This window comes from Lithobates pipiens, unplaced genomic scaffold (assembly GCF_037356315.1).
Source record: "Lithobates pipiens isolate NorthernLeopardFrog02 unplaced genomic scaffold, aLitPip1_a1.2 Scaffold_22, whole genome shotgun sequence".
NCBI lineage: Eukaryota > Metazoa > Chordata > Amphibia > Anura > Ranidae > Lithobates > Lithobates pipiens.
Window position 1 is genome coordinate 93,738,230 of NW_027507784.1, and position 1,153,433 is coordinate 94,891,662.

Below are 1,153,433 nucleotides of genomic sequence, written 5' to 3' on the forward strand. Positions count from 1 at the left end.
CAGAAAAAGTTTGTCCGATGGAGCGTACACACAGTCGGATGTTGCTCCAAAACAGCTAATTTGCATGTTTGTTGTCAAAAAGTCCGACCGTGTGTACGGGCCTTTAACCATGGGAGCTCTAAAACAAGTCAGGTGTTTAAAACCCAACTTGAGGTTGAGACCCCCTACCCCAAGCACTGTTCTATGATTAATTCTCCTGTGAGCCCAGGTTAGCTTGATGATGTGCACCAGGTTTGGGTTCATTATGCCCTGGGCTCACGGGAAGTGAGTTAAAATACTGGACCCGACTGCAAGACAGAGTGCAGTGTCTTTGGGCCACATTTATGGAAAGGCAGGAAGTATTGCAGATAAATGTGTCTGGAAAAGTGTCTTTAGAAAAGAAAAGCGCAGTATAATATGTTTATGTTTTTTCTTATCAATGAATTTGTAGTATTTATCATTTTGTTTGACATACAGAAAAAACAGCATTACATATACAGCTGGTTGTATTCACTAGAATTATATTTTATGTTACAATATTGTGCTTTCGAAGAAAAGGGGGTCTTCTCCAACACAGCCTCCGCATCAATGCAATCTGTACACATACCGTAATTATAAACGGGCCTTGGAAGTCACAGCCAATATATTTTCCCCCGGAAATGAAACAATAGTGAAGGACTGTGATGATGGAAATAAGCAATATTCTCAGATGCAGGAGCAATCAAGATACTGAACAACATACTACAGACAACTGCTACCCAAAAAAGAAATGCAAACCTTTAGATATCAATATTTAACATAAAAGACAAGCCATTTGCAGGCCATCTTATGTTCCAGCGCTGCTTGGATGGAAATTGTGCAAGAGACCATCTGTGTCATCTCCCGCTCCTCATACGGGCTCTCTGCGGAAATGTACGAAAAGAGAATAGGATGGAGCTCTCAATCCTTGGGTTTTAGTTTTAAATGAACAATGAGATATACAGTGGTTTTTTTTTTTTCAAATACACATTTAATACGTGCTGCACTGGTGACAAAGGATTCAAAGAGCATTATGGGTTTTCTAAGGAGAGCACAGCAGATGCTATTCACCTGTTTGTCTCTCTGTCTCTCATTGAAACCGCTAACATATTTGTACTGAAGGAGGGGCAATGACCCTCTTCTCTGACTCACCCAGTTAACTATTGAACACAAAACAGACTTATTGCAGCAAAGTAGATAAGGTTAACCACTTGCTTACTGGGCACTTAAACCCCCCTCCTGCCCAGACCAATTTTCAGCTTTCAGCTCTGATGCACTTTGAATGACAATTGCGCGGTCATACAACACTGTACCCAAAATGAAATTTTTATCATTTTTTTCCCACAAATAGAGCTTTCTTTTGGTGGTATTTAATTACAGCTGGGGGTTTTATTTTTTGCTAAACAAACAAAAAAAGATGCAAAAAAAAATAAAAAATCATGTTTCATAGTTTGTTATAAAATTTTGCAAACAGGTCATTTTTCTCTTTCATTGAAAAGCGCTGATGAGGCGGCACTGGTGGGCACTGATAGGCTGCACTGGTGGGCACTGATAGGCACAGTTAAGGCAGCACTAATAGGCACAGATAAGGTGGCACTGATAGGCACAGATAAGGCAGTACTGATGGGCACAGATAAGGCGGCACTGATGGTCAAAGATGGGCACAGATAAGGTGGCACGGATGGGTTGCACGGATGGGTGGCACGGATTGGTGGCACGGATGGATGTACTGATGGGCGGCACTGATGGGCACTGGTAGATGACACTGATGGGCACAGATATGTGTCACTGGGGTGCAGCACTGTTGTTGAGGCAGATTGTGGGCACTGATGGGTGGCACTGTGGGCACTGATGGGTGGCACTGTGGGCACTGATGGGTGGCACTGATGGGGGCACTTTTTTAATATTTAGGTGGCACTGGCGGGGGGCAGGTGGGCACTGATAAGCTGTCCGTGATCGGGACTGAAGTCCCTCTCACGGCTGCCGGTGATCGGCTTTCTTATTTTCTCCTCGCGCTGACAGCGCGAGGAGAAAAAAAAAGGAAAAATAGCTGATTACCAGCTCTGTTGTGTCACATGATCAGCTGTCATTGGCTGACAGCTGATCACGTGGTAAGGGGTCGGGATCGACCCCTTGCTCTGATCCGTGATCAGACGAGTCTCATAGACTCGCTGATCACAGAGTGCGCTGTGTGCGCCCCTCAGGGGGCGCGCAGGCTGCTCGTGCATGGGACGACGTCAATAGACGTAGTCCCAGCAAAGCAGGTCTGTGCTGTAGCCGTCATTCGGCTATAGCGCGGATCTCTAGTGGTTAAGGTAAACATGTGAAAAGAAGTCCTGAGCTCCAGCAGCTGTCCATCCGCTGACTTGTTTTCTTCTATGTAAATTTCAAATTGAGCTATTGGACTCTGTACACAAGACTTTTTTTTATAACAAAGGAGCACAAGAGACAGAGACATGTAACACAACATAAATGCCACTTGCTGGCTTGCTAAAAGATTACAAGATTACATTGTATGCCTCATTTCATATTTACCTGTTATACTAAAAAAGGAAAACCTTGAAACTTCAACTTTTTTGTCCTGATCATAATAAAGAAAACATGCGAAAAAACACATTACATTCCCTCAAAAATGCCGAATGGTTTTATTTGAAAGTGTACCTTTGAAGAGCCAGCCAGGCGGGGAAGGGTTAGAACTTCTACAGTTTTTATATTGGCATTCTTTAGTAATGGCTGGAGTTAAACTTTGAGTTATACAAGAATGAATTTATTCACCATGTCTTCACAGAGGACACATTTTATGGGCACTACTAATGCTTGTCACTTAAATGCCATTATTATGTCTCCAAACTTTCCAAATGCTTTTAGTAAAGGGTATTCTTCACTAAGTCTAATCAAATTCCACCCCATATACATTATCAAGTTTGCCAAAAATCAGACTGTGATTGCTGTTTAGGTAATTTTCTTGCTAATGATCTGCGTCTTTGTGCTTGGTTCCCAGATGTATTGTGATTATCAGCACAGACACAACTCATGCACTTATGATAAAAATCAATTATATGATTATGTCGCTACAGGCAGATAGAAGCTGATTACTCATCTTAGTTTATGAGTCTTGGGAGGAGAATCTCATGAGATCATTCTTACTTTATGCTTCCAAATATTATAGTCTTGATGGTCATAATAAGATAGCACCATATAATACAGCAGACTTATTACAACAATATGCTCTAAAACAATCATTTATACAAGCAAACATTAAGCCACATTCATACTTCACGTGTTTTCAAGCTTCGAGCATTTGTTTTTGCCACTGGAATGTAGCGTCACCTATGACATCATATGTCATCATCCTTGTATCTGTTTCTCTGTTTTTCTGTGTTGTGTTGTGGTATCTCTTGCTATTGGAGTTCTTGAGCTATGTCCACTATGCCAAATTCTTCACGGGCCCTCTGCTAAATGCCACAGTTCTTAAATTGGGTATCACTGGGGTAATAGAGGTTCTTATGGGCTCTCACCAGGTGGATGAAAGTCTTCACATCCAGGATGGACACTATTGAATCATCCCTTTTTATTCACAGGCCTGAGGCTTCTAGAAGGAAGAGACCAGTTGTGGTTAAGTGGTTAGCACTTCCGCCTAGCAGCACTAGGGTTGTGGGTACTCTGGTTTCCTCACACTCCAAAGACATGCTGGTGCCCTAATCCTTCCCAAGCAGCCTGCTGAGTTTCCTCTAACCCTCATGGAACCCTAGGTTCACCTAGCTCCTTTGGGACTGTAGTTTCCTCCCAATGGGTGCAATGCCACTTGTTCTTACGAAAATACATCTCCCACAATCTTTGGCCTTACAACTCCACCTCCCTCCAGTCTGAGACCAGCCAATCCGGAGCAATGAAATTCAATGTAGTATTGCCCCCAAACTTGTTGTTCTACTTTGTTAACTTTGAAAAGCTTATCATTCCTCACAGGGGAATCCTTATGCCAGTAAGTCAAATTTTCCCTGAGATAAAACCATACCATTTTGGTTCCTTTATACCTTAACATCGCATTAACACGTGTTGAGTGACATGGTCCGTGCATTAACCACTTTCAGACCGGACCATTTTGCTGGTAAATGACCAGAGGTCTTTTTACACTTTGGCACTGCGCTGCTTTAACTGGTAATTGCGCGGTCATGCAATGTTGTACCCAAACAAAATTTGCGTCCTTTTCTTCCCACAAATAGAGCTTTCTTTTGATGGTATTTGATTGCCTCTGCGATTTTTATTTTTTGCGATATAAACGTAAAAAGACCGCAAATTTTGAAAAAAAATGATATTTTCTACTTTTTGTTATTAGAAAAATCCAATAAACTCAATTTTAGTCATACATTTAGGCCAAAATGTATTCAGCCACATGTCTTTGGTAAAAAAAAAGTCAATAATTGTATATTTATTGGTTTGCGCAAAAGTTGTCACATCTACAAACTAAGGTACGTTTTCTGGAATTTACGCAGCTTTTAGTTTACGACTGCCTATCTCATTTCTTGAGGTGCTAAAATGGCAGGGCAGTACAAAACCCCCCCAAATGACCCCATTTTGGAAAGTAGACCCCCTAAGGAAATTGATAAGAGGCATGTTGAGCCCATTGAATATTTTATTTTTTTGCCTCAAGCGATTGAATAATGACAAAAAAAAAAATTTTTTTTTTTTTTTACACAAAGTTGTCACTAAATGATATATTGCTCACACATTCTATGGGCGTATGTGAAATGACACCCCAAAATAAATTCTGCTGCTTCTCCTGAGTATGGGGATACCACATATGTGGGACTTTTTGGGAGCCTAGCCGCGTACGGGGCCCCGAAAACCAAGCACCGCCTTCAGGCTTTCTAAGGGCGTAAATTTTTGAGTTCACTTCTCACTACCTATTACAGTTTTGAAGGCCATAAAATGCCAAGATGGCACAAAACCCCCACAAATGACCCCATTTTAGAAAGTAGACACCCCAAGCTATTTGCTGAGAGGCATGTTGAGTTCATGGAATATTTTATATTTTGCCACAAGTTGCGGGAAAATTACAAACTTTTTTTTTTTTTTTTTTTTTTTAACAAAGTTGTCACTAAATGATATATTGCTCATGCATGCCATGGGCATATGTGAAATGACACCCCAAAATAAATTCTGCTGCTTCTCCTGAGTACGGGGATACCACATATGTGGGACTTTTTGGGAGCCTAGCCGCGTACGGGGCCCCGAAAACCAAGCACCGCCTTCAGGCTTTCTAAGGGCGTAATTTTTTGATTTCACTCCTCACTACCTATTACAGTTTTGAAGGCCATAAAATGCCAAGATGGCACAAAACCCCCACAAATGACCCCATTTTAGAAAGTAGACACCCCAAGCTATTTGCTGAGAGGCATGTTGAGTCCATGGAATATTTTATATTTTGCCACAAGTTGCGGGAAAATTACAAACTTTTTTTTTTTTTTTTTCACAAAGTTGTCACTAAATGATATATTGCTCACGCATGCCATGGGCATATGTGAAATGACACCCCAAAATAAATTCTGCTGCTTCTCCTGAGTATGGGGATACCACATATGTGGGACTTTTTGGGAGCCTAGCCGCGTACGGGGCCCCGAAAACCAAGCACCGCCTTCAGGCTTTCTAAGGGCGTTACAGTTTTGAAGGCCATAAAATGCCAAGATGGCACAAACCCCCCCCAAATGACCCCATTTTGGAAAGTAGACACCCCTAAATTTAGGGGTACACTAGTGAGACTAGGTAATAAATGGCGGGTGCCCTGAAACTATAAAAAAATAACTAACCAACCAGCGTCACCTGTAACAGTTATATGGTGATCACTGGTGAAAGGGTTAACTAGGGGGCAATCAGGGGGCTTTATGCGGTAGTATATGGGGGTCCCTGGCGCTATAAAAAGCTGCAGCGAACCTAAATACCTACCTGCCTAACTAGCGTCACCTGTGACACTAATACAGCGATCAGAAAAACGATCGCTTATTAGGCTGGGTTCACACTGGAGCGATGCGGGAACGCCACGAATGCGCGGCGGGTTCCCGCATCGCATGCCTCCCGGCGGCAGTTCACACTGCCCTATGCGAACTGCTGGGAGTGTCAGTGAAATGTTACTGACACCCCCAGATCAGTTCGCATATCGCAGTGCGATCTGCAAACTCGGATCGCATGGTGTGAACACCCATGCGATCCGATTCTGCTGCGGGCCAAAAAAAGGGTCCCGTGCGAATTTGCGGCGGGTGCGGCGGGTGCGGCGAATGGCTGAACTCGAATCGCACAGAGATCGGATGTGATTTGCACTGCAGTGCGGTGCGAATCACATCCGTTCTCATAAACCGCTGCAATGTGAACCCAGCCTTAGTGACACTGGCGACGGGGGGTGATCACGGGGTTAAACCTTTATTGGGGGGGTTAGGGGGGTACCTTAGAACTAAAGGGGGCTAACCCTAACTGCCCTAACAGTTATTAGTCACAAATGACACCCGCCGGGTGATCAGGGGGTTAAACCTTTATTAGGTAATAAATGGCGGGTGCCCTGAAACTATAAAAAAATAACTAACCAACCAGCGTCACCTGTAACAGTTATATGGTGATCACTGGTGAAAGGGTTAACTAGGGGGCAATCAGGGGGCTTTATGCGGTAGTATATGGGGGTCCCTGGCGCTATAAAAAGCTGCGGCGAACCTAAATACCTACCTGCCTAACTAGCGTCACCTGTGACACTAATACGGCGATCAGAAAAATGATCGCTTATTAGGCTGGGTTCACACTGGAGCGATGCGGAAACGCCGCGAATCCGCGGCGGGTTCCCGCATCGCATGCCTCCCGGCGGCAGTTCACACTGCCCTATGCGAACTGCTGGGAGTGTCAGTGAAATGTTACTGACACCCCCAGATCAGTTCGCATATCGCAGTGCGATCTGCAAACTCGGATCGCATGGTGTGAACACCCATGCGATCCGATTCTGCTGCGGGCCAAAAAAAGGGTCCCGTGCGAATTTGCGGCGGGTGCGGCGGGTGTGGCGGGTGCGGCGGGTGCGGCGAATGGCTGAACTCGAATCGCACAGAGATCGGATGTGATTTGCACTGCAGTGCGGTGCGAATCACATTCGTTCTCATAAACCGCTGCAATGTGAACCCAGCCTTAGTGACACTGGCGACGGGGGGTGATCACGGGGTTAAACCTTTATTGGGGGGGTTAGGGGGGTACATTAGAACTAAAGGGGGCTAACTCTAACTGCCCTAACAGTTATTACAGTCACAAATGACACCAATGCAAAAAAAAAATAAAAAAAAATAAAAATGACATTGGTGTCACTGTGACTGGGGGGCAGGGGTAATTGGGGGGGTGATCGGGGGGTAAAGGGGGGGTGTGAGTGTGCCTGGCATGTTCTACTGTGTGTGTGAGTGTTGGTGCAACTTACTGATCCGCTCTCCTCCGTGTCGGAACGAAAAATACCGACACGGAGGAGAGAATACATCACTTCCTCTCCTGTGTTTACATTACAGGAGAGGAAGTGATGTCACCGGGGATTTCTATTCGTCGGGAGCGATCGCGAGGGGGTGGCCATGAATGAATGGCCGTCCCCTCGTCCGGGATCGCTCCCGTACGAATACCGACCGCCGCAGGCACCGGGCGGGGGCCCGATCGGGCCCCCGACCCGCGGGAGGCAAGGGACGTACATGTATGTCCTTATGCCTGCCCGTGCCATTGTACCGACGTACATCGGCGTGCGGCGGTCGGCAACTGGTTAAAGTGCATTGTGCTAAAGCAGCCAATTCCCTTTGAACGTGCCAAAAACTGAACCTGGAGCCCAATTTTAATATACCACAATGCATGGTGTGTAGGGGTCTACAGTGCACTGCAGTAGGGGTCTGTCATCATCTGGTGTACTTAGAGTATCTCACAAAAGTGAGTACACCCCTCACATTTTTGTAAATATTTTATTATTTCTTTTCATCTGACAACACTGAAGAAAATACACTTTGCCACAATGTAAAGTAGTGAGTGTACAGTTTGTATAACAGTGTAAATTTGCTGTCCCCTCAAAATAACTGAACACACAACCATTAATATCTAAACCGCTGGCAACAAAAGTGAGTACACCCCTAAGTGAAAATGTCCAAATTTGGCTGAAAGTGTCAATATTTTGTGTGGCCACCATTATTTTCCAGCACTTCCTTAACCCTCTTGGGCATGGAGTTCACCAGAGCTTAACAAGTTGCCACTGGAGTCCTCTTCCACTCCTCCATGACAACATCACGGAGCTGGTGGATATTAGAGACCTTGTGCTACTCCACCTTCCGTTTGAGGATGCCCCACAGATGCTCAATAGGGTTTAGGTCTGGAGACATGCTTGGCCAGTCCATCACCTTTACCCTCAGCTTCTTTAGAAAGGCAGTGGTTGTCTTGGAGGTGTGTATGGGGTCGTTATCATGTTGGAATACTGCCCTGTCTCTGAAGGGAGGGGATCATGCTCTGCTTCAGTATGTCACAGTACATGTTAGACATGTGCAGAGTAAAATATTTTGTTTCGGAATTTCGTTTTCGTCCGAAAAATTAATTTATTTAGTTACTCCCGAAATTCGTTTTTATTTATTTCGTTTTTCGTTCAAAAATTGCATTAGTCCGAAAATCCACATGAATTACGGTTGAATCTGTCTTTGAAGGCTTATGGTGTCTGTCGAATGTATAAAGAAGATTCGATGGAGCTAGTATATAGCATACTTCGTGTGAACTTTAGAACCCTATTAAAGTCTATGGGACTCCAACGTTCAAAATCTAAAGTGCTAATTTTAAAGGGTAATATGCAAGTAACTGTCCTAAAAAGTGTTTGGGGACCTGTGTCCTGCCCCAGGGGATTCCCCTTGCGTCAGAGGGGGGCGGGGTCAGGTGACAGGTGGCCCCGCCCTCCGCATATAACAAACGTCAGGCCGCCGGGATCCCCGCAGTGTCTCCTCCGTGGAGACAGAAGATGGATGGATTTGCTGCGCTGGATCAGATCAACCATCGCTGGAGAGATATCATCCGTCGCTGGATAGCAAGAGTGGATTACCACCGCTGGAATCTTTTTGTTATTTTTTTATTTTTAATAAAATCATTTTTCAAAAGTGTGTTTGTCTTATTTAACTATTTGTTACACTTTCTTTGTGAATTGGTAGGGGTAAAAACTACCCCCTTACCATTTCAAACAGGGGGGGCTGGGATCTGGGGGTCCCCTTGTTAAAGGGGGCTTCCAGATTCTGATAAGCCCCCCGCCCGCAGACCCCCACAACCACCGGCCAGGGTTGTGGGGATGAGGCCCTTCTCCACATCAACATGGGGACAAGGTGCTTTGAGGGGTCACAGACCCCCAAAGCATCCTCCCAAAGTTGAGGGCATGTGGCCTGGTACGGTTCAGGAGGGAGGGGGGCTGCTCTCTCGTCCCCCCTCTTTTCCTGCGGCCTGCCAGGTTGCGTGCTCAGATAAAGGGTCTGGTATGGATTTTTAGGGGGACCTCCACGTCATTTTTTTTTTTATTTGATGCGGGGTTCCCCTTAATATCCATACCAGACCTTCTCAGGTCTGGTATGGATATTTAGGGGGAACCCCACGTCAATTTTTGTTTTTAAATTTGACGCAGGGTTCCCCTTAATATCCATACCAGACCTGAAGGGCCTGGTAATTGAATTTGGGGGACCCCCACGCTTTTTTATTTATTTATTTTATCAATGACTTTCAATGAGTGTTCTCTGTATTACGGAACCGACAATTCATAATAGCTGCGAGTGATTTTAAAGGACTTTTTTTCCTGCATAAATGACACTTTGTGCAGGGACAGTTCTAAGCACCAGAAACATGCGTCCCTTCACAGGCATACTATAGACACCCCCCAGCTACGAAATTTAAAGGAATATTACACTTTTATTGTTTCATTTTAATCATTATTAAAATCACTGCTCCCGAAAAAATGTCCCCTGGGGCAGGATCCAGGTCCCCAAACACTTTTTAGGACAGTAACTTGCAGAATCTTTTCTCTCTGTCAAATCTTTTTTCTCTGTCGAATATTTTCTCTATATAATCTTGGACTAATAGAGGTAAGGTTAGGCACATTCGACCACAGGTTCTATAGACATAGATTGTTATTGTAAGGCCGCGTACACACGCGCGGACTGTTGGCCCAACTTTGTCCGTCCAACAGTTTGAGCGAACAGTCCGCTCAAACTTAGCATGGACGGACATGGCCACACACGACGGACGAACAGTTTGCTGAAACCGTGCGCGATGACGTGAACGGCACGTACGACGGGACGAAAAATACGACGTCCTATACACTGCAATGCAACCTTCCGACGTGGAAATCCTTTCTGAGCATGCGCGAGACTTAGTTGGCCGAACAAGCCTACACACGAGCGAACAGTCCGCTGAAACCTTGTTTCAGCGGACAGTTTTTCGGAATTTCCGTAAGACCTTGTTCGGCCAACTGTCCGCTGAAACTGTCCGCTGAAGCCCCACACACGAGCGGACTGTCCGCCCAAACACTGTTCAGCGGACAAAGTTGGGCCAACAGTCCGCGCGTGTGTACGCGGCCTCAGAGTCACGTCGAATCTCCTATTCTATATCGAACTGTTGTAACAAGGAAAACGAAAATAAAGCATTTATTTATGTCGGATCTTTTGTTTTTCGGACTCTGTGCTTTTCTTATCGTTTGTCAAAACAAAAACGAAAATACGTGAAATTCGGACGAAAATGCATTGGGACGAAAACGAATGCACATGTCTAGTACATGTTGGCATTCATGGTTCCATCAATGGACAGTAGCTCCCCAGTGCCTGGCAGCACTCATGTTACCAGATAAACATGATCTCACATTAAAGAGATCAAGCACGCTTTTTCAATCCACAGAAACAAATGTTTCCACCATGTAGACTCCAGATGGGTCTGTGACCCCGGCAGTGTATTACATGAAAGGTGTCTCCACACAGGAATCACTTCAGCAGCCCTCATACTCCAACCACCACACAGTTCAGACCAAGTAACATTTAAAACCAGAAGAAAGGAAAAGCTTCATAGTGCAGTATTATTAAAAAAAAAACATTTTTTAAAGGGCTAATGCATTTACACTATAGGAAAAATAACAAGCAGTGTACAGATTCACAAAATCATGGCTATGGGACATCCCGGCATACCAGTGCGTATTGACGTCACCAATCCAGCTCCGCCCAACGCGTTTCCCCGTAGTTGGCTTCTTCTTCAGCCTCCTTTCACAGAAAAAGCCTATTACGGGGGAACCGTGTCCAGTGGAGCGGTATGGTGACATTAATGTGCACTGGTGCATTGGCATTTAAAGGGGCATGCGCACTTTTTTGTACGTTTTTAATTTGGTCCGGTATTCAGGATTTGTTTGGTGTAGCAGTTTTTTTGATGTGGTTTAACTAAGCGCGGTTATTATTTAGATTTTTTTTTAAGATTTACATATTGTCTATAAAAGAAAACAGAAGACTCGTTACAATCTGTTGCCGTGTAATGTATTTTATTAATCTTATTTAACATACAACAATGTTTACCCCTTTTTATTGTATACAGTGAAACAAAGGAGTTTGCTACAGTTCAGCCACATAGACTAATAAAGGGACTTATTGGTCTGCAAGAAGTTTTTAAATCCTACAGTAAGACCAATAGAAAAGTACAAGAGCTACTAAAGTGAAGCAAATGAGATGAATTATACTCTAGAGAGTTTTTATAGTCCGTAACAACAATTTTTTTAGTATAGTATAAACTATACAAATACATATATTTTGCTATTAAATAACATTTCTAATCATATGAAGTTAATAACAAGAGTTCCCCTTTTACATCAGAATCTACAGCGTTACCCTTTTACATCTGAACTTGCAGAGTTATCTTACACTGTAAGGGGGGACTCTGCAGACTCTGATGTAAGCAAGAACTCTGGGGCCTCTAACATAAGGGATGCTCTGGGAACCCTGATTTAACCACTTTCAGACCGGACCAATTTGCTGGTCAAAGACCAGACCACTTTTTGCGATTCGGCACTGCGTCGCTTTAACTGACAATTGCGCGGTCGTGCGACGTGGCTCCCAAACAAAATTGACGTCCTTTTTTTCCCACAAATAGAGCTTTCTTTTGGTGGTATTTGATCACCTCTGCGTTTTTTATTTTTTGCGCTATAAACAAAAATAGAGCGACAACTTTGAAAAAACGCATAATTTTTTACTTTTTGTTATAATAAATATCCCCCAAAAATATATAAAAAAACATTTTTTTTCCCTCAGTTTAGGCCGATACGTATTCTTCTACATATTTTTGGTTAAAAAAATCGCAATAAGCGATTATTGATTGGTTTGCGCAAAAGTTATAGCGTTTACAAAATAGGGATAGTTTTATAGCATTTTTATTAATAATTTTTTATTATTTTTTTTTTTTTACTAGTAATGGCGGCGATCTGCGATTTTTATTGTGACTGCGACATTGTGGGGGACCCATCGGACATTTTTGACACATTTTTGGGACCATTGTCATTTATACAGTAATCACTGCTATATAAATGCAGTGATTCCTGTGTAAATGACACTGGCAGTGAAAGGGTTAACCAGTGGGTGGCAGTTTAGGGGTTAAGTGTTCCTAGCTGTGGGGGGGTTGGGCTTTCATTTAGTGTACACTGATCTCTGCTCCAATCACATGGAGCAGAGATCAGCGTCACTAGTTGCTAGGCAGAATGGAAAAATGTTGTTTACACAGCATTTCCTCCATTCGGCCGCTCCGTGAGACGATCGCGGGGATGCCCGCGGCGATCGAGTCCGCAGGTCCCGCGACCGGACTCACGGGGGTCCCGACCAGCGCGGCATCGAATATTGGACGTACCTGTACGCCAATATGCCTGCCCGTGCCATTCTGTCGACGTACATCGTCGTGCGCTGGTCGGGAAGTAGTTAAGGGGGAACACTGAGAACTCTGATGTATGGAGAAGACTGATGTAAGGGGGGAACACTGTGGCCTCTGGTGTAAAGGGTAACTCTGATGTAAGGGGTGCTCTGAGAACCCTAATTTGCCTTAGTGTACTCACTCAGAGGCAGGAGAGAGAAGGAGGAGACTTCAGTCACAGACAGAGATGGATGATGAGCTCACTCACCCTTTGGCAGTCAGCACCTCTCATCCAGATGTATTTGAGGCTGCTGGACTTGAAATTTCTGGCCGGCCCCAACTATCCTTTTCTGAGGCACAGTGCTGGGGATTGCAGTGTGGGCAGACACAGAGGGATAGGAGTGTTGGGGGGGGGGGGGGGGGGTGTAAGCTGTTGGGAAGCCATACTCCAGCCTAAATAATGTGTTGGTTTCAGGCAGTCTAAAATCTGGATGAATTATTCCAAACCAAAACTGTCCGGGTGAATTCTGGACAGGTGGCAACGCTGGCTTCCTTCCTCTGCTATCACTTCTGACAAGTTTACCTGACACCAAGAAAAGAAAAAAAAGTGACATGGGAGGGAGCTCCAGCACACAGCCTGTGATTGACAGCCTCAACATTGTTCCTGTGTGCTGTGTGAAGGGGGGGGGGGGGGTGTCCCTCCAATCAGCTCTCAGAGCTCTTCTCACTGAGCTGTGCAGTGTGAAAACTTAGGACTTCACCCCCTGTTTTCTGACAGCTTAGACAAGCGTTATAAATGTATGACTTTGAATGACTGTAGAGAAGAGGAGAGTGCAGATAAACAGATAAAACGTATGTAGGAGGATTTGCTTCATCCCTGTATATCACCTGAGACCAGTCACTTCAACAGGTATACAGTGGTGTGAAAAAGTGTTTGCCCCCTTCCTCATTTCCTGTTCCTTTGCATGTTTGTCACACTTAAGTCTTTCGGACAACCACAGTTATAGTATGTTTTAACAAGGGGGGCAATCACTTTTTCACACAGGGCCATGATGGTTTGGATTTTTTTTCACCTTTAATAATAAACACCTTCATTTACAAATTGCATTTTGTGTTTACTTGTGTTGTCCTTGACTATTGTTTAAATTGGTTTGATGTTCCGAAACACTTAAGTGTGACAAACATGCAAAGGAACAGGAAATGAGGGGCAAACACTTTTTCACACCACTGTATGTAATGCCACGTACACATGACCAAACTTTCTGGCAGAAAAGGTCAGTTTGAATCATTCTGTTGGATATTCCGATCGTGTCTGCGGGCTTCATCTGACTTTTTTCTTCAAAAATTCAGACGGACCTAGAAATAGAACATGTTTCAAATCTGTCCGATGGAATCAATTTCTATCGGGAAAACCGTTCGTCTGTATGCTATTCCAACAGACCAAATACGACACAAGGGCAGCTATTGAACTTCCTTTTCTAGTCCCGTTGTACGTCATCACGTTGAAAACGAATAGACTTTGGTGTGATCGTGTGTGGGCAAGTCTGTTCAGTTGTAAGTCCGTCGTAACTCTGTTGGGAAGACCATCGGACCTTTTCTGCCGGAAAGTCCATCGTGTATACACAGCATAAGGGTTTACAAACACTTTAAGGCCTCAGGCACATGGATGGTGAGGGGCATAAAAAATGCCAGGGGAGCTGCAGGTGCTGCGTTCAGCCTGCAATGCAAGTGAACGGCTTTATGTGGCCATTATCTTGTAAACATTTTGCATCAATTTTGCATTTCGGGAAATACATGGTGCATGCATTCATGAATAAATGCTGATTTAAAAACAGAATCACCGTATTGCTGTCATTCACTTATAGGGATGGCTGTATGCAGCACCTGCGACTCCCGGAAAATGCCCTATTTTTACACCCAAAATTTTTTTTTCCTTTCAGTGGTAATAAACCCAAAAACAAACATTATATTGAAGTCCACCAATTCTTAGATGTGATGGCTGCATTTGTTTTCTTTTTTAATCTGGCCAGTGAGTCTGTTTGTTTTTCAACAGAACAAGCTGTCCTGCAGATGCATCAGTTAGAGGGATGAGACAAACCATTTATTACTGACAGAGGTGCTTACAGTGATCAGCTTTTATTTATTCATGTAAACCCTTTATCTGAAAAGGAACAAAAAAAAATGTTGGTGTAACTGCTTATAAAGTGTTAGCTGGAGTTCATCTTCAATGTGTTAGTGTATCTAAATCTGCTAGTCCATCTAACAGTTGTTTACAATGATGCTGCCCAAAGGTGCCTCCTGTTCTCATTCATCCAGAGTGAATGGACTCATTAATAAAGGAGGTGTGTTACTGGCCAGATCACCAGGTGAAAACACAAATAGAGCTTTATTTTGGTGGTATTTGATCACTTCTGTGTTTTTTTATTTTTTGCACTATAAACAAAGAGAGCGACAATTTTGAAAAAAAAAGCAATATTCTTGACTTTTCTGCTATAATAAATATCCCCCAAAAATATATAAAAAAAAGAATTTCTTCCTCAGTTTAGGCCAATATGTATTTTTTTACATATTTTTGGTAAAAAATAAATAAATATTGCAATAAGCCTTTATTGATTGGTGTACGCAAAATGTATAGCTTCTACAAAATAGGGGATAGATGTATGGCATTTATATTATGATTTTTTTTATTAGTAATGGCGGCGATCTGCCATTTTTATCATCACTGCGACATTACGACGGACACATCGGACACTTTTGACACTATTTTGGGACCATTGTCATTTATACAGCGATCAGTGCTATACAAATGCGCTGATTACAGTCTAAATGACACTGGCAGGGAAGGGTTTAAACACTGGGGGTTATCAAGGGTTTAACTGTGTTCCCTCACTGTGTTCTAACTGTAGCGGGGTGATGGGCTCACTAGAACATGACAGAGATCACTATTCCCGATCACTGGGAGCAGTAGATCCCTGTCATGTTGCTAGGCAGAACAAGGAAATGCCTTGATGCATCTCCCCATTCTGCCTCTCAGTGCCACGATCGCAGGGCACCAGTGGACATAGAGTTCGCGGAAGCCACGGGCACACTCACGCGGTACGTGGCTGGCGTGTGCTCCTACTAACCCTACATTTTAAAGGGTACATACAGTAACGCCCATTTGCGCAGCCGTGCGATTGTGCCGACGTACATCGCCGTGCGCTGGTCGGCAAGCGGACAAGAAAATGAATGCAGCCACCACATCTAATGATTGGTAAGCTGCACTATATTATGTTTTTGGTTTTAGGTTTAACATTTTGGCTTTAGGTACTTTTTAACTTTGATTGATGTAGAAGGGAATGCAAAGTGTTTTCAAACTTTAGCTATTTACATAAAGTCATTGGGGGGAGATTTACTAAAACTGGAGAGTGAAAAATCTGGTGCAGTTCTGCATAGAAACCAATCAGCTTCTGGGTTTTATTGTCAAAGCTTTATTGAACAAGCCGAAGTTAGAAGCCGATTGGCTACCATGCAGAGCAGCACCAGAATTTGCACTCTCCAGTTTTAGTAAATCAACCCCATTGCACTGTTTAAAAAACGTTATAAGAGGCAAAATACACGGGGGAAGACAAGGACCAAAAAAAGCTTGCACTCAGGGGCAGATTCTTGCAACTGAAAATGGTGCTGCAAGCTTTGCATGGAGGGATCTGCGAGGATTCAGATATTAGTGTAACCTTCTTACAAATCACTTCATTACAGTGCCCTCTGCTGGTCAGATATGAGAATGAAATCAAAAGACACTTTGTATGTCTGGGCTAAAAAAAAAGAAGAAGCACATACTGTATGTAGAACATCTCTAGAATACATGCAGATTTCACCACATTTTATCCCTTAAAAAAACTGCAATACAGAAAAATATTAGTTGAACTGCCAGAAATGTTATGAAAGCCTTACTCCCTGTGCCCTTTAAGGCCTGGTTCACACCTATGCATTTTTTGGGGATTTTCAGTTTTGTAAAAATACACTGCAGTCCATTTAACATGGTTTCCTATGGGTCACATTCACATCTGTATTTTTTGGGGGGAAAGAGCCAGGGACATTTTTCTGGTTTTTGGTTCCATAGACTTCAATGGATCAAAAACGTGTATTGAAAAATGCAAAATGCACCTGGACTATGCAAACCACAACCTGTATAGGTGTGAACCAGGCCTTGCATTGAACTCCAAAGCAGTGGATCCCATTCTCTTCTCATTGACTACAGATTGCCTCCTTTTGTGTTATGGAGATTTGGAAAGGGAGTGGTGTTCTGTAGTACAGCAGAAGTCCTATCCTACTTGCCCTTATTAATTTGGTTGATCTTCTCTGCAAAAGCTATAAAATACATTACTAACAGATAAAAGTGAACCTGGCACAAGCCTGGGCAATTCAACCTGAGCATAGAAAGGGAAATTACATAATTAGCTGATATCCTCAGTTGAAAAATGCATGTTAGAATGATTGTGATTTTCCCGGATTTCCCCGGATATGCTGACTACCACTTTAAATAAATTGTGAATAAAGTGAATACATCGGACACAAAGTGTTACTAAACACAGGACCCTGCATTCACTATATCTGGTCTCCCACAGTACCCAGAACATGGAAATGCAATTATTTTAGTAAATATAAACTGCTAAATACTTTTTCTCATCAGCAGTTAGAGCAGTCTTGTGACTTCTATCAGTGTCTGGTTAAAGCTTGTAGGAGGAGTTTTCATTCTCCCCTGATTGACCTATGAGGATTCAGGACCCCTGACCCTCTGTCTGGAGAGTACTGATTGGCCCTGTGCTGATCATATGCACTCTCCCAAGAAAAAAAAAAAACTCTAGCAATACACACAAAACTGAGCATATGCAGAGTGCCCCCAAGGCTCTGTACTATCAGGAGATGGATTGGGGACTGTGGAAAAAGGAGGATCAGAGAAGGATTAAACAGTCTTTTTACACAATGCAGGTGATTAACCCCTTAGGTTCCACAGTGAGTACACCATGCATGCTTTACTGTGTCTTCCTGCTGTTTTTCCCGCTGTGCATGCACAAGACGCACTGCACTTGCAGACTGGTCCTGCAGCCTCCTGGGATGTGTGACGTGTCCCAGGAGGTTGTGGGAGGGGGAAAACTTCCGCTATTCTCACCTAGGTAAGAAAAGCAGGCGTGGGAGCAGGTACCTGTCAGAAATAGGTACCCGCTCCCAGAAAAAAAAAAGTATCCAATGATGGCAGTGGAGGAGAATGAGTGGAACTTCCACTTTTAAAGTGGTTGTAAATCCTTACATATATCCAGTAAAGTGACTGGCCTCAGGTGATACACACAGATGAAACCTACATATGTTTTACCTGTTTATCTGCAGTCTACTCTTCTCTACAACCGTTCAAAGTCCAGAATTTATAATGTTCGTCTGAGTTTTCAGAAAACAGGGGGCGGAGAGCTAAAGTTACACTCTGTAGAGCTCAGTGAGAGTAATCTGAGACCTGAGTGGAGGGGAAGAGACACACCCCCTTTTACACAGAGCAAGTATGCGGCATGCGGGCCCAGAGTGCAGATAGAAGGCCTGACATGCTTACTTGTGCCGAGCTTTAAAGAGGAAGTAAACCCTGATGGGTTTACTTCATCTTTGATTCCCTGCAAAGGTAAAGCATAATGGACTACTATGCAGCGCATAGTAGCCCATTATGTGTCACTTACCTGACACAGGAGCCAGCGAAGTCACCGCTGTCCCCTGTAGTTCCAAGCGTCCATCTTCTTGGTGGGTCTCCGTGGGTCTCGCTGCTCCGGCGCTGTGATTCGCCGGACCAGCGATGACGTCACTCCCGCGCATCCGCACGGGAGCCGACACTCGCGGCATATCGCCGCGACCTGCGGCTTACCCAGTGCGCCTGCGTGCCGCTGTCTACGGCTCATGCGCCGTAGACAGCGGTGGCTGTCTTCAGGTAAATATCTCCTAAACCATATAGGTTTAGGAGATATTTCTTGGAGCTACAGGTAAGCCTTAATCTAGGCTTACCTGTTGGTCAAAGTGGTTTGTAAGGGTTTACAACCACTTTAAAGGCAGATTATCAGAATGACATACAGGCAGCTGCCATTTTCAGGAGGAGGTCAGCAATAATAGTCTCTTCATTTATTTTAATGATAAGTGTCCTTTAAATCAAAAGGCAGCCAAAATAAGAGCTGTGCTCTTGCCAATGTAATTTTTGTTTCTCTGGATACAACATACTTCAAGCCACCTCTCCTGTCACTTAGAATACAATGCCGCCTACTCATGTTTACCATAGTGAGAAAATATAATTGCCTGCGACAATGGATCATGAGTCTAATTGTCTTTCCCAGCACTCTACACGGCACGCTGCTGCCAAGGATCTGTATTCTAGTGTGCTTTAGCGCCACCATGTGTATTTAATTCATAATGCAGTCAAGTAGTAATGATCTGTGCTCTATAACCTAACATTGCATGTTTGTTTTGTTAGAGTAAAAAGTTTGATATGCTGTGCGAGTGTTATATTTCTTTATTGAGTTGTACGCAAATGTATTTTGGAAAAGAACCACTCTGTTTTAATTATTTGCTAATATTTCACAGCACATGTTGCCCTGCTGCCAATTTCCTTTGGAGCACAGGCATTGCATTCAGCCCACAGATACACCATGTTCATGCCTGTCACAAAGAGATCTTTATAGAAGCAACCCAGCCACACAGAATGAAGCACTGTCATTCTTCAGCAAGACGAATAACATTGCAAAACACAATAATAATAAGCTTTAGGACTTCTGAAGAATCCTAACGGGTATAATCAAGAAAAAAGGCATGGCTTCACTAGTTCACTAACTAATCCTATCCAGATGGATCTAGCTTTATTAAAATAATAACAGAATGTCTTTAAAATAGCATTATAATTATATGTGAATAATATAGATGTGACATGTTTAGCTCCTCTTTGTGAATTTAAAGTACATCTAAACCCAATCACTAAAATCTCATATAAGGGAAAAGGGTAACTCCACTTTTGTGAAAAGAAAAATAGTAAATAAAAAATAATAATATAGCTAATACAATTGCTACACAAGTTAAAAAAAAAGCTGGATTTGTGACGCAGAGCACTTACTTGTGTGACAATAGTGAATTAATATTTGCTATTGTCTTCCTGATTCTCCTCCCGGCCAATCAGGAAGCAGCTCCCGAGATCCGATTGGCCAGGGAGTCTCAGGACCCACTTCCTGTTTGGCCAGGAGGAGAAGCCCCGGCCACTTCTTGTTTTGCCTGGAAGAGTAAGCCCCGGCTCTTCCCTCGATGCATCTCTTCTCCCGGCTCGGCTCTCTTCTGCCTCCTCACGGTAAGGCCTATCGCAGCCTCCCGACTGTCTCCCGCGGAGTGTGTGGGGATCACAGCTTTCCAACTTTCTCCCACAGGGGGTGGGGGGTTTGCGGCCTTGCGACTGTCTCCCACAGGGGTTGGGTGGCTGCATTGTGGCCTACCGACTGTCTCCCGCTGAAGGGTATGGAGATCGTAGCTTTCCAACTCTCTCCTGCAGGGGGTGGGGGGTTTGCGGCCTCGTGACTGTCTCCCATGGGGGTTGGGTGGCTGTATTGCAGCCTCCCAACTGTCTCCCTTGGGGGGTATTGGTGTTGATGGTGACAGTGCGAGTGGGGGGGAGGTTTGTTTGCCACCCCCCCCCCAAATGTTCAGCACCAGCTGCCATTGGTTACATCTGTTTTCATAAATATAAATAATTTGTTAAAGATGAATTTCAAGTTTGGATATTTTTGCATAGTTACATTGGCCCAGCTTGGACCAATGTAACTATGTATATACTATACCATGCAAAGCATTCCCTGATTGGACAAGGTGGAGAGATGGGACAGTGATGTCGCTCTCCATCTCATCCAATCAGAGACTGGTTTGTATTCATTAAAAAAATACAAAGCATTCTCAAAATGACATCTGTGCGCAGGGACCAATGTCCTGTGTTCACAATACAAAAGGGCAGCCGCTCAGCATCAGACCCAGAAACTAGTGAAGATCTCTATAGTACCAGTGCCTACAACAGTGATTTTCAGCTTCCAGAGGGATCCCACAAGTATAGTATCATTGGCGTAACTGCAGGGGTTGCAGGAGTCTAAATTGCGACCCGGCCCCATTTACATGTACACTGGGATAGGAGGGGCCGCCGGGGTAGCATATAGAGGAACCAGTGCCCTCCATTTCCTGCTGCAGGCGCTGAAAGCCTGCTTCTTCTCCTCTCCCTCCTGCAGGCATTCAGCCGCTGCAAGAGGAAAATGGAGAGGATTGATTTCTCCATATGCCCCTACCTCTCCTATCCAGGTTACTTGCTTTCTGGTGCATTCAGGCCCCTGTGTGCTCCTCTTGCTCCCCGTCATCCCCTGCAGCACTACTGGCTTCCCCCCTCCTTTATCCTATGGGGGATGTGTCAGGATGTGGGGGAGTGGGGAAGGGACCAGTAAATGTAATTTAGTTGAAGGTGTCAGTTAGAAGTCAAATTTCCAACATCTCCAAAACCATCCTCAGGTATGTTGTAAACCCTCCCAACTCATTTTGTTGAAACCCCAATGTCCTGTTGGTCTAGGACATGTCTTACTGCCAGGTGCTGGCATGCCCAAGAGTGATCTCCTGCCCAACAGCAGCTTGAATGTTAAGGGTGCTGACATCGCTTGCCAAAGCCGGGAGCTGGATGGGCAGGACAAGGATCTTCTTTGGATCTCTTTGGAGTTAAGTATGCCACTGAACACCACTTAATATGTCAATGACTGAGCTCCAATTGACACAAGAAAAAGAAAAAGGACCACTGACACCACATTGATGAGGGGCAGCCTGGTTTTCACACTAATGCTGGGGAAATGTTCTATTATCCTGCTAACAGAAATTATAGCGTGATTCTTTCCAGTGACAACAATGATTGGACCAATGCCAGGGAACTCTTCCTCTCACTGTCAGAAACCATGAATCAGAATGAAACAGAAGTACAGTTAAATCAGACTTATTTAATAATAAAAGTAAATGGAACAAACATAGTCAAAACATAGCCAAAGTTCGGTAACCGGAACAGATAGTCAGACAAGCCAGAAGGTCTGGAATTAGCATAGGGGAACAGCAAGCAGGATCTGGAGCCAGAAGGAAAGTCAGCCAAGCAAGTCTTTAACAGGAACGCAGGAAATACTCTCTGTGATGTTGACCAAGGCAAAGGCAGAGATCCTCTGGGCTGGACAGCTTAAGTAGGCAAGGCTGACAAGCAGGATATCAAAAACAGGCGAGTCACTGTAGAGAAATAGGAGCTGGCAATTAGCCAACAGCTGAGCGGCCACCTCAGAGAAGAAAGGGCTGAGCCCAGCCCTGACACTCACTGACAGACAGCAACGTGTTATTCCCTTCATTGATCACCAACGCTAGGGCATTCTTTCTGCCCTCTGTTACTCCTGAAAACTGTGTTCTGTAAGCTGTGGTTTATATTACATACTCCTGACCCCTGTGTATACTCGATATGCAAGGTTGTACGTTACATACTCCTGGACCACTGCAATTTGTAATCTGTGTTGTACATTACATAATCCTTACCAAAGTGTATATTATCTCAAAATCTGGTTGCTAAGTAGTTCCCAACTATTTTAACAAAGTTCTTATAGCTCCATATGTATATTCTGTGTGCAGAGTAGCATATGTATTTGATGAATTTCATAAAACAAATCATTTGTCTTGAGGTTTATTGGTGTCCTTAAGACTCTTGCTTATGGCAAAATAATTTAGGTGTGTTTTGTGGGTAAAAGGAGAGGCAGTGGCAACAGCTACAGAGCCTGGATGATGTCACCCATATGCTTACTTTGGGCAGCCATTGTCGGCTGTCCCTCCTTTACACGAGAGCCAGTGCTGGGACTCAATCAAGTGACCCAACCGGAGTGGCTTCAGAATAGGCAAGTATAGGCATCTTTTCTTTCACAGAGTAGATAGAATAGTCTTACAATGGGGATGGGAGAAGGGTTAGCCTTAGTTAGAATTTGACTGGAATTACACTTACAGCAATTTCCAGAGTTCCTTCATAACCTTAATTGATCAGGATCTTGGACGGTAACCCTGTTCTTGCAAACATGTGAATACAACTCTGTCAGGGCTGGCTTAGCCCTTCCTTCTCTGGGCTGGCTGCTCAGCTGTCGGCTAATTGCCAGCTCTCATCTCTCTCCACAGTTACCAGCTGTTCCTTATCGAGCTCGTCTGACCTGCCTACTTAAAGCTGTCCAGCTCACTTCATATCTGCCTTCACCTTGGTCATATCACAAGAAACCATCTCCTGCGGTTCTGTTTAAAGACTGGATTACTGACATCCCTTCTGGCTCCTTATCTTGCTTGCTGTTGCTCTACTTGGTTCCCTGACTTCTGGCCTGGCTGATTGCCCGATCTGGTTATTGAACTCTGGACTGGCTGACTACTTGATCCGGTTACTGGACTCTGGCTATGCTTTGACTACGCTTACTCTATTTACCTTTTTATTTTTATTAATAAACAAGTGTGATTTAATTGTACTTCTGTCTCAGTCTGATTCATGGTTTCTGACAAACTCCCATGCAATAACAATTAAAACAGGAAGAAGATCTGGACAGCCGCACTCCAAAAAAGTTTTTGCCTTTTATTCAAAAATTATAAACAAAAATACAAGCCACAGTCATAGCTGACTAAGCACTACATTGAAGTGTGAAACACGTTAGCTCCTGCCTGTTGCTGCTGTGGCTTGTATTTTTGTTTATAATTTTTGAATAAAAGGCAAAAACTTTTTTGGAGTGTGGCTGTCCAGATCTCTTTCCTGTTTAAATTGCTATATGCATTGCAGGCACCTGGGCTTCCAAGCTGGATGAGAGGTTTTCCACTTTTGTTTGACCTACCTTGGCCTATTTCTCTCTCCCATGCAATAAACTTGGATGAGGTTATCTGGTGGCATAGTCAAGGACAGCTAAAATGTATTGTTGTCCCCTAGCTGATTTTTTTTTTTTTTTTACAAGTCAGACAGGACTCACAGAAGTCCTTGATTTCCCAGTAAACACTGAGTCAATAAAACGTACAAAACCTGTTCCTGAGTATTAGCGGCCAAAAATGACCCTTAAATACATGAGCGTGAGCCAAATGCAACACTGTGCCTAAAAGGCTGTCATAACACTATTTGTTCAATAACATCATCATTTTCTTCGATTACTCTGTACATCAGTTTATAATTTACAGCAAAATGGGGAAACTGCTCCCTCAGGTTGCAGTGACTCACTGTTTAACACTGATCTGGTTCCCGGTGGGTATTAGAGTTGGGTCCCTGATCTGAGGGCTAAGGAATTTTCTCAGAAGACCTTGTAATGAGGCAGGTCAAACTTACAGGAGGGGGTCAAACACCTCCAGGAACCCAGGCCACATTTACCCTAACACACATCAAACTTGCTTTTTAAGCTGAAGTACAGTAGGTTTACTTCATCTGAGGGTTCCTCCTTTTTAGGGGAAGCTTCTGAACCTTTAACATTTGTTCATATAAGTCCTAGAATATGGAGCAGTCTCACCTGATCAAAAAGTCCATGTTTCCACCCCCAGCATCAACCCAAACTTTAGTGAAGCATTTTCCACTGGGATGGACATGGTCCATGGATAGTCTTTTACATTGCTGTGCACACAGATAACACCCACTTGTTATCCAGGAATCTGCTTTTCCCACAACTTGTCAGATCAGAGAAGGGTAACAAAAAGGAGTGCAACAGCCTATTGTCCATTACCCACACCACACTCTTGCGGATTTACACTTTTTGCAATACAGACCACAAACACAAACATGCAGTGACAACAACTTTTATCACATTTCAATGACCCATCCTCCTTTGGGTAATGGGCCGCCAGATTGTTAGCAGGTCTAGCAATAAACCTCAAGTAGTTCTCCATCAACAAGCCAGTTTATGGAAGGATTAGACGCTGAAGTGATTTGTTGAGAGCATTACACATCCAGGCAGACACATTGAGTCATTTGCTGACATCTTGGCCTGTTTACCCTGAAGCAGCTCTCTTGTTGATGAAGAGCTGCCAAAAAAGCCCTCTGCACCGTTGCGTCATTCCACTGAAGCAGCCATTTCATCCAAGAACCAGGGTTCAAACTTGGCCATAGAACAGTTCAGTTCCTTGGGAAGACCATCCACTCTATGCTGAAAAGATTTGCTTTTCTAACCCCAGATCCAAACATTCTGAAGGCAGCATGGGGACCATCCATTTATTTGAAAACCACATTTGGACTAACTCTATAGGAACTGCCTGGGGGTTACAACACATAGACCAGGTCAGTCTCCTTTCTACCCTCCTTTTTGGATCACATTGAGTGTATTCTTCTTTTGGGGCTCACACTTTTGGGGGCACAGTTCATGTGCCAATGTATTTGGATACACTGTTCTTGAACTCCCCTCTCCTGAAGAAACATTTAGTGAAATGTGTTGAAATACAGACCTTTTCCACAGCCAATATTGTCACTATTGGATCAATGACAATTTCTGTATGCTGCAGTTACAGTTTTAGTATCGGGGGGCAATAAAATTATTGGTGACCCCTGGGTGGAATCTGCTATAAGATGCCGTGGATGGATTTTTGAAGGTGGTGTTCGGGGGGCGGTTAATTGTTATGTATTTTTTTTATATAATTTTTAAGAATTGTGAGGCTACTGTTGCCTTTTAAATATTAGCCGCCTTCTGTCCAGTGGTTAATGTGTTAATAAAACATCGTATTTTAGCAGATGTGTGTGTGTATTGACATTCCTTGATAGATAACCCACCTTAAAAGTCCCTTAGTTATTTGTCTTTCTCCTCGGGTTGCGAGGATATAAAAACTTTCCGCTTGGGAAGACCTCACACATAATGGTCCAGGGTGACCCACTCTCCAATCTTAGTTTGAGTCCGCTCCCCAGGTTGCAGTGAGTATTGGAGCAGGGGCATCAGGCTTTACAGCTGCATACCGACAGCTTTGGTGATGTCAAAGCTCTGGGCATGGACATAATTTGCTCTCAAAGTAATAGTCATCCCCAGCCTAGCTAATATTTAAGCCTTCAACAGCTTGTAGTTCCATGATGATTCCAGTGTCAAGTCAAAACATACCTGCTGGGGTTTTTCAATCAGAAAAGGGGCTTGCACATTTGCCCAGTCTCAGCAGCCCCTCTCTAGTGGCATTCCGTTCTAAAAGCTCCTGTTCTGCTTTAATGCTGTCTGCAGTAGTCCTCTTTTGTAGAGCATGCTGCATTGTCAACCAGTGTAGTAGAGTGATTCAGGAGCCTACCAGCTTGCTCCGTTACCACATACTGTGTAGGGCCCCATTTGTTTTGTTACCAAACGGTTAGCCTCTTGTTGGGCTGTAATTGCCTGCACCAGGGTCCGCTATTGTGTAGCGGTTGCCTGCTCATGGTGAGTTTGTGCTTGCATATTGTGTGCAAACTACTTAATCTGTTCTTTAATTTCTCTTTTTCTGTGTTTTTTAAAGCCTGTGAGGATTTAACATAGAACTGACCTGCAGCCCTCAGACTGACCACATTCTCCACCAGTTGTCAGGATCAGAGTGAAAACAGGCATCCGCAACACCTTTTATAAAATTAAAGTCCACTTTATTGCTCTGCAAAAATACAAAACAAACACATGCTTTTCCTATGTCTCACCAGCCAGAAAAGTCTAAGACAAGCGCGTTTTCATTGAGCCCTGTATCAGCTTTCACTGGGATCCAACTGCAAACAGGTCTCCTCTCTTTGCACACCACCACCAGTGTTTCTCTAAGGTCACCCGTTTAAAAAGCAGGGCTGTTGGGGAAGTATCTGCCCTTCAAAATTAACCCCCTCTATGCCCTGCCCCAGGCCTATGCTTCATAGTAGTCAATGTTAATTTGTGGTCTAAAGTGAAATTGTATAGCTGTTCAAAAAATCATGTAGATATTAATAAAATATATATAAAATGTTTATATATATATATATATATATATATATATATATATAGATAGATAATTGAATAAAATACAAGATGCATTTGATGATTTTCATCCTTCAATATCCTTGGAATTAAATTGGAAAAGTAATCAAAATAATATGTGCCAAATATTTCCTTTTATTAGTTTGTATTACGATGGTCATTGTGAATGTTACACACAATAGTTGTGTCTGTGCTTGTGGTTGCTGCTTAGCATACGGAACAAAAGGCAGATTCACTTGCAAAGTCTCAGCTAAATCACATTGGATTTGAAATACTTAAAAAAAATATATATTGAAGCAATACATACTCAGCAGGGATTTCAGAGCCATAATTAATTGTTTATAGTTTGTTGTACTAGCATGTGATTTAATTTAGTTTAATTAATAATTCATGTTACATTCATGTTGTCATATTAAATTAATTTAGACAACTTAGCTGTTTCAGTTATTTATTTATTATTTAAATAGATGCTAGGAAGATATGCAGGATTTTGTCATGGGAAGGGCCTATTCACATCCATGCAATTGAAAACAAACCCATTTATAGAAGTTTTATAGTAAAAGTATTACATTAAATGCACATGGAGTGGGTAATGTTAAAGTCTGGTGAATGAAAGTCCAAACCCAATAGTGTGTTTTCACATTGAGGTGAAATCTCTGTTGTGTGGCACTTAAAATTACCATATTTTGTGTTTTCCATAGCACATTCTTTGTTACATTATCTAACAATCAAAGTATGAATAAAAGCTGTAATTTTTACTATTTTTATAGTTAACACACAGAATTTCAAGTTATTTTGCTGAAATCACAAAAGGAAAACAAAAACCGCATGTAGTGCTAGCCATAAAAAAAGGAGCACATACAGTATTGTAGAAATAAGTGGGAGGTGGCATGGCATAGAGCAGCCTTTCTCAACCTTTTTAACACAGAGGAACCCTTGAAATAGTTTTCCAGTCTCTGGGGACCTCTGCTAAAAATGAGAAATCTACAACTCATGATACATTAGTGTGATGGTCAGTGGGAAGCATGATCCTTACACCTGTGGTCATTGTGAAGAATTACCTCCTTACAAATAGCTAAAAAGATCAATGGTGTCGGTGGGAACTTATCTGAGAGGCAGAAATGTCCTAATGCTGAAGGAATCCCTAGCAACCTCTGGAGGAACCCTGGTTGAGAATCACTGGCATAGAGTATGACAAGAAGTTACAGTCGTACCTAATAATGCAAAAAGCCTACTAAAACAAAAGGAGTAGCCTTTTATAAAACGAAATGAAAAAACAAACACTGATGGTTTGGAGGGTTCACTTATATTTATATACTAACACACACACGCGCACAGACACACACACACACACACTTTTTAACATATAGTTAAAACCTGAAAGTGTATCCCCTGGAAGTCCTACTACCATGTATTCCTTTATTTCCTCCTACTACACCTCTTTTTTTTTACTTTCTTCCCTACCATTTTTTATTTATATCCTATTTTAGTTCCTTAAGTTTTTTTTTTTACGTTTTTCAAGGTATACACAGTGGCAGAAAATATATATAACACAAATGTACAACCACTTTGTGCTGTGCAAAGTGGATTTGCCTTTAGTAAATAACCCCATTGCAATTTTCTTTCAAAATCAAATCAATATTATTTAGAACTGTTGTCGTGGGTCCCTTTGGGATTAATAAAACATTCTGAAACAGCATGGGGTCTATAGGCTGGTGCCTACTCTGCCTATTTGGTAAACTGCCACTGCTGGAGATTGGCCTATTGGGCACCAAGAGCATCATTGTAGGGAGAAGTTTTCCCTAATAAGCTACAGAAACTGGCATTTTTTTAGGCAGTCTGGTAGTGGTTCAGAGCAAGATGGAAGCACAGGTGAATTTTAACACTGCCTATTATGGGTCATATCATATCATTTATTTTGGAACCCATGCGCAGTGTATGAGGCAAATATATTTTAGGTGGGGGGGGGGTGAGAATTTTGAAAAACTAGAAATTAAAAACCATTAGTGTTAAGTAATGAAAAAAAAGTAATGTTTTTCTGCAGCATTCCTGCATGACAGAAAAATGCAGCGAACATAATTTCAACAACTCTACTAGAAAATGGCCTGAGTGGCAATTACATACTGTATATCTGTTTCTGAGTGACAATTACATATATCTAACAGAGTAGCAATTATCTGCTGTATATCTATTCTATCAAAACTGGAGTTATACATTCAAATGGCCCTATGATGATATTAATAACAATGGTAACCTATCTTTAGCCTTCCCCTGCTGCCCTATTGCCTAAGGCATTAGTAAAAGCTGTTTATTATGTACCTCTCCTGATAAAATTGTTGTCCTGAATTATCTCTATTTGCAGGTAGAGTGACCATGTGGTCTACGTTGAAAGGTTACATACAGTTAGGTCCATATATATTTGGACACAGGCAAAACGGTCATACTTTTGGCTCTGTAAGTCACCAGAATAAAATTAAAACAAAACAATCCAAATGAATTTGAAGTACGGACTTTCTGCTTTAATTCAAGGGGTTGAACATAAATATCAAGTACAAATTTTAGGAACTGCAACCATTTTTATACACAGTGCCCCCATTTTCAGGGGCTCAAATGTAAGTGGACAAATGAATATAATCATAAACAAAATGTTCATTTTTAATATTTTGTTGATAATCCTTTACTGGCAATGACTGCCTGAAGTCTGGAACCCATGGACAATACCAAAGACTGGGTTTCCTCCTTTCTGATGCTGTGCCAGGCTCTAGCTGCAGATGTCTTCAGTTGTTCTTTGTTTGTGGGTCTTTCTGCATTTAGTTTTACCTTCAGCAAGTGGAATGCATGCTCAATTGGGTTGGGATCAGGTTATTGACTCGGTCATTGCAACATATTCCACTTCTTTTGCTTCAGAACTCCTGAGTTGCTTTTGCAGTATGTTTTGGATCACGGTCTATATGTACTGTGAAGCGCCATCCAATCAACTTTGCTGAATCTGGGCTGGCAGTATATCTCTAAACACTGCATAATTCATCCGGGTGCTTCTGTCTTCTGTCATCAATAAACACCAATGACCCAGTGCCACTGGAAGCCTTGCATGCCCATGCCATCGCACTGCCTTCAGTTCACCATGTTTTACAGATGACATTGTGTACTTTGGATCTTGAGCTGTTCCAAGCCTTCTCCACACTTTTTTTCTTCCTGTCATTCTGGTACAGATTAATCTTAGTTTCATTTGTCCAAAGAATGCTTTTCCAGAACTGGTCTGGCTTTTTTAGATGTTTTTTGGCAAAGTCTAATCTGGCTTTTCTTTTCTTCAGGCTTATGAATGGTTTGCACCTTGTGGTGAACCCTCTGTATTTGCTCTTGTGATGTCTTCCCTTGATTGTAGACTTTGACATTGACCGACCTACTAGAGAGTGTCCTTCAGTTGTCTGGATGTTGTGAATGAGTTTTTCTTTACCATAGAGAGGATCCTGTGATCATCCACCACTGTTGTCTTCGGTGGACGTCCAGGCCTTTTTATGTTGCTGAGCTCACCAGTGCGTTTTTCTTTCCTCAGAATGTACCAAATGATTTGCCGACTCCTAATGTTGCTGCTATCTCTCTGATGGATTTGTTTCATTTTTGAAGCCTTACAATGGCCTGTTTCACTTGCATGATTAGCTCCTTTGAACGCATTATGTAGGTTCACAGCAATAGATTCCAAATGCAAATACCACACTTAGAATCAACTCCAGACCTTTTACCCGCTTAACTGATGAAAAAATAAGAGGAGTAGCCCACACCTGGACATGAAACAGCTTTTGAATTAATTGTCCAATTACGTTTGGTCCCTTGAAAAAGGGGGATGGCTATTCTTAAGAGCTGTGATTCCTAAACCCTTCCTCTGATTTGGATGTACATACCTTTAAATTAAACCTGAGCTATATAACTATAGCTTGAACATGTTTTGTAAATACCTAAAAAAAAAAAAAAAAATTATGCCTGTGTCCAAATATATATGAATGTAACTGTACTTTTAGGCTATAGAACAGGGTTGGGAGGGATTGTAAAATATGTTAAGCTTATTATTAGTTGACAGGTCCACTTCTAATCATAAACTATTCAGCTATCACAAAGGTAGTAAGAATGGGATAGATTTTAAGAGCTGTAATAAATAAATAGCTTTTGAGAGCTATTTATTTTATTACAGATTTTTGAGTCCCTGCCCTGCAGGAGCTTACAATGTAAGGTCCTTAACTCACATTCATACATATACATACTAGGGCCAATTAACTGACTCCAGACAGGTTGTGCCATGGCTGGGATTCGATCCAGTGCCCCTTGTGCAGCCACTGTATTGCCCACATCTAGGTTTAGTTTAGGTCTGCTAAAAATGTATTACAAAAGTATCCTTTCCTGCAAATGCTATATAGACGTATAATCTAATATATGTATTTTCTCATATGATATGTCTTTACTCAGATATAATGTATAATCTAAATGACTCTCTCATGTGTAGATCTACTACCGTTAAAATCTTGTACTATGACTTTATCCATAATAAAAACCGTTTGTAAACAACAAAAAAACAAACAAAACAGAAGTATATTACAAACTTTACTTAAAGTGGAGGGCCACCCAAAAAAAAAAAAAATTCATTAATAAAATAAAATACAAAATTAAAAAGAAAATTTAAAAAAAACAAAAACTTTTCACTTACCTGAAACGCTGTTGCTAGGCAGTCTTCCTAATCTGCCTCTTCCTATTCCGCGGCGCTTCCTGCTCTTTGGTGAGCGGCCCCGTTGCCTTCTGGGACATGTGTGTGCCAGAAAACAATGGGGGCCATTCACAAAGCGCTGCGTGACTCGCGCATGCGCAGTAGGAGCCGCAAGGCTCCAATGCCTGTGTCCCTTCGTTAAGATGGAGGCGCCGGCAGCCGATCTGATGGACGACCGTCGGGGCGGCCGACATCGTGGGATCGTTGGACAGGTAAGTGTTTTTATTTAAAAGTCAGCAGCTATAGTGACTTTTTAAAAAAAATTTATTGGCCGGAACGCCCCTTCAATAGAAATAATATAAATATATTTTAAACTGTTAAAATAAGAAGACGTCAATGATATTATTTAGTGCTTTTTTGCCCTACATTGCTGTAAAGCAGCTTGCTGGCTACACAGGAATACTGTATGCGGTTGTGTATAATCTTTAGTGTACACAGAGCATGAATTCGCTATTTTTCTTTACTTTGGACTACAGGTGTTGTTGACCTTTATATATTTTTTTTACCATATCAAGTTCTCTTACCTATTATTTAAACTGCTCCTTGTTTTCTAGAAGTCAAATATTGCATACATCTCACTGTAAATACATGCTTAAAGTGAAACTGTGGAGAAAAGTAACCAAGGCATGTGTGCTATATCTAGGGGTGGACCTGTATGAGTATGAGCCTGAGAGCAAAATATTAGTAGTTGAGTGACCTATTGCACTAGCAGTAGTGGTGCTTATATCCATAGAACAATATATTGGGAGATGGGGGATTCACAAAGTGCAGGTGGCATTGGGCAAAAAGCCTAAGCTATGACTGTTCAGGAACACATTTTGGAATTTCAGAATTTGCAATGTCATCACTTTTTCAGTTGCAACTACACACCAATGAAAAATAAGAATGCACACTGACAAAGCAAGGACAGACCACAGTGGTTTGCCCAATACAAAAAGTAGACATTTTGACCAACCCTGGGAGCAAGCAAAGCAATATTAAAACTCTTTTCTCTACTCCAATTTCTGCTGAATCCTACCCTAATCAGTTCTCCATCAGGTAACATTGTGTCAGGAAGAAGAAGTATGTATCAGAGTCATCCAGCTGAAACCCATGGAGTGCACTATGCTCAGATACTATTACTTCTCTCAAGCCTGGATTACATCACGTTGATGTCATTGCTCTTCTTAATGTACAGTATGCGCAGGTCCATGTCACTGCCAGCAGCCATGGTCAGGTGTAGGTATATTTCATAAAAAACTGGACCAATGTAGGTGTAGCACCCTCTACCAATAGGTAGGTGCTAGTGTAGGATTTTTGTTAGGAAGACAGTCAGCACAGGTAAATTTAGGCAAGCCTATGCTTTGAGCTAGATAGGCCTGTCTGTTTTGATCTGTTTTGGCAGGGAGTGGTTAGTGTAGCAGTAGGTGTGACCACCTGTGCTCTAGTTCTGAGGCGCCTCCCCTGCTTACAGGGAGAAAGTTCTGGAAGAGGGGCAGGGCCTAGAACTGGAGTGGCAGGCAGCTCATGTGGGAGCCCTGACCAATCTCCAACTGGTATTGGCAGGGGGTAGGCCCCCTATACAAGCTGAGGTAACATGCCACTGGGTGGGATCTGTCGGCTGAGTGAAGTGGAGAATGGAATACTAGACAGCAGCAGGAGGGCCCCCCATCTGGGGGAGCTGTGCCAATCACAGGAGGTGGCCCGGGGAGAACTGTGAAGGAACTTTGCCTTTACACGGTCAATGGCAATGTCCTCATCATTACACGGTCACTGATGACGAACTCCTGGAGCAGAGGGACAGGTGAAGCTGCTGGAACATATGGTTCAGTTAAGTTCTCCATCAAGGACTCGGGGCAGAGAAAGGTCGGTGAGTGTACCACAGTGGAGGGCTGGATGTGCCAGGAAGTCTGTGAGGGAACTTCACTTCTACACGGTCAGTAGTGAAGTCCTCATCATTACACGACCAATGATGAGGAGTCCTCGATCAGAGGAGAGACTGTGGGGAGTTGTGTCAAATCGATGTGGCCTGAGGGCACGGGATTTGCAAGCAGGGCTAGCTGGGAACAGTAGTCCACCACTCAGTATGTGCTTTTAAACTTCTAGGCCTCCAGGGAGAGGTACTGCTGGCCTCTGACCTAGTAGTAGTGAGCAACCAGAGTCTGCAGGAGGGACTATTCAGAGTGGGTCCTTTTTGCTTAAAGAAGAAGATGTGACATTTCACTAATAACTACAGTACACGTTGTTGCAGGAGAGGATTTCTGGGAACATCACCCTTAAATGTTTAAGAGTGATGTCCTCATCTTTACATGGTCATGGGTGAGGAAGTTCTAGAAGCAATAGTCTGCAGGAATTACGCAGAGGAGGGGCAATAGTCTGCATGGTGATGCAAGGAAAAGATTGGAGTTGTTAAAACATGGATATCATTTCTTCAGACTCAAATTATGTGCAATCTGTAAAAAATCTCTAAATGTGATGGCAAAGTGAACTATTCTATGGGCATCCCATATACCCCTTTCCCCAACCAAGTTGTACCCCTCAATAAACAAACAAAAAAAAACACAGCAAATTACTTTTCATTGTCTCTGCAAGTGATGTATGGAGTCTGGCAGCGAGGTAATTTGGTGGATGTTTATTACTAGTGTCAACTACACCGCTACATATTCAAACAAGCTAATATAGTACTCCAAAGGGGCATGCGGTAGAAGTTATCACACATTTATGACTGGCCATATAGAGCTGGGTGGGCAGAAATGCATCCTCCATTTTCCCCGATCGTGAGACTCAATTGAAGACTGATACCTAGAAAAAATGGTTTGAAAATACTGTGTTTTACCTGATGAATCGTGGAGGAAAACAGCACCACACCATATAGTCCTGGCCCTGTCTCTAACAGTCAATTGCTCACTGTTCTTGGAAATATTAGATAAGATTGTCCTTACACATGCAATATAGTAATATATTATGAAGGGCTAATATATGTGCATACAAATTAAAGCAAAGAATGCTAGAAGCTATGCACTGCCACAGGACGTCACTGTAAAAGCTTGTATTAACAAGTACTTCTATATGAATAGTCCACAGAGATCAATTATCCCTCCCCCTCCCCCATTAACAGCGCTATCGGGAACATACTGTATATTGAACATGTTATATGTAACAAGTACAGTTTCTACTTGCTAGCATGACACAGAAAGGTCATATTTTACTGTGCAGGCTGTTATTCTGTTGAAAGAGCCTCCGTTTTCAAAGATACCTCTTGAAGTAGATCTAAACCCAATCACTAAAATCACATATTTTAGTATAATTTAGCATAATGTCAAAAGTTTTCTTCCATTGTGTGGTTCTAAAGCTTAAATGTAAACATTTTTTATCTTAATGCATTCCTTGCAATAAGGTAAAAAATGCATAGCTCCCAACTGTCCCTGATTTCGAGGGACTGTCCCTGATTTGGAACAATGTCCCTCTGTCCCTCATTCCTCCTCATTTGTCCCTCATTTTGGTCTGATCTATATAGATGTATATAAAATGCACTTTTTTTCTATCAAAACGTGTTTTCCAGTGCTAAACCTTTCATCTGATTCCTAAATTTCTGCATTTGTAAATTTAAAAAGCCAATATAATGGAATATTAGTGGTAAAAAAAAACACTTTTGGGTTTAACCAATCCTTGTTTTTTTGTACAATTCTCCTTCAAGGGGTCCTGGCAAGGGGTGTGTCCTATACCTGCATACTTTTGCTGATAGGTGTCCCTCATTCCCATCTCAAAAAGTTGGGAGGTATGAAAATGTTTAGGCTTAAGTATCGTCCCCCACCCACTTTTACTTACCAGAGCCCTCATTCGATGTCTCACTGGCTATGCTGGGGCAACGGGAGCCATTGGCTCCCGCTGCTGTCAATCAAAGCCAGGGTGCGGGGGCGGTCAAGTCCCATTGTCTGTGTCAATGGATGACGTGACCGCAGCGTGTGGTCACATTCAACTTCCTGTCCCTTTGGTCCTAGTGCTGAGCTAGGTGGAACGCATGCCAGCACGGGAGGAAACCGAGAGAATAACACACGACCAACTGAAATGCTCACAGCCCCTGTTCCGGGAAAAGGCACTACAGATGTAAGCAAGCCACTTGGCTTTTTTTAATACAATGTTATTATAATAAACGGGATTACACGATATCCGTTTTTTATACTTCTTTATACACGCTCTATGATCCTTGGTGGGAAGAAATGTTTTCTCTGCAAGTCCAAGACCAACCATTGCCAGCAGATACAAGCGATTTATGACCTACTTTTTGGTTAAGGTGGTCCATCTGGTCTGGTAAGTGGTTCATTTATTTCAGCACAATAAGGGTGATTTAAAGTGGTGAAGGCTGACGTTCTTTGAAGAACACTGGATTATCACTGCATGGCATCAAGCTATTGGTTGCTGACTTATAAAGACTTTCTATTTTGTTTATGAATTGTTTTTGCTTTTTTTAGATTCACTATTATTTTTAGGTGGCATGTTTACTTGCAATTGTGGGCATGTATGGGCTCTGTGCACTTGATATAAGATTGATGTGATTTTAGTTGTTATGCACTATGATGAACTATTAATGATTAGCACACTCAGCCCATACTTTATTACAGTGCCTTGCGAAAGTATTCGGCCCCCTTGAACTTTTCAACCTTTTGCCACATTTCAGGCTTCAAACATAAAGATATAACATTTTAATTTTTTTGTGAAGAATCACCAACAAGTGGGACACAATTGTGAAGTGGAACGAAATCTATTGGATTTTTTAAAACTTTTTTAGCAAATAAAAAACTGAAAAGTGGTGCGTGCAAAATTATTTGGCCCCTTTACTTTCAGTGCAGCAAACTCACTCCAGAAGTTCAGCGAGGATCTCTGAATGATCCAATGTTGGCCTAAATGACTGATGGTGATAAATAGAATCCACCTGTGTGTAATCAAGTCTCTGTATAAATCCACCTGCTCTGTGATAGTCTCAGGGTTCTGTTGAAAGCGCAGAGAGCATCATGAAGACCAAGGAACACACCAGGCAGGTCCGTAATACTGTTGTGGAGAAGTTTAAAGCTGGATTTGGATACAAAAAGATTTCCCAAGCTTTAAACATCCCAAGGAGCACTGTGCAAGCAATCATTTTGAAATGGAAGGAGTATCAGACCACTGCAAATCTACCAAGACCTGGCTGTCCCTCTAAACTTTCAGCTCAGACAAGGAGAAGACTGATCAGAGATGCAGCCAAGAGGCCCATGATCACTCTGGATGAACTGCAGAGAACTACAGCTGAGGTGGGAGAGTCTGTCCATAGGACAACAATCAGTCGTACACTGCACAAATCTGGCCTTTATGGAAGAGTGGCAAGAAGAAAGCCATTTCTCAAAGATATCCATAAAAAGTCTAGTCTAAAGTTTGCCACAAGCCACCTGGGAGACACACCAAACATGTGGAAGAAGGTGGTCAGATGAAACCAAAATCGAACTTTTTGCCCACAATGCAAAACGATATGTTTGGCGTAAAAGCAACACAGCTCATCACCCTCAACACACCATCCCCACTGTCAAACATGGTGGTGGCAGCATCATGGTTTGGGCCTGCTTTTCTTCAGCAGGGACAGGGAAGATGGTTAAAATTGAGAGGAAGATGGATGCAGCCAAATACAGGACCATTCTGGATGAAAACCTGTTGGAGTCTGCAAAACACCTGAAACTGGGACGGAGATTTATCTTCCAACAAGACAATGATCCCAAACATACAGCAAAATCTACAAAGGAATGGTTCACAAATAAACGTATCCAGGTGTTAGAATGGCCAAGTCAAAGTCCAGACCTGAATCCAATCGAGAATCGGTGGAAATAGCTGAAAACTGCTGTTCACAAACGCTCTCCATCCAACCTCACTGAGCTTGAGCTGTTTTGCAAGGAAGAATGGGCAAGAATTTCAGTCTCTCGATGTGCAAAACTGATAGAGACATACCCCAAGCGACTTGCAGCTGTAATCGCAGCAAAAGGTGGCTCTACAAAGTATTAACGCAAGGGGGCCGAATAATTTTGCACGCCCCACTTTTCATTTTTTTATTAGTTAAAAAAGTTTCAAAAATCCAATAGATTTCGTTCCACTTCACAATTGTGTCCCACTTGTTGGTGATTCTTCACAAAAAAATTTTTTTTATATCTTTATGTTTGAAGCCTGAAATGTGGCAAAAGGTTGAAAAGTTTAAGGGGGCCGAATACTTTCGCAAGGCACTGTATATGGGTATTTATATGCCAAACTTCCTTTTTACTATGATAACCCAGGAGCCAGGTTCTAAAATAGCCTTTGCCTGACCCAAGATGGCATCCAGAGTCACGTGGGCTGCCAGCATCCAAAACTATCGCTGCCCCAGTGACCCAGGAAACCATAGAGGAAACAAAGTTCCGCTAACTTCCTTCCCCTCTGCACTGCTGTTGCAGTTGAGTGCCACCTGCAGTGGGGAAAATAGACTGCACCTGCCTCTAAGTTAATTTGGAGAACCCATCTATGGGGAGAACCTACATTGAAAATAATGTGTGAGTGAAGATGAAGACTGTGATGTAAAGAACTGTTCATTAGGATTCTGCCAAAGTAAAAAAATTAAATGGCTGAACATGTGGACATTTCTTATTTCTAGGTGAGGGCCCCAGGACAGTAGAATGTGCATGAACTAAAATGGTGGGGTTTCTCTCTGTTACAGGTAGGCGCGTAGTGAACCCTCATTCCTAGCAGGGGGGGTGATTTAAAGGGCCCAGGCCAACATGGTCGTGGGCTGGCAAAGAATCAGGGGCCTGCTTAGAGACACACACAATCAAACAACCAGCGTTTTTTTATAAGGAGGCCAGGAATGGAAGCTCTGACTACAGATTTCTACAATATATCTGTGCTGACAGAAATATGTGTACTGTCTCTGTTAACTTTTCCTTCTGAAAAAAGTATAGACTGGGCGTTCTGATTTCATTGGTTGTATGACTGATCCATCCAGGTCAGATCCAGATTAAGAGCATCATGGGCCTGGTGCTTGGGACTTTGGTGGACTTTTTAAAACTTTATTAAGTTATCCATAAGTTATTCCAAGCCTCGGGGCTGGATAGCCAGAGGCAAAGCAACTGCAGGGACTGGCCTGAATGGACTTGAGGCCCTAATGATCCAAGGGTGGTCTGATGCCGTCTCATCTAAGGAGAGTCCCAGCAACTAGAGAAGCATCCAGGGGAGGACTCTTCGGGAGAAGGCCATGCGTAAGGCTGGTTTCTCTGAAGGAGCCTGGAGGCTCAGTTGAAGGACACTTTATGGATCCACATTCATACGGTATCGCCGGACCGGCTGAGAGATACTGGTACCGTATGATAGTTCTCTAAATTATTGTCTATGTCCCATCCAAGTCTGTGGCAGAGACTTTTCCTCAAGTGTTCTATATCCAAGTCTGTGGCAGAAACTTTGCTTTACTTAACATCCTACCGGCTGCCAGGCCTAGTGAGAGGAGGTTAATCCAGAGGTTGTAAGAATCCAGCTGTGAAACAGTGATTCTCTGGATTTCTTCTATAAGAGACTTTCTATTTTTGTAGTCCAAATGTACCTGAACTTTCCTCTTAACCATCTACCCTCCATATAAGAGATATGCATTTCTTTGGGCCATCTACCGTGGGAACCCCTAGACGGAGGCGAGGTCAAAAAGGTAACGGTAAGCCCAATAAAATCAGCAGCTCCTTCAGGGGTCAGTGGTACATATAAAAAATGGAACCATGCATTTGGTGTGAACTGGCTCTTTGAAAGAAATACAATTCACATTTGCGGAATTTGTATTAAAATGCATGTATAAATATATTTAAAACAAGATAAACAATTGTAAGCATGGCAATTTGTGACTGTAAAATGTCCACGTATACATGGACAGTAGATGAGAAGCCATGACAAAAATGGCAACAAACAGGCAATTATAACAATATGTGAGCAATAATATGCAGGAATGACAGTCAAAATACAGTTTTCCTTTTCTTCTCCTTACCTGTATTTTTGGCATCCAAGTGCATAAAGTAATCCCTTTCTTTATTTGGCCGGAGGTAAAGGAGCAGAGAACACAGCCAAACCTTCCCCTAGCTCTCGTCTCCTCTACAACTGTGACCTGTGGCTCTGTTATGGCAGTAGTAACACTGACATCACTTCTACAGTCAGCATCCAAGAAAAGGGAAACTTCCAGGGGCCCAAAGACACGGTAGTCTCTTTGATTTCCTAAAGTCTCTGAGAAAAGAGTTCTCAAGTATGAACAGAACCCGCTCCAGAAGATGCACCCTGTTACCATAAGTGATAGCACTGGCAAGTGACAGATACTATTAGAACCCCAATGTCTCCCCTGCAGTAGCCAAGGAATGATAGCTGTGACTCTGAAAGTCACAAAATACACATCATTTGTGAGGCCTTCTCAGGAGGAGAAGTGACCATACCAGTTGCCTGTATCCTCATGGTTTCCGCCATCCCTCTCATTCTGCCCAGCACAAATCCTCTGAGCCCCCTCCCAGCACTGTATCCGCAGTTGGCAGGAATGTCATGGTTCACTGCCTCCTCTCACCTTGAGCCTCCTCTTCCCTAGTAATAAAGCAAAGCTGTGGCCACCTCTTAGGATGGACTGAGCTGCTCATGGGGCTCCCTACTGACCCCGGTTGGCGGTGCGTGCGAAATGCAGGGCCAGTCAGAGGAGATCCCTCCCCGTATGCCCATTGCTTTCCATGCATGGCCTGTTATTTTTGGGGGGGCTGGGCCTATTTTAAAGGTAGGGACCTGGAGCTGCAGCTCTAATAGCCCCTACGTTAATCTGGCCCTGATCCAGGTCGTTGACTCTTGGGACATTTGTTAGCTAGGGAGAGAGCCAGGCAATTAGCCTTTTCAGAAGGAGGTCAGCAATAGCAGCCTACACTGTTTTCTTAAATTACTTCTCATTTTTAAAGCTGTATTCTACCTTTCATTATACCAGATTGCTTAATTAACTTGGTCTTGACATCCTTCCTATGCTGTTTACCTGGTTTAATTCCACACGGTCTTGTCTCGCAGACACATCTGTTTTATATGAATAGTCCTATTGCATAATAAACCTTTCTCTTCCTTACTTAGCAGGCTGAATGAACGCACTATTTGAAAGGCGACACAAGAATGGAAGCCTCTGCTGTCCTCAGAGATGAATGTAATGCTGGTAAGAGCCTGATAAGCATATTCACCGAGGCTTATCTCCTGATGAAATGATTTCTAGTTTTGTACTGGTATGAATGTTCTCTGGAAATTTCATTTCTGGCTCAGCAGACTGTCACTGAGGATGAGCTGCAAAGACTTGGAAGAGAAGCAAGAAAAACCAGCCCTGAAATACAACATAATCACTGGCCAGGGTCCAGCTAGTATTGTAGATTGTGCCATACTGAGGAACTGTAAAGCCCCATACATACTATCAGATTTTCTGCAGATTTTTTCCTTCAGATTTACCAAAACCATGTAGTGCAAGGGCCTGCCTGATTGCATACAAACTGAAACTCCTAAGGTTTGACCTCATATTATATGGTTTTGGTAAATCTGAAGGAAAAATTCAGCAGAAAATCTGATAGTGTGTATGGGGTTTTAAGTATGTTCTAAGCCAGGTGTCTCCAAACTTTTCAGGGTGATGATCATATCATACAATTAAAATGTTTGGAGCTAAAATAAAAGACGTTTTTACAAATCAATGAATATTAAATGAAAAAACACATTTTAAATTTTTACCATGATTTTTTTTCAGAATAGAAAGAACTTTAGTAAAACAAAGCAAAGCTTCCCCTTATATCAGGGTCCTCATCAGGCCTCCCCCCCCTACATAAAGATCCTGATCAGAGCCTGCCTTATATCAGGGTGCCCATCAGAGGCCCCCTCACATCAGAGTTCCTTTTAGAGCCCCTTCTATATCAAGGTCCCATCAGAGTACCCCCTTACATCAGGATCCCCATAAGAGCCCCTACTTGAATCAGGGCCCTCATTGGTGCCCCTCTTTGCATCAGGGTCTCTATCAGAGCCCCCCTTACATCAGGGTCCCCATTAAAGCCCCCCTTTCATCACGGTCCTCATCAGAGCCCCTTTTGCATCAGGGTCCCCATCAAAGCCCCTCTTACATTAGTGTCCCCAACAGAGCCCCACCCCCTTACATTAGGATCTCCCTCAGCATCCCCTCCTGCATTCAGTTCTCCTTATATCAGTGCACATCAGCTATGGACCGGACAAATTCTTGTAGTGGCCTTAATGTCGCCCATGGGCTTTAATTTACTGTGTCCCCTGATCTAAGCCAATGGAAAAATTCAGGAGTTGTTAAATGTCTTCAGCAAGGCCCCATTCAGACTTGCAAATGGGGCCATCAGCGATCATATGTGTGAACCCCGGCAGGGGTTCCCGGTGATTAGCTGCAGTAGGAAGCCCCTTTAAAAACAATAGGAGGCTGACAGCTCCTGCAGCTAATCCCAGTTACTCGCATGAAATCACTGATTCAATGAATACCTATGAATGATTGTCCCTGGACACAGACTATCTGCATGTAGACAAGTTGCCTACAGTACTATATGTTTGTAAGGCAGGTCATAAACAGTTCGAATCCCAGCCGGTTCCTGCTGAACTGGCCAAGATTCAAACTGTGTATAGTATAATGTACCAAGTTGATTGATCAATCAATCAACTTGGGGACAACCAGCATGCCGGGTTTTACCTGCAATTGTCATTAGCGGCTGCTATAGCCGCTAGCAATAATCGCTGTCTTCTCTTTAATTATTGCTATGGCATGCATTAGCATGCGTTGCGTTAAGGCAGCCTTTTCATGATGAAGGGGAAGGCAACGCACCATAGCAGATGACAAAATGTGCATGACCCATGTGCAATGTTGTGTGCCCTGCTGCATCATACATTGCAATTTTCAGTGCATTGACGTGCCAATTACAATGAATGACACCACAATGCACTGCACATGCACAACAGGTGTGTTGGCATGTGTTGTGACAACACTAAAGTGTGATTCCACCCTCAGGCCGCGTACACACGCGGGGACTGTTCGCTCAACTTTGTCCGTCAAACAGTTTCAGCGGACAGTCCGCTCAAAATTAGCATGGACGGACTTGCCCACACACGACGAACGAACAGTCCGCTGAAACCGTGCATGATGACGTGAACGGCACGTACGACGGGACTAGAAAACGACGTCCTATACACTGCAATGCAACCTTCGGCGTGTAAATTCTTTCTGAGCATGCGCGAGACTTAGTTTGACGAACAAGCCTACACACGGGCGGACTGTCCGCTCAAACCAAGTTTCAGCGGACAGTCTTTCGGAATTTCCGAAAAACTTTGTTCGTCAGACTGTCCGCTGAAACTGTCCGCTGAAAGCCCACACACGAGCGGACTGTCCGCCGAAACACTGTTCAGCGGACAAAGTTGAGCGAACAGTCCCCGCGTGTGTACGCGGCCTCAGTGTGACATCTTATATGCTTATATGTATTTATATGCTTTATGTAAAGAATTGCAGCCATTCACTGTTTGGTTATTTTAACTATTTAATTTCATGTGTTAAATACAAAAGCAAATGTAGTGCCCCGGGGGTTTAGTCAGGGAGCTCCTCACCAAATTCCTTGTCAGGAGTAGCTACTGTAGATAGTTGTTAGAGATCCATTGATTTCTCCCTAAGTTTGGCCTTGCTGTACTTATCTCTTCTGCCGCTAGGTGGCCGGACACTTGGTGGCATTAGATGTGAGAAGGTCAAGTTATGGGTATATGGGATATCTCAGCCAATTCTTAGATGTGATGGCTACAGTCGTTTTCTTTTTTAGGCCAGTTTTCTTTAATTTTTATCTGGTGATCCAGCCAGCAATTCTGTTGTTTTTTACAAGCTCCCCAGCAGAATGTATCAGTTTACATGGATGAGACAAACCACTTAACACTGGCAGGGATGACGATCATCTTTTATTTATTCATGCAAAATCATTATCCCAAATGGGGGCAAAAAATTAACTATTTGCTGTAAATGATTATAACATGTGAGCTGAAGTTTGGCTCCAATTTAGTATCTAAATCTAGTAATACATTTAACACTCCCCTCCCCACCAGACTACCAATGCTGCTGTCTGTGGTGCATCCTTGCTCATTCCTCCAGAGTTGTGTGTCACTAATACCAGAGATGTGTTATAGGCCAGATCACCAGGGGGGAAAAGCCAAAGACACTAAAGCTAATGCAGCCACCACATCTGATTATTGGTAAGCTGCTATATAGTAAATTTCTGGTTTGGGGTTTAACCACTTCAATACTTTCACCCCCTCCCTTCCTGCCAAGACCAATTTTCATCTTTTAGTGCTTTCACATTTTAAATGACAATTGCAGCACTGCAACCATATGACATTTGTATCATTTTTTTTAGACAGATGGAGCTTTATTTGGTTATATTTATTCACCACTGGGGTTTTTTTTTTATTGTTTTGGTAAACAAACGAAAAAAGACCAAAAAGCTTGAGAAAAAAACGTTTTTCTTCGTTTCTGTTATAAAATGTTGTAAACAAGTAGATTTTCTCCTTCACTGACGTGCGCTGATGAGGGTGTACTGATGGGCACTGATAGGCTGCACTGATAAAGCAGCACTGAAGGGTACTGATGAGGCGGCACTGATGAGGCTGCACTGATATGCGGTACTGATGGGCTCTGATAGGTGCACTGATAGGTGGCACTAATGAGGCAGCACTGATGTGCACTAATAAGCTGCACTGATGAGCAATGATGAGGCTGCACTAAGGTGGCCTAATATGCTGCACCGATGGACACTGATATGCTGCACTGATGGAGCTGTACTGATCATCAGGGGACTGATGATCAGCGCCCTAATTATCAGTGTCAATGTCCCCTGTAACTGGAAAGCTGGTTATCAGCTTTTCTTTCCTCAGACACTGACAGAGCTGAGGAAAGGAAATGGCGATAACTTCCATTTGTTTATATGTGATCTGCTGTGATTGGACAAAGGTCTCCACTGATCGCCGTGCTGCGTCACCCCCGCAATGTGAAGGACATCATTTGACGTCCAGTCAGGTAAGGATGAGCTCAGGCGTGTTCGCAAGCCGCACGTGTCGAGCCCGCCAGTAAGTCAGAACTGCACAGCGCTAATCACAAGCAGTGAGACCTGATGCGCGGCTGCAGAGATCGGGAAATGTCTCACTGCTTGTGATTAGCGCTGTGCAGTGCCGACTTCCTGGCGGGTTTGGCACGTGCCGCATGCGAACACGCCTGAGCCCACCCTTACTGTCAAGTTGGCAAAGCCACCTCCCGACGTCATTCTGCTATAGGCCAGGCGGGAAGGTGTTATTACCGCTTTAACCACTTCCGGACCAGCTTTTACTGGTTATCGTCAGTGTAATGCCCTATACACACGGTCGGAAGTTCAGACGGAAAAGGTCTGATCGGATTATATTGTCGGAAAATCCGATTGTGTGTGGGCTCTATCAGACTTTTTCCGTCGGAAATTCCAACTGAAAAAATTTGAGAGCAGGATCTCCAATTTTCCAACAACTTTGTCCAACCGTGTGCATGCAACACAAGTTTCGGAAAAAATCAGACGGATTTTGTGATCAGAGTGTCCGACCATGTGTACAAGCTATTAGACACTGACAGCGCTGAGGAAGTGAAGTGGAAGCATACATATCGGCCTAAACTGAGGAAAATTTTTTCTTAAAAAAAATGTGGGGTATTTATTATAGTAAAAGATAAAGGGGGTTATTTACGAAAGGCAAATCCACTTTGCACCACAAGTGCAAACTACAATGCATTTGGAAGTTCAGTCGCTGTAGAACTGAGGGGGACATGCAAGGAAAATAAAAAACAGCATTTTAGCTTGTACATGATTGGATGATAAAATCAGCAGAGCTTCCCCTCATTTCAGATCTACCTCTCAGATTTACAGCGACTGCACTTCCAAGTGCACTTTCAGTGCCCTTTTAATGCAAAGTGGATTCGCCTTTCGTAAATAACCTCCATTGTGTTTTTTTCAAAATTGTCGCTCTTCTTTTATTTATAGCGCAAAAAATAAAAACCACAGAGTTGATCAAATACCACCAAAAGAAAGCTCTATTTGTGGGAAACAAAGGACGCCAATTTTATTTGGGTACAGCGTCGCACGACCACGCAATTGTCAGTTAAAGAGACGCAGTGCCATATCGCAAAAAATGGCCCGGTCATTGAGCAGCCAAATCTTCCGAGGGCTGAAGTGGTTAATGAGTTGGTGTGCCTTATAAAGTGTCCACTGAATGCATATACAGTAAATGTGTATATAAGGATGTGTACACTACACACATATGAAAACAAAATGAAACCAGGAATAAAGTGTTTGTGTGAGGAGAGAGTCAGAGCTGCATGTGAGGAGCGATTTCTCTAGCTCTGAATGTCTGTCATCAGCGGGTCAATGATGAATCAGCTCAGCTGGACTACGAAGCTTTTCATTGATTGTAAAATTATTGGCTGAAGAGTGGAACATAATCCACCAGGTCAATGTTTCAAAGAGTGTTCACAAAACTATTTCTGTGTTTGTGCCATTATTGATTGTTCCAGATTTACTTCAAAGGAATCCCGCCATGAGGGAAATACAGAGGCTGCCAATACTGACCTCTCTTCCTGAAAATGAGAGTTGCCTGGATGTCTCTGCCTTCAATAGCTTCTGATTATGGCCTCATGTGTACGGGGGGGGCGGCTTATAACAGTGTAAATTGCAGGCAGATTTCCATGCCTCGGGTACACAGTTGCTACATACAACTGCCCATAAGAATGAATGGCTTTATGCATGTTTACACCACTACTTGCACACACGTGCCATAGCTTCCAACTGTCCCTCTTTTGAGGCCAAATCCCTCATGCAGTCTCAGTTGTCCCTCTTTTTGGTCTGATGTATCTGATTTATATACCAAATGCACTATTTTACTACCAAAAGTGATATGCAGCACATTGCAGTTACATTAGGTGTGCCAGGTGTGCTTGGGCACACCCTAATCACTATGTATGGTGCAGATTCCCCCTGGTGCACAGGCTTCCCCCAACCTCCCAACTTTTTGAGATGAGAATGAGGGACACCTATTAGCAAAAGTATGTAGGCATAGGAAACATCCCCTGCCATGCCCCCATAACCAATTGCTTACTAAGCACTCAACCCCCCCCCCCCCCCCTCCTGTCCAGGCCAATTTTCAGCTTTCAGAGCTGTCACTCAATTGTGTGGTCATACTACACTGTACCCAAATGACATTTTTATATTTTTTTTCACACAAATAGAGCTTTCTTATGGTGGTATTTAAATCGGTGTTCCAGCCTTTTTTTTTTTACGTCAGCAACTACAAACACCGTAGCTGATGACTTTTAATAAGGGCACTTTCCTGTCCAGCAAGCCTGCGATGTCGGGCCCCTGAGGCCGATCAGTCCATCGGATCGGGTGCCGGCGCCGCCATCCTAACTAGGGCAAACAGGCAGTGGAGCCTTGTGGCTTCACTGCCCATTTCCTACTGCACATGCGCGAGTCGTGAGCGCTTTGTGAATTGCCCTGTTGTTTTCTGGCACACACACATGTCCCAGAAGACAACGGGGCAGCTTGCCGAAGGGGAGGAAGTGATTGAACAGCGCTGAGGAATAGGAAGAGGCAGATTAGTAAGACTACCTAGCAACAGGGGTTTCTGATAAGTAAAAAAAAAATTTTTTTACATTTTTTAAATATATTTTTTGTAGAATTTTAATGTCATTTTTTTTTATTTTAGGGTGGACCTCCGCTTTAATCACTACTGGGGTTTTTATTTATTGAAAAAAAAAAGTTTCATAGTTTGTTATAAATTTTAGCAAACAGGTAATTTTTCTCCTTCATTGATATGTGCTGATGAGGCTGCACTGATGGGCACTGATAGGCTGAACTGGTGGGCACCGATAGGCACAGATAAGGCAGCACTGATAGGCACTGATAAGGCGGCCCTGATGGGTGGCACCAATGGGCACTGATAGGTGGCACTGATTGGCACAGATAAGAGCCACTGATGGGCACTGGTAGGTGACACCGATAGGCACTGATAGGTGGCACTGATGGGCAAGCACTGTTGATGAGGCACTGATTGGCGACATTGATAGGTGGCCCTGTGGGCACTGATGTGTGGCCCTGTGGGCACTGATGTGTGGCACTGTGGGCACTGGTAGGTGGCGCTGGTGGGCACTGGTAGGTGGCGCTGTTGTGCACTGGCATGTGGCACATGTGGGCACAGATGAGGCGGAGGCTGCTCTTCTTGATCGTGACCGATGTCCCTCTGACAGCGGACTGTGATCGCCTTTTTTTTTTCTCCTCACACTATCAGCACGAGGAGAAGAAATAGCCGATTATCGTCTCTGTTTACATCACATGATCAGCTGTCATTGGCTGACAGCTGATCACGTGGTAAGGGGTCGGAATCAACCCCATACTGCGATCTGTGACCAGTCGAGTCTCATAGATTGGCTGATCACAGAGCGCGTTGTGCGCGCCCTTCGGGGGGCACTCAGGCGGCTCAAGCGCGGGAGGATGTCTATTGACACCCTTGCAGCAAAGTAGGTCAGCGCTGTAGCCGTCATTTGGCTATAGCACAGATCTGAAGGGGTTAAAGGAGAATTATACAAAAAATGATTAGTTAAGCCCACAAGTGCTTTTTTTAACCACTACCATTCCTTTATACTGGCTTTGGAAATTTATGATAACAATTTAGAAATTGGATGAAAGATTTAGCACTGGGAAACACTTTTTGAAAGAGAAAAAAAGTGCATTTTATATACAACTATATAGATCAGACCAAAATGAGGGACAAATAATGAAGAACGAGGAACAGAGGGACATTGCTCCAAATCAGGGACAGTCCCTTGAAATCAGGGACAGTTGGGAGCTATGGTGTTGCTCACCACCCTGCAGTGCTGCTGGCTTCCCTCCTCTCCTCCCGGCTGCTGCAGGGGATGTCGGAGAGTGGGGAAAGGGGCTAGTAATTATGTCATTTACCGACCCCTTCCTTTTCTAAATGAACAAAGTGAACAAACACACTAAGTAAACTCACTCAGTAAACTGTGCTTACCAGGCTTCAGTTTGTGAATGAACAGGAAGCCACTCAGCACAGAACACTTCCCATTCATTCACTGTCCCATGCAGCTGAGGCTGCAGAGAAAGGCATTTGTGTTTGAGCTTTTGGGGTGCACTCTAATGCAATAATGCACACACCTATGGATATAAACGAAAAGTAAAGGTCAACAAAGCACCTGTGTGGATTAGCCAAGCATTATCTGAACGTTTGATCTCTGTGGCCCCTGTAAGTGGGATTTTGGCAAGAACATGTCTTTGTCTACCTGGTGTGTACAAAGGTGTCCCTCTTTACCATTTCAGGATGTCCATGCACAGGTGAACAGACCTACAACCCTGGATGCAGAAAAGCTGGATATACACTAGTAGGATTTCAAACGAAAATGAGTACAAAATTTTTTTGGAAAATTCTTACGAAAATTCTCACTATGATTAAATGTTGTTTGAAAGTAGTTTCAAGATTTTGTTTGCTTTTAACAATATACAGTGCCTTGAAAAAGTATTCATACCCCTTTCAATTTTCCACATCTTGTCATGTTACAACCAAAAACATAAATGTATTTTATTGGGATTTTATGTGATAGACCAACACAAAGTGGTACATAATTGTGAAGTGGAAGGAAAATGATAAATGGTTTTCAACATTTTTTACAAATAAATATGAGAAAAGTGTGGTGTGCATTTGTATTCAGCATACTTTGTAGAACCACCCTTTGCTGCAATTACAGCTGCAAGGCTTTTTGGATATATCTCTACCAGCTTAGCACATCTAGAGAGAGATATTTTTGCCCATTCTTCTTTGCAAAATAGCTTAAGCTCTGTCAGATTGGATGCAGAGCGTCTGTAAACAGCAAATTTCAAGTCTTGCCACAGATTGTCAATTGGATTTAGGTCTGGACTTTGACTGGGCCATTTTAACACATGAATATGCTTTGATCTAAACCATTCCATTGTAGCTCTGGCTGTACATTTATGGTCACTGTCTTGCTGGAAGGTGAACCTCTACCCCAGTCTCAAGTCTTTTGCAGACTCTAACAGGTTTTCTTCTAAGATTGCCCTGTATTTGGCTCCATCCATCTTCCCATCAACTCTGACCAGCTTCCCTGTCCCTGCCGAAGAAAAGCATCACCACAATATGATGCTGTCACCACCATGTTTCATGGTGGGGATGGTGTGTTTACGGTGATGTGCAGTGTTAATTTTCTGCTACACATAGTGTTTTGCTTTTAGGCCAAAAAGTTCAATTATGGTCTCATCTCACCATAGCACCTTCTTCCACATGTTTGCTGTGCCCCCCACATGGCTACTGGCAAAATGCAAACGAGACTTCTTATGGCTTTCTTTCAACAATGGCTTTCTTCTTGCCACTCTTCCATAAAGGCCAGATTTGTGGAGTGCACGACTAATAGTTGTCTTGTGGACAGATTCTCCCACCTGAGCTGTGGATCTCTGCAGCTCCTCCAGAGTTACCATGGGCCTCTTGGCTGCTTCTCTGATTAATGCTCTCCTGTCAGCCTGTCAGTTTAGGTGGACGGCCATGTCTTAGTAGGTTTGCAGTTGTGTCATACTCTTTCCATTTTTGGATGATGGATTGAACAGTGCTCTGAGATGTTCAAGGCTTGCAATATTTTTTTTATAACCTAACCCTGCTTTAAACTTCTCCACAACTTAATCCCTGACCTGTCTGGTGTGTCCCTTGACCTTCATGATGTTGTTTGTTCACTAAGGTTTTCTAACAATCCTCCAAGGCTTCACATAACAGCTGTATTTATACTGAATTTAAATTATACCCAGGCGGACTCTACTAATTAGGAGATTCCTTAAGGCAATTGGTTCCACTAGATTTTAGTTAAGGGTATCAAAGTAAAGGGGGCTGAATACAAATGCATGCCACACTTTTCAGATATTTATTTGTAAACAACAATCGAAAATAATTTATAATTTTTCTTCCACTTCACAATTATGTACCACTTTGTTTTGGTCTATCACATAAAATCCAAATAAAATACATTTACGTTTTTGGTTGCAACATGAAAAAAAATGTTAAAAGGGTATGAATACTTTTTCAAGGCACTGTATTTTCCAATGAATTGACCTTACCGAATAAAAACCATATACACTGTTAGAAATTCATAGAGACAGAGTTTCCACCCTGTTACTTTGCATTATTTCATCGCTGTGGTCGAAAGCGAACGTTAATTTGACCCCACCAATGATTAGGAAAACAAGCAAACGTTCTTCCAACAAAGAATAACTAAATTCTGCTAATGTTTACGCAGCTAAAGGCTTTGTCCATGGGTGTATGGCTTTGTGGCTGTATGGATTTACGCAAGTAGCAACCTAATCCTGCATGCAGCCATTCATTACTATGGGCGGCTGTTCACACTGTACTCTGGGCATAGAAATATATCCGCAATTTATGTTTTTATGGCCAAAGTGCCCATGTGCATGGGGCCTAGGTGAAGTCGGGGGGGGGGGGGGTACATATTTATTCTGGGTCAGAAATCATGGAATGCAGAAGCTCAACTTGAAAAACAGGGAACTAGCATTTTCAGAAGACGATCAGCAATGGCAGCTCCTGTTAATCTTCTAGCCTCGGTTCACACATATGCGGTGCGGGAAACACAGTGATCCCTGCACGTTTCCCACACTGCATTGCAATTGCATTGTGTTTGTGATCTGTTGCAGGGAACAATACAAAGTTAACGACGCCCCAGAAGGATCTCAAACACAGTGCACCAGACCACATTGTACTAAACAATAGGGATGAGCTCAGGCATGTTCGCATGCTCCACGTGCAGAGCCCACCAGGAAGTCGGCGCAGTGCTGTGCTAATCACAGGCAGTGAGACATTTCCCGATCACTGTAGCCGCGCATTGGGGCAATGTCTCACTGCCTGTGATCAGCGCAACGCTGCGTCGAGTTCCTAGCGAGCTCTGCGCGTTGAGCATGCAAACACGCCAGAACTCATCTTTACTAAACAACCATGCAGTCGTGGTGTGGCTCTAAAAAAAGTGCCTTCACTTTTTTGGTACAATGCGGTGCGATTTGCACCCATTCAAAATGAATGGGCATAAATCGCAAAACACTGAATTGTATGTGAATTGCACAGAAATGCAGTGCGGTTCCTGTGCGATTCACATGTGCAGTATAGTGTCAACAGGGGCTAATGTTGGATTTTTTTTCTTTCAAAGCTGTAGTCAAATTTATATTTCAACTGCAGCCTTAGCTCCACTCCAAAGTTCTTGATCATGCCTATGTTACATCAAATCTCAATACTCCTGCTGTAAGGGGAAGATCCTCACTGCTCTTGATAAATTCTTGACAAGGCAGAATTAATAGCAAGAGTGAGAGAATCAGCTTTGGCACTTGGATGAACCTGAAAATTCAGAAGTAGAGATCTCATCATTAAGTTTTAGAGACATAACACATTTCAGCAACTCCCTGTATGGCTGGAAACCACGTGCAGATGATGAAAGGTTACCTTGACCGGTCACTCCAACCCGTTCCACGCTGAGTTCTATTGTGATGGTTAGACGACTGAACGTGGCAGCAATCATCCCATAATCTTTTGAGCTTGATCATATTTACAACTGTGGCATTTTATGATTGTGCATAACTAACCACTAACTACTGGAGCACACAGGCGATGGTTAGTATCTCAGTCTCAACCTTGCTACTAAAAACGCTATTGATCAATATAGAATAGCAATTGCTACAAATTGCTCCCTTAATCTGAGCTACACAAGCAGCATGTAATTGACCTAAATTCCATCTGTTGGGTAACAAATCGCTAGTTATTTTAGTAGCATGACTGAGCTACTAAAATCTTCTGCACCAATGCAGCATCCCACAGTCAGTACTGATAGGTTGTTGGCAGCTGCAGCTATCCGTGGCTGTCCGCCCAGCCCACAATCACCTGTGGCAATAATATCTGGACACACTTTGTGGCTAAAACAGCTGCAGATTCCTGCTGCTGTCATTCATACAGTGGCTCAGTGGAAACTAATGGGAAAGAGGTAGAGCATTAATCATGGGTCACTTCTTCTCATTTAGCTTGTGCACAAGTAAACTGCATCAGGCTAAGCCATGTAGCTGGGCTTGAAAAGCCAGTGGAGGATTGAATGCTCTAGTACAGGGGTCTCTACACTTTTCAGTACGAGGATCCAATTGTAAAGTTTACAGATACTTGCAGGCTGAAAAAAAATCACCAGCAGAGTCCCCCTTTACATCAGGGTCCCTATCAGAGTTCCTCTTACATCAAAGTCCCCATCAGAGACACCCTTTACATCAATGTAGTCATTAGAGACCCCCCCACATTCCCCCAATCAGAGTCCCCCTTACCACTGTATGCTGTAAGCGTGGCTGCTATTGTAGCAGGATGGGTGCCAGGAGGCAGAGTCTGGATGGCTGCTAAGATGTCAATGGTCCTGGCAACTGACAGGATGATAATAATGGAGCAGGGGGGAACTTCCACGGGAGACTACGAGGGGGTTTCTGCTGACCTTCATCCTCAATCTGTGCACACTACTAACCTTAGCTACAGGTGGATATAAATCCTTGTAGAAGGCTGGATGTGGCCCACAGGCCATAGTTTGAAGAATCCTGCTATGTTTTGAAAATGAAATATTCCTTAAACCACAGTAGTGTTTTAGGGCTAATTTTGCTAAATTATGGTTTCAGTACCAGTCTAGCTGGATTGCAGTGAGTTCTCCTTGGCTGCAGATGTCGCTGTCACCGCCAGCAAGTGGTAGAACGCAGTCTAGTTGGGTGTATTGAGTGTCCCAGCCCAGTGGGAGTGTTCTCCTGCTGTGCACTCTGGGAGGTGGTATTTAACCACTTGCCGACCGCCGCACGACGATGTACGTCGATAGAATGGCACGGGCAGGCATATGGGCGTACATGTACGTCCCTGCCTTCCCACGGGTGGGGGGCCCGATCGGTCCCCCCCCTCCCCCCCGGTGCCAGCAGCGGTCGCATTCCGTGCAGGAGCGATCCGGGATGAGGGGGCAGCCATTCATTCATGGCCACCCCCTCGCGATCGCTCCTGACGAATGAAATCCCTCCTCTACATCACTTCCTCTCCTGTAATGTAAACACAGGCAGAGGAAGTGATGTAATCTCTCCTCCATGTCGGTCTTTTTCGTTCCGGCACCGAGGAGAGAGGATCGGTGAGTTGCACCTAACACTACACTAACAGTAGAACACGCCAGGCACACTTTCACCCCCCCCTTCACCCCCCGATCACCCCCCCAATCACCCCTGCACCCCCAGTCACAGTGACACCAATTGCATATTTTTTTTTTAATTGCATTGGTGTCATTTGTGACTGCAATAACTGTTAGGGCAGTTAGGGTTAGCCCCATTTAGCTCTAGGGTACCCCCCTAACCCCCCAATAAAGGTTTAACCCCGTGATCACCCCCCGTCGCCAGTGTCACTAAGGCTGGGTTCACATTGCAGCGGTTTATGAGAACGGATGTGATTCGCACCGCACTGCAGTGCAAATCACATCCGATCTCTGTGCGATGCGAGTTCAGCCATACAGATAGTATGGCTGAATTCACATCGCACCCGCCGCAAACTCCCACGGGACACTTTTTTTGGTCCGCAGCAGAATCGGATCGCATGGGTGTTCACACCATGCGATCCAATTCCTGTCCGAGTTTGCAGATCGCACTGAGATATGCGAACTGATCTGGGGGTGTCATTAACATTTCACTGACACTCCCAGCAGTTCGCATAGGGCAGTGTGAACTGCCGCCGGGAGGCATGCGATGCGGGAACCCGCCGCGGATTCGCGGCGCTCCCGCATCACTCCAGTGTGAACCCAGCCTAATAAGCGATCGTTTTTCTGATCGCTGTATTAGTGTCACAGGTAACGCTAGTTAGGCAGGTAGGTATTTAGGTTCGCCGCAGCTTTTTATAGCGCCAGGGACCCCCATATACTACCGCATAAAGCCCCCTGATTGCCCCCTAGTTAACCCTTTCACCAGTGCTCACCATATAACTGTTACAGGTGACGCTGGTTGGTTAGTTATTTTTTTATAGTTTTAGGGCACCCGCCATTTATTACCTAATAAAGGTTTAACCCCCCTCATCACCCGGCAGCTGATATAAGTTTGAGGGTCAGATAAGGTCTGCATCGCCCCAGGCAACGTCAGGTTAGTGCCAGTACCGCTGACACCCACGCGCAAAGCATACACCTCCCTTAGTAATATAGTATCTGATCAGATCTATATTAGCGTCGCCAGCAGTTTAGGTTTCCCAAAACGCATTGTTAGCGGGATCAGCCCAGATACCTGCTAGCACCTGCGTTTAGCCCCTCCGCCAAGCCCAGCCCAGCCCACCCAAGTGCAGTATCGATCGATCACTGTCACTTACAAAACACAACACACATAACTGCAGCGTTCGCAGAGTCAGGCCTGATCCCTACGACCGCTAACAGTTTTTTTTTGTAGCGTTTTGATACAGTTGCTGACAGCCTAGGTGCTTTATTACCTGTGAGTCTCACTAGTGTACCCCTAAATTTAGGGGTGTCTACTTTCCAAAATGGGGTAATTTGGGGGGGGTTTGTGCCATCTTGGCATTTTATGGCCTTCAAAACTGCGATAGGTAGTGAGGAGTGAAATCAAAAATTTACACCCTTAGAAATCCTGAAGGCGGTGCTTGGTTTTCGGGGCCCCGTACGCGGCTAGGCTCCCAAAAAGTCCCACACATGTGGTATCCCCGTACTCAGGAGAAGCAGCAAAATTTATTTTGGTGTGTCATTTCACATATGCCCATGGCATGTGTGAGCAATATATCATTTAGTGACAACTTTGTGAAAAAAAAATAAAAAAAATAAGTTTGTAATTTTGCCGCAACTTGTGGCAAAATATAAAATATTCCATGGACTCAACATGCCTCTCAGCAAATAGCTTGGGGTGTCTACTTTCTAAAATGGGGTCATTTGTGGGGGTTTTGTGCCATCTTGGCATTTTATGGCCTTCAAAACTGTAATAGGTAGTGAGGAGTGAAATCAAAAATTTACGCCCTTAGAAAGCCTGAAGGCGGTGCTTGGTTTTCGGGGCCCTGTACGCGGCTAGGCTCCCAAAAAGTCCCACACATGTGGTATCCCCGTACTCAGGAGAAGCAGCAGAATTTATTTTGGGGTGTAATTTTACATATGCCCATAGCATGTGTGAGCAATATGTCATTTAGTGACAACTTTGTGAAAAATAAATAAAGTTTGTAATTTTCCCGCAACTTGTGGCAAAATATAAAATATTCCATGGACTCAACATGCCTCTCAGCAAATAGCTTGGGGTGTCTACTTTCTAAAATTGGGTCATTTGTGGGGGTTTTGTGCCATCTTGGCATTTTATGGCCTTCAAAACTGTGATAGGTAGTGAGGAGTGAAATTACAAATGTATGCCCTTAGAAATCCTGAAGGCGGTGCTTGGCTTTCGGGGCCCCGCACGCGGCTAGGCTTCCAAAAAGTCGACCACATGTGGTATCCCCGTACTCAGGAGAAGCAGCAGAATGTATTTTGGGGTACGATTCCACATATAACCATGGCATGTGTGAGCAATATATCATTTAGTGACAACTTTGTGTAAAAAAAAAAAAAAACAATGTTTCGCTTGAGGCAAAAAAATAAAATATTCAATGGGCTCAACATGCCTCTTATCAATTTCCTTAGGGTGTCTACTTTCCAAAATGGGGTCATTTGGGGGTGTTTTGTACTGCCCTGCCATTTTAGCACCTCAAGAAATGAGATAGGCAGTCATAAACTAAACGCTGCGTAAATTCCAGAAAATGTACCTTAGTTTGTAGATGTGACAACTTTTGCGCAAACCAATAAATATACAGTTATTGACTTTTTTTTTACCAAAGACATGTGGCTGAATACATTTTGGCCTAAATGTATGATTAAAATTGAGTTTATTGGATTTTTCTAATAACAAAAAGTAGAAAATATCATTTTTTTTCAAAATTTGCGCTTTTTTACGTTTATATCGCAAAAAATAAAAATCGCAGAGTCAGTCAAATACCTTTAAAAGAAAGCTCTATTTGTGGGAAAAAAAGGGCGCAAATTTTGTTTGGGTACAACATTTCATGACCGCGCAATTACCAGTTAAAGCAGTGCAGTGCCAAATTGTAAAATTGTAAAAATCTGGATAGCCCTGAGCCCTGAGACGAAGCAACTGCAGGGACTGGCCTGAATGGATTTGAGGCCCTAATGATCCAAGGGTGGTCTGGTGCCGTCTCATCTAAGGAGAGTCCCAGCAACTGGAGAAGCATCTGTTACCGGCCTCAAAATGTGAATTAAGAGAGCCGATGATTGTAGACGCGATGAGATAAGGTGATCAGCTTGGTGTGGACTGCAAAGAATCACACAAACAGCATGAGATATGACCACTGACTTTATGGCTGGAAGTAGTTTAATTTTTACATAACAATACATCTTTTACATTTTTATAGTCACATGTTTATAAACATTAACAATATATATAATACCGATTTTAACTAAAGTATTTTAAAACGTAGTTATAACAATGAACATTACTAAATTTAATAACATATATATCCCTGTTATTCAGTGTTATAGATAATTATCTTTATCTCTCTGGTACATTTTAAGTGTGCAATAATCATACTGGCAATGCATTGCTTTAATACAAATATTTCCATGGTAGTACTCTTTTTTAACCACTAGATGGTGCTCATTGCATGTCTGTATGATGCAATACATAAGCTTTACATACAATAGGTTTTTTTCTATATTAAATAACAGAAAACATGTGCTTCTATAAATCTATGCAATTTCCAATAAATCAGGTTTAAATATACCTATTTAGAATGGTTTAGTGTTTATCATAGACATTTGTTCTGACTAATGCAGTATTTTCATGTTCTTATGCACTTTTCACTTGTTTCTGACACATGCTGTTCTAAACTTCTAATTACAGCAAAACTATAGCATAAAATCTGCTGAGACTTTTTCTGCATCTGCTCAAGATGTTTAGGAATCTTTCTATCACAGGTTAATACAGATTAGGAACAATTTAGAGTACATACCTGCAAAGAATCACACAAACAGCATGAGATATGACCACTGACTTTATGGCTGGAAGTAGTTTAATTTCCAGTCACATGGTGTGTGGCCTTATATAGACTCTGTTTGTGTACCTTCTCTGCCATCTACTGGTTATTAATAGAATAGAAGGGATATGTTTAGAAATATAAAAAAAAAATTAATATGTACTTTGCTTTGGGGTGTCTGTTTTGTGACCATATAAACCCCAGTCCGTCACACTCTCCCCTCCTTCAGTTAATGGCTCCCGACATTAAACTCAATTGATATCTGAACACTATTTAGTGATTTAAGTAACCCAAATAGGTACTTGTTGCCACCAAGGAGCTACGTTAACTACCTGGCATGTCCTGGGAGTAGCTAGCATTGTGTGAGTTTGTATGGTGTGAATCTGACTTGGTATGTATCTTGGCTGACCTAGTGTGTCATATGTAAAGATCTCTTTAGGCTTAGCTTGTCTGGTAGATCTTCTGACAGGAGTTGAGTCTTCTCCATCAACATCATTTTCCATTTGCATATCTTGGTTCACAGGTAAGTCTTGACTTAATGAGGGTAATTCTGCAGTGTCTAGTCCCACCATGTCTGTAGCCCAGATTTGGTCGCCAACTACTGTTCCATCATTTTGTTCTTGTTCAAGATTGGGTGTGGTAGTTGTAGGATAGAACTCTTCAGCAGAAACTCTTAATGGGATTTTCTCTACGTTTTGAGAGTTTTGTTGAGACACAACACGATCATGACTTTCTGTAGTCTCTGGTATATAAGGATAATACCATCTTTCTTCATCTGAACATTCCTCCTCCTGGTCCACATCCATTCTGGTATCCTTTCTGTTACTTGATTGTCTTTGTTTCATCGGTACTCTTGGAATGTGTCCTTCAATTGGTAGTTCATTTACTGGTAGTAAAAGATTTCTGTGCAGTACTCGAATAGTCTTTTTACCACTTTCAGGCTGAATTTTGTACACAGGCCCATCTTTGATTCTTTCTACCACTTTGTGTACTGATTCTTCCCAGTATGAACGAAGTTTACCAGGTCCTCCTCTTTCAGAGAGATTTCGTACTAAGACCCGATCACCCGGTTGAAGAGGTGCTCCTTTTATCTTTTTGTCATAGTACTTCTTCCCTTTAGCAAATGATTTTTTGCTATTCTCGGATGCGATTTTGTAAGCTTCTTGCATTCTAGATGCCCATTTCTGAGTAAATGTTGGTTGACTTTCTGATTCCTTTTCCAAATTTAGGTTGAGCATTAGGTCAATTGGCAAACGAGGAGATCTTCCATACAATAGAAAGAATGGCGAGTATCCTGTGGCTTCATGCCTGGTGCAATTATATGCATGAACCATATGTGGAAGATGTTCTTTCCAATCTGACTTTTTCTCTTCCTCTAAGGTGCGAAGCATCTGTAACAAAGTACGGTTCAGTCTCTCCACTGGGTTACCCTGTGGATGGTATGGAGTAGTTCTTGAATGAGAAATCCCTGCCAATCGTTGCAATGTCTGAAATAAGTTGTTTTCAAATTCTCTTCCTTGGTCATGGTGGAGTTTCTCTGGATAGCCAAAACGTGGTATGAAATCTTGAAAGATCTTTTCTGCCGCCGTTTTTCCAGATTTGTTCTTAGTTGGATACGCTTGTACAAAGCGTGTGAAATGGTCAACTATTACAAGTATATACTCATATCCTCCTTTGCTTTTCTCCAAGTGAAGATAATCAATGGATACTAACTCCAAAGGTGAACTGGTAGTAATCGAACCCATAGGTGCTCTTTCGGTGATATTTGGACGCTTTTGTTTGATGCAGCTGCACTTCTTCAGCACATATTCATCAATGTCTTTTTGCATAAATGGCCAGTAAAATCGTTCACGTGCTAGGTGGGTTACCTTGTCAGTACCAATGTGACCCATGTCATCATGAAGATTTCTTAAGACCAATGGTTTTAACTTTTCTGGTAGAACTAGCTGTTTTCGGGTTCCAGAGTATCGGTAGAGGATTCCTTCATCGACTCTGAGTTTATTCCATTCATGTATCAAACGTCTTGTTTTGCTGGTCATACTCTCCTTTTCTTTGTGGTTTGGAATCCAGTCGTTCTCCTTAAGCCAGACCACTTCTCTAATGTTGGTATCGTCTTGTTGTAATGCTCTGATATTCTCCTGAGTCATTGGGCAGATTGTCTGTCTTTTCAGCAATTCTTCGGCCACATCACTTTCTGAGTGAAGAGTCAATGAAGCCACCCATAATGCCTCTTCTTCATCAACAGCTTTGCTCCCTTGCCACATAGCTGACACAACCTCAGATGGTACAAACTCTGTGTACTCACTCAGATTCTTCGTGAGTTCCACCGGAAATCGTGACAGTGTATCTGCGTCTGCATTCTGTTTACCTGGCCTGTACTTGATATCGAAGTGGAAATCAGCTAACTCGCCAACCCAGCGATGACCCACAGCATTCAGTCTGGCAGTACTCAATACATATGTCAATGGATTGTTGTCTGTGTAAACGGTGAATGTTGGAGCGTAGTACAAGTAATCTCTGAATTTGTCACAGACTGCCCACTTGAGAGCTAAAAACTCAAGTTTACCAGAGTGAAGATGGTAATTGCGCTCTGCTGGAGTCAATGTTCTGGAGCCAAACCCAATAACACGAAGTTTTTCTCCTTGTCGTTGGTATAGTACAGCACCTAGGCCTTCATTGGAAGCATCAGTGTGTAAGACGAAGGGTAAATCAAAATCAGGGTATGCTAGAATTGGTGGATTGGTTAGCATGTCCACCAGTCTGGATACTACAGCTTGATGTTTGGGTGTCCATTGAATCAGTGTTTTAGATGGCACTTGTGCTTTGTTCCTGTTTTTCTTCATAGATTCCATCCGATTGTTTTTGGGGATGGATGTAGCAGATTCTTTCTCAGTGTTCTGCAAAAGTTCATACAGTGGTTTAGCAAGTCGAGAGAAATCTTGAATGAAGGACCTGTAGTAGCTCAGGAATCCTAACAAAGATCTGACTCCGCCCACTGTTTTTGGTTCTTTCCTTTTCAAATGTAATACCGCTTCAAGATCTTTTGGGTCAATTTTTATGCCTTCTTCTGACACCATTCGTCCAAGGTATCGAATCTGTCGTTTAAAGAGTTCACACTTCTTCGGTCTAAGTTTGATACCATGCTCACGCATTCGACTAAGCACTTGCCTAATATCATTGACATGCTCCTGAAAAGTTTTGGAGTAGCAAAGTACGTCATCCAAGTATGGAGAACAACATTTGTCTCTGATGCCCTCTAATACATTCTCCATGCATCTCTGAAAAGCTGCTGGGGCATTCGTTAATCCAAATGGAATACGGTTCCACTCCAGGAGTCCCCAGGGGGTGCTGAAAGCTGTCAGATGTCTGGAGTCTTCATGCACAAAGCCTTGATGATACGCACTACCCTGGTCCAGGATTGAGAACCACGTAAATCCTCCTAAGCTATCCAGCAGATCTTGTATTCTGGGTAGTGGATGTCTATCTGGGATAGTCTTTCGGTTTAACTCCCTAAAGTCAACACATAGTCGTAGGCTACTGTCCTTCTTTCGAACACAAACAACTGGTGATGAGTATGCGGAAGAAGATTTTGTTACCCAACCTCGGTCAAGAAGGTTTTGGATATATTCTTTCACTTCTTTGTATAGGGGTTTCGGTATCGAATTGTAGCGTTTCTGGACAGGAGTTTCATCTTTCAGATTTATCCTCAGTTTCAGGTTAGGGATGCATCCTATGTCTCCCTCATCTCGAGCAAAGACATCTGATTCATCATATAACATTTGTCTCGCTATCTCCTGTTCTTCTTCTGAGAGATCTTCCAAATTGACAGGTGGGTGCCACTTAACAGATTTGTTAGTGGGTAGCTGATTTCCAGTGTCCCCTTGATTCAACTGGTTTACATGAAACACCCTTTTCTTCTGGTCAATTCCCTTTCCATTGTCTATGTTTGGAGACAATGGTAGAATCTCAGCTGCTGGAGAAATGGTACCCAATACTGTTCTGGGTGGAAGGTAGATGTCATGTTGAGCACGGTTCAGTATAGGTATCTTCACCTGTTTAGAGAACCCATCTGGCACATCTACCACTGAAGGAAATAGTTCAAGTCCTTCCTCAACTGGATATTCGGGAAGTGGTTCAAATGACATGATTCCTCCTTTCGGCCACGCTCTAATTCTGCATTTGACTTCACAGAGCTCGCCTCCTTTAATCTGGAGTCCCTTCTTCCCCACTTTGACCATACGACTATCGAATATTTCTCCTGGGTCAGTTGCTTGACTGACAGCATTGACAATGTTATTCGCTACACTCTGTCTTACTTTCATAGCTTCACTCAGCAAGATAGTCAGGTTTTGGGTGCTGTTTGGTCGGTCACGGTTTTCTCTGATCAATTCTTCGATAACATTAAACCCAAGAATTGGATTGTCATTACAGCAGTCACTCACCAGCATTGGCACATAAATGGCTGAGTTTCCATGTCCACTACTTTTGAATTCCAGACAGCCTTCAATCCACCCGATGAATGGAATGATAGAACCATTTGCAGCTGTAATGGATAAGTTGTCATCACAAAGTAAATCTTGTATGTGCCTAATGGAGACGCTGGGTAGAAACTTTTCTAACCATGCCTTCCCGACAATGCTGACCTGAGCTCCTGTATCCATCAACATGTCAACCGGAACACCATTCATCCGACATGACAGTAGGCATTTTCCTCCAATTAATTGTGCTACATGTTGTTTGGAGAATCCATTCTCTTTTGGGAGTGTTCTAGTTGACCGGTGGGTGAATACCCTGTTTACCTTAGCATGGGACAGATCATTTGAGGTGGTCACTGGTTGTCCCTTTCCCAGTGACCGTCTGTCGTTTCCCGACTGCCTTCTTTTCTTCAAGCAATCAACCGCTCTGTGTCCTGTCCAACCACAGTAGAAAAAATGGTAGCAGTTCTGACTCTCTCGTTTAATGCAATCATCACACCTGGGCTTGCAGTGAGTTGTATCTGGAACTTGAACATTGGTTAGTGGCTTAGTCATTTGGTTTCCAACAATAGGAGTTAGCTTCATCATCTTTTCCAGGTTCTTTGTGAGAGCAGAGACCTGTGTTGTTAGTTCCATTAATGCAATGTGATTTGCTTTAACATCTCCCTCAACTCTCTGTTGCAATGTGTCTTTTTCACTATTCCCTGGTGTCTGTGATGAATGAACAGTAATAGGTTTATGTTTAGGTGCACTGTTTAAGCGTCTCTGCCTTTCTGTTTCCTCATCAACTGATCTGGTGACTTGCTCTATGATAAAGTCATCCGTTACTGTCAAATCACACACATAAGGCTTGATATCTCGTCTAACATTAGAATTTTTCTCATTTAGTCCCTGATACAGTGTATGAAGGAATATGCCTTGCACCAGTTTTTTGTCATAGCTAAGCTCTCGCCTATCATGTTGTGATGTAGACAGAACTTTTTGTTTTAACCCCACTAGCCTGTAAACAAATTGTTGTGCTGTTTCTCTTTCTTGCTGGGTAGCATTGCTAAGGTCCTGAAATAACTCATTACCACTTCGTTCTCTCATATGTGACTTCAAAAACCTTTTCAATTCAGCAACAGTAAGATCATCTTTGTCAGTCAACATATCTTTAAAATTACCAGGTTTGATTATTCTCAACACTGTGCGTATAATTTCAGATTCAGGGAATTTTTCGGTTAGACCCTCGTCAATTTGTCTGCACACGCTACTGTAACTCATGTCCGAACCATGATCTGAAATTACACCACCATGCATTTTAAATTCTCTACATGGCAATAAAGCAACAACATCAGTTAATCTCACCACCTCCGATACCTGTTCAGTCCTTGCAGTCCCACTACTTATTTTTTTTGCAGCGGTTGCAATGTCCACAGTTGGTGTACTTTCCTTGTTAAGTTTTAGTTCATTGATCTTGTCTTGGATGATGAGTAGGTAAGACATACCTTGATCTTCCAACTTTTCCAGCTGATCACTTCTCAAGTAGTCTTTAACCACTTTCAGACCGGACCATTTTGCTGGTAAATGACCAGAGGTCTTTTTACACTTTGGCACTGCGCTGCTTTAACTGGTAATTGCGCGGTCATGCAATGTTGTACCCAAACAAAATTTGCGTCCTTTTCTTCCCACAAATAGAGCTTTCTTTTGATGGTATTTGATTGCCTCTGCGATTTTTATTTTTTGCGATATAAACGTAAAAAGACCGCAAATTTTGAAAAAAAATGATATTTTCTACTTTTTGTTATTAGAAAAATCCAATAAACTCAATTTTAGTCATACATTTAGGCCAAAATGTATTCAGCCACATGTCTTTGGTAAAAAAAAAGTCAATAATTGTATATTTATTGGTTTGCGCAAAAGTTGTCACATCTACAAACTAAGGTACGTTTTCTGGAATTTACGCAGCTTTTAGTTTACGACTGCCTATCTCATTTCTTGAGGTGCTAAAATGGCAGGGCAGTACAAAACCCCCCCAAATGACCCCATTTTGGAAAGTAGGCCCCCTAAGGAAATTGATAAGAGGCATGTTGAGCCCATTGAATATTTTATTTTTTTGCCTCAAGCGATTGAATAATGACAAAAAAAAATTTTTTTTTTTTTTTTACACAAAGTTGTCACTAAATGATATATTGCTCACACATGCTATGGGCGTATGTGAAATGACACCCCAAAATAAATTCTGCTGCTTCTCCTGAGTACGGGGATACCACATATGTGGGACTTTTTGGGAGCCTAGCCGCGTACGGGGCCCCGAAAACCAAGCACCGCCTTCAGGCTTTCTAAGGGCGTAAATTTTTGAGTTCACTTCTCACTACCTATTACAGTTTTGAAGGCCATAAAATGCCAAGATGGCACAAAACCCCCACAAATGACCCCATTTTAGAAAGTAGACACCCCAAGCTATTTGCTGAGAGGCATGTTGAGTTCATGGAATATTTTATATTTTGCCACAAGTTGCGGGAAAATTACAAACTTTTTTTTTTTTTTTTTTTTTTTCACAAAGTTGTCACTAAATGATATATTGCTCACACATGCCATGGGCATATGTGAAATGACACCCCAAAATAAATTCTGCTGCTTCTCCTGAGTACGGGGATACCACATATGTGGGACTTTTTGGGAGCCTAGCCGCGTACGGGGCCCCGAAAACCAAGCACCGCCTTCAGGCTTTCTAAGGGCGTAATTTTTTGAGTTCACTTCTCACTACCTATTACAGTTTTGAAGGCCATAAAATGCCAAGATGGCACAAAACCCCCACAAATGACCCCATTTTAGAAAGTAGACACCCCAAGCTATTTGCTGAGAGGCATGTTGAGTCCATGGAATATTTTATATTTTGCCACAAGTTGCGGGAAAATTACAAACTTTTTTTTTTTTTTTTTTTTTTCACAAAGTTGTCACTAAATGATATATTGCTCACGCATGCCATGGGCATATGTGAAATGACACCCCAAAATAAATTCTGCTGCTTCTCCTGAGTACGGGGATACCACATATGTGGGACTTTTTGGGAGCCTAGCCGCGTACGGGGCCCCGAAAACCAAGCACCGCCTTCAGGCTTTCTAAGGGCGTTACAGTTTTGAAGGCCATAAAATGCCAAGATGGCACAAACCCCCCCCAAATGACCCCATTTTGGAAAGTAGACACCCCTAAATTTAGGGGTACACTAGTGAGACTAGGTAATAAATGGCGGGTGCCCTGAAACTATAAAAAAATAACTAACCAACCAGCGTCACCTGTAACAGTTATATGGTGATCACTGGTGAAAGGGTTAACTAGGGGGCAATCAGGGGGCTTTATGCGGTAGTATATGGGGGTCCCTGACGCTATAAAAAGCTGCGGCGAACCTAAATACCTACCTGCCTAACTAGCGTCACCTGTGACACTAATACAGCGATCAGAAAAACGATCGCTTATTAGGCTGGGTTCACACTGGAGCGATGCGGGAACGCCACGAATGCGCGGCGGGTTCCCGCATCGCATGCCTCCCGGCGGCAGTTCACACTGCCCTATGCGAACTGCTGGGAGTGTCAGTGAAATGTTACTGACACCCCCAGATCAGTTCGCATATCGCAGTGCGATCTGCAAACTCGGATCGCATGGTGTGAACACCCATGCGATCCAATTCTGCTGCGGACCAAAAAAAGGGTCCCGTGCGAATTTGCGGCGGGTGCGGCGGGTGTGGCGGGTGTGGCGGGTGCGGCGAATGGCTGAACTCGAATCGCACAGAGATCGGATGTGATTTGCACTGCAGTGCGGTGCGAATCACATCCGTTCTCAAACCGCTGCAATCTGAACCCAGCCTTAGTGACACTGGCGACGGGGGGTGATCACGGGGTTAAACCTTTATTGGGGGGGTTAGGGGGGTACCTTAGAACTAAAGGGGGTTAACCCTAACTGCCCTAACAGTTATTAGTCACAAATGACACCCGCCGGGTGATCAGGGGGTTAAACCTTTATTAGGTAATAAATGGCGGGTGCCCTGAAACTATAAAAAAATAACTAACCAACCAGCGTCACCTGTAACAGTTATATGGTGATCACTGGTGAAAGGGTTAACTAGGGGGCAATCAGGGGGCTTTATGCGGTAGTATATGGGGGTCCCTGGCGCTATAAAAAGCTGCGGCGAACCTAAATACCTACCTGCCTAACTAGCGTCACCTGTGACACTAATACGGCGATCAGAAAAATGATCGCTTATTAGGCTGGGTTCACACTGGAGCGATGCGGAAACGCCGCGAATCCGCGGCGGGTTCCCGCATCGCATGCCTCCCGGCGGCAGTTCACACTGCCCTATGCGAACTGCTGGGAGTGTCAGTGAAATGTTACTGACACCCCCAGATCAGTTCGCATATCGCAGTGCGATCTGCAAACTCGGATCGCATGGTGTGAACACCCATGCGATCCGATTCTGCTGCGGGCCAAAAAAAGGGTCCCGTGCGAATTTGCGGCGGGTGCGGCGGGTGTGGCGGGTGCGGCGGGTGCGGCGAATGGCTGAACTCGAATCGCACAGAGATCGGATGTGATTTGCACTGCAGTGCGGTGCGAATCACATTCGTTCTCATAAACCGCTGCAATGTGAACCCAGCCTTAGTGACACTGGCGACGGGGGGTGATCACGGGGTTAAACCTTTATTGGGGGGGTTAGGGGGGTACATTAGAACTAAAGGGGGCTAACTCTAACTGCCCTAACAGTTATTACAGTCACAAATGACACCAATGCAAAAAAAAAAAAAAAAATGACATTGGTGTCACTGTGACTGGGGGGCAGGGGTAATTGGGGGGGTGATCGGGGGGTAAAGGGGGGGTGTGAGTGTGCCTGGCATGTTCTACTGTGCGTGTAGAGTGTTGGTGCAACTCACCGATCCGCTCTCCTCCGTGTCGGAACGGAAAATACCGACACGGAGGAGAGAATACATCACTTCCTCTCCTGTGTTTACATTACAGGAGAGGAAGTGATGTCACGGGGGATTTCCATTCGTCGAGAGCGATCGCGAGGGGGTGGCCATGAATGAATGGCCGCCCCCTCATCCCGGATCGCTCTCGAAGAAATGCCGACCGCCGCAGGCACCGGGGGGGGGCCCGATCGGGCCCCCCACCCGCGGGCAGGCAGGGACTTATATATACGCCCATATGCCTGCCCGTGCCATTCTGCCGACGTATATCGTCGTGCGGCGGTCGGCAAGTGGTTAATAAATTCAACAAGTTCCATTTCGTTGGTACCAGTCACTGATGGAACGTCCATGTCTCTTTCATCTTCCAGCGTAATAGCGAGGCTATGCAGCTGTTCTTCATTAAGCAGATGAATTTGTTTCTGGATATCCCACATCAGCGCACGACGAGGAGACGCCATCTCTGTTGCAATATGAAGACTTGCACTCACGAGGCAGACGACACTCACGACTCTTCTTGTAGCTCTGTAGCAGGCTCACGCTTGTCTCGCGCTTCCTTCTCACTGGTAACACAACGAATCCCGGCACACGAGCCCCCAAAATGTTACCGGCCTCAAAATGTGAATTAAGAGAGCCGATGATTGTAGACGCGATGAGATAAGGTGATCAGCTTGGTGTGGACTGCAAAGAATCACACAAACAGCATGAGATATGACCACTGACTTTATGGCTGGAAGTAGTTTAATTTTTACATAACAATACATCTTTTACATTTTTATAGTCACATGTTTATAAACATTAACAATATATATAATACCGATTTTAACTAAAGTATTTTAAAACGTAGTTATAACAATGAACATTACTAAATTTAATAACATATATATCCCTGTTATTCAGTGTTATAGATAATTATCTTTATCTCTCTGGTACATTTTAAGTGTGCAATAATCATACTGGCAATGCATTGCTTTAATACAAATATTTCCATGGTAGTACTCTTTTTTAACCACTAGATGGTGCTCATTGCATGTCTGTATGATGCAATACATAAGCTTTAGATACAATAGGTTTTTTTCTATATTAAATAACAGAAAACATGTGCTTCTATAAATCTATGCAATTTCCAATAAATCAGGTTTAAATATACCTATTTAGAATGGTTTAGTGTTTATCATAGACATTTGTTCTGACTAATGCAGTATTTTCATGTTCTTATGCACTTTTCACTTGTTTCTGACACATGCTGTTCTAAACTTCTAATTACAGCAAAACTATAGCATAAAATCTGCTGAGACTTTTTCTGCATCTGCTCAAGATGTTTAGGAATCTTTCTATCACAGGTTAATACAGATTAGGAACAATTTAGAGTACATACCTGCAAAGAATCACACAAACAGCATGAGATATGACCACTGACTTTATGGCTGGAAGTAGTTTAATTTCCAGTCACATGGTGTGTGGCCTTATATAGACTCTGTTTGTGTACCTTCTCTGCCATCTACTGGTTATTAATAGAATAGAAGGGATATGTTTAGAAATATAAAAAAAAAATTAATATGTACTTTGCTTTGGGGTGTCTGTTTTGTGACCATATAAACCCCAGTCCGTCACACATCCAAGGGAGGACTCTTCGGGAGAAGGCCAATGCGTAAGGCTGGTTTCTCTGAAGGAGCCTGGAGGCTCAGTTGAAGGACACTTTATGGATCCACATTCATACGGTTTCGCCGGACCGGCTGAGAGATACTGGTACCGTATGATAGTTCTCTAAATTATTGTCCCATGTCCCATTCAAGTCTGTGGCAGAGACTTTTCCTCAACTGTTCTATATCCAAGTCTGTGGCAGAAACTTTGCTTTACTTAACATCCTACCGGCTGCTAGTGAGAGGAGGTTGTGAGAATCCAGCTGTGAAACAGTGATTCTCTGGATTTCTTCTGTAAGAGACTTTCTATTTTTGTAGTCCAAAAGTACCTGAACTTTCCTCTTAACCATCTACCCTCCATATAAGAGACTGTGTTATCTTCTAAATAAATAACCCATAAGCAGATCCAGTGTCCGTTTCTGCATTTCTTTGGGCCATCTACAGTGGGAACCCCTAGACGGAGGCAAGGTCAAGAAGGTAACGGTAAGCCCAATAAAACCAGCAGCTCCTTCAGGGGTCAGTGCTACATATAAAAAATGGAACCATGCATTTGGTGTGAACTGGCTCTTTGAAAGAAATACAATTCACATTTGCGTAATTTATATTAAAATGCATGTATAAATATATTTAAAACAAGATAAACAATTGTAAGCAATTGTAAGCATGGCAATTTGTGACTGTAAAATGTCCACGTATACATGGACAGTAGATGAGAAGCCATGGCAAAAATGGCAATTACAACAATATGTGAGCAACCAAAGGATAATGGTGGCAATAATATGCAGGAACGACAGTCAAAATACAGTTTTCCTTTTCTTCTCCTTACCTGTATTTTTGGCATCCAAGTGCATAAAGTAATCCCTTTCTTTATTTGGCCAGAGGTAAAGGAGCAGAGAACACAGCCAAACCTTCCCCTAGCTCTCGCCTCCTCTACAACTGTGACCTGTGTCTCTGTTATGGCAGTAGTAACACTGACATCCCTTCTACAGTCAGCACAGTGGCGTACTAAGTGGGGGGGCAGGGGGGCGGGCCGCCCCGGGTGCCACACACTGGGGGGGGGTGTCAGGCCAGCGCCCTCCCCTCCGCAACTAGAGAGGAGACAGCGCCGTGCCTCGGGTTCGCAGCCCACACAGAGAGAGCCCGAGGCACTGGCAGTGGGCGGCATTGCAGGGGGGGGGTGCGAGCAGCACTCGAGTGGAGAGTGACATCTGCCGGCTCAGTGATCCGGGACCCAGCGCAATAATCCCCTTCTCTCTGTGGTCGCGTCGCGCTGCCGTTCTGATCAGTCTCGGGCAGCGGCTGTCACTCACAGCCGAGCAGAGTGAAGCCGCCTCCCCCTCCTGCATGCACAGCACTGTGTAGACAAGGAGGGGGAGGCGGCTTCACGCTGCTCGGCTGTGAGTGACAGCAGCTGCCGAGACTGATCAGAACGGCGTGACGTGAGTCACGCGACCACAGAGAGAAGGGGATTATTGTGCCGGGTCCCGGATCACTGTAACATGTAACATGCAGAGGGTCCAGAGCTGTGAGGGGCTGTGTAATGTAAAGGGGTCCAGAGGTACAAGGGCTGTGTAATGTAAAGGGGTCCAGAGGTACAAGGGCTGTGTAATGTAAAGGGGTCAGAAGGTTCAGGGTGCTATGTTATGTAAAGGGGTACAGAGGTACAAGAGCTGTGTAATGTAAAGGGGTCCAGAGGTGGAGGCTGCTGTGTAATGTAAAGAGGTCCTTAGGTGCAAGGTCCTGTGTAATGTAAAGGGGTCCAGAGGTGCAGGGTGCTGTGTAATTTAAAGGGGTCCAGAGGTGCAGTTGTGGAGAGGGGGGGTACACAGTAGTGACAAAAAGATATTGAAGGATGCAGAGGTATGCAGGGGACACAGTGGGTGTTTTTACATTTTATGGTGGGGGGGGGGGGGTGCCAGATATAGGATCCGCCCCGGGTGCCAAATGCTCTAGGTATGCCCCTGAGTCAGCATCCAAGAAAAAGGAAACTTTCAGGGGCCCAAAGACACGGTAGACTCTTTGATTTCCTAAAGTCTCTGAGCAAATTCAGAGAGTTCCCAAGTATGAACAGAACCCGCTCCAGAAGATGCACCCTGTTACCGATCTGCCCTCAGCTTTTCTGATGGCCTTCCCACTGGAGCATAAGTGTTTTCAGGCAATTTTGAAAGTTTTTTTATTGTCCCCTTTTTGGGCATTTTTTCATGTGTTTTCAAGCTTCGAGGATTTTTGATTTGGCCAACAGAATATCATCTGCTGCATCATATGTCATCCATGTCCCTGTAACTGCTTCCTGGTTTTCTATGTCGTGCGGTGGACACATAGTTCTTAAACCATGCCCGCTATGCTAATTTCATCCCAGTGCCCCCTTCTATTTGTTATGGTTCTTATAATGAACATCACTGGAGGTTCTTGTAGGCCCTCAACAGGAGGATGAATGTCTCCACATTCAGTATGGACACTCTTTTTTAACCAAAGTGAAGTTTATTGAGCATAAAAGAAAAAACATGACATTACAATACTCAAACAAAAATTAGGCGCAACAGGCGCCTCACACCATGAAAAGGGATACACTCCATGTTCGAAGTGACAGGTAGAGAAACACAGCGTAAACAAAAATCATGAATACGGGTAATACATGTATACACATAGTAAAGTGCCCATACAGAGTTGGTAGAGAGGATTGTTGCCACCCCCCAATATACATCATCTACCCAGTGCAGCTAAGGGGAGTATCCAGCCACACATCCCATATTTTATGGAACTTGGCAGGGCACCCTCGGTTGGAATAAATAAGTCTTTTGTAGGGTATAGTCTGATTAACAGCTCTCTTCCACTGCTGGAGCGTCGGGGGGTCTGGTCTGAGCCACAGTCGGGCAATCTGCATTCTAGCCGCGAAAAGAGTCTCTTGTAAAAGTATCCTAAGGTATTTACGTTCGTCCTGAAGGGGGAGAAGGCCGAGGATACACTGTCGTGGGCAAAGTGTGAGGGGGGACCCCATATGGTCGTGCAGGAATTGGATTATTTGAGCCCAATACCTCTGAATGGGGGGACAAGTCCAGATGAGGTGATAGAACGTACTGGCTGGGTCGCCGCAGCGGGGGCATGCAGGATCAAGTCCGGGTTTGTACTTAGCCAACCTTCCCGGGGTGACATAGGAGCGATGGAGTATATACAGGTGAGTCAGCCTATCCGACAGTCTGGGGGAGACCTCCGTCGACACCGACAGCATCTCACCCCAGTGCTCGTCTTCTATCGGTCCAATGTCAGCCTCCCATCTAGGTTTAAGACTATAAGCATGGGCCGTAGCCCGAGGAGTGAGGAGGTGTGCATAAATGGTGGAGGTAAGTTTATACGAATCACTGCCAAGAGCCAGGCTCGCCAGGGGGGTACGCACCAGAATCGGGGGCGCAGTACCAAACTGAGTTTGCAGTGCATGACGGACCTGCAGGTAGCGGAAAAACAGATGGTTCGGGAGGCCAAACTCATCCTTGAGAGCCTGAAAAGTCTTAACACCGTGACTCGCATAAAATTGAGACAGGTATATGACCCCTTTACATATCCATATTTTGTAGTCCGGTATACCCAGCAGCTCCGGGATATCGAGGTTGTCCCAGAGAGGTGTATGTGCATGCAAGGGGGGGGCCCCAGATCTGGACTGCACCACCCGCCACAATCGGCAGTGGTGCGCAATCATAGTGTGCTTATAAGACAGGTAGGGGACAGCTCTATGCCTGCAAAAGAGTATTTGGAAGGGATGCGCAATGACATCTGTAATCACGGCACACACCAGGAGGGAGTACCTTAGTTTGTCATACGTGTTCAAATAATAAAAGTGGGAAAGCTGGGAGGCCAAGTAGTACAGCTCCAGGTCGGGGAGGGCAGCGCCGCCAAGACGAACCGGACACTTGAGGGTCTGCCAGGCCAACTTATGCCTGGAAGAGCCCCATACAAAGGAGTTGAGAATCGATTCCATATCACGGAACAGTCGCGACGGTATATGAAGTGGGGCATGCCAAAAAATGTAAAGGAGTTTAGGGAGTAGAATCATTTTAACGAGACCCAGGCGGCCCATGACCCCGAGGGGGAGCCTGGACCACACCTGGGTCTTCCGTTTCAAAAGGGGGTAAAGGGGCTCAAGGTTGAGGCCAACATAGTCCGCGGGGGAGCGAGAGCAGTGTACACCAAGGTATTTAATGCGGTCCGTACACTCGAGAGGTAATAAGGTCTGCGCCCTAGTGGGGGCTGTGATATCGATGGGGAGAATTTGGGACTTGGACCAATTTATGCGGAGGCCCGAAAAAGCACCAAAGCTGCGAACCACCTCCAAAACCGCCGCCAGGGAGGGGCCAGCGTCCTCCAAATATAGCAACATATCATCCGCATAGAGGCTGATAACCTCCGATAACTGACCCACGCGGAGGCCGCGGATACCCGGGTGCGCTCTGATGGCAATCGCCAGGGGCTCCACCGCCAATGCATACAACATGGGCGAAATGGGGCAGCCCTGTCGCGTGCCCCTCGCCAGGGAAAAAGGGCTGGAGATCTGGCCATTGACAAGAACTCGGGCAGTGGGGGCCTGGTAAAGAAGCTGTATCCAACGCACAAATTTAGGGCCAAAGCCAAAACTGTGCAAGCATTCCCACAAATACCCCCACTCCACCGAGTCGAACGCCTTAGCAGCATCCAAACTAACAACAACCCTAGAGCCAATATTGTCGTGAGAGGCCTGTAGGTTCATAAACAGTCGTCTTAGGTTAAAGGCAGTATTTTTCCTGGGCATGAAGCCTGTCTGATCCGTGTGTATGAGATGGAGTATTACCTTGTTGAGTCTGAGAGCAAGAATTTTGGCCAGAATTTTAACATCCAGCTGTAGGAGCGAGATGGGTCTGTATGATTCGGGGGAGAGGGGGTCCTTACCCGGCTTGGGAATAAGGACAAGCAGCGCTTCGTTCATGGAGCGAGGGAGTACGCCGGTATCAAATATGTGGGTGTATAGCAGATGGAGCTTGGGGATCAGGGCCTCTTGAAACTGGGTGTAAAACTCCCGAGGAAGGCCATCTGAGCCTGGGGCCTTAGAAGGTGGCAAGCAAGCTATCGCTTCTGCTATACACTCCTCTGTGATGGGAGCCTCCAGAATCTCCACCTGGGAGTCCGTGAGAACCGGGAAGTCAACCGTCTGCAGCAGGGCACGCAAGTCGTCCAAGGAGCCATCGGCTTCAGAGGTATATAATTCGGCATAAAAGCGCCGAAACTCCTGAGCCACCTCCTGTGGATCCGACAGCGTGACTCCCGCCGCAGACAGGAGCTGCACCACAACCGGAGGGCTGTGGTCCAGATGTGCCATGTAGGCCAGCAGTTTCCCAGCCCTCTCTCCATATTCATAAACTCTTTGCTTGCTGAAAAAGACCTTCCTCTCCGCCCCAGCCAGGTGCAGCTGATCGGTGAGTCTAGACTGTAGTCTCAGTTTAGAGGAGTTGGAGGGAGTGGGATGCGCAAGAAACGCGCTCTCCAGCTCCCCCAGCAACTCCTCGGCCTGCTGCAACGCCAGTCCCGAGGATTTCTTAAACTGATTAACACGAGTAGACATAAACATGCGGGCGTGCAATTTAAAAGCTTCCCAGACCAGCCCAAACGGTGCAGAGTCCATATTAGTCCGAAAATAATGAATCCACTCCCTCTGAACGGCCTCCAGATCAGGAAGGACCGTCAGCCAGAACGGGTTCAACCTCCACAGGCGGGATACCGAAGCGGAGGGTAGACGAAACCGGGCCCAGCAAGGTGAGTGATCGGACAAGACCCTAGTCCCAATCCCAGCATCCAAAAAGCAGGGAAGCAGGGTAGGGGAACACAGGATCAGGTCTATCCTGGACATTGCATCATGCGCTGGCGTGAAGCAGGAGTACTCCCTACGGGTGGGATAACTATACCTCCACACGTCTGTCAAGGCAAACTCGGCAAGAAAATTGCCGAATCTAGTCCGACCCGAGGGAGAAGAGGGACCAGGGGAGCGGGTAAGTCTATCCAGGACAGGGGACACTACAGAATTAAAATCACCCAGCCATAGAGTCGGCAGAGAGGGATGTTGCAGCATAAAATCAATTCCCTGCTGGAGAGCCTCAAACTGAAAAGGTGGGGGAATGTAGAAGGCTAACAACAAAAATTCAAGACCCCCGATCGTGACATGCAAAAATAGAAAGCGACCCCGTCTATCGGATTGTAAATCATGTAGGCGGAATTGGACAGATTTGGCCACCAGGACAGCAACACCACTAGAATTGTTAGTATAGGGAGCATGATACATCCATCCCACCCACGGTTTTTTAAGGGATAACTGCAGCTGGCCCGTGATATGCGTCTCAGTCAGAACCATTACATCAGCCCGTAACTGTTTAAGGTGGGATAGCACCGCAACCCTCTTTGATCTCTCCCGCAGGCCACGCACATTCCACGTGACTACCTTAAGGGTCGCCATAGCAAATGGAAGGCACAGTGCAGGATAATGAAACAAGTGGTACCCAGAGTGCCCCAGCCACCCGCCCGTGGGAGCCCCCGCGAGGGGCGGCATACAGGGTGAGTACACCACCACCACCCATCACGGGGGCTATCCCCAGAATACAAACACATACCAGAGGTAGCACAGGCAATACATGAGATACATGAACAGGTAGCAGAGTATCTGTCAGACATGGATTGGTAAATTCAAACAGAAAAAAAACATGGTGTGTTAGCAACAAACAAGAACTGAAAAAAACAAAGAATAACAGTACAGTGCCTACACTGGACCGGCAGGGCAAACCAAGTGCACAGTAGCCCGCAAAACATAGGGGAACTGAGGCCGGCCAGGGAAACATTTCTTGAAATGGCAGTGGGGAGTGCGCCCGGCCACCATGGGTAGCAGGAGAGGCGTCCAGGAGCGTAGAGCATATGTGACCGGGCACCTTCCCAGCCGGGATTGGGGGCGAACAGAAGTCAACTGTGCAGTGCGGCCGGGTAGGAGGGTTCGGCATGGAAGGGTCTTCGCCAAACACGGTGTCCATGTCCCCGGCTGCAATTATGTTTGTGGGACGAGGGGACCCAGGGAAAGCAAAGTCAGGGCGACATGCAGCACATGCAAGGGCATGCAAAGTACAAATAGAAGCACGCAGGCTCTGTAAAGTAGCAGGGGAGAGGGGGGGCCCAGCGTGCCAGGGGAGGGTGACAAGGAATCAAAGGTACTCACGGCTAGTGGCATGGTTGACGGTTAACTGTTGCAGAGAAGGAACAACTGCAGGGCCACATAGATGTCACACAGAGACCAGCAGGGTCAGGCAGGGGCATCGTCCGGGCGCTGCTCCAACCAGGAAAGAGCAGCCGAGGGATCTTCAAAAAAGTGTGCCTTGCCATCACGCACCACGCGGAGCCGAGCAGGGAACATCATAGCATACACTAAATGACGGATGCGGAGTTGGCGCTTGACTTCCGTGAACTGGGCCCTCTTCTTCTGAATCTCTGCGGAGAAGTCCGGGAACACCGCGATACGTTTGTCATCATAGGGGATATTACCCTTCTCCCTGGTGAGGCGCAGGACCGCGTCCCGATCGCGGTAATTGAGCATCTTTGCGATGAATGTTCGCGGTGGGGCACCTGGGGGCGGAGGTCTTGAGGCTAGGCGATGGGCGCGCTCAACAGCGAAGGTGGACGAGAAGGCCTCCCGGCCAAAGTTGGCAATTAGCAGGCGTTCAAGGAATGCGGGGGGGTCAGAGCCCTCCGCCTTCTCCGGCAACCCCACAAAGCGAAGGTTACAGCGTCGCATCCTGTTCTCGAGTTCGTCCTGTTTGCACAGGACAGCGGTGAGCTGGTGCTGCAGTCGTTCAGTGGAGATCTGAAGGGGAGGGATGTCATCCTCCAGCTGGCCCAGCCTGCGCTCCGTTTCACCGACCCTCTCCCTCAATTTGTGCATATCCTGGCGGATGAGGGAGATGTCGACCTTCACCTCCTCTATCCTGGAGGTGAGGGAGGTTCGGCAGAGGGTTACGGCCTCAAGAATGCGCGCCGTGTCGCCTGAGGGAGGATTCTCGGCGGCCGGGCCCGGAGCGGCGCCATCTTCCTCCACGAGGTCCGGAGCATCCGCGCGAAACTTTCCCAACTTAGCAAGGGCTCCCTGGGATTTCTTTGGCGGCGACATGAACGCGGGTGGTTCTCCCGAGGGAGGCAGAGTAGTGTAGCGGGTAAAGGAGTCTCTCGGGTCCGCAAGGATGGTAGAAAGGATGATAGGCAGCCGGAGCTCACAGAAAGAGCGTCCTACACCATGCAGCAGCAGGCCACGCCCCCCCCAGTATGGACACTCTTACTACCAGACGACCTACACCAGGTCCCACACTTCATGACTGGATGCAATGTACCTTGCACAAGTCCTTGGTTAGCCATAGCTAACATTTTGTCATGTTACAACCAAAAATGTAAATGCATTTTATTGGGATTTTATGTGATAGACCAACACAAAATGGCATATAATTGTGAAGTGGAAGGCAAATGATAAATGTTTTCAAAATTGTTTACAAATAAATATGTAAGTGTGGAGATCATTTGTATTCAGCTCCCCCCAGTCAATACTCTGTAGAACCACCTTTCGCTGCAAGTCTTTTTGGGTATGTCTTTACCAGCTTTGCACATTTTTTCCCATTCTTCTTTGCAAAATACCGCAAGCTCTGTCAGATTGGACGGAGAGCGTCTGTGAACAGCCATTTTCAAGTCTTGCCACAAACTCTCAGTTGGATTTAGGTCTGGACTTTGGCTGGGCCATTATAACACATGAAGATCTAAACCATTCCAGTGTAGCTCTGGCTATATGTTTAGGGTCATTGTCCTGATGGAAAGTAAACCTCTGCCCCAGTCTCAAGTCTTTTGCAAACCTGACCAGCCTCTCTGTCCCTGCTGAAGAAAAGTTGTGTTCAGGGTAATGTGTCAGTGTTGTTTTTTCGCCACACATAATATTTTGCTTTTAAGCCAAAAAGTTCAATTTTGGCCTCATCTGACCAGAGCACCTTCTTCCACATGTTTGCTGTGTCCCCCACATGGCTTCTCGCAAACTGCAAATGGGACTTTGTATGGCTTTCTTTCAGCAACTTCTTGCCACTCTTCCATAAAGGCCAGATTTGTGGAGAGCACGACTACTAGTTGTCCTGTGGACAGATTCTCCCACCTGAGCTGCAGATCTCTGCAGCTCCTCCGCAGTTACCATGGGTCTCTTGGCTGCTTCTCTGATTAATGCTCTCCTTGCCTGGCCTGTCAATTTAGGTGGACGGCCATGTCTTGGTAGGTTTCCAGTTGTGCCATACTCTTTCCATTTTCGGATGATGGATTGAACAGTGCTACATGAAATGTTCAAAGCTTGGGATATTTTTTATAACCTAACCCTTGTTTAAACTTCTCCACAACTTTATCCCTGACCTGTCTGGTGTGTTCCTTGGCCTTCATGATGCTGTTTGTTTACTAATGTTCTCTAAGAAACCTCTGAAGGCTTCACAGAACAGCTGCATTTATACTGAGATTAAATTACACACAGGTGGACTCTATTTACTAATTAGGTGACTTCTGAAGACAGTTGGTTCCACTAGAATTTAGTTATCAGAGCAAAGGAGCTGAATACAAATGCGTACCACACTTTTCAGATATTTATTTGTAAAAGAATTTGAAAACCATTTATCATGTTCCTTCTACTTTTCAATTATGCCACTTTGTGTTGGTCCACGTAAAATCCCAATAAAATACATTTAAGTTTTTTTGGTTGTGACAAAATGTGGAAAATGTCAAGCGGTATGAATACCTTTTCAAGGCACTCTGTATGTTTGTAGTCTTTGACCATCTCTGCTGTAATATATCTGCAGAGATACTGCAGACATACTACAGAAGATGGTCAGAGACTGCAGGGATACAACAGGAGATTGTCAGAGACAGCAGGGATACTACAGGAGATGGTCAGAACTGCAGACATACTATTAGGAGAGATGGTTAGATACTGCAGATATACTATAGGAGAGATGGTTAGATACTGCAGATATACTATAGGAGAGATGGTCGGAGACTGCATACATACTACAAGAAATGGTCGGAGACCGTAGGCGTACTACAGAAGAGGGTCACAGACTGCATAGGTACTACTGGAGATGGTCAGAGACCACATACATACTACAAGAGATGGTTGGAGACCATAGACGTACTACAGAAGAGGGTCAGAGACTGCATACGTACTACTGGAGATGGTCAGAGACTGCACACGTACTACAGGAGAGATGGTCTGAGACTGCAGGCATACTACAGAAGAGGGTCAGAGACTGCACACATACTACAGGAGAGATGGTCAGAAACTGCAGGCATGCTACAGGAGAGGGTCTGAGACTGCAGGCATACTAAAGGAGAGGGTCAGAGACTGCAGGCATGCTACAGGTCATATTTATGATATGATCAGAGACCGCAAGCATACTACAGGATATGAACAGAGACAAATCCATATTACAGGAGCTGATTAGAGATCACAAGCATACTACAAGAGAATGGAGATGTCAGAGACTGCACCACCCTGTGTACTGCCCTATGCACGGCCCCATGTACTTTCTGATCTCCTATTCCTGTACATTGTCCACTGAACACTCTTACTGGTCCTTCCTGATAAACGAGTTTGGAGGAAGAAAAATGCTGACTATGACCCTAAGAACAACATTCCTACAGTCAAGCAAAGAGGTGGAAACATTAAGCCCTGGCGCTGTTTCTCTGCTAAAGGTACAGGTCAAGTTTGCCGTATTGAGGGGTCAATGGACAGGGGCATGTATTGTAAAATCAAGAACCTTCTTCCCTCCATCAGAATACTGAAGATGGGTCATGACTAAGTCTTCCATGACTATGACTCATGACATACTGCCAAGGCACCAAAGGAATGGCTCAAGAAGAAGCACATTAAGGTCATGGAGTCGCCTAGTCAGTCTCCGGACCTTAATTCTATAGAAAATTTATAGATGGAGCTGATACTTCAAGTTGCCAAGTAACAGCCAAGAAACCTTAAGGATTTAGAGAACATCTGTAAAGAAGAGTGGACCAAAATCCCTCCTGAGATGTGTGCAAACCTGGTCACCAACTACAAGAAACTTCTTATCTCTGTGCTTGGCAACAAGGGTTTCTCCACCAAGTACTAAATCATGTTTTGTTTGGAGATCAAATACTTATTTTACTCACTGAACTGCAACTTAATTTATAGCATTTGTTTTATGTGGGGTTTTTTTCTGCATTTTTGGTCAATATTCTGCCTCTATCATTTAAAATACACATATGATAAAAATGATAGACCCTTAATTTCTTTGTAAATGGGCAAACTTACAAAATCTGCAGGGGATAAAATAATTATTTTCCCCACTGTACATGTTGCAGCAGATCTTCCTCTGTACATCCCATGTGGAAGAAAAAGCTTGCTCGGAGCCCTCTGCTGATATTTATGTGGCTTAAAGCAGAGGGCAGGACTCAGAAAACCCAGGAAAAGAGTCTAGACACAGTTAACCCCTTCTCATCCCAGACAGCCTGTAACTGCAATGCATACACCAGCCAAAATACATTCACAAGCACTTACTTACACATGTCTTACTGATAGAAGTTCACAGTGCAGAACACTCTCCTCTTTCTCATAACTTGCTAGTGGCAGTGCAGTGGTCACACAAGTGCAGAACACTTAAAGGTCTCCCTAACAATAAAGCCATCTTCCCCAGATGTTACAACCACCTTAGTAATAGGTGTTACTCACACAGGGTGTTCCTTCCTCCCACAAAAAGGTGATCCTCCATAGGTCCAGGTGCCACTTAAATCAATCCACGGGACCTGCTAGGTGAGGGTCAAGGGGGGCCAAGTATGTTGGCATATAAAGGGCACTAAAAACTGCCAACACACTAATAGGGGCTAAGTCAGTGGGTATTTGCTTAAATGTCACATGAATGTCATCAGGAGTGTAAATGTGGTCAAGTTGAGGGGTCTGCTTATATAGCCCCACAGTTTTTATGATTCCTAATCCCATCCTGTTAACTAGCAAATGTGTCATTTTATGTGCCATTAAATACATCAAGCATTTAAAAAAAAAATGTTCTTTGCCTTTCAACATTCCCCTTCAGGAGTGTTTGCCGTGACTACTAATAGCTAGAGATGAGCTTGGGCATTCTCTATCCGAACATCAAAATCATGCTATTTTTTAGTCCAATCAGCTGCAGGCTGTCATTTATCATCCCACAGCATATGTAAATAAACTTAAAGGGTTACTAGACCCAGGAGCCTGCATTTACTATATCTGGTCTCCCACAGTACACAAAACATGGAAATGCAATAATTTTTGTAAATATAAACTGCTAAATACCTTCTAATCAGTAGTTAGTGACTTCTATCAATGTCCAGCCAAGCACTGGTTGAAGCTTGTAGGAGGAGTTTTCTGACTGTCCTATCAGACTCCAAGACCCCTGACCCTCTTTCTGGACAGTGCTGATTGGCTCTCTGCTGCTGACATGCACTCTCCCTAGAAAAAAAAAAAAACCTCTAGCAATACACACCAAACTGATCATGTTCAGCTTGACTCCATTAGCTCTGTGTTATCATAAAATTATCAGGGGACAGTGGAAGAAGGGAATGTTCAGATAAGACTTGATCAAACACAGTGGTGGCTGGTCCAGCCTGGCACTTGCCCGCTCGTGTGGTGGGGCTGTGGTGTCCTCTGCTGGAGTGCAGGCAGTGGCCGTGGGAGCTCCAGTGTCCTCTCCTTCAGCTTCCTTCGCAATGTGTCTTCTGCGAAAGCGCTAGGCATCCAATAGAATTGTCTGACGCTTTGGCCAATTCTTATTTTTCTTATTTAATTTACCTTTTATTTTTTATTTTTACACTGTAAAAAAAAAATGGTGTCACTTTTATTCCTATTACAAGGAATGTAAACATCCCTTGTAATAGAAAAAAAGCATGATAGGACCTCTTAAATATGAGATCTGGGGTCAAAAAGACCTCATATCTCATATTTACACTAAAATGCAATAAGAAAAAAGTCCCTTTAAGAGCTATGAGTGTTTTGACATTGCTTCCGCCCTGCAATGATATGGAGAAGGGTGGGGCCATCTTCCCCTCACTCGTCTCCATACCCAGCAAGGACAAGAATCCGATCGCCTCTGCCACTACTGACAGCTCCAGTAAGCGGAGGAGGGCACCACAGCGTGGCAGGAGGGGCCGATAAAAGTGATCTTGCGGCGAATCCGCCACAGAGACCACTATTATCGGAAACCGGACGGCCCGCCGAAGAAGAAGATACCAGGGTTATGGCAGCTAGCTGCTACTATAACAAAGATATCCCTCTTCAAAGATAGGACATATATCGGCATGCGGTGGTCCAGAAGTGGTTAAGGTGCTCAGTCAAGCAACTAAAATCAGAATAGGTAGGCATAAGCATCTTTCTTCTACAGGGTAGTTAGTATAGGGCTTAGAATGAGGGTGGAAGCAGGTTTAAGTTTTTGACTGGACATCTAATTTAAGGCCCCATTCACACTTATCGTCGTTATCGATTACAAGTGAGAAGCCCAGCAGGGGGTTCCTAGCAATAAGGTGTGGATGGCAGCCCCATTAAAACCAAAGGGAGGCTGCCACCTGCAGCTTATTGCTGGGAGCCCACGCTGGCTCTCCCGCATGAACTCACCAATGGCCCCATTTGCAAGTACGAATGGGGTCTAACACTTGCGGTTTGCCTGCGTTGAGGCATGCTGCAATAAAGCAGCCTATCAATTTTGCATTGAATGTCAACGTGCCACACATTTGTTATTTTGTGAACATGAATTGCATTAAGTCAACCTCTTAACTTTTAAAGGGCTGCCAATGCATGGCAACAGATAAAATGCCACATCAATGCACAAGTACAGTAGGTGCCAACTGAGCTGCCCTGCGGTGCACCATAACACAAGAAAAAGAAAAGAAAAGCTGCATGCAAAAGAATGGGCTGCTTTAACACAAGGCATATTAACCACTTCAATACTGGGCACTTTCACCCCATTCATGCCTAGGTCAATTGTCAGCTTTCAGTGCTGTCAAGCTTTGAATAAGAAGTAATCAGTCATGCAACACTGTACCCAAATAATATTTTTTATTATTTTTTTCACACAAATAGAGCTTTCCTTTGGTGGTATTTAATCACCACTGGGTTTTAAATTTTTTGGGCTACAAAAGAATAAAGCAATTTTTCTTCATATATTTTGACCAAAATGTATACTGCTACATTTCTTTCAGAGCTATTTCTTTGGTAAAAATGTGCAATGCAACAGGTAATAAATGCAATACCAGTTTGCAAAAGTGTATTTGCTTTGGAGGAATAAATCCCCTCTAACGTTGGATGTCCTACTTTGTGTGGATGTTGGTGCATTATGTAAAACTATTATGCCGCGTACACACGATCGGACTTTCCAGCAGACTTGGTCCGGCGGACTGGAATCCGTCGGACAATTCGATCGTGTATGGGCTCCAGCTGACTTTTTTCCCCAAAAGTCCGTTGGACCTAGAAATAAAACATGTTTCAAATCTTTCCGACGGACTCAAGTTCGACGGACTAAAAATCGGGAAAACCGTCTGTGTGCTAGTCTGATGGACCAAATACGACGCAAGAGCAGGTATTGGCTACTGGCTATTGAACTTCCTTGTTTAGTCACATTTACATCATCATGTTCAAAACGAACGGACTTTCGAACGGACTTAGTCCAGTCGTGTGTTGCCAAGTCCGTTTGTTCAGAAAGTCCGTCGGGAAGACCGTCGGACCTAGTCCGTCGAAAAGTCCGGTCGTGTGTACACGGCATTAGAATAGTTTTTACATTTTAGAATGGGTGCCTCAAGACTGTCCATAATTTTTAAAGGGTGACTCGAGATTGTCCATAATTTTTAAAAGGGCACGTTGACTGAAAAAAGATTGAGAAACACTGCTCTAAAGTGTAATTAAATCTTCAGAAGAAGATTTGCTTATGTACAGGGCATAATGATATTAAAACATTTAATTTGTTATTGACATTTGCTGCACTTTCTGTGGTTTGCAATTTGCTGGGTTCACACCATCGCCGGGGTCCAGGGCGTCCTGGTTCACCGTTTCAGGTCCGATTTCAGCTGGAATTTTGGGCTGAATTTGGATCTGAAATGGACCAAAAGACACCCAGAATTTTTGTGCAAAACGCACCGGACCTGTTGCAGAGATATGTGAACCGGCTCCTTAGAGAGCCAGTCAAAATCTTCTGCTATTGCGAATTCGCAATGACATCCAATTCGCAATGGTGTGAACCCAGCCTAAAAGTGAGCAGAGTTTTACTTTATTCTTTGCAAAGTGGACATTGTCTACTTGTAAATTAACTCCACTGAGTATTACAGTGGGAAGAGAAAGATGGATTTATGAGACATTAAACAGGTAGGATAAATCCTAGCCATGAGCTCCTAAATTAAGCTGCGTGTTTAATCAATATTGTCCGCTGATGAAAATCGTCTGGTGCCAGGTGCTCTTACAAATACAGGATGTGGATCTCAGAATAACCGCTGAAATAATATTTATATTGGCTAGCATTGTAACCTTGACTTACTCACTTATTAAAAAAAACAATGTGTAGTAACTCAGAAACCAATCAGAAAACGGCAAGCTGAATTTTCGTGGTTTGCTATTAGCACTGTGCTTTGCAAATCGCTTTGCTTCAGTCAAAAAGTTGGTACCGTTGGTCTTTACAGGTACTCGTTGCCAGGCTGAAATGTGAAAGAGCTGCGTATGTTTATGGGTGGAGCTGGGGCAGTCTATATTAGATGCCTCAAACAGGGAAGTCACTAGGGATGAGCCGAACACCCCCCAGTTCGGTTTGCATCAGAACATGCGAACAGGCAATAAATTTGTTCGAACATCCGAACACCGTTAAAGTCTACGGGACTCGAACGTGAAAAATCTAAAGTGCTCATTTTAAAGGCTTATATGCAAGTTATTGTCATAAAAAGTGTTTGGGGACCCGGGTCCTGCCCCAGGGGACATGTATCAATGGAGCAGTGATTTTAATAATGCTTAAAGTGAAACAATAAAAGTGTAATATTCTTTTAAATTTTGTACCTAGGGGGTGTGTATAGTATGCATGTAAAGTAGCGCTTGTTTCCCATGCTTAGAACTGTCCCTGCACAAAGTGTCATTTCTGAAGGAAAAAAAGTAATTTAAAAGCACTCGTGGCTATAACGAATTGTCGGCGCCTGGTAATACAGTGAACAGTCATTGAAAGTCATTGATAAAAAATAAAATTGTGGGGGTATCCTCCCCAAATTCAGTTTCAGGTCTGGTATGGATATAAAGGGGAACCCCGCGTCAATTTTTTTTTTAAATGACGTGGGGTTCCCCCCAAATATCCATACCAGACCTGAATTTTAAGGGGAACTCCACGGCAAATAAAAATAAAAATGAAGTGGAGTTCCCCCCTAAAATCCATACCAGACCCTTTATCCGAGCACGCAACCTGGCAGGCCGCAAGAAAAGAGGGAGGAAGAGAGAGTGCAGCCACCTCCTGAACCGTACCAGGCCACATGCCCTCAACATTGGGAGGGTGCTTTGGGGGTAGTCCCCCAAAGCACCTTGTCCCCATGTTGATGGGGACAAGGGCCTCGTCCCCACAACCTTTAACCTTTGGAAGCCCCCTTTAACAAGGGGACACCTAGATCCTAGCCCCCCCCCATTTGAAATGGTAACGAGTACATTGTACCCCTACCATTTCACAAAGAAAGTGTAAAAAATGTTAAAAAAACACACAGACACTGTTGGGATAAGTCCTTTATTAAAATTTTTAAAAATGTTAAAAAGATTCCAGCGGTGGTAATCCACTCTCGGTATCCTGCGATGGGTGATCATCTCTCCGGGGTCCAGCGATGGATGATTTCTCCTCTCCAGGTCCAGGGTCCAAGGATGATGTCCAGCGCAGTGCATCCTGTCTCCACCGGAGACACCGCGGGAATCCCGGCAACCTGACAGGTCTCTTAGCTGAGGAGGACGGAGCCACCCGTCACGTGACCCCGCCTCCCTCTGAGGCAAGGGGAAACCCGGGCTTCCCCAGTGACGTGCAGGTGATCTGATGTAACGGAAACCTGCGACATTGATGCATGTCCCTGGGGCAGGACCCAGGTCCCCAAACACTTTTTATGACAATAACTTGCATATAAGCCTTTCAAATTAGATTTCTCCCATAGACTTTTACAGGGTGTTTCGCGACTTTTCGAATCTGCCGCGAACACCTCAAATTGTTCGCTGTTCGATGAACGGGCGAACAGGCAATGTTCGAGTTGAACATGATTTAGACTCGAACTCGAAGCTCATCCCTAGAAGTCACTGAAATTTTGGGAGAAAATCTGCTTGAAATTTAAGAATAGGCTTCCAGAAATATCAAATGATAACATGGCTACTGTGTGGTCTTTAAGGAAACCTGTAATGAGTAAGGCCGCGTACACACGGGCGGACTGACTGCCCAACTTAGTCCGCTGAACAGTGTTTCAGCGGACAATCCGCTCGTGTGTGGGCTTCAGCTGACTTTTTCAGCGGACAGTCTGACGAACAAAGTCTTACGGAATTTCCGTAAGACAGTCCGTTCAAACTTGGTTTTGTCCGTCCAAACTTGGTTTCAGCGGACAGTCCGCTCGTGTGTAGGCAAGTTGGACGGACTAAGTATGGCGCATGCTCAGAAAGGGTTTACACGGCCGAAGGTTGCATTGCAGTGTATAGGACATCGTTTTTCTAGTCCCGTCGTACGTGCTGTACACGTCATCACGCACGCTTTCAGCGGACTGTCTGCTCATCGTGTGTGGTCAAGTCCGTTCATGCAAATTTTGAACGGACTGTCTGTCGGATTGTCTGCCGAACTTAGTTGGGCAGACAATCCGCCCGTGTGTACGCGGCCTTAGGCCGCGTACACACGGGCGGACTGTTCGCTCAACTTTGTCCGCTGAACAGTGTTTCAGCGGACAGTCCGCTCGTGTGTGGGCTTCAGCGGACAGTTTCAGCGGACTGTCTGACGAACAAAGTTTTTCGGAATTTCCGTAAAACTGTCCGCTGAAACTTGGTTTGAGCGGACAGTCCGCTCATGTGTAGGCTTGTTCGTCAAACTAAGTCTCGCGCATGCTCAGAAAGAATTTACAGGGCGGACAGGGCGGAAGCGCTCGGTCTTGTAAAACTAGTGTTCGTATTGAAGCTAGCATATTCGTCATGCTGCTAATTTTGTGGTTTTTTAATATAGCCCGTTCTTTTCTTCTTCGTAATGCAAGAGAAGTGAAGTAGCTTTGCTGCTTATATTCACACAGAGTTATACCACATGTTTTTATTCATCCTCATCCTATGATTAATCTTCCAATTATAGAAAAAATATATTCAAAATTTTTAAAAAAACAAAAAAAACCCCTATAAAAAAAAAAAAATATATATATATATATATATATATATATATATATATATTTATTTCTTAAAAAAAAAATAGAATTTATCTATTACTATATAATTTTTGGAACTACTATTGTCATATATTTTATTGTTTTTTTTTGTGTGTGTGGGGGGGGGGTTGAAACAAGATTGACTTGCATTTTTTTTGGCCAAGCAGGACTATGCAAGTAGAGATAGATAGATAGATAGATAGATAGATAGATAGATAGATAGATAGATAGATAGATAGATAGATAGATAGATAGATAGATAGATACCCAAACCAGCATTTTAGCTTACACATGATTGCATGTTCAAAATCAGCAGAGCTTCCCCTCATTTCAAATGTTAAGCCTTACATTTACAGCGACTGCACTTCCAAGTGCACTTGCAGTGCTTTAAAAATTGCACTTGAAGTTAGCATATTTACATGAACGTGTGTTTTGTAAATAACCCCCAGAGTCTTTTGACATGTATCTGCCTACTCACAAATAAACTTTGTTTTTTAAGCCAAAAAAAAAAACAAATAAAAAAAAAAAAAAAAACATACAAGATTTTTTTGAAATAATAATTTTTTATTTTTCCTCAGAACAAAAATAAATCAAGAGGGAGGCAACACTGGAGACAATTTTGACGTTTGTGAAGCCTTTTGTCCCCCAGGCACACATCAAGTGAGTGGCCACCAAAATTCCGAACCTGCGTAGCATGTAAATAGGGAGCACAACATGGTCCTAGAATCCCAAAGACCAGGAACAGCAGCAGATGAGATCTATGTCCCCAGACTGTGGTACTACAACAGCCTGCGTCTTCTTTCAGAGCAGACTGAAGCCAGGCAGTCACTTGCGACTCTTCCGTCTAGCCTTCCCTCCACGCTTCGCTGGAGGCTGTGCCTCTGGTGGTGGAGTTGTGGTAGGAGGAGGAGGAGGAGGAGGAGGAGGAGGAGCAGTAGGGTCTGCGTTGTAAAGCTTAGTGGTGGGTGTGAGCTCACCCTTCAGACCCCGTTGGATGGCATCAAAAAAGATTGCTTCACACAAGTTTCGCTGTGGTTTGTCCATTTCTTGTAGCTTACTAGCCAGATAAGTGGCATAGGCCTCCTCCGGATTGGGGAGTTTTGACAAAACTTGTGTGGCTTGGCGTATAAGCACCAAGGACTCCTCCTCTGTACGGCTCATCCTCCTGGGCCTTTTGCTGGCTAGGCGGAGGGGAGGGACCTGGCTTTCAGTCCGGCTCCTGCTGGGCCCAGCTAGCTCTTGTGTGTGGCTGGTCCCGGCCTCCTCCTCCATACCACTGGTCCCGGCCTCCTCCTCCATACCACTGGTCCCGGCCTCCTCCTGGGTGAGCTCATCCTGTGTAAAAAAAACAAAGAAATCAATAAATAAAATATGTCTATATTTTGAAATCATCAATCACTAACAATTTTACAGTTCTCACTTGCAAATACATTTGTCTTGAAATACAAAAGGCTATCATTTTGACACCATCATTTTTCCATCAGTTCACCAAGATTTGAGCCACATTTGTGTAAACTACTGTATCCTTCTATCTAATTTAATTTGTGATGAAATCCTAGATTTGGAAGCAATTCAAACCTTGAACTTTACATCATTAATATTTGAGCAATCCAAACTTTAGAAAATAAAATATACCTGGCTCCAGCTGGGCGCATCAACTTCGTCCAGCAAGGAAGGGTCTGGATCTTCCAGGGATGGCTCACCTGAGGTGGAGGGAAGGGTGGAGGGACGGGTAGACGGAAGAGTGGAAAGTGACTGCCTGGCTTCTGACGTGTCATCCAGAAAACGCAGCCTGTCGTAATACCACAGCCTAGGTACATAGACCTGACCTGCTGCTGATCCTGATGTTTGGGACTCTAGGATCTTTCTGCGCTCCCGCCTATACCCGCTACGCAGGTTCTTAATTTTGGCGTTCACAAAATCAGTGTCTGCCTGGGGGACTCGGGTTTTCACAAACGCCAAAACTGTCTCCAGTGTCTTCTTCCGGGCAGCACGGCTTGAATATTGGGGGTGTTTTGAATCCCAAAGATTGCTGTGTGACTCAATTAAATCCAGAAATGTTGAGAGGAAGGCCTCCTCCTTAAAGGGGTCTGGAGTATACCTTTGCATTTTCTGAAAAAAAAAAAGTCAGACCAAATGCACACTATATTGTGACAATGTAGGCGACACACACACTACCACACACGCTACCCCCCCACACACACACTACCCCCCACACACACACTACCCCTCCCACACACACACTATCCCTCCCACACACACAAACACTACCCCCCCCCCACACACACACACACACACACTACACACACTACTGCCCCATACACATACACACACACACACTACTGCCCCATACACATACACACACACACACACACACACACACACAACACACACTACTGCCGCATACACATACACACACACACACACTACCCCTCCCACACACACAAACACTACCCCTCCCCCCCCCCCCCCACACACACACACACACACACACACACACACACTACACACACTACTGCCCCATACACATACACACACACACACTACCCCTCCCACACACACAAACACTACCCCTCCCCCCCCCCCACACACACACACACACTACTGCCCCATACACATACACACACACACACACACACACACAACACACACTACTACCCCATACACATACGCACACACACACACTACCCCTCCCACACACACAAACACTACCCCTCCCCCCCCCCCCCACACACACACACACACACACACACACACTACACACACTACTGCCCCATACACATACACACACACACACACTACCCCTCCCACACACACAAACACTACCCCTCCCCCCCCCCCACACACACACACACACACACACACACTACTGCCCCATACACATACACACACACACACACACACTACCCCCACCCCCCCCTATACACCCACCTCCACCCCCACACTACCACACAAAACACCAACCCCACTCAACCACCAACCCACATAAAAATCAAGTAAACATCAATAAGAATAAAATTCAATATGCACATCCCTAACGCAGGCTTTAAATTAAACGAAAATAAACCGATAACTATCTTACCGTCGCGTGTAGCACTCGCTGCTTCCGTTCGGACAAGCGTACGGCCTTGCGGTAATGCTTTATATACAGCGCATGCGCTCAGGCTCCGCCTGCGTCGCCCGCCCCTGACGTTCCTTGTGACCGTGTTTCCCCGCCCCTTTTACCCTCGTTCCGCTGTGGGTGAATAATAGGAGAAAATGGCGGACGCAAATTCTATGAGCAGCGTGAGCAGCGCGGAGGAAAGCCATGGACCCCATGCTTCCGGAGCAAGGAGGAGATATAAGGCCACCAATATGGCCTTTGAAGAGATGGTGGAGATGGTGGCTATATTAAAAAGGGAGGATTATGATGGGGAACATGGCCCGTACCCCAAACCTAATGTCCGGAAAAGTGCCATCTTGGATGAGGTTGTGACATCGTTGGAGAACAAATTTGGGGTACGAAGAGGCAAGGACCAGCTCCGGAAACGATGGTCCGACATCAAGTCCAGGGAGCCGGACCAATATTACCGCATCAAAAAGGCCCTGAAAAAAAGTGAGTAAACTCCGCGTTTCTCGTGACTGTCGGACATAATCGTTCATGTAGGCATTGGAAAATCTGGCGGATTTGTTCGTAATCGTTCGTGTAGGTAGTGTATGTAAATCTGGCGTATTTGATCGTAATCGTTCGTGTAGGTAGTGTCTGTAAATCTGGCGGATTTGTTCGTAATCGTTCGTGTAGGTAGTATATGTAAATCTGGCGGATTTGAACGTAATCGTTCGTGTAGGTAGTGTATGTAAATCTGGCGGATTTGATCGTTCGTGTAGTTGATAGTTCATGTAATGAGCGCATATGGTTGTTCGTATATGTGGGCGTAAATAGCATGAATTTGTATATGGTGTAAATTTATCTGGTGTTGGATTAGATTTTAATTAGTTATTAATTTTTTTGTATTGTTCATGATAAACTGAATTGTCACGCTCAGTTTCTAGGATATTAATTTTTAATAAAGTTTCATAAATTTATTCAGTGCAATGTAGACTCAATCAAAAAAATTAGATAGATAGATAGATAGATAGATAGATAGATAGATAGATAGATAGATAGATAGATAGATAGATAGATAGATAGATAAAATGCTGGTTCAACATCTGGACTGGGAAACATTTAAGTGTAGTTTGGGACATCATAGAACATTTTTGACATAATCACACACAGGTACTCCAGGCGTTGATTCGAGTGTGTCCGTCTGTGAAACTTGGACAAAAGATATAAAGTATCACAGTTTGGTTAAAGGCTAGGTTCACATTGCTGCAATGTACGAGATCAAATGTGATTTGCACCGCACTGCAGTGCAAATCACATGTGATCTCTGTGTGATGCGATTTCAGCCATACATATAGTATGGCTGAATTCGCATCGCATCCGGCCCAAACTTGTACATGGCCCTTTTTTTAGTCCACAGCCGAATCGGATCACATGGGTGTTCACACCATGTGTTCCGATTCCTGTCTGAGTTTAAAGATTGCACTGTGAAATGAGAACTAATTTGGAGGTGTCAATAAAACTTTACACTGATACTCCCAGCAGGTCACATAGGGCAGTGCGAACTGCGCATGCGATGCGTGAAACCACAGTAGATTTGCAGCGTTCGCACATCGCAGCAGTCTGAACACAGCCTAACTAAAAAAAAGTCATTTTAAGGATGTATTAAACTAGGATCTTGTAATAACCAGCTAATAATTGTACACCACTTCAAACCAATGTTTCATATTCAAATTTCTGAACTCAAATATCACTATGCTTAAAAGTATTATTTTTTTTTTTTTTCATTCTCATAGGGGAACAACGACTCAGACAAGAGGCGGAGCAGCCCAGGACCCCCCGACCTCGCCAGCCTGATTGGGCAATTAGCCCCAGCCCCGTGTCGGTGATGGAGCCATCCAGCCCCGTGTCGGTGATGGAGCCATCCAGCCCCGTGTCGGTGATGGAGCCATCCCGCCCCGTGTCCCAGCTGGAGCCATCCAGCCCCGTGTCCCAGCTGGAGCAGCCAAGCCCAGGGCTAGATGTGGAGGAGGAAGAGATGGTGGAGATACGCACCCCACAAAGTGAGTGTCTGACAATCCAGCTTAAGGTAAACAATTAATGGCTGTATATGTTAACCAATTTTTTATCTACACATGTTTTTAGGTGAGGATCTTGTTGTGGAAGGACAACAAGCTGCAGAGCCGTTTTCAAGCGACAGTGCCCAGAGGCTGATAGGGCAGATCATGGCCTGGAATGCCAGGATGGATTTAATGGAGAGCAACATCCAGGCCATGCAACACCAAATACATGCCATACAACAGCAGCTGGTCCCTATGAGGCAGGAAATGAAGAACATGATCGATGTTTTAGGGAGAATCTAAGCCCCTTTTCCCTAAAACACAATCGATCATGTTCTTCATTTCCTTGCCAAAAAGTTTTTAATGTTTTTACAAGATTGTTTTTAGAGGCCAAATTTTGAAGATGCACATGGTGTGTCAACATGTGCTATGTGCCATCAGAGGATCGCAATGGACGCATTTGGTGTTTGCAAACCCTTCCTCATTCTAGTATGTGAGAGGAAGGGATTGCACACACCAAACACGTCCATTGATCACTCATGATGGTACATAGCACATGTTGACATTACCAATTTTTGGTGTGCATCTTCAGAATTTGGCTTTACCCCTTGTTTTATGTAAATAGTTAAAAATCTGATTTTATTTTTTTATTTTTGTGATAATTGTATTTTAGATATATCTATATATTTCTATGTTTACCAAAAAAGAAAAAAAAAAAAAAAAAAGAAAAAAAAGAATTTATAAAAAAAAAAAAAAAAAACTATTTTAAAAAAACAATTTCCCAAAAAAAAAAAAAAAAAAAAACACACAAAAAACAAAAAAAGATCTAAAAAAGAGGCACTGGTTGGAATGTGCACTATTAAAAAATCCAAAAAAAGATGTGTGTGTGTGTGTGTCTACTTCTTTCAATACTCAATACCAGTTTGGGAAGTCATTTTGTGTTTTCTGTCACAAAGGGCCTTATTTCCTATTGTCAAAAACCACTTTGCTATACAAATGCACTAGGACAGGAATATGCAATTAGTGGAAATCCAGCTGTTGCAGAATTACAAGTCCCATGAAGCATAGCAAGACTGACAGCCACAAGCATGAGACCCAGAGGCATGATTGACTTGTAGTTTTGCACCAGCCGGAGGTTGGCCAATTGCATATCCCTGAATTAGGACAATGTAGGAGACAAGCAACGTGAAAAGCAAACAAGAACCAAACTTAAAAATTTGAACAGACAAGACATATTTCCAGAAAAATACATTTTTATTGCTCAGCTGGCATTGGAATAGCCCCCCTACCATTAAAATAGCTGACATAGCGGTCACGCACCTCACGTGCTGTTTGGGGGGCTAAGCCAGGAAGGGCATGATCCAGCCCTGTCAGTTCTGGAAGCCTGAGTCCAGCCTCAGGCCCAATAGGCTGCAGGTACTGGTTACCTGAAAATTTCCTTAGAAAATTGTGCAGAATGCAGCAGCACAGAATAACATAGTTCAGTTTATATTCTGCAAGGTTGATGGCTGTCAGTAACAGACGGAACCGGCTGGCCATAATGCCAAAGGCACTCTCCACAACCCTTCTTGCTCTGGCCAGCCGGTAATTAAAAACCCTCCTCTCAGGGGTGAGGGTCCTTTGGGGGAAGGGTCTCATAAGATGTTCACTCAGACCGAACGCTTCATCAGCCAGAAAAACAAACGGTAGCCCCTCCACATTCTCGGCATCTGGTGGCAAGTCCAGGCCACCAGTGATAAGACGGTGGCAGAACTCGGTCTGCCTAAAGACTCCTCCGTCAGACATCCGTCCGTTCTTCCCCACATCCACATAAAGAAAGTCACATTGTGCCGACACCACCGCCATTAGCACCACACTATGGAACCCCTTATAATTGCAATAGTAGGACCCCGAATGGGGTGGGGCACAATCCTCACATGTTTCCCGTTGATCGCCCCTCCGCAGTTGGGGAAGTCCCAACGGGCAGCGAACTGGGAAGCCACAGTCTGCCATTCCTGTGGCGTGGAAGGACACTGGGGAGTCAAACACATGAAAAAAAAAATTAGTCATTAAATAAAAACAATTCATAACAAATAAAACTCATAAACATTTTGGAACAACAGTTAAACAGAAATATTGCAAATTTGTTTTCTGCCAAAAAAAAAAATAATAAAGTAGGCGGACCAATTCACAGATTAATCAGCCCTCTGATGGACCAGGGGACATAAATTAGGTGGGTAAGTGGGGTGGGGGGACAAATTAATGAGTATCCAACACCTGCAAGCAATTTAAGTGGGGGGACTAATTAATGAGTTGACAATCCATATATCTATATCTATATATCTATATATCTATATCTATCTATCTATCTATCTATCTATCTATCTATCTATCTATCTATCTATCTATCTATCTACACACACACAGGGTGTATACAAAGAGTATACAAAGGGTGGGGGGGGGCAAGTAAAATAGTACAATGGAGCTGTCAATATGAATTATAGCGAAAAACAGTCTCGGCTGTGGGTGTATATGGGGCCCAGGATCGAATGCTGAGGACGTTAATGAAAGCAAATATGCACGTGGGACACAAAAAGGTAAAAAGCTCCAAAAAAATGACACAAAAAAAAATAAAAATTTTAACAAAAAAATCAAAAAAAAAAAAATGGGTGGCCCAATTCACAGATTAATCAGCCCTCTGATGGACCAGGGGATATAAATTAGGTGGGTAAGTGGGGTGGGGGGACTAATTAATGAGTATCCAACACCTGCAAGCAATTTGAGTGGGGTGGGGGGACTAATTAATAAGTATCCAACACCTGCAAGCAATTTGAGTGGGGTGGGGGGACTAATTAATAAGTATCCAACACCTGCAAGCAATTTGAGTGGGGTTGGGGGACTAATTAATAAGTATCCAACACCTGCAAGCAATTTGAGTGGGGTGGGGGACTAATTAATAAGTATCCAACACCTGCAAGCAATTTGAGTGGGGGGAATAATTAATGAGTTGACAATCCATATCTATATATCTATATCTATATCTATATCTCTATATATCTATATATCTATATATCTATATATCTATATCTCTATATATCTATATCTCTATATATCTCTATATATCTCTCTATCTATATCTCTATATCTCTATATCTCTATATATCTATCTCTCTCTCTCTCTCTCTCTCTATCTATCTACACACACAGGGTGTATACAAAGAGTATACAAAGGGTGGGGGGGGCAAGTAAAATAGTACAATGGAGCTGACAATATGAATTATAGATAAAAACAGTCTCGGCTGTGGGTGTATATGGGGCCCAGGATTGAATGCTGAGGACGTTAATGAAAGCAAATATGCATGTGGGACACAAAAAAGGGAAAAAGCTCAAAAAAAATGACACCAAAAAAAAAAAAAAAAATACATTTAAAAAAAAAAAAAAAAAAAAATGCATGCATTCATATAAAAGGGACATTCACATCATATTCCTGTCATGGATATTAAAAGTCATGATGAAATGAATACAAACATACAATGCATATAATGCATATAATGCAATATTAAAAGAACAAACTTACCTTCATATATTCCTTCTGCAGGACCCGAATAATGGCAGAACAGGTCTCTGGAATAATGATCCCCAGAGCCTGGGGGGAGATGCCTGTCGAGAACTTGAGGTCCTGAAGGCTTCTCCCTGTCGCCAAGTAGCGCAACGTGGCGACGAGCCTCTGCTCCGGAGTGATGGCTTGCCGCATGCAGGTATCCTGCCTGCTGATATAAGGGGTCAGCAAAGCCAGCAGACGGTGAAAAACGGGGTCCGTCATCCTGAGATAATTCCTGAAATCATCAGGATTATTCTCACGGATCTCACGGAGTAAAGGCATATGCGAGAATTGGTCACGCTGGCGCAACCAATTCTTTGTCCATGAACTCCTCCTCACCCTGTTCACAGACTGGGCTCGGGTCAAAGTATTAACCCCAACACCAAGCCCCAATATAGCACAAACTCGTTCCCGAGTACGTCCACTCTCCATGGCTTTGAAACGGTCGGCTGGACAGACAAGCTCAACTGAAGAACAGCCAGACCTATGAAGAACGACCTGAAACCCAGAAACGAGCTGACCAGAAGCGCCTAATAACAGGTACAACTGATCCACGCGTACCGAAAGACAGATACAAACCTCACAGGTAGACTGCGCCGCAGTGAACGGACAAATTAAGCTGAAGTCTGAAAAGCGCGAATCGTCTCTAACCAAACTTCTACTAACGCAAAGTCAGCAGAAGGAGCCCAAAGGGTGCTTTGCTGTGTCTTGGACTTCCTATTTCTAGTCCCGTCGTACGTGACGTACGTCATCGCGCACGGTTTCAGCGGACTGTTCGTTCATCGTGTGTAGTCAAGTCCGTTCATGCTAATTTTGAGCGGACTGTTTGTCAAACTGTTTGAGGAACAAAGTTGAGCGAACAGTCCGCCCGTGTGTACGCGGCCTTAGTATGGTTGTTGCCACCACTAACCTAGTTGTCTGGTGTTGTGCTAAACTCATATATTCTTTACTTTTTGAGTCGTTGTAGTATCAGGAGTAAAACCACCGATTGCTGCATGCTTGGTACAGGCATGTGACTTACAATGCACAATTGCATTTTTTTTATTTTAATTTCTTTTTAATTTTGCAGAAATCCACATCCCATCAAGGATAAAAACCCAGTCACACCACCTGTGTATTGCAAGTTGCGTGCATTTGTATGTTGTGATGCCATTTATTGTGAATGGCACCCAAAGCAGCACAGCTCACATTGTTCTCTACATTGTGCTGTGAAAAAAAAAAATCGCAGTGTTTTTTTTGGTTTTGTTTTTTAACCACTTGACCACTGGGCACTTAAACACCCTTAATAACCAGACCAATTTTCAGCTTTCGGTGCTCTCACATTTTGAATGACAATTACTCAGTCATGCAACACTGGACCTATATGAAATTTTTGTCCTTTTTTTAACACAAATGGAGATTTCTTTTGGTGGTATTTAATCACTGCTAGGTTTTTTATTTTTTGTGCTATAAAAGAAAAAATACAGAAAATTCTGTAAAAAAATGAATTTTTCTTTGTTTCTGTTATAAAATTTAGCCGATTAGTAATTTTTTCTTCATAAATTTTGGCCAAAATTTATACTACTACATATCTTTGGTAAAAATAAGTACAAATTGGTGGATATTATTTGGTCTTTGTGAAAGTTATAGAGTCCACAAGCTATGGTGCCAATATCTGAAAATTGATCACACCTGAAGTACTGACGGCCTATTTGAATTCTTGAGACCCTAACATGGCAGAAAAGTACAAATACCCCCCAAATGACCCCTTTTTGGAAAGAAGACATTCCAAGACATTCCAAGGTATTTAGTAAGAGGCATGATGAGTTTTTTGAAGTTGTCATTTTTTCCCACAATTCTTTGCAAAATCAAGATTTTTTTTTACTTTTTTTTTTTTTTCACAAAATTGTCATATTATCAGTTTATTTCTCACACAGCATATGCATACCACAAATTACACCCCAAAACACATTCTGCTATTACTCCCGAGTACGGCGATACCACATGTGTGAGACTTTTACACAGTGTGGCCACATACAGAGGCCCAACATGCAGGGAGCGCCATCAGGCGTTCTGGAGCACCCAGGACAATTCTGACATTTCTCTCCTACATGTAAAAATCATAATTTATTTGCTAGAAAATTACATCGAATCCCAAAACATTATATATGTTTTTTTAGCAAACACCCTGGAGAATACAATGGTGATCGTTGCAACTTTTTATCTTGCACGGTATTTGCGCAGCAATTTTTTGAATGCTTTTTTTGGGAAAAAAAACAGTTTTGTGCTTAAAAAAAAAAAAACACAGTAAAGTTAGCCCAATTTTTGCATAATGTGAAAGATGAAGTTACACCGAGTAAATCGATACCTAACATGTCACTCTTCAAAATTGCACAGGCTCGTGGAATGGCGCTAAACGTCGCTACTTAAAAATCCCCATAGGCGACGATTTAATTTTTTTTTACTGTTTATATGTTTTGAGTTACAGAGGAGGTCTAGGATTAGAATTATTGCTCTCGTTCTAACGTTCGCAGCGATACCTCACATGTGTGGTTTGAACATGTAAACATCCCTTGTAATAGGAATATGGCATGACAGGTCCTCTTTACAGTGAGATATGGGGTCAATAAGACCCCGCATCTCACCTCTAAGCTGGGAAGCCCGAAAGAAAAAAAAAAAAAAAGATTCTGGATTTGATCGTATTGGCGAGTCAGTAGAAGCACCGGAGGGCGGCGGGAGGGGGGGTGTCTATGGCTGGGTATTGCAGGGTATCACCGACTATGGCTGGGTATGGCTGGGTATCTCAGAGTATGGTTGGGTATCTCAGAGTATGGCGTTGCAGAGCATTGCAGGATATTGGAGGGTGTTGCAGAGCATTGCAGAGTGTTGCACGGTATTGGCGGGTGTTGCAGAGCATTGCAGAGTGTTGCAGAGTGTTGCAGGATATTGGCGGGTGTTGCAGAGCGTTGCAGGGTATTGCAGAGTGTTGCAGAGTATTGCAGAGTAATGCAGGGTATTGGAGGGTAATGCAGAGTATTGCAGAGTATTGCAGAGTATTGCAGAGTGTTGCAGAGTGTTGCAGAGTGTTGCAGAGTAATGCAGGGTATTGCAGAGTAATGCAGAGTATTGCAGGGTATTGCAGAGTATTGCAGGGTATTGCAGAGTGTTGCAGAGTGTTGCAGGGTATTGCAGAGTAATGCAGAGTAATGGCAGGGTATTGCAGAGTATTGGCAGGGAATTGAGGGGTTAATTTTCGGTGAGCAGCGATGTGGGCACTGCAGATGCAGCCCACATCGCTGCTGACACCGATCTCTTCCCCCTCTGCTGTTCCGATCGGTACAGAGAGGGGGAGGGAGGAACCGGCGTCATAACATGACGCCGGTTTGTTTACAAGTGATCGCTCCGTCATTTGACGGAGCGATCACGTGGTAAACGGCCGCTATGAGCGGCCGTTTACCGTGATCCGTGATGCGCCGGGTCCTGTGGACCCGGCGGTCACGGATGCTCTCGAGTGCACGCCCCAGGGGGCGCGCGAGAGCGGAATTCTGGGAGGCCGTCATATGACGGCCTCCCAGAGTTAAGAAACCGCCCTGTAGCCGTCATTCGGCTATAGGGCGGATGTTAAGTGGTTAATATGTTGAGGTGTGTGTTACAGTCCATTCATTTTCAATGGGCTGCGTATCGCAGCACTTCAGCTGCACTGAGTTGTGGTATGAGTAGGCCCTAATTTGTTCTCACCAACACTTCAAGTAGAATTATGGGCACAACTTTTTCCTCATTATGGATAGAGCATGGGAGGGTTATGACCCCTGTCAGATTTGTTTTCACCAATTGTATCCCATTGCAGAGAAGTTCCTTTACTTCCTGTCCCATAGCCAAACAGGAAGTGAGAAGAAATCCCTGCAAATTTCCTCTCTATTACTTTTCTGGAGACAACCCAAAATTTGGGATTTTTTTTTTGACTCTCACTTTCAATGATAATGGCAAACAGGACAAATATAGAGGACAAATCTCCTTAACGGGGGTGGGCACAAGCAGAAATAGAAGACCTCACAGGTGTTCTAATCCCTTCTGAAGTGCTGTCTTTAGTTATAATTTCAGTTTCTGAGGGGACTTAGTGAAGAAGTTTCTTGGAATTAACAAGCCCATCTATTTTCTTGCTCACAGTCAAGTGTCATATCTCTGTTATCACCTATGACCTTAAACAGACTGATTTATTATGGCGTGAGCTAAACTTATAGGCCTCGAGGAAATTGCCTTTTCTATGCTTTGAAAGAGAATTCCTAGCACAGCCCAGTTCATTTGGTGTGACTGGGTGCTTACTCTTCCCATTTTTTATCCTGACCTGGAATGCCTGACCCAACTGAGATGGCTTTTCTGGTTTATAGCCAATTCTTGCTGTCTTGGTCTCACCCTCTTCATGATGCTACTGGGCTTGGCCTCTTCTTTTGCATATATGCTGACCTCCTGTTTGCTGTGGTCAATGGCGTTATATCTGACTTATGGCATTATATCTGACTTATGGCATTATATCTGACCCTTTGAGGGGTTTAGGCTTCACTCACATAGGGGTACTGATTCATACATGTGTACAAAGGGGCTTTTTCCACCCACGCGTAGGGTGACCTCGGGTTCCGGATTGCCCGGGACAGTACCGAATTTTGTAGGTCTCGTGTACCTTCATTTCAGGACAATACAGTTTCCTGGAATGAAAATGACACAGCCACCCCGCGGGCCAATCTGATGCCCCCAAAAAAGACCGCCACATGACCGCTGTACTCACTGACAGTACTCGTCCGCACAATCTTTGCCCCCTGCTTGTGATTAGAGAAATTATAAATCCCGCCTCTTGTGTATAATCACTGTGCTGTGATTCGTTACAGCACAAGTGATTTTTTGAAAGTGTGTGTGGGGGGGGGGGGTCCCTGAATGGCAGTTTGGAAATTTGGTTACCCTACCCACACGGGATGCACATATGTTCCGTGCAGGTAACCTGTTCAAATCAATGACAGGACAGCTGTGTGGACCTGCATGGACCTCCGCATGCTCCACATTCCAGAATGCACATCTAGGTGGGTATGGATACACGGATCAGGATGTGGAGAGACTGCATTTTGACCCTTCACGAAGCTGCCAAGTACTCCCCTGCACATCTGTGTATCACGGGTGGCTGAAGACAGCCCTTCACACGTGTGTATGGATTGGCACACCCGTGTGAATGAGGCCTTAAACTCCAACTGCTATCGCTGACTTCAGCCCTGTTCTATCTTGCTGCGAGGCTATCGTTCAGCTATCTTGCTCTTCTCCTGCTTTGATATTGAGACCTAAAGGATTAGCAGGTTCATTTTATCACAGCTGTCTGTGACTCTGAGACTCCGTCTCAGGTTTCTGTTTGTTTACTCTGAAAATTTCCCTGGTTACCACAAGTGAATGCAACATGTACTATCCCATTTTCATTCTCTCTGAATTGTGTTTTTATGCAATGTTGATACTCACAGACAAATTCATGGAGAATGATGAGAACTGTTGCTATAGGCAACAACTGACATAAAATTGAAGTTGTTGCTTTCAGCAATCAGAATTATTTTTGTTAAAGGGATAGTTCGCCTTTACCACAAAACTGCCTATGCAGATAAGGCACATCTGTAGAAAAAAAAAAACTGTGCAGTTCTGACTAAACTGGAATAAAGCCCTTGTATTGGTGTAGGCCATTTACATACCTTATGAAGCCTGACTGGAATACTCCCTGGATGTTGCTAAGTACTCCCAGAATGTTGCTAAGTGAGGACTAGTCGTCACTACTCACCTCCACCATCACTGGAGTGAGCTCTTCAACACTGAGCTCAGAGCTACTACATCAGGGGAGAAAAAGAGTATGTGAGGGGGGTTGAATCAGAGAAAGAGCTAACTCCTGTGATGGTGGAGGTAATTAGTGATGACTAGGCCTCACTTAGCAATGTCCTGGGAGTACTAATGCCGCGTACACACGTAGCCAACTATCCGGCGGACTTAGTCAGCCTGACTTACCACCGGACTGTCCGCCAGACTTTCCGAGCGGGCTACTTGCCCACACACGGCACTTTTTCAGCAGACTAATACGGCGTACTAAGTCCGCCAGACTATCCGCCATACCTTTGAAATGAACGGACTCGCCCACACACGCGGAGGAAAGTCCGCTCATTTTGAGTGCGTTTCCAGGTAGCCAGGGCCAGCGAAGGAGGCGTTGCTGGCCCCGTCACCTGGTATGGACTTAAAGGGGAACCCAACGCCCAAAAAAATTGCCGTGGGGTCCCCCCCAGGTCCACATCAGACCCTTGTCCGAGCACGCTACCCGGCCGGCCAGGAAAGGGGGGGACGAGCGAGCGCCCCCCCTTGAGCCGTGCCCTCAACATGGGGGGGTGCCTTGTGGAAGGGGGGGGACGCGCGGCCCCCCCACCCCAAAGCACCTTGTCCCCATGTTGATGAGGACAAGGGCCTGTTCCCGACAACCCTGGCCGTTGGTTGTCGGGGTCTGCGGGCGGGGGGCTTATCAGAATCTTTAATAAGGGGGCCCCTGGATACCAGCCCCCCACCCTATGTAAATGAGTATGGGGTACAATGTAACCCTACCCATTCACCTGTAAATACAGTGCCTTGCGAAAGTATTCGGCCCCCTTGAACTTTTCAACCTTTTGCAACATTTCAGGCTTCAAACATAAAGATATAAAATTTTAATTTTTTGTGAAGAATCACCAACAAGTGGGACACAATTGTGAAGTGGAACGAAATCTATTGGATATTTTAAACTTTTTTAGCAAATAAAAAACTGAAAAGTGGTGCGTGCAAAATTATTCGGCCCCTTTACTTTCAGTGCAGCAAACTCACTCCAGAAGTTCAGCGAGGATCTCTGAATGATCCAATGTTGTCCTAAATGACTGATGGTGATAAATAGAATCCACCTGTGTGTAATCAAGTCTCTGTATAAATCCACCTGCTCTGTGATAGTCTCAGGGTTTTGTTGAAAGCCAAGGAACACACCAGGCAGGTCCGTAATACTGTTGTGGAGAAGTTTAAAGCCGCATTTGGATACAAAAAGATTTCCCAAGCTTTAAACATCCCAAGGAGCACTGTGCAAGCAATCATTTTGAAATGGAAGGAGTATCAGACCACTGCAAATCTACCAAGACCTGGCCGTCCCTCTAAACCTTCAGCTCAGACAAGGAGAAGACTGATCAGAGATGCAGCCAAGAGGCCCATGATCACTCTGGATGAACTGCCGAGAACTACAGCTGAGGTGGGAGAGTCTGTCCATAGGACAACAATCAGTCGTACACTGCACAAATCTGGCCTTTATGGAAGAGTGGCAAGAAGAAAGCCATTTCTCAAAGATATCCTTAAAAAGTCTTGTCTAAAGTTTGCCACAAGCCACCTGGGAGACACACCAAACATGTGGAAGAAGGTGCTCTGGTCAGATGAAACCAAAATCGAACTTTTTGCCCACAATGCAAAACGATATGTTTGGCGTAAAAGCAACACAGCTCATCACCCTCAACACACCATGCCCACTGTCAAACATGGTGGTGGCAGCATCATGGTTTGGGCCTGCTTTACTTCAGCAGAGACAGGGAAGATGGTTAAAATTAAGGGAAAGATGGATGCAGCCAAATACAGGACCATTCTGGATGAAAACCTGTTGGAGTCTGCAAAAGACCTGAAACTGGGACGGAGATTTATCTTCCAACAAGACAATGATCCCAAACATACAGCAAAATCTACAAAGGATTGGTTCACAAATAAACGTATCCAGGTGTTAGAATGGCCAAGTCAAAGTCCAGACCTGAATCCAATCAAGAATCTGTGGAAAGAGCTGAAAACTGCTGTTCACAAATGCTCTCCATCCAACCTCACTGAGCTGTTTTGCAAGGAAGAATGGGCAAGAATTTCAGTCTCTCGATGTGCAAAACTGATAGAAACATACCCCAAGCAACTTGCAGCTGTAATCGCAGCAAAAGGTGGCTCTACAAAGTATTAATGCAAGGGGGCCGAATAATTTTGCACGCCCCACTTTTCATTTTTTTATTAGTTAAAAAAGTTTCAAAAATCCAATAGATTTCGTTCCACTTTACAATTCTGTCCCACTTGTTGGTGATTCTTCACAAAAAATAAAAATTTTATATCTTTATGTTTGAAGCCTGAAATGTGGCAAAAGGTTGAAAAGTTCAAGGGGGCCGAATACTTTCGCAAGGCACTGTAAAAGTAAAAAAAACACACAAGGGTTAAAATAGTTTATTGCACAGCTCCGGGGGTCTTCTATCCGTCTTCTTCGGGGGTCTTCTCGCCGGACTCCTCTGCTATCTTCTGCTAGCTCTTTTGCTAGCGGAGGAGCCTGACTTTCTTCTTCGCTGCCGCTGCCCTCTTCTTCCGACTTCGGGGGTCTTGTCCCCCTCTTCGGTTATTCTTGCCGGGCCACAGCGCCTTCTTCTAGCTCTTTTACAGGCAGTCTTCTGTCGCCGCCGTCGCCGTTGCCGCCGTCTTCTGTTCTTCTCTTCAGATGTTGCCTCGTCGCTCTCTCTGCTCACAATGACGGGGACACCGCGCGTGGCGACTTATATAGGGACATCACCGTATGATGTCCCCGCCCAGTATGATGTCACAGTCCCAGAGGATGCTCGTCCCCTCCTTTCCTGGCCGGCCGGGGAGCGTGCTCGGACAAGGGTCTGATGTGGACCTGGAGGGGACCCCCACGTCGATTTTTTTCGGCATTGGGGTTCCCCTTTAAGTCCATACCAGGTGACGGGGCCAGTGACGCCTCCTTCGCGGGCCCCGCCTACCTGGAGACGCGCTCAAAATGAGCGGACTTTTTCAAAAGTACGGCGGACTGGCACACACACGGCCGGATAGCCTGCCGAAATACGAGTCCGACGGAAAGATTGGAGTGCAAAACTACTTTCTAAGTCCGCCGTACTTTTGGGTAAAAAAAGTCCGCCAGAGGCTACACACACGGGGATTGTCCGGCAGACTTGAGTCCGCCGGACTTTTCCACCAGATTGTTTGATCATGTGTACGCCGCATTAGCAACATCCTGGGAGTATTCCAGTCAGACTTCATGAGGTATGTAAATGACCTAAACCTATAGCAAGAGTATTATTCATCTTTAGTCAGAGCTGCAGAGTTTGTTTTCATCTACAAACATCCCTTACCTGCACAGGCAGTTTTTTTGTAAAGGTGAAATATCCTTTTAATGTTTACATAAGATTTAGGCCTTATGCACACTAGGAGTCAAAAACATTGCTTTTAAGGGCATTTGTTTTTTTTTCTGCTTCTAAAATCCCTTTCACATTTAAGCAGTTTTCAGGCGTTTTAGCGCTAGACTTAGCGCCTGAAAACTGCCTCCCATTCATTTGCATGAGTGCTTTCCCTCGTGCACTTGTGAGACATTAGAAAAAGTCTTGCAAGCAGCATCTTTGGGGTGGGTTTGGAGTGCTGTAAAAAGCTCTCCAAATATGCCCCTGCCCATTGAAATGAATGGGCAGGGCATCCAAAGTGCCTTAAAAGCACTTCAAAAGAACAGCAAAATGGATGTCTTCTTTGGATTTACGACCAGTTCTTTAGCACAGCTTTAGCGCCGCTTCACTGTGAAAGAGGTCTTAAAGTGGCTCTACAGGCTGAAGTAGAGCTACACGATTCTGGCTAAAATGAGAATCAACAGTTTTTTTGTTTAGAATAAAGATCACAATTCTCTCATGATTCTTGCGGCCTAACATCATCTTTCAAATTTTCCCCAAAAATTCTGCTAACTTTACTGTTTAGTTTTTTTTTTATATTCATTGAAGTATATTTTTTCCCCAAAAAATTGTGTTTGAAAGACCGCTGCACAAATACAGTGTGACATAAAATATTGCAACAACCGCCATTTTATTCTCTAGGGTCTCTACTAAAAAAGTATATATACTATACTAATATATATGTAGCACTAACCCCCGAAGGAGCTGCTGGTTATTTCTGGGCTTACCATTACCTTCCGTTCTCCTTGTGACATGTCTAGGGGATTTCCCGTGGTAGATGACCCAGTAACTTGAGACTGACAATAGATCCACTTGAATGGATTTCTTGTCTTTCAACTTGGGTTTAGAGGGTTGGAAAGGGAAGTTCAGGTACTCTCAATGTCAAAGTCCAAAAACGTTAAAGAACTTGCTTGCTTTGACTGCATCCAGAGAATAGCCATTCGCAGCTGGATGAACTCCTAGGTTGGACAGTCCCTCTCTCACAAGGCCTAGCAGCGGACAAGGTGCTTATTCAGGAACAAAGTCTTTGTCACAGACGTTGTTGCAGAACATGTAGGGAAACTAAGCTTTAGAACACTTGTAGGATACCTGGATCTTTCAGCTTGCTTGGTGATATCCACAATACCGGATTCTTTCGGTAACTTCAGCCCTTCCAAGCTCTTGTTAAGAAAACCAACTCGTACGTGGTGTTCTTCTAAAGAGTCCTCCCCTGGAATGCTCGAAGTACAATGGGTCTCTCCCGAACCGGAGACGGCACTCAACCACCTCAGAATCCTCCTTTAGTTTCCTTCCCCTGAGCTAGCCAGTCCCGAGGCATTACAGTCAGGCGGATCCGCACTCCAGGTCATGGCATTCCTGGGGTTGGTCTCGAGGACCAGGACCATCTAATCAGTACATCAAACTGGACCGGAACCCTGAACCACGTGACGTCCGCATCTTAAATACCCTCTCCCAGAGGGCACAGCGAGAGGGTTACTCCCACTGACCTGACTCCAAGGGAGAGAATAATTTAAACACCTGACCAGACCCTAGTTCAGTGATGGCGAACCTTGGCACCCCAGATGTTTTGGAACTACATTTCCCATGTTGCTCATGCACTCTGCAGTGTAGTTGAGCATCATGGGAAATGTAGTTCCAAAACATCTGGGGTGCCAAGGTTCGCCATCACTGCCCTAGTTCCACACCTGCCAGAAGAATCAGTGCCCCCTGTGGCCAGGCTGAACATTTCATAGTCCAGTCAGACTGATACAGAAGTCATATTTAGACAAATGATACCCAAACCTAACTGCAGCTTAGGTAGAGTTTAATTTTGAAAAACGCATAGTGCGTGCTCTTCAGGAGCCCGCCACTACATATATACAATCCTCTGGGGATTTTATTTTTTGCTCTACAAACAAAACAACAGCGAAAGTTTTGAAAAAAAAAACGCAATATTTTTTACTTTTTGCTATATTATATATTGCCCAAAAATATATAAAAAAAACTATTTTTACCCTCAGTTTAGACCGATATGTATTCTTCTGCATATTTTTGGTAAAAAAAAATCGCAATAAGTGTATACATGGATTGGTTTGTGCAAAAGGTATAGCATCTACAAAATAAGGGATAGTTTTATGGCATTTTTATTATTATTTTTTTTTTACTAGTAATGGCGGTGATTTGCAAATTTTATTTGGACTGCGACATTATGGTGGACACGTTGGACGATTTTGACACAATTTTGTGACCACTGGCATTTTTACAGCGATCAGTGCTATAAAAATGCACTGATTACTGTAAAAATATCACTGGCAGGGAAGGGGTTAACACTAGGGGGCGATCAAAGGGTTAATGTTCTCCACAGAGTGTGTTCTAACTGAAGGGGGGAGTGGACTGGGTAGGGGAAGAGATAGATCACTGTTCATACTCTGTATGAACAGACCATCTGTCACTTCTCCCTTCAGAGAACCGGAAACTGTGTGTTTACACGCACACAGATGCTGGCCCTCCATGTGCCCCAAACCCAACAGTGATCGCGACCGCCGGGCACTTGCATCGGCTCCATGGGCGAGCAGGGGGCCACAGGGCAAAGCGACGTTACATAACGTCGTTTCGCTCAGCCGAGCCATTCTGCCGCAGTACAATGCAGCGGATGGTCGGCAAATGGTTAAATTCATTCTGTAATTGATAACTGTCTGTCACACTTGTTTTTTGCCCTCATCTGAACTGTCAAGCCATCCAGTGGCTGATGTTATAACTGATCGCATTTGCAGCACCATGGCAAGATGGAAGCTTCCTTGGCTGCAAAGTATAGGGAAAGTTTGGTTCCGCTTTAACTTTAGTCAAAGTTGCATTTTGTTTTTTTCAACAGACTGCATGGGCAGTTTTTTTAGTAAAGGTGAACTAACCCTTTAAGGGATAAAAAATACTTCATTTGAAAATACACAATCCCTGTAATCTGAAAATGTATTCAGGCTTGTCATTCTGTTATTGATCTTTCTCGATTTTTCTGTGGAAATATCATAATATCACACAGTAACCACAGTACCATGAGAACAGGCTTGCATGCAATATTTGCACTGTTCTATCTTTACATTGGCCCGTATATAGTCCACGGAAAAAATCCAATACATCTACACAAACTAATCTCCAGGCTGTGTTACTGCACTGAACTGATAATATATTGGAGTAAAGGACACCGTGACATGTTATCCTCATTGTTAACACTTATCTTAAATAGCTTTATTATCCCCGCTAACTTACAGAGTAACATTTTATGAAATTCAGCAATGGATCAGAAGGAGGATTCCGTACATTCTGGTACCATAGGCAATGTCTACCCAAAACAGGTTACAGTATATGCCGTGGATTGATAACTGGATTCTTGTATCTTCTGAGAACTCCCCCCCCCCCACACACACACACACACACACACACACAAACACACACACACACACAGGTGCATAAGGCCACACAACATAACTTGCAGGCATATTTCCATGCCTAGTAGACCCAGCTCCAGCACACAAATGCCCATAATGATAAATGGATGTATGCTTATAGTACCTGGTTATATGCTGTGCTTACATAAACATGCAGGGCAGCCATCAGAAATGTTTGGGCCCCTTACACAGCTTTAGGCTCGCCCCCCCCCCCAACCTGACCCCCAACTTGCTAATGGGCTATCCTACCGAATCCACACACTGGCCACCCCACCTGTACACACTCAGCCCCCCTCAATCCTGTATATGTCAGCCCCCCCACACACACCTGTATATATGCCAGCCCCCCCCCCCACACACACACCTTTATATATGTCAGTCCCCCCCACACACCTATATATATGTCTGCCCTCCCCACCCCTGTATATATGTCAGCCTCCCCCACACACCTATATATATGTCAGTCCCCCCCCCCCCCACACACACACACACACACACTTGTGTTCAGTGGAGGCTGGTGCTCCAAATTCACAGCTTTAGGCTTGCCCCCCCCCCCACACACTTGGCCCCCCTCCCACCCCCCCCCCACCCCCACAGCTTGCCCATTTACAGAACACAGAGTGATTTGCAAATGCTTAGTAATAAACCGGCTGTGAAGCCACAAGGCTTTGCTGCCTGCTTCCATTAGCCGAGATACTTGCGCCAGCACTTGAGAGCTCAGCTCAGGTGAGGACACTGCTGGATACCTGGACTGGACAGGTAAGTGCCCTAATAATAAAAGTATTTGTAGCTGTGACTTTTAATATTGCAGTGGCTGCAGCCAATATTTGGGTATTTGGACAGTGGCGGGTGTTGGTTGTCAGAATACAATAGCTGACAATGGGGGGAGTTGCTTATAGTAGGACTTGCTATTCTCATCAATACTTGCTCCACTGTGTCCTGGCTATGCTGGCCTGACTTTAGGTATGTGGGTGCCCCCCGGGCCTGCCAAGATCTTTGGAGTCTCCTCATTGTGCATGTTTCCATTTAGAACAACAACCTTTTGTGCAGCCAATCCCAGCGCCACAAACATAGGCAGAGTGGACACAGAACCAAAGTCACACATCTTCTCCTCCTTCACAGTAGTGATTGACAGTGGCTTCTGGATCAGCATGGCTTTGGCTCTGTGTCCCTCCTATTGTGTCTGCATGTACGGTGCTGGCATTGGTTGCAGATAAGGTTGTAGTTTAAAATGTGAGAACGCACAAACGAGAGATTCCAGCAAGACTCCATAGGTTCTGGACAGCACAGGAGGCACCCACGTACCTGAAGTCGGCCAGAGAGGCCTGGGATAAAGTTAGTGGAGAATGAAGAGACATTTTTAGAAACAGTAGCAAGTGCAGTTAAGTCATACTATAAGCATCTCATTAAAAAAAATGGCTTTGATGTCACTTTAAGGAAAGCCTGGGCAAGTTGCGGCCTCAGGGGCCCATCCGGCTCTTTGGCTGTCTCCATCCAGCCCATTATGCCTACGCTGTCAGTAAAGAATCTGACAGGCTCATAGAGGCATGCTGACAGATGTCCATGCAGAGAGTTGCAAAAACTGGAAGAAGAGACTCTGGGAAGCTGGTACAGCGGGTAGCTCAGGTCTGGTGGGAGAGCATTGCCTAGGAGATGTCCTGAGGCTCCCCCACCACTCCTCTACCCAGCCAAGTTCTGCCTGCACCTGCACTCTGCAAACCTCAGGAGCCATGTGCCAGTTCTTCACTCTAGGTCATGGGACAGCACAAATGACTCAAAGATATTAAATAAAGATACATAACATAATTTATTTCATGTTGGCTATTATGGCCATGGCGTTTACTAAGGGGTAACCCAAAATTGAACAATAATAATCCATAACCAACAATATATTTAAGGAGTCATGGTACCATCTCCGAAAATACTATGACAGTGAAGGAGAATAACAACTTAAAAGAAGATAAATCCCTCTTCATCTCACAGATCAAATCCCAAGTTTTAATCCTACCTAGGTCATTAGCTCTGGCGTGAATAATAAGTACATCAGGAGAAGGCCATTGTCCTAGTAAAAAAATTAAAGGATCCTTAAGGTTTCTCCATCTCAACCCTTCTTATTCCCCACCATAAGACCTGAAATCGTCCTTCATCCAACCTGAGACTGACTTTGAAATTCCTGATGAAAGCTCTCCTTTTGGCCCAAAAAATAAAGGAATGTCTCACTATCCAAATGACATGCTTGGAACGTCCTAAGAAAAATGAGACAACAAAAAGATCAGGACGGGCATACAATTTAAACCTATCACTATCCTAACGTCCCAATTTTTTGAAACAATCATTCGAGAAACCAAGAAGGCTGGCTTCAGTAGCCGCACCTATCCTGAAAGAATGTGAGGAGAAATGAAAGCCAAAAAGATTAAGTTTTTTAAGACAAGAAGACAGGACAGATGAAAACTGAAATCTTGTTAATGGAGACAGATCAATATGAATAAAAAATGAACCTGGAAAGGGATGTCTAACAGAGAGATATTGAGTAATCCTAAAAACTGGGCAGATAATCTGAAAAGGAACTCTATAAAGTTATCCATCGGCCTTTCCCTAATTGGTCCATCTTGGATCTACGGAGAAAAATCTTAATCAAATCTTCCATAACAGAGATATCTGAAAACACTAAAAAAGAGGAAGAAGCTTTATTTGGTGACGTGAGCTTCCCAATTTTAAAAGCACCAAAAAAGGCAATAACACCGTTCTGAACAGTGAAGTCTTAAATGAGGAGAAGCAAACTGATTCCAGGGCAGCCATCAGTTTTGCCAATAATTCAGAAGAAATTTGACATCTACTGTCAACAGCTGGGGTGGATCTTCTGAAAGCTTTTAGGACTTGTTTGACTGGAAAAAAGGAAGAAAGAGCAGGAAGTCCAGAAGATGTTAAAAAGAATGAGACCCCAGCTAAAATCTTGGTAACTGAAGAATGAGTCTAGCTTGGGTTAGAGAGCCGTATAGGCGTTAACTGAATTGAAAGAAAGATTAGACTCTAGACAAAAATTACACCATTTAAACCATGCTTGTAAGTATTCTACCCAAGTTTTAGGAGTGATGGAAGGCATAAATTTAGCCTTGATTAGTCCCAAATCAGGACCTAGGGAAATACCGGGCATGGAAATCCTTCTTGATCCGCTTCTGGAGCGAGCTTCTCGAAACCTCTGGAACTTCAAAAGAGATAATGAATCTGCGATCTCATAAGTAAAACCAGTGAAATTCTTTGCTTTAAGCCAAATGTTATAAGTCATACTTTGCGGAACCAAAAACCAGAGTTGTTTTATTACTAATTTAGATTTTAATGATAAACAGTTTACAGCAAAAAATACCACTTTATTATCCGTATGAAGGATAACACGTTTATTCTCAAAGAATTGGTGCCAGATAGTACCAGTATAGCTACTACTACATGAAATAATTTTAACAAAACCAAATTATGGTTAATATCAGAAGACCTCCAAGACTCAGGCCATTCATCAGCATACCAATGACCGCCCAGGAAAGCGCAGAAGCCAACCGATCCGGATGAATCAGTAAATAGGCAAATATCAAAGCCTCTAATGAAATAGCTCTGCCACAAAGCACGCCCATTGAAATGGATCAGGAATTGGTCCCAAACTTTCAAATCCTATTTAATGGGATGGGTAATAGAAACATGGGAAAGAGGATTCTTAAGCCCCCTACTGGCTAGAGCAAATCTCTGGGAAAAGATTCTGGTTATCGGGATTACCCTAGACACAAACGCAAAGAGTCCTAACAAGCACTGAACATCACACAAAGGAACCTTTCTTTTTGACAAAAACTGGAAATGAGTAACCTAATTTTTATAATTTTAGACATTGCCAAAGGGAATTCCATTGCGACCAAATCAATTGTGATACCCAGAAATTCAATGACTGTCACTGGACCCACTCTTTTCTCGTGGGCTAGGCGAATGTCAAAAGATTCACAGATATTGAAAAAAACAATTCAACATTTCAGAACAATCTTGAACTTCAGCTGGACCTATAAATAGGAAATCATCAAAATAATGGATAGCTCCACTCTGGGGGGAATTCTGTGACAAAACCCACTGTACAAAAGTCGAAAAGGCCTCAAAATAAAAACAAGAATTGGAAAAAAACATGGGCTTGCACTTATCAAAATAAAGCTGATCCTCAAAATAGAGACCAAGGAAATTAAAAGCCGTGGGAAGAGGGGAAATGCGGATTTTATGTCTGCTTTTGCCATTAAAGATGATTCGCCATATTGTTTTAACAAGTATAAAGCTTTGTCAAAGGAAGCATATGAAACAGCTGACTCAAATTCTGCTATCTCGTCATTTAAGGAATTGTCATGAGGAAAGGATAAATGATGAATCAAACTAAAGGAGCCTGGCTCCTTTTTTGGGACTAGGCCTAAAGGGGATAAATGAAAATGTATAAAGGGGGAGAAGAGGAAGGTCCAGCTATTCTACCTTCTTGCAATTCTTTTAAAATCTTCTTTTTAACCACTTGAGGACCGCCGTATTGCCATTGTACGTCAGCACAATGGCACAGGCAGGCACAATCACGTACATCTACGTGATTGCCTTCCAGCGGGTGGGGGGTCCGATCGGACCCCCTCCCGCTGGTTACGGCGGTCCGATTCGGTCCAGGAGCGCTCCGTGATGAGGGGATGGCCGTTGGTTTTCGGCCACCCCCTCTGGATCGCTCCTGGCCAATGAGAAGCTTCCTCCCCTGTGTATTGTTTACACAGGAAGGAGGAAGTGATGTCATTCTCCTCGGGGCGGTCTTTTTGACCGGACTACGAGGAGAAGAGTAAAAGTAAGTGTGCACCAACACTACACTGACATGTAGGTACACACAGGCACACAAACCCCCCTGATCCCCCCCCGATCGTCCCCCGATCCCCCCCCCGCCCCCCCTCCCCCCCCAGTCACAGTGTCACTGATTGCATTGATCATTTCTTTACTGATCAATGCATTCAGTGTCAGTTGTGACAGTAAAAACTGTCAGGACAGTTAGTGTTAGGTCCAGGGTAGCCCCCTATCACCCCCCAATAAAGATTTAACCCCCTGATTGGCCCTAGAGTTAACCCTTTCACCCCCTTTTGCCAGTGTCACTAAGCGATCATTTTTCTGATCGCTGCATGTGTCGCTAGTGTCGCTAGGTAGCTAGTTATTTTTTTAGGTTCACCGCCAGGTTTTTATATCGCTAGGTACCCCGATATACTACCCAATAATGTTTTTAACCCCCTGATTGCCGCTAGTTAACCCTTTCACCCCCTTTTGCCAGTGTCACTAAGCGATCGTTTTTCTGATCGCTGCATTAGTGTCGCTACAGTCGCTAGGTAGCTAGTTATTTTTTTAGGTTCACCGCCAGGTTTTTATAGCGCTAGGTACCCCGATATATTACCCAATAATGTTTTTAACCCCCTGATTGCCGCTAGTTAACCCTTTCACCCCCTTTTGCCAGTGTCACTAAGCGATCATTTTTCTGATCGCTGCATGTGTCGCTAGGTAGCTAGTTATTTTTTTAGGTTCACCGCCAGGTTTTTATATCGCTAGGTACCCCGATATACTACCCAATAATGTTTTTAACCCCCTGATTGCCGCTAGTTAACCCTTTCACCCCCTTTTGCCAGTGTCACTAAGCGATCGTTTTTCTGATCGCTGCATTAGTGTCGCTACAGTCGCTAGGTAGCTAGTTATTTTTTTAGGTTCACCGCCAGGTTTTTATAGCGCTAGGTACCCCGATATACTACCCAATAATGGTTTTAACCCCCTGATTTCCGCTAGTTAACCCTTTCACCCCCTTTTGCCAGTGTCACTAAGCGATAATTTTTCTGAACGCTGCATCAGTGTCGCTAGTGTCGCTAGGTAGCTAGTTATTTTTTTAGGTTCACCGCCAGGTTTTTATAGCGCTAGGTACCCCGATATACTACCCAATAATGGTTTTAACCCCCTGATTGCTGCTAGTTAACCCTTTCACCCCCTTTCACCAGCGATCACAGTATAAGTGTCACTGGTGACGCTGGTTAGCCAGTTAGTTATTTAGGTTCCCCGTCAGGTTTTTATATAGCGCCAGGGACCCCCATATACTACCTAATAAAATTTGAACCCCCTGATTGCCCCTAGTTAACCCTTTCACCACTGATCACCGTATAAGTGTTACGGGTGACTCTGGTTAGTTTGTTTTTTATAGCATTTTATATTCAAATCCGGAAGGCAGTGCTTGGTTTTCGGGGTCCCGTACGTGGCTAGGCTCCCAAAAAGTCCCCCACATGTGGTATCCCCGTACTCGGGAGAAGCAGCAGAATTTATTTTGGGGTGTAATTTGACTTCTGCCCATAGCATGTGTGAGCAATATATCATTTAGTGACAACTTTGTGCAAAAAAAAAAAAGTTTGTAATATTCCCGCAACTTTTGGCAAAATATAAAATATTCCATGGACTCAACATGCCTCTCAGTAAATAGCTTGGGGTGTCTACTTTCCAAAATGGGGTCATTTGGGGGGGTTTTGTGCTATTTTGGCATTTTATGGCCTTCGAAACTGTGATAGGTAGTGAGGAGTTAAATCAAAAATTTGCACCCTTAGAAATCCTGAAGGTGGTGATTGGTTTTCGGGGTGCCGTGCGCGACTAGACTCCCAAAAAGTCCCACACATGTGGTATCCCCGTACTCGGGAGAAGCAGCAGAATGTATTTTGGGGTGCAATTCCACATATAACCATGGCATGTGTGAGCAATATATCATTTAGTGACAACTTTTTGTAAAAAAAATTTTTTTTTTTTTTTTTGTCATTATTCAATCCCTTAGGACAAAAAAAATAAATATTCAATGGGCTCAACATACCCATCAGCAATTTCCTTGGGGTGTCTACTTTCCAAAATGCGTGTCATTTGGGGGGGATTTGTACTGCCCTGCCATTTTAGCACCTCAAGAAATGAGATTGGCAGTCATAAATTAAAAGCTGTGTAAATTCCAGAAAATGTACTCTAGTTTGTAGACGCTATAACTTTTGCGCAAACCAAAAAATATACGCTTATTGACATTTTTTTTACTAAAGACATGTGGCTGAATAAATTTTGCCCTCAATGTATGACTAAAATTTAGTTTATTCGATTTTTCTTATAACAAAAAGAAGAAAATATCTTTTTTTTTCAAAATTTTCGCTCTTTTTCCATTTATATCGCAAAAAAAAAAAATCGCAGAGGCAATCAAATACCATCAAAAGAAAGCTCTATTTGTGGGAAGAAAAGGACGCAAATTTCGTTTGGGTGCAATATTGCATGACCGCGCAATTACCAGTTAAAGCAGCGCAGTGCGAAATTGCAAAAAGACCTCTGGTCCTTAAGGTGTTTATTGGTCCGGAGCTGAAGTGGTTAACTATGTAAGGGTGTTCCAGAACAGAACGTATTTTTTTTTTTTTTTTTACAGGAAGACAACCCTTACCTACAAAAGAAGGGACTAGAAAACCAAACTTGAATCATTCATACAGTGGATCCGCCATCTTGCCATCTGGGTATTGTTCTAACCAGAACTGCATTTTTGACAATTTTACTGGCGTCCATACCTTTTGCATTACCATCTCTTGACTGAGATGTACTAGAGGATTTTTTAAACAAATTTTTCCTCACGAAATGTAGGCTGGGGATTGGTTGTTTGAGGCCTCTTCGTATATTGAGGTCTTTGTGGCAGCATCAGGTTCAGCCAAAGCCCTACATCTTTAACCCCCCAGAGGAGGGATGGGTGAACCGAGAGCTTTTGTCTAAAGCTCTTGTCGTAGCTGAACCAAGAAATGCCTCCAAAATGGCAGTATGCATTTTCAGGAAAACGCTCACCCATTATAGAAGAGAAAATACAGAAGGCCTGAAGCCAATTCTAAAAGGTCTGGGGAATTGCCCTCTTCCTATCCTCCTCAGACCAATCGATTCTTTTATCAGATTTCAACAAGAATTCCTTTGATGACTGGAGCAAGTATAACATATCTATGAATGTTCCACGCCATATTTTTACTTTAACAGTGGAAGATAAATGGTAGCCTAGAGGAGAAAATTCACAGGGGAGAGCCTCCTTAAGATATGATTCAGAAACTGAAGTTTTAACAGGTAAAGGAAGTGTAGAATTTAAAACAGAAGCAGACATAGTAAAAACAACACTGGTATTATTAGCAGTAACAGGAAACTTATCAAAATTAGAAGCAATGGTATTCAAAGGGTTCAAAGCAGACCCAATCGGCCCACCAGTGTGAAAGGGCCCTTAATCTTCTAGTGAGGTGAGGCTTTGTACGAGCTAAGGGGCCTGTCATAGGCATTCATCGAGGGTTTTAAATATGCCTGTCTTTTCTGCCCCATCCTCCATTCATAGAAGTTGTACTATAGCTTATAATGGAGGAAGTTGACCTTTCATTCGCCCGTTCATGCTCCATTCATAGATCACTGGGGAACGTTGGGGGTTGAGCATCCACCCCTGTACACCTTTCAGATTAGGATGTGTCCATACAGCTGAATGAATCTCAATTCGATAACATAGGCTGCCTGCACGCAGCTCCAGCTACATGCATAGATGGTTAATTCACGCTGTACAGGCTTCAAAGTGAATGAGACTTTATGGTATGGTTTAGAATTTAGAATGTCTTTTATTAAGGCCTAACATGTTTCTTTTTCGTCTTGATATCAGCACTAGCCACCAGTAACATAACAATTAATGATGCTCTTGAGCCAGGACGCACATGTGTTGCTATAGTGATGGCAGGGTCATCTCCAGTCTTCAGGGGAAAATTAAAGTTCTCCTCCTCTAGACCTCCTCCTGATGACCTGTGCTATGCATGCTGATTGCTGAAGCCAAAATATAGGGCTTTGGTGTGTGTGTGTGTGTGTGTGTGTGTGTGTGTGTGTGTGTGTGTGTGTGTGTGTGTGTGTGTGTGTGCGTGTGTGGCTGATGCAATTGGGGGACCTCTGACATGATGGGGATCTCTGACATGATGAGGTGACCCCAATGTGGTGAGGGGATCTCTGATGTGATGAGGGGACCTCTGACACAATGGTGGCCTCTGAATTGATGGGGGGGGGCTCTGATGTGATTAGGGGACCTCTGACATGATGGGGATCTCTGACATGATGGGGGGATTATAATTTAATGAGGGGATCTCTCATGTGATGAGGGGACCTCTGACATGATGGGGGCCTCTGACGTGATGGGGGGATTCTAATTTAGTGAGGGGACCTCTGACATGATGGGGATCTCTGACGTGATGGGGGGATTCTAATTTAGTGAGGGGATCTCTGACATGATGAGGTGACCCCAATGTGGTGAGGGGATCTCTGATGTGATGAGGGGACCTCTGACACAATGGTGGCCTCTGACTTGATGGGGGGGGGGGGCTCTGATGTGATTAGGGGACCTCTGACATGATGGGGATCTCTGACATGATGGGGGGATTCTAATTTAATGAGGGGATCTCTCATGTGATGAGGGGACCTCTGACATGATGGGGGCCTCTGACGTGATGGGGGGATTCTAATTTAGTGAGGGGACCTCTGACATGATGGGGATCTCTGACGTGATGGGGGGATTCTAATTTAGTGAGGGGATCTCTGATGTGATGAGGGGACCTCTGACTTGATGGAGGGGACTTTGATGTGATTAGGGGACCTCAGTTATGATAGGGAACCTCTGATGTGAAAGGGGACTTCTGATGTGAAGTTAATTTCATTAAGGTAGTTGTGTGCATTCTGCCAGGTTCATGATTACTATTAATAAATGACATTTACATTTCTGCCTGGGGTGCCTGGAGATTTTGCATACTTTGAAAGGGTGCAGTAGCTGAAAAAGGTTGAGAAATGCTGCTTCAGAGAACAGGGGTACAGCTCCATGTGCCCTCACTCCTAAGCAGGGATCTATACCCAGAAGCCAGAGGGGTGTCGGGGAGGTGTCTCCCCAGGGTTCCCTGCTTACATCACTGGCTGTTACATCATACTGAGTATATTACCAGATATGAACAGTGATGTCATATACTGTATGATGTAAAGTATCTGTAGTTCCATGTATGCGGTGGCTACACAGCTGTCCAAATTGGAGAGGTTTGGATATGTCACTATCAGCGTGTCAGTTACAGAATTCATGAACTATTAAAATAACAACAAAGATGGGCTCTGAAGTGGAAGTACCAAATACAAATACAATCCATAAAACATAAATACAAATTAGCTTTGAGCCTATTTGTCTAAGAAAAATTGTATCCATTTTTACAAAACACCCTTTCAGCAGACCTAATGGATTTTTTTCCCCAACGCAAGCCAATCTTTTACTACACGTATGGTGAACACTGTCTATGCCTTGGAAAAAGAGAACACTCCAAAGATGTGGGACTATTATGGACAATACAGACTAAAAACCAAAAGGCCACAGTTTAAAAATATATAAATTTTATTAAAGACATGATAAAATCTTGCAAAAAAAAAAGTGTATATGGAGCTTAGATAATGCAAACTAGACACAATTAATGATCCAAAAGGACCTGGCTATAATACACAAGAGGAGTGAGGCATCCAGCCTGCTTCGAGAATTCAGAATTTTTTACACTTCTGTGCCCCAAGGTTTGAATGGGTGTGACAAGATGCCCGTAACACCCATTCAATCCTTGGGGCGCATACAGGCAACCTACCCACTGATTTTATACCTCTTTTTTGGGCTTAGACTCTTGTGACTCTGGTGTTCATGCAGATGCTTATACCACACTTATCTATTGACTATACAATATCTCACAAAAGTGACACCCCTCACATTTTTGTAAATATATTATTATATCTTTTCATGTGACAACACTGAAGAAATTACACTTTGCTACAATGTAAAGTAGTGAGTGTACAGCTTGTATAAATGTAAATTTGCTGTCCCCTCAAAATAACTCAACAACATAACCATTAATGTCTAAACCTCTGGCAACAAAAGTGAGTACACCCCTAAGTGAAAATCTCCAAATTGGGCCCAAAGTGTCAATATTCTGTGTGGCCCCCATTATTTTCCAGCACTGCCTTAACCCTCTTGGGCATGGAGTTCACCAGAGCTTCACAGGTTGCCACTGGAGTCCTCTTCCACTCCTCCATGAGGACATCAGTGAGCTGGTGGATGTTAGAGGCCTTGCGCTCCTCTACCTTCTGTTTGAGGATGGCCCACAGATGCTTGATAGGGTTTAGGTCTGGAGACATGCTTGGCCAGTCCATCACCTTCACCCTCAGCTTCTTTAGCAAGGCAGTGGTCATCTTGGAGGTGTGTTTTGGGTCGTTATCATGTTGGAATACTGCCCTGCGGCCCAGTCTCCAAAGGGAGGGGATAATGCTCTGCTTCAATATGCCACAGTACATACTCTATGGCTATTTGCCGGCATCTACATTGAACTATTTGGGCTTCTGTGCCTATATGGTTTTGTATATACACACCTGCTGACTGTTATCCTTGCACTTAGCCAGGATTTTTTATTTTATTTAATAAACGATCTATTAAGTCTACACTTAGATCACTTTTTCCTTTGTTTATGCTGGTGGTTCCTTGCTGCTGGAGTGAATTCTCTGTACACAATGTGTCTGTATCACCGGATTGGTGCTACAGGATTTACACGTCAGTCTCACCCCATGTGCAGTTTTTTTGACCACCAGAATATACAGTGGTTCATCGGATCTCATGGTTCCATGCTGTTGGTGGGATTTATCTGAATATATCCTACCCTTATTTGTGGATTGGTGCTGCTGGATCCATCCATTACCCCATGTGGGGTAATAAGCCTATCTGACCATTTGCTTACTCAGTGGTCCATCAGATTCGGTAAGAGTACCTTATACTGACAGTGGAAGAATTTGTTACCTTGAATATTGTATATCAGTTGAAGATCTCTTTCATTGCGTGGTGGCTTCACTATTTTTTATATTTCTCGTTATGTTTTGAGGCGTTGTGATTTGCTCCTTTTAGGTGTTCAGCTTGCAATCATTTATTGTTTATGTGTGTGTGCTGATTGTCTTTCTATTTCAATGACACACGACATGTTGGCATTCACGGTTCCCTCAATGAACTGTAGCTCCCCAGCACTCATGCAGCCCCAGACCATGACACTTTCACCATGCTTGACTGTAGGCAAGACACACTTGTCTTTTTACTCCTCACCTGGTTGCCGCCGCACATGCTTGATACCATCTGAACCAAAAAAGTTTATCTTAGTCTCATCAGACCACAGGACATGGTTCCAGTAATCCATGTCCATAGTCTGCTTGTCTTCAGCAAACTGGGGGCTTTCTTGTGCATCATCTTTCGAAAAGGCTTCCTTCTGGGACGACAGCCATGCAGACCAATTTGATGCAGTGTTCGGCGTATGTTCTGAGCACTGACAGGCTGACCCCCCACCCCTTCAACATCTGCCGCAATGCTGGCAGCACTCATATGTATATTTCCCAAAGACAACCTCTGGATATGATGCTGAGCATGTGCACTCAACTTCTTTGGTTGACCATGGAGAGGCCTATTCTGAGTGAAACCTGTCCTGTTAAACCGCTGTATGATCTTCGCCACTGTGAAGATTGCCAAGACCCTGAAACTGAGCTTCAGAACAGTGGCGAAGATCATATTGGTCACTGGAAGTTCAACATGGCACCTCATGGCAAAGAACTCTTTGAGGATCTGAAAAAAAAAAAATTTTTGCTCTACATAAAGATGGACTAGAGCAACAATTTTTTTATCAGATCCTCAGAGAGTTCTTTGCCATGAGGTGCCATGTTGAACTTCCAGTGACCAGTATGAGAGAATGAGAGTGAGAGCGATAACACCAAATTTAACACACCTGCTCCCCATTCACACCTGAGAACTTGTAACACTAACAAGTCACATGACACCGGGGAGGGAAATGGCTAATTGAGCCCAATTTGGACATTTTTACTTAGGGGTGTACTCACTTTTGTAGCCAGCAGTTTAGACATTAATGGGTGTGTGTTGAGTTATTTTGAATGGGCAGAAAATTTACACTGGTATACAAGCTGTACACTCACTACTTACATTGTAGCAAAGTGTCATTTCTTCAGTGTTGTCACATGAAACGATATAATAAAATATTTACAAAAATGTGAGGGGTGTACTCACTTTTGTGAGATACTATATATTTCAATAATATAAAATTAATAAATAAATAATAGTAATGTATATTAAAACAATTCTCATCTAACCAGTTTATCCAGTTCTATGCTGAGGAGGCTGCGGTATAAATCTGGCTCTGGTTTTTATAGTTAAATATGCTGCAGCTCAGTTTCAGGGTCTTGGCAATCTTCTTAGAGCCTAGGGCCTAGGCCATCTTTATGTAGAGCAACAATTCTTTTTTCAGATCCTCAAAGAGTTCTTTGCCATGAGGTGTCAAGTTGAATTTCCAGTGACCAATATGAGAGAGTGAGAGTGATAACACCGAACTTAACACACCTGCTCCCCATTCACACCTGAGACCTTGTAACACTAATGCCGCGTACACATGATCGAATTGTCTGCCGGACCGCATTACGCCACACAATTCGATCGTGTGTGAGCTTGTATCAAATACCACCAAAAGAAAGTTCTTTTTTTGGGAAAAAAAAGACGCAAATTTAGTTTGGGTGCAGCATCGCATGCCTGCGCAATTACCAGTTAAAGTGATGCAGTGCCAAATTATAAAAAGTGCTCTGGTCAGGAAGGGGGTAAAATCTTCCAGGGCTGAAGTGGTTAAAAACTGACCACACTAATCAGGAAAGCACTATCGTGGTCAGTTCTCTAGATATGTTGGGAAATCAGCCTGCTCACCTCCAATGATCAGACCTGTCCGGAAACGCCCATGCTGCATAGCCATTAACTGGGAAGCTCAGTGTGCTGCTGCTTCTCCTTCTCCTCCCCTCCCCAGCACTTATGCAGCTGAGAACAGATGGAAGGTACTCACTTATAAAAAAGGGAAACATTTATTTATAATGTTTTTCTATATGTTTTTTTACAAAAATTGTTTCCCTTTAATTTCTATTTTAAACTGAATAGGTTGTTTTACAAGGTGATCGTTTTTAATCACTTTAGTGCAACTTCATTCTCTGGACCTCGATAACAGATACTGCACATGTGCAGAAATAAATGTATAAGAAGAATGCTTGCAGGAGGGGCAAAATTGACGCTGTTTTTTGTTTATAGCGCAAAAAATAAAAAGGCAGAGGTGATCAAATACCACCAAATGAAAGCTCTATTTTTGGGAAAAAAAGGACACAAATTTAGTTTGGGGGTTTTTTTTTTGGCAGAAGAGACATATAATTCTCCGCTGCCGAAGGACTCGACCAACTAGCTATTTTTTTCCTTTTTTATGCTTGGTTCCTTTTTTACGATAGCTGCAGACTAAAAGCTTAGTTCAGCTTTTGCAAAAAGTAGTTCACACAGGAACGTGGATCTAATAAGTGTGTATTTACTAATTTTTGCGGCCTGCAGATCATCGTACCTGTGATCAGTGCATCTCAGGTGCAATGCCTGGGCTCTTGCAATGTGTTCCCCCAGCCTACAGAAAACGCTAATATCCTGGCTGCCTTCAGCTTGTACATGTTCTAAATTCTTACCCTGGACCTTGTAATTAAAAAGTGAAGACAGAGACAACTGGGCATGTTGTATTTCCAAAGGGAAGTGCAATGGCACTCTATCTACACTTCAGGGATCATATGGAGGGATTGAAGGTCAGAAGAGAGGGATCATACAGAGGGATAAGAGGACAGTAGAGAGGGATCATACAGAGGGATTGGAAGACAGAAAAGAGGGATCAGAGGACAGAAGAGAGGGATTATACAGAGGGATCGAAGGACAGAAGAGAAGGATCATACAGAGGGATCAGAGGACAGATGAGAGGGATAATATGGAGGGATTGAAGGACAGAAAAGAGGGAGCATATGGAGGGATCAGAGGACAGAAGATAGGGATTATACAGAGGGATCAGAGGACAGAAGAGAGGGATAATATGGAGGGATTGAAGGACAGAAGAGAGGGATCATATGGAGCTAACAGAGGACAGAAGAGTGGGATCATAGGACAGATGAGAGAGATAATTTGGAGGGACTGAACGACAGAAGAGAGGGATTATATGGAGGGATTAAAGGACAGAAGAGAGGGATCATACAGAGGGATAAGAGGACAGTAGAGAGCGATCATACAGAGGGATTGGAAGACAGAAAAGAGGGATTGGGGGACAGAAGAGAGGGATCATATTGAGGGATCGAAGGACAGAAGAGAGGGATCATACAGAGGGATCGGGGGACAGAAGAGAGGGATCATATGGAGGGATTGAAGGACAGAAGAGAGGGATCATATAGAGGGATTGGAAGACAGAAAACAGGCATCAGAGGACAGATGAGAGGGATAATATGGAGGGATCAGAGGACAGATGAGAGGGATAATATGGAGGGACTGAAGGACAGAAGAGAGGGATCATATGGAGGGATCAGAGGACAGAAGATAGGGATTATACAGAGGGATCAGGGGACAGAAGAGAGGGATAATAGAGGGATCAGGGGACAGATGAGAAGGATAATATGGGGGGACTGAAGGACAGAAGAGAGGGATCATACAGAGGGATCAGAGGACAGAAGAGAGGGATCATACAGAGGGGTCAGAGGACAGAAGAGAGGGATCATACAGATGGATCAGAGGACAGAAGAGAGGGATCATACAGAGGGATCAGAGGACAGAAGAGAGGGATCATACAGAGGGATCAGAGGACAGAAGAGAGGGATCATACTGAGGGATCGGAGGACAGAAGAGAGGGATCATACAGAGGGATCGGAGGACAGAAGAGAGGGACCATACAGAGGGATCGGAGGACAGAAGAGAGGGATCATAAGAGGGATCGGAGGACAGAAGAGAGGGATCATACTAAGGGATCAGAGGACAGAAGAGAGGGATCATACAGAGGGATCAGAGGACAGAAGAGAGGGATCATACAGAGGGATCAGAGGACAGAAGAGAGGGATCATACTGAGGGATCAGAGAACAGAAGAGAGGGATCATACAGAGGGATCGGAGGACAGAAGAGAGGGATCATACAGAGGGATCGGAGGACAGAAGAGAGGGATCATACAGAGGGATTGGAAGATAGAAAAGAGGGATTGGGGGACAGAAGAGAGGGATCATACAGAGGGATCAGAGGACAGAAGAGAGGGATCATACAGAGGGATCAGAGGACAGAAGAGAGGGATCATACTGAGGGATCAGAGGACAGAAGAGAGGGATCATACAGAGGGATCGGAGGACAGAAGAGAGGGATCATACAGAGGGATAATATGGAGGGATTGAAGGACAGAAGAGAGGGATCATACAGAGGGATAAGAGGACAGATGAGAGGGATAATATGGAGGGATTGAAGGACAGAAGAGAGGGATCATACAGAGGGATTGGGGGACAGAAGAGAGGGATTATATGGAGGGATTGAAGGATAGAAGAGAGGGATCATACAGAGGAATGTTGACAGTAGAGAGGGATCATACAGAGGGATTGGAAGACAGAAAACAGGGATCAGAGGACAGAAGAGAGAGATTATAGAGGGATCAGAGGACAGATGAGAGGGATAATATGGGGGGATTGAAGGACAGAAGAGAGGGATCATACAGAGGGATCAGAGGACAGAAGAGAGGGATCATACCGAGGGATCGGAGGACAGAAGAGAGGGATCATACAGAGGGATTGGAAGATAGAAAAGAGGGATCGGGGGACAGAAGAGAAGGATCATACAGAAGGATTGGGGACAGAGGACAGAAGAGAGGGATCACACGGAGGGATCGGTGGACAGTAGAGAGGGATGATAGGACAGAAATAAGATTGATTTATATAGGTCATAGAGAGGGAAGTGGCCAGCAGGGCAGAGTGCAGTGTGCCCGCACTGCCCAGTGCCCGGTGGGTCGGCTCTGACAGCTCCGCAGCGCACAGGTTGCCAGTCCGGGCAGGCGGCGTATCATCATCAGCTCAGGCCGCCCCGCCCCTTTCCCTGTCCGCTGTCACCCAGGAGGAAGCCCCTCCCCGTGCCCGCCCCCTCCTCTCCCCGGTGCCGCCCGCCTGTCACTGAGCCTGCTGTAAGTGGCAGTCCGCAGCAGAGGTGCCCGGCAGCCGCAGCATCGCCCTCCTCAGCACCATGACAGAGCAGACGGAGTCCCCGGTGCACAGCCAGCAGCAGATCGGGTGGCCAATCTGCAGGGAGAGCTACGAACTCCAGGAGGTGATCGGTCAGTGCCTTTAATCCCCCCCCCCCCCCCCCCATAGCGGCGCCTCGCATGTCAGGTTGTCATAGACTCAGGTAGCAGGACATGGGGCCTACCGGCATCCTCCATCCTCCATCCCCCTCCCCGCCCGGTGCTGCGATCTCTCCCCCGGCACAGCTGTCACTGCAGTGATGGTGCACATTGCAAATCCCCATTTCCTCCGATCACACCGCCAGCGGCCAGGAGAAAGTTCCCCGACCATTGCATCACATTGCAGCAGCGGCGCTACACTTTTCTGCTGTCACTCCCTCCGGGTCCCTTTAAGATCACACCTTCTACACCCCATTGTGTGTCCTGGTCCCGGATCCCGGTCCCTCATACACTGGGACAGGAGGAGAGTGGAGAGGGCATCATCCAAGGACAGAGCCCAGGGATCACCATCCACCCCTCCTGTCTACACATTCTTCCCCAGCTTTGGGGCCTTTACCTGCCATGGCTGGGAGGTCCATCACCTCCTCCTCTCATGGTGGAGAGAGAAAAAAAAGTTTATTTAATTTAATGTAGATTAGAGAAGGGTTAAATCCCATGCCAGGCCACCTTTTGCTGTCTGTGCATCATTGGGGAGATTTCCCTTCACTTCCTGTCCCGGAGACACAACAAGAAGTTGGAGGTGATCCTGGAAATAAAAGGGATTTCCCCTCCTAGAAGCCTGTCCCCATCCCAAGAGCTCTTCTTACCTCTTCCTCTGGGGAGAACTCTAAAATGTTGGCATACAACTCACCTTTTCCCTGCTTACTTGCATTGATGACCAGTGCAAATGTGCCCCCTTATGTTGGTATTCAGTGGAAAAGTGCCCAGTTACACTGGTAATCAATGGGAAAGTGCCTTCTTACCCCAGTGATCAGTGGAAAAGTGCCCCCTCATAATGGTGATTAGTGGAAAAATGCCTTCTTGCATTGGGGATCGATGGAAAAGTTTTTCTTTGAGGGTGTTTGAGGGAAGAGTGCCCCCTTATACTGGAGATGGATGGAAAAGTGCCCCCTTATACTGGAGATGGTTGGCAGACAAGCACCCAGTTTTACTAGTGATTTGTGGAAAGTCCCCACTTATACTTGTGATCCATGGAAAGTGCTCAGTTCCACTAGTGGTTAGTAAAAAGTTCCCCATTACACTGGTGATCAGTGCAGTGCTCCCTTAGTGGACTTAGCAGAAACGCACCCAGTTGTACTTGTGATCGATGGAAAAGTGCCCCCTTGGCAGCCAATAGAAAAATACTCTCTTAGGCCTCATGTCTAACACTGGTCAGTGCAGTGCCCCTTTATATTGCTGGTCTGTGCAGTACTCCCTTAAGGCCCGTACACACGGTCGGACTTTTTGACAACAAACATGCAAATTAGCTGTTTTGGAGCAACATCCGACTGTGTGTACGCTCCATCGGACAAACTTTTTCTGTTTTCATCGGACTTTTGTTGGCTGTGCGAACGGACAAACTTTCTGGCAACAAAAGTCTGATGGAGCAAAGTCCGACCGTGTGTACGCAAAAGCATCGGACTTTTGTACAAGGTACAAACACGCATTCTCAGAACCTATGCAAACGATCAGACTACAATACAGAAGTTGACCAAAGGTGGCGCTGGAGTCATTGAACGTCCTCTTTTGAAGTGGCGTCCGTACGTTGTGACGTCACCACGTTCGTGTTTGTTGTCAAAAAGTCCGACCGTGTGTATGCAATACAAACTTGTGGACCACGCCCTTTGTACAAAAGTCCACGGAAAAGTTTGTACAAGTCCGACCGTGTGTACAGGCCTTAACACTAGTGGTTGGTGCTGTACCCCTTTACACTTGTGACCAGTGCACTTCCCCTTTTCATTTGTGGTCTGTGTAGTGCTCCCTTACACTGGTGTTTGGGATAATTCTTCCTTACACTAGATATCGGTGCAGTACCCATTCACACTTGTGGTTGGTGCAGTACACCTTTACACTTGTGGTCAGTGCAGTTCCCCTTTACACTTGTGGTCTGTGTAGTGCTCCCTTACACTGGAGGTTGGTGCAGTGCTCCCTTACACTAGAAGTCAGTGCAGTACCCCTCACATTTGTGGTCTGTGTAGTGCTCCCTTACACTTGTAGTCAATGCCGTACCCTTCACATTTGTGGTCAGTGCATTACCCTTTACATTTGTGGTCAGTGCAGTGCCCCTTTACACGTGTGGTCAGTGCAGTACCCTTCACATTTGTGGCCAGTGCAGTAGCCCTCACATTTGTGGCCAGTGCAGTACCCCTCACATTTGTGGCCAGTGAAGTACCCTTCACATTTGTGGTCAGTGCAGTGACCCTTTACACGTGTGGTCAGTGCAGTACCCTTCACATTTGTGGCCAGTGCAGTAGCCCTCACATTTGTGGTCAGTGCAGTACCCCTCACATTTGTGGCCAGTGAAGTACCCTTCACATTTGTGGCCAGTGAAGTACCCTTCACATTTGTGGCCAGTGAAGTACCCTTCACATTTGTGGTCAGTGCAGGGCCCCTTTACACTTGTGGTCAGTGCAGTGCTTCTTTACACTTGTGGTCAGTGGAGTGCTCCCTTACCCCTGTGGTTGGTGCAGTTGAAAAATTGTCCCCTTATAGCTACAAAGATAATTTTGTTTTATTTTTTATTTCAAGTACTTATATAGGGCTGTCAATTTACACAGAGCTTTACACATTTATTATATATTCGCACCAGTCCCTGCCCTCAAGAAGCTTACAATCTAAGATCCCTAACTCTCATTCATACATACACATACTAGGGCCAAATTAGACAGGATCCAATTAACCTATCAGCATGTCTTTGGAGTGTGGGAGGAAACCAGAGTACCCGGAGGAAACCCACACAGACACAGCGAGAACATGCAAACTCCAGGCAGGTAGTGCCATGGTTGGGATTCGAACCAACGTCAGTAGTTGCTAAAAGTTAGATCTTGCCCATTGCATATTGAGCTCCTAGTAATCTGTAGAGGAACTCCAGAGTTTCACAGAACTCTGGATGAGAAAGGTTGGTCTAAAACAATAGTCACCAGTACAAATTGAGGGTGAATCCTCCAATGGGGACACTCTGTCCGAAAAAAAAAAATGGTTTTGCCTTAGCAATACACTTTAAATTGTGACTGAAGCTTTACATAACATGGGGGGTGGGGGCTTTTAGTAGATGAGATTTGTCCAGTGGTGGCCCATTCATACAAGGCACAGGGGTGCTGCCCCCCCAATCCATGCGCCTGGCCCCTAATATACATGCAGGGCACCGGACGCATGGATTCCGATGGGGTTTATCTTTTTTAGAAGCATACGATTAGAGCCGGAGGCTTCAAAAAAGGGTGGGCTCGGGGCGTGGAGCACTGCTCCCTGAGCACACCCAGTTGTGTGACAATAGCAAATTAATGTTCACTACTGTCTTCCTGATTCTCCTCCTGGCCAATCAGGAAGTGCGCCCTGAGACATATCACCTGATTGGGCGAGAGGAGAAGCAGACCTATTGGCCGCTGAGTCGGAGGAGGGAGGAGATGCAGGGTGAAGCCGCTGCCCAGAGGAAGCACTGCCCCGGAACCTAGATGGGATAAGTACGGGGCTGGTGACCAACCTGGGTGGGGGGGTATTTGCCTGTGACCCGACCGACCGATGGGGGGGAGTTTGTGGCTGGTTGGATTGTTTGCCGCCCCCTCCCAAAAAATATACTACCAGCCACCGCTGGATTTGCCTTTGAAGGTTCCTATTCCTCGAGGTCATGGTATATCCAGTAGTAGGTGGTCACATTCAGCTGGACTCACAGCTTATCCAAGCCACTTCTTCAGTTGAATAGTTTCTTCAGCTAAATTTGTGTGGCAAAGCAGTAAAATGTCCTCAGCGTTACAGAACAAGTTCAGCTGCTTGTGACCAACTGTGACTAACTGTGTAAGAGACTTTAGGGTTGATTTACTAAAGGCAAATAGACTGTGCACTTTACAAAGTGCAGTTTTATTCTGTGAGAGCAGTTACTCCAGAGCTTATTAAATGAGCAGAAGCTCTGGCGACTTCCATCATCCAATCACATGCAAGCTAAAAAAACTGTTTTGTTTATTTTCCTTGCACATGATTGGGTATTCTTTGCAAAGTGAAGCTTTACCTTATTTACTAAACCTTGGAACAACTGCCCTTGTAGAGTGCAACTGCACTTTGCAAAGTGCACAGTCTATTTGCCTTTAGTAAATCAATCCTTTTGCATGACGATTCTGCCAAAAAAAAGCATTCCCCTTTTACTAATACAAATTTTTAAAACCTTGTGTGCAGAGTAGCTGTGGCGTGTGCATAAGAAACTAAGAGTTGAGTTGAGTGCCAGGATTGTATAGCTGTAGTGTGCACTTGGGAGTTTTATCATCAGTGGCAAAAGAAAGAAGACACTAGTCTGGATGAAAGAATTGGAAAGCGTGGTAGCATCGGTAAAGCATTGTAGCATCGGTGAAGCATGGTAGCATCGGTGATGGGTCATCACTAGAGGAGGGAAAACTAGAAGGTAGAGCTGCCATAATGTGCGGGTATCTTCCTTCTCTTCTCAGGTTCCCGTTGAATCCCTGGTTCACACCTGAGCATTTGAAGCTCCTAGAACAGTGATGGCGAACCTTGGCACCCCAGATGTTTTGGAACTACATTTCCCATGATGCTCAGGCACTCTGCAGTGTAGTGGTGTATCATGGTAAATGTAGTTCCAAAACATCTGGGGTGCCAAGGTTAGCCATCACTGTCCTAGAAGCTCTTTAATGCTTGACATGAGAATTCTAATTGTATCCTATGGTGTCATTCATGGTGCCATTTGCTGCTGAGCAGGTTGTCACTTGGAGCTTGTCACTTGAAACGCAAAAAAGTACCTAAACTTTTTTCGGGCAGAGTTGCACTTTTTTGGTCCTTATAGAATTCAACAGGAGTGCCTGAAAAACGTGCACAACTTGCATTTTTTGCATCTTACTTCTACTTCTCCTAGTGACTAACTTTCTACTGACTAAAACGAATACCGTCAACCATCAAAAATGCTCACGCAGAAGTGTGAATCTATCCTAAAGGGTCAGCCAAGTCAAAAGAGAGGTTTCAGTTCTAGATCAGGCTTGGAACGCTGCCCATGGTTTTTGGATACTACATCATCTTCATCTTTCATAATTCCCAATGCTGTTCCAGCAGCTCGTGTTGTCCATAAGTACAAAGAAAATAAAGCAGGCGGTGTGGAATCCTCCAATGATGCCCACAGCGGGTGAGCTTACCCAAAACGTAACCACTTCCGGACCGCCCACCGTCGTTATACGTCAGTATTTTGAAGGAGGATATCGTTGTTATCGCAGCAGCTAGCTGCCAGAACCTCGGTATCCTCGTTTTCAGCGAGCAGTCCGGTTTAAGATAAAAGTGGTCTCTGTGGTGGATTCGCCGCAATATCACTTTAATCGGCGGCGGGAGAGAGCCCCTCCTCCCGCCGCGATTTGGTGCCCTCCGGCGCTTACCGGAGTCGTCGGCAGCGGCGGAAATGATCGCGTCTGTCTCCTGCCTGAGTATGGAGACGAGTGAGGGGAAGATGGCCCCCATTCGTCTCCATATCACTGCGTCGCTTCCGCCCATAGCTCCTAAAGTGCCATTTTTTTTAAATGACAACATTTTATTTTAATTTTTTTATTGCATTTTAATGTAAATATGAGATCTGATGTCTTTTTGACCCCATAGCTCATATTTAAGCGGTCCTGTCATGTTTTTTTTCTATTACAATGGATGTTTACATATTAACAGTGTAAAAAAAAAAAAAAAAAAGGTAAAATAAATATGAAAAAAATACCTATTTTTAAACGCGCTTCGTCCCGACGAGCTCGTGTGCAGATGCGAATGCATACGTGACTAGCGCCCACATATGAAAACGGTGTTCAAACCACACATGTGACGTATCACCACGATGGGTAGAGCGAGAGCAATAATTCTAGCCCTAGACCTCCTCTGTAACTTAAAACATGTAACCTGTAGAATTTTTTAAACGTCGCCTATGGAGATTTTTAAGGGTAAAAGTTTGTCGCCATTCCATGAGCGGACGCAATTTTGAAGCATGAGATGTTGGGTATCGATTTACTCGCCGTAATATTATCTTTCACAAAATAAAAAAAAAAACGGGTTAACGTTACTGTTGTCTTACTTTATAATTCAAAAATTTTTATTTTTTCCAAAAAAAGTGCGCTTGCAAGACCGGCTGCGCAAATACGGTATGACAGAAAGTATTGTAACAACCGCCATTTTATTCTCTAGGGTGTTAGAAAAAAAATGTATAATGTTTGGGAGTTCTAAGTAATTTTCTAGCGAAAAAACCTGTTTTTAACTTGTAAACAACAAATCTCAGAAAGAGGCTTGGTCCTTAAGTGGTTAAAGTATAAAAGTAAAGGTTTGTTTTTGATAGAGTGGAGAGGGATTAGAACACCTGTCAAGTTTTTATTGCTGTGATATGATAGATATGATAGGGTTATTCTTGCTAGGGGTCCAACAATCTAAGTTACCCCGTGTATTATTTTATTTTTCCTTATAATATATAAGTTTTTATATTGGTAGACACTCCCCAATAGTATTCTAATTAGTTCATACCAATTATTGGTTAAAGATTTTTGTAGGGTGTCTATTAGAGATGCACAGTTCTGGCTAAAATGAGAATCAAATTTTTTTTGCTTACAAGATATATCACGATTCTCTCACGATTCTTGCGGCGTAACATCATCTTTCGCATTAACTACTTAAGCCCCGGACCATTTTGCTGGCCAAAGACCAGAGCACTTTTTGCGATTCAGCACTGCGTCGTTTTAACTGACAATTGTGCGGTCGTGCAATGCGACTCCCAAACAAAATTGACGTTCTTTTTCCCCACAAATAGAGATTTCTTTTGGTGGTATTTGATCACCCCTGCATTTTTTTTTTTTTGCGCTATAAACAAAAAAGAGCGACAATTTTGAAAAAAATAAAACGCATTATTTTTTACATTTTGCTATAATAAATATCCCCCAAAAATATATAAAAAAATTTTTTCCCTCAGTTTAGGCAGATACGTATTCTTCTACATATTTTTGGTAAAGAAAAATCACAATAAGCGTTTATTGATTGGTTTGGTTTGCGCAAAAATTATAGTATTTACAAAAAAGGGGATAGTTTTATGCGTTTTTATTAATAATGCTTTTTTTTACTAGTAATGGCAGCGATCAGCGATTTTTTTTTTATTATCGTGACTGCGACATTATGGCAGACACATCGGACATTTTTGATACATTTTTGGGACCATTGTCATTTATACAGAAATCAGTGCTATACAAATGCACTGATTCCTGTGTAAATGACACTGGCAGTAAAGGGGTTAACCACTAGGTGGCAGTGTGGGGGTTAAGTGTGTCCTGGGGCGTGTTTCTGTGGGGGGGGGGCGTGGCTGTGTGTGACACATCACTGATCAGTGACTGTCACTAGGCAGAACAGGGAGATGCTTGCTTACATTAGCATCTCCCCGTTCTTCCTCTCTGTGAGGTGATCGCGGGTATCCCCGTGGCGATCGAGTCTGCGGGACCCGCGATCCGACTCATGCGCCGGAGGCGCGCACGTGATGGCACGGTGGCAAATTTAAAGGGACATACAGGTACGCCCATTTGCCTGTCTGTGCCATTCAGCCGACGTACATTGACGTGCGCCGGTCGGCAAGTGGTTAAAATAAAAAAAATTGGGCTAACTTTACTGTTTTTTTTTTTTATTCATTGAAGTGTATTTTTTCCCAAAAAAATGCTTTTGAAAGACCGCTGGGCAAATACAGTTTGGCATAAAATATTGCAGCAATTGACATTTTATTCCCTAGGGTTTCTGCTAAAATATATAATGTTTGGGGGTTCCAAGTAATTTTCTAGCAAAAAATATTGATTTTAACTTAAGAAACGAGTGTCAGAAAAAGATTTAGACTTAAGTGGTTAAACTTCCTGCATTATGTCTAAAAACTTGGCAGAATGCCTGGATTTTTTTCTTTACACACAGAAGTTTCCCTTTGATCTATGAAAGGAAGAGTTAGTTACAATGTTTCATTTTAAAAACTTGGCAGACTGCCTGGATGTTTTCTTTTGACAGCTGAGTGAGCAGATAAGTCTCTCCATTTAGAATGGGCAAACTCTGCAATAGAGATAGTCAGAGGGGTTGAATTAAGATCACGGTTTTTTAACAATTAATTGTGCAGCTCTAGTGTCTATATATGTCTATATGTAGCAGTTTTTATGTTGTGTACATTTTTATATCTTTTTTCTAATTGTTTGTGGTATGTGGATAATATGTGGATACAATTTGATTGAAACAGAAAGTGAAAGTAAAAGAAAATCACAAATTTTAGGTTGTCCCCTGAAAAGTAATAGAGGGGAAATCTTACAACAGGGACACTAGTTCTGGCGACCTGGGGACCCCCAAAGAATTCCCTTAACCACTTGTCTACTGGGCACTTTTACCCCCTTCCTGCCCAGGCCAATTTTTAGCTTTCAGGGCTGTCGCACTGTGAATGGCAATTGCGCTATTATGCAACACTGTACCCAAACACATTTTTTTTAATCTTTTCCACACAAGCAGGGCTTTCTTTTGGTAGTATTCAATCACCACTGGGTTTTTATTTTTTGCTAAATAAACGAATAAAGACTGAAAATTTTGAAAAAAAATAAAACGTTTTAATAGTTTGTTATAAAATGTTGGAAACAAGTAATTTTTCTCCTTCACTGATGTGTGCTGATGAGGTGGCACTGATGAGCATTAATAGATGGCACTGATAGGTGGCATTGGTGGGCACTGGTAGGTGGCACTGATAGACACTGGTAGGCGGTACTGATGGGCACTGGTAGGCGGCACTTATATATATTGATTTTAACAAGTATCAGAAAAAGATTTAGACTTTAAGTGGTTAAACTTCCTGCATTTACAGTTGTTAAAAACTTGGCAGACTGCCTGGATTTTTTCTTTACACACAGAAGTGTATTCCTTTGATCTAAAAAGGAAGAGGTAGTTACAAAGTTTCATGTTAAAAACTTGACAGATCTGTTTTCTTTTGACAGCTGAGTGAGCAGATAAGTCTCTCCACTTGTTATATGAAAGAATCGCAAACTCTGCAATAGAGATCATTGGGGGGTTGAATTGAGATCACGATTTTTTAATGATTAATTGTGCAGCTCTATAATGAGGAGGCACTGATGGGCACTGATTGGCAGCACTGATGGGCACTGATTGGCAGCACTGATGGGCACTTATTGGCAGCACTGGTGGGCACACATTGGCAGCACTGGTGTAGAGGTCGACTGATATATCGGCCGATATTTGATGTTTTTTTAATTAATCGGCATCTGCCGATTGTGCTGATAAAAAAGCAGATTAGAACTACAGCGTGACTTGCAAATTACTTCTGTAATAGAAGTCAATGCAAGTTGCCTGAGTCTTCATTGAAGTGACTTTCCTCCTGGGCAGTCTGCCAAGAAAAGAGTAAAGAGATACAATGTTTCTTGAATGAACTCAACTCAGTGTGTAGGAGTTCTCAGTTTAACCATTTAAAGACTAAATCTTTTCTGACACTTGTTGCTTACAAGTAAAAATCCTGTATTTTCTGCCAGAAAATCACTTAGAACACCCAAAAATGATATATATATATATTTTTAGCAGAGATCCTAGGGAATAAAATAGCGGTTGTTGCAATATTTTATGTCACAGGGCATTTACACAGAGGTATTTCAAACGCAATTTGTTTTGGAAAAAAATACACTAATGATTAAAAAAAAAACAGTAAGACCCCTTTCACACCACAGCGCCCATTGCGTCGGCGGTAAAACGCCGCTATTTTTAGCGGCGTTTTACCGCCGGATTTGCGGCACATTTCGGCCACTAGCAGGGCACTTTTACCCCCGCTAGCGGCTGCGAAAGGGTTAAAACCGCCGGCAATACGCCGCAATAGCGGCGTTTTGCCGGCGGTATTACAGCGCTGCCCCATTGATTTCAATGGGGAGCAGCGGTGGAGGAGCGGTAAACACACTGCTCCTTCACCGCTCTAAAGAAGCTGCTGGCAGGACTTTTTTCTGACGTCCTGCCAGCGCACCGCTGTAGTGTGAAAGCCCTCGGGCTTTCACACTACACACAATGGTGCAGCTTCTTTAGCGCGGATTGCAGGCGCTATTTCTAACGCTATAGCGCCTGCAAAACGCCCTGGTGTGAAAGGGGTGTAAAGCCCTTTTTTTTTTCATCCAAAAGTTTTGACTACCTGTTTTTATTTAATATATAGTTTTTCTTTTTTTTTTTTTTTATCTAAATTATACATACAAGTAAACTGATTGGAGGTTTGTTTTGTTTAACCACTTCAGCTCCGGACCAATAAATACCTTAAGGACCAGAGGTCTTTTTGCAATTTCGCACTGCGCTGCTTTAACTGGTAATTGCGCGGTCATGCAATATTGCACCCAAACGAAATTTGCGTCCTTTTCTTCCCACAAATAGAGCTTTCTTTTGATGGTATTTGATTGCCTCTGCGATTTTTTTTTTTTGCGATATAAATGGAAAAAGAGCGAAAATTTTGAAAAAAAAAGATATTTTCTTCTTTTTGTTATAAGAAAAATCGAATAAACTAAATTTTAGTCATACATTGAGGCCAAAATTTATTCAGCCACATGTCTTTAGTAAAAAAAATGTCAATAAGCGAATATTTTTTGGTTTGCGCAAAAGTTATAGCGTCTACAAACTAGAGTACATTTTCTGGAATTTACACAGCTTTTAATTTATGACTGCCGATCTCATTTCTTGAGGTGCTAAAATGGCAGGGCAGTACAAATCCCCCCCAAATGACCCCATTTTGGAAAGTAGACACCCCAAGGAAATTGCTGATGGGTATGTTGAGCCCATTGAATATTTATTTTTTTTGTCCTAAGGGATTGAATAATGACAAAAAAAAAAAAAAAAAAAAATTTTTACAAAAAGTTGTCACTAAATGATATATTGCTCACACATGCCATGGTTATATGTGGAATTGCACCCCAAAATATATTCCGCTACTTCTCCCGAGTATGGGGATACCACATGTGTGGGACTTTTTGGGAGTCTAGTCGCGCACGGCACCCCGAAAACCAATCACCACCTTCAGGATTTCTAAGGGTGCAAATTTTTGATTTAACTCCTCACTACCTATCACAGTTTTGAAGGCCATAAAATGCCAAAATAGCACAAAACCCCCCAAAATGACCCCATTTTGGAAAGTAGACACCCCAAGCTATTTACTGAGAGGCATGTTGAGTCCATGGAATATTTTATATTTTGCCACAAGTTGCGGGAATATTACAAACTTTTTTTTTTTTGCACCAAGTTGTCACTAAATGATATATTGCTCACACATGCTATGGGCATATGTGAAATGACACCCCAAAATACATTCTGCTGCTTCTCCTGAGTACGGGGATACCACATGTGTGGGACTTTTTGGGAGTCTAGTCGCGCACGGCACCCCGAAAACCAATCACCACCTTCAGGATTTCTAAGGGTGCAAATTTTTGATTTAACTCCTCACTACCTATCACAGTTTCGAAGGCCATAAAATGCCAAAATAGCACAAACCCCCCCCAAATGACCCCATTTTGGAAAGTAGACACCCCAAGCTATTTACTGAGAGGCATGTTGAGTCCATGGAATATTTTATATTTTGCCAAAAGTTGCGGGAATATTACAAACTTTTTTTTTTTTTGCACAAAGTTGTCACTAAATGATATATTGCTCACACATGCTATGGGCAGAAGTCAAATTACACCCCAAAATAAATTCTGCTGCTTCTCCCGAGTACGGGGATACCACATATGTGGGACTTTTTGGGAGCCTAGCCACGTACGGGACCCCGAAAACCAAGCACTGCCTTCCGGATTTGAATATAAAATGCTACCAAAAAACCTGTTAGCGATGGCAGGGATCAGGCCTGACTCTGCGATCGCTGCAGTTATGTGTTTAGTGTTTTGTAAGTGACAGTGATCGATCGATACTGCACTTGGGTGGGCTGGGCAGAGGGGCAAAACGCAGGTGCTAGCAGGTATTTGGGCTGATCCCGCTAACAATGCGTTTTTTTGGAACCCTAAACTGCTGGGGACGCTAGTATAGATCTGATCAGATCAGATATTGATCTGTTCAGATTCTATACCACTACGGGAGGTGTATGCTTTGCGTGTGGGTGTTAGCGGTACTGGCACTAACCTAGCGCTGCCTGGGGCGACGCAGACCCTGACCCTAAAACCTAATTGATATCACCCGCCGGGTGATCAGGGGGTTAAACCTTTATTGGGTAATAAATGGTGGGTGCCCTGATGCTATAAAAAACAAATTAACCAGAGTCACCCGTAACACTTATACGGTGATCAGTGGTGAAAGGGTTAACTAGGGGCAATCAGGGGGTTCACATTTTTATTAGGTAGTATATGGGGGTCCCTGGTGCTATATAAAAACCTGACGGGGAACCTAAATAACTAACTGGCTAACCAGCGTCACCAGTGACACTTATACTGTGATCGCTGGTGAAAGGGGGTGAAAGGGTTAACTAGCAGCAATCAGGGGGTTAAAACCATTATTGGGTAGTATATCGGGGTACCTAGCGCTATAAAAACCTGGCGGTGAACCTAAAAAAATAACTAGCTACCTAGCGACACTAGCGACACTGATGCAGCGTTCAGAAAAATTATCGCTTAGTGACACTGGCAAAAGGGGGTGAAAGGGTTAACTAGCGGAAATCAGGGGGTTAAAGCCATTATTGGGTAGTATATCGGGGTACCTAGCGCTATAAAAACCTGGCGGTGAACCTAAAAAAATAACTAGCTACCTAGCGACTGTAGCGACACTAATGCAGCGATCAGAAAAACGATCGCTTAGTGACACTGGCAAAAGGGGGTGAAAGGGTTAACTAGCGGCAATCAGGGGGTTAAAACCATTATTGGGTAGTATATCGGGGTACCTAGCGATATAAAAACCTGGCGGTGAACCTAAAAAAATAACTAGCTACCTAGCGACACATGCAGCGATCAGAAAAATGATCGCTTAGTGACACTGGCAAAAGGGGGTGAAAGGGTTAACTAGCGGCAATCAGGGGGTTAAAACCATTATTGGGTAGTATATCGGGGTACCTAGCGCTATAAAAACCTGGCGGTGAACCTAAAAAAATAACTAGCTACCTAGCGACTGTAGCGACACTAATGCAGCGATCAGAAAAACGATCGCTTAGTGACACTGGCAAAAGGGGGTGAAAGGGTTAACTAGCGGCAATCAGGGGGTTAAAACCATTATTGGGTAGTATATCGGGGTACCTAGCGATATAAAAACCTGGCGGTGAACCTAAAAAAATAACTAGCTACCTAGCGACTGTAGCGACACTAATGCAGCGATCAGAAAAACGATCGCTTAGTGACACTGGCAAAAGGGGGTGAAAGGGTTAACTAGCGGCAATCAGGGGGTTAAAACCATTATTGGGTAGTATATCGGGGTACCTAGCGATATAAAAACCTGGCGGTGAACCTAAAAAAATAACTAGCTACCTAGCGACACATGCAGCGATCAGAAAAATGATCGCTTAGTGACACTGGCAAAAGGTGGTGAAAGGGTTAACTCTAGGGGCAATCAGGGGGTTAAATCTTTATTGGGGGGTGATAGGGGGCTACCCTGGACCTAACACTAACTGTCCTGCCAGTTTTTACTGTCACAACTGACACTGAATGCATTGATCAGTAAAGAAATGATCAATGCAATCAGTGACACTGTGACTGGGGGGGGAGGGGGGGCGGGGGGCGATCGGGGGGCGATCGGGGGGGGATCGGGGGGGGGGGGGGGTTTGTGTGCCTGTGTGTACCTACATGTCAGTGTAGTGTTGGTGCACACTTACTATTAGTCTTCTCCTCGTAGTCCGGTCAAAAAGACCGCCCCCGAGGAGAATGACATCACTTCCTCCTTCCTGTGTAAACAATACACAGTGGGAGGAAGCTTCTCATTGGCCAGGAGCGATCCAGAGGGGGTGGCCGAAAACCAACGGCCATCCCCTCATCACGGAGCGCTCCTGGAGCGAACCGGACCGCCGTAACCAGCGGGAGGGGGTCCGATCGGACCCCCCACCCGCTGGAAGGCAATCACGTAGATCTACGTGATTGTGCCTGCCTGTGCCATTGTGTTGACGTACATTGGCAATACGGCGGTCCTGAAGTGGTTAATAAATGTTTAAATGTACCGTATATACTCGAGTATAGGCCGACCCGAATATAAGCCGAGGCCCCCAATTTACCACAAAAAAACTGGGAAACTTATTGACTCGTGTATAAGCCGAGGGTGAGACATCCCTGTGTCCATCCCTGTCTCCCGTCCATCCCTGTGTCCATCCCTGTGTCCCGTTCGTCCCTGTGTCCCGTCCGTCCCTGTGTCCCGTCCGTCGCTGTGTCCCGTCCGTCGCTGTGTCCCGGCCGTCGCTGTGTCCCATCCATCCCTGCCTACCTGTGCCAATCTGCAGCCTCTGTGTGCCATGCTCTCCTCGTCTGACAGACGGCAGGCATTCCTCTGTTCAAAAGCCGCGCCTCCCTGTCTGTGATAGGCGGAACACTCAATTTCCCAGCAGTCAGTGTTCCGCCTATCACGGACATCCTCTCATCCTCGTCCGTAGTATGAGAATGAGCGGATGTCCGTGATAGGCGGAACACTGACTGCTGGGAAATTGAGTGTTCCGCCTATCACAGACAGGGAGGCGCGGCTTTTGAATAGTAGAATGGCCGCCGTCTGTCTGCTCGACACGCTGATCGGGCAGGCAGACGGCGATGACTCGAGTATAAGCCGAGGGGGGCACTTTCAGCCTCAAAAAAGAGGCTGAAAATCTCGGCTTATACTCGAGTATATACGGTAAGACATTTTCTGTATCACTTATTAAGGCTGCTTTCACACTGGAGCGGGCAGGCGTTGATGGTAAAACGCTGCTAGTTTTAGAAGCACTTTACCGTAATTTTAGCAGTGCTATTCGGCTGCTAGTGGGGCGCATATAACCCAGCTAGCGGAAAAAAAAAAAGGAAAAAAAAAATCGGCCTAACACATCGGGCCAAAAAAATCGGCATCATATATCGGCCATCGGCCACCATGATTTCTAAATATCGGCATCAGCATCGGCCAGAGAAAAACCCATATCGTTCGACCTCTACACTGGTGGACACTGTTTGGGCTGCACTGATAATCAGGACACGCATGCTCGGAAACAATTTGACACATGCTCGGAAGCGTTGAAATTAATTTTCTCAGCTTGTCGTAGTGTTGTACGTCACTGCGTTCTTGACGGTCGAAAGTTCAGAGAACTTTTGTGTGACCGTGTATATGCAAGCCAAGCTTGAGCGGAATTCCGTCGGGAAAACCATCTAAGATTTTTCCGAGGAAAACTCTACTGGTGTGTACGCGGCATAAAGAAGCTCATGTACCAAATTTTGGCACGGAGTCAGGTGCATTTGCCGTTGTGTGATTTGCTGAGATTTTTGCACGTTTTTTCGCATGACATTCATGGCAAAATCGCACTGCGTTTGGGGTGCCATTAAGAAACAAAGGCACCACAAGCGTGTCACATGTTTTGTTGCGATTCTGGACATGCGAGATTCTGCCCATGATTCTAATACTCTCAAATGTGAATGGGGCCTACAAAACACAAGGTGCATTATACCACAGCATTTATTAAAAAATCCACATCAATTATACTCACAGACATGTGAATAAAAACAGCTTATCAAGCTAATCATCCATATCCTAGTAGTCCATATGGCTCAGCAACCTCCAGGGGGACCTCTGGGATCTGAATCGGCAGACTCATTTCGAAGGATTTACCTTCTTCATCAGAGCATAGATTGAGATCTGAAGGTCCCCCTGAGCTCTGGAGGTTGCTGAGCCATATGGACTACTAGGTTATGGATGATTAGCTTGATAAGTTGTTTTTATTCACGTCTGTAGTATAATTTACAAGGTTTTTTAATTAATGCCGTGGGATAATACACTAGGCGCTTTTCTTTGTGTTTTGTAGTTGTTTCAGGACATCCCCAGTCTTGAGAGGACTGAAGCAATATCCTTGAGCCATGGAGTTCATATCGGCACCCGTACTGGGCTATGACACTTATGTGCAGGAGGTGGTCTATTGTTGTGAACAGGCACCATTCAGCTCTTGTTTGTGGTTTGGTAAAGACAGATGACAATGGGTGTGTGCTAGCTGACATTTCAGATGAGCTACTAGCAGGTTTTTAACCACTTCAATACAGGGAATTTTCACCCACTTCCTGCCCAGGCCAATTTTCAGTTTTCAGCGCTGTCGCACTTTGAATGACAATTGCGCGGTCATGCAACACTGTACCCAAATGACATTTTTGTCATTTTCCCCCCATAAATAGAGCTTTCTTTTGGTGGTATATGATAATCTCCGCAGGTTTTATTTTTTTGCGCTATAAACAAAAGAAGAGCGACAAGTTTGAAAAAAACAACAACACAATGGGGGTTATTTACTAAAGGAAAATCCACTTTGCACTGAAAGTGCACTTGGAAGTGTAGTCGCTGTAGATCCGAGGGGGACATGCAAGGAAAATAAAAAAAACAGCATTTTAGCTTGCACATAATTGGATGATAAAATCAGCAGAGCTTCCCCTCATTTCAGATCTACCCCTTAGATTTACAGTGACTGCACTTCCAAGTGCACTTGCAGTGCAAAGTGGATTTGCCTTTTGTAAATAACCCCTAATATTTTTTAAATTTTTGCTATGATAAATATCCCAATTTAAAAAAAAAAAAAACAACAACATTTTTCCTCAGTCTAGGCCGATATGTACCGTATTCTTCTACATATTTTTTGTAAAAAAAAAAAGCGCAATAAGCGTATATTGATCGGTTTGCGCAAAAGTTATACAGTAGTGTCTACAATATTTGGGATAGTTTATGGCAATTAAATTTTTTTAATTTATTTTTTACTAGTAATGACGGCGATCTGAGATTTTTATCGTGACTGTGACACTGCGGCGGACATATCGGACATTTTTTACACCATTTTGGGACCACAGACAATTATACAGCGATCAGAGCTATAAAAATGCACTGATTACTGTATAAATGTCACTGGCAGGAAAGGAGTTAACACTAGGGGGCTATCAAGGGGTTAATGTGTTTCCTAGGGAGTGATTCTAACTGGAGGGGGAGGGTACTCACAAGGGGAGGAGACCGATCGGTGTTCACCTGTACACGGAACAAATGATCGGTCTCCTCTCCCCTGACAAGATGTGGATCTGTGTGTTTACACACACAGATCCACGTCCCGGGTTTGTTACAGGGCAATGGCGGGTCCCAGCGGACATCACGGCCACCGGGCACACACATCGGCTCCCCAGATGGCTGGGAAGCCCGGCACATCATATGACGCCCGCCCAGGATGGGAGATCCCTCCTTCGGATGTCATTTGACTATGGACCTGAAGTGGTTAAAGTAGAACTGAAGGCAAAACCTTTTTTTCATATTAAATAGAGTAAGGGAGGGTTCTAACCCCAGTCATTTTTTTTCCCACCACCTGTGTCCGATTGGGAAGGTTTCCCTTCATTTCCTGTCCAATAGACAAATCAGCAATGGCAAGGAAACCCCACCAAAAAAAGAGGGAAATCCCTCAGTCCTGTTCTGATGGCCACTTAAAACTTAGGATTTTCTTTCACTTTCGGGTGTTAATGGTCACCAAGTGAAGGTGAATCTACCTAACAGGAGTACAGACAGCAATAAAAACCTGACAGGTGTTCTAATACATCTGCACTCTATCCAAAATGAAAAAAAAAAAGTATTGCCTTCAGTTATACTTTAACAGGTTTCAAGTAGTGTTGAGGCTGCTAGCTTCTTGTTTAAAGTATCTCTAAACCCAAAAATATAAAACATTTAGTAAGAATTTTATTTCAAAACACAAAATCAAAAGGCCAACGCATTTTGGCAGCTCCAAACTCCCCCTTCATCAGGGCTTGTGTGCTGGCAGGGAGTATAAAATAATAATAAAAAAATAATCCAGGTCAACGAACTCACAGCCCATGTCAGTTTGAGAAACCAGCCGAGTGACTGACAGGCTGTCAATATGGTGACCCAAATTATTTTGAGCTATCCGTTTCATTTTACAGCTGGTGCCCAGCATACATTTTAACTTACTGCCAGCACACAAGCCTTGATGAAGGGGGAGTTTTGAGCCCCCGAAACATGTTGGCCTTTTGATTTTTTGTTGTGAAATAAAATTCTTACTGAACTAACACTTATCTTGGGGCTTTCATCCTTCCAGCATATTTTATTTTCACCTGGTAATCCTGCAAAAAAAAAAAAAAAAAAAAACACTTGTTTTTTTTCCTTCACTGTATCTATAGGGGAGGCCATGGTTGTCACACAGGCTGGATGCTTTGCATCATGGCATGGCAAAAATTATCCTCCTCGTGACGTTTGAAGTCCACTCAGAACTGAGTCTTAGAATGACGCCAATAACTTTATCAGCCACCAACTTGAGTTTCTTGCATTTCATATTGTGAGGTTCCTTTACTTGAGTTCCCAACTGCTCCATCCATTACAAGCAGGTCTCTCTATTTTGTATTAGATATTGCAGCAAGCAGTGTGAGACTTTTGATGTTTGAGGCAGAGAGATGGCTCAGCTTTGCAGCATTGACACAGAATTTAAATATCAGCGATGCATATACTGGCCTTTTACTCCCACTTACTACTGAAATATTGCTCCGCTGTCCATCATCATTATTTTATTCCTTTATTTCGGGGCCCATGTCCCTTCTGTTTAGCAACCAAGAATTTACATGTGATAAGCCGGTGTGTGTATTCTAGTACTGTCATAGGATCTGTATGGAGTTTGCATGCTCTACCTGTGCAATGCCATCTTAATAGCATCATGGGCCCATGGGCAAAGGAATGCACTGGGGCCCGTACCAGCCATCTCCATTGCAGTGCCTCTTTACATCATGTTCCCCTATCACAGTGCCCATAAACATCAGGTTCCCCCATCACAATGCCCATATACATCAGGTTCCCCCATCACTGTGCCCCCTTAAATCAGGTCGCCATTCATCAGATGTCTCCATTGCAGTGTCCCCGTACATCAGGTTCCCCATCACTTTGCCCCCTTATATCAGGTTCCCCCATCACAGTGCCCCCTGTCCTTCAGGTTTCCACATCACTGTGCCCCCTTAAATCAGGCTCCTCTATGACAGTGTCCCCATACATCAGGTTCTCCCATCAAAGTTCAAAAGGTTCCCCCATCACAGTGTCCATATACATCAGGTTCCCCCATCAAAGTGTCCCCGTTCAAAAGGTTCCCCCATCACAGTGTCCCCATACATCAGATTCCCCCATCACAGTGTCCCCTTACATTAGGTGTCCCAATAACAGTGTGCCCATACATCAGGTGTCATCATACATCAGGTGCCCCATCACAGTGTCCACATACATCAGGTGTCCCCTTTTCCTGGTCCTGGGCAGTGCCTAGGTGTGCCTATACATTAAGATGGCTCTGTCCCTGTGTTCACGTGGGTTTTCCTCTCACACTCCAGAGACATGCGGGTAGTTGGCACCTGTCTAAATTGACCCTAGTATGTGTGTACAAATGAGCTATGCACATGCCGTTGTACCCATACGTTTACATACCCTGGAAGAATTTATGATCTCTTGGCCATTTTTCAGAGAATATGAATGATAACAGAAAAAAAAAATCTTTCACTTATGGTTAGTGTTACTGAAGCCATTTATTATCAATCACCTGTGTTTATTCTTTTTAAATCATAATGACAACAGAAACTACCCAAATGACTACCCTGGTGATTGTGGCCTGATAAGATGCACACAAGTTGACATAAAGGGGTTTGAATGGCTATTAAAGGTAACCATCCTCACCTGTGATCTGTTTTCTTGTAATTATTGTGTGTGTATAAAAGGTCAATGAGTTTCTGGACTCCTGACAGACCCTTGCATCTTTCATTCAGTGCTGCACTGACATTTCTGGATTCTGATTCATGGGGAAAACAAAAGAATTGTCAAAGGATCTGCGGGAAAAGGTAGTTGAACTGTATAAAACAGGAAAGGGATATAAAAACATATCCAAGGAATTGAGAATGCCAATCAGCAGTGTTCAAACTCTAATCAAGAAGTAGAAAATGAGGGGTTCTGTTGAAACCAAACCACGGTCAGGTAGACCAACTAAAATTTCAGCCACAACTGCCAGGAAAATTGTTCGGGATGCAAAGAAAAACCCACAAATAACTTCAGGTGAAATACACGACTCTCTCCGAAAACATGTGGTGTGGCTGTTTCAAGATGCACAATAAGGAGGCACTTGAAGAAAGATGGGCTGCATGGTTGATTCACCAGAAGAAAGCCATTGCTATGCAAATGCCCCAAATTATCCCACTTACAATATGCCAAACAGCACAGAGACAAGCCTCAAACCTTCTGACACAAAGTGATTTGGAGTGATGATACCAAAATTTTGATTTTTGGCCACAACCATACATGCTACATTTGGAGAGGTGTCAACAAGGCCTATGATACACCATTCCAACTGTGAAACACGGAGGTGGATCACTGATGTTGTGGGGATGTGTGAGCTACAAAGGCACAGGAAATTTTGTCAAAATTGAAGGCAAGATAAATGCAGTATGTTATCAAAAAATACTGGAGGAACATTTACATTCATCAACCAGGAAGCTGTGCATGGGACGTACTTGGACATTCAACATGACAATAAACCAAAACACAAGGCCAAGTCGACCTGTCATTGGCTACAGCAGAATAAAGTGAAGTAGCCATCTCAGTCTCCTGACCTCAATATCATTGAGCCACTCTGGGGAGATCTCAGACGTGCCGTACATGGAAGACAGCCCAAGAATTTCCAGGAACTGGAGGCTTTTTGCTAAGAGGAATGGGCAGCTTTACCATCTGAGAAGATAAAGAGCCTCATCCAAAAGACTTCAAGCTGTCATTGATGTTAAAGGGGCCAATACACGGTATTAAGAACTGGGGTATGTAAACATTTGATCAGGGTCATTTGGGTAGTTTCTGTTGTCATTATGATTTAAAAAGAGAAAACACAGTTGATTGATAATAAATGGCTTCAGCCAAACACTAACCATGAGTGATAGAAAAGTTTTTGTGTTATCATTCATATTCTCAGAAAAATGGCCAAGAAATCATAAATTCTGCAGGGTATGTAAACTTATGAGCTCAACTGTATGTTATCACATTCCGCATGCCAGTCTCAAGTCTGTACAAATGAGGAGGGTCGGGGAAAGACCTGGAGACCTACCTCATAAAAAAACGTCCCCAAGAAAATTGTGTGAATAGGCCTTTTAATCTTATGGGATATGGTGCCCAGAGAGCCGGGCCATAGGATCACTGAGAGTCGGATATGACTGAGCGGATAACGCACACATCGTAGGTTATCTAGAGCTTGCAGCAGCAAAGTTATGGCGTTTGAAAACTTTTTTTTTTTTTTTTTGCTGAGTTTAGGACGTGACGTGAACACTGCGATAAGAGAAACCACAGATTTAGAACTGATGTAATGTTTACATGCTGACTTCTTGGTGATAAGCCGCTCTCTACTGATTGGACGCTGACTGTGGTTTTAACTCTTTCAACATTTGAGGCAGGAAGGTTTATTTAAGGAGGTTTTTTCAGTCAGTTCTGCACTAGGAGGCCCCTTTCACACATGCCTTCAGTTTGTATCATCAGTTCAGTCACGTTTTTTCATCAGTTCTTTACATCCACTTAAAGAGGACCTTCAGTCATTTTTTCAGCTTTCCATCTATTAAATCTTCTGCCCTTGTTTTTTTTAACTTCGGATAGTAAAACTTTTTTTTTCAGTAAATACCTTATACAAGCCACTTCCTGTTTCTTGTCTGGTCATTAGCCTAGGGTTATGACATCATGCACTGCTCTCTTTTTCACTCTCCTGAGAGTTTGCCAGGAAGTGAGGGGGGGATGAGTCACAAGGGAGCCAATGAGAGCTGCAGGGCTGCAGAGCTGGAGGTGTGCCTCTGTGTGTCTGTGTAAATCCACTAAGTGAATAGGCAGCAGCTTCAGCTGCCCACAGTTAAAATGGCTGCAGCCAGACTCAGTGGAGGGAGATTTCTGCAGCATATTTGGCAAATACGGAATCACAGTCTATATAAAATAATATGCAAAGTGGTTGGAGGGAAGCTTCAGAATGGCAAAGATGTTTTTATTACAAATTTTGTGAGCAGACTGCAGTTCCTCTTTAACCACTTGAGTCAAATTTTTGGTTTACATTCAGGGGCGGACTGATAACTCATGGGGCCCCCGGGCAATAGGAGATTATGGGGCCCCCAGGCAATCAGAGATTTTGCGGCCACACAGTATACACAAACACACACACAGTATACAATCACACAGTATACACAGACATGTTTCTATTGGCTGAGAAGCTACTGGGACATTTCAGAGACAGATGTAAATAAAACACAGATTTTTACATACTTTCCCTGGTTTTACTGAGGCTGGCAACCCTGATGGGGCCCCCTAGTGGCCTGGGGTCCTCGGGCAGTGCCCGAGGGGCTGAATGGTCAGTCCGCCCCTGTTTACATTAGAGCTGCACGATTCTGGATAAAATGAGAATCACAATTTTTTTGCTGATGCCGCGTACACTCGACCGGTTTTCCCGTTGGAATAAACTCTGAAGGTTTTTCCGACGGAGTTCTGACAGAGTTCCGCTGAAACTGTCTTGCGTACACACGATCACACCAAAGTCCGATCGTCAAGAACGCGGTATAGCCACGCTGCTCATTGATTTCAATTGGCAGGAGCAGTATACACACCGCTCCTTCACCGCTCCAAAGATGCTGCTAGCAGTCCTGCTAGACACAGCAGCGGCTATTTCCGGGCGCTTTACAGGTGCTATTTTTAGCGCTGTAGCGCCTGCAAAGTGCCCCAGTGTGAAAGGGATCTTAGGAATGGTTCACACCACAATTTCTGCATTTCCAGATGCATTTCTGCATGCATGTTTTTCCATCTTTTTTTCTTCATCTCAATTGAAAATAATTAAGGACATGTGCGTTCCGGTGCATTTTTGAGGTTTTTTGCTTCATGCCATACAGAAAAAATGCAACATGTTCCACTTTTGTTGACTGCACTGGAACACACTGCACTGATGTGAATTAGGCCATTGAAGCCCATATTAAAGAGGTAGTAAACTAGGTGAAGAAATAAAAAAATTTCCTCCTTCAAGGCAATGTTATAATCTGCTAGTATGCATCAGATACTAGCACATTATGTTAAATTTACCTTAAAACAAAGCCCTCCAGCAGTGCACTGTCACCGCTGACAGGGCGTCCATCTCCACCCGGTCTTCCTTCCGGGTTGGTGGGCTCCAGTCCTTTGATTGACGTCACGGCACAGGGCTCTGAAGGAACAGCACGGGTATACCGTCCCTTCAGACCGCATGCGTCGGTGACGTCAGCGGCCCATTCACAAGTAAATATCTCCTAAACAGTGCACACTTAGGAGATATTTACTCTACTTATAGGTAAGCTTTATTATAGGCTTATCCAGGGCAGTTCAGGCACCTCCAGCACTGAATGTATGTAATGACAAGGGGTGCTGGGGTGTGCCGCAGGGTCTATTAAAGCGGTAGTAAACCCGCACATTTTTTTTTTTTTAAACCTGCAAAGCAAAAGGCATAATGAGCTAGTATGCACCGCATACTAGCTCATTATGAAATACTTACCTTAGAACGAGGCCCCGACATCTGGCCCGATCCACGCCGAGGGAGCTGACATGCTCCCTCTGCGTTTCTTCCGGGTATCACGGCTCCGGCGCTGTGAGTGGCCGGAGCCGCGATATCGTCACTCCCGCACATGCGTGGGAGATTTCATTCCGGCCGGCCACTGCTGGATTTTCAGGCCGAGAATCCCCTTGTGTGCATGCGTCGCTGCAGTCAGCGGGGCATACCGAGGGGAATATCTCCTAAACCGTACAGGTTTAGGAGATATTTTTTTTACCTACAGTAAGCCTTATTATAGGCTTTCCTGTAGGTAAAAGTTAAAAAATTGAGTATACAACCACTTTAATACTGGCTGCCTGAGGATCTATTGTCACTGGAGGGGATCTGTTTTTGCAGGGGGGTCTATTGTTGCTGGTAAGTTGTATTGTTGCTGGTGGGGAAAATGTTGTTGCTGGGGGTGAGCTTTATGTTGCTGGAGGTTCAGTTGTTGCTAGGAGGCATCTACTGTTGAGGGAGGTGTCTATTGTTGCTAGCTGCTGGAGGGTCTATTGATGCTGGTTGTGAGGAGATTTGTTGTTGCTGCTGGGGGTCTATTGTTGCTGAGGGGGGTTTATTGTTGGAAGGTGTCCATAGTTGTTGAGGGGATTTGTTGTTGCTCCAGGGGGTCTAGTGTTGCTGATGGGGGGTATATTGTTTGGAGGGGTCCATTGCTGCTGAGGGGATCTGTTGTTGCTGCTGGGGTCTATTGTTGTTGGGGGGTATATTGTTGGAAGGGGTCCATTTTTGCTGAGGGGATCTGTTGTTGATGGGGGGTCTGATGCTGCTGAGGGGATCTGTTGTTGATGGGGGGTCTGATGCTGCTGAGGGGATCTGTTGTTGATCGGGGATCTGTTGTTGATCAGGGATCTGATGCTGCTGAGGGGATCTGTTGTTGATGGGGGGATCTGATGCTGCTGAGGGGATCTGTTGTTGATGGGGGGTCTGATGCTGCTGAGGGGATCTGTTGTTGATGGGGGGTCTGATGCTGCTGAGGGGATCTGTTGTTGATCGGGGATCTGTTGTTGATCAGGGATCTGATGCTGCTGAGGGGATCTGTTGTTGATGGGGGGATCTGATGCTGCTGAGGGGATCTGTTGTTGATGGGGGTCTGATGCTGCTGAGGGGATCTGTTGTTGATGGGGGGTCTGATGCTGCTGAGGGGATCTGTTGTTGATCGGGAATCTGTTGTTGATCGGGGATCTGATGCTGCTGAGGGGATCTGTTGTTGATGGGGGGTCTGATGCTGCTGAGGGGATCTGTTGTTGATCGGGAATCTGTTGTTGATCGGGGATCTGATGCTGCTGAGGGGATCTGTTGTTGATGGGGGGTCTGATGCTGCTGAGGGGATCTGTTGTTGATGGGGGGTCTGATGCTGCTGATGGGATCTGTTGTTGATCGGGGATCTGTTGTTGATCAGGGATCTGATGCTGCTGAGGGGATCTGTTGTTGATGGGGGGATCTGATGCTGCTGAGGGGATCTGTTGTTGATGGGGGGTCTGATGCTGCTGAGGGGATCTGTTGTTGATGGGGGGTCTGATGCTGCTGAGGGGATCTGTTGTTGATCGGGGATCTGTTGTTGATCAGGGATCTGATGCTGCTGAGGGGATCTGTTGTTGATGGGGGGATCTGATGCTGCTGAGGGGATCTGTTGTTGATGGGGGGTCTGATGCTGCTGAGGGGATCTGTTGTTGATGGGGGGTCTGATGCTGCTGAGGGGATCTGTTGTTGATCGGGGATCTGTTGTTGATCAGGGATCTGATGCTGCTGAGGGGATCTGTTGTTGATGGGGGGATCTGATGCTGCTGAGGGGATCTGTTGTTGATGGGGGTCTGATGCTGCTGAGGGGATCTGTTGTTGATGGGGGGTCTGATGCTGCTGAGGGGATCTGTTGTTGATCGGGAATCTGTTGTTGATCGGGGATCTGATGCTGCTGAGGGGATCTGTTGTTGATGGGGGGTCTGATGCTGCTGAGGGGATCTGTTGTTGATCGGGAATCTGTTGTTGATCGGGGATCTGATGCTGCTGAGGGGATCTGTTGTTGATGGGGGGTCTGATGCTGCTGAGGGGATCTGTTGTTGATCGGGAATCTGTTGTTGATCGGGGATCTGATGCTGCTGAGGGGATCTGTTGTTGATGGGGGGTCTGATGCTGCTGAAGGCATCTGTTGTTGATGGGGGATCTATTGTTGCTGGCTGCAAGGGATCTATTTTACTGCTTTTCTTGTTATCATAGACAAACTCCAAACAAATTACTTAGTACCACAAATATTACTTGGTTCTGCATTCTCTAAAAGGGGTGGTACTGGGAGGTGGGTAGGGGTTGGAACCAAGGGACGGTGCTTGAAAGTGGGTAGGGGGCGGAGACAAGGGGTGACCCTGAAAAGGGGAGTGCCTGCACCTAGGGTGTACCTATAGGTAAATATCAACCAAGGGAGTTTACTCCTTCTTTAAACACTTTCTATACATTTTTGATGCAGAAAAAAAACACACTTCAATATATCTGGTGTGAACCAACCTTAAACGCAGCTAAACTGCACCTACACACAGGTAAACCACTGAAAATTGTTAAATGCATGTACATGCATTTCAAAATGTCCTCTAAATGCAGGCTTGACAGTGCCAGTGGGAATGAGAACTAAGGGCTTTGCATGCAGGGTCCCAAGCCCCTGTGCGCTCAGTCCCGGTGTTATAGTGTGCCCGGTAGGCACAAGTGACATGCCCAGCCCTGCAGCCTGTCAAAGTCCATAGCTCCCCACTGTCCCTGATTTCAAGGGACTGTCCCTGATTTGGAGCAATGTCCCTCTGTCCCTCATTCCTCCGCATCTGTCCCTCATTTTGGTCTGATCTGTATAGTTGTTTATAAAATGCACTTTTTATCTTTCAAAAAGTGTTTTCCAGCGCTAAACCTTTCATCTGATTTCTAAATAGCTGCATTTGTGAATTTTAAAAGCAAATATAAAGGAATAGTAGTGGTAAAAAAGCCCTTGTAGATTTAATTACCCTTTTTTCTCCTTTAAGGGGGCGTGTCCTATGCCTTCATATATTTGCTAGTAGGTGTCCCTCATTCCCATCTCAAAATGTTGGGAGTTATGGAAGTCTATAGTAAGGTGAAATACACTGCGGCGAATGGTAGACATTTTTAGGGTCCTCTGTGTTCAGGGATGAATGGCCAGAATGTTGGTATTTTTCGTCCTCGCTCTTTACAACGTCTCATTGATGACTATATGGTAAGGCACTTTGGTGAGGCTGATTGTGGAAATTAATTATTTTTCTGTCTTAAAGCAGAACTCCAGGCAAACAGCTAAATACACATATGGAATACATGTTTTGGAGCTATTTTATCTAGCAAAGTGTTTGTAGTTCTGTCCATCCAGTCCTGGGATTTACCCAGCTCTGCCACACAGCACAGCCCTTTCTGGAAGTACAGGGGACCTGATATGCCTCTGCTGCAGTTTAGTAACAATTACAGGTCTTCTCCTTCCTTTAGCCTGTGATTGGATAGAAAACGTAGAAGCAGCAGAATGGAGTTCATCTCTCTGACACTCTGTTCTCTCTTCCTTTGGTTGTTTCTCCCTCTTCCAGTCTGTGCTCTACCGTACAGGGACTGCTGGAGGCTGATAGCTAGTCAAATATAGATACTTACATTGTTAATATTGAAAAAAAAAAAAAATACATGTAATGATGTATCAATGCAAACAGAGCTTAATTAATTAATATTTTTTATAGCCCCTCCCCCCGTTTAGCTTTACCATGTGACCATCTGGAGGTTTTACCCCCTTCATTACCAGGGTATTTATTTCAGCATTGCGCTATTTTAACTGGCAATTGCACGGTCATGCAACACTGTACTCAAATGAAATTTATATGATTTTTTTCACACAAATAGTTTTCTTTTGGTGGTATTCGATCACCACTGGGGTTTTTTTAAATGTATTATTATTATGTAAAAGGAAAAAAATGCAGATTTTTTTCAAAAAACTATATTTTCTACTTTCTTTTATAAAGCATATCCAACAAAATCACATTTCTTCATACATTTAGCCCACAATGTATTCTGCTACATGTCTTTGGTACAAAAAAAATCCCAATAAGTGTATATTAATTGCTTTGTGTAAAAGTAATAGTGTCTACAAATGATGGTATACATACTAGACATTACTGAACTATAGACACTATACTATAATGGCAGTGAAGTGATCAGCGACTTAGGCTCGGTTTACATATATATGTGAATCGGAGGCATCAAGGGGTTAACTGTGTGCCTAACAATATGTGATGTGTGTTGCTTTTACTAACAGATCTGGCTGCTTTTTCACCCTGATCTCAAAGTTGATTTCAGGGAGAAGAAACAGCCAGATGGATCTCTGTGTACAGAGTGCTGTGTGTTTGTCTACACAGAATACTGTGCTGTGATTGGCCACAGCCAGTCAGTGGGTGTACAGCCATAATCATTAAGCAGGGGGTGCCAAACCAGGAAGTACACTGTGCATACATGACAGTGCCTGGCTGTGTCGCCCGCTCTCAGTATATCTGCAGGTGGTTGAAGCTGATCTCCACACAGGAGGCAAAGTTAGGGCTTGTTTACACTAGTGTTACCCTCCTGAAAAATGGTTGCTTGGTGGATTGCATTTGACACGCGGAGACGTTTTTTCCTGCCTGTTTTAACCCCTAAAACCCTGCACCAAGACACTGCATGTGGCTGTGGGGCGGGCATGGCCCTATTTAGTGGGGATCATTTTTGCCACACCGTGATGTAAAGCATTGAGGCTGCGGCATGGGTACACCCCCATCGGGGGCCTTTTCAGCTAAAGGCGGAGTGGTTGGGGGCAATAAAAATGCAGCTCAGTCACATCTTTTTATCATCTGTACCCTCCCCAACCCCAAGTGTAAACCTAGCCTAACTGCTACAGTGGGGCACCTCTGTACTGCAAGGGTTAAACGTTCTATGTAGACAGAGACTTACCCACAGGTTCCTCCACTTCATAAGGCCGGGCCCTGCCAGCCGCACCTCCCCAGTGTCATCAGGTATAATGGAGGGTCGGTGGTCATGGATTGTGCACAAGGACACTAAGGGCACGCTGACATCCCCGGCTCTCTAGAGAGCGTTGGCTGCTGGAGTAGCTGGAGTAATTCACCTTATTCATCATCCCCAGCTCAGGGGTCTATAAACTTTCTAAAGAAATGGCCAGTTTACTGTTCTTCAGATTGTAGGGGGGTAGACTATGCCTAGTGGGAGTAAAAAATGCCAGATCTTTGATATTAGGGGAAGACATAGTTGGTGTCGTTGGCAGGAATAGTACCCCATTTTTTGTGTCAGTGAAAGGAATAGTACCCCATCCTTGGTGACAGTGACAGGAATTATGCCCATTGTTGGTGTCAGTGTGTCAGTAGAATAAATAGTGCCTCATTGTTGGTGTCAGTGAAAGGAATAGTGCCCATTGTTAGTGTCAGTGGAAGGAATAGTGCCCAATCGTTGGTGTCAGTTGAAGGAGTAGTGCCCCATTGTTAGTGTCAGTGGAAGGAGTAGTGCTCAATTGGTGTCAGTGGAAGGAGTAATGTCCCATTCATTGTTAGTGTCAGTGAAAGGAATAGTGCCCAATTGTTGGTGTCAGTGGAAGGAGTAGTGCTCAATTGGTGTCAGTGGAAGGAGTAATGTCCCATTCATTGTTAGTGTCAGTGAAAGGAATAGTGCCCAATTGTTGGTGTCAGTGGAAGGAGTAGTGCACCATTGTTGGTGTCAGTGTTTTGGAATAGTACCCCATCCTTGGTGTCAGTGAAAGGAATAGTGCCCATTGTTATTGTCAGTGGAAGAAATAGTGCCCATTGTTAGTGTCAGTGGAAGGAATAGTGCCCAACCATTGGTGTCAGTTTAAAGAGGGATTCCACCAAAAAAAAAAATATTAAAAGCCAGCAGCTATAAATACTACAGCTGTTGACTTTTAATAAATGGACACTCACCTGTCCCGGGTTCCAGCGATGCCGATCGATCGCTCGGCTCTCGGCTGCTGCCGCCACCATTCTAGGTGAGGGAATCAGGAAGTGAAGCGAATCGGCTTCACTTCCCGGTTCCCTACTGCGCATGCGCGAGCCACGCCGCGCAATAGGAAATCTCCGCGCTGTCACTGGGACCCGTGTGTGTCCCAGCAGACAGCGCGGCAGGGCAGGAAATGGCGTAGACTCCCACGGGAGTCTATGCCCGGAAGTGGGTGAAAATATCTGTCTTTGACAGGTATCTCCACCCCCCTCCCCCCTGAAAGGTGTCAATTGTGACACCGGAGGGGGGGAGGGATCCGATCAGCGGAGGTTCCACTTTAGGGTGGAATCCCGCTTTAAGGAGTAGTGCCCTATTGTTGGTGTCAGTGGAAGGAGTAGTGTCCATTCATTGGTGTCAGTGGAATGGGTAGTGCACCATTGTTGGTGTCAGTGGAAGGAGTAGTGCCCCATTGTTGGTGTCAGTGGAAGGAATAGTGCCCAATCCTTGGTGTCAGTGGAAGGAATTGTGCCCAATCGTTGGTGTCAGTGGAAGGAGTAGTGCCCTATTGTTGGTGTCAGTGGAAGGAGTAGTGCCCTATTGTTGGTGTCAGTGGAAGGAATAGTGCCCAATCATTGGTGTCAGTGGAAGGAGTAGTGTCCCATCATTGGTGTCAGTGGCAGGAATAATGCCTTAAGGGCCATAAAGGCAAGCAAAGGGCTACATCCGGCCCCAGGCTGCAGTTTGGAGACCATTGCTCTAGACAAAAAGAACATTTATCCCGTGCAGTGTGGATTTTTTCTCCTGCTGTACGCGTTTTGCACACGTGCGCACACTGACAGGTTCATTAGCACTTTGTGGAACATTACCAGCATTACTTGCATTTATTTAGAAATATCACTTCTTGTGTTCTGGTTCTATTCCCTGAAGACTGATAGGCCAGATGCGTAGTTTGCTATATTTAGCTGCCTTGTATATACCGTAGTCATATAGTCTTTATGTATTTGAATGCTGCTTATGTAATGTGATATGTGTAGGAAAGGGAGGGTAGAGAACACGGACTGTCATGTCTGTTGTAGTATATGTACCATTCAGCATACCAGTGCAAATATTTAACATTATGCTGGCTTCACTTTCTGTGGATTACATTACCGACTGGTTTGTCACTTTCCTATTGAAGCATAGTAGAGGTACACCCATCCGTCATTCTTTATAAACTATGGTTAAAGGCAAATTCCAGCTAAGAATGAGGCTTTAGAATTCAAAGTATACCTGTCACCAGCTGCTGCCTATTCCAATAACTGCAGCCTTGCACAGCAGGAATAACGATGTACCTGTAATGTGATGTATGTAGTCCTGCGGAGCCCAGGTTTAGGTGCTTCCTGGAAACACCTAAGGGGTTGATTTACTAAAGGCAAATAGACTGTGCACTTTGCAGTTGCTCCAGAGCTTAGTAAATGAGGTAAGGCTTTACTTTGCAAGAGTACCCAATCACATGCAAGGAAAATAAAATAATAAAATGCATTTTTGCTTGCACATGATTGGATGATGGAAGTCAGCAGCGCTTCTGCTCATGTACTAAGCTTTGAAGCAACCACTCTTGCAGAATGCAACTGCACATTGCAAAGTGCACAGTCTATTTATCTTTAGTAAATCAACCCCTTAAAGTCTGCACATATCACCTGAAGATATTTGGGGACATCTTATGCTATCTGCTGGGCAAGGCTCCAGTTTTGTTAAAAAAAAAAAAGGGTGGGTAAACCGTGGTTCAGCCACCTGTTTTACCGTCCCCTGGTCAGCCTTGTGGAAGAGCCCATAGACTTGACAGGCTGCAGGACGTTATGTTGGTTGCACACGGTGATAGGAGTAAATTTAGGAGTAAAAGTACAAAGCCTGTTGGCTAACATTCGATTCGGGGGGTTTACTTTAGCATACCAGTTCTGGTGGGACCAGCGCCGGATGCGTTCAGCCCTCTCAGGGAGACAAAGATCTAATTCTGAGCAGGACTGATCCAAGAGTTTGTGAGTGCTGGGTGTAGGGGATTGCTTAAATGCTGTGGATAGTTCCTCCATATAAATCTCCAGGGCCTGCTGTTTTAGACCCCGCTCCCATTTACGTTTCGATGCCAGTCATATGATATGGCCCCTGAGCACCTTATATGCCTCCCAGAGCATTACAGGTGACGTAACCGAACCTACGTTATTGTGGAAATAGTCCTCAAAAGCTTTCAGGTTTCTTCCTGAACCTCCTTAAAGCGGGAGTAAACCCGCTGACTAATTTTTTTTTTTTTTTTACAAGGCAAAAGACATAATGAGCTATTATGCACCTCATACTAGCTCATTATGAAATACTTACCTTAGAACAAGGCCCCCGACATCTCACCCGATCCACGACGAGGGAGCTGACATGTTCCCTCTGTGTGTCTTCCAGGTATCGCCGCTCCGGCACTGTGAGTGGCCGGAGCCGCGATGTCGTCACTCTCGCACATGCGTGCGGGAGTTTTCTTCCCGGCAAGGTCTGGTGTCTGCCGGACTTTCAGCCGAGAATCCCCTGTGCACATGCGCCGCTGAAGTCAGCAGCTCATTGCGAGGGGAATATCTCCTAAACCATACAGGTTTAGGAGATATTATTTTTACCTATAATTATTATTAATTACCTATTATTACCTATAATAAGGCTTACCTGTAGGTTAAAGTACAAAATATAACTATACAACCGCTTTAAACGGTAAGTATGAATCATTCATCACCCAGGAAGAGTGCTGAGGTTTATCCTGAATAGAGTGGCTACTACCAGAACGGGATCGTGATCACACCACGGGGAAGCTAGGATAGAGGCTGTTACCACTAAGCCCTTGTACACACGGTCGGAGATTCCGACGGAATGTGTCTGATCGGACCGTTTTGTCGGATATTCCGACTGTATGTGGTCTACATCGGACTGTTTCCATCGGAGTATCCGACGGACCAAGTTTTCCAACTTGTTGGTAAAATTTTCCGACAAAATGCTCCGATCGGACATACTCTGATCATGTGTAGAGAATTCCGATCGGACAAAGTGCCACGCATGCTCAGATCAAATTCCTACACCAAAGCTATTGGCTACTCGCCTGAACGTAGTCCCGTCGTAACGAAATAACGTCATCACGTCGGATTTTCCGACAACTTTGTCCGACCGTGTGTATGCAACAGTTTCGGACAAAATCCGACGGATTTGGTTGTCGGAATCTCCGACCGTGTGTACAAGGGCTAAGGGAAGATGTCTCCTCAACATGAGCATGTCTTCTATTCTGGATTGAGAATGAAGAGGGTGGGAATAATACATATAATATTTACCCTGGGGATGAAATTCCCACCAGAGATCGACCAGGTCATCAAATTGTAGAGAATGAGCAATTTTTGTACCTTTGCGGTGGGATGTCAACAAGTTACAGACGTGGGTCAAAAAGGGCCCCGGGTTAGAGTTGGGAGCATAGTAGGTCATGATGGTAATCTCCATGGATAGTACCTTGTAGCAGTAGGTACCTACCTACTATCAGGATCTGCTATCTGTTTAGTGCAACAAAAAGAAACCGATTTGCGGAAGGCTATAAGTACTCCTTTTTATTTGTTAGCAGCATTGGCTAAAAAAACCTGGAGATACTGGGCATCATCAAGTATTTAGGGCAAGAAATAGTTGAAAAATGGGTTTCCTGTAGACAGGCAATATCTGTTGGTTCTTAAAGGTACTTCAAAACTTTCACCCTTTTTAGAGGAGAGTTCATGCCCTGAACATTCAGGGATAACCAGTTTAGCGTCATAGTGAATATGAGAAACATCTAGAATCAGCTCCTCCGAGCTCATAGCCCGCGGACTCAGTAAGGGAGAGAAGGAATGAAGGGAAAAGTGAGTCAAGTAGGTGATTTTATTTTCTTGTAACGAATTGTAATACTATGCTTTATTACAAATGTCCGCTGTCCCTAATGAGCTGGTAATGTGACCTATAGACTAATTAAACTGAGTCCTGTTACGTAAATCAGATGATCTTGTAAAGGCAAAGTAGACCTATTCCCAGGAACTACTGATCAATACAAGGAAGTTGCTGTCAAGGCACAAGGAATATAATGCTGAGTCCGTCAGGCTTACTTAATAAGACAACAGACAGAGCGGATGACTTGCTATTGATGTACCCAGCAGCCAATCAGATTATGTTTAGGGCTTGCACACACAAGGCTGGAGGAGTTTTGCTTGTAGGCCAGATTATGAATACCAATAGAACAGGCATGTCCGCGGGCCAATTGTAGCCCACGTTCCCGTTTAATGCCGCCCCCCTGGTCATTTGTATATATATATATATATATATATATATATATATATATATATATATATATACCGTATTTAGCTGCTCTGCCTCGAATGGGGACAAGGAGGGGGCAGGAGGAGCACCCTCTGATTACATACAGGAGAATCTTCCTGTCTTTATATTAAAGAGGCCGCTGTGTAAACAGGAAATTCTCCTGTATGTAATTTGTTGGTGCTCGTCCCACCCCCCTCCCTGTCCCCTCTGAGGCTGCAGATGGGCATTGATCAGGTTGCACGGATGGCAATGGTGAGGCTGCATTCAGAGGCTGCATTCATGGCAATGGTGAGGCTGCATTCATGGCAATGGTGAGGCGCAACAATACATGGCAATGGTGAGGTCCAATTCATGGCAATGGTGAGGCTTCATTCATGGCAATGGTGAGGCTGTGTTCTTGGCAATGGTGAGACTGCGTTCATGGCAATGGTGAGACTGCGTTCATGGCAATGGTGAGACTGCGTTCATGGCAATGGTGAGACTGCGTTCTTGGCAATGGTGAGACTGCGTTCATGGCAATGGTGAGACTGCGTTCATGGCAATGGTGAGACTGCGTTCATGGCAATGGTGAGACTGCGTTCATGGCAATGGTGAGACTACATTCATGGCAATGGTGAGACTGCGTTCATGGCAATGGTGAGACTGCGTTCATGGCAATGGTGAGACTACGTTCATGGCAATGGTGAGACTACGTTCATGGCAATGGTGAGACTACGTTCATGGCAATGGTGAGACTACGTTCATGGCAATGGTGAGACTACGTTCATGGCAATGGTGAAACTGCGTTCATGGCAATGGTGATGCGCAACAATACATGGCAATGGTGAGGTCCAATTCATGGCAATGGTGAGGCTGCATTCATGGCAATGGGGAGGCTGTATTCATGGCAATGGTGAGGCTGTATTCATGGCAATGGTGAGACTGCATTCATGGCAATGGAGAGGCTGCATCCATGGCAATGGAGAGGCTGCATTCATGGCAATGGCGAGGCTGCAGATGGGCACTGATTAGGCTGCATTGATGGGCACTGCCCCCTTTTTTGCTTCACAGGTCTTTATTTAAAATGTAAGGTTGTAATTCCTGAAACTTCCCTCTTAACCTCCCTGGCGGTACGATTATTTCGGATTTTAGGTGCTAAAAGCGGTACCATTATTTTGCATGAAAATTTGGCGTTTTATATTGTAGTCCTGCAATTCTTAGGAATAACTCTCTTAAATCTGTCCAAACCAGAGTCTAGCAGACATCCCGGGTATGATAAAGTTTGAAAAATGAAATAATAAATTATAATATAATAAATAACTATAAATAATTATACCAAATAATATTATAACAATAATAAAAATTATTCAATAATGTAATCAAATCAAAAACACTGAAATTTGCTCAGTTGCAGAATTGTCACTTTCATTACTTTTCAGTATTTGATGACGGATCTCCCCACAAATCGCTATCGCTCAATTCTGCGAGTGATTCCAATTTATTATCGCTGTTTTCTAGCTGGTCTAAAACCATTTTTGATGTAAAAGGACAGTTTTGGTTGCTATGGACAATCTCCAGTTTCCAGGCATAAAGAACAGTTTTTATTATATAAAACTGCATGCAGGACACTGGGCAGACCACTAGGGACAACGGGGATGTGAAATATTTACATACAGCAATGTAATCTGTAAGATTACATTATACTGTATGTTCACTGTTTGTTTCACTTTTTGAATTTGGCGCCGATCTCCGTCCCCGTGCGTCGCAACGCTCGCAGGGAACGGAGATCGGCGATGTGATGCATCGAGCGAGACACGGCTCGCTCGTACAGCGGGGAGACAACGCTGGATCCGAGGGAGAAGGTAAGTAAACCTCCTCCTGGATCCAGCGATGCGGTCCCGAGTCTGGCTCGAGGATACCGCTTTTGGTATGAAAATTCCACCCCGAGCCAGACTCGGGAATACCGCCAGGGGGGTTAAAGTGAAGGTGCGTGTTATATGCCGATAAATACGGTATATCTAAATAATACGCCCAAGCTCATCCTTAGACCTGAGCGGCACTCAGGGATTCGTTGGGGGCCACAAAAGAGATTTTATATATATATATATATATATATATATATATATATATATATATATATATATATATATATAAATAACACGCCCAAGCTCATCTCTTCACCAAACACAGCCATAATGTTCACTTAATCAAAACTGGCCCTCTTTGAAAAAAGTTTGGACACCCCTGCTCTAGAAGATTATATACTTTATTTTCCAAACTCAGAACCCCAGAAAAGGTGGTTTGGGCCGTTGCACAGAGCAGGTGAATATAACATATTTATTAATGTAATAATAATAAAAAAAGAACCTTTACAATCACTTTAATGGCACTGTAATCTCTTTTTCATTAAATAGTTTCTTACTGTGTCCTTCTGTCCCCTTTCTTTTTTTCTCTCACTCGCATTTGTTTGGAACAAACCATATAGGTCAGTGGAAGTTGTGCACTGCTCAAAGCACACAAATCCAAATAGACTACCCTACTATACTTCAATACAAATTGAGAAAGCCAGAGTGGCTACCGTATATACTCGAGTATAAGCCGAGATTTTCAGCCTCTTTTTTGAGGCTGAAAGGGCCTCCCTCGGCTTATACTCGAGTCATCGCCGTCTGCCTGCCCGATCAGCGTGTCGAGCAGACAGACGGCGGCCATTCTACTATTCAAAAGCCGCGCCTCCCTGTCTGTGATAGGCGGAACACTCAATTTCCCAGCAGTCAGTGGTCCGCCTATCACGGACATCCGCTCATCCTCATACTACGGACGAGGATGAGAGGATGTCCGTGATAGGCGGAACACAGACTGCTGGGAAATTGAGTGTTCCGCCTATCACAGACGGAGGCGCGGCTTTTGAACAGTGGAATGGCCGCCGAGGCGCCGACGCCGTCTGTCAGACGAGAAGAGCGGCGATCCTGGCATGGCAGAAGCACACAGGCTCGGGACGCAGGCTCGGGACGCAGGCTCGGGACACAGGTAGGCTGCACACACAGGGATGGACGGACACACAGGGATGGACGGACACACAGGGATGGACAGGCATATCTCACCCTCGGCTTATACACGAGTCAATAAGTTTCATGGTTTTTTTGTGGTAAATTGGGGGCCTCGGCTTATATTCGGGTCAGCCTATACTCGAGTATATACGGTACATTCCTACATACATGGGACCATTGAAAACGAATGTAGCCACCTTTAACAGGAAGTTGGGTCTCAGCAGAAAAAAATTAAATAAATTTGCAGATTTTTAAAAACAAATGTATTTTTTGGAATGAAAACTGAGTATGCGTGATCTGAATATCGGCCAGTTCAGCAGGAGCTGACCAACATTTGGACCATGAGTACAGCTGTCCGTCGGACAAAAGCTGGTATAAGGCCTGGCTTTTGTTGAAGAGTCCTCCTGAAATACCAGAATCCGATCAGAGCTCACAGGAGTCCTCCTGTCAGTACACAAAGGCACAGTGGGAGAGATCGCTGCACTAATATCATTTGATGATACAATCTGATGTGTGCACTAGGCATAAAAATACTTACTTGAATAGAATTTATTTTTAAACCAGAGTTTAGTGTCACTTTAACCCAATCAAACAGCCAAACACATTTGCTAATACTACTGAAAATTTTTAAAAAGTACTTTTCATTTAATTTTAATATGACTGGGCAGCTCAGATACAACTAAGGCAAACATTCTAAATCAGGCTTCCCCATGGTTTTTCCTGAGGTTGCTAGAGGTTCTTTGAATTGTGGCTGATTGACCTCCTATTTGATGGTGCCTGCATAGTTAAAGGGCCAAGGCCACTTGGCAGCGCCAGCTGCATGGTCCTGCATGATGTTTTTAGCTATCTGTAAAGCCAAGTACACACGGGACGAATACAAGGTGACATCGGTGGGTTCAATAAAAACATTCGGCCCATGTGTATAGCAGCCAGTCCGACAGAAGCCAGCCGCTTTGACCTAAGCTGTCAGTTTGTTTTTTTTGTTCAACCTGAAAAATAACTGATAGTGTGTACTAGGCTTAAAGTGGTTGTAAACCCTTACAAACCACTTTGACCTACAGGTAAGCCTAGATTAAGGCTTACCTGTAGGTCCAAGAAATATCTCCCAAACCTATACGGCTTAGGAGATATTTGCCCGAAGACGGGCACCGCTGTCTACGGCGCATGCGCCGTAGACAGCGGCGCGCAGGCGCACTGAGCGTGGCATCCTCGATGACGAAGATGCCCCGCGTCTCGGCTCCCGTGCGCATGCGCGGGAGTGACGTCATCGCGGCTTCGTCAAATGACAGCGGCGGAGCTGCGAGCCCCCACCGAGAAGATGGATGAGCCGAACTACAGGGGACAGCGGTGACTTCGCTGGCTCCTGTGTCAGGTAAGTGACACATAATGGGCTACTATGCAATGCATAGTAGTCCATTATGCTTTACCTTTGCAGGGAATGAAAGAGGAAGTAAACTCATCAGGGTTTACTTCCTCTTTAAGGGTGGCATTCTTATCACCACTGCATGAGGGGTATTCTTCCCACTCACCATCAATGTATGGGCCATTTTTCCCACTGACCTCCATGAAATTGGTTTTAGCAGGGGTTCCTTGAGAATGGAAAATTATTTTAAGGGTTCCTTTGATGTAAAATGGTTGAGAAAGATTGGTGTAAGGCAACAGCAAGAATATAATAGTGTAGGTATATCTTTGATGCTTTCTATATTCTACAAAGGTGAGTCTTTGTTGTCCGTTATGGAGGAGATACTCATGAACTCTTGGCTTTCCTAGCTCAAAGCCCCGGAGACGGGGAACATTGCTTTGGTTGTACAGAGGCTCAGCAAGCATATAAAATATGCACTTAAAGCAACTCATTTGCATGGTTAAAATAAACACACAACTTACAAAAGAGTCTTTCTTCTCACCTGTCCCATCAACCGTCCTTCTGAGGTTTGCTCTACTTCAGAGCTATGGCTGCCTGAAGACTCTTCACGTTTTGACACCAAATCCGGCTACGCACAGTGGTTCCTTCAGCAACTCCCACATCACAACCATGTCCGTATTAGCATAGGGGCCAGCAGGAGGAACAACAGAGCGCAGCAGGGGACACTACAGGCAGTGTATGGAAGTGAAGAGGTCATAAATGTGTATGTATATTATATATTTTCTCTTTGATACAAGAAGAGAATCATGCACCAGCAAATCAGTATATAAACAGAAACATAACCCACCCCCATCTTGCTGTCCCCGTGTGTTCATTTGGTTTGTAAAGTATAACTAAAGGCAAAACTTTTTTTTTTTTTCTAGTTTTGGACGTAGTGGAGAGGGATTGGAACACCTGTCAGTTTTTATAGCTGTCTGTGTCCCAGATTCACCCCCTCTATTTGTCCTGTTTACCATTATTATATAATGTGAAAGTAAAAGAAAATCCCAAATTTTGGGTTGTCCTCAAAGTAATAGAGGGGACATTTTCCAATGGGGACACTAGTTCTGGTGACTTGGGGGTCCTCAAGAGATTCCTTTAATTGGCAAAGATTTTCCCCTCACTTCCTGTTTGGCTGTGGGACAGGAAGTGAAGGAAAATCTCCCCAATGGGACAAAGATGACAAAAACAAACCCTCCCTTAGGGCTGGGGAAAAAATGAATTTTAATCTTGAATCGAGTTGTGAGTTCAAATTGATTCTGATTTGAAGAAAATCGATTTTTTAGATTTTTTTTCCCTTCAGAGTTTCCGTAGCAGGAGGCGTGTCCGCAGGCCCGTCGCGACAGGACAGGCAAAACAAGCAACTTTGCAAAACGTACAGAGGACACGAGAGGCTGTATTCCCGATCAAGCCAGCAGTGAGGGGGTGGGGCCGGGAGCTCTACTGACGCTCTGACTCTGCCCCATGTAGCCTGTATGCTCAGAAAAGAGCGGCTGTAGCTAGAGCAGTGATCGGAGTGGGCGCGTCAGCGGAGCTCTTGACTAGAAGCTCCACTGACGCGCCCACTCCGATCACTGCTCTAACTACAGCCGCTCTGTTCTGAGTGGAACTCCCAGCCCCTCTCAGCTAGCATGCGAATACAGCCTCCTGTGTCCTCTGTGCAGTGCACTCTGCAAAGCTGTCATAGGGGCCCCAATTCACAGGTAATCTCATGCAGTATATCCACAGTCTCTGATAATCTCATATAGTATGTCCGCAGTCTCTGGTAATCTCATGCAGTATGTTCGCAGTCTCTGATAATCTCATGCAGTATATCCACAGTCTCTGATAATCTCATGCAGTATATCCACAGTCTCTGATAATCTCATGCAGTATATCCACAGTCTCTGATAATCTCATGCAGTATGTCCGCAGTCTCTGATAATCTCATGCAGTATGTTCGCAGTCTCTGATAATCTTGTGCAGTACATCCACAGTTTTTGATAATCTCATGCAGTATGTCCGCAGTCTCTGGTAATCTCGTGCAGTATATCCACAATCTCTGATAATCTCATGCAGTATGTCCGCAGTCTGGTAATCTCATGCAGTATGTCCGCAGTCTGGTAATCTCATGCAGTATGTCCGCAGTCTGGTAATCTCATGCAGTATGTCCGCAGTCTGGTAATCTCATGCAGTATGTCCGCAGTCTGGTAATCTCATGCAGTATGTCCGCAGTCTGGTAATCTCGTGCAGTATGTCCAAGTTTCTGGTAATCTCCTGCAGTATGTCTGCACTCTCTGACCCTCTCCTGTAGTATTAATGTGCCACTTTACGTGCTCAATGACTTTTCAGTTAGAGAAAGGGTTTGCTTTTGCAATTTTGTTTGTTGATGCACTTTATTATAATAATAAAAAAAATTGATTTGAATCGTAAATCGTGAATCGTAAGTTTTTTTATAAAAAAAATTTTTTTGGAGGGAAATTCGCCCAGCCCTACCCTTATTCTATCCAATGAAAAAAAAGTTTTCCCTATAGTTGTACTTTAAGTTTCTTCTTACAATGTATTCTGGATTCACATACTCACCTGCCCAGTGAATCATGTATTTCCCTGCTGTGATCTGCCACTCAGCTGCCACACACCAGGTCCTGTGCCATCATCTTCTTCCCTGACATCATTGGGCACCAGTGTGGAAGCCAATGTCTTCTAGGATATGTGACATGCATATCCCAGGAGGCTCCAAGAACTGGTGCACGTCATTCTTGCCTAGATGAACATGGAGGGGGGGGGGGGGCTGGATAAAAAAAAAGGTCAGCTCTTTTACCCAGGGGAGTGGGTGGAATGCAATGATGGAAAGGTTTTTTTGAGTGAAGCTCAACTTACCACAATCAGACATAGTCAAATGGTTCACTTGTTGTTTGATGAAACAATAAAACCGTATCTCCTGGGATTTTCATGCACTTAAGTTTGACGTTTACAGAAAAAGGCATAAAACTCAAAATCCATCCAGCGAGCAGCAGTTCTATGTCCAGCAGCTAGTTCATGAGAAATCGTGGAGGGGAATGAGTAGACCCGCTAAAGAGAAGGCCACAACTGATCAAAAAAATGTTCTTTACAGCTGCGATTGTAGAAGGACATCTCTGAAAGCACAAGATGCTGAACCTTGAAGAGGATGGACTTCAGCTGCAGTGGCCATCTTAAGTTTCACAAAGTAATTCTGTAGGGAGCAACAGATGGATCATCAAAAAAAGGATGGAAGTTTGGAGAAGTGTTGCTTGATCTGAAGAATCTATTTCTTCTGTAATGACGCGAATAGAAAATCAACCGATTGGTCGGCCAATGACCAACAAACGCCGATTGGTCGAAATTGAGGCCTAGATTAGAAAAAAAAAAAATCTTCCGATGAGCAATTGATTTCTTATGTAGTGTTGACCTCTCACTGTACAACTGGAAGTGATGCAGAGTGTGTGTGACCTTGTAGCCATGCCCTTCCGCCCAGAATGAGCGCTCAACACCCTTCGTTGCAGGGATCGGCATTGGAACCTATTAATCGGGGATATTAGATACTTTGCAGATTTCGAAGTGGAAGCACCTAAATACGTTCGCTGTTTACGTATATATTTTTTGGGTATAATATATTTGATTACATGAACTATATACATAAGTAATGATACATAAACAAATAATATACATAATATTTAGCATTATCATTATAGGCCATTCTACTTTTAACATTTGGATTTAAAATTCGTGTTTACGAATATTTCTTGGACATAAACATCCAGGTCATCTTTAATTTCTGCTCATGTGTGATAGTGCTTGATAGATTTTTTTTTTGGACGACCTTCATTTTGTGTCAGTGGGTTGGTTTGGTGGAGATAAAATGTAATGGGGAAAAGCATGGGGGAATGGGCAGTTGGCATTCACCAAAACCCCAAGTTGAAAAATATGTAGCGCCTTGTTAGATCCAGAATTTAGGCTAATTTGAAAGTGGTATAGATATATAGGGGGTTATTTACTAAAGGTAAATCAACTTTGCACTACAAGTGCACTTGGAAGTGCAGTCGCTGTAGATCCGAGGGGTAATGCAAGGAAAATTAAAAAAAACAGCTTGCACATGATTGGATGATAAAATAAGCAGAGCTTCCCCTCATTTCAGATCTACCCCTCAGATTTAAAGCGACTGCACTTCTAGGTGCACTTGTAGTGCAAAGTGGATTTGCCTTTCGTAAATAACCCCCTCTGTATCATTTACAAAGCTTATATGCTACCCTTGAACACAGGAAACTCATTACTTCATCAAACGGTCCAGTTCAGCACTGATCTAGTGGTGCTACAGTGGCATTGGCAGACAAGATTTTGTTGGCGATGAAAACAAAAAAGACCCACCCAGACATAAAACTGTATGTGACACATCCCCATCAATGGCAGACCAGTACACAACAGGCAGACATGCTGGCATTCCTGACTTAAAGGCCAGGAGGATTTCCACAATGCAGATGCAGGCTACAGGAGCATTGTGCACGTGCATACTATTATATGTATAGTATACACTATATTACCAAAAGTATTGTGACGCCTTGGATGGATACAAAAATGTTGCAAGTAACTTTTCAGGAATGCAGGTGGATAGGTTCCAAATATACACTAATATTGTCAATTTCTTGAAACCGCATCTCTATTTAGAAGTTTAACACTGCCCTGGTATTATAAAGCCACTCCCCCTTATTTCTAGTTACAGGTTATTGTTTTTACAAAGCCGATCGAACTTTCTTATTACATATACACATGGGGGGTTATTTACTAACGGCAAATCCACTTTGCACTGAAAGTGCACTTGGAAGTAAAGTTGCTGGAGATCTGAGGGTGACATGCAAGGAAAAGAAAAAACAGCATTTTAGCTTGCACGTGATTGGATGATAAAATCAGCAGAGCTTCCCCTCATTTCAGATCTACCCCTTAGATTTAGAACGACTGCACTTCCAAGTGCACTTTCAGTGCAACGTGGAGTTGCCTTTAGTAAATAACCCCCTCTGTATCATTTACAAAGCTTATATGCTACCCTTGAACACGGGTAACTCATTACTTCATCAAACGGTCCAGTTCAGCACTGATCTAGTGGTGCTACAGTGGCATTGGCAGACAAGATTTTGCCCAGTTTTACCCTTTCACTATTTAAAAATAACCAAATAGTGTGTGTATACAGTGTATGAGTGCATATACTGTACATGAACTGGCAAAGGATGTGGCATTTTTCGTCATAGTGCTGCCTTGGACCAGAATTTTTTATTTCATTTTTCTATTTTATATCCAGCTTAGAGATCATGTAAACCAGGAAACCAGCCATTGCTGACCTACTTCTGAAAATACTTGTTGCTTGACCATCGTGCTGACCTTCAATTAACAGAGTTACAGTAGTTGTGCTGCATATTTGTTTTGGACTTTTGTGAAGCCAGAGGATCAACGTGATCACCACCCAAACAGCATTAAAGTGGAACCAAAGACCTGTTTTCAAAAACTGCAAGCATGTGGGCTCTTTCACACTGATTCAAATGCAATTATGTGCAGTGCGATTTCAGCCCATGCAGAAATCGCACCAAAAGTAATGCATGTACTACTTTTGAAAACTCATCTCATGGTACTACTGCACTATGCAATCTGGTGTGGGCAAACGCACCATAATTGTGATCTGCCGGGTGTCCTTTAATATTGTTTCCCGCACCGCGTTCCTGTATAAACTGACCCTTACTGCAGAAGAGACATGCAAAGAACTCTACCTTCCTGCTCTCAGTCTGCTTTGGAATGTACATGGAGCTGCGTAAGCACAGCTCAGTTTACATTCTGGCATAGCATTTATGCATTGGGGTGACTGCACTCCGGCGCATGCACAGAGGTGACCTCATCCAATGCCGGCCAATGAGGAAAGCAGGTAGTAGATGTCAGGGGGTTGGAGCTTGTTTATACATGTAGTTGGAGACAGGTAAAAAAACAACACATGGTTCAGTTTTTACCATCCCTCAAACACTCTCCCTTTAAGCGTTTGTTACCACAAAAAATAATATTCCCGATATGTGCCTGCTGTACCATGTACTTGTAGGACAAAGTATCCTGTTCTCTCGGTATTGCTTCATTTGTGTGAAATCCCTGATGTTCCCGCCAGTCCCCCTGCTTTTCTAATAAAAACTGACCACCCTAAGCAGGAGAGCACACAGTGGTCAGTTCTCTAGCTGTGCTGGGAACGCAGCCTGCTCTCCTCCAATGATCAGACTCGTCCTGACACGCCCCCCGCTGCACAGCCATTCACTGGCAAGGTCAGTGTGCTGCTGCTGCTTCTCCTCCCCCCAGCTCTTATGCAGCTGAAAACAGAGGGAATGTGATCACTTATAAAAAAAAAAGGGAAAAAAGGTCTTTATAATGTATTTTTATATCTATACAAAAATGTTTGCCTTTCATTTTTATTTTAAAACTGAATGGAATGTTTTACAAGGTGATCGTTTACAATCACTTTAAGCTTCAAAGGCAGTGGTCAGACGTGTATACATGCTACGACCATGATGTTTAGCATCGCAAAATTTAAACCACCTGTTGCGTTTGGCAAGCAGTACCACCAACTGAACGCGGACCATTCAGCTGGATGGGGCCGTGGCACGACTGCATGTACTCTTAAAACAGTGAGGAGGCAATATAACACAAAATAATGCAAAAACATTAAAGTGCGGTGTAACTTGCTATATGCTTATTCTCCAATATGGGGTGATCCTATGCCTGAACCATAATGCAAACAGATACTTGCGGGACAGACAAAAGACAGTCACTATGAGGCTGCATTCACACTATGAAGCTGATTTGCAACAATTCTGCCTGCGATTTCAAAGCACCAAGGTGTGAATGACTAATTTCAGAATGCACATTTGAGATGCCTTTCATTTGAACGGCACCTCAAATCGCGACGTGGTTCTGCCGCGATAAATCGCGCTGCAGTCGTGGCAAACTGCACCGTGTGAAGCTTGTTGCCCAAAAAAAGCACAGGACTTACTTTTGGGAGGCATGCTTTGTGCAACGCAGTTTGCAGCAATTGCAACGCAATTTATTGCGTGACAATTGCGGCAGAATCACACTGCAATTTTAGGTGCCATTCAGATCTCAAATATGCGTTCTGCAATTTATCATTCACACCTTGGTGCTTTGAAATCACGGGCAGAATGGCGGCAGATCTGCCAGCGATTCAAAACACCTAGGTGTGAATGCAGCCTTAAGGATCAATGAGCTTTTCATATGGTATTTATTTGTACACATTATTCAAATATATAAATCATGAAAAGTTATGAATAAATATGTAAAAATATTCAAATATTGAAAAAATTACACCATCACCTTTCCCCTTGAATTAGAAGGCAATATAATACCTGCTCACCGATTGTCAAACGTCATCTGAAAAGCATTCCACCACGGAGCGCTCTATGCACTTCTGTTACACATGCCAATTGTATTTTCATTGTGCTGCTGATAATACACACAATATATATATATTTATATATTACACTGTATATAACTTTTTAGAGGCTATCTATTATCTATATATTTCTTTTTACCCAGTTATGCCGCATGTGTGAAGGGGAAGCTAATGTGAGTGGGAGGTTTAGGTTGGTGGTATTGAGTATATAGTGAAATATGTTGGTAGTAGGAAGTGGTGGTGTTTTGTGGTATGTTCAGAGTCTGCTCTATCATTTCCTTTTGTCTCCCCTTCTCCCCTTGCTTTCTACCAACTTCTCTTTAGCTGATCGCCATATTAAAGTATACAGTTAGGTCCATATATATTTGAAAACAAAACAATCCAAATGAATTTGAAGTGCAGACTTTAACCACTTGCCTACTGGGCACTGAAACCCCCTCCCTTCCTGCTCAGACCAATTTTCAGCTTTCAGCCCTCTCCCACTTTGAATGACAATAGCGCGGTCATGCATCCTTTTTACCCAAATTACATTTTTATATATTTTTTTCAGACAGATAGAGCTTTCTTTTGGTTGTATTTAATCACTGTTTTGATTTTTTTTTGCTAAAAAAACAAAAAAAGACCGAAAATTTTGAAAAAAACGATTTCATAGTTTGTTATAAAATTTTGAAAACAAGTAATTTTTCTTCTTCATTGATGTACGCTGATGAGGCTGCACTGATGGGCACCGATAAGCTGCACTAATGGGCACTGATAGGTGGCAATGATAAGCACTAAGGTGGCACTGAGAGCTCACACTGATGGGTGGCACTGATAGCTAGCACTCATTGGTGGCACTGATGATGAGGCACTGGTGGGCAAAGGTAGATGGCACTTTGGGCACTGGTAGGTGGCACTGGTGGCTACTGATAGGTGACACTGGTGGGCACTGATGAGGCAGCCGCAGCTCTCTTTGACAGAAGCCGGTGATCGCCTTTTTTCTCCTCACACTGAAAGAGTGAGGGAAAAAAAAATATTGATCACGATCTTCTGCTGTCATTGGCTGATCATGTGGTAAGGGGCCGGTGTTCTATCGATTTGTGCCCTCCATCGAAAAGTGCCCATGCATGCGCAGAAGGGAAGGGCACTCAAGCTGATTTGCTGATCAGCTGGAGTGACGTCACCACAGCGCATGAGTACATCTTAGTGAAAGCTATGCAAAGAGCAAAGGGACACCGTAGGTGTCAGATTGTGCCTCGCTGTAAACCCGCTGCGCAACAGCACAATATGACAAATATGTGCGTATTGTGCGTAAATGTGCGTATGCGCTATGGCGACGTTACTCCAGCTGATTGGGAAATCAGCTGGAGTGCCGTTCCGTCCTGCTCATGCGCAGGCACTTTTCGACAGTGGGCACATATTGGCAGATCACCGGGATCTGCCCCTCACTCTGATCTGTGATCAGCTGAGTCTCATAGACTCAGTGATCACAGAGTGCGCAACGCACAACCCGCAGGTACGTGCAGGCAGCTCATGCACGGAAGGACGCCCTCCTGGCAATTAAGGCCCGCGCTGTAGCCGTCTTTCGGTATAGTGCGGGCGGTAAGTAGTTAATTGAAGAGGTTGAACATAAATATCAAGAACAAATTTTAGGAACTGCCACAAATTTTATACACAGTCCCTGCATTTTCAGGGGCTTAAATGTTATTGGACAAATGAATATAATAAGAAATAAAATGTTAATTTTTAATATTTTGTTGAGAATCCTTTACTAGCACCGACTGCCTGAAGTCTGGAACCCATGGACATTACCAAAGACTGGGTTTCCTCCTTTCTGATGCTTTTCCAGGCTCTAACTACAGCTGTCTTCAGTTGTCCTTTGTTTGTGGGCCTTTCTGCCTTTTAGTTTTGTCTTCAGCAAGTGAAATGCATGCTCAATTGGATTGAGATCAGGTGACTGACTTGGCCATTGCAGAATATTCCACTTATTTTCCTTCAAAAGCTCCTGGGTTGCTTTTGCAGTGTGTTTTGGATAATTGTCCATCTGTACTGTGAAGTGCCGTCCAATCAACTTTGCTGAGTCTGGGCTGACAGTATATCTCTAAACACTGCAGAATTCATCCGGCTGCTTCTGTCTTCTGTCACATCATCAATAAACACCAATGAACCACCAATGACACCCGCCAGCTGATCCGATCCTGTTTGCCAAAAACAGACAGATAGGGGATCCATTCCCGATCCGTCTGGTGAACCGGATCGACTGGATTCCATCTAACTGCCCCATAGAGAACAGCAGGACTTTGTTGGTGTCTGCTCTGCATAGCACACCTGTCATCCGCCTGCTGAGCGGGGATCAGCGGAGAGATCTCCTGCTGAGCAGGCGAATGCCCACACATTTCAGCCTACACAGCTTTAATCAACTATATTTAAGCATGGAACTACAAAACATTTAGTGGCAAAAAACTTTGGCTGGTTTCGCACAGGCTTTGTCCGTAGTCTGCATCTGCCTGCTCAGCAGGGGATGATAGGTCCGTGTATGTTCTGCTATGCAGAGTAGACAGGGACACAGCCCCACTGTTCTCTGTGGGACTCTCAGATAGAAACGGACTACTTGTCCGTTTCCACCCGACGGTAATCCGATCCACTGTTTTTGTTTGTGTCCACCGGTTGGTGTCGGTGGACACATGTCCGCTGACATCCGCCGCTCCATAGAGAGCAATGGATGGTCCGATCAGTTCCACCTGGAAAAGCTGACAGGTGGACCTGATCGGAAAGTCCATTTGAAACCAGCCAAAGGCTCCTCCTATCAATTAACTCAAACGAGAGTAATTGCAAAATAAAAACATCTGGTGTAATTGGTGGAGAAGTTGGATGCAATTCAATTGTTGGTAATGTCTGAATGATATCCGGAAGCTATAGAAGCAAAACTTTTTCAAGGGGATTTTCATTTTCTTCTCCAGGTTCAAGTCTCTTGGAAAGACTTTCTTCCAAAACCAGTAAATGGCTTTTCAATTTTGCAAATGTTCTACTGAATTTTGTGCTTTGCCGGACTTGTGAGGCGGGCGGCAGATATTCTTTTGAATTTGTGATTTGAAGGTATAGTTCCGCTTTAGCTTAGGAAGGATTCCGGCCGTAAAAGATGCTGGAAAATGTGAGCTACAGATGAAGATCTCTATGTATTTAACATCTGCTAGAAGGAGATAATAAAATGTATTGTCTGCTGCTCAGACTCATTATTGTTCTGCATGATAAATATGCCGGAATGGTAATTTAAAATTGCTATGCTTATATTACCCTTGTAAAATGGGTGTTATGCAGTTTCTACAAGGCGCTGATCTGATAATTCGCTACTGGATTCATAATTATGCAAATATGCTGCTCATGTACTGTAGTCAGTCAATTTGTTTATCTCGCTATTAACATCATTTTTTTCTTACTATCTCTCTTTAGCTGTAAAGTTGCCGTATGCTTAAAGGGGTTGTAATCCTAAAAAAAAAAAAAAAAAAAATCCTGTTACTTTAAAGCATGTTAAACCACATAGTGCTTCTATGGTGTCATTTGTCCTTTTCTAAGTTGTAATATACCTGGTTGATCCTGCCTGTTCCTGTGTCCCCCTTATTATGCTGGCCACGGTAATCAATGCTGCTGATCCAAGTTACCGTGGACAGGTTACGTGCCTCCATCATCCCGCTGTTCTCCTCTCTCCCTCTATTTCTCTCCCTGTCAGCTTGGGAGTCTATATAGTGAGCCGTCTCCTCCACCCCCCCCCCCTACTTCTGCCGCTATTTAGTCTATAAAAAGTTATTGATTTTGTGGCTGATGTCAGAGGAGAAACTCAGCCCCTCCCACTGTAGTCCTTACTCCAGGAAGGAGAGCGGTGGGAGGAACTGGAATAATTGACGTAACAGCCACTTTAGGACTCTTTCACACTGAGGTCGGTTTTCATATGCGGCATATCATAGGCGGTGTTCAAATAACGCCTGAAAACCGCCTGAAAACCACGGTTTGGGACAGCGCTCCTAAAACGCCCTGCCCATTGCCACCTAAAAAGTGATTCGGAAGTGCCGCAACACAGGCATTTTTAGCCATTTCTTCAGCCTCTAACTGGGGTTAAAAGCACCCCGATATCACCCAAAAAGCGCCACTTTAATAGCACTAAAGCGTCACTAAAACGAGCAACAATTTAGCGCTAACATGACTGCAGCTCAGTGTGAAAGGGGTCTAAGGTTTACCTGTAAACCACCAGATTGAGTGTCCAAAACCTGGAATGCTGCAGAGTCCAACCTGAGCTGAGAAAGTTGGGGAAAGCCTTCCCTGCTCCTCATTACTGGTTTATGATGGATAAAGTGGTTGTAAACCCTTACATATACTCAGTGAAATGACTGGTCTCAGCTGATACACAAAGAGGATTTAGTTGTATCTTTCTATCTGCAGTCTCCCTCTACATCTGTTCAAAATGCTGAATTTTAAAGCACACAGGAACAGAGCTGAGGTTGTCAATCAACTGGACGTCCCTCCCCTGTCACCTTTCTTCTCTTGGTGTCAGGAAAAACTTATCAGAAGTGATTAATGCTGATAGCAGAGGAAGGAAGCAGCAGATAGAAATGACACCAAAGCCCCATACACACTATCAGTTTTTCTGCTGAGTTTTTCCTTCAGATTTACCGAAACCATATAATATGAGGTCAAACCTTAGGAGTTTCAATGTGTATTCAATCAGGCAGGCCCTTGCACTACATGGTTTTGGTAAACCTGAAGGAAAAAGTCAGCACAAAAAACTGATAGTGTGTATGGGGCTTTAGTGCTCTGCCCCACATCCTTTGGCTGAAAAATTGAAGGAACCAGTCAGAAAATAGTTGGCTGGACAGCACCTGCATCCAGTCAGAGAAGTGATCTGGTTTTCTGACAGCTGGTTGGAACACAAAAGCTGCAGCTGCATGAGGGGCTTAGTAGAGCTGGGCGATTTTCTCCAAAAAAAATCTGCTATTTTCGAATCTAGTTTTTTTCTTTTGATGGACACCGCGCCAGTCCTGAGGAGCTGCGGGCAGGAGTTTTTAGGCGAGGCAGCGGCTTTGGCCTAGTCCGCGTCGTCACGGTGTCAGCGCCAGTCCTGGTGAAAAAAAAAAAAAAAAAAAAATAATCAAATTGATGAAGATTTGAATCGATTTGACCTCTCAACTTCAAATCGATTTGTTCCACAGCCCTAGGGCTTAGAGAGGTGGGGGTATATAAACAACAGCAATACACTGATATTCCCAGTGAATTGCTGTGCACGTTTGGGGGGGGGGGGGGTGTCCTCACCATTGGAAGACAGGCAGGTTGTTCTGCCAGCACAGCCAGAAAACTGGCCACGCTAAGATGGATGTGCTCTTATGCCTAATGTGGTCAGTTTAAAATAGGTACAAAAAAATAAATTCAGTTTGAAATAGGAAAACAGGGTGGCTGGCAGGATGACCAGGGATGGCTTTGGGTTTCTGTTTGGCTTCTATTTTGGGTTATGGGTCTTGTGGGATGCAACATCTGCTATATCATAAATCTGGTGAAGGTTCTGAAACCTAGAGAAAAGGAAATCTGGATGTTAGCGTTACTAAACTAGTAAACCACAAAAAAATAAAAATAAAAAATAAATGGACCCCTGCAGGATAATGGCACATTGTGCATTGTATACTAGCACATTATGACAGACTTGCCTTTAAACAAAGCCCTCCAGCGGCACACTGTTACCGCTGACAGGGCTTCCATCTTCACCCTGTTTTCCTTCTGTTTGTTGTTGTTTGTTGTGAACTCTGACCATTTGAATGGTTGATTTGCGATGACGTCACTCCCGCACTCATGTGGCCGCGGCACATCTCTCTATATGGACAGCATGCCATCCATCGAGATGTCATTGGCTGCTACTAAAATAAATAATAATGGCACACATTTAGGAGATATAAATGTAGACATAAATAAAAAAGCCAAGTTTACTACCACTTTAAGCTAATATAATTTAAAAAAGAAAATCATTTTGATCCAACAAGCATAGTGAATCTTTTGATGAGTGCGTGGCAGCAAATGTTCAAGAACAAATTTTGTCACTTTAATTATGATTAAATTTGGAGAACTCTATCTTTAACTAAGCAGGGGGTATGTTTCAGCTCTGCAGAGAGACCACTGCTTCCACACAGAAAGCAAAGGTCCTTCCCTGCAGCATGCTGCCAGGTGACAGGCTTTTGTACTCTGGCTGTGGCTGCCAGTAAGGGTCGTTTGGTATCATATCAGGTAACATTGCATGTGCTGTGCTGCTGATGTGCATTTTTGGGGGTGCTGCGATGTGTTGCAGTGCATTTTTTATTATTTTTTCTAACATGTAACACAATAGACAGCAAGGCTTTTTGCCCAATGCATGTGATGCAATGCCCTAAGCCTCAGAATAACTTTAACTTTGTTTTGATGAGCTTATATTGTGTTTAGCTTATTTAGCGTAGATTTACAATAGTGTTGCTGCATTATCATGAGTCTTTCAGTGCGTTTATGTGACAAGGTTTTTCATGCGCTTTCATGCGTTAGGTATTTTTTTTTTGGCCAATGACTTGCCATATCTGCTGTGACATCATTGTTGCTAGGAAGTGGAGACTGGATATTGGGCAGAAAACTGCAGCACAAAAGTACCTGAAAGGGGATATACTGTATGCTTTTTCACGCACTCCTATTGAAGTCTAATGCCGCGTACACACGAGCGGCCTTTTCAACATCCAAAGTCCGACGGACCGAGTCCGTCAGACTATCCGATCGTGTGTGGGCTGCAACGGACTTTTGATTCACCAAAGTCTGACGGACTTTAGAATATGGAACATGCTTCAAATTTTCCCGACGGAACTCCGCCGGACCCGGTCCCCTTCGAAAAATCCGCTCGTGTGTATGCTATTCCGACGGACTAAAACCGACGCTAGGGCAGCTATTGGCTACTGGCTATGAACTTCCTTATTCGAATCCAGTCGTACGTCATCACGTTCGAATCCGTCGGAGTTTAGTGTGATTGTGTGTGGCCAAGTCCGCTCCGCCGAAAAGTCCGTCAGAACTCCGACGGAACTCCTTCGGAAGTCTGTCGGACATAAGTCCTCTCGTGTGTACGCGGCATAAGTTGCACCAAATGAAGCAGATGGATCTTTTCAAAAATCACACATTGTCTTGATGTGAATCGGCACCACAATGTGATTTCCCTTGTCATGCATTGCAGCAAGCTGCAGCACTGATCAGTGTATTCTGACAGCGGAGGAGTCCCTACTGGCAGAATACAATAACACAGTGGGGAGGATTCCTCCATCAACCTTGCTTGAGTGGATGGGGGAATCTTTTATTTTTTTGATCAGCACACTGGCTACTCAAAAAATAATAATCTGCGCCCAGCCTTTAAGTTCCATTCACACTGGTACAACTCCAAAGTGGTGGGACTTTTGGAGTACAACTTTGATGCAACTTTGAATGGATGCTACTTGGATGCAATTTTAGCTTTGACCAATGATAATGGACAACTGTTGCCCAACTGTCGCATGTAATGCATCCAGGTGCAACTTTCATGTGACTTTTGAGGATTTACATTGCAGTCTATGGCACTCAGGTTGCATAAAAGTCAGACCAAAATAGTGCAGGAACCTTTTTAATGTTATTTGCGACTTTAAGTTGCACATATTTGAACATTGAAAAACATAGGGCGAAACTTAAGTGTCCAAAGTCAGAACTGAAAAAATGTTCTGTCAGTGCTTAACCCCCCGGACGGTATTCCCGAGTCTGGCTCGGGGTGGAATTTTTATACCAAAAGCGGTATCCTCGAGCCAGACTCGGGACTGCATTGCTGGATCCAGGAGGATGTTTACTTACCTTCTCCCTCGGATCCAGCGTTGTCTCCCCGCTGTACGAGCGAGCTGCGTCTCGCTCGATCTATCACGGACCCGATCTCCGTTCCCTGCGAGCGTTGCGACGCACGGGGACGGAGATCGGCGCCAAATTCAAAAAGTGAAACACACAGTATACATACAGTATAATTTAATCTTACAGATTACATTGCTGTATGTAAATATTTCACATCCCCTTTGTCCCTAGTGGTCTGTCCAGTGCTCTGCATGCAGTTTTATATTACAAAAACTGTTCTTTCTGCCTGGAAACTGGAGATTGTCCATAGCAACCAAACTGTCACTTTACATCAAAAATGGTTTTAGACCAGCTAGAAAACAGTGATAATAAATTAGAATTACTCGCAGAATTGAGCGATAGTGATTTGTGGGGAGATCCGTCATCAAATACTGAAAAGTAATGACAGTGACAATTCTGCAACTGAGCAAATTTCTGTGTTTTTGATTTGATTACATTATTGAATAATTTTTATTATTGTTATATTATTATTTGGTACAATTATTTATAGTTATTTATTATATTATAATTTATGATTTCATTTTTCAAACTTTATCATACCGGGATGTCTGCTAGACTCTGGTTTCGACAGATTTAAGTGAGTTATTCCTAAGAATTACAGGACTACAATATAAAACGCCAAATTTTCATGCAAAATAATGGTACCGCTTTTAGCACCTAAAATCCGAAATAAACGTACCGCCAGGGAGGTTAATGGTGAAGTCAGCTGCATGCAATACGTGCAGACATGCAAAAAGGCACTAAACAAAAATAAAACAAAAAAAATTGTAGCACTCAAAATATTTGAACACCTTAAGTGATCTAAGAAAAGTTCAAAATAAAAAACAAAACAAAAACCACACTTATAAAAGAGTCCAAAGTGAATCTAATGCCGCGTACACACACGACCGGACTTTCTGGCAGACTAGGTCCGACGGAATCAGTCCCTCGGACAATCTGATCGTGTGTGGGCTAATCCGATCATTTTTCATAAAAAACAGCTAATGGACCTAGAAATAGAACATGTTTCAAATCTGTCCATCAGACTCAATTCCTATCGGGAAAATCATTCTCCTGTATGCTGGTCTGGCGGACCAAATACGATGCAAGGGCAGCTATTGGCTACTGGCTATTTAACTTCCTTTTTTAGTCCCGCCTTACGTCATCACGTTCAAAATGAACGGACTTTCAAACAGGCTTAATCCGTTCGCGTGTGGCCAAGTCCGTTCGTTCAGAAGTCCGTCGGAACTCCGTTGAAAAATCAGTCGGGAAGATCGTCGGACCTAGTCTGCCAGAAAGTCTGGTTGTGTGTACTCAGCATTATAGAAAATAAGTTATCCAATGTGGTCCCCACCAATGTGAAAATCACACCCAGTGGCGCCTCCACCGTAAGCAGAAATACGCACTCACCAGATGTAGTTGCTGTCTAGAATATAGAACAGCAAATCACACATATTACAGGGTATAAGTCATAAGATAAAAACCATTGTTCCGTCCACAGGACCGCAGATGACTCAAGTTCCAGAGGACCCTCTCTCTAATAAAAAGTGCTCTGGGCCGTGTACAACAGCACATGTGAAATGTCCCAAGGGCATGCTCAGGGCTCCTCTGCCGCCAGCTACAGAAATGTCTCCTTTCCACTTCCAAAGTTGCATGACAAGTCACACAAGTGTGAATGAAGCCCTGATGAGTTCTTTGCCGGTGGGACAATCTTTTGATGAGCCGCCATACAAAAGGTGTCCATATTTTGATATTTGGATAAAATGCAACAAAAATCTAAATAATATACAGTATAGCATGTACCCTCTAGGGCAGATATTATCAACTAGGATTCCTCTAGAGTTTACTAGAAGCTTGAGGTGTGACTGACTGACCTCCCATTTGATGGTGTCTGCATAATTCTGGGTGATACGCCACTTGGCACAGCCAGCGGCATGACCCCAAGGATCTTTTCAGCTATCTACAAGGGTGCCATTCTAACCACTGTAAGGGGGGCATTCTTTCCACTGGCCAACAATGTAAGGGGCTCCCGCTGCACCCGATTAATTTTAGCAGGTGTTCCCAGAGATCTGAAAATTATTTTAAGGGTTCCTCTGGGATAAAAAGGTTGGGAAAGGCTGCTCTAGTGGATATATGGAAAAGGAACGGGTTGGTGACACATAGTAAGTAGCTCAGATTTCAGCCCAACTCTCATCCTGACTTGACTATGTCATGGTGAGATCTTCCCACCACATTCCAGACAGCAGTAAAGAGATCAGATCCTGCCCTCTACAACCTCAAGTTGGTTTGAGTCATTTTGGATGGTTTGAGTTTCTTTGCACACCATAAAAAGTATTTATTCACCCAGATTGGAAAGTCTTTGTGATCCTTCATTTATCAATAGAATATGTTCCAACACTTTCAGCATACAGGCACAGCATGGACTGTCATCCAAATGGGAGAGAAAAGTCATCAATTTGCTTTGGCATGTATAATGTGTTATGATCTGATTTTGAAATTCTTTGTAGTCGAAATTCACCGATGTCTGCTGTGTTTATGTTGACTGAATTGTGGACAGTATCTGTAAAGCGCCCATTAATATTCTGCCATGTGTAATTTTGTTCTCTGCACCTCGTACATACAACCGTAATCTGCTCATGTTTACCTTCTGATAACTGAGCAAACATCATAAATTGAGAAATCAGTACAGGAATATCTTTATATTTGTAGCCAATATTTATTGGAAGTTTTCCATCTGGAATGAGTTGAAATTGGTAAGTAAATACGAGTTGCTCCGCAAAACTGGATAATGAAGAGAAGAGAGGAAGTGAAGGGCATTCATATCTTTCTCCAGAGATTAACTACTTAACGACTGAGCCTCTTTTTGAGATTTGTAATTTACAAGTTAAAAACAGGTTTTTTGTTTGCTAGAAAATTACTTAGAATCCCCAAACAGTATACAATTTTTTATAACACCATAGAGAATAAAATGGTGGTCGTTGCAATACTTTCTGCCACACCACATTTGTGCAGTGGTCTTTTTGGGGAAAAAAATACACCCTTTTGAATTAAAAAATAAGACAACAGTAAAGTTAGCCAAATTTTTTTTTATATTGTTAAAGATATTGTTACACCGAGTAAATTGATACCCAACATGTCACGCTTCAAAATTGTGCCTGCTCGTGGAATGGAGACAAACTTTTACCCTTAAAAATCTCCATGTTAAAAAAATTCTACAGGTTGCATGTTTTGAGTTACAGAGGACTAAAATTATTGCTCTCGCTCTACTGATAGTGGTGATACCTCACATGTGTTTGAACACCATTTCATATACGGGCGCTACTCACATATGCGTTTAAATGAGATGGGGGTGCGTTTTTTTTTTACTTATTTATTTTACCTTTTATTTTTACACTGTTCTTTTTAAAAAAAAATTGTGTCACTTTTATTTCTATTACAAGAAATGTAAATATCCCATAGAAAAAAAGTAGGGGTGCACCGATTGGGTTTTTTGGTGCCGAAACCGATACTGAAAATGAAAATACACTAGGCCGAAAACCAAAACAGCACCGATGCCGAAACATATTTAAAAAAAAATATTTTTGTACAGGAGATGGTCAGAGACTGGGAACATGGTACAGGAGATGGTCCGAGACTGGGGACATGGTACAGGAGATGGTCCGAGACTGGGGACATGGTACAGGAGATGGTCCGAGACTGGGGACATGGTACAGGAGATGGTCCGAGACTGGGGACACGGTACAGGAGATGGTCCGAGACTGGGGACATGGTACAGGAGATGGTCCGAGACTGGGGACATGGTACAGGAGATGGTCCGAGACTGGGGACATGGTACAGGAGATGGTCCGAGACTGGGGACACGGTACAGGAGATGGTCAGAGACTGGGGACATGGTACAGGAGATGGTCAGAGACTGGGGACATGGTACAGGAGATGGACAGAGACTGGGGACATGGTCCAGCAGATGGACAGAGACTGGGGACATGGTACAGGAGATGGACAGAGACTGGGGACATGGTACAGGAGATGGTCAGAGACAGAGGACATGGTACAGGAAATGGTCAGAGACAGAGGGCGTGGTACAGGAGATGGTCAGAAACTGCACACATGATAAAAGAGATCTATGCAGCCTCACCAGTGCCCGTCAGATGCAGCCAGCCAGTGTCCCCCTATTGCAGCCAGAGTGTCCCCCTATTATTGCAGCCAGAGTGTCCCCCTATTATTGCAGCCAGAGTGCCCCCCTATTATTGCAGCCAGAGTGCCCCCCTATTATTGCAGCCAGAGTGCCCCCCTATTATTGCAGCCAGAGTGCCCCCCTATTATTGCAGCCAGAGTGTCCCCCTATTATTGCAGCCAGAGTGCCCCCCTATTATTGCAGCCAGTGTCCCCCATTGCAGCTAGCCTGTGAAGGGAAAGGGAAAGACAGAATATCCGTCCAATCCTGCAGGTGATCTGTCTATCAAAGTGCCCGGACAAGGGGGAGGGGCTGTGTGTGACCGCGTGTGGCCAGGTACACACAGCTATAGAAATGAAAGCTGTGATGCTCCCGGCCCTGTGATCAAACAGACGGTGGAGGCGGCTCTCCTGCACTATAGCATGATCTAGCTTTTCATGATGGGCAGCACCATGGGTGGGGGGGGGGGGGCGGAGCCCTGCCCCCCACCCAGGCCACGCCCCATTTTCGGCTCCATTATCGGCCGTTTTTCTCTTTAGGCAAATTGCCGAAAAGGGCATTTTCGGCCGATGTTTCGGCGGCCGAAATTTCGGTGCATCCCTAAAAAAAAGCATGGCAGGTCCTCTTAAATATGAGATCTGGGGTCAAAAAGAACTCAGATCTCATATTTACACTATAATGCAATAAAAAAAACCCCAAAAAACTGTCACTTAAAAAAATTAAAAACAAAAAGGCCCTTTAAGAGCTATGGGCAGAAGTGATTTTTAACGTGGCTTCCACCCTGCAATGGTATGGAGATGGGTGGGCCACCTTCCCCTCTCTCGTCTCCATACTCAGCAAGGGAAAACATCTGATCATCTCCGGTAAGCGGCGGAGGGCACCGGAGAGCGGCGGGAGGAGGGTCCCCCTCTCCTGCCGCCAATAAAAGTGATCTCACGGTGAATCCGCTACAGAGACCACTCTTATCGGAAAGTGGATCGCTGACCGAAAGAGAGGATGCCAGGGTTATGGCAGCTAGCTGCTACCATAACAACGATATTCCTCTTCAAACTTAGGACATATATCGGTTAAAGTAGAACTATTGGAAAAACTTTTTCTTTTTTCAGTTTTGGATAGAGTAAAGAACGTCAGTTTATTTTTTATTTTTTTGCCATCTGTGTACCATTGGGACAACTTACCTTCACTTCCTCTCCCATAGCCAAAATGGGCAGTGAGAGGAAATCCCTGCAAATGAAGGGAATCCTTTGGGGCCCCAGGTCACCAGAAATTGGGGCCCCAGGTCATCAGAAATTGGGGCCCCAGGTCATCACCATCCCCTCTACTACTTTTCTGGGAACAACACAAAGTTTGTGTTTTTTTTTCTTTTTTACATTCACTTTCAATGATAGTGGTAAACAGGACACATAGAGAGGGGAATCTCCCTAACGGGGGCACAAACAGCAATAAAATCTAATAATGTTCTAATCTCTCTCCACTCTATCCAAAACTAAAAAAAAAAAGTTTTGCCTTTAGTTATAACTAAACTTGCACTGTTCAGGGGATTTATTTTTATTTTTTTATAAACTCATGTTTAAAAAATTATTTTTTTTAGGCCTCATGCACGAAAACGCTTAAACGCCGCTTTTACAGACGTTTGATGTATTTATTTTTCAGCCTGGAAACAAACTACTATGTTGGCCTATGCTTTATGCACACAGGACATTGGTTTCCCCCCTGGATGCCTTTGCTCCTAGCAGCAAAAAAAAGGAGCGTTTAGTTGTGTCAAGCATTATGGACGCTCATTGATGCCATTGTCCAGAATATTCATTTATTCTGGTTATTGTAATAAATGATATCTCAAGCGCTAACCACACCTACCATTTAGACACACTCAACATTTTTTCTGTCCAAACCGCCCCAGAATGTGCAAATGATGGGATTTGTTAAATAAAATAAATGATAAATAAAAGTGTTTTAAAAAAACACATATGTAAACCACAATTGCGCCATGCAAGTGAGGTGTTGCCGCAAACCTCAGAGCGAGGGAAGTCATTTTAGTGCCTGAACTCCTCTAACTCAAAACTGGTAGCTTGTAAAGACTTTTAAAGCGTTGCCTATGGAAATGTATAGATACCACAGGTAATGCAATTTTAAAGTGTGACACATTTTCTATATTATTTACTCGGTGTTACATCATCTTTTATATTTTACCAAACAAATGGGTATTGTGTTTTTGGCATTAAATTCATTAAAGTGTATTTTTTTCCCCAAAATTTTCATTTGAAAAACAGCTGCGCAAATATTGTGTGACCTAAAAACATGCAACACCCACTATTTTATTCTCTAGGGCCTTTGCTTACAAAATAATAATGTTTGCAGATTTTTACATGTATAAGATAAATGTCAAAATTGGCCTGGGGTTAATGATTCGAAAAATGAACAAATGTACTTACAACATTCTTACAACAAAAAATGTTGAGCAAATTTCTACTAGTGTGTAGCCAGCTTTACCTTGTGTTGTGAGTGTTATTGGACACCCAGTTGGTAATCGGACACTACTCAACTCCACCCAAAACAAAAATCGTTATGTCATTTTCCACGCTATACTACTCTTGTAATAAAAATAGCAGCTTTCCAATAATGGTTCCTGATAGCTCATGGCAGTTTTTTTTTTTTTTTTGTCATCGGCCATTAATAGGTTTCTTATAGAAATATTGCTGTTTTGAATAACTAGGCAAAAGTGACATGGTGTGTGCAAATGCTGCAGGGATTAATGAATTTAATGTTCCTGAATTACATTGCAGTTTGCATCTGTGGAAAATTAATTTTCTTTTCTTTTAGTGTGTTAATGACTTGATTGTCATGTGCTTGTGTGACGATAGCCGGCAGCAAACTTATTGATATAATGGAGCGATGCTTGGCTGAACTAATGCAGACACTATGACCTTGAGAAGCATGTGATAACCAGAGCATTATCACATTATCCCGCAGTTCTGCTCCGTTCTCCGAAAGTGGAGAAATAATGGGGGCATGTGAGAGAAATGTCAGGGTGAGCTTAAAGAAATGGAAGCCTCACATTCTGTGCTTAAAGTGGACCCATCATTAAAATTGACACTTATATTAATATATTGTACTTTATATTGATATACTTTATATATACTGTATGTATCAATCATATATTGACCTTGATGGATAGGGCACATATCAACATTACTAAATGACATTATTTAAAGAGGTTGTAAACTCGGGAACAAATAAAAACATGTAAAACAAAGGCATAATGAGCTAGTATGCATCGCATACTAGCTCATTATGAAATGCTTATCTTAGAACAGAGCTATACCAGCTGCGCCTGCACACTGCTTTCGTTGGCTGAAATTTTCCCTGGAGTTTCTTCTGGGTTTGCAGGCTCTAGCATTGTGATTGGCATGCACGCGGGAGCCGCTGTTCACGGCACGGGGCTCAGAAAAAAAATACACCCGTGGCCGTTCCTTCAGAGCGCATGTGCCAGTGATGTCACTGGCTACATGTAATGTAAATATCTCCTAAACGGTAAACGTTTAGGAAATATTTTCACTACCTATACAGTATGTCACAAAAGTGAGTACGCCCCTCACAATTTTTTTAATTATTTTATTATTATTTTATTTTATTTTATTATTATTTATCTTTTCGTGTGACAACACTAAAGAAATGACACTTTGCTACAATGTAATGTAGTGAGTGTACAGCTTGTATAACAGTGTATATTTGCTGTCCTCTCAAAATAACTCAACACAGCCATTAATGTCTAAACTGCTGGCAACAAAAGTGAGTACACCCCTAAGTGAAAATGGCCAAATTGGGCCATAGATGTGATGGAGCTGTCAGTCAGTGGGGGCCAAGCATTGGTGCAGGCGGGTTTTTTTTTTTTTTCCTTCTGTTCAGATCGGCAGCTGGCGTTCATTGTAATTGGCGATTTTCTGCCTCAGGGGACTTCTTTTTTGGTTTATAGGACTTGTCAATAACGTTACTAGAATCAGAGTTGGCGATCGGACACTACTCAACTCCATCCTAAATATAGAAATTGAACGGCGCATGCCACGTTGATGATTTTGCAAGGGGCGGGTAACTAGGTGATATCATGGGGTGGCCCGCCCCTTAGTTTATTTAGCGACGGGAGGCAGCGGAGCTGTCAGTTGGTGGGAGCCAAGCATCGGCGAAGGTCATGTTTTTTTTTTTTTCCTGTTCAGGTCGGCAGCCAGCGTTCATCATGATTGAAGTTGGATCTACTTCAGGGAACCTTTTTTGGGGTTTATGAATAAAGGACTTGTCAAAAACTGACTGTGTTTTTTTTATTTGCTTTGAACTTTTCTTTGGTGAATTAGTAGGGGTACTATGAACTCCATACTCATTCACATGGGGGGTGGGCAGATCTGGGGGTCCCCTTGTTAAGGTGGGCTTCCAGATTCTGATAAGTCAGCCCGCATCGCCACAACCATCGGGCCAGGGATGTGGGGGAGAGGCCCTTGTCCTCATCAGTACGGGGACAAGCCTCCCTCCCCATGTTGAGGGCATGTGGCCTGGTATGGGGTATGGTTCTGGTGCTTACCCCCCCCCTTTCCTGGCATGCTGGGCTGCATAATTGGATGAGGGTCTGGCATGGATTTTGGGGGGACCCCATACCATTTTTGAAAACATTTTTGGTATCTGGTTCCCCTCAAAATGCACATCAGACCTAAGGATCTGGTATGGATTTTGAAAGGGACCCCACGCTGGTTTACATTTATTTTGGTGGTGTCGAGTTCCCCTTAAAACTCGTACCAGAGCTGAAGGGCCTGGTATGGATTGGAAACAAGGGAGCGGGTGAGGCACCTCTCTAAATGTAGTATTAAAACAGTATAATTTATTGCACAAGATTAAAAACACTTACAAGATATAAATGGGAGTCGTGCTCGTCATAAGTATGTAGTCCTGGCAGTTCTGCTGTGTCCCACAGGCTCCTCGCACGATCTGGGTAGCTGGGAAAGGTTCTGGTGTGATGTTGTGCTGAATAGCTGTACATTCAGGAGAACCAGGAAGTAGTCAGCTCCATGCTGTGAGCTCCGAGTGCGTAGCCTTTCGTTCCACAGAGACAGTCCTCCCTGGTGACATCATTTCCTCTTCCGGTTCAAGCTGGGCAGCATGGAGCTGACTACTTCCTGGTTCTCCTGAATGTACAGCTATTCAGCACAACATCACACCGGAACCTTTCCCAGCTACCCGGATTTTGCGAGGAGCCTGTGGGATGCAGTAGAACTGCCAGGACTACATACTTATGATAAATGCGATTCCCACTTATATCTTGTAAGTGTTTTTAATCTTGTGCAATAAATTATACTGTTTTAATACTACAGTTAGAGAGGCGCCCCCCCTCCTTCCCCTGTTTCTTTTATATGTTTTTCAGAGCTGCTGGAAACACACTGAGAGGATGGCTGCCTCTTTTTAAATCACCCCTTTACCGTGGTTCAACTTTGTTTTTATCTAAAGACTGACTAATCAAATGTACATTATTACAAACTAAGGGCATTACTTTCTGGAGCACCAGATACCCAATTTACCTTCACTTGGTATGGATTGGGGGGGGGGGATCCCCATGCAATTGTTTTCTTTTAATGTCGGCATTCTTTTGTTTACAGGTGAATCCTGCTGACAGCTGATGAGTCATTGGTTGTTAAGGACGCATCAAAAACACATGTTCAAAAACGCACATACAATGGGGGAAATAATTATTTCATTCCCTGCAGATTTTGTAAGTTTGCCCACTAACAAAGAAATGAAGGGTCTATCATTTTTATCATAGGTGTATTTTAAATGATAAAGACAGAATATCAACCAAAAATCCAGAAAAAAAACCCACATAAAACAAATGCTATTAATTAAGTTGCAGTTCAGTGAGTAAAATAAGTATTTGATCCCCAAGCATAACATGACTTAGTACTTAGTGGAGAAACCATTGTTAGCAAGCACAGAGGTCAGACAATTCTTGTAGTTGGTAACCAGGTTTGCACACATCTCAGGAGGGACTCTTCTTTACAGATCTTCTCTAAATCCTTAAGGTTTCTAGGCTATCTTGGCAAATCAAAGTTTTAGTCAAAGCATCATGTTTCCACCTCCCTGCTTCACTGTAGGGATGGTGTTCTTAGGGTCATAGCATTTTTCTTCCTCAAAACACGGCGAGTAGAGTTATTGCCAAAGAGCTCAATTTTGGTCTCCTCTGACCACAGCACTTTCTTCCAATTCTTCTCTGAATCATTTAGCTGTTCATTGGCATGACTGTACATGTGCCTTCTTGAGGAGGAAGACTCTCTGTGTTTGGAAGAAAAATGCTGACTATGACCCTAAGAACACAATCCCTATAATCAAGCACGGAGGTGGAAACATTATCAGCTCTGTGTGTCCATTCACACATAGAGCTGCGGTTTGGCCCTGACCCCTTTTTTCTCCTCATTGGCTAACTGACTTTGACAACAGCGGGAGCCATTGGCACCACTGCTGTGTCTCAGCCAATCAGGAGAGAGAGTCCTGGACGACCGAGGCACTTGTGCACATCACTGGCTCGGGATGGGGCTCAGGTAAATATTAGGGGACTGCTGCATGCAGAAGGTTTTTTTAGCCTAATGCATAGAATGCATTAGGATGAAAAACCTTATGCCTTTAGAATCACTTTAAAAACTAAGAGTATAAAATTTAAAGGGGTTGTAAAGGTAAATGTTTTTCACCTTAATGCATTCTATGCATTAAGGTGAAAAAACATCTGACAGTGCCTGCGCCCCCAGCCCCCCCCCCCCCGTTTTACTTACCTCACCCCTCAAAAGTCCCGCGCTCGTCCTCGACTTCCTCTTCACCACTCGGCCTGGCCGCTGATTGGCTGGAGTGGATGGATGGAAAGCAGCGCAGCCATTGGCTCGCGCTGCTGTCAATCACATCCACTGACGCGGAGCACCGGGGGGCGGGGCCGTGTGATACAGCGAGCGGCTATAGCCGCCGGCTGTATCACGGGAGCGCGCCCGCAGATGCTTCTCACCATGTGAGGGAGCTCGCATGAACGTGAGAAGCACCTGCGGGAGGAAGCAGAGACAGCCGCCGAGGGACCCCAGAAGAGCAGGTTCAGGGCCACTCTGTGCCAAACGAGCTGCACAGTGGAGGTAAGTATAACATGTTTGTTATTTTTAAATAATAAAATATTTATCTTTACAATCCCTTTAATGCTTTTGACATACGGTGTCATATATGTCAGTTTTGATTTTGCCTGTAGTTACATTTGGTTTCTGGAGCTGTAAATTTACTCTCCTCGATGCAGTTCTGCCGCCATCATTACTGGCTGTATGACACTCATTGACCACGTTAGTGCCAACTTAAATTAAACAAATGAAAAGATGATGGTTTTCCAGTAATGATTAAATATTCATCCGATTAGAGAGCTGGAATGGGGAGCGGCGGATGTGTGGGATGTCAGGTGTGTGAGTGTAGGCAGATGTTCTCGTAGCACCTGTGAGTGCCTCTAATGGGCTTCCACTAATTAAAACTGCATTGCTTTGTAGGCTCCAAATGAATGCTTTTTTTTTTTTGTCTTTTTAAAGGGAAACTCCATTTGCAAACAAAAATACAGCTGAGCTGCTCACAGTATGCATTAGTCCTGATTCACATTGAATGCTACTTTGAAATCATGCTACTTCACTTGAAGTAGCATGATTTCAAAGTAGCAGGTCAGTGCGATTTCAGGTGCTACTTGGCTGACATTTGGCCCACTTCATGCACAGATGTCTATGTAAGTTGCAACTGAAATAGCAAAAAAATTGTGCAGGAACCTTTTCTTAAAATCAGTGCGGCACTGCAAAGTCGGAGTCACACTGATTTGATTAATTCCATTACCAACAATAGGGTGTGACTTATTATGCGATTTGGAAATGTCAAATTGCATGACAAGTCGCACCGGTGTGAAGGGGGCTTAGATGCCACAGCTAATTAGAACCTACCTCATTTTATAGCTGAAGGACATCCAACATTATCTAGTGCAGGACTACTCAACAGAGCCCTCTGATGTGGCCCTCAACCTCAAATCAGGGAAGCGCATGCCCATGCTCTGGGATGGTGGGTCAGCAAGCCCAGAGAATAATCAATGTGTTGCCAACCCATCATCCCAGAGCATCAGAGTACATAGAGTTGGCAGCAGAGGAGGCAGGTGGCCATGGAAGGAGCAGGAGCCACATGAGCCGATGCTTCCTCTGTAGCGCCGGCTCCCATGCAGAGTGATACCAGGTGCACTTCATCTGGGAACTTTCTAGCAGTCAGGAGTGAGATGCTAGCAGAAGGTGGAAATGGAAAAGGTCAGTGTATTAAACATCGCATACACTGCGCTTTTGCAATGGGCATATTAGCACAGGTTATTAGGCTGCTTTCACACTGATCCGTGCTTTCCTGCGGGCTAGCTGCACTGAGTCATAGACTTCTATTATATCCTGTGGGTTTGGTGCGCTTTCTGAAAGTGCACCACACATGTAAGATATATTAGAAGTCTATGACAAATCGCAGCTAACCTGCAGAAAAGCTGCTGGTGCACTGTGCTGCACCCGCAGTGCAGGTAAATTGCAGTGCATCATTGTGAAAGCTGCCTTATAGGGGGCTCAGGACAGTAAGGTTGGGTTCACACTATTGTGAATTGAATGCGGGTTTCCCTACATCATGCAAAGGAGCTGTCCATCCAAGTAAAACAGGCCATTGTAAGGCTTCAAAAACGAAAATAATCCATCAGAGAGATAGCAGCAACATTGGGAGTGGCCAAATCAACAGTTTGCTACATTCTGAGGAAAGAAGAACGCACTGGTGAGCTGAGCAACATAAAAGACCTGGACATTCACGAAAGACAACAGTGGTGGATGATCGCAGGACTCTCACTATGATAAAGAAAAGCCCATTCACAACATCCAGACAAGTGAAGGACACTCTCTAGGAGGTGGGCGTATCAATGCCAAAGTCTACAATCAAGAGAAGACTTCACAAGAGCAAATACTGAGGGTTCACCACAAGGTGCAAACCATTCATAAGCCTGAAAAAAAGAAAAGCCGGATTAGACATTGCCAAAAAACATCTAAAAATGCAAGACCAGTTCTGGAAAAGCATTCTTTGGACGGATGAAACTAAGATAAATCTGTACCAGAATGAATGGAAGAAAAAAGTGTGGAGAAGGCTTGGAACAGCTCATGATCCAAAGCACACAACATCATCTGTAAAACATGGTGGAGGCAGTGTGATGGCATAGGCATACATGGCTTCCAGTGGCCCCGGGTCATTGGTGTTTATTGATGATGTGATAGAAGACAGAAGCAGCTGGATGAATTTTGCAGTGTTTAGAGAGTCAGTCCAGATTCAGCAAAGTTGATTGGACGACACCTCACAGTACGGATGGACAATGATCCAAAACAAACTGCAAAAGCAACCCAAGAGCTTTTGAAGGAAAATAAGTGAAATATTCTGCAATGGCCAAGTCAGTCACCTGATCTCAACCCAATTGAGCATGCATTTCACTTGCTGAAGGCAAAACTAAAGGCAGAAAGGCCCACAAACAAAGGACAACTGAAGACAGCTGCAGTTAGAGCCTGGAAAAGCATCAGAAAGGAGGAAACCCAGTCTTTGGTACCATCCATGGATTCCAGACTTCAGGCAGTCATTGCCAGTAAATGATTCTCAACAAAATACTAAAAATGAACATTTTATTTATGATTATATTCATTTGTCCAATTACATTTGAGCCCCTGAAAATGGGGGGACTGTGTATAAAAATGGTTGCAGTTCCTAAAATCTGTACTTGATATTTATGGTCAGTCCCTTGAAGTAAAGCTGAAAGTCTGTACTTCAAATTAATTTTAATTGTTTAATTTAAATTTTATTTTGGTGGCATACAGAGCCAAAAGTATGAAAATTGTCCCTGTGTCCAAATCTATATGGATCTACAGTATCTCACAAGAGTGAGTACACCCCTCACATTTTTGTAAATATTTTATTATATCGTTTCATGTGACAACACTGAAGAAATGACTCTTTGCTACAATATAAAGTAGTGAGTGTACAGCTTGTATAACAGTGTACATTTGTTGTCCTCTCAAAATAACTCAACACACAGCCATTAATGTCTAAACCGCTGGCAACAAAAGTGAGTACACCCCTAAATGAAAATGTCCAAAATTAGCCCAATTAGCCATTTTCCCTCCCTGGTGTCATGTGACTCCTTAGTGTTACATGGTCGCAGGTGTGAATGGGGAGCAGGTGTGTTACATTTGGTGTTATTGCGCTATTAGTAATGGTGAAGATTAGTGACTTATTCTGGGACTGCAATATTTTTGTTGATAATCTGTCACTAACTGATACTTTTGACATATTGTGGGAAACAGTGACTCTAATACAGTGATCAGTACTAAAAATGTGCACTGTCACTGTACTAATGACGCTGGGAAGATGTTAAACCTCTTGGGCGATCAAAGGGTTAAATGTGTGCCTAGCCAGTGTTTTTGTGTGCTGTTTTTACTAAGGAATGTGCTGGAATTTATTCCCTGCTTTGTAGGGAGAGAAAATATATCAAATCCCTGCTGAAAGGACAGAGATTTGCCTTATTTACATAGTATCTCTCCCGCTGATCAGCAGATGTCAGCAGACATCCATTGGCCGACACTTGCTGATCGGCTTGTGCTGTGTCTAATTACAGTACAGCCGCGGCGCTGTCAGCACGTATGCATGTGTCCCCTACTCAGAAGTGTCGGATCACGTACTAGGTATGTAAACCTTTGCGCAGGAGAGATATTCTGCCATCATACTCCTACGTGAGGTGGTTGGAAAGCGATTAAAATAACACACTTCTATTCCTGGGTGGCTACATCACTCCTCCACTGTATATATGAAGGGAGCCATAGATGTCACCCTAGGACAGCCATTTTCAACCAAGGTTCCTCCAGAGGTTACTAGGGGTTCCTTGATATTTGGCTGACTGACCTCCAATCTGACCTGCATAGTTCTGGGGCCAACACCACTTGGTGGAGCCAGCATCAAGACATCACTGAATTTTCTAGCTGTCTGTAAAGGTGGGATTCTCAACACCACTGAAAGGAGAGCACCCTTCCTACGGGCCACCAATGTAAGAGGCATTCTTCCCACTGACCCCCAATGAATTGTGTTATGCAGGGGTTCCCTGAGACCTGAAAATTATTTTAGGGGTTTCTCTGATTTAAAAAGGTAGGGAAAGGCAGCCCCTGGCGGTTCCCCTGATTTGGACAACAAACATGTCCTTATTTCTTCATCTACATTACATGGGAGTGAAGGGGGTGCAAATGGTAGTTTCCAGAAGATACTTAGGAGGAAGATATTTTGTGGTTTGGATCACAGAAAGTGACAAAGACTGCATTTCTGCCAATATATTCTGTATTTATTGAAAATCTTCTTAGCTTAAAAAGAGGAAGCTAATGCAGCAACCACATCTAAGAACTGTAAGCTAAAACATATTTCATTTTTGGTCTTGGATTTAGTTACACTTTAAAGAATAAGTGCACTTATTGTTTTTGCTCCTTTGCCCTAACCTAAACAATCCCATCCTCCGCCTCCACAGATGTATGCTTACCGAGATATGATGGCTGCAGCCTCTGTTGATTGCTTACATCCAACAGTGAAAGGCTCCCTCTTATGGCTGCACCTGCACATTACATTCCCATAGATTTCTAGACACAGGATTGGACTTTCCGACGGGAAATGTGTGATGACAGGCAGTTGGTGGAAAATCCGACTGTTTGTATGCTCCATCAATCAGATAATTGTTGGCCAACTTCCCCTGGACAAATGTTGGCTAGCAGGTTTATAAATTTTCCGCGGACAAATGTCTGTTGTTGGATTTTCCGAGCGTGTGTACACAAGTCTGTCGGACAAAAGTCCAAAGTACAAAGACGCATCCTCGGAAGCAAGGATGAGCCAGAAGTGGTCGGTCTTGTAAACTAGCATTCTTAATGGAGAATTAGCATTTGTGACGCGGCAAATTATGAAATCTCGAAATGCAGCGCACATTCTCTTCTTCTTTAATGGGATAATAACAAAGCTACTTTACTGGTGATACTGATGGAGTTATTGCAAACTAATTTTCAAAAGCTTTTTTTTTCTAGTGATTTCAAGAATAATATTATTATGCTGTTTTTTTTTTTTTTATTTGGGCAAGTTACCACAACACCATTATCCCGTAGTTTATAAGATCAAAGATACAACTATGTTGGTGTACCTTGTTACATTTTAAAAAGCACAATGAAAAGGTAACTGCCTACTCCCAAACTGTCATTTGAAGTAAAACACATAGCCAATTATTATTCTACTGTTTTAACAAAATTAAACATGCTATCTGCCAATAGAACTTAATCAAAAAGTTCATTCTATGCATCAAAAAATATAGAAAATATACCAAATCAAATCATTATTCAACCAAAAAAAAAATGTCAAACCAATAACTCCAAGGCCAATAATAAATAACACGTTATCTCCTCCGATTCCACCATCATGGCTGGTTGACGAACGGCCGTTCACAAACAAACTGAAAAGTGTGAATCAACAGTCACTAAACATCTACTAACACGAAATTAGCAGAAGGAGCCCAAAGGGTGGCGCTAAAGAGCTGAAAAACAACATAGTACATCACTACATTCGTAATTGTTGGCCAACAATTGTGTGGACGTGTGTATGCAAGACAAATTTGGGCCAATGCCCTTTGGACAAAATTCCATGTTTTTTTTGGCCAACAACGTGATTGTGTGTATGAGGCTGTAGACAAGCCTCATAGAAGTCTAGGGTGCTGTACTGCACAGCGCAGCCATAAGAGGGAGCTGTTTATCCCTGCATGTAAACAGTGGAGGCCATGGCTGTCAGATCTTGGTAAGTGTATGTCTGTGGCGGGGGGAGGGGGAGGAAAGTGCACTTATTCTTTAAATGTAGGCCTAAGTGGGAGGCCATTTGATCTATCTTGCACTTCTAAACTGTGGAGAGACTTGGGCAACACACACACATGACATAATGTTGACATACATGTACTGTCCACAAAGGCGGTTTTTGAATGTTGAGTGCAGCAGAATAAAAGCTCATTTACACATGTGGTAGTCTTTTGATGGGCGACCCATGGTGGATCATTTTCCAGAGGGCATTTGACAGGCAGTGAGGAGGTTTTAACCTGTTTGAGGCTGAGTTCACACATATGCGATTCGAGAACCAGCATGATTCCTGTGTGGGTTTCGGCATTGCATGTCTCTCGCAGGCAGTTCACACTGCACAAATCTGTATGGCTGAATTTGCATTGTGGTGCAAATCACATGCCAATTCTGATATCGCAATAGTGTGAACCCAGCCTGAAAGTGTAACTTCACTCTCTCTATCAACATTGACTATATTTAATCCTCATTGCTAGCATTGTAAATAGATAGGAAAGTATATCATATGTATATTAAACTTTTTTTCCTCACATTTCTTCAATTGCTTCCTCTTTTCTTGCCACGCCAAATAATGTCATACATTCCAGGAGTCCTAAGGATGGGAGGAGAGGAGGAAGGGTTTTCTCAGCTAAGCACATCCTCCTGCATCAATGCTTGAGCCAAGGGCAGATGGATTCCTTGAAGTAAATGCTACATGAAACATCTGTTCTCTTCTCACGATGGCCACGGCCAGAAATGCTAGGATGGTGTTTTTAAAAGTTATTTTTCAACAAAATAAAGCATGGGGATATGGATGGATGAGATTACTTGAAGTATGGGAATTATACTTCTAGGTGGATGCTGCATCTGTTCTCATTGGCTCTGAAGCCTCGTACACACGATCGGATTTGCATCAAAAATATAGAAAATATACCAAATCAAATCATTATTCAACCAAAAAAATAATATCAAAGCAATAACTCCAAGGCCAATAATAAAATAACACATTATCTCCTCCGATTCCGCAGCATGTCTGGTTGACGAACGGGCGATCAGAAACAAACTGAAAAACACGAAATGAGAAGCGCAAAATGAAAAGTGCGAATCAACACTCACCAAACTTCTGTTAACATGAAATTAGCAGAAGGAGCCCAAAGGGTGACGCTAAAGAGTTGAAAAAAACATGTAGTACGTCACTACGTTTGTAATTGTTGGCCAACAATTGTGTGCCGTGTGTATGCAAGACAAGTTTGGGCCAAAGCCCTTCAGACAAAAGTCCACGGTTTTGTTGGGCAACAATCCGATCGTGTGTATGAAGCTTAAGGCTGCAAACCGAATGATCACACACACCCAGCTCTGCGGTGTGAGCCAACAGTGGGCTTCAGCCTGCTGTCTGCTGAAAATGGGTTACAATAGTGCAGAACGAGCTGCACTCCTGTGATCCACAGGAGAAGTACCGCCAAACAAGCTTTGGCTGTACTTCTCCTTTAAATAGTGTTTTAGGTTTGTGGTGCTCACATGCAGTGAAGATCCGCTTTAAACTGCTAAAGAACCGCACTGCAAAGTTGCCCCTTTGCCCTATCTTAAACAATCCATTCCATGCAGTTGCTGTGTGGTCCCATTGATTTAAATGGGTTGCATTCAGTAGGCGGTGCTGCCCGCTGAACACAACTGGGGTAATATGTTTTGTAGCATGTGTATATCCTCATAAGGCTGCCTTAGCAGCTTTGGGGAGGGATTGGTTAAAATGTAGCCTAACCACCTGCTTTTACTGCCTTCACCCTGGTTGCAAGTGTAAACTAAAGCTGGGCATAGATGGGTCAGGTTTTTTTTCCTTCAACCGGCCTAGTACACAAAGGCCAAATGTCAGGCAACATCGGCTGGTTCAATAAAAAGCAGCTGACATTCAGCCCGTGTGTTTGCCAGCTGGTCCGGCAGAAGCCAGTCATTTGGTCGGCTTCTGTCGGACGAGCATGCTGGAAAACCAGCATCCGACTGACTCCCCCATCAGCTGGTGTGTACTAGGCTTAAAACTGGGTAGAGGCCTTCAATGAAATAGTGGACATTTCACAAAATTCAAGGTTTGCTTTAACCCAGCTATACCTCCCACTCATGGGTGCAGATATTGCTACCCCCCCCCCCCCTTTTTTTTGTTACTTTGTTACAGAAAAAAAATTGAATTCTTAAATACTAGATATGTAAATTAAATAAAAGAAATTACAGATTAACGCAGTTTGTATCAAATTAGCATAATCATTTTGCTCTTAAATCCCTTTCACTCCAGGGATGATCACACAGCGAATTTTCAGCATGTTGGTTTTTAATTAAAAAGTCTCTTTTCTGTGCGCTATTAAGGTCCATCTGCTTTAACTGGCAAACAGCATCCTGGGGTCCATTTGGCAAGGGCGAGCTCAGTGACGACTGGGTAATTTATCAAACTCATAATCTACTCTGCACACCAAGTTTTCTAAAGTTATTTTTAAAACTTTATTTATGTGTGTAATTTAGTTTGTAATTAGAGTATATAACACTATTAGTCCCAGATTCCATAAGCATTGAAATCAGCAATAGACCACAATGTGAATGTAATGAGCCCACTTCCTTGCCAAAAAGGCCTCAGGCACATTCGTATTTTGGTTCTTCCATTAGAGGTCGTTTACACCCACGGCGGTCTGTGAAAAGCCATCTGCCGTTGATCGGCTTTTACAAAGTGGTGTAGGCATGGCTGACAGGCATTCAGGAGGTGACACTGCTGCTCTCTGAATGTTCTTTTTCAATAGGAATGCCATGTCACAACAGCTAGCCAAGCATTTGTCTTGGGGTTACAGAGTGGCCCCATTCCCTGGAAGAATGGTTTGCGTTCGGATGTGGTACTTATTGATTTGTAATTAGATATGCAAGAGTGTGCAAGTTTATGCTTATTAGGTAGGAGTGGGGAGCACTACTGTACACCTCCAGCTCTGGTTGGTTTTGGTGAAAGGTGGTATTGATTGACTGGAGGATAAAAGGTGGTAATGGTTGATGGAAATTATGAATAAGGTTGTAGGGCTCCAGGGGACCAGTTTCTGGGAGTGTTTGTCCTATGTAGTAGTAATTGTTTGGTACATTCTGGCTGTACAGGAAGAGCACTCATCAAGTACTTGGTTGACCGGCTTCATCAAGTCCCTAAGAAGTTGGGTCTGCCTGGCTTCAGCCTAGGTGGACCAGAGTACCTTGCACCTGTCAGGAGCCTTGCACACTGGATTGTTCAAAGGTTGAGGCCCTTCCTTTTTGGAGATCCGTCTATTACTGTACCCTTTTGAAAGGTCCGTCTGGCTTCGGCCTAGTTGGACCAGAATACATTGCACCTGTCAGGAGCCTTGCACACTGGGGGGGATTCAGAGGTTGAGGCCCTTTTATTGCGGAGATCCGTCCAATACTGTACCCTTTTACAAGGTGTGCCTGACTTCGGACTACATAAACCAGAATACTTTGCACCTGGAATACACTGGGAGGAGTCATGTATCTTTGTGGCCGGACGCTACATGTGAGAGCACCATCAAATATTTCAGAAGCAGTGTTTGGGAAACAATCCCTGAAAGCAAGCTTATCTTAAAGTGGAAGTAAACCCATCAATTTAAACAGTTAAAAAAAAAGGCATGCCAGCAATGCTAAATGCACATTGGCTGTGCTCTCAGCCACACTATCAAACCATCCAATGGCTGGTGTCATAACGAATCACATGTGCAGTACCATAGCAGTTGAAGATGAAACAGAGTCAAAGATGGCAGCTTCCTTGGCTGAAAATGATACGGGAGTTTACTTCCACTTTAAGAGAGGCACACAGATCATTCAAGCCAGATAAGAGTCTTGGTAGTCCCCATCTACATGCTTGTTCCAGGTCACTGACTCAAACTACTAAAACAAAAGGCTCAGTATGACATCCAAGCAACTAGCATTCTCAAAAGGAATGATCAGTAATGTCAGCTTTGTTATGGTTAATCAAATGTGATGAGTAGATTCTTTATAGTTTAACGCTTGCCTGTGTTCCTAGTTAAGCTGGTGCTGTGACTGCTGCCACGGGTTTCCTGTTTCAGGGTGACTCCTTTGTCTTGCAGCATCCTTCAGAGCCACCCTTGCTTTCCAGGACTAGAGCTGTGTCTTCCCTACACTTTGTGCATCAATAGAAACCCACAGCCCCATAGTCTAGGATGACAAGGCACTCACTTGTTTCTTCCGCCTCCTCCCCCATCCCTTCTCCAAGCTAACAGGCTGACTGGAGACTGCACTGTCCCAAGAACAATTTTTCAAATTAATGTTTAGATGTGGTGGCTGCACTAGTTTTCTTTTTTTTTTCAAGCTAAGAACATTTTCAATAACTACAAAAAATATCTGTCGAATCTGCCAGAAATGTAGTGTCCTTGTCACTTCCTGTGACCTGCACCGAAGAATACCTTCCTTCCTAAACTACCAACTGCTCCTGCTCCTCTTTTAATTGAGATGAAGAGATACAGACGTGTTTGTAGTCCCTATCGAGAGAATAGCCTAGGGCAGTGATGGTGAACATTGGCACCCCAGATGTTTAGGAACTACATTTCCCATGATACTCTTGCACTCTTCAGTGTAGTGGAGCATCATGGAAAATGTATTTCTAAAACATCTGGGGTGCCAAGCTTTGTCATCACTGGCCTAGGGTGACAACCATAGCTGCTTCCATAGATACAGTGAAGGAGTGACGTAGACACCCAAAGACAGGAAGTATGTTATTAGCTGGATCAGCAGGTGAAAATGAAGCAAATCCTTGAACAAAGAAAACGAAAGCAGCCACCACATCTAGGACTAGTAAGCTACAATATATTACATTTTTTTTGGGGGGTTTATATAGGCTGGAAGACTGGAAGTTTAAGGAAGCAGCACTGGTAGAGCAGGAACCAGCAGTATTAAACTTTGTAAAAATACTTTTTTATTTTTTGGTTAAATAAAGGTGATTGACTAGCTGGATTTAGGGATTTTGGTCCATCCTTGGCTAATGTCACTGTTGGCCTGCTGCCTTTATTATCGTTTCTCTTTTTTTATAGGCTGAGCAGTGAGCACAACTGAGTAAAAAAAAGAAAATAAGGTAGAATTATTTTAATTTGGTCCTTATTGTGAAAATCCTGCCAGGTCATTTATAAAAGCAAAATCTGAATGGCTACGTCAGCCTCCTTGTGTTTGCGGAGATGCTCACCATCATTCATTGTACTCCTGGCTTAGCCCAGGAAATGTTACTTGTGTATGGTACAAATTGCATGCTCATTGTAATTATAAATAGACAAGCAATTAGACAGTAAGAATGTCTCACATAACTATTAATTATCCATGGTCTCCATAGTGATGTGACATCCAAATAGATTGGGAGCATGTTGTCTCAACAAAGGGCAAACCTGCAACTAGCAGAATCATTTATCTGTGCTTATTATTAGAACATGTGACCTGTTTGTATTGTTTTATGTGAGCGTTCAGTGCGCCTGCTTTAGGAAAAACCCGGGGGTCAGCACATAGAAGTCACCAGTTCTTTAAGGTTTAAATAATAAATTAAGATGTACAACTTTTTAGTCTCAGCTGCACACAAAATGTTGGAATTCACACAAATGAGTTAAGTGATTGTAAACCCATATACACACCTGTATATACCCCTTTCATGACTAAGCCTATTTTTGGCATTTGGTGTTTACAAGTTAAAATCCATATTTTTAGCTAGAAAATTACTTGGAACCCCCAAACATTATATATATTTTTTAGCAGAGACTCTAGAGAATAAAACGGCGAGTGTTGCAATATTTTATGTCACGCGGTATTTGCGCAGCAGTGTTTTAAACGCAACTTTTTGGGAAAAGGGACACTTTCATGATTTAAAAAAAAAAACGAAACAGTAAAATTAGCCCAATTTTTTTGCATAATGTGAAAGATAATGTTACGCCGAGTAAATAGATACCAAACATGTCACACTTTATAATTGCACGCACTCGTGGATTGATGACAAAGTATGGTACCAAAAAATCTCAATAGGCGACGCTTTAAAAAAAATTTCCGGTTACCAGGTTAACGTTACAGAGGAGGTCTAGTGCTAGAATTATTGCTATCGCTCTGACGATCGTGGCGATACCTCACATGTGTGATTTGAACACCGTTTACATATGCGGACGCGACTTCCGTATGCATTTTCTTTTTTTTTTATTTCTTTTATTTATTTTAAAATGAATAAATTGTTTTTAAAAAATAAATAAACATTTGATCACTTTTATTGCTGTCACAAGGAATGTAAACATCCCTTGTGACAGTAATAGGTGGTGACAGTTACTCTTTATGGAGGGATCGGGGGTCTAAAAGACCCCCGATCCCTCCTTTACACTTCAAAGTATTCAGATCGCCGGAAACGGCGATTCTGAATACTGTATATTTTTTTTAAACCGGCGCCATTGGCAGCCGAGTAACGAGAAGTGACGTCATGACGTTGCTTCCATGTTTACTATTAGGATACTGGAACGAAGCCGATTACGGCTTTGTTCCAGTTCCTCCCCAGCAGCCGGAGGCATCGGAGCTTGAATCGGTGCTCCCGATTGAGCAGGAGCACCGCTAACAGCGGCGGGAGGCGGCAGGAGGGGGGACATCCCCTCCCGCTCCTCCGGCATAACAGCTGAGCGGCTTTTAGCCACTTCGGTTGTTATGGCTGGATAGCCAATCGCTCACTGTAAAAAACGGTACCGGGATAATGCCTGCAGGTGTGGGCATCATCCCGGTATAACCCCCGGAAGCCGAGTACGCAGATCTGCGTACGCTCGGCGGGAAGGGGATACACTATATTACCAAAAGTATTGGGACACCCGCCTTTACATGAACTTTAATGGCATCCCAGTCTTAAGCCTCGTACACACGATCGGATTTTCCATCAGGAATTGTGTGATGACAGGCTATTGGCGGAAAATCCGACTGTCTGTACGCTCCATCAGACATTGTTGTCAGATTTTCCGTGGACAAATGTTGGATGGCAGGCTTTAAAATTTTCCACAGACAGATGTCTGTTGTTGGATTTTCCAAGCGTGTGTACACAAGTCAGTCAGACAAAAGTACAAAGTACAAACACGCATGCTCGGAAGTAAGGATGAGCCAGAAGTGGTCGGTCTTGTAAACTAGCGTTCGTAATGGAGTATTAACCTTTGTGACGTGGCAATTTATGAAATCTCCAAATGCAGCGCACATTCTCGTCTTCTTTACATAGTAGGTTGAAAAAAGACACAAGTCCATCAAGTCCAACCTATATGTGTGATTATATGTCGATATTAATTAATGGGATAATAATGAAGCTGATTTGCTGGTGATACTGATTTCAAAGGCTTTTTATTTTTATTTTATTTTTTTTGGTGCAAGTTACCACAACACCATTATCCCGTAGTTTTCAAGATCAAAGATACAACTATGTTGGTGTCCCTTGTTCATTTTACATTGTATTTTTTAAAATGTAACTACCTACTCCCAAACTGTCATTTGAAGTAAAACACAAAGCCAAGTAGTATTCTCCACAATTTGTTTATTGTGCATAAAAAAAAAAAAAAAATTTAATTAGACATGCTATCTACCAATAGAACTTAGCCAAAATGTACATTCTACGCATCCAAAAATATCGAAAATATATCAAATCATTATTATTATTCAATCAAAAAAATTTAATAAAAGCGTCATGTATGTGTCCTGCTTCTTAATATAGGGGATCACCAATGCCAAGAGTTGGTGAAAGCAGGGGTCCATCATCCGGAAATAATTTCGGAAATCATCCGGATTATTCTCCTGGAGCTCCCGCAGCAAAGGCATATGGCATTATTGGTCACGATTTATAAAGCAACCAATTTTTGGTCCAAAAACTCCTACTCCTCCTGTTCCAGGACTGGACTTGGGTCAAAGCAATAACTCCAAGGCCAATTATAAATAACACGTTATCTCCTCCGATACTGCAACATGGCTGGTTGACAAACGGCCGACAGAAACTAACTGAAAATCGTGAATCAACACTCACCAAACTTCTACTAACACAAAATTAGCAGAAGGAGCCCAAAGGGTGGAGCTGAAAAAAACATGTACTACATCACTACGTTTGTGTTTGTTGGTTGACAATTGTGTGCCTTTTGTATGCAAGACAAGTTTGGGCCAATGCCTTTTGGACAAAAAAATTTGGGTTTGTCTGCAGAAAATTGATCGTGTATACGAGGCTTTAGTCCGTATTGTGCAATGTTGAGTTGCTGCACCCTTTGTAGCTATAACAGCTTCAACTCTTCTGGGAAGGCTGTACACAAGACACGAGTGTGTATAGGGGAATGTATGACCATTCTTCCAGAAGTGTCAGGCACTGATGTTGGATGAGAAGGCCAGGCATCCCAAAGATGTTCTGTCGGGTTGAGGTCAGAACTATGTGCCAGTCAGTCAAGGTCCTCCACTCCAAACTCACTCATCCATGCCTTTATGGACCTTGCTTTTGCGCTTTTTTTTATATAAAAAGGTAGGAATTTTTAAATGCCATGCCTGTATGAGGCTGGTACAGAGTTTACGTCCCCTAAAGCTCCTACCTAGGCACACAAAGACCCGACAGTGTACTCCAGCAGAAGACAGGAGTGGGGTCTTTGGTGTGTGAGGGCATAGTGAATAAGGACAAAGGTATACATATGACAGGGGGCTATGGACATACAGTGGTGTGAAAAAGTGTTTGCCCCCTTCCTCATTTCCTGTTCCTTTGCATGTTTGTCACACTTAAGTGTTTCGGAACATCAAACCAATTTAAACAATAGTCAAGGACAACACAAGTAAACACAAAATGCAATTTGTAAATGAAGGTGTTTATTATTAAAGGTGAAAAAAAATCCAAACCATCATGGCCCTGTGTGAAAAAGTGATTGCCCCCCTTGTTAAAACATACTATAACTGTGGTTGTCCACACCTGAGTTCAATTTCTCTAGCCACACCCAGGCCTGATTATTGCCACACCTGTTCACAATCAAGGCATCACTTAAATAGGAGCTGCTTGACACAGCAAGGTCCACCAGAAGATCCTTAAAAGCTACACATCATGCCGAGACCCAAAGAAATTCAGGAACAATTGAGAAAGAAAGTAATTGAGATCTATCAGTCTGGAAAGGGTTATAAAGCCATTTCCAAAGCTTTGGGAATCCAGCGAACCACAGTGAGAGCCATTATCCACAAATGGCGAAGACATGGAACAGTGGTGAACCTTCCCAGGAGTGGCCGGCCGCCCAAAATTACCCCAAGAGCGCAGAGACGACTCATCCAAGAGGTCACAAAAGACCCCACAACAACGTCCAAGGAACTGCAGGCCTCACTTGCCTCAGTTAAGGTCAGCGTTCATGCCTCCACCATCAGGAAAAGACTGGGCAAAAATGGCCTGCATGGCAGAGTTCCAAGGAGAAAACCACTGCTGAGCAAAAAGAACATCAAAGCTCGTCTCAATTTCTCCACAACACATCTTGATGATCCCCAAGACTTTTGGGACAACATTCTGTGGACCGATGAGACAAAAGTGGAACTCTTTGGAAGGTGTGTGTCCAAGTATATCTGGCGTAGAAGGAACACTGCATTTCATAAAAAGAACATTATACCAACAGTAAAATATGGTGGTGGTAGTGTGATGGTCTGGGGCTGTTTTGCTGCTTCAGGACCTGGAAGACTTGCCGTGATAAAAGGAACTATGAATTCTGCTGTCTACCAAGAGATCCTGAAGGAGAATGTCCGACCATCTGTTCGTGTACTCAAGCTGAAACGAACTTGGGTTCTGCAGCAGGACAATGATCCTAAACACACCAGCAAGTCCACCACCGAATGGCTGAAGAAAAACAAAATGAAGACTTTGGAGTGGCCTAGCCAAAGTCCTGACCTGAATCCTATTGATATGTTGTGGTATGACCTTAAAAAGGCCGTTCATGCTCGAAAACCCTCTAATGTAACTGAATTAGGACAATTCTGCAAAGATGAGTGGGCCAAAATTCCTCCAGGACGCTGTAAAAGCCTCATTGCACGTTATCGCAAACGCTTGGTTGCAGTTGTTGCTGCTAAGGGTGGCCCAACCAGTTATTAGGTTTAGGGGGCAATCACTTTTTCACACAGGGCCATGATGGTTTGGATTTTTTTTTCACCTTTAATAATAAACAGCTTCATTTACAAATTGCATTTTGTGTTTACCTGTGTTGTCCTTGACTATTGTTTAAATTGGTTTGATGTTCCGAAACACTTAAGTGTTACAAACATGCAAAGGAACAGGAAATGAGGAAGGGGGCAAACACTTTTTCACACCACTGTATGCATGCTGACATCCTTGGTGCATATATGCTGGCACTCCTTGACAGCTTTAGTGTTTCAGGTTGCTTATGCCTCTATCTCCAATCTTTGCAAACAAAGGGCCAGTTAACTGTCCATCAGGCTTTAGGGAGGCCAGACTTTGTCCAGTGAGAATATAAAATGGACCAGTGTAAGTGGATATAACCAATGCTTCATCATGGTTATCAATGGGAGGAATAGTGCCCCATTGTTGGTGCCAAATTGCTGGTGTCAGTTTGAGGAATAGTGCCTCATATCAGTGGGAGAAGTGGTGCCCAACCATTGGTGTCAGTGGAAGGAATTATGCCCTATCACTGGTGTCAGTGGGTGGAATAGTGACTTGTATCAGTGTTAGAAATAGTGCAAGGACGGGATAATAGCAAGCAAAGGGCCACATTTGGCCCCCAGGCTGCAGTTTTGAGGCCACTGCTTTATCACATTCTTTTCGGCAAAGCGACTGTTCGCTGAAACTGTCCGCTGAAACCAAGTTTCAGCGGACAGTCCGCTCGTGTGTGGGCTTTCAGCGGACAGTTTCAGCGAACAGTCCGCTGAACAAGGTTTTTCGGAAATTCCGAAAAACTGTGCTTCATCATGGTTATCAATGGGAGGAATAGTGCCCCATTGTTGGTGCCAAATTGCTGGTGTCAGTTTGAGGAATAGTGCCTCATATCAGTGGGAGAAGTGGTGCCCAACCATTGGTGTCAGTGGAAGGAATTATGCCCTATCACTGGTGTCAGTGGGTGGAATAGTGACTTGTATCAGTGTTAGAAATAGTGCAAGGACGGGATAATAGCAAGCAAAGGGCCACATTTGGCCCCCAGGCTGCAGTTTTGAGGCCACTGCTTTATCACATTCTTTTCGGCAAAGCGTGTTAGATGTAAGCAGCAAGTACAGCAAATATAGTAGCAATATTTTCATAAATGGAGTTGTCTGGCATGCAGAGGGGAATATGTTTAGGAAATGTAGTGATCTCTTCTCTTTTCCCTGAAGGTAGTTCCATCTAATTATAAAGACGCTCCATTACTTACTGCTGGCAAAAACTGTATTGGCTTTGTGAACAGCTTTTGTTCTTGGCCTGGATGCTGAATTAATATAGTAGAATTGTGTTTAGCTAAGGAGTGTCAGAAAATCTGAAGACTTGTCTTTGGAGGTGATGGCATTTCCCTGTTAGATAATCTCTGTTAATAACACGATTACTTGTGGACTTCTTTTTAAATTTGAAATGTATTGTTTCCTATAATAAGATTGTTATAAATGTTTACACTGAAATAAAACGCCTTTAGGTGTAGAAGAGCAGATGTTAAACTGGAACTGAATTCAAAAAGTCATTTTGCTATGGTATTGGGAATATTTCGTCATACCCTGAGAAATGTACCTTTTTTGTCTCAAATACCTCCTGAAAAAATATCAGTACAAGTCCTGGTATGTAGTTGTGCCTAGTGCCCTACAGCCGCATAGATCTGAATCTGTAAGATCTGAATCACTGCTTTATCCGATTGCTAGTTTTACGAAGGTTGGGGTGGAATGTCACTATTGTACTGCTTCCATCTCCCTTTGTCTGCTTTAGTCATCCTATATCCTGTATATTCTTTATGGATCTTGCTTTGTGCACTGGTTTGCAGTCATGTTGGAAAAGGAAGGGGTCATCCCCAAACTGTTCCCACAAAGTTGGGAGCATGAAATTGTCCAAAATGTCTTGGTATGCTGACACCTTAAGGGCCGGTTCACACAGGGGGCGATGCGAGGCGACACGACTTGCCTCGCCGCGACCTGCCGCGACCTCAGCCGGAACTTGCAAATGACTTCTGTATAGAAGTCAATGCAAGTCGCCCCGAGGTCGCCCAAAAGTAGTACAGGAACCTTTTTTCTGAGTCGGAGCGACTCGAGTCGCTCCTCTTAGAACGGTTCCATTGTACAGAACGGGGGCGACTTGTCAGGTCGCGGCACGGCAAGTTGTGTCGCCTCGTGACGCCCCCTGTGTGAACCGGCCCTAAGGCCGCGTACACACGCGGGGACTGTTCGCTGAAACTGTCCGCTGAAACCAAGTTTCAGCGGACAGTCCGCTCGTGTGTGGGCTTTCAGCGGACAGTTTCAGCGAACAGTCCGCTGAACAAGGTTTTTCGGAAATTCCGAAAAACTGTCCGCTGAAACCTTGTTTCAGCGGACAGTCCCCGCGTGTGTAGGCTTGTTCGTCAAACAAAGTTGCGCGCATGCTCAGAAAGGATTTTCACGCCGAAAGTTATAATGCAGTGTATAGGACGTCGTATTTTTCGTCCCGTCGTACGTGCCGTTCACGTCATCGTGCACGGTTTCAGCAAACTGTTCGTCCGTCGTGTGTGGCCATGTCCGTCCATGCTAATTTTGAGCGGACTGTTTGCCGAAACTGTTTGACGGACAAAGTTGGGCGAACAGTCCCCGCGTGTGTACGCGGCCTAAGAGTTCCCTTCACTGAAACTAAGGGGCCAAGTCCAAACCCTGAGAATCACTATTTTGTTGCTTAGAATAAACATTACAATTCTCTGTGTTACATCATCTTTCACATTATACAAAAAATTTGGGCTAACTTTACTGTTTATTTATTTTTATCCATTGAAGTGTATTTTTTCCTAAACAATTGCATTTGAAAAAGGGTCTCTGCTAAACGATATATATATATATATATATATATATATATATATATATATATATATATATATATATATATATATATATAGATAGATGTATATAAATATAGTGTTTGGGCTTCTAAGATTATTAAAATACATATTTTTAACTTTTGTAAGCAACAAGTGTCAGAAAAAGGCTTAGAGCCCGTTCACACTGAGGCAGCACGACTTGCAGCGCGACTGCCTCAGGCGACCGGGATCCGACTTTAGCGGCGGCTTGTGAAATGACTTCTGTATAGAAGTCAATGCAAGTCGCCCCAAAAGTCGTACAGGAACCTTTTTCTAAGTCGGAGCGACTTGAGTCGCTCCGATTAGAACGGTTCCATTGCATAGAGCGGGACACGACTTGTCATGCGGCTAAGTCGCCTGACGGGTCGCCCCTGTGTGAACCGACCCTTAGTCTTTAAAGTGCATGTAAACCCTCACATATACCCAGTGAAGCCTCAGATGATACTCATGGATGAAACATAAGTTTTACATGTATATCTGCTGTCTTCAGCTTTATATACTGTTTAGAAAGTTCAGATCTTGTTATGAGATTTTCTCTTCCTGATCAACACTGCAGTGAAGCCTGGGCATACAGCCAAGACAGCTGATTGGAGGAAAGGCACACACCCCTTCTCCTCATAGGTAGAGACTTTCAGCTCTGTTGAATAGTTCAGGGCTCTGCTAAACTCTTTACAGCATCCTCTCCAACACAAAACTCAGGCTGCTTTTATCTCAGTTGAGGGAGAACTTGACAGGCGTTATCAAAAAGAAGAATGGAGCAGGAGACAGCTACTAGACATAGTGCTTTGAAGAGAGATAACAAAACACTGTTGATACAGTGGTGTGAAAAAGTGTTTGCCCCCTTCCTCATTTCCTGTTCCTTTGCATGTTTGTCACACTTAAGTGTTTCGGAACATCAAACCAATTTAAACAATAGTCAAGGACAACACAAGTAAACACAAAATGCAATTTGTAAATGAAGGTGTTTATTATTAAAGGTGAAAAAAAATCCAAACCATCATGGCCCTGTGTGAAAAAGTGATTGCCCCCCTTGTTAAAACATACTATAACTGTGGTTGTCCACACCTGAGTTCAATTTCTCTAGCCACACCCAGGCCTGATTATTGCCACACCTGTTCACAATCAAGGCATCACTTAAATAGGAGCTGCTTGACACAGCAAGGTCCACCAGAAGATCCTTAAAAGCTACACATCATGCCGAGACCCAAAGAAATTCAGGAACAATTGAGAAAGAAAGTAATTGAGATCTATCAGTCTGGAAAGGGTTATAAAGCCATTTCCAAAGCTTTGGGAATCCAGCGAACCACAGTGAGAGCCATTATCCACAAATGGCGAAGACATGGAACAGTGGTGAACCTTCCCAGGAGTGGCCGGCCGCCCAAAATTACCCCAAGAGCGCAGCGACGACTCATCCAAGAGGTCACAAAAGACCCCACAACAACGTCCAAGGAACTGCAGGCCTCACTTGCCTCAGTTAAGGTCAGCGTTCATGCCTCCACCATCAGGAAAAGACTGGGCAAAAATGGCCTGCATGGCAGAGTTCCAAGGAGAAAACCACTGCTGAGCAAAAAGAACATCAAAGCTCGTCTCAATTTCTCCACAACACATCTTGATGATCCCCAAGACTTTTGGGACAACATTCTGTGGACCGATGAGACAAAAGTGGAACTCTTTGGAAGGTGTGTGTCCAAGTATATCTGGCGTAGAAGGAACACTACATTTCATAAAAAGAACATTATACCAACAGTAAAATATGGTGGTGGTAGTGTGATGGTCTGGGGCTGTTTTGTTGCTTCAGGACCTGGAAGACTTGCCGTGATAAAAGGAACTATGAATTCTGCTGTCTACCAAGAGATCCTGAAGGAGAATGTCCGACCATCTGTTCGTGTACTCAAGCTGAAACGAACTTGGGTTCTGCAGCAGGACAATGATCCTAAACACACCAGCAAGTCCACCACCGAATGGCTGAAGAAAAACAAAATGAAGACTTTGGAGTGGCCTAGCCAAAGTCCTGACCTGAATCCTATTGAGATGTTGTGGTATGACCTTAAAAAGGCCGTTTATGCTCGAAAACCCTCTAATGTAACTGAATTAGGACAATTCTGCAAAGATGAGTGGGCCAAAATTCCTCCAGGATGCTGTAAAAGCCTCATTGCACGTTATCGCAAACGCTTGGTTGCAGTTGTTGCTGCTAAGGGTGGCCCAACCAGTTATTAGGTTTAGGGGACAATCACTTTTTCACACAGGGCCATGATGGTTTGGATTTTTTTTCACCTTTAATAATAAACACCTTCATTTACAAATTGCATTTTGTGTTTACTTGTGTTGTCCTTGACTATTGTTTAAATTGGTTTGATGTTCCGAAACACTTAAGTGTGACAAACATGCAAAGGAATAGGAAATGAGGAAGGGGGCAAACACTTTTTCACACCACTGTGTATGTGCCCAGCTCAAATTTCATGAATCAGGTTTACATCCACTTTAAATCCACTTTAAAGCGGAGTTCCACCCAAAAATGGAACCTCCGCTTTAAGTGATGCTGACCCCCTGACATGCCACTTTTGGCATGTCATTTTTTAGGGGGGGGAGCGGGTACACCGTTTTTAAAGGCACCAAGCTCCCACTTCCTCCTCTGGCTCCACGGTGCCAGAAGGAAGTTCACCTCTCCCCCCTCCCTCCCTGCAATCTTCTGGGACACAATCCCAGAATATTGCCCTGCCATTCACAGCGCGGCTTGTGATCACAGTTAGAATGCCGGTGCCATGGAGAGGAGGGGGAGAGGAGCGAGGCTTTGTGCACCCATATCTCTGGACCATGTGACACGTGAGTGTCTGATTATTAGAAGTCAGCAGCTAAACTTTTTGTAGCTTCTGAGTTTTAAACGGGTGGAACTCGGCTTTAAGGGGTTAAACTGACCTAATTTGCAGACTGAAGTTCAAATGATACAATGTTTATAGTTATCGCTGAGCAATGTTGATAAACATTTGCAGGAGGCTCTTTTTTTTTTAACACCTATGAGTGAGCAGAGAACCGCTCTGCACTGTTTACATAGAATCCTGGAAATGCCGGATTAGGATCATGAGGGGGGTTGAATCCAGATCTCAATTTTTTAATTATTTAATTAATCGTGGAGCTCTACCTGTCAGTATTTATTCCTGTATGTGCCCTTGTTAGGGAGATTCACCCTCTCTATATTATTCACTTATTGCATATCCCCAGTGGCAACCCTTCCATCCCCTCCCAAGTTTAGCAACTGGTATTTTTTTTTTTTAACAATTACAGACCTGCAGTGGATTTCCCCTTTATGTTCCCATGTTGCATTTGCCAGACTGTTGAAAATCAGCATAATCCTCAGTCCTATTAGGTACCCTTATGACTTATGTCATTGGGGGTTATTTACGAAAGGCAAATCCACTTTGCACTACAGGTGCAAACTACAAGTGCACTTGGAAGTGCAGTCGCTGTAAATCCGAGTGGTAGATCTGAAATGAGGGGAAGCTCTGCTGATTTTATCATTCAATCATGTGAAAGTTAAAATGCTGTTTTTTATGTTCCTTGCATGTCCCCCTTGGATCTATATCGACTGAACTTCCAAGTGCCCTTTCAGTGCAATTTCTTTTAGTTTGCACTTGTAGTGCAAAGTGGATTTGCCTTTTGTAAAAAAAAACCACTATCTGGTTTTACTTAACATATAGATCCACTTTGATTTCAGGTATTTAACACAGAGATTCATATTTCAGTATTTTTTATTATTCACCGATCCAGTTTCATATCCCTATTCCTTCCCAGTTAAGAACCTGTTTTTGGAAATCCACAATGTCTGTCTCCAGATCATTCCCTCCATTTGCTGTGCTTGTATTTTTTGTGACAGGTCCTCTGTCATTTTATTCACTCTTGACTAATTTGTTTCAGGAAGCGGCGCCACAGCAGTGGTCCAGGCAGCGCTATGCAAACCCAGACAAGAGAGAGTGGCCATAAAGAGAATAAACTTAGAGAAATGCCAAACCAGCATGGATGAGTTGCTAGTAAGTACAGTGTGTTGTTTTTGGACTTATCAGCATTATCACAACATCTATCTCTACTTGCTGTCAGCAGAAAATAATTTAATGTCCAAACTTGTTTTTAGCTTTTCTTATTCTCAACAAATACTGATAAATCATTTCTGAGCTTTTTATTCTTCTGATCATTGGTATATGAATCGTTGGGGTTGTTTTACTAAAGGCAAATAGACTGCACTCAGTGCAAGTACAGTAGCTCCAGAGCTTAGTAAACGAGGGAGAGTCTCTGCTGACTTCCATCATCCAATCATTTGCAAGCAAAATTGCAGTTTTTTTTTTACTTTTCTTTGCATGTGATTGGGTATTCTTTGTAAAGTGAAGCTTTACCTCATTTACTAAGCTCTGGAGCAACTGTACTTGCAAAAGTCCACAGTCTAATTGCCTTTAGTAAATGAATCCCATTATGTTGCCTATCATTGGCAGTGCCTTTTCACTGAGTTAAGATTTGGCTTTGTCACTGTACGATTTTTTAATTGATGCAGATTGATTATGTTTTGTGAAAGCTTTGTATTTTTTTATTTTTGCCTTATTAGTGTTTTTTGATCAATCAATCTATCAAAGAGGTAATATCATAATCTGCTAGTATGCACTGCAAAAATAGAATGCTTGAAAGATCCCCCACTATTCCTTTTTTGTCATAACCATTATTGTGTATATATTATCATGTATTAACCACTAGGCGTCCGCTCTATAGCCGAAAGATGGCTGCAGAGCGGACGCCAATTGCCGGGAGGCCGTCCCTGGACGTCGTCCTGTTTACTTCCGCAATGCGCGCTCCCGGGAGCGCGCATCTGGGAAGTTCTGTGCTGGCCGTGTCCCCTGGACACAGCCAGTCACAGATCGCTGTAAACGGCCAATCACAGCGGCCGTTTACAGCGCGATCGGCATGCCCAATGAGAGATTATCTCATATGTAAACATATGAGATCATCTGTCAGCGCCCCTCTCCCTCCTCACACAGACAGCGGGTGAGGAGGGAGAGATGAATGGCTGCAGCAGCCGTAAGTAATGTCCCCAGTGTGCCATCTGTCCCTAATGTGTTATCTGTCCCCAGTGTGCCATCTGTCCCCAGTGTGCCAGTGCCATCTGTCCCCAGTGTGCCACCTGTCATTGCCATCTGTCCCCAGTGTGCCAGTGCCATCTGTCCCCAGTGTGCCACCTGTCATTGCCATCTGTCCCCAGTGTGCCACCTGTCAGTGCCATCTGTCCCCAGTGTGCCACCTGGCAGTGCCATCTGTCCCCACTGCCACCTGTGAGTGCCATTTGTCCCAGCTCCATTTGCCCCAGTGCCACCTGTCAGGGCCATTTGCCACAATGCCACCTGTCAGTGCCATCTGTCCCCACTGCCACGTATCAGTGCCACGTATGCCATCTGTGATCAGTGCCACATCAGTGCCACGTGTCATCAGTGCCACGTGTCATCTTTCATCAGTGCCATATCACTGTCATGTGTCATCAGTGCCACATAATAGTGCCATCTGTCATCAGTGTCACGTGTCAGTGCCACGTATTAGTACCATCTGTCATCAGTGCCATGTATTAGTGCCACGTGTCATCAGTGCCACATATTAGTGCCATCTTTCATCAGTGCCACGTATTAGTGCCACGTGTCATCAGTGCCACATATTAGTGCCATCTGTCATCAGTGCCACGTATTAGTGCCATCTGTCAGTGCCACGTATTAGTGCCACGTGCCATCAGTGCCACATATTAGTGCCATCTGTCATCAGTGTCACGTGTCATCAGTGCCACGTATTAGTGGTATCTGTCATCAGTGCCACGTGTCATCAGTGCCATATCAGTGCCACGTGTCATCAGTGCCACGTGTCATCAGTGCCACGTATCAGTGCCATCTGTCATCAGTGCCACGTCAGTGTCATTGTCCTGGTGCTCCAGGGCCTTCAAAAGTGTAATAGGTAGTCAACAAGTTAGATGTGTCATTTATTCTCCTAGAACACGTGACGGCGCTCCCTGCATGTTGGGCCTCTCTATGTTTCCAGGCTGGGGAAAAGTCCCACACATGTGGTATCATAATACTCAGGAGGAGTAGCAGAATTTATTTTGGGGCATTATTTGTGGTATACACATGCCATGTGAGAGAAATAACCCATTACAATGACAATTTTGTGAAAAAAAATCTTAATTTTGCAAAGAATTGTGGGAAAAAAATGACAACACCAAAAACCTCACCATGCCTCTTACTAAATACCTTGGAATGTCTACTTTCAAAAAAGGGCTCACTTGGGGGGTGTTTGTACTTTCCTGGCTTGTTCGGGTCACAAGAAATGAGATAGGCCACCAGTACATCAGATGTGATCAATTTTGTATGATTCGCACCATAGCTTGTAGACTCTCTAACTTTCACAAAGACCAAATAATATCCACTAATTTGGGTTCTTTTTACCAAAGATATCTAGCAGTATAAATTGTGGCCAAAATTCATGAAAAAAAAAAATAATTTGCAAAATTTTATCACAGAAACAAAGAAAAATGCGTTTTTTCAAAAATGTTGGTCTTTTTTCATTTATAGCGCAAAAAATAAAAAACCCAGAGGTGATCAAATACCACCAAAAGAAAGCTCTATTTGTGGGAAAAAAAGGACAAAAAAATTTGGGTACAGTGTTACATGACTGAGTAATTGTCATTCAAAGTGTGAGAGCACTGAAAGCTGAAAATTGATCCGGTCACGAGGGGTGTTTAAGTGCCCAGTTGTCAAGTGGTTAAGCCACCTATTTTATGCTTTTTGCCTTTCAATAAAACTGATTGTTTTTCTTGAAAGTTTATTATTTTTTTGTAGCATTTTGTATGACTTTGACCCTTTGGGTTACTTGTACTATTTTTCATTCATTAATAAAAATAGTTTGTAAGCAAAAATCGAAGCCCTCCAGTGGCATGCTGACAAAGCTTCCATCTTTACCCAGTCTTCCTTCTAAGTTTGCAGGCTCTGGCTGTTTAAATGGCTGAGCTGTGATGACATCACTCCTGCACAGCAGGAGTCACAGCCACTAAGCAGAGCCCTGAAGTAATGCCATGAGTATGCCGTTCTTTCACACCTACATCGTGTGAGGTTGTGAATAAAAGAGTATTAAGGGTGGTTTGGGAAACCCTACATGTTATAGAGCTGAGAAAGGTAGTGAGTAAAAGAGTAGGGAAAATAGTTTAGAAAACCCTACATGGTATGAGGTTGAGGGAGGTAGAGAGAATAGTTTAGGAAACCCTACATGATATGAGGCTGAGTGAGGTAGTAAGTAAAAGAGTAGAGAAGATGCTTTGGTAAACCCTACATGGTATGAGGTTGAGTGAAGTAGTGAGTAAAAGAGTGGAGAGGATGGTTTGTTGAACCCTACATGGTATGAAGTTGCATGAGGTGGTAAGTAAAAGGGTGGTTTGGGAAACCCTACATGGCATGAGGTTGAGTGAGGTTGTGAGTAAACGAGTAGAGAGGGTGGTTTGGGAAACCCTGCATGGTATAAGGTTGAGTAGGGTAGTGGGTAAAAGAGTGGAGAGGTTGCTGTGGGGAACCCTACATAGTATGAGTGAGTGAGGTAGTAAGTAAAAGAGTGGAGAGGTTGGTTTGGGGAACCCTACATGGTATGAGGTTGAGTGAGGTAGTGAGTAAAAGAGTGGAGAAGTCGGTTTGGGGAACCCTACATAATATGAGGTTGACTGAGGTAGAGAGTTAAAGAGTGGAGAGGTTGGTGTGGAGAACCCTATATGTTATGAGGTTGAGTGAGGTTGTAGGTAAAAGAGTGGAGATGATGGTTTGGTAAACCCTACATGGTATGAGGTTGAGTGAGGTAGTGAGTAAAAGAATTGAGAAGATGATGGAGAGAATCCTACACGGTATAAGGAGGAGTCAGGTAGTGAGTAAAAAAGTGGAGAGGCTTGTTTGGGAAACCCTACATGGTATGAGGCTGAGTCGGGTAGTGAGTAAAAGAGTGAAGAGGATGGTTTTGTAAACCCTACATGGTATGAGGTTGAATGAGGTAGTGGGTATAAGAGTGGAGAGAATGGTTTGGGAAACCCTACATGGTATGAGGTTAAGTGAGGTAGTGAGTAAAAGAGTGGAGAGCGTGGTTTAGGCAACCCTTATTTGGAATCAAATGTGCCTATCCCTCACTCCTCCCCTCTATTAGCTCTGGTTTAGAGATCTGTATATATAAATATACTATTTACTTGCCAAAGTTGTTCAACCCTTTTATGTATCGTTCTTGTTATTGCGTTGTGTTTTTTTTAACACTAATGTAATGGAAAAGTAGCAGTGAAAATAGTGATAATTTGTGCTGTTTCAATCACACATGATTGGAGGTGTGGCAAGGGGGAGACTGGTCCTCTTTTTAATATAGTTTACTCTTAAATAATTAGATTCAGGTAGGGGTGCCACTGCAAGGGTCCAAGCAGTGCTATGTAAACCTGGACAAGAAGATTGTTTCTGGCTTTCTAATCCAATTAATCATTCAAAATACCTGGAAGAATATTTTAATTGGGGCTTTGCCACTCAAAATAGACTCTGCTTCCCAGAACCAGTGAATCAAATAGGTATCCTTCTTAAAACAAAACTCTGAGCAAATTTTTTTTCCTTAAAATCTGCTTGGTAAAAAAAATGTAACTGACAAATGTCATTTTTAAGATAACTGCCTTTTTGGCGATAATGGTTTTTGAGACAGATTGCCCTTTCTGTTCCTCTAATAGTTGAATCCCCTACCACCAGTATCTGCCTAACCTTTCTTGTAACCTTGACCCCATTTTAACTGGGGAGATGTTCCCAAGGTTCCCCTAGCGTTTTTGGTATTCTCAATGTGAAGATCAAATTCTGATGGAGTTTTAACGTTAATTTCACTATCTGGTGAAGTCTAAATGTGAACATCACATTCTGGTGGAGTCTCAATGTAAATGTCACTTTTTGTGGAATCTATATAAGTTTCACATTCTGGTGGCGTCTTCATGTGAAGGTCACATTCTGGTGGAGTCTCTGTGAAGGTCACATTCTGGTGGAGTCTCTGTGAAGGTCATATTCTGGTGGAGTCTCCGTGTGAAGGTCACATTCTGGTGGAGTCTCCATGTGAAGGTCACATTCTGGTGGAGTCTCCATGTGAAGGTCACATTCTGGTGGAGTCTCCATGTGAAGGTCACATTCTGGTGGAGTCTCCATGTGAAGGTCACATTTTGGTGGAATCTCCATGTGAAGGTCACTTTTTGGTGGAGTCTCAATGTGGAGTTCACATTCTGGTGGCGTCTCAATGTGGAGTTCACATTCTGGTGGAGTCTCAATGTGAATGCCACATTCTGGTGGAGTCTCAATGTGAATGCCACATTCTGGTGGAGTCTCAATGTGAATGCCACATTCTGGTGGAGTCTCAATGTGAATGCCACATTCTGGTGGAGTCTCAATGTGAAAGTCCCATTCTGGTGGAGTATCAATGTGAATGTCACATTTTTGTGGAGTCTCTATGTAAGTTTCACATTCTAGTGGAGTTCTACTGTGAAGGTCACTTTTTGGTGGCATCTCAATGTGGATTTCACATTCTGGTGGTGTCTCAATGTTGATTTTGAGTTCTCGATATGAACATCATATTCTGGAATCTCTATGTGAACATCACATTCTGGTGGAGTCCCACTTTGAAGGCCACATTCTGGTGGAGTCCCTATGTGAAGGTAACATTCTGGTGGAGTCCCACTATGAAGGTCACCTTTTGGTGGAGTCTCAATGTGAACATCACATTCTGGTGACGTCTCAATGTAAACATCACATTCTGGTGGAGTCTCCATGTGAATGTCACATGCTGATGGAGTCTCAATGTGAACATTGCATTTTGGTGGACTCTCAACATGCGTCATGGGTATGCAGTAATCTTTCTCTATCAGCTAACCTCTCCTCATGTGTTCAGACTAAGAAACCAGCCACTCACCTGGCTGTTTTTATAACCTCTCCTCTAAGCATGGCTCCACCCCAGGTCCTATCAGGGAACCCAATATTAACCTGTGCACTGCAAGCCAGCGGTGCTGATATACCATTGTGTATTCATTGTGTGTTTGGCTTCCTGTTTCCTGATTGACGTGTGCTCTTCATTTGTCTCTGTTACTGACCTTGGCATGTTCTCGACTATTCCGGTCTGCTTGTGAACCTGAACCTTTGGTGTGCACTCTGTTGTTCCTGTCTGCTAGTCGCTCTGACCTCTGCCTTATCCCTTTTTATTCTAGCCAACTGCTTCCTTCTCCTGTAGTCTACCGTGAGCTGTGAGACCCTAGGGGCTGTGACCTGGAGCCAGACTGCAGTGCAGTTCATCCTCACCACTAGAGGCTCTGGTGAACACCTGCTGGCTCTTAGACTCTGCACCCTGGGGAATCTGTGCTCTAGCTCCCATTGGGATCTGTGTTAGTGATCCAGTAGACCTGCTTCCTGAACCTCCCTGGGTACTATCCGCAGCAGTCAGTCCTAGGGTCCACTATCTTAGCGGTGCACTTCTGACTCTTAGGGCCGGTTCACACAGCGAGGCGAGGCGAGGCGACACGGCTCGCCTCGCCTCGCTCCCGCAAGTCGCCCCCGTTCTGTACAATGGAACCGTTCTGAGAGGAGCGATTCGAGTCGCTCCGACTCAGAAAAAAGGTTCCTGTACTACTTCGGGGCGACTTCGGGGGCGACTTGCATTGACTTCTATACAGAAGTCCTCTGCAAGTCGCCGCTGAGCTCCCCGCAGGTCGCGGCGAGGTAAGTCGGAGACGCCTCGCCGCGCCTCGCTGTGTGAACCGGCCCTTACAGAGTGCATCTGTCACCTGGTCTCAGGTGGCCTGACAACATGGATATTGAATTCGGTCTTGATCACTGAGGCGGGCCTGCCGTGTGTGCTGCGGCTGCAGTAAATCTCAGCTTCATCTGCAATAAAAAAGTGAAATTAGATTTAGCACCTGCACCTACATTTTATATATTTTTTTATACAACATCAATTTATAGAGAGAAAAGTTGAAAACTCCTGTGGCAGGCACAAGAAATAAACCCAACATGACAGGAACGACTATTGTTGGCCTTTGTATAAAAATGATGGTTGCCTGGCAGTTATGATGAGCCACTAAAATTCAGTGACTCAGGAAGCCGGCAGCAAGTATTTTCAGTTAAGGCTCCGTTCACACCTTGGCGTATCAATTTACTAGCATTTTTCAGGTGTTTTGTAAGCTTTTTTTGCTGCTTTTTCCAATATTTTTTTAAAGAGTTTCCAAAGTATTTTACAAGCTTTTTACAGCTTCTAGCCAATATAAAGCACTAGTGGGAGGAGAGGAGGAGGAAATTAGAGGTGGGAAGTTGCTATTTGAGCGTTTTACGACCGCTTTACGAGCGTTTTTCTGTGTGGGCTAAAAATGCTTGTAATCTGCCAAAAAAAGCTCATAGAGCTTCAGGCATTTTGCTTCAGGCAAAAAAACGCTCCTATGTTAAAAGGGGCTATTGAAATCAATGGGATTTTGCTTGTTGGGTGTTTTGGAGCTTCAGAGCTGAGCGTTTTACAAGCTGAAAAACGCTCAGGTGTGAACAGGGCCTAAATGGGTAGGCAGGTCATAAATGAAGTTCCGACAGGAAGTAGTGGTGTCATCTGTGCTGTGCATTGTGGTAGGGGTTTTTAAATTATCAGACCAGCTTAGCAGAGGTTTTAAGTTTTGCCCAGAAAGTGTATCATTTATCAGCCCTGAGATCAAACAGGAGATGGGTCACCCGCTATGGGAGTCATACACCAGCCTGAAGCCAGCTGATATGTTTACGGGGAAAGAAAACAAAAAACAAATGCAGTAGGAATATTTATGTATGGTTCCCTGTGTTGATTTAATTGTTTTATAGATATTCATGCCGTTCCTTTAATTGCTATATGTTAACTATGCTTAACCCCTGCCTTTAACAGGGTCTTTACCTCGGGGGGACAGAAAGAAACAGCCAATCACAGGACTTATTGCCAATCATTGGTAGAGACTGAGAGCTGATTACTGTGCTGGGAGTATGCTATCTGAATATAAAGCTCTGGCACCCATGGATGCATATGTGCAGTATGTGGTTGTTAAAGCCCCCCTTCTTTTCTCTGCACATATGCATACTTGACAACTGTCCCAGATTTGCCTGGACAGTCACACTGTTTTGTATGCAGTCCCACCATGGCTCAGTCCCGGCCTGTGTCCTGGGATCAGGGCTGGGGTGGGGCAGAAGTAAATGGGACTCTCTACTTCTGAAAGAATCTAGAGTAATTATAAAAGAAAAACTGCATGTGCACCTGTGTGAAAGCAGCCTTATAGGGGCTCAGGACAGTAACGCTGTCGCGTACCTGATCCAAAGTCAATATGCAGAGAGGGGGGCTCCCCTTGCAGCTAGGTGCAGTATACCTCTGAAAGTGCCACAGAAGGTATACAGCCCGAAGAAGCATGGGTTACCGGCAGGATCTGGATGGGTCCAGAAGAGTGTCACCTTGTGAGGACTGCCAGGGTGTGGGGGTGCACAGGTGGTCAGGATCTCCTTGCTGTGCTTGGAATAAATAGTGCTTTAGAGGACAGCAGTGGACACCGGCTGAGGGTGAAACACAGGATGGCCAGTGGTCAAACACAGGATGGCCAGTGGACACTAGGTTGAGGGTTAAACACTGGATGGCAATAGGCAAGAGCAAATCCGTGAAGTAAGCTGAGGTCATAAACTGGTAATCAAGCAGGAGCAAAGTCCATATAGCAAGCCAGGGTCAAGCACAGGTAATCAGGCAGAGGCAAAGTCCATATAGCATGCTGGGTCATGCACAGATATTTAGCAGAAGGAAGGTTTAAGGAGCAAGCAAGGGGGTGATCCAGGAGAAGGAGGGCAACAGGTCTGGAATAAGCCAGGTCAAGAACAGGAGATCCAAGGAATGACACAGAGGTTCAGGAATACAGGAAGCCGATGACAATCAAGCAACTTGGGTCAGACAGAGGCCGTCTTTTCTAGGGCAGCAGGGGGATCCAGCTGTCACATGATGTGTCTATGACACCCATTTCTTCTACTGGCAAGATTGCCGATACTTCCACGGCCATTTCCCTGACAAACGGCTCATTTATTTTTGTGGTTTAGGGGGCGGTAAAACCCCATTCATTGTGGCCCACTACTGGTTACCAAATCACTTAAGTGGTCCTCGATCTTCAAAAGGTTGAGCACCCCTGGTTTATGTTATTCATGTTTGCACATTGCAGAACCTTGGGATCAGTGTCCATGCTTCCTACCAGTGTGTTTTGTTGTTTTTCTTTAGCCATGATAGCTACAGCTCTCCTATATCACTTCTATTAAAGTATGGCATTGTTTTAATCATATGCCTCTTGTATAATGACTCCCATTTTAAATGAATGCCCGCCCCTAATTAAAATACATTCTCCGCCTACAATGATTTGATGGATGCACAGCAAAAAAAAAATAAAGTGTCCCTGGAAATGTTTTTGAAATGTTGGCAACTATACATACAATATGTTTTACGTGGGCAGCAAGGGGTTAAACATGTATGTGGGGTTTTCTTTTTTTTTTGCATGTTGTACATTTCTGGCAGCTGGTTGGCGCCACTATCTTGTTGGTTGGCACTGAGTTCATCAGTCCAGCCTGTAATGAGCAAAGCAAGGCTTGTTTAAAAAAAAAAGAAGTCAGTTAGCAGCTGACAGGTGGAGAGAGACAGGTGGGGGTGGTGGGGGTGGTGGAGGGGGAATTGGCTCCCTGTATACAGCTCCAAGAATTACTGTTTGCATTTCTTAATTTAAAAAAATCTGCAGATTGGTGTTTATAAGACAAAAGCCATCAATGTCCATGGCCATCCCTATACATATGTACGTATGGGAATGTGACCCGTCATCAGTGGGGAATTAAAATAAATGAAAGGGTTTCAGCTATCTTGTATCTTTTAATATCCAGAATACCTACCAGCCAAGTCTTCTGACTTCCAGTGAGATCCATTGGCTTTACAGCCAGCACCTAAACATCCAACAACGGCTCTGAAACAGCTGCGCACAAAAGCCCAAGCCCTCTTAATTTTTGTGGGCTTCTTGGTTGGGGTATCTGCAAACTGTTCACTGATGCCTCCTTTCAAAGGTGATCTTCCTTTGGTGGTTTTCTCTTTGGTGTTTTTTTGAGAAACAACCTGTTTAATTTTAATTTGTTTCATTATGAAGAATAATTAAATGCGCCCTAAGCCTGCAAGAATGAAATTGCAATAATTGCTTGCTGTGGAGGCACTCAAAAGGAGGGAGGGGCCAGAAGTGCTGACGAGGGACCTGAGAAAAGGAGGATCTAGGCTGCTGTGCAAAACCCTTACACAGAGGAGGTAAGTACAACATATTTGTTATTTTTAAAGAATAAAAAATTAGACTTTACAATCACTTTAATGATTGCATTCAAACGACTCTTTATAGCTCTCCAGTAGTGAATAGGCGACATTTATTTATTTATATGTCCACCTATTGCCATAAGGTGAAGGTAAAGAACATAGGCATGCACAGGGGTGTGCCGGATGTGCCTGAGCACACCCTAATCACATAGTGCAATGCATATTTCACCAAAGCTCCTAAAAAAATTGTAAAAAAATAATAGAGAAATAAAATAATAAACATAAAAAACGACTGACACCGTCCACTGCCCTACTGACACCAATCTCTGCCCTACTGACATGTCCACTGCTCTACTGACACCATCTACTACCCTAGTATTTAGAGTGTGTGTGTGTGTGTGTATGTATGTATGTATATAATATATACACATGCACATGTGTTTGAGTTTTGGGGCACATACCCTAACCCTAATGCAATAGGCTGCGCACACCTATGATGGGCACTCTCCTGTGGGATGTAATAGCCAATTCATTTAGTCTAGAAAAATTCTCAAATGCAAATAAAACTTTAAAGCGGAGTTCCACCCAGAAATGGAACTTCATCGGATTCCTTCCCCCTCCGGTGCCACATTTGGCACCTTTCAGGGAGGAGGGGGGAGCGGATACCTGTCAAATCCAGGTATCTGCTCCCACTTCCGGGGAAAGAGCGCCACAATCTGTGCGGTGAACTACGCAATATCTGGCCCTCCTCCTTCGCCCCCCACTGCCTTCTGGGAGACACACAGGTCCCGGAAGACAGTAGGGACCATTCAGAAAACACAGAGTGACTCCCGCATGGGCAGTAGGAAAGAGGCTGTGAAGCCGCAAGGCTTTACTTCCTGTTTCCATTGGTAAGGATGTCGGCACCCAGAGCTCAAGGAATTGCGGGCTCCCTGGACAGGTAAGTGTCCTTATATTAATAAGTCAGCAGCTGCAGTATTTGTAGCTGCTGACTTTCCTAGGTGGAACTCCGCTTTAACTAATGTGTTCTTTATAAACATTGCTGTCATTTAATTTTATGTAGTGGATAAGGTAGGCAAGGACACTTCAGCTCCCGAAAATGTAAGAAGATAAACCTTGTTAGCTGTTTTTCCATTACAAAGAAAGTAAAGAACTAATTGTTATATTTGTGCCAGTTCCCCATTTTAAATGTTTCTGCTTTTTATAATTAGTCTGTAGGTCTTTTCTTTTTTAGCAACCTTGCTTTGTAAACTGAACACTCACTTCTCTAATACTTGTTACCTAATATATACTATATATATTAGTTATACTAATTGTAACTTTTCAAATGGAGATGAAAAAATAGAAATCTACAGGTAAGTGTCTGCTGTCATTGCTGTCATTGCTTACACATGCATGTCATCATCACATATGACTCGTACCGCATTGCTGTGCAGATCACATGCAATGTCTGTGCAATGCAAATTCAGCCATACAGATGCATGGTGCAGAACCCTTTTTTTAGTCTGCACTGAAATCGTATTGCATTGGTGTTCACGCCTATGCGATCTGATTCCTGTACCATTTCACAGTTTGCACTGCGATCTGCGAACCCATAATGGGGTGTCATTAACTTTGTACCGACACCCGTAGCAGTACGCATAGAGCAGTGTGAACTGCCTGTGAGAGACATGCCAATGTGGGAACCTGCACAGGAATCGTGCTGGTTCCCACATCAAAATGAAGTTAACCCAACCTAATTAAAGTTTCAGTTTAAGGCCAGGTTCACATATGCTGCAGCCACAGTTCACAGCATGGGGTCTGGTGCGTCCCTGTTTACCTGTTCAGGTGCAAATCAGGTCAGAATGTTTGCCTGATTTCGCACCTGAATCGGAGCCAAAGATGCACAAGACCCTTTTTAAATGTGGACTGCGGCTGCCCCGATGCTGTGCGAACTGGCCATTGAGAGCCAGTTACACTCTCCTGTCATGCGAATTAGATGCAGGGAAACCCACATCCAATTTGCATATGTGTTAACTGGTCATCTTCACTGTGCGTCGCTGCCAAGCACCACACAGACTCTGTTCACATTTGGCGTTTTGAGATCTTGGGCAGAATCGCACTGCAGTCGCAAAACTCATGTTCGGGTGCTATTCATTTTCAATAGCACCTAAAATGCGGTGCGATTTAACTGCATTGCACAAGGCTTGTCACCCAAAAGAAGCTCCTGCTGTTTTCTGGGTGTCAAGCTTTGCATGTTGTGGTTTGCCATGATTGCTGTGAGATAATCGCAGCAAAACCGCGTGTCTTGCGTGCAATTAAAAATGAAAAGCACCCAAACATGCGTTTTGCGTTTGCAGCATGTTTTGAATTGCAGCAATTCTGCCCAAGATCCCAAAATGCTAAATGTGAACGAAGCATAGAAAAAAAAGTCCTCTCTGGCCCATCTTCCCAGCCATGGCCATATGATTCTTATGGGGTGAGCAGTTCTCTAGCCAGTCTGCCAGAAATAGCTCACTTACAGGAATGGGAAGACAAGCCCTGATAACTCTCCAAGATGGCTGCCTGCACATGGACACAATGTGGGACAAGACATGGGGTTAAAGTGATATTAAACACACTTTGTTTAATTTACATTATCCCTTCTATTTCTTTATGTGGATGATGGCACTGTAATCATTTTAATAAAATAAAAAACAGCTAGGTACCTTTTTCCTAATCGATATACAGCTGTCACATGACCCAGCTCTTTCCCAGTCTGTCTGCAGGGAAACATAAGCAGGAGGAGCCTCTAGTCCTCTGCTGCTGATCATGTGAAAAAAACAAAAAAAAACAGTTTTTGGAATATGGAGTAACCAGTGGGTGGCAGTGTAGGGGTTAAGTGTTCCAAGGGGTGTGTTACTAACTGTGGGGGGGTTGGGCTTTCATTTAGTGAACACTGATCTCTGCTCCAATCACATGGAGCAGAGATCAGCGTCACTAGTTGCTAGGCAGAATGGAGAAATGTTGTTTACAACGGCATTTCTTCATTCGGCCGCTCCGTGAGACGATCGCGGGGACGCCCGCGGCGATCGAGTCCGCGGGTCCCGCGACCGGACTCACGGAGGTCCCGACCAGCGCGGGAGCGCGCCGCCGGCAGCGCGCTCCCGATGGCAGGGCGGCAAATTTAAAGGGACGTACATGTACGCCCATTTGCCTGCCCGTGCCATTCTGTCGACGCACATCGTCGTGCGCTGGTCGGCAAGTGGTTAAAGTAAAGCTGAAGGCAAAACTTTTTTTTTTAGTTTTGGATGGAGTGGAGATCAATTTGAATGCCTGTCAGTTTTTATTGCTGTCTGTGCCCCTGTTAGGGAGATTCACCCTCTCTATTTGTCCTGTTTACCATTATCATTAAAATTGAAAGTAAAAAAAAGAAATCACAAATTTTGGGTTGTGTCCAGAAGAGTAACAGAGGGGAATCTTCCAATGGACACTAGTTATGATGACCTGGGGTCCCCAAGGAATTCCTTTAATTTGCACGTATTTCCTCTCACTTCCTGTTTGGATATGGGACAGGAAGTGAGGGGAAATCTCTGCAATGGGACACAGATGATAAATAAAAAAATATGAAAGGGGTTATAACCCTTCCTTACGCTATACAAACTGGAGAAAAAAAATTGCCTATAGCATACCTCTCAACTTTCTGAGATGAGAATGAGGGACGCCTATTAGCAAAAGTATGTAGGCATAGGACACACACCCTGTCATTCCTCCCTTAACCACTTACCGACTGCCGCACGACGATGTACGTCCCTTTTTTGAAGAGGGATGTCTCAGTAACTGCAGCAGCTGCTGCCACAACTGGGGTATCCATCTCTTCAGGCGGCGGTTTGATAAACGATAATGGTGGTTTCTGCAGTGGATTCGCCACGAGATCACCCCCCCTCCTGCACCCTCTGCCGCTTATTGGAGCTGTCGGCATTGGCGGAGGCAATTGGGTCCTATCCGTGGCTGAGTATGGAGACGAGTGAGGCTAAGATGGCCCCCACCTGTCTCCATACCATAGCAGGGCGGAAGCGACGTCAAAACATCACTTCCGCCCATACGTCTTAAAGGCACATTTTTACAATGTGATTTTTTCAAATGACTATTTTTTTTTTTATTTAAGTCCAAATATGAGATCTGAGGTCTTTTTGACCCCAGATCTCATATTTAAGAGGACATGTCATGCTTTTTTCTATTACAAGGGATGTTTAAATTCCTTGTAATAGGAATAAAAGTGACCCAAATTATTTTTTTTATAAAAAAAAAGTTAAAAATAAATAAAATAAAATAAATAAGAAAAAAATGTTTTTAAAGCGCCCTGTCCCGACAAGCTCGCGCACAGAAGCAAGCGCATAGGAAAACGGGGGTCAAACCACACATTTGAGGTATTGCCGTGATTTCTAGAGCAAGAGCAATAATTCTAGCCCTAGACCTCCTCTGTAACTCAAAACATGCAACCTGTAGAATTTTTTAAATGTCGCCTATGGAGATTTTTAAGGATAACATTTTGATGCCATTCCATGAGTGGGCGCAATTTTGAAGCATGACATGTTGGGTATCAATTTACTCGGCGTAACATTATCTTTCACAATATTAAAAAAAATTGGGCTAACTTTACTGATGTCTTATTTTTTTATTCAAAAAAGTGTTTTTTTCCAAAAAAAGTGTGCTTGTAAGACTGCTGCGCAAATACGGTGTGACAAAATGTATTGCAATGAACGCCATTTTATTCTCTAGGGTGTTAGAAAAATTTTTTTATGTTTGGGGGTTCTAAGTAATTTTCTAGCAAAAAAAAACAAACTTGTCCTTAAGTGGTTAAAGAAGAATTGTAAAAAAAAAAAATGATTGGTTAAATCCACAAGCGCTTTTTTACCACTACTATTCCTTTACATTGGCTTTTGGAATTTACAAATGCAGTAGTTTAGAAATCAGATGAAAGGTTTATTTTATATACAACTAAATATATCAGACCAAAATGAGGAAGAAAGAGAGACAGAGGGATTTTTTTCCTAATGAGGTACAGCCCCAACTCAGGGACAGTTGGGAGCTAAGCTATAGTTCTACTTGAATCGACATGTAATATCCCACCCCCCTTATGTTTAGCTGGTTAGTGGGCACGGAGGAGGAGGGCGGGAGGGAGCTGTCATTTACCAAGGTTCATACACCCACATGTGTGACACTGTAGTCACATGGACTGCTCAGATGTGATGGGGAAGGAATTCTCAGCATAGAAACTCACTAAAAACTGATGTAGAGGCCATAACCCATTGCAGGACGGCCTTGACTTATTGGGTTTACCAGTTACCTTCTCTTGGCTGGCTCTTCCACGTCTAGGGGTTCCCAGGGTTGATACCCAATGACTTGAATACTGACACAGATGAAGTCCTCTTTAAAAGGTTTTATTTTGCAGTAAGAACTTTCAAATAACACAGTCTCTTAGGGAACAGAGGGCACGGGTGAAGAACTCAGGCACCTTGAACTGCAGGTCTAGCAAAGTCTCTATTTCCACCCAGAGAGTAGCCACTCGCAGCTGGGTACTTCAAGGCTCTCTAGCCAGAGATCATAGCAGTCAGCACGTTGACTCAAACTTGGACAATTGACTAAGGGTGAACCGGAACCTTTTTCCTCCGTACCTGGAACGTTTCCCGTCTCCTCAATGGTACTGGAAAAGTGTGAATTTGTCAATGTCCTTCCCAACTCAGTAATCAGGCACTTCCCAGCATGCCACTTGCCGGCCCTCCTCTGAAGAGGAAGAGTCCTCTCCCGGTCACTTCCATGAGCTGTGGTGTCCCTCCAAGCCGAGGGCACACTTTGAATCCTCCCTCAGTTACTGCGCCTCGGACCAGCAGGTTCCGAGACTCGGGAACAGACGGATCCCTACCCCAGACCAGGCAGGTCTATCAGGGGCCACTAACAGGAGCATGTTGCGGGATGTCGAACACCCCATGACCGGGACCCCTCACGGGGCTACCACGGTCCTGGAACCAGAACAGATCACACGGGTCTCACGAACATCTCTCTCTGACATGTGACCCACACCCCCTTAAAGCGGAGGTCCACCCTAAAATGGACCTCCGCTCATCGGAATCCCCCCCCCCCTCCGGCGCCACAATCGGCACCTTTCAGGGGGGAGGGGGGTGCAGTTACCTGGCTTCGGGTGCCGACATCGCGGGCGCGCTGGACAGGTAAGTGTCACTATTTAAAAGTCAGCAGCTGCAGTATTTGTAGCTGCTGGCTTTAAAAAAAAAAAAAAAAACGAGCGATCGGCTTCGGGTGCCGACATCGCGGGCGCGCTGGACAGGTAAGTGTCACTATTTAAAAGTCAGCAGCTGCAGTATTTGTAGCTGCTGGCTTTAAAAAAAAAAAAAAAAACGCGGAGTCCCGGTGGACTCCCGCTTTAAGTACCCCTTCCCAGACTCCTCAGCGGGCCCCGGCAATCCCACTGATTGGCTCTGAGGAGGTTGATACCTAAACATCCAACCAGACCTGGTTCTGGCCTGTCATGTACACCTCACCGTTCACATGACCAGGCAGAACTTCCAAACACAGCCTGGCCAGACTGGCGTTAAGGCCTACCTACACAATTACCCCTCAGAACTCCTATTGTTCTGAGGCAAAAACTAAATTTACATGCGTGTGACATTTGCAGAGTTGCCACCACAGCTGCAAAATCCCTAGCTGAATTGGTGACATTAAAAGAAGGTGAAGATAGAGAGCAGCAGGATCTACCAGGTTTTTTGTAGAATACAAAAAATGAATTTCATAGTTTACAAGTGAATATGAACAGCATGTAATACACCATTTATTGATAGTTTTTTATGATGAGGTTATCTTTATGATGAGATTAGCTGTAGGGAACATGGAGGCGGTGCAAGTAAGGACTCCTTTGCCCTCTGCTTGCTTTTTTAAGGCACGGTTCCATACTACAGGCTCTCTTTAATTTCACAGCCACATTTTGTTGATATTTAGTGTTGTGGGGTCAGACAAGTCTGGATATGTTGACAGCAGTGTTTAGTTTACTCAGCTTCCCTCTGCGAAAAGTTGTTAAATAAGTAATAATGCACTTTATAGGTCTTAAAGGCAGGTCCCCCGCTCCTGATTCAATTACACTGTGAGAGGCAATCCGCAGGTGGTAGCGCGAAGCAAAGGACGCTATACCGGAGGAGATTAATCATTTATTACTCCCAATTCATTTCACTTAGACAAGTTTATTCTTGCATGGTTGATTGCAGGTCAACAGTTTTAATACATTGTAAAGAAAATGGTTTTCACTAAACTGAACTGCTAAAGGGGAACTAACAAGTAGGAGAAATAATTAGGTATTAGCCATTAAGAAATTCCTAAGTGACCATTACATTGACCATCAGTAGCCATTTATAAAAGCATTAAAGCAAAACTGTTTGAAGAGCTCCACCAACAATTACAAGACTGAAAAAATATAAGTTATTCGGTGAACTAAACCTGTTTTACATTTCTCCCCCCAAAAAATTGGCATTTTAAAGTAATATTACCCTTAGGCAGAAAAAACATTTCCCATAAGCATCCGCTTGCCAACCACCTCACTTAGAAGTTTGGTGGCAATGTGGCCTCTCTCTGCTGGATCATGAATCTGATATGTGATTCCGGGCTTTTGAGCAGGGGGCACATACAACTACGCCCACCCGCTGCCCCGGATGTGCTGTGATTCGTTTCAACACAAGCCGATCGTTGGGTGTAGGCCAATGATTGACCTTCGGCACAAGCTGATTGGCTTAGGGAAGGTAGCTCTGTGTTGTAAACCAGTGGTCATCAACCCTGTCCTCGGGGCCCACTAACAGGCCAGGTTTGCAAGATAACTGAAATACATCACAGGTGATATAATTTGATGCTCAGTGATTGCAGTATTCTAGTCTGCATCTCCCCAAGGTAATACATAAAACCTGGCCTGTTAGTGGGCCCTGAGGACAGGGTGGATGACCACTGTTGTAAACAACACAGAGCTATGAATAATGCAGAGCAAGGGGGAAAAAAACAGCAGGATTTCTTAGTAAAAAAACATTGTTAGGCACACATTTAACCCCCTCCCAGCCAGTGTTATTAGTACAGTGACAGTGTATAATATTAGCACTGATTGCTGTATTAAAGTCACTATTGATGTCAGTGTCAGTCAGCCAGTGCCAATTAGTGTCAGATTGTCCGCCATACTATCACAGTCCTACTATAAGTCGTTGATCAGCGCCATTACTAGTATATAAAAAAAAATCTATACCAGATGCTATAATTTTCACACAAACCAAATAATATATTAATATTATTCTGATGCCTCCTGTATTGAATTGCATTGTACCAGTACTGTCTGCCCTCTTGTTGTAAAGCACTGTGCAAACTGTTGATGCTATATAAATCCTGTATAATATTAATAATAATATATAACAATGAACATATTATTCAAACTATCACAGTGCTGAAAACTGAAAAATGTCCTGGTAATGAAGGCTGGTACTGAAGTGATCAAAGTAGAACAAAAGTCAAAGTCACAAAATAATGCCTTGCTTTGTAGAACATTGTAATTAAAATAAGATTGCTTTTTTTTTTTTTTTTGTTAAAAGCATACAGCTTTCACCTTAGTTTGTTCATATTTTCTCTCCCTGCACTGTGCACATCCTGTAGATCCTTGGTATGAACTTGTGCATGCTGTAGCAGTAGTGGGGGTGTAAGTTTTACTCTGATGTCTATAGCAGAATTGCTACTAGTCTAAGGCAGGTCATAGATGGTGCGATTTTCTTTCCTGCAAAAAAAATTAAAAAATCGCTCGATTCCACCATCAAGACTGTGTTGATACCTCCTTTGGGGAGATTGTGTTCTCCCACTGGGGAGCGCAAGGAGCCGTCCCTGCTGGGAGGACACAGTGATTATTGAGATACAACACGAAAAAAGCACCACACTGATCAATGGGGAGGAATGATATTCAGAAAAGGTCGGCTGTCCCTTCCCAGGTGCTCAGGCTCAGATGTCCTCCCACACATCCATGTAGCATAGCTCAGGCAAACAAACAAATAGAGAGCCGGCCACTCTGGAATACCTTCTGAAGCTTATTGAAATATGGTTCTGTAAAAAAGCAAATGGCTAACATGTTTTGGCAACTCTAGCCTTGATCACAGCACAGTGATTACTACTAGTGGCAATAATTGCATGCCAAAAATCCAAAATGATGGTTGTACCCAAATCAGTTGACTTGGGTACATTCTGTCTGCTCATAGATGGTTCAAATCTCGGCCAGTCCCTGCTGAGCTGGCAGAGATGCGAACCATCTATAGCCAGCTTAACTCATCGCCCTAGGACAGGAAGTACCTATGGGTATACCTTGCTGGTATGATTTACATAGTTATATAGTTATATAGTTGGGAATGTTGAAAAAAGACACAAGTCTATCTAGTTCAGGGGTCTCCAAACTTTCTAAACAAAGGACTGGTTTACTGCCCTTCAGACTTTAGGAGGGCTGGACTGTGGCAATCGGGGGGGGGGGGGGGTACAAAATTTCCCATTGCCAGTGGGAGTATACAATCCCCCATCATTAGTGTCATTGGTAGGAATTGTGCCCCATCATTGGTTTCACTGTGCCCAATTGTTGGTGTCATTGGTAGGAAATGTGCCCCATCATTGGTAGGAATTGTGCTCCATCATTGGTTTCATTGGGTCCCATTGTTGGTGTCATTGGGAGGAACAGTGCCCCATCATTCATGTCATTGGTATAAAATGTACCCCATCGTTGGTGTTGTTGGGAGGAAATGTGCCGTTCATTGGTGTCAGTGAATAAAATAGCATCCCAAGGGCCAGATAAAAGCAATGCGAAGGGCCGCAGTTTGGAGACCACTGATCTAGTTCAACCAAAAAAAAATCAAAAATACAATCCCATATACACAATCCTGCACCCGCAGTTGATCCCAAGGAAGGTGAAAAACCCCAGCAAAGCATGCTCCAATTTGATACAGCAGGGGAAAAAATTCCTTTCTGATCCCCCCGAGAGGCAATCAGATATTCCCTGGATCAACTTTATGTATACATGTTAGTACCCAGTTATATTATGTACATTTAGGAAATAATCCAGGCCTTTTTTAAAGCAATCTACTGAGCTGACCAGAACCACCTCTGCAGGGAGTCTATTCCACATTTTCACAGCTCTTACTGTGAAGAAACCTTTCCGTTTTTGGAGATGGAATCTTTTTTCCTCCAGATGTAAAGAGTGTCCCCTTGTCCTCTCTGATGACCTTAAAGTGAATAACTCAACACCAAGTTCACTATATGGACCACTTATGTATTTGTCCATGTTGATCATATCCCCCTTATCTCCTATTCTCAAGAGTGAATAGATTACATTCAGCTGTGCTCCTCCATGCCTCTTATCAGTTTGGTTGCCCTTCTCTGCACTTTCTCCAGTTCCCCGATATCCTGTTTGATAATTGGTGCCCAAAACTGAACTGCATATTCCAGATGAGGTCTTACTAATGATTTGTACAGGGGCATCTCTCTCTCTGGAGTCCATTCCTCTCTTAATACAAGAAAGGATTTTGCTCACTCTTGGATGGCTAAGACACTCGTGGACATTGCTGGATAGAGATGGGGGCTCAGGGAAGTAATTAGAGGATGCTGGGGAGGCTCCTACACACAGAAGGTTTTTTTTTTTTATCTTAATGCATAGAATGCATTAAGATAAAAAACCTTCTGCCTGTACAACCCCTTAAGTCGCACATATTTGAACGGTTCTCACTGAAAAACATGGGGTGCCACTTGTCATTTGACCTTTAGTGTCCAAACAAGTCGCACAAGTGAGAATGGAGCCTTATGCCTAGTACACACGATCGGACTTTCCGCCAACAAAACTGTGGAATTTTGTTCAAACAGTTTTGGGTCAAACTTGTCTTGCATTCACCCGGTCAAAAAAATGTTGGTCAAAAATTGCAAGCGTAGTGACATACTACGTGTTTCTACAGCTCTTTAGCGCCACCCTTTGGGCTCCTTCTGATAATTTTGTGTTAGTAGTTTGGTAAGTGTTGATTTGTGCTTTTCTTTTTGCGTTTTTCATTTAGCCTTTTTCATTTCGCGCTTTTCATTTTGTGCTTTTCAGTTTGTTTCTGAATGGCCGTTTGTCAACCAGACATGTTGCAGAATCGGAGGAGATAACGTGTTATTTATTATTGGCCTTGGAGTTATTGCTTTGCCATTATTTTTTTGGTTGAATAATGATTTGATTTGGTATATTTTCTATATTTTGGATGCATACAATGCACTTTTTGGTTAAGTTCTATTGGCAAATAGCATTTTTTTTTAATGCACAATAAAAAGAATGTGGTGAATAATTCTTGGCTATGTGTTTTACTTCAAATTACAGTTTGGGAGTCGGCAGTTACACTTTAAAAAATACAATGTAAAATTGACAAGGTACACCAACATAGTTGTATCTGTTCTTAAAAACTACAGGATAATGGTGTTGTGGTAACTTGCACAAATAAAAAAACAAAAACAAAACATAATATTATTCTTGAAATCACTAGAAAAAAAAGCCTTTGAAAATGTGTTTGCAATAACTCCATCGGTATCACCAGCAAAGCAGCTTCATTATTATCCCATTAAGGCCCCATTCACACCTGAGCGTTTTATAGCTTGAGGCCTGAAGCTACAAAATGCTGGAGGGGAAAAAATCTATTATTCTCAATGGAGATGGTTCACATCTCCACTCCAAGTCGCCTGAAACCGAACGCCTGAAGCTCAAACAAGTTCTGGACCCTTTTTTGTCGCTCAAATTGGGCAGATTTGGGCGTTTTTCTTCTTTTTACATTGGTGACCTTTTGCCCTGCACAAAAGCGCGGCAAAACACGGTAAAGGCCGCTGCAAAAAACTCCGCAAAATTGCGGTAATATCTATGCTCAGGTGTGAATGGGGTCTAAAAAAGAAGAGAATTGTGCGCGGCATTTTGAGATTTCATAATTTGGCACGTCACGAATGTTAATTCTCCGTTACAAATGCTAGTTTACAAGACCGACAGCGTTTGATTCCGAGCATGCGTGTTTGTACTTTGGACTTTTGTCCGATGGACTTTTGTACACACGATCGGAAAATCCGACAACACACATTTGTTGGTGGAAAATTTGAAGATATGCTAGCCAGCATTTGTTGGCGGAACGTCCGACAACAAATGTCCGATGGATCATGCACACGGTCGGACTTACCGCCTGACATCCAACATTCCCCAAACGGAAAATCCGATCATGTGTACGCGACATTAGTGTTTTGCTACTGAAACTTGTTTAGACTTTGTAAAATATCTGTTATAGGAAAAATCAGGATGAGGGACAATGCGGGGGTGTGTGATCGCAGACATGGTTTATCTTTGTCATTCATTTATTGGTAGACTACAGCTGTGTCTGTTTAAACATTATATTGCTGTTATTATTATTATTTTTATTATTGTTTATTATTATTTCACATTCTGTAATATACTCTTTCTTTCCTTATTCTATTTTTTTTTTTTGCTTAGTCAGGCTTTTTGCAGATTGGCATGCTGTGATCTGTCCCCATAACAAGCAGGGAGGATTCTGTGATTGAACACAGTTTACAAATAAAGCGAAGCAGAAAAAAGACATAACAGAGGGGAAAAAAAGAGATGTAAAATTTAAGATTTCAATTTAGGATCTCAAGATTTAAGAGTTTGTGTTAGGGACTCCCTCCCCACCTAGGCAGGGGTCACCATGATGTACCTTTTAGGCTGGATTCACACCTATGCATTTTTTGTGCTTTTTGCATTTTGCAGATATGTACTACAGCCCATTTACTATGGTTTCCTATGGAACACGTTCTGTTGTGCAAATCTGCAAAATGCAAAAAGCACTAAAAATGCATAGGTGTGAATCCAGCCTTAGGGCCAGTTGACATACAGTCCAGTGCATTTTAAGTGTTATATGGTTTCCAATGGCATAGTTCACACCAGTACGGTCAGTTCCAGAAAAAAAGTAGAAAATGCTAAATTTTTTCTGCACTGAACTGTATACTTGAAAGGGGGTAAAACGCATCAAAAACACACTGTAACGCATCAAAAATGCAGCAGGCCTCAGTACAGTAAAAAAAAAAAAAGAAGCATTTGTAATCAATCACACATCACACAATCATACATCACACAATCACACATCAAAAACTCACCGGAATGTGTCAAAAATGCATTACAAATGCGCATGCAGAAATGCGTCCAGAACACATTTGGAGTACGTTTTTGTGGTGTGAACCAGCCCTTAGGGCCAGGTCACACTATATGCGGTGACAGACCGTGGCCTGGTACAGTTCAGAGGGGAGGGGGGCACTCTCTCACCCCCCCCTCTTATCCTGCGGCCTGCCAGGTTGTGTACTCGGATAAAGGGTCTGGTATGGATTTTTAGGGGGAACTCCACACCATTTTTTTTTTAAATTTGGCGTGGAGTTCCCCTTAAAATTCATACCAGAGATATTTGGGGGGAACCCCACGTCATTTTGTTTTTAAATTTGACGCGGGGTTCCCCATAATATCCATACCAGACCTGAAGGGCCTGGTAATTGAATTTGGGGGAACCCCATGCTTTTTTTTTTTTTTATCAATGACTTTCAATGAGTGTTCTCTGTATTACGGAGCCGACAATTCATTATAGCCGCGAGTGATTTTAAATGACTTTTTTTCCTGCAGAAATGACACTTTGTGCAGGGACAGTTCTAAGCACGGGAAACATGCGCCCCTTCACAGGCATACTATAGACACCCCCCAGGTACAAAATTTAAAGGAATATTACATTTTTATTGTTTCACTTTAAGCATTATTAAAATCACTGCTCCCGAAAAAATGCCCGTTTTTAAAACTTTTTTTTCGCATTGATGCATGTCCCCTCGGGCAGGACCCGGGTCCCCAAACACTTTTTATGACAACAACTTGCATATTAGCCTTTAAAATTAGCACTTTAGATTTTGAACGTTCGAGTCCCATAGACTTTAATAGGGTTCTAAAGTTCACACAAAGTTTAGGTCTGTTCGCAGGTTCTGGTGCGAACCGAACCGGGGGGTGTTCAGCTCATCCTTAGTGTGTATTAATTAACATTCTCTTTACTCTGGTCTTATCATCCCCATGTGTGTTTCCTATTAAGATTTTAAATTGTAATTACACCGCCCCTCGATTGTTGGAGGGAATGCTTTTGTTATACAAGTTTGATTCTATTTATTTCATTTTATTTTTTTGATTCTATTAATTTAATTTTAATTTTTTGTATGCTATGAGGAAGGCTCCAGCCGAAACGCGTTAGAATTTCACAATGTTGCAACTGCTGTAGTGATTTAACCGCTTCCCAACCAGCCACCATTATACGATGGCAGGTTGGCTCTCCTGCACAAATCACTGTAGCTGTATGTCGGCTCGCGCAGGCACTTGCTGTCCGCCGGCGACCCGTGATCGTGGTATACAGAGACATAATAGGGATCTGCCCTTGTAAACAAGGTGGAGCCCAATTCTAACAGGAGACGTGACACAGATCTACTGTTTCCAGTGATCTCTGTCATGTCCCTTGAGAGAAAGAGCTGGGAACGCACCGCTGTTGAAGAGACTCGGGTGCCTGCCTGGTGTGCAGCCAGGGATATCTAATGGAAACAAAGAAGAATGTCGGCACATCCGGAAGTAAAATCAAAAGAATGTATTGAAAGTCTATAAAAATCAAGCGAACATAACAAACATCAATCCAAAAAAGGTGCTCAGTGGATGCGTTTCACACAGACATATTTACTCATCACCGAGTCATGTCCCTGCCAGCCCATCCCCCCTACAGTTAGAACACCTTGAGGGAACACATTTGACCCCTTGATCGCCCCCTACTGTTAACCCCTTCCCTGCCAGTGTCATTTTTACATTGATCACTGCATTTTTATAGCACTGATCAATGTAATAATGTCGCTGGTCCCCAAAAAGTGTCATTTGGGGCCAGATTTGTCCGCCCTAACATCACAGGCCTGCTAAAAATCGCACATGGCCACCATTACCAGTAAAAACAAGAAAAAAATAAAAAGTCCTTTAATCTATCCCGTAGTTTGTAGACGCGATAAATTTTGCACAAACCAATCAATATACGTCTATTACAATTTTTTTTTTTTTTTACCAAAAATATGTAGATTATATTTCGACCTAAACTGATGAATAAATTAGCTTTTATATATATATATATATATATATATATATATATATATACATATATATATATATATATATATATACATATATATATATATATATATATATATATATATATATATATATATATATATATATTATAGCAAAACTAAATTTTATTTATTTTTTTCAAAATAGTTGCTTTTTGTTTATAGCGCAAAAAATTTTTAAAACTGCAGAGTAGATCAAACACCACCAAAAGAAAGCTCAATTTGTGGGAAAAAAGGACGTCAATTTTGACCGTGCAATTGTCAGTTAAAGTAACGTATTGCAAAAAATGACTTGGTCATTAACCTCTTGAGATCCGCGCTATAGCCGAATGACGGCTACAGCGCGGACCTCCTTTGCTGGGATGACGTCTATTGACGTCGTCCCGCGCACGAGCGGCCTGCGCGCCCCCTGAGGGGCGTGCGCGGCGCGGTCTGTGATCGGCGAGTCAATGAGACTCGCCTGATCACCGATCCGAGCAAGGGGTCGACCCCGACCCCTTACCACGTGATCAGCTGTCAGCCAATGACAGCTGATCATGTGACAAAACAGAGCCTGTAATCGGCTATTTTTCCTCCTCGCACTGACAGCGCGAGGAGAGAAAAAAAAAGCCGATCACTGGCGGCCGTGATCGGGACATCAGTCCCGATCACGGCCAGTGTATCAGTGCCCACCTGCCCCCTGCCAGTAACCCCCAGAGCATTAATAAAGTGCCACCCAGCAGTGCCACCCATCAGTGCCCACAGTGCCATACATCAGTACCCACAGTGCCACCTATCAGTGCCCACAGTGCCACCTATCAGTGCCCATAATCTGCCTCAACAACATTGCTGCACCTCAGTGCCACATATCCGTGCCCATCAGTGTCATCTACCAGTGCCCATCAGTGCCCATCAGTGCCGCCCATCAGTGCCCAGAAGAGCCACCTATCAGAGCCACCTATCAGTGCCACCTATCAGTGCCCATCAGTCCCATCTATCAGTGGTACCTATCAGTGCCCCTTAGTGCCACCTATCCATGCCACCCATCCGTGCCACCTCTCAGTGCCCATCAGTGCCGCCTTATCTGTGCCCATCAGTACTGCCTTATCTGTGCCTATCGGTGCCACCTTATCTGTGCCTATTAGTGTCGCCTTAACTGTGCCTATTAGTGCCCACCAGTGCCGCCCATCAGTGCCCACCAGTGCCGCCCATCAGTGCCCACCAGTGCCGCCTCATCAGCGCATTTCAATGAAGGAGAAAAATGACCTGTTTGCAAAATTTTATAACAAACTATTAAACATGATTTTTTTTTTTGCATCTTTTTTTGCATCTTTTTTTGTTTGTTTAGCAAAAAATAAAACTCCCAGCTGTAATTAAATACCACCAAAAGAAAGCTCTATTTGTGGGAAAAAAATGATAAAAATTTCATTTGGGTATGGTGTTATTTGGCCGCGCAATTGTCATTCAAAGTGCATCAGCGCTGAAAGCTGAAAATTGGTCTGGGCAGGAGGGGGGTTTAAGTGCCCAGTAAGCAAGTAGTTAAGTGGTTAATAAAGTTGAATAATGAAAAGCATTTGTTGCCGGCTATTTGACTCTATGGATTTGAGCTGCCACAACTGCCCCGGGTTGGCTGGTGCTAGTACATAGTAAAGACCTACGGTAATACTGCCAGCACACTGTGGAGCCCTATTATACCTTGTCCAGTCATTGTAATAAAGCACATAGGACTTCTTCATCAGACAAGTGTCTTGGGAAGAGCTCTTGTTCAGCCTAAAAACATCTCCGACATTGTTATGCCCTATACACACGGTCGGACATTCCGACCACAAAATCCGTTGGATTTCTTCAGACGGATTTTGGCCGAAACTTGTGTCGGAAAATCCGATCATTTGGAACGGGGTGACGTACAAAACCTACGACGGGACTATGTAGAGGCCAGTAGCCAATAGCTTTCGTCTCCAAATTTTTTCTGAGCATGCGTGGCACTTTGTGCGTCGGAAATTCTCTACACACGATCGGAAAAAGTCCGATCGGATTTTGTTGTCGGAAAATTTTAGATCCAGCTCTCAAACTTTTTCAGTCGGAATTTCCGACCGTGTGTACTGGGCATTGGTGTTGTTATCTCTTTATTAAACCTTTGGAGAAGATACTACAGATCCACGGTGTTCTGGAGACATGCGTTCTTTTCTATGTGCTGATCATTCTTCTGTCCCCCAGACCCGTGTCTGACCAGAGCAGGATGGAACGTTAGACCCTCAGATGTGACATGACGCAGTATGTATGACAAGGCAGTCTGTGAATGTTTATTAAACGTATAAACATGTATCCCTGCAGATTTACTCCTACAGAGTTACTATTGTGCTACATTTCATAATATTCATTGGCTTGATGTTAGACAGAACAGTATGACACCATGCCCTTCACAAGTATTCTTAAAGCCTAACGCTAGGAAGAACCTCGGGCAAATACAGTAAATAAAAACATGCTGGGATTAACATATGTGTTCTTTGCGTCAGGAGATTTTCTTTTTTTTGTTAAATCCAACTTATGTCATTACCTGGAATATGACTTGTACTGCATTGTATCTGAACTGTGAGGCTGGATTCACACTTATATGAATTGAATGCGTGTTTTCCCACGTCCTATTCGCATGGTAGCAGACTGTGACCGCCTCTCAATGAAGCCGGTTCACACATCTCTGGAGCGGCTGTGCAGTGGATTGCACAGGGGTCCTGTGCGTCTTTGGCTCAGTTTCAGGTCCAAATTCAGGCAAAAATCTGGGACTAATTTGTCTCTGAAATGGAGAACAGGGCAGACCGGACCCCTTGCTGTGAGCCGCATCCGAATTAAGTGTGAGCCCAGCCTGAAATATGGCTTCTCTGTACGCTGACGGGAGGGTTACTTTGATGGGTTTAGAGGAGGGAGAGACTCTAGAGCCCCCAGTGTGCTGATTCCTCATTGTAGTCCAAGGAGTACACATAGGGTTGCCACCTGTCTAGGATTCGCCCAGACAGTTTGGGTTTGGAATCAGGTGTCTGGGTTTCACACTGCCTGGAACCCGGACACATTATTCAGACTGGACTATGGCTTCTCAGCAGGGATGCTGGCTGCAGCTGTCTAAGCCAAGAGTGTCTGTTATGCCTCGTAGAACAAAAATATTACAGCACACACATGCAAAACTAACATTTACCTCCAGCAAGGAAGGCTTTTTAAAAACACCTAAACATTTTCAAAAAATATTATCAAAAAATATGAGGATTTGGTCACACCATATTGCTATATGGTGCCTAAGCCCACTTACTGCGACAAAGTACCCCATGATGTCTAGGTGTTTTTAAAAAGCCTTCCTCGCTGAAGGTAAATGTTAGTTTTGCATGTGTGCGCTGTAATATTTTTGTTCTGTGGTATGGTCTTATCGCAGCACCATCTTTATGCATTTTTTTAGGGTGAGCCCCCCAAATATCTTGTTTGTTATGCCGCATACACACGATCGGACTTTCCAGCAGACTTGGTCCAGCGGACCGGAATCCGTTGGACAATTTAATTGTGTGTGGGCCCCAGCGGACTTTTTCTCCCCCAAAAGCCAGACGGACCTAGAAATAAAACATGTTTCAAATCTATCTGACGGACTCAAGTCCGACTGACTAAAAATCAGGAATACATTTTGTCTGTATGCTAGTTCGACAGACCAGATACGACGTAAGAGCAGCTATTGGCTACTGGCTATTGAACTTCCTTGTTTAGTCCCGTTTACGTCATCACGTTCAAAACGAACGGAATTTCTAACGGACTTAGTCCGGTCGTGTGTGGCCAAGTACGTTCGTTCAGAAAGTCCGCCAGGAAGACCGTCGGACCTAGTCTGTCGAAAAGTCCGGTCGTGTGTACGCAGCATTACACTCTCTTTCACACTGCCCAAAGCCAGCACTAACAATTCCCCCAACCCCAAACACTAGGGTTGCCACCTGTTCTGGGATTCACCCGGACAGTTCGGGTTTGAAATCATGTGTCCGGGATTCCAACTGCCTGAAACCCAGACACATTATTCAGCCTGGACTATGGCCTCGCAGCTGTCTAACCTGAGAGTGTTTGTTACACTCTCTTTCACACTGCCCAAAGCTAGCACTAACAATTCCCCCACATACAGATGGGAGAGGAGAGAGGGTTCGACCTGCACCTCTTCCTCCCCACCCCTCTGTATCTGCCCAAACTCCAATACTCAGCACGGTGCCTCAGAAAAAGGAACTGTGGGCTGGAAATTTTATGTCCGGTAGTCTCAGATACAACTGGATGAGAGGTGCTGACTGCCAAGGGGTGAGTGAGCTCCCCATCCATCCCTGTCTGTGACTGAGGTCTCCCCCCTTCTCTCTCCTGCCTCTGAGTGAGTACACTAAGGTAAATCAGAGTTCTCAGAGCACCCCTTACATCAAAGTTTCCCTTTACACCAGAAGCCACAGTGTTTCCGCTTACATCAGATTCCTCTCCATACATCAGAGTTCTCAGTGTTCCCCCTTAGATCCGGGTTCCCAGAGCATCCCTTATGTCAGAGTCCCCAAAGTTCTCCCTTACATCAGAGTCTGTAGAGTCCCCCCTTACAGTGTAAGGGTACTCTGCTAGTTCAGATGTAAAAGAGAAAACTCTGTGATGTAAAGGGGGACTTTTGTGATTAACTTCATATGATTAGAAATGTTATTTAATTGCAAAATATATGTATCGTTTATACCATAAAAAGAATTGCTGTGCGCCGCTAAAGTGTTTGGGTTTGACTGGAAGAAAAGGTGGCAACCCTAAGCACACAGAAGGCAGAGCAGGTGATCAGCGTCTGCATAGTGTCAGGTACTGTAAAGATTTGTGCCCTCCTTATGCTGTGCACCCATATAACACAACAGGACTGGAGTTGGGTCTAAAAAGTTCATCATTAGCTAAAAAAGTGCCTCTGCAGGTAAGAAGTGGTGTCTGTTCAAAGCTGTGCAATTTCTTTTTATTTACAAAGATAAATAATACATTTAGGCCTGTATCACACAGGCTTCAGCTTGTATTGGAGCAGTGTGAACAGCAAGCTTGACAAAGCATTTGCAGAGCTTTCAGCAAGCTTCATCTGGGACCTGTCACGTGTCCCAGATGATTGACAAGAGGGAGGGGGCAGAGCTGAGCCCTTCCTGCGCTGAGGGGAAGTGATGTCATGAGCCCAGGCACTGAAGGAGGCAGACTACAAGGGACCTCCTAGAAACAGCCATTTAGGGGTGAGTTAAAAAAAAAACAAATGTACAATTTTTTTTTAGGAACATTAATATTTTTTTTGGGTGCAACTCCACTTTAAAGAGAAGTTCAGACACCCCCACCCCCCAAAAAAAATAAAATTAAAAGTCAGCAGTTACAAATACTGTAGCTGCTGACTTTTACTGTTAGGGCACTTACCTATCCACGTATCCAGCGGTGTCCTCATCTCAGCCAATTCCTGAATCAGCTCTCGGGTGCTGCCATCTTGGCTAAGGGAAACCTTGTGGCTTCACAGCCCTTTTTTCCCTGCACATGCACAATTCTCGCTTTGCTTTGTGGATAGGCTGACTACGGGGGAAGGAGGGGGGATGAACTTCTGGCTCACTATGAACTGAGCTGGAAATTGAGAGTGGGTGTCAAAAACAAGTACCCACAACCTCCTCCCCCCTAAGGCCTGATTCACACCTATGCATTTTCAGTACTTTTTGCATTTTGCAGATTTACACTACAGAACGTGTTGCATAGGAAACCGTGATAAATAGACTGTGGTGCAAATCTGCAAAATGTAAAAAGCACTAAAAATGCATAGGTGGGAATCAGGCCTAAAGGGGCAAAATGTGGCCGCGGAGGGGGGGCAGACAAGTGGAACTTCCCCTTCTGAGTGGAGCTACACTTTAAAAGTACATCCGCACGAGGGTCCTGTTTGACCACCAGATGTTTTGTGCATCCCTGTGCAGGTAGTCCCTTCCAGGTCAGTTGGGACGCAGTGGCTGCACAGACACACACCAACAGGGCCATCAAATGGGGACCAGAGGTTGTGTCCGTTCAGATGTTGTGTCCCAATTGACAGTGGGGCTGCCTGCACACGGATGCATGGAACACCTGTTCATCCCCACAAAGGCAACCACAGCTCTTGCAAGGGTGCAGTGCCGGGACAAGGTTATCCAGCACCCAGGGTAAAGATGCCAAACTGCTCCTCCCTTTCCCTTAGGGTTAGGGTGCCCCCTACCCCTGCAATAAACCATTGTGCCAGGGTCAACCGACCCTCCTGCCCACCCCTTGTCCCAGCTCTGCAAGGGTGTATGGGGCCACTTTTCTTGACCCCAACACTTTATTGTACTACATCCCATAGTAATGACCACCCAAATCTGGAGGCTTTTAATGTCTGATAATATTAAGAATTCCAGTTGCAGAGCAGGTAAGGATCGCTAGCACAATAAAATGCCCTGGATTTTGTGGGATGAGAGGAAATCAGAAAAAAAGTTTTGATAAGCAGAAGCTGCGTGATCTGCAAATGAAATACCTTCCCAAGTTTAAAAGTTGTATAGCACAATGCCATTTGTCCGGATTTTATTATGAAAAGTGTTATATTGAAAGGGAGAGAACAGTGAGCTGAGAGAAGCCGTACAGAATATGCCAGGAGCGAAGGCGAAGAATGGGAGTGTGATCTTTCAGGTTAAAATGACCTTAGGCTGATGTCACATGAGCGACTCCACTGCTAGCAATCCTGCCACAGGCCATTTATTAAATCGCCAGCAGCAGAATTTCTATGAAGCTGCTTGCTTTGTCTCTGTAACTGAGACAGCAAGATTTCGCTCCCATCACTACTTCTCACTGCATCTGGCTACAGAGTGAGGGATTCCATATTCATAGATCTGCTGCTGCTGCTGGTGATCTGTATCTAGTGGCAGAATCGCCCGCATGCCATATGTTGTTGATTAGAAATAATTTGAGAAGCTGACACCCCTGCCAGGTGGCACAGACCCTTGACCTCCAGTTCAGCAGAACAACTTGGTCAAAAACACACCCCCTTATCTGCTGATTGGACAATTAAGGAGCAGCAGCACACTGAGGCTATTCTTTTACTCATTCTACCCTGTTCTTCCATCAGTCCGTATGTACAGCAGCAGATCCAATCTTTTTTAGTTAGTTAGTACTGTTGTGCATGTGATTACAAGAAGTATGCAATGGGGTTGATGTACTAAAATTGGAGAGTGCAAAATCTAGTGCAGCTCTGCATAGTAACCAATCAGCTTCCAAGTTTTTTTTTTCAAAGCTTAAAGCCCCTTTCACACTAATGGACCAAACGGGTCCGCCTGTAAGTTTTTTATGAATGAATGAATGAATGAAATACTTGTATAGCGCACAATGCGAACTGAATCACCTCTAGGCGCTGTGGCGAGCTTTGATCATCTGCTAAAAGAGGATGGACCCGAGATGGACCCGATCAGACCATGCATTGCTTTCTATGGAGCGGTGAATGCCAATAGATGCGTTTGTTAACACCCACCGATATCTGACCCTATCCGCTAAAAACAGACAGATGGGGATTCGTTCCCCACCCGTCTGGCAGATCGGATTGGATGACAGTCAGATGGAAACGGACAGAAAGTCTGTTTCCATTTGGCAGCCTATAGAATACAGCGGGCAGTGTCCATGTTCGCTCTGCATCAGTGGAGAAGACACGGGCCTGTCAGCCACCTGCCCAGTGGGGATCAGTGGGGAGATCCTCTGCTGGGCGTGCAGATCTGCTTGTGGACTTCAGCAGTATGAAAGGGGCCTAATTGAATAAGCTGAAGTTAGAAGCTGATTGGCTACCATACACAGCTGCACCAGATTTTGCACTTTTAGTAAATTAACCCTACTGAGACAAGCTCAGGTACTTAAAGTATTAAACTCCTTAAAGCTGAGTTCCACCTAAAAATGGAACTTCCGCTTTAACCACTTACGGACCGCCTGTCACAGTTTTACGTCGGCTTTTTGAAGGGGGATATCGTTGTTATGGCAGCAGCTAGCTGCCATAACCTCAGTATCCCCTTCTTCAGCAGGCGGTCTGCTACAAGATAAAAGTGGTCTCTGCGGCGAATTCACCACAAGATCATTTTTATTGGTGGCGGGAGAGGGCCCCCCCCTCCTGCCTCGATCCGGTGCTCTCCGCCGCTTACCGGAGTTGTCGGCGGAGGGGATCGCGTCTTGTCTCCTGCTTGGTATAGAGACGAGTGAGGGGAAGATGGCCGCCACCTGTCTCCATACAATTGCTGGGCGGAAGCAATGTCAAAACGTCACTTCCCCCCACAGCTCTTAAAGGGCCAATCTTTTTAAAGGATTTAAAAAAAAAATTATATGTATATGTATATATGTATGTATGTATATATATATATATATATATATATATAATATATATATATATATATATTTTTTATTGCATTTTAGTGTAAATATGAGATCTGAGGACTTTTTGACCCCAGAGGACCTGTCATGCTTTTTTCTATTACAAGGTATGTTTACATTCCTTGTAATCGGAATAAAACTGAATTTTTTTTTTAAACAGTGTAAAAATTTAAAATAAACATCGCCTATGGAGATTTTTAAGGGTAAAAGTTTGTCACCATTCCATGAGCGGGTGCAATTTTGAAGCCTGACATGTTGGGTATCAATTTACTCACCGTAACATTATCTTTCACAATATAAAAAAAAATTAGGCTAACTTTACTGTTATCTTATTTTTTAATTCGAAAAATTTATTTTTTCCCAAAAAAGTGGGCTTGTAAGACCGCTGAACAAATACGATGTGACAGAAAGTATTGCAACGACCACCATTTTATTCTGTAGGGTGTTAGAAAAAAAATGTATAATGTTTGGGGGTTCTAAGTAATTTTCTAGCAAAACAAAAAAAAAACAGTTTTTAACTTGTAAACAACAAAGAGGCTCGGTCCTTAAGTGGTTAAGCAACAAAAACGCTATATGCATATAAACGTACATAAACACGAGATGTGTAAAGCATAAGTGCTTTAATGCATTCCAATGGCTAGAATCACCTAATATTTTAGCTAGTAGAATGCATTTATGCTCAAATTATAAAAGAGCCTAAATGTGTGTGCCATGCGTTGGGACCCCTGTGCATGATGCCTATAGCTTTTAAAGTCCTGCCAGAGTTTTGTTTTAAATAAATATGTTTATGAGGCATAGATGTCTAATTAATACAGAAGTTTAAATATGATTAAAATGTATCTAATTAGCAAAAATAAACAGCAGTAAATATTTGACCTTGTATGTGTGGATCTGTATGGACAGTTTTTAATTATGTGATAAACACTTTGACAATAGTAGTTATAGTGACATCTAGAGGCCATAAAAGGGTACTGCCTGCTCAGTTAAAGAAAAGTTTGCAATAGAGATAAAGCCAGAGTAGGAGTCATGTACAGTAGGAGGATTATTTTTATTTTTAGATTTTTTTTAAATTGCCTTGTATATGCGAATCAACTGTTAAATAAATAAATGGCAGTATAAACTGTATTCATCTAAACTAGGGGCCAGAAATAAATTAGTTTATCTATTTTCGGCTAGGTCCACAAAAGATCATGTTATATAAAAATATGTCCAGCTGCTTTTAATGTGTTTTTTTCCTTCATCCTGTAATATGACACATTTAACAGTACTTTACAGAGGACATTTATTCATTCACCTCAATCAATTCTGATTAAATAATGCAGCCAAAATACGGTTAGATGTAAACACTAAGGAGCATGTTTATAAATCAGTAAATGTGACTTTCACCAAACATTCACCTATCAATGTTATTGAAAACAAATGCACCATGAGTGTTCACCTGCAAAGATTGTGTGTTGAATGTCAAGTTCACTGCTTTACACCTAAAGCTGGGCATTGATGGAGCGATTTTCTTTCCTGCAACATAAAATTAGCTTGATTCCCCTATGAAGACTGACTGTGTAACCTGTGGTTGCAGGAAAGAAACCTTCTCTGTCTGTAGCTGGCAAAAAGCAGTGCTCTTGACATTCAACAAGCATTTGCTGCAGGTGAATACTCATGGTGCATTTGTATTTAATAACATTGATAGGTGAATGTTTGGTAAAAGTCGCATTTACTGCTTTAAAAATATATTCCTTAGTGTTTACATCTGACTGTATCTTTGGCTGCATCACTTAATCCCGTGGAGCCATTTTGTTCTGCTCCCCCCCCCCCCCGCTGGTTACTGCAAGCGGCTACAATAGTCGCTGGCAATAATTGTATGTAAAACACGACAGGCTGGTTGTACCCATGTTGATCAATTGGTCAGCTTGGGTACATTCAGCCTGTCCAGATTTGAATCTCAGCCAATTCCTGCTCAAATGGCTAAGATTCAAAACCCTCTATGACTAATGCCCCATACACATGGTCAGACATTCCAACCACAAAATCCGTCAGATTTTTTCTGACGGATTTTGGCCGAAGCTTGTCTTGCATACACAAAGTCGCACAAAGTTGTCGGAAAATCCGATTGTTCGGAACGAGGTGACGTTATACACGTACGACGGGACTACATAGAGGCCAGTAGTCAATAGCTTTCATCTCCAAATTTTTTTGAGCATGTGTGGCACTTTGTGCTTCAGAAATCTCTACACACGATCGGAAAAAGTTAGATCGGATTTTGTTGTCGGAAAATTTTAGATCCAGCTCTCAAACTTTTTCTGTTGGAAATTCCGAAGGAAAAAGTCAGATAGAGCCCACACACGATCGGATTTTCACGATAACATAATCCGATCGGACTTTTTCCGTCAGAATTTCCGACCGTGTGTATGGGGCATAAGACTAGTTTAGATAAGGGCCTATTACCCATCAGTATGTTTAGGTCGTAGGTGCAAAAGTTCACACAAACATGGAGAGCCCATACAAATTATAGATTGTGCCCCTGTTGGGAAACCAACACACCAGCTTTGCAAGGTCACAGTACTACACAAATACATTATCTCATTACATTCACATTTGCAAATGGCACCATCAGCAGATTTCTGGGGCTGAAATCACAGATGATTGCCAACAGCTGCTTCCGGAAGCCTGTAACAAAGCAATGACAGGCTGAGAAAAGCTGCTGCTGTTCCGAACATCCCTCGGTTTCCTGCAGTTAGGGACAGATGGTCAGTGCTGGCCACAAATTGTCAGCACCTGGGGCCAATCTGTGCCTAACCACAGGTAACTTCTGGATGTGTGAATACAATAGCTGTGACTCCTGTTAACCTGCCATTGTTTTGTACAGGCTTCCAGGCCACAGCTGTCCTCCACCACCTGTGATATCAGCTGCAGAAATCCACTGATGGTTCTATTCACAAGTGTGAATGAGGCCTAACTCTTTACCCATGCAAATATCTTCTCCCCCCACCCTTGTTTTGGTCCTGTTTGCATCTTGGAACTCTCAGTCTCTAGTGTGGGTCGTCATTATCACATTTTATTTTTCAAGCTTTGATTCTTCCGGTGACGATCTTTGTCATATCAATGTATTGGAAGATGTGTTTAGGGAAGAGGGAACTGATCTTACACTATGCATTTTTCATCACATTGTCTGCCGGGTCAGGGAACAGCTTATGACAGGTACTCTCAAAGCTGTGATTTTAGCCTGGGTGAGCACGTTTATTACCACCTGCTGTTACTCTAAGATCTTCTAGCCCATGGCCACCTTTTGATCTTCGAGTCATCAAGGCTTCTCTGCAGTGTAATCATTTGAAGAGGGGCCTTTGATCATCTGGGGATCAAAGAAAATAAGACAAGATTGCTGGAAGAAGGAGACCGGTATGCAACCTGCACAGCTTCCAATAGGTGGACGGTGAAATCGGACAAAAGAGCCAAGTATGAAAATCAGCCCCTTAAGTGATGGCTCAACCAAGAGATTAAAAAACATATTTGGTTACCTAGAAGAGGCACAGCTACTGATGCACACATACAATTTTGAACAAATGAAGGGTTAAATCATTATTTCGATTTTCTTTGTAGTTTTGCATTCGGGAAAACCAGAGCCCAGCAATATTTCTGTTTGGATATAACTGCAATAAATTGACAGTGAGAATTTCCAACCTCTGCATGTTACTGTGATGGGAAATAGGAAGTTGATTGGAGGCCAAAAGATGTTCATTGTTCTGTCACACCATTCACTGGGCTGCCAAAACAAACCCTGAAGGCAGACACAAAGTGGACCTTGATTTGGAGTCTTGTTTGAAGGACCACAATAAAACCTTGAACAGAGTCCAGAAAGCAGGATTTGTGTGTGAAATGATGACTGTACACATTAAAAATAGAGTGAGGCCGTTAGCTGCAGAGTGAGATCAGTGTAACTGTCCAGAAACAATGAAGATATTTACTAAGTCTACCTTCTGATGTATGTTACAACAGTAAGCTGATCTATGTATATTAAATTGTTCTGTCTAATGCAGCTAACCAGATTCTTCTGTGCTGTTTGAGGCATGGTCGCTATGGCCATTAGCCATAATAAGTGATACCTATGCCGCGTACACACGACCGGACTTTCCGGCAGACTAGGTCTGAAGGGATTAGTCCTTCGGACAATCCGATCGTGTGTGGGCTAGCCCGATCGGTTTAAAAAAAAATAAAAATCAGACGGACCTAGAAATAGAACATGTTTCAAATCTATCCAACTGAATCAATTCCGACCGACTAAAATCGTGAAAATTGTTCATCTATGTGCTGGTCCGGCGGACCAAATACGACGCACGGGAAGCTATTGGCTACTGGCTATTGAACTTCCTTGTTTAGTCCCGTTTACGTCATCACGTTCAAAATGAACGGACTTTTAAACAGACTTAAGGCCCGTACACACGGTCGGACTTTTTGACAACAAACATGCAAATTAGCTGTTTTGGAGCAACATCCGACTGTGTGTACGCTCCATCGGACAAACTTTTTCTGTTTTCATCGGACTTTTGTTGGCTGTGCGAACGGACAAACTTTCTGGCAACAAAAGTCCGATGGAGCAAAGTCCGACCGTGTGTACGCAAAAGCATCAGACTTTTGTACAAGGTACAAACACGCATGCTCAGAACCAATGCAAAAGATCAGACTACAATACAGAAGTTGACCAAAGGTGGCGCTGGAGTCATTGAACATACTCTTTTGAAGTGGCGTCAGTTCGTTGTGACGTCACTACGTTCGCGTTCGTTGTCAAAAAGTCCGACCGTGTGTATGCAATACAAACTTGTGGACCACACCCTTTGTACAAAAGTCCACGGAAAAGTTTGTACAAAGTCCGACCGTGTGTATGAGGCTTAAGTCTGTTTTGTGTGTGGCCAAATCCGTTTGTTCGGAAAGTCCGTCGGAACTCCGCCGAAAGTCCTTTGGGAAGACCGTCGGACCTAGTCTGCCGGAAAGTCCAGTTGTGTGTACGCGGCATAAAGGTACAAGTTCTCTTATGTTAAAGTAAAGAAAGATGTTTTACTTACCTGCTCTGTGCAACAATATTGCACAAAGCAGTCCCAGCTCCAGTTGGCAATGTTCGCTTCTTTTTTCTCCGAGTGCCCCCCTTATCAAACCATGTGCTATAGGAGCACCCATACACACGCATTAGCAATCCGGGATCCACACACAGCCATGGCAAAGTATGCCCCCTCCCTCCTCACAGACTTAACTGACAGCAGCAGGAGCCTATGATTCCCATTGCTCTCAGTATCTCCTATGAGCCCAGGAAGAGTGGAGAGCATTGCTGCAGCCAGGACAGTGCAGGATCAGTGAGAGGAGTCAGGTAAGTGTTTGGGGATGTGTGTGTGTGGGGGTCATAGGATAGGCAGTGGGGAGTTTTTTTACCTTTAACCTCCCTGACGGTATGATTATGAGTTTTGTTGCTCAAATCGTGTATTTTGCATGGAAATTTGGCGTTTTATATTGTAGGTCTATAATTCTTAGGAATAACACACTTAAATCTGTCCAAAAAAGAGTCTAGTAGACATACAAGGTATGATAAAGTTTGAAACACAAAATCATAAATTATAATATAATAAATAACTATAAATAATTATCACAAATAATATAATAATAATAAAAATTGTAATCAAATCAAAAACATTGAAATTTGCTAAGTTGCAGAATTGTCGCTGTCATTACTTTCAGTGTCAAATTGCTCAATCGCTCAATTCTGCAAGTGATTCTAATTTATTATTGCTGTTTTCTAGCTGGTCTAAAATCTCTTTTGATGTAAAGGGACACTTTTTGGTTGCTGTGGACAATCTCCAGTTTCCAGGCAAAAAAAACAGTATATATAATATAAAAGTGCATGAAGGACACTGAACAAAGTATTAGGGACAAAGGGGACGTGAAATAATTTGATACAGTAATGTAATCTGTAAGATGTTAAGGACATGTTCACCTTCTTAAAAACATTTTTTTGCAGGTAAAAAAATTTTTTTGCAGGTAAGAAAAAAGGCACATTTACTTTTTTTTTTTTTTGTAGGAGCCTGGAAAGCACTGCACATCACTTTTGCTATGCAGGACTGCAGATTGTCAGTGTAAGATGTCTGCCCGTACATCATATGGGTAGGAAGTTTCACACTGACAGGAAGACTTAATTAACTACCAGAGTGCTCAACAGCGCCGTGGTAGATCATCTACAAGCCGACAGCCACAAAGGATGTTGGTACTTGTAGTTCATTCATTCACAGAACTCTGTGAATAAGTGACGCAACTGTGTGGGCGGAGTTCTGCACGGATGCGTTTTTTTTAAAAAGTGACAGCTGGTACAGGGAACTTCTCCCTGTGCTGCTGTCGCACAGAGGCAGTGGATCCCAGAGCGAGGAGCAAGAACATGTTACATGTTTCACCCTAAATACGAGTGGAACATGTCACTTGTTACCAAAGGTGAACTTATTCTTTAATGCAGAGAATTCTTTAAGACATAAAACTATTTTGACTTTGATTCATTCTTGACACTTTTGTACTCTTTTGTTTCATCAATGAAGCCCACATTTTGAGTATGAAGTTACTATATTTGTTGTGTCCTCATACTGTGCAAATGGTTGGCAGCCTAAGAAAAACTGGATTCTGTGACTGTGAATGCTAGTTGTTTGCTTGGTATGCTGGCTTGTCTGTCTTAAAAGATTATGTTCATCCAAAACCCAAAACTTTTTTGTTCTTAGTTTTGGATTGAGTAGGGAAGGGTTTTTTATTGCTATCCCGCACACAGAGAGAGTTCATCTCGCTTCCTGTCCAGCTGACGTTTTACCAGGCAGAAAGTAAAGGGAACCCTCCAACAGCAACACAGACATAAATAAAAATGCTGTTGTTTAGTAAAGTAAGAGAAAGATAGAACCCCATGCAGGAGCTGTATTTCTTTACCTGTTTGGCAGAGGTCCTCTTAAAGTGGAGGTTCGGCAATTTTTTATTTTTTTTTAAGTCTACAAATACAGCAGTTGCTGACTTTTAAAATAAGGACAATTACCTGTCCAGAGGCACCCACTATGTCGGCCCCCAAAGCCGATCTGTCCCTCGGTTCTTATGGCTTCACTTCCTGGTTCCCTACTGCATATGCGCGACTCGCTCTGCGCTATACCACTGGTCCCTGCTGTCTTCTGGGTATGGGATCTATGTGCCAAATGTGACACCGGAGGGCGGGGGGAGGGCCGAACTGAACACTCCAGTGTACTAACTGGTTGTTTCTCTGGCTGTTTCTCAATCTTAAGCCTTTATATCTGTATATCTGGGCGTGGATTGTGCACCATACTGTTGGATTGCAAAATAAACAGAATTTTAAAAAAGTGTATTTTTTTTCGTATGTGTTCCTGTTGCAGATTTTCCCTTAAGCCAGCCATAGATGGTGCGATTTGCAGCGTTTCTACAGTTTGTAGGAAAGAAATGGGCTTGATTACCCCATCAACACACTGAGTGTGTTGATGAGAGAATGCCTCCCATGCTATTGTGTTCTCCCGTTGGGGGGAGGGTGTGGGGCGCTATCCTTGCCAGGAGAACACAGTGATTATTGCTAATGGCCTAAAGGGTTTGTAAACCTTCTTTAAAAAAATAAAATAAAGATCACAAACCTGCCTATACTTACCTGCTCTGTTCAATCATTTTGCACAAAGCAGCCCCAATCCTCTTCTTCTGGGGTTCCCCCACTGGCACCTGTGCGGGCTCGCCCCCGAGTCCCGCTGCTGTGCCTATTGAAGCAGACAGTGGGACTTGGCCCTGCTCCCTGACTGCTGTGTCACAGGATTTGATTGTCAGCCAGTGGCTCTGTCCAATGAGGAGAGAGACAGCAGCTAGAGCTGCTGCGCTTGTGACTATAGCTAGATCGGATCGGTTTTAGGTGAGAAAAGGGGGGGGGGTTGCAGCTCAGCAGGTTTTTCACGTTAATGGATAGAATGCATTAAGGTGAAAACCTTGAGACTTTACAACCATTTTAAGCCTCTGGCAATAATCGCATGAAAACTCTGACATGCTGGTTCTACCCAAGTTGTTTGATTGATCAACTTGGGTACAATCAGCCTGCACATACATGATTCAAATTTTGTCAGGTCCCTGCTGATCCATCCGATATTTGAACTATGTCCAGCTTTGTATTAAAGGAGCTCTGACAATAAAAAAAGAAATAACAAAGCTGCTAGCAGATGGAAGGGGTAGTCATGCAGGTGGCGGGTTTAAAGCGCAAGCCACCTTTTTTTTTTTTTCAAATGATGGCTTCACCTCGTCACTTACCCAGAGCAAGTATACAAAACAAGGACTTCACTCTGATTTTCTTGTTCTGCAATCCTCTGGGCCAGTAAGGAAGCATTACAGTATACAGAGTGCCATAGCCGGAGAACTAGCACGATCGGGAGTTCAGCAATGGAATTTTCCATATTTGACTAAGGAAAGATTTCCTTTAATGAGAAATTCCAGTATTGGAAACATTGCAGTATTCAGTGGATGAGAGCTTGATGCCCATTGGTTTGTCTAGTCTGATCTCCTAGAGATCCCAGCTCTGACTTTCTGTAGTGGATGGATACATTAGAGGGGAACTCGTTTGACTTGCTGATAGTAGCAGATACTGCTTAGAAAACTGGTAAGATTTGCAAAGAATTGTGCAGGTTACATACCAATAAAATATCTCTGAATTTCTAATTATGAATAGACAATTTTGCAAATATGTTCAGCCTATATTTGCAGATCTGCTTATTATTTTATACGTTTTTTTAACTAAAGGAATCTTCTGCTTTCATTTTATGTTTAAATCACAGATATTTATGAGAGATATTGAGCTGTCACTACTTTACATTCAGTCTGTTACATATGACTAACCCCTAATGGTATGTTTCTTTTACAGAAAGAGATACAAGCCATGAGTCAGTGCAGCCACCCCAATGTTGTAACATATTATACCTCATTTGTGGTGAAGGAGGAGCTGTGGCTGGTTATGAAGTTACTAAGTGGAGGTAATGTATGTGTCATGTATGTCAACTGACAAAGCTTTGTGACAAGATATTCTGATGACTTATGCCACGTACACACGATCGGACTTTCCGACGGGAAATGTTGGATGTGAGCTTGTTGGCTGAAAGTCTGACCGTGTGTATGCTCCATCGAACATTTGTTGTCGGACTTTCCAGAAAGAGATACAAGCCATGAGTCAGTGCAGCCACCCCAATGTTGTAACATATTATACAGTAGGTGCCGCCGATATTGTGTCAATCTCGCTGCTTCTAGCGGTGAGATTGACACCCTACGAGCTCCGTCGCGGGAGCCAGCGCAGAGCTGGCTCGCATCGGGAAAGGAAAATTTTTTCTTTTCCTTTCCCGATAAGCGTCAAGCATTGCTGGCCGGGTTGACACTGGTGCGGGGTTCCGAATTGGATTCCCGCCAATACCAGGCACTGTTTGGTATGAATCCTAAGGGAGAACTCCACGCCAAATGTAAAAAAAAACGACATGGGTTCACCTTGGGAGGCATACCAGGCCCTTAGGGATTTTAAGGGGAATCCCCTTCGCTGAAAAAAACGACGTGGGGTCCCCCCCAAAATCCATACCAGACCCCTATACGAGCACGCAGCCTGGCCGGTCAGGAAAGGGGGTGGGGACGAGCGAGCGTCCCCCCCCTCCTGAGCCGTAACAGGCCGCGTGTCCTCAACATGGGAGGTGCCTTGGGGAAGGGGGGGCCGCGCGGCCCCCCCACTCCAAAGCACCTTCTCCCCATGTTGATGAGGACAAGGGCCTCTTCCCGACAACCCTGGCCGTTGGTTGTCGGGGTCTGCGGGCGGGGGGCTTATCAGAATCCGGGAGCCCCCTTTAATAAGGGGGCCCCCGGATCCCGGCCCCCCACCCTATGTGAATGAGCCTGGTACGGCTAAGGAGGGGGCGCTCGCTCGCCCCCCTTTCCTGGCCGGCCGGGTAGCGTGCTTGGACAAGGGTCTGTTGTGGACTTGGGGGGGACCCCCACGCGGATTTTTTTCGGCGTTGGGGTTCCCCTTTAAGTCCATACCAGGCGGCGGGGCCAGCGACGTCTCCTTCGCGGGCCCCACCTACCTGGAGACCCGCTCGAAATGAGCGGACTTTTCTCCGGGCGGGAAAAGTCCGCTCATTTCAAAAGTACGGCGGACTGGCATACACACGGCCGGATTGTCCGCCGAAATGCGAGTACGGCGGCAAGATTGTTGTGCAAACCAAAATTCTAAGTCCGCCGTACTGTCTGGTCAAAAAAGTATGCCGGAGGCTACACACGGGGGGATTGTTTGGCGGACTTGAGTTTGCCGGACTTTTCCACCGGATTGTTTGATCGTGTGTACGCGGCATTACCCTGACTTCTGGGACTCCACAATAGGAGCATTGTTATGGATAAGTGAGGACAGGTGGCCTGGAAGGAAACCACCCCTCCTTAAAGGTACAGGGGCACACTGAACACCCAGCACATAGCACTATGGCAGCAAAGATGTCAGTGCGTTGCCTGACCAAAATAATCAAAATACAAACAAGTGCCCACTGCCGCCACCTATAACTGTTCTATTGCAGCAAGGAGCACTGGAAGGGCGACATATGACAAACAAATACAAGGAGATACTGTCCTCCAGGCTTCAGGCTGTCCTTCAAGCATCAGTAGGAGTAAACAGTACCCCATCATTGATTTTAACAAGAGGAGTACTGCCCTATTGTTGTTTTTAGCAGGAGGGGTAGTGCCCCATGGTTGGTATCAGCAGGAGGAATAGGACCCCATTGATGTAAGTGGGAGAAATAGTGCCCCATGATTTGTCTTAGCAGTAAGGATAGTGCCCAAGCTATGGTGTCAGCGGTAGGCATAGGGTCCCAGTAATGGTGTCATTGGGAGGAATAGTGTCTCATTATTGGTGTCATTTGGAGGAATTGTGTCCCAAAAGGGCTGGGTAGAGGCAAGCAAAGGGCCGCAGTTTGGAGACCACTGCTCTAAATAATAATAAAAAAACTCCTGCAAGTATAAAGAATGTGCACCTAGAGGTGCATAATCATACAACGGCCTACTTGTCCCTCCTGACATGGCCAAATACTGTCTAGATCTGACAGGCAAAGCTGTGACACTTCCAGGTAGTGTTGGTTTTTGCTGCTATGTTCTATATGCCAATGCATTCTTTTTAGCCAATCACTATGATGAGTATTCTCTTTGGCTAACAGGAATGTGCTGAAGGTAAGAAGGTGTCGGTGAGCTTTAGCAGGAAATCTAAAGCTATGCCTGTAAGAATAGTCTGGGTCTGCAGACAATCTAAGGTACTTATACTAGTAGTATTTTTAAAATAAATGTAAAGGGTATGTCCAGCCAAGAAGAACTAATAAAGTCGTTTTCTGATTTGGCAGCCATAATGTTAATTTGTTATAATAATCCTGAGGACACTCAGTCTCAGGATCAGAAAATAGGAAAAAGAAAAACCTAGGAAATGACATATCCTGGATGGTGGGCCTCTATAGGGGGAAGTAAAGACTGGAGGAAGTGAGGGAAGAAATGACTGGAAAGGGAAAAAAAGGGGCTCTGGAAAACTAATGGGAGAGAAGTGGAAAGAGAAGGGAGTAGGAAAGGGAGCCTAGGAGAAAAGGTAGGTAGGGAAGGGAAAAGAAGGGGCAGCTCACCGAATTTGAGCCTGAATTGCTAAGGTCACGAAACTACTCACATTTTTTTTTATACCTTTGAAAAGTTTGGGGAGAAGTGTTAGAACCTCCATCTGATTTTGCTGCTATCCAGGGCTCTATTAGAGAGATTTCCTCTAAGGTACTGTCTTGATCACAATAGTTTCACCATACAGGAAGTGAGGGAAAAATCTCCCAACAGCAATATTTTTACATGGGGATTTCACATATATATATATATGTGTATATGTGCAAAGAAAAAGTGGGCCAGGTTTATGACAGGTTGTGTTTAAGCCTCTATGATCTAGTTCGAGATAGTTGAAATCAAGGTGATATCAGAAGACCTGATATAGATAGTTGTGTGTCAGCCGAACAACTAGTATTTTCAGAAGGTGGCTGGATAAGATCCATGCTTTGAATGCAATCTTATCAATTAATCAAAGAGCCGAAGGGTGGTCATAGACAGGCAGATCCCTTCTGATAATCTACAATTGGAACAGGCCCTCCCACAATGTATTCTGCCTGATGGATAGAAACAGCACACACCCTTCCTCCTCATTCACTCTAGGACTGGTCTTACCGCACTAAGATTTGAAAGTTGGAAACTGTTTTTGAGATATAAAGAGTATTTTTTGTGGAAGGAAGTGATTATTGCCCCAATTGGAGCCCTAAAAAGCCCAAACCTTGTCTGAGGGTCACACTGGGGTGACAAGGATATCTATGTCCACCTAAAGTCCAGTCACTAGAGGGCGTTTGGACATGTGGGCACAATCCAACCACACTAAGATTACCATCAGACGTTAACAGACTGTCCACCAGATCATTCATTTTCTAACACCAGAGTGTGTCACGGAAGACTTGCAGATATACAGACATTCTCCAGTGTGGTCATAAATAGTATAAAGGGTAAACACTATTGAATATCCATAGGAATTCGATGTTGATCGGATAGGTAAGTATGAAGAGTCTTCTATTGCAGCATGCTTTTAGTAGAATTTATTTTCGAGTGACATTCGATTTAAAAAGATATGTCATTCAGATTAGAATTGCATTTCTTTTCAGGTTCAATGCTGGATATAATAAAGCACGTTGTTGGCAGAGGGGAACACAAGAGTGGAGTGTTAGAAGAACCAATTATTGCAACAATACTAAAAGAAGTTTTGGAAGGCTTAGATTATCTTCATAGAAATGGTCAAATTCACAGGTAAGTTGAAATCTTTCTATTTTGGCAAGTTAAAGTGATTGTAAAGGAAAAAAAAAAAAAAAAAACGTGTGTACCTATTTGTGTAATGGAAATGCACAGAGCAGCCCTGAACCTCCTTTTCTTGGGTCCCCCACCGGGGCTCTTGGCTGCTCCTCTCTGTCCAGTGCCCCCATAGGAAGCTGCTTCTCTGGGGGCACTTATGCATGCTCTCTCCATGCCCCGCTGCTGCATCCATTGACACAGACAGCAGGACTTGGCCTCGCCTCTTGCTGCTTATCACTGGCTGGCTCCTGGTGCCCCAGCAAAGCCAGTGAGACATGAAAGTGAGTGGAGAGGAAAGCTGCAGACATGCACAGCGCTGGATCGAATAAGGTCTCAGGTAAGTTTAAGGGGGGGCGATGGCCAAATTTGATCCATAAACATTTTTTTATCATAATACAAGGAATGCATTTAAGGCAAAAAATGTTTAGGATTTAGAAACACTTTAACACTGTGTTATGTGAAGTAAATTAAGTTAAATAAGCAATGTCTGTAGGAGAGGGTGATGAATAGTGAAGCACACCACTTCAAAATGTGTCATCCATTCCTGAAAAGCACTCTGTGGGCTCTCCTGGCCCTTTCATTCTTCAGACATTAACTCTTGGTCAGGCACTTAAATCACTTCTCATATATATATATATATTTTTTTTTTATTCTAACAATTAAAGGATTGGCTACTGGTCAGGAGCACACATCATGAATTGTGGTGTGCTGCAGTGTGTGCTACTGGGTGCCTCTTAAAATTGATGGCATCACAACACATTAATGGGCATAAGGTGAACTAACATACTTACCATTTTGGTGTCAAGGAGCCCTTGGAGAAGATGTTCCGATACTAGTCTGAACCTAAGGTATACCGCCAGGAAGCGGCCACAAAGCCGATCATACGCAGCTGAGCCATTCCCCACTGTGCAGCCATGCAAATACAAGGGGTGTGTATATGCGTATCTTCAGGACAGGGAATGGCTTGGCCGCTTATGATTGGCTTTGTACAGTGACAGTTTCTTGTAGGGATAGCTCGGGTAGGTTCGGACCAGGATCCAAACACACCTGGGCTCATCTCCATTTACAGGTATAGGTCCCCATTGACTTGAGTGATATAAATGCCCATTTAGCCAGATTGTCAAATCACCACCCCCCTATTTATGTACCAGAATGACTTCATAAGATAACAATAGCTTGGTTTTACTTTATATATGGATAGATGAGGCTAAATCAGCTGAAAGAAAATCATAAGCATTTTATATTTTTTTATTACATAAAGTCAAATCAAAAATACACAATCGTATTCAAATAGGGCGATTTTTGCTGTTGTGTTGTGTTCACTCAGAACAGGTCCATTTACTGACAGTGTTACTTGTATGACATCTGACACATCAGATTTCTCCACTTTGATTTCAGGTTTAATAGTGCAGAGAACTCTGTTTCTTGTTTTTATTATTGAGATATCCAGTCCCATACCCCTACCATTTGGTTCGATACCACCAAGAAGTATGGGTACCTCCAGTTACTAACCTCAGGGGGTATAGTATCTACCTTCAAGGAGAGTCCAGTGGTTTGGTATGTTCTTTAGGATGCTGAGAAGTTAACACTGGCAGGTTTTGGCATAAGGGACGATTAACAAGTTAAAAAGACAAATTATATAACAAATTATTTCTCACACACGGCATATGCATACTTTCAATGTCCTTGTTACCGCGGTTTGTTGACATTCTGTGACCGGCTGTGATTGGACACAGCCGGTCACATGGTAAAGAGCCAACTTCATTGGCTCTTTATCGCCAGGTTGACAAGCCTTGTCCCCGATCGCCGCTCTGCGCTCCCCACGAGGGCAATGCATGTGACCGGCTGTGATTGGACACAGCCAGTCACGTGGTAAAGAGCCGGTTTCTATTGTCTCTTTACTCTGATCTGGGGTGGGCTTCATCCCTGATCACTGGAGTGGTGAGAAGCAGAGGAATCACTACCTGTGCACTTCGCTATTCCTTCTAGAGATATGGTATGGTAAGGTAAGGTATAGTAGTTATAACACACTTTGGGGTGGATTTAATAAAGCCATCATCCTATCATGTGCAAGCAAAAGTGCTGTTTTGTTACATTTTCCTTGCACATGATTGGGTATTCTTTACAAAGTGGAGCTTCACCACATTCATTAAAAGAGAAGTATGTTTTTTTTTTGATTCATACTTACCTATGTGGATGCGACATCAGACCGATGCTGCATCTGTCCCCCACCATCCCTCTGCACTGAGAACCGAGCCACCAAACATCGCCGATGGCTCGATTCTCACAGATCCCCGAGAGGAGAGCTGCTGACCCAATGGGAGAGAACTATAAACCACTGACCGGGCCGGAAATAACATATTTTCAACCTTTAAAGGTTCACTTTAAGTGCACTTAATTAGAACTATAGGTAAAACTTTTTTTTTTTTTCATTTTGGATGGAATAAGGGACAGTTTTTTTTTGCCATCTGTGTCCCACTGGGGAGAATTCTTTGCACTTCCTGTTCCATAGCCATAACAGGAAATGAGAGGAAATCCCTGCAAATCAAGGGAATCCCTTGGGGCTCCCCCAGATCTAGTGTCCCTATTGGACAATTTCCCCCCTATTACTTTTCAGGGAGACAACCCAAAATGTGGGATTTTCTTTTTTTTCCACTCTGATACTGTTAAGCAGGACAAATAGAGAAGGTGAATCAAGGATACTGACAGCAATAGAAACAGACATAGTTTCTAATCTCTCTCCTCTAAAACTAAAAAAAAAAGTTTTGCCTTTAGTTATACTTTAAAGCTCATAGATGTGAGTTGGTTCTTAATGGAAAGGCACCATGTCTTGTGAGCTACATTGCTATTAGGTGCAGAGCATGACATCACTGCAACACCTCTTCACCCTGTCCTATCAGAGAACACTTTTCATCCATTGAGAAAATGCAAAGTGATTTCTGAATGGTGGCCGTGCTGAGCAGGTGACCACCTGTGTTCACAATGCAGACACAGGGTCTGGAAGTTGGTGGAGATCATTGGAGTAATGGTGTCTATTACAGTGATTTCCACCTTCTAGAGGGATCCCACAGGTATTGTATATACATATATACATAGGTCCTAGCTATGTAAAAATATCCATCCCTGGAATTCTTCCTTAAGCACTTGCTGACCGGTGCACGCCGATATACGTCGGCACAATAGCAGCAATGGGCAAATGGGCGTACCTGTACGTCCCCTTTAATGGCGGGGCTAATGGGCGCTCCTTTTTTTTATAGTCCAAAAAATAAAAAACGCAGAGATGATCAAATACCACCAAAAGAAAGCTCTATTTGTGGAAAAAAAAGGATGTCAGTTTTGTTTTGGTGTAGCATTGCGCGGCCGCGCAATTGTCAGTTAAAGCGACGCAGTGCCAAATTGCAAAAAAGTTCTCTGGTCAGGAAGGGGGTAAAGTCTTCCGGGGGCCAAAGCGGTTAAACTACTTCATTTTTTCCCTGAGCATTATATCTTCAGAAAAATAAGAAGGCAGTGGACAAGACTTTTAATCTACATTAATAAAAGCAGTATATTGGGCTTATTTTATTTGGTTATGATTGACCTGATGTGAATCATGGCAGAGTAATATTATGATGCAGATCAAAGCCTGAACACATTTCTTAATCTTATTTCTTCTGTGAGTCACACGCAGAAAACTGGGCTCTAAAGCTATTGAAACAATGAGTTTTTCTGTCAATGCAATTAACTAAGAGCAAACTTCGTCTATAAGAAAGAAGTGTTCTTGTGCAAAATGACAATTCTTTTTATTCTCTCCTCTCAGGGATTTAAAGGCTGGTAATATCCTTTTGGGAGAAGATGGATCGGTACAGATAGCAGGTAATTTAATGCTATCCAATGCTATCTAATGCTATCAAGGAAACACTGAAGTCAGAACATTCACTGTGTTCACTTAAAGCAGTAGTAAAGTCTGCTCTGTGATTTCTGTCTACAGGTAAGCCCATAATAACCTGTAAGTAAAATTAATATTTCCTAAACCTGCACCGTTTAGGAGATATTCACACTGGATACAGCTGGCGACGTCTCCAGAGCATGCGCTTTGAAGGTCAGGCATACTGTGCTGGACCTTCAGAGCTCCGTGCCGGAGCCGAGGGCTTCTCTGCGCATGCGCAGGAGTGATGTATTCGCAGCTCCAGCCACTCATACAGCCTGGAAGGAAGACCAGGTGAAGATGGATCCCTGCCAGCGGTGACAGCGCACTACTGGAGGGCTTTGTTCTAAGGTAAATATTTCATAATGTGCTAGTATGTGATGCATACTAGAACATTATGCAATTGCCTTACAGAAGTTTTTTATTTTTTTTCACTGCCACGTTTAAGGCCGCTTTAAAAGCTGAAATGTGGGCTATGCAAATGTGGTTCAAATACAAGAGACGTGTAGTCTTTCTTGAATTTTGGTGTCCGTTGTGTATATTTCCCAAATCTGTGCAGTAATCCAGAAGGAAACAACTACTGCATGTTGCCTCTGTGCAGGAGTTTCCGATGTTAAAGTAGAATTCCAGCTAAAGCCTAACTAGTCTTAAAAATGCTCCCCCCTCTTAACACCTGTACTAACTAACCTGTGTAAAAAAAGATGTACTGTATATACTTACCTATTTTCAGCCCGCTCCAGTCCAGTCACATGATCCCCTGTGTCAGTCTGCTGCGGCTGCAGGGGAATGGAGAGAGTGCCCGACAATGGAAAAAATGGGAGTAATGGTGTCAGCCTCTCCTCTGCAGCCACCACTGAATGACATAGGGTAGCCAGATGAAAATAGGTAAATATATACACCTTTTATACACAAGTTACTTAGCATAAGAGTTGGGAAAGGAGAGGGACATTTTTAGGACTAGTTAGTCTTTAGCTGGAATTCCAAGACCAATCACTACTACTATCTCTCCGTGTTCAGGGTGAATGGTCTTGTATCTGCCCTCCCGTCGTTTTCTGTAGGCAGCTTGTAGGTGGTGGACCTGCTGGGTGCCTCTAACCGCTCTGGTCTACCAAACCATGCCATATGCAGAACTGAGGTACCTCCAAAGATAAGGAGAAAAAACGACACAAAGGCCGCCCTGGGAGGGTTCCTTATGGCAGCACTCAAAAATTCCACTCGCCTGCTCGCATTTTGCAAGTGGATTTTGAGGGCTGGCAAGGGACTGGGGCGGGGGTGAGCACCGACGGTAGGTTGTATGGGAGTCCTTCTCTGAAAACTCGTGGAGGGGAAGAGAGCAGAGCAGGCGGCCGGATCTTCAGAGCGCAAGGAACATCACTAGTGGCTTTCATATCAGTATCAGAGTGTTTCCCACACTCGCTGTCACAAACAGCTCCATACACTGGTCTCGAGACTTTGATAGACAGATCACATGTGACAATCCCGGGAAAAGGGACATGTATCAAAGTTCCCAGGCCAGGGGGCACACTGCTATTGAAATGAAAGCTGTGATGTTGCTCGGCGCTCTGATCATCCGGCCAGCAATCCTCTTCCTCTCCTCTTGCGCGGTTGTGCAATGCAGTACCCAAACAAAATTTATGTTCTTTTTTTTCCCACAAATAGAGCTTTCTTTTGGTGGTATTTGATCACATCAGCGTTTTTGTTTTGTTTTGTTTTTTTGCCCTATAAACAAAAAAAGCAAAAATTTTGAAAAAAAAAAAGCAATATTTTTTACTTTTTGCTATAATAAATATCCCTCAAAAAATATATAAAAAAACACAAACTTCTTTCCCAGTTTAAGCCAGTATGTATTCTATATATTTTTGGTAAATAAATCGCAATAAGAATATATTATTGGTTTGCGCAAAAGTTATAGCATCTACAAAATAGGGGATAGATTTATGGCATTATTATTATTTTTTATTTTACTAGTAATGTCGGTGATCAGCGTTTTTTTAGCGGGACTATGACAGACAGATCGGACACTTTTGACACTATTTAGGGGACCAGTGACATTTATACAGCGATTTGTGCTATAAAAATGCACTGATTACTGTATAAATGACACTGGCAGGGAAGGGGTTAACACTAGTGGTGATCAAGGGGTTAAATGTGTTCTCTGGGAGGTGTTTATAACTGTGGGGGAAGTGTACTGACTGGAGGAGGAGAGAGATCACTGTTCCTAATATCTAGGAAAAGACGACCTCTCTCTACTTCCCTGTCAGAATGGGGATCTATTTGTTTACATTGACAGATCCTCATTCTTGCTCTCTGTGCAGTGATCGCGGATAACCAGCGAACATCACAGCCACCGGTAACGCGCATCGGCTCCGGCACCGCACCCACTGTATCTATTACATGAACTGACGTACAGTTACGCCAATTCGCATAATAGAGCCAACCTGCAGCAGTATAATGACGGCGGCTGGTCGGCAAGTGGTTAAAATTTCACATGCTCAGACCAAGTACTATTTAGACAATGAGGACACTAGCGATGAGCATTTGGTAAATGAGTAGTCGTCAGGCATTGTCCCCAGTGTCAGTCTTAAATGCAAAATATTCATGTTTGATGGAAGAAAATCTTTAATTTCCTTAGACATTTAATATATTCTTTTTTTTTTTTTATCCAAGATGGTTAGAGCGGAAGAGCACAACCATTAATAACTACCGTATAATAAATATGATTTACAAGAGCTGACAGAAAATAGGAGTAATTGAAGCTAGAATTAGGTTTTGTGCTTTCTCGAATTAAAGTGCAATGGATAGTAGGGGAGGTTGTCTAGAAATGAATTCCTTAGGACTTTATTGAGGAAGACTTATTAGGAGACCCCAAGTAATTTAATTCCTTGGAGAAATTTGAGCTAGAATATACAGGACAGGAGAAAAATGACATAATAAGAATAACGGACAAAAATGTTCTTTCAGTGTATTACTGATTTATATAATTAGGAAATAGGAAACTGAGAAGAGATGTATCATTTATTTCAATTTAAACATGAATTGGCCCCAGGGTTCCACAGGTTCTTAGATTACTGACTGGGCTAAGACAGATCATAGAAAAATATTTCAGAACATGAATGTGCGTCCTATTCCTCTGTAATAATGGTATATTGTTTTTACACTCATCTCTATGTGACCTTGGCTGTCCTGCTCCCGTTGCCCATTGTTTGGCTCAAGGAGTCATGGAAGTTAGATACTATGGTTCATGGTCATCCTACAACAAGAGAATACCCATACACATCCATGGCATTAGTTAACTGCAATGAGAAACAGCCCAGGGAATTGCAGTAATTTCATAAGCAGAAGCCCTTTTCCTACTTGTAAAACTCCCACACTCCCATAGATCAGCATTTTTTTACATTTTGTTCATACATTTTTTAGCTGCTGCATTGCATCATGGGACTTATAGCGTAAGTTCACCCAAAAGGGGAAGTTCTGCTTGTTTGCCTTCTCCCCCCAAACTCCACTTTAGCATTTGGCACTCCTTCTTTTCCAGGGGGGTTTGTGGGTACCTGGTTCTGACAGACAGGTACCTGCTCCCACTTCTGCCCAGATCGCTGCGGTGATCCAAGCGGAAGTTCACCCCCCTTCCTCTTCTCCCACAACCTTCTAGGACCTGTCTGCGGGACCTTTCACAAAGCGTGATGCGGCTCGTGCATGCTCAGTGTGAAGGTGGCTGCTAAGAACCTGCAGCCCAGTGTATGAAAATGCTGGACCCATGGACAGGTAAGTATCCTTATATTAAAAGTCAGCAGCTACAGTACTTGAAATTTTTAGGGGAGGCCGAAGCTCCTCTTTAACGATAGATAGATATTTAAACCATTATTTGCACTTTTATTTACTTCAACATGTTTTTTCCTGGGATTCCCAAATCTGTTTTGGGGACTCGGTTATTATATTCAGTTCCCAGTAAAACATGGCGGAGTAACTAGATTTCAAACTTGGGGAGGTCCAAGGTAAATTATGGGACCATGTTTCAGGGACCCACGCACTGTTGCACACATAAATTAACATTTTGTGTTGGAAAGATAAGTTCCTTTGTTGTAACTGTGCGTGTCAAGTGTACCCAAAGTACCTCTTTAAACTGTCAGTACTGTATACTACTGATATTTGTAAGTGAATTGTTGCGGAGTGGAGACCTCCTAAGGTCTAGGGCAGTGATGGCGAACCTTTGCACCTCAGATGTTTTGGAACTACATTCCCCATGATGCTCACCTATACTGCCGAATGCATGAGGAAATGCCTGGGAAATGTAGTTGGCGAACCTTGGGTGCCAAGGTTCGCCATCACTGGTCTAGGGTTGTGGACAGGTCACCATCAAACCAGACATTGAAATCTTTTATTGGAAATTAAGGATAAATATTGTTGTTGGTAAACATTGATTTATAGATTGTACTCATATATTTAATCACGTATATTTCTTTCTTTTCAGATTTTGGTGTCAGTTCATTTTTAGCAACAGGTGGTGATGTCACCAGGAATAAAGTAAGAAAAACCTTTGTTGGCACCCCCTGCTGGATGGCCCCAGAAGTAATGGAACAGGTAGGCATGGCTTTTGTTATATAGCACTAGTTTGCACATGTGACTGTGTTGCTAGATTGAAAAGAGTAGATGTTAGCCTGTCCAGTGTGTGGAACCACGACATGCTTTACAAGCATACACCACTTTTAAGTACCGTATATACTCGAGCATAGGCCGACCCGAATATAAGCCGAGGCCCCCAATTTACCACAAAAAAACTGGGAAACTTATTGACTCGTGTATAAGCCGAGGGTGAGACATGCCTGTCCATCCCTGTGTGTCCGTCCATCCCTGTGTGTCCGTCCATCCCTGTGTGTCCGTCCATCCCTGTGTGTCCGTCCATCCCTGTGTGTCCGTCCATCCCTGTGTGTCCATCCATCCCTGTGTGTCCATCCCTGTGTGTCCGTCCATCCCTGTGTGTCCGTCCATCCCTGTGTGTGCAGCCTTGTGTGTCCAGCCTACCTGTGTCCCGAGCCTGCGTCCCGAGCCTGCGTCCGGCCTGCGTCCCGAGTCTGTGTGCTTCTGCCATGCCAGGATCGCCGCTCTTCTCGTCTGACAGACGGCGTCGGCGCCTCGGCGGCCATTCCACTGTTCAAAAGCCGCGCCTCCTTCTGTGATAGGCGGAACACTCAATTTCCCAGCAGTCTGTGTTCCGCCTATCACGGACATCCTCGTCCGTAGTATGAGGATGAGCGGATGTCCGTGATAGGCGGACCACTGACTGCTGGGAAATTGAGTGTTCCGCCTATCACAGACAGGGAGGCGCGGCTTTTGAATAGTAGAATGGCCGCCGTCTGTCTGCTCGACACGCTGATCGGGCAGGCAGACGGCGATGACTCGAGTATAAGCCGAGGGGGGCACTTTCAGCCTCAAAAAAGAGGCTGAAAATCTCGGCTTATACTCGAGTATATACGGTACGCAATCGGGTTTATTTACTAAAGCTGGAAAGTGGAAAATCAGGCTCACTTCTGCATAGAAACCAATGAGCTTCTAACCCTAGCTTGTTCAATTAAGCTTTGGTAATAAAACCTTGAAACTCATTGGTTTCTGTGCAGAAGTGAGCCTTATTTTACACTTTCCAGCTTTAGTAAATAAACCCCATTGTGTACTTAAAGAGGAAGTAAACCCTGATGAGTTTACTTCCTCTTTCATTCCCTGCAAAGGTAAAGCATAATGGAATACTATGCATCGCATAGTAGTCCATTATGTGTCACTTACCTGACACAGGAGCCAGCAAAGTCACTGCTGTCCCATGTAGTCTGGCGCATCCATCTTCTTGGTGGGTCTCGCAGCTCCGCCGCTGTCATTTGGCGAAGCCGCAATGACGTCACTCCCAGGCATGCGCATGGGAGCCGCCATGCGTGGCATGCGCCGTAGACAGCGGTGCCTGTCTTTCGGCAAATATCTCCTAAACCGTGTAGGTTTAGGAGATATTTCTTGGACCTACAGGTAAGCCTTAATCTAGGCTTACCTGTAGGTCAAAGTGTGTTGTAAGGGTTTACAACCACTTTAAAAGTGGGGTATGCCTGTATAGGGCTAAGGAATGAAACTGTGACGTGTTGGATGCAGAAGATAATTTGGCAGCAGTAGCTCTTCAAGAGAGCAGAGATAGGTGGGACCGGTGGGATTAAACTATTCTTTACAGGCAACCAGTATTTAAAACTTTTTGTTTAGCAACAGGGTCACTTAAAGGGAATATAGTCATTTGATTTCTTGCAATACATGTTGTTTCTTACTTAATTTTCTTTGATGATATTATGAAACCGTTACGTATTTATCCATGAATCTCCTAAAAAATCTATTTGACATTAATCCGTACATGTAATCAATGACTCTTTAGGTTCGAGGCTATGACTTTAAAGCTGATATATGGAGCTTTGGAATAACGACAATTGAACTAGCTACGGGTGCAGCTCCCTATCACAAGTACCCTCCAATGAAGGTAAGCGCAAACTATGAAGTATCCAGCACATTGATCTTCTGAACCATTATCTTCTGAACCATACTTTCAGTACAATCAGTCCACACACAGATGTCCTAAAACACATTGCACTATCCGCTTCCCTAAACTGGTCTGCAGTAACCAAGGTCTGTATTAGCAGAGCTACATTTACATGACGCATATTTTTTATAAATGTACATCGGTCTTCCCCACTGCGACAAACATATGCGACCTCCTGATGGAAGTATACTTCTGACCCATTAGGACTCAAGATTTCAACTTTAATTGAGAAAAAAAAAAAAAAAGATTTCATAAGTGATTAGCGGTGAAAACACTTAAGCAAAGAGGGAAACCAGCTGGAGGAGAAAATGGCATTCCTTGTTTTGCGTACATATTGCTAATACCTCAATGTCTATTGAGAGCTGGAAATATCATTTTAGAACTAGGCATTGCAGCAAAGTAAAGCTTGAACTGTATTTATAGTAACCACACCGGCTTCAGCATGTACTGTGAAAGTGAAATGTGCAATCTGGTTACTACAGACCGTTTTTGGCATCAAAAATCAGCCCTGCTATATAAGTCTTCATTTATTAAAGTACTGAGGCTGAAATGTTTGTATTACACCACGGCAGATGATGATGATGATCACGTTTTGCTTTCAAACTGTCCTGACAGAAAATGGATTCAAGGTTAACATTTTGATTAACGTTTATAGGACAACAGTTGTCTAAGACATTGTGATAATTTTTTCCCAAACTATGGGGTTGATGTACTAAAACTGGAGAGTGCAAAATTTGATGCAGTTGTGCATGATAGCCAATCAGCTTCTAACTTCAGCTTATTTAATTAAGCTTTGACAAAAAAAAAAAAAATGGAATCTGATTGGTTTATATGCAGAGCTACACCTAATTTTGCAGTCTGCAGGTTTAGTAAATCAACCCCTATACACCTACAGCAAACATAAGGCCTACTAATGGGAGTGGCAAGGGTGATCTTCCTAATGCAAGTCTGACAGTTGTTGAGCGGTTCCCACCACCGGTGTCATTCCGAGAAAGTTCCCCCGGTGGATAAGGACCCCCCTGTACTGCGCATGCGCTGCTCTTGTGCAGTAAATACGACTACGGAGCCGCCGAAAGTCTCTGAAGATGAACAGCTGATCGTCAGCTCTACACGGCGCCTGCGCACAACATTCTGCCCTAAGTCCAGGTTCAAGCCCCACCATACAAGTGAACATAGAGTTAGAATATTAATATGCTGAGCGAAGTGAGGCCGTGCCCAAAGTGTGACGAGCAAAGCAAGCCCGCGAGGGACCCTGTTACAAAGTGTTTTTTTTACAATAGTGTTGGCACCCAGGCGCCGTGTACAGCTGACTCACAGGTGTTCAGCTTCGGCTATTTTCGGTGGCTCCGTTGTAGGTCCTACTGCACAAGTGTTGCGCCTGCGCAGTACACGGGGGTCATTATCCGCTGGGGGGAACTTTTTCTGCAAAACACCTTATCTGAAAAGCTGCACTGAGCCAAATGGATACCCACACCTTCATTGAAACCCGTCATGCAGGGAGGTTTCCCGTGCCGCTCCTATGTGAACTCAGGCTCAAAATCACTATGATAAGCCTGGGTGCACACAGGAGCGGTGGGGGAAACCGAATGCGATTTGGACAGGAATCGCACTGCATTCCTGTTCAAATTGCATGCAATTCTTTGCAGTGCGATTTGTGCCTATTCATTTTGTATAAATGCAAATCCCACTGCAAAGTGACGGTACTCAGTGTTGGCAAGTACTTGACCGAAAGTATTGGTACTCGTACTCGCTGATAAAAAAGGGTATGGGTGCATCCCTAGAATTACATATCACATTAAGGGCAACTAGAAAGCCCTAGAGATTCTGGTAAAAATGATGGTGGCATATAGTCACAACAAGAGAAAGAAAGACCAAAACACACAATAAAGAAAGGCAAAAAACACCCTGGAAAGATGGCCAACAGGCCAACAGGCCAACCACAGCGTTTTATTTTGCTAACCAAGGATCAGGAAGCATGAGCAAGCCCTATAAGGGGTATTGCCATATGAGTAACTTGAGCCGTCCATTTCAACATCCTGCGCTGGATCGGACTCCAAACAGGTGGAGTGCGCCGAAGACTAAGCAACCCTTCACACCTGCAGCAGCTGATCCATAATTAGTTAAGGGGCGCGACGCCGGGATTTTCAAGCCATGCCTGCCATATGGAGAGGAATATGCGATGAGAATTTCTGTGTTGGTAGGTCAGTTTTTCCCGTAACAAAATAGAATTAACATGATCTACCCAGTGTTTTATAGTAGGGATGTGGGAAGACATCAGAAACGGGCAATCTGCTTACAGGCTTACATCTACAAAAGTTTGGATTATGAGTCAATCACTTTTAAGAGCGGCAAGGATATGGAATTCCCTTCCACAGGAGGTGGTCTCAGCGGGGAGCATCGATAGTTTAAAAAAACCATTAGATAAGCACCTGAACGACAGCAACATACGGGGATATACAATGTAAGACTAATCACACACATAGGTTGGACTTGATGGACTTGTCTTTTTTTAACCTCACCTACTATGTAACTATGTAACTATATGACTTCTCACTTGGAGGGTCGTACTGTTTCGGTAAGCCTCTGACCTGGGCACTGGTGTAGGAGCACTGAGTGTGTTGTTTTTGTCACCTGGAGAAGTTTTTTTTATACTATATTGCTTTTACAATTCATGTTGGAGTTCCATTGTTAGCATGGACATTCTTCTATAGAAACACATACTGGACTGATATTTATTTATTTATTTATTTTTTGTTGCACGTAAGTTTGGTTTTATTTGAGTGACTTAAGCCTGGGTTCACACAGGAGCAATGTGGGGAATCCGCATCACTCCTGTGCGAATCGAACCACATTCCCGTTCAAATTGCATGAGATTGTTTGCAGTGTGATTTAAGCCAATGCATTTTGTATGGGTTCAAATCGCACTGCAAAGGTATCGGTGCTCGGTTTCAGTGTGTACTTGACCAAAAGTATCGGTACTCTTACTCACCAGTAAAAAAATGCCATCTGGGCAACCCTATATTGGATATTCCTATTTTTTATCTAATGGTGTGCTAGCTGCTAGTTTATGGATTTTACCCTTTAGCAATTTTTTTTTTTTTAAGTGAATACCTTACTGTTGGCTTTGTTTCCAAATTTCAAATTTTTAGGCTGCAGCTGAAGACATTTCAGTTGTTATATTCAGCAATGAATATACAATGAACTCATGTTCCTGATGATTGCAGCACCGTAAGGCCTCATGAACACAGGGTGTTAGAAAAAAACGAGCTGCAAAGCCACTACCAACGCCAGGAAAAAGCCGCTGCAAAAACGTGCTTTTAGTAGATTTTTGCATGGGAATTAATGCACGTTTAGCTACGCTGGCTTTTAGCAGCATTTCTCTGTCTCTATTCAAAATCAATGGTTCCCTATGAGAGCCAATTGATTTGAATAGAAGTTGCGGGAGAATACATCAGGGGAGAGAGAATAAGAACCAGAGGATGAAGACATCGCCGAGGGGAGAAGATATCGGAAGGAGAAGAGAGCTGCTTTAATAAATGACTTTGTCAAAAACCCGTCTACTGTTTTTATTTTTGATACTGTTTTTATTTTTGATACTGTTTTTTGGATGAATGGGTAGGGGTACAAGGTACCCCGTACTCATTCACATAGGGTGGGGGGGGGGCAGGAATCTGGGGGTCCTCTTGTTAAAAGGGTCTTCCAGATTCCGATAAGCCCTCCACCTGCAGACCCCAACAACCACCAGCCAGGCTTGTCAGGAAGAGGCCCTTTTCTCCATCAACACAAGCTGCTTTGGGGTGGGGGGCGTAGGGCACCCACATCCCCCCTCCCCATGTTGAGGACATATGGCCTGGCATGGTCCAGGTGCTGACCTGCCAGGCTGCGTGCTCGGATAAGGGTCTGGTATGGATTTTGGGGGAGACGCCACGCTTTTTAGGCATGGGGGTTCCCCTTAAAAACCCTTCGCTCTGGTATGTTCTTGAGTGGGAACCCCACGCCATTTTTTTTTTCATTTTGGCGAGGGTTCCCTTCAAGATCCTCAGCGGACAAACCACACCGCAAGTCGGATCTTTATGACCTGACTTGTGGTGCGCCTTCTATTCAAATCACTGGGCTCTCAGAGGGAACATGTAAAAAGAAAAAAACAAACAATTGACGAGGTTTAACGCGGCTGTGTCCATTGTTAAGCCGCATTTAGCAGCTTTTACCAGTGTCAGACATTTTTACAGCTCTAACGCTGGTCCTCAGAACTCTGTTTTTATTTTTTTATTTTTACAGCTTGAAAATGCCTATGCCACTTACAGCTCCTAAAAGTCTGTGTGTGCATGGACACATAGAATAACATGGAGAGGCGTTTTTAAGCTGCAAACAAAAATGTCTACCTCTGCTAAAAGCAGCTGTAAAAACGCCCTGTGTGCATGAGGCCTAGTTATGACAAAGCAGAGGACATGTCCGACCTCTGTACAGAAATGGCTTCTCTCACACAAGTTTGTGGTCTTTTTCTGCAGATTCCAAATGGGAATGTGAGTTTTTCAACTGGGGGGGTGTTAAGAAACAATTCCTATTTTTTTTTTTAAGATGTACAACTGAGCTGTACTTATTATCAGGGCTCTTTTTCAGGGGGAACTTGGTGGAACTCAGTTCCACCACTTCTGGCTCAGACCCTTTGGTGCCTGCTCATCACAATCACTTGTAAACAAAGAAGTCTGGTTTCTGTGTTTACAAGTGACAGCTCTGCACTCTGTGTGTAACCCCCATGAACTCTGCACTCTGTATGTGTAAGTGAAGACCCTTCTACTGTTTGTGAAATATGACCACACCCACTATTTGATGTGATTTGGAGGGTGTGTGTGGGGGGAGGGGTTTTGGGGGGTCGTGGTTAAGTTCCAGCATCTATTGTTTCAATAAAAAATCCCTGCTTATTATGTAGTATGTATATATACTGTATTTGTATGTATTTGTTCTCCTGATTGGTATAGAACACATATAGAATTTTGCTCTTACACTTTATCTTGTATTATCTAGGTGTTAATGCTCACCTTGCAAAACGATCCCCCAACTTTAGAAACTGGAGTAGAAGATAAAGAAATGACAAGAAGATATGGGAAATCCTTTAGGAAGCTAATTTCATTGTGTCTACAGAAAGACCCATCAAAGAGGTAAGTGGCTGATTTATATCCCAGAGATCTGTTGATACCTAATGATTCCTAAAGAGAACCCGTGGAGAGCATACAGCCCTCTGGGAAGGCCCAGCATTCTCTGCCAGACTAATGTAGGGATACTAAGTTGGACACACCGACATTTGATCTTTCCAGCACATAGCAAATTAAATCAAAATTATTAGGAAGATCTATGATTAAAGACCAACTCCTGGAAAACATGTTATAGTAAATCCTACACCAGCTATGCAGGAATACTACTGGATTTCTAGGTGCTGCGGGTATGAGAGCAACGGTTAATGGCAGTGAAGGACTCGGGTCACACCATTCCCCTTCCTTACTCCATGTCCATTCACAAAAAGCCTGTGTCCAATCACAGCACTCAGAAATCCAGTGGAACTGGCTTGTAAAAAGTTTTTACTACTACTGTATACAGTAGCACTGCACACACAACATACCTATAATATTACCCCTGAGCATTAGAGTGGTTATAAACTTTCCCCCACAACTTTGTCCCATGTAAATCAGCATAAAAAACCCTAATGAACACTGCTTGAAGATATCTCCTTACTTGCTTAGTATTGTTGTAATCCTTTTTGTTCTTTAGAATGACATCACTGAGCATGCCCAGACCTCCCATGATTCACGGCACACTCTATGTATTCGTCTATTATCAGGACCACTGAAATCCCAGGAGACGTCATGATCACACCGAGCTTCCTCCTAAACACCATGGGACCATGTGACCATGTGACATCACATGCAGTGTAAACCTGACCATCGGACAGCATTACTGCAAACTTATCAGCTGAAGCTGATAAGACTCACACAGGCAAACACTAGATAATCGGCACAAGTAAATACTATGAAATAAAACAAGTCAGCTATGACAGGGAAGCAGGGTTGCCATAGAAATGTTGGATTGAGAAGGAGGCTTGGTTAACAGCACAGGAATTGCTCAATGTAAGGGTGGAAATACACTTTACTGTGGACTCAGAAAACAATATTTAAGATGGTGCTGTCTTACCCCTGGAAACAAGTTTTTTTAAGTTTCTTTAAACAGTAAGTAATATGCGATTTGAGCTGGATTACAGTGGCTATAGTCTGATAATTACTTATTATAATGGACTAAATGAAAATAAGCATCAGAGTGGGAGAGTTTACTTCCTCTTTAACTCCTATTAGAAGCTGCTCATAGCTGTAAAGTTTTTTTTTTGTATTTTTACTCTCTTTTTATTGCCATGAACCAAACTTTATAACAAAAAAGTCCCTTCAGCCCTGTTTGAATATGAAAAGTCAAATTTCTTACATTACCTAGACAACTGCAGCTGTGCTGAGGATTGCAAAAGTCCAAACAATTTCTTATCGATTGCATTTTGTAAAATTTATTTTTAGGATTGGTTAAAACCCTTTTTTTATTTATCTTTTAACAGGCCAACAGCAGCTGAACTTCTGAAATGTAAATTCTTCCAAAAAGCTAAGGTACGATTCTCTTTTATTTCCCTCTGTCACTTACTGCACAAGTTTTACACCTGGTTGACAATGGTGCAGCTTTGAACAGTTCAGTGCGACTTGCACCTCCTGAATTTATTGCGGCTTGTGACTTCATTTAACAGAAGTCTATGCAAAGTCGCAATGAAATCGGCAAAAAGTAGTGCACAAACCTTTTTCAAAGTCGCTGTGACATCAGTCGCGGCAATTTGAATGGTACCATTGCTGACAATATGATGCAACTTGTCATGCCATTTGGACCTGTCATGACAAATCACACCAGTGTGAACTAGGGTTTGTGGGCCAGCATGTTGCATGGATTGTTGACACATGTTCAGTCTTAAAGCGGTATTAAACCCAAAACGAATGATGTAATATATTGCAGCTTACGAATCATTAGCTGTGGTGGCTGCATTTGTTTTTCTTTAAGAGTTTTCCTTCTGTTTTGACCTGGTGATCTGGTTAGTAACACACCTCCTGAGGTGCTGCAAAATACCCACTGTGTATAATCACTACTGACCTGTGCTGAAGGATTAAAGTCTAGTTCTGCTTTAAAGTGACCCTGTCAGCCTACAAAATAATGAATTCAAGACATCCATTAAAAGAACATGTGTTCTAGTCACCATTCTGGTGGGCGAAGAGCGTGATTTTTGCTCGCCTTGTGAAGCTCCAGATCTGCCTACAACTGGACACTTCTAAGGCTCCTTTCACACTTGTGCGACTCAGGATCCCACTTGTAAGACCCCAAATTGCAGGACATGTGCAATGGCATGTACAATGGATATAAAAAGTCTACACACCCCTGTTAACTGGTACCCGAGCAGCGCACGCCCATGTACGTCGGCAGAATGACACGGCTGGGCAAATGGGTGTACCTGTATGTCCCTTTAAATTTGCCGCCGTGCCATCGCGTGCACCGGCCAGGACCTCCGTGAGTCGGGTCGCGGGTCCTGGGGACTCGATCGATGTGGGGAGGAAGAACAGGGAGATGCTAATGAAAACAAGCATCTCCCGTTCTGCCTAGTGACAGTGTCACTGATCTCTGCTCCCTGTTATCGGGAGCAGAGATCAGTGACGTGTCACACATAGCTACGCCCCCCCCCCCCCACAGTTAGAAACACTCCCCAGGACATACTTAACCCCTACACTGCCACCTAGTGGTTAACCCCTTCACTGCCAGTGTAATTTACACAGGAATCGGTGCATTTGTATAGCACTGATTGCTGTATAAATGACAATGGTCCCAAAAATGTGTCAAAAATGTCCGATGTGTCCGCCATAATGTCGCAGTCATGATAAAAATCGCTGATCGCTGCCAATACTAGTAAAAAAAAAATATTAATAAAAATGCCATAAAACTATCCCCTATTTTGTAAACGCTATAAATTTTGCGCAAAGTAATCAATAAACGATTATTGTGATTTTTTTTCCCCAAAAAATATGTAGAAGAATACGTATCAGCCTAAATTCAGGAAAAAAATGTTTTGTTATATTTTTTTGGGGGATATTTATTATAGCAAAATTTAAAAAATAATGATTTTTTTTCAAAATTGTTGCTATTTTTTGTTTATAGGCTCTGGACTTGGGTCAAAGAAATAACTCCAAGGCCAATAATAAATAACACGTTATCTCCTCTGATTTTGAAACATGGCTGGTTGACAAATGGCTGTTTAGAAACGAACTGAAAAGTGCGAAATGGGAAGCGCAAATCAACACTTACCAAACTTCTACTAACACAAAATTAGCAGAAGGAGCATACAGGGTGGTGCCTGACAATAGAACTTCCTCTTTTTCTGTATAATCGACAAAATCCAGGCACACACCTTTGGACAAAAGTCAGAGGTTTTGCCTGCGGAAAATCCGATCGTGTGTACGAGGCTTAAGTATAAGCTGTCCGTCCATACATCATGCGAGCAGCCAGTTTTACACTGACAGGACAAATCAATGAACTACCACAGTGCTCAACAGGACTGTGTTAGTTCTTTGAGGACTACAAGACAACAACTGTAAAGGCTGTCGTTATGTCAAACAAATATAAAGAGATTTCCAAACTCAAACCAACCAGCCAGCGATCAACCAAATCGACCTGTCTAACAATATGCGTTAAGAACAGGGGTTTAGATGCACACATTTGCTACAGGCAACACCAAGGCACCCTGTTTCCTGCAGTCCCTAACTACTGAAAGTCTCCATCTTAGAACCACATGCATTTATAATTGATAGGTAGGGGACAGGTGAGCCTGGAAGGAGCCACCCCTCCTTAACCACTTGCCGACCGCCTCACGCCGATGTACGTCATCAGAATGGCACGGGCAGGCATAAGCACATATATGTACGTCCTTTGCCTCCCGCGGGTCGGGTCGGTTTTCGGTCGGTTTTCGTTCGGGAGCGATCCCGGACGAGGGGACGGCCATTCATTCATGGCCACCCCCTCGCGATCGCTCCCGACGAATGGAAATCCCCGGTGACATCACTTCCTCTCCTGTAATGTAAACACAGGAGAGGAAGTGATGTATTCTCTCCTCCGTGTCGGTATTTTTCGTTCCGACACGGAGGAGAGCGGATCAGTGAGTTGCACCAACACATCCCACACACAGTAGAACATGCCAGGCACACTCACACCCCCCCTTTACCCCCCGATCACCCCCCCAATTACCCCTGCCCCCCAGTCACAGTGACACCAATGTCATTTTTTTTTTTTTTGCATTGGTGTCATTTGTGACTGTAATAACTGTTAGGGCAGTTAGGGTTAGCCCCCTTTAGTTCTAATGTACCCCCCTAACCCCCCCAATAAAGGTTTAACCCCGTGATCACCCCCCGTCGCCAGTGTCACTAAGGCTGGGTTCACATTGCAGCGGTTTATGAGAACGAATGTGATTCGCACCGCACTGCAGTGCAAATCACATCCGATCTCTGTGCGATTCGAGTTCAGCCATTCGCCGCACCCGCCGCACCCGCCACACCCGCCGCACCCGCCGCAAATTCGCACGGGACCCTTTTTTTGGCCCGCAGCAGAATCGGATCGCATGGGTGTTCACACCATGCGATCCGAGTTTGCAGATCGCACTGCGATATGCGAACTGATCTGGGGGTGTCAGTAACATTTCACTGACACTCCCAGCAGTTCGCATAGGGCAGTGTGAACTGCCGCCGGGAGGCATGCGATGCGGGAACCCGCCGCGGATTCGCGGCGTTTCCGCATCGCTCCAGTGTGAACCCAGCCTAATAAGCGATCATTTTTCTGATCGCCGTATTAGTGTCACAGGTGACGCTAGTTAGGCAGGTAGGTATTTAGGTTCGCCGCAGCTTTTTATAGCGCTAGGGACCCCCATATACTACCGCATAAAGCCCCCTGATTGCCCCCTAGTTAACCCTTTCACCAGTGATCACCATATAACTGTTACAGGTGACGCTGGTTGGTTAGTTATTTTTTTATAGTTTCAGGGCACCCGCCATTTATTACCTAATAAAGGTTTAACCCCCTGATCACCCGGCAGGTGTCATTTGTGACTAATAACTGTTAGGGCAGTTAGGGTTAGCCCCCTTTAGTTCTAAGGTACCCCCCTAACCCCCCCAATAAAGGTTTAACCCCGTGATCACCCCCCGTCGCCAGTGTCACTAAGGCTGGGTTCACATTGCAGCGGTTTATGAGAACGGATGTGATTCGCACCGCACTGCAGTGCAAATCACATCCGATCTCTGTGCGATTCGAGTTCAGCTATACAGATAGTATGGCTGAATTCGTGTCGCACCCGCCGCAAACTCGCACGGGACCCTTTTTTTGGTCCGCAGCAGAATCGGATCGCATGGGTGTTCACACCATGCGATCCAAGTTTGCAGATCGCACTGCGATATGCGAACTGATCTGGGGGTGTCATTAACATTTCACTGACACTCCCAGCAGTTCGCATAGGGCAGTGTGAACTGCCGCCGGGAGGCATGCGATGCGGGAACCCGCCGCGCATTCGTGGCGTTCCCGCATCGCTCCAGTGTGAACCCAGCCTAATAAGCGATCGTTTTTCTGATCGCTGTATTAGTGTCACAGGTGACGCTAGTTAGGCAGGTAGGTATTTAGGTTCGCCGCAGCTTTTTATAGCGCCAGGGACCCCCATATACTACCGCATAAAGCCCCCTGATTGCCCCCTAGTTAACCCTTTCACCAGTGATCACCATATAACTGTTACAGGTGACGCTGGTTGGTTAGTTATTTTTTTATAGTTTCAGGGCACCCGCCATTTATTACCTAGTCTCACTAGTGTACCCCTAAATTTAGGGGTGTCTACTTTCTAAAATGGGGTCATTTGGGGGGGGGGGGGTTTGTGCCATCTTGGCATTTTATGGCCTTCAAAACTGTAACGCCCTTAGAAAGCCTGAAGGCGGTGCTTGGTTTTTGGGGCCCCGTACGCGGCTAGGCTCCCAAAAAGTCCCACATATGTGGTATCCCCGTACTCAGGAGAAGCAGCAGAATTTATTTTGGGGTGTCATTTCACATATGCCCATGGCATGCGTGAGCAATATATCATTTAGTGACAACTTTGTGAAAAAAAAAAAAAGTTTGTAATTTTCCCGCAACTTGTGGCAAAATATAAAATATTCCATGGACTCAACATGCCTCTCAGCAAATAGCTTGGGGTGTCTACTTTCTAAAATGGGGTCATTTGTGGGGGTTTTGTGCCATCTTGGCATTTTATGGCCTTCAAAACTGTAATAGGTAGTGAGAAGTGAACTCAAAAAATTACGCCCTTAGAAAGCCTGAAGGCGGTGCTTGGTTTTCGGGGCCCCGTACGCGGCTAGGCTCCCAAAAAGTCCCACATATGTGGTATCCCCGTACTCAGGAGAAGCAGCAGAATTTATTTTGGGGTGTCATTTCACATATGCCCATGGCATGCATGAGCAATATATCATTTAGTGACAACTTTGTGAAAAAAAAAAAAAAAAAAAAAAAGTTTGTAATTTTCCCGCAACTTGTGGCAAAATATAAAATATTCCATGGACTCAACATGCCTCTCAGCAAATAGCTTGGGGTGTCTACTTTCTAAAATGGGGTCATTTGTGGGGGTTTTGTGCCATCTTGGCATTTTATGGCCTTCAAAACTGTAATAGGTAGTGAGGCGTGAAATCAAAAATTGACGCCCTTAGAAAGCCTGAAGGCGGTGCTTGGTTTTCGGGGCCCTGTACGCGGCTAGGCTCCCAAAAAGTCCCACATATGTGGTATCCCCGTACTCAGGAGAAGCAGCAGAATTTATTTTGGGGTGTCATTTCACATACGCCCATAGCATGTGTGAGCAATATATCATTTAGTGACAACTTTGTGTAAAAAAAAAAAAAAAATTTTTTTTTTGTCATTATTCAATCGCTTGAGGCAAAAAAATAAAATATTCAATGGGCTCAACATGCCTCTTATCAATTTCCTTAGGGGGTCTACTTTCCAAAATGGGGTCATTTGGGGGGGTTTTGTACTGCCCTGTCATTTTAGCACCTCAAGAAATGAGATAGGCAGTCGTAAACTAAAAGCTGCGTAAATTCCAGAAAACGTACCTTAGTTTGTAGATGTGACAACTTTTGCGCAAACCAATAAATATACAATTATTGACTTTTTTTTTACCAAAGACATGTGGCTGAATACATTTTGTCCTAAATGTATGACTAAAATTGAGTTTATTGGATTTTTCTAATAACAAAAAGTAGAAAATATCATTTTTTTTCAAAATTTGCGGTCTTTTTACGTTTATATCGCAAAAAATAAAAATCGCAGAGGCAATCAAATACCATCAAAAGAAAGCTCTATTTGTGGGAAGAAAAGGACGCAAATTTTGTTTGGGTACAACATTGCATGACCGCGCAATTACCAGTTAAAGCAGCGCAGTGCCAAAGTGTAAAAAGACCTCTGGTCATTTACCAGCAAAATGGTCCGGTCTGAAAGTGGTTAAAGGTACAGGGTCACACTGAACACCCAGCACATATCACTATGGCAGCAAGGGCATCAGTGTGTTGCCTGACCAATATATTCAAGGTGCAAAAAAGTGGGCACTGCCCCCACCTATAACTGGTCCTTGTAGCAAGGAGCACTGGAAGGGCATCTATTTGCAAATGTGTGCAACTAAACTGGGGCAGTGCCCACTTTTTTGTATCTTGAATATATTGGTCAGGCTACCCACTGATGCCCTTGCTGCCATATGGCTATGTGCTGGGTTTTCAGTGTGACTCTGTACTTTTAAGGAGGGGTGGCTCCTTCCAGGCTCACCTGTCCCCTATCTATCCATTATAAATGCATGTGCTTCCAAGATGGAGACTTTCAGTAGTTAGGGATTTCAGGCAGGGCCTGTAGGTTACGCATTTATTTGCAAATGTGTGAAACTAAACCCCTGTTCTTAACGCATATTGTTAGACAGGTCAATTCGGTTAGTCGCTGACTGGTTGGTAAGTTTGAGATTGGAAATCTCTTTATATTTGTTTGACATACGTTGGCCCCTTTTTTGTACCTTGAAAGGCTGTCAGTAGTTGTAGTCCATTAATTCACAAAACACTGTGAATAAATGATGCGGCCAGGTAGGCGGAGCCCCGCACGTCCATGTTTTCTTTAGATTGTGACAGTGAGTGGGAAAGAAGATCCACTGGGGGATCGGCGGGTATGGTATGGGGGCCGGTTCATTTGTAATATGTTACATGTTAAACCCTTAATATGGATGTAATGTAACATATTACAAAAGGTGAACTTATCCTTTAAGCTTTGACAATAAAACCTGGAAGGCGATTGGTTTCTATGCAGAGCTGGACCAGATTTTGTGCTCTCCAGTTTCAGTAATTCAGCCCTAAAGTAGTAAATTTAGATGGAGTTTATTTACATTTTCACAATCTACCTATACTTCTGGTTGAAGCTGGGTTGTAAGTGTTTTTGTTGGTGTATTGTATAAATGCTCATGCTTTTTCACTAGTGCTGTATGATTTCTGCATGTAGATGTCAGGTTTGAAATGTAAATACCCCCCCCCCCCTATTGTTTGTAAGCCAAGGCAGCTGCCATCTTTGCCTCTGTTCGTTTAATCTACAACTGCCATGATGCTGCACATGTGATCAGTTATGACACCAGCCATTGGATGTTTGACAGTTTGGTTGAGAGCACAACCAATGGGAGTGTTACATTTCCGGCACATGCTGGAAATTTAAGCGTTTTTTGAAACTGGTAAATGGATGGGTTTACTTCCGCTTTAAGCACGGCTGATGGGAGAGGGTTCTTGCTGGATGGGGCATTAGGTCAGTGCTAGAAAGGTTGAATGTGCATTTATCAGCTATTCAGCTCTACCATAAAGGCCCTCCACAGTTTTGCTTGTAGTCTTTATCATTGAAAAATGTCTGGTTGTTAATATAAATTTGACTTCTTTTTCTTCTTTATTCACTAACAGAATAGAGAATATCTAATAGAAAAACTCCTTACCAGAACACCAAATATTTCTCAGAGAGGGAAGAAGGTAAGGTACTGCATCCTATGAAGGTTTGGTCTTGTGCTCCACAATTCTACTGCACTGTGCATGTCAAGGTTTAACAAGTTGTCCTTTATAGCTTACATATATATATATATATCCACAAATTCAGAGGGTTCTGAAGAGCACCCGTCTTCAAGGAAAAAACAAACAAACCAACAAATAAAGCTGGCCATAGACATAAGTCGGCCAGTTCAAAGGGGGCCGGGCAAATTTAGATCCTAGTGCGGCTGTCCCTGTTTGACAGAATTTGAGCATTAGATAGGTTCTTGGATTAAGGTAGTAGATGGAGAAAAAAAAATTATGTCACTTGAAATATTGGAAATAAAGGGGGTTGTTGGCTAGCCAAGTTGTGCATTAGAAGTTTCATGTCCAGAAGTAAAATTCCAGATTTACTATCTTTTGTTATAGGAGTCTGCAGATTGCTGATGTCATTCATGCAGGTCTCCTGCATACTGTAAGTGTAATCTGTCTGCCCAGAAAAGTTTTTTTTCTGGAGTACTACTTCAGGACAGGCAATGACTATTGGTTGTGACAATGTTATGGGGGCAATATCACTTTAAGAACACATGTTGTTAGTGTGACAAAACGTCCCCCTTGTGATAATGTGATACCTGGTTTAACCTCCTTTCTTACATTTTATATATATATATATATATATTAGAGCCCAGGCTGAGGCTGTCATATAACTTCTTACAGATTTTGCAGTGATGTGCGACTTCCAGGACTCTTCCCTGTTCAATTAGTTGTATTTCTTTAGCTCATATTTGTTTTTCAAACTTTCACTCTTTTCTCTCACTCCTCTTTCTCTTTATTCATGGATTATTTATCAAAACTGAACTCCAGGCAGATATAAGAAACAATGAATGCAGCTCTCTATTCAAGAGCACATTATTAAACATAGTTGTTTTAATGCAAGCAGTGTAAGTACCTGAATTCTACCTGGTACCAGCCTCTGACAGTTTCTGTATAGCCCAGTTCAGAGTAACAGAGTAAGAAGAGTAAGAGGCAGCACAAGGAGCCAATTGGTTGTGCCGCAGTGTTACCAAGGAGCATGTTTAGAGGAGGAGAGAGTACAGTGTCTGAGAGATGAGCTCATCGGCATGCTCCTTCTCTGTTCACTGTCCAGTCACAGGCTGGGGTGGGAAAGAGACCTGTTGGGTATTCTGCCCTGCCATACATAGCTGTGTTGTGTGCCAGGGCTGTGCCAGTCAAACAGACTGGATGGACAGAAATACAAATCCTGTGGCAGGTTAAACAGCTCCCTATATGTATTTCAACTGTGTATGTAGCTGTTTGCTGGAGTTTAGCTTTAGAATCGAAGAGAAGAAAATAACAAAATGTAGTTTTTGCTCATAGTGACCAATCCGAATTTGATTAATTGATTTGATTTATAAATTAGAAGGTCTAACCTCACTGGTTGTTATTGACAGCATCTCCAGTATTGTTCTAATTTTCTCTTAAGTTTTAATCAATGAGCTCCCCTCTCGCTTTCTCTTTTGCTGTGGCTTTTGGTGTGTTGCACATGCTCTCTAACTTAATATTGTTGCGGCAGCACCAAGAATTCTGCCCAGGGCCTCACTTTCTTTAAAAAAAAAAAACTAGCCTTGCTGCCCCCATATGCCTAGCGTTCATTATGGATCATTGCATTCCACTGAACTGTTTTTTTTCCCCCCTTACTTTTTATTAAAGAGCGACCCATTTGCACTAAACCCAGAGAGATGAGATTTCAGAAATGCCCTGGCAGGCTGTTGAGGATACACAGATATTCTTTTCTGCTTAATATCCATTTCTGTTTTGCTCTAGAAAAAAAACGGAAACCAGTTTCCAATCTGCTGTATGTGATGTAGGTTAATGCTTTCCATTGCCCAGAGCCATGTGTCTCCCTTCAAAACTCATTATCGTCATTGTCACCATATTGCTGTGTCTGAGTGCCATCCAATATGTAAATTTCTTTGTGCCTAGAAGAATCAGAGCACCTTTTCCAGACAATGGTGCTGATTGTGTCATTTGTTCTTTTCGAATACCAAATGTTTTTGCCGGGCTTTTTTTATGTTAAAATGCTTGCATTCTTAAATCTCTTGAAGGATCAAGCCAGGGTTCACTTCAGATTAAATTTCTCATATTCACTTTCTTTGGGTCATTAGTCATTTTTAAATGGAAAAAAACTTTAATGAAAATGTGGTCTGGTCTGTATAGAAAATTACATAGTTGACAATGACACAACATTTAAAATGGAAATGAAACCTTGAAATGCATACAGGGATTATAGAACCAGAGATGCTTGCATTTAAACTTGTTCACCCTTTGAGCCCCATAAACCAGGGTGCTGTATGATATAAATCTCATCTATTTGCTGTGGTTGAGCTCTGTCCTTTTGCCCCCCTCGCCAAGCTATTGGCAATGAGGTAGCCTATATTGGTTATGGGCCAGTAGTGAGGCACAGGAGGGCTATGAGTCCAACCTCAACCACAAAAGATTTGCATAATGGAGCACCCTAGGATAGTGTAAGTATACACTAATCACCACTGCAGCCAATTGGCTGCAAGCCACTGGGCAAAGGAGTTTTTCCAGCAGTCTAACGTTCAGCTTTTGTCAAAGCAGGAGGGTTACATATAGATCAGAATTTGGCCAGTCCCATTTTTCAATTTATGTTTACCCAGCTTAAATCTGGTTGGACTGCACAGTCATACTGTAATGTAGACATACTTACTTTCATGTTATATCAGATTTTCAGAATATCTATATAAGACTGTATCATTAGGCACCTGTGTTAGACTGGTTGCTCTCTGTAATCCATTCTAACATACCCCTTCTTTTTTCATAGTCTTATCTCCACTTTCCAGTTACAGCAGTTTTACAGGGTAAAGCCTTCCATAGACGGTACACATCTTGGCTGGTTTAGCAGGGACCTCCTGAGATTCGAACCATGTTTGGGCAGGCTGAATGTAAGATCAACTTGGGTACAACCAGCCTGTTGGATTTTATGCTAGCAGCTATTATAGCCACTAGCAGTAATCACTGTTCTTCTGGCAGGTATGGCTCAACTCTATCCCCCCCCCCCCCCATGCCATGCTAGGAGAACACAATGGCTCAGTGGGAGGGATTCCCACCATCAACATAATCAGGGGAATCAAGCGCTTTTCTTTTCTGTAACCCCTGGTTGCAGGAAAGAAAATTGCTCCATCTATTGCTGGCTTAATCCTATAAAAGCAAGGGAGGTTTGTCAGATCAGCTCTCAGCTCTGTTACTAAGAGCTTATTATAAAGTGCAATGCGTCTAGGGTTAGCCATATACATTTAGATTTCTCTCATTCAGACCGTGAGCCAAACTAAAAAAATTCAAATATCCTTTTATTCCTCCACCCATGCTAAACAGCTTGGATGATGGAATTTCCTCTGCTAGATCTTATATTCTGCAACCACTATACCTGCAGCTGTCTGAGTACCTGAACAGGGACTGCATCTGATATACAGGCACTGTTCAACCAATAATGTTTCATCTAGCTCAGTTGTAGTTTGACTAATTTTACATCTGCCTCAATTGATTTTTAAATTGACTTTTGTTGAATTTGGTGATGCTGACAGGGCCACCCACCCATAGCTCACATTTTAGCTGATTCAGTAAAAATCAGATGAAAGCAAAGCCCTGTATGGCAAACTTTGCTGGTGCCTGTTGTACTGCACAGCCTTATGTAGATACCCTGCACAACATCCATAAATGGGAAGTGGAGGTGAGACTTTGAAAATGGAGGTTCACAGGTTCTCTTAAATATCAATTTTGTGTTATTATTGTTTACAGGCTCTTGGGAGGCTGAATAATGGACCAGTAAGTGTAAATAATAACTTGAACCAGTCCCCCTGTAATACAATATATGGGTTAACTTTGGAGCATCATTAAAGGGTGAATTGACCCAAAATATATATACTTTAGTTAAAGATGAAGTCTGGGGAGCTGAGTTAGCCCCCTTACTTATACTGTATGTCCTGAATATAAGGGGTCCATATAGTGAACTTGTCGTTGAGTTATTCACTTTACGGTCAACACAGAGGACAAGGGGGCACTCTTTATGCACAGTAGATTTCTTTAAGAAAGGCCTGGATTCTTTCCTAAATACACACAATATAAATGAGGACTAACATTTATAGGTAAAGTTGATCCAGGGAAATCCCGATGGCCTCTCAGGTCAGGAAGGAATTTTTCCCCTGCTGTAGCAAATTGGATCATGCTTTGCTGGGGTTTACTGTGGGTATAGGGGATTGTTTGATATTATTTTTTATTTATTTATTCATTTTGTTTGGTTGAACTAGATGGACTTGTGTTTTTTTTCAACCTGACTAACTATGTAACTATGAATACTACCACAATTACATTTTCCTGTCTTAATTCCCAGATTTGTCCCTTCTCAATCATGGGTTTCAGCTGTCTCCAGCCACACTGTATGTTGAAGTCCCTTTTCCTACATTACCTATAAGGCCCCATGCACAGTGGGCATATAGCCCCAGTGCATGGGGCTCCAGTGTTTAGCCTAGGGCAGAGGGTACAGGGGGCTGCTCAGACCATCTGCTGGCAGCCTGTCAAACTCAAGGAGAGGCTGACAGCTGCTGGTGGATGAGACTGGGTGGTGCATCAAGTGGTACTTATGTTTAGGACAACACACAACGGGGGCATGTATCCTTGGGTGCCTATTGCCCTGATTGGGATTACGGCTAGGTGTACCACCCAGCCCCTTCCAGGCACAGCAGCTGTCAGATTCATAATTTCACAGGCTGCTGGCAGCAGGGCTAGATGGAACACCTATGACCTCCACCTGTGGCTAAATATTGTAGCCTCATGAATCGGGGCTAAATGCTCAGTGTGCATGCGGCCTAATATAAAAAAGAAAAAAAATGACAACAAACAAAGGAACCTCTCATAATGGCCAGAGCAGGTGTGCAGCCCCAGGAACTAGAGTGCATAAATCCTACTAATCATCTCCAAGACAAATTTCCAGGAAAACTTAGTATGGACTGCTCTGGATAATGAGCTGAGCCTAATGCCGCGTAAATACGATTGGAATTCTCAGTGGAAAAAGCTCTGATGGCTTTCCCCGTCGGAATTCAGATGGAATTCCACTCAAACTGTCTTGCCTGCAAACGGTCACACCAAATTCCAACTGCCAAGAACGCGATGAAGTACAACGCATACGACGGGAGTAAAAAAAGGAAGTTCAATACCTGTTAGCCAATAGCTTCCATCTCGTAGGTAAATCTGAGCATGTGTGAGTTTTTGTGCGTCAGAATTGCATACACGCAATCGGAATTTTCATCGGGAAAATTGAGAACATGCTATCAAATTTTTGCGGCGGGAATTCGGCCAGATAAATTCCAATGGAGCATACACACGGTCGCATTTTCCAATGAAAAGCTCTCATCGGTCTTTTGCTGGCTGAAATTCCGATCGTGTGTACGCGACATTAGACAATATTCCCAGCCATTTGTGTCTGTCCTTCCATTTCTATATAATGTGGAATGTTTATAAAGATTCTATTATCTGAAACTCATTTGTTTTTTTCTTATTATACAATGTATACATCTGCGATATACCTCTATTATAGTGTCTCAGAGGTATAAGACTAAAGAGATGCATTTTGTAATAATTCTTTATTGAAAACAGAAAAATTCTTGAAACAGTAGATACAAAGTAATTGCAAAGTAGTTTATCTCTCCATTAGCTACCAAAAACTGAAATATCAGATTTGATGGACTGACCATTTAAAACCAATAACAGAGAATAAAGTGATACTAAAGGAAAGTTTAAAAAAAAATGTTTTACTTAGGTGATGACTTACCTAGCATGCTGTCTTTTGTTTTTAAGAAGTTCTTCTTTCCTGCTGCTTTAGCTGGTATCCCCAGAACTGGCTCTGATATCTGGATTCAAGGTCTCCTTTTCCTTGAAGGGTTCTGTGGAGACACCCTTACCTGTGCATTCCTGGACAAGGCTAGTACAGAATGGGCACACAGCCAGTGCAAGACAATCTCTTATGCCGCGTACACATGGCTGGAATTTTCCGATGGGAGCTTTTCGTCAAATTTTCCGACCGTGTGCATGCCCATCGATCTTTTTCTGTCGGCATTTCCAACGGTCTTTAGATTAAGAGCCTGTTCTTAATTTTTCAGATGGAAAACATTTCTATCGGATTTTTCGACGCGCAAAATTCTGACGCATGCTCGGAAACAATTTGACGAATGCTCGGAAGCATTAAACTTCCCTTTTATAGTGCAGTCGAACGTGTTGTATGTTGCGGTGTTATTAACTGTCGGAATTTGGTGTGATCGTGTGTAGGCAAGACAGTTTGAGCGAAATTCTGTCGGAATTCCAATGGGAAAACCATCAGAGCTTTTTCCAACAAGAATTCCGATCGTGTGTATGAGGGAATTTTAAGGAAAAAAACTTTTAGGAGGGAAGTTTAAGGAAAAAAAAAGCTTACATTTAAATGCCCATCAATGCAGCTTTATCAGTGTCTATCTTCAGCCTCGTCCACCATTGCAGCCTTGCCAGTGTCATTTGCAGCCTTGTCCACCATTGCAGCCTTGTCAGTTTTATTTGCCTCTTTTTTTTTTTTTTTTTTTTAAATGCCGCTGCCGAGATACAGAGCTGGATGTAGTTCTCGGCAGCTTTCGGACGCCTTCGGCTCTTCTCAGCAGCTTTCGGCCGCCGAAAACAGCCGAAGGCGGCCGGAAGCCACCCAGAAGAGCCGAAGGCGGCCGAGAATGGCTGAAGGCGTCCGAAAGCCGCAGAGAAGAGCTGAAGGCGGCTGAAAGACACCCAGAGGCTCAGAACTGCGGGGGATCTGCGTATAACACGCACCCGCAATTTCCCCCTGCTTTTAAGGGAAAAAAAGTGCGTGTTATATGCTGATAAATACGGTAACAAAATGGAAAGTAAATGAACAGAAGAGAAATCCAAATGAAATCAATATTTCAGATAATCACCCTTTGCCTTCAAAACAGCCTCAATTCTTCTAGGTACACTTGCACACAGTTTTTGAAGGAACTCGTCCGGTAGGTTGTTCCACACATCTTGGCGTTGTTCCACACATCATTAGAATTAGAATCTAGTTCTTTTGTGGATGTAGGATGCCTCAATTCCTTCTGTATCTTCATGTAATACCAGATGGACTCAATTATGGTAAGATCAGGGCTCTGTGGGGGCCAGACCAGGACTCCTTGTTCTTTTTTTACACTGAAGATAATTCTTAATGACATTGGCTGTATGTATGAGGTCGTTGTCCTGCTTCAGAATAAATTTGGAGCCAATCACATGCCTCCCTGATGGTATGGCACGATGGATAAGCATCTACCTAAAACTTTTGCACAGTACTGTACCAAGCATGTTAAGTAGTGGTGGATGTTTACCACACTGCTTAAAAATAAAAGAACCTTTAGTATAATTTTTATTATTTCTTTGGTCTGCTACGATTTGAGTGTGTATATATTATTTTCCAGTGGTGGGTTGGCTATACTTGTTTCATGAGTGCACCCTTTTGTGTGCACAGGCAGCTTGCTCACCTTTGCTGAACATAGAACATAGAACGATGCTGCAGACTCAAGTAGTCCCTTTCCATGCATTTATATACGAAGCCTTACTGATCTTAGGTGGGGAAAGCCCTCTCTCATATTTAAGATTTTTTTTTTTCTATGTTCATAGTAAGTAATTCAACATACACAATAATGGCTCAGTGTGATAAGGCCCCTAGGGAACTAGCTTGCTCTGCCATGTTGTTATACAGTCATGAATGAGTTTCTTATCCTGTCTCGCATCATTCATGAACGTCCTAAAAAATCAGCACTATAAATAATAACCAGGAGCTGAGCTATATTGTGTACAGAGTTTTCTCTGTTCAGTATATCAGTTCAGTTCTGTATATAGCGTGCTGAAATCCCTAGAGTCTGCTGTTTTTCAACTGGTCAGAGCAGTTTAAACCAGTATGCTGAGAATAAATATGGATGACTTATCACATCCCAGTCTAATCAGCACTTTGACAGATTGCAGCTGAGTCAACAAATTATTGTTTAGAGGGGATGTTCACATAAAATACACTTGTGGCTATAATAAAAAAAAAATGGAGGAGAAGGAGACTCTTAAAGCGATAGAAATATAAAGAGCAGCCATAATCAATTTATGTTTGTTCCTGAAATCAGTCTAATGATGCTATATGGAGGAGCGGCAGTGTAAATGAGGCCTTAGTGCTATTTTTATGCCTACACACAGTCGGATATTCCGACCACAAAATCTGTTGATTTTTTTCAGATGGATTTTGACACGGTCGGACAAAGTTGCTGGAAAATCCGATCGTTTAGAACGGGATGACGTTCATTCGTTATGACGGGACTACGTTGAGGCTAGTAGCCAATAGCTTTGATCTCGTAATTTGATCTTGAGCATGCTTGCCACTTTGTCCGATCGGAAAAAGTCCAATCGGATTTTTTTGTCGGAAAATTTGAGATCCTGCTCAAATATACATTAAATATACAATATAACCCGATCGGACCTTTTCCATCTGAATTTCCGACATTGTGTACAGGGCATTAGTATACACACGACCAAGTCAATAGCATTTGTCTCCAATTTTTTTCTGAGCATGCGTAGCACTTCGTGCGTTGGAATTCTCTACACGCGATCAGAAAAAGTCTGATCAGATTATGTTGTCGGAAAAAAGTTTGATAGCTGGATTTAAAATTTTCTGACAACAAAATCCGATCAGACTTTTTCCGATCGCGTGTAGAGAATTCCGACGCACGAAGAGCTACACATGCTCAGAAAAAAAATTGGAGACGAAAGTTATTGGCTACTGGCCTCTACGTAGTCTCGTCGTACGTTACAAACGTCACCTCGTTCCGAATGATCTAATTTCCGAAAACTTTGTGTGACCGGATTTTGTGTTTGGAATGTCCGACCGTGTGTATGGGGCATAAGCGCCTATACTTCATGTGTAATCATTCCTTCACAGGAGCCTGGATGGTCACTTAGGAAACCTGTAAGTATCCATTATTCTGGTTAATTTTAGCAACAGAGCTACAGTGCCTTGAAAAAGTATTCACATTCCTTTGAAATTTTCCACATTTTGTTACATTCTGTTACAACCAAAAATGTGAATGTATTTTATTGTAATTTCACGTAATAGACCAACACAAAGTGGCACATAATTGTGCAGTAGAAGGAAAATGATAAATGGTTTTCAAATTTTTTTACAAATAAAAATGTGAAAAGTGTAGAGTGCATTTGTATTCAGCCCCCTTTACTCTGATACCTCTAACTAAAATGTAGTGGAACCAATTGCCTTCAGAAATCCCCTAATTAGTAAATAGAGTCCACATGTACAATATAATCTCAGTTTAAATACAGCTGTTCTGTGAAGTTCTCAGAGGTTTTTTAGAGAACCTTTGTGAACAAACCGCATAATGAAGGCCAAGGAACACACCAGACAGGTCAGGGATACAATTGTGGAGAACTTTAAAACAGGGTTAGGTTTTAAAGAATTTTTGAATGGGAATGTTCCCCCACTGGGTTTTTTAGCAGAAAAATATCACAAATTGTTTAATGTATAAAAAGTCTTTATTAAGTGAATTGGAATCACACGTTGAACATTAAAATATGAGCTCTGGTCATAGGGGCATAATACATATACCAAAATGCATCTTACCCTCCCTTGATATATTATCAACAGCTGGGAGAATTGTTGCTGGTGCCGTGCTTTTTCCTTTTGCCTTTGGGGAGGCATAGAACATGGCTTCTTGCAAGCCTTCTGGGCTGAGCTCTTTCCCTCTCCGGGGGGTGGGGGGGGGGGGATAGATGACCGTGAGGTCCGCTGGATCATCCAACTGATTTTAGATTACTGGCTTTGAGGCTATCCATTCCAGCTTTCAGCAGTAAATATAGCAATGTCCATGTACATGTAAATTGGTGCATGTTGAAAGATGTTTTTTGAAAATTTTAAATTGAATGCATTTGTTTTAGAGCAAACTATCCCCCAGAAGAAGACCATGACTGAATAGGTCGACACGTGTCTGGGTTTCTGACATGGCAATTATTGTAATGTAATGCTGTTTAATGTATGTTTGCATTGCTGCATTCCAGTATATGTGCTATGCCCCATGACCAGAGCTCATATTTTAATGTTCAACATGTGATTTCAGTTCACTTAATGGAGATTTTTTCTACATTAAACAATTTGTGAGATTTTGCTGCCAAAAAACCCCATGGAGGAACATTCCCATTCAATTTACAGTTGGGGTGTGCAGCCTTTATCTCTCACCTAGGTGTCTTTCCCATTACAGGTTATAAAAAAAATATCCCAAGCTTTGAACATCTCATGGAGCACTGTTCAATCCATCATCCGAAAATAGAGTATGGCACAACTGCAAACCTATCAAGACATAGCCGTCCACCTAAACTGACTAGCCAGGCAAAAAAGAACATTAATCAGAGAAGCAGCCAAGAGGCCCATGGTAACTCTGGAGAAGCTGCAGAGATCCACAGCTCAGGTGGGAGAATCTGTCTACAGGACAACTATAATGCCACGTACACACAATGAAACTTTCCGCCAACAAAACCATGGATTTTTGTTCGAAGATTGTAGGCTCAAACTTGTCTTGCATACACACGGTCACACAAATGTTGGCCAACAATTCCGAACGTGGCAACGCGGTGACGTACAAGATGTACAACCAGCCGAGAAAAAGGAAGTTCAGTAGCCAGTGTGGCTCCTTCTGCCTGATTACGTGAACTTTTGTGCGACGGACTTGTGTACACACAATCGGACTTTCCGACAACAAAGTTTTGTCGGCGGAAAATTAGAGAACCTGCTAGCAAACATTTGTTTCAGCAAAGTCCAACAGCAAATGTTCGATGGAGCACATCCAAAGTTTCCCGTCGGAAAATCCGACTGTGTGCATTAGTTTTGCACTCCACAAATCTGGCCTTTATGTCTGCCAGGGCAAGAGAAAAGCCATTGTTGGAAAAAAAACCCATAAGAAGTTCTGTTTGCAAGAAGCCATGTGGGGGATCACAGCAAACATGTGAAAGAAGGTGCTCTGGTCAGATGAGACCAAGATTACATTTTTTGGCCTAAAGGCAAATTGCTATGTGTGGTGGAAAATTAACACTGCACATCACCCTGAACTTGAAACTGGGTTGAAGGTTCACCTATCAGCAGGACAACAACCCTAAACAACAACCCTAAACATACAGCCAGAGCTACAATGGATTGGTTTATATCAAAACATATTCATGTGTTAGAATGGCCCAGTCAAAGACCAGACCTAAATCCAATTGAGAATCTGTGGCAAGACTTGAAAATTGCTGTTTACAGATGCTCTCCATCCAATCTGACAGAGCTTCAGCTATGTTACAAAAATAAGAATGGGTAAAAATATGTCACTCTCTAGATGTGCAAAGCTGGTAGAGACATCCCCAAAAAGACTTGCAGCTGTCATTGCAGCGAATGGTGGTTCTACAAATTGACTGTAGAATTTTTTTTTAAAACCATTTATCATTTTCCTTCCATCTCACAATTATGTGCCACTTTGTGTTGGTCTATCACATAAAATCCCAATATATACATTTATGTTTTTGGTTGTAACATGACAAAATGTGGAAAAAGTCAAATGGTATGAATACTCTTTCAAGGCACTTTAGGCCTAGTTTACATTTGCAGCAGCCCCTGCAGCGTCTTAGAAAAACCATGATCCACTGTGAATTGCTTTTCAGAATGTGGTTGACAGGTAGCTGGGAGGCGATATGTTTCCTCTTCAGTATCTGTTTTAACCCCAAAAAGCTTGCACCTCCGCACAGGAACCCCAGCAATGAATAGGTCATGTTCAATGTCAATACTGCCTGCAGAACATGTTAGGGGGTAAAATTTTTGTTTCATGTGTACAACCCCATAATGCTGCCTTTGCAGCTTAAGAAGGGTCAGTCAGAAAGGGCAGTAAAGCTGAAGTTACGAATAAGCATTAATGCAGGAAACATGTCCACCTTGCTCTTAGGGGTTGGAGAAACAGCAGCACACTGAGCTTCCCAGTAAATGGCTGTGCTGGAGGGGCATGTCAGGACAAGTTTTATTATTGGAGGAGAGAAGGTTGAGTGATGTAAAACATTCACAAAAGGTGTATGTGCTGTTTAAAATCCAGTAATACACTGTCTCAACCTGCTCTGCTCTCCATTTTTAGGCACTGCTGAGTTTGTAGAAGCCGATCTGCTGACAGCCTTTTGGGTGCTTTCAAAGTGGTGAGGTGCCAATGTTAGCGGTAAATTGGTGCTAGTTTTAGAAGTGCTTTACCTCTGTTATGGCGGCGCTTTTCAGAAGCTAACAGGGCGCTTTTACCCCCCACTTGTGTGGCTCGTTTTGCACAGAGTGGCCCCGATCATCCATTTCTGGGGTCCCTCGGTGGCTCTTGTTGCTCCTCCCCACATTAGACAACCCCCTTGGAGAAGCGCTTTCCCAAGGGGGGTTACATTGCGGGAGCACTCCTGTGTCCAGCATTTGGCGTCCATAGAGGCGCCCGCTTCATTGGATTTGATTGAGAGCAACGGGAGCCAATGGTTCAGCTGCTACCAATCTATCCAATCAAGAGCCGGGAAACCCGTGGAGAGAGGGACAGCGGGATGCGCCAATGGAAATTCGGGGCTCAGGTAAGTAAAATGGGGGAGTTAGGGGGCCGGTGACTGCAAGGTATTTTTTCACCTTATTCCATAGGATACATTAAGGTGAAAAAACACGAACCTTTACGGCCCCTTTAAGTAAATCTGGAGTAGAATAAATATTGTGTATCAGTTATCTCTACACCTCTGTGTACTTAGGAAAAGTCTGGCACTGTCACAACAGAAAAATAGATAAAGATTGTCATGTCTTCTGCTTTAAATAATTCCTTACCATAAATAGCAAATAAAAAGTAAAAACATACAATATAACAAGAAAGAGTAAAAGGTGATACAAATGGAAAAAAAATTGTTTCAATATTTATTAAGAATTGTTGTAAAGAAGAACTTGTGAAATATCAAATAAAAGCTTCCCTGGTGACATAGTCTTCAACCTTAACAACTTTCAATTACTTGTTATCTTTTGGAAAATAACTCTTGCTAAAGTTGTTAAAAAAAATGCCCCGTAGTCCAGGTAAGGCCCCATGTACACGGGACGCTGCTAAACTTACGTTCAGAAGCAGTTGGACGCCTTTTTCAACTGTCCCTGAACTCATTCAATGTTATCCTATGTGACCATGTACACAATCTTGTTTATTGACGTTTTTAGGCAGTTGCGTTTAACAGCGTTTCTTCGAAAGGAAAAAAATGGGTTCAGACGCCAAAGATTTCCACGTTTCAGATGCTAAACGTGGCTAAACGCGGTACTGGCATTTAGGCGTTTTTTCGTTTATAAGCGTTTTTAAAGGTACTCTATATTTTTGACCTGAAAATACAAAAATATAATGGAAAACGATGCAAACATGTTTTAATTATTTGTGATGATTCATATACCATATATAGCCCTTGATGCAATGCAATACACCACTAGCATTGCTGTATGCACATTTTTATTGAAATTTGACCCATATGTTCAGATTTGACCAAGATGACCCCACCATTGAGCTTGACCCCAAACTTGATATATTATAAAAAAATTAAATGAACTTTTAAATTTGCATAAAATAGACAAAATATACAGCTGAAAAAAAATCCAACAAATATATTAATAAATTAATATTTAATTACTAAACATATTTTAAAAATTTGCCAAAAAAAGTTATGTATTATAATAAAATTGAATTAACTTTTAAAATTGCATAAAATAGACAAATTTTTTTTCCAAAAAATAAAGGAAAAACAAAAATAATGCATCTGTACATCTATCTATATATATATATATATATAGATCACGCACATGCGCAAGTCGCGCTGCGTGATCCCATTGGTCTCTGCTGTCTTCTGGAACCTGTGTGCCTCCCATAAGACAGTGGGGGGGGGGGGGGGGACAGAGAAGGCGCCTGACATGGCGTAGCTATCCGCGGATACTGCAGCTATCTAGGCCTGGAAGTGGGAGCAAATACCTATATTGGACGGGTATCTGCTCTCCCCTCCCCCTAAAAGGTGTCAATTGTGACACCGGAGGATTCTGAAAAGCAGAAATTAAATGATATTCTTATTGTCCAAAAATAATCCAAACATATCCACTAGTTAAAGTATAACTAAATGATAACAAACAATGTAGCGCTATAATGTCAAAAAATTTAAAGAACCTAGATATAAATCACCAAATAATCTGTAGTGAAATCAAACTTAAAAGGCCTGCACACATATCACATGTTGTGCGGTCTAGTAAAAAATAAAAAAAAAATGTGCTAAAGTGAACTAACAACATGAACATAAAAAAGTCCAGCTATGACAAAATAATGTCCATGGGGTTCTCAACTCTCTCTCGAAGGTTCTGGTCAGCTAGGAGCTCGGAGCGGGTTCACCATAAAGCTTGAATGCCCCAGTAGAAGGCGTATTAGTCGAAACGCGTCGGGATAGCATTTCCTGCTCCCCATATTGCTCTTTTTATCGTTCATTTTTATTGGATCACGTGATTTTTTTGGGATATTTTTTATGTCATTTGGAAAAAAAATTTCAAATAAAACCTTTAATGGTGGATTTTCACTATGAGAGGCATTGTGTCCTTACTTTTTGTTTATGGTGAACCTGCTCCAAGCTCCTAGCTGACCGGAACCTTCGAGAGAGAGTTGAGAACCCCTGGAGATCTGAGGTGTATCGATCCTGAAGTGGGCAGCGACTATTCGGATGGTGATCCATGACCTGATGTATACAAATCGTGTGTGACGCACATAAGCCTGCATGACACATTTACTATATAGTAGTTTGTGTCCATCACTTCCGGTAAGGGTATCCACCGTTTTTTATCTATCTATCATTTCTGGCTGTTAACGGAAGGCTATACATAGTTCATACCAACGAAACATCTGGACTCACGTTTCACATTATTTTGTCATAGCTGGACTTTTTTATGTACATGCTGTTAGTTCACTTTAGCACATATTTTTTTGTATTTTTTACTGGACCGCACAACATGTGATATGTGTGCTGGCCTTTTCAGTTTGATTTCACTACCAGATCATTTGGTGATTTATATCTAGGTTCTTTACATTTTTTGACATTATAGCGCTACATTGTTTGTTATCATTTGTTATTTTGACTTAGTTTGTTTTTATGTTAGCTGCTGTTTTGTGTTATATCACAATTTTTGTCACTTATATAGGGAGCGCAGTGTTTTCCCCCTCTTTTTAAAATATAACTAAACTTTTGGATATAGTGGAGAGGGATTAGAACCTTTTTTTTTTCTTTTGCTGTCTGTGCCCCCGTTAGGGAGATCCACCCTCTCTATTTGTTCTGTTTACCGGGATCACCAAGAAATTAAAAGAAAATCCAAAATTTTGGGTTGTCCCCAGAAAAGTAATAGAGGGGCAATCTTCCAATTGGGACACTAGTTCTGGTGAAATGGGGGTCCCTAAAAAATTTCCTTCATTTGCAGGGATTTCCTGTCACTCCCTGTGTGGCTATGGGACAGGAAGTGAAGGTAAATCCCCACAATGGGACACAGATGGTGAAGCATTTTTTTGCCTATAGTTCTGCATTAATGCCCTGTAGTCTATTCTTTAATGGTTCTTTTTCTTAAAATTGTTCCTTACTGTGTCTTTTTGCCCCCTTGTAATGTCCACCGAGAGCTCCTGAGCTGCGCCTTTTCCCCCTCACTTCCCATAGTCCATCTCAGGAGTGAGCAAGAGAGGCTGACTGTGCTCCTACACAGGGTTGTCTTTAATATTGATTGGACCCTGGGCAAAAATCCCCCCCCCCTCCCCCATGCAGTTTCACATTCCACCTGCTCTGAGACATACAATAAATAGCAGATAGACTTAAAGTCAGTTTACTATATCAGATCAGGCAGCAATTGCTATTGGTGGCCAGCGGTTACAGCATATCATTACTGCTCACTGATTGGATTCTAGAGGTTACAACACATCATCTCCTCACTGCAGGGGAACATGATATGCATATGAATGCCACCTTAATTTACATATCAATGACGCCGGACGCAGCTATTTATTTAGTAATGCTGCCGCTATTTACATATGAATGTCGGTTGTTTACATGTAAACACAGGCTCTGCAGGTGAGTCATTTTTACACAACAATAGGGCAGAGCTGGGCAGCATTAGTAGCAGCACTTCACACTGAGATATTGGGGACACAGCACAGGACTAAAACTTCAAGGGACAAGGGAATTTAAACTGGGAAAGTTGGAAAGTATGAGGCAGCTGCTTTGGGCCCCACAACAATGACAGGGCCCAGAGCAGCTGCCCCTTTTGCCCTGCCTTAAAGATGGCCCTGCTCCTAAATACAGTGGGGCCATGGAGAATGAAGTAGCCACCCTCCAACAGGAAGTCAGATCAAGCAGTTAACAAAAAAAAGAATTTGCAGATCTGGAGAAGGCTGGCAGCAATAAAAGGGACTTTTGAGTTCACAATACATTCTTGAATAGCGTTTTCTTTTTAACCCAAGTTTTAAAGGCTAAGTTTACTTTTTATTAAAAAAAAAAATGCACATATTTTTGCAGAAAAAAATGTGCATTTATTATTTCTTTCCACAAGATCCTGTAAAGCAATGCACTCTCAATCAGTTCATCACAAACAACGTCAGACCCTATTAGACTCTTCCTTCATATTTCTATCCATACCTGTATGGGTTTCAATTAGAGAGCTGGAGGAAGTGTCCATGGACTATGAGTGTCCTGATTACCACATTTGATTACCAGATTGAGAATTACAAGCCTGTTTGCACCGGTGGAAATGGAACTTGTAGTTCATTCGTTCACAGATCTCTGTGCACAACCGTGCCGATTTCAAATTTGACAGCTGCTGCAGGGGAAACGTACTCCGCATGTTGTTACAAGGTGATAATGCTTTGAGGGAGGGAGAGTTGCATAGTAACATTTATTCATTCATTCTATATATCCTAAATACAGGTTTAATATCTTGGTGGAGTTAGTGGTGTGCAGAGGCTGTGGACATCTCTCCCCACTGCAGGGCAGAGGAGGGAGATGTCCTCAGAATGGACGGCATAATGAGAGAATCAAGCCGGAAATTCCCACTGCTGAAGCCCCATGAACTAGAAGTAGCCGATATTAACAAAAGAGCAAATTGGATAAATAGAACCTGTAGATTATGCACATTGCGGCCAGCAGAGGGCAGTGTTGGCTTTCATCATACATGATCACTGTTCTGCTTGACGGGGAAATATTGAAAGAAATCCCTTATTTTTTTATTTTATTTTTTTCTATTGACTTTAAGGAAAGCGAAATGCTGGAAGACCAGGATGTGCATTTTGCATGTGCCATAATGTATATTTATTTTACAGACAAGTGGCAATTTATTTTCCTTTGCAGATCTAATAGCTCTCTTAATATAAATGTATATATACAAAGAGAGAGCTAAGAAAAAATTGAGAGTGATGATAAAGTGTTATTCTGACCCGTGTGCTGCTAATGTAAGTGTTTGCAGTAAGGATATAGTCTGTCTCCTGTAGGCGATGTCGTGTTTACACAACACATTATCATTACCTGTTTGCTATATTTACTATATTTATTGCAGTGATTTTCTAACCCGGCTAAGCTGCGTGGGAAACCCATATGGAAGGGTCTCTTCTATCCTGTGGAAGGGAGGAGATAAGGAAGCCTATGGCTTTAGAAGGAATACAGTACATATAGTAAATAGATAGCCGATGAAAACAAGATTATGTGACTATCACACACACTTCAGCACGATTGCATCAAATATATTTTTCAGCTCTGCTATGATAGGATTGAATTATATATCCTAACGTGTTAAGATTATATATTATACAACTGACACTTATATAGCAGTCCGTATTTAGATCACTCTTCAGAAAGTGTTTGACAGGCAGTGCGGAGGCGTTGTATCACCCCATCACCACCTGCCATAACCCTCTAAATGCTACACAACTGCACCGCAACTGTGTGCGTTGTGCGTGTTTGTGTTGGGGGGGGGTCGGTTGTAGCACGTCCCTATTTTCATTAATGGGGCAAGTCTGGTGGGCGGTGGTGCCTGTTGAACATTCACAGCCGCAGAACCAAACCATTACCAACATGGCATATGTGTACCCCTGTGGCGCTGCCTTTCCAGCTAAAAATAAAATGCGGCTCAATCGTATGGTTTTACTGTCCCTCAAACAGCCAGGGTAAACAAGCCTTTCATTGGTTTTGTGAAACTTCAGTCTTCAAGTTTGCACACCAGGCTGGTCAACGGTATCTTGCATAGTTGGTCACCCCTGATTAAACTGTTAAAGCGATAGTAAACTCTCATATATTTTTTCACCACTTCAGCCCCGCAGGATTTGGCTGCTCAATGACCAGGCCATTTTTTGCGAAACGGCAGTGCGTGGCTTTAACTGACAATTGCGCGGTCATGCGACGCTGCACCCAAGCAAAATTGACATTTTTTTCCCACAAATAGAGCTTTCATTTGGTGGGATTTGATCATCAGCAAGCATTAAACATTGCTCGGCTAGACAGTGATAGAAGTCACAAGACTTCTATAAACTGCTGATTAGAAAAGGTTTTTATCAGTTTGTTTACATTTCCATGTTCTGTGTACTGCGGGGGACCAGATATAGTGAATGCGGGGTCCTGGGTTTAGTAACACTTTAAAACAAAGCCCTCCTCCAACAGAGGCTGTCACCTCTGACAGAGCTTCCATCTTCCTTCTGAGTTTGCGGGCTCCAGCCGTTTGAATGGCTGAGCTGCGATGACATCACTCCTGTGCCTACACACGGGAGTCACAGCCGTGGGACAGAGCTCTGAAGAGATGGCTTCGGTTGGGTATGCTGTCCCTTCAGAGTGCATGGGCCACTGGCTGAAGAAACACTGCCTGGTTTAGGTGCACGTTTAGGAGATATTCCTTGTACCTTCAGGTAAGCATTAGTATTAGCTTACCTGCAGGTACCCATGTTTAACCACTTAACCCCCGGACCATTTGGCTGGCCAAAGACCAGAGTACTTTTTGCGATTTGGCACTGTGTCGCTTTAACTGACAATTGCGTTATCGTGCGACATGGCTCCCAAACAAAATTAACTTCCTTTTGTCCCCACAAATAGAGCTTTCTTTTGCTGATATTTGATTACCTCTGCAGTTTTTATTTTTTGCACTATAAACAAAAAAAAAGCGTAGATTTTGAAAAAAAACGTATTATTTTGTTACTTTTTGGTATAATAAATATGCCCAAAAAATATATAAACATTTTTTTCCCGTTTTATGCCGCTACTTATTCTTCTACATATTTTTGTTAAAAAAAATCGCAATAAGCGTTTGGTTTACGCAAAAGTTATAGCGTCTACAAAATAGGGGATAGTTTTATGGCATTTTTATTAATATTTTTTTTTTACTAGTAATGGCGGCGATCAGCGATTTTTATTGTGACTGCGACATTATAACAGACACATCTGACACTTTTGGCACTATTTTGGGACTATTCACATTTATACAGCGATCAGTGTAATTAAAAATGCATTGATTACTGTGTAAATGTGACTGGCAGTGAAGGGGTTAACCAGGAGGGAGCTCTGCAGAGGTTAAGTGTGTCCTAGGGAGGGGCTATGTGTGACACGACACTGATCACCGTTCAGATTTACAGGGAGCGCTGATCAGTGACGCTGTCACTAGGCAGAATGGTGAAATGCTTATTTACATCAGCGTTTCCCCGTTCCTCCTCTCCATGACACGATCGCGGGTATCCCTGTGGACATCGAGTCCGCGGGACCCGCGGTTGGACTCACGGAGCTTGCAGGGGGAATGCGCGCGCCTGCTTTCACGTACAATAACGTGATTTAATGCAGAGGAGCCAACCTGCCACAGTAAAACTGTGGCGGCTGGTCCGCAAGTGGTTAATTGGTGTTTACTACCACTTTAAAGTAGAACTACAACCTTCCTATCCTTTATAGCCAATGAAGCTGCCATCATAGCCTCTGCTTGATCTGCAGTTGCCATGGTGCTGCAGATATGATCAGTTGTGACATCAGCCATTTGGTGGTTTGATGGTTCAGCTAAGAGCACAAGCAACTGTGCCTTGAATGTAACTGTTTTGGGGAACTGTAAAATCAGGGGTCTAGTTTCGCTGTAAAGTGACACTAAACTTGGGTTTAGTGTCACTTTGGGTTGTCTTGTGTGATTTCTAAATGACTGCATTTGTAACCTCCAAAAGCCAATATAAAGGAATAGTAGTGGTAAAAAAATCACTTGTGGGTTTAACCAATCTTGTTTTTTTGTACAATTCTCCTTTAAGGGGGCGTGGCAAGGGGTGTGTCCTATGCCTGAATACTTTTGCTGATATGTGTCCCTCATTCCCATCTAAAAAAGTTGAGAGGTATGTATTAGGTAGCGGATGTGGATGAATATTTTTGGAGAATAAGGTTGCTATAGACAGTTTTTTTTGTTTTTTTGCTCAGCCAGCGGGCTAAATTAGAAAAAAAAAAGAATAGTTTCCTCCATCCATACAAACGAGATGTGGGGAGGAATTCCCCCCTCCGCCTGCACATTGTATTCTGACATTGCTTCCTGCTGCTGATTAAAAAACGTTTTCCAATATTCTTGTTTGATCGACTCGATCTGATCGAAATTCATTCAGTCCCTGTCAAACTGGCCATATTTCCATCTGCCTATGGCAAGCTTTTGAATATTGTATAATGTAAAGTTGGCCATACATTATACAACTATTATTCAATTTCCTTTAGATTTACCATCCACTTCTGTAGTGCAAGGGCTTGCCTGATTGCATACAAATTGAAAGTGCTTAGGTTTGACCTAATATTAAATAGTTTTGCTAAAACTAAAGGAAAATTGTACAAGAAATTGTAATTGTATAATGTATGGCCAGCCTAACTTTAAGTGAAAAGTTACCGCTTGCCAACCAGCCACAGCAATTTTACTGTGGCAGAATGGCACGACTGGGCGAAATGACCCGCAGGCGGGTGCAATGACTGCCGGGCACCCTGGATCGTTCATGACAGAGAAAGAACTGGGATCTGTGTGTGTAAACACACAGATCTTGGTTCTTTCAGGGGAGTAGAGACAGATCATGTGTTCATACTATGTATGAACACCGATCTCTCTCTCTCCTCCTAGACAGTCCCAACCCCCCCACAGTTAGAGCACAGAGGGGGAACACAGTTAACCCCTTGATCGCCCCCTAGTGTTAACCCCTTCCCTGCCAGTGACATTTAAACAGTAATCAGTGCATTTTTATAGCACTCATAACTTTTGCGCAAACCAATCAATATACACTTATTGCATTTTTTTTTACCAGAAATATGTAGAAGAATACATATCAGCCTAAACTGAGGAGAAAATGTGTTTTTTTTTGATAAAAAATGTGGTATTTATTATAGTAAAAAGTAAAAAATATTGGGTTTATTTACGAAAGGCAAATCCACTTTGCACTACAAGTGCACTTGGAAGTGCAGTCGCTGTAAATCTAAGGGGTAGATCTGAAATGAGGGGAAGCTCTGCTGATTTTATCATCCAATCATGTGCAAGCCAAAATGCTGTTTTTTTATTTTCCTTGCATGTCCCCCTCGGATCTACAGCGACTTTACTTCCAAGTGCACTTGCGGTGCAAAGTAAATTTTCCTTTAGTAAACAACCCCATTGTGTTTTTTTTTCAAAATTGTCGCTCTTCTTTTGTTTACAGCACAAAAAATAAAAACCACAGAGGCGATAAAATACCACCAAAAGAAAGCTCTATTTGTGGGAAAAAAAGGACGTCGATTTTGTTTGGGTACAGCATCGCACGACCGCGCAATTGTCAGTCAAAGCGACGCAGTGCAGAATCGCAAAAAATGGCCTGGTCATTGAGCAGCCAAATCTTCCAGGGCTGAATGGGTTAAAGTGGTTGTAAATGTCAGACATTAAATATGAGCAAAGCATATCCCTCTACACTGTGTACTTGTCTCAATTAAGAGCACTATGGGGTCGATTTACTAAAGGCAAATAGACGGTGCACTTTGCGAAGTGCAATTTTATTTTATTGAAATAGCACACATACAAATCCAAGATGGTACAAATATGAAGCTCATTCAAAAATGATATTGAAAAGTAAACCATTCAAAAATAGACATTGCCAAAAAGACGTTTTTCTTTTACAAACAAGAAATGTGCTATGTGCGAAAGTTTGGGTACCCTATCAGTCAGCGCAGCCGTTTTTGGCAGAAACTTTTCTTGTTGCTAGGTAACAGTCTTTCTGTTCTTTTAGGATTTATTTTCAAGCCCTTTTCTGTAAAGGATGCTCCTGCTTCAGGAGTGAGGTTGGGTTGTCTTGTGTGCAGATTTGAAATCTGTCTGCAGATTTTTAATAATTCATTATTACATTTAGAGAAGTAGGGACAGGTAATCCAAATTTCCAGAAACGCTTTCTGGTGCTTTGTATTGATTTCTCAGCTTTGTAATCAATGTACTATGTAGTTTGACAAGCGGTGAGCAAAGGTTTGCATATGTCTTTATGGGCAGATGTTACCGTTACAGGCTTGGATTGGTTTGGTAATGTTCGTTTGTGCCGTATATTTTTCGCTAGCTGTACATATATAACATAGTCAACAGCAAAGAGCTTATGTATGAAAAGTGTGCAAACAACATCCTTTCATTTTCACCTTTGGGGTGCAGAAATTACACCTGGAACCTGGTTGGTTGATACGGATAACTATTAGGGCTGTTACTGATTAAAATTTTCGTTTTTGATTAATCGATTTTTTTTAAATCGATTAATCGACAAATTTTCAATTAATTATAACGCACATACAGATCAAACTACTTTTATCTGATCTCCTTGCATTGCAACTCTGCATTAGTCAGTGGTAAATGTGGTATATACTATATACCACGGATATGCAATTAGCGGACCTCCAGCTGTTGCAAAACTACAAGTCCCATCATCCCTCTGCCTCTGGGTGTCATGCTTGTGGCTGTCAGAGTCTTGCTATGCCTCATGGGACTTGTAGTTTTCCAACAGCTAGAGGTCCGATAACTGCATACCCCTGCTATATACAATCACCCGACACTAGTTTCCACAATCCATGACTTAACTTCACAGTTCACACAAATACATTTTAAATTCAAACTGTAGCACTGACGAAAGTCATTTTTTTTTCCACAGTAGCGTGACAATCCCTCCACCTCCGGTCTATCTAATCACTCTCGCCTTATGGCATCGACCCCTGTTCAAACAGGTGGTCATGCAAGCGGGTATCAAAAGGGTTAAAGTGGTTGTAAACCCTTACAAACCACTTTGACCTACAGGTAAGCCTAGATTAAGGCTTACCTGTAGGTCCAAGTAATATCTCCTAAACCTATATGGTTTAGGAGATATTTGCCCGGAAACGGGCACCGCTGTCTACGGCGCATGCGCCGTAGACAGCGGTGCACAGGCGCACTGAGCGCGGCATTTCCAAGAATGGAGCTGCCGCGCATTTTGACTCCTGTGCGCATGCGCGGGAGTGACGTCATTGCGGACTACAGGGGACAGCGGCGACTTCGCTGGCTCCTGTGTCAGGTAAGTGACACATAATGGGCTACTATGCAATGCATAGTAGTCCATTATGCTTTGCCTTTGCAGGGAATGAAAGAGGAAGTAAACTCATCAGGGTTTACTTCCTCTTTAACACGGACCATAAACTTCTCTCATGTCTCCTTAGATATCAGCAAGGACGCCAGGTCATGGGTAGAAAGAAAAGATCTAAGTGCCCACTGCTTAAGTATAAGATTTCATTTTTGTGTTCAAACACAAACTACTCACATAAAAATGATAAAAACACAGCATGTAAAGCCGACAATCGTGTTAGTTCCATAGGGCAGCAGCGGGTGACGTCATGCGTAGCTCCTCCCTTGTACACGTTACGTTGAAGCAGAACTTCACCGTCTCCAGACTCCTCCCGCCTTCTCTTCATTAGCAGATGGAAGCACTTGGGGAAGGGGAGAGGAGTCTGGTGACGTCGATGTCCGTGATGTCACGGATCTCCGGCGGATCTCCCTGAAGACCCGGAAGCCGGCGGAGAGGTGAGTACCGATCAAAAGAATTTTGATCAATCAAAAAAATGAATTGATTCATCAAGGAATTTCATCTTTAATTTCTACAGCCCTGATAATGATAATTTTTCTTGTCACATGTTTTCTAGTATATAGCTTTTTGAATACCAATAGCACTTTCAGTTAAAATTAGCTAAAAACATTCCAGATGCATATAATTAAAAGGTAAAGGTGTGAAGAGTCTTATGCCAGGTGCACACGAGCGGAATTCTCATCGGAAAAAACTATGATGGTTTTTCCAACGAAATTCTGCTCAAACTTGGCTTGCATACACACGGTCACACAAAAGTTCGCTGAACTTTTGACCGCCAAGAACGCGTGACGTACAACACTACGACAAGCCGAGAAAATTAAATTCAGTGCTTCCGAGCATGCGTCGAATTGTTTCCGAGCATGCGTAGTATTTTGATTGTCGGAATTGCTACAGACGATCGGGATTTCCGATTGAAACTTTTTCCGTTGGAAAAATTGAGAACCTGCTCTCAATCTTTTGCTGGCAGAAATTTGGCTAGCAAAATACTGATAGAGCATACATATACGGTCGCATTTTCCGACGAAAAGCTCTCATCGGTCTTTTGCTGGCCGAACTTTCCAATCGCGTGTACACGGCATAACAGTTTATTTTCTTTAGAAAGAAGCCAAAGTCAGGCCGCGTACACACGCGGGGACTGTTCGCTCGACTTTGTCCGTCAAACAGTTTCAGCGGACAGTCCGCTCAAAATTAGCATGGACGGACTTGGTCACACACGACGAACGAACAGTCCGCTGAAACCGTGCGCGATGACGTGAACGGCACGTACGACGGGACTAGAAAACGACGTCCTATACACCGCAATGCAAACTTCGGCGTGTAAATCCTTTCTGAGCATGCGCGGAACTTAGTTTGACGAACAAGCCTACACACGAGGGGACTGTTCGCTGAAACAAAGTTTCAGCGGACAGTTTTTCGGAATTTCCGAAAAACTTTGTTCAGCAGACTGTCCGCTGAAACTGTCCGCTGAAAGCCCACACATGAGCGGACTGTCCGCCGAAACACTGTTCAGCGGACAAAGTTGAGCGAACAGTCCCCGCGTGTGTACGCGGCCTCAGAGTAGAAAAGTCTGTCCCCTAACAGATGCAAAGGAGGGCCATTGTCCTTCTCTGAAGCATGCTGGTGTTTCATCAGATTAGGCAACACGTCAGAATGTGTAACGGAAGTGACGTTCCGTCACTCGTGGACAACGCTGGATCAAGATGGAGCTCAGGTAAGTTTTGGGGGGGCTGAGGGGGGCTGCTACAGACAGAAGCTTTTTTATCTTAATGCATAGAATGGATACATTAAAATAAAAAACTTTCTGATTTTATAACTCTTTTAACCCTTTAAAACCCATAAAAATCCATCTAACCAATGCATAAAACAACACATAACTAAACACAAAGCCAAAATGATCTTTCAGTATAAATCAACTAAATACTTTCCAGGTGCATTAAAACAAAAGTGTACAGTCTTACAATTAGTTTTAATTAAAAAGCAGCCACATCCTGAGTAGAAAAGCCTCCTCCCTGCCAGTGTTTTGTCAGATTAGGCGACCTGTCAGAATGTGTAACGGAAGTGACGTTTCCTCGCCGCCATCTTGCTACACCCCACACTCCTCCATAGTAAGGATACACTGAGAAGGGGGGAAAGCAGACATCTTGTTACAGTCACCGGAGTTTTGCATTTTACACATATTTTAAACATTTAAAGTGAGTTTATAAAGAGAAATACAGTACTTAGAACTCCGTCTGACTGGTTAGATGTTGAATTTTAAAAGCAGCGGCAAGGGTGCTCATCTCACGGGTTTGCTTATCTGACAGAAGTTCGCTGCTTTTAAAATTCAACATCTGACCAGTCAGATGGAGTTCTAAGTACTGTAATGTAAACTCACTTTACTATTAACAGTTTGTGTAAAATGCAAAACTCCGGTGGGTGTAACAAGATGTCTGTTTTCCCCATTCTCAGTGTATCCTAAATTTAAACCAAATTCCAGCATACACTTTTTTTTTTTGCCTTTTGAGATAAAAGTTTTACATGGATAATTAAAAGCTGATCATTGTAAGCACCCTGCCAGTGTTAAGTGGTTTGTTCCATCCATGTAAACTGATACATTCTGTTGGAGAGCTTGTGCTTTTGAAATACAACAGGCTTGCTGTCTGGATCACCTAATGAAAATAGAAAAAAGAAAGCCTAAAACAAAAAAATGAATGCACACATCTAAGAATTGATATACTGCAATATAATAAATGTTTGCTTTTGGGTTTAATACGGCTTTAATGTACTTTGCAAACAGAATTAAACCTTCCACTCATTGTAATACATTTTTGGTGACGAAGTGACGGCTACACTCTTCTCCAGATTATTTTCTTATAGATTTTATTTATGCAAATAAATTCACAACCACCCTAATCAGGTATAACAACTATTCTAGAGGAAGTTATTGTTACTTCTTATATTGTAGGTTCTGGTCTTCCAAAAACCATTCAGTGATTCAGTAAAATGTTGCTGCTTTTAGCTGCAGTTTAGAGAAATATGCCGTTCAGTAAATATCTGTAATTGTCTATAGAATCGCTGCTGAATGTAAAAGCCTTCGCTGCAAGAAGTTCAGGAAATGCCATATGTGAGCTGGCACATTTATTAGATGGAAGTGCCAGTAAATCAGTTTATAGGAAGTTATTGCCATTTGCAAAACATTAGCAGGTGCTTAACACTGCATTAACTCCTTGCAAATTGTTATTGAATGCATGTTATTTTAGAAGATCAGGCCACCCAAAGATGATTTTTATTTATTGCTAGATGGTGGCAGTCACAAAAAGCCACCTTATATATCATAAGGTGGTCTAAACACAGAAGGTTTTTTACCTTAATGCATTAAAGTAAAAAACCTTCTGTGTGCAGCAGCCCTAATTATACTTACTTGAACCTCTTCTTGATCCAGCAATGTACATCAGAGCAGCGGCTCTACCAGATCTCTCTCCCCATGGGCTCACACAGCAGCTCACACAATCACAGCCAGTAAGCCAATGAGATGTGAGCAGGAGGTGGGGCCGAGCTGCACTCTGTGTGTGTGAAAGGACAGTGTCAGTTCACAGGAGCCTGCTCAAGTTCCCCCATAGCGAGAGGCTTGCAGTTGGAGGCACTCAGCAGGGGGGAGGACCCAGGACTGCTGCCAGCAGATCCAAAATGAAAAGGTTCATGAAAACCATTGCACAGAGCAAGTAAGAATAACATGTTTTTTTTTTTTTTTTTTTAGAATCACTTGTCCTACACTGGTAGATTTTCATATGAATGTTCGGACAAAAAATCTCATCAATACATTCGATAATGCCTGCAGAGAATGCTGTTCAAAAGTTCTTAACCCCCTTTAGAGCCACGATATAGCCGAATGATTTCTACAGCATGGACCTACTTTGCACGATCCCCACACGCCCCCTGCAGGGCGTGCGGTGTGAACACCGAGTAAATGAGACTCGGGTGATCACAGATTGGAGCAAGGGGTCGATCCCGGCCCTTTAGCACATGATCAGCTGCCAGCCAATGACAGCTGATCACGTCATGTAAACAGAAGATCGGTAATTCTCACAGTGTGAGAAGAAAAAAAAGCCTATCACTGGCTTCTGTGCAAGGGACATCGGTCCCGAAGAGGAAGAGGCGAAGCCGCCTCTTCTGTGCCAACCAGTACCGCCTGCCAGTGCCCACAGTGCCACAAATCAGTGCCAAACAGTGGTAGCAATCAGTGCCACATATTAATGCCCACTAGTGCCACCTATCAATGCCCACGGGTGCCACCTATTAATGCCCACCAATGGTGGGCAATCGGTGCTACCTAGCTGCCTATCAGTGTCACCAATCAGTGCCCATCACAATCCCAGTGCCCAGTACATTCACAATGCTGTTTGAAAAGCATATTGTGCTCTCTAATAAGAAAGCCTAGCACTACATTTGAGCATTTTGGTACTACTTAGGGTAAAACTAGAATACTTCAGATTTATTTAATTTTGAAGTGGAACTTGGTAAAAAAAAAAAAAAAAACTTGTGGGGACTCCTACCCCCGGTCCAGTACTGAATACAGTGTAGTGGTGGAAAGGGAGGCAAAAAGGTTCGGTCAGACAATGGCACATGGGATGAGGACATGTCACTACATTTTTGGGTATGGTCAAAGGTTTTCTACATGAATCAGTGATGTGGCCAGAGGTTTTCTACATGCTTTTCTGTAAATAAAAAGTCTTCATTTCTGGTTGCACAATAAGTTACAATGTATAAGAAAATGTGTGCTAAGAAATATTCAGGGGCTGCCATTGTTAAGCTTCTAAAAATGTTAGTCTTGCAGCTGTCTCTTTATATCATTTTAGTCCTAGATTAGACCCAAAACATGTGTGAAACATCCGAAGGTCAGAACTTCTGATACAGTTGTGCTCATAAGTTTACATACCCTGGCAGAATTTATGATTTCTTGGCCATTTTTCAGAGAAAATGAATAACGCAAAAACATTTCTTTCACTGGAGGCTTTTTGCGAAGAGGAATGGGCAGCTTTACCATCTGAGAAGATAAGGAGCCTCATCCACAAATACTACAAAAGACTTCAAGCTGTCATTGATGTTAAAGGGGGCAATACACGTTATTAGGAACTGGGGTATGTCAACTTTAGATCAGGGTCATTTGGGTAGTTTCTGTTGTTATTATGTGAGTAAACACAGTTGAAAGATAATACATGGCTTCAGCCAAACACTAACCACGAGTGAAAGAAATGTTTTTGTGTTATCATTCATATTCTCTGAAAAATGGCCAAGAAACCATAAATTCTGTCAGGGAATGTAAACTTGTGAGCACACCTGTATGTATGCTTGTTCCAGGTCTGTAACTCAGATCAATTTGACAGCAAACTGCAGAGTGCAAAATTTAATGCAGCTGTGCATGGTAACCAGTCCGCTTCTAACTTTAGCTTGTTCAATTAAGCTTCGACAAAAAAAAACTGGAAGCTGATTCCACATTATTCATACATCACCATTTATCAAGCATGCATTTACCACACAGGATTTAATTATATCAAAAAATATATATAAAAGTGTCCCCGTATTTTAAAAGTATAAAAAGTGTCCTCGTATTAAAAACTAAACAAGACCATAAAGGAAGACTATTAGGTTGATTTACTAAAGGCAACTCCATTTTGCTCTACAACTGCACCTGGGAAGTGCAGTCGCTGTAGATCTGAGGGGAAGATCGAAATGAAGGAAAACTCTGCCAATTTCTATCATCCAATCATGTGCAAGCTAAAATGCTGTTTATTTTCCTTGCATGTCCCCCTCAGATCTACAGCGACTTTACTTCCAAGTGCACTTGTAGTGCAAAGTGAATTTGTCTTTAGTAAACAACCTCCCCTGTGACCGCTTTCATTTCATTCCTGCATTGATAACCTTAATAGCCCTGGGAAAGAAGCTCTTTCCAAATCTATTTGTCCTTGTTTTAATGACCCTAAAACGTCTCCCAGATGGCAATAATTCAAAGAACCAGGATGAGTCTGGTCTCTCACTATTTTTCATGCTCTACAAAGGCAACGAGTCTCATATATTTCTTCTAGAGAAACAAGTTCACACCCTACAATTTTCTGCGCTGTTCTAACCACTCTCTTTAGAACATTTTTATCTGCCTGCGTACAACTAGGATACCAAACTAGAATACAATACGTTAATGTGCGCTCAATGGCAGAGCAATAGAAGGTCTCTAGCACCTTCCTTCCCAAGCCATTCTTCCTAAGGAGTCGCAAAAAATATAAACGCTGCTGCGATTTCTTAATAATGGCTTTAATGTTGATTGTCCATGACCACAAAGTTTTCAGAAATACATGTTCCAAAAACTTATAGGTAGAGACCCGCTCCACGCGCACACCTTTAAAGTGGTTGTAAACCACCTAAACATGTTTTGCTAGGTAGATAATACTTTTCTCAGGCAGCTGATCGCTGCCTGGGAAAGTGCACTTACTTGTGTCATTTTCGTATAAACCGCCGTTTTGATGTCCATGACGTCATCCGCGCTTGCGCAGTATTGACTTGCGAGCGCGGCATATATTGTATTGCTGCCTGTGTCCTTCCTGCTTCTCTGCCTTACGTGACATTCTCCTCAGAGCGGCAGAGGAGAAGTCTCGCGATGTACAGATATCCCTGCTCTTCCTGACACTCCCCCTTGTGACTGAACAAGACGTCACGCAGGGAAATGAATCGAAATGCTTTGTTGCCTTAGTAACGGCAACCGAGATTGAGGCTTGGTTAGGATTGTTATGACGCTACGGCGCAGTGTTTAGGATCAGGTTATTCGCTGTACACAATTCCACTATCCTATCAACCTCTCACCTGTATTGCTCCTCATCGTCTCCAGTGATACAACCAATTACAGTAGTGTCATCGGCAAACTTAACTATACTGTTGGTCTCATATTAGGGAGTGCAGTCATATGTGTACAGCGCATAGAGAAAGGGACTTAACACATAACCTTGCAGTGCTCCAGTACTTATTTCTCGGTTGGAAGAAACAAATTTATCCAATTTGACCACCTGTAAGCTGTTGCATAATGTTTAGCCACAGCTGCATATACTGGAGTGCAGCTTATATGCTGAATAGCAGCCTTTTCTTTAAACCAAAGGCTAAAATCTGAAGAAAATACCTGGTACTTGGAGTATGTGACTTAAGCCTCGTATACGCGATCAGATTTTCCACAGTCAAAGCCTCAGACTTTTGTCAGAAGGGCGTTGGCCAAAAACTTTTCTTGCATACAAACGGCACACAATTGTCAGCCAACAAACATGAACGTAGTGACATACTAGACATACTAGACATACAGGCTTACCCCACTTATAAGTACACAATGGGGTTTATTTACTAAAGCTGGAAAGTGCAAAATCAGACTCACTTTTGCATAGAAACCAATGAGCTTCCATGTTTTATTACCAAAGCTTAATTGAAAAAGCCTAGGTTAGAAGCTCATTGGTTTCTGTGCAGAAATGACCTTGATTTTGCACTTTCCAGCTTTAGTAAATAAAACCCATTGTGTACTTAAAAGTGGGGTATGCCTGTACTATGAGCCGATAAAGAGGAAGCCACCCTTTGGGCTCCTTCTGCTAATTTCGTGTTAGTAGAAGTTTGGTGAGTGTTGATTCACGCTGGCTTTGCTTTTACTCCCAGCTGCTGCATAATGTAGAATGGTAGTGAAATAAAAAGTTAATGTTTTAAAATCTGCATTAAAATGAACCTGTTGCTTTGCCCTATATCGCAAATTCGGTGATTTCTCCATTTCTGTGATACCTTGCATAATTACCTTTTCTCATTTTAGGTTTGCTTACTGTTGACTTAAACTCATCCAGCCTTACAATATTTTGACTCCCTTCCTTGAGCTTCTTTTTAGCGGCATTCTGATAATTCTTCCATCACAGCTTCCCCATAATTTATTGCTCACAAACACACAAAGTTCTTTAACTTTGAAATCCATAGAGGGACCCCTCAATTCCATCTATCTCCAATTGCCTCCATCTCCAGGCTATAGTCAAATCACAAATATTTTGCATTTATATTGAACCATAAATCTAAGCTTTGCTAGAGTGATTGATCATGCCCCTGTTCCTTCAGAAATTTAAATGCATCTAACTCAACAAGGAAATTCGACAGTACATAAGTATATTACCAGAGAGTGCTCTGCTTTAATAGCAAGTTGATTAACTGGCCTCCTGCAAAAGCTCTGTTATAGGAATTATATATTGGCCAATGCTTGAGTCATATTAACACTATACATTAACCAAGTGATCAACTGTTCCATTATCCAGCCTTGTGTATCTAATTGATGGCTCTTATATCTTTCCTTTCATTTTTACCATTCAGTAGCATTAATATTGACATGAGTCACAGTGTGAAGGTAGAAGCTGCTATGCCAACCGACTACTGTACCGATGAATGTTAATATGGTTAATATGTGTTTATTATTCATGCGCTGGAGAAAACACGTCATTATTTTAGCGTATTGTTTTATGCAATGAAAGTAATTCTTTAATGTCTGTAAGCACTAACAGGGATCACATTGTAGATGCTGAACACTAGAATGCAGGGGAAAAAACATGTGAAATCCCTATACTTTAGAAAACCTGTTTAACGTGCAACTCTGGGCAACACATTAAGGCAGAAAAGAAAATGCTCATATAGAGCCTTTTTGCCAGAAAGCTCTTCTCAAAAACTCAAACCAGAAGGTTTTTTTTTCTGCCTCTAAACGCTGAGCTTAAATTATGTATGCCTCTAAACTTCCTAATGTGCATGGACACATAGGATAACATTAAACGCCTGTAGAAGCAGCGTTTTTCAAGCCAAATGTGCATGGAACCAGTGTCATTAAGAAACATTATTCTAAAGTTTGAGGGTCTGCTTAAAGCAGAACTGAAGCACTAAAGCCTATTCATTCATGAGTATTTCTATGATGTTTCATTGTAACATTGTTAAGATGGAAATGGTTGCTAACTGCAATGTTTTTAGCTATTATCTACAATGTGTTCATCACCTATAACATGTACGTGTCAGGGCTGGGCTCAGCTGTCAGCATATTGCCAGCTCTTATCTCTCCACAGTGACTTACCTGTTGATGATATCCTGCTCGTCAGTCCTGCCTACTTAAGCCGTCCAGCCCAGATGATCTCTGCTTTCGCCTTGGTCACATCTCTAGAGATGCTCTCCTGTGTTCCTGTTAAAGATTTGCTTAGCTGACATTCCTTCTGGCTCCAGATCCTGCTTGCTGTTATACTACGCTCATGTCTGGCTCCCTGACGTTTTGGCTTGTCTGATTATCTGTTCAGGTTCCTGAACTCTGGCTATGTTTTGATTGTTTTTATTATTAAGTGAGATTTAACTGTACTTCTGTCTCAGTCTGATTCATGGTTTCTGACAGTAGGTGAAGGCCATGAATTCAGAGGATGCAGTCAATCTACTTGTTTGTAAAAAAAAATCCAGATTTGATGAGGCGGATCACCACATGGATCATTTTGCCATGGCGTTACAAACGCTCCTGAGTCGCACTGCTCACCTGAAATATCCCACTGTGGCTGCTCCGGTACAACCTATGTTGCAGGCTGACCTTGCTGCTGCTCCAGTCTCTGTGCAGGCACCTGTCTCGAGTATTACCTGTATAAGAGTTATATCTGGTTCCACTCCGCTTCCCCAGTGATTTGGGGGTGATCGAATCCAATGCAGAGGGTTTATCGACCAGGTTGAGAAATACTTTGAGATGCTGCCCTAGGTGGTTCCCACGGACAGAAGCAAAGTAGGTTTCCTGATATCTTTGCTTTCTGAGAGAGCCTTGGCCTGAGCAAACCATCTATGGGAGACGCAAAAACCTGTTCTCTTGAGTTACCCTGAGTTTGTGGCTTACTTTGAAAGGGTATTGGACGTTCCTGCATGCTCCGCTTCTGCTGTCAAGTGCCTCATGTCCATCAAACAGAGTACGAGAACTGTTGCTGATTACGCCATTGAATTCCATGCTCTGGCATCAGAGGTTGCTTGGAACAATGAGGCCCTCGTGGCTGCTTTTTCTCATGGTCTCTCGGATACCATCAAGGATGAGATAACAGTCCGAGAAATACCCACTGAGCTGGAGAAGTTGATCACATTTGCCATCCTCTTTAACCCTAGACTCATAGGAATACTCTCTTTTAAGGCGCCTCCCGTCTCCGAGCTTTGCAGTTCCACCCTTGCCTCCCTCACCTCCCATGCCTCCTGGTATCAAGTCGGTCAGTGAAGGTGAACCCATGCACTTGGGCTTCACACGTCTCTCTGCGGACGAGAGAGCCCTTAGGAGGAGGGAGACATTGTGCCTTTATTGTGGCCAGGCAGGTCACTTTTTGAAGTCTTGGCTACCCATCCAGGGAACGCCCAAACAGTGTTAGGTGGCGTTGTTTTGTCCCCAGTTATGCATAGGGATAAGCTCCTGGTTTCGGTTACCTTTTCTTGGGCTGAGTCATCTTTTGAGATACAGGCTCTAATCGACTCTGGGGCTACAGGTCTGTTTATTGATGCTGCCTTTGTATTGAAGCACTCAATTCCGCTGCAGCTGCGTGATACTCCACTTGCCATTGAAGCTCTTGACGTTGGACCTCTACAGCCTGCCCATGTGACTTATGAGACTTTTCCATTGTCCATGGTTGTAGGGGCTCTTCACCATGAGCCAATCCAATTCCAAGTTATTTCCACACCTAAGTTTCCGCTGGTTATTGGTTATCGGTTATCCTTGGTTACAGAGGCACAACGCCTTTTTTGATCTGGGCTCTGTGCTTGGGTTCTCTCCTGGTCACCACAATGCAGTAAGACATGCTTACTGCATAGCCAAGGTCCTGTGGACTTCTTTACTAATTTATTAACGATGTCCTCCGAGATTTGTTGCAGTTGTGTACGGTGGTTTATCTCAACGATATCCTCATATTTTTCAAGTTCCTGGTGAGCCACCACACAGATGTCTGTCGTGTGCTTCAGAAACTAAGAGAGAACAATCTCTATTGCAAATTGGAGAAGTGCGAATTCCATCGTGAACAGGTTAAATTCCTGGGTTATATAATTTCCACTGCTGGTTTTTCGATGGACCCAGATAAACTTTCAGCAGTCCTACAGTGGCCCGATCTGTGGATTTACATCCTGTGCAGCGTTTTCTTGGCTTTGCCAACTATTATCGGAAGTTTATTCAAAACTTCACGTCTCTGGTCAAGCCCCTGACTGATGTGATCAGAAAAGATGGTAACCCACTGTGTTGGTCTTTGGAGTCCATTAAGTCCTTTGAAAGTCTCAAGGCTGCCTTTGTTTCTGCTCCTGTGTTGGCACATCCTGATCCTACTTTACCTTTTATCCTGGAGAGACTGGAGTTGGGGCCCTTCTGTCTCAAAGTCCTACCTCTGAAAGCTCCATGCATCCTTGTGGCTACTTTTCCAAGAAATTGTACCTGCAGAGTGCAATTTAGAGATCAGTTAGTGGTGGAAGGAAGGAAGGAAGCTCACTCACGTGTTGGAATTGGAAATCAGATCCGCGGCGTGCACACACAGTGCGTACTCACTGCTGTGCTGTGTTCGTTTCCCGGCCACAGTGTACCGCCCACGCCCTCATGACTTCCATGACTTCATGCTCTCCGATGACTGACATCAGTTCCGGTTGCTGACATCAGGGTTACACGCTGGTTACGTGGAACCGGCGGGAATATCAATATAATAAATTTGCGGGTCATCCAGCCTGGCGATCGCGGGGGGGCGGGGGGTGAATCGAGATTGCGATCTTATTTCGATTAACCATGCAGTGTAGTTGAGCATCATGGGAAATATAGTTCCAAACCATCTGGGGTGCCAAGGTTTGCCATCACTGCTGTAAGCCTTCAAAATGGACACTTTTGATTTTTCTTGCTCGACTACCATACACTTCAATGGGGTTCATCATTAAGGTCAGAACTCTCTTTCCCTGTTTGGAAGTTCTGCTGCGACACGAACAGAGGGGCGTTTGGCCCATCTCTTTTCCTTAAAATAAAATTGCAATGACTTTAAATATATCATCATCTACAGTACATAATACCATTAAAGATTCAGAGAATCTGGAGAAATCTCTGTGCGCAAGGGACAAGGCCAAAACACAATATTGGATGCCTGTGATCTTCAGGCCCTCAGACGGCACTGCATTAAAAATAGGCATGATTCTGTGATGGACATCACACAACTCTGCATGCTGGGCCGGCGTCATACACAGAAGAAGAAACCTGTAGCAGGACAGGAAGAGACATTGAACATTGTTGCTAGGACAACATGTTTCAGAGGTGTTGTCCTCCTTTCTCAAGTCCAACCCACCCTAGACAGAGCTAAACATTATATAGAAACACAGAAGCAGCCCCTTCCACACACGTTATTTGGAACCCAATCCAAACAAGAGAGGCAGGCTAGAGGCAATCTCCTAACAATGCAAATGATGGATACTAAAGGAACCTATACCTCAAATTCATTTACATAATACAAATGTATTAGTCAAAAATCAACCATTTAAACATCTCTTTAAAACCAGGAAAACTAATCATAAGAGTAAAAATTTAAAATGAAAAACACTTCTTGAAGCAGGACTTCTTGAGAAGGTTCTTCTTGAAGTTCCAAAAATTGCATTCAGAAAAGCTACTAAGGTTAAATCCAATACTGCTACTAGCTACCTCATTAATGGACCTGGGAGGGTAAAAGACATACCCACCTTTTTGAACATGGTAGGGTCTTACAAATGTAAACTTTGTTTTAGTTAAGCTTAAAATACTGTATATCTACCCACACAAAAGTCGATTGCCAGTATTCCTTTAATACAACTAAAGTTATTTTCTGTGAAAGACAATCTAATGGTAGCCATGAATGAATGTTTCAGTACTTATAGAAAAACTGAGATTTACAGCTACTCTTCTTCTGAGTGCATGATATGGTTTCTAAGATTTCCGCTGAGTGTGACCTATACTTTCCTCCATTCTGTGTTAGGAGAGACTAAAACAGGCTGTACTAAGTGGACAATATCAATTGTGTGTAATAAAAGGTCTTCCTTCATGCTCATTGGTTCAGGGTATAACTAAAGACAATAGTCTGACAATTGAGGGACATAGCTGGCTTCTACTTGTTGATACAACTGAAGTTGATTTTATCTAGTTGCTCCTATCACTGACTGATGTCAGATGTCTCGAAAATTCCAATATTAATAAAACCAGAGAAGGAATCTTTCATACGGAGAACAAGTATTTTTGTGGTTTAGTGAAGCACCTTTCATAAATATAACTAGATAGTTCTGGTCAGCATAAAATGATAAAGGAGGATCTTTTATAGCCATGAATGTATGTTCTAGCAGTTTTAAAGAACCTGCAATTTACAGTTACTCTTCTTCTGAGTGCATGCTAGGCTTTCTAAGATTAAGACCCATTTCACACTGGGGTGTTTTTCAGGCGCATTTGGGCTCAAACTAGGGCCTGTAAAGTGCCTGAAAAACACCTCCCCTGCAGTCCCAGTGTGAAAGCCCGAATGCTTAAAGGTGTAAAGGTTTAAAAGCTGGGCTTCTTGAATATTTGCATATGTGCATATGAAGATCTACCTGCACAGTGCAGACACAGTTAATTATAGCAGCTGCCCAGCCCACTCATTAACAAAGGAAACTAGTAGGATTTTACAGTTCTGGAGGTTCCAAAAAAGAGCATTTAACCACTTGAGCTCTGGAAGGTTTTGCCCCCTTCATGACAAGGGCATTTTTTGCTATTCAGCACTGCACTATTTTAACTGGCAATTGAGCAGTCATGCAATACTGTACGTAAATGAAATGTTTATAATTTATTCATACAAATAGAGCTTTCCTTACTTATAACCTGCCTGTGTGGGTTACAGTATATTAACCGCAACACAAGAAAGCTAAGGACTAGACTCAATGAACATATAAAAAATATTTAAAAAAGTTTTCTGAAACATAGCCTCGCTAAGCATTTTAGGATCCACCATAATAGAGACTCTAGCTTAATGTCTTTTTGTGGGATTGCTAGATTGAGTCGAGCATCATTGAAGGGGAGGTAATATGACACAAAGAAAATGAAATGAGTGTGCATTTTTGAAGTAAATACTTTAAATCCAGCGGGTATGAACCTGGAGATTGATCCGAACTTTCATATCAAATTATTAATCATAATTTTATGGGAGAATTTTTGTAAGTAGAGTTATGCCATGTAGAGGTGTCTCAAAATAATTAAATCCTATTGTGATTTCAAACATACTTAATTATCTATATAGAATATAAGTATTCTGGATAATGGTGAGCATTGTCCAATCCTGGATGTAATTAATAGTGGTGTATTTTGGGTAGAGTTTGGTTCATATAATAATGTGTAATATGGTAACATCACCACTAGGGGGCTTGGGATCATGTTAAGCCCCGTACACACGAGAGGACTTATGTCCGACAGACTTCCGAAGGAGTTCTGCCGGAGTTCCGACAGAGTTCTGACGGACTTTTCGACTGAGCGGACTTGGCCACACACAATCACAACAAACTCCGACGGATTCGAACGTGATGACGTACGACTGGACTCGAATAAGGAAGTTCATAGCCAGTAGCCAATAGCTGCCCTAGCGTCGGTTTTAGTCCGTCGGAATAGCATACACACGAGCGAATTTTTCGGTAGGAACTGGGTCCGGCGGAGTTCCGTCGGAAAAATTTGAAGCATGTTCCATTTTCTAAAGTCCGTCAGACTTTTGCGAATCAAAAGTCCGTTGCAGCCCACACACAATCGAATAGTCTGACGGAATCATTCCGTCGGACTTTGGATGTTGAAAAGTCCGCTCGTGTGTACGAGGCTTTAGTCACTAGCAATCTAAATTTATACCACTAGATGTCGTATAATGAAAAATGTATTAAAGAGGAGGTCCAGCCCCTCCAAGAAAAATTAAAAGTCAGCAGCTACAAATACTGTAGCTGCTGGCTTTTAATATATGAACACTTACCTGTCCAGAGAGCCTGCAGTGGAGTGCCGCAGTTGGTGGAGTGCCCTGAGATAATATGATCTGAACAGTGGACCAGTGAAAGTGGAGCCAAAACTTACCCAATCCTGTTTTTGACTACCTGTAATAGGGGTCAAATATTTCTGGTGAGTGGGCTGTGTGCTTGCATGCTGGTGAAGAGGAGACACTAACTGATCACTGTTGGTGTGGGATTAATGCAGTGTTGTTGGACTCACTTGGCAGCTTTTTCTCAAAAGGACACTGCATAAATATTTTGTCATTATAATTTGTCTCAAATTCACTGAAATCACGATCACTTCAGTTATTTGTGTAAATGAGAGCGTGGCTAATTCATTTTTGATTTAACACATTTCTTTTGGTATTTGATCACCGCTGTTTTTTTTTTTTTTTTTTGCTATTTAAATAAAGAAATAATATTTTTTACTTTCTGTTATAAAACATACAATAAAATCAAATGTCAGCATAAATTCAGGCCAAAATGAATTCTGCTACATATATCTTTTAGAAAAAAAAATCCAATATATTAATTGGTTTGTGTGAAAGTTATAGTGCATCAAACTGTGTTATATATTGTAAAATTAATTCGTTATGATTTACTGATGACCTGTCTCAATTCTTGAGGCCTTAAAATGTCAGGACAGTACAAATTCCCTCCGAATTACCCCTTTTAGAAAGTAGACAATCTGAGGCATTTACCGTAGTAAGAGGCATGGTGAGTTTTTTGAAGTTATATTTTTTGTCACAATTTTTTTGAAAATGAAGAAATTTTATAAAATTAGTATTTTTCAAATTTTTGTTACATACTGTCACCAGTGCAGTACAGTGTCATCATATGACAGATGTGACTGTGATCAGGGACACTGACTGGTGAAAGTATGTTAGGAAATAAAAAAATGTAAATAATCCCACAAAAACACATTAAGCTAGAGTCTCTATGGTGGATCCTAAAATGCTTAGCGAGGCTATGTTTCAGAAAACTTTTTTTAATATTTTTTATGTTTTCGTTATTTTACCTTTTTTTTACATACTTTTATCAGAGTAGTTCAGTCTTACCATAGTAATACTGTACTACTCTAGGGGGGGGGGTCAGGGTTTTTGTTTTTTACACTTTGCTGTTACAATGAAGATCATCACCAAAGTGTTTGTCAGAAACCATGAAATCAGACAGAAGTACAGTTAAATCACACTTGTTTAATAATAAAAGTAAAAAGAACAAACGTAGTTAAAACATAGCCAAAGTTCAGTAACCGGAACGGATAGTCAGCCAAGCCAAAAGTCAGGGATCAGTGTAGTGCAACAGTAAGCAGGATCTGGAGCCAGAAGGGATGTCAGCAAAGCAAGTCAACGGGATCGCAGGAGATAGTTTCTGTGATTTTGACCAAGGCGAAGGCAGAGATACTCTGAACGGGATGGCTTAAGTAGGCAGGACTAACAAGCAGGATATCGAGATCCACAATCTGCTGTGTCCAGCTGTTATGGGAAAAGGGCACACTCCTAAGCCCAGAGCAAGCACCCGACCGACGTACATGTATGTTATGGTGCCTGCATGTGCCGCCCCACCGCAGTATATGTACTGTGACGGGTCAGCAAGTAATTAAAATAAGGTAAGCTGCAATTTTTATTTTTATGCTATACGTATGAGACCATGTAACAAATACAAAGTAGGTGTTCTCTCAATTTGGCTGCAAAAGTGGAAATACACTTTTAAAAAATCAGCTGTAATTAAATGTTTTTTTTCTCTGTGACAAACTCTATAAACTGCATACAGGCATACCTCACTTTAAGTACATTCCGTTTACGTACACTTGCGAGTATGGACATACCCGCAAGTGCATGTAAAGTGTCTCTCAAGCTAAAGCTGTGGCTAAGTAATCTGAGCATGGATAGTTCAGATTCCTTGCTACTTGGAAACACACTCTCTCACCCCCCCACTACAGTCTCTGACCCCCCCTTTACAGCCCCTGACACCCCCACTACAGCCCCTGACACCCCCACTACAGCCCCTGACGCCCCCCACTACAGTCCCTGACCCCTGCTCTACAGCCCCTGACACCCCCCACTACAGCCCCTGACACCCCCCACTACAGCCCCTGACACCCTCACTACAGCCCCTGACACCCCAGAAGTGAAAAAAGTTATTGCTTCACTTTAAGTACATTTTCGTTTTACATGCATGCTCTGGTCCCATTGGGTATGCCTGTATGTTACTATTTTAATTACCAAAGTTCTACCTTTTTTTTTTCTGGAAGGAATTATCTGTGACCCAATGTAGTTGAATTCAACTGAATTTGGCCCAAGGTTTTATTCTCACCTGGCTTAGACCCACCAACATTTCCTGATCTGATGGAAAAAGTCAGTGTGAAAATATTATGCTCTTAGCTACTTTCCAATGAGCACAGAAGAGAAAATAATACTTGAATTTCATAATCTTAGAATAATGACTACAGACATAATTGAAGAAAAAAATGAATACATTCACCACGTTCACATCTCCCCAACACCCTCCCCCAGATTCACCTGCCTGCTATATTCACTAGTTTCTTTATTATTCATACAATGTACAGTGGGGAGTAAATGATCCCTCAGAACCTCTTATCTTGTTATCACTGTTGCTTTAATAATTACGACTCTCCATGGGGAGCGATGTCTACGTTTTCAAATGTTCCAACCAGTGACTGTGCGCTAATTATACAATCCTTGAGGTTAAATGGTCTTTCCAAGGTCTTTCTATTGTTCTCTAATTTGCATAGAATTTTTTCATATGTTAAATGGTCCTTTATCATCTTAATTGATCTTCAGTCTACTTTCTCCGGTTATGTGAAGTTCGTTTTGAATTAATAAACCTATAATCTTGTTCCTGAAATGTGAATTTTTATCAAATTGCAATTTAATTAGTTTGCCATTCTCTCATTTATTCTGTATTACCATTTTTCCATGCTGGTGGTGCATAACATGACTAAATGACCAAAATATCATGTTGTGTGTGTGTTTTTTTTGTTTTCTTATTAGTAAAACTTTATATTTACAGCCTGAAGCTGGCAAAACTTTTTAGAAATAGTATTATGTTGCTTCTTGCAATGTATTATGTGTAGCTGAAGCAGAGCTAGCAGCACTTAGAGCTGGTTCACACTGTGTTAGGACCTAGGCTTGAACCTGGGACCTCGGGTGTGTCTGGCGGTGACTCTGCTTGCTGAGCCACCTGGAATGCTGGCCAGCTCCTTGGACAATTCCTTGAAGGATCTTGTCTTGAACCTTGAACCCTTTGCTCCTCCTATGAACTTCCTGATTTAAGCCATGTCTCTGCACTTCCTGGTTGCCAGAATATTGTGCCTTCACCAGCCAATATCGTGCTCCTGTCTCTCCTGCTGCCGACCGTATCTTCACTACCATTTGTTACAGACTTTTGGCTTGTTTCTCTACTATGCTTCTGCTTGATCCCTACCTGCTATATCTGCTACCGGACCCGGCTTGCTCACCTCCCGGTGGGGTTATCCTGGGGACTGCGACCTGGCACTAACACGCAGCAAAGCCCATCTCCACCATCAGGAGCTCTGGTGAATACCGGTTAGTGCTTAGACCCCGCACCTCAGGTGAACCCGTGTCATCAGCCAGGGTGACCTGTGTGAATACCTGCTCTGCTGCTATAGCTACTGGCCTCTGAGCCTGACTCCAGACCGTGACACACTGGGACGACCTGTCAGGTGTCAGTCGTGTCTCCTTCTGTACAATGGAACCATTCTAATTGACTTAGAAAAAGGTTCCTGCACGACTTTGGGGGTGACTTGAGGCGACTTGCATTGACTTCTATAGAGAAGTCGTTTTGCAAGTCGCCGCTGCTGTCGTGTCCAGGTTGCCTGAGGCAGTCGCGCTGCAAGACGTGCTGCGTCAGTATGAACCGGCACTTAATGACTCTATTTCTAAACGTCAGCCAGTTTTGAAAAACTGAAACAACAAGAAGCCCCTTGACTAGATGTCCTAAGTGAGGAGTATTAGAAAAAAAAAAAAACCTGCTAATTCTACATTTAGCTGCTTCTTTTTTCCTCCTTTTTTTAATATCATATTAAACTGAGAAATTTTTCCCAGCAGAGTTGTTGGAGGTGACAATAAAAGTGATTCCTAAACCTGTTAAATCGTGTAGAAAATGATAGTCTTATAATTTTATTAAACTATTTTCTCTCACTTCTTGCATTTAAAAATTAAGCTTTAGATCTTATCTAAATTAACCCATTCCGATCAAACAGGTTTGTACTTGTTTGCCAAAAAAGAGAACATTTGAAATTTTGATATAGTTGATGCTAGAATGCTGCAAAAACATTATTACTGCATTCTGAGAATGAAAAAAGCATTTGAAAAAAGTATGGGGTTTGAAAATAAATATAGAAGTAGAGCATTGATGTCACAGAGGACTCCAGGGAAACCCCACTACATAGTTCCACATTCTAAAAACAATCATTAGGGATTAAAGTGCTGAAGGAATGGAAAGGAGTTGCACCATGGAACATTAGTATACACTCTAAACAGAGTAAAAGCTAAATGTAAGCAAACCCGTAAAATCTCATATAAATTTCAACATGTTACTGTAGTCTCAAAAGTCATTTTATCCACGGATTCTGAGAAGGCCTTCAATCGGGTGGACTGGTGCTTTCTACAACACGCTCTGTGTCATATTGGTCTTGGTCCTCATACGATAGCCTGGACCTTGACTTTATATTCTTCTCCTCAAGCTGCAGTCGGGGTCAATAATTCCCGGTTAGACTATTTTCCCTACACTAATGGCACCAGGCAAGGTTGCCCCCTATCCCCATTGATATTTATTTTGACCCTTGAGCCATTCTTGTGCATGATCTGGGCCAGTCCCTCTATTCAGGGCATACAGACATCAATGTTGGAGCATAAAATACCAGCAATTTTAATTCTCATTTCTAACCCTAACTTAGCTACAGTATTCCTACTGTACTTTGTCTATACTTTCCAACCTCAATACAAGGGGTTTACCGGGATTATGGCTGTAGATATCAACCATAACCCCTATATTGTTTTTAACAGACTGCGGCTGGCTTTCTATTGAAAGCATTCCGAGTGGCTCATGAGTCGTCGTCCCCTCCTCTCCCGCCACGTGCTGGTGTAATTTTCGGGCTTACCATTTTCACGGGCTTCACCGAGAAGTGATCCGACAGTGCGGCCGACTGGATCGTCTTTGAACGCCTCTATGGCCTTGGAGGGCCGGAGCGACAATTTTTATTTTTTTTTATTTTTTTGATCTTTTGCTTTTAAAGGTAGAGGAGAGATTTGGGTTTTTTTTTTTTTTACCCCTGATCTCTCTATAAAGAGGACCTGTTATCCTTAAGTTTATATAATAAATAAAGTCCCTTTTATTTTAAAGCATGACATGTTGGGTATCTTTTTACTTGGCGTAACATCATCTGTCATACTATACAAAAATTATTGGGGTATATATTGTGTTATTGTTATCTTTGTTTTTTATTAAATTCATAAAAATGTGTGTTTTCCCAAAAAATTGTGTTTGAAAAACCGCTGTGCAAGTACCGTGTGACATGAAAAAATGCAACAATGCCCATTTTATTCCCTAGGGTCTCTGCTAAATATATTTTTATATATATAATGTTTGGGGATTATAAGTAATTTTCTAGCAAAAAATACTAATTTAACATTGTTAACAAAAAGTGCCAGAAAAGGCTTGGCACCAGGCAGGGTTCAAGTGGTTAAGCAATATGGGAAACTGTACAATTTCCAGATGAATTACAACAAATCCAAAGTGTTAAACATTGAATTTTTACAACAAGAAAAATTATAAAAAATCTGCGCTTAGTAAAAAAATTTAAAAATTAAATTAAAAAACAGCAGCTGAACACAATAACCAGGATACTGGGCACAACAAAATAGAAAAAAATAAAAGTGCAGCGCTTACCACTAAGTGAATTCTCATATGACTAAGTATAAATGAATAAACTTTCGTAAAAAAACAAAAATAAAAAGATCTAAATGTTAGTGAATCCAAATATAGTGAAAATCAATAGTGAAAAGTATTTTCAAAAAATTAGTTGTCAAATAAAAAACAACAATCATCTAAAGCTCAAATGTCCAGTGCATTTAAACATGTGAAAAAAATCTCAAAAGTGTATAATGATGCTACACAGTGTAGGTAGTGTCCTATATAAGTGAACAAAAAATGTAGTTAATCTTGTTTGTTCAGAAAATAGTGCTTGACCACGTGGACCCTTCACAGCTACAAATCAGTAAGGAATGGAGGCTTACCAGATCACCAGTTAGTATACACAAATACGAATACCCAAACGATTCGAAACGGACAGCCGGAAAATGACCCAGTCTCTCGGACGTTCCACAGTCACCGAATCGGCTCGAGTCCTCTCACAGGACGATCTGCACGGCCGCGTAGGATTTTCGATGTAGGAAGCCGAAAGACAGCCCACACCTTCGAGTGTCTCGTAGTTCCCAAGTCCGTTCCGGTCTTTTCAGAAGTCTCGGGATATCGTATCACCATAAAAACAAAAATAAAAAAGTGCGCCCAATCGTGTAATAAAGTTTAAACACGTAAAGTTTATTATTCAACCGAATAATGTTAAGCGCTACAAATGACTCCACCGAGCCATACAAAAGTAGACTTAAATTTTTTTTATTTGACAACAAATACTTTTCACTATTTAATTTTTACAAGCCACAATTTATAGGAATTTCCTCTAACTTCTGTTTTGGCTGTTGGAAAGGAAGTCAAGGGAAATCTCCCCAGTGAGATGCAGATGTGAAAAACCTGACAGGGGTTATATCCCTTCCTTACTCTGTCCAAATTGGAAAGTTTTGCCTTTAGTTTTACTTTGATAGTCTGCATTTCTTCACCATAAAATAAAAGAATATGCATATTTTACAGAGGAAACAGTCCTAAAGTTACTATAGAGTATTACTACTTCCATAATCCTATCCTGTGTAATGAGCACAGTTTAATGCACATGCAGTACACAGAGCTGCAGATGCATTTCTCTGCAGATTACGTCTGTTGATATGCATGGCAGTGCTGTCTTTTAAATATGTATTGTGTTTCTCTCGCACTACCTCTATCTATGGGTTGTGCAAATTATATGAGACAGCTGCACACACTTTATAGCTTATCCATGGCTAATTGGTGAGAAATCTAAAAGATGAGTAGTGTTGCGCTGTCAACCAAACAATAATGTCATCTTTGTATATGCAAAAAGTGACAATTCCTGTGCAATGGTGCAAACAATATTACTGTGTGTCTCAAGGATGGGCTCAAATAAACACTCAAGCTAGAAAACAATATCAATATCAATGAAATAAAAATACAATTCCTTCAATAGTCTGCATCATTATTATAGTCTATAATGAATATTTGTGATGTATCTCTTCACCATTGCTTGTTAATGTCCATAGTAATGGGTGACTTCTTCCCTTTCTTCCAGTGTCACCTCTGTGCTCTCTAGCCTCTCACCCGAGATATGCTTGATATACAGCATGTATTGATATCTCTCAGAAGTGATTTAATGTGATTGGATTGCCTCTGGGGGTCCTCTGTATGTTCTCCCAACACTCTGCTCTTTGAAATGGCAGTGTATATTCTGCAGTGTTCCTATAGGGTCCTTTCCTATATCCTCCAGGTATGAAGGTAAAAAAGGAGAATACTCTCGTAGTGTATGAGCGTTCAAACAAGTTTATTATAAAACAAACAGCGAAAACGTACATTTAAAAGTAGAAAACAAGTGAAAATCCACGGGTGCCTAACTCGTATCCTTTACTAGCGTCACTTCCGGTATTCCTCCGTTCACGCCCTACGTGTTTCGTCACACCCACGTGACTTTCTCAGGGACTGATAGGGAGTATGGGAAGTGTCCTTAAATAGTGTGTATTAGTCAATATCGATGGCCATTTTCCCAAAGTCTTGCATAATTAAAGACAATATATCATGGCGGTCATTTTATAGTGGATCTGAGGATTATTCGTACATGTTCTCTTCCAATTTGCCAATTTAAATAATGTGGCTTGGTTTAGAGGAGGTTATTGATGAGAAAATGCAGCCACATGAATATATCCAATGTTTTGAGTTTATAGATTCCAATCCAAGTTGCAGTCAGTATCGGGCTGTTCCCTGTCGGTATCTCCAGTGCTGTCTTATGATGCCAAATGCACATTTCAGTCTGTGATCACTGTATTGGGGGTCATTACCATCAAGGCATGTTAGCACTTTGAACGTAAAGTAGGCATTAAAGTGTATTGGCCGGGTCTGCTGCTTCACTGTTATGCTAATAAGCATGCTTGTCTGATTTACATGAGGGCTTATATCTGTGAGCACAGCAAGCATTTTCAGTGCTGCTTTCATCTCAGTGGAGTAATGTTCCTTTGACTGAAGAAATGTATCCGATCAACAACCTTTTTTCCTTTGGGCTCACCTAGAAGTACAAATTAGGGCAGGCTGACACTTTACTTGGTTGTATTTGTATATATTATTACTAATTTTGTATAAATCTCTTAAAGTGTTTGAAAACCATCACACACCCAGTGAAGTTACATACCTTAGATGATACACATAGATTAAACCAATCCTCCTACATAAGTTGTATCTGTTTATCTGTGGTCATTTCTTCTGTAGGTCATACATTAAAACATGAAGATCAAAGGATTTTTTCTCAGCTCTTTTTTTTTTTTGTTAACTTTACTACCGCTTTAAGAGGTCTCGCCAGGATATCTATTGAGGTTTTGGGTATCTTGCACCTTTTCTGACCACCACCATTCCCATTTTGGCAATACTGGTTAACAATGGTGTACTTTTAAAGTGGATGTAAACCCATTCTATGGGTCAGGTACTATGAATATCTCCTAAACCTTTGCTGTTTAGAAGATATTCACACTTCATGCAGCTGGTGATGTCACCGGCACATGCGCTCTGAAGGGCAACGGTATACCCGTGCCGTCCCTTCTGAGCCCCGTGCCCCAGTCCGTGACTCTCGTGCGTGTGTGTGAGAGTGACATCATTGCCGCACGCCCAATCAGACGTGGAGGACTTGAACCCAGAAGGAAGACCAGGTGAAGATGGAAGCGTCTGTCAGAGCTCACAGCTCAGTGGTGCAGAGCTTTGTTCTAAGGTAAGTATTTCATAATGTGCCAGTATGCGATGCATACTAGCATATTATGACTATGCAGGGTTTTTACAAAAAAAAGAAAAATTGTCGCGGTTTACGTCTGCTTTAACCTTACTAATAAGATACAATCTCTTTTCATTTGTAAATTGCAAAATAGATTTAACATAACTGTTAGCATATAACCAAATTGATTTTGTTTATAGTAATTGAGGGCTTGGGCTTGTTCTTCAGCTTCAGAGAACAATCTCTGCATAATGACGGTCTTTAAAAACATATTATCTATCTTCATCTTCAAATGATCTCCCGTGATGAGCGTGATTTACTAAACACACATCACAACATCATTAAATGTATTGTTAATGTTTTTAAAAAGGCCGCTATAAGCCTAAAAACTAGAATCTGCCGAAAAAAAGGCTTACTTGGCAGTTTACAGACTGTTAATTGTTTAAATGCAATAGTACTCTAAGGCAAATTCTACCACTAGAAAGTTTAATTAACATTGGCTGGGGATGTTCTGCAGAAACTCATTACGTACTGTACTTCTCCAAAATTAACTTAACGCTTTTTTTTTCCCCCTACTGAATGCGAGAATAACATCTATGGCAATAATTCCTAATGGGCTAGAATTAATACAAACAGTTTTCACATCTATTATATGAATTTTCTGAAAGTGTGAAGCTTTACGCATTTGCAGAAGATTCTGCTTAGAAACAAGGGAGATGTTGTGGGTGGAGTGGGATGAGTTTGTCCAACCCTCCATAACCCATCATCTGGGACCCTCTAGAGGTAAATCTAGGTCACGTTTTGAAGCAGTTTTTCATATACGGTACGTCAGTGAAAAAATCGAATGTATACATCTACCCAAAACCTTTTTGCTTTATTATAGGGTAGGAATGGGTTAGTTCTCTAGTCCTTCTCTGCTAAAAAGTGCTTTTATTGATGTCTGTTACTTTCATCTCACTTCCTATCTCAGGTGGGCCCAATAAACACAGCAGCAAGTGAGGGTTAAAGTGTATCTAAAGCTAAAACATTTTTAGTCATGTTGAAAAGAGTAGGGAACAATAAGAAGATTGGTTAGCATTTTGTTGTTAACCGTATCTCTCGGGGAAGAACACAAAAAATATTTGCACGTGGCATTTTAATTTTTGTTGGCGGAACAGAGAGTGAGGGGAAATCTTAGTGGGGGGCGCCTCTACTGGTAACAACTGTCTTAGCCCTTGTACACATGGTCGGACATTCCGACAACAAAATCCGTCGGATTTTGTCTGACGGATTTTGTCCGAAACTGGTGTTGCATACACAGGGTTGGACAAAGTTGTCTGAAAATCCGACCATTCGTAACGTGATGACGTTATTTAATTACGACGGGACTACGTTCAGGCTAGTAGCCAATGGCTTTGGTCTCGTAATTTTATCTGAGCAAGCATGGCACTTTGTCCGATCAGAATTCTCTAAAACGATCGGACAAAATTTTTATATCCAGCTCTCAAACTTTGGTCGGACATTCCGACGGAAAAATTCCGATGGAGCGCACACACAGTCGGATAATCCGACAACACGGTCCAATCGGACATTTTCCATCGGAATGTCCGAACGTGTGTACAAGGGCTAACTGTCTAAGAAGGGAATTTGTTCTCACTTTCTCTTTTCCCAAGACAAGTGAAGGGAAAACCACCAATGAGCCACACACAGGAAAATAGAATAGAGTTTTAACTCATTCCCTATTGTCTCAAATAGTGGAAAAAAAAGGCTTTGACTATACAGTAAAACCTTGGTTTGAGAGCAAGACAAGCAAACATTTTTAATACATTTTGACTTGATATACAAGCGATGTCTTGATATACAAGTAGCATCACATCACTGCTGAGTATAAAAGAGAAGAGAGGCACCTCTAATTGAAGCAATATGGTTTCATTTAATGAAGGTACAGTTGATGATTAACCAGTTGCCGACCGCCGCACGCCGATGTACGTCGGTACAATGGCACGGGCAGGCATAAGGACATACATGTACGTCCCTTGCCTCCCGCGGGTCGGGGGCCCGATCGGGCCCCCGCCCGGTGCCTGCGGCGGTCGGTATTCGTTCGGGAGTGATCCCGGACGAGGGGACGGCCATTCATTCATGGCCACCCCCTCGCGATCGCTCCCGACGAATAGAAATCCCCGGTGACATCACTTCCTCTCCTGTAATGTAAACACAGGAGAGGAAGTGATGTATTCTCTCCTCCGTGTCGGTATTTTTCGTTCCGACACGGAGGAGAGCGGATCAGTAAGTTGCACCAACACTCTACACACACAGTAGAACATGCCAGGCACACTCACACCCCCCCTTTACCCCCCGATCACCCCCCCAATTACCCCTGCCCCCCAGTCACAGTGACACCAATGTCATTTTTTTTTTTTTTTTTTGCATTGGTGTCATTTGTGACTGTAATAACTGTTAGGGCAGTTAGAGTTAGCCCCCTTTAGTTCTAATGTACCCCCCTAACCCCCCCAATAAAGATTTAACCCCGTGATCACCCCCCGTCGCCAGTGTCACTAAGGCTGGGTTCACATTGCAGCGGTTTATGAGAACGAATGTGATTCGCACCGCACTGCAGTGCAAATCACATCCGATCTCTGTGCGATTCGAGTTCAGCCATTCACCGCACCCGCCGCACCCGCCACACCCGCCGCACCCGCCGCAAATTCGCACGGGACCCTTTTTTTGGCCCGCAGCAGAATCGGATCGCATGGGTGTTCACACCATGCGATCCGAGTTTGCAGATCGCACTGCGATATGCGAACTGATCTGGGGGTGTCAGTAACATTTCACTGACACTCCCATCAGTTCGCATAGGGCAGTGTGAACTGCCGCCGGGAGGCATGCGATGCGGGAACCCGCCGCGGATTCGCGGCGTTTCCGCATCGCTCCAGTGTGAACCCAGCCTAATAAGCAATCATTTTTCTGATCGCCGTATTAGTGTCACAGGTGACGCTAGTTAGGCAGGTAGGTATTTAGGTTCGCCGCAGCTTTTTATAGCACCAGGGACCCCCATATACTACCGCATAAAGCCCCCTGATTGCCCCCTAGTTAACCCTTTCACCAGTGATCACCATATAACTGTTACAGGTGACGCTGGTTGGTTAGTTATTTTTTTATAGTTTCAGGGCACCCGCCATTTATTACCTAATAAAGGTTTAACCCCCTGATCACCCGGCGGGTGTCATTTGTGACTAATAACTGTTAGGGCAGTTAGGGTTAGCCCCCTTTAGTTCTAAGGTACCCCCCTAACCCCCCCAATAAAGGTTTAACCCCGTGATCACCCCCCGTCGCCAGTGTCACTAAGGCTGGGTTCACATTGCAGCGGTTTATGAGAACGGATGTGATTCGCACCGCACTGCAGTGCAAATCACATCCGATCTCTGTGCGATTCGAGTTCAGCCATTCGCCGCACCCGCCGCACCCGCCGCAAATTCGCACGGGACCCTTTTTTTGGCCCGCAGCAGAATCGGATCGCATGGGTGTTCACACCATGCGATCCGAGTTTGCAGATCGCACTGCGATATGCGAACTGATCTGGGGGTGTCAGTAACATTTCACTGACACTCCCAGCAGTTCGCATAGGGCAGTGTGAACTGCCGCCGGGAGGCATGCGATGCGGGAACCCGCCGCGCATTTGTGGCGTTCCCGCATCGCTCCAGTGTGAACCCAGCCTAATAAGCGATCGTTTTTCTGATCGCTGTATTAGTGTCACAGGTGACGCTAGTTAGGCAGGTAGGTATTTAGGTTCGCTGCAGCTTTTTATAGCGCCAGGGACCCCCATATACTACCGCATAAAGCCCCCTAATTGCCCCCTAGTTAACCCTTTCACCAGTGATCACCATATAACTGTTACAGGTGACGCTGGTTGGTTAGTTATTTTTTTATAGTTTCAGGGAACCCGCCATTTATTACCTAGTCTCACTAGTGTACCCCTAAATTTAGGGGTGTCTACTTTCCAAAATGGGGTCATTTGGGGGGGGTTTGTGCCATCTTGGCATTTTATGGCCTTCAAAACTGTGACGCCCTTAGAAAGCCTGAAGGCGGTGCTTGGTTTTCGGGGCCCCGTACGCGGCTAGGCTCCCAAAAAGTCCCACATATGTGGTATCCCCATACTCAGGAGAAGCAGCAGAATTTATTTTGGGGTGTCATTTCACATATGCCCATGGCATGCGTGAGCAATATATCATTTAGTGACAACTTTGTGAAAAAAAAAAAAAAAAAAAAAAAGTTTGTAATTTTCCCGCAACTTGTGGCAAAATATAAAATATTCCATGGACTCAACATGCCTCTCAGCAAATAGCTTGGGGTGTCTACTTTCTAAAATGGGGTCATTTGTGCGGGTTTTGTGCCATCTTGGCATTTTATGGCCTTCAAAACTGTAATAGGTAGTGAGAAGTGAACTCAAAAATTTACGCCCTTAGAAAGCCTGAAGGCGGTGCTTGGCTTTCGGGGCCCCGTACGCGGCTAGGCTCCCAAAAAGTCCCACATATGTGGTATCCCCGTACTCAGGAGAAGCAGCAGAATTTATTTTGGGGTGTCATTTCACATATGCCCATGGCATGCATGAGCAATATATCATTTAGTGACAACTTTGTTAAAAAAAAAAAAAAAAAAAAAAAGTTTGTAATTTTCCCGCAACTTGTGGCAAAATATAAAATATTCCATGAACTCAACATGCCTCTCAGCAAATAGCTTGGGGTGTCTACTTTCTAAAATGGGGTCATTTGTGGGGGTTTTGTGCCATCTTGGCATTTTATGGCCTTCAAAACTGTAATAGGTAGTGAGACGTGAACTCAAAAATTTACGCCCTTAGAAAGCCTGAAGGCGGTGCTTGGTTTTCGGGGCCCCGTACGCGGCTAGGCTCCCAAAAAGTCCCACATATGTGGTATCCCCATACTCAGGAGAAGCAGCAGAATTTATTTTGGGGTGTCATTTCACATACGCCCATAGCATGTGTGAGCAATATATCATTTAGTGACAACTTTGTGTAAAAAAAAAAAAAAATTTTTTTTTTTGTCATTATTCAATCGCTTGAGGCAAAAAAATAAAATATTCAATGGGCTCAACATGCCTCTTATCAATTTCCTTAGGGGGTCTACTTTCCAAAATGGGGTCATTTGGGGGGGTTTTGTACTGCCCTGCCATTTTAGCACCTCAAGAAATGAGATAGGCAGTCGTAAACTAAAAGCTGCGTAAATTCCAGAAAACGTACCTTAGTTTGTAGATGTGACAACTTTTGCGCAAACCAATAAATATACAATTATTGACTTTTTTTTTACCAAAGACATGTGGCTGAATACATTTTGGCCTAAATGTATGACTAAAATTGAGTTTATTGGATTTTTCTAATAACAAAAAGTAGAAAATATCATTTTTTTTCAAAATTTGCAGTCTTTTTACGTTTATATCGCAAAAAATAAAAATCGCAGAGGCAATCAAATACCATCAAAAGAAAGCTCTATTTGTGGGAAGAAAAGGACGCAAATTTTGTTTGGGTACAACATTGCATGACCGCGCAATTACCAGTTAAAGCAGCGCAGTGCCAAAGTGTAAAAAGACCTCTGGTCATTTACCAGCAAAATGGTCCGGTCTGAAAGTGGTTAAAAGAGACAAATCTAAGTATGCGGCCATCCGGGGTAAAGCTGTCCACATAGACCATCCTACAGGCCTATAACCCGAGTTTTTCAGCCCATTTTTTAGGCTGAAAAACACTCCCTTGGCTTATACTTGAGTGAGCCGTACAGCAGCCGTACCTTTTGATTACTAAAACAGCGGGTGTCTCCCTCTGTGTCATGCAGTCTGTGCGGCTATCCATTGTAGCAAAGCCCTGCCTCCTCCTCTTCCAATTGAGAGTAACTGATACAATGCTGGGAAACTGTATCAGTGTTCCCTCTATCACGGATGAGAAGGAGGCGGGGCTTTGTTACAATGGACAGCCGAACAGACTGCATGACACAGTGGGAGACACCCGCTGTTTTAGTAATCAAAGATACAGCTGCAGTCCCGCTGCAGATGGGCACAATGAGGCTTCAAATGGGCACAATGAAGCCTTCTCTTTTTAAAACAGAAATGTGGATCAATGGCAAATGCCATTCTCGTGTCTTATTTTCCTATAACTTGTTGTGCCCTAATATAATAAATTGTCCTGCTTTAATCCCCTTTATGAAAAACTTTCTTATGTTAAAAAAATGCATCCTTAAACTCAGTCTAACCCTTAAAGTGGTTGTTAAGCCACTTTCACGTCTTCATACCATCCCTTCTGTGTTCTAATCCTGTGTGCCTCTGTGTGAGTGATTTATATAAAAAAAACACTTTTCAGAGCTCTTCTCAGCGATCACATGATCCCCCGCTGACATCACTCGTGAAAGGAGGAGGAGGAGGAGAGAGAGAGAGGCCGATTATGTTAATTGCTGAGAAGAGCTCTGAAATTAGGTATAGGCTTTTTTTTTTTATAAATCACTCACACAGAGGCACACAGGATAAGAACACAGATAGGATCGTATGAAGATGTGAAAGCTATTTGAGCAGCAGAAGTTTCGGGGGCGGGCACTGTCACGAGCTGGCAGGCAGGGAGGGAGGGGGGGGTGCTATCACAGAGGAGACAGATAGCAAGGCTGCGGATGACGGAGGCACAAACTGACCACGGTGTCGGGGCTCAGCAGCCATGATACACTGTGGTCAGTTTACAGGGGGGGGGGGGGATAGCCAGGGCCAGGTATTACAGGTGTTACAGAGGGCCAAATGACACAGCACAAGCACCGTGCTGTATAACATGCTTTAAAGGAACAGGATCTTTATTTTATTTTGCTTTAAACCCAACTCTTAACAGAAACACCACTCTTAACCCTTAGGCTTGATTCATGCATGGTTAAATTGTAAACCCTCTTTAAAGAGGGTCTGTGAGGAGCAATCTAAACAACAAGTATTTGAAAAGCTTTCAGCACTTTTCTTGAAGTTCTAAATCAATCTTTAGCGTCACTCTTGGAATGCTAAATATAGATCTTTGAATGCTGCCTGAAGCTTGTTCGCAGTTTATTTAAAGCTTCAGCCCTGTTAGATCTGTAGTCTGCTCTACCTGAAGGTTCGTTTATAGACTTCAAGAAAGCTGCTGGAATCAATCACTATAGTAGTTGCCGCTACTACAGTGATAATCACGATCTTCCGGGTTCTGTAATGAGCATCTTATCTTTTGCGTAGTCAACACAGGGATTTGTTTGCCCAGCACAACCAACATTTACAGAATGCTTTGTATTTTTTAAGCGAATGGCATTCTTTGATTGGGCAAAATGAAGGACCAGGCGACGATGTCACGATTTCTACCTCATCCAATCAGAGAACGCCTTGGACCGTAGACATTACTGATGATGCTTTAGAGAGAATATTGTGCCATGATGTTTTAAACACTAGGTGGTGTCTGACCTCTTTCTTTTTGAGGCCTTTTGATCTGGTAAGTGCATATTATTCACAGATGGTAGAGAAGCACAATGGTGAATTTTAGCAACAACATATTCTATTTTGATGGAGCACTCATATGGTTGCACTGTTCTGATGGAACTTTTTGTGTTTTGAAAGTTTTTTTATCTTTTAAGAGGACTCTGGTTTTCACAATTTATGAATTCTATACCTAATATCCTTAGCACGCGTTTTAAGGGAATAGTTTGTTTTATTCATTCTGTTTGGTGATATGTATTTTAGATGTTTCACTTTTTTTTTTTTTTATTTGCACAAGCACTGTTCAATATGGTAACACAATTCTATACTAGGGTGACCATGCTGATTCACTGTATCTATGGGTGGGCAGTCTTGTCAACCTAATGCCGCGTACATACGACTGGACTTTCCGGCAGACTAGGTCAGATTGTCAACAATCGATCGTGTGTGGGCTAATCCGATCGTTTTTCTTTTTAAAAATCTGACGGACCTAGAAATAGAACTTGTTTCAAATCTGTCCGATGGACTCAATTCCTATCTGGAAAACCGTTCGGCTCTATGCTGGTCCGACGGATCAAATACAACGCAAGGGAAGCTATTGGCTACTGGCTATTGAACTTCCTTTTTTAGTCCTGTCTTACGTCATCACGTTCAAAATTAATGGACTTTTGAACTGACTTAGTCCGTTCGTGTGTGGCCAAGACCATTTGTTCGGAAGTCCATCGGAAAAACTCTGAAAAGTCAGTCGAGAAGACCATTGGACCTAGTCTGCCGGAAAGTCCAGTCCATCCGTGTACGTGGGATTAGACAGGAAGTGTGTTGTGATGACAGAACTTCTTCCCCCACCTGTTCCCTATAACATACAGTGGTGTGAAAAAGTGTTTGCCCCCTTCCTCATTTCCTGTTCCTTTGCATTTTTGTCACACTTAAGTGTTTCGGAACATCAAACCAATTTAAACAATAGTCAAGGACAACACAAGTAAACACAAAATGCAATTTGTAAATGAAGGTGTTTATTATTAAAGGTGAAAAAAAATCCAAACCATCATGGCCCTGTGTGAAAAAGTGATTGCCCCCCTTGTTAAAACATACTATAACTGTGGTTGTCCACACCTGAGTTCAATTTCTCTAGCCACACCCAGGCCTGATTATTGCCACACCTCTTCACAATCAAGGCATCACTTAAATAGGAGCTGCTTGACACAGTAAGGTCCACCAGAAGATCCTTAAAAGCTACACATCATGCCGAGACCCAAAGAAATTCAGGAACAATTGAGAAAGAAAGTAATTGAGATCTATCAGTCTGGAAAGGGTTATAAAGCCATTTCCAAAGCTTTGGGAATCCAGCGAACCACAGTGAGAGCCATTATCCACAAATGGCGAAGACATGGAACAGTGGTGAACCTTCCCAGGAGTGGCCGGCCGCCCAAAATTACCCCAAGAGCGCAGCGACGACTCATCCAAGAGGTCACAAAAGACCCCACAACAACGTCCAAGGAACTGCAGGCCTCACTTGCCTCAGTTAAGGTCAGCGTTCATGCCTCCACCATCAGGAAAAGACTGGGCAAAAAATGGCCTGCATGGCAGAGTTCCAAGGAGAAAACCACTGCTGAGCAAAAAGAACATCAAAGCTCGTCTCAATTTCTCCACAACACATCTTGATGATCCCCAAGACTTTTGGGACAACATTCTGTGGACCGATGAGACAAAAGTGGAACTCTTTGGAAGGTGTGTGTCCAAGTATATCTGGCATAGAAGGAACACTGCATTTCATAAAAAGAACATTATACCAACAGTAAAATATGGTGGTGGTAGTGTGATGGTCTGGGGCTGTTTTGCTGCTTCAGGACCTGGAAGACTTGCCGTGATAAAAGGAACTATGAATTCTGCTGTCTACCAAGAGATCCTGAAGGAGAATGTCCGACCATCTGTTCGTGTACTCAAGCTGAAACAAACTTGGGTTCTGCAGCAGGACAATGATCCTAAACACACCAGCAAGTCTACCACCGAATGGCTGAAGAAAAACAAAATTAAGACTTTGGAGTGGCCTAGCCAAAGTCCTGACCTGAATCCTATTGAGATGTTGTGGTATGACCTTAAAAAGGCCGTTCATGCTCGAAAACCCTCTAATGTAACTGAATTAGGACAATTCTGCAAAGATGAGTGGGCCAAAATTCCTCCAGGACGCTGTAAAAGCCTCATTGCACGTTATCACAAACGCTTGGTTGCAGTTGTTGCTGCTAAGGGTGGCCCAACCAGTTATTAGGTTTAGGGGGCAATCACTTTTTCACACAGGGCCATGATGGTTTGGATATTTTTTCACCTTTAATAATAAACACCTTCATTTACAAATTGCATTTTGTGTTTACTTGTGTTGTCCTTGACTATTGTTTAAATTGGTTTGATGTTCCGAAACACTTAAGTGTGACAAACATGCAAAGAAACAGGAAATGAGGAAGGGGGCAAACACTTTTTCACACCACTGTATGAAGGAAGGTGGTCTATGGAGTAAACCGATAACAATACAAACAGGAAGTTAAAGTGTATATCGATTCAATTGAACTAAATTTCAATATTAAAAAACTGTGAGCAGTCAGTAGGATGAAAACCCAGCACTCAGAAGTTGCTAGGGAGAAGAATGCAGCTGGCAAGAGATGTAATCGCTGCATTGCTGCAAGTTGGAGGTAAGTATTTATGGGGATTTAATCCTGCTGGGTTTTTTACTGTTTTCTGGGGTTTCATTGGAGGGATTTACCCTAACTTCCTGTCCTGGTGACAATGGTTTCAACAGGAATTGTGGGAAACTCTGTAACAGAGACACATACTGAAATAAAAACCTGACAGAGCTCTGTCTTCCCCTCCTCTACTAGGTTAAAAGTATTAATTTCTGGCTTTGTTGCTGTTGAGAGTTGAGAGGTCGCCTCATTTCCTGTCTAATAAAACATTGTCAGCAGGACAGGAAGTGAGGGGAAAGCTTTCTAATGAAGCTCCAAATGGCAGTTAAAACTTGACAGTGGTCTCATCCCTTCCCCATGCTATCTATAGAAAGTAGTTTTGGTTAGGTCTTTGCCAGGAACAACTTTTTTTTTTGCGCACTTCTTAATCACTTCAATAACGGCCACTTATACACCTTCATGCCCAGACCAATTTTCAGCTTTCATCGCTGTCGCAATTTTAATTAATTAATTGTGCGGACATGCTACACTGTACCTAAACTAAATTTTTATCATTTTGTTCCTACAAATAGAGCTTTCTTTTGGTGATATTTGATCACCTCCGGGATTTCTATTTTCTACTAAACAAATAAAAAAAAAAGACCGAAAATTTTGAAAAAAAAAAAAAGTTTTTTTTGTTTCTGTTACAAAACTTTGTATATAAAAAAGTTTGCTCCTTCTCAGATGGGCACTGATGGGGCTGCACTGGCGGGCACTGATAAGGCGGCACTGATGGGCACCGATGAGGTAGCACCAATGAGGTGGCACTGATGAGGGGCACTAATATGCGGCACTGATGAGGCACTCATAGACGGCACTGATGGGCACTGATAGGTGGCACTGATATGCAGCACTGATGGGCACTGAAAGGTGGCACTGATGGGCACTGATAAGTGGCACGGATGGGCATGGGTGGGCACTGATTGGTGGCACTGAATTACATTAATGTATGATACTGATGGATACCAATCAGTGCCAAACAATAATGCCTGCCAATCAGTGATGCCCATTGTGGGCACTGATTGGGATCCATTGTAGGCACTGATTGGCATCCCTGGTGGCCATGTGTGGCATACCTGGTAGTGACTAGTGGTGGGCATCCCTGGTGGTCCTGGTGGCATCCCTGTTGGTCCAGTGTGGGCATCCTCGGGGGGGGGGGGGGGCTACGCTGATATTAAATCAGCACAGATCCCCCCCTGTCAGAAGAGCAGCCGATCTGCTCTCCACTACTCGCGCCTGACAGACGTGAGTGAGGAAAAGCTAATCAACGGCTCTTCCTGTTTACATTGTGATCAGCCATGATTGGATGCGACTTTTCACATCCTCTGTCAGAGACTCTTTACCTAGATCGAAGTCACACCACATCAAACTGACACACCACAACAACGATCACCGTGATGCGCGTCCCCGGGGATATCACAGCCACTCTGCCAACATCATATTGCTATATGGCGGCCGGCAAGTGGTTAAAAAATGTATTAAAAAAGTCTTCCAATGGTATATTTAACAGGCTAAAAGGGAGAAAAATAAAAGTTCATTGTTAGGCCCCTTTCACACTGCCGTGACTTGAAAGTAGCGCAATTTTTGCCGCCGCAATTTCAGGGAATACCTGTTTAAACCTGAGGTCTATGGACCTCAACTTGAATCAAAGTCGGACCAAAGAAGTACATAGTGCTACTTTGAAGTTTATGCAACTTGAAATCACACAGATATGGTTATCATTGGGAATCATAGGGTACAACTTGTCATGCGACTCTGATGTGCAAAGTCACAGGAAAAGTCGCACAAGTGTGAAAGGGGCCTTAGGGTTTACATACGCTTATGAAGATATGTCTAAACTGAAGATATTCCAATAATCCCTTTATTCTGTTATTGAAATACTCTTATGGGGATCATACCAATATATTATTTCTATAAATTCCACAAGATCTCAAAATTTGTGATGAAAATGCCGTGCCAAAATTTCACATCCTCAACTGATGATCCGCCGACGCTGGCGCCTTCACATATCACTTTAACAGAGATAGCCAGTAGGAGACAGCTGGGGTGAACTCTGTCCAGCTCAGAGCCTCCCTGAGGCTGATGCTACCTAGATGATATGACAGCAGTTAGAAGCGGCTATGATATGCATGGCAGAGCTTATGTTGGGAGAGGGCTGCGGGGAGGGAAGAAGACGTGAACTCAGTAGTCAGGGAAGACTCGTCACTCTTTCTGAACTGCAAGGTAGCCAGTTGTTTCAACTGCAGGATAGAACTGTGAGACCTGCTTGATCCCTAACATGTTCTGAATGTACTCTCTCAATAATAACCCAGCAAATTTACCACTGTTTAATTGGAATAATTTAATGTGTAAATAAAATTAAGGTTTCATTAATATTACTATCATTTTTAGTAACCGATCTATACATATTAAAATTGATATTTTCAACATTGAGTTTAATTCATTTTATAAAGTCATTTAATATAAAATATTTAAAGTGGTTCTAAAGCCTAAACATTTTTTTACCTTAATGCATTCCTTGCAAAGTGTTTGTAAACGATCACCTTGTAAAACAACCCATTCAGTTTAAAGTGGTGTTCCGCCCAAAAAAAAATAAAAATAAAAGACAACAGCTACACATACTGCAGCTGCTGGCTTTTGACAATGGGATACTTACCTGTCCTGGAGCCCCGCGATATCGGCACTGCAGCTGATGTTTTCATCAGCTGTCGTGCGCTGCCGCCGCCATTGCGTGTAAGGGTACCCGGCAGTGTAGACTTACGACTTCATGCGCATGCGCGAGGCCCCGCTCCTCTCTCCTTCTGACCCGGTGACAGGGGGAGGAGGAGGGAGCCCTGCGGGGATGTCTCGGGCTGCGGCCCGGACTCCCGGAAGTGGGAACAGGATACTTGTCAAAGACAGGTATCCTGCCCCCCTCTCCCCCCCCTTGAAAGGTGGTAATTGTGGCACCGGAGGGGGAGAGGATACAAATGAGTGGAACTCTGCTTTAAAATAGAAATGAAATGCAATACATGTTTGTATAGATATAATAAAAACACTATAGATACTTTTTTTCCCTTTTTTATAAGGGATCACATTGCATCTGTTCTCAGCTGCGTAAGAGCTGGGGGGAGGAGAAACAGCAGCACATTTAGCTTCCCATTGAACGGCTGTGCAGCGGGGGCATGTCAGGACAAGTGTAATCATTGGAGGAGAGCATACTGAGTTTCCAGCACAGCTAGAGAACTGACCATGCTCTGCTCTCCTGCCTAGTGTGGTCATTTTTTGCTAGGAAAGCAGAGGGCCTGGTAAGAATACCAGGGATTTTCCATAAAGAAAGCAATACAATGAGAACAGGATACTTTCTCATACAAGTACATGGTACAGCAGGCACATATCAGGAATATGAAGTGTTGGGGTTTCAAATACTTTACGTTAAAACATGTTTAGGCATCAGTATTAACCCCCCCCCCCCATTTACTTACATGAGCCTTCAATTGATCCAGCACTGTGCTCATCTGCAGCTCTTCTCTCCCCTTACTTCCTGCTCTCACCATCTTTGCTGAAGCAGCAGAAGCTTTCTAATCATTTTAAAGAACACGTATTGCTGTTTTGTAGTAGAAAATATTACTCCTTACTATTTCAGCACTTTAGTAGCATTTATAGTGGGCAGCAGCTGCTCCACTGTAAGACCTTATGCACACTGGATGTTTCGCCCCAGTGCACCAGGCTTCTGTTTTTAGCTGCTACTGGAGGGCACAGGCGCAACATCTAGCTTTACTGCCAGCAGCCTGTCCAGCTCCTTGAGAGTCTCACAGCTGCTGCAGCTGGACGGGGCTGATCAGTGCACTCAGCTGTACTTTTGTTTAAGGCAATATTTCCCCAGGGACAAATACACAGAATGCAGACTTCTTGTATTCCTGGCATTAGTCCCTGGGCTCATACTGTAGTAAATGTACATACCACCCAGTGTGCCTCCCAGCCCCATACAACCTCAGCTCTTGACAGGCTGCCAGCAGTGGGGCTTGACAGTGCCCCTGTGACCTTTGGCAGGGGCGTCTTTAATATTGATTGGACCCTGGGCAAAACATTTCTTGGGCCGCCCCCCATGCAGTTTCACTCTCCACCTGCTCTGAGACATACAATAAATAGCAGCTAGACTTAAAATCAGGTTACTGTATCAGATCAGGCAGAAATTGCATTTGGTTGCCAGCAGTTACAGCATATCATTGCTTTTTACTGACTGGTTGCTAGAGGTTACAGCACACACTACGGCTCACTGATTAGTTGCTAGAGGTTACAGCACATCATCTCCTCAGTGCAGGGGAGCATGATATACATACGAATGCTACCTTTATTTACATATGAATGCTAGCGGCCGCAGCTATTTACTTAGTAATGCTGCTGCTATTTACATATGAATGCCGGTTATTTACATGTAAACACAGGGTCTGCTGGTGAGCCATCTGTACACAACAATAGGACAGACCTGGGCAGCATTAGTACCAGCACTTCACACTGAGATATTGGGACACAGCACATGACCAAATCATCAAGGGACCAGGGAATATAAACTGGGATAGTTGGCAAGTATGAGGCAGGTGCTATGGGCCCCACAACAATGACGGGGCCCAGGGCAGCTGCCCCTTTTGCCCTGCCTTAAAGATGGCCCTGCCCTTTGACAACAGCTAAATTCTCGCGCCTCATGACCCGAGACTGAATGCCCAGAGTTCCATTGGGGATACATCTGACTTCTTTTAAAGCTGCATCAAGCTACTACTTTTGCATTCCCATTGACTTGTACAAAGAAAGAAGCAGTTCTGATGCAAACAAAAGCATGAGGCAGTTGTGGACTGCTGAGATTCATCGGTCCAAGTATACAGACAGTCCCATTTATGACATCACACCCGGGTGAAGCTTTGAATTTTGGATGTGGTTGGGTGAAATAATCGTGCTGCTTTAAGCCACATCTGTGCACCTTCTGTATTACCGAGGGCCGCTTTACACCAGAACACAGTGTGGGAAAGACACGTTTTGTGCGCGTTTCCTGCACCATGCTCAAAATGCACTGCCTTTGCGGTATGCTGTCGATGTCCATGTAATGTTAATGGCAAATCAAATGCGGTTTGTTTTTAAAAATTAGTGCATTTCAAAATCGCACAACACCAAATCACGCAGGAATCACACAGAAAAACAGTTCATGTCTGTAAATCAGCCCTGAAAGTTGTTTTGATAAATACAAGGGTACACTGAGCTGGGATGAGGACCTTATGATATCTAGTGGCACCTTAATGTTTTATTTATTAAACTAAGAAAACTTTTCACACTTCTTTTGCTCAGGCATTCCCATTAGTAAAGGCCACAATAGATACATGTCCACCCACAGTGTCTATGCTGAATATTGATAGAGAGATCATGCATGGCTGAGCAGCCGTGCTGACACACAAAGCATTAGAAATACAAGCATTATAAAAATGCCCCCGAAACGCATCATATATATGGCAACCCGTCATGCTCCTTCAAGCAACCCCCTGAAGGAGCATGACGGGTTGCCATAGATATGATGCGTTTCGGGGGCACTTTTATAATGCTTGTATTTCTGTCCATTCAGTGCTGAGATTTACACAGCCCTGTCTGGTAAGGTAGGAGACCTCATTTTTCTCTGCAGTTAAGTAACAATCACAGGCCTTGTCCCTCCCCAGCCTGTTTGTGGACAGTGAAAACAGACTATAACTTCGGTTATTTTCATCAATTTTTCTATCTTGCAGCATTTGAGAAATTATATTATTATTATTACTTTTCTTTTATCATTAGGATTATATACTGTTAGGTATATTATTTTTTTCGATAATAAATACAGCACTCTTTAAAATTATGAATCATGCAACTAGTTGACTTGTATGTTTGGTTAGACCTACCCATTAACAGATCATTGTGGATTTTATCAGTAGTATACAGTGCCTTGCAAAAGTATTCAACCCCCCCCCCCCCCCCCCCCTTGGCTTTTTACCTATTTTGTTACATTACAGCCTTTGGTTCAATGTTTTTTTTTTAATCTGAATTATATGCGATGGATTAGGACACAATAGTCTAAGTTGATGAAGTAAAATTAGAAAAATATATACATAAAACTATTTTTCAGAAATAAAAAATGATATTTGGCATATGTGTATGTATTCACCCCCTTTGTTATGAAGCCCAGAAAAAAGCTCTGGTGCAACCAATTACCTTCAGAAGTCACATAATTAGTGAAATGATGTCCACCTGTGTGTAATCTAAGTGTCACATGACCTGTCATTACATATACACACCTTTTTGAAAGGCCCCAGAGGCTGCAACACCTAAGCAAGAGGCACTGCTAACCAAACACTGCCAAAACCGTCCCCTCCGTTCTTCTCAAGACCTCCTACTCTCAAGATCTCTTGTCTCCTCCTCCCACACTCGTCTCCAGGATTTCTCCAGAGCCTCTCCAATCCTCTGGAACTCGCTACCTCCACTGGTCCGGCTATCCCCTACTCTTGCTACCTTCAGGCGATCCCTGAAAACTCATCTATTCAGGGAAGCCTATCACGTCTCAAACTAATCTCCTACCACTTCCATCAGCTCATTCCCGACAGTTATAACCTTTTGTACCACCTACCCCACCCTTTTAGATTGTAAGCTCTTCTGAGCAGGGCCCTCTTAATCCTCTTGTATTTTATTGTATTGTAACTGTATTGTCTCCCTTTTATATTATAAAGCGCTGCGTAAATTGCTGCCGCTATATAAATCCTGAATAATAATAATAATAATAATGAAGACCAAGGAACTCTCCAAACAAGTAAGGGACAATGTTGTTGAGAAGTACAAGTCAGGTTATAAAAAAAATCTAATATTTAATATCTAATATATCTAGGAGCACCATAAAATCTATCATAACCAAATGGAAAGAACATGGCACAACAGCAAACGTGCGAAGAGACAGCCACACACCAAAACTCACAGACCGGGCAAGGAGGGCATTAATCAGAGAGGCAACACAGAGACCTAAGGTAACCCTGGAGGAGCTACAGAGTTCCACAGCAGAGACTGGAGTATCTGTACATAGGACGACAATAAGCCGTATGCTCCATAGAGTTGGGCTTTATGGCAGAGTGGCCAGAAGAAAGCCATTACTTTCAGCAATAAACAAAATGGCATGTTTTGAGTTTGCTAAAAGGCACGTGTGGGAGACTCCCAAAATGTAGGGAGGAAGGTGCTCTGGTCTGATTAGACTAAAATGTAACTTTTTGGCAATCAAAGAAAACGCTATGTCTGGTGCAAACCCATCACATCACCCAAAGAACACCATCCCCACAGTGAAACATGGTGGTGGCAGCATCATGCTGTGGGAATGTTTCTCAGCAGGTGGGACTGGGAAACTGTTCAGAGTTGAGGGAAAGATGGATGGTGCTAAATACAGGGATATTCTTGAGCAAATCCTGTACCACTCTGTGTGTGACTTGAGGTTAGGACGGAGGTTCACCTTCCAGCAGGACAATGACCCCAAACACACTGCTAAAGCAACACTTGAGTGATTTAAGGGGAACAATGTAAATGTGTTGGAATGGCTTAGTCAAAGCCCAGACCTCAATCCAATAGAAAATCTGTGGTCAGACTTAAAGATTGCTGTTCACAAGTGCAAACCATCCAACTTGAAGGAGCTGGAGCAGTTTTTCAAGGAGGAATTGGCAAAAATCCCAGTGGTAAGATGTGGCAAGCTCATAGAGACTTAATCAAAGCGACTTGGAGCTGTGATAGCTGCAAAAGGGGGCTCTACAAAGTATTGACTTTAGGGGGTGAATAGTTATGCACATTGATTTTTTTCTGTTATTTCGTCCTATTTGTTTGCTTCACAATAAAAAAATATATATATTCAAAGTTGTGGGCATGTTCTGTAAATGAAATGATGCAAATCTTCAAGCAATCCATGTTGATTCCAGGTTGTGAGGCAACAGAACACGAAAAATGCCCATGGGGGTGAATACTTTTGCAAGGCACTGTAACAGCATGTGAAGTAATTATGTTGCTTTTTTTTACTCATTAAGCTCTTTGGGATTTATGATCATTATTTTTAACAACTATTTAGTGATTCTTTTTCAAGGGAACAACAGACCGTAATAGTTATAACCACTTAACATGTGACATCCACATTTTATGCCAGATTAAACCCCTGAGTATTTTGAGACAGATGGGGCTATTTACTAATTTAATGGTTTTCAGTCAGCCTTGTTCAGATTTGAAACTGCTGTGAAAACTGCCAAAGGGTTCACACTTAAAATGTCACAATATTTACTGAATAAAAAGCTTTAAAGGACCAGTAAATCTAAAATGAGAAAGTTACTCAATTGGAAAGGGTAAGGGTGAGCATAGACAAGCAAATGTTGGTATCCTCATGCATCAAATTGTAAGTAAGTGAATTACAGTAACATCTTTTGTAAGGGTTCTCATTTATCCAGATTATGTTATAGCTAGCAGTTGTTAGTCACATTTATTTCGACTTCTATAATGTTTAAAGTGGTTGTAAACCCTCCTGCGTCACTTTTACCTAGAATAAGGCTTACCTATAGGTAGTGGAAATATCTCCTAAACGTTCGCCGTTTAGGAGATATTTACCATGTAGTGTGCCGATGATGTAATCGGCGCATGTGCTGTGAAGAAACCGACCTCCGTGCTGATTCTTCACTCGTATGTGCCATGACTGACCGCTCCCATGCCCATGTGCTATAGCGAAGGACACGCAGCTCCAGCTAGTCACAGAGCCAGAGACCGCAGCCCCGGTAGGAAGAGGGCAGAAGATGGTTGCTTCCACCAGTGGAGACAGCGTGGGCATCGATTGCCGGTAAGTGCCACATTTTACTTTGCAGGGAACGACAGAGGAATTAAAACCCATCAGGATTTACTTCCTCTTTAAGACATTTCGCAACTCATACAAGCTGCGTCCAATGAATGTCATCAATATACCCCAGCTTTTATAGCCACACAGATAACTCAGTCTGCCTTAAGCCGCGTACACACGTGGCGGACTGTCTGGCCAACTTAGTCCGTCAGACAATCCGACGGACAGTCCGTCATACTTTCGAATGAACGGACTTGCCCACACACGGCACTTTTTGAGCGGACTAATACGGCAGACTAAGTCCGCCATACTATCCGCCCTACTTTTGAAATGAACGGACCCACACACGCGGAGGAAAGTCCGCTCATTTCGAGCGCGTCTCCAGGTAGGCGGGGCCCGCGAAGGAGACGTCGCTGACCCCGCCGCCTGGTATGGACTTAAAGGGGAACCCCAATGCCGAAAAAAATCGGCGTGGGGGTCCCCCCAAGTTCACAACAGACCCTTGTCCAAGCATGCTACCCGGCCAGCCAGGAAAGGGGGGCGAGCGAGCGCCCCCCCTCCTGAGCCGTACCAGGCCGCGTGCCCTCAACATGGGGGGGTGCCTTGGTGCTTTGGGGCGTGCCCACCCCAAAGCACCTTGTCCCCATGTTGATGAGGACAAGGGCCTCTTCCCGACAACCCTGGCCGTTGGTTGTCGGGGTCTGCGGGCGGGGGGCTTATCGGAATCCGGGAGCCCCCTTTAATAAGGGGGCCCCCGGATACCGGTCCCCCACCCTATGTGAATGAGTATGGGGTACAATGTACCCCTACCCATTCACCTGTGAAAAAAAGTACAAAAAAAAACAACACAGGGTTAAAATATTTTATTGCACAGCTCCGGGGGTCTTCCGTCTTCGGAGGTCTTCTCGTCGGACTCCTCCGCTATCTTCTTGTAGCTCTTTTGCTAGCGGAGGAGTCCGGCTTTCTTCCTCGCCGCCGGCCTCTTCTCCCGACTTCGGGGGTCTTGTCCCCCTCTTCGGTTCTTCTGCCAGGCCACCGCGCCTTCTTATAGCTCTTTTACAGGCGGTGGCCCGGTCTTCTGTCGCCACCGTCACCGCCGCCTTCCGTTCTTCTTCTTCTTCTTCTTCTCCAGGAGATGTTGCCTCGACGATCTCTCTGGCCGGAATGCCAGGGACGCGCTCAAAGCGTTATGATTTATGGAATTCCTGTATTTACCCATTTGCTATAACTTGGTTTCAATCAAGATGATACCATAATATTTAAATCTTACATCTTACATTTTTGTGGTCACAGGATCCCATCTGGAGATGGACTTAATATTTTACTAGCATGTTTGCTCTGTTTGATGATTTTTCCATTGACTTTTTGATACCAATAAATGCTTTTCAATATATAACCAATGCATGGTGAGTGGAGTCATTTAGTTCACAATCGGGTTGGCTGAGCATAATCAGGTTTTTATTTGTGTTTTCAAAGCAAAGACTACATAACCTGTACTGGTGGCTAAGCATGGATGCCCAAGTACTGACTGCTATTTTGTCTTGTTTTACTTACCAGAGTCAGGACAAATCTTCTGTCAATCACACTCCACCACTCCAGACAGTGCCATTTCCTGATTTTGTTTGAAGAAGGATGCTATTGGTATTGTAGTCTCTTTTTACACAGGCAACTGGAATTGTTATCATAAATGGCAAAGAATTGCATTTTTCTTCAGTAGAACATCTGCTACTGTAAATGCATTTCTTTCCACAGTCTTTAACATAAAGACAACCAAAAGGAACAATTGTCTAGCAATGGACCGCAATTTGTTTCATCTTTCCTAAAAGAGAGAGAAATATTGTACATTAAATATCCTCTGTTATTTACCCTAAAGCAAATGAGCAAATGTTAAGAGACTTAAAGCGCTTGTTAACCCAAAAAAAAAAATCAAGATCCTGTTCCTATAAAGCATGTTATACAGCATGGTGCTTGTGCTGTGTAATTTGGTCCCCTGTGTCACCTGTAATATGATCCTGACAGTTTCTTCCCTCCCCTTTGTACGCTGACCACGATATATCAGGATTGCTGAGCCCTGACACCGTTGTCAGTGTACGTACCTCCATCAACCGCAGCCTGCTCTATGTCTCCTTTATCCTCTCTGCCCTCCTCTCCCCCCTCCTCTCCCCCTCTGCCTGTCAGCTCTATGTCCGTGCCGCCCCCTCCCATCCTGCTGCTCAAATTACTGTTTATTTGTAATATGATCTCTGTTTTTTACTGTAATAACCCCCTGTGACTGTGCTGTGCCTTATTTACAGAGCGCTGATCTGTGCTCATTGACCCGCTGCCGATCTCCTCTCTCGGCCCAACAGATGCAGCGAGTGGGTCCTCCTCTCCTCCACCCCTCCTGACTGACGTCAGTGGGGGTTCCCCAGCCCTGCCCACTGCATCTTTCGGGCCTGAGAGAGGAAATAGGCGGCAAGTCAATGAGCGCAAATCAGGATATATACGGCATTACATTTTATAAAGCACAGTCACAGGGGGCCATTACAGTAAAAAACTGAGAGTAAAATGTTACATTGGTGGGTTAACAACCACTTTAACAGAAATCCTAAAGAAGTTCTTCAGACTGCAGACCATAAAGGGAAATCTTGGAAAGCTTTTACTAAAGAGTTTTTACATGTCTACAGAATGACTAGACATACAACTACACAGGCATCACCAGGTGAACTACTATATTGCAGAGAGATGCACACTAAGCTAAGTGTTGCAGAAATACATCTTCCACGGCTTCTCTGAAATCATTAGTTATTTATACTGTTAAAAATCAAGAAGATAAAAGTACTAATCAAAAATTCAGTGCAAGATAAGTACACTTTCAGGCTGGGTGTCTAGTTAGAGTTAGAAAACCTGACTTAAGACAGGAACAATCCAAATTTTCCAATCTGCTTAGAGTGACAAGTCAATGAGGACCTTCCACTTGTGAACTGTCTAATGGATGCGTATGTTATGTCAGTCGTCTTGCGCCTGTTAGACAGGGCTTCCTAAAAGAAAGGAAAATTTTCTTATACTGAATACCAAACTGTAGATTGGGAACCTGAGCCTTATAGACATTTTTAAAAAGTTAGGTTTCCTGTGTGGACCAAAGATTATGTGTTGTAGGTAAAATGCATAGCACTGTTTTGTTATATAATTCTTTACAGTAGGCAAAATAATTATTTAACCCCTTGGAGATTTTGTAATTTTACCCACCTACCCATAGAAATGAAGAATCTATAATTTTTATCATAGCTACCAAAAATCTAGAATAAAACACATGATACAAATATTATAAATTCAGTTGCACTTCAGTGAGTAAAATAAATAGTTGATTACGTACCAACCAGCAATGATTCTGGCTCCCACAGACTGGCTACAGTATGTGCTCATGTGGTGCACAGATTAGTCCTGTCAATTTAAGAAGGTACTCCTACAGACACCTGTCTGCAGAATCTTTCTTCCATTCAACCCTCACAATTATGGGCAAGACCAAAGAGCAGTCAAAGGATGTCAGAGACAAGACTGTACAAGGTCTACAAGACCATCAGCAAGAAGCTTTGCGAGAAGGAGACAACTATTGTAGTGATTTTTCGCAAATGGAAAAAATACAAAATAAGCATCAATCACCCTCAGTGAGGAGCTCCATGCAAGATTTTGCCTCATGGGGTTAAGGATAATCATAAAAAAATATTAGGGCTCAAGGCAGTTGAGACCAGTTACCAAACAAACCATTGGTAACACAATATGCTGCCATGGATTGAAATCCTAAATCGCCCGCAAGGTCTCCCTCCTCAGGAAGGCACATGTACAGTCCTGTCTGAAGTTTGCCAATGAACATCTAAATGATTCAGAGAACGATTGGGAGAAAGTGCTGTGGTCAGATGAGACCAAAATCGAGCTTTTTGGCATTAACTCGTGTTGCCGTGTTTGGAGGAAGAAAAATGCAAACTATGACCCTAAGAACACCATCCCTACAGTCAAGCTCGGAGATTGAAACATTATGCTTTGGCGCTGCTTCTCTGCTATGGGTCTTCCAGGATGACAATGACCTAAAACATACAACAAAGATGGGGCTCAAGAAGAAGCACATTAAGGTCATGGAGTGGCCTAGCCAGTCTCCAAACCTTAATCCTATAGAAAATGTATTGAGGGAGCAGAAACTTCGAGTTGCTAAGCGATAGCCAAGAAACCTTAAGGATTTAGAGAAGATCTGTAAAGAGTGGACCGAAATCCCTTCTGAGATGTGTGCAAACTTGCTAACCAACTACAAGAAACTTCTTACCTCTGTGCTTGCCAACAAGGGTTTTTCCACCAAGTCATCTTTTGCTTGAGGATCAAATACTTATTTTACTCACTGAACTGCAACTCAATTAATAACATTAGAAATATATATAGAACGGCAGTGCTATGCAAATTTGTTGTGCCACATCCGATAAAGAAGCTACAAAAAAGAGAAAACCCCTGGTGGTGGACTTTGGAGACACATACAACTATATAATAGAATGAGAACAACTAAAGTACATAAAAAGTAATTTATGAACAACAAAACAGTTTACACAGTACAGTTTAGCTAATCAGCTTATCACCTATACAAGATATAATTGGCTACAGAGCTTATCACCCTACGTGTTTCGGAGCTCTTGTGGTCTCCTTCCTCAGTGGTGGGAATAAAGCATAGAGTGTAATTCTGATGGAGAATAAGAATTATAGGAAGGAGACCACAAGAGCTCCGAAACGCGTAGGTGATAAGCTCTATAGCCAATTATATCTTGTATAGGTGATAAGCTGATTAGCTAAACTGTACTGTGTAAACAGTTTTGTTCATAAATTACTTTATGACATGATTTTATATCAATTTAATGAATAAATAAAATTGTTCTTATTCTATTCTATTGTTGTACATGCCTCCAAAGTCCACCACCAGGGGTTTTCTCTTTTTTGTAGCTTAATTAATCACATTTTGCATCATGTGTTTTTTCAGGATTTTTGGTTGATATTCTGTCTCTATCATTTAAAATACACCTATGATAAAAATTATAGACCTTTCAATTCTTTGTGAACAAATTTAAAAAATCTGCAGGATATCATATATTTATTTTCCCCACTGTATACACACTGTATATTATTCGCTGCTGTTTTTTCAATATTGAGGAGAAATCCTTTTTTATGCTAGGGTGCTAGGGCAATATGTGATGCTACCCCCTGTCCTGTAGATGTCGCAATTTACAGTTGTAACATGTATAATATTTTCTATACTCTGAACACGTTCTTTCCTGTTTCCAGTTTCTGTTTTATGGATGTCTGAACTTGTTATATAAGTGTTCTGAATCCCAGACTACAGTATAAAACAAAGGGGGCAATTCAGTAAAGCATTTATGACACTTTTCTGGTGGTGTGGTCGGTCCCTTTAATATGTCCTATGCTTGAAGTACAACTATAGGCAACCGTTTTTTTTTCATTTTGGATAGAGTAAGGGAGGGTTATAACCAGTAGCTACTGCTCCATCAGGGTCGCAGGGGCGCTACCCCCCTAATCCATGTGCCCGGCCCCTAATCTACATGCAGGGTGCCGGAGGCATGGATTTCAGTGGGGTTTTTTTTTTTGTAAACACACGATTAGAGCTTGAGGCTATAATTGGCTTAAAAAAAGAGTGGATTCTGGGTGGAGAACACTGCACCCTGAGCCCACCCAGTTGAGTGACAATAGCAAATTTACATTCTTCCTGCTTCTCCTCCCATCCAATCGAGGAGAATCGACCGTATTGCCGATACTGCGGAGGATGTACGGGGAGATCTGCTAGATGACCGTCCTCATTGGAGTGATCTCTCTGCTCTGCATCACTGCCAACACACAAGCCCGACTGCCCAACCAAACTAATAAAAATGACATTAAACATGGAATTCTAGTTTCAGTCAAAAATATAGAAATATTACATACCCTTTGTCTATTCTTTATGCCTGTCAGTGTCTGCATTAGCAAAGGGTTGTCATAGTGAAAGAAAGTAATGGAAAAAGACTTAATTTGCAACAGAGACTGAAAAAAAAGCCTTTTTCTAGAGAAGAGTTAGAACCTCTTTCAGGGTTTATCGGTCTTAGTGTTTTTCTGTCCTGATGACCCCTTTTCTCTTCATTTATTGTTTTGGCATCAAAGTGCAAAGAAGGGAGCAAACTGTTTACAGTCCTTACTTCCTCACCCCACAATTTAAAAAATGTGCTTTAACAAGAATTGCATCCACTACACTAATGAAGGTCAAAATACCCTCAAAGCCATGTGCACAAAGTGGTACTGTAGACATACAAGTGCATTCAATTTGACTCTTGGAACTTGTAGTCCTGTTATAAAATGCATATCATATCCTAGGTATAGGAACCATTGGAATATCAATCTTGTCATAAACAGAAATGGCAGTTGTGTAATGATTTGCATTGGGCTCTTTATGCCACATGCCTCTTGCAGGATGCTCAATAGTCCACTGATATTGTCTTGTTTTGCTCAAGTAGGTTGAGCAGAGTCCTGCAAATTCAAGCTTGGTACCAGGTTCTGAAAAAGAACAAGATGGCAGCAGAAGGGTACTTGATAGTCTGAATTAGGATTTAGTTTCTGGGTTTACTTAGTTTACTAAGCATGTGTTGATAATGCTTGCCTTGCATGTTTTCAAGTTTTAATTTCCTTCTTTAGCTGTAGCATTCAAAGTTGGTATGTAGTTTTGTCACATTGGGGCTTATTTCCGTCATGCAAACTTTTGGTAAATGAATACCTGAAACTAATTCATTGTGAGATTTGATCAGACCATTAAAAGGCAGATATCATTTTTGATAACCTTGTCATTAGTCCTTGTTGTCATCACCAAGTGCGCAAGTTCTCTGTGTCATATTCTCTAGAACATGGGTCTTCAAAATATGGCCCTCCAGTTGTTCAGGGACTACAATTCCCATCATGCCTAGTCATGTCTGTGAATATCAGAGTTTTAAAATGCCTCATGGGATGTGTAGTTTGGCAACAGCTGGAGGGCCGTAGTTTGAGGATCCCTGCTCTAGAAGCTAATAATCCCCAATCCGGGGCATATATTTTCTGTACATTATAAAGCTTCTGCAGCTGATGATTGAATTCAACATAAAACATGAAAGCTGCTTCATTAACTCTTATTTTATCCCAGGTATTGTCTATGGAGCAGGGGTCATTCACACTGCTTAAAATGTGCCTGTATGGATTGGTATTGTCAAAGAATTGGACAGATGACAGAACCAATTAGCCAAAGGCCTTTATTCATGAATCTGTAATAGCACTAAGGCCCCTTTCACACGGGGCGGATCAGTAATGATCCGCCCCGTGATGATCCGCTCGCTCAGCGGGGATCGCTCCGTTGTCCCCGCTGAGCCGGCTGCGGACAGGGCGGTCTCCGCACACTGTGCGGGGACCGCCCTGTCAGCTCTCCGCTCTCCTCTATGGGGATCGGACAAGCACGGACCGTGTGTCCGTGTTCATCCGATCCGCTCTGCAGACGGACAGAAAAATAGGATTTTCCTCCGTCTGCAGAATCGGACATTTGCGGAGGCGGACAATAGCGGGTGTCTGCGGATGCTCATCCGCAGACACCCGCTATCCCATAGGGATGAATGGATGTCCGTATTTCATCCGCAAACGGATGGATGAAATACGGACATACCATCAGCATGTGTGAAAGGGGCCTTAAGGTGATCTTAAATGATCACCTTATAAATCGTTCCATTCAGTTTAAAATAGAAATGAAAGGTAAAACATTTTGGTATAGATATAAATAACATTATAAATACCTCTTTTTCCATTTTTTATAAATAATCACATTCCCTCTGTTCTCAGCTGCATAAGAGCTGGGGGGAAGAGCATCGACAGTACACAGAGTGAAAGGCTGTGCAGGGGAGGCATGTCAGGACAAGCTTGATCATTGGAGAAGAGCAGGCGGAGCTCCCAGCATAGCTAGAAATCTGACCATGCTGTGTTCTCCTGCTTAGTGTGGTAAGTTTATAATAGGAAAGTAGAAGGACTAGCAGGAACACCAGGGATTTCACACAAAGGAAGCAATACATAGAGAACAAGATAACTTTTCCTACAAGTACATGGTACAGCAGGCACATATCAGGAATATGAAATGTTGGGGTAACAAACACTTTAAGATTTTCTAAAGTGGTCTCCCAAATGATATTATCACATTATAAATAATAATGCTTTAATGCTCACTGCTATCACCATTTGACAATTTGATTAAGAGATTAATGTTCAAAGAAAAAAAAAAAATGGGAGTTTTAGCTGTTGTTGATGTTTAAACTGAGAAATAGATTCTAGTAGCATTGTCCTTTCTGAGTGCTAAGTGGAAGGGTCTGTCTGGTAAAATCACATGTTCATCTCTAGTCTCATAATAAGACATAGACTGCCAGGAAAAGCAGTATGCCAATCACCTGAAATTAGATTTGCAATGTGTTCTGTATACACAATGTATATAATGGCACTAATGTTGCCATAGGTTCAGATAAGGAACATTTACATTTTTTGTCAGTTTTAGGAAAAAAAGATTGAAAAAGAGAGAGATTTTTTTTTAATAACATTAAATAACAAAATAGGCTGTGTAGTTATATATGTTATATAGGTTTTTCAATAAAAGTGGTATTTTTCTTTATTTAAAAAAAAAAAAAAACTGCATGTGATCTGTAAATAAGCCTCAGTGTGATTTAGTGAAATTTTGTGTCTGCAGTGATTTTTTTGTGTAGATTGAGCTCTTTATAGATAGACGTGAAGGCCCAAGATTTGCACACTCACCTGTTGACAGCTGTGTATGAAAACCAAAAATTCATACAATTTGACATCTTTACGCTCTTGTAAGGACATCCTAAGGGGAATGTATCACTTTTCAGTGCTTAGATGTATTAAATCATCTGCCAACTCCTCTTCAGTTGAAAGGAGGGAATGGTTTCCTAGTAGTTGTGTACTGTGTCCTGCAGACCAACAAACCTGAAAACAGTACGCTGTGTGGCCAAAGTTTTGTGAACACCTGACCATCGCACTTATATGTGTTTGTTGAACATCCCATTCCAAAACCATTGCTATTAATATGCAGTTGTCATATTTCCCCTCCATTCCTCTTTTTGACTATAACATTCTTCTGGGAAGGCTTTCCTTGAACTTTTGTCATGTGTCTGTGGGTGTTTGTGTCCGTTTAGCTAAATTCATCCCAAAGGTGTTTTAGTAGGGTTGATTTTTATACAGGCCGCTGGAATTCCTTCACACCAAACTTAACACAGCATGTCCCATAGGGAGCTGGCTTTGTGCACAGGGGCACAGTCATGTTGTGGAAACTGTTGCAACAAGATTGCAAATGCACAATTGTCTATAATGTATTGTATGTAAGCTATAGCATTAACCCTTTAAAGTCCACATTTTTCAATGAGTTAGCGTGACTAAAAATGTGCGCTACCAAACGGTGGAGCAGACCATCAAAGGGTTAACAGCACCCTTCACTGGAAACCGCTGAGCTCCATAATATATAGGCAAGTCCACATACTTTTGGCTATATAGTGTAGGTGTGATGTTCAGGTGTTTATACATTTTTGGCCAAATAGTTAGGGGAATTTATCAAAAATTGAGCAGACAGAATCTGGAGCTCTTGTGCAAGCCAACCAATCAGCTTCTAGCTTCTATTTTCAAAGCTTTGACAAGCTGAAAAAAGAAGCTGATGGTCGCCATGCATAACTGCTCAAGTTTTGATAAATTCCTTCCCAGTGTATTTAACAAATGTCTTAGGCTCCTTATAAAATAGTAGGCTGGTATGTTTATTTTTGCAAAAGCCTGCAAAATAGATGAAGGGTTTTACAACTTGGACTTTCCTTTTCGTCGGCAATTAATGGAATTCAATATTTCTGCTGTGCCAGGTTAGAAGAGTTCCCGGCTCAAGTGGACACCTCCATAAAACAGAAGATGGTGACTGGGAGTGGAGTGATGATGAATTAGATGAAAAAAGTCCTGAATACAAAGATGCATTATCCAAAGAAAAGGTATTGTCTCGGGGGAGGTGTCTGAGAAGGGACAGTGGGTTTCTGTAAGACATTGGATGCTTTAAGACTGCAAGGCCAATTGTAGAATTATGCTTTGGTATTGGTTGCATGAACTAAATGTCACCGTATTGGGACCCTTCTCTTTGTCATCACTCTGCCTTGGGAAAGGGGCCATGTGCAGTCCTGGATATTTGTGGTTGATATTGTCTTCACTGATGTCTAGATAAAAGACAATTATTGTTCAAGAAATGTGTGCTGGTGGAAATTCCTATATGCAGACACTAGAATTAGTCTATTAGTACGTACACTCACCAGCCTCTTTATTAGGTACACCTTCAATTGCTTGTGTAGCGGCCATAACCCTTTGCAGGGGGGGCTTAACTTTTGGGCTTACCGATTACCTCCGCTTGGCCTGTTCTTCCACGTCTAGGGGTTCTCAGGGTTGATACCCAACAACTTTGGACGCTGACACCAATAAAGTCCTTTTGAAATGTTTTTATTTGCAGGGGTAATATCCAACAATACAGTCTCGTATGGGAACAGAGGGCAAGAGTGAAGAACTCAGGCACCTTGAACTGCAGATATAACAAAGTCTCTAGTACCACCCAGAGAGTAGCCACTCGCAGCTGGGCACTTCAAGGCTGAACAAATCTCTAGCCAGAGATTATGAAAATCAGCGCTTTGACTCAGAACTTGTGAAATCTCTGACCTTTAACAAGTTGGAACTGAAAGTGAACAGGAACCTTTTTCCTCAGTACCTGGAACGTTCTCTGTCTCCTTAGTAGTACTGGAAAAAGCGTGGATTCGTCAATGTCCTTCACAACTCAATAGTCCTCCGCCGGTCACCTACACGAGCTGCGGTGCCCCTCCAAGCCGAGAGCACACCCGGATGCCTTGAATCCTCCCTCATTTACTGTGCCTCAGACCAGCCAGTCCGACCCCCTCTCTCCAGCCAACCCCTCTGTGTACTATGGATAGATTCATGCATTGCATGCCCATATGATGGGCACAGTGGCTGCATATGATGGGCACAGTGGCTGCATAGGGTGGGAACAGTGGCTGTAATTGATGTTTTTGTTTCAGTACTTTTTAGAATTTTTCAGTTCCCTTGCACCCCCCCCCCCCCCCAAAAAAAAAAATTGAGCACCAGCCACCATTGCTAGCAAGGTGTACCTAATAAAGTGACCAGTGAGCATATATTTTACTTGATCTCTGCTGGATACAAATTAGTATGCCATAAAAGGGTTTACACTTCCATACATATATATATATATATATATATATATATATATACATAAATATCATTCACAGTTCCATCAACACTTTTTTAATCTCAAATGTCTATCAGCATCTAATGTCTTTGTTTTTCTTCCTGCTTAGTCAAGACGAATCAATGATGACAGTGAAGACGCAGAGGTAAGTGTCTTAATATGTTTTCTAGATTAATTCAATTCATGTGAGCTATTAAATGAGACATGTATAGTTTATATAATGGATTAGTTTAAAAAAAAAAGTGGAGATGTTTCTCATAGCAATCAGATTTATAGATTAATGTTTTCCCTTTGCAATCTGATTTGTAAAACGGCTATTCTAATTCTAAAGTCTACAAGTATGGTCACATGTATTTATCAGACTTTTAAAATCTGAATCTTATTGGTACTACAAACGGGGCATGATTTCTGAAAATACAGATAGTACTTTTTAGTAATTGTAGCATTTTAGAGACGTTATGCAATTCCGGTGCTCTTTAGACATCTGGAAGTGGGTTATAAAATGCATTCATCCTTTAGCTTACTAAGAACACTGAAAGTGTTTCTCTGACTGGTTGGCCTCGTTAGTTGGCCTTGGTATATGGGCAATATTCAGAGCAGTATGTACGTTCATTGTGTGTAGAATTTTCTGCAAACGGTTTAGACTTTCATGCTAAAATGTGGAGGTGAAAGGTGGGTATGGACTTTTTCTTTCCTATAATAACTATGGCAACAGTGGCCCATCCAATTACACTGCATATACAGTACATTTAATATGACAAATCTTCATTTAATCCTTGACTTGGTTTTATGGATGTGGATTCACTTCAGCAAAACATATTGACTTTCTAATACCAGGCCAATTTTCTCAATAGTATGCATTCACTACTGTTGCCCGCAGACTCTTGCTGTCACGTTCTTTTGTGATATTGAGCTTGACTTCTTATTGATTTTAGAACATCGGGAGCTGTTACTAGAGTGGAAGCAAGAATATTTCTGCCATACATTAACCTGTTAATAAACCATCGCCCCCTTTGAAGCTCCTTAACTCTTGAAAAATGAAGACCAAGAGCTGTAGTAATAATGATGTTTTCATTATTTTCATTATTTTGGAAAGCCTGTTCTGTTCCCCAACTACATCATAGCTGTAACTTTTCTGTTAAAAAACCATACTGTATATGAAGCCTGATTTAACTAATCATTGGCTCAAAACATAGATCGTTCTTCTATACTATAAACAAGCCTGAATGTTACAAAGGTGCTATATTTTATGTAGTTAAAAAATATTATAGAACATTTCAAACTTTTTGTTGATTGTCTCCAAATTTTTGCAGCATTTTGTAACAAATATATTTGCAGCTGAGGTCAGTTCCCAAAGATCATCACACGGGTTTATGCTTCTGTCTGTCATAAAGTGACTAAAGTATCATGGTCCTGCATATACATCTGCAGCAGCTTTCTGTGTCCTCTGCTTTGCCCAAATACTGAGCCATTCTGATCAGGCAAAGCTTCAACACTTCCTGATAGAGGTATAGGTTGCCTCCCACATTCTGCCACAGTTAGATCATACCAACCTCCTTCTGCTTCTCAGAATTTCCTTTTGGCCAGTGAGGCAACCATCGTAGTGATGGTCCAATGCGTTAAAAACAGCCATCATTTGGTCACAGTGGGGGCTTCTGCATGAAACCTTATACCTCTAAGTAAGTAGCCTGTTTTTTTTTTTTGTTTCGTTTTTTGCTTATAGTGACTTATTTAAACCAACCAAGAGAGAGCATCATGTATTAATTTAACTGAAGTTAATTTTGTTTTCCTTATAACAATACAATATACTTATACAGTGTTTAGGGCAGGGGGGAATAACTTTCAATATCTCATTGATTTACGAGGGTGGGAGGTAAATAAGTAGTTAGAGAGGATGAATGTCCTCTTTAGCCACCTTAAGACCAGATACTTTTGCCCCTTCCTGTCCAGGCCATTTTCAGCTTTCAGTGCTGTCACATTTTGAATGAAAATGGCTCCCCTCAAACTCGCTCATCCATGTCTTTATGGACCTTTCTTTGTGCACTGGTGAGCAGTCATATTGGAACAGGAAGGGGCCATTTCCAAACTGTTCTAACAAAGTTGGGAGCATGAAATTGTCCAAAATGTCTTGATATGCTGATGCCTTAAGAGTTCCCTTAACTAGAAAAAAGTGACCAAGCCCAACCCCTGAAAAACAACCCCACACCATAATCCCCCCTCCACCAGATGATTTGGACCAGTGCACAAAACAAAATTCATAAAGACATGAATGAGCGAGTTTGGGGTGGAGGAACTTGACTGGCCTGGACAGAGTCACCTTGGGGATGAATTAGAGCGGAGACTGCAAGCCAGGCCTTCTCATCCACATCAGTGCCTGACCTCACAAATGCGCTTTTGGAAGAATGGTCAAACATTCCCATAGACACATTCCTAAACCTTGTGTATAGCCTTCTCAGAAGAGTTGAAGCTGTTATAACTGCAAAGGGTGGGCTAACTCAATATTGAACCCTACGGACTAAAACTGGGATGCCATTAAAGTTCATGTGCATGTAAAGGCCGGCGTCCCATTACTTTTGGTAATATGGGGTATGTGACACCCATTTCTGTTCAGAGCCATTTATTATGGGATCAAAGAGATTCCCCGCGTAGACTTGGCCCGATTGGATGCCTAGTGAATGGGGCGTAAAAGTGGATTTGTTAGAAAAACTGCCAGTATCTGTGTCAGTCATACTCCATGGCCCCCTGTTACTGCAGGGACACACGGGGAACAATTGTTTCTTATGTTTCTCACTCACACTGCAATGCAGCCTAGTGTTATGCTGCTATAAAATGCAGACATGCTGCATCTTATCCCTGTGCATGGTGCTGAATCGCACTGCCCTACTTTGCAGTGAATGAAGTGTATGTTTTGTACACTTAGCATAAAGTTTATTTGGAAAAAAAAGGGGAGCCATGTGATGCACTGAATTGCCCACCATACTGCCCCCTACTGCAGCTGGAAATGCAGAGTGGCTGGAGCAGTGAGTCAATCCGACTTCTCTCTGTTGCAGTGTGAATTCACCGGAAGGTTCCTGTTCGGCCTGTCTATTTTCCCCGTACTTTCCTTGAGTACTGAGAAAAATTTAACTGAATGGAAACAGATATACATCTATGTACATTAGCTTCCATTTTGTTTTTTATTAATGAAGTGATGGATTGAGAACATCCATCTGGGGAAACAGATGTCCATGGAGTTATCCTTCAGCATCAGTTTTTCTATAGGGAAGCCTTGTCAGCCATTTTTCATTTGTTATAGTAAAAAACACACAGGTCACACAGACCCTAGACTGCGCCACGGAGGCTCTAACAAGATATTGGCGTAGACCGAATGGGCACAAAGACGGTGTCGCCACCCCTAGACCTCGCAATCCCAAGAAGGAAATGCAAGTAGTAACAGAAAATATATATTTAAACGGGGTCAGGCGCTACCGATATTGGCTAAAGTGGAGTATGTGCATAGAGGTGAGTACACATACAGCACTAACCACCTAAAAAACCACAGTAGTTGTTAGAGGTAGAAAACCACACTTTCCACTGGTAAGGTACAGAAAAAAAGGAGTAAGCAGAGCAAAACCATATGATATCCCCCACTAGTAGATAATACTAATAGGTACTAGTTGTGGTACACTCCAGTGTCTATAATGTGCTAAGGGATATCACAAATTATATAGATATCTCATACCCCACCCAGAGGTGTATGTATAGACCACTAAATAGCACTTATGTAGCCATATACCAGATAGACAGGTTGATCACAGCAACAACAGATGCACATATATAAAAGCAGCAGGGGGTATTAGGTTATATATATGTAAACCTAAAAGGTTAATTAAAAATGTGTATCCATGTGTCTGCACACATGCATATGCACTAAACCCATAAGAAACTCTAAAAGTGCTGGTGAAGTGCAATATATATTTTTCCTTTGTTGCGCAGGTGTGAAAAGGGTCTAAAATGAGCAAATTTGGTGTGGCAGTTGCAACCTACAAAGCCGATTGTTGCTCGCACACTGCTACACTTTACGGCTGTATAGTCTCTCTAAAATGGCCCGGACCTAATTCAGGTAACCCTTGGCACCGTATTGTTATTGGTTCTGATTAGTTGTGATAGATTCAGATATTTCTTGCTCCTGCCACTGTAGGAATCTGAATTACTTCCAGTTCGCAGATATAAAAATGAATGGTAATTAAGGCCAACGGAGTGTGGAGAGTGGGGCATAGAAGGCTGGAACTCTGTCATAAATGTATCAGCTACCTGCACAGGGCTCCTTGATTGCTTTAAAATGGTAGCCGTTGGCGTCTAACAACCAGTGACTCATCTCTGGCCCTATTAAGCTGCCGATTGGGGGAATCTGACAGCTGAATATAAACAAAGAGGATGTTAGCTGATGTCATTACCCAAATGTGTCAATGCCTAAATTCCGACATTGGCAGGAATCTCCTGGTCAGCAACTGAATGGGGTTGGGGATGAGTCTTTAGTAGTGAAGCCAACAATGTCCTAGCAAGGAATGTTGCTGTGCAGCTGGGGGAGAGGGTTGAATCTCAAGTATTGACACTCCGGCCCCAATGCAACCCCTCCACGGTGGCTCCATGCAACAAGTTCATGTACTCTTTGGCAACAAATTTCTTGCAGGATCCGATATTTGCCATGTGGAGGCATGACCGGAATTAATTGTTTTCCTAATAAATATGTGCACCAAAAGACAGTTCTGTAGGGGGAAGTGAAGAACTACGTGTTGTAAAGCGTCCTTTTGGATGCTTCTCAGCAGGACAAATCCTTCTGAGGTTGTAAGTTGTGCCCAAAAAATTGTAAAGTATAGATTTCTTGGTGTTTCAACAAAATAAGGCTTTTGTCACCAAGTCGGACTTGGTGATAAGTCTATAGGACATTTCTCCACGTTTATCATGGTGATAAGAAACTTTAATATCTTTCACCTTTTATTAAACTGATACATTCCTCTTACTTTCTGTTTCTTATCATGGAGAATTCACAGAATAAGAAGGAATAAGATATTCTTTGTTTTTAGTTCCCAGCTATCCCTACCTTATCGCCCTTTATTAAACACATCATTAGGGACTTATCACTGTTTTGAGTAGTAAAAAGTTTTAAAGTGGGAGTAAACTCCCAAGGGACGATTGTTACATACAGTAAGGCTTACCTATTGGTACAGTAAATATGTGCACGTTTAGGACATATCTACTTGTGAAGCCGCCGGTAAGGTGACCGACACATGCGCCATAGACAGTGGCACAGCACACACATCCCACACACACGCACGAGTGATGTCATTGTGGCTCGTCCAATCAAAGGACCGGAGCCCGCCAACCCAGAAGGAAGACAAGTGAAGATTCAAGCCCTGTCAGCGTGCCGCTGGAGTGCTTTGTTTTATGGTAAGTTTCACATAATGTGCTAGCATGCAATGCAAACTAGCACATTATAACAAAGCCTTGCAGGTTTAAAAAGAAAACGGCGGTTTACTACCGCTTCAACACCATTGGGGTATTTATTAAATGTAGACCCTGATGTGCAGTTTAAACCCTGTTTATCCATAAAGTAACTAATCATTGAGCTACGTTGAAATGTCACAAAATGACATCAATGTGAGCTTAGCTGTAGTGTGGTCAGATGTGCTGGCGTGATTTTAAGCCACAACCCACCTCAACACAGGACACATAGAAAACCATTGTTTTTATGCGGTGTTAACAGGGCACATAGAAAACATGTTTTATATGTGCCCTTGTGGTGATTCTATGTTGACCTGATCAACACAGGTATCATCCAATGAGCAGGAAATGGCGACAGGCACCGCCAGCTGGTCGGCGGCTTGTAATCCCCAGCAAAGGCACTGCTGTGGGGGGAGGGGAGGAGCCAGAAGGACGTCATGCACAATCGGTTATGCTGGATCCCGCATCGATGCTGAATCATGAAAGGCAACATTGTGATGCATCGATGCGCTGATCATTTTCAACACCCCTATTTAAACTGTTTATTCACTTTTATTTGTTTATTTATTTGATTTATTCATTCTAGTATTTTGTAATAATATTTTATTTCAGACTGATAGTGCTATGTTTTCCAGTGCATTTTGCACCTGTGAAAAAAAGACGTGACTCAAAATATGCACAAAAAATGTAACCACGGGTTTTGGATGCATTTTTGCCTCTCTTGTGATATGTTTTCATTCATCTCAAAGGGGAGGTGCTTTTTCCTACATTTTTTCCAGCACCAAACATGCACCAAAAATGCAGCATGCAGGACTTTTAAAACACAACTGAATGGTGTGAAGAGTTCCATAGGATTTAATGGTCGTGTATTTTTCTCCCGCTTTAACCACTTAACCCCCGGACCATTTTCCAGCTAAAGGACCAAGCCCCTTTTTGCGTTTCGGCACTGCGTCGCTTTAACTGACAATTGCGCGGTCCTGTGACATGGCTCCCAAACAAAATTGCCATCCTTTTTTCCCCACAAATATTTCTTTTGGTGGTATTTGATCACCTCTGCAGTTTTTATTTTTTGCGCTATAAACAGAAATAGAGGCACAATTTTGAAAAAAAAAATTCTATATTTTTTACTTTTTGCTATAATAAATATCCCCCAAAAATATATAAAAACATTTTTTCCTCAGTTTAGGCCAATACATATTCTTCTACATATTTTTGGTAAAAAAAAAAACACAATAAGTGTTTATTGATTGGTTTGTGCAAAAGTTATAGCGTCTACAAAATAGGGGATAGTTTTATGGCATTTTTATTAATATTTTTTTTACTAGTAATGGCGGCGATCAGCGATTTTTATTGTGACTACGACATTATGGCGGACACGTCGGACAATTTTGACACATTTTTGGGACCATTAGCATTAATACAGTAATCAGTGCGATTAAAAATTTCACTGGGGGCAGTGTAGGGGTTAAGTGTGTGTGTTTTTTTAACTGTAGGGGGCGTGACTTGGTGTCTGATATCACTGATCGTCTTTCCCTATAACAGGGAACAGACGATCAGTGACAGCCTCAGTAGGAAGCATGAGGAGAGGTTTGTTTACACTTACCTCTCCTCGTTTTTCAGCTCTGTGACCCGATCACGGGACACCGGCGGCGATCAAGTACCGCGGCCACGGTCACGGTCACGGAGCTCAGGACCGGGTCGCGAGTGCGCCGGTGGCGGCGAGCTCGCGCGTCCCACGGCTGGGCACTTAAAGGCAACGTACAGGTACGTGATTGTGCCCAGCCGTGCCATTCTGCCAACATATATGGGCGTGAGGCGGTCCTTAAGCAGTTAAGTGAGGCAAAAATTGAAGAAAAAGTGATCAGTGTGAAAGGGCCCTTTTAGCGGAAAGTAGGGTTGGAGCAAAGATACTGGCACAGTTCTGCACTCTTTTCTGTCATCAGCTGCACTACATGGTGTTACATGGTGATAATTGGTAGGTCCAGTTGTGTGGACAGAATATATGAGGATAGACAGAGCTTGTCAGGTTATACAGTCTAATTGAATAGGTGTCACAGACTTCAGAATAAAATAGCAGTATTGCTTGCAGATGATAAAGTGAATGTGACAGCGCTGCATATATAATAAGCTCAAATAATAAATATAAAAATTAACATAGAAAAAATAGTAATCAATGAACGTCCATATATGAATACAGGTGAATAGTGCTCAATGAATAACGTCCAAATGTGTGTGACAATTCTTCTGCTAAAAAGCAAGTAAAACGAAATACAAGAAAGAAAGACTGTTTCCACGTGCTTCACTGCTCTACCAACAACAGTGCTCCCACCACCGTGTGCAATGCTCGCTCACCTCACTGCAAGACCTGGCAGGGGGTCAAATACACTTTTGCACACAGTGCACTTCTCCTATGGGGAATGCTCCACAGTGGTCTTGGGTAGTTCATGAAAAACAGGTTACACAGCCATTAAAGTGATGCTAAAGTCTAACTTTATTTATTTTTGGTTAAAAATAATAAACATGTCATATTTACCTGCTCTGTGCAGGGGTTTCTCTTCTCGGGTCCCTCCCTGGTGCTCCCGGCCCCTCCCTCCTGCTAAGTGCCCCCACAGCAAGCAGCTTGCTATGGGGGCACCCGAGCCAAGCCGATGCTTTGTGTGTCCATTGTCTGCTCCACCCTTTTTCTCTCCTCATTGGCTCACTGACTTTGACAGCAGTGGGAGCCAATGGCACAGCCAATCAGGAGGGAGAGTCCCGGACAACCAAGTTTGTCATGCAACATTGCTGAATCGAGATGGGGCTCAGGTAAATATTGGGGGGAGGGGGCTGCTGAACACAAAAGATTTTTTTATCCTAATGCAAAACCTTCTGCCTTCAGAACAACTTTAAGTAGTGGATGTGTAATGGATTGTTTTACAGAATAATGATGTTGTTTAATGTCACTTTAATTGATGTGCCAGACTATAGGATGAAAAATCAGCTCAAAAAGTTCAAAGGCTGTGCCTGTCCCGGGCAATTAACACATTTTACCCTAATCCAAGGTTAGGAAGTGTTATGGTGTCCTGCTGAGGGGTGTTTGGGTGGGATGATATTGCTTTTATTTATGCTGCACTCATCCTTCAAAATAGACTTTACATCTATAGTAGAATTCTAACAGTATAAATGAAAGCAATATTAAAGCGATACTAAAGTCTCATGCTTTTTTTGTTTCAAAATAACAAACATATACTTACCTACTCTGTGTAATGATTTTGTACAGAGCAGCCAAGATCTTCCTCTTCTCAGGTCCCTCTTTGGTGCTCCAGGCCCTTCTCTCCAGTTGTGAGCCCCCTACAGCAAGCAGCTTGCTATGGGGGCACCCGAGTTGAGTCACAGCTCTGTGTGTCCATTCAGACACAGAGCTGCAGTTCGGCCCGTCCCGCCCCCTCTCTCTCCTCATTTGCTCACTGACTTTGACAGCAGCGGAAGCCAATGGTGCTTTGTTGCTGTCTCAGCCAATGAGGAGGGAGAGTCCAGGACAGCCAAGTCTCTTGCACAACGCTGGATCGGAGGGCTCAGTTGAGTATTAGGGGGCTGCTGCACACAGACATTTTTTTTTTTATCTTAATGCAAAGAATGCATTAAGATTTAAAAAAAAACACTTTAAAGCCAAAACCAAATAATGTAATATATTGCAGCTTACCAATCATTAGATGTGGTGCCTACATCAGTTTCCTTCTCTTTGGCTTTCCCCCTTTTTTCACCTGGTGATCATCCAGTAACATACATCCTGTATTAGTGAGATACAACTCTGGAGAAATAAGCATAGGAGGCACAGCATACAACAGCACTGACAGTCGGGGGGGGGGGGGGGGGGGGAGGGGGGTAGTGTTAAATGTATTAGCAGATTTAGATATACTAACAAATTGAAGCCAAACTCCAGCTCACTCCAGTTACAGCAAACAGATTTTTCTTCTTTGGCTAAAAGTTATACATGAATGAATGAAAAGCTGATCGTTTTCATCACCCCAGCCAGTGTGAAGTGGTTTGCCTCATCCATGTAAACTGATTGGTGTTTAATTTTTCTTTAAGTATCGCCCTTTGCTCTTTTTTTTTTTTTTTCTAAACATACTACACAATAATTGCTGTTAGCATCTTCCAATACCAAACTGATAAGGCAACAACTTCTTGATCATTGACCGAGTCATTAATCTTTGTCCCCGGTCCTTGTTGTGCACTGATGTTAAAGTGTCTGAAGTTTCAGAAGACTCCATAGAGAGTGTGGGGAAGATAAGACTAGAAAGTGTACTTTTGTATGTGGGCCTAACATTAGAAAATAAAGCAGCTTAGGATATTCTTTACACTGTAGACTGCATCGGAGAGCGGCACCGGCAACTTCAGCATGTAATTATATTAACTTGAAATCAGATATTATTAAAGATAGTTTTTCATCATAATGCAGAATATTATTCAAGCTCCATTTTAAAAAGCGGCAGGCTGTTAATTTTTCTAATCAATGCTAGTACTCTGTAGAGTATATTATGTAGCATTAAAACTTTTAATTACTGACAAAAAACTAAAAAGCATATGATTATACTTTAGAAGAGTTTTGTAACACCAGATAAATTGCACAGCCACCGAATCCCGCTGGCAGTGGAATTACTGATGCAATTACAGCAGTAAAAATTGCCGTTATGTTGAACAGAGGCAAAATGGACATGGAAATTGAGTGATTAGGGTATGAAATGGCTCTCTGGCTTTGCCTGAGTATTAAGAGTGGTCAGCGATTAAAATACCATTTACATGGACGTTATCAGTGTATTAAGCAGCAGTGACTGAGTGGAAGAAAAATGTTATGTCAAACAGACTCCTGAATTTTGTCATGACTGAGATCTCTGTTTACTCAAGTTTTACTTTTTAATCTCAAAGGAAAATTATATCGGTTTTTGATTATTGTATTTTGTGTTTAAACTGATTTCATTTTGTTTTTCACCTGTTTGTATTTAATTTAGGGTAAATACTTGACTTTCTGTTTGCAAAGAATGCTGGGCTTTCTATTGAGAAATCCCTCATTAGTAGTCAAAGTATTAACCATATCAGCTCTGGAAGATTTTACCCCCTTCTTGACCAGGCCATTTTATTGCTATTCAGCACTGCGCTTTTTATAACTGCCGACTGCGTGGTCATGCAGTTCTGTACACAAACAAAATTGATATAATTTTTTTTCACACAAATAGAGCTTTCTTTTGGTGGTATTTGATTACCACTGTTTTTTGTGTGTGTGTGTGCTATAAATGAAAATAGAGCATCCATTTTGGAAAAAAAAAAAATATATATTTTTCACATTCTGTTATAAAACATATACAATAAAAACAATTTAAAAATCTAATTTCTTAGAATAGTCTTTGGTAAAAACAAAACAAAAAAACAAATCACAGTGAGTGTATATTGATTGGTTTTCATGAAAGTTATAACGTCTACAAACTATGGGATATATACTTGAATTTTTACATTTTTTATATATACTAGTAATGGTGGTGATCAGCGACTTATAGCGGGACAGCGGGCAATCTGACACTAATACCACGTTTCCACTGAGCTGATCGGTTCAGCATGGTTCGGTATGGTACACTATTTTGAGTGTTTCCATTATGAAAGTGGCCCATACAACCAAACCATACGACACCATTCAGGGTCCTGCTTCAGATGTGGGACCATAGAAAATGGTACGGTATGGTAAGGGCGGAGCTACGATACATTCCACTGATTGGCAGACAGAAAAACGTCTGCCAGTCAGTGTGACGCCATTTTTTCTAAACCCCTGGTGGTCCAACTTGCAGTGGAAACGCTCACCTGAATAGGCTGGACCATTCTAATCCTTCCAAACTGTACCGACCCGAACTGATCCGCTCAGTGGAAACGAGGCATAACTGATACTTTGTGGGAACTGGCTAACTGCCACTGACATCTTCAGTGACACTAATACAGTGATCAGTGCTAATAATATACTCTGTTACTATACTAATGACACTGGCTAGGAAGGAGTTAACATCTGGGGCAATCAGAGGGTTAAATTGTGGCTAAAAATTTGTAATGTGTGCTGGTTTTACTTAGCAATGTGCAAGTTTTTATTCCCTGCTTTTTGAATCTTTTCTCTCTATGTCGAAGAATCTTGGACTAATAATGTTAGGTTAGGAACATTCGACTATAATGTCTAATATTTTCTCTCTATGTTGAATCTTTTGTCTCTATGTAGAATAATCCTCGACTAATAGAGCTAAGGTTAGACACATTCGACACATTCGACCACAGGTTAGATTGACACAGATTGCTATTGTCAGCGTCATGTCGAATCTCCTATTTATATCGAGCTGTTGTCACAACAAAAACAAAAATAAAGCATTTGTTTATGTCGGATCTTTTGGTTTTCAGATTCTGCACGTTCCTTATCGTTTGTTAAAACGATAACGAAAATACCCGAAATTCAGACGAAAACGAATGCACATTCTACTGATTGGCATGTAGCGTGCCCCCTACCCAAATATACATGATTCTTTGCAGTGGTTGGCAAGTGGTTATTGGAACATTCTGGTCTGTACTAGTTGGGGGAGATTTACTAAAATTGGAGCACTCAGAATCTGGTGCAACTGTACATAGTAACCAATCCGCTTTGGCGCTTCCAACTTCAGCTTGTACAATTAAGCTTTGACAATAAAACCTGGAAGCTGATTGGTTACTGTGCACAGCTGTACCAGATTCTGTGTTCGTAAAGCTCCTTTGTGTCTTTCCTTTGAGTCATTCAGGTCAGTTTTAGCAAGCCAGCTGTAAGAAATAGTGCTAGTGGGCAGATTTACCTGACTTTATAAGAAATAAAACTAAAAAACAAGTAAAATAAATAGGGAGCAATACCAATGGAAAAAACTGTTTCAAAGAAATCTGAGGACCATAAACAGAACCATTGAATTACTAGATTCAGAACTATGTCTTGACCTTTGAATTCACCCCATTTTACAGAATTACCATCTTTTCTTCATTTATATCGTGTTACTTTGTATGAATGTGTTCTGTGTAGTGACTGCATCCAAATAACAATTAAAAATAAATGTAATATCTATGCAGTGCAAATCATGCCTAATGAAGGGGTCCTGCCTGGCCCTGAAACGTCAGAATCCTCTTATATGATGTATTCCTTTTAGAAGACTTCTGGAAGCTATTGTGAAGATCCATGGCGTGCTGGTGATGCTGAATATGCTTTGACCAGCACAGATTCATAAAGCATAAAGTGTTTACTTATTATTAGGAATCAGTTAAATGTGTTGGTAAAAGTGTTGGGCTTACCATCAGGCATCAACACTGATAATGAGCATTAGCGGATTGAGTCACATGCTGAAGTACCAGGTATTTTCTTTGTTTTGAAAATCCGCGGTGTGCTGGTGATATATTTTTTGACTTGTGTTGATACCAGTTGCTAGCTGCTAGTTGCTACATCACCCACTTACTACACACCAATTCCAGGAATGTGTATAATGGGAATATTTAACGTGACTTATGGCCTATATATATTTCAGAAGGAAAGGTCACTATTTTTGTAACAATAAAGGATTACTGGGGTCGGATATGGATTTTTTCATATCGGAAAGTGTATATGAGGAATGTAATTCTCTGGTTGAGGAAATTTGCTTGTGACGATAGAGAGAACATCTGCTGTATGCCACCTGCTTTATGGAATTGCGCAGTTCCTTTTTGGACAAATTTCCAACCTTATTGAATTATCTACATGAATCATTACCCAAGGAAATCATCACCAGTCTGGATATTTGGTGTTTTATTAGGACTCAGGATTAAATCATACCAGTTTTTTGTGTCTACAAGTACTTAATGCCGAGTTTGTAGACCTTATAGTGGGGCTTAGTTGGGTGTTTGTATACATCTTAAATTTTCAGAAAAGACAATTTGAATCATTATGAGGAATACTATCTATGCTTATGATGGGATATGTATTGTTTTTTTTATGATTTTAAGAATATTTGTTTAATAGTTTGACTATGCAAATAATCAAGAATATTCTGGGGAATTTAGTAAAGGACTAACAACACTTTTCTGGTGGTATGACCCTAAAAATTAAAAAAATCCCCTCTGCCAGTTTTGTTAGCTTTATCAACATTTGTGGCAGATTTTGGTACAGCGGATCGTAAAGTAGAACTATAGGCAATTGTTTTTCTTCATTTTGGATAGAGCAAGGGAGGGTTATAACCCCTGTCAAATTTTTTTTCACCATCTGTGGCCCATTTCAGAGATTTCCCTTCACTTCCTGTCCCATAGTCAAACAGAAAGTGAAAATAAATCCCTGCAAATTAAGGGAATTCCCAGGTCACCAGAGCTAGTGTTCCTATTGGAAGATTTCCCTCTATTACTTTTCTGGGGACAACCCAAAATTTGTGATTTTCTTTTACTTTCACTTTCAATGATAAAGATAAACATGACCAATAGAGAGGGTGAATCTCCCTAACAAAGGCACAAGGAGCAGTAAAAACAGGCAGTTGTTCTAATCCATATCCATTCTATCCAAAGCAAAAAAAAAAGTTTTCTTTTAGGTATACTTTAATAGTGCCACTTACAAAGTGGTGCTATTACTGTACCAAATATAAAAATAATTACCCTTAGTTTGTAGATAACAAAACTGGAGATAACTAAGACCAACTCTGTACACTGTGTAGCAGGTGGCATATTACCCATTAAGCCTCATACACACGGTCAGACTTTTTACAAACTTTTCCGTGGACTTTTGTACAAAGGGCGTGGTCCACAAGTTTGTATTGCATACACACGGTCGGACTTTTTGACAACAAACACGAACGTAATGACGTCACAACGTACTGACGCCGCTTCAAAAGAGAATGTTCAATGACTCCAGCGCCACCTTTGGTGAACTTCTGTATTGTAGTCTGATCTTTTGCATTGGTTCTGAGCATGCGTGTTTGTACCTTGTACAAAAGTCCGATGCTTTTGCGTGCACACGGTCGGACTTTGCTCCATCGGACTTTTGTTGCCAGAAAGTTTGTCCGTTCGCACAGCCAACAAAAGTCCGATGAAAACAGAAAAAGTTTGTCCGATGGAGCGTACACACAGTCGGATGTTGCTCCAAAACAGCTAATTTGCATGTTTGTTGTCAAAAAGTCCGACCGTGTGTACGGGCCTTAACCCTCCCTACATGTCACTGGTTGTTAAAGAGGACCGTTACCCTACAACCCCTCATTTTTTTCTTTCTAAAGGCCCATACACACGATCAGACTTTTTGACAACAAACATGCAAATTAGCTGTTTTGGAGCAACATCCGACCGTGTGTACGCTCCATCAGACAAACTTTTTTGGTTTTCATTGGACTTTTGTTGGCTGTGCGAATGGATAAACTTTCTGGCAACAAAAGCCCGATGGACCAAAGTCTGATCGTGTGTACAGAAAACCATAGGACTTTTGTAGTACAAACAAAGTACAAGTACAAACAGGCATGCTCAGAACCAATGCAAAAGATCAGACAACAATACAGAAGTTGACCAAAGGTGGCGGTAAAGAGCAGAAAAACCACGTGATTTGGTGATAGTTGGCTGAAAAAGTCCTGCCGTGTGTATGCAATACAAGTTCAGGGCCGACGCCCTTCGTACAAAAATCCAAAGGGAAAGTTTGTACACAGTCCTATCGTGTGTATGAGGCTTTAGCCTCTGCTTACCTAGTTGTGGTTCCTGCACAGAAAACATACTCATCACTAGACATGAGCCGAACACCCCTCTGTTCGGTTCGCACCAGAACCTGCGAACAGACCTAAACTTCGTGTGAACTTTAGAACCCTATTAAAGTCTATGGGACTCGAATGTTCACAATCTAAAGTGCTCATTTTAAAGGGTAATATGCAAGTTACTGTCCTAAAAAGTGTTTGGGGACCTGGGTCCTGCCCCAGGGGACATGGATCAATGCAAAAAAAAGTTTTAAAAACGGCCGTTTTTTCAGGAGCAGTGATTTTAATAATGATTAAAGTGAAACAATAAAAGTGTAATATTCCTTTAAATTTCATAGCTGGGGGGTATCTATAGTATGCCTGTGAAGGGGCGCATGTTTCTGGTGCTTAGAACTGTCCCTGCACAAAGTGTCATTTGTGCAGGAAAAAAAGTCTTTTAAAATCACTTGCGGCTAAATTGTCGGCTCCCCGTAATACAGAGAACACTCAATGAGTGTTCTCTGTATTAGCCGACAATTCATTCATTCATTGATAAAAAAAAAAAAGCGTGGGGGTTCCCCTAAATTCAATTACCAGGCCCTTCAGGTCTGACATGGATATTAAGGGGAACCCCGTGTCAAATTTTTTAAAAAAATTGACGTGGGGGTCCTCCTAAATATCCATACCAGACCCTTCAGGTCTGATATGGATATTAAGGGGAACCCCGCATCAAATTAAAAAAAAAATTGACGTGGGGGTCCCCCTAAAAATCCATACCAGACCCTTTATCCGAGCACGCAACCTGGCAGGCCGCAGGAAAAGAGGGGGGACGAGAGAGCGCCCCCCCCCCCCTTCCTCCTGAACCGTACCAGGCCACATACCCTCAACATTGGGAGGATGCTTTGGGGGTCTGTGACCCCTCAAAGCACCTTGTCCCCATGTTGATGAGGACAAGGGCCTCATCCTCACAACCCTGGCCGGTGGTTGTGAGGGTCTGCGGGCGGGGGGGCTTATCAGAATCTGGAAGCCCCCTTTAACAAGGGGACCCCCAGATCCCGGCCCCCCCTGTTTGAAATGGTAAGGGGGTACAAAAGTACCCCTACCATTTCACAAAGAAAGTGTCAAAATGGTTAAATAAGACAAACACACTTTTGAAAAATTCCTTTATTAAAAATAAAAAAAAATAAAAAAAAGATTCCAGCGGTGCTAATCCACTCTTGCTATCCAGCGACGAATCTCCGGGGTCCAGCGATGGATGATCATATCCAGCGAGGGGGGATCTCTCAGTCCAGCGCTGTCCATACATCCTTCTTCTGTCTCCACTGCGGAGACTGCGGAGATCCCAGCGCTGACGTTTCTTATATTAGGAGGGCGGGGCCACTCGTCACCTGACCCTGCCCCCTCTGACGATGGTGAAGGGAGCCAGGGGTTCCCCAGTGACGTGTGGGTGACCCCGCCCCCTCTGATGTAACGGAAACCTGCGTTACATCAGAGGGGGCGGGGTCACCCACATGTCACTGGGGAACCCCTGGCTTTCCTCTCCAGCGTCAGAGGGGCGGGATCAGGTGACGGGTGGCCCCGCCCTCCTAATATAAGAAACGTCAGCGCTGGGATCTCCACAGTCTCCGCAGTGGAGACAGAAGAAGGATGTATGGACAGCGCTGGACTGAGAGATCCCCCCTCGCTGGATATGATCATCCATCGCTGGACCCCAGAGATCCGTCGCTGGATAGCAAGAGTGGATTAGCACCGCTGGAATCTTTTTTTTATTTTTTTTATTTTTAATAAAGGAATTTTTCAAAAGTGTGTTTGTCTTATTTAACCATTTTGACACTTTCTTTGTGAAATGGTAGGGGTACTTTTGTACCCCCTTACCATTTCAAACAGGGGGGGGCCGGGATCTGGGGGTCCCCTTGTTAAAGGGGGCTTCCAGATTCTGATAAGCCCCCCGCCCGCAGACCCTCACAACCACCGGCCAAGGTTGTGAGGATGAGGCCCTTGTCCTCATCAACATGGGGACAAGGTGCTTTGAGGGGTCACAGAACCCCAAAGCATCCTCCCAATGTTGAGGGTATGTGGCCTGGTATGGTTCAGGAGGGAGGGGGGGCCGCTCTCTCGTCCCCCCCTCTTTTCCTGCGGCCTGCCAGGTTGCGTGCTCGGATAAAGGGTCTGGTATGGATTTTTAGGGGGACCCCCACGTCAATTTTTTTTTTTTTTTGACACGGGGTTCCCCTTAATATCCATGTCAGACCTGAAGGGCCTGGTAATTGAATTTAGGGGAACCCCCACGCTTTTTTTTTTTTTTTTTAATCAATGAATGAATGAATTGTCGGCTAATACAGAGAACACTCATTGAGTGTTCTCTGTATTACGGGGAGCCGACAATTTAGCCGCAAGTGATTTTAAAAGACTTTTTTTCCTGCACAAATGACACTTTGTGCAGGGAAAGTTCTAAGCACAGGAAACATGCGCCCCTTCACAGGCATACTATAGATACCCCCCCGGCTACTAAATTTAAAGGAATATTACACTTTTATTGTTTGACTTTAATCATTATTAAAATCACTGCTCCTGAAAAAACGGCCGTTTTTAAAACTTTTTTTTGCATTGATACATGTCCCCTGGGGCAGGACCCGGGTCCCCAAACACTTTTTAGGACAGTAACCTGCATATTACCCTTTAAAATGAGCACTTTAGATTTCTCCCATAGACTTGTATAGGGTGTTCCGGCTTTTCGAATTTGCTGCGAACAGCCCAAATTGTTCACTGTTCGCTGAACAGGCGAACAGGCAATGTTCGAGTCGAACATGAGTTCGACTCGAACTCGAAGCTCATCCCTACTCACCACCCAGCAGATCCAGCCATGTCCTGCTGAAATCCTCTTCCCATCTGTCCAACACTCAGTCCAATGCCGCCATCTTCATGCGTGACGTCATTGGGAAGCCATCAGCTGAACCTGGGCCTGACTGCTAGGCCACCCCCCCCCCTCCTCTTTTCTCAATTAAAGTGAATGCTTCGCAGGATATGTTATGTGCATAGAAGTATTTTAATTTAAAAAAAATGGTAAATAAAAAAGCCCAATCTGAACAGTGGATGGTGAGAAGGGATGCAGAGAAGGGAAGATGCAAATTAGGGTGAAGATCTGTTTTAAGGATGCGGACGGCTTCACAGCCAACATCCTCCTAACAACAAAGGATGCTGACAGCGGGCTTAGCCTTATGGGGAAGCTGAGGGGCTTGTTTCCCGTCAGGTCCTCTCTCAACTTGTGATTGACAGCAGGCAGTGGGCAAATTCTATAGCCAACACCAAGCTGTCTGTTGGTTATGGATGTATTCACCTCCTGCTGTTAATCCCAAAGGGAACAAACCTGATGGGAAGCTAGAGTCATAAAAAATCCCCATCAGACTCAGCCCACTTAGCTTTTAAACTCTTTGGCATCTGCAACTGCTGGAGAAAGGAGTATCTGTATGAACCCATACAGTGCACCACCACAAACGGTGTGTGCCCTGATTCGTGTACCTCTTTACAACAGCTACATCAATTTGTCTCTTTGAATTCCCCTGATTGTTTTTATGAAAATGTAGCTTACCTTCCTCTGTATATAAAAGTTTGTTTTTCTGAGTATCTAAACTTTTTGTTGCAGTCACACATGGAGGGTTTTTGTGTTCTTATTTATTAATTTGTGTATTCACTCAATGACTCCAGACTTTGATTAGAAGTTTTGAGTCTCCATTTTGTTTTACACACAGGGTAATAAAAGTGAGAAAGTTGACTATTGCGTTTTCCCTAAATACCTATATTATAAACTTTATATTATATTATAAACATTATTATTAGTACATTGTGCACTGAAATTTTGGTTTCCAACTGTATGTAGTTTTTTTTATTTTCTTTTTCAATTCTGGATGTAGCCTGTTTACATCGGAGACACACTGTATAGGATAAATATGGAGACAGTTATGCTCATCAATGATTTGTGTTCATGAGCATATATTCTATAGCAGTGATGGCGAACCTTGGCACCCCAGATGTTTTGGAACTACATTTCCCATGATGCTCCTGCACTCTGCAGTGTAGATGAGCATCATGGGAAGTGTAGTTCCAAAACATCTGGGGTGCCAAGGTTCGCCATCACTGTTCTATAGCCTTGTACACACATGATCGGATTTTCCGACGGGACAGGCTGTTGGTGGAAAATCTGACCGTATTTAAGCTCCATTGGACAATTGTCAGATTTTCCGTGGACAAATGTTGGATGGCGGGTTTTAAAATTTTCCGCGGACAAATGTCTGTTGTTGGATTTTCCGAGTGTGTGTACACAAGTCCGTCAGATAAAAGTCCAAAGTACAAACACGCATGCTCGGAAGCAAGGACGAGCCAGAAGCGGTCAATCTTGTAAACTAGCATTCGTAATGGAGAATTAACATTCGTGACGCGGCAAATTATGAAATCTCGAAATGCAGCGCATCTTCTTTTCTTCTTTAATGGGATAATAATGAAGCTGCTTTGCTGGTGATACTGATGGAGTTATTACAAACACATTTTCAAAGGCTTTTTTTATCTAGTGATATCAAGAATAATATTATCATGCTTTTTTTTCTCTTTTTTTTGGGCAAGTTACCACAACACCATTATCCTGTAGTTTTTATGATCAAAGATATTGGTGTTCCTTGTTAATTTTACATTGTATTTTTTAAAATGTAACTGCCGACTCCCAAACTGTGATTTGAATTATTCTCCACAATTTTTTTATTGTGCATTAAAAAAAGAAAACAAATAAAATTAGACATGCTATCTGGCAACAGGACATAACCAAAATGTGCATTCTATGCATCCAAAAATATAGTAAATATAACAAATCAAACCCTATTATTCAACCAAAAAATAGAATAAAAGCCTCATGCATCTGTCCTGCTTCTTAATATAGGGGGTCAGCAATGCCAAGAGTTGGTGAAAGCAGGGGTCCATCATCCGGAGATAATTCCAAAAATCATCTGGATTATTCTCCTGGAACTCCTGCAGCAAAGGCATATTATATAATTGGTCGCGATTAATAAAGCAACCAATTTTTGGTCCAAGAAATCCTCCTCCTGTTCCTGGACTGGACTTGGGTCAAAGCAATAACTCCAAGTCCAATAATAAATAACACGTTATATGTCTGGTTGACGAACGGCCGTTCAGAAACTAAGTGATTAGCACGAAATGAAAAGCGCAAAATGAAAAGCGCGAATCAACACTCACCAAACTTTTACTAACAAAAAAATAGCAGAAGGAGCCCAAAGGGTGGCGCTAAAGAGCTGAAAAAGCACGTAGTACATCACTACGTTCATTTTTGTTGGCCGACAATTCCTTGCCATTTGAATGCAAGACAAAATCCAGGCACACACGCCTTCGGACAAAAGTCTGAGGTTTTGTCTGCGGAAAATCCGATCATGTGTACGAGGCTTAAGAAATTAAACTTGTTTCTAGAGGCTTCTGATAAACCAGGCTTATGTCAGTGCTGGATAATCACTTAATGAAACCAAGCCAAGGGAAAAAGGAAGCCTCTGCTATCAGCTAGTGTTAGAATTAAGTAGATGTTTATTATACAAGTTGTAATACCTTCTCTCTTTCTCCCTAGACTTCCACAGATAGCAATATGCAAACACGATTGCAGAATATGACTGTACAGGATACTCAGGTAAGCAGCTTTTGTCTCACTTTTCTAAATTACAAAATAAGGCATCCATCTTACATCTTAATGTACTGTATGTCTGTCAGAATTGATAAATGTATTGTAACACAACAGAACCTTCATAGAATAAAAGGTATTCACTTGCCCTATTCCATTACAATTCACGAAAATAAGGGAGTTACTCCTTCCAGGAACATGGTTGCAACCATGCAAGTAATTTCTTCATGACCCTTTGCCATCTGTACATTTAGAATCCCTGGTGTGTCACAGTTACATTATATTAGTATGGAGCCATTTACTCCAGAAGGGATCCAAGTTTATTGGCCATTGCCAGTGCAGTGCATGGAACCACAGTTTCTATAGAGTAGGACTTAGGGAGGTGAAAGGAAATGGGGCAGTATGGTAGAAATATTGGGAAGCGGAACAGTAAAGTGTACCTTCTCATTTGCAGGTGTAGTTACTTACAGACCATGTATAGTGTTTTTCCATACCTTTTATGTATTATGTTCAGAAGTACTGTACATAACAAAGTGCTTTCTTTTTTTTTATCAGGTCTTGTAACTAGTTTAGTTTATATTTTACCTTTTCCAACCAGTATGGGTGAATCTGGTACTCCAGGGTTTCAGTTACCTTTCTCTGCCATATAGTGGGTGAACAAACACACTTGCCAGTGGTGGCTGGTGCTAAACTTTTTGGGGGGCGGCAAACAAACCCCCCCAGGCTGCATTCTGCCCTCACAATCCCCTGCACTCACCCCTCCATGATCCCCCCACACTCAGCCACTCCACAGCTTCCTCAGCTTCTCCTCCCAGCCAACCCAATCGGACCCCTGTCCTGATTGGCTGGGAGGAGAAGCCGGAAGACAATCACGAATATTGGTTCGCTAGTGTCACAAGTGGGTGGGTTTGGGGCGCAGAGAACTGCACCCCAAACCCACCCACTTGTGACACTAGCGAATCAACCTTTTACAAGCCAATTAGGCCTCTGACTCTAATCATGTGACTTGAAAAAAAAAACCTCATAGAAAACTATGAGACCTGCACCCCCCTAGTTTGCCCACATGCAAACTAGGGGGGGCGGCTCCCCTGCGGCCCTTATGGACTGGCCGCTCCTGACACTCACCTTCCTAGGGGAAAAACACAGCTCCATCCTGCTCATCCATAAATACAGTGCTGTCTACATCTTTATTCTGCAGGAGCAGTCAGGGGCAGTGCTAGTGTCACTCTCTCTCTCTTTAAAGTGGATCTAGAAAATATCTTCTTTTTTTTCATGTTAAAGTGGTTCTAAATTTTGTTTACATTATTACATTCTCTGCATCAAGGTAAAAAAGACCCACTTGTGTCAGCTCTCCCTGTCCCTAAGCACTCCATGTCACTGCTCTATTACTGTATGCGGCTCCAGCACTCCCTGCTTTTACAGGAGAAACTGAGGATAGCGGAGCCATAAGCTTCTGCTGCTGTCAGTCAAACTCCTGTGATGAGGGTGTGGGGGTGTGACTTCCCAGGGCTGTAGGTGGCTCAGGAGCACACACTCACGAGTGCCTCCTTAGCACCCTGCTTGCTGCAGGAGGCATCTGGAAGAGGAAGAGGCTGACAGCAACAGTGGAGGACTGCCACAAGAGGAGGAATGAAACCTTTCTGTGCAATATTATTGTACAGAACAGGGAGGTATTACCTCTTTGTTATCTAAAAAAAAAAAAAAGTAAAATAAAGCCTTTAATATCACTTTATGTGCATGCATGCTGTAAGCGTCAGGGTTCATGCACACTGGGCGCTCCCTAGATGTCTTTCTCCTGGCAGCAGAAAAGTGCTGGACACGTGTACCGATTTTAGCTGTGTGCATGGGCATTTAGCAACGTCAAGCACTTGGGTGTTAATTCAAAATGAATTAAAGCTCAAGTACTTGATGTACCTAGCATTTAGACATGTTTATGTACAGCGCTGTAACCAAATGAAATTAGCTTTTTATCCCACAAATAGAGCTTTCTTTTGGTGGTATTTTATCACCTCTGCGGTTTTTATTTTATGCGCTTTAAACAAAAAAAGAGCGACAGTTTTGATAAAATATTCTTTACTTTTTGCTATAATAAATATCTCCAAAAGTTTTTTTTTTATTTATTTCTTCATCAGTTTAGGCCAATATATATTCTTCTACATGTTTTTGGTAAAAAAATCGGAATAAGCGTTTATTGATTTGTTTGCGCAAAAGTTATAGTGTCTGCAAACTATGCATTTTTATGGTATTTTTAATTATTTTTTTTTTAATAGTAATGATTTTTAGTGGTACTGCGACATTACGACGTAAAGATCGAGACTTTTGAAACTTTTTTGGGACCATTGGCATTTACACAGTGATCAGTGCTATAAAAATGCACTGATTACTGTGTAAATGTCATTGGCAGGGAAGGGGTTAACACTAGGGGGGTGATCAAGGGGTTAAATGTGTGTTCCCTCAGCATTTTCTAACTGTGTGAGGATGGGAGTGACTAGGAGAGGAGCTATATCATTTTTCCTACTTAGTAGGAACAAACGATATGGCTCCTCTCCTCTGACAGCACAGCACAAATCACCATGCTGGCTCTCATGCACGCAATTGCGTGTGGCCGGCAGGGATTGTGGCCGCCGGCCTCGCACATCGGGTCCCCCGCCGTGCAGCGGCCGCATGCCCTCTGGTGGCTGAAACAGGGTAGGAAGTACCCTACTGGATTTCACCCAGGAGAGCCATTGTGCTGCAGTATATTTGCATGACATGATCGGCAAGTGGTTTTAAACTCAGCTGCAAGGCTCACTTGCAAGGAAAATAGAAAAACTCTTTGCAAAGTGCACAGTGTTATTTGCCTTTAGTAAATCATCCCACTCGGGTTTTATTTAGCGGTGTTCACTGTCTTTGGAAAAAAACACCAAAAGCTAGGGCCTAACCCTTCTAGTTCTTTATTGCCTCTCACAGAGATGACATTACTCCCCCTGGCGTGTGTCTGCTTTTCTCTTCAGAAAGAGAGAGTCATTTTTTTTTAGGCATTTTACAGGTCCGCATTAACTTCCTGAACTAATATGAGGCACAGTCATGTAAATCCTGGAACAAGGGCAGTTAATGGCTATGTTCACATATGTCTGGCACAGATCTGTACCTGACTTGCTACAATGTTGTAGTCTGATCTGCAGCAGACTAATGTGATCATGTCAGCCTAAGCCCATGTACACACGGTCGGAGATTTTGCCAACCAAATCCGTCGGATTTTGCCCATCGGATTTAGTCCGAAACTGTTGCATACACATGGCCGGACAAAGTTGGCGAAAAATCCGATCTTTCAGAACGTGATGACGTAATTTCGTTGGCACGATGGCACTATATTCAGGCTAGTAGCCAATAGCTTTGATGTAGGAATTTGAATGTGAGCATGCGTGGCACTTGGTCCGATGAAAATGCTATACACATGACCGGATTAGGTCCGTCCGGCCCAGTTGGTCGGGAAATCTTTCCAACATGTTGGAAAATTGGGTCGGACGGAGATTCGGACGGAATTAGTCCGATGCATACCACACACAGTCGGATTATCTGACGACACGGTCCGATAAGACTCATTCCGACAGATTCTCCGACCGTGTGCACGTGGGCTAAGGCCAACATGATCACATGTCATGTGACTTTGGGCCCCAAAGTCACATGACAAGCCACACCCCATGTTTCCCAACGAGTACTGTTCACTGTTCCAGTTCCTGTACTACTTTGGTCCGACTTTCATCTGACTTGAGGGCCATAGACTTCAATGTAAACCCTCATTGCATGAAACTCGCACCTGCATGATATACATGCGACTTTGTAGAGCAAAAACAATCACATTGGTCAAAGACAGAGTTGAAACAAAGTCGTACCCATCCAAAGTTATTTGCACTGTAAATTCGTAGTGGAAATTGAACAATTATTTAGTCGCACAAGTGTGAATGTACTCTAATTTCCTGTACACATGGCTGGTTTTCCCGTCGGAATAAACTCTGAAGGTTTTTCCGACGGAATTCTGCTGAAGCTGTCTTCCGTACACACGTTCACACCAAATTCCGACTGTCAAGAACGTGATGACGTACAACACGTTCGACGGGACTAGAAAAAGGAAGTTCAATAGCCAATAGCTTCAGTCTCGTACTTGCTTCAGAGCATGCGTCGTTTTTGATCCGTCGGAACAGCATACAGACGAGCGGTTTTCCTGATAGAAATTTGTTCCGTCTGAAAAATATAGGTCCTTCAGAATTTTCGACGTAAAACATTCTGATGGGTCATACACACGGTCGGAATATACGATGAAAAGCTCCCGTCTGACTTTTTCTGTCTGAGATTCCGACCGTGTGTATGGGGCATAAGCGAAATCACTGCCTGGAGGCCAGAAACTGCTTTTTTTTTTTTTTAAATAATAGGTACAGTGTTTTTAAAAAATGATGCTGTTGCTGTATATTGTGATTTGTCAGGAATGTATTTCTGCATTTGTGTAGGTACTAAAAGGTCAAATGTAAACAGACCACTGTATTGTTTTCTTTCTTTCTTTCTTTCTAATTAAGGTTTTATAAAAGAAACTGCAGAAACTACAAAAAATCTACATTTATAAACTTGAAAGAAAAGTAATAACATTTACAAAAACTCCTAAAGCTTCCCTTTTACCTTGAATTTTCATTAGGAAGATTTCATGATCTTGAAGTGCAAGTCTGCGGACTTAGATGTAATCTATTCCAAACTTTGGGGGCCCATTCACACCACTTGCATTGTGGCAATGCGCATTAAGTGCGTTGGTGTGCTATGGTGTAATTGGCACCCCAGTACACCTCCAAAACACAAGTGTGCTGTAATGCACCTCATTGCAACACAACAAATGATACCCTTATTTCATGTGCTTATTTTTTGCATTGGGTGGTGTTTTAGCCCATTCAGTTGGAATAGGCTGCCTAGCTGAGTGTGCCACAACACTTGTCAGTGCATGGAAATGCCAGCTTTGCATTGCAGTGCACTCTGCTGTAAATGGGCCCTGAAAGAGCTTGAGACATATTTTAATTTAATCACATTTTTATATGAAATAGTCTGTTGTTTCATGTTATAAAAGCAATGGTTTACATTGGCCTTCAGCTGGACTGCGAGTCAGCCATGCTTAGCAACATTTCATTTCAAGTCTAGCAAGAGAACAGCATTGAGAAACTTATTTTGCTGATAACTTATTTATTTTGCTGAATCTAACAAACTTGATTAGAAAATATAAAAATGTTACTTTGCTCAGCAACCTCAAACTGCAGTTTATTCTCTGTGTCTGAACAGCTCTTATAATCCATTTCCTTTATTGTTAGGCACAAACCAATGAAAGCCATCATGATAATAGAAATCCGTCTGTGATTAACCTTGTCCTGCGGTTAAGGTAAGAAATACCAGACTTTTTTGTAGCTGTTAAACCTAGGTTGAAGATTAATGTGGCTTGCAGCCATGAATTAAAGCTGAACTCTGGGATATAAGTAAACTAATCAATAAGTGCCATTACTTATGGACATAAGAAAACTGCTAATTGCTTAAATTAGAACTTCACTGCCTTGGAGAAAAAGATCTCATCAACCAGGGTGATGTCTTAATGTAACTCTCATTGACTAAATGCATGTACTACTGGGCACCAAAAGGAGGCTTCAGACGGGAATCTCCACATCCATACATTGTGCAGTGCTTAAACCAACTACAATTCCCATGATGCAATGAGAATTATTGTTGCAAATGAGTGTTCATATGGGTGGGATTAGAGAGTGGTTATTGACCAAGCCAAAGGAGACTACCGGTCTGTCAGTTAAACCTTTAGAAAAAACAGAAATAATCACCTATGCTTTGGTGTATGGTCTCTATTGTGTGGTGCGACCAACTCTTTACATTCAAGCAATGCCTATAGTCTTGCAGCCCTCCTCAGAATAATGGGTATTCATGTAACTAGAAAGAAAAGAAAAAAGGGAGGGCGCACTGACCACTGGCAACCCGGACCAGATGTTATGGGGGTCAAAGAATATCCTAAACGGCTGATGTACCCTGGGTGTAGGCTCCGTTTCAAGGGCGTACCCCCTTCTTCAGAGCCTACACCCAGGGTACATAAGCCGTTTAGGATATCGTTTGACCCCTATAACATCTGGTCCGGGTTGCCTGTGGTCGGAGACGCTGTTTTATCATTTGATAAGCCTGAATTGCTGAGGCGCGCCCTCCCTTTTTTCTCTTCTTTCTAGTTACATGAATACCCATTATTCCGAGGTGGGCTGTAAGACTATAGGCATTGCTTGAATGTAAACAGTTGGTCAGGCCTCCAGATGTTATGGGGGTCAAACGATATCCTAAATGGCTGGCGCGTGAAACGCGTCAGGCGTTTAGGATATCGGTTGACCCCCATAACATCTGGTCCGGGTTGCCGGTGGTCAGAGTAGCTGTTTTATCATTTGATAAGCCTGAATTGCTTATTTGTTTGTGAGATAAACATTGTTTTTATGCTTGAAATTAAAAACTTTCCATTGGTAATGCACAAGGTCAGTGGACCCTCCCTTTTTTATTTTCTTTCTAGTAAAACCTTTAGGTCATGGTTGTAGGGACAGACCAGGAATCTCCTGACCTGTCAATTAGTTGATGCATATTAACAATCTGAGACTCATGGCTCCCTCCACTACAGTGAGCAACATAATTATGTCACTGCTCGCTGTTTCTAGGAACTACAGAGTGGATTGTATATGACCAGTGGCTGTGGGGAATAGGGGTCACTATTTATCCTAGTAATGGAGAGTACTTCCTGTTATTTCAATGTGTTCCTTGTGCTGATGGCGATTGCTTTATTTAAAATTTCCCATCTTACAATTCCCCCCCCCCCACCACCCCTGCAATCTACGGGTGCTACTGTGGTTAATTGAGCTGAAGGGACCAGACAGGGTGAGCATAGTCAGCACTCTTGATGAGTGCCTATCACAGGTCCCTCAACTCTATTGACCCCAAACATCACCAGAAGATTGCTGCTGTCCAGATAAAAAGGGGTCAGAGGATGGAAGATTTTCAACTAAAGCCGCAGCCATCTTTACAATGGACACGTCACATTTATAAAAAGTGTTGTCCCTTGTGCTGTTTTTTATTTTTTAATTTTTTTACATTTGACTAAACTTTAATCTTGGGATTGCTCTTTAAATTGCATAATATTCCTGCCTGGAGTTCAGCTTGCAGTTATATATGAAAACTTTGTTTTCTCAGAAAGGAAATATATTATTAGTACCTCCACCAATTGGGAAATCCTATTATATTCTATGATATATTGTTACGTCATTTAACTTAATCGTACATTATAGTGAATATGCTGTTACAGCTGGTGGTGTAAGCAGGGAACCCTAGGGAGTCACCTTCAAAAGTTCCCTGTGCATTAAAGTAGACCTATACTGAAAAGTGAAGATTTGTTGCTGTATATCATGGATATGCAATTAGCGGACCTCCAGCTGTTGCAGAACTATAATTCCCATGAGGCATAGCAAGACTCTGACAGCCACAAGCATGACACCCAGAGTCAGAGGCATGATGGGACTTGTAGTTTTGCAACAGCTGGAGGTCCGCTAATTGCATTTCCCTGCTGTATATGGTATGCATAGAAAGATTAACGTGCATGTATAGTCCATTTTTTTCCAGTTTTGGATAGTGTAGGCAAGGACCTAGTGTAAATGTCTCTATTGAAAGATTTCTCCTCACCTCTTGTTCTGGTGGCGACTCCAAAATGTTGGATTCCCCATTACTTTCTTTCTCTTTTTCAATGATTTTTATTATATTGTTTTCAAAAATAATACATTGTCAATATAAAACAAAGGTCACATATCGCCCATGAGGTGTTAGTACATATTAAATGTGTGGTTACACAAAAAACAAAGATGTTCTGAAGCAGTCTTAGCCCGTAGGGTTCAATAGTGAATTGGCCCACCCTTTGCAGCTATAACAGCTTCAACTCTTCTGGGAAGGCTGTCTGCAAGGTTTAGAAGTGTGCCTATGGGAGTGTTTGACCGTTGTTCAAGAAGCGTTTGTGAGGCACTGATGTTGGATGAGAAGGCCTAGCTCGCAGTCTCTGCTCTAATTCCAAAGGTGTTCTATTGGGTTGAGGTCAGGACTCTTTGCAGGCCAGTCAAGTTCTTTCACCCCTAACTCGCTCATCCATGTCTGTATGGACCTCTGGAGCAGTTGTTCCAAAGCTTAGTAAATAATCATAAGCTCTGCTGACTTTCATCTTCCAATGATGTGCAAGCAAAATTGGCTTTTTAAAAAATTTCCCTTGCAAGTGATTGGGTGCTTTTTGCAAAGTGAAGCTTTAACCCCTTTTAACAGTATATATTCCTCTCCTAAATGCACTCAGGAGAGAAGAGTTTTGGCAGAGAAATGCTAGACAATGGCAAAAAAGTGTGTGAACATGTTTAAATGCTAGGCACGTCTAGCGCTTGAGCATTAATTTCAATGGCAGAATAAACTAAATTAATTAACAAACTTGTTCATCCATGTCTTTACGGACTTTACACACACACTGGTGCACAGTCATGTTGGAACAGGAAGGGGCCATCACCAAACTGTTCCCACAAAGTTGGAAGCATGAAATTCCTGCACTGGAACTAAAGGGCCAAGCCCAACCCCTGAAGAACAACCCCACACCATAATCCCCCCTCCCAACAAATGATTTGGAGGGGTGGCCCAATTGGCAATATAGTGGGGATGAGCGAGTTTGGGGGGTAGAAACTTGACTGGCCTGCACCTCAACCTGAACAATTTTGGGATGAATTAGAGCGGAGACCGCGAGCCAGGCCTTCTCGTCCCAGCATTAGTGCCTGACCTCAAAACTACGCTTCTGGAAGAATGGTGAAACATCCCCATAGACACACTCCTAAACCTTGTGGATAGCCCTCCCAGAAGAGTTGAAGCTGTTATAGATGCAAAGGATGCCACCAACTCAATATTGAACTGTACAGACTAAGGCTAGGATGTGCGTGTAATGACATCCCAATACTTTTGACAATATAGTGTATACACATATATATATATATATATATATATATATATATATATATATATATATATATATATATATATATATACCGGTATATATGCTCTCTAAAGTCTGTGGCTACAATTAATTTGGCGTCTATCCAAACCTAAAAGAAAATTGTCTTTGGCATATTTTTTTAATTTTGCCTAAGCTGTACTGTGAAAAGTCTACCTTGCCTTGAATTCTTTCTGAAAAATAGTGATGTACTTCCTGGCATGCCACTTTTGTGCCTAGGCACTCCTCTTCTTTAGCCAAACAGCTGTATATCTGCAGTGTGAGTTCATGTTCCTCTGGCGGTTAGACTCACCAGATTTGGAGCGAGGTTTGATAATTTTCACTGCTCTGTATGGTGTCATTTTTTTCAAGCGTAGTTGCATCATTATGAAAGTGTAGAATTTATGATCTTGGCTCTAGTTTTTTTTTTTCATACAAAAACCAACCCTATTTACTGCGATATCACAACAGGTGTAAAATGATGTGGGGTCATAGCATGCATATTTAGGAGCTATCATTTGGTCATTGGGAATACCAGTTCATACAGTGCCCCCCACCCTATGTGAATGAGTATGGGGTACAATGTACCCCTACCCATTCACCTGTAAAATAAAGTACAAAAAAAAGCACAACACACAAGATAAAATACTTTATTGCACAGCTCCAGGGGTCTTCCGTCTTCGGGGGTCTTCTCGCCGGACTCCTCCGCTATCTTCTTGTAACTCTTTTGCTAGCGGAGGAGTCCGGCTTTCTTCCTCGCCGCCAGCCTCTTCTCCCTCTTCTCCCGCGCGGCCCCCCCTTCCCCAAGGCACCCCCCCATGTTGAGGGCACGCGGCCTAGTACGGCTCAGGAGGGGGGGGCGCTCGCTCGCCCCCCTTTCCTGGCCGGCCGGGTAGCGTGCTCGGACAAGGGTCTGCTGTGGACTTGGGGGGGGGGACCCCCACGCCGATTTTTTTCGGCGTTGGGGTTCCCCTTTAAGTCCATACCAGGCGGCGGGGCCAGCGACGTCTCCTTCGCGGGCCCCGCCTACCTGGATACCCGCTCGAAATGAGCGGACTTTTCTCCGGGCGGGAAAAGTCCGCTCATTTCAAAAGTACGGCGGACTTGCATACACACGGCCGGATTGTCCGCCGAAATGCGAGTACGACGGACAGAATTTCGAAAAAAAACGAAATTCTTAGTACGCCGGACTGCACGCTGAAAAAGTCAGCTGAAGCCCACACACGAGCGGACTGTCCGGTGAAATGTGTTTCGGCGGACTAAGTAGGCCATACAGTCCGCCCGTGTGTACGCGGCATAATTGTCACATGGTCTGTCATTACATATACACACCTTTTTGAAAGGCCTCAGAGGCTGCAACACCTAAGCAAGAACTAACCAAACACTGCCATGAAGACCAATGAACTCTCCAAACAAGTAAGGGGCAATGTTGTTGAGAATTTAGGGTTAGGTTATACAAAAAAATATCCAAATCTTTGATGACCTCTCAGAGCACCATCAAATCTATCCTAAACAAATGGAAAGAACATGGCACAACAGCAAACCTGCCAAGAGACGGCCGCACAGCAAAATCCACAGACCGGTCAAGGAGGGTATTAATCAGAGAGGCAGCACAGAGACCTAAGGTAACCCTGCAGGAGCTGCAGAGTTCCACAGCAGAGACTGGAGTATCTGTACATAGGACGACAATAAGCTGTATGCTCCATAGAGTTGGGCTTTATGGCAGAGTGGCCAGAAGAAAGCCATTACTTTCAGCAAAAAACAAAATGGCATGTTTTGAGTTTGCGTAAAGGCATGTGGGAGACTCCCAAAATGTATGGAGGAAGGTGCTCTGGTCTGATGAGTCTAAAATTGAACTTTTTGGCCATCAAAGAAAACTCTGTCTGGCGCAAACCCAACACATCACATCACCCAAAGAACACCATCCCCACAGTAAAACATGGTGGTGGCAGCATCATGCTGTGGGGATGTTTTTCAGCAGTCGGGACTGGGAAACTGTTCAGAGTTGAGGGAAAGATGGATGGTGCTAAATACAGGGATATTCTTGTGCAAAACCTGTACCACTCTGTGTCTGATTTGAGGCTAGGACAGAGGTTCACCTTCCAGCAGGACAATGACCCCAAACACACTGCTAAAGCAACACTTGAGTGGTTTAAGGGGAAACATGTAAATGTGTTGGAATGGCCTAATCAAAGCCTAGACCTCAATCCAATAGAAAATCTGTTGTCAGACTTAAATCTTGCTGTTCACAAGTGCAAACCATCCAACTTGAAGGAGCTGGAGCGGTTTTGCAAGGCGGAATGGGAAAAATCCCAGTGGTAAGATGTGGCAAGCTCATAGAGACTCATCCAAAGCTACTTGGAGCTGTGAAAGCTGCAAAAGGTGGCTCTATATAGTGTTGACTTTATGAGGGTGAATAGTTATGCACATTGACTTTTTCTGTTATTTTGTCCTATTTGTTGTTTGCTTCACAATAAAAAAAATAAAATAAATCAAAGTTGTGGGCATGTTCTGTAAATTAAATTATGTAAATCCTCAAACAATCCATGTTAATTCCAGGTTGTAAGGCTACAAAACACAAAAAATGCCAAGGGGGGTGAATACTTTTGCAAGGCACTATATTTCTGCTTCACTTGTCTTATTTGCAAGTCATACTAACAGGACGACACAAATATATTTGATATTAACCTCATTGAACATCTTGGCAGGGGTTAAGTCTCTCCGATGAATCATTGTCAGATTAATTGCTGTCCTACATGAAAGTGGCTGTAGGCTTTTTGAATACTACATTATGTTTTTCTTTTGCTTTGTGAGATCACAGTAAGAGATTTTTAATGAGTTTCTTTCACACTTGGCCAGTTCGTCTCTAGCAGGAATAAAGTATGACTCTTCCAGAAGATGTGTGTTTACATCATTTTTCACTGGGAGATTTGATTGGCAACAGTTGAGAAATGACATACACTTTTTAAAAGAACATTGTGACTGTCTCCTATGAGCCATGCATTAAAGCGATGTCCCCATCAACAAGGCTGCAAAGGCAGACTGCGGGGACATAGCAGGATGGTTATGGAGTGTGGAGGGCATTTCATCTCAGCTCACTGGTTAGAGGCAATATACTCCAGTATGTATTATCAACCGTGACTTTTCCGAGATTTTGAAAAAGTGCAGCCAGGTTCCGGCTTAAAGGGCAACTCCAGCCAAAACCTTAAAGCAGTTGAAATACATGTATAGGCGCTGCTAAAAGGTATGCAATGTATGCCACACATTCTCATGATTCACTCGCCCTTTCTGTGCTTTTTGATGGCAGTTCAAGCTAGTAATAACATTTTTCAGTGCCTGTAGTTTTGGGCATGAGAGCTTGAAGTTCATTTTGTGTTTTGTTTAGTCTCCCTTCCTGCCGGGGATTCTACATGAAATATAATTATAAAATTTTTGTATACTTTTTCCCTGATTTGCTCTTTATGCTTTAAAGTGGAAGTCCACCCTAATGCCCTGTACACACGGTCGGACATTCCGCCTACAAAATCCATCGGATTTTTTCAGTTGAATTTTGGCCCAAACTTGTCTTGCATAGAACACGTACGACGGGACTATAGAGGCCAGTAGCCAATAGCTTTCGTCTCGTAATTTATTTTGAGCATGCGGGGCACTTTGTCCGTTGGAATTGTCTACACACGAAATGTAAACAATCGGATTTTGTTGTCGGAAAATTTTAGATCCTGCCCTCAAACTTTGCGTGTTGGAAATTCCAATGGAAAAAGTTAGATGGAGCCCACACACGATCGGATTTTCCAACAACACGATCCGATTGCACATTTTCCGTCGGAAAGTCTGTCATTATTGTGAGCTGAGTTCAGCCTTATATCTCAAAATGAAAAAATCCCAGTAGTATCCAGTGCTGTCACATGACTTCAGTTCTTTTTTTATAATCAATTCTTTATACAATTTTTTAAATGACAAAAACATAGAATAACAAATTAATAAAACGAATACATATAAAATAAAATTTCCCGGAGTTACCCCCCTTTTATTCCATCTACCAAAACCTCCCTTCGTTAAACAATGAAGCAAATAAAAAAAAAGGGGGTGTAGGGAAGGGTAAGGCCGCGTACACACGCGGGGACTGTTCGCCCAACTTTGTCCGTCAAACAGTTTTGGCAAACAGTCCACTCAAAATTAGCATGGACGGACATGGCCACACACGACGAACGAACAGTTTGCTGAAACCGTGCGCGATGACGTGAACGGCACGTACGACGGGACGAAAAATACGACGTCCTATACACTGCATTATAACTTTCGGCGTGTAAATCCTTTCTGAGCATGCGCGGAACTTAGTTTGACGAACAAGCCTACACACGAGGGGACTGTTCGCTGAAACAAAGTTTCAGCGGACAGTTTTTCGGAATTTCCGAAAAACCTTGTTCAGCGGACTGTTCGCTGAAACTGTCCGCTGAAAGCCCACACACGAGCGGACTGTTTGCCGAAACACTGTTCAGCGGACAAAGTTGGGCGAACAGTCCCCGCGTGTGTACGCGGCCTAAGTAGGGAGTAGAATAAAAAGGGGGTAGAGAGAGATCCTTTTACTTATCTCATGTTCTCATGTTTGTGACTTATGTGTTATATTTATTTCTTCCTATCTATATCTATCAGAGACTAAAATAAGTGAGGTGATTAGCATTTTTATTAACTTACAATCGTCCATTGTTACTACTTTATGTGTTGTTTATTAGTGTTGTTTATTATTTTATAACGTGCACGTGAAACAAAAAAAAAGGGGGGGGGGGGGTAGAAAAAAAAAACATGACTTCAATTGTACTTCCTTCTGAGACCAAGATTAGCCAGTGGGTGTGGTTACTGCAAGCTAGTGACATCACTTCCTGGGAGGGACTTTGGTTCCTGTGTAACCAGTGGGCGTATACAGGAGGGGAGGAGCTGATCATAGGTTCCCACCCAGTGTTCTCTCATCAGTATGGATGCATTGTACATCCTAATTTATGAGAAAATGAAGAAATATAAGGCTTCACACACACCGTGCACCGATACAGTATAGCTATGCTGGGCTTTGAGTGAAGAAAGGAGAAGGGAGCTGGACACAGGGGGAAGGGGACTGTCAGTGCAGCTGGAAGTGCTCTGGGGTCTCAGCTCACAGACTACAATGATCATAGTACAGGCAACCACACTAAGGCTCCATTTGCACTAGTATGAATTGTCATGCGACTTTGGACACATAAAGTTGCATGATAAGTAACAGCACAGCACATACATGGGAATGTTTGCCAATGAAATCAATCGGCTGTGACTTGACATGTGACTTTGTGTCCAAAGTCGCATGACAAGTCACAATAGTGGAAACAAAGCCTTTAACCCATTTCTCACATCTAGCTCCCGCAGCTGGGTGTGTGCCACCCCATGCATTCAGTTCCCATCACAATGCCACACCATGCACCCAGTGCTCATCAAAATGCCACACCATGCACCCAGTGCCCATCACAATGCCACACCATTCACCCAGTGCCATGCAGAAGCAACCACGTGGTTCTACACTGAAAATCTGCAGCATGTTGGATTGGAATCTATCTTACAGTTTATAACACAAATAACATACTTCCAAAGCCTGCCCCCCCCCCCCAGGAGAAACTGCTATCCAATACAAGGCCATGAAGACAGGGGGAGGTCTGAAGGATAGGAGGGATGGGGGCGGGGCTGGCCAGGTCCAGGCATGTCTGCCTAAGAACGACTGACAACCTTTTCAGGAAGTGAAAGACAGCTTAGAAAATTCAGATAAAGGGAGAGAGCGTTGTCAGTGAAGAACAGGAAGAAGCTGATTTTTTACCTTAGATAAGACTTTCTAAGCGACAGAATCAGCTAGCCGGAAAATGAATAGTATAAAAGATAACGACATTTAACATGCTATTAATAGGAAAAAAAAAACATTTTTGACTGGACTTCCCCTTCACACCTAAGGATAAAACAAATCTTAATGCCTAAGCACAATTTTGCAACTTTGACATGTGTTAGTAAAACTGTAAATATTATCACAACTACTTTGTGCATCCAGGTGGATTATACCGCATGTTTTGTTTTCAGAACAAATTGGGCTTTTATTTGGTGGTAAATCGTAACGGTTATGTCCAGATTTATTTATTTTTATTATCAAAGAAAAACTGTCCCAAAATAGTAATAAAAAAATAAATAATTTAAATGTAGCTGTTATTTTTTGTTACTACTATTACCTACAGTAGGTGCTGCCGATATTGTGTTTCCAGCACGATACTGTCGCGCTGGTTCCCAGCGACAGGCTTCTCTAACCAGCGCGATCCCGTTGTGCTGGTTCTCGCGCTGGCTGCAATAGGAAAATGTCATTTTCCTATAGTAGTGAGAGCGAGAGAGTGGCGATAATGTCGCCTCACTCATGAAGCCTGCATGCCTTCTCAGGGGCATACCAGGCCCTTAGGTCCGGTAGGGATTTTAAGGGGAATCGCCAAAAAAACGCAAAGAGGTGAAGAGGGCGGCGATGAAGAAGAAAGGCGGGCTCCTCCACTAGTAAAAGAGCTAGCAAAAGATAGCGGAGGAGTCCGGCGAGAAGACCCCCGAAGACGGAAGACCCCCGGAGCTGTGAAATAAACTATTTTAACCCTTGTGTGTTGTGGGGTTTTTTTTACATTTTTTTTCACAGGTGAATGGGTAGGGGTACATTGTATCCGGGGGCCCCCTTATTAAAGGGGGCTCCCGGATTCCGATAAGCCCCCCGCCCGCAGACCCCGACAACCAACGGCGAGGGTTGTCGGGAAGAGGCCCTTGTCCTCATCAACATGGGGACAAGGTGCCTTGGGGTTGAGGGGCAGCGCGGCCCCCCCTTCCCCAAGGCACCCCCATTTTGAGGGCACACGGCCTGGTACGGCTCAGGAGGGGGGGGGGCACTCGCTCGTCCCCACCCCCTTTCCTGACTGGCCGGGCTGTGTGCTCGGATAGGGGTCTGGTATGGATTTTGGGAATTCCCCTTAAAATCCCTACCAGACCTAAGGGCCTGGTATGCCTCCCAAGGGGGAACCCATGCCGTTTTTTTTTTTTATTTGGCGTGGAGTTCTCCCTTAGGATTCATACCAAACACAGTGCCTGGTATTGGCGGGAATCCAATTCGGATCCCCGCACTAGTGTGAACCCGGCCAGCGATGCTTGTCGCTTATCAGGAAAGGAAAAGAAACATTTTTCCTTTCCCGATGCGAGCCAGCTTGGCGCTGGCTCCCGCGATGGGGCTCGTAGGGTATCAATCTCGCCGATAGAAGCGGCGAGATTGACACAATATCGCGGTCACCTACTGTACCACCAAAGAACTACCCACAATAATTTCTGCTGCAGCACCCTGAATGGGCCTGATCTTGTCTGATCTCAGAGGCTAAGCAAGGTTGGGCCTTGGATGGGAGACATTGGGGGTAAGATATTGGTTATTCATAGGATTGTCTTTCATTACTATTTAATTTTATCATTTTAATTTTAGGTTTGTGAGCGTTGCACTTGTTATATACCTATATCTGTTGTGTTGTGTTGAGTATCAAGGCATAGTGTCAGCAGCTAATACACATAGATTTACCTGAGCGCAGATATTTCACTTTTACTTTTAATTAGGGCTGTGGAAATTAAAGATGAATTCCTTGATTAATCAATAATTTTTTTGGATTGATTAAAGTAGTTTTGATCGGTACTCACCTCTCCGCCGGCTTCTGGGTCTTCAGGGAGTTCTGTCAGAGATCCAGTCACGAACATCGACGTCACTGGACTCCTCCCCCTTCCCCAATTGCCTCCCTCTGCTAGGGAAGGGGGCAGGAGTCCGGTGATGTTGAAGTTCTGATTGAACGTAACGCGTACGGGGAAGGAGCTACATATGACGTCACCTGCTACTGCCCTACGGAACTAACACGATTGTCGGCTTTACATGCTGTGTTTTTATCATCTTTATGTGAGTAGTTTGTGTTTGAATACAAAAATTTAATCTTATACTTAAGCGGTGAGCAGATCTTTTCTTTCTACCCATGACCTAGCGTCCTTGCTGAGATCTGAGACGTGAGAGAAGTTTATGGTCCGTGTTAACCCCTTTGATACCCCCTTGCATGACCACCTGTTTGCACAGGGGTCCATGCCATAAGGTGAGAGTGATTAGTTAGACTGGAGGTGGAAGGATTGTCACGCTACTGTGGAAAAAAAAATTACTTACGTCAGTGCTACAGTTTGAATTGAAAACTTATTTGTGTGAACTGTGAAGTTAAGTCATGGATTGTGGAAACAAACTAGTATCGGGTGATTGTATATAGTGTATACCTCTGACCTCTTACCACTGACTAATGCAGAGTTGCAATGCAAGGAGATCAGCTAAAAGAAGTTGGATCTGTATGTGCGTTATAATTAATCAAAATGAGTCGATTAATCAATTTTAAAAAAACGATTAATCGAACACGAAAATTTTAATCAGTAACAGCCCTACTTTTAATGCCTAGATTTTATTTGATCTGCTAGCTGATACTTGACATTGCATGTTACTGCTGGGCTTCCTATGGGTATCCCTGTGAATTGGGTTACAATGATACAGTGATGGGGCAGGCAAAGACATATTTTTGCATTCATAATATCCCAGAAAAAGACAGAGATATCAAATAATTCTTGACATCTCATTTAGAAAATCAGATAACTTTCAAATTGGAAGACTTGTCTTGCTTTAAAAACTAGGGCAAAATCACTAACGTATTATGATGTTCCTTAGTAGTGGCCTTGTCCTTTTTTTGCCTTCTTCCAGTCCTCTTTGTCTCCTTTCTTCTCATACATCACATTAAAAAATTCCAGAGAGCCCAAATGTTAGGTCACCTTTTTTGTCATTTAATACCACTTGTTTTCATATCTATTCCTTTTATTACTGTTTGCCATAAGAGTTCATCATATTAAAGTTTAATGTAGTACGATATCGTCCTTACAGGTGACATCTGGCTGTTGAACAAGGACTCATAACTACTGATCCTTTCTTTTGTTCAATAGAAGACTTTATTATATATTCTGCATCCTCACTCATAGTTTTCCTTCTGTACCTGGACCTGAAAATATATTAGCCAGATTGGGGGATGACTGACAGATAAGGTGTAATGTGCAAATGAGAAGTGAAAGGCCTTAAACTTTATTTGAATGTTAATATGTACTGAAAGATTGCTTTCACCTTCACAAATCCTATTCACTGAAACAAAACTAACATTTTCTCTATGAGTGTGTAATGGACGCAGAGAAAGTTACTGCAAAATGATTGATTAACTGTTTACCAGTCTTGTACAGTGCGCTGATTGCAACAGAAATGGGAAGGGGATGCACAGCCTGCTGTTCATGCAGTGAAAGGGTGACAGCTGGTACTGTTAAGAGTCAGAACACCCAAGTGCATCCAGTTGGTACTGCTATGTGCCCCAATCTTGGTCTAAGCGCTCCTTGGTAGGGTTGGGGCGAATGTTTCACATCGTCTGTTCAGCGAACACCTGAATTTTCAGGAGACTTGGTGGGATGTTCTCTTACCGAGCACCCCACAATGCACTGTGCAATGCAAAGTGCATTCTAAGCCCTGATTGGGAAAAACGCCGGCGGTGGCATCAGCATCGTGATTGAAGATGGATCTACATTGGGGGACATTGTTTTTTTATTTTTAATAAAAAGAATTGTCAAAAACTGTGTGTTTTTGTTTCTTTTTGACAGAGCCCCACCCCAACGCACCCCTCCATGCTGAGGCCATGTAACCTGGTATGGTTCGGGGGGGATGCTAACCCTCCCTTTCCTGACCTGCCAGGCTACATGCTCGGATAAGGATCTGATGTGGATTTTGGGGGACCCTACGCTTTTTTTTTTTAATGTTGGCATGGGGTTCCCTTTAAAATCCATACCAGACCCAAAGGGCCTGGTATGGATTGGGGGGTGGGACCCCCACGTTGCTTTTTTTTTTTTACATTACATTTTTTCCTCCAATGGTATTATATTGCCTGCAATTTAAATGTCATGTTGTTTTCTTTATAAACGTCAGTTTTGCTGCAGCAGCTTCTATACATGGTACAGATGCGCCACTTTGCAGGCAGACTAAGGGGACCCCCAGGCATATTTAAATTATTTTCATTGTTATTGTTTCTCTTTAATCATCATTAAAATGATATACCGCCACCACCACCCCCTCCCTTTAGAATGTAAGCTCTACGCGTAGGGCCCTCCTATACCTTTTGTATTGTACTGTAATTGTAATTGTTGTCCCCCCCTATACATTGTAAAGCGCTGCGTAAACTGTTGGCGCTATATAAATCGATAATAATAATAATAAAATGACTGCTTCTTTGAAAACTATCCTTTTTAAAAGTTTTGTTTGCATCGATACATGTCCCCCTGGGGCAGTAGCCGGGCCCCCATACTATTTTAATGGCCAATAACTTGCATATAAGCCTTCAAAATGGGGACTTTTTATTTTTCATGTTCGGGTCCTATATACTTCAATGGAGTTTGGAGTTCGGATCCAAACTTTTGTGATGTTTGAGAGTTCTGGCACAAACTTAACCCAGGGAGTCTTCAGCCCATCTCTACTCCTTGGCTGGGCTAGTGGGTAACCACAGTTCAACATTTTTGAGTTAGTTATAGAAGTTAAGGCTGTGGTTTTGAAGTCAAGGCAATGTATTAACACTTGTGAGCCAGTGCCTAGAGCAACCAGAGAAACTGACATCACAGAGGTACAGTTCCTTATCTTTATTTGCCATTTTCATCTGTCCTCTCTACCACCTCTGTCCGCTTTTCAATGAATCCAGCAAAAATACTCAAGAATGAGGCATAACAAGACTCTATATCTTTGCTAAAATTCAGGCATCATCTCTCTTTGCAATCTAGTATTTGATGAACCATATAGTCCAATTGTAGTTCTGCATATAAAACAGAAGGCATGCCATTCCTATCTCTTATAGTGCAGTCTGGTTTTAATTAGAATCATCAAGTAACAAATGGTAAAACACATTGGTGGAGCATTAATGAAAATGCCTTACTGATCACACACACCTAGGGCAGCATAATCTTTTATTACAGCATAAATCGTAGGCCAACCATTGACATTTGCAAAAGCGGATCTTTATGATCAAACAGAGCACATTTCCATTGATATGTGTGTCCCTGAGTCCAATCTTTTTGACAAACCTGTTCAAACATCCCTTGGATACTATTTTACATTTGCAGCTAATTGTTGATCTGTGCCGTTTACCGGTCACAGAGATTTCTCAGCCAGACCTGTTAACAAATACAGTTTTGCTGGTATTTGAATTTGTTTTTAGCAAAACAGTGAACCTCCAAGAACACAGCAATACGATCATTTGCAAGGAAAGCTCTGCAGATGGTGAATTATATAAATTGAGAAAATGCCTGGTAATTAAGAAATTAAATAAACAAATGAGTGTAGCTTGTAGTCACTTTGCAAATGCATTCATTTTAATTACATTTCTGAAGTATGTAAAGCAATTAGCTTAGAAAAGGTGGCTGCTTACCAGGACGTTGGGTAAGTATCGCTCACATTGCTACAATACTTAATACCGTACATTACAAATCATCCAAACAACTTTAGTTTAAAAACAAACTGAATAATATCTAAAGCTAATGATTTATCAAAAGATTCTATCTAGGTACTATGTTACTTAATTAGATGTACTAAAACACAAGACTTCACAGACAATGTGATGATTGATATATAAATACATTGGCACGCTGCTCTGTACATGTCTAGAAACAGAGGTATTCTATAGAAGGGATGTAACACCAGCCATGGATGGTTCAAACCATGTATGGCCAGGCTGAATGTACCCAAGTTTATTGATCGATCAATTTGGGAACAACCAGCCTGCCAGATTTAATGATTATAACCACTAGCAATAATCACTGTGTTCTCCCAGTGGGGATGCCCCCCCCCCCTCACTCGGCTGGGAGAACACAATGGCTCTGTGGAAGGGATTCTCCCGTCAATGCTGTCTGTGTTGATGGGGGAATTGAGCTAAAAAACAGAAGGGAAAGAGTCGCAGGATCTTGCATTGACGAAGCAGGACACAAATGACAAAAAAAGTATGCATTTACTTAGAAGCACCATTCAGGAACATAAGGAAAATGATTTCTGCACACCTGTGGGACAACACTACTCACAACCAGACCACACTATGGAAGACATGGATGTTCAGGTTCTCGACCACTTAACGACCGCCCGCTCGCATTATACTGCAGAGGGGCGGCTGTTGTAGGCACTGGAGAAAGTGCAGACAAGGCCAACCAAACTGATAAGAGGCATGGAGGAGCTCAGCTATGAGGAAATATTAAAGGAACTGAATTTATTCTCTCTTGAAAAGAGGAGATTAAGGGGGGATATGATCAACATAAGTGGTCCATATAGTGAACTTGGTGTTAAGTTATCCACTTTTAGGTCATTACACAGGACAAGGGGGCACTCTTTACGTCTAAAGGAAAAAAAAGATTTAATCTCCAAATTTGGAAAGGTTTCTTCACAGTAAGAGCTGTGAAAATGTGGAATAGACTCCCTCCAGAGGGGGTTCTGGCCAGCTCAGTAGACTGCTTTAAAAATGGCCTGGATTCTTTCCTAAATACACACAATATAACTGGGTACTGACATGTATAGGTAAAGTTGATCCAGGGAAAATCTTATTGCCTCTCAGAGGATCAGGAAGGAATTTTTCCCCCTGCTGTAGCAAATTGGATCATGCTTTTCTGGGGTTTTTCGCCTTCCACTGGACCAACTGTGGGTGAAGGATTGTGTATATGGGATTGTATGTTTTTGTTTTTTGGTTAAAGACATTTTATACGAGGTAGGGACTTTGTGGAAAACAAGGCCTGGTAAGGCCCAATAATTCCATCCCTAGGGACTTTAAATGATAACACGGCCTGGTGAGGTCGTGAATACCCATCCCAATTACTTAACCAACAAGGGGGGGGGGGGGGAATCAATCAGAGGGGGTGGGACTTTAAATGCAGCACATGGAAGCAAAACAATAAAAGGGCGAATGTGAAGGAGTTTTATTGATACATCAATCTAAATATACAAAAATACATAATAATAGTACAAATAAATAAATACAAAATAGTAGTGCAAAATAACATACATATAATGATACATATGATAGTAAATTCACAAAAAATACACTACAATTAAGTGCATTTATAATATAAGGTAAACAAAACAATATAAATATAGATAAAAATAATGAATTCATATGATGTAAACAATAAAACATTTCCTCATTCATCTCTAAAAGACATGGTATATGACAATACTTAAGAGGTAAAATCCGCAGGACCTCTGACCTCACTAAAACTGAAGGGGGAGTAAGAATTCTATAATGACATAGAGGTCTTAATACAATTTGGTAAATACATAGAAACCGGTATCTCTACGCGTTTCGTGGCTTAACCGCCACTCATCAGGAGCAAGCATATATGGGATGTAGGAAAAAAAATTTTTATATGTGAAAATAGAAAAATTAAATAAATATATAAAGAAAATTCTATATATAAATGACAAAAGAAGCAAGGTTGAATGGATAATTACCCCAACCAAAGCTAACTTACTAGAATTCGCTGTGTGGCCGATGCGGTAGTGGGACTGGAAAATTTATTTTTGTATATTTAGATTGATGTATCAATAAAACTCCTTCACATTCGCCCTTTTATTGTTTTGCTTCCATGTGCTGCATTTAAAGTCCCACCCCCTCTGTAAATGATTTCCCCCCCCCTTGTTGGTTTTGTTTTTTGGTTGAATTAGGTGGACTTGTGTCTTTTTTCAACCTAACATTAAGGTTGCACCCCTGCCAGAAGATCTACTCCATGGGTACCTATACCATAACATGTATCTGTAATTTTCTTTATATTGTATATAAAAGAGAAAAACACAAGGTTTACTCGACTGGTATGAATTAAATACCTTCTTAAATTATGATTTTTCAATGCCATATTTAGTAAACTAGATGAGTAATGCTTTAACATAAACTGTTGACAGCAGCTGTACCAGCTCATGAAGATCTAGAGGCATGGGCCTATGTTAGTACAAAGGCATAAAGTAAAAGCTTTTACAAGATGTCCAGGGAGAAAGCTATATGCAACAGTTTGGCCCAACTATCTAGTGCACTTCTTGCCAAGTAAGGGATGTGAGCAGTGCTGCTTGTCACGTTGAGGGATTCTGGGGCCTGGCCATGAGGCGTACCTCACAGTTTGAGAACAGTTGTGCTTCAAGAAAGTGTCTATGAGGCTGCCTTCACACCTTTTTGGTGCATTAATGTACTGTGTGTTGGAGAAGCCCATTTTTTTTCATTGCCCACTAAGGCATCCCAGTGCACAGGACACTACACCTGACTGTTTTTTCAAGAAAATAAATGCAGCATGGTGCCTTACCGTATTATTGTAGTGCAAAAAGCCAGCTTTAATATCGACTGTGCATGACACTCTTGGAAAACCTAAATGGAAGATGTGATGTTCATATTGCTGGTGCATAATCTATGGTTACACCTGCAGTATGCATGAGCATTATGGACATGACCTCTGCCTGGTGTTTACCTATGGGCCACTAACAAGCCTCCACACACCAAAAAACCTGCACAGGACACATGTTTTTTTTTTGACCAATAAACTTCACCACAAACGTCACCACAATGTATGTGTATTCAAATGCATTTTCATTAAAGGGGTAGGAGTGTTGTTTACTACACTGATGCACATTGGGGTCCGAAATGAACATGTATCAATGAGTATTAAAACAGACAGACATAAGTGTAGATCCTGTCCTAACATTACATCTATGCCTACCTGAGGTTCCGCCTCTGAAATGCACTTTGTAAGTTGTATATTTCTGGTAAATAATTGAATGAATGAATGAATGAATGACTTGTATAGCGCTACAACTGCGAACTGAATCACCTCAAGGCGCTTGATCCGTCCTGTGTTGTCCTGCTTCTTGGAAGAGGTGGGTCTTGAGTTTTTTTCTGAAGGCCCGATGCTTTTCTTCCAAATGAATGTTAGTGGGTAGAGCGTTCCATAGCCGTGGTCCTTGGACTGCGAATCTTCGTTCTCCCTTTGATTTGTAGCGGGACTTGGGGATGAGGAGAAGGTTTTGGTTAGTTGATCTAATTAATAGTAATAGTACTTTGTATGCCAAGACCAGACTGCTGGAGTTGTGTTCAATGGCGACTGCTGTAGTTTTGGCTTGTTAACATACTGTAGCTCTAAAGCATGGATTACCACATTATTTTTCTAGTGATTTGGGAAGGATTTAAATGAGTAATGTGTTGTTGTGCTGCTCATTAATTAGGTTGTTTGTTTAGATGTATTGTTTGACTTACAGGGCATTGGATGTGAAAATGTATTAACCATTGAGTCACCGATTCATCTGCAGCTTTAGAATCATTGCAGAAGTATGTCTTGTGCCAAATAAGCAAGTCAGCTAGGGTGTTAGTACAGAGTGACTCCCTCTTGGCAGTCAACTATACTGTAGCCTTCTTCAAGGTGAACAAAATTCTTGAAACTGCCTTGGATGTTTCAGAATGCTACAGTTGTGTCTGAAAAAGCCTTTGAAATTACATCTCCTTGATGGGATATTTCTTTCTTATTAAAGTGAAATCTGGTTCCAAAGAAATGTACAGTGTTTTCTTTTTTTTGTACATGAAAAGTGAGCTTTGTGTAAATAGATGTTATCAGTATAGGCATGCACAGACTATTGCCCCAAAGCTCAAAAACACATATATGTGTATACTGTATATATATATATATATTGTACAGGACGCCGTGGCTGGGTCCTGGAAGGACGCTATATTTCCCCTCTGTTTGGGTTGTGGTCTCTTTAAGGGAATAAAAATTGATTAACCCACCTGTTAAGGAAGTGTCTTTAAAAAACAAGACAGGAAGTGGTAGATGGGTGTGGAGGAGTGGAGAAGACATGGTGGATGGTGGATGGTGTTTATTTTGGACTGCAGCAACTGAAGTGGACAGCAGTGTCCTGTTGGAAGGCTCCTGGCAGGTGAAGCTACCTGCCATCAGGATCAAGCTCTGTTTTGATAAGGACAGCTGTTCTGGACTTTGCAAGTCGGTGAGACTACAAACCTTTTTCCTTTTGTTTTTGGCTGCTGTAAAGCTATTTAAGTTAATAAACCCTTTGTTGTATGAAAAGCCTGTGTCCTGCGATCTACCTGGTCCCCCGAACATTACAAGTGGTGCTCGAATGCGGGCAGGACAAAGTAACAGGCGGTTTTCTTGCTATTTTTTTATTTTTTTTGCATTGGATTTGAACTGACATTTAAAGGGACAGTACAGTGAATTTATGTCCTGGGTTAAAGCTGCACAACTGTTGAAAGCTGAAACAATGGAGGAGCTAATTAAACAGCTGTCCTTGGCTAATATGCAAGCGCAGACTCGCCATGAGGAAGCTATTCAGCGCTTAGCAACCCAGCTGGAGGTACAAAAAACGCACCACAACGAGGCGCTGGCTCTGCAGCAAGAAAATACTCGCCTGTTGGTGGCCCAGTTAGCAGCCCAGCAAGCGACCCAACAAGGAGTTATGCAGGCTCAGATAGCTGCCTTAAAAGAAGCAGTGCAACAGCTTTCTCAGGGCCGTGAACAAGTGGCTGTTACCCCTGGCAACCAGGTGACCGTAAGGGCAAGCCATTTTCTGCAGAAATTGTCCCTGAGTGATGATGTAGAGGCGTTTCTGGCTACATTTGAGAGGACGGCAGAGAGAGAAGGGTGGCCCCAGGACCAGTGGGCCGGCTTAATTGCTCCTTTCCTCACCGGAGATCCTCAAAAAGCCTATTTTGACCTACCACCAGAAGATGCTAAAGATTATCAAAAGCTAAAGGCAGAAATACTGGCTCGTTTGGGGGTGACTACGGCTCTTCGGGCCCAACGAGTGCACCAATGGAAGTATCGTTCAAACCGGCCACCGCGATCTCAAATGCATGACCTGGTGCAACTAGTAAAAAAATGTCTGAAGCCCGAAGTGTTGTCTGGCCCCCAAATTGTGGAGCGGGTCGTGCTGGACCGATACTTAAGGTCACTGCCAGATGACCTTCAACGGTGGGTCAGCCATGGAGACCCCAAAACCGTGAACCGCCTTGTCGAGATGGTGGAACGATATACAGTGGTGGAGGATCTGCTTGGCCCCAACAAGAGTCAAGGGCCCAGTCTGCCACGGCCTTTCCGACCAACTGCCGCCCTTCGAAAGGAGGTCCCCAGGAGCCCTGGAACCAACACCCCGGAAGGCCAAGAGTCACACCCGTTACCCCCTCAGCGACCTGTTCCTGATCGGAGAGGAGGGGATGTACAATGTTGGCAATGTCATGCCTGGGGCCATACCCGGGCCCACTGCCCATTGCAGGAAGAACCCATGGAATGCGGGGTTCTTCGGAGGGGGTCTTTTTATACCCATAAAGCGTGTACAACACATCTTGACCTTGGAGAGGGGAAGTTTGAGTGTGAAGTCCAAGTGAACCACCACCCTGCACAGGCTTTGCTGGACTCTGGAAGCATGGTAACCCTGGTTTACCCTAGAGTAATTGGGAAGATCGGTCCGGTAAGCAAAAGGTTGCGGGTTGTGTGCATTCATGGGGACACTAGAGAGTACCCTCTCATCTCGGTGTCCATCTCCACAGCATGTGGCACTGGTACTCAAGAGGTGGGAGTGGTAAAGAACTTGGTACATGACGTTATCATAGGACGTGACTGTCCGTTATTTGCAAAACTTTGGAGACAAGGAGAACTGTCTGAAAGGTCCAGAGACTGGGAAGAAACTAGTCCCTCTGTTCCTGTTGTTGAGGGTAATAACCCTGAGATGCCACATATTCGTAATATGGACCCAGTTGATAAAAACGCCAAGACTTTGGTTAATAATGATGAAAATAGTGCTGATACTGTTAAGGATGTCAAACTGTGGGGTTCTCAGACCTACCTGAACACTGAGGGGGGGGAACCTTCCCCGCTTCAGGTAATGCTGGGGGAAGAGGATGAGGAAATGGCCTCTATCCCTGACTTGCCAGATTTGGGTGTTCCCCAGGGGGCATTTGGTACTGCCCAGATGCAGGACCCCACTTTGGCCAGGGCACGGGAACAGGTTGTAGTAATAAATGGGGAGCCCCAAGAGCCAGGTGCTAATGAGCGGTGGCCACATTTTTCAATATGTAATGAATTGCTTTATCGGGTTACTAAAGTGAGAGAAAATGTGGTAGAACAATTATTGGTACCCCAACAATATAGACGCAAGGTCCTGGACCTGGCCCATGATGATGTTTTAGGGGGACACCTGGGAGTTGAAAAGACGGAGGCACGGATCGCCGACCGGTTTTACTGGCCAGGCTTGAAAGCAGAGGTAAGGAGATACTGTACCTCTTGTCCCACCTGTCAGTTGACCGCTCCGGCGACCCATTTCCGGAGCCCGTTGGTCCCTCTGCCCATAATTGAGGTCCCATTCGAGAGGATAGCCATGGATATAGTGGGTCCCTTGGTAAAGTCGGCTCAAGGTCATTCTTACATACTGGTGATCCTCGACTATGCCACTCGATATCCTGAGGCGCTACCCCTGCGGAATACCTCCTCTAAGGCTATCGCACGGGAGTTATTCCAGTTGTTTACACGGACAGGTTTTCCCAAGGAAATTCTCACAGACCAGGGCAGCCAAAATTAGGAACTTCCAAGTGGGGGATCGAGTAGCAGTGTTGATTCCCACTGTGGAAAGTAAGTTCTTGGCCAGATGGCAAGGCCCTTTCGAGGTTGTAGAAAAAGTGGGAGAGGTAAATTATAGAGTCCACCAGCCAGGCAAGAGGAAACCCTTCCAGATATATCATGTAAACTTGTTAAAGCCCTGGACAGACAGGGAACCAGTGACCTCCCTGGCTAGTACAAAACTTGAGCCTCGGGTTGGGGTGGAGAGTGTCCAAGTAGCAAATACCCTGTCTAAAACCCAAAGTCAGCAGGCAAAGGAGTTCTTGCAGAGAAATAAAGAAAAATTTTCAGACTTGCCAGGGCTCACTAGTGTCATAGAGCATGATATTGTCACAGAACCAGGAGTCAAAGTTTTTGTCCGGCCCTACCGCATCCCAGAGGCTCAAAGGAAGGCCGTTTCAGAGGAAGTTAAAAAGATGTTAGACCTAGGGATTATTGAGGAATCGCAGAGTGAGTGGTCGAGCCCGATTGTGTTGGTACCGAAGCCCAACGGGACGCTGCGATTTTGCAATGATTTCCGGAAACTTAATGAAGTTTCCCGGTTTGATGCCTACCCCATGCCCCGGGTAGATGAGCTTATCGAGAGACTAGGTCCAGCCAGGTATATCACTACGTTAGACCTTACCAAGGGGTATTGGCAAATACCGTTGACTAAGGCCGCTAGAGAGAAAACTGCTTTTTCTACCCCAGAGGGGAGTTTTCAGTACAAAAGGATGCCTTTTGGATTGCAAACTGCTCCAGCCACGTTCCAGAGAGCAATGGATAGGATTTTACGACCTCACCGGAAGTATGCCTCAGTGTACTTGGACGATATAGTCATTTTTAGCAAAGACTGGGAATCACATTTGCCCAAAGTGCAGGCAGTGCTGGACTCTCTTTGGAAGGAGGGGTTTACAATAAACCCTGAAAAATGTGCTTTGGGAATGGAGGAGGTGAAATACCTGGGTTATATCGTGGGTAGAGGGGTAGTGAAACCTCAGGTCAACAAGATAGAGGCTATACAGAATTGGCCCCGCCCCCTCACAAAAAAGCAGGTACGTGCATTCCTGGGCATGGTGGGATACTACAGGAGGTTTGTACCCAACTTTGCCACCTTGGCGGCTCCGTTGACCGATCTGACTAAGGGTCGGAAATCGGTCATGGTGGAGTGGAATGCAGACGCTGAGAAGGCTTTTTTGGAGCTCAAGTCGGCGCTGTGCCAACACCCTGTCCTGGTAGCACCCAATTTTTCAAAAGAGTTTATTGTCCAGACTGATGCTTCCGATGTAGGATTGGGAGCGGTGTTGTCACAGGTTATTCATGGCGAGGAACACCCAATAGTCTTCCTCAGCAGGAAGTTAACACCAGCGGAGAAAAACTATGCCATAATTGAACGAGAGTGTCTGGCCATTAAGTGGGCTCTGGAATCCCTCAGATATTACCTTTTGGGGAGGAAGTTTAGGTTGATTTCTGACCATGCCCCTTTAACATGGCTGAGACAGGGAAAAGGGACTAATGCCAGGGTTACCCGGTGGTTCCTGGCACTCCAGGAATTTAAATTTGTAGTGGAGCATAGGCCTGGGAGACTGCATCAAAATGCAGATGCCCTCTCCCGAGTCCATTGTTTGAGCTCCACTGTTGCCTCCACCTCCTTGGCGTTGGGGCACAGGGGGGGGATATGTACAGGACGCCGTGGCTGGGTCCTGGAAGGACGCTATATTTCCCCTCTGTTTGGGTTGTGGTCTCTTTAAGGGAATAAAAATTGATTAACCCACCTGTTAAGGAAGTGTCTTTAAAAAACAAGACAGGAAGTGGTAGATGGGTGTGGAGGAGTGGAGAAGACATGGTGGATGGTGGATGGTGTTTATTTTGGACTGCAGCAACTGAAGTGGACAGCAGTGTCCTGTTGGAAGGCTCCTGGCAGGGGAAGCTACCTGCCATCAGGATCAAGCTCTGTTTTGATAAGGACAGCTGTTCTGGACTTTGCAAGTCGGTGAGACTACAAACCTTTTTCCTTTTGTTTTTGGCTGCTGTAAAGCTATTTAAGTTAATAAACCCTTTGTTGTATGAAAAGCCTGTGTCCTGCGATCTACCTGGTGCCCCGAACATTACAATATATATATATATATATATATATATATATATATATATATATATATATATATATATATATATATGGCAGTGGACAGTTTCAGTAGAACACTGGATGTGTTTTCTTGTCTTTTTTTTGACAATTTTTTTTAAATAGTTTTTTACAATATTGTTTTTATTTTTTATTTTATTTTTACATTTTTTTTAGGAACCGAGTTGAGGGGCTTTGGTGAAATATCAGGGGTCTAAACAGACCCCAATGTCTCACTTTTGAGACAGAGAAAAGGACTGAGTACAGAGGTGCTCCAGTCCCTTTCTCTGCAGCCAGGCAGTAGGGGGGAATCTGCATAGTACAGTGTGATTAGGGTGCACACCTGGCATAACATGTGCGCACGCCTATGTCAGTATGCGTTTGTATTGGTATAATTCTGTACCTCAGTTTCTGACAATGCAAGTCTGAGTCAGTTGAGTAACAGCAACGCACTATTGACAGCTGTTTGACAACCTCAGCTCTGTTCCTGTGTGATATGTGAAGGATGGTGGTGGTGGGGGGGGGGGGTGTCCCTTCCCTAACCTTCCCTTCCTAACCTTCCCTTCCCTCCCCTCCAACCAACTCTCAGAGAACTCCTCAGTGATGTATTTCTAGCTGTCCTCCCACTGCTTTTCAGAGCTGAGAGATCATGTGTAAATTCTCCACTTTGAATGGATGTAGGGGAAAGACATGTAGGAGGATTTGCTTAATCTCTGAGTATCACCTGAGGCCAGTCACATCACTGGGTATATGTGAGGGTTTACATCCACTTTATTCTTATAACAAAAATATGAAGCTTGTTGAAATGTGAAAGTCATTAATATATCTTTATGGTGAACATTACAAAAAAACTCTAAATATGAGGTCATTATTTCCCTTTAAAGCTGAACTCCAGTCAAACAAGCAAAAATGTAATGCTAAAATATATCTAATCTTTAAAGCGGAGCTTCCCCCAAAAGGGGAAGCTGGGCTTGTTTGCTTCCCCCCTCCCCGCTATCACATTTGGCATCTTTCAAGGGGGAGCGGTTAAGTTACCGTGGCAAAGTCAGCAGGAAGTTCGGCCCCCTCCTTCTTCCCCTGCCGCCGGGCCATGTACAAAGCACAGTGCGCATCGTACATGTACAGAGAGCTGGTTGAGCTATAAGTTTCCCTTATAAGAAATAGTGGCGGCAGTGCCCAAGAGCCAATTGAAGACAACGCTGTATTCGTGGACAGATAAGTGTCCTAATATTAAAAGTCAGCAGCTACAATATTTGTAATTTAATTTTTAAAATTATTTTTTTTCTGAAGGAGCCTGGAACTTCTCTTTAGATACCAATAATAGACCAACATAGTCTACTGAAAATAAACACACACCAACATATCTGTTTGAACATTTACGCCCGGTTCACACCTATGCATTTCTAGTGCGTTTTCAGTTTTGTAGAAACACACTGGAGTCCATTTAACATGGCTTTCTATGGGTCACGTTCACATCTGTGCATTTTATGGAAAGAGCCATGGACCAGCAGGTTGAATTTTTTTCATTCCATAGACTTCAATGGATCAAAAACATATATTGAAAACCACAAAATCCACCTGGAATATGCATCAACTGCAACCTGCATAGGTGTGAACCTGGCCTTACAGTTCAGTCTGGAAAAAAAATATGTAAACCGTTTTTTTCAGTAATTGGTAGAAACTCCTTTAGCAGCAATACCTTTCTGCAAACATGTTTTCAGATGCAGGTTAGACTTGCTCAGGGCCAGAACGATTGCTAGCACTAAGCAGGTGCCCCACATCCCGTGGAGTGTGCCAGGTTTTAAGAGGGAGGGAGAGATTCATGCTAAATTTTGTACAAGGGTAGGAGAGAGGTCTGGTGGGGGGGGGGGGGGGGGTCTCTATTAGGGAGGGGAGAGGTCTGCAGTGGGGGGAATTTGGGGTGGTTCTGTACAGGTGGAAATTTGAAAGGGGGTCTGTACTGGTGGTACTGGGGGAGATTGGTGAGGTAAAACCTGTACTGGGGGGATTTATATTTGGTGGAAGGTCTACTCCTAACCCCTGCACTGTGGATTATGCACTCCTGAAAGTGGAACTCCAGGCAGAGAGATTTTTGCCATGTCTGGTGCGTAAAAATAAAGTCTAATTGCAGTTATACCATTGCTGCAATTTAGTGTAAATTCATACTTTCATTCATGCTGGATAGTTCAGCTTGCATCAAGCTTTCAGCCTGCTGCAACTCTTTCATGGAAGTATTAGTGCCATTTGTCTTCCTCCTTCTCTCCTTGTTCATTCACAGAATGCTGTGTATTCTTTGAATGGTTCACAAATTACAAGGTGCTCTGCAAATAGACATTGGAAGAGGGGAGCAAATAACTTACATTATTGCTTCTGTGTATTGGAACTGCAGTGTTCTGGAAGTACAACAATGGCTATACTATCTGACATGAATGAAAGCTTGAATTTTAAATTACAGAACATCAAGACAGAAATGGTATATACTTCATTAGTGGTAACTTTTTTTATCCATCAGTAATGACAAAGCAATTTTCTGCTGAGAGTTAAGTGCTTTGTGAAATCCAGACACCTGCATTTCATGCATTATGCACCCCTGACTCTTGCGCTCTGTGCCTTATGCAGGCCTGACCTCTGTACATTACACAAAGCTTGGAACCCTCCACTCTTCTCCTTATGCACTTCTGAGTTCTTCACTATATACAATATGTTGTACATTTCATACTCCTTACCCCTACACATGCATTATACACTGATGCCCCCTGTGCTTTGTTCCCTACAAACTCTTGAACCCTGTCCTCTGTACCTTACACACACCCTTGTGTTCTGTGCATTACACACTGCTAAGCCCTGCACTTTTACCCATACACACCACTGATATACACAATGTTGTACATTACACATATGTAATTATACAGGCAGTCCCCACGTTACAAACATCCGACTTACAAATGACTCGTACTTACAAATGGAGGGAGACAAGAGGAAGTGAGGGGAAATCTACCCCTAGGAAGGGAAATTCACTCCTGTAGGGTTATCATGGGGAACAAATTTCTCCACTGAAGTATTATCACCAATCCTTGTTTCCACAGCAACCTAACATTTTCTAAATCCAATTGTCACAAGGACAGAAAGTAAGGTGAAATCTTCTGAACAGGGGCACAGACAGCAAGACACACATTACAGGGGTGTCAACCCTTTCCTATGCTACCCAAACAAATGTTGGATGTGAGCTTGTTGGCTAAAAAGTCTGACCGTGTGTATGCTCCATTGAACATTTGTTGCTGGACTTTCTGCCAACAAAACTTTGTTGTTGGAATTTAACTTACACTTAAAAAACTTATCTGTTATAACTTACATACAAATTCAACGTAAGAACAAACCTACAGACCCTATTTTATTTGTAACTCGGAGACTGCATGTATACACTATGTTGTAAATTCAAAAGTGTTTATCTCAACATTTGCTGGTTGCTAAGTAGTCAGTGAGTATGTTATTGAAGAACTTTTTCAAAGTACGCTGTGTACAGATAAGCATATGAAAGAGTTTTTTTATTAAATGATTATCTTGGGGTTTGTATATGTCTGTTTCATTTGTTTCAGTGACTTAAGCATACAATCACTGTGGCATATGTGTGCTATGTATAAAGTGAGTAGATTTTTATTTTTTTCTTTAAGGCTGGATTCACGCCTATGCAGTTTTAGTGCTTTTTGCATTTTGCATTTTTGCCCTACAGTCCACTTAACATGGTTTCCTATGGAACACGTTCCGTAGTGCAAATCTGAAAAATGCAAAATGTACTAAAAATGCATAGATGTGAATCCAGCCTTCCCCCTTTTACTGTTAGTGAATTTTGGACACACGTTGGCACAATATGTACTGTCTCATTCTTTTCCTATGAGTTCCCAAGGGTGGCCTAGATCTTTTACAATCCTAGCAAGACCCCTGCTCAGAGTTTGGATGAAATTTAGACTGTTTAATTTTATTGATATTACATGAATTCATCTTGTAGACACTCTTCTTTATATCATGCCACAACACAGTGGCTTAATTCTTCTACTTAGCAGCACTAGGGTCGTGGTTCAAATCTCAGGCACAGCACTACCTGCCTGGAGTTTGCATGTTCTTCTCCCTGTTCCTGCGTGATTTTTCCCTTGGTGCTTTGGTTTCCTCCCACACTCCAAAGACATGCTATTAGGGTATTTGGCACCTGTCCAATTGGCCCTAATATATTGTATGTATGAATATGGGTTGGGGACCTTAGACTGTAAGCTCCTAGAGTGCAGGGACTGATGCCAATGTACATAATATGTGTAAAACGCTGCATAAATTGATAGCGCTATATAGTTACCTGTAATAAATCAATTTCTAAATTGGCCTGGGCTCTGGCTTGCCTGATATAGAATACAAATTATTTTCTGGTGATTTTTTTTTCCATTTGGTCTGGTTACATTTTGTATGTAAAACTAAAAATTCTCCCTTATTTATATATATGTGTATATATATATATATATATATTTATGGTCAAAGCCCTATGGCCGATACGGATATGAACAAATAGACTTTACCATAAGATTAACAACATGAAATGGACCTGAAGTGTGCCCTGGTCTGATGGTCGGTATATCAAAATAAGGGGGCATACCCTAGATTAGAAATTAATATTTGTGAAGAGAAATGAATTTGAGAAATGCCCTGAAAAGGGGATGGGAGGGTGGGTGCCGTGCACCGGAAACCGACAAAGACCACAGGCGAGCGGGCTGGTTAAATACCCTCCGGGCTCCTCCCATAAATTCAGGCCACCACACTGGCCTTCCTACTTATGGTCAAAGCCCTATGGCCGATACGGATATGAACAAATAGACTTTACCATAAGATTAACAACATGAAATGAACCTGAAGTGTGCCCTGGTCTGATGGTCGGTATACCAAAATAAGGGGACAAAAACATTCAGGTAGGGGTGTAGTTTTATTAGTTTTAGCTTAATTAGTTGAGCAAGTTTGGTGAATGCTTGTGCCATTTCCATCCGAGGATTGGGGATGTACCGGGCGAGGTAGGCAGGGTTCCAACTGCTTAGTCTCTCAATGACGTGACTTGGGACCCATGCCAACATGCTGCCAAGGGTGCTCAAATACTAAAGAGTGACCACGGTATGGACCGGGGTCGAGGTGTAGGCTGCGTAGAAGAACCCCATGTGTTTGGGAAACTGGCAGGTACACAAGTGTTAGCATGAAAAGGCAATAGGGAACTAGAGTTTACGCGTTCCGGTAGGAGTGACAGTAGGTAGTCGAGTATGGTTACTCGACACCAAGCACTGCCTTTTCTATAGAAATGGACGTCTATCCTGGAGCCAGATTGCTGGGTTTTAGACACTGCAAGGTGGAGGATGAAATGGTGTTGGTAGCGAGCCAAGTGACGACTATGCAGGACTTGGCCTGCGGGGTTGCTGAAGGCCTGGAATGCCCATACAATGGACTTTAACTGGTGCCACCAAGATAACTGCAGCAGTCTGCGCAGGAAGGACACAACCGAGAGCGGCCAGACCTGGCTTCATCAACAAGGTGAGCCTTGGCCCAGTTGTCAGTGGTGAAAGCCACAGCCTGTCCTGTCCTGACATAACCCCAGAGTCGAGAGGCTGTCATGACCGGGTATAGCTTGAAGAGGGAGGAAGTCCAGGTAAACCCGGGGTTTAGGAGTATCCCTGATGCCATGGTTCTGTAACCAGTGGTGGCCAAAAATTGCAGCGAAGCCTGTGGAGGCTGTGGCATCTGTCACTACCAGGGGTGACAGGGGCATCGTAGATGGTCTAAACATCGCTACACCAATCCATGCAGTAAGGAACCTTCCAACATTGATGGTCTGCTATTGCCACGGCGTCTATATTAAGGATCTGAGAAGGGTCCTGTGTCCGTGAGAGGAGGACCAGGAGGCGTGACATAAAGATCGACCCTGGGGAATGGCCCGTATTGCCGATTTGAACGTTCGTCAGGTAGTGTGAGTGTAGAACCTGGCTGCCAGTGCTACCAACAATAAATTGGCTAGGCCATGGAAAACCACAAAGGGCCAGGTAGATGGCCGCTTGGATGACAAGACTGGGGAATATGCGAGGATTTTATATGTCCTTAAAGATGGCAGTTGTGATGGGCGAGCATTTGCCGTTGGCTATGGGCGATGCCTCTGGATGCCTCGTAGTGGGGATCTTGCTGTATGGGCCGTAAAGACAGATGGCTCTCCGGGCCCTGTAAGGATAAGAAATGCTGAACGCTGGCTAGGTATAGCCTGAGCGTGTTACAGGAAGAAGCCAGTTGCGTATGTCAACACGATCCTGGTGCAGGATGGAAGTTGAACTCAACTGTCCTAAGGGAGAGACAGGCAGACAGGAAATGGTGAGTGGCTTGTAAGAAAAGCCACAGGAGACAAGTGGTCAATTAAGTGCTGCTGAAAACGACGTGTAGCCAGATTGTGTGCCACTGAGAATGTGCTTGCAAAAGAATGATTGCAAGAAGTTATGCTAAGTCGCAAGCCTTGGCATGATTGCAAAAGTAGTGTTTAAACGTGTACTTGCGACAATTGCGCGGGAGTTTGTCACTGGAGATGTGTTGGTAGTGACTGTGAGAAAATCGTGTTACCGCATGTGCTTTGAGAAGACTGCAGGAGTTGTGCTTGAACATGTGTTTGGATGCATGCTTGCAACGATTGCCAGATGTTATGCCAAGATGCGTGCTTGCAACGATTGCAAGATGTTATGCTAGGATGCGTGCTTGCAACGATTGCAAGATGTTATGCCAAGATACGTGCTTGCAACGATTGCAAGATGTTATGCTAGGACGCGTGCTTGCAACGATTGCAAGGAGTCACCAGGATGCGTGCTTGCCATGATTGCAAGATGTTATGCTAGGATGCGTGCCTGCAACGATTGCAAGAAGTTATGCCAGGATGCGTGCCTGCAATGATTGCAAGGAGTTATGCCAGGATGCGTGCCTGCAACGATTGCAAGGAGTTATGGTAAGATACATGGGTAGCCAGGTTGGAAAAGACAGAAGTGCATCCAGTCCTAACCATAAATCAAACAAATAAAATACCGCACAACCCGACACACCCAATTCTACACCCACAGCTGATCCAGAGGAAGGCAAAAACCCCAGCAGAGCATAGCCCAATTTGCTACAACAGGGAAAAAATTCCTTCCTGATCCCTCGAGAGGCAATCGGATTTTCCCTGGATTAACTTTACCTATAAATATAAGTACCCCGTTATAACGTACATTTAGGAAAGTATCCAGGCTTTTCCTAAAGCAATCTATTGAGCCAGCCAGAACTGCCTGCTAGCAATGATTGCAATAAGTTTGTGCCTGGACATCTGCTTGCAATGATTGCAAGAGGTCTTATGCTCAAATGTGTGCTTGCAATGATTGCAAGAGGTCTATGCCCGAATGTGTGCTTGCAACGATTGCAAGAAGTCTATGTTTTGGATGCATGCCTGCAACGATTGCAAGAAGTCTACGCTTGGATGCGTGCTAGAAATGACTGCAAGAAGTCTACGCTTGTGTGCGTACTTGTAACGACTGCCGTGACTGTGACTGATGATGAACCGGACTCTGGAGCATGCACTGAAATGAGGCTAAAGCACTGGGGCACACCGTAACGAATCGGTGCATGTATGCAACTGGATTCGAACCGGAGCGCGGTACGTGGCGGTGAAATAATTTTGATTGCCATGACAGAGGCACGAATCGATCATGCCGCTGTTGCGACTATCCGTTAATCGTGCATGCTCTGAAGCATGTACTGAAATGTGGCTGAAATACCTGGGGCGCGCCGAGACGAATTAGTGCACGATGCGACTGGATTCGTATCGTAGCGTTATACGTGACAGTGAAAATGATTTCCCATGACAGAGTCATGGATCAGAGAACCGAAACCTGCAACCAATAATGAATCCTGACTCTGGAGCATGTACTGAAATGAGGCCGTAACCAACTGGGGCACATCGAAACGAATCGGTGCATCACGGATGCGACTAGATTCGAATCGGAGCGTGGTAAGTGACAATGAAATGAGTGACAAAAGTTTGCCATGACAGAGGCCCGAACCGGTCGTGCCGCGATTGCGACTGACAACGAACGGGACTCTGGAGCATGTACTGAAATGAGGCCGAAGAATACCTGGGGCACGCCGAGACGAATTGGTGCATGGTAGATGCGACTGGATTCGTATCGGAACGTGATACGTGACAGTGAAATGATTTCCCATGACAGAGGCACGAATTGGTGCGCCACAACGTGCGACTGACAACGAACGGGACTCTGGAGCATGTACTGAAATGAGGCCGAAAAATACCTGGGGCACGCCGGGACGAATTGGTGCACGGGGATGCGACCAGATTCGAACTGAACGCACTACGTGACAATGAAATGCTTCCCGTGATAGAGCTACGAATTGGAGAGGACGCAACCTGCGACCGTCAACGAACGGGCTCTAGAGCATGTACCGAAATGAGGCCAACGCAACTGGGACACGTCGATCGAACCTGTGCGTTTTGAGAAAAGCGACTGGTTTCGATTCGAACGTAATAGGTGAGGTGAAATGACTCCCATGACAGAGACCCGGGTCGATTTAGCAACGAGCGGGCTCTGGAGCATGTACCGAAATGAGGCCGAGCAACTAGGTGCACACTGGAACGAATCGGCGCATTTAGCGGATGCGACTGGATTCGAATCGGAGCGCAGTGCGTGACAGAAATTAGTGAAATGATGAAATGACCTACGTGAGCCAGCTATGGCAGAGGTACGAGTCGTTGTGCCGTGAGACACGACTGGCAACGATTTTGACTGTGGAACACGGTAACGAGACTACATAACAAGTTACTAAAACAGTGCAGTTTTTCCTACAAGCAATATCTACCGAAATGACGCCCGTGAAATGAAGGGCGCTGCGAAAATAGTGCGTTTTGAGTGATAACAACCCGGTATCATAACGAACGATTCGATATTTCAGGTTTTAACGACACTCAAAAATAGTACAGGAAGGTCAATCGAGACCCTTACCTGCGGCAGTCGAGCCGGCGACGTACAAAACGAACGGGAAACGAAAACCACGAGATTTCTAGTAGAGAGACGTTTATCCGAATGGCAACGAAACACGAGCAGTCGGCCTAGTGACGTAGTGCCGCGCACCGGAAACCGACAAAGACCACAGGCGTGCGGGCTGGTTAAATACCCTCCGGGCTCCTCCCATAAATTCAGGCCACCACACTGGCCTTCCTACATATATATATATATATATATATATATATATATATCTACAGCCTCCCCAACAAAGACTCCACAAAGGGGTGTCCCAAGTGTAAAAAGTGTATGTAATAAAACCGGGGAAAGTAGCGCTGCTAATATAAAATGTGATTAAATACCCCACCCTGAACCAGTGGGAGTAAAGGACAAAGGGTGAGTAAATAATAAGCCACTGTAAACCAGTAAACCCTTATGGATTAATAATAATGTCATCCAAATTCCAAACAAATATAAAGTGCAACTCACTAGGCAGTGTATTAGATGAAAAAGCTCTCTCAGCACAGAATATGATGCATCATCATAAAGTGAACAATGAAAAAATACAGAAAATGAATTATAAAGTGAATCCTTGATTGCAAGATAAAGTGACAAGTGTAATTAATTGATATTAAAAATCTCTGAATAATTCAGACTGAAAAATATATGTATATATAAAGCACTATGAACAAAGAAAAAAGTCCATATATCAGTATATAGTAGGACATTTTTCCAGTGTCCCATATACTTATTTCCATAAAAGTGTGGCGACTTCATGTCCTCTTCTGTGCATCAAAAAAAGTGACTTTTTGTGCATTAGATAAAGTGACCACGTGCATCCAAATAAGGTGACTTCTTCATACTTCTCCATACTTCTTTATACTTTGACTTCCCAAGTATGTGCACTCACCAGAAGCCCCACCCCTGCAGGGGTAAAGAGTGTACAGTAGACTGTTTCACCAATCCGGATATTCCCAGGAAACAATGAACTCTCCTATTGCGGACTAGAATGTGTGTAAAACGGCATCCACATGTAATCAAAAATGGGCATCCATAGTGTAAGTCCAATAAAAAGTAAATTTATTGGTATAATACCGATTAAAAACGGGGCTACAACACACTGCTCCACTAAAGGGAATGACTGCGAACAACCAGTTCCTGGGTCTGGATGGCGTGCGTTCCACAGACCAATTCAGAGAAACTGGAAGTTGCCGGAAGTGACATTGATGTTGATGTGTACCAAACCCCGCCTTATGCATTTCGTCACTGGACGTCCGCCATCTTGGTACAGCTCACGTCAATAAACCATAAGTGGAGGCACCGATGCAGCTGGGACCATCATTTTGTATGACCCGGCTTCTCCTAAAGCTTACCCTCTTTCTACTGCTTTGGAAGATTTTTTCATACTTTCTGCTTTACGATGCCCCTTTAAGGCCCCTTTCACACAATAAGTCCTCTCGGATCTGCCTGTCTGTTTTTCAGGCGGATCCGAGCAGGCCACCCATTGACTCCTATGGGAAGGCGAATGTCAGCGAGATGTGTCCCGACACCCGTCTCAAGACCGATGTATGGTGATACATTCGTCATCCGTCTGGTGGAATCTGATGAAAACAGATATACTGTCTGTTTTTGTCCGATCTCCCCATAGAAATCAGCAAGGCTCTGACAGGTCCCTCCCTGCTCAGTGATCAGAGACAGACCTGTCATCTGCCGACTCAGAAAGGATCAACGGAGCGATCTCCCGCTGGGCTAGCGTTGTCCGCTGTGTGGATCCGCCCAGTGTGAAAGGGGCCTAAGACATGCTCCTCTTTTACATCCTGCTCACTGGAATATGAATGAGCATAATCAGCAGTGATGGTTGAAATTAAGTAGCTTGCTGGATTATAGGATAAAACCTGCTGTAACGGGCAGATATTTACAATCTGCATGCCATGTAGTGACCCCTTATTGGTTTATGTGCAGAAACTGCCCAAAAGTATAAGCTTCCCATCCACCTTGGTTAACAAATTAGATCTAATGGGGATCTCTGTGTTTTTTTTTTGTTTTTTTGTTTTTTATTATATATTTATATTCACTTAAAGGGTCACAGGGGATTATAGGAAAATTACCATATTGAGGAATACAATTTTAAGGAATTGCTGTACTTTCATTTATAGCCCTATCCTATGGGTATGGGAGGGTGTCTGAGCTTCAAGAGGGGTGAAGTAAAGTAGTGCAAAGTTGGAATTGGGCTTTAAGTGTATTTTTTTTTACCAGCTTGTAATAAGATGATAAAAAATGGTTGAAGTATAACTGCATTTTTATGAGTCATGATACATTTATATAACTCGCTGTTGCCTTTGAAACAATTAAATATTGCTGTTGTAGTTGAAATGTGATGGTTGATGATGATTTTTCTGAAGATAAATCTGCTTCCAGTAGCATGGCCTTACAAACTGTTCCTGGCCACAGCTGGAGGGTGCTGTTTTGAGATGGGATACTTGTACTGGGTTGAGGAGGCAAATTACCTCCTAGGAGCAGATTTTCCAGGGTATATCAGGATCTACAAAAACAAATGCTAATATACAACTTCTTCCTCTGATGATATTTTATAAAATTTTATTTATAGGTAAAAACAGTTAACACTCAATAGGGTTGATTTGCTAAAGGCAAAGCTACTGTGCACTATGTGTGCCCGGTTGCAGTCTACAAGAGAATTTGCTCCAGAGCTTAGTAAATGAGTGGAAGTTCTGCTGACTTCAATCATTCAAACTCGTGCAAGCAAAAATGCTGTGTTCTTTTTTTTTTTCCCTTTGCATGCGATTGGGTTCTCTTTCCAGAGTGAAGCTTCACCTCATTTACTAAACTCTGGAGCAAATTCCCTTGCAGAGTACACAGTCTGTTTGCCTTTGGTTAATCAACCCCTACGACTATAAAAAGTATGAAGGAAAAAATTGTGTGCTGGCATTTTTTGTACAGGAATATGTTCCCTGGAAGAGGGTTGGAGCCATGCACTGTAAGCAGGAGGTGTGGGGCGAAATAGGAGGTTGAGCTTTGTGTAAATACATCAAGATGTCGTCAGAGCCAGGAGGTTGTAGTCAGTGTTGCTGAAAGACAGGACTTCTCTTCAGTAAAGGTAAACCATCATAGAGATTTTAGAGACTGCTGGTGTAAGCACAAATATGTAATGTTTAGTGAAAGTAATGTTCCATTTTAACTTCTGATTGGTTTATTTGCTCTAAAATCTTGAACAGAATTTCAATTTATTTTTCTGTAGAAAATGATATATAAATCAGCGTGAACCCCACAGAAAAAGTAATTGTTTTTGCTCCTTTATTCCATTCTGCTGTGGTAATGCGCAGCAAGGGAAAGACATTTAGCACTCCCTGCCTACAGAACAACCAGCAGTCAACCACAGGGACCTCCAAACATTTGTAGTATCCATATGGCGGCTACTTCTGTTTGCCCTTGAAGAACAAAAAAAAATCCAAGAGACTAGAAGCTTTCAGAATGTAAAGTTAAAACCCATGACATCATTCAAACCGGTTCTTAATCAGGAAGGCCCTCCAGTGACAATGAGATTTTTGACAGTTATCTGTAGACCAGCAATAGCCAATTTAGCTCCTGGGGATCGTGATGTTACCACAGAAACTCTGTTCTATGCAAAATGTAAATACAGAGAATAGTAAAGGTCAGTCTAGGACTTTATATACCGATAGCTGAATATTGCTTTAAAGCAGAACTTTACCCAAAAGGGAAAGTTCTGCTTGTTTGGCTCCTCCCCCCCTCTTTAACATTTGGCACTTGACTTTTTTTGGGTGTGGGGGAGGGGTACCTGGGGAGCGAGTTTCTGACAGGTACCCACTCCCACTTTTGGTAAGATCGCTTGGGCAATCCAAGTGGAAGTTTGATCCCCCCCCTTTCCCCTCAGCCTTCTGGGACACATCACAGGTCCCAGAAGACTGCGGGACCATTCACAAAGAGTAAGGAAGTTTGCACATGCACAGTGGGAAGCCTTCTGTAAAGCTGCAAGGCTTCATTGCCAGTTTCCCTTAGTTAAGGTGCTTACACCTGGACCCGAAGCCCATTAAAGAATTGGCTCGGGTGAGGACAGCACTGGATCCCTGGTCAGTTAAGTGTCCTTATATTTAAAGCTACAGTATTTATAGCTGCTGACTTTTTACATTTTTTGAGGGGAAGACTAGAGCCCCTCTTCAAGTATTTGGCATATACATATTTACATTCTGGCATCACAATGTATTGTTTATACAGTCTTATAGCTACTTCACAATTTTACCTGTGTAATAAGTAGGTATTGCAAACAACTGAAATTAGTCAGGGAACTTTTAATGCAAGAATTGGTAAACCTCGATAAGGCCAGATTGTCTACTTTATGTACCTCAGCTGAGTTCTGTGTAATTAACTCTAATTGTTTTAGAATCCTACTTGTGTGGGAATGCCTCCTGAATTAATGCATTATCTTCTTGCTGTACCAACTCCTTGAAAATCACCTTTTTTTTGTAGGTGAAATACATCACGTAGCCTGCTGTGGGCGTGGCTGGAAATATGTATCTTAAGTTAAAAAATTGGAACAGAAAAGTCGTTTCTAGATTAACAATAAAAACCCAGATGAAAACCTAACTTGAGCAAATAGGCATTTAGAAAATGTGACTGTACTATACCTTTAAAGTAATCCTGTAGCCAGGCTATGGATATTTTAATATTCACATTTTCTTAAGAAGCAGAAAAGCAAGCTCCCACTGACCTCTGTTGCTGCAGTCACTGTGGAGCAAGTCATCCTCAAATTTAACAGCAGAAGTGAAAAAGTCATTAGGGTTGATTTACTAAAACTGCAGAGTGCAAAATCTTGTGAAGCTCTGTATAGAAACCAATCAGCTTCCAGATTTCTTTGTCAATGCTTAATTGAACAAACTGAAGTTAGAAACTGATTGGCTACCATGCACAGCTGCACCAGATTCTGAGTTCTCTAGATTTAGTATATCAACCCCAATGTGCCGTTCCGTGTTTACATTAGAAATTGAAAGGCTGGAAGGCTACCACGTCGCTGCTGGTATGGGGGGATAGGGGGATCTAAACTCCTAAAGGAAACTTGAGTGATTCTCATGTGAACCTTTAGCATGACATGCTCTACAATGCCTGCAGCTACAGAACTTATTAAGAGTATGCAAATATTTCAATGTCTGGCCACAGTTCACTTTAGGTCTGAAGCAGGGTTTCGAATAAACGGATAGAACAGTCTGGGTGATATATTGAGAAAAGATTGGTGAGGAGCTTGGGGCAGAGTTTTAAATGGCTTTGTTTGTTGTTAGTATGTTGAATTTTATTTGCTGGGCAGTAGGCAAGAGATAACAAGGAAGCGAATGAGTTTCTTAGTGGTTTCATTGGTTAAAAAGGGGCATATTTTGGAGATGTTATTGAGGTGACGTCTACAAGGTTTGGAAAGTGATTGGATTTGGGGCTGAAAGGACAAGTCAGAGGCTAGGACTACACCTAGTACCCTGGCATGAGGGAAGGGACTTATCATTGTATTATTGATACTGATGGAGAAGTCAGGGAAGGGGGCATGGATATTAGAGGCTCAGTTTTAGAAAGATTACGTTTGAGGAAGTGGTGTGACATCCATGTTGATATGTCAGTTAATAAGTTAGTAATGCAAGAGAGACTGAAGGGGTGAGATGGGAAATAGAGAATATATTTGGGTGTCATCAGCAGAGATATAGGATTGGAAGCTGTGGGAGTTTATCAAAAGGAGCTGGTGTAGCTGCAGAAGAGAAGGGGTCTGAGGACAGAACCTTGAGGGGCTCCTAAAGAAATGGGGAGTGGAGTGGAGGGGAGGAGATAGAATTGTAACACTGAAGGAACGTTTTGATAGGTAGGATGGGAACCAGGAAGGAGCAGATTCTTGGAGGCCAAGGAAGTTGAATTTATTAAGGAGGTGCGGGTGGTCAACAGTATCAAAGGCAACAGAGAGGTCTAGTAGGAGTATGGAGTAGTGACCATTGGTTATAGCAGTTAGTAAATAGTCAGTTTTAGTAGGGCAATTTTTGTGGTGTGTTGTGAGCAAACACCAAATTGTAAGGAGTCAAGAAGGTTGTTGTCAGTGAGATATAAGCTCAGACAGTTGTAGACTAGGTGTTCTAAAAATGTAGAGGTAAATGGGAGCAAGGAGTGTTGTTTAGTCTGGTGGGGTCCTGTGAGGGCTTTTTAAGTATGGAGATGATCAATGCATGCTTTAGAGGGGAGGGAAAGATGACAGCAGAGAGGGAGAGATTGAAGATGTGAGCAAGGGAACATAGGATAGAGCAAAAGGGTGACCATAGTAGTTGGGAGGTAACAGTGTCTATTCGAAAGGTGGTAAGGCAGGCTTGTGAGGAAAGTCTGGAAACCTCTTCTGTAGTAACAAGATCAAAAGAGGAAAGTATTGAATGTGGATTTGTACAGGGTATGTTAAGTGCCATAGATATCTGTGCAGTGGAGAGGACTCCACGAATTGCATCAATCTTGTTTTTGAAGTGATCGGCAATCTCCTGAGCAGTGAGTGAGTTACTGGATGGTGGTGGTGGACAAAGAAGAAAGTTAAAGGTAGCCAAGAGCTGATGAGGAATGGATGACAAAATATTAATGGGATTAACAAAGTAGGCATGTTTGGCAGCATGGAGAGGGGAATTGTATTTTGGGAAGGCAGACTTATGTAGGATGAAGGCTTGCAAACATTTGCTTTTACATCACACTCGCTCCAATGCACGGCTATGTCTCTTGAGATTTCTGGTGTTATCAGTCTGCTGAGCTTGTTACAGTTGGGGTCCGGGGGTGAGGGGGTGAGATTTTATTATGGAGGAGGTCAGTAGTAAAATAAAGAAGAGACAGTGGAAAATGTCTATGGGTAATTATTTGTTACTTGGAGGGATTGTGATTGAAGACAGTGAGCTTACATCGAGTCCAAAGATGGGAGAGTACATGGTCAAGGGTGTTACAATCAGAGTGAGCAGAGAACTGTGTTCTTTGTGTTAGGTCAAAATATGGGGTAAGTTGAGATGAAGCCAGACTGTTAACCAAGATTTAAAGTGGGTATTTCAGAGGAGAGAAAGTAGGGTAGTCAAGCAGTGAAATCATGAATGTAGTTTGACACCGGTCCAGGAGGCCAGCAGATCACTGCAATCCTTGGAGAAATTAGAGAAAACAGAGGAAAACGGAGAGTCTCAAAGCAAGAGAGTAATAGAGAGCGAGGTGTAGGAAGCACTTGAAATGTGCACAATGGGGATAGAAGCAAACAAACTTTACCTCCTTTCTGTCCACTGGGTCTGGGTGAGTGAGTCCAATGGAGGCCTCCTTGGGGAGGGCAGCAGGAGAGGCAGAGTCTGACTCTTGAAGCCAGGTTTCAGTAATGGCAAATAGGTTAAAGGAATGGGACAAAAAACTCATGGACAGAGGTGAGTTTTCTTATAGACGGAACAGGCATTTCAGAGGGCACATGAGTAAGTAGGGTTGGTTTTTTTAAGCAGGCAGATAGAGATTAAACTGAGTGGATTGCGCCGGCTGCCAGAGGAAGGAGCATGTGGGGGTGGCAGTGAGAAACTGGAGGGCCATGATTCGGGAGATATCCCAAGACATTAGGGGAAGAAGGATGAGGAAAGTAAGATGGGAGCAGGGTATATAAGTGCACATACCTCACTGTTCTAATGTATAGGTCAGTATGTGAATTAAAGTGATTGTAAGGGTTCATTTTTTGTTTTTTTAATAACAAACATATCATACTTACCTCCACTGTGCAGCTCCTTTTGCACAGAGTGGCACTGAACCTGGTCTTCTGGGTTCCCCCGACGGCTTTTGCGGCTCCTCCCCACATAAGATAACCCCCTAGGAGAAACTCTCTCCCAAGGGGTTTCCTTTGCGGGTGTGCTCCCGAGTCTAGCATTCGGCATTCATAGACCCCCCCCGGCACCCGCTTCATTGGATTTGATTAACAGCAGTGGGAGCCAATGGCTTGCACTGCTATCAATCTGGCCAATCAAGAGCCGAGAACCCCCTTCAGAGAGACAGCGTGTCCCCGCCGGGTCAAGTTCCAGGGCTCAGGTGAATAAAATGGGGGGTGAGGGGGGGCTGGTTGGCCGGTCACTGGCAGCTGTTTTTTCACCTTAATGCAAAAACATGAAGGCTTTACATGTTGTTTTGCTTACAGTCTGTCTGAAGTGGCGCATAGCTGTTTCTTGATGTATCTTCTCACTGCTTTAGTTAACTGCTTCCGGACTGCCCCACGTACATTTACTGCAGCAGGGTGGCCCGGGGTGTTCAAAATCATGTGATTTAGGGGGCACGCATGCCGCTCCCACTGTGATTGGACACAGCGGGAGCCAATCAGCGGGTCCGGTGGCCGCGATGGCCGCCACGACCCACTAACCGTTCACAGGAGAGCCAGATAAGCCATCTGCCTGTGTAAATAAGGCAAACGGTGGATCTGTCAGGAGGACAAAGAGAGATCTTGTGATTCAGCTAAGTTGAATTACGGATCTCTCTTTTCCTTCAGTGTGACACTGCCCCACACAGTAAGCACCTCCCTAGGCAACATTTACCCTTTGATCGCCCCTAGTGTTAACCCCTTCCCTGTCAGTGTCGTTTATACAGTAATCAGTGCATTTTTATAGCACTGATCACTGTATTGGTGTCACTGGTCCCCAAAAGGTGTCATTCAGGGTCTGATTTGTCTGCCACAATGTCGCAGTCCAGCTAAAAATCTCAGATTTGCTGCCATTACTAGTAAAAGCAAAGAAGAAAAAAGTCCATAAATCTATACCCTATTTTGTAGATGCTATTACTTTTGCACAAACCAATCAATATACACTTATTGGGATTTCTTTTTTACAAAAAATATGTAGCAGCATACATATTGGCCTAAATTTATAAAGAAATTAGATTTTTGCAGTTTTTTTTATTGGGAATGTTTTATAGCTGAAAGTAAAAAATATTGTTCTTTTATTTAAAATTGTCGGTATATATATATATATATATATATATATATATATATATATTTTTTATAGCACAAAAAATGAAGAGCGCAAAAGCGATCAAATACCACCAAAAGAAAGCTCTATTTGTGGGGAAAAAAGACATACATTTTATTTCTGTACAGAATTGCACAACCGTGCAATTGTCAGTTAAAGCAGCACAGTGCCGTATCGCAAAAAAATTGCCTGGTCAGGAAGTGGGTAAAACCTTCCAGAGCTGAAGTGGTTAAACTGCTATGTTTAGCTGCATAACACTCATGCAAAAAACACTCAGGCAAAAACTGTCTGGCTTTCCCCATAAGCTGATCTAAAGGGAGATAGGGGAGGGAAGTATTCATTAATTGATCAATTAGGAACTGATAAGAGACTCTTGAATGAAAGCGGAAATTGTCAAAACATCATAAACATAATATTCCCCAAGCATACAGTCCTGAAAATGGCTGTAGAAATGCTGGGGGCTGTAATGACCACTGGCTGGATACCATAGGCAATCAAAGGGTAGACATGTCATCAGCACACCAAGGATTCCTCAGAAGGATCCAAAGCTTTATTCACATGGTCACATGGTACACATACGGCTATGTTTTGGAGCTACACAGGGCCCCTTCATCAGGCAAGTGACCTTGCCTGATGAAGAGGCCCTGCGTGGCTCCAAAACATTGGCTTATGTTTACTTTGTGACAATGTGAATAAAGCTTTGGATCCCTATGAGGAATCCTTGGTGTGCTGATTACATTTCTTCCCTTTGGCACATAAAGTTGCATGACAAGTCACAGTCCATTGATTTCAATAGTACCTATTCTGATCTATGCAACTTAAAGTTGCAGCGGCTTTGAAAAGGAATCTGCACTACTTTGATGCAACTTTTATTCCACTTGAGCGCCAGATAGTGTAAAGTTGCATTAAAATCTCACTCCAAAGTCAGAGTTGTACTAGTGTGAACGGAGACTAAGATGCTTTTCACACTGAAACGCTTTTCACACTGAAACGCTTTTCACACTGAGACGCTTTTCACACTGAGGCACTTTACAGGCGCTTCAGCACTGAAGATAGCTCATACATAGTGCCTGTAAAGAGCCGCTCTTGTCTCTCCAGTGTGAAAGCCGGAGGGCTTTCACACTGGAGCGGTGCGCTGGCAGGACATTAAAAAAAGTCCTGCAAGCTGCATCTTTGGAGCAGTGAAGGAGTGGTGTGTACACCGCTCCTTCATTGCTCCTGCCCATTGAAATTAATGGGCACCGCTGCAGAACCGCCGAAAAGCGCCGCAGCTCGTTGTAACCATTTTTCAGTCTTTGGCGGGGGTGAAAACCACGCCGCTAGTAGCCGAAAACCCATGCAAAAACGATGGTAATGTACCGCTATTTTTACAGCCGACGGTGCCCACGCCCCAGTTTGAAAGGGGTCTAATTGATTCTTTGAACACAAAAGGCAAAAGGTGGTGAGAATCAATCACCAAAAATATAGTCAAGTTTAAAAGGATCTTAGATCATTTACCATGATGTTCGGTGATAAGTATCAGTGCATAGCATGGAGATGGTTAAACATGAATTTTCAAGCAGCATTTACTATGATTGCAAAGTGTCAGTACATAGTATAGAGATTGTTAAACATGAATTTTCAAGCAGCATTTACCATAATGATTGCAAAGTGTCAGTACATAGCATGGAGATGGTTAAACATGGGTTTTAAAGCAGCATTTACCTGTGAAAGAGCCGAGAAGACTTGATGAGACAATGGCAGACGCTGTGGTTCAGCTACTTAACACTCGTGCAAAAAACACTTATACAAACCCTAATAAGCATGGGTTATTTACAATATACGCAAATGTTTGTAAGGAGTCATGGTTGGCTTTAACATCGAAATCTATTATATTCCCGTGCTGTTTGAGTATACATGTAATTTACATTTCTTTTTACAGAACCTTATTTTGATCTTCAGCATTTTCAGATGCCTTTTATCAATGTCTTATTATGGACTGCAGTTCTATACTAGCCATTGTTCTCTGTTACCATATAGATGATGCCTTTGAAAGAAAGGCTTGCATGCAGAAAACACTTAACAATCAATACATACCATCTTAGTGTAGAATATTATTGGGAAATTAATTAAATCATCAACTCATGTTGCTCATTGTTAATAACAGAAGTCCCTGAGGATGGTGCTTTTTCACTCAATCAAAGGTAGTCATTAATGGAACAGAGGCAAGCAAATGTCATTTTTCAGTGGTGTTTTAGTGTATGTAATATTTTTTTAAGGGTGCTTTAGAACTGAAAATGTAATGTAGAAAAACCACAGACAACACAGGAAAATACTCACAGGCTGAGCTGTCCCAGAACCATAATGCCCTGTACACACGACCAGTTTTCCCGCCGGAATAAAATCTGAAGGTTTTTCCGCCAGAGTTCTGATGGAATTCCGCTGAAACTGTCTTGTGTACACACGATCACACCAAAGTTCCGACCGTCAAGAACGCGATGACGTACAACACGTACAGCGGGACTAGAAAAAGGAAGTTCAATAGCCAGTAGCCAATAGCTTCCGTCTCATACTTGCTTCAGAGCATGCGCCGTTTTTGGTCCGTCTGGAACAGCATACAGACAAGCAGTTTTCCTGATAGAAATTGATTCCATCGGAAATATTTAGAACATGTTCTATTTCTAGGTCCGTCAGAATTTTAGATGTAAATAGTCCCATGGGGCATACACATGATCGGAATATACGATGAAAAGCTCCCATCTGACTTCTGTCGGACATTTCACTCGTGTGTACGCGGAATAAGACTACATTTTTTTGCAAAAAGTACCCAGTTGTAAAGATCTGTGTAATATTTAGTATTCAGAGCGTATCGAGATGTGGCAGACAGATTGGATGCTCATAGGAATTCTGTTTTATTATCACTCTACTTTACCTTGTGTTATATTGTCTTCATTAAACCTGGTTGTTAATTCTCACATCAATAAATTCACAGTTTGTTTACACCTCAAATCTAAACTGAAATTGTTGAGAGATTAAGACGTCGACATGAAAATGTAATCTACTATAGAACGTATTGCTGTGAATTTATTTATTTTTTTAACTTTGTCAAATAATGTATTCCAAAGCAGTACATGCACATAATTATACTTGTATCAATTATATCATTGCTGAACTGACTTGAAAGAATTTGAAAATACTGAAAGTGAAAAGAACATTTTGTCACTGAAAAGTATCATTTGCAAAGTTTAAACCTACTTTGCATTTTTGTTTCAGTTGAGCGGGAGCTATGCAGATATTTTTTACAAGGGTAACTCTAATATAGTTAAAGAGATATTAACCACTTCAATACCAGGCACTTAGACACCTTCCCGCCCAAGCCAATATTCAGATTTCAGCGCTGTCTCAATTTGAATGTCAATTGCGCGGTCATGCTACACTGTACCAAAACAATTTTTTTTATCATTTTGTTCCCACAAATAGAGCTTTCTTTTGGTGGTATTTGATCACCTCTGCAATTTTTTTATTTTTTGCGCAACAAATAAAAAAAGACCGAAAATTTCGAAAAAAAACACGTTTTTCTTTGTTTCTGGTAAATTTTTTTGTAAATAAGTATGTTTTCTTCTTCAATGACAGGCACTGATATGGCTTCACTGGCACTGGCACTGATGGTGGCATTGATGGGCACTGATGAGGTGGCACTGATGGGCACCGATAGGTGGCACTGATGGGCACTGATAGGTGGCACGGGTATGCAGGGCACTTATAGGTTGCACTGGTGGGCACTCGTAGGCAGCACTGATGGGTACAGATGGGTGGCACTGTTGGGTACTTATGGGTGGCACTGATAAGTGGGCACAGATGGGCACTGATAGGTAAGCACTGATGGGCACTGATAGGTGGCACTGATGACACTGATGGGTGGCATTGCTGGGCATTAGTCATTGTATCTGTTACTTTATGGTGCCAGTCAGTGCCCATTTATGGGCACTGATTGGGCGCATGTGGATGGTGATGGGGTACATACCTGGCCATCCACATGTTGCTCACTTCCCTGGTGTTCCTGACGGCTTCCCTGGTGGTCCAGTGAGGGCATCCGAGGGGGGGCTGTGCAAAACCCCCCGTCAAGAGAGCCGCCGATCGGCTCTCCTCTACTCACATCTGTCAGACGCAAATGAGGAAAAGCCGATCAATGGCTTTTCCTGTTTACATCATGATCTGCCGTGATTGGAGACGGCTGATCACGTGGTAAAGAGTCTTTATCTGAGGCTCTTTACTGAGTTCAGTGTAGCGGTGTGTCAGACTGACACACTGCTCCACCGATCGCTGCGATGTGTGCCCCCATGGACACGCGGTGGCTTGTTATCCTTAAGGACGTCATATGCTCTTCATGCACTCGAGTACCCCCCACTCAGGATGAAGGAGCACAGGGGACACAGCAGACGGCAGCATTATCAGTCTGGGGGAAGGGGAACGTTAAATGTACTAGCAGATTTATATACAGGTTTTACATGTATAAATAAAAGCTGATCATTCTAAGGACCCATGCCAGTGGTATATAGTTTGTCCCATCCCTGTAAACTGATAAAGTACTTTGCTAAAGTTTTAGGCAGGTGTGAAAAAATGGTGTAAAGTACAAATACTTTAAAAAATACATATTTTAATAATTTATTTGTATCAATTTCCAAAATGCAAAATGAGCGTACGGAAAAAAAATCTAAATCATATCAATATTTGGTGTGACTACTCTTTGACTGCAATTATACCAAGCAGGTTGAAACACGGTCATTAACTGAAACAGAAACTGTTGTGTAGGAGGTTTAAAACTGGGTGAGGAATAGCCAAACTCTGCTACTAAGGTGAGGTTGTGAAAGACAGTTTCATCTCACAGGCCATACACCATGGCAAGACTAAGCACAGCAACAAGGCACACAGTAGGTATACTGTATCAAGAAGGTCTCCCCCAGGCAAAGATTTTGAAGCAGAATAGAGTTTCAAGATGTGTGCTGTTCAAACTTTTTTGAAGAAGCACAAAGAAACGGGCAACGTTGAGGACAGCAGACGCAGTGGTCAGCCAAGAAAATGTAATGCAGCAGATGAAAGACATCATGCTCACTTCCCTTTGACATTGGGAGATGTCCGGTGTTTTGTCAGATTGGCGAACCTGTCAAATCAGCAAATGGAAGTAACGTTCCGTCAGCTGACTTACTCACTGTGCATGCGTTCCACCGCTAGCAGGTTTGCTAGTCTGACAGAACACCTGCAGTTAGAAGGCAGCAGCGGACATCTTGTTACACCCAGCCAAGTCTTGAATTTCACACTCCCCTTCCTATCTTCCTAGACTTCCAATCCTACTCTACCTCAGCAGCTTGGTCAACCTTCAGTAACTCTGAGACATAAAGCAACGTGGGCTCATCAGATATTTTGCTAGCCTAAAGATTTGCTGAATATGTCATAACAATGAATATATTGAAAAAACAGGTGTCTTTTTTGATAACTGAAAAGTATAATTAAATTAGTGCTTACCTTGTGTAGTCCTATGTTAATATACATTTATGAGAAAAACACTATACCAAATAAGCTCTGTCTACTTTCCACACCCTCCATCTTTGCAGTGTATGGTTTGCTTTCAAGCTAAGGATTTGGATTGATCTAAATAAATCATTTTGCTTATATCGTCAATACATACTTTCTGTGCAAGAGATTTAACAGCATTCAAGAATAACAATATAGACTTTGCAGGGCAATTAAATACATAACCACACAGGAACATTCTTTGAGATTACTTTTATGTGTGCTTCCTGCTCAAGTTACAAGTTGGTAACATGTAGCAAAATTACTGACAACTCTAAACCCTAAATGCTGTCAGCCCACTTGTAGACTGTTGATTTTAATAGCTGAAAGTGTAACTAAAAGCAAGACCCTTTTTTTTTTCATTTTGGAGTATGGGAGGGTTATAACCTCTGTCATTTTTTTTTTTTTTTTTTTGCCATTTGTGTCTCAGGAAGAATTTTCCTTCACTTCCTGTCCCATAGCCAAAACAGGACATGAGAGGAAATCCCTAATAGTGGGGGAATCAGGGCAAGACACCACGGTAACCAGAACTAGTTTCCCCATTGGAAGATTTCTCCTATATTACTGTTCTTATGTCAACCCAAATTTTATAATTTTATTTTATTTTCACTTTCGATGATAACCGTAAACAGGACAAATAGGGTAGCTAAACCTCCTTAACGAGAGCACAGACAGCGGTAAAAACTGAGAAGTGTTATCATAGGTGTGTGCAGACTTTTGCATTAAGGTTTGCACATCAAAGTTTAAAGCCATGGTGCATTAACCGTGGGAGTAGCCAAATTGCATTTACAGTGGGAGGGGCTTAAAATGAAGTGATTAAGTAAAATAAAAGCCTTCCTGTACCCATAAAATATACATTTGGTCCTTCCTCCCCCCAGTAGGGCACCTTCACACTAATGCGGTGTGATATTTCTTGCACCATCTTAGAGTGCCTGTGGTTTTCGTGTGGGTTAGCTGAGGTTTGCCATAGACTTCTATTATGCCCCATGGTTTTTGGTGTGTTTTCAGAAAGTGCATCGAAGCCATGGGACATAAGTCTATGGTAAACTGGAGCTAACCCACACAAAAACCACAGGTACACTGCGCTGTACCCATGGTGCAGGAAAACTGCACTGCATTGGTGTAAAAGCCAAGCTGACTGTTTATTACTACTGACCTCTGTACACTCCTTTAATTACTGCTGACCCTGGAACTCTGCTTCACTTACTTCTGACCTCTGAGTCATTTCTAAGATCTGCATCACCTATTACAGAGTTCAGGGGTCAGTGCTAAGTGAGGCAGATTTCAGAGGTCAGTACTAAGTGAGGCACAGTTAAGGGGTCAGTGGTAAGTGAGGCAGACTTCAGGGGTCAATACTGAGTGAGGCAGACTTCAGGGGTCAATACTGAGTGAGGCAGACTTCAGGGGTCAATACTGAGTGAGGCAGAGTTCAGGGGTCAATACTGAGTGAGGCAGAGTTCAGGGGTCAATACTGAGAGAGGCAGAGGTCAGTGCTAAGTGAGTCTCACCTCTGCACTGCCTCCCTGCAGCTGTGCTTGCCTCAGGCAGCTACTGAAGAAATGCTGTTTGTTTATACCCAGGGGAGGGGTGGGTACTAAAGGATGGCATTGGTAATAGGGGGTGGGGCTATGATTGGCTTGTAGCCCTGCCCCCACTGCCATGCCATACTTTAATACCCGCTCCCTCCCCGTACAAAGTCAATCACAGCCCTGCCTGTGCTGGCCTTTACTACCCACCCCCTCCCTGCAACAAACAGTGTTTCCTCTGTAGCTGCCTGTGACAAGTCCAGCTGCAGGGGAGAGACAGAGGAACAGCACTTCATGCCTTAGTGGATCCGGATGTTGTTTCGGCACTGGGTTCTGGAATTCAGCCTGGATTGCGAGGACAATCCGGTCAAACACAGGGTAGATGGGAGGTATGCACACAGGGTGATTAGGGTGTGCCTGGGCACACCCAGCACACCCCGTGCGCATGCCTATAGGTGTTATAATCCCTTACGACTCTATCCAAAACTATAAAAAAAGGTTTGCCTTTAGTTACATAGCTTGTAAAACGCTCAGCTCTGAAGCTCCAAAATGCCCAACAAGCAAAATCCCATTCATTTCATTGGCCTCAGATCACATATGAGTATTTTTTCGCCGAAAGCAAAACACTTGAAGCTCAAAAATGTACATTCATGTACAATGCACAGCTTCTTTTTGGCAGATTACAAGCGTTTTGGCCCCATAGACTTCAATAGAAATGCCTGACTTGAGCAGAAAAACACTTGGAAAACACTCAAATAGCAGCTCTCTACCTCTCCCTCTCCTGCTCCTAGTACTTCTATTGGCTAAACAAAAACAACTGAAGCTCTAAAATGCTTGTAATACACTTCTAAAACGCTTTAAAAAAGCTTAAAAAAATACCCGGAAATTGCCAGTAAATCAATACGCTCAGGTGTGAATGGAGCCTAAGTAAACACTTGGGCACCTTCAGACTTCTTCAGTAAATAAATGGAAAAACCAAGAGGGTAACGGTCCCATTTTAGTATGCTTGTGTATTTGGCCCTCTTTAAATCATCCTCTGCAAGCCAGTTCCATTTGAATCAGTCTGTTCTCAGCTCATAGCCACCCAGTTGGCAAGAACACAGTGGGGTTGATTTACTAAAACTGGAGAGTGCAAAATCTTGTGCAGATGTGCATGGTAACCAATCAGCGTCTAACTTCAGCTTGTTCAATTAAACTTTGAAAAAACTCAGAAGCTGATTGGTTTCTATGCAGTGATGTACCTGATTTTGCACTCTCGAATTTTAATAAATCATTTTTTTTTTTTTTTTTTTTACAGATAATGGGATGTTGAAGATCAGTTGAAAGATATTTTACTGTACTGAACACTATTAGGCCATTATACTAGTCCCCCTAGTACATTTATCACAAAACTCAGACCACACATGCCTTGTCACCTAATACTGTACAAGGCAGTAATTCCAAGCACCCCTTGCTATCACTCTTTGTGAGACACAAATATTCTCTTTTACAACTCCTATTGTGGGGTAAAAGGTATAAGACGGGAGCACTGTTTTGAACCTGATCGTCGATTCACAATAAATAGAACTGGGAGAGAGCAGTGGCTTGCAGTTCATTTCTTTTCTACCTATGAGTAATATGACTCTTGACACACCTGGAGTTTCCCTGCACCTAAGAAGCATCCTACTTACACAGCATAATGGATTTGTCATTTATTATTATATGTTGTAATATAGAAGTGGACAGTTAACACTTATGATGTCCATCATGCAAAAATATTTGAAGCACATGCCATTGCAATCAGAGATTACCAAAAAGATTTGCAATCAATCGGAAATGGAATTATCCCTCAAGTGCACCTTAGTTGAAAATTCTTCCATAATGCTTAGAAATTTGTAATAGGGTTAAGCAGTATCCATGATCACCTATCATTCTCCATTAAAGTTTTTTTCAATTATTGGAATGTCATACATGTGTCAAATAGTTTGAAACCAAATCATTTGATCTATGGAGCTTAAAGGGATGTTATGCAAATGAGCTGATTTTGTAAACCAGCTGAGACTGCCCCCACCATCATGAGAGTCACTCAGCACAGGAAGCTTAGAGTGGTCCTTTGTGAGCAGAAGATTAGTTCCTGGTTCACTCCTGCTAAACTATGACATGCTATGGAAAAACTATGTTGAACACAAGTGCATATCACTGGGGGCACCCAGCTAATGGAAAGTGCTGCATTAGGGTTTGTATGTTCAGTGAATTCATAAATAGTATTCAGTAGATTACTTCTTCATATGTATGGAGGAACCGAAAAAACTCTGGATAGCCGCACTCCGGATCAGGTAAAATAAGTTGTGCCTTTATTATTTCCACCAAAAAAACCTTCACATCATACAAGTTACAGCAGCATAGGGAATGTAGAACAGGGAAAGCTGACGCGTTTCACGCTGAAATTAGCGCTTACTCAATCAGTAAGTATGAGTAAGCGCTAATTTCAGTGTAAAACGCATCAGCATTCCCTGTTCTACATTCCCTCTGCTGCTGTAACTTGTATGATGTCAAGGTTTTTTATTTTTTGGTGGAAATAATAAAGGCACAACTTATTTTACCTGATCCGGAGTGCGGCTATCCAGAGTTTTTTCGGTTCCTCCATTTGGCTTGTGCAATCAGCCTGCACCTGGGACCCCTATTTGTTTGGAGTGGCCAGTTTCTTGGTGGATCAGCCTGGAGCGGTGGATTTTTCTTTTCATTCTTCATATGTATGTGGAACAATCTCTGTATTGTATTATCAGATGTCAGTTATGTGTTTTAATTTCTTCTGGTCTGATTAGTACTTTGATGATCATTTAGAGAGGGGCTAAGGAAGTCCTGTGTAAAAATAGACATACTAAACAATATGTATAGAAAGAAAAAAAAAACATGTATTAATCCATACAATTATAATGCACGTCAGATGCCCTAAAACCAGGGCGTTTTTTCAGCAGGAACTAGGGGGAACTCAGTTCCACCACCTCTGGCTCAGGTCTTCTGCTCCCTGCTCACCACTATCACTTGGTAACACATAAGTCCAGCTTCTGGCGTGAAGTGATGGCTTATCTCCCAGTAGCTCCCACAGGTCAGATCTCCTGTGCAGATCCCACTGAGTGCCGGACAGGGACAAGGGAGATACAAAACAGGTGCCCAGGGTTTAGGGCAGTCATGGGGGTGCGTGCTAGGCAGCACCCTCTGTAGTCTCCATTTTTTCCCTGGTGACCACCAGTTGTTGATGCTCCTACTGCATAATCTCCCTTGCAAGTGACTGTAGTATAGTATGCTGGGAGGTACTACAGCCGGATAGGTGTTTCAGCTTAATATTGAAACAAAAGTAAGATATATGACAGATGGTGAAGCTTTTAAGGAGGGGGGAGAAAATGAGGGCAGTGGAGGAAGGGGTTTGTATGCAAAGGGAAGAGCTACTATTTGATGCCATTTGGCAGGTATGTGAGTGTGGCGGGCATGGTTGAGTTCCTTCACCTATTCTCTGAGAAAAAAAGCCCTGCCTAAAACTACAATATATATACCACATATGTAATGGATATATAAAGACTTTCCCCTAGTGCTCAAAAAAACCTTTAATATAACCTCATAAATGTGCGCAAAATTTGCCTTTATAAAAAACAAAAAAAACTCTGTGTATCAGATTGACATTGAAAAGGCTGAAATGCTAAACATCAAAGAGGGATCAAAATGTATTGCAGCCATATTGCTGCTTAGTCAAGAGTCTGATCCCTTTTGACTTTTGTAGTGTAAGAAGCTTACAGTATATGGTGACTGCACTTTTCACTGTGGTGAAAGACACTGATTGCAAAGCACTGTAGTGATTTTTCATTTAAATGTATCACTTATAAAGCATAAATATACTTTGTGTTTTCCTTTTAATGGCACCAGGAAATCTGTGAATTTCTTATTATACATGGCAAGGAAGCCATTGGGACCAGGTTTTTTAATTAATTATAAATCTTTGATGTCATGCAAGACTTCCTCTAGAGCAGGGGTCTCCAAGCTATGGCCCTCTAGTCATTCAGGAACTACAATTCCCATTATGCCTAGTCATGTCTGTGAATATCAGAGCTTTACAATGCCTTATGGGACGTGTAGTTCAGCAACAGGTGGTGGGCCGTAGTTTGGAGATCCCTGCTCTAGAGAGATGGAGCGGTCAAAAAGGTCACTTTTCCTGTTAGATAATGTTGGGAGGGAGATGCCGTCTACTATATGAGACAGTCTGCCTGTTCGGGAGAAAAGGAGACTGTTGCTGCGTAGAGTTCAGAGATATGTATGAAATTCCCACAGTACTTTAATGAGGCTGCATGTGAAGTGGTCTCTGGATTTTTAAACCAACATGTTTATGAGCATGTACAAGGTTGCAGAGTTGAGTTGCTAACACTTAATCAGGTTTATTGGTTTTCATGTAGTACTTTTGAGCATTGTAAGATTTTCTCTGAGGACTCAAAAAAAAGGTCAAGCTCTGTCCGAGTTTACTCCAGTTGGTGTTTATTTTTTACTGTCGGCTGTGATTGAAAGCATTGGTGAAGGGTCTGATACTCTGCTTCTAACTGTTTCACCTGTATGTGCTTGTTCCATTTTAAGCAAGATGCCATTTGAATACACGTGCCCTTAGAACAGGTCTGTGGGTTTCCCACAAAGAGATGGCAGAAATGTCTGAAGTTTGATTCAGGGCAGTGTATTCCCTAAGTGCCATTCCTATATATAGGCAATGAGTAGAATTAGATAAGAAGTCCTCATTCATTGTCCAGGTGGCATAAAGCTTTGGTACAAAAGGTAGCTCATTATGGCTCTCAGTGAACAAAAGAAACAGCCAGAACCCCCCCAGGAAGGAGTAAGAATGAGAGGGGAGAGAGTAGGAAGAGACAAACAAAGCATCCAAACAATAAAGTGCAAGATGTTCAACAAAGTAATACGATAATCAAGCAAGTAAGTTTGAGACAGTATCCCTGTATGTTGGTCCTAAATGTGAGTAACTAGAAGGTAGTCACCCACAAAGGAGAGTCTAGGGGGATTGCAGTGACAGGTAGTAGGCAGCTTTACAACAATGTAAATAAAACATAGTAACACAGGTATTATGGAAATTAAATGTCAACTAACCAGCTGGGGCCCCAGAGGGACTGCCGCAAGACGAGGGCAAAACGATGCGCTTGTTCACAGGGGAAGGAGAATTGATTTAGTATTGTTTGGTAAAGTGTGTTTAGCAGAACAGCGCATAAAAACAAAAGTGATTCATAACAGATAAGCTTTGAGTAGTGACAAGCATTTTCATGGTTCTTGAGACAGCCAGGATGGTAAAGTGCATTAAAGAGAAATCTGACCCTTGGGGCACTATTCCTCCCAATGGATATTGGGCACTATTCCAATCACTGACACCAACAATGGGGCACTATTTATTTCACTGAAACCAATGCTGGGGGGGATTAACCCTCCTACTACTGACCACCAACCCTAAGGCCATGTTTATTTTCACTGATGTTGGACCCAGGACATTTTCTACCCCCACTGGCCACAATCCCCCCCCCCCCCAAACTCTGAAGAACTGCAAACTGGCCCTTTGTTTGAAAAGTTTGGGCACCCTTGCTCTAGAGTATCAAAGGTCTATGTAAAGATCTGAACAACAATGTATAACTGAGATATAGTGGGCTCAGCCTGGTGCACAGGCTTAGAGAGGAGAGAACATTAATGTATAGTGACCTAGTAGATAGATACTAATACCCTGTTAAGAATGATTTTTGTAAGAATGTATTTCTTGCTTTCTTCCAAAATAAAGAATTGAATAAAAAAAAAAAAGAGAGAGAGGAGAGAACGGCTAGACAAGTCTGATTCTCCCAACTAGGGACATAAGCTGTAAGCAATACGTAGGGTCTATCTGAATGGGTCAGAAAAACTGTGCTGGATCTGCTTTGATTATCCAAAGTCATTAATTATCTATAGCTATCCCCGGGGCCAGGGACATGGAGGTAAACAGTATTACAAAAGGACATGGCCCCACACAGCAATGGGGGTAGCATGCTTGGATCCAAAAAACATTGCTTAAGCATGATGGGCATAATATACTTATCTGGACAAATTAGCTTTGTGGGGCAACAGGTGGATGGTCTTTAGTCAGGCGGAGCATGACCTTGTGCTGAGGATAGTGAACGAGACTGAGTTCTTTCTTTCTATGGAAGTGGTGAAGGGGAGCTGGATGCTTTGCGGACTGTGGCTGCAGGGTACAGTGGAGTAGCTCTCCAAGGAGATTTGTGTGAAGGCTGATTGAAAGAAGACACTTCTAGGGATGACGGATAGAGTTCAATGAGTGTTGATTGGAGTTCCTCTGGTGTTCTGCTAGTAAATTACCTTCTTTGGCATGAGAAATGTAGAGCAAAAGGGAAACCCCCCGGTGGTACCAGATCTGATGAGCTGTAAGGTTCTGCAGCTGCAGTTTCACAGCTCGTCACTTCGCAGTGGTAAGTGGTGCAATAAAGAGCTGATAATTGTGGCCTTGGAAGCAGAATTGTTTGTCTTGAGCCGCTTGCATGAGCTGTCCCTTTTGTTCTTTAATAGTGCAGCTTCACAATAATGTCCCTTGGGGGAGCCATCAGGTTGCCGACATACCAATGCCCGTTGTACTCTTATCAGTCTCCAACCATTCAAAAGGTATTGCTGAGGTGAGTTCCGGAAACAGCATTGTGACTGAGGACTGCAGATCCAAGATGATTTTTGACTAACTGCATATGCAGAGATTGAACCTGCATGAACAGTTCTCAAAATTCCTTCAGACGTGTCAGCAGCTCCTTTTTCTCCTCGTGGAGGGATTCAGGATCATAATTGGCTATCCCCTACTCTGGCTGCCTTTAAGTGATCCCTGAAAGCTCATCTCTTAAGGAAAGCCTATCCTGCCTCCAACTATTTTTTTATCACTTCCATCAGCTCATCCCTCACAGTTATAACCTTTTGTACCACTTGCCCCACTCTGTTAGATTGGAAGCCCTTATGAACAGGGCCCTCTTAACCCTCTTGTATTTTATTGTATTGTAATTGTATTGTCTGCCTTTTTATATTGTAAAGCGATGTGTAAACTGTTGGCGCTATATAAATCCTGTATAATAATATCATCCACCATGTTTGCTAAGAAGTCTACTCACAAAGCAGAGGTGAACTCTAGCCAAGCTCTCTGACCTCTTTACAGAGGCATTCTGTGCTATCTCTCTCTCTGTGAACTAAGGTGACTTTAAGGGCTTTGTGAAGCATGACTTCAAATTGCTGCAGCATTGCCGGCTTTGCCTCTGCTGAGCGGAATAGGGCCAGTGCGCTATGCAGGCGGAAATCAATTTACTATGCCCCAGTGTTGACGTGGGTGTCTACATTTGGGGAATGTGTGAGGCTGGTGGATATTGCTGCCTTGGTTGCTATCTTGTCAGCTCAAACCACTGAGTCCCTGATGGTTTTAGCCTTGGGTTTGCCCCTGGAGCCTGTGGTAACCATGCTAAGTGCTGCACTAGTGTGTGGGCATTTGACTCAGAAATGAGCTGCTGCCATGCTGGGATCTGCACATCCCCATGCAGGTAAACATGGCCTTCCATGGGCGTACACTTTAGCACACAGCATTGAATGAGGTCTTAGTAGGAATTTAACAGGAATTTTGTAAGTTATGTTGTGTTTACGTGTGCAAATAAGGATTTTAGTGTATTTTTTGTGAAAATATTGTTTTGATAAACATTTGCACAAATATTACAGGGCCTTAAAAATCAGTAGCACCGTCCTTGTATTTTACTGGTCATGTGCTTTCAGAAAATATGTGGTTTTGGGAGGTCTTTTGCAAACAAAGTGAAAAATGAAAACCTCCTTGTTTTGCGTATGTGTGATTTTTACCATTTTGCAAAAAGACACAATTTAAAATGTATAAATATTTGTTATTTATTAACTCAATACAGGTTTCATACTTAGTAGGAATTTAGCATGAATTGTGTAAAATTTGTTGTGTTTGTTTCTGCTAATAATTTATTTTAGTGTAACTTTAGCGAGCAATATTGTTTTGATAAACATTTGCGCAAATATCGCAGGACTTTAAAAATCAGTAGCAGCTTCTTTTTATTTTTATTCTACAGGTCAAGTGCTTTCAGGCAGTGTATGGTTTGGGGGGGGGGGGGGTCATTTACAAACTCTGAAAGTTGTAAGGGAAAAATAAAAAAGCAATGGAAAAACATGTAAAAAAGGAGCACTGTTTGAAACCTCATCATTGATTCACAAAAAATGTAACTGTTAAGCCCCATACACACTATCAGATTTTCTGCTGATTTTTGTCTTCAGATTTACAAAAACCATGTAGTGCAAGGGCCTGCCTGATTGCATACAAATTGAAACTCCTATGGTTTGACCTCATATTATATGGTTTTGGTAAATCTGAAGGAAAAAATCAGCAGAAAATCTGATAGTGTCTATGAGATCCATTATGCACAAATATCAAAAGTGGTTGTCATTGCGAACAGAGATTATTAAAAAAAAAAAATTGCAATCATTCAGAAATTGAATTATTCCTCAAGTGCATGAGAACCTAAATGAAACATCTCCTATATTACCTGGAAATTTGTGGTAGGGTCAAGCAGTCTCCATAATCACCTATTGTTCTCCATGGGAGATTTTTCTATATATGTAAAGTCATGCATGTGTCGGATAATTTGAAACAAAATAATTTTTATATAAATATCTAAAAGGACTGTTATCAAAATTAGCGCCCAAACCAGCTGAAACTGCCCCCACCACTGCATCTTCATGAGAGTCACCCAGCACAAGAAGCTTATAGTGGTTGTTTGGGAGCAGAGCTTTAATTCCTGGTTCACTTCTGATAAACTATGAGCTGCTATGGAAAAATAGTATCACATACAAATCACATAAATACATATTACTAGGGGGACCCAGCTAACAGCGAAGTGCTGCATTAGGGTTTGTGTTTTCAGTGTATTCATAAATAGCATTCAGTAGATTATTTCTTCAAATGTTTATGGAACAGTTTCTGATTTTATTGCAAGGTGCCAGTTATGTGTGTTCATCTCTTCAGGGTTAATTAGAACTTAAAAAATACTAGGAGAAAGTCCTATGTAAAAGTAAGTAATAACTAATGTCTGTAATCTGTATGTGTTTTTAGCAATCATCATATGATCAGAAAAAAAAACAGAAAAAGCTATCAACCAATTATAAACACTAAAGCAGTAAAGGCCCATATAATTGTGAATGTAGTAGATAAACTATTGATGATACCACAGCATTTATTCATTTTTACACATTCAGTATGTATAGAACAACATGAAAAACTTGTATTATTCCATAAAATTATAATGCACACCAAATGCTCTAAAACTCGTCTCAATAAATACCGCATAAAAAAACAATATAAAGACTTCCCCTAAGGCGCAAAAAATATCCCTCTAATGAAAAAGACCCAAAATACATACAAGAATTAAAAACATCAACCTCCTCTTTAAAATAGCCTCATGAATGTTATCAAAATATACATTCATAAAATAAAATTCAATTTATCCGATTGACATTGCCATTGAAAGGAGTGAAATGCTAGGCATCCGATAATAGTGAGGAGTGAAAAGAAACCCCCAAGCTTATAACTAAAAATATAACATAAAATGGCTTCAAAAGGAGAGCCTTATTAACAAACCTGCAATAAAGAGCGCATCAAACGTATCACAGTTGCTTCATCAAGAGGCAGATCCATTTTGAGCTTTAATGGTGACTGCACCTTTCACTGTGGCAAAAAGACGCTGATTGCCAAGCACTGTAGTGATTTTTCAACATGTTGTAAAGTCTTTGCATGCAGTAATAAGCTGCTCTGATGTCCATACATGGCCCAGTTATTTCCAGAGATGCTGAAATTTGCTACATTGCCTACAAACATCAGACCTTTATTGACATAATTAGACTCCTGTGTTATGTACATACAGTTAGGTCCATATATATTTGGACACAGGCATCATTTTAATTTTTTTCAGGTATTTACCAAAATATATTCAAACTATAGTTATATAATGGATATTATAGTGCACACTCTCAGGTTTAATTTGAGGGTAAGTACATCCATATCGGAGGAAGGGTTTAGGATTTACAGCTCTTAAGAATAGACAATAGACCCCCCCCCCTTTCAAGGAATCAAAAGTAATTGGACAATTGAATCAAAAGCTGTTTTTAATGGCCAGGGGTGGGCTACTCCTTCATTATTTTTTCAACAATTAAGCAGGTAAAAGGTCTGTAGTTTATTTAAAGTGTGGTATTTGCATTTGGAATCTTTTGCTGTGATCCTACATCATGCGTTCAAAGGAGCTGTCCATGCACATGAAACAGGCAATTGTAAGGTTTAAAAAAAATGAAACAAATCCATCAGAGAGATGGCAGCAACATTAGTGGCAAAAATCAACAGTTTGGTACATTTTGAAGCAAGAAGAATGCACTGATGAGCTCAGCAACATAAAAAGGCCTGGATGTCCACGGAAGACAACAGTGGTGGATGATCACAGGATCCTCTCTATGGTAAAGAAAAACCCATTTTCAACATTCAGACACTCCAGTGAAGGACACTTTCCAGGAGGTGGGCGTATCATTGTCAAAGTCTACAGTTAAGAGAAGACTTCAAGAGGGCAAATACAGAGGGTTCATCACAAGGTGCAAACCACTCATAAGCCTGAAAAATAGAAAAGCCAGATTAGACTTTGCCAAAAAACATCTAAAAAAGCCAGACCAGTTCTGGAAAAGCATTCTTTGGACAGATGAAACTAAGATTAATCCATACCAGAATGACGGGAAGAAAAAAGTGTGGCGAAGGTTTGGAATAGCTCATGATCCAAAGCACACATACAAAGCAACACAACAAAATCACAAAATCTGCAAAACATGGTGGAGGCAGTGTGATGGAATGGGCATGCATGCCTTCAAGTGGCACTGGATCATTGGTCTTTATTGATGATGTGACAGAAGCAGCCTGATGAATTCTGCCATGTTTAGAGTTATACTGTCAGCCAAATGCAGCAAAGTTGATTGGACGATGCTTCACAGTACAAAGGAACAATGATTCAAAACACACTGCAAAAGCAACCCAGGAGCTTTTGAAGGAAAAGAAGTGGAATATTCTGCAATGGCTAAATCAATCAGCTGATCTCAACCCAATTGAGCATGCATTTCACTTGCTGAAGGCAAAACTAAAGGCAGAAAGACCCACAAAACAAAAAACAAGCTTCAGTTAGAGCCTGGCAAAGCATTAGAAAGGAGGAAATCCAGTCTTGGGTAATGTCCATCGGTTCCAGACTTCAGGCAGTCATTTCCAGTAAAGGATTCTCAACAAAATATTAAAAAATTATCATTTTATTTATGATTATATTCATTTGTCCAATTACATTTGAGCACCTGAAAATGGGGAGACTGTTTATAAAGTGGTTGCAGTTCCTAAAATCTGTACTTGATATTTATGTTCAACCCCTTGAATTAAAGCTGAAAGTCTGCATTTCAAATTCATTTGGATTGTTTCGCTTTACTTTTTTTCTGATGGCATAAAAAGCCAAAAGTGTGAAAATTGTGCCTGTGTTCAAATATATATGGAGCTAACTGTATATGCTGTTGCATGACGGTGGTGCAATAACCATAACCTGTGTCTCGCAAATATCATCCAGGCCATAGTGCTAGCAAAAAACAAGATGTTGGTCAAGACCTGAACATTGCTGTACATGCAAAATGTAATTATTTTATGTACTTATTTTAAACATACACCAGCTCAATTACCAACTTTTTGGTGTAATTGCTTTCATTTATCTTTTTTCGTTAGTCTCATTATGCCTTTATTTGCTTTGAAACATATTTGTGAAACATATTTTAAGACTCTAGAGAAGGCATGTGGCAGTGTCAGGTCAAAAAATATGAATAATTCCAACTAAATTCAGTCAGCTCCTTGTCATGAACAGTAACCGTTACACAGAAATGCTGACAAATGGAAAATTCAAATCCTTTACGTAACAACGCAAATATCAAGCAGTTTATATTCTCATGTTGATCATTTTTGCTCAGCAATTAAAATGCAGCAATTACAGTTAATCTATGATTAAGTTGAATTATTCAATAACTAGAATGAATTGGATGCACAAAGTATTAAAAATTAAAAAAAAACTTTTCTCAAAGGTGGAATAAAATTAAACTCTATCTTTTGAGCTCTATGTTAAAGGCAGGGAAAGAGTAATCTTTGATGCCCAGTGAATCAGCGCAACCAATTGGCAATCATCTTTTATTGTCCTGACTGCATACAGTTCACTGTTAACGGGCTTTTGATGTTATTTGTAGATTAGTTTGTTCTTTGCTTTTAATGCTCAATGCAAATCAATGTGAACATGAGGTTTATGCATCTCAAATGTCCTTGTACACTAGCCCTTACACGGATGAGTGCTGTTTGTAGAAAGTCTGATGGATATTATTGTAGTTTACAAATAAATTAGTCTATTCCTTCCTTTCTTCACAATTGTTTATTGGTAATTTCTTTTTTGTGGAAATAAATAATCTTCCTATTAACATATTTAATAAAATGACTTGACTGCTGTAAGTAGTTGCACCTGAAAATATGGGCTCATACGTGTTGGCGAGAGGACGCAGCAGGGAAGCCTGAATTCACTGCGGGACACAAAAGGCTGATGATGTTAGTGGAGAGAAGGGGCGGTAACGCATTTCGGAGCATGTGCGGATCCTTCGTCAGACCACTGCTGCCTCCTCTCTCCAACTTGTATGAGAATGCTTTACAGCTGCTGGACGACTCTACACTGCTCTCTACCACCATGCTGAGATTGGACACATGCCACAGATGAGTACTCCTGATTTTATCATGCCTTTTAACACTCAACGATCTTGTAAGTGCTTTTAACCCTTTGTGCACTTTATTCAATTTTGCATACTGCACTTAGAGGCGCCTTTCTTTTCCATTCACTACAATGGCAGGTTGTCGGCAGCCGCGGCTATGATCACTGTAGATTTTACTCTATAAGGCCTTACATCCGGATGTAAGGCCATATGCAAGAGCCCCAAAGAGTCTACAGAAGCAGAAAAGGTCAAGACACACAATAAAGGATGCTTATGACTTTGATTTCCCTGGCCTGTCTTAATCAAATTGTCAAAATTTATTGTTACACTTTCATGTGTCTGTTACCTATGCAACAAATTTTTTATATCGTCAATGTGAAAATGGATGATTTCAGTAGCTATCATTTTCTTAGCCCGAAATAATAATTTGTGTGGTACATGTGGAGCAAGTTTAAGGGAAGATACAACAAATTTTACCCTCGGGCTGCTATTTTTTGTCTGATGAGCTGTATAATTATCATAGAGAACAGATTATCAGAGCAGTGTACATGAACAGAATTATTCAGTGAGCAAAAAGCACAGTTTAGATCAAAAGAACACATTTCCCTCCCAAAAAAGTAAACACAGCGATATGTCTTTTCTGAACTTTTAAGAAGTCTATAGTTGAAAGTGAAGCTCCACCTTTACACCACAGAAAAAATGCTTCATGTGTACTTTTGCGTTTTAATTAGCTAAATGCCTCCTTTTATAATTCCTTATGGGATTCTTCTTTGGGCATCATGTTTTAGGCTGTACAAGTTCCTAGCAGTGCTAAAGCTTAATGAAACCCCACTGAAACCAGATAGCTGCTTATTTAAAGGGACAGGCAACATTTATAATGTGTTTTACATCCCCAATCTAGAGTGTCTTGAACTTGCTGAAATTTTGCAACTGCTTTGCAAGAGCTTGTGATACACACTGCGCTTATAGGAGCAGAAGCCAAGGAGGTGGATTTACTAAAAACAAATAGACTGTTCATTTTGCAAGTACAGTTTCACTCTGCAAGGGAATTATCCCCAGAGTTTAGTGGCTGAGGTGAAGCTCTGCTGACTTCTGTAATTGAATCATGTGCAAGAAATTTTTATATTTTTTTTGTTTTCCCCACACGATTGGGTATTCTTTGCAAAGTGCAGCTTCACCACATCCACTAAGCTGTAGGGTAAAAATTACCTTAGACCATGTTCACATACACGTGGGGGTTTCAGTGTGGTTTGTAAAATTAGTCCAGTGTGATTTCGTTCAGCAGTTCAGGTGTGGTTCAGGTGCAGACTTTTAAAATATAAAGCCTTGTACACACGATCGGATTTTCCGTAGACAAAACCGCAGACTTTTGTCTGAAAGGCATTGGCTCCAAAGGTGTCTTGCATATAAACGGCACACAATTGTTGGCCAACAAACATGAACGTAATGACATACTACGTGTTTTTTCAGCTCTTTAGTGCCACCCTTTGGGCTCCTTCTGCTAATCTTGTGTTAGTAGAAATTTAGTGAGTGTTGATTCGTGCTTTTCATTTTGCGCTTTTCATTTTGTGCTTTTCAGTTAATTTCTGAATGGCTGTTCGTCAACCAGCCATGTTGCGGAATCTGAGGAGATAACGTGTTACTTTTTTTTATTGGCCTTGGAGTTATTGCTTTGACCCAAGTCCAGTCCAGGAACAGGAGGAGGAGGATTTCTTGGACCAAAAATCGGTTGCTTTATTAACCATGACTGATTATGCCATATGCCTTTGCTTATAATCCACATGATTTTCTGTTTTATCTCCGGATGACGGACCCCTGCTTTCACCAACTCTTGGCATTGTTGACCCCCCTATATTAAGAAGCAGGACACATGCATGAGGCATTTGTTTTATTTTTTAGTTGAATAATGATTTGATTTAGTATATTTTCTATATTTGTGGATGCATAGAATGCACTTTTTGGTTAAGTTCTATTGGCAGATAGCATGTCTAATTTTATCTGTTTTCTTTTTTTAATGTACAATAAAAAAAATTGTGGAGAATAATACTTTGCTATGTGTTTTACTTCAAATGATAGTTTGGGAGTAGGCAATTACATTTTAAAAAATACAATGTAAAATTAACAAGGGACAGCAACATAGTTGTATCTTTGATCTTAAAAACTATGGGATAATGGTGTTGTGTTAACTTGCCCAAATAAAAAAAAAAACATAATAATATTATTCTTGATATATCTAGAAAAAAAAGCCTTTGAAAATTTGTTTGCAATAACTCCATCAGTATCACCAGCAAAGCAGCTTCATTATTATCCCATTAAAGAAGAAGAGAATGTGCGCTGCATTTTGAGATTTCAGAATTTGCCACGTCACAAATGTTAATTCTCCATTACGAATGCTAGTTTACAAGACTGACCGCTTCTGGATCGTATTTGCTTCCGAGAATGCGTGTTTTTACTTTGGACTTTTGTCCGACAGACTTGTGTACACACGTTCGGAAAATCCGACAACACTGTCCTCAGAAAATTTTAAAGTCTGCCATCCAACATTTGTCCACGGAAAATCCGACAACAATTGTCTGATGGAGCGTAATAATGGTCGGATTTTCCACCAACAGCCTGTCATCACTCAATTCCCATTGGAAATTCGATCACGTGTATGAGGCTTAACTCAGGCTTAAACATTCCCCTCTGGTTGATCTATGTACATTGCAAAGATTATAACAACCTTTGTTGAAGATTCCTACCTTTTGTTATTCTGAGGAAACCATGTGTATCTGACTTGTATCTTAGGCAGACTTCTGGGAAAATTGGTGAGCCAATCACACAAGCAGGACATTATGTTTCTGGGGGAGGTCAGTACACACTCTGTGTACAGAACAACTCCAGGTAGCCATATTGCAATGCATTCTCAGAAAATTACAGTGACTGCAGATTGAAAAAGAAAGGTCATTTTTAATAACATTCAATTACAGTACGATGAGTGTCACAGTTATATGTGCTGTATTATTTTTTCTTTGCTCATGGAAGTGGAGTTACCCTTTAAGTGCATGAAACTGGAAATCCTACCTGACTCTTTTTAAAAACACACTGCGGCCATCACGCTCATATGTGAACCAGCTCCAAGAAAGCCAGTATGGTTCACGTCATGCAAATTGGATGCGGTTCAAAACTCACAGAGTGAAACTTCACTTGCAAAAAGTATTTTTGCCTTTAGTAAATCAGCCCCAATGTGTGCAAGGCCTAAATAGGGAAGCCTGGATCCTGGTGATTGTTCTTAAACATAAACATGCAAAACAATTGTTGACAGTGGCAGCTGCCGCCATATCTGCACTAAATGTGCATTAACAAGTCTAATCAGCTGATATAACTGTCTAAAGGTGCAGGAGTGTAGAGGTGCCTGCACATACCTTCAGAAGGCTGCAAATATGGTAAAATGCTGAGCCCTTCCAATAGACAAAGCACTCATACTTTCTCGTAGGGCCAAATCTTGCCTATCCCTTTTTAGATTGTAAGCTCTAATGAGCAGGGCCATCTGATTCCTCCTGTATTGAATTGTATTGTAACTGTACTGTCTGCCTTCATGTAAAGCGCTGCATAAGCTTTTGGCGCAAAAAAATCCTGTATAATATTATTACTCCTTCAGTTCTCTAGTACATTTTTATTGGTTATTAAGGCAGCCATTTAAAGTGATAGACCATTAGGAATAGGAGGGGTTGGACTCGGTGACTGGTTTCCAACAGTATCTGGAAGTGTTAGAACTTTGTCTTTCAGAATGGCCTGGCTGTGCCTGTAGAACCTTTTAAAGCTACTGCTGGTATGTGCAGTCTTCCCTAAGTACCTGCACTTTTTGCCTGCAGCAGTTGTTTTTTTCTTTAGTTATATAATAGTGTTTTTAAAGAAAAGGGAGTTTGAATAATTGATTGCATGTGCAGGGCTGTCTCCATACAGCACAACTGGCCACTACTCATATCTCACTATGGAGAACAGTTCCCTTTTGGTAAGTTCACATTAGGGATCAATGACATGCTTACATCATGATTCCTTTAGTGCAGGCATGTCCAAAGTCCGGCCCGCGGGCCAATTGCGGCCCGCGGCCCGGTTTTGAACGGCCCGCCTGGTTATTTGGACATACATATCTTTTGTGGCCCCCGACGATCTCCCAGCGTTGGGGCCACAAAAGATATATATCAGCTGTCACTAAATGGCGGCCCGCGGTCCGAGTCCGGACCAAGCAGCGCTTCTGCCCGGACCGCCATGCCGCCAGTGTAGCAAGCGACAGCAATCACTAGTTTGCTGGGACCGTGGGTTTCCCCAGCAACCAGTGACGCTGCGCGCATGCGCCCGCCCCCTGCTCCTGGCCGCGTCTCTCGGAGCTGAAGAGACACGGGCAGTAGGGGTGTGACGTCACGTGCGTGCCCCGCCCCCCTGCTGCCCGCGGTTCCCGGGTCCTGGATCTCATCGCGAGGCAGCTTCAGTTGTGCCCACACTCCTGCAGTTAAGGTATGTGGGCACATTAGTTATCTATTAGTGATCAGTGTTGTGCACACTGTTGGGCATATTTTAAGGGGCTTTTTTTTGTAAAGGGCACGCTGATGGGAAAATTTTATGTTAAAGGTCACTCTGATGGGCACATTTTATTTTAAGGGGCACGCTGATGGATATATTTTTTATGTGCACACTGATGGGCATGTTTTGTTAAGGTGCCCCTTAACAAAATATGCCCATCGATGTGCACATTAAAAATATACCCATCAGCGTGTCCCTTAAAATAAAATGTGCCCATCAGAGTGCCCTTTAACATAAAATTTTCCCATCAACGTGCCCCTTAACATAAAATAAGGGTCACGCTGATGGGCACCTTTTATGTTAAGGGGTAATCCGATGGACAAATTTTATTTTACGGGGCACGCTGATGGGTATATTTTTAATGTGCACATCGATGGGCATATTTTGTTAAGGGGCACGCTGATGGGTACAACAAAATGTGCCCTACAAAATATGCCCATCGATGTGCACATTAAAAATATACTCATCAGCATGCCCCTTAAAATAAAAATTGTCCATCAGAATGCCTCCTAACATAATAGGTGCCCATCAGTGTGATCCTTATTTCATGTTAAGGGGCACGCTGATGGGCAGATTTTATTTTAAGAGCAACACTGATAGGTACATTTTATATTAAAAGGGGCACTTTGATGGGCAAATTTTAAGTTAAGGGGCATGTTTTGTTGTGTCCATCAGAGTGCCCCTTAATATAAAATGTGCCCATCAGCATGACACTTATTTTATGTTAAGGGAAATCCTGATGTGCACATTTTATGTTAAGGGGCACTGTGATGGGGACACCTGATGTAAAGGGGCACTGTGATGGGGACACCTGATGTAAAGGGGCACTGTGATGGGGACACCTGATGTAAAGGGGCACTGTGATGGGGACACCTGATGTAAAGGGGCACTGTGATGGGGACACCTGATGTAAAGGGGCACTGTGATGGGGACACCTGATGTAAAGGGGCACTGTGATGGGGACACCAGATTTAAAGGGGCACTGTGATGGGGACACCAGATTTAAAGGGGCACTGTGATGGGGACACCTGATGTAAAGGGGCACTGTGATGGGGACACCTGATGTAAAGGGGCACTGTGATGGGGACACCAGATTTAAAGAGGCACTGTGATGGGGACACCTGATTTAAAGGGACACTGTGATGGGGACACCTGATGTAAAGGGGCACTGTGATGGGGACACCTGATGTAAAGGGGCACTGTGATGGGGACACCTGATGTAAAGGGGCACTGTGATGGGGACACCAGATTTAAAGGGGCACTGTGATGGGGACACCAGATTTAAAGGGGCACTGTGATGGGGACACCTGATGTAAAGGGGCACTGTGATGGGGACACCTGATGTAAAGGGGCACTGTGATGGGGACACCAGATTTAAAGAGGCACTGTGATGGGGACACCTGATTTAAAGGGACACTGTGATGGGGACACCTGATGTAAAGGGGCACTGTGATGGGGACACCTGATGTAAAGGGGCACTGTGATGGGGACACCTGATGTAAAGGGGTGTTCCTGGCAATGGTGCTGCGTTCCTGGCAATGGTGCTGCGTTCCTGGCAATGGTGCTGCGTTCCTGGCAATGGTGAGTCATTCCTGGCAATGGTGAGTCATTCCTGGCAATGGTGCTGCATTCCTGGCAATGGTGCTGCATTCCTGGCAATTGTGAGGCATTTGGGGAGGCATTCCTGGCAATGGTGAGGCATTTGGGGAGGCATTCCTGGCAATGGTGCTGCGTCCCAGGCAATGGTGCTGCGTCCCTGGCAATGGTGCTGCGTCCCTGGGAATGGTGAGTCATTCCTGGCAATGGGGAGGCATTTGGGGAGGCATTCCTGGCAATGGTGCTGCGTCCCTGGCAATGGTGCTGCGCCCCTGGCAATGGTGCTGCGTCCCTGGCAATGGTGCTGCGTCCCTGGCAATGGTGAGTCATTCCTGGCAATGGTGCTGCATTCCTGGCAATGGTGCTGCATTCCTGGCAATGGTGAGGCATTTGGGGAGGCATTCCTGGCAATGGTGAGGCATTTGGGGAGGCATTCCTGGCAATGGTGAGGCATTTGGGGAGGCATTCCTGGCAATGGTGCTGCGTTCCTGGCAATGGTGCTGCGTCCCTGGCAATGGTGCTGCGTCCCTGGCAATGGTGCTGCGTTCCTGGCAATGGTGAGGCATTTGGGGAGGCATTCCTGGCAATGGTGCTGTGTCCCAGGCAATGGTGCTGTGTCCCAGGCAATGGTGCTGTGTCCCAGGCAATGGTGCTGTGTCCCTGGCAATGGTTCTGTGTCCCTGGCAATGGTGCTGTGTCCCTGGCAATGGTGCTGTGTCCCTGGCAATGGTGCTGTGTCCCTGGCAATGGTGCTGCATTCCTGGCTATGGTGGGAGAATTCCTGGCTATGGTGGGGGAATTCCTGGCTATGGTGGGGGCATTCCTTGCTATGGGGGGGGGGCATTCCTGGCTATGGGGGGGGACATTCCTGGCTATGGGGGGGCATTCCTGGCTATGGGGGGGGGCATTCCTGGCTATGGTGGGGGCATTCCTGGCTGTGGTGGGTGTGTTCCTGGCAAAGGTGGGTCTGCAGATGTGCACTGATTAGGCTGCATTGGTGGGCACTGACCATTGTTTTGCTTCACAGTTCTTTATTTAAACATTTTTTTTTCCTGAAACTTCCCTCTTAAAGTGAAGGTGTGTGTTATACGCCAATTAATACAGTATGTACAAATACGCCCAAGCTCATTTCTTCCCACACACAGCCACAAAGGCAAGAGAATTCTTGTTGGGCAGTGTATTAGAGCTTGAAAGAACACACTTAGACCGAATTTTAACGATTCAAAGAATGTCAGGCAAAATGGTCGGCCCTCGCGCATGTTCACTTCATCAAATCCGGCCCTCTTTGAAAAAAGTTTGGACACCCCTGCTTTAGTGGGTGGGTATGAGTACCTGGTTGTAAGCTGGGTGTAGAGCACCTGGTTGTTACCTGCCCACAGGCATTTATTGGCTTACACAAAAATGCAGCAATCTCCCACAGACACCATGCACATATACACCCACACCGTTACTACATTCCCAATGATTCATGGGGTTGTAGTTCTACAGATTGGATGTGAAGCATCTATGGATCCTCTACAGTGAGGGAAAAAAGTTTTGATCCCCTGCTGATTTTGTACATTTACCCACTGACAAAGAAATGATCAGTCTATCATTTTAATGGTCGGTTTATTTTACCAGTGAGAGACAGAATAACAACAAAAATATCCAGAAAACAGCAGTTCAACAAAGTTATAAATTGATCTGTATTTTAATGAGTGAAATAAGTATTTGATACCCTATCAATCAGCAAGATTTCTAGCTCCCAGGTGTCTTCTTTACAGGTAACAAGCTGAGATTAGGAGCGCCCTCTTAAAGGGAGTGCTCCTAATCTAAGCTTGTTACCTGTATAAAAGACATCTGTCCACAGAAGCAATCAATTAATCAGATTCCAATCTCCCCACCCTGGCCAAGACCAAAGAGCTATCCAAGGATGTCAAGGACAAGATTATAGACCTGCACAAGGCTGGAATGGACTACAAGACCATCGGCAAGCAGCTTGGTGAGAGGATGACAACAGTTGGCGCGATTCGCAAAGGGAAGAAACACAAAATAACTGTCAATCTCCCTCGGTCTGGGGCTCCATGTAAGATCTCAGCTTGTGGAGTTTCAATGATCTTGAGAATGGTGAGAACTCAGCCCAGAACTACACGAGAGAATCTTGTCAATGATCTCAAGGCAGCTGGGACCATAGTCACCAAGAAAAAAATTCTCACACCATGAAGGACTGAAATCCTGCAGCGCCCGTAAGGTCCCCCTGCTTAAGAAAGAACATGTACAGGCCCATCTGACGTTTGCTAGAACTGGATGAAAGTGTTGTGGTCAGATGAGACCAAAATAGAGCTCTTTGGCATCAACTCGACTCGCCTTGTTTGGAGAAGGAGGAATGATGCCTATGACCCCAAGAACACCATCCTCACCATCAAACATGGAGGTGGAAACATTATGCTTTGGGGGGGTTTTATGCTAAGGGGTCAGGACAACTTCACTGCATCAAAGGGACAAAGGATAGGGCCATGTACCATCAAATCTTGGGTGAGAACCCCCTTCCCTCAGCCAGGGCATTGAAAATGGGTCGTGGATAGGTATTCCAGCATAACAATGACCAAAAACACACGGCCAATGCAACAAGTGGCTTGAGAAGAAACATATTAAGGTCCCGGAGTGGCCTAGCCAGTCTCCAGACCTTAATCCCATAGAAAATATGTGGAGGGAGCTGAAGGTTCGAGTTGGCAAACGTCATACTCAAAACCTTAATGACTTGAAGAGTATCTGCAAAGAGGAGTGGGGGCATAATCCTTCCTGAGATGTGTGCCAACCTGGTGGCCAACTACAAGAAACATCTGACCTCTGTGATTGCCAACCAGGGTTTCTCCAACAAGTCATGTTTTCGAAGGGGTCAAATACTTATTTCACTCATTAAAATACAAATCAATGTATAACTTTTTGAAATGCGTTTTTCTGGATATTTTTTTTTGTTATTCTGTCTCTTGCTGTTAAAATAAACCTACCATTTAAATTATAGACTGATAATTTCTTTATCAGTGGGCAAATGTACAAAATCAGCAGGGGATCAAATACTTTTTTTCCTCATTGTATAGTCCCCTGGCTAGACTAAAATGATCAGATACAAGCAGAGACACCATCGAAAATAAAAGCAAGAAGCTAAAAAAGTAGAGACAAAAAAAAATATGCTGTTTTTCATGTGCATGTGGATAGGAAGCTATAAGTGACTAGTTGGCTAGATCCTGGAGTTCAGCTTACGGAGAAGCATCTCCACCTTTGATTTGAAGTTTCATAACAAACTATTGATTTAAAATCTGGCCACATCTTAGCCTTTTTTGTCTAGCGAGATCTCAAATGTCAGCTCTTGGCAGGACAGGCTACAGAGGTTTTCATATTACAAGCTCTGCACCAAGAGAAGTGCGTACAGGTGATGTGCCATGACGTCTGTTGTGATATTAAAACCTTTCTTTTCATCATCCTTAAAGCACTGTTATCATGAGGAATTTTGATGAAGACGGAAAGCTGCTTCATATTGTTAATCTATGGCTCTGGCAGTCCGGCCTGGCTCATGCTTTATCAAGGTTTCACGTTAGTGGTAAAATTAAGGGCAATCTAGATCATTTATGCTTTAGAGAGAAATTTACTTTCTGACACTAAATCACAGAGTCAAACTGTAAATCATTGGCTGTGGAGACGGGAATCTCATCAAAGTGGCCTTGAGGAGAAAGCACAATACTGCAGAGCACAAGAATTATTTTAGAATTACTTGGTTTCTTTAGTATGGTTTTATACTTTGATATGGACTTCTAACCTTTTGTATTTATATATTCCTGGTATAGGTTAAAAAAAAAAAAAAATCTAATATATGCTAACAGTCAGAAAATCTTTTGTCTGAAAGGACCAAGCTTAAAATTAATTTGGGTGAAGGTATACATTTAATTTCTTTGCTATATTAACTAATGTTCTATGCCCTGATAAGCAATGCCTAGAATGCATCACTGTACTAATAGGCTTACATGTGCAATTTACATATTCATGTATTGTTTAGCATTACCATGCTTGTATGTTAATGCATGGTCACAGTGACAAAGCTAGCAGTTTAGCCAGAATGCTAAACACTGTGTTCACCAACATCCTTATTAGTAAAGGAGAATTTAGGAGAACATAGGTGAATTTCTTGAACACCTCTTACGTAAAGCTTGCTTGTACATTAGGGCTCATATACAAGCTTGCTCTGTTGTCATATGCTACTTTTGCTTTCCAAAATGAAAAGTACTCAACAATGAATGATAAAGGCGGATCTTTCATTCATCTGCCCATCCCACATTCCTGGAGTGATTTTCATTGTGGGAAGAAATAGTACAACTTTTATGAATGGTGCAGAGGGAAAAGAAACAATGGGTATAGTCAGTACATTTGACAATTGCTGTCACTTTTTCAGTAAATATATTGGCCTTACTCTAGGTTTCAATTAAAGTGACATTAAAGGCTCATTTAAAAAAAGAAAGAAAAAAAAAATGTAGCCCCAACCCTCCTCTTTTCAGGTCCCCTGCCTGTGCTCCTTGCTCCTCCTCTTCAGCCAGTGCCCCCAAAACCAAGCCGCATGCTCTGGAGGCACTGGTGCATATGCTCTCTTCTGTGCCCTGCTCTATGTGTTCATAAGACACATAGAGCTGGTGCTCAGCCCCGCCCCTGCTCTCTCCTCATTGGCTCATTGCTGTCTCAGCCAGTGAGAAATGAGAGACCCAGGAGGGGCTCAGCTCTTGTGCACCTCGATGGAACGAGAGGGAGCTAAGATGAGTATTGGGGGGGGGCAGAAGGTTTTTTTACCTTCAAGCATTGAGCCTTCAAAACCACTTTAACTTGAAACAAAAACAATTTCCTTCACTAATACATGTGCCCACTGGGAGTGCTGTATAAACTGTTAGTAGCCTCAACTACATACAGTATACAGCGCTTTGTTCCTGCAGCAGTACAGGGACTTACTGTCCTATTTCCAGACCGAAATAGAGTCATATTCACAGGAAGCTTTGTATACTTTTGACTGTATACAAGACTTCCTCTGAATAACTGGGGTGGAAAGACAAACTCCCCCTTTGCCAATCAGAGGAAGCCTTGTATTCATTCATAAAATTAAGCTTTGTGTGACTGGCCTTGCAGTGCTGAACCCGACTAGATTTTGTTCCAAGAACGGGACAGAAAGTCTCCGTACTGCTGCCAGAGCATAGTGCTGTATACTGTATGTAGTTGATGCTACTCCCAGCTACTACAGCACTCCCAGCGCATGTATTGACAAAGGAAATGGTTAGTTTGGAAACCAAATCTGGAGTTCAGCTTTACACTTTAACTCCTATATATATATATCTGGTCTCAATACCCCAATTAGGAGTTGTTCTCAATCATGTGATCACTCTCAGTTGTGATGTAGTCAAGCCTCATTTTTTAAAGCATGGGTTGAGCCCAAATTCAGCCTTTTTTTTCTGTCTGTGTCCCCGCTGGGCTGATTCACACTGTTTATCTGGGTAGTCATTGTCAATGACACTGAATCTAAGGGAAATCCAAAATTGTCAGTTGTCTCTGGAACGGAAATTGAAAACTTCCAATGGTCCATCCAGTAGGATACATGTTTAGTGACAACTGTTTAGGAGGATAATTCCCACTGTACCTATGATACAGTAAGTAAAACTAATTCTTTTTGGCACACAGATTGCAAAAAAGTAACAATTTAAGCCCTTCAATACTCCGTCAAACAACAAAACAAAACAAAAAGTTTGAGTTTGAGTATACATGGCTGCATAAATCGGGGTCTGTGATGCAGTGGTGCAGTGATGCAGTGTAGATAGCCAAATCCCCCACCAGTTGCACATTCCATCTTTTTGGAATCATTGGCTGCTGTTGTTCCTTTGCTCTGAAGTTTCTTCTGTACTATATTAATCAAAGCCAATTGCTTTCCAGTGAGACACTAAAGTAAGAGAAAACAGCGACATAAGCATTGCAAATTCAGTGTTTTTGGGAAGCATATTTGAGGTTTTCAATTCCTCCAAGTCACACCATTGTGTCACATCTGTTTTGCAGGATTATACAAACATAAACTGTTTCTCAAATAGCTTTTAAAAACTCCAAAGTCTTATTTTATTGCAAAATCCCAACAGTGCCTAATATCTTCCTTCACACATTTACAGATCTGATTTTTTTTTTTTAACGTGCGTGGTGTGCTGTGTACTTTTTATGTCTTTATTTTGTCAGTTGTGTTTGATTCCCTGAGGCTGCATTTTCTGTGCTTCAGTCCATTGGCTTCAGATTAATGCTGGAAATTTTCCTGCAAAGGCCAATGAGCATTTCTACTTTTTTACACTTGCACAAAGTAAAGTAAAAGCACAGCGAGGGGAAAAGTGCCATATGAAGGCTGTGGTGACACTTTCAAAAATGTCTTCTTTAAAAGGGAAATTCATCTCTGGAACTTTAAATGTATTTTTGATAAGCACAGCGATCCCTTTTCCTTTGCGGATTTTACATCCTGAGCCTTTGGAAGGTGAAGGTGGCATTTTTCTATAAATCTGCTTGGTGCTGTGACACATCAAGGAATGAAGATGGCTGTGTGTGTGCAGATAATATATGTCATCCATAACACAGTTTTGACTATGCCTGTTGTTGGCATATTTCGTATATGGATTTGAAAAATGATCTGGAGTTTGGCTGTATGAAAGCAAATTTTAAAATGGTTTAAACTGTTAAAGTGCATTAAAGGACCATGATCCAAGTAAAAATCGGCTTATTGCTTTAGAACAAGGACCTGTCAGTGAGATTACAAAGTATCAGCAGTTAAATTGGAACTGAACTCAAAAACAAATATATTATGAATATATAATTTACAGTATATTATAGGGAGCACATACAGTCAGGCATGATTGTTTTTATTTTCAGGTATTTACCAAAACATATTCTAAGTATAGTATATAATGGATATGGGCTAAACGTGCACACTCCCGGATTTAATTTGAGGATATGTACATCCAAAACAGAGGAAGGGTTTAGGAATTACAGCTCTTAAGACCAACCACCCACCCCAGGGGTCCAAAAGTAATTTGACAATTGAATCAAAAGCTGTTTCATGGCCAGGTGTGCACAACAAGTAGAGGCGCAAAAGATCAGAAAATAATATACTCCAGAGGGCTGTCTGTATAAAGTTATATTGGACGATAATATGAATGAGAACTTTTAGTTCTCAAGTCCCGTGAAAGTGTCTTTCGTTCTTTGAGTGGGACTTTGGAATGCAGGGCTGCCACCACAGGGAGCTGAAACCAGGTTTCTAGACTGTTGCAGGAAAAGAGAAGAAGAAGGGGGCGCCTCTGGGTGTAGATTTTTAAAAGGCAATTTATTCACAGGTAAAACAAACAGATGATGCACTCACATTTTCCAAGGCATAAAAAGGCATGTAGAATACAAGGGGGGCGGTTTTTTCATCTGATTCGTCCGTCACATAGGATCCGGTCCGCGGGTGTCATGTTGTCCTCTCCTGGCGTTACCACGAGTTTGTTGTTAAAAAATGCCAGCTTGGTGGACGCAGAGGATGTGTTTCCAAAGCGAGGCTTGGTTAGGGGTGACACGCGGGTCGCGGGGTTGTGACGTCACGGCGGGCGACGCGTTTCCTGAGCGTTCGGGTGGAGAGACGACCGCGCTTTTTCATCAGGCCAATCCTGATGAAAGGAGCTACTACTTCGTTATTTCTTCATAAATTAAGCAGGTAGATCTGAATTTGATTCTAAGTGTGTTTTTTGCATTTGGAATCTATTGCTGTGAACCTACATCATGCATTCAAAGCAGCTGTCCATGCAAGTGAAACAGGTCTTTGTAAGGCTTCAAAAATGAAACAAATCTGTCAGAGAGATGGCAGCAACATTAGGAGTGGCTAAATCAATAGTTTGGTACATTCTTAGGAAAGAAGAATGCACTGGTTAACTCAGCAACATAAAAATGCCTGAATGTCCACAGAAGACAACAGTGGTGGATGATCGCAGGATCCTCTCTATGGTAAAGAAAAACCCATTCATAACATCCAGAAAAGTGAAGGACACTCTGCAAAGGGTGGGCGTATCATTGTCAAAGTCTACAATCAAGAGAAGACTTCATGTGAGCAAATACAGAGGGTTTAACACAAGGTGCAAACCATTCATAAGCCGGAAGAATAGAAAAGCCAGATTAGACTTTGCCAAAAAACATCTAAGAAAGCCAGACCAGTTCTGGAAAAGCATTCTTTGGACGGATGAAACTAAGATAAATCTGTACCAGAATGACGGGAAGAAAAAAGTGTGGAGAAGGCTTGGAACAGCTCATGATCCAAAGCACATAATGTCATCTGTAAAACATGGTGGAGGCAGTGTGATGGCATGGGCATGCATGGCTTCCAGTGGCACTGGGTCATTGGTGTTTATTGATGATGTGACAGAAGCAATCCAAATAAAATCATATGGTAATCATAATAAATCCTAATATCACCGACTGTAGTTAAATAGTGGTGGTGAGATATTGCATTCCTATGTGAAAAATCTAGTGAACATAATGCAACCTTATGCTATTAAAATTTGCAATCATAAACAAAAAAATTGTAATCCTATGCAATCTTCCCAATGATCTAGGCGGAAGATATTTGGATATGGGGTATATTAGGGATCTTGATTAGTACCAGATATAGAGTCGGCACATATCCATATGTGAAGCCATTCATCATATTTTCACCATTTTGCCTTTCATCATTATACTTTGGAGGATGTTATATGGGGTTAATGAGGGGTAACAAGCTGTGTTGATAGTCTTTTTAATATATGTCTCTATTTTTTCTATTAAATTTGTTATGATGTTCTTACAGCTGTGTAGGGCCTAGTATATATGCATTAGGTACTGGGTTGCTACAGTATGTGCATATAGGTTGATATTAGGCTATTTTTGGCTGTCATACCTGTGCATGTAGGTTGTTTTACAAATGAACACGCAGGTTGGTATTAGGCAGATTCTGGCTTTTAGAGTGGAATTTTATATATATATATATATATATATATATATATATATATATATATATGTGGTTATATTCTCTATACACATTTTTTAGTAGGTCGATCATTCAATAAAATAGATTGGTCTTTGATGGTACATAATTTAGGGGTTGGCTAGTGTGGATGTGCGTGTTTTTGTATACATGCATGCGCGGTGCTACACATGCATTTTCTTGTCATTTATTCTACATGAGTTGTCCTATAGGTAATGATGATGTTTTTTAGAGAATTTTGTTAATTAATGCAGTATGATTTAATGACACTTCGCAGAAAGATGCAGTATGTAGCGGTCAATTTGCATATTGTTAACTGCTATTTACAGGCAGATGAGGTGGTTAGGATGTTGTTGTTTTCAATGATACAGTTTTATATTTTTTATATTTTTTTATATATTTTATGTTAGTGACGCTGTGAAGATGTGTCCTTCTCCTTACATACCGTCTTGAATGTAACCTGTAGAGGGATATATAGGCTAATTTTAGGCTGATGAGCGCCTTATAAGCCATTATAAACTGATGTTATTATGCCGCTGTGTGTTACTGTGCTTGGTCGCAACACACAGCGTGCAGTATGGGTAGTGTGGAGCATTCTGACATATCAGAAAATGGATCAGAAAAAGCTTACAATAAACTATAGAATGTCCGCGGTCTTCAACAAAATGGCCATGATCACACTATAAAATGATTGACATCTCAACCGTCCAATAGATTTACCCCTGAGGAAGATACGTTATTTCCCGGTATTGACACATGTTGGGGAGGGGACAGGATGGTTTGTGAGAAAGTGGAGAGTTCTCAGAACGGCAGAGGACACACCTGTACAGTGTCTTTATATTTGCTTGGCTTGTTACAGAGTGGTGCGCTCATAGCACCTATTAAATGTGAGTAACCTAATATAGGGAATATTGTTGTTTTACATAAAAATGTTAAAATGGTAATACACTATCCAGTTTCCTCTGTTTTCCATATGAATACTGTTGCAATCAACTATCCAAGGATCTGAATACTGACCATAAACCCAGAGATGATTTTTTTTTTCTTTAATAAAGACACCAGTCCATCCAGTTCAACCTGAGTGAGTGTCTACAATTTCCCCCATCCCTGTACATTGCACACTCACATTGGTCCCTACCCTCAAGGAGCCCACAATCCAAGGTCCACATTCATATACTAGGGTCAATTTTGGACAGAAGCCAATTAACCTACCTGCATGTCTTTGGATTGTGGGAGGAAACCGGAGTACCTGGAGAAAACCCACACAGGCACAGGGAGAACATGCAAACTCCAGGCAGGTAGCGTCATGGACCCAGAGATGATTTAAAAGCGTGGTTTGACGGAGCTTAGATGCAAGGTCACACACTCTAAGGTGAGCGCATACACCAAAGGGGGAGCACAAGAGTGGACACAAGCACTTTACTGTTTTATCAGCTGCAATGAGTATCAGAAGACTGGAGTAGTTATGAATGGACTTTATGTTGCGATTCTGTGGACAAGAATTAATACATGAATTAGTTTGGCCCTAGAGCACTTTAAACACGGGTTACTTTATTTCTATATCGATTACTGTATATTGATGCACTTTTATATAGATTGATGTAAATTGCAGATTGTCTCTGTAATTATCGGATTTATCGCAATTATCGCACAGGGTTGCAGATTTCTGTATTGCATATGAATGTAACATGTACATATGGAGGTGTGTATGCTACATAGGTTGTCATTGGAAGGATTACATTTTTTGTTTATGATCGCAACTTTTAATCGCATACGATTGCATTGTTATGTTCACTAGATTTTTCACATAGGAATGCAATATCTCACCACCACTATTTAACTGCAGTCAGTAATATTAGGATTTAGTATGATTACCATATGATTTTATTTGGATAGCGCAGCATTATATTGTTATAATACTTTTATTTGGCATGAGCATATGGGACGTGATCAATGCTAGCAGCTGTCCTTTAATAATCTCAAATTATCATTTGGATTTTCACATGGTAGCTCGCAAGACTTTGTTTGTTTTTTAGAAGACCGAAGCAGCTGGATGAATTTTGCAGTGTTTAGACATACTGTCAGCCCAGATTCAGCCAAATGCAGCAAAGTGGATTGAACGGTCCTTCACAGTACAGGTGGACAGTGATCCAAAACACACTGCAAAAGCAACCCAGGAGCTTTTGCAGGAAAATAAGTAGAATATTCTGAAATGGCCGAGTCAATCACCTGATCTCAATCCAATTGGCCATGCATTTCACTTGCTGAAGGCAAAACTAAAGGCAGAAAGACCCACAAACAAAGGACAACTGAAGACAGCTGTAGTTAGAGTCTGGAAAAGCATCAGAAAGGAGGAAACCCAGTCTTTGGTATTGTCAATGGGTTCCAGACTTCAGGCAGTCATTGCCAGTAAAGGATTCTCAACAAAATATAAAAAATAAAATCGTATTTATGATTACGATTATGATACTCCAAAAGTACACAGAGCGTTCCAGGAACATGATGGAAAGCTCCCATTTAACACTGGTATCTGCATTGCCATAAATAATTAATTCAACTACAGCATATCTTTTAAAACATCTTACTAAGTGTCTTTAGATGGACAAATGAAAACTAAAATGACCTTCTCATGCTTCCTCCAATGCGATGTCTGCTAAAGAGTTCAATCAACGTTCAGACTGGTGGCTCCCCCTACCTGAAAATATTATGTGACTAAATGCCTAGGATTTGATTATGTGAAGAGCAGCCTTTTCTCTGGAAAAGGTATTTTAGCCCTTTTCTTTCTCCAAAATTACTTTACTTTAGCAAGACCAATAATGTAGCTTTGAATTTTTATAAAATGACATGCCTGCTTAAACTAATAATTTACATTTTGTTTGCAACCAAAATTTACTGGAACTCATGGATCAGCATAGTCCATTCTCATTTTCATGATCCTAAATACTGTCAAAAGAATAATTGCTCAGTATTCTAGGTAGATTCACATCAAGCTAGCCAGAAGACTAATATATGAAGTTGGATAAAAGCCAGTGAAATATTCTGTCAATAGACCTCAATAGGAGTTGATATAAAATTCTCTCTTAGCCAACGGTAGTCAAAAGTGGAGCCTCCCAAGGGGGCAGACTTCAATGAACTGCATTTTATTGCCGAGCCTAAGAAGGTTGTTCTAAGGAATAACTGTAAATTATAAATAATAGCGAGACCTAGCTTGAAAATGGTGTCAGTATCTCTTTTCTGAATTCAAATATATCACTGTTGAATGATCGTCAGTGTTTAGCTTGTGGATTCTTTCACAGGCTTAAAGAATAATTTGAGAGCAATCTACTGGATACCTATAATGGTCCATAAAGCATTTTTATGGGATTCCATAATCATGTGACAAGTAGGAAAGATTAATTTTTCTTTGGTGAATGCTATATTATGTCATGTGAAGTCTGGAAGTGACAGCTTTGCATGTAAGTGATGATCAGTGAGGTCAGCAGAAAGTATGCCAGGCTCCTAATGCACAGCTAGTACAGAAGCAGTGATGTCACCATGACTAATGACCTGCTACACCATCCTGTTAATGTACATTATAGTGCTTGCAGAGATAGAGGCTAGTCAAGAGGTAGAAGCTGTAGTAATTACTTGCATTTGTGTTAATCATTTTAATAAGTGCTGATTCAGTCAACCCCTGTGGGTTCAATAGCTAATGATACTGGACTATGTGTAGCCAATACTTCCCTGAATGGTTATTTTCCCACCAATCGTCAGAATGGCAACTCTGACATGAGAAAGTAATGCCCTGCTCCTCTACCAAGATGGCTGCCTGCACACAAACTCACAGTGCAGAACAAGGCATAGTAAAGCAGTAAAGGAGAAAGATAGCACCTTGCGCTCTCTCTCTCTCTCTCTGTTTGCCTTTTTGGGCCCAGCTTCCACAGTTAGGATCCTCTTTAAAGTGGTTGTTAACGCTTGCGTATACCCGCTGAAGTGATTAGCTTCAGGTGATACACAGAGATGAAACAAATTCTCTTACATAAGTTGTGCCTGTTTATCTGCAGCCATATCTCCTCTACATCATTCTCAACCGCACAAATCCAACGCTTTTCTCTCCAGAAGGTAGGGGTGGGGATCTGATATCACACACAGCATAGAGTGGGGAGCTGAGTGTTATCTGAGACCTAAGTTGAGAGGATGGACACCACCCCTCTCTACACAGTCTCATAGAGGGGGGCAGGATAATATCTGGAGGTTGCTTGGTGTCGAGTTAGACTGTTAAAAGTGCCTCATGTAGATACCAGAAAGAGAAGAGATCACAGAGGAACCACACTAGATGCTCTGGACTGAGGCAAGAATACACTATAGAGGGATATACTGTACATAGTTCATTTTTCATTTTAGAGGTTTACAATCACTTTAACTTCCAATTATATATGTATAATTCAGACTTAAAGTGGAGCTCCACCCTAAAGTGGAACTTCTGCTCATCGAAGTCCCCCCCCCTCCAGTGTCACAATTGGCACCACTTCTGAGAGTCCGGTCGCGGCCATGATGCAGGCGTGACGTCACCATGGAGCTCCCTCCTCCTCCTCCCCCGGCCGCCGGGCTAATAGGAGAGAGGTGCGGGGCCTTGCGATTGCGCAGTAGGGTTCCCGGCATGAACGCGAAAGGCTACACTGCCAGGTTCCCGTACCTACAATGGCGATGGTAGCACCCGACAGCTGATGGAAACATCAGCTGCAGTGCCGACATCGAGGGACAGCAGGACAGTTAGGTGTCCATTTATTAAAAGCCAGCAGCTGCAGTATGTGTAGCTGCTGGCTTTTATTTTTATTTTTTTTCCCGGAACACCACTTTAAGATTCCAAATGTGCATATTAGTCATATACAAGAAAAATAAATTAAATATTTCTTTGCATGATTTCTACAAAAGCCGCAGCTCCAATAAGCTAATGGCCAATTCTTGTTTGTTGAAAAAAAAAAAATGAGTGTGTGTCAGCGTATCTTACTTGATTTTGAACAGGTACTGGTGAATCTTGCTTTGTAAATGTGGCAAAATTAACTGCTGTGAATGTATGGAGTCACATCCACCGCCTACACGTTTTACAATCTTCAGCCAGTTCCTGGTTCAATTTGTTTTTATTTTGAGTAAACAACAGTATTGCCCATGCAGGGATACACAAATAGTAAGATGTAAACTAAAAGTACTCAAAATGCTTTATAAAGTTGAAGTGAGTAGCCCAAGCCAAGGGGCTGCATGCAGCCGTCAATGTGAAATTGGAAAGTAATACTCCATACACACGATCAGAATTTTGTCCGGAAAAAGCTCTGATGGTTTTCCCGACGGAATTCGATGGGATTTCGCTCAAGCTGTCTTGCATACACACGGTCACACCAAATTCCAACCGTCAAGAACGCGGTGAAGTACAACACGTACGCCAGGACTAGAAAAAGGAAGTTCAATAGCCAGTAGCCAATAGCTTCCGTCTTGTAGTTGAATCTGAGCATGCAAGAGTTTTTGCACATCAGAATTGCATACACACGATCGGAAAAATTGAAAACCTGCTCTCAATCTTTTACTGGTGGAAATTCGGTCAGCAAAATTCTGATGGAGCATACACACGGTCGCATTTTCCAACAAAAAGCTCTCATCTGTCTTTTGCTGTCCGAAATTCCGACCATGTGTATGCGGCATAAGGGTTGCCAAGGACTGTGGATCAAGTAGGAGAAATGGCACAGAAATGAAAGACACCAAGAGGGCTAAATAATTGGCAAAATAGCAGATAAAAGAGAGGAGAAAGAGAACATGACACTCCCATCCCCCAGGACATGGAATGCAAAGTAGGGGGAATTTATTCAGGTAACAAAAAAAAATTCAGGGAATGGGAGCACATAACTCAGCCAGGTCTCCCAAACCCTGAGAAGTTTTGGTTGTGAGCCTGTAAAGATACTGGGGAGCTTAAACAAGGAAGGAATTAATGTGTGTTTTAACTTACAGTGGGTCAACTGTGCTTTTCTTCCAAGCTTTGACTTTAATTTGTATGGCTGCTATAAAAGAGAAAGCAGCAAGCTAATGTTGGTGAGACCTGGAACTGAATTGTGTAAGCCCTTGTACATACGGTCGGACATTCCGAGGGGAAATGTCTGATCGTACTGTGTTGTCAGATAATCCAACTGTGTGTGGGCTCCATCGGACTGTTTCTGTCGGAATATCCGACGGACAAAGTTTTAGAGCTGTGCTATAAAACTTTCCGACAACATGATCCGATCGGACTTTGTCCGATTGTGTGTAGAGAATTCCGATCGGACCAAGTGCCACGCATGTTCAGATCAAATTCCTAGACCGAAGCTATTGGCTACTAGCCTGAACGTAGTCCCGTCCTAACGAAATAACGTCATCACGTTACGTACGATCGGATTTTCCGACAACTTTGTCCGACTGTGTGTATGCAACACAAGTTTCAGATGTTGTTGTCGGAATGTCCGACCATGTGTACAAGGGCTAAGGCCGCGTACACACGCGGGGACTGTTCGCCCAACTTTGTCCGTCAAACAGTTTCGGCAAACAGTCCGCTCAAAATTAGCATGGACGGACATGGCCACACACGACGAACGAACAGTTTGCTGAAACCGTGCGCGATGACGTGAACGGCACGTACGACGGGACGAAAAATACGACGTCCTATACACTGCATTATAACTTTCGGCGTGTAAATCCTTTCTGAGCATGCGCGGAACTTAGTTTGACGAACAAGCCTACACACGAGGGGACTGTTCGCTGAAACAAAGTTTCAGCGGACAGTTTTTCGGAATTTCCGAAAAACCTTGTTCAGCGGACTGTTCGCTGAAACTGTCCGCTGAAAGCCCACACACGAGCGGACTGTTTGCCGAAACACTGTTCAGCGGACAAAGTTGGACGAACAGTCCCCGCGTGTGTACGCGGCCTTAAGCCCCGTACACACGAGCGGACTTTTCAACATCCAAAGTCCGTCAGACCGAGTCCGTCAGACTATCCGATCGTGTGTGGGCTGCAACGGACTTTAGCTTCGCAAAAGTCTGACGGACTTTAGAAATGAAGCATGCTTCAAATTTTCCCGACGGAACTCTGCCGGACCCGGTCCCCTTCGAAAAATTCGCTCGTGTGTGTGCTACTCCGACGGACTAAAACCGACGCTAGGGCAGCTATTGGCTACTGTCTATGAACTTCCTACGTCGAATCCAGTCGTACGTCATCACGTTCGACTCCGTCGGAGTTTGGTGTGATGGTGTGTGGTCAAGTCCGTTCGGTCGAAAAGTCCGCCAGAACTCCGTTGGAACTCCGGCGGAACTCCTTTGGAGGTCTGTCAGACTTAATCCCTCTCGTGTGTACGGGGCATTAGAGTGTAATCTCTAGGTTCTTTGGAATAATAGTATGAAACAAAGTATAAAGGCAATCAAAACATCTGGACCAAAGTTTTCAACCAGCCTTCAATTGCAGACGAAGAACAGAATAATAAAATTTGTCAAAAAAAGGTTTTATCATCACCATAACATGATCTAAACTGCCAGTAGTAAAATGCTTGATTCTTCTGGCTATTTTTGCATTTGAATACTGATTGAAGGTGTTTGAAATTGCACACTAACTTTCTTGTGCGCTGTATGATATTTACATCTGCTTCTTTTTTTAAAGTTGAACTTCAGAGCAACAGCTAAGTACATCTTTGTAACAATTACAGGAGTCATTTTACCTGCCAAAGGATGTTATATCTATCTGTTCAATCCTGTGCTTTTTTATAGCCCTTCCAGACACAGTTAACATGGTGCCCTGACTTTTTTCCACTGCAGCTATGCAATTCAAATATGTCACTTCCCTGCTCCTGGCCTGTGATTGGACAGTGACAACACAGCAGCATAACTGTTAAGCTCATCCCTGTACTCATTATTTTCTCTCCCCCTGTCAGTATAATGTTTGTCATCACATGTGCATAGGAGCAAAAGAGTACCACTGTGCAGGAGAATGCAAAACACCTATACTAAGTCAAAATCGGACGCAAACATACACTGATTTTTTTTATTTTTTTATTTTTTTACTTTACTTTAGTTGTAACAGAACTGCATTAATCAAATTAAACATCAATTTCAATACTGGGGTTCTTTAACAAAGTATTGCAGTGGCTCGATTTTTGTGTTAATTTGTTTGAAATGAACCCTTCCAGTTGAAATGGTAGCCTGTGGCTTCAGAGCAGGTATGTTGAGTTCAGCACATACTGTACTAATTTATTCTGTACCAGGGGCCTGAAAAGCTTTGTGAGGAACTCAGTGAAAGCCGTTTATTAGATGTATGGGCTAATTGCTAACTGGTAATGTTTTGCAAGCATATTTCAGATGTTTTTAGCTTGGAAATGGGTCGATCCTTTCGACAAAGTCCATTTGTCTTTCCGTTTTGATAGTGATAATGGTTCTTGAGCGGTGACTAAGTACATTTGGCTGTTAGATTTAGATTTCCCAGTGCTAGACTTTCATGCCCCGGTTCACTAAAATATGAGCTTGTTTCTACATCTTTGTCGGGGAAGAGAAGAGTAATGGGCCTATATTACATATCTGCCTGTTATGTGGTTTTCATCTAGATTGAACTGTTCGCCGAAAACAGAAAATGCCATTGCAATTAATTGCGCACCCAAGCTTAGCCTTAATTCAGCCTCAAATAGAAAATGCCATTTAAAACCACAAATAAAGTTTTATTAGGGAAGGAAATGAGAAACTAACTTCATGATTAAAAATAAGAGAGAAGTGGATGGGGCACATGGAATCCAGCCCTGGGTGAGAGAACTTAATATATACATATACATATTTTCAATTTTTTTTAATCAAAAAAGGCTTACATAGTATTGCATAAATCAGTATTTTACATTTTAAGAAAGCGAGGTAATAAAACGGAGGTTAACACTGCTCAAAATTATTACTGCTATGGCAAGCAAAAAAAGTATCATGGTTAATTTACCTTAAGGTGGCAACTTGCACATATTTTAAAGAAAGTTGTGCGTCAGCTAGACACAGTTTTATGTTTCAGTTTATAATCATTGCATTGTTCAGTACAAATTCCTTGATGGGGTGGTGGATTCTGTTCTAAAGGTGTGGTGCCTGGCTAGTTTATGGACTCAAATTACCATCAGCCTCTGTCCGGTTTTTATTGGTGGCTGAGTGGACATTAGGGAGATTTCCCCTCACGCCTCTATTAGTAAAGGAAAGCTCCCATAACAGGGACACTTAAAAAGATTATTTTTTGTAGAGTAGTGAAGCATTTGAACTTGTTTTTATTGCTATCCATGTTTCCCTTGCCTGCTGCCAGACGCTGTCCGGGTTTTTAAAGGGATAGGCAGTGAGAAAATAAATGGTTTCAAAAACGTTTCTAGATCCCAAAATACCAGTTAAATATTGTGCAGCTTTCCAGTCCACTGATGTAGTGGCCTCTTTTAATTTTCTTTCCCAGGTTTTTCCCTTAATTATCACCTGGTAATGATTTCAAACGTCTGCCTTTGTTTACCTCCCATTACATTGTGAGTTGGTGGGTCTAGTACAGGTAGTCCCCGAGGTTAAAACCATCCAAATTACATCCAACTCGTAGGCAGCGTGACCTCACAGTGGTCTTGGAAACCGCCAGGCGTCTATTTTTCTTCTTACCGTATGCTACTACCTGTCAGCAATCCTGCATCACTGCATGGCCATTTAACCCTTCCCTATGCTATTCAAAACCTAAAAATATTTTTTTGGCTGAAGTGACACTTAGAACAATATACTGTTCTAACTTATATACAAATTCAACTTGAGAACAAACTAACAGAATTATATTTTTTATAAAAAACAAAACAAAAACCCAGTGCTAAATAAAAACCTAAAAAAATGTGCTATCTGTCTCAAAAAAAATTCAAAAAAATGTTGTTTGGGTACAGTGTTGCATGACCACACAATTGTCATTCAAAATGCGACAGCGATGAAAGCCGAAAAATGCAAAGCCTAAGAAGAAAGAGGGTAAAAGTGCCCAGTAGGCAAGTAGTTAATGATTGACAAGATATGTTTTAATTATTCAAAATGTGCTTAACACTAAGGCTGCATTCACACCTGAGCGTTTTCAGCTCATAAAATGCCCGAAAAAAACACCTGAATAATGACCATCAAGCAAAATTCCATTCATTTCAATGGCACATGTTCACATCTGAGCGTTTTGTCACCTGAAGCAAAATGGCTGAAAAACGCCTTAGATCCCTTTCACACTTGTACGACTGTGGACCCGACTTTGCCTGCGACTTGAAGTTCGACATGCATCCGACTTCAATGAACAGGAATCCGACAATGTAAAAAAAAACCTGGCATGGGTTCCCCCTCCAAAAGCATACCAAGCCCTTCGGTCTGGTATGGATTTTAAGGGGAACCCCCATGCTGAAAAAACTGCATGGGGTCCCCCCAAAATCCATACCAGACCCTTATCCAAGCACACAACCCAGCATGTCAGGAGAGGGGGTGGGGGCGAGCGTCCCCTCCTGAACCATACCAGGCCGCATGCTCTCAACATGGGGGGTTGATGCTTTGGGGCAGGGGGCTCTGCGCCTCCATCCCAAAGCACCTTGTCCCCATGTTGATGAGGACAAGGGCCTCCTCCCAACAACCCTGGCCGTTGGTTGTCAGGGTCTGCGGGCAGGGAGCTTATCGGAATCTGGAATCCCCCTTTAACAAGGGCCCCCACCCTATATGAAGGAGTATTGGGTACATTGTACCCCTACCCATTCACCTAAAAAAAAGTGTTAAAAATAAAATACAGTATACAGGTTTTTTTTATGACAGCTCCAGCATTTATTCCAACTTCTCCCCTCTCCGGCTCTTCTGCCTCCTCTGCTGATGACTTCTGCCTCTGCCAGTTCTTCTCCCTTCTCTGCGTCTTCTCCGCTCTTCGCTGATGTCTTCTAGCCCTCTTCGGTTCTTCTCCCTCTCTGCTGTTTTCTGCCTCTGCTGGGTCTTCTCCGCTGTCTTCTCGCTCTTTTGCCAGGTCTTCTCTGCTGTCTTCTCCCTCAGTTCTTCTTCCGATGTTGACTCAACAATCTCTCCCACTCTTATGCTGTGTGCGCTGTGTGCTACTACTTATATTGGCATGGAGTGGGGTCACCAGAGGCCCCCCTTATGACATCACCACCCATCATGCCCCTAGCCGTGACATCATACGGGGCAGGCCTCCAGATGATTTTATCCGGTGACCCCGCCCCATGCCAATATAAGCAGGGGCACACTCCGCACCCAGCATTGGAGCAGGAGATAGCGTAGAATCGACAGCAGAAGAAGAACAGAGGGAGAAGATAGCGGAGAAGACTCAGCAAAAGAGCAAGAAGACAGCGGAGAAGACCCAACAGGCAGAAGACAGCAGACAGGGGGAGAAGAACCGGAGAGAGCTAGAAGACATCAGCGAAAAAGACCTGGAGAGGGGCGAAGAACCGTTTGAGGCAGAAGACATCAGCGGAGGAGGCAGAATAGCTGGAGAGGGGAGAAGAAGTCGGATGAGATGCCGGAGCTGCCTAATAAATGACTTTAAAAACCTGTGTACTGCACTTTATTTTTGACACTTTTTATTTAGGTGAATGGGTAGGGGTACAATGTACCCGATACTAATTCACATAGGGTGAGGGGCCGGGATCTAGGGGCCCCATTGTTAAAGGGGGCTTCCAAATCCTGATAAGCTCTCCACCCGCAGACCCCGACAACCAACGACCAGCATTGTGGGGAAGAGGCCCTCGTCCTCATCAACATGGGGACAAGGTGCTTTGGGGTGGCATGTTTAGAGATACTTTAGGCCCCAATTCACACCTGAGCAATTTTCAGCTTGCAAAATGCTCAGCTATGAAGCTCCAAAATGCCCAACAAGCAAAACCCCATTCATTTCAATGACGCCTGTTCACATCTGAGCATTCTTTCACCTTAAGCAAAACGCCGGAAGCTTAAAAAAGTAAACACGCTTCTTTTTGGCAGATTACAAGTGTTTTTGGCCCCATGGACTTCAATAGAACAGCCTGACTTGAGCAGAAAAACAAGCCTCCCAACTTTTTGAGATGGGAACGAGGGACACCTATTAGTAAAAGTATGTAGGCATAGGACATACCCCTGCCAGGCCCCCTTAAGGGGGAATTATAAAAAAAAAAGAAGATTAGTTAAACCCACAAATGCTTTATTTTACCACTACTATTCCTTTATATTAGCTTTTGGAATTTACAAATGTAGGAATTTAGAAATTGGATGAAAGGTTTAGCACTGAGATAAACTTTTTGAAAGATAAAAACTGCATTTTTTATACAACTACCGTAATTATCAGCGTATAACACGCGCCGGCGTATAACACTCACCCCAAGTTTAGGAGGGAATTTTAAGGAAAAAAACTTTTAGGAGGGAAATTTCAAGAAAAAAAAAATTACATTTAAATGCCCATCAAGGCAGCCTTGTCAGTGTCATTTGCAGCCTTGTCATGCAGCCTGTCCATCATTGCAGCCTTGTCATTGCAGCCTTGTCATGCAGCCTGTCCATCATTGCAGCCTTGTCATTGCAGCCTTGTCATGCAGCCTGTCCGTCATTGCAGCCTTGTCATGCAGCCTGTCCATCATTGCAGCCTTGTGCATCGTTATCCCCTCAGTGATGTCAGCTTATATTTTTTATATAAATGGCGCCACCAAGATGTCCTGTGTATCTCGGCGGCGCCCGGTAGTTCTCGGTGCTTTTTCGGCCGCCATCGGTCGTACTCGGCGGCTTTTTGCCAACTTCGGCCGTACTCGGCGGCTTTCGGCCGTACTCGGCGGCTTTTGGCCGCCTTCGGTCGTACTCGGCGGCTTTCGGCCACCTTCGGCCGTACTCGGCGGCTTTTGGCCGCCTTCGGCCGTACTTGGCGGCTTTCGACCGTACTCGGCCCTTCTCGGTGGTTTTCGGCCGGCGAGAAGGGCCGAAAGCCGCCAAGAGGGGCCGAAGGCGGCTGAAAGCCGCCCAGAGCCCAGAAATCGCGGAGGATTGGCGTATAAAACGCACCTGCGATTTTTCCCTGATTTTAAGGGGGGAAAAGTGCATGTTATACGCCGATAAATACGGTATATAGATCAAACCAAAATGAGCGACAAATGAGGAGGAAAGAGGGACAGAGGGACTTTGTTCCAAATCAGCCCCTTTCACCGCTCACACGCCAGCCTATATTCTCTATTCCCTGCAGTCAGCTGGGTTCTAAGGCCCTGGTGTTGATTCTTTCTCCCACCCAGGAAAATTATTAAGCCCTGCCATGATTGAAACACGTTGGCGGCGTGGCTTTGGGTGGGAGTGAGCAGTGTCCTGATTTTGTAAAAACCTAGACTGGAGTTAAACATCTACAGTGTGTGCAGCCCATTATTTGGATGGTTCATTTAGAGGCATTATAAAACATCCTACCTCTACCTTGTGTTTTTCATCTGCATAACGTGCATTGATCATGTAGTTTCATGATGTCCTTTATTGCCCTGTACACAGCCTATAGTAGAGCAAATCTTTGCATTCCTTTGTCAGCAGTTTCTGCTCACACGTTAGGCATGTGACATGGCACTGCACAGGTAATGCATGAATTCAGTCTCAGAACTGACACTTCCTATGAAGAAATTAGCTCTCCCACAATCCCTGGGTCTCTCATACATAGTGAGGCATAAATTGTGTCCCAGAAGCCAGTTCCTTTTAGCGAATATAGACAAACTAGGTGAATGAATACATGGGCATAAAAAAAATCAATGACGTTACAAACTGCGGCAACAACATGTGAGCCCATCGTTACATGGTAAGGTAAACAAATGACTCAGGGAATATAACTACACTAGCGTACAATGCCTTTCACAATTTAAATTTTATATGAGGTTTTAGGGATTGGGCTGGCATATACTTTAACGAACTCCATCTCATTGCTTATTAAGCTGTAAAGTAAAAAGGAGCCACCAATATGCACATCAGCTGCTCCCAGAAAAGTAGGTAAAAGCATTAATGGCTTAAAGCGGACCTTCACCCATTCCATCAACCCATTTTGCAAACCGCTAATTTTTCTCCTTCATTGATGTACGCTGATGAGGCAGCACTGATGGGCACCCATAGGTGTCAGTGATGGGCACTGATGGGTGGCAATAATGCGCACTGATCGGCACTAGTTGGTTACACTGATAGGCAGCACTGCTAGGTGGCAATGATTGGCAAACTGATGGGCATTAATAGGTGGCACTTGTGGTCATTGATAGGTGGCACTGGTGGGTACTGTGGGCAGTGGCAGGTGGCCCTGGCAGGGGGTACTGGTGGCACAGACGAGGCAGAATTGCCTCTTCCTCTTCGGGACCGATGTCCCTTGCACATAAACCCGTGATCGGCTTTTTTTCCTCGGAGAAAAAAAAAAGATTACCGAGCTTTTGTTTACATCATGTGATCAGTTATCATTGGCTGACAGCTGATCACGTGGTAAGGGTCCGGGATCGTCCCTTTACTCGGTTCTGTGATCACCCAAGTCTCAGTGACTCGGTGATCACAGCACGTGCGGGACATGTGCAAAGGGAAGGACGTCAGGAAATTCAGGTCTACGCTGTGGCCATTATTCGGCTATAGCGTGGACGCCAAGAGGTTAAAGATGGTGGCACAGAAGAGGGACAAGGAAGGGAAATGAAGTCCGGGTAAAGTTCCTCTTTAAACAAGGATCATAATTGGATGTGATGAACAAGGATCTTAATGGGAAATATTTAAATGCTAGTTTCAGATTTAAAGCTATTAAAGTGGTTTGGTACCTAAAAATGAAAGTTCATGTTATTAAAATCAACAGATAGCATACTTACCTAAACGAACCCTGAAAAAAAAAAATATTATTTATTTACCTTTTATTTCTGATGTTTCAGCTGACTTCCGGGTTGTCCTCCCGTGGGAGTAGGCGTGGCTATCGTCCTCGCAATGGTCCCTGGGAAATTTCCCAAGAATCCATGGGGGACAATGAAAGTTTTTCTTTCCTTGTCACTGCTCTCACTGAGCATGTGCAAGATGGAGCGGAGCATGCTGGGAGCTAGACGTCATCATATACCAGGAAGTAAATGCCTGTGGGCTTCAGACGCCCACAGTTAAAATGGAAAACGCCAGAGCAGGTTTTTATAAGTCATCCTGAGGAAAAGATTAGTCGCGCCGGGGGTCAAATAAACGCCGGACGTGGATGCCAATCGAAGCTAGCACTCGCCCACCAGTGAGACAGGTAAGAAAAAAATAAAAAAAGAGCGGAATCCCGCTTTAATACAGATCTTCTGTAACCTAATGTAAATATTGAACGTTTACAAACATATTACTTATATAGGTGTCTGGCATTTATTCACACTTACCTTAACTTACCACCTTTGGAATGTTTTACAGGGGGCCATTTAAGGTGTAGTGTTCACAGAACAGTGTAACGGTTTACTGATCACATCCTACCATGATGGATATAGCGTACGTGGTGTACAATCAATACTGACTAAAGCACACAACATCTAATTATGTCCATGGATTGTCTGTTTTTGTGCAGGTGCATTTGCTGCGTGTTCATAATGTACCTTTATTGTGGTAAAAGCATGTTGATTGGGTAACTGTAGAGTAATGTCCAAGTTATCATTACTGTAAGCCTGCAGTGGAACAAGGAGAGAGGCTTTCGTCATGCTATACTTTGAGAAATAGGTCCCTGTGTTCTACATCTACAAAATCTTCTTCTGCATCATTTTTTCTTAGATAGATACAGCTACATTTTCCCTGGATATTATGTATTCCTCTTTCCTGTGCCTTTTTGAAAAATCTGATCTGTAGGCCAACGAGTTACTGGTGGAAATAGTCTCTATCCATGGTTCTGTGATTGTATTTTTATGCAGCCAGAGTAAGAATTGTTTTCTATACGTCTAGATCTCATTTCATTATGATTCAGTACATTTCAGTAGGATGTAGCTGTCCAGTGAAGGAATTTGTCACAGCGCTCATCGATAATAGCCAAGGGCAGAGGCATACATAAGAGCCATCTGTCAGGGATTGTATTGTGGAAAAAGGTGATAGTACTGACCAGAACAGAACCTTAATGAGGGAATCCATAAGTCTGGCTGTGATAATAAAGGATGACTGTTTCTACAAAGAAAACTGGGTGCAGACTGTAGTTCCCTTTATTAACTGATTAGATTTCAATTGATCATAGCCACTTAAAATGGTTTGGTATATTACATAGTTATGTAGTGAGGTTGAAAAAGACACAAGTCCATCAAGCCCAAACTATGTGTGTGATTATAAGTCAGTATTACATCCCTGTGTGTTGTGGTCATTCAGGTGCTTATCTAATAGTTGCTTGAAACTACTGATGCTCTCCGCTGAAACCACCGCCTGTGGAAGGTAATTCCACATCCTTGCCGCTCTTACAGTAAAGAGCCCTCTTAGCAGTTTAAAGGGGGTTGTAAAAGCTTGTGTTTGTTCACCTTAATGCATCCTATGCATTAAAGTGAAAAAACACCTGGCAATGACGCTCCCCCCCCCCCGTTTACTTACCTGAGCCATTCAGCTGCTGTGCGCGTCCCCCCGGCGTCCTCTTCTCCATTGAGTCTGGCTGTTGATTGAATAGAGAGGATAGACTGATAGCAGCGCAGCCATTGGCTCGCGCTTCTGTCAATCACATACAGTGACATGGCCGCCGGGGGGGGCGGGACCGAGTCATACACATTGTGTCTATGGATGCAGCGTGTATGACAGGGAGTGTGCCCGCAAACTAACCCCCTCGGGATAGAGCTGCCCAGAGGGGGGTTAGCTATTGTGGGGAGGAGCCGAGACAGCTGCCGAACGAAAATGAAACTGCACAGTGGAGGTAAGTATAACATGTTTGTTATTTTAAAAAAAAAAACATACAACTCCTTTAAGGTTAAACCTCTTTTCTGCTCATTTCTGCTCATTTTAATAAATGGCCACATGTCTTTTTAAGCTTTCTTCCACAGAAACATTTTATCCCTATTGTGGGGTCACCAGTACGGTATTTGTAAATTGAAAGCATATCCCCTCTCTTCTCCAGAGAGAATAAGTTCAGTGCTCGTAACCTTTCTTCATAACTAATATCCTCCAGTCCCTTTATTAGTTTTGTTGCCCTTCTCTGTACTTGCTCCATTTGCAGCACATCCTTCCCGAGGACTGGTGCCCAGAACTGGACAGCATACTCCAGGTGCGGCCAGGCCAGAGTCTTGTAGCGTGGGAGAGTTACCGCTTTATCTCTTGAGTTAATCCCCTTTTTAATGAATGGCAATATTCTGTTTGCTTTGTTAGCAGTGACTTGGCATTGCTGGCATCTACTAGGACCCCCAGGTCCTTTTCCATCCTTGATTTTCCCAATGCCTACCCCCCTCTCCCCCCCCCCCCCCCCCATGAGTAGATTGCATTAATATTTTTGGCACCCAAATGAATTATTTAAAAATTTTCCACATTAAACCTCACTTACCATGTAGTAGCCCACCCCATTCCTTGTCCAGGTCTACTTGCAAGGTTTCCACATCCTGCAGAGAAGTTATTGCCCTGCTTAGCTTAGTATTGTCCGAAAACACAGAGATTGAGCTGTTCACCCCATCTTCCGGGTCGTTTATGAATGAATTAAATGGGATTGGTCCCAGCACAGAACCCTGGGGGACCCACATTCCACCCTTGACCATTTTGAGTACTCCCCATTTATCACTACCCTCTGAACTCGCCCTTGTAGCCAGTTTCCAATCCATGTACTCACCCTATGGTCCACGGCAACTGACCTTACTTTGTACATTAAACGTTTATGGGGAACTGTGTCAAATACTTTTGCAAAATACAGATACACCCTGTCTTTGGGCCTTTCTTTATCTAGATGGCAGCTCACCTCCTCATAGAAGGTTAATGGATTGGTTTGGCAAGAACAATTCTTCATGAATCCATGCTAATTACTGCTAATGATACCATTTTCATTACTAAAATCTTGTATATAGTCCCTTATCATCCCCTCCAAGAGCTTGCATACTATTGATGTTAGGCTAACTGGTCTGTAATTCCCAGGGATGCATTGTGGCCCTTTTTTAAATATTGGTGCTACATTGGCTTTTCTCCAATCAGCTGGTACCATTCCAGTCAGTAGACTGTAAGTAAAATTTAGGAACAATGTTCTGGCAATTACTTGACTGAGTTCCCTAAGGACCCTCGGGTGCAAGCCATTTGGTCCTGGTGACTTATTAATGTTAAGTATTTCAAGTCTATTTCTAAGTCTGTCCTCTGTTAGCCATGAGGGTGCTTCCTGTGACGTGTCATGAGGATAAACACTGCAGTTTTGTTACTGAAGCCCCCTGATTCCCTTGTGAAGATTGAGGAGAAGAATAAATTCAATACCTTTGCCGTCTCACAAACCTTTTCTAACCAGATTCCCTTCCTCATTCTTTATGGGGCCAATATGGTCTGTCCTACTTCTTTTACTGTTTATATACCTAAAGAATTTCTTGTTTTTGTTTTTTTCTTCTCTTCCACTATGTGTCTTTTGTGTTCTATCTTAGTCTCTCTAATTGCACTCTTACATTTCTTGTATTCTTTGTAAAGTCTGAATGCTTATGATGTTCCCTCAGCCTTGTATTTTTTGAAGGCCTTCTCCTTTGCTTTTATATGCATTTTTACATTGGAGTTAAGCCATCCAGGACTTCTGTTCACTCTTTTAAATTTATTTCCCAATGGGATGCACTGCTTAATGCCCTTATTCAATATGCTCTTAAAGCGGTAGTAAACCCGCTAATGTTTTTTTTTTTTTTTACCACCTGCAAAGCAAAAGGCATAAGGAGCTAGTATGCACCGCATACTAGCTCATTATGAAATAATGACCTTAGAACGAGGCCCCGACATCTGGCCCGATCTACGCCGAGGAAGCTGACATGCTCCCTCTGCGTTTCTTCCGGGTATCGCGGCTGGCCGGAGCCACGATATCGTCACTCCCGCGCATGCGCGCGGGAGATTTCATCCCGGCCGGACGGCCACTGCCGGACTTTCAGCCGAGAATCCCCTTGTGCGTATGCGTCGCTGCAGTCAGCGGCGCATACCGAGGGTAATATCTCCGAAACCGTAAAGGTTTAGGAGATATTTTTTTTACCTACAGGTAAGCCATATTATAGGCTTTCCTGTAGGTAAAAGTAAAAAAAAAGAGTATACAACCACTTTAAAGCAAACCCATCTCTCCTCTGTGTTCTTTGTTCCTAAGATTTTATCCCAATTTATCTCTTCTAGCAAGGTTTGTAGTTTAGGGAAGTTGGCTCTTTTGAAATTCAGTGTCTTTGTATTCCCCTTATGTTTCCTATTTGTGTGATTTATACTGAAGCTAATTGACCTGTGATCGCTGTTTCCTAAATTGCCCCTTATTTCTACATCAGATCTGTATTGTTGGTAATCAGTAGGTAATAACGCTTTGTTTCTACTTGGTTTGTCTACCATCTGACCCATGAAATACGCCTGCAAGACATTTAGAAACTGGCGAGCCCTGCCACTAATCCAATTTGTGATAGGAGGTCCGTCTCCCCCTCCTCCCTCAGGTTAGGGGGCCTATATACAGACATACCCACCCCTTTTTTACCCTCCCTATCCCTGCGATAAGGGGAATACCCTTAAATGGTTGCCAGCCAATTATGAGAGCTGTTAAACCAAGTCTCTGAAATTCCCACAAAATCAAAATCCTCCTCTTACAACAGTATCTCTAGTTCTCCAATCTTATCCGCTCCTGGCATTGGTGAACATGGCAAGTAGTTTAGGCCGGTCACGTACTATCTTCTTATTGGATGTTCCGAGGTTGCAAATGGGACTTGTTACTATACTTTGGGTTTATGTGCTTTAGTCAACCTACCACTAATGCCCTCAATACTACCCTCTGGAATATGTTCTGTTTTGACTATCTCTACCTCTGGACCCTCCCCCCGACCCCTGGTTTAAAAGCCCCTCTAAATTTTCGGCCATCTTCACTCCCAGCAGATCTGCACCCTCCTCATTTAGGTGCAGTCCTTCCCTTCTATAGAACTGGTGACCAACTGAGAAGTTGGCCCAGTTATCCAGCAACCCAAACCATTCCTTACTACACCAGCTCCTGAGCCACTTGTTTACTTCCCTAATCTCCCTCTGCCTTTCTGGTGTGGCTCAAGGTACCAGTAGTATTTCTGAGAACACTACCTTGGAGGTCCTTTTCCTCAATTTAGCTCCTAAGTCCCTAAAATCGTTCTTTAGGACACTCCATCTGCCTCTGACCTTGTCATTGGTGCCAATGTACACCATGACAGCTGGGTCTTCCCCAGCCCTTCCCAGTAATCTGTCCACCAGATCTGTGATGTGCCAATCCCAAACGCCCAGTACACAGCATACAGTTCGGCACTTCAGGTCTTTGTCACAGGTTGCCCTCTCTGTCCTTCTAGTCATTGAGTCCCCTACCACCAGAGTCTGTCTTTCCTTTCCATTGGCTTCCTCTCCACTCTCACTGGGGGAGTTCTTCCCCTGTCAGCTAGGAGAGTCCTTCAGCTCCAGCAGTACTGGTCCCTGACTAGTTTCACAAATGTCACTTAACGGGGCATACTTATTGGGATGTTCCAGCCCAGGATCGGCCTCCCGGGATGGAACATTAATGCCAGAGCTGCAAGATTAATCATTAAAAAATAGCAATCTCAATTCAATCCCCCTCATGATTTAAATCCAGCATTTCCACGATTCATGTAACAAGTGCAGAGCCATTTTCTGCTCAGAGACATCAAAAAAATAAATAAAAAAAAGCAGCCGGCAAAGTTTATCAGAATATTGTTCAGCGCTGATATAAAAAGAAACATTGTATCATTTGGTTCTTTTAGATCAAAGGGATACATTCAGTCTGCAAATAAGGGCAGTTTAGCCACTTAGAGAGGAACTGTAGTCTACTCACATAATATAATAAAAACATCTATGCCATTTTGAAGCTTCCCTCCAACCAATTTGCATATTATTTTATACATACTGTGATTCTGTACTTTGCCAAATATGCTTCAGAAATCTCCATCCACCATCTGGCTGCATTAATTTTAACTGTTGGCAGCTGAAGCTGCTGCCTGTTCACTTCCTGGATTTACACACACATTTAAACACACAGAAGCACACTCACATACACATACATACAGACACACACATACACACACACACACCTATACAGACAGACACACCTTTGCTTGCTTGCACATTTCTCCTCAGTGGATGAATGCACATTGATTTTTGTAGTCTCCTGTCATCTCCTCCCTCATCCAGCTCCCTCCAACTCTGAAGCTCTGCAGCTCTCATTGGTCCTCCTATGACTCATCTCCCCTCCCTTCCTGGCAAGTTCTCACAAGAGTGAGAGAGAGCTGTGCATGATTGTCAGAAGTCTAGGCTAATTACCAGACAAGAAAGAGTACATGGGCTGTATAAGGTATATCTTTGTCCTTGCAGGATTGAGGTGGTCATTCTCTATTCCTTGGGGGTTTACATCCTGGGTTCTCAGTGGGGTTTTCAGGCAAGTGTAAGGAATTGAATAGAGAAAAGGAGTCGCCTGTTTTATATAAATGTAAAATTAATTTCACCCAATAAAACACATTTTGTGGCTTAAATTGTCACTTCCTCAGTTCAAGGTGATAACGATAAAATGTAACATGGCAATGTTATGTCACCTGGTGAGAGTGGTTCTCGGGAAGCCTTGGGAAGAACAATGTGACAATGTTGCAGTCAGTGATCTCAACCTCGGCAAAGTCAGCAGACCAGAGCTCAATAACTTCTGGTGCAACTCTGCCTAGAAACCAATCAACTTCCAGGCTATACTGCCAAAGCTTAATTGAACAAGGTGAAGTTAGAAGCTGATTGGCTACCATGATAGAAAATATGCAACAATTGCATTTGGGAGATGCCCCTTTGGACTTTTTATATGGCAGAATAAGGAGTATATATAAATCAGATAATTAATTAAAAGGCATATTAACTGCCAACTTTATTAACCACTTCCCGACCGGCGTACGACGATGTACGTCGACAGAATGGCACGGGCAGGCATATTGGCGTACAGGTACGTCCAATATTCAATGGCGCCCAGCCACATTTTTTTTATATATTTTTGGGGGATATTTATTATTACAAAAAGTAAAAAATAATGCGTTTTTTTCAAAATTGTCGCTTTATTTTTGTTTATAGCGCAAAAAATAAAAACCGCAGGGGTGATCAAATACCACCAAAAGAAAGCTCTATTTGTTGGAAAAAAAGGACGTCAATTTTGTTTAGGAGCCACGTCGCACGACCGCGCAATTGTCAGTTAAAGCGACGCAGTGCCGAATCGCAAAAAGTGGTCTGGTCTTTGACCAGCAAATTGGTCCGGTCTGAAAGTGGTTAATATACACAATAAAAATAAAAAAGTAAACAGTGCATACAGATATCCAACAATCATAAATTGCAATAATACACCAATGAGTAGACATATATAAAGTATCAAAAATTAACCCAAGCTTGCAATTCCAAAGTGCCATCCACAACAGTAAGGTCAGCAGATTGGATATTCAACCACAAACCCAGCATGTTTCAGAAGTTATTGCATTATTGTGCAGTTTGCTTCTTTGGGGTGGTTTATTATAAAGAAAGGTTAGGATATTGTTTTCTTATATATCAGACTCATTGGAAACAATAAAAACAATACAGATGATACAGTACATGCTGGTCGCACGACTCCTCATAACCGTACACTAAAGGTGGTACCACATGGATCCCCAGCTCAGGTGCCAAATTGCATCTTTAAATTCACAGAGATGTGGACGTCGGGACATTAGCCGGCAAAAAAAAACATTGGCTACCATGCACAGCCACACCAGATTCTGAGGGCTCCAGTTTTAGTAAATCTACCCCATAGTGTTGCTGTATGTTGTGACGTGGGGGTTATTTACGAAAGGAAAATCCACTTTGCACTGAAAGTGCATATGGAAGTAAAGTCGCTGTGGATCCGAGGGGGACATGCAAGGAAATTAAAAAAACATAATTTTAGCTTGCACATGATTGGATGATAAATTCAGCAGAGCTTCCACTCATTTCAGATCTACCCCTTAGATTTAGAGTGACTGCACTTCCAAGTGCATGTGCAGTGCAAAGTGGATTTGCCTTTTGTAAATAACCCCCACGGTTAAGAACATATTCATGTAAAATGGTAAAGTTACTGGTACTCCTACTTTAACCTCCTGGGTTTCACCTTTCAAGTTCATTGTGACATTTCTATATACTTTCCAATTGCTTAGTTTGCTGCCTGACAACAAAGGATGAAAGCATCCTGGTGGAGACCCAGAGTCAGGAGTTTTCATTTGACTCTACTATGGATTGAGCACCAAGCATAGAGAGAACACTGCTGATACTTGAACTGGCTGAGCACCATCATTACCATAAGGGTGGCAGAGTGACTGTGGGAAATGGAAGAGCGCAAGCAAGACAGATTAGTGTTTAACTTTGTAGTGAAACATAAATGCTTCATTTTGGAGAGCGGAAAAGTGCACAGCTCATTGGGAATTACAGTCGTCATAAGAAACACACGCAGGTGTTCTGAAACGGCGAGATAAATGAGCCACTCATCACCTGAACAATGCTGAAGATGAATGGCAAGACAGCAGCTATTTTTCTTCAGTTTCTTCGAAACAAATTGCCTTATGCATTTGCAATTAAGTCGAAAGCAAAACGTGGCAAGAAGCAGTTGAGGTAGATTTATTAATTCTGAGAATCCGACACAATAAATTAGCGATCATATTTGTTTCATGCACAAACTGCACACAGCTATTTGTGAATCATCCATGCAGACTTGCTCTCATCTGTCACTTTTACTCGTATCTGTTATTTGTTGTAGATATGCGTTTGTGGTTTGCCAAGGTAATGATACTTAATCTGTAAGTTACTGTTTTAGTAAACTGGCTTATGCTTCCCCATGTACATTAAATGTGCTGTAACCCGTAACATATCACTCTGAGGAACAAGTAAATCAAGTCATAAACTGCTAATGCTTTTGAGCAAAACCAAAAGCCAATGTACTAAAGTCAAAAAAGACCACTTGGTTGGTAGTTTTATTTCACAAAAATGTTTATTGGGTTTCTGAATTATTAAACAACTGATGCAAACATACATTAACCTCCCTGGCGGTACAATTATTTCGGATTTTAGGTGCTAAAAGCGGTACAATTATTTTGCATGAAAATTTGGCGTTTTATATTGTAGTCCTGTAATTCTTAGGAATAACTCTCTTAAATCTGTCTAAACCAGAGTCTAGTAGACATCCCGGGTATAATAAAGTTTGAAAAATGAAATCATAAATTATAATATAATAAATAACTATAAATAATTGTACCAAATAATAATATAACAATAATAAAAATTATTCAATAAGGTAATCAAATCAAAAACACTGAAATTTGCTCAGTTGCAGAATTGTCACTGTCATTACTTTTCAGTATTTGATGACGGATCTCCCCACAAATGGCTATCGCTCAATTCTGTGAGTGATTCCAATTTATTATCGCTATTTTCTAGCTGGTCTAAAACCATTTTTGATGTAAAGGGACAGTTTTGGTTGCTATGGACAATCTCCAGTTTCCAGGCATAAAGAACAGTTTTTATAATATAAAACTGCATGCAGGGCACTGGGCAGACCACTAAGGACAAAGGGGATGTGAAATATTTACATACAGCAATGTAATCTGTAAGATTACATTATACTGTATGTATATTGTGTGTTTCACTTTTTGAATTTGGCGCCGATCTCCGTCCCCGTGCGTCGCAACGCTCGCAGGGAACGGAGATCGGCTCCGTGATAGATCGAGCGAGACACGGCTCGCTCGTACAGCGGGGAGACAGCGCTGGATCTGAGGGAGAAGGTAAGTAAACCTCCTCCTGGATCCAGCGATGCAGTCCCGAGTCTGGCTCGGGCTTACCACTAATGGTACAAAAATTCCACCCCGAGCCAGACTTGGGAAGACCGTCAGGGGGGTTAAAAGCATACAATTTCACAGGACAAAATAAATGAAGTATGTAAAATAAGAGGCAAAATATAAATCAGATGTCATTACAGCTGTCCATGGCTATTGGTGCTTAGCAGGGTAGTCCAAGGTGGAAAGTGTACACTCATGTGGGAATTCATCTTGCATGGAGCATGCATGGGACAATTGTGTGTAAAGTGGAGGAAAGGAGGGCTGTGTGTGAGAGAGGAGGATAAAAAGAAAAGATGTAGGGAAAGAAGGGGGATGGCAGGGAGAGGGGAGGTATGTGAAAAGAAGTGGATTTTGGTCAGGCATTAAACCAAATATACAGTTGTGCTCATAAGTTTACATACCCTGGCTGGATTTATGATTTCTTGGCTATTTTTCAGAGAATATGAATGATAACACAAAAACTTTTCTTTCACTTGTGGTTAGTGTTTGGCTGAAGCCATTTATTATCAATTAACTGTGTTTACTCTTTTTAAATCATAATGGCAACAGAAACTACTAAAATTACACTGATCAAATGTTTACCTTCCCCAGTTCTTAATACCGTGTATTGCCCCCTTTAATGACAGCTTGAAGTCTTTTGTGGTATTTGTGGATGAGGCTATATATCTTCTCAGATGGTAAAGCTGCCCATTCCTTATGGCAAAAAGCCTCCAGTTCAGTGGTGGCTGGCGCTTTTTTTTTGGGGGGGGGGGGCGCAAACAAACTGAAAAATTCTGACAAAAAAGCCATCGATTGCAGCCTTACTGTGCCCATCGAAAGCAACCACTGTGCCATGAAACGCAGCCACTGTACCCATGAAACGCTGCCATTGTGCCCATCAAATGCTGCCACTGTGTCATCAAGCCCAGCCACTGTGCCATGAAATGCAGCTACTGTGCCCATGAAATGCAGCCACTGTGCCCATGAAATGCAGCCACTGTGCCCATGAAACACTGCCACTGTGCCCATGAAACGCTGCCACTGTGCCTATCAAACGCTGTCACTGTGCCCATCAGATGCAGCCACTGTGCCCATCAAATGCCACTGTGCCATCGAATGCCGCCACTGTGACCCCCCGCCCGTTTGCCATCTGCCCGACACTTACCCTGTCTCGATGGGGCAGCAGGTGACGGTGCCAAGCGGTGTCCTCCATGCATCCCCTCCCGTCCTTCTCTTGATAGGCATCCAATCACAGTGCCTGTCATTTCAGCCAGGTGACGGGTAACAGACCGGAGCATCTGATTGGTGGAGAGGCAGTTCAGTGTTAGGAAAGTGAATATTCATTCGCTGTTCTAACACACCTGGGTGTCACAGATCCCCTTTTTTGATCCCTATTAGAGCCTTTGACTCTAATCAGGTGCTTCAAAAACACCCCGCTCCGCTGTAAATCAGGCAACTGAAAAGGGGCCAGGTGCCTGAATAGGGGGTGGCAGCAGCGGCCATGGATAAATTCATGCTATGCATGGATCTATCCATTGGTCATAGAGGGGGTGGCTGGAAAGAGGGGCAGGCGCCCGTGCACCCTTATGCACTGCTCCAGTTCCTGTAAATTCTTGGGCTTGCGTGAACTGCATGTTTAAGATCTCCCCAGAGTGGCTCAATGATATTGAGGTCAGGAGACTGAGATGGCCACTCCAGAACCTTCACTTTATTCTGCTGTAGCCAATGACAGGTCGACTTGGCCTTGTGTTTTGGATCATTGTCATGTTGGAATGTCCAAGTATGTCTAATGCGTAGACCCTGAAACTGAGCTGCAGCACGGTGCCAAGACCATACAGCAGTTTAATAGAACAGGTTTCACTCAGAACTGGCCTCGCCATGGTCGACCAAAGAAGTTGAGTGCATGTGCTCAGCGTCATATTCGGAGTTTGTCTTTGGAAAATAGACATATGAGTGCTGCCAGCATTGCTGCAGAAGTTGAAGGGATGGTGGGTCAGCCTGGCAGTGCTCAGACCATGCGCCGCACACTGCATCAAATTGGTCTGCATGGCTGTCATCCCAGTAGGAAGCCTCTTCTAAAGCTGATGCACAAGAAAGCCCGCAAACAGATTGCTGAAGACAAGCAGACTAAGGACACGGATTACTGGAACCATGTCCTGTGGTCTTATGAGACCAAGATAAACTTATTTGGTTCAGATGGTGTCATGCATGTGTCGTGGCAACCAGGTGAGGAGTACAAAGACAAGTGTGCCTACAGTCAAGCATAGTGGTGGGAGTGTCATGGTCTGGGGCTACATGAGTGCTGCCAGCACTGGGGAGCTACAGTTCATTGAGGGAACCATGAATGCCAACATGTACTGTGACATATTGAAGCAGAGCATGATCCCCTCCCTTTGGAGACTGGGCCGCAGGGCAGTATTCCAACATAACGACCCCAAACACCCTTTTTTTTTTCAGGCTGAACTCCACTTTAATGTCTACATTTATTTCTACACTGTAATTATAGAGGGAGTCACAGAGGCTGCACCTCCAACATGTCTTTGTTCATCTCTATTACATGATAGATTGATGGGACTAGGAGTTTATACAAGAAAGATAAGAATACTTTTAACCCACCGACAGTGATGATATTGCAAGATCAACAGGTATTTTGTACCTGCTGAAAATTTTGTAAGTCTAAAAAATTAAATGTAATGTAGAGACTACATGTAAGGACTGGGAAGCTGCAATATATTACATTACTTAAATTGAACTGGATGGGCCGTGTGTCTTTGTTCAACCTTATCAACTATGTAACTTTGTAACATTTGTGTTTTTGAGTACAAATAAACTTAAACCTAAGGCACTGAAAGTTTGTCATGGTTTAACCTGCAGTTTCCTGCCTGTGTATTCTTACCTCCTTGCTGCAGTGGTTCTGCTAGACCTCTGATTCTTTTTACATGCGTTGTTTAGCTTCTTTGCTCACCTATGGGTGTCACCTGCTATACTGTGGGTTTTTATTTCCGTCCCTTCTGTCAATTCGGGCCTCCTAGTTTGCTTCCCGATATAAAACATGGTCAGTGCAGCCTGCGTTGCCTGAGCAACTTCCTAGTTCTCTGAGCTCCTGTTTGCCAAGTGGCTCATGTATTCAGTGTTCTACTTCCTGTGCACCGACCCTGACTTCATTTTCCATTTGTGCTTGTCTGCCTGCTCCCAGATCTCCTGCCATCTATCTATCGATCGCATTGTGTACAACCAGCTTGTCTGTTTTTTATCCAAACGATCAGTGCCACTAGCTATAGCCGACAACTCTGATCATTTGGTTCTGACAGTGGGGAAGTCTCCCTCCTGTCAGAATACAATACCACAGCAGCAGGGATTCCCCCATCCACACATTTGATGTCGAGGCATTTTCTAAAAAAATGCATAATGTATAGGCTGCCTAAGAAGAGCATCTTGAGAGAACAGCATAATCAGTTTGCTGCAGGCAGGAGGACACATTTAGAGGGTCATTTCACTCTGTATAGTGCCCTGGTAATTAGGTTGCTAGGTAAGCAGAGACTAATCTGATGTACTTTACACAGAGAGAACACAGGCTGAAAGACTTCAGAGGGACTGCCACCTGCAACTGTTAAAGTGATTGTTAACCCACCTTCACATATTTACATAATCCGTTTTGCCTCCTATTAGAGTGCCCCGCTGTCTCTGTGTTTTCTTAAAAAATTCCTCCTTTACCATATTTCACCGTGGCTCCAGCCATGTATCCTCTCTGCCCATTTGACAGAAGCAGCGGGTGGGGCTGAGATTTCCCCGCTGACGTTATCAGGACGCGAGAAGGAGAGGAGAGAGGAAACAGGCCGGTCATGGGATCAATGGGAGCCGCCGTGAGATACAGTAAAGCAAGAATTTTTTTAATAAAACACAGAGACAACTGGGGAACTGTATTACGAGACAAAATAGATAGTATGCCAATATATTAGTTATTCCTGCAGCAGGAGGGGGATGGGGTGGCACTGTCACTAGGTGACACACAGGGGAGGGAAGCACAGAGGAGACAGACACAGGAGAGCAGTCTGCGAATGACAGTGGCACGTAAACAGACAACGATGTCAGGGCTCAGCATTCATGATTACTGTGGTCTGTTTAAATAGGGAAGAGGAGAAACTGTCTGGATCAGCCAGGTTTTTTAGATGTTACAGGGGGGCAAATTACACAGCACAAGCACTGTGCTGTACAAAATGCTTTAAAGGAGCAGGATCCATTTTATTTTTTATTTTTTTGGGTTAACAAACGCTTTAAATTGATACAATGCTTGCAGTCCATGGAACATGAAACCTAACATATATCTGGTGTTAGATCTGCTGTAACTAAACCTTTGCATCCAAACCTGGAACCTTTTCACACCCCTTCCAAGCAGTAATGCAGGCACTTTTCATATGATTCTGATCTGTGCAACCATCCTCTTTACAAGATGAAACAAAAATGAAAATTAGGAGCTCATTCCAATAAGTCACTGGAACAATTTAAAAAGGAGCCATTGCATTTTGGGGGGGCCCAAGAACACCCCCTCCCCTCCCACCAGGGCTTGGTTGAGAACAATGTGAATAGAGAAGAATGAAACTGGATCTTCTGTGTTATTTTTTTCCAGTGTGATTGAAAGCATTTGTCAGTATCTGGTTTTGGTAAAAATAAACACTAAAATAAAAATAACACTTAAGGTCCAGTTCACTTCTAATCTATTTAAATTTTCGTCAATCAAACCCCGATGAAGGGGGTGTACTTGGACCCCCAAAACACATTAGATACTTTTCTTATTGCCCCCCCTGACTTTACATTAAATAAAGTTGTATCTGGGCCTCTTAGCAGTGGTGTAGCAAATTCTGTGTTTGTTATTTTACAAGCCAAGGAGACTGGAAATCCTCTAGGGTGTAGAAGCTGCCTTCCCAGGAACCAGATAATTTACATCAACATCAATACATTAAGATAGCAATAGCAGTGAGATAACACTATGGGGGTTATTTACAAAAGGTAAATCCACTTTGCACTGCAAGTGCACTTGTAAGTGCGGTCACTCTAAATCTAAGGGGCAGATCTGAAATGAGTGGAAGCTCTGCTGATTTTATCATCCAGTCATGTGCAAGCTAAAGTGCTGTGCAAAGTGGATTTGCCTTTAGTAAATAACCCCCTATGAGTGATGAGCTATTTTTCATCTTTCCTCAACTTTACAAGATGAATACTTGGAATGAACTTGGAGTGTTTCAGACTTATGCCCCGTACAACCTAATCTCATTTCCACCCCCACTCCCCTACATTCTACTCTGTTCTTTGGGCATCATTTAGCTGCTCATACCTGAGCTAAGCCATGGGGGGCAGGTTATGTGGGTTTGATCAAATTTTAGAGTAAGTCTGTCATCAGTTCTGTCTGAACAAAGATCCTACCCTTTGGCAGGGCCTGAATGTCTACCTGCTGTTAGGAGCCCAGAGATTCTGGTATTATGTATTTATCAATTTTACCGATTAGCATTACCTTTAATGTTTATTGTTGCTGTGTACCTTTGCATGTCTTCCTGCCATGCCATGGTGCCACCTAGCCAACGTTTCTGCCCACTCACATGGCATATTTTGTATTTGATGCATTCAAGTGCAGCCTCATTTTTATGTGCCCTGCCTTTGGTCTCACCATTTATTATTCAGCACCCTTACAAGCACTGCATTTGCATTCTCTTCCTGAGACTTTCTCAGTGGGGTTGATTTACTAAAACTGAAGAGTACAGGTCTGCATAGAAACCTTCCAGGTTTTTATGACAAAGCTTAACTAAACAAGCTGATGTTAAAAGCTGATTGGCTACCATGCACAGTTGCACCAGATTTTGTACTCTCCAGTTTAGGTAAATCAGAACCGTGTCTTAGCCAAAACTTCCTTAGGATGGTCTGGTCTATCTGTAGGAGGTCTTAGAATATTGGAAGGGTAAAGGAGGGGCCTTTACGCTCACCATCTCAAATGGCTTTTTCTACACCCTTTTGCTAATATGGCAGGTCCTCATATATCTATTTTTTTTTCTCATTAAAATGTTCTATTAAGTATTTCAGCATTGCATCATACAGTTCAAAAGAAGAATGGCACATGGCTTAGTACAGTAGTTATCAGCAATGGTTAGCACCATTGTAGCCTCACTAGACTAAAACACAACTGGCCAATAAGAATAGCAAACAATGAAAGCTCATCAAGGCTCAATGAGTCAATATCAGCACATCGTTTCAAATGTCCCAGCTTTGAGCCTGTTGCACAACATAACATATTATAATACCTGGACACAGAGCCACGCCATCATACCAATTTGTTAAAGAAATGTAAAAAACAGAAACTAAGAAAGATTAGGATGCTAATATTCAATTCTGCCTGCCTGCTTGCGGACAAGTATGTGCACTCTTGATGCTTTATATACTGTGTATATACAGTAGATGGGTTTGATTTACTAAAGGCAAATAGACTTTTCATTTTGCAAGGGAATTTTCTCCAGAGCTTAGTGAATGTGGTAAGGGTCTGCAGACTTCCATCATCCAATCATGTGTGAGCAAAAATGCAATTTTTTGTTTCTAGAAACCTTATTTGGTATTCTTTGCTAAGTGAAATTGTACCACATTAACTAAGCTCTGAGAAAAATCCCCTTGCATAGTGAACACCCTAGTTGCCTTTAGAAAATCAACACCGGTGTCTTCAAAGCTGTCTAAGGCTTGATTCACACTGCTGCGATGTCCATGATCGGATGTGATTCGCACCGCACTGCAGTGCAAATCACATGCAATCTCTGTGCGATGCGATTCCAGCCATACAGATAGTATGGCTGAATTCGCATCGCATCTGGCCCAAATTCGTACAGGACCCTTTTTTTGGTCCGCAGCAGAATCGGATCGCATGGGTGTTCACACCATGCGATCTGATTCCTGTCCGAGTTTGCAGATCGCACTGCGATATGCGAACTGATCTGGAGGTGTCATTAACTTTTCACTGACACTCCCAGAAGTTCGCATTGGGCAGTGTGAACTGCAGCCGGGAGGCATGCTATGCGGGAACCCGCAGTGGATTTGCAGCGTTCCCGCATCGCAGCAGTGTGAACCCAGCCTAAAACAGATATAGTCTGTACTATGCTTTCAAATCAATTTCATCCAATAAGTTAAATTCTTTAGAGAGCTTTCTTACCTTGCAAGAGAAGTATTATATTGGGAACAATATTTTTTTACAACGTTGTATACAAGTTTGTAGCTCTAAAGTAGTATTGCGCAGTAAAATTATCTTAATTAGAATGGCCTACTCTGCTCTTTCCGAGAAGAGCATTTTGACCGAGTGCACCTCGGTGCTTCTCCAGTGAAATAAAAATGTAACTTGCAAGCAGTCTTTTGCTTTTTGTTAATTAAGAAGATAATAACAACGCAGCTCGAAAAAATGAGCTTTCCGTTTGTTCCATAAACCTTTGGCTGTTAATATCCCTGAACCGTCTCAGAGCTTTATATGGTATTTGACAAATTAAAGGTGCACAAGGCATGCCATAAGGGAGGAAACTGCTTACTTTTCTGACTGCAAATCCTCTAAACTGCTAAGCATTCTGGGTTTTAATATACTTTGCCTCATTAGATTTTAAATGTGTCTCTGATCTGTTTTGCAGAAATTCCAGAAAGGAACTCAATGATATACGATTTGAGTTTACTCCAGGCAGGGGTAAGTTTTAATTAAAACTATTTTCTGTTATCATACATACATATTGCCTTTAAACCTGCGCCTAGGAGACACATTGGGTGTTCTCGTGGTTAATTATTTTGTTTAAGGGCTGCGTACATCCAGACTTTTAAAAAGAAAAGCCAGACAAAAATATCAGTTAGATAAAATTCCAAATGAAAACATTTCTTATCTGTGGCTCCTTTATTTTCTGATGTATTATTCTCATTATTATAGCTCAGAAAAGGAAACAATATGTGCATACAACCTGACATTATGGGGTATATTTATAAATGAAACTGCTGTGCGAATGTCAAAAGCATTTGCAGAGCCATACAAATATTTTGTCTAATATATTTATTTTCCGTAATTGTCAACTCCATCTAGTGACCAAAATGTGGTATTCTCACAATTGAAGTATTTCAGGAAAATACAGAATTATGGGCACTAGATAGAGCTGGTGAAATAAACATATTAGACAAGATACTTGGATTAATCCTGCAGCTGTACACAGGCTTGTGACATTCATATACAGGCATACCCCACTTTTAAGTACACATTGGGGTTTATTTACTAAAGCTGGAAAGTGCAAATCAGGCTCACTTCTGCATAGAAATCAATGAGCTTCTAACCCCAGGTTGTTCAATTAAGCTTTGGTAATAAAACCTGGAAGATCATTGGTTTCTATGTGGAAGTGAGCCTGGTTTTGCACTTTCCAGCTTTAGTAAATAAACCCCATTGTGTACTTAAAAGTGGGGTATGCCTGTAATGGCTTTTGTAAAACTAGACCCTTATGCGTATTTATTTATTGGAGTTCTCCTGTAAAACGTACCTGTTCTGAGAGTAATATGGGTTGTTGCCCTTGCTGACCGCAGACCGCGTGATTTTCAGGGTAGCAATGGGAGCTTTACTGTGACTGTCCTGAAAAGTTTAACTGGAAGGGCATTGATGCATTGATTTTTTGTATTACCCCTTTGAACGCAACTGCATGTTAACCAATATGCACATGCAGGCATTTTAGAGTGCTTTATGTGCAGTGTTCAGTGGATGAAGAAATGTCCCAGACGCATGTTTCCCGCAAAATTTATTTTATTTTTTTCAATGCAAACATTCATAAATGCACATAAATGTGTGATTATGGGAATTAATTTTTTCTCGTGGCTAGAATACATGAATATTCCAGCCAATAGAATGAGTTTATGCTTAAACGCTTCTAAATATTTTACACATAAACGTGCCTAAACACAAGTGAAAAAACGCAAGATTATAGGCACGTAAAGGTATTTTTTACAGCCAGCTCCTGGCAGCATGAATTCATTTTTTAATTTAAAAAGCCTAAGTACAAATAAATACCTGTGACATACTGTGGCTTATAAAGAGACCAGTAATCTGATGGGGAAGCAACTTCCCTTCAAAGCATATGTAGAGGTAAGATTAGAGTGAAAAGGGGTTAGACTCTCTGTCAGCTTTTTTCTTGCTGTCAGTGTCTTTTTTCCTACTTGTGACTATTAACAGAGAGTTGTCCCCAGAACAAAAATAGAGAGGAAGTCTTAAAATGGTGACATGGCAGTTGTCTAAGCCCTTGTACACACGGTTGGACATTCCGACAACAAAATTTGTGTGTTGCATACACACGGGTGGACAAAGTTGTCGGAAAATCTGATTGTTCAGAACGTGGTGACATTATTTCGTTACGAGGGGATTACGTTTAGGCTATTAGCCAATAGCTTTGGTCTAGGAATTTGATCTGAGCATGCGTGGCACTTTGTCCGATCGGAATTCTCTACAAACGATAGGACAAACTCCCATCGGATCACGTTGTCGGAAAATTTTATAGCCCAGCTCTAAAACTTTGTCGATCGGATATTCAGACGGAAACAGTCCGATGGAGCCCACACGCGGTCGGATTATCCAACAACACGGTCCGATCGGACATTTTCTGTCGGAATGTCCGACCGTGTGTACAAGGGCTAAGAGGTGAAATCCCTTCATTTTTGGAGATTTCTTCTAACACCATGTTGTGCCTCTGGTACAGGAAGTTGCATAGTCGGTAAGGCTGAAAAAATAGTCCATACCAACCTTCTCGGTGGTATACAGAGAACATATATATATATATATATATATATATATATATATATATACTTCATATAAATAACCTGAAAGTGTTCAATAGTTCACTAATCCAAAATTAAAACAAAAGATTTTGGCTATGCATAAACTTATTGTTACACATCACATATTGACACAATAATATAAACAAAGTCATCACGGCTCGCCAAAACCTTCATTCTAGATAAAATTATTTAGTACAGTGTAACTTATATAAATGGCAAAAAACAAACAAATAGGCAGCAAACACAAACACAAACACACTGGACAAGAAAAAACAAAATATGTAAATCAAACAAATGAAAACATGAAACAATAGTTTGTACCTTTATGTGCAATGTTAACAGTAAATTCAACAATATGCATTGTCCCCTTTCACACCGATGCGCCTTTCCAAGGATAAAGAAACATATGAAAACGATGCCCCATCCTATGTAACTGTTTATGCTGCAGGTGTGCTGCATCTTTGGTGTAGTTTTTCAAAAGTGCACCAAATCGACAACTTCTATTGAAAGTCAATAGGAACACATCACAAACTCAACAAAAGTCCATCAGTATGAATCAGGTGTCACGCTGTGCTCTGGGTGCAATCTCTCCGCATACTAAACAGGAGCTTACTGCTTCAGAATGACCACAAGTTTAAAGGTATATCAAAAGGCACTTCATAATCTCCTCTGCTAGAGTGTTCCTGCACCAGTCTTATACAGTAAGAGCTCAGGAAAGAGAAAAGAGGCTTCTTATAGTGTTATAGGTTTATTATGAAAAAGCAAGGTTAACAGAGCAAGCAACACTCACATGACATAAGTGCATCTAGTACTAGTTCAATGCTATCTTTTTTTTAATAATAAACCTATTGCACTATGCAAAGCATATTTTCTCTTTCCTGAGCACTGCACACTTATAGGCTGGTACAAAAAGAATGTTGATTTGTTCGTTGGATATCTATCTACACAGAGTTCAAGACCATAGAGCCAAGAAAGTTGGGGAAAAGATTATGAAGTCCTTTTTGTCCTACCTTTAAAGTTGAAGTCTGCTTTTATAACTTGTACCTACAGGTAAGCCTATAATAAGGCTTACTTGCAGGTACAGTGAATATCTCCTAAACTTGCATTGTTAAGGTGATATTCACACAGGGTGCAGCCGGTGACCCCACCGGTGCATGCTTTCTGAAGGGATGGCATACCCAAGCCGTCGAAGCTCCATGCCAGGGCTCCCGCTTGTGCAGGCGTGGCGTCATTGTGGCCCCAGCTGTTCATACAGCCAGAGCCCACAAACCTAGAAGGAATACCAGGGCAAGATAGAAGTGCCAGGGAGCTGTGAGGGCTCTGTGCTGGAGGGCTTTGTGTGCTAGTATTTCTTGCAGTGTTTCAGGGCCTGGATTTGAACCCGAAATCTCTGCTTTGTCAGGCAATGTCTGTTCTTGCTGAGCTACCTGGAATGCTGGACAGTTCCCTGCACAATGTATTGAATAATCCTGTCTTGAACCTTGTTTAGCTTGAACCCTGAACTCTGAAAGTATCAGATCACATATATATATACATCAGTGGCGGCCCGCCCATAGGGGGCGCCCGGGCGCCGCCCCCCCTCTCCCTAGGTGTAAAAAAAAAAAAAAGTAAAAAAAAAAAAAAAAAAGTTAAAAAAAAAGTAAAAAAAAAAAACGGGCCCTTTAAGACATTTAAAAAAAAAAAAAAAAAAATGTCATTTAACATAGTGTACTGTGGCGCCGGTCACAGTGCACTATGAGAAGCGCCACGTCCATGCAATCACAAGATTGCATTCATGGCGCTTCATTTGCGGGTTAAAAACCCGCCTTGCGGCGCACAGCAGAACGCCGACTAGCTTCCGCCCGTAAAATCACTGTGATTCTACGGGCGGGAGCATTGTCACTCTTAGACAGGCAGTCACTTCCGGCTTTCGGCTGCTTCACGAAACCCGGAAGTGACGTAGGCAGCTCCGTTCCTTAGCCCGAGCGGAGCTGCCAGACAGTGAGAGGTGAGTCACCGCATAAAGGCTTTCTAGCCTCTACTTTGTGGAGAATGTTCGTGCATTTAGCTGAATGAATGCAAAAAGCTTTCACAGCCAGAAAGGTTTCCCCAGGCCAGGCGACTTTTGCCGTGGCCAATCAGAGAATGAGCTCTGAAGGGGGAACTCCACGCCAAATTTCTGAAAAAAAATTTGACGTGGGTTCCCCCTCCGAGAGCATACCAGGCCCTTAGGTTTGGTATGGATTCCAAGGGGAACCCCCTACGCCGAAAAAACGGCGTGGGGTTCCCCCCCAGATCCACACCAGACCCTTATCCGAGCACGCTACCCGGCCGGCCAGGAAAGGGGGTGGGGACGAGCGGGCGCCCCCCCCCCTCCTGAGCCGTACCAGGCCGCGTGCCCTCAACATGGGGGGTTGCCTTGGGGGAGGGGGGGCGTGCGGCCCCCCCACCCCAAAGCACCTTGTCCCCATGTTGATGAGGACAAGGGCCTCTTCCCGACAACCCTGGCCGTTGGTTGTCGGGGTCTGCGGGCGGGGGGCTTATCGGAATCCGGGAGCCCCCTTTAATAAGGGGGCCCCCGGATACCGGCCCCCCACCCTATGTGAATGAGTATGGGGTACAATGTACCCCTACCCATTCACCTGTGAAAAAAAGTACAAAAAAAAAACACAACACAGGGTTAAAATATTTTATTGCACAGCTCCGGGGGTCTTCCGTCTTCGGGGGTCTTCTCGCCGGACTCCTCCGCTATCTTCTTGTAGCTCTTTTACTAGCGGAGGAGTCCGGCTGTCTTCCTCGCCGCCGGCCTCTTCTCCCGACTTCGGGGGTCTTGTCCCCCTCTTCGGTTCTTCTGCCGGGCCACCGCGCCTTCTTATAGCTCTTTTACAGGCGGTGGCCCGGTCTTCTGCCGCCGCCGCCCGTTCTTCTTCTTCTTCTTCTTCTTCTTCTTCTTCTTCTTCTTCTTCTCCTTCTTCTCCAGGAGATGTTGCCTCGACGATCTCCCTGGCCGGAATGCCAGGGACGCGCTGTGCTGCCACTTATATAGGGACAATGGGGCGGTGTCACATGGGTTGATGTCACATGGGTTGGTCACATGGGTTGATGACATCAACCCATGTGACCAACCCATGTGACATCAACCCATGTGACACCGCCCCATTGTCCCTATATAAGTGGCAGCACAGCGCGTCCCTGGCATTCCGGCCAGGGAGATCGTCGAGGCAACATCTCCTGGAGAAGAAGGAGAAGAAGAAGAAGAAGAAGAAGAACGGGCGGCGGCGGCGGCAGAAGACCGGGCCACCGCCTGTAAAAGAGCTATAAGAAGGCGCGGTGGCCCGGCAGAAGAACCGAAGAGGGGGACAAGACCCCCGAAGTCGGGAGAAGAGGCCGGCGGCGAGGAAGAAAGCCGGACTCCTCCGCTAGTAAAAGAGCTACAAGAAGATAGCGGAGGAGTCCGGCGAGAAGACCCCCGAAGACGGAAGACCCCCGGAGCTGTGCAATAAAATATTTTAACCCTGTGTTGTGTTTTTTTTTTGTACTTTTTTTCACAGGTGAATGGGTAGGGGTACATTGTACCCCATACTCATTCACATAGGGTGGGGGGCCGGTATCCGGGGGCCCCCTTATTAAAGGGGGCTCCCGGATTCCGATAAGCCCCCCGCCCGCAGACCCCGACAACCAACGGCCAGGGTTGTCGGGAAGAGGCCCTTGTCCTCATCAACATGGGGACAAGGTGCTTTGGGGTGGGGGGGCCGCACGCCCCCCCTCCCCCAAGGCACCCCCCCATGTTGAGGGCACGCGGCCTGGTACGGCTCAGGAGGGGGGGGGGCGCCCGCTCGTCCCCACCCCCTTTCCTGGCCGGCCGGGTAGCGTGCTCGGATAAGGGTCTGGTGTGGATCTGGGGGGGAACCCCACGCCGTTTTTTCGGCGTAGGGGGTTCCCCTTGGAATCCATACCAGACCTAAGGGCCTGGTATGCTCTCGGAGGGGGAACCCACGTCAAATTTTTTTTCCGATTACATAAGGGGCGTGTTTTATGAGAAGTGGGAGGGGTCAAAATGGTGGGCGGGGTCATGGTGGGCGGGGTCTGGCGCCCCCTCATCCAAAAACTTCACCAGCCGCCACTGATATACATGATCCGTCACACAGGTGTCGTCCTGCTATAGGGTGGGCCTGAACTGGTTAATCTTATCTAAAACACACTGATCCTAACCTTTGGCCTAACCCTTTCACCCTAGTTTTTGACCCTGGCAATGACACTGACCTAGCAAACCCTGATCTAGCTATTTTATCCTGATTATCTATTTATTTTTTCAAACGCTTTTTTATTTTACAATTGTCTGCTCTAGCAAGAAGAAAAATATACAGGAGAAACAACAATGTACAATGACTCATGACTGTGATAGCCAATCACTGTCTATAACAGCTGTCATGAGATTGATGGCTAATCCTCCAAACTCCCGATTGTTAATACAAGACCCTGAGCTGTCAGCACAAACACATGTGCGCACATATGGAGGAGGCCGCATATAAGCGTATTCTCAGTGGGAATAGGTTAAAAATAAGTTCACATATGTAACATGTTAAACCCGATTTCAAGGGGCTGTTTACACTGACCCCCACTCTATTACAATCTGCAAAGAACACGGAATTACCAGAATCCGCCCCCGGCTGTGGCCTGGGCGTGTCATTCTTTCACTGAGATCTGTGACTGGAAAATGGCAAGGTCCTTTTCAGCCTTTGCGGCTGTTAGCTTGTAGTTGAGTGCTGTGGTAGGTCATTGATGCTTTCTGTTAGTGTGTGACTGCTTGGCCATACAATGTACGGCCAGATAGCTTACACACAGAGAGGTTTATTTACTAAAGTTGGAGAGTGGAAAATTAGGCTCACTTTTGCATGTAAAGCAATCAGCTTTCAAGTTTTATTACCAAAGCCTAATTGAACAAGCTGAAGTTATAAGTTGATCTCTGTGCAAAAGTGAGCCTGATTTTGCACTCTCCAACTTTAGTAAATAAACCCCAATGTCTGCAAGAGCCCTGCATTTCACCCACAATCTGCTGATCATGGGTGTAATGCTTTCCAGGCTCCCAATAAAAAAAATATAATGAATTCACTTTTTTTTAAAAGGTGAATCTATCCTTTAGGGGGTGCAGCACATATGTAGATGTAGTTTTAATTTACACTAGTTATATTATAGTGGTGTGTTATTGCATACAGTATATTAGCGCTGTAATTATATATCATATTAAGCGCTCATTCACACTAGATTAATTGAACTGAGCTGATCAGCATCAACTCCTTCAGAACCTACCTACTCGCAGACCTGGCTGGTGATACTCTACCATTATCACACCACCCTCAATACACACTACTATGGAGGCAGCCTGGCTATTCTCCACTTTATGTACTACGCACTCCCACCTTCCAATGATATTTATACCCACAGAACAACTGAAATTACATATCCCTCATTTGAAAATGACCCCTTGGATACAACTAGGTGTTTGTGCACTTCAGGATCTCATTAGAAATGGGAAACTGAAGCCCTTTGCTGAATTACAAGAAACCTGCCAACTACTCCTATCGCAATATTATTGCTATGTACAAATTTCTCATCTGCACCAGAACCAACAATTACAAACAACATATCTGACAGATTAGGAGTTGTACCAATGTTATGACTCCTATTTACCCTATAACTAAGGGCATTTCCTTCTGTTACCAAAAATGAACACCTGCTGATAATTTAAGACCCATACTAGTGAGAACTTGACTTGAGCCAATCTTTCCATGACATGACATGGCAAACTGCTATCAGGGTGGCCTATAGCCCTACCCTTTGAGCTGACCACTGGCAATTAATGCTAAAAATAATACATAATGGCATATTATATTCTACAAACGTTCTATATACTCCCACACCAACTCTGCTCAGTGTTGGAGGGGTTGTGGCTCTTTAGTTTCTCTCATTCATATTTTGTGGTATTGTAAGCCTCTAAGCTTGTATTGGAATCAGGTCTTCAAACTCATATCTGAATTTACAACTGTACCGTTGAATTAGCCATTCTCCATCTCAGTATAGCTACTATTCCTCCATCTTCTGGAACTATTATCGCTCATATTCTCCTCTCAGCTAAACTAATGCCGCGTACACACTATCAGACTATCCGGTGGACTTAGTCTGCCGGACAAACCGCCGTAAAGTCCGCTGGACTTTTCCACCGGATTGTTTGATTGTGTGTACGCGGCATAAATATCACAAGAAACTCTAACTCCTCCATCATACTGGGTTGTGTGAAATTATTAACAAATTAAATAAAAATTGCACATATAAGCAAAAATGAAAAATTTACTAAAACTGAAGAGTGCAAAATCTGGTTTAAGTGTTCTAACTTCACCTTGTTCAATTAAGCTTTGACAAAAATACCTGAAACCTGATCGGTTACTATGCAGAGCTGCACCAGATTTTGCACTCTCCAATTTTAGTAAATCAAACCTGCTGTGTTCACTGCTGTGTTCATTCATAACCGAAGCATAATAAACTGTGTTTCTTCAGTTTGTGAATGAACAGGAAGCCACTCAGCACAGAACATTTCCCATGCATTCACTGTACAGAGCTGAGGCTGCAGAGAAAGATACTGGGGAATCTCTGTCCTCCGTCCCTTTCTATCTCTCAAAAGTGAGACATCAGAGGTCTATTTAGACCCCTGATATTTAACCAAAGCCACCCAATGGGGCCCCTTAAAAAAATTGGAAAAAAAATTAAAAGGATAATCTTGTAAAAAATAGAAACAAAAAAACCTGTAAAAAAAAGCAATACTGACACCGTCCTCTTCTTGACAGACTGACATGATCCACTGTCCTACTGACACCAACTTCTGCTCTACTGACACCCTCCACTGCTTTGCTGACACTGTCCATGTCATAATACATTTTAAAATGTTTGTTTACATGTATTTATTAGAGTGTGTGTATATAAATATATGTGTGTGAGCTATGAGGTGCACACCCTAATGCAATAGGCTGCACACACCTATGCTCTGAGATATGCACTTGTTTCATATTGATGTAATGTTACCATATTGTTAAATATTATCTCTTGGTGCACATGTTATATGTTCTCCTCTTACCTGCTCTGCTTATAAGACAAGTTATTTCAGGATCGACATGTGCATACATTTGTCTTCTTTTTAATATTGTATTTCTACATGCTCAATAACGACTTATTGAAACATAAAATCTGATTGGTACTATCTACTTCATGGCAGATTAAAAGAGTATTTATGGGCTACAATAACAAATTCAAAATCCAGGTTCTACTACAGGTCTAAGTAGTTTAATATGAATCTAGACCATCAAAAGCAGTAAGTTCTGGAAGCAGGCAGATCGTGTAGAGCCTACAATTAAATTTGCACAAAAATAGATGATTTTTAGAAAATAATGTTTGTTCTTCATGGCTGGGGTTTGGTAACTTTGCAAATATCTGTTGCTGTATTTTTATTTGTAGCAAGTAGAGTATGGATCCAAAAACAATTATGGTGTTAATGGCTTTTTTTGTAACAAATAGAAGCCCCACCAAGTTCACCGATATGCAAAGTACCAACCTTGTTTTTTTTTTTATTATCAAACATTTTATTCTAATATAGATTATTGCACTCCTTTCCCTTGTACAGGGATTGACCTTAAAGATTTACTGCCAAAATGAAACTGTCACAATAGTTTCCAAGCTTTTATTTAAAAGAATATTGTGAAATAAAGTTAATGGATTTGTCATCCAATGATACAATATATCACAGAGAAGTGTCTACTTATCTGCAGTCTTGACATCACTTTTGGTGTGAATTCAGAAGGGTAGGGCACCTGTTGTACACATTATTTTACATAAAACAAATTCCCCCACCAACGGGATTTTTAGGCAGCAATAAACAATAAGCGTAGCATACTATATAAAAAAGATTACTTTATTGTGTGGTAAAAACATGAGCTTCACCCAGGTATTTAAAATAAAAGAATATAAATAGAACCAAGCTTGTACATACAAAAATGACAATGACTGGTGCGGGCTGGTCCCGCCCAGCCATTGGAGACACGTATTTCCTTGTCGGTGGCGTCCCTGAACACTTCCGGACGTGCCTCACGTTCGTCTGACCCTTCGTACGGACGGACGTGACGCAATCACGTCGTGCATTTGCGTCGGAAGTGACGTCGTTTCGGGGTCGCTTTACGACCTTCCGGGACGCCGGGGCGTTCACACGAGGTCGACCTGTTTAGGCGGCCAAGCAATAATAGGCAGTACCAGCCAATGGGTGGGCGGCCATGCCTGTGATGCAATCCCGGGGCACTATATAACACAGTACACTTGGCAGCAAACATCAGCTCCTGTACACAAACAAGGACTCTCGTATCTTTGAATCCCTGGTTGGTAAGTTTGATTATTTGCTAACCTGGCTGACATGCCCCCATTTTATTTAAATAAACTTCTGAAAAACTAGCTTTTCTAACAGCTAGCTCGCTTTATCATTCTATTCATTTTTAGATGGGGGTGCCCCTATGGACTAGGAGTTATTGACCGTATCTGGCACTCTTCCCGGGATAGTTTCCCAGCTACTGTCTCCCCTTTTCCATTTTGGGAATCTTTTGTTCAGCCCAGCTATCCAGGTAACTGTTATCACTCTCAGTATAAACATGGTTTATCACATCTGAATGGTTTTTTCCTTTTTTTTTTTTTTTTTTGTCACCTCTCACTAGTTTAACATTAGCATTTCCATGCAATTTCATTTTTATCTTTATCCGTCACTAGCACCCCTATGCACTCTTCCCACTGTCACTCTGATTTCCTAATATGTTATCCCTCTGATTCTTTTCATCACACCAACACCCACACTTCTCACCTCACTACTCACTTCACCTGCACATCATTCACTCACTCACTCACTCCAGTCACCCAATATCGGGTTGTCATCACACACACTATTCCTACCATATGTCATCTCACGTTTGTTTTCTTTTGATTTCAACTACGTTTGTTGTTTCTGTTCCTTCTTTTTAATACGTGTTTGGCTTTTGAGTTTTGTTTTTCTTTCCCCCCCTTCCCTCCCCTTTCCCCCCCCTCCCTTTTTTTTTTTTTTTTTTTTTTTTTTTGATGTGAATACAGATATCTGGGGATATTCCCTTTATATGCACACAAATCATATATAAGATATCTCCATACCCCATATGTGGGTCTATATATATATAATATAGAATATAAAAAACAAATATAAAAATATATATGTCTAATTGCGATTATGTTGGGATTTCCATCACAGGCGTGGCTTACCATACAGGCAGGCTGCCTACGTTTGCACCTATTCCCTACAACCTTTGTGGGGCATAGGGTTTTTGTCGTGTGACCGCTCGTGAGCCGCGCCTCTGGGCTTCCGACCCTCACCCCACTGCTGGATCCTGTGGCGAGATGTATGGACCATATATCTTTCTTAACTTGTGAAGGACGTCTAAGCATGAACCTGGGTAAACTCCACCATTAAGCACTATAATTTGTATGAACCTCTCGGCAATACCATACTGGGTAACTACACTAACAAATCTAGAATATGTTTAATACTAATCCTATTCGATAGATTTATTAAGTTGTATCTTGTCTCTCTATCAACAGACTATCTCTGAAGAAGACCCTAGTGGTTGAAACGCGTTAGAACTATAAATTTATTTTTGCTGTTACTAATCTTATACAGTATATTTATAGTTAGGTCTGCTTAGTGTATGCCCAATTGTCATTGTAATTTTTGTATGTACAAGCTTGGTTCTATTTATATTCTTTTATTTTAAATACCTGGGTGAAGCTCATGTTTTTACCACACAATAAAGTAATCTTTTTTATATAGTATGCTACGCTTATTGTTTATTGCTGCCTAAAAATCCCGTTGGTGGGGGAATTTGTTTTATTTTTCTGATTTATAGGGGTGAGCAGCACCCTTCTTGCTCTTGTCAGCAGTGTGTTCTTTCCAATAACATTATTTTTCATTGCCTTACTGCATTTACCAAGGTTTTATTGCTGCCTGAGCTAAAACAGCCCACTTAAAATGATTAAACACAAACAACAACAAAATTATCAATGTTTTTAAGGTCGACAGTAACCAATATCTGGTACTATACTTGTATTCTAGGTCTTTAATGTAGGGAAAATTGATAACTGGCAGGATCATTTAGAACCAGTTCCAGATCAGGATTGGCAGTTCTGGCATGTGCTTAAATAAGCTGGTCTATGTATTAATATTGCCTGGATAATTGGTATAATGTTGGGTACAGTATAATAGCATAGGTAATACACATTCAAATGGAAAACTCACTATTACACAAACATTAAAGCTGAACTATAGCAATTCAGCCACTTTTTTTAAAATGTGCAGGCACACCATGAGTATGCCTTCATTATTTGCAAAGTGGCTGAATTCCTAGTGTTCAGCATTAGGCCTGGTTCTCACTGGTGCGACAATCACTCTTTGAGAACAAAAGCCGCATGACAAAATCAATGTTTCCTAATGAGAGCTGTCTTAACTGGTCCGACTTTTGGAAAGGTTCCTACACTACTTTGGTCTGACTTGGATCTGATGTCAGCCTACTGAATTTAATGGAAGTCGTATCCAAGTTAGATCACCGTATTAACCACTTCACTACAGGGCACTTTCACCCTCTTCCTGCACAGGCCAATTTTCAGCTTTCAGTGCTATCATACTTTGAATGACAATTGACAATTGCACGACATGCAATGCTGTCAGCGTGAGGGGAAAAAAAGCCGCTTACCGGCTTCTGTTTACATCATGTGATCAGCTGTCACTGACTGACTGGCTGATCACGTAGTAAAGGGACTCGTGATCACAGAGCGGGGAGAGGGGGGGCAGTCCGAGCAGGGGAGGACATACATGTACACCCTCCCGGCAATTTAAGAGGGCTGGGAAGTAGAAGTATATGTACTATGTTCTGTGATGTGCACTCTGTAATTGACAACATGGCTTAATTTTTCTATGCTTTGCAATAGGGAGGATGGTGTCCAAGGGGGAATAACAGTGTCTCTGGGGAAAGATTTTAGCAGAGATTCTTTTTATGGATCATGCACTGGTGACTTTTTATAGGCTGAAAAAAAACATTTTTTGGCAGCCATTTCTGTAAATATTGGGAAAAGGAAAAAGGTTGCTTTATAAAATCTTGTCAGGTTTGTTTCTACAATGCAGAAAAATATGTTTATCATTTGCTAATTACTAAATTGAAGGTTCTGCAATGTATATTCAGTTGCACTGTCCTCTATTTTTGGTTTTCCCTAGGATTGTTTTCCATTTTTCTCTATTGAACTTTTTTCTTTCAATACTTCCACTTCCAAATTTTCTTCTGTATTCAGATTTTTTCTTTAAATTGTAATTTTTATTGAGTAAAATTTTACAGAATATAAAGACATACAGAACTGACAATAGACAAGGAATGTCTGGAGCATACCGTATTGGAGAGACTGATAGAACCTCATGGTGACTACAGGTATACAGTAGCAGTCAAAAAATAAAAATAAATGAATAAAAGAAAACAAAGCGAAACAAAGCACATAAAGGAAAAAAACAAAAACAAAAAAAAACAGAAAAGTAGTTTGTAAAACAATATTAAAATAAAAAGAAAGACTGAGAGTCATCGTATATTTCATAATGCAGAGGTTGGGGTCTTGAACTGGTGCTTCAATAACATGACTAAAATCTGACAGAAGAGGGCTTCCTACCACTATAAATTTCCTCAAGAGATAAGGTAAGCTTCGAGTGGCTGTTGGGCCAGTAAAAAAGACTTAAAGTACCGACATGATACCAAACACTGGGGATCGAGAAGGATAGGGAACACTAGGGGATAGCTAATGACTGGGTGGCTAGGGGTACCGAGGGCACCTGCGGGAGCCCAAAGGTCGAGGCATCCCAGGGGGCCCAAATCACGCCAAACCGGTCAGTCCCATCCTCCACCATAGCCTTCAGATGTTCCATTCTGCGTATGTCCTTGATGGTTCATATCAGCTGAGTCTGGGTTGGGGGCTGAGTAGATAACCAATTAGAGGGAATAGCTCTTTTAGCAGCAAGCAGAACATAGGAGGTTAATTTATTAGCTGCCTTCCCCAACCCCGGGAAGGGAAGGCCTAGGAGAAGGTGGACAGGGTCCAATGGAATGGAGGTGTCAAAAATCTGCTGGAGCATGTGAGATACCATGGACCAGAAAGGAGCAATTAGAGCACATTGCCAGAAAATATGATAATGTGTTCCCTTGGCATTTCCACACCTCCAGCACATGGGAGAAAGAGAGGGGTCATATGATGAATAACCTCGGGGGTCCTATACCAGAACAGTAGGACTTTATATGCTGTCTCTCTCTGTGCAACGCATCTGGAAATTTTAGAGGTGGAGGACCAAATTCTGGACCATTGTGAGAGAGTGATTTGTTGATGAAGGAGCTGCGACCCTTTGTCCATGTAGGAGTGGGATAGGGCAGTGAGAGAGGACCTCTGCTGAAGTATACGGTAAATACTAGAGATAAGTTTTGCTTGGTAGGGGCCCTGGGAGCAGAGCAGCTCAAAAGGCATCAGTGTGGTGAGGGAGAGAGAGGGGGAAAGAGAAGAAAAGTAGTGAGTTATCTGGAGGTACGAATACCACATGTGGTTCGGGAGTTGACTGTCAGTTTGGAGGGCCGAAAAGGGCTTAAGTTTACGCGTGACAGGGTGAACGAAGTGGCGGAGTTGGAACAGTCCCTCTTTAGCCCAGGGAAACATACGAACATGCGAAAGACTGTCAGGAACTAAGGCATTAAACAGCACATTAGAGAGGGGGGGGGGGGGGGCAGGGTGATGACAATGCAAATTTGGAAGAGCAGGAACGCCACAGTCTGAGTGTGAACAACATGGGACCCAGGCAGAGATCCAGAAGCCTGGGGTCCCCCATTGTCCCCGGCGACCACGCCAAGGAGCAGGGATGGGTCAGATATAGGGAACCCATCTCAATCTCCGTCCAGCGATTCGGAGGTCTCAGGCAAGACCAAGACACTATCGGGCGCAGATGAGAGGCCAGATAGTATTTGTAGACGTCCGGGGCACCCATGCCCCCCTGATCCTTGGGGGCAAAAACCACCGAACCAGCCACTCTATGGGCCCTGCCATTCCAAATAAATTTCAAGAACCAGTGCTTAAGTAACTTAATCTGTGACATCGGGATGGGTACAGGCAAGGTTTCAAAATAATATAACAGTTTTGGCATGATGGACATTTTTAGCACATTAATTCGGCCTATCCAGGACAGAGGAAGGGAGGTCCATCGAGATAACATACTGTTGATAGACTTAAACAAAGGAATGTAATTGGTCGGGTAAAGGGAGGAGTAGGATGTCGTTAGCTGAACCCCAAGATATTTGAGGGACGATGTGCACCATCGGTAGGGGAATGTATTTTGCAGACGCAGAAGTTCCTCTGGAGGAACATGGAGGGGGAGGGCCTCCGTCTTTGCCGTATTGACCTTGTAGCCTGATAGAGAACTAAATTGAGTGAGTAGGGCGTGCAGGGAAGGGAGGGAAGTGTGAGGACTGGTCAGGGTAAGGAGGACGTCATCCGCAAATAAGGATAATTTATACTCCCTTTGCCGCATGGGTACCCCCTTGATATCAGGGTGAGATCTAATAGCCTCTGCCGGAGGTTCCAGGCAGAGAATAAAGAGGAGCGGGGAGAGAAGGCAACCCTGTCTAGTCCTGTTTGTCATAGGGAATGGATGGGAGGTGAAGGACGCTAATCGGACCTGGGAAGAGGGATTGGAGTATAGGGATTGTAGTGCCGAGAGAAAGGGTCCCCTTAAGCCAAATCTAGTGAGGGTTGCGAACATGTAGGGCCAGCTTAACCTGTCAAATGCCTTTTGGGCATCCAGACTGAGAATCAGGGCGGGGCGACGAACCCTGTTCAGCATGTCAATTAGGTCTATAGTTCGCCGGGTGTTGTCACCCGCATGTCTGGTAGGAACGAAGCCCACCTTCAGATTTTTTCTTAGCTGTGAAGGGGCTGAATTTAATATGTTTTATGTTTGGCTTTACTTTATGTATCCCAAGAATTGCTGTTTCTAGGCACCAGATGTTCTCTTCATCATGGCTTTTTTCCCTCTATGGCTAGTTACAGACCCCATCTTCCAGTATCCCAACTCATGCTAAGAGCAGGCAGGACTCATACAATACAAGGCCTCATACACACTAGAATTAAGTTTGTATATGTTTGGATGGTAGTGTCCTTTCCCTGAAGAAAATCAATTTAGATGCATAAATAAATGCCCTTGTACATTCTTTAAGCATGTCTTAAAGAGGAAGTAAACCCCGATGGGTTTACTTCCTGTTTGATTCCCTGCAAAGGTAAAGCATAATGGTCTACTATGCATCGCATAGTAGTCCATTATGTGTCACTTACCTGACACAGGAGCCAGCGAAGTCACAGCTGTCCCATGTAGTTTAGAGCATCCATCTTCTTGGTGGGTCTCGCTGCTCCGTCGCTGTGATTCGCCGGAGCAGCGATGACGTCACTCCCGTGCATGCGCACGGGAGCCGACACTCGCGGCATATCGCCACGATCTGCGGCTTACCCCGTGCGCCGATGTCTAGGGCGCATGCGCCGGAGACAGTGGTGGCTGTTTTCAGGTAAATATCTCCTAAACCGTATAGGCTTACCTGTAGGTCAAAGTGGTTTGTAAGGGTTTACAACCACTTTAATGTCCGCAAACTCTGCAAAATCAAACGGGCCTTGTATTTAATAATCAAGGCTAAACATTTCTAATGTGAACAGTTTTGAAAATCAAGTGAAAAAAAGTACATCGAAGATCATTGTTTTTATTTAGATTCTTGCAACACTGTTCACTTTTTGGACTTGAATGCTCCTTTTTTGGTGCCCATGATGTTCATGGGGGCCTAAAATGCCATAAGTTAGCTTTGCTGCAGGAGATTTTGTGATACATTTGAATATTAATCTTGTAACTGAATCTTTCAGAGAATTTTGATAAACTATCATCCTTGTAAATTTTGTTAATTTTTTCTGCTTGAAGTGAGGTGCCCCTAAAAAAAAAAAAAAAATTTAAAGTCAGCAGCTACAAATACTGCAGCTGCTGACTTTTAATAATTGGACACTTACCTGTCCCAGGGTCCAGCGATGTGGGAGAACGAAGCCCCCCCTCCTTCCCCGCTCCGCTCGCGGGGGCGTCATTCGTAATGTGGGCACCCGGCTGCGGCTTCACACGCAAACGGCGCAGGGCACCGTGATACGCCGCACAGTCATCTGGGACACATGACAGGTCCCAGATGACTGTGCGGCACGAGGGGAAGCGATGTCACCAGCCCGGGCAAGGAAGAAGGCAGACTACGAGGGACCCCTTGGAAACAGGTATTTAGAGGTGAGTTAAAAAATTATTTTTTTCCAATAATTTTTATTTATTTTTTTTAAGATTTTTAACCACTTTTTTATTTTTTGGTGGCAACACCACTTTAATATCCATGTACAAGGTTTGCAATGATACAACATTTTTTGCAACTGGCTAAGAATTGTTTGCATAAATTCAACAATTTATATATATAAAAAAAGCAATTATGGCAGCTGCTCAAATTAATTTATAACTAACAAAAATAAAGGTGCACATTGGCAGAGCAGTCCACAGATTGTCGGGACAATCCACAGAACAGTACAATTTCCTGCACACTCTCCAGCTAGACAGCTAAAACACTGTTATACTTGTTATACTTTACTACTTATACTTAATTTAATACACTTATTTTCCTTGCAAATTATTGGGTATTCTTTGCAAAGTGAGCTTTCCCCACATTCATTATGTAAGGGAAAATTCCCTTGCAAATTAAAGAATTAACTTGCAAAGTGAGCAGCCTATTTGCCCTTTGTAAATCAACCCCACGGTCTTCATTTTTTTGCCAAACATGGCTACTGTTACTACAACCAAACAACTCTATCTTTGGCTGATTAGTCTTCAGTACATTGTTTTAGAGTAGAGATGAGCTCAGGCGTTTTTGGATCTTAGTCTAAACCCACCTGATCTATCCTGCCTGGAAGCTGTCATTGCACACTACCAACCATCAGTGGCCAGGGCATTTCCTCCCCCACAGCTGCACGCATACAAAACGATTGTATACATGCAGCTATGAGGAATGCCACATCCACTTAGGATTAGTGACAGCTTCCTGGTAGGATATCTTAGGTGGGGTTGGACTAGAATCTGAACATGCCTGAGCTCATCCTTGTTCAGCAGGCCATGTCTTTACCTGTATGTTCAATGTCAAACTGTAATCTTGCTCTAAAGTTCTTTTTGGACAGCAAAGACTATTTCTTAACACACTTCTGATGCAGGTTGAATTTATGCAATCTATTTCTTATTGTAGATGCATGCACTTTGTTCCCAACAGTTACAAGAGTTACTTGAACACCCTGCAATTAGATTTTGGGGTTCTGGGAGACTTATTTAGCATCAGTCAACTCTTAGGCTTAATATGCTGGATCGACCAGTCCTGGATAAATTAGCTGTTTGAAGTCTATGGTGTTTTTTTTTCCTTACAGTAAAACAATTGATTTCTAATCATTGGGAAACCTTTTAAATCCCATTACAAAGTCCTAGGCATCTACAACTATATTTCAGAGAGCTCTATTGATCTTGGCATGCTGACATCACACCTCTTAATAGCAAAGATAAGACCAGACTTAAATAGGAGAGGTTCCACCTGCATACCCCCTAAGGAGGTTCTAATCATCGATACCTAATCAGGAATACCCAATTCTAATTTTCATTAAGTTGTAATGATGATAAATGTAGGGGTTTACTTACTTTTTTTTTCATGTGACGGATCTGCATATTTGTTATGTTAGATAAGAAAAATAAATACACAATGTCAATTTTACGTGCCAATTTCAAGTATATCATCTTTATCTGAGGGCACTATTCAAATCTAGATCTAATGTTTGTCCAAATATGATGAAAAAGTCAACAATTTCTATTGGGTGTACTTACTTTTTCACAGAACTACAGGTTTCCAACCGAATATGTTGAAACAGTTAAAGTAAAAATAGTTTAATTCAAATTACATTTGTTTACCTCCATGGTTTTCTCTGGTCACATGCAAGGTTCGTTTTGGGAGCAATATATCATATTTGTTTGTTTTATGTTGCTTTTTTACAACCCCAGTTTAAAAAAAAAGTTGGGACACTGTGTAAAATCTACATAAAAACAGAATGCAATGATTTGCAAACCTCATAAACCCTAATTTTATTCACAATAGAGCATATCAAATGTCTGAACTGAGGGGGCGTGGCTTGCGCACAAACCGGATGGCAGCTTGTGCATGAAGCTCCCGCAAGCCGACCGGACATCCACCGCTTAACGGGCAAGTTAAACCCCATCGTTACTCTTACCGTCCTCCGAACGATCCACACAACTCGCCGGCATGTCGTCCCGCAAGCGCAAGGACGAACGGAACATGCAAAAGCTTATGGCCCTCTCCTTTCAGAGCGGAGGGCTCAGGCAAGGTGGCGCCGCCGGAGCAACAGCGCGGAATTCGACGGCATACACCGACCTTCCTGACGGAGATCCGGGGGAACTACCCAGAGAATGTCCATCCTCACCCTGGGCGGATTCACCTCCACACACCCCGAACTCCCAGAGCCCAGCCAAAGCGCGGATGCGCCTGGATGCAGCTTACCAGGCCGGAACCACAGTGAGTACTGACCTCCATAATGCTCATGCAATATCCTCACTACAGTCCTCCATAGTGGCCTTTCCCACATCAGGACAACCGGTACTGGACACAACCATGAAAGATATGCTGTTATCCCTCCAATCATCCCTCATGTCCAACCTGTCCTCACTGATTCACAAATTTTCAGCAGATATGAGACATGTGGGAGACAGGGTGCAGTATATGGAGGACAAAATGGAGGAATGTACAGAGACTGTCAATGATCTAGTTGACTCATGTATGGCCCAAAAGGAGGACACGGAATGGATCAAATCCAAATTAGCGGACCTTGAGGACCGCTCTCGCCGCAACAATGTAAAAATACGCGGAATACCGGAAACGGTGCCCCCCGCAGATCTCCACAACTTTGCTAGCACCATGTTCGCTGCCATGCTGCCTGAACTCTCTCCTATAGAACTGACTATTGACCGCATTCACAGGATCCCCAAGCCAAAACACCTAGCGGATTCGGTCCCACGGGATGTGCTCCTAAGGATCCACTTTTTTCAAGCAAAAGAGCAGATCCTTTCAAAGGCTAGGGCACTGGTCACACTCCCGGCACCCTATGCAGACATCCAGTTATTTGCTGACTTATCGCAGTACACGCTGCAACTAAGGAGACAACTGAAACCAATTACAAAAGCCCTCACGAATCATAAAGTGATCTACAAATGGCGACACCCGGCCACTATTATGGTGGCGTACAACGGCATCCCACATACGATATCTACCCTGGAAGGTGGACTGAAATTGCTTCATTCCTGGGGCATAACTCAGGAATCACCTCAGAGCAACCAGCCAGGCCCTAACAGGCTTGCCTCCCCACCCCATGGCCGCCACAGGGGTCATCTTCAATCTAAAGCGAAGTGAGAACCCTTGCCCGTTCTTAATGTGAGCTACATCGCATAATCCGGTCCGGCCTTAGGATTGCTTCAACTCGAGCCTAGACTTTACCCCCAGTTTAGTCAGCTTCCGCCCACGGTGGATATTTGCTGATCTGTTTTTGCCTCGTTACTCAGCCACTGTTAGCTGTGTCTTCAGTTGCTATATCTTTTTGTTTCCAGGTTATACCTTTTGTTTATGTTTCTCAGTTAATTCAGTTCCAGAAGCAACGTGAACTCTCGGTGATCCCTCACCCTTCCAGTACCAAACCTCAGAACCCTGACAATCCCACCGTGACCCCCGCAACTGCAAAATCACCGCAACTTCAAATACGAGTAAGGTACAACGGCATCCAGCGGTCGCTGGCCCAGTCATCTTCCAACTGTAAGTGCAACCAAATCTCCACTCACGTACAAATGCTACCATGTCATTTACAATACTATCCCTGAATGCAAAGGGTTTAAACCACCCAGCTAAACGCTCATCCCTATGGAAAACAGCCCTGTCGCTTAAGAGCGATGTGCTCTGTGTGCAAGAAACGCATTTTACCACAGACTCTCCTCCCATGTGCCAGCATAGGCTATTCCCCCATATCTTTAAATCATCCTTCACGAAGAAACAAAGAGGAGTTTTAATTGCGATACGTGACACTGTTGACTTTCAACTTCAGCAATGCATCACGGACACCGAAGGTCACTACATCGTCCTGATATGCAAGATTAACAACACTGTGTATACCTTAGTGTCCCTATATGCTCCTAACCATCGCCAAATGGCGTTTCTCAAGTCCCTATGGAAGAAAGTTAAGTCCCTCCAACAGGGGCATGTCCTCTGTGGAGATTTTAATCTTGTCCCAAATTTCCACATGGACTCCACAGCAGGTTGTAAGAGACATGCATCGCCACTAAGTGGATTTTTGCTCTCAAATGACTTGTTTGATGTATGGAGGTGTTGCCATGCGAGTGAACGTGATTATACGTATCTCTCACCGCGTCACAACACCTACTCGCGTATAGATTTGTTTCTAACTGATAAATGTTTGCTTCCAAGAATATCAGCCTCGGCGATTCACACTACCACCTGGTCGGACCACGCTCCTATTAGTCTCACTATTGACACTAAATCGCATCATCCTAACTCCAACTTATTGAGGCTTAATAGCTATCTCCTTCATGTTCCGTCCACAGCCACGTATATCCAACAACACTTAGAAGAATTCTTTTCTATCAATTCACAGTCAGTGTCTGACCCGGGGGTAGTGTGGAGCGCCCACAAGGCGGTTATTAGAGGTGTCCTCATTCAGGCAGGGGCCAGAGCAAAGAAAAAGAGATCTCAGCATTTGGATAAACTTACAGCCGACATCGCGGCTGCTGAATCCCGCAACAAACACAACCCTTCCCCTGCTACCCAAACAACGATATTTAAACTCCACCACGAGTTACGGTCTTTGTTACTAGAGACATTCGAAAAATCTTACACTAAATTAAAAGCGACCAATTACTCCACGGGCAACAAGGCGGGTAGACTAATGGCCCTGAGAGTAAAAGGTCACAGAATCAAATCCAAAATACCGTATATATACCACCCTCACACTAAGAAGAAAGTTCTTAAACCTAATGAAATTGCAGATGCATTTAGCGCGTACTATAGTGACCTTTATAATTTAAGGAAGGACAAAGACACCATACAACCTACCCAAGAAGACATACTTGAGTTTCTTACTCAAATAGATCTTCCTGCCCTATCCCCTACTCAACTAGATAGCCTTAACGAGCCCTTCACGGTTCCTGAAATAGAATACACGATAAATAAACTCCCAAGCGCTAAATCCCCAGGCCCAGACGGATTCAATGGGGAATATTACAAAAAATTCCATAAACTGTTAGCCCCTGCACTATGCAATGTTTACAATTCGGCAGCGAAGTCCTCCACATTCTCCCAAGAAATGCTTAGCGCAATTGTAATAACCCTGCCAAAACCCGGTAAAGAGCCAAACTCACCCCAAAACTTCCGCCCCATTTCCTTACTCAATGTTGACATCAAAATTTACGCAAAATTGATCGCCAATAGATTATTAGATATTATCCCAGTCCTGGTTCATACAGACCAATCAGGGTTCACAAAAGGCCGTCAAGCCTCTGATGCCACCAGGCGTATGGTGGACATCATTCACCATGCAACGCGCACGGGTACCCCCTCTGTACTCCTGTCCCTGGATGCTGAAAAAGCATTTGACAGAGTACATTGGGGGTACCTATCAGCAGTACTGGGAAAATTCGGTTTTACGGGGCCCATTTACAGTGCTATCATGGCCCTATATTCCTCCCCCTCCGCCCGAGTGTACTCGGCAGATACGCTCTCATCTCCGTTTGACATCTCCAATGGCACTAGGCAGGGATGTCCCCTGTCCCCCCTAATCTTCAATCTAGTAATGGAGCCTCTCGCACAATCTATCCGAATGAATGATCAAATTACAGGCATACCCATAGGCAAGAATGTTCATAAGATAAGTCTATTTGCGGATGACGTCATTCTTATGTTATCTAATCCCACCACCTCCCTCCCGGCAGTTCAGAGGACCCTTGCGAGATTCAGCAGAGTGTCATTCTACAAAGTAAATGATACAAAGTCTTACATTTTGAACCTGGGCCTTGATGCCCCCACCAGCTCCATGCTACAAAGCCATCTCCCGTATTCGTGGGTAGAGGAGAGCATTACTTACCTAGGGGTTCAACTAACTAAAAACACTGCAGACCTTTTCTGCCACAACTACATTCCCCTTCGCAACAAGCTACAAACTGACCTCCGCAAGCTAGCGTCCTTTGAACTGTGGATGGGCCGCCTTGCAGCCTTCAAAATGCTCCACCTACCCCAGGTACTGTACCTTTTTAGAACTTTACCAATCATCATTCCCCACTCCTATTTCAGATCATTACAAACTATCCTTTCCGCCTTTATATGGCAAGGTAAAAAGCCTAGAAGTGCGCATAAGCATCTTATCAAACTTCTTCTAGCCGGCGGGGCGGGCTATATTGACTTCCAAGATTATTACATGGCCTCCATACTGACACAAATGCGAGAATGGATTGTTCCCGTACAAAACACTTTATGGGGACAGATAGAAACATCACTCCCCCCCCCCCCCGGAGAAGCACCTACTTGTCTGGTTACTCTCCTCTACTCGTCCTTCCACCAATAATCTACAATTCCCCCCTACGATGACAGCCACTTTCCGGGTCTGGAACAGATTCCTACACCTCACCAACAAATGCAACAACAGGGCCACACTTAAAACACCGCTACTCGTTCTTCAAAAGAAAATTGATCTAGTATCCTTTAAAAAATGGCAGGATAAGGGTATATCGCATGTTGACGATCTATTCAAATCAGGTCAATTTAAATCCTTCCCCGACCTACAAGGAGAATATCAATTACCCGACTCAGAGCTCTATCTATATCTTAGGACCAAACATTACCTCCATGCCTCCCCTAATTGGTCATGCAAAATCCCCCACCCTGCTTGGATCTTTCTTACAAACCCGTCATGCAAACATAAAGGCATCTCCCTCTTCTATACACTGCTCCAACAAAAAAACATATTTGTCAAATCTGCTCCTATGCTTAAATGGGAAAAGGATCTTGGCCACACGTACACATCTGAACAATGGGCCAATGCTATCAAAGCCACCTACCAGAACACCAGATGCTCCACGTTATGGGAATTGACCGTTAAACTAATTCAACGGTGGTACTTGACCCCAGACAGGATGTCAAAGTTCTCTGAACAGCATAACGCGAATTGCTGGAGGCAGTGCGGGAACAAAGGAGATATGCTCCACATCTTCTGAAGCTGCCCCAACCTGACATCCTTCTGGGAATCAACTTTTCAGCTGTTATCTGCTATATCCCACACTGTAATAACTCCGCGTCCTGACTTAGCTCTACTATCCCTGAACCTAGACCAATACCCGAAAACAATAAGACACTCCATATCCCATATCCTGATGGCAGCCAGACTGGGCATAACTAGACGGTGGAAAAACCCCTCTCCACCGACCCTGTCAGAAGTAGTGAGCACCACTCATCTACACCATATCTATGAACTAACAATTGCACGTAGCAACACCAAGAGAGCCCATGCTATCCAAATATGGAGCCCATGGGCAACATGGGCCGCAAACACCAATACTCTACCATTGGAGAAATAGCCTCCCTCGCCTTGGTTTGTTTGTTTAAACTGCTGATAGGTATCTTGATAGTTGATATCTTCTCCACTTACAGTATGTTAAGTTGTTGTATTTATGTTACTTCCGTAAAATGGTTTGAAAACATGATGTTTCTCGCAACTGAATTGATCCCGTAAGGGGTGTCTGAGGGGAGAGGAGAACCCTGCCCAAATTAGATGGAGCTATCTAGCTCCATCCCCAGGAGGAGATCACACAAGGTGGTGACATACGGTTGCCTCCACCGACCTACGCTTATTGCTTATTCCGCTGCAATACTGCAGAGATATTTTATATGTCAAGACTGTTGTAAAACTATAAGTCAATGCACTTCATGCGATTTTTGTAATATTTGTAAACTCAATAAAAATCTATCTTTAAAAAAAAAAATGGCTAAACTGAGAAACATTTACAAAAAATACTATATTAAGAAAAAGGTGGACATCACCACATGAGCTCAGAAATATTTCCAAAAATCAATGTCTGTGAACAGTGTTTGCCTTGCAATCCAAAAATGCAAGGAAATGCTATATCATGCAAAGAAGAAGCCATATCTGAACGTGTTCCAGAAACACTGCCGTATTCTCTGGGCCATGACTCATTTAAAATGGTCTGTTACAAAGTGGCAAACTGTCCTGTGGTTAGACATATCTAAATTTGGCAACCATGGGCACCACATCCTCCAAACCAGGGATCTACAAACTATGGCCCTCCAGTTACTGAGGAACTACATGTCCCATGAGGCATTGTAAAACTCTGACATTCAGAGACATGACTAGGCATGATGGGAATTGTAGTTCCTGAACAACTGAGGGGCCATAGTTTGGAGACCCCTGCTCCAAACTAAAGAGGGACCTCCTGAATTTTTATCAGTGCTTAGTTCAAAAGCTTGAATCTCTGATGGTATGGGGGTGCATTAGTGTATACAGAACGGGCAGCTTATAACTGGAAAGGCACCGTCAATGCTGATATATACAGGTTTTAGGGCAGCATCTGCTCCCACCCAGATGATATTATTTACAGGGAAGGCCTTGCATATTTCAGCAGGACAGTGCTAAACCATGTACTGCATCTATGACAACAGCATGGCAAGTAGAAGAGTCCAGGTGCATAACTGGCTTGCCTGCAGTCCAGACCTTTCACCACTTGAAATATCATCTTGAAATCAAAAATGCAACAAAGACGACCAAGGATAGTTGAGCAGTTAGAATCCTATATCAGGTAAAATTGGGACAATATTTCTCTCCCAAGACTCCAGCAACTGGTCTTCTCAGTTCCCTTTAAAAGAAGAATTCCAGGATTCTACGTCATGGTAAACATGGCCCTGTCCCAACTTTTTTGAGACATGTTGCTGCCATCAATTTCAAAGTTACCTTATTTTTTTCTTAACCATTTACGGACCGCTTCACGCCGATATACCTCCTAACTTTGAAGAGGAATATTGTTATGACAGAAACCAGCTGCCATAACCCCCGTATCCTCTTCTCCAGACGGCAGTCCACTTTCCGATAAGAGTGGTCTCTGCAGCGGATTTGCCGCAAGATCACTTTTATCGGTGGCGGGAGAGGGGCACCCTCCCGCCGCACTCTGTGCCCTCTGCCGCTTACCAGGGCTTTCGGCAGCGGAGGTGGGGATCTGATGTTAATCCCTGTTTTGTATGGAGACAAGAGAGGGAAGATGGCCCCCACCCGTCTCCATAACATTGCAGGGCGGAAGCAACGTCAAAACTTTACTTAGCCTTAGCTCTTACAGAGCCATTTTTTTATTTTATTTTTTAAATGACAATTTATTTATTTTTTTCTTTTATTGCATTTTAGTGTAAATATGAGATCTCGGGTCTTTTGACCACAGATCTCACATTTAAGAGGACCTGTCATGCTTTTTTCTATTACAAGGGATGTTTACATTCCTTGTAATAGGAATAAAAGTGACAATTTTTTTTTTAAACACGCCCCATCCCGTCGAGCTCGCGTGCAGAAGCAAATGCATACATGAGTAGCTGTCGCATATGATAAGGGTGTTCAAACCACACGTGAGGTATTGCCATGATCAGTAGAGTGAGGCCTCCTCTGTAACTCAAAACATGCAACCTGTAGAATTGTTTAAACATTGCCTATGGAGATTTTTAACGGTAAAAGTTTGTCGTCATTCCACAAACGGGCGCAATTTTGAAGCGTAACATGTTGGGTATCAATTTACTCGGCGTAACATTATCTTTCACAATATAAAAAAAAATTGGGCTAACTTTTCTGTTGTCTTATTTTTTAATTCAAAAAAGTGTATTTTTTCCAAAAACCGCTGTGCAAATACAGTGTGACAGAAAGTATTGCAGCAACCGCCATTTTATTTTCTATGGTGTTAGAAAATAATGTAAAATGTTTGGGGTTCTAAGTAATTTTCTAGCAAAAAAAACATTTTTTTAACTTGTAATCAACAAATCTCAAAAAGAGGCTTGAGTGGTTAAAATGGTAAATTTTTTTCAGGTTAAACATTTGATATGTTTTCTATTTTCTATTGTGAATAAAATATGGTTTTACAAGATTTGCTAATTATTGCATTCTGTTTTTATGTAGATTTTACACAGCATCCCATTTTTTGGGAGTTGGGATTGTAGATTAATTAAAAGCAAACCTATAACCATATCTTGCAAAGCTACCATTTGCATGCTAGAGCGAGCATTCAGGGTATTGCACATCTATTCGCCATTTATCCAGGAGCAGTGGCATAGCATGGGGGGTGCAAGGGGTGCCGTGGCCCCGGGCGCAACATTTAGGGGGGCGCCAGTATGTGTCACTGGCTGCCGCCTCCTAATTTTAGGTTCCTGTGTCCCCCTTGCTCTGGCCGCCATGTTCAGTGTTCGGTGCCCTGTGATTGGGCGTATGGGGGTCATGTGAGGCATAGGGCTGGCCTGTCCTGCGGTTGCTCCTGAAGTCCCGCCTCCACACATGACCCCCCCATATGCCCAATCACAGTGCGCAGGACACAAAACATGGCAGCAGCCAGAGCGCGGGGGGAGACAAGAAAAATTGTGAGCCGCCGCGGTCGCTGTCTTCTGAGGAGACTCTTCTCCTCCTCCTATAGTCCGGAGCGATGCAGGCCAAGACCGTGGACAAGAAGAAGGGGAGTGAGAGTCGTGTTACTGGCCGGGGGGGGGGGGGGGGAGAGATAGAGAGAGAACAGTGTAGTATAGTGGTCAGCCAGTGTAGTATAGTGGTCAGTCAGTGTAGTATGGTGGACAGTGTAGTGTCACAGATGCCAGCTGACCTACAGCAGTAAAGGTAAAACACAGATCAGCTCCGCCGCTGATCTTTGTCATAGGGGGTAAGGGGTTTTATACTGTACTGGTCAAAGGGACTCATTGAGTGCTAAAAGTCCACGCATTAGGGGGCGCAAATTACTTGCCTTGCACTGGGCGCTGATAACCCACGCTACACCACTGTCCAGGACACAACCGCAGCCATGGAACCTGGGACCTCTCTAATGCCTATAGTAAATTCATCGGAGAAGTTGACACGTTACTCTGACTCCTAAGCATCTCTGTTGCCATGTCCCCTGTTTACGTAATGGGGATGGTGTACAGAAAGCACAAATATTCTGGAAGAAGGCTCTATTTGCATAAAGGAATTTGCAGAGTATCAGAGCTTCCAAAGGTGCTGTAGAAGAAAGAGAAGCTAATGGTCTTGTAGGCACTCGTTCTAACATTTAAGTGGTGGATTACTTTTTTTTAACCAGTTCCCGACCGCTTCATGCAGATATACTGCGGCACAATGACTCTCCTGGGTGAAATCCTGTATGGGTACGTCCTTCCCTTTTTTGGCCACCAGATGGTGCAAGCGCGCCCGCCGCACAGCGGGGGGACCCGATGCGTGTGGCCAGCCAGCACGATTGCCGCCGGCCACGCACGATCACATGCACGAGCGCCAGCACAGGGATTTGTGTGAGTAAACACACAAATCCCTGTGCTGTCAGAGGAGAGGAGACATGCTGTTTGTTCCTAGTAAGTAGGAACAGCGATATGTCTCCTCTCCTACTCAGTCATATCCCCCCACAGTTAGAACACACTGAGGGAACACACATTTAACCCCGTGATCGCCCCCTAGTGTTAACCCCTTCACTACCAGCGACATTTACACAGTAATCAGTGCATTTTTATAGCACTGATTGCTGCATAAATGTCATTGGTCCCAAAAATGTGTCAACAGTGTCCAAACTGTCCGTCACAATATCACAGTCCTGCTAAAAATCGCAGATCACCACTATTACTAGTAAAAGAAAAAAATAATAAAAAAAATTCCATAAAAATGTCATACAGTAAATCTGTCCCATCACTATGGGGGTTATTTACGAAAGGCAAATCCACTTTGAACTACAAGTGCAAAGTGCCCTTGGAAGTGCATTCGCTGTAAATCTAAGGGGTAGATCTGAAACGAGGGGAAGCTCTGCTGATTTTATCATCCAATCATATGCAAGCTAAAATGCAGTTTTTTATTTTCCTTGCATGTCCCCCATCGGATCTACAGCAACTGCACTTCCAAGTGCACTTTCAGTGCAATTTCAAGTGCACTTTCGTAAATAACCCCCTATAACTTTTGCACAAACCAATGAATATAGGCTTATTGCAATTTTTTTTTTTACCAAAAATATGTAGAAAAATATATATTGGCCTAAACTAATGAAGAAATGTGTTTTGTTTTTTTAAATTTGGGGGATATTTATTATAGCAAAAAGTAAAAAATATTGTTTTTTTTTTTTTTTTCAAAATTGTTGATCTTTTTTGTTTATAGCGTAAAAAATGCCACCAAAAGAAAGTTCTATTTATGGGGAAAAAAGGACGCAAATTTTGTTTGTGTACAACGTCGCACGACCGCACAATTGTCAGTTAAAGCGACATAGTCGAGCAAATTGTAAAAAGCTCTGGTCAGGAAGGGGGTAAAATATTCCGGAGCATGATCCAAAGTATTTTTTTAGGAAACAATCTTCATGCAGAGAATCAGATTTATCTGTGCTGCAGGATACAATTTTCAGCTTATAATGCTTATTTTTTTTTAACCTAAGTTTTATGTGATACCCAAGACATGAACACGAACATGGCTGCAAGCCAGTAGCGCTGAGTGATCTACATGGTTAATGTTAGGTGGAAATGAGGGGCTAAGCAGCTGTCAGGCAAAAAGCTTCAATTTGTGCAATGGATGTTTTGAAGCCCTTTTTTCCTGCATCATAAGAAGCAGCATCTGTCCCAGACCTGTATGAGCTTTCTCTAGGGAATAATGTGGCACATAATAACATAATAGTACATATTTTGGAAACAAATTCTCTGTTTCATATAACAGGCATTGCATTTAGGGAAAGGAAAGACAGGGTAATGTTGGCTTTAGTTTAAGTCAATAGTCCAAAAATGTTTTATTTTCTTATCAATATTAAGTGTCAGTGGTGGCTGTAAACTTTCATTTTTTTTAGAGAAGATATACAGTTGGTGATCGGGGGCCAGAATCAGACTTTGAAGGTGAACGCCAGAAGGAGTATGGATAAAAACGCGTAGCCACGTCTGTGTTTACACTTCCAGGCTGGACTGCAGCAGTGTCCCTATACTGCATACATGCATCCACCCATAGTAATAGCCCAGAAGCCTACAGCATTAAACCATTTTTTGATGCTGTGCTTTCACAATAGAGCGGTGCACTTGCAGGATGGTAAAAAAAAGTCCTGCAAGCAGCATCTTTGCAGCGCTTTAGGAGCTCCTAAAACACCCCTGCCCATTGAAATCAATGGGGCAGCGCCACCAAACATTCGACAATGTGCCACTGTGGTTTTAACCCTTTTTCGCCCGCTAGTGGGGGTTAACCCGTTCCCGCTGAGCGTACGCAGATGTGCGTACTCGGCTTTCGGGGGTTATACCGGGATGATGCCTGCAGCTGCAGGCATCATTCCGGTACCGTTGTTTAGAGCCGGCGAACGGCTTTCCGAGGATAACAACCGATGCAGCTAAAAGCCCCCCCACCCCCCGCTGCCTCTCTCAGCTCTTCCTGGGCCTCCCGGTGGCACGGGAGACCCGATCGACAATCCGCCGATTCTGGTAGTTAGGAACAGACTAGAACGAAGCTGGAAACAGCTTCGTTTCAGCCTCCTGATTGTAAACACAGAAAAGACATCACGGCGTGGGTTTTAAAAAAATATACAGTATTCAGAATTGCCGAAAACGGCGATCTGAATACTTTGAAGTGCAAAGGAGGGACCCCTGATCCCTCCATTAAAAGTACCTGTCACCACCTATTACTGTCACAATTGATGTTATCCTTGTGACAGCAATAAAAGTGATCAAAATGTTTTGTTTTTTTTCTAAACACAAAAAATAATTTTTAACCTCCCTGGCGGTATGATTCAGTCTGGAATAAGGTGCTGAAAGCGGTACAATTATTTTGCACGGAAATCTGGCTTTTATTTTGTAGTCCTGTAATTCTTAGGAATAACGCTCTTAAATCTGTTCAAACCAGAGTCTAGCAGACATTCCGGGTATGATAAAGTTTATAATATAATAAAGAATAATAAAAATTATTCAATAATGTAATCAAATCCAAAAACACTGAAAAATTGACACTTTTTGGTTGCTATGGACAATCTCCAAATTCCAGGCAGTAAAAAACAGTATTTATAATATAAAAGTGCATGCAGGACACTGCACAGACCACTAGGGACAAAGGGAGTGTGTATTTTTTAATACAGCACTGTAATCTGTAAGATTACAGTGCTGTGTGTGTTTTGTGTGTTTTTACTTTTTTGAATTTACCGCCATTCTCCGCTCCCGTGCGCCGTAACGTCGCAGGGAACGGAGCTCGGCGGCATTCGGCACTGTGAATCGAGCGGAGGACAGCTCGATCACACAGCACGGAGGACATCGCTGGATCCAGGGGACAAGGTGAGTAACTCTCCCTGTGTCCTCCCCTGCATCGAGCGAAGCCATCCCGAGTCTGGCTCGGGGTTACCGCTCCTATCAGTATATTCCTACCCCGAGCCAGACTCGGGATTACCGCTAGGGGGGTTAAAGAGCCCCCGTCCCTGTGAGCTCGCGCAGCAAAGGAAACACATTTGGAAGTCGCGCCCGCATATGTAAACGGTGTTCAAATCACACATGTAGGTATTGCCGTGATCGTCAGAGCAAGAGCAATAATCCTAGCACTGGACCTCCTCTGTACCTCTAACCTGATAACTGTAAAAAAATGTTAAAGCATCGCCTATGGAGATTTTTAAGTACCGTAGTTTGTCGCCATTCCACGAGTGCGTGCAATTATAAAGCATGACATGTTTGGTATCTATTTACTCAGCGTAACATCATCTTTCATATTATACAAAAAAAATTGGGCTAGCTTTACTGTTTAATTTTTTAAAATTCATGAAAGTGTCCCTTTTCCCAAAAAGTTGCGTTTAAAACATATAACATATATACATGTATAAAACAAATACCGTGTGACATAAAATATTGCAACAATCGTCATTTTATTCTCTAGATTCTCTGCTAATATATATCTATATATATATATATATATATATAATGTTTGGGGGCTCTAAGTAATTTTCTAGCAAAAAATACAGATTTTAACTTGTAAACACCAAATGTCAGAAATGGGCTTAGTCATGAAAGGGTTAAAAGCACCCCACTAGTGGCCGAATAGGGCCACTAAAATGACGGTAAAGTGCTGGTAAAAATAGCGCCGCTATATCGCCGACACCCCCAACACCTCTTTATGAAAGCACCCTAAGTCCAAATATTTGGTCATCCTGTTTTCAATTGCTAAGCTGTCCTATTTGTCAGGAAGGTTGTCCATTACATTATAGAGGGAAAAAAGGAGTCTGTAGGTTTCAGGGCAAAGCCTAACTTTTACAGACAGATTTTGGCCAAAACTTGTGTTGCATACACACGGTCGCACAAAGTCGTCAGAAAATTAAATCGTTCAGAACGAGGTGACATAAATCACGTATGACGGGACTATAAAGAGGCCAGTAGCCAATAACTTTTGTCTCGTAATTTATTCTGAGCATGCGTGGAACTTTGTCCGTCGGAATTCTCTACACACAATCGGAAAAAGTTTGATCTGATTTTTTTGTCTGAACATTTTAGATCCAGCTCTCAAACTTTTTTCGTTGGAAATTCCGACTGAAAAAGTCCGATAGAGCCCACACACGATCGTATTTGCCAACAACATAATCCGATCAGGCTTCTTCCGTCTTAATTTCTGACCATGTGTATGGGGCATAACACACATGAACTTTAATGGCATCCCAGTCTCCAACTGTAGGGTTCAATATTGAGTTGGCCCACCCTTTGCAGCTATAACAGCATCAACTCTTCTGGGAAGCCTATCCACAAGGTTTAGGAGTGTCTATGGGAATGTTTGACCATTCTTCCAGAAGCGCATCTGTGAGGCCAGGCACTGGCACCCATTAATTCACCCCAAAGGTGTTCTATTGGGTTGAGGTCAGGACTATGTGCAGGCCAGTCAAGTTCCTCCACTCCAAACTTGCTCATCCATGTCTTTATGGATCTTGCTCTGTGCAAGCTGCACATGCTCAGTTTGGCGTGTATTGCTAAAGCTTTTTTTTTCTTGGGAGAGTGCATCAGACCAGCACAGGGCCAATCAGCAATATCCAGACAGAGAGTCAGGGGCCCTGCAGCCTCATAGAGCAATCAGGGGAGAATGAAAACTCCTCCTACAAGCTTTAACCGGATAATGATCGAAGTCACAAGACTGCTATATACTGCTGATGAGAAAAGGTATTTAGCAGTTTATATTTACTAAAACTATGGCATTTCCATGTTCTGTGTACTGTGGGAGACCAGATATAATTAATCCAGGGTTTTGGGTTTAGTAATACTTTGCAGCATGTGATTGTGTTAGTAGTGTGTGTTAATTCTGGAAAAAAGGAGGGCATGTGTTTATGCCCTGATGTGGCAATGCACATTATAATACGCTTCTTTTCCTCACCTATCAAGGCATTCATATTATGTGTCTAGGCATAATCTATTTAGTTTTGGAGAGAGTAGAACCCCTATTATTTTGTTTGTTGTCTGCGCCACTGTTGGGGAGATTTACTCTCTCTATTTGTCATGTTTACTGTTATCATTGAAAGAGAAAGTAAAAGAAGATCCCAAATTTTGGATTTTCCCCAGAACAATAATGCAAGGGAAATCTTCCAGTAGGGCACAAGGTCTTTGTTGAGATTTCCACTCACTTTTGTTTTGGCTATTGTACAAAGATGGAAATTAACTTCCCTTACTCTATACAAAGTAATAAAAAAGTTTTGCCTTTACTTCATTCATCTTTAAGGCAAGCCGTTTTCACTTCAGGTTTTGATCCAATTTGAATTATTATTTTCCTTTTAAAAACGGGAAAGAAACTGAAACATTCCTTCACCAAAAGAGCATTGTGAAACGGTTAGACAGTTCTGTATGGTCTATGGCCAGCTTAAATATGAGAGCTGCCACTATCGGGCCTATTCTAGGACTGTTATCTTCACTACCTAGTGAGAAGTGGGCCTAGGAATAACATGGCCCAACATGTGATACACATCTACTTGTTATAGTTCGGGGATTCACTAATTAGCGAAGAAGGGATAGAGATGACAGTGGAGGAGCTTTCCCCTTGAAAAATAAGTCAGCAGTTACAACTTTCATGTTTTTACCTTTGTAGGTTCCTTTTAAAGTGATTGTAAAAAAATATATATATATATACATATAGCTCCCAACTGTCCCTGATTTGGAACAAGGCCCCTCGTTCCTCCTCATTTGTTCCTCCTTTTGGTCTGATCTATAGAGTAGTGGTAAAAAAAAAGCACTTGTGGGTTAAACTTTTTTGTATAATTCTCCTTTAAGGGGGCATTGCAAGGGGTGTGTCCTGTGCCTACATACTTTTGCTAATAGTTGTCTCACATTCCCATCTCAAAAAGTTGTATATATATATATATATATATTAGAGCTGCACGATTCTAGCTGAAATGTCAATCACTATTTTTTTTTGCTATGAATAAAGATCACCATTTTTGCGGCATAACATCATCTTTCATATTATACAAAAAAATTGGCTAATTTTAGTGCTTAGTTTTTTTTTTTTTATTTACTTCCCTGGCGGTATGATTATTTCAGATTTTAGGTGCTGAAAGCGGTGCCATTATTTTGCATGGACATTTGGCGTTTTATATTGTAGTCCTGTAATTCTTAGGAATAACTCATTTAAATTTGTCCAAACCAGAGTCTAGCAGACATCCCGGGTATGATAAAGTTTGAAAAATGAAATCATAAATTATAATATAATAAATAACTATAAATAATTATACCAAATGATAATATAACAATAATAAATAAAAATTCAATAATGTAATCAAATCAAAAACACTGAAATTTGCTCAGTTGCAGAATTGTCACTGTCATTACTTTTCAGTATTTGATGACGGATCTCCCCACAAATCGCTATCGCTCAATTCTGCGAGTGATTCAAATTTATTATCGCTGTTTTCTAGCTGGTCTAAAACCATTTTTGATGTAAAGGGACAGTTTTGGTTGCTATATATCTCCAGTTTCCAAGCAGAAAGAACAGTTTTTATATTATAAAACTGCATGCAGAGCACAGGACAGACCACTAGGGACAAAGGGGATGTGAAATAATTACATACAGCAATGTAATCTGTAAGATTACATTATACTGTATGTAATTTGTGTGTTTTACTTTTGGAATTTGGAGCCGTTCTCAGTCCCCGTCCGTCGCAGCGCTCACAGGGAACGGAGCCCGGCAATGTGATAGATCGAGCGGAGGACTGAGGAGCGGGGGGGCATCACTGGATCCAGGGGACAAGGTAAGTAACCTCTTCCTGCATTCAGCGATGTGGTCCCGAGTCTGGCTCGGGGTTACCGCTAATGGTACAAAATTTTCACCCCAAGCCAGACTCAGGAATTCCACCAGGGGGGTTAAGTAAAGGGTAGTTTTTGCAAAAATATTGCGCTTGAAAGACTGCTGCGCAAATACATTGTGATATTAAATATTGCAACAACCGCCATTTTATTCTCTAGGGTCTCTGCTAAAAAAATATATATATATTTATATATATATATATATATATATATATATATAATGTTTGGGGGTTCTATGTAATTTTCTAGCAAAAAATACTGATTTTAACTTGTAAGCAACAAGTGTCAGAGAAAGGTTTAGTCTTTAAGTGGTTAAACTGCCCTCACCTACAGACAGAAGTTAATTTCTTTGTTCTAATTCTAAAAGAACAAAATGTTACAATGGGGGTTATTTACGGAAGGCAAATCCACTTTGCACTGCAAGTGTACTTGAAAGTCGTTCTAAATCTAAGGGGTAGATCTGAAATGAGTGGAAGCTCTGCTGATTTTATCATCCAATCATGCTGTTTTTTATTTTCCTTGCATGTCCCCCTCGGATCTACAGCGACTTTACTTCCAAGTGCACTTTCAAGTGTTTCTCTTTATCTCGCCTGAGCGATGTTGTGATAAATTTGGCAGACTGCCCGTTATTTTGTTTTTTTTGTTTTACAGCTGTTGGCTTGAGCACAGAACTCTTTGCACTGAATCAAGGAAATGTTGTGTTAAGATCGTGAGGGAGTAGAATCGCGATCTTGTTAACGATTAATCGTGCAGCTCTAAAATATATATATATATATATATATATATATATATATATATATATATATATATATATATATATATATATATATATATATATAAAAATGTATTATTATTTATTAACTTACCCTGATCCTCTCTTCTGAGGTCCTCTGCCAGTGCTCCTTGCTCCTCCTCTTCTTGGTGTGGCACCATAGGAAGCTGCTTCCTATCGTGGCACACCTTTTGTGCTTGATCCTGAGCCGCGCTGCCTGTGTCCATAGATGCACAAACAAGAAGAGCGCACACTAAGTGCAGCAGAGTTACAAGCTTTAATGTTAAAATGAAATGCACATTGGCCACTCAAAAATTAAAATAGAAAAGGCATGTGCTCAACACACCCTTTAGGAGTAACAGGATTTGACTGACAGCAATCAAGAGCCAGTGGCTCCCGCTGCCTCTGCAAAGCCTGTGAGAACATTGAGAGCTGCTGCAGACAGGCACAGCGCTGGATTGAGTGAGGGCTCAGGTAACTGTAAAGGGGGGGGGGGTTGGCGTTTTAGGTACTGGAACATATTTTACCCTAATATAGAGAATCAGTTTTGGGTAAAAATGTTTAGGCTTTAGAACCACATTAATTGGCAGGTAATCTTAAACCACATGACCCACTACATTAATTGCTTGTTAACATCAACCAGCTGCTGGAAACTGGCAGCTAATAATTTCTGTGCACACAAATATCAAAGGTTGCAGACAATGATAGCTTTTGCTACATTCAGTGAAAGATATGTTTGGAAAAGACGGCAGTTAGTATCATGCTACTAGCTTATTTATATCATCATACAAACCACATAATAGCCAAGATTATTGCTGATGATTGTGTTCTGCATAGAGCAGCAATCTATTCAACCACGCTGACTTGTTTTTCTGCACCTGCATTATAAACAACACAGGGGGAATTAACCTTTCTTCCCATACGTAGTTTTATGGTTCAACACAAATGCCATGCCATACTAAAGTGAATCATTTCACTCTCATCCTTTGTCCTGGAGGTGTCATTTATATGTGCTGTTTTTTTCTGTTTCCAAAGATACAGCAGATGGTGTTTCGCAGGAGCTCTTCTCGGCGGGCCTCGTGGATGGTCATGATGTAGTTATAGGTAAATGACATTTCTTTCTTGGAACTGTTACATGATTACTTTAGCATTTCAATGAAATAATTGCATTTAACCTTCCTTGGGTCTCTGAGGACTCTACTGGCAGCTAGAACATCCAGAGACGATCGCAGTTGTTGAGCACAACACAGAACGAGTAACTCTGAACCATGAAAAATATATTTGCAATTATTTTGTAATTACTCATTGCTGTACAGGTGATCTGATTAATCGGCTTAATAATATATTGATAAAAAATGTGTACTTCGCACCAAACTAAACGTATATAATATATAAAAATGAAATAAAGGTGATATAAAATGGCTGCTCCCCTAATTAAAGTAGGTATGCTACTCAAAATATTAGTGAAATTGGATGTAGAGGGCGTGCCAATACCAAATTATAATTGAACTGTCCAAAGATTGCATTAAGATTGTTCCAATACCTGAACCAACTACTTTAAATTGTAAAATAAAGTGCAAAGTGCCATAGGTAAAAATACATAGACAGTGATGAACACAAATAGTGAAACAATAAATGAACCAAAAGGCCATCAATCAATCAAAGTCCCAAGAAGAAAAATATCTCTTCTGTGTTGAAATCTTCTAAGCAATAAAAAATAGTGGATATTCCTTGACCAACTGAGAGAAAAACACCCAAAGTGCTCCATAAGTAGATTCAGCTTACCAGATGATAGTGAGCCCTTTAGTTAAACAGCAGGTCAAATACGCTTTAGCAAGATATTGCTTGCTGCAACGGTGAAGACTATGGATGCGAAAACCCTTCCTTCGCAGAGATCATAAATAGGGTATGTAAAGAAATATAATAGAAGGAACCAATAGCGTAATCCTGTTTATTTAAAATGTGATAAAATACAAATGGCAAATGGCTGCTTACATGAATGTTGCCTTAACCTGGCACTGGGGCTTTGAGCGTGTTGGGTGATAAGATTGTGCTTTGCGGCTCACCCTCATAGCTGGCGTGCATTCCACCGCCCAGCGCGGGACAACCAAAGGCGAGTCTTGGTCACGTTACTTCCGGTCCCTTTGGTTGTTCCGTGCTGGACAGTGGAACGCATGCCAACTATAAGGGTGAGCCGCGAGGCACCATATGATCACCCGACACGCTCACAGTCCCAGTGTCGGGTTAAGGCACCATTTATGAAAGCGGCCATTTGGCATTTGTATTTTATCACATTTTAAATAAACAGGATTACGCTATTGGTTCCTTCTATTATATTTCTTTACATATCCTATCTATGATCTCTGCGAAGGAAGGGTTTTTGCATCCATAGTCTTCCCCATCTTGCTAAAGTGTATTTGACCTGCTTTTTAACTAAAGGAGCCACTATCATCTGGTGAGCAGAATTTACTTATGGAGCACTTTGGGTGTTTTTCTCTCAGTTGGTCAAGGAATATCCACTATTTTGTATTGCTTAGAAGATTTCAACACAGAAGAGATATATTTGTTCTTGGGGCTTTGATTGACGGCCTTTTGGTTAATTTATTGTTTCACTTTGTGTTCATCGCTGTCTATGTATTTTTACCTATGGCACTTTGCACTCTATTTTACAATTTAATGTAGTTGGTTCAGGTATTTGAACAATCTTAGAGCAATCTTTGCAGTTAAATTAATAATATATTAAACTTTTTTTTTTACTCTTCCATTATTACGTTTTTCCTTTTGACATTATGGTAAAGTGGTCATTAGAACACAGGGTAAAGAGATGCAGAAGATACATACACATCTTTTATCTTTATTCATTCATCACCGCTCCTCCCTCCAACTCTGTGCTCTCTAGGACGCTAAAACAATGAACAGTTGTCTGCTACTCTGAAATATAAAACAACACAGGAACCTCAGTCCAAATCAGGAAGCGTTTTGTCATCCTAAAGCCATCATTTACTTGTCATCATTGAGCCATTAAGCAATCCTTTTATTTCTCAAATTTAGATGGGCAATTGCTTCTAAGGTATGCAAGCTTGTAAAGAGGCAAGGCTCAATTGATCAAAGTAACCCAAGCTGATTTATAAGGCATGATAGATGGATTTCATAGAAGTAATTTTTTTACTCCCTGCATTATAAAGGAGAAGCTTATCATAATCTGAAAGTGGACTATTGCCAAGTATGCCAAGGAGTGCCAGTTTGACTTCAAATTCTCTGAAGGATTCTAACAAGTCAGAATTCACCAGTGTGTGTAGAGTTCCTCAGATTCATGCCTTATGTATAGATTCTGCATGCCAACAAAGGCAGGCCTTGGTTCCAACTATTTCTATTCTGTTAAGCTAATCTGGAGTGAAGTAAAGCATTTGGAGGAATTTGATATTGTAGTTTGTCCTCACACTGTTCTAGTATATCCTTCTCTCACAAACAGAGGTTATAGCTTTAGACACTAGTCAACACACAATACAATGCCAAATTAAGGAGAGTGAATTTGAAGTAGCTATTTCAGCAGTGGCGGCTGGAGACTGCGGGAGACAGATGGCAAGGCAGCGATAAATCCCCCTCCCCCTTCGTGGAAGATGGACAATTAGAAGCCTCCGTACCTTAGGAGGCAGATGACAAGGATCAGGGGTAGGGCTGCTGCTACTCCTCGCTTTGGGGCCATTGCTTCTCCTCCTGGCAAAACAGGAAGTGGGCCCTGAAACCCGATTGGCCGGGAGTCCTGGGGATCTGCTTCCTGATTGGGCAGGAGGAGAATCAGGAAGACAATAGCAAATATTAATTTGCTATTGTCACACAACTGGGTGGGCTCAGGGTGCAGTGCTCTGCACCCTGAGCCCACCCTTTTTTTTAAGGCCTCCAGTTCTAATCATGTGCTTCAAAAAAAAAAAAACATTGGAATCCATGCATCCGGTGCCCTGCATGTACATTAGGGGCCAGGCGCATGGATTAGGAGGGCGTCGCCCCTGCACTCCGGATGGATGAGCCCCCACTGTATTTGAGGATAATATATTGTACCTTAAGATTGATATCTGAAAAGATCCTTTGCTTGGCTGAGCTTGATATAGCTGAAAAAAAAATGGTTATTGACCAATTCATTTTAAACAAAGCTAAAACTAAATCAGCAGGAGCGATGTGTCCAATGGTTTTGATCCAATATGTATCCTAAATCTGCAGTCCTGGGTTAGTATCAGAATATGACTACTTGGGACAATGTAAGGGTAAATAACACACCGTTGTTTATATTGAATCATGTGTTTCTCGGTCATCTCTGAATGGGGGAAATTTTGATTAGTCACACGATTCTCTCCCCCATTCAGTAAACATGTTGCATGCAGTGTACACTCTGAAATAATTTTTCCCAATGGAAAGGAGGGAGGGGCTGGTCCCCGGTGGTCCTCGGGCGTATTAACTGTGGCTTCACAGAAGACTTGGTGCTATAAACTATACCAGTGGCCTGAAGTAAAGCAATAAGAAGAGGATGGCCAGCACCGAAGATTTCTACAGGATCCAGCTGCCTGTGCAACATGGGGCATACTTCATTGCAGGGAAGTTCATTTTTTTTGGGGGGGGGGGGGGCTACTTTAGCGATAAATGAAGCCTTGTGTTAAGTACCTTTTGTTGGGTTCTGTTTATGTTCAACAATTGGGTTTTGTCAAGATTTTTGTTTGGAGAATAGTAAGACAGGCTCTGGTCTGTAGATGGAATTCTGAAATATATGCACTATATGGTCTCTATATGCGATCAGAGTTGGGGGGCAACTTTTTGGGTACATGGTTTTGCCTCACAGAAGCTTCTGCACACAGTAGTTCATACTCATTCCCTGCTGCAAAACTGCAAGTTTCCTTGGAGTTCATGTGTAGTAAATATAAATCAAAGCATAACTGGGTATATAAAACATAAATATACCTTTTTCTTTAGGCTACAGATCAGCGTTAAATATGTTGTTCAGGAGGAGGGAGTTCTGCAAGAGCAGTTGCTCCAGAACTTAGTAAATGAGCAGAAGTTCTGCTAACTTCCATCATCCAATCATGCGCAAACAAAAATGCAGTTTTTTTTAATTTTCCTTGCATGTGATTGGATATTCTTTGTAAAGTTAAACCTTACCTCATTTATGAAGCTCTGGAGCAACTGCACTTGCAGAGTGCAACTGCACTTTGCAAAGTGCACAGTCTATTTTCATTTAGTAAATCAACCCCGCTGTGTTTTTTTCTTTGGATTAGGTAATCTTGCTCTCACAGGGAGTCAGACTTTGAAATTCTCTTTGGAATAGCTGATATTGACCAACAGTATAAGAGAATTTAAATCTAGATTGAATGCTTGTTGTAGTAGAAAGGACAGCTCAAGCAGTAGTTGGTAAGATTCATTAGTGGAGTCTTCTGGGGAATTTGTCTAAATGTCATTGAAAGGGTCAGGAAAGATTCTGTTTTTCTCCTCTCCTATGAAGCTAAATTGTTAGCTATCTCACTGGATTTTGGTTTTATCTTCCTCTGAATTAGTGCTATTACATTAGGCTGAACTTGATGGACTTTTGTCTTTTTCTCAGCACATTTACTCCATTCTATACCCTCACAGTAAACATTTAAATTCCTCATATTTGTTGAAATAGTTACCTTCTGATAGAAAAGTTAAAGCAGTTTAAAAACACCCCTTCTTTGCTGGAAATAATTAGTAGAAGTTGGGATAGCAGTGCTGTGCAATCGTAGCCTCCCTGGTGGTATGATTATGTAAATTTTTTGAATCTCAAAGGGATACATTGTTTTGCATAGAAATTTGATGTTTTATATTGTAGGCCTGTAATTATTAGGAATAACTCACTTAAATCTGTCTGAACATGAGTCTAGCAGACATAACAGGTATGATAAAGTTTGAAAGACGAAATCATAAATTGTAATATAATAAATAACAATAAATATTTATAAAAAAATATGAATACCGTATTTTTCGGACGATAAGGCGCACCGGATTATAAGGCGCACTAGCAACGACCGGCTAATATAATGGATATTTCCATATATAAGGCGCATCGGACTATAAGGCGCACTGGATTATAAGGCGCATTTAATGAAACACAACTCGGATGCGGTACTGTAAGTCAAATTTTATTCAACTCTTTAGCAATAACCATAAAATGGTCTATAACAATAACTCTTAACACTGTTCAATTAAATACAAAACCAGACACTCACTTTTTCACTTTATTCTTCAATAACTCTTAACACTGTTCAGTTACCGGTGAATACCGTACAAAACCAGACACTCACTTTTTCACTTTATTCTTCTCCCACAAATCCATCAAATTCTTCATCTTCAGTGTCTGAGTTTAACAATTGGGCGATTTCGGCATCAAGCACGCCCGTATCCCTCTCATCATTCTCATCAGTATCCGAGTCAGGCTCGTTGCTGTCATCGGTACCGGTACTTAGCTGTTCAGTGATAATTCCGGACTTCTTGAAAGCTCGGATTACACTGGTGACTGATACCTTCGCCCAGGCATCCACGATCCACTGGCAGATAGTGGCGTAACTCGCCCGGCGTTGCCTCCCTGTGTTGGTGAATGTGTGTTCGCCTTCTGTCATCCAATGCTCCCACGCAGCTCGCAGTTTAACTTTAAACGACCTGTTGACACCTATATCTAGTGGCTGCAGTTCTTTGGTTAATCCACCCGGAATGATGGCAAGCACCGAATTAGTTTTCTTCACTTGGGCTTTGACAGTATCTGTATGATGGGCGCGCATGGAGTCACAGACCAATAGGGATGGAGATTCGTGGAAAAAGCCACCCGGTCTCTTGACGTAAACCTCTCTCAGCCACTCACTCATCTTCTCCTCGTCCATCCAGCCCTTCGGGTTAGCCTTGATGATGATGCCAACCGGAAACTTTTCTTTTGGCAGAGTCTTCCTCTTGAAAATTACCATGGGTGGTAGTTTCTGGCCATTAGCCTGGCAACCGAGAACTACAGTGAAGGATGACTTTTCGTTTCCTGTAGTGCGTATAGATACCGTACTGGTCCCTGTTCTCTCGACAGTACGGTTTACAGGGATATCAAAGGTAAGGGGGACCTCGTCCATGTTGGTGATGTGCTCTGGTCGGATTTTCTGTTCATTGATCTTGTTCTTGCAGTAGGTATGGAAAATGGCCAGCTTTTCTTCGTAATCCTTTGGCAGTTGCTGTGACATAGTGGTTCTTGTGCGGATAGAGAGATTCCGCCTTTTCATGAAACGGAAGCACCAAGAGGGACCTCCTCGAAAGTCGTTGATCTCCATGTCGCGTGCGATCGCTGTTGCTTTGAGTCGAATAGAGACAGTAGAGACGCTTCTACCTGCGGTTCTCTGTTCAATAACCCACTGTTCAATTTTGTCCTCCAACCGTGGCCATCTTGCTTTGTTTCCTCGGAAACTCAGTTTGGTCTTCTTTACCTGGCGCAGGGCATCTTCTTGCTTCCTCCACTTTCGTACCATTGATTCATTAATGTTGAATTCTCTCGCAGCTACTCTATTTCCATGCTCTACTGCATGACTGATAGCCTTCAGTTTGAAATCCGCTTCGTAAGCATGTCTCTTAACAGGAGCCATTTTTGGGGCAGCGGGTATACCATAGAAAATGAACGAATGAATGCGCACACCTCCTGACTAAGATGGCCGTAATGCCCAATCCAAGCAGTGCAGCTTCGTGAGCATTACGGCCATCTTAGTCAGGAGGTGTGCGCATTCATTCGTTCATTTTCTACGGTATACCCGCTGCCCCAAAAATGGCTCCTGTTAAGAGACATGCTTACGAAGCGGATTTCAAACTCATCGCTATCAGTCACGCAGTAGAACAACCTGAGAGGTTTACGGTACGTCAGTTTACGGTAAGAGACCGGGTGGCTTTTTCCACGAATCTCCATCCCTATTGAGATACTGTTAAAGCCCAAGTGAAGAAAACGAATTCGGTGCTTGCCATCATGTCAACAGGTCATATATAAGGCGCACCGGATTATAAGGCGCACGGTCGATTTTGTGAGAAAATTTAGGCTTTTAGGTGCGCCTTATAGTCCGAAAAATACGGTACAATAATAATAAAATGAATTTTCCCACGATCCACTATCGCTCAATTCTGTAAGCATTCTAATTTACTATCACTGTTTTTTCTAGCTGGTCTAAAACCACGTTTTACGTAAAGGGACACTTTTTGGTTGCCAACTTGATGGACAATCTCAAGTTTCCAGACAGAAAGAGCAGTATATATAATATAAAAGTTCATGCAGGGCACTGGACAAAGCTCTAGGAACAAAAGGGATGTGAAATTATTTTATATAGTAATTTAATCTGTAAGGTATGTGTTAAGTTGTTTGTATTTTTTCAATTTGCCTCCGGGCTCCACCCATATGCGTTGCGACGCTCGCAGGGAACGGAGCTCAGAACACAGGACATTAGGCAGATGATCCAGTGGATGAGACAGCAGGGTGACATCGCAGGATACTGGTGACAAGGTAAGTATATTGTACCAGGATTCTGCAATTCAATCCTGAGTGTGGCTCAGGGGTTACCGCTAATGGTACTGAAATTTAACCCCCGAGCCACACTCGGGATTACCGCCAGGAGGGCTAAATTTTCACTGTTTGTTAAAACCCATGAAACCTAACCTTGAACTGGGAAGTGTGTTAACAGTGGGAGCCAGTGGCATGGTTGCCAGCTCTCATGTGACTGCTTTGATGTCATTGTGAATTATCACATATGCATGGGTCAAAACAGTGGAGGGATGGTTTGATAGCCTCAGCCAGTCATCTGAATGACAGGTGTGGGGAAGAATTTACACAATTGATATCTCCGCAGATGTGACTTGTACCAACATCCCTACAGTTGTATGCACTGTATCTTTCAACAAAAACGTAGAAAAATGGGACACTAAAGTTACAGACATATTTTTAAATTTTTTGGTTGGACCATTTTTCTACTTTTTGGTTGGGTATGTTTCTGTACCTATAAAGTCACATTTTTCTACATTTTGGTAGGTGTGGTGAAAAATAGTGGCACCTTAAGATCCGAGTTCACTTATTCTGTTGCCTCCACTTCACTGAGCTCAATTAACCACCTCCCTCTCTCACAGCTCCATAATTGCATATCTTTTACCACCACAGCCTGCTGCTATGTTTACATCCTGCAGCCAGACTCTTCTTCAGTAGACACTTAAGTGGTTGTCTCTCGAGCCCCTCCTTTGTCAGCATCCACACAAAGCAGAAATACTGTATACGTGGCTGTGTTTTATTTTACAATTGTATTGTTATATATATTTTAGACTACACGGCCACTCTGATCATTCTTTGAAATCTTTTCAGTATTGCTTATATTTTTTAGCATTTGCAAGCAACAAATAGGTTAATTGTCCCTTTAATTTTTTTGGGGCATTTAAATTAGGTTATACTATAATTTTCTGTGTTTTATACTTTATTAACTTAGCAGTCTTCCGCTGCACTGTCTTTTCACACTTGCAGTACAAGACATCAAGCTAATTGCTTGAGCAGCTTGCTTTTAATGTGATATTATAGCATCCCCTTTCCAAACCAAGCTTGTGCTAAAGCATTATAGTGTCAATAAAGGAAAACTTTAAAAAAATGTATAATTTTATTGCTTTTTCAATTTTGTTGCCATGCATTTGTTACACACAAGGAAAATACTGATCATAACTAGACTGCGTTTATTAAATAAAAAGCTACATTATGTGCCATTTGCTTTTAAATAACCACTTAAAGGAGTAGTACAGCCAAAGCTTTGTTTTGCACTCCTGTGACCTGTTTTCAGCAGAGAACAGACTGAAGTCCGCTCTCTGCTGACATCACAGAAATCCGTCCAGGCACGAGTCATCCCGACAATGGGATTCTGGATCCGCCAGGTAACTGGACTGAGACGGACGCTCCCGCCCCTACACAGCTCAGCGCTCTAATGAGGGAGCCGAGCGGGGAGCTGCAAGAACTGAGCCATCGGTGATGTTCGATCGCTCGGTTCTTAGTGTAGAGGCGCCGGGGGACAGATGCAGCATCGGACCTACATCCACCTAGGTAAGTATTATTATGGAAAAAAAAACAAACCCATACTTCTGAGGAAACATACTGAGATAAACTTCTAGGCCGTCATAGCCAACCTTTGCTTCTGCATTTACATATGTGTTAGCCAACATGCTAATGCAACTGCTTTAAATATTTTCAAACCACCTGGTATGTCAGGAGTTGTATTTAATAAAGGTAAATAGGCTGTTTTTTTTGTATGGTGAATTGTACTTTGGAACGGAATTTGCCCCAAAGCTTAGCAAATAAAGTGAAGCTCTGTGGACTTCCATCATTCAATCGTGTGCAAGTAAAAATGCAGTGTTTTTATTTTCCTTGCACAAGATTGGGTAATCTTTGCACATTGAAATGTCACCACATTTACTAATCTGTGGGACAAATTCCATTGCAATGTGCAACTTCCTTCGCTAAGTGAGCGGCCTGTTTGCCTTTAGTAAAGCAACCCTTTGATCCAAAGTATGAAAGACAGAACAGTGAAGCAACAAGCATTTGTAGAAGGAGGCAAGGTCTTTATTTTTGTCACTACATTTTTTTCCTAAAGCAAACCTGTGTTTTGCTAATTTGTTACTTAAATTTCTTCTGATTACCTATCTCTTCATTCAGCTCCAGGAGCAAAGGAAATGTTTGATACTTCTGAGTATGGAGGAACATGTGGCTAAATCCATGTCCTGACACCAGGCCACCACTGTCACACAGATGAGCTGCTGCTTCTAGCTAGTTCATTGATAATCTGAGGTGATATAACCGAGAGGCAGCAGTTTCCATGCCCTGAGAGTTTGTGAAACTGCTGGCTCTGCTTCCCCTGGTGGCTGTTGGGTGTGCCTTCTCTTCAGAGTTGTTTGATCACCTGTACAGGGCAGGAACCGGAGACAAGTGTTCCTGCAGAAATTGAAGCTGTGAGACTGGTATTGACCTCCAACAAAATGTGTGGCTGATGTTGATTATATACAGAATGATGTTGAGTAAATACAAGCTTAAACATTACATTTGTTCTAAATTCAAAATATATATATATTTTTTACCCTAATGCATTTCTGCTTTAAGGTGAAAAACTTCCCACTGCCTATTCTACCCATTCCTATCCCTATACACTTACCTGGCTCCTGTTGCTGCTCCAGCACTGTCCTGGCTTCAGCACTTCTCCTCTCACTTCCTGGTCTCACAGGAGACACCAAGTGCAGCAGGAGCCATAGGCTCATACTGCTGTCAACAAAACTCCTGTGAGGGTAGGGGGGCGTCTATGGATGCATGCCTGAACGGGTGCCTCTATAACACCCAGCTTACTAAGGAGGCATCTGAAGGAAGGTGGAGTGTACAGCGCTGATCGGGGACTGTCATAGGGGAGGAAAGGGATCGCTTTGTGCAATATCGTTGCAAAGAACAGGTAAGTAAAACATCTTTTTTTTATTTATTAAAAAAAAAATAACCTTTAGTATTACTTTAATTACAAGTGTATCACTCTTAAAGAGGAAGTAAACCCTGATGAGTTTACTTCCTCTTTCATTCCCTGCAAAAGCAAAGCATAATGGACTACTATGCATCGCATAGTAGCCCATTATGTGTCACTTACCTGACACAGGAGCCAGCGAAGTCACCGCTGTCCCCTGTAGTCGCATCCATGTTCTCGGTGGGTCTCACAGCTCCGCCGCTGTCATTCGGCGAAGCCGCAATGACGTCACTCCCGCGCATGCGCACGGGAGCCAAGACGCGCGGCATCTTCGTTATCGAGGATGCCACGCTCAGTGCGCCTGCGCGCCGCTGTCTACGGCGCATGCACTGTAGACGGCGGTGCCCGTCTTCGGGCAAATATCTCCTAAACCGTATAGGTTTGGGAGATATTTCTTGGAGTTACAGGTAAGCCTTAATCTAGGCTTACCTGTAGGTCAGAGTGGTTTGTAAGGGTTTACAACCACTTTAAGCACCATGAATCATAACCTGGCCTGGAGAGAACACAAGTTCTCTAGAAGGGGAATAACTTTGGTTGCTGTGATGTGATGAGAATTTAAAATGTGAGGGGAGATCTGAAGAGACAAGTACACCAACAGGGCGATGTGTGAAGCCGTGCGTGACCCATTGTTGAGACTGCCATGAAGGGTGATTGTGGAGAGATGCCTAGGAATATTATCCTACTGTACTGTGAAATATGCAACAGGAGAAGCATCTTCTTTGATGCACTGCTAAATGCTTCTCACTGCAGAACCCCACATGGGTCTCACAAACTATTTTCCCTCTGGTGTAGTGACCATGGTAAGTGAGGTGATGGTGTGTGGTTTGGTGGAGACATGTAGGCTGAAGCCGCTCCTTATTCTTTAACCACCTGGGCTTGTCAGGAGTAGCAGCGATCCTTTCCTATTTACATTTACTAGCCCTCTGGATTGGTAGCAGAACAAGCCTGCACCCCATGCTCTAGAACGAAGGGATATGCTTTCACCTCTACTTTGAATGGCACCAAAAGCAATATAATAGGTCTTGGTGACTTTGCATGCTTAATCCCCCTATGTTTAATCTCTTTCGGACACATACATGGCAAGGCAGTCTACAAATCTCTAAGGTTTTTGGGGCTCATAGACAAGTTAATTTTATTATGTGCCCCCAAAGAGCCAAGACATAAGGAAAAAAAACACACTTTCTTGCTGCCTTCTGAAAGTGTGTATACATTCCAAAACAAAGGAGAAATACAGAGTGAATGGGGCTGTTGCAGTAAAGAGTCTCAAGAATGGTTTCATAATCCTGGTATCTGCAGGCTCTAAGCTGTTGCTTCTCAAAGTCCAAAGTGCTGGCTGTCTCCATGAACACACAAGGGATGGGTGCTCAATACTTTGTCATAAAAAAGGAACTTGTTTTGTTGTCTAGAACAAGCAGATACATGTGATGTGATGAGAATTTAAAATGTGAGGGGAGATCTGAAGAGACAAGTACACCAACAGGGCGATGTGTGAAGCCGCGCGTGACCCATTGTTGAGACTGCCATGAAGGGTGATTGTGGAGAGATGCCTAGGAATATTATCCTACTGTACTGTGAAATATGCAACAGGAGAAGCATCTTCTTTGATGCACTGCTAAATGCTTCTCACTGCAGAACCCCACATGGGTCTCACAAACTATTTTCCCTCTGGTGTAGTGACCATGGTAAGTGAGGTGATGGTGTGTGGTTTGGTGGAGACATGTAGGCTGAAGCCGCTCCTTATTCTTTAACCACCTGGGCTTGTCAGGAGTAGCAGCGATCCTTTCCTATTTACATTTACTAGCCCTCTGGATTGGTAGCAGAACAAGCCTGCACCCCATGCTCTAGAACGAAGGGATATGCTTTCACCTCTACTTTGAATGGCACCAAAAGCAATATAATAGGTCTTGGTGACTTTGCATGCTTAATCCCCCTATGTTTAATCTCTTTCGGACACATACATGGCAAGGCAGTCTACAAATCTCTAAGGTTTTTGGGGCTCATAGACAAGTTAATTTTATTATGTGCCCCCAAAGAGCCAAGACATAAGGAAAAAAAACACACTTTCTTGCTGCCTTCTGAAAGTGTGTATACATTCCAAAACAAAGGAGAAATACAGAGTGAATGGGGCTGTTGCAGTAAAGAGTCTCAAGAATGGTTTCATAATCCTGGTATCTGCAGGCTCTAAGCTGTTGCTTCTCAAAGTCCAAAGTGCTGGCTGTCTCCATGAACACACAAGGGATGGGTGCTCAATACTTTGTCATAAAAAAGGAACTTGTTTTGTTGTCTAGAACAAGCAGATACATTTTACCAAACACCATTTGGTTTTGGAAATCATGCAGGCTAGGGGCCGTAATAAAATCTGCTTGGTAGCTTTATTAAAATTGTCATGTGACATATTCAAAATGTAAGTGGTTGAGTTTGGGCATGAGCTTAAAAACAAATTTACTAAGGCAGAATGAACAGATTAGACAACTTTTTTTTTCTGGAATTGCACAGAGGATTATTAAACTATTTGAAACTCCCTGAAATCTTAGACAGGACAGACAGACAACCTTCACCTCTAGAAACATATCTAGACAGTCATTACAGCTGAAATCAGTCTTGAAAGCCTGAAGTTGAGCCATTTGCATATCATAAAATTGTGGAATCACATTAGGCAGTTATCTGTCAGTGGATATGTATGCAGATAGTTCAGGAAAAAGAAGGTCATGGAAGGCTGAGAGGCATTTAATGGTGGAAAGATGTTCGTAAATATGTAAATTTCGGCCTAAGTATCTGGCTTTTTACTGAGTCAGCGAAAGGATTCAGAGGCCACATTCAAGGTTGCTGTTTTTCCTCAGATATAGGAAGATTTTATAAGGAAAGTACTGCTTCACTGCTTTAAAGTGGTGCAGATTTATTTACTTAAAGTATACTTCTGGTCACTCTAAAGGGGCTAAATAGGTGGCATGCTAAAAAGCAGACACCAGGCTGTATGTTCTTTCAAAGAAACCAGGTTAACTTGACCAGCTTCTATAGTAAAGCTCAGACCTGTATCCTTCTTCTGCCTTTAGTATTGAGCCATAATTATGAAGGGCAATTAGAAGGCAAGACGGGTAAGAGCATAAAACTAAACTAGCGTGGTGGAGAGCACTTGGAGGCTCCCAAGTTATGCTACTAGATATTTAGATATTTAGCTCTTTTTATAGTGCATACAGATATTTCAGGTTCCTGCTACACTGCAAAAGACATGTAAAAATATGTGTGCAGAATCTGGAAATACCTGTTAACCAGGATCGGAGCCAGTGTAACATTATAGAACCATCTTACAGGCCTGCCGGCCTTATTTTCCGGCAAATACTGTAGGCGAAGTTGAGAAAACATGGCCTTTTGTCTTTTTTTTTTCTTTAAACTGTTACCTGGTTCAGCATGGACTTGCTTCATATTCTTTAGCCAGAATGAAAAAAGTAAACACCCCCCTTTTCCCACAGCTGCCCTATAAGTCACTGTTTGCTGTCATCACATGAAAGCTTGATGTACTACAAGTTTCCGGACCTCAAAGGTCCCCGAGGCACAAACTGATGTTTTATTTTGCAGTCCAACTTTAATAATCAATTTCACGCTGCTGTAAGGTTGAGAGTTAGAAGTGGACTCTGTGCTTAGAAATTCACATTTTAAATGGAAACTATAATAGGTTTGTGTTTACTTTATTTTATTTGTTTATGTTTTTAAAGACTTGTTTTTTTTTTGTTTTTTTGTTTTTTTACTATGGGGCTGTTGGGTTACTAGATAATCTCCCAGGGGTTAATGATGTTGTAAAGTCAGAAGTTTTTTATGGACGTTTTCAGGCAGAAAGAATGGTAAAAGTGCATGCAGGGCACTTGACAAAACACTGAGGACTAAACTGAGGTGAAATTATTTGATACAGTAATGTAATCCTAACAGATTACAATGTATTGTGTGTATGTTATGTTTTGAACATTTTGGATTTCCTGCCCGGTTAAGCGCCCTTGCTTCGCGGTGCTCGCAGAGAAGGGAACCCTTAAGACGGATTCCGGAATCTGCCGGAGGACACAGCAGGAGGACATTGGGGGATAGTAGGGACAAGGTAAGTAACAATACATGGATACTACGGTGTAATCCCGAGTGTGGCTCGGGGTTACCGCTTTTGGTACTGAAAATTAACCCAGAGCAACACTTGGGATTACCGCCAGGGAAGTTAACAGTCCATGGGGTGGAAATATGACAGCAGAAGGGAAACAGTCACCGGGGAAACAGTCACCGGGGAATGACAAAGCACAGCAAGAGAAATAAGCTTCAGGGGGGTAATATGGCACAGCAAATGAGACAGTCCACAGGGTAGCAAGAAGGCACAGCAAGGGAGAATGATCATTAGGGGGATAAGACAGCATAGCAACGGGGAAACAGTTCACAGAGCAACAAGTCGGCACTGCAAGGAAGAATGATTCTCAGAGTGAGTAAGATAGCACAGCAAGGGGGAACGATCCCAATGGTGGTAATGGGGAACAGCAAGGATAGAGACAGGAGGGTTCAGGGACTCACGCCTGATGACTATGGGTTGCTGGCAAGGTAGTCTGAGTAAGGTATGGCCAGTTCCGAAGGGTCCTGAGTGAGAGGGAGAGGCGCACCGGGTACCCTGGTTTATGAGTTGGAAGCTTGAGAAAGCAAAGGGCGCAAGTAGAGAGGTTGCAGGGCAAGGAGAGGTAGAGACAACTCCTGGAGGCTTGACCTCACGCTGAGATCTACAGGCACATGGAGCATTGATGGGACTGGCAGAAAGAAAAAACTGGGACTATTGCCCCATCCCAAGTAGATACACCTGACCCGGAGCACAATCCCGTGACCCAGGCAATCTGAGGCTTAGCATTAGATTGCCCAGGTAACAGGCTTCGCCGCCTTCTTGTATGCCCACATCAGGCACACGTTTGGGGGTGAGGCATTTGTCTATTAGCGGGGCACAGTGCGGGAAGAAGTGCATGCTGTGCCCACTAGACCCTGGCGCCAGGGGGAAGGAAAGGAGATCAATACACCAACTGCAGCAGAGGATCTGACAGCCTGGCACCACAGGAGGTATGGGGTGGCAGGAATTGTGTGCAAGGGGCTTGGGTGCATGGCTCCCTGCACATATATGGTGTGGAGAGCTGGGGAACGTGCGGGAAGTAGAGGAGAAGCTGGGGTGCTGTGACAGTTCTCTTTAAAATTGGCAAATTTCTTCTTGTATTTGGCAGATTCCATATTCATTTTCACCATGTAATCCTGCAGCATTCAGTACTTCTACTGTAGCCAAGAGTTCTCAGTAATGTTATGCAAATACAACCTCACACTATGTCAATTTAACTTCCGTTCACTCTGCCTTGGTTCCCTCCAAGCTCACCCTTGCTACATAAAGGTTTTGTAATATTGCCAAGGGTAAGGAACTGCAGGGCCAGCAAACATGCATGCTGACAGTTATATAATCTCCATCATTGATGTTTATAGAACTGTTGCCAACACTGTTGTAGGTTTAATTAAACCAGTGTAGAACAAAAGGTGCAGCTATTTTAATGCTGAAAAATTACCACTGTCAATCTAGATTGATGGAAATCCCTAATAGGCCATAGATTAACATGGCATTCTCCTTCACAGATCCTCTTTAGTTTTTTAGTGACAATGCCAAGTAAGATAAGTCAGTGAATGGCTCTTTTTCTCCAGGATACACTACTATGCTGCTAAAGTTAGGTGGTCCACTTACATTACGTATAATCTAAGGGATATATAATCCATTTATCCAGTGCTTCTGGAAAGGTCTGCTGTCTCTTGTCACATGTTTCTTTGTCTTTTGAGTGCTATTCAAGATAATGCTCATATTTAGGGCCTTTAATAAATAAGGGTTTTGATAGGGTGTTGGCAAGCAGGATATTCAGCTGCATGAAATAAATGCCAGGCTGTAAACTGGAGATTTTCAGCGGGTAAATCATGTCTCCTGAGTGAATTTTACCAGTCCTGTTCCTGTTATGTTCTGCCATCTGTATCATGATGGAAATTTTAGCTCAGCAGCAAGAACGCAGAGTCTGGTCTTATAAGTGAAACAGGAAAATATTTTCCTCTCGGTAAATTACACTTATATGTGATACATAAATAGTACGTTGTTTGTGATGTTTTACTGCCCATATTTATAGCTTTGTATCTGTCGAGTAATTTTAAAATAGATAGAAACCAATTACGTTCAAGGCCATTTGTGGTCAACATCAAGGCTAGTTTATGTTTCTTTTTACTACTTGCAATACAGACAAGTGTAATAAAACATGCAAAGGCCCAAACTTTTACACACAAGAATGTCAAATGTTTGATTTAGGTAAAATCCAGTTTCCTACGCGATTAAAACTATCCAAAAACTATGGGCTGGACATACAGGCAGTATTTACCAATTCTTTCCATTAACCACTTCCCGACCGGCGCACGCCGATGTACGCCAGCAGAATGGCACGGGCAGGCATATTGGCGTACTGGTACGTCCAATTTTAAATGCCACGCTGCCATCGCGATCGCGCCGCCGGTGGCACGCTTGCATGCCGGTCAGGACGCGCATCGCCGTGGACATACCCACGATCATCTCACGGGGCGGCTGAACTGGGAGATGCCATTGTAAACAGCATCTCCCAGTTCTGCCTAGCAACAAGTGACGCTGATCTCTGCTCCATGTGATTGGAGTAGAGATCAGTGCTCACTAAAAGAAAGCCCAGCCCCCCACAGTTAGTAACACACCCCTAGGAGCACTTAACCCCTACACTGCCACTCACTGGTTAACCCCTTCACTGCCAGTGTCATTTACACAGGAATCACTGCATTTGTATAGCGGTGATTGCTGTATAAATGACAATGGTCCCAAAAATGTGTCAAAAATGTCTGATGTGTCCACCATAATGTCGCAGTCACAATAAAAATTGCTGATCGCCGCCATTACTAGTAAAAAAAAAATTATTAATAAAAATGTCATAAAACTATCCCCTATTTTGTAAACGCTATAACTTTTGCGTAAACCAATCAATAATCGCTTATTGCAATTTTTTTACCAAAAATATGTAGAAGAATACGTGCCGGCCTAAACTGAGGGAAAACATTTTTTTTTATATATTTTTGCGGGATATTTATTATAACAAAAAGTAAAAAATAATGTGTTTTTTTCAAAATTGTCGCTCTATTTTTGTTTATAGCGCAAAAAATAAAAACCGCAGGGGTGATCAAATACCACCAAAAGAAAGCTCTATTTGTGGAAAAAAAAGGATGTCAATTTTGTTTGGGAGCCACTTCGCATGACCGCGCAATTATCAGTTAAAGCGACACAGTGCTGAATCGCAAAAAGTGGTCTGGTCTTTGGCCAACAAAATGGTCCGGGGCTGAAGTGGTTAATATGCATGCTTAGATTGCCCAATCATTTATGTTTGAGTGGGAAGGACTAGCCAAATACCATGATCTCCGATAAAGCAAGGTGGCAGAAAAAAATGTACAGTAGTTGATTGGTAGTAAAGCTAGCCACACACATTACAATCAGTTCTTTTTAGATTTGTGTAGTGTGAGGGCTCACATAACTGAGTGAATGTGAATTGAATAGCTTTGTAGGAAGGACATTGATTTTTAACTAATTATAAAGTGTAGCTCTACTTATAAGAGTTACAATCTCTGTCAGGTCTTTATTGTGGTCTGTGCTCCATTAGGGAAATTTCCCTGCATTTCTTATCACAGAAATATAACACAAAGTAAGCGGCAAACTCCCAAAAATGTGAGGAAATACCACCTCTGGAGGACATATGTCTCCAATGGTAGATTGCTCCTGTTTCAGTGACAACTGTAAGCCCTTGTACACACGGTCGGAGAATCCGTCGGAATGTGTCCTATTGGACCCTGTTGTCGGATAATCCGACTGTGTGTGGTATGCATCGGACTGTTTCCGTCGGAATATCCGACGGACCAAATTTTCCAACTTTCTGGAAATATTTTCCGACAAACTGGTCCGATAGGACATACTTCGATCATGTGTAGAGAATTCCGATCGGACAAAGTGCCACGCATGCTCAGATCAAATTCCTACATCAAAGCTATTGGCTACTAGCCTGAACGTAGTCCCATCGTAACGAAATTACGTCATCACGTTCTGAAAGATCGGATTTTTCAACAACTTTGTCCGACCGTGTGTATGCAACAGTTTCGGACAAGATCCGACGGACAAAATCCGACGGATTTGGTTGTCGGAATCTCCGACCGTGTGTACAAGGGCTAAGATGTATTCAAGTTACTCTCTCTTGCAGTAGGGATGGTCACCATTACAAACAGAAAGGGTGAATCTTGCCTTCAGGAATAGATCACAGTTAAATGCTAGCAGAGAATGCAACTCATTTTTGTATTCAAAACTATAAAAAAAAATGTTGGATGGAGTTATGCTTTAAGAATGATCTTCCACCACCTGTACACATGATGTTTGTTGTATGATCCTACTAAGGCCATTGTTATGCCATGTTTATGAGTATCTTAAGGCAAGAAAATGGGGAAGATACTTAGATCAGTAATAGAAACTTTTGTTATGAGAAAAAAACTGGCCAGTCTGGTCTCCACATTTCTTCTGACCAGATAACTCTGAGCTTGTTTCATGCTGACTGAAAGGCCTGTACTGAAAAAGAAATGTGCCCTGTGATTGATAATTAGCACTTCTAATGCTTGCATGTACTCATCAGTATTTGGTTTTTAAAACGTACATAAGTCGATAATACAAAGCCATGCTTGAATTGGCTTAATGTCTTGCAAAAACTGGGATGTTTATCAGGGACTTTACTGGACAAGACAGTCGATGATTGATGGGTATACTGGTCTCCTGCTCATAACCTGATTGTACGCAGTGCTGTGCATTTAACTTTTATGGTCTTGTGGGGATTCCAGATGTCAGAAGTTCATTATACTGAAACCTTTAAAAGACCCCTGATGTCTCCATAAAGAGTAGCTGTCACCTGCCCAATAATGTCAAAAAAATGTTAAAAAATTAAAAATCGCAGCTACCTTTTAATTTTATAGTGTCTATGATTTAAAAATAATATATTATATTTAGGGGTTTTAAGTCATTTCCATGACATGGATGTAGATTTTACGATTTTTGGCAATAAAAAGGTCTGATGGTGAAAGGGTTAAAGCAAACCTTTGGTCTGCCCTTTCCGGATGAAGCAACAGGTGTACTTTGGTTCCATATAAACTCCCAACTAGGGATGAGCCGACCAACCCCCCTGTTCGGTTCGCACCAGAACAAGAGAACAAGCAAAAAATTTGTTTGAGCACGCAAACACCGTTAAAGTCTATAGGACACAAACATGAATAATCAAAAGTACTATTTTTAAAGGCTTATATGCATGGTATAAAAAGTGTTTGGGGACCTGGGTCCTGCCCCAGGCGACATGTATCAATGCAAAAAAAAGTTTTAAAAAGTTTTTTCGGGAGCAGTGATTTTAATAATGCTTAAAGTGAAAAATAAAAGTGTAATATTCCTTTAAATTTCTTGCCTGGGGGTGTCTATAGTATGTCTGTAAAGGGGCACATGTTTCCGTGTTTAGAACAGTCTGACAGCAAAATTACATTTCTAAAGGAACAAAAAAGTCACTTAAAACCACTCAACCACCCAAAATGTAAAAAGAAAATGGCGTGGGGTCCCCCCAAAAATCCATACCAGACCCTTATCCAAGCAGGCAACCTGGCAGGCCACAGGAAAAGAGGGGGGACGAGAGAGTGCCCCCCTCCTGAACCATACCAAGCCACATGCCCTCAACATTGGTATCCCATTGAGGGTATCCCCTCAAAGCACCTTGTCCCCATTTTGATGGGGAGAAGGGCCTCATCCCCACAACCGTTGCTCGGTGGTTGTGGGGTTCTGCGAGCGGGAGGCTTATCAGAATCTGGAAGCACCCTTTAACAAGGGGGCCCCCAGATCCCGCCCCCCATGTGAATTGGTAATACCAGACCTGAAGGGTCTGGTATTGATTTTGAGGGGGACCCCCATGCCTTTTTTTTTTTTTTGGTTCGGGGTTCCCCTGTGGGGAAATCCCCATGCTGTTTTTATCAATGAACTTTTATGTGTATTGCGGACCGACAATTCATTGTAGCCACGAGTAGTTTTAGATTACTTTTTATTTCCTTTAGAAATGTTATTTTCATGTCAGACTGTTCTAAACACGGGAAACATGTGCCCCTTTACAGGCATACTATAGACACCCCCCAGGTACGAAATTTAAAGCAATATTACACTTTTATTGTTTAACTTTAAGCATTATTAAAATCACTGTTCCCAAAAAAAACGCAATTTTTAAAACTTTTTTTTGCATTGATACATGTTCCCTGGGGCAGGACCCAGGTCCCCAAACACTTTTTATGACAATACCAGCATATAAGCCTTTAAAATTAGCACTTTTGATTTCTCCCATAGACTTTTAAAGGGTGTTCCTCTGCTTTTGAATTTGCCGTGAACACCCAAAATTTTTCGCTGTTCGGCGAACTGGCGAACAGCCAATGTTCGAGTCGAACATGAGTTTGACTCGAACACAAAGCTCATCCCTGCTCCCAACATATACTTACCTCTACTTTCCTTTTCGGCTTTACGGACCCCCCGGAAGCTGAAGGAAACACCTTGTAGCCAGTATGGAGGATTCACTCCATGTGTCAGTGTTAGGCCAATCCAGCAACCAATAGCTTACACGGGGTTTCCTTTGCTCCAGGTAACTGAACTGACTGACAGGGTTATAAAGGAATGTATGTTTGTACTGTTGTGGAGGTGAGTATTAAGGTGAACCTATTGTTTTGCTCTGCATGGGCAGATCACAGGGCAGGCCACTTAAAATCTTTGTTTGGGACTATATGAAATGATAAATATTGAAACTACTAAAATAAATCTTTTATCCCTGAGACTATCTCTGGATGCAGGTCACTAAGAGGAAAGGCGTTTAAATGGGAACTGAATATTTAAGGATTACCCAGTCATCAATATTAATGCTTTAAAATATTTTCTCCTGTACTGTTTAGACACTGGCTGGCAGCTTTATCTTGAGAAATAGTATTCCACAGACTAACCTGTGCTGTCAAAATTGCCATGTTTTCAGTAGAGCTTTGCTTCATGTTGACCATTTTGGATTAATGTGTAAGTTCTAAAACCCATGGTTACATAATTGAAAGCTTTAAATGACGGAGGTAAAATTATTTATTTTGGGCTTTAGTGGTGACCTACTCAGTCTTGTAAAACATAATGTACAGTAATATGCAAACATTTTAAGGCATGTTTGAAAACATGCTGTAAATTAAGAATGCTTACAGAAATATAAGTGTTAATAGTTTATTTTTATCAATTAACAAAATGGAAAGTAAATCAACAGGAGAGAAATTGAAACAAAATCGATATTTGATGTGAGCACCTTTTGGCTCCAAACCGGCATCTATTCTTCTAGGTACAAACAGTGCTTGTGCGCACAGTTTTTGAAGGACCTTGGTGGGTAGGTTGTTCCAAATAATTTAGAGATCTAACCACAGATCTTCTGTGGATTTGGTCCTTCTATATCTTCAGACAGATGCTGTGATAATGAAATTAGGGCTCTGTAGGGACCAAACCATCACTTCCAGGGCTCCTTGTTCTTCTGTTCTCTCACTTAGCATTTTGTAAATTGATAAAAATAAACAATTAAAATATATATTTTTGTGAGCATTCTTACTTTACAGCATTTTTTCATATCTGCCTAAAACTTGTAGCCCACTACTGTATATTCATACATTCCAACCAAAGTTAAAAATGACACCTTAATTAAAGTGCTTACAAAAAAGAGGTCTACTTGCCAAGGTCTTCAGGTTTGTATTCATACACTACTGTAGTTCAACAGTCCAGTCCATTCCCTATTAGTAATTTGGGAACATATTTTTTCTTTCCAGTTTGTGATGCTGGAGACATATTCTAAAACACACCCACGTTGGGCACTCCTTGTTACTGTTTTATACAGGAAGCTAGATGTATTGGTGTCAGTACCAAGTTCATCGGGCGCTCTTAATCACAACCAAAATTCAATATAATAGTTTATCATTTTGAATCTAAACAGTTGCACAGAATAGGCTTTAGACTGCACTCACACTGCACATGTAAGGATCTCTGTCTGCAGTGGACTGCTAAGAACTTGGGTTACAATAAAGTGGGTAGACTGTCTGACTTTCATACAATTACGTCCTTTATTTTAGCCATGTGACTGAAATTTCCAAATCTCACTGTACTCACTGTGAAGTTACCCATAAAATTTTTTAAATTAAAAAGAAAGCTTCTTTAACGGAGCCTAACCTGACAGTTTTTTCAGTGTTTTTACAGTATCTGTAAAAGAAATCAGTTGTGTAAATGTGTGTGCTATTAATACCAAAAATATCATTTTTTATGGCTGATTTATAATCCTATATGCACAGGCAACAACCTTTCTAGCTCGTTACATACACAGCCCCTGCATCCTTGCACTGTGTAGCAGTGCTCCACAATGGTTGTGCTTCTCCTCTCTGCAAGTCTTATTCCTCATACACACAATCAGACTTTCCGACAACAAAACCGTGAGATTTTGTCCGAAGGGTGTTGGCTAAAACTTGTTTTGCATACACACGGTCACACAAATGTTGGCCAACAATTACAAACTTAGTGACGTACAAAGTGTTTTTTCAGCTCTTTAGCGCCACCCTTTGGGCTCCTTCTGCTAGTTTCCTGTTAGTAGAAGTTTGGTGAGTGTTTATTCATGTTTTTCATTTCATGCTTTTCAGTTTGTTTCTGAACGGCCGTTCATCAACCAGACATGTTACGGAATCGGAGGAGATAATGTGTTATTTATTATTGGCCTTTGAGTTATTCCTTTGCCATTTTTGGATGCATAGAATGCACTTTTTGGTTAAGTTCTATTGGCAGATAGCATTTGTATTTTTTTGTTAATGCACAATATTAGGGAGAATAATACTTGGCTATGTGTTTTACTTCAAATGACAGTTTGGGAGTAGGCAGTTACAGTTTAAAAAATACAATGTACAATTGACAAGAGACATCAACATAGTTGTATCTTTGATCGTATAAACTAGGGGATAATGGTGTTGTGGGTAACTTGCACAAATAAAAAACAAAACAAAAAAAACATAATAATATTATTCTTGATATCACCAGAAAAAAAGCCTTTGAAAATGTGTTTGCAATAACTACATCAGTATCACCAGCAAAGCAGCTTCATTATTATCCCATTTATTAAAGAAGAAGAGAATTGTGCGCTGCATTTGGAGATTTAATAATTTGCCACGTTACGAATGATAATTCTCCATAATTCTCCATTACGAACGCTATTTTACAAGACCGACCGCTTCTGCTTCCGAGCATGCGTGTTTGTACTTTGGACTTTTGTCCGACGGACTTGTGTACACACGATCTGAAAATCCAACAACACACATTTGTTGACAGAAAATTTGGAAACATGCTACCCAACATTTGTTGATGGAAAGTCCAACAACAATTGTCCGATGGAGCATACACACGGTCGGATTTTCCAACAACAGCCTGATATCCAACATTTCCCGTTGGAAAGTCTGATCGTGTGTACGGGGCTTAAGTTGGCTGACTCATTGAAACCAAAGTACTATCTTTGTGAGTAATATTTCTTCTCAACAGTTGTTTGAGGATGGGTCCACACTGGAGAACGCAGCGGCTCACAGCAGGAGTCCGGTGCGTCTCCATTCACCATTTCAGGTCTGATTTGAGCCCAAGTTTTGGGCTAAATTCAGACCTGAAACAGACCAAAAGACACACAGGGCTCTTGTATGATTCACACCAGAGCCTCTGTGGAGATGTGTGAACCGACTCCATAGAGAGCAAGTCACAATCTCCTGCTATGCATTGGATGCTAAGAAAGCCACATCCAATTTGAAATAGTGTGAACCCAGCTTAAAGTCTAACTCTAGGCAAAAAGCTCAAAAGATTGACACATTATATAAAAGGAGTCTGTTTTACCTCAAAAAACATTTCTATTTCTGTCCATCCAGTCCTGAAGATTTGCACAGCCCTGCCATACAGCACAGTCCTGTCTGGCAGAGCAGGAGAGCTTATTTTTCTTTTCTACAGTTTAATAACACGTATAGGTCTTGTCCTTCCCCTGCCTGTGGCCGGATATTGAATGGGAAAGCAGACTGATGATTTTGTCTCTTTATCACTCTACTTTCTCCTCTTATCAGCACTGCTGCACAACGGATTAAGTTCTTGTTCTGCTTCTCCTTCCCCCACCCTGAGTTCTGCTGTACAGGGACTGCAAGAGGCTGATACCAAGTACATAAAATTGCTTGCATTTAAAATAATAGGATTTTTATAACTACTTACCTATAACATCCTTTTCTTGGAGTACATGATGGGACATAGAGCCTTAAGTAATTACCTTAATGGGTTATAGGCCACCTTCAGGTGATGGACACTGGTATACCCAATCCAGGAAGTTCACCCCCTATATAACCCCTCCTCCTTCCAGGAGTACATCAGTTTCCGTAGCAAAGCAATATACTTAAATCCCAAAAAAGAGGGAAGGGACCTCTGTGTCCCATGATGTACTCCAAGAAAAGGATTTTATAGGTAAGCTGTTATAAAAATCCTATTTTATTTATCGTACATCATGGGACACAGAGCCTTAAGTAATTACTTAATGGGACGTCCCATAGCAATGCTACTTGAGGGGAGGGAGACAACCCGGAGGGTACCCCCAGACTTGAGGACCTATACTGCTGCCTGCAGCACACTGCGCCCAAAGGTGATATCCTCATACCTCCTTACATCCAGCTGATAATATTTTGTGAATGTATGCACTGAAGACCAAGTTGCAGCTTTACAGATCTGAGCCATGGAGGCCTGATGACACACTGCCCAAGAAGCTCTAACCGCCATTGTAGAGTGTGCCTTAACTTGAAAAGGGGGAATCTTACCCCTTAAATCATAAGTTTGAATTATAAGTTGCCGAATCCACTTAGCAACAGTGGATTTCAATGCTGCCTGTCTTTTCTTAGGACCCTCTGGCAGAATAAATAAGACATCCGTCTTACGAATCTGAGCAGTTGCCTTTAAATAGATTTTCACTGATCTCACCACATCAAGACAATGTAGTGAATTTTATTCCCTGGAACATGGTTTTGGAAAAAATGATGGCAGGACAATATCTTGGTTCAGGTGAAAACCTGAAACCACTTTCGGCAAAAAGTCTCGACGAGGGCATAACACCACTCTGTCCTCGTGAAAAATCAAATATGGCTCTTTACAAGAAAGAGCAGCCAATTCCGAAACCCTCCTTGCTGAGGATATAGCAAGCAAAAATACCAACTTCCTTGTCAAAAGGACTAAGGAAATATGTTGTATCGGTTCAAATGGCTGTTTTTGTAACACAGACAAAACTAAGTTCAAGACCCAAGGGTTCAAGGGAGGTTTGCCGGGTGGATTAAGCCACATCACCCCTTGCATAAAACATCGGTCTAAAGAATGTGTAGCAATTGGTCTTTGAAATAAGACTAATAAAACTGAGACTTGGCCTTTAATAGTACTCAAGACTAATTTAATTTCTACCCCTAATTGTAGAAAGGCAAGAATTCTACCTGATATATCTCGAAGGGTGCCAACCCTTGGATTCACACTAGGAAACATAAGCCCTCCAGGCTCTATAATATATGGTTATGGAAGCTGGCTTCCTTGCATTAATCGGGGTAGAGATAACTGACCCGGAGAGACCACGTTTATTCAAAATGTGGGTTTCAATAGCCAAGCCATTAAATTTAGAGAACGTAAGGTAGTATGGAATATCGGCCCCTTTGAGAGCAGATCTGGCCATAGTGGGAGGGACCATGGGTCCTCCACTGCCATTTTTATGATTTCTGCATACCATGACCTTCTGGGTCATGCTGGTGCCACCAGAATTACTGGATTTCTTTCCAGCTTGATCCTGCAAAGAAGTCGAGGCAGCAACTGAATAGGGGGGATGCATAGATCAGTGAGAACTAATCCCTGGGGGGTTACCAACGCATCCGTTCCGCATGAGAGTGGATCCCTTTTTCTAGCCACAAAGTTGACTAACTTCATGTTGAACCTGAACACTAGAAGATCTATGTCCAGAGTCCTCCATATTTGGCAAACAGCCCAAAATATGTTGGGGTGAAGAGAATAATTGCTGGCAACTTAAGTAGTCCGCCTGACAATTCTCTAATCCCGGAATGAAGACTGCCAGTAGGCACGGAACATTCCTTTCTGCCCAAGTTAGAATATGGTTCACCTCTCTCTGCACTAGAGACCCTTTGTGCCCCCTTAGTGATTGATATAGGCAACAGCTGTGGCATTCTCGGATTGGATCCTGACAGGACAATCCCGTAAACGGAAAGTCCAGGCCTTTAGAGCCTGATGCACTGCCCTAATCTCTAGGATATTGATGAACAAGGTTCTTTGGGCTCTTGACCACTGTCCCTGGACAGTTGTCTTTTCTAGTACTGCTCCCCAGCCTAAAAGGCTGGCATCTGTCGTTACCACTTTCCAGATAATTGGTCTGAAGGATTTTCCTTTCAGCAGATTCTGAGTTAGTAACCACCAATTGAGGCTTTGTGACACCCTTGGGGACAGCCGCATTGGCAAGTCTAAAGCTTGAATAGTTTTGACTGTTATGCCCTGTGCACTTAACCTGGCTAGAGGTGGAGCCAGCACCTTTGTGAACACCCGGAGTGCTGGAAATAAACTTGAAATAAATGCTAAAGTGATCTTGTGTGGTCATATAAAATCACCAAAAGCACAATTGTATCAAACAGTTTCTAAAAAGTGCCAATATATAAAGTGCAAATGAGAACAAAAATAAAGTGCACATGTGAAATATGCACTTCAAGTGTATCATCTAAGTGTACCAGAAGGATGTGCACCCTCAAAGTGAAATATTTCCAGAAGGATGTGCACCCTGCATAAATCACTCCATACGTTAAAGTGAACTAAAACAGGATAAATTATATAAACGATGAATAGAACATGATAGTCCTTCCAGGAGAATAAAGTTCAAAAGGTGGATGTATAAAAGGTGACTAAGTGCAAGAATGGAAAAAAAAACTAGAAAAGTCCACAAACAACTCCACAGGTGGGTTCCTAATGGCAGTGGTCTCACAGAACTCTCACCTCATATATATGAAGAAATCATCATCAACAGATATCACCAGGTACAGCATCCAGATGGTACCTAATCAGATTCCCATCCATTAACCATGGCTCTAGCGGCTTCTCCACACATTCTATTTATCTCCATGTAGATGTCATGATATATTCCAGTACAGTGTAGATAGTTAAATTATATAGAGAAGAGAAAAAATGCCTCCAATGGTGTAGTACGTTTAAATAAACTGAGAATATATTAAAGTATTGTAAATTGGACTCTTACATTAAAAACAGTTAAAATAGGCCAATAAACAGAAGTATCTGCGCTCAGAGCGCCTTCTCACATTACTTCTGGTATTCGCCTGCTTAAGGCCACTCCCTATGCGTTACGTCACGTCTCGTGACTTCATCTGGGGAAGGTCTACAGTTCCAGAATTGAAGAGAAAGATCTGTTCTTGGGCAGCCATGGATGATTTTTGCTTTATCTTTCAGAACCTGAAAGACAAAGCAAAGTCATCCGTGGCTGCCCAAGCACAATTGTGCTTTTGGTGATTTTATATGACCGCGCAAGATCACTTTAGCATTTATTTTCACGATTGTGTATTGTGAATACTTTTGGGTCTTGCTGCTGGTTTTACACATTAATATCACCGATTTTTACCCTAAGATACCATTTTTATTTACTCAGAGTAACACAAAGGACATCTTCACTCATTTCTTGTATACAGACTGGAAATGCTGTTCTAACTCGAACCGCAGAAACTTTTGGTGAGCGGGAAATATAGGGACATGCAGATATGCATCCCTGATGTTGATTGACGCCAGAAGTTCTCCTCCTAGAAGGATAGAAACTACTGACCTGATCATCTCCATGCGAAAGGAGCAGATCTTCTGTAACTGATTTCGATTTTTTTAGATCTAGAATGGGCTGACATCTCCATTTGGCTTTGGTACCATAAAAGAGCCTGTTTAAATGAAGGGCGTTTATACTTTCTTTTGACTGGTAAAAGAGTACTTTTCCCACTAGAAATTGTTTGGATATATTTGTCCAAATGTTCTCCAAATAGTCGCTCCCCATGAAAAGGGAACCCAGTTAGGAGGGTTTTACATGGTGCTTCGGCTGACCGATTTTTTAACCACAGGATTCTACACATATGTACAAGCATAAGCCTAAGGCGCGAAGACTGGTGAATAGAATCTTTAATGGCATCTATGGCAAAGCATAATGCTTTTGGTAGTTCAGCCAAATTCCGGGCTTGTTGCGCAGGAACCTTTTTAAGGGCCTGTCTAAATTGGTCCTGACTTAGATAGTTTGTAGATAGGCAACTCCTATCCTCCTATTGATTAGTGGTTCCAAATTAATAATAACTACAGCAGTAAGGAACAGACACAAAAGATACGCTCAGAATCTTTCCAAATAACTTTTCTCTTTTATTATGATGCATTTGAAGGTTTTTATACACATGATTACGTAGGTATCACATTAATATTACAATTGTACGTTTATGGTAACAATGGGCGTTACATAGGCAGGCTAACTCTAATCAGGACTCGAAAGAACGCAAAACATGTACTGAAAACATTATTAGTGCCATGTGCACAGTGAGAGCAGTGTGCAATACATATAAAATGGAATACAATTATATACAGAACTTACAAATTTCTATTACAATCCTTTAGGTATTGACAGACACTTATTGCAGTGACTGCAGGCTGAGTAACGACACTTGCCAAGGAAAAAGATTTTAACAGGGATTCTAACTTGTCTGATCCTTAAGCATTTGTGCATTGTCTACAGGACAAGTTAGGCTTTCATTCACACTGGAATTCACAGCATCAGCTGCTGGTACTTTCAATCTCTTCGTGAATTTCTCCTCCACGGGATAGAGAACTGAAAATCTCTTAGGAGGGAGAAAATGCTTATCCGGGTGATCCCATTCAGCAAAAACAAGCTGTTCTAGTAATGCATGGACACGAAACGCATGCAAAAGCTGAGAAGGTTTTAAGGAACCCAAGGAACAAAACGATCTGTCAGGAGACTCCATTAGGGGCAACATGAAAGTGGAACAAACCATCTCCGTTAGGCCGCGTACACACGGGCGGACTGTCTGCCCAACTAAGTTCGTCAGACAATCCGACAGACAGTCCGTCCAAACTTTTGAATGAACGGACTTGCCCACACACGGCACTTTTTGAGCGGACTAATTACAGCGGACTAAGTCCGTCAAACAATCCGCTCAACTTTTGAAATGAACGGACTCGCCCACACACGTGGAGGAAAGTCCGCTCATTTCGAGCGTGTCTCCAGGTAGGCGGGGCCCGCGACGGAGACGTCGCTGGCCCCGCCGCCTGGTATGGACTTAAAGGGCAACCCCAACGCCGAAAAAAATCAGCGTGGGGGTTCCCCCAAGTCCACAACAGACCCTTGTCCGAGCACGCTACCCGGCCGGCTAGGAAAGGGGGGGCGAGCGAGCGCCCCCCCCCCTCCTGAGCCGTACCAGGCTGCGTGCCCTCAACATGGGGGTGCCTTGGGGAAGGGGGGGCCGCGCGGCCCCCCCACCCCAAAGCACCTTGTCCCCATGTTGATGAGGACAAGGGCCTCTTCCCGACAACCCTGGCCGTTGGTTGTCGGGGTCTGCGGGGGGGGGGGCTTATCGGAATCCGGGAGCCCCCTTTAATAAGGAGGCCCCGGATACCGGCCCCCCACCCTATGTGAATGAGTATGGGGTACAATGTACCCCTACCCATTCACCTGTGAAAAAAAGTAAAAAAAAAACACAACACAGGGTTAAAATATTTTATTGCACAGCTCCGGGGGTCTTCCGCCTTCGGGGGTCTTCTCGCCGGACTCCTCCGCTATCTTCTTGTAGCTCTTTTGCTAGCGGAGGAGTCCGGCTTTCTTCCTCCCCGCCGCCGGCCTCTTCTCCCGACTTCGGGGGTCTTGTCCCCCTCTTCGGTTCTTCTGCCGGGCCACCGCGCCTTCTTATAGCTCTTTTACAGGCGGTGGCCTGGTCTTCTGTCGCCGCTGTCGCCGCCTTCCATTCTTCTTCTTCTTCTTCTTCTTCTTCCTCAGGAGATGTTGCCTCGACGATCTCTCCGGCCGGAATGCCAGAGCCATGCTGCGCGGCCACTTATATAGTGACAATGGGGCGGTGTCACATGGTATATGTCACATGGGTTGGTCACATGGGTTGATGTCACATGGGGACTATGACATCGTAAGGGGGCGGGGTCACCATGTGACACCAACCCATGTGACATATACCATGTGACACCGCCCCATTGTCACTATATAAGTGGCCGCGCAGCGCGGCTCTGGCATTCTGGCCGGAGAGATCGTCGAGGCAACATCGCCTGGGGAAGAAGAAGAAGAAGAACGGAAGGTGGCGACAGCGGCGACAAAAGACCAGGCCACCGCCTGTAAAAGAGCTATAAGAAGGCGCGGTGGCCCGGCAGAAGAACCGAAGAGGGGGACAAGACCCCCGAAGTCGGGAGAAGAGGCCGGTGGTGGGGAGGAAGAAAGCCGGACTCCTCCGCTAGCAAAAGAGCTACAAGAAGATAGCGGAGGAGTCCGGCGAGAAGACCCCCGAAGACGGAAGACCCCCGGAGCTGTGCAATAAAATATTTTAACCCTGTGTTGTGTTTTTTTTTGTACTTTTTTTCACAGGTGAATGGGTAGGGGTACATTGTACCCCATAGTCATTCACATAGGTTGGGGTCCGGTATCCGGGGCCCCCTTATTAAAGGGGGCTCCCGGATTCCGATAAGCCCCCCGCCCGCAGACCCCGACAACCAACGGCCAGGGTTGTCGGGAAGAGGCCCTTGTCCTCATCAACATGGGGACAAGGTGCTTTGGGGTGGGGGGGCCGCGCGGCCCCCCCTTCCCCAAGGCACCCCCCATGTTGAGGGCACGCGGCCTGGTACGGCTCAGAAGGTGGGGCGCTCGCTCGCCCCCCTTTGCTAGCCGGCCGGGTAGCGTGCTCGGACAAGGGTCTGTTGTGGACTTGGGGGAACCCCCACGCCGATTTTTTTTCGGCGTTGGGGTTCCCCTTTAAGTCCATACAAGGCGGCGGGGCCAGCGACGTCTCCGTCGCGGGCCCCGCCTACCTGGAGACGCGCTCGAAATGAGCAGACTTTTCTCCGGGCGGGAAAAGTCCGCTCTTTCGAAAGTACAGCGGACTGGCACATACACGGGCGGACTGTCCGCTCAAACCAAGTTTGGACGGACAGTTTTACGGAAATTCCGTAAGACTTTGTTCGTCAGACAGTCCGCTGAAAAAGTCCGCTGAAGCCCACACACGAGCGGACTGTCCGCTCAAATGTGTTTCGGCGGACTAAGTTGGGCAGACAGTCCGCCCGTGTGTACGCGGCCTAAGAGTTTGTATCAGCAATTTGTCAGATTGTGAGGCTGAAAAAGGTAACGTTGTTTCCTTCACAGAGGAATCATCAGTTTTATTTTCCTCCTGATAGACTGAGGGTAACAACTCATCCTGAGCCCACTGTTCCTCTTGCAAAGGTTCTGAAGTGGGGGTGGGGGATCTAGCATGCTTCCTATCCATTTGAATGGAGGATTCGATTAAAGCCGCTAATCTTCCTTCCAGACCCTGCAGGGTGGAGGAAAGGATATCTTCAGTCACGTATACAGGGGCCGAGATGTGAGAAGCAGTTGCACCATCAATTTGTTCCAATGGCTCACCCTGGCTTGCCATAACTGGTAAGTCAGGCGAGGATGACAGAGTGGAAATTCGACTTGAGATCCTAGCACCTGGAGGTTAAACCTTTAGTACTTTTTTGGTCTTTGTGCTGTCTTTTTTGGAAGGCATAGTCCTAAGCACAAAAACAGAGGCACTATAACAATTGCACTTAATCGCTGAATATAATGAATATAAACAAATAAAGGAGCTATAAAGTTCAGCCTGGTGCTTGGAAAAAAGTGTCCTTTCTGTATTAGGAATGCTAGCTTGCAACCCTCATGTGTCCCACAGCTCCTGTGTCCCTGTGTGCAGGCTGCTTGTTTCCTCCATGTCAGCCGAAGAGAGACTGTCACAGCTGTAGTTTTATCTGTTTTTGCCTGCCGTGCATCCCTGTGGACGTTCACAGGACTGTACTTAGGCCCGCCCCCCTCCAGGGAAAAAATCCACCCCTCTTTTCATTTAAAAATGTTACTGCGCTGGTGCGTGGTGCTTTCGGGTCTACAGATCCAACACGGGAGGGGGAGGCAAAGACTTGTTTAGCAGCAGGCACACAACAACAGTAATAGCAGTCAACAGTAACAATAGCTAACAATATTAGCAGTACCAGAGGGACCTCCGCACCCCCGCGGCGGGGGGTAACATAAGGGGGTACACCGCTGATGTCCCCCTAACCCTCTCGTCCCTTCAGGGTGGAGAAAGAAAACATATAAACACATTTCTTTTACTTAAGAGGAATCCCCCTGCACGCGCGGCTGCTGCCACACACACACAGACTGAGCTTTAAAGTGAAGACAATAGAGTAAGGTATGTGCATAGACTCCCTCTAGTGGAGAATTAAGGCATGGCAAAAAATGTCCCTAATGGAAGAATACAGGTGTTTTTAGTACCTAAGTTTCTTCCCTTACCTTACCCCCACCGCAGGATTTGCTGAATTATCAAACAATCCAACCTTCACCCATCATGGCAGGCTGCGTTTAGCAAACCTTCAAGGACCGGGTCCCTAGATTTCAGGGGTTCCAACTCCCTTGGACCTGTAAAGCACCCCACCAGGAAAGTAATGTACCAAGACCTAAGCCCTGGGTTCCTGGGGTCCAGTCCTACAAAGAGAGGCATTACAGGTGAAACCTCCTGCTTCTGATACGAGGCCCCAGGTACCATCCACTTAGGCCTCATTGGCACTTTGGATGGATCTGGTCTATGGAGGCTATTTAAATCCAGCATGGATCCCTCCTGGAGCTCCTCAGAAAACATCTTCACTCGTGACCAACACCTTAGACACTGGCGAAAAAACTGATGTGCTCTGGAAGGAGGAGGGGATATATAGGGCGTGAACTTTCTCGATTGGGTATACCAGTGTCCATCACCTGTAGGTTGGCTATAACCCATTAAGTAATGACTTAATCCTCTGTGCCCCATGATGTACGATAAATAAACTACATTTAATGGTGTATTGCTGTATACAGAACTGTATTCATTTTTTTCTTTTATATCTGCTTAGAGTTCAGATTTAGGCAAAATCACAAACAGAGCTCTCTAGTAGTTATTATGCAAATCTTTATATTTAAAATAACAAAAATATGGAAGAGCAAGCAACTTTAAAATGTGAAAGTCATACAGAAAATGAGCTTATGGTAATACTTTGAAATATGTGAACACTAGAAATACAACGTACTCGCCCTTTAAGCAGAAACTTTGATAAATGAGCCAGAGAGGGTTGTAAATGGCCTGTTGGTTATCAGATAACTAGTCTTCAAACACACTGGCGTGCTATTGATCGCAATTTCTTATAATCCATTTTCTTTCTAACCCAACTGTACAAGATCATTGTCAGCCATGCGAATCAATCCAGCAAAGCTTACATTGTTCCTTTGTGAAAAGGCTGCAGAAATTGGGTAGCACAGAAGGCAGGTATAATATTCCTATTAAGATTTTCTTCTATGCTTCTAATAGAATTGGGAGTCAGTGTGGCAAATTAGCCACTGGGCTGAACGATTTCAAAAAAGGATAAGATGACATTATCCCGGGGTCCACCAGCACAGAGGTTCTGGTATCAAACTTGTTAGCAGTGAAGAGAGGGAATTGTGTAGACAATTATATAACTATAGCCAATGAAGAAAAAATTATAGGTATAATGGAAACAGCGCAAATCATATGAATAAAATCATTCTTGCATCTCATGATCCTTTTTAAAAACATTTAGGATATTTTTATAGCTCAACCTATGCCGTTATTATAAAATATTTGATATACCTAAAGTGTAACTAAAGGCAAAACTTTTTTTTTTAGTTTTGGATAGAGTGGAGAGGGATTAGAACCCATGTAAGCTTTAACTGCAGTATATACCCCCGTTAGGGAGATTTACTCTCCATTTGTCTTTTTTACCATTATCATCGATAGTAAAGAAAAACACACATTTTTGTTTCACATCAGAACACTATAAAGCCCCATACACACTATTCGATTTTCTGCAGGTTTTTGTCTTTAGATTTACCAAAACCATATAATATGAGTTCAAACCTTTAAGCCTCGTACACACGATTGGATTTTCTGCAGCCAAAGCATCAAACTTTTGTCCCAAGGGCGTGTGCTGTGAACTTGTCTTGCATACAAATGATACACAATTGTCTGCCAACAAATATGAACGTAGTGACATAAAATACGTACTATGAGCTGATAAAAAGGAAGTTCAATTGTCAGGTGCCACCCTTTGGGCTCCTACTAATTTCATGTTAGTAGAAGTTTGGTGAGTGTTGATTCACACTTTTCATTTTGCGCTTTTCAGCTTGTTTCTGAACTGCCATCAACCTGAACTTCATCAACCAGACATGTTGCGGAGTCAGAGGAGATAATGTGTTATTTATTATTGGCCTTGGAGTTATTGCTTTGACCCAAGTCCAGTCCAGGAACAGGAGGAGGAGGATTTCTTAGACCAAAAATTAGTTGCTTTATTAATCGTGACCAATTATGTCATATGCCTTCACTGCGGGAGCTCCATGAGAATAATCCAGACTTATCTCCAGATGATGGACCCCTGCTTTCACCAACTCTTGGCATTGTTGACCCCCTATATTAAGAAACAGGACACATGCATGACGCTTTTATTTTATTTTTTGGTTGAATAATGATTTGATTTGGTATATGTTCTATATTATTGGATGCATAGAATGCACTTTTTGGTTAAGTTCTATTGACAGATAGCATGTCTAATTTTATTTGTTTTCTTTTTTTTAATGCACAAAAAAACAAGCATAATAATATTATTCTTGATATCACTAGAAAATAAAAGCCTTTAAACCACTTGCTTACTGGGCACTTAAACACCCTTCCTGCCCAGACCAATTTTCAGTTTTCGGTGCTCTCACACTTTGAATGACAATTACTCAGTCATGTAACACTGTACCCAAATGAATTTTGTGTGCTTTTTTTCACACAAATAGAGCTTTCTTTTGGTGGTATGTGATCACCTCTGGGGTTTTTATTTTTTGCGCTATAAATGAAAAAAGGCAGAAAATTTTGAAAAAAAACGCATATTTCTTTCTTTCTGTGATAAAATTTTGCAAATTATTATTTTTTTTCATAAAATTTGGCCACAATTTATACTGCTACATATCTTTGGTAAAAATAACCCAAATTAGTGGATATTATTTGGTCTTTGTGAAAGTTAGAGAGTCCACAATCTGTGGTGTGAATCATAAAAAATTGATCACACCTGATGTACTGGTGGCATCTCATTTCTTGCGACCAGAACAAGCCAGGAAAGTACAAATACCCCCCAAATGACCCCTTTTTTGAAAGTAGACATTCCAAGGTATTTACTAAGATGCATGGTGAGGTTTTTGATGTTGTCATCTTTTTCCCACAATTCTTTGCAAAATGAAGATTTTTTTTTCTCACAAAATTTTCAATGTAATAGGTTATTTCTCTCACATGGCATGTGTATACCACAAATGACACCCCAAAATACGTTCTGCTACTCCTTCTGAGTATTACGATACCAAATGTGTGAGACTTTAACACAGCCTGGCCACATACAGAGGCCCAATATTGAAATAGCACCATCAGGCGTTCTAGGAGCATACATTATACATTTCATTTCTCAACCACCTATTACACTTTTGAAGGCCCTGGAGCACCAGGACAATGGAAATGCCCACAAAGTGACCCCAATTTTGGAAAGCTAACACCCCAACATATAATCCATGAGGCATAATGAGTCATTTGAATTGTTCATTTTTTTTCCAGAAGTTTTGGGAAAATGTGGAAAAAAAATGAAAACGCATTTTTTTTACGCAAAGTTGTCCATTTATAAGATATTTCCAACACATAGCATGTACATAGCAAAAATGACACACCAAAATACGTTCTGCTACTCCTCCTGAATATGACAATACCAAATATGTGAGACTTTTACACAGCCTGACCACATACAAAGGCCAATATTGAAATAGCACCATCAGGCATTCTAGGAGCATAAATTACACATCTCATTTCTCAACCACCTATTACATTTTTAAAGGCCCTGGAGCACCAGGACAATGGAAATGCCCACAAAGTGACCCCATTTTGGAAAGCTAACACCCCAATGTATAATCTATGAGGCATATTGAGTCTTTTGAATGGTTTATTTTTTTCCAGAAGTTTCGGGAAAATTTGGAAAAAAACTAAAAAGCATTTTTTTACGCAAAGTTGTCCATTTATAAGATATTTCCAACACATAGCATGTACATAGCAAAAATGACATCCCAAAATACGTTCTGCTACTCCTGAGTATGGCAATACCAAATGTGTGAGACTTTTACACAGCTTGGCCACATACAGAGGCCCAACATGCAAGGAACACCATCAGGTGTTCCAGGGACACATAGCATGCACATACCAAGAATTACACCCCAAAATACATTCTGCTGAGAAAAGAGTAAACAAAAGATTACCTGTGGTTTTAGCAGCGCAGTTGTCCACAGGATGATAGCACTGGTCCAGGCAGCAGGCAGGGACTTGGTCAGCAAAAGTGAACACAATTTTCCAGGCAACAGGCAGGTATACTGTCCATAGTCAATATAGGCAGCAGGCAGGGATACTGTCCATATACAGTCCAAGGTCAGTGCAGGCGGAGATCGTCAGCAGTGCCAAAATATTGGTCCTGGTAGTAGGCAGGAACATGGTCCATCCATGTGGTGTGGTCAGTTCATGCGACAGGCAGAGGCATGATGGTATAGGTCCTACAGGCAGCAGGCAGAAGTAGGGCCTCGTTAAGGACAGAATGGGGATAGGGGTAGAGGCTTCTCCCACCCAAATCTCTTTGAAGCCTCCGAGTCTCCAGACCCTAATCTAGGAATGAGAAAACAAATGAAATTGTCTTCTTCATCCAAAAAAACTATTCTGGAGCCCCTCACATATGTGAGACCCCTGTTATGAATCTCACTAGTCCACTGAGAGGGTACAAGATCAGTCCAAGAGGCAGGCAAGAGGCATGGTCAAACAGTCCAGGGTCAGTTCCAGATCAGGCAGAGGCATAAACAGAATCAGTAGGCAGAAGCGTGGTCGAATAACAAGCCAGGGTCAGTTACAGAGCAAGCAGAGGCATAAGGGGTGTGAAGGTAAATGGCAGGAAGTGAGGGTTATGGTTACCATACTTCACTAATAATTCACTGAAGTATGGTAACGGCGGAAACAGTCACCTATGCAGAGGCCTGGTTGGGAAGGGCATTGGGCACAATGATAAGTGGTGTCTCTTCTCAATCCTCGTTTGCTGCACATCTGACATTTTTTCTAATGTCTTCGGCCTGTTGGTCTGGGAGGGATTTTATCAGGAAAGTGGCGCTCAGAGAGTCTGCTAATTACATCGGATCGAATGTTTTCTGGTGGGCCCTTGGGGTATAGAAGGGCAGTGCCGATTTCCTCGACAACCCCCATGAACATGTTGTACTCATGGATACAAGTGGGTTTTTGTATTGGGCCATCCCTCCTGGTGATCTCAACAAAAGTGTTATTGTGGATCGAAGAAAGCATGTACACATCCCTTCTGTCCCTCCACTTCACAGCCAAAATTTCCTCATTCCGTAAACTCGCGGCTTCGCCTTTTCTTAACCTTTTGTTGACGAGGCATTGAGGAAAGCCCTTCTGGTTCGTCCTTACGGTGCCACATGCTGGAGTTTGCTTTCTATGGAGGTTGCGGAACAGGGGTAAACTTGTGTAAAAATTATCCACATAAAGATGGTAGCCTTTCTCCAGGAGTGGGTTTATGAGTTCCCAAACAGCTTTCCCACTCGATCCGATGTATTCGGGGCAATTAGGGGGATGTAGCTGGGTGTCCTTCCCTTCGTATACCATGAAGGAATATGTCTACCCTGTGGCTCGATCACACAATTTATACTTTTTCACCCCATAGCGGGCCCTTTTGGAGGGAATAAATTGTTTTAGGCCCAGCCTGCCAGAAAATTTGATCAGGGACTCATCCACACATATGTGTTGGTCTGGGGTAAACAACTGGGGGAAGATCTCAGAAAAATAATTTATTAGCGGCCGAATTTTGTAAAGTTTATCAAAATTTGAGTCATTCCGGGGAAGGCACTGGGTATTGTCGTTAAAGTGTAGGAATCTCATTATCATGAGATATCTGGTCCAGGGCATTATTGAGGAAAAGATGGGCATGTGATAGATGGGGCGGGATGACCAATATGAACGTATTTCATTTTTATCGTTTAGTCCCATACAAAATGTGAGGCCCAAAAAATTTTTAAACTCCTCCACTGTTAGGGCTCTCCACTCATAGGGACGGGCATAAGAGGACGTTGGGTTGCTTTCAATAAATTGTTGGGCATATAGGTTGGACTGGACCACAATCGATTCAAGCATGTCCTCTGTAAAAATTAAGTGGAAAAAGTCCATCAGGGAAAAATTGTGTGTGTCCACCTGGACTCCTGGGTTGGCAGTGAAAGGGGGAACGTTAGCTTCTCCTGAGTTAGGAGGAAGCCACAAGGGGTTCTGGAGGGAATAGGGAAGGCTGGCATGGGACCTAACCCTTTGGGGCAGAGTTGACACACTGCTCCTTGGCCTTTGCCGAGGTACTGTGGTGCCGGTGGATGGCACTGGGTTGCCGGTGGATGGCTCTGCGGTGCTGGTGGATGGTACCGCCTCCTCACCAGTACGCCTTCGCCTGAAGGGCGGACTATCATCTTCCTCCTCTGAGGCTGTTATTGTACCACTGCTGAGGACAGGCTCGTAGTCCACGTCAGACTCACAATCTGAATATGAGGAGGAATCTGAAGTGGAGACCTCCCCGTTGTTCTCGTCAGCTGCAAGAATATCATATGCCTCCTCAGCTGAATATAATCTTTGTGACATTTTTATTGATCACAAATGGCACTGACAGGTGACGCTGATCTGGCAGATGACACTGACAGGTGACACTGATGTGGCAGGTGACACTAACAGCACTGATCACAGGTGACACTGACGTGGCAGGTGGCACTGACGACAGGTGGCACTGACAACACGTGGCACTGACAAATGGCACTGGAGGCAGATGGCACTGAAGGCAGATGGCGCTGACAGATGGGGCTGACAGATGGGGCTGACAGATGGTGCTGACAGATGGGGCTGGCAGATGGGGCTGGCAGATGTCGCTGGCAGATGTCGCTGACAGATGGCGCTGACAGATGGCACTGGGGCTGGCACTGACAGATGGCGCTGGCTATTTGCTCTGGCTAATTGCTCTGGCAGATGGGGCTGGCAGATGGCACTGGGGCTGGCACTGGCAGGTGGCACTGGCAGATGGCACTGGGGCTGACTGCACTGGCAGATGGCACTGGGGCTGACAGATGGCACTGGGGCTGACTGTATTTGATACACTGTATCGCTTTCCTACTCACAGATCCTCTCTCTCGTCACACGCTGTCTCTGTGTGAGGAGAGAGAGACAGGGCAGTGGGAGATGATCTCATATGTTTACATTTGAGATCATCTCCCATTGGCAGCTGTGATCGCGCTGTAAACGCCCGCTTTGATTGGCCGTTCACGGCGATCTGTGTTTGCCTGTCTCAGGGAGACACGGCAAACACAAAACTTCCCCGATGCGCGCCCGAGGCGGCGCGTATTGCGGAAGTAAACACAAGGACGTCCAGGGACGGCCACCCGGACGAAATCGCCCGCTCTACGGCCGTCATTCGGCTATAGGGCGGGCGGGAACCGGTTAAAATACGTTTGGCAGAACTCCATCAGTATCACCAGCAAAGCAGCTTCATTATTATCCCAGTAAAGAGGAAGAGAATGTGCGCTGCATTTCGACATTTCATAATTTGCCACATCACAAATGTTAATTCTCCATTAAGAATGCTAGTTTACAAGACCAACTGCTTCTGGCTCGTCCTTGCTTCCGAGCATGCGTTTTGTATACACGATTGGAAAATCTGACAACAGACCGTTGTCCGTGGAAAATTTATAAGCCTGCCATTCAACATTTGTCTGCAGAAAATCTGATAACAATTGTCCATTGGAGCGTACAAATGGTCGGATTTTCGGCCAATAGTCTGTCATCACACAATTCCCGGAATAAAATCTGATCGTGTGTACAAGGCTTAAGCCCTTATACACACGGTCGGAGATTCTGACGGAATGTGTCCGATCGAACCGTTTTGTCGGATATTCCGACTGTGTGTGGTCTACATCGGACTGTTTCCGTCTGAGTATCCGACGAACCAAGTTTTCCAACTTGTTGGTAAAAGTTTCTGACAAAATGCTCTGATCAGACATACTCCGATCATGTGTAGAGAATTCTGATCGGACAAAGTGCCACGCATGCTCAGATCAAATTCCTACACCAAAGCTATTGGCTACTGGCGTGAACGTAGTCCCGTCGTAACGAAATAACGTCATCACATCGGATTTTCCAACAATTTTGTCCGACCGTGTGTATGCAACAGTTTCGGACAAAATCAATATCCAACGGATTTGTTTGTCGGAATCTCCAACCGTGTGTACAAGGGCTAAGAGTTTCAATTCGTATGCAATCATGCGGGCCCTTGCACATGGTTTTGGTAAATCTGAAGACAAAAATCTTATAGTGCGTATGAGGCTTATGAGGGGAAATCTTCCAATGAGGATGCTACTTATGGTGACACAATGGAATTTACTCACTTTGGTGAACGTCATTAACCCAAAAGCTTGTCCTGAAAAAATTGTATGTTAGTGCAAATAAAAAAAGTATCACGGACAGTATTTAATTGTTTCTGTCGCAATTGCATTAATACAGCTACAATCACCTCCCCCAAAGAGAGGTATCCTCTCACTACCTGTTGTGGCTATGGGACAGGAAGTGAAGAGAAATCTCCCCAGTGGGACATAGATGGCAAAATTGGATTGTTTGGGTTTACTCTAAACTTGTACAAATGTACACTCAGAGAACAATGTGACAGGAGCAAAGTGATGACCTTAATAGTCTCCTGCTGCGCTTTTATTGTCCAATCTCAGATTAAAGGGTAAGTATGGCCAAAGCTTTTTTGGCCATACTTCTCTTGTGGGTCGAAGGAGTACATTTACTTTTGTTTTGCTGTGGCCCAGATTCAACTTATAGTGGGCTATTGCCCGCTATTAGTTGATGGGGCAGAGCTCTCCCAGGCTTGTGAAGGATCCCCCCAGTATTGTCAGGATCCACCCCACTGCCTGATTGACAGCTGGTTCTGGTTTTCAGTGCACAGCTGAGAGCTGGAGTCAGCCATACCCGCTCCCTCCCCAGCCTAGCGCTCCAGTGAATGCTGGAGGAGCAGTGTGGAGAGCTCTCCACTTAGACCAGACTGAGAACAGTCATGTGATCGGTCAGGTCTCCGTCAACATCAGACAGATGCTGATGCATGAAGGTGTAAATGAATATTTGTTTTGTTTAGTTTTTTGTTTCAAAAGCCAACACTTATCCTTTAACCACTTCAATGCAGGGCACTTTTACCCTCTTCCTTTACATTTTTTTACATACTGTGACCAGAGCTACCATAGTAACACTGTGCCACTCTGGGGAGCTGATCAGGTTTTTGTTTTACATGCTAGCTTATAGCAATGAATTTCACTGCTATAAGAAAATATTTCACTGAATGACACTGTGTAGACACTGTCTATTGTTGTAATTAGCTGTGATTGGTCAAATCTAATCACATGGTACAAATGGGCTGTGATTGGCCCTGTCTGTACCATGTGATCACTGTGACCAATCACAGCTAGCAACACAATTGTATGCAATGAATGGCATGAAAGGAAGCCATTCATTGTTTACAAGCATCATGGGATCTGCTGTGATTGGTCACGGTGATCACATGACACTGGCAGCGGTCTTATATAGTGATAAGCCATCTGCTGTGTCCGGTAGCAGCCGCATGAAAAAAAACAATACAAAAGAACAATAGGGTTCTCGCGTATCTGTCATTTTACAGTCGCCGTTAAAGCAAGTAGGTGATTAGGCTTCATAACTTAAAGTGATTGTAAAGTCTCATTTTTTTATCTATTAAAATAACAAACATATTATATTTACTTGCTCTAGTTGCTCTACTTGCTCTAATTTACCCAGGGAAGCCTGGATCCTTCTCTTCTCCGGTCCCTGGCTGGAGCTCCTGGCCTCTCCCCTTGTTGAGTGCCCCCACAACAAGCAGCTTGCTATGGGGGCACCGAGCCAAGCTTCAGTTCTGTGTGTCCATTCAGACATGGAGCAGTGGTTCGGCCCCATCCCTCTCTCTCCTGATTGGCTGAGTTTGATTGACAGCAGTGGGAACCAGTGGCGCTGCTGTTGTGTCTCAGCCAATCAGGAGGGAGAGTGTTGGACGGCAGAGGCATGCCTGGACATTGCTGGATAGAGATCAGGCAGCGGCTGGTGGTATATTTTTTGAGGGAGAAAACAGTCCCCATTGGAATCCATTTGTCCGGCGCCCTGCATGTAGATTTGGGGATGGGCGCATGGATTAGGGGGGCATCCCGTATGGATGGGCTGCTACTGGTCTCAGGTAAGTATTAGGGGGCTGACAGGGGCTACTGCACACAGAAGGCTGACTTTACAACCACTTTAAGTATTAAATAGAAAAGCCCAGTCACCTGTTGTGGCAGTGCAGCATGTTAGGGCTGCCTGAACAAAATTACAATCAATTTTGCAAGCACCATTATCATATATGAATTTGCAGCTTTAAAGTATGTTTTACTTACTGCAAAGCAGGGATGAGGAGCTTAAAGATCTAGTAGTAAAAGCAGCACACTTCACACACATTACACAAAGGTAGACACACATTTAACCCCTTGATCTCCTTAGATGTTGACCTCTTCCAAGCCAGTGTCATTAATACAGTGACAGTGTATAATATTATCACTGATTACTGTAACAATGTCACTGGTAATGTCAGTGACAGTTAGTTTCCCCATATATCCCCGTATTAAAAAAAAAATCCAGGGTATACATATATATATAAGTAAAAAACAAAACATGTTACATGTTCCATTTGTAATATTTGTTAGTTTAAAAAAAATGGCTCCTAACTTTTTGCCTGGCTCATAGTTTCAAAGCAAATATGTCAAGCAATGGTACAGACAATCGGAAATATGCCAGCACCACCATGAGCTGGTGAACAATTATAATTGCAGTTCTGCTGATCACAACACCTAAGTATGGAACAAGGATTCTTGATGGTTGCTAAAGGCTACAGAACATTTTCTTTAGCACACTTTTTCTACATCAGTCCTAAAGTCTTGCAATCTCCTGTATTCATTTATTAATAGTAATAGGCAGTTCATCACATTTTCACATGCTTTTGTATTTTTATTTATCCTTAAAGTATGTGTATATCTTTAAAATCTCATATGATCTGTAAAATATTCTCAAAGTAAAGGGGAAAATCAAAATTGTTGAGTTGTCACCGGAAGAGAAATATATGAGAATTATTCCAATGGGAACACTTACTCCAGTGACAACTGCTTAGGAGGGAGTTTTCCCTAGAGAGATTTCCTCTTGCATTCTGTGGAGTCTACAGGACATGAAGTGAAGGGAACTCTCCCCAACAGACTATGGGTTTTATCCACTGCTCACTATGTCCAAAAAAAAAAAAAAGTTTTGACTTTAGATTCAAGCATTGTGATGTGGAGTATGGCAGAGTAGAGCAATGTCTGTTCAGTCTTTCACTGTTATTTTTATTCATTTTACTTTTTTTATAGTGCTAACATATTCCTCAGGGAATGTGGAAGTACAAACATTAGTCTCACACCGAAGGATCTTACTTCTAAAAGGTCCTATGAAATCATACAAGCTCACACTCACAAATTCTACCTGGATCAATTCGTCAATATCAGGCCTCTGCTATCAAAGCAAGCAGAATGCTTTCAGGCATTAGAAGGGATATTTATTGAAGAGATATTCTGATATGCTTACCACTTTAAAATACACTCGTTTGGCCTCACCTTGAATATTCAGTTCAGTTTTGATCAGCAATCAACAGAAGGGTGTCCTAGAACTCAATCCAATGATTGGCAACTGAATAGGTGCGTAAAGAACTATGTGTGAAATAGATAAAATTTATATTATATATATATTTATAAAAATATATATAAAATATAAAATGTGTAAATAGATGCGTAAAGACGAACCAGTGCTGCGGTGCGCCAGAGCTCCCTGCTGGCCGCTGAGAATTTCCGCTGGTCTGCTTCCGGGTACTGATCTCCTGCTATTTTCAGATGATGCACAAGAGTTCATTTATCATGGCATTGTCAAGGTTTCTGATGCCGGGAGGTGGAGGGGGGGTTTCTGATCATGTGACCTCCGTGATTGGCTGTCAAAGCGGCCACATGATCAGAAAGCTCCTGATTGCAAGTAGAGATCAGGATCTTTCCGTTAGCTGCCAGGAGAACGCTCTCATCACAGCTCTGTTTACATTCTGATAAGTATATATCAGACTCAGTCTTAAAGCCTACACACCAAGACAACACGCCGCATACATGTGTACCGCCGGCAATGCTGAAGAGGCATAGTCTCTCTATTCTGCATTAAAAACCCTGCCCCTATTTTTTTTCTAATGTTACACTTAGACACAATCGTTAGCTACAAATTAATTAAAGGTGACTGAAAAGCCATTACCAACTTGTTTATTCCTAGGCCTCTGACAAGGATATGTGGTCACAATTTAAGACTCAAGGAGAGCTAAACTGAGATTACAGAGAGGTTTCTTTACAGTCAGAGTAGGACAAATGCCCACATCCTCAAGTGATATCAGCTTGGTGTTGAAAAATTCATAAATGCTGTGATGTCTTCCTCAATGAGAACAACATGCGATATCTATACTTTTAGAGAATAAACACACACATACACATAGGTTGGACTGGATGAACCTGTGTCTTTTTCCAAACTTTGCTTCTATGTAACCCTCATATATGTATTTTGGGTAAGAAGAGGAAACCAAAGCATTTGGCGCCAACCCACACATACACTGGAAAAATATACAGACTCTACGCAGATAGTGTCCACGGGTGAAAACAGCAGTGCTGAAAACCAACAAAAATAAAACCTAGAATTTTATTTTAAAATATAATATCAGTTTGAATCACATTGCAAATAGTATAGTTTCAGTTTTCACCTTTTATTGCATATATTAGAATCAGGGGCATGTTTGTGAAAGTGATGAATTGTGTGGTATCTGCACATTGTCTAAAGCACTAAAATGGTAGATTTGTCACAATATAGCCGAGAGAGCAGGGGTGTAATTGGAAGGTCATGGTGAGAGATTTGAGTCTGATCGTTTTATGCAGCAGTGCTTGAAATCTGATATGTGAAACATAAATTGTGCTCAAGGTTCCCATGTTTTCATTCATATCTAGGTGACTCCTGCTGAAACATTGTCACACTGTTGTTTTCAAGTAGTAGAAAAGATGTCTGTGAGGTTTTCTATATGCCCTTAGTACCACTGAAAATTGTTTCCTCTTTTTTGTAAATCCTGCCATAAAGACCCTGGTCCCTATGAAATACCTTGACTGCAAAAACACTGCTGCAGGATCCCATGGCAGCTAGTCACGTGTCATGTGATATGCCCCTAAGATGAGCCTTTAAGTAATGATTGGTTGATTTTCTCTTTCGTTTTAGTAAATCAATCCCAAGATCTTAAATTAAAGAGAAAATGAACCACTCATAACTCAGTAATAATAATATTCGAATGTAAAAGTGTTTCATGCCTTGTTACCCATTAATCGCTTTAGGAGAAGGGAGTAGGTAGGGGAGCAGAAGGTTCTTAAGCCGCGTACACACGGGCGGACTGTATGGCCAACTTAGTCCGTCGAAACACATTTCAGCGGACAGTCCGCTCGTGTGTGGGCTTCAGCGGACTTTTTCAGCGTGCAGTCTGGCGTACTAAGTATTTCAGAATTTCCGTAATACTGTCCGTCATACTTTGGTTTCAGCGGACAATCCGCTCGTGAGTAGGCTAGTTCGACGGACTAAGAATGGCGCATGCTCAGAAAGGATTTACACGGCGGAAGGTTGCATTGCTGTGTATTCGACGTCCTATTTCTAGTCCCGTCGTACGTGCTGTACACGTCATCGCGCAAGCTTTCGACGGACTGTTTGTGCATCCGTGTGTGGTCAAGTCCGTTCATTCGAAAGTAGGACGGACTGTCCGTCGGATTGTATGACGGACTAAGTAGGCCATACAATCCGCCCGTGTGTACGCGGCCTTACTAGACTGTAGTTGTGTTTAAAGGGTGAATCCACCAAAATTCATGTCTTTGACATTTGACCAAACACCTTTGCATTTGGACAAACTCTGGTGCAGTTGTACATGGTAGCCAATCGGCTTCTAACTTCAGCTTGTTCAGTTACGCGTTGACAAAAAAAATTAAAAATCTAGAAGCCGATTGGTTTCTATGCAGAACTGCACCAGATTTTGTACTCTCCAGCATATCAACCCCAATGTGTCCAGATGCAAAGGTGTTTGATCATATATCAAAGACAACTACAGTCTAGAATGAACCCTCTACACCATCTGCCTTGAAAAGGATTGAATAGTGATCGTTCTGTGCATGTAGTACTTTGAACTCAAGGAGATTCATGAATTTTGAGGAATAGGGTTGACGGGGCTCTGTTTTGGCTTCTTTTTAAAGAAATAAGAAAATCACAATGGGAAACACAGTATTAGTAATCACCCTGTTCTGTCATCTGTGCCTTTGCTATTTATTTTTTTTGCAGAGCTGCCCCTGCGATCAGTATCTTAAGCTTTGGACACTAATGGGTGTACCACATACATGGGCCCACCACTGCACATAATGTTTTCATCCACTTTGCTTTAAAGGCCAAGTATAGTTGTCACATTTATATATATTCTACACAACATAAAGTGAACCTGTCCGCTAGTTTATAGTTCTTAGAGATAGTAAAAGACACAACATGGAGGTGAGTATTAATGCTCAGTTTCATGTTTCAGTACAGGATAGGAGCCTGTACAACTCTGCAAGACTAAAACGTAAGGCTGAATCCTTAAGTTTAAAGCAAAACTTTACCTTGTCCCAGAAGACTGCTGGACCTTTCACAAAGCACACTGTGGCCCGCACATGTGCAATGTGAAGCCCTAAGGAGTAATAGCTGGTTGCCTACAGGTAACATGCTGGTGGCAGAAACCCAAAGACCGGTGCAGAACTGGCCTGGGTAAGGACAGCAATGGATCCTGGGACAGGTGAGTGTCTATATATATTAAAAGTGAGTGGCTATAGTTTTTGTAGCTGCTGACTTTTAAATTTTCCAGAACTAACTGAAGGTCCTGGCTGTCTGATGGTTTGACCTGATGCATACAAGCTGTGTCCTGAACAATGGTACCAGTGTCTGTTCTGCAAGTTACTGTTCGTTTCTGTATTTCTTCTCCACTTTCTTTAACTGCTTGTTAATAGTGTAAAATGCCTCTAGAATTAGGTTTGCTTGAAGCTCCTATATGAGTGTGATACACAGCTGTAATACGAAGTGTTGTTATTGCCGATTTTGTACCTGTATGACCATTATGTGGTCAGATTTTATATATATATATATATAAATATATATATATATATATATATATAATGTATACAGTATCTCACAAAAGTGAGTACACCCTTTTTGTAAATATTTTATTCTATCTTTTTATGTGAGAACACTGAAGAAATGACAAAATCCCATATATATCTATATATATATATCTATATATATATATATATATATATATATATATATATATATATATACATAGATATCCAGATGCACTTTCTTAGCATGTAAGAAGCCTCCCTACTTTTTGTTATTTCCTGTGGCCTAAAGGTGACGTTTGCCCTTAATCGGGCATCCGCGGCTCAATGTGTCATACATGTTATTTATATACAATATTTATTTTGTCTTTGGCACGGCAGCTCTGAAATACATTATCACCAAGGAACACATGCCTCCCCCTTTATTGGCTTAGCAGAACTAATTTGTTTGTTAGTAAATAATTTTTAAGCAGTGTGCAATGCACCGCGATCCCCTGCAGCATAAGAGGAGGATTAGGGATTCAGATCACATGAACGATGCAATGTCGCCTTACTTTTTCCTAATGGTATCATTATTATCTAGTTAAAGGGGGAAAAAAGATATATAGATACATGTATCTTTTCCAAGATGAACAAAGTGTGGTCTGCAGGTTTTCAAAGCAATCATATTTCAGATCAAGAGATGCAAGTGTCTCTACCCTTGGGTTAGACATTGTGCACTTGGCAGGGAATCACTGATGTGAAGCTTATCCTATCTAGTTACAGGGGATAAAGGATGTGTTAAGTCTGTGTATGCTTTGCAAGGCATAGACTATTATAATAGCACATTTAATTAACAAGGATGGAGTTTGCATTCCATTGCTGAACGCTTCAAAATACAGAACCACAAACTACAAGGATAATGAGAACTGCTAGCCCGGATGGATGTATGGTGATCACAACAATTTATCATTAGAAATTGTTTTTAAAGATGGTTTGATGTATACTGGTATTTTCTACAAATTTTGCAATATTTGTTTAGCGTGTGTGTGTGGACAGGTCACAGTAAGGGGTCTAAATCATAATGCCTTGTTTTTCATAGGTTTTCAGTAATAAATGTGATAAAAAAAACTTTTATCTTTGTAGCTATTTATCTTTATTTTGCATTGTAAGAATTCTGCCCTATTACAACTTCTGTTTGCAACAATATTTATGGTCATAGAGGATACTGTATTCACTTATTTATTTAAAGGACACAATATAGCAAACTGGATGTGGTTAATACCTATAGTAATAGTATTTATTTTATTCTTTTTTTTCTATGTTATTACATGCTTTTGTTTATATTTTCTCCACAATTACATACAGACCAAGTTGTTAAGAAAAAAGTTACAGGGGTTGGGGCAAACCATTTAGCCATTATTGGGCTCCTTACAATGGTCAGCTTTAATTATTATATATATTTATGGTTTAGAGCCCCATGGCCGATACGGATATAGATGACATACAGGGTTAACATAAAATTTACCACATGAAATAGACCTGAAAAGTGTGCCTTGGTCTAATGTACGGTATACCAAAATAAGGGGGCAAAAACATTCAGGTAGGGACTAGCTCTTTATTGATTTGAGTTTAGTCATTGAGTGAGTTTGGCAAAGGCCTGGGCCATTTCCACTTCTGGATTGGGGAAGTAGCGGGCGAAGCAGGCAGACATCCACCTGCCTAGTCTTTTAATAACCTGGTCCAGGACCCCGTGACGGGACGCTGTTGCAGCTGCCCCGATACGAAATGAGTGTCCGGAGTACTGGCTAGGGTTCAGGCGAAGGTTGCGGAGAATTATCCTCATGTGCTCCATGAATTAACAGGTGTTTAAGGGTTTGACAGGAAAGGGTAGAAGGGGACTAGAGTCCAGCTGCTCGGGCAGTAGTTACAATAACTGGTTCAGTGTGGCAACTGGACACCAGTCGTTATTGGTTCTATAGAAGTTGACATCTTTTCCTGAGCCTACTTGCTGGGTTTTGGAAACTGCTAGATGCAGGATGAAGTGGTCTTTGTAGCGGACCAAGTGCCGTTTCCGTATAACTTGGCTTGTAGGGTTGCTACAAGTGAATTCTCTGGGGCGTAAGAACCCGTAGAAGGCCAGGTACATGGCTGCTTGTAGGACCATACTAGGGTGGAGACCAAATGGACATGTTGCCAGGATAGTTGACATGCCTCTAAAGATGTCTCCCATTATGGGTAAGCGTTTGGCGCTGACCACTGGTTGGTGCTTTTGAATGCCACGTAGAATGGCTCGTAATGCGCGAGACGTAAATAAGGAGGGTTTTGCGTGGTCCTGAAAGGACAAGAAATGTTGGATACCGGCTAAGTATAGCCGAATAGTGTTGTGAGATAGAGTCAGCTGAGTATGACAGTGTGAAATGAAGGCCAGTATGTGTTTGATGCTAGACGTTTCCTTGGGAGTGACGTGTCAGGAATTTGTTGAAGGCCCTCCAGAGTAGGCCTTGAGGGTGTTGCGGGAGAGTGAGGAGTGTATAAGCCGAGTTGCTGTCTGCAGATGTTGAGCTAATCCAGGGTCAGCTGAGACCAGGCCGGGATATTGGTTGATACAGGAACGGCTCCGGTCATCTGTTCAAAAGACGATGTGTATTTAAAACGGGAGAGCGCATCTGCTGCAAGATTGCGCCTGCCCGAAACAAATGAATAATAAATATTTTTTTTTTTAACATAAAATTTTATTCATTTTGTACAGTACATGTCAGAACAGTGGTACAATCTCAGCAGTGGTTATCGTGACAGTTTACAGAGGTAAATCAAGAAGAATACATAAAAAAGAAAAAAGCCAATATGGGCTAATCAGCAGAAGAAACATGTCAGGTTAAATTAGGCAGTCCTGTAATATCCCTTTCAGGCCGGAAATGTAATCAAAAGTTAAAATCGGTAAAGGGTACATGAGACTACGGGTGGGATATAGTCATCTACACCAAACACATGTCACCACCATCTTAGGCAGAGGGATGAACAATTTCCCAGACCCTCCCCAGTACACCCACCTTCGTACCCAAACATATCCGTTCCACCCTCAGCTTATCGGCTAAGTATGTGGCCTCTCTCTGGTCCAGGGTCCCCATATCTTTTAAAAATTTTTAGGACAGTTTCTCCCCAGGTACGTCAGTTTATAGAGCGGTAAGGCTGCATTGATCAGGGCCCTCCACTGGGTCACCGTCTGGGGGCTGGGATCCTGCCACTTAATCAGGACAGCTTTCCTTGCATAGAAGGCTGAGTAGAATATAAATTGTTTTTGGCCTGTGGTGCTTGAATCATATCTACAATACCCAGTAGGAGTGGCTGCGGATCACAGGGGACTTCAAATTGGCCCATAGAACTGATCTCCAACGCCACCCCCCTCCAGAAGGTCTGCAAAAACTCACAAGACCATACAATATGGAAGAAAGTGCCTGAAACCAAGCCGCATTTAGGGCATAGACCACTCCTGTTGGGGTAAATTCTGGACAAACGATCTGGTGAGTAATAAGCTTGATGAATAAACCTAAGCTGGGTGTATCTGTCTCTAGAGGATATCATGAGGGGCAGATATTGTTGAACACCCTCCTCCCAGTCCCCCTCCTCCAGTTCTGGTATGTCCCGCTTCCATTTAGAGAACAGTCCGGAGACAACAGAAGTATCAATACTAATTAAAACAGCATATAAGGCTGACAGTGTTCTCTTTTCTCCTGATAAGACCAAAATGGTCTCTATAGGGCTTGCCTCCAGCGTAATAGCGCATGAAAACTGTGCATGATAGGCATGCCAGAGCTGGATGTACCTAAAAAACATAGAATTAGGCAGCTCATGTCTTCGTTTCAAGTCATCAAATGGAAGCAACCCCTGTGAGGAGGAGATATCTGCCAAGGTTTTAATGCCACTCCGGGCCCATAACAGCGGGTCCGGAATGGATCGAAATTGGGGCAACCGCGGGTTCCCCCACAGCGGGGTATCAGGGGACCAGCTGTTAGGTTTCCTTATATTAGCCCCGACCGTATCCCAAACCCTTAGTGTGGCCCGCATCGAGGGAGTAACACCAGGATTGGACCTAGGACCTCTGTGGACTAAGTTCCGGAATTCGGAATAGAAGCCCAATAGCGCCGCTTCCAGTGTAGCCACAGGGTTTGCCGGTTCCACAGAAAGCCACCACTGTACCGTCACCAGGACCGCGGCCCAGTAATACTTAACAAAGCAAGGCAGAGCCAGTCCCCCTAAAGAGATCGGAAGCTGAAGCGTGCTCTGTGCTATTCTAGGGGTGCCACCGTTCCAAATAAAGGAAAGGATCAAACTGTTTAATTTCCGAAAGAAAACCTGGGGAATATGCACTGGGGTTTGTCGGAAAAAATAGGTGAACTTGGGCAGGACGGACATCTTTATCAAATTAACTCTACCCACGGGCGAGAAAGGCAAAGTCTTCCAGCCTAAGCACTGTCGTGTCAGTGAGGACAAAACCGGTTCAAGGTTAAGAGGTATAAATCGGGCCAGGTCCTTGTGAATTATCACCCCCAAATATTTAAACTGGGTAACCACCTGGAGTGGGGCGTCAGCCGGCAGCCCGGCATCCGAGGGGTGAAGAGCAAACAGGACAGACTTGTCCCAGTTTACTCGGACACCTGAATACCTGCCGAAGCTGTTAATAAGGGAGAGGGCCTCCTCCAAGGATGTGGACACCTCCCGAAGGTATAGAAGGGTGGCATCGGCATAAAGTGAAATTTTCTCCTCCACAGGGCCCAAGGGGATGCCACGGATCACCGAGGAAGACCTTATCATTATGGCCATTGGCTCTATGGCCAGCGCAAAAAGCGCCAGGGAGAGCGAGCATCCCTGTTGAGTACCCCTGTGGAGGAGAAAAGGGGGAGAAATAACCGACCCAGTGCGTACTCTTGCCCTAGGGGCGCCATAAAGAGCTCTCACCCAGGAAATAAATCTAGGGCCAAAGCCGAAACGGAGAAGGACCTCCCATAGGTATTCCCACTCAACAGAGTCAAATGCTTTTTCAGCATCCAGGGAGGCCACTGCATCCGCTGGGGCCAAGTGAGCATCAGATCCCAGAACCGTGTATAACCTCTGGAGGTTTATATCCATACCCTTGCCCGGCATAAAGCCAGTCTGGTCCTCATGAACCCGGGTAAGGATTACCTCATTTAATCTCCGTGCCAAGACTTTAGTAAGGACCGTGGCATTGGCATTAAGCAAGGATATAGGTCGATATGAGGAACACAGCTCCGGTTTAGGTATAACCACTATTATTGCCTCAGCCATGGACGCCGGTAGGGCCCCCTCCCGAAGGGATTTAACTATCATATGATGAAGCCTGGGAACCAGCAGGTCCCTATACTGCCTATAGAATTCTGGAGGGATCCCATCAATGCCGGGGTCTTCCCCGCCTGAAGTTCCCCCAGCGCCCGCTCAACCTCCTCCACCGATATGGGCTCCTCCAGGGAGTCCCGGGCCGCGGGAGAGAGAGTAGGGAAATGGATCCGGTCTAGAAAAAGGCCAAGGTCAGTGCCGGAGTAATCCCCCCCGGGAGATAGAGAGATCACTATAGTAAGAAGCGAAGTGAGCATTTATGAGTGAGGGGTCCACCAGCACCATGCCATCTGATCCCCGAATACGGGCAATGGAGGTGATAGGTTGTTGCTCTTTAGCCAACCAGGCCAGAAGGTGGCCAGTTCTACCCCCTGCTCAAAGATGCGGTGCGTCTGTGCCAGTTGTTGCTTCTTTGCCCCAGAGACCCTAAGAAGCATCACTTCCCTATATGCCGTCTGCATGTCTAGGTAGGTAACAGGGTTCTGAGTGGAGGCGTAACAGGCCTCCAGTTCTTTAGCAGATGCCTCTGCCATAGTGATTGCTGAGTCATGTCGGGCCCTAGCTATAGAAGATTGGTATGACCCCCTAATGTACGCCTTGAACGCATCCCACACATTAAGTTCTGAGGCCGAACCTTCATTTGTTAGCCAGTAAGTCTGTATATGTTTAGAAATCTTCCGTCTCCACCAGTGGGTCAGAAATCCAATACCTAGATAACCGCCATATTCTTTCCGTGGGGGGAGTCAACATTTGAAAGGTACACAGCATGGGGGCATGATCCGAGATTCCTCTCGGAAGCACATCCACCACCCGTACCCGTGAGAGCATCCCAGCACTAACCAAAATTAGATCAATCCGTGACATGGCTCTATAAGAGGTGGAGTGACACGTGTAAGCTCTCTCACCTGGGTGTCTCCACCGCCAAACATCAGCCAGGCCATAGAGGGCAGCCCATCTCGATAAAGGGAATTCCACTCCACCCCCCAGTGACAGCCTATCCAGTGCAGGATTCGGGACCATGTTAAAATCACCCGCGATGATAATGTTATCAGTGGGATAGCTAGACAGGAGGGGAACCAGGAGTTTTAGAAGTGCAGTGGTAGCCGGCGGTGGGATGTAGAGGCCCACAATCACCATTTCCACCGTGCCTATAACAGCATGCAATATCACATATCTGCCCCCCGGGTCCAGTTTCACATTTAAGATTTCATATGTTAAGGACTTATGGATCAATATACTGACCCCCTGTGCATAGCACGAGTATGTAGAGTGGTAACCCCTGCCCACCCACGGCCTCCGTAGGCTCAAGACCCTGCCCCCCACCAGGTGTGTCTCCTGTAGGATGCACACATGCGGGTTATGCTGCTTAAGATATGCCCAGATCAGGGAGCGTTTCAATTTATCATTTAAGCCTGGACGTTCCAGGACAACAGCCTCATCTGTACCATAGTGGGGTCTGCCGCAAAGGAACGCCAGGGGAACATCTCATCCCCAGACCCGGGTGGAAATAGGTACCACAATGCCCACCTCCTGGCTCCAGCTTGGAGGCCCAGACCGTCAACAGCAACCACTGCCAGCGGTGGAGGTCCCACCAGAGAAAGATACCACTAAAAAAGCATTCCAACATATACAACATTTTAAAACAAAACAACCCATAAACCCCCCCCCACCCTGCACAGCCGTTGGGAAACTCGGAGTGCCCATTCCCAAAACCAGAACCCAGCTCAACCGGAGCAAGTCAGGTGAAACTCCTGCAGGGGCGCAGGGAGAACCAAAAGGGGCAGCCCGAGGTGGTGCTGTGAGCAAAGGTAATGCGGTCACTACCGGCCGCGAGTCTCCAAATCCAGCCCGGGAGATGAAAAATAGAAAACCAGTGTAGAAAAACAAAAATAAGGCAAGATCTCTTGACATAAGTCAAGGGCACAAAATTGAGAACAGTACATTGAACTGAGGCAAAAAAAACAGTGCTTGCATCATGTCGCTCCACTTGCATGCAGACTCTCTTGTCGTATGGCAACCCACCCCCACCATCCCCCAAACAGTGTCCATAACTCTGGTTGGGCAGTGAGTCCGTATAGAGCTTAGGCTCAACACTGGTAAAAGCAAGGATCCAGGGGGGGGGGGAGGACGAGCCGTGATATCTCAATCAGGGGACAGCTGCTCCAGATATTATGGCGTGCAAAAGCTTGCATGTCCATCACTCACACGGGGCAAACTGAGGGAGTAAAGCTCAGTCACACGCCAGGGACAAATGCACACAGTTCTCCTCAGTAGAAGTCACATAGGGGGAGCCATCGGAGAGCATCCACAGCCCCCCGGGGGAAGGAAAAAAAAGGGGGGGAGGGCAGGAGACATCAGGGAGCGACATTAAAAGCATAGGCTGAGTAAAACAACATAGTTACCGGGGGGGTAAAGTGTCCAGCCACTGTGAGTCCTCCTCCGGCGAAGTAAAGTAGCGAGTGGACTCCCCATACATCACCCGAAGGCGTGCGGGGAACAGCATAATGTATTTGATGTTTTTTACACTGAGCTGGGCCTTAACATGATCAAAAGTTCTCCTCTGCCTCTGGGTCTCTACGGAGTAGTCCAGAAAGAGCATGAGACGGGCATTGGCAAACCGAAGTTCAGGGAGTTTCCTCGCCTTGCGGAGGACCAGATCCCGATTCCTGAAGTTTAGTAAGCGCAGGATAAAGGTGCGAGGGGGCACACCAGGTGGCCCCCGTATAGATGGCATCCTGTGGGCTCTCTGCACCGCGTAGTGGGGAGAGAACGCTGCGTCCAGTAGGAGGGTGCGAAGAAGATGCTCCGTGAAGGTTGTGGGGTCCTGTCCCTCCGCTCCCTCAGGCAGGCCCACCACGCGGAGGTTGTTTCTTCTGCTCCGATTTTCGCTATCCTCCGCTCGGGACTCCAGCGTCCGCACCCGCACCTGTAGAGTATGAAGGGAGGCACAGTGGTCTCTGAGGGCATCTTCAAAGTCTCCTACTCGCCGCTCAACCTCCCCCATCCGCTCCCGGAATTTGTCCATATCACGGCGCACCAACCCCACATCCGTCTGCAGGAGGTCAATTTTAGCCGTCAGGGCCGTTTTACAGCCCGAGATAGCCTGCATCAGCGCCTGGAATCTGTCCTCCTCCACATTGGCCAGGTTCTGTGGCGGAGTCTGGGTCGCCATGTTGGCGCCAACAGAGGGAGGCTGCCGCTGCCTCGTGCGCTGCGGGGATTGCGCAGGGACGGAAGAATTCTTCCTTCTGGAACTGTGCTTGCCTCCTCTCATGTCCAGATGCCTCTGCCGGTCTGCAAGGTCATTAAGGCACCCGTTCGCCGGTGTTAATCGGATAAGTTGCCCAGGCTGGAGAGGAGCTTACGCCATGCAGGTCCGCTCAGGCCGTCAGCTTGACCACGCCCCGAATAATAAATATTAAACTGAAATTGTAATGACAGTTGTACCAGCCTCCACAGGAAGGACAGGACTGCAAGGGATTTGGACCTGCCTTTATTTATAATTTTTGCTGTGGCTAGGTTATTGGTAGTGAAGGCCATGGTTTGCCCGGTCCAGCTATGGCCCCAGAGCTGTGCGGCTGCCACTATAGGGTAAAGTTCAAAGAGGGAAGATGTGCTGGTGAAACCGGGTATTGCTAGTATCTGTGGCCAAAAATTGCCGCAAATCCTGTTGATGCCGCTGCATCTGTCACTACCTGGGGTGACAGGGAAGACATGGTGGGAATGAATAGTGATATACCGTTCCAGGTGGAAAGGAAATCCTTCCACATGGAGAGGTCCGCTACTGCTGTGGTGTCGAGACTGAGGACTTAATTGGAATCTTGCATATGGGAAAGGTACACTAGTAGGCCGGACACAAAGGAGCGACCCTGTGGAATGATACGCAAATTGAGCATCCCTTGTGTGGGTGAAGTCTCGGAGGACTGCCGTAATGCGGGTCAGTTTGTCTGGGGGGAGGCTGGCCTGCATGGCACAGGTGTCCAGATTGATACCAAGAAATGTGATCGTATGTGCTGGACCGTCAGCTTTGTGTTCAGCGATGGGAACATTGAGATTTTTAAACCCAATCCTTAGCTTGTCGACTCTCCCTGGGGATGAGCCAGGCGGCTCTATTAGTAAGACGTCATCTAGATAATGGATGACCTCTTGACACTGGGTTTTGTGTAAGAGGATCCATGTGACCGATTGCACAAAAATGTCAAATAGCCAGGGACTACTCTTTGACCCAAAGGTCAATTTGGTAGCGAAGTAATACACCTCCCTCCATTTGATGCCATGCCAGCACCAAAGGGACAGGTGGATAGGTCGGAGTTTAAAGGAGTCCGAGATATTGGCTTTGGCTGAGCTAGGTGCTTGTTTTGAGTATAACCTGGATTGCCATATCCACAGAGGCGTATTTGAGGGAAAATTCTTCGGAGGGAATAAGGGAATTAAGGGGATGGGGGAAGAATGAGGCGCTGACAAATCGTACACAAGACATTGTTTTTTGGAAACTTGCCCTTGACAAGCCCAATAGGGCTGACTCTCCATGTGTTGAAGGGGGGCTGAGTGAAAGGACCTATCATGAAGTCCTGGTCTATCTCGGTCTGTAGGAGCTGGTCTATGGCCTGCTCATCGGTGGCTGCTGAACATAGGTTCCTGCACTCATGGGTAGTGTGAGGCAGAGAAATGAGGCCAGTGTGGAAGCCTTCCGTGAAACCTTGGATAAGATAGGTGGCCAGAGAGGGAGTGGGGTATGCAGAAAGGTAAAAGCTGAGCCATGTGAAATTGACTCGGCTTAGTCATGCCTTTTTCAGTTGCTTGACCTCGCAGTGGATCCTAGGATATGCCCTCTGGCATAGGGTGCAGATGCTAAGCAGGCGACACTGGCTGAAGTTACAGGAACCATAATTAAAATTATTGCAGATGGCTGCTCCTCCCACGGTCTGGACTGGGCGTCCAAGTTTGTCTGTCTGGGGCTTGGGTGCAGAGGTGTGCTGGCCCTGAACTGCACCAGAGGTAGAGGGATTTTCAAAGGGGCGACTGGTTGCGGCGTTGGCGCACCAAGTGGCAGTGTGGGTAGCCGATTGGCAGATTGCGCACAATGGTGATTATAGTCCAGAAAAATGGCGACAGAAGAGCTCCGTGTCCATGACACTCCAGTTTGTGGCTGTTTGAAACTGTAGGAACCTGGCTGCTGCTTTGGCGGAGAAGGAGCGATGGTAGTCATAATCCCAAACCCTCCATACTTGTAGCCCAGGTCTACCAAAGTATGGAAGTATAGATTCAGGTCTTCCCTTCTGCTGGGAGAGGCTGAACATATCACATCCCTCATCATACCGAAGGCCAATGTGGACTCCGGTACTGACAATTTCCTATTGAGCCTTGGCTTTAAAGACTACTGATATGTCCCCCCCCCCCCCCCCAAGTGTAGGCTTTGTTCTCCGCCAAATCATGCACAGAGATGAGCAAAGAGGCGAGGTTTATGTCCCTGCCTTCCAGGATGTCCTTCCTGATGTTGGTCGGAGCCAAATGGGATGGGTACACAACGGAACTCCACCCTAGGGTACCTGCAGAAGGGGTTGTTGTAGCCTGGACTACGGTAGGGTCGGTGACAGCAACGGCCGGACGGATCTCCAGGAGTGCCACTCTGTTCTGGACCTCTGAAACTGAAGCGGTCAGAGATGATACTAAGGTGTGCAGCTGAGATATAGCCGGCGAGATGGAATCAAGGGAGGCCTGCTGGGTGCTGGGTCCTGCTGTGGCTGGCGGAGGAAAGAGAAGTTTGAAGAGCTCGGCTTTCCTAGCTGTAGCGGGAAAAGGCACCCCTCTATGCCTCAGCTCTGCGGTCAATTTTGGGATAGTCTATCCCCTGAGTGACTGTACACTGCCTTTCTCTGATACCGGAGAGGGGGACAGAGGGGCCGTGAGATCTTCACTGCCGGACTGGGACATGGCTCTGGTATTCTTGTGCCCTAGGTGCGGTGACTGGTCCTCGGGGTTGAGTCTTTAACTGATTGGAACCTATTGAGGTTGACATAAATTACAAGTCTCGCTTATGCTCCCTAACTGTATACGTACCTAAGCGGTGTGTATGTTTACTCTTCTTCTTTTTTTTTATATATTAAATGGGGGGGCACCATCCAACCTGGTGCAGGGTGGGCCTACTGAACTCGACTGACCTGAAGAAAGACAAGAGGTGAAAACTCATGAACAACTTGTTTAGCTGTCTTGACAAAATGACTAGAATGGTGTCTAAAACAGGTGGCAGTGAGTCAAAATGAAAAGGAAATGAAATGAATAAAATGTTTGCCTTGAATGAAAATAAAATATCTGCCATGACAGAGGCCCAACTTGGTTGTGTCGCTGTTGCGACCGATAGCGAACCGGATATATAACAAGGGGGCTGTGATGTGCAACGTAAGCATATAATTCTTGCAAACAACCAAAACTATATGGAAATTCATTTTGGATGTTATAGGAGTATTTTAGGGCAAAAGCTTGCCAAAATGTATGCCTTTAAGAATTTAACTTACATGCTAAGATCACGGCCTGTGTTTAGGACATGAGACATGACTGTGCTGGGGATGAGTAATAACGGAGTTCATTGGCTTCCTCTGGACTTTCATAATCGCTGCCCTTTCCTTTGTCTCCACTGCTCTGTACCGCCAGAGAGAAGTGTAGGGGGAATTTTGTAGGTGAACATTAACGAGGTGGAGTGAATAAAAATGGCCATACACTATGCAAATAAAACAGAAAAAATTTACACTGGGTGGCCCTGTAGCTTCCATCCCACCCAATATTTTTCAATTGAAGGAACCAAATGGAAATGTTTTGGCTAAACAGCAGCTGCATCCAATCAAATCATGTCCCACTGAGCCATGAACGCATTTTATTAGGTAGAGTTCCACTCCTTTGTACAAAGGTGCAATGTAGATGTTGGGGCAGAAATAATGGCGGCCATTCATGTTGCTTATAGTGGAAGAATAATTCTACTGGAGAACTTAGTAGCCATACAAAATCAGAAAGATAGGAATACGAGTGTTTCTTGGGAGTTAATTGGGGACATTTATTCATCATTTATCAGTTGTATCTTTTTAAACATAAAGACACACCTGTACACAAAGATTGTGCTTGCATGCACTCTCAATAAATGACCCCGGCTGTATCAGACTAAACTGATGAGTCCTCTGCCGGCAGAGTTGGAGTACATATGAAATCACTACAACACATTTTCCTCTATAATGAGAGTACCTTGTTCTGCAAAGTGAGATAACATATTTACTCGGTGTACAGGCTCTTAACAACAGACGGCCATATTGTCACCTCCATTTATCATTGGGTAAAAGAGTGTGAGCCAACAAGATTCTACACCACCGACCGGTTATTTATAAATGTCTTTTACCTCCTGCTGGAATAAGCTGCTTAGAGCTCACTCACATCGATGCAGCTGTTTTGAATATAGTTTGTATTTGGTGCTGTACATACAGCTCTGGTCCCGTTTCCTCTTTGTCCTCTTATTTCTTTATTTCATTTGAATGAAGAAATGTTTTTGGCACAGTTGAGCGAATTAAGAGCATCTTCTGTATACCAGTGTTTGTTGCATTTAGCATCAAACTGAATTATTTTCTGCAGATGCTTTGGCTCATTAGAATTCTGTGTCTGTTTTTGACATGAGCCTATGAGAGTCTTACTGATGTCATTATCTGTGTAAGGAAGGGTAGGAATTCGATATATTATAGTGCAGAGAGGAGGTTCATTTACATCCAGATACATACTGTTGCAAGACAGTTTGTGGAAGTGCAAGAAAATAAAAAAATGCAAAGCAAAAACGTTAAAGAAAATATGATTAGTGGTTCCAGATATTTATTTTATGCACTTACTGCCTGAATCTGGCCCATGGCAATAAAAATGTCTTTATATTTTGCAATACAGAAACACATAAGGAGGGGCAGCAGTCCCACAAAGATGACTCCCTGTTATTGAGAGTCTATATGCATCAGACTGACACACTGGCACTTGCTGCTCATTCCTTAAAGTGATTGTAAAAGCAAATATTTTTTTTTTAAACAAATATTTTATACTTAACTGCTTGAGCAGTGGTTTCGCACAGAGCAGCCCCAATCCTCCTCTTCTTGAGTCCCCCACCGGCACCTCCCTCCTGCCAAGCTGCTTGCTGTGGGAGCTCCTGAGCTGCTGTTCTGTGTGTCCATTCAAACACAGCCGTGGCTCGGCCCCACCCCTGCTCTCCCCTTAGTGGCTCACTGGCTGTGATTGACAGGAGCCAGTGAGGAGGGAGAGACCCGGGACAGCCGGGGCTGGATTGCGACGGGGCTCAGATAAATATTGGGGGACTGCTGCTGCACACAGAAAGTTTTTTACCTTCATAGATTGCAAGAAGGTAAAAAACCTTGAGCTTTTACATCAACTTTAACCACTTGCAGACCACCAGCAGTACATTTACCCATACATCACAGTGAGGCGCCCCCTTCTGATCTGTGCTGTGATTGGACACAACACAAGTTTGTCAGCAGGTTGCAGCCAGTGGTTTTGCCTGTATACCTGCTGATTGGCTGTGGCAAATCACAACAAAGATATTTGTGTGTTTGTAAACACAACACACAGATTCTGGCTGGATTTCTCCCTGCTATCAGTTACGTTTCAGAACTGAGAGCAAGGAGAGACCCAGCCAGATCTGTAAATAAAAGTAGCACACATACACTTGTTAGGCACACAGTTAACCCCTTAATTGCCCTCCTGATCACCCCGTCACTCAGCCATTGTCATTAGTACAGTGTTCAATATTATCACTGATCACTGCATAAGTGTCACTAGCGAGGTTGGTGTCAGTTATGCCCCATACACACTATCAGTTTTTCTGCTGATTTACCTTCAGATTTACCAAAACCATGTAGTGCAAGGGTATGGCTGATTGCATACAAATTGAAACTCCTAAGGTTTCACCTCATATTATATGGTTTTGGTAAATCTGAAGAAAAACCTATTGGGGGTATGGGGCTTTACTGTCCCTTCCAGCCAGTGTCAGTTAGTGCCAGATTTCCCACCACACTATCAGTCGCTGATCACCGCCATCACTAGTATAGTGCCTGTACAAGTCAGTATCTTGATCAAGATCAGAACTATACTAGAGTCCCCAATAGCATAGTGTCTCCAAAAACGCTCCAACATATTGAAGTGCATCTAAACCCAAGAACAACACTTTATGGCATTGCAGCTTACTGGATTTTAGACTGGTGACTGCATTCGTTTTCTTTTTTCACACTTTTTTCCCATTATTTTAACCTGGAAATTCTATCATTAAAGTGGAACTAAAGGCAACACTTTCCTTTGGTGACAGCTGTACTGACCAGCATTGTCACCCTAGGACAGAAAGTTTTAGGGCTACATATCACCCCTATCTCTTCCCCATAATGGGGAGGAGGGGGTGTTTTAAAGTCAGTAGGGATTGCAGGGAAGTTGTTTTACCTGCTAAAGGAAGGATTTATGTCCAACCAGTCTCTGCCACACAACACAGCCCTGGCTGGCAGGGCAGCAGACCTGATTTTAATTTGCTGCAGCCAAGAAATAGCAGAACATCTGTCACTCTGTGCTCTCCTCCTATCAGTAAACTCCTTGTTAGCACATGAACACTATGACACAAGTGAATGGCTTCTTGTGCTGCATTTCCCTCTCCCAATCTGAGCTCTGCTGTGTAGGAGATTGAAAAATAATGATACTAAGTCACATTCAGGTGCTTACACTGCCTGCATTTAAACAAATGCATTTATTTGTGTATTACTGTATATTTTGTATTTTATACCTGCCTGGAGTTCAGCTTTAACATTGTTTGATGAAGCTTTTCGTTAACTGATCATTGTATTATTTATATGCAACAAAAAAATTCAATAGACTATAAAGTCCCCTATCAGTAGAATCCAATATGTTTATACACTTCTGACATATTTGATACAGTAATTCATGATGTGATATAATAAGACTGTAAATTATTTCATTATCCATCTCTATATATATTATTCCCATAAATGTTGCTAAAAGGTCCATCATGCCCTATAGGAAGTGCCCATAATTTTGTGGTTGTCTGTGTACGGTTGTTTTATTTTACAGTTGTTATAAGATGTAGTTGCCTTCCTGATGCTTTGCTATAAAAAGTGAACATATGTATATTGTTCTTTGTAAAATGATGGTGGGCTTATAGATTGTGAAAAATCTGCTGTTTGAAGATGCTTAGCTTGTGAAAGTATTGCATCGCTATTTTATTCCTTCTGTAAAGATTATGTCCTAGAAATATATGACAGGAAGGCCATAGGGTAACAATAGACATTAGATTAATGTTCGACATCAATCTTGTCACCCTATGAAGCCATTGATATAGAGATTCTAGTGTGTTGCTTCAGGACAGCAACAGAAAATAAGATTGTGTTGATAATATTGAATTGTTGGAATCAATCGATAAATAAGCAATGGTGTAAGTAGTGAACAGTAATAGGATGGAACTGCAAGCTACTATGGTGAGTATAAAAGGACAGGGAAAGCAGACAGATATATTGTCAAGAGCCCAAGGGTACAATATATATATATATATATATATATATATATATATATATATATATATATATATATATATATATATATGATTTAATCTTCATGTCACCTTCATGATATGGCTGGAGAGGATTCCCGACAGATATCCAAGTTTCAGTTTAAAATCATGTGAAGTTAAAAATATGTATCCTTCTCAAAATAAATTATTTTCACATGATTCCATTGACATAAAAAAATGCTTATAAAGCTTCTCCCAGTTTGCATAAGAGGGACCATCTTGACTGTCAATGGAATTGAGATCTGTCTTTGGAATAGCATGTTTCTGTTCATACTATAGAGGCAAAAGTGTGTGGACACCTGATCATAAAACCTATATTGGATAAAGAAAATAATCACCCCCCCCCCCTCTTTACAATAATCACATGTTGTTTATTTGCAGCCTGAAATGAAGACAGACACAGTTTATGTTTTATCCAGCTCTATTTACTAGTGCAACTTATAACATCCAAGTGAAAGATATAACACCAACTTGTCAAAAAATAAAATAAAAAAACTGAATCACTGAGTTGGAAAAGGGATCACCCCTACTTGTGTCAGAATTTTGTTGGGCCACATTTTGCTTTAACCTCCCTGGCGGTATGATTCAGTCTGGAATAAGGTGCTGAAAGCGGTACAATTATTTTGCATGGAAATTTGGCGTTTTATTTTATAGTCCTGTAATTCTTAGGAATAACGCTCTTAAATCTGTTCAAACCAGAGCAGACATCCCGGGTATGATAAAGTTTATAATATAATAAAGAATAATAAAAAATATTCAATAATGTAATCAAATCCTAAAACACTGAAAAAGGGACACTTTTTGGTTGCTATGGACAATCTCCAAATTTCAGGCAGAAAAAAACAGTATTTATAATATAAAAGTGCATACAGGGCACTGCACAGACCACTAGGGACAAAGGGGGTGTGTATTTTTTAATACAGCACTGTAATCTGTAAGATTAGGACAAGGTGAGTAACTCTCCCTGTGTCCTCCCCTGCATCCAGCGAAGTGATCCCGAGTCTGGCTCGGGGTTACCGCTCCTGTAATTAAAATCCCAACCCGAGCCAGACTCGGGATTACCGCTAGGGGGGTTAATAAAAGCCTTTAGTCTGTTGGGATATTTCTGTACTCACTTTCTACATCTACACTTTGCAATATTTGCCCACTTTGCAGAACTGCTCAAGTTCAGTTAAATGTGATGGTGACCATTTGTGGACTGCAGGTCTGGGCTCAAAGCCATGAAAGGGCATTCACCTTTTTCTTCTTCAACCACTGTGTGGTCATTTTTGCTGTGTGCTTCTGTCAGGGAAATCCCTCCAAATTAAAGAATAACTTTTCTTCCCCAAAACAACAGATGCATTGTGAATGTAAATGAATTACAACCCCACTGTCAGTTTGTGTGTAACTTACCTCCTTTAGCTGTAAAACAGTAGGTTTCTGTGTCTGTGCTGTCACTCCTCCTGCCCGAATTTCAGAGTTATCTAACCTCCTGTTTCCTTCCTTTTCCAGTCCTGATACCACATGTGCCATGGTCCGTTGAGCCTATGTAGCTTCAGGGCAGGCTACGGGAGTCACTTGCATCTGTTCTGGGAGTTGATTTGGGTGGGTCCTAGGGTTACTGTGGGGCCTTCATGTGGGTGATGAAGGGTGTAAAAGTGTCATACCTCCTCATGTATAATTCTTGTCTTCCGGCATGCCAAAGAATAATGACTTACTGCAAGACTACACAGGAAGGGCTATGTAAGGTTATTATGAAGGTGTTCATATGTAAATGAATCACTTCACAGAGAACAGAGCTCTGGGAGGTTGGGATCTGAGAGGTTGGACTCCCTGTTCACACTGGTCGGCATATAGTATATAACTGGGCAACACTGAATTCTAATTGTGATCCATTCAATCCTGCCCAGCAACAGCACAGATAGCTTTCAGAACAGACTGTGTATGAAGGGGTTTCCTTCTTGAATAATGCTGGGATCTGTGTGGCGGGACTTGGGAGGTTTGGACTCCTTTTGTAGGTGTGACTGGGCGGGATTGAATGCTGATTAGGAAAGGTACATCATTTGAAAACAAAGGAGTGTTACAGACTCTAGCTGCTACAGAAGTGGTCGTGGAAGGGAGACAGAGTCGATCAGCAGGATATACAGAGTGTCACATGATACAAAGCCACACCTTAAACCAGAATATCCAGTTATCTGCAGACAACAGAGCAACATGGTACAGAGTTATGATCTATGCTGGGATTGATCATTCTATTCAGTTCTAGTGAAAAGAAAGTTGGAGTTCAGCTTTAAGGAAATACCTTGGGGACCCCCAAGTCATCAGAAGTAGCGTCTCCATTGGAAGATTTTCCCTCTTTTTGTTTTCTTGGGACAGCACAAATTTTGGATCAATGATAATGGTAAACAGGATACAATAAAGAGGATTGATCTCCTTAACAGTGGCACAGACAGCAATAAAAACTAACAGGGGCTTTAATCCCTCTCAATCCTATCCAAAAAAAATCTCCACTTTTCTAGGGAGGCTTTCTACAAGATTTAAGAGTGTGTTTGTGGAATTGTTTTCCTATTTAGTCAAAAGTCTTTGTTCCATTTACTGATGTTAGACGAGAAGACCTGGCTCAATAGGGGTTCCAGTTTGTCTCAATGGTGTTTAGTAGGGCTAAGGTGAAAGGCTTTGTCCAAGCTACTCAAGTTCCATCACAGGAAACTTATCAAACCATGACTTTATGGATCTCGCTTAGTGTACAAGGGCACAGTCATGATGGAAAAGAAAAGGGTCTCCCCAAACTGTTGCCACAGGTTTATGATGTAGTAGCTCTTAGCCCTTGTACACATGTTGGATTTTGGCCGAAACTTGTGTTGCATACACACGGTCGGAAAATCCGATCGTACGTAACATGATGACGTTATTTAGTTACGATGGGACTACGTTCAGGCTAGTAGCCAATAGCTTTGGTCTAGGAATTTGATCTGAGCATGCGTGGCACTTTGTCTGATCGGAATTCTCTACACACAATAGGACAAAGTCCGATCGGATCATGTTGTCAGAAAGTTTTATAGCCCAGCTCTAAAACTTTGTCGGTCGGATATTCCGACAGAAACAGTCCGATGGAGCCCACACACAGTCGGATTATCCGACAACGCGGTCCGATCGGACATTTTCCGTCGGAATGTCCGGCCGTGTGTACAAGGGCTTACAGTAAAGAACCATTTTTCAGCTGATAATTGACTAATTTCTTTCAGTCACAAAAGGTTCATTTTTAAGTTGACCTTAGCATAACCAGCTTGCCTCTAAATTACCTGTATGACCTATTTATACAGAAAAAATGATGTCTCTCCTTAGGAGCCTTTACTTATATGTGATCAAACCTATTTAGTTAAAATATTATCTATACCCAAGAATAAAAATTGATACTATTTTCACTTACCAGACCTTGGGTGTGATGGCTGCATTTGTTTTATTTTCACACTTTTTTTTTCCTTTTTTGTAACCTGGTAATCCTGCCATTAAATCACTTCTGAACCCAAGTACAGATAGGGCACTGGATTTAGTTTTTATAAGGGTCACCAAAATTGTCACTGGGCACCCTGGCTCTGGTTTGGTAGCACTCCCCCACCTAGGAACAAGGAAAGGACCCAACGTTGAGAATCTTCATATAAATCCAAGAGTCCAATGTATTTTAATGATAAAATTGATTCATAGCACAAAAAATGCTATTCATTTTTGATGCAAAACACACTCCCCTTTTATCAGGGCTAAGGAATTTTGGCTGTGCTTAAATAGACTCGGGTAAGCAGATACCAAATCTACACTATGATTTTCATGCTTGGAACAGTTTCAGAAGAGCGGGTTATGCCAATGTTAGTGAATGCAGCAAAGCACCTTTAGTCCTTAACAACAATGCATTATTCATCTGATGTTTGCTGTTGGATACACTTCAACTTTACATTAGCCCTTTACAGTGATCTGCTACTTTTATATTTTTCCATACACAACTACATGGTTCATTCTTGAATATTTTGGATCATCTTCTCCCTTGACAGCTTTAGGAATTATAAAATCCATTAATGATATCAAACATGTTAGAGAAATAAATGTGATTTTCATACTGAAGAATAAGAACTCAGTAATTGGTTGTAAGATAATTACAATAGTAAAAGTTAACATCGTTGAATGTGGCAACACGGCTAGCTAAGTGGCCTCCTGGTGAAGCTTGTTATAAACGTTTGTTGCTGTATCTTATATTTGTGTTTGATTGGATTGAACAAAAATGAAAACTAGGATTTCCTGCCATTAGCTACATGTGATTAAGAACTCCTGCAGTGAAGACTGAATGTTTCTGGATTCCGTGAGGTTACATTAAAGAGAACCAGCCCTGGCTAGGCTTTTGGAAGACTTGAAAAAATTATTTATATTTATTATTATTAAAATGCTGGCCTTCCTTTAATATATTTAAATCCTCCTTTAATGAGCTTTATTTAACTCTATATATATCAGATACTTTAAGATTAAATATAAGAAGTAACCTAAAATCTGATGTGTGCTGTAGACTTGTGCACAACGGAAAATTTTGTTTAGTTTCGATTCGTTGTCATTCGTAAAATACATCATTTTGTTCTGTTATATTCGTTATGTTATGTTAATACGTTTTCGGATAATTCGTTATTATTCGTAGTGTCGAATTCATTCATTTGTATTCGTTGAAATTCGCTATTTATGTATGTATAGACATTTGTGATGAAGATTCGTAGTTTGTAAAGTCGTTTGTTTATTGAATCTTTTAACACACACAATGACAACGTCTCTTCTCCTCGGCTCAAACACAATACAACACCCTTCTAACTCGGTTCTCAGGAATGCACTTTGCCAGTAATCCATCCTCCGGCACAAAATTAATTAGCTTATTGGACTATAAGATTTACTTTGAGCTGACCTTTTGTTTCATTAGATCTTTAAAGAATTACCAAATCATTTCAAATTCATTCGAATTCATTCGTTATAATTCTTTCGTATTCGTTGTTGTTCATTATTTTTTATTCGAATGCATCCGAATGTCCAAAAGATGCAAAATGTGGCTGAATTTCGATTCGTTACAAAACGAATTGCACAAGCCTAGTGTGCTGCCCTGTCAACAGCTTGACTTTACACACTCTGAGGCTGATTTACTTAAGCCTCATGCACACTGGGCATTTAGCCTTGATGTGTGAGATCTTAGCATTTTGGTGCAGGTGGAAGGCACAGACACACCATTCAGCCCTGCTGCCAGAGCCTGTACAACTCTATGAGAAACTGAAAGCTGCTGTGGCTGGATGGTGCATGGAGTGGTACTAACGTGTAGGGTGGTACAAATGCCTGGAACGCAAGCAGAGACAAATGCCTCTGAGAAGCTGAAAGCTGCTGTGGCTTGATAGTGCACTGAATGGTACTAACGTTTAGGACAGAACAAATGCCTGGAACGCAGCTGACAACTTAAGGCCACATTTCCTAGGGCTAGCCATTCAACCGTGAGTGGCCCCAACACTAGCCACTTCACCTTCAGGAGCATGAAGGCTTATTGGAAACTTAAAAGATTAGTTGACCCAAATGTCCTTCTTTCATCTATTGACACCCAAACGTTTACTCAACCATCAACTCCTGAGAGCCAATATTGACCACTTTGGAGGACCCTGATGTAAACCATAACTGAATGATATTTAGTTTGCAAAAGCACTGTGTACCTAACACTGGAAATGTTTTCAGCATCTTTGAATGCACTTTCTGTCTGTATGCATGCACCTCAGAAACTGCTGCATGTAATTTCTCAGGGTACGTGTCCTGATGGTGACAGTGGTACACATTCCTGTGCAATGTGCATCGGTGTGGCCACTTGCAATTTCTGTTGGATGAGCATGTGGCCAGATGACAAAACAATTGAGAAATAGAGACAGAGTTGTCATCCTATAACAGCAGGATCGCCAAGGATTAGTTTAATGAAAGGTAAACATCAAAAAATATTAAAAACTACTTTTGAGATTACATGAAAATGTTACAAAACATTTAAAGGAGCAGATAAACTTCTGTTAAAAAAAAAACCTAACCTCAACCCAACCTACAATTACAATAATTACAATAATTTAAAAATGAATATTAAGATTCTCATGTCATATCCATTTCCATGCTTACTGCCCTGTACAGAGGAAACTGTAATCTACATCTCTATTTTGCAACTAGCACAGCCCCACTCTCCTCCATCCTCTGAGCACTTAGCTTTTGTACATTGTTTCAGACATGTCACAGAAGGTATGTGTTCTACAGAAATAATCAGGACTGGTGGCATTGAATGAACCAGGCAAAATAATAGATTTTCCATGAAAAGAAATGTACTTATTTATGGTCTCCATTAACATACAGAAAGATTTATGCATAACAAGGTTTTGTTTTGTTTTTTCAAAAATCTTTTCTTTGTACAAAGATGCAGACAGAGGGTTTGTTGAATGCTACAGCCAGCACACCTGCCGAATATTAGCTTGCTTCAACATCATTTTGGCAGCATTTGTGTGTACAACAGGCTGCTGGTTGTTCTAGTAGTTCATTATGTCTTGACAAATCCTGTCCACCTCTAGCAGCTGACATAACCCTGTGGGAAACAAGGAACCTTTCATGCTACTACTGTGTTTCTGTGGAAATCCCCTTTAAAAGAAATGTCTCAGAATGACTAATGCCCAGTATACACGATCAGAAATTTGTACGAAAAATACAGATTTCGGAGCGATCGTACAATAATCTGATCATTAGTACATAGCTTTCGAGAGCTGATCAAGACAGTTCATCTAATATTATTTGATTGGATGATTTTCGTTTAATCAGTACAGCTGTCGTTTGAAAATGCAATACAAATGCATTACAACACATGACATCACTTCCAAATTTTTATTCTGTCATACAGAAATTTTCGTGACATTTGTAAACTCATCAGATAGATCTGAGATTAGCATGCAAAAAAAAAAAAATGGATGATCATTTGTCCGATAATCTCATCGTGTGTACCGGGCATAGGTGTTTGAATGTAATTTGTCTCACAACATTTGTGACACTAAAGCATCCAGAACACTTGGTTTGCTGGGACCCAATGAAGACCTTTTAGGAAATTAACAAAGCTTCATGCTCCATTATATTGCATCACATTACGTATGCAGATAGACCTGTTTCAGGACTATCTGCACCACCCATGCCAGTTTCTATTTCAGAGTGAAATAGAACCATGGCGCGTCTATAACCAATTAACAGAGGGAATGCAGCAGTTTTCCATATAGAAATTCCTGTCAGGTGTGACGTGCCTTGCAGGGTGTGAACTATCCATGTGGTGATTACACTACACGAGCAGAGCCGGAAGGGTTAACAAGCCTCCTCCTCCCTCTCGTTCTGAGCTGAGTGGGGGACAGGCAGAGAGGTTAGAGGAAGCAGCTGAGAGCGGATCGCTCCAAATTAAGTAAAGGACTTGCCACCCTTTTGTTAATTAGGAACAGCATCTGCCCCATTTTTATATTTGGAAGAGTAGTGCAAGCATTATGCTTGCACCACTCATTGTTAATTCCCCCCATTCATTCTACCTCTTGGCTGTTTCTATAAAGTTTAATCTGGTTGACCAGTGAATTCTTTTTTTTCCCGCTGAAATCTATATTTTGATGTACTGCAAATCACGTCTGTGTATCCTCTACCTATTTCTCAATCAGGATTAATGTATAGAATTACCAGCTCCATCTGGTGATTCATCAAAGTTTAAATGTGAGCTATAATTCCTGACCCATCATTTAAAAAGTATGAACTTCCTGGATGGGTTTTTACAATATTTCCTCTCAGCCAGTTGTGAAAATATAGCAAACTCAAGATCGTTTCTTTTATTTAGTATATATGGTAACCTTTCACAGCACCAAGGTAAGCTGGAAAAGATAACACCACAAACTAATGATTATTGCTATGGGTTTTAAGCTTCAGCCACCTGGAACCAATGTGGTATCTACAGTGCCTTCAAAAAATATTCATACCCCTTGAGATTTTCTACATTTTGTCAAAAACGTAAATGTATTTTACTGGGTTTTTATTTTATAGACCAACACAAAGTGGCAAATAATTGTGAAGTGGAAGGAAAATGTTAAATGGTTTTCAAAATAAAAAAAATAAAAATATGTGAAAAGTGTGGCGTGCATTTGTAATCAGCCCCCTTTACTCGGATACCCCCTAATTAAAATCTAGTGGATCCAATTTGAAAATTGCTGTTTACAGACGCGAAGAATGGGCAAAAAATGTCACTCTCTAGATGTGCAAAGCTCTTAGAGACATCCCCAAAAAGACATGCAGCTGTAATTGCAGCTAAAGCTGGTTATACAAAATATTGACTTGGGGGACTGAATACAAATGCACACCACACTTTTCACATACTTATTTGTAAATAAAATTGAAAATCATTTCTCATTTTCCTTCCACTTCAGTTATATGCCGCTTTGTGTTGGTCTGTCACAAGGGTCGGCAACCCACGGCCCACACCCGGCCCACCATCGCTGAATGTCCGGCCCGTCAGTGCCTGTTATTAATTCACGGGCACCCGGCCCCGTGGACATTTTCAATGCTGTCCTCTTCATTGTACAGTGGGGAGTGGCAGTTATCACAGGTATGGATGGGGGCGGAACTGCTGGAGTTAACTTTTTCATTAAACAGCCGGTGGTTGGTTGTCGGGCGATCCTAGCAACCAATCACCAGCCTGTTAATGGCAAAAGTTAACTTCAGCAGGGGAAAGAGGGGGTCCAGGGGGCAGAGAACACTACAGTGGGGGGGTGCAGGGGACACTACAATGGAGGGAGGGTGCAGGGGACAGATGACACTGTTATAGGGGTACAGAGGACACTGGAATAGGATGGACCCCATCACCCCTGGGGACAGGGACTCCTTCTCTCCTTGGGATAGGGACCGCTTCTCCTCTGGGGACACAGACCTCCCCCAAGGGCAGGAACCCCATTTTCCCTAGGGACAGGAGCCCCATCTCCAGACCATGCTGGCTGGCAGCAGCCAAACTTGGGTGCCAGGATGGGGGAGGGGGGCAATACAATCAGAATCCCCAGCCACATACTCCCTCAGGGTGAACTGGCTTTGTATCAGTGAAGCTGAGGTAAAACTGTACTGTTATTACTATGTTAGGATTTTTATTATCTTAATTTATTAGTAGGTGAATGCGGTCCTCCATGCATTCACATAAATTGAATCCGGCCCTTACATGGAAAAAGGTTGCTGACCCTTGGTCTATCACATACAATCCCAATAAAATATATTTACATTTTTGGTTGTAACATGACAAAATGTGGAAAATTTCAAGGGATATTAAAGCGGGGGTTCACACAAAGATCAAACCTCTGCTTTTCTGAACCCTCCCCACCCACTTCGTTGTCACATTTGGTACCTTTCGGGGGGGGTTTTTGCACCCACTTCCAGGCATAGACTCTCCCCCCCCCCCCCTCACGCTGTCTGCTGGGAAACACACAGGTCCCAGAGACAGCAGGGACCATCCGGATTGCGTGGCGCAACTCCGCATGGGCAGTAGGGAACCAGGAAGTGAAGCCGCAAGGCTTCAGTTCCTGATTGCCTTACCGAAGATGGCGGTGGCAGCACCCAAGAGCTGAGCATCAGATTGACTTCAGGTGCTGACATCATGGGCGCCCTGGACAGGTAAGTGTCCATGTTTTAAAAGTCAGCAGCTGCAGTATTTGTAGCTGCTGACTTTAAAAAAAAAAAAACTTTTGTCGGACCTCCGCTTTAATACTTTTTAAAGGCACTGTATTGTCTTTCCATGGCAAACCTTTTTATTTTCTTCTCACTTTAATTATATTGTTCATTCTTTCTTTGTTTTTGTTATTCCTTAAATCTGTTGAGAGAGAAAAGAGTCATATCCAAATTAGCAGAGGCATTAGTTAGAATACAGACTCCAACCCTCCTCTTGCAATGCAAGCCTATTTGCTATTTGAGAACAACACTCATTGGATCTTATCTACTGTCTTGAGAATTGCATTCCCACCCATAATCAGAAGGCCCGGACAGGCAAATGCTCCTAAGGATGAGCTGCGACAAAACACTATTTGTCAATGTTTTTTTTACTACATATTCACATGAAAACATTGATATAAACCCTTTTACTGTACAGTAACAAAGTTGTGAAACAATTTTTAATGTAAACCTTTAAACAATTGCATTTACACCCTGATCCCAGTTATGGCTGCAAAACACAAAATACGTAACTTGTACTTTTAACAATTCACAATAAATTATTATTGGAAAAATTGCCAGTGAAATAATGATTTTTAAAATAATTTTCTTGATGGCAGAATCTGACTTCTAGTGTTGCATGTTTTTTGCCTGTTTAAAGTGCTAATTATGTGCCAGGGATTGCCAAGAGTGAGTTTTTAGCCCACTGAGTTGTTGAAGAGAAGTTGAAAGACATTCTTTCATGTTAATAGTCCCATTGACATTGGCTTCATTAAAATATGAAAACATAACTACGTGGAATAGTGTAAATACAAATGGAAAGGTTTTCTTTGTTTATAAGTGAGCAGAGCTGAAAGTTAAGGATTGTGGTACTCCTGTGGTACAATCAATAGTTGTATCTGCATAATCCCTTCCACCAGAATCTGCATTCCAAGCAGGTCCTTAAATTTAGGAACTTTTTGAAATGATCCATCACATTTCAGAGCAAAGATTAACTAAACACAGTCTGTCAGAAATGTCAGCGTGATAGCTGTATGGTTCAGCAAGGCTGAACTCTAGAGATAAAGCATACATATATGCTTTCAATTTTAAAAGAAACATACTGCCAATTTTTATAGACTAGTAATCTTTGTTGCAAATCACAAGGCAGCTGGAGCATGTCAGTTGAAATAAGTGAAAAACATTTACAAATAATATTGGCTGTTATTGTTATCTACAAGATGTGTTAAAATGGAATTCCAACTTTTTAAATTTAAATTCAAGAGGCCAGCAATATTAACCAATATGAAAATTTGGAACTTACAACACGATCTTGTGATATCAGGCAAATACATGTAGAAACAATATTAAGGGTCAGCTTCTGAGGATGGAGCTTCACAGAACAGGATAAGTTTCCTTGGGAGGGGTTGCAGCACCTGTAGCTGTATTGCAAAGGAGCCTTAAAATATGTGGGTCTTCCACTTCACGTGGGTCTGATCGCCAATTGTCATGTGAATAAATGAGTTTTTATACTGCTACACTCAGATGTGCCCTCTGCTGTCTTTATCAATTACTATAGAGAATCTTCAGTCTTCAGCACTAGAGGTGCTGAATAATGAATATATGTGCAGCGCTAAATGAGGACGGTCATATTAAATAAGACCGTATGTAATAAAAGTGAAAAATATAAACATTGACGTTATACACTCTTAATGGCATACGTGTAGATACATATATGCATAAACTAAATAAAGTCCACAACGTGATAGCAAATAATTAAATAAAGTCCTTGGATGGCAACTGGAATATGTTGTTAATCCCGGTAAGTGAATGACCACCTTAGGACACCAGTGAAAGGACAGGTGAAGAGTGGATAATGGGAAAAAGCCACCTCCAACTTAAGGGAGGCTTACCAGAGCTATTGAACTCAAGAAGGAGTACACCCACCGAGTCATCAAGGCGATATACACAAATATCCACATCTGCAAAAGTTGGCACAAATGGATGATGATCACACAGATGACCCCCAGGAAAGAAAGAAAACTCAGAGGAGGTTGGCCGAATCTTTCCCATGTTCCACATAACAAAGGATATTTATTAAAAATATATATATTTTATTAAAATTGAGGAACACTCACATTTTGAGCAGATAAAAAGCGCTTGTAAAATAGACTGTAGATACACGCAATGGCATCAGCAAGGCTCATTAGAGCTGCTGAACTACAGTGTTTTGAAATCACTCCACCTCCTCACTTGGACCCCCCAAGCCATCTCCAGTGTGTTAGTCACATACACTTCTGTGCCATATCTCTCCACATACATGTAATTTTAAGTATGCCTATGATGTGTGTTATGCCACGTACACACGTAGCCGACTATCCGGCGGACTTCCCGCCGGACTGTCCGTCCGACTTTCCGACCGGGCTACTTGCCCACACACGGCACTTTTTACTTTTTACGTACTAAGTCCGCCGTACTATCTGCCGTACTTTTGAAAGGAACGGACTCGCCCACACACGCGGAGGAAAGTTCACTTATTTTGAGCGCGTCTCCAGGTAGGCGGGGCCCGCGAAGGAGACGTCGCTGGCCCCGCCACCTGTTATGGACTTAAAGGGGAACCCCAACGCCGAAAAAAATCGGCGTGGGGTTCCCCCCAGGTCCACATCAGACCCTTGTCAGAGCACGCTACCCGGCCGGCCAGGAAAGGGAGGGATGAGCGAGCGCCCCCCCTCCTGAGTCGTACCAGGCCGCGTGCCCTCAACATGGGGGTGCCTTGGGGAAGGGGGGGCCGCGCGGCTCACACATGTGGTATCCCCAAAATGTATTTTGGGTGTAATTCTAAGTATGCCTATGCTGTGTGTGAGACAGAACTTGTTAAAATTACAACTTTGTGGAAAAAAACAAATTTGATTTAATTTCTTTAAAAAATGACAACTTCAAAAAACTCATCATATCTCTTTCTAAACACCTTGGACTGTCTTCTTTCCAAAAAAGGGGTCATTTGTGTGTGTGTGTGTGGGGGGGGGGGGTGTGTTTGTACTGTCCCGACATAGGGACCCAAGAAATTAGATAGGTCAGTCAGTACACAGAACTGATCAATTTTCAAATATGTAAATAATATACACAGATTTGGGTTATTTTACCAAAGAAATGTAGCAGAATACATTTTGATCTAAATTAATGACGGATTATTTACAACATTTTGTAACAGAAACTAAGAATTATTATTTTTTTTTTCACAATTTTGTTCCTTTATGTGGCAAAAAATAAAAAACCCAGTGATGATTAAATACCACCAAAACAAAACCTCTAAAAAAAAAATTCCATCACTGAGTAACTGCCATTCCAAGTGTGACAAGTCTGAAAACTTTAAAACTAGCTTGGGCAGAAAGGAGTTGAATGTATTGAGGTAGTAAACATAAACATTTGCTGCAACAACAACCAGCAGTCAAGGATGAATAATAGTCCAGAATATCATGGGCCTGTTCTCTGATACAGCATCATAACAAAGCCTGGCAGATTCAAAAATAAGCAATGCTTTAAAAGGAATAAATTGTGATTTTAGGTCAGATTTCTTTTATATTATGTACAGTATATGTTTTTAAAACATGCTGTGAAAGTGGTGTCAAGATTGAAGATCTGTCACCTGCACACCAAATCCAAGTTCACAACGCGTATGCTTTACTGCATTGCATTCACACAAAAGAAGGTGAAACAACTTGGGGACATGTAGGACACCTTTATGGGGGCTTGTTCAGTGATTTATAGATTCTGCATGTTCCCAAACCATTGCACTTCATGTTGTGTGATTTTAATTAAACAAAGCATAAACTTTAAACTTGGATTTGATGTGTGGACCACATTGTCTTCCAAACGTCATCCTGCAGCACCTTTAACAGAGATGATTCTGGTATACAGTGGTGTGAAAAAGTGTTTGCCCCCTTCCTCATTTCCTGTTCCTTTGCATGTTTGTCACACTTAAGTGTTTCGGAACATCAAACCAATTTAAACAATAGTCAAGGACAACACAAGTAAACACAAAATGCAATTTGTAAATGAAGGTGTTTATTATTAAAGGTGAAAAAAAATCCAAACCATCATGGCCCTGTGTGAAAAAGTGATTGCCCCCCTTGTTAAAACATACTATAACTGTGGTTGTCCACACCTGAGTTCAATTTCTCTAGCCACACCCAGGCCTGATTATTGCCACACCTGTTCACAATCAAGGCATCACTTAAATAGGAGCTGCTTGACACAGTAAGGTCCACCAGTGTGACAAACATGCAAAGGAACAGGAAATGAGGAAGGGGGCAAACACTTTCACACCACTGTACATTGGAAATATAGTACAAGTTGTTTACTTTCAGACTGTCTCTCTCAAAATCTCTATTCCTCCACTTGAACAGACCAAGGTACGAGGAAGGAAGAGTTACCACTCAATTTCTTAAGCTTTTTAAACAGGATTTTTTTCAACCACTATATTTAGTAAGAACATGAGAAGTAGTACAGAACTCCACCAACTGTGTGGAAGTGTAATTTTTAATAATTCTAAAATATTAATGTACAATGTTTAATATTTAACATACTAAGAAAAAGTGACTTTGAAATGCTGGCTGTGATTTAAAGCCCACCTTCACCTTCCCTATGCTGTGCTGTGTAAGGAGCAAGATGGCAGAGCCAAATGAAAAAGTTGAATCTCTGTGGGTAGAATAGAGAATGTTTTTTCTTTACTCATTATGCAGTGATTTATGTATAACCTGGATGATTTATATTTGACACCATTTTCATATATATTGGCAAAAGGAAAGGTTGGTTCAATGTCTATTTAGTGAATACATAACTGCTTTAATGTTTTTATGTATCTCCTAGGAGTTGAAGATGGCTTGAACTCTGGGAATGGAATGGACTAGTCACTAGTATAGCCTGTGTTCTCCCTGTAGCTGATCATTTACTCTACTCCTGACTTGCCGTGCCCTAATCTGCACTTTTTTGGTCATCTTAACAGAAGTAGGACTTTTCAAGACACAGCAGAGGACATGGGGGCAGCACAGATCCACAGAATGAATGACACAGAAGCAGGGAGATTTGTACACTGCAGGACCTCAGTTACAGTTTTCTTTAAAGCAAGGGGAATGGTGAACAGCACAGTAGTAGCATCACAAAATCTCACTGCAAATCTGGTGAGAATTGCAGTCAGAGATAGCAGTGTCTTAGATTAGGGGTCTCCAAACTTTCAAAACAAAGGGCCAGTTTATTGTCTGTCAGACTGAGTGGACATTTTCCTTGCATCAGTGGGAGTAAATATCACCACATTTGGTATTAATGGGAATAGTGCCCTATTGTTCGTATTGGGAGGAACAGTGCCCGTCAGTGGGACAAATGACACCCCATTGTTCATGTCAGTGTTCCATTCTGCCCCAAGGGCCAGATAAAGGCAAGCAAAGGGCCCCCCCCCCCAGGGCTGCAGTTTGGGGACCCTTGTCTTAGATGATCTCAGATTGCAGATGAGGCTATGATGCTCAATGCCTTGCAACAGTGACTTATAAGGAATTGCACTGCTGTTTTTCCAGGAGAGATAGACAATATGTAATTCTGTCAGCATACTGCTTAGGTACAATTAACATTTCAAGTTCTTCCCTTTAGGATGGCATATCTCTGCTTACTGAGCACTTACTGGACACTTATTAAGTTCAGGTCTACCTTAAGCTCTCAATAAATCCAATCAAAGTGTCGGGCGTGTATTCACTAATTAATGATTTTAAATTTTTTAACTTATAGTCAAGTAATGTTAAATTCGGACAAAAACTTCAGACATGAAATACAGTGTTTCATTGATCACACATATTAAGGTAACATTAAATTATTGTTGTTGCTGTATTGATCATTTGATAGCAGACACAATTTGTTAATGTAAATTCAAATCTTGCTTGCAGAAACAAATTACACCTTTTTAGATTATGCTCTCAGAACAATTGTGACAAGATATTTTATTTTAATTCTAAGCGTGTGTGATAATAGCAGTAGACATAATTGTACAGACTTCTTTGGTTTATACAGTGCTTTTCCAATTTTACATTTCTGTATTTGTTGTTACAGAATAAAACAATGGTGCACACCTCGGATGTTCATAAAAAAGATAAGAACATAACACAGCAAGATTTCTTTCATAGGCACTTGTGAAAAACACATTTCATAGACAGACCTCTTTTTTATATTGATAAATTGACTTAACCTTTCTTTTTCATCTGGATGAAAAATTCCCCTGCCAGAGCCCTGAGCATCTCTGAACATAGTCGTTATTTACTTCACAATATAAGAACTACAGAAGTATCTTGTGAATTTAAATGTTCTTGGAATATCAAAATTGTTTCCACACGCTTATGAACATCTCTATGCAGAGATGTGACAGAAGAACCTCTGCTGATAGTAATCTGCAGAGGTTCATTGTAATCTGGAACGTTCATTGTTTAACCACTTAAAGAACAGGCCCCTTTCTGACATTTGTTGTTTACGAATAAAGATCTGTATTTTTTGCTACAAAATTACTTAGAACCACAAACATTATATTTTTTTAGCAAACATTATATACTTTTTTTTTAAGCAGAGACACTAGAGAATAAAATGGCAGTTGTTGCAATATTTTATGTCACACTGTATTTGCACAGCTGTGTTCCAAACACATTTAAAAAAATAATGTTAGCCCAATTTTTTTTCTATAATGTGAAAGTTGATGTTACGCTGAGTAAATAGATACCTAACATGTCATGCTTTTGAATTGTGTACGCTCGTGGAATGGCGACAAACTACAATAATAAGTGGTTGTAAACCCTAGGACAAAAAAAAAACCTGCATAATGAGCTAGTATGCATAGCATAACATACGATGACGTTGGCCCATGCAAATACAGGGGATATCTCCTAAACAGTTCATGTTTAGGAGATATCCAGGGCAGCTACAGGTAAGCAAAAGTGTGTTGTAAGGGTTTACAACCACTTTAAAAATCTCAATAGGCAGCATTTTTTTTTTTTACAGGTTACCTGTTTAGAGATACAGAGGTGGTCTTGTGCTAGAATGATTGCTCTCACTAATGATCACAGCGATTCCTCGCATGTGTGATTTTAACACCGTTTACATATGTGGGCGCAACTTTGTATGCGTTCACTTCTGCGTGCAAGCTCAGAAGGACAGGGAACTTTAAAAAACATTTTTTTCTTATTTATTTACTTTTTATTTTTACACAGTCCCTCTTATTTTTTTTTCCTTTTTATCACTTTGATTTCTATTACAAAGAATGTAAACATCCCTTGTAAAAGAAAGAAGCATGACAGGTCCTCTTTATTGAGCGATCTGGGGTCAAAAAGACTTCAAACCTCTCATTTACCTTAAAAAAAAAAAAAGACACGTTGCCTTTAAGAGAGGGAAAAAAACATCCCTTAAAGGCATGACCGAAGTGATGTCAGACGTTGCTCCGATCCTCCAAGGACAAGGCCAAGTGGGGGCTATTTTGCCCTCACTAGGCTTCCTGCCGAGGAGGAGGATAGGCAAACCTTGTCCATGCCAATAAGAACAGCAACCCTTGTTATTTACAGGCTTCTTTATCAGTTTTATCTGGTGAGTGGGGACCCAGGAGGGGAGCACAGACAGTCACCGAGTTTTGTTTTCTATACACGCCAGATTTGATGAACTTTATCTATCTGCACTTTATTGGCACATGAATTCACCAGCAACGCATGTTATGTGTTTACTTATATTTTGATGGACTTTGAAGATATTTGGCAATATTGTATGCACTTTATTGTTTTGCACTTATTGTATGCACTTTAGTTGCACTGGAATAGCACTTTAGTCTGATCACGAGTATATATGACACGATATATATATATATTATAGGAGCAGCGCTGAGCATTACATTTATTTTTCCAACTTTTGGGGTATTTTACCCTTTATCACAGCAGCAGCTCTAAGATATATATACATAGTACGGGTTTGTAATTATTCCCTTTGAATGATTGACACAAAAAACAGATATAGATACACAAACAATGTATGGAACTAATTACCTTCCAGTGGGAAAGCAAACAACCTAAAAAAAAGAAAGAGAAGTGTGTATTACCATGATAATGATCTGTAGGTCTTTAACCGGTTCCTGACCAGCGCACGCCGATGTACATCGGCAGAATGGCACGGGCAGGCATATTGGCGTACAGGTACGTCCAATCTTCAATGCCACCCTGCCATTGCGAGCGCGCCGGCAGCGGCGAGCGCGCGTGCCGGTCGGGACCCCCGCGAGTCCGGTCGCGGGTCCCGCGGACTCGATCGCCGTGGGCATACACGTGATCATCTCATGGGACGGCTGAATGGAGAAATGCCATTGTTAACAGCATTTCTTCATTCTGCCTAGCAACTAGTGACGCTGATCTCTGCTCCATGTGATTGGAGCCAGGGGCGGATCCAGGGGGGGCAACAGGGCAATTGCCCCCTCCGAGAATGCGGGTGGCTCCACAGGTGATCGGGCAGTCAGCTCCGTGGGTGACAGCACGTGGGAGGTTCCGCGGGTGTTGTTCCGGGCGGGAGGCTCCGCGGGTGATAGCCCGCGGGCGTCATTCCGGGCGGGCGGCTCTGTGTCTGACAGCCCGCGAGCGGTTCAGCGGGTGTTGTTCCGGGTGGTCGGCACCGTGTCTGACAGCCCGCGAGCGGTTCCGCGGGTGTTGTTTCGGGCGGGCAGCTCAGCGGGTGACAGTGCAGGCGGGTGAGGTTGGGACAGCTGGGCAGCTCAGTGTTCGAGCAGGGGAGCAGAGAGATGACATCATCTCTCACTTCTCTGCTGTTCCGCCCTCACTGTGCGGGAAGCAGTGGGCAGCAGAGAGATTACATTATCTCTCTGCTGCCTAATTTCATTCTGGGAACAATCCGCAACATGTGGCAGGCGACATGGCAAATGACAATCTGCAATGTGTGGCAGGCTACGTGGCAAGTGACAATCCGCAATATGTGGCAGGTTACGTGGCAAGTGACAATCCGCAATGTGTGGCAGGTGACGTGGCAAGTGACAATCTGCAATGTGTGGCAGGCTATGTGGCAAGTGACAATCCCCAATGTGTGGCAGGCTATGTGGCAAGTGACAATCCGCAACGTGTGGCAGACTATGTGGCAAGTGACAATCTGCAATGAGAGGCAGGCTACGTGGCAAGTGACAATCCTCAATGTGTGGCAGGCTATGTGGCAAGTGACAATCCTCAATGTGTGGCAGGCTATGTGGCAAGTGACAATCCGCAATGTGTGGCAGGCTACGTGGCAAGTGACAATCCGAAACGTGTGGCAGGCTACGTGGCAAGTGACAATCCGAAATGTGTGGCAGGCAATGTGGCAAGTGACAATCCACAATGTGTGGCAGGCGACGTGGCAATTGAAAATCTGCAACATGTGGCAAGTGACAATTCAGTAAGGTGTGGCAGGTGAAGTGGCAAGTGACAATACGCAATGTGTGGCAGGTGACGTGGCAAGTGACAATACGCATTTGGTGACAAGTGACAATGTGCAGCGTGTGGCAAGTGACGTGGAAAGTGACACCTTCAGGGCTCCCACTGATTCTGCATTATGGTGAGTTGAACCATTTATTTTTATATTACAATGTAGTAATAGAAATAATACGCTTCAATCACCCTGACACCATAACAACCATGGCGCCGTGATGATTGAAGCGACAATACCAGCCATTTCCCCGATAAATTGCCCCCAAAAAAACATATTTTCTAGCAGTGCCCCTCCCGAGACTAGGCTCTGGATCCGCCCCTGATTGGAGCAGAGATCAGTGTTCACTAAATGAAAGCCCAACCCCCCACAGTTAGTAACACACCCCTAGGAACACTTAACCCCTACACTGCCACCCACTAGTTAACCCCTTCACTGCCAGTATCATTTACACAGGAATCACTGCATTTATATAGCAGTGATTGCTGTATAACTGACAATGGTCCCAAAAATGTGTCAAAAATGTCTGATGTGTCCGCCATAATGTCGCAGTCACAATAAAAATCGCTGATCGCCGCCATTACTAGTAAAAAAAAAAATAATAAAAAATTATTAATAAAAATGCCATAAAACTATCCCTATTTTTTAAACGCTATAACTTTTGCGCAAACCAATCAATAATCGCTTATTGCGATTTTTTTTTACCAAAAATATGTAGAAGAATACGTATCGGCCTAAACTGAGGGAAAAAAATGTTTTTTATATATTTTTGGGGGATATTTAGTATAACAAAAAGTAAAAAATAATGCGTTTTTTTTTCAAAATTGTCGCTCTATTTTTGTTTATAGCGCAAAAAATAAAAATCGCAGGGGTGATCAAATACCACCAAAAGAAAGCTCTATTTATGGGAAAAGAAGGACGTAAATTTTGTTTGGGAGCCACGTCGCATGACCGCGCAATTGTCAGTTAAAGCGACGCAGTGCCGAATCGCAAAAAGTGGTCTGGTCTTTGACCAGCAAAATGGTCCGGTCTGTAAGTGGTTAAAGGGTATTTTTATTAGTTGTCCAGTGAGGTGAAGGGACAAACGACCGTATATGCGGCCGTGACCAGGCCCTTAGTTGCAGACTGCAAGAATGTCTGTCTCCATAGATTTAAAGGCATAGAGAGATTACACCTGGAGCAAGCGTCCCAGCACCAGTTGGGATGGCGCTAGACCCGGAATGTCTAGCCATGGCTGCCATATTCTATAAAATTTGTTAGGAGCTTTTCTATGTTGATATGTTAACTATTCCTTAATGAGAATGGTATTTACCTTTTCAATCCACTGTTTCGTTGTTGGAATACCTTGTTGGCTTGATAAACAGACAATATAATATCAGTCACATTTTTCCAATATCTAAAAAGTTTCAGGCAGCGCCTCAGCAAATGTACTAGGTCTCTGTTAGCTCCCTCACGTTTGGAGCACAGAGGTGAGTCCCTCCTACCCCATCTGTGAAGCAGCACCTGAGTGTGGTAGGTTCTATGAAAGATGAATAACTGAGAGAGTCGCTATGATGGGGGAGACTGAGATGATGGGCATGGTTTGTAGGCAAAGTTCCCAATCCTCACCCTCTATCCCTCCCAGGTCTTGGTCCCATCTCTGTCTACATGATAATCTAGCTGCGTCCTGTGTCCTTGAGGAGAGAGCAAGGTATATGTGCGAGATCATGCACTTTTTATTCATTGTGGCGAGAACGTTACTTATCAGCAGGTGTTCAGTGAGTTCCATCCAAGACTGTGACTGTGGAGCATGGCGAAGTTGGAGGTATCTATAAAATTGCTGTTTTGGTAGGTCAAACTCTCTTTGCAAGTCCATAAATGACTTCAGTATAGTCTGACTGTAAATTTGGTGAATGTATTTAATGCTAAGGCCTCCCATGACTGGAACCCTTTAATTTGCATAGTTCTGTATAACAGGAGTTACGCCATAAGGGCATGAAACCTGTCCAAATTGAGTTTAATAGTGGCCCAAACCTTGTTGAGTAGGAATATAGTTGGCAACAAGGTAGAGTACTGATGCAGACCGGCCTCAAGATCAGAAACCACAGGGGTATTTAGTGTGTCAGAAAAAAACAATTCACGGGTTGGGTCTGTTGAGTCCACCTCCCCCCAACCCCCAAAATGTAGCTGCGAGGCTAGGAATTAGAGTCCCCCCCCCCCCCCAGGTCCTTGCTGTATTGAAGTGTGACAATTCTTTTTCCAGATAAGACTCCTGAAGAGGGTGTCAATGTGTACAAACCATCTTCGGGGAACCCACTGAGGGGAATTTTGAAGTCGATACAGAAGCTGGAGTGCCCATACCATCTTTATAAGAGTGACTTTCCCGGTGACTGAGATTGGGAGCTTGCACCAAGCATTGCAATTAGCCTGTAGTTTAGTAATGAAGGGGAGTAAATTAAGAGTTAAGTACTTGGAAGGGTCCTTCGTTACTGGTACCCCTAAGTACCTAAAAGAGGGTACAATCTGTAGGGACTGGGCACAGGCAGGTAGGGATCTGACAATTTCATCTAGAGGTAGAAGGGCTGACTTACTCAAAATTTTGGAGAAGCCAGAAAAGGTGCCAGTTATTATGGACATAACGTTCTGCAATGAGGTGGTAGTGTCTCCTAAGTACAGGAAGGTATTGTCTGCATATAAAGAGACTTTGTCCTCCACAGGCCCTCTTATATAACCCGTTATTAATGGTGAAGCTCTGACTGTCTCTGCCAAAGGTTCCAGAGCTAAAGCGAACAACAGGGGCAATAACAGACACCCCTGTCATGTGCCACTATGAAGACAGAAAGAGTCAGTGAGGTCCCCATTAATGCGCAACCCAGCTGTGGTATTTGTATATAGCAGCTGGACCCATTTAAGGCAGTTATTTGAGCCCAGTATGGAGAGTGATCAGAGATCATCCTCGGTTCGTACTGGTCTTCCGCAATGAGGGAGAGCAATTCTTCTTTAAAAAGACCAAGATCAATCCTAGAAAGGCCCCTGTGCGAGGCCGAGTGACAAATAGTAAATTCGACTTTTTATCCGCCATACATCATGTAGTGCCATTTCTGCTAGAAGATTAGCAAATGGTGTCTGTCCCCCAGCCGGGGTCTGACGGGAGTGAGCCTGCATAAATTTGTCTAGCTCAAAGTCTACGTAGTTATTGAAGTCTCCCACAATGAGAGCTGGAACATTAGGGTGACTGGCCAAGAAACTCGTAAAAATCTTGAGGACTTCTGCGGAGAAGAGAGGTGGTATATACACATTAGCTAGAATACAATCCAACCCCAAGTTGTAACTGTACCCCAAAGTTCAGTGTTGGGACCCTTACTTTTTAATACATTTATAAATGACATACAGTCTGTGATTAAAAGTAACATTTCAGTCTTTGCAGATGACACCAATCTATGCAGTGGAATAGCATCCTTACAGGATGTCTCCAACTTACAAGCCTCAAAGCACTGTTTGGACGACTATGTGCCAAATGAGGTTTAATGTTGATAAATGAAAATGTATGCACTTTGGGGCTAAGAATATTCATGCATCATTCATACTAGGGGGTGTACAACTGGGGAAATCAATGGTGGATAAGAATCTTGGTGTTCTGGTAGAACATAAGCTGAATAATAGCATGCGATGCCAAGCCAAAGCGAGAAAAATACTTATGGACTGCAGAGAGAGAGAGATCATTTTTCCCCAATACAAATCATCAGTAAGATCTCATCTGGAAAATACAGTTCAGTTTTGGGCACCAGTTCACAAAAAGGATATTGGGGAATTGGAGAAAGTGCAGAGAAGGGCAACCAAATTGATAACAGGCATGGAGGAGCTCAGCTATGAGGAAAGATTAGAGGAACTGAGTTTATTCTCACTTGAGAAGAGGAGATTAAGGGCAGATATGATCAACATGTATAAATACAAAAGTGGTCCACATAGGGGACTTGGTATAGTGTTAGAGTTATTCACCTAAAGGTCATCACAGAGGACAAGGGGGCACTATTTATATCTGTAGAAAAATACATTTAATCTCCAAATACGGAAAGGCTTCTTCACAGTAAGAGCTGTAAAAATGCGGAAAAACTCCCCAAACAGCTGGTTCTGGCCAGCTCAGCAGATTGTTTTAAGAAAAGCCTGTATTCTTTCCTAAATGCACATAATATAACTGGATACCAATATAAATAAAGTTGATCCAGGGAATATCTGATTGCCTCTCCATCCATTTACTGCAGCAGGACACCATAGAAGTGCGACTTCCAGGGGTCACCCTTCCTTTTTTGTACCTTTGCAGGAGCCAGCATGTGCTCTATTCCCTGTCAGCACTCTAGCAGCAGCTACGGATAAATTGTTTACATACCCCCTCCCTATCGAGCCTGAGCAGCCCACACACTTTTCCCAGGTCACAATATCCAATTGCCTTTTGGGGGATCCGGCAATCATTTATCTCCCCTGTTGGAGCAAAGGGCTTTTTTTGCCTTCCTCTGGATCAACTGTGGGTATTGAATAGAGTATATGGAGGTTTTCTTCCATTGGAAGTTGCTTCCAATATTTTTTAAATATGCAGCCTCCACGAAGATCTTACCTGGGGATTTTGCCATGAAGAATCTTGTTCAGTAATTTCCTGTTATGGGTTGACAATTATCTTGCAATTGCGCTTCCTTGTTGTCACCTTGTCATGCTCGCTTTCAATGACAACTAAAAGTGGCCATGCCGATACACATTGCTCAGTAATAGTTCACTACTGTCACCATAAGAAGCTGGCGTTAAGCATTGATGTCAGTTAGTGCTGGTGTGAATTCATATACACAGGAAGTAGCTAAATTGGCTAGGAGGAGATCAACAATCCCAAGATGCAAAAAAGACAGAAATAGTATAGATATTGCCACAGTTGCTTGTGCTGTCAACCCAACTGTCAAGCCATCAAAGAGGCTCAGCTCCCATTCAAGCAGTACGGTGGGCTCCTTTGCCAAGATGACTGAGATTAACATGGTGAGGATCTGGCCTGTGGGGCTAGGTGGCTGAATAGCTAAGGGTGTTCATGGACTGCATTACAGTAATAAATGAGGTTCAGTTCCACTTAAATGTCTTCCTATAGGCTTGCATAATTTGGGTAATCATGGGAGCTGAGTTTTCACAGGATCTAACCTGTTGAAGAATGGCATGTTGAAGAGCAGGAAAAGCCAAATACAGCTACATACTGTACTTTTAACTATTGTAGATTTGTTATGTGACCATTGTAAATGCAAACAATGGTTAGCAGCACACCTTTTTAACTTCACCTTTGGATTAATTTTATTAAGGCAATAATCACAGTTGACTTGGTTGGAGTTTCGGGGTCATGCTTTGTTTAGGTGGCAGTGTCTGGTGATGTGGAGATAGTCTCGAGTGACTGTCTCATGTTTCCAGGCAAAATGAGAGATATTGCCACCTTACCGGAAAAACATTTACAATAAATGCAAATTAGTCCCAGCTTTTATAGCTTTTATTTTTGTATTTCAAAATATTCAACTTGTTTGGTGCTTCTAGCACAGAAGTGAAAGAAATATCCTTTCTCAATTGCAAAACGATTTTATCAGATGAATAATGAAGCGTTGGAGAGTCATTACTGTTTTGACAGATGCTTGACAGAAACTGTTTTTTACCTGTTGCCTGAATCTCTCAATACCAAATAGTTTGAGTGTATCAAATGATACGGTGTGTAATTGTCATGTGAAGTTTTAACTTGTGTTCAGAATTCTAATGGTCACACATTCCTTATAATAGCTGGAGAAATCACTACCATTTCTGGGGTCAAAATGTTCTTCTTAATAGTCCATTTGAGGGTCACATTTATAAGCATTCAGGATACAATGATGTTATATGTGTACGCTCAACATCCATCTTGACATTTGGTATAGACATAGGCCTTGTAAGGTAAAACGAAATTGCTACTTTATCCAGTACAGTTTAGTACCCGGCTGCTCTTTTTTAAAATGTATTTAGCATTTAGCTTTTGCATTGAAATATAGTTTTATAATTCTATGTAATCTTAAGAAAAACTTTTTATATGCTGGGCAAAAAAGGCTTGTGTAGCATACTCCGTGAGATTCATATTTTTTTAAAGATAAAAATTGGCCTTCTCTAGAGGTAGTTACTTAGACAGACAGCTCCATCCAGGGTACGCTGCTAGGAACAAAGCAGTCTGAATTTCTCCAGCTGTGAGTTGGCTGCATTAGTGATCTGTAATCGTTTGAATAGGAAACTCCTGGAAAGTTGAAGAATTACCTGGCTGTACTGTGCTCAGTCAGAAATGATTTGTATTTCTAGTTTTGATGTTCGTTCTGTGTATCTGCAATATAAGCATTATTATTTTGTATCATTAAACATACACTGAGCAAAATTATAAATGCAACACTTTTGTGTTTGCCCCTATTTATCATGAGCTGAACACTCTCTGGCTTTTTCTATGTACACAAAATGCCTATTTCTCACAAATATTGTTCACAAGTCTGTCTCAGTCTGTGTTAGTGAACACTTCTCCTTTGCCGAAATAATCCATCCACCTCACAGGTGTGGTATATCAAGATGCTGATTAGACAGCGTGATTATTGCACAGGTGTGCCTTAGACTGGACACAATAAAAGGCCACTCCAAAATGTGCAGTTTTATCACACAGCACAATGCCACAGATGTCGCAAGTTTTGAAGGCGCATGCAATTGGCATGCTGACTGCAGGAATGTCCACCAGAGCTGTTGCCCTTGAATTGAATGTTCATTTCTCTACCATAAGTCATCTCCAAAGACGTTTCAGAGAATTTGGCAGTACATCCAACCGGCCTCACAACCGCAGACCATGTGTAACCACACCAGCCCAGGACCTCAACATCCAGCATCCTCTAAGATCGTCTGAGATCAGCCACACGGACAGCTGCTGCAACAATCGGTTTGCATAACCAAACAATTTCTGCACAAACTGTCAGAAACTATCTCAGGGAAGCTCATCTGCATGCTTGTCGGGGTCTTGACCTGACTGCAGTTCATCATTGTAACCGACTTGAGTGGGCAAATGCTCACATTCGATAGTGTCTGGCACTTTGGAGAGGTGTTCTCTTCATGGATGAATCCCGGTTTTCACTGTACAGGGCAGATGGCAGACAGCATGAATAGCGTGTGGGTGAGCGGTTTGGTGATGTCAACGTTGTGGATTGAGTGGCCCATGGCGGCGGTGGGGTTATGGTATGCTATGGACAATGAACAAAGATGCATTTTATTGATGGCATTTTGAATGCACAGAGATACTGTGATTAGATCCTGAGGCCCATTGTTGGGCCATTCATCCACAACCATAACCTTATGTTGCAGCATGATAATGCATGGCTCCATGTTGCAGGGATCTGTATACAATTCCTGTAAACTGAAATAATCCCAGTTCTTGCATGGCCAGCATAATCACCGGACATGTCACCCATTGAGCATGTTTGGGATGCTCTGGATCGGTGTATACGACAGAATATTCCTGCCAATATCCAGCAACTTCACACAGCCATTGAAGAGGAATGGACCAACATTCCACAGGCCACAATCGACAACATGATCAACCCTCCCCCCCCCCCCCCCCCCCCCCCAGTACAGTAAAATTGCAGATTTTAGAGTGGCCTTTTATTGTGGCAAGCCTAAGGTTCACCAGTGCAATAATCATGCTGTCTAATCAGCATCTTGATAAGCCACACCTGTGAGGTGGATGGATTATCTCGGCAAAGGAGAAGCGCTCACTAACACAGATTTAGACAGATTTGTGAACAATATTTGAGAGAAATAGGGCTTTTGTGTACATAGAAAAAGTCATAGATCTTTGAGTTCAGCTCATGATAAATAGGGGCAAACACAAACGTGTTGCGTTTATAATTTTGCTTAGTGTATATGCAGAACAAATTTTAAGAAGCACCATACAACAAATGTTAAAAATTATACAAGCACTAGAAATTGTAAATAGGAAATATATTGTTTGGTACTGGATAGAAAAAAAAGTTACCATTGAAGAATATGTGAATAATCTATAAAGTATTGAGTTCATCAGTTTTAAAACATGAGCTCACCACTTTGTCTATACTGAGTGTCATTCATTTGAATAGTTGCCATGAACATAAACTGGGAAATCAGACACAAAAGGGGGTTAATAAAACTGGAGAGTGCAAAATCTGGTGCAGCTCTGCATAGAAACCAACCAGCTTCCAGTTTTTATTGTCAAAAGCTTAATTGAACAAGCTGAAGTTAGAAGCTGATTTTTTACCATGCACAGCTGCACCAGATTCTAAATGCTCCAGTTTTAGTAAATCTCCACCAAAATCTAGACAACCAGAACACTGTACTTACCAGTATCTGGCATGTCTATCATATCAATTGATCGTCATTTTTAAACATGTTGGAAACATAAGCAATGTTTTTCATCACCCAGAAAATTCCTGGTTTTCTTTTGCTCTCCCTCTATTCTCTATCCCCTAGACCAGTGATGGCGAACCTTGGCACTCCAGATGTTTTGGAACTACATTTCCCATGATGCTCATGCACTCTTCAGTGTAGTTGAGCATCATGGGAAATGTAGTTCCAAAACATCTGGGGTGCCAAGGTTCGCCATCACTGCCCTAGACAGAAGCAGTAAGGATGGTGAAATGGAAAGACAAGAGGCCATATATCATACAATACAAGCCATATTAGATTTGAGCATTACTTGCAATAATTAAGTTGTATAGAACTTGCGCTGCTGTGAAAGAGCTCAGGATGTTCACCATAGCTATATAGTAAACGGAGTAGGGGGAAAAAAAACAAAGTGACCATCCTTAATATTTTTACAAATTATGTAGGTTGTGATCTAAAGGGAGGCAAAACAAACTCCATAGGCTTCCTTCTAGAAGATGAAATGAGCTCTTCCAACATTGTGATTTCAAGCAGATAACAAATTTAGTGGATAATCATAGCAACATATTATCTGAGCAAGGTTGGCAGTGCTATTATCAATGTTCATCACAAATGGAGATTATTCAGTGTAGAAAATCTAAAGGGGACAACAGAGCTGGATTTACCATTAGGCACAGTAGACATGTGTCTGTAGATGGCAGATGTGGTGGCTTTTCCCTATGTAATTATTGGCCACACATTTTTCCCCATAGCCTGTACAATCAGCCTAGCCATCTCCACAGCTAATCCCAGTAGCATACAGTTCGAACAAATGTGACAGATCTTGTATGCCCTTAATTTAGCTACCTTTAGTGATCTTTCAAAGCCCATTCTAAAGTGTGCGCCTGTAGTTCCAAAGCGAAATACTCGTAGACTATTGGCACCTTATCATCTGTGTCCACTGTGAGATTTCCATTCACTTAGGACACAGTGATCACTCACACTTATGGGGGACACAGCAACTTATCCACTGCTTCCCCCATCCTCTGGAACACCTCTGGAACACCCCTGGAACACCTTACCCCAATTTGTCAAGTTATCTCCTACTCTGCCCGAGATGCCAGGCTGCAATGTATAGTAAAGTGTTCCAAGGCTGTGCCACTGCAAAAAAAAATCTTAGGAAGATTTGACATCTACAAAAGTCAAACATTTCCATTTGGCACTTTAAATATCATCATCTATTTATGGATAAAAAAAAAATCTGAATTTTCATGTCATCTGCAAAATAAGCAGTAGAATGTTTGTAAGTAAAAGTATGCTGATTAAAGTAGATGTAAATCCTAACTAAATGACATTTCAAGTGCTAAAGTCTTGCATGTCATAAACAACTTTGAATAAAAAAATACTCTTAAAAAAATACTCTTTACCTCTGATATTTCATTGCAGCTCAGTGCTGCTGATTTCCTGCAGCTTTTTTTGCAGCTCCAGCAATGGTTGCATGGCATTTCTCAGGGCAGGTTTTCTGATGGTGACAACAGTGGCCATGCCTGGATAATGTGTGTTGATACAGCTATTAGTGCCTGCACTAAATCCTGGCCGGGTTCATTCAGGCCGGGTTCACACTGCTGCGGGGGGAGATCCGGATGTGATTCGCACCCGCACTGCAGTGCAAATCACATCCGATCTCCGTAGCGATGCGAGTTCAGCCATACAGATAGTATGGCTGAATTCGAATCGCTCCCGCAGCAAACTCGCACAGGACCCTTTTTTTGGTCCGCAACAGAATCGGATCGCATGGGGTGAACCCCCATGCGATCCGTGCGAGTCTGCAGATCGCACTGCGATATGCGGACGGATCTGGGGGTGTCATTAACATATCATTGACACTCCCAGCCGTCCGCATAGGGCAGTGTGAACTGCCGGCGGGAGGTGTGCGATGCGGGAAACCGCTGCGGATTCGCGGCGTTCCCGCATCGCTGTGGTGTGAACCTGGCCTAAAGAAGAAGAGAATTGTGCGCTGCATTTGGAGATTTCATAATTTGCCACGTCACGAATGGTAATTCTCCATTAGGAACGCTAGTTTACAAGACCGACCACTTCTGGCTCGTCCTTGCTTCCAAGCATGCGTGTTTGTACTTTGGACTTTTGTCCGACGGACTTGTGTACACACAATTGGAAAATCTGACAACATACATTTGTTGGCGGAAAATTTGAAAACATTCTAGCCAACCTTTGTTTGCGGAAAGTCCGACAACAGTTGCCCGATGGAGCATACACGAGGTTGGATTTTCCGCCAACAGCCTGACATCCAACATTTCCCACTGGAAAATCCAATCGTGTGTACGGGCCTTTAGTGTACATGCAAACTGGACTCATTGGGGTTGCTTTACTAAAGGCAAATAAACGGAGAACTTTGCACATGATTGGATGATTGAAATCAGCCCTCATTGAGGAGTGCAAATGCACTTGCAAACAAAAATGCTTTTTTTTTTTACATTTTCTTCTTCTTGTATGTGATTGAGTATTCTTTGCAGTGTGAAACTTCACCATATTTACAAAGCGCTGGGGCAAATGTCCTTGCAGGGTGCAACTGCACTTCCAAAGTGCAAAGTCCATTTATAAATCAACCCCATTGTGTAGCAATGAGTTTTTCTTGAAAGCATGGATCCGAAAGAGAACCTCATTCTATAAATTCATTATCCTTCAGAAGGTGAGGATGAATCACACGAAGGTGGTATGTGAATCACAAGACAACAGAATTACCAATCCTTTGGCATGTAAAGAGTTTGCATACTGTATATGTATTATATTAGACATGTCACTCAGTTCACACAGTTCACAAATCCTAGTTGCAAAGGTTTGCAAATTGCACAGAAAGAATAGATCACCACGTATACACAATGAAATCTTGATTCACCTAGAAAAAATGATTTTTTTCAACCATTACTACATTTCCAGAAATACAGTTTTACCAATCCTATTGTCTTTAGCAATGAACCTCAAACCTAAAATTAACTTTGATACACTTATAAGGCTTTAATTTCTTCCATAACAAAATATAATTTCCTTAGCTATAAACCTAGATGTAATGGGAAATATGTAATTAACAAATTAAGCAACAACAATTTTATAGTCGTGCGCAAGATTTTCTTTGAGTACTTAAAAGTAATATGAGGCATTTGGCCAAATATTGTGGAGCAGATTGCTTTCTATATAAACAGAAAATCTGTTTATTTAGTAATATTGGTTTGGGGGAAGAGGTAGGATGTAATAGCTGCGGAATTATAGCACTAACAGTCAAATGGAACAGCTTGTTCTAAAAAGAAATTACTCATATAGCCAAAATTAGGGCAATCAGCATACAAGAACATAATCTCTGCAGGGGTTGTTGTTCAATACACTTTGTATGCTACGGCTTGGAGGAGAGCTGGAGTATAATGTAATGTTATGCAATTTTAAGGAAGGAAGAAATTGATCGTGAAATTGATAAATGTGGAGATGCCTTTTCCATATAAAACACATTGTATTCCTTGAAAAAAAACACATTAAAATGACCATTCTTGCATACTATTATTGAGTTTCTTTACAAGCTGTGCAACCATTTCCAGCATAGTTATTAGGTGACGTGGCAGTTAAATGACAGAAGAAATAAATTTAAGGTAATTCACTACAGTTGAGAAATAGATTAATTTGGGAGCACTAGCTAACAATAAGTGACACAACATTGCTTAATGCCAATTACACTATATTGTCGAAAGTATTGGGACACCTGCCTTTACACACACATGAACTTTAATGGCATCCCAGTCTTAGTCCATATGCTTCAATATTGAGTTGGCCCAACCTTTGCATAAATTAGAGTGGAGACTGTGAGCCAACATCAGTACCTGATCTCACAAATGCGCTTCTGGAAGAATGGTCAAACATTCCCATAGACACACTCCTAAACCTTGTGGACGGCCTTCTCAGAAGATTTGAAGCTGTTAGAGCTGCAAAGGTTGGGCCAACTCAATACTGAACCCTACGGACCAAGTCTGGGATGTCATTAACCAGTTCAGCCCCGGAAGGTTTTACCCCCTGTAATGACCAGGCTATATTATGCAATAGGGCACTGTGTTAATTTAACTTACAAATGTGCGAGTGTGCGACACTGTACCCAAATAAAATGTATGTCCTTTTTTCCCCCACAAATAGAGCTTTCTTTTGGTGGTATTTGTTTACCTCTGGGGTTTTTATTTTGCACTATAAACCAAAAAATCGACAAATTTGAAAAAAAAAAAACTTTTTTTTTTTTACTTTCTGCATGAAAACTCATTGTAAAAAAATCAAGTTTCTTTATCAATTTTTTGGTAAAAAAAAATTCCAATAAGCGTATATTGATCAGTTTGCAAAAAAAAGTTATTGCATCTACAAATCTACAAACTATGGGAAATTTGTATGGCATTTTTATGGAATTTTTATTTTTTACTAGTAATGGCGGCAATCAGCGATTTTTTAGCGGGACTGCGACATTGCGGCAGACAAATCAATCACCTGACACTTTTGACAGTTTTTTGGGAACAAGTGACATTATTACAGTTACTGTACTAAGGGCACTAATGGCAGGGAAGAGGTTAACATCAGGGGTGATCAAAAGGGTTAAGTGTGTCCCTAGGGGGTGCTTGATAACTGTGTGGGGGATGGTCAGGGATGGTCTGACTGGAGGAAGACAGAGATCTGTCTTCCTGTTTAGCAGGAACACAAAATCTCCATCTTCTTCCCCGTCAGAATGGCAATGTACCTTGTTTACATCGGCAGATCGCCGCTCTGCCTCTCTGGGGAACGATCGTGGGTGGTCAGTGGACATTGGGTCTGCCGGACCCTCTGATTGGCTCCGCCTCTGTCTAATCAGCGCACATCCTTAGTGTCTATTGCACGAAATGACGTACAGTAACGTAGTTTCACGCAATAGAATAGACCTGCCACAATACAGTGAGTGACCAAAATTGCTGGAGTTTGTCAACTTAATTATCTGTGTATTAGTTAAGTGGTCTTTTTTCCTTGGGGCCACATAAATACATATCTTCATTTGTGCTTGGAGCGCATGGCAGAGCATGTTCTTACCGAGAGCCCCAGGTCTTGTACTAATGATGGGGACCCAGGACTCACGGTTCCGGGTCACCTGATTGCAGCGATAGCCTCTAATTGGCTACAGAGTGATCAGTCAGCCTTCCCCTGTGGTTAATTCCTCTTCTGAATGAGGAGAAAGATACATTGCATCTTCCTCTTCTTGCAGGAGAGGAAACTGTAAACAAGCCATAGTGCGTAAAAAAAAAAAAAGAAATCAATAAGATCAAGGTTTGCCAGGGTTAGTGCTAGGGCCTATGTTGTGGTCAAAGGTCACAGTCAGCATATTTAGGGTAGAATAAAAAAACAAAAATAAAAAAAACCCTTAAATTACTATCAGTGTCAGTGTGTTTTAGGCATAATAAAAAAATGCAAATGCAAATGGGCACTGGGCTATACTGGGCTATACTACGGGTACAAACAACAGCTAACATACACATATGTGGTATCACTGCACTCATCAGGAGCAGGAGAATTTATTTTGGGTTGTTCTTGGTGATAAATTAAATTATGGATGTTAGCACAAAATATACAGCTAAATTTAAAATTGCTAAATTGTGCTTAGGCATTTACATTTGTTTTACTCTTAGGCCTTAAGGGGTTGGAATAATTCACTTCTTAGTGATAGAAACGTAGTTTAGGTTTTATTGTCATATCAAAGTGGAATTTGATTTTCCACAGAAATAGATTCTTTTGTGTTAACGTGAAAAGAGAGATCTCCAAAGTAATTTAAATTTTTACAATGAAAAAACACATCTGAAAGCTTAAGTATACACTCCCTTAAAGTCAGTATTTACTAAATGTACCTTTGGCAGTAATTACACCTTTGAGTCTGTGTGGATTGTTGTAATGTATCTGCACAAATAGCTTTATCCTTTGCTTGAGATGATAATTGCTAATAATCTACTTAAAACAGCGCTGCAGTGTTGGCTTAAAGTTAAAGCTTATCTAATCCCTAATGATGAAGTTCTTGTGTTTGGTCCCTTTTAGTGTTTTAGGCTGCATTCACACCTGAGCGTAGCGTTTTCAAGCGTTTTTTGCAGCGTTTTTTTACCGCAATTTGCCCACGATTTTGTGCAGGGCAAAAGGTCACCAATGTTAAAAGAAGAAAAACGCCCAAATCTGCTCAATTTGAGCGACAAAAAAGGGTCCGGAACTTGTTTGAGCTCCAGGCGTTTGGCTTCAGGCAACATGTAGTGGAGATGTCTACCATCTCCATTGAGAATAATATAATTTTTCCCCTCTAGCGTTTTGTAGCTTCAGGCTTCAAGCTACAAAACGCTCAGGTGTGAATGGGGTCTCAAACAAAATATACTAATTACATAATTTTGTGTTATCTGTTTCAAAAATACCGTTGACCCTGCCAGAAATTTTGTGAGCCTATAACTGCCTGCGCTGACCATATCAGTTACATTTTCTCAGATATCTTGGAGGACTACAGAATCCCTCTCCTATATGCTATAGACAAAAAAATAGGGATGGAGTTCTGTGGTTCTATTTTGTTTTTATTGTTGTGATAGAGAAGAATGAATAGGCCAGCCTTTCTCAACCTTTTTAAAACAGAGGAACCCTTGAAATAATTTTCCAGTCCCAGGGAACCCCTGTTAAAGGAGAAGTCTAGCCTAAGCGCATTTGGCTGGGATTCTCCTAAGGGTCACAGGAGTGAAATTTGTTTTGAGCAGAGGATGGTCTGAAGTCTGCACTTTTTGCACCAAGTTCAGTCCGAGTCCATCTCGACTTCAGAAGTCTGGATCCGCCAGGTTCCGGGACTGATGGCAGTCTCAACCTTTCAGCAAGCTGCTTCCCTGCCCTTCCATAGCTCAGCACTCCAATGAGCCTGGCGGAGCAGAGCAGGAGAGCTGCTGATTTACAGTCAGCAACTCTCCTCTCGGGGAGTTGAGAGAACCAATCCATCTGTGATGTTCAATGACTCGGTTCTCAGTACAGAGACGCCGGGGGGCAGGTGCAGCTTCAGACCGACGCTTCATCTGCCTAAGTAAGTATGATTAGGGAAAAAAACTCAAACCTATACTTCTTACAAAAATGACTATAGCTACAACTCATGATACATGATGGTCAGTGGGAAAAATTACCCCCTTACAGATAGATAAAAAGATCAGTGATGTCAGTGGGAACTTATTGGTGAGGCAGAAATTGCTCATTGCTCAAGAAACCCCTTGCAACCTCTGGAGGAACCCTAGTTGCATAACCCTGGAATAGACATTATCATCCTAGATTTGCAAGTGTGTTACTGGAGAATGACAAGTTTGAACATAAAGGAAAATAACTTGAAACAAGAATACTAATGCTAGTTGCATCATAAAATGTTTCTAGGTTTAGACACACTTTAACCTCCTTGGCGGTATGATTATTTCAGATTTTAGGTGCTGAAAGCAGTACAATCATTTTGCATGGAAATTTGGCGTTTTATATTGTAGGCCTTTAAGTCTTAGAAATAATTCACTTAAATCTGTCCAAACCAGAGTCTAATAGACATCCCGGGTATGATAAAATTTGAAATATGAAATCATAAATTATAATATAATATAATAGAGAGATAGATAGATATATATAATAAAATGTATAACTATAAATAATTATAACAAATAATAATAATAAAAATTATTCAATAATGTAATCAAATCAAAAACACTGAAATATGCTGAGTTGCAGAATTGTCACTGTCATTACTTTTAGTGTTTGCTGATGAATTTCCACACAAATTACTATCGCTCAATTCTGAGAGTGATTCTAATTTATTATCGCTATTTTCTAGCTGGTCTATAACCACTTTTGATGTAAACGGACACTTTTTGGTTACTATGGTTAATTTCCAGTTTCCAGGCATAAAGAACAGTATTTATAATATAAAACTGCATGCAGGACACTGGACAGACCACTAGGGACAAAGGGGATGTGTAATTATTTGATACAGTACTGCAATCTGTAAGATTACAGTATACTGTATCTATACTGTGTATTTTACTTTTTTGAATTTGGCGCCGAACTCCGTTCCCCATGCCTCGCAAATCTCGCAGGGAACGGAGCCCCGCGATGTGACAGATCGAGCGGAGGACAGCTCGCAGATCACAGCGGGGGGGACATCGCTGGATCCAGGGGACAAGGTTAAGTAAACCCCTCTATGGATCCAGCGATGCGGTCCCGAGTCGGGCTCGGGAATACTGCTTATGGTATTTAAATCTCACCCCGAGCCAGACTCGGGAATACCGCCAGGGAGGCTACAGTGGTTCTAAAGCTAAAATGTGTTGTTTTTATAACTGCATTCTCTGCAATAAGGTAAAATTATGTTAAAGCTTACTGTGCTTCCCCACCTCCCTAAATACTTGCCTCAGCAGATCCAGCTTTGTGCACAGCTGCATTTCTTCTCTCCCCTCTCCTTCTTCTGATTACATGGACTGAGGCAGCAGTGGGAGCCATTGCTGCAGGGAGGGGGTTGGGCCAAACCATGCTTTGTGTGTCAGAGGACACACACAGCCCAGCTCAGGTTTAAGATCACATGTCAGTTCCTCAAGCAATTCGCTATGGGGGAAGACGGAGAAGAGTACGGGCAGATAGTGCCGACGGGGGAGGTTTAGGGCTTTTTTTTATTGACTTTAGAAATTCTTTAGGTTTTGCACTGAAGACATCATTCCAGTATGCACCTACTTTTATTATTTTCTGATATGTCAAAATGTTCAGCCCCATAAGCACAATTTCGCACTTTTACTTTTGGTTCTTCAGCTTTGTGAAATTTGATGATAGAAATATTTGGAGCACTATGGAAGACTTCTTGGTTCTTGGTCTGTTTTGTGAATACCCTATGATCTATGACACCTTTCAAAGGTATAGAAACACATGTAAAGTTAAGGAAATGTTTTTCTTGTATTTGGGTGGCTTTATAAAGGTTATTATCATGTATTTGTTGTATGTATTTATTGTGTGTTGTTAAAGGGCAACAATAGTTTTAGGTCAATTTTATTTATTATTTAAAATATATCACAGAAGACTATACATTTCTAAAGAGATCACGGAACCAAGGTCCCATTTATAATTGTCTGTATGTTTTTTTTCCAGATGTATTTTCCATAAAAATCTAAGTACATGTGTCAAAATGCACATCAAATGTTATCTAAAGTTTTAACATGATTTGCAATGCACTTTCAATTAAAAGAGTCACTTCTATGTCTCCTTTAAGTTGTGTTAAATGAAAAAAAGTAAACAAAATAAGATATATTTTTCAAACCCATCACGGGGAGAGCAGGGAAAAAGAAATGTATATTTTATATTTTTTGTTCCAATGGATTATCTCTTACAATTGTACATACCCCTGAAGAAGGAGATTTAATCTCTCTGAAACGCGTAGGGTATTTCAAGTAACCCATATATGTACAGATTATCAGTGTATTTATGCATTCCTTGTTTTATGTATGTTCTGTATTTTTAAATTTTGATATTACTGTATGTGCCTTAAAAGTCCACTTCTAGGGGTATTCCAAGAGTTTGGTTTATAACTTTGGATGTGGCACACACAATTGTAAAACAATTGCCTCCCACACATATTCTTTATTTCTGCCTTCAACTTTTTGTCTGAGAAAGTGCCTCAAAAACATGCAATGCTTTTTTTGCATGGAAAGAACCACTTAGAGCAGCAGGGGACACAGGAGATCAACACTACTGGAAGTGTTGGTTTCTCATCCAACTTTAAAAGGAAAATTACTTTTCAGTGAACAGGCATTAGTCAGCATGAGCAGCAGGAAAGGTAAGTACTCACTTCCTTTACAGAGATAAAGGGCACTCATATTTACTTGTGAGGGTCATTCTAAAAGAATCCCTTGTTAAACATGCAAATAGTACTTTGACATTGGATTGGTATGATAGCTGCATTAATGTGTTTTGTTCTTACAGTTGCTGCTAATTTGCAGAAGATGGTAGACGACCCATTATCATATAAATCATTGACATTTAAATTAGTAAGTACCCAGACAAATGTATTTGTACATTTTTTGTTTGTATTTTGTATTGTTTGTATTTTTTTTTTTTTACCTTTTGTTGATGAAAATCTTTGCTACGAAAAAATGATATGGGTTGCTTTTAATCTCCTTCTGCAATTACTAGTTGGCTGGTTGCCATGCTGATGCTCAAATGGCTAAAGCCGGCCATAGATAGAGCAGTTTTCTTTCCTGCAACTGCGGGTTGCAAAAAAGAATGATTGCATTATTCCCCTATCAGCACAGTCAGTGTTGGTGTGGGAATCCCTCCCACTGAACTATTGATGTCCTGGGGGGGGGGGGGGGGGAGTTGGGAGAACACACAGTGATTGTTGGTAACGGCTATAGCCACTTTCAATAATCACATGCAAAATCTGACAAGCTGGTTGTACCCATGTTTATTGATTGATCAACTTGGGTACAATCAGCCTGCCCATACATGGTTTGAATTGCAGCCAGTCAATGGCCGGCTTGAGGGTTTATTCAGTCCTTAGTGCAGCTCTTATTTTAAGGCAACCTTTAAATTTTATTCAAATGAATGTGTTGGCAAGCACCAAAACACTCATAAACAAAAATGCACCATGAGTTCAGCACACCACAACAAATGTATCATGCTACTGTGTATACTGTGTATTGGAGCTGCACTGCTTGAGTGCATTGGGGTGCCAATTAAATGAATGGCACCCCAACGCACATAACATGTTTTAACGCATTTGTTCTGGCAGTGTGCCACTTTGAAAGAATTTTACTGGGCTCCAACACATTGAGTCACAGACATGGAAAAATTCAGGTCAGGAGTTCTGATGTCATGAGTTCTATGCTTCTTGAAGTCCATGAATCAGAAAGTATTAAAACCAGAGGCAGTCAGGCAAGATCTGTTTTTTTTTTTTCAGAAGTAGGTCAATATTGATGGCATACATTTTTTCTTGATAAAAGTATTGTTTAATATAGAGCAATGCAGTTGTCATATAGCAGTAAAATCAGTACAGACAGACCAATAGTTGAACACAACACATTTCAGGATCAAGTGGTAATTGTACCATGTAGGGATGAGCTAGAAAGCTGTACATTGAATTTCAATCATCTTTTAGAAAGGATGACCAACAAGTTATGATTCATCTGCTGGTCTAGGAGGAGGGGGATTGTTGGGGACTTTAAATGAGGCTCATGATATGACATGCTTCTCCGTGCCTGTTGAATTGATAAAAAAGAAAGGGGACTTTACATGAGACGTATAACACACAAATGATGAATTGGTGCACAATGCCACAAAGGTTTATTCATGGAGATGCACATGAAATAACATTGTAAATACAAATATAAAATGCTGATATGCATAAAGTAGACAACAATAAGTACATGATTTCACATATTTCATATATAATCTGAGTATAAACGCATGATTGTATTAAAACAACTGTATTTAAAAGGCTTGAAACGTTTTGTGGATGAGGCTTAACTTCTTAAGGAGAAAACGCAGAATACGTGTCTGCAAAAGATATATAAATACAGTGGTGTGAAAAAGTGTTTGCCCCCTTCCTCATTTCCTGTTCCTTTGCATGTTTGTCACACTTAAGTGTTTCGGAACATCAAACCAATTTAAACAATAGTCAAGGACAACACAAGTAAGCACAAAATGCAATTTGTAAATGAAGGTGTTTATTATTAAAGGTGAAAAAAAATCCAAACCATCATGGCCCTGTGTGAAAAAGTGATTGCCCCCTAAACCTAATAACTGGTTGGGCCACCCTTAGCAGCAACAACTGCAACCAAGCGTTTGCGATAATGTGCAATGAGGCTTTTACAGTGTCCTGGAGGAATTTTGGCCCACTCATCTTTGCAGAATTGTCCTAATTCAGTTACATTAGAGGGTTTTCGAGCATGAACGACCTTTTTAAGGTCATACCACAACATCTCAATAGGATTCAGGTCAGGACTTTGGCTAGGCCACTCCAAAGTCTTCATTTTGTTTTTCTTCAGCCATTCGGTGGTGGACTTGCTGGTGTGTTTAGGATCATTGTCCTGCTGCAGAACCCAAGTTCGTTTCAGCTTGAGTACACGAACAGATGGTCAGACATTCTCCTTCAGGATCTCTTGGTAGACAGCAGAATTCATAGTTCCTTTTATCACGGCAAGTCTTCCAGGTCCTGAAGCAGCAAAACAGCCCCAGACCATCACACTACCACCACCATATTTTACTGTTGGTATAATGTTATTTTTATGAAATGCAGTGTTCCTTCTACGCCAGATATACTTGGACACACACCTTCCAAAGAGTTCCACTTTTGTCTCATCGGTCCACAGAATGTTGTCCCAAAAGTCTTGGGGATCATCAAGATGTGTTGTGGAGAAATTGAGACGAGCTTTGATGTTCTTTTTGCTCAGCAGTGGTTTTCTCCTTGGAACTCTGCCATGTAGGCCATTTTTGCCCAGTCTTTTCCTGATGGTGGAGGCATGAACGCTGACCTTAACTGAGGCAAGTGAGGCCTGCAGTTCCTTGGACGTTGTTGTGGGGTCTTTTGTGACCTCTTGGATGAGTCGTCGATGCGCTCTTGGGGTAATTTTGGGCGGCCGGCCACTCCTGGGAAGGTTCACCACTGTTCCATGTCTTCGCCATTTGTGGATAATGGCTCTCACTGTGGTTCGCTGGATTCCCAAAGCTTTGGAAATGGCTTTATAACCCTTTCCAGACTGATAGATCTCAATTACTTTCTTTCTCAATTGTTCCTGAATTTCTTTGGGTCTCGGCATGATGTGTAGCTTTTAAGGATCTTCTGGTGGACCTTACTGTGTCAAGCAGCTCCTATTTAAGTGATGCCTTGATTGTGAACAGGTGTGGCAATAATCAGGCCTGGGTGTGGCTAGAGAAATTGAACTCAGGTGTGGACAACCACAGTTATATTATGTTTTAACAAGGGGGGCAATCACTTTTTCACACAGGGCCATGATGGTTTGGATTTTTTTTCACCTTTAATAATAAACACCTTCATTTACAAATTGCATTTTGTGTTTACTTGTGTTGTCCTTGACTATTGTTTAAATTGGTTTGATGTTCCGAAACACTTAAGTGTGACAAACATGCAAAGGAACAGGAAATGAGGAAGGGGGCAAACACTTTTTCACACCACTGTATAAGAAGATTTTGAAGGTAATTTGATGGAAGCAAAAAGGGGGGAAGAACCAAAAGGCTACAATGTGGTTGCTATTTTGCTTTTTTGGTATGTGGTCTTTTGGTCATTCCTGACACACACTTGTTTCCTTTCCCTTTTCACTGTCCTAATCAAGTGTCACGGGTTGTATGTCATATGCAAGCAGCATCATACACTGTATATTGATTTTATTTAATTCCACACTTTGTATAGATTTATTTGAAGCTGCTGCAAGCACCATTATGCATCCTAACATGGACACCATGTTAGGATGCATGTTAATTTTCCCCTGCTCCCCCCTCTCGAGTGTGGTGTACGATTCACCTTGGTTGTCCCCAGGCTATGTTCCCACTGCTCCCGGCAGGGTCATTTATGCAGTCTTCCTCCACTTCCGGCTCCCAGCATCATATAATCAAATTTAGAAGCAGATATGCAAGTAATTTTGGGGGGTCTCTCTTTTGGTTCTTCCCCCTTTTTGCTTCCATCATATTATCTTCAAAATTTTCTTATACTTAAATATCAATATTAAATGCAGTTTTTTATACAATCATGCAATTTATTCTCAGATTATACATGAAATATGTGAAATCATGTACTTATTGTTGTCTACTTTATGAATATCAGATTTTTATATTTGTATTTACAATGTCCTTTCATGTGTATCTCCATGAATAAACTTGTGTGCCATTGTGCACCAATTCATCAATTATGTGCTACACGTCTCATGTAAAGTCCCAACCCCATTCTTTTTTTTTTTTCATCTGCTATTCTGGCTTGAATGGCAGTGGTTCCATGTAGGTATATTGTGCATTTATGGTGACTTTTTTTTTTGTCTTTCTACATAGAATATACTATTTATTTATTTATTACAGGTATTCATATAGCACACATAATTTATGCAGCACTTTACATACTACCTCTGCCCTCAATTAGCTTACAATCGAAGGCTGGCACTACACTGTACAATTTTATTATTCAATTTTCTTTATATTTGCCTTCAACTTTGTAGTGCAAAGGCCTCCCTGACTGCATACCTATTGAAAGTGTTTAGGTTTGACCTCATATTATATGGTTTTGGTAAATCTAAAGGAAAATTAAATAAGAAAATTGTATAATGTATGGTCAGCCTAAAGCTTCATATACACGGTACTATTTTTGGCCAACCGAGCGTCTGATTTTTGTCTTAAGGGCGTGTGCCAGGATCTTGTCTTGCATACTAATGGTACACAATTGTCGTGCTACAAACATGAACGTAGTGACGTACTATGAGGAATTTCAGCTCTTGAGCACCACCCTTTGGGCCCCTTCTGCTAATTTCATGTTTGGTGAGCATTGATTACGAGCATGCGTGTTTGTACTTTTTTGCAACGGATTTGTGTACTGACCATACGAAAATCTGACGTCAAACCGTTGTACACTTAAAATTTACTAGCCTGTCATCCAACATTTATTGGCCAAAAGTTGGACAACAATTGTCAAAAGGAGCTTACCAACGGTAAGATTTTAGGACAACAGTCTGTCAGCAGACAATCCCCTGCCAACAATTGTACTGTGTGTACCAGGCTTAAGGCTGCACACACACTAGGGCTAGTTTAGACAGGAGTCAATTATCCTACCAGTATGTCTTTGGGGTGTCAGAGGAAATTCACACAACTAGGAAGAACTTGTAGATCATGCCCTGATTAGGACACACACTTGGCACCCCATGGCTGTAGGGCAGAATTGCCAAACACTAAGCTACTGTGCCACCCATAATAGGAAAAGATTGGTCCCCAGTAGATCAGCAAATGTACATCAAGTTTCAGCGGTGCCCATCTAAGATTACACTGGTTTATCAGAGACAAAGGCACCTGGCTTGAGTTCTGCAGGCGATTCTCCTGGAATTTACAATTTTACATTATTACACCTGTCTATTCATAATAATAATAATAAACTAAACAGATTGGCCCAGTAACAATATTTTCTGCTCATGGTTAGCAGTTGACTGATTTTACGTGCTGCCTGGTAGTAGCTCTTTAAAATAAACATCTGCATTGTTAAATAAGCATTGAGTAATAGTCTTCACATTGGTAGGAACCCCTGGGTGCCCACACATACCTTCCTTTAATTCCATGGACATCTTGAAACGCCCTAAAGCTAGTGCATGCGGAAATGAAAATGTAAATATTATTTGTCAATTTTTAAGAGATGACCCCTCCCCCTTCCATTCTCAGCAACCCCCCCATTGGAGTTTAAACCAGTATATTCACAATAGCATGGCAGCCCCCATATTGTTTTTGTGACAGGTTTTCTTTGAGGAAAGGTACTTCAAGCACCATTACTTCAGATTGTCATTTAATGTTGTTTTAATAATAGGTTACTTTAGGAAGGCCAGGACTATTCCTCTGACAATTCTTTCCAGTATTAAATAGAAACGGCTCACTTATTTTTAATCTTATTCCTTATATCACTCTGATGTGTAGCTCAAGGGTATAAACTGAAAATACACATTCTAGTGATTACTGATACTGTAAGTGTGACAATATCACAAGCCCAATTAAAACCTTGGAACCTTATAATCAATTTTCTGAGCCGGAGGCATCCATGACTTACACAAGGTCAACGATTTCAATCAGAAGTCTTCTGGAACAACCATGCATTTTAATAAGCACAGTTTTCTTATGACTTAACCTGTACTTGAAACAGTGAAAGATGAAATAGGTCATCATTAACATTTCCAATTAGATTTCAAAATATTTAGGCTGATGAGAAGTTGCAACTAGAGCTCATAAATCATCAATATCTTGTGTCAGTACAACACCACCCAGTGTACCTCGGTATTAAAGTGATTGTAAACTATCATCTTTTAAAATACATTCAGTTTAAAATAGAAATGAAAGGCAAAACGTTTTTTTGGATCGATATTAAAAAAAACTTTATAAATACCTTTTTTACCTTTTTTTTTAAATGATCACATTCTTCTGTTCTCAGCTGCATAAGAGCTGGGGAGGAGAAGCAGCAGCACACTGAGCTTGCCAGTGAATGGCTGTGCAGTGGGGGTGTGCCAGGACAAGTCTGATCATTGGAGGAGAGTACACTGAGTTCCCAGCATAGCTGGAGAACTGGCCATGATGTGCTCTCCTGCTTAGTGTGGTTCGTTTTTAATAGGAAAGCAAGGGGACTAACAGGAACACCAGGGGTTTCACACAAAGGAAGCAATACAAAGAGAACAGGAGACTTTCTCATACGGTGTACACCAAGCACATATCAAGAATATGAAGTGTTGGGGGTAACAGACACTTAAAGAGACTTTCATAATTTTTTCAGAGAACAACAGTCAGGAATATTGTAACCATATAATGGACATTTGTAAGAATAATCTGCAGTTATTGTAATAGTATCACCTTATCTCTCATGGATGGAAGTGTTGTTATTTAGTTGTATGCTCTTCCTGTCAGGGCATAAATGTTAGTCTGTAAAGACATACAGAGCCTTAAAGAAGACTTAAAATATATAGGATCAGCTCTTCCTAAACAAGAAAACACCTGGCACAATATTTGAGTATGCCATTCCCAAATAAAGTAATGCAACAAAATAAAGGGAAAGGAGTGAAAACCTAATTTAAAATAAAATTGCTTTTGCTTTATAATTGTGCACATTTACACCTAATCATCCATAATATAATGACCACTGACAGGTAAAGTGAATAAAATTGATTATCTCATGACAATGGCATCTGAAAATGGGTGGGATATATTAGGCATCGAGTGAGCATGTTGTCCCTGAAGTTGATGGGTTGAAAAAAAAATGGGCACATGTAAGGCTCTGAGCTACTTTAACAAGGGCCAGTTTGTAATGGCTAGACAACTGGGTCAGAAAAACTCCAAACTGCAGATCTTTTGAGATTTTCTGGTCTGCAGTGGTCAGGTCCTACTAAAAGTGGTCCAAGGAAGGAAAACCAGTAAACCAGCCAAGGTTTATTGTTGCACTTAGGAAGTGAAGGCTGGCCCATGTAGTCTGATCAAATAGAAGAGCTTCTGTAGCTCAAATTGCTGAAACGTGTAATGGGGTTCTGCTAGAAAGGTGTTAAATCACCCAGTGCATCACAGTTTGGTGTGTATAGAGCTCATAGCTGCAGACCAGTCAGGGTGCTCCACAGCCAAAAAGCCCCTACAAATGAGCATGTGAGCATCAGAACCTGACCATGGAGCAATAGAAGAAGATGGCCTGGTCTGATAACCTCAAGAATGGTTTGAGTAGATAAGGTTTTGATTTGGCCTCCAAATTTTCCAGATCTCAATCCAATAAAACATCTTTGACAAGTGCTGGAAAAACAAGTCTGATCAATGGAGGCCTTACCTGGCAAATTACAGGACTGTAATTACTGTAATTGGCTGATTGGTGTAAACAATCCATAGGATATTAATGAAATTCCCTTCCCTCCTGCAGCCCAATTGAAAACCGACAATATCATTGTGTGTGAAAGCAATATATTCACTGGAAAACATCTATAGTTACTGCTATGTATATAAATGGTTGCAGCCGCCAAGACTTTATCAACCTAATACCATGAATAGCCTGAATGTTGCTTGCTTATACACGTTAGCTCTTCTGTGGACCCATTTATTGATAATAATATATGCATTTTAGCAATAGCTGGAATCTACATTGCTCCTGAAACATATTTTTTGAACATTGTCTACGTTATTTGGGCTGCGGGAGAGACAGGGGTTTTGTTAGGTCCTATGGACTGTTTATACAGGCAATCCCCAAGTTACAAACAAGAACAGGCTCTGTAGGTTTGTTCTTAGCTTGAATTTTTATGTAGGATGGATAATTTTTTAAATGTAACTCCAGCCAAAAAAAAAAAAAGTTTTTTGGATAGCCTAGGGAAGGGTTAGCACCCCTGTAACTTTTGTTTTGCTTTGTGTACCCCTGTTCAGAATATTTCACCTCACTTTCTGTCCTTGTGACAATTGGATTTTGAAAATTTTGGGTGAAGGTGGAAACAAGAATTGGTGATAAATCTTCAGTGGAGACATCTTTTTCCCATAATAATTCTTATAAGAGTGAGTTTCCCTTCCTAGGGGTAGATTTCCTCTCACTTCCTGTTATCTCCCTCCGTTTGTAAGTAGGAGTCGTATGTAATCAGTTGTATGTAACTCAGGGACTGCCTGTATACACTTTTTGATAAAAGAGAGAGAATAATTTTTTGATATATTGAGTGTGGTTTTCATACAGAGTCCCACCTGTGCCCTTCCAGAGATCAAGACTAATAATATTTATTCTCATGGCTGCTAGAGTAGGGTAGAATTGTCAGTTGATAGGGTTACATAAAAGAAACACTTAACAGCATCTTCATTACATGATAGATTGTTTGTGTTTATTTTGGCACAAGCCAAACCAAGTTCAGGAGGGAGAAGGTACAGTTTTAAAACCCAACTGAATGTTAGCTTTATATCAGCTAAACACAACCCATGTTCAGAAAACAAAAGATATTTAATGTTATTGTATAGGCTCTTTTTTTTTTAATTATTTAAATAACAAACATATCATACTTACCTCCACTGTGCAGCTCGTCTTCTGGGGTCCCCCAGCAGCAGCTATAGAGGCTCCTTCCCGCATCACATAACCCACTGGGAAAAGCGCTGTCCCGGGGGGGGGGGGGTTACCTTGCGGGCACATTTGAAAAACAAAATCATAAATTAAAATACAATAAATGCCTATAAAGTATTATACCAAATAATAATATAATACTAATAAAAATTATTCAATAATGTAATCAAATCAAAAACACTGAAATTTGCTCAGTTGCAGACTTGTCGCTGTCGTTACTTTTTAGTGTTTGATGACGGATCTCCCCACAAATCGCTATCGCTCAATTCTGCGACTGATTCTAATTTATTATCGCTGTTTTATAGCTGGTCTATAACCACTTTTGATGTAAAGGGACAGTTTTGGTTGCTATGGACAATCTCCAGTTTCCAGGCAGAAAGAACAGTTTTTATAATATAAAACTACATGCAGGACACTGGACAGACCACTAGGGACAAAGGGGATGTGAAATAATTAGATACAGCAATGTCATCTGTAAGATTACATTATACTGTATGTAAAGTGTGTGTTTTACTTTTTGAATTTGGCGCTGTTCTCCGTCCCCGTGCATTGCAAAGCTCGCAGGGAACGGAGCTCAGCTCTGTGATAGATCGAACGGAGGACGAGCCGCTCGCACAGCGGGGGGCATCGCTGTGGTCCAGGGGATAAGTTAAGTATACTCATCCTGGATCCTGCGATGCGATCCCGAGTCTGGCTCGGGGTTACCGCTAATGGTACTGAATTTTCACCCTGAGCCAGACTCAGGAATACCGCCAGGGGGGTTGAGGCGAAAAAACACGAAGGTTTACAACCCCTTTAAAGTCTTCCAGTTTTTTTGTTTTGTTTTTTAGAACGTGGCCATAGACTGAATAGGAAAGTCTGTCCTATGTCAGCATGCTGCAAAGACCCGGCCAGACCTCTACACCGAAATACACTGCTTCCATACAGAGATCAAGGGTCCTTCTCTCCAGCATGCTGGCAGGGGACTGACTTTTCTACTTTCTAGCAGCTGAAGCTGCTTTCTGTAGAGAATGAACTATAAGACTGAGCACCTTTTTGTGCTGATGCACTTGGAATTTATTTAGCAGTTTGAAAATAAAGTGCAGCTGTGCTTCAATGTCTGATTTTGATCATATATGTGTACTCTGTTCATATTCTGACAGGGAGAAACCACAAGTATATAAAAAATAGTAACCTATGAGAGGTAAAAATGCTTATAATAGTTTGAATGGAGAGTTACAACAGATTTCTGTTAGTGGCTGGTTCTACTTACATGTTACAATGCATTTTATGCATTAGGTAAATAACCTTCTGGGTGCAGCTCAACCCCCCCCCCCCCCCCCCCATGCTTACCTGAGCCAAATCTTGATTTAGTGCTGTGAACGAGAGCAGCAGCTCTCCTGGGTCTCTCTCACCTCATTGGCTCACACAGCAGAGGGAGCCATTGGCTGCTGTCAGTTAAAACCAGTGAGGACAGGGTGGGGTCAAGTGAGCTTACTCGAGTGCCCACATAGAAAGTGGCTTGCTATTGGGGGCAGTTGGCAGGGGGGAAGAGCCAGAACTGCGGGCGGAAGACCCAAAAAAAAAGAGGATCAGGGCTGATCTGTGCTAAACCTTTTTTTTTTTTTTTTATAAGTTACAACCTTTACAATTACTTTAAACACTTAAACTAAATGTTTTGGTATTCAAGTACTAGCTTTGTTGTTAGCAACAATTAGAAAAAATCTGCCTTTATTCAGCCCACACAATTTTTTTGAAATCTTTTTAATTTGCTAACATTACACTACTGCAGTTGTTCTATGTCCATATTTATTCATGTATGTTAGGGTAGAATATTTTTTGCTGCTCACATTAACAAATTCAATTATCCTTTAATGTGAATTATTTGAGATCAACGTGAGTAATCTGGTTGCTGTGGGTAGCAGCTCGTTTCTTTTTTCAGACACTTGATACGTAAGATTTTATATGATTGAATTAAAGCCTCAGACTAGCACTTTAGAAGCCACAAAACTATGCTAAGAAAAAATTGTAAGAACAGCTCCTTCTCTGTTTTCTCACTTATCCCCCTTGCAGGTTTAAAATACAGAGGCGCCCACCTGCCACACAGCTTTCCTTGCACAGTGAATGTGCTACAGGCCACACACTGACTCATAAGAACCAAGACTGATGATAAGCAGCTGACCATACAACTCCATGGTTGCTTCTGTTAATGCCAACTGACTTTCTTTTTAAGGGACAAGTAAAAATAATTTACTCCAGGCAGATATAAAATACATTAATTCAGCTATGTATTCATAAATACACAATTCGCTCCTGCTGCCAGACAGGGTGGCACTATTTGACAGAGCTGTGTAAATCTCGGGACTTGATGCACAGAATTACAAATTCTTCAGCAGGAGAAACAGCTCCCGCATATGTATTTTATCAGTTTTTTTTTGACTGCATAATGGTGTGTGCTAAGTTCCAGGGCCCCCAAAAAGCACATATCACTGGCAGGCACCTCTAGGTTCCTTCTTGTAGTTAAGCAGTACAGGCTAAGCAGAAGTGTTTTAAACATGGAGGCACGGAGATGTGGGGGTAGCTAGGTTTTTAAAAGAGAAGTATGGCTTTTTTTTTTTCAGAATCATACTTACCTAGGTGGATGTCCCCTGCCAACTAATACACTGAGAACTGAGCGATCAAACACCGCCAATCGTTTGGTTCTCGGGGCTCCCTGAACAGAGAGCTGGTGACTGTCAGTCACCACTGTCTGCTCTGCCCCCCGCACCCACTGAAATTATGGGCTGTGGAGGGGGCAGGAGCGCCCAGCTCAGGCTTTCAGCTTCTTGATGAAAGGCTGAGCCGGGTGCTGGTCAAGGCATGTAGCCGGATCCAGACTTCATTGTCGTAATCTTGCCCGAGCCTGGACCGCTCTGTGACATCAGCCGACAGCGGGTCACAGGAGTGCAAAACAAACTGCACCCCTGTGATCGAGCTTTGGCTGTACTTCTCTTTTAAGGGTTGCACAGATCTGAGCATGGTTCAGAGTTGTCTTTATATTTTAAAGAATTTGGAATTCTGCTGAGAACCAGTAATACTAATAATTTCTGTTATGAAAAAGTGAAAAACCTTTTAATTGAACATCCAGTCATGTACAAAACACTTGCTTTTAGCTATGAGTAAGCGCTAGGTTTAGCGTGCAATGCGTCAGCAATTTTGTTTTTCTTTTTCTCCCTTTGTTGCTGTTATTTGTGTGATGTGAGGTTATTTTAGTTTGAAGAAATAAAAGGCACTTTTTACTTTTCATCTGATCCGGCGTACGGCTGTCCAGAGTTTGTTCATCCTTCATCTATTTGGTTTGTGCAATCAGCCTGCACCTGGGACCCTTACCTGCTTGGAGAGTGAGCAGTCTTTTGGTGAACTGACCTGGAGCGGTGGTCTTTTATCTTCCTTACAAAACACTTGCTGTTATTAATATCACTCTAAAATCCACTCAAAAAATATTTAATCTCCCAGACCAGCTGTGCGATCTTAAAAGGACAACTGCTGCCCTCCAGTCTGTTGTGGAACTACATGCCCCATGCGGCATTGCAAGACTGACAGTTACAAAAATGACTTAAATAGGCATGATGGGAACGCTAAGTGTTACTTCCACAGGCAAAGGCACAATGGGATATGTACTTCCACAACAGCTGAAGGGGTGGAATTGCCCATCCTGTCTTAGATTTTATCAGCTGAATCTTTTACTGTGCCTAAAAAAAAACTGAGAGGCTTGAGGTATTGTGAAATAATGGAAATTCCTTCTAAGTTAGTTTGATCTAAACCAACAGAACTTAATTTTTTTCTTGTGTTTTTTTTTTTTTTTAGGCATCTGGATGTGATGGGACAGAAATTCCTGATGAAGTCAAGTTGATCGGGTTCGCACAGTTGAGCATCAGTTGATTATTTGCACTTTAGCTGTGGGTAGTCATGTTGATTTTTGGGAGAGAAAAAAAGGGACAAACAAAAGCACCACAAGATTTCCTTAAAATCTAGAAAATTCACAAAGATGTACAAAAAAATAAATAAAAAAATCACACGTATAATCACTGCTGCTAGCCCTCCAAAATAACAAAAATAAAAATGTCACACAGCAAGCCAATTTGCAGATTCCCAGTACAAAGACCAAGCAAAATGCACTTAAAGATAATATCTATATTTATTGGTTACTTTCTGGTAATTTTCTAGAATATGTACTTCTCCTTTCACTGTACATTTTCCTATATTTTATCTGTAATGATGATTAATAAGACTGCCTATTTTCTGTATTATTTTGAAAGTTAATATTCTGGAAAACTAGATAAAAAAAATAGCCAAACTTGAATTCTAGATTTAAAAAAAAAGGACTGTGAAGTTTATTTTCATATGTTTGTGAATTGCACAGTTGATATTTTTGGTTAAAGCAGGTCTGGGCAGTCTATTGCTCCCAAACCATTGATGACCTAAATCTTCCAGCATGTCCTGTTGGGCAGATCATTAATTACTAGATGCGTCTATGTCATAGGTTGCTCATAGATTGCAGCCCTGTTCCAACCACCGGACAGTTTTATTATAATGTAAGGAAGGGCAAAACATCAACTCGGTAAATAGAATGTAACTATATTGTTCAGCGAAGTCTGTAAGTTTTCTTATATAGTCATGGAACCATAGAAAGAGCTTTATTTATAGAACTCTTTACAAACACATAGCACTCGTCAGCACACACATCGATGGAAAAAGAATTGCTAAAAATTTAACACATGCCAGTGCCTATATACTGCTTCATTGTGGCAGCAAAGAGTGAGACTGAATATATCTGAAATGTAAGGCAACATTTCATGAACATGTCAATCTTACAATGCTACAAAGCTCCATCCCTTTCACCAAGGATGGAGGAAAATGTTTTGCCATGATGTAGCATATGGCAAGTAAAAAAAAATGTATATTGTAATAGTTTTACAGTAATAATTAGTTGCTCTCAGATCCAATCTACTATTTAAAAAACCCACAACGTAAAATAAAATTAAAACTTGCCACTACATCCATATGACCACATAACGGTGTAAAAGTGCCCACTTGATCTCCATCTAGTATGACGCCACAGTTTTCCGTGACTCCATCTACCACACATACTTCACCTATAACCATACTGTCAGATGACTTTGCTGCCTTCTACCCAACATATTTTGTAACAAGAATCTCCCCTGGTATAGCTTGTATAGACATAAGGAATTACAGTATGTAATGAAGGTTTACAGAGTTGCTTATTTCCCTGCCCTGCCTTTCAGTATTGGAAAGGCAAATTTGCACGTTGGGTCGAGAGTCTGCAATTTTTATGTATAGCTTAGGCAGTTCAAGTGCCAGTGACAAACCAGACGCTTTAGGTTCATAGACTCTGGACTTGTTACTAAATATAGCTGTGCAGTGACATGGTAGGCTGAAATGCAATGTGTAGCATGGCTGACACAATAATAAAATCGGCCATAAAGGTGGCTAGGGTAGATAATACACAGCCTGATCCATACAAGCCACTTTCCCAGTATGATAAATTCTCGTAAGGAATTGAGTCAAGTAAGGCTTTCCTAGGGAGTAGCACCTAGTGCCTCTGTCAGATAAAGTACTCATTATTGCCCACAGTAATGTTCCTCTTGTAAAATTGTTATCCCAATTGGGGCAGATAATTGTTTTTTTCAGTTGAGAATAAACAAAAAATTTACAGCAACATTGACACCCATCAGGAATAGCTAAGAATACCTGGTTGAGTCCCAGTGGGAAATGAGATGCATTCAAGGACAGGCAAATGTCTCCTCACCCATCAATTTAAGTGATGCATGTCTATAGCCAGCTTTACCATAGATGAATGGTAGGTTGGGGCAGATTAAAAAATTTCTTAAAGTCAATTGTGGCCCTCAGCAATAAGCAACAGAGCATGCTTTGGAGGACACTTCTAAGCCCCTGTACACACGGTCAGAGATTTCCACAACCAAATCCGTCGGATTTTGCCCGTCGGATTTTGTCCGTCGGATCTTGTCCGAAACTGTTACGGTCGGACAAAGTTGGCGAAAAATCCGATCTTTCAGAACGTGATGACGTAATTTCATTACAATGGCACTATATTAAGGCTAGTAGCCAATAGCTTTGATGTAGGAATTTGATCTGAGCATGTGTGGCACTTGGTCCGATCAAAATTCTCTACACATGATCGGAGTATGTCCGATCGGCCCAGTTGGTCGGGAAATATTTCCAACATGTTTGAAAATTGGGTCCGACGGATATTCCGACGGAATCAGTCCGATGCATACCACACACAGTCGGATTATCCAACGACACGGTCCGATAGGACACATTCCGACGGATTCTCCGACCGTGTGTACAAGGGCTTAGAATACAAAGATTGAATTAGGATTTAAATGTGAAAAAGTTTAGACAATTGAGCTTATTAAATAACCTGCTCAATATAAAGGAAATCCTGAAACACCTAGGAACTCAATGACTGAGTTTTGGAATGCTATTTACAGCTATCCTTGTGGACTTTGGAAATTACAGATAAATATGACCCACTTATGCGTTGGGGACTCTAAAGACTCACTTCAAAATGGTGTATTTTGAGTCTTCATATTTGTCATAAATTGTTTGAGGGACCAAATATTTTGAAACAAATCAATCATTTTTTATAAGAACAGTGATGTTCGAAATTTTGGGCCTTTGTTCAAATTACAAGATTCTTAGCCTCAACGAAGTAAAGCCTCTTAAGAATAAAAAAAAAGACACCCTGTAAGGCAAAGGTATAATGAGCTAGTATGCATAGCATACTAGCTCATTATGAATTACTTACCTGAGATTGAAGCCCCCACAGCGGTCCTTGGTCACCACCTCTGATGCCGCCATGATACCCGGAGTGACTTCCAGGTGTCACGGCTTCCGACGCTGTGACTGGCCAGAGCCGCCATGACGTCACTCCCGCGCATGCGCGCTTGTGCCGCCACTAATGGCATGATCACCGTTAGAAACGGCATGCTCAGTGCGCCTGCACCCCATGCCTACGGTGCATGTGCCATAGACATCTATTCTTGCAAATATCTCCTAAAACTTTTAGGTTTGGGAGATATTTCTTGCACCTACTTGTAAGCCTTAATCTAGGCTTACCTGTAGGTTAAAGTGGTTGTAAGGGGTTTAAGGATAATGCAGTTAATCATAGCATTATGATTTCCAGTAAGTGTCATTAAAATATTTTCTGATGTTTTGTGAAGGGCCACTGCCCTTCTCAAATTAATCTCTCTCTAAAGAATGGCTTTTGAGTCCTTAGTTAAAAAATATATCCACTAGAACAGTGGTTCTCAACTCCTGTCCTCAGAACCCACTAACAAGCCAAGTGTGCAAGATAACTGAAATACATCACAGGTGATATAATTTGCTTCTCAGTGATTGCAGTATTCTAGTCTGCATCTCCCCAAGGTAATACTTAAAATCTGGCCTGTTAATGGGCCCCTCGAGGACAGGAGTTGAGAACCACTGCACTAGAATAAGGATCATGACTACCCGATTACTCTTGATATTGCCCATATCTACTAAGCTGTGCTAAGCATGCGACATGTGAGGTGCCTTATATCTTAGCACTGCCGGAGAAATAGGCATTATAGGGGTTGCTATACTAAAGGCTATTAGGATGTTCGCTTTGCAAGGGGATATGCAAGCAAAAATACTGTTTAAGTTTTTAGGTGAACATCCTATTTGTCTTTAGTAAATCATCCCCATTGTATATTAAAGGAGAAGTAGTTGCACATAGTAGGTGCCTTGAAGATGACACAGCTTAAGAATGTGCCCAAATCTGCCTTTTATCATTTACACATGATACAATGTCCTTCTGATTTCCCTTTTGCAAAAGGGCCAAAACTTTCTTGCTGGACACTCAGGAAATTTTAAAAATGTTGGTGTCTCTAGAAAATTAGGTATAAGTTAATATCCGCTTTAGAAAGTGCAGCCCTGAAACTTACTATACAGATGTTACTTTGGATTATAAAATTCCCCTACATTACAAAATATACCTAGTGGTCTATTCATATTCGTTTTCATGCAACTTTTACCCATGAGTCGCACATTTTTCTAATTGAGTCCAGTTATAAATATGGTATGTATTGCTTAATGGTGGATACATAAAACAAAGTGGTACCACATCCCATCATATCATATCTTGAGATGTATTTAGAAAGAGCAAATGGACTTTTAAGGTACGCAGGCGATTACACATTGATGCTTTCAACAGAATATCAATCTCTTTATTGACAGTTGTCACAATAAAAAGAAAACTAATAAAACAATTCAAATACTCATTATAAATAGATCCCCTTAATCAATGTTGTATACCATCCCATTCCAATCGGTCTATATAGCCTTAAAACGTGTTGATCCTGGTATCAGATTGGAAATTGGTATGGTGATCCAAGCTTCCTCTACACGTTTGACAGGTTCACCCGCAAAACGTGTAGAGGAAACTTGGATCCCCATAGCAGTCTCTATGCTGATACCAGGATTGACAAGTATGGAGGCTATTAATTAGAATGGGATGGATACAATACTGATTAAGGGGTTATATTTATGAAGAGGATTTGAATTATTTTATTAGCTCTCTTTTTCGAAATGTCTTCTTTATGTCATAATTTTCAATAAAGAAACTGATGTTATATATATATAGGATGTAAATAATGTCAACCCCTTCTGTACACCCCTCCGCGCTTTATGAAAAAACTCAAAAATCCAAATTCAACTAATAAAATAGCAATAAATTAGAAACGTATAATCGCAGAGTCCACAGTAAACAGAAGTTTCTATGCAAATTGCAGCAGCGCTAAAACTTAGTCCAAATACACTGTGTTCCAACAGAGGTAATTTGGTGCAGTATATATTAGTCTCTTTGTGATACAAGTAGCTTCCACCACCATTCACCACGTGGGACAAATGACTCCCCTTTTGGGGATACACTCACCAGACCACAAAGGGCCAATGCACCTTGAATACCCAATCTTGGATACACCAATCTGCGCAGATCCACCACCGTCCACTAGATGTCAGGGTTAAATATTTTCAGGGCTCCACAAGACATATATGCAAAAAACATATTAAATAAACCACATAACGTGAACCTGTTTAAAAGTTTTTATTTGTATTGCCCATTAACCCATTAAAAAATATGCGTACCAAACACAATCCAAATAGAGCGTAAAATATAGTGAGTATGCACTGTGCCTTAAAATAGGATCTTCCGCCGGGACCATAGATATCCACGTCTGTACTAGACCATAGGAAGTCTCCTTAGGCATCCGGTTGACTGGAATACTCTGTGAGGCGCAGGCGTCACCTCCGGTATGTCACTACTGACGCGTTTCGGCACATCCGACGTCTTCTGAGGGCGTGACCTCACATGCCGGAAGTCTGTTTATATATGCGCTCCATGGCCATCCCAGCCCGGCAGAAGATCCTATTTTAAGGCACAGTGCAAAACTATATTTTACGCTCTATTTGGATTGTGTTTGGTACGCATATTTTTTAATGGGTTAATGGGCAATACAAATAAAAACTTTTAAACGGGTTCACGCTATATGGATTTTTTATTATGTTTTTTGCATATATGTCTTGTGGAGCCCTGAAAATATTTACCCCTGACATCTAGTGGACGGTGGTGGATCTGCGGAGATTGGTGTATCCAAGATTGGGTATTCAAGGTGCATTGACCCTTTGTGGTCTGGTGAGTGTATCCCCAAAAGGGGAGTCATTTGTCCCACGTGGTGAATGGTGGTGGAAGCTACTTTTATCACAAAGAGACTAATATATACAGCACCGCATTACCTCTGTTGGAACACAGTGTATTTGGACTAAGTTTTAGCGCTGCTGCAATTTGCATAGAAACTTCTGTTTACTGTGGACTCTGCTAAAGAAACTGATGTGTTAAACAGAATATTTATGTATGCTTCTTGGGTACCTTAAAAGTCCATTTACTCTTTCTAAATACTTCTCGATTAGAAAATGCATGAATCTTTGGTTGAAGCTGTCTAAATGTTGTGTAAAAACATTTATTGTTAGACCACTAGTGTGCCATGAGCCACTGCAGAAGGAGGACTACAGGGGTGAACACATGGGTCAGGACTTGCACTGCCAAAGAATAGTGTACCTAATGAGTAAACATTATGGAACGCCTCAAAAGGTCCATCCCAATGTTTCCCATCTATAAGCATGAACAATCATTCAATACAGTCAGTTCTGAACATTTCAGAAGATTGACTGTGTATGTGCAGAATGTTCTGTAAACTGATCTAATTGGAAATAAGATATTATCAGACTAGGGTAGTTTAAGAAGAAGTCTGTTGATGTTTATGGTTTGCTAAATTGCACATGTATATATAGATGACAGTAGAGTTTTAATGTACAGAGAGATGACAAAAGAGATTGTTGAATGGCATATTTCTGTTATGTGTGTGTATAAATTGACTGCCAACTGTCACTCTCCAGTATTCTCAGAAGCAAAGTCAAATGAATGATCAGCACTAAATAAAAATGTCCATGGAATTGTATATGAAGGTCTCAGCACTTAGATGACCAAGCTTACTTTTGAGTACACCAATGGCAAACTTCCATGGACATGTCCTACTCCCGCCTTTGTGTTAGCACTTTTAGAAATGCGTATTGAGTATATTTCATGTGAACTCTATTGGAAAACCTGGATCAATTTTCATTGAGGCTGAACCCCTTCTGTAGCTTTAGATGAGTGTTGTCTATGGGTCAGGTTTGCTGAAAAGTAGAGGTGATTATCTGTTCTTAGCTATAATCTGTTTGAAGCAACAACTGTATGATTCCCACCATTCTGGTGGGTTAAATATGCTGTTAACCCAAAGACCTAAACGAAGTGGCTGAATGAATCTCCTAACCATTGACAGCACAAAGCAGCAGTCTTAAAGTTCACTTTTTGAAATAGTTGTCTAGTATATATTCTGGATTGACATATTTTAGTCTGTCATGATACATAATTGGAAGTTTGACTTTTCCTCACAAATCTTACTAGTGCTTGTTTAACTCTTTCTGAAAATGAAGACTGGCAATATATTGACTACTAATAATTATGGCCACATTAAGAATGTAATTGATATTATACTTGAAAGTGATATGAAGCCGTGCTTTAGGAGCCAAAAGATCATCAGTAGAGGAGAGTTACATGACATACATTCAGTTTTCCACACAGCTCTTAAACCTCTACACTGATGATAAATAATGCTGCAACTATAGTTACATTACAGTTATAAAAAAACAAAATATATATTGGGAGAATATGAAGGCTGTCATTGCTGACCTGCCTCTGAAAATGCTAGTTGGCTGACAGTCATGCATATGCAATGATTTCAGTTCTTTCTGAAGCATATACCTGAAACAAATATGCAGATCAGAAGTTTAGACGCTTTATGTTCTGGGCAGTGACAGGTGGGCAGCAAGTATTTTTAGAAGCAATGACAGCCCCGTATTTTTTACAGTGCAGGTTTTCCATAGGTCTCTGCACGGATTCCCCTAGTTAATACATTTTCAGAGGTTCTCTATGCATATGTTTAATTGTATTAATTGCGTAAGGCAAGTTATCCTTAATGGGTTACCATAGTTTAGCCAGGCAGGCACTAATAACTGGTCCATGACATAATAATAGTCTGGAAGACAACATAACACACACAGTTTTGTAAGTATAAAGCTTGAATATTTGACCTTTTGGTACTCTTTAGTAACACTGCTCAGAACTGCCACATAATTGAAGATAAACTAATAAAACTTAACCAGAGGCAAATGTGCTGTTGATTAAACCTCTTTAGACCTATGCATTGCAGTAAGTTTTGGTAAAACATGTGCTACTGTTAACACAAGGAATTGCACAGCCATTTGTGGTGAAGTACTAGTCATTTAGATTGGCACCACAACACACAATTACAGGAGATGCTAACAGACCTGAGCTGCAGCATACCGCACCACACATGGTATGTGTTGTGGGGTGCTGTGTAGAAAAGAAAAAAAAGATGCTACAAGTAATTTCTCTGTTGCTTTCCATTGGCAGCCCTTTTAAAATGATTGATCTGCCTTAATCCAGCACATAAATGCACATGAAGTTACGCACCACAAAGCTCTGTAGGGACCTTAACATTTCTTAGCCTAAGATATTTGACTCTGTTATGTTACTTTGGGGGTTGTGGTTTGAATTAGTAATCTGGAATGGCTATCAATGTGCCAGATACACGAATAATAAAATAGAACAATCTGTGTAGAGAAACTCTTTGAGGGACGTATTGCTTATTCAGGTTCGTGTTGTCCTTGGGTGTTCTTTCTACTTGAACTCCAGCATCTTGTATTGCTACAATACCATCAGGGTACAAAGTTAAACTCTAGCCAAAGCCTTTAGTTTTTCTTTTCTTTTCTAGCATTGAATAGAACAGGGAAGGGTAAAACTTCTGTTATGTTTCGAATGGAATCTCTGTCTCATTGAGCATATTTCTCCTATCTTCCTATTCTGTCTAACAGCTTCCTACTGGGCACATGCCCTTGCCATGGCTGAGGTTCTATGCCTTCCTCACAGAGTCCAAATCTAATATAAAATAGATTTGGTTGGGGTTGTGTGAAGTTTAGTAAATGTCCCTACTAACCTGTATATTAGTTATGTTTTAGCAATGGGTGGATGTTAAAAAAAAATAAAAAAATTGCATGAAGCGAAGGCACTCTTAAAAACATGTAATAATTTACTATTTCTTTGTAATTTGTATGAATAAACACACCCAGAATTGTGTATGGTACTTTAAAAGGAATAGTTCACCTTTACAAAAAAATGTGTAAACGTGACCTAACACCGGACCCCTCCTCACTCCTCCGGTCCATGCTGTACTTGCCTCCTGCACTCAAAAACTGTCAGAGCTCCCGCAAGCCACTCCTCTGGTCTGGGGATTTGAAGTCCCTGCTGCTTTCTCTCCTCTTTGTTCAGCACTGCCAGGAAAGGCCAGATGGTGTCTAGTTGGTCAGCGCTGTCCATGTGGTGGCACTGACCAAGCAGAGTCCGTCTGGATGGAGAGGAGAAAAAACAGCAGGGTTTCAAATCTCTGGAGTGGTGGAGCAACCTGTGGGAGCTCTAACAGCTCAGGATCATGGAAGGTAAGCATAGCAGAGACAGGGTGAGGAGGCATTCTGGTGTTAGGTCACCTTTACAGATTTTTGTGAACTAACACTTTAAACTTTAGTTTATGACAATTTGTTAATGCATATATTTTTTAACAATATTGTGCATTATACTTGATTATATTAATAAGACAAAATAGAGATGGGAAAAGACATAAGCCATATAAAGATCATTGTTGAAATTCCCCAGAGAAAAAAAGCATCATCCCAGTGTATTTATTACCATTAATTAGTGCAAAGAGCTGTGATGTGTGAAGTGCAATAACTTCTAACCTGTTTTCTATTTGAAACCCTGTAAAATAAAATAGGTGCCCATTGCCCTTACAGGCCAGACAGTCCTCCTCTGTTTAAATTTCTAACCTAGTTTCAATTTACTAGTGGCTAGATTTACATACCAAGCCTTGTCTAATTTGAACACATTAACAGCCCTCTTACCTGAGTGTAGAAGGAGAGTGGGTAACTAAATCAGAGAGGTACACCAAGGTATGTTTTCTGGCCAATAAGGGTAATGGTGGGTACCAAGTAGTGTGTGTTCTAAGGTGGAACCTTAGTTTAAAATGGCTGATTGGTTCTCGGTTTCATCCTAATAAATTCTGATAAAAAAATAACATTTATTGGTCGTTACAAGTTGTTGCTCATTGCACATTACCCTTTGTCTTCTTGAAAGAGCTCAGATGTATCCTGATTTGTGTACATGTGATATATGCATTCTAAGAACCAATAGATATTGGTCTGCAATAAAACCTGCTGAAAGGCATGTAAAGGTAGTGTGGTGATTGTCCTTCTCTAATAGGACCTAGTTGACTCTAGGTACAGTGCATTTCTTTAACATGCTGACTGCATTCATTATACATTATAAACATGTTATTATACCTTGTCAACTGTTAAGGTGTTTTAATCATTTCCATATGTTCCAATGTAATGTTTACACAAGAATAATGCGAGATAAATGGGATGGTGAAAGGAATTAAAATGTACTACACAAATCATAATGACTTTCTGTGTTTATTTTGTGTTTGCAAATTTTGAGGATAAGAGCATACCCACATTACATTTTTTCATTATAATTACTGTGCTGAGTTTTAATCATATAGTGACCACAAATGGGCCATTCCCCCTCTTTCTCATAAAACACATTTCCTGAGAAGTTAATTTTTTTTTTACATGTAAATAGTTTAACATTGCCCCTCCATCCTCACATTTCCTGCCTAGGTGAGAGTGACATACCTTCAGCCACCCGCACCCTCCTGGATATTCACATCATTTCTCCCAGGAGACTGCAGGTCAGTAATTGTCAAAGTATTACAAGATTTTTTGTATGTAGCTTCCTAGAATATATGACATAAATGTCCTAGTAGGCTGCAGGCAGCTGAAAGTATGTCACTAAGAATAAAAAAGGAACATTCTTAGCAAATGTTAATGTATAATAGATAAATCAAGTAAAATAAATGGTGAAAAAGTTCACTTTAAGCTATTAAATGTAATTATTAATTTATTGATAATCTATGGGCAGATACCAGTGCTTGGAAGAAAATTTGAATATTTGTGAACCAAAAGATTTTCTAAACCGAGGGAGCATAGGAAAATTTCCTGAAGCTGGTGGGAAAAAATGTTTTCAGAATTTCTGCACTAAGAGCTAGAGCTTTACCAAAGAGAGAGATTCTGCCACTTTAATAAAATATCAGTGGGTGTTTCATTTGTGTTGGGGTTTCTACTAAGCTAACGAAGGACTGCCATAGAAGAGCTGTATAAGAGCCCTGGCATGAAATATCAACAGATACACCACTCGACTGTGTGTTTCTGTACCTGAGGAGGTTGCCTTGTGTAGTATAAAAGTGTGAATTCAACATAGTAGGAACAAAATAGTAATTGCACATTAACATTTGAAGAAACAGATTGTGTATATTTATGCTTTTTATTTAGAAAATTAACAGAGCCTAACATTATACCAGTAATGGTCAAACCTTTACATATGACAAAGGGCACCCTGCATTTCCTGTGTGTCTGCAACAGGTTTGTTGCCTGGAAGTTCATTCTGTGGTAGTGAAAGCACTGAGGAAGGATTCTGCATTGTCAATATTGTGTGCAAAGCTTCAGCCAGCAATTTTGTTTCAGACGAAAAACAAGCTCTGGACTGCCACACTCTTCAGAAGACCACTTTCTTTTATTGGAAAATCACATCACAGCTCAACAAACACAGCGAACAAGGAAAAATTGCTGACGTTTTGCACTAGCTCTAGTGCTTATTCATAGCCTATAGCTATGAATAAGCACTACAGCTAGTGTGAAACGTCAGCAATTTTTCCTTGTTCACTGTGTTTGTTGAGCTGTGATGTGATTTTCCAATAAAAGAAAGTGGTCTTCTGAAGAGTGCGGCAGTCCAGAGCTTGTTTTTTGTCTGTTGCTAGTGGTAATAGCCAGCACCAGTGGCTTCCCAGCCGAAGAGACAGTTTACAGCCTGCATGTGTGCTCCTGGAGCAGTGAGATCCCTTCTCCAGCAATTTTTGTTTGTCTTGAAAGCACCAGAGAAGTTTAACATTTTTCTTGGGTTCTTATTACAGTTTGTGGGGATTTCCCCTCAACTCCCTTTAAAAAAAGATATAAATGGAAATGAGAGCAAGTCTCCTTAAAGTGAAGCTATCACCGGGATAGGTGTCCCAAGCATGTCTCACCCATTGTTGTGGTGACAGCTGACTTCAAAAATTCAGATTTTTACCTACTTTATCACCAGGATAGGAAAGGACGAGGAATCTCCACTATGGGAACACAGATGGCAATAAAAACCAAAAAAAGCTGATCCCTTCCCATTTCCTATACAAGGCAAAAAAAAATAATATCTGGAGTTTCACATTAACCATGTAACAAATGATGTTCCAATACATATGATGATGCCTTAGGCTGGGTTCACACTGGTGCGGGATGTGGCTCGCAGCAGGGGGTCCGGTGCGTCCCTGTTCTCTGTTTCAGGGACAAATCAGGGACAAATTTTTGCCTGAATTCAGCCCTGAAACGGAGCCAAAGACACACAGGACTCCTGTGTAAGCCACTCCACAGCTGTCAGGGAGCTATGTGAACTGGCTCCAAATAGAGCCGGTCACAATCTCCTGTCATGCAAATTGGATGCGGTGAAACCCGCATCCACTTTGCATTAGTGAGAACCCAGCCTTAATTAACACAAATCTCACCATAGGTTCTATTTTTTTTTAGCCCAGTTCATACTTTGTTTTTGCATTGAACGAAGGCGTGTCTATCAAGTGGCTACTGCTGTCCAGACTGGTGTTATTTTCCAGCCCTCTGTGCCTTTTTAATATGTGTTTTAATTGTAAATTAAAGGGTAATCATTTTCTAATAGTGTGTAGAAGAGTTAGAACCTCTTTAACATATCTTGGGGTCTGTGCCCTCTTTTTTTTCACTTCCTGTGCTAATGGTGATAGGTGTCACACAGAACAAGAAGTGAGAAGAAAGTGGGCATAAACATAAAACCTTACTGAGATTATAACTCTGTTCCATTGTATCAAAAATAATTTAAAAGAATATTGGCTGGAGTTTTACTGAGAAAAACATCTTTAGTCCTTATTTTAGGTCAAAAGAAAACTTTGAATCTGTTCTGACAGCTACAACATTTATTCTCCACAGAGAAAATATTAGGCATTCAACAGGGTTGACAAGTCATTTCATTCTTTCACGCCACGAATATACACCATTATTGAATGTCATAGAGGAAATCGTTCAGATGTTTTTTTTTTTTTTTTTCTCCTTCCCTCTAAATCCTCTAACAAGTTTCGTATTACAGTCGCCAGCAATGTCTCCTCCATCAGTTTCCGGATCTGAAAATGCACCTGCTCACAATACAGTCAAATCTGTGAAGTGGAAATGTTATTGTGTTTTATTTTTTCAGTCTATTGACCTGTGATTCACACAATGGATTTCTTGGAAATGCTACAGAGCAGGAGGCATGTCAACTGAGGAAACGCAGAGAAAAATGGAGCAATTCAGGGTTTTTAATACTCAAGTAGGATGAGTCTGTGGTCAGGTGGAAGATGCTTTTTATTTGACTTCTGTAAAATAAAGCTGTGAAGATTATTCTCTTTGTTGCTGCCGGAATAATTGAAGTGCAATACAAAAGCGAAATTAGCACTCAGACAAGAGGACACGCTGGCCTTTTCTTATATTTTTTTCATATAAAATGTTGCAAAGCATTCCTACAGTACATTAAATGTGTTATTGAAATGCATTTATTTTAAAAAGGTCCAGAAATCTGCAATTATTACTGCAGCCAGCATAAAAGCTGAAATGCAGTATATGTCACTAATCGCTCTCCTAGGAAATGTTAGCTTTCCATTTCCAGCTGTTTTTTTGTCCTAAATTGTTTTAACTGTATGGAAAACAGTCTGCTAGATTTTGAGAGTGATTATATAAGCCCAGGTGAATGATGGTGTTCCAGTCCCTGTAAATGTCACGGACTGATATGTGGTTTTGCCAAAAAAAAAAAAAAAAAAAAAAACACATTGACAAACCTAATACCAGCTGTAGTAGAATCAAATTATTAGATTTCTTCTACTTCCATAAAGCAATGGATACATTGATTGCTTTTATGGAGCAATACACACTTCCCAAATCAATTCTGCCATTGCAACGTTTGGCATAGGAGGGTCATTTGGGCTGCTTATATTTTGCGGAATAGTTGTACAAATAAATGCATTAGTATATCTTTAGTTTTGACTAAATTGGAGAATATCTGCCCCCACCACCATTGGCTCCTTACTTTTTGGCTGTTTGAAAAATGTGAGACCACGCAGGAAGTGGAGCAAAATATACCCAATGTAGGGCAAAGATAGCAGAAAGGCAGATAGGCATAGGATTAAAAGCACCATCAAATTTTTTATGTATTATCAACTTTTTCTTGTCTGTAACACAGTTGGAAACAACTTCCCATTCTTGTCTAGGTGACGGATGCCAGGCAGAGCAAAAAGTGAAAGGAATTTTCTAGAACTTACCGGTATACACAAAAAATAAAAAAGGTCTTGCCTGTAAAAATTACCCAAGTTTTGATGAAATTGGTCCAAAGTAGCCCCCGGTCATGCTACCAAAAGATTGATAAGAATGTGAATAATATTATGGCCCACAATGAATAAACCATTAGATAGGCAAGTTTTTTTGAATACTCTTTATTTTTAGAATGTTAAAAAATCCACTTTGATACAGAACAATAATCCTCATCATACGGGTCTCTGTATATCCTAAGCTTGTCTCAGTCCTTTTTTTGTTGAATTTTACAAAGGTAAGATTGGCTGTGACAGTGTACGACATGTTCCCTTCCTTTTTCATGACAATAATACAAAAAATAATATATTTTTTTTGTTTAGCAGCAAAACTGGCAACTGCACGAAACACCAAGTGATATGTTAACATCAAAAGAATTGCACTTACAGACATTTAGCTGAAATATTTACAGCTTTAACAAGAAGATATTGAACAATGTCTAGTCCCGTATACTGTACAGTTGTAAACTTCAGTCATTTTGTAGTTTAATCATTTGATTTCACTTTTTTTTTTTTTTTTTTACTTTTTGCCCAGTAATTGTACAAAAAAAACAAAAATGTCATAAAAACGGCAAGGAAAAAAAAAATGTAGCACTACCATTCTTTCAAATGGGGTTTTTACAAGATATGGCTGTACATCCTGAGTAGTGATCTTGTTACTTTCAATCCAGGAAGGACGAAATCACATCAGAATGTGTATATCTGATGAAACCTATGAAATTAAATAGTTTCACATTGCAGATCATTCCAATAGAAAAGAATGCATAGTTTTGATTAAACCTATACAGTATGATGTCTGTTTAGGGTGCGGGTTGTGAAAACACAAGAAAACCCATTCACAATACAACAGTACTTAAAGTAAAACAAAACCAATAGAAATATGTATCATTTTCATAAGAAAGCATTTAAAGTCCAGATCACTTTTCTTGAAAATGATATCATTTGTCAGAGCTGTGAAATAAAAATGCTTCCTAGGTTGTTAGCATCCATCTAGGTTCCTTATGCTTTGATAGGCTCTTGACATATCCACCATCTCCTAGAATTGCGCTCAGTAGGCAGGAAGTACAATTCTCCCAGATTAGCAAGAAAAATTTACCAGTTTGGCACAAAGGATTTTAAAAGAGCTTTTAGCATAGCCCATGTGCGCCCAATCCTGGTATTCACTATTGCAGCCTTCAGCCCGACCACCTGCAGCCTGTGAAAGTCTATAGTAAACTGAAATACATTGCAGCTGGATGGGGCTGAACTCTCCACAGAGTGGTACTCTTTTAGGGTCCTGTGCATTCAGGAACATATGCCCAGAACACAGAATACCAGAACTAAGGTGTTTTCTAATGCACTGTAAACTAGCTGTTACCAGACAGTTGGCTGCATTGAAGGGGTGAAAACCAAATACAAACTCCCAGCTGATAATCAGTGTCACCTGACAATGGTCACTTGGCAAGTCAGTATTGCAAAAACACTGTTAACACTGCTAAGAGAGAGCCTATGGGGGTTAAACAAAAGTAAGACTAACGTGTATGGCTAGCCTTACCAGTATTGCCTTTATTGCATCTATTCTTCACTCAGTTGCAGAGGTACTGTAGTCAGTGTTAATAGAATATTCAGCATCCAATACTTCTGAGAAGGTGGGGATCCTCTAGATCAGGGTTTCTCAACTCCAGTCCTCAAGGCGCACCAACAGGTCATGTTTTCAGGATTTCCACTATTTTGCACAGGTGATTTGATCAGTTTTCACTGCCTTAGTAATTACCACAGCTGTTTCATCTGAGGAAAATCCTGAAAACATGACCGGTTGGTGCTCCTTGAGGACTGGAGTTAAGAAACACTGCTCTAGATGGCTGCTATCTCACGACTATGTCCATGCAGCTCTGAAGAGAAACAGGCATCTCAAACGTCTGTAAGTGTCAGATGCTGAAGATTCTACCAAAGGCAACTAGTCCTACCGGACGGTGAAGAATGCCTGGAGCAGAGGAAGTAAGGGGAAGTATTACTGTACTCTCCTATGCTTTTCCTGCTTACATTTTTGTCTCCAATTACAGTGTCTTTAAACATATAAACTGAGATGTAGAATACTGTCCTAATTAACAGTTATTTTCAGAGTGATGCAATTAACAAATTTGGCAGTTTTACATTTTCATGGCATTTAATGGTATTCGGTTCTAGCATTGAGTTTGTCTCAACAAACAGGAAATAAAAACACTTTGGGGGAATTCATAAACTATACCTTACTCATAGGCTTCTGGTGGGCTCATCTAGGCAGCTGACATCCGTGCACCTTATTGGAGAATCCTGGTGGGATTTGGGATTCTCAACTAGAACGCACTGATGTAATACAGCAGTGCCCTTTCATGAGACTTGGGATCCTGAGCCTTCCCAAGATCTCTTATTGATGTCAGCAACAGGAAATAATCAGAAGCCAAGAGTAAGGCACATATTTTTAATGCATTTTCTTTAGTATTTTTTATTTTTATTAAAATTTCCATATATTGCAGTGTTTTGTCAACAGTAGGTGGGGCAGCCACATGCATTTTAGTGCAGGGTCCACTATAAGGTGATATAATACAGCGTCAGAGACTACTTCTGCATGTTTAGTTCAAAAATATCTTAGCCATTATAATTGTAACCATCCCGTTGTAACATCATTTGCACACAAATAAAAAAAAAAAACTTGTCTTTATATTTTGTAAATCAAGGATCATAAAGGGAACCAAATAAGGAACCCAGGCTTAAGGCTTTTGCAGCACAGAATGACTTGTTATTAAAAGAACCTCATGCATTCAAATTTTCTTGCAATTCATTTTATGTACAAGAGAAAACATTTAAAAATATCCTAATTACATAGGCTTATATACAAGTGTAAAAGTACAGAGAAACACTTTTTTTTTTTTTAATCACGCTTTTTTCATATGTTTGAAGCTAAAGTGTATTGTATTGCACATGGAAAAAAATATGCATAACATGTTCTTGTACCTCTGATTAAAGAAACCATTAAATAAACCGAAGCAAAATAAAATACAAAATGTAGCTCAAGTTAAAAAAAAAAAGAAATCAGTTAATAGTTAAATTTTTAGTTCCCTTTTATATGATGCATTAGATATGCAATTGATAGAATATAATAAATATGTTATCATTTTAGTTTTATAGGTGTTACTGAATCTTTCATCTTGCTTTATTTGACAAATGCGTAACTCATTTTTAGATTCCTTCAAGCCTAAGTTCACCTTTGGAACATGTTACATGTTCCACCCATATGTAGTGTGGAACATGTAACATGTTCCAGCTCTTGTATCCTCTCCCCTCGACAACCCACCCCCCTCCCTGTGAAAGCAGGCGGGGGATCCTCTCCCCACACCTGTTGTCACGATTTAAATACAGCAGGAACGTTCACGGAACTCTGAGAGTTAATGATACGGCGGTGTGGGCAGAGCCCCGCATTGGTGGCGTCATTCATTCGCAGAGTTCACGGTATATGAACAGTGCTAAAATGTCATCAACACAACCACTACACTAGTTGCAGTTTCTGTAGAATTCAAACAAGGCATGCAAATGTTGCATGCTTTGGCATCATGTTTGAAAAAAATTATGCATTGTTTCAGTGTTTATGTTTGGTATTAGATATATGTTGTGTGTCCAAATGATAGTAGAACAGAAAGAAGAGATGATAGCATCCATTTTTAACAAAAACGGAAAGGTACATTTTGGGTAATTAATATGTATCTTTTGCAGTCACTACAGAGAAAAAAAAATTACAGATAAGATGTAGCTACCGTTTGTAAATGAACAGCGGGGAGAATAAACTGAATCTTCCCTTTTTTTTTTTTTTTTTATTAAAAGTGTTATATCAATTGCTTCTTGAAAGAGAACACTAATGTGTAATTAAACATGTTAAAATATATATATTTATATAAATGATGTATACATTAAAGCAGAATACTTACTTTTTTTTGTGGGGATGGTCATGTTCTTTTTCGTTTGATGCGTTTAAAGCCCAGTTGAAGTCTCACGCATTTTTTATGTCTACATAGATTTGCAGCTGGAACCCACTGAAAAATTCCCTATGCAAGCATTAGTTCTGCACTAATTAAAATACACCATTACCAAAAGTATTGGGACACCTGCCTTTAAACGCACATGAAGTTTAATGAGATCCCAGTCTTAGTCCGGAGGGTTCAATATTGAGTTGGCTCACCCTTTGCAGCTATAACAGCTTCAACTCTTCTGGGAAGGCTGTCCAAAAGGTTTAGGAGTGTGTCTATGGGAATGTTTGACCATTCTTCCAGAAAGTGCATTTGTGAGGTCAGGTACTGATGTGGACAAGAAGGCCTGGCTCACAGTCTTTGCTCTAATTCATAACAAAGGTGTTCTATCAGGTTAAGGTTTGGACTCAGTGCAGGCCAGTCAAGTTCCTCCACCCTAAACTCACTCATTCATGTCTTTATGGACCTTGCTTTGTGCACTGGTTCCCGATCATTTGGTGGAGGGGGGATTATGGGGTGGGGTTGTTTATCAGGGGTTGGGCTTGGCCCCTTAGTTCCAGTGAAGGGAACTCTTAAGGTGTCAGCATACCAAGACATCTTTGACAATTTCATTCTCCCAACTTTGTGGGAACAGTTTGGGGATGGCCCCCTGCATGTTCCAACATGACTGCACACCAGTGCACAAAGCAAGTTCTATAAAGACATGGATGAGCGAATTTGGGGTGGAGAAAAATGACTGGCCTGCACAGAGTCCTGACCTCAACCTGATAGAACAGGGATGAATTAGAGCGGAGACTGCGAGCCAGGCATTCTCGTCCTCATCAGTGTCTGACCTCACAAATGTGCTTCTGGAAGAATGGTCAAACATTCCCATAGACACACTCCTAGACCTTGTGGACAGCCTTCCCAGAAGAGTTAAAGCTGTTATAGCTGCAAACTGTGGGCCAACTCAATATTGAACCCTACGGACTAAGACTGGAATGCCAGTAAACTTCATGTGTGTGTGTAAAGGCAGATGCCCCAATACTTTTGGTAATATAGTGTATATTCAGCTTTATTCACATTGGTGCAATGCATTACAGCTGAAGTAGAGGGAACGGTAAAGTGCTTCCTTGTATTGGGATTGACCCTCCACTGCAAGGTTTAAATGATCGTTTAGGTCTAAGGGACCACAAAAAAGCAGCCGTGTCTCCCTTATGCTCTGGCATTTACAGGTTCTCTGTGGTCAAGTCTGATGCAAAGCCCCTAGCCCTGTATTGGACATGAGGGTGCCAAGGAACAGTCCATTACCAGAACAGAGGGGAGTGGATTAAAGAAGAGTGACGGCTGCTGGGCTGCAGAGTATCAGAGATGTAAAGTTTAATAAATAAGTATTTAACCCTTGCAGTACGGGGCAAAGAAGCAATTTACCTTACCCCAGAGATGAACGTAAATGTACATGCTAACTTGTTATATAATGTTATTGTGCACTGCATAAGGGCAGCTTACTGAATTGAATGGGCTTCCGACACATTAAAAAGCCCCAAAGAATTGGATGTGTCACAAAATACTTGCCACAACAGTGCGTGTTAGTGCATGCAACTTGTGTTACTGTAATGCAGGCATTCACACAGCACATTGATGTAAATCATTACAAAATTGTTTACAAAAATCGGTCATTCTTTTTATGGCATACTTTTGCTATGTGACAAACTTTAAGAGTAATTTCCTAATTAACATAGGGTATCCAATAATACAAACTAGTGAAAAAAATGCAAAAAAAGTCCCAACTCAGTAAACAACATTTTTGATCCCTTTAGTCTAAACCGTTCAACAGAACAAAAAAAAGTACAAAATAGCCATAACTGGAGTGGAATTTTAACTCTACGTTTTTGGCCCATTTTACAGGAAATGTATTACAGTCCTTAAACGGCTAAAATTATCGCTAACAAAACTTACAACAAATACTTCTGTATTTTTCCTGTAACAGTGATTTCAAATACCATGGAAAAAATGTCATGAACTTTAGGATTCAGATAGAAAATAAAAGCCGAATACCACTACATTTCTAAAATAACTTGAAATAGGTTTGAGAACTCTTGCTGTAAAAGGCAATAATTACTGCCTTATTTATCAATATGTCATAGCTAGCAGTCAATCAATTTATACATTTTGTTGTTCACCTGTCCTTTTTAATCTGAGCGGTTGCCTATGAGGTAACAGACTGTCTGATAATTTCTCTTGGGGTGCTCAGTGGTGTTGGTACAATGCTCTTTGCTATAAACTGTCTCTCATTGATCGACGATTGGATGATGGAGAGCTCCCTTAAACTCAACAGATCCAAAACAGAACTCCTCTTCCTCCATGCAATCCAAAACAAAAACCCTGGCATGATGGCCACAATACTCACCATCTTCGGACAACCCATCACCCCCAGCACTAAAGTCAAAAGCCTTGAGGTCATCTTTGACTCAAACATGATGATGGATGCACAAATAGGATCAGTAGTCAGCGGATCCCACTACCTTCTTCACCTACTGCGTAGACTCACCCCTTTCATCTCGGAAGGAGATACAGCAGCAGTAGTTGGAACAATCAATTGCCGACTCAACTACACAAATTCTCTCTACCTAGGACTTCCAAAATACCAAATTTCACATCTACAAATCGTCCAGAACACAGCAGCCTGGTAACTGGAAAAAAAAAAACCCTGGGAATCAATCACCCCATCCCTGAGGACCCTCCATTGGCTAGCTGTGAAGGTTCAAGTTACATTCAAGATCCTCTGCCTCACTCCCAAATGTATACAAGGAAAAGCCCCGCAATACCTCTGCAACAAAATAAAGCACTACACCCCAGGTCGCACTCTCCGGTCAACTAACCAGAACCTCCTCCACATCCCCAAGACCCATTATAAATTAAAAGGCGAACAAAGGTTCGCAGTCCAAGGACCATGGCTATGGAATGCTCCACCCACGGACATCCGCTTGGAAGAAAACTATCTGGCCTTTAGGAAGAAGACCCATCTCTATTGAAAACCCAGACGGACACTGGTGGCAAAAGTGCCCTGAGGCAATTTAGTTTGGATATCTAGTGCTATACAAGTTATTCATTCATTCATAATAGTATGCTGGGGTGTGTTCAGAATGAATCACACCACACTTCAGTTTGTGTGTTAACCTGTGCTGCAGTAACACATAAATGCAAATGGGCCTAAAACAGTTATTAAAAGAACAATACCCACCTTAAAGTGTAAGCTAACTTTTTTAGTTTTTGATAGATCAGGGAAAGTTTTAACCTTTATCAGGTTATTTTTTGCTGTGTCTCTCTGGGGAGACTTTTCCTTACTCCTTGTCCTAGAGAAGCAACAGGAAGTGAGAGCAGAGTGAAGGGAATTTCCAGTTAGACAGTCACCGGCTAAATATTTGTCCCCACTGGACAATATACCCTCAGCCCTTGTGGTGATAACTCCATAATGTAGGATTTTCTATCACTTTGTGTCTCTGTAATGTTTACTAAAAGAGATTAAATACCAACAGAGGTCCTAAACACTTCCCTACTCAAGCTTAAGCAAAAAAAGCCTTTTCACTTTAATTATTTTTTTTTTGTTTGTTACAGTACTACTGTTGATGCCGAGACCTTAAATGTTGTATATTTTTTTTCTAAGGTAAAATAAATCATTGCAATAAAATATATATTTTAGCATTCTACACTACGTTTTTAGTGGTCTTTGATTTCTAAATTGTGCTGCTTTCCTTTCCTACTGAACATTTTTTGGGGAAAAAAAAACAGCCAGATATAATCACATCTACTACTTTCATAACTGATCACACATTTAGATAGAACTTCTGTTTGGTTGCAGGAGATAACAATTACACAATTATTTTGAATATAGATAATTAAAGTGGCTCTTAAGCCTAACGTTTTTTTTATACCTTATTGTATTCTATGCCATTTACTCCTGCTGCTGCCAATCAAATCATGTAATGCAAGGAATAGATGCAGACAGGGTGGCTCGGGAGCGAGCCCGCATTAGTGACCCAATAGAAAGTGGATTTCTATGAGGCACTAGGTGGGGGTGGGGGGAGCCAGGAGCATGGGATCTCAGAAGAGGAGGATTGGGCTGCTCTGTGCAAAGCCATTGCATAGAGCAGGTAAGTATGCAATGTTTGTTATTTTCTTAAAAAATTAAAATGAAAGCTTTACAATCACTTTAAGCATGACCCTGTTAAGTCAGGGTGGAAGATAAGCACATGCTTCTGACTATAAAAAGCTTTATTTAAAATAAACAAAAAATGCAATTGCAAAAAAAAAAGCATAAGCTACCCTTTACTAACTTAATTCCAAGCAAACAATTAAAGTACTTATGGAGTCAATGCAATCAAAAGCACATTATTGTACTGAAATACATTTCTAAAAAATTGTTTCTATTCAATTCTGCAGGCATGTGACATCACAGACTCCCTACCTATCCCCATTACCAAATACAGGGAGAGAATCTCTATTGCCTGAGGGCAGACAGTTGAATGACATCAACAGGGAAGTATGTTCCCTGTCTATGTACAATGTTGCAAGTAGAGAAGGACTGACTGGGGAGCATGTCTACATCAGCTGGGGGCAGGCAGATGAGTGACATCAGTATACAATTACATTCTATGCCTATGTCGAGCAGGGCTGGATGAGGAACATAGTAGCAAAGCTGAGCACTGTTCTACAGGTACACTGTGTGTTGGCACAGTGTCATGTAGCTCCAATCAGCAAATTGAGGGATACAGAATGGCCATACCAGCATGGTGTGCTTGGGGTGGTCAGAGTGCTAAAGGATAGAAGGGAAACTGGAACAATCACCAAGTATTTGCCAGTAAATACAAGGCTACTGGCTAAAGAGGGAACATTTACCAGTTGCTTTATTTAAAAAAAATAATGCATTAGTTAATTATTTTTAAAAATCTCTAATACTGCGTGTCCAAACTTTGAGTGCATGTCCAGAACTATGTATTTTATTTGTTAAAGCTTAATGCTATTTTTTTTTTGATTTGGATAGAGGGTGTAATGGTTAGAACCCTGGTCAACTGGGCTTTATGAAATTCAATAATGCGAACTTGTAAACGCAGAAAAATCTTACAAAACTGTATATGCATGCATGTATAGATATGAAGTGTGGACTACATCAAAATCTCAATACAGTCCAAAACATCCAGTGATAAAACCAAAATTTAAAAGACAGAGCATAGCAGACTGCCACTTAGATGGAAATCAGAGTACATGATAGTATTGCACGCTATAGAGGATACACAGCTTTGATCATGAGTCATGGGAATACAGAATGCCTTGTCATATCATCATAGCATTAAATGATACAGAAGAAAAACAATAGTTATCAGAATAAAAATTTACAGTATAATCTACGAAATGTTAAGAGAAATGGACAAAAATGTCCACTATACTGATGTAGATTAATCTCAGGTTCCAGCTCTGTACAGGCCAAAAAAATGAAAACAAAGATCAAATATTGTCTATACATCTTGTACATTAAAGTTTCTTTCCCGCAACAACTAAAAAAATATGCAACCAATTGCAAAACTAACATCTGAGATGCTTCTTGCTTTGCATGTCATTCCAAATTCTGTGCATTTCTTCAGGGCCAATCTGATGTACTGTAATAACTCTACGGTATCGGCACAGACTGTAAGCCATTTTCCAATGGTTAAAGCCACTGTTTTGAAATGGGTGGATTCCAAGTTTTCGCAAGCAAAGTCCAACATAGACATCCTCAAGATGCAAAAGTCTTGTGTGGAGGGATGTTTTATAAATGAGTTCCGCCACATCTGCGGAGAAGATATACCCAGTTCCTGAACAAAAAGGCGGATAATTACTATCTGGGTACAAGTCTCTTGGCATATACCATTTGCTGCGGACATCCCTTATGGGTCCTCCATTAATAACATATCCAGTAAAATACCTCCTCCTTGGCTTTGTAGTTGGTTTCAGTAGTTTATAAATTAAATTGTCCATATTTACAAAAATATCGCTGTCTGTTTTCATTACATATTTAGCCTTGGAGCAGAAAGTTGCCACCCATCTCATGCCCATCATAGTTTTTAAGGTTAGATTATGGTATGAGTCTATGAAGTCTTCCACCACTATATCGTGAAATATCTGGCTTTCTTGCTCAACCATCTGGTTTAATACTGGGTCTGCATTTTTCCCGAGAAGGAAAAGAGTGACAATTTTGATTCCTTTAAAGTTGCTTTCATTACCCCAAGTTTCTCGGATGGCTTGTCTGGCATCAAATTCCTTATGGGTTGTGCTTATTAGAATAACCAAAAAGGGGCTGCCGTTATTTTCACATTTCTCAGGCTCATTAATAACAAATTCAAAGGAATGGGGATTGATGGGTCGAGTTCTAATATTGCCAAAAGTAATGTTTTTCTGAGCCAACACCACTTTGCTTAGCCTGTAGCCAGTGTAGTTGGATGTTGGGCGAGTGACACTTAAGTACCAAAGTGCACTTGCCCAGCAAACCACTGTCAAAATATACAGACATGACACCTTTGAGGCCATGGCTCTCCCGAATCTTCTAGGCGAGGTTTCCTATGAACAGTTCTTTCATGGCTTCAACCGTCTTCCTGTCCACAAGGAACAGCATATTACATAAGAAAAAAAAAGTATGGATTCTCAAAAACATAAATCCTATTGTATTACCCTTCTCTTGCAGTTTCCATAACTACATTCTCTGGAACATGTATCCATTCTATAAAAGAGAAAAAGGAGAGGCTGTTAGTTTTTTGCCCAATACAGTTAATCCACACAATTAGGACATAAATGCTGTCTCATCTCTAAATAATTTATAATGCCAGAGTCATACATATAGAGAGCAGAACAGATGAAGCAGCTTAGACACCCAGGGGTTCCTTATAAAAATTGGAGTGAAGAAAAGCATAGGCATCTTGGCCACTGGGAGAAAAAAAGTCCTTTGTAAACTGTAGCAATATTTTAGATTATATTGGGAAGAAGGACAACTTTCCTTAGCCCTAAGCCACATTTACTTTACTTTCCTCCTCCTGATTTCCCCTTGCTCCTCTCACTCACATGCCACTTTTCTTTTACATATGTTTTTTCTTTCCATCCAATACGGAAAAATGCTAAACTTCAAGTAGTATTAAATCCAAAAGCAAGCATTTATTATATTGCAGCTTACTACATCTGCAATCATTTTCTTTTTTAGGCTTGCTTTCTTTTATTTTCATCTGGTGATCCAGTAAGTCAGTTGTTTTTCAAAAGAACAAGCTCTTCAGCAGAGTGTATCAGTTACAGAGATGAGACCTACCAATCAACACTCGCAGGGATGCTTACAATGATCAGCTGTTTATGTAAAATCTTGATCCTAAAAGGAAAAAAACTGCTTATAAAGTTTTAGCTGGAGATCAGTTTCAATTTGTTAGTGTATTTAACATCTACAGTACATCTAACACTCCCCTCACCCATGGCTGACAATGCTGCTATCCAATGGTGTATCCTGTGCTCATTCATCCTCTTGCGGCACTAATACAGGAGGTGTGTTACTGGCCAGATCACCAGGTGAAAACTGGGGAGGGAAAAGAGCCTAAGGCCCCTTTCACAATGGGACGGTGCAGGCGTCGGCGGTAAAGTGCCGCTATTTTTAGCGGCGCTTTACCATCGTTTTAGCGGCGGTCTGCGGGCGCTAGTGGGGTGGTTTTAACCCCCGCTAGTGGCCGAAAAAGGGTTAAAACCTCCCGCAAAGCGCCGCTGCAGCGGCGCTTTGCCGGCGGTATTGCCGCGCTGTCCCATTGATTTCAATGGGTAGGAGCGGTTTAGGAGCGGTGAATACACCGCTCCAAAGATGCGGCTAGCAGGACTTTTTTCACCGTCCTGCCAGCGCATCGCTCCAGTGTGAAAGCCCTCCGGCTTTCACACTGGAGTGAAAGGGGCCGGTTTTTTTCAGGCGCTAAACAGGCGCTATTTTTAGCGCTGTAACGCCTGAATACCGCCCCAGTGTGAAAGCAGCCTAAAAAAGGAAAATACTGCCACCACATCTAATGATTGGTAAACTGCAATATTTTATTATTTTTGGGTTTTGGGTTTAATACCACTTTGTCTCTAACAATTTTCCCTGATGTAAAAGTAGCTCTATTCACACCATAGCCAAAAAACACCCAAACATTATATTATAAACTCGTCTATCAAAAGTTTTGGCTGGTCTTACTTTTCAAATGCAAAATAAAGTAGTAAAAAGTATCAATAATAATATCTGGCCAGAAAATTATTTTTTTAGCAACCATAACAAGGTCTAAGTGTATCATACTGCTCAAAGGATCAAAGACATAATTATAAATGAATCACTTGTTGGAAATGTAGTACATTTAGCCTAGGTTCACATTGGTGCGGGATAGAAATCATGCGAGTTCAGCTGATTTCAACCCGGCAATGCTGTCCAACTTCGGTTCCTGCACAGATGTCTATTGAAATGGCACCCAAAGTTGCCAAAAGTAGTGCAGAAACTACTTTTGGGAATCAGTGCTGCGCCGCAAAGTCGGGGTCACATCGATTAGGATGGTGCTATTGCTGGCAATAGCCACCAATTTGGCATGCAATTTCACATTTGACCAATGTGAACCTAGACTTAAAGTTGCTCTATGCCGTTGAAACGGCATTGTAAGAGCAAAGAGGAACCACAAAACAAAAACCAGATTACATTCATAACTGTCTATTAGTTCTTGAAAACGAAATAATCTTCTTTATTCATGCTGTTGCACTATTGGCTGCTTGAAGACCACACAAAGCAACACAATTTATGACAAATTAAGTAAGATGCAAACGTAAAGTAAAGTCTTTACAATAGAAGAGAAACAATACCAGCATAAAGAATTCCCAGTAGCTTAAAGAATCCCCAGTAAGGCCAGTTAGGTTTCATAAAGCTTCCCGCCAAAAAATATAAAATTACATGTAATGCAGAAATCACCTTTATAAAGAACAGTTTAAACTTTTTTTGTACGTTTTACAATCATTGTATTTATTTATTTTAGATGTAGTCGCTAAATAAATTTCATGTGTATTAAAACAAAAGCTGTGAAAAGTCTTATAATTCATTTTATTTAAAAATCAGCCACAGCTTAAGTAGAAAATCCCATGCTATACTGACATACTGCCTACTTTGATATCTCTGGAGAAGCAGTGGTCTCTCTTCAGAGGTCCAATATGCCCCAAGCTTAATCAGAGTTACAGCTCCCCAATTAATGGGAAGTATGAGTTTTTCTGATTGCTAGAGGTCTGAATCAGCAAAGGGCGTGAGACCTCTAATATGAGTCCACTGCTTTTCCACAAGGAGCAAGGTTCCTACTTTTCTACTCTTTCAAGTAATTGTTAACCCACATGTCATACTTTATACAATCCTTCTTATCTCCTAAAGATATGTCCCTGTGTGTGTGTTTTATTAAAATAAGTCATCCTTTATCCTATCTCAGAGCACAGCTCACAAGACCCACCAGCTCGCTCTTCTCCCCATCTGACAAATGCAGCGGGCGGGGCTGAGATTACTTCTCTTAGGTCAGTCAGCAGGAGAGAGCCAGCGAGTCACGTGAGTGCCGATCGGCGCTCTGAGATAAGGTAAAGGACGGCTGATTTTAATAAAACACATGGGGGATATGTCCTTAGGAGACAAGAATGATTGTATAAACTATTAAATGTTTTTTCAGCAGCAGGGGGTGGGGAGGGGGGAGAGGAGGACAGGAGAGACAGGAGAGCTATGGATGATGGAGGCACATAACCTAACCACAGTGTCAGGGCTCAGCAGCGCTGATACACAGTGGTCAGCTTACAGGGGGGATGGTATAGCCAGACAGCATCAGCCAGGTTTTTTAGGTGTTACGGGAGGGCAAATTACACAGCACAAGCACTGTGCTGTATAACATGCTTTAAGGGTACAGAATCCTTTTTTTTTTTTTTTTTTTTTTTTTTAGATTAACAAACACTTTAAGGCTGTGGCTGCCTTAGAAAATAAAACCATGTGTAATGCCCCGTACACACGAGAGGACTTAATTCCGACAGACCTCCAAAGGAGTTCCGCCGGAGTTCCGACGGACTTTTCGACCGAACGGACTTGGACACACACCATCACACCAAACTCCGACGGAGTCGAACGTGATGACGTACGACTGGATTCGAATAAGGAAGTTCATAGCCAGTAGCCAATAGCTGCCCTAGCGTCGGTTTTAGTCCGTCGGAGTAGCATACACACGAGCGGATTTTTCGAAGGGGACCGGGTCCGGCGGAGTTCCGTCGGGAAAATTTGAAGCATGCTTCATTTCTAAAGTCCGTCAGACTTTAGCGAAGCTAAAGTCCGTTGCAGCCCACACACGATCGGATAGTCTGACGGACTCAGTCCGTCGGACTTTGGATGTCGAAAAGTCCGCTCGTGTGTACGCGGCCTAAGACTTTGAACACTTTTTGATTTGATGTACCTTGAATGTATTTAGTGGATGTAAACCGAAGGTTCATCTGGTCTTCCATGTATCAGGTTAATGCAGATTACCTTATAAGTGTATTTACAGTACATATTGTAAATAGAATGTATTATTTAAAAATTTTAAGTTATGTATGGTGCTTTAAATACCGTTCATGTAAAATATATTTTGTAACCTGTGCCTGGGATGTGCAAAACCTCAAATAAAGAATAACAAATAAAAAATAATAATAATGAATATATATATATATATATATATATATATATATATATATATATATATACAGTGGTGTGAAAAAGTGTTTGCCCCCTTCCTCATTTCCTGTTCCTTTGCATGTTTGTCACACTTAAGTGTTTCGGAACATCAAACCAATTTAAACAATAGTCAAGGACAACACAAGTAAACACAAAATGCAATTTGTAAATGAAGGTGTTTATTATTAAAGGTGAAAAAAAATCCAAACCATCATGGCCCTGTGTGAAAAAGTGATTGCCCCCCTTGTTAAAACATACTATAACTGTGGTTGTCCACACCTGAGTTCAATTTCTCTAGCCACACCCAGGTCTGATTATTGCCACACCTGTTCACAATCAAGGCATCACTTAAATAGGAGCTGCTTGACACAGTAAGGTCCACCAGAAGATCCTTAAAAGCTACACATCATGCCGAGACCCAAAGAAATTCAGGAACAATTGAGAAAGAAAGTAATTGAGATCTATCAGTCTGGAAAGGGTTATAAAGCCATTTCCAAAGCTTTGGGAATCCAGCGAACCACAGTGAGAGCCATTATCTACAAATGGCGAAGACATGGAACAGTGGTGAACCTTCCCAGGAGTGGCCGGCCGCCCAAAATTACCCCAAGAGCGCAGCGACGACTCATCCAAGAGGTCACAAAAGACCCCACAACAACGTCCAAGGAACTGCAGGCCTCACTTGCCTCAGTTAAGGTCAGCGTTCATGCCTCCACCATCAGGAAAAGACTGGGCAAAAATGGCCTGCATGGCAGAGTTCCAAGGAGAAAACCACTGCTGAGCAAAAAGGACATCAAAGCTCGTCTCAATTTCTCCACAACACATCTTGATGATCCCCAAGACTTTTGGGACAACATTCTGTGGACCGATGAGACAAAAGTGGAACTCTTTGGAAGGTGTGTGTCCAAGTATATCTGGCGTAGAAGGAACACTGCATTTCATAAAAAGAACATTATACCAACAGTAAAATATGGTGGTGGTAGTGTGATGGTCTGGGGCTGTTTTGCTGCTTCAGGACCTGGAAGACTTGCCATGATAAAAGGAACTATGAATTCTGCTGTCTACCAAGAGATCCTGAAGGAGAACGTCCGACCATCTGTTCGTGTACTCAAGCTGAAACGAACTTGGGTTCTGCAGCAGGACAATGATCCTAAACACACCAGCAAGTCCACCACCGAATGGCTGAGGAAAAACAAAATGAAGACTTTGGAGTGGCTTAGCCAAAGTCCTGACCTGAATCCTATTGAGATGTTGTGGTATGACCTTAAAAAGGCCGTTCATGCTCGAAAACCCTCTAATGTAACTGAATTAGGACAATTCTGCAAAGATGAGTGGGCCAAAATTCCTCCAGGACGCTGTAAAAGCCTCATTGTACGTTATCGCAAACGCTTGGTTGCAGTTGTTGCTGCTAAGGGTGGCCCAACCAGTTATTAGGTTTAGGGGGCAATCACTTTTTCACACAGGGCCATGATGGTTTGGATTTTTTTTCACCTTTAATAATAAACACCTTCATTTACAAATTGCATTTTGTGTTTACTTGTGTTGTCCTTGACTATTGTTTAAATTGGTTTGATGTTCCGAAACACTTAAGTGTGACAAACATGCAAAGGAACAGGAAATGAGGAAGGGGGCAAACACTTTTTCACACCACTGTATATATATATATACTTACATATACACACACACATACACACATTATCTCCAAACATGAGTTCACCCCTTACATTTTTGTAAATATTTTATTATACCTTTTTCACGTGACAACACTGAAGAAATGACACTTTGCTACAATTTAAAGTAGTGAGTGTACAGCTTGTATAACAGTGTAAATTTGCTGTCCCCTCAAAATAACTCAACACACAGCCATTAATGTCTAAACCACTGGCAACAAAAGTGAGTACACCCCTTAATGAACATATCCAAATTGGGTCCAAAGTGTCAATATTTTGTGTGGTCACCATTATTTTCCAGCACTGCCTTAACCCTCTGGGCATGGAGTTCACCAGAGCTTCACAGGTTGCCACTCTACTCCTCTTTCACTCCTCAATGACGACATCACGGAGCTGATGGATGTTAGAAACTTTGCGCTCCTCCACCTTCCATTTGAGGATGCCCCACAGATGCTCAATAGGGTTTCGGTCTGGAGACATGCTTGGCCAGTCCTTTACCTTTACTCTCAGCTTCTTTAGCAAGGCAGTGGTCATCTTGGAGGTGTGTGTTGGGGTCGTTATCATATTTGGAATACTGCCCTGCGGCCCAGTCAAAGGAGGGGATCATGCTCTGCTTCAGTATGTCACAGCACATGTTGGCATCCATGGTCCCCTCAATGAACTGTAGCTCCCCAGTTCCGGCAGCACTCATGCATCCCCAGACCATGACACTCCCACCACCAAGCTTGACTGAAGCCAAGACACACTTGTCTTTGTACTCTTCACCTGGTTCCCGGCACACACGCTTGACATCTTAATCAAATTTCCCACAGACGACCTCTGGCTATGAGGGGACAGGAAATTGACACTGTTATACAAGCTGTACACTCACTACTTTACATGTGGCAAAGTGTAATTTCTTCAGTGTCGTCACATGAAAAGATATAATAAAATATTTACAAAAATGTGAGGGGTGTACTCACTTTTGTGAGATACTGTATACACACACACACAGAATGCAGAAACATCAGTGCAGCACTGCATGAAAGATGCAAGGGTCTTTCAGGAGTCCAGATACTCATTGACCTTTTATACACACACACTAATTATAAACAGATCACAGGTGAGGTTGGTTACCTTTAATAGCCATTTGAACCCCTTTGTGTCAAATTGTATGCATGTTATCAGGCCAAAATCACCAGGGTATGTAAACTTTCGCCCTGGGTCATTTGGGTAGTTTATGTTGCGATTATGATTTAAAGCGGGAGTCCGCCGGGACTCCGCGTTTTTTTTTTTTTTTTAAAAGCCAGCAGCTACAAATACTGCAGCTGCTGACTTTTAAAATAGTGACACTTACCTGTCCAGCGCGCCCGCGATGTCGGCACCCGAAGCCGATCTTTAGATCGTCACTCGGGTGCTGCCGCCGCCATCTTGGGTATGGGAATCAGGAAATGGAGCCTTTCGGCTTCATTTCCCGGTTCCCTACTGCGCATGCGCGAATTCCGCTGCGCAATAAGGACGGTCCCCGCTGCCTCTGGGATCTGTGTGTTTCCCAGCAGGCAGCGGGGCACTTGCGGAAGGGGGCGGGCACTTGCGGAAGGGGGCGGGCACTTGCGGAAAGGGGCGTAATCTACGCCCCTTTCCGCAGAGAGCTATCCCGGAAGTGGGTGCAGTTACCTGGATTATCCAGGTAACTGCACCCCCCTCCCCCCTGAAAGGTGCCAATTGTGGCGCCGGAGGGGGGGAGGATTCCGATGAGCGGAAGGTCCATTTTAGGGTGGACCTCCACTTTAAAAAGAGTAAACACCGTTGATTGATAATAAATGGCTTCAGCCAAACATTCACCACAAGTGAAAGAAAAGTTTTTGTTATCATACATATTCTCTGAAAAATGGCCAAGAAATCATAAATTCTGCAGGGTAAGTAAACTTATGAGCACAACTATACATACACTGTATATATATTAGGGCTGTTACTGATTAAAATTTTCGTGTTCCATTAATAGATTTTTTTTTTAATTGATTAATCTACTCATTTCGATTAATTATAATGCACATACAGATCCAACTACTTTTAGCTGATCTCCTTGCATTGCAACTCTGCATTAGTCAGTGGTAAATGTGGTATATACTATATACAATCACCCGACACTAGTTTGTTTCCACAATCCATGACTTAACTTCACAGTTCACACAAATACGTTTTAAATTCAAACCGTAGCACTGATGTAAGTAATTTTTTTTCCACAGTAGCGTGACAATACCTCCACCTCCGGTCTAACTAATCACTCTCACCTTATGGCATGGGCCCCTGTGCAAACAGGTGGTCATGCAAGCGGGTATCAAAAGGGTTAACACGGACAATACATTTCTCTCACGTCTCCTTAGATCTCAGCAAGGACGCCAGGTCATGCGTAGAAAAAAAAGATCTAAGTGATCACCGCTTAAGTATAAGATTTAATTTTTGTGTTGAAACACAAACTACTCACATAAAGATGATAAAAACCCAGCATGTAAAGCTGACAATCGTGTTAGTTCCATAGGGAAGCAGCAGGTGACATCATGCGTAGCTCCTCCACCCTAAAATATATATTTTATATATAGCTTCTACTGTTATCTCAGCAGTTCAGCAAAGGCCATGGTTGATCTTGTTAAAGAGGGATTCCACCAAAAAAAAAATATTAAAAGCCAGCAGCTATAAATACTACAGCTGCTCACTTTTAATAAATGGACACTCACCTGTCCCGGGGTCCAGCGATGCCGGCAGCCGAGGCCGATCGATCGCTCGGCCCTCGACTGCTGCCACCACCATTCTAGGTGAGGGAATCAGGAAGTGAAGCGAATCGGCTTCACTTCTCGGTTCCCTACTGCGCATGCGCGAGTCACGCAGCGCAATAGGAATTCTCCGCGCTGTCACTGGGACCCGTGTGTGTCCCAGCAGACAGCGCGGCAGGACAGGAAATGGCGTAGACTCCCACGGGAGTCTATGCCCGGAAGTAGGTGTAAATACCTGTCTTTGACAGGTATCTCCACCCCCCTCCCCCTTGAAAGGTGCCAATTGTGACACCGGAGGGGGGGAGGGATCCGATCAGCGGAGGTTCCACTTTAGGGTGGAACCCCGCTTTAAATACAATAGCTGCTAAAAGGGAGGGTCAACAGTTTTGTATTTAAAATACCAATTTTTTAAACTAAATTATTTTTAGGTAAGCATAATAACGTAAATGAAAACTGTGCACACTGAACAAAAAAAAGCTTTATCTGTGCCTTGTTCCTTCTCAGTACATTTTTCGATATTTCCCTAATGCTGTTAGCGGGTGGTAGAAGTAGAGGGAAACAGCGCAGTTATGATGCTGTAGGAAGAGCACTATATCATTCCAGATATGTATTGGAAGCAGACTGTAGGCATTGTAAAAGATTTTCAAAAGTGATTCACTAGACTGAGATTTACACAATAGTTATTTACCTTTTCAGCACCCTGGGAGGCATCTAACATCATATCTCTTGCAGAGTTTTAGTTATGGGCTCAATGTTATTTATGGAAAAGGTACAAGAACAGCACACCATTTCCAGGCTCAAGAGTAACCTGAACAGAATTAATCTGAAATAACAATCTCACATCCATAAATACAAAGAGAAAGTATTGATCTACTGTGTGACTGTACATTAACAGCAATTCATATTACTCTAGGTACTGCTCAGTACCCTACTAGCTGGCTCCTTGTGAGTGCTATACAACTCCAGATCAACTGTGAAGAGGACAATGGAATACAAACGTGAAGTTTTCTTGTTATTGATTTTTTTGTTACTATGTATTAAGAGAAACTACTGTATGTTCCTTGAAATGCTTTAGAGGACAACTGCCTCAAAACTTCTTGGTTGCCTAAAATTGCCTAGGCCATTGTTCATCTGGGACTTTGGCACCAATATGAAGTGCAGCTTTTACAGTTTTAGGTATATGTTTCCTCACACATTTTGAAAACCAAAGTTTTTTTTTGTTTGACTTTAGTTTTTTGGCAGAGCATTAGAACACCTACCAGGTTTTTTTTTTTCTGTGTCCCTGTTGGGGAGATTCACTTCTATGCGTGTCCTGATTCTGTTTGCCAATAAAACAAAAAATAAATAAAAACATTTGCCAATGGGGACATTTGTTTCTGTTCACAAATATTGAAGAAATTTCCTCCTACTTTTTGTTGTGTCTCTGGGACATGAGGAAAAGGGAAATTTCCCCAATGGTATGAAGACCACAAAAAGCAAAAAATGTGGCTTTAAAAACCACTTCCTGCCGCCGGCCGTCATATCGCCTAGAGGCGATTCAGTTCGCATTGTGCGCTATACAAGTATTTCATTCATTCATTCATATGACTTCCTTTGAGCGGGTATATCTGAATGATGCCTGCAGCTACAGGCATAATTCAGATATCGACTTTTGCAGCCAGCGATTACCTACACCATAAGAATGATCAAAGTGGCTGTTCTGCTCTTGATTGTTCTTACAGGCAGCGAGAGGGGGTGTCCACCCTCCCGCCACCCTCCGGTGCTTCAGACAGGATCCACCGCCCCCCAGATGTTTACCATAGAGATTTCCAGTGGACCAGATAGTCACCAGAGTCTCTATGATTGTTCGGAGGCTGGGCGCAATGTTATGACGTCACTCCCGGCTTCTGCATCCAAACAAACAGCGCCGTCTCAGCTGGGAAGCCAAGATCATTTTTTTATTCCAGGCTTTACAGCCTAGAGGTGAGATGTGGGGTTTTATTTACCCCATATCTCACTGTAAAGAGGATTGATCATGCCATATCCCTATTACAATGGAAGTTTACATTACTTATAATAGGAATAAAAGTGATCACAATTTTTTTTTTAAAGTGTCAAACTAAAAAAATTAAATAAAATGACCAATAAAAAAAAAAAAATTACAACTCTCCTGTCCCCATGTGCTTGCACGCAGAAGCAAACGCACATGTAAGTCCCGCTCACATATGAAAACAATGTTCAAACCACACAAGTGAGGTATCATCGTGAACATCTCTGTAACTCGAAACATGTAACTAGCAAAAAACGTTAAATTGTCACCTATGGGAATTTGGCGCCATTCCACAAGCATGTGCAATTTTGAAGTGTGACATGTTAGGTATCTATTTAATCAGTTTAATCAAATTGGGCTAAGTAAAAACACTTTTGAAAAATTGCTGCGCAAATACCATGTGAGATAAAAAGTTGCAAATTCTCTAGGGTCTTTGATAAATAAACATATATAATGTTAGGGGTTCTGTGAAATGTTCTAGCAAAAATAATGATGATTTCTACATGTAGGAGAGAAATGTCAGAATTGGCCTGGGTGGCAAGTGGTTAAAAGATAAAAAAAATATATTATACACTTCGCTTAGGATCAAAGACGGGTTTAGTGTAAAAAGTCAATATATGCGCTCGTTAAAAAATTATATATATAGGAGCAAATTAATGCTAGTCAATAGTCCCACATAAATAATGTGGAAAAGTGCTGTAAAAAGTGCAGACAGGTGACTCTTGTGCTCCCCCTCAAGGGTCCCCACTCACCAGCTCCCACTACCCCTACAGGGGTGATTGGCATGTATAGGTAACCGGGGGGGTTAGAAGTCCCTTGCTATATACTCCAGCAGATTTGCCTGGCGTGGTGTCCCCTGATGGCTCATCCGGTCAGTCCAGCAGATCAGGATTTCCAGAGCCACTCACCTAATCAAAGCTCTCCAGTTCCAGTTTCCAGAAAAAATTCAATGGGTTTCCAGGGATTAATCCTCACAAGAAAAGAGCTATGGCTCCCATAGTGTAGTAAAAAGGTAGATTTATTAAAAAAATTTAAATAAAAACAAATAGTAGGCTTCCCATCAAGTGGGTGTATACCTTAAAAAACTACCCAGTCAAATACAGTGTGTGCAGGGGCTGGTTCGCAGTGTACGCTCCAACTGCATTCCAGCTCCCTGCTAGCGTACCGGAAGTAGTATGAGTGTGTGGCTCCGCCTTACGCATTTCGTCATTGATGTTCTCAAAGGCAACACCATCTTGCTACATCCTACAGCTTATAAGGTGAGCAGCCATGCAGGTTCCTCCCCCTAACAGGGAATAGACAATGAGCAACATACAGTGCCACAAGGGCCAGGTGCTTCCATATTAACCTTAAGGTGAGAGTATAGTAAAAAAAATGCATGCATAACAGCAGCATATCCCCAATATAACTGTTAATAGAGCCATTACATCTCCGTTCACCCCTAGAATTCATATTAACACACAAGAGTAATAGAAGAGCATAATACTACAATCCAGTTATAGCAAATTAGAAATCAGCCATATTTTTACTGATAAATCCCCATAATATATAGGAAAAATCCCTATCCTAAATTAAATGACCTATTCAATTGGGATATTGGGATATTCCTAATGATATTATACGGAATGGATCAAATACCACCAAAAGAAAGCTCTATTTGTGGGAAAAAAGGATGCCAATTTTGTTTGGGTACAGTGTCGTAAAACCGTGTCAGTTAAAATGACGCAGTGCCAAATTGCAAAAAATGCTCTGGTCAGGAAGGGGATAAATGCTTCCGGGGCTGAAGTGGTTAAAAGTGAACTAAAATTAAAAACTGTGAGCAGGCAGGCTCTTTAATACAGAAGATACAAACAATGCCATTAAGGCAGTTAACAATTCTAATGGATGTTTCTATAATGTGGACATACTGTACTCTCTGAAGTGTTCATTAAAATAATTAACCTTCAAAACATTTGATAAGTAGTTTATCCCCTCTTAATCTGGGGACAACGTCTACCTTTGTGACAAGAAATGTCTCCAACAGCTTTACCAAGATTGTTTCTAACAATGTTTATTTTATATTGCTTCTTTTTTTATGTGAGCTTTTCTGGAAAAGTGGTAAAGTCAATATTATTTTAGTTTAAATACAGTGAAAAAAAACAGCAAAAAGGCTTTTTCCCCAACCTATCCAGTAGTTATCCTGACCTAATGAGCACAGCCTGAGGAAACAACTGCAAAATATATTTGTCCAGGTTTTCTAAGTACAAGTATTCCAGATATGTGCATCATGAGATTTACTATGACAAAAAATATAGACTATTATATTTTTCAATGTTCATGTAATATTTGGACTATTTTTAAACATGTTAAAATTTATATTTGCTTTTTTATTTTAGGCTAGCAAAGTTTGCCCATTCCAGAATAGGCAAGGCTGAGCATAAATCAAACATGCTAAAGAAGCCTAGAATAAGTGTCTGCGTGCAGGAGAGGGGGGTCCAGAGGGCATGAGGGCAGGGGGCATGTGCTGGAGAGGAGCACCAATAGTATAACAGCAGATAGTATGTGCAGCAGAGGAAAGCGAGCGGTTTGGCAGCAGGTAATATGTGCAGGAGAGGAGCGTGGAGGGTATAACATTGGGTAGAATGTGCTGGAGAGGAGTGTGTAGGGTATAACATTGGGAAGAATGTGCTGGAGAGGAGTGTGGAGGGTATAACATTGGGTAGAATGTGCTGGAGAGGAATGCGGAGGGTATAACATTGGGTAGAATGTGCAGGAGAGGAATGTGGAGAGTATAACATTGGGTAGAATGTGCTGGAGAGGAGTGTGGAGGGTATAACATTGGGTAGAATGTGCTGGAGAGGAGTGCGGAGGGTATAACTTTGGGTAGAATGTTCAGGAGAGGAATGTGGAGGGTATAACATTGGGTAGAATGTGCTGGAGAGGAGTGTGGAGGGTATAACATTGGGTAGAATGTGCTGGAGAGGAATGCGGAGGGTATAACATTGGGTAGAATGTGCTGGAGAGGAATGTGGAGGGTATAACATTGGGTAGAATGTGCTGGAGAGGAATGCGGATGGTATAACATTGGGTAGAATGTGCTGGAGAGGAATGTGGAGGGTATAACATTGGGTAGAATGTGCTGGAGAGGAGTGTGGAAGGTATAACATTGGCCTAATGAGCACAGCCTGAGGAAACAACTGCAAAATATATTTGTCCAGGTTTTCTAAGTACAAGTATTCCAGATATGTGCATCATGAGATTTACTATGACAAAAAATATAGACTATTATATTTTTCAATGTTCATGTAATATTTGGACTATTTTTAAACATGTTAAAATTTATATTTGCTTTTTTATTTTAGGCTAGCAAAGTTTGCCCATTCCAGAATAGGCAAGGCTGAGCATAAATCAAACATGCTAAAGAAGCCTAGAATAAGTGTCTGCCTGCAGGAGAGGGGGGTCCAGAGGGCATGAGGGCAGGGGGCATGTGCTGGAGAGGAGCACCAATAGTATAACAGCAGATAGTATGTGCAGCAGAGGAAAGCGAGCGGTTTGGCAGCAGGTAATATGTGCAGGAGAGGAGCGTGGAGGGTATAACATTGGGTAGAATGTGCTGGAGAGGAGTGTGTAGGGTATAACATTGGGAAGAATGTGCTGGAGAGGAGTGTGGAGGGTATAACATTGGGTAGAATGTGCTGGAGAGGAATGCGGAGGGTATAACATTGGGTAGAATGTGCAGGAGAGGAATGTGGAGAGTATAACATTGGGTAGAATGTGCTGGAGAGGAGTGTGGAGGGTATAACATTGGGTAGAATGTGCTGGAGAGGAATGCGGAGGGTATAACATTGGGTAGAATGTGCTGGAGAGGAGTGAGTGCGGAGGGTATAACATTGGGTAGAATGTGCTGGAGAGGAGTGCGGAGGGTATAACTTTGGGTAGAATGTGCAGGAGAGGAATGTGGAGGGTATAACATTGGGTAGAATATTCTGGAGAGTAATATAAAAGGTATGAGAGCCGGTTAAATTTGCTGGAGAGGTGTGTGGAGGGTATAACATTGGGTATTGCTGGAGAGAAATGTTAAAAATATTATAGCAAACAGTATGCACAGGAGATGAGAATGGAGGGTGTATCAGCAGGTATTATGTGTAGGAGAGGAGTGTGGAGGGTATGCCTTTGGGCTGTATATATACAGCCCATACTACGATTCACAGGGCGCGATGAGTTGGCTAACGATACTGACAAACAGTATTACCGTACTTGCCTTTAATCTCTGTAAACAGGCCTTTTTTTTTTAAAGGTGTATTAAACTATAATGCCCCATACACACGGTCAGACATTCCGACAACAAAATCTGTTGGATTTTTTCCAACGGATTTTGGCCCAAACTTGTCTTGCATACACACAGTCCCACAAAGTTGTTGGAAAATCTGATCGTTCAGAACGAGGTGACGAAAGCACGTACGACGGGACTATAAAGAGGCCAGTAGCCAATAGCTTTCGTCTCGTAATTTATTCTGAGCATGCATGGCACTTTGTCCATCGTAATTGTCTACACACGAACAGAATTTGAACAATCGGATTTTGTTGTCGGAAAATTTTAGATCCTACTCTCAAACTTTGTGTGTTGGAAATTCCGATGGAAAAAGTCAGATGGAGCCCACACACGATCGGATTTTCTGACAACACGATCCAATTACACTTTTTCTGTCGGAAAGTGCGACCGTGTGTACAGGGCATAAGTAGAAAGTCATTTAATATACTGCATCCCCAGATGCCCAACCATAGAGAAAATGAAGGGACACTTCCCACCACTCTGCACTGAATATTGCCCTAAATGAGCACACCGGGGAAAGAGCTCTTTGTAGCATTGTATGTTCACTATGAAAATTGCTGCATGGTACCACAGTGCCCATACTTCTAGAACTGCCACAGTGTCCCCTGAACATCTGATTTCCAGATAATACATGTTTTATACAGCCAATGCACCTGGCATGAGCATTACTAGTGGGTTGGATCAGTAATCTGTACATTTTCCAATTTTTAGTTTGATCGGAATGCATCTTTTACGAAAACATCCCAGCAGATAAATGCCCTGTCTGTACTAGGGTTAGTATACATGGGCTTTGACTTTTCAGACTACTCAGTGCAACAAAGTACAAATTCATTCTTTTGCTTCAGCTTTGTGATCCATTTAAACTAAAACTACTTATGAAAATGTCAGTTTGAGGAAAGAATTCCAAAGCTTGAGCAATGCTGCATGTTTTTATGCGGTATTATATGGAAAGTTGAAGCGCAGACCTTGTCACTGAAAAAATATTGGAGTAACCATAGCAACTTTTTTCTGAGTAATCAATGCTTTAGATAAATTATGTATCAGTTTCAGCATAGATTGTGTTTTGTCTTCAGTATAAATTCATTTAATATCTAAGAAGTCCCTAAGGTAAAACATATGACGCCATGTGTAAAAAGTAAAGAGAATAAACTAGACTACATCTGCCATTCACATAATGAGGTTGGTTGTTTTACTCAATTTTAACCACTTAAGGACCACCACACACAGCAGGGTGACCCTCCTGTGCAAAATCACATACATGATTTAGTGCAGTTGGTCTTGAGCGTGTGCTGCCTCTCTACCCGCTCCTGCAGGTGCCAATCTGCAGGTCTGGCACGCGCAAAGTCCGCCAGACCCGCACAGGGGCTCACAGGAGAGGCAGACCGTCATTTTTGTGAAGGAGGAAGATTGAGATCTTGTGTTTTTGCTAAGCAAAAACATGGATCGCTATTTTCGTCCAGTCACAGCATCCCCCCCCCCACAGTTCGAAGGCACTCCCTAGGACCACACAGTTAATCCTTTGAACGCCTCTAATGTTATCCCCTTCCCTGCCTGTGTCATTAGTACAGTTACAGTGCATATTATTTAGCACTGATCACTGTATTAGTGTCACCGGTCCCCAAAAAGTGTCAGTTAAGTGTCTGATTTGTCCATCACAATCCCGTTAAAAATTGCTGATCGCCGCCATTACTAGTAAAAAAAAATTAATTCCATAAAAAATATCCCCTCGTTTGTAGACGCTATAACTTTTGTGCAAACCAATCAATATACGCTTATTGTTTTTTATTCACCAAAAATATGTAGCACAATACATATTGGCCTAAACTGGTGAACATTTTTTATTTTAAATTTTTTTTTATTGTATATGTTTTCTAGCAGAATCGAAAAAAGAAAAAAAAAATTCTAAATTGTTGCTCTTTTTTGGTTTATAGCGCAAAAAATAAAAACCGCAGAGGTGATCAAATACCACCAAAAGAAAGCTCTATTTGGGGGGGAAAAAAAGGACATCAATTTTATTTGTGTACAACGTCGCACAACTGTGCAATTATCAATTAAAATAACGCAGGGTCCTATTGCAAAAAATGGCCTGGTCATGAAGGGGGGTAAACCTTCCGGGGCTTAAGTGGTTAAAGTGAAATTCCAGTCAAACCTTAACTAAGCCTAAATCTACTCCCACCCCAAGTCTAGGACTATTCTATCTACCCTGTAAAAGAAAATATGTCTATACTTACCTATTCTGAAGCTGCTCTGGTATGGTCACATGACCGGCTTCCAGCACTGACTTCAGTGTAGAGACGGCTGCAGTGCCTGGGCGATGACGTTCCCTGTAGCCTTACTATGGGGCAGCCGTTGGCAGCCACAATGAAGCCAGCACCGGGATCTGATCATGTGACTGGACCAAAGCGCCCTCAGAATAGGTAAGTATAGACATCTTTTCTTTTACTGGGTAGATAGATTAGTCTAAAGCCCCATACACACAATTAGAAATTCTGCCAGCAAAAGTTGGATGTGAGCTTTTGGTCAGAAATTCTGTGTGTATGTTCCATTGGACTTTTGCTGGCAGAATTCCAGCCAGCAAAAGATTGAGTGCAGGTTCTCTATTTTCCGATCGGAAATTATAACACACTTTCTGTATTGGAGGGGAGTGTTAGATGTACTAGCAGATTTGGATACACTAACTTGATCCAACACTTTTTAAGCAGTTAAAGCAACAGTTCTGTTTCTTTTAAGATAAAGGGTTTACATAAATAAATAAAAGCTGGACATTGTAAGCTCCCCTGTCAGTGTTAAATAGTTTATCTCAAACTTCTAAATGCTACATTTGCAGAACAGCTTATTTTTAAAAAAACAGACTTTCTAGCCAGATCACCAAGTGAAAATAAAGGAAAACGAATGCAGCTATCACATCTAAGAATTGGTAAGCTGCAATATGATAAATGTTTGCTTTTGGCTTTAATATCAATGTAAAGCTCTAGCACTAGTGACACAAAGCTTTTTGCACGCTACTTGGTTCAAGTAAACTGATAATGTGTATTCACTATTGCTCAGGCAAAAAGTACTATAATACGTATTTAAATTAACCTTGATTAAATCACAGATAATCAGGAGTTTTGTATGATCCATAAAAGTATTTAAATCACTTTTGGGGAAAAGATCTCTTTCTTTTTTTCCCTCTGTAGTTAAACCAAACCTGAAGTTTTTACTATCTTTTCGAGCTGAAAAATGATATCTCCAATTCCACCGGCACAAATGAATAGGCTTCTGCCACCATCTGTTTGCACGTTTATATTATTTGTTTTAGACTAAAGATTCTATGTTCGGAGAGTCTGAAAGCCCAAAGGAAGGCCAGCCGAATGGGTTTCTACTTATCAGTGAAAATGTAAAGAGATACAATACTCGAAGAACGCGTGCTTCCCATGGTGCCAAGCATAGACTTAAATTAAATGACTCACACTTCTGGAAATAAGCACACTTTGTAAAATTAAGATTCCCATGTTGTACTTTCCCAAAGAACACAATTCAATTTTCCTTCGCCAGTCCACAGATATAAACACAGATGTTGTCTTACATTTTTTTTTCAAGACCATATCTTCCATGAACGCTAGTCAAGGCTCTATAATCAGATAACGCACAATGCTGTGCTGGCTTGCTTAGGGCTGCTGTAAAGTGGTTTTATTTATCTTCGGCTGCAGTAGGAAAATTTTAAAAGCGAAACCCATATTTTTGACCATGTTTCATGTTGCGCCCATGTGTGCTTCTTACAGCTACGTCATTCATTCACAGGTGTCTGTAAATGAAAAAACCACAAGTCACATCTGCCACCGCGGAAAAGGGGGTTGCAGTTCTCAATAGAGAGCACATACAGTGTGGTCATCGCACTTGTAAGGCCTTGATATTTCCTTCAGCCTAGTAACTGAAGGCTGGAGGAATATTCTGCAGGAGCCTACCCATGATCTACTGATCACTAAAAACTAAAACTAAAAACTAAAAACTAAAACTAAAGCCTATCTGGACCCACCTAACAACTGTACATTTACTTTCTCCATCAGCACATCCGACAGTTATTACCTCTTGTATCTCTTGACCCTCCCTCTTAGCCCTTGTACACACGGTCGGACATTCCGACGGAAAATGTCCAATAATCCGACCGTGTCTGGGCTTCATCTGACTTTTTCCGTCGGAATGTCCGACCAACAAAGTCTGAGAGCTGGATATAAAAATTTTCCGACAACATGATCCAAACAGACTTTGTCCAATCGTTTATAGAGAATTCCGATCGGACAAAGTGCCACGCATGCTCAGATCAAATTCCTAGACCAAAGCTATTGGCTACTAGCCTGAACGTAGTCCCGTCGTAACTAAATAACGTCATCACGTTACGGACGATCAGATTTTTCGACAACTTTGTCCAACCGTGTGTATGCAACACCAGTTTCGGACAAAATCCGTTGGAAAAAATCAGACGGATTTTGTTGTCGGAATGTCCGACCGTGTGTACAAGGGCTTAGACTGTAAGCTCTAAGGTGCAGGTCCCTCTGATTTCTACTGTATTAAAATGTATTAAATTTGTACTGTCTTCCTCACATTGTAAAGCACTGCATAAACTGTTGGTGCTATATAAATCCTGTATAATAATAACTGTTGCGGTGCCTTGCAGGCTCCAATGCAAAAAAAAAAAAAAAAGAATTGCAGTTTTTTAAATGGATCAGTATAGGTGTATTTATCTATTTTGGCAAAAGGTGGCATTAACCTTCTGACCGCCATCTGAAAATACTGATTGTCTGGCCGTCTTTGGCCTTAATATTTTTCAACACTGAGCTCGAACAAGCATGCAGCAAGAACTGTCAGAACATTTGATCAACAAACAATGATATTTAAATCCCAAATCCAGGGCTCTGAGCTCACAAGTGAACACCCCCCCCCCCCCCAACATGCACAAAAGTCTGCCTTGAATTTTTCTTTTGTTTATATACTGTGTACGGAGGAAGAGGAAGGTCCATGGAAATGCATCCTGCATCCCTTGACTCCAGGTGGACATCACCATCCAATAGCCATTGATACCGGAAATGAGGAAGCTGTGGCACTACACTTGCTAGGCTATTAGAGCCACAGGCTCATCCTCTCTCATGGACTCCCATATATATACAGTATCTCATAAAAGTGAGTACACCCCTCACAGTATGACAACACTGAAGAAATTACACTTTGCTTCAATGTAAAGTAATGAATGTACAGCTTGTATAACAGTGTAAATTTACTGTCCCCTCAAAATAACTCAACACACAGCCATTAATGTCTAAACCGCTGGCAACAAAAGTGAGTCCACCCCTAAGTGAAAATGTCCAAATTGGGCCCAATTAGCCATTTTTGCCTCCCTGGTGTCAAGTGACTTGTTAGTGTTACAAGGTCTCAGGTGTTTTAAATTTGGTGTTATCGCTCAATCTCTCATACCGGTCACTGGAAGTTTAACATGGCACCTCATGGCAATGAACTCTCTTAGGATCTGAAAAAAAGAATTGCTGCAACACCTAAGCAAGAGGCACCACTAACCAAACACTGCCATGAAGACCAAGGAACTCTCCAAACAAGAAAGGGACAATGTTGTTGAGAAGTACAAGTCAGGGTTAGGTTATAAAAAATAAATCCAAATCTTTGATGATCCCTAGGAGCACCATCAAATCTATCATAACCAAATGGAAAGAACATGGCACAACAGGAAACCTGCCAAGAGATGGCCAGTTGGCCACACACCAAAACTCATGGAACGGGCAAGGAGGGCATTAAACAGAGAGGCAGCACAGAGACCTAAGGTAACCCTGGAGGAGCTGCAGCGTTCCGCAGCAGAGACTGTACATAGGATGACAATAAGCCGAACGCTCCATAGAGTTGGGCTTTATGGCAGAGTGGCCAGAAGAAAGCCATTACGTTCAGCAAAAAACAAAATGGCAACTTTTGAGTTTGCGAAAAGACATGTGGGAGACTCCCAAAATGTATGGAGGAAGGTGCTCTGGTCTGATGAGACAAAAATTTTACTTTTTAGCCTTCAAAGAAAACACTATGTCTGGCACGAACCCAACACATCACATCACCCAAAGAACCATCCCCACAGTAAAACATTGTGGTGGCAACATCATGCTGTGGGGATGTTTTTCAGCAGTTGGGACAGGGAAACTGGTCAGAGTTGAGGGAAATATGGATGGTGCTAAATACAGGAATATTCTTGAGCAAAACCTGTACCACTCTGTGTGTGATTTGAGGCTAGGATGGAGGTTCACCTTCCAGCAGGACAATGACCCCAAACACCCTACTAAAGCAACGCTTGAGTGGTTTAAGGGGAAACGTCTAAATGTGTTGGAATGGCCTAGTCAAAGCCCAGACCTCAATCCAATAGAAACATGTGATCAGACTTAAATATTGCTGTTCACAAGCATAAATCATCCAACTTGAAGGAGCTGGAGAGGTTTTGCAAGAAAGAATGGGCAAAAATCCCAGTGGTAAGATGTGGCAAGCTCATAGAGACTTAGCCAAAGCAACTTGGAGCTGTGATAGCCGCAAAAAGAGGCTCTACAAAGTATTGATTTTAGAAGGGTGAATTGTTATGCACATTGACTTTTTCTGTTATTTTGTCCTATTTGTTGTTTGCTTCACAATAAAAAAAAAAAAATTTCAAAGTCGTGGGCATGTTCTGTAAATTAAATGCTGCAAATCCTCAAACAATCCATGTTAATTCCAGGTTGTGAGGCAACAAAACACGAAAAATGGTAATAGGGTGAATACTTTTGCAAGGCACTGTTTATATGGTTTTTATACTTTTGTGAGTATTCATTTTTAATTTTTCTTTGTAATTAAACCTTGTTGGAACTTATTACACCAGAGTGGTCATGCGGTCTTCCTCCCTTCCCCAATCACAGGCTGGAGCCTGGGAGATGACCTGGAGGTACTGTTTAACTGCAGCATAGAAAAGTCAAGTCACCAGAATGATGGGGTTTTGTATTTGGGCTGTGTAAATCTCAGGACTGAATTACAAATCATATGACAAATATGGCAGCACTTAAATGTAGATTATAACTGTGTATTTAGCCTGCAGTTCAGTTTTAGTGTTTTTTATTGCATAGTTGTGAGATTCTCCAATTAAACAATGTGGTGATCATAAAGTCTTCACGTCATCCAACCAGAAAATGCCTTCTATTAAATTTACGGAAAAAGAGAAAGTTCTGTGAATGGAGGTCCAGTGGCGTATCTGGGGTATGGCAGCCATGGCAAGTGCCATAGGCGCCATGGTGGGGGGGGGCGTTAAAAAGCCACCCCCACATGGAAAAAACCTTCACTCATCCTCCTGCGGCTGCCTCCTGCACCCATGTAATTTCCAGCACCGCGGCCAGCCTGCAAGAGCACGGCGCCGTAACAGCAATTGCTTCTTGGCCTGGGGAGGGGTGTGACAGTCGCCTACATTACGGCCGATGACTGGCCAGACCGGATCCACGTAGGGTAGGCTAACAGTGGTGGAGGTGGGGCCTAATGCTTCGCCTACCTTCCTCTGCACGGCACCATCTTCTCTACGGAGGAGCGGGGAATGTGACATGAGGTGATGGGGAGAAGGAATGGATGAGGGCCCGATGGGTTACCCCCAGCAGCAGCACCAAGGGTAGCAGCCACAAAGTACTACTTCTTGATCATGATCATATTCATGTGTGGGGGCCACCTGCCAAACAGAAGCAAGCAGCAAAATATAGTGCTTAGTGGATTACATAGATATGAATAGCCGTAGATATCATATATAAACTGTAATAAAGGCATTTGTGAACAGTTGTTGCACAAATCACTTTATTATATTTTATTAACGATGTCTATGGCTATGTATATTTATAATTTATTTAATCCACATTGCGCACTATATTTGATGCCTGGCACACATGCACAATCACACATGACGATGGCTTAAGTCATCATCGTGTGCAGGCATCAAATATGGATTAAATAAATTATAAATATACAGTGCCTTACGAAAGTATTCGGCCCCCTTGAACTTTTCAACCTTTTGCCAAATTTCAGGCTTCAAACATAAAGATATAAAATTTTAATTTTTTGTGAAGAATCACCAACAAGTGGGACACAATCTACGATCCTAAGCTTTAGATCACATGAAGGAGCTCAGAAACAGCATTTGTTTATTGCCAGCATGCTAGAGGCTCTTTTTTATGCCAAGTAATGTGATCTGGTAATGGTGATGTGTGCCCCCATTGTTTCAGGTGAAATGTAAAGGATACTGTGGGCCCTGCTTAACTGTGTCTTATCTGAGGATGTCTGTAGTGTCTTTCAGTCTTATTGCAAGATAGGAAATCAGATTTGTGCAGCCAAATGTCTCTAATGCCTCATACACACTATCAGTTTTTCTGCTGAGTTTTTCCATCAGATTTACCAAAACCATGTAGTATAAGGGCCTGCTTGATTACATACAATTGTAAACTCCTAAGGTTTGACCTCATATTATATGGTTTTGGTAAATCTGAAGGAAAAACTCAGCAGAAAAACTGATAGTGTGTATGGGGCTTAAGAGTAGAAATTTATCTTGGCTATCTTCTGCTCTGATCAGATGCAGAAACACACACACATTATATATATATATATATATATATATATATATATATATATATATATATATATATATATAGTTTCTGTATATATCACTTTTAACCACTTAACAACCGCCCATTGCCGATTAACGGCTTCAGGGCGGTTGTTTAACTCTGAGAGGCCGTTAATTAACGGCCTCCCAGAATTCTGCTCTCGCGCGCCCCCTGGGGCGCGCACACGAGATCATCCGTGACCGCGGGGTCCAGTGGACCCGGCGCATCATGGATCACGGTAAACGGCCGCTCGTCGCGGCCGTTTACCACGTGATCGCTCCGTCAAATGACGGAGTGATCACTTGTAAACAAACCGGCGTCATGTTATGACGCCGGTTCCTCCCTCCCCCTCTCTGTACCGATCGGTACAGCAGAGGGGAAAGAGATCAGTGTTAGCAGCGCTGTGGGCTGCATGTGCAGTGCTCACATCGCTGCTCACCGAATTTAACCCCTCAATTCCCTGCCAATACTCTGCAATACCCTGCAATACTCTGCAGTACCCTGCCATTACTCTGCAGTACCCCCCATTACTCTGCAATACCCTGCCATTACTCTGCAGTACCCCCCATTACTCTGCAGTACCCTGCCATTACTCTGCAGTACCCCCCATTACTCTGCAGTACCCTGCCATTACTCTTCAGTACCCCCCAATACTCTGCAGTACCCCCAATACTCTGCAGTACCCGCCATTACTCTGCAGTACCCGCCATTACTCTGCAGTACCCCCCCCATTACTCTGCAGTACCCCGCCATTACTCTGCAGTACCCCCCAATACTCTGCAGTACCCCCCAATACTCTGCAGTACCCTGCCATTACTCTACAGTACCCCCCAATACTCTGCAGTACCCTGCCATTACTCTGCAGTACCCCCCAATACTCTGCAGTACCCTGCCATTACTCTGCAGTACCCCCCAATACTCTGCAGTACCCTGCCATTACTCTGCAATACCCCAATACTCTGCAATACCCCCCAATACTCTGCAATACCCCCAATTCTCTGCAATACCCACCAATACCCCGCCAATACCCTGCCATAAATTGCCATACCCAGCCGTACTCGGAGATACCCAGCCATACTCGGTGATACCCTGCAATACCCAGCCATAGACGCCCCCCCACCCCTCACCGCCCTCCGGTGCTTCTACCAACTCGCCAGTACGATCAAAGCCAGAATCTTTTTTTTTTTTTTTTCAGGCTTCCCAGCCTAGAGGTGAGATGTGGGGTCATATTGACCCCCAGATTTCACTGTAAAGAGGACCTGTCACCCCATATTCCTATTACAAGGGATGTTTACATTCCTTGTAATAGGAATAAAAGTGATCAAAAATTAATTTTTTGGGAAAAAAATGTCAAACTAAAATAAATAAAGTAAAATGAACAATAAAAATAAAAAATAAAAATTTAAAGCGCCCCTGTCCCCATGTGCTCGCATGCAGAAGCGAACGCATACGTAAGCCCCGCCCACATATGAAAACGGTGTTCAAACCACACATGTGAGGTATCGCCGCGAACGTTAGAGCGAGAGCAATAATTCTAGCCCTAGACCTCCTCTGCAACTCAAAACATGTAACCAGTAAAAAAAAATTAAAGCGTCGCCTAATGGGATTTTTTAAGTAGCGACGTTTGGCGCCATTCCACGGGCATGTGCAATTTTGAAGAGTGACATGTTCGATATCTATTTACTCAGCATAACTTCATCTTTCACTTTATGCAAACATTGGGCTAACTTTACTGTTTTTTTTTTTTTTTAAGCACAAAACTGTCTTTTCCCCCAAAAAAACGCGTTCGAAAAATTGCTGCGCAAATACCGTGTGAGATAAAAATTTGCAACGACCACCATTGTATTCTCCAGGGTCTTTGCTAAAAAAAAATATATAATGTTTTGGGGTTCTCTGTAATTTTCTAGCAAATAAATGATGATTTTTACATGTAGGAGAGAAATGTCAGAATTGTCCTGGGTGCTCCAGAACGCCTGATGGCGCTCCCTGCATTTTGGGCCTCTGTATGTGGCCACACTGTGTAAAAGTCTCACACATGTGGTATCGCCATACTCGGGAGTAATAGCAGAATGTGTTTTGAGGTGTAATTTGTGGTATGCATATGCTGTGTGTGAGAAATAATCTGATAATATGACAATTTTGTGGAAAAAAAAAAGGAAAAAAAATCTTGATTTTGCAAAGAATTGTGGGAAAAAATGACAACTTCAAAAAACTCATCATGCCTCTTACTAAATACATTGGAATGAAATAGGCCATCAGTCCTTCAGGTGTGATCAATTTTCAGATATTGGCACCATAGCTTGTGGACTCTATACCTTTCACAAAGACCAAATAATATCCACCAATTTGTACTTATCTTTACCAAAGATATGTAGTAGTATAAATTTTGGCCAAAATTTATGAAGAAAAAATTACTAATCTGCTAAATTTTATAACAGAAACGAAGAAAAATTCATTTTTTCGCAGCATTTTCGGTCTTTTTTCTTTTATAGCACAAAAAATAAAAAACTGAGAGGTGATTAAATACCACCAAAAGAAAGCTCTATTTGTGTGAAAAAAAGGACAAAACTTTCATATAGGTCCAGTGTTGCATGACTGAGTAATTGTCATTCAAAATGTGAGAGCACCGAAAGCTGAAAATTGGTCTGGTTATTAAGGGTGTTTAAGTGCCCAGTGGTCAAGTGGTTAAAAAATAAAGCAAGCTGTATTTTTAGGGTTTATTTGATTTAGACGACAATGCCCAGAAGTGTAATTCAATTATTATTCTGTACCAAGCTACAAGATATTCAGTGGCTGGAAAAGTGTTTGTTTTTCTCTTGATCATATTTTTCCTTAAAGCTGAATTTTAAATAGATAATGATTGCAGTGAAATTGATGTATTCCTCAAAATAAATATATATATATTTTTTTAAACACATGAACCGGTCTTTATAATAGCGTTCTGTAATACTCTGCACAGCAGGATTCAGAGAAGGATGGCCGGCAAAGTGAGCCATCAAGCTCTATTGTATCGCACTGTCAATCTAAGCCCTTGTACACACGGTCGGAGAATCTGTCGGAATGAGTCTTATCGGACCGCGTCGTCAGATAATCCGACTGTGTGTGGTATGCATCGGACTGATTCCGTCCGCATCTCCGTCCGACCCAATTTTCCAACATGTTGGAAATATTTCCCGACCAATTGGGCCGGATGGACCTAATCCGATCATGTGTAGAGCATTTTCATCGGACCAAGTGCCACGCATGCTCAGATCGAATTCCTACATCAAAGCTATTGGCTACTAGCCTGAATGTAGTCCCATCGTAACGAAATTACATCATCACGTTCTGAAAGATCGGATTTTTCGACAACTTGGCCCGACCGTGTGTATGCAACAGTTTTGGACACAATCCGTCGGACTAAATCCGACGGGCAAAATCCGACGGATTTGGTTGGCAAAATCTCCGACCGTGTGTACGTGGGCTAACACTGCAAGCATACTGACAGAGGTGTTGACCCAAGCAATGGTAATGCACCTTAACTCTTCGGTTATTGAATATAGTTCTGGTAGAAGCTGTATTGCCAATTATAATGTCTGGAAAGGATGTCTGTATTAAAAGACTAGCTGTGAAGAGTTAAAGGAAAAGTATGGCCAAAGCTATTTTGGCTATACTTTTCCTGTGGGTCACAGGAGTGCACTTATGTTAGTAACTCCTGGGACCCAGATTCAGCTGGTCAAGGCTCTGCAGAGATCCCAACATTAATGTCAATATCAGCTCAGATAACTGACAGCTAATTCAGCCTCTCAGCACACCACTGAGAACCTGAGCCAACCATTTCTACCCCTCCACAATCCAGCAGAATATGGAGCGGTAACTGGCAGTCACTGCTCTGTGCTCAAAGCGGACCTAAGAACAGAGTGATCAGCAGCCTTTGATTGGCCAGTTCTCAGTGTAGAGCTGGCAGGGGACAGCTGCAGAATCAGACCAATGCTGTAGCCATCTAGGTATGTATGTTTGTTTTTTTGTCATCCTGTACTTCTCTTTTAAATTTTGTCTGGTTTTTATTTTCATCTTTGACCCAGTTGAAGATATTTTCTGCAGAGGTTGTCTGTACAATAAATAGGTGGTACGATCATAACTCGAACAAAAGGAATAGACAACAATAGAAGCATTATCAGAGGTCCTATTCCTTCCTCCCTCTACTAAAAATGTGCTTCTGTCTGTGTTCTCACTGGAAAGATTTCCTATCATATTCAAGTCCTGACCTATAGTAAAAAGGGAATTCTTCCCCAACAAGGACAGAAATAACAGTACAACCCTGACAAAGGCTGGAGTTAGTCTTTCATTTCTTATGTTCATGTCTAATGCCCTGTACACATGGTTAGACATTCTGACTACAAAATCCATCAGATTTTTTCCGATGGATTTTGGCCCAAACTTGTCTTGCATACACACGATCGCACAAAGTTGTCGGAAAATTCGATCATTCAGAACAAGGTGACGTAAAACACATATGACAGGACTATAAATGGGCCAGTAATTTACATCTGAGCATGCGTGGCACTTTGTGCGTCGGAATTCTCTACATTTTATTGCGTCGGATTTGTCTACACACGATTGGAATTTAAAGTATCAAATTTGTTGTCGGAAAATTTTAGATCCAGCTCTCAAACTTTGTGTGTTGGAAATTCCAATGGAAAAAGTCAGATGGAGCACATACACGATCAGAACACAATCCGATCGCACATTTTCCATCTCAAAATCCGACCGCGTGCACGGGGCATTAGAGCCCATTCTCTGGGAAATCTTTACTGCAATACTTGACTGAGGAAGCTCAGATATACCTGTTAACTATTATTAATAAGTAACCAACACTACCCCCCCCCCCCCTTTCTTCAATAATGACACCAAACTATATTGGGTTAAATGGCCAGTTCGGCCTTTTATTAAACCAAAATTATAATTAAACTTGAATATTAATAAACACTCCAGAAGAAGAAAATGGTTGCAGATCCTTGAAGTCATCATCACCCACAACTTTGCAGTCTGTGATACTGTAAAGCTAGGTTCACTCCCCAGCCACCATACACCGCCTCGAGGACTATACTAACTGACCACAGACACCTACCACCTTAACACCCGGTCAGTCTAAACTGAACAAGACCAACCGGAGGACTCCATTCATGAGATGGGTCCCACTGTTTCACCAATCGACCAATGTTTTCAACCCTTGTCAAAGATCCCAACTGCCACAGTGGCACAAGTATGACACCTTATACTTGTGCTTGCCTCCACATCAGCAAAGCCCTCTGGATACCGTCCTGCAATCCCAAGAACCATAAGTCTATGCCCACTGCATTGAGATGTACACCATCCCCTCTAAGAAATTGCCATATGTCCTTCTCCAGCTCGCCCTGCCTAATCACCAAGCCACCATTTTCGAGCAATAAATTTGCCCACCTCCTTATTCACCTTTATCCAGGCCTCGTTTAGCTTTACCACCGACCTGGCCCCCCTCCATGACGTGCAGGCCACAATGTGTGACCATATAATGATCATGTCAGGGAGGAAAGACCACAGCCTCAGAAAATCCCATTGACTATCCTTAATAATCTTCTTTATGGGACGCAAGCCCAAGTCATTCCAACCCGCATGTATGACCAAAACATTAGAGTGTCTGTCCAGCCGCGCAAATCAGTGAACCTCCGGGATGACGCTTTGCCAGAGCATATTCGGGACACCAATCTACCTGACCTCATCTCTCATAACTCCCAACTGCCTGCCATCTGGTATAACCTCTGCCCTCTTTGCCCCCCAAAAAATTGAAAAAAGGGAAAATATTTCCAATACTCGCCCTTCCACATCTTCTCGCGAGCTTCCATTTTTAGGTATTCCCTGAGCGGTCCCTCGAAGTACACATATACTTCACATTTCACCACATCCGTTAATCGTACCCTATCTGCTCCCTTGTCTGCATCCTTAGCTGTGGCCATCGTGACTGTGCCTGTGGTGTCCTCATCAGTATGCGTGCCTGTAATAGCCACTAAGGGCGTACATGGAGTTCCCTAGGAGGAGCCCATGGTGTCACCGGTGAGAATTCCTTAGCTGTCCCTGCTTCCAACCTGCTGATTAGGTCCCTCAGGGTATTCCAGAGATCTACACTCGCCTAACTGGAACTTGACTCCCCCACCTGTTCCCTGGACTGCACTTTAACCCCAGCACCCCCCCCCCCCCCAATAAGACAGGAGAAAGTACAGACAAAAAAGGAGACACAAACTCACTAGGCTGCACTAGGCAGGGAGCCCCTCCAGCCACCGTTCCTGATTACTCCGGCCCTCCTCTTTCAGCTCTCCTTCTTCACAGCTGCTAGCCTCACCCTCCGATTGGACCGCTGCTTGGCTGTGGAATGTCCGCTTCTTCCCCGCTGACTGACCTATTGCTGTGGACACTGCCTGCAGTCCCTGCTGCGCCGGCTAATCTTCACCCCAAGGGATTCTGTAGCTGCTGCTCTGTCTCCAGTCAATGACATCATCAGCACATGCCGCAATCCCCACCACCACACTGGCGACGCACTGTACAGGCCTCCCAGACCCCAACCTGGACCTGAAGGAGTTCCTTGATTAACGGGCTCTGCCGGCCATGGATCCATGGACATTCCACCGCTGATAACCTGCTGAAGGAGGGCCCGCCAGCCGCACCAGAAGACAGGCCGGCCCCTGCAGTGCCAACTCTCCCCCGCCAGGCTTCAATGCCAACTGGCTCATCGCCAGCATTACCAGCCACCTGCTCCCGAGACTGGATGACAGAGGAGGGGACCAGAACTGGAGTAAGATGAAGGTCCCCCTCAGAACGGCTCCACTGTGGACGGGGATTCCTCACAGGCATCCCCCCAGCAACTACAGGCTTGTGTTTAGTGAGGGGGCCTGAAGGGTCCATACATGGGCTGCCAGTGTAGTGCTGTAGTATGATCTGGACTGAGGCGCTCTGAAGGCCGAGACCTCCAAGCCTGTGTGGTGGCAGGCCCCAGCTGAGGGGGGTCCTGCCTTACCCCTTGCAATTGCACCGCTACCTGGCTTTGAACCCAGTCAGGGCCGTGTATCGCAGCCGTGGCTCTGAGCTGTTGTAAAAGCTGCTCCAACTCACTCGTGTTTCTTTTTCCTAGAAAATACAGCGAACTGCCAGACAGACTTCAAATGACACCCCCTTCACTCCTCTCCTAAACTACTATCTCTCCTGCTCCTGCCATCACCCCATCTGCTCGTCCACTCGGGTAAGAGCACTGACCTTTTAAAACCAAACCCCTAAGATTCGTGCATGTTTGTTATCCAGCCAGTAAGAATATTTTTTCTGCTATGACCTCTGCATATAAAGCTGATTGGCTGTAGATTGCCCTATTTTGTATAGCATATATTTGTAATGCTTATTAAATGAAAAAAAAAGTAATAGAATAGTTTCATCGAAACCTACTTGAACAACATATTTAACCCTAAGCAGTGCCTAATAAAACCCCCCTTGTTTCTCAGTAAAAGAGCCGACAGCTATGATTAAAGACTTGCTAGATGACTCAGCCATGGTGAGACACAGACCAGCCCTCTGTAATGTTATTGTAAATCATTCAATACATTTGCTGGCCAATAAGGGATGACGGTTTATTGGCACTGTTACCAGATGCATTTGTTTGCCTCATTAGGCGATTTCTCTATTCCGTATCTTTGTGTGTAATACCCCAAAATGAAATAATGCGACACTGTGGAATATTGTAACAATATATTTTTGTACACTAAATAAAAAAATCTAACTAATCTACATTAGTGTTTAAAAAAGATGGGGTGGCTATAACTATTCTTAATACAGGTGGTAGGAGGACAAACTATGGTCTGAAGAATTTAGAATAGGATTATAAAACCGCAAACCCCTTCAATATATATATATATATATATATATATATATATATATATATATATATATACATATGGGACAAGCTGCACTGTTATTGTAAAAAACAGTAAACCATGCACAGGACAGGGACATCTAGAGATAGTCCAAGCAGGTTGCTGCACTTTTAATCAACAAGGCAGCAAAACAAGTTTCAATGCCCAGGGGCAAGTCCATGCAGCATAAAACAAAGTATCTGCTCATTCACTCCACTAGCTAAACTCATGGCAGTTCCTGGCTAACAGGGTGTCACCTAAGGCTGGGTTCACACTGTTTCAAATCCGATGCGGATTTCCCTGCATCCAATTCGCATAGCAGATTGTGACCGGCTCTGTATGAAGCCGGTTTGCACATCTCCGCAGCGGTTCCGGTATGAATTGCACAGGAGTCCTGTGCGTAGTTTGGTCCATTTCAGGTCAGAATTCAGCCCTAAAACTGTGACTGGAAACGGACCAGACTTCTGCTGTGAAGGGTTCACCAAAACCAGCAGATCTTGCTCTATCAGCACTCAGCCTTTTCACCAAGCAGTAGGTTCTCACAGCAGAGAGAGAGCCCTGAACAAATATAAAGACATGTAGACAGTGGAGACTAATAATGAGGCCTGGCTATCAGGTAAGATGTGGACCTAGGAATGGCATGGAGGCTTTTTTCCCACCTGAAGCTCTCCAAAGCCTCCAGGCTCCAGGACCCTAGACAGAAGATTCTAAGAAAATAAAGTTTGTTTTCTTAATCTCACCATATGTAGGTGAAAAACCTACGTGACACATACACCATCCGCAATGTTGTCAGGCAGTGTCTCTCTCTCTCTCTCTCTCTATATATATATATTTTTTTTTTTATATAATATATATACACACACACACACACAGTATACACACACATACATACCCATATATTAAAAGGTATGCAGCAGTGAACAGTAAATACAGGGAGGCACCAATACCAGCTCAGAGTTTGTTTTTCATCCTGGGCATTTCTGTACAGCTGCCCACAATACCACCTTTTGTTGGTGATCTGGGAACCACTCTGGCTTACATGTTTGTAAGCAGAAATATTCCCAAACACCACTTCTCCTTACTGTTTTCCACATGCTGTACAGAAAGCTTGATGTATCAAGGGTCTCATTCCTACTTATGAAGCGCCTATAAGTACTGTGCACCAATAACAACTTCAAACTAAGCAAACGTTTCACTGCATGTCAGGCCAGGACTGAGGTTTTTGGGTGGAACTGCAAATTACTGAAGTATTATTCTTCATTGATTACCTGGTCCCTCTGAGAATAACACAGTACTAATAATAAGAGAAGACTGGTATGTGGTTGCAGGTTCAGATACTATTCTCACCTCTGGGTTCAGAGGGACACTCAAACAAAATCATAAACCTCAAGTAGGGGTCCGGTCACTGTTGCAAGAAAATGTAAGGATTACATGAGAAAGGCAACCAGTTACACAAGATGAAGGCCTGGATGATCATTGACGTCACTTACAGGGTTCTAACAGGCTCCAGAACTACAATGCATGTTCTAAGTGGTTCCTTCTGCTCCCTGGGTGCTCCAAATTATAGGGCTCAACCATGAGGAAAGTTTGAGACTAGTAGTTTCAAGCATTGGCCTGCCACTCGGAGTATCTCCAACATGTCCCTACTGGACAGTAGGCTATCCATCACAGTGATGACTGTAGGGGGTGGTTCTACACCTGCTTGCTTGACAATTCATCTAAAATTCAGGGCATTTTGGGTGGTGATATAGACTGCATATAAAAGTATATCACAGTATTTTAGTGTGTTTAGTAGCTCCAGAATACTAAAATATTTACTGCATACGTTTCATGGCTGATGGAAGGGTAGCATAGATGTTTATTAAAACAGACATGCACATATGGCAGAGAAAATAAAAAAGGCTGCCTAAATGCTGCTCCGAAAGGGTTATAAGAAAGGTGCAAACATCTCAATCTCAAGGACATAGCTAGATAAGTCTATCTTCATCGATCATGAGGCCGGTGCAGGCCTTGGTTTTGATGTTGAGCTTTCATAATCCCCCTAGGTGAAACTATCAATAGTAAACATCCACAACACATCAAAGCAGCAGTCAGGCTGACTGATGCAAAGTGGCAGACTGCGCTGTACAGACACAGGTTCTGCTGGTTTAATAATGCCTAATTTCATCCACTTTGCATGTTTACTGCACATCCAATTTGCTCTGATTGCACATATGGAATCAACATGGTAGGTGTAAATACTAAATATACAAAAGCTATTTCCTGATAAAAGAGATTTTTTACTTCTCATTATTCCACAAATGTACACCCGCATTCTTATACATTTAAAGCTACTAAATGAATACCCCCAACTTGCAATGTAAAGGGGAAATGATATGGCACAACCATTCTACTGCTTGATGCTGAGGTCACAGACCAATCCAGCAGTCAGATTATTCTTGGTGCCTCCTGGAAACATTAATAGGACAGGCGTCATGTTTCCATTTATCTTTGTGCGGTATTATTAAAACATATTTATAGCCTGGTCTGAGTGAAATAGGCATCGAATATTGGACCATAAAGAAAATGTAATACAGAACCACAGACTTTAAAATTTAGACAGCTGTGGGAGGTATAGGCACTATACCGGAGCTTTGCCTCACGCTGAGCCATGGCTAAAATGGAAAACGGTAGTGATGGCATAGGGCCATTATCAGCTCGCAGATAAGTATAACAGCCTCCAAGAGAGATTTTTTGCAACTGATGCAGGTACAAGGAGCTGGGTGTTCAAATACCAGGCAAATATTAAGAAAAAAATAATTATTGTAGTTTTTATTGTAAAAAAAAATGTGTTTTCCTCAATACGGTAAGTAAGTCTCCAACAATTTGCCACACAGCAGCACCCACAATTTCAAATGGAGGAGCATCACTCAAAACCAAATAGTCACAGCTGCAGTAAACATCTGCTGACAGGGACAGAAGGTTGACCTCATCCATTTATTGCCCTTTTTTCACTGTCTAATAAAGTAGTTGAAAGTGTGTTCTCCTATTCCACTGTCCAATCAGTTGGGTGGGGGTGTTTACTCCTATTCTATTGTTTATTCAGTTGCTTGGGGGTGTCTTCCCCTATTATATTCTTTAATCAGTTGGGAAAGTGGGGGACACTCTCACGTGCCATTGTCTAATCAGTTCTTTAACCAAGCTGTAGTGGACCTGGATGCAATGTCTGAAAAAGGTGCCTGGATCACATGACTGGCTACACTGAAATACAAATCCTTTGCTAGGTAAAACAGTTCCTACACACAAGTTTTAGATGTGTATTTCAGGCCGCGTACACACGCGGGGACTGTTCGGCCAACTTTGTCCGCTGAACAGTGTTTCGGCGGACAGTCCGCCCGTGTGTGGGCGTTCAGCGGACAGTTTCAGCGAACAGTCCGCTGAACAAGGTTTTTCGGAATTTCCGAAAAACTGTCCGCTGAAACCTTGTTTCAGCGAACAGTTCCCTCGTGTGTAGGCTTGTTCGACAAACTAAGTTCCGCGCATGCTCAGAAAGGATTTACACGCCGAAGTTTGCATTGCAGTGTATAGGACGTCGTTTTCTAGTCGTACGTGCCGTTCACGTCATCGCGCATGGTTTCAGCAAACTGTTCGTACGTCGTGTGTGGCCATGTCCGTCCATGCTAATTTTGAGCGGACTGTTTGCCGAAACTGTTTGACGGACAAAGTTGGCCGAACAGTCCCCGCGTGTGTACGCGGCCTAACTGCTTGCCTGGAGTTCACCTTTAGGACAAATGATACAAGACTTCATATATATACACACAGAATTACACAGTATTAAAATGTGTAAAAAGAATACAAAAATTGGCTTGCTGCTGTAACTTTGCCAACCTAAACTATGATCCTGCCTTTCCAAAATTCTGTGCCTTCCTGGAAATTTGATGTAGTAAAAAATCTGTATACCAGAAACGTGCAGTGAGGTGAGTGGCTGTTGAGGCACTGGCTAGTATCCGAGCCAGATACACACAGGTTACATACGTTACAATCGTTAGAGCGAGAGCAATAATTCTAGCACTAGACCTCCTCTGTAGCTCTAAACATGTAACCTGTAAAAATGCTTAAAGCGTCGCGTATGAAGATTTTCAAGTACTGAAGTTTGGGGCCATTTCACGAGTGTGCGCAATTTTAAAGCGTGACTTGTTAGGTATCTTGTTAGGTATCTATTTACTTGGCGTAACATCATCTTTCACATTATACAAAAAAATCGGGCTAATTTTAGTGGTTTTTTTTGTTTAATATACATGAAACAGTTTTTTCCCCCCATATACCATATATATATATGTGTATGTGTATGTATATATATATATATATATATATATATACATAGAAAGAAGTAGTAGGTGAGATGCACACACGGTCAGTGAAACAGGTGTACCAGAAATCGAGTCTGTCCCAAAGACTCAATATAAAAAAGCAGAAGAGGGATTGCTGCACAAACAAAAGTAAATTTATTGATAAAATTTACATCACATCAGGTATAATTCAGGTATTCATGTGACGTTTCGGGGTAAGCATGATATCGCCCTTCCTCATGACCACATACCTGCAATAAAAACTGTAACCAACTTCACATATAAAGGCTTATAGCTCACATCTGTCATTAATCAATTAATTACATTCAGCTGGAATCAATCTCCACAAACCACCCCTTGTATCTCTCATACATCATTTTTATATCTATGGGTATATCTGAACAATAGCTAAAAAACGGGACAAAAGGATGCCTTCCCTTGAAGATAGTATGCTGAATCATGTAGTTCATCCAAAAAAATACAAAGAAAACATAATCAATGAATCATCAAAATTATTTTGTATATTCACATACCATGAAAAAAACTAAACGACAAACAAAGAAATCTCATAATGTGTGGCCGTATCAGCCAATATCTGGCAGATCGGTCAACACGTATAGAGACTTATACCATCATAAAAATAAATAAAGATCAAAATCTGTATTTAACCCTTTAGTATATACAGAGTCTAAGCAATTTATCCAGTAAACTTCTCTTTTTCTCAATTCTAATTCTCTATTCCCCCCACGTCTATTAGTTGGAATACCATCGATTACCATATATCTCAATTGAGAAACCGAATGGTTCATTTCTAAAAAATGTCTAGAGAGGTAATTTATCATTTTTATCCCTAACAGAATATTTATGTCTAGCTATTCTGTCTTTGACTTTTTGTGTGGTTTCACCTACATAGATCAAACCACATGGACATTTGATGATGTATATGACATATGTAGATTGACATGTGAAATGATCTTTTATGGGGATATTGTAACCTTGAGTCGGATGATTAAAGGACTTCCCCTTAATCATGCTAGAACATTGAATACATGACAAACAAGGAAATGAACCATAATTAGGAGGTCCCAAAAAAGTAATCAGTGAAGTGGGTGCCCTATACTGGTCAGATCTTACCAATCGATTGTATATGGTCCTACCCTTACGGTATGAATGTAAAGGGGAGAAACGTATATATATATATATATATATATATATATATATATATATATATATATATATATATATATATATATATAAAATATGTTTGGGGGTTCTGAGTAATTTTCTAGCAAAAAAATTTTGATTTTTACATGTAGGAGAGAAGTGTCAGAATTGGCCTGTGTGGCAAGTGGTTAATTAAGCAACATACAAATAATTATTATATATTTTTTGTAAGGTAATTTACTATATTTTCAAAAACTGTACTCAAGCCAGTAATTTCACAGTAAATAAATAATTATTATATTATAACATATAGCATAATAATATATGATTTAGCTTGATTAAAACAGTACCTTTTCAGCAGGCAGAAGATTCTCATTCCCCCTCTTAAAGCAGAGTTACGCCTAAAACAAAAGTGTAGCTGCTGACTATTAATAATTTGGACACTCACCTGTCCCACGGTCCAGTGATGCGGGTGTACGAAGCCCCGCTCCTCTCCTCTCCACAGCACCGGCATTCTCACTGTTGGCGCCTGGCTGTGGCTTCACGGTGTGTGAGCCACGCTGCACACTGTGAATGGCCAGACAATCTTCTGGAACCTGTGACGTGTCCCAGAAAATTGTAGGGAGGAAGGGGGGAGAGGTGATCTTCCTTCCGGTGCCTCGGAGCTCCGGGAGGAAGTAGGAGCTGGATGCCTCTAAAATGACCCATAAACCCATGCTTTTTCCTTTTAGTTAAAAATGGCGGCGCTGGAAGGGAGCATTTGTCTTTTAGACACATGTCCCTTCTAAGCTGTCATTGAGCTCAGTGCTTCTCTTCTCAGAAGTGAGAGGCACTGTGAGCTCATCCTCGACCTAAAGCAAACAGAGCAGCCTGTAATTGAACTGGCTGCTTTGTATGTAGGTTCTGACAGGCTTCACAAGAAGCCCCGTATCTCTGGAACTATAGGTGACAGAAGCCCCAAATTTGACCAGTAGTGGGGTAGGACTTCAGCTACCTACCTCCCCTCAGGTTGCCTAACTACGACCCTAGAAGCTCAAGCATTTTTAAAAAACATTTTTATTCACGGCAGCCTGCCCTGACTGCATGTCCCTGTTGTATACCCCCAACATGTTGAGTAAAGACAGCAAATTAAGGTAGTAAATATTTGAAGGCTTCTGACTGTTCCATTAGTTCCCCACTATTACCCAAAACATGAGATGCAACTATCTGAACTCCATACCAGGCAAAATTCCAGCCTGAGCAAGGTTTAATTACAAGTAACATGCAGAGTATGTTCTATGAATACTAGTGGGTCTTCTATCACTAGTGTTTTTATGCCAAGAAATGTTTTATTTGAACTTTCTTTTGTAACCCAGGGATAATATTTGAAACTCGTTTTTGATTTCTGATTTTAGTAGACCAAAACCTTTTGCTATGGGCTACTGCATTTTCCAAGCTATAATTGTCCTCTGTGCAGTTTGTTGAAGGAGCTCAGAAATGCTCTATACCCATTGATGTCACATATCCCCTAATGAGCTTTCTGTTTTGCATTTTCATGTATTGGCTGCCTACTCTAATATTATGGGATGTCCCATTTTGGGTTTTGGTCTTCTTTGAAGATTATATATTTATATTATAGTCAAATCCTAAATTAAAGGAAAAAGATGTTCTCACATTTACATAGTTAGCCAGGTTGAAAAAAGACACCATCTAGTTCAACCAAAACAGAAATAAATAAATAAATACAATCCAATATACACAATCCTTCACCCACAGTTGATCCAGAGGAAGCCGAAAAACCCCAGCAAAGCATGCTCCAATTTGCTACAGCAGGGGAAAAAATCCTTCCTGATCCCCTGAGAGGTCATCGGATTTTGCCTGGATCAACTTTACCTATAAATGTTAGTACCCAGTTATATTATGTACATTTAGGAAAGAAACCACGCTTTTTTTCAAGCAATCTACTGAGCTTACCAGAACAGGTGGTTCTGGAGGGTGTCTAGTCCAGATTTTCACAACTCTTACTGTGAAGAAACCTTTCCGTATTTGGAGATGAAATGTTTTTTCCTCTAGACATAGAGAGTGCCCCTTTGTCCTCTGTGATAACCTTAAAGTGAATAGCTCAACACCAAGTTCACTATCTGGAGCCCTTATGTATTTGTACATGTTGATCATATCCCCCCTTAATTTCCTCTTCTCAAGATGAAATAGATTCAGTTCCTCTAATCTTTCCTCATAGCTGAGCTCCTCCAATGCCTCTTATCAGTTTGGCTGCCCTTCTCTGCACTTTCTCCAGTTCCCCGATATCCTTTTTGAAAACTGATGCCCAAAACTGAACTGCATATTCCAGACTAGGTTTTACCTTTCTTGCTTTGGAAACCACAGCTTGGCATGGCATTGCATGCTATTTACTGAGCTTATGATTTACCAAAACCCCCAGATCCTTCTCCACCATTGTTTACCCCAGTTGTACCCCCCCGCCCCCAGTATGCCAGTATGTATGATGCATGCAAATCCTTAGACCCCCAAGTGCATAACTTTAGATTTATCAACATTAAACCTATTTTGCATCTTAGTGCATTGAGGTCGACTTGTAAATTGGAGACATCCTGTAAGGACATTATTCCACTGCATAGCTTAGTGTCATCTGCAAAAAATTTTACTTTTAATCCCAGACATTATGTCATTTATAAAGATATTAAAAAGTAAGATTCCCTGCACTGAACCAATGGAGTACACCACTAATAACCTTAGACTATTCAGAATCAGAGCCATTAACCACTACACTCAGAATTCTGTCTTTTAGCTAGCTTGCTATCCATTTACAAACTGATATTTCCAAGCCTGTAGACTTTACCTTACACATGAGCTGTGTGTGGGGGACTGTGTCAAGCGCTTTCGCAAAATCCAGGTATACATCCACAGCCACGTCCACAGCCCTCTGTCCAAGGTTTTACTTGCCTCCTCATAAAAAAAAAGCAGGTTTATTTGACAACTTCTGTCTTTCATGAATCCATGCTGTCTGTTGCTCTCAAGGTAACCCCCTAGGAGAGAGCTTCTCCCAGGGGGTTATCTGATGTGGGGAGGAGCTGAGAGAGCTGCCGGGGAACCCCAGAAGAGCAGGTTTGGGGCCACTCTGTGCAAAATGAGCTGCACAGTGGAGGTAAGTATGATATGTTATTTTTTTTTAAAAATGAACCTTTAATGTCTCTTTAAATTAAATCATGTTTGCCTTTACTTTTAATTTTACAGCAATGTTCTACGACATTTGATGTATTAATAAATAGAAACTAGTGACATTCATTTCTGCCTTTAAATAGACAAAAGTCAGTCTTACATTTACAGTGCCGACTACTGAGCAGAAGTTCCTGCAGACATAAAGCGATTGCTAATTCAAATATAAAGGTTGAGTCAGAAATTTTAATGATGCTTGTCAGAATGTCAGCAGGATATTTAAGTCAGTTCTCAAAGAGAAAGTATATAAAAATGTAATACAAGTGAGTATATATCACCTAGTATAATAATTATTATCATACAGGATTTATATAGCGCCAAAAGCACTTTACAACTTGAAGGTAGACAGTACAAATACATACACATTAAAGTGGTTGTAAACCCTTACAACCAACTTTGACCTACAGGTAAGCCTAGATTAAGGCTTACCTGTAGGTCCAAGAAATATCTCCTAAACCTAGGAGTGCATGAGTGCATACAAGGGGACAATAACAAAAATGGATACACAGATCCTGAAATTAATATAAGCGCCTATAGACCCATTTACTGTTTGGGTCTAAAAGTCTAAAGAGTCTCAGTGTGTAAGGGGAATGGCGTGGAATCACTGAAAAGCATAATTTGGAAAACTTTGTTTTTGCATGAAAAGTGTGGTGCACAGTCAAGAATTATGTATAGATCAGAATTGAATTATTGATTATGGACATTTATGGACACTCCATAGGCCAGAAGGTGAGGAGAGCTCGTGCAGTAAAGAAAACGCATATGGAAGTCATGCCCGGATATATGTAAACAGTGTTCAAAACACACATGTGAAGTATTGCCACGATTGTCAGAGTGAGAGCAATAATTTCAGCACTAGACCTCCTCTGTAACTCTAACCTGGTAACCGTAAAAAAAATTTTTTATTTTTTTGCTATCTATTTACTCGGCGTAACATCATCTTTCACATTATACAAAAAAATTTGGCTATCTTTACTGTTTCGTTTTTTTAAAATTCATGAAAGTGTCCCTTTTCCCCAAAAGTTGCATTTAAAACATGGCAGCACAAATACCGCGTGATATAAAATATTGCAACAATCCCCATTTTATTCTCTAGATTCTCTGCTAAAAAAAATATATAAGGTAATCTGAGTAATTTTCTAGCAAAAAATATGGATATTAGCTTGTAAACACTAAATGTCAGAAATAGGCTAAGTCATGAAAGGGTTAATGAGTGAAATAAGTATTTGACCTCCTATCAATCAGCAAGATTTCTGGCTCCCAGGTGTCTTCTATACAGGTAATTAGCTGAGAATAGGAGGACTATCTTAAAGGGAAGATCGTAAAGCTAGTTACCTGTATGAAAGACATCTGGCCACAGAAGCAATCAGATTTCAATCTCTCCACCATGGTCATGACCAAGAGCTAGCCAATGATGTCAGGGACAAGATTGTAGACCTACACAAGGCCAGGATGGGCTACAAGACCAATCACCAAGCAGCTTGGCGAGAGGGTGACAACAGTTGGTGCGATTATTCGCAAACAGAAGAATCACAAAATAGCTGTCAATCTCCATCGGTCTGGGGCTCCATGCAAGGTCTCACTTCATGGAGTTGAGAACAGTGAGGAATCAGCCAGAACTACATGGGAGAATCTTGTCACTTATCTATGGGACCATAGTCACTAAGAAAACAATTAGTAACACACTACACCCTAAAGGACTGAAATCCCGCAGCTCAAGATACCCCTGCTCAAGAAGGCACACATAGAGGCCTGCCTAAAGTTTGCTAATGAACATTTGAATGATTCGGAGAACTAGGTGAAAACGTTGTGGTCAGATGAGACCAAAATTGAGCTCTTTGGCATCAAGTCAACTCGCTGTGTTTGGAGTAGGATCAATGCTGCCTATGACCCCAAGAAGTTTGAGAAGTTCGAGTTACCAAACATCAGCCTTGAAACCTTAATGACTTAGAGAGGATCTGCAAAGTGGAGTGGGACAAAATCCCTCCTGAGATGTGTGCAAACCTGGTGGCCAACTACAAGAAACGTCTGACCTCTGTGGTTGCAAACAAGGGTTTTGCCACCAAGTACAAAGTCATGTCTTGCGAAGGGGTCAAATACTTTATTCACTCATTAACTACTTGCCAACCAGCCAGCGTCGTTATATGGGGGCAGGTTGGCTCCCCTGCGTGAATCGCCATAGCTGTACAGCGGCCGCTTTAAGGGCTCTAGGATGCGCACGGCGCAGCGCCAAATCCGATGCACGTGGCAGAGAGCCAAAATGGGGATCTGTCAATGCAAACAGTCAGATCCCCGTTCTGTCAGGGAAGTAGAGAGAGATCTGCTGTTCCTAATGATCAGGAACAGCTATCTCTCTAAACTCCCTCTTAGTACACTGCCCTGACAGTTAGGAACACCTCCCTAGGGCACACTTAACCCCTTGATTGGCCAATAGTGTTAACCCCTTCCCTGCCAGTGACATTTATACAGTAATCAGTGGCTATTTTTAGCTCTGATCGCTGTATAAATGTCAATGGTCCCAAAAAAGTGTCAAAAGTGTCCAATGTGTCCACCGCAATGTCGCAGTCCTGCTAAAAAAATCACTGATCACTGCCATTACTAATGAAAAAAAATATATAATATGCCATAAATATATCCCCTATTTTGTAGACACTATAACTTTTGTGCAAACCAATCAATATACACTTATTGCAATTTTTTTTACCAAAAATATGTAGAAGAATACATGTTCGCCTAAACTGATAAAGAATGTTTTTGGGGGGATATCTATTATAGCAAAGAGTAAAAAATATATATATATTTTTTTTCAAAATTGTCACTCTTTTTTTGTTTAAAAGCACAAAAAATAAAAACCACAGAGGTGATCAAATACCACCAAAAGAAAGCTCTATTTGTGGGAAAAAAAAGGACGTCAATTTTGTTTGGGTACAGCTTTGTACGGCCGCTCAATTGTCAGTTAAAGCGACACAGTGCCATATCGCTAAAAATGGCTTGGTCATTAAGGGGGCAAAGCTTCCAGTCCTTAAGTGGTTAAAATGCAAATCAATTTATAACTTTTTTAAATGCTTTTTTTGTATTTTTTTGTTGTTATTTTGTCTCTCACTGTTAAAATTAACCTACCATTAAAATAATAGACTGATCATTTCTTTATCAGTGGGCAAATGTACAAAATCAGCAGGGGATCAAATACTTTTTTCCCTCACTGTACCTATAACAAATGATCAAAATGCACTTCAGCAAATCTCTTTTACCTCCAATACCACAAAGATAATGCCACTTGAATTCTTCAACTGTTACTAGGTTGGTTAGAGTTGATTTAATATCGTTATTACTACTTCAGACGGCAAGTGTATGCAATGGATAAAAGAAAGAAAAAAGTCCAGAAAAACTCAGTCCAGTTCACTGATGCATAAAGTCTTAATACGTCCCACTGCCTGTCTAGGCTTGACTGCAATTTACTTGTTTTTCTTTGTTTCATCCATAGCGCTGTCACTGTAAAAAATAGATGAGAAAACATGTTGGCACAATCTGACACTTTAGTTATACATTGTTAGGTATTCCCTTGAGAAAAGCTTGGTCTATTTAAATTTAAGCTGTAAATTATAACGGTCCTGCTGTTGTACAAACCTGCAATAAATGGACTAATACATCGGTCATTGGATTTAATACTCATTTGATATGGTGACATTTTGTCCTCGGTATCTCAATATCACCAACTCAATTTTGCTTGATATTAAATAATGGTCTGTTTACAGCACGGACCTGTTTAATTTCAAACAGTAATAATGAACTTGTGTCTTGGCTCTGAAACAAATGCTGGTCTACCCTGCCTCAAAGCTTCAGTTATTATAAGAACTTGCTCTCAATGGGATTCATTGTTTCCAGAAGGCCAAAATGTCATTTGTCCTTTGAGGTTTCAGTTTTGTTTCTTCTCAAATTACCATTGGGAAAAAGTGTATACCCACCTTTCTGCATTCCACCAGTGGAGTGGTTTGTCTAGTCTGCTAAGAAGTAATTACATTCAACATCCCACAACTAGGGGTAGCCTTGCCCAAAAAACAACACAGATATGAGTTTAGGTTGAGATAGTTATTGGTAGACATTCAATTGTCCAAGAAAACCCACAAAAGATTAAGGCAGACCCATACATGGTGCACATTTTGTTCCTGCAACCACAGGTTGCAGGATAGAAATTTACTTGATTTCTCCATCAACACAGATAGTGTTAATGCGGGAACCTCTCCTGCCAAGCCATTGTATTCTCCTGGAAGAGGCACGGCGGAAGCCAGTAATTATTGCAAGTAAAATCCGGCAGGCTGATTGTACCCAAGTTGATTAATCAACTTGGTACATTCAACCTGTCCATATACAACAGTTCAAAGCAGGTTCAGCAGAAATCAGCTGAGATTTGAACTGACTATGGCCAGTATTACTCCCCTCCCTTTTTTTTCTCCCCTGTTTACCTGATGCTGGGACAGCCACAGTTCAAATATTCACCCACACAGCAGATCCGGCTTTGTCCTACTGAGATCCTCTTCTCTGCCACCACCATGTGCCATGCTGTCTGCCCTGAGACATCATCAGGAGGCTCCTCTGGCTCTTCCGTGTTCTGCAACAGCCTCCTGAAAATGTGGCACTAGGACCACCCCCTCCTTCATTAGTGAATAGGGTCACTTGGAAGGCTGTCGGTGCCTCCTGATATTTGTACAACACGTATCCCTGGAGGCACCGGGGACACTGATGTCATAGCATGTCATAGCCTAGACAAATGACAGAAAATGTGTGTGGGGGGGGGGAATTGGGGGTTAGTGGGGAATTGGGCGGGATGGGGAGGAGCAAAGTAATCTGAAAGGGTAAAGATCTGCTTTAAGTAAAAAAAAGTAACATTTTGCCTCTCGTCAGTGCTTATATGTGATATGTGCATTTGTTTACTGACAAACAAATGAGAAATGATCAAACAATGGTAGATATCTCTCCCTCAGCGCCCACGGTTAAAACATCTACAAAAGCTGCTACCATAATAGGAAAACAATATATCAAAAAATGTGTCCAAATATAAATATTTAAAACACAAATAGCACTTATAAAATCCAAGAGTCTTTGGACTTGATGCACAGTCCACTTTTGATAAAATAGGAAGCAAAAATGTAAAAAAGAGATTAAAGGTGATCCGCTCCAGAAGAAAAGAATTAGAGGTAAGTTATAATTCATTGATCCAGACGATTAAGCATCTCCACGACACTTGTATGACAATCCCCAAAGGAAGCTCACTTACCAGATATTACTGGATCCAGTAATATCTGGTAGGTGAGCTTCCTTCTTACATTTTTGCTTTCTATTTTACCAAAAGTGGACTGTGCATCAAGTCCAAAGACTCTTGGGTGCATTTGTTTATTTATTTTTTTCCCTTGTATAATCACCTGGTGATTGCTAGCAATACACTTCCTGTCCTAGGCTGGTCAGGGAAAACTGCCTATAAAGCTGTGACGACCTAAAACTTCTAATAGCAGTAAGGTGGGAAACTCTTCAGGTGGCTGGAGTGTTCAAAGTCATAAACTCAACTCCCCCTGAAAAAATAAAAGGGGGGTTGCGCTATGGATAGAGACAGTATATTAATAGTATGAGCTGCCTCTGCCTAATATCACCACCCCTTGGATGGGAATATATTGGATGTACAAAGAAAAGCAGATCTGGCGCTATACCTTTAAGAATTGAATGCCAAATAGAAAAAGTTGATACAGAGTAGAGAAAAGAGAAAAAGATACTTCTATTGGTTCACCTACAGTCAAATCATATCAAAAAAATATACTTCTATTGGTGAAAAAATGTAATTAAATAAATGTATGTGAAGTTTAAATAAATGAATCTTTCATAAAGACATGTTGGTTAATAAAATGTTAGTAAAAATTGTGTACGTGAAAAATTATATAACAATACAAGAAAAATGACCAGAAACAAAAAATAAAATAAAAATATATATGTGTGTGTGTGTGTGTGTGTGTATTTGTGTGTATATCTTTGCAAACACAATATACAATCCTTAAAAGTGCAATCCTTAAAATCTGCAAAAGTGCTTAAGAAAGATTAATTCGTGACAATACAAAATATCAAAAAGTGCAGATTGTGAGAACATCCCATAGGCAATCATTAAGTCCTCAAATATACAGGTGCAAGGAAGCACTAAAAGTTTCCACAAAGTCCCAAAAGATTATACAGATGATATGTGCAGGAGATGTGAGGTTAATAATGAAGATCTTCCCAGTGTACGTGACAAAAATTGGTAATGCCCTCACCAGATACCCTGCCCCTGCAGGGGTGGTATAGCCTCCACAGTGTGAGCCCCTGTGCCATTATGTGGATCTCTGGGGGGTTCGTTTGACATCCGCTGGGGGTACTTCGTTTTGGTTCTGCACTATGGAATGATGTGCAGAACCAAAACGAAGTACCCCCAGCGGATGCCAAACTAATCCCCCAGAGATCCATATAGCGGCGCAGGGGCTCACACTGTGGCATTCAATTTTTTTCACCAATAGAAGTATATTTTTTTGATATGATTTGACTGTAGGTGAACCAATAGAAGTATATTTTTCTCTTTTCTCTACTCTGTATCAACTTTTTCTATTTGGCATTCAATTCTTAAAGGTATAGCGCCTGATCAACTCCCCCTGAATTACACAAAGGACCTATTTTGACAAGATTGTGTTTAGATCAAAATTGCTTCTGTTCACATACAAGACCATGGGAATTCATAAGCAGCTTCAAGCATTCTGGTGCAGCTTAAGAGGAAGCCAAATGCAGGACAGAAGGAGATCAATTGCCCATCACACCTGTAAATATGAATGGTTCTGAAATAAAAGCTAAAAGCAAGCTACATCAACGCTCTTGGCACAGGCCCTAAAGAGAAAAACACAAACTTGCCCTCTAATATGACCAGTCCAATCAAACCACAAATAAGATCATCAACATACAGCGCCTTGCAAAAGTATTTAGCCCCCTTGGCGTTTTTCGTGTTTTGGTGCCTCACAACCTGGAATTAACATGGATTGTTTGAGGATTTACATCATTTAATTTACAGAACATCCCCACGACTTTGAATATATATATTTTTTTATTGTGAAGCAAACAACAAATAGGACAAAATAACAGAGAAAGTCAATGTGCATAACTATTCACCCCCCCTAAACTCAATACTTTTTGGCTGTGATAGCCACACTGACTTGTGTGGCTATCACAGCTCCAGATCAGTTTTGATAAGTCTCTATGAGTTGCGACATCTTACCACTGGTATTTTTTCCCATTCCTCCTTGCAAAACTGCTCCAGCTCCTTCAAGTTGGATGTTTTGCGCTTGTGAACAGCAATTTTTAAGTCTGACCACAGATTTTCTATTGGATTGATGTCTGGGCTTTGACTAGGCCATTCCAACACATTTACATGTTTCCCCTTAAACCACTCAAGCGTTGCTTTAGCAATGTGTTTGGGGTCATTGTCCTGCTGGAAGGTGAACCTCCATCCTAGCCTCAAATCACACACAGAGTGGTACAGGTTTTGCACAAGAATATCCCTGTATTTAGCACCATCCATCTTTCCCTCAATTCTGACCAGTTTCCCAGTCCCGACTGCTGAAAAACATCCCCACAGCATGATGCTGCCACCACCATGTTTCACTGTGGGGATGGTGATCTTTGGGTGATGTGATGGGTTTGCGCCAAACATAGCTATTTCTTTGATGGACAAAAAGTTCAACTTTAGTCTCATCAGACCAGAGCACATTCCTCCATACATTTTGGGATTCTCCCACATGCCTTTTTGCAAACTCAAAATGTGCCATTTTCTTTTTTTGCTGAAAATAATGGCTTTCTTCTGGCCACTCTGCCAAAAAAGCCCAACTCTATGGAGCATATGGCTTATTGTCCTATGTGCCATGTTCTTTCCATTTGGTTATGATATATTTGAGGGTGCTCCTAGGGATCAAAGATTTTTTTTTATTTTTTATAACCTAACCCTGACTTGTACTTCCCTTACTTGTTTGGAGAGTTCCTTGGTCTTTATTGCAGTGTTTGGTTAGTGGTGCCTCTTGCTTAGGTGTTGCCGCCTCTGGGGCCTTTCAAAAAGGTGTGTGTGTTTATGTAATGACAGATCATGTGAGACTTAGATTGCACACATGTGGACATCATTTCACTAATTATGTGACTTCTGAAGGTAATTGGTTGCACCAGAGCTTTTTATGGTCTTCATAAGAAAGGGGGTGAATACATACGCACCTGCTAATTATCAGTTTTTTATTTCTGAAAAATTGTTTTATGTATATATTTTTTTCTAATTTTACTTCACCAACTTAAACCATTGTGTTCTGATACATCACATTCAGATTAATGAAAAAAAAACATTGAACTAAAGGCTGTAATGTAACAAAATAGGTAAAAAGCTAAGGGGGTGAATACTTTTGCAAGGCACTGTACATAGAAACCTGCATACCAGTTTAAAATGGCATGCTTCCAGTAGTCAGTGCTCCCTTTTATTACGTCTCAAGAAATTAAGGAAGCAGCTCTTTGCTACAGGCTCTGAAGGAGCTCTGGAACATGAGTATTTTGGTAAATGAGGAAAACACACAAGAACATTAAGAAACATGATGAGCATACATTTGGCTTTTAGCTTATCGCAGCTTCTAAAGAAAAACTATAAAATAATACCAAATGATTTAGCACTTCTAAGGAATTAAAGGGACACTGTCACACTGTGACACCGTCTATTTAAAGACTTCCCCACTGCTGCCATCCCAGGACCCCTGATGATTATTTGGCAAGTGCTTTCCCATCATCTCCTGCTGGTGTAGGAAGGTAAAGAGGAGTCCTGATGTCACCTCCCCAATCATGTGAGAGCGCTGGGGCGCAGCAATTGGCTGCTAGGCCTGAGCACTGTCACTATTGAAAATGTCACATGCTCCCTCATGCTCGGAAGGAGCAGCGAGAAGCGCTGATAGGGTAAATATAACTGAGGTATAGGAATGGGTGGAGGAATGGGTAGGGGAATGGGTAGGGGAATGGTGGTGGAATGGGTAGGAGAATGGGTAGGGGAATGGGTGGGGCAATGGGTGGGGCAATGGGTGGGGCAATGGGTGGGCTTTACAAAGACACTGTCACTACACTCTAAATGGGCATGGTGAGTGTGTCGCTTTAAAGTGATCAAACTAAGAACATACCAACCATACAACCAGAAATTACAGTACAGCTGTGTAATAATGAAACTGCAAAACAAGTGATTAACTTAAAGTATAACTAAAGGCAAAACTTTTTTTTTTTTTTTTGAATAGAGTAAGGAAGGGTTATAACCCCTCTCCATTTTTTTGCCATCTGTATCCCATTAGAGCAGGGGTAGGCAACCTTGGCACTCCAGCTGTGGTGAAACTACACATCCCACCATGCCTCTTCCTCTAGGAGTAATGCCAGTGATTGTCAAGGTCTGTTAAGGTCTTATGGGACATATAGTTTCACCAAAGCTGAAGGGCCGAGGTTGCCTACCCCTGCATTAGAGGGATTTCCCTTCACTTCCTGTCCTCGAGACAAAATAGAAAATGAGAAGAAATCCCTGCAAAGTGAGGGAATCCACAGCTTTCACCAGGGTCACCACAACTAGTGTCTCCATTGGAAGCTTTACCCTCTATTCCTGTTCTGGTAACAACCCAAAAGTCAGGATTTTCTTTGACTTTTTGTGATAAAAGTAAACATGGCAAATAGAAAGTCTGAATTTCCCTAATGGGGGCACAGACAGCAATGAAAACTAGACAGGTGTTCTAATAACTCTTGGAGCTCTTGCAAAATCAAACGCTAAAAGAAAAAGTTTTGCCCTTATAGTTTAATGCAACTGATCAGTAAAAAAAAAAAAAACATCTGCAACTATCACAGTGGGCTAGACCAACTTAAAAGACCAGTTGAAACACTTATATAAGGACAACCTCTGAGTACAAATACATCAACAACCATCACAGGAACTTATGACTACTTGCTGATTTTCAAATTCTGCTGACCTCTGACATGCCTCCATCCACCCTCCAGGGCCTTTGTCTGCATCTAGCAGTAGAGAAAACTCAGAATGCATCTAGGCCAATGCATGGTTCACATGCAAAAGAAATGCATAGCCCATAGTGACAGAAGCCATATCTATATTGCAGAGCCCAACAGCAATCATGGCAGAAGAAAATGAAGTGGTAAGTGACTTGCTACAGGTCAGTCTATTTTTACAGTTGGAGAGATATAAAAACTGCATTTTAAATTCTGATATAGACATACCTCCCAACACTTTGAGATGGGAATGAGGGACACCCATCAGCAAAGGTATGCAGTCATAGGACACACCCCTTGTGACGCCCCCTTAAAGGAGAATTGTACAGAAAAACAAGATTGGTTAAACCCACAAGTGCTTTTTTTTACATTGGCTTTTGGAATTTACAAATGCAGCAATTTTAGCGCTGGAAAATACTTTTTGATAGATAAAAAGTGAATTTTATATACATCTATATAGATCAGACCAAAATGAGGGACAAATGAGGAGCAACGAGGGACAGAGGGACATTGTTCCAAATCAGGGACAGTCCCTCGAAATCAGGGACAGTTGGGAGCTATGTATAGATAGCAAAACTTCTTCACACTGGCCAAAATGCTGCTAAATTAAACAGAAAAGTGCTTCTTATGATGTGAAGGAGAAGTAAAGACTCACAGGAAAAAATTCCCAAAAAGGTCAAGGCCTGGTTCTTTATCCAAACCTACCACATTTCCATCTGCAGATAATAAACAATTATACCAAGTCTTATTTTGTAGCTAAATTCACTTTAAGCTTCTCACTTTTGCCTGCTCTTGCAGTGTTTGCTTGCGCGTTAGATAATAAAACCAGATAACACGTCTACTCAGTTTCAGAGTTCTGCCCCAGAATGCAATAAAGAACGTAAAAAGCAACCAGCTTAAGAAAAAAATTAATTCCACTGCTTAATTTTCAGTTTCTGTGTGTGTTCATAGTTCATTCTAATTTGCAACCTCCATGTTTGTTTTTCCCATTATCAGAGGCATTTGTTGCAGAAGATTGGGTAAACTTCAGCATGCATTAAATTGGCCTGGCTAGAGACAATGGTCTAAGCCCTTGTACACACGATTGGACATTCCGACAACAAAATCCATCGGAAAATCTGATCGTTCAGAACGTGGTGACGTTATTTCGTTATGACGGGACTACATTCAGGCTAGTAGCCAATAGCTTTGGTCTAGGAATTTGATCTGAGCATGCGTGGCACTTTGTCCGATCGGAATTCTCTACACACAATCCGACAAAGTCCAATCAGATCATGTTGTCGGAAAGTTTTATAGCCCAGCTCTAAAACTTTGTCCGTTGGATATTCCGACGGAAAAAGTCAGATGGAGCCCACACACAGCCGGATTATCCGACAACACGATCCGTTCGGACATTTTCCGTCGGAATGTCCGGCCATGTGTACAAGGGCTAAGAGGACTCAGAGCCTATCAATTTTCTCACCTTATAAAGGATCCCCCTTTATAATGACTGGTATAATAAAACTACGAAATTAGCTTTAGTCAATAAAAACATTTAATCCCGACTGTTTCCAAACAACTCTATTAAAAACAACGTGCTTAGATGAAATATGACCCCTGAGGAACATGCACTGAAATATGAATCTAATTAGCAATGCATCATTTGTTGAGCAGCACAAAAACATATTATCATAAGTCACCTGATGGTTTTTGAAATTTAACATTCAATCATTTCCAAGAGTTGATAGCTAATTGTTTAATTACTAATGCAGATATGTGGATGTAGGTTTTAATTATTTAAATAGGTACAGTAGATTTGATGATGAATAATGGCTTTAATAAAATTTAAAAAGTGCCTGTGGGCGGGGTTTGAGAAACTAGTTAGGCTATGAATGGTCATATATATTTTTTTTTAAATGTGTTTTTTAGCTATATGAAGACCTGTGAAAAAAACAAAAAAAACAAACATCTTATGCCCTGTACACACGGTCGGACATTCCGACTACAAAATCTGTCTGATTTTTTCCGGCGGATATTGGCCCAAACCTGTCTTACATACAAACGGTCGCACAAAGTTGTCGGAAAATCCGATCATTCATAACACAGTGACATGTATAACGGGACTATAAAGAGGGCAGTAGCCAATAGCTTTCATCTCGTAATTTATTCTGAGCATGCGTGGCACTTTGTCTGTCGGAATTGTCTACACACGATCGGAATTTTAACGATCTGATATTGTTGTTGGAAAATTTGAGATCCTGCTCTCAAACTTTGTGTGTCTGAAATTCTGACGGAAAAAGTCCGATGGACTCCTACATACGATCGGATTTTCCAACAAGATCTGATCACACATTTTCCGTCGGAAGGTCCGACCATGTGTACTGGGCATAACTACTGTTCTGGTTTTTATACGATGGTTCATATCACAGAAATACTGCTAACGTTTTGTTACTGCATACCAGTGGCGTCACTAGGGAGTGGCTATTGAGATTAGAGCCCTGAATCTGGGGCCCATAGCCCCGAGTCCAGGGGTGGCCCTACCATGAGAGTGTCCTGGGCTGCCTGGCACAGCCGCGACACTCTCACTAAGTCTGCACTCTGTCCGTGCTTCAGTGACAGCTAGAAAAGGGAGATGAGTGTGAGAGTGAGTCTACTCCTTGCTCTGCCCATATCATAGAGTTGGGAAGAATATTCTCACACGGAACTCCTGAGCAGATGAGTGCAGACCTTGGAGGAGGGGGAAGGGGCATGGGCGTCCGCAGGTAGGGGCAAGGGGGGGCAAGTGCCCCTCCCCCCGGAATCAGGGATCGGATCAGGAGTTCCCCACTCAGTCTTTATCCTAGCACCGGTGGCTGGCCCTGCTTGCACCTGTACACAGTTTAGCAGGACCAGTGACAGCTGGTGCGAGGAGCGGGACGGCAAAGGCCTTAAGGGGTGGGTGGGCAGGATGACATCACCCGGTCTAAATAGTGCAAGCGAGCGGTCCAGGAGACAGAAGCCATGGTAAAGGAGAGCAGCAAGATGCCAGGAACAGCGGGCACAATGTCCCCAGCGCCTCCCAGAGCCTGGAACCCCTGGACTCCTTAAACCTCCTCACTGCTCCCAGGCCTGGAGGACAGACTGGCCGGGGGTTCAGAGAACAAGGACAGGCAGGAAATGCAAGCAGCCAGGGACCGCTCCATGTCACATCATAGATCCGATGGAAGGAGTAGAGCACCTCCTGTCCTCACCCAGAACGAAAACGGGTCTTGCCAGCTGCTGGCCATCATGGACATCCTACTGGCATGCAAGGTATTGTATTGAGCATTACACTGACCATTGGGACATAGGGGCACTTGAGGGACTGCAGACAGGGCTAGGGGGTCCCTCTCTCTGACCCCCCATCACCCCTCTCTGTCACCCCCATCTGTCTCTCTCTGTCACCCCCGTCTCTTTCTGTCACCCCCCCACATGTTTGCAGTTCCTGACAGTCTCTTGGGCCATGTATGCAGTCTCTGGTCACCTCTTGTGCCATGTCCACAGTCTCTTATATTATCTTGAGCCATGTCCGCAGTCTCTGACCATTTCCTGTACTATGTCTGCAGTCTCTGACTGTGATAATGTGATAATGACATTGTCGAAAAGGATCAGAGCATGGGTGACCTTAAAAATGATGCCCCCCCTGAAAAAAGTTCTGCAGATGCCCATGGGAAGGGGGGAAATCTGTACTACTGTAGCCTATCTTCTGTATACCCAGCATCTCTGTATATACCCAGCATCTCTATATATACCCAGAATTTCTATATTTACCCAGCCTTTCTGTATATCTAGCCTTTCTGTATATACCCAGCCTCTCTGTATATACCCAGCCTCTCTGTATATACCCAGCCTTCCCCCTCCCTCCTGTAGTGTGCCCCCACAGCAAGAAGCTTGCTATGGGGCACCAGAGTCACAATTTCCGGTGTCCATTCAGACACGGAGCTGCGGCCCCATCCAGCCCCGCTACCTCACTCTCCCGATTGGCTGACTGACAGCAGCAGGAGCCAATGGCACTGCTGCTGTGTCTCCAGACAATCATGAGGGAGAGTCTCGGATGGCAGAGACACTTGTGGACATCGCTTGACAGAGATGGGGCTCCGGTAAGTATTAGGGGGCTGCTACGCACAGAAGGCTTTTTATATAGAATGCATTAAGATAAAAAAAACTAACTTTACAACCACTTTAAGGCATATGAAATATCAATGAGAAATCAATCAGCGCAAATCACTCTAAAAATAAGAAATAATAAATTATTGGCAGCTAAACACTAAAGGGTTTTTCACACAGCCCCACATCAACACAAAGACATTTGATATAAGAAATATATCAAATTAAATGATTATAAATGACAGACAGTGCGTGGTGTTCTGAAGTCTTCTCCCTGCATAGTTTTGCAGTTCACTATTAAAAAAAAAAAAGCTTTCAATACAGCATTTAAAAAAAGTAACAGCTGGAATCTGATTGGTTGCTATGGGAAACACTTTCAAATTATCCATTTTTGTACATGAGGCCAGATGTTATATGTATGACAGAAGCAGAGTAACACATACTGTACATTATAGCAACATAACTAGACAGTATAATGAACATCTGCTCTGATCTATTTCTGTTGCATGAAATGACTCACTCACATTATGCCTGCTCCTTTTCTCAGGTAAAGCTTGATTAGGCAGGGCTCAAATAACTTAAAGGTTCCATTCATCAAGCGTTTATAATAATTAAAACAGTTTTTTTTGTACTCTGCAGCTTTTTAATTAACTACAAGCTCTCACAGTAATGATATTGAAACAAACAACCATCATGTTTACATGTTTAATTTACATATTTTTTTTTTGTGTTTTATTACTTTAAGCTTTTGTGTGACATTTTAAAAGGGTTATCAAAGAGAAAATCAAAGGCATTTTCACGGAGTGCTTATTTGAGTAATTATTCTAATGCTGACTTATAGCAATTATTTGAAGGCCAAATCCCAGCTTGGCCGTTTAATGGCTAGAGGATTCTCCAGCAGTAGCTAAAACCATAGTCATGCCTACATGCAAGCAATGTTTCAGGGTGGAGAGCTTTCATTTTCTGAATGAACACAGTGAGTGTTCACTCACTGTGCTCGTTCATAATTGAAACATAGTAAACTGTGTTTACTAAGCTTCAGTTTGTTAATGAACAGGAAGCTGCTTAGCACAGAGCACTTCCCCATTCATTCACAGTTTAGTGCGTCTGTGGCTCCAAAGAAAGGGCATGGGGAAACTATGTCCTAAGTTCCTTTCTCTGTCTTAAAAGTGAGACATCAAGGATCTGTTTGGACACTACTGACACCGACCTCTGCCCTACTGACAAGTCTACTGTTCTACTGATACCATCCACTGCCCCAATTACACTGTCCATGTTTTAATACATTTTAAAATTGTTGTTTATACCTGTTTAGATGTATTTAATAGAGTGTTTGTTTTGTGTGTGTGTATATATATATATATATATATATATATATATATATATATATATATATATACACATACACAATTATACTCATAAGTTTACATACCCTGGCAGAATTTATGATTTGATTTTTTTCAGAGAATATGAATGATAACACAAAAACTTTTATTTCCCTTGTGGTTAGTGTATGGCTGAAGCCATTTACTATCAACTGTGTATAATCTGTAAATTATATTGGCAACAGGAACAACCCAAATGACCCTGATCAAAAGTTTACATACCCCAGTTCTTAATATCATGTATTGCCCTCTTTAACATCAATGACAGCTTGAAGTCTTTTGTGGTATTTGCGGATGAGGGTCTTTACCTTCTCAGATGGTAAAGCTGCTCATTCCTTTTCGCAAAAAAGCCTCCAGTTCCTGGAAATTCTTGGGCTGTCTTGCATGAACTGCATGTTTTAGATCTCCCCAGAGTTGCTCAATGATATTCAGGTCAGGAGACTGAGATGGCCACTCCAGAACCTTCACTTTATTCTGCTGTAGCCAATGACGGGTCGACTTGGCCTTGTGTTTTGGATTATTGTCATGTTAGAATGTCCAAGAATGTCCCATGTGTAGCTTTCCTGGCTGATGAATGCAAATGCTCCTTCCAGTATTTTTTTTTAACACACTGCATTCATCTTGCCATAAATTTTGACCAAATTTCCTGTGCTTCTGTAGATCACACATCACCAAAACATCAGCGATTCACCTCCGTGTTTCACAGTAGGAATGGTGTACCTTTCATCATAGGCCTTGTTGACTCCTCTCCAAATGTAGTGTAGCGGAGGCTCCTGAAGAGCACACGCTATGCATTTTTCAAAGTTAAGGTTATGCCTAAACTGCAGTTTGGTTTTGGTACAATTGTCTAAATTTGGACTTCTGCATCAGTCTGACTGGACTGTGAGATGTTCAGCCTGGCCACAGGGGGCACTGTCTCTTCTGGCAGGTATGGAACTATGGTCTGGTTAGGTGCTTAAGTTACTCTCTCTCTCTCGGAGCCTGCCCAGTGGGAGTGGCGCTCTTGCTGTGCTTTCTGGTTCGGGGTTCCGGTCCAGAATGATGTACTGACTTCATGGTCCAGGCCTCCTGACCGACCCCCAGTAGGGCTATGGCCTGGGGTGTGGATCCATCTGATCTTGATGTCTCTGGGCTGGCTAGCCTGAGGCAAGGAAATTAAAGGAGGATTCTAAGGTGGTTGGGTGCCGTCCCCGATTTGGGAGATACCCAGTAACTTCAAGCATTCCAGGGGGGACTCTTCAGAAGAAGTCCACGTACGGGTTGGTTTCTTAGTAAGAGCCTGGAAGAGCTGAAGTACCCAAGAGAATCCGGTCTCATGGATATCGTCAAGCTGGCTGAAATATCCAGGTAGCCTACAAGTGTTCTTCAAGTTTAGTTTCCCTACGTGTTCTACAACAAAGTCTGTGGCATAGACATTATCTTGTATGTTCTACAACAACGTCTGTGGCAGAGACATGTTCCTGAGTAAGCACCTTGTTGGCTGCTAGGCCTTGTGAGAGAAGGACTGTCCAACCTGAGTGACCATCCAGCTGCGAATGGCTATTCTCTGGATGCAGTTAAAGTAAGTTCTTCAACATTTTGACTTTGACATTAAGAGTACCTGAACTTCCCTTTCAACCCTCTGATCCCAATTTAAGAGACTGTTCACTGTCTACGTTTTGCAAATGAAATCCATTCTAATGGATCTGTTGTCAGTCTCTCGAGTTACTGGGCCATCTACCATGGGAACCCCTATACGTGAAGCGAGTGGAACAGAAGGTAACTGTAAGCCCAAATCTAACCAGCAGCTCCTTCGGGGGTAGTGCTACAGTAGCGTTTATGGTTGCAGGCTAAAAAGCTAAGTTTTGGTCTCATCACTCCAAATGACTTTGTGCCAGAAGGTTTAAGGCTTGTCTCTGTGCTGTTTGGCGTATTGTAAGTGGGATACTTTGTGGCATTTGCGTACTAATGGCTTTCTTCTGGCGACTCGATCATGTAGCCCATCTTTCTTCAAGTGCCTCCCTTATTGAGCATCTTGAGAGTCCTGTATTCCACCTGAAGTTATTTGTGGGTTTTTCTTTGCATCCCAAATGATTTTCCTGGCAGTGGTGGATGAAATTTTAGTTGGTCTACCTTACCGTGGTTTGGTTTCAACAGAACCCTTCATTTTCCAATTCTTGATTAGAGTTTGAACACTGCTGATTGGCATTCTCAATTCCTTGGATATCTTTTTATATCCTTTCCTATATCCTTTTCTGTTTTATACAGTTTAAGCACCTTTTCCTGCAGATCCTTTGACAATACTTTTGCTTTCCCCATGACTCAGAATCCAGAAACCTCAGTGCAGCACTAGATGAAAGATGCAAGGGTCAGTCAGGAGTCCAGAAACTCACTGACCTTTTATACACACACTAATTACAAGCAAACAGATCACAGGTGAGGATTGGCACCTTTAATAACCATTCAAACTCCATTGTGTCAACTTGTGTGCATGTTATCAGGCCAAAATCACCAGGGTATGTAAACTTTTGATCAGGGTCATTTTGATAGTTTCTGTTGTGATTATGATTTAAAAAGAGTAAACACAGTTGATTGATAATAAATGGCTCCAGCCAAAACACTAACCATGAGTGAAAGAAAAGTTTTTGTGTTATCATTCATATTCTCTGAAAAATGGCTTCAGCTAAATGAGCTATACCAAATTTTGCACACTTGTTTTAAATGTACATTATTGTATTACATTTACACATTTGTAAATTCCTCTTCTAGACGTTATCTGTATTTCACTACTATTACTAATCTCTGGTCAACAACTGCTAGAATAAAACTGCAAACACTCTGCTGTTTATATCTAGTCACATCTACCTGATAGACTTCCATTAAGATTAAGAGTAGGGAACAACCCTTGTGCTATACCACCAAGAAAAAAAATAGAATCTGCATATGTAGTAAGCTAATTTCTGCCCCCATGTACAGGTAGAACTACAAACATTCCATAGGTTGCAAAACTCTGACACACAGTGATTTTATCCATAAACTGATTGTTCTCTGAGATTCTAGGCACAACTTAAAATGTGAAAAAAAGGTGCTAGCAAATAAACACACCACCAAAGAATATACATTAACAATAATTTTGCATTATGCATGTGTATAATAAATGGTACATAAATTGCTTACAAAAAAAATCAACAAAATATCACAACTTATAAAAACCCCTAAAAATAAATGTATGGATGTTGATTACTATGCAAGTGTTTTTTTATACATATATATATATATATATATATATATATATATATATATATATATATATATATATATATATATATATATATATATATATATATATATAAAGTGTGATTGTGTTGCATTTGAAAAAATATTTATGTTTTTTTTTTTAACTAATCAGGCATACCTGCATCTGGGACAATATGTTTAGTAGTTTTTTACAGAAACAGAAAATCAGGTTGTGTTTGAGTGGATAACACAAGCTGTTCTCAAACAATATGCGCTGTTGACAGTTGGAGCAGTCTGTAAGGTAAACACGTTTGTAACTGTTGTCAGTAACTATGGTAAACAACCTGACATATAAAAAGATTGTCAGGCATAAGCTTGAAGGGACTCCATGATGCATTAAAACCATAAAAGCAAGGTCAGTTCCAGACCAGAAAAAGATGCTTTCGCCTGATTCTCCAGCAACTGCTTAAGAAGCCGGAGTCCTCATTGTCAACAGATCACAAACACACAGTAATCAGAGTTAAGTAACTTTTAAGCTTATTTCTACTGTTACAGACCATAGTTTCTGCTTATTTTCTAGGCATCTTGCTTGTTATATCTGCTAGACTTGAATTGTATTCCTAATATTGTAATAGTTTTGTATGTACAGCATTTTTGTATAGTAAAAGCACATTTATACACTGCAGAGGTCTGAGCTTCCTTGCTTATACCGCAAAGTAACCTTGATAGATAAAAGCAAGCGTAACAGTGATATCTTGTTGATTTTTCACACGCATATGTAAATACTATTTGGAAATATATAGTGGTATTTTGTTTAACAAATGAATTATGATTTTTTTGTATTCTCATTTTACAGCCATTGGGTAGTATTCTGGGCTCTTTTTAATGTATTTTCAGGCTATTCTCATCTACTAGCTTGAAAACCACTAACAACAAGGTCTTGGAAAGCATATCCCCAGCTCTTCAATTGGGAGAATTGTCACACAAAACAATAGCCATTAGGTTTGGGAAGAAAGGCATTATTGGTAGGATATCAAGATACAATTAAAGAACAATATAAAGTAACAACTTCAGAAATATGAAAACATATTAATCAATGTGCAACCCTATAACATTTTCCTTATATTGCTGTCCTAAAGAGACATAGGAAGAAAGGTAGCGTAAAACAAGGTTTTGGCATTAGATATATTTTAATGGTGGCCATACTCGCTTTGGTAAATTAACGATTTTGTTTCTGATTCATCTTCACCACGAGGAATAATAAACCTATAGCCAACAACCCATTTGATCGATATGCCACACATGAGGAAGTGAATTTCAATCCATAGTTGGAAGATATGATCATAAAGTTACTGATCACATCACTGTTTCTGCCATTCAACCTCATAATCTGATTGATTGAAACAGGATCCAATTAATTGCCAAATTATTTAAAAGCTTCCAATCAATGCAAAACAATTGATAGTTTTCCACCCTGCCCAATTAAATCTGGTTTAAATTGAGTCAAAACATCAGAAGGGAAGTTATAGCTATGCTATTATGTTACCTGTGATTAATTTAGCTGCATTTAGAGAAAATAGAGCACGCTGGGCGTTTAGCTCTGGTGCATGAAACCCTGATGCTGTGATGCCGATGGAAGACACAGGTGCATCTCCCAGTCCCACTGTCAGCAACCTATAAAACTCTATGAAAAGCTAAAGATTGCTACCGCTTCATGGTGCACCCAGTGTAACTAACATTTAGAAAAGTATGAGCTCAGGGACGAATGCTCAGAACAGATGCATTCTGCATTCTGAGCATTCACCCCCGGACACATACTGCCTTAAAAAAAATCAATTTGTAACAGTTTTCAGCCTCTCACAGGGTTCTGCAGGCTATCGACAGTGGAGCTGGACGGTGCACCTGTGTCCTCTGACCACACCAAACTCCAGAATCTTATGCACCGTGGCTAAGTGCCCACAGGACTTAACGAAGGAAAATCTAAAAGCAGGTAAAAGTGATCTGAAAAGCATAAAAGCCTACACTTCCCAGATGACTTCCACTGCATTTAGAAAAACTAAATGCAGGAATGCTTTGTGAATGTGCCCTAGCAAGAAAAGAAAATTCTATTGCCTCTGCCCTGTAGCAATGTACAGAAGTATGACAAAAATCAAATAAGTGATGTTGCGCTCCCTTAAAATAGATAAAAACTCTAAAGTGCCTAATGCTTACTATTGGTTGCATACAAAATTGCATACAAAATTGCATATACCAATACTATAGACCCAACTATCTTGACAAAACGTAGTCCATAAATAAAGTGTCAAGTGCTAAAATTACAGTGTTTACACAATATAAGAGTGTCCAGTGCTTGATAAAAATCGCATAAATCAAAAGTGCCTAATGCTTACTATTAATAATTACATACACAGTTGCATATGACTGCACAGTAATGTAAACTCATCTCTAAAAATCGCATAAATCTAAAGTGCCTAATGCTTACTAATATTTACATACACAGTTGCATATGATTGCACAGTGATGTGAACTCATCTACCGTGACCAAAAGTAATCCGTGAATAAAGTGTCAAGTGCTGCAAATTATACTTAAAACATATGACATTTGCACAATATAAGAGTGTCCAGTGTTTCATAGATCCAAAAATCGCATACACCAGTGAGAATATATCATGCAAGCGAACTTGTTCCTCAAAAAACAATTAATGCTCCAAACTGTATTGGTAATGACATATATGTGGATCACACAGTGCAATTAAAATATATAAAATAAAATAAGAAAACACACAGTCTCTTAAAACAGCATATATAAAGTGCCACGTGCTTCGTACAGTGCTTCTCCAGGTACAAGGTGCCAGACAAAACAGTGTGTACACACTCCTGTGCCTCTTCAGTGTTCCACACACATCAAGTGAAATGGCCCCTTACCTTACTGCTGTAAGGCAAACAGCAGAAAACAGGGATCTCAGGCTATCCAGGTGGTGTACCCCTACTCCCGTGTTATGGATATTGTCCCCACATCAGTTATTAAAATGACAGAATCTCATAAAGACAAGAAAGGGGAGGGCTCCAATGGTGAAGTACATAAACACTTTTTATTAAAACTAAAACCAAAACAGTGGAGAGGTACTCACAAACGACAAATAGGTAATTCACAGAAAATTAGCCCAGCGTTCCGTTCGTATCTTACCTTATCTTACCTTACCTTATCTTACCTTATCTTACGTTACTTCCGGTCTCCTAATTCCTCCTATTCTGACGCGTATCGTCATGTGTCACATGACATGATGTTTTGGTTTTAGTTTTAATAAAAAGTGTTTATGTACTTCACCATTGGAGCCCTCCCCTTTCTTGTCTTTATAAGATCCTGTCATTTTAATAACTGATGTGGGGACAATATCCATAACCCGGGAGTAGGGGTACACCACCTGGATAGCCTGAGATCCCTGTTTTCTGCTGTTTGCCTTACAGCAGTAAGGTAAGGGGCCATTTCACTTGATGTGTGTGGAACACTGAAGAGGCACAGGAGTGTGTACACACTGTTTTGTCTGGCACCTTGTACCTGGAGAAGCACTGTACGAAGCACGTGGCACTTTATATATGCTGTTTTAAGAGACTGTGTGTTTTCTTATTTTATTTTATATATTTTAATTGCACTGTGTGATCCACATATATGTCATTACCAATACAGTTTGCAGCGATTTTTGGATCTATGAAACACTGGACACTCTTATATTGTGCAAATGTCATATGTTTTAAGTATAATTTGCAGCACTTGACACTTTATTCACGGATTACTTTTGGTCACGGTAGATGAGTTCACATCACTGTGCAGTCATATGCAACTGTGTATGTAAATATTAGTAGGCATTAGGCACTTTAGATTTATGCGATTTTTAGAGATGAGTTTACATTACTGTGCAGTCATATGCAACTGTGTATGTAATTAATAGTAAGCATTAGGCACTTTTGATTTACGTGATTTTTATCAAGCACTGGACACTCTTATATTGTGTAAACACTGTAATGTTAGCACTTGACACTTTATTTATGGACTACGTTTTGTCACGATAGTTGGGTCTATAGTATTGGTATATGCAATTTTGTATGCAACCAATAGTAAGCATTAGGCACTTTAGAGTTTTTATCTATTTTAAGGGAGCGCAACATCACTTATTTGATTTTTGTCATACGTTTTTCAGTGGTAGGGTTTATACCTCTGTCTGTGTTCTGCTGCAACCCACCCCTAGTATTTAGTGAGATTTGTATATAATAGCGCGGGGATATCCCAATTCTATCTAATCTACAGAAGTAGTAACTTATAATGTCCAATCACCAACCATTTTTCTTTGTTCTCACTGCTCTAAACTGATAAAGGATGTCATTTGATTGGTTTCCATGGGTTAATGCACTTCTTTGCCCTGCCAGTATATATGTTCAATATCTCATCCTTCATTTCCAGTTAATGAACAGGACTGTTGCATATGTTGGCACCATTACTAAGTGACCTTGATAGAATACAAATATTTCATTACACTTCTTTATTTTTCATGAGAAAATTTCAATAAACTGATGCATTTGGTTTTGCAGTACTGAATACAATAATATTTTTGGGTACAAACGTAATTAAAGTATCAATATTTTATAGAATATTTTCCAGTAGATACTTAAGAAGTCTCTGTGGCGTTCTCTTGGACTGACTATATAGGAGCAGCAAGAGGGCTAATAAAAATGACATTGTCCCAGAAGTCTAATCTCACTATGCAGGAATAGAAATGAATATATGATCTGTACATAAGAAGTCATGAAAAAAAAAGTTATATGTTCATCCGCAAGGTTTATTAGGACTATAATCAAGATTTAGATTAGGACCAGAAAAAAAAGAGGCCGTAAACATACTGCTCTGTGTCCTCTATGTATTACAAGTGGTCACCCTTAGGCCGCGTACACGCGCGGGGACTGTTCGCTCAACTTTGTTCGTCAAACAGTTTCAGCGGACAGTCCGCTCAAAATTAGCATGGACGGACTTGGCCACACACGACGAACGAACAGTCCGCTGAAACCGTGCGCGATGACGTTAACGGCACGTACGACGGGACTAGAAAACGACGTCCTATACACTGCAGTGCAAACTTCGGCGTGTAAATCCTTTCTGAGCATGCGTGGAACTTAGTTTGACGAACAAGCCTACACACGAGGGGACTGTTCGCTGAAACAAAGTTTCAGCGGACAGTTTTTCGGAAATTCCGAAAAACTTTGTTCAGCAGACTGTTCGCTGAAACTGTCCGCTGAAAGCCCACACACGAGCGGACTGTCCGCCGAAACACTGTTCAGCGGACAAAGTTGAGCGAACAGTCCCCGCGTGTGTACGCGGCCTTATACTCCCTGCAGCTTTTTTTTTTTTGCAGCGCTTCACAGAACCTTCATCCTTTTCATTTGGGCATGAATACATCCGAAACTCAGTTCTGCCCTTCTCACACTGCCCTAACTAAAGGCGGTATAGGCTTACCCGAAATTAATGCCGTGTACACATGACCGGACTTTTCGTCAGCAAAGGTCCGACGGAATGAGTCCGTCGGACAAATCGATCGTGCGTGGGCTCCATCGGACCTTTGCAGTCCAAAAATCTGATGGACTTTAGAAATAGAACATGTTTCAAATTTTTCCGCCGGACCCAGGGCCGTCTTTAATTTTGATTGGGCCCTGGGCAAACATTTTCTTGGGGCCCCCCCTCCATTCTGAGACATACAAAAAATAGCAGGTAGACTCAAAATCAGTTTACTGCAGCAGATCATGCAGTGATTGCAATTGTTTGCAATTGTTACAGCCTATCCTTACTGCTCGCTGGCTGGTTGCTAGAGGTTACAACACATAATTTCTGCTTGCCGATTGGTTGCTAGAGGTTAATGCACATCATTACCACTTACTGATTGGCTGCTAGAGATTAAAGCAGATCACTACGGTTCGCTGATTGGTTGCTACAGGTTAATGCACATCATCACATCTCACTGAACAGTGGAGCAATCCTAAATAATTGAGCAAGTAAAGGGGCACATTAATACACATACTACAGGAGAGTGTCAGAGAGTGCAGACATACTACAGGAGAGGTTCAGAGACTGCAGACATACTGCAGGAGACAATCAGAGACTGGGGTCATACTGCAGGAGACAATCAGAGACTGCGGACATACTGCAGGAGACAATCAGAGACTGGGGACATACTGCAGGAGACAATCAGAGACTGGGGACATACTGCAGGAGACAATAAGAGACTGCGGACATACTGCAGGAGACAATCAGAGACTGCGAACATACTGCAGGAAACAATCAGAGACTGCAGACATACTGCAGGAGACAATCAGAGACTGGGGACATACTGCAGGAGACAATCAGAGACTGGGGACCTACTGCAGGAGACAATAAGAGACTGCGGACATACTGCAGGAGACAATCAGAGACTGCGGACATACTGCAGGAGACAATCAGAGACTGCGGACATACTGCAGGAGACAATCAGAGACTGTGGACATACTGCAGGAGACAATCAGAGACTGGGGATATACTGCAGGAGACAATAAGAGACTGCGGACATACTGCAGGAGACAAACAGAGACTGCGGACATACTGCAGGAGACAATCAGAGATTGCGGACATACTGCAGGAGACAATCAGAGACTGCGGACATACTGCAGGAGACAATCAGAGACTGCGGACATACTGCAGGAGACAATAAGAGACTGTGGACATACTGCAGGAGACAATCAAAGACTGCGGACATACTGCAGGAGACAATTAAAGACTGCGGACATACTGCAGGAGACAATCAGGGACTGCGGACATACTGCAGGAGGCAATAAGAGACTGTGGACATACTGCAGGAGACAATCAGAGACTGCGGACATACTGTAGGAGACAATCAGAGACTGCGGACATACTGCAGGAGACAATCAAAGACTGCGGACATACTGCAGGAGACAATCAGAGACTGCGGACATACTGCAGGAGACAATCAAAGACTGCGGACATACTGCAGGAGACAATCAGAGACTGCGGACATACTGCAGGAGGCAATAAGAGACTGCGGACATACTGCAGGAGACAATCAAAGACTTGTGGACATACTGCAGGAGACAATCAGAGACTGCAGACATACTACAGGTGATGGTCAGAGAACTTTCAGCAACGCACAGCTTGACAGTTGAATAACACAGCTCAGGGTTTAAGCAGTCAGGCATTTTATGGGTGCAAGGACATACCTGGGCAGCCAAACTCACTACATACATTTAGAGGTATGTGGGCGGGGCTTCCATTCTCTGATCTCACTATAACAGCCGGGAGCTCCACTGATGCTTTGTAGGGGGGCCAGGTTACCCGTGAATTGGGGCCCCGATGAAGGTTTTGCAGAGTGCACAGAGGACACGGGAGGTTGTATTCCCGCGCTAACCATCTGAGAGGGTGCGGCACCGGGAGCTCCACTGACGCTCTGACTCCTCCCCCGTGCAGCCTGTATGCTTGGAACAGAGCGGCTGTAGTGAGAGCCAGTGATCGGAGTGGGAGTGTCAGTGGAGCTCCCGACCCCACCCCCTCTATACTGGCTGGAGAATAGAGGTCCGGGGGCGGGGCTGGGAGCTCCACTGACACTCCCACTCCGATCACTGCTCTAACTGCAGCCGCTCTGTTCCGAGCATACAGGCTGCACGGGGGCGGGGTCAGAGCGTCAGTGGAGCTCCCGGCCCCGCTCCCTCTCAGCTGGCTAGCACGAGAATACAGCCTCCTGTGTCCTCTGTGCACTCTGCAAAACCTTCATTGGGGCCCCAATTCGCGGGTAGCAGTGCGGGCCCCCCTACAAACATTGGGCCCAGGGCAGGTGCCCCGTTTGCCCTGCGCTAAAGACGGCCCTGGCCGGACCCAGTTCCTATGGAGAAATCCGCTCATCTGTGCTCTAGTCTGACGGATGAAAACCAACGCTAGGGAAGCTATTGGCTACCAGCTATGAACTTCCTTATTCTAGTCTGGTCGTACGTCATCATGTTCAAATCCATCTGACTTTGGTGTGATTGTGTGTGGCCAAGTCCGTCCATTCGGAAAGTCCATCAGAACTCTGCCGAAAGTCTGTCTGGAAGACAGTGTAGGTGGCATTACAGATACTATCTGGCATGTCACTGAACCAGGATTGTGGACTTGGAACCCTCACGAAAAAACTAAAGTCTGGGTACAATTGGAGAGCACAGGCTCCGAGGTTACCCTATACCTAATCCCATGGCTGCCTACTCAACATATACCTACCAAATATAAAGACCATTTGATAGTAGGCCCATCTTTACACTGATTCCAATCGACTTGTAAAGCCTACCAGTTATCCTCCTCTCTTGTACTGCTTATCCCCCTTCAATACAATGGCATCCTGCTTCCTGACAGCTAACTGGCCACACCAAATAATATGTGCAAAACATTTTTTCCAAAAAGGTACCTTTTTTTCCTATAAGGTGTTACAGTCCACAATGCTCAACCACACATTCCCCTTTTAACAACTGCAACACTTTTTCAAATACCCAAACATCTCCCCTAACTGGTCCCATACTCCCTTTGAAGCTATCTGTTCCAGATCCTAGCCACAATGTCATGTGATATCTGCAATATATGCACTCCTATTTACCAACAATTTGCCAAAGGCCAGAAGATGGTGTCAGAAATGGGAGCAGCAGCTTGATCTCGACTTAAGGATAAGGAAAGGGAGAGACGTCTAACCCATCTGCACAAGGACTCAGTATATGTAACCATACAAGAAACAGGTTACAAACTACTATCAGGTTGGTATAGAACACCCATACAGCTCTATAAATTGTATTCTTCAATTTCCCCACTATGCTGGAGATGTGGATCTGTACCCCATTCCCTTCTACACATTTGGTAGTCAAGTCCAAAACTGCAAGTTCTTGGAAAGAAATATACATTACCATAACTACAGTAAGATAACCATCTATACGCTCGATTTCACCTCAGCACAATACTTGCTGCACTATTCCACACTCCCAAAAATTGTGAACCATAGGTCCTTAGCCATACATCTTGTAAATGCAGCCAGATGCTGCATACCCCTAAGTGGGGCTCTAAAACATTACCTACACCATTCTGAATGGTTTCATCACATTCGACAAATGGCTGAAATGGGTGAGCTGATCAACATAATGGGTGACACTCCCACAGAATTCACTCACACATGGGCCTTCTGGCTCCAATTTCAAGAGGCGGAATGTCCATTCCCTACCTTTGTTAACTGACCCTACCCTCTCCTTCTTTTTTTCTTCTCTTTATCCCTCTCACCCATTCAGATCCTCTCCCTATCCCATCCTACCCCCCTTCCTAACCCTGAGCACTTTCACTCCAACTGACCATATGCTAACTTGTGTGGTGGTAATATACCCTATCCAAGGGATCCCATGGAATCTTCCATTATTCATACTCATAATGGGGTGCAATGTGACAGTTACAAGTTTTTCCACTGCTCAGTCTTGCTCCGCCATATTTTTCTGTGATGTCATCGGTAGGTGTCGCTTTTCCGGGTTCAGCTGGCTGGCCCACCAATGTCACGCCACTAAGCCTCATCCCCTCCTGCCTTACTTAAGGTCAATGACTCCTGGGATATGTGTGTAGCACTGACCCCCGAAGGAGCTGCTGGTTTTATTGGGCTTACCGTTACCTTCTTGACCTCGTCTCTGTCTAGGGTTTCCCATGGTAAATGGCCCAAAGAAATGCAAAAACTGACACTTTTGGGTTATTTATTTAGAAGGTAACACAGTCTCTTAATGGATGGTAGAGGGTTAGGAGGAAGTTCAGGTACTTTTGGACTGCAAAAATAGAAAGTCTCTTATGGAAGAAATTCAGAGAATAACCGTTTCATAGCTGGATTCTCACAACCCCCGGATAGACCCCTTCTCACTAGGCCTAGCAGCCGGTATGATGTTAAGTAAAGCAAAGTCTCTGCCACAGACTTGGATGTAGAATACTTGAAAAAAGTCTCTGCCACAGACTTGAATGTGAAATACTTGAGAAAAGTCTCTGCCACAGACTTAAGCGTAACTGAGGGACATAGACAAATTTAGAGAACTATCATACGATACCAGTATCTCTCAGCCGGTCCGGTGATACCGTATGAGTGTAGATCCATGAAGTGTCATTCAACTGAACCTCCAGGCTCCTTCAGAGAAACCAGCCTTGTGCATGGCCTTCTCCTGTAGAGTCCTCCCCTGGATGCTTCTCCAGTTGCTGGTCCTCTCCTTAGATGAGACGGCACCGGACCACCCTTGAATCATCAGGCCTCGATATCCATTCAGGCCTGTCCCTGCAGTTGCTTTGCCTCGGGCTATCCAGCCTGAGACTTGGAACTGCATGGATCCGCACCCCAGGCCAGGAGGGCCATGGGGGCTGATCAGGAGGACCAGAACCAAACAGACAGAACAATCCTCTGGCACGGAACCCTGTAACACGTGATCTCAGCACCTTAAATACCACCTCCCAGAGTGCACAGCAGGATGACACTCCCACTGGGCTGGTTCCGAGAGAAAGAATGGCATTCAATACACCCAGCTAACTTGCATTCTCATACTTGCCAGCGGTGACAGTGACACCTGCGGTCAAGGAGAACTCAGTGCAATCCAGCCAGACTAGTACTGAAACCGTAACTTAGCAAAATTAGCCCTAAAACCCAACTGTGGTTTCAGCAATATTCATTTTCAAAAACATATAGTGCATGCTCGTCAGGAGCCGGCGCTACATGTGACATGCATATCCCAGGAGGCATAGGGAGCACAGTGCACATCCTTCGCCTAGGCAAAGGACATGCACCTGGGGGCAGCCTGAACATTAAAAAAAAAAAGTAAAGAAATAAATAAAAACACAGCACTATTTCGGAAGAGGAGGGGTGTATAGGAGTGAAGATTGCCTGAAGGGTGAAGATCTGCTTTAATATTTTTTCAGTCACTGGGAGATTGAGGGTAGGGCGCTAAGCTGCTAAAGGGGGTAGGGCTGAAGTATGAGGACTTTACCAGTTAATGACACTTTGTCATTGCTTAAAGCTGATCTATACCCTAAAAATTTAAGTAAAAAATAGTATTACCACAACACATTTGTTTAACACTGATATCACTTTTTGCACCACTTACCAGCTGCCTGTTACTATCTGGTTAAAAGCAGTGTGCCGGACAGGATCTATTTTAAAGGCACACTTCCCTTTTTGCATAAAAAGTAGAACATGATATTGTAATCAATTTGCATTTACTATTTTATGTATATAAGCCTGAATAGCATTGCATCTGTGAACAGGGTATTGTGGGTGCAAGTACTGACAAAGAAAATTAGGTAGGTGGGCGCATGCGCATAGCGCAATGGGAAGAGGTTGCATGGAATGAGAGCTCCGTAAGCAAGTGAGACTACCATCACTCCCCCCCCCCCCCCCCCGGGACAATACGATCAAAAATTCACCCTAAACTGTCGGCACTCCTAGGGGACTCAGAGGTACATGCCGACACACAAAGCCCACCGTGGGAAGCCAACACAGAAATCCTTAACAAACTACCTCCATTGGGTACGGGAGCAGAGCGGGATGTTCCAAGTGGAGCTCCATAAGTCCACTAATATGCTGACTCAGGAACTGGCAGTGCTAGGGGGGAGGACTGACTTGTTGGAGACAAAACATGATGAACTCCAGCTGGCCTATTCTGACCTCCACAAGGATCATGAATCCCTTACAGACACAGTCACCCAGCTGCAATCCAATCTAGAGGATTTGGACAATCGCAATAGGCGCAATCATTGGAGAGTAAGGGGGGGTCCCAGAGCAGATCACAGAGTTACTCCCAGCAATCAAGAGACTGTTTCTGTCCCTGCTGCCGGACACCCCTGATACCTCTTTTGCCTGTGACAGGATCCACAGAGCTCTGCGCCCCAAGCCCCCAGATGACAAATCTCCAAGGGACACTGTGCTGTGTCTCAAAGACTATCTCATTAAAGAAGATATCTTAAGAGCATTGCACAATACCCCCAAAATACAAATGGACGGGACCACGGTCCAGATCTATCCTGACCTCTCTCCTGCTACTTTGGAGAAATGCACCAACCTGAAAATCACCACGGTACTGCAGTGAGCAAGAATCCATTATTGTTGGAGCTTCCCCTTTAGGTTACAGGTCTCCCATAATGGTACAACGTATATGGTTACCACGCTACAAAATGGCAAGGAGTTGCTGGTTAAGTTGGGACTTCTAGCACCGAAGCATCTACGCAGACAGCCGTCTACACCTCACCCCTTAACAGATCTGGGCCACCCCTTCTCTCCAATGTGATCGTAGATGACAAAGCCAGGAGCTTCGAGAGCTACAGAACTGAGACGCATTCCTGACAGAAAGGAGCATCAATAATAATGTCTACAGTATGCTGCTGACTTTCCCACCCCTCACCTTGTTAGTTTTCAATATACTGTGTGGCAAGCTGGCTTCCAAGTATCGTTGCGCCCGCTTTGATTGACCCCCTCCTCTACATTTTCACAAGCCTGGTCCGGAGGTCTTTGGTAACCTACAAGAGACACATATCATCTAGACCTCAGGCCCTGTTGAGATCACCTGCACTGAACTCTAACGGTTCATTTGAAATACTAGAGCATTGGACTATATAGTCCTCCAAGAAGGTTTTTTCTGTTAGTCGGTGGGGAAGAAATGTTTTTACTGGTTCTTATTTCCCCCTGACGCCATTTAAACATAGTTTTCATGTTTGTTCCATTTTTGTTTACCATTTCCTATAACCTTCATCTTTCCCCATTCTTATTTTTTTATGATTATTGTTTTTTTTTGTTCTGGCACAAAATGTTATGATAGTGGGGAGGTACTTAGGTACTTATGCTGTTCATGGGGAGGGGAAGGCCCACAGTATGTCATCTGGGCTGCGCACCTTGTGTTTCCTGCTTCCCAGGGGGGACTTGCTGATTTTGGAACATATCTCTCCAATTGATATAAACCCAATCTTCTACCCATTAAGATGTAACCATGAGGATTAGAATATTATCACATAATGTTGAAGGCTTTAACTCCCCTCAAAAGAGAAAGAAGGCTTGTAGAGCATATAGACACCTGGGAGCAGACATATTGCTTCTTCAGGAGACCCACTTTTCTGACTCCAACCACCCTTGTTACTTCGACCACCAATATAAACAGCACTTTTTCACTACTTTTATCTTGAGATTTCAATATGGTGGCTCATTCGGGACTAGACATAAGTCGTGTTGTAAGTAATGCCAATGCTTTTCCAAAGACCCTCACCTGTTTGCTCAGCTCCGACCAACTGATAGACTCTTGGTAAGCCCACAATGTAGGCGCTCCAGACTACACCTTCTACTCACACCCCCATCACAGCTATTCTAGGCTGGACTATATATTCAGTACCCCAGTCCTACTAGACAACTCAACTGTAGCAAACATACATTCGTGCCCATGCTCAGACCACCTCAGGGTACAGTTCTCTATAGCACATATTGGTATCTCATCCGTAAATGCCACCTGGTGCCTCAATGACTCCCTCCTTTCAGACCCTGACCTGATTGCTAAAGGTACAGACTGCCTAGACAAATTTCTGTATAAATAACACACGGGACACTCCCCCCACCATGTTGTGGGCTGCACATAAGGCAGTTATCCGGGGACATCTGATAGCTCTAGCCGTGGCTAGGAAAAAATGGAAATTAGCAGATATCACCAGACTCTCCCGTGAGCTGACCAAACTGTATCATATACACAACCAGTCCCACTCCCTAGATACCCTCAGAAAAATCAATACCAAGAGAATCGAGTTAGACACGATCCTCTCTAAGCAAACGGAAAAGACACTGAGATGGTCGAAAGCTAAGTTCTTATTGCACGGCAACTGGGCTTCAGCAATGTTTGCTAGATAACTAAATTCCACCATCTAACCTCCACACTCGTATAAACTTAGAAATAATAGGGGAGATATGGTCACTCATCCCGCAGAGGTACTCTAGATATTCTCCAAATTTTACCAGGACCTATTAGCAACCCCTTCTTCCCTGCCTGGCCCTTCAACCAAATCATGGTTGGACAGACTGACCCTCCCTCTCTAACTGAAGGGCAAACCAAGGCCTTGAATGCCCCTGCAGCGCTAATGAAATACGGGTAATGGCTGCCTCCCCGAAACCTTTTAAGGCCCCAGAACTGGACGGATTTTCCATCACATATTATAAAAAAATTTCAGGGCTGTTGATCCCACATTTAGTTAAGCTCTTTAACCACATACTTGAAGGCCACACCTTCCCAGAGGACATGTTGCTGGCGAACATGTCCCTGATACCCAAACCAAACAAAGATCACTCTCTCCCCCAAAATTACCAACCTTTTTCGGTCATAAACAATGACCTGAAGCTTTTTGGCCACCTCTTAGCTAATAGGCTTTCGGCCATAATCCTCACGCTGATCTCCCGGGATCAGACAGGCTTTATCCCCTCTAGGCAAACCACGGATAATATTTGTTTGGCCTCAAATATAATACAAGACGCAGACATGTTCTCCAGAAAAGTCCTTCTGTTGAGCCTAGATGTACAGTACATAAGGCATTTGATAGTGTGACTTGGCCTTACTTAGAATCTGTCATGTCCAAGTTTGGGTTTCAGGGGGAGCTTATGGTGGTATCCTATACCACCACACTCACACCCAAACTCTCGGGGTGTACCTCAGAGATGTTCCCTATCCCCTTTGCTCTTCGCCTTGGCGATTGAGCCTCTGGCCAGATCGATTTTCCTGAATCCCAAAAAGGGATATGTGAAAGGGGAACAAGAATTTAAATTAAGTATATATGCGGACGATGTACTCCTTTTCCTATCTGACCCGGAGGTCTTTTTGCCAAACTTGATCACCACTTTAAACACCTTCCATAACTTGTTGGGCCTGGGGGTCAACCTGTCAAAATGTCCAGTTAACATTCCGCAACATACACTGTTAGGAATCCAGTCTAGTTTTGGCTTTACACTATGTGGGGAAACATTACCTTACCTGTGGATTAAGCTTGCCACTTCCCTCTGCAAACTATACTTTGCAAATTACCCCCAGGAATTTGCTCAAATCAAGCAATTGCTATGCATTTGGTCTATATACCATATATCATTTTTGGGTAGGATACAGGCCATCAAGATGTCCATACTTCCTAAGCTTCTATTCTATTTCAGATTCTTACCTCTACAGTATATGTTTCCCACCTGACCATAGAGACTATTCAAAAAGATGTTAATGCCTTTGGCAAGCCAAAAAACCCCAGATGAATAAAAAACTACTCTACCGACCAGCGACCCTGGGAGGTCTGGGGCTACCGCACTTGTGGCTGTATTATGCTTCTGCCAGACTCATACAAATGACACAGTGGCACTCCCTCTGGGAGGTGTCCCATGGCTTCAGTTTGAGCGATCCTCGGTGGACCCATATTACATTTAGATAGAGTTAGGGCCCAAAGACCTAACACCATTAAACCGAGTAGTTGGCCAATCATTACAGCTGTGGTCGACACACTGCTCTTGCTTGGCCACATTCTTAGGCGATCCCAAGTTCACGGCAGCCTACAACACACCTAAAAAAAATTCCCAGCTTTTTTTTTAGCTCCTTTGCCTTCCTGCAGTTGCAGCATGATCTACCTAGGACGGAATTTTACAAATACCAAAGGGAGGGGTCTAGTACATCTAACACATTTGAACATCTATGTCAATCCTCCTCCAGGAATAAGGGAACTATGTACCGATACCTAAATGACCGCAACCTCCCCTTGAAAATCACAAGCGATGCTCAGCTGGGAAGCAGAAACAGGTCTAGAAATAGCCCCGGAGAATTGAACAGATATGGTATCAAATATGAGAAAATTTACAAAATCCATGGCGGTAAGGAAAACAGTGATAAAACTACACACAAGATGGTATTATACCCCCTCAAGATTGAATATATTCAACCCCCTGGTCCCGGGGAACTGCTTCCGAGGTTGTCCAGAGACACACACCAACATATTTTTTGTAGCTGCAAGGTCCTCCAACCCCTAAAAATTGCCACTAAGGTAGCCCAAATCACAGGAACATACTATACCCTAACCTACCAGATGGGCCTTCTTTTCTCTGACCTCCCAGAGGCTACCCCCAGCTCAGAAACTTGCCCATACGCTCTTCAGTGCAGTACATTGGGCAATAGCCTTGCACTGGAGATTGCTGACAGTTCCCTGGGACCAAGTATTATGATGCATGGAGGCGATCCGTCTCATGTAAATAGTCCACCACACTCTGATGGTCACTATGCTGGTATTTAAAAGAAAGTGGACCATCCATCATCTTTAAGGTAAAAGGAATGTGGATTTACTTATGCATGGTACCTCACAGCCAATATGTCAGAGCCCACCCCCCCTCTTTTTTTCTCTTTCTTCTTCTTATGGTTTTATGCATGTTGTGCCCTTTAGATATTCCATTAATACAAAAGCAATGTTTTCAGTTACCAGATAGGGCAGTCACACTACTTTGTTAATGTTATTCATGCAGCCTGTAATTGTTTCTCTTTGGAATGAGATTATCACTAGATATCCCATAATGGATTACAATCATGGGTGTAGCATAAGGGGTTGCAGGGGTTACAATCGCAACCCCGCCCCTAGCTCCTGGGGGCCCCTGCAGCCTCCCTGTCATATTATCATATCCTCCACAAAATCCAGCTCCGATCTTCCCTAGGACCACACTGCCACTCTCCAGTACTGGGCTTCTACTTTGCCTTCCACAGTACATGCCCCTCTGTTGCCATTGGCTGGGGAGAAGCTGTGAGCCATTTCCTGAATGGAGAGGAGCATGAGGCGAGAACAGCCTAGGACGGCAAGTGTCTGTGCTGGCACCATGGAATGATAAACAAGCTCAGCGAGGCAAGAGGAGGAGAGTGCCGTCCTGTAGCCCTGATGGGAACGATGTTACTGGTCAGGTATGACACTGCTCAGTGTCTCCTAGTCACCAGCTGGGATTCTCTGTACCCCCCCCCCCCACTCGGGGATGTCTACTTAACCCACTTCCCTGACAACTGGGGAAAAGACATACCCCTCTGGCAGGTGACCTTCCCCCAACACCTGCCAACACTGACAGAGAAACCTTCAGAAATTGTTAAAACAAATCCCTTAACACCTCCTCAGGGGGCCCCTGAAGGGCTGCAGGCTCCAGATTTTGTGTCACATTGTCCTCTCAGATCTAAGTTGCCCCCTGACCACCCCTTCCACCCTGCATGCTATGCCTGGCTGCTGAGCTCCTTTCCCATTACAGCACTCTATACTGTTACTCTTCCGCAGGGCTGGAATCACATTCCTTTACAACACAGCCAGTTAGCCTTGATCTGGGTGTATCAGCCTACTGCAACTACACTGCCGTTCTGACTAGAGAATTTTACAGGTCATAAGGACAACATAAAAGCCAGATACACCCTGTGAAGACTGACAGACTGTGTGTAAAGGAATGCGACTTCAGCCCTGTGTATTGTGTGTTGGGGGAGCTGTATACAGTGCTGGGATGGGAAAGTGACCTGCCAGGGGTCCCTGTCCTCTGATTCTCCAGTGGTGATCCCTGTCCTCTGATTCTCCAGTGGTAATCCCTGTCCTCTGATGTAAAGAGGAACTCTGGGAACCCAAAACTCTTAAGCCACTTTGAGTATCTTGGCATGCGGTGGATGCATCTACACACACGTTGGAGTGGGGGGGGGGGCCAGGTCAACTTTTGCATTGGGGCCCACAAGCTTCAAGCTACGCCTCTGATACAATTGTTATGTACGTGACTATAATTTCTAATTTGAGTGTTTGTCTTTACAACAAAAATAAAAATCGTTGGTAAAAAAAGAAAATGAGGAAGGGAGGAAAATGATGGAATTGGAGGAAGAGGGGTGTGCTGGAATTTATTCCCGCTCTTCCCCACTGGATGTAAAGGACCTCTCAGTAGGGGGCATTGATCAATGCACATGGGGAGGGTTGCCATGGTGGAGATTGGTATTCCTTAAGAGGCAACTATACATTTTAATGGAGACAAGATTTTAATGTGTCCAATGAGTTTTTCAACCGCTATATCAGATATTCCAGGTTGTGGACATCATGAATACTTTTTTACATAAATTTCTTTTAGACTTTATTGATGATTGTCCCTATTATAATGCTAAAGCTAGGTATCTTACCATGGTTAGGATATTATTCATTATTTGGAAGGAAGTGGATCAGGCAGAGAGGTATAGACACTAGTTCCAGTGTCCCCCGGTGATAACCAGGAATTTCTTCATTTTCAAAGGATATCCTCTCACCTGTTTTGGCTATTGGGCTGAAAGTAAAGGGAAATCTCCCCAATGAGACACAGATAGTAAAAACTTGTCAGGGAACGGGATTATAATCCCCCTTACTTTAAAAAAAAAGACGTTTTTTCTTTAGTTCTGCTGTAAGGCGGGATTTAACCATTTACCAAAATACAGCCCCAAAATAAGGAAAATAAGGAAGAGGCTACCTGTATGGGTGTTGCAACCCCCAATATGTGGATGGAATTAGAATAGAAGAAATGGCCACACGTCACTGTAGATCAAAATCCTTTATTCAGACATCCCAAAGCTACAAGAACCAGAGTGCTGGGTAGACACATTTCACACACTTCATGTGTGCTTACTCATTACATGGGTATGTCAGCAAAACAATTCTTATATAGCCCCACCTATAACTTCCTGTTACATAGACTTCACATGTAAAAAAGAAACCCCTGAATATATATTGTTATATATAGCGCACATAGACAAAAGAAAAACAAAAATGCATGTGCTCTGACAAGACAAAAATTTTCAGTTGGATGGAATTACAGGATTAATCATTTGGAGAAACTCAGGAGTGTGATACCAATAACAAAGGATTTTATATTGGTTGTCTTTTTATAGGGTGCATAGAGAGATTTTATTGGAATTGTTCCATAACTGCTCCATTAGTCAAATTCAACACAGGGAACTTTCCCATTTGAGCATATATTTATGTTTAGGGAAGGAGTCACTAATAAATGCTTTTGAAGTGTTACTAAAGCCATAATTTTTACATGTACATTAACAAACATGTCTATATTTACCTGCTCTGTGCAGTGTTTTTGCACAGAGCAGGTATGTGTGTGTGTCAAAGTCAACAATAAAGAGAAGACTTCACCAGAGTGAATACAGAGAGTTCACCCCAAGATGTAAACCATTGGTGAGCCTGAAAAACAGGAAGGCCAGATAAGAGTTTGCCAAATAACATCTAAAAAAGCCTTCACAGTTCTGGAACAACAATCTATGGACAGATGAGACTAAGATCAACTTGTACCAGAGTGGTGGGAACAGAAGAGTATGGCGAAGGAAAGGAACTGCTCATGATCCAAAGCATACCACCTCATCAGTGAAGCATGGTGGTGCAGTTAAAGCACATCTTGTTTGTTTCATTTCAAATCTATCATGGTGGTGTATAGAGCCAAAAACATTAGAATTGTGTTGATGTCCCAATATTTATGGACCTGACTGTATCAGAGTAAAGGGGGCTGAATACAAAGGCACGGCAAACTTTTCACATATTTAAGACACACCATTTACACCTTTAAGCTCTCAGTATGTATGCAAAGGACGTGTCCATGTTACAGACCTTGCTATAAAAAGATTGAATATGCAGAAACAAGTGCTTTTATGACCTCTATTTTCCCTTTATATTGGCACTGTGGTGTAGTGGGTAGCACTCTTGCCTAGCTGTAAAAAAGGTCACTGGTTCAAATCCCAACCATGACACTACATGCCTGGAGTTTGCATGTTCTCCCTGTGCCTGTGTGGGTTTCCTCCAAGTACTCCGCTTTCCTCCCACACTCTAAAGACATGCTGGTAGGTTAATTGGCTTCTGTCCAAAATTGGCCCTAGTATATGAATGTGAGTTGGGGACCTTGGATTGTGGGCTCCTTGAGGGTAGAGACTGATGTGATTGTGCAATGTATGTGAGGAGCGCTGTGTAAAATGACGGCGCTATATGGGTACCTTAAATAAATAGGGATAATTGTGCACACAATAGTGCATTGTGAGCTTTACACATCAGCCCAAAAAGAGGGACAACTGAGGCTGCACCAGGGACAGAGGTATTTGATCACAAAAGAGGGGCAGTGTCTCCAAACTATGGATATCACAAGAGGTTTATACCAAAATATACATTATTTATTATTAAATAAGTTATATGAAAAAAATACATGAAATATTATTTGAATAAACACATATCTAGAGTAAATTGTGTTTTTATATCTATCTATTTTTTTTATTTTACATATTTTGCATGTAATGCATCTGTCTTTGAACTACCATCTTAGCAACAAATAAAACCATTACAAAGATCACCATTCCTTACACAAACCTCTATGTCCAGGTACAAGCTGCAGATAGAATGTGACTGCTCCTAATACAAGGCCATCAGGGAATCATTAAATCACTTTCTTGTCAGAGTCTGTGGCAGAGATGGATTTTTTTTTTTTGCTCAAGAGTAGAGCTTGAAGAGTAGAGCAAGTGATCCAAGAAGAATGATGAGAATTGCACTTTGAGATTATCACTGCAAATCATCAGCTAGGCAATGAAATTCCAAAACTGTCACTCAATGGAAGGGACAAAAGAGCATTAATACTATCCGAATTTTAGTATGAAGCACTAGAGAAATAAGAAGAAGTGTATTCTGTACGGAGGCCACTTGATTACGATGTATTAGGCCAGGCTGCATCTACAAATATCCAAAATAAAGCATAACAACAGAAAAAACAAACACCACTCCGTACAATTCGGTTCAAACACTGTGTTCCATTCCCTTCAATTGAACTCTACAAACGCATGTAAACAGAAAACACAAACACCCACGTATCCAAGCCCTTATGCTGTTTATTTTCGTTAGGCTATCGAGCCAATGAATACATTCAGTAATAATGAATTCATCTCTTTCTGAAATACATAGGATGAAAAAACGAGGGTAAAAAATTCCTAAAGTCTAAAACCCCATACACACGATCAGAAATTCTGCCAGCAAAAGTCGGATGTGAGCTTTTGGTCAGAAATTCCGACTGTGTATGCTCCATCGAACTTTTGCTGGCAGAATTCCAGCCGGCAAAAGATTTAGAGCAGGTTCTCTATTTTTCATCAGGAAAAGTTCAGAATCGGAAATTCTGATCGTCTGTACAAATTCCGACGTGCAAAATTCCTACGCATGCTCAGAAACAATTTGACGCATTCTCTGAAGTATTGAACTTCATTTTCTCAGCTCGTCGTAGTGTTGTACGTCACCATGTTATTAATGGTCGAAAGTTGAGAGAACTTGACCATGTGTATGCAAGCCAAGCTTGAGCGGAATTCGGTTGGAAAAAAACATCCAAGTATTTTCTGACAGAAAATTTGCTTGTGTGTATGGGGCATTAGGATATTTCTGTTTGGTTGGGTGCTGAGTAACAGCAGGTGAAGACTCTAAGCTGGCAAAGTCTTTTATTCAGAATGGCTCTTTACAGCATAAAACATACAGCGATGATCCTGCAGTCTGTTAGCAGATTAAATGTCCCAGTACTAGGCCAACTATTGTCAACCAGTGTTCCTCCAGAGGTTGATCGTGGTTCTTTCAGCTCCCATATGTTGATATCTGCATAGTTTTAGTGTCCACGCCACATGGTCGAGCCAGTTGCATGAGGACAATAATCTGTTCAGCTGTGCATAGGGGTTGCATTTTGACTACCAATGTAAGGAGCATTCTTCTCTTTGGACTGGTTTTAGCAAGGGATTCCTGAGAACTGAAAAATAGCTTAATGGTTCCTCTGGGGTAAAACATTGAGAAACACTGGTTTAGGCAAAATCATCTGCTTCTCCAAAATGAGCGAGAATTGAGTTTATAAGCAGTCTGTTACATTTATAATATAGCCAGTGTTATTTTTCTGCTTGTGAAGATACATTACAGCTTTGGTTTGTATGTTTACCAAGCAAGACAACCTACAACGCATCAGGAAAGTATTCACAGCGCTTCACTTTTTCCACATTTTGTTATGTTACAGCCTTATTCCAAAATGGATTAAATTCATTATTTTCCTCAAAATTCTACAAACAATACCCCATAATGACAATGTGAAACAAGTTTGTTTAACCACTTGCCGACCACTGCACGCTGATATACGTCGACACAATGGCAGCGGTGGACAAATGGGCATACCTGTCCGCCAGTCTCCTGGTGATCGTGTCATGGAGCCGCAGAACAGGGAAGCGCCTATGTAAACAATGCATTTCTCCATTCTGCCTTGTGTCATGACAGAGATCACTGCTCCCTGTCATTGGGAGCAGTGATCGTTGTCATGTGAGTTGATGCCCACCCCCCCACAGTTAGAATCACTCCCTAGGATACACTTAACCCTTTGATCGCCCCCTAGTGGTTAACCCCATCCCCTGCCAGTGTCATTTACACAGTAATCAGTGCATTTTTATAGCACCGATCGCTGTATAAATGACAATGGTGGCAAAATAGTGTCAAAACAAAAGTGTCCGATGTGTCTGCCATAATATTGCAGTCCCGATAAAAATTGCAGATCACCAATATTACTAATAAAAAATAATAATAATAAAAATGCCATAAGACGATCCCCTATTTTGTAGACGCTATAACTTTTGCACAAACCAATCAATATACACTTATTGCGATTTTGTTTGGGTGCAACGTCGCACGACCGCACAATTGTCAGTTAAAGCGATGCAGTGCTGAATTGCAAAAAGTGCTCTGGTCAGGAAGGGGGTAAAATCTTCCGGGGCTGAAGCGGTTAAAATCATTGCAGATTTATTAAAAATAAAAAAGGAAAAAATCCCATGTACAAAAGTATTCACATCCTGTTTCCACTGATCATCCTTGAGATGTTTCTACAACTTGAAGTCCACCTGTGGTAAATTTAGTTGATTGGACATGATTTGGAAAGGCACACACCTGTCTATATAAAGGTCCAGTTAACAGTGCATATCAGAGAGCAAACCAAGCCATAAAGTCCAAGGAATTGTCTGTAGACTTCTGAGAGAGGATTGTATGGAGGCACAGACCTGGGGAGGGGTAAAGAAAAAGGTTCGCAGCGCTGAAGGTCCCAATGAGCAAAGTGATCTCCATCATCTGTAAATAGAAGTTTGGAACCACCAGGACTCTTCCTAGAGTGGGCCGCCTGACCAAACTGAGCGATCAGGGTAGAAGGGCCTTAGTCAGGGAGGTGACCAAGAACCCGATGGTCACTCTGACAAAGCTCCAGCATTTCTCTGTGGAGAGAGGAGAATGTTCCAGAAGAACAACCATCTTTGCAGCACTCCACCAATCATGCCTGTATGGTAGAGTGGCAAGACGGAAGCTACTCCTCAGTAAAAGGTACATGACAGCCCACCTGCAGTTTGCCAAAAGGCACACAAAGGACTCTCTGACCATAAGAAACCAAATTCTCTGCTCTGATGAAACAAAGATTGAACTCTATGGCCTGAATGGCAGGCATCATGTCTGGAGTAAACCAGGCCCTGCTCATCACCTGGCCAATACCATCCCTACAGCGAAGCATGGTAGTGGTATCATCATGCTGTGGGGTTGTTTTTCAGTGGCAGGGACTGCGAGACTAGTCAGGATTGAGGGAAGGATGAATGCAGCAATGTACAGAGAAATCCTTGATGAAAACTTGCTCCAGAGCGCTCTGGACTTCAGACTGGGGAAAAGTTTCATCTTCCAACAGGACAATGACCCTAAGCACACAACCAAGATAACAAAGGAGTGGCTACTGGACAACTTTGTGACTGTCCTTGAGTGGCCTAGACAGAGGCCAGACTTGAACATCTCTGGAGAGATCTGAAAAAGGCTGTGCACAGATGCTCCCCATCCAACCTATTGGAGCTTGAGAGGTCCTGCAAAGAAGTATGGGAGAAACTGCCCAAAAATAGGTGTGTCAAGCTTGTAGCATCATACTCAAAAAGACTTTAGGCTGTAATTGGTGCCAAAGGTGCTTTAACAAAGTATTGAGCAAAGGCTGTAAATACTTACAGTATCTCACAAAAGTGAGTACACCCCTCACATTTTTGTAAATATTTTATTATAGCTTTTCATGTGACAACACTGAAGAAACAACACTTTGCTGCAATATAAAGTAGCGAGTTTACAGCTTGTATAACAGTGTAAATTTGCTGTCCCCTCAAAACAACTCAGCACACAGCCATTAATGTCTAAACCGCAGGCAACAAAAGTGAGTACACCCCTAAGTGAAAATGTCCATATTGGACCCAATTAGCCATTTTCCCTCCCCAGTCTCAGGTGTGAATGAAGAGCAGGTGTGTTAAATTTGGTGTTATCGCTCTCTCTCCCTCATACTGGTCACAGGAAGTTCAACAACTCTCTGAGGATCTAAAAAAAAGAATTGCTGCTCTACATAAAGATGGCCTAGGCTATAAGAAGACTGCCAAGATCCTGAAACTGAGTTGCAGCATGGTGGCCAAGACCATGCAGTGGTTTAATAGGACAGGTTCCACTCAGGATAGGCCTCGCCACGGCTGACCAAAGAAGTTGAGTGTATGTGCTCAGCGTCATATCCAGAGGTTGTTGTAAGAGTGCTGCCAGCATTACAGAGGTTGAAGGGGTGGGGGGATCAGCCGGTCAGTGCTCAGATCATTCGTTGCACACTGCATCACATTGGTCTGCATGGCTGTCATCCCAGAAGGAAGCCTCTTCTAAAGATGATGCACAAGAAAGCCCACAAACTGTTTGCTGAAGACAAGCAGATGAAGGACATAGATTACTGTAACGATGTCCTGTGGTCTGACGAGACCAAGATAAACGTATTTTGTTCAGATGGTGTCAAGCTTGTGTGGTGGAAATCAGGTGAGGAGTACAAAGACAAGTGTGTCTTGCCTGCAGTCAAGTATGGTGGTGGGAGTGTCATGATCTGGGGCTGCCGGCACTGGGTAGCTACAGTTCATTGAGGGAACCATGAATGCCAACATGTACTGTGGCATATTGAAGCAGAGCATGGTCCCCTCTATTAGGAGACTGGGCCGCTGGGCAGTATTCCAACATGATAACAACCCCAAGCACCCCTCCAAGACGACCACTGCCTTGCTAAAGGAGCTGAGGGTAAAGGTGATGGACTGGCTGAGCCAGACCTAAACTCTATTGAGCATCTGTAGGGCTTGAAAGGTGGAAGAGTACAAGATCTCTAACATCCACCAGCTCCATGATGTCATCGTGGAGGAGTGGAAAAGGACTTCAGTGACAACCTGTGAAGCTCTGGTGAACTCCATGCCCAAGAGGGTTAGGGCAGTACTGGAAAATAATGACACATTGGCCCCAATTTGGACATTTTCACTTAGGGGTGTACTCACTTTTCTTGTCAGCTGTTTAGACATTAATGGCTGTGTGTTCAGTTATTTTGAGGGCACAGCAAATTTACACTGTTATACAAGCTGTACACTCACTACTTTACATTATAACAAAGTGTAATTTGTTCAGTGTTGTCACATGGAAAGATATAATAACATATTTACAAAAAAGTGAGGAGTGTACTCACTTTTGTGAGATACTGTATGTACATGTGTTTTTTTTAATTATTATTAATTTGCAAAGATTTCAAACAAACTTCTTTCACGTTGTCATTATGGGGTATCGTTTGTAGAAATTTGAGAAAAAAAAATGAATTTAATCAATTTTGGAATAATGCTGTAACATAACAAAATGTGGAAAAAGTATAGCACTGTGAATACTTTCTAGATGCACTGTATGTTTCCCATGGTTCACTGGTGGTACAATATAAATATTAAAATGTTGCTTTGTAATTTATACTGGGGACATGGCCTACTCACTGATGAATATTCATCTTTAGGATCTTATTTTGTTTTCTGTCCCCGATTTAGAAACCAGGATGTTATCACTTACTCAGCATACCATACATAGAATTTGTTAGAGTGAATTTGTGTTTTGAGTCCCATCCTGGCATTTTTTTCTGCACCTAACTGCTCAGGCTTGTCAATTCATTATGTTTGTAAATTAGCCTAATTTCTGGTTCACATATGTGCATTCTGCGAGACCGCATGCGATTCGCACCGTAATGCAGTGCAAATCACATGCAGTGCGATGCGATTTCAGCCATACAGATAGTAACTTATTTATGTTAAGTTTTTCAAGTCTATTTCTAATTCTGTCCTCTGTTAGCCATGAGGGTGCTTCCTGTGATATGCTAGTAAAATGAACATTACAGTCTTGGTTACTGTATCCACCCATTTTCCTTGTGAATATTGAGGAGAAGAATATATTCAAACCTTTGCCATCTTTTGTAACCAAACTCCCTTCATCATACTTTATAGGTTCAATATGATCTGGCCTCCCTTTCTTACTATTTATATATTTAAAGAATTTCTTGGGATTTTTTTTTACTCTCCTCCGCTATATGCCCTTTATGTTTTATGTTAGCCTCCCCGATTGCACCCTTACATTTCTTATTGCATTCTTTGTAAAGTTGGAATGATGACAATGACCCCTCAGCTTTGTAGTTTTTGAAAGCCTTTTCTTTTGCTTTTATATAAATTTTTACTTTGGAGTTGAGCTACCCAGGATTTTTATTAGCTTTATTAACTTTATTTCCCCTTGGAATGCACTGGACGATACCTATATTTAGTATTTTCTTAAAGCATTCACATTTTTCCTTTGTGATTTTTGTTCCGAGGATTTTATCCCATTTAATATCCTCTAGCAAAGAGCGTAGTTTAGGGAAGTTGGCTTTTTTGAAATTCAGTGTCTTTGTATTACCCTTGGCTTCTTATTTCTTTATACTGAAGCAATTTACCTGTGGTCACTGTTACCTAATTTGCCCCCTATTTCCACATCTGTGATCAGGTCTGTATTGTTAGCAATTAGTAGGTTTAGTAACACATTGTTTCTTGTTGGTGCATTTACCATCTGACTCATGAAATTGTTCTGCAAGACATTTAGGAAATGACGAGCCTTAGATGAATGCGCAGTACCTTCCACCCAACTATATCTGGATAGTCAAAATCCCCCATTATAATGACACTTCCCATCTTTGCCTCCATTCCAAACCATGATAGGAGGTTCACCCCCCCTTCCTCCCTCTGAGTAGAGGGCCTATAGCATTTGCCCAGTATTACTTACCCTTAGTTCCCTCCCTTTGAAGCTCCACCCATAAGGACTCCACCTCCTCCCTTGCTCCATTGGTGATTTTGTTCCTCACAATCACTAGAACATTGTTCTAGATGTACTGGCATACCCCTCCCCCTTTTTTCCCTTCCCTATCTCTGCGATATAGGAAATTCCCCTGGGTGGTTGCCAACCAATCATGAGAGCTGTTAAACCAAGTCATGGGAAAATCTAAAACTATGAGTTGTCATCATATCAAGAATAGAAGAGATATCTTCCAAAGGTGACACCTGTTCCAGGATAAGAAGTAAAGGGAAAAATTAGAAAAAAGGGACAAAAATGGACAAAAATGGAAAAAAAAAAACTGACATCAGCATTAGCAGTGATTGACTTTACTTGTTGCCTTAAATTGTTCCCTGAAGCAAACTTGTAATTGTTTGACTGTTTTTTTTTTTGTGTTTTTTTTTTGTGCTTAGTAACAGACATCAAGATGACCCTCCAGTTTCCATACCATATGAGTTACTGTCCCAGGAACAAACGGGCAGCAAGTGATGTCCGAGCTCTTGGTGATCCTACCTCCCTTGGACTAGTGATTCAGAAAATGATGAAGCCAGAAGGTCAGTATGGCAGTCAGCAATGTAACAATTTCAAGATGGTCTAGCAATGGCAGCATACCGATCTCTTATAGCACATGTGTCACACACAAGGTTCACGGGCTGAATCCAGCCACCCAGGCCATTTCATGTGGCCCTCGCTCCTGCAGCTATGGTACCACCCTCATCTCCCTGCCCCTCCACCTTGTCTCAGCACTTGGCAGCAGAGAGGGGGATAAAACTCCTCTGTCAGATCCTGCGCTTCTCCATTCAGCGGCGCAGAGGCTTGTCTCCGCCCCCCAGTCTCAGCAGTCAGCAGCAGAGAGGAGGACAGAACTCATCCTCCTGTGCCTCTCTGTGCAGCTGCAGCACCCCCTTATCACCGTCTCCCCTGAGTTGACTCCAGCCCTCCTCTGGTCCTCCCTCCAGACCCGGCACTTACTGCTTCCCAGCTCCTTTCTGGCAGCAGCACAATGCATGGGGGTACACTGTGATGTAAGGGAGGGTTGAGGACACTTGACTTCTGACTGTAGGTGCTCTGGACATGTAGACTTATTATAGATACAACCAGCCCTTTGAGGGCAACCATAATGCTGATGCGGCCCATGATGAAATGGAGTTTGACATCTCTGTCTCATAGGATACCTTTACCTTTTATTTGAATGTTGTGCATCGGACATTAGGTTTCATCAAAAATTCACTGCATTAGGTTTGATCTATTAAATTATAATTTTTTTACATGTTTCTAGTATAAAAAAATGTTTTTTAGAATGCTACAACAGATGGCAGTATAGAAACTTTGCCATTTGTCAGTGGTACTGGTGTCTCTAAGGCTGACCATAGGCAGATGTTTCACTAAGAGTGAAGGGTGGTAAAGCATCTGCTTATCCTTGAGAGACTTTCCCATCTGCAGTATCAGCTATGATCTTCTTGCTGGCTTGGCTTGACAGACAGATACAGCGCATCCACTTTGAAAGGTTTGTTTCCTTTTCTTTATAGGGAAAGGAAAATTCATCTCCATGTTGTATATAACACCTATTTGTAAAATTTGGCATAATAGAGATCCTAATGATATATTTTTCTGGAGATGCAGAGAAGTTACTGGCAAATATACCCACATGTGTTATTTTTGTCTTACGGAATATTCCTTCTGGAATACAGTTGGCTTTTATATCAAAGTTATTATTCAATGTGACATTGATCGGTCGCCAGAGATTTTTCTTCAGAATTTGGATAACAACATGAAAAAACGTAAAAGATATAGCCTTATCACCTTTCTCAATGCTGCCGCTAAATGAATCATTCCTAGATACTGAAATCAAATTAGATTTCCCAGTATATCGCAATGAATTGCAGCAATAAACTGTTTCAAATCTAGTTAAAAAGAAAAAGAAGGTTACCATCTTTATCTAAACTTGCCTATTTCCAAGACTGCTGGCCAAATGGCTATCCCCTCAAAAACACCAAGATATATAAGCATACAGTATATGACTCATTTACAATTTCAATCTGAAAGACAGCATCTTAATATAAATGTTGTATTGTAATATTCAGATGTCCAGTGCATGGTTGCAAAGAGGCAGAAGGTGTTCAGCAGTACTGAGATGCCGCAAAGGATGAAAACTAGCAGTATTTGATAAAAGAAAAAAAAAAGGCTGATGTTTATTATATCCAGTGCTTTAGAAAACTAAATGAAATACAGCGAAGGGGTTGGCTCCATTTTAAGCTTGAGATATTGAGCTATGTAAACAACAAACAAAAAAGATTGGCAAATGTGAAAATTATTTTATTATAAGTCCCAAATATTAGAGTGCTTGTGCATCAAAAATTGATGAGATGTGAAGGTCACTTGCTCAAAAAGCAGTTCTTGAAAGTTGTTAACACAATTGCTCCCACCATGCAGGCATCTATTAGGGGTGTGCCCTAACAGCTCACCTTAAGCAAAGACCACAACAGGTCTAGTGGTGCTTTGGTATACATATCCTTAGCGGTAGTTCATATTCCACTCTCCTCTCATGCACCGGCCCACTGTAGGAAGAGTCCTAGTGGCTCCAAACTTCTTCCATTTACAGATGATGGAGATGATAATGGAGGCCACTGTACCCTTCCCCAGATTTGTGTCTTGATACAATCCTGTCTCCGAGGTCTACAGACAATTCCTTGGACTTTGTTTGTGCTCTGACATGCACTGTTAAGTGGAAACAGGATGCAACCAAGCTCAATTTTGAGTGCCATGGCAAAGGCTGTGAATACTTAAGTACATGTGATTTTTTTTTCTATTGTTTTTATTTTTAATAACTTTGCAAATATTTCAAACAAACTTCCTCCATATTGTCATTATGGGGTATTGTTTGTAGAGTTTTGAGGAAAATAATGCATTTAATTCATTTTGGAATAAGGCTGTAATATAAAGTGTGAAAAAAAGTGAAGTGCTGTGAATACTTTTCGGATGCACTGTACTTTAGTTAAGACCCAGTGACATCATCAGCTAGTGGGAGGGGCCTGAAGGGTACAGGATATAGATTCCTAAAAACATTACAACACCCTGCCTCAGTACTTCTCAAGAGCCCTCGACCCCAATGCAAACAGTGCACTGGATCCTGGAAGGAAGTATATAAATATCAAAATTTCAGGATGGATGGATATCAGTCTGGAGGAGTGGGTGTCTGTAGGCTTATTGCAATGCATGAAACCTGCCCTTTCTAACACCCACATGTAATGCAGAGCCTCAATTATTGAATGAACAGAAATTCAATTAATGAAATCGACAGGCCAAGGACAGTCAGGCTAGGAACGAACTAGATGATGCTGGATTTTCCTTCTGCCAGGAAATGATGTGGGTTCTACCTGACTTGCTGCAGCCTCTTATGCACACTGTGAAAAGCTCACAGTGTGCAGTAAAATCAAATTATGTAAATTCAGTAGAGAAGATAAATGTGCACAATTGTGCAAGACTAAGGCTGGATTCGCACCTATGCAGTTTTAGTGCTTTTTGCATTTTGCAGATTTGCACTACAGTCCATTTACCATGGGTTCCTATGGAATTAGTTCTGTAGAGCAAATCTGCAAAATGCAAAAAGAACTAAAAACGCATAGGTGTGAATCAGGCCTAAGGTAGGGTCAGAGTTTGGCTTTAACAGAGCAAATAGGAGCAATTAAAAGAAATGTATTTTAAGGCAACCGACCCTAAACATTTTTGCCATTGCACTGACTCCATAAATTCCTTTGAAATCGTTCACCTTAAATTAGCTTTTCTTTTATTGTGGGAGTCAAGGACATTGCTATGCAGAGAATGTCCTTTTACTTTTTAATGTATTTACTATTCTCTTTACTTACCAAATTAAATGTGCAAATCTGTCTCTAAATCTGTCTCCCCAAACTTCCTGACCTTTTGCCGATGATGTTCCAACTGGCAAATTATTCTCAATTATCTCAGTTCTGAGGCTGTTTTTTTTTCCTTATTATTTTATGAATTTGAAGCTCGGGGCATTTGTTCGCTGTGCTGCCATTTATGTAGACACCCAGCCCTGCTCTGTGTTTTTCTTTATCCTTGACCCATAATAATCGTTGTTGCACTGTTCTCTCTTTAGAAATTTGTCCTTAATCCCTTCAGTGCTAGAGGGTCTTGCAGAATACTGAAGAGATTACAGACATGAAACTCCACTTAATCCCTTCATTGCTTTGCAGGATTGGAATTGGCTCCCTTGCAGCAATGAAAGTGTGGAAATATTGACCTCTCTAATGACAAAGTTACTCCATAAGTGAGCTGGAGACTATTCTACATTTAATTAATGGCATTTTACCAATTAATCCTCAACTAAGTTGTTCAATGTGAAGGTTAAACAATGTACAATGCTAATTACAAATGTTTTTCCTAAACCTATTAAAGGTGCAAAGGATTATCCCATCCAAAACAGATATTTTAGTTTTTAGGCTGGATTCACACCTATACAGTTTTAGTGCTTTTTGCATTTTGCAGATTTGCACTACAGTCCATTTAACATTGGTTCCTATGGAACATGTTCTGTAGTGCAAATCTGCAAAATGCAAAAAGCACTAAAAATGCATAGGTGTGAATCCAGCCTTAGGAGATGCCAGTGAGATGACTCACCCATATTCTTTTTTATCATTTTTAGGCCTGGTTCACACCTATGCATTTTTTTAGAACATTTCTATTTTGCAGAAACACACTACAGTCCATTTAACATGGTTTCCTATGGGTCACATTCACATCTATGCATTTTATAGAAGGAGCCAGGGACTTTTTTCTGGTATTTGGTTCCATAGACTTCAATGGATCAAAAATGTGTATTGAAAAATGCAAAATGCACCTGGAATATGAAAACTGCAACCTGCATAGGTGTAAACTACGCCTTAGGCTGGATTCACACCTATGCATTTTTAGTGCTTTTTGCAGATTTGCACAACAGAATGTGTTCCATAGGAAACCATGTTAAATGGACTGTAATACAAATCTGCAAAATGTAAAAAGCACAAAAAATGCATAGGTGTGAATCCAGCCTCAAAGTGATTGTAAAGTCTTGTTTTTTCCCTATAAAAATAACAAACATGCTATACTTACCTCCTCTGTGCAGTGGATTTGCACAGAGCAGCACAGTTCCTCCTGTTCTCGGGTCCCTCTTCTGTGATCCTGGCCCCTCCCTCCTGTTCAGTGCCCCCAGAGCAAGCAGTCTGACATGGCCATGGCCCCTCTTTCCCCTGCCTGGCTAGCTGACAATGATTGACAGCCAATGGTGCCACTGCTGTGTCTCATCCAATCAGGAGGGAGAATCTCAGACAGCTGAGACACTCATGGACATCGCTGGACATCGCTGGACAGAGGGCCTCAGGTAAGTGTTAGCCCTTGTACACACGGTCGGAAATTCAGACGGAAAATGTCCGATCGGACCATGTTGTCGGATAATCCGACCGGTACTTTTTCCGTCGGAATATCCGATCAACAAAGTTTGAGAGCTGGATATACATTTTTCCGACAACATGATCCGATCGGACTTTGTCTGATCGTTTTTAGAGAGTGGCGATTGGACAAAGTGCCACACATGCTCAGATCAAATTACGAGACCAAAGCTATTGGCTACTAGCCTGAACGTAGTCCCATCGTAACGAACGAACGATGGGACAACTTTGTCCGACCGTGTTTCGGACAAAATCCGTCGGAAAAAATCAGACGGATTTTGTTGTCGGAATGTCCGACCATGTGTACAAGGTTAGGGGGCTGCTATACACAGAAGGCTTTTTATTTTAATGCATAGCATGCATTAAGATAGAAAAAACTTCTGCCTTTACTAGTAATGGGGGCGATCAGCGATTTTTATCCGGACTGCGATATTGCGGAGGAAAATTCGGACACTTTTGACACATTTTGTGGACCAATGACATTTATACGGCAATTAGTGATGTAAAAATGCATGGATTACTGTATAAATGACACTAGGGGGTGATCAAGGGGTTAAAGCGGTTGTATACCCGCAGAACAAAAAAAAAATTACAAAAAAATATGAAAAAACCTGTAAGACAAAGGCATAATGAGCTAGCATGCAGCGCATACTAGCTCATTATGAAATACTTACCTTAGAACGAGGCATCGGCATCTCACCTGGTCCACACCGAGGGAGCTGACATTTTGCCCTCAGCATGTCTTCTGGCTTCACGGCTCTGGCGCTGTGAGTAGCCGGAGCCGAGATGGTGTCACTCCCGCTCATGCGCGTGGGAATTTTCTTTCTGGCAAGGTCCGGCAGCGTCTGTCGGATCTTCAGCCGAGGATTCACAGCGCATGTGCCGCTGACGTCAGCGGCTGCATGCAAAGTGAATAACTCCTAAACCGTACAGGTTTAAGAGATGTTCATTTTACCAACAAGAACAAGTAAAAAAAAATACCTATTTTAACATTACTACTGAACTAATTGCCTGATATAATATGCAAACTCTCTAAGGGCACTTTCACACTGGCAGCGTCCGGGGGCGTCGGCGGTAAAGCGCCCATATTTTTTACCGGCGCATTACCGTCGTTAGCGGGGCGCTTTTAGCCCCCCCTCTAACGGCTGAAAAAGGGTTAAAAGCACCTGCAAAGTGCCATATACACCGCTCCTGCAGTGCTTCAAAGTTGCTGCTTGCAGGACTTTTTTGAGCGTCCTGCCAGCGCACCACTCCAGTGTGAAAACCCTGTCCATATAATAGAAATGTTAGATAGATGGCCACTATCTACAAGGAAAGGTGACAACCTCTCTCTGCAGAACAATTTGATTGGCCATTTACCATGGTATGGTGTCATGTATCCAAGCCACTCAGCCACTCATTGTTCTCAGTCAAAAATAATAATACAGCTCTTGTAACTGCTTGTTTTTTCCTCACTAGTAAACCATGTGACCCATGTGATGCCCCAAAATAAAGGTGCAAAAATAACTCAACTCTACAGGTTTTACTCACTCGCTTGGTTATTTTTCTTTTCATCACCATGGACCTCAAGTTTGTTTGTACTCCTGACAAAACTCATTTAGTGACTGAAACATGTAGAGCTGAGTTATTTTCGTACCTTATTTTTCACTTTACTTTTGGCACATGGTTTACTAGGATGGTGACAAAGAAGGTTATAAAATGAAGTTATGAGAACTGTATTTTTTTTTTGACTGAGACCAATGAGTGGGCATCCTCCCATGGTAATTGGCCAGTCATATTGTCCTAGTAGATAATGACCATCTAACACAGGGATCCTCAAACTACGGCCCTCCAGCTGTTGCAAAACTACACATCCCATGAGGCATTGTAAAACTCTGACATTTACAGACATGACTAGGCATGATGGGAATTGTAGTTCCTGAACAACTGGAGGGCCATAGTTTGAAGACCCATGATCTAACATTTCTATTATAGGGACAGGTTGGAAAATAGTATCAGATTGGGACAATTGTTAAGCTAATCTGTGTATTCCCCCATCTCTTTGTTCTCCTATAGAACTATTGGCCACCCGTGCGTGGGCATGTGGACCCCCATTTCTAGTTTTTGTTTAGTGCAATTACCTATTTTAATCCTTATGCCACTGATCTTAGTAAATAGATAGGAAGTTATATTATATTTACTTGTTTTAACCTTTTTTTTTTTTAATACACTTCTTTAGTTGCTTCCTGGTTTCTGGCCACGGAGTCGATGCGAGTGCCCGGCAGTCACGATCACTGCCCGGCTCCTGTGATCGCTCGGGGCACACCGAGAACCGGGATCTGTGTGTGTGTCAACACACAGTTTCCGTTTCTCTGAGGGGAGAACAGACAGATCGTCTGTCTACAGATGACCTGTGATCTCCTCTGCACAGTCCCCTCCCCCTTCAGTTAGAACACGTACTAGGACACACTTAACCCCTTCAATGCCCCTAGTGGTTAACCCCTTCACTGCCAGTGACATTTTCACAGTAATCAATGCAATTTTATAGCATTGATCGCTGTAAAAATGCCAATGGTCCCAAAAATGTGTCAAAATTGTACAACGTGTCCACCATAATGTTACAGTCCCGCCGTATCGCCGCCATTACTAGTAAAAATTTTTTATAAAAAAGCCATAAAACTATCCCCTATTTTGTAGACGCTATAACTTTTGTGCAAACCAATCAATATACGCTTATTGCATTTTTTTACCACAAATATGTAGAAGAATACATAACTGCCTAAACTGAGGAAAAAAATCGTTTTTTTTTATATATATTTTTATTCTAGCAAAAAATATTGAGTTTTTTCAAAATTGTCGCTCTTTTTTTGTTTATAGTGGAAAAAATAAAAAGCACGGAGGTCATCAAATACCACCAAAAGAAAGCTCTATTTGTGTGAAAAAAAGGATGTCAATTTTGTTCGGGTGCAACCTCGCACGACCGCACAATTGTCACTTAACCACTTTCAGACCGGACCATTTTGCTGGTCAAAGACCAGACCACTTTTTGCGATTCGGCACTGCGTCGCTTTAACTGACAATTGCGCGGTCGTGCGACGTGGCTCCCAAACAAAATTGACGTCCTTTTTTTCTCACAAATAGAGCTTTCTTTTGGTGGTATTTGATCACCTCTGCAGTTTTTATTTTTTGCACTATAAACAAAAATAGAGCGACAATTTTGAAAAAAATGCATTATTTTTTACTTTTTGTTATAATAAATATCCCCCAAAAATATATAAAAAAACATTTTTTTCCCCTCAGTTTAGGTCGATACGTATTCTTCTACATATTTTTGGTAAAAAAAATCGCAACAATCGACGATTGATTGGTTTGCGCAAAAGTTATAGCGTTTACAAAATAGGGATAGTTTTATAGCATTTTTATTAATAATTTTTTATTATTATTTTTTTTACTAGTAATGGCGACGATCAGAGATTTTTATTGTGACTGCGACATTGTGGGGTACCCATCGTACATTTTTGACACATTTTTGGGACCATTGTCATTTATACAGTAATCACTGCTATATAAATGCAGTGATTCCTGTGTAAATGACACTGGCAGTGAAGGGGTTAACCAGTGGGTGGCAATGTAGGGGTTAAGTGTTCCTAGGGGTGTGCTACTAACTGTGGGGGGGTTGGGCTTTCATTTAGTGAACACTGATCTCTGCTCCAATCACATGGAGCAGAGATCAGCGTCACTAGTTGCTAGGCAGAATGGAGAAATGCTGTTTACACAGCATTTCCTCCATTCAGCCATCCCGTGAGACGATCGCGGGGATGCCCACCGCGATCGAGTCCGCGGGTCCCGCGATCGGACTCACGGGGGTCCCGACCAGCGCGGGAGTGCGCCGCCGGCGGCGCACTCCCGATGGCAGGGCGGCATTGAAGATTGGACGTACATGTACGCCAATATGCCTGCCCGTGCCATTCTGTCGACGTACATCGTCGTGCGCTGGTCGGGAAGTGGTTAAAGTGATGCAGTGCTGAATCGCAAAATGTGCTCTGGTCAGAAAGGGCGTAAAATATTCCGGGACAGAAGTTGTTAATCGGGCCCTAAAAGATGCTGGAGGTGAATAGAGATGAGAAGAGTGATTTCCACAAACCTGATTTTGACACACAATTACCAATTTTGTCATCTGCATAATTTCGACTGTATTTCAACCATTTCTAGTTTACGCCTATTACTTAAAGTTTGTAGACTTACTTTGTGAAGCCTGCAATGCTGATCATGTATTCTAATGGTGGTAAGCCTGCCTGATATCAGAATAAAATAGCTCAGTGGGGAAGATTCCACCTCGAGTGTGTGGATGGATGAATTGAGTCAGTTTTCTTCATACAACACGCTGGTCGATCAAACAAAATACTCACTAATTTATGGGCTGCCTTAATCCGTATTTATTGGCGTATAACACGCACTTCCCCCTCTAAAATTAGGGGAAAATCGTGTGTGCATCTTATATGCCGAACTGCTGCCACAGAGAGGAAGGAGGTAACGAGCGCCGCCAAAATAGACAAAGCTGAATCTGTGTACTCGGCTTTCCTCGCAGTCATACCCAGTCCTGCCTCCTAGCATTGGTGTTCTGCCATTGTACCGGTGTTATGGCCATCATAAGAGCCGGGCCAAGTACACAAGAGATCCGGCTCTGTTTATTTCGGCAATAACAAGGCTGCAGATGCGCACTGATCATGCGGAAAAGAGGGGCAAGACTGCAGATGGACACTGATCATGCTGCAATGATGGGCAAGGCTGCAGATGGGCACTGATCATGCTGCAATGACGGGCAATGCTGCAATGATGGGCACAGCTGAAGATGAGCACTGATCATGCTGCAATGATGGGCAATGGTGAGGCTGCAAACATTCACTTCTCACATTCACGGGGGGGGGGTTGGGGGTGACTAGAATGTTTAACAGTCTGGGAATTGGCATCCGGTGACACTAAATACTGGGGAGCATTAAATTCTTGTCTCATCAGTTGATTCAGGGGATCCCTGAATGTCACAAACTCAAAGCAAGAGATACCACTCTGGAAAAACAGCCACAGTAAATCAACAGTATGGTAAGAGCTGAGATGTACTGTCCAAAAATCATTCATTTGGCACACAATTGCAACATGGTAGTATGGCAATTAGAGATTTAAATCAGTTGTGAGGAGGCGACACTATACACGGTGATCGTTGACTTCCCCCATGTTGTTCAGGTAGATCTCCACCTCTTTAAGGTTGCCTACCCTTGTTCTAAATGGTGCCCGTTTAGGAGATATTAATACCTTCAGGTAAGCCTTATTGTAGACTTACTTTTAGGTAAAAAATAAATAAAATCACAAAGCCTTTACTACCATTGTAATACTAAAAGCTTCCTGAGAGAAAGAGAAAACAGAGTAATGATATCATTAGTATGCGATTGCTCATTCATTGTCCAATCACAACATAAGGCAGGTCCAAAACTAGGCTGTATTATTGTGTGCTGCTACTCTAACATTGTCCAATCACACTCTAGGGCAGATCCAAGAGTAAGCTTTATTATGTGTTGCTGCTCCTACATTGCCCTATCATAATTTAGGGCAGGCCCAAGACTAGGCTGAATTATTATGTGCTGCTGTTCTTACAATATCCATTGACAGTCTAGGGCAGGTCCAAGACTAGGCTGTATTATTTAACTACAACGTAATCTGCAAAGATCTCAGGAAGTGTAGGACCAGACAGTGCTGTATGGAAAGAGTGTCTGGAGCACAGGACTGGTTGGATTGAATTGCAGATTCTTTATGAGGAAGGGTGGCTTATATACTGTATATTTAAATAGTTTTTTTTTCTAGGGTTCAAGTTCAATACACAGAGAGAGCTATTTTCAGTCACATTTACAAACATCACAAAAAAAGAAACTGAGACTCCTATAGAATTCCTTTAAGCCAATTCCAAAGCTGAATTCCTAGGTGTAAATACAATGAGATGGTTCATGATAAGTTCAGTTCTATAAGGAATAGGGATGTATCACCTTTGGAGAGCAAGGTTTACATTAAAGGGAAGAAGTAAACACACTGGGATAATAGTATTGCACATTTTACCTTGTGTGTTGTATCGATCTTGCCGCGGATTGTGTGTTCCTACACTCCCAATACAGACAAATCAATTTACTTGTCAGCTTGCTAATTACATTGCAGTAAGTACAGTAAAACCGTGGAGTGTCTATCACTCAAACAGTCTTTTAGAAAAATAATCATCTCTGCACAAGAACATGTGCCTACAGAATACAATTAAAGTCAAGCTTACTTAAAGGAAAACTCCACTTTTATGGAAAAATTGATTTAACATGTATAATTACTACACAAGCCATTTTGTAATGAAATGTTAGTTATACCCTGTACACAAGACCGGTTTTCCTGTTGGAATAAACTCTGAAGGTTTTTCCGACGGAATTCTGCTGCAACTGTCTTGCGTACACACGATCCCACCAAAATCCGATCATCAAGAATGTGGTGACGTACGGCACCTACGACAGGACTAGAAAAGGGGAAGTTCAGTAGCCAGTAGCCAATAGCTTTTGTCTCATATTCTGCTTCAGAGCATGCGTCATTTTTGGTCCATCGGAACAGCATACAGACGAGCGGTTTTCCCAATAGGAATTGGTTCTGTTGGAAATATTTAGAACATGTTCTATTTCTAGGTTCGTCAGAATTTTCGAAAAAAAAAAAAAAAAGTCAGATGAGGCCCACACTCGACCTGAATATACGATGAAAAGCTTCCGTCTGACTTTTTCTGGCAGAAATTCCACTCATGTGTACGTGGCATAACAGTTATCTGTTGGAAAAAGCCAAAAGAAAACCCACAAATGCTGTTTTCTTCTAACCGTGCCAAATAGGGGGTTTGCATGGTTCGTTATTTTATCTTACAAAGTGACACCTGTCACTACCTGTGGTACCTTCAATACACAGTAAGCAGCAGGTTTACATCCATGAGTAAGTATGACTTCCCCAGGTGTGCATTTATAAAAGAGCAGCTAAGGTCACTTCCTATGCCTTCCCTGGACTTCGGTGATGGTGGAGAAGGTTTGCACACCAGAAATGATGCAAGTAGAGGCAAACACCATCACAGCATTGTGCCATTACTGTGCATTAAAGACGTTGTACACAATCAAATGCTTTTGTTGTTTTAATTATGTAATAGTGTAACAAAAGGAAAAAGCTGCGCACATACATAAATACGATAAATTAAATATAAACACCTATGAGTGATTAATTAATTGATTGCAATAATAGTGAGAAAAGTTGATCTACCCCTCTAATAAATCAAACATAACATAATTTATAAAAAGAATTATAAATAACAAGTGTTAATAATGAAATTCGAAAAATCCCAGTGATGTGATAAAGTCCAATAAATGAAAAATAGTCCAGTGAGAACTTAATAAATACCTTTGATAAAAAATAAAAATTCATAAGAATTCATGAAAAAATAAAAAATATTAAGTGAATAGTAAAAATAAAAATAAAATGTAAAAAAATATATATTAGTGATAATAATAAAATAAATGGTGGTAATAATGAGTGTAATAATAATGTAAAAATAAAAAAATAAATAAAACGTGTTCAATCTTCTGTGCAACCAAAAAACACCAAGGATTGTGACCACCACCACACAAAATATGCGCTTACCAAAAGGCAAGCGATTTCATGCCCATAGTCAATCTCCACAACACCTCCTCAGACCATGATCACAGTAGGCTCCCTTATTGAATAAAGCGGGCCGGGACTGTCAACAGAAGCACGTGAAGCAGAAAGGCAGTACTTGGGATCCCAGGGAGTACTGCCTTTCTGCTTCACGTGCTGCTGTTGACAGTCCCGGCCTGTTTTATTCAATAAGGGAGCCTACTGTGATCATGGTCTGAGGAGGTGCTGTGGAGATTGACTATGGGCATGAAATCGCTTGCCTTTTGGTAAGCGCATAATTTGTGTGGTGTGGTCATGATCCTTGGTGTTTTTTGGTTGCAAAGAAGACTGAAAATGTTTTATGTATTTTTTATTTTTACATTATTATTACACTCATTATTACCACCATTTTTTTTATTATCATCACTAATATATATTTTTTTAAATGTTATTTTTATTGCTACTATTCACTTAATATTTTTTTATTTTTTCATGAATTCTTATGAATTTTTACCAATTTAGGTATTTATTAAGTTCTCACTGGACTATTTTTCATTTATTGGACTTTTTTTTATCACTTCACTGGGATTCTTTAAATTTCATTATTAACACTCGTTATTTATAATTCTTTTAAAAAAAATTGTTATGTTTGATTTATAAGAAGGGTAGATCAACTTTTCTCACTATTATTGCAATCAATTAATTAATCACTCATAGGTGTTTATATTTAATTTATTTTTATATTTTTATATATATATATATATATATATATATATATATATATATATATATATATATATATATTGTATTTATGTATGTGCGCGGCTTTTTCCTTTTGTTATCTTATTGTGTTATCTTATTGTGTTTACGTGTATCTTGTAAAACTGAGCTGCAGCGATTTTTTGTTGTACTAGTATAGATTTAAGTTTAGCGCGGTATTTATTTTCCTTTTTGATGTAATAATGTAGTCTTATTCCCTGTGCTGGTTTCCTTACTTTGTAATGATGAGCTCATATGTTGTGGCTGCAGTTTGTAGAGTCATGACTGATTCATTTTTCCCATTTGTCCATGTATTCATTCTCCTAGCTAGTCCCCATTTGCCAAAAGGGACAACACAAGTTCCTGTTCCAGAACTTGTCTGTCCCATCTGCCACCTCATCCTTTTAAACCTGAACACATATAAATTACACAGGTTCTGAGGCTAATTTATTGCAGATAATACACAAGTGAGTTTAATTACCACCTTAATCAGTCACAGTACCTGTGTAATTAATGTGTGTTCAGGTTTAAGGGATGAGGTGGCAACCCTAGCTGTGTGTCAATGAGCAAAAAAAAATTCTCGTTGGCCGCACGTCCAGTAAAATCACCTTTAAAGCGGGGTTCCACCCTAAAGTGGAAACTCCGCTGATCGGATCCCTCCCCCCCTCCGGTGTCACAATTGGCACCTTTCAGGGGGGAGGGGGTGGAGATACCTGTCAAAGACAGGTATTTACACCCACTTCCGGGCATAGACTCCCGTGGGAGTCTACGCCATTTCCTGTCCTGCCGCGCTGTCTGCTGGGACACACACGGGTCTCAGAGACAGTGCAGAGAATTCCTATTGCGCTGCGCGACTCACGCGTGCGCAGTAGGGAACCGGGAAGTGAAGCCGATTCGCTTCACTTCCTGATTCCCTCACCTAGAATGGTGGCGGCAGCAGCCGAGGGCCGAGCGATCGATCGGCCTCGGCTGCCGGCATCGCTGGAACCCGGGACAGGTGAGTGTCCATTTATTAAAAGTCAGCAGCTGTAGTATTTATAGCTGCTGGCTTTTAATTTTTTTTTTTTTGGTGGAATCCCTCTTTAAGTCCTTAAAAACATGTCCAAAAACACAAATAGAGGGGAACAGCATCACCTAGCTCTGTGTCACAATAAAAATGCGGGAGTGCTAATGTGATAAAAAAAAACCAGCAAAAAAAAAAAAACCCATCTTCTAGCTATACGGTTATAATAACGTATATCAGCCGAAATACAGCACCACATCCCGGATTAAATAGAACAAAGAGAAATCGAGCAATGGGACTTTTAGATGCTTAAACCGCCTAATTGAATAATATCTGACACAGTGATGTATAAAATTAACAACATTTTAATAAATACATAAAAATGTCTTATATTGTTTAAGACGTATAAAAAAAAATATGAAATAGCAAACTCTGTATATACAAGTAAACAGCCCCTACAATAAGGTGAACAAGTTCCTCAATCGTCACATATATGTGTAATTATGAACCATGATAATCACTCAGGACCAAAGTATGAGAAAAGAGACACATCTCAACGCGTTTTGCATGGTAGCTTCTTCAGGGACCCCAAGTTCACCATACAGATGGTGTGAGAGACAACCCCTGCGATATGGGTTGTGGCGGTGACCCAAGCTGAAGAGATATTGGCCTGAGGTTGTAGGTACCTTAAATGGTTACTAGAGACTAACCTTCTAGTGAAACATTACAAAAAATAAACATGAGGCATGCAGTATGGCACTGCACAGGTTAATAAATGATGTTTGTCTGTAGTCTGAGAGCTAACACTTCCTATAAAGAAACTACATATACCAAAAAGCCCTGGGTCCCAGAGTCAAATCCTCTGCGGGTGAGATATAATTAGATTTGACGCAGGCAGGGCATTCACTGCCACACAGAGAGTTTTCCATGCAGTTGAAAGATTTTTTTTTTTTATTACATTAGCGCTCCCACATTTGTGATGCAACACAGAGTGGATGGCAACACAGTAGCTTCTGTGGCCTGGAACAGGAAGTAGTCTTGTCTCTGGTGATTAGGGACAGGCTAGCTTTAGCAAATTATGGACATTGGGGAAATGATAAGCGGTTACACTACAAACTGCAGCAACATCATGTGAGGCCATCATTATAAGGTAAGGCAAACACCCGTACATGAAATATAACTACACGAATACTTAATACAATAAAAAAAAACATAGCTCCCAACTATACTTGATTTCGAGGGACTGCCCCTGATTTGGAACAAAGTCCCTCTGTCCCTCTTCCCTCTTCATTTGTCATTCATTTTGGTCTGATCTATATAATTGTATATAAAATGCACTACTTATCCATCAAAACGTGTTTCTCCAGTACTAAACCTTTCAACCAATTTCTAAATTGCTCCATTTGTAAATTCCAAAAGCCATAATAAAGGAATAGTAGTGGTTGAGAGTTTAACCAATCATTTGTTTTCAATTCTCCTTTAGGGAGTGTGGCAAGGGGTGTGTTCTATGCCTACATACTTTTGCTAATAGGTGTCCTCATTCCCATCTCAGAAAGTTGGGATGTAAAAACAACAATAAAAAGTGTAAACAAAAGGGAAAAGATATGCGCAACCTTCGTAGTGTAGTAAACAAGGTGAACAATATTTATAAATGATTAAAAACACACTCACAAAAGGGAGCTTGTGCAAACTAGTAAAAGTCCAAGATTCTAGCTCTGGAGCGCGAAGCCGCTGTGGAATTCCCTTGCTTCAGCACAGGCAGGAGGAAGCCGCTGCTGCACCAGCCCGGATGAAGAGGATGCCTGACAACATGACACAATAAAAAGTGTTCAATGCCTTTAAGGAAAGAGAGCCCTGTGAGGTTCTGCAGGCTCTACACTGTGGCTTGCATTTTATGAATGGGCTGCCAAATGCAGCCTGTAACCTGGAGTAAGCGAGTGGTTTATAGTGGACAGAGATATCCATTTTCTTTTACATGTATTTTAATATATGTATGTAATTTACTGTGCTACTCCCAGTTATTCCGCTTAACATATTGTGCTCCCCTATTCAGTGAACATTGAACCTTTACTGTGCAACAGCCACTCATTCCAGATTCCCAGTTTACTGTTGGCTTTCCTATCACTGTACATTAACTATTTAATGTGCACTTCCTAATCAATGTACCGTAACCCTTTACTGTGCAACTCCCAGTCAATGCACATTAGCCAATTACTGTACAACTATTAAAAATAGATTAGGGGGGCGTGGCCTAGACATGCAGGAGTGAGGACGCTTTTTTCTAGAGCTCCCGGTCCGTGACCCCTCCGCAAGCCGGTACCTCAATAGGATCGCACATTTCGGCATCGCCGACATCCCCGCACGACAGCGGAACCCTGCCAGCCGAGCGGAGCCCTTCACTGCAGCGATGGAGAAGTACTTAGTCCCGCTGCAGCCTCCAGTCTCCACGCCGGATCCATCCAAGATGGCGCCCGCGGCCTCCGGCGCTCCGGGACATGAGGCACAGGGAGCAGGTGAGCAGATGACTGTGCAGGGACACGACCTGCCGCCGTTCTCCCCACCGAGTGACTTGTCCCCATGCCTCCCCCGCTCACTGTCTATGGCCTCACTAGACAGCCCGGACCGCAGCAGCCTGCCACCCTGGTTTCCCCACAACTCCCAACTGTCCCAGAGACCCTCTCACAGTGGATGCCTCACCCCCAGTTTACATGCCCAGGCTACTCCTGCCTCAGCCACACAGGGGGCCAATCTGCTACCCACTCCTCAAGCTTTATTAGGAGACACAACCATACTGACTTTGCTACAAAACCTTCCCACTAAGGAGGATTTTAGTTGTATGGCGACCAGGATTGAAACGACCTTGCGTCAGGAAATCGCAGGGGTCAAACGTGATGTGTCGGCTACGAACGAGCGGGTGACCACCTTGACATCAGATGTTACCTCACTGACCACTAATGTTTCTGACCTGAAAGTCGCACATGATACCCTTGCTGACAGAGTCGCACAGTTGCAACTCCTAGTAGATGACCTTGAGAATCGCAATCGCAGACGTAACATCAGGATCAGAGACCTGCCCGAAGCCACGGGCCAAGCAGACCTCAAAGCCACAGTTACTGCTATATTTAACGCCTGTCTGGACCGCGCTGCTGACACAGCCATAGCCATTGATAGAGTCCACAGGACCTTGGGTCCCAGGAACCCCACAGAGAACCGGCCACGTGACATTTTATGCTGCCTCCACAATTACTCGGTTAGGGAGGATATTCTGCAAGCGGCGTGGCGCAAAGGCAGCGTTGATTTTGACGGGGCCCAAGTCATCCTTCTGCCAGATATTTCCCGCAAGACCCTCCAGATGAGACGCTGTCTGCGACCCCTCTTGGAACGCCTCACTGAACGGCGGATACCATACAAGTGGGGTCATCCGTTCCACCTCATAGTGCGCAGAAATGGGAGACCTCTGGCGCTGCGACACCCTTCTGAGGTCCCGTCCTTCCTGGAGGCATTGGACCTGCCCCCGGTTCCGATCCCAGACTGGTTGGCTCCGGTCGTTCCCCTGGGAGCCCCGACGAGCAGCCCCTCAAGTAGGCCGCAGAGAGGGAGACGCCGCCGTCGATCCCAACGTCAACGATCGCAGGCCCCTCAAGATCGTGAACTCTGAAAGAGCGCAGTAGTTTACCCACTGTACCTGTGTTACACCCCTTTTTTCTTTATTGCTTTTTCTCTATAAATATAGGTGGCTGGAGCGTCCAATTTAGTGTTCTACACCTTGCAACGGATCATTCCCCCCGGCGGCCTCACGCGGGGGAGGGGGGGGACACTTCAAGACCAGTGATGGACATGGCGCTTACTGGACGGTGACCTGGGATGCTGGCGGTACTGTTTAACGTTCTAACCACTGTTTATATTTAGGTGCCCGAATCTCGGAGCTCTTTTTGTTTTTGGAATTCCTGGGGGTGTCCCCCGGATGCTCCTGGACGGTGTTCCTGCTCCCTCCCCTTGTTCTCCCCCCTCCCTCCCCCCCCCCCTCTCCCCTTTTTTTTTTTTTTTTTTGGGGGGGGGGGGGGGGGCGGGGCGGTTGCCTGGGTGGTATACTGTTGTCCATGCTCTGTGTTGCAAAGTTAGATATGTTGATTGAATTATGCACTGTTCTACTGTTGCTGACTACCTGCTACTAGCTAATGGATGATGTTATCTATAATCTGTGTTGCAAAGTTAAATAGGTTGGTCTGATTGTGCGCTGTCCTACTGTTGTTGACTGCCTGTTAATAGCTGCTGTGATGTTCTATGATGTGTTGGATGTCGAAGTTAAGATGCCAAAGAAGCTCCGTGCATGCCCAATTGGGGATGCATGGACCACAGGCTGCTGGAGGGGTACTGCACCGACGAGTTCCTCCCCCTGCAGTGCCTTACCTCTTCCCCCACTAGGCCCTTCTGCCTTAACCGGCAGGTTCTCTCCGATAGGAGCCTTAGCATCTCCCCGACTTATCCTTCCCCCTTCTACCCTCTCCTTCCCCCTCCCCCCTACCTACTGCTTTTCCTCTTTCTTCTTATTTTCCTTGGTATTTGACTTCTATTTCTACTTCCGACTCTGGTGGGGCCCTTCGGCCGGGTACCGCTGCCGACATGACACTGAAGCTGGTTTCCTGGAATGTGAAAGGGCTGAATGTACCTGAAAAAAGGTCCAGCTGTCTCGCAGAATTGTGGCGGCTGAGGCCCCAAATAGCCTTCCTCCAGGAGACCCATTTCAGGACAGGCCAAATACCCCGGCTTTATAGTAAACACTTCCCCCTGGCTTATCACAGTACGTCGCCTACCTCCAAATCTAGAGGAGTATGTGTTCTTCTTGCTAAAAATCTGCCGTGGCAAGTGTTGGCTGTCCAAGCCGATAGTGAGGGGAGATATCTCTTCGTTAAGGGAACCCTCCATTCGCAAACTTTTACTCTGGCAAATCTGTACATGCCGAATGTGGACCAGCTGCTGGCATTGGAAACCTGCTTGGATGCTCTGGCTGTATTCTCGGAGGGCACTCTGATTGTGGGAGGGGACCTTAACCTCACCCTAGACCCCCACAGGGACTCCTCGTCGGGCACTTCTGCGATATCTGCGAGAACGCGTTCGCACATTAGAGATTTGCTGCATTCTCATCGACTGATTGATGTGTGGCGCACGCTCCACCCACAGGATAGAGACTATACGTTCTTTTCCTCCGCTCATGGTTCTTACTCGCGTATAGATATGTTCCTGGTCGCCCACAATGTTATCCCGGCGGTCACAGACGCTCAGATAGGCCACATAGCCCTATCCGATCATGCTCCGATCTCCTTGACGCTGAAGCTGCAACAGGAGTCCCGGGGTCAGTCCTGGTGGAGACTGAATGAGTCTCTCCTGAAAGACCCTGAGACCCATGCAGACCTACTTAGGGAAATAGAAAGTTACTTTGAGCATAACCGAGATTCCGTTTCCAACCCCCTCATGCTTTGGGCTGCTCATAAATGCTACATTAGGGGCATTCTTATTAAACATGGTCATAGACTTAAAGTGGCCAAAACAGAGGCTCTCTCCACACTTATTGCCAAGCTTCATGCATGTGAACAACGGCATAAATCTCAACCGACTGCTGCGTTGGAGGTGGAGGTGAGAGATCTTAGAGAGCAAATCAGAGACTTCTCTCTCTTTCAGGCCAGAACCAGACTTATGTGGGTCTGCAGGACGTACTATGAATATGGAGACAAATGCAGTAGGTCCCTAGCGAACTCCCTGCGCACCCAGCGCAATGCGTCTTTCGTCCCGACCATAGCTTCCCCTTCGGGGACTAAGCTTCATGATTCCAGGAAGATAGCAGAGAGCTTCCACTCTTTCTATGAAGGCCTTTATAACTTGCACCCCCGGGATTCAGGAGAAGCCCCCCAGGCCAACACGGCAGCCATTGACGACTACCTTACTTCGGCAAACCTCCCGTCACTGACACAGGAAGAGATGGAACTTCTCTCGCAGCCAATCTCCCCGGAGGAATTGTCGGCTGCGTTAAAAGACTCACCCAAGGGCAAGGCACCAGGCCCGGATGGGTTCACGGTCCCAAACTATAGGGCCTTCCTTTCTCTGTTATCCGCGCCATTTGTGTCAGCCTTTAATGCTCTATTGGAGGGTCAGACCTTCCCGCCAGAGCTGTTACAGGCCAGCATATCGGTCATACCCAAGCCGGGGAAGGATCCTCTGCTCTGCGCAAACTATAGGCCCATCTCCTTATTAAACTGCGACCTCAAGCTCTTCACTAAGATATTAGCAGAGCGGTTGGCGCCCATTCTCCAGCGCCTGATACCTCTGGACCAGGTAGGGTTTATTCGCAATAGGGAGGCCCGAGACAACACGACCAGGACAATCAATGTTATTGAACGTGCTAGACGCCTTAAACTACCGATTATGCTGCTCTCTGTGGACGCAGAAAAGGCGTTCGACAGGGTGAGCTGGCCTTTTTTGCTAGCCACTCTGCGAAGTCTGGGTATACCTCCCCCCATGCTTACATGGGTTTCGGCCCTTTACTCGTCTCCGACGGCGGTGGTAAGGGTCAATGGATTTGCCTCGTCGCGTTTTACTATTGGCAATGGAACGAGGCAGGGGTGCCCGTTGTCCCCCCTTTTATTTGTCCTGTCGCTTGAACCCTTGCTGCATCATATCAGGCAGAACGTAGATATCAAGGGATTGGACACGCCCTCATACCACCACAAGGTCGCAGCTTTTGCTGATGACCTCTTGTTTTATGTCTCGGAGCCTCACATTACTTTGCCGAACCTTTTAGCAGAAGTAAGACGATATGGCTCACTGTCCAATTTTAAAATTAATTTACAGAAATCGGAGGCACTCAATGTCTCCCTGTCTACCAACGCCCAAACGAGTTTAAGCTCTAACTTTCCCTTTCGTTGGGCTACTGAAGCTATACAATATCTCGGTACCAAGATCCCCCCCGGATCCACATCTGATTTTTCAATTGAATTTTCAGCCACTCCTAAAAAATTTTGCCGTAGATCTAGAGAGGTGGTCAAAGTTGGCGACCTCCTGGTTTGGGAGATGTAATGTGCTCAAAATGAATGTAATGCCCAGACTCTTGTACCTATTACAAGCCTTACCGATAAAAATCCCCCAATCATTTTTTAAAGCCATGCGCACTGCCTTTATTCGTTACGTATGGCAAGGCAAGCCTCCAAGACTCAGCAGAGCACTACTGCTCAGACCGAAAGACAAGGGTGGGATTGGCCTCCCAGACCCGGCGTGGTATTGTACGGCGATACACATGAACAGAGTAGTCGACTGGTGCAGACATCTGAGGGATAAGCTGTGGGTTCGACTGGAACGTGAATCCATGCCATTTCCACTTGAAGGTCTGCCATGGAGTGGTCAGAGCTGGTCGGGAACAGTACGGGCGCACCCTCTCATTGAGCCAACGCTGCGAGAGTTGGACAGATATTTTAAGCTGACGGGCGTGCCCAGTTTCCCGTCACCCATGACTCCCATTATTGGACACCCATGTTTTGAACCAGGCATGACGGACAAATCGTTCCGCCTCGATCTTGGCCAAGACTTGGTGCGGGCCTCTTCTTTTCTTGGCCTTGGAACGTGGTCAGCGGTCCCTATTATGTACGAGGAGTTAGCTGCCACGGCCCTGGGACAGTGGAAGCTTGCCCAACTCTCCCACTTCTTGAAATCTCTACCGAACAGTAGCGAGTTCCGCAGACCCCTAACATCGTTTGAGGAAATGTGCTCAGGGGAAGGACCAACCCGGGGATCTCTCTCCCTGTCCTATCGCATCCTACTGGATCAACTCTCCCAGGGTCATCTGGTGTTCTTGGAAAAATGGGAACGGGACCTTCGTATCCGGCTCTCGCCCGAACAGAAGAGTCGCGCGCTTCTATTTGCGCACAAGTCCTCCCTATGTAGTAAATACCAGGAAATAGCTTATAAGATTTTGACCCGATGGTACAGGACCCCTACTGTTCTGGCAGCTATGTTCCCTGGTCACAGCCCTTTGTGCTGGAGATGCGGTGAACAGCCTGGCACGTTACTACATATCTTTTGGGAATGCTCACAGTTGACCCATTTCTGGAGACAGGTTCTTAGTATCATTTTAGACCTCACAGCTGTCGATCTGCAGAACGACCCGGCGGCGATTTTCCTCAATCTGACCCCACTCTCGCACAAGAGGTATCACAAGTCTCTCTTAAAGCATCTTCTGAGTGCAGCCAGGGCATGCATACCTAGCGTGTGGAAGCAGCGGGCCGCTCCAACGGTGTCTCACTGGTTTGCGAGAGTTTGCGACATCTGCCGTATGGAACAGCTCACTTCGGCTCTGAGCGACAAGGAGGAAGAACACACTGCTCGATGGTTGCCCTGGAGTTTGTTCCGGTTTTCCGACGCTTACAGATCCTATCTGTAGGCTCTGGCACGTATACAGGGGAAGGGCCCCGGCCGTGGGAATCCATCGGAGTCCTCCTCCTTTCCATCATTTCTTATATTCCACTCTGATTCACTCTCTCCCACCTGCTCTGTAGCACTCTTAACCCCCCATAACTTTCACTCTATTTACCCCCATCCCTTTCTCCTCACTGCTTGCCCCCCCCTCTTTCCCTACCCCCCAACCCCCTCATATAGTTAAAATACACGGTGATTGCACAAACCTCTCCTTTTTGTTTCCTCGGTTTCCCAGCTAGGGGTGGGTGTCCCTTGGGAGGGTCCCGGCTGAGCTCTTTGTCCGATAAAATGACAGTGACCGATGTCGGCTACCCCTCGACCTGGGCTTGGAAGGGCGTTGCCCCGGGGTTTGCCCTCATTTCTAAGTGGACACTGGGATGCCAGATAATTCGACTACGATAACGTGATGGTTTAGACAAGGCTGGGGCCACTGCTTTAGCAAACTGATTGGTTTTCCCTGATCCCCCACAAAGTGTTGGTTGATTATGTGAGTGTTTTTGTTACCCTGGAAAACTGAGTGATCTATGTCTTTTACAGTTTTTCCCTGTATTACCTGCAATCCGTAAATAAAGAATTTAAAAAAAAAAAAAAATAGATTAGGCCTTAGGCCTATGTAACACTGCCTATGTAACTCTGGTAGGCCTATTGTTGGCAGTAAATTGACAGCAATAGGAACACTAAAAAAATCCACCCACCTGCTCCTACTGCTGAAATGCTGCAGACACTTGCTCACTGGTGAGGGACCAGTCCCAGAGTGACACCTTACTGGTTTGGCTTGCAAGAAAGTGACCCATTTGGACCTCTATGCATTGTTGGCAGACACAGAATTGGTAGTGGGATACGGCCTTATTGTGCCAATCCCATTTAATGTGCATCAATCCTTTACTGTGACAATACATTAACCTGTTATTGTGTCATTTACATACATTATACATAGACGCTTAAATGTCCAATTGACATTCTCTTTACATTAAACCCTTTCCATCACTTCCCATTAACAGTATGTTAAACGTTTACTGTTGCGCTTTACATTCAATTGTTAGCTTAACCCATGTTCTAGCCAAGAGATTCTGATGGGTAAATATTAGACAGCTTTGCCTATTAGATTAGTGATAGGGCAGTCTGGGGCTGTAAAATGTCTCATGTTAGCATATAAGAAGGGTTCAGGCTACCTTTACAACTTGCTATTTACATCCCTTTAATTTATCTGCTGTGCAGTAAAATGTTATACTTCATTAAAGAAAAACTCCTTAGTAAAATATATTACAATGGCAGATGGTAAAAGATCTAATTCTTTGTGATCTACCCAGCAAGTGTTAGGTGATTAACTGCCTAAAGAGACAACACATAATATATATATACACTAAAGACTATGCTGAAAATGTCACATTCATGTGTAGCTCTCATGGGAAACCTGTGTAAAGCCATTTAATAAAGGAAACTGGTTTTGTATTTTAATTGCTTCTATGTGAAGCATGAGAAGCACAGTAATTGACTTTTTCCTCCATGATATACACCGTTCATGTGAGGAACATTCCACAAGACGGTGAGCAAGTGCAGAGAACAATTGGTAGTTACGAAGATACAAAGCCAAGGGGACTGTATTTAAAAAGTATGAACAACAAGGGCAATCGGTTACCCATAACAACAAAACACAAATGAGTTTTAGAAATCTAATTATACTAAATTGATTTCTGATATGATCACCATGGTGACAACACATAATCTGTGTTTGTATAACTATTACATAATGCCAATAACCTGCAGGGGCCTAGGAACAGTGGTTGAAGCGGGCACACCTGTGATGGCCTCTTCCTTCACTATATAGAGATATTACAATTATGCAAAGTGCGTTATGGAGATGGGACAGCAGTGCTGTCTGCAGACGACTGATAACAGAGCTAGGCGCAGAGCGCAATATGTTTCTCCATGCATCCTTTATGTAATATGTGATATCAAAGGACCTCGTTCGACCAACCTGGCCTTGTCCTTCCCACCACAGCTCTTCTATGAATCATCTTCAGATAACACATCTCTGCTGGAGTTTAATCTATGAGTGGTAAAAGGGTAAAGAAAGGCAGCAGGGAAGATGTGTAATAACTCAGAGGGGAGAAGATGCAAGTAATGCAGGTGGGACAAGTTTAGGCTTTATTGACTGGAATTCCATAAAACCTCTTCACAAAACCAGTAAAAAAAAAAAAAAAAAAAAGACATGCATATCGTCAGGAAAAAAAGATTTTCCTCTTTGATACAAACCTCCAATATCATCTAATACTGAGAGTGAACCTGCATCCTAGACCCTATGCACAAGGTGGTCCTCTTACCAAAAGGCAATAACCTGCTTCTCAATAAGGCACCATTCAAATGTGTACTAATCCAATGTAGCTCAACTTTAAAGTGCAACTTTGGTACAAATTTGACACATCTTTGATGGGTGTGACTTATATGTGACTAGTTGTCCCTTTCGACCCACCATTGCACCACTGTTGCATGTAAAATATTCAGGTACAACTTTCATGCAACTTGTCATGGCCCTCAAGTGAACTACTCTGAAGATGCTACGGCTAAGTTGCACATATATGAATGATCATCATTGGAAAACATGAGGTATGACTTGTCAAGTGACTTTGATGTCCAAAGTCATATGACAAGTAGCACAAGTGTGAATGGGGTGTAAAGGTTTTATCATTGGAAAGGGTCTCAGTAGGTGGAAACAACTTTTGTCCAAAGTCAGTGAAGTCAAGGACCTAAATCCACATAGGTTCCAAAAGAGTTTTTTTCTGGAAAAGGTTGGTAATAACATCTTGATGTACCTATTCGTAGGCAGCAGTTTGAAATTGAAATTCAGAATACATAACAGGGTTCTTTTGATTAACTTTTTTAATGAAAATGATAATAATCTATTGCAGAGATAGACAACTTTGGCACTCTGTACTGTGGCAAATCTGCAAATCTCATGAGACATTGCAAGATTCTGACAACCACAAGCATAACTATCAAAGGTAGAGGCATGATGGGATTTGTCTTTTCACCACACTCAGAGTACCAGTTTCCCTCTCCATTCTACTGGGGCACATGGGATCCAATGTGACCCCAGACAAAAACAGAAGCACCTCTCAAAGTGCTGACATCAGGCTACCCTGACTCCAGAATTGTTGGGTGCAGGCATGCTCAGCCCAATGAAGCAAACCTGGGACCTTTTGGTTGTTACCAATGAAGCAAACTGACAGAAAGTGTGGAAAGCTGTACACCGATTTTTAAATGCAAGGAAACCTCTTCAGCTTTTCTCCCTCAGAAGCCATGCCCCTCCAACGCATTTCACCTGACCACGCACAGGGTGGGTGAAACATGTTAGAGTGGCATAGCTTATGGAGGAGACAAGCTGAAGCCGTCTTCTTACATATTCTAACTGGGCTGAATATCGATGTGCGGCTTTTCGTCAATTCACATGTGATCTAATGTTGGGGTCAACGAATTTTGCATATTCAGAAAATAAAGGATACATTGTGAAGGGTTTCTTGGGCAACTGGATCTTATTGCATCTTGTAATTTAATAATACAATAAGTGTTTCAAACGTAATGGAAATAAAAGCATATTATGTAAATTGTTCATAAAAGCACAATGGTGTTTGTGAACAACAGACGAAAAATCTAATTTGCTATTTGCTATTTCCGACCACAGCTCAGTGATAGAGTATCATGGCTGCTGCCAAGATATTATTAGCTGTGCATTACATCCTATACATTTCTCCATGTAACTGTAATATGCACAAAATTTTTTTAAAAAAATGAGATGCTTTAGCTGATGCAGCTGATGTTTTTCTCCTTAGAAAGTACAATAAATACAGAGGTGACAGGAAGCACAATTAAGACCTTGTCCATACCTTGAGGGTGCAGGTTTCAGCCAGGATCTATGATTTGACTTTGCATCTAATGAGCTACTAATGTAGAACATTAGTTATTGAATTCATAGAGTTGGTAAACTGAGCTGTGTTTGGATATCTTTGAGAAAGGTAGGGGGGAGCTGGCTTCTGTTTACATACAGCTATTTCATATCTGAAAACTTCACTTTTGTTGCTGTGTAATAATTTCACAAATGTCACAGAATAATACGCCTAAAACAGTACAGTCCTTAAAGAAAACTAGCCATGATTGGGCTTATGTAAGAACCTGCGTTCTATGTCTTATGTCAAATCTGTATGTATGTAACAGTAGAAGTATATGCTCATGTATTGTACTTGTATGCCATACTTGATTTTTCGCAGGGCCCCCTGGGTATCTTGAATAAATATCAGGTGCTCTGATATGTTAATAGTGACCAACGTCTATGGCCACTGACTCTAGCCCACCACTTCCCATCACCTCCATATAGCCAGTAGCCAAAGAAAAGTGGTACATTTTGGCATATCACATCTCCCCACTATTTAGGGCACCTGAAAATATGGAAAATCAAGCATGACATGTAGCTACCACCTGCTGAGGCTTGTGCACAAAGCAGGTGTAAGTTTCATATGCTTATTTTTATTAACAATAGGTACACTTTCAATTATTATAGAGATTAAAAAACGAACGTACTTTTAAAGAACTTTGATCCCCAATTTCTCTTTATTTATATGGACTCTGATTCCTTACAGGTGAGAGGTCACTTAGGATATGACAGTATTTGACCCGGCAAAGTGTCTATCTTAATGTTCTCACCATGCATAACATTATCCAACAACATTTTTTGGTTGGTATAGGTTATCACCCTTTGCACATTGCTCTTTTGTAAAAATAGGTACAACTGCATCTTCTGTAACTCAAACCAAAATATTTTCCTAGTTTTGGATCAAGTGGAGAAGGGTCACAGCTCAAGATCAAGTATTTATTGGTGTCTACCCTTTGCTGAAATTTCCCCTCACTACCTGTACCTGAGTGTCAAGATCTGGTAGGCGTGTGATAGCGCTGGACCAATGTGAGATGTGAGTAGAGGTGAATGTAAATGAATATGAGTTTCTATGTTGGTGCTTTGTTTGTGTTTTGTTTGTGGTATATGTAAGGACCCAGTTCTAGTGCTGCTGCCTATTCGATCACAATAGCCCGATTGTTCAACAAAGGAAGGACTGCTTAATGTGTCATTAGGAGTGCCTAGGACAAAACGTCCATCTCACCTGAAATTAGTTTAATAACTTTGTTAGGAACATCAGATAGTGGCAACACAATTCGGTAGAGCCAGCCGGCTGTTTACATGCTGTTAGATCTGATCGGCAGGCTGAATGTACCCAAGTTGATCAATCCAGCCTGCCGGAATTTACATGTGATTATCGCTAGCAGCTGCAATAGTAATAATCACGGTCTTCTTCCAGTGGGGACGGTTTCCCCAGGAGAATAAAGTAGCTCGGCAGGTGGGATTGCAGGAAAGAAATTTGCTCAATTCCCCCATTAACACAGACAGTGTTGATGGGGGAATTGAGCAAATTTCCTTCCTGGAACTTGTGGTTGCAGGACAGAAATTTTCTCTGTCTATGGCCAGCAAAAATCTCTCTATATAATTTAATCTTAAATGTATCATTAACCATTGTCAAAGCCCTGAAAAGAACAAACAAAGTGCCGGTTTTTCCTAGGGTCACTGAGCTCAGTGGCTCCTGATCTTTTGCTGCATTTACTAACACTGGCCTTCTGAAACAGATTTAAAGTGTTACTTAATCCAGGAGTCTGCAGTCACTATATCTGGTCTCTCACAGTACGAAGAACATGAAAATGTAATAGTTTTAGCAAATATAAACAGCTAAATACCAATTCCCATCAGTAGTATATAGCAGTCTTATGACTTCTATCAGTGTCTGGTTAAAGCTTGTAGGATGAGTTTTCATTCTACTCTGATTGTCTTTGAGGCTGCAGGACCCCTCACCCTCTGTCTGGACAGTGCTGATTGGCCCGGTGCTGATCACATGCACTCTCCCAAAAAACAAAAACAAAAAAAAACAATTTCAGACACCAAACTAAGCATGTGCAGCTTGCCCCCAAGGCTCTGTTCTATCGGGAAATGGTTTGGGGACTGTGGAAGAAGGAGATGATCAGAGAAGACAGGATCAAACAGTCTTTTTACACAGTGCAGAGGATTAACCCCTTAGGTCCCACAGTGAGTATAACAAGCATGCTTTACTGCATATACAGACTGATTTTACTGTTATGAGTTTAGTAACACTTTAAGCAATAAATCACAGTGCAGATTTACTCCATTTAAGCACAGTCAACATTGTAACACTATGATGAAGGGGAAGTATATTTGGTCCTGGAACATGTTGGCTTTTTTCTGCAATGAATCAATATTATCATTAAATTACTTTGGATTCTTGGAAGATTGTTTGCCACTCTCACTGGATTATATGTCTGAAGAAGAGGGAGCTTCTTTCCTCCGAACGGTGTTAGCTGTATCTGCTGTTACTAATAAGTTTTTTTTTTTTTTTAAACAAATTTAAAGTGAGATTGGAAGTTTGTACAAGGTGTTCTCCTAACTACACAACCAGCAGTCAGCATTAAAACAGAATGTGAGGGTGAATAATGCAAATGGGGACACAAACAGCAATAAAAACATGGCGGTGGTTCTAATTCTTTTTGTACTCTATCCAATGCAAATAGTTTTGGCTGGCATTTCCACTCTAATAGACTCTAGAAGTCTTCATGCTCCTATAAGAGGATCTGCTGCAAATTAGGAGGTGGCAAAAAAATATATAATTGAAAATAGCTCTCGCGCTGCTTCCTGCCATTATTAGAACGCGGCTTCCCAACAGTCTGCTCATGAATATGATAAAAGCAGAAACTCATGTTAATCATACGCGTAGGCAAAACAGGTGGTTTAAATATTTATAGCAACAGTTAATGCTTATTAAACGAATGCTCTTCCTTTCTGAAAAATTGGAGATTGGGCTACCTTAGCTTTGCTTCATGCACGTCTATTGTAGCAGAAGCTCTACGGTAAATATATTTAATATGCAGAGAAAACTTGTGATAGCGTCTCCGCAGCTGATCAAGACCTGCCTGTAATTTCATACACTAAGCATGGATAACATAGGATTACAGTTGTTACATATGTGACAGCCACTAGATAAACTCTAGCCTTCTTAAACTTATTTTTTTTTTGTTATTAATATCCAGATTAGCACAGCTACAATCTGTGCATGAGTAGTAAAGCCTGTGTATATCCAGAATAATCACTATAGTTTTAGAGCAAATAAAAAAAAAAACTTTATTAGAGCATTTCTTAGGATTTTCTGCATTACTAAGATGTACCTCCCAATTTCTCATGATGGCCGTTATTTGGGGCTAAATATTTATGGCAAAAAGACAAAACTATTTCACAATCTGTGATGCTTCCATCCTTAAAAAAATGAAAAAAATTAAGTTTACAGAATTTACTATGACAAATAAAAGGGATACTGCACAATCTGTAATCTGCTATACTGCAGATAACCACTTATCAAAACAACATTTGTATCTACAGGTAGAAAATAAGAACACAGGTTTCTATATGCAACACTTTTCCCTATAGAAATGTCAAAAAATAAGCAACAAATACATTTCCAGAGCCGCTTCCCAAATAACATTAAAGTCAATATAAAGAATTTTGACAGATATTCATAAACTACAGGCAGGTAAGAAAAAAAAAACCACACATTTTCATGAATTAATTTTTTTTAATGAATGCAACTATTGTTTTAATGTACCTGAGCTTGACTTGGTATCACCAATCTCCTGTAAAGCCTGAAGTTTAATTTTAAATATTCCATTCAAAAAAATCCCAATATGTGTATATTGATTGGTTTGCACAATAATTATATCATCTACAAACTATGTTTTTTTTTTTTAACCAGTCGATCAGCGACTTATAGCAGGACTGCAATATTGCGGCAGACATTCTGACATTGACACTTTTTTGGGGACCAGTGACTAAAAAATATGCACTGTCCCTGTACTAATGACACTGGCTGGGAAGGGGTTAGCATCAGGGGCGATCAAAGAGTTAACTGTGTGCCTAACCTGTGTTTTACTAAACTGTGCAAGGTGCTTTTACTAGGGGGAGAGATTAATTGTGCAGGGACACACATTTCATCTTTTCCTCCTGTCAGACCACTGTTCTGCCTCTCTGCTTGATGACTGGCGGATGCTGGTGCATATCGAGTTTGCGGTACCTGCCCCCTGGCTCCTGCTGTGTGTGATCACAGCGGAAGCGAGCTGCCTGTGGTGCGCATGTGTGTCCCCTGCACAGAAGAGCTGGATCCCGTGATTCAGCAAAAAGGTGTTGCCTCCCTGTAGCAGTAAAACTGCTATATTGCAGACCTTAAGTGGTTAATGAACTGATCTTTTATCTTTCAGTTCCTGCTGGCATCACTGGCATCACTGGCTCCTGTCCCAGGTGGAGTGATACCAAATGCTCTTCTTATGGAGACAGAGCATAGAGGAAGCACTGGCTTATGCGGCTCCTGCTCCCTCCATAGCTGCTTGCTTCCTCTGGCAGCAGCAACATCCACTATGGTGCTCTGGGATGGCAGGTCAGCAACCCATGATTTGGGCTTGCCCCCCCAATCCCAGAGCAGGAGATTGTGGGCCACATCAGAGGGTGTGTGCACCTTGAAGCAATAGTGTGGTGTGTTTTTACAAGAGTGTCAAGTAGGCTGGATAATAAGAAGGAAAAGCCGCTGTCATAATTTATGTAAATTAATGGTAATTAAGCAAACCTTTTTTATAATGTTAATGATGTTTATATCTTCTTACTATTCAACATTCAGTGACATGACCGATGCAGAGGAGCTCTGATAATCATGAAACTGCCTTGAATGACGTGCATAAGTGTCATGTAAGGAGGCTAAGATTATAAAGTATAAGTGTAAGCATTGGATAAATTAAAGTAAAATAAAGATAAAAAATTACCCTATATTTCTATGAATAATATTGAGCATTTATATTAAGCATTACTGGAATTGTTAAATGTCTGATTAGCGTAGTCAGGTGGTGGGCTACAGCAATATGGAGAAGAAGACCAAGGCCTTTATTCTTCTCTCCCTCTACTGAGAAACACAGCACCATTCCCCTCCGCCCAACAGGAAAAGGGCTGAAGCCAAGTAAGCCCATTAACTTTTATGCAGAGCGCAGAGAATCCTGGGAGTTGTAGTTTGACATAGCAGCCATATAATTGGAGAACCAGAATGCTTACACTACAGATCCCAATAGGCTCTGTGCAGTAGGAGGAGTTGACATCTTATGTCTAGTTGTTGTTAATCCCTTTTTTATGCTAAAGTGTGTTATTGCCACTGGTAATCCATTCTATTCTTGCCTAATTACCGACCCTACTGGGTGAAAATATATTAAGTTTGCCTTTATTACCTGGCTTGGTCCCTGCTTTCTTTGATGCAGCACTACTATTGGGTACGAAGTATTACTTTCAGTGGATTCCTGTGATATTGTATGTTTGTGCTCTCAACAGAAGCTGAGCTTTTTGAGAAGGTTGAGAGCAAAGAACAGAGGACGCATCATATCCAGCTGCTCCTATCGAGGTAGCACTACATTAGAAACAGCTGTCTAATACAGACATTCAGCAATTCTTTGCATCACCAACAATGGCATGCCAGTGCAGCTAAATGTGGCGGCTCAGCGGCACTTCCTGGTACCGTTGTCAGTCTGTGCAAGGAGTACAGCACAGACCCACCACTGTGCCAGTTTAAACTAAGCAATCATTACTGATGATATATATATATATATATATATATATATATATATATATATATATATATATATACATATATATACATATATATATATATATATATATATATATATATATATATATATATATATATATATATATATACATATATATATATATATATATACATATATATATACATATATATATATATATATATACATATATATATATATATATATATATATATATATATATATATATATATATATATTTTTTTTTTTTTTTGTTATATTAAATCGTCATGTGATCACCAACATACCAGCTCTGTGTGGCCCTGCGCAATTGATAGTTAAGGATTTGAGTTGAGGAGGGACTGGAAAATGATCACATGACTGAACTACAGGAGATCCAAAGAAAGTTATTCAGGATCATTCAAATGATGTAGACTATGCATGTAATGTTATTTTTTACTAACCATATGTCAAAGCATGAATACATGGATTTAGTATTAATTTAAGTCATAATGAGAAGGAAGTGTGTCCAACATTGGAACAAAGACTCACAAATTGTGCACATGATCCTGAAAACGAGACACATTAGGAGAACAAACAATACCTTTCGCAAAGACAAACATTTGTCATACAGTGGTTAGCAATTCCACATAATAGTAATAGGGTTGTTAGTTTGAATCCCAACCAAGACACTACCTGCCTGGAGTTTGCATGTTCTCCCTGTGAATGTGTGGGTTTCCTCCGGGTACTCCGGTTTCCTTCTACACTCCAAAGACATGCTGGTAAGTTAATTGGATCCTGTCTAAATTGACCCTAAGGATGTGTAAGAATGTGAGTTAGGGACCTTAGACTGTAAGCTCCTTAAGGGCAGGGACTGATGTGAATGTACATTATCCACTTAAGGACCGAGCCTCTTTCTGAGATTTGTTGTTTACAAGTTAAAAATATTTTTTTTGCTAGAAAATGACTTACTTATAGATATATTTTTTCTAACACCCTAGATAATAAAATGGCGGTTGTTGCAATACTTTCTGTCACGCCGTATTTGCGCAGCGGTCTTACAAGCGCACTTTTTTTTTTTAAATACACTTTTTTGAATTAAAAAATAAGACAACAGTAAAGTTAGCCCAATTTTGTTATATTGTGAAAGATAATGTTATGCAAAGTAAATTGATACCCAACATGTCACGCTTCAAAATTGCGCCCGCTCGTGGAATGGTGACAAACTTTAAAAAAAAAATCTCCATAGGCAACATTTTAAAACATTCTACAGGTTGCATGTTTTGAGTTACAGAGGAGGTCTAGGGCTATTATTGCTCTCGCTCTACCGATCGCAGTGATACATATGGTCTGAACACCGTTTTCATATGCGGCCACTATTCACGTATGCATTTGCTTCTGCATGCGAACTCGATGGGAAAACAATAATAATTGTGTCACTTTTATTCCTATTACAAAGAATGTAAACATCCCATGTAATATAAAAAAAGCATGGCAGGACCTCTTAAATATGAGATCTGGGGTCAAAAAGTGATTTTAAAAAATGGCCCTTTAAGAGCTATAGGCGGAAGTGAGGTTTTGACGTCGCTTCTGCCTGCAATGATATGGAGATGAGCGGGGGCCATCTTCCCCTCACTCATCTCCATACCAAGCAGGAGAGCGGACCCGATCGCCTCCGCTGCTACTGACGGAACGGGTAAGCGACAGAGGGAACCGAAGTGTGGAGGGAGGGGGGGGGCCCTCTGTCGTGGCCAATAAAAGTCACCACAGAGACCACATTTATCTTGATGCGGACCACCCGCTGAAGAAGAGGATGCCGGGGTTATGGCAGCTAGCTGCTACCATAACAACAATATTCCTTTTCAAAATTGTGATGTAAAACTGCGCAGGTGGTCCGTAAGTGGTTATATATGTGTAAAGTTCTGCGTAAACTGACTGCGCTATCCAAGTACCAATAATAAAAAATAAAAAAATACATGCCGCAACGTCCGCCTCTTTTCACAATGTTGACAATTTTCTGTCCCATACGACTACATTGGTCAAAGTACAGAATTATATATATTTCAGATGGCGACCCTAAAGGCATTTGAGGTATTTAAATTCTATTTTAGGATATGATAGCTGTGTTGAGATGGGTATAAATTATCTAGCTGAATAAAATCACCAGGTTCGACTCTTATCTTCCGCTGCAGGCATCTGATCTAGCAGTGTGTCATAAATCCTTACAGAAATGGCATGTCATCTGAAAATAAAATGCCATCCATGAAAGGAAAAAAAACTGTTCCTGTAACAAATCATGAACGCGTTAACTCAGAATGTCATACCTACATTTAAATCAATGTGAAGACACAAAGGTCATAATTGGGCAAAATTTGTATTTTTTAATCAACATGGATGATATTTAGGTTACATAATTCTAATAACACATTACTAGTTTGAATTATAAAGCATATTTTGAATTATTTACTTGATATCAGTTTCCAAGAGCAACAATGTATACACATAAAAGTTGTGCATATATATTACACACACACAGTATCTCACAAAAGCGAATACACCCCTAAGTGAAAATGTCCAAAGTATTATTTTGTGTGGCCACCATTATTTTCTAGTACTGCCTTAACCCTCATGGACATGGAGTACACCAGAGCTTCACAGGTTGCCACTGGAATCCTCTTCCACTCCTCTATGACGACATCATGGAGTTGGTGGATGTTAGAGACCTTGCGCTCCTCCACCTTTCATTAAAGGATGCCCCACAGATGCTCAATAGGGTTTAGGTCTGGAGACATGCTTGGCCAGTCCATCACCTTTACCCTCAGCTTCTTTAGCAAGGTAGTGGTCATCTTGGACGTGTGTTTGGGGTCGTTATCATGTTGGAATACTGCCCTGTGGCCCAGTCTCTGAAGAGAGGGGATCATGCTCTGCTTCAGTATGTCACACTACATGTTGGCAATCATGATTCCCTCAATGAACTGTAGCTCCCCAGTGTCGGCAGCACTCATGCAGCCCCAGACCATGACACTCCCATCATCATGCTTGACTGTAGGCAGTCTTTTTTGTCTTTTGTACTCCTCACCTGGTTACCACCACACACAATAAGTTTATCTTTGTCTCATCAGACCACAGGACATGGTTACAATAATCCAGGTCCTTAGTCTTCTTCAGCAAACTGTGAGCTTTCTTGTACATCATCTTTAGAAGAGGCTTCCTTCTGGGATGACAGACATGCACACCAATTTGATGCAGTGTGCGGAATATAGTCTGAGCACTGACAGGCTGACCCCCACCCCTTCAACCTCTGCAGCAATGCTGTTAGCACTCATACGTCTATTTCCCAAAGACAACCTCTGGATATGACGTTGAGCAAGTGCACTCAACTACTTTGGTTGACCATGGCGAAGCCTGTTCTGAGTGAAACCTGTCCTGTTAAACCACTGTATGGTCTTGGCCACTGCGCTGCAGCTCAGTTTTAGGATCTTGGCAATCTTCTTATAGCCTAGGCCATCTTTATGTAGAGCAACACATCTTTTTTTCAGTTCCTCAGACAGTTCTTTGCCATGGGGTGACATGTTGAACTTCCAGTGACCAGTATGAGAGAGTGAGAGCGATAACACCAAATTTAAAGTGGAAGTAAACCCATTGATTTAAACAGTTAAAAAAAAAAGGCATGCCGGGAATGCTAACTGCTAGACATGTGCAGAGTAAAATATTTTGTTTCAGAATTTCGTTTTCGTCCGAAAACTTAATTTATTTAGTTACTCCCGAAATTAGTTTTTATTTATTTCGTTGTTCGTTCAAAAATTGCATTCGTCCGAAAATCCACATGAATTACGGTCGAATCTGTCTTTGAAGGCTGATGGTGTCTGTCGAATGTATAAAGAACATTCGACGGAGCTAGTATATAGCATACTTTAGAACCCTATTAAAGTCTATGGGACTCCAACGTTCAAAATCTAAAGTGCTAATTTTAAAGACTAATTTGCAAGTTACTGTCCTAAAAAGTGTTTGGGGACCCGGGTCCTGCCCCAGGGGACATGTATCAATGCAAAAAAAAAGTTTTAAAAACGGCCTTTTTTTCGGGAGCAGTGATTTTAATAATGATTAAAGTGAAACAATAAAAGTGTAATATTCCTTTAACCAGTTGCCGACCGCCGCACGCCGATGTACGTCGGTACAATGGCACGGGCAGGCATAAGGACATACATGTACGTCCCTTGCCTCCCGCGGGTCGGGGGCCCGATCGGGCCCCCGCCCGGTGCCTGCGGCGGTCGGTATTCGTTCGGGAGCGATCCCGGACGAGGGGACGGCCATTCATTCATGGCCACCCCCTCGCGATCGCTCCCGACGAATAGAAATCCCCGGTGACATCACTTCCTCTCCTGTAATGTAAACACAGGAGAGGAAGTGATGTATTCTCTCCTCCGTGTCGGTATTTTTCGTTCCGACACGGAGGAGAGCGGATCAGTAAGTTGCACAAACACTCACACACACAGTAGAACATGCCAGGCACACTCACACCCCCCCTTTACCCCCCGATCACCCCCCCAATTACCCCTGCCCCCCAGTCACAGTGACACCAATGTCATTTTTTTTTTTTTTTTTTTTTTTTTGCATTGGTGTCATTTGTGACTGTAATAACTGTTAGGGCAGTTAGAGTTAGCCCCCTTTAGTTCTAATGTACCCCCCTAACCCCCCCAATAAAGGTTTAACCCCGTGATCACCCCCCGTCGCCAGTGTCACTAAGGCTGGGTTCACATTGCAGCGGTTTATGAGAACGAATGTGATTCGCACCGCACTGCAGTGCAAATCACATCCGATCTCTGTGCGATTCGAGTTCAGCCATTCGCCGCACCCGCCGCACCCGCCACACCCGCCGCACCCGCCGCAAATTCGCACGGGACCCTTTTTTTGGCCCGCAGCAGAATCGGATCGCATGGGTGTTCACACCATGCGATCCGAGTTTGCAGATCGCACTGCGATATGCGAACTGATCTGGGGGTGTCAGTAACATTTCACTGACACTCCCAGCAGTTCGCATAGGGCAGTGTGAACTGCCGCCGGGAGGCATGCGATGCGGGAACCCGCCGCGGATTCGCGGCGTTTCCGCATCGCTCCAGTGTGAACCCAGCCTAATAAGCGATCATTTTTCTGATCGCCGTATTAGTGTCACAGGTGACGCTAGTTAGGCAGGTAGGTATTTAGGTTCGCCGCAGCTTTTTATAGCGCCAGGGACCCCCATATACTACCGCATAAAGCCCCTTGATTGCCCCCTAGTTAACCCTTTCACCAGTGATCACCATATAACTGTTACAGGTGACGCTGGTTGGTTAGTTATTTTTTTATAGTTTCAGGGCACCCGCCATTTATTACCTAATAAAGGTTTAACCCCCTGATCACCCGGCGGGTGTCATTTGTGACTAATAACTGTTAGGGCAGTTAGGGTTAGCCCCCTTTAGTTCTAAGGTACCCCCCTAACCCCCCCAATAAAGGTTTAACCCCGTGATCACCCCCCGTCGCCAGTGTCACTAAGGCTGGGTTCACATTGCAGCGGTTTATGAGAACGGATGTGATTCGCACCGCACTGCAGTGCAAATCACATCCGATCTCTGTGCGATTCGAGTTCAGCCATTCGCCGCACCCGCCGCACCCGCCACACCCGCCGCACCCGCCGCAAATTCGCACGGGACCCTTTTTTTGGCCCGCAGCAGAATCGGATCGCATGGGTGTTCACACCATGCGATCCGAGTTTGCAGATCGCACTGCGATATGCGAACTGATCTGGGGGTGTCAGTAACATTTCACTGACACTCCCAGCAGTTCGCATAGGGCAGTGTGAACTGCCGCCGGGAGGCATGCGATGCGGGAACCCGCCGCGCATTCGTGGCGTTCCCGCATCGCTCCAGTGTGAACCCAGCCTAATAAGCGATCGTTTTTCTGATCGCTGTATTAGTGTCACAGGTGACGCTAGTTAGGCAGGTAGGTATTTAGGTTCGCTGCAGCTTTTTATAGCGCCAGGGACCCCCATATACTACCGCATAAAGCCCCCTAATTGCCCCCTAGTTAACCCTTTCACCAGTGATCACCATATAACTGTTACAGGTGACGCTGGTTGGTTAGTTATTTTTTTATAGTTTCAGGGCACCCGCCATTTATTACCTAGTCTCACTAGTGTACCCCTAAATTTAGGGGTGTCTACTTTCCAAAATGGGGTCATTTGGGGGGGGTTTGTGCCATCTTGGCATTTTATGGCCTTCAAAACTGTAACGCCCTTAGAAAGCCTGAAGGCGGTGCTTGGTTTTCGGGGCCCCGTACGCGGCTAGGCTCCCAAAAAGTCCCACATATGTGGTATCCCCATACTCAGGAGAAGCAGCAGAATTTATTTTGGGGTGTCATTTCACATATGCCCATGGCATGCGTGAGCAATATATCATTTAGTGACAACTTTGTGAAAAAAAAAAAAAAAAAAAAAAAGTTTGTAATTTTCCCGCAACTTGTGGCAAAATATAAAATATTCCATGGACTCAACATGCCTCTCAGCAAATAGCTTGGGGTGTCTACTTTCTAAAATGGGGTCATTTGTGGGGGTTTTGTGCCATCTTGGCATTTTATGGCCTTCAAAACTGTAATAGGTAGTGAGGAGTGAAATCAAAAAATTACGCCCTTAGAAAGCCTGAAGGCGGTGCTTGGTTTTCGGGGCCCCGTACGCGGCTAGGCTCTCAAAAAGTCCCACATATGTGGTATCCCCGTACTCAGGAGAAGCAGCAGAATTTATTTTGGGGTGTCATTTCACATATGCCCATGGCATGCATGAGCAATATATCATTTAGTGACAACTTTGTTAAAAAAAAAATAAAAAAAAAAAAGTTTGTAATTTTCCCGCAACTTGTGGCAAAATATAAAATATTCCATGAACTCAACATGCCTCTCAGCAAATAGCTTGGGGTGTCTACTTTCTAAAATGGGGTCATTTGTGGGGGTTTTGTGCCATCTTGGCATTTTATGGCCTTCAAAACTGTAATAGGTAGTGAGAAGTGAACTCAAAAATTTACGCCCTTAGAAAGCCTGAAGGCGGTGCTTGGTTTTCGGGGCCCCGTATGCGGCTAGGCTCCCAAAAAGTCCCACATATGTGGTATCCCCATACTCAGGAGAAGCAGCAGAATTTATTTTGGGGTGTCATTTCACATACGCCCATAGCATGTGTGAGCAATATATCATTTAGTGACAACTTTGTGTAAAAAAAAAAAAAAAATTTTTTTTTTGTCATTATTCAATCGCTTGAGGCAAAAAAATAAAATATTCAATGGGCTCAACATGCCTCTTATCAATTTCCTTAGGGGGTCTACTTTCCAAAATGGGGTCATTTGGGGGGGTTTTGTACTGCCCTGCCATTTTAGCACCTCAAGAAATGAGATAGGCAGTCGTAAACTAAAAGCTGCGTAAATTCCAGAAAACGTACCTTAGTTTGTAGATGTGACAACTTTTGCGCAAACCAATAAATATACAATTATTGACTTTTTTTTTACCAAAGACATGTGGCTGAATACATTTTGGCCTAAATGTATGACTAAAATTGAGTTTATTGGATTTTTCTAATAACAAAAAGTAGAAAATATCATTTTTTTTCAAAATTTGCGGTCTTTTTACGTTTATATCGCAAAAAATAAAAATCGCAGAGGCAATCAAATACCATCAAAAGAAAGCTCTATTTGTGGGAAGAAAAGGACGCAAATTTTGTTTGGGTACAACATTGCATGACCGCGCAATTACCAGTTAAAGCAGCGCAGTGCCAAAGTGTAAAAAGACCTCTGGTCATTTACCAGCAAAATGGTCCGGTCTGAAAGTGGTTAAATTTCGTAGGGGGGGGGGTTGTCTATAGTATGCCTGTGAAGGGGCGCATGTTTCCCGTGCTTAGAATTGTCCCTGCACAAAGTGTCATTTATGCAGGAAAAAAAGTCCTTTAAAATCACTCGCAGCTATTATGAATTGTCGGCTCCCGTAATACAGAGAACACTCATTGAAAGTCATTGATAAAAAAATAAATAAATAAATAAATAAATAAAAAAGCGTGGGGGTCCCCCAAATTCAATTACCAGGCCCTTCAGGTCTGGTATGGATATTAAGGGGAACCCTGCCTCAAATTTAAGAAAAAAATTGACGTGGGGTTCCCCCTAAATATCCATAACCAGACCCTTCAGGTCTGGTATGGATATTAAGGGGAACCCCGTGTCAAATTAAAAAAAAAATTGACGTGGGGGTCCCCCTAAAAATCCATACCAGACCCTTTATCAGACCACGCAACCTGGCAGGCCGCAGGAAAAGAGGGGGGGACGAGAGAGCGGTCCCCCCTCCCTCCTGAACCGTACCAGGCCACATGCCCTCAACATTGGGAGGATGCTTTGGGGGTCTGTGACCCCTCAAAGCACCTTGTCCCCATGTTGATGAGGACAAGGGCCTCATCCCCACAACCGTGGCCGGTGGTTGTGGAGGTCTGCGGGCGGGGGGCTTATCAGAATCTGGAAGCCCCCTTTAACAAGGGGACCCCCAGATCCCGCCCCCCCCCCTGTTTGAAATGGTAAGGGGGTACAAAAGTACCCCTACCATTTCACAAAGAAAGTGTAAAAAATTGTTAAATAAGACAAACACACTTTTGAAAAATTCCTTTATTAAAAATAAAAAAAATAAAAAAAAGATTCCAGCGGTGGTAATCCATTCTTGCTATCCAGCGACGGACGGTCATCTCTCCAGCGATGTCTCATCTCATCCAGCGCAGCGAATCCATCCTTCTTCTGTCTCCATGGAGGAGACACTGCAAGGATTCCGGCGGCCTGATGTTTCTTATATACGGAGGGCGGGGCCACCCGTCACCTGACCCCGCCCCCCTCTGACGCAAGGGGAAACCCGGGGTTCCCTGTGACGTATGGGTGACCCCGCCCCCCTCTGATGTAACGGAAACCTGCCTGTGTTACATCAGAGGGGTGCGGGGTCACCCATACGTCACAGGGAACCCCGGGTTTCCCCTTGCGTCAGAGGGGGGCGGGGTCAGGTGACGGGTGGCCCCGGATTTTGTGCTTTCGTTATCGTTTGTCAAAACGAAAACGAAAATAGCTGAAATTCGGACGAAAATGCATTCGGACGAAAACGAATGCACATGTCTACTAACTGCACATTGGCTGTGCTCTCAGTTTTGTTGCCAGTGGTTTAGACATTAATGTCTGTGTGTTGAGTTATTTTAAGGGGACAGCAAACTGTTATACAAGCTGTACACTCACTACTTTACATTGTAGCAAAGTGCCATTTCTTCAGTGTTTCACATGAAAAGATATAATAAAATATTTACAAAAATGTGAGGGGTGTACTCACTTATGTGAGATACTGTGTGTGTGTGTGTGTGTGTATATATATATATATATATATATGTATATATATATATATATATACACACACACACATACACACACACACACACACACAGTATCTCACATAACACACACATATATACAATAAATATATAGCACTAACCCACGAAGGAGCTGCTGGTTATTTTTGGGCTTACCGTTACCTTCCGCTCTCATTGTTGCATGTCTAGGGGATGTCCCGTGGTAGATGGCCCAGTAACTTGAGACTGACAATAGATCCACTTGAATGGATTTTATTTGCAAAACGTAAACCATTGAACAGTCTTTCAATGTGGGATCAGAGGTTTGGACTTGGGAAGGAAGTTCAGGTACTCTCAATGTCAATGTCCAAAAAACGTTAAAGAACTTGCTTACTTTGACTGCATCCAGAGAATAGCCATTCGCAGCTGGATGATCACCCAGGTTGGACAGTCCTTCTCTAACAAGGCCTAGCAGCCAACAAGGTGCTTACTCAGGAACAATGTCTTTGTCACAGACGTTGTTGCCGAACACGTAGGGAAACTAAGCTGTAGAACACTTGTGGGATACCTGAACCTTTCAGCCTCCTTGGTGATATCCACAAGACTGGATTCTCTCGGTAACTTCAGCCCTTCCAGGCTCTTGTTAAGAAAACCAACCCATGTGTGGTGTTCTTCTAAAGAGTCCTCCCCTGGAATGCTTGAAGTACAATGGGTCTCTCCTGAACCGGAGACGGCACCCATCCACCTCAGAATCCTCCTCTAGTTTCCCTGACTTGGGCTAGCCAGCCCCGAGGCGTTAAAGTCAGGTTTATCCGCACCCCGGGCCATAGCCTTCCTGGGGGCTGGTTAGGAGGACCAGGACCATGTAATCAGCACATCATACTGGACCGGAACCCCGAACCACGTGACGTCCACATCTTAAATACCCTCTCCCAGAGGGCACAGCGAGAGGGCCACTCCCACTGACCTGGCTCCGAGAGAGAGTAACTTAAGCGCCTGACCAGACCATAGTTCCACGCCTGCCACAAGAAACAGTGCCCCCTGTGGCCAGGCTGAACATCTCACAGTACAATCAGACTGATACAGAAGTCAAATTTAGAGAAATTTAGGCAAAGTTTAATTTTGAAAAACACATAGCGCAAGCTCTCCAGGAGCCTGCCGCTACATATTATATATATATATATATATATATATATATATATATATATATATATATATATATATATATATATATATATATATATATATATACACACACACACACATAAACACAGTATATATACATACATACAGCATATTTCATATTCACAAGTAAAAAAAAAAAAAAATATATATATATATATATATATAGTGTGTAAACCATGTAAACCAAGTTAGCTGTCAATACATCATCCAATCAGATGCTAGAAGTCACTTTTCCATTCTGTGATAAACAACTGACCGTGTGATACCATTTTTTTCCCGCCTTATGATTTATATAAATGAGTTATATAGAATGCTGTGCATGAATTATACCCTGCTCTAATGCATGGCAATGTTGGTTTCAAAGATAAGACAGAAATAGCATTACAGCAAAAATATCTGTTTTAGAAGGAATAAACAACGTTACCATACATATAAAAATCTAAATCACATAACATTACAATAGAACAAAATAGCACAATGTTCCATGTCCAAGTAATCATTTTATAACCTTATGATGGATCTGGCTGTCAAGCAGCCCACATTTTACATCTGCTTCACAATAATACAATGATCTACTAGCAAATACAAATAATATTTCATTTGTTATCAGTCAAGCAATCAGGGACGCCTGTTGAATGTAATATAATACAGTCAAATACATTTTGCTCTTTTGATTCCCCAAGGAGAAAAGAACTCTAAAAATATAAAATTAATAATAATAAATAAGCAGGTATAACATATTAAATTAGGTAAGCTAAAAGACGTTGGGCAGACGTGGCTCAGAAATTAAATCTACTTACCGTGTTTTATATGTCTTTTTGTCATAGTCACAGTAGCAGTAAGAGCACGTTGATTATCTGTTTCCCTTGTGCTCGCAGCTCCATATTTATCTGCAAAAGAAAAGAAAAAAACTTTTTAGAAAAAAAAAATGTCCTACTAAAGAATGAGTAATATGTAGTAATCCAAAGAAACCATCGATTCAGGTTTTATTTCAAATGACCCTGTGGGCATCCTGTAAAAGAAGCATATTCGCCTGTTCAGTGGGCAACAATTTAAATATTCACTTGCTTCAAGAGATAGCAGTACCCCTACTGGGTGTGCAAGATTGCGTGTCCTTCATGTTTTGGTCCTACCCCATGCTTTGGCCCACCCGCCAGATGCCAAGTCACTACTGTGTTTTGTAGTAATGCAAGGGTCTTGTCTTAAATATGTATATCTTAATATTTGCATCAAAAATCAAAAAAACATTTATTTCTCATTTAAGATTGTGTGGTTGTGGTTGTTACTTTATCTGGGCCAACTCACAACTGCTGGTAAAATACTGTCTAACATACAAATGTCTCTGGAACCCACCCAAAAACATAAAGGGAAACATTTGCATGGCTCCACCTACTATTCCTAATGAAGAATAAATTACTTAATCCCCTTGCTCTTTGGATTTTCCAAAGTGATAACATAATAAATATTGTATGATTTAAGCCTTTGTAGTGACTTGAAGGATATTTGGTTCCTATAAGACGCCATCACCCTGACAGCTCTGGATATACTGTTATTTTTCTTAAATGTAAGGTCAGCTTTTTAAGTAGGACCCCTCCCCCAAAATAAAAAACAAAAACAAAAAACAAACAAAGCTAGAGCTTCCGCCTGAGGTGCCTAGCCGTGGGAGACATCATCCTTCTTCCAGAAAAATGCCCATAAATGTAGAGCAGGGATATGCAATTAGTGGACCTCCAGCTGTTACAAAACTACAAGTCCCATCATGCCTCTGTCAATGGGTGTCATGCGTTTGGCTGTCAGAGTCTTGCTATGCCTCATGGGACTTGTAGTTCTGCAACAGCTGGATGTCCACTAATTGGATATCATTGATGTAGAGTATACTAAACTTGCTGAGAAGACACTTGTAGCAGTGCTCTTCAGTGTCTTCTCATTAGATTTGGAGTGTTCCCCATTTCCTAGGATTTCGTTGGAGGATGAAGTCACCACCTGTCCTGTGGAAGCTGTAGGAAAGGCAAGTATATCATTTATCTTTTTTCCCTTTACACTTGCTTCTTTAAATATTTATTTCTTAAGGGGGCGGAATTTGCTTTAGTTGAAGCTATTATCTGCTGGAAATAGGCATGCTGGCTTGCTGTTCTAATAATTACCTGAAAACAATTTAGCAAAAATACATTTGCCTAACGGTGTTCCAAATTCTGTACATCTATTATATTCTAAAAATTCTATTTTTCTACAGAATGACTCTATGCTGCATTAAACAGACTGCATTATGTTCCCATGGTTGACACTACAGTCCTATTCAGTTCCATAGCCCCCTCATGGAAAAGTGGAAAGAGGAACAAGGTTAAATCAACAAATGTGGAAATTTCTTCTCTATCTTCCCTCCGACTCTGTGTAAAAAATCGAGTTCAGCTCTTCAAGCTGACCTAAGTCATGTAACAGTCTTGCTAAGATAAATAAAGTGGTTTACTAAAGGCATATAGGCTAGGCTATTCACTTTGCAAGGGCATTTTCCCTTAGCTTAGTGAATAGCTAAAAATTTACGAGCAAAGAGAAAAAAAAACTGTATTTTTGTTTGCACAGATTTGGATCATGGAAGTCAGCAGCACATCACCTCAATCACTAATCTAAGGATTTGTTTCCTTGTAAATTGAACTGTCTATTTGCCTTTAGAAAATCCGATATTGGGTGAAATATCTTTTCTTAAAGTGGAGGGCCACCCTGAAAAAAGAAAAATACATAAAAAATTAGAAAAAAATCTTTAAAAAAAAATGAAAAAAAAATTTTTTTTTTTACTTACCAGAAATGCCTGTTGCTAGGCACATCATCCTAATCTGCCTCTTCCCCCTCCGCGGAGATCTTCTTTCTTCTCTCCTCCGTGCGGCGTCTTCTGGGTAATGGGTTGCGCTGTGTTCTGGGAACTGTGTGTCCCAGAACACAGCGCGTCCCATTCACAAAGCGCTGCACGACTCGCGCATGCGCAGTAGGAAACGGGCAGTGAAGCCGCAAGGCTCCACTGCCTGTTTCCCTTAGAAAGAATGGCGGTGCCAGGACCCGAGAGCCAAGGGACAGGTCAACCTCGGGCGGCCGACATCGCGGGCGCCCTGGACAGGTAAGTCGGCTTATTAAGTCAGCAGCTACAGTGTTTGCAGCTGCTGACTTTTAATTTTTTATTTTTTTAACCGGCCCTCCTCTTTAAGAAGATGATATTTCTCTATACCCATTCAGGTCCTGTGCAGGGGCATGTGTCAATAGGCTTGAGTAGATGGTACCAGATTGACAAATGTCTGGGACCATTCCAAATTTATTGCCAGATGCAATTGGCCTGCAATTTATCAAATTCTTACCCTGCATTTCATCTGGCTCTGGCAGGTTTTGCATTCTCATGAACTTTTATGAGCATGCTAAACCTGTCTGACCCGAGCAAATACCCAGTGATACATGCCCTAGACCTGTACACTGGACTCACTAAAACATCTCCAGTGCTTATCCACTGCACCTTTCTCCACTTCAATAGGCATAAAATATTCAACTTCCAGGTATGAGAGAACATGCAACCTCCTCCCATGATAAAATGCTGGCCCAGGCATTGTCATGATGAAGTAGGTGACGTCACCTCTCCCTCTAGGCTCTAGCATCAGCTTTAAATAAACACAATGTCCCATTGCTAATTTAGGGCTTTATGATTGGCCTACCGTAAATTTAGTTCTACCTTTCACCATGATCTAATACCTAGGCCCCAATACTTATAAATAGAAAAAAAAAAAAAAACGCTATGGTAAGAGGAATGGTGTACTAATTGTTCACAATAGAACTTTGTTCAGCTGCGGCTTGACTGTATTACATAACTACAGAAAAAAAAACACATGAAAAATTATATAAGCTGCGCTAAACCATAAAACCCACATGAAATTCTATAAGGTAAGAAACCATTAAGCATAACTTCAATAATAATGTGCAAATACCGAATGGACCTATTCCACCCCAAATCATAAAAAATGAGGGTTATAGGATAAATAATAACAGTGATTGACAATAAACAATATAGTGAACACCCAATGTGTTAGAATTATATAAACGTGTACATTTCAACAGAGTCCTTATAAAGTAAAATTATAGATAAATGAAGAATCACCGAATCTTCTACTGTGTAGCAAGTGCTTGATCCACCACCATATAGCCAAAATCATTTCTTACCAGAACTTCATGACCCCCCACTACAGAGGGTCACAAACAACATGTAACAATAGATTATCTCCCACTTCAGAAGGGCCTCAGCTGTTCTCCTCCCTCCACCGATATCATGACCAAGTTGTCAAACAAGTATCCTTAATTATCTCCCATATGTTAGGACATATATGCCAGTTCCATGAAAAAGAGATGAAGCTCCAATAGTGTAAAAAACCTTTTAATATAGATCAAATATAAAAACAAAATTGCACTTACAAAGCACAAAGGAAAGATCAGCCTTAAGTCCGCTGCGCCGGCTGGACGCATACGGACAAACTCGTCCTTCCTGGATACAAATCCTTCGCAAGGGGGGACGTCAGCGCATCGCTCAACACTACGCATTTCGTAAAAAAATTACTTCATCCAGGGGCACGAGCGGCACACTGTGTCACCTCTATTTATACTACCACATCCTCACCAAGCCTCGCTCTGGGCCCTCGGCATTTCCCGCTCAAACCAAGCCTCATTTTCGATAGCCAACCGGCTGATCAGATTCCCAATGTGGCAACCCCTCCCATAATACTTAATTCACCCAATCGCTGTATTGGACCACCAATGACTTCCCCTTTATCCAAGCCTCATTCATGCCGATAGATAAGGTACCCAATCACACGGCTTGATGGTCATCCTAGAGGTTTATCCACCCCATTTACAACAACCAATACGAACGCCAGATTTCTCCCCTTACCCCTCGCCAGTGTGATAATGACTTCCGCTTAACCAAGCCTCGTTTTTACTTGTAAACAGAGCCATCGTAGCATCCGTTTGAATGGTCATAATATAAGCCCATCTTACTGTGCCTCATCCTACCTGGTCAAACGGACATAATAAATACTAATGTTGGCTCCCGGTTGGCTACATTACACTAAAGCTCCATTCGTGTAAAAGTGCGCAGCACAAAGCCTAAAGCGGACTTCAGGTGAACTGAGTCGGCCTAAGCCAAGCCTCACTTCCGCGCACTAATACACCGCGCGAGAGCGAGGCCTGGTCCGCAGAACACTTCCGGCGGGCTTCGCTACACCATGCCTCACCCCCGCATGAACACACGTAATATGCCCACGGGACATTTACGGCATTTACGACATGGGAGGGGTTGCCACATTGGGAATCTGATCAGCTTGGTTTGAGCGGGAAATGCCGAGGGTCCAGAGCGAGGCTTGGTGAGGATATGGCAGTATAAATAAAGGTGACCGCTTGTGCCCCTGGATGACGTAATTTTTTACGAAGCGTGTAGGACTGAGCGATGCACAGACGTCACCCCTTGCGAAGGATTTGTATCCAGGAAGGAGGAGTTTGTCCGTATGCATCCGGTCGGTGCAGCGGACTTAAGGCTGATTTTTCCTTTGTGCTTTGTAAGTGCAATTTTGTTTTTATATTTGATCTATATTAAAAGGTTTTTTACACTATTGGAGCTTCATCTCTTTTTCATGGAACTGGCATATATGTCCCAATACTTATAACCAGCACTGAAAGGAGTCGGAGGCAGTATTTGCTCAAGTAACGAGAAGTATTCCAGCCATTTTGTTTTTTAATTTTTAACAGACTATGCTTTAATGGTAATATCTGAGCAAAGGTCAACTTTAACCACAAAAGTTAAAAACGAGTTAAAAGACAAATTTCTTGGCGAGTTGTATTGATAAATTGTCTTACAAACAGTTTTATTTTTGTTTTGTAAAAAAGGTAACATGCTGTGCACATGACAAAACATTGAGTACATTTCCTAATTACTGCACCTTTATGCTGTTTAATGGTGCACAGCATGCCTCTCCTTCCAGAACGGTAACATACTGTATACCCAATGACCGGTAGCATGCAATCTGACTAAGCTATAATAAAAGAAATAAATGTTAATTGGATTTTCAGGAATACATCCCTTTATGTTGTGTAATGGGGCAATGCATACATTTTACAGAACAGTGACTAATACAAGGCTGCTTTGTTTCTTGTTTGAAGACAATTTTTCCTAGCCTAGTTTACACAAAATGGCATAGAATAGAAGTTAACTAATGGAAATCAGAGTCTTTTGAAGTTTGCTTGTTCTTAGTCTCTGTGTGCTCCATCCCCTGTATATATTTAGTTTGAACTAGCGAGTAATTTTAATAATTTAGAAGAGTGGAAAAACATGCCTAGAAAAAGTAAAACAATGCAGCCACCATATCTAATGATTGGCAAGCTATAATAAATCCCATTTATGGTATTGGGTTTAATATCACATTAAGTATGCTGGGTGATGCTTTCAGCTACAGCCATATTTTCCATTTACTCTGTTTGCTTCTCTTACCTAGTAAAAAAAAATATTAGTATGGAATATCACACAGCAACAAAACGGAAATAGATTTTCATTCACTTTCTTGTTCTAAGATGTTGGAAGCTAGTTTCTGGCTGGTTGCTCTTGGTTGTGCACTTGACGGTCCTTTATATTGATCAAACCCATGCAATAAAATAATATCAGATACTGCACATAAAATTCAAATAGCAACCAATGTCTAAGAATTTATTTTTGACATCACTTTTAATTTTCTTCCTAGGAACTGAGCAAAGGTACTGTACACAGATACAGAACTACATTTAAGATAGAAGAAGTGCTGCCTACTGGAAAAATCTATTTGCTACATTCTAACAAGGACAGAGGGTTTCTGGATGGGAAAAGCATTGCTGGTGTCCAGTGAAACAGCTGCAAGTCGGTTTAAATAACAAGAGAACTACAGTGCCTTATTGTTTTACAGGATTTGTTCCAAACGCCAAGGCTTACAAAATAGCTTTTTTGATCTTCTCTCCAAGAGTTGATTGTTCAGTTGTACGCAGGGAGCTGCCTGGTCACTTACACACTCCAACGTTCTTAAAGAAGTCAATTGTATTGTAAAAGGACTATGCCAAACAGTCTATTTCTAAACCTACTTTAATCTAGTGGGGGGAATTGTCGCTACTCTGAAATGTGGCATTCAGCTACATGAGCCAGGGGACCCCAAACCACAAATGCTGTAGATTGTAGCTTTCTTTACGAGGGATTGAAAATGTTTTCTTATCTGGCAAACACAGCATCTGCTATAAACTTGAAAATCTGACTCAATTTACCTTAAAGGATCCAAAGGCTAAATGTTTGGTTTTTGAAGGGTAGGGAAGGACTATTAAAAGTTTGGGATTTACAAAAAGATAAACCTACATACACACAAAAGGTGGAATGCAGCATCAGTCCAATGCTGTATCTGTCCCCATCAGCTCTAATGCCTTGTACACACGGACATTCCGACTACAAAATCCGTCACATTTTTTCCCACGGATTTTGTCCTAAACTGGTGTTGCATACACACAGTCGGACAAAGTTGTCAGAAAATCCGATCGTTCGGAACGTGATGTTGTTCGTTCGTTGCGACAGGACTACGAGGCTAGTAGCCAATATCTTTGGTCTCGTAATTTGATCTGAGCATGCGTGGCACTTTGTCCAATTGGAATTCTCTACAAATGATCGGAAAAAGTCAGATTTTTTTTTTGTCGGAAAATTTGAGATCGTGCTCTCAAATTTTTTCCATCTGAAATTCCGGCAGAAAAAGTCCGATAGAGCCCACACGATTGGATTTTCCGACAATATGATTCGATCGGACATTTCCCGTCAGAATTTCCAACCGTGTGTACAAGGCATAAGACTGGAGAACTCAGTGCTCAGTGCTCTGTCTTCAGTGAGAAGAGAGCCAGCTCTCTTCTCTACCACTCCGGTGCTCACTGGATGGTCAGGCTGTGGAGGGGGCGGGAGCTGCTTGCTCAGGATCACTTTTATCGGCGGCGGGAGAGTTGCCCCCTCCTGCCATGCTCCTGTCATCCCTACCGCTTCACATCCTCCGTGGATGCCTGGCTGTCGACTGAGGGAAAGATGGCCCCTGCTAGGCTCCATGGCATGGGAGGGCATAACTGTCATCAAATGTCACTTCCACCTATACCTCTTAAAAGGAGGTTTTTCTGTTTTTTATTGCATTTTAGTGTAAATATAAGATCTAAGTTCTTTTTGACCCCAGATCTCATATTTGAGAGGTCCTGTCATGCTTGTTTACTATTATAAGGGATGTTTACATCCCTTGTAATAGGAAAAAAAGTGACCCAAAAATTTTTAAGGGTAAAAGTTTGTTTCCATTCCACGAGCGGGCGCAATTATGAATCATTACATGTTGGGTATCAATTTACTAACAATATCTTTCACAATATAAAAAAAATATTGTGCTCACGTTACTGTTGTCTTATTTTTTAATTCCAAAAGTGTATTTTTCCCCAAAAATGTGCGCTTGTAAGACAAATACAGTGTGACAGAAAGTATTGCAACGACCACCATTTTGTAAGAAAAAATAAATAATTATATATATATATATATATATATATATATATATATATATATATATATATATATATATAAATGTTTGGGGGTTCTAAGTAATTTTCTAGCAAAAAAAAACTTTTAACTTTAACTTAGGGTTTTAAGCCCTATGTTAACCTTGTCATTTTCTTTCTTGCTGTCTTTGTCCCTGCTGGGGGGGCTCACTCTCTATTTGCACAGGCGACCATTGGGGACAGTGCTGGAAATCTAAAATTGTCACTGGAATGGGAATAGAGGAGAAACCTTCCAATGGGGAGAATTGTCTAAGGCTTGCCATACAGTGTTAAATTTCTCTTGTTCAGCCTGTGGCTCAATCAATAGATCCTCCTATCCGTGTTATACAGAAGTAGTGTTATTGCCCCATAAGAATGTCCTACATGGATTGATATTTGCCCAATTATTGTATTTGACTTTATAATGGGATCAGGAGTAGGTAGGTCTTGTGTGGTCTCCCTTATAGTTGTCACATGCCTGTATTTTTTAATCTGAACAAAAAAAAAATCAATTTTTGAAATTCTGACAGAACTTGATCCTACAGGAAAACATGTTTGAATCTGTTTTTCAGAACGGAGACCCGTGTTAGTGGAAATTGAGTACATGCCAACTTCTTTTTTCATCTTGATCACTTGCACCCCCTGAAGGTCTATGTATTTCTTAGCCACTGCATGTGTGCTGCATAGAGAATACACGTGCGGTAGCTAGAGAAATTAGTGATGTAAACTGTAGCAACCAGACAACAGATGGCAGCATGTTAAGCGACAAAATGTTTGACTTCAAAAATGTCAGAGAGATAAAAGAATCACTGGCATAATTAGTCAATGGACATCACAACAGTTATATATACCGTACCGTTGATAATGTCAACAGACCTTCACCAAATAAAAAATAACGGATTTCTTAGATATCACATTAACTGTTACTAGCCAATCACCATTTATAGTCAGAAAACATACAAAACACAATCCTAACTCTATATGCCCACATGATCCCATACCTCAAATTACCAATGCCAGAGGGCCCCCTGACACTGAAGTGTTACGTTAACAAACATTGCCACAATGCATGGCAACCCACCTACTCTATGTGATGTGTGGAGCATTGCAGGGTCATTTAATGTGAATAGAACCCCATATGTTAAATTAGCAATGCCAGAGGGCCCCTTGACACTTGAGTGTTGTGTTAACCACATTACCACAGTGCATGGAAACCCACCTACTTGTGGTGTGTTTCAAGGCCATTCATTGTGAATAGCACCCCAATGCATTGTACAATAGAGCCCAACACATAGAAATGCACCACACAACACACACTGCACATTGTGGTGCGCTAGGTGGCTAAGAGAGGGATGATATTGAATAGGCTGTCTTTACGCAACACACATTAACATATGCCAGTAGGCACTTTAACATATGTGTATTTTACAACTTAACTGCTTGATTGCAATCAATCCAAGGTGCTCAAAAGTACTTTTATTAAAATTCCAGGAACTCTGATATTGGTCACAACTTGTATCCAAGCAGGCTGTTGTGACATATGGTAGCTTTATCCCACATTCTTCAGATAAAAAATAATAATAATACTGTATATAGCATGGTAAACACCAAGTTTTAGAACGGGTACACAGTCCTGGTGTTCGAATTTGTAGACTATTGTGTGTTTGCATATAAACACTTATTCTCAAGAACTGCCTTACAGTACAAGATAAAAAGGTATCTTGACAATGACAATGGTTTTGGAAAGCTGCTCCCAGTTAGACTGGATATCTATAAAGGTCTTTATGCAATAGCTTAACGTTCCACTGGTTATTATTTTATTCACACATCACCTATCAAGTCAGCAGCAGAAAATGAACTACATAAACTGTAAAATAAAACAGTATGATTTCATTATTAAGGCTCCAAGCTTGACTTTAAATGCTCTTGACCTCTCTGGATTGCAATATTAATAAATTAAGTTTTATACAAGATGGGCCCGTAGGACTCTAATTATTCAGTTAATCAGTAAGCGTTGTATAATAATAACTGACCCACTGGCCTGATACGCCTTGCATGTCTTCTTGTCATTATGTATCCAGAGATCTTCCTTCTTCATTTACTCTACACATCTTGTACATACAGATTTCTTCTCAGCACATTTACATACCTCTTTCCCCCAAAAAGTGACATGTTAGTCCCACTGGGCAAGTACAGTACAGTTTTGATTCATAAGAGAGAAAAAAAGTAAATCTTGACTGCTCAAAGTCATTTAGAAAAATTACCTGGGCCAAAATATATCCAAACAATTTTTAGGAGGTGTGGCATTAGATACCATTAGTTAATGGAAATCATATCTGTAAAACCATTTAAATGAAAGAATTATAGGGACCACCAATGTCTTAAGTTACCTGGGATAAAGAAGACCATTAAAGAGTAAAACTTCCAAATCTGCCTACCCAACAATCACATAAGGCTCAATTTACAAAACTTTTACATGCAACAGTCTTCATTTTCAGCCCTGTGGCTGCAATATTCAACTATCCTTGGACTCTTTTTTGAAAATAAGCATCTTTCCCTTGGCATTTTAGCTTTTTGAACTGAGCCTATAGCCTGCCTACTTCTTCCAGATCAGAGCCAGAGAAAGTACTGAAGTATGGAAAGTCGAAACATTTAGAAGGAGAAAACAAAAACAGCCTTCATATTCTGTTAGGTTTCCACTAACCGAAACCTAGGCCTACACACCAATGTTAATCCTCAAGAGAAGTTTACATTATTATGGTGATAAATATTACGTAATCATGGTGATGCAATCAGCTAAAATATTGTGCATGAAAGGCTATGGCAGAAATTTACAATGCGACTAATCATCTCACCATAATATTTGTGCCAAATGCTGTACGCCAATATCAACCAGAACAAGAACGCTAAGTAAATCAGTTTGTCTGCATTAACACAAGCATATAGATGCATTTCTTTAACAGTCCTAGATTTTGGATTTTGGACCACATTCAGACACTGTTAAGCCTCATACACCCGATCAGACTTTGTATAAACTTTCCCGTGGATTTTTGTGCAAAGGGTGTCGGCCGTGAACTTGTATTGCATACACACAGCAGGACTTTTTCAGCCAAATCACATGGTTTTTCTGCTCTTTACCACCACCTTTGGTCAACTTTAGTATTGTTGTCTGATCTTTTGCATTGGTTCTGAACATGCATGTTTGTACTTTGTACAAATGTCCTATGGTTTTCTGTACACACGATCGGACTTTGCTCCATCTGACTTTTGTTGCCGTAAAGTTTGTCCGTACGCACATCCATCAAAAGTCCAATGAAAACCGAAAAAGTTTGTCCGATGGAGCGTACACACAGTCGGATGTTGCCTTAAAACATCTCATTTGCATGTTTGTGTATCCGATCGTGTGTATGGGCCTTAAGAATGGTTGCCTGAGACTGAATATTAGCCCAAATAGAAAAATGCACATAATCTTGACAATATCAAGAACAGAGCAGGGAAGTAGTAATGCTGAGGGACAGTCCACTGTCAGATTGCGTCTGGGATATTTTCACCAAAGAAATGTAGCAGAATACATTTTGGCCTAAATTTATGAAGAAAGATTATTTATTTGCAAAATTAACAGAAACAAAATGTTTTTTTTTTTTCAAAATTTTCTGTCTTTTTTTTTATTTAGCAAAAAACAAACAAAAAACCCAGTGCTGATTAAATAGAACCAAAACGCTCTATTAGTGTGAAAATAAATGAAAGAAATGTCATATAAGTTTAGTGTTGCATGACCACGCAATTATCACTAAAAATGTGGCAGTGCTGAAATATGGCCTGGGCAGGGAGAGGGTGAAAGTGCCCTGTACTGAAGTGGTTAATACAGCTTTATCCCTTGCAGTATGGGCGCAACCCCACTGCAAGAGATACTTGCCCAGAGTTTGGTTTTAAGTGATTGTAAAGTCTCATTTTATTTTCTCAAAAAATAACAAACATATTATACTTACCTGCTCTGTATAATGGTTTTGCACAGAGCAGCCCAGATCTTCCTCTTCTCAGGTCCCTCTTCTGTTCTCCTGGCCCCTCCCTCCTGTTAAGTGCCCCCACAGAAAGTAGCTTGCTATGTGGCACCCGAGCCGAGTCATAGCTCCATGTGTCCATTCAGACATGGAGCTCCGACCCAGCCAAGCCCCCTCTCTATTCTGATTGGCTGACTGACTTTGACAGCAGTGGGAGCCAATGGCCCTGCTACTGCGTCTCAGCCAATCTAGAAGGAGAATCTCAGATGGCCGAGACACTCGTGGACATTGCTGGACAGAGATGAGACTCAGGTAAATATTAGTAGGGCTGCTTTACACAGAAGGCCCTTTATCTTAATGTATAGACTGCATTAAGATAAAAAAAAACTTCCGACTTTACAATCACTTTAAAGTGTTAAAGTGGTTGTAAACCCTTACAAACCACTTTGACCTACAGGTAAGCCTAGATTAAGGCTTACCTGTAGGTCCAAGAAATATCTCCTAAACCTATATGGTTTAGGAGATATTTGCCCGAAAACAGGCACCGCTGTCTACGGCGCATGCGCCGTAGACAGCGGTGCGCAGGCGCACTGAGTGTGGCATTCTCAACGACGGAGCTGCCGCGCGTGTTGGCTCCCGTGCGCATGCGCGGGAGTGACGTCATCGCGGCTTCGCCGAATGACAGCGGCGGAGCTGCGAGACCCCACCAAGAAGATGGATGCGGCAGACTACAGGGGACAGCGGCGACTTCGCTGGCTCCTGTGTCAGGTAAGTGACACATAATGGACTACTATGCGATGCATAGTAGTCCATTATGCGTTGCCTTTGCAGGGAATGAAAGGAAGTAAACTCATCAGGGTTTACTTCCTCTTTAATAAACCCATAACTGTAAAATCAGACTGTATATGCAGTAAAGCATGCTTGTTATACTCACTGTGGAACCTAAGGGGTTAATCCTTTGTTTAGAATTGCATTGTGTAGAAAGGCTGTTTATACCTATCTCTCTGATCCTCCACTTGTTCCACTGTCTCCAAAAAATAACCTGATATTTACAGAGCCAGGGGGCGGGCTGCACATGCTCAGTTTTTCTTGGAAGAGTGCATGTAATCAGCACAGGGCCAATCAGCACTGTCCTCCTACAAGCTTTACTAGGAACTGATAAAAGTTACAAAACTGCTATATAAAGACAAAAGAGAGAGGCGCCTCTAAGTGCAGAATTAATAGCTGTTTATTTCCCCAAACAAGATTAAAAACACTTACAAAATCTGGCGAATTAAAAAGCATGTAGTCATTGATAGTGCAAATGGTCCAGCAGGCGGATGGGTTCCCGGCGTGTAAAGTCTCTCCCAATTCTGTCCTGTGCTGTAACTGAAGGGAGGAATCTCTCACTGCTGACATCACTTCCGGGATCTCCGTCCATCATGATATGTGTACCCATTCATCAGCTTACCGGTAGCTCCATGTTTTTGGTACAGCACAGGACACAATTGTGAGAGTCCTTTCCCTACTTTTTATTTTATTTTTTATTTCTGTATACAACAAACAAAGAATTTACCGTGGAGAAAAAAATGATATGGAAGATAGAGAAAACAACTGCCTGCATAAAAAAACTTTTTTCATTTTGGTGAATTCCTCAGTCAGGCATAGGAATATCTTCAATTCTTTATTAATAAAGCACAACTTGCCACTCAAACAGCACTTTTCTGTATTAAAAGCAAGGACTGAGCCGAATTACAATTCCCTTTAGTAAACAGGCTGTACCCTAGTATTGGGCAGAACACTAAGCTTCCGTGAACACCGCTCCAGAACATCACATGCGCACAAGAAAATTCAGTTCTGACAATCATACTTCTTTTTATTTTATTTTTCTCTGAGGCAAGGTTATAAATAAATTATACTTATAGACAAGGAAGGAGACGCTGTATTCATAAATCTCGCTTCTTAACATAAATGGTGGACAGAAATGCATGACAAGGTGACAGGACACAATACATTAACAGACAGCACGCGTGACAAGTGAAATGCTCTGTGAAATAAAAGAAACATTGCCATTCACAAAGGTGAGACAATTTCTGGAAAAATACAAGGTTATGAAAACAATTTTTTTGGTGAGAAAGTACTCAATACAAATAGAATAATAATCTCTTAGTTTCATTGTAGACATAGCCAATTCAAATAAAGGAGGGCCTGCCTATCCGTGGTTTCATAAAATAGGCCAATAGTTTATAGACTTGTCCATGTCCTATGTTTCTCCTTGGAAATATTGCAACCTAAACCACACCACTAATTATGTGTAAAAAGACCTATAACAACTTTATTTGTACAAAGCTATAATAAAAACATAGCACACCATATAACATACATAACCCTGGTATGGCGTTGTAGATATTGAACCTACTACCAACCCCCCGATATGTCTCTGACAGGTTCACAGGAGTGATAATTAGAATTTCTCCATTGATAAACTCCAACGTATAGACTCCAACGTGTTTCAATTACTTCTATCAAAAATCTTCTTCAGGGTAAAAATAAAGGTTATCTAAATATTTGAAATACATACAATTTGCAAATGATATGAAAATCTAAATTACGCATGCTGTATATACAAAATTCAGCATATTCATGACACTTACAGAGGTGTCATGACTTGGACAAGCAGAATTGACTCTACTTTGTCCTTCATTAGTAGTCAATGGACTTGACTAAATAGCCCCTGGATTATAAAATTTTGTTTTTTCCCCCATGTTAAAGCCAATGTTTAGTTAATTTTTATTTTTAAATCAGCAAAGAATATATACATACAACTTTACATAGATACACTGAGCAAAATTATAAACGCAATACTTTTGTGTTTGCCCGAATTTATCATGAGCTGAACTCAAAGATCTACGACTTTTTCTATATACACAAACGCCCTATTTCTCTCAAATATTGTTCACAAATCTGTCTAAATCTGTGTTAGTGAACACTTCTCCTTTGCCGAGATAATCATAGGTGTAGCATATCAAGATGCTGATTAGACAGCATGATTATTGCACAGGTGTGCCTTAGGCTGGCAACAATGTAAGGCCACTCTAAAATGTACAGTTTTATCACACAGCACAATGCCACAGATGATGCATGGTTTGAGGGAGCGTGCAATCGGCATGCTGACTGCAGGAATGTCCACCAGAGCTGTTGCCCTTGAATTATATGTTCATTTCTCTACCATAAGCCGTTTCCAAAGGTGTTTCAGAGAATTTGGCCTCACAACCGCAGACCATGTGTAACCACACCAGTCCAGGACCTCCATATCCAGCATCTTCAGACCAGCCACCCGGACAGCTGCTGCAACAATCGGTTTCATTAACCAAAGAATTTCTGCACAAACCTGTCAGTAAGTGTCTCAGGGAAGCTCATCTGCATGCTCGTCATCCTCAAATGGGGCCCCAACCTGATGGCAGTTCATCATTGTAACCGAGTTGACTGGGCAAATGCTCACATTCGATGGCTTCTGGAACTTTGGAGAGGTGTTCTCTTCACAGATGAATCCCGGTTTTCACTGTACAGGGCAGGTGGCAGACAGCATGTATGGCGTTGTGTGGGTGAGCGGTTTGCTGATGTCAACATTGTGGACCAAGTGGCCCATGGTGGTGGTGGGGTTATGGTATGGAAAGAAAAGAAAGCAAACCAAGCAGGTTTGTAAAGGGGCTTCAATATGTAACTCACAGCGGCATAGATACAAAGTTTATTAATAGAAAAGAGACACAATTCCAATAATGTATGGCTATTAGCCACAATAACAGTAAAACCTTCACCAATATTAAAAAATCATGACAACGCTGTCACAATAAACCTGAAACACATAGCAGCCTGGGCTCACTTGCACACATACTCAGCACACTTGCGGGGGAGGGGTAGGTATTAGACTCAGTGGTCAAAGTCTAAAATCAGCCTCCAGTGACAACAGGTATGGATATATCACAAAATCAAGAATCTCCTGGGTGGAGAGGAAGTAGTAGTGTCACAGTAGGAAAAACAGAAATGTAAATTCTGGAAAATCAGTGAGATAATACAGTCAGCTGTGAAGAGGATAATCCATCATATAGTTTAAACTTACTGACATATGTACATATGTATGGATGATCTTCAAAATATGATAGGCATCTAGACTTGGCTATAAGGGAGCATATAATATCTTTGGTCCCTGGCGCAGAAAGCCGCCACAGCCAGATGGCATGGGATTTAGCATAATGAAAAAGAAAAGAAAAAAGAATTGCAAGAATTGCTCTAGGTGCGTGATGAAAATCAAAAAAAAAATATACTGTTAAAAAAAAAAAAAAATGTGAAGGATATCCTGCAGCTTAGCACTATAACCCCGATATTGGTGCACATAATCAAATATAAAGATCATCTAATAAAAAGTAGTCCATATATATTCAAGTGCAGAAATCATCCGGTGAAAATTAGTCCAAATATAATTGCTGTATTAGCAAAATACGTGCATATAAACACAGAAATGTGACAATGAAAAGTTCATAAGTGAAGGTATCCAAACAAAAAGAATTTCCAGTGCAAGACCATAGGTTTGTATTTTCCACCACTAGTGCTGCCCGTCACCTTTCAATAAACAATGGAGGCTTACCAGAAAGCGTGCGACCGCCCTTATTCAGGGGGGTCAAATCAGGTTTAGTAGAGGAAACACCAGGAACACTGTTAGGACCTCAGGAACTTCCCTCCCAGGTGGCCGGCTGACATCAGTGAAAAGCCCCTTCCATAGCACACTTACAGGAAACAAACGCTGTGCACCAACGGATAAATACTTCCACAGGGCTCGATGAATTTGCCAAAAGAGATGGGGAAAATAAAGGAAATCCAATAATGCAGAGATTCCTTTGCTAATTTATTAAAGTATCAATAAAAATCCCAATACATAAAAACATTCCTTGCAAGGATAAAAGTAAAAAGCTCTGCTAGTATCGATAAAACCAAATTGTGAATGCGCAATGCATGAAAATGTGACGACCCTACGACTGTTTCAAGAAGTGGGTGGAACCTTGTGCGCTGCCAAAACTAAAACCAAAAACTAAGACTAGAAACAGCTGCTGGGACTTCCCACAATTTGAAAAAAACTGAAATCTGTATATATTATATATATATATATATATATATATGTGCACACACACACACATATATAGTGTGCCGCACTCCTAATAACCATTAATACATGAAATTGTGCTGTAAAATAATATATAGCATATATAAATGTTAGTATGTGAAAATTAATAATAATGAAAATAATGATAAAAAATAATAAACTATTAAAGTGCTCCTGCTCCGTGAATCCGGAGTATCTACATGCAGCAGCCAGCACATTATCAGGACACATCAGAATGACCCAGACCATCTGCTGATAACTACTCTAGGCTTAATTTTAAGCCCTTAAGGTGAGGGCACACCTGATGGGGGAGGAGTGCACATTGCATGAAGGCACTTTATGGACTTTGTTGCATTATTTATTCATATCACTTTGCATTGTATGTGATTCACGGAGCACGAACACTTTAATATTTTATTATTTTTCATCATTATTTTCATTATTATTAATTTTCACATACTAACATTTATATATATGCTATATATTATTTTACAGCACAATTTCATGTATTAATGGTTAGTAGGAGCGCGGCACACTATGTATATGTATGAGTATATGCATATATATATATATATATATATATATATATATATATATACAGATTTCTACAACCGTTTTGTCACAATTGACGTCAGAGTATTATAAGTTATACAAGTTATCTGGGTGTTGACAGCTGAGGCTGCCTCCCATCCCAAGGGACAGTGGGACAGTGAGTGCCCAAATTGGGGTGCTGGGTTGTGGTTGTGGAGACAGCACCGACCCCATCGGAAAAACACCCATGTCGTATCTAATTCAGTTTCAACACAACGTGGCGATGTATTCATCTGTTACCCTTAATACAGGTTGATAATGTACGCTGTATTACCTGCTAAGCAATGTTGATATACTACCTATCTCAACTTACTGTACTGTCATCTTATGAAAACTTCAATAAAATCGATGTTTAAAAAAAAATAAAATGCAAATTGATTCAGCACACCAATGACAATATGGGAGAAATTCAGATAATATACTTCTTCTCCTAAGCAAGAAGAGAAGATCATAGTTATGGTTCAAGAAAAGGTTGAAAGCTTAATTCTGGATCACAGTTTGTAAATAAAATATCCATTCCTTTTCTTTTCGCAGAAGGATAGTGTCATAGTGTCGTAATCACCTCTGCATTTAGGTAAAGATAGGGCAAAAAAGCCTTTTACTTTTAAGCTCTTGATAGAGGATTTATGAAACCTCTCAAAGTAATGTGCTATGGGGCCCCATTTTGGATTATCTTTATTATTACTTTTTTGAATGTTTCTAATGCTACAATGGTGTCCCCCTATACGTGCATGTAGCTCACGCTTAGTTTTTCCCACATAGAGCTTTTGACAGGGGCATTACAGGATGTATAAATCTTTTTCTGTGCCATTTCACCATCCATGTCAGTAAATTTATCCGTACGCTCAACATGGCGGAAAATGTGGCAATGATCACATGGAAATGTACCCTTAGGCTGATTTATTTCTGTCAGCCAACTCTTGGATGGTATGCGTGTAAACTTAGAATGTACCAGATTCTCTTTAAGGTTCCTGGCTCTCCTGGATACTAGTAGGGATTTTGGGCCCATGATATTAGAGAGGCCAGGAGACCTTGTCAGAATGGACTAATGCTTGGTCAAAATTGACTGAACTTCCTCCCATTGGACCCCATAGCGAGTGATTATACATACAGGAGAAGGTTGGGATATTGTGATTTGGGAATGAGAGTCTTGTATCTGTTTAGGGACAAGGAGGTCCCTACGTTCAGTTGAAGAGGCTCGCCTGCGTGCACATTTAATGTTTTTGTGGGAGTAGCCTTGTTGGCTAAATCTGTTATATAATTAATTTGACTCAGATTGATATGCAGTTTCGCTTGAACAGTTCTTTCGAATTCAAAGGAACTGCCCTATTGGGATCCCTTTAATGCGCAACGGTGGATGGTGACTGGAGGCTTGAAGAAGGGTATTGGCTGCAATGATCCTCCTATACGTTTTAGTCTCCAATCTACCACCTACGATGGTAATCAAGAGATCAAGGAAAGGCAAGGAGTTGGGATCATAGGTGTAGGTAAGCCTGATATTTTTATCATTAGTATTGAGTTCAGACAGAAATTCTTGCAGCCCCTGTACCCCACCATTTCAAATCGTCAAAATATCATCGATGTACCTTAGCCACAAGAAGGCGTGGCCAAGGTACATCGACAAATGATAGACAATGGACTGTTCCCACCTTTCAAGATGGAGGCATGTGTATGCGGGAGCCCAAGGTGCCCCATCAAAGTTTCTCTTGTTTGCTGGTATTTTTCCCCCAAAAAATGGAAACAGTTATGTGTGAGGGCAAATTCCAACAGCTCTGGAATGAAGTAATTCTGTGAAGCCATAAGGGGGTACTTAATTTTGAGAAAATGGGATACCGCCGCTAACCCCTGGTGATGGGGGATGGAGGTGAAGACGGACTCAGCATTAATACTGACAAGAATTGCTCCCTCCTTCACCTCCACCCCACCTAATCTTGCAAGGTCATCACATATGTCCCGAACATAGGAAGGCAACTCAGTCACCATTTCCTTGATCAGGGCATCTAGATCAGTGGTCATCAACCCTGTTCTCATGGCTCACTAACAGGCCAGGTTTAATGTATTACCTTGGGGAGATGAAGACTAGAATACTGCAATCACTGAGCAGCAAATTATATCACCTGTGATGCATTTCAGTTATCTTGCAAACCTGGCCTGTTAGTGGGCCCGGAGGACAGGGTTGATGACCACTGATCTAGATATTTCCCATCTCATTCCGGGGTCCCCCAGTAGCCAAAATTATGGGGCATCCAGGTGGATTGATGATACTTTTATGGACTTTGGGGATGATATTTATAGTGGCAACATTAATTCAAATTCTTTTGTAGTAAGGAGAGATGCCTCAAGGGCAAGTTTGTAGTTAAGAGAGCCAACAACTAGAGGAAAGGGATTATTTTGGAGTAAGTTGATTCATCTGATAGAAAGATTTAATTCTCCCAAGATTTAATTCTCATAGTACTGTTTGGACAGGAGCACAACATTGCCTCCCTTATCACTAGGTTCAATTATCAGATTTGGATCCTTGGTAAGTTCCTTAACCACTTCCCACCCGGCCAATGCACATATACGGCCGGGTGGGAGCCGTCTACTTCTGATAGGACGTTCAGGAACGTCCATCATAAGGAGCGGGATCGCGCGCGCGTGCCCGCGCAGCGGCGCGATCCCGATGCGCCCGTGTCACCCAGACACGGCGCATCTCACATCGGCAGGAGGGCTCTGTGATTGGCCCTCCTGATCACATGATGGCCGTGTCCAATCACGGCCGTCATGTGATGTAAACAAACAGCCGGTTGCTAGGCAATCGGCTCCTCCTCTCCTCACACAGAAGTCATCGCTGAGGAGAGGAGACCAGATCGCTGCAGCCGGCTGATGATCAGTGAGTATGAGCTGTTTTTTTACAGCTTTTTACTCACTGATCACCAGTCTAGTGTAAACACAAATCACCACACAGTGTAAACACACCACACAGTATAAACACAATGTCCCCACACATGTCCCCAAAACATACATGTCCCCAAATAATAAATACACATGTCCCTAATAATAAAAACATGTCCCCCACATATGTCCCACTAAAATCACATGTCCCAATGATTATCTGCACACATATGTACGTGATCACCTGCACACATATGTACATGATCATTTGCGTACATATGTCCGTGATCACACAAACCAATTATTATACACTTAACGGAATTTTTTTTACCAAAAACATGTAGCAGAATACATTTTGGCTTAAATTTATGACAAAATTTGATTTTATTGGATTTCTTTTAAAATAGAAAAAAGAAAATATTGTTTTTTTTCCAAATTTCCGCTTTTTGGCGCTTATATCGCAAAAAATAAAAAATGGAGTCGTGAATAAATACCACCAAAATAAAGCTCTATTTGTGCGAACAAAATGATAAAAATTTCATTTGGGTACAGTGTAGCATGACCGCGCAATTGTCACTGAAAGCGCTAGAGCGATGAAAGCTGAAAATTGGGCTGGGAAGGAAGGGGGCGAAAGTGCCCTGTATTGAAGTGGTTAAGAGCAATTCCGTAGGAATACTCTCCCATCTGACTTTATTTAGTTCCTCCTCTACCAGATCTAAAAAAAAATAAAAAAAACTACCAGTGGTTTTTCCTAAATTGTGGCATCTTAACAGACCTAATAGTGAGATTAGCCTGCCTTCTTCATGGATCTTTAGATGTATTTTCTGTTTCTTCATCTCTGGGATTTTCTTCTAGAAGAAGTGAAAGTAGCTCTTCCTCTGCCTTTTTATCTCTGGCACTCTCCAAGGAACCTCAGTTCCCTGTAGTGGCTAGGTCTTGATGAACCAGTATGGAGATAGACCTTCACAGTCTTAGTCTGTAGGGTTCAATATTGAGTTGGCCCAACCTTTGCAGCTATAACAGTTTCAACTCTTCTGGGAAGGCTGTCCACAAGGTTTAGGAGTGTATCTATGGGAATGTTTGACCATTCTTCCAGAAGTTCATTTGTGAGGTCAGGCACTGATGCTGGACAAGAAGACCTGGCTAGCAGTCTCCACTCGAATTCACCCCAAAGGTGTTCTATCGGGTTGAGGTCAGGACTCTGTGCAAGCCAGTCCAGCTCCTCCACCACATACTTGTGCACTGGTTCGCAGTCATGTTGGAGTGGAGACTGCGAGCCAGGCCTTCTTGTCCACATCAGTGCCTTTTATAGCTGCAAAGGGTGGGCCAACTCAATATTGAATCCTACGGCCTAAGACTGGGATGTCATTAAAGTTCATGTGTGTTTAAAGGCAGGCACCCCAATACTTTTGACAAAATAGTATGTGTGTGTGTGTGTGTGTGTGTATGTGTGTGTGTGTGTGTGTGTGTGTGTGTGTGTATATATATACCTACACACACACACACACACACACACACAGAGTATATCTTTAATCCCATCCTGTGACCGCTGTTCACAGATCAAGGTACAGGTCCAATCACAGCGGCCCTTTACATGTGAACATTCCTTTCCAAACATGCTGTCTCTGTGTGAGGAATGGAGAGCCGATAACTGGCAAATCTGCCAGAACACAGTGAGGACACTGTTTACACTCATGATCAGCGTCAGTGCTGCCCATCAGTGTCACCTATTAGTGCCCATGAGTGCTGACCATCAGTGTCACCTATTAGTGCTGCTTATTAGTGCCACCTATTAGTGCCTCTTATCAGAACCCATCAGTGCAGCCTCATCAGTGTACATCAGGTCAGCCTTGTGAGTACACATCAGTGCAGCCTCATAAGTGCACATCAGTGCCCATCAGTGAAAAATTACTTTCAAAACAAACTAAGAAAAACCTTTTTTCCAAATACAGACTTTTTTGTTTGTTAAGCAGAAAATTTAAAAAACAGTAGCGATTAAATACCACCAAAAGAAAGGTCTATCTGTCTAACAAAAATTATAAAAAATTGATTTGGGCACAGTGTTGCAAATTATCTTTCAATGTGCAGTGCTAAAAGCTGAAAATGGACCTGGGCAGGAAAGGGGTGAAAGTGCCCAGTATGGAAGTGGTTAAATTCCCACTGAGCTAGGTGCATAATTACCTCTGCTGTACCTTCTTCATATCTAGTCTCTTTCTCCATTAGGATTCTGTAAGTCTTAGCATATAGAAAAAAAAGGCGCTAATTAAGTGATGATTTGCAAAATCTAATTATAGATTCATCATAATGAGCAAAAACGACACCAAAGAATGCAGTGAAAATGTCAGATGATCAGCTAACAAACACACAGGTTGAACAAGAAAGACGCATGGCGAGCCCCCAATCAATACATTGTCGAAAAGTGAATCTGATGCTTTAGCCCTAGAACAACACACTTAACATCTACATACATCTAAAGATACATTCAGAGGAATGGCATTACTCATGAGCTACACCGATCGATCGGCTTAAGTCTTCACATTCTTTGCTTTTACCAGTGTGAAACATTTCGTTTTTTTGGATGGAGGTGGTAAACAACGTTAACCCTGTCCTTTGACACAAAGCTGCCTATTATAATGAGACTTGAGAAAGGAAGATGCCACTATATCAATCCTCATTGCTAGAACAGAATGATGGCTACATACGTTTTTTTTTTTTTTTTCTTTTAACTGATAAATGTGCGGGTCGGTCAAAGAGACAGAATTTTCAAAACAACTGAATATTTATAACTTCCCTGCTGATCGATTTGGACACAGTTTTGGATTCACTCAAACCGAGTCAATAGGCCAGGTTGGAAATGCATTAAAGTTTTGCATCAATTGGCAGGACTGAGATACTGTTCATGAATACAATATTTCAGTAAGTCAGATTATGAGATCACATGGTGATCACATGGTGGTAACAGATGTGATTAATAGCTTTCAATAGTAAATTAGAGTTGTATCTTAAAGCACTAGTAAACTCTGTAAACATTTTTTTTTTAAATGGGCCCCCTGCAGGTTTATGCCATAATATGATAGTGTGCACTCCATAATAGCATATGTACCATCTTCCCATGGTCTTCCTTCTGGGTTCACTGTTTTCAGCTGTGCAAATGGCAGGGCCGTGATGACGTCACTCCCTTCCATGTGCAAGGAGTCATAGTGCTGCATAGTGCTCTTTGTATTCAGGGCAGGCTCAGAGTACCCTGAATACAGAGCTCACCACATGTGCAGCGGCGTCATCGGTTGGAGCCGACGTGGATGTCTCCTAATCTGCTTAAGTTTAGGAGATGTTCAGAGTACCTATAAATAAGACTTATTATAAGCTTACCTGTAGGCCAAATTTTATGTTTAGAGTTTACTTTTTTGTTTCTTTCCCTCCTTTTTAACAAAAAAGGATGATATACCTTTAAAACAAAAAAGGTCTAATACTTTTCCTAATTTCCAGCCTAGGCCAAGATGAATTCATGCCCCACTGCCTGAAGATGCCCATCTGTAGCCGAAATGCGTCAAGGCAGGTCTAAGGAAGCTTACATCAGTTCCCGTGAGTGGAGCACACGCTGTTTACAGGTTTTTAAAACTATGCCAGGATACACTGGGTGCCAGTCTAGGCTTTCAAGCATGTGAGTGTAACAAAAAGTTTTTTTTTCCTGTATTGCGGATATTTTTAATAAATGGGATGCACTATGATGTGTGTTTTTCTCTGGCCCTATGTCTGAGAGGCATTGATATAGACCAAGGGTCTCCAGAATTTCTAAACAAAGGGCCAGTTACCTGTCCTCCAGACTTCAGGGGGGCCAGACTCTGGCCATCAGGAGTACAAAATGTCCCAGTGTCTTTGGGGGTAAACAATCCCCCATGATTTGTGTCAGTGAGAGGAATTGTGCCCCATGATTGGTGTTATTGGTAGGAATTGTACCCCATCATTGGTGTCAGTGGGAGGAATTGTGCCTCATTATTGGTGTTATTGGGCCCTATTGTTGGTGTCATTGGGAGGGACTGTGTCCCATTATTGATGTCACTTGTAGGAACTGTGCCCAATTGTTGGGAATCTTTGGGAGGAATTGTACCCTTCATTGGTTTCAGTGAAAAAAAAATGTGCCCCAAGGGCTGGATAAAAGCAAGCAAAGGGCTGCAGTTTGGAGACCACTGATATAGACCAGCCTGGTGCGGAAATCTTTTGGTCCCATTGTGGTAGAGATCAGTGAATTCTCATGATTAATAAAGCATTTATTGACTCTTTATTCACCTAGGGTCATACATTTCTGGTGAGTCTATAGACCTAACAGGGGTATGAGGCACTGATACACAGTTTACAATTTGCAGCTGAGCACACAGAGTGAATTAAAGTATTGCACTTCATCGAAGGACACATTTTCTGAGCACAGTCATATATTGGGATAGCTTTTTGAAGGAACATCACATTTGGACTGGTTCATTTTTAATGGAATTTTGGCATTATTTAAATGGAATGTCTATACACATTTGGGTAGAATTGCAAATTTAGTTTGAATAGGTTTCTTAGTTTGCATTTTTTGTTGTACCTAGCACTGTAAAATATTTTTTGTTACACATCCTCATTAGTGTGCATACAGAGTAAGGCAGATATTGAGTAGCTTTGCTGGGGAATCAGTTATTATTGATAAACCTGTTGCGCTGGCATTACCTTTATTGTTAGCCTAAAGAACACACCTAATGCCTTTAGGCACATCAAGCTTTTGGATATTCATTCTATTGGCAAGAATATTAACCTATTCTGGGCATTGCAATGAACGATCAAGCTGAAAACCTGCCTAGCAATTAGGCGCATTTCGACGCATCAAGCATTTTTTTTGCCCCTCACACTCTCTTCTCCTGAATGCGCAAGTGAAGTTTTTATTTATTTTTCACCCTCTAAACACCTGTAAACACTTATGTGGGCATGGACACATAGGCTAACACAGAGGGGCATTTACAGGCAGAACAAAATGCCAAACGCCCATTTTTGATGCCCAGTGTGCATGAGTCCTAATGATTACAAAATACAGCAGTGGAATTAAATCAGATGCATATTACAATACTGTACAAAGTTAGTTTTCTTTAATTGCTGGAGCTTTTATCTTAATTAATATTTAACATGGGCTATTTTAAACCGTTAAACAAAGATCAGCAGAAATATTTTAAACATATAATGGGATTTGACTAAAAGCAATGCTAACAGATTTATAATTCATAACACTTGCTTCAATATTTCATAATCATTTAAAAATATAAAAAGCGTAACAATGTATACTTAAGAAGAAACCGTACAAAGTGTGCCATAGGCAATGCAGGGAAAAAATGCATCGCTAGATAATATATTGGTTAAAAACGTATTATATTAAAAAGAAAGAGAACCCAGGTGACTTAGAGATGTCAAAGACTTGATCTAAGACAAATTATTTACTAGAGCAGAGCTCACACCTTGAAGACTGATACAAACATCCACTCTTAATAATTGATCGGGTTGCTGTGTAGCACACGGATATATTGATATTAGCGGCAGGGTCCCGATAAGGCCTACTGTGAATGACACACACACCTCATTAAAGGGAAATTCATTAAACACCCCATACATTCTTATTTACTGTTGTTTCACAAAACAAACTTGTTTTTGTCTTATGCCACGTACACACGTAGCCAACTATCCGGCGGACTTAGTCTGGCGGACTTCCCGTCGGACTGTCCGCCGGACTTTCCAAACGGGCTACTTGCCCACACACGGCACTTTTTCAGCGGACTAATACGGCGTACTAATTCCGCCAGACTATCCGCCGTACCTTTGAAATGAACGGACTCACCCAAACACGCGGAGGAAAGTCCGCTCATTTTGAGTGTGTCTCCAGGTAGCCGGGGCCAGCGAAGGAGGCGTCGCTGGCCCCGTCACCTGGTATGGACTTGAAGGAGAACCCCAACGCCGCAAAAATTGGCGTGGAGGTCCCCCCCAGGTCCACATCAGACCCTTGTCCGAGCACGCTAACCGGCCAGCCAGAAAAGGGGGGGACGAGAGAGCGGGCCCCCTCCTGAGCAGTACCAGGCCACGTGCCCTCAACATGCGCGGCCCCCCCACCCCAAAGCACCTTGTCCCCATGTTGATGAGGAGAAGGGCCTCTTCCCGACAACCCTGGCCGTTGGTTGTCGGGGTCTGCGGGCGGGGGGCTTATCGGAATCCGGGAGCCCCCTTTAATAAGGGGGCCCCGGATACCGGCCCCCCACCCTAAGTGAATGAGTATGGGGTACAATGTACCCCTACCCATTCACCTGTGGAAAAAAGTAAAAAAAAAAACACAACACACAAGGGTTAAAATAGTTTATTGCACAGCTCCGGGGGGCTTCCGTCTTTGGTGGTCTTCTCGCAGGACTCCTCCGCTATCCTCTGCTAGCTCTTTTGCTAGCGGAGGAGCCCGGCTTTCTTTTTCGCCGCCGCCCTCTTCTTCCGACTTCGGGGGTCTTGTCCCCCTCTTCGGTTCTTCTTGCCGGGCCACCGCGCCTTCTTCTAGCTCTTTTACAGGCGGTGGCCGGGTCTTCTGTCCCGGCTGTCGCTGTCTTCTGTTCTTCTCTTCAGATGTTGCCTCGACGCTCTCTCTGCTCACAATGATGGGGCTACGGCGCGCGGCGACTTATATAGGGACATTACTGGATGATGTCCCCTCTCAGTATGATGTCACAGTCCCATCCTCTGGGACGATTTTTTCGGCGTTGGGGTTCCCCTTCAAGTCCATACCAGGTGACGGGGCCAGCGGCGCCTCCTTCGCTGGCCCCGGCTACCTGGAGACGCGCCCAAAATGAGCGGACTTTTCTCCGGGCGGGAAAAGTCTGTTCATTTCAAAAGTACGGCGGACTGGCACACACACGGCCGGATTGTCTGCCGAAATGCGAGTCCGACGGAAAGATTGGAGTGCAAAACTACTTTCTAAGTCCGCTGTACTTTTGGGTAAAAAAAGTCCGCCGGAGGCTACACACGGGGGGATTGTCCGGCGGACTTGAGTCCACCGGACTTCCACCGGATTGTTTGATCGTGTGTACGTGGCATTAGTCGCACTCCCCATTCATGCCTGAACAATGCGGCATGTTGCGACGTGTGGTTCTGGTGCCACGGCCCAATGACCAGAGTTGGGCATGGATCCTGGCATGTTTGGGGATGTGCGGTTTTCCATAATTTTCATGTATTTATTCCATGCGACAAATGCACCAAAAGCACACCACATTTGGGTGACTTTAAGAAATAAGAGCTCCATGTGTTTTGATACGTGTATAAACATGCACAACTGTGCCCCCATTTTTAGAGCCACCAAGAGTGAATGCAGCCTTAAGCGGACTATACACTAGTAGATATTCCATCAAAGGTTTGTACCAATATTTATGTGAAATTTTGCACAACAAATCCCAGTACATTTCATGATTTGAAAAATGTCAATTACATTTGCTTTTAAAATTCGATTTTGGAATGAATGGACTTTACTGAATGAAAGCTACATACACTGATATTTGAGACAAATGTTCCATACTGCAATCAGCGGGTCCGGCGGACCCGATGTCTGCCAGCCACCCGCAATCTTTCCTGAGAAAGGCAGAAGGGCAGTCTAACAGGGGAGAAGATGGACATCTTGTATTTCTGCTAAGCAGGAACATGGATCTCTGTCTTCCCCCTGTCAGAGAAACCCCCCCACAGTTAGCAAGCCCTCCCAGGGAACACATTTAACCCTTTGATCCCCCTGGTGTTAACCACTTGCTATTAGAAACCACGTTGTCCCCTACAGACAATCTGACACGGACCCCATACAGACAACCTGACATGAGGCCCCATACAGCCAATGCTTCAGTTATGAATGAACACAGTAAGTGGTCAGTACAGATCACTCATTGTGTTCATTCAGGAATGGAAGTATATTTACCTTACCCTTCCCTGACTTTCAATCTTGAAGGATCCTATTGTGTGTTTGCATCTGCTAATGGGAAGAAGGGGAGGGAAGCCAGCAGCGCTGCAGAGGTGGGGGGGGGGGGGGGCTGGGCAGCAATGGGAAATGTATGGTACACAGGGTGGGTGATTGTGTGACAAGGGGGGGCAATAACTGGCACCTCTCCTTTGTATGGCTCTCTCTGCTGCAGCTAAAAGATAATAGGAGAGGAGAGGAAGCCAGCTTCCAGCTGCTGCAGAGAGTCATACAGGAGATTGGTTCCAGTAATTGCCCCACTACTTGCCCAGGTCCTGTACAGGAGGACCCCCTTATCTATGGCTCTGCCTGTCAGTGTCATTAGTACAGTAAGAGTGCATATTTTTAATACAGTGATCACTGTATTGGTGTCTCTGGTCCCCAAAAAAGTGTCAAAAGTGTCAGTTAGATGTCCGATTTGCCTGCCGCAATGTTGCAGTCCTGCTATAAGTCATTGATCACAACCATTACTAGTAAAAAAAAAAAAAAATTCTACAAAATATCCCATCGTTTATAGATGCAATAACTTTTACGCAAACCAATCAATATACACTTATTGGGATTTGTTTTATCAAAAATATGTAGCAGAATACATATTGGCCTAAATTGATGAAGAAATTAGTTTTTTTAACTTTTTTTTTATTGGATATGTTTTATAGCGAAAAGCAAAAAATATTAAATTATATTTTTTTTTCAAAATTGTCGATCGTTTTTTGTTTATAGCACAAAAAATAAAAAAATGCAAAGGTAATCAAATACCACCAAAAGAAAGATCTATTTGTGGGAAAAAAAGGATATCAATTTTATTTGGATACAGCATCACACATCCATGCAATTGTCAGTTAAAGCAACGCAGTGCAGTATCGCAAAAAATGGCCTGGTCAGGAAGGGGGCTAAAGTGGTTAAAATCAGCCCCCTTCCGGGGCTGAAGTGCTTAAAATCCTTCGATTGTTTTTATTGTAACATAAGTGGGGTTACACTTTAACCTTTCCCCACTCTATTAAATGGCTGGAATTACACTTACATTTCTTTTTGTGTGCGAGTAATTTCATAAATATTTCCAAACAGATGCTTACAAGTGAAAAACTCCCAACCGTGTGTCAGATTTTATTTAATAAAGAGACGAGCATATGTTATAGAGAAAGACCCTCCTCCTCTATTTATCCTTAGCCCCCATAAGCCTCATGTTTTTTTTATTTATTTTTTATGATGCTGTAAAATATTTCTGCGTAAATTGTGGTAGAAACTCTTACGGTAGCAGACAGACAACATGAAATACCCTTTTAACTCCCCTTGACAGCCGCATGTAATCCCAATCCAACTAATTATCTGGTATACCCCAGTGGATTTCATAGCTGCACTTTTTTTGCTAGCAATTACCCCAGAGTTGTTCTGGTGTCATTCACCTGAGGCAGCTGTCAGAGCAGTAAAAGGAGCATGGATCTCCGCAAGTCAGACGGTTCAGGTCCCCAGATACCTGTTAGCAGAGGCGGCTCTAGGCTTTGTGAGGCCTTAGCCAAAACAGCTAATAAGACAATAACTAATAACAAATAAGACAACTGGCACCCAGCAAGGTGACAACCCTTCTAGGAATTTTCCCTGCGCCTTGAGGGAATAAGGAGGGGTGTCACTGAGTCATTCTACATCCCCATGGGGAGTGGGGGGATTGCAGCACAGTGCAGGGAGAGAGAGGAGAGAGAGAGGGGGTGAGGGAGAGAGAGATTACTAGCTCTGTTCCTGTCTGCAGCCCCTCCTGTGCCCCATGACCCAGTCTGCAGTCATGTCTGTGAGAAGGTGTGTGTGTGTGGTGCTCAGTACGGTTCCATGCCAGCAGGATATCCATGATGGCCAGCAGCAGGCAGGGTCTGTTCTCGTTCTTGATGGGGGCAGTGTTCTGCTCCATCCAGAGGATCTGTTTTGTGTGAGATGGAGTAGTCCCTGGCAACTTGCACCTTCTGCCCATCCTCATTTTACGGCCCCAGCCAGCCTGTCCTAACTGGAGGAGGAGAAAATGGGACTTTGAATGGGACGTGAGGGAAGCTTTACGCCCCCATCCCTATGCATATGAACAAGAAGGGAGAGGTTGGGACTTTAGATGAGGTGTGCATGGTGGAACCAATCAAATTCACATAGGTACATACATTTGTATTTTTATTGATAACCAATAATCGACATGGCAAAAAACAGCATTGCATGCATTGAACATACAAAGTATCAATGTATAACACACAGGTGTATATATTACAACATGGCATGAACAAGTAATGTTATACATTGTGATCCTCCATATAGCGGGGCAGACCATAACATAAATTGGATTGAATTTGAATCTCAAGGAGGGTAAAACCATCCATCCAAAATATATCAATATATGTAGGATGCATCCAGGGTAGGCTTGATGTATTTCATGGACTTCTAGCCACTCATCAGGAGCCAAATGCATCCTTGTTCTAAAAGAAAATGTAGATGCCAATGTGGTTTGGTTAGACCACCCATATGGGGAAGGAAAAGTAAATTAAAAGTGAACCGCCATGCCAAAAAAATATACTCACATGTAGCCACAAACTTGGACCACATGCCAGGGGTCAGCCATTTGAGCCTGGCTCGGGATCTGAGAAGGGGACCCAACTGGAAGTCCGGGAACACTCATGCCACCCCCCATGAAAGAATGGGACTTCTAGGATATATGAAGTAAAAAAGGGTATATGTCTATAACAATGTAATTAAACCCAGAGGTAAAAATATATAAAGTGGGGCCCATGGCCATAGTGATAGAAAAAGGCCATGGGTTTACCTTGGTAAATCCAAAAAAAGGGTTGAGAAGCCAAGCTGAACAAAATGAGGATCTGAATGTGCAAACAATGTACTGTCTCAACAATGGAATACCAGTGAAAGGGGAAATGAGTGCGGACACAGCATATCCAGGTGACTCTTGCTCAGCATCACGCTGGCGCAGCACAACAGGAGAAACAGTCTGGTGAGAACGCCAGAAAGCCTCCCCACGGTTCAGTCAAGATGATATGCTGGGAGCATGACCCTGGATGTATCCTACATATATTGATATATTTTAGATGGTTTTACCCTCCTTTATATTCCAATTTATGTTATGGTCTGCCCCGCTATATGGAGGCTCACGATGTATAACATTACATGTTCATGTCATGTTGTGATATATACCTGTGTTTTATACATTGATACTTTGTATGTTCAATGCAAGCAATGCTGTTTTTTGCTATGTTGATCATTGGTTATCAATAAACATACAAATGTTTGTACCTATGTGAATTTGATTGGTTCCACCATGCACACCTCATCTAATGTCCCAACCTCCCCCCTCTTATTCAGTCAGCCTGTCCTGGGGGGTCGTCAGAGCTCTTCTCCCTCCAAGGCTATCGGTGCTTGCTGCCCTTGTTGCCCATCTTCCTTGCCAGGCCCGTACTGGGACAAAAAATATAGGCCCACCATTTTAGACTGAGCAGCCTATGATACTGGTCCCTTCCCTGCTCAGATCCCCTGCAGCTGGCAGGAGAAAGGAGGGGGGAAACTAGTAGAGCTGCAGGGAGTGAGAGGGGCCAGGAAAGAGCACTGGGGTGGTGGAAAGAACTGTGGGGAGTGGAGAGAAATGGGTGGCTAAGAGTGTGGGGGGTGAAGAGCACTGGGGGTAGTTTAAGAGCATGGGGGGCAGAAAGAAAAGGGGTGGAGAGCATGGGGGGGCTAGAGAGTACTCTGGGGAGCTGGAGGGCACAGGGGTTGGGGCTGGAGAGCGATGGGGGGACCTTAAGAGCACTGGGGGGTGGCCAGAAACAACAGGGGTGAAGAGCACTGAGTGGGGCTAGAGAGCACTATGGGGGCAGAGAGCACTGGGGGGGTGCATAGCACAGGGGTGGGGGCTGGGAGCACTAGGGCGGCAGAAAGCACAGGGGCTGGAGAGCACAGGGGTGGGGGCTGGGGAGTGATGATGAGAGCTAGAGAGCAGTGGGGGTGGGGGGCAGAAAGCACAAGGAGGCTTTTTTTTTAATACATTTTTACTTGATAAACGAGCAATGTTTGGATATAGCATCAGGTCACAACGGAGTATAAAAGAGAAGAGAGGCACCTGTAAGTGTAGCAATATGGTTACATTTAATGAAGGTACAACATTTAGCAACTCACATGGTTGATGATTAAAACAGGCACATCTAAGTATGCAGACATCTGGGGTAAAGCTGTCCACATAGACTGTCCTCACCGCCATCAACGCCATCCATCCAACACTGCGCACCACGAGCGGTTCAAGCCTTGTTTTCAGATCGCTCTACTGCGGTGTAGTCTTCCCGGGCACAATTGCAGACTGACAGCAGTGAGAGCCGGCTGTGCGGAAGATGGTCTATGTGGACATCTTTACCCCGGATGCCTGCATACATAGATGAGCCTCTTAATAATCAACCATGTGAGTTGCTAAATGTTGTACCTTCAATCAAATGTAACCATATTGCTACACTTAGAGGCGCCTCTCTTTTCTTTTATACTCTGTAGCTCCAGCTGGATTTTGCTTGTAATCCCTTTGTGGAGGCTGGTATTTGTGGATGGACATCTTATGGTTACACAACCTATTACATTGCTATAATCTTTTTATATGGACTATAAACTGAAGGACATGTGAATAAATGGTTGTGGTATGAATCATTGGAGTTTCCATTATTTTTTATGGGGAAATTTTCTTCGATATATGAATAAATGGTTGTGGAACGAATCTGAGTTTCCATTATTTCTTATGTAGAAATTTTCTTCAATATATGAATAAATGGTTGTGGAACGAATCTGAGTTTCCATTATTCCTTATGGAAAAAATTTCTTCGATATATGATTGGATTACAAGCATGTTTCTGGAACAAATAATGCTTGCAATCCAAGGTTTTACAGTATTTATATAGTGCTAACAATTTATGCAGCACTTACATACTGTATATTTACATCAGTCCCTGTTCTCAAGGAGCTTACAATCTAAGGTTCATAACTTGCACGCAAACATACTGTACATACACATACTAGGGCCAATTAACGTACCACCACATGTTTGAATTGTTGAAGGAAGCTGATGCACCCAGGGGAAGCTAATGCAAGCACAGGGAGAACATGCAGTCAGAGTCCTGACCAGGGTCCGAACTGATGACCCCTGAGTACCTTCCGGTTTTGAATGGCCCGCCTGGTTATTTAAACATATATATCTTTTGTGGCCCCCAGCGATCTCCCAGCGCCTGGGCCACAAAAGATATGTAGTCCGGCTGCCTCAGAGGGAGGAGGCGGGACGAGTGCCATGCACACAGGAGGAGAATTTCCTGTTTACATGGCAGCCTCTGTAATAGTAATATATAATAATAATTTCTGTAATTTTGCACGCCCCACTTTTCATTTTTTTATTAGTTAAAAAAGTTTCAAAAATACAATAGATTTCGTTCCACTTCACAATTGTGTCCCACTTGTTGGTGATTCTTCACAAAAAATGAAAATTTTATATCTTTATGTTTGAAGCCTGAAATGTGGCAAAAGTTTGAAAATTTCAAGGGGGCCGAATACTTTCGCAAGGCACTGTACATCAAGGGGGTGAATAAGAATCAGGAGGGCAGTATCTTCAATATGAAGCCAAGATTCAAGAACACAGGGACTCAAACTAGCAGGAGCAAAGTTAAAAACAAATCTTATGCCGCGTACACACGATCGGAATTCTCGTTGGAAAAAGCTCTGATGGTTTTCCTGACGGAATTCCGACGGAATTCGGCTCAGGCTGTCTTGCCTACACACGGTCACACCAAATTCCGATCGTTTATAATGCGGTGACGTACAACATGTACCACGGGACTATAAAAAGGAAGTTCAATAGCCAGTAGCCAATAGCTTCTGTGTCATAGTTGAATCTGAGCATGCGTGATTTTTGGCATGTCGGAATTGCATACACACAATCGGAATTTTTGGCTGGCGGAAATTCAGACAGCTAAATTCCGATGGAGCATACACACAGTCGCATTTTTCAATGAAAAGCTCTCATTGGTCTTTTTCTGGCCGGAATTCCGATCGCGTGTACGCGCCATTTGAAGTATTATCTCATGAAAGAATAGTTGATGCTTGGAATAGACTTCCAGCAGAGGTAGTGAGTTAGTCAACATTAACTGGATTCAGACATGCTTGGGACAAATATAGATCTATACTCAAAACATAACTAAATGAAGAATTAGATAGCTCCAAAGAAAATGGCGCAATGGACAACTTTGTTTTTTTTCTGCCGTCACTCTTTTAGGTTTCTAAAACACAACTCTACAGAAAAGGAGAAAGTCCTAATCAACTATACAGAAGCATTGGCTGGGACAATTGCCCTGTAAATAAATAATGAAGAAATCTTTATCAGAAAGAAAACACTTTATATGGCCTCTTGTTAAACTGCAATGTTTATTTCACATTTCCGATAAACCGGCTTCCTCAGCAGCAGAGTAACTTTTGGAAGCTGGCCAGTTTAAATTTCTCTGAGCGTCCTTTCACTTTGCAAAAACTGCTGAGTGAGCGAAGAGGACTCTGAGTATAAATATAGGAGCCCGTGGCATAACTTTTATGTGAGAAGGGCAGCAGTTCAGACTCTGCACCTGTTCTCCACGCCAGCACTTTGAGCGAAGCTCTGATCCCGTACATCAACAGCGCAGTTATTTGAGGAGGAGAAACATACTCCAAGGTTACATCTGCTACTCCACAGCCCAGCAGCTGGGAGGAATCCTGAGAAGATGGATTTGAAATTCACAACAAAGACATAGTTACATAGGTTGAAGAAAGACAAGTTCATCTAATTCAAACAGAAATAAACAGAATTCAAAAGCCTGCATATACAGAACTGTATAACCACAGTTGATGCAGAGGAAGGCAAAAAAAATATTTTTTATAAAGCATGATACAACTTTCTCCAGCAGGGCAAAAAATCCTTTTTGATCCTCTGAAGGCAATTTAATATTCCCTGGCTCAACACACCATAAGAAAATACTAATACATAAGAAAAAGTAAAAACACCAATTTAAAAAAAAAAATACAAATTCTTTAAAAATCATACATTAAAGTACAATTAAAGGCATTTTTTTGTTTGTTTTGGATGGAGTGAAGATTGATTTGAACACCTGTCAGGTTCTATTGCTGTCTGTGCCCCCGTTAAGGAGATCCATGCTCTCTGTTTGTCCTGTTTACCATCATTAATGAAAGTAAAAGAAAATTCCAAATTCTGGATCGTCCCCAGAGAAGTAATAGAGGGGAAATCTTCCAATGGGGATACTAGTTCTGGTGACCTAGACGTCCCGAAGAGATTCCTTTCATTTGCAGGGATTTACTCTCACTTCCCGTTTTGGCTATGGGACAGGAAGTGAAGGAAAGTCTCCCCAATGGGACACAGATGGCAAAAAATAAACCGACAGGGGTTGACTTGTGACACTCTCTCTTAAGCCTCATACACATGATCGGATTTTCGAGTTCCGATCGTCTGTAGCAATTCCGACGCATGCTCGGAAGCATTGAACTTAATTTTCTCGGCTCATCATAATGTTGTACGTCACCACATTCTTGACGGTTGAAAGTTCAGAGAACTTTTGTGTGATCGTGTGTATGCAAGCCAAGCTTGAGCAGAATTTCAATGGAAAACCCGTCGAAGATTTTCCCAACGAAAACTCCGATTGTGTGTACGCTGCAATAGTGAATTCACCATGCTGGGTTATTGTGTTTATAATTGTGGTATAAATTTGATTACCCAGGGCTTTCTTTCCAAGTACGCCAAGCACCAAATCCCTGATTTATATAAATTCTGACAATAGAAGGAAACCTGAGGCTTGACCTGCTCTCTCCTGCCTCCTACACCTCTATACTGATCCAGCAATATGATGGGCATCTGCTCAGCCGAACAAAAATTATAGGAAGAAGGGGCATTTGGACTATCCATAGTGTATGTCATGTTAGTAGGACACAGGCGGAGTAAATTTATGGATACTGTAAAATTTTGTGGGGTTTATGATTAATAATCTATCCAGATAGCAAGGTTAACGTGCCACATTTGTGGCAGTGTTGAATTGTAATACTTTGTACACACAACCGGACTTTTCGACAGATTAGGTCTGACAGTCTTCCCGACGGACTTTCGGCGGACTTTCTGAACGAACGGACTTGGCCACACACAAGCACACCAAAGTCCGACGGATTTGAATGTGATGACATACGACCAAACTAGAATAAGAAAGTTGATAGCCAGTAGTCAATACCTACCCCAGTGTCAGTTTTCGTCCGTCGGACTAACATACAGATAAACTGATTTTTTGACCAAACTCAAGTCCATCGGAAAGATTTGAAACATGTTTTAAATCTAAAGTCCGTCTGATTTTTAGACAACAAAGGTCCGATGAAGCCCATACACGGTTGAATTGTCCGGTGGATTTGTTCCGTCGGACCTAGGACCCTGTCCCCTCTGATGCCACGGGGACTTCCCTATGGCTTTCCCATGGCGTCAGAGGGGGGTGGGGTCACCCATTTTAAATACATCCCTTTGTCAACCCTCTGCAGCTAGATGATAGTACTTCACTAAACTACATTTTATGGGAACAGAAGTGATTATTGGATAAAGTGTGTATCGGATAAATGAGTCTGTTATATTGTATACATGGGAACATACAGACTGCAATTTTAAGGTGGAATGCTTTTACAGCTTACCACTAAATTTAGGACTTTAAATGATGACTCCATATATGCGCTTTCAATAATAAAGTATGCTTGACATTCATTATACAGTTTGCAGAAAATGTATTTGCTTTAGCTAGAAACTAAAAATTGTACATTGAAGGGCTATACATGTCTTAGTTCTATATAGTTCTATTTTTGCTTCCAAAAAGATAAACGTTCTTTTTTTACATTTTTTATATTTTATTTATAAGGTATGCTGTGCCAAAAGCAATGTTTTATAGTGGGCGTCATGTCTTGACAAAGTTTGGGAACCACGATGTAGGCACTACCAATGGTGTTTAGGTTTTGATGCTCCTAGAAACTTTTATGTTATAAAAATGTATATATTTTCAATAACTTTACAGGCAGATATTGCTGAAGACCTCTTAATACGAAAACTGTAAGAAAACATATGCCATAGCCACTCCAGTCTTTATCCCGGGGCACTTAAATCTCCGGTCATGACTCTGCCCAGGGAGCATTATGGAGCAGAAGGTGCATATATTCACTGAATTAAATATGGATGAAAAACGAATGCTTTATAAAAGCTGAGCTCCCAGGGCTATCCTAAGTATTAAGGGTAAAGTGAAATAAAAATAATTTCTGCAGCACTCCCTATTTAATTTTATTACATGGATACGAGTATCTAGCTTTATATTATATTATTAGTATTAGAATTCAAAGGATATGGAAAAACATCCAACACATTTGGTGAAAATTACAAAAATAATAATTTAAGGAATGGGAAATGAAATCTTTAAAGCAAAGATAGGGAGAAAATGTATTTACCTTTTCACTGTCTTCTGCGGTGCAGGGGGTGACATCATCATCCTCTGACCAGATTCCTGGAAACTCCAAATCTCATGGGAAGACATTTCAGCATAGTGCTGGGAGTGGCTTCTTGGGGAGATCTGAAGTCATATACATTCCCCTGATGTCACCAGAAGGCACTGCGGGCACAAGCCCAGGTAAAGGTGAATATACTTTTTTTTTATTATTACACTTTTTCTGGTGGTTATGGTTATGCAATGGGGAGTGTGTAAAAAAGTAAACAGTGGCTTATTTTTTAAGGTCAAAGGTCCACTTTAACCGCTTCAGCTTTCACAACTGCATACCCCTTATGGACCTGAGGAAGTTTAAAACCCTGTACACATGATTGGAAATTCGGGCAGCAAAAGACAGACGAGAGCTTGTGGTTGGAAAATGCGACCGTGTGTATGCTCCATCGAACTTTTGCTGGCCGAATTCCCGCAACAAAAGATTGAGAGCGTGTTCTCAATTTTTCTGTCGGAAAAAGTTCCGAACGAAAAATTCTGATGTGCAAAATTCCTATGCATGCTCAGAAACAATTCAAAGCATGCTCAGAAGCACTGAACTTCCTTTTCTCGGCTCCTCATAGTGATGTACGTCACCGCGTTCTTGACAGTCTAAAGTTCAGAGAACTTTTGTGTGACCATGTGTATGCTAGCCAAGCTTGAGCGGAATTCCTTCGGAAAAACCATCCATGATTTTTCAGACGGAAACGCTCCTGTGTACGGAGCATTACATTCACATTTTTACAGCTACAAGCCTATTGATTTGGCAATAACCGTGTCATAACTTATAATACATAATTTATATATACAGTACATGGTTTTTTCAGACAAAAAAAATGTTTCCTTTGGCAATATTGATTTGCAAAAAAAATAAAAAATTCTTGTTATGCAATTAACAGGCAAAAAAATTAACAAAACAAAAATATAAAATTTTCTACTTTGGCCAGTGATTGATATAGAATAAAAATTGTTATTATGCCTTTGACAGGGACATTAAAATATAACTAAATGAAAAACTTTTTTTTTTTAGTTTTAGATCAGAGTGGAGAGGGATTAGAACACCTGTCAGTTTTTGTTGTCTGTGCCCCTGTTAAGGAGATTCGGGGGAACAGAGACTCCCCCTTCATCAGGGCTTTTTGGAAACATGAGATAAAAAACAACAGGTATATAAAAAAAGATATACAATCAAAGTGGAAAGTAACAATCAGAGATAATATTTTCCTAATGTTACACAAAAGCTCAAAATACTGTATAAGAAAGATATATGCATACATGTATAGTTAGATAGTATGTATCAATATTATTACTAAATATTATTTTAGAATTGATACATACTATCTAACTATACATGTATGCATATACAGTAGTACCTTGGATTACGAGCATAATTCGTTCCAGAAGCTTGTAATCCAAAGCATTTGTATATCAAAGCGAGTTTCCCACAGGAATCAATTGAAACTCTGATAATTTGTTCCAGTGTCACTGCTAGTGTATGCAGTACTGCATATGGCCAAAGGTGGGGGGGGGGGCACTGGAGACACTCAAATGCTCGGAGACACTCGGAAACACTCGGGAATGGAATGTTTCCGAGCGTCACCAACACCCCCGCACCTCTGGCTACATGTGGTACTGCACACCCCAGAGGCTTGAATCCTGCTTGTCTTGCGGGACGCTTGCAAATCGAGCCAGGCTTTTTAATAAAAACTGCTCTTATTGCGAAACGCTCATAAACCGCATTACTCACAATCCAAGGTTTTACTGTATCTTTCTTATACAGTATTTTGAGCTTTTGTGTAACATTAGGAAAACATTTTCTCCGATTGTTACTTTCCACTTTGATTGTATATCTTTTAATATATCTGTTGTTTTTTATCTCATGTTTCCAAACAGCCCTGATGAAGGGGGAGTCTCCGTTCCCCTGAAACGCATTGGCATTTTTTTATTGTTGTTAATTAAAAATAAAACATTTTAATATCTGCATCTACTGGACACTGGACTCTCCTTCACTTTCATTTCCTCTCAAGCATATGTGGAGTTGACCACAAGGCCTTACCCCGAGGTAGCAGCCTAGGCCCTAACATGGCACACCACCACCTTTTTCCCAAGCCGGGCACGAACCTCTAGGAACAAACCCTTCCTATCCACCCACACTTTTGCCTACCCAACAGCAGTGACCACTTGAGTCACTCCAGCATGATCCACAAACCCCCTCCTTAAAAGCAGCTTTGTGATGTCCTTGGTTAAGAAAGGACTTATATTCAAAATGGTATAGAAGTAAAGGTGCAAGATTTGAAAAGTGATTGAATGCGGAGTCCAAAAGGAGAGATTAGAGTTCAGCATTACACCTAGCACTGTGACATGAGGAAAGGAACTGATTTTTTGCTATTGATTTTGACCGAAGAGTCATGGAAGTGGGGATATAATGAAGGGGCGAGTGAGGAGAAGACAGATTTGGGTGTCTTCAGCATAGAGGTTGTATAGAAAGCAGAGGAAAGCTATCAGCTGACCCATGGAGGAGGTGTAGAGAAAGAATAGAAGGTGTCAGAGGACAGAGCTTTGGGGGAAGAGGAAAGGAGGGAGTTGTAGACGACCTGAAAGTGTGCTTAGATAGGTAGGAGGAGAACCAGAATAGAGCAGAGTTTTGGAGGCCAAGGCAGTCAAGTTTTTTTGAGGAATAACGGGCAAACATCTCTTTTCACATATTGTACTTCATATAATAGATTGATAAACTGATTTTTTTTTTTTTACAGGCGCTGTATGCCAGCACCAGTGCAGCTTGCCAATTATATTATGGTTGAAAAAGTATAACAAAAAAGACCAAAACGGGTAGCGCATTCCAAAGTCACAATGAACAATGATACGTTGCAAAAGTAAGCAAAAGGCACTGTAGAGGAATAGGTTTATGAAAAATGGAAAAACCTACAATCTGTATAGTTGTCAAGGAAACAATTGAGCTTAAAGAATTCTATATGACAATGCTATCACTGTGCTGTAATATAACTATACAAGCTGTGAATACTATGCACACAATTAAGTAAACTGTTTCGTATTTGTTAAAACTTTGAAAGCTTTCCCATTTCACATGCAAGGATGCAAATCATTTAATTATAATAATCTAAAAAGAAAAGCACAGCATGGATCCAGACTACCAATTGTGGTTTAAAGAGACACTGCCCATTTTTTCCATATTCTACTGGTTAATACAAGCAACCTTGTAAGTAACAGAGACTTGGTTTGTAGACAGCAAAGTCAGCCTGAGGGCCAGTTCATACCAGAACATGGTCATAACGCACTGTACCTGTGATCTGCAACGGGTATCAGTGCAATGCTAAACACATTCCAAACGTAGGTTGCAAACCACCGTAGCACATGGTACAGAAGTACCATGTGATCCAGTTGCTCTGTGTTTTGGAAAGTAGTGCATGCATTACTTTTCCTGTGGTCCGATTCTATTCCAGGCCATTCAGATAAATAGGATGATACAGCACTACACCCGTATCGCATGGTGTGCGGTTCATGTTGGAATCTTACCTTGAAAGTTGGGAAAAGGACAAACAGACGGAAAGTATGTGTACATGTGTGAGTGAGATCACCTAAGCCTTGCCTAGACGTGGTTTTGTTTGGTATAGGCAGAGCGAAACCCACAGAATTCCCCTAACTGTCTGATGAAGCCCTGTAAAACTGAAACTGTCTTTTCCCCCTTCTACCACAAAGATGCAGTAGATGGAAGCGTGGTCAATGAGCAAAAGAACAGCTTTACTTTAAGGTCCCATCAGTTATAAGATATTCAGTGTTTGTGCCTCATTGGGGAAACTTCTCTTTTTTTCTGTCCTGTAGATGCAAAAGGAAATCTCGATGGAGTGCATAAGGTCCTGTTCCCGTGATAATTCAAAATTTTGGATTTTCAGTCCCAGTAATACTTACTTAAAAGGGGTTGTAAACCTTTGTGTTTATTCACCTTAATGAATCCTATGCATTATGGTGAAAAAATACCTGTCAGTGACCAGCCTTCCCATTTAACTTACCTGAACCCTCGACCTTGACCCGGCGGGGAGCGCTGTCTTTCTGACCGGGGTTCTCGGCTCTTGATTGGATAGATGGATAGCAGCACTGCCATTGGCTCCCGCTGCTGTCAATCAAATCCAATGATGTGAGCCCCAGGGGGGCAGGGCCGAGTCCTGCATTCGGCCTCTATGGACACCAAATACTGGACTCAGGAGCGTGCCTGCAAGGTAACCCCCTCAGGGAAGCGCTTCTCCGAGGGGGTTATCAGATGGGGAGGAGCCGTGAGAGCTGTCGGGGGATCCCATAAGATGGTGTTCGGGGCCACTCTGTGCAAAATGAGCTGCACAGTGGAGGTAAGTATGATATGTTTGTTATTTAAAAAACAAAGAATTACCTTTACAATCACTTTAACCACTTGCAGACCGGACCATTTTGCTGGTCAAAGACCAGACCACTTTTTGCGATTCGGCACTGCGTCGCTTTAACTGACAATTGCGCGGTCGTGCGACGTGGCTCCCAAACAAAATTGACGTCCTTTTTTTCCCACAAATAGAGCTTTCTTTTGGTGGTATTTGATCACCCCTGCGGTTTTTATTTTTTGCGCTATAAACAAAAATAGAGCGACAATTTTGAAAAAAACGCATTATTTTTTACTTTTTGTTATAATAAATATCCCCCAAAAATATATAAACAAACATTTTTTTCCCTCAGTTTAGGCCGATACGTATTCTTCTACATATTTTTGGTAAAAAAAATTAGCAATAAGCGATTATTGATTAGTTTGCGCAAAAGTTATAGCGTTTACAAAATAGGGATAGTTTTATAGCATTTTTATTAATAATTTTTTATTATTTTTTTTTTTACTAGTAATGGCGGCGATCAGCAATTTTTATTGTGACTGCGACATTGTGGGGGACCCATCGGACATTTTTGGGACCATTGTCATTTATACAGTAATCACTGCTATATAAATGCAGTGATTCCTGTGTAAATGACACTGGCAGTGAAGGGGTTAACCAGTGGGTGGCAGTGTAGGGGTTAAGTGTTCCTAGGGGTGTGTTACTAACTGTGGGGGGGTTGGGCTTTCATTTAGTGAACACTGATCTCTGCTCCAATCACATGGAGCAGAGATCAGCATCACTAGTTGCTAGGCAGAATGGAGAAATGCTGTTTACACGGCATTTCCTCCATTCGGCCGCTCCGTGAGACGATCGCGGGGATGCCCGCGGCGATCGAGTCCGCGGGTCCCGCGACCGGACTCACGCGGCATTGAATATTGGACGCTTTTAACCCTGCTAGCAGCCAAAATAGGGTTAAAACATCTCGCAAAGGAGTGGTGGAGGAGGAGTGTACACCGCTCGTTCACCGCTCCAAAGACGCGGCTTGCAGAAGTTTTTTTTAACGTCCTGCCAGCGCATCGCCTCAGTGTCAAAGCCCGAGGAGCTTTCACACTGAGACAACAGGGAAGCCATTTTTCAGTTGCTTTACAGGGGCTATTTCTAGCCCAAAAGCTCCTGGAAAATGCTTCAGTGTGAAAGGGGTCTAAAACCAATACCTTCAGACTGACCTCTTTGCAGTGTGATTTCAAAGGCTGGTATGGTGAGATTTCGTTCAGTGCTGTTCAGGTGTCATTCCAGTCCAAATTGTAGTGTATGAGATTAGAGATCGCATAGGACTCTTTTTCGCACTGTGGCCGGCCTGCACATGTGTTAATAAGCTGTAAAAACTCACTGAAGCGCACATGAAAACCGATGTAAAGCTGATGTCTATGCAAGTAAAATCAGTGTGTTTTTTCATCAGTTTTAATGCATGTATGGTGTGAACGGTCCCTAAAAAAACACTTGACAGTAAAAATAAGTATCGGAAATTGGCATCAGCAAATACTTGCAAAAAAGTATTGGCACTCGTACTCCGCCTTAGAAAACTGGTATTGGTGCATTCCTAGTAAGAATAATTTTTTTTTTGCATCACATGGCACCCAATGGATTTGGAATAATCTCAAAGCATTTCATAGTGATGTCAAACTGATGCTATCAACACAAAACCTTAGTTTTGAATGATGCCCTACTATGGTATCAGGCCATATATCGCAATGTTCCAGTCCAAGACTAATGGAGGCTTATGTACCGCCACAAAACTTCAGAAAAGCAAATACATTCAAACTCAACTGGAGAAATGTATGTAGATGCACATGAAAGCCAAAGATATACAAGCATGATTTTATTTCATCTTGTGGGCTGAACTCTGAATGAACCAAAGTACATTTACTGTGATCCTAATATAAGGAAACATCTTAGAGAAGAATTCCTGCTTTTTATTAAGTGGGAAAAGGCCAGCTTTACTGTAGGTGTAAAAAAAAAGAATATTTAATTGTGATTATATTCAAGCCGCGATAACGATTATACAATTATTATTAACTATGGTATAATATAAGGCAGAAGCAGTTAAAATGTAATCATTGCTCCCCTGTTGTTACTCATTAGGTTTCTATAGCATTGTGGCAATTTTGTAACATTTCACTGGAATAATTCTAGATAAAATAAATTACTATAAATAGTCTGTGAAGAGTTAATCCTTCAATTATTGAGATTTCCATTTTGGATGGAAATTAGCAGCCTGGACCATCTATAGACTTCTATATTTTGGGGGTTCTTGATGGTAAAAAAAAAATCTGCAGTTTCCAGAAACATATCCCAATCCTCAAAAAAAAAAAGAAAAAAAAGGTTGATTTTAGAATCACTTGAATGATCCCAAAAGAGACCCCGGAGTCATTTTAGTCCATTTCTAACCGAGATTATAAAACACCTTCTGTGTGTGCTGGCAGGGTGCCTAGATCTGTTCGCGTAGAAAAACCTAGGGCTTGTGTTATGAATTTTAAAAATGATTTAATCCACAATGTTTGTAGATATAGAGGTTATGAAGGCTTGTATTAAAGGCCTTTCACTGCACTTTGGGAATATTTAAGTATACCATCTGGGTACAAGTTCACTTTAATTCGAATAGGAAAATTTACTGCCAGTAACACATATTCCAGTAATTAGCACATACAATAGGTTATGTACAAAAATTGGAACTGGAGTGCTTCAAAGTCAGGGCTTAGAATGTATTCCCTGTCCATTCTACTGCCAATTTTAAAGCTGAACTCCAGGAAATAAATTTTTTGAATATTTTCTATGTAAAAGTAAAATAACTCTAATCTCGGGTCTCCCAGGTGCAGATGCTGTGGCGTTAGGTAAAACGTTTTCATTCATCCTGTATGCTCCTATAAGTTCCAAACCTTTGGCACTGATACTTCCAATTTCAGCTCTAATACAATGAGGACTGAGGGTCATATATTCTCTACTTTGTTCATTCACAAAATGTATTTTATACTTTTCACAAATACAAGGCATTCTGTGATTGGATGAGGAGAGATGAGGGGCAGATAAACATCGCCATCTCTCCTAATCTATTCACAGAGCACAGCACAGAGACATTTTGGGAATGAACAAGTTAGAAAGCAAGCAACCAACTACCATCACTGCAGTAGAGTTGTAAGTTTGAGTGCAGGATGTTCAGCACTTATAACGGAGTATGGGTTAATCCTTTACAAAACAGCATCAGCACATGGGACACCCATCATTAGAGGTCATTTATTTTTATATCGCAAATTGTAAAAAAAAAATAGTTTTCAGGAATTCAGCTTGAAGTACCTTATATATAGAAGCACATTTCACACAAAAGGCCAGTTCGAGTTTGGGCTGATGTAGTTGATTATTGGCATAATCCTTTGTAATGGGAAAATACATCATTATAAAATCATCAGATAATCGTAAAGTAATTGCAGAAGACCAAACAAGTGGCTTTATCAGCTTTGAGGCTTTATTGCCAATAATAAAGCGTACATAAGTGGTGCTATATTTTTCTGGTCCGTTATGGTGTAAAAATGGACAGATGGGAGGAAGAAAAAACAAAGACAGGTGGGGAAGTATAAAAAGGAAAATCTGTGTGATTCTCTGACTAGTCCAGTGCAAAATTAACAGGAAAGCAAGATTTATTCTTTCCTAACTGTAGAAGGGTATTATACAATACAGTACTAATGTACATAAAAAGCAGAATTTACTGTAACGCCCTTAATATTTTAACAGCATGGCTAAAGGTTTTAAAGTGCAACATGAGTTTCATAGTTTTTTTTTCCCCTCTATATACTACAACTTTTAGTACACCTTAAAGTGGATGTAAACCCTCACATATACCCAGTGAACTGAACAGCCTCAGATGATACACAGAGATGAAACAAATCCTCCTACATAGGTTTACTTGTTTAACTGCAGCCTTCTCTTCTCTACACCCTTTCAACGTGCTGAAATCCTTGTGCATCTATGAGTAGTAAAGAGAAGGAAGTGGAGAACTGCAGTTACAGCATGGAGACAATATGTGAGAGCTGATTGGAGAAAAGTGACACACACTTCCCTCCACATAGGCAGAGGAATGAAGGAACATACATAGCTGTACTCTGAGTAGACAAGCTGTGTGCTTATCTCCTTCACCGACACAACTTTTTAGCTCACATTATCTCATATGTTGGACTTGTCAGAAATGACTCATGCTGATAACAGAGGAATGAAGCACCAGAGAGAAACGACATATAAAGCTTTGGAAAGAGACAAGTAAACACTACAGATATATGTGCTTAATTCAAATTGCATAACTGGGGTTTACAACCACTTTCAAGAGGACATTCACTTCCCACGTACGTTTAAAAAAAAAATTCCCTGCTTATCTTATCTTCTGGGTTATCCCAAAAAACATACTCATGGGCCCAGAAAACTCAGTGCTGTTGTCCTGCTGTGATCAGCTGCTTCATACCATGTAGCGCACCGGAATCTCCCTTTCTGATTTTAGCCTCTTCCTGGCTCAGACAGCCAGCCCCCTGATAACGGGCTGCCAGGCCTGCCACCCTCTGGCCACTGTGTTGAAACTGAGGCCTTATAGGATATGTAGTGTGATATCCCAGGAGGCTTCAGGTGTGCAAGAGATGTCATTCTCAGTTGGGCCACAATATAGACGGTGTTAAAGTGCAATTTCAACTTAAGCTAGGTGAACTAACACACTTACACACCCTCCCTACACCCTCTTCCCAGTCCTCGCTACATTTACCTCCATGGATGATTAGCTTTTACCTCCCACGCAGCTGGTGCAATGGTCCAGGGATTTGAAAGTCATGAACTTCTGCCCCCCCCCCCCCCATACCTTGGGTATCCTGGGACATATCGGAGAGTTTCTAAAAGGTCAGCACTGGCATATGAATGCTTTGACCAGTTCTGGCATCCCTAAGGAGAGAAGAAGAAGAAGATTGTGGCTTTCAAATTCCCAGACCGCTGCTTGGGCAGTGAAAGCCAATCATCCTCGGAGGTAAAGGCAACGGGGACCAGGGAAAGGCAACGGGGACCAGGGAGCACGTATAATGTTTGTTTACCTTTTCATTTTTGGGAAAAAGTGAACCTACACTTTAAGCCTAAAATTGTTTTTTTTTTAATCAGGTTTTCAGATTATGAAGGTTGGGATGGAATGGGGAGCAGGTTTGCAGTGTTAGAATAAGCAAAGGTTTGCTTTAAGATAAACTATCTGAAAATAGCAATATTGAAGTATAGGCTGGCTGACCTAGTAGTGAAAAGAGTTGTTGCCTATAATTGCTCTTTGGACTGTGATCAACTGCAACATAATGACTAGCAGATCTCACCATCTCCGTACCCCTCAAAGCACAACAAGCACACATGGCTACACACATGCACACTTACAAAGCATTAGCATGCTGTTATAGTTTTTATATCTTACAACAGCATTGTAAAAGTGAATTAAGGAGCCAATTACTTTTTCAGTGGACTAAATTGGATATACTGAATAGAGGCCTTGGGCAGCAAAAAAAAAAGAAAAATAATGAATCTACAGATACGGAGAAACTTATAACAAATTATCCAATAAAGGCTTTTGTATGAAAATTTGGAAGCGTATAGATTAAAAATGCTCACAAAAGAAAACCCTGGCGTATTAATAAACATATTGTTTGTTGATTTTTTCAGTCAGATGGAGTACAGATGGAGTACAGATGGAGTTCCGCTTAAACGGACTTGCCTACACATGATCACATCAAAGTCCACATGGTTTATTTCTAGGTCCCTCAGAATTTTTGAAAAAGAAAGTCAGATGAAGCCCACACACTATCGGAAAATCAGATGAAATTATTCCGTCTGACCTTTTCTGCCGGAAAGTCCGGTCATGTGTACATTACATTAGGCTTAATGTACGCAGGGTGTTTTACAACCTCTACTGAACGATTTAACTTGACAGATAGTAACCGATGGTTAAAAACATCCGTTTTGCCACGTTTAGAAGCTTTTTTTATTCAAATATTCAAAAATTAAAAACGCCTGTAAACGAAATATGGTTAAGCGCGAGTTACCACATTTACAAGCTGTAACAGGCGTTTGGCATTTCAAATGAACATCTGTCCTGAATGCATTTTTTTGCTTTCCAAAAAATGCTTCTAAACTAAACTGGCTAGAAACAACTATAAACGACCCTGTGTACATGTACTAATAAGATAACAGAGGAGAGTTCAGGGGCAGCTGAAAAAAACGCTCAACTGCTCCTAAACGTCCGTTTACCAGCAGCAGTGTACATGAGGCCTTAAACGTAAAAATAAATTAGTTTAGATAATAGCCATCAAGAAAGAGAGAGATTTGGGCTGTCATCTAGTGCCATACTGTTGGAGAGGTGGCCCACTAGATTCCACCCACTCCTCTGATGGAGACAACATACCATATACTTTAGGAAGCCACAGACCTATGATGGCCCAAACAACAGCTCAGCACATTCAGAGACCACTTGGAAGGGGTCAGAACTATATATTAAATTTGAGCTCCAGTCTCCATAATCAATTTTTAAATAAAAAAACTCCCCTGTGATTGTCATTACTTGTACATTATAATATTGTTAACAGTATTCATGCTGGTCAAGTTTAAATCTTTAAAAATGTACCTGATCTCGGAATCAGGCAGGTGGCCACCTATGATGTGGGCAACTGAAGCCCGCTTGTGTCTTTTTATGAAATTCAGTGTGGCTGACTACCCAGCATGCACCTCCCGATCTCACACCTGTGCAGTAATGGCATTGCATGGTGCAGTTAATTGCCGGGTTTTATGTCATATTTAGGTGTCCGTTTAATAAACTGTGATAAGCCGAGATCATGATGATGGTCACCGCTTATCTCAGAGCATTGCCGGTTAAATACACTGAGATGAGTACTGATTGAGATGAGAACTTATTCTCCTCTTCTCAGTACACAGAACGGCTGCAATCACTACAACAGAAACGGCCCGTTTAATAAACAGTGATGCCACATTATCACTGTGCTTCTCTTTCAATTTCTCCTTTCTTGCTTCTCCAGCCCAGAGGTGGAGTTAGCAGGAAGAAAGAGAAGATCTCTGCCAGAGAATAGCTTCTTCCTTCCTCCATCTGCTAAATAAATAGGCACATGTGTTATGCTTATGTATTCAGTAGAATGTTATTTTTTCCTTTTGGGATAAAGATTTTACATAAATAAAAGCTAATCATTGTAAGCAATGATACAATGATATATGGTTTGTGTCAACCCTAATGGGTACAGCCAGTGAGCTGAAAAAAAAAAGTATAAATTCCTCCATCCAAAAAAACTAGATGGATGGAAAAATCCTTCTTACACCCTCCCCCTGAGACACCTTATTCTTACAAAATTTTTCCAGCATGTCCCTTTGACAGAAGTCAATCAAATTATGACCTTCTTTTGAGCAGAGACGACTACACTGATTGCAATTCAGCCGGTCCCTGGTGAGCTTGCTGAATTGATAAGTGTATAGCCATCTTTAAGCCAGCACTGCAGCCATGTTTACAAAAAAAAAACCTTACTCGACTTGATTTAGTGTTTTTTTTTTTATTACTAGCACAGAAATAAAAACAGAAAATAAATAAATAAATAAACGCAATGATCAGCCGCCAACCCTGGCGGACCCTAAATTTACTCTTTACTAAAACCATCTCTTCATACTTATCCATCAAATTATTATAACTAATTAGTTCTTTGTGAACTCCAAATCATCTCATTATTACACAAGGGGTGAATTAACATCTAAGGAAGACACATAGCGTTGAACAGTTTTGCTTGCTTTCATTAATGTTTATTTAATACAAACTAATTAGACTAACTCTTGTACTCGCTCTTCCCTATCTCAGTAAGAATTTACGTTTTTTTTATCTACAGCAGTTTTAACTGAATGAACCAGATTCAAACTTAAAGCGGTGTTCCAGCCAAAATTGTATTTATTTTTTTAAAGTCTGCAGCTGCAAACACTGTAGCTGCTGACTTGTAATAAGGACACTTACCTTTCCAGAGAGCTTGCGATGTTGGCCCCCGAGAGCCGATCCATCCAGGCCCCCGAGGCCGATACAGCTTCACTGCCGGCAAGTCGCACGGCGCTTTGTGAATGGCCAGCTAGTCTTCTGGGACACACATATGTCCCAGAAAACAACAGGGGTCTCGCTGCAGAAGAGGATGTGACGTCCTCAGCCGCATTCCCAGCTGGATCGGAAGTACTCTTATGCCCTGTACACACAACCGGACTTTTCGACGGACTAGGTCCGACAGTCTTCCCGACGGACTTTCTCGGGAGTTCCGGCGGACTTTCTGAACGAACGGACTTGGACACACACAATCACACCAAAGTCCGACGCATTCTAACGTGATGACGTACGACCAAACTAGAATAAGGAAGTTCATAGCCAGTAGCCAATAGCTGCCCTAGAGTTGTTTTTTGTCTGTCGGATTAGCATACACACGAACGGATTTCTCGGCCCGGTGGAGTTCCGGCGGGAAAATTTAAAGCATGTTCTATTTCTGAAGTCTGCTGTTTGTTTGGCAAGCAAAGGTCCGATGGAGCCCACACATGATCGAATTGTCTGACGGACTCGTTCCGTCTGAGCTTTACTGTCAAAAAGTCCGGTCGTCTGTACGCGGCATTAGTACTTCCACAAAAGGTACGAGAGAAAGTAAAAAAAAAATTTAAATATCCAAAAACAAGAGGTGGAGAGGTGGTATTTTCAATTAAGACCACCTCTCAAAATTGGGTCGAACTCCGCATTAAAAATTGTTGCTTATTATTTAGGTACTTATCATAAATCATAAAGATTTGGCATGAACACTAAACTCTTAAGCTGGCCATACATGGACCAAAATTCAGTGGGTTTAGAAAGGGCTGGCTAAATTTCAATCCACGTATGACCAGAAATTAACCAATTGACTTTTGTACAACTGCTGGGTTTTCCCTGCTTGATCAGGGCTGGAGGCTATAGCCTGAAATGCGGATCAGTGTATACTGGTGGTGGGGAAGCCTCCACACTGTCAGAATACAAAACGATGAGTGCAGCGGATTACCCCATCCACATCGAGGGGGAATGAGTGTGGATAGGGGAATCGAGTCCGTTTTTTTCAATGCTAATGGAACTTACTCTGTCCAAAATAAGCAAACAAAAGTTTGACTTTAGTCCTTTTTAAATTTTATAAGTTACCTTGCCATTTCATACTGCAGCACTGTCATTTTCTGTAAAATGCAATGCAATATGGCAACCTGGAGGCTTTTTGTACACAGAACTTCCCCAGAAATGTAATTTCATGCTTGTGTGATTGGCTCATTGATTCTCCCAGACGTTTGCACTAAAATACAAATAAAATTTTAGGGCATCCTTTGCAATAAACATTTCTATTTTCAGTGAGATACTCTCAAAAGCCCCTTTCACACGGACTGTCTGATCAGCTGTCAGTTTTTCAGGAGGACCTGATGGGACCCTACATTCTCTCCTATGGAGCGGTGGATTTCAGCTGTGATATGTCCGCTGATATCCATCGATATCCGAACCTGTCCACCAAATCTAGACAGATGGTGATCCTATTTTCCATCTGCCTGGTGGATCGGATGAAAACAGACAGACGGTCCATTTTCAACTGATCTCCACTCCACTCCGCACAGTGATTGCTCCGCTGATCCCCACTAAGCAGGCGGAGTCTGTCCAACGAAGGTGCCTGTGTGAAAGGGGCCAAAGGGTTAAAGAGGGATTCCATCTACAAAAAAAATATTAAAAGCCAGCAGCTGCAGTATTTGTAGTATTTGACTTTTAATAAATAGACACTCACCTGTCCCAGGGTCCAGCGATGTCGGCAGCTGAGACTGATCGATCGCTCGGATCTCGGCTGCTGCCGCCGCCATTCTGGGTGAGGGAATCAGGAAGTGAAGTGTTGTGGCTTCACTAATCAGTTCCCTACTGCGCATGCGCGAGTTGCGCAGCGCACTAGGAATGGTCCGCGCTGTCTCTGGGACCCGTGTGTGTCCCAGCAGACAGAGCAGCGGGACAGGAAACGGCATAGACTCCCGTGGGAGTCTATGCCCGGAAGTGGGTGAAAATACCTGTCTTAGACAGGTATCTGCACCCCCCACCCCCCTGAAAGGTGTCAAATGTGACACCGGAGGGCGGCAGGGTTCCAATGAGCGGAAGTTCCACTTTAGGGTGGGACCCCGGTTTAAGTACTTCTAAAAAGAAACAGACAATGCAACTTTCCTCTGTAAGTGCATCAGGTAATTAGAGTGTACACAGATGCTCCCATTCAGAATCAGTATTCCAGGGACAAAGTTGAACATACAGCTTTTTCATCAGAACAGAAGCATGTAAGACTGTGCTACAAAGTTTTTTAAACTGCAATGTACATTCATCAACCAGAAGAGGTTGTCTTTTTTTTCTCAACAAAAGTGGAGTTACTCTTTAACTTCCTGTTCCAGAGACACAACACAAAGTAAAATGAGATCTCTCCAAAGTGAGTGGTCACCAGTACAGGTTTCTCCACTGGAAGATTCCCACTCACTTCATGTGATTGTAACAATGAAAACATTTTGATTTTACAAATGATGGGGACAATAGTCAGCGGAACAAATTGGAGGAGCGAATCTCCTTGGCAGAAGCCTAGAAAGCAATAAAAATCTGACAGAGGTTCTGTTGCTTACACGTTCTACCCAAAACAAAAAATGTTGGCATTATGTACGCTTTAACAGTATAAAGGTATATACACAGAAAGTATTTTTTTTTTTTCAACCTTCCAAAATACTTTGTCTTATGTTGCAGTACCAAGGCTTTGTGATTATTATTAATCAATACTCCAACTGTCCTACAGTAGGTGCCGCCGATATTGTGTCAATCTCGCCACTTCTAGCGGCGAGATTGACACCCTACGAGCTCCGTCGTGGGAGCCAGCGCCAAGCTGGCTCGCATCGGGAAAGGAAAAATGTTTCTTTTCCTTTCCCGATAAGCGACAAGCATCGCTGGCCGGGTTGACACTGGTGCGGGGATCTGAATTGGATTCCCGCCAATACCAGGCACTGTGTTTGGTATGAATCCTAAGGGAGAACTCCATGTCAAATGTAAAAAAAAAACGGCGTGGGTTCCCCCTTGGGAGGCATACCAGGCCCTTAGGTCTAGTAGGGATTTTAAGGGGAATCCCCTTCACCGAAAAAAATGGCGTGGGGTCCCCCCAAAATCCATACCAGACCCCTATCCGAGCACGCAGCCCGGCATTGCGGCCGGAGAGAGCGTCGAGTTAACATCTCCAGAAGAAGAAGAAGAACGGAAGGCGGCGGCGGCAACAGAAGACCGGGCCACCGCTAGTAAAAGAGCTGGAAGAAGAAGCGGTGGCCCGGCAAGAAGAACCAAAGAGGGGAACAAGACCCCCGAAGTCGGAAGAAGAGGGCGGCGGCGGCGAAGAAGAATGCCGGGCTCCTCCGCTAGTAAAAGAGCTAGCAGAAGATAGCGGAGGAGTCCGGCAAGAAGACCCCCAAAGACGGAAGACCCCCGGAGCTGTGCAATAAACTATTTTAACCCTTTTGTGTTGTTCTTTTTTTACTTTTGTTCAGAGGTGAATGGGTAGGATACTCATTCACATAGGGTGGGGGGCCGGGATCCGGGGGCCCCCTTATTAAAGGGGGCTCCTGGATTCCGATAAGCCCCCCGCCAGGCAGACCCCGACAACCAACGGCCAGGGTTGTCGGGAAGAGGCCCTTGTCCTCATCAACATGGGGACAAGGTGCTTTGAGGTGGGGGGCCGCGCGGCCCCCCTTTCCCAAGGCACCCCCCATGTTGAGGGCACGTGGCCTGGTACGGCTCAGGAGGGGGGGCACTCGCTAGTCCCCACCCCCTTTCCTGGCCGGCCGGGCTGCGTGCTCGGATAGGGGTCTGGTATGGATTTTGGGGGGGACCCCGCGCCGTTTTTTTCGGCGAAGGGGATTCCCCTTAAAACCCCTACCGGACCTAAGGGCCTGGTATGCCCCCGAGAAGGCATGCAGGCTTCATGAGTGAGGCGACATTATCGCCTCGCTCTGGCTGCTATAGGAAAATGACATTTTCCTATTGCAGCCAGCGCAACGCTATCGCGCTGGTTAGAGGAGCCTGTCACTGTGAACCAGCGCGATACTGTCGCGCTGGAAACACAATATCGGCGGCACCTACTGTACTTCCATAAAAAGGCCCCAAGTGAGTTAATGTTAAGTTACCAAAGGTAGAGTAGTATCATTCTGCTCATCTTTGCTCAAGAAATGCCTAATATTCACTTACTGCAACACTTACTAGCAAATACATTGTAAACACTGCCATTTTTAGAATATGTAACTATCAGTATAAAATACTATTAGTAAAATGAGCTAAAATCAGTTTCTTCAGCACTGTACCATGACATCTAATTTCAGGCTGCCTTCCATTGACAGACGTATATATGTGTTTCATTTGGCGGGGTCATGGAATTGAGATGTGTTCAGAAAGCATATTCTGATCACTGTGCACTTAAGGTATTTTATAGCCGTTGTGCATATTAACGGACACCATCTTACTAATTAACAGGGGCTCCAGAGAAAACCAATTTTGGATGTAATTAGAATACAGAAGAAAGAAAAGATGTGCTTGAGAATTATTAAGGGAGTGCATTAAATCATTCCTCACTGTGCCTAATTTTCAGCTAGAAGCAATGAAAATTGGAGGATTATTAAACTTGTGGAAGTTGAAGGCTAATGTGAACAAAGCTAAAATTAATCTTGTACCTTTGGGCTATCAAAATGACTTCAGGTGAGAACAATCATTTTTAAGTAATGCAATATTAAAGAGTAAAGATTTTACAAAGCAAAATATAGAAAATAAACAAAAGTTTTTTTTTTTTTTTTAAGGTAATAGAAAATGCAGTCACTGGTACTACTCCCTTTACCTATACTGCAATTGTACAAAGGAATCTCTTCTCTTGCCTATGTGTTGAGTTTGAGAGTAGTAATTTCATAATTTGCATGCAGAGACACTTATAGGCAAAACCGTGCATCACAGCCTCATTGGTCAGCAGTCAATAAGTCTTTTATATCCTGGATTTATACAATGCAAACTTTTTGCATACAGTTTAATAAAACATACAACACAACCAACAGTCCTACATGACACTATAATGTAATACTCATCCAGCAGACAAATAAGTGTACATATACACTTAGTCAACTTTTGAAAACTCTAATAAAAACGCTTGAACGCGAGAAAGTCAACTTGAATAAAAGTTACATATGTTTTTCTAGAGAACGCCCCCAAAGTGCCTTGAAAGCATGAAAATACCATATATAGGGGCTGATTTATTTAAATAAAAAAAAAAGATTTTCTTTGCAAAGTGAATGTTCATTTAGCTTCCTGAAAGAGGTGAAGCAGTGTTCCCTTTATTCAAGAACAAATCCAGTTTTTTACATTTTCCTTGCACATGATTGGGTATTTAAAATGAACATCATTTAAACACGTTTATTAAACTGCAGTAACATGCACTTTGCAAAGCAAACAATTCACTTTGCTAACCGAAAGCCTGTACTCTTTAATGAATCAACCCCATGATGTCTCTAGGGAAAATGAAAACAGGAAGCATAATTTTACTGCCTTAGGACCATTATGCTAGCTAGTCAAAGTAGTAAATGTTTTTTATTAATTAGGTAGGTAAAACTGGGCACATTTAATTTGTGTGTCCTGTTCTGTTATTGCTTCCTTTGTATGCAATCCCTGGTGTTCCTGCCAGTCCTTCCGCTTTCCTATTAAAAAGTCCTAGCTCCCTCTAAAGCCTTGTACACACGGTCGGAGAATCTGTCGGAATGTGTCCTATCGGACCGTGTCGTCGGATAATCCGACTGTGTGTGGTATGCATCAGACTGATTCTGTCCGAATCTCCGTCGGACCCAATTTTCCAACATGTTGGAAATATTTCCCGACCAACTGGGCCGGTCGGACCTAATCCGATCATGTGTAGAGCATTTTGATCGGCCCAAGTGCCACACATGCTCAGATCAAATTCCTACATCAAAGCTATTGGCTACTAGCCTGAATGTAGTCCCATCGTAACAAAATTACGTCATCACGTTCTGAAAGATCGGATTTTTCGCCAACTTTGTCCGACCGTGTGTATGCAACAGTTTTCGGACAAGATCCGACGGACAAAATCCGACGGGCAGAATCCGACGGATTTGGTTGTGGAAATCTCTGACCGTGTGTACAGGGGCTAAGATTTTTATGCAGCTGAGAACAGAGGGTATATGATCACTTATAAAAACATTATACATACCCTTTTTGATATGTATACAAAATGTCTTTCATGTATATTTTAAAGCAGTTGTATACCCGCAGAAAAAGCAAAAAAAAGGTAGAAAAAAAAAAAACACTTGTAAGGCATAATGAGCTAGTATGCACCACATTATGAAATACCTTCCTCTAGAATGAGGGGTCCGTATCTAAGCCATGGGAGCTGACATTTTGCCCTCAGCGTATCTTCAAGGGTTCATGGCTGCGGGGCTGTGAGTGGCTGGAGCCACGATGACGTCACTCCTACACATGAGCTCAGGTGTCTTCTTCCCGGTAAGGTCCGGCAGTGCCTGCCGGACCTTGAGCCGGGCATTTACATGCACCACTGACATCAGGGGCCGCATGTAAAGTGAATATCATCAGTGAGATATTAATTTTACCTACAGGTAAGCCTTATTATAGGCTTACTTGTAGGCAAAAATTAAAAAGATGGGTATACAACTGCTTAAACCTGAATGGGTTGTTTTACAAGATGGGGGTTCACAAATACTGTACTTTAGGACTGAGGAGCATCAACATATGTCGGTTAACATTAACCTTACAGTGCTGGTAGTTCTAGGTTATTGTTTTTTATTTGTATGTAAAGGTTTGCTTTCCCGAAGCAACAGATCGTCTCTCCACCACAAGTTGACAACTTCCTCCAGTGGCTGGTTGGCAGCTTCATGGAAAGTTTGGGCTGGAAATGACATCACTCCTGTACCATTTCTGGCAGAGAATGTGATGTCACACTTGTTGGGGAAGAGACATGGTTAGAGGAGTTTCAGCTCTAGGTTAGCAGTATCCTCTATGTGCACCAGGTGCTTTATTTAACTTGATAAAGGGTGGTTCATTTTTTTCCACCTACACCCCTCCTTCTGGGGGTCTAGGTTTGCTTGTTAGTCTTTCTTGGTAATTTTGTTATTTACATTCCTTTGCTGGGAACAAAGAAAGGTTTTAGCAGGACATTTTAGCTGCATCTTGCTATTACTATAATCTACTGCCAAATAACCCAAAATAAATTCTCCTGCTCCTGACAATTGCAAAAACACCACATATGTGTATGCGATTTGTTGTTTGTACCCATTGTAGGGTACAGAAACCTAAAACACGCTGACATTGATACTAACTTAAAAATGTTTTTTTACTCCTGCCTAAAATACACTGACCCTGACTATTGCCCATAAGCTTGACCCTAAAATCTAGCCCTGACCTAGATCAAACCCTGATCTAGCTATTTTTTCTTTATTGTATATTTTTAAGAAAGACTGCTTTGTTTTATATTTTTCTCATTATTAAAGAAAGAAATGAATTCCGGTGCTCCAATTTTTGTAATGTCTTATTAGAATGGTGCAATATAAGCTTAAATGGCTCATTAAAATCAATCACTATTTATTTGCAGATGAGAAGGCAGCCATCCTCAGAGGGTGTCCATAACCTCAGTATACAAGCAAAATCAGGAAGGGGGGGTTTTTGGAGGCGCCAACTCCAGTAGTTCTGTAACATAAATATATATTGTTTTTTTAACTTACTGGTTTGCAGGTTCATAAAGTGGTGATGTTATGGTTCCACAGCTGCAGACTTCCTGTCCACATTCCCAGCTGGAGTTCCTGCACTTGTATTTAAGTTGCTCTCTCCTGAGAGCAAACAGGCCAGTAGAAGGAGCTGTGAGCCCCGAGCGTGTAGCCTGTACATTCTATACTCTGTGTGTCTGGATGCTTGCTGAGCACTGCTGACGTCACTTCCTCCTCCGTGTTCCAGGGTGGTTAGCATGGAGCTTCCCACACCATGTACAACACGGACTAGCTGCTAAAACAACCAGGACTAATTCTTACAACAAAACGACAACGGAGCCTGCACCCTATCACCAACACACTCCAGGATTTTTTAACCTTTGATGGACATCATCACTTTATGAACCTGCAAACCAGTAAGTTAAAAAAACAATATATATTTATGTGATAGAACTACTGGAGTTGGCGCCTGTTTTTTGATTTTATATTTTTCTCCTCTAGAAAGGAGAAAAAGATACAATGTATTTTTTTCTTCATTCAAGATGCAAAAAATTGGAGAAAAAAATAAAATAAAATCTAAAATAATTACACGGGCAGGCTGTTTAGTGACAGGTTACTGTGGTAGCAAATTAAAGGATATCACAGCAATTAGGTGATTGGGATCCAGGCCAGCTTTTGGAGAAAGCCTGGTCTCTGTTCTGGTCACACACTGTGCAATACATTTCTAGCACAAGCATAGGTATACATATATGCACCCTGAGAACTGTGAAATCATTATATTAATGCCTATAATGTAATGTTGGTTGTTGCTTGGTGGGAGTTCTTTATTTTTACTTGCCTTTCCTATGAATCCCGCCCCATGTGGTGTGTTTCTGTTTACTTTCTTTTTGTGTTTTTTGTACTGTGCAAAATATGAATAAAGAAAAAAAAAAAGTATGAATATATGCAACACCATAGATAAATGATGTGAGGTCGCATATGTGTATGAGTGGTGGAAAGAGGTTAAAGTGAAATGTTTATTAATTCATATTTGTACTATTACATTTGATTTGGGGTTTGCTTGTGGATATCTTATTTTTAATTCTAGCACCTTTCAAAATGGGCTCATACTGCTTTAATACATGGTTAAAAGTGTGCAGTCTATTAACTGCTCCGATCTGTCAGCGGTGGAGGAAAACAAAAAACAAAAAAGTGAGTATCATAATTGCACAAATAGTTTGCACCTTATGGAAAACAGCAGTGGGCCAACAGTTATGCTTTAATCTTAATCTGAATATAGCACACCCAAATTTAAACAAAACCATGATAGTCTGTTCAACTAAAAGTAGTATTTTAGTTACAAGGTGGGTCCAAGTGGACCATGTGCACTCCTTCCAGTATGTCTAGAATATTCAAAGGGTACCATAATTCCCAACTCTTTCACTGTCCACCTTGGCATTTTGGGTGTTGCCACACCTCATGGTCCATTTTTCTTATGCCCTGTACACACGGTCAGACTTTCCGACGGAAAATGTGCGATCGGATCTTGTTGTCAGAAAATCTGATCGTGTGTGGGCTCCATCTGGCTTTTTCCGTCGGAATTTCTGAAACACACAAAGTTTGAGAGCAGCAAAAATTTTCCAACAACAAAATCTGATTTAAATTCTGATTGTGTGTAGACTATTCCGACAGACAAAGTCTCACGCATGCTCAGAATAAATTAAGAGACAAAAGCTATTGGCTACTGCCCTCTTTATAGTCCCATTGTACGTGTTGTACGTCACCGCGTTCTGAACGATTGGATTTTTCGACAACTTTGTGTGACCGTGTGTATGCAAGACAAGTTTGGGCCAAAATCCGTTGGAAAAAAATCTGATGGGTTTTGTCATCAGAATATCAAAAATTACAAATACAACAGGCACTGGGGAACACCTCATAATTTCCACAAAAGGAATGAACACCCCGGGAACTCAACAGCATTTACCACACCAATAGGATAACTTTTAGACAGAAGAAACTGTATGGGTGTTTAACTCTCGTCTATCAAAAACTACAATTTCAGTTTAAGATGAATAGATCAGTTAAGCTGACTCTCACATTGAAGCATATATACATGCACAATAACCCACAAATACAGGACTTGTCTATACTATTTATTTATTTTTCACATATGTACATTACTAACTTTTTTACATTCTCACCCCGAGGACAGCACAGGACCTTCACTTCAAGCCTCCATCTGTATTTATCTTGAGATGCTCGCTTGGCTTCTCACCCTTTTCCATATACCTTTTTATATTTTCTCATTTGTGGTTGTTTAACAATGACAACAAAAGTATTATTAAAAATATATTGGAGAAAGATCAAGGAGGGAAAGCTCAAGATGTGAAAACCTCCCAGCATTTCATAAAATGATAAGGGATTTTCTATCTTATCCAGGCAAGATGCACTGTACTAAATCTGAGATTATGGTATCATACACAGGCAGAACATTGAATAATCCTACATGTCAATAAGCAGAAAATCTTCAACTTGGAGGGAGAAAAAAGATTAATTTTCTTCTCAAGAAAGGTTCCTTCTGTGTAAGAATTTTACTTAAGATAAACATAGGCACAGCTCCTGAAAGCACATTATATGTACACTTATCCAGTCCACTGCTGGCAGCGTAAAGACAAGCAAACAGTTACATTCAGTAATCAATCAGGTTTCATTTTGCTGTAGGCAAATCACTTAAAATATATAATATATTTTAATTGTTGCTATGGTAACATTTTTATAAATCATCACTGCCCTTTGTTATGAAATGCCAAAAAAAGCCCATGTATGTGACAAAGATAAAGAGTCAGAACTTTGCAGTGTTAGGAACCTTATTTCAAGGCATTATTTCTTATAATCATTTTGCTTAAAAGTTATATTAAATCCTCAGTTTTTAAGCACTTTCAGTAACTGATCTAATCACTTACTGAATATGAAGCTTATTTATCCTTTAATCTTTGCCTATGTACCCATTTAAAGTGAATGTAAAGGTTCGCGTTTTTTTAAAATAAAAATAACAAACATGTTATACTTATCTGCTCTGTGCAAGGGTTTTGCACAGAGCAGTCCCGATCCTCCACTTTGGGGGTGCCTTGTTGATGCTTCTGGCTCCTCCCCTTCATTGGGTACCCCCACTGAAAGCCACTTCCAATGGAGGGCAAGTGCATTTCCGAGTCCCACTGCTACATCCATTGACACAGACAGCGGGACTCGGCCCCACCCCCACTTCTGTGTCACTGGATTTAATTGACAGCAGTGGGAGCCAATGGAGCATCCTATGGAGCTACCCTTACTAGATGTGCACCAATAGAAACACACAAACCCATAGCCTAGGGTTAGGCGATGACTAAGTGCCAGATGGGCAGGAGATGTGTCATCCCCTCTTTCCCCCACTACTGCATGATGTCCATGTATGGTTTTGAATAAAATAAAGTGTCAAGACATGCAAACCTCCAGATTTTGTTTGTATACTTCAGTGTCAGCAATCTGTCAGGATGTTTGTGCTGAAATCAATTTATAAATCAACTTCAGTACAACCAACCTGTCCATAGATAGGTAAAATCTTGGCTGATCTCTGCTGAATGACTTAAGTTGTGTTGAATGGTGGTTTTATCTCAGAAAGGTCGGAGGTATCCATATACTATGTGCTGCAGGTAAGTGTGTTTTCAATTTGAAACTATATTGGCCCATAACTTGTTTGCATAAAGGTGAATAGACAATTCCATTTTTGGAATCATGCATTTTTCCATTGAAATCAAGGGAAATGCATGAAATGTGCAGTAATATGTATTTGCAATGCACTTTTCATTTCACGGTCCAATTTTCCTGCATTCACAATGATTTTAATGGAAAACATTAAAATAGAGAGGTGTGAATGAGCCCTGTCAAAGTACATTAAGCCACCCGGTCTACAACTCCTGAATTAAGCTACTCGACTCTCACCCTCCAGTTATTACATATCTGAGTATTAAAGCTTTGGTTTGTTATGATATATACCGGTACATATACATACTGTGAGCCTCATAGACTTTAATGTACCAATCTCCCAAATGCCAGAAGTCTAGGGCTCACTTCACTGCCTCAGCCAACAGCAAGGCTAAATGTACAACCAAAGGATGTTAACATATGGATGGGTGTTGGTTGTGATTCTTGCGATGGGTGTTGGTTGCGAGTAAGTAGTTGGGGTGTGATGGTTGGAAGATTAGACCAAGGAGCTAGACTGGGTGGAAAATGTATTGTCTGAAAGTACACCTATCTTGAAGAATAAAGAAAGTATTATTATTGCACAATTTTCATCTAAAGATAGCAAGCCCCATGCAAACAAAAAAAGCAGTTATGTACAAAGCTCACACAAACTGTCGTCTGGCCACTGGTGGTCACCATGGGAGAACCCTCACCTCTACCGATGTAAGCAGAACCCAACATTATCTGCCTTTGCAGCTCATGTTCTGGAGCACTCAGAAGAGCTGAGAGTAGCCAGATATATCTACGGTACACAGCCAACCACCCTCTAATATTCTCTGGACAGCCATAGACAGGTAACCACAGAGTGTCTCCAAGCATACAGAGATGTCTTATTATTTAATACCTAATTGCTGCCTCACTTTTCCTAATTAAGCAATTTATCTTGTTCTACATTGATGTATTACAAAAAAGATACATAGGTGAATGCTTCGATAGTACTTATAATAAGCTAGAAAAAGAATCCACATTGCACTCCACAAACACTTTAGTATTCACACATTAGTTCAAAGATCCACATTTTCTCAAAATGTATCTTTTTGATAAAATGTGGATCTTTAAAATAATATTTGGATAATTAAGTGCTCATTGAGAACAATGTGGCTTCTTTTTCTTGCCTAATATATAGTATTGAGTGTCACAGGTGCATCCTGCACTTACTTCTAAAATAAGAGGTTTCATAGAAATAATTACAAAATTATAAATTGATGTTTCATAGATTTTTATAAACTGTCATAAAAAAAAATCACAAATCAAAATTGATAAAAATGTATATAATTTCCATTCAAGTGCCACCATAGTCCAAAATTTCAGCATTAAAAAGATGACTTGCCAACCAGATTTATATAACTATCAGGCTTAAATGGCACAATATGCCTGCAGCATTTTGCATCTTTTTCTCTCTTTCTCTCCCACAAAAGTATAGTTTATGTGTGTTACTATTCTCTGCACAGTCCTCTGATGGATACGGCATAACAAGAATGGGAATTCTGATATTTCAACACTAGTGCCCCCCGTAGGAAGTAGAAACTAGGAAGGCAATTTTACTTGCATGCAACTATACACAATTCTAATTTCAGTTTTGAATAGAAAAGTCCATTAATTAACACAAATAGCTTCCTCCTAGAAAATGGTGACCTACATCACCAGCAAAACGGCTGCCTGCACTGTGCAAAGAAGATATGAGGTACCAAAATATATTCTAACTCTGCATGTGAGTACATGACAGACTGACTTCACATTTTTTGACATGACATTTTCTAGATGTTAATAATACTGAAAAGCACATTAACACTACCAGACAATTATGCAAGAATGAATTTTATCTTCATTGCGAACATTATCTGCTACAAAAGGCTTCACACAGAAAATGGGCCTGTCATTTTGCTTGAGCAAACATTTACCATTTTAAAATCAATTTTAAGCTTCAAAATTTGGTTATTAAAAAAGGAATTAGCTAGAAAGAAAACTGTGCCCCAACTATGTCAAGAATAGAAAAATAATAACCATTTATTTTTATTTACAATAATAAAGAGATCCTGCCCATTCAAAGCAATCATGGGAGGAGGTCACATTATCCTCTATACCTGGGTATTTATCTGCAACTCTAATGGAGCAATGAAATGGCAGTGATAAGTGAATATCGATGGAGATCTTCCTTAAAATTGAGCTCCAGTAAAACCGTTTTCTTTATTTTTGAAAAAAGCAGGCAAAGGTAAGAACATCAATAGGGGTTTAAATGTTTGTGCCCCCAAATTTTTTCTTTATGTTTGAAGTGTTTTCGGAGCCCCCACTAAAGAGATTTACCTTCACTGCCTTTTCGATCACCTGGACAGAAATGGGTAGAAATTAGGCTTGTGCAAGTCGTTTCGTAACGAATCGAAATTCGGCCGAATGTCCGAATAAAAAAATAACGAATAACAACGAATACGAAAGAAATATAACAGATGAATTTGAATGAATTCAAATGAATTTGGTAATTCTTTAAAGATCTAATGAAACAAAAGGTCAACTCAAAGTAAATCTTATAGTCCAATTAGCAAATTAATTTTGTGCCGGAGGATGGATTACTGGCAAAGTGCATTCCTGAGAACTGAGTTTGAAGGGTGTTGTATTTGAGCCGAGGAGAAGAGACGTTGTCATTGTGTGTGTTAAAAGATTCAATAAACAAACGACTTTCCAAACTACGAATCATTACAACGAATGTCTATACATACATAAATAGCGAATTTCAACGAATACGAACGAATGAATTCGACACGCTACGAATAATAACGAATTATCCAAAAACATATTAACGTAACATCACGAATATAACAGAACGAAATGATGTATTTTACGAATGACAACGAATGGAAACTAAACGAAATTTTCCGTTGTGCACAAGTCTAGTAGAAATCTACTGAACAAGGGCACCGTAAAAATCCTGAGAGGTGTTAACCCTTCCCTATAATAAAATATGGTTTACTGTATGTGCCTCCGTTTGGGTGGAATTCACCTCAATTCAAGTTTTGTCTGATGCCCATCAGACATGAAGATAGGAATAATCTGATTAAAAAAGGTACACAGGTTGTAAGCTTCTAATCCATCAAAAACTTAAAAAAAAAAAAAAAAACTTTGGTGGGAGTGGAGGAACTTCAGTCCCCTTGAGTTTTAGTCCATTCCCCTTCAGACTCACATCAAGAATCGGGGGGCAAACATGATTGCCACCTAAAAAAAAGAAAATATATCTCAAAATATGAGAGAGGGAGAAGGCGTGCTAGGTGAAGGTTCACATTAATTAAATGTAATGCCACTGTCTGGATCGTATTTACTGTAAGGAGCTATGATGAGTTCATTGATGGAGCACTCACTAAAGAAATACTCAGAAAAGAAACATTGGTTAGTTGTAATATTATGTTTCTTTTCTGAGTGTTTCTTTAATGAGTGTTGTAGCAGTTTCAACACCGCTTCTATCAATTTCTCATCATGTCTTCTCTGCTCTTTCACAGTGCAGCTTGGTGGGTCCAGAGGAGTTGAGCAATATAACCTATTTGATTAAGTGCAATAGATCTATGTTTCTGTTGAGTTCATGCTGTCCGGGGGGTGTGCTGAGGATTCTTTTCACTTTTCTCTCTAGAGCACAAATGAACCTTTTAATCTGAGGGGAGCATTGTGTGGATTATTGGATTTCTGTTATAGGCACATTATTTGAACTATTTATTTAAGTGGATTTTTTTCTGAATGGCAAAATGGACACTATGGGGGTTATTTACTAAAGGAAAATCCACTTTGCACTGCAAGTACACTTGGAAGTGCAGTCGCTCTAAATCTAAGGGGTAGATCTGAAATTAGTGGAAGCTCTGTTGATTTTATCATCCAATCATGTGCAAGCTAAAATGCTGTTTTTTATATTCCTTGCATGTCCCCCTTGGATCTACAGCGATTTTACTTCCAAGTGCACTTGCAGTGCAAAGTGGATTTTCCTTTAGTAAATAACCCCCTATGTTTCATTGATTTTATTTACTTTTCCCATGTAACTATTGGACTGGTTCACATTGCTTTATTTGTAGTGTCACCTTAATAATATATGGTTCTAGCTCTGCCTTATTCGATTTTTTTTCATTAAAATTGTGTGTCTGTGACATCTCAGAAATAAAAAAAAAATATTCTGCTCAAAAATCTCCATAGGAGATGCTTTAAAAGCATTTACTGCTCATCAGTTTAGAGAACTGAGCTACGGTGCTTCCCCTCAAACGTTCATAGCAATACATCACATGTGTGGCATGGTTGCAGTTTACGTACACATGCATGCATTTGTATTCGTAGGTGTGTGCAGGGCAAAGGGGTATATGGCTAATTGTTTTTTGTTTTGTCTTTTTAATACTTTTTTTTTTTTACTTTATTGCTATCACAAAAGGTTAACAAATCCCCATGTGATGGCATTGTGCAGGTGATAGATACTCATTATGGAGACACTGGTCCATAAGACCCCAATGTCTTCCCTGCCCACCAAAGCAGCTAACCAAATACAGTTTAGTTAGGCTGTTTTCTCGGCTGTATCAACCAGGGAATGATAGCTTTGAAACCGATTTGACAAAATCATCTTCATATTCGACATTCACTGCAGAGGAGATCAAGGAACAGATGTTCTTCAGCCTCCTCCTGCTCCTCATCCTGAAGCCCTCCAATGTGGTACTGGGATCCTGGGAGGAGCAGGATAGCCCTATATCCACAGAGGGGATACCACACCACCCACACTATGAATACAGCTGCCTGGATCACTTTCACTTTTTTAAGTTGTGGAAAGAGATGACCAGCAGACAGGCACAACTCACAACATGAAAAGAGATTTTTCAAGTAAGCTTATATTGAATTGTCAACTATAACTATTGTTTGTATTGTTATTACAATGGTGATATTCTAAAATGAAAATGTATGTTGTGATCAAAAATTTCCTTTAAAGTTTAACTAAAGGCAAAACTTATTTTCAGTTTTGGACAGTAGAGATGGATTAGAACCCCTATAAGTCTTGTACTGCAGTCAGCGCCCCGGGAGCTTCACCCTATTTGTCCTGTTTACTATTATTGAAAATAAAAGTAGAGTGGGACGATTAATCGTTTAAGAATCGAAATTGCGATTCTACCACCCTTGCGATCTTAACACAGCCTTTTCCTGATTCAGTGCAGAGTTCTCTACTCACTGTTGACAAGTGTGAAACAAAAAACATTGGGGGTTATTTACGAAAGGCAAATCCACTTTGCACTACAAGTGCACTGCAAGTGCACTTGGAAGTACAGTCACTGTAGATCTGAGAGGAAGATCTTATATGAGGGGAAGCTCCAATCATGTGCAAGCTAAAATGCTGTTTTTTATTTTCCTTGCATGCCCCCCTTGGATCTACAGCAACTGCACTTAAAGTGTAAAGTGGATTTGCCTTTTGTAAATAACCCCCAGTGTAACACTTAGTCCTTTTAGATCAAAGGAATAAACTTCAGTCTGTAAATGGGGGACGTTTAATCACTTAAAGAGGAACTGCAGTCTGCTCACAAAATTTGTAATAAAAACATCTTTGCCATTCTGAAGCTTCCCTCCAATCGCATTGCATATTATTTTATACATGCTGTGATTCTGTACTTGCCAAATATGCTGTAGAAATATCCCTGCAGCCATTTTAACTGTGGGCAGCTGAAGCTGCTGCCTGTGCACTTCCTGGATTTACACAGAAACACAGAGGCACACCTCCAGCTCTGTGGCTCTCATTGGCCCTCTTATGACTTAGCCCCCTTCCTACCTGGCAAACTCTCAAGAGAGAGAGAGAGCTGTGCATGATATCATAAGCCTAGGCTTTGTACCAGACAAGAAACAGGAAGCAGGCTATATAAGGTATTTGCTGGCAGAAAAAAAAATTTTACTATCCAAAGTTAAAACAACAAGGGCGGAGGATTTAATAGATGGAAAGATGAAAAAATGACTGACGTTCCACTTTAAAAACTAAGCCTTTTTCTGACACTTGTTGCTTACAGGTTGAAATCTGTATTTTTTGCTAGAAAATTACTTACAACCGCAAAACATTCCATTTTTTTTGGCAGAGACCATAGAGAATAAAATGGCGGTTGTTGTAATATTTTATGTTGCACTGTAATTGCGCAGCGGTCTTTCAAACGCAATTTTTTTGTGAAAAACACACTTTACTAAATTAATAGAACACAAAACCGTAAAGTTAGCCCAATTTTATTGTATAATGTGAAACATGATGTTACATTGCAAAAATCATGAGATAATCGTGATCTTTATTCTAAGCAAAAAAAATTGTGATTCTCATTTTGGCCAGAATCGTGCAGCTCTAAGTGAAAGTAAAGAAAAACCCAGATTTTGTATTTGTCTGCAGAAATGTAATACAGGGGACATTTTCCAATAGGGACACTAGTTCCGGTGATTTGGGAGACCCCAAGGAATTCCCCTAATTTGTGGGGATTATCTGTCACACCCTGCTTTGGCTATGGGACAGGACATGAAGGTAAATCTCCCCAGTGGGACAAATGACAAAAAATATACTGATAGGGGTTATAACCCTCACTTACACTACCAAAAATGTAAAAACAGTTTTGCCTTTATTTCTACTTAAGGCTGAGTTCACACTGGAAAACGTAGCGGCTCATAGCAGGAGTCTGGTGCATCTCCATTCACCATTTAAGGTCCAATTTCAGCCCGAACGGACCAAAAGACGCACAGGGCTCCTGTGCAAATCGCTCTAGAGCCACTGCGGAGATGTGTGAACTGGCTCCTTAGAGAGCCAGTCATAATCTCCTGCTATGCGAATTGGATGCAGGGAAACCCGCATTCAATTTGAAACAGTGTGAACCAAGCCTTAATGTAAAAAAAGTAGGTTTCACACCTAAACAATAATTATGTTGTAAACTGAACATTTTGATGGGAAAGTGAGAAGATAAAAAAAAGTGTAGTAAAAATAATTGATGCAGCTTAGTGAAGTAATCCTATTGACATTTTGAAATTCGGAATTCCGTGCATAGACTTTACAGAATCTAGAAAAAACAACTCTTCCCACTCACAGCCATGGTGACCAGTAACATTTCAGAAACCAGGCAGGGCCAGGAATGACCCAACAACGTGAAGAAATGGGGGAAAATGGGAAATATCAGAAACATCATTAAATATGTTCATTAAAACATTCACGTTCAACTAATCTATCTTCTACATTTTTGACCGTTAAATACACCATTGGAAGCATTTTGTCATATTTGATTGATCGGTGCAAGGATATGACCTATTGATCCTGCCAAACCTCCAGTGAACTTCTAACTTGCTGTAGTCATCTAAAAATGCTACACACAAACCCATTGTTTTATCAGCCTTGTTTAGTTCACGTATGGGAACTACAAAACAGCTTCTCTCGCGTACATTTTTGCAATTATGTGGCAAAAGTAAACATCACAAAGATTCTAATAAGTCAATCTTAAAATGGATTTTCAAGCTCAAAGCAAAATTCCTCCTCTCCACCCCTCCTCCGCTACACAAATAGTGCCTTTTTTTCCTTATGTAAAACGTTCAGTCCCACTCACCATGCATGTAACCAGTCTAGACGAATGATGTGCACTGTGCCTCCTGTGCTACGTCAAATATCCCAGGATGCAAAGTCTCTCATTTACAGTGGTGCCTAGTGGTGCTTTATTGAGGGACTGTCGGCTGAACCCAGAAGAGCCAGCAGCCTCCCGATGACATCACAAAGGACATGGCAGTGCGGGACCCAAATCGATGGCAGAAGACAAGAGGATCTCAACAAGACAACTCGGCATCCACTGGGTGGGGGAGTATGTGAACTCTGCAAAACATCCCCCGACACTCAGTAAGCAAAGGTTTTAAAAGAAAAAGGGGAGGGGGTGAAGATCCGCTTTAAGAAACAAGTTTAAAGCGGTATTAAACCCAAAAGCAAACATTTCTTAACAGAACAAGCTGTCAAGCAGATGTAGCAGTTGATGGGTTGGCAGAAATCATTTAACAGGGGGGCACTGTAATACAGGAGGTATATTATTGGCCAGATCACCAGGTAAAAATAGAGTGAACAAAAACACCTAAAAAAGAAAGCTAACACAGCCACTACATCTAATGATTGGTACCACTGTAGGTTTAATACACCTTTAAAATACTGTGAAACAAAGTTCGTAGTAATTTGAATGTCATTGGACAGGTAAAAAGGACTGGCCCCCATAGTGAATTTCATGCCATAGTTCAACATACCTCGCCTTCCTAAATGCCCCCCCCCCCTTCACTGCCCCAATACAAACACAGTATCATAGCTCATTGAGTGGAGTTATGCCATTGCAGTACAGATTCCTAAGAACTCCTTGGGCTTCCTTGTGTAATATTACATTACTAAATGCAGGGGACACATTTCCATGCATCTGGCAGCTGCCCTAAGTATTTCTGTAGAAATGATCAGCATCTTTCTGTTAAAGAAGTTCTATAGTCACAGCATACACTTTCATTTTATAACATCAGCATTGTAATAACAATAAAAATAGTAGTTATTTTTGACAATCCAATATATGCTTATTTTATTTATTTTAAAATCTCCTTTCATGTTGCGAGTGTTGCCTGTCTGCTGGTCATCTCTTTCCACAACTTCCTGGAATCTCTGCATGCTTTGCAGCTTCTTCTCTGCTGCTTACTTCCCATCAGGACTACATATCCCATGGTACCCTGCTGCCTGCAAGCAGTGATTCCTGTACTGACCCCGTCTCCTGAAACTCCTCCTCCCAGCACCTCTGTAGTTCAGAAGGCAGGCTCTGTGAAATGTGTGACACAGAAGTGCCTACTCACAGGACATAATATATGCATGTCACAGAATTAAAGGAAGTAAACATGTGGGACTCTTAAGTAAGTTTACAGACTTCAATATTGCTCCGAGTAATGGGCAGGGCTTTTTTTCTCAGAGAATAGGTGCAGGAACTCAACCATGCCCACCAAACATACATACCTGCCAAATGGCATCACATAGTAGCTCTTCCCTCGGCATACAACCGCCTCCCTTCACTGCCCTCATCTTCTCCCCTCTCCTTAAAAGCTCCACCATCTGTCATGTGTCTTACCTTTGTTGCAATATTAATCTGAAACACCTATCCGGCTGTAGTACCTCCCAGCATACTATACTATATTACAGTCACTTGCAAGGGAGATCATTCAGTAAGAGCATCAACAACTGGTCACCAGGGAAAAATGGAGACCACAGAGGGTGCAGCCTACCATGCAACCTCTCCTGCCCCTGACTGCACTGAACCCTGGGCACCTGTTCTGTATCTCTCTTGTCTCAGTCCAGCACTCAGTAGGATCTATGCTACGCTAAGCTATCACTTGTAAATGCAGACAATGGACTTCAGTGTTGCCAAGTGATAGTGGTGAGCAAGGAGCAGAAGACCTGAGCCAGAGGTGGTGGAACTGAGTTCCCCCTAGTTCCGGCTGAAAAAAAGCCCTGGTAATAGGAGCAGGCTAGAAACTATTTAAATACATGTGGAAAAGATTAAATGATTTTACATTTTGTCATACAGTAGTACACTCCGTTACTGAAAGTCTTAATATCGTGAGGAAGTAATTGAGAAGCCTACAGGAACAGGCCTCCTTCACTAGAGCAGGGGTCTGCTTGCAGCTGATGTCCTGGTTACTCTTGTAATATTTCCAGAGACAAACTCTACAATGTCCTCCAGGATAAACCTCATCAGATTTCCGGTGTGCTCTGTACTTAGGCAAATTTACAGTGAACTTTAACAGAGTTAATTTATTACAGTCCATTATGAACAACAGGTCATAACTCCTATTGGCATAAATGGAAGTTATGATCAAAATTACGCTCGCTGCTCTTAATGAAAAATGATGGTTCTTCACCGGAGCTAAGCTGAAACAAAGTGATATTACCTGCCAAATTCCTACAGCCATTTAAAAGGTTTTAGACAATGAAAATTGTTTTAAAATTTCCTGAAAGATAAACATTTTAAAAATAAAATAAAATCACACATCATCAAAATATTGGTTCTTCGGAATTACTGCATTTCATACACTGACCTTTGCCTTATTTAATAAAAGCCAGAATTTTAACAGGACTCTTACAGTCAAGAAAGAAATCACAAGGCAATTCACATATTATCAGCTTATGTACAGTTGATGTTTTTTTTTTTTTTTTTAAATAATAAGCTGCAGAATTCTCTACATGGAAGGTCAAATCACTTCCCTGTAGCTATGACCAATTTATAGCCAATTGAATGAGATGAATAAAAGGGGTTACTATTGGATTGAACTGCATCCTTTCTATAAACTATATCCTGAACTAATGATACAAGGTTTTAGGAGATGCCAATTCTTGTTTTACAACTGAATAATTATGCCCCCATTTGTGAATTTAGCTAACCAAAGCTTGCCCTAGCAGTGAGATAAGACCCCCACCACACACTAGTCTCTCCCCAACACACTTGGTATCCCCACCTGCTGATATCTGACCTTAAACTCAACTAACACCCCTGCCAGTATCTATGTCACCAAGAAGATCTACAACCCCAGTACACAAAGCTCTGTTGCTGGGATCCATGCCACCAGTGAGATCCACACTTTACAACAGACATATTTTCGAGGACCCATGGCCACCAGTACTGCATTTTAACATGCCCAGATCAGTTCCCAGTACTTATACCATTAGGCAGATTCACACTTTAGCACACAGTTTACTCGACACTATCCATGAACCCTTTGATGCATACAGCTCAGTAGTTCCTATTTACATCAGCAGCACACATGCATTAAACTCTTTGTGATCTATGGCCAATGTACTATATGCACAATAGCCCCTCAGTGTCCACTCTATGCATTGCCCTACTCTGGAACCAGTTTACAATAATGGGTCTCAAGTATAGTAGCATGATCTCTTCAATAATTATCTAACTGTTAACACACCAGCGTCCAGTCTCCGAAGCATGTGCATTAATCTTTTGAGTAACCTTTCCAGAGTATCATAACTAACCAGTGACCAGTTCCAGAATATGTGCATTAAGCCACATCCAATCTCCAAGGTATGTGCATCAACCCCTCACGGATACACGTTTTGACTTATTTTGCCCTCATTGCCATAACCTGATTAGCTATCCTATTTCATGTTTCTGGAAACCTATTTTTCCCTTTCTACAACACGTATTTTTATATATATATATATATATATATATATATATACACACACACACACACACACACACACACACACACACACACACACACACACACACACACACAAATGACTGTCCCAGATGTCATCTTAAAAAAAGTAACTCTGTATTTATTGAGTCAATTTATCTCTTTTAGTAACACACTTGGAATAGTTATAAAAAAAAATCTGTGTTTGACCACCCTTTCATCCCCATTATGTCATAGACTTCAACGGTGCAAATGCAGAAAACATGACTTTCATTGACTGATTATGAAAGAAAAAGGCTTCCATTGCTAAATTGTGGGAATACTAGATATTGTAGGTTTTAGTACTGTCCTCCTGGCATCAATACTTTGCATATAAGACATTTTTACTTTATCCTGACTGCAAAGTACCGTATATACTCGAGTATAAGCCGAGATTTTCAGCCTCTTTTTTGAGGCTGAAAGTGCCCCCTCGGCTTATACTCGAGTCACCGCTGTCTGACTGCTCGATCAGCGTATCGAGCAGACAGACGGCGGACATTAAAATTCAAAAGCCGCGCCTCCTTCTCCGCCTCCGCCTGTGATAGGCGGAACACTGAATTTCCCAGCAGTCAGTGTTCCGCCTATCACGGACATCCGTTCATTCTCATACTACGGACGAGTATGAGAGGATGTCCGTGATAGGCGGAACACAGGCTGCTGGGAAATTGAGTGTTCCGCCTATCACAGGCGGAGGACGGAGGCGCGGCTTTTGAATTGTAGAATGGCCGCCGAGAAGAGCGGCGATCCATCGGCACGACACGGGACGGAGGAGGCACGGAACGGAGGAGGCACGGGACAGAGGAGGCACGGGACAGAGGAGGCACGGGACAGAGGAGGCACGGGACAGAGGAGGCACGGGACAGAGGAGGCACGGGACAGAGGAGGCACGGGACAGAGGAGGCTCGGGACGACGGCGGCTCGGGACGGAGGCTTGGGACACAGGTAGGCTGGACACACACACAAGGCTGCACGGACACACACACACACACACACACACACACACACACACACACACACAGGGATGGATGGATGGATGGATACACACACACACACACACACACACACAGGGATGGATGGATGGATGGATGGATACACACACACACACACACACACACACACAGGGATGGATGGATGGATGAATACACACACACACACACACACACACACACACACACAGGGATGGATGGATGGATGGATACACACACAGGGATGGATGGACGGACACACACACAGGGATGGATGGATGGATGGATGGATGGACACACACACAGGGATGGATGGACGGACACACACACAGGGATGGACGGACACACAGGGATGGACAGCCATGTCTCACCCTCGGCTTATACACGAGTCAATAAGTTTTCCAGTTTTTTGGGGGTAAATTGGGGGCCTCGGCTTATATTCGGGTCGGCCTATACTCGAGTATATACGGTATTAAGGTGTGGAACAAACAAGCATTTTAAAAATTAGATCACGTATTTATCTATTAAAATAATGTCTTTACTGAAGTGTTGTGCTTACAGTCAAATCCCAAGTGTAAGGCAGAGATGCTGGTAACATTTATGGTGATGGCAATAGAAGAGTTAAGTAGAAGATTAAATGAATAATTCATTCATACAAACTGATTATATGGTCTCAAATTGCCTCTAAATAAAGCAACAGCATTCTAATATTTTTTCCTGTTGCTCTTCTGGTACAGCAATTTTTTACATTGTAAAGCATTAAAGTAGACTAAAATACATTCACAGTTAATGGAACATTTTACCTACTTTGCAATTTAATTTGGCAGTACACTATGCTCGCAAATAACCAATGCTTTGCATGGAAATACGATTTTAACTGTTCGTGTTTAACAATAAATTACACTTTATGGGATATCCTCTCTCATAACTTTAGGCTGTCCCATGGTTTCTATAAAAAAAATTAAAAAGCTTAGACCTTAGGAAATACTTTTACTAACAGAATACTTTCCTTACCTATTTGGTATAGAATATTAGTACAAGAATTTTATTTAATGGCAGAGCAAGCCACATTCTTTCTATTCCTCTTTATATTTTTGTAAATAGTGTAACAATGGTTAGTGAAGAGAATAAAGAAGTGTGGGGTCCTAAAAAAAATAAACACACATACTCACCAAGATGGCTGCAGCATCGATACAAGCTGCTGCAGCTGACCGCCCCCCCCCCCCCCACTGGCTGTACACCAAGAATTGAGTGATTGAAGACAGCCAATCGCTCAGTTCTCAGGTCCACTCTGTGCTCTGCCCCTCTAGTGTTCACTGCAGCACTGGACTGTGGAGGGGACAAGAGAGGTTGGCTCAGGACTTTAGCCCCTTGTTAACTGAAACATAGTCACAGGAGTGCACTCCTGTAACCTACAGGAGAGGTATGGCCAAAAGAGCTTTGACCATAGTTCTCCTTTAATGCAGATCTTCACTCCAAAAAAAAGTTGCCATATTCTTACCAACCCCCGGCCCCAACACTTTGTTTTCACCTAGGAGAAAAGTACATCTGTTTGGGCCTGCCCAAGATGCCAGCAGCTTCCCGGGACACATCACACATCCCAGAAGGCTGCAGGACCAGTACCATAGGGGCGCAACATCATGAGGGCATGCGCAATGGGGGAGTCGGCTGTGATTCCTCAAGAAGTCAGCCAAGGCTTCCAAATTTAAGATCGTGGTGCCAGGGACTCGCATCAGTGAAAATAAATGGCTGCAAGAAGGTCACACTAGACTCCAGGCACTAGTAAGTACCTGATTTTAAAAGTCAGCAGCTAGCACCTAAAAGCTAGTCACATACAAGTACCAGGGATGGAAAGGAGGGGAGAAAGTGCTGGCAGGGAACAGTGCATCACAACCAACACTACCACTTCCCTACATAGCTCTGCAGAGGGGAGGAAATCTACCCATTCACTACCTCCAATTAATGGTGAGATCAAAGCGGCACCCCTGGGGACATCTCGCAGAACCTTACGGTTCCACAGGAACCTGGTTGCGAAACCCAGCATTTACTCAACTGCTTTAAGCTGGCTGGAAACCTTGCAAATATTTGTACAAATTTGCAATACACCCCAATCCCATATCCACTCCAATACACTAGGGGGGAATTTATCAAAACTGGAGCAGATAGAATTTGGAGCAGCAATGCATAGCAAGCAATGGGATTTTAGCTTCAGTTTGTTCAGTTAAAGGCATTCTAAATCTACCTATTGGCACTTTGTAGTTTTCACCTGCATAAGATGTGCATTGATCATGTCGTTTCATGGTTTAATTTATTGGCCTGTACGCACAGCCTACAGTAGAGTACATTTCAACATTCCTGTGTCAGAAGTTTCTGTTTGTGTTCAAACATGAGGTATTTGGCATGGCACTGCACAGATTAATACATGTCCTCCTATCTGTAGTCAGAGAATCAGCACTTCCTGTGAAAAAAACTACATATTCCAGAATCCTTGGGTCTCTCAGTCTAGTGCTGGTGCAGGTGAGAGCTACATGGTAATTAGATCTGACGCATACACAAATAGAGCAATTAACAAAGAGGCCCCCATGCTGTCTCATCACATTAGCATAGCTACTAACTGTCCCTCATTTGGAAGGACTGTCCCTCTTGAGACCCAATTCCTCTGTCTCTTGTGCAGCTCCCCCTGTCCCTCATTTTGATCTGATGTGTACATCTCTATACAAAACCTACTATTTTGTACCAAAAGTGTTATGCTGCACTAAATATTTTATCCAACCTCTATGTTACTACATTTGTTATTTTGAAAAGTAAATATAAAGGTAAATGGAAAGGGACATGTAGTGTTCCTACATACTGTGTGCTAAATGGTGTCCCTCTTTATTATTTCAGAAAGTTGGGAGATCTGACATTAGCACTCTGACATTGTGATGCAACAAAAAATGGCATGGATTGGATGGTGTGTGACATGAATATGTCACAAGTTACCAGTGTCTATTACAAATAGGGACAAGCTAGGTGAATGAATATATGAACAAAGGGGAAATCAGTCAGCCAATACACTAGAAACTCCAGCCACAATATGTGAGAGTGAGATCATCATTAAAAAATAAAGCAAACAAACAGGGCAGGGAATAGAAATACACCAGTAACTAGGTAAAACAACAAAAGCATTTGAAAGTGCACAATGCTTTTAAGCTTTGAAACTGGAACATAGAAGCTGACTGGTTGCTATTAAGAGCTGCTGCAGATTATGGATGCTCCAGATTTAATCATCCCCCTCCAAGTATACCTATATCCTCCACCAAATGAAAAAAAAATCTCCTAAACATTATCAACTTAAATGATTTTAAAGTATAATTAAAGGCTACTTTAATTTTGGATAGAATGGAGATGGATTAGAACACTCTCCGTGTTTTTATTGCTGTTTGTACCATAGTTAAGGAGATTCACCCCATCAATTTGTCACTGAGAATGAAAATGAAAGAAAAAATCCAAAGTTGTGGGTTGTCATCAAAACAGGAACAGAGGGGAAATCTGGGGACACCAGTTTGGGTTACCCTGGCGATAACAAGGGATCCCTGCTCTTTGGAGGGATTTCCTCTCACTTCTTGTTTTAGGGAAGAGACAAGAAAGTAAAGGGAAACCCTGAACCCCTCCCCCCCTTGGCAAAAGTGGTTACATTCTTTAAATACTCTATCCAAAATGAATATATATTAAAAAAATGTTTGTTTTTATTTCTCTATTAAATGTAGTTTTTGTCAAATCAAAGTCCATGTGCCAGACTCTCCTGCTTTCATCTCTTGGCTTTAACACATGCAGGCTAGGCACAGGCTTGCACTTCCAGGTTCATGGCCAATTCACATGCAATACAACCCCCAGGAACTGCTGGCAATGAACTGTGCTATGGGCAGCACAGAGGCTGTACAATATGTTTAGTAGGTAGGAACATTTTGCTGTGCATCGGTGTATGCATCTTGTGGTCCTCAATGGGAAGGCACATCTTAGGATGACAACACTTCTGCTGCTTAGGGAGCGTTGTCACCCTAGGGCAGGAAGTGGAGTCTATTACTGGCAGAATCTACAGTTTTGGTAAAAAACAAGAACGAAGGAAAGAAAATAATGTCAGCAAAAACACTATAACCTCACTGAGTTAACTGCACTGAAGCTCTAAATCTAACATTAGCCTAACCCCCTAAATGAAGCACTAACACTAATTAACCCCTATTGATCAGCATATTCGCCTTGTTCTGCAGCAAAAGTCTCAGTGCTGAGAACATGTTGCTCCCATGCCACAACAATGCTCAGGGGCTTTGATAAAGCACAATGTGTGTGCGAAACATGTAAGCCATTCCTCCCTTGCTTGTACATGTAGCGCTCCTCATGGTTTTATGTGAATAAAGGCATATGGATCTCAGTTCGGTGTGCAGCCATCCGGCTTCCCTTTCAATAATGCACAGCAGAGATCCCGGAAACAGAAGAAATGGCTTTGAATCTTTTCCTAGATAGCTGAAAATTCACAGCTTCCATATGCCTTAGGCACACACAGTTTATTAATGTTCTGTGTGTACTGTTTATTCTGTAATAACTACTTTTCATCAGTTAGGAGCCTCTCATATATCCCTACGTCAAAAACTTTTACAGCGCCAGTTTGTTTTGTATACCAAATTTTAAGAGAAGACAAAACAAATACCTTGGGAGAACTTAACCACTCTAACAGATTATTTTTTTTATATTTACAGAGTGCTAAAATATATCCATTGTTATTTTCTCTAAACCTATGAATTTTTCTCCCCGGGGAAACTCCACTTGGATGTAGAAAACATTTTTTACCTTTTGGAAGAAACATAAGGGCAATCTACTGCATTATGGAATGTAACAACATTACATGTTAAAGCAAAATTGCCTTAAAATGATTTCTCTTTCAAATCCTCAATTTAAGCGAAACTCTAAGCAAACAAGTAAATACACACAGGCAATTTTGTATCCAACTCAGCATATATAAGTATTGGGACGCCTGCCTTTACACACACATGAACTTTAATGGCATCCCAGTCTTATTCTGTAGGGTTCAATATTGAGTTGGCCCACCCTTTGCAGCTATAACAGTTTCTCTTCTGGGAAGGCTGTCCACAAGGTTTAGAAGTGTGTATATGGGAATGTTTGACTATTCTTTCCGAAGCGCATTTGTGAGGTCAGGCACTGATGTTGGATAAGAAGGTTTGGCTCCATGTCTTTATGGACCTTGCTTGCTCTGTGCACTGGTTTTCAGTCATGTTGGAACAGGGAGGGGCCATCTCCAAACAGTTCCCACAAAGTTGGGACCATGAAATTGTCCAAAATGTCTTGGTATGCTGACACCTTAAGAGTTGAATGAATGGGGGACTTGTATAGCGCTACTTATGCGAACTAAATCGCCTCAGGGTGCTTTTTTTGCTGCTGGTGTCCATCTGCTGTATAGCACGGTCCTTGACCCCATGGGGTCCTGACAGGCTTACAAACACATACACATATTTGGCCAATTTTTCCGACAGGGTCTAATTAACCTACCAGCATATCTTTGGATTGTGGGAGGAAACTGGAGTACCCGGAGGAAACCCACGCAGGCACAGGGAGAACATGCAAACTCCAGGCAGATAGTGTCGTGGTCGGGATTAGAAACAGTGACCCTATTGCTGCTAGGTGAAGGTGCTAATCACTACACCACTGTGCTTAGTTCCCTTCACTGGAACTAAGGGGCCAAGCCCAACCCTGAAAAACAACCCCACACCATTATCCCCCCTCCACCAAATGATTTGGATCAGTGCATTTTGGGGACCACTGTTCCAAAATATAATCACATATTGGTAAAGGCACATAGGCCACAAGAAAGCGTAGGAAATAATAGCACATAATAAGACAGACAACTGCAGTAACTTCCAGAAACAAATTGAGATTGCTACTGTAAGTTAAAGGGTTTGCCTACATAATCACATCACTGGACCTTGTTTAGTAATTTATAAGAGAAACTGCATTTGCAGCATCCTTTTAGTTGTATTCCCTATATACCCAAAGATGAGAGGCATCCTGCAGTAAACCTTTGGGCAGTCCTTGTAATTCCTAAAAATGTACACTTAATTCACAGCTTTGCAGAGCCTTAATGCACATTTATTATGAATGGACGGTCTTTGCATTGCAACAGACTAAAAAACAAACATTACCCTTATTTGGCAATGCAGTGCACCACAAAACATGGAATTTAAGCTATGATGTGTTTGCCATGTGTAGCTCTAGGACCAATACCCCTCGGCAGAGCCAAATGCATGACTCCAATCTTTTTAGCTTTCTATTAGGGTGGCATTCTGACCACCACTGTACGGGGCATTCTTCTCACTTGGAGCCAATGTAAGGGGTATTCTTCTCACTGGCCACCAATGTAAGGGGCATTCTTCTCACTGGCCACCAATGTAAGGGGCATTCTTCTCACTGGCCACCAATGCAAGGGGCATTCTTCTCACTGGCCATCAATGTAAGGGGCATTTTTCCCACTGCCCTCTAATTAATTGGCTTTAATACGAGAGACTGAAAAATTATTTTAAACGTTCCACTGGAAATAAGGGGAGGGGGCTTGAGAAAGGCTGCCTTATAACCTCCACATTACAGCCAACCACAGAATTGACTCCATAGAGATGAATCTGTCCACTATTTCATGGTCACAATTTACTATTACATTAACAAAAAGTATAAAAGGTTTGTCACCTCTTGATAGCCCTTCCTAATTTTGTTTCATGTTCCTACACACTGGAGGTTTATATTGGTACACACAATCAGCAAAGAGAATAGAAAATATTGATCAATTCCTATTGATAGATGGATGGACAATGTATGTGAATGCTATTATAGAATCAATGCTGGGCGATGAATGGAGGCATATAAAGAATGCTGCTCAAGCCATACATTTATACAGGCTCCATATCTTAGGAACTTTACAAATGGATACGTACAGTGATTTGTCCAGTCATTCTGCAATCAAAGTCAACTTGCAGCGATATCAATATTTAACCTTCTTCCATTTATCGATTGGAGCAGCAATGCTAATTTCAGCAGTTAGAAAACCAAGATTCCAGTTACCTAGCTGAGGATGTATTAGTGCAGATCGCAAGGTCCTGATTTTAAATCAAGGGAACTGGTGAGGATAAGGTTTGGCTGTATAATAATGTGGAGAGCAGCGGCGCTCATTTGAGTGCAGTATATTAAAATGATTAATGATGAATTTATTAAGATAAAAAAATTAAAATAAGCATTAACTCACAGGGTAAGGGTTAAAATGGCTATTCACAAGGGGAGGGTCGCTGTCCTGCTAGTCCTGTGCCCAACATTTTGTCTACAGCCTGAAGAAGGGGCACGCAACCTCCAAACACACGCCTGCTGCCCCTGTGCCCCACATCCTGTCTACAACCTGAAGAAGGAGCATGCATGCCCCGAACGAACGTCTGCTGGCCCTGTGCCCCACATCCACAGCCGATGGGGAGACGACTGCCAGCTTGACTTGGAGCCTTGGAAACCCCTGTAGCTAGTGAGACAGCAGCAGCACCCCACACCGGCTATCTGGATCAGGACTACACAGCGAGCCTCCCCTTGTGACTAGTCATTTTAACCCTTACCCTGTGAGTTGATTCATATTTAAATTTTTTATCTTAATAAATACATCAAATCTACAGAGCTGCTTCCTCTTCCACAGCTGGCTGCACCTCTAGTGCGCTATAGACATCTTTAACCCATCAAACTTACCCATTCTAGCCTAAATTGAACTTTTCAGGGTCCAAGCTACCCCCAACCACTGGATTTTTATAATCACCTTTACCTATAGTTTTGTTTCCTACCCATCCGTCCCTCTCCAAGCGCCACTGTACCTACTCCCCCCACCCCCTCTTCTCGTTAGCTGTATACTAATGGGCTACCCAAGATCCCCTAGAACTAGAATTTTCCTTTAATAAATGAAAGCTGAACTCTGGGCAAATATAAAAGATACAAAATTATTCCAGCTCGGATTTCATTAATATACCCTTAAATGTATTTTTTTTTTATGAAAATAGTGAAAATACTTGAATTTGACTTGATATCACAAATGGGCCTCTACTTGGAGGTGTGGAAATCATGGTCAACATGAACAGCTTTTCAGCAGTCAAACAATAAAGCTTTTGTGTATATCAATGCTAAAAACCTTTATTTAATGCTTAAGCTGCTGTCTCTTATTGTTTGTCTCAGTTCTCAGACAATAATATAGTGCATCATTCAATGGCAAAGAGGAATCACTCTGCCTTTCAGTGTTGAGGGAAATTATAGTTCATCTTCAACGAATACACAGTTTTGGTTTTTGCAATGTATACCCTAAACTGATATTAACCGCTTCCAGACCAGCCAATGCAGTTATACTGTGGCAGGTTGGCTCCCCTGCAGTGTGTCCCCAGAGCCAATGCACGTGCCTGGCGGGTGCGGTGACCGCTGGGCATCCGTGATCATTTGTGACAGAGCGAGAACTGGGATCTGTGTGTGTAAACCCACAAATCCGGTTCTCTCAGGGGAGTAGAGACAGATTGTGTGTTCATACTAAGTATAGACACCAATCCGTCTCCTCCCCTAGTCAGTCCCACCCCCCCACAGTTAGAACACACCTAGGGAACACAGTTAACCCCTTGATAGCCCCCTAGTGTTAACCCCTTCCCTGCCAATGACATTTATACAGTAATCAATGGCTATTTTTAGCTCTGATCTCTGTATAAATGTCACTGGTCTCAAAAAAAATGTCAAAAGTGTACGATCTTTCGCTGCAATGTCGCAGTCATGATAAAAATCACTGATCATCGTCCAAAAAAAAAAAATAGTAATAATAAAAATGACATAAATCTATCCCCTATTTTGTAGACGCTATAAAATTTGCGCAAACCCATCAATATACACTTGTTGTGATTTTTTTTTTAACTAAAAATATGTAGAAGAATACATATCGGCCTAAACTGCAGAAAAATTTGTTTTTTAAAAACAATTTTTTAGGGTATTTATTATAGCAAAAAGTACAAAATATTGTGTTATTTTCAACATAAGACATTCTTTTTTTGTTTATAGCGCATTAAATAAAAACTGCAGAGGTGATAAAATACCACCAAAAAAAAGCTCTATTTGCGGGGAAAAAAGGGCATCAATTTTGTTTGGGTACAATGTCGCCCAACTGTGCAATTGTCAGTTAAAGCGACACAGTGCAATATCGCAAAAAATGGCCTGGTCAGGAAGGGGGTAAATTCTGAAGTGGTTAAACCCTTTGGGTTTTTTTTAAGTACTTTCAGCAGCCGTTTTAATCCATTGCCAAGTATGCAGGCTTCCTTGCCTATGTTCCAGTCTAAGCTGGTGCCATGGCAGCTGCTCCAGGTTTCCTGTTTCAGGGTGGCTCCTTTCTTGCAGTATCCTATGGGCCTGCTCTTGAATACAGGGACAAGAGCTGTGTCCCTCTACACTCAACAGAAACAAAAATACACTGCCCCATAGGCTAGGATGGCAAGGCACTCCCCTGCCCCCCCCCCTTTCTCAAAATGAACAAACTGGCTGCACACTGCACTGTCCACTGTTAACTCCAGAAGTTCCGAGAAGCTACACTGAAAGCAGGAGCTCACAGCATTGAAAATGGTAAACTAGAAGTACATGGGTAAGAAATAGTTTACTGGGGAAGGTTTATTTTATTGTGCTAAATTTGTTAAAGCAGAGTTAAACTCACGTTAAAAAAAAAAAAAAAGCTGACAGGGTTGCCTGTCAGCTGTAATGTACACTGAGCCACGCATGCATAGCTCAGAGTACATTTATGGCCCTGCTCTATTTAATCATGATGTGACTCCAGTGCACATGCGCAGGAGATGTCATTGCCATTAAAAAAAAAGTAGAGTTTAATTTGGCTTTAAGCTAAAAAAAAACACTAAGGGTTTAATATGAATTTAAGCAGTTTTTAATGCATTTTTTTTTATATATTTAATCCATTATAGTGGTCAGTCAAGTGAAAAGGCAGTCATAGGAGGTCAACATGGAAAACCTTTAATTTAAAAATAAATAAATAAATGCACATGTTTTTGCAGGTTTAAAAATTTGCATTTTTTTTTTTTTAACAGGAATCCGCAAAGTATTGCACCTGTGTTCAGCAGATCACAGGTGCAATATCAGGCGCCTGCACACACTGTTTACAGTTCTGTTGCCCGTACCTCTGTATGGGTGGTCATTTTCACAGCTGTACTGTCAAAGTGCCACACCACTGCTGGGCTCCCTTTATACAAAAGAACTCGCTGCTCCAGGTGAGACAGGAAGCCTAATGATATCACAGGTGTCCGTCTCGGCTCGCCTCCGCATACAATCGACACTGAGGAAATGGCTGCACTCCAAGATCCATCAAAATTCTTATTTAATAACGAACATCCCAAGTTTTACAGACAGAACAAATGGCAGACGCATTTCACACACTAAGCCCTTGTACACATGGTCGGACATTCCGACAACCAAATCCGTCAAATTTTGTCAGACGGATTTTGTCCGAAACTGTTGCATACACACAGTCGGACAAAGTTGTCAGAAAATCCGATCGTACTTAACGTGATGACGTTATTTCGTTAGGACGGGACTACGTTCAGGCTAGTAGCCAATAGCTTTGGTCTAGGAATTTGATCTGAGCATGCATGGTACTTTGCCCGATCGGAATTCTCTGCACACAATCGGACAAAGTCCGATTGGATCATATTGTCGGAAAATTTTATAGCCCAGCTGGAAAACTTGGTCCGTCGGATACTCTGATGGAAACAGTCCGAAGGAGCCCACACACTGTCGGATTATCCGACAACACGGTCCTATTGGACATTGTCCATCGGAATGTCCGACCGTGTGTACAAGGGCTAACAGTTGCGCTTATTCATTACCTCATTGCGGAGGTGACCCGAGACGGGCACCTGTGATATCATTAGGCTTCCTTTCTCACCTGGAGCTGCAAGTTCTTTTGTATGAAGGGAGCCCAGCAGTGGTGTGGCACTTTTTTGTTACATTAATAGAAATGTGACATTGACTGTGCTTTATTTAAATGGAGCGTCACTACTTTAGTTAAGCTATGGAAGTATAATAAAAGTTGTTTTGACAAGTGATTCGTTGTCCAGTTCAGCAATGCTAACTTTCATTAAAGACTAAGGATATTAGAAAGTATCGCCAGCTATTCTTAGAAAAAGTTCTTGACACTGTTGAAATTCACATATTGGGAGCTGTGTTACCTGCCAAATTATTTATATATTTGTACATACAGTTCTGAGAGTTACACAGCCCAGTCCTTTCTGGAAGGGCTTGATTTTTATAAGGCTCACAGGCATCCTCCCTCCTACAGACTGTGACTGAACAGTGAATGGAGAAGCAGCACACAGCTGAGCTCATCTCTCTATCATTCTGCTTTCTCTTCCTATCAGCATGCTCTCCCACTCTGAGCTCTGCTGTACATGGGATTGCACGAGGCTGGCACTAGGACAAATTCAATTCAAAATAATAATAGGAAAGTAGAGGGACTGGCAGGAACACACAAAGGAAGTAATAGAAAGAGAGCAGGAGACTTTTTCATACAAGTACATGGTACAGCAGGCACATATCTGGAATATTAAATGTTGGGGTAAGAAACACTATAACTTTATCCGAGAAAAGCTGAGTCTTCTACCCTGCCAGGCAGGGCTGTACTGTAAGGTGAGCTGTGTAAATCTCAGGAATGGATGGACAGAACTACAGTACATCTCCTTTTGGCAGGTAAATTTGTGTATTTAGCAATTCAGCTTTCTATTGGCAAACATTAAAAAAAATAGTACAAATTACCTTTAATGGCCTTTACTATCAAAAGCTACAATCAACATTTCAATTATTGTGCTAGCAATTTAAATTGAATTTGCACACATACTGCAATACTACCAGGCAAAAAGGTACAAGAGATAAAATGCATATTGTTGTATACGGGTTTATGAAATGTTATACTATCATCAATAGCTTCGTTATGAATTTTTCATGACCATAATTATATATGACCTTTCAAAGCACCAGATTATTTCACAAAATTACTTCACCAAGAATAGACAAATTTTAAATCATTGCTCAGGAAATGTTAAGTAATCTTTAAAAAAAGTAATTGGTTGTGATATTAACACAGTTCATAAATTTTCAAATATTTTCTTTAACTCCTGTTTGACGATTTGTTACGTTGAAAGCAAATTTATTGGGTTAAACTAAAATGGACAAAATGGACATGTGTTATTTAAAATATACACGGGAGTTACCATTGCTGGTTTGCTTTAACTGGCTGCTGACCAGCCACCGCAGCTTTACTGTGGCGGATTGGCACGGCTGGGTGAAGCAATGTTACCTTGCAATGCTTCGCCTTTTGGCCACCAGGGGCGCGTGCGTGCGCAACATGTGTCAGGAACCAATTCGAGTGCCCAGCGGGCGCGATAACCACCGGGCACCCATGATCGCTTATGACAGAGCAGTTCGCTCAGGGGAGAGGAGACAGATCGTGTGTCCATACTATGTATGAACACCAATCTTTCTCTCCTCCTAGACAGTCCCATCCCCCCTACAGTTAGAACACACCTAGGGAACACAAACCCTTGATCGCCCCTAGTGTTAACCCCTTCCCTGCCAGTGACATTTATACAGTAATCCGTGCATTTTTATAGCACTGATCACTGTATAATTGTCAATGGTCCCAAAAATGTGTCAAAAGTGTCAGATTTGTCCGCCGCAATATCGCAGTCACAATAAAAATCACAGATCGCCTCTATTACTAGTAAAAATAATAATAAAAATGCCATAAATCTATCCCCTATTTTGTAAATGCTATAACTTTTGCGCAAACCAATCAATATATGCTTATTGCTTATTTTACCAAAAATATGTAGAAGAATACATATCGGCCTAAAGTGAGGTAAAAATTAGTTTTTTTGAAAATAAAAGTGGGATATTTATTATAGCAAAGGGTAAAAAATATTGGGGTGTCGTGCGACGCTGTACCAAAATAAAATTGACATCCTTTTTTTCCCACAAATAGAGCTTTCTTTTGGTGGTATTTGATCACCACTGTGGTTTTTATTTTTTTGCACTATAAACAAAAGTAAAGCGACAATTTTGAAGAAAACACTATGGGGATTATTTACGAAAGGAAAATTCACTTTGCACTGCAAGTGCACTTGGAAGTGCAGTCGCTGTAGATCCAAGGGGGACATGCAAGGAAAATAAAAAACAGCATTTTAGCTTGCACGTGATTGGTAAAATCAGCAGAGCTTCCCCTCATTTCAGATCTACCCCTTAGATTCAGAGCGACTGCATTTCCAAGTGCATTTGCAGTGCAAAGTGGTTTTGCCTTTCGTAAATAACCCCCATTGTGTTTTTGTTTCAAAACCTTTTTTTCTAAATTCCAGCTCCCTTATGTACCAATATAGAATTAATGTACTTTTTGCAAAAATAAAAAAGCTTACTATTAATGCTACACACTAGGGTTGCCACCTGTCCAGGATTCACCCGGACAGTTCGGGTTTGCAATCATGCGTCCGGGTTTCAGACCACCTGAAACCCGGACACATTATTTAGACTGGACTATGGCTTTCCAGCAGAGTTGCTGGCTGTAGTTGTCTAAGCTGAGAGTATCTGTTACACTCTCTTTCACACTGCCCAAAGCCAGCACTAACAACCCCCCCCCCCCCCAAACACACACACAGACAGGAGACAAGAGAGGGCTCGATCTGCTCCTCTTCCCTCCCACCCTTACCCCTCTTTGTCTGCCCACACTCCAATCGGCAGGGATGTTCCTTAGAATAGGAAAGTAAGTTGGGGCCGGAAATGTGAAATCCAGCAGTCTCAGCTACATCTGGATGAGAGGTGCTGACTGCCAAGGGGTGAGTGAGCTCACCATCCATCCCTGTCTGTGACTAAACTCTCCTCCTTCTCTCTCCTGCCTCTGAGTACTATAAGGTAAATCAGGATTCTCAGAGCACCCCTTACATCAGAGTTCCCCTTTACACTAGAGGCCACAGTGTTTCCCCTTACATCAGAGTCTTCTCTGTACGTCAGAGTACTCAGTATCCCCCTTAAATATGGGTTCCAAGAGCATCCCTTAGGTCAGAGTCCCCAGAGTTCTCCCTTACATCAGAGTCTGCAGAGTCCCCCCTTACAGTTAAAGGGAACTCTGCAAGTTCAGATGTAAAGGGGGGACTCTTGTTCTTAACTTCATATGATTAGAAATGTTATTTAATAGCAAAATATATGTATAGTTTATACTATAAAAAAAAAAAAATGCCGCTAAAGCGTTCGGGTTTGACTTGAAGAAAAGGTGGCAACCCTACTACACACGCTTACCTCATGGTCTTCACAGCTGTTTAACCACTTCCCGACCAGCGCACGACGATGCATGTCGACAGCATGGCACGGGCAGGCATATTGGCGTACATATGCGCTGGTCGGGACCCCCGTGAGTCCAGTCGCGGGACCCACGGACTCGATCGCCGCGGGCATCCCCGCGATCGTCTCACGGAGCGGCCGAATGGAGGAAATGCTGTATAAACAACATTTTCCCATTCTGCCTAGCAACTAGTGACGCTGATCTCTGCTCCATGTGATTGGAGCAGAGATCAGTGTACACTAAATGAAAGCCCAACCCCCCCACAGTTAGTAACACACCCCTAGGAACACTTAACCCCTACACTGCCACCCACAGGTTAACCCTTTCACTGCCAGTGTCATTTACACAGGAATCACTGCATTTATATAGCAGTGATTACTGTATAAATGACAATGGTCCCAAAAATGTGTCAAAAATGTCCGATGGGTCCCCGACAATGTCGCAGTCACAATAAAAATCGCAGATCGCCGCCATTACTAGTAAAAAAAATAATAATAAAAAATTATTAATAAAAATGCTATAAAACTATCCCTATTTTGTAAACGCTATAACTTTTGCGCAAACCAATCAATAATCGCTTATTGCGATTTTTTTTACCAAAAATATGTAGAAGAATACGTATCGGCCTAAATTGAGGGAAAAAAATGTTTTTTTATATATTTTTGGGGGATATTTATTATAACAAAAAGTAAAAAATAATGCGTTTTTTTCAAAATTGTCGCTCTATTTTTGTTTATAGCGCAAAAAATAAAAACCGCAGGGGTGATCAAATACCACCAAAAGAAAGCTCTATTTGTGGGAAAAAAAGGACGTCAATTTTGTTTGGGAGCCACGTCGCACGACCGCGCAATTGTCAGTTAAAACGACGCAGTGCCGAATCGCAAAAAGTGGTCTGGTCTTTGACCAGCAAATTGGTCCGGTCTGAAAGTGGTTAAACACATTGTTCCATTACTTCTGCCTTACTTCCTGGTCAGAATTTAGGTCAAGACACAGGAAGGAGTTGACCAGCTGAGAGTAGATGATGCAGGGTGTGTGCTTATGAGATCAGCTGGTCAACTTCTTCCTGTGTCATGACCTAAAGTCTGACCAGGAAGTAAGGCAGAAGTAATGGAGCAGTGTGTTTAAACCGCTATGAAGAGAGTGAAGTAAGCCTGTGTAGAATTAATGAAAAGCGGTTTTATTTTCCTAAAATAAGTACATTAATGCTATATTGGTACATAGGGGAGCTGGAATACAAAAAAAATGATGAACAAAGGTAAACTAAGCCTTTAAATGTTTAATTCGCACATTAATTTTCTCTCTCATGTCTCATATTCACACCAGTTATATAGCACACCAGTGTTCATAACTACAATACAATGCTGTCAACTGGCCGTCAAAAGAGGATTCACAGACCAATGACTATTTTACTGTAATTCTTCCATTAGACATTGGTCTACATTTTACTGAACACTCCTGCCTTCCACAAATAATATACTAATTACCATAAACACCTGCAATTTAATGACTTTGCTAAATACAGGCACCTGTTTCGCTTCCTTTCTCATACTGTGTTTATATTACAATACCATTAAGTTGTTAGATATAATTGACATGCTTTCACAATCTGTAGAAAATGCATAGATTGTGTTTGTATGACAATTCAAAGTATTGTACTTCCAGAAATGAGTTCAAATAAATCCTGCTTTATTAAATTATACTTCTGTAATAAGCCAAGGAATGTAGCATAATTAATGAAACAAAACGTGACATACTTCCAAAGTGTAATTATTAACTTCACAGCAGTGCAGAGATTAACAGCTGTTGCTTTGTCCGGGATGGAATCTATTTCAGAAAAATAAATCACAGCCAGACTAATCAAAGGTTTCTGCGATACTTTGTGTTGCACGGGCCGATCTGACCAACACATCACGTTTAAGCATGGTTAGTGCGTATTTTACGAGGCAATCATCAAATCTGTACAGAAATACAGAATATTGATTCAACAAGGCTGACAAAGCAGAATTGCGGCTAATAAAGGTTTTGACTGCATATGGGCCAAGAATGAAATTAACGGTCTCCAGCCAGGATAACAATTCAGTAGGAAATTAACATAATCCCTGTCTGTGCGCACATGATGTTTCTTCTTTTTCAACTGTGAGCCGAAACACTTACCTCAATGCATGCAAATCATTTCACAGCATCACAACGCAAGCAGACCTAAACATTTCAAGTGCAAGATCTTGTCATGCCCTCTAAAGAATTCCATTACATTGTACATTTACTGTATGGTATACTGTGTTGAAGCATATGCAAATGCAACATTTATTTTATTTTTATTTTTTTAGATTGGGCTGGAATTCCGATGGTTGTAATAGTTTACACCCTCTGTCAGGTTTCTATTGTGGTCTGTGTCCCCATTAGTATTGGGCGAATGGTTGAAAATTGTCTGTTCGCTCGTTCAGCAAACACCCAAGTTGTCGGGTGTTTGACTGTTTGTTTGGCCCGCTGAGTGCCCCACAATGCACTGCATGGCACACAGTGCATTGGAAGCCTTGATTTGCTGAAGTAATGAAGGATTTGTCCAATCAGGGCACAGAACACTGTGAGAGCCATGATTGGAGAAAAGTAATGATGACTGTGCCCATGGCTCATTGCTCATAGACCCACCCCACACTATAAAGATCCCTTCTCAGAACAGCTGTTTGCAGTGGGATATTGGAGTGGAGCGAGATAGAACAGGGCTCTATTCATTGCTACTAGTAAGTTAGTGTGCTATAATGATTCTATTGTGAGTGCAAAGTATCAGCATAGTGTTAATAAAGTGATTTATTGTGATAGCAGTGCGACTTTTCATTTTTACTGTAGTGTCAGTTTAGTGTTTCAGGGCAGGTTATCTGCAGTATATTAAAGTGTGTCAGTGCAGCGTGTCAAGGCAGTTTTACTGCTGTATAGTAGTGCACCAGGGTACTTTTACTGCAGCATATTAACCACTTCCATACCGTGCAAATTCTGACACTTCTTTCCCACATGTAAAAATCATAACTTTTTGCTAGAAAATTATTCAGAACCCCAAACATTATATATGTTTATTTTAGCAGACACCCTAGGGAATAAAACGGCAGTCAGTGGAACTTTTTATGTCACATGGTATTTGCACGGTAATTTTTCAAAATTGAAAAAACATTTTCATGAATTAAAAAAAAACAAAAAAAACAGTAACGTTTGCCCATTGTTTTGTATAATGTGACAGATGATGTTACACCGAGTAAATAGATAACTCACATGTCGTACTTTAAAATTGCGCACACTCGTGGTATGGTGCCAAACTTCGGTACTTCAAAATCTCCATAGGCGATGGTTTAAAATTTTTTACAGGTTACCTGTTTAGAGTTACAGAGGAGGACTAGTGCTAGAATTATTGCTCTCACTCACATTCGCGGTGATACCTTACATGTGTGGTTTGGACGTAGTTTACATATGCGAGCGCAACTTAAGTATGCGTTTGCTTCTGCCTGCGAGCTTGTGGGGACAGGGGACTTTCCTTTTTTATTTTTTATTGTTTTTTTTATTTTTTATTTTTACACTTTCCCTTTAATATTTTTTTTTGATTACTTTTATTCCTATTACGAGGAATGTAAACCTCCCTTGTTATAGGAATGGTGCGTGACAGTTCCTCTTTATGGAGAGATGTGGGGTCTGTAAGACTGTACTCCAGACTGGAAAGCATCAGATCAAAAAAGATAAATTGATGATCTGATGCTTTTCTAGCTTCTCTTCTGGTGCTGGCCGATTCATTCTCCTGGTCCCCGATCGCACAGGGGAGCCCGGAGAAGCACCGGAGGGCGGCGGGAGGGGGACATCCCCTCCTGTCACTGCTAAGAACGATCAAGTGGCTGAACAGCCGATATGATTATTCTTATTGTGCTCAGAATCACCGGCTCTAAAAAACGATATCTGGATGATGCCTATAGCTGCAGGCATCATTCAGATATCTCCACTGAAAGCCAAAGACGTCATATGATGGCCTGTGGTATGGAAGTGTGAAAAATATATATCTAAATATATAACTTGCGCTGAGGAAAAACAAAATCAAACGTGAATGAAGCTGCTATACACAAAGTTCTACACACTTGAACATAATAACAGAAATAATACAGCGCTTAACAAACATGTGTACATATAAGTGAAAACGTATAAGCAATAATATATAATATGTAACAAAAGTCCATGTGAACCATGGAAGTGATAAACGACTAAATAGGTGCTTCACATCCAAAATGTAAAGTTGCAGGGGATATTCCACATCTAAAAGACAAAGATGCAAGGCAGAAAATCGCAGACAAGTTCAGGCGTGACAAAACACCCCCACATGTGTCCCCACTCACCAGATCACAATGACACCCAGCTTTGCAGTCTGGGTATAGAATAGACTTTTAACAGTATCCACTGGAAATTACTGGATGGCAGGATTGGCTGATGAAAATTAGGGAACAAACGATCCTTCCAAATTAGTTCTCAATCATGAGAGAAAACAGGTACCCATAGAGAAAAGAAAAGGGACCAATAGTGAAGTATGCTATGAAAAGGGATTTATTGCACATACAAGGGCATACTTACAAACGTAAGACAAAAGCAGGCATTGAAAATGGTATAAAAACAGCAGCAAATGCCGGTATCGGCATTAGAAGTGATGTCAAAACCGGAAGTACGTAACGTCAATGCATTTCGCCCTCCCTCAGGGCATCCTCAAAGGACCTTTCTTTATAAATGTCAGTTTTCCTGCAGCGGGTTCTATACACAGTAAAGACATTTTCCAGGCAGATTAGGGGGGCCCTCAGTCACTATATTTAAAGGAATTTATAACTTTTATTGTTTTACTTTAAGCATCAATTAATCACTGCTCATTTAAAAATGATGTTTTTTAACAACTTTTTTTTCATTGATACATGTCCCCTAGGGCAGTACCCAGACTCCCATACCCTTTGTATGCCCAATAACTTGCATCTTAGCCCTCAAAATGGGCACTTTTGATTTTTGAAGTTTGGGTCCTACAGACTTCAATGGGGTTTGTTATTTGGCTCTGAACTTTCGCAGTGTTCAAGAATTCTGGCCTGAACAGAGGGGGTGTAGGACCCATCTCTAGTCCCCATTAGTTAAAATTACACTCTCTATTTACCCTGGTGATCATTGTCACAGAGACAGAAATTGGAAAGGAAAATCTAAAGTCATCAGGAACAAAAGTGAGGGTAACTCTTCCAGTTGGGTAAAAGTTCCTGTGACAACTTTTTAAAGCCTCACACACACAATCGGATTTTGGGCAAAGCGTCAGACTTTTGTCCGAAGGGCATGTGCCTGGATTTTGTCTTGCATACTAATGGCACACAATTGTCAGCCGACAAACATGAACGTAGTGACATACTATGTGGCATTTCAGCTCTTGAGCGCCACCCTTTGGGCAACTTCTGCTAATGTCGTGTTTGGTGAGCATTGATTCCGAGCATGTGTGTTTGTACTTTGGACTTTTGTGTGATGGACTTGTTTACACAATACGAAAATCTGATAACTGACCGTTGTCCATTGAAAATTTACTAGCCTGCTAACCAACATTTGTTGGCCGAAAGTTGGACAATTGTCTGATGGAGTGTACTAACGGTCGAATTTTAGGCAGTCTGTCATCACACAATTCCCTGCCGAAAGCCCGATCGTGTATACGAGGCTTAAGATAGGAACTTCCTTCACTTCAGTGAATTTTTTGTATAATTTCTTATTGCATCACCAGGACAGAAAGTGAAAAGAAACCTTCCTAATGGGGACACCATGAAAAAAAAAAAAAAAAATCTTCATAAATATTACAAAAAGGCCCAATCTGACAATGTAGACCAAGATAATTTTAGGTTGGTGACTTGTATTTTGCATGCTGTGTTATCTTCCAGAACTGCATCTATTATTTTATACTGGACCCTTAGGTATGTAGCAAACCTGTATCCAGACTATGCACACCAAAGTAAAGAAGTAGTGAAAGTACTTTAAAACAAGCCCTCACCCTGTAGTTGTAGGCAATGTGGAGAAATTCATCTTAAAATTCAAAACGAAGGTACTGAAATTACAACTCTTTTCTTTGTCATGAATTAAAAATGTGGAGCTGTTATCTGCATTCTAATTATGAACAATCTTGGGGCAATCCATTCTAAATGTAAAATACTAAAACAAATAGTTTTACGTATTGCAGCAGCATCCACACACATAGGACACCCACTTATATGGGTGATTTATTCTGCCAGGTTTGCAAACTTGTACTGACTATGACTACTATTCTAGGATTTCTCTCCTCCCTCTGTTTCTCTCCTTAACCAGTGCAGATAGAGTACCCCTCTTTCCCCACTCCTGGTGAACCCAGAAGGCACTCTTGTTGGCTGGCCTACAGTATAAAATCAATTATTGTTGGCAGGACACATTTAAAATACCTGTTCCAATAAAAGTGCACCTGGTTACTGGACTTCCTCAGAGGGGTGCATTTTGCTTGTTAAAGTACTGCAAAGTGTTACACAAACAAGGATTTATTTGTTTAGTCATTTAAAATGTATATGCGATACATTGTTAACAGTTGGTCCACCTGGGTCAGAAGTTTCCAAGAGTTTTAGGTGTTTTTTGTAGCCTTATTAATACCTATTTTTTTGTCTAAACAATGTGATACAGACTGAAATGTTGATGCAAGTTAAGCTAAATTTGGGGCAATAATTACAAATAATGCAAACACTTGTTGAATATTAATGCTATAGACATGGCAATAGTGGTGATGACAAGGTCAACAAAAAACAAAAAGGTGGCGATTATAGTTTATAGTCACATATCACACTTGTGAACCTCTTTAAAAAGTCACATGACCAGTGCCGAAACATGTCAGGGCGGAACATGTGACATCATCACATACTACTAGGAAACAGATTACCACTGGGGAGCACAAGACTGAAAATCTGCAAACATTTGAATGATCAACAAGGGGTTGCCACGTCTATGTCATTAATATTCAACAAGTGTTTGCATTATATGTAATTATTTATACTTCACATTTATTTGATTTTTGATTCGTGTTTAGGTAGTTGATGGCAAAGGGTACAGGTGCGCTGTCCAGCTCTGGTCCCGGGAACCTGAAAAACTTTAAAAGAGACAAAGCTGCTGTGGCTGAATAGTGCACCTAGCAGTACGAATGTTTAGGGTAGTATAGGGATGAATGTAGGGAATGTCAGAAGTTTGCACTCTGCAGCATTTGTTCCTGGTGCATATTGCCCTAAAGGTTCATATTGCTAGGTACACCATCCAGACCTGTTCAGCTCTAACAGCTGTCAGCTTTAGTGTTTGACAGGCTGCCAGCAGCATGGCTGGTCTAGACATCCTGTGTACAGGGGACCTTATAAACTGACTGAAACTGGACTTTAAAGTCTTTCTTGAAATGCTTGAGGAGCTTTGAGAATAAAATTACTTCACAGTACAAGCAGCTAGAGAGGTCAGGGATGGCTAGTTTCTAGCTTGTTAGGAATATGTAATTATTTTAATGTACAGATGCATGAAGGAAAAATAACATGCATTAATATTGACTGAGAGGCCACGTTAGCAGGCTTCAGGGTCTCGTAAGTGCTGTCTGGTTATGTCTAAAAGAGTATTTTTCAATAGCATTAATATTGTTTCTAATACTACATATATATCCCTAGCAGTTAAATGTTCAAATAATTTTTATAATCAGATAAAAACAAAAAATCCCAAAAATAACTACCTGCTGTAGTTTTTAAATAAAAAAAAAGGTTAGAAAATGAATGATTGTGCAAAAATTGCTACTTTGGAAACTCGAAGATCAAAATACCTGAACTGGACTTGATGGCATTTTATTGGCTAAGTCATTTCTCCACTTGGTTCATTACCCATTACATGGCCTTTGAAGATTTAAAAACAGACACTGAAATTTGTTGAAACAATCCAGTTCACTCTTCCCTAATATCATTTACATAAAATCTAGGATTTTTTATTTTTTTTTAACTAAATCTATGAAACATTAGCAAATTTTCCAATCTGTTTTTCAGTTGACAAGTTATTTGGATAAAAAAAAAAAATCTATATTCTTAAGTGATTCTTCTTTAGATTTATTCTTCAATTAGACTCATAGCTGTAGTTTATGAAGCACAATGTGACCCAAAGGAGATTAAATCGTGGGAAGTGATAGAAAATCATTAATATCTTGAACCATTTGGTGCACAGTGGAGTATTTAACCGCTTGAGAATTTTGAATATAAGAGCTACATCCTAAAAAAAACTTCTATGGGTTTTTAGGATGCATCTCCTATGTCCAGCTGCCACCACTATCTTGGCCACTATTACTGGCAATTTTGGGTTGTCAAAATGACATTGAGGAATTGCTTTGTCTTACATAGGTGAAGCAGCTGACAACATGCAGCCCCTCCTATGTAAAATGGCACTTCTAGTCTGCAAGTGTCCCAGAGTAAATACAATGTATTGCTTCACTGTATCAACAATTTTTATTCAGATGTAGACTAAAGGTGTGGTCTTTAAGCTGTTTATGACATTGGTTAAGTGGGGGTACACATTATGAAAAAAAATCAGAAGAAAAACTCCATTCCAGGCACGATCGTTCGATTTTCATATAGTGTGTACACCGCTTTCAACATCTGACTCAATCATCTAAATAAAAATTTCTGAAGGGACAAACTCCAAAATTTTTCTCGTATATGAAGACAACTAACGATTTTCGTTTAATGTCTACTGTTTTCGTACAAGTAAATTAAATACGAAAGACTGTGCATAATCAAAAACAAACAACAAAAAGCAAACCTATGTTGTTTGAGAATTTTCGTACAATTAGTACCATCTTCGGTTTCGACCTGCTATGAAACATGGAGGAAAACTGGACGATCATTTGTCTGATTTTCTTATAGTATGTACTAGGCTTTAAAGATGTAAGCCTGTAAAAACTGGTTCATAAGAGATATAAAGGTATGAAGTGGTTAAACATAAATAAAAGGAGGAAATGAAAAGGTTGCTATCCTCATTAATATTGACTTCTATTAATTTGTTTTTGTTTTAAAATTACTATTTGACATAAACCAAACAATACAAAAATGCCTTTAGACCTTCTTTATTTAACCTTCCCATTTTTTTTTGAGAATTATATTGGCAAAGGGAGTGCAACCAAACAGTTAACATGCACCCTTCAAACCATTTCTACTTCATGTTTTCATATATTTTCTGTTAAAGGAGATTAAAGGGTGTTAAAGGGGATCTGGTTAGCTGATCTTTTCCTTTAGCAGATATCATGTGAATAAAGAGTTTGACTTTTGGTTACATATCAACATTAGGGATGAACATAATTGAGAGTTTTATTTTCCCAAAATGCTCTGTTGTTAATGGGTATAGAAAAAAATAAAGGCATTTTTTATGTTTTTTAAAAGGTATAGGAAGCTTAAGGACAACAGAAATTTGATTTAATAAAATATAATCTAAGTTTAGGAAACGCTACACATATAAAAAAATCTTTTAAATCCAACTAAAAAAACTTTCACCTAAGCAGCACAATAAAATTCACTAACTGCAAAATTTGTAATTTTGTGGTGCAATCATTTTTCCCATCTTCCCACCTTGCTGCTCAAAAAAAAAAATATAAAAAGGGAGGACAGTATACATAATCTAATGTTGTAATAACAAAACACACAGAGGGACCTATCTGTACAACATATTTCAGCTCTACTACTGTCTTTACCTTTTATTAAATCATCACAAGACTGTATACTGCATTACAATTTAATTGAGTTAGGTTTAGTACACATTTACAAAATGCTCACACAATAACATGTATGAAGATACACTTCAATATTACAATTATGTGAACAGAAAATTATTGTTTACTTATTTTATGTGTGTATGATTGGATAATTAACGTGAATCTATATAAATTTTTTGTGTGAACATTCTCAAATCCTTTAATAAATTGACCTAAGTTTCTCCTAGTCAGGACTAAAACATACATTTTGTGTTAGCTAGGTAGATTTAATTTAGAAAAGAAAAGCCTTATCTCACATGGTTTCTCAGACAATCCCAACCTGTTTTTCAGAATTTAAGCCCATGTCTACAAAGCTCAATAGCTTAATCTGAAATGTATACTTTCAGGTGGATAAGTCAGAGGACCGACTCATCAGTCTCTCTGCCATATGAAGTTTCACTCGGAGAAAGAAAGTAGGTCTGGAAGCAAACAGCTTCTGTTCTCTTTTTAGAGAAAGAATTTTTATTATTAGAAAATAAAAAAGTTAAAACCATCATGAAATGTAAATAAATTGCCCACAACCCCATATAGTTTTGTTCTGGCTTTAGAATATTAGGAAAAGTACCCATTTAATGACTGTATGCAGTCTAGAAAAAAAAAAATTATTGTGATTTCTTTTATAACAAGAAAGCGTGACTTTTTATGTTCACCATCCAGCGCGTTGTGTTTATGCACACATTTAATAACCCAAAGTTGCAAAGAAATTTAAGCAAATATTAACAATTTCAAATAAAAAAAAGCAGATGTTTAATTATAAGATATGTTGCTTTTCTATGTTCTAGCATATAGACCATTCAAAATAGACATGTTTGAGTTTCTATGAATGAATGCGATGCAGAAAGATGTAACAATACTCCATTTTAGCATTTCCGTTTTATTGGTATTATTTATTTACTACTTGCAAAACTTTTTCTATAATCAGTATGAATTAAACATTCGGGATCAGATTTGTCAGACAAAATTGGATAAATGAGCATATTTGCAAAGAAAAAAAAATCATATAAGAGGATCATAGCATATTCTGTATATATAATTACATATATATATATTTTTTCAGTACTAAATTTCTATTTTCATTTCTTTTTAATCAAGTAAAACATTACAATTACCTTAACTACAGCCTTTTAATTGTATCTAAACGCAAAAATAAAAATATAATGTACTGCATTTAACCAATCCTTTGGGTACCAATTTCCTCTATTGCTCTCTGGCGAACATTGGGAGTGGTCTCCGGTTTCAGTTTATTATCATAACAGGTTGATGGTACCTCTCTCTTAAATTACTTAATTATATCTATTTAAGGCCTCACTATACATTTCAATCCTTTGATGGAGTGACAGCATTAGTTTTCTTTACATTTATTTTACCTACTGAGCCTGCAAAAACAGTTCCTGTTCTAGAGCGAACATGCTCAATTATTGTACTGTATCTACAGAGAACCAGTATTGTTATCCAAAGACAGGAAGAACAATATAACACCTCCCCCTCTCCTTGCTGCCTAAACATGAGGGATGAGGGGGGGGGGGGGCTGCTCTGTAGTTTTGAGATGACATGGTTTAAAGCTGAAGTCAAGGAATTCAGCCACTTTCTAATATGTGCTGGCTTAATATGGGGTAAGTTCCAAGGAGGTGCATGCAACCTTGTGTGCTAGTTAATGTGCAAAAGCCATCGCTATGCTTTCAACGCTGGACCTTCTGGTCTTTGTCGCAGCCCCTGCCCAATTACAGAGAGCTTTGTATTGTGTGAGCCAACTCACAAAATACAAAAGCCTTCTGTGAATACACAATGTTTTATGAAAAAGCAGATTCTCTGAAGAAGTGTTCTGGATGTCAGACCACTTCCTCAAACTTAATATATCCAAAAACCAAGCTCATAATATTTCCTGTCCCACATGCCCCTTCCCCTGACTTATCTGTCAAGATCAAAGGCACAATCATTAACCCAATCTCACACATGCCAGGGTTATAGGTGTAATAATGGACTCTAAACTCTCCTTCTGGCCCCACATCCAACCAATGTCCAAATCTTGCTAAATCAACTACTGCAACATCTCCAAAATACGACCCTTCTTAACCAACGACACCAAAAATTCACTCATTGGTAATCTCTAACCTTGACTACTGTAACTCCACCCTCATTGGATTATTTTTTACATAGGTTATACCCCTTAAGTCTGTCAAGAATGCTGCTACCAGACTCATCCACCTTACCAACTGCTCAGGGTCTACTACCGCTCTTGGTCAATCCCTCCATGGGCTTCTTCTCACCCAACGATTTCAATTGAAAACACTAACAATAACTTACAAAGCCGTCCACAACTCTGGACCCAGCTATATCACTAGCCTAGTCTCAAAATACCAACCTAAACGTTCTCTTCCTTCCTCCCAAGTCCTCCTGCTCTCTAATTCCCTTGTCACCTCCTCCAATGCTCACCTTCAGGACCTGAGCCTCTCTCATCACCTGAAACTTTGTATCCCAAACTATCTCCTACTCTATCCACTTTTAGGCGATCCCTGAAAACTTTTCTCTTCAGAGAAGCCTATCCTGCCTCCACCTAACAACTGTACTTTTATTTTCTCTATCAGCTCATCCCCCACAGTTATTATCTTTTGTATCAATTGACCCTCCCTTTTAGATTGTAAACTCTAATGAGCAGGGCCCTCTGATTCCTCCTGTATTGAAAATGTATTGTAATTGTACTGTCTGCCCTGATGTTGTAAAGTGTTCCGCAAATTGTTGGTGCTATATAAATCCTAACAAAGTGCCAGGAGTGACATGTACCTCGATGGACTTAACTCATAGTAAAGTAGCACATTTTAGAAAGTGAAGGGATCTCACCGCTCCAGGAGCACACATGCAGGCTGTAAACTGTCTCTTCGGCTGGAAAGCCACAGGTGCTGGCTATTACCACTAGCGCCAGAGATGAAAAACAAGCTCTGGACTGCCGCACTCTTCAGAAAACCACTTTCTTTTATTGGAAAATCACATCACAGCTCAACAAACACATCGCACAAGGAATTTTTAGAAAGTGTCTGAATTCCTGGAGTTCAGATTTAAGAACCCTGCAGGTTACACAGAACAGAATTGGATTTCTGGCAAGGTCAACAAGATTTTTTTGGACTTATTATACAGATGGAAGAAAAGCTTATAATGGTATGTTTTACTGACCAAACTGAAGCAAACAAGAGAAGTTCATTGTAAGTGTTTACATACACTTAATCTTTAATACTCACCCTTAAACATGTATTTCCACTTTTGCAACCAAAATGGTATAACACCCATTTTATACTGCACCTACATGTTCTCATTCCCATAGCATAACTTAAAAAATACTTAATAAATAAATTATATATTTTTAAAATGCATGGAAACACACACACACACATATATATATATATATATATATATATATATATATATATATATGTATGTGTGTGTGTGTGTGTGTGTATATATATATATATAGATAGATATATAGATAGATATATAGATAGATAGATATATATAGCGGGGGGTTTCTCAAATGTGATGGCGAAAGGCAAAAGTGTAAATACATTTTAAACTTGACCTTTAACACTTTAGGGTCAATGTGTAAGAACTTTGCTGTACGAAAGTGACAAACATTCTCAAAACCCAGGCAAAACTTGCCAGATTTCGTTTATTATAATTATATAATTATCTGACATGATAGGCACCATCTAGTGGCCATAGTGCAACCCCCCCCCCCCCGATTGAGGTATTTTAAGGAGTTTTTATTTTGTGGTTTTCTTTATATCCACCACTAAAAATACTGTAGCTGCTGAATTTTAGAAATCAGTTACTTACCAGTGCCTGCAGTCCAGTGTGGTCTTCCTAAAGTTGGTAATTCTTACCACTACAGTTCCTTGGCATTGCCATTTTAGATATGGTTGCTGGCTGAGGCTCCCTAAGGAGCCACAGTCAGCTCCCCACCGTATATACATGAACTTGCTCAGCACTCTGAATGGTCCTGCTGCCCCCTGGACATGTGAGGTGTCCCAGGAGGTTGCGGGAGGGGAGGGGGCAGGACAAGCATAATCATCCTCACCTAGGCAAGGATTATGATGGGAACAAGTACCTATAAATATTGGTACTCGCTAGCCCCAAACTAAAAAAACTAAACTAAATTAGTTACATTCTAGTTAGTTACAGGGAGCAAAGCAGTGGTAATTAATTTTTGAGTGAATTTCCTCTTTAAATAAATACTGCACTATGACCACTAGATGGCACTTATGAGTTTTGTCTTCAGATACACTTTAAAGGATAAGTTCACCTTTGTACAAAAAAAATAATCTTTTGGCAGGCTAAAAAAAAAAATGCATTTATTATTTTTTATATTAGGAGCCTGTAAAGCACTGCACCAGTGATCAGCAGGTCGCGGATGCAGGTCTCCTGCACATTTTGAGTGTATCTACTTACCCATACATCCCCTCCGAGGAAGGCAATACGCCCTGACAGGAAGACTCAATGAACTACCACAGTGCTCCAGAGCCCCTATGTAGTTAATTGAGAACTACAAGCTGACAGCCGCTATTGTCATTCAGACACAGAGCTCTGTATATGAATAACGCGGCTGTGTGGGCGGAGCTCCGCAAGGCTGTGCTCTTTTCAAAAAGTGACAGCTAGTATGGGGAAATTATCCCCATACTGCTGCCACAGTGAAGAGGGGGGGAGGGGGAAGAGCGGCCGGCGTCTGCAGCACTGGGAATACGCTACATGTTTCACTGTAAAATCAGGTGAAACATGTAACATGCTCCCAAATGTGAATTTATCCTTTAATCCTAACACTCAACATTAATCCAGTAACCCAATCAATAATTTAGCTCTAAACCCAACATACGTATCCCAAGCCTGAAGCAACAGTAGCAAGTGTGATCCATCCCATGCAGAAATATCACAGCATGGAGATGCTGATATTGGAAAACAATGTTCAGCTACTCAACCACTGATCAACAGAAAACTAGACTCAAGTTCCCAGCTTGTTTGACAACTTACAAGAAAATACTGGTCTTAGCAAAATAGAATAACTGCCCCATATTATGTTTCTAGCAATAATAATTTTAAGCGTATGCCCAACTTATGATTATAGCAATCTCCTGAACCTGCCAATAACGCCATGTACCCATTAGCCAGACTCTACTGGGTTTAGGATTTCTTGTTTTTAATGTAGCGTACCTCACAATCCTTTGTTATTAGGTCATAACAAAGAGACTGTTCTTAATTACATAGAATACATGAAAACTTTGGCTAGCGCCAGCTAACAAAAGGAGAACCTTTTCTTCTTACAGTACAGATTTGATGAAGCAAAAATCTCAGCAAGGGCAAACACAGGCTGCATGAACCACTCAATTATTTCCTACTGGTTTAGCTCAAGCATAGAGATCGCTCTGATGTTTGATCCCGTTAATTGGAATGTACTGAATTCATCAATAAGATGCCTGTGACGCTTTGAGGTCAGGTTCATGCAAAACAATATGGGATGTTATTTTGAGCTTTAATTTTATTTTCTGCTTTCATTCTTTCCTGTTCTCATACAAATCAAACCAGGGCTATAATGCTTTGATTTGATGTTTTCTTGGCTCCTGCTGTTATACTGATCTGCAGGAAAATTCCATATATTAACTTTCAAAGCTGACTTTCCCAGAAGAGCTAACGCATGCTCACCGCACATAAATAGTAATGGCACTGAATAAATCAGTTATATTTAGAATGATAAATAGCAATTACAGGTGAGATCTTGCAGGAGAGATTGTGCTGTCAAGGGGAACTGATAAACTGGCCGTTGTTTCACTTCCATGCCAATCATACGATTGGCATCTTACTGTATTTTATGAAGGCGTTTTTTAAAGGGAAAATATAGTGGATAATAGTCAATTTCATTTAAATTTTTTATTGAGTTTATACATTCGTACTCCGATGCTTGATATCTAACTCCTTTTTCTATACAATCTTTGTTTCACAAATAACCATGTAACAAAAGATTTCCAGAGGACTCTAAGGAGAGCACAGCACTGGCAACATCCTTTAAGACATGCTAATGGATAGCTATAATAAGGCTTACCTGTACCTGGTTTACTCTCGCTTTAAGTTTAGGAGCCTTTGGTGCTTTATTTGCCAATGTACACATAGGCTTTTAGCAGCGTTTAGGAGCTGATGCAGTTAGGGGCACTTAAAACTGCCTCAACTACCCTCTCCTTAACACGGAAGAATCGGGTTCAGTAAAGGAACGTTTTGGCCACCGGCCCCTGGAAAACGCAAACCGTGACAAAATCGATGTGAAATTTTGCAGCATTTTGCATTCTCCTGTGGCCAGTGGTCAAAGTAGTCTATGTGTACATGAAGTCTTATTCACATGGGTTTGTAAACTGCAGCTTGAGGTACTTTATTAAGCAGAAATAACAACTGGCTTTATCCAGCAAAAGGTATACTAGAAAAAGTAAAAAAGGAGCCTGAAGCCCTAACTGATGGTTTAAAATGAAACTGAAAATTTTTATATGAAAATACATTTCTGTTTCAATTGTTTTTAAAAAGTTGTTGTTTAAGTTTTTAGAGTTTACAAAAAAAGTGGTTACAATTACAAACTTTCAGGCAGTACATTACAGATAAGATTGGATGCGCTGCTCTTGGATCCCTGGCCATGCACAGTTGGGTGTGCAATAGCAAAAAGTCAACCATAGTCAATTTAGTTCATGTGTACCTGTAGACATAAGGGAGCTCATATGAGATCTTCATGAAACTTAGGCCGGCCATACACGGTCAGAATCTTGTACGGTTGAACCAGCTGAGATTCAAGCCTTTAATGAGCAGGCTGCATGTACCAAGTTGATCGATCGATCAACTTGCATATAACCAGCCTGCCGGATTCTCCTGTGATTATCGCTAGTGGCTAATAACCACTGACTTCTCCTGGCGGGGGGGGAGCAGTCAATTGCTTGGCAGGAGGGATTTCCCTGTCAGTTCTGTCTGTGTTAATGGGGGAATCGTGTGAATTTCCTTCCTGTAACCACAGAACTTTGTACCGTGCATGGCCTGCCTATGGCAATAAAGTTAGGAAATCAGGATGGGCTTGAAGTATGGTTTTGTTGTGGTGTGGACAAAGTATGTGTGTGGGTTTATATAGCATGTGTGGGTTTCCTCCAGGTACACCAGCTTCCTCCTACACTCCAAAGATGTGCTGGTAAGTTAATTGGCTCCTGTCTAAATTGGCCCTAGTATGTGTATGTATGTATGAATATGAATTAGGGACCTTAGATTGTAAGTTCCTTGAGTGCAGGGACTGATGTGAATACACAATATATATGTAAAGTGCTGAGTACATTTATAGCGGTATATAAGTACCTATAATAAATAAAAATGTATATATATATATCTATACATACACACTGTATATACACATGCACACATCATACAAACATACAAAATTGGGCAGACAGTACCAAAGCAATATAAATGTAAATGTCCATGCACATAACCTATTGAATTCCCAGCAAACCACCTGATGCACGTATCATACAGAGCTTACTATTGCTCATAAAAAACTGACAGCATGTAGCAATTTTCAGGCATCACTGCCAGGTGGAGAAAAGGCAGGGATGCCTAAAATGTTGCTACATGCTGTCATATTTGTATGAGCAATAAAATGCTCTCCATACACTCATGCAACATACACTCTCTCTCTCTATACACTCACACACATGCATACAAACACACACAGCATTACATCAGACATCCCAACCTGCAAAAACGAATTTCAGGGAGGTGGCAAGCTCATTTCAGGGAGGTCATGCTCAGGGCCGACACCCCCCCCCCCCCCAATTCATAATAAAATACGATAATAAAATAATACCTTAGAGATAATTAATAATATAATGCCGTATTAAAATTACACTTTAAAAGATAATGTTGTGTCACACTCACCAACAATGCACCCTCACTGTGCCTATCTGCAGCCTTGTCAGTGCCCATCAGTGCAGGCCTCACTGTGCCCGTCAATGAGCCTCACTATGCCCATCTGCAGCCTCATCAGTGCCAATAATGCAGCCTCACTGTGCCCATTTGCAGCCCCATTAGTGCCAACACTGCAGCATCATTAGTGTCAACAATACAGCCTTACTGTGTCAAAAATGCAGCCTCACTGTGCCCATCTGTATGCTCATCAGTGCCCATCTGCAGCCTCACTGTGCCCATTTGCAGCCTCACTGTGCCCATCTGTATCCTCATCAGTGCCCATCTGCAGCCTCGCCAGTACCACAATTACACACAGCGGGTGTCTCCCGCTGTGTCATGCAGCTGCAGTCTTAACTGTTCATCAGCCGTCTGCTATAACAAAGCCCCTCCTCCTCATCCATGATAGACGCTCAACTGAACACTGATACAATGCTGGAAAATTGAATCAGTGTTCCATCTACCATGGATGAGGAAGTGGGGCTTTGTTACAGTGGATGGCCGCCAAACAGTTAAGACTACAGCTGCATGACACAGCGGGAGACAACCACTGTTTGTGATAACTCCAGGCTGAGTGGCAGTGCAGGCTCAGCTGGGAGATCGTGCCACACTCGCGAGTTGTGGGAGACTTCAGATGTCTGTTACATGCATGTGTTAACTTTTTTTTATCTGCTGTGTTCAATAATTTACCATTTTTATAAAACCATACACCTCTTCTGTACTTTATAGCTAGAGAGTGACACCACTACATCTAGGGGTTGATTTACTAAAGGCAAATAGAATCTAGACTTTGCAGTGCAGTTGCATTCTACAAGTGCAGTTGCTCCAGAGCTTAGTAAATTAGGTACATTTTCACTTTGCAAAGAATAACCAATCGTGTGCAAGGAAAAAAAAACAGCATTTTTGCTTGCATATGATTGGATGATTAAAGCCAGCAGATCTTCTTATTTACCAAGCTCTGGAGCAACTGCACTTTGTAAAGTGCACAGTCTATTTGCCTTTAGTAAATCAAGCCCCTAGTGTCTACTCTTTACATCCAACCTTTTACCTGGTGTACAAGTGAGCATCACCCCTCCCCTTCCCCCAATGTATGGAACATGTTAGGACGACAGCTTTACATAGAAAAAAAAGACAGATGAGACTCTCACTCTCAATTTTCTCACATGTAATGGGTCATTAAGAACCTAAATAAAGCCAACAACTACATTTTAGGTGTAACCTCATTTTTCCTGCTGCCGTGAAGACATTTTAGTGTTGTTGGAATTCTTTTAAAATACAACTCCTGGCAAACAGCCAAAACACAGGTGAAATGCATATACATGTCTTCTGTTTTACCTGCCAAAGGATTTAGAATTTAGTATAATCAGTCATGTGCTTCATCCACCTCTGCTTCTTGATTCAGCTTTACGATTTCATGTTTCAGCTTTACTGCTCCCTGGATCAGCTGGACAGAGGAGATAAAACTTTCTTGTCCAATGAGCAGGCTTCAGGCAGAGAGGTGACATTAAAATGGGAGTCAGGTGTACCGCCTTCTGGCTATGTGAAAACTGGCTGAGAATTATGGCAAACAAAATCCCAATTTTTTTGAATGAAATACTTTATTAGCATTCTTTATTAGTGTTTGGATTACTGACGATCGGTAACAAAATGATTTATTACTGGATGCTATGAGATGTTAAAAAAAGACTTCTTGGAAAAGAACTAAAAAAAAATAAAAAATAAAAATAAAAGGTGCATATAAAAACAAACAAGTACAGTATTTACCGTTTCCTTTTGAAAAAATATTTTTTAATCACTTGCAATATGCCTCTCACCTTGCTAGAAAAGTTGACTATTCAGCTCCCTAGTGCAGCCCCTCTCCATTCTCTAACATCATAGTCCTCTCCTTATCTGGGATTGTCTAATTACTACACAGCTCCTACTCCCCTCCCTTTATATCCTTTTATGTACCGGGGGGGGGGGGGATAAGGAAATACTATACAATGCCACCTGAGTGTCAGCTCTGAGTTCACTGAGCTTGCCGATAGACATAACAAGTTGGTGGCACTCAGCAGCAGTCCAAGGCTTTTGGAAGTCTACACAAAGGGGGCTTTTACTGGTATGCACAGATGATCTTTCTAGGAAGATTTTTGTTAAAATGAATGAATGAATGCCGGCTACCAGAATCTATTAGCCAGCAGTTGAGTTTCCTCTATCCACGCTGTTTAGTCTCGATGGGGAAATTAATAGATTCAGTACATGGCTAGCCTTTGACTTTTTATAAAAAAAGCCCTCATCTCTAGATCTATCCCCTAGATGCTGATGCAGATAACATATGACTGCTACAGGATTGGCTAACATATCTTTCTGGAGTGACATCCATCTTCAATTTCTCTCTCCTGTTTTAGAAGCAAAATGGAAGCTCCCAAGGAGAAAATACTTAGACCTCTGGAGACTGGAGCAGAGTTTTTTTTCGCAGATTATGCAACAGTGAGTTGTTTATCTGAGCTAAACAGTTGCAATTTGGTAATGATACCCAAAACCATAGGCATCGGAAAAGGTTGCTTTACAGCTTGTGTTGCTAGCTATAAGGTTCACTATACTTGCATTTGACATCAGTGTCAGAAACTTCTGAGATTGTTTGCAGTTCACTGATGGGAGTATTTGATTTTCAGTTGACCTCCTACTGATCTGTGTTTGACCTTCTTATAATCTGCATCAACCTGCTTCAGGCTGATTTTGCATTCCATTTGACTAGTATGGGGAGAGAAGCCGTTTGGAAATGAACAAAAGCTTGTAAAACACATACCCTACATTTGATCAATTTTGTAAATGTGACTAGATTTGAAAATCTGCCCACTCCAAGCGAATAATTCGAAATTTCATAGATTCTGCGGAATTAGATAGTTGTTAAAGGCACCATGAACATGCATCACACAAACAGGATAGAATAAGGGGACAAGACGAGTTAGTGAAGATGCATTACAAATGTCTAACATGCAATGACACTATTTGGAGGAAGCTATATTGCTGTTGCCAATGACCGCAGTACTAGTGTTGAGTGCATAAGCAGCCAGCGCTGACTTGGCAAATGTGAAGGAGGCCTTGCTAGTGAAGGATCTTTAGTGCTTAGGATCCTTTCCTAGCAATCAGAACCTCAAAACTAGGTCCAACATTGTGGCACAGGGTGTCCTAGGGACCCAGCCAGGGAGTCATGGAAGATGGAGTAAGGCCTTGAGAGAAGAGTAAGCATGGGTTATGTACAAGAGTACAGCTTTCTAGTATGCAAGTGAAACATATAAATCAATGTCACTGGGAATGTGGTGGCGTGTTACTGGGCTGGTGGAGTCCGGTACAAGTTCAGTTATAATTACTCAGAAATTCTGCACAACTAAAGTGATAGAAGAATATGAAGTGTGGTGATGAACTGCTATCCATAGTAGTGAATAGAGTGTAATGAGGAACTGATGCCCGTAATGAGCAATGGGAAGTGTTACAGAGGTTGGGCCATGGATTACATGGAGTTAATTTTGTATACTTGTGGAGAAGCATCATTTTTGGAGGACTTCAAGTTGGGTTGCTGCCTTTAATGCCAGCCTTGCATGGTACTGTAGCCTTAGTCCGTTGTTTAGGGGCACCAGCGAGCACTCTCTCCCGGTCCCCAGTTGGGTGTAGTAAACCCCGCCCACAAGAGCGTGTGCAAAGCCTGCAATATACAGTGCAAACATGCATGTTTTAACAAAAGCTGGGCATATATAATAGATGCAAACTCTGAGCAAAGTACATTTTATTTTGCTAAAGCACCAGGTGTTAAAAATTGTTTGTAAAAAATGTGTTTTTGCAATTTTTTCATCCTGTGCATCTGTGCTGCTTAACTCCTGTGGTCTCTTTGCAGCAATACGGCAGACACATGGGAGTTTCATAGTTAGTAAGGTTGAATGAAGACACCAGTCCATCCAGTTCAACCTGAGTGTCTACAATTGTCCCCATCCCTGTACATTACACACTCACATTGGTCCCTACCCTCAAGGAGCCCACAATCCAAGGTCCCCATTCATATACTAGGGTCAATTTTGGACAGAAGCCAGTTAACCTACCTGCATGTCTTTGGTTTGTGGGAGGAAACCGGAGTACCCGTAGGAAACCCACGCAGGCACAGAGAGAACATGCAAACTCCAGGCAGGTAGTGTCATGGTTGTGATTTGAACCAGCGACCCTTCTTACTGCTAGGTGAGAGTGCTAACCACTACACCACTGTACCATCCCAAATTTACTAAAACTGGAGAGTGCAGAATCTGGTGCAGCTGTGCATGGTAACCAGCTTCTAACTTCAGCTTAAATGAAGCTTTGACAAAAAAAACCCTGGAAGCTGATGGTGTCTCTGATAGTGGGCCTTCTGATGGCAACATTGGTGGACCATGCAGGGAAAATGGATGAATGGCTGCGCACTCTGCAAGGATGCCAAAATCTTTATTGTAGTGATCAACAAATAAAAGCATATACAACACCAGGAGATAAAACGTTCATGCGTTTCATGCAGATATCAGTGCTTAATCATAACACACATGCCTGTGCAATATGTGCCAAAGCAGCCATTTGCAGTCTCCATCGGAAGCCACTATGACAGGGTGCCTAACCAAGAACTTTCAAGGTGGAACCACCAGGCATTATTTTATTGAAACGTGCAGATTTAAATATATTTAAATGACTTACAGCAGCATGTTACAACATATATGAAAATATAATAGTTTTTTTTTACAAATTTTAAAGAAAACACGCTGAAAGAGATACATAGGGTGCTGTTCCTGACAATACTAATTGCTTGGCTGTTAAACTGCTTCATTGTCTTTTTGATGGGGATCCTTAAGGCTAAAACCAAAAATATTATATATTGCAGGTACCAATTCTTTACATGTGGTGGCTTCATTCATTTTCTTTTTTTAGGCCTGCCCCCCTCACTTTCCGGGATGAAGGGGTACAGGGGGCACCTTCAGACAGCAGCATTATCCATCTGGGGGGAAGGTTAGTGTTAGATGTACTAGAAGATTAAGATACACCAACTAATCGAAGCCAACCTCCAAATCAAACTGTAGTTACACAAGCAGTAACAGCAACAGTTTATTCTTTTGGGATAAAATTTTTACATGAATAAATAAAAGATAATCATTATAAGTACTCCTGTCAGTGGTAAATGGTTTGTCTCATGACTAACAGATACATTTGCAGAAGAGCTTGTTTTATTGAAAAACAACAGACTTGCTGGCTAAATCAGACAAAAAATAAACTCAGCGCTCGTTTGAGGAGAGAGCCTGGGGGTGTACACAGATCAAATAAATGTGATTAAAAGAGTCTCTCAATAGGAGGGACAAAGTCCAAAGCAACAGTCTCTAAGATGAAGAGGGAGAGGAATCCATATACCAGTGCAAAGGGCAACCAGTGTGAAGAGCTAGAAGCAGTTTCTGGAATGCAACTAAGGAAAAGTAATACAGCGCTTCTAAGTGCAGTATTGGTAAACCATTTAATGATACGTCAAAAGTGAAACTACTCACAAAGGGAGCATAAACACAAGCATGATAGTAATCCTGGTTTTCTCCTGGTTTTCTCCTAAATGTCCGTGTCTCTGAAGTGCAGCTGACAGCTTGTGCAGGTGGATTCCAGCATTTGCAGCCTATGAGAACAGCAGGGAACACAGGGGCAATCGGAGATGATTTCACTTCCGGGTGCAGGGTGAGAGGAGGTGGCTTTGTATTCAAAGCATGCATGCTCCTTCCTCAGGCCATACAAAACTCCATCTTTGTTGTGGTATATGTGTGCTGGGGAGATAAACCCGCCCAGTCACATGGTCCACTACATGTATGCATATACACATAAACAAGAGGAATAAAAGTATGTATGTTTGAAAAACATACATACATGAAGAAAATTATTGAATATGGTAATGAAGTATAAACTAGTAATATAGTGACAACTTGAAAACATAAAGGTAAAGTGACCAGTGTACTAATGAAGTAAATGTTGTAAGGCTCATTATAGCAGCAAGGGCCTGATTAAAGGATGGTATGAACTTACACCTTTCCCAAATTTTTTAATTGCTCTACTGAGTTTGTGGTGTACTACCTCTCCTGCCCATGCAGATTGTTGTACGTGCGACGCACCATACGGGCCTTTAGGGCTAGATTCAGTGAACACCGTAGATTTGTGGAGGGTGGGATTGATAAGCACAGTGTCCCCCGACACTTTGCAGATCACCATGATCAATCAACTGATGGTCTGTTTGTTTGGATTCTTGAAGCCATACCCCGATCCCTCCCCATATAAGCCCTTATCTGAGAAGAAGACGTTTTGGATGTATTTCCTGGATACTTTAATTCCTGTGTTCCCTGCTGTTCTCATAGGCTGCGAATGCTGGAATCCACTTGCACGAGCTGTCAGTTGCACTTTAAAGACACAGACGTTTAGGAGAAAACTACCCCCGGATTTTGCTGCAGGATTATAATCATGCTTGTGTTTATGCTCCCTTTGTGAGTAGTTTCACTTTTGACTTATCATTAAATGGTTTACCAATACTGCATTTAGAGGCGCTGTGTTTCTTTTCCTTTGTTACTGGCTGAATGAAAATAACAGAAAGAAAGACAAAAAAAGAAAGCCATCATATCTAAGTATTGGTAAGCTGTAATATAATAAATATTTGCTTTTGGGTTTAATACTACTTTAATGTTCTCATTAAGTCTAAAAATGGATTCACATGTTATGAAATTCAGTATCATTTTGCCCACCTTGGTTTAATAGCGATGAATTACCTTAAAATGATTTTAATCCCTTTCTTAAATAGTTTGCAACTTGCTCAACAGGTCATACTATCCCAACACACACACAGTCTAAGCAGCTACAATCATATTCCGAATTAATCTTTTTCTTAATCCTCAAAAGGGCAAGTCATCCTTTTCCTCACTCTCAAGGGGAAAAAAAAACTTCATTGGATAAAGATTACAAATGCAATCAGTTTTTCCTCATCTATCTTAGAAGTAATGTTATGAGCACAGACCATTAATCATTCTACCGCCAGACACATTTTCTTCAGAAGGCATATCGTGTTGAACATTTTATTTCACTTGCCATATAAAGAGCCACAGTTGCTTTTTCATATACCGTAAATTATTCAAATAACATGGCAGTTCTAATTATCACATGATTCCCCCAGATAAGTGCCCAGAAGCATTGATAGCAACAGCTCAAACTACTGTACTAATGAATTAATCTTAAAGTGGCTGTAAACTTTTCTTTTTAAAAAAAACATTCAATAAAAATAACAAACATGCCTATAATTACCTGCTCTGTGCAATGGTTTTGAACAGAACAGCCCTGATCCTCTTCTTCTGGGTTAACCCACTGGGGCTCCAAGCCCCTCCTCTTTAACGGGTGCCTCCATGGAAAGCCGATTTGTATGGGGGTGCCCATGTGTGCTCACCCCTGCGTCCCGCTTGACATGGACAGTGGGCCGTGACCTCATCCCCGCTCCCGTGTCACAGGATCGAATTGACAGTAGTAGGAGCAAATGGCTCCTGCTGCTATCAATCTGTCCAATAAGGAGAGAGACTCAGTGGATCAGATCAGGCTCAGGTAAGAAAAACAGGGGTCTGGGGGGCTGCTGCAGCACAGAAGGTTTTTCACCTGAATGCATTAGGGTAAAAAAACCTTTAAGGCTTTAGAACCACTTTAAGCCCATGCTCCACAACCCTGCATCTCATTTACATTGATGCTGTTCAGAAAATTGCTGTAGCCAAGATAATTTTATAGAAAGGAATACATAACTGCTCAGTAAAACAATGTCATTAAAATTCCAGTGAAAGAGATACAAGAAGTTGGGTATTGGTTTACTGACATAGGAAGAGGATCACCGCTCCAGGTGGAAATGTGGGTCTAGAACTCTCCTCGGAATTGGAACACCAGGTACTGGCTAAGCATATAGCAACATGAGGTAAAAAGAAAGTTCTGGACAGCCGCACTCCGGAATTTAGCATTTATTTGTAAAAAGTCCACAGGAAAAAAATGTGACAAACGTACTGACGCGCTTCACTTGTGAAAGTGCTTAGTCATAGTTTTCTGACACTTGCATGGGATCAGAGATGAGATCCAGCCTTGAAAAGTTCACTTGTACCCAAGGCATAAAGCATGTGGCCCTGTTCTGTTCCCCTGCCAATTATAAAAATGTATTTTATCAAAAGTATTTTTTTCCAGACACATACACAGTTCAGAGAGGGTGAAGAGGAGAATAAAATCCGAGCCTACTACAATACTGTATTGTACTTATTACTGGGCATCCTTTGGCATCCTTACCACTAACTGGTGATTTATACATATGGCATTGATGAAGATGTCCTGGTAACTTCAGTGTGCTACTATTAGGGTTATATTATTTCTCAAATGAGTTCATAAAATAACTAACCTTTACACCTATATGAACTTATTCAACTTCTCATTTAAAAATCATTGTCATAACATGGAGTTGGATTCCTCTTTGTGGTTATAACAGCCTAGACTCTTCTGGGAAGGCATTACACAAGATTTTGGAGGGTGTCTGTGGAATTCATGTCCATTTAACCCAAATAGAACTTGTGAGGAAAGGCACTGATGTTGGGTGAGAAGACCTGAACCACAATTGTCATTCTAGTTGATTCAACAGTTGTTTAGTTGGGTTGAGATCAGGAGTTGCTTGAGTTCCACAACACATTATTATAATCTAGACTCTGGGAACAAACCACAACACTAATTACCTATTCACAAAATAAGTCTTATTTCACTAGCTTTTACTCATTGGTTCTTACTTAAGTGCGGTGGTTCCCAGTCGCTGGATAATGGCCTCCCTCCCAACCAGGCCTCCAGCCAGCTGCAGGTCCCCAAACTCTCAGAGTTGCCTCCCAGCTCTATAGTGCCCCTCAAATATTCCATAGTGGACCGCTGTGCCCCTTAGTACCCAAAGTGCCACCCAACCTCCCACAGTGTTTTCCAATCTCACATAATTCCACAAAGCCCCCAGCCTTCTGCGGGGACTCAAGCCCCCACACTGTGGTCCCTAAGCTCCAAAAGTGTCCTCCAGCTCCCTCCAGTCTCTCACAATGCCTCTATAAAGTCTCCAGCCTCCTGTAGAGACACCCATATCCCTTTAAAGCCCTCACCCCCAACAGTTTTCCCCAGCACCCTCCACAAACCGAATTTCCTGCAAAATCACCAAGTCTGCTGCAGAGTCCCCTAACCCCACTCCAGAACTTCCACCCCCCACACTAACACAAAGCCCCACCCAGAGGCTTCAAATATTTTTACATCATATTTTGTGTGAGTATATAACTTTTTTTTTATTGTTTGGGCATGGAAGGTTTTGGAAGAATATACAGGGCCTTGGTCTCAGTAAGGTTAAGACTCATTGCTCTAGTGTCATTATGATATTGCTCAACATACTAAATAGAATTCACTGTCTTTCATTCCCAGTTCAGGTCATAAAATCATTAAATACTTATATAGATTTCAATCCCTAAATAATGTTCACGGACAGCTAGACAGCACATCTTAGTAAATTCTCTTAGTGACTTACTCTAGGGAGACATTCTCGTGGACATTGCCTGTGCCAGAGGCAGTCAAGCGTCCAGATTAATATCACACATAATTTCAGACTGTATTAATTGGGAAAAGACAGCTGAAATCTGTTTAATATGTATTTATATTCTGTATAATTTATTTCACAATGAAATAGGTAAAACAACAATGCCAATTATGGAGCTGTATGATGTGGCATACACCACCGAGTCCAAAAGCCGCCTTATTTTCTCCACTGTCTAGTTATAGCAACAAGGTAGATTTACAACCACACTAGATAATTACAGTAGTAATCTAACAGTCTGGTTCTGACTGGAGGTTGTAGACATCACAGACTGCTGTATATTAGAATTAGGGTCATGCTGACTACAAGGGCATGCTCACGCTTGTGAGGTTTCTGGTTTTACAATGTATTCGTTTTATTACTGATGTGAACTTACAATATATATGCAAAGCACTGCGTAAACTGTACTTGTATTCATTACAGGAATCATTTTAAAGCCATTAAAATTTAAAAAATGTCAGTTGCTGCACTGCACATTGTAAAATTATTTATTATAATATAATAACTGACCTCTAAAAATATATATGAATCCCAACAATGTACTTCTCCCATATGCTTTAGTCTGTTAAATACACCATATTACCAAAAGTATTGGGACACCTGCCTTTACACACACATGAAATTTAATGGCACCCCAATATTAGTCCGTAGGGTTCAATATTGAGTTGGCCCACCCTCTGCAGCTATAACAGCTTCAACTCTTCTGGGAAGGCTGTCCACAAGGTTTAGGAGTGTGTCTATGGGAATGTTTGACCATTCTTCCAGAAGTGCATTAGTGAGGTCAGGCACTGATGTTGGACTAGAAGGCCTCTGCTCTAATTCATCCCAAATCTATCAATCATTTGGTGGAGGGGGGGTTATGGTGTGGGGTTGTTTTTTAGGGGTTAGGCTCGGTCCCTTAGTGCCAGTGATGAAAACTCTTAAGGCGTCAGAATACCAAGACATTTTGGACAATTTCATGCTCCCAACTTTGTGGGAACAGTTGGGGATGGCCCCTTCCTGTTCCAACATGACTGTGTACCAGTGCACAAACATAGTCCATAAAGACATTGATGAGCGAGTTTTGGGTGGAGGAACTTGACTGGCCTGCACAGAGTCCTGATCTCAACCCGATAGAACACCTTTGGGATGAATTAGAGTGGAGACTGTGAGCCAGGCCTTCTTGTCCACATCAGTGCCTGACCTCACAAATGTGCTTCTGGAAGAATGGTCAAACATTCCCATAGACACACTCCTAAACCTTGTGGACGGCCTTCCCAGCAGAGTTGAAGCTGTTATAGCTGCAAAGGGTGGGCCAACTCAATATTGAACCCTACGAACTAAGACTGGGATGACATTAAATTTCATGTGCATGTAACAGCAGGCATACCAATATGGTTGGTAATATAGTGTATATAATTGAAAATGTTTTTTATATCTATTGCAGTAAGTGCACAACAAAGAAAAAAACAAAAACAATATGGTTGATCTGGCCAGAAATGCATAGTCATCCTTTGTCCTCTGCACTCTGCAGTCTTATCTCACTACTAGCGACGCAACTCTGCTTTAAATTGGGGCTACTATAACTCCATGAATGTAAATACTAAAGGTGAGACCTTATACTTAAACCAGAGTTGAAGTACTGACAATGTTTAATCTTTTTGATATGATGTGAGTGTCTTTCTTCCCATGATCGCCTTGGATTCCCCCACCCAATGGATATTGCAAACATGTGGCACTAGTGATTTTAACGTCACTGACATCTTGTATGTAAACATTATTCAAAATGTAAGCATTATTGTGCATTTGTGTTAACATGCTGCACAAGAAAGCCTGCAAAGAGTTTGCTGAAAACAACCAGACTAAGGCCATGGATTACTGGAACCATGTCATCTGGTCGGATGAGACCAAGATAAACTTATTTGGTTTAGATGGTGTCAAGCGTGTGTGGCGGCAACCAGGTGAGGAGTACAAAGACAAGTGTGTCTTGCCTACAGTCAAGCATGGTGGTGGAGTGCCATGGTCTGGGGCTGCATGAGTGCTGCCGGCACTGGGGAGCTACAGTTCCTTGAGGGAACCATGAATGCCAACATGTACTGTGACATACTGAAGCAGAGCATGATCCCTTCCCTTCAGAGACTGGGCCGCAGGGCAGTATTCCACCATAATAATGACCTCAAACACACCTCCAAGACAACCACTGCCTTGCTAAAGAAGCTGAGGGTAAAGGTAATAGACTGGCCAAGTATGTTTCCAGACCTAAACCCTATTGAGCATCTGTGGGGCATCCTCAAATGGTCTCCAACATCCACCAGCTCTGTGATGTCATCGTGTGACATGTCATCATCAGGAGTGGAAGAGTACTCCAGTGGAAACCTGTAAAGCTCTAGTGAACTCCATGGCCAAGAAGGTTAAAGCAATGCTGGGAAATAATGATGGCCACACAAAATATTGACACTTTGCTCCCAATTTGGACATTTTCACTTAGGGGTGTACTCACTTTGTTGCCAGCAATTTAGACATTAATGGCTGTGTGTTGAGTTATTTTGAGGGGACAGAAAATGTACACTGTTATACAAGCTGTACACTCACTACTTTACATTGTAGCAAAGTGTAATTTCTTATATATATAGATATAAATTATTCTAAGAGCTATCAAGTGAAAACGGATTGGTTGTTTGAACCTACTGGATTCTGCATATATTGTATGTCTGGTTTTCCTAGTGGCGTAACAAAAATATCTGCAGGACAAGTAACATCTAGCCATCTCCTGCTTGCAGGCTGTAGAAAGATAGACTATGGGGCTCCGTAGAGTAAGCAAACATCCTTCCTCAAACAGCGCACATTGTGGTTCTAATTCTCACTAGTGTAATCACATAGCAATGTTGCCAATAAAGGGCATGAGCCGGTATGACAGGGCACATAATTCACATGTGCCGAGGGCAGTGTAAATGCTAAACATGGTGTTGTGCCTATTGCAGACAGGAGGTACAGTCTACCATCCAGAAAACACTGAACAGAACATATGCTGACAAGGTGAATATGGGCTCTCCAGAGGGGTTTTCTCTATTTGGAACTAAAAGATGTATGATTATATTCTTCTATGTACAGCCACCAACTGGTAAGCAGCATTTATAAAGCCAAGATTTTAAAGCTCAAATATCTCTTTTGCTTAAGGGCAAAATTACTTGGGAAAAGAAGAAAAGTCTGGTTAAAGGAAACGTGCTTCCCACTGTGTATGGATTCTACTGCTTAAAAGCATAAAAGAAAGCAGATCTGGAGAGTGATGGCAAATTGGATGCGCTGGGCTTTATCCAAAAAGTCAAAGGGGGGTTAAGTCACAGCTGGTGAATCAAGGCTAAGAAGGGCCGAATTTGTTCCATGACTGGATGTGGAATGTTGGCAAGCAGAACATATGCAGCTGGAACAGAACATTTGCAGCTTGCAATATTGTTGCAATATTTACTCTTTATTGCAGAATTGCACTTTTAACCCTAATCATCCATGCACACATCCCCAATACAAAATTGGTTTACTGCAACATTCTGATCATTTAAAAAGATCCTCTTTTCTCATATACACTATATTGTCAAAAGTGATGCCGGCCTTTACATGAACATAATGGCATCCCAAATCTTAGTCCATAGTGTTCAGTATTGAGTTGGCCCACCCTTTGCAGCTATAACAGCTTCAACTCTTCTGGGAAGGTTGCCCACAAGGTTTAGGAGTGTGTCTATGGGAATGTTTTATCATTCCTCCTTGCTTTGTGCACTGGTGCACAGTCATGTTGGAACAGGAAGGTGTCATCCCCAAACTGTTCCCACAGTTGGGAGTATGAAATTGTCTAAAATGTCTTGGTATGCTCACACCTTAAGAGTTTCCTTCACTGGAACGTAGGGGCCAAGCCCAACGCCTGAAAAACAACCCCACACCATAATTCCCCCTCCACCAAATGATTTGGACCAGTGCACACAGCAAGGTCCATAAAGACATAGATGAGTGTTTTGTGGTTTGGGGTGGAGGAACTTGACTGGCCTCCACAGTGTCCTGACCCAAACCCAATAGAAACCAGCTTTTGGAAGAATGGTCAAACATGTCCATAGACACACTCCTAAACCTTGTGGACAGCCTTCCCAGAAGAGTTGAAGCTGTTATAGCTGCAAAGGGTGGGCCAACTCAATACTGAACCCTCAAAATGGTTACATTTTCTTAATTCTACGTAGGACAAGAGAAGAGACAGGTTCTGAGGTTTAGAAGAAAAATGTTTTTATACATCATACTACATTTTTTCTCTTACAGAAAGAAAACACATCAAAACATTTCAGCTGTTTACTAAAGAAGAATCAAGCCTGGGAATTTATAAAGGCATGCACATTTTATTCCATAACAATACTAAAATTTCATTTGCAGCTCTGCCAAAAGAAATTCTCAACAGACACAAGGGCATAACCTGATCTTTTCATTGTGCGAAGAGTAGGTTAGGTTACTCTGAAAAGCCATATTTTACCCTTTACTTTTCCCAAGTAGGCATGCAATATTCATTGCAGAGGACATAGAGAACAAGCACATTTAGGAGGTGGTGCTGTAATATATTAGCTACTATGCTGTCACTGAAAAACATGTAAACATATGTAGCACTGGGAAACCTACCCAAATTCTTCCAATTTTGCAGCATTTTGACACCAAGTTGGATCAGATCTTTCTGTCAGCGCTCACTGGTTATGAATGCAGCTTGAAGATTAAACAGCACTGGTTTTGTTGTCATGACATGAATTGGGGTTAAAAAAAACTGATAAAAAAAATGTGAGCAATTAAAAATGAGAATATGTTGAAGATACATTAGCAAAGGTCATCATCATTTTAACTGATCGTTTTCCACTTATCAGAAGACCTAGAAATATAGGTAAATGAAGTGTAATACAAAACTCTCCTAGTAAAATCAGAACCAGGCAGAGGGTTCTTGAGAAAGGTAGCCCCAACACTCCCAAAACGTTGGCTTCCTCCTCTTTTTTCACCTTCTCATTATTTTAATCTGAATACCAAATTCCTGTATTTCTGAATATCAGCTGGTATATGAACAAGTGGGGCTCACTTTATCTACTGTATGTATGCATGTATTCTTTGGTTATAGATTGAAAAAAACAGTGGAGCAAATTCCTTTGCTGTATTATAGGTACAAACATCCAAAAATGTGATATGGCATCAGTGGAGGCTGGTGCTCAAAATTTTTTGGGGGGCACAAACAAACTGAAAAAACCCAAAAACAAACAAACATCAATTGCAGTCACTGTGCCATCAAATGCAGCTACTGTGCCCATCAATTGCCGTCACTGTGCCAAACGCAGCCACTGTGCTCATCAAGCGCAGCCACTGTGCCCATCAAGCGCAGCCACTGTGCCCATCAAGCGCAGCCACTGTGCCCATCAAACGCAGCCACTGTGCCCATCAAACACAGCCACTGTGCCCATAAAATGCAGCCACTGTGCCCATCAAATACAGCCACTGTGCCCATCAAACGTAGCCATTGTGACATCAAACGCAGCCACTGGTCCCATCCAATGCAGCCACTGTGTCCATCAAGCGCAGCCACTGTGCCATCAAATGCAGCTATTGTACCCATCAATTGCTGCCAGTGTGCCCATCATTTGCCGCTACTGTGCCCCATCAAATGCTGCCAGTGTGCCCATCAAGTGATGCTACTGTGCCCCATCAAATGCTGTGAGTGTGCATCGCCCGGCACTTACCTGTCTCACAGCAGGTCAGCGGCGGTGTCCTGCACACTCCTTCCCTCCACTCTATCAGGCATCCAATCACAGTGCCTGACGTTTCAGGCCAATCAGGTAACAGGTAACATACCCGAGCACCTAATTGGCTAAGAGGCTGTTCTGTGTCAGTAAAATGAATTCCTTCACTTTGCTAAAACACAGTTGAGTGAACAGCGAATGCACAGCATTGCACCCGCAGTTCACCTTTTTGGGCGCCTATTAGAGCCTATGGTTCTAATCAGTTGCTTCCAAAAAACACCCCCGCCGCTGTAATTCAGATGCCCGGCATCCGAAAAGGGGCAGGACACCAGAATAGGGGTGTCAATGGTGACCATAGATAGATTAATGCAATGCATGAATCTATCAATGGTGATAGAGCGGTGCCAGGAGAGAGGGGGCAGCGCTCCTGTGCCCTTTATGGATGCACCGCCACTGTATGGCATACTTAAATATGCGTACCTATTGTATAAATATGCTAAATACAACCACTGCTGCCATTATACATGTACCAAAGTGCCGTTTATCTGCTCAAATGTGAGTTTTTATAAATTGTAATAAATCCCCCATATTTGTTATGGAATTACATTATGTGGCATTTGTTCTCCTTCTTAATTACAAATGTGAATGCACAGGAGAATTTGTCCACCTTGCTCCATGAGTATCCATCCTGGGGATCACTATCTTTGAGAGTCATCAGATGATCCGGGGGAACACATGACTTATACATCAGAGGTCGCCTGCACTGATGTCCTCACCTTTGGTGTACAAACATCACCACAAGCTTTTTTGACTCATATGGCATATGCCCTTTTGGGTCTTAACATTCCAGTAAGCCTTCATCTAATTGGTGGAGGATATTCTCCTTGCAACTTTCTTCACAAATAGTTTTCACCTTTTGATGTCACGAGGATGTTATAAACTTTTGGTTTACATTTTTTTGTACTCACTACACAATGGGTTCCCTCTATTTGTGGACTCCATGTTTTTCTTGTTTTTTTATGCACAGATTCATTATCAATGTGAACATATTTATTTATGGTTTTTCTACACAAAAATTGGCTTTGAAATTCACATGAACACTTTTGGTCTCAGTTTATTCCAAAATGTGTTTTTAGTGCTGCACTTTTATTCACTTTACCTTAAAAACAATATCTAATAATTATTTGTATATATTAATTACTTATGGTAATTTACCCCTTGCCGCTCAGGCCAATTTTAACACTTCTCTCCTACATGTAAAAAATCATAATTTTTTTGTTAGAAAATTAATCAGAACCCCCAAACATTATGTTTATTTTTTTAGCAGACACCATAGGGAATAAAATGGTTGTTGTTGCAACTTTTTTTGTTACACAGTATTTGCACAGCAATTTTTCAAACAAGTTTTTTTGGGGCAAAAATCTGTTTCAATAATTAAAAAAAACCTCACTAAATTAGCCTGATTATTTTGTATAATGTAAAGGATGATGTTCGCCAAGTAAATAGATACCCAACATGTCACACTTTAAAATTGCGCACATTTGTGGAATGGTGCCAAACTTCAGTACTTAAAAATCTCAATAGGCGATGCTTTCAATTTTTTTAGAGTTTAGAGTTACAGAGGAGGTCTAGTGCTAGAATGATTGCTCTCGCTCTAATGTTTGCGGCGTATGTAACCTGTGTTTTTCTGGCTCTGATACTAGCCAGTGCCTCACCAGGCACTGACCTCACTGCACGTCCCTGACTCTTAATACTTAAAAACAGAGATTTCCTTTTGAGAGACAAAGTTATTTATGGCCAACAATTTGAACACCACAACTGTAGAACATGCCCCCAATCTCTCTGGTCATAAATCAATGTCATTTTAAAAAATACTATAAATCCAAGCTACTGACCACAAGAGACCCACTAATCTGTACATTATCAGTACTGTGTGCTACAATTTTATCCACCAGCAACTGGCATAGTACAGTAATGACACTCAAGCTACAGCCACCTATGCCAATAATCAGAGTTCTCCATATATTTCTTTAAAGAATCTGTCATCCCTTACCCTTCTGCAGTGAACACCCAGCTGTCAGCCCATCTTGGACATGCCAGGGGTGGGGCAAAATCTCTCCAATGAAACAACTTACCTACCAACACCACAATGCTAACCATAAATTTATGAAAGTCTGGCAGGATTGGCTGGATATCTCAGATCTAGCTCCACCTCAGTTGACTATGGGTAGGTTTTTGCAAATGTGAAGAAACATTCCCATTTGTGTTTCCTGGATAGAATTTTCTTGTGAAGCATGAAAGTGTGGGTATAGTCTTGTACCGGTGTTTCTTCGAATTAATGTAGTAGTAACCTGTCTATTTAAGTGTTATCAACGGTTTGTTTTAAAGTAGCTTTAAATGGAATGATACAGGTTGTCATGATCACTCCTGTCTTGCAATGCAATGGTTGCTTGTATGCTACATAGAATATTCTATGTTCTCTATATTTTCAAATTTTCAAACCAATGAAAGAAGTTTGGGGGGAAAAAAATTAGACATGTGCACACTGAAATATTTCATTTCGTAATTTCATTTTCGTCCGAAAAATAGATTTATTTAGTTACTCCCGAAATTATTTTTTATTTATTTTGTTTTTCATTAAAAATTGCTTTCGTCCGAAAATCCAAATTAATTAAGGTTGAATCTGTCAGTGAAGGATTATGGTGTCTGTCGAATGTTCAAAGAAGATTCTACGGAGCAGCTAAACTGTATGACTCCATATAGTTTAGCTGCTCCGTCGAATCTTCTTAGAACTTTCGACAGACACCATAAGCCAAAGATTCGACCTTTGTATGTTTTTCGCTGCTTTGGCGAATCTTTGTTGTTCATGTTGAATGTATATAGTTCAAACAGAAAATAGACTGGTGATAGTGATCACTAATCAGACAGGTAACAAGATAGGGTATATAGAATCTCAATCTATAATATAGAATCTATAATAATAAATCCCCCCCCCCCCCCACAACACGGGCAGCCTCTGAGGCTATCACAACACTAGCAACACTAGTATCACTATCAAGTTCATGACACTAACACAATAGCAGCAAATTATTATGAAAAAGTTTAGTTGAACTGTAGCTTGCTTCACTATTGTTCTGCTGCTGTGCTTATGCTTAATTGCTAAATAATTTAGGTTCTCTGACAAACGGACCAGCTAAGATTGACTGTCTTCTGAAATGATTCAGTGTGCGTGTCTCTCTCTGCTAGCAATCGTAAGTGAAAGTAAGTTGGCTGTACATGTGTACTTAGTTCTAGATATTTTACTGTTCCTCCTCTTTGGTTACAATCAGCCACTAACATTCATCATCATCATTATTTTTATTTTACGTCCCCCACCCAATTCCAGCAGCGATCTTTTCTCTCTATTTCAAATCCTTTTTCTCTATGTCGAATCTTCCCTCTCTATGTCAAATCTTTTCTCTCTATGTAGAATAATCCTGGACTAATAGAGTTAAGGTTGGGCACATTCGACCACAGGTTCGATAGACACAGATTGTTATTGTCAGCGTCATGTAGAATCTCCTATCTATATCGAACTGTTGTCACAACGAAAACAAAAATAAAGCATTTGTTTATGTCGGATCTTTCCTTTTTTGGATTCTGAACTTTCGTTATGGTTTGTTAAAACGATAATGAAAATACCTGAAATACGGACGAAAATGCATCCGAACGAAAATGAAAGCACATTTCTAAAAAAAATTAGAGTGAATGAAAATGAAAATGAAACCCAACCCAACTTCACCAAAATAGGTCAAATCATTTTAGGGGATTTTTTTCTTAAAGGGAGTAAGAAAATCAAAGCTAACAAAAATCTAGTTTTCACAAATGTACAACTTGCAGGAGCGAGAAGGGTTGTGTGACCCATGGGGCCTGCAGTCATGCTACTGTATGTGTGTAAAAATGTTACTTTATGAAATGAAACAACACGTATAGATATAATATTTGTAACATTAAAGACCAAGCCATACCAAGCATTATATCAGACTGCAATACATTCTCATCTGGAGAGAATGTCCCTATAGATTCACTATCTATACCATCTAAAAGGTTCCATCTATATTCCATTACTGAGTGCAGATATAAAAAGAAAATCTAAGGAAGAAAAAAGAGCAGTCATTGCTATATTGATTCTCACACATATGCTATTTACACCTGTTTTGGTCAGCCTCTTGTTGTATTACACTTGTATTTTCTTTTTCCATGGATCTTGAGAAACCATGAAGTGTGTATGAGATTCGGCTTTTTGTAAATCTCTAGTGCTGCTCTCTGACTTTCACTCTGTTCCATTACTATTAAAGATAAATACATTAGCGAAAAGAAAAGGAATACCTGGGTTTCTTTTTCAATGATGCACTAAACTCAATTGAGAAAAATAAATAGGGTTGAGTTGGTGATCAAGTGTTATATTAACACGTGTTCATTTTTTTGGATTGCTTTACATAAATGGGATAGAATATTGTAGTGTAAATGGCCTACTTGGTAGAGTCGCACTGTATCCTACTGTGCTGACCTTGTTTCTTTATCTATCTGTTCATGGGCACATGACCACCAAACTAATTTGAGCTTTCTGAACAACCCATTTTAAAAAACAATGAAGATTAATATGGTGCCCAACTCCCACCCCACGCCTCCCCACACATATTTTGTCTATAAACAGTCTCCGCTCTTCTGGTAAGGTTTTCCATAAGAATTCAGAGTAGGTTTGTGAGTATTTGTATCCGATCCTGCATGGATTTTGGGAGGGACCCTCATGCCATTTTATTTTTATTTTGGCATAAAAATTCAAACCAGTTCTAAAGGGCCTGGTACGGATTGGGGGGGGGGGGGGGACGCTGTTTTTTTTCAAATTTTTGTATTGCGGCAATGTTTTTTTATTCATTCGGCAGGGAAGCCCATAGACAGCTGATGACTCATCTGTTGTTAAAGACACAGTGGCAGGCCACTCCTTAACAACCAGCTATTCATTATGCCCTGATTGGGCAAAGTTTTGCCTAATTAAGGCTTAGAATGCATTGTGCAGTATTCAGTGCATTGTGGGACGATTGGTGGGCTAACATCCCGCTGAGCATCCCTCAAATTAGGGTGTTCGTCCAACGGGCAAACAGACGATGTTCGGGCCGAACTTTTGTTCGGTTTGAACTGCTCGGCCAACTTTAGTGCCAAGACTCATTTAGATAACAGACCGGAGTTGGGCTTTAAAGCATGAATATAACAGCTGACTGGTTCCTAAATGTAGCATAGATGGTCCTTCTGCTGTCAATCATAAATCAAATAAATGTTGTTGCTGTCACCACCTAACTCATTACACCCCCCCCCCCCCAATTGTACAGATAGCATAGAAGATGGACAAAACCAAGTGTGCCACCTTTTAATTCCTCTTTGCAGCTTTCAGATTAAATTGCATTATCATGTGCATTGTGTGCAATAAAGCCTTCTGAAAATCTCGAACTAGAGTTCCAAGATGGACTCCACTGAGAGTTGAAAAACAAAATGATTAGAATAGCTTAACTGCCTCATTTAAATGGAATAATGTAAATTGTTTTCACACTAAATGCTCTCAATAGATTTTAATACATTTCCACTTGGATGTCTTAGTGAAAAAAAAACAAAAAACACACACCTTATTTTACAGAGCGTAAATCAAAACTTGGAACTTTAAACAACTCTAAGCTATTTCCCTGAAAATTGACAACATATTCCAACCCCCAACTAATGTCTACTTCATATCTATGCAACTATAAGATAATATTACCAAACAGTACTTTTTTTTTTCCACAAAAGGGGAGGGAGGTTGGCGTTACGGTAGGTAGTAGATAAATAAATACAGTACACTCGCAGATGAGGGATTACATTTATGAAAATTAACAGATGGAATTGTTAAGGTTTTCACAGGTATAAAAGGGGTGGCAGGATATAATACACAAGGAAGTGCAAATAATGACTTAATACCAAGTGTAATATGGGAAATATGTTGAGAATCTCCCAGATATTTAGACAGTCAAATATAGGGTGTATTTATAAATTGGGAAAGTTATAAGGGTCATTAGAGTGTATAAGTACACTGATGTTTATAAATATTTAAGTATTCACTGTATATTAATTAAATATCCAACTATTAAGATAACTGGAGTCAAGAGTTTTGTTTAGTAAAATTGTATGTATGTGTTATGTTATTAGAAAAAATAATTAATAAAGCCTATCTGATTAAAAAACAAACAAACAGTAAATGATCTGTAAAGCCAACACTCACTGACTTGTGTAGCTGCAGGTACTGTGGAACAACCAATTCTCAAAGATTACAACAGAGTTGTCCAGGCCGGGCCGATCCTAGGGTCACAGATGCTTGGATGAAAAAATATTTATAGCACCCCCACATGGTCATGGACATCTTATCAGTGTCCATCAAATGCAGCCCCGTCAGTGCCCATCAAATGCAGCCCCATCAGTGCCGATCAAATGCAGCCCCGTCAGTCCCCTTTAAATGCAGCCTCATCAGTGCCCATGAAATGCAGCCTCACCAGTGTCTGTATCACACAGAGCGGTGATCTCCCGCTGTGTCATGGAGCTTGAATTTGAATCACCTGGGTGGTCACTGTAAGAAAGTACTGCCTCCGATGATACACATCACACTGATTCTATTTCTCAGCACTGGATTAGTGTGCCATCTAGGGATGAGCTTCGTGTTCGAGTCGAACGTACGTTCGACTCGAACATTGGCTGTTCGGCCGTTCGGCGAATTCCGAACGTTTGGGCCGTTCGCGTCAAAATTCGAGTGACGCGCGCGCGGACCACAATGCACTGCGGTGGCGCAGTGCATTGCTGCCCCATGATTGGCCAAGCATGCACTGTGACCCCGCATGCTTGGCCAATCGCAGCGCCGGCAGCGAGGAGAGCCATGATTGGCCACAGGCATCCTGCCTGTGGCCAATCATAGCTCAGGCTGTGTAGTGCACGCCCCACACTATATAAGGCCGCCTTTGAGGCGGCCTCGTGTAGTGTGTTACTTAGCATCTGAAGCAGTGGGTGTTCTGTGTACCTTCAACACAGTACACACCAATCGTTTTTGGCTGATTTCCTATCTTGCTGCTGTGTAGTGGTTGTTGTCTGTGCCCTGACTGCAGTATACACCACTATATTCACCTCACCTATATAGCTAGTGATCTAGCTTTAACCACTTAACAACTGCCCATTGCCGATTAACGGCTTCAGGGCGGTTGTTTAACTCTGAGAGGCCGTTAATTAACGGCCTCCCAGAATTCTGCTCTCGCATGCCCCGAGGTGTGCGCACTCGAGAGCATCCGTGACCGCCGGGTCGCATCACGGATCACGGTAAACGGCCGCTCATAGCGGCCGTTTACCACGTGATTGCTCCGTCAAATGACGGAGTGATCACTTGGAAACAAACCGGCGTCATGTTATGACGCCTGTTCCTCCCTCCCCTCTCTGTACCGATCGGTACAGCGGAGGGGAAAGAGATCGGTGTCAGCAGCGATGTGGGCTGCATCTGCAGTGCCCACATTGCTGCTCACCGAATTTAACCCCTCAATTCCCTGCCAATACTCTGCAATACCAGTGCATACTCTGCAGTACCCTGCCATTACTCTGCAGTACCCCGCCATTACTCTGCAGTGCAGTACTCTGCCATTACTCTGCAGTACCCCCCATTACTCTGCAGTAACCCCCATTACTCTGCAGTAACCCCCATTACTCTGCAGTACCCCCCAATACTCTGCAGTACCCGCCATTACTCTGCAGTACCCGCCATTACTCTGCAGTACCCCCAATACTCTGCAGTACCCTGCCATTACTCTGTAGTACCCCCCAATACTCTGCAGTACCCTGCTATTACTCTGTAGTACCCCGCCAATACCCCGCCAATACTCTGTAATACCCTGCCATAAATTGCCATACCCAGCCATACTCAGAGATACCCAGCCATACTCGGTGATACCCTGAAATACCCAGCCATAGACGCCCCCCACCCCTCACCGCCCTCCGGTGCTTCTACCAACTCGCCAGTACGATCAAAGCCAGAATCTTTTTTTTATTTTTTATTTCAGGCTTCCCAGCCTAGAGGTGAGATGTGGGGTCATAATGACCCCCCAGATTTCACTGTAAAGAGGACCTGTCACCCCATATTCCTATTACAAGGGATGTTTACATTTCTTGTAATAGGAATAAAAGTGATCAAAAATATATTTTTGGGGAAAAAAATGTCAAACTAAAATAAATAAAGTAAAATGAACAATAAAAAAATAAAATAAAAATTAAAGCGCCCATGTCCCCATGTGCTCGCATGTGCCACACATGTGAGGTATCGCCGAGAATGTTAGAGCGAGAGCAATAATTCTAGTCCTAGACCTCCTCTGCAACTCAAAACATGTAACCAGTAAAAAAAAAATTAAAGCGTCGCCTATGGGGATTTTTTTAAGTAGCGACGTTTGGCGCCATTCCACGGGCATGTGCAATTTTGAAGAGTGACATGTTTGATATCTATTTACTCAGCATAACTTCATCTTTCACTTTATGCAAACATTGGGCTAACAAGTGGTTAATAATAGAGCTTGCAGTCAGTAGTGTTAGGAGATAGTGCGTGCTGTCTGCGTGCTCTGTACCCAGTACATACCGCTATAATATAGGGCAGGCCCCTACTTTCAAACATCCAACTTACAAACATCTCCTACTTGCAAACGCAAGGAGACAGCAGCAAGTGAGATGAAAAAAGATGGACGACAAAACAAATTATACAGGGGTGATAACCCTTCCCTATGTTTTCCAAAAAGCTTAAAGATAGTTTTTTTGACTGGAGCTACACTTTAAAAATGTACCGGTTGAAAATGACAAACAGATTCAACTTAACTCAACAAACCTACACAGTCCCTGTCTTGTTTGCACCGCCTGTATACTGCTGTTCTGAGTATATAGGGCCTGGGGGCCACACGCATTTCCTTTTTTTAATATGGGTACGGGGTTCCCCTTAATATGCGTACAAGACCCAAATAGGCTGGTAATGGGCAGGGAGGGCTACCCATGCCATGTTTCTCAATGATTTTCAGCCATATTGCAGGAACCAGATATAACATTAAAACCGCAAGCAGTTTTAAATGGTGTTATTTCCGTTTAATGTCATTTTGTGCAGGGACTGTTCTAAACACGGGAAACACGTGGCACTTCACAGGCATACTACAGACACCCCCCAGGCACCATATTTAAAGGAATATTTCACTTTTTTTTTTTTCACTTTAATCGTCATTAAAATCAGTGCTCCCGCCAAAACGGCAGTTTTTAAAACTTTTTTTTGCAGTGACCCATGTCCCCTGAGGCAGGAGGCAGGTCCCCAAACCCTTTTTAGGACACTATCTTGCATATTAGCCGTTAAAATTAGCACTTTCCATTTCGAACGTTCGAGTCCCATAGACTTCAATGGGGTTCTAACGTTCGTACCGAACGCGGGGGTCGTTCGCAAGTTCTGGTGCGAACCGAACCGGGGGGTGTTCGGCTCATCCCTAGTGCCATCCATCAAAGGAGCCAATCTAGGAGGTGGGGCTTTTTTACAGCGGCTGCCAAACACAAGCTCCATGACACAGCAGGAGATCACCGCTCTGCATGACACACACAAGAGGAGGAGGAGGGAGGGAGGACTCTGACAGGGGCGCACCGGGATGATACCTGAGACTCCTCCAATGTGTGGCACCGGGGATGGACCACCTCCAACCCCCCCCCCCCCCCCGCCATCCGTCAGAATAAAAAAAAAAGTCTGCTGAAGCCCACACATGATCGGAATATATGATTAAATGATTCCGTCTTTTTCTGCTGGAAAGTCCGACTGTGTGTACATGGCATAAGTGTTAGCAGCTATTGTATTTTTGGTTTAGCGCAGTATTTTCCCCTCCTCTTTTACACACTATTAATGTTATCATGGTATATTTTCTTGCATATTTTCTTTGGTTAACTCTTTCTGGACACATTTTTTTGTATTTATTATTGGTATTTGTATAAACTTTGAAATGATATTATATAGTATAGATATTTACAGTATCACGCTGGTAGCATAGCACTATTTATTATTCTATTCAGGTGATCATTGTGGGAACACAATTGTTGTTAGCTGCTCCAATACTTCTTATTTTATTTCACTGTATTTTTTTTTTATATTTTGTTGGTAGCGCAGGTTTTGTAAACTACACATGCTGACAAACTGAATCATAAATCTATTACTAAAGTGAATACTAAGACTGGAGCCTTTCAAAAACATTCTTCTGGAAAAAACTACAAGGAGGCAATTTCAATAGCATATGCTTTATACAACTCCAACACGACATTATGCTAATTAGAATTCATACAACTTTACAAAATTGCATTCTGGTAATTACATACTCGAATGTGCCAAATCTTATTATATTATATTATATTATATATATATATATATATATATATATATATATATATATATATATATATATATATATATATATATATATATAGTGTGTGTGTATTTATTACATTTTTTCCTCCTGCGTCGCTCATTTGTTTGAGGTCGCCAACCTTATTTTCACATTAAATATTAAATGTTCCTATATATTTCATTTTTAGATCTCTTTCTGCAGTTATTTCTGGTATCTTCCCTATTGTTCCTGTAAGTCTTGATTTACAAGTTGGCAGTTTTCCCTGACGGCGCGCTGGGGGTTCTGAGTCCTGACATTATTCTACAGCTGGGGATTCCTGGAATCAATCAAGTTCACAGCTAACTGCTAAAATAAGTGCTCATAGTCTACTATAAATTTATAAACTTGCAGGGGAGAGGACAGAAATATGTAAGCTGTCATTGTTGACCTGTTTGTAAAGGTGCTGGCTGCATGGACATCATCTATATCCTAATTGCTCTACTGGGCAAAACATGTAGGATCAGAGTTTAAACTTTGCAGTGTACATACTGTGAATGCTTGTTCCAGGTCATTGACACAAAGTAGAACTATGTCTTCCATTCAGCACTTAAAATAGTTCTAAAAGCTTAAGGTTTTTTGCATTCTAGGCATGAAGATAAAAAACTTTCAGCATGCAGCTCACCCCGCAACCTCCTCCAATACTTACTCGAGCCCAATTGCAATCTAGCGACTTGCACGAGAGTGGCTGCTCTTGCAAGCCTCTGCCTCCTCATAGGCTGAGAGAAAGCAGTAAAATCCATTGGCTCTCACTCTTGTCAATCACAGCCAGTGAGGAGGAAGTGGGGGTGGGGCCAAGTTCTGTTCTGTGTGTCTTACGGTCAAACAGCTGGGATCCAGAGTGAGCATGCACAAGTGCCCCATAGCAAGCCGCTTGCTATGGGGCACTTGGATGATAAACAGCCAGAAGCACCTTTATTAATAACCTTTAATAACACTTTCATTATAAGTGCATCTGCACTTACAGTTTTCTCTCAGTCCCCTTGCAAAGTCCCACTAATACCTGATGGTGTGGCAACAATGCTGCACTGTTTGAATTTAGAGCCCTTTTTCATGTGGGCTGTGCTTGCATTACAGTGGGATTAAAAAAACATTTGCATTACTGAATCAGGCGCCTGAAGCCTGTGAATCAGCACTTTGCTACACCTAGGCCAGTGACTGCTTTCTAGATTGACAGAACTGCTTCTTTTACTAAAATCCTCCCACCATGAGCCGCAGTGTCTGGGACGGGGAACGTGTGAGATATAAATAAAGGTGAATTTGGCTCAGTCAGAAAAGTATAAGACACTTTCTGAATACTCTATAAGGCCTGTGCATCACAGAGTAACTGGATTTGGCACTTGTTTAGACCGTCCAACAAGAGCTTTTAATTGCACTTAAAGTGGAGCTAAACCCTCCTATTCTTTACAGCCAACGAAGCTGCCATCTTAACCTCTGCTGTGATCAATTACAACACCAGCAATTTGATAGTTTGGCAGTTAATTCGAGAGCACAAATATCTGACAGTTATCAATTATGGCATGTATTGAATGTAAATGTTGTGGGAATGAATGGGTTAAAACAGGGAAAATCAACACTTTATTAAATTAGAAGTGAAGTGAAAATTCACTGACTGACCCCTATGGAGAGGTGGGGGATCCTGGAGTTCAGTAAGAGGCTGAAAAGGGGGGGAGGACTTGGATATAGAAATATACCAAGAGAGAGTAACTTCAAAGGGAAACACACAGCAGTGTAATAATCACAAAAAATAAAATATTTATTAATAAGATTTCCACAAAAAGGCAACATTCAGGACATCACAGTAAAAACCATTAAAGATAACGTTGTCAATAGTGTTAAAAACAAAGAAAAAAAACCCGGGCTCACATGCATTACCCACTATTATACTTTTGTGGCCATTTTTCTTCCTCCTCTTGCTGCTTCCACCGCCGAGTGGATGTTCCCTCACCTTCACATGTTAGGCTGTAACATCAACGGTGAATCTCTTCTGTATTCAAATAGTGTAACTGTGCCAATCCAAACAAGTGCTAGTGCAATATTACCACTGATACAGTGTTTATGTCTTATATGCCAACCTTACCAATAAATCTATAAGCAACGTGACAATAAAGTGCCAAATATCATGAGGTGCAAGCTATCAAATATTAAACCATACATATATAATAATAACCCACAAAGTCCATTTCCATTTATCATATATATTCAGTGTTTCAATTTTTATTATTATTAATATTTCACTATTATATTATTTTTTTGCACACATTTCTATATTTTAGTTAGTCTTTTCCGCCTCTGTTCCTCTGTCAGCCTTTGTACATGCTAGTTGACCAGATCCTTCATCTTCCATTAAGCGCCTGCGGGCATTTGTTTAATCAACAAGCAGTCCACACAATACGGACAAACTGGTTCCCCTCATTGTTTTCAAGGACTATTTTTGATGTGTCTAAACCGGTGATGGCGAACCTTGGCACCCCAGATGTTTTGGAACTACATTTCCCATGATGCTCCGTTACACTGCAGAGTGGATGAGCATCATGGGAAATGTAGTTCCAAAACATCTGGGGTGCCAAGGTTCGCCATCACTGGTCTAAACCATTGGTCTAGATAGATTCATAATTGTTTCAGGAAGTCCTTGGCCATCAGTGCTTGCAACTAAGTGCCTCATCCCTGCATACGGTTGACTGCTGGTATGATAGTGGGTAATGCATGTGAGCCCGGGTTTTTTTCTTTGTTTTAACACTATTGACAATGTTGTCTTTAATGGTTTTTACTGTGGTGTGGTGAATGTTGCCATTTTGTGGAAAGCTTATTAATAAATGTTTTGGGAAACCTTCAAATAATTGGGTTAAAATGTTTGTTACCCCAGGATTTCAAATTTCTCATATGTGCCTGCTGTACCATGTACTTGTATGAAATATCTGGTTCTCTTTTTTTGCTTCATGTGAAATCTCTGGGGCTCCTACCAGTCCCTCTGTTTTCCTGTTAAAAACTGACTACACTAGGCAGGACAGTTCATTGTGGTCAGTTCCTTAGCTGTGAAACGCCCCCTCTTGCATAGCCATCAGTGTGCTGTTGCTTCTCTAACACCCCCCCCCAGCTCTTATTATAACCTCTCCAGCCATCTTGAAGAATTCAGCACTTATGAGCATGGACAAAGATGTGACACTCCCACTTCCCCTCCCACAACATGGTATTCAGTGTCTGAACGCTCAGTCGCCAGGCCTAAGACCTGTTATATGAAGGTGGGCACACATACATAGCTGTGAATACATTTGTGGCTATCATTACATGTCATTGAAACAATGCTTCTCCTGAAAAGTGATTACTTTAAAAGCAAAATGTCTCATGTATACCTGCATGTCTTTGGTATGTTGGAGTAAAGCAAAGAAAGTATGAAAAGAGATAAATGATTGCTTATTCCACAGGCTGTAGTCTCAGCAGGGGGCATCAATAGTTTAAAAAACTATTAGATAAGCACCTGAACGACCGCAACATACAGGGATATACAATGTAATACTGACATATAATCACACACATAGATTGGACTTGATGGACTTTTTTCAACCTCCCCTACTATGTAACTATTCTAGAAAGATATTCTTAAATGGCCTTTACAGATTTGTTGACAACCCTAGAATAGATGATAAATAACTGCATTATAATAATTCAAACCCAACACTGTCTATAGATGGTATCTTGTAATAAGTCAGTTGACCTATTTTAAGCAGTTTAATGTTCCTATGATTACAGTTACGAATATTAAAAAGTTAAAGGTCCATAGAAGCATAGTCAACCATACTGGGCATGGCCACAATAGTAAAATCAACCCCACATTGAAAAGAAGGATAATGCAAATGGTAGACAAAGAGCAAAAAAACATATAAAGAGATACAAGCTGAACTCCAAGGTCAAGGTACATTAGGGCCGATTACACCATCCATGGCCACTAAGGTAGAAGACCCAACAGGATTCCACTGTTGAATGAAAAATATAGAAAAGACAGACTGGAATTTGCTAAAATATTAATGAACTACAATGCTTCTGGGAGAATGTCCTTTGGACAGATCATAAGACAAAACTACAGCTTTCTGGTATGTCACACAGAAAAAATAAAAAAAATAAAACAATAAATAAAAATAAATGAAAGCAGCTCAGTTATGTTTTGGGGCTCTGCGTCTGGCACAAGTTACTTTGAATCTAAGCAAAGTACAATGAAATTTCAAGACTATCAAGGAATTCTGGAATAAAACGTATTGCCAATTATCAGAATGCTCTGTCTTAGTCATTTTCAAAAGCACCCAAGAATGGCCAACAAAAACATTGGACTATTTTGGAGTGACCACCTAGGAGCCCTGACCTGAACTCTACTGAACGTCATTGGAAAAAGAGCTGAAGCATGACATCTGGAGAAGGCACCCTTCAAATATGAGATAGCCCAATAGTTTGCTCAAGGAGAGTGAGCCAAACTATCATCTGGCAGGTGAAAAAATGGAGAGCTATCAAAATTGCTTGTTTGCAGTGATTGCCTCTATAGGTTGTACAACAAGTATTAGATTATCATTTTTTTACCATTACATTTTCATTTGTTTTATTATTTGAAATATTCAATTGAATCAAAAATCTAAAGTAGAGTCTAATTAATTAGTCTGATTGAATATGAAATGAAAAATTATAGATGGCAATTACTTGTGTCGGTTACAATTTTTTTTTCAAATATTTAGAAACAATATTTCATTCTCTAAAAGGAAACAATTTTCTTTTTCAAAATACGCATTTTTCTACTTTGACCATTAATACTTTAACAACTACTGAATGTAAGGCTAAATTGTAGGTTTCTGGTGTACTGCATAAGGAATTTATTTACAAATTAAATCATTTTTACTGGAATAAAAGGAACGAAAGGAATGTAAAAATTTTTTTTTTTTAAATAGCTAACTATACAAGGAGAATTAGATGGGGTTTTTATGACAATGCAGGGTTAACAAGGTATTAATCAGTGTTACCAGTGTTGTACATCATCTTATGGACACAATCTTATCCTTGATATCATCATTTCAATGAGTGCAAATGTTTCAAATACCTTATTTCTATATATAGTTGTTAAATATATCGTAGATGTACATGTGAACAGCCATATTGGTTTATTACATTTATAGAATGCTTAGAAGAGACTGTCTTCCCAGCCCTATAGCTGAGGGCTGGTGGTTATGACTAAGGCCTTATAGGTTGAAACACGTCAACTGACTTAATCTGTGCTTGCTCACTGTGGCTATTCAGTAAAATTAAGAAATTTTAAGAGCAACAACTGGAGTGCAGATCTTTTTTTTTCTACATTACTGAACTCAGCCAGTGACTGTGGATCGAACACCTGACAGCTCTGCTATCTATGTGGTGTATGGGTAGTAGCACTGACTTTTCTGTTTATAGCTCAGGGCAAGCCCATGAGTAATTTGTATGCTTACTCAATTGACTATCTAAGCTAGACGCCCAAACACAAATACATAATTCATTTTTTTCTACAAAAAAATGACCACTAGAAGTAATATATATGAGTGTTTCTCAACTCCAGTCCTCAAGGTGCCCCAAACAGGTCATATTTTCAGGATTTCCCTCAGATGAAATGGCTGTGGTAATTACTAAGGCAGTAAAACTGATCAAATCACCTGTGCAAAAGAATGGGAAGCCTGAAAACATGACCTGTTGGGACGCCGTGAGGACTGGGGTTGAGAATCACTGATACAGTATGTACAAATCTCTATGCGAAATACATGTCAGAAGGCATGCATTAGGATAGTCCCAGCATGAATTACTTTCAGGTAAATGTCAAAACAACAACTGACAGCGAGTATCTACCAATAATTAGACATGTGTGATTCGTTTCGTACGAATCTCAAATTCGTACGTTCGGGAGGATCCGAAATACGAATTGCAATGCGTCCGAATTTTGTACGAAATACGAACTTTTGTTTATCTTTTGTTTAATCCCCAGGAGGAAGTCAGCACAGCACAGGGATGGTGGGAGCCCTTCATCTAACGAAAATATGTATTTCGGATAGGAAATTCTTCAACGGAATTTCGTATTTCGGATAAAAGCCAAACTTCCATCAGCATTGACTGTCATATTGAGGTATATTTTTGCCTTTAAATTCATCGTAACGAACGTTCGTACAAGTTAACGAACCTAGTGGAAATTCATATTTCGTACGAATTGAAACGGGATTTCGGACATGAAATACGAAGTAGCTAACTATACAAGGAGAATTAGATGGGGTTTTTATGACAATGCAGGGTTAACAAGGGATTAATCAGTGTTACCAGTGTTGTACATCATCTTATGGACACAATCATATCCTTGATATCATCATTTCAATGAGTGCAAATGTTTCAAATACCTTATTTCTATATATAGTTGTTAAATATATCGTAGATGTACATGTGAACAGCCATATTGGTTTATTACATTTATAGAATGCTTAGAAGAGACTGTCTTCCCAGTCCTATAGCTGAGGGCTGGTGGTTATGACTAAGGCCTTATAGGTTGAAACACGTCAACTGACTTAATCTGTGTTTGCTCACTGTGGCTATTCAGTAAAATTAAGAAATTTTAAGAGCAACAACTGGAGTGCAGATCTTTTTTTTTCTACATTACTGAACTCAGCCAGTGGCTGTGGATCGAACACCTGACAGCTCTGCTATCTATGTGGTGTATGGGTAGTAGCACTGACTTTTCTGTTTATAGCTCAGGGCAAGCCCATGAGTAATTTGTATGCTTACTCAATTGACTATCTAAGCTAGACGCCCAAACACAAATACATAATTCTTTTTTTTCTACAAAAAATGACCACTAGAAGTAATATATATGAGTGTTTCTCAACTCCAGTCCTCAAGGTGCCCCAAACAGGTCATATTTTCAGGATTTCCCTCAGATGAAATGGCTGTGGTAATTACTAAGGCAGTAAAACTGATCAAATCACCTGTGCAAAAGAATGGGAAGCCTGAAAACATGACCTGTTGGGACGCCGTGAGGACTGGGGTTGAGAATCACTGATACAGTATGTACAAATCTCTATGCGAAATACATGTCAGAAGGCATGCATTAGGATAGTCCCAGCATGAATTACTTTCAGGTAAATGTCAAAACAACAACTGACAGCGAGTATCTACCAATAATTAGACATGTGTGAATCTCAAATTCGTACGTTCGGGAGGATCCGAAATACGAATTGCCATGCGTCCGAATTTTGTACGAAATACGAACTTTTGTTTATCTTTTGTTTAATCCCCAGGAGGAAGTCAGCACAGCACAGGGATGGTGGGAGCCCCTCATCTAACGAAAATTCATATTTCGGATAGGAAATTCTTCAACGGAATTTGTATTTCGGATAAAAGCCAAACTTCCATCAGCATCGACTGTCATATTGAGGTATATTTTTGCCTTTAAATTCATCGTAACGAACGTTCGTACAAGTTAACGAACCTAGCGGAAATTCATATTTCGTACGAATTGAAACGGGATTTCGGACACGAAATACGAAGTACGAATTAATTTTAATACGAACCGTAACGGAACAGAATGAAACAAATTTATTGACGGCGCCCATTTCTACCAATAATACGTCATTGTTACTCTTTAAAAGCATCTAGGCTTTCAAAAAACCTAAAACTCAATTGATTATTCAGCTTAAATTGGATAAATATATTCTGGCGCATCAAAAGAAAATGGATTCAATATCTTTTAGTGAATCTCTTTCCTCAATCATACACCCTGCTAAGTTAGAGCCAGTGCTTAGGTATCAGCAGAGAGCATGAGGTTTGTTGAGTGCAGAGCTCTAGATCTGACTCAGTAGGCCAAATGTAAGCCCTTGTACACACGGTCGGAGAATCCGTCAGATTGTGTCCTATCGGACCGTGTTGTCGGATAATCCGACTGTGTGTGTTATGAATTGGACTGATTCTGTCGGAATATACGTCGGACCCAATTTTCCAACTTGTTGGAAGTATTTTCCGACAAACTGGTCCGATCGGACATACTCCGATCATGTGTAGAGAATTCCAATCGGACAAAGTGCCACGCATGCTCAGATCAAATTCCTACACCAAAGCTATTGGCTACTAGCCTGAATGTAGTCAAGTCGTAACGAAATAATGTCATCACGTTCTGAACGATCGGATTTTCCGACAACTTGGTCCGACTGTGTGTATGCAACAGTTTCGGACAATATCCGTCGGACAAAATCCGTCGGACAAAATCCGTCTGACAAAATCCAACGGATTTGGTTGGCAGAATGTCCGACTGTGTGTACAAGGGCTTAGACCTCTGCAATGATACTACTGCTTCCCCACAGAGAACAAGGATCCCACTGTGAATACTCTGGAAGGGGAGAGGCTTTCCTACTAAAGCCGGGTACATAGGGACCGAATGCCAGGAGACAACGGGAGGTTAAAAAATCAAAACATGGTCGTCATTTAGCCCGTGTGTATGTCAGACATGCATGCTGGAAAACCAGCAGCCAACCGACCCCCGCCAATGGCAGAGAGCTTTGATCGGTGTGTTCTGGCAGGAGCCGTCCCCCTGTCAGAACACAAAAGCTCATTGGGGAGATCGCTGGTTTAACCTCGCATAGTTAGTAAAGAGGCTCCGACTGGAGCTGTCAGTTTTTGCTGTTCTGGTGACAACTGTAAAACCTGAGATTTTAGATTTTTCTCTCCATGTCACAATCATCACCAACAAAGATAGGGGTAGTAAATCTCACTAGTTGGGACACAGCAAAAAAAAAATGAAAAAGTGTTCCCTTGCTTTCCTACTCCATACCAAACTAACAAAAAAGTTATATATATTTTATTATTATTTTTTTTTTACTTTCTGCTATATATCACGGTGCTGGTGATCATCTCCTGCACCCTCTTCTTTGCCTACCCTCACCTTCCCTCGCCTCCATTGTCTCAAGATTCCTGAATTTTCAGAATTTCACATATAAAAAAAGAATGCTTGTAGTTGTCGATCCCAGATTCACCTCATACATGTGTTATGTCATTGGCCATGTGGTGGGACTATGTGTGCACAGCTAGTAATTATTTTGTGGCTGCAAATATGACCTGTAGGTTTGTAAAGTTCACCCTCCCTGTGATGTGCTGACTTCCTCCTGGGGCTGCTTATTATGAGGGGCTCCCACCATCCCTGTGTTATGCTGACTTCCTCCTGGGGCTGCTTACGGTGCAGGTGTCAGTGCTGTATATCACGGTGCTGGTGTCAGTGCTGTATATCACGGTGCTGGTGTCAGTGCTTTATGTCACGCTGCTGATGTCAGTGCTGTCTATCATGGTGCTGGTGTCAGATCACTCTATCACGGTGCAGGTGTCATTGCTGTATGTCACGCTGCTGATGTCAGTGCTCTCTATCACGGTGCTGGTGTCAGATCACTCTATCACGGTGCAGGTGTCATTGCTGTATGTCACGCTGCTAATGTCAGTGCTCTCATGAGGTCGACCGAAAAAAAAGGGCTAACTTGCGTTTGAAAGACCTCTGCGCAAATACCGCGTCACATAAAATATTGCAACAACCGCTATTTTATTCCCTAGGGTCTCTGCTAAAAAAATATATATAATTTTTGGGGCTTCTGAGTGATTTTCTAGCAGAAAATACTAGATTTTTACTTGTAAGCAACAAGTGTCAGAAAAGATTTAGTCTTTAAATGGTTAAACTGAGAACTTCTACACACGGAGTTCAGCCCATTGAAGAAGAAACACTGTATCACTTTGATCTTTTCTTGGCAGCCTGCCCAGAGAGGAGGAAAGTCCTTCACTGATGTCTTTAGGCAACTTACATTGACTTCTATTACAGAAGTCTTTTGCAAGTCATAATAAGCATAATAAGGTTTTCGATTCGAAGACAACTGATCCGAAATCCGAAATTCGTAAACAAAAGTTCGTATTCCGTACAGAATTTGGACGCACGGCAATTCGTATTTCGGATCCTCCCAAACGTATGAATTTTGGGAAATTCGTACGAATTTGAGATTCGTACGAAACAAATCGCACATGTCTACTGGAGGGCCACCAGTTTGAGACCCCTGCTCTATAGTGTGTATTTGTCTCAATTTAAGAGCACCAAGTGTAAATTTATTTCTCCTGCTTCATTCCTCTGCTGTCAGCATGAATCTCTTGTGACAAGTTTTCCTGACCCCAACAAAAAAATGGTGACAGGGGAGGGACCTCCAGCAGATTGGCAGCCACAGCTCTGTTCCTGTGTGTAGGTTTGTGTCTTTCCTCCAATCAGCTATCAGAGCTCTCCTCAATTGTAACTTGTAACTTCAACTTTCTGCCCTTTTTTTCTGAACTCTCTGACAAGCTCAAAAATTACACAACAGATTGGCTCTCTGTCTTGTCTTTTCCAGTCTGAGTTCTGCTGTACAATAGATTGCAAGAGGCTTGTCGTAGTTAGCTGCCTTCAGAACCATGCCATGTTAGTGTCTGCAGCTTTTCATGATATCAGCAGGATCCCCCCAAAAAACTGCCCTAGGTCATTTCACTAAGTGAAGGGCCATGTCCATGCAATCACGAGATTTCAGACGAGGCACTTCATTGGCGGGGTTTGGAGCTGCTTTGTGGCACAGTCCATCACACTGGACAGCTTCCGCCTGGCGCCCGTAGTGTATCACGGCCGGGTGATTTGTTCTCAGTGTGAGACCAGACGCCACTTCCGTCGGCCTACAAAAAGATAATCGCCGCTGCTGTGAGGGTTAATCCCCTTGTGTTCCGTGGAGAGGGGAGGCCCTTCTCCACTGAATATACGTAAAAACCCAGGAACTAGTTGCCGCTGTAGGGGAAAGAGACAGACGCGGCATGAAGGAAGGCTGTGCTGCTGGGGACACATGTGAGGAGTACTCTGATGGGGACACTGATGTGAGGAGGGGCTGCGCTGATAGGGACACTGATGTGAGGAGGGACTCCGCTGGGGGCACCTAATGTAAGGTAGGACTCCGCCGAGGGCATCTGATGTAAGGAGGGACTCTGCTGGGGGCACCTGATGTAAGGAGGGACTCCGCTGGTGGCACCTGATGTAAGGAGGGACTCCGCTGGGGGCACCTGATGTAAGGAGGGACTCCGCTGGGGGCACCTGATGTAAGGAAGAACTCCGCTGGGGGCCCCTGATGTAAGGAGGGACTCCGCTGGGGGCACCTGATGGCATCTGGTGGCAGGCGACGTGGCAGGTGACACGTTCAGGGCTCCCTCTGTCTGGCACCCCCCCATCACCAGTCGCCACTGCTTCACTGGGTATATGTGAGAGTTTAAAACCACTTTATTTAAAAGTATCCTTGGACTTAACATATGTCACAAGAATGTTAAAAACAGCTTAGCCCGATTGCAGTCCTTGACAGAGACATGAAATAAGAGACAACGTGGTATAAATATCAATGCGAGAATCTCATAAAGTGACTTTTAAAATGTTACATTTTAAAATTGACTAAATGTTACAAAATTAAATTGGACTAAACCTACACAATTATTTCCCATTAAGGCAGCAGCAGTTCCGCATACAGTTCTTTAGAAATGACCGCAGCCTTTATGAACTACTTCAGCCTCTTGTACACCGGAAATGTGATTAAGTTGCATGCGCTGCCATCACTCACAGCATGGATTTAGTGTGACCTTTTCCAAGGCACAGTAGAAAAGCAGCTGTTAACAGAAGACCAGGTCTAGAAGATCGCAATATTAGAAAAAGCCAGACAATCTGTACTGAGAAGTATGAGATCTTAGTGGAAAGCGTGAAAGAACACATTAACCAAAAAGTCATAAAGATCTACCGGCGTACAATTTACAACAAATGAATGAATGAACCGCTCATCAAAACATACAGAAATTCCAAAGTCTTTGAAAACTGAATTGGCTTATATTTTTAAAATGGCAGCAGGTGTACCTGAGGCTCCGGGTTACTTCGTACTCTTCATCTGTCAACTTCAATCAAGCAGATTATCTGCATGCAAACAGAAAAGAAAATATCACCAAACACAGTTCATTTTAAAATTCGTTTTGTTGTTCAGCGGCTTATTGTGAAACTCATTTTCACCCCAGAAAACAAAAGCCAAGAACAAAGCTTCCTATAGTAAAGAAGATTTTCATTTAAAGTGGTATTAAACCGCAAAACAAAAATGTAATATATTGCAAATTACTAATGAATAAGGCTGGGGGTCACACTGCAGACGGATGCAGCTCACAGGAGGGGGGTCCGGAGTGCCCCTGTTCTCCATTTCAGGGACGAATCAGGTCCTCATTTTTGGGTGGATTTGGACCTGAAACATACCAGAAGATGCATAGGACTCTTCTGCAAACCGCTCCACAGCCGTCCCGGTTCTATTGAGAGACGGTCACATAGAACTGGCTCCATCAAGAGACGGTCACATTGAGACATCACCATTGAAAGACGGTCACACTGAATCGGCTCTGTCGAGAGATGGTCACATTGAACCGGCTCTGTCGAGAAACGTCACATTAGACCGGCTCTGTCAAGAGACGTCACATTAAACCGGCTCTGTCGAGAGACGTCGCACTGAACCGGCTCCATTGAGAGATGTCACACTGAACCGGCTCCATTGAGCGACGGTCACATTGAACCGGCTCCATTGAGAGACGGTCACATTGAACCGGCTCTGTCGAGAGACAGTCACGTTAAATTGGCTCTATCAAGAGAAGGTCACATTGAACCAGCTCCATCGAGAGAGACGGTCACAATGAACCGGCTCCATTGAGAGACGGTCACATTGAACTGGCTCTGTCGAGAGACGGTCACATTAAATTGGCTCCGTCAAGAGAAGGTCACATTGAACCGGCTCCTTCGAGAGACGGTCACATTGAACTGGCTCCATCGAGAGACGGTCACATTGAACCGGCTCCATCGAGAGACATCACATTGAACCGGCTCCATCGAGACAGGGTCACATTGAACCGGCTCCATGGAGAGACGGTCACAGTGAACCGGCTACATTGAGAGACGGTCACATTGAACCGGCTCCATCGAGAGACGGTCACATTGAACTGGCTCCATCGAGAGACGGTTACAATCTCCTGACATACAAATTGGGATGCGGGGAAACCCAGCCTAAATGTGGTGGCCAGGGCTGCTAAGGCAGTGCAAGCAGTCCTGTTGTACTGGGCCCAGGCCCCAGTAGCTAAACCAGGGGGCCCAGGGTTGCTTTATTGTTAATTTCTGTCTAAATTAATAAATTGATTTTACGAGACCACACCCCCACTCACACATGTTTACCATGCCTTAAATTACATTTTCCTGGGCCCCATCAGGTTAATAGAGGGGCCTAGGAGGTGGGAGCAGAGGAGGAACTTTTTTTTCATAATTTTCAGGGCATAGGCAGATGGGGTCGCTGTTCTGCGCACCTGGGGAGGAGTTTAGGGAGGTTTAGAGGGGAATCCGTCAGGAAGGCTGTACGGGGCCCCATGAGTCTAACAGCAACCCTGGTGGTGGAGACATCAGTTTTCTTTCTTTTTTTTTCTTAGGATTTTTCTCTATTTTTACCTGGTTATCTGGCCAGCAATGCACCTCATGTCTTAGGCCCCTTTCACACTGCCGTGACTTGAAAGTCATGCAATTTTAACGTTATTTCAGGGAATGCCTGTAGAAACTTGAGGTCTATGGACCTCAACTCACATCAAAGTTGGACCAAAGTAGTACAGGAACTACTTTGAAGTCTGTGTGACTTGGAGTCGCACAGATATGAATGGTTATCATTGGGAATCATGAGGTATGACTTGTCATGCGACTCTGATGTCCAAAGTTGCAGGAAAAGTGTGAAAGGGGCCTTAGGGAGCAGCGGAGCCAACCTTGGACAGCAGTATTGCCAGTCTGAGGAGAGGGCAATGTTAGGCTAGCATATTTAGATGGACTTGACTAACAAACTATAGGGCAACTCCACTTCTGTGGGGGGAAAAAAAATTGCAAAATATATATATATATATATACATATTTCCAATCTGCAGTACTGTCATTTTTTTGTAAAATTCAATCCAATATGGCAACCTGGAGGCGATGATATACAGAACGCCCCTCCCCCCCCCCCCCCCAGATATTTAATCTCCTGCTTGTGCGATTAGCTCAATGATTTTCCCAGAAGTTTGGAGTAAAGCTGGCTACACATTATATCCTTTCCTTGTTCCATTTCCTTTAGATGTACCTTCAAGGGTAGTGCAAGGGCCTGCCTGACTGCATACAATTTGAAAGTTTTTAGGTTTGACCTCATATTATATGGTTTTGGTAAATCTAATTGAAAACTGCACAAGAAAATTGTATAATGTGCAGCCAACTTAAGATACAAGTCAGATTTTGGACATCCCCTGCAAAAAAAACTGCATTTTTGACGAGATACTCCCAAAGGGAAATCATGTCTAAAGAGATGGAGACTCTCCCATTTTCCTCATTAGAACCCTGCAGGCACAGCAGCTATTTGATAATTATAACATCACTTTCATTAGATTCACTTTCCACAAGGACACAGACAAACAGCTATTTCTTTGAAATAACAAAAGGTAGGCATCTGTAACAAAGTTTGTTTAAATGTGAACCCCAGTCAACACTTAAAGCAACATTTTATTTCATGCTTTAGAATTAAACGTTTTACATGAATTAATAAAAGCTGACCATTGTAAGCAACCCAGTCAGTGCTAAACAGTTTGTCAAAACACTCAGCCACTTTCACTGGACAGCTTGGTCTGCTGAAGGAAGTTGAAATATAACAGGTTTAATGGATGAATCAACAGGTGACAATAACATAAAAAAACAAAAAAAAACGAATGCAGCCACATCTAAGAATTGGTAACTCGCATTTAGCTGCGTTTTGTTTACAGGTGTTTTTCATTTTTGCCTATTTTGAAAAAATACTTTTTTTCTTTTTCAAAAGCTTCTAAACGCAAATGCGGCTAAACGCGGCAAAAACTGACATTTTAAACGTGGGTCTGTCAAGTTAAATCGTTCAGGAGAAGTTGTACATTAAGCCTTTGGCTCCCGTCATACTTCTCTGCTCTGGTGTATGGCATTAATCCAAGTCATGTTGTATGTTATTGTGCATTGCATTAAGGCAGCCTGTTTGTTTCATGAATTGGCCTGCGATGCATCAGAAAGGATAAAGAATGCACATTTTCTGAGGCCGCACACAGCCACACACCTGAGAGCTAAATATGCACTGAGAACATGGTGTCCATGGTATGAACAGCGATCAGTGCTACCTAAGGTGCCCACGTGTCCCGGCTTGTCCGGGCCTATCCCACAATTGCCATCTCTGACTCTGGTCCCTGGTACCTTACAGTGTCCCGGAATGAAATTGAGTCACAGCCACCACCTACTAACTAGTAATTACATTTCCCTACACTTCCGGAACTGGTTGCTAGGGGTGGGCCGCCTGGTGTCTAGCAACCAGTGACATCACAGACTCAATCTTTCAGACAGTGAGGCCAAGAGCGAGGCCCACGCTTAGTGCTGCACTGCTGTCTCCACCCACATTGGCACCTCCTCCTTCTTCGGCACCCAGCAGCAAGCAGCAGGGACTGATGTTATATTCACTCTCCAGGCAGCGTCTCCTCTCCACCCACCTCCTTTCTCTGCACCCACGGCCACCGTCCGATGGCATGCGGAGGGAGTGACAGCAATAGGGGCTGGTCATCTGCTGTCTGTTCTGTCTGCTGCCGCTGGATCAGATCGATGGCTGCCCAAGTGTGTGACTTCTCCTCCTCCCACCCACAGCCCAAGTCACTGTCTGAGGGGCCACTCACAGTCACCAGAGGGAATATTGGAACTTAAAAGGTGAGGGAAAAAAGTAGAAGAAGAAGGTGGCAGTCACATAAGTGAATATTGAGCAGTAATGAAGGTGATAAGTGAAGTCAGTGAGGGTAAGATGACACAGGGGACCATGGGTGGTAAGTGACACAGCTGTGGATGGCAAGTGGCACACTGCATTTGGCAGCAAGCTATGGTGGCCAAATGGCACAATGCATCTGGTGGCAAGCTATGGGTGGCAACTGGCACACTGCATCTGGTGGCAAGCTACAGGTGGCAAATGGCACACTGCATCTGGTGGCAAGCTACAGGTGGCAAGCGGCACACTGCATCTGGTGGCAAGCTACAGGTGGCAAATGGCACACTGCATCTGGTGGCAAGCTACAGGTGGCAAGAGGCACACTGCATCTTGTGGCAAGCTATGGGTGGCAAGTGGCACACTGTATCCGGTGGCAGGCTATGGGTGCCAAGTGGCACACTGCATATGGTGGCAAGCTATGGGTGGCAAGTGGCACACTGCATACGGTGGCAGGCAACAGTGGCAAGTGACACGTTGCATCTGGTGGCAGGTGATGGTGGCAAGTAACAAGTTGCATCTGGGGGCAGGCAACGGTGGCGCGCTGCATCTGGTGGTAAGTGACAAGCTCAGGGTTCCCACTTATTCTGCATTATGGTGAGTTGAACTATTTCATGATATATTACAATGTGTTAATAGAAATAACGGGATTTGACCATCCTGACACCATATCTATGCATGGTGTTGGGATGATTTATGTGCTAACACCAGCCATTTGCCTGACAAATCACCTGCTGCCGAATTCCCTGTAAACCCAAAGACTACATTGCCCCTTCTCATCTTTTTTTGGGAACGGGGGTAGTTTTGAAATGTGGTCACCCTAGTGCTACCCACCCCCCTGCAAAAATTCATTTGCGCTAGTTCACTCTTCAGAAGTGTCCAACAGCCATACTGTATGTCACCTCCTCCAAGCTGGCTTTACCCAGTAAAAGCTGCACCCCCACAATGCAATTGTGTGTATTTCACGTGCTCACAGGTTGGCACCATGTAATTTGGGTTAACTGGTCACATTCTGCAGTGGTATTGCCAGCCAAACATGACAGGAGATAAAAAATATGATGCCACCATGAAGCAAAGTGCTGCAGTTGCATGTACACCTCTGTCTGACTGGCTGTCTTTGCAGCTTAACCACTTGCTTACCGGGCACTTGAACCCCCTTCCTGCCCAGACCAATTTTCAGCTTGCAGCACTGACGCACTTTGAATGACAATTGCACAGTCATACCACACTGTGCCCAAATGATCATTTTTTAACACACAAATACAGCTTTCTTTTAGTGGTATTTAATCACAGCTGGGGTTTTTATTTTTTGCTAAACAAACCAAAAAAATAAAAAAATCATGTTTCATAGTTTGTTATAAAATTTTGCAAGCAGGTCATTTTTCTTCTTCATTGATATGCGCTGATGAGGCGGCACTGGTGGGCACTGATAGGCTGCACTGATGGTTATTGATTGGCACAGATAAGGCAGTACTGATAGGCACAGATAAGGCGGCACTGATGGCCACTGATAAGATGGCACTGATGGGCCCTGACAGGTGTTACTGATAGGTACCACTTATAGATGGCACTGATGGGCACTGATAGGTGGCACTGATGGGCAGCACTGTTGATGAGGCACCGATTGGTGACACTGAGGGCACTGATGGTTGGCACTGGCAGGCGGCACTGTTGTGCACTGATAGGTTGCACAGGTGGGCACAGATGAGCTGGCAGCAGTTCTCCTTGATTGGGACCGATGTCCATCTCACATCCGCCAGTGATCGGCTTTTCCCCTCACACTATCAGCGCAAGGAGAAAAAATAGCAGATTACTGGCTCTGTTTACATCACATGATCAGCTGTCAATGGCTGACAACTGATCACGTGGTAAGGGGTCGGGATCGACCCCTTACTCCGATCTGTGGTCAGCTGAGTCTCATAAACTCGCTGATCACAGAGCGCGCCACGTGCGCCCTGCAGGGTGCACGCAGGCTGCTTGGGCACGGGAGGACATCTATTGACTTACTCCCAACCAAGTAGGTCTGCGCTGTAGCCGTCATTCAGCTGTAGGGCAGATCTGAAGAAGTTAAAGAGGAACTGCAGTCTGCTCACATAATTTGTAATAAAAACATCTTTGTCATTCTGAAGCTTACCTCCAACCACTTTGCATATTACTTTATATATACTGTGATTTTGTATAGTTTGTGGCAAATATACTGCAGAAATTTCCCTCCACTGAGTTTGGCTATAATCATTTTAACTGTGGGCAGCTGCAGCTGCTGCCTGTTCACTTTCAGAATTTACACAGACACACAGAGGCACACCTCCAGCTCTGCAGCTCTCATTGACTCTCTTCTCTACCTATCTGCATAACTTTTCCATTCTGCATGTTGTGATTGCACATAAATACCTAGTTGAGTACCGACCATATCACTGTATGTCCCTATTCAGAATGACAACGGACTAACAGCTGAGTCTGGGTATCCTCTGTTGCCACTCTCAGTTCACATGTGCTAGAAGAACCTTGTTCATAAGCAATGCTCTTCTTGTTGTTGATCTAGAAGCCACCCCACTTGACTCTTTTCATCATCCTGTGGGGTGGCACCAGCAGAGGCCCCGATATCTCCTCCCACTGCGCTTTTCTCCACCCTACATGATCATCCTACTAATGCCAGCTCAGGAGTGTGACAGAGGCCATCAATCAGCACAAAGTCCACTTCCGCAATTATCAGGATAATTTATATACATATACACACAGGGCTTTTTTTCAGGGGGAACTCAGTTCCACCACCTCTGATTCAGACCCTTTGGTGCCTGCTCAGCACAATCACTTGTAAACACAGAAGTCTGGAGTCTGTGCTTACAAGTGACAGCTCGGCACTCTGTATGTAATGCAATCCTGGTATTTAATGCCCCTTTAAGACCCTCCTACTGTTTTCATGAAATTTGAGTGAACACACCCACTATTTGATGTGAATTGGTGGGTGTGTGTAGGGGAAGGGGTTTTGTGGGGCCGTGGTTAAGTTCCAGAACCTATTGTTTGAGATAAAAAGCCCTGTGTATATATATATATATATATATATATATATATATATATATATATATATATATATATATATATATATTTTTTTTACAGGGGATAGGCAACATCTGCGGCTCAGATATATTTTGTTAGCTATTCGGTATACTCAGCTTGGGCGCCCCTATTTTAGGCTGCTTGCTGTGGGGGGACTCAACAGAAGAGAGGGACCAGGAGTGCCAAAGAGGGACCCAAGAAGAGGAGGATACGGGCTGCTCTGTGCAAAACCATTACACAAAGCAGGTAAATAGAACATGTTTGTTATTTTGAAACTTTAGTATCACTTTAAAAGTGCCCATACAGTAGACGAAAAATAGTTAAAAAATCTGTCATTTGGACAGTTTGTTTTTCGTCCAGTTAATGGGCACATATAGAAAAATTGGTTGCGACATTTTTGAGCCAAAAAAATCATAAAGGAAAAGTTTGGAACACATCTGCCGAAAGGTAAAAAAATAATTTTTTTGTTGCGCTAATGGGTAAGGGCTGTACTTATGAAAAAATCAAGTAGTCACTTGAATAAGGGGATGTTGTTGCACAAAAACGGAGGCAGCATGTTAAAGGGTAGAAGGCACCTTTGGAAAATACACAAGCAGAGACAATACAGCGCCAACAAGTGCAGTAATATAATCCACGTTTGTTTATTCAAATAGTAGTACACTCACTCTTTGTAGTAAGAAAGCAGGCACATCATGTTTAAAAATGTTCCAATGAGTAGTCTGTTAATGGCGCGTACACACGTAGCCGACTATCCGGCGGACTTAGAACTCAGAACTGTTGGTACTGCGCTTGTTACCCAGAAGCAAAAATAGAACAAGAAACTGATATATTTATGTTGATCGAATGATTTATTATGATTTTGCCAGCATTAGATAGAGTAATAGTTAACCCCCCCCCCCCCTTTTTTTTAGCTCTATGTGTATACCACTGGGGAGATTTCCCCATAGCCACAGACCATGAGACACACCTTCAGAGGAAGTGGAAATGCTCTCCTACACATCTATTAACAGAATAGATATCCACATTGGAAGGTTTACCTTCACCTCTTGTTCTGATGGCAAAACTTGGGCTTTCCTATCACTTTTTGTTCCAGGAATAATGGTCATGAGGGAAAATAGAGAGGTTGAATAACCCTCATGGGGACGCAGACAGTAAAACATGGCAAGGGGTTTAACACCTCCACCCTATCCAATAACTAAACATACTTTAGATACACTAATTATAACAAGCTGTAGGTGACAGTTGTATATGTTACGTCTTTTTTTTTAAAAGAAACTGCAGTCTCCTTCTAAAAGTGGCCTTAACCACTTCACCACAGGCTCATGTGCATTTATGATGGCAGGTTGGCTCCCCTGCGTGATTTGCTGTACCTGTACGTAAGCTCCTTTAAGAGCAATAGCAGGCGCGACTGCGGGCACGAGAGCCAGAACGGGGATTTGTGTGTGTAAACACACAAATCCCTATTCTGACAGGAGAAGTAATTAGGAACAGTGATATGTCTCCTCCTCCAGTCAGTACACTCCCACCACAGTTGGAAACACCCAGGGAACACATTTAACCCCGTGATCGCCCCACATTTAACCCCTTTCCTGCCAGTGACATTTACACAGTAATCAGTGCATTTTTATAACACTGATCACTGTATGAATGTCAATGATCCAAAAAAAGTGTCAAAGTATCAAATCTGTCCGCCACAATGTTGCGGATCAACCCCATTACTAGTAAAAAAACAACAACAAAAAAAAAAAATGCCATAAATCTATCCCCCATTTTGTAGATGTTAACTTTTGCGCAAACCAATCAATATACGCTTATTGTGATTTTTTTATTTTTTTTTTTACCAAAAAACTTTTAGAAGAATAAAAAGAAGCAAAAAGTAAAACAATTATAATTTTTTTCAAAATTGACGCTGTTTTTGTTTATAGCACAAAAAATTAAAACCGCAGAGGTGATCAAATACCACTAAAAAAATCTCTATTTGTGGGAAAAAAAGGACATCAATTTTGTTTGGGTACAGAATCGCATGCCCGCGTCAGTTAAAGCGACGCAGTGCCGTATAATAAAAAATGGCCTGGTCATTAAGGGGGCAAATCTTTCTGGGGCTAAAGTCGTTAAAGTTCAAAAGTCTAATTTCAAAGCCAAGGATGACGTAGTTGCAATCTAGGCATGTTTGCGTGCACAAGTCTTTGCCATACAGCAGTGACAAATCCATTTAAATTGTTACACCTTAGCTCCGCCAATTTATAAAACTGAAGATGTTCTTCGTCGTTTCATCAGGAATATTTTCACACCTCGGAGAGTGTATGCCATTGAGATTAATCTGCGATCCAAGGATGTGATCACACTTTTAAATTGTGTAGCACCGAAATGCTATCGACACCAAGACATGACTGATGATATTCTTTAAAAAAGGAACGTTTTGCGTAGTAGTGATGCATTTTCATGACACTATGCAGTCAATTTAAAGCTGAACTCCAGCTATAAGACAAATCTGTTACTGTTAAGTAGTGCAAAAAAGGAAAATAAATATCGTAAATTTAGTGTATTACTTAATTTGTTTGTACAGGCACAATTCCTTGAGGGTCTGTCTATCACGGTCTACTGCTAATAATGGAATGTTCACACAGCGTTACAATGTTTTCATAGCTTCCAAGACTCAACAAGGAAAAATTTCATAGCTAAATGGAACATAAAAAGGTAATAAATACTATTCATGAAAAGGTGATAATTTAGTTTTCCTGGCCTAAAATATTGCATTAGAAAAAAAGTGTACGATTGTGGAGTTTTTATGGGGGGTAGGGGGGGGGGGGTGTTTAAGACTGAATCCACAAATGCAATATCTTTTAGGAAAAGCTGAACTTCAGACAGTCATATATGAAATACATATAAGGGAGCCACTCTACTTTGATTTGTATTTGTGTTTATTCAGTTCTGACATTTGTACAGCTCTGCATTAGAGAACAACCCTATCTGGAGGGGCAGAAGACCCACCTTTTCTGTGCTGCACTTGCTATGCTAATGCATACAGGTCTTGACCCTTCCCCAGCCCATGACTGGACAGTGAAAGGAGAAGCAGCACACTAACATCTTTGTCACTCCTATGAACATATATCTTAGCACATGTGCACTACAGCACACCAGATTGGCTCTGTCTTGCCTTTCCCAGTCTGAGTTCTGCTGTATAATGGATTGCAAGAGGCTTGTCGCAGTTAGCTGCCTTCAGAACCATGCCGTTTTACTGTCTGCAGCTGTTCTTGATTTCTGCAGGATCCCCCAAAAAACTGCCCTAGGTCATTTCAAATTTATGTTTAGACATTTTCACACTCCCCCCTGCTGGTTCTGCTGGACAATTATTAGGATTGGGAAAACCTGCTCAAAGTGCTTAGGATTTTCTTGAGCAAAGACTGCTCTGGGTATCCGTTCCCAGGTTCCTGTACCCGTGATCTCTGTTCTATGGGGTATCGGGAGCCAGTCGGCTGCTGGTTTTCCAGCATTCTGGTCCAACAGAAGCCGGCCATTTGTTGGACCAGATCCTTTCTGTTCTTAGTGACACTAAATATATGCTAAAGCCCCCTCCCTACACACGGGCCAAATGTTGGCCATTTTTATATTGAACTGGTTGATGTTGCCCAGCATCCGGCCCGTGTGTTACGGGGCTTTAGGATATTGTTTGGTGTCACCAAGAACAGGAAGGGCTCTACCCAATTATTGCTCGGATGAAAATTTAAAGCATCATGTAGGCAGGCTATTATTATTTTTTTGGTCCACTTAAAGTGGAAGTAAACCCATCGATTTAAACAGTTGAAAAAAAAAGGCATGCCGGGAATGCTAACTGCACATTGGCTGTGCTCTCTGCCAAACTATTAAACCATCCAGTGGCTGGTGTCATAACGAATCACATGTGCAGCACCATAGCAGTTGAAGATTAAACAGAGGCAAAGATGGCAGCTTCCTTGGCTGAAAATGATAGGGGAGTTTACTTCCACTTTAAATGTAAGCAATAACAATTCCCAATACACTATGGGCTAACTGAATTGTTTAGTTGAATAAATACATTTCAGTTTGAACTATTGCATATTATACATAACAGGCGGTTTAGGTCTCCAACAAATTATAAAGCCCTCATTTTTTGGATCTCCTACAAACATTTTATGTTATTTTTTTCTGTTTTAAGTTTTTCTGGAAATCAATTTTATAGATAATTGAGAGCCTTAAATCTGAGGACTTCAGTCTTACTAATCCCAGGTAAAAAAAAATAAAAAAATGCCAGTCAACTATTTTCTTTTAACAAAATTGCAAACCTAGAGTCAAAGCAGCTCATGCATTCAATATTACGCCTGGAGGAACTGTGCAGATTTCACCTCTATGAAGTGCAACATGAGTCAGTACTAAATGTTCTGTTGGCACTGCCTGCAGCGGATATAGTCATAAATAAAATATGTACAATGTGCCATGTAACTGTACTTTCAAGACCTCCTTTCCATATCTAATGTTCATTTTACTCCTTGGTAAATGAGAGGTTACTAAAACATATGCCCCTTCCCCAATATCATAACAACAAACTAGGGAATACTTATGTCTGACCTCCCTACAGACCCAAATTCTAACAAACACGTCCATATTCCAAAGATCTACACTTTCACATTGAGACCACATACTGGCAGCCGGGTATTAAAGGTGACCTGGCACACAGCATGCGACACTAAAGAACGACTTGTTTATGGTCTGCTTACAGTAAATCATAGGGAATAAAAATCTATTTGCATGGCTGGAGAACTGGTGTGCTGATGTGCTCATCAATATGGCATGGCATGGCATACATTTGGATTATTATGATGTGCTTGGCAGGGAAGTCAAAGAACAGACATGTTTAGAAAACTGTAGGTATCCTTACACATAAGATACCACTGATGCTATTTTTTAAATACTTCAGTGACTGTAGGATCCAAATGTTTTCCAAAAACTGAACGGTAAAAATAGAGTTCTGTCATGAAAAAGGCATCAGAGTTCAACACAGACATACAATAGCCAAACATAATGCTAGCAGTAGCTAACCTACCAATTGGTTAACATACTGCCAACCATTTCCTTTCACTGTGTAAGCAGCCCCATCCATCGTTATTTACCTTCTGAAAAGAAATAGGCTTATGTGCTAAGCTTTTTCATACCACTTTATAAGTTAAGGGCAGGTTGTTGCTTTTATGGAAATGGGAAAATCAAAGGCGGCTGAACAGCATGACGTGGAAAGGAGCCATTCGGGTGTACTGAGTGCTCTATGCGAGTCACCCCATTTTAGTTATAGCTTATATAAATTAAAATGTTCTGTTTTTTTTTTAATGTAGACAGCATAACAAATGTGCCATTGCATCAATACATTTAAACAATTATTAAGATAACATTTTTTTGGAGACTGATGAAATCATTCCATGCATTAAGGTGAAAAACCTTATGTGCGCAGCTTCAGATTGTGGAGCAAAAGCCTGTTATTGGCAGGAACTTGAATCCTTGCTCCTGAGCCTCCAGGAAGGATATCCTGTTGCATAGGGTCCCTCCAGCACCTGAGTCCCAAGCCCAAGGTCACCCTCTCCCCCAGACTAGGGGGCAGCCCTCAAGGGCCATGACAGCCTCCTTGGCACTCCTTTACCATCTTCTACCCAACTGCTGGCATGACCCATGAGTATTTTTGAGGTATCTGCCCCCTGGCAGCCCATTTTGCTGGGGATTGACTGGGACCCTCATGAATACTCCAAGCAGCTCCTCCTAGACTCAACCTTCTACTTCTTGAAGCTTCTCCAAGGTTCCAGAGAACAGAGGGAGTTACCAGAGGTGTTACTAGAGGATGCTACATACATACATGAGCTCGATGTCTATACAGTGCTGTGCATGCTAAATACATTCCAGGTGCATAAAAACGGAAGGTGTTCAATGTGCTACAGTTCATTTTCTTTAGAAAAAAAACACAACATTTTGAGTAATCATTTTGATGCCTTGCCAGCATACTGTAAAGGAAGACCCTTGCTCTCTGTGTGGCAGCAGTAGTTTCCCTGGAGAGGTCTGTAAGGCTCTCTGCCGAGTCACACTGATAGTTCTCTAGTTTCCAAAGGAAGCCTTTAGTACTACAATTTACCGGTGTAAAGGTGAAAACACTTAAAAAATGCATGCAGTATTTATCTGCATTATACTGTATACTCATATAGAGCTTTATTGTAGTACAGAAAAACTTACATTTGTTAAAGCCAACTGAGTTAGTGTGCAGGAAAACCCCACTGGCATCACTAGGGTGTGTGGAAACCGGTGCCGTAAAACATGGTGCCCCCCCCCCCCCACAGACATGATACAAGAGATGGTCAGAGACTGCAGAGAGGGTACATAAGATGGTCAGAGATTGTGGCCATAGCCATACTCACAGTGGTGTGAGAGTCTCCTGCAGCGATGGATGGATGGTGCAGGGCACGGGTCCAGTCTTCGCAAATCCATGCTGCTCACAGTGGCATAGTGGTGGAATGGCGGGCTGGGGATCTGGAATTAGAGTCAGGACTTGGGAGGTGTGTCCACTGCTGTGCTGCCATTCATTTAAACATGGCACCAGGCAGCGCCATGACATCACTGACTCACTTTGCATGCTCCTGCCCAAAAATAGCTGAGCATGTCCGAGCCCAATCAGCTTTGAATGAATGAATGAATGAATGAAATACTTGTATAGCGCACAATGCGAACTGAATCGCCTCTAGGTGCTGTGGCGAGCTTTGATCATCTGCTAAAAGAGGAAGGTCTTGAGTTTTTTCCTAAAAGCCAGGTGATTTTCTTCCAGGCGGATGTTGATTGGTAGAGCATTCCATAGCCGAGGCCCTTGGACAGCGAATCTCCGATCCCCCTTGGATTTATACCGGGCTTTGGGCACGAGGAGGAGGTTTTTGTTGGCTGATCGAAGACTGCGGTTTGGTGTGTAATGATTTATTTTCTCCATTAGGTATTGCGGAGCTTCTCTATGCACGCATTTGTGGGTGAGGCAAAGGGTCTTAAACGTGATCCGATTTTTTACGGTTAGCCAATGTAAGCTCCTCAGCGAAGGAGCTGGATTGCCAGGGTTATTTTCCTGTTATCAGCCTTGCCGCCGTGTTTTGGATCAGTTGTAATTGCGCAAGTTGATATTGTGGTAATCCTATATAAAGCGAGTTTGCGTAGTCCAGTCGTGAATTAATGATTGTTCCAACTACCACTGCTTTGTCATTCTTTGGGATAAAAGCGATGAGTCTGCGAAGCATGCGTAGCAGATGGTGAGATCCACTGACTACAGATCCTATTTGCGCATTCCATTGACATTTGTGCGTCTAAAATAACCCCGAGACTCTTCGCTTTGGTCTTTGGGGAGATAGTCTGCCCAAAGACGGTTGGTGGAGACCAGGAGGTTTTGGTTGCGGGCTTATGATTAGGGTGTAAGATAATAAGCTCTGTCTTTGATTCGTTCAGCTGGAAGGAGTTAGTGGTCATCCAGTCCTCTATTGATTTGAGGCAGTTTTCAAGTTGTTGTTGGTGATCTTTTTTTCCATTGATCCGGAAATAAAGATGCGTGTCGTCAGCGTAAGAGTGGAAGCAGAGATCTGAGCATCTGATGATTTGGAGAAGTGGGCGAATGTAAATGTTGAAGAGAACGGGTGATAAAGGAGAGCCTTGAGGGACTCCGCAGGTGACTGCCCGAGTTTCGGAGAGGAATTTTCACTGTCTGTTACCGATTTCCTAGGAAGGATGCGAAGCTTTGGAGATCTATGTCTTGGAGTCCGGCTACTTCTGTGAGTCAGACGAGTAGAGTATTGTGATCTACTGTATCAAACGCTGCACTTAGGTCTAGCAGTACGAGGAGACATGGCTCTCCGTCATCTGCTGCTTCGAGGGCGTCATCCCAAATTTTTGGAACATGCGCATGTGCAGTTCCAAAATAGTCCTGCAACTATATTTTTTCTGGATGGTTGGCAACTCTAGCGGGTGTCACCCTGGTACGGTCCACACCCCCATAGCGACTCCACTGGAAAAAGTGCTCAATATCTTACCCTTATTTTTGAAAAGCAATTCCCAGTGAAAGTAGAAAATCTCCTGTGCTGCACTAGCTGCAGATAGGACCTATTGCTCTCCAATCAGCAGAGCTCATTCTCCTTGCTCATAACAGGCTATATGTCTGATTCAGCAGGGAATATGTCAGACTATTACTAATGGACCGCTGCTCTCACAGCTGTCCTTCTCAAATGCATGATTGTTTACTGGGGAAACAAAATCCGGCAAAGAGATGAATGCAAGAAAAAAATATTTCTTCAGAAAAAAGTATTTTTTGACTTTTTTAGAAGCCGCCAGGACAAGTACAAAAGTATTCTTTTTACCTTTAGGGCCCCTACACATATAGCCAGGTGACTGGCATTCTTCTAGTGTGGAAAACCACTAATCACCACTAGGGCACATAGAAAACAGTTGTATTCCATGTACTCCATTCACACTGCAATGCAGCCTGGAGCTGTGGCGAAGTGAGCCGTGATAAAAATGCAAACATGCTGCACAGGAAGGCACCATATGTCAATGCGCAGCAGCGCAATGCATTGCAGTGCTGTGCAGTGGCATGATTGAAGCGTCACTTTGTGAACTTCAAATAAAGTTGGAAAAAAAAGGGGGGGCATGTGATGCGCTGAAAGGCACATAACACTGCCCCTACTGTTGGCTCACTGTAACTGAAACTGCCAGCTATCGACAGTCTAACCTGCTCTGGTTTATTACGTGAGATGTGTGAACGGGCTCAACTTCTGACAAGTTTTCAACAACAACCAAAAAATTATACTGAACCTATCATTCAAAGTCTGAAAGGCAGACCGAAAAAACTGTCCAAGCAGCTTTCTGCATAGGGAACCCTATAGAGTAATAAAGGGACAAGGCTGCACATATACTGTAGAGTGTAGCTCCATTACAGCAGCCAGGGACTGACTTTGCACAGCGGTGCTGATATACAGTAAATGCACAGTGAAGGACACTCCATTTATGTACATGGGTAGTATTTGGGCACATTGAACTTCCGACTCAGGACTGGCTTTTGTATACAAAAAAAAACTCTCAAAACCAAATACTATGGAAAAGGTAACCCATGGAATCTCATAAAACAGAACTAATGTATATTGTGCTACATGCTTACATCTTCATTTTCTTTCTATTTTTGATTTGACACTGGTTATTTAAATCAAGTATGTCAGCGTGGCAACATATGCTAAAGAATAACTATGACAACTACGTGACAATTTCATATTCAAAAGTGTCAAAATTCCACGCGGCTTTCCTCATCATTTAGATTCTCCCTGAGAAAATCTCTTTCAGGGTACAGCTTCTGGCGGCTGAAGCAGAATGGTGAGGATTTGAATAAGTAAATAATGAAAGGTGTCAAAACAAAATGATTTTTTGGTTTAACACATTTCCATTGTCCCATTGTTACAATCAAAGCACAAGTCAGACACAAAAATCTATTATTTAATACTTAATATATTCCATTTGCTAAACTGTCATAAAAGAGAATCTGTAATTTTTATGATTTTTTAAAATATATCTTCAGTGAATGCATCATCTGTGTATGTAATACAGTCATTTAAAATGTTTTTAAACTTTACATGTAGTTTTAGAAGCATATGGGCCATTTAAAATTAATCGTCTATTAAGGTATATGTGAACCTTTATCTTGAAAAGCATCCCGTTCAGGTCAAAATGAAAAGCAAAGCATTTGTGTAAATATATATATATATACACACACACCAATACCTTCTTTTCTCCTTTTTTATAAGTGATCAAAACATACCCTTTGTTCTCAGTCGCATAAGGAATTCAGAGAGCTAGAGCATGAGAAACAGCAGCACACTGCTCTTCCCAGTAAATGGCTGTGCAGAGGGGGGCGTGTCAGCACCAGTCTGATCATGGAGGAGAGCAGGCTGAGGCAGAGCACAGCTAGAAAACTGACCTTGCTGTTCTTAAATTGTGGCCAGTTTCTTTAATAGGAAAAGAGAAGAGGTTACTTTTTCATACAAGCACATGGTACAACAGGCATATATCAGGAATATGAAATGTTGGGTTAACATATTCTTTGATGCTGTGTGCTCTGTATAATATTATACAGAACAATGAATGTGCCCATTTCATGCCATTTGTTCTATATAGGGGCGTACAAGACATTGGACATGTTTATCCCTATTATGTGCTCTTTATAGGAATGTACAGTCCAATGGAGGTGCCTATTCCCATTGTAATCTTGGTATAAGAATTTACAGGACAAGAGAGAGTGTTCTATCTTTCCTTGAATGAAATACCAAATTTTGGGTAGAGTGGAGGGGGATTAGATCACTTTGAAGGTTTTTATATTTGTCTCTGTCCATGTTAGGGAGATTCACCCTCTATATTTTGTCTTGGTGACGGTTATCACTAGGAGTAAAAGTGAAAGAAAACCCAAATTTTGAGTTGTCAACAGAACCAGAAGAGGGCACATTGTCAATGGGAGCACTGGCTCTGGCGATGATAAGGGTTTTCCCTCTTAATTCCTGTTGTAGCTATGGACAGGAAATAAAGAGAGATCTTCCCAATGGGGACTCCTCCAATGCTCTATCCAAAACATAAAAAAATAATTTCTTTAGGTAAGAACCAGTGCTGCAACGAGCTATTCCAATAAATTGGCACTAGTGGCTAGCGTCAAATGTAGAGCTACAAGGACACCGCCACTCACTGCTTCTTCTTTTACAGGCTTTGCTTGTTTTTATTAAAAGCAAGTTCAGCCAACCAAGATAGGTTTCCCTCACAGGGGTTTCAGCATTCCTTTTTCCATCAACAAAACGACATTCAGCCTAGTTGGCCCTCACTTACAGCACTGCTGCTTCTGGCCTTACACTCCAGGCCCCTGTCTGTCTCCTACAGACTGTTCACCAACCAATTTGGTGCACATAGCTAGCGGTCTCTTGCTGAACAGGCTCCCACGTGGAGCACTCCTGGGCCAGACTTCCTATCTGCCGGGGTGGAGATCAGAACTATGGTCAGGTTACTACTAAAAGCCCAGCACACACCTGACCAAATCAGTATGCTGGTTGTTCTCAAAATCAGGACCCAGGACTGGAGATTTCATCTCACCCGGACCTCTAAGAAATCCCCGGGCTCCGGGTCCCAAAGTGGACTTTAAAAAAACACTGAGGAAACTGAAAGGCCAGTTTCCTCTTCTTTGTTACAAGCTCCATGGGGCCCCTCAACCCATCTGGGTGAGAATTATGGGTCACAACCTACTTCTAGACCCTGGCAGGGCAATGCTCTGCCACACTAGATACTGAGTGGATCTCTGGCTAAAAGAAATTTAATTTTGGTCCTTTGAGAAGGTCATATTTGACAAAACTGATCAGGACAGGGCCACACATGTGATATAATCGCGATCTAGATGTTGATTTCATTACACAGCGCTGTATCTGTCTTTTTTTCTCTGTAAGTGCAGTTTCTAGTTTTTAATAACATTGTGGCATCTGGTTCACACTATGTGGAGCATGGGTCTCCTTTTATGCTTTGTTTGAATGGAAAGTGCAAGGGAGTTTGGCATCAGAGGAATTCCCGTCAATTGGCCCTGGGGGTCCTCTTTACCCTTAATGTGAGGGCAATCTGACATCCTTGGGTGGTTTTCCATCTGATCTGCTATCAAGTTGTGTGTCCTACAGTTTAGCAGGGAGCTTCTATCCATGCCATTTATGACCTACAGATTTAGGAAGTCATGGAACTCTGCAAAGCCTCCATATATTTAATTGTGGTGATGGTTTATTAAACTGGTGGAGGATGCACTAATTTATTTGATTTCTCAGAGAAGGATGGGATCACCACATGGACTTTAAGTTGCACGTGGAAATTTTTCACTTTCACTTTTTTAGTGTTAGCTTCTTTGGTATTTCACTAATCTTTGCACTATAATTACTTTGTTTAGCGCAGCACTGTATTTTTAGACATTTCATTTTGGGGATAAAGTGGAGATCAGCTAGGTCCTCTGCAAGGTTATTTGTTATGAGTTCAACTTTTAAGCAGAGCTCCACCCAAAAGGGGAAGCTCCACTTTTTTGCTTCCCCCTCTCCGGTGCCACATTTCACACCTTTTGGAGCGGGGAGGAGGGGGGAGTGGGTACCTTTTTTTGACAGATACCCATCCTCCACTTCCGAGAGACCTCGCCGCGGCAACCTCGTCTCCCCCCTTCCTTCCCCTGCCTCGAGCCAGTTAGAAAGCGCAGGGTGCTTTGCGCATGCGCAGTAGGAAACTGGTTGTGAAGCCGAAAGGCTTAACTGACGGTTTCCCTCACTATGAATGGCAACGGCGACAGCACCCAAGAGCCGATAGGTAAATCGGCTGGGGTGCCGACATCATGTGATCCCTGGACAGGTAAGTGTTCTTATATTAAAAGGCAGCAGCTACAGTATGTGTAAAGTAGAGGGAGCAAAAATTCTTCTTTCTTTTTTCAACAAAAAAACTGTTCTGGTAAATGTCCTCACCAGTAAAATCTGGGATCCGGCAAAGTTACAGACTTTCCCTGTGTGTCTATTGTTGTAATGAAATAAACAACGTTGTCCCTCCCTGGCCTGCCGATCACCACCTTGTCCGCGTACACATGCCTCCCATAACTCCACTGCTGGAGGCAACCTGTAAATCTCTCGTACACAGGGCACAAGTCCTGCGGGAACGCAAGGGAACAGAGTTCCTGTACTTTTTCCACAACAGGAACTCAGTTCCCTTTAGCAGCCATGTCCTGAAATACTTTGAAGTATGCGAGCTGTGTGGCAGGTGCTACACCAGCAGCCACTGATACAGCTTTCAATAGTAAGTGGAGCACATCTGACCATTCAGGCATTACCAGTAGGGGGCCCCATGACAGTTTCCACTTCGATCTACCTGTCAATCACAGCTAGCTGACGGGTAGATCAGGTCTAGGTCTAGCTGATGGGTAGATCAGCTATTCTGCTCATAGGACATGCAGGGAGAGAGGTGAGCTGAGGGAGGAACATCAGTTTGGGGTGGTAAGCTGAGCACAATACCTGGCAAAGTTTAATGCCAGGAGGGATGTTTATGTGGAAATATGTGAAGGGTTGGAATAGCAGCGAGTGTGTGTTGGAGCCCTGCAGAGTTTGCAGCCCCCTAAGCTAACATACATCTCCTAAGCAGGAACACATCACTATCTCCCCAAGCATTCTGTCCAGATAATGTGCAGTTAATTTATGACCTTTCTGTTTAACCCTGTATTATCCAAACTCTGTTCAATGAAAAGTGTAAACTCACCACATAAACCCTCTATATACAAAATAAAATTCCCCAATAAATATCAGAACATGATTTTCTCATTTGCATGGAAGCACAATTGAATGAGTGCTGATTATTCAGAGAATTACCGTATTTATGTTTATTGAGGATTGTTTTTTTTTATGTACTAACAGTTAAGCTTTATACACACAATACGAAAATTGGATGAAAAATACCACTTTTGAAGCGTTCGTGCATATGAGCGTATCATTCTTTTTTTTTTTTTTTTTGGTGGGGGAGTGGATCTTGGTTGGGAGTTCCCACACTTTTCTCCCCAGAACTTCACCCCTGCTCGTACATGTCCAGGGAGAAAATCTTCTTCCGGAACGGTTTTGGGACTTTTAGATAATTCCAAACGACCTCCGCATACCATTCCTCACAGTGTTTTTCAATAGCGTCCATTACATCTCTAGACACATAAGGGAACTCAAACCCATATTCAGACACCACCCGCTTGTTCAATAGTCTCTGTGATCTGGCGAGCTTTGGTAGGGCCCTGGCTTTTCCAGATCCGAGGGGCACACAAGAATCAGGGGCCTTGCGCACCAGAGTATCTGAGCTGGGCGTTGGCGTGGGCAAATCAACGGGTTTTGGCAAGACTAAGTCAATGGTTGTCGGGGTTTCTACACATAGCGTTCCACTCCACGAATTCAGGGCCAGCCATCCGGAGATACTGCAAGTTGCGGCAACATCGTCCGAATTAGCCCAAAGCCTTTCCTGAGATAATGTCTCAAACAGGACATCATCACCGGATAAATCTAACTCTGAATCTCTCAGTTCCTTCACTGGCAGTCCTACCCAACACAACAGCCCCAGATCTCTCACCACCTGTGTTAGTTGACCTCTCTGAAGCGGCTTCCTTCCTCCGGTCAGGCTTGATGGAGCTCATGAAATGCCGCCGACCACGGCCGCTGGAAGACTTGGAACGTCCCACCTTCTCCAAGGCAGGCATAGTTGTGGCAGCCACATTGGATGATGCTGTATCCATTACCTCCGGAGTAGTTCCTCTGACGATGGCAGCAGTGGTAGTGGTTATGGTGGTAGTGGTCACTTCTCCATCCGGAGTACTGAACGCGACAGGCATCACGGCTGTGGTAGGCCTTACGACAGGAGTATGAGCATTAAACTTCTCCACAACCACGCCCGTGGTCCAATCCACTTGTAAGGTCCTTGGCGGCACAACAGGTTGTTCCACACGGAATAGGTACTTCCTGCATCCTGTACAACGGACGGATGGCAGGGGACTTGTGACCAGTCCTGCACACTTCCCACACAGCATCCCGAGGGCTTTGATGTCCCCTGAGGTGTACAGTAGGAAACACCCTTGAGGTGCCAGGCATATCCCCGTGTCCGTAATCAAAGTTCCTGGGACCCTCACCCCCGCAGGGATACCAGCAATTGGCATCCTAGGACTCATGGCAGGTGATGCTCTTGGAACGCCAAACATTCTCAGCAGCTTCGCTCTTAATCTCACATACAGCCTTCCTCCTCTCTCTTCCGTGACACTCTCATGTGGTGCCCAGTGCAGGGCAAAGAGAAAGGTAAGACTCCTCCCACTGGTTCCTTTAGCTGCGCTACTCCCGGGCTTTTTCCAGGCTCCTCCCATGCACACTCAACCCTCTGTCCTATATTCACCACGTACACAGTTCTTTCTTTCGAGGGGTAATGTTAAATCCCGGACGAGCCCCCACATGTAGCACTAACTCCTGAAGGAGCTGCTGGTTTGATTGGGCTTACTGTTACCTTCTTCGCCTCGATTTGCATCTAGGAGTTTCCCGTGGTAGATGGCCCAGAAACTTTAGAGACTGACGACAGATCCGCTTAAAGGGATTTTTATTTGTAAAAACGTAGTCTTAGTATAGGATCAGAGGGTTAGGAAGAAAGTTCAGGTACTCTTAGTGTCAAAGTCAATAATAAAGGACTTTATTACTTCGACTAAATCAAGAGAATAGCCATTCACAGCTGGATGTTCACTCAAGTTGGATAGTCCCTCTCTCATAAGGCCCAGCAGCCAACAAGGTGCTTAAATCAGGAATAAGTCTCTGCCACAGACTTTGTTGTAGAACACGTACAAGGAAACTTGAATACTTGTAGAACACTTGTGTAGTACCAGTATCTTTCAGCCAGGTTGGCGATACCCAGGAAATTGGATTCACTTAGGTCCCCCAGCCCTACCAGTCTCTTGCTAAGAAGCCAACCCGTGCATGGCCCCCTTTCCGAAGAGTCCTCCCCTGGATAGCTATGAAGTTGCTGGGCCTCTCCACAACCGGAGACGGCACCGGACTACCTCCAAATCCTTTCCTTAGTTTCTTTGCCTCGGGCTAGCCAGCCCCGAGACATAAAGTCGGGTGGATCTGCACCCCAGGCCATAGCCTTCCTGGAGGCTCGTCAGGAGGATCAGGACCATGGAGTCAGAACATACTCCTGGACCGGAACCCCGGACCATGTGACATCCGCATCTTAAGTACCCTCTCCCAGAAAGCACAGCAAGAGTGAAACTCCCACTGGGCGGGCTCCGGAGAGAATGTAACCTTAAAGCACCCAACCAAACTATGTTTCCATGCCTGTCAGAAGAGACAGTGCCTCCTATGGCCAGGCCAAACACCCTATAGTCCAGTCAGACTGATGCTGAGGTCAAAATTTGGAACAATCATACCCAAACCAAACTGCAGTTTAGTATTTAAATGAATAAGGATGTGTATCTATCACAGGGTGGTGTCTGTGGATACACTAAAAAAATTAAACAAAATGCCACGTCCTGGTTATCACTTTGTAAATATAGACATTAATAGGAAATGGGGGGAATTAGGGAGAAAAAAAATAAAAAATATATGGATGAAAGAACCTTCACATAAAAGACCTCAAGAGAAAAAATGTGGGTTCAGTTGGACTTTTTAGGCATAAAAGAAGTTGTAAACACAACCGATATATTCAAGAGAACTTATCTCTATTTATTATCAAAACAGAAAATATAAACAACCAAAAATAAAAAACTAATTTTTTTTACAAACACAAAGAAGTTTTTTCCTCCTTATACATACACATAAACTGCAGTTTAGGTGTAAATTTCAAAACATATAGCGCGTGCTCTTCAGGAGCCGGCACTACATTACCAATTTTTAGATCTGACAGCTGCGTTCATTTTCTTTTTTAAGGTTTCTTCTATTTTCATTTGTTGATTCAGCCAGCAAGTCTTTTTCTCAAAAAAGCACAAACTCTCCAGCAGAATGTATCAACTACAGATATGAGACAAACCATTTAATACTGACAGGGGTGTGCAAGATGATGCAAAACTTTTATTTCAAAATGAAAACAATTGTTTGCTGTAACTGGCTGTAAAGTGTGAGCTGGAGTTTGATATCAATTTAATATCCCCCCCCCCCCCCCGACTAATAATACTGCTGCATACTGTGCCTCCTGTTCCCATTCATCCAGAGTTGTTTAACTAATACAGGAGCAGGGGCGTACCTATAGGGGGTGCAGCAGTTGCGACCGCAACCGGGCCCTGTGATGCAGGGGGCCCATGTAGCCCCCTCTACATATGGCTGGCAGCAGCATAGGCAGCTAGGGGTACCAGTGCACCATGCACACGGGTGGCTGGAGGTGGAGGGTGACTAGCAGAGCTCCATGCTCGACTATCGCACTGGCTGCTCTTTAGTTGTGCATTCCCCGCATGACCTGTGTCCTCGGCCAGCTCCTCAGAGTACCCCTCTCCTGCTCCATGCATTGCCGCTCAGTCCGATGTCTGTTCTCCCCAGCCAGAGTCCTGCGCCCCCGAGTCCGGCCCACACTGCACTGCATACTTCTCCCGGGTAAACAAACTTTAAGCACACAGATGCAGTGCAGCCCTATGAGAGCCCCCCGGAGGACACTGCAGGCTTGTCTGCCAGCCCCCCTCCTCCCCCAACATACACAGATGATGAAAGATCTTTCTGGGAGATATGCTGATCGCCCGTCCAGCACACTGGATGGAGCCCAGGCCAACATGGATGAGTGCGCGGCCTAAAGCTTGGTCATGGTGAGTGAGAGGACCCCATCCCCCACACACCATTACATACCCCCTCCATCTTCCCCTGGGGACAGGGACCCCTTCTCAGGTGGGGACAGGGAACCCCACCTCCCCTGGGGACAGGGACCCCTTCTCACCTGGGGGCAGTAACTTCATCTGTCCTGGAGAAAAGGACCTCATCTCTTCTGGGGACGGGGACCCCATCCTGCCTAGGGACAGACCCCCAATGGGGCACCTAAAAATAAAAAAAAAATAAAAAAAACTACTGATACCAGTGGTGGAACTACAGGGCTCACAAAGGTCATACCTGTGACCACGCCCTGGAGTTCCACCGCCGGACTCAGAGGGAAGGGCCCTGGCTGGGGTTCAGGGGGGCCCTTCATGGTTTCTTGCATCGGGGCCCTGAAGGTTCTAGTTACGCCACTGTACAGGAGATATGTTATTGGCCAGATCTCCAGGCAAAAACAGAGGGGAAAAAGCCAAAAGAAAAAAACTGATGCAGCCACCGCATCTAATGTCTGGTAAGTTGCAATATTTAAAATTTCTGGTTTTGGGTTTAATACTGCTTTAAAGAATGAAGTTTCAAAATGAACTAAAACCAGTCACCAGATGAATCAGGTATTTTATCATTACCAATACAGCATTAAGTTTATCATTATTTGCTTAAAAACAATATCTTTAAGATTATACGGAAGAATACATTTTATGGCAAATGCAAACGCAGAACATTTTGTGAAAAGCTATCCAGATTTTTCAACCCATTACTAGGAATGCAATGTGAGCCAATTAACACCAAGATGGTACGAGCAGGATCGTAATTACTTGATTCGCGTTTTTTTTTTTTTAGCCCTTCTATTAAATATTCTACACTACCTTGGAGAAAACAATTCATTTTAGTGACAAGCTCTGCAGTGAAAGTGTTACTTACACCCACGCCTCTCTGAGAAAGAGGCTTCTGGTTTACAAAAGATCTATCCCACTCATTTTTATTTTTTTTTTTAAGTATGGGAAAAAAGGCCACGGCAAGGTTCAGCAGAGCACTAACTCCTTCAATAAAGCTCTGCTAGAGCAAGAGCTCTTCAAGAAAAAATTTCCAGAAGGATTAAATCAACAATGCGGCAAATTGTCTCATAGAGAGGTGTACTTGGAAAACTCATTATTACCAAACAAAAAAAAAAAAAGCTACAAAACATTTGAACATAACTTGTAAGTTTTATTTTCAAATACAAAAAAATAAATAAAAACACAGCGCCGTGCAGTAAAATGCATTAAAATACCACAAAGCAGCTTTGTGAAATGTTAAAATTGGATTGGTGGTCAAGTCAACCTTTTGCTTTTGATTTAATAGGAACCAATAGCACCATAGGTGTCTTATTTTGCAGCGTTCTTCACACCTGTGAATCATTGGGTATACATATAATTATCCTTGCCATTGGTAATAATATATTCTAGGAGGTTAGCAGGGGGAAAAAGTGTGTGAGCTAGGGCTGCCACCCTTTCTGCAAGCCAAACCCGAACACTTTAGCGGCACAGGGCACATTTTTTTTCATACGGTAGTATACACCATTGATCTGCAATTATCAGACCTCCAGATGTTGCAAAACTACAAGTCCCATCATGCCTCTGTCTCTGGGTGTCATGCTTATTGCTGTCAGAGTCTTGCTATGCCTCATGGGACTTGAAGTTCTGCAACAGCTGGAGGTCCGCTAATTGCATATCCCTGGTATACACTATAGGATTATAAAAGACCTGGGGCATCTCTGGGTGCCCCAAAGAGAGTGGTAATGCAGCACACAGTGGCAAACAGTGGATGTGGCCAAACTGCTCTTGCTGAAATTATCACCCCCCGTGCCACACTGATGCCAAACCTGCCCCTGACAGAGGCCCGCAGCTCCCGGATGGCAACAGATTTTTGTATGACTATCTCAGTTACTTGGGGAGCCACAGCCCAATCTGAATAATGTGTCCGGGTTTCAGGCAGACTGGAACCTGGACACAAAATTCCAAACCTTGGCTGTCCGGGTGAATCCCAGACAGGTGGCAACCCTAGTGTGAGCTGATGGTAGGATTTTGTATACTCTGTGCTTGCTTCTAAGGCCTCATATGCATGTGGACAGTTTGGCCCCTCAGTGTCAAATTCTATTGTTTTAGGGCTCCTGGGAGGTCAGGTGCAGTGATTGGCCCCATTGCCAGCAGCCTTTTAAAAACTAGAACAGGCTGAAATACACAGTAGCTGAATGCTGTACAAAGCTTTTAGGGCCTGATATGTTCAGGGAGGTATGCCACAAATGCAGAGTTCCTGCTAAGCATATTTTGCTTTAATACTTTAATTTAAGGTTTCATGAGATTATCTGATCTGAAGATTTTTTAATTAAAGTGGATATGGTGGAAAGCAAAAGTCTTAAACAGCTGACTTACAGTTTAGGAACCCCACTGAAAACTATTCAATGCCTCACTGCAGTAAACCATCAACCAGTGAACATACACAAGATGTCAACTTCTGTACAAATGTGTGTACTTTTACATACATCATTTACATCCATGGTTTTGTTTAGGTTTAGTACCCTCTTACCATGGATAGAGGTGGAATTTTCTCTAAAGCCAAGGACTTGGATAATGTCCCAAAAGTTATTACTATAAGAGATCATTCACACTATTAAGTTACATGCATTGGTCCACTGTGGTTCCATTTATTATGAATGGCACCCTGACACACCATGAAAATGGACATGTACTGATGTATATGTACTAGCGCAATGTGTGTAACCGCACTTAGGTTGTAAACTCTGAGGCTGCTTAAAGCTTCAAAGGTTAAATAGCATACCTCTCAACCTTCTGAGATGGGAATGAGGGACACCTATCAGCAAAAGTATGTAGGCATAGGACACACCCCCCTGCCATGACGCCCTTAAAGGTTTAGCGTTCTAAAAAAATATTTTTTGATAGATAAGTAGTGCATTTTATATACAACTAGACAGATCAGACCAAAATGAGGGACAAATGAGGAGGAAAGAGCGACTTTGTTCCAAATGAGGGACAGTCCCTCAAAAACAGGGACAGTTGGGAGCTATGAAATAGGTTTCCATTTAAAGCTTATATACTAAAAAGCAAACCAAAAGTGATGCTATAAAAAGTCTTTAAAGCCTAAGTTTATGAAAAAAACAACGTTAACAAAAAAAAATAATCAGCACAAGGACCATTACTTACCATTAGTTTGTTGCGTCCCTTGTGTTGCTGGCTGTAGATTTAGTTGAAATCTTCCCTTCTCCTATCCCCCAATGAATCTTCCAGTGCTGCAGGGGTTAATACAGCCAAGGCACCTGTCACGTGCGCTCGAGTGCCAACTATACTCACCCTTTCCACCCATTTCCTCCATTCATAGAGGCTGTAAAACGATTTAAGAATGGACAAGACAGACCTTTCATTCACCTGCCTGTCCTCTGTTCACAGATTGTTTTTCAATCATAAAAGCTTTAATACAGCTGCTATGAACGGAGGAGGTGGGTGGAAAGGGCAAGCAAAGCCAATCCTCTCAATGAGTTCATATGACAAGCCCCTTGGCTCTATTAACCCCCATGGTATAGGAAGATTATAGTGGTAGAGGTGGGATTAAAAGGATGGAAGATTCCAACTAAATCTGCAGTCAGCTAAACTAGGCTTTAAAACAGGGGTCTCAAACTGAGGGCCCTCCAGCTGTTGCAAAACTAAAAGTCCCATGAGACATTGCAAGGCTGACAGTTAGGCCCCTTTCACACGGACGATCCGTTCAGGTCCGCCTGTCAGTTTTTTAGGTGGACCTGAACGGACACTCCATAGAGGTCTATGGGGGGATGGATGTCAGCAGTGACATGTCCGCTGACATCCCACCCGCTCTGATCCCAAAAAGTGTGATGGAAGAAAAACCTATTTTTCCATCCGCCTGCGGATCGGGTGAAGACAGACTCTACGGTCCGTTGTCCTCCTATCCCCCATATGGGAAAACGGCGCTCTGAGAGGTCCGTCCCTGCACAGTGTGCAGAGACAGACCTGTCATCTTCCTGCTCAGCAGGGATCGATGGAGCAATCCCCTGCTGAGCAGAGCGGGCTCCGTACACGGACACGCCTGTGTGAAGGAGCCTTTACAAGCATGGCTCCCACAGGCAGAGGCATGATGGGACTTGTAGTTTTGTAACAGCTGGAGGGCTGGCAGTTTGAGACCCCTACTTTAAACCAATGTTAATATATCAGAGTAAGGACCCAAGTCTATTCTTCCCAAAAGTTCATCAACCCTACCGAAGGTCAGGAGTCCTTGGGCACGCAGGGTGTGCCTAGGCAAACCCAAATCACCGATTCCGCCTGCTTCCTGGTGCCCCAGTTTCTCCCTGCAATGCTGCCAGATTCCCTCCTCTCCTGCCAGCTGATGCAGGGGATGTTTCAGGATGGAGAACAGGGGAAAGGACCAGTAAATATTTAATTTCCTGGTCCATTCCTTTTTTTGAGTGATCTGTATTGATCACTCCTGTGTTCATTCCTAACTGAAGCATAATAAGCTATGTGTACTATGCTTCAGTTTGAAAATGAACAGGAAGTCACTCAGCGCAGAGCCCGTCTCATTCATTTACTGTCCAGTGCAGCAGAAGTTGTGAAGTAAGGTACTGGGGAATTAATGTTCTCAGTCTCTTTCTCTGTCTCAAAAGTGAGACATCAAGGGTCTGTTTAGAGCCCCTTAAACAATAATGAAAAGTAATTTTGTAAAAAAATAATAAAAAATAATAAAAAATTATAAATAGTAATAAAAAAATACTAAAAATAAAAAAAATGCTGACACCAATCACTGCTCTGCTGACCCTGTACATTGCTTCTCTGATATACACATATGTGTGTTTGTGCTCTGGGGTGTACATCCTAATGCAATAGGTGGCACACATAAATGCTGTACACTGAGCAGCTTACCAAAGGGTGAGACCTCTAGATAATAAAGAGGTCAAGGTGAGCTTATACAGCAATACCAAACGGTTGAGTCCAAACTCTCAGACTCTTGCTTTCTCCTTATTCAAGATGACATCAACTTTTTTTCCCCTCTGTAGCTCCTCCATACTAGATGGTACCACTCACAATGCACATATGAGAACACAAAAAAAGCTTATACTGTATACTGTTTGTTAAGAATCTGAAAAATGTGGTTGTCTAGCCTGGCCACAGTTCCACTTTAGGGCTGTATTACATCCATGTTACAGCCATTGCATTGGATTGATTGCATATGATAACAGCTCTGCAAAGCTAACAGCTGTGAAAATCTAAATGTATCCCTTTTCAGCTACTTCATGATAGCAAAATAAAAAAAAAAGTAATTTCATCCATCATTTCTGCTAAAAAGTCCTCATGGAAAATATGCATGCGGCACTCGCCATACTCTGCATATTAATAATGTATCAGCATAACTGGGGCTTTGGTCTAAATTCATTACTTTCAATTCCTCGGAGTCTATTTTTTCTAATATGTAAACTAAAGTCTGTGTAGGAAAGAGAGTTTGCCTGGCTGAGGTTGATTTTTTATTCAATATATTGCTAAACATACAGGGCAGGCGAATTTACTTACAGCTTAACAATACAGTACGAAAATCTGTGCTCAACGTGCAAAACATTGGGGAGTCTGGGGACAAAACAGAGAAGAGACTATTGGCTAGAAGGCAACTGTAAAGAAAGCAAGGACCCCCATACGCCCCCAGTTCTCTGCACCTTTGACACCTTGCCTCTAGCAGCAGCCAGCTGCCAATGACCCGACCCTCAACTGGAGGCTTACGGGGCTGCGTATGGCCTTCAAGATCATGAAAACACATTTTCCATCTCTCTTCACTGACAGATTTAATATCTACAATGGCAGAAAACAGGACCTATTGCTCAGTATTACCGTGTTCATACTTTGTACATATTACACTGTTTGATGGGTCACATGCACCTTATTTTCTTGAAGGACTTTAGTGCTGGTGTTTGTACCTTAATGAAGGTACAATATCAACTGCCTGTTATTTTTTGACCTCCAGGTAAATCGCTCAATACACAGCTGAAATTCATACAGTATAGGAAAGCTACAGTATTTTTCCGGTCGATTTGTATTTTTGAAAAAATGTGTGGTGAACCGCGCTATACTCTAATAAATGATTAATTATAAAGTGCAAACAGTACAAATAGGTAAAACTGAAGGACCCCTGGATAATGGAATCCAATGGAACATGCACAACAACCAATCAAAAATTGTGCATAAGCAATTGTGATCAAACATATCATCAGTTGTGTAAAAAAATATATATATATAAAATTAAAAGTCCAAATAATCAAAAACATAAACACAAGATGCTCAAGTCAAAAAACAAACGGTCATCCAATGTGTTCAGATTTTGGGGGTGACTATTCCAATGCTTGTCTGACTATGGAAATCCTCCATCAACACGGAGCAAACAGCCTACTCACCAGATGAAGATGATCCCTATTACATTAGATCATAACAGCCTTTGGATAATCAAACCGCATCTGGAGATCCGTCACTGCAGGTCCGGTAATGTCTCCAAAGGAATAGCCCCACGTATCCCAGTGAGACATAAGATAAAGAACAATCTCCCATGGTTCCCACGTCCACTTGTTTGTTTTTAACCTTGCTATTTTGCTGGCTGGCGTTTAGAGACATTTTGAAATAAAACCACGATTTTTGATATACTTCACCGTGGGAGATTGTTCTTAATCCTATGTTTAACCGGGATACGTGGGGCTATTTCTTTGGAGACATTACTGGACCTGCAGTGACGGATCTACAGATGTAGTTTTATTATCCAAAGGCTGTTATGATCTCTGTAATAGGGATTCATCTTCATCTGGTGAGTAGGCTGTTTGCTCGGTGTTGGCGGAGGATTCCCATAGTCTGTCAAGCATTGGAATAGTCACCCCTAAAATCTGAACACACTGGATGACCCTGTGTTTTTTGGACTTGAACATCTTGTTACGTTTTTGATTATTTGGACTTTTAATTTTATATATTTTTTGCACAACTGATTATATGTTTGATCACAATTACTTATGCACAATTTTTGATTGATTGTTGTGCATGTTCCATTGGAGTTATCCGGTGGTCCTTCAGTTTTACCTATTTGTACTGTTTGCACTTTATAACTAATCATTTATTAGAGTATAGTGCGGTTCACCACACATTTTTTCACTTTATTGGTTTTCATAACCTTTGGAACGAGCAGCTAATTTCACAATCTATAAATATACTATGTGCCGGTAGGGAGCAATTGTTCCCCTACTACACATGATTTGTATTTTTGACTATCCTGTCCTGAAACACAGCTCTGTCACACAGCACAGCCATATCTAGTAGAACACAGACCTGATTCTGTCCTGCTGCAGTAAAGAAGAACTAATGACAGTTTAAACAAAATTCTTGATAAATAAGCTTTTACAGCAGAAGAGAGGGGACTTTTGCAAACTTGGCTTCTAATGAGAATATTTAACCACTTTAGTACTCCGCTATAGCCAAAAGATTGCTACAGTCATACCTCCCAACATTTTGAGATGGGAATGAGGAACACCTACTAGCAAACGTATGTAGGCAGAGGACATGCCCCCGTCACACCCCCTTAAAAGGCGAATTAACCAAAAAAAGTTTAATTAAATCCACAAGGGCTTTTTTTTACCACTACTCTTCCTTTATATTGGCTTTTAAGGCAATTTATAATTTGGATGAAAGGTTTAGCACTGAGAAACACCTTTTGAAAGATAAAAAGTGCATTTTATATACAACTATATAGATCAGATCAAAATGAGGGACAGATGAGGAGGAATGAGGGAAATTGTTCCAAATCAGGGACAGTCCCTCTAAATCAGGGACAGTTTGGAGCTATGTACATTGATTGCTGTATCATCCTAGACAAGGTAAGTCAGCTTGAGGATTAGTTGCTAGGCCCAAAACTGTCTTCAGGCCTAGACAGCCCAAAGCACTGCACATACCTCTGCAGGGAGAAAGAGAAGTCACATGCTGACTCCCCAAACATTTATATCCCCCTAGCATGCACCACTTGCATCTCCTAAGGCTTTAAATATTCATAACCCAAGATGATTACATATCTCATTTCTTTTGCCACAAGTACCAGTGACACACAGTGGCAGCAACCGAGAAGCAGCAACCCAGAGAGGAGCCAACTGAAAACCTATAAATTAGCCTAGATAAAACTACTACTACATTATTTTAGGTAGAACTTTGTACAGCTTACTAATCATGCTAATGTATTGTGAGCTGTAAGTATAATCATTACTAGCAGGGGTTTCCTAAAATCTTAAATGTATTTCAAGGGTTTCTCAAGGGCAAAAACTCTCAGAAAGGGCTGCTTTACAGGTTATAATATATGCACGATTAAATGAAAGGATAGACTTCCACGGATCTTTTCCATTTCCAGTAGTAAAGTATCACTTTAGGTATCACCTCATAACACTACCCATATAGGCCATTCATTGTTCTTTTGCAAGCCGGCATCCTGGCAGCCATAATTGTATAAGCCCCACAAAAGTAACATCATGTCTCAGCAGTGACAGGTAAAATGTTATAAAGGTCCATAACCGAGCCGGTAATGGCCTACAATGTGGAAGAAATCAATGAAGGATTACAAAATTCATGTCCTAATATTTTACCAGCTCAAATTTCTGACAAAATAGAGGGAAATAGCCTCTGACATAATGCAGTAAGCGGTAGGGTTCCTTCGGTAGCAAAAGCTAAAACACCACAGCAGTTCTGACAAATGCTTCTGTACAAGCTGTCTGCCTAGCTATTTAATAGGGAAAAATAAGATCACAACTAAACGCATTGCAATAAAATTCAAAATGATCTTTTTTATGTATATATAGAAAACTGTATTAAAAATACTTATTATCAGCTTTCTTGGAGAAAGGGGGCCATACAGGTCAGATATTATTTAGTGTGCTATAGCTTTTTTTCACACTGAAGCTGTGTGCCAATTAAAAGCTGGAGGTAGCTTAACGCAGAACTAAATTGTATCTGAGCACCACAAAATGAAAACTATTTTAATTAATTTTAAATATTCATAGCAAACTCACCCATCCATATCTTCATGCTTTGTTAAGAAATAACTTAGAAAAACACCCCCTAACATTTCTAGCCATGGTCATCTTGAGTAAGGGCAGATGATTCTTAAAGCATTTACTTCCTGGAATCCATCTGCCCGTAGCTCTGGCTTACAGGCAGGAGGGCATGCTTAGCTGAAAAAGCCCCTCCTGTAGATGAAAGATAAAAAATTACCATGCAGGCTCCTGGGATGTATAGCCTCCTTTTTGGCCTAGACCAGTAACCAGGCAGCAAGCATAAGGATTAGAAATTGTTAATGTTGATTGACATAGTTATGCTTTAAAGGTTACGGAACAATACCATAAGGAATGGGACATTGCAACTGAATGATCAATTCTAGGTGTTTTGACATGTGTTTCTTTAGCAAATTCACTAAAGCTCGATTCGCGACCTTGATGAGACCAGGACCCAGTGGCATCGGCGGGGGGGGGTTGAGGGTTAGAGTGGCTGAAGCCCTGAGTAGGTCACCAAAAAGCCTCGGGTCTTGGGCACGGTTCTATTATTAGCCCCGAGCGCCACCACCAAGCAGGGACTGATCTGATCCCGAGTGCGGCCGAGTTTACTAGCAGGCCTTCTGCAGCCTGCAGTGCTGATGGACATCCTACTGGCCCAATGCCGGGACCGCAGGACGTGTGACACCCACCATAGGTGCTACAGGCTCCAGAAGTCGGGAATTACAATGCGGTCGTTGCGCCACTGTCAGAAGATCCCAATCGGTGCTCAGGTGGCTCTCCTCCCCTCATCATCATGGCTCCAGCTGCCTGGAGTCTACTCTACTGTGTTAGGGGCACACTGATGAGCTGCAGGAGGTCAGTGTGTGTAGGTCAGGTAGGTCAGTGTGTGTAGGTCAGGTAGGTCAGTGTGTGTCGTGTAGGTCAGTGTAGGTCAGTGTGTGTAAGTCAGGTAGGTCAGTGTGTGCCAGATAGGTCAGTATGTGTCAGGTAGGTCAGTGCGTGTCAAGTAGGTCAGTGTAGGTCAGTGTGTGTAGGTCAGGTAGGTCCGTGTAGGTCAGTGTGTGTAGGTCAGTGTGTGTCAGGTAGATCATGTAGGTCGTATAGGTCAGTGTGAGTCAGGTAGGTCATGTAGGTCAGGTAGGTCAGTGTGTGTAGGTCAGTGTGTGTCAGGTAGGTTATGTAGGTCAGGTAGGTCAGTGTGTGTAGGTCAGTGTGTGTCAGGTAGGTCATGTAGGTCAGGTAGGTAAATGTGTGTAGGTCAGTGTGTGTCAGGTAGGTCATGTAGGTCAGTGTGTGTAAGTCAGTGTGTGTTGATTGTCACGATCTTGCGTGAGACTGTACCTGCTCTGTGACATCAGCCAACAGCGGGCTTCAGCCTGCTGTCTGTTGAAAAAGGATCGCAGGAGTGCAGAATGGACTGCACTCCTGTAATCTATGGGAGAAATACAGCTAAAGAAACATTGGCTGTACTTCTCCTAAGCTAAGCTTAGGGTTTAATAATACTTTAAGTGTTCATTTTAGTGGTTAAGTGTTAGGTCTCAATTGAAGCACTTAAAAATATTATAAACATGTTATACTTACCTGCTCTGTGCAATGGTATTGCAGAGCAGCGCCTGAACCTCCTCTTCTGGGATCTCCATCTGGACTCTTGGCTCCTACTCTTCTCTGTGTGCCCCCATAGGAAGATGCTTCCTATGGTGGTGCACCTGCGGGCTTTCTCTCAAGCCAGGTTGTGTGCGTCCAAAAGACTTTAATCTCGTCTCCAGAGCTGCATCATGCAACATGCATTCATCTGGTATGATTACCTGGCCACACCTTTATGGGGGACTCCGTGGTGAAACAGCATCTTTAGTTTCTGTATTCTTGCCATATTTTCTTTATCTTCCTCTGTAATATCACATGACCATGACACAATAAATTCAACAATGTAGTAAGGTAAAAAACATTCTGCTTTTACAACCACTTTACGGAAACTTTTTAAATGATTTGGGATTTACTTGTGTAAAGGTTTTTTTTTTAAAACTTCTAATTATTTACATATAATCTGAACTTGGTTTTCAATATTTTTTTATTAAAAGAAAGATCATCAATAAACACAGACATCTTTCACAATGTAATCAGATTGCAGGAGGCACAACTGGAAATGAATCAGCTCAATATGGTAGTCAGATATGATATCTAAGTAATAACGGTGTAAACAATCTTTAAACGGTTTGGCATTAAAAACAGCAGGAAGCAGTTATGTTTCAGTTTGTATTTAGAGCCAAAAGCCCCGAGCTGACAACTACTGGGTTGTTACTGAAAATGAACATACTGAATAAATATATACTGAATAAATATATCGTATATAATCGAAAAACTGGTTAACATAGTCATCCACCTTGTTTACACTTCAATTAGTGAAGCAATCTTCACATCCTTACTTCTGCTCACTAGCATAAAATATCTCATACTACCATACCAATACAGTATATATTATTTTGTAATTTCTCAATCATTTCAAATTCTAGCATGGGAACCAATCTTCCAGAATATTACCATCAAATATTTCTGATTTCACTAAATCAATCAATTTGCCATCTGATTAACAGTGAAGATAAGAGCTTGCCTATCTAATGGGAAAGTCTTTTTACATTTCCTCCTCTCAGAGAGGGGATAATGGGTTTTGACACCTAACATACATGAGAGCAGATGTTGTTGCATCCTTAATGAACAGATCTCCTCTACAGGAAAAATAATATTTTAGGCTTTATTCCAAACTTGGACACAAATGCCAGATCGATTTATTGTATAAAATCAGGAGGACAATTGGTTGCATTACCTTCTAAGTCACAATTAAAGTAGATGTAACATCAACGGAATTACATTTAATCTCTTAAAGCTCTACGTACCATAAATAATAATAAAAAAATAAAAAATATATTTTTTAATTATTTTCTGCATCTCAGAGGCAGTGCTGTTGATGTAATATTTTAGTGAAGGCTGCAGGCTTAAAGTGATTGTAAAGGAATATATATTTTTTTAAAACAACAGAACATGTCTATATTTACAGTGCTTTGCAAAAGTATTCACCCCCTTGGCATTTTTTCGTGTTTTGCTGCCTCACAACCTGGAATTTACATGGATTGTTTGAGGATTTGCATCATTTACTTTAAAGACCATGCCCACAACTTTGAATATATATATATATATATATATATATATATATATATATATACATATACACACACACACACACACACACACACATATATATATATATATATATATATATATATATTTTATTGTGAAGCAAACAACAAATAGGACAAAAAACAGAAAAAGTAAATGTGCATAACTATTCGCCCCCTAAATGCAATACTTTGTAGAGCCACCTTTTGTGGCTATCACAGCTCCAAGTCGATTTAGATAAGTCTCTATGAGCTTGCCACATCTTACCACTGGTGCTTTTGTCCATTCCTCCTTGCAAATCTGCTCCATCTCCTTCAAGTTGGATGGTTTGCGCTAGTGAACAGCAATCTTCAAGTCTGACCACAGATTTTCTATAGGATTGAGGTCTGGGCTTTACTAGGCCATTCCAACACATTTACTTTCCCCTTAAACCACTAAGTGTTGCTTTAGCAGTGTGTTTGGGGTCATTGTCCTGCTGGAAGGTGAACCTCCGTCCTAGCCTCAAATCACACACAGAGCGGTACAGGTTTTGCGCAAGAATATTCCTGTATTTAGCACCATACATCTTTCCCTCAAATCTGACCAGTTTCCCAGTCCTGACTGCTGAAAAACATCCCATGGTATTCTTTGGGTTATGTGATGTGTTGGGTTTACGCCAGACATAGCATTTTCTTTGATGGCCAAAAAGTTCAAGTTTAGTCTCATCAGACCAGAGCACCTTCCTCCATACATTTTGTGAGTCTCCCACATGCCTTTTCGCAAACCCAAAACATGCCATTTTGTTTTTTGCTGAAAGTAATGGCTTTCTTCTGGCCACTCTGCCATAAAGCCCAACTATGGAGCGTATGGCTTATTGTTGTCCTATGTAAAGGTACTCCAGTCTCTGCTGTGGAACTCTGCAGCTCCTCCAGAGTTACCTTAGGTCTCTGTGCTGCCTCTCTGATTAGTGCCCTCCTTGCCCGGTCCGTGAGTTTTGGTGTGCGGCCGTCTCTTGGCGGGTTTGCTGTTGATGGATGATAGATTCGATGGTGCTCCTAGGGATCATCAAAGATTTGGATATCTTTTTTTAGAACTTAACTCTGACTTGTACTTCTCAACAACATCGCCCCTTACTTGTTTGGAGAGTTCATTGGTCTTCATGGCAGTGTTTGGTTAGTGGTTCCTCTTGCTTAGGTGTTGCAGCCTCTGGGGCCTTTCAAAAAGGTGTGTATATGTAATGACAGATCATGTGACACTTAGATTGCACACAGGTGGACATCATTTCACTAATTATGTGACTTCTAAAGGTAATTGGTTGCACTAGAGCGTTTTATGGGCTTCATAACAAAGGAGGTGAATAAATACGCTCATGCCAATGATCAGTTTTTTAGTTCTGAAAAATAGTTTTATGTATATATTTTTCTAATTTTACTTCACCAACTTAGACTATTGTGTTCTGATCCATCACATATAATTCAGATGAATAAAAACATTGAACGGTGTGGGGGTGAATACTTTTGCAAGGCATCGTACCTACTCTGTGCAACAGAATTGCACAGAGTGGCCCCAATCCTCCTCTTCTCGGGTCCCCCGGCCCTGGCTCTTCCTCTCTTGTTGGTGCCCCAATAGGAAAATGATTCCCATGGGGGCCTCGCTGACACTGACACAGACAGTGCTCCCTTGTCACTGGAGTTGATTGACAGGAGTGGGAGTCAATGACTCCCACTGCTATCAATCTGCCCAATGAGGAAGGAGACAGTAGCGAGAGTCGCTACTCTCATGCATTCACTGGATCGGATCGGGCTCAGGTAAGAATGGGGGGGGAGGTCCTGCAGGCAAGAGTATTTTACCATAAAGTGGTTGTAAAGGCAGAAGTTTTTTTTTTATCTTAATGCAGTCTGTGCATTAAGATAAAAAAAAACAGTGTCTGCGTGTAGCAGCCCCCCTAATAATCCATCCAGTGATGTTGCACGGGAGACTTGATTGTCTGGGACATTCCCTCCTGATTGGCTGAGACACACAGTGGGCACCATTGGCTCCCGCTGGTGTCAAAGTCAGTGAGCCAATGAGAAGAGGAAGGGGGCAGGGCCAAACCATGGCTCCATGTCCGAATGGCCACACAGAGCAGTAGCTCGGCTTAGGTGTCCCCATAGCAAGCTGCTTGCTGTGGGGGCACGCAGCGGGAGGGAGGGTCCAGGAGCACCGGCGAGAGACTAGAGAAGAGAAAGGCTGCTCTGTGTAAAACCACTGCACAGAGCAGGAAAGCGTGTCAGCGTGTTCAATGTCAGCGCTGCTGTCAGCGTGCTCAATCTCAGCGCTGCTGTCAGTGTGCTCAATCTCAGCGCTGCTGTCAGCGTGCTCTATCTCTGCGCTGGTGTGATTGAGCACATTGACACCAGTACTCTTAATATATGCAATTCTTTTTTATTGCTTGAATTATTTTTTTCCCCCATTATAGATGTGAGTAGGGCCTCATGTCTAGGTTATGCCTAAGGCCTCACAAAGCCTAGAGCCGCCTCTGCTACTGGACATAGTGCTTTGAAGAGAGATAACAAAACACTGCAGATATATGTGCATAGCTCAAATTTCATGAAGTGCCGCTGAAGCCAATGTGCATGGCCAGCGGCCACCTACGACTGCTCCACAGACAGCCAGAACCAGGATCTGTCAGTGTAAATAAATCAGATCCCGGGTTCAGACAGGGGAGTAGAGAGATAGTCTGTTCCTAGTGATCAGGAACAGCGATCTCTCTGTACTCCCAGTCAGTCCACTCCCCCCACAGTTAAAAACACCTCCCTAAGACACACTTAACCCTCTTTGATCGTCCCCTAGTGTTAACCCCTTTCCCTGCCAGTGTCATTTATACAGTAATCAGCGCATTTTTATAGCACTGATCGCTGTATAATTGTCACTGGTTCCAAAAAAGTGTCAAAAGTGTCAGATCTGTCCGCCACAATAATAATTAAAATGCCATAAATCTATCCCCTATTTTGTAGACGCTATAACTTTTGCGCAAACCAATCAATATACTTTTTTGGGGATTTTTTTTAATCAAAAATATGTAGAAGAATACATATTGGCCTAAATTGATCAATAAATGTGTTTATATATATATATATATATATATATATATATATATATAGCAAAAAGTAAAAATTATTTATATTTTTTTCTAAATTTTTTATTTTTTTTTGTTTATAGGGCAAAAAATAAAAACCACAGAGCTGATCAAATACCACTAAAAGAAAGCTCTATTTGTGGGAAAAACAGGACATCAAATTTTATTTGGGAACAGTGCCGTACGCCCACGCAATTGTTGGCTAAAGTAACGCAGTGCCGTATTGCAAAAAATGGCCTGGTCAATAGGGGTAAATCCTTCCGGGGCTGAAGACGTTAAGATAAAAAGTAACCGTTGAGGCTTTAGAACCACTTTAAAAATATTGAAAATGATTTTTGAAAATACATTAACATCTTCAAGCTGAACTTGAACCTTATCTTTAGTCTTGCACATATGTACAGTGCCTTGAAAAAGTATTCATAACCCTTGAAATGTTGAAAGAATTAGAACCCATCGGGTTTTTATTGCAGTCCTCATCCTCACTGGGAATTTTACCTTCTTCACTTGTTTTGGTGACCAAAGTAACTGGAATTAAGAGTACAAAATGCAAAAATGCAAAAATGTTTTGAGTTGTAACCTTAACCACTTCAGCCCCGGACCATTTTGCTGGCTTAAGACCAGACCACTTTTTGCGATTCGGCACTGCGTTGCTTTAACTGACAATTGCGCACTCGCACGATGTTGCTCCCAAACAAAATTGACGTCCTTTTTTCCCCACAAATAGAGCTTTCTTTAGGTGGTATTTGATCACCTCTGCGGTTTTTATTTTTTGCGCTATAAACAAAAATAGAGCGACAATTTTGAAAAAAAAAGCATTATTTTTTACTTTTTGTTATAATAAATATCCCCCAAAAATATATAAAAGTTTAGGCCGATACGTATTCTTCTACAAATTTTTGGTTAAAAAAAATTGCAATAAGCGATTATTGGTTGGTTTGCGCAAAAGTTATAGCGTTTACAAAATAGGGGATAGTTTTATGGCATTTTTATTAATAATTTTGTTTTTACTAGTAATGGCGGCGATCAGCGATTTTTATTGGGACTGCGACATTATGGCGGACACATCGGACATTTTTGACACATTTTTGGAACCATTGTCATTTATACAGCAATCACTGCTATACAAATGCAGTGATTCCTGTGTAAATTACACTGGTAGTGAAGGGGTTAACAGAGATCAGCATCACTTGTTGCTAGGCAGAACTGGGAGATGCTTTTTACAACGGCATTTAATAGTTCAGCCGCCCCGTGAGACAATCGCGGGTATGCCCACGCCGATCGAGTCCACGGGACCCGCGACCGGCCTCTCGGGGGTCCCGACTGGCGGCGCGCTCGCGATGGCAGGGCAGCAAATTTAAAGGGACGTACAGGTACGCCCATTTGCCTGCCCGTGCCATTCTGCCGATGTACATCGGCGTGCGCCAGTTGGGAAGTGGTTAAAGTGCTATTAAACCCAAAACCAAAAATGTAATATATTGCAGTTTACCAATCATTAGATGGGGCAGCTACTTCAGTGAGACACAACTCTGGAGGAAGGAGAATAGGAGGCTCAGCAGCATTGTCTGTCTGGGGGGGAGGGTAGTATTAAATCTATTAGCAGATTTAGATACACTAAAACTGAATCAAACTCCAGCTCACACATTATAATCAGTTACAGCAAAGAGATTTTTTTTTCCCTTTCGGGATAAAGGTTTTACATGAAAAAAAAAGCTCATTTTAAATAAACCCTGCCATTGTTCAATGGTTTGCCTCATCCATGTAAACTGATACAGTACATTCTGCTGGAGTATGAGCTTGTGAAGAACAACTGGCTGGATCATCAGATGAAAACAGAAGAAAGTCTAAAAAGGGAAACTAATGCAGCCATCACATCTAAGAATTGGTAAGCTGCAATATAATAAATGTTTGCTGGCATTTAATCATCACAGTTTATTTGTATTTTTGCTAAACAACCAAAGAAAGGCCAACTTTTTAGAAAAAATAAAAAAACAAAAAAACATTTTTCATAGTTTGTTATACAATTTCGCAAACAGATAACTTTTCTCCTTCACTGATGTGCACTGATGAGGCTGCACGGATGGGCACTGATAGGCAGCACTGAAGGGTGACACTGGTGAGGAGGCACTGATAGGTGACACTGATCAGGAGGCACTGATTGGCAGCACTGGTGGGCATGTTGGGACTGATCTGATGATCAGTGCCAATGTCCTTTAAATACAAGCCGATTATTAGCTCTCTTCTTCTCTCTTCCCACTGTCAATGACCGGCTTGTGTTTACAAACATGATCAGCTGTGATTGGACACAGCTGATCATGTGGTAAAGGGCCGCTGTGATTGGCCCTTTACCCGGATCCGTGTTCAGCTGACTCACAATGACTCAGAGGACAGAGCGTGGGGCGCACAGATAGTGTGATCTAGTGTGATGAAGCTGCATTGTGAGACACAAAATAAAACAAACACTGTGCACAAACAGTGAACACAAAACAAGAGATAATCATACATATATTTCCTGTATTCACCAACAAATATATTTCACTACCAACATAAGGCATGTGAATTTAATACGCTTATCCACTAGCCAACACACACACACACACACACACACACACACACACACACACACACACACACACACACACACACACACACACACACACACACTAATCAGCACACCAAGGAAATGGTAAAAACGGAAAGCACACAGCATGGGGTGACAAGACTGCGCAAAGCGCTGCTTGTTAGTATTCATAACCGAGCCAGCACTTTTGACAACTTTTCAAATCAAGCAGCAGTTATTGTACAAAATAAAATCTATGTTTGTGAAGAATTATGCCACAGCAAATGCAGCTTCTCAATGTACATTTGAAAGGAAAAAAAAAAAAGAAAGAAAAAGTTTTGCTGCTTGAATTCCAAGATCATTTGGCCTAATGAATAAAAGTGCCTGAAGGAAGAATCATTCCTGTTGCCCACAGCAGTCAAGCTTTTTTTCTGAAAAATATAAAAACGAGCGCATGATTTCCTGCTACAGGGAATAACGGCTCTTTGACATAAGGCAAAACTTTTTTTTTTCATTATTGAATAAGGTAGGGAAGATCTAGAGCTACTCTCAGGATTTCAATGTTATTCCTGACTTGGTGACAGGACAGGAAGTATGGAGATCTCAACAGGGTCTTAGCATCAAAAACCCAGCACAGGCTCTTAGTAGTAATTTAGCGCTGCTCTAATTTTTTTTTCCCCTTCAGATTACAAGCAGAAGAGAGAAGAGTGCTGGGTGAGGACATATATACTTGGTCCGGGGAGGAACTCTTCCTCTTGGGACCACAGCCTTCAGCTAAGGCTACCTGGCCGCTCTGGGGAATGCAAGCAGGTGCCATAGCCTGGGCGGTATGGAACGTCTTCAGCAAGTGAGCCCAACACCTGCAGGCAGATCCACCATTGCCAGGTCCCTCTCAGCCTAGTGACTTTCAGGGGTCACTCTCACGTTACAGACCCAGCTGAATCCCAGCGTCGCCAGCTGCACAGCCAGGCACCTTTCACTGGGTGCAGATTATTCAAGACCCTGTTCCGGGACATCATCTTCCCTCGAGCCTTGGTATCATTATGATTGGTGAAGCAGAAACCCCCCATGAGTACATCATACAAAAGACACTGCATGCAGACACCTTTACCCCATCTCTTTACAGAAAAGCTTCTAACATGAAACACTTTGCACATTGCACAGCAACCTCTCTGGGCCCTTGTTGAGCTAGCTGAAGATTCTGTACACCTACACTACAAGGACTTCTCTATTCTTCTCCCCTCCACATGAAAAACTAAATTCATAGCATCTGTGCTCATTAAGGGGAACTCTTGCTCAGAATTTGCTTATTGCATTATTCACATATTATGTTCTTATAAATTGTGCCGTTTGCTTTCTGGGCCGTAGCATCAGGATTTTAAGGGAACAGTTTGACCCAGAAAGTTTCTTCCAGGGCCTACTGGTCATTACTGTTTGATTTATTGTGATCTTTATCTGCATTGCAAATTTTTTGTATACTTGCTAAGATTAAAGTTTGAGATTGAACGATATCTGCAATAACACTCCTTGCTCTTTGCGGACTTAAGAATTCTACTGGTGTCTGTGCAATTGCAGTCTTTATTTGAATTATGTCCAAACCCAGGGTGTCAGAGGTGTTGGCTGGCTTGCAAGGTCAGGGCAACCTTTGGCGACAGTCATCTCCCAGCAGCCCCTTACAGAGGTGGTGCTACATATGTATTTTGCCAAGGCACCCCTGAAGAACCCAGAAGGCATCCTTGTTATAAAATATCTAAAATCTAAAAAAATTAAAAATGGATACAAAGCAAAATCAAATTACTTTCAATTACATTCAATGAGGATGGGGGAATTCTTCCCACTGAGCTATTGTATTCTGCCAGCAGGGAGCCTTCCCAGCCAGCAGAATACAATGATCAGTGTTGTGGGCTAAAGCCAGGGGCACTGATCATTCTGCAAAAACCCAACAGGCTGGTTGTACACAAGTCGATCTATAGATTGATTTGTGTACAATCATCTATCCCATACATGGATTGAAATTTTGCTGGTCCTGCTGAACTGGCAAAAATTCCATCCATGAATGGCCAGCTTAAACCAAATTTGTTTAAGCTTTGTATAGAGTGCAGCTGGATTAGAAAACCTATTGGGTTTTTATTGCTGTCTGTGCCCCCATTAGGGAGATTCATCCTATTTGTTTACCATTATCATTGAAAGAAAAAGTAAAAGAAAATCCCACATTTTGGGTTGAGACACTAGCTCTAGTGATGGACTTCCTTATTTTGCACGGTTTCCTCTCACTTCCTGTTTGGCTATTGGACAGTAAAGGAAGGGAAATCTCTACAATGGGACACAGATAGGGAAAAAACACCTGACAAGGGTTATACTTACTCTATCCAAAATGAAAAATAAAAGGCTTTGCCTATAGATCCACTTTCCATTTTAAGTCTTACAATGGGGGGGCTCTTTTGGCCATACTTATTTTCTGGATCACAAGAGCACTTACTTGTGATCTCCTGTGATCCAGAATCAGTCGATAGCATGCTAAAGCTAGCTGTTGACTGACATCAGAGTCGATCGAAGCTCTGGAAGCATCCAACAATGTCTAGATCCCCAAAATGTCTGACAGTGTGCTGCTGAGAGCCTGAGGCAGCCGCTCCCACCCCCTCAACAACTCAGCACCACAGTGCGTGCTAGAGGGACAGAGCGGAGAGCAGTGACTGACTGTCACCGGTCTCTGCTCAGTGAAGTCCAAGAACTGAGTGATCAGCAGTCATGTGACCCAGCACCCAGTTTTGGGTTTAGAGATGACCTATGCTGTATCAGGGAGGGGAGTATGAATTCTTTTTATTATTAATATGCCCACATATCTCATTTGGTATTGCTTGATCAAAATCTAAAAATTCCTATCATCATAACAACTGTCATTTACACAAGTGTATTGGTTGTTGATGGATGTACTCTGTTGAAGTCGCTACTATAAATTGCCTTGCATTAGCAGAATCTCCCAGTATGCAGTGCAGTCTGTGCTTACAGCGTCTATATAATTCGAAGACCAAAAGTATACATTTACTTCTCCAAAAGGTCAGGTGATAAAATTGCAAAGACCTATCATTAACTTTAAGTGTTTTTCCTTTTAAAACTCAAGCAATTTGCAGAATACATAATTGAGCCATTTACTATAGACGGTAACTGTGCTGAGCTCCACATTCAAGCACCGACACATTTCTGTATTTTCATTTATGTGTTAAAATAGCTTGGTATCAAAGTCAAATAAAAAAATAAAAAAAAAGGGTAAAACCGAACAGAAAAGTACTTTACTCAAAGAAGAGTATGGATTCTGAATGGTTGTTTTGATTTAATGCACTATAAAAAGGGGATTTTTTGACTTACCATAAGTCACTACCACAGCACTCCATTATTCAGAACCATAGGGTTATATTGCCCCCTACAGGAGTAGGACACTAGGCAGAAAAAATATTTGGCTACGCCTTACAATGGTGTGCAGGTGTGACGGACTGGGGTTTATATGGTCACAAAACAGACACCCCAAAGCAAAGTACATATTCATTTTTTTTATATTTCTAAACATTTCCCTTCTATTCTATTAATAGCCAGTAGATGGCAGAGAAGGTACACAAACAGAGTCTATATAAGGCCACACACCATGTGACTGGAAATTAAACTACTTCCAGCCATAAAGTCAGTGGTCATATCTCATGCTGTTTGTGTGATTCTTTGCAGGTATGTACTCTAAATTGTTCCTAATCTGTATTAACCTGTGATAGAAAGATTCCTAAACATCTTGAGCAGATGCAGAAAAAGTCTCAGCAGATTTTATGCTATAGTTTTGCTGTAATTAGAAGTTTAGAACAGCATGTGTCAGAAACAAGTGAAAAGTGCATAAGAACATGAAAATACTGCATTAGTCAGAACAAATGTCTATGATAAACACTAAACCTTTCTAAATAGGTATATTTAAACCTGATTTATTGGAAATTGCATAGATTTATAGAAGCACATGTTTTCTGTTATTTAATATAGAAAAAAACCTATTGTATGTAAAGCTTATGTATTGCATCATACAGACATGCAATGTGCACCATCTAGTGGTTAAAAAAAAGTACTACAATGAAAATATTTGTATTAAAGCAATGCATTGCTAGTATGATTATTGCACACTTAAAATGTACCAGAGAGATAAAGATAATTATCTATAACACTGAATAACAGGGATATATATGTTATTAAATTTAGTAATGTTCATTGTTGTAACTACGTTTTAAAATACTTTAGTTAAAATCGGTATTATATATATTGTTAATGTTTATAAACATGTGACTATAAAAATGTAAAAGATGTATTGTTATGTAAAAATTAAACTACTTCCAGCCATAAAGTCAGTGGTCATATCTCATGCTGTTTGTGTGATTCTTTGCAGTCCACGCCAAGCTGATCACCTTATCTCATCGCGTCTACAATCATCGGCTCTCTTAATTCACATTTTGAGGCCGGTAACATTTTGGGGGCTCGTGTGCCGGGATTCGTTGTGTTACCAGTGAAAGGGAAGTGCGAGACAAGCGTGAGCCTGCTACAGAGCTACAAGGAGAGTCGTGAGAGTCGTCTGCCTCGTGAGTGCAAGTCTTCAGATTGCAACAGAGATGGCGTCTCCTCGTCGTGCGCTGATGTGGGATATCCAGAAACAAATTCATCTGCTTAATGAAGAACAGCTGCATAGCCTTGCTATTACGCTGGAAGATGAAAGAGACGTGGACATTCCATCAGTGACTGGTACCAACGAAATGGAACTTGTTGAATTTATTAAAGACTACTTGAGAAGTGATCAGCTGGAAAAGTTGGAAGATCAAGGTATGTCTTACCTACTCATTATCCAAGACAAGATCAATGAACTAAAACTTAACAAGGAAAGTACACCAACTGTGGACATTGCAACCGCTGCAAAAAAAATAAGTAGTGGGACTGCAAGGACTGAACAGGTATCGGAGGTGGTGAGATTAACTGATGTTGTTGCTTTATTGCCACGTAGAGAATTTAAAATGCATGGTAGTGTAATTTCAGATCATGGTTCGGACATGAGTTACAGTAGCGTGTGCAGACAAATTGACGAGGGTCTAACAGAAAAATTCCCTGAATCTGAAATTATACGCACAGTGTTGAGAATAATCAAACCTGGTAATTTTAAAGATATGTTGACTGACAAAGATGATCTTACTGTTACTGAATTGAAAAGGTTTTTGAAGTCACATATGAGAGAACGAAGTGGTAATGAGTTATTTAAGGACCTTAGCAATGCTACCCAGCAAGAAAGAGAAACAGCACAACAATTTGTTTACAGGCTAGTGGGGTTAAAACAAAAAGTTCTGTCTACATCACAACATGATAGGCAAGAGTTTAACTATGACAAAAAACTGGTGCAAGGCATATTCCTTCATACACTGTATCAGGGACTAAATGAGAAAAATTCTAATGTTAGATGAGATATCAAGCCTTATGTGTCTGATTTGACAGTAACGGATGACTTTATCATAGAGCAAGTCACCAGATCAGTTGATGAGGAAACAGAAAGGCAGAGACGTTTAAACAGTGCACCTAAACATAAACCTCTTACTGTTCATTCATCCCAGACACCAGGGAATAGCGAAAAAGACACCTTCCAAAAGGGAGTTGAGGGAGATGCTAGAGCAAATCACACTGCATTAATGGAACTAACAACACAGGTCTCTGCTCTCACAAAGAACCTGGAAAAGATGATGAAGCTAACTCCTATTGTTGGAAACCAAATGACTAAGCCACTAACCAATGTTCAAGTTCCAGATACAACTCACTGCAAGCCCAGGTGTGATGATTGCATTAAACGAGAGAGTCAGAACTGCTACCATTGTTTCTACTGTGGTTGGACAGGGCACAGAGCGGTTGATTGCTTGAAGAAAAGAAGGCAGTCGGGAAACGACAGACGGTCACTGGGAAAGGGACAACCAGTGACCACCTCAAATGATCTGTCCCATGCTAAGGTAAACAGGGTATTCACCCACCGGTCAACTAGAACACTCCCAAAAGAGAATGGATTCTCCAAACAACACGTAGCACAATTAATTGGAGGAAAATGCCTACTGTCATGTCAGATGAATGGTGTACCGGTTGACATGTTGATGGATACAGGAGCTCAGGTCAGCATTGTCGGGAGGGCATGGTTAGAAAAGTTTCTACCCAGCGTCTCCATTAGGCACATACAAGATTTACTTTGTGATGACAACTTATCCATTACAGCTGAAAATGGTTCTATCATTCCATTCATCGGGTGGATTGAAGTCTGCCTGGAATTCGAAAGTAGTGGACATGGAAACTTAGCCATTTATGTGCCAATGCTGGTGAGTGACTGCTGTAATGACAATCCAATTCTTGGGTTTAATGTTATCGAAGAATTGATCAGAGAAAACCGTGACCGACCAAACAGCACCCAAAACCTGACTATCTTGCTGAGTAAAGCTATGAAAGTAAGACAGAGTGTAGCGAATAACATTGTCAATGCTGTCAGTCAAGCAACTGACCCAGGAGAAATATTCGATAGTTGTATGGTCAAAGTGGGGAAGAAGGGACTCCAGATTAAAGGCGGCGAGCTCTGTGAAGTCAAATGCAGAATTAGAGCGTGGCCGAAAGGAGGAATCATGCCATTTGAACCACTTCCCGAATATTCAGTTGAGGAAGGACTTGAACTATTTCCTTCAGTGGTAGATGTGCCAAATGGGTTCTCTAAACTGGTGAAGATACCTATACTGAACCGTGCTCAACATGACATCTACCTTCCACCCAGAACAGTATTGGGTACCATTTCTCCAGCAGCTGAGGCTCTACCATTGTCTCCAAACAAAGACGATGGAAAGGGAATTGACCAGAAGAAAAGGGTGTTTCATGTAAACCAGTTGAATCAAGTGGACACTGGAAATCAGCTACCCACTAACAAATCTGTTAAGTGGCACCCACCTGTCAATTTGGAAGATCTCTCAGAAGAAGAACAGGAGATAGCGAGACAAATGTTATATGATGAATCAGATGTCTTTGCTCGAGATGAGGGAGACATAGGATGCATCCCTAACCTGAAACTGAGGATAAATCTGAAAGATGAAACTCCTGTCCAGAAACGCTACAATTCAATACCGAAACCCCTATACAAAGAAGTGAAAGAATATATCCAAAACCTTCTTGACCGAGGTTGGGTAACAAAATCTTCTTCCGCATACTCATCACCAGTTGTTTGTGTTCGAAAGAAGGACAGTAGCCTACGACTATGTTTTGACTTTAGGGAGTTAAACCGAAAGACTATCCCAGATAGACATCCATTACCCAGAATACAAGATCTGCTGGATAGCTTAGGAGGATTTACGTGGTTCTCAATCCTGGACCAGGGTAGTGCGTATCATCAAGGCTTTGTGCATGAAGACTCCAGACATCTGATGGCTTTCAGCACCCCCTGGGGACTCCTGGAGTGGAACCGTATTCCATTTGGATTAACGAATGCCCCAGCAGCTTTTCAGAGATGCATGGAGAATGTATTAGAGGGCATCAGAGACAAATGTTGTTCTCCATACTTGGATGACGTACTTTGCTACTCCAAAACTTTTCAGGAGCATGTCAATGATATTAGGCAAGTGCTTAGTCGAATGCGTGAGCATGGTATCAAACTTAGACCGAAGAAGTGTGAACTCTTTAAACGACAGATTCGATACATTGGACGAATGGTGTCAGAAGAAGGCATAAAAATTGACCCAAAAGATCTTGAAGCGGTATTACATTTGAAAAGGAAAGAACCAAAAACAGTGGGAGGAGTCAGATCTTTGTTAGGATTCCTGAGCTACTACAGGTCCTTCATTCAAGATTTCTCTCGACTTGCTAAACCACTGTATGAACTTTTGCAGAACACTGAGAAAGAATCTGCTACATCCATCCCCAAAAACAATCGGAGGGAATCTACAAAGAAAAACGGGAACAAAGCACAAGTGCCATCTAAAACACTGATTCAATGGACACCCAAACATCAAGCTGTAGTATCCAGACTGGTGGACATGCTAACCAATCCACCAATTCTAGCATACCCTGATTTTGACTTACCCTTCGTCTTACACACTGATGCTTCCAATGAAGGCCTAGGTGCTGTACTATACCAACGACAAGGAGAAAAACTTCGTGTTATTGGGTTTGGCTCCAGAACATTGACTCCAGCAGAGCGCAATTACCATCTTCACTCTGGTAAACTTGAGTTTTTAGCTCTCAAGTGGGCAGTCTGTGACAAATTCAGAGATTGCTTGTACTACGCTCCAACATTCACCGTTTACACAGACAACAACCCATTGACATATGTATTAAGTACTGCCAGACTGAATGCTGTGGGTCATCGCTGGGTTGGCGAGTTGGCTGATTTCCACTTCGATATCAAGTACAGGCCAGGTAAACAGAATGCAGACGCAGATACACTGTCACGATTTCCGGTGGAACTCACGAAGAATCTGAGTGAGTACACAGAGCTTGTACCATCTGAGGTTGTGTCAGCTATGTGGCAAGGGAGCAAAGCTGTTGACGAAGAAGAGGCATTATGGGTGGCTTCATTGACTCTTCACTCAGAAAGTGATGTGGCCAAAGAATTGCTGAAAGGACAGACAATCTGCCCAATGACTCAGGAGAATATCAGAGCATTACAACAAGACGATACCAACATTAGAGAAGTGGTCTGGCTTAAGGAGAACGACTGGATTCCAAACCACAAAGAAAAGGAGAGTATGACCAGCAAAACAAGACGTTTGATACATGAATGGAATAAACTCAGAGTCGATGAAGAAATCCTCTACCGACACTCTGGAACCCGAAAACAGCTAGTTCTACCAGAAAAGTTAAAACCATTGGTCTTAAGAAATCTTCATGATGACATGGGTCACATTGGTACTGACAAGGTAACCCACCTAGCACGTGAACGATTTTACTGGCCATTTATGCAAAGAGACATTGATGAATATGTGCTGAAGAAGTGCAGCTGCATCAAACGAAAGCGTCCAAATATCACCGAAAGAGCACCTATGGGTTCGATTACTACCAGTTCACCTTTGGAGTTAGTATCCATTGATTATCTTCACTTGGAGAAAAGCAAAGGAGGATATGAGTATATACTTGTAATAGTTGACCATTTCACACGCTTTGCACAAGCGTATCCAACTAAGAACAAATCTGGAAAAACGGCGGCAGAAAAGATCTTTCAAGATTTCATACCACGTTTTGGCTATCCAGAGAAACTCCACCATGACCAAGGAAGAGAATTTGAAAACAACTTATTTCAGACATTGCAACGATTGGCAGGGATTTCTCATTCAAGAACTACTCCATACCATCCACAGGGTAACCCAGTGGAGAGACTGAACCGTACTTTGTTACAGATGCTTCGCACCTTAGAGGAAGAGAAAAAGTCAGATTGGAAAGAACATCTTCCACATATGGTTCATGCATACAATTGCACCAGGCATGAAGCCACAGGATACTCGCCATTCTTTCTATTGTATGGAAGATCTCCTTGTTTGCCAATTGACCTAATGCTCAACCTAAATTTGGAAAAGGAATCAGAAAGTCAACCAACATTTACTCAGAAATGGGCATCTAGAATGCAAGAAGCTTACAAAATCGCATCCGAGAATAGCAAAAAAATCATCTGCTAAAGGGAAGAAGTACCTCTTCAACCGGGTGATCGGGTCTTAGTACGAAATCTCTCTGAAAGAGGAGGACCTGGTAAACTTCGTTCATACTGGGAAGAATCAGTACACAAAGTGGTAGAAAGAATCAAAGATGGGCCTGTGTACAAAATTCAGCCTGAAAGTGGTAAAAAGACTATTCGAGTACTGCACAGAAATCTTTTACTACCAGTAAATGACCTACCAATCGAAGAACACATTCCAAGAGTACCGATGAAACAAAGACAATCAAGTAACAGACAGGATACCAGAATGGATCTGGACCAGGAGGAGGAATGTTCAGATGAAGAAAGATGGTATTATCCTTATATACCAGAGACTACAGAAAGTCATGATTGTGTTGTGTCTCAACCAAAATCTCAAAACGTACAGAAAATTCCATTAAGAGTTTCTGCTGAAGAGTTCTATCCTACAACTACCACACCCAATCTTGAACAAGAACAAAATGATGGAACAGTAGTTGGCGACCAAATCTGGGCTACAGACATGGTGGGACTAGACACTGCAGAATTATCCTCATTAAGTCAAGACTTCCCTGTGAACCAAGATATGCAAATGGCGAATGATGTTGATGGAGAAGACTCAACTCCTGTCAGAAGATCTACCAGACAAGCTAAGCCTAAAGAGATCTTTACATATGACACACTAGGTCAGCCAAAATACAGACCAAGTCAGGTTCACACCATACAAACTCCTACAATGCTAGCTACTCCCAGGACATGCCAGGTAGTTAACGTAGCTCCTTGGTGGCAACAAGTACCTATTTGGGTTACTTAAATCACTAAATAGTGTTCAGATACCAATTGAGTTTAATGTCGGGAGCCATTAACTAAAGGAGGGGAGAGTGTGACGGACTTATTAATAACCAGTAGATGGCAGAGAAGGTACACAAACAGAGTCTATATAAGGCCACACACCATGTGACTGGAAATTAAACTACTTCCAGCCATAAAGTCAGTGGTCATATCTCATGCTGTTTGTGTGATTCTTTGCAGGTATGTACTCTAAATTGTTCCTAATCTGTATTAACCTGTGATAGAAAGATTCCTAAACATCTTGAGCAGATGCAGAAAAAGTCTCAGCAGATTTTATGCTATAGTTTTGCTGTAATTAGAAGTTTAGAACAGCATGTGTCAGAAACAAGTGAAAAGTGCATAAGAACATGAAAATACTGCATTAGTCAGAACAAATGTCTATGATAAACACTAAACCTTTCTAAATAGGTATATTTAAACCTGATTTATTGGAAATTGCATAGATTTATAGAAGCACATGTTTTCTGTTATTTAATATAGAAAAAAACCTATTGTATGTAAAGCTTATGTATTGCATCATACAGACATGCAATGTGCACCATCTAGTGGTTAAAAAAAAGTACTACCATGAAAATATTTGTATTAAAGCAATGCATTGCTAGTATGATTATTGCACACTTAAAATGTACCAGAGAGATAAAGATAATTATCTATAACACTGAATAACAGGGATATATATGTTATTAAATGTAGTAATGTTCATTTTTGTAACTACGTTTTAAAATACTTTCGTTAAAATCGGTATTATATATATTGTTAATGTTTATAAACATGTGAAAAATGTAAAAGATGTATTGTTATGTAAAAATTAAACTACTTCCAGCCATAAAGTCAGTGGTCATATCTCATGCTGTTTGTGTGATTCTTTGCAGTCCACGCCAAGCTGATCACCTTATCTCATCGCGTCTACAATCATCGGCTCTCTTAATTCACATTTTGAGGCCGGTAACACAGGCCTTCTTCTCGGCACACAATGGACTTTGTCTGGGGAGCCAAGACTGGGGCTCCCTAGACCCACGAACAAGGCCCCTTCAGCAAGAAGGCGTGACCTCACCTATATCCTAGTGTTCCGGCCTTGAACCCCCGAAAAGGGTTTTTACCTTTCTAGATGGATCAGACAGACAATGACTCTGGTCTATTCTATCGGGGGTTGGGTTTCTCCTTCCCCCATTGTGGCGCATTATACTTGGCTGCTTGCTGCTTCTTGGGCCTTCCAACATCAGGCGTCAGCTGCACTGGTTTCCACTTGGTCGTCCGTGTACACTTTCACAAAATTCTATAATGTGGACAATTCCCTCTTGAATGGGTATTGTTCAGGTTGGGCTCCAGTTTGTTTCTGTGCTGAGCTCCTGTTACCTGGTTGGTTCTTGTGTTAGCCTTGGGATTTTTAGTTGTCCCACCCCTCATGTTTGGCACTGCTTTGGGACATCCCTATGGTTCTGAATGATGGAGTGCTGTGTCTGTCAATGAACAAAAGAGAAAATTGGATTTTTTGACTTACCATAAAATCCATTTCTTTTTCATTCATTGACAGACACAGTACCCACCCCTCTGAGGAGTTTTGATGCTTCTGACACTGCTTCTTACTAAACTGGAAGGCCTGTAGCAGAGTGTATATCACCTTGGACTGCCCATAGGCTAGCCAAGTCTTTTTTCTGCCTAGTGTCATACTCCTGTAAGGGGCAATATAACCCTATGTTCAGAATAATGGAGCACTGTGTCTGTCAATGAACGAAAGAGAAATAATTGTTACTGTCCCCACTTAGAACTGGTGTTGGCCTTATTATTAATAGCAGCTATTGTACGTTTCTGTTGAAGATCAAGTCAGAGCATGGCATGGGACATTGGCATGGGACATTGGCAGTAGGTACAGAAACATCCAGGTATCTATTCAGAGCATAGAAAGCTTTCAGCGCCCCATTTTACAACCCAGATTTACAAAAATAAATGAGTAGGGGGAGTATTTGTCAAGTTTTTAAAGAGTAACTGAACTCTGGAAGCTGTGACCAAAAAATAAATAAAAAAACAGATATAGGGTAAAATGTCTAATCACCAGTACTGCCTGTGGTCTTTCTCCATTATGGCAGAGGCAGGTCTTCACATCATCATGTTAGAGCCTCCAGCATGGAAAACAATAAGCAATACAGTCATATCATCACATCTCACCCCAAATCTCCTGATACTAGCAGTCTGAGTTAGCAGTGCCTTAGATCTCACACTGCAGATACTGTATACAGCTAAAAAGCTACAGTATAGGCAAAGAAGTGTCTAGGCACATGCTCATATCAGGAAATGCACTGCTACTTTTTTGAGGAATTCTAGATAAAAGCATGTGTTTCAGAGTACTCTTTAGGTATAATTAACATTTCCAAGTGTTCCTTACAACATATTTAAACTTCACGTATCTCATCTTAATTATCATTAATATTAACAAAATTAACAAAAGTCCCCCTTCATTTTATGACCTCCCCATCCATTTTGGAGTACACCAGGCACCTTTTGGCACTGGTATTTAAAGCAGGCATTTGAGAGGCATTAAAAATGCCCTCAAATGCCTATGCAAATGACAGCTGTTCACACCAGTGTGGTAGACCCCCACCCTCGATCGGTCAATGGACTTACCCCATCTAGATCGCAGGCTTCCTCCGGGCCTCTGTGTCTCCTCCCTCGGCTTCACGGTGGTGCAGCTTCCCCTGCATCTTCTCCCTCCTACTTCTCTCGACCACCAATAGCATTGTTTCTCCTCTAGGCCAAATCGAGTTTTAGAACCTGCTTCCTGAGCCAGGATTGGCGGGGAGGAGAAGCAGGAAGACAATAGCAAATATTAATTCGCTATTGTCACACAACTGAACCCACCCTTTTTTGAGGCCAAATAGAGCCTCAGGCTCCAATCACGTGCAAAACATGAAGGGTTAGCATTGCGTCACTTCAAAATTGAAGTCTCATGTCAAGGCAGGAGGCATTGAAAGCCTTTCAACGCCATCCATTCATGTCTATAATAAGGCTTCGCAAATGCTGTAATGCAACTGGCAATATCGCCCATACTAACGCTATTGGAAGTGTTTGTTAAGCGTTAGAAATTTAGCCTAGGGTGAACAAGCCCTTTATAAAAAAAAAGGAAGCCTTTTTGGGTCCAGTCTAGTAATGTCACAGGTCCACTTTACCCTCCAAACGTGGGCAGATCTGAATTCTACCCAGGGGCGGACTGACAACTCATGGGGCCCCTGGGCAATAGGAGATTATGGGCCCCCCAGGCAATCAGAGATTATGGGGCCACACAGTATACACACATTATACAATCACACAGTATACACATACATGTACACACAGTATACGCAGACATGTTTCTATTGGCTGAGAAGGTACTGGAGAGTTGGGGCAGCTATAATCTCTGGATTTTTAGACCAAAAGGATGTCAGTAAGGGACATTTCAGAGACAGATGTAAAAAAAAAACACAGATTTTTACTGTCCCTGGTTTTACTGAGGCTGGCAATCCTGATGGGGCCCCCTAGTGGCCAAAAGGTCAGGCCGCCCCCGATTCTACCCCATTTTAGGAAATGTCTTGTAATGTGGTGCCACATTTTGCATCATTTTTTGTGAGCTCAGGCCTACAGGCAGAGTCTTGACATCCTGAGCTTTAAAAAGGAGAGGTTGATGCTGGGTGTCACTGAACCTGAAGAGGAAGAGTCACACTGGTTCGTTAGATAGGTGTATCAGCCAAGGATGGAGCCCACAAGGAAGTGAGTATAGCAACTAGAGCTGCTGTTTTATTGTTAAGAGCTAACCATGTATTTACAATATTTTGGGGGTGTATATGGCTTTTCCATTTCAACATTGGTAGCAGGGAAATTATGTAAATCCCTGGATTTACATATTTGTGATCAGAACCTTACTTTCTATGCTATGGTTAATTGGTCTTGTTAAACCTAAATTAAAGTGGTTGTAACTCTAAAATAAAAAAAAGGAGAGATCCTGTTCCCTTAATGCAGGTTAAACAGCATAATGCTTGTGCTGTCTAACCCGCCCCTCAGAAAGCTGTAAAAATCTGGTTGATCCTGCCTGTTCCCGTGTCCCCCTGTGTGTGCTGACCACAGTAATCATGGCTCAGTGAATGGTCAGTTAATGTGCCTCCATCACCTGCTGCTCTGCTCTCCCCCCCCCCCCCCCCCGCCCGTCAGCTCCTGTGTCTATGTGAGCTGTCTTTGCCCCCCCCCCCCCCCCCCGCTGCTATTAGTAGAAAAGTTCAAATAATGTCACTACCAGTCCCTCTCTTGTATGCAGCCATAACACAAAGTGTAAGTGTTTTTTTGTTTTTGTTTTGTTTTTTAAAACAATGACTCTAAATACCTTTTTTCACATATCTTTAGGCTGGATAATAATTTCTCATTCACAGCAGCGGATTAAACCTTTTACGTTCATATAAAAGATTGTCAGCTGCTGTAAATGTTAAATTCTATTCCAATTCATCTTTTTTTAATTTTTTTATTAAAGTGTGTGTGTATGTGTGTGTGACTTTAAAGTAATTCACTGCCAGCCCCTTTCTTGTACCCAGTCATAACACAGTGTTTTTTTTTTTAAATGATGCCTCTAAATACCTTTCTTCAGCTATATCTTCAGGAAGGTCACGTGACTCCCAGACACTCTGCTCTTCCGATCCAGGGCTACAGCGGGAGGGGCTGAGCGGCCAGTGTGGGGTCATGTGACCTCCCCAGCTGACGCCAGAGGGAGATCTCGGCCCCTCCCATTGTACCCCTGGATCAAAGGAGCAGAGCGACTGGGAGTCACGTGACCTGCCTGAAGATATATCTGAAGAAAGGTATTCAGAGGCATAATTTAAAAAAAAAAAACACTGTGTTTTGACTGGGTACAAGAAAGGGGCTAGCAGTGAATTACTTTAAAGTCGCACACACTTTAATAAAAAAAAAAAAAAAAAAGATGAATTGGAATAGAATTTAACATTTACAGCAGCTGACAATCTTTTATATGAAATTAAAAGGTTTAATCCGCTGCTGTGAATGAGAAATGATTATTTTATAGGAATACCCCAGGAAGATATTTTATTTACTGTATTACCAGTTTGTGCCGTGCACCAGAACTCATTTTGTTTACAGAGAAGATCCAAGCTTAAGATGCCCAGAGCGAAAATTAATCACAACAGGATTCTTACCTCTGTCTGCAGTCCTGCAAAGCTAATACAGAAAATGCTGAGGAACAATTTATCTAAAGCAAAGTACTTCAATCTTACATTTCCCTACACAAGACTTTTTTCTTTTTTTTTTAACAGGCATTCTTTAAATCAAACTGCACTAAGCAACATTTACAACACACACATTTCCTTTCACATCATATTTTTTAAGTTAAAGGGATTCTAAAGTGTCATGGTTTTTCACCTTAATGCATTCTATGCATTAAGGTGAAAAACTTTCTATGCTGCAGCTGCCCCATAGAGCCCCCCTTTTTCTTGCCTGAGCCCGATCTGATCCAGTGATGTGCACACGAGCCCAGCAGCTCCAGCCGCTGTCTCTGTCCTCATTGGATAGCTTGATAGCAGCGAGAGCCATTGGCTCCCGCTGCTGTCAATCAAATCCAGTGATGCGGGGGGCGCAGTTTGTGTCAATAGATGCAGCAGCAGGACCCAGGTGCCCCCATGGAAAGCGTCTCTCTGTGGCGGCACTAGATGAAGAGGAAGGGCCGGAGTGCCGGTGGGGTACTCCAGAAGAAATGGATCGGGGCTTCTGTGTGAAACACCCTTGCACAGAGCAGGTAAGTATAACATGTTTGTTTTTTGTTTTTTTTACTTGAACCTTTACAACCCCTTTAAACTAGATCTGAACTACGCACTGCTCATCATAAATAATTATAAAAAAAAAAAGTATTAATTTTTTTCTTCAAACCTACAAGCTGAAGGTGTAGGTGTTGTAAAGAAGGTGCTGAAGGTGTTGTAAAGAAGGTGCAGTGCTTACTATCATTTTGAACTGTTTCTTGATCTGATGGCTGCTGCTTTAGTTGACAATCTGAAGTTCTTTGAACCCCCCATCCCCGCAGCACTAATCTTGTGGCACCTAGGGGTTAATGGAGCCAAGGAAACTGTGACAGGTGCTGGCTATGCCCACCCTTTCCATTCCCATCCTCCATTCACAGAAGCCGTACTATAGCTTCCATCAATGAAATGCACACTCTATGAATAGAGGAAGTGGGCCTTTAATTCATCTGACCATCCTCCATTCAATGAGCACTTTTCATTTATGTTAGCTTTAGTATGGCTTTTTTAAATAGAGGAGGAGGCAGAAAGGATGGGCATAGTTGGCACCCTTGATAAGTGCCTGTCACAGGTTCCTTGGCTCTATTAATTTCACTCAGCAATAGAAGTTTACAGCTGCAGAGGGGGTTTTAGAACAATGAAGATTGCAACTACAGCAGCCATCTGCACATGGAACAATCGCCATTGTTAGTAAGCACTGTCCCTTGTGCCAGTTCTTTTTAAAAAAAGTTTCATTAAACTAAGGCTTAAAGCATATCTAAAATGTAAACTTTTTTTTTTCAGTTTCGGGTAGAGTGCAGATAGATTAGAATGCTTGCCAGCTTTTATCGCTGTCTGTGCCCCAGTTTGGGAGACTCACCCTCTCTATTTGTCTTGTTTACCATTATCATTAAAAGTGAAAGTAAAAGAAAATCACAAAGGGAAAATCTTCCAGTGGGTGACCTAGGGGTCCCCAAGAAATTACCTTAATTTACATGGGTTTCCTCTCACTTTCTGTTTGGCTGTGGGATAGGAAGTGAAGGGAAATCTTCATATTGGGAAACAGACCGTGAAAAAAAAATCAAATGAGGGTTATAACCAGGGCACCCCCCCCTTATCTATGCATCCAGCCCCCTAATCTACATGCAGGGTGCCGGATGCATGGATTCCAATGGGGGGGGGGGGGGGTTTAAGCATGTGATTAGAGCCAGAGGATCTAATAGGATTCAAAAAGGGTGGGCTTGGGCGTAGAGCACTACCCCCTGATCCCACCCAGTTGTGCGACAGTAGAAAATTAAATACTGCTATTGTCACACTGATCCTCCTCCCAGCCAATCAGGAAGCGGGTCTTGAGACTCATCACCCGATTGGCTAAAAGGACAGGCGTTCCTATTGGATGTCTAAGAGGAGGAGGGAGGAGACGCGATGCAAGTTGCCGCCCGCAGGAACACTACCCACCCACGGCCTGGATGGGGTAGATGTGGGGCTGTATCACTGACCGCTGGGGGCGGGAGTGGGTGTGGGTGACCCAACTAGCCGACAACGTGAGGGGGGGTTAGCCTATAGTAATACTTTAAAGCCCTTTTACATCTCAGTGCTGCTGACCTCCTGCAACGTCTTTCAGACACTTTTTGTCATGCATTCACTTCAGTGTCAATGCAGAAACATAACTGGGAGACAGTCGTCTTCCAAAAAACTTCACCAGGTGTTATTTTAAATCAAAGCTGCAGATTTAAATACATTTAAAACAACTTTAAAAACAGTAATATGTATAACCCCTTTGCGCTGGGTTAAGCTGACACTTTAGATGAGATCTGCCATCGGATGCCAGTAGGAAGGGTTTCCGATTGACCTTTCTGCATTGTGGTTGGTTGCACAATGCTGAAGTCACTGAGAACCCTACCAGCTCTAAATTGGCAGTATGCGGCCTTGAGCTGTCAATGACAGCTTGGTTACAGTTCCAGGGATAACGATGGAGCACAACTACACAACAGGGCATACAGTATACACGACAGCTGGACATTGAGGAACACCTGCCCTGCCAACAACAATAGGGCAAAAAAGCAATCAGACCTATTTAGGGTCCTTAGTAGTCGACTGTTTCCCATTTTTCTTACCTCCCTATTGGCTAGTGAGGACACAATTACCATTTTGTAATGAGGGCATTAGGCCAGAAAGGTTGGATTCAACTGCAAATGCAATATCTGACATTTTTCTCTTATAAAGTGCCCTAGCTTTTAATATTAATGGCAGGCTTTGCAGGAAAAATGTCTGAATGAGAGAGAGATCTGTATTGGAGCAAAAGTTAGGGTTCTATACTAGGGGAATTTGAGGGGGTTTTTTACTGGGGAGAGATCTGTGTTGGCTCAGATTTGGGAGGAGGGGAAAGATTTCTGTACTGAGACATTTGCAGGTGTAGGTGAGAGACCTGTACTGTGAGGGGAATTTTACTAGGAAAAGGGGGCCATTTTTGATTGTTCCATGTAAACGTGCCTGTTACATACTACTAACCCCCACTTATTACACACTCCTGACCCCTGCACTCTGCATTATTCACTCCTATGCTCTGTGAGTTATGTCTCCCAGAGGTTTGTATTCTTTGCATTATGTACTCCTGACCCTGTTACACTGTGCATCATTACACAATCTTGATCCCCACATTCTGTGCGTTATGTACTCCTACCAACCCCCCGCCCCCCCTAAACCCCAGCACTCTGTGCATTTCATGTTCCTAACCCCAGCACTCTGTATGTTATCGACCCCTAGACGATATTGTACTCCACATACTTTTGACCAAAGTGTTCATTGTCTGAAAAGTTGTTGGTTGCTAAGCAGTCCCTGGCTTCTTTAACCCCTTGGAACCAGCGCCTCCCAGCCCTTTAAGGGGTTTAGGATTCCAGGAGGTGGGGTAGAGGTCTATGATCATGTGACAGCCCTGATTGGCTGTCACAACTATCACATGATCGCAAGCAGCCATTGGGAGATTTCCGTTAGCCACCAGTAACTGTGTCGGGAGCACAGCTGTATTTGCAATAGTGCAAATATGTGGCCGCTCTGTGCCAAGGTGTTAGGTTAACAGGTCAATGAAGTTGTTCTTGAGGGTAGGCTCAGACAGTGTTGGCTCTCTGTAAATTTCCAGTGTGCACAAAAGCATAGGCAATGGAAGAAATTATTTTCTGTTACACTGTCTGGAAGATCCTCATGCAGCACAGTAGTTAAAGAGGGATTCCGCCAAAAAAAAATATATTAAAAGCCAGCAGCTATAAATACTACAGCTGCTGACTTTTAATAAATGGACACTCACCTGTCCCGGGTTCCAGCGATGCCGGCAGCCGAGGCCGATCGACCGCTCGGGCCTCGGCTGCTGCCGCCGCCATTCTAGGTGAGGGAATCAGGAAGTGAAGCGAATCGGCTTCACTTCCCAGTTCCCTACTGCGCATGCGCGAGCCGCGCCGCGCAATAGGAAATCTCTGCGCTGTCACTGGGACCCGTGTGTGTCCCAGCAGACAGCGCGACAGGGCAGGAAATGGCGTAGACTCCCGTGGGAGTCTATGCCTGGAAGTGGGTGAAAATACCTGTCTTTGACAGGTATCTCCACCCCCCTCCCCCCTGAAAGGTGTCAATTGTGACACCGGAGGGGGGGGGGGTTCCGATCAGCGGAGGTTCCACTTTAGGGGGCAATCCCGCTTTAAAAGCATGTTTTAGGAGTATAAGGTAGCTAAGGTTTTGTTCCACTATGCCCCTTAAAGCCTTTCCTACTGCTAAAATTTGGCCACACCCATTGTTCTCCACAGTTTGTTACATGTGCTGCATTATTACTCTCCTTGGGTTGCCCGGAGGTGCCCCAGGTCTTGTCCAATTCAAGGATGCCCACCAGGGTGGTAGAGAGTGCTGAACTGCACACTTAAAAGCACGCTTACAATTTATAATATAACAGCATAGCACATTTGTTTTCATTTCACACAGTGTAAAACTAGTATACTATGCAAAAAAAAAAAGATAATTAACCAGGTATTGATCCAACTTATCACCAGACTTGGGCTCTACAATGTAATTTTAAGCGTGCATTTAAAAATAGAATTCCTGGCATGTAACTGGAATGGATGCCGTGTACATATTCCACCGATCTTTACATTTTCAGTTTCAGCCTTTATTTAATAGACATGTGCATTCGTTTTCGTCCGAATGCATTTTTGTCCAAATTTCAGCTATTTTCGTTTTCGTTTTGACAAACGATAACGAAAGCACAGAATCCGAAAAACGAAAGATCCGACATAAATAAATGCTTTATTTTCGTTTTCCTTGTTACAACAGTTCGATATAGAACCTGTGGTCGAATGTGCCTAACCTTACCTCTATTAGTCCAAGATTATATAGAGAAAATATTCGACAGAGAGAAAAGATTCTGCAAGTTACTGTCCTAAAAAGTGTTTGGGGACCCGGGTCCTGCCCCAGGTGACATGGATCAATGCAAAAAAAAGTTTTAAAAACGGCCGTTTTTTCGGGAGCAGTGATTTTAATAATGATTAAAGTGAAACAATAAAAGTGTAATATTCCTTTAAATTTCGTGGGGGGGGGGGGGGGGGTGTGTCTATAGTATGCCTGTGAAGGGGCGCATGTTTCTGGTACTTAGAACTGTCCCTGCCCAAAGTGTCATTTATGCAGGAAAAAAAGTCCTTTAAAATCACTCGCAGCTATTATGAATTGTCGGCTCCGTAATACAGAGAACACTCATTGAAAGTCATTGATAAAAAAATATTTTTTTTTTTTAAAAAAAGCGTGGGGGTCCCCCAAATTCAATTACTAGGCCCTTCAGGTCTGGTATGGATATTAAGGGGAACCATGCCTCAAATAAAAAAAAAAAAATTCCTTTATTAAAAATAAAAAAAATAAAAAAAAGATTCCAGCGGTGGTAATCCACTCTTGCTATCCAGCGACGGATGATATCTCTCTGGGGTCCAGTGATGGCTCATCTGAATCAGCGCAGCGAATCCATCCTTCTTCTGTCTCCACGGAGGAGACACTCCGGGGATTCCGGCGGCCTGACGTTTGTTATATGCGGAGGGCGGGGCCACCCGGGCTTCCCCGTGACGTATGGGTGACCACGCACCCCTCTGATGTAACACAGGCAGGTTTCCGTTACATCAGAGGGGGGCGGGGTCACCCATACGTCACGGGGAAGCCCGGGTTTCCCCTTACGTCAGAGGGGGGCGGGTCAGGTGACGGGTGGCCCCGCCCTCCGTATATAAGAAACGTCAAGCCGCCGGAATCCCTGCAGTGTCTCCTCCGTGGAGACAGAAGAAGGATGGATTCGCTGCACTGATTCAGATGAGCCATCGCTGGACCCCGGAGAGATGATCGTCCGTCGCTGGATAGCAAGAGTGGATTACCACCGCTGGAATCTTTGTTTTATTTTTTTTTATTTTTAATAAAGGAATTTTTCAAAAGTGTGTTTGTCTTATTTAACTATTTTTTTACACTTTCTTTGTGAAATGGTAGGGGTACTTTTGTACCCCCTTACCATTTCAAACAGGGGGGGGCGGGATCTGGGGGTCCCCTTGTTAACCACTTAACAACCGCCCATTGCCGATTAACGGCTTCAGGGCGGTTGTTTAACTCTGAGAGGCCGTTAATTAACGGCCTCCCAGAATTCTGCTCTTTCTGATTCTGATGTTTACATTCCTTGTAATAGGAATAAAAGTGATCAAAAAATGTATTTTTGGGGGAAAAAAATGTCAAACTAAAATAAATAAAGTAAAATGAACAATAAAAACATTTTTTTTTAAAGCCCCCCTGTCCCCATGTGCTCGCATGCAGAAGCGAACGCATATGTAAGTCCCGCCCACATATGAAAACGGTGTTCAAACCACACATGTGAGGTATCGCTGCGAATGTTAGAGCGAGAGCAATAATTCTAGCCCTAGAACTCCTCTGTAACTCAAAACATATAACCAGTAAAAAGAAATTAAAATCGTCGCCTATGGGGATTTTTAAGTAGCGACGTTTGGCGCCATTCCACGAGCATGTGCAATTTTGAAGAGTGACATGTTAGGTATCTATTTACTTGGCGTAACTTCATCTTTCACATTATGCAAAAGTTGGGCTAACTTTACTGTGTTTTTTTTTTTTTTTTTTTATGCACAAAACTGTTTTTTTTTTTAAAAAAAAGCATTCGAAAAATTGCTGCGCCAATACTGTGTGAGATAAAACGTTGCAACGACCACCATTGTATTCTCCAGGGTGTTTGCTAAAAAAACATATATAATGTTTTGGGATTCTATGTAATTTTCTAGCAAATAAATGATGATTTTTACATGTAGGAGAGAAATGTCAGAATTGTCCTGGGTGCTCCAGAACGCCTGATGGTGCTCCCTGCATGTTGTGACCACACTGTGTAAAAGTCTCACACATGTGGTATCGCCGTACTCGGGAGTAATATCAGAATGTGTTTTGGGGTGTAATTTGTGGTATGCATATGCTGTGTGTGAGAAATAAACTGATAATATGACAATTTTGTGAAAAAAAAAAGTAAAAAAAATCTTGATTTTGCAAAGAATTGTGGGAAAAAATGACAACTTCAAAAAACTCATCATGCCTCTTACTAAATACCTTGGAATGTCTTCTTTCCAAAAAGGGGTCATTTGGGGGGTATTTGTAATTTTATGGCATGTTAGGGTCTCAAGAACTGAAATAGGCCGTCAGTACTTCAGGTGTGATCAATTTTCAGATATTGGCACCATAGCTTGTGGACTCTATAACTTTCACAAAGACCAAATAATATCCACCAATTTGTACTTATTTTTACCAAAGATATGCAGTAGTATAAATTTTGGCCAACATTTATGAAGAAAAAATTACTAATCTGCTAAATTTTATAACAGAAACAAAGAAAAATTATTTTTTTTACAGAATTTTCTGTATTTTTTCTTTTATAGCACAAAAAATTAAAAACTGAGCGGTGATTAAATACCACCCAAATAAAGCTCCATTTGTGTGAAAAAAAGGACAAAAATTTCATATAGGTTCAGTGTTGCATGACTGAGTAATTGTCATTCAAAATGTGAGAGCACCGACAGCTGAAAATTGGTCTGGTTATTAAGGGTGTTTAAGTGCCCAGTGGTCAAGTGGTTAAAAGGGGCTTCCAGATTCTGATAAGCCCCCCGCCCGCAGACCCCCACAACCACCGACCAGGGTTGTGGGGATGAGGCCCTTCTCCGCATCAACATGGGGACAAGGTGCTTTGAGGGGTCACAGACCCCCAAAGCATCCTCCCAATGTTGAGGGCATGTGGCCTGGTACGGTTCAGGAGGGAGGGGGGCCGCTCTCGTCCCCCTCCCTTTTCCTGCGGCCTGCCAGGTTGCGTGCTCGGATAAAGGGTCTGGTATGGATTTTTAGGGGGACCCCCACGTCAATTTTTTTTAATTTGACGCGGGGTTCCCCTTAATATCCATACCAGACCTGAAGGGTCTGGTATGGATATTTAGGGGGAACCCCACGTCAATTTTTTTTTAAATTTGATGGAGGGTTCCCCTTAATATCCATACCAGACCTGAAGGGCCTGGTAATTGAATTTGGGGGACCCCCACGCTTTTTATTTATTTATTTATTAATTTATTTATTTTATCAATGACTTTCAATGAGTGTTCTCTGTATTACGGAGCCGACAATTCATAATAGCTGCGAGTGATTTTAAAGGACTTTTTTTCCTGCATAAATGACACGTTGTGCAGGGACAGTTCTAAGCACCAGAAACATGCGCCCCTTCACAGGCATACTATAGACACCCCCCCCCCCCCCCCCCTACGAAATTTAAAGGAATATTACACTTTTATTGTTTCACATTAATCATTATTAAAATCACTGCTCCCGAAAAAACTGCCGTTTTCAAAACTTTTTTTTGCATTGATACATGTCCCCTGGGGCAGGACCCGGGTCCCCAAACACTTTTTAGGACAGTAACTTGCAAATTCGCCTTTAAAATTAGCACTTTAGATTTTGAACGTTAGAGTCCCATAGACTTTAATAGGGTTCTAAAGTTCACACAAAGTATGCTATATACTAGCTCAGTCTAATCTTCTTTATACATTTGACAGACACCATAAGCCTTCAAAGACAGATTCGACCGTAATTCATGTGGATTTTCGGACGAATGCAGTTTTTGAACAAAAAACTAAATAAATAAAAACTAATTTCAGGAGTAACTAAATAAATTAATTTTTCGGACGAAAACGAAATTCCGAAATGAAATATTTTACTCTGCACATGTCTATTATTTAATAAAACTGTTATTTTGCCTTGGATAGCTTATTTTATTACACTTCTTTTAGGATTTTAGGAAGCAAAAAACGCTAGTAAAATATATTAAATTATCCTCGATTTTCATAGCTTTAATGGGTCAGTAACATATACAATTCTCTGTCACCATGTTTCTTGTTCCAAGTACCATTCTGGTTTTAGAAGTGACAGAAATGTAATTTTACCAACAGATTATAGCAAAAAAAAACAGCTGCTATAGCTTACCCGCCTTCATGTAACTTGTAAATATAATTTCAAACAACGTAATTGTCCACCAGTTCGACTGTGGACTGTTCCTTCCTTGCTATGGCTACAAAGCTGAAACTGTGGTTCCATGGTCTGATTGTCTGTTCTCACCCATGTTTTGCACTGGTGTGGCAACCTTAGGTTCCATCTGATCCCACCTGCTTTCTGATATATGAACAGTCTCAGCCCAGTCTGGCAATCAGAACTCAGATCAGCCATCTTTGCCCAGGCAACATTTGTCCACGTCATCGAGCCCTGTACTTTGTGACTCCTTGGCCATGGAAGTTCCACTGTGCTCTCTGCACACCTGTCTCCAGAAATCCTGCACACTGAGCAGTACCCTGCCCTTGGAAGTTATTTTTTGCACTCTGCTTATCCTGGAAATTCTGTAAATTGAGACATAACCTATTCCTGGAAATCCTGCACACCATACAGTCTCCAGGAACTCCTGTACACTGCACTGTACTCAGCTCCTTGTATCTTGTGTGTGGTACTGAAATTACCACTTGTCATTCCAATGCTCGCCATCTTGTGGAGCCGCCCACTCACCTTGCTCTGGCAAGCAGTAACTGGGCTTTGCGACCTGATAGAGGGAAGTAACCAACCCATCTTCATTATCAGGAGTTCTGGAGAAGATGGCCAATCCTTAGACTCCACTCCTTGGTGAACCCAACCATGGTCAGATTAGGCTTTCTATGGCTGTGGTTGCTTGGTTTATGAAAATATGGCTTCCAGCCTTACTACATACATTTTTCCTAAGGAAATCATTTGTGTGACTCTATTGCAAAGTTTGTGACTTGGAAATCCTGCCAGTAACAGCACTTATCTTTTGAATGCTGACAATGCTACGACATGACCTCACAATTAGCAACAGCATTGTCAGCCTGCCATGCAAGCTCCATCAGATGGCTGTTGGGCTCAAAAAGGCAGGCAAATGGACAAATCAAGGTGCACATATGGCAGGCTAAGAGGTCTGTGCTAAGCAATGATGTGCAGCCAATGCTGGAGCTAGTGAATGTGAAAGTTAAATGGTTGAAAATCGCCTGGAAGAGATCAGCAGCTCTGAGATGCAAAAAAATAAATAAAAAGGAAGAATGATATTTTCTAAAAGAAAAAATGTGTCTATTGTATATGATGTACAGTGCTTTAGCAAACTGTATGGAATCCAGTTAGTGTTTATATCTATTATAAATGGTTTCAATTGTCTTTCTATAAAGGCCTGTTAGCACTAGTAGCTTATCATGCTCAGTTGTGGCACATACGTGCTGGCAATAAATATGCTAAGAAGCAGGGCAGAGAAGAAGGATTACCTTATTATTGTGGGGCCTCTCCTCCACTGTACAATCAGCAAGCTGGGGCTATATCCGGGTCCAGCTGTAGTTCTGTAGCTGCAGTGGCAGCTTAAAGGACAACAGCACCTTTGCTTGAATGCCTTGTTTCAGACAAAATATGGATAATATGGATGCATCCTTCTCTTACCCCAATCTAAGGCAGGCTCCTCACCAATGCTGTTTCTGAGTGTGGGGGACTGCTCATGCAGTGATGAAGATGGCCCCTCAGCAGCCAGTTCTCTGCTATAACCTTGGGACTGAATGGTTACTTGACTCTAGCTATTTTTTTTTCTTACTGCCAGCAATCATTTATCCTGTAGGTAATGCTTCAAAATTATCTCTTTCCAAAGCATATATATATATATATATATATATATATATATATATATATATAATTTGCTATATAGGGCAAAACAACCATATCGCATGGGGGCATTGCCACAGAGCCAAGTGTGCAGCATCTACAACTACTTCAGTTGACTCTTGTTTTTTGACTGGTGGTAAATTAATATTTAAACCTGGTGTCTGCAACCAGAGTAATGGAAAAAAAAAAGAAAATGTGAGCAAGATGAATAATATTGAAATCAACAGAAAAAAAGAACCAAAGCAAGCTTGTTCTAAATATACAGATTTATACCTAGAGAAACATGAATTGTGGCAGTGGTGGGTGGGGGCAGGGGGTGTTGATTAATTCATCAGTTTATTAAAAAATGTAAAATACTACACTAACCAACATGTAGATATGTTAATTAGATTTACACATAAATTGCTTTCTTACTGCAGACCCAATTCCATAAAAGTTACTAATATAAATCATATTATGCATATATATTGATGTATTATATTACAGTCACAATAGAGAAAAATATTTCCATCATAAAAGTTACAGCAAATTCACAAAACTGTTGAATTAAATCTGGAAACTTCAACGCAAAATAACTATAGACTTAAAATTTCCACACAGCCTATGTGAATATTAAAAGGAATTCAAAAGCGACCCTGTCGCTATAAGAAAATGAGTCTTTACCAAAAAAGTGTCAGCATCCCAGCAGACTTTAGGGAACCACTGGATTGGACTGGTGTTCAGCAGTAGGGGATGCAGGAAAACGTAGTATTTAGGCCTAATGTACAAAGAACGCTCAGGCAACCTCTTCTGAACATATTTCTTGACAGCTGGAAACCGGCGTTAAAAAATGTCAGTTTAGCCGTGTTTGCATGTCGCGTTTAGCCACGTTCATGTCTAGGAGCGCTGTTTAAAGAAAATATCAGGAGACCCTCCCAAATGCTTATAAAGAAAACTGTATTTATAAACTATTTCAGCTATTTTGTGAGTCCAGAGTAAGTAGCAACAGCTGAGAGAGCAGTGTACTTGTAGATACCTCTCTTAGTTTTGGTGCTTTGACTATGGATTCCATAATGAGCATAAGTGAGGAAATGCTCCTTATGTTGCTGAGGCTTTAAAGATGTTGAAATTGCGTGAGAGGATCAGAGTTCATCGCTACTGGACTCATCCATTGATGGCGCAACACATGTCTGCAGGATACTGTTAAAACACATATGCCCAACATAACATGTCAGAGATACAGGTTGGGGTGAGGGGAAGAGACAGTCCTGTGAATCATTGTTGAAGCTACCTAGAAAACTTAACATGAGGGCAAAATTAAATTAAAACAGCCAGATATTATATTGTATGCAATTATATTTGATCAAGTAGGGAGGGGGTCAAGCTCAATGGTGGGGTCATCTATTTCAAATCTCAAAGTTTGAACATATGGGTCAAATTCCCATTCTACTTCAGCTTGCAGCAATGCTAGTGGTGTATTGGATTGTATCACTGGCTCATTAGGGGTATATTAAATTATCTATCAAGCTTGCAAGCAATTACAAGTGTTTAAAGGTGTTTTTTTGTTGATTTTCATCATTTTTAAGATTTGAAAATGTTAAAAAAAAAATAGGGCTCCTTTAAAAATGCTTTTAAACTCGGCATCTGAACCCATTTTTTCGGCGTCCAAACAGCAGCTTCAAAACGTAACTGCCTAAAAACGTCAGTAAAAAAGCCTGTGTACATGTACACATACAATAACATTGGATGAGTTTGCGGGTGTGAAGCACCACCTCCCTGAAATGAGTTTGCCATCTCCCTGAAAGAGTTATTTCCAGACATCCCAACCTGCAAAAACTCATTTCGCTAACCTTATTCCATGTTCCAACCAGCTCCAGTGCTCTCTTCCTCCACACAAAACCCTGACATCATCACATAAACATAGAGGGACATTAACCCTGTATGGTATGATGGGGAGGCTGGAGTGTGACCACAGCCAGTAACTTACATAGAAGTTGAAGGGGACAAGGCATAGCAGTGGAGAAAGACTGCCGAAGCAAGGAATAAGATAAAGCTGGCTACAAAAAGATTGAGATCTGTCCAGTTCAGCAAGGAACAGCTGAATTTCAATCTGAGTGTAGCTCCCCCTGCTAGAAGCCAGTCATTAGATCAGCTTCTGTTGAATGGGACTGCTTTAAAACCTTGTTCAATCAGCGACTTGCAGCCAATTGGCTGCAGCAATAATCAGCGGGTCCCCACTGTCAGAATACAATGTCCCTGCATATTCCTGTATCTACATCTCTTGTGTAGATGCAGCCAGCAATTTGAGCAAAAAAAACAAAAAAATAAACTTTATGTATATATGTGAGTGTTTGTGTATACATGAAATGCCTCATAGGGTATACTACAGTACACTAGGGTGTATATACTCATTATCGCTGCATGTAGTTTACTCACTCTTGACTCCTGCACATTGTATATTACATAACCCTACACTCTGTACTCTGTACTTGTATCTGCTCCTGACTGCTAGAAGCCCCAGAGAGGAGTTAAAGCGGAGTTCCACAGTTTATTTTATTTTTTTAAAGTCAGCAGCTACAAATACTGCAGCTGCTGACTTATAAAATATGGACACTTACCTGTCCAGCGCACCCACGATGTCGGCACCCAAAACCGATCTCTTGATCAGCTCTCGGGTGCTGCCGCCGCCATCTTTGCTATGGGAATCAGAAAGTGAAGCTTCACTTCCCGGTTCCCTACTGCTCATGCGCAAGTCACGCTGCGCAATACGGACGGTCCCTGCTGCCTCTGGGATTCATGTGTTTTCCAGCAGACAGTGAGGGGATGACAGGAAGTGGCGTAGCTAGCCGCAGAATCTGCGGCTATCTATGCTCGGAAGTGGGTGTAGATACCTGTATTATACAGGTATCTGCACCACCCTCCCCCCTGAAAGGTGCCAATTTTGGCACCGGGGGGGGGGGGAGGAGAGTTCCGATGAGTGGAAGTTCCACTTTAGGGTGGAGCTCCGCTTTAAGTATTGCAACAGGCACACTGGAATATGGCTTTAAATGGCAAGCTAAACTTTCCCAAAAGCAATTATAAATAAACATGCAACGTGTTAACGTCGGAGTGCATGATGTACTGCAGTTCTAAAAATAATTTTAAAAAAAACAGAGCAAGCGTGAAAAATGTGAAAGTCAATTAAAATGTTACTCTCTGTAAATTATACTTTACTAACGCAATGAAAAATTTAAGTTTCCCTTTACACATCATTCTGAAATTAAAATGTTACTCTCTGTAAATTATACTTTACTAACGCAATGAAAAATTTAAGTTTCCCTTTACACATCATTCTGAAAAGATATACACATTTCAAAATACTCCACCAAATCCACCAAATAACACAGCTTGCTGTTATTCATCACAAAAGATCTTCTGCCCTTTGAAAAGATATTAATATGTTTCTCAAATCTGATGTTTGGTTTAGGAGATACAAGTGGTTGATATATGAAGTGTCTATGGTAACCTGACAGAAGAGATTAGGAAAACAATGAGTTCAGCGCTAAGAAAACATTTAAACACAAAAATATTGAGAATGCTCAGGATGTACAACAGCAAATAAATTAGGTAGGTAAGGTATTTAGAGGTGACTGCAGCTTCCAGGTATTACATGTCTGCAGACACCCAGGGACGCTTCCTTTTCTGCGTAAGTAGCATTTCTGCCATTCATTTCACATATCGCTTTATTTCATAAAGAACAGCCAGACTGCTCGGGTCCACCAAAAATAAGGATTAACTATGCATGGTGGTGCAGCTAGGTGCACTCAACCCATTACCTTCAGGGAGCACATGGGGCTTTAGGATGTTAATGAAAGGGAACTGCACAGTGGTGATACATCCTATGTTTCATTTGTATCAAGGGTTTCTGTACAGATGTTCCAAAATTTGACTGGACAACCCTGTGAGGAATAGGTGGCCTTATACAGGGGCATGGAAGCATAGACTAGGGCAGTGATGGCGAACCTTGGCACCCCAGATGTTTTGGAACTACATTTTCCATGATGCTCATGCACTCAGCAGTGTACTGGAGCATCATGGGAAATGTAGTTCCAAAACATCTGCGGTGCCAAGGTTCACCATCACTGGACTAGGGGCTTGCACAAATTTAAGGATGGTGCCTCTTTCAATTTCCATTTAAGCACTTGCATAGAACAACAGTAGGCCAATGAAAGGGTCTTGGTTGCTCGGTGGAAAGCCAGGGAGCCCACTAGGCCAAAAAAGCATTCTTCTATGGTCAGAGGGATGGGGGTAGTAGTTAAGGAGGAGATAAAACGAGTAACCTCATTCCAAAACCCTCGTACTTTGGGACATGACCAATACATATGCCTTTGTGTCCGTACATTTCCAACAACGGGGATAGGCCCCAGGGTAGATGGCTATTAACAGTCTAGATGCAGAACTTAAAAAGTCAATCCTCAGGTACCCCCTCTTCCCCAAACATACAGTTGTAGACTTTTTTTTTTACATCAAAATATATGTCAGCCAACTACCTCTTTCTTTATCACACATGTCTAAGCCCTTGCACACACGGTCGGACATTCCAACGGAAAATGTCTGATCGGACCATGTTGTCGGATAATCCGACTGTGTGTGGGCTTCATCGGACTGTTTCCGTCGGAATATCCAAAGTTGGACTATAAAGCGGGGGTGTGGCCGGATGGAGGTGGGAGTGAGCGAGTGAGCGAGTTTGAGTGATGCCCGGGCTCCCTGCCTACACCTTGAGATCCGAAGAATGTAAGCCTCCGCTCCCCGACAAGGCTGCGCTCTGAGCACTCGGAGATTCCATAACACCCTCGCTTACCCCTTGATCGCCGGAGATCGTCGGAAAGTGTCGAGAGCCGCCGAGACATCCCGTACAGAGATCTCGTGGAGGCTCGGGTTACCACGTGACTCCGAGAGCCGAACGCTTCCTACTCAACGCTGTGGGGGGACGTATGGAAGAGGCTCCGTGACCAGCCCGTACCGGGATAGTATCGCCGACGAGACCCGGCTGAGTGTACCACCAGGGCTCGTCCAGCGGAAATCCTTTCCCCAGAGACTCGAGGTACTCTAAGGTACACCAAGGTATACTGATTTTGGTAAATAGCCTAGCAAGACTGGCTGTCGGCCAGCAAGTAAATTGGATGGGACTTGCAGACTTGTTAAAATCTGCTAGCATAGCGGTATATGGGTGACCCCCGTCTTGACGGATGGCCTGCACTCTCCTTCTGCCTTCTGCCTTCTTCCCTTTTCTGAACAGCTAGCTGGCAAGTGCTCAGCCTTATAAGACAATTGATGCAGGTTCTTGGGAATATGAGACTTTGAGACAAATTTCTTTCTGCCCAGGCGTTTACTAGTTGAAAGCGGCTCCCCCCTGCTGGAAATCAGTTTATATCTACTCTATAATAATCCTCCATTGGTCTATTGCCCTTCCCCCCTCTCCTTTTTTTGAATATTACTATGCTCAGCAAAAGAGCCGCGGAGGACATGCCGCAGGGGGAGGGAAACCAAAAAACACGTGCAGCCAAAGAAAAATTAAGTCAAGCCTCAGCGGCCTCAAAACTTGAGCGCTTTGCACATGCGACTTCTCCAGGCAGGAAAACACAGCATCATTCATCTGGCCAACTAAAAACCCAGGGGACGCTGGGGGACAGGAGAAGTGTGGGTTACCTGGCAGCAGACTCTGGTACTATACCTCCTGGGGGGGGGGGGGGGTGGGTGAGCCATCCCAAGAGGAAAACAAGATGTCCCAAAAATCTGTAGGGGGTGGTGAACCTACCCTACGAGAGATTCTGCTGGCGATTAATGAATGTAAAACTTCTATCTCTGGTTTTGACAGCCAACTAAGAAACATTCAAAATGAATTGCACACCATGAGCCAACTACTAAGTAATACCATTGACAGAACAAAAGCACTAGAAGAAAGATTAAGCACGGTGGAAGATGATATATCCCCCTTACAGGGAAAAATTGTCACGCTTCAGAAACAAATTGTCGCACAAGCTTCTAAAATTGACGACATGGACAATAAGAGCCGCATGAACAATGTGCGATTAATTGGCCTTCCTGAGGGAAGCGAGGGCCCTAACCCTATAGTCTTTTTGGAGACCTGGTTCAAGGAATTACTAGGAGATGTCTCCCTCTCCTCGCCCTCTTGCATTGAAAAAGCCTACAGAGTCCCTGCTAGGTTACACCTGGCAGAAGGACGCTGCAGGCCAATGATATTGAAATTTATCAACTATAACGATCAAATGACTTTGATGCAGGGAGTTAGGGGATTGGGAGACATCTTCTATAGAGGGATTAGAGTGTCATTTTACCCAGATTTCTCGTCAGATTTACAGAAACGGAGAGCGGAGTTTGTACCTGTTAAGCGTATTCTGCAAAAGCATAAGATAGCCTACGCTCTATTGTACCCAGCCCGACTTCGTGTAACTGCTTTGGGCTCAACATCTTTTTTCAGCTCCCCTTTGGAGGCCATGAACTGGCTCGAGGAACATAGGGAGTCTCTTTAGTGGCTGTTAGTGTTGTAATGTACTATTTCCAGCATTAATTTTTGGGAGGGGGACAGGGGTGGGGTTGTCCTTCTTTTTTTTTTTTTTTTTTTTTTTATTAATGGTTAATGGGGGGGGGGTAGGGAGGGGGTTGAGTAAGTGGAGATAACATATTAATCACTTAGGGAGGGGGATAATGTACTACGGATTATTGCGTACTATACGGTGAACCACATTGTGTATAAAGCTTACGTAAGGTATTATCACAGCTATGGGGGGGGGGGGGGGGAATGGGTATAAATACCACTAGTATTATCTCACCTAGGAATTTATGTCAATGACTATATGGTGAAGTGCACTGTGCATGAAGCTTTTGCAAGGTGTGGGGTGTAGATATAGCGGCAGTGTGAGGGGGGGGGGGGGGGTGGGGGAGATGATGATAAACACTGTGTATAAATATCACTAGGAATACTTTATTTATAAAATTGTTAATGAATGGATGGAAGGTAGAATGTCACTGTTTGTCACTCGTGAGAGGGATAAAAACGGAAGAGGGAATGGGTTAACATTATGGGTTAAAGTTCATTATAATAATGTAAGGAAAACTAAATAATATATTAGCTAACACTAGCTGATGCAAATGAGGTTTTGTAGTTGAGTTGGGAGGGGTAGTTCCGGTGGGGCGGGGGGGGGGGGTAGCAGGGGGATACCTAGAGCCCAATACTAGAACCACTGAGCTTTTGAAGTTGTAGGGCTATTTTCTTTATCCCTCTTTTTTTCTTTTTTTTTCTTTGTTTTTTTTGGTTTTTTTTGTTTTTTTTGGGACACAATTGGTGTTATGGAGGGACTATGTCCCCACCCGAAACTTGTGTTAAACAAGTACGGCAGGATCACTGGGGGGGGCGGGGAGCAAGGGCATGTTTGAATGGGGTATGGTTATACCGGCTGCAATCGAGACCCCTAGGGGTTGCTCTAATGGGCAGTGTTGGGGGGGAGGAGGGAGGGGGGTGAGTCTTCGAACACATGCTGTTGGCACTGGGATCGCGACGGGGAGTAGGTTGGGATGGGGGGGGTGCTCGGGGGAGGAAGCGGCTCCCCCCCCCTGCCCCCCCCCTATCCCAGAGTATATTAGCCGCCGGAGTCGATGGGTAGGTGGAATATAATCTCATGGAATGTGAGGGGCCTGGGAGACCCTAGGAAGAGGGGGTCCGTGATGTTGTAGATGGAGAAGAGGGGGCCTGGCCTCCTTTTCCTACAGGAGACCCACTTAACTCCGGCCGCGGCCCCCCACCTTCATAACCGGAGCTTCCAGGCACACTATCACTCCTTCTACTCATCGTACTCCCGTGGTGTGAGTGTGCTAGTCTGGAGGGGTACAGATTTTTTATGTAAAGAGTCCCAGATTGATGGGGAGGGGAGATTTATTTTTTTATATTGTCTGATTGGTGGGCAGGAATATGTCTTGGCCAACATCTATATACCCCACCCCTTTAAACTGGAGGTTATACATAAATTCCTAATGTTTAGCCTGAGTAAACCAGGGGTCCCATGGTTAATAGCTGGAGATTTTAATGAAACTATGGATAAGAGCCTGGACAGATTTCCCTGCCCAGTGGGGAACAGAACCGGCCGATTATATGAATTCTTGCTGGAGGTTGGACTAAAAGATATTTGGCGTATGCGGCACCCCCAGGACAGGCAGTACTCTTGTTTCTCTAGCACTTATCAGACGTTATCGAGAATAGATATGGGCCTGGGGAATAAGGAGGCATCAGAGATGGTGGTAGACATAGCGTATGAGGCACGTGGGATTTCAGATCACTCCCCTTTAGTGATAACCTTGAGCACGGGAGGGAGTTCCCCACGGGGAGAGTGGAGAATAAACCCCGCTTGGCTAGAATTAATTGACAACTCTAATCTTCTAGGAGCACAGATAGGGGAATTTCTTCACATTAATAGAGGGACAGTGGCACCTGGGATTGTTTGGGATTCCTTAAAAGCCTTTCTTAGAGGTTTACTTATACAGAAAATTGCAATAACTAAAAAAGATGCTCGAGAGCAAGAGAAAGAAATTAGTAATGATGTTATCCAGGCTGAGAGAGCGTTCGTGGAGGACCCATTGCCAGGCAAACAACAGGCTTGGGTGAACTGCCAACAGATATATAAAATGGCCCTCTTAAAGAAGGCAGAAAATCAGCGTATCTTTCAACGCCAATATTATTTTGGTGAAGGAGAAAGGGTGGGTCGAGTCCTTTCTCTATTGGCCCAATCGAATGGCCCTTCTACTGTAATACAAGTAATTAAAACACAAAATGGAGACCTTGTCTCCAGACCCCCTGAGATCATGAAGGTACTTAGGGATTATTATAGCAAACTATACAAATCGACTATACAGGACCATAGACGCTTGGCCACTAACTTTTTACACCAAACAGATATTCCTATGCTCTCAGATCAGGATAAACTGAATCTGGATCTGCCATTAACGATGGAAGAACTAAAAAGCGCAATGTCTAGTATGCCCAATTATAAATCCCCTGGCCCTGATGGGCTCCCAGTAGAAGTCTACAAGCGTTATAGCGAACAGTTGATGCCGGTATTACTGGAAACATTAAATCATGCATTAGAAATGGGAGAACTCCCTGCCTCAATGTTAGAGGCCAATATCACTTTAATCCTAAACGAGGGGAAGGACCAACAGGAGATTTCATCGTATCGGCCGATATCCCTGCTATGCTCAGACGTAAAAATCTTGGCTAAGGCCTTAGCAACTCGCTTAAACAACTACATCCATAAATTAATACATCCAGATCAATCCGGGTTTATCCCGGGTAGAACAATTAGCACCAATATTAGGAGGGTTTTTTTAAATGTACAAATACCTAGAGATAATGAAGGCCCGGGTGCTATACTGGCTTTGGATGCTACTAAGGCCTTTGACAGCCTGGAGTGGGGTTACCTCTGGGGGGTTTTGGAACGTTTTGGCTTCGGCCCCGTATTTATTCAATGGGTAAAGTTACTTTATGGGGGTCCAAGGGCAAAGATTAAAATGGGGACCTTATTCTCCGATACATTTCATTTAGAAAGAGGAACGAGACAGGGGTGTCCGTTGTCCCCCCTCCTGTTCGTATTGGCTATGGAACCCCTGGCTGTGCTGGCGAGATCACGCCCGGACATCCAGGGATTCCGGCGCGGACCGGAGGAGGAAAAAATGGCCCTATTTGCAGATGACGTTCTGTTTTTTATTGGGGACACAGACTCTACCCTGAATAATGTGGTGCAGTTGATGGAGGAATTTGGACAGCAATCAGGTTTGGTTATCAACTGGAGCAAATCAGCCCTTATGCCATTGTCGGGGTCTGGAGGTCCAACACAATCCACGGTCTCGGGATTGGAAGTGGTGCCTAAGTTAAAATACTTGGGTATTTGGATCTCTAGAGATATTAATCAGTATGTTGAGGAGAATCTAGTACCATTACTGGCAAAGTTGAAGCAAAAGATTGATATCTGGTGTCGCCTCCCCCTGTCTGTGGCTGGCCGCTGTAATCTAGTAAAAATGATTTGGCAGCCACAGATTCTATATATTCTTCATAATTCCCCAATCTGGATTAACCAGAAGTGGTTTACCAGACTGGAGGCGCTGATCCGTGAGCTAATATGGAGGAGGAGACAGCCTCGTATTAGACTACAGACGCTGCAGCTCTCTGCAGAAAAGGGAGGGGCAGCGATACCACACTTAAGAACATACTTTTTGTCAGCCCAGCTCCAGCACTTTACTGGGGCTGGGCTTGAAGGAGGTGGCTGTCCAAATCATAAATTGATGATCGTCAAAGCATACCACAAAACATTAGCTGAAGTTTTGGAGGCTAATTCATTTGCCTGTAGGTATCCCACTAATGTATTGGCGAGGAAAGTATGGCAGACAACTAAGCAACTCTTGGACTATGAGGGAGTGACTGAGTATACACCCTTATGGAACAATGGAGACCTGGCCGAATTAAATAGTATAGGTAGGCCACTGGAGTGGGAGAGAAGGGGGATCACTAGATTAGTGCACCTTTACCAGGGAAGCCTTATGAAATCTTTTGAAGTTCTTCGGCAGGAATTTGGTATCTCCAATAGAACGTTCTATACATACCTACAAGTGAGACATGGGATACAAGCACAGTATCGTACACTTACCATTGAGAGGACAAAGACCCCCCTACTTCAAGAACTTCTTGATCGAAGGCAAACAAAGGGCCAGATCTCTAGGTTATATACAAAACTTAAGGATAAAGTGTTGAAAGGAGAGGGCCCTGACAAGAGTAGAAGGGGATGGGAGGCAGATTTGGGACCACTCAAGGGTGAACAATGGGATGAGATCTTAGCACAGGGGAATTTGGTATCTATTTCCCCATCACAGCGCATGTCTCATAAGCTTTTTATATATAGGGCATACTATACCCCTAAAAAAATTTGGAAAATAAGTAGAAACTCTAATGGTAACTGCCCCAGATGTGGGGCATCAGGGGATCTTCTCCATATGGTATGGAAGTGCCCAAAACTGTATCAGTATTGGCTAGAAATTGTACACAGCATCAACAGGATTTTCAATACCACCTTGAAACCGGAAGCTAGGACTTGTCTATTAGGTATTACGGAAGGGGGTAAAATACCCGCTGCAACAGAGACAGCTATACTGAGGTGCCTATATCAGGCCAGATGCCTAATTGCGCTGAACTGGCAGGCAGCGAGCCCCCCAGTACTACAAGCTTGGGTAAATGCCATAAACTCTACAATTTGGTGTGAACGAGCAATGCTTATTAGACAAAATAATATAAAAAAATTTGGGGCGTTATGGAATCCATGGCTGAGAGATATGGGTTACCCCCTGGATGAGATAGTGGATAATAGGACCTAGCGAGTATCCACCCGGTCTGGGCTTGGGGTGGTTGGAAATCCGTTGCTGTCCCCCGTCCCGGTCCCCGTAAGGGATTTGCCATCTTCCTAGTCGGCCGGCCTGAATCGGTCCGGCCGGAGTCAGTAGTATGTGTTCGAAGAAGAGGGGTTTGGGGGGGAGGGAAGTCAGGTAGGCGGGTTAGGGGAATTGGCATGGGTTATATGATTACGTCTGTGTTTTTTTTGATAAATTTTATGACGTAAGAATTTGTATTTCTTGTTGTTCTATATGATAATTTTTTTTATCATGCTGTATGTAAAAGGAAAATCTTTTTCAATAAAGAGTATTTAAATTTAAAAAAAGAAGTAATGGCAAAAAGTTGGACTATAAAACTTTCCGACAACATGATCCGATCGGACTTTGTCCGATTGTGTGTAGAGAATTCCGATCAGACAAAGTGCCACTCATGCTCAGATCAAAGCTATTGGCTACTAGTCTGAAAGTAGTCCCGTCGTAACGAAATAACGTCATCACGTTACGTACGATCGGATTTTCCGACAACTTTGTCCGACCATGTGTATGCAACACAAGTTTCGGACAAAATCTGTCGGACAAAATCCGACGGATTTTGTTGTCGGAATGTCCGACCGTGTGTACAAGGGCTAAGACCTATTGTTGTGAAAGACCGTATTGTTAATTTTATGCAACCCATGACAGTTTGACACATTTATTTACATACAACATAAAATTGCTACTAAATCGTAAGAAAAAACAAATCAATAGATATAAAAAAAATGTATAACATTGAAAAAAAAAAAATTATAATTTGACCTGTGCTGATAAATTTGTATATAAAATATTTGTGAACTATCAACTCCTAAAAGGGTGTGGCAGCGTACAGAATCACATACCAGAAGAATAAATGTTTTGAACAGAGGTTGAATAACTCCAATCCAGTCAGGGGGTCTAAAGCATTACCACTGCTTTTACACCAAATTTGTTTAAAAGTGACCAACCCCCAGGGGAACATGAGCATAGGTTCCATTTGAGGCCTGGTTCGCACCTATGCAAATTGGATGCAGCTCACACCGCATTCAATTTGCATAACATTTTAAAATACGTTCATTTTAATGAGGCTGGTTCACATATATGCGTTGCATTCGCACTCTGCATTGCCCCAAAAAAGTGTGCGTTTTCTGAGCATTGCGGTGCGAATTGCAAGCACATTACCTTCTATGGGAACGCATCTGATTCGCAGATGCATTCCATGTGAACTGGATAAAATCCTGATGTAAACCCGATCAAAAACGGACGCAAAATGCTGAACAACTGATTTTTCTCTTCGCAGGGAAGCTCGAGCTTCACTTTGCACCGCATATGTGTGAACCGGGCCTGGAAACTTGTAAAAGTACCAACATCACTACCACAGATCACTTGTCACAGATGTAAGCCTTTTTAAACTATTTTATTGCAATTATGTATTTCATATTTCATAAGATATGAAGTAGTATTATTATTATTATACAGGATTTATATTGTGAAGAACGTTACAATATAAAGGGAAACTACAGGTACAATTCAATTAAAGACAAGAGGGCTAGGAGGGCCAAGTGATACGAAAGGTAATAAATGTGCAGGGCGCAGTTGATGGAGAAGGTAAAACTTCAGTTTTAGGTAAATCTGGGATAGGCTTTCCTGACGATATGGAGGACAGTCCATTGGCAATCAAAGGGCTGAAAACAGAGGATACGTATAGCATTCAGCAATGGTAGGCCACATATTTCTGCAATGATGGGTTTCTTTAGCTTGGACTTCTATAAGCCTCCCGCAGATCTGACCCGCAGCTGCTAGTCTCACTGAATACATGTGGTTTACATATGAAATAGTAGAGGATGAGAGTGGATAAAATATATCAGAGACCACTGGTACGACGACTGGTAAATGAAAGCAATATCCCCATCATTTATTCAAAGGTTTTGGAACGATAAATTAAATCTCTCTGTCCTTAAGCTTCACATTCTGAAAATGTATCACACAAAAAGCTCCTTTTAAGTCTGTGTTGTCTGATGAAGTAATATAGAAAATGTGGAGAGGTTATGCAAGGTTAACAAAGGAAAATGTAATCAGAGGCGCTATTAGCTTCAATAACGTCTACGCTATTTTCGTCGTCCTTGACTCAGCTGACAGATTTATGCCAATCAAACCCACATCCTTTAAACTCAAGTGTTAGAGGAGTGACAAGCACTACAATAAATCCATCAATAAACAACTGAAACAGTGCTTAATTGGTGGACAGAATGAGAGGTAATTTTTAGACCTGCAGAAAGGTCCTTGGTTTTCCTCTTCAATTCCAGTCTTTCAGATGTAAATGAAACAGCTTTGCTGTTGAAGGATAACAGTACCTTTGCTGCTGGCAAGTGCTACCTGTTCAAAGGTGGAATGCCTACTTCTGCTGTCCATATTGTATAGGCTTATTGCCTTCTATACATTTTGGTGCTCTTGAACTCCAAGAGGTAGATGCAGTAAGAGATTGTGTGCGTGTCAGGTTGGCTATAATTCACAACAAACAAGATCCACCATCAAGGCACCATTAAACATAATGCGTTTGTGGGTTTGTGTCTAAAATTGCAGGTTGTAGGGAGCAGAATCAATCCAAAACATTTTTTTTTTAAAATCACAAATTCCAGTTATGTTTTCTCCCTATTGTCTGATTATCTCTCGATATTTGACTCTGGCAAAAGAACTACAGTGTTAAAGAGGCATAGGGATGCCTCAGAAGAAGGAATCATATGTTGCCAGTGCACCATTGATCAATCTGTAGCTGCCAAGTGAAACATGTTCAAAACTGGAATCCCCATCTCTACTGACATGTTCAATGCATTCTATGCATCTTTTGGGGCTCTTAATAGCATTACACTCCAGAAAGGAGGCTGGTGTCAGGCTGGCCGTATTACACTATAAGGAAAATCCTTCCCACCCATAGCAGGGCTTCATTAACCATAATGCCTTTGTGGGTTTGTACCTAGTGTTGAAGGATACAGGTAGTAAAAAGAAAAAAATGGTGGTGTCTTATTACCACTGTGTATCTGTAGGTAAACACAGCAAAAGAACTATGGTGGAAGATGTGGTGTCATCTGAGAGGAAGTAATAATATCTTGCCAGCTCACCATGGATCTTTTTAAAGGTTTGATGTTTTATTGACGTGATCAATTAACTCAAGTGTAGGTTTGGGGGGGGGATGTTTGCAGGAACATACACAAAGTATAATTACATACATACATATACACACACATATGCATACATACATACATACACATTGTGTATATATATATATATATATATATATATATATATATATATACACATACACACACACACACACACACACACACACACACACACACTGGATGGTTGGCGTGCGTTCCACTGATGCTGGGAGACAAGCCGGAAGCTGGGACCCGGAAGTAATGTGACCGGAAGGCACCATACAATCTAAGCAGGCAATTGTTTTATTCTTATTTATTTTACCTTTTATTTTTTATTTTTACACTGTTCTTTTTTTTTTTAAATGTGTCACTTTTATTCCTATTACAAGGAATGTAAACATCCCATGTAATAGAAAAAAAGTATGACAGGACCTCTTAAATATGAGATCTGTGGTCAAAAAGACCGCAGATCTCATATTTGCGCTAAAATGCAATAGAAAAAAAAGGCCCTTTAAGAGCTATGGGCGGAAGTGATATTTTGAAGTTTCCGCCCTGCAATGGTATGGAGACAGGTGAGGGCCATCTTCCTCTCACTCGTCTCCATATCCATGAAGGAGAAGTATCCAGTCTCCTCCACTGCTACTGACAGCTTCAGTAAGCGACGGAGGGCCCCGAAGAGCGGCGGGAGGGCGGGCTTCTCCCGCCGCCGATAAAAGTGATCTCGGGGCACTGATGAATGGCAGGTAGCTCTTTAGACTCTGCTCCTTAGCCCTTTTTAAGGAACGTACCTCCACCAAACATGCAGACAAGACAAAGACCGCACACAACAGTATAAAAAAACTGCAGCCCCCCCCCCAAAAGGGCTACATATGACACTTATGTAAGAGCTTTCACCATTCAACTAGTCCGGACTGAAGATCAAGTTCATTCAAAAGATGGGACAATGCTACAATAAAAAAAAGGTAGATACAAATAGTGGGAGTTCAAGGACATCATAGAAAGTTACATAATACTTTACATAGTTCTTATGAGCTGTATACCAGTGGTCATCAACCCTGTCCTCAGGGCCCACTAACAGGCCAGGTTTGCAAGATAACTGAAATACATCACAGGTGATATAATTTGATGCTCAGTGATTGCAGTATTCTAGTCTGCATCTCCCCAAGGTAATACATAAAACCTGGCCTGTTAGTGGGCCCTGAGGACAGGGTTGATGACCACTGCTCTATACAGATCATTAAAAATATGTCTTCACATGCTGAATCATAGATCAGGAGACTATTATAAGAAAATAAGGATGTTAATAATGCATTTGATTTGAACTTTTATTCTCTTAAAGAGGTGGACAAAAACTGCTCTCTTTTCCATTATCTATGTATTTTCATTTGCCATTCAACAGCAACCTTTCAAAGGGGAAAAGGGGAGCTGCTACTTTGCTCTAGATAGAACCTGGTAAGTCATTGACCTAGAACACGTATGTCCTACTCTGAATATTTGTGCCAGATCAATGACTTCTTATGGAAGGAAATCTGAGGATCACAGCTCCAGAGCCAACAAATCAGCATTTACACCTTTTATCTTTTTATTGTGACAGACTTACTCCCTTTAAAGATCTGTGTTATTATTCTCAGGCTTGCCATAACATTATGCTGATATAATATCAATCACAGCAAAATCACATTGTTACTTCAATCCTGGCATCTAGTGACAAGAGTAGAAGGGACAAATCAGATGATTCCTTTAATATAAACTCAGGTTTACTGACATGGCATTTCTTGAAGCTGAACTAATTGTAGGATTAAAAAAAGATTGCATTTCTCAGAACAATACAGATAACCAACATTGACTTTTTCGCACTTGTCCCTGCCTAAACCTATACATTGTTATATGCAATCACATTATACCCTGAAGTGCACTGAGTTAAAGAAAGGGGAAAGGTGTTAAAAGGTGTTTAAATGAGAATTTTGGGGCAAAAAACAAAACCAAAAAAAACCACATACATACTCACCTTAAAGAAGAAGTAAACCCTGATGAGTTTTACTTCCTCTTTATTCCCCTGCAAATTATAAGCATAATGGGCTAGTATGCATCGCATACTAGCCCATTATGTTGCACTTACCTGCAAACAAACCCTGCAATGTCAAGGTCTCTGCTGGTGGCCACGTCCATCTTCACCCCTCTTCCTTCTGAGGGGCCCTTCAGTGACTGGCTGGAGTCGCACGATGTCACTCCCACTCATGAACTTGGGAGCCGGCGGTCACAGCACGGGCACTATAGAAACGGCACGATCATGCCCTTTCCTTAGTGCGCATGCACCGACGACGGCGGCTCAATCGTATATGGTAAATATCTCCTAAACAGCGCAGGTTTAGGAAATATTTCCAGTACCTATAGGTAAGCTTTATTATAGGCATACTTGTAGGTAAAAGTGGTGTGTAAGGGTTTACAACCACTTTAACGCTGCAGCTGTCCCTCACTGGCTTTAAAAAGGGGTTGTAAAGGGAGAAGGTTTTTTATCTTAATGCATTTGTGCAGCAGCCGCTCCAGCACCCCCTAATACTTAACTGAGCCCCATCTTCCTCCAATGATGTCCACGGTGCCTCGGCCATCCGTGACTCTGCCTCCTGATTGGCTGAGACACAGCAGCATCACCATTGGCTCCCACTGCAGTCAAAATCAGTTAGCCAATCAGGAGATACAGGGGGCAGGGCCGAACCGGGGCTCTATGTCTGAATGGACACAGAGCTGCAGCTCGACTTGGGTGCCCCCACAGCAAGCTGCTTGCTGTGGGGGCACAAGATAAGAGGGAGGAGCCAGGACAGCCAAAGAGGGACCCAAGAAGGGGAGGATGGGGGTTGCTCTGTGCAAATGCAGCAAATCCACTACACGGGGCAGGTAAGTATAGCATGTTTATTTTTATATAAAAAAAAAAACAAAAGCACTTTACAGTCACTTTCAGGCCGATTGCTCAGATCTCGATCTTCACTGAACAGAGATCGGTGTCAGTCTTTGCTCCTTCAGCATGCACTGGAACATCGGGCTGGGGAGGGGGTGGTGGGAGTGGTTGGCTCAGCCTTTCAACAGCATGTTGAGCTGAGCCAACGGCTGATATGGCATCTGGGTCCTTCCAGAGCCTGGAACAGCTCTGTGATGTCAGCCACTAGCGGACTTTAGCCCCCCATTGGCTGATTCTGGGACACATGAGAGCACAAGTAAGTGCACTCCTGTGACCCACAACAAAGCATCTTCATAAAAGTTTGCTCATATTTCTCTTTTAAAGGGATAGGTTAACCTGATAAGACACCGTCCTCCTGCTGATAACTTACCTTCACCATGCTTCCCCACCACTTCTTTTACCTCCCAGTGCCCTTGAAAATACCAGGTATTTGCAAGTATGTGGCAGCGTACTCCCAAAAAAAGCAATCTCCGTTGTCTGACCAGCTGAGCACCAGGCCTGAAGACTGTCAGATAGGGGCGTGTGGTGAAGCTATATAAAAGAAAAAAGGGAAAAAAAAAGGAAGGGGTAGACTATCAAGAAAACATAACACTTTTCCCCAAATGAGGCCACAAAAGCAGCTGTTAGGATTTGTATCTGCAGTGATCAATTCAGAAGAATCATCATTGCAGTAATTCCTGATTTTTATCCATTCAAAAATTTGAATGCGGATCTAATCCTCTTGTTCCTAGAATTGTGATTCACGAACTGTATGACTTTCAGCAGACAGGACAAACCAGCTTGCATCTACTCAGGCAAAAAAAAGTTAACAAATCAACTCATTTCTCAATCAATACACCCATCAAGAAATTTCTATTCATAGAGATTTTAGACACAAAAAAAAAAAATAGTTGCCCGAAGCGTAATCTTAACAACCCCAGTATTCTGATTTAACCCAATAGCAAACGTCTCAGCAAACTGCAAAAGACATCCATACCCTCATGCGTGTATAGACTGCCTTCAGGAATATATTTTGGATAAAATTACCTTAAGAGAAGTGCGTGATAATAAAAAACAAAAACATATATATTCACGTATGTGGCTGCAGCTGTCCCCCATTGGCTCTAAGACCGAGAATGCGAGTGATCACATCAACGATGCACTCAGTTCTCGGACTTGACCGAGCAGAAATGGGTGTAAAGCCCCATACACACTATCAGATTTTCTGCTGATTTTTGTCTTCAGATTTACCAAAACCATGTAGTGCAAGGGCCTGCCTGATTGCATACACATTGCATCTCCTAAGGTTTGACCTCGTATTATATGGTTTTTGTAAATCTGAAGGAAAAAAATCGGCAGAAAATCGGATAGTGTGTATGGGGCTTAAGTCACTGGTTCCCTGCTCTGCCTCTGCAGCTCTCGCTGGAAGGCCAGACTGGGGGCAGGAGTGGCTTGCCCAGGCTTGGAGTGGCGCCCAGATAGGCTGAGCTAGCTGCTGGTCAGGCTGGTCAGGTTGGATCCAGACACTGTTGAGATACATCCAAACACTGAAGCTGCTCTGTGACATCAGCCGACAGCGACCTTAAGCGTGCTCTCGGCTGAATCTAGGTCACAGGAGAACAGAAATAAGTGCACTCCTGTTACCCAGAAGAGAAGTATAGCCAAAAGAGCTTAGACCATAATTCTCTTTAGAAAGATGCCTTCATTTGATGGCAAGATGGCACTGCTTACAGGACAATACTATCACATAGCTGCCCACAGAGCAGAAAAGCATGTCAGTCTTACTCCCTAATGCAGGGATCTTCAAACTACGGCCCTCCAGCTGTTGTAAAACTACACATCCCATGAGGCATTCTAAAACTCTGACATTCACAGACATGACTAGGCCTGATGGAAATTGTAGTTCCCGAACAACTGGAAGGCCATATTAAAGACCCATAATGGCTTGAATATTATAAAGCTTTTATTAAACATCTCAGAAAAAAAATCCTATTATTGTCAATAATTGCAGTCAGTGGTGCAACTTTCACCCCACATAAGGAACCTGGTGCCTGGAGTTTGATTGCTTCAGCTGTAAGCACTGCATTGTTAGTGCCGATTCACACAGTAGCGACTTGTTAGGCGACTTAGCCACCTAAGTCGCGCTCCGTTCTGTACTATGGAACCGTTCAAATAGGAGCGATTCAAGTCGCTCCGACTTAGAAAAAAGGTTCCTGTACTATTTTTGGGGCGACTTCAGGCGACTTGCATTGACTTCTATACAGAAGTCATTTTGTAAGTCGCCGCTGAAGTCGTGTGCAGGTCGCGTCTGTGAGTCGCGCTGCAAGTCGTGCCGCCCCTGTGTGAACCGAGCCTTAGTAGGCGAGCAGTATTTTCACAGAATGGCAAACAGAATAGGAATGAAGGCAGTGGCGACAGATGTTAGTATCAGTAAAAGAGCTGTGCAAAGGCAAATTTGTTAAAGCCCAAATGAACTCTACTTGAAACCAACATTGCTCTAAAAGCTTCAATTGCCAAGTATCCCCAGCAAGCATTGCTGGTAGGTGTACTATGAGAGCTGATTGGAGGTAAGGCACACACCCCACTTCACACAGCTCATAGGAACAGAGCTGAGGTTGTCACTTTGCTGGAGGTTCTTCCACTGTCACCATTTTTCTCTTAGTGTCTGGAAAATTTGTCAGCAGTGACTTATGCTTATAGCAGTGGAACAAGACAGCGGGCATAGTGACACTTAGTGCTCTGGATTGAGACAAGCACACACTATAGAGGGATATGCTTTGTTCATATTTCATGTTTGAGGTTTACAACAACTTTACCGTGGGCCTGTACTCTCAATTGGCCATTCACCATCCCAGTTTCCTTCTATGCTGCAGAAACCACTATTTGTTGGCCTATATATTCGTCATGGAATCTTTACTGATGGATCCTCCCTTTCAGGAGGAGATTGTGTAACCATGTGGCCACATGACCAGACACCATACTGCATCCTAAAGCAGTAGTTTCTGCAACAAGGATTTTCTGTCATGCCTTGTGAAACCCTTTTGTCATGTTCAGGAAGCAACGCTGGTCAAAGCAGCGGGAACAAAGGTCCTATTTGACACTAGGTCTGCTATAATGCAGTACACATTGTTATAATCCAGTATTCAGACTATTGTGCTGCAGCAGTTCTTGAAATATTAGATAGGCACAAAATATTTTTTTCCTTTTCTATAATGCAGTTCTTTACTTGGTGGTAATTTTTCTTTTTTGCTTCTGTTTTTTAATCTGAATATTCCTGTAAGCATAAGTGGAAAAAAGTGGGAGTATGCGGTTTTGTTTAACCCAAATTAGGCTCATCAGCTTTGCCTGGCAAGCTCTGCTTAATAAGATTATTTCAAAAATGCCCATCCATTTCTGTGAAAGTATTTCTAATTTTAGTAGCTAATTTAGCTATAATCAAATTTTCTCAAAGAGCTACGATTGGAATATTTACTAAAGAATACGCCAATTCTAATTCATAATAAATTTAGCATTATCAGCATTGAACTGGAAAAGTGGATTCTTCGAATACTAAAATTGAAACTATTGTTTATATTTTTCCTTTAGACTTTCTGACTGTATTGAACATTGCTATTCTTTTTTTTTTTTTTCTTGGTGACATTTTTTTATTTTATTTTTACACACAACAAGCAAAAAACAAAATACACAGGTATACATTTGAGGAAAACATCGCTCCATCCTTAATAAAAAATACATTTATCTGGCATCCAGTGAGTAAACACAGAGCGACACAAAAGTCATATTTCTATTCTATATTGTTCAACCCATATAGAGTTTAGGGATATACATACGTTCAACATAATGTGGAATTATAGCTTCATTCTGTATATCAGGTGGTATGGTACTATCTGAGCTAACCCAGGAGTCCCAAATCTTAGAGAATTTTTTTTGGGCATCCTCTAGCTTCATATGTCAACTTGTACAATGGTATGGCATGATTGACAATGGTGAGCCAGAAATCTATAGTGGGAGAGGATCAAGAGTTCCAGTGCATGGTTATTGATTGTTTTGCATAAAACAGTACTAAGCGTATAAAGATTTGTACATTTTTATATAGTCCATCATCAATATATCCTTACAGGCATCGCAGGGGGATTACAGATATTAGGTATCTGAGCTATGGAGCTAATAAAGGCCAGAAGACCAGAACTTCTTTATCAAAGTACATTCCCACATTAAATGAAAAAACGTACCATCAACCACGCCGCATCGAGAGCACAGTGCAGAGGGCAATCTATGTAGTCTATACAGTAAACAGGGTGTGAAATAGGACCAGTACAACAATTTTGTTTGGATCACCTTGTCATGGGAGGAGATGACAGAGGCAACCTGGAGGAAAGAACTTCCCACCATATATCCTTTGTCAGCTCAGGTTTGTCAGAATGGCATTTGTTTTTGTGTCGCAAAGCCTGTTGGTTGTGGAATGGAGTAGAGATTTATAATATGTAGAAACAAGTTTGGTGTGCGAAGAATCAGTCCACAGACGTTCTAGTGGAGAAAGTTGAATATCTATATTTCGAAGACCCAACTGTGTTGCAGCAGTGTGATGTATCTGCAGGTATTGGAAATAGGCTGTGTGGGGGAGACCAAAGTCCCTACGAAATTCAGCTAAGGAGCGGAACTATCTTAACTAGTTATCTGAGAATAAATGTGAAACTGTTTTCACTCCCAGTTTAAACCAGAATCCTCCATCTGTTCTATGGAAAAATGATTGTAGACATGGGTTCCCCCAGAGCGGAGCATTTGGTGAGTAAGTGGCGTGTGCGTTGGATGACAACATCTTAGAAAGCCTAAAAATCCTTAGGGTGATTGCCAGGAAGTTCTTACTGTCTTTCCGCCTAAGTGACATTTGATGTATTAGGTTCTGAAGGGATTCATAGGAGGTAAGGATGACTGCCTCCAGAGCAGTGGCTGCATTGTTGGCTTCAGGGTAAAACCACCAATGCGCATGTGCCAATTGCGAGGCGACATAATAGGTTTGAAGACAAGGAAGTGCCAGACCTCCCTCCAGAACAGGTAGTTGTAAGGTGTGTTTTGTAATCGGAACTGCTCCTCCCCTCCAGATAAAATTGGTAAGGATTGAATCTATCTCCTTAAATTTGGTTTTTGGAACATATATCGGTGAGTTACTCAGAATACATAGGCAGAAAAATAATTTTAAAAACGTTTATCCTACCTAAGAGTGTCAAAGGAAGACTGTTCCATGTCTTCACTGTGTTTCTCAATCTACTGATAAGAGGAATGGAAAAGAGGATCCAAATTAATCTTAATATAAGAGGACATGGGATGTTGTATCAAAACCCCTAGGTATTGAAAAGTGTGGACTACTGCCGTTTGCTTCAGTGAATGTGCCGTTACCAGTGGCTCCCACACACATGCGCAATAGCTGTAGCAAAGGAGCCACGTGTGGCAGCCTTAAAGGCATTGCATACCACAGGGATGGAGGTTCTCTGCTTGTTGGTTATCCAATAGGATTTAATGTCAGCCATACTCTGGTCCACAACAGCCTGGTCAGCTAGCCACAGTGGGATCAATCGCCATACCCGATAAGAGGGGGGTGTGTTCAGGGCGAGGTCCATCATCAAAGAGGAGTGAACGGACATCGCCCTAGGGAGATATTTAACCTCAGTCACCATATTAAGCATATCTGACAAGACTAGACATAAATATATACGTGACAGTGTACCCTGAGAATCAAACTGACATGAGTACTCCCTCACATCCACATGCCTCCATCTCCAGGCCTCCACTTGGTCAAATTGGGTCAGAAAGGAACCTAAGGGCATGGGGAGGGGTAATGTAGAACAATGGGACCTGTCAATGTAGTTTTCAAGTACTTTATTATAATCACCAGCTATCAGTAAAGGGTCCTCAGCTATTTCCAATATCGTGCCCATCACTCTCTCAAACAATTGTTTAGTAAAATGTGGTGGAATGTACAGGCTAGTTACTATGTAAGGTTTGTCAAGTAGTTCAAGCACAAAAATTACGAAGCAACCATTAAGATCTAGTTTGATGTGTTTGATAGTGATTAGTGCTGATTTGGCTATAAGGTTAGATGTACCCTGGGTATACATGGAGTACGTGGAGGGAATACCATATGATATTTTTGCTCTTTTAAGGGCCATAACCCTGGAACCCTGCAGATGGGTTTCCTGGAGGAGCATCACATGTGGATTATGTCGTGCCAGATACACAAACATTATTGATTGTTTCACTTTGGAATTAAGCCCCCTAACATTCTACGAAATTAAGTGTAGTTTAGCCATGAGTAAGCGTAAAACAGTCATTGATGCCATTGATGCCCGGTTCTCACAGTGCCACAGAATCAACCATAACATGGAGTTACGTGCACCCTGAGAAGTATAAGGGAACATGAATAATTTATACATGTGAGAGAGCAGATAAGAACAGAACAAAAAAAAAAAAAAGAAAAAGTCCCAAAACATTCAAACCTACCCTAACCCTCCTGGCTCCCAAACCCAAACACATGAGAGCTTTGTTCCCAAAACCGAAAACTGCAAAGCAGGCGGGCCATGTTATAGTCCCGCAACCAACAAACCCTGAAAAGCAGAGAGAAGTCTGTAGCAGTGGGCTTCCATCCGTGTCCGCACAAAACAAAATATGTGTAGTAACCCCGATTCTAGAGAAATCATTCCAAAATTAGCAGGAGAATAAGATCAAAAAGTAAACAGGGAAGTAGTGGTAACAGTCATCCAGGATAAATGATGTCAATGTGACCGACATCTAAGTGTTGGAAAGTGTCCCCAGCTTCTTGTGGGTATGAGATGATGGGAGGATTGTAAAGATGCAGTGTCCTTTTTTTCTCCCTCCCCATTAGCTTCAAATAAGTGGCGGGTTTCAAACAAGAGGTAGATAGACACAATACAGGATATTTAAATTCAGTGAGGTGGAAATCTCTGGTTCTGGTTTCTGTGATCCGGAGGCCCCAGGGTATCCACCCACTGTGCCGCATCCTTAGGATCTGTGAAAAAGTAGGCCTTGCCCTGATAAATGATCCATAGCCATGCAGGATACAACATGCTGTAAGACAATTGTAGATCCCTCAGCCGTCTTTTGATGGCCAGGAAAATAGCCCTCTGTTTTTGTGTAGCTACTGAGAAATCCAGGAAAATTGCAATTCCATTACAATTAAAGGATACCCAGCCTTTTTACCCTGATCCTGAAGTGCAATAATTTGATGAGTATGGCACGTGGCAGGCCCCAGAAGGCAGGGGGCGCACAAGGACTCTATGCGCTCGCTCAATGGTGAATAATGGTGAGAAGGTGGATGTCCGCCATCGTTCCATGAAAGCCTCAGGAGCCCTGCCCTCTGAGCCCTCCGGGAACCCCAGAAAGTGCAGATTATTACTGCTCAAGCTGACAGACATGGAGAATCACCGATCACCAGTATAATCCTGGGCCTGAAGCAGCTTCCTAACAGAGCCTTGTGAAGGACGTGTGTCGTCCTCCAATGCTCCTATGCTCCTATGCGTTGTTCAGCATTTGTCACTCTGTGACGGAGGTTGTGCACATCATATTTCAGGAAGGATAGGTCAGTTTTGATGAAATCCATTTGTGTGGTGAGGGAAGCATGGCTGTGCTGTATAGCCTCCATAATCTGTGCCAGGGTGCGCTTTGCAGGGCCTGTATCAGCATGTACAGCATTAGGGGAGTCAGGATCAGTGTGCTCAGGAAGGGAGAATAAGAAGGGATCATCAGGGCTAGAAGCAGGGGTGTGTTGTGACTCACCTTTCCCAGGGAGCTGCTGTGCTGAGGAGGAAGAGGATAGCTGGCTGTGCTTCTATGCATGAGGCTGGTCGGCGCCATTTTGTTGCTGCTGAGATGGCACTATCAGCAGTGTTAATCTCGGTGCGTCCTCCATAGCAGGGCTGTATTTGACCATTGCCTGGTGTGCCCCCTGGAGATCTATCAGGCTATCAGGATCAAGCGAGGATGTGTGCGCTGTGGACAGAACTCAGGCGACTCACGTCCTCCCATCGCGGTCGTTGGCCACAACCCCAAACATTCCTATTCTACAATAATAATTATATTGCAATTCCAGGGAAAAAACAAAAAAACACACAAGAACAGCTCTTCAACTCATGATTATTATGTTAATGCATACATGTATTAAAAATAAGACTAATATAAGTTGAGTTGAATTGAGTTGCATCTTGATATAGCGCGGTCATTTCTCGATGTGCTTAGGACACACATTCGCACATATACGAGGGCCAATTTGGACAAGATCCAATTAATCTACCAGCATGTCTTTGGAGTGTGGGAGGAAACCCACGCAGACACAGGGAGAACATGCAAACTCTAGGCAGCTGGTGTCACGGTCGGGATTTGAACCATTGACCCTTTTTTGCTGCTAGATGAAAGTGCTAACCACTACACCACTGTGCTGCCCATGTGCCTGTAAAGGCAGGTGTCCCAATACTTTTGGTAATAGTGTATTTTAATTAGTGCAGAACTAATGCTTGCATAAGGAATTGTTCAGTGGGTTCCAGCTACAAATCTATGTACACATAAAAAAAAATTAAATAAAAATTTCTTAGTGCAATAATCCATTATCAAAATTAATAGCAGAAACTAACCAATGTCAACCGCCACACTACAAATGATTGTTATACCCAATTATTATCAGAACAAAACATAAAACCACATAAAATGTTACACACCTCCCTCCAGACATTCTCCAGAAATCCATCAAATAACGACTCAAAAGAAAACTCTATTTCTTTGTTCTTTCAGGTTCAGTTTAACAACATAGCAAGGGAAATGACTTAGGATAGTCAGAGGGAAAGTGAAAACTGGATTAAATGTGAAATATGAGCGCCAAGTGAAAAACTCAGTTACACTCAACAGCTTTTTTATGAATTGTTAGAAGATATGATCCTTCATCTATTGAATGTCCCATGCTTGTCATGGAAATTTTCATGTCTGTCATTTCTAGAAAGGAGAAGAAACGAAATTCTTGGATAAACTCACTAAAGGAAGAACAAATTGTAAAACTGACTTCATTAAACAGTAGATAAAGTCATAGCAGGCTCTAAGGTCCAAGAACCCAATGGGCAAAGTACGATTGCTCAGCACTGTAATTCATGCAAGCAATTGGAACACAGCAGGTGTGTGTCGCCTTGGATATTACATATGAACAGTGACACACATTATATATATATATATATATATATATATATATATATATATATATATATATATATATATATACACATACACACACACACACATTTTTTGCTTGGTTTGAAGATATTTTGGACTTTTTGTTTTGGGTGATTTCACATTCGGATCTTTTGTTTGGGTGATTTTATATCTGTATTTAGTTGTTGTCATTCATTTGACATAGATATTTTTTGCACATCATTTTTGCACTCATCTAGTTTATACAACGAATCACTATTTTGTAATTGCACTTTATTAGAGAGCGCGGTTCTAATTAATTTATCAATTAATTATTCTTTAATGCATTTTCAAACTGTCTGTGGGAGACAGCAAGGACTATGTTCCAGCATCATCAGCAGTTAAGTTTCAGGATCACCATATTAAAAAGACACAAATGAATGGAGTAGAGCAATGAAAAAAAACAATCACCCAGTCAATAGACCGTGCTTTGTTTTTGCATCCTTAGGTTTGATTTTTAAAAGGCACAGTTCATCTTTACCAAAAGGCTGCATATTCAGATAAGGGACGTCTGTAGATGAAAACAAGCTGTGCAGCTTTACCAAAAGTTGAATAAGGCCCTTGCTATAGGTGAAGGTAATTTATGTACCTAATGAAGCCTGACCTGAAAACCCCAGGACATTGCTAAGAGACACCAAGCCATTACTGTCCATCTTAACCATGACAGGAGCAAGATTTTTTTGTGATTTAAAGTGGTTGTAAAGGCAGAAGGTTTATCTTAATGCATTCTATGCATTAAGATAAAAAATCGTCTGTGTGTCGTAGCCCCCCTCAGCCTCCCCTAATACATATCTGAGCCCAATCTTCCTCCAGCGATGTGCACAAGTGCCTCGGCCGTCCGGGACTCTTCAGCCTGATTGCCTGAGACACAGCGCATTGGCTCCCACTGCTGTCAATCAAGGTCAGTTAGCCAGTCAGGGGAGCGAGGGGGTGGGGCCAAACCACAGCTCTGTGTATCTGAATGGACACACGGAGCTGTGACTCAGCTCGGGTGCCCCCATAGCAAGCTTCTGGCTATGGGGGGCACTCGAAGGGAGGGAGGGGCCAGAAGCACCGGCGAGGGACCTGATAAATGGAGGATCCAAGCTGCTCTGTGCCAATCCACTGCACAGAGCAGATAAGTATAACATGTTTATTATTTTTAAAGAAAAAAGTACACTTTACAATAAATCACTTTAAAGTGGAGTTTCATCCCAAAAATTTTTTTAAGTCAGCAGCCCGTGATATCCTCACCCGAAGCCAACCTGACCCTTGGATCCCAGGTTGAGGTGCCTGCATCTTCAATAAGCGCATCACACCTATACCAAGGACATTATTTAACTTTAATCAAAGCTGCACAATTTTTTAGTTATTTTTTATCCACAGAGGTCCCTTATCTGCATAGCCAGCTTTTTGGTAAAAGTGAACTAACCCTTTAAATTTTGACTTAAATGCATCTTGTAACGCAATTATTGAACCATACCACTTTCGTATATACATACACTCTTCTCAACAGCAATGTATTTACATTGTTCCTTTATCATTATAATGCAAAAGATAAATTCGACAGTATTTACAAAATTCTCAAAATCCATTCATTTTTCCCTGTAAAACCCTTATATAACAGAAAAAACATAGCAGTTGCTGTAGCAAGTTTTTCTCTACTGTTTTCCAACAAAGCAAGGCATTATTAATTATACGAATTCTGAGCTTTTCAAATTGCATCCGTTAAGTAAACACATGAAGCCGACATAAAGGAGTTCTTCACTTGTTATTTATTTATATTTTTATAAGCGACTTAGATTTTTAGCTAACACACCTACAAAGTCACTAATTAAAGTTAATCCATCAATTCCAAATAAATCACATAAATAGTTATCTTGTCTATTGTGGATGCATCCCTACATTACAAATGGCCAACCAGGGACACTTAACATTTGTTTTAATAAGATACACTTACACTTGTTCTCGCATTCGTCAACACGCCTGAGTGCTTGGCAGGCTTTCTATATAAATGATCACTAAATGCTATTTACCATACAGAGTTTAAAAGTTAAAAAAAATAAAGGGGGGTTTATATGGATCTGCACTTTAAATGCAGTTATAGGCCAATACCAGTAAGCCCAAAATAAGGGGCCACAATTTAGCCACCTTCCCACTACCCCAGTGTAAAAAAAAAAACAAGGCAGGAATTTTTAAACATCTACAGTATTCTGGAGTGCCGTTTTCCCCACCTTGGGCAGCCAATGGGCCTGTTAATGGCTGTGAATTGAGCCATCATTGGATGGTTCACAGACACACTTATGAAGTGAGCCAAACACTGTACCTTGTGATTGTTGTGATGACCCATCACAGAAATTACAAATGTAAACAGCACTACTGTTTATATCTGAGATCCCACCCCTTGCTCTCATTACAGAGGAAGGAGGAACTAATGAAAGAATGATCATTTGTTCCAGAACACAAACAGCAGCAGATTTAGAGTAGAGGAAGTGTGATGCATTTGTGGGATCTTTTTTTCCTTTATTATATATATTTTTCAACTCTTTCACTTGCCCCCAATACATTTGATCTCCATCCTATCTCTAGTTGACTACGTTTCTCACAAATGAATTAAGGAGGAACTAATGCAAGGCTTGACAAATCTCAGGCGCCAGGTTGCCGTGGTGACTAGAATGGTGTTTCTCAACCCCAGTCCTCAAGGCACCCCAACAGCTCATGTTTTCAGGATTTCCCTCATATAAAACGGCTGTGGTAATTACCAAGGCTGTGATACTGATCAAATCACCTGTGCAAAATAATGGAAATCCTGAAAACATGACCTGTTGGGGAGCCTGGAGGACTGGAGTTGAAAAACACTGGACTAGAAATTGCGTCCTAGCGTCTGGGCTTTTGTCAGCTCAGTCGCTGTTGCTGGGATGCACAATTTGTATCATCCGTCGCCCGGGACATGCAGTTTTTTTCTAAATTTAGCCCTGCTAAAGGCCAGCAGCAGGGCTCACTTGGCAGGTGGAGGCGTTCAGGTGGCTCTGCTGCCGCCCGATTGCTTCCACACACACGGATAAAGTGCCCACCCTATGTATCTCAGGCTCCGCTTGCCCAGGACTGGTATAGCAGGCGCCATAAGTTAGAGGGGAGGAAGGAGTGCAGAAACACGCCCTCTCTTCTCCCCATCTTGTTTCTGACCCAGAAGTGATGTGTATGATGTCACTTCCGGGGCCCTGTTGACAGTTTTCACAGCCAGTATGGCCGGGAAAGATTGTAATGCAATGCGATCTGCACTGTATTACACTCAGTGGAGCACAGGGGAGACATGCAGGGTCTTTAAGATCCTGCATGTCTCATTAAAGAGAACCTGTCACAAAAAAAATCACCACATAAGGCAGTGATGGCAAATCTTGGCACCTCAGATGTTTTGGAACTACATTTCCCATGATGCTCGACTACACTGCAGAGTGCATAAGCATCATGGGAAATGTAGTAGTTCCAAAAAATCTGGGGTGCCAAGGTTCGCCATCACTGACATAGTCCCCATGTGATCAAAAAAAAAAAAAGTAAAAAAATTGAAATTCTAAAAAAGTAAAGTTACACCCAAGCACATAAATTCTCTCTCTCCCCCCAAACCCCCCCCCCCCCCTTACATATATGCACATACAAACGGGCGCCTACACATGAAAACATCGATTGCGATACACATGTTGCATATCTCCGCGCAGGCACACAAACTAGCTCCTAACTTTTTTAGCTGGCTCCTAGATTCACAGCAAATTTATCAAGCCCTTTTTTTCTTGGAGGATCAGGAATTTTTTCCCCTGTTGGATCAAATTGGATCATGCTGTGCTGTTTTTTTTTGTCTTCCGTTGGATCAACTGTGATACAAGATTGTGTATATGGGATTGAGTGATCTTCTTTTTGGTTGAACTGGATGGACTAGTGTCCTTTTTTCAACAAAACTAGCTATGTTAAGGCCCATACACACTATTAGATTTTCTGCAGATTTTTGTCTTCAGATTTACCAAAACCATATAATATGAGTTTCAATTTGTATGCAATCAGGCAGTCCTTGCACTACATGGTTTTCGTAAATCTGAAGACAAAAATCTAAAGAAAACCTAATAGTGTGTAATAGTGTGTATGGGGACTAACTCTTCAAAACAAGTGTGCAGGAGGCACACAGCCTCCAGATTGCCTACCAACAGTGGTGCAGCTGTTGCCAACTAAGAAGTCTAATATGGATCATGAGTCAGCAGAGCAATAACTATGTGAAAGTGGCCTAACGTTATTGATCTTTATCAACCACTGAGCGGACTAAAAGGATTTGTATACATACATCTACATATATATTTGCAAGCACAAGTGAGCTGTAGTGCAAAATTCTTGGCTTTTTCCCCATACCCAGGGAGTCTCAGGTGGCATATAAAGTCGGTCAAACAAATGCATGGCTATACACACTAGTATTGGTGTAAATGCCAATGCCCTTTTTTATCACAGCTTACAAAAATACACAATAATACGCAATAACTTCTATAACTTATATGACCGACATTACAAGCCACCTTCTGATCCCCAGATGCACAAAAACACAGTTTTACTCCCTTTCGCCAGCAAACATTAGCATGCACGTAACATTTTAGGACATATTAAAAAATCTTTAAATAACAAATTGTTTTAATAAATAGCATACTTTTCTTTTCTTTTTTTGCGAACTGACAAAAATTATAAAAATGCACATTTGGCTTAATGCGCAATTTTTTTCTTTTATTAATGCTATTGAAAATACTGAATTTTTCACAAAAATATTTTCTTCTATTTATTCTAATCATTACGGCACAAAATGCATGCTGAATTTGAGACATATGATACTAGTACATGATCTAAAAAACAACAACTTTGTACATTTTAGATTTCAAGAGATTATGCTTTTTAATCATAGCATTGCTCGGAGTTCAATGGCTCTAAATGTGCTCAGGATTTAAAAAAATCCTAATAAAATCATTTCATCTATAAAAGTAGACGCTCCAGGTTATTCAGCAAGTGGCATATTGTAGAACTAGCACTTATGGGTTTTTTTTTTTTGTTTTGTTTTCCCTTTCTTCATTTTACTGGAAGATGACAAAAGGAAAAAAAAAAAAAACACTGCAGAAGAGTATGGATTTAAAGAGGCTTTTCCCCCTCCACTCTATGAAACAAACAATTTTGCCATTTTGCCACATACATCTGTTGAAACAAAAAAAAAGCCTTTCCCCAGGATATCAGGAAGAAGTTTTTACCAGCAAATGAGTGTAACTTTGTACAGCCCATGCGCAAAATGAAGGGCATGATTTTGATGAAGGCTATAGTGACATTGCCTTTCCAGGGGGAATCTGTATAGCCGACACTATTGCTTTCAGAGAACTCAGGAAGTGAAAATGTTAAAAGAGATAAATTTATATCTAAGATGATAACATACGTTTTAAAAAAAGATACTTTTTAAGAAAGAGTCGTTAGACAATTTCACAACAGTATACAGAGATGCATTCTGGGGCGGAGGAGACAGATCCACTTTAAATTTAAGTTTAATTCTCACTACTTGCTGTTCTTAGTAAAGAAATAAGGATAAAAAAGAGTTAAACTAACTAAATGAAAAAACTTTTAGTTTTGAATAGAGGGGAGATGGATTAGAACACCTGTCATGCTTTTATTGCTGTCTGTATCTCCCCATTAGGAAGATTCACCCTCTCTATTTGTCCCATTTACCATTATCATTGAATAAGAGTGTAAAAAAAAAGGAAAATTCCAAATTTTGGTTGTCCACAGAAAAGCAGTAGAGGGGACACCGGTTCTGAGGGTCCCCAAAGGATTACCTAAATTTGCAGAGATTTCCTTCCACTTGCTGTTTTGGCTATAGGGAAGTGAAGGTACATCTCCGCAATTGGACACAGAGGGGGTAAAAATAAACCAACAGGGGTGCACAAGTGGCTAATTGAGAATGTCGTGTTTGGCATAAAAGGCATATCCCATAGGTGGAGAAATACATGATTTCTGATTTTGGTAGGTAGCACAGTGGCTAGATGGTTAGCACTTCTACCTTGAAGCACTAGGGTTCTCAGTTTGAGACCTAACCAGAATACGATTTGCATGGAGTTTGCCTGTTCTCCCTTTGCTTGATTGGGTTTCCTTTGGGTACTTCGAGTTTCTCCCACACTCCAAAGACATGCTGTCAATTGGCTCAAAGAAGAGTGCCCAGGATGGCAGCCTTGCATCCAAAATGCTTTGAGTATGCCGGCAGAAAATCAGTATAGAAACACCAATTACTAAACCCAGGACCTTGGATGCACAATATATCTGGTCTCCCACAATACACAGAACATGGAAATGCAATTATTTTAGTAAATATAAACTGTTAAATACCTTTTCTCATCAGCAGTATATAGCAGTCTTGTGATGTCTATCAGTGTCCGGCTGAGCACTGGTTAAAGTGCATTCTCCTCTGACTGTCCTATGAGGCTGCCCAACCCCTGACCCTATGTCTGGGCAGTGCGGATTGGCCCTGTGCCAATCACATGCACTCTCCCAAGAAAAAAAAAACTCTCTCTAGCAATACACACCAAACTGAGCATGTGCAAAGTGCCCCCACAGCTCTGTTCTATCAGGAGATGTTTAGGAGGACAGTGGAAGAAGGGGAGGATCAAATAAGACATGATCAAATAACCTTTTCCAGGTCCACAGTGAGTATAACAAGCATGCTTTACTGCCATTGGTGTGTGCAGACTATTGCATTAGAATGTGCACACCAAAGCTCAAACACGTGTTTGTCTATATATTATCTATATATATATATATATATATATATATATATATATATATATATATATATATATATATATATATATATATATATATATATTTATTTATTATACCCCCAGTGGGTCTCCTAAAAAAAATGTAAATAAAAAATATTTAAAAAAAATCATATTTTCAAAAAAATGTGTCTGTCCGTATATAGTATGTGTGTGTGTAATATATATATATATATATATATATATATATATATATATATATATATATATATATATATATATATATATATATATATATATTTTTTTTTTTTTATATTACACAGTATATATGGATAGACACTCTTTTTATAATATCATTTTTTTAATTACAATTCTTTTAGGAGACCCACTGGGGGCTTTGGTGAAATATCTGGGGTCTAAACAGACCCCTGATGCCTCATTTTTGCAACAGAGAAGAGGGGTGAGGACAGAGATTCTCCAGCCCTTTCTCTGCAGCGTCAGCCGGACTGGACAGTGAATGAATGGGAAGTGCTCTGTACTGAGCGACTTCCTGTTGTTCATTCACAAACTGAAGCCTAGTAAACACAGTTCAGTTATGAATGAACACAGTGAGTGATCTGCACCAATCACTCACTGTGCTCATTCAGAAAAGGAAGCAGCTGGTAAATGACAAAGGTCCAGGCAGCAGGGGGAATTTATGCCGCAACGAAGGTGATTAGGGTGTGCCCAGGCACTCCCCCTATGCATGCCTATGTTTACTGCATATACTGATTTTACTGTTGTGAGTTTAGTAACACTTTAAATTGTTGGAAGAAATGTATTTAATCAAATTGTTAGCACTGATATCTTACAATAACCCATACTACCACAGTGCACCCTGTTCCATGCAACGTAGAGTGTTGCGTTGCAGTAACATTCATTTGCAAAGCCAATGTACATCAACAAACTGTTGGGGTCTGCCATGTTGACCACCACATATTAGAAAACCAAATTATTAAAATAAAGTCCCATTAATCAGCTTCAGCAGACAAGCGGCATAGGGACAGTGTTATTGTGAACCGATATTGTTCATGGTGATCACATGATCAGGGAGGACACCGATCAATTCCTGATCTTCTCTCCAGGACCTGAGGTTACCTGATCCCGGGTCTGATCCTTCCTGCAGGCTACACAGCCTGAATAAAAATAGGAAGGTTAAAATAGAAAAATGTTCCCCCTTTTACAGTTATTCCAGTAATTTACAAATCACGGTGATCACATGGACGCAAATCTCACAGAATGGTTCCAGATCTCGGCTGCGGTACCCAAGGCTACTTCTAGTTCCACCACTGAGTGCTGTCACCGGAGCACTCAACTGCAATGTAGCAGAAACATTAATTAGCGTTCTCCTGGCACAGGCAGAACATTAATATACAGATTGTAGGCGTAAGAGGGTGAAAGAGCAATTCCAAACAAGAAGGCAAAAAAAACAAAAAATAAATAAAAATAAGACAAGCTGTGATAAAGTCAGAAAGCATATTCTGTGTTCCCTAAGGTAAAACTGCAGGCTAACAGCTATATAACGGAACAGCTGAAGCACATTTTCACAGTTTTACCTGCCAAAGGATTTGCAGTTTTGTTGAGCCATGCTCGTGATTTGCATATTTGTAGTCTGGTGTTACAAAAATACAATATATTTGAAAAATACTTAATATAAAAAACACCTCAGTGGGCTTTGTACTAGGATAATTTAGAGGCTTTGAGAGTGGTATTAGAGCCGAAAATAAAAGTAATATATTGCAGCTTAGCAGTCCTTAAATGTTAAAGGGGTAACGGTTAAAGTCCTTAAATGCATTAAGGTGAAAAAACTTCTGACACTGACCAGCCTCCCCCGAGCCTGTTCATTCCTATGGCGAAGACACACACTACCTCCCTGCCCATTGTCTAAGCTCTTAATTGGATAGATTGATAGCAGCGCAGCCATTGGCTCTCGCTGCTGTCAATCAAATCCAATGATGGGGGGGGGGGGCAGGGCCGAGTCCGGTATTCTGTGACTATGGGGCTAATTTTCTAAATTTCTGGTTTCAGTACCAGTCTGGCTGGGTTGCACTGGGTTCCCCTTGACCGCAGGTATCGCTGTCACCGCCGGCAAGGTTGAGAACGCAGTCTAGCTGGGTGTATTGAGTGCCACTGTTCTTTCGGAATCAGCCCAGTGGGAGGGTTCTCCTGCTGTGCATTCTGGAAGATGGCATTTAACGTACTGACATCACATGCTTCGGGGTTCTGTTCCAGAGAATATTTTCTGTCTATTTGGTTCTGGTCCTCCTGACCAGCCCCCATGGCCCTCCTGGCCTGGGGTGCGGAACCATGCCATATGAGTCTCGGGGCTGGCTAGCCCGAGGCAACGCAACTGCAGGGGCAGGCCTGAATGGATTGCGGGGCCTATTGATCCAAAGGTGGTCCGGTGCCGTCTCATCTAAGGGAGAGGCCGAGACTTTGCTTAACACCCTACTGGCTGCTAGGCCTAGTGAGAGGAGGTCTATCCGGGGGTTGTAAAATCCAGCTGTGAAACGGTTGCTACTCTCTGGATTTTTCCTACAAGCCCTTGTACACACGGTCGGACATTCCGACGGAAAATGTCAGATCGGACCGTGTTGTCGGATAATCTGACCGAGTGTGGGCTTCATCTGACTTTTTCCGTCGGAATGTCCGACCAACAAAGTTTGAGAGCTGGATATAAAAAATTTCCGACAACATAATCCGATCGGACTTTGTCCGATGGCTTGTAGAGAATTCCGATCGGACAAAGTGCATGCTCAGATCAAATTCCTAGACCAAAGCTATTGGCTACTAGCCTGAACGTAGTCCTGTCGTAACTAAATAACGTCATCACGTTACAAATGATTGGATTTTCTGACAACTTTGTCTGACCGTGTGTATGCAACACCACTTTTGGACAAAATCTGTCGGACAAAATCCTATGGATTTTGTTGTCAGATTGTCCGACCGTGTGTACAAGGGCTAAGAGACTTTCCATTTTTGCAGTCTAAAAGTACCTGAGCTTAATCCTAACCCTCTACTCTTGTCTAAAGACTAAAGAATAAATAACCCAAAAGAAGATTCAGTGTCAGTTTCCACATTTCTTTGGGCCATCTACCACAGGAACCCCTAGACGGAGAAGAGGTCAATAAGGTAACGGTAAGCCCAACAAAACCAGCAGCTCCTTCGAGGGTCAGTGCTACATATATAAACAAAGATACCGCACTGTCTAAACGCATACAAGCAGCCAGCACAACAGTGTATAAAATAAACAGAGAACAATTTGGGAAATGTGCAGCGCTAATGAATGACCAACATCAAAAACTTAAAATTGACATAGTTATGAATACATCGTGACATATATTCAATAAAAATTGTGACATATAATTAATGAAAAAATAGTGTCCATATAATAAGGGACCATAAAGAGTCCTAGAGTGTTCCAAATGTGTGACAGTCCCTAGAATCTTGAATGTGCATCAAAGAAATATTGTGAATGACATAAACAAAATCCACCACCAGAAGCACCAATCGCTTACCAGAGAGATTGAACTCATACAGGTGTACACCTGATGAGTCAATCAAGCTTATTGAAAGGTTCAGCAAGGCTCAGGCTCACTGTACGGACATAACCTCCGGACGGACGTTCCAGGGCGGTAAATTCAGAAAAAAGAAGGGGGCACATACCGTAATTCCATGAAGGATGTTTATTTAGGTGAACATAAGAATTACACTTACATATTTAAGGTAAAAACAAGCCCTTCAAAAGAGGACAGCAACAATGGAATCAGCGTAACAATCCGACGCGTTTCAACTGAACAGGCATCATCTGGGGTGGATGCAAAAGCCAGACTCAGGAGTGCGCCCGTGTGGTAACCCCCAGGGGAGAGCGCTTCTCCTAGGGGGTTTACTGAAGCGGTGAGGAGCCGATAGGGCCATCGGGGGACCCCAGAAGAGGCGGATAGGGGCCACTAAGTGCAAAACGAACTTCGCAGTGGAGGTAAGTATGACATGTTTGTTATTTTTATTTTTTTTAAACAAGGGTTTACAACCCCTTTAACTCCACTTTCATGAAAAAAAAGAAAAGAAAAAAAATATAGCATTTACAATTCCTGCACAGGCCTTGCTGTAATTTATTGTCATTAAAAATTACCTTTCGTTTTCAATCTACGGCACTGCAATTTTGTGTAAAATTCATTGCAATATGGCAACATGAAGGGATTCTGTACACAGAACTTTCCCAGACATGTCATTTCCTGCTTGTGTGATTGGCTCACTGATTTGCCCAGAAGTCTGCACTAAGATACAAGTAAGATTTTAGGAATCCTCTGCAACAAAAATGTCATTTTTGGTGAGATATTCCCAAAGGGTTAATTAATAATTTATTAATAAAAGGGAGGCAGACTCTGCTGCTTTCCTCATTAGAACACTGAAAGTGCATGAGCTGATTAATAATGAAAGTCACTCTCATTCAGATTCACTGGACATAATCAAACTGCTTTTTCTTCAGAGCAGAAACCACAACAATGTTTGTTAACCACTTCAGCTCAGAAGGTTTACCCCCCTTCATGACCAGGTCATTTTTTGCGATATGGCACTGCGTTAATTACTAACTGACAATTGCACGATCGTGCGACACTGTACCCAAATAACATTTTTGTCCCTTTTTTTCCAACAAATAGAGCTTTCTTTTGATGGTATTGCCTCACCGGGTTTTATTTTTTGCGCTATAAATGACCGACAATTCGTAAAAATAAAAACCCCAATATAAAAACACACTCAATAAAAAAAAAAAATTTAATGATAGCTTGATTGGTTTGTGCAAAAGTTCTAGCATCTACAAACTATGGGATTTTTTTTATTATTTATTTTTTACTAGCGGCGATCAGAGTCTTATAGCGGGACTGCAATATTGCAACAGACAGATCAGACACCTGACACTTTTTGATGATCAGTGACACTAATACAGTGATCAATGCTGAAAAAATATGCACTGTTAATGTACTAATGACACTGGCAGGGAAGGGGTTAATATCAAGGGGGTTAAAATGTATGCCTAAGTTGTGCTTTCTAACTGTGGGGAAGGTGCTTTGAGTAGGGGGGAGGCAAAGATCAGTCCTTGCTCAGCAGAAACACAGGATCAGTGCCTTCCCTTCTGACAGAATGACAATCTGCCTTGTTTACATAGGCAGATTGTTGTTCTGCCTCTGTACTGTAATCAGCGTGCACCTGTTGGACATCGAGTAACTGGGCACCCGCTGTGTATAATCACAGTGGGAACAGGTCACCGGCAGCGTGCACGCATGCCCCAGACCTGGAAGTGTCAGATCCGTACTAGCCCTGCTGCAGTAATTGTACATAGGGCGTTCGCTAAGTGGTTAAAATCTATGTACATTGCTCATCCAGAGGGGAATGATTTATTTTGCCAGAAAAAGGGCAGCTACTCTTTAAGTGTGGTGGCTGCATTCCTTTTCTTTGAGTATTTTATTCTTTTATTTCCATTTGGTGATGCGGCCAATAACACATTTCCTGTCTTAAGACCCATACACATTATCAGATTTTCTGCAGGTTTTTTTCTTCAGATTTACCAAAGCCATGTAGTGCAAGGACCTGCCTGATTGCATACACATTGAAACTCCTAAGGTTTGACCTCATATTATATGGTTTTGGTAAATCTGAAAACAAAATCAGCAGAAAATCTGATAGTGTGTATGGGGCTTAAGGGTATCTCCACTCTGGATGGAGGAGCCACAGAGACACCTTTGGACAACAGTATTGTCAGCCTGGGAAGAGGGTAATGTTAGATGCACTTGCAGATTTAGATGGATTTGACTAAAAAATTAAAGTGGAACTGAAGCCCATATTATTTACTTTTGCTTCAATGGTCCAACGACCGCAAGCTTGATTTACACCACCTTCTTCCTGGAGCCAGCCGTCGGCCACTTGCATGTGCAGGAATATACCCATAATGGTATACATGTACTGTACCGGTTTGTAAAATGAGTTGGGCAGCTCAGTGTTAGGGATGAGCCGAACACCCCCCGGTTCGGTTCGCACCAGAACTTTCGAACTGACCCCAAATTCGTACGAACTTTAGAACCCCATTGAAGTCTATGGGACTCGAACGTTCGAAATTAAAAGTGCTAATTTTAACGGCTAATATGCAAGATGCTGTCCTAAAAAGGGTTTGGGGACCTGGCTCCTGCCCCAGGGGACATGGGTCAATGCCTAAAATGTTTTTAAAAATGGCCGTTTTGGCGGGAGCACTGATTTTAATGACAATTAAAGTGAAAAAAAAAGTGAAATATTCCTTTAAATATCGTGCATGGGGGGTGTCTGTAGTATGCCTGTGAAGTGCCACGTGTTTCCCGTGTTTAGAACAGTCCCTGCACAAAATGACATTAAACGGAAATAACATCATTTAAAACTGCTTGCGGTTTTAATGTTATATCTGGTTCCTGCAATATGGTTGAAAATCATTGAGAAAAATGGCATGGGAAGCCCTCCCTGCCCATTACCAGCCCCTTTGGGTCTTGTACACATATTAAGGGGAACCCCGTACCCATATTAAAAAAAGGAAATGCCTGTGGCCCCCAGGCCCTATATACTCGGAACAGCAGTATACAGGCGGTGCAAACAAGACAGGGACTGTGTAGGTTTGTTGTGCTAAGTTGAATATGTTTGTAATTTTCAACTGGTACATTTTTAAAGTGTAGCTCCAGTCAAAAAAACGATTTTTAAGCTTTTTGGAAAACATAGGGAAGGGTTATCACCCCTGTATAATTAGTTTTGTGGTCCATCTTTTTTCATCTCACTTGCTGTTGTCTCCTTCCGTTTGCAAGTAGGAGATGTTTGTAAGTTGGATGTTTGAAAGTAGGGGCCTGCCCTATATGCTCTGCAGAAATGGCGGAACAAGGTGTTGGTTTTGCCACAACATTGTAAGCCCTCAAAGTGACTCTTGGTGGGCGCTGGAGCGCCCTGCTGTGAACGATTATATCAAGAATTGTAATTACATGCCATTGTTGAACAGTGGTAGAAAAATTGACCTTTGGTGGTTGTGGTGCTGGTGCCACAACACTATAAGTCCTCACAGTTACTCTGGGTGGGCACAGGAACGGGCCCTCCTGTGAAATATTATATCAAGAATTGTAATTACATGTCCCTGTTAAACAGGGGCATAAAAATTGGGCCTTAGGCACTGGTGCTGGTGCCACGACACTGCAACCTCTCCTATATACTCTAGTTTTATTGCAGGAATTAGCCCTGCTGCAAAGCATTGCATCAAAAATTGTAATTAAACGCCCCTGTTAAACAGGGGCAGAAAAATTGGGCCTTAGGCACTGGTGCCACGACACTGCAACCTCTCTCATATACTCTAGTTTTATTGCAGGAATTAGCCCTGCTGTAAAGCATTGCATCAAAAATTGTAATTAAATGCCCCTGTTAAACAGGGGCAGAAAAATTGGGCCTTAGGCACTGGTGCCACAACACTGCAACCTCTCCCATATACTCTAGTCTTATTGCAGGAATTAGCCCTGCTGCAAAGCATTGCATCAAAAATTGTAATTAAATGCCCCTGTTAAACAGGGGCAGAAAAATTGGGCTGATGGCACTGGTGCTGGTGCCACCACACTGCAACCTCTCCCATATACTCTAGTTTTATTGCAGGAATTAGCCCTGCTGCAAAGCATTGCATCAAAAATTGTAATTAAATGCCCCTGTTAAACAGGGGCAGAAAAATTGGGCTGATGGCATCACCCAGAACCAGAAATGTTCTTCCAACATATCAGCGGAGGAGGAAGAGGATAGACAATCAACATAACAGTACAGTCACTCAGCATCAGACTTTTGATGTTGAAAAGTTTGGTCGTGTGTACGCGGCATAAGAGGTTTATTGTACATGCACGGAATAATATAAATATTTGGGGTGACCATCTTTTGCTCTTGTTTCCTGAGCTGTTGCTAGGAGAGACCTAGCCATGTTGGAGACCTCTGCCACAAAAGTCTGCTGCCTGGGGAAGATGAGGCAAAAATGGGCTCGAAATAATTTCAGCACTTTGAACGGATGTAGAGAAGAGAAGTCTGCAGATAAACAGATACAGCGTATTTCGGAGGATTTGTTTAATCTCTGTGTATCACCTGAGGCTAGTCTCCTCACTGGGTATTTATAAGGGTTTACAATCACTTTAAAGTTCTTATTCTGTATTGACTGTTAGTAGAAATAGTTAGAGTCATTTTGGCCACTTTTTGGGTTTCCGTATTTCAAGATTTCAACACCAGCTCTCTCTGTGGATATCTGAACAACTTCCCGCTATGTTACGTAGAAGAGAACAGATGGCACTGTTATGTAATTAATTTAGTTGAATAAGATAAAAGCACTTCCTACTTTATAGATACTACAGTGAGTGAGTGGAGTCATAATAGCACAGGAATTGTGTTACTGGCAGAACCTCCAAGTGAAAATTCATGAAAATAAAATGTAAAAAGAAAGCAAACGGCCCCTCTAATACACTGGGTTGACCCATATATATTGTCAACACCAACATCCCTATATATGACAATTCTACTTGTACTACAAGAAAACAAAAATGCAGCCACCACATCTAAGGCCTGGAAACAGACAAAACATTATATTTTGTTCTCTGGTTTCGATATGTTTTAAGAAACTCAAGAATTCTGTGCTATAACTGTACTAAAATCTCACACTGAATATTTAAAGATTTCAACACAATCTAAGACAAGACAGCTGCCACAAAGTTGGCCTCTAGCTGTCCTACGATGCTCGTAAACATCCAAGCTGTCCAGAATTACTGGAACAAAGAAGTTTCCTAACTTTTCTCCCTACTGACCAAGAATCTGCTGACTACTAACTTCGGTGGGGGAAATGCACATGAAAATGAGGTTTCTCACACACCGCATTCTGGTGCAAACGGGACCTAAGAGGCACATGAGCAGCTCTGCTAGAATTTGTTATACACAATGCTATCAGGGGGGCAAAACAGGTTTTAAAGGCAGACTTTTTCTGCAATGACCCCCTCCCCTTTACTATGACTCCCAACCGTACCTAATTTGGGAAGACTGTCACTTTTTTAGAACCAAATGCCTCTGCCCCTCTTTGCCCCTGAGGTCAGTGGCTGTATGCAAAATGAATAGCTCCTAAACCGTACAGGTTTAGGCGATATTCATTTTACCTCCAGGTAAGCCTTATTATAGGCTTACCTGGAGGTAAAAATGTAAAAAAAAAGGGTATACAACCACTTTAAAATTACTGCATTTGCTATTTTGAAATGTTGGATAAGGAAAAGTGGCAAAAAAAGCATTGGTGGGTTTCACCACTGAGCCAGGGGTGTGATCTTGGTCCACACACTTTAGTCTCAATTTAACAAACGTTAACACAAGGATAAGGATCTTTATGTTAGCCATTTGACACATTTTTACAGTGGACCAAAAATAACTGGCACTTTAAACAAAAACTAAAAATGAATCTTTAGAATGTTAAATCAGATCTAAACCCTCTTATCTCTTTTTGCCAAGGAAGTTGTCAATCTCTGTTTGATCTGTAACTGCCATGGTGCTGCACATGTGATCAGTTATGACTCCACCAATTTGATGATTTGACAGTTTGGTTGAGAGCACAAGCAAATGTAACGGTTGAAATTCCCAGCATGATTTTTTTAAACCATTAAATTTGTTTAGTTCTGCTTTAACTTTGTGAATTGAGCCTTCTGTGCTAAAAAATGTGCCATGTTATTTTAGAAAGTTGGTAAGTATTCTTTCCTTTCTGGAGGCAGATATAGGACACTATGGTTATGTTATGCACAAACGAAAAACAAGCAGATCCTTTGTAAAATAAGTGACCTGCAAGCACTGCATACTAAGGGCCCATTCACACTTTGTCATTCTGGTGTGCTGTGTTAAAGTGGTTCTGCACCTAAAAAAAAAAATATTAAAAGCCAGCAGCTACTAATATTGCAGCTGCTGATTTTTAATAAAATCACACTTACCTGTCCCAGGGTCCAGCGATGTCGGCGGCAGATGACGAGCGATCGCTCGTCTCGCTGCTGCCCCCGCCGCCATCCTCTGTCAGGGAATCGGGAAGTGAAGCATTGCGGCTTCACTGCCCGGTTCCCTACTGCGCATGCACGAGTCTCGCTGCGCGTCCCTTCTGGCCCCCGCTGTGTCCTGGGAACTGTGTGTTTCCCAGAACACAACGGGGGGGGGGGGGGTGGGGCATCTGCGGGGGTCTCCAGTGGTCTGCCCGGAAGTGGGTGCAGATACCTGGATTATCCAGGTAACTGCACCCCCCTCCCCCCTGAAAGGTGCTGATTGTGGCACCGGAGAGGGGGAGGGATCAGATTAGCGGAACTTCCCCTTTAGGGTGAAGAACCGCTTTAATGCACATTACGTTGTACAAAATTGTGCTTCGTGTTAAAGTGGTTATAAACCCTCACATATACCCAGTGAAGTGAACTCAGACTCAGATGATACACAGAGATGAAACAAATCCTCCTACATAAGTTTTACTTGTTTATCTGCAGTCTTCTTTTACTCACACTCCTTCAAAAAGGGCAGAAAAGCGTTAACATCTTTCTTCATCTGTCAGCAGCACAGATGCGGGGGCTGAGAGCCTTTAGCTACAGTGTGTGAGAGCTGATTGGAGGAAAGGCACACACCCCTCCACACAGCAGAAGAACTGTGCTGGGAATAGACAAGCTCCGTTCTGAGCTCCCACCAAAACAAATATATCTCGTGTGTCGGGAAAACTTCTCAGAAGTGACTCATTTAGTGGCATTTAGAGCTTTGGAGAGATAAGTGAAACCTACAGATTTACGTGCTTTGCTCAGATTCCATGACTGAAGTTTACGACCACTTTAATGCAGGTTTTTAAATAATGGGCTTTCATGCTGCAGAATACACAAAAACATGGATATGCAATGCACTGTAGCTGGTTATTCTGTGATGCATATGCATTGGAGAGGTGTTGCATTTGTGTTATGGGGTGTCATTAAAGATGAATTGCATGACAATGCATGCACAGGAACAGAAAAGATCTCTCAAAACGTTAAAATAAAATCTGTCAAAAAATACCAATATACTTATCCATGTTGGTGTACAACATACCTCTTACAAATTTTTTATACTCAATATTATCTAAAGAGGATATATACATTTTATTAATAATTAAAAAAAAACTTATATAAACCAATAATTCCTACAGAGATGCAGAGAAACTGAGCAGAGCGATGATTTCTTACTAGATGTTTCTGCCGCCAAGTCATTGGCAGGCACTGGGTGTCTTCCAGAGTGATGTGAAGTAGAGCACTATTATTAGAAGTGTTTGCTAAGAGATACATAATCCCACCTTCTTCATGAGTAGTTCTAATTTTCTACTGGTGCCAACTGTGTAAATCAGGGGACTAGTGAACAAAACACAGGCTTAAAATATTCAGATTTTAGCATAAAGACAATTAACGATCCTGTATTTTTAGCTGATGAAAAAGTTGTTGGACTCCTGATGAGAAGTGCCATCTCATTCTATAGTGCCTTTTCAAGTGTTATAATATACCAACTGAAGGATTCAGGGAAAACTTCAGATTAAAGTCCAACTCCGAAAATCAGAAAATTCATCCCTGCAGTCGGGCAATACCCCGGCGTAAAAATGATCTGCTTGTTTAGGTCCAGGGGTGAGTTAAAGTACTAAGAAACTCACACTCCGGTGGTGGACTGTCCTTTGACATGCAAATTTTCAGGCTTTTCAGGCTTTTCAGAGGTTGGGTTTTAACCTCTTTGCACAGACACCACCCAGCCCTTTAACAGGTTGAGGATGCCGGGAGGGGGGCTTAAGATCAAGTGACCACCATAATTGGCGGTCACGCGATCCGAAAGTTTTCAGTTAGGTGCTGGTAACTTTGCCGGGAGCGCATTCTTGGCACAGCTGTATTGATGGCAATACATGTAAATATGCGGCAATCGGTCCTTGGCGCCAGGAGGTTCCATATTTGCGTGAATTGCCATCAATACAGCTGTGCCAAGAGTGCGCTCCTGGCAAAGTTACAGGCACCTAGGGGTTAAATGACTGTCAAATTTTATAAAAAACTGTAGCCAAAAGTTCTTTGTAATAGAAAAGATATTAAACTCACTTCTTTGAATGTATTGTATCCTGCCTTCCCAACTTCCAGCACTGCAGCCTTCACCAGTCTCTTTGGCATTCAAAACTTCCAGGAGAGTTGGAGTCCTGTGTCCCCTACTGTGCATTGTGGGCCTTCCTCTGTGTCATATGTCATTACAGCAGTGATGCAGACATTGAAGGATCAAACCACAAAGCACAGCAGGGGACATAGGTATCAGCGGTTAAAGGTTACGGTTAAGTTCAAAACTTACAAAACAAAAAAAATAAATGAAAAAAAATGATAAGTTCACCATTTAACAAAAAATATTTGCACATTTTTTTGCAAGTTAAAAAAGAAAAGTGTATTTACTATTTTTTGTTTTGGGAGCCGAGCCTGGAAAGCATAGCAGATTGCTGATGCCATGCAAGTTTCCTGCAGGCTGTCAGGGTAAGCTGTCCACCCGTACGGGCAAGTAGTTTACAATGACAGGAAGAATCAATTAACTGGCATGGTAGTTTGAGAACTACAAGCTGACAGCCTCAAAGGTTGTAGGTACTTGTAGTTTATTGATTCACAGGGAACAATCAATCAATTGATTTAAATCAATTGATTCAATCAATCAATGATGCGTCTGTGTGGGCGGAGGACCGCAACTCCGCTCTCTCTTTGAATTGTGGCAGTGGCGGATCGGGAGAGAGAGCGGTCTGATGCTGTACATGTTACACCCTAAATATGGATGCAACATGTTCAGGAAGGTGAGCTTATCCTTTAAATATCAGAGACTGGTAGAGGATACAGCAATGGAATGGAGGGAAGGTAGGAGACACGGGCCTTTAACCACTTGCCTACTGGGCACTTTTACCACCTTCCTGACCAGGCCAATTTTCGGCTTTCATCGCTGTCGCACTTTGAATGACAATTGCGCGGTCATGCAACACTGTACCCTAACACCATTTTTATCATTTTTTTTTCATACAAATAGAGCTTTCGTTTGGTAAAGTTTTTTTTTTTTTTTTTGCTAAATAATTTTGAAAAAGCAAACAAACAAACAAAAACCTTATTCATAGTTTGTTATAAAATTTTGGAAACAGGTAATTTTTCTCCTTCACAGATGTGTGCTGATAAGGTGGCACTGATGGGTACTGGTAGGTGGCACTGATGAGGAGGCACTGATTGGCAGAACTGGTGGGCACAGATGGGCAGCACTGGTGGGCACTGTTTGGACTGTACTGATAATCAGGACACTAAAAATGAGTGCCCTGATTATCAGTGTAGAGGTCCCTTTTGATAAGCCAGTTATCAGCTCTCTTATACTCTCAGCCGATAACCAGCTTCCATTTACATCCGTGATCAGCTGTGCCACCTTGGATTGGCTCTTTACCTCAGTCTGTGATTGGCAGCGTCCTCCGGACTCTGATTATAGAGTGCGCTGTCACCAATCCCCCAAGTTGCCATAACCAGTCATTCCGTTATTGGCTGCAGAGGAGGAAGAAGCGGAAAGGGATCACTGGTAAGGAGAGTATAAAGTGTGCCTTCTTTAGGGGTCGTTGTCTCTTTTACACATTTTATTTATTACAGGCACTTGTATAACACTGGCAGAGCTTTACATGAATATTGTACATTCACATCAGTCACTTCCCTCAGGGAGCTTACAATCTAAAGGCCCCTAACTAACATTCATACATTTACATACTAGGGGCAATTTAGACAGGATGCAATTAACCTACCAACATGTCTTTGGAGTGTGGGAGGAAACCGGAGTACTCCGGGGAAACCCACGCATGCACAGGGAGAACATGCAAACTCCAGCCAGGTAATAGCTCTGATTGGGATTCAAACAGATGACTCTAGTGCTGCCAGGCCGAAGTGCTAACCACTTAGCCACCACCTTTACCACTACTCCTTACCATGTTTTAGCATAATGTTCAGATGGCCATTGTTTTCATCAGATTCCCTATTACTTCACTGGTGCAGTGTGGATGACAGTTCTTAGGCTGCCCTTCTATTTAGATGCATTTTCATTACAGACAGTGGTAGTCATATGCAGTCATTTGCTGCATTCTTCATATGCATGCATGCGCTAAATGCAGCATTTGACAACAATGCTCCTCTAAAACCAGAATTTACTGTATTTTAACATAAGACAAGTGCTAAATACAGCATGATTTTTTTTATAAAGCTGTAGTTTGAATCCACATGCTTTTATTAAAACATGGCCAATTTACCCATTAGAGGCTGTTCTAACTGCTCATTACTGAATTGTGTGATTTACCTAAAAGTCAACCTGTGAGGATAAGAATATGGCAGCTGACAAAGCTTACTTGTTTTTTTCAAGCCACGCTATCCAGGGGGGTATCACACATTTCTTTGCTTCACTACCTAGGGAGGCACTGATCTGGAACATGTAAGTCCAGTGAAGCAAAGATCAGCACGACCCCCAGAGCTAAAGTGAATTGAGAATTAAAATGCAGACTTTCCATGAATCAGTAGGATGAATGACAGCCTTGCTACATAAAACAAGATCTATTTTCCAACATGAATGACGAAAAAAAGAAAAAAAAGTGAAGGAGCCTCACCCATTCTCCCCTGTTAACCTCCAGCCTAGGTAAAGATTACTTTATAGACAAAACTGTCTTGTAGACTTGCACTGTTACAAGAGGATCAGCAAACACAACAGCGCCAAACAATACAAGGACAAAGCAGAGTTATTGAACAAATACTGCTGCCACCATGTAGGTATATAATTACATACTATTCATAGCAATAAAGTATTTAATATACTTAACACACTTCATAGGATTCTTTGCATTGAGCTTTCTGTATACTGTATGTGTCAAAAAGTTATTGTAAGAAGATTAAAGAGATTATAGTTCCACTTTACAAAAATGAAGAACTTCATAGATAGCAATTCTCATGAAAGAACAATGATTGTTAATTGATAACGGAGTCACATAATATTACAAATTTCTTATCCAATAAGCCCAAAGTTGTATCTTTAATAAATAGAAGTAGCGCACCAAAACACAGATCTAAACGATAAATGACTCATCAACTTCACGTTGTCAAAGTACAAAGGTCTATAGCAGCCATTCTCAACCAGGGTTCCATGGAACCCTGGGGTTCCTCCAGAGGTTGCTAGGGGTTCCATGAGCTGTGGCCGATGAACCACCTTATTGATGGTGCCTACAGAGTTCAAGGTTCAACATCACTTAGCAAAGCCAGCAGCATGACACAAAATATCTTTTTTAGCTGTCTTTAAGGGTGGCATTCTGATCACTACTTTAAGGGGAACATTCTTCCTATTGACCACCAGTATAGGGAGTATTGTTTCTACTGACCCCTAATGAATTAGTTTTAGTAACAGATCCTTGAGACCTGAAAATTATTTTTGGGGTTCCTCTAGGGTTAAAAGGTTGAGAAAGCCTGGTCTATAGAGCCATAGTAAACACTAACCATTCATGAATTGTATAACTATGTTTTTTTTATATTACATACTGTAGTTACAAGTTGCATAGTAGGTGAGGTAAAAAAAAAGACACATGCCCATCAAGTACAACCTATGTGCGTGATTATACAGGCAGTCCCCGGGTTACGAACAAAATAGGGACTATAGGTTTGTTTGTAAGTTTAAATTGTTCATAAGTCGCAACACTGCATTTGTAAGTGTAACTTCTGGTCGAAACACTGCGTTCGTAAGTGTAACTACCGCCTGTGCATGGATGTGGGATGTTCCGGGTGCTTGTTATGTTATCTGGGGAGTAGTACGTCAGTGGGGGATGTTTCCAGAGGTGCTCGAAAGCTATCAAAGGTATCCAGGACCAGCGTGGAGCACAAGTGGCCGGCATTCTAGGCCGCTCGTAAGTAGGAGTCGTTCGTAACTCGGGTGTTCGTAACTCTGGACTGTCTGTATGTCAGTATTACCTTGTATATCCCTGTATGTGCTGATGCAGGTCGTTCAGGTGCTTATCTAAACGTTTCTTGAAACTATTGATGCCCCCCACTGAGACTACTGCCTGTGAAAGGGAATTCCACATCCTTACCTCTCTCAGGACGCGTACACACGGGCGGACTGTTCGCCCAACTTTGTCCGCTGAACAGTGTTTCAGCGGACAGTCCGCTCGTGTGTGGGCTTCAGCGGACAGTTTCAGCGGACAGTCTGACAAACTAATTTTCGGAATTTCCGTAAGACTGTCCGCTGAAACTTGGTTTGAGCGGACAGTCCGCTCGTGTGTAGGCTTGTCCGATAAACTAAGTCTCGCGCATGCTCAGAAAGAATTTACACGGCGAAGGTTGCATTGCAGTGTATTGGACTTCGAATTTCTCGTCCCGTCGTACGTGCCGTTCAAGTCATCGCGCAAGTTTTCAGCGGACTGTTCGTTCGTCGTGTGTGGTCAAGTCCGTTCATGCTAATTTTGAACGGACTGTTTGTCAAACTGTTTGACGAACCTAGTTGGGCGGACAGTCCGCCCGTGTGTACGCGGCCTCACAGTGAAGAATCCTCTAAGTAGTTTAAGGTTAGACCTATTTTCTTCTAATTTAATGAGTGGCCACAAGTCTTGTTAAACTACCTTCTGCAAAAAAGTTTTAACCCTATTGTGGGGTCCCCAGTATGGTATTTGTATATTGAAATCATATCCTCTCTCAAATGTGTCTTCTCCAGAGGGAATAAGTTCAGTGCTCGTAACCTTTCCTCATAAGTAATATCCTCCAGACCCTTTATTAGCTTTGTTGCCCTTCTTTGTACTCCATTTCCAGTACATCCTTCCTGAGGACTGGTGCCCAGAACTGGACAGCATACTCTAGGTGCGGCCGGACCAGAGTCTCGTAGATCGGGAGAATTATCATTTTATCTCTGGAGTTGATCCTCTTTTTAATGCATGCCAATATTCTGTTTGCTTTTTTAGCAGCAGCTTGGCATTGCATGCCATTGCTGAGCCTATCATCTACTAGGACCCCCAGGTCCTTTTCCATCTTAGATTCCCCCAGAGGTTCTCCCCCTAGTGTATAAATTGCATTCCTATTTTTTCCACCCAAATGCATTATTTTACATTTTTCTACATTAAACCTCATTTGCAATGTAGTTGCCCACCCCATTAATTTGTTCAGATCTTTTTGCAAGGTTTCCACATGCTGTGGAAAAGTTATTGCACTGTTTAGTGGATCAGAGAAGACAGGATTAAACAGCCTTTTTATACAATGCGGAGGCTTAACCCCTTAGGTTCCACAGTGAGTATAACAAACGTGCTTTACTGTATATACAGACGGATTTTACTGTAATGGCTTTATTAACACATTGTGGTGTTACCAGTCCACTGAAGCTGAGCTACTGGTCTTTAAGGCAGTTGGCAAAAGCTAAAGTAGGCTCTGTAATTACGATAATGAAACATAAGCAAAGAACGCTAACCAGGTAAGTCCTGAAAAAATGTAATGCCACAATGACACCAAATAAAGAGGTGAATGGGTTGTCATGGGCCCATGGAGGTTGACACAAAATACTGGTGGCTCTTCTAACCAGTTTAAAGTGGTTGTAAAGGCAGAAGTTTTTTTTACCTAAAAATGGTTGTAAACTCTTACAACACACTTTTTGCTATAGGTAAACCTATAATAAGATTTACCTGTAGCTACCCTGGATATCTCCTAAACCCAAACGGTTTAGGATATATCCCCTGTATTTGCATGTGCTGATGACATCGGCACATGCGTACTGAAGCAATGGGGCACGTACATCCCGTTGCTTCAGTGAGTGTGCAGTTATCGGCGGCTCCCGCGCGCACTTCATCGTTTTTGTCCTAGGGTTTACAACCCCTTTAATGCTTTATATGCATTAAGATAAAAAGCCTTTTGTGTGTATCAGCTCACCTAACACCTACCTGAGGTTCATCTGGAGCTCAATTCCTGTCCTCAGGACCCACTAACAGGCCAGGTTTGCGTGATAACTGAAACACATCACAGTTGAGAGAGAGAAATAGGCCAAACCGCCTCTGTGTTTCCCCATAGCAAGGAGGGGCCAGGAGAACTATAAAGGGACCCGAGAAGTGGAGGATAGAGCAGGTAAGTATAACATTTTTTTTTCTATACAAATAACAAGGGAGGAGACTGTAGTATCGCTTTAACATGATTTTTTTTCTTTATATTTTTTTTCTCTTCACAGAGACATTTGTCATCATTTTCAAAAACTATAATGTAGAGCCACTCTAGAAATAATCAGTATATGTTGTAAATTTCTTAAAAACCCTTTAAGCAAGCTTAATGTGTATTTCAGCATTTTTAAAGTCCTAATCATATACGCAAAGGTGCATTTGCTTAAAATCATATATCTGTGAAGCTGCCCCCTTTTTAAATGTGAAAAATTTCACCTACCATAAATAACAAAGAAAAGGGAAAAGGCGCCAACACAATCAAACCAATGGATAAGTCCAAAAATGATAAATAATGCTCAGAATCATGCAAAACAGTCGAACAGTCTGCACACCATGTGGTAAAAACTCCTGTATTCTGTGGATCTTCAAATAGTGCAACACTGGTCACAACTACTTCAGTAAGAAATGCGCACTCACCGCCAACACATTGACCTCTAAATTAATAAAGAGCCAACAGGTGCTGTAAAAAACGGTCTCTCTAGGATCTCAAAATCTCCACTGTTGTGCATGATTATGGACATTGTTTTAGCGCCTTTTTCCTTTTTGTTGTTATTATCATTTTTAAAGTCTTGATGGAAGAACTCATTTTGTTGCTTCTAGTAACTAGAAGTTCTTATGCATTCCAACGGTACTAGGCAATAACAAAAAAAACAACGTGTTACTATAGGGTAGTTGGGTTAAAAGCAAGATTTAGAACCTGGTATGGTACAGGTCAAGTGCAGCAAATCAGGTAAGCTACTTTTGTCACTGGTCTAAGTTAATGATGTCCAACACACAACCTGCCATGTTCCTGACTTAAATTCAGGTATGGAGCACAGCTAGTACCAGCACCATTTGGAAAATCAGCCAGTGGCTCTGACAGGTGACAGTGGGGTTTAGCTTTGGAAGCCAGCTGTCATGGTGCCATTGGTACTACTTCTGACTCCGGCATCCAGATCCACCCTGCCTCCCCCCAACGGCAAACTAAACCGTAAGGAACAAAGCAATATTTTAACTGATCTATTGAACAAGAGGCACAGGGGGACTGCAACTGGTCTCCTTTGGCCTAATCTAGACCCCTTCCATGTAAAAACATAATAAACTGAGTATTAAAGAAAAAAAGAAAAAAAAAACGAACTATGAATCAATAGAAAAATAAAATGAATTATCCTCTCTCCCTAATAATCCTCAGGTTCCAACAAATATACATGCTCTGCGTGACAATTGCATTTAATGCGTGAATGACACAGATTAGTTTTCCCTGTGTGCATTGCTATGTACCATCAAAAAAAAAAAAGCTATTCTAAATTAATTATCACATATTCAATTTGAGAAGTAGCTGGGGGAAAGAACACTTCAAAATAGCATTGTAGAAGAACAATATTTGACCTAAAAATGTAGATCACTGATTTAAAAATCTTATTAATACCATCCAAATGCATAGCAAATTTACAAAAGCTAAGTTTTGTGGCCCTCCACACATGTCCGGGACTGCACTTGAACCCCATTGTATTTACCAAGTTGGCAATCACTGGTTTAAATCAATTTTCCCTACATTATACTGCCATTTCATCAGTTTCATTGGTTATTTAGTAGATTCCCAATAAAACTACACACCCATGGCAGCTCAACTGATACACTATTTCTCCCCCCCTCTTCATGTACACTGCTGGTGGTAAATGGACGTTTAGGAGCAGTTGGGCATTTCTTCAGCTGCTCCTGAACTCCTCTATGTTATCTTCCCAGTACATGTACACAGGATCGTTTATAGTCATTTCTAGAAAGTTGAGTTTAGAAGCATTTTTTGGAAAGCAAAAAAATAAAAAAATGCATTCAGGATGGATTTTTCAGAGGCATTTGAAACGCCAAATGCCTGTAACTCACGTTTAGCCACATTTAGTTTACAGACGTTTTGAATTAAGATAAATTTTTGACTATTTGAATAAATAAAACGCTTCTAAAAACACAAATGCAGCATTTAAATGCTGCAAAACTGACATTTTTAAACTATCTGTCAAGTTACATCGTTCAGGAGGGGTTTCAAAACTTCCTGTGTACATTAAGCCTAAGCTATACAGAATATAGTTCTATTTATTAGTACATACCTGGTGCAGAATCAAGGTCAGCCTCACTAAATCCAAAACAAAGAAAACAAATGGAATTGTAGTACCTTGTTCAAATTTCCAACCATGCCTAAATTCATGTTCTAAATCTTAATAATAAATTTCAATTTTTCAATAGTAAACAGTGTTCAGGGAAAGCAACAATCAATCCAGAACTCACAGATCTGGGAGTTATTGGAGTCAGAAAACACAAGTCACCTTGTGTGAAGACAAGCTGCTAAATCCTGGCCAACAGCTGTGTCTGGTGCAATGTGCACAGCTTGTCAGCACAGTGTATAATAATGTATTTAAAGTGAAAGCCCAGTTTTGTTGAATAAAATATATCACTTCTAGGAAAAGTATACAGTATAGTGCATGTATTTTATCACACCTTATCGCAGCTCATTTCATGATCTGTAGATATCCCTATTCTAGCACAGCTGCCAAAAGAAAGTACGAAGTGAGAGGACCTGCACTCCAGTATCACATGCTCAGCCCCAGTTAGGGTTGCCACCTCACCCCTTTAAAACCAAACACATAAGAAATTACACAAGTTCTGTGGCTAATTTAATGCAGGTACGGCACTAAGTGAATTTAAATTACCACCTTAATCAGCCACAGAACCTGTATAATTAATATGTGTTTGGTTTTAAAGGACTGAGGTAGCAACCCTACCCCCAGGGTTGTAACAGGAACATTGAAACACCCAACGCCATTGGATATGCAGCAGCCTTTGGTAATGTATTTCACCAAAAGGTCAAACTCATAGTTCGGTAGACATGTGCATTCGTTTTCGTCCGAATGCATTTTCGTCCGAATTTCAGCTATTTTCGTTTTCGTTTTGCCAAACGATAACGAAAGCACAAAATCCGAAAAACGAAAGATCCGACCTAAATAAATGCTTTATTTTCGTTTTCATTGTTACAACAGTTCGATATAGAATAGGAGATTCGACGTGACTCTGACAACGTGTCTATAGAACCTGTGTTCGAATGTGCCTAACCTTACCTCTATTAGTCCAAGATTATATAGAGAAAATATTCGACAGAGAAAAAAGATTTGACAGAGAGAAAAGATTCTGCAAGATACTGTCCTAAAAAGTGTTTGGGGACCCGGGTCCTGCCCCAGGGGACATGTATCAATGCAAAAAAAAGTTTTAAAAACGGCCGTTTTTTCGGGAGCAGTGATTTTAATAATGATTAAAGTGAAACAATAAAAGTGTAATATTCCTTTAAATTTCGTAGGGGGGGGTTGTCTATAGTATGCCTGTGAAGGGGCGCATGTTTCCCGTGCTTAGAACTGTCCCTGCACAAAGTGTCATTTATGCAGGAAAAAAAGTCCTTTAAAATCACTCGCAGCTATAATGAATTGTCGGCTCCCGTAATACAGAGAACACTCATTGAAAGTCATTGATAAAAAAATAAATAAATAAATAAATAAAAAAGCGTGGGGGTCCCCCAAATTCAATTACCAGGCCCTTCATGTCTGGTATGGATATTAAGGGGAACCCTGCCTCAAATTTAAGAAAAAATTTGACGTGGGGTTCCCCCTAAATATCCATAACCAGACCCTTCAGGTCTGGTATGGATATTAAGGGGAACCCCGCGTCAAATTTAAAAAAAAATTGACGTGGGGTTCCCCCTAAAAATCCATACCAGACCCTTTATCCGAGCACGCAACCTGGCAGGCCGCAGGAAAAGAGGGGGGGACGAGAGAGCGGCCCCCCCTCCCTCCTGAACCGTACCAGGCCACATGCCCTCAACATTGGGAGGATGCTTTGGGGGTCTGTGACCCCTCAAAGCACCTTGTCCCCATGTTGATGAAGACAAGGGCCTCATCCCCACAACCCTGGCCGGTGGTTGTGGAGGTCTGCGGGCGGGGGGCTTATCAGAATCTGGAAGCCCCCTTTAACAAGGGGACCCCCAGATCCCGGCCCCCCCCCCTGTTTGAAATGGTAAGGGGGTACAAAAGTACCCCTACCATTTCACAAAGAAAGTGTAAAAAATGTTTAAATAAAACAAACACACTTTTGAAAAATTCCTTTATTAAAAATAAAAAAATAAAAAAAAGATTCCAGCGGCGGTAATCCACTCTTGCTATCCATCGACGGACGGTCATCTCTCCAGCGATGTCTCATCTCATCCAGCGCAGCGCAGCATCCTTCTTCTGTCTCCGTGGAGGAGACACTACAGGCATTCCGGCGGCTGACGTTTGTTATATACGGAGGGCGGGGCCACCCGTCACCTGACCCCGCCCCCCTCTGACGCAAGGGGAAACCCGGGGTTCCCCGTGACGTAGGGGTGACCCGCACCCCTCTGATGTAACACAGGCAGGTTTCCGTTACATCAGAGGGGGGCGGGGTCACCCCTACGTCACGGGGAACCCCGGGTTTCCCCTTGCGTCAGAGGGGGGGCGGGGTCAGGTGACGGGTGGCCCCGCCCTCCGTATATAACAAACGTCAGCCGCCGGAATGTCTGTAGTGTCTCCTCCACGGAGACAGAAGAAGGATGCTGCGCTGCGCTGGATGATATTAGACATCGCTGGAGATATGACCGTCCGTCGATGGATAGCAAGAGTGGATTACCGCCGCTGGAATCTTTTTTTTATTTTTTTATTTTTAATAAAGGAATTTTTCAAAAGTGTGTTTGTTTTATTTAAACATTTTTTACACTTTCTTTGTGAAATGGTAGGGGTACTTTTGTACCCCCTTACCATTTCAAACAGGGGGGGGGGCCGGGATCTGGGGGTCCCCTTGTTAAAGGGGGCTTCCAGATTCTGATAAGCCCCCCGCCCGCAGACCTCCACAACCACCGGCCAGGGTTGTGGGGATGAGGCCCTTGTCCTCATCAACATGGGGACAAGGTGCTTTGAGGGGTCACAGACCCCCAAAGCATCCTCCCAATGTTGAGGGCATGTGGCCTGGTACGGTTCAGGAGGGAGGGGGGGCCGCTCTCTCGTCCCCCCCTCTTTTCCTGCGGCCTGCCAGGTTGCGTGCTCGGATAAAGGGTCTGGTATGGATTTTTAGGGGGAACCCCACGTCAATTTTTTTTTAAATTTGACGCGGGGTTCCCCTTAATATCCATACCAGACCTGAAGGGTCTGGTTATGGATATTTAGGGGGAACCCCACGTCAAATTTTTTCTTAAATTTGAGGCAGGGTTCCCCTTAATATCCATACCAGACCTGAAGGGCCTGGTAATTGAATTTGGGGGACCCCCACGCTTTTTTTTTTATTTTTTTTTTTATCAATGACTTTCAATGAGTGTTCTCTGTATTACGGGAGCCGACAATTCATTATAGCTGCGAGTGATTTTAAAGGACTTTTTTTCCTGCATAAATGACACTTTGTGCAGGGACAATTCTAAGCACGGGAAACATGCGCCCCTTCACAGGCACACTATAGACAACCCCCCCCTACGAAATTTAAAGGAATATTACACTTTTATTGTTTCACTTTAATCATTATTAAAATCACTGCTCCCGAAAAAACGGCCGTTTTTAAAACTTTTTTTTGCATTGATCCATGTCCCCTGGGGCAGGACCCGGGTCCCCAAACACTTTTTAGGACAGTAACTTGCAAATTAGCCTTTAAAATGAGCACTTTAGATTTTGAACGTTGGAGTCCCATAGACTTTAATAGGGTTCTAAAGTATGCTATATACTAGCTCCGTCGAATCTTCTTTATACATTCGACAGACACCATAAGCCTTCAAAGACAGATTCGACCGTGATTCATGTGGATTTTCGGACGAATGCAATTTTTGAACGAAAAATGAAATAAATAAAAACGAATTTCGGGAGTAACTAAATAAATTAAGTTTTCAGACGAAAACGAAATTCCGAAACGAAATATTTTACTCTGCACATGTCTATAGTTCGGAGCATTGCTGAAGATACCTGTAATTCAGAATCAAATTCTCAGCAGATATCCAAAAAACAAAGACCAATAACACTGGTAAGTCTCATCTGAAAAAGGAAGTAGTACTGTTACCAAGGTTTTAAAGAGAAATCAGATATTCCAGACCAGCCTTTCTCAACCTCTTCAACACAAAGGAACCTTTAAAAGAATTCTTGGGTCTCCACAAGTGTACGGGTTTCTACAACTCATGATACACTAGTGTGATGTTGGTAGGAAGAATTACCCCCTTACAGAAAGCTACAAAGATCAGTGGCATCAGTGGGAACTTATCTGAGAGGCAGAAATTGCTCAAAAGGAGCCCCCAGCAACATCTGGAGGAACCCTAGTTGAGAAACCCTGTTCTAGATAGTTAACACTTACTACAAATGAATGTGGAAAATCCATTTTCAAATATAAATGCATTCCTATCATAAATCATGCATCTGCAAAAACTATGAAAATGGCAATATGAAGGGTTACCTTTACTATGGAAAAATCTGGTTTCCAGCAGAATGGCCTGCAATCTTTTGGCTATGTATTTACATTCTGCCTTTGCATGAATAAGCTAGTCCAAGCTACCCCTAGTGGATACTGCTTGAGGATGGGTTAAAAAAACAAAAGAAAACAAAAAAAAAAAACCCCCAAAAAAACCCTACAACTAAAAGAAGGGGTCAAAACATTGGGGGTTCAAAATGGAACCAAATGGAAGAAAAGAAGTCTTTATACCATGTATGGTTCAATTTTGAACCCAGTGTGTTGTGATCACATTTGTTGGTCACGATAGTTTTGTTTTATTTTAAGGTTCTAGAACGATGTGAACAAGACAGGAATAAAAATGAGAGAAGGAAGGCTCTTCCCCCTTTATATTTAGTGTGCTTTAGAATGGGATACTTGCTCTGCTTTGGGATGAATAAGCAGCCTGACACTCAAAAGCTGTTTATTCACAGTGGGATGCCTAAACAGCTCCGGGAAGCTGAGGGTCATGCTGTTTGAAACTTATCTCCAGTAAATGTGACCCATCAAAGTGGCAATTTTGGAAAAGTTGCAGAAGCATGTAAAATCCTTCATTCCTAACTTAAGTGCAGTTACAGTTTATGTTACACAATGACTAGTGTAGCAATTTTACAGGATGCAAAAGAAGACTAGTTTATGACAATAATTCCTATTGGTCCCAGGGCCCTTGTCTATGATATCCATAGCAATGTCATCTTTATTAATCAAAATTTTTAGTGCATGCTTTCCTAAAATATAGGCTAGAATGCAAATTGGGATGTGGTTATGTTATGGATGAATTGCCACTTTACTGTGCCCAAGTTCAAAATCAGCAAATCCATGGCTACTGATATCAGGCCGACTATGTTTGACAGCACAGACACATGTGGAAAGTAAGGGGGGGCAGAGGCAATTATCCAGAGAAAATTGTGAGATTAAAGGGACCTATACTAGTTTAAAACCTCTAATGCAAAAAAAATAAAAATAAGAAAAATAAAAAAGAGAAGATTTCTTGGTTTTACTAACGCGTGGAAATAGAGAAGAGCACATGCAATGTGTTCTACAGTATGTGGAGATCTTGGCAATTAAATCTTTAAAATGTAACAAGCAAAAAAGTTAATTTTAACATAACACCCACATTGTGAAAACAAACTCAAGGAATTATTTAATAGCTAGGCAGAAAGCTTCAAGTTGTGTGGGACAAAATCAGCTTGTAAGACGGAGCTTAGGCAACATTGTTCTGCAGTGGCCTCTCTCTCCCTACACACACACATGGCTCTCTTCCATTTTCATAGCACTCGGAAAAAAATAAAAAAATGGTTCCAAAAAATTGTCTTCATACCTTTGACCATAAGAGAATTGCATATCATTTTATATAATTCTACAGTCACGCAGTTGTTGAATCAATGAATTTTGGATGGGCAACCTCTCTTGGCTATATGTCTACTTATAAGGGTAACCTACATTTGATGGATCTTTACCATTAGCAATCTAAATGATGAATGACTTCACATTCATAACAATGTAATAAACTGCAAGACTCAATTTAATGTTGTGCAAAGATCTCTGCATAGAATACATATATATATATATATATATATATATATATATATATATATATATATATATGAACATTGCAGACACAAAGCCATGTCATTGACAGCAGGAATCACCGCTCTGTAAACAGCTGTGTTTAGGTATGAAAGTTGGATTGTCCTAGCAGTATTTATCCTGTTGTCCTTATTAAATGCCTGACTGAGCAACAATCCCATTTTCATAGTTAAAAGACAGAGATTCCATTGTCACCTTGCATGATCAATACACAACCTCAGTACATATGAATTGTCAACAAGCATTGTAATGGACATGACAGGTAGTCGTTAGTCACACATATATGCTATGCAGTCCACATCAGTAAGCTCGGGGTAAACTTACAAGGACATCTGCAGTTAAAGATTTAGGCAGCCCTTAAACAGCCTCATAATACCAATGCATAGCTCCGAACTGTCCCTGATTTCAAGGGACTGTCCCAGGTTTGGAGCAATGTTTCTCTGCCCCTCTTTCCTCCTCATTTGTCCCTCATTTTGGTCTAATCTATATAGTTGTATACAAAGTGCACTTTTTATCTTTCAAAAAGTGTTTCCCAGTGCTAAACCTTTCATCCAAATTCTAAATTGCTGCATTTGTAAATTTCAAATGCCATTATAAAGGAATAGTAGTGGTAAAAAAAAAAAGAAGTCCTTATGGATTTAAATAACCTTTTTTTTTGGTTAATTCTCCTTTAAGGGAGTGTGCCGGGACAGGGGGGGGGGGGGGGGGGGTGTCCTATGCCTACATACGTTTGCAAGTAGGTGTCCCTCATTCCCATCTCAAAATGTTGGGAGGTATGCCAATGAGCCTGATTTTTAGTGCTAGTCATGTTCCTCTATTGTAGGCAATGTATATAGCAGTAGGGTCAAGCACTTGAACAACCTCAGGGGAAGACTGGGTTCAGGGACAGGTTGGCATTTGCCAATACCAATATAAGATATTGGGTTGGAGGCCTTAGGTGGAGATGTCTCATCATTCAGACATCACTTATAGTAAGACCTCTAATGACACATTCTGAGTATTCTATGGCTACCTTCTTCCTATTCAGAGATGCATGATCACAGCATTTGCAAAGGAAAGCCTTCCAGGACCAACTTCCTTTGCAGCTCATAGGTATACCTCAACTATGAGAGACAAAATGTGGAAACAAATCCAGACAATCACATTGTCTGATTTTTGAAAGAATTTATTTGCAAATTAAGTATTTTGTCAATATCAAAAGTTCATCTCAATACTTTGTTATATATACTTTGTTGGTAGTGACAGAGGTCAAACGTTTTCTGTAAGTCTTCACAAGCTTGTCACACACTGTTGCTGGTATGTTGGCCCATTCCTCCATGCAGATCTCCTCTAGAGCAGTGATGTTTTGGGGCTGTTGGTGGACAACACAGACTTTCAACTCCCTCCAAAGATTTTCCATGGGGTTGAGATCTGGAGACTGGCTAGACCACTCCAGGACCTTGAAATGCTTCTTACGAAGCCACTTCTTCGTTGCCCGGATGGTGTGTTTGGAATCATTGTCATGCTGAAAGACCAAGCCACATTTCATCTTCAATGCCCTTGCTGATGAGAGGAGGTTTGCACTCAAAATCTCACGATACATGGCCCCATTCATTCTTTCATGTACACGGATCAGTCGTCCTGTTCCCTTTGCAGAGAAACAGCCCCAAGGCATGATGTTGCCACCCCCATGCTTCACAGTAGGTATGGTGTTCTTTGGTTGCAACTCAGCATTCTCTCTCCTCCAAACATGACGAGTTAACCCCGTCAGAATTCTCTACACACCATCAGAAAAATCGGTTTTTGTTGTCGGAAAATTTTAGATCCAGCTTTCAAACTTTTTCCGTCGGAAATTCCGACAGAAAAAGTCAGATAGAGCCCACACATAGTTACATAGTTAGTCAGGTTTAAAAAAGACACAAGTCCATCTAGTTCAACCAAAAAAATATATATATAATAATAATATACAATCCCATATACCCAATTCTATACCTAGAGTTGATCCAGAGGAAGGCAAAAAACCCCAGCAGAGCATGATCCAATTTGCTAAAGCAGGGAAAAAAATTCCTTTCTGATCCCCTGAGAGGCAATCGGATTTTCCCCAGATCAACTTTACAACACACACACGATTGGATTTTCCTGACAACATAATCCGATCAGACTCTTTCTGTCGGAATTTCCAATCGTGTGTATGGGGCATTGGACTGAAGACGTGAGATGCATTCTGGTCCCCTGGGCTTTTGGAAGTTCTAATGTTTGCTCCATATAGTCACTAGAAAAACAAGAGTTATTTCTGCAAAGAAATGGTGGCCCATTTTCTTTGCAGAAACACCTTTCTTTATGTTTTAGTTTTCATTTTGATGCACTTTATACGTTTTGACTCTCCTTTTGTATTTCTGCTTGAGAGCTATATTTGACCTTCCTATTTATAGAGATCAGTTTTATACTGTGAACTGCTGTCTAAGAGGTTGTAGCACAAAGTGTATATTTTATTTGCACTTTCTGAGGTAGATTTGAAACTCCAGTTTGAGTGGTGAACTTTAACACTTGTTTATTACTATTATTTATTTATTTTTTTAACACAATGTATGGTTGTATTTTCAATGTGTATGTAATAGTGATCTCCCACGCTCCAAATAACAAAGAAAAAAATGCAACCAATGCTGCTACTTACAACCATAAATATCAAAACCAGTGAACATGAAATATATACCAAAGTGCATACATAGAAAAATTCACAGTAGCGCAACAATAAAACCTACTTAATTCAGTGTTCGATACAAAAATGTAATGGTCGTATATATTAATATATATATATATATATATATATATATACATATATATATATATATATATATATATATATATTTGTATAATATTCCGTTTGCAAAGAAAATCAAAAAAAAATAGGTATGTATTTTCGAGGTGATTTACTTCAAGAGGAACTGCAGTCTTCTCACATAATTTGTAATAAAAACATCTTTGCCATTCTGAAACTTCCCTCCAACCACTTTGCATATTATTTTATATATACTGTGATTCTGTACTTGCTAAATATGCTGTAGAAATCTCCCTCCACTAAGTCTGGCTGCATCCATTTTAACTGTGGGCAGCTGAAGCTGCTGCCTGTTCACTTCCTGGATTTACACAGACACACACCTCCAGCTCCGCAGCTCTCATTGACCCTCTTATGACTCATCTTCCCTCCTTTCCTGACAGACTCTCTCTCTCGAGAAGAGGGAGAGAGGGATAGAGAGAGAGGGAGAGGGAGAAAGAGAGAGCGCACTGTGCATGATGTCATAAGCCTAGGCTTTTTTTTCAGACAAGAAACAGGAAGTGGACTGTATAAGGTATTTACTGTAAAAATGTTTTAGTATGCAAAAAAAGGTAAAACAACAAGGGCAGAAGATTTAATAAATGGAAAGATGAAAAAATTAAGTTCCGCTTTCATATGTTTTGTATTACTGTTAAAAGTATTTATACGTTGTATTATACTGCTTCCTTTTCTAATATTGCCTATATTATTGATCAAGGTATCAACTGGATATTTTTTAAGAAAACATTGTTTATTTAGTATTTTCTTGTTTGAAGTCATTAATGAGACTAGAGATTGGCATAGAGCTCTGTAGGGGACTGTAAAATTATTTTTTCCCAGATAATCTCCCGTAATTTATTGACCGCCTATTGATCCCTGGCATAGGTGTGTGCAACCTATTGCATGATTAGGTTATGCACCCAAAGCTCAAAACACAAATGCCTTTCTCTGCAGCCTCAGCTGCATGGGGCAGTAAATGAATGGGAAGCGCTCTGTGCTGAGCGGCTTCCTGTTCATTCACAAACTGAAGCATAGTATTACTATTACTGAAGCATAGTATTACTATTACTGAAGCATATTATTACTATTACTGAAGCATAGTATTACTATTACTGAAGCATATTATTACTATTACTGAAGCATAGTATTACAACTTACTTTGCTTTAGTTATGAATGAACACAATGAGTGTGTCCATTCTGTTAATATAGAAAAAGAAGGCACTAGTAAATAACATATTCACTAGCCCCTTCCCCCACTCTCCATCCTTAACCAGCTCCCACTGCACATATATGGCTGGGTGTGCTCTTCCTCCTGGGTGGGCGTTCAGGAACATCCCTCAGGAGGAGGGGGATCGCACGCATGCGTGATCCCGATGCGCTGCTGTCACCCGGACATGGCGCATCTCAGATCGGCAGGAGGGCTCTGTGATTGGCCCTCCTGATCACATGATGGCTGTGTCCAATCACAGCCGTCATATGATGTAAATAGAGAGCTGGTTGCTGGGCAATTGGCTCTCCTCTCCTCAAATGGAAGTTGTCAGTGAGGAGAGGAGAGCAGATCACTGCAGCCAGCCAGTGATCAGCGAGTATGATTTTTTTTTTTACAGCTTTTTTAAACGCCGATCACCGGCACAGTGTCCCCACACATGTAAAACACACAATGTCCCCAAAACACTGTCCCCACACAGTAATAACACCTGCCCCCACATATGAAACACTAAAATCATATGTCCCAATGATCATCTGCACACATCTGTCTGTGATCACACAAACCAATTATTATACACCTAACGGGATTTTTTTTTACCAAAGACATGTAGCAGAATACATTTTGGCTTAAATTTATGACAAAATTTGACAAAATTCGATTTTATTGGATTTATTTTAAAACAGTAAGTAGAAAATATTTTTTTTTCAAAAATTATATCGCAAAAAATAAAAAAACTGATTTGTGAATAAATACCACCAAACGAAAGCTCTCTTTGTGTGAACAAAATGATAAAAATGTATTTGGGTACAGTATAGCATGACCACGCAATTCTTACTGAAGGTGCAAGAGCGCGGAAAAGCTGAAAATTGGCCTGGGAAGGAAGGGGGAGAAAGTAGCTGGTATTGAAGTGGTTAAACATCCCCAGCAGCACTGTGGGGCAGGGTGGCCAACATGTGGAAAGCCTGGGCAGTAGGGGGAATTGGCACTACACATAGTGATTAGGGTGTGCCCAGGCACACCTGGCACATGCCTATGATCCCCAGACATTTAATTGACCCCGTTGTGATCCCTCAGTGAGTTTACTGACCCCCTGGATAGTTCCATTAGTCTGACCACTTTGGGAACCCTAAATTTAGACAAACTTTGCATATATTATCATACAGTACCAACCCAAAAACATAAAAAAAAAGAAAAAAAGGGAAGAGGAAAAAATACTTTACACCCTGTTGTTTAATGCATTCACTAAGTCAACGTTACATTAACGGGCCCTCTCATGGCATCCTGGGGAAAGGATACCAATTCCTGGAGAGGTAGACACCTGCACAGTGCTGGAGAGTCTTCCCAGGAAATTTGGGATTGTTCTCTCTCAGTATCCTACAGTGAGGACTACTGACCTCACTGTGATATGCAAGAAGTGGGTAAGATACAAAAGAAGTATTGTTTTTCCTCCAATGTTTTATTTTACATTGCTTTCACTGCTATTTTAATTCAATGAGGGAGGGGCTGCAAAATAAGCATTTTTATGCAAGATCAACTTTAGGATTATTGGGTGTTAGTAAGAGCCATACTGAGCATGTACCCCTCCCCCCACCACCGCATCCTCATGACTAAGCAAAAGCACAAGGAAAAAAAGAAAAAAAAAGCAACCCACTGCATCATGGGAGAAGATTTTTTTTTTCCTGATTCAGATATGCTTATGATTCATACAAGTTAAACATTTTCTTTGGTCCTTTATACTGACTTCTTTAGCTGGCTGCTGTGTTCACACTGTTGTGGCATCTGTACAGTACATGTGTGATGAGTGTTGCATGTAACCAACCCATTTATTTGAATGGGCTGCCTAAAGCACCAACGTGTGCCACAAAAATGCATATATTTTTTTGTAACAGCACCACAATGCATGATGGTAAATTACTGTTTGCTGTGCTGCACTGCAATGCATGTCTGTTGGCAAGGTGAATAGGGGTGCCATTAGAAATGAATGGCACCACAGTACACCATAAAAGTGAACCCAGTCCAAAGAATGTTTGAGCTGTTCTTTTACTGCCGACTGACAAACCCAAGAGCATTCATTCGCTAAAACTGATTTCCATCTTATTGTTGCAATTTTGGCCTTGCTAGAGTCTGGATCTCGTGCGCTGTACTTCTAGAACGGGGTAAACTTTTGGTAGGCTGTCTCAACTTATTTATGTGTTTCTAGACTGGAGTAGGAGGATGCTTTACAGATGCCCCTTAAACAGTAGGATGACTTATGCCCCATACACGCGGTCGGAAATTCCGACGGAAAAAGTCAGATCGGATTATGTTGTCGGAAAATCCGATTGTATGTGGGATCTATCGGAATTTCCGACGGAAAATGTTTGAGAGCTTTTTCCGATCATGTGTAGTGAATTCCGATGCACAAAGTGCCACGCATGCTCAGAAAAAAAAATTGATATGAAAGCTATTGGCTACTGGCCTCTTTAAAGTCCCGTCGTACGTGGTTTACGTCACCTCGCGACCGTGTGTATGCAAGACAAATTTCGGCCAAAATACGTTGGAAAAAATCCAACGGATTTTGTGGTCGGAATGACCGATCGTGTGTATGGGGCATAACACATATGCCTGCAAATTATAACTAAAGAGGTGTTTTAAGTTAGTTTGATGGCTAACATAGGTCAATGCTGAGAGATTTTCATATTACTCTTATGCTTTGGGGGATTGGGCGTACAAAACGTCCTCATTTCTTTATATTCTCCCACATTTGCACGACTGTTAGGGATCAAGCACAACATTCTCTTTTTTCCCTTTTGCAGAACGGCTTGCTTTTCCTGAAATACACTAGAGTTATGCTATGTTATTAGGGGAGATGCATACAGCAGAATTCTTTAATTGGTTACAATGAACTCAACAGCTCTTCATTTCAAACAATACCTATGAGCCCTTTAATATACTTCAGTGAGATAAAAGTGAGTAACGTTCAATACCAATTATTTAGGATTGACACTTCTTTATTAATTGATTGATTGCCCACTCTAAACCGATGTCATGGAAATTCATGATCAGTTGTTATGGGCAACTATATAATTATGGTACCAATGGTCTTTGCTCTGTTAATAACTAAACCCAAAGAATACCCAGCAGTAATTTGTATTTAATGTACTTTCAATCACATCCATAGACAGCAGAGGCATGCAATCATAGCTACACTCGATGTTAACTTCAGTGCTTCTCCATCATACGCCCTCATTAGTATTATATAATTGTACTAAGCAATGTATACTTAATTGGGTATCACAGGTAGAAACAGACACCGGAGCCAGCATGACATCCTCTTGGTTATCAGCAACCTTCCAACTTTTTTATTTCTTTTTTACAGATTGGGAATGATTAATCCAAAACCATATCAACCCCACTGTAATTAAAAATAGCTTAAGGTACAAAACCATAAAAAGACAAAGTAACCTTCTAAAAAAAATTACTCTACATGGCAGCTACACAGCTTCCACTAATGAACATACATGACAATGGTCCAGCTTGAGCTTATGTAACACTCCCTCCACTGATTTAAAACGGAATCTACAAACTGCCTATTGCTCTGCAGGCAAAGCCATTCTCAACCCTCTGACCTTTCTCTCTTCCAGTTTTTGATCATTCTGCTCACCTGAAGATTTTATTTATTTTTTTCTCACCATCTATAAATAATAAAAAAAAGAGTGACACCATGGAATCCTAACTCATACGGGTCTTATTATTACAATTCTGCTTCATTATTTCATCTAACAACAAAACATAATATTCATAAGAAAAAAGGAAAACATTGTGATGTATTTTGTATACAAATACACAAAACAAACACACACACACTCATCTTTTTTATTTTAATGTAATAGCAAATGGTTTCTGATTTTAGTTAATAGCCAAAACACATTTGTTTTTATAATATATATATATATATATATATATATATATATATATATATATATATATATATACACATAATAATAATAATAATATTATTTTATATATACAGGCATACCCCACTTAAGTACACAATGGGGTTTATTTACTAAAGCTGGAAAGCGAAAAATCAGGCTCACTTCTGCATAGAAACCAATGAGCTTCTAACCCCAGCTTGTTCAATTAAGCAATTAAGCCTTGGTTATAAAACCTGGAAGCTCATTGGTTTCTATGCAGAAGTGAGCCTGATTTTGCACTTACTTTACAGCTTTAATAAATAAACCCCATTGCGTACTTAAAAGTGGGGTATGCCTATATATATATATATATATATATATATATATATATATATATATATATATATATATATATATTTTTTTTTTTTTTATATTTCTTTTTTATATTATTATTATTTTTATTTTTTTTAATTAGCAACTGTGTTTAGTTGAATTGACTAAAATCAAATGTCCTATAAAGCACTATATGCAAAATAATAAATAAATAAATATAAAAAATAAATAGTATATATATATATATATATATATATATATATATATATATATATATATATATATAAAATAATATAATACAATACAATATAATATAATATATCTCAGCAAATGTGTTTAGTTATTGACTGAAATCAAAAACCTTATTATTGCATTAAAACTAAAGTGATGAAAAAAAAGATAGATACATACATATATTTATTATTATGTGCACATATAATCAAAAAAGGTATTCCGCTGCTTTGTAGGGGGTCATTAGGCTAATGATCAATATAATTAAAATGATACAAAAGCTACCCCCAAATATCTAGAATGATTGTTTATGTTTTTGACACATACCTCCTTGTTGGCCGACACTGACAGCTGTACCTTTTTTTATTTTATTTTTCATAACAGAAGAAATAACTTAGGAGGAGATCATTTATTCAAGATGTCCCAAATAAAACAGTATTACACTTAATGGCACAAGTGGTATCCAAAGCTAAATCCAATGACAGTATGCAATAAATACAATCCACTTATCAAAAGCCAACATTCCTCTACACAGAAATATAACACAACAACACAGAGTTACATTGTATGTAAGCAGCATAAACACAGCAAAACAAAAACAATGTAGCAAGTGGAAGTGAAGCTGAATAAGATGTGAAGAGTGAAGAGGGAAGTGAGTGTTTCCAATGGTAAGGCTGCCTGGGCTCAGCAATCTCAGGGATCCTGGACATCTGGAGTGGGCTGTAGTTGCTCCCAATGATTGGTGAGGATGGGAAGTTCTCCTCCAGATGAAGGATATGACAGGCTATCCTCCAGACTCAGCCAGGTGCCTGAGCTCCTCCATCCCATCACTGAATGACTTTGCCTGTAGAGAGGGGCCTGCTATCAGCAGCCTGTGCCCCCAGCCTGTGCCCCCTGTCTATAGGGGGTCATCTATTGCACATGGCATGGGGTGGATGCAGATCAGAGTTGATTGGATGTATGGAGCAGCTACCATTTTCTGATGGATGTCCCCAGAAGAGGGATGGATGGTGTAATGGTAGCAGGCTGCATGTGACATGATCAGCACACACACACACACACACACACACACAGACGATCAGAGGGACGGAGGGGAATGGATGGATGCAGAGGAGACAATGTGGCTCACCATCCCCAGCATCCCTGTGTATATAGAGGCAGCCTGGATGGAGGGGTCCCTGTGCTGGGGTGATAGGAGATGGGGGGTGGGGAGTACATACCGTCAGAGCACACTCATCCCCTGGATGTCCCGAGCTGTCTCTGCAGAGGTCGGTGGATCCCGGGATCAGCTCAGCACCGTTTGTTATCCACATGCAAGTGATGCGGCTGTAAGAAGCACAGAGCCGAGCGAGGGAAGGGGCCTCCCAGCTAGGCAGGGGCTGCCTGTCTACAGCACACACAGGCCACGCCTCCCCTGACAGCCCGACACGCCCACATCCAGTCTGAGAGAGAAGCTGGTGAAGCTGATGTCCCCGATCATGTCCCCAATCATGTCCCCGATGTCACACAAGGGGCTCCTGGGCAGGGATGGGGACACAGGGATCGCAGGATAGATCATATCACCAGCTTACTGGGAAAAAAAGCACAGACAAATATTTAAGGCAATGACATTGGTGTTAAAGAGGAAATACAGGTGTGGATGTTGTTACATAATTACATTGGTCCAGCTTGGATCATTCTCACTATTTGTAATATTATTATAAAGAATTTATATAGAGCCAAAGTTTGCGCAGTACTTTACCTATGGGGTTGATTTACTAAAGGCAAATAGACCATGTACTTTACAAGTGCACTTATTCCAAAGCTTAGTAAATGTGTGGAAGCTCTGCTGTCTTCTATCATCCAATCATGTGCAAGCAAAAACGTTTTTTTTTTTGGTTTTTTCTTTGGGGTTTTTTTTTTTTTTTGCATGTGATTGGGAATTCTGTATTAATTCTGTATTTATATTATTATACAGGATTTATATAGAGCCAGAAGTTTGCACAGAGCTCTAGCTATGGGGTTGATTTACTAAAAGCAAATAGACCATGTACTTTACAAGTGCAGTTGCTCCAGCAGCTTAGTAAATGTGTGGAAGCTCTGCTGTCTTCCATCAACCAATCATGTGCAAGCAAAAACGTTTTTTTTTTTTTTGTTTTTTTTGCATGTGATTGGGAATTCTGTATAAGTATCAATACTATTATACAGGATTTATATAAAGCCAAAAGTTTGCACAGTACTTTACCTATGGGGTTGATTTACTAAAGGCAAATAGACCATGCACTTTGCAAAGTGCACTTGCTCCAGAGCAAATGCCCAGTAAATGCATGGAAGCTCTGCCGTCTTCCATCATCCAATTATGTGCAAGCAAAAACTTATTTTTTTGTTTTTTTGCATGTGATTGGGAATTCTGAAAAAAAAAAAAAATATTCGGAGCAGAGGCATGGTATCTACTCTGAGTTTCAAAAATGCTAAATTCACAAGATTTTTATTCTTCAACATATTATTACAGTAAAACCTTGGATTGAGAGTAACTTGGTTTGAGAGTGCTTTGCAAGACAAGCAACATTTTTAAATACATTTTGACTTTATTTACAAGCGATGTCTTGATATACAAGTAGCATCATGTCACAACTGAGTATAAAAGAGAAGAGAGGTGCCTCTAAAGCCGCATACACACAACTGGACTTTCCGGCAGACTAGGTCCGACGGTCTTCCCGACTGACTTTTCAGCGGAGTTCTGACAGACTTCTGAACGAATGGTCTTGCCCACACACGAACGGACAAAGTCCATTCGGAAGTCCATTCGTTTTGAACGTGATGACGTAAGATGGGACTAAAAAAGGAAGTTTAACCACTTGATCACTGGGCACTTAAACACCCTTAATAACCAGACCAATTTTCAGCTTTTGGTGCTCTCACATTTTGAATGACAATTACTCAGTCATGCAACACTGGACCTATATGAAAATTTTGTCCTTTTTTTCACACAAATAGAGCTTTCTTTTGGTGGTATTTAATCACTTCTCAGTTTTTTATTTTTTGTGCTATAAAAGAAAAAAGATCGAAAATTCTGCGAAAAAATGAAATTTTCTTTGTTTCTGTTATAAAATTTAGCAGATTAGTAATTTTTTCTTCATAAATTTTGGCCAAAATTTATACCACTACATATCTTTGGTAAAAATAAGTACAAATTGGTGGATATTATTTGGTCTTTGTGAAAGTTATAGAGTCCACAAGCTATGGTGCCAATATCTGAAAATTGATCACACCTGAAGGACTGACGGCCTATTTCAATTCTTGAGACCCTAACATGCCGGAAAAGTACAAATACCCCCCAAATGACCCCTTTTTGGAAAGAAGACATTCCAATGTATTTAGTAAGAGGCATGATGAGTTTTTTGAAGTTGTCATTTTTTCCCACAATTCTTTGCAAAATCAAGATTTTTTTTTCCTTTTTTTTTTTTTCCACAAAATTGTCATATTATCAGGTTATTTCTCACACACAGCATATGCATACCACAAATTACACCCCAAAACACATTCTGCTATTACTCCCGAGTACAGCGATACCACATGTGTGAGACTTTTACACAGCGTGGCCACATACAGAGGCCCAACATGCAGGGAGCACCATCAGGCGTTCTGGAGCACCCAGGACAATTCTGACATTTCTCTCCTACATGTAAAAATCCTCATTTATTTGCTAGGAAATTACATAGAATCCCAAAACATTATATATGATTTTTGAGCAAACACCCTGGAGAATACAATGGTGGTCGTTGCAAATTTTTATCTCACACAGTATTTGCGCAGCAATTTTTCGAACGCGTTTTTTTGGGGGAAAAAACAGTTTTGTGCTTAAAAAAAACAAAAAAAAAACAGTAAAGTTAGCCCAATTTTTGCATAAAGTGAAAGATGAAGTTATGCTGAGTAAATAGATATTGAACATGTCACTCTTCAAAATTGCACATGCCCGTGGAATGGCGCCAAACGTCGCTACTTAAAAAATCCCCATAGGCGACGCTTTACATTTTTTTTACTGGTTACATGTTTTGAGTTGCAGAGGAGGTCTAGGGCTAGAATTATTGCTCTCACTCTAACGTTCGCGGCGATACCTCACATGTGTGGTTTGAACACCGTTTTCATATGTGGGCATGGCTTACGTATGCGTTCGCTTCTGCATGCAAGCACATGGGGACAGGGGCGCTTTACATTTTTTTTATTTTTTTTTTATTGTTCATTTTACTTTATTTATTTTAGTTTGACATTTTTTTCCCCAAAAATAAATTTTTTATCACTTTTTTTCCTATTACAAGGAATGTAAACATCCCTTGTAATAGGAATATGGGGTGACAGGTCCTCTTTACAGTGAAATCTGGGGGTCAATATGACCCCACATCTCACCTCTAGGCTGGGAAGCCTGAAAAAAAAAAAGAAAAAAAAAAGATTCTGGCTTTGATCGTACTGGCGAGTTGGTAGAAGCACCGGAGGGCGGTGAGGGGTGGGGGGGCGTCTATGGCTGGGTATTGCAGGGTATCACCGAGTATGGCTGGGTATGGCAATTTATGGCGGGGTATTGGCTGGGTATTGGGGGGTATTGCAGAGTAATGCAGCCCACATCGCTGCTGACACCGATCTCTTTCCCCTCCGCTGTACCGATCGGTACAGAGAGGGGGAGGAGGGAACCGGCGTCATAACATGACGCTGGTTTGTTTACAAGTGATCACTCCGTCATTTGACGGAGCGATCACGTGGTAAACGGCCGCGACGAGCGGGCGTTTACCGTGATCCGTGATGCGCCGGGTCCACTGGACCCGGCGGTCACGGATGATCTCGTGTGCGCGCCCCAGGGGGCGCGCGAGAGCAGAATTCTGGGAAGCCGTTAATCGGCAATGGGCGGTTGTTAAGTGGTTAATAGCCAGTAGCCGATAGCTTCCCTTGCGTTGTATTTGGTCCGTGGGACCAGCATACAGACGATTGGTTTTCCCTGACAGATTTGAAACATGTTCTATTTCTAGGTCCGTCAGATTTTTAAAATGAAAAACGATTGGATTAGCTCCCACACGATCGGATTGTCCAACGGACTGATTACGTCGGACCTAGTCTGCTGGAAAGTCCGGTCGTGTGTACGTGGCATTAGTGTAGCAATATGGTTATATTTAATGAAGGTACAACATTTATCAACATATTTCTGCACTCTCTTCTCTTTTATACTCTGGAGCTCCTGCTAGATTTTGCTTCTAATCCCCTTGTGGAGGCTTCCATTTGTAGATGGACATTTTATGGTTACACAACCTGGTCACATTGCTATAATCTTTTTGTATGGACTATAAACTGAAAGACCCATGAATAAATGGTTGTAGAACAAATTGTTTGAGTTTCCATTATTTCTTATGTGAAATTCGCTTTAATATACGTTCTTTGGATTACAGGCATGTTTCTGGAATAAATAATGCTCGCAATCCAAGGTTTTACTGTATATTTACAACTCAATGACCATGCAAATGTGTTGTGTGCTAGAGATGTACTAAAGTAGTAGTTCCTTGAAACATGAAGATTATTTCAAGGGTTCCTCTGTATTAAAATGGTTAAAAAAGTCTGTTCCAGAGGGAGCCCCACATACACTTTGGGATTGATTTACTAATGCAGGGGTTGTTTTACTAATGGCATATAGACTAAGGGAGTGATTTACTAAAACTGGAGGACTCAAAATCTGGTGCAGCTGTGCATGGTAGCCAATCAGCTTTTAACTTCAGCTTGATCAATTAGGCTTTGACAATAAAAACTGGAAGCTGGTTGGTTTATTTGCAGAGCTGCACCATATTTTGCACCAATCAGTTTTAGTAAATAACCCCCTATGCACATTGTAAAGTGCAGCTGTACTCTGCAAGAGCAGTTGATCCAGAGTTTAACCACTTCAGCCCCGGGAGAATTTACCTCCTTCCTGACTGGGCCATTTTTTGCGATTCGGCACTGCGTCACTTGGGCGTTGCTAGGTCTACAAAAGATCTGGGGCTAGAGCCCATAGCAACGTAGTAAAGAAAGTTATATGCTTGGGCAGGCATACACATGTATATAATATATGTGTGTGTGTGTATATATATTCCCAGAGAGCCCCCCCCCCTTACATTAGGGTCCCCAGAGAGCGCCACCCTTAAATCAGGGTCCCCAGAGAGCCTCTGACTTAAATCAAGGTCACAAGAGAGCCTTACCCTTAAATCAGGGTCCCCAGAGAGTCTCCCTTCCCCTTGGGGACCCCTGCAGAGACTCAGGGCTATGGACCAGAGATTCGGGGCTATAGCCCCAAAAGCCACCCCCTAGCGATGCCACTGGCGTCACTTTAACTGACAATTGTGCAAAATGTATGTCCTTTTTTCCCACAAATAGAGCTTTCTTTTGGTGATAATTTAGTTACCTCTGCATTTTTTTGTCCTATAAACTAAAAAAAGTGTAAATTTTGAAGAAAACACAATGTTTTACTTTTTTCTATAATAAATATCCCAATTTTTTAACAAAAAAACAAAAACTATTTTTTTCCTCACTGTAGGCCGATATGTTTTTTTCTACATATTATTGGTAAAAAAATTGCAATAAGCATATACTGATTGGTTTGCGCAAAAGTTATAATGCCTACAAAATAGATGATTGATTAATGGCTTTTTACATTTATTTTTTACTAGTAAGGCCAGAAATCTGTGATTTTTTATCAGGACTGTGCCATTGTGGTGGACAGATCAGACACTGTTTTGACACTTTTTTGAAACCATTGACATTTTATACCGCGATCAGAGCTATAAATAGCCACTGATTACTGTATAAATGTCACTGGCAGAGAAGGGGTCAACACTAGAGGGGTTAAATGTGTTCCTTCACTGTGTGTTCTAACTGGGGGGGGGGGGGTGGGACTGACTGGGGGAGGAGACCGACCGGTGTTCCTATATACTAGGAACACACAATCTGTCTCCTCTCCCCTGACAGAATGTGGATTTGTGTGTTTACATCGCAGCTGCCAGGCACACGCATCGGCTCCTCAGTGATCGGCAGGGAGCCCAGGATGGGAGCTCCCATCTGCGGATGTCATTTGACAATACACAGAAAATTAAGTGATTAATAAACAAGCAGAATCTCTGCTGACTTCCATCATCCAATCATGTGCAAGCAAAAACACTGTTTTTTTTCAATTTTCCTTGCACGTGATTGGGTATTCTTTGCAAAGTGAAGCTTCATCTCATTTACTAAGCTCTGGACCAATTGCACTTGCAAGGTACACAGTCTGTGGGGTTGATTTACTAAAGGCAAATAGACTTTGCAAAGTGCAGTTGCTCCAGAGCTTAGTAAATGAGACGAAACTTCACTGTGCAAAGAATACCCAATCACGTGCAAAAAAAAAAAAAAACTGTGTTTTTGTTTGCACTTGATTGGATGATGGAAGTCAGCAGAGCTTCTGCTCATTTACTGAGCTCTGGAGTAACCCATCTGAGGCTGGGTTCACACTGATGCGAACTGGATGTGGGTTTTCACCGCATCCAATTCACATGACAGCAGACTGTGACCGGCTCTTAACCTCCCTGGCGGTATGATTCGTTCTGGTTTTAGGTGCTGAAAGCGGTACAATTATTTTGCATGGAAATTTGGTGTTTTATATTGTAGTCCTGTAATTCTTAGGAATAACTCTCTTAAATCTGTTCAAACCAGAGTCTAGCAGACATCCCGGGTATGATAAAGTTTATAATATAATAAAGAATAATAAAACATATTCAATAATGTAATCAAATCCTAAAACACTGAAATGGGGACACTTTCTGGTTGCTATGGACAATCTCCAAATTCCAGCCATAAAAAACAGTATTTATAATATAAAAGTACATGCAGGGCATTGCACAGACCACTAGGGACAAAGGGGGTGTGTATTTTTTTATACAGTACTGTAATCTGTAAGATTACAGTACTGTGTGTGTTTTGTGTACTTTTACTTTTTTGAATTTGGCGCCGATCACTGCTCCTGTGTGCTGTAACGTCGCAGGGGACAGAGCTCGGCGGCACTCGGGCACTGTGTGAATCGAGCGGAGGACAGCTCGATCACACAGCGTGGAGGACATCGCTGGATCCAGGGGACAAGGTAAGTAACTTCTCCCTGTGTCCTCCCCTGCATCCAGCGATGAGATCCTGAGTCTGGCTCGGGGATACCGATTGTGGAACTAAAATCCCAACCCGAGACAGACTCGGGATCACCGCTAGGGAGGTTAATGGAACCTGTTCACATATCTCCGGGGTGGCCGTGGAGCAGATTGCACAGGGGTCATGTGCGTCTTTGGCTCCATTTCAGGTCCAAATTCAGTCAAAAATTCGGGCCTGACTTCTCCCTGAAACAGAAAAAAGGGACGCACTGGACCCCCTGCTGCGAGCCGCATTGGAAGACAGTGTGAACCCAGCCTGAGACAGTGGCGGAACATACAGATGTGAATAGTTCCATTTCTGTGTTATTGCCCCTCCTCTTGCCCTGTCTCTCACTTAGCCCTAATCTTAGACTCCCCAACTTTGGATAGTTTCCAGGTTTGCCCATTTGCCCATTTTTATTTCTACAGTCAGCACTGAATTTACCAAATTCTGTATTGCCTGTTGTGAGAAGCATTGTTGTCTTAGTGAAATGAGGGGTCAAAATCGTTCATTTGAAAATTGTAAATAAAGTGGGCTGTATGAAGCTGTTAAGGGTAAACGGCAAAAGGGTATTGGCATATTGGATTATAGCAGATGGATATCCATTTGGTGAGCACAAATACATATATATATATATATATATATATATATATATATATATATATATATATATATATATATATATTGCAGTCCATAGGACACAGGGAAATAACCTGCACAGCGATCGTTAGTAGCAGAAACCAAACAGTAACAGAATTATAGCAGGTAGCGGGTATATAGTATGATCTACCTTACCCGAGATGTAGACAGTGATATGCTGCAGGTAGTTTGCCACGGTCTGCTATGTTCAGTAGTCATAAGCAGAATGGACTACTGAACACAGCAGACCACAGCAAACTACCTGCAGCACATAGAAAACAACTGTAAGCCCCCACCCTCCCCTGCTTGGACCAGTGGCATGCCCCCCTTCCCGCAGTATGCTGCCTGCTCTGTGCACCATAAAATCACTCCCTGAGCTGCAATGCTGAAGTGCCAGTTAGAAGACCAATGTACCCCATGATGATTTGTTGCTAGAGCATACTGCTAACAAGCTGCCTGCTGGAAGTATACTCTGCAATTGCGTCAGCACACTTCAGTTCAGGCAGCTTGCAGGACAGTATCCATAGCTCCCAACTGTCCATGATTTGGAGCAATGTCCCTCTGTCCCTCTTTCCTCCTCACTTGTGCCTCTTTTTGGTCTGATCTATATAGTTGTATATAAAATGCACTGTTTATCTATCAAAAAGTGTTTCACAGTGCAAAACCTTTCATCCAAATTCTGAATGGCTGCATTTGTAAATTTCAAAAGCTAGTACAAAGGAATAGTATTAGCAAAAAAAAAAAAAAAAGCACTTGTGGATTTAATTAATAATTTTTTTTGTATAATTCTCCTTTAATGGGGCATGGCAGAGAGTGTGTCCTGCTAATAAGTATCCCATTTTTCCTATTTAAAAAAGTTGGGAGGTATGCAGTGACCCCAGAAATGAAAGTAGCTGCTAATACTCCTATCCCACGCTATTGAACAGCTGTCAGTGTCAGGAGTCAGGGAACAGAATATGGCTCTGCTGCTTATATCTGCACAATATGCCCTCCGGTGGAAGACAAAAAACATTCTTCCAACCTCTTGCATTACATTACTGTTCCTCCCTGCCAGCCACCCTCTGCTGATCCCTGCCTTTCTTAGACCCCTTTCCCTTTGGGATCGCCCGAGTGTTAGCGGTAAAGCGCTGCTCGTTTTAGAGGTGCTTTACCCAAGTTTAAGCGGTGCTTTTTGCCCGCTAGTGGGGTGCTTTTAACCCCCGCTAACAGCCAAAGTGGTTAAAAATGCCCGTGTTGTGGCGCTTTTCATTAATTGCAGTGGACAGGGGCATTTTGGGAGCGCTCTTAAACCCCCCCAAAGATGCTGCTTGTAGGATTTTTTCTAACGTCCCGCAAGCGCACCGCCCCAGTGTGAAAGTACTCAGGCTTTCACATTTAGGTGGCATGGGAGGCAGTTTTCAGGTACTTTACAGGCGATATTTCTAGCGCTAAAATGCCTAAAAACTGCCCCAGTGTGAAAGGGAACTTAATCTCCCCCCCATACCACCTTCCATTCTCTCCTCCAGTTAGATCTCCCCCCCTGCCCATCCACCTCCCTCCATAGTCACTATTCTTATCACCAAGGTCACAGCAACTAAAAGTAGAAACTCCCCCTCTTCATACCCCTTCATCCCACCTCTATTCTACCCCCCTCCCGCATCTCAGAGAACTTGCCACCTATCCATCTCTCCCCCCATTTCTATACAATGCCCTCTGTGCACCCCCCTCCCCCAAATAAAAGCACCTACCTTCCACTTCAACAAACCTCTTCCACCCTCATACCACCCACCTCCTCTAACATCTGCACCATGGGCATTACCTTGGGGATTACCTTGTCTTGGAACTGGAATGTAGCATCATTGTGAAACCTCAATGAAGTAAAAAAAAAAAAATGTAAACAGTGTGATATATAAGATTGCAATGAACTTCCCCTACACAAATGAAACCAGTGCATATGTGTTTTAGGGCACATTCTGGTGTGAGTCAGCCTGTAAAGCCTCGTACACACGGTTCGATTGTTGGAAGAACGAGCTTCTGATTTTTGGCAAAAGCGCATGTGCAGGATTTTGTCTAGCATACTAACTATCCGCAAATTGTCGTTTGACAAACACGAACGTAGTGACGTACTATGAGATTATAAAGAGGAAGTTCATTTCTCAAGCGCCACCCTTTGGGCCCCTTATGCTAATTTCATGTTAGTAGAAGTTTGATGAGCGTTGATTCATGATTTTCAGATTGTATAAAACAAATGCCTTTTAAAATACATTTGGCATAACTACATGCAAAGCAGCTTCATTATTATCCCATTAAAGAAGAAGAGAATGTGCGCTGCATTTCGACATTTCATCAATTGCCGCATCACGAATGTTAATTCTAGATTATGAACGATAGTTTACAAGACCCGACTGTTCTCGGTCGTTCCTTGATCCCGATCATGAGTGTTTGTACTTTTGACTTTTGTGTGACGATTTCTGTACTGACCATCCGAAAATCAGATGTTGAGTTCACATCCGACAAAAATTTTATAGCCTGCACATCCAGCTTTTGTCTGATGAAAAACTCATAACGGCTATGAAAAGCACCGTACTAACAATCCGAAAATCCAAAGACAACTTGTCTTACAAATTTTCCCTTTTGATTTTCGTACCGTGTGTACGAGGTCTAAGGATCAGAGTTCAGATTTCAGTTCAGACAGATTTGCTTATCATCTGGCTCTGCTTGAAGGTCTGTCCTTAAATCTCTTCAGAGGAGCGCATGGGGCCAAATACCTAGGCCACCACTGGGAACAACCTTGAATTGGTTAACCACTTCCTGCCCATAGGCCGTCATATGACGTCCTGGACTTTGAGTAGGGATATCTGAATGATGGGTGCAGCTACAGGCATCATCCAGATAGCATATTTTTCGGCCAGCAATTCTTTACACTGTAAGAACAATCAGAGCGGCAGTTCAGCTACTTGATCGCTCTTAGAGTCCCCTCCCACCACCCTCCTGTGCTTCTCCCTGATCGCCCCTGCGGTCAGCGAGCAGGAAAACAAATTGGTTGCCACCGTACGTTGAGCATAGAGATTTCCGGTGACCAGATGGTCCCCAGTCATCTCTATGATCCTCGGAAGCACGGGCGCGACGTTATGACGTCACATCTGTGCTGGCGGAAGTAAACAATGCCGGTGTTTCCTCAGATTATGTGACCATGAGAATTTGTTACGAAAGTGACGTTCTGTCACTGCCATCTTGCTGTACCCCACAGGAGCGAACCATAGGTAAGTCGTGCCCACATATGTAAATGGCATTTAAATCACACATGTGAGATATTGCAGCATGCGTTACAGCAAAAGCAGCAATTCTAGCCCAGGACCTCCTCTGTAACTCTAAACTGGTAACCTGTAAAAATCTTTAAAGCGTTGCCTATGGAGATTTTTAAGTACCAAAGTTTGGCGCCATTCCACGAGTGTGCGCATTTTTAAAGCGTGACATGTTAGGTATCTATTTATTCGGCATAACATCATCATTCACATTATACAAAAAAATTGGACTAACTGTACTGTTTTGCTTTTTTTAATTCACAAAAAACAGACGTTTGACTGCACAAATACCGTGTGACATAAAAAGTTGCAATGACCACCATTTTATTCCCTAGGGTCTCTGCTAAAAAAAACATATAATGTTTTGGCTGTCCTGAGTAATTATGATTTTTACATATAGGAGTGAAGTGCCAGAATTGGCGTGGATAGGAAGCTGTTAAGGGGACGTGGCAGGGGGGTGTGTCCTCCTATTCCTACATACTTTTGCTAATAAGTGTCCCTCATTCGCATCTTAAAAAGTTGGGAGGTATGGTTTAGCCCCTGTGCTTCATATTCCAGCATGTTTGTGCAGCCGTCCAGCCCAGTGGCGCAGGCACCCAGGGGCGAATGCCCAGAAGGGGAGTGCAAGAATTCTGTGTTCTGGGCATTCGTCCTTGGGTGCATAAGGCCATAAGCATTAGTACCACGTGGTATAGCGTCCAGCCCCATCCAATTCCCACACTTTACCTGGCATAGACATTTACAGGCTGCTGGCAGTTGGCCTGGACGATGCACCGGTGCCAGCACTGGAATCTGAGGAACAGGGGCTAGCCTCCAGTATGAATAAGGCCTAAGAGGTTCTGCAGTAGTTCTAACTTTGGTGAAGTGCTCACAGTATTAGTAATGCTAGTTTAATGAACCCAGCATGGAGAACACAGAAAGACCAAATTGCAACTACAGGACTGTCATTAAACACAGATCCAGCTGGGATTTGCTCTCTGTTAATTGCATTTTCAACGGCAGCAAACTGAGGAGTTTAGTTTCAGGGCACAGACATGTGTGACCTATCACAAACGAATCTCCCTGGAATGCTTAGCCCAAAATAACCTTGACCGAGTCTGTCTGCAAAATTGAAAAAGGCAGAGGGAGACTTTGAGTCACCTGTGTTTCACAGTGGGCTCTATAAGACCCCCTTCACACCGGGACGGTTTTCAGCCACTTTAGCACTGGAAATAGCCTCTGCCAAGCGCCTGAAACCTGCCTCTCATTCATTCCAGTGTGTCTTTTCAAACTCGGGCGGTGCGCTTCCGGGACGTTACGAAAAGTCCTGCAAGCAGCATCTTTGGGGCAGGTTGGGAGCGCTGTATTTAGTGCTCCCAAAACTCCCTGCCCCTTGGAATAAATGGGCAGTGCTTTCAAAGCGCCTGAAAAGTGAATTGAAAGCGCTGCAAAATGGGAGTTTTTAACTTCTTTGGGTGTTAAAAGTGCCCCGCTGGCGGCCGCTAAAGCGCCGCTAAAACGGGCGGCGATTTAGCGCTAAAAGTTGGCGCTTTCAGTGTGAAAGAAGTTTAAAGAGGAACTGTCACCTGTTTCCTAATTAGAGCTTATGTAAAAAAAAAGAATTCGGAAGCAAGCAAATGTAGAAAATGAGGCATATTCAGGAAAATGCATAGGGCATATTTAACCACTTCACCCACGGAAGATTTTATCCCCTTCCTGACCAGAGCACTTTTGCGATTCGGCACTGCATCGTTTTAACTGATAATTGCGCGGTCGTAGGACGTTGCACCCAAACAAAATTGACGTCCTTTTTTTTCCCCACAAATAGAGCTTTCTTTTTGTGGTATTTGATCACCTCTGCAGTTTATATTTTTTGAGCTTTAAAAAAAAAAAGGCGACCATTTTGAAAAAAAAGCAATATTTTTTACTTTTTGCTATAATAAATATCCCCCAAAAAAATATATATAGCCATGCTTTGCTAAAATAGACATTACAGTTGTGCTGGTTACAAATGAGTTTGGCTCCCTCTGGTGTCCTTTGTATGCTATAAAGACTTTGTTTAGTTTATGTGAAGCAGCGTTACAAAGCATTGTGGGAGATATAGTTCAATGAGGGAGTGACTCAAGTGTTAACTTAGTTTTTGGAACTACTAGACCCACAGTGCCAAATCACCCCCTCCACTCAGAAATAGCCTTTAGCCTAGGTTCACATTGGAGCAATTTGGCATGCAATGGTAGCAATAGCCAGCAATGGCACCATTCAAATCGGTGCAAAGCCGCATTTGTGGTGCCGCTCAGATTCCCAAAAGTAGAATCTGTACTACTTCGGTGTGCGATTTCCATAGACATCAGCAACCCACACAGATGTCTCTGAAATCGCGCAACCCCACCCCGAAGTCAGGACTGACATGCGGAAATCCAATTGTGTGAGTTCAGCTGAACTCGCTTGATTTCATTCTCGCTGTTAGTGTGAACCTAGGCTCAAAGTAGTATTAAACCCAAACCCAAAAATGTTATATTTTGCAGCTTATCATATGATGTGGCGGCTGTATTCATTTTCTTTTTTTTAAAGTTTTTTTCCCCTCTGATTTCATCTGGTTACCTGGCCAGTAATATACCTCCTGTATTAGAGTGCCTTCACTCTGGACGAAGGAGCACAGAGGGCACCATTGGGCAGCAGCGTTGTCGGTCTGGGGGGAGGGGAATGTTAGATGTACTAGCATATTTAGATACACTAACAAATTCAATCTGAACTCCAGCTTGCACTTTAGTAGCAGTTACAGCTAATTTTTTTCTTTTGGAATAAAGGAGGAGAGAGGAGACGCATGGCAAAAGCCGCCATACTTGAGATGAAGACACCTAGATCGGGTAAGTGTCGGACCGACTGGCAGACAGCGGGTGGGGGGGGGGTTAATGCCGACCCCTCAAAAAAAAGTCACCACTGGTTGGTATACATAAGGATTTAGGCCTCATGCACACTGAACATTTTGCTAATTTCTTTGACTCATTTCCTTCCATCAGCAGAATTTTGGCAGAAAAAATGCTTGTAAACTCAGGTAATGCGTTTCGGCATGACTAGGTGCATAAAATGATTGAGCATTCATTTACTTTATTAGCTAGAATAATAATTTATCCCTTTCATGACTATTTTTGAAATTTTTGGTGTTTACAAGTTAAAATACGTATTTTTTTGCTAGAAAATTACTTAGAACCCCCAAACATTATATATATATTTTTTAGCAGAGAATCTAGAGAATAAAATGGCGATTGTTGCAATATTTTATGTCACACGGTATTTGTGCAGCGGTTTTTTAAACGCAACTTTTTGGGAAAAGGGACACATTCATGAATTTAAAAAAAAACTAAACAGTAAAGTGAGCCCAATTTTTTTGTATAATGTGAAAGATGATGTTACGCTGAGTAAATAGATACCGAACATGTCACGCTTTAGAATTGCACCCACTTGTGGAATGACGACAAACTACGATACCTAAAATTCTCCATAGACGATGCTTTAAATTTACAGTTACTAGGTTAGTGTTACAGAGGAGGTCTAGTGCTAGAATTATTGCTCTCGCTCTGACGATCGCGGTGATACCTCACATGTGTGATTTGAACACCGTTTACATATGCAGGCACGACTTCCGTATGTGTTTTGTTTTTGCTGCGCAAGCTTGTGGCGACAGAGGCGCTTTAAAAAGAAAAAAAATTCATATTTATTTTAAAATTAATAAATTGTTTTAAAAAAATAAATAAAAAATTTTGATCATTTTTATTGCTGTCACAAGGAAAGTAAACATCCCTTGTGACAGTAATAGGTGGTGACCGGTACTCTTTATGGAGGGATCGGGGGTCTAAAAGACCTCCAATCCATCCTTTGCACATCAAAGTATTCAGATCGCCATTTTCTGCAATTCTGAATACTATATATTTTTTTAAAACCGGCGCCATTGGCAGCCGAGTAAACGAGAAGTAACGTCACGACGTTGCTTCCTTGTTTACAATCAGGAGACTGGAATGAAGCCGCTTACGGCTTCATTCCAGTCTGTCCCTAGCTTCCAGAAGCGGCAGATTGTTGACTGGGGCTCCCGAGGTACAGGAGCCCCGGTAAGAGCGACGGGAGGCGGCAGGAGTGGGGGAGTCCCCTCCCTCTCCTCTGGTATAACAGCTGAGCAGCTTTTAGCCGCATCGGTTGTTATCGCTGGAAAGCTGATCGCCGACTCTAAAAAACAGTACCATGATGATGCCTGCAGCTGCGGGCATCATCCTGGTATAACTGCCGAAAGCCGAGTACGCACATCTGCGTACGCTCGGCGGCAATGGGTTATTCTGGTCATTAAAATAAAGGAACGCTCAAGCGCTAAACACACCTATCGCTTATGCACGTTTAGAGGCATGTACAAGGCACATCAAGTTTTTTTTTTTCTGACAAAACTCTGCTGCTCCTAGACGCACTGGCTGTATGTTCTTTCTGCCTCTAAACTCCTGTATATGGACACATAGGCTAACATGCGAGGGCATTTAGAGGCAGGAAAAAATGGCAAACTCCACTAGGAGCAGCAGAAAAAAATGCCCAGTGTGCATGAGACCTTAATATCACTTTAAGCCTTAAACCCCCGTTCACAACGGCGTGATTTGACATGTGATTTGAAATTTCAAATCTATTGCCAGCAACAGCACTGTCCCAATCGGTGCAACGCCAACTTTGCGGCGCCACCCCGATTTCCAAAAGTAGTTCCTGCACTACTGTTGGTGACGTCGGGGTCAATTTCAATAGACATCTGTACATGAATAAGCACAGATGTCTCTCAAATCGCCCCCCCCAGAAGTCGCATTAAAATATGGGTTTGAAATTGTGCGAGTTCAGCTGAACACACGATTTCAAACCCGTGTTCAGTGTGAACGTGCCCTATACGAGTTATTAGCACCACAGAGTCACTTAAGGTAGCCATAGCAGCTCAGTGTGTTCCAGCGCCGAATACTATAACTCCAGCAAAGGTCAGCTGCTCAAATCAATTAATACCAAAAAATCTGATCGATCAATAAGGATTTTTGTAGCTTTCTCCTGCTACTAATTGCCATACTTGTGCCACTTTATTAAATGTGTTGACTTGTATACAGTCCTTCAATTCTTTTTTGCCCTGGCATGCTCTGAACATTTCAAGAGCATTCGAAAAATGTTTTGAAAAGCACTTGAGCACAGTGGCTGAAATCTGAATTGAATCAGTAGTATGGAATGACATTTTCGCTCTACCTTACATTATGCTGCATTTCCCTCTATTCCATCCAGTAGTATTCCATCAGCTCTTTTATTGCATCGCTGTCCATCTGTAATCGCAGGCTAAGAGCAAAGAATACATTTCTTGTACATTTGACACGTGTTTGAGGTGCTACCACTATGACATTTTAAACAGCGTTATTTACCAGTAAAGCTACAGTCAAAATCATCACACATACACATTGTACATTCAACCACTTCAGCCCCGGAAGGATTTACCCCCTTAATGACCAGGTCATTTTATTGCGATACGGTGCTGTGTTATTGTCCTTTTTTTCCTACAAATAGAGCTTTCTTTTGGTGGTATTTGATCACCTCTGCGGTTTTTATTTGTTGCGCTATAAGCAAAAAAAACATTGACAATTTTGTAAAAAAAAAAAACAACATGTTTTACTTTCTGCTACAATACATACCCCAAAAAAATGTCTTCATAAGTTTAGGCCAATAAGTAATCTGCTATAAGCCTATATTAATTGGTTTGCATAAAAGTTATAGCATTTACAAGCCATGGGATAGATTTATGGACTTTTTATTTTTTTGTAATGTTTTTACTAGTAATGGTGGCAATCTGTGATTTTTAGCAGAACTGTGACATTGTGGCAGGACAAATCTGACCCTAAGTAACACTTTTTGGGGGCCAGTGACATCAATACAATGATCAGTGATCATTTCTTCAGTGTTGTCACATGAAAAGATATAATAAAATATTTACAAAAATGTGAGGGTGTACTCACTTTTGTGAGATACTGTATGTGTGTGTTTGTGCATGTGTATATATACTGACTGTCAGCAGAGCAATGGACGGTGTCATTAGGGCAGAAATTGGTGTCAGTAGGGCAGTGGATGGTGTCAGTAGTTTTTATTTGTATTATTTGATTTTTTACCATTATATATATTTTTTTAGGAGCCCCATTAGAGGGCTTTGGTGAAATATCAGGGGTCTAAACAGGGGGGAATCTGCACCACACAGGGTTATAAGTGTGTGCTCAGGCACATCATGCACACCCTGTGCGCACACCTAACATTATTTTTAGTTTCTGGGTTTATAACCACTTTAACCACTTGCCGAAAGACGGCTACAGCGCGGTCGTGTTTTTCTGGGTGGACGTCCATGGATGCTCGCTCCTGCAAACATCCCTGACCGCCGGGAAGACCCGGCACATCACGGATCGTGGTAAACTGCCACTGGTGGCGGGCGTTTACCATGTGATCGCTCCGTCAAATTACGGAGCGATCACTTGTAAACAAACCGGTGTCACGTCATGACGCCGGTTCCTCCCTCCCCTCTCTGTACCACTCGGTACAGTGCGAGGGGAGAGGGGGAGAGATGGCAGCAGCGCTGTGGGCTGGATGTGTAGTGCCCACAGTGCTGCTCAGTGACAATACTCTGCCCATACTGTGCAATACTCTGCCAATACTCTGCAAACACTGTGCAATACTCTGCAACACTGTGCAATACTCTACAATACTCTGCAACACTGCAATACTCTGAAATACTCTGCCAATACTCGCTAGTACTCGCCCCCCTAGACTCCTTCCTAAGGAGGCACCCAGAGGAGGAAGGAGGAATGGACAGCACCGGCGGGGGACTGCCAAAGAGGAGGTAAAGGGACTCTCTGTGCAACATCATTACACAAAGAAGGTACGTTTAACATCTTTTTTATTTTAATACAGATTTTATTTTTTAATATCACTTTAACTTTATCGAAATGTCACAAAATGACATTTCATTCAGTTCTACAGTATTCACTGCAATTGCATTGCAATGCGGTGTACTGTGCCCAGCACAATGTGGTGAAAAAGAGAGACTTTGACAAAGCACAGTTAATGTGTCAAATGCGTTTCATGATGTGTGAAATGCGCTTTATGATTTTACACGAATAAAGGCGTTTTGGATGTCGGCATTGGTGTGCAGCCATCCGGATTTCCTTTCCACTGGTAAAAAATAATACAAAATGCCATACTTCTGTCAGTATACAACACTCCAACGCAATGCTGTCAACTGACCTAAATGTACTGTAAATGAAGCAAATTGCCGTGTTTGTGCATTAGGATTGCACTAGAAAAGTAGTCCAGCGCAGCCAATGCACCTGGTGTGAATGGGCTCTAAGCAGTAAGAGCTCCTTCCAAGGTATGCTACTGTCAGTATATTTATTGCTGTATACTGTATATGTCCCAGATAAAGATATAAATAGACATCGTACTTTAGGGAGGGAATTGTGGCAATGTGGTTTAATGGAGGTATGAAAATGCATATACCGTAAAACCTTGGTTTGAGAGTAACTTGGGTTGAGAGCATTTTGCAAGACAAGCAACATTTTTAACTACATTTTGAATTGATATACAAGTGATTGTATATAGTCTTGCTATAAGAGTAGTGTCATGTCATATTAAACAAAAATCTGCGAGGTGGATGGATAAATCAATTCACCCGTAGAAAAAACAGCGCATAATATTCAATAGAAGAAAAGAAATTATATACAAATTGCGCTAGTGCAACCTATTGTTCTATGGAAAGAATATTTCTATCTTCCCAAATGTAACCATACAATCACAATATTGTCCATGAACACTGTCCATATATCTAAATTGTACTGAGTACTTGGGATAGTTTCAGGAAACAAGTTGAACCAGGATATCTATTACAGTCCATCCACAGAAAATAAAATTAAAAGCCAAAACTAAAACAAAATGTCCTGGTATAAATCAAGAGGAGTGTACGATGCAATCCTCCCTTAACATGAAAAAACAGAGATCCCGAATTTGCTGGGGTACAATCTCAAGACTGGGGTGACCCCCCCTTAGTAATGCTCTTACCAGATATGCCTGGTTACATAGGCTCTTCGAAAATACTCCTCATCCGCTCGATTTCATCCGGTTCGTTTGCGCTAGGTAATACACGGTCGGATGTGCTTGGTTACGCGGGCTCTCAGATGTTACTCATCGGCTGGATCCCATCCACTGCATACACGATCGGATGTGCTTGGTTGCACGGGCTCTCAGATGTTACTCATCGGCTGGATCCCATCCACTGCATAAGTGCCGGGTGATTCAAGATCTCCGAAAGAAGCAATTACGGGAAACAAACATAGCGTAATACTGTCTTATAAAAACACAATTTATTTAAGTAAAAATGTTGCACTCACACAAAGTTAATTCTTTAAAGCATTGGTTCACTCAGCGTGCATAGTTCTTAATCACAGTCTCAGGGGAAATAATAGCATCAGCCGCTAATGGCCGTCACCACTTAGTAGCTCACGGTTAAAGCTGTGCGTCTCTTCCTCCCTCCTGTCAGTTCCTCTATGCTGCGAACGTGTGCTACCACCCTGACGCGTTTCGTCGTATTGACATCATCTGAGGGTGGGGGCAATCAGTCCTGACTACACTTAAATACGTGCGGTATTAACCCTTCGTGAACATGTATAAATGTATAGCGGTTAATCTACCTATATTATGTACGCTGCTCTCTTTTACAGAATACCTGTCAGAGGCTTTCATAAACGATGTTTTTGAGGGAACCATTTCATTACACAAAAAAATTTACAAACGAAATATTAAGAATTGGAAGAATTCAAAAAATAAATTAAAAAATATAAATTTAAAAAATCCCAGAAATTAGATTAAAAAATCAGGAGAGATGAAAACAGATAAAAACCACAAACAATCTTATTACCCTCACACACTATACCAATATGGCCATGTCGGATTTCTGATAATGTACTAGTATACTAACAATCACGATGTTTACGAAATCCGGCGCATATATCCCAATCACTTGTATTTCTTTAAACGAGGGGATTCCCGTCCCGTTGATCTGGATACTCTAAGTTTAAACGATAAACTTTATTGCACAGGAAATGCATAAAGAAAAAGAATTCGCGACCTTTTATGGCCTGTCTCCTATTTTTTCTGATAATAAGATCAAGCAACAGCCTCAACTGACACTGACTTATATTATCCAGCTCTTCATGCAGATAGAGGCGAGCCGTCCATCACAAGCCTCCCATTGAAACCATCGCTGATACGATGAGTGGGCTATACACGATACAATCTCTGTGATGCGACGGGCATTTTTTATGACTATTATTGGCTACTTCCAGTGCCGCTATCCTCAATCTACCTTACATGCGACGTTGTGGCTTATGTATTGTACATGTATATGTGGCATTATATATTTATGTGGCTAAGATAAAATATATTTAAAATTCTAATTGAACAAATTTGCTGCCTGTCTCCGTTAATTAACTCATTATGGTAAAAATTTAATACTGATTCACGTATTAAAATCTGACTTCCACATATACTAACAACCTGCATAAAATAATGATATTTCCTATTTGTCATCTACATAATGTAAAATATAAAATCTAAGATATAGAATGTAAAATGCAACTAGTCCCTTCTCTTAACGTAAGGGTACTATCACCTTAATGAAAAGTGCCTGTGCGACTCATAAATTCAATGTATAGTCACCTGACACAGTTACTCTGTAATACTAATCAAGGGTGACCAATAAGACCCCAATATTTCCAAACATGTCTGTAATAAAAATCATCATAAAAAAGGTCTATGATTAAAAGTTGGTAATAAAAGTTAGTAATTAAACAGGTTTAGTGCTAAAAGTATTAGTAGTAGAAAAGTTGTTATTCACGTAATCTAGATGCTAAGACTCCTTTAAAACAGCTTTAAGAATCACTTATGAAACAATTAACGTCTAATTCAACGTTTAACCCATTAGGAGTCAGAGTGTTCATCCGATATATCCATTGGGATTCTTTTTTGGACACTTCGCGGACCATATTTGATCCCCGCCAATTAGGGTGAACTCTATCAACTCCCCAGAATTTTAGTAGAGATGGGTCTCTGTTGTGATGTTTTTTAAAATGGAGAGACACGCTGTGATCACTAAATCCGATTTCTATATTGTACATATGTTCGGATATGCGTTTCCTTAGGGTCCTTTTAGTTCTTCCCACATACATGAGCCCACATGGGCACTGTAGTACGTATACCACGTGCGTGGAGCTACATGTAATAAAATCTTTTATTACCATTAACCTGTTATTCCCTGTGGATATGAACTCGGTCATACCTCTAATTGGGCTATTTTGCTTCATACAGGGTTGGCACCTTCTACATGAAAAAAACCCGTCCCTATTCCAGAAAGTTTCTGTTTTTTTGGGGGGATTCAACACTTTCTTCACTACCTGATCTCCAAAGTTGGGGGCTTTTCTGTATATGAATGAAGGACGGGATGGAAGCACCTGTCCTAACGTTTTATCTAGACATAGGACATGCCAGTGACGATTTAATATCGTTTCCACTTCTTTATACTGGGCATGGAAGTCTGAGATGAATCCCCATTCTTGACAGGGAGCCTTGTCTTGCAATTTGTTTTCTAGACATTCATCTCGGGGAATTTTAGCTATTTCCGATACTGTTTTGTTCAGAGATACTTCATTGTACCCCTTTTCTATAAAACGATTCTTAATAATATCCGATTGCGGGTAGAAATCGCTATCCAAGGTGCAGTTGCGCCGTATACGCATAATCTGGCCTTTAGGGATATTTTTAAGCCACAATGGATGATGTCCGCTTTTTATAGGTAAATAACTGTTCCTATCAGTAGGCTTGAAATATGCTTTGGTGATTAGACCCGTTCCATGTTTGATTATATCAACGTCAAGATAATGTATTTTTTCTGAACTGTGTTCGTATTCCAAACAGATATTATTCTTGTTGTTATTCAATTGGGTCATGAATTCATGTAGTGAGCTTTCTGAACCTTCCCAAATAATCAGGAGGTCATCAATGAATCTTTTGTAGAATACTAAAGATGACTTATATTGCTGTTGCTGTGAGAAAATTACTCGGTCCTCCCATTCCGACATGAACAGGTTCGCGATGCTGGGAGCAAATTTAGCTCCCATGGCCACGCCCCTTTTTTGTGAGTAAAAATTCTGGTTGTACCAGAAGTAATTTTGTGACAAACAAAAATCTAAAGCTTGTCCCAAAAATACCTTTTGTTCATGGGGGATGTCATTCCTCTGACTTAAAGCCCAATTCAGGGCCAAAAGGGCGTCGTCATGCTGGATAATACTATACAGGGAGGCCACGTCAGCTGTCACTAGGTAGATCTCTCCTCCTTCTCTCAATTTGATCTGACTCATTAGTTGCAATAAATTTTTAGTGTCTTTCAAATATGCTTTTGTGCTTTGGACACTCATCTGTAGGAATCTATCTAGATATTGACCCAATCTTGCTGTCACAGAGCCAATACAGTTGACGATTGGTCTGGCCGGGGGTACAGTCGGATTTTTGTGTACCTTGGGCAATGTGTAGATAGTCGGTATTCTACAGTGACCGGGTACCAGAAATCTCGACTCCTTCACATTCAACACCTTGTTTTTTACTCCCAATAATACTAATTTTTCTAGATTTTGATAATACAGCACAGTGGGATCCTTTCTTAATAGCTCATACGTGTCTTTGTCAGATAGCATCTTTTCTAATTGTGATTCGTAAAAAGTTTTGTCTAAAATCACTACCCCCCCTCCCTTATCTGCAGGTCTGATTACTATATCCTTCCTCATTTCCAATGCTTTAATCCCATCCTGTAAATGATGTGGATTTAGATTCTTTTTTGGCAAAATGGTCTCTAGATCCTTCAAAATCAGATTTTTAAATACATCAACATGCTGGTTAGCGGAGTTCAGTGGGTTGAACAAAGACTTATTCTTCAACCCGCTATCTATTCCTATTGTACTAACTGGCATGGTAATTCTATTCGTAGTGTTATTATTTAGAAAATATTTCTTTATGTTAATTTTCCTAATATATTTATGGATGTCCATATAGACATTAAATTTATTTATGGCTTTCCTCGGAGCACATTTTAGTCCCAACTGTAGAATATTAGATTCTTTAGCTGTTAATATGGCACTACTTAAGTTGTAGATTCCGGCTGATCCAGGTCTCGCCTTCTTTTTTTGGACTCGCCGGCCTGCTCTACAACCCCTTTTCCATCTCCTATCTGATTGATCCTTCCTGGTGCTCCTTCCCCTACTTGAGGAGGTCCTCCCCCTACAGTGTGTTGTGATTGGGGAATTTTTTGCGGAGGTTGTGGGTTGGTATAATCACAATTAGATTCACAATTAGAAAAGATGCTATCTGACAAAGACACGTATGAGCTATTAAGAAAGGATCCCACTGTGCTGTATTATCAAAATCTAGAAAAATTAGTATTATTGGGAGTAAAAAACAAGGTGTTGAATGTGAAGGAGTCGAGATTTCTGGTACCCGGTCACTGTAGAATACCGACTATCTACACATTGCCCAAGGTACACAAAAATCCGACTGTACCCCCGGCCAGACCAATCGTCAACTGTATTGGCTCTGTGACAGCAAGATTGGGTCAATATCTAGATAGATTCCTACAGATGAGTGTCCAAAGCACAAAAGCATATTTGAAAGACACTAAAAATTTATTGCAACTAATGAGTCAGATCAAATTGAGAGAAGGAGGAGAGATCTACCTAGTGACAGCTGACGTGGCCTCCCTGTATAGTATTATCCAGCATGACGACGCCCTTTTGGCCCTGAATTGGGCTTTAAGTCAGAGGAATGACATCCCCCATGAACAAAAGGTATTTTTGGGACAAGCTTTAGATTTTTGTTTGTCACAAAATTACTTCTGGTACAACCAGAATTTTTACTCACAAAAAAGGGGCGTGGCCATGGGAGCTAAATTTGCTCCCAGCATCGCGAACCTGTTCATGTCGGAATGGGAGGACCGAGTAATTTTCTCACAGCAACAGCAATATAAGTCATCTTTAGTATTCTACAAAAGATTCATTGATGACCTCCTGATTATTTGGGAAGGTTCAGAAAGCTCACTACATGAATTCATGACCCAATTGAATAACAACAAGAATAATATCTGTTTGGAATACGAACACAGTTCAGAAAAAATACATTATCTTGACGTTGATATAATCAAACATGGAACGGGTCTAATCACCAAAGCATATTTCAAGCCTACTGATAGGAACAGTTATTTACCTATAAAAAGCGGACATCATCCATTGTGGCTTAAAAATATCCCTAAAGGCCAGATTATGCGTATACGGCGCAACTGCACCTTGGATAGCGATTTCTACCCGCAATCGGATATTATTAAGAATCGTTTTATAGAAAAGGGGTACAATGAAGTATCTCTGAACAAAACAGTATCGGAAATAGCTAAAATTCCCCGAGATGAATGTCTAGAAAACAAATTGCAAGACAAGGCTCCCTGTCAAGAATGGGGATTCATCTCAGACTTCCATGCCCAGTATAAAGAAGTGGAAACGATATTAAATCGTCACTGGCATGTCCTATGTCTAGATAAAACGTTAGGACAGGTGCTTCCATCCCGTCCTTCATTCATATACAGAAAAGCCCCCAACTTTGGAGATCAGGTAGTGAAGAAAGTGTTGAATCCCCCCAAAAAAACAGAAACTTTCTGGAATAGGGACGGGTTTTTTTCATGTAGAAGGTGCCAACCCTGTATGAAGCAAAATAGCCCAATTAGAGGTATGACCGAGTTCATATCCACAGGGAATAACAGGTTAATGGTAATAAAAGATTTTATTACATGTAGCTCCACGCACGTGGTATACGTACTACAGTGCCCATGTGGGCTCATGTATGTGGGAAGAACTAAAAGGACCCTAAGGAAACGCATATCCGAACATATGTACAATATAGAAATCGGATTTAGTGATCACAGCGTGTCTCTCCATTTTAAAAAACATCACAACAGAGACCCATCTCTACTAAAATTCTGGGGAGTTGATAGAGTTCACCCTAATTGGCGGGGATCAAATATGGTCCGCGAAGTGTCCAAAAAAGAATCCCAATGGATATATCGGATGAACACTCTGACTCCTAATGGGTTAAACGTTGAATTAGACGTTAATTGTTTCATAAGTGATTCTTAAAGCTGTTTTAAAGGAGTCTTAGCATCTAGATTACGTGAATAACAACTTTTCTACTACTAATACTTTTAGCACTAAACCTGTTTAATTACTAACTTTTATTACCAACTTTTAATCATAGACCTTTTTTATGATGATTTTTATTACAGACATGTTTGGAAATATTGGGGTCTTATTGGTCACCCTTGATTAGTATTACAGAGTAACTGTGTCAGGTGACTATACATTGAATTTATGAGTCGCACAGGCACTTTTCATTAAGGTGATAGTACCCTTACGTTAAGAGAAGGGACTAGTTGCATTTTACATTCTATATCTTAGATTTTATATTTTACATTATGTAGATGACAAATAGGAAATATCATTATTTTATGCAGGTTGTTAGTATATGTGGAAGTCAGATTTTAATACGTGAATCAGTATTAAATTTTTACCATAATGAGTTAATTAACGGAGACAGGCAGCAAATTTGTTCAATTAGAATTTTAAATATATTTTATCTTAGCCACATAAATATATAATGCCACATATACATGTACAATACATAAGCCACAACGTCGCATGTAAGGTAGATTGAGGATAGCGGCACTGGAAGTAGCCAATAATAGTCATAAAAAATGCCCGTCGCATCACAGAGATTGTATCGTGTATAGCCCACTCATCGTATCAGCGATGGTTTCAATGGGAGGCTTGTGATGGACGGCTCGCCTCTATCTGCATGAAGAGCTGGATAATATAAGTCAGTGTCAGTTGAGGCTGTTGCTTGATCTTATTATCAGAAAAAATAGGAGACAGGCCATAAAAGGTCGCGAATTCTTTTTCTTTATGCATTTCCTGTGCAATAAAGTTTATCGTTTAAACTTAGAGTATCCAGATCAACGGGACGGGAATCCCCTCGTTTAAAGAAATACAAGTAATTGGGATATATGCGCCGGATTTCGTAAACATCGTGATTGTTAGTATACTAGTACATTATCAGAAATCCGACATGGCCATATTGGTATAGTGTGTGAGGGTAATAAGATTGTTTGTGGTTTTTATCTGTTTTCATCTCTCCTGATTTTTTAATCTAATTTCTGGGATTTTTTAAATTTATATTTTTTAATTTATTTTTTGAATTCTTCCAATTCTTAATATTTCGTTTGTAAATTTTTTTGTGTAATGAAATGGTTCCCTCAAAAACATCGTTTATGAAAGCCTCTGACAGGTATTCTGTAAAAGAGAGCAGCGTACATAATATAGGTAGATTAACCGCTATACATTTATACATGTTCACGAAGGGTTAATACCGCACGTATTTAAGTGTAGTCAGGACTGATTGCCCCCACCCTCAGATGATGTCAATACGACGAAACGCGTCAGGGTGGTAGCACACGTTCGCAGCATAGAGGAACTGACAGGAGGGAGGAAGAGACGCACAGCTTTAACCGTGAGCTACTAAGTGGTGACGGCCATTAGCGGCTGATGCTATTATTTCCCCTGAGACTGTGATTAAGAACTATGCACGCTGAGTGAACCAATGCTTTAAAGAATTAACTTTGTGTGAGTGCAACATTTTTACTTAAATAAATTGTGTTTTTATAAGACAGTATTACGCTATGTTTGTTTCCCGTAATTGCTTCTTTCGGAGATCTTGAATCACCCGGCACTTATGCAGTGGATGGGATCCAGCCGATGAGTAACATCTGAGAGCCCGTGCAACCAAGCACATCCGATCGTGTATGCAGTGGATGGGATCCAGCCGATGAGTAACATCTGAGAGCCCGCGTAACCAAGCACATCCGACCGTGTATTACCTAGCGCAAACGAACCAGATGAAATCGAGCGGATGAGGAGTATTTTCGAAGAGCCTATGTAACCAGGCATATCTGGTAAGAGCATTACTAAGGGGGGGTCACCCCAGTCTTGAGATTGTACCCCAGCAAATTCGGGATCTCTGTTTTTTCATGTTAAGGGAGGATTGCATCGTACACTCCTCTTGATTTATACCAGGACATTTTGTTTTAGTTTTGGCTTTTAATTTTATTTTCTGTGGATGGACTGTAATAGATATCCTGGTTCAACTTGTTTCCTGAAACTATCCCAAGTACTCAGTACAATTTAGATATATGGACAGTGTTCATGGACAATATTGTGATTGTATGGTTACATTTGGGAAGATAGAAATATTCTTTCCATAGAACAATAGGTTGCACTAGCGCAATTTGTATATAATTTCTTTTCTTCTATTGAATATTATGCGCTGTTTTTTCTACGGGTGAATTGATTTATCCATCCACCTCGCAGATTTTTGTTTAATGTTTTTTAGTGGTTTTATTGATTTAATACCTTTTAGAACAGCTGCTTAAATTCCACAACTCCCAGGTAGAAAGCATACTCTTTAATGCTAAGCGCCTTTTATTTGCGTGGTTAACGGGCGGAGGTTATCCTAAGCAAAGGCACACATTTGTTCAGTGTCATGTCATAACTGAGTATAAAGGAGATAGGCACCTTTAAGTGTAGCAATATGGTTACATTTAACCACTTCAGCCCCGGAAGAATTGGCAGCTCAATGACCAGGCCATTTTTTGCGATACGGCACTGCGTCGCTTTAACTGACAATTGCGCAGTTGCTCGACGTTGTACCCAAACAAAGTTGACGTCCTTTTTTTCTCACAAATAGAGCTTTCTTTTGGTGGTATTTGATCATCTCTGCTGTTTTAATTTTTTGCGCTATAAACAAACAAAGAGCTACAATTTTGAAAAAAACACAATATTTTATACTTTTTGCTGTAATAAATAGCCCCAATTTTTTTTTTTAAAAGGAAATGTTTTCCTCCGTTTAGGCCGATATGTATTCTTCTACATATTTTTGGCAATAAAAATCACATAAAGTGTATATTGATTGATTTGCACAAAAGTCATAACATCTACAAAATAGGCCGCGTACACACGCGGGGACTGTTCGCTCAACTTTGTCCGCTGAACAGTGTTTCGGCGGACAGTCCGCTCGTGTGTGGGCTTCAGCGGACAGTTTCAGCGGACGGTCTGACGAACAAAGTTTTTCGGAAATTCAGAAAAACTGTCCGCTGAAACTTGGTTTGAGCGGACAGTCCGCCCGTGTGTAGGCTTGTTCGTCAAACTAAGTCTCGCGCATGCTCAGAAAGAATTTACACGCCGAAGGTTGCATTGCAGTGTATAGGACGTCGTTTTCTAGTCCCGTCGTACGTGCCGTTCACGTCATCGCGCACGGTTTCAGCGGACTGTTCGTTCGTCGTGTGTGGGCAAGTCCGTCCATGCTAATTTTGAGCGGACTGTCCGCTGAAACTGTTTGACGAACAAAGTTGAGCGAACAGTCCCCGCGTGTGTACGCGGCCTTAGGGGAAAGATTTATGCCATTTTTATTATTATTATTATTATTTTTTAATAGTAATGGCGGTGATATGCGTTTTTTATCAGGACTGCGACATTATGGTGGACACATCGGACACTTTTGACACATTTTTGGGTCGACTGACAATTATACAGCGATCAGTGCTATAAAAATGCACTGTATAAATGTCACTGTCAGGGAAGAGGTTAACACTAGGGGACGATTAAGGGGTTAACTGTGTTCCCTATGTGTGTGTTCTAACTGAGGGGGAGGGGAATGACTATAGAAGATGAGAGATTGTTTACACACGTCCCCGTTCTGCCTCTCGTGCCCGTGATCTCTCGTGGCCGGCCTTCATCACAACCGCCGGTCATGAGCATCAGTACCCCGGGCAGAGCATGTGTGTTTGCTCTCCCGCTTAAAGGGACCGACGTATAGGTACGACGGTTCGCGGGATCGTGCTGACCTACTGCAGTATGAGGACGCTTCAAGATCTCTCTACTGCAAGGTATTCTTCTTGGTCACGATTGCAGACTGACAGCGATGAGAGCTGGTGTTTCATCACATATGGCGAGCAATCACATTTGACTACCCGCTGGAGTGCGCATGCGCGACACCGCAATATGTGTTCCAACACTTTTACGGAAAAACAGCACACTAAAACCGTCAGATAGTGTGACAGAACTGACGTTGAACTGCGCTTGTGCAGTTATCATGTGGCTCCACCCCTAAGTCCAGGTTCAAGCTCCACCATCCAAGTGGTCATAGAGCTAGATTATAATTATGCAGAGCAAAGCAAGGCTGTGCCCGAAGCGTGCCGAGGGAAGCAAGCCCACGAGGGGCCCTGCTGCAAAGTTGTATCTTACAATCAGTAATTATACAGAAGAAGAGCTTGTCTGTAACTTCCGTGACATTATCTGATGGTTTCAATGCTCCGTATTGTCATAAAAACTTTTGGAACGCATATCGGCAAGCTACGCATGTGCAATGCGAAATTTCTCAGTGGATCGTCACTTCCATAGCCAAATGTGACGGGTCACCATATGTGACGAAACACCGGCGGTGCAGAGGACGGTCTATGTGGACAGCTTTACCTCGGATGCCTGCATACTTAGATGTGCCTCTTTTAATCATCAACCATGTGAGTTGCTAAATGTTGTAAATTTATTAAATGTAACCATATTACTACACTTAGAGACGCCTCTCTTCTTTTATACTCTGTAGCTCCTGCTGGATTTTGCTTCTAATTCCCTTGGGGAGGCTTCCATTTGTGGATGGACATCTTATGGTTACACAACTTGGTCACATTGCTATAATCTTTTTATATGGACTATAAACTGAAGGATTTATGAATAAATGGTTGTGGAACGAATCATCTGAGTTTCCATTTTTTCTTATGGAGAAATTTGCTTTGATATACAAGTTCTTTGGATTACAAGCATATTTCTGCAACAAATTATGCTCCCAATCCAAGGTTTTACTGTACAATAGGGATGAGCCGAACAACCCCCCGTTTGGTTTGCCCCAGAACATGCGAATAGGCAAAAAATGTGTTTGAATACGCGAACACCGTTAAAGTCTATGGGACATAAACATGAATAATCAAAAGTGCTAATTTTAAAGGCTTATATGCATGGTATTGTCATAAAAAGTGTTTGGGGACCCCAGGGGATATGTATAAATGCAAAAAAGTTTTAAAAACTGCAGTATTTTCGGGAGCAGTGATTTTAATAATGCTTAAAGTGAAACAATAAAAGTGTAATATTCCTTTAAATTTCATACCTGCGGGGTGTCTATAGTATGCCTGTAAAGGGGCGCATGTTTCCCGTGTTTAGAACAGTCTGACAGCAAAATTACATTTCTAAAGGAAAAAAAAAAGTCATTTAAAACTACTCGTGGCTATAATGAATTGTCGGTCCGCAATACACATAAAAGTTCATTGATAAAAACGGCATGGGGCTTTCTCCAAAGGGGAACCCCGAACCAAAATGAAAAAAAAAATGCATGGGGATCCCCCTAAATACCACACTAGGCCCTTCAAGTCTGGTATGGATATTAAGGGGAACCCCACGCCAAAAAAAAATTGCATGGGGGTCCCCCTCAAAATCTATACCAGACCCTTCAGGTCTGGTATGGATTTTAAGGGGAACCCCGCACCAATATATTTTTTTTTAAATGGCGTGGAGTCCCCCCAAAAATCCATACCAAACCCTTATCCAAGTAAGCAACCTGGCAGGCCACAGGAAAAGGGGGGATGAGAGAGAGCGCTCCCCCTCCTGAACTGTACCAGGCCACATGCCCTCAACATTGGGAGGGTGCTTTGAGGTAGCCCCTCAAAGCACCTTGTCCCCATGTTGATGGGGAGAAGGGCCTCATCCCCACAACCCTTGCCTGGTGGTTGTGGGGGTCTGCGGGCAGGGGGCTTATCGGAATCTAGAAGCCCCCTTTAACAAGGGGACCCCCAGATCCCACCCCCATGTGAATTGGTAATGGGGTACAAATGTACCCCTACCATTTCACAAAAAAAAGTGACAAAAAAGTTAAAAAAGACAAAAGACAGTTTTTGACAAGCCCTTTATTAAATTCTTCCTCTTTGCACTTCTTTGTTCATCTTCTTTCTTCTGGTTTTCCTTCGGTGTTGTTCTTCTTCTCCATCTTCTTCTTCATCCACGCTTCTCGTCCCGCATCTTGCTCCGGCTTCTTCTCTACGCCATCCGCACAATCCGCCTCTGTGGGAGTCTTCAGCAGTGTGACGCTCCACTTCTTCTGACACTTCTTAAATAACGGAGGGCGGGGTCACCCGTTTACTGACTCGAACATAAAGCTCATCCCTGCTGTACAACAAAAATCTCTGTTTTTAACATATACTGTATATAAATTGAATTACTAAGTCTGACATGATAAATCTGCGGCTTTTAGTAAAATATAACAAACAGATGGCCCCTGCCCCAATATATAACTGGCCTTCACAGCAAGGAGCACATGGAAGGACAAACGCATAAAAAGACAAAACCAGAGGAAATTCCCAGCTCAACTCACCAAATCTGTTTACCAGGGGCTATCTGTTTGTTACTCGTGTAAATATTGGTGAGTGGACACACTGGGCACCTTCGCTGCCATTGTGCTATGTGCTGGGTGTCCAGTGTGCCCCTGCGCCTTTAGGGAGAACTGAGCTACCTCCAGGCCCACCTGCCCCTTATCTATCCATTGGAATTCATGTGCTCTCACTGTGGAGATCCCCATGAATTTAGTAGTGTTCGGACTGCAGGTAATAAAGGGTGCTGTGAAGGGGCCTTGCAGCTTATGCATGCATTTGCAAATGTGTGCTAACTAAACCCCTGTTTTTAACGCATACTGCTGGACAGGTTCATTTGGTTGGTAAGCAGATTGGTTGGTGAGTTGAGTTGGGAATTTTCTCAGATTTTTTCTTTAGTAAAATAATACCTGATGATCCTACCAAGGTCCTCGTTCAGGTACTTTCTGTTATGGGATGACAAGACTCTGTCCATGAAATTGTCACCAGCACATCATATGCTCAAAAATTAGCAATTTATTAGAAACGTACAATGTTTCTGAGCTCCAACCAGATCATTACTCAAGCAAAAAGTGACAGCCTGAGAAAGGAGCTGGTTATAGCTCTGAAATGTCATGCTTCTTGTTATGTACTATTAAACTGCTCATGTTTGATCATATGATGTGCTGGTGGTAAATTCGGCAATTTCTGGAGTTAAATCAAGAGCATCATCCTTTCTAAATCATTGCAGCACTCACAGGGAATTTAGAGACGCCGTTTGGGATGGACCATATTCTTCGATGGCATGTACAAAGGGGGAGCAGCCCACTTTCTTGGGACGGTGCCCTCCCAGCCCTGTTTGTTTCAATATTCATGTCAGTTACATGATTATTGATGTAAATGATGGTGGGTGTGCTGTCACTTTGAATATGTAAATTAAACATCCAGGTGGGTTCAATAGGAATTCATGGAATTCCCTTGGGATATGATAAAACGGCTGCAGAAGGTCTTTCCTTCCTTTTGAAGGGCCAGGACTACAGCGGAAAGAGCTCCTTCCCTCCCCGTCACAAGCATTTTCTGTAGTTGGGTCACCCCAGAATCCGGGGGAGACGTATTTCTTTTTTAAATAAAGTTCTGACAACTGGGAAAAAGTCTGCTATGTGTTTTATTTCATCAAAAAATATTGGATTTATATGTTTTGTTGTTATGAAAATTGTGTAGCAATACAGTGCCGTGGCCATTTTCTGCCAAAATATTGTGTTTGTGTGTTATTCTGCTATATGGTTGTATCTGGGGAATAAGGTGGTGGGAAAGCGTAGCCTGCGGTCTCATGCTCTGTTTCTGTCTCCCAAATGTTTCCCTGCTTCCACATACAGGAAACATGCAGGCTACAAGTAATTTTAAAGTAGAAGTCCACCCTACCACTAAAATCTCTAAATGTTCAGAAATCGCTATAAGTAACTTTTTTGAAGCCTCTCTCTGGTTTGGTCTCCAGAGGCGGAAGCTCTGCAGGGGACACAACTGACAATGGCTGGGAAATAAATGTGGAGTGACGTCACCCATACAGTTACTATGGGGCTTCCATTGTCAGCTGCCTCCTCTGCACCCCTCCACAGTGAAGCCGCTCAGTGTGGGATCAGACCGGAACGGCTTCAGAAAAGGTAGTATTATGCCCTGTACACATGAACAGTTTTCCCGTCAGAATAAACTCTGAAGGTTTTTCTGACGGATTTCCACTGAAACTGTCTTGCGTACACACGATCACACCAAAGTCCAATCATCAAGAACGCGGTGATTTACAACACGTACGACGGGACTAGAAAAAGGAAGTTCAGTAGCCAGTAGCCAATAGCTTCCGTTTCTTACTTGCTTCAGAGCATACGTCATTTTTGGTCCATCGGAACAGCATACAGAGGAATGGTTGTCCTGATAGGAATTGGTCCATCGGAAATATTTAGAACATGTTCAGTTTCTAGGTCGGTCAGAATTTTTTACGTAAAAAGTCAGATGGGGCATACACACGATCGGAATATATGATGAAAAGCTCTGGTCTGACTTTTTCTGTCGGACATTCCGCTCGTGTGTATGCGGCATTAGGGTGAACTTCTACTTTAACACACATGGTCCCCATGTTGTCACTATCAGGAAACCTACCTGAGAAATACAAGTAACCATTGCTAGAGCTACAGGTGTGCAGTAAGTTGCTCCAAATAGGATGCATAAGATCCGTAGAATTGAGATGCAACGTACAATGGAAAAAACGTACAAATATGTATCTGGAAAAAAAAGGATTTTTTTTACGATACACAGTGCTTTAAAAATCTAAATATTATTCAGCTGGTTTACATCCACTTTAATCAAAACTATAGAAAGAGTTTATAGTTAGCTTTTTGTGCTAGCTAGCAGGATTTGGCATTGGGGATTTCTTGTAAGCTTCACTAAGCTTTATTGATGATTTCCCATTTTGCTTCTCAGAATTAGCAGTGCACCAATATAATACATGGCCCTGATTATCTCTGTTTTGAGTTAAGAACCGTTGCAAATACAGTAATGAGTCTAACCCCAAAGTCTCCAAAATTGCACAGATGGGATTCCAGGCTCAAAGTTTACAATAAAAAGCAAAACCATTGCAGATAAGAGGAATTTGGTTTTGTTATAGACTGAGTTTGTCTGAAAATGAATCCAGTCACAATGTCTACCTGTATTTCTAGGACCATTCAGTTAAATCAGCTGTATTGCAGTGTGTTAACAAACCTTTGTAGTTGAAAGCAGGGCTTTTTTTCAGCAGGAACGCTCCAGCACTGAATGTATCTAAGCGCACGGGGAGTTGGATTGTGCTGGAGAGTTCATTGGTGCTGGCTGCTGAAGGATCTATTGTTGCATGGGGGGATCTATTGTTTAGGGAGCGGTCTATTGTTGCTGGGGAAATCTTATGTTGCTGGGGGGGGGGGGGGGGGGTAAATTGTTGTTGGGGCGGATTTACAGTTGAGGGAGGGGTCTATTGTTTCTGGCTGCTCGAGTGTGTATTAATGCTGACTGTTGGGAGATCTGTTGTTGCTGGTGGGGGTCTATTGTTTTTGCAGTGGATCTATTGTTGTTAGGGAGTATTGTGTTGCAAGTTGTCTGTTGTTGGAGGGATCTATTGTTGCTTTGGAGGGGCTAATGTTGCTGGCTGCAGTGGATCTATTTTACTGCTTTTTAAATTATCCTTAACAAATTCCATACAAATTACTTAACACCTCAAGTTATACTTGGTTCTGTTTTTTTCTAAAAGGGGTGGTATTGGGAGATGGATAGGGGGTGGAACCAAGGGACAGTGCTAAGAGGTGGGTAGGGGGTGGAACCAACGGAGAGTGCTCGGAGGTGGGTAGGGGGTGGAACCAACGGAGAGTGCTCGGAGGTGGGTAGGGGGTGGAACCAACGGAGAGTGCTCGGAGGTGGGTAGGGGGTGGAACCAACGGAGAGTGCTCGGAGGTGGGTAGGGGGTGGAAACAAGGGCTGACTTGGAAGAGGGGAGTTCCTGAACCCAGAACCCAGAGCAATTTCCAAACATCACAACAGAGACTCTGAAGGTTGTTTCTAACACCTGGGATTTGTATATGTAACAAGGCTGGTAGCATGTTACATTTCTGCACTGTAGAGAAATGATGTGGATTTTTACACAATTCCTACAGGTACAGAGTGTTATTGCTGCATAGTCTAAGCACAGATGTATTTACATAGCTCCCAACTGTCCCTGATTTCGAGGGACTTTCTCTGATTTGGAACAAAGTCCCTCTGACCCTCTTTCCTCCTCATTTGTCCCTCATTTTGGTCTGATCTTTTCCCAGTGTTAAACCTTTCACCAGTTTCTAAATTGTTGCATTTGTAAATTTCAAAAGCCAATATAAAATAAAAGTAGTGGTTAATTTAATTTTTTGTATAATTCTCCTTTAAGGGGAGTGGCAGGGGGTGTGTCACATACCTGCATGCTTTTGCTAATAGGTGTCCTTCATTCCCATCTCAAAATGTTGGGAGGTATGTATTTAAATATTTAGACTAGGTCCAACACAGGAGCATCATCTTCAGGTATTTTGAAGCATTTTTCCATGTGTATTTTCATATTGCTTGAATTGGAGCGGGCCCTAAAAAATACAAATAAAATCTTACTGTTATATGTTGTCACACATCAGGAAACACGCGACAAATAGCTGATGTGTGAACAGGGGATTAAAGTTCCTGTGTTTATAATCTTTTTAGCAGATCTCCACACAGAATACAAAGTATCTCAATTTGCTTATTCCTATAAAACGGATGAATCACACAGATCCTTCGGCTGATTAAGATGAACCTTGGGGCAAAGGATAGGGCTCATTTGGATCCAGTTCACAGTTTGGCGCGTGATAGTGGGTGTCGCATTTATTTGCGTTTTGTGCACGTATTCGTTTTAAATAGGGCAGCCCACACATGCATAGGGTAGCTCATTCATTTCAATTTCAAACAAACGCCAAAAAGTAGCCCATGTTTACCTGTGTGTTTTGACCAGTTTGTTGCTTTCTCCACATCAAAAAACGCGCATCTGCTTGCCATATTTGGGGTTCAATTAACAATTAATTAATTAATGTGACATGTATTTTTTCGTCTGTTTCCTAAACACACGGTCGCGTGTGAATAGGGCCTCCTTAACTGTTTCACACCTGCACTGTAGCCGAATGACAGCTAGAGCGTGGCCATTAATTGCCAGGAGGCCGTCAATGGATGTCCTTCTGTGCATGAGCTGCCTGTGATCACCGAGTCAATGAGACTCGGCTGATCACAGATTGGAGTAAGGGGCCCATCCAAACCCCTTACCACATGATCAGCTGTCAGCCAATGACAGCTGATCACATGATGTAAACAAAATATTGGTAATCGATTTTTTTTTCTGCTCACGCTGACAGTGTGAGCAGAAAAAAGAAAGCTAGTCATCAGCTTGTGTCAGAGGGACAGCGGTCCTGAAGAGGGTGAGACATCACCCGAATATTTGTGGCCACCAGTGCCACCTGCCAGTGCATAGCAATGCCGCCTACCAGTGCCCACCAGTGCCATCTGCCAGTGCCCACCAGTGCCACCTATCAATGCCCATCAGTGCTGCCAGTCAGTGCCCAGTGCCACCTATTAGTGCTGCCTATCAGTGCCACCCATCAGTGCCACCTATCAGTGCCACCTCTCAGTGTCCATTAGTGCCCACCAGTGCTGCCTCATCAGAGCCCACCAGTGCTGCCTCATCAGTGCCCACCAGTGCCACCAACAGTGCTGCCATATCAGTGCCCCTCAGTGCAGCCTATCAGTGCACATCAATGAAGGGGAACAATTACTTGTTTGCTAAATTGTATAACTTAGGCCACGCTGGGACTGTTCGCTCAACTTTGTCCGTCAAACAGTTTCAGCAAACAGTCCGCTCAAAATTAGCATGGACGGACTTGCCCACACACGACGAACGAACAGTTTGCTGAAACCGTGCGCGATGACGTGAATGGCACGTACGACGGGACGGAAAATACAACGTCCTATACACTGCATTACAACTTTCGGCGTATAAATCCTTTCTGAGCATGCGCGGAACTTAGTTTGACGAACAAGCCTACACACGAGGGGACTGTTCGCTGAAACCAAGTTTCAGCGGACAGTTTTTCGGAATTTCCGAAAAACTTTGTTCAGCAGACTGTTCGCTGAAACTGTCCGCTGAAAGCCCACACACGGGCGGACTGTCCGCCGAAACACTGTTCAGCGGACAAAGTTGGGCGAACAGTCCCCGCGTGTGTACGCGGCCTAATAAAACAGTTTTTTTCTTACAATTTTAGGTCTTTTTTAGTTCTTTTAGCAAAAAAATAAAAAAACCAGCAGTGAATAATAAATACCACCAAAATAAAGCTCTATTTATGGGCAGGAAGGGGGTTTAGATGCCCAGTAAGCAAGTGGTTAAAGTGGTTGTAAACCCTTACAAACCACTTTGACCTACAGGTAAGCCTAGATTAAAGAGGAAGTAAACCCTGATGGGTTTACTTCCTCTTTTTTTCCCTGCAAAGGTAAAGCATAATGGACTACTATGCATCGCATAGTAGCTCATTATGTGTCACTTACCTGACACAGGAGCCAGCGAAGTCGCCGCTGTCCCCTGTAGTCCGCCGCATCCATCTTGCTGGTGGCGTCTCACAGCTCCGCCGAATGACAGCGGCGAAGCCGCGATGACGTCACTCCCGCGCATGCGCACGGGAGTCGCGTCTCGCAGCTCCGCCGCTGTCATTCGGCGAAGCCGCGATGACGTCACTCCCGCGCATGCGCACGGGAGTCGACAAATTAGGCAGCTCCATTCTTGGACTTGCCCCGTTTAGTGCGCCTGCGCGCCGCTGTCTACGGCGCATGCGCCGTAGACAGCGGTGCCCATTTTCGGGCAAATATCTCCTAAACCATATAGGTTTAGGAGATATTGCTTGGACCTACAGGTAAGCCTTAATCTAGGCTTACCTGTAGGTCAAAGTGGTTTGTAAGGGTTTACAACCACTTTAATGCTTACCTGTAGGTCCAAGAAATATCTCCTAAATCTATACGGTTTAGGAGATATTTACCTGAAGACAGCCACCGCTAGACGGCAGGGCGCGCAGGCGCACTGGGTAAGCCACAGATCGCAGCGATATGCCGCGAGTGTCGGCTCCCTTGCTCATGTGCGGGAGTGATGTAATCGCTGCTCCGGCGAATCACAGTGCCGGAGCAGCGAGATCCACCAAGAAGATGGACGCTCGGAACTACAGGGCACAGCGGTGACATCGCTGGCTCCTGTGTCAGGTAAGTGACACATAATGGACTACTATGCGATGCATAGTAGTCCATTATGCTTTACCTTTGCAGGGAATCAAAGAGCAAGTAAACCCATCAGGGTTTACTTTCTCTTTAAAGTGGAACTTTACTCAAAAAAGTGAAGTCCGGCTGGTTTGCTCCCTCTGCCCACCCTGTAACTGAGTTTTTTCAGGGTAGGGGGTGGGAGAGCGTACTGATTTTTATGACATCACTTTCCCTGCCAACAGCCCTCCCACAGCCTCCTAGAACACATCACATGTCCCAGGAGGTTACAGGGCCATTCACAAAGTGGGGAGCCAGCTGTGGTTCCTCAGGAAACCACAGTCAGCACCTGTATCCAAGATAGTGGTGCCTTCAACCTGCAGCTGTAAGAGGAACAGGATAGGCTTGTGCAATTCATTTCGAATCGAAATTCGGCCGAATTTTGCATCTTTCGGACATTCGGATGCATCCGAATGTCCGAATTAAAAAATAACAAATAACAACGAATACGAAAGAAATATAACGAATGAATTCGAATGAATTTGAAATGATTCGGTAATTCTTTAAAGATCTAATGAAACAAAAGGTCAGCTCAAAGTAAATCTTATAGTCCAATCAGCTAATTCATTTTGTGCCGAAGGATGGATTACTGGCAAAGTGCATTCCTGAGAACTGGTGTTGTATTGTATTTGAGCAGAGGAGAAGAGATATTGTCATTGTGTGTTAAAAGATTCAATAAACAAACGACTTTCCAAACTACGAATCACTATCACGAATGTCTATACATACATAAATAGCGAATTTCAACGAATACGAACGAATGAATTCGACACTCTACGAATAATAACGAATTATCCGAAAACGTATTAACGTAACATAACAAATATAACAGAACGAAATGATGTATTTTACGAATGACAACGAACCGAAACTAAACAAAATTTTCCGTTGTGCACAAGTCTAGAACAGGAAGAAAGCGCTGGACACATACTGGTAAATATTTTAATGTTAAAAGTTAGCAGCTACAGTAAATCTAACTGATGTTCATCTTTGATTACTAGCCTAATTACACTCATCTTCCCTTCTCTTCCCCAAAGGTAAAAGAAAAGCATTTGACTCCACCGATGTTTGGTGATTGGCTGCACTGGCACCCAACATTGTTACATGAAGTGGTGCAAGAGCCCTCAGCCCTGTGTGGGTACCAGAGCATGACTTGGAGCTTACACAGGGCTTCTTGTGGATTCCATGAGCAAATGGAGAGTCAGAGGAGTAAAGGGAATGTGAGTATAAGCATCAATGAAGGCCTGCAATAAAAAGAACCTTTGGTAATGGTTCACTTAAAGGTAGTATCTATATTCATTCTGTGTCCTACCCACATCTAGTTTGCAACAAAGCCTATGTGATTTATGCCTTTGGTTTTAAAAGGATGAAGTGGTAACCCTACCTGTATCTCCCTTTATGCAGCTTATGTTTACTTCAACTCCAAAACCCCAGAGTATTCTGTTATGCTCACAGCAACTTCATACAGGAAGCTGGTATGTGGCCCTGACCCCTCCTGTCTATTGCGTCTCTATTTTGACCTATCACTGTGACAGGCAAAACTGACAGAACAATTGAAAATCTGGTCTCCCTGGGATTTTATGAACCGCATCCCATTATTTGCTGCATTGAACAAGCATTCGCTCCACACTACATGATGACAAACTGATAAATAGTGATAAGAGGACCACTTAGGGTACACGCTTAGCTATGCGTTCTGGTGCAGTGTAAAAAAACAAAACAAAAAAAAACAATCCTTGCTGTCTCTTTGGTGCTCTTTCCAGCAAAACATACCTTCCAAAACATGGTAATGTGAAAAAAAATGCATTTACATGGCAACACACCTACAGTGCCTTGCAAAAATATTCACTCCTCTTGGCTTTTTACCTATTTTGTTACATTACAGCCTTTAGTTCGATGTTTTTTTTAATCTGAATTATATGTGATGATCAGAACACAATAGCCTAAGTTGGTGAAGTAAAATTATAAGAATATATACATAAAATTATTTTTCAGAAATAAAAAACTGATAATTGGCATGTGCGTATATATATTCACCCCCTTTGTTATGAAGCCCATAAAAATCTCTGGTGCAACCAATTACCTTCAGAAGTCACATAATTAGTGAAATGATGTCCACCTGTGTGCAATCTAAGTGTCACATCATCTGTCATTACATATACACACCTTTTTGAAAGGCCCCAGAGGCTGCAACTTCTAAGCAAGAGGCACCACTAACCAAACACTGCCATGAAGACCAATGCACTCTCCAAACAAGTAAGGGACAATGTTGTTGAGAAGTACAAGTCAGGGTTAGGTTATAAAAAATATCCAAATCTTTGATGATCCCTAGGAGCACCATCAAATCTATCATAACCAAATGGAAAAAAACATGGCACAACAGCAAACATGCCAAGAGATGGCCCCACTCCAAAACTCACGGACCAGGCAAGGAGGGCATTAATCAGAGAGGCAGCACAGAGACCTAAGGTAACCCTGCAGGAGCTGCAGAGTTCCACAGCAGAGACTGGAGTATCTGTACATAGGATGACAATAAGCTGTACGCTCCATAGAGTTGGGCTTTATGGTAGACTGGCCAGAAGAAAGACATTATTTTCAGCAAAAAACAAAATGGCATGCTTTGAGTTTGCTAAAAGACACGTGTGGGAGACTTCCAAAATGTATGGATGAAGGTACTCTGGTCTGATAAGACTAAAATGTAACTTTTTGTCCATCAAAGAAAACACTATGTCTGGCACAAACCCAACACATCACATCACCCAAAGAACACCCACAGTGAAACATGGTGGGGGCAGCATCATGCTGTGGGGATGTTTTTCAGCAGTAGGGACTGGGAAACTGGTCAGGGTTGAGGGAAAGATGGATGGAGCTAGATACAGGGATATTCTTGAAAAAAACCTGTACCACTATGTGTGTGATTTGAGGCTAGGACGGAGGTTCACCTTCCAGTAGAACAATGATCCCAAACACACTGCTAAAGCAACACTTGAGTGGTTTAAGGGGAAACATGTAAATGTGTTGGAATGGCCTGGGTCAATGACCAGACCTCATCCAATAGATCTTCTTGGTCAGACTTAAAAATTGCTGTTCACAAGCGTAAACCATCCAACTTAAAGGAGCTGGAGCAGTTTTGTAAGAAAGAATGGGCAAAAATCTCAGTGGAAAGATATGGCAACCTCATAGAGACTTACCCAAAGCGACTTGGAGCTGTGATAGTCGCAAAAGGTGGCTCTACAAAGTATTGACTTGACGTGGGGTGAATAGTTATGCACATTTACTTTTTCTGTTATTTTGTCCTATTTGTTGTTTGCTTCACAATAATAATAATAAAAAAATCTTCAAAGTTGTGGGCATGTTCTGTAAATTAAATTATGAAAATCCTCAAACAATCCATATTAATTCCAGGTTGTGAGGAAACAAAACACGAAAAATGCCAAGGGGGGTGAATAATTTTGCAAGGCACTGTAAAACTCAGAGGTGGGAATGTAGTCTTAGCCCCTGTACACACGGTCGGAGATTTCCACAACTAAATCCGTCGGATTTTGCCCGTCGGATTTTGTCCGTCGGATCTTGTCCGAAACTGTTGCATACACACGGTCGGACAAAGTTGGCGAAAAAATACGATCTTTCAGAACGTGATGACGTAATTTCGTTACGATGGGACTACATTCAGGCTAGTAGCCAATAGCTTTGATGTAGGAATTTGATCTGAGCATGCGTGGCACTTGGTCCGATCAAAATTCTCTACACATGATCGGAGTATGTCCGATCGGCCCAGTTGGTCGGGAAATATTTCCAACATGTTGGAAAATTGGGTCCGACGGATATTCCGACGGAATCAGTCCGATGCATACCACACACAGTCGGATTATCCGACGACACGGTCCGATAGGACCGTGTGTACAAGGGCTGATAGTTCATTAATTCACAGAGTGAGCAGTGGACCTATCAATGGTATGAAGGTAGGGAAGCTGTGTGACATCACTGTGTTAATAAAGAAGTACTGTACTATACTATTGGTGTAGCATTACCATAGGCTGAAATCTTCTTTTGGACAGGTTAAAATGTACAGTATCTATGGTCAAAATGTAAAATACACATTGTATTTCAATTATTTCTAGCCTACTCCTATTATTCTGAGCAATCTTGAAGTTTGTAAACATACTTGGTGCAGATCCCCACACATTTACTTCCATGAATTCTGTGACATGTATTCAATATAAATAGACAAAAAGTGCAGCGCTGGGTAATAAACTAATAATGCAAGTGATTATGAATAAGAACTGTGATTATACAAAGAAGTATTCTAAATAAGTGATCAAAAAAACCCCCATCATAATAGACCATATGTGTTAATATGATCAATCCATGAGCAACAAACATGTCTATCAAATGCAAAAACAGTTCATGGGTGAAATAATCCAACAATAGAAGTGTTCACAAACGAAATCCAAAAAATAAGTTTCCACCACTAGTGCAGCCCATCACCTAGGAATAAACCATGGAGGCTTACCAAAAAGCCAGCACCACCCTTGTTCAGGGGGCTCACATAAGGCTTAGTAGAACAGCAGACTTGCTGTTGAAGTACCACGACTGTCCTCACAGGTAACCGGCCAGCATCTGTGGAAAGTGGTTTCAAAGGCGCTTTTGTCAGGAGACGATCACTGCGCATCAATGGACGTTTCCTTCCACCAGTGGGATTTGCTCATCCAATAATATATAATATATGTAATGTAAAACTGCATGCAGGGCACTGGAGAAACCACTAGGGACAAAAGGGATGTGAAATAATTACATACAGTAATGTAATCTGTAAAATTACAGTGTACTGTATGTATAGTGTGTGTTTCACGTTTTGAATTTGGCGCTGCTCTCCGTCCCCGTGCGTCGCAACACTCGCAGGGAACGGAGATTGGCTCAGTGATGAATCGAGCGGAGGACGAGCTGCTCACACTGCGGGGGGACATCACAGGATCCAGGGGACAAGGTAAGTAAACTCTTCCTGGATACTGCGATGTGATCCCGAGTCTGGCTCTGGGTTACTGCTTTTGGTTCTGAAATTTCACCCGAGCCAGACTCCGGAATACCGCCAGGGGGGTTAAGAGAGGTATGGACTCCTGAGAGAGAGATATAATTTTGTCCCTGTACAAATCATTAGTAAGACCTCATCTGGAATATGCAGTTCAGTTTTGGGCACCAGTTCTCAAAAAGGAACTGGAGAAAGTGCAGAGAAGAGCGATCAAACTGATAAGAGGCATGGAGGAGCTCAGCTATGAGGAAAGATTAGAGGAACTGAACATAATCTCTCTAGAAAAGAGGAGATAAGGGGGATATGATCAACATATACAAATACATAAGTGGTCCATATAGTGAACTTGGTGTTGAGTTATTCACTTTAAAGTCATCACAGAGGACAAGGGGGCACTCTTTACGCCTAGAGGAAAAGAGATTTCATCTCCAAATACAGAAAGGTTTCTTCACAGTGAGAGCTGTGAAAATGTGGAATAGACTCCCTCCAGAGGGGGTTCTGGCCAACTCAGTAGATTGCTTTTAAAAAAAAGTCCTGGATTCTTTCCTAAATGTACATAATATAACTGGATACTAACATTTATAAGTAAAGTTGATCTAGGGAAAATCTGATTGCCTGTCAACGGATCAGGAAGGATTTTTTTCCACTGCTGGAACAAAATGGATCATGATCTGCTGGGGTTTTTTGCCTTCCTCTAGATCAACTGTGGGTGAAGGATTGTGTATATGAGATTGTATGATTTTTTTTGTTTGTTTGATTATTGGTTGAACTAGATGGACTTGTGTCTTTTTTCAACCTGACTAACTATGTACAGTAACCGTATATGGCTCTCCGTCTGGAATGGAACACATTGACATGTACTGACAGCGTCCCCAAGTTGTCGTTTTTAGGGCCATGCACTCCAATATGTTTCCGATATTCATATTAATTAAAATGATAAAATTTTAAACCTGTGTCTCTGAAGTGGTACAGGTAAAGTCCAATCATAGATTTATGTTGTGTCTGCAAACCAATGAATGACAGGGGCGGGGCCGGGGATAGTCAGGATGAGGAGGAAAGAATAGATGATGCTGGACATCCTCCAGCCAAGAAATGAGGTAGGCTCTATCTGACTTGCTTCAACTTCTAATGCACATTGCGAGAAGCTCACAGTGTGCAGTGAAACACATTTAGGTCCAGCAGAAGAGGCGGTACAATGGTGGAAGACTGGAGTTAAGGCCAGAGGGAGGATTTAGGATGCCGGTGGGCGGATTTGGCCTCCTCCATTCAGAGTGGAGCTGCGCTCCGTCATTCTTTATCCTCAGAAGGTTGCCTAAAGAACAGTATAATGAGCTCCATTCGGAATGCAGGGGGAGGGGTTTAAATTTGGATTTTCGGATATTCCTTTGTCTAATAATAAAATCATCATACCATCAAATGCCCTGCAGTGCATATAATGCCACACAGTGCCATACAATAATGTACAGTAGGTTCTATGAATCTAAAGAGTGTATAAAACCCCAATCCCCCAATGCGCCACAGCAAAAATTAAATATGAATGTGTGAAAAACGTAGGCCCCTTTCACACATGCGGACGATATGTCCGTATTTCATCCATCCGTTTGCGGATGAAATACGGACATACATTCATCCCTATGGGATAGCGGGTGTCTGCGGATGAGCATCCGCAGACACCCGATTTCGTCCGCCTACGCAACAGTCCGATTCTGCAGACGGAGGAAAATCCTATTTTTCTATGCGTCTGCAGAGCGGATCGGACGAACACGGACACACGGTCCGTGCTCGTCCGATCCCCATAGAGGAGAGCGGAGAGCTGACAGGGCGGTCCCCGCACAGTGTGCGGAGACCGCCCTGTCCGCAGCCGGCTCAGCGGGGACAACTGAGCGATCCCCGCTGAGCGAGCGGATCTTCACGGGGCGGATCATTACTGATCCGCCCCATGTGAAAGAGGCCTAAATGAATGTGAAGCTGCAACTTTCAATAATAAAAATTACAAACTATCACCTATACAGATCACTTTAGGTAAACAGCGATGCTAAAGTGCATAATGAAATACACAAAAAATTTCAGCGCATGCTATACACACAAACACTGATAATAATGATAAATACACAGTAATATGTGATAAGTGACACAAGCATAAAGTGATTAAATGACATCCCCCAAGTGATAATAAACATAAAAAGTGAAAAAAAGGAAAAAATATAGTATAGCACAAGTTTATAGAACTAAATGTCACAGTATGCCACTGTGCAATAAAAATTCCTCCAAATCTGTAGAGTCTTCACACCACCTGTGCGCCAATCGCCTCTTCCCCATAAGAAATGAACTCACCAAAATGAATTGCCTCACATTCTCATGTTTGGCAATAATGCAGTATGTCATGACTAGGGATGAGCTTCGTGTTCGAGTCGAACATACGTTCGACTCGAACATCGGCTGTTCGCCCCTTCGGCGAATTCCGAACGTTATGGGCCGTTCGCACCAAATTCGTGTGGCGCTCACGGCCCACAATGCACTGTGATGGCGCAGTGCATTGCTGGCTCATGATTGGCCAAGCATGCACTGTGACCCCGCATGCTTGGCCAATCACAGCGCTGGCAGCAAGGAGAGCCATGATTGGCCACAGACAGGATGCCTGTGGCTAATCATAGCTCAGGCTGTGTAGTACATGCCCCACACTATATAAGGCCGCCAGCGCGGCGGCCTTGTGTAGTGTGTTGGCGTCTGTAGCAGTTAGTGGGTGTTCTGTGTACCTTCAACACAGTATACACCGATCGTTATCGGCCGATTTTTCGTTCTTGCTCTTCTGTAGTGGTTGTTGTCTGCGTGCCCTGACCGCAGTATACACCGCTATATTCACCTATATAGCTAGCGATATATCTATCTTTTATAATAGAGCTTGCAGTCAGTGTTAGGAGATTGTGCGTGCTGTCTGCGTGCTCTGAACGCAGTATACACCGATATATCCACCTATATAGCTAACTATCTTGCTTGTTTTAAATAGAGCTGTCAGTCAGTGTTAGGAGATTGTGCGTGCTGTCTGCGTGCTCTGAACCCAGTATACACCGCTATATCCACCTATATAGCTAACTATCTTGCTCGTTTTAAATAGAGCTGTCAGTCAGTGTTAGGAGATTGTGCGTGCTGTCTGCGTGCTTTGAACGCAGTATACACCGCTATATCCACCTATATAGCTAACTATCTTGCTCGTTTTAAATAGAGCTTTCAGTCAGTGTTAGGAGATTGTGCGTGCTGTCTGCGTGCTCTGAACGCAGTATACACCGCTATATCCACCTATATAGCTAACTATCTTGCTCATTTAAATAGAGCTTTCAGTCAGTGTTAGGAGATTGTGCGTGCTGTCTGCGTGCTCTGAACGCAGTATACACCGCTATATCCACCTATATAGCTAACTATCTTGCTTGTTTTAAATAGAGCTTTCAGTCAGTGTTAGGAGATTGTGCGTGCTGTCTGCGTGCTCTGAACGCAGTATACACCGCTATATCCACCTATATAGCTAACTATCTTGCTTGTTTTAAATAGAGCTTTCAGTCAGTGTTAGGAGATTGTGCGTGCTGTCTGCGTGCTCTGAACCCAGTATACACCGCTATTCCACCTATATAGCTAACTATCTTGCTCGTTTTAAATAGAGCTTGCAGTCAGCGGTAGGAGATTGTGCGTGCTGTCTGCGTGCTCTGAACCCAGTATACACCGCTATATCCACCTATATAGCTAACTATCTTGCTCGTTTTAAATAGAGCTTGCAGTCAGCGTTAGGAGATTGTGCGTGCTGTCTGCGTGCTCTGAACCCAGTATACACCGCTATATCCACCTATATAGCTAACTATCTTGCTCGTTTTAAATAGAGCTTTCAGTCAGTGGTAGGAGATTGTGCGTACTGTCTGTGTGCTCTGAACCCAGTATACACCGCTATTCCACCTATATAGCTAACTATCTTGCTCATTTTAAATAGAGCTTGCAGTCAGCGGTAGGAGATTGTGCGTGCTGTCTGCATGCTCTGAATTACAAACAGATTCTACTTAACACAACAAACCTACACAGTCCCTGTCTTGTTTGCACCGCCTGTATACTGCTGTTCTGAGTATATAAGGCCTGGGGGCCACACGTATTTCCTTTTTTCAATATGGGTACGGGGTTCCCCTTAATATTCGTACAAGACCCAAAGGGGCTGGTAATGGGCAGGGAGGGCTACCCATGCTATTTTTCTCAATGATTTTCAACCATATTGCAGGAACCAGATATAATATTAAAACCGCAAGCAGTTTTACATGACGTTATTTCCGTTAAATGTCATTTTGTGCAGGGACTGTTCTAAACACGGGAAACACGTGGCACTTCACAGGCATACTACAGACACCCCCCAGGCACGATATTTAAAGGAATATTTCACTTTTTTTTTTCACTTTAATCGTCATTAAAATCAGTGCTCCTGCCAAAACGGCCGTTTTTAAAACTTTTTTTTGCATTGACCCATGTCCCCTGGGGCAGGAGCCAGGTCCCCAAACCCTTTTTAGGACAGTATCTTGCATATTAGCCATTAAAATTAGCACTTTTAATTTCGAAGGTTCGAGTCCAATAGACTTCAATGGGGTTCATACGTTCGTACGAATTTGGGGTCCGTTCGAAAGTTCTGGTGCGAACCGAACCGGGGGGTGTTCGGCTCATCCCTAGTCATGACTTTGATGTTATATACTGGGGTTATGGCAGCAAACAGTTGCCATAACCCCAGTATATATTAACACAGTGGGCTTTTTCAGATAAAATGGTACCGGAGGCGGTTTCTCCATTGGATCACTTTTATGTGTGGCGGGAAAGGTGTCCCAATTCCCGGTCATTTTCTTTACTTACCGGAGACATCGGTAGCGGCAAAAACGATCCGACCTTCTGGACTGATGGCCCCCACTTTACTCTATACCCTTGGAGGACTGCTGGAGCAACGTCAAACTTATTTATTTTTTTGTAAAAGTAAAATGAATTTTTTTTTGCTTTTCAGTGTAAATGTGAGATCTGAGGTCTTCTTGACCCCAGATCCTGCAGTAACCATGTGGTGCAGCTCTCGTCCTGGGACGACGTCATATGATAGCGCTCCAAAACATCTGCTCAGACACGGCGTGATCCTAATTTCAGTAAAGAGCAGATTACGCAGCTCTTTAACCATGTGATTGACTGTGTCCAATCACAGTCAGTCACATGTAAATGCGAAAGTGTCGTTTATCGGTTCTCCTCGCCTCACCCTGACAGAGGGTGTGGCGAGGAGAGTTGATCAGCGGCATCTCCTCGCAGGGGAGACCAGGACAGGTAATTAGGGCACTAATCATCAGTGCCCTAATTAAAGTAAAGCCCCATCAATGCCCATCAGTGACACCATTCAGTGCCCATCAGTGATGCCAGTTAGTGCTGCCTTTCAGTTTTGCCCATCAGTGCCACCTATCAGTGCAAATAAAAAAAAGAAAGAAAATTCCAAGCCCAACTTACCAACCAGCCTGCGATCAACCAAATTGACCTGTCCAACAGTAGGCGTTAAAAACAGGGGTATAGTTGCACACATTTGCAAATACATGCATAAGCCACAGAGCCCCAGCACGGCACCCCATTTTCTGTGGACCTAAATTCTAATTTCTGTGAGTCTCCAACAATGGAAGCACATGCATTTAGATGGACAGGTGTAGGGCAGATAAACCTAGAGGGAGCCCACTCCTCCTTAAAGGCACAGGCAGGGGCACACTCAACACCTAGCCCATAGCACTATGGCAGCTCCTTGCTGCAGTGACCAGTTACAGTTGGGGGCAGTAATCACTTGTTTGTACCACCTATCAGTGCAGCATATTAGTGCCTCCTCATTAGTGCCACCTAATCAGTGCCCTTCAGTGCCACCTCATCAGTGCCCTTCAGTGCCACCACATCAGTGCCCATCAGTGCTGCCTCATCAACGCACATCAGTAAAGGAGAAAAGTTACTTATTTACAAAATTTACTGACAGACACTAAGGAAAACATGTTTTTTTCCTCAAAATTTTCAGTTTTCTTTCTTTCTTTCTTTCAAACCAGGAACTAAATTCCATCTCTTCCTCTAGAAAAGCCCCTCACACAGTACACAAGAACACTGGCTAGGCACACATTTAACCCTTTGATCGCCCTGATGTTAAACCCTTCCCAGCCAATGTCATTAGTACAGTGACAGTGTATATGTTTAGCACTGATCACTTTATTAGTGTCACTGGTCCCCAAAAACTATCAAAAGTGTCAATTAGTGTCAGAATGTCTGCTGCAATATCGTAGTCCCGCTGTAAGTCGCTGATTGCAACCATTACTAGTAAAAATAGATAAATAAAAATATAGCTTTTGCGCAAACCAATCAATAAATGCTTATTGGGATTTTTTAACCAAAAATATTTTTTAAATTTTTTTATTGGATATGTTTTAAAGCAGAAAGTAAAAAAATCCTCAAAGCTTTAAGGATTTTTTATGCTTAATGGGATTTTTTTTAACCAAAAATATTTAGCAGAATACATATTGAGCTAAATTGATGAAGAATTTAGATTTTTTTTATAGGATGATTAGGAAAATAAGGTTTTTTTTTCAAAATGGTATTTTTTTCAGCGCAAAAAATTAAAACTGCAGAGATAATGAACTATAATATTAGGGATGAGCTAAACACTACCCCCCCCCCCCCCCCGGTTTGGTTCGCACAAGAACTTGCAAAGAGGCAAAACATTTGTGGGAGCACGCGAACACCGTTAAAGTCTATGGGACACGAACATGAAAAATCAAAAGTGCTCATTTTAAAGGCTTCTATGCAAGTTATTGCCATAAAAAATGTTTATGTATCGGGGTCCTGCCCCAGGGAACATGTATCAATGCAAAAAAAATGCATAGAGCGCTGGACAATTTGTAATCCATGGGCGCGATCACCCACGGTGGTTGCCACAGGTTACGGCACATGGTGAATTGCAGGATGGATACAAGTGTCTGCCACAGGACTGGCTGGAGTAACTGGGTTGCAGGAGCAGTAACTATGACAGTGCTTACTGGTTGCCATGGACAATGGTACTTGTTAAACACTGAAACATAGGCAACACACAAGTCCTTTTCCCTGACTTGAATCATCAATGATGGCTGAACAAACTGAGTACCCCTCTCTACGTTTCCAGGGGCAATGACTAGCAGGTTACCCATGACGAAGTGGATCTTGGCGGGACCTCCAAATGTAGCGGTACTCCCAGGGGGGCACTGGGTGTAATAGTACCACCTGTCACCCTCTCCAGGACACCATTTACTTCCAGTCACTCTCCACTAGACAATGAACAGTCCATCAGCTTGTTTTTTGTTGTTTTATTGAGGAATTTAATTTGGATGGGGTAAAGGGAAAATGGGATACCCAGATTAATAGCAGAAATAGATGAGCAATTGATTGGAAAGTCTATCCACAGTCTCCAAAAGCTTCAGACTCCTCCAGCACAATGCTTCTTTAAAGCAGTGTTTCACTCAAAAGTGGAACTTCCGCTTACCTGTTTTTGACAGGTGCCCCTTCCCCACTTCTGGAGACAGTGCAGAGGCACGCGTCCCTTGGACGTTCGCCCCCCTCCTCCTTCCTTCCCCTCTGGGCCAATTAAAAAGCGCAGCACACTTTGCGTATGTGCAGTAGGGAAGCAGCTGTGAAGTAGAAAGGCTGAATTGACGGATTGATTGGCGTCTGAGGGCGAAGTCAGATATGACGAAACGCATGTCGTGACCCACCAGAAGTGCATTCCAGCCAACTGGACGTTAGGGGATACTTCCTTCGTTTCTATATGGGCGGATATTCCTTGTGTTCCAGCGAACGATTCCTCTTACAGGCATAGTGCACTTTTCTAATTTCATGCTTCATTTCATTTTTTATTTGGTACGCATATTTTATGCAGGGTTAATGGACAATATAAATAAAATTGTTTAAAACGGGATTACACTATTTGGACATTATTGTTTTCTATGCATTTCCCGGATCCCTGGTGATACTAATCCTGACATCTAGTGGATGGTGGAGGAATTCTGAAAAGTGATGTGTCAAAGCTTGTGCTTTCAAGGTGTATTTGCTTGTTGAGTCTGGTGAGTGTACCCCCAAAAGGGGGCTTATTTACCACACGTGGTGAACCGTGGTGGAAGCTACACAGATCACAAAAGACTCTTTTCTTCTGCTTTGCATCTTTTATTACATCATATGATTTTAATAACTGATATGTACATTTATATGTTGAAAGGATAAGTGCTGCTTCAATTTTATTGGGACTTACTATCATTGGGACTTTGATACCTCTGTCTTTATAAGATTGCTCACTTGGAATTTTGTGCTTTTATTAAGCAGCAGCTGAGTTTTTAAGGTCCATATATTATATTGTATGTGTGTGTGTGTATATATATATATATATATATATATATATATATATATATATATACAGTGGTGTGAAAAAGTGTTTGCCCCCTTCCTCATTTCCTGTTCCTTTGCATGTTTGTCACACTTAAGTGTTTCGGAACATCAAACCAATTTAAACAATAGTCAAGGACAACACAAGTAAACACAAAATGCAATTTGTAAATGAAGGTGTTTATTATTAAAGGTGAAAAAAAATCCAAACCATCATGGTCCTGTGTGAAAAAGTGATTGCCCCCTAAACCTAATAACTGGTTGGGCCACCCTTAGCAGCAACAACTGCAACCAAGCGTTTGCGATAACGTGCAATAAGGGTTTTACAGCGTCCTGGAGGAATTTTGGCCCACTCATCTTTGCAGAATTGTCCTAATTCAGTTACATTAGAGGGTTTTCGAGCATGAACGGCCTTTTTAAGGTCATACCACAACATCTCAATAGGATTCCGGTCAGGACTTTGGCTAGGCCACTCCAAAGTCTTCATTTTGTTTTTCTTCAGCCATTCGGTGGTGGACTTGCTGGTGTGTTTAGGATCATTGTCCTGCTGCAGAACCCAAGTTCGTTTCAGCTTGAGTACACGAACAGATGGTCGGACATTCTCCTTCAGGATCTCTTGGTAGACAGCAGAATTCATAGTTCCTTTTATCACGGCAAGTCTTCCAGGTCCTGAAGCAGCAAAACAGCACCAGACCATCACACTACCACCACCATATTTTACTGTTGGTATAATGTTCTTTTTATGAAATGCAGTGTTCCTTCTACGCCAGATATACTTGGACACACACCTTCCAAAGAGTTCCACTTTTGTCTCATCGGTCCACAGAATGTTGTCCCAAAAGTCTTGGGGATCATCAAGATGTGTTGTGGAGAAATTGAGACGAGCTTTGATGTTCTTTTTGCTCAGCAGTGGTTTTCTCCTTGGAACTCTGCCATGCAGGCCATTTTTGCCCAGTCTTTTCCTGATGGTGGAGGCATGAACGCTGACCTTAACTGAGGCAAGTGAGGCCTGCAGTTCCTTGGATGTTGTTGTGGGGTCTTTTGTGACCTCTTGGATGAGTCGTCGCTGCGCTCTTGGGGTAATTTTGGGCGGGCGGCCACTCCTGGGAAGGTTCACCACTGTTCCATGTCTTCGCCATTTGTGGATAATGGCTCTCACTGTGGTTCGCTGGATTCCCAAAGCTTTGGAAATGGCTTTATAACCCTTTCCAGACTGATAGATCTCAATTACTTTCTTTCTCAATTGTTCCTGAATTTCTTTGGATCACGGCATGATGTGTAGCTTTAAGGATCTTCTGGTGGACCTTACTGTGTCAAGCAGCTCCTATTTAAGTGATGCCTTGATTGTGGACAGGTGTGGCAATAATCAGGCCTGGGTGTGGCTAGAGAAATTGAACTCAGGTGTGGACAACCACAGTTATAGTATGTTTTAACAAGGGGGGCAATCACTTTTTCACACAGGGCCATGATGGTTTGGATTTTTTTTCACCTTTAATAATAAACACCTTCATTTACAAATTGCATTTTGTGTTTACTTGTGTTGTCCTTGACTATTGTTTAAATTGGTTTGATGTTCCGAAACACTTAAGTGTGATAAACATGCAAAGGAACAGGAAATGAGGAAGGGGGCAAACACTTTTTCACACCACTGTATATATATATATATATATTATTTTTTTTTATTTTTTTTTTGCACTTTGGCACTTTTACATTCAACATTGGTTGATCACAAAAAGGATTGGAGTAATCCTGGGAGACATTTGTTTTTTTCCCCTTGGTATCCTTTATTTATAGGTTATAACTTGTAGGACTTTCTTAGCACTTGGCACTTTTAATTTAGCACTTGGGTTTAGCATGTGACACCTTGTTGGTGTGGTCATATTAAAGAAAGTTTATTATCATACTTAGTTTTATTGGGATAATTGAATATTTTCAATTATTTGGATAATTTCATACATCTTTTTCTATTAGGCACTTGGCACTTTGAAGATAGTGCAACACTATTTATTATATTAATTCTATTTTGGTTGGCTGACCTATTGGGAGTGTTTGCAGCTGTTTTCAGTTTTATCCTTTATTATTTATTTTTTATCCATTTTTGCGCTTGAGTATTTTTGTATTTCTTTGAACTGACGGATTCCCTTACCAGGAATAGCAGTGGGAGCACCCAATAGTCGATCTGAATTTTTTTTTTCATTTTTACGTGGGGGGAGGGCGGGGACACCTCTTTAAGCTTACGTTGGATTGTCTAATATAAGTATTGATTGTATCATTATTACAATGCTGATGTTACAAAAATAAAAGTGTATGTTGTGATCATAGAGCTCCTCATTTCTACAAAGTGGGTATATGAGGGGTTTTGAGACTTTAAATGAGGCCCATGACATACTATAGTCATACACGTCAATCCCTGAATCTGAAATTTTTAAGGAAAAAGGTTTTGGACTTTAAATGAAGCATGTGACACATAGCTGGTAAAGTTGTCAAATACATGATGGCACATTTATCCTTTCATATGTATACAGATATCAAGATAGCATATTATCATTATAATTCATATATGCACAGATGTCATGAATAACACATTGCAGTATAAAGTAAAATTATTGTGAGGAGGCTTGTAATCCATATCATAAAATATATATTAAAATCATGAATGATTGCATTAATAGGCATTCATTTCTACAAATTGCCTGCGGAAAAACATGTTCTAGTGGGCATTACATTTTAACTTCCATTTTTATTTTCACAGTTAATGGACATGTGACTAAATTCAATTTTCTTTAGTTAAAAGTGATTTTATTTAGTTTTGTACTGAACTGCATGGAGAATCACAAAGATTAATTGTCTAGATACCGAATATACAAAACTGAATTTAGATGAATACTCCAACATGATAGTATACGTAGATAGAGGAAGCATATAGAGAGATAAAACAAACCAAATTCAATTTTGTGCAGTGTAAAACATGGGGTTGAATTACAGCACCTAATACAAAAAAAAAAAAGATTAATGTAGTAATTCATATAAAAAAAATGTATTTCATATCACCTGATCAAATATGAGTTATTCTGTGTAATAAAAATCCTTAGGCCGCGTACACACGCGGGGACTGTTCGCTCAACTTTGTCCGTCAAACAGTTTCAGCGGACAGTCCGCTCAAAATTAGCATGGACGGACTTGCCCACACACGACGAACGAACAGTCCGCTGAAACCGTGCGCGATGACGTGAACGGCACGTACGACGGGACGAAAAATACGACGTCCTATACACTGCAATGCAAACTTCGGCGTGTAAATCCTTTCTGAGCATGCGCGGAACTTAGTTTGACGAACAAGCCTACACACGAGGGGACTGTTCGCTGAAACAGAGTTTCAGCGGACAGTTTTTCGGAATTTCCGAAAAACTTTGTTTAGCAGACTGTCTGCTGAAACTGTCCGCTGAAAGCCCACACACGAGCGGACTGTCCGCCGAAACACTGTTCAGCGGACAAAGTTGAGCGAACAGTCCCCGCGTGTGTACGCGGCCTTAGATAATTAGTGAATTTGACTCCAGGTAAAGTAAAATGCATTCCTTAAAGTGGGACTGTCCCTGCCCTGCAGGGGTTAAATCCTAATTTATGTTTAGGGGACAGAAAAAGTAGTTTTACTTACCTGAGCCTTGCTCTCCCTCCAGATGGTTCTACTCTGTGTTCTGCCAATGGGCTGTTCCTTGATGTTCTCATGTCCAGTCCTATAGGCTATGGGCTCTGCATTGGTCTTGATGCATTCATCAATTCAGCATGTAGGTAGGTGTCTACAGAGTAATGAGGCATGTGTCTTTGCTAGCAGTATATTGTAAAAGTTATGTTTGCCTTGTATTGTTTAAGTACTGCATGTTGTGCCCTTGGGATTGAGAGAGCCATGCTGATATTAGGTGTTCATGTGTCCGAGGAGTGCAGAAATATAAGAGGTCAGCAGTCTGTGTGGGGGTTGTTGCTCCAAAATGGCAACTAGAAAGGAGATGCTGTCGCTATGTGATTGAACTCTGTGCTCCCATCTGCAGGAACCCAGTCGGGTTCCCAGGACCTGGACATTATGGACTTTAATTTCTTTCTGCTTTATGGAGGTATGATAGCTAAATGGTAGCAGGGGTTACCATGAGGTACTACAGCTAGAGAGTTATTTGGAATGGTAAACCATTTTGCAGGAAATGTAACATTCTGCGAGCTGTAACAGGTAAAGTTTTTGTTGCCAGTGATATTTGCCTTGTCTGAAGTTGTTCCATAATGCAGAAAAGAGGTGCTTGCAAAGCATATATAAAAACTAAATACTTGGGTCACCAGTGGACAATATAAAAGGAAGTTACAATACAAGTGTTTGATGTGCAGCCAAGCTAACAAAGGGAAAGCTATATTGCCATTGCCTAGGACTACAGTACTAGCGTCAAGGTGCATAAGCAGCCAGCCAGTCAGGAAGTGGGGGTGACATGGCATAGGTGACAGAAAGCTATGGTTAGTGAAGTAGCTTGTATACTTAGATTCTTTCCATAGTGACCAAAACCCCACTGCTGGGTCTGACTCGCGGCATGGGGCATCCTAGGGACCTAGCCTGTAATGTCACGGGAGATGGAGTGAGGTCTCAGGATAGAAACACAGGTTACATACGGAGTCAAGCTTCCTGGGATTCAATTGTAACATATGGATCAGTGTCACTGGGCTGAGGTGGCTGGTAACTGGACTGGCTCCATGGCACAGACTCAGAAATGCTGCTCTAAAGAGAGAAGTTTAATAGGAAGTGGCGGCCCGTCCATACGGGGTGCAGGGCATTGCCCCCTAATCCATGCATCCGTCCCCATAATCTACATGCCAGACGCATGAATTCCAATTGTTTTTTTTAAGCACGTGATTAGAGCCAGAGGCTCTAATTGTCTTCCTGATTCTCCCCTCGGCTAATAAGGAAGTGCGTCCTGAGACCTGTCACCTGATTGGCCGAGAGGAGAACCTATCCTATTGGCTGCCGAGAAGGAGGAGGGAGGAGACATAAGGGAAGCCATCAGGAAGCACGAGGAGGAGGAGACGCAGGGGGAAGCTGCCGCCCGGAGGAAGCGCTGCCTGCTACCTAGATGGGGTAAGTGCGGGGCTGGTGACGGACCGACGGGAGGGGAGATGCCTGTGACCTGACCGATTGTTTGTCCCCCCCAGAAAAATATACAACCAGCCGCTACTGGGTCAGACTAGGCCTGAAGCTTCTGTGTGCTATTCCTTTGAATAACCTATGCTGCTTTGGAAATCCTTTGTCAAATATTAAATGTGTATTTATAAAACAAAGTTTATATACAGTTTGTTCAATAAAACAGAAACATAAAATATAATTTAAAAAACATAAACTTCAAAGAAAATTGACAAAGAACAGTTTTAGGCTCCATTCATATTTGAGCGTAGCACAGCAACAGCTGCTGCAGCCTTCTTTATTTTTTTTGCATGTGCTTTTTAGAAGAGCCTCCCGACGCTCCAAAAACACTTCTAGAAGCTCATGTACCAAATCTTGGTACAGAGCCAGGAGCATTTTTTGCGCTGCAATTTTTGCAGCGATTATAGCATGTTTCGTGATGCGACAATCGCTGCAAAATCGCATAGCATTTGGGGTGCCATTAAGAAATAATGACATCGCAAACGCGTCCTGCATTTTGCCGCGATTCTGGAATTGTGGGCAGAATTGTGGGAAGAATCCCAGAGATTCCAACCGCAATTCAAATCGGCTAGGTGTGAACGGAGCCTACAGTGTTTCAGCGGACAGTCCGCTCGTGTGAGGGCTTCAGCGGACAGTTTCAGCGGACAGTCTGACGAACAAAGTTTTTCGGAATTCCCGTAAGACAGTCCGCTGAAACTTGGTTTGAGCGGACAGTCCGCTCGTGTGTAGGCTTGTTCGTCAAACTAAGTTCCGCGCATGCTCAGAAAGGATTTACATGCCGAAGGTTGCATTGCAGTGTATAGGACGTCGTTTTTCTAGTCCCGTCGTACGTGCCGTTCACGTCATCGCGCACGCTTTCAGCGGACTGTTCGTTCATCGTGTGTGGTCAAGTCCGCTCATGCAAATTTTGAGCGGACTGTTTGTCGGATTGTTTGACAAACTAAGTTGGGCGAACAGTCCGCCCGTGTGTACGCGGCCTTAGTTTCCCTGTAACCCTTTTGCAGACACAGTAGTGTAAACAGCCAGGATACTATAACTGCCAGGAGTTGATTTTACTCCCGGCTTTCCAGTACAAGCGAATCTGGCAGCTGTCAAGCTGTCCAATAACATATACATGTACAGTAATGTGCCAACACCCTTCTCACCCATGAATCCTGAGATTACCTCTCCCTTATGGGTGCCTTGGTACTCTGATGCTTCTGATAGCTGTGCCTCAGAAGGTCTGCAGTGAGATTTAGTGATGTTATTATTGTGCTGCTCACCGATCACCTTGTGGGAGGCTCAGACACAAGGAAGCAAAGTCCTGTCTCTACCAAGATGGCTACCTCCACACAGAGATACCATGCAGAACAAACCAAAGGTAGTTAGTAGAGGAAAGATCAGCTGTAGGCAGAGGCGGACTGACCATTGGGCCACTGCCCGAGGGCCCCATGCCACTAGGGGGCCCCATCAGGGTTGTCAGCCTCAGTAAACCAGGGACAGTATGTATAAATTTGTGTTTTTTTTTACATCTGTATCTGAAGTGTCCCTTACCGACATCCTTTTGGTCTAAAAATCCTGAGATTATAGCTGCCCCACTTCTCCAGTACCTTCTCAGCCAATAGAAACATGTCTGTGTATACTGTGTGATTGTATACTGTGTGTGTGTGTGTTTGTGTCTACTGTGTGGCCCCATAATCTCTGATTGCCTGGGGGCCCCATAATCTCCTATTGCCCGGGGGCCCCATGAGTTGTCAGTCCGCTCCTGGCTGTAGGGAGACCACAGGCACTACTGGTAACTATTCCGTTGGCCTCTGTATATTTTGGGGCACAGCTTCCGGAGTTTAGTTCATCCTTACCTTAAAGCGGTATTAAACCCAGAACCAAATATGTAATATACTGCAGCTTACCAATCCTTAGATGTAGTGGTTGCATTCATTATCTTTGTTAGGCTTTTTTTCTGAGGATCTGGACAGTAACACACCTCCTGTGTTAGAGTTCCCCCACTCTGGAGGAATGAGCACAGGGGCACCTTTGGACAGCAGCGTGTTAGATGGACTACCAGATTTAAATACAGTTGTAGCGGTACCCTGTAGAAGCTGCTGAGTATTGTAGTCCACCTGTCACCCACTCTGAGAGATAGAACAGTCCATGTACTTTGTTTTTGTATTTTTACTGAGGGGATTGAACTTGGATGGGGTAAGGGAAGTATGGCATGCCCAGGAGAATTAGTAGAACTTGCTTTGGACAACTGTATACACTCCAGTCTCCATTTTAGCACTTCTCTTGTTGCAGACTATCAGCTCCTCCAGCACTTTCTTTACTTTTTCAGGCACAGGTAGCACAAAATGGTTAGGCCTAACACTGAGTCAGCCAGGCCTTAGCAATTGCCCTTTGCAGGCAGGGACCGCAGGCCCCTGTTGTGTAGCAAAAATAGAAAGTTCCTGGTGGTAACTGTCCTACATGCGGCTACTGAGCTCAGTAACCCATCTTCAGGCTCTGCCAGCCCTTCTGGCTGTAGCTGCCCTTCTCCACCAACCATGACACCACAGTCCACTCCTCTGGTTCTGCACTCATCCCAGACTGCATTCTCCCAGTCCCTTCAGGCATGCCTCCCCAGTCCTCTTCTGCATGTGCATGTCACTCACCAACCCTCTCCTGGCTGCGACCAGTTGTTCCTCTCCCTGGAGACTTGCCCGGCAGTGCTCTCTCCTGCTGTTGTCTCTTGCTCTTCCTGTGCCTCCTGTTCAGGATACCTCCACGATTTCTTGGAGTGCCCCGTCTGCACCCAAGCCCAGGCCCAAGGTCACCCTCAGACTGGGGAGCCCCCTCAAAGGCCCCAACATCCTAGCACTCCATCTCCAGCTCTTCCACCCAAACAACTCCCCAGCTGAGCTGACCCTGGGTATTTAAGGAGGCCTGCCCCCTGTCAATCCAAGTTGGGGATTGGTCAGGGCTCCTTAGAATACCCCAGGTGGCTCCACCTCCCCTCTTTTTAGAAAACACTAATAGGAGGTCCTAGTGGTGCCACCTGTGAATCACCCCAGCACTACTCTGAGCCACTCCCAGCCCAGATCACAAAACCACACCCAGGCTTGGCTTCTAGCCAAGCCTGGAAATTTATCTATACACAAAAAACTCACTAGAGGGTGCTACATAGTAACAAAATGAATTTCGAGCTAATTGTTTATAAACAATTACAGAAAACAGTTATTTTCCTATTGGAAAAAAGTTTTTTACGTAAATTTATTAAAAGCTAATCATTTTAGGCACCTCAATCATTGTTAAATGATTTGTCTCATCCCTGTAACTGCAGAGCTTGTTTTTTTGAAAAACAAAACAAAAAAAAAACAGACTTACTGGTTGGATCACCAGATGAAAATAGAAGAAAGAAAGCCTAAAAAAGGCAACTAATGACACCATTACATAAAAGAGCTGGTAAACTGAAAAATAAAAAGATTGTGATTGTGAAGTATGACAAGCTGGGAATTTTACCTTCTTCGTCTTTCGCTCCATATTTCAGGTCTCTTTTCCACTGTGCTTGATTAGCAAAAAAAAAACTAGGACTAATGCCACGATTTGTACAAATTCTTTAATTCTTTACTAATTCTACTCTACTCTACTCTACTAATTCTTTTAATTTATCTTGGATATATAAGTCATCTATAAACAGTGATATTTATCAATAGTATTGACCAGAACAAGGAAAGCAAATATATCACCCAAAATGTACTGTTATGCCAAATACGTATTCAGATATTTTAGTCAATTTTGAGCTACATTTAGCTAGTAAATATGTAAAGTACTTTATATGTTTCTGCTTTACTGAGGAGTCGAATTTTCTTGTGCCCTAAGTACTCCTTCACATTAGTGTTTACTGATTGACCTTGATTAGCTGAGTTATTTACTACAAATTTGCCCTCATTATTTTGAAGAAATGCTATAAATGTCAAGAAATGCTAATGAATGCATCTATGTTAACAGTCTGCAATATAAATGCATGTAGGTGAGCAGTAAAAGCAAAACAGAACTGTCACCAAGTTTGGAAACTTAAAATAGCACAGCACAAGTAAAATTTAAATTTTTTACAGTTAGCAGTGATGTGGCAATTGCTCCATCAAAATCCCCACTCTGCACCATTGCCATATTTCAGAAATATTTCCCGGTATTGGACAGCTGAGTATCACATTTTCAAAACTGAGAGTTCCCTGCTTATTGAAAATGTTCTTTAATGCAGAAGGTGGACCTTTTGTCCTACAGAGGAATTCCACTAAGCTCCCGGTATCCTAAAGTGGTTGTAAAGGATGAAGGTTGTTTTTTATTTACCTTAAAGTGGATGCAGACCTGATTCATGAAATTTGACCTAAGCAGTATATCTGTACTGTTTGCTTATCTCTCTCCAAAGCCCTAAGTCTCGTGTCTTTCTGCTGCTCCGTTTTTTTATTCCTTTTCCATTCTACAGCATGATAACTTCTGACAAGTTCTCAGACAACTGAGATAAAAACCAGCCTGAAATTTGTGTTGGGGTGGGTGCTATAAATAGATTAGCAGAGAGCTGGTCTATTCACAGCACAGCTCTGCCTTTGTGGTGGAGTGGAGCGGGGTGTGGTTTTCCTCCAATCAGCTGTCACACAGTGTATGCCAAGACTTCACTCCCAGTGCTAAACAGGAAGATATGATTTCTACACGATGTGCACTTTCTAAAGAATGTAGAAAGCTAAAGACAGCAGATATACATGTAAAACTTATATAGGGAGATTTGTTTCATCCATGTGTATCATCTGAGGCTGTTCACTTCACTGGTTATATGCGAGGGTTAACATCCGCACTCTCTGTATTAAGTTAAAAAGCCTTCAGTGCGCATGATACCCTCTCAGTCCCCCCCCCCCTATACTTACCTGAGCCCATTCTCGAACCAGCACTGTGGCCGGGAGCAGTGGTTCCCTCCCGTCTCTCTCCTCTCACAGGACAGACATGCAATAGTGAAATCCATTGGCTCCTGCTGCTGTCAATCAAATCCTGTAATGAGGGAGTGGGGACGGGGTGCCTTCTTGTCTGTGTCCACAGATAGTGCAGCTCGGGATCCAGCCTGCAAGTGTGCCATCATAGGAAGCGGTTTCCTACAGTGGCACACAAAGAAGAGGAGGAGCCAGGAGCATCGTCGGGGAAATCAGAAATGGAGGATCGGGGCTGCTCCATGCAAAACGACACTATACTGTTCTCCTTAATAACCAAAGACATTGGCTGATTCTCTGATTGCACTGTATGACAATGCAGCAGCCATTGTATCTAATCAATAGTCACAGAAGTACAATGACACCATAGAGACACTGCACTACTCTGAAGACAGAGCAAGTGCAGTGTCACTACGGTGATATTGTACTGCTTTAGCGATGATCATGTACAATGACTGGCTGCTTTGATTTCGCTGTTTGTCAGTGCTGCCAACCATTGCAGTGCCACTATGGTGACATTGTACAGCTGTGGTGGTTATTAGAGACGATAGCTGGCTTTACTCAAATACAGTGTCATCAGAGCAGTCAGCCGTTGTAAATGATCACCACCGCAGCAGTACAATGTCACCAGACCAGTGCAGGCTGTCAGTGTCCCCAGTCATCCTCGCACCTGTCCCAGTGTCAAAATAAGGCCTTGTTCACTTGTGCAGTTCTCTCTGAAGAGTGATTGGTTTGCAATCAGTGGGTGCTATGCCTGTGTAAAGCAACAGGTGTATAATTCCTATCAACATCAAATGCGGTTCCTCCACCTTGTGAAAAAAACACCACCAAAAGTTAAGATGTACTCTTACCAGAGAGTATTGACCATCTGTTATGGGGGGGGGTCAAAAAAGGCTCATATGTTTCATCTGCTCTATTCATGGTCACTCCTCATTGTTGGGTCATCCAGCCATCATATGGAGACGATGCTCCTCTTGCCTCTGGCCATAGTGCTCAGTAAAATATGTTATCTCTCCTTGAACTGAATAGCGCCCTATAGTGGATTCATCTGATACTACACACAACTCGTAGAGCTCACCCACAGCTTCTTCATCAAATCTATCCTTCGGCTCAAGGAGAGATAACATATAGCCATAATCCTGGTATTGATTTTTACGGCCCGCAATCGTCTCCCTAGTAAATGTGATCCAAGTGGCTTCACAGCTGCCTGCTTATTTTGCAGGGCTTGGAAGGCCCCATATCTGACGGATCAGCTACCTTGAAGATCAGAGGGATGATCAAGGCTCTAATAGACTTCTGATTTCTCCATAAAGAGGACTTGTCACTGCCCAAAGCTAAGGGGTCCTGTTCACTCCTTGTGATAGCAATAAAGTTACCGTATATACTCGAGTATAAGCCGAGATTTTCAGCCTCTTTTTTGAGGCTGAAAGTGCCCCCTCGGCTTATACTCGAGTCACCGCTGTCTGACTGCTCGATCAGCGTATCGAGCAGACAGACGGCGGACATTAAAATTCAAAAGCCGCGCCTCCTTCTCCGCCTCCGCCTGTGATAGGCGGAACACTGAATTTCCCAGCAGTCAGTGTTCCGCCTATCACGGACATCCGCTCATTCTCATACTACGGACGAGTATGAGAGGATGTCCGTGATAGGCGGAACACAGGCTGCTGGGAAATTGAGTGTTCCGCCTATCACAGGCGGAGGCGGAATTTTGAATTGTAGAATGGCCGCCGAGAAGAGCGGCGATCCATCGGCACGGCACGGGACGGAGGAGGCACGGGACGGAGGAGGCACGGCACGGGACGGAGGAGGCACGGGACGGA

General features: G+C 42.2%; 2 protein-coding genes across 5 annotated transcripts; one reads left to right on the top strand and one right to left on the bottom strand.

Annotated features, from left to right (window-relative positions):
• Positions 1-125,724: 125,724 nt before the first annotated feature.
• STK39 (serine/threonine kinase 39) lies at positions 125,725-657,004 on the top strand. 3 transcript variants are annotated; one of them, XM_077447911.1, is made up of 18 exons: positions 125,725-125,912; positions 213,739-213,851; positions 256,655-256,763; positions 260,475-260,616; positions 264,455-264,510; positions 269,031-269,140; positions 270,960-271,061; positions 276,147-276,280; positions 277,714-277,762; positions 285,173-285,238; positions 362,008-362,130; positions 363,511-363,546; positions 384,198-384,257; positions 389,576-389,643; positions 499,821-499,873; positions 537,541-537,609; positions 639,363-639,427; positions 652,015-657,004. In XM_077447911.1, exons 1-18 carry the CDS (start codon positions 125,822-125,824, stop codon positions 652,087-652,089), a joined length of 1,521 nt encoding a protein of 506 aa, XP_077304037.1. In that variant the 5' UTR covers positions 125,725-125,821; the 3' UTR covers positions 652,090-657,004. The 3 variants fall into 3 exon arrangements, with proteins under 3 accessions (XP_077304037.1, XP_077304038.1, XP_077304039.1); XM_077447912.1 differs by lacking the exons at positions 639,363-639,427; positions 652,015-657,004 and adding an exon at positions 572,665-573,356; XM_077447913.1 differs by lacking the exons at positions 125,725-125,912; positions 213,739-213,851 and adding an exon at positions 255,995-256,393.
• Positions 657,005-671,309: 14,305 nt separating this feature from the next.
• B3GALT1 (beta-1,3-galactosyltransferase 1) lies at positions 671,310-1,089,906 on the bottom strand. Of its 2 annotated transcripts, XM_077447914.1 has the most exons (4): positions 1,089,755-1,089,906; positions 951,475-951,531; positions 807,504-807,593; positions 671,310-677,108 (listed from the first exon to the last, which is right to left on the bottom strand). In XM_077447914.1, the coding sequence occupies exon 4, from the start codon at positions 676,916-676,918 to the stop codon at positions 675,938-675,940; it is 981 nt and encodes a 326-aa protein (XP_077304040.1). In that variant the 5' UTR covers positions 676,919-677,108; positions 807,504-807,593; positions 951,475-951,531; positions 1,089,755-1,089,906; the 3' UTR covers positions 671,310-675,937. The 2 variants fall into 2 exon arrangements, with proteins under 2 accessions (XP_077304040.1, XP_077304041.1); XM_077447915.1 differs by lacking the exon at positions 951,475-951,531.
• Positions 1,089,907-1,153,433: the final 63,527 nt, after the last annotated feature.

Coding starts and splice junctions, on each gene's coding strand:
- STK39 (XM_077447911.1), top strand. CDS start 125,822: ATGACAGAGCAGACGGAGTCCCCGGTGCACAGCCAGCAGCAGATCGGG. Junction 125,913..213,738: donor CGAACTCCAGGAGGTGATCG/GTCAGTGCCTTT, acceptor AATTTGTTTCAG/GAAGCGGCGCCACAGCAGTG. Junction 271,062..276,146: donor ACAAGTACCCTCCAATGAAG/GTAAGCGCAAAC, acceptor TGTATTATCTAG/GTGTTAATGCTCACCTTGCA.
- B3GALT1 (XM_077447915.1), bottom strand. CDS start 676,918: ATGGCCTCAAAGGTGTCATGTCTGTATATTTTGACAGTGGTTTGCTGG.